Source organism: Anolis carolinensis, chromosome 1 (genome assembly GCF_035594765.1).
Source record: "Anolis carolinensis isolate JA03-04 chromosome 1, rAnoCar3.1.pri, whole genome shotgun sequence".
Lineage (NCBI taxonomy): Eukaryota > Metazoa > Chordata > Lepidosauria > Squamata > Dactyloidae > Anolis > Anolis carolinensis.
The window spans coordinates 155,805,586-156,959,018 of record NC_085841.1 but is presented as its reverse complement, the minus strand read 5'-3'; the positions used below and the strand labels follow the sequence as shown (position 1 = coordinate 156,959,018).

At 40.6% G+C, this 1,153,433-nt stretch overlaps 15 protein-coding genes across 45 annotated transcripts; 6 read left to right on the top strand and 9 right to left on the bottom strand.

Moving 5' to 3' along the window:
* Positions 1 to 1,272: 1,272 nt before the first annotated feature.
* tdrd6 (tudor domain containing 6) lies at positions 1,273 to 18,774 on the bottom strand. The gene is made up of 4 exons (XM_008116671.2): positions 13,129 to 18,774; positions 8,305 to 8,423; positions 8,112 to 8,180; positions 1,273 to 1,617 (listed from the first exon to the last, which is right to left on the bottom strand). Exons 1-4 carry the CDS (start codon positions 18,722 to 18,724, stop codon positions 1,546 to 1,548), a joined length of 5,856 nt encoding a protein of 1,951 aa, XP_008114878.2. The 5' UTR covers positions 18,725 to 18,774; the 3' UTR covers positions 1,273 to 1,545.
* Positions 18,775 to 30,953: 12,179 nt separating this feature from the next.
* Positions 30,954 to 66,263, top strand: LOC100555389 (24-hydroxycholesterol 7-alpha-hydroxylase). 2 transcript variants are annotated; one of them, XM_003215366.4, is made up of 12 exons: positions 30,954 to 31,208; positions 33,595 to 33,730; positions 39,383 to 39,557; positions 42,412 to 42,561; positions 44,984 to 45,077; positions 46,093 to 46,191; positions 48,380 to 48,470; positions 49,186 to 49,319; positions 50,055 to 50,150; positions 56,760 to 56,848; positions 60,712 to 60,799; positions 64,888 to 66,263. In XM_003215366.4, the coding sequence occupies exons 1-12, from the start codon at positions 31,029 to 31,031 to the stop codon at positions 64,957 to 64,959; spliced, it is 1,404 nt and encodes a 467-aa protein (XP_003215414.1). In that variant the 5' UTR covers positions 30,954 to 31,028; the 3' UTR covers positions 64,960 to 66,263. The 2 variants fall into 2 exon arrangements, with proteins under 2 accessions (XP_003215414.1, XP_062813211.1); XM_062957141.1 differs by lacking the exon at positions 30,954 to 31,208 and adding an exon at positions 33,130 to 33,159.
* A 1,963-nt stretch (positions 66,264 to 68,226) lies between these two features.
* On the bottom strand, positions 68,227 to 80,276 carry LOC100555583 (bis(5'-adenosyl)-triphosphatase ENPP4). Its single transcript, XM_003215367.4, has 4 exons — positions 80,003 to 80,276; positions 75,291 to 76,147; positions 73,784 to 73,954; positions 68,227 to 70,758 (listed from the first exon to the last, which is right to left on the bottom strand). The coding sequence occupies exons 2-4, from the start codon at positions 76,096 to 76,098 to the stop codon at positions 70,394 to 70,396; spliced, it is 1,344 nt and encodes a 447-aa protein (XP_003215415.2). The 5' UTR covers positions 76,099 to 76,147; positions 80,003 to 80,276; the 3' UTR covers positions 68,227 to 70,393.
* A 3,991-nt stretch (positions 80,277 to 84,267) lies between these two features.
* clic5 (chloride intracellular channel 5) lies at positions 84,268 to 150,009 on the top strand. 3 transcript variants are annotated; one of them, XM_062957148.1, is made up of 6 exons: positions 84,268 to 85,295; positions 122,952 to 123,061; positions 123,945 to 124,070; positions 125,285 to 125,391; positions 144,076 to 144,257; positions 147,384 to 150,009. In XM_062957148.1, exons 1-6 carry the CDS (start codon positions 84,783 to 84,785, stop codon positions 147,549 to 147,551), a joined length of 1,206 nt encoding a protein of 401 aa, XP_062813218.1. In that variant the 5' UTR covers positions 84,268 to 84,782; the 3' UTR covers positions 147,552 to 150,009. The 3 variants fall into 3 exon arrangements, with proteins under 3 accessions (XP_062813218.1, XP_062813220.1, XP_008114885.1); XM_008116678.3 differs by lacking the exon at positions 84,268 to 85,295 and adding an exon at positions 102,963 to 103,695; XM_062957150.1 differs by lacking the exon at positions 123,945 to 124,070 and having other exon boundaries at positions 84,274 to 85,295.
* Positions 150,010 to 247,119: 97,110 nt separating this feature from the next.
* Positions 247,120 to 498,030, bottom strand: runx2 (RUNX family transcription factor 2). 8 transcript variants are annotated; one of them, XM_008116687.3, is made up of 8 exons: positions 497,688 to 498,028; positions 497,355 to 497,477; positions 428,402 to 428,748; positions 414,983 to 415,139; positions 396,822 to 396,926; positions 350,889 to 351,062; positions 336,170 to 336,331; positions 247,120 to 251,650 (listed from the first exon to the last, which is right to left on the bottom strand). In XM_008116687.3, the coding sequence occupies exons 2-8, from the start codon at positions 497,410 to 497,412 to the stop codon at positions 250,944 to 250,946; spliced, it is 1,710 nt and encodes a 569-aa protein (XP_008114894.2). In that variant the 5' UTR covers positions 497,413 to 497,477; positions 497,688 to 498,028; the 3' UTR covers positions 247,120 to 250,943. The 8 variants fall into 8 exon arrangements, with proteins under 8 accessions (XP_008114894.2, XP_062813081.1, XP_016851789.1 ...); XM_062957029.1 differs by lacking the exon at positions 247,120 to 251,650 and adding an exon at positions 342,272 to 342,404 and having other exon boundaries at positions 336,195 to 336,331; positions 497,688 to 498,030; XM_062957011.1 differs by lacking the exon at positions 350,889 to 351,062 and having other exon boundaries at positions 497,688 to 498,029.
* Positions 452,037 to 745,290, top strand: supt3h (SPT3 homolog, SAGA and STAGA complex component). 8 transcript variants are annotated; one of them, XM_062957066.1, is made up of 14 exons: positions 452,241 to 452,556; positions 468,453 to 468,556; positions 469,396 to 469,455; positions 595,318 to 595,402; positions 624,206 to 624,433; positions 650,806 to 650,892; positions 655,627 to 655,717; positions 660,529 to 660,662; positions 678,955 to 679,030; positions 686,805 to 686,917; positions 687,456 to 687,563; positions 688,141 to 688,326; positions 691,952 to 692,062; positions 740,875 to 745,290. In XM_062957066.1, exons 5-14 carry the CDS (start codon positions 624,407 to 624,409, stop codon positions 740,914 to 740,916), a joined length of 975 nt encoding a protein of 324 aa, XP_062813136.1. In that variant the 5' UTR covers positions 452,241 to 452,556; positions 468,453 to 468,556; positions 469,396 to 469,455; positions 595,318 to 595,402; positions 624,206 to 624,406; the 3' UTR covers positions 740,917 to 745,290. The 8 variants fall into 8 exon arrangements, with proteins under 8 accessions (XP_062813122.1, XP_062813133.1, XP_062813136.1 ...); XM_062957071.1 differs by lacking the exon at positions 624,206 to 624,433; XM_008116731.3 differs by lacking the exons at positions 469,396 to 469,455; positions 624,206 to 624,433 and having other exon boundaries at positions 452,241 to 453,199; positions 740,875 to 740,960; positions 744,388 to 745,290.
* A 101,731-nt stretch (positions 745,291 to 847,021) lies between these two features.
* Positions 847,022 to 899,142, bottom strand: cdc5l (cell division cycle 5 like). Its single transcript, XM_003215324.4, has 16 exons — positions 898,985 to 899,142; positions 894,886 to 894,989; positions 893,313 to 893,474; positions 892,885 to 893,012; positions 891,029 to 891,128; positions 888,164 to 888,382; positions 886,298 to 886,442; positions 880,023 to 880,211; positions 879,014 to 879,162; positions 875,267 to 875,429; positions 873,190 to 873,354; positions 854,929 to 855,009; positions 852,172 to 852,417; positions 850,813 to 851,010; positions 848,598 to 848,810; positions 847,022 to 847,447 (listed from the first exon to the last, which is right to left on the bottom strand). The coding sequence occupies exons 1-16, from the start codon at positions 899,027 to 899,029 to the stop codon at positions 847,343 to 847,345; spliced, it is 2,412 nt and encodes an 803-aa protein (XP_003215372.1). The 5' UTR covers positions 899,030 to 899,142; the 3' UTR covers positions 847,022 to 847,342.
* An 18,655-nt stretch (positions 899,143 to 917,797) lies between these two features.
* LOC100555971 (opsin-5) lies at positions 917,798 to 930,187 on the top strand. Of its 2 annotated transcripts, XM_062984650.1 has the most exons (5): positions 917,798 to 918,086; positions 919,567 to 919,860; positions 924,613 to 924,944; positions 927,611 to 927,675; positions 927,784 to 930,187. In XM_062984650.1, exons 1-5 carry the CDS (start codon positions 918,014 to 918,016, stop codon positions 927,950 to 927,952), a joined length of 933 nt encoding a protein of 310 aa, XP_062840720.1. In that variant the 5' UTR covers positions 917,798 to 918,013; the 3' UTR covers positions 927,953 to 930,187. The 2 variants fall into 2 exon arrangements, with proteins under 2 accessions (XP_062840720.1, XP_003215417.2); XM_003215369.4 differs by having other exon boundaries at positions 927,611 to 930,187.
* A 613-nt stretch (positions 930,188 to 930,800) lies between these two features.
* On the bottom strand, positions 930,801 to 957,411 carry mmut (methylmalonyl-CoA mutase). Its single transcript, XM_003215370.4, has 14 exons — positions 957,240 to 957,411; positions 953,072 to 953,483; positions 949,637 to 950,004; positions 949,387 to 949,544; positions 945,218 to 945,389; positions 943,828 to 944,076; positions 943,137 to 943,248; positions 940,617 to 940,732; positions 939,861 to 939,976; positions 937,529 to 937,660; positions 934,461 to 934,608; positions 932,204 to 932,371; positions 931,746 to 931,898; positions 930,801 to 930,893 (listed from the first exon to the last, which is right to left on the bottom strand). Exons 2-13 carry the CDS (start codon positions 953,442 to 953,444, stop codon positions 931,770 to 931,772), a joined length of 2,241 nt encoding a protein of 746 aa, XP_003215418.1. The 5' UTR covers positions 953,445 to 953,483; positions 957,240 to 957,411; the 3' UTR covers positions 930,801 to 930,893; positions 931,746 to 931,769.
* Positions 957,412 to 957,423: 12 nt separating this feature from the next.
* On the top strand, positions 957,424 to 982,708 carry cenpq (centromere protein Q). 3 transcript variants are annotated; one of them, XM_008116796.3, is made up of 9 exons: positions 957,424 to 957,569; positions 961,063 to 961,199; positions 963,393 to 963,441; positions 966,136 to 966,229; positions 966,694 to 966,762; positions 980,245 to 980,374; positions 980,980 to 981,099; positions 981,337 to 981,429; positions 982,085 to 982,708. In XM_008116796.3, exons 2-9 carry the CDS (start codon positions 961,110 to 961,112, stop codon positions 982,199 to 982,201), a joined length of 762 nt encoding a protein of 253 aa, XP_008115003.1. In that variant the 5' UTR covers positions 957,424 to 957,569; positions 961,063 to 961,109; the 3' UTR covers positions 982,202 to 982,708. The 3 variants fall into 3 exon arrangements, with proteins under 3 accessions (XP_008115003.1, XP_003215373.1, XP_008114996.1); XM_003215325.4 differs by having other exon boundaries at positions 966,133 to 966,229; positions 981,337 to 981,414; XM_008116789.3 differs by having other exon boundaries at positions 966,133 to 966,229.
* Positions 982,709 to 999,655: 16,947 nt separating this feature from the next.
* On the top strand, positions 999,656 to 1,017,470 carry LOC100556366 (cytochrome P450 2K4). Of its 3 annotated transcripts, XM_008116818.3 has the most exons (9): positions 999,656 to 999,900; positions 1,001,354 to 1,001,516; positions 1,005,790 to 1,005,939; positions 1,007,704 to 1,007,864; positions 1,009,144 to 1,009,317; positions 1,011,471 to 1,011,615; positions 1,015,846 to 1,016,030; positions 1,016,264 to 1,016,405; positions 1,016,620 to 1,017,470. In XM_008116818.3, exons 1-9 carry the CDS (start codon positions 999,712 to 999,714, stop codon positions 1,016,802 to 1,016,804), a joined length of 1,494 nt encoding a protein of 497 aa, XP_008115025.2. In that variant the 5' UTR covers positions 999,656 to 999,711; the 3' UTR covers positions 1,016,805 to 1,017,470. The 3 variants fall into 3 exon arrangements, with proteins under 3 accessions (XP_008115025.2, XP_062840699.1, XP_062840703.1); XM_062984629.1 differs by lacking the exon at positions 1,009,144 to 1,009,317; XM_062984633.1 differs by lacking the exons at positions 1,009,144 to 1,009,317; positions 1,016,264 to 1,016,405.
* A 4,512-nt stretch (positions 1,017,471 to 1,021,982) lies between these two features.
* On the bottom strand, positions 1,021,983 to 1,040,079 carry LOC103279851 (cytochrome P450 2K4). 3 transcript variants are annotated; one of them, XM_062984625.1, is made up of 9 exons: positions 1,039,882 to 1,040,079; positions 1,039,215 to 1,039,377; positions 1,036,941 to 1,037,090; positions 1,034,845 to 1,035,005; positions 1,032,195 to 1,032,368; positions 1,030,604 to 1,030,748; positions 1,027,799 to 1,027,983; positions 1,025,269 to 1,025,410; positions 1,021,983 to 1,023,326 (listed from the first exon to the last, which is right to left on the bottom strand). In XM_062984625.1, exons 1-9 carry the CDS (start codon positions 1,040,062 to 1,040,064, stop codon positions 1,023,142 to 1,023,144), a joined length of 1,488 nt encoding a protein of 495 aa, XP_062840695.1. In that variant the 5' UTR covers positions 1,040,065 to 1,040,079; the 3' UTR covers positions 1,021,983 to 1,023,141. The 3 variants fall into 3 exon arrangements, with proteins under 3 accessions (XP_062840695.1, XP_062840684.1, XP_062840690.1); XM_062984614.1 differs by lacking the exon at positions 1,039,882 to 1,040,079 and having other exon boundaries at positions 1,039,215 to 1,039,417; XM_062984620.1 differs by lacking the exons at positions 1,039,215 to 1,039,377; positions 1,039,882 to 1,040,079 and adding an exon at positions 1,037,295 to 1,037,641.
* Positions 1,040,080 to 1,050,151: 10,072 nt separating this feature from the next.
* Positions 1,050,152 to 1,075,782, bottom strand: LOC100564302 (cytochrome P450 2K1). Its single transcript, XM_062984605.1, has 10 exons — positions 1,075,736 to 1,075,782; positions 1,074,203 to 1,074,413; positions 1,073,222 to 1,073,384; positions 1,071,341 to 1,071,490; positions 1,066,385 to 1,066,545; positions 1,064,239 to 1,064,412; positions 1,062,315 to 1,062,459; positions 1,052,784 to 1,052,968; positions 1,051,646 to 1,051,787; positions 1,050,152 to 1,050,541 (listed from the first exon to the last, which is right to left on the bottom strand). Exons 1-10 carry the CDS (start codon positions 1,075,765 to 1,075,767, stop codon positions 1,050,357 to 1,050,359), a joined length of 1,548 nt encoding a protein of 515 aa, XP_062840675.1. The 5' UTR covers positions 1,075,768 to 1,075,782; the 3' UTR covers positions 1,050,152 to 1,050,356.
* A 14,643-nt stretch (positions 1,075,783 to 1,090,425) lies between these two features.
* rhag (Rh associated glycoprotein) lies at positions 1,090,426 to 1,116,449 on the bottom strand. The gene is made up of 10 exons (XM_062984514.1): positions 1,116,237 to 1,116,449; positions 1,113,523 to 1,113,706; positions 1,108,079 to 1,108,229; positions 1,102,788 to 1,102,935; positions 1,098,547 to 1,098,713; positions 1,094,993 to 1,095,130; positions 1,094,630 to 1,094,751; positions 1,093,885 to 1,093,958; positions 1,092,074 to 1,092,147; positions 1,090,426 to 1,090,959 (listed from the first exon to the last, which is right to left on the bottom strand). The coding sequence occupies exons 1-10, from the start codon at positions 1,116,409 to 1,116,411 to the stop codon at positions 1,090,897 to 1,090,899; spliced, it is 1,296 nt and encodes a 431-aa protein (XP_062840584.1). The 5' UTR covers positions 1,116,412 to 1,116,449; the 3' UTR covers positions 1,090,426 to 1,090,896.
* Positions 1,116,450 to 1,119,234: 2,785 nt separating this feature from the next.
* Positions 1,119,235 to 1,152,544, bottom strand: LOC134300005 (cysteine-rich venom protein-like). 7 transcript variants are annotated; one of them, XM_062984548.1, is made up of 8 exons: positions 1,152,413 to 1,152,531; positions 1,136,660 to 1,136,721; positions 1,134,577 to 1,134,690; positions 1,133,190 to 1,133,280; positions 1,131,378 to 1,131,523; positions 1,127,424 to 1,127,518; positions 1,121,374 to 1,121,462; positions 1,119,235 to 1,119,541 (listed from the first exon to the last, which is right to left on the bottom strand). In XM_062984548.1, the coding sequence occupies exons 2-8, from the start codon at positions 1,136,717 to 1,136,719 to the stop codon at positions 1,119,420 to 1,119,422; spliced, it is 717 nt and encodes a 238-aa protein (XP_062840618.1). In that variant the 5' UTR covers positions 1,136,720 to 1,136,721; positions 1,152,413 to 1,152,531; the 3' UTR covers positions 1,119,235 to 1,119,419. The 7 variants fall into 7 exon arrangements, with proteins under 7 accessions (XP_062840618.1, XP_062840613.1, XP_062840628.1 ...); XM_062984543.1 differs by lacking the exon at positions 1,152,413 to 1,152,531 and adding an exon at positions 1,151,443 to 1,151,818; XM_062984558.1 differs by lacking the exon at positions 1,152,413 to 1,152,531 and adding an exon at positions 1,143,177 to 1,143,323.
* Between the last annotated feature and the right edge of the window lie 889 nt (positions 1,152,545 to 1,153,433).

Below are 1,153,433 nucleotides of genomic sequence, written 5' to 3'. Positions count from 1 at the left end.
TAAAATCATCAAGATAAAGCACAATTGGTTAAAAAACCCGAGCAAGCTCATAAAATGAACTGGGCCAATGAAAGTGTGGAGAGTGAGGAATGTAACTAGAAAAGAAGCGACCCGAACTGTTTTCATTGGTAAGGGGCTTGGGATGAGGTTTATAGGGGCTATATCCAACTGAAAGAGTAGCATAGAGTGCAATAGAAATGCTATTAATTACCAATACGGACCATATAGTGAGAGCAGGGATCATTCACCAAAGGCCTGTTGGAAGAGCCAAGTTTTTAGGCTCTTCCTAAAACTTAGGAGGATAGGAGCTTGCCTTATCTCCCTGGAGAGTGAGTTCCAGAGTCGGGGGGCCACCCTGGAGAAGGCCCTCTCCCTCATCCCCACCAGCCGCAATTGTGACATTAGTCACTGTCTGACCTGTATCATTACCTGTAGGCTCTTCTGTATACCAGGGTGAACTATGAGCTCCATAGTACCAGAGTAGTTGCTTAAGAGCAACTGTGCCTATGGCTCCTATCACATCATGTTTCCTAAATGAAATCTAGCCTTAACCTAATTTACTGCCTTTACCAGCTGCAAAATCACATACAAAGTCTACATTTTTAGAATAGCCTGGAAATTAATTGGACAGTTACCCCTCTCCTTTGTCAGGATATTCCAAATGTGTTAGTCATGATGCCTGTGGCCCCAGTGCGGAAACAACAGTCAAGCTAAATGCCAATTTCTACATTTCAAAATTCAGTTCCTATAGGTTCTGCTACAGCTTTCTAAATAACAGAATATATCTTTGAACTTTTATTTCCCAACAGAATTTCTTTATAATGTCCCATTTAGTTGTTATCAGGTACTTCAGTGGCACAGCATTTGCCAATTAGTCAACATGTGGCAGTTTTAAAAATCCCAGGTACTGGATCCAAAGATGGTGAGCTACTGCAAAGCTAGCAATAAAAATAGAAAACAATTTCATCAGTGATATGTTCATCAGTGATATTCTCCTACTGTGGAAAGTCCTTTTTGATTTTCTGGTATAAATCTTTTCCCCCAAATAGTTTTCTCTAAAATAATCCTTGTGTAGGCAAAAGTATAATATTTGATTATGCTTTTACATTCAACATAAAAAGATTCTTTATGAATATCTAACAAAAATTACTTAAAATCATTTGTAAATGTTTTTAAATGGCCATATGCTTCTACCTATGATCCATAATGTACACAATCTACCATTGTAAAGAATACAATTTTTCCATGAAGCACAAAATGAAACAGGAAAAATCAGTTATTTCTCCAAACTTTATTTTTGCTACATTAAACCAAAAGTAACACTTTTATATGTACCCACAGTGCTTTCAAAAATGCTTTTTAATAAACTAAACTCAAAACTCAATGAAAGCATATTATTTCAAAAACAAAGCCTGTGTTTAACCAATGAGGTTTTCAATACAACAAATAGTAGTGCAAGATGTTCCTTGTCTGAACAGAATTAGTCCGCTGAACTCATACTCTCTATATCAAAATTAGGTAAAATCGAAGTGAAAGGTTACTCCATTATGCCGATGTATTTTCTGTGCAGATGTCACAAAGAGAACTGCTTTCATTTAAACTAGTAGCCTCTTCTTCCTGTCGGAAACAAAATATATTTTAAACCAACACAACTATTTTATAGAGATTCGTATTAAAGCAAATACAGTGTTCCCTCGCTACTTCGCTTTTCACGGACTATCTGTTTTGCAGGGAAACTGGAGTATATTTAAACATTATTTTAATTGTTATGTGGCCTTTTCTCCCCCTTGCAAGCCCTGGGGAGCTAGTGAACCCTTCCGTACCAGTGCTTTGGGCCCGCCATGTTGCCCTGGCTGCCTCTGCTCCTGCATCCAGGGAAGGATTGGTGCTCTTGTCAGATGAGTGAGGGAGGGAGGGTGGGTGAGAGAGTGAAGGCTGGCAGTGGCGGCAGCAGCAAGAGCCTGGAAGAGTACGGCTTCTGCCGCCGCTCCAGCCGGGAAACGTGGAAGACTCGGAAGAGGAGGCAGAGTCCTCCATGAGTCCCACCCCCTCTTCCGAGTCCTCCAATAACTAAAATCACAGAGTTGTAAGAGACCTCGGGGACCATTTAGTCCAACCCCCTGCCAAGAAGCAGGAAATTTGCATTCAAATTATTGTTAAAACATTACTGTTGTGTATGTTCAGGTAAGTATGGCACCCCTACAATGAACCTATCATGTTTTTATGGCAGAACTTGTCCAGAATGAGTTTCTTTACCTTTTTGTTCCTGAAAATGCGTTTGCCCCAAATCACCCAGTCAATTTACATGGCTGAACTGGGGAGGGGGGGGAGAGCTTGAATCTGGTTACTAGTGTCCTAGTTTGACACTTTGACTCTATATACTATACTGTCTCAGGGAATATACTGGAGTGTTAGAATGTAGTGGAGAAACAGGTCCGGGTCTTACATTACATGAGCTGTCTAACATCCCTTCCATGGATTTTTGTATTGTACCCCCAAACACCGAAACCTCGTGTTTGAGCACACTGCTGAGCCCTTTATTGACCAGGGGAGGGGCAAGAGGGCAACACAGCTCTTTAGTCTGGAGGAAAGAGGTGGTGTCACTCCCTAGATCTCTAGGGACTTGGTGGAGATCAATGAAACTGAAACAATTTTACTTTCTTCCTCCTTCAATCCTAAAAACATAATTTTCTTCAGAATGGTAGGCTGACGGGCTTCACTGGCATCCTACAGCAAAGACAGCTTTCACAGTGAGTGGAATTTCTAGCTGGCAGAAGTCACCTTATACTACAGAAGGAGCAAGGGTCTAGAGCAGCGTTTCTCAACCTGGGGGTCAGGACCCCGGGGGGGTCACAAGGGGGGGGGGTGTCAGAGGGGCCACCAAAGACCATCAGAAAACACATGGCAAAGAAAGCTGAAAATCTCTCCACCTGTCCTCTTTCTTTTTGGAAACAGACGGTGAATTCTCCCACCAAAAGCCCTCCTCCTGCTGTGATTGGCTGGCCTTCTAGCAACTACAACTGCCAAATGATAAAATCGACCTCACCAGTATTCAAATTTGGGCATTATTAGGTATTTGGACCAGTGAATGAAAATACATCCCACATATCAGATACAGTAGAGTCTCACTTATCCAACATTCACTTATCCAACGTTCTGGATTATCCAACGCATTTTTGTAGTCAATGTTTTCAATACATCATGATATTTTGGTGCTAAATTCGTAAATACAGTAATTAATATGTAGCATTACTGCATATTGAACTACTTTTTCTGTCAAATTTGTTGTATAACATGATGTTTTGGTACTTAATTTGTAAAATCATAACCTAATTTGGTGTTTAATAGGCTTCTCCTTAATCTCTCCTTATTATCCAACATATTTGCTTATCCAACGTTCTGCCGGCCCATTTTTGTTGGATAAGTGAGACTCTACTGTATTTACATTACGATTAATAACAGTAGCAAAGTTACAGATATGAAGTAGCAACAAAATAATTTTATGGTTGAGGCACCACAACATGAGGAACTGTATTAAGGGATTGTGGCACTAGGAAGGTTGAGAACCACTGGTCTAGAGTTCTTATGGCTCATAATTACTCATGAGTAAACATAGAACAAATGAAAAAGGACTTGAGAGACATATTTCACCCTTCCTATGAAACGTAGCAGTTTTGATGTGATGGTCTCAAACTGGAAACCTGTTTCTTTAATGCTTTTAAAAATGCTGAACTATATAAATCAAGATTTTAAAAATTAAAATGCATGAACAGAACTCAGTGTCTTAAGTTCAGGAGTTCAGTCAGAAGACTGATGGTTGATGCATTTAAAAGAATATATCGTATATACTTGAGTATAAGCCGACCAGAATATAAGCCAAGGCACCAAATTTTACCACAAAAACGGAAAACCTATTGACTCAAGTATTAGCAGAAGGTGGGAAATGCAGCAGCTACTGGTAAATTTTAAAAATGAAAATGTATACTAACAAAATTACATTGAGGCATCAGTAAGCTAAATGTTTTTGAATATTTACCATATTTCAAAGAAAAACAGTTAACTAGCTTTGTAAGAAGAAAAGGAGAGTCAACAAAAACAATATGGTATCAATAATAATAATAATAATAATAATAATAATAATAATAATAATAATAATTTATTTGTACCCCATCCTATCTCCCCATGGGGACACAGGGTGGCTTCCAACATAGCAACAGGCAAACATTCAATGCCTATATAAATAAAAAACCATAAAAATTAAGCAAAAGACAATAGTAAACATTGTACAATACCGGTAAGTTAAAATAAATAGTTGCATTAAAAATTATCATTAAAAGCAATTTAAAAACCAGCCGAGGTAAAGTATCATATCAGTTCACTTTTTCTTACTCTCGGGCTTCTCTTGTTGATGCAACCTAGAACAGCATTGGCCTTTTCAGCTGCAGTGTCAAACTGTTGGCTCGTGTTCGGCTAGGATTCCTTTCATAGAATCCTAGAGTTGGAAAGGACCTCTAAAGGCCATTTAATTGAACCCCCTTCGTTCTACCTTCATGCAGGGAAAGCATAATCAAAGCACCCCCGACAATTGACCATCCAGCCTCAACAACAATAATAGAGTTGTTGTATGTCTTTCGGGCTGTAGAGTTGGAAGAGACCACATGGGCTATCTAGTCCAGCCCCCTTCTGCCTTCATGCAGCAAAAGCACAATCAAAGCACCCCTGACAGATGGTCACCCAGCCTCAACAACAAAAACATTAATAGAGTTGGAAGATACCCTTGGGGCATCTAGTCCACCCCCTTCTACATGCAGATTTCATGCAGCTAATGCATAATGAAAACATCGCTGGAAGTCAGGCAGCTGCGAAAGGAGGTCCTCCACCGCTGCGTCAACTTCCATTCATTGCAAAGGCCTCTGCAGCCAAGCACTGGTTGCATCCACCTGCGCTGGTTGCAGAGGCCTATGCTGGCTGCGCAGTGTTCTGCAGCCAGCGCAGGGTTCCGCCGCCAGTTAAGGGGGATGCAGTCAACGGAGGCCTGCTCTGGCTGCGGAGGCATCTGCTGAGTGCCTCTGCAGCGAACAGAGGCGGCGCAGCAGACGCAACGGAGGAAGACCACTGTTCGCAGCTCCCTGCCTGCCTGCCGCCAGCGCAAGCAGACTCAGCGAGTGGAGGCCTGCACTCACTTTGGACACATCTGGAGCGGATGCCTCCACAGCGAACAGAGGCAGATGCAGCAGAGGAGGACCTCAATTCGCAGCTGCCTACCTAACTTCTGGGGGTGTTTTCATCATGCTTTTGCTGGACGAATGCTGCATGCAAAAGGGGATTGGACTAGATGGCCTGAATATAAGCCCAGATGGGCATTTTTGGCCCTCAAAAACGGCAGAAAAACTCAACTTATATTTGGGTATATACGGTAATTAGGAGGATATGTGGATGTAGTTTTGTGGATAGATGGGACTTTATTTTATTTATAAGTGGACTGTAATAAGGAGAAACTACATTGTACAAGTCTGACGCTGATAAGGCTGACTGTCTAGCTGTAACCAGGTAGTGGAAAAATACTATTTGGGATTGTTAACTCAGGACTGAAAGAAAGATAGGACCAAGAAAGATAGGACCATCTCAAAACTTCATACAACATTTGCTGGAGAAATCATGTTCTCTGAGAAATGAGGGATTCCCATGTTTGAGCAAGAAACCATGAGATGATGTGACAGAGGACCTGAAGCTTTTGGCTATATTTAATTTATATTAGAAGAGCATGAACAGGTAAAAGACAATTCGTATTTCTAGAACACTTTCGCTCTTCATGATGCTTTAGAGTACAAAGCACACACGCACCCCAGAGAAAACCAACACAGTAGAAAAAAGAAGAATGTGAAAGGTATTGGAGGAAGGTAAAAAAAGCAAGCTTGCAAGTGCTTCAGCTATATGGGCCATCAGATTGATTCCAACTTACATCTATCCTATTCTAGGATTTTCTTGGCAGGTTTTTTCCAGAGGGACCATTGCCTTCCTCTGAGGCTGAAAGAATGCTATATATCAGCAGGTCTCAATGGCTGGGCAGAGATTAGAACTCTAGTTTCCTGAAACCATTAAACCAGAGCTGCTATTCTTATTATTATCATGATATTGTCATTATATCATTATTATCATCATCATCATTATCAGAGCAGTGGATGAGGAAAAATGGATTTGATAGCAGCTAGACTAAGGCAGAGACCAAAATAGTACAAAGGAAGACCAGGAAAAAGAGTGCATAACTATGATCTACTTCCTGGTGATATTTTCCCTTGTTTATTATGTTGCAAAGGAAGAAGTAACATAAATTAGCTACAGATCCAATTTGGAGAAAAATAGCCACAGCTCAGGACTTTTATCTTTCTTGAGATTAACAGTATATTTCCTATTCACATCAAGAAGCCTTGTTTCTGATCTCCTTGTGATCTCCAAAAACTCAAATATAAACTATCTGCATTGCTATATTCTGATAATAAAATTGTTTCATAATGCTTTACATAGCGATGCTGAAGATTTTTCAAAACCAGGTATATTAACAAATTGCCTTTTGAAATCTTGTCCACAACTTTCGCCTTTTGAAAAAGTATCCTCAGACGTCTAAGGGAGTAAAATATTGGTTTTAAGGGAAAGCTGATACAACAGAATATGTAGATGCATATTAATGTGACATGCTTAGTAATATAATCAGTGCTGACCCAAGACTCACTAGTAAATATATTTTACTTTAAAACATATACAAGGGCAAATATACTGCTGTTATGCGCCTTCAAGTCATTTATGACTTAAGGCAACCGTAAGGTGAAGCTAACACAGAGTTTTGTGAGACTAAGAGTGGGATTTACTCTGGATCACCCAGTGGGTTTTCACGGCAGGGATTTGATCCCTAGTCTCTTTAATTCTTGCCCACACCACGTTGGCTCTCCTGTAATATATACAGGGTGTTTTTTAACAAAATCCTATCAGGATTTTGACAACTTCTATCCTATTGTCAATCTGAACAATCCAAATAATTTAGTTTCATGCTACCACTGTGAAACTGCACGGTGCACTTCTAAATATATTCCCTATTGAAAACCCATGCTTATATTCCACCCAAAACACACTACCAAGCCAAGCTCTCTGATAATTCATATGCTCAGAGCCAGACACTCAAAACTCTTGGAGTTACAATACTTAATTCTCAAACTACAATAGCAAGGTAAGATTTTAAACTAGGAACAATCTATTGCAAGACATACAGGAACCACATATTGATAAGACACCCCTAGTGTTCACCTTCAGTCCCCAGACGAAACTACTCAAGTGCATTGTCAATGAGCTACAACCAATTCTGTATAACACAGCCCTTTCACAAGCTCTGGGTAGCAGATCTTTCTTGGCCTCCACATTTTAAACAACCAGCCATTTTCAACAGGATACCGAACATGGATACTGTCTCCATATCAACTACTGTGGGAGAAATATTACAGGGGCCAGTCTCTATCTAAAAGGATCATTTGAAACAAATTCGACAACAGAAATGGCCATATCAAAAGACCAGTTGCAGAACACCTTCCTGGAGATGCAGTAAGAGATTTAGGAAGAAGGCTAGTAAGAAAAACTGCCAAATTGAAATTATATTTATAAATTACAATCATTTAGCAAAGATATGAACAAACAATGGCTTCATGGCACACTATACCTAAAAATACATGAGTCCTTCCTCCTGCAAAGAATTTTCTCAAAGTTTTGAACTCAGGGAAACTCACTTTTGGTTAGCAGATTTACTGCTTTCACGCATCAGCACAAAGTGACCACTGTAAAGATCTAAAATGCCTTCATCATCTTGCTCACTCCTTTAAAATTTGGGGCAAGGAACATGACGGCTTTTTCTGTATCCTATTGAATTTTGTACTGCCCTATCCAAAACTGTATATACAATTATTTTAAGGCCCTAATACCACTAGATACTGCATCTGAAGACCCATAGAACATGCTAAGATAAAAAACAGTCTTAAAGACACTGCCACATTTCTTTCTCTTCCTACTCTATTGCTCCCTTTTCTTAAATAACACAAGAATATTTTCTGAATTTTCAAGGACTGTACCTCAGTTGCATTTGGATCCAGTTCAAGGGTACTGACTATCTCTTCTTTCCCAGTTGAAAGATTCAAGACCTTTAAGTAAAAATACAGCATTCAGCCATGGATATAAGACAATTCCACTTCTTTATATATTGGTTAAATACTACTAACAGAACCAAGGAGTTGTGGCTAATTAAATACATTCAAGACTTCTTACCTTTATTCCTCCAAGTGATATGTCTAGAATCTTAGCCTTGTACCACTGAGTGCCCGACAAAATCATGCATTTGGAACCAATATCAAATCCCTTTAAATTGGAAGTATTTTCTTCTTTTTCTACAAAATAAAAATTTTCAATGCTTTTATTTTTGTAAATATATAAGCCACTTAAACAACAGGATTGCCACCACCAGTTAAGAGTGGCAGTCCCTAAACAGTTCTGACACGTTTCAGAGCTCCCATTTTGTTTTCTTTCCTTAAAACTGAAAAATGAATAGAGGTTGAGCATCCCTTCCCCAAATCTTGAATACTCCAAAATCCAAGATTGTCTACAACGTGGCTGAAAAATGTCATCATTGCTTTCTGATAATTTAGTGTACACAAATTTTGTTTCATGAACGAAGGATATAAAATTACCCTCAGGCTATATGTGCATAAATGTATTTGCAACATAGATGAATTTTGTCTTTAGGGTCCCATATATCAGGTATCTCACAATGTAAAATTATGGATTCTGAAATTACTTGCGGATAAGTCAAGGTTAATTCAGCAGTCGAAGTAACAGCACCACTTCAAGGAGCTATGTATCTGTGGTTGCTACCACCACACATTTTCCTGCTTAGGCTTTCAAAAAGGCCAGAAGTGGTGCCATGATGGAGAAAGTACAGTGCTTCGTTTAGGTTCTTCTAAGATGGAGTTATGTTTTTGGATTTTGCCACTATAGTCAGAGTTTTTGATAAGTGTTAAGGCATAGTACTGATACTGACCCATGGATAAGTGGCCCAAGATTTTTGGTCACCTTGATTCCTGGAATCATTCTATTGTTGGTCACAAGCACAATAGAATCCAATGGAGTTTACCTATGTGTACTGTACTTACAATTGACTGAATGGGTCTACTCTAGGCAAGATTCGTCAATAGGATTCGCAATACTGAATGGGGATGATAAATGGTTAATTTTATAAAGTAATTCTAAAAACTACTGAATTGCAGCTAAAAAAGTCCATGGGATTTTGGGCTACACAAAAAGGAGTATAATGTCTAGGGAAATAATGGTTGTCGTCACCCCCTCCTCCCAGCCCTTTCTGCTTTGGTTAGACCTCACTTGGAAATACTGTGCCCAGTTCTGGGAACCACAATTTAAGAGTGATTAACAAACTGGGAGGTGTCCAGAGGAGTGACTAAAATGATCAAAGGTCTGGAAACCATGCCCTATGAGGAGTGACTTAAAGAGCTGGATATGTTTAGCCTGCAAAACAGAAGGTTAAGAGAAGACATGATAATAATGTTTGAATATTTGAAAGGCTGTCATAAAGAAGAGAGGTCTTGTTTCTGCTGCCCTGGAGACTAGGACTAGGAGCAATGGGTTCAAATTACAGGAAATGAAATTTCACCTGAACGTTAGGAAGAACTTCTTGACCATAACAGCTATTCAATGTTGGAACTCACTGCCTTAGAGTATGGTGGAGGCCCTTTGTTTGGGGGCTTTTAAACTGATGCAGATTATCATCTGTGAAGAGTGCTTTAATTGTGCTTTTTCCTGCATGGCATGAGGTTGGACTGGATGGGCCGTATGGTCTCTTCCAACTCTATGATTCTATATCTATATTTTTCAGTTGCATTTTAGGAGACTACTTCTTTGCCAATTTACGAGTATGCCTCTATAGAACTATGGCAACTTGTATAGTTATAACCTTTTTGCAAGTGTGTTACCTACATCATTCCCAAAATAGCACAAATACTGTAATACTGTGGACAATACTATGTATAAGACAGGACTCCTTTTTTTGTTCCTTGGGAGTTGCAAAGTAGTGAAAGTGAGCAGGTGAACAGTTTTTTATTGGGTTTGAATATATAGCTGCTTATTTAGTTATTTATTTCGTGTCAAAAGCATTACATAACAAATACATTTTAAAATGATGAAAAAAAGGAAATCACAAGCAACTAAATAGTTTTAGACCAAAAACTATATAGCTGCTAACATCCTCTCTGCAAAAAAGAAATTAGCACCTTGCAATATCATTCAACATTTTAGCAACTATAAACAAAAATGACATATGACAAATATAAATTGACTTTAAAGGGACTGGGCCTTGGAGATATGATATAGTTTGGAATACCAGTTTAACGGAAATAGGCAGCACAGGAGGGGGGGGGGGTGTCAAGGGATAAATCCCAGAAAGCAAATAGATACCATATAGCAGGAACTCTAAAAGATTTGACCATGTCACCCCACCTTAATTGAGAAAATGATGTATGCCAGCAGTAAAACTCTGAAAATCAACATTGACACAACTGCCTAGCAGGGTTGTTGTATATATTCCGGGCTGTATGGCCGTGTTCTAGAAGTATTCTCTCCTGACGTTTTGCCCACATCTATGGCAGGCATCCTCAGAGGTTGTGAATGCCTCACAACCTCTGAGGATGCCTGCCATAGATGTGGGTGAAACGTCAGGAGAGAATACTTCTAGAACATGGCCATACAGCCTGGAATACATACAACAACCCTGTGATCCCGGCCATGAAAGCTTTCGACAACAAACTGCCTGGCACTTAATGATACTTTTCTAGTGGTTTTATTTCCTTGTATAAAACTGCTAAAATTTTGCAGCAAGAAGTTCCACAGTCTGCCTTCAAGTTAAATACAGATATTATTGGTTTTGTAATGAATTAGTTGACCCAGTGGTTTTCCTCCCCCAACCAACCCCTTATGTCCCTTAAAACATTCTTAGTCACATCCTGTCACTTCTCTCCCTTGTCTTTTATAACTTGTATTTCATACTCTACAACAGCCACTTAAAAATCTCCCCAACATTTCCTTTTGCATTCACTTCATCCATCCCAACTTACTAATGCTTACTATCTTCTTTTTTTATTATCATTCTCATAAATTCAATTTTTGTCCCCTTAATAGACACCTGTGGCCCTTTTTCTGAGAAAGAACTCTCACCTCCCAAAGCTCTCATTTTCTGGCCATTTTACTCATGTTCACCTTGTTTATTTATCTACAGTATTTATATTCCGCCCTTCTCACCCCGAATGGGACTCAGGGCAGATCACATTATGTACATATAGGGCAAACATTCAATGCCCATAAACACATCAAACCGAGACAGAGACAACAGACAGACAGACGCAGAGGCAATTTAACCTTCTCCTGAGGGGATGTTCGATTCCCTCCACAGGGGGAGCAGCTGCTTCATCATCCACTCTGATGGCACTTCCTCATTCCAACGTTGTAAATTAGTTAAACTTGCCTCCCCACTATAAGTGGTACCTTATTTCCTACTTGATAGATGCAACTATCTTTTGGGTTGCTAGGTCAGCAACGAGCAGGGGCTATATTTTATTTTTAATTGACGGGTGCTCACCCCGCCACGGGCTGGCCTCGAATTCATGACCTCATGGTCAGAGTGATTTATTGCAGCAGTTTACCAGCCTGCGCCACAGCCCGTGAGCTTGGTATCACAGCTTCAAACCATGTCATTTTCCTGAGGCAAAGGGGGTACTATCAACTTCAGGTCTCAGTGGTACAAGCTTCCCAGAACCTTTTCCCCAGCCTTACATCTCCTTCCTTCACTCAATGACAACCACCCTGCTGTATTTCCTTTTCTTTTTCCTCCAGATTTCCATCTGTTTGCAAAGTTGCTGCTGTTTGTCAGGCCGACTATGTACAGGGGAAATCAAGAAAGATTCTGGAAAGTCACCAAGACCCACCTGAACCATTTGAGGAATCTACTAAAGAACACTTTTGCCATGACTTTCCTAGAGGGAAAATTTAAGTTCAAACACATGTACACTTCCATTTGATAATTATTATTATGTGGGGAGGAACACTAGAAAACAATGTTCCTCCTTCCTAGCCACTTCAACAATTATTTTGCCTAATTAAATTTGCCAAAGAGAACAATTCTCTTGAGCAAGAGTGCTGGGCCAATTTCATGACTTTTCCTTTAGGAGTGATATTACTGTTAATCCTTTCAGGCTTCCCAACTCTGTTGGAGCTGACCTGTAATCCTCACTGTTAACTGTAGAAAATGTATTTTCCCAGAAATATATGGCTCAAACTATCTTGCTATAATGCAAATTATTGCTCCCGAGGGCTTAATTAGGACCTACTGAAATATATTTTTCCCTCAACCCCACAATCCCCTAGGCCTGCTTGTGAAGACAAAAACAAACACAAAGCAGTAAAAAACAAACCCTCAAACTTATTTACTGATATGGCTCCAATTGTCATGGCAAGCTACTGTATTTCCAAATCAGGTTATGCACAGGATAATGCTAGCTATCAGGAAGCTAACCAGTAATGAATGACACAAAGCACTTATTAATAAAAAGCATTACCTTGGAGAACGGTAGATTATGGTTGCATCTATACCAGGCATGGGCAAACTTCGGCCCTACAGGTGTTTGGAACTTCAACTGCCACAATTCCTAACAACTGGCAGTTAGGAATTGTGGGAGTTGAAGTCCCAAACATCTGGAGGGCCAAAGTTTGGCCATATCTGATCTATACTGTAGACTTAATGTAATTTGCCTCCACTTTAACTGCCATGTCTCAGTGCTAAGGAATTCTGGTATTTATAGTTTGGTGAAATAGCAGCCCTTATTAGCAGAGAAAGCTGGAAACCTTGCTACAACCCCTATGATTCAAAAATACTATCATGGCAGTTAAAGTGGTGTCAAACTGTATTATATCCACAATGTAGATGCACCTTTTGAGGTCTTTAAACAGTAGTTAGCTGGGCATCTTTCTGGAGTGCTTTATCTATGCATTGTGGTCCTTCCAAACTCTAAAATCCTGTAATATATGACTTACTTATATTGCAGCTTGAAGTTTCAACTTGTTCATCCAATAATGTATTACTCAAGGAATGCTGTTCTAATTCTTCTTCCACAGGTGGCACTTCAAGCAAATCCAGTTTCAATCTCTGTTGTGGTTTGTCATCCAAAGAAGGGCTGTCAGCTGCTTGCAACCCTACAGTACTGTCAAATGAAGGCACCCCTAACACCTCTATCTTTGGCATCTGAGTATTATCATTTGGTGAAAGAGATATGAAGTCTAATAAATCTTCTGAGTCATCTGAAGACGACTGTTCAATAGCTGTATAGTCATGCCTGGTTTGATTTGAGGGTGAAGTTAATGAAATCCTTTCCACTAAAATTCTGCTCCCCTCATCAACTGAACTAGGACTTCCAGGTTTTAACAGCTCTGAATAACTTAACAAATCTTCTAAATCACCAGTAGTCAAGGGAGTCACTAATGAACAAAATGTTTCCTTTTCAAATATTACAGTATTTGAATTATCTTCTGTATCTTTGACCTGATTTTTAGGACTGTGAATATTTGTTAAAGTTGAGCCACTGTCTTCACTGTTATATTTCCAAAATGATTTCATTTGCTCATTGATGCTTATGTTTCGACATTCCAACTTAACAATAAACACAGGAATTTCAAGAAAGCAATGGGGTCTTTTGTCTACAACTATGACTTCTAATGGAAAGTCAGCTACTTTATCACAGAAGAACTTATTTACTCCTTCTGTCCATGAACCGTTTTCTGCACTAAATCCAAAGAGACGACACAGAAATGCTTGAGGTGGCATTGCCAACAGTTCAGCAGAAATGTGCCTGATCATTTCTGTATTAACACATTCCTCAATTCCATAATCAATACGAATGACTGTCAGTGTGTTTTCTTCAAAATTGCTAACAACTGCTCGGTAAAATGTATCATCTTTACTGCACTTTACTAGACAAGGGCAGCCTCTTTTAATATAATCCACACACATTCCTTCAAGTTCTCCGGCTCTCTGAAGTTCTCTTTCAACTGAATCAGTATTTCCTATCTCAGTAAACCGACACCAAAAATAATCTGGGCCCTTTGCAATTATTGAAAATGTGCTCAGAGTTTGACCTATTTTAGGTATTGTCCAGTGGAAGAACCTGGGTTCTGATACATATGAAGATTTGCTATGCTCATCTGAAACAACTCCATCCAGGTTTATCAAATTAATCTCATTCTCTGTTTTGTCTAATGTTTCTTCTAACAGAGGCTTTTGGTTTGTAAGGTAACCACGAATCAAATCCACGGTTATATTTCCTTTTTCATCACTAAGAATAATTTCCCATTTGCCTTCACATTTCTCCACAAATTCACTGTTCATTTGAATTTCATGTACTCTTTCAGAAAAATTCAATATTGCTTCCTGTGTCCATTCAACATGGTGAGGGGTCTTAACTCCACCCAGTGAGCAATGAATGCTCATTGCTGGGAATGATGAACATTCTCCAAGAAGTCTCCTGGTTTTGCAGATACTAATTACTGCAGTGTTCCCATAATCAATGAACCGAACAGTCACCAACTCACCAGAAGGCTTTTCATTGACCACAGCTCGATACCATAAGCCATCTTCTGAAAACATTGCACATAGTAAGTCCCCAATATGAAGCTGCTCCCCAGTTAAGCTCTCACTTCTTCCAGAATTGTTCAATTTCTCTGAAATGCTGTTAATCATTGGCTCATCTTCTACTAGCTGAACATAAAAATCAGAAGGATGATTTATATGAGAAATATACACTGAAGTTTTAAGACCAGGTTTTATGGTTTTTTGAGATAGATCACATATGCTTTTAAATGAAGAGCACATCTTAGTTTTAATTTGACATCTGTTTTTATCACTAGGTTTCTCTGTTTTCAGAGGTACACAGCTACTGTCCTTCGTAGTTGCTACGTTATCATTTTTATCAATTCTTTCCACTAGCTCAGGAAATCTTGTCATCTTTTCTGTTTTCAGCTGCACTTGTCTTCCTTCTTTATTCCAAGAACCATGTTTCGTATTATCCAGTATTTCCTTACTTCCAGTGCACGATCTCTTGATCTCTGAAACAGGTTTAACAGTACTTATCAAAGATGGTCTTTTTTCAGTTTGTATTTCTCTTTTGGGTGAATTTTTAGATAAAGCTTGGTTTTCAACATAATGGAAAATTCCTTGACTGCTCCGCAAACCCATCACCTCTTTCAACTTTGAATTTATTTTAATTTTACCATCATATAGTTCAACTATTAGTTTCCCATCATGTTCTTTTGCTACAATCAAAGCCTTTAAGGGCTTATTTTGAACACTTTTTTCAAACCACTCAGCAGCATCTTTTGATACCTCAGCAGGAATATCAGACAGACAGCATTTTATGGCTTGCATTGGCAAGAGGAGTATCTCAAAAGCTTCATTTGGTACTACAATCAGGTCTTCATTCTTCAATAACTGTGTATTTCCATAATCAACAAAGAAAACCTCTTTGTTTGTCTTTGAAGAAATTACTACTGCCCTATACCAACAGCCATCTGTAAACTTTGCAAGATACACACTTCCAGGGGCCTGTGATGTTTGCAAACTGTGCCAGGTTTTACTGAGCTTACTAATGCTTTTAGTGAGCTGTTCTAGAACATCTGCACTTCTAGCAAGCTGACAGTAAAAGAAACAAGGATCTTTGACATGAGTAACATAAACTTTTTCTTCACTTCCTATTTTGATGTCATGTGTTGAATGATAGTATGAGATGAGATGAACCGATGGTATCAGGGGGTTTTGAGGATGCACAGATCTGGCTAAACCCTTTCTTGTTAAAAAATGGCAGAAGCTTTCAAATGGTGTAATTAAATCCACAATATTAAAGAGATCTGTACTATTTAATGATGCTAAAGCAAATATAGTGCATTTTAGTTCTGTTTTCTTTGCTGAATCCAAAAATTCCTGAAAAGCTTCATTAGCTTCTTCACTCCAAACAAAAGGATCCGGACTCTTTGGCTGAATTAAGTTGTAAAGGCTGCATCTAAAAGCCTGGGCTTTCATTTTCATAAATTCTTCCTTTGTTGCACGAACATCCTTTAGTGAAACATGTTCTTTATTTCCAAAGTCAACATAGACAACTTCCACCTCTTCTGCAGAGTTGACCTTACTAATGATAAGGGCCCTATACCATTTGTTATCTTCAGAAAACTTTGCCAGACATACAGGAATTGGCCAGTCAAGGGGCTGGACTGCATGAATACAATAATCCTGAATTTTAGCCATAAGAGCCTTCAGATCATGGGTGTTTTTAGCTAATTGACACCAGAAGAGACTAGGGGATTCTGTATAGGATACTACCACATTTACTGTACTTCCAACTTTTAGCTGCTCTTCACAATACAATCCTGGTGTTATTTCAGAGTAGTTTTGCAGATTGTAGGCTGAAGGATTTGGGAAAACATTAGAATCTTTTTCTGCAATTTCTCTGTGGTATAAATAGCAAGTGCCTTTATCAGACTGATGCAGAATGCTTTCTCCTTGAGAACCTCCCAATAAGGGCCAATCTATCATCTTACGATCTTTCTCTACTTGCACATTCTCATGATGCTTAGTGTATAATCCCTGGGACATAATTTTGCCTAGGTTTTTTTCTCCTTTCAGGGCATGATCAAAAAGTTCTACTTCATAGATGGTTCCTTGCATGCCTAGGACTTTGATGACCAGTTTCTTGTTTAGAACAGCTTTCCTAAAATAATCAACAGCATTTAGGCTCCACGCTTGACCTGGAGAAGGATTAGCTAATGTACATCTGAGAGCCACAGCAGGAAGTTCTCTGAACTGAGAAAGCAGTTCTTTCACTTTATACAAATCCACAATTTCAGAATTCCCCTTGTCCACTAAATATACTTCAATGCCTTTCCCCTCCACTCTGGTGACAAGAGCACGGTGATATGAGTTTTCCTTCAACATAACGCAGCATAGTGAACCTGGCTTGGGCTCAAGCAGAATACCTTCCAGTTTCTTAGTCTGAGAGTAGAAATCATTTAAGTTTTGCTTCAGACGACAGAGGGGCTGGCGATGCTCTTGGAGGTGCACACAAAATTCAGTAGGGTCACGGAGAAAGGTCACTTGAACACTGTGGTGCTCCCCTGCCTTGAGATGGACCACAGGGAGCGGGTCGGCAGTAAGTGTGGACAGCATGCCCAGCAAAGAGCCAGGTTTTTCAATCTGGCCCGGGGTACTGACACTCTTCAGTTCGGTCATCAAGTCAGAGGTGTATTCTTGAGTGCTGTGCAGAAGGCTCTGGGCCAAACAATGGGCCTGCACCCCAAAGAGGCAATTAAGGTTGAGGCCATCTTCCCTGTACAGAGTGACATAGTAAAGGTGTTCAAAAGGGCAATAGGCTTCGATTCGTGCTTGCACCACCTTCCCTAGTAGCAGCATCTTCAGCTCGCTGATTTGTGAAAGGGACCAGCCGGCCCCTCGATCTGTAATGCCTTGCAAGGAACAAGGGTAGGTCATGACTGGCATGCGGAAATATTCCGCTGGCAAGCGGCGCAGGTTCCTTTGGGTGACAAACTCCTTCCTCCCATAGTCCACGCAGATGACTTGGGCCGCGGCCTCCGGCCGTTTTTTGGTACCCAAGTAGGTCTCCAGGAGCAGGGCCCGGTACCAGCACCCGTCAATGCCTCGTGCTGCACAAGTAGAGCCCGGCTTGGGCAAGGGCTCCTCTTGATGGCTGTCTCGGAAAGCCTGGCACATGCCCTCAGAGAGGACTTGGATCTCCTTGGAAAAGCTCCGCAACTGGCAGTATACGCGGTGCGGGTCGGAGATCTGGGTGATGATAACGGGCTCCGTCACGTCTAGCTCCAGCCGGGGGTAGAAGTAGTTGGCGGGCTCGGGGCTCTGTGAGGGAGCAGGAGCAGGAGGAGCTGGAGCAGGAGGTGGAGCAGGTGGCGCTGCAGAGGGCAGGGCCGGGGGCGCAGGAGGGGCCAAAGAGGCCTGGAGCAGGGCGCGGAAGGCGCCAGGGGCGAGCAGGCTGGCCAGGCCGTAGGGCTGCATCTGGGCCAGCAGCCAGGGCAGCTCCAGCACCACCAGGCCCTCGGGGAGCAGCACCTCGCGCACCAGGCCCACGGCCTCTTGGCCCTGCAGGCGGGACAGGAAGTCGCGCGCGGCCGGAGACCAGCACAGGCCGCTCCCAGGGAAGCCGGCGGGCACCAGGTCAGCCACCACGCAGCCCAGCACCTCCGAGGGCAGGCGGAAGAGCTCCTCGGGCCCGTGGGCCAGGCAGCGGGCCTCGGCGCCCACCGTGCGGCCCTCGTCCAGCAAGAAGACGCGGTAGTCCTCGCCAGAGCCGCCGGGGCAGCCCACCACGCGGGCCCGCAGCCAGCGCCCGCCCCGCTCCACCAGGCACAGCTCGGCCAAGGCCAGCGGCGGGGAGAGAGCCGAGAGGCGGGGCCCGGCCTTGGCCTGTAGCTCCTGGGCCAGGCGCGCGTACTCCTCCCGCCGCCGCTGCTCCCCGCACGTCCCCCACAGCCTCACCAGCGGGCCCGCCGGGTGCACTTCCACGAAGGAGACGCGCAGCGACAGCCATCCGCCAGCCCCGGGCAACGCCGAGCACATGGCCGCCCAGGCCCGCCCACCGGCGCTCTTCCCGCTTCACCCAGCCCCGGCCACGTGACCCCGCCCCGCCCTCACGCCCTGCCCCAATGGCCCAGCGCGCAGCCTCTGGGCGCCAGCGCCGCCGCCACGCGGAGGAGCGTTAGGCCCTTTACCTTTCGAAGGGAGGCAACGGTCGGATTGCCCCACCAGCGCGCGCTCCTCCGAACGGGCGACACCACACCCCGCGAGGACAACGCCCCCCTCCTCGCCAGGCATGCGCAGGAGGTCCGGCGTCGCGAGGACCCCTCTCTCATCTCCATCGCAAAGAGTAATCACAGCGAAATAGCTGGTTGGTTGAGTTTTTTAATATACAGTATACAAATTCTCTCAGCTCTGGGTTGCTGTGAGTTTTCCAGGCGGTATGGCCACGTTCCAGCAGCATTCATTTCTGACGTTTCGCCCACATTTAAAGCAGGCATCCTCAGAGGTTGGAAACTAGGCAAGTGGGGTTTATATATTTATGAAAGGTCCAGAGTGGGAGAAAGAACTCTTGTCTGTTGGAGGCCAGTGTGAATGTTGCAATTAATCACCTTGATTAGCATTGAAAAGCCTTGCAGCTTCAAGGCCTGGCTGCTTCCTGCCTGGGAGAATCATTTGTTGGGAGGTGTTAGCTGGCCCTGATTGTTTCATGTCTGGAATTCCCCTATTTTCAGAGTGTTGTTCTTTGTTTACTGTCCTGATTTTAGAGTTTTTTTTAAAATACTGGTAGCTAGATTTTATTTTCATGGTTTCCTCCTTTCTGTTGATGAAATTGTCCACATGCTTGTGGATTTCAATGGCTTCTCTGTGCAGTCTGACATGGTGGTTGTTAGAGTGACCCAGCATTTCTTTGTTCTCAAATAATATGCGGTGTCCATGTTGGTTGATCAAGTGCTCAAATGAAGTTGTTTGTTTCTCAGCTTTGGGGTTTTTTTATTATTAGAAAATGTGTAAGGATGTGAGTGAACTACAATTCACATCAAGCCAAGTCAATCTAACTCCATCAATACTTCATGTTGTTCATGTTGGGTTTGTGTGTCATTTGTCAGCTGGACACTATCCTATCGGAGATACCTAAGGAGGACAAAATCATCCTCCTGGGAGACTTTAATGCCAGAGTCGGACGGGACTCCGACCTGTGGCCAGGAATCATAGGAAAAGACGGGGTCGGAAACAGCAACTCGAATGGCATCTTGCTTCTCACCAAATGCGGAGAGCACAACCTTGTCATCACCAACATTCTCTTCTGCCAGAAAAACAAGCTCAAGACATCATGGAAGCACCCTCGGTCAAAGCATTGGCACCTCTTGGACTATGTAATCACACGTGCCAGAGACCGCCGCAATGTGCTTCTCACAAGAGCCATGACAGGTGCTGATGACTGCTGGACAGACCACAGGTTAATCCGATCCACGATGGCTATCAAGATCATCCCCAAACACAGACTCTCAGGAAGAAAAACAAGGCGCAAAATGAACACCCAAGCCCTTCAGGAGCCCTCCAAACAAGCCCTTCTCCAAACAACACTCAAGGATCATCTACCCACAGAACACCCCGAAAATGTTGAGGAACATTGGAACAAACTGAAGACCACCATCATCACAGCCTGTGAAGAAAGCATTGGATACCAAACTAAGAAACATCAAGACTGGTTTGATGACAACGACAAAGAGATCCAACAGCTAATTGATAACAAAAGGAAATCCTTCCAAACATGGCAGAGAGACACCAACTGTGCTGCCGAGAAAAAGATCTATGCCAGTGCAAAAGCTGAGGTCCAAAGAAGGACCAGAGAACTCAAGAACATCTGGTGGACAAAGAAGGCTGAAGAAATCCAACACTTTGCAGATACCCATGATGCTCAAGGATTTTTCAAAGCCACAAAGATCATTTACGGACCAAGAAACCATAGCATACAGCCCCTACGCTCATCAGATGGAACCAACATTCTGAAGGACAAAACATCAATTGCACTACGTTGGAAAGAGCACTACCAGAACCTGCTGAATCGCAGCTCCAATGTGGCCAAAGAGGCCCTCTCACAAATCCCACAACAACAAACCAGGGATGAGCTTGCAGCACTGCCTAGTTTGGAAGAAGTTAGCAATGCCATCAGCCAACAAAAAAACAACTAAGCCAGCGGACCTGATGGGATCCCTGCTGAAGTCTTCAAAACGGGCGGACCTGAGCTGATACAACAACTCCACCAGCTCATTGAAAAGGTGTGGGTGACTGAGAAAATCCCAGCAGACTTCAAGGATGCCACCATCATCACCCTTTTCAAGAAAGGGGACAGATCAGACTGCTGGAACTATCGCGGTATCTCCCTTCTAACCTCCGCTGGGAAAATCCTCGCAAGAGTCCTTGCAAACCGCCTTCTCCCTGTCTCAGAAGACACTCTCCCAGAATCCCAGAATGGCTTCCGTCCCTCCAGAGGAACAGTGGACATGATCTTCACTGCTCGACAGCTCCAAGAAAAATGCAGGGAACAAAACCAACCTCTGTACATGGCATTCATTGACCGTGCAAAGGCATTAGACACAGTGAATTGCAGCGCTCTCTGGACCATCCTCCAAAAAACCAGGTGCCCTGACAAATTTGTGAACATCCTGCGGCTCCTCCATGATGACATGATGGCAACAGTCTTGGACAGCAACGGCTCCCAAAGTGACCCATTTAAGGTGGAATCAGGTGTCAAGCAGGGATGTGTTATTGCCCCTACCTTATTTTCCATCTTCATCGCTATGATACTTCACCTTGTTGATGGGAAGCTTCCCACCGGTGTGGAAATCATCTATCGGACAGATGGCAAGCTATTTAACCTCAGCAGACTGCGAGCCAAAACCAAACTGCAATATACCAATGACAACGTAGTCTGTACGCACTCAGAAGAAGACCTACAAGCTACTCTAAACACCTTCGCAGAAGCATACGAGAAGCTCGGCCTCTCATTGAACATTGAGAAAACCAAAGTGCTCTTCCAACAGGCACCAGCTAATCCCTCTGCAATGCCAGGAATACAGCTTAATGGTGTCACATTAGAAAACGTTGACCATTTCCGTGACCTTGGCGGCCACCTCTCCACAAAAGTCAACATTGACACTGAAATACAACACCGCCTGAGCTCTGCAAGTGCAGCATTTTTCCAAATGAAGCAGAGAGTGTTTGATGACCAGGACATCCGTAGAGATACCAAGGTACTTGTTTACAAAGCCATTGTCCTCCCAACCCTGCTCTACGCCTGCGAAACGTGGACTCTCTACAGACGTCACACCAAACTCCTGGAGCGTTTCCATCAGCATTGCCTCAGAAAAATCCTGCAAATCTCTTGGGAAGACAGGCGGACAAATGTCAGCGTGCTGGAAGAAGCAAAGACCACCAGCATTGAAGCGATGCTCCTACGCCATCAACTCCGCTGGACTGGCCACGTTGTCCGAATGCCCGATCACCATCTCCCAAAGCAGCTACTCTACTCCGAACTCAAGAACGGGAAACGTAATGTTGGTGGGCAGGAAAAGAGATTTAAAGATGGGCTTAAAGCCAACCTTAAAAACTGTGGCATAGACACTGAGAACTAGGAAGCCCTGGCCCTTGAGGTCAGCTGTGACCAGCAGTGCTGCGGAGTTCGAAGAGGCACAAATGGAGGGCTTAAAGGAGAAACGTGCCAAGAGGAAGGAGCGTCAAGCCAACCCTCACCGAGACCGCCTTCCACCTGGAAACCGATGTCCTCATTGCGGGAGAACATGCAGATCAAGAATAGGTCTCTTCAGTCACCTGCGGACACACCCCCAAGACCCTATAACTGGAGGACCATCATCTTCGGCCTACGAGGGATCGCCTAAGTAAGTGTGTGACATTTGTGCTCCAGATCTGTTATCAGCACTCTCCTGGATATATCGTGAGCTACAACTTCCATCATGCAGGGTCAATGCTCTTAAACTGCTTCACCATTTTCTGTTGGTCATGGGGGTTCTGTGGGCAGGCCCATAGTTAGAAAAAAAATTGGGAGGGTTTGAACCCCCCACCCCATGACTTTTGAGGTCAGTGTCTCCTGATCTGACAGGAGATCTCAACAACGTCATGAAATTAATATCATTGTGCAAAGGTTCTTCCCAGCGAATAGGTCCTGAACCATTGTTCCTTCTGTAAGCCAGTTCTTGTCAGCCACAAAGGACAATAGTTTCCGCAATTAGCAGAAGTTTCTTTCTGTTTTCTTTTGCTTTCTTATTTCCTTTTGCATGATAATGGGTTTTCCACTGTGAATGAGCAAGAAGTTTTCAGCCAAGCACAAGTTGTTCTGATGGCACTGGGTTTTTTTTTTGGGTCTATTGAAAATTTCTGTTGCATTTTTCCATCACACAAATGGTTTAGCAACCAATGTATCAAGATGCTGATGAACATCTTTACTTTTACCTTCTCCTCCAAAGACCACACCGTACTTGCAGAGTTCGACAAAGTCCCTGAAGACCTCCTTACAAGCAAACTAGTCAAATGTGAACTAGGCAAAGCTATTTGGTAGGCCTGTAACTGGTTAAGCCACTGAACCCAGAGTTCTCACCAATGGTTCCTCTTCATCCTGGAAAGAATTGATTAATAGAGTGCCACAGGGTGCAGTCCTGGGTCCAGTACTGTTCAATATCTTTATTAATTACTTGGATAAAGGTTTAGAGGGCGTGCTTATCAAGTTCGCAGATGACATCAAATTAGGAAGGATAGCTAATACTCCAGAGAACAGGATCAGAATTCAAAACTGCCTTAACAGATTAGAGACCTGGGCCAAAACCAGCAAAATGAATTTCAACAAGAACAAATGTAAGATACTACACTTAAGCAGCAAAAACAAAATGCAAAGATACAGAATGTGTGATGCCTGGCTCAACAACAGTACATGTGAAAAAAATCTTGGCGTCTTCATGGACAACAAGTTGAACATGAGCCAACCGTGTGATGCAGAAGCTAAAAAAGCCAATGGGATTTTGGGCTTCATCAAAAGGAGTGTAGTTTCTAGATTGAGGGATGTCATGATGCCTCTCTATTTTGCTTTGGTTAAACCTCTTTACCTAGAATACTGTGTCCAACCACAGTTCAAAAGAGATATCGACAAGTTGGAAGGTGTCCAGAGGAGGGCAACTAAAATGATAAAGGTTTGGAGACCATGCACTATGAGGAGTGTTAAAGAACTGGGTATGTTTAACCTGCAGAAGGCTGAGAGGAGACATGATAGCAATGTATAAAGATGTGAAAGGGTGTGATGAGGAAGAGAGAGCATGTTTGTTTTCTGCTACTCTTGAAACTAGAACTTGGATTCAAATTGGCAGGAAAGGAGATTCCACCTGAACATTAGGAAGAACTTCTGGACTGTAAGAGCCGTTCAACAGTGCAACTCTCTGCCTCAGAGTGTGGAGGAAGCGCCTTCCTTGGAAACTTTTTAACAGAGGCTGGATGGCCGTCTGTCAAGGGATACTTTGATTGTGCTTTTCCTGCATGGCAAGGGGTTAGACTAGATGGCTCATGTGATCTCTTCCAACTTTTTTATGCTATAAGCTTCCACCTCCACCTTGACAGCATCTGGTTGGGTGAGAGAGTGGAAGGAGGAAGCAGGGAAGGAAGGCCCTGGTAGCAATCATGGAGCAGGGCCCTTCTGCCTGGCACTGAGCACAGCATGAAGCCCCTCGGTATTTGTCATATTTATACCCTGCCTGTCTCACCCCGAAGGGGATTCAGAGCGACTCACATATATATAGGCAACAATTTGATGCTACACAAACATACATTTAGCAAATAAACATCTACATTAAAACCAACCGTTAAAACATCTCAAACATTAAAACCAATTATTAAAACAACACAATCCAGTATCATAGTCTGAGGCTGTTGCAGTTATCATTGCACTATTCCACCACTGACAAAGCCCTGTCTCTTGTCCCCACCAAGTGCACCCGTAAGGAAGGCGGGATCGAGAGTAGAGTCTCCCCAAAAGATCATAGAGGGAGATACATTCAGACAGGTAAGCTGGGCTGGAACCATTTAGGGCTTTATAGGCTAAAGCCAGCACTTTGAATTGTGCTTGGTAGCAGACTGGCAGTATGCCTCACGGAGCCCCAAAGGCTCTGTGGGGCAACCTTTAAGAACCATTGCTGTATGGAATTACTTGTGTGGTTTTGTTCACAGTCTGAATATGAATTTGGATCTACTTTTCTGGCTCAGTCTTGTCTGAATACACAGCCTGTTTGTAGGATTCTGCCAATTTCATTCTGTTGTCCCCTCCTAATAAGTTTGATGTACTATATCTTTTCTTCCTTTTGGTCTCCCGTTCTTTACTTGATTTTGTTTTGTGACCATAAAGATTTGTCTAAATCCAGTTGTTGTATCTTTAAGATCCTGTTTAATTCTGTCTTCTGATTGAGAAACCCCTTTATAAAATTCCGACAACATTTGCAAAATCTGTGGTTGTGATATCTTTGGGAGCAATGGGAGTAAAGACTGGAAAGGGTTAATTACAACCTTTCTGGCAACAAAGGACATAAATTAGATACTGCTGAAATATAAGTCCTTATCTCTGGCTTGAAATGAGGGCTGCTTTTCCCCACAGTATTTTCATTCTTTATAGTTATCTGGGTTAAAGTTGTAATAGAAAATATTTCCTTTTTATTGTTTTTGAAGTGTCATACAAATACAGTAGAGTCTTATTTATCCAACATAAACAGGCCGGCAGAACGTTGGATAAGCGAATATGTTGGATAATAAGGAGGGATAAAGGAAAAGCCTATTACACATCAAATTAGGTTATGATTTTACAAATTAAGCACCAAAACATCATGTTTAACTACAAATTTGACAGAAAAAGTAGTTCAATACGCAGTAATGCTTTGTAGTAATTACTGTATTTACGAATTTAGCACCAAAATATCACGATGTATTGAAAACATTGACTACAAAAATGCATTCGATAATCCAGAACATTGGATAAGCGAGTGTTGGATAAGTGAGACTCTACTGTATTAATAAAAATGTTTACACTTGTGGAATGATTTTCTTCGCCACAACAAGGACTAAGGGGTGGCCATTTCAACAAAATAGGGAAGGTTGTTGTTAGCTCTAGAGCTCATTTATCAATCTTCCAGTCAAATTTAGCAGATTTATTACAATAATTTTTAGAAAGTTTACTTCAAATTAAAGAGGTTCACAAATTTCATTTTTGGGAGAGGGCTTTCTCCCTATTCCACTACTTTTGTTGGAAATGAGAAAAAGGCTTTTTAAAGTTGTTGCTGTCTGACTTTGGGGTTAGGATGTCTCCCGATTAGCTTTCTTTCATCCAGCAGATAAAATGATTTTTGTTCTATGTGTTGTCGAAGGCTTTCATGGCCGGGATCACAGGGTTGTTGTATGTCTTTCGGGCTGTGTGGCCATGATCCAGAAGTATTCTTTCTTTACGTTTCGCCCACATCTATGGCAGGCATCCTCAGAGGTTATGAGGTATTACCTCACAACCTCTGAGGATGCCTGCCATAGATGTGGGCGAAACGTCAGGAGAGAATACTTCTGGAACATGGCAACACAGCCCGAAAGACATACAACGATCCTGATTTTTGTTCTGTCAAACTATAGGAATTGACAGCAATGGACTGTGTTGTGATGGAGTCTTCGAGTAGAGATCCTACTAGTTGTATTAGAAGAGGCAGGAAAACTACCTGTGAGCAAGACTTCGATGAGGAGCAAGAAAGAAAGAGAATCTGGGAAATACTTATGGAGTCCACTGATGATGATGCCTTTGAGGGCTTTGAAGGGGATTATGGGGCTGGGAGTCAGGAGGATGGGATGTCAGACTCTGGGAATGAAGTGATAGAGTGGACTAAGGTTCAGGAGATCCGGGAGATTCTTGAGGAACCCACAAGCAGTGGTACATTTGAGGGATGGCGCAGAGAAGATACAGATGGATCCTGGGGAGTTATGGGTTTGGATGGAAGGTGGACTGGCTGGAGAGATCGTAGAGGGGCAGCAGCTGGAGATGGGGCGTTGGGCAGCTCCAGCTCTGATGAGGATTTGCAGCACCAAGGTTCAGCTGTAGATGGGGCGTTAGCTGGCTCAAGTTCTGAGGAGGACTTGTAAATAAAGGTAAGTTTGTTGCTAATGTGACCTTGCAATCGGCAGGTGTTTGTTGGGCGTTTTTGGGATCTCTGTTTCAGAAGACGTGTTTGGAAGACTGTTTTGGGATGTAAGTGTTGACCTGGGTTTTAGTGGCAACGGGGGCTGGCATTGTGTGGGTTTGCACTGGATTGTCCAGTGTTGGTTTTATGCATGGTTTGCCTCCATCGCTTTAGCTCTTTGTGTTTACCTTGGACTGGAATTCAGTGACTGTGACTTCTCCCTGACGATTTGGACTGGAATTCGGTGACTGTGACTTCTCCCTGATGACTTGGACTGGAACTCGATGCCTGTGACTTTTTCCTAACGATGCGGACCGGATGTGGCGGCTGTGACTTCTCCTTTATGACGCGGTTTAGCTTTAACTATGTTTTGGGGCATTGTGTGGCCGTTGGTCACTGTGGGTAATTGCTGGTAGCTTTCCTGTGTTTGTTTAGCTCCAACCAGCAGGTGGAGCGAGTTCCCAGCCTTTTCAACTAAGTTTGTTTTAATCTGGATTATTTCCCAGGATAATCCAGATTATATCCTGAGTTTGGGTTTTTCGAGTTCTTTTTGGACATTGTTACTTCACACTGAAGAGAAAGTGTTTTGAGCCCTTTTTTGGTTGCTTCTTAGGCTCTTTTGTGTTGTTTTTTTTTTACAATAAACTGAGTTATTTATATTGGCTGGTGTCTGACTCGTAACAGGCTGTTTGTTTTTTTAAATGATTTTTAAATGATTTTTAACTCTATCTTGTTCTGTTTTTTTAATTTAAAAAACATATCCTTGTATACATATGGATATTTTATATAGTTTTTAATCTGTATTGGTTTGGATAGATTGTAAACTATTCTAAATCTCATTATTTGAAAGTAGGTGGGATATAAATTAGTCATCATCATTCATTTTTCTCAGGAGGAGGTGATGATTTACAACGATTTAGGATTTATTACAAAGAGAGGGAGTTAGGAAGGGAGGGAAAGAGTGGAGCTTTGATGGGTTATGGTGGGGAAATTGGGGTTGAAATGGGATATTGAGTACGGCAGATATTGAGATATGTGTCTGCAAAGGTAATTTGGACAAAAGGGAAACTAAGGAAAAGGGGACGCTTGGAGTTTAATCAGGTGATAGAGGAAAGGTAGGTTTCTCTGATAATACCTCACCGAATCGTAAACTTTTCAATAGAATCTGAGTCACTGAGGGTCCACATCTTCCAGTAATACCTTCTAGACTTTGAAAGTATTTGATGATACAGTACAGTCTCACTTATCCAACATAAACAGGCCAGCAGAACGTTGGATAAGTGAATATGTTGGATAATAAGAAGGGATTCAGGAAAAGCCGATTAAACATCAAATTAGGTAATCATTATACAAATTAAACACCAAAACATCATGTTATACAACAAATTTGACAGAAAAAGTAGTTCCGTGTGCAGTAATGCTATGTAGTAATTACTGTATTTACAAATTTACCACCAAAATATCACAATGAATTTAAAACACTGACTACAAAAACATTGACTACTAAAAGGCAGACTGCATTGGATAATCCAGAACATTGGATAAGCGAATGTTGGATAAGTGAGATTCTACTGTAATTTGGAGAAAGAATGCCTGGATGGTGCTACAGATGGATGGTCCCTAGTTATAATGCCCAGCCCCTTGGTCGCCAGATAGTACACTGTTCTCTGCACCTCATCCATTTCCCTGGCCCTATCATATGTTGTTTTGCACTATCCCATGCACAACTCTTTTATAGCCTAGTCACATCCTTTTTTGTAATTATGGTCATTGGTTCTTGTTGAACATGGTCTGATGGAGCTTCAATGCTGCTGTTTTTTCTCGTATGTTTATTGTGTTTAAACGGATTATTATATTTTATGATGTTCTTATTTTCTTATAGTGATGGCTTGTTTTAATGGATGGTTTACTGTTTGCTTTTATGTCTGTTGGACCACCTGTCCTATATGTAAGCTGCCCCGAGTCCCTTTGGGGAGATGGTGGCGGGGTATAAAAATAAAGTTGTTGGTGTTGTTGTTATTATGTTGTCGAAGGCTTTCATGGCTGGAATCACAGGGTTTTGTGTGTTTTCTGGGCTGTATGGCCATGTTCCAGAAGCATTCTCTCCTGACGTTTCACCTACATCTATGGAGGCATCCTCAGAGGTTGTGAGGTATACCTGCCATAGATGTGGGCAAAACGTCAGGAGAGAATGCTTCTGGAATATGGCCATACAGCCCGGAAAACACACAACCCTATTATTATTATTATTATTATTATTATTATTATTATTATTATTATTATTACAGTATCATAAGCTGCTGACATGTCTATGAAGACAGCTCCTGTAATCTTCTGTCTTTTAAAACCATTTTCTATGTGCTGAGTCAGGTTCAGCAATTGTGATGTGTAGCTTTCCCTGTTCCTGAAACCAGCTTGCTGTGGGATCATAAAAGGGTCTATTTTTTTCATAATTCTGTGCAGGATAAGTCTCTCCAGAACTTTAAAAAGATGACACAACAAGGAGATTGGTCTATAGCCTTATTGATCATTACGGTCTTCGCATGGTTTCAGTGGATGTGGCTCTTAATGAGACATGCCGCATTATCACAGGTTGTCTACGCCCAACACTGCTGGAGAAATTATACTGTTTAGCCAGTGTTGTACCACCTGATATCTGCCAGGAAGTAGCAGCCTATAATGAAAGGACCAAGGCATTGCCCGTCCTCTGTTCGGATATCAGCCAGCATTCAAACGACTTAAATCAAGAAACAGCTTCCTGAGATCTACAGAGATACTTGCAGGAACACCTCAGCAAGCAAGAGTCCAAAAGTGGCAGGCTAAAACCAGATGATACCAGATGAGAAACTCCACCCTGGGCACACAGAAGATGGGGCGACTTGAAAGGTGCTGAACAGACTGTGCTCTGGAACCACAAGTGCAGAGCTAATTTTAAGAAATAGGGCTACAAAGTGAAGTCCATGGCATGCAAGTGTGGAGAAGAGCAAACCAGAGACCACTGACTACAATGCAACCTGAGCCCTGCTACATGCCCAATGGAGGACCTTCTCACAGTGACACCAGAGGCACTCCAAGTGGCCAGCTTCTGGTCAAAGAACATCTTGTATAATACCACGTTTTTAGATGTGTGGATTTTAAAATATATCAATCAATTAATTTAGGTCTGAGTTTTTGGAATAGCAGAAAATTATCTTGCTCAACCCTCTGCCTCACAGCCCATCATATTTCAGGATGACTAGCAGAATTTTTATCTGATAAATTTATGATTTGTTTTAATCAGTAGAATTAAAAAACCCTGCTTTTGTGGAACTTCAGTCATATCAGCATTATTGTGGGACTTCAGTCATGAAGTCAACTTCATCACGGAAAATGGCACTTTGTACTTTCCTCTGCACTTTGTTCAGTTTGCATGTTGAATGAGATTGTAAGAAGGCCAACTGCATTCATTATAGAATCATACTGTGAATCAATGCATTGTGTTCACACAGGAAGAGTAAGGCAACAGTCCTGTAGCCAATTATTTGAGAGTTCTCCCACAGAACTCAAAGGGTTTTGTGCCATCAAGAGTGCACACAACATTTCTGATATTTTAAACCATAAAAAATTATGGTTTTGCTAGTTTAACCTTATTTTCTGTTACTTAAAAAAGCATCTTATTCCTAAATAACACAAATAATAGGAATTCCAAAATATTTATTATCCAAAAGTGGTATTTTGCTATCAAAACTATCAAGGAATGAAGGCTCTCCAATGTTTGAGGACAAAAGCAGATATAGATTGTGAATCTTTATCTGCCATATACACACAGTAAAACCATAAAAGCCCCATTTATATTATTTTCAAGAGAAAGCTGATCAGGTTCTGAGAAAGAACTATTGTTTTACTTGCGATAAATGGCACTAGCTATTTTTTCAACAGAGATAAGATACAATTGGACCCAGCTTTAAGGAGACATTTCTAGAAAGCAAAAGCCCTCCTTCCCTCTCCTTTCAAAGACAGACAACTTGTCTCAGCTGCCACAAGGAGGCAGGCTTATGAATAGGAGCCTTTTCAAGCTGTCCTGAGCTGACACTGACTGAACACTTCCCACGGGGTGGCAGCTAGTGCTAGAAAAGTAGCTGGTGCAGAGGAGAAGAAAAATGGATCTAGTTGTTGCTGCTCTATTAACCATAATCCTGGGTGCTGTTCTCAAGCTAGTTTTGTTTCGTTCCAGAAATAGCCTTGAACCACCATGCCTCTCCGGCTGGATCCCTTGGGTAGGAGCTGCCTTACAGTTTGGCAGAGCTCCCTTGACGTTTATAGAGCAAGCCACACTCAAGGTAAGGAGGGGGCAGTCAGAAGATTGAAAGGACTGAGCATTGCACTGGCTGTGTTTCTAAATATATTGGCTTTTTAGCAATGTAATATGGTCTGTATAACCACAGTACTATCAAGCTTTGAGGAGAAAGAGTGAATCTCTGTTTGCATCTGTCCACAGTGCATACTGCTTTCCTTCCTGTGTGCTTCTGACATCCTTAAAAGCATGCAAAATTTTGGAGATTTTCTCTATACTAACAAGGTAGTATACTATGTATAGCAAAACCAATTCATCTGCCTCAAAAGTAGGATTCAAGAATATGCTACTGTTTGTCATATTTGTCATATTAAATTAATTTTAAAAAGAAATGGGTAATAAAAATTGGCTCAGGTACACTTTGCTGTGGTTTACATTTAGAACAACAGGTCCCCTAAGTATGAAATTACATTGTCAATTTCTATGTAGCGTTCAACTTTGCTAAGTTACAAGTTATGTTATAACCTATGCATGGGAACTGCTTTTCCTCTCTTATGTGCACTAGTCATAATTAAAATCCAATTGTAGTTTTATGATATTACTCAACATTGAGTATCACTTAGTGAGATATGTGATATTACTAAACATTGTGTATCCAAAATGCTTGGAATGCTTGTATTTGCATACATGATGTATGTATTCATATTCCTCATACACATAGCCTGAAGGTATTTTTATGCAATATTTTAAATAGTCTTGCGCATGAAACAAAGTTGGTGTACAGTGAACTACCAGAGAGCAGAGGTGTCACTAACTTAGCCACCCTGTGGACATTTCTGGATTTTGGAGTATTTTGGATTTTGGAATTCTGAATAAAGGATGCTCAGTGTGTATATGGTATGGTACATGTAGTTGTGATATATATTTTCATTCTCCTTTAAACTCCTGTAAACAGCAAGAAATAGAACATAGTATTTCTCTTCGCAATATAAAGGGTATTATGTCGGAAGTCATCAAACCATTATTTCAGAGTACTCTCATTTTCCTTTCCTTGAAATATTCTAATATTGAATTGTGCACAGTTGCAATTTTTGTTCATGTAGCCATGCTGTAGGTTGTAATTTCAGATATAGAATTGTATAGCTTGGGTCCTGTTGGTTAATTCCAATTAGAATAGACCTATTAAATTGATTAGTGAAAGGTGAATCATAGAATCATAGAATCATAGAATCATAGAATCATAGAATAGTAGAGTTGGAAGAGACCTCAAGGGCCATCTAGTCCAACCCCCCGCTAAGAAGCAGGAAATCGCATTCAAAGCACCCCCGACAGATGGCCATCCAGCCTCTGCTTAAAAGCCTCCAAAGAAGGAGCCTCCACCACGGCCCGGGGGAGAGAGTTCCACTGCCGAACAGCCCTCACAGTGAGGAAGTTCTTCCTGATGTTCAGGTGGAATCTCCTTTCCTGTAGTTTGAAGCCATTGTTCCGTGTCCTAGTCTGCAGGGCAGCAGAAAATAAGCTTGCTCCCTCCTCCCTATGACTTCCCCTCACATATTTGTACATGGCTATCATGTCTCCTCTCAGCCTTCTCTTCTGATAAACAGCTTATCATAATTATACACTAAAAAAGCTTCGATTGTGATGCATTTAAAGTGCAGTGTGATGTTCTAATGATAGATATTTCCCTTTTAATTTATGCAAAAGATATTAAATATTTTTGAAGAAACTCTCATCTTATTATTGAAATTTGAGTTATAAAACCACATTTATTTTTACTTTGTCCTTTTCTGCAGTTTCTTAACAAGTAGAAGCTTTAGAGCCAACAGCTTCTGGCAACACTGCCATCGTGGCAGTAAATTATATAAGCAAAGGCTACTGAAGTTCATGTGAAGTATTCAGGCTGTTCTGAAATTCTGCACATTGCATGCAGAATTACATAAGAATTCCCTGATAATTTCTTTTAAAAAAAGAAGAAAAAGAACATGATTCTATTCAAGGTAGTATATTTAGAACTATGTGAGCTGTATAGCTTGCAGTTTTTGAAATGCCATAAAAATTCCAGCTTTTCTTCTTTCACAATAGTACTGCTCAAAAACTTTATGTAATATTCCTTATTTCCCATGTTGAACCTTGAGTGCCAGTTCTTGTTACTGTTGTTTGTTTGTTTTTTAAAGTCAATACAGACTTTAGGGTAAGCTCAGGGTCATTTATATCACAGGGTTTTCTGGGGCCGAGACTGTGGAACTTGTCCAAGTTCATACAGTAGATTTTCATGATTAAGTGTGAAAATGAACCTTATTTTCCAGAATTTGGTAGTCTCCCTATTTATATAATGCCATTGGTGATCACCTCTCCCTGTCATTCTCTGATGATGATTTTGTAACTTATGATATAGTTTTATAAAACTATACTTTTTGCTCAACATTTTGCAGTATGGTCCAGTATTCACAGTCTATTTGTTGGGGAAACGATATACATTTGTTACAGAAGAAGAAGGATTTCAAGTCTTTTGTACATCTAAAGATGCAGATTTTGAGCAGGCAGTACAAAAGTCTGTGCAACATGCAGGTAAGTAAATTATTCTAACCCACCCCCACACCCCATGTGTGTGTGTGTGTTTGTGTAATTTCAGGGTATATTTTTTGTTTTCTGTATGTATTGACAAAGAGCTTGAACCAAGGATGATCTTGAGATTTTGAGTTTTGTCTTTGAAGGGTCTGCTTTTGTCAGAAGCCACTTATTTCTCCCCTGAAACTGTTATTAACATAAATTCCAATACAAGAGGCACCAGATAGGTTCTTCCCTTTAGACAGTTATGCAACTAAATTAGTCCCATAAGGGTAGTTTTAGTGGATGAAACCAGTTTGTTAGCTAATAGCAAGCACTGGACAGATCTGTAGCATCAGGAGGATAAGCAAAATAAAGACATAAACGGTCCATACAGTCAGTCACAAGTTTGGGTTTTTAAAAAAGTAAAGAAGGGACAAAAAGTCTCAAAGGTAGAGGATACGTTAGCTTTCTTTGATTCTCCTTTTGTTCTCTCTCCCTCCATCCTACTTTCACACTGATTTTATAGAGATTTCTGGAGAAGGAAATAAAAGCGCTATTACAGATTTTTTTTCTTTGCTGTGGGCCAGGGCTGAGCAAGAAATGCCCACTCTTATTCAGTAAAATGCGGTTTTAAGAATCATAGAGTTGGAAGAGACCTCAAAGGCCATCCAGTCTAACCTCATGTTGCCATGCAGAAATACACAACTAAAGCACTCCTGATAGATAGCTGTCTAGCCCCTGCTTTAAAATAACATCTAGAGAAAGACTTGAAGGCAGTGTATTCCACTGTGAAACAGCTCTCTATCATCAGGAAATTCTTCGTAATGGTCAGATGGAATTTCTTTTCCTACACTGTTTCCTAATCTCTGGCACAGCAAAAAGCAAGCTGGCTCTATCTGCAACACAGTATCTTTTCAAATATTTAAACTTGGGTATTTTGTCCGCTCTTAACCTTCTCCAAGTTAAACATATCCAGCTTCCAATGCCTTGATTTTTCAATGTGACCAGGAATGTTTTTTGTTGGATGTTATGAATAAAGAATTGGATAGTAACAATGGACTGCTTCTCCAGTATGTGATAACTGAGAATACTTGTTTGCTCAAATAGAAATTGACTAAATCACTAATGATTAAAGAGTGGACTATTAAAATTGTAGAATTAGCTCAAATTGGTTAGGCTTTATGCATAACAATCAGACTGATAAAATAGCCTTGCTTGACCCCCCCTTACCAATTTGAAACCATTTCATTTCCCATATTCTGTACTAACTGCAGCCTTCTGTCCCAAATACAGATTATGCATTAGGGCAGTCAAATATTGGGGTACAGTCATTTCTTTAAGAAAGATCCGCAATTTGTGTGATGTCTGCAATCAAAGGCTTTGCTATAATATCTAAAGCACAAGCTAATTTTCCTTTTAGATTATTTGGTACTCTACATTATCCAGTATATGTTTGCAGTATAATGCCTAGCGCCGTTTCTTTTCCTTAAGCCACTAAATTTTTGAACAGCACATACCATTTTTCTAAAGCTATTAACAACACACATTCTTTAAAAAATCATTTCAATTTTAACTCAACTCTATTTTATACCAGATGTTGAAGCAAAGGGGTTTTTTTTAATAAAACAAAAACAAAAAACAACAACTCCCATTCAAATAGATTTATGTCTAGAACAAGGTCCAAACCATGTTTTTTTCAAGCACCTACTATTTATTTATTTATTTATTGTGTCAGAAGCAAATTGAGAATACAGTTATAATGTAGAGAAAATCACAAACGAAGTTAAAAACCTGGCATTATACTAAATGTCCTTTGACCAGAAGCTGGCCGCTTGGAGTATCTCTGGTATCGCTGTAAGAAGGTCTCCATTATGCATGTGGCAGAGCTCAGACTGCATTGTAAGTGGTCTGTGGTTTGCTCTTCTCCGCACTTTCATGTCCTGGACTCCACTTTGAAGCCCCATTTCTTAGGATTGGCTGTGCATCTTGTGGTGCCAGAGCGCAGTCTGTTCAGTGCCTTCCAAGTCGCCCAGTCTTATGTGTGCTGGGGGGGGGGGGGGGGGAGGTTACCACCTACTGAAAATAGGGCCATCACAATGCTAAACCTATGTCTTATGAGCATTGACTTAGGCCCCCTTTACACTGTCCTATATCCCAGGAGCTGATCCCAGGTTATCTGCTTTGAACTGGATTATATGAGTCGCCACTGCCAGATAATCTGGGATAAGCAAACAATCTGGGATCAGATCCTGGGATGTAGGGCAGTGCAGAAGGGGCCTTTGGGAGCTGGGTATACTTAGCCTGGAGAAGAGGCAGTTTAGAGATGACATGATAGCCATGTTTGAATATTTGAAAAGGTGTCTTATTGAAGAGGGAGCAAGATTTTTTTCTGCTGCTCCTGAGACTAAGGCCATATAATCCAGATTATCGAATCATATAATCCACACTGCCATATAATCCAGGTCAAAACATATAATCTGGATTTTATATGGCAGCGTAGAAGGGGCCTAAGACATGAAACATGAAGAGATCCCACCTAAACATTAGGAATAACTACTTGATGGAGACAACTGTTTGCCATTCGAATACACTGTTCAGAGTATGAGTTTCCTTCTTTGGAAGTGTCAGGATGTGTTCCTGCATAGTAGAAGGGAATTGGACTGAATGGCTTTGGTGGTTTCTTCTAAATCTATATACAGTACTTAGAATATTACTTAGTTTGGCTCCTAAACAGGATTTCTGTTCTCCATCTAAAATTCTCATATCGTCCCTAACAAGCTGGAGTGCAGACAGTTACACTTTAAATATTCCCATTCTTGAGTAGAAAGGATTTTGTCCTTGCTGTAAATATGTTGCTACAAATGTTCAAATATGATATCTTCATCAAAACTCCTTGCAGACCTCTCCTGTTCCCTTCCTCTCTTACAGAAATAGTTTGAGGCTGCATCTATACTGTAGAATTAATGCAACTTGCCATTCTTTAGCTGCCCTGGCTCAATGCGGTAAGATCATGGGAGCTGTAGTTTGATGAGGCATAGCACTCTTCAGCAGACAAGACAAAAGACCTAAATTTACGGCAAGCCCCAACCCTTTTGAGTTTTAGAAAAGCCTTAAAAACATGGCTTTGTGTCCAGGCTTTTAATGAATAAATGATAAAGACGACCCAGATTGTTATATGGATAAAGTTGGAGGATATTGGACGAACGGATTTTAAACACATGTTTTATGTTTTATATTTTATACTGTATTTAATTGGTTGTATTTTTTATATGTTGTTGTTTTTAATGATGTATCGGCATCGAATTGTTGCCAATTGTACGCCGCCCTGAGTCCCTCCGGGTGAGAAGGGCAGGATAGAAATATTTGAAATAAATAAATAAATAAATAAATTTACAACTCTTGTTGTTCATCGTATTGAGCCATGGCAATTAATGTGGTGTGAAACTGCATTACTTTTACAGTGTAGATGTATACTGAGTCAGGTGGTTCCGCAAACAAAGCTCCAGTGGTTGCCTCGCAGCTACAGGGATTCTTGGAGGATGCGGATTTTCTGGACCAATCACAGTCTGGCTTCAGGCCTGGGTTCAGTACCAAGATGGCTTTGGTCGCCTTGGTGGATGACCTCCGCAGGGAACTGGACAGGGGGAGTGTGACCCTGCTGGTTCTCTTGGATATCTCAGTGGATTTCGATACCATCAACCATGGTATCCTTCTGGGACGGCTCTCGGGGATGGGCCTAGGGGGTACTGCACTCCAGTGGCTCCAGTCCTTCCTGGAGGGCCGTTCCCAGCTGGTGAAGCTGGGGGACACCTGCTCGGACCCCTGGCCTTTGACCTGTGGGGTCCCGCAAGGTTCTATTTTGTCCCCCATGCTTTTTAACATCTACATGAAACCGCTGGGAGAGGTCATCCGGAGTTTTGGAGTGAGGTGCCATCTCTACGCGGATGACACCCAACTTTACTACTCTTTTCCACCTAAATCCAAGGAAGCCCCTCGGATTCTGGACCAGTGCCTGGCCGCTGTGTTGGCCTGGATGAGGGCGAACAAGCTGAGACTTAATCCTGACAAGACAGAGGTCCTCCAAGTCAGTCGTATGTCTGACCGGGGTATTGGGTGGCAACCTGTGCTTGACGGGGTCGCACTCCCCCTGAAGGCGCAGGTCCGCAGCTTGGGGGTCCTCCTGGATTTGGGGCTGACACTTGAGGCTCAGGTGTCGGCCGTGGCCGGGAGGGCCTTTGCACAATTAAAACTTGTGCGCCAGCTGCGACCATACCTCGAGAAGTCTGATCTGACTAAGGTGGTCCACGCCTTAGTTACCTCTAGACTGGATTATTGCAATGCGCTCTACGTGGGGCTGCCTTTGAAGACGGCCCGGAAACTGCAATTAGTACAGCGCTCAGCAGCCAGGCTTCTAACAGGAGCAAACTACAGGGCGCATTCTACGCCTCTGTTTAAGGAGCTCCATTGGCTGCCGTTTGTTTTCTGGGCCCAATTCAAGGTGCAGGTGCTGACCTACAAAGCCCTGAACGATTTGGGACCCACCTACCTTAGAGACCGCATCTCCCCCTATGAACCTGCACGATCTCTTCGCTCTTCGGGGGAGGCCCTCCTCTCGCTTCCACCACCTTCACAGTTGCGGCTGGTGGGGACAAGAGAGAGGGCCTTCTCCGCTGTGGCCCCCCGCCTCTGGAACTCACTCCCTAGGGAGATTAGACAGGCCCCTACCCTCCTTGCCTTCCGGAAAGGCCTGGCTTTTCCGGAGGGCCTTCGACGATTAATTTTTGGGGTTGATTTGTCTGCCCATTTAATTAGAGAGTGTTTTCCCATGATTATTGATACCTTGCTGAGGACTTCTGCCACGAAGCTACCTTCTCCATGTAGCCCTCTATTTCGGCCTAGAATTGTTTAGCTCCTTGTTTTTAACATGTGATGTATGTATTGATTGTATGACTGCTTTTCATGTTGATTTTACAATGTGTAATTTGTCACTGTTTTTATTATTGCTGTGAGCCGCCCCGAGTCCCTTCGGGGAGATGGGGCGGGATATAAGAATAAAATTATTATTATTATTATTATTATTATTATTATTATTATTGTCTACATGTTTATATGTGCATATCATGAAAGGACAATGTGTAAGAGAATGGGTTCAACATATCCTACATTGCTAAACAGTTGGTTAGTTTTTTGTAATAATTCTTCCATTTCTTCTTGACACTAAGGCCCCACCTACACCGACTAAGGCCCCTACCACACAGCTGTATAAAATCCACATTGAACTGGATTATATGGCAGTGTGGACTCAGTTAAACCAGTTCAAAACAGATAGTGTGGATTATCTGCCTTGGTATTCTGGGTTATATGGCTGTTTGGAAAGGCTCAATATAATGAAGTTCAAAACTAGCTTCAAATTGCTGGGCAGACACCAGCCACCTGTAAGCATCATCTGGGTCTCAAACTGGTTCCAGGATTTCCTATGTATTCGTGTTTCTGCATCTATATTAATAAATCTTAAGAGGGGTAATGTTAAAAACCATGAGAATCCAATTTGAAATGCAGAAACAAAATAAATTATGTTTTCTAATTCTAGTACTTTCAGGATAATTTTAATGCATATGCTAATGATGATTATGTGTATGTGTTGTTGTTTTTAAAACTTGCATTCTAAAGTTTCTGTTCCTGAAGAAATCTTCTACAAGAATAGGAAAAACCTTTATATCATGATGAAGGGGAAAATGTCTGCCTCTAATGTGCATGAATTATCTGGCAATCTTTGTCATGAGTTCCAAAAATGTATGGCGGATTTAGGTTCTGAGGGTACAGAGGAGCTCAGAGATCTTGTAAGGTAAGTGAGTTTTCAAACTAGATATACTGCCCTTCCTCTTTTTTTCATTAAATAATAATGAACCAGTTTTCCCTTACAGTGTTGCCTTTTTGTTTTTCCAAGTATCATTCCATCATGCCCAACAGTGACCTTATTTTTTGGATCTGATGGAAGATACAGGCTGAAATATCAGGTGGGCGGGACATTGTGTTGAATAAGGCAGCCATAATACACACTTTCAAAAAGAATAAAATATAGAGTGAAACATCAAGAGAAAGAGGGAGAGCACTTGAGACATCACGCAGAACTAAAAATGGAAATTCATAGGAGAGGCTGGTATGTACTGTTAAATGAGTCATTTTAACATATTCTGTTCCATTAATTTGAAAGTACAAATTAATCTACATTTACAGAGATTGGGAGTAGAGGGAGTGGAAGTCTGCAGTTACAAATAAAAGCTGCAAAGTGTTGTCAAAGGTTTTCATGGCCGGAATCACTGGGTTGCTGTGAGTTTTTTCGGCTGTATGGCCATGTTCCAGAAGCATTCTCTACATTCACACTTGCCACCAACAGACAAGAGTTCTTTTTCCCACTCTGGACATTCCACAGATATATAAATCCCACTTGCCTAGTTTCTAACAACCTCTAAGGATGTCTGCCATCGATGTGGGCAGAAAATGCTTCTGGAACATAGCCATACAGCCCAGAAAACTCATAGCAACCCAAAGCTGTGAACATTATTTACTTGAAATAACAGTTCTCTAGCAATTTCTAGCGCTTCCAGCACAATTCTGTTGTCAGCTTTCAGTCACATATAGGGCAGTTGTAGAGATGGTGGAAAATAGAATAACCTGCAAATAATCATATTCACAAATGCATAGCTTGTGGAAGTGGAGGAGCAAAGTAGTTCTAATATCCAGATTGTTCTGAAACTAGTTGCTTAAACCAATTATTGCCAAGTGGTAGAAATCACCACTGGACAGTGAATCAGGACTTGTACTGTGTATCATAACAATTGGCTGCATTAGAGGTGGGGGGCTGCACTGCCTTCCCCATAGGACTTATGATGTTCCCACACAAGTCCTCTACCCAGATTTTTTATGGAACAGGGTGAGTGGGGTGAGATAAATTAAAAATATGAATATATGAAAAAAAGCATTTTCTGGGCCTAAAAAGCCCAAAGATAGCCTCTCAGATAACCTGATAAAAGGACATGGAAGAGATTTTTTTTAGTTTTTACAAGACCACATTTACTGGGAGGGGGAATTCGTTTTAGTGGAATAGGAGAGGCCTTTGGGGGACTCGGAAAAGATGACAGGGCACATGTAGCTACCACATGTGTTAAAGGCAAATGGATTCCAAGGAATTTTGCCTAAATATCTTAAAACTGTTGCTCTTTTTTGATGGATTTGAATATACTTTGGATATAGTATAATGCAGAAGGGGGGGGGGGGATGCCATATTCTTACTAAGTATGCAGAAATTGTATGTAAGGGTTAACTATTCTATTTCATGGTGTAATCATTGCATTTTTATGCCTGTTTTGGCTAAAAAAAGGAAAGAGCAAATAATACACGATTAAAAAATCATGTCAGTATTATGTACTAAATATTATCTATTATTAAAACTTTTGAAAACAGCTTGCTCAGATTTATTTATTTATTTATTTATTTACGGCATTTATATTCCTCCCTTCTCACCCTGACGGGGACCCAGGGTGGATCACAGTGTACACATATATGGAAAATATTCAATGCCATTAGACAAACAACACACAGGCAGACACATAGGCTATTTTACTTTCCAGCTTCTAGCTTTGTTGAGGGTATGCTCGATTCCGAAATTCACAACAGTATTCAGAATGCAGAGTTACATATTTTAAGATTCTCAGAAGATGCTGCAGTTCTATCAATGATTTCATTATATGACTCACTGTCCTCTTTTCAGCCAAGTGCTTTTGGACTCAGTCAAGAGAATAACCATAGCTAAAAGGAGGTGGGTGAGCAAAGATATTGTTCATACAGTGCAGCATGTTATGCAAAGAGGGAAGCCTGGAGTGTTCCCTGTGCTAGCTAAACTGTTTGTATCAGACAAAGTGGTTTTCCCTGCTGTAAACAGTCTACACTGCACAGTGTATGCAGATTTTCTGACAGCAGTATGTTGGGATAATGAATCAAGGCTGTGTTGATTACGTGAAGAAAAGGAAAATACCGAATTAGGGTGCCCAAAAAGAGGGTGCTACTATTACATGAAGAGACATCACACTGGCAACGAAGGTCCATATAGTTAAAGCAATTGTATTCCCCGTAGTAACCTATGGATGTGAGAGCTGGACCATAAGGAAGGCTGAGCAAAGGAAGATAGATGCGTTTGAACTGTGGTGTTGGAGAAAAATTCTGAGAGTGCCTTGGACCGCAAGAAGATCCAACCAGTCCATCCTCCAGGAAATAATGCCTGACTGCTCACTGGAGGGAAGGATATTAGAGGCAAAGATGAAGTACTTTGGCCACATAATGAGAAGACAGGAAGAGAGAAGATTAGAGAAGAGAATGATGCTGGGGAAAATGGAAGGAAAAAGGAAGAGGGGTCGACCAAGGGCAAGATGGATGGATGTCATCCTTGAAGTGACTGGCTTGACCTTGAAGGAGCTGGGGGTGGCCATGGCCAAGAGGGAGCTCTGGTGTGGGCTGGTCCATGAGGTCACAAAGAGTCGGAAGCGACTAAACAAATAAACAACTATTACATGGTGGTGACAATTACATGATAAAATACGGTATTCTGAATCAATTTAAAAATATTTTTAGATATTCAAATAGAAATTATTGCTACTAGATTCAAAATTATTTTTTTACAACCAGCCTTTTTTCTATTACAGGCATATAATGTTTCCACCGGTAGTGAGCATCTTGTTTGGAAAAGACATGTTTTTGACAGCCAAGGAAAATATCAGAGAATTTGAAGAACACTTTCAGAACTACGACAATGACTTTGAATATGCGACCCAGCTTCCTGAATATTTTATGAAGTAAAGAAGTAATGTTTCTGTTTTACAGTAAAAGTTAAATACTTTAAAGTGCACTAGAGAATAATCAGGGCCAGCACTGGTTAGTATTTGGATTGAAGACTGTGCTGGTACAGCTGTACCAGAACCTTCTATTTTACTTTCTTGCTGCATATGTTTGCAGCCATAGGACAGGCCACCTGTCAATCACCATTAAGTTTGGTTCCGCCCCCTGTTCAGGGCTCTGGGAGGGAACGAGCCATTTTTAAGTTAGTCTCTCTTGGGAAGTTCAGCTGTAGGACATACACCAGCTCGTCCCGTAAAAGGCTTCCTATTTCAAGACCACCAGGGTTCAAGACCACCAGGGTTCAAGAATACCAGGGATAAAGACCACCGGGGATAAAGAGCACCAGGGTTAAAGTATACCAGGGATATTGACCGTCCCAGGATACAGAACAACAGCACAGAAACATCTGAAAGCCTCAGCTGGTAGGTCCACTCAACAACCAGACGCACTTGGGAGTTGGCAGTGGGTCCCAGACCAGCTAGGCCCAGATAATAGATAGCCTGGGAGGGGTTATAAGAGGGTTTTCACCATTATTCAAAGCCTATCACCTGTCCTGTGGGACTAGACTCTTTGAAGATTTATTATTTGTTTGTCAATAAAGACTTTGCTATTTCTTTAAAGACTTCAAGGCCATCTTTTCAGGAAAATTCCTCAACGACCCTTCTTTAGGCCCCTGGTTTCCCGCTGGGCGTAAAGCGTATGTCCTATATAACAGACAGTCAGTCACAGGCCCAGCGCGTGACAGAACAAAGACCACCAATGAATACCAGGTGTTATAGTCTATATTTCAGAGATAGGAACTAGCAAAGCTAAAAAAACAAAATGTTTTTTTCATTCTGTGAAAGGTATGAGAGTGTTAGTTTAATGTGATACATTAAATCTACTTGAATAGAAGTTAGGTTCCTCTTTTGAAAATAAAGCACCCTTAACTTGCAGCAAAATTCTGAACATTAAAAAATGAAATGTTTGTATACTACCAAGACTAGTATTGGAAGAGACAAAATAAGAAGAGATTTGATAGGTATACACACAGAGACTTGCAGCTCTTGATCAATCAACAGATACAGAGCTACAGATATGGAAACATGAATAATAACTTCATTACAAAACTGTTGTGGTGTTGCAAAACTTATGTATATCCACTGGATCTTCTAAATGGTGCTTGCTTCCAGTATCCAAAAAAAGTGGAGTCCATTGTAGTAGAACAGACAGTCCTGTAAAACGTAGTGCATGTATATATGTACCAGGTCGCATATCCAAAAGTCTAAATCCTGTAAATAATAAATATTATTCCATGTATATCATATTTTGGAAGGGAATGTTGATTGTCCATAGAAGTAGAAGATAGTTCATTGATTGTTTGTAAATAATGAAGGGTTTTATATTACCTATATTTCTCAATGTGTCTAAAACATCACAAAAACAATGTTTTTTGTTGAATTTTAGAAAGTGTCTGTTATGATATAGACAGAATATTTCAGTCCTAAGCCTCTCTTAATATAGTAGTTTGATACCAAACTTTAAAAACAAAAACATAATTGTCATATTTTACTATCCTCCTATTGCTGCTTCAATACTCATGCCCAAGGTTATCTCGCCCTGCAGCTGCAAATGCAAGCGGTTGACCCTGGCCATGTTTATTTATTAAGTGTCTGCTTGTTGGAGTACATTTTCAAGGTTAAATCTTGATTTTCCCATTCAAGTCAGCTTTTTGCCCATCTGCAATAGCTTTCTGATAACAACATTAAAGTTATTTTATGTACCTTTGTGTAATTCTATAGGTCCCTTTAACTTCCTCTTTTTTATTGCAAATAGTGAAAATTGAAGCATAGCTGCTAATAAAACTAAACAGCCACTTAGGTTTCTATAAATAGAATGAAGGCAAAGAATGTAGGCTGCTTTGATCAGTTCTGCTTCCAATACTTTAGCAATACTGCAGTTGGAAGAAAACCGGCACTACCTGTTTTCTGTGCACTCTGCTTGTGTTGACCAGCAAGACAGGATTTTCTCACTTTAGTGGCTACTGTGAATTGAAAGGTTTTATTAAGAGAAAAATAAAGATGGGAGTTGAAGACCACTTTCTCACTCAGCTCACTCAGTGGGAAGAACACTTGCAAAACATAGATCTAGATTTTTTTTTTCCCCAGCTAGTAGTGAATGGCTTTGCTTTCCCTGACTATAAAGCTGTCTCACGCTGGAGGGAGAGAGAGAAGAATGAGTCTGTATTAGTCAAAACAAACATTTAATGTACTGTGGCTATACAATTTGGCAGCCCAGCATCACTTATAATGCATATTAACTGTGGTAAAGATATGTTGAATGATTTCATGAGTGAAGGTATCCAGATGCATTTCATCAGTTATTTCTCCTTTTTTGTAGGAAGTGGTCTAAATCCAAAAAGTGGCTCCTCAAAAGTTTTGAAAAGGTTGTGTTATATGCAGATAAAACTAATCCTCCAGATGATTCTTATAAGGTAAACCCCCATAATGCTGTTAATATTGATATTAACTATTACTTAACAGTTACTTAACAAGGAACCATGGTGGCACAATGGGTTAAATTCTTGTGCCGGCTGAACTGCTGACCTGAAGGTTGCTGGTTCGAATCCAAGAGATGGGTTGAACTCCCATCTGTCAGTTCTAGCTTGCAGGGACATGAATGAGAGAAGCCTCCCAGATAACACATCCCGGTGTCTCTGTATAGACGGCCAATTCTCTCACACCAGAGGCAACTTGAAGTATGTTCTCAAGTCACTTTTGACACGATTAAAAACAACAACTCACTACCTGACAATTATTTATGTACGAATCAGCTTAGATGCAGTAGTATAAAATCATTGCTTTCTGAAGAGGGCTATAATTTTTTTCTTACCTGCTTCCTAATAATTCAAGGTGGGTCACAACATAACCACAAATACATAATCATAAACATTATATAAAATAGACATATTAAAACATATTCCTATGAAATGCATATATTAAAATACACAAAAATGTTTAAAATTTAGTAAACACAAGGTGTGAGTTTAAAATTCATTGTTAAAACTGATTCGATAGGCCTGTTGGAAAAGGTAGATCTTCAGATGTGTTTTAAATTCCAACAGCTCATTTAGCTGTCAGAGCTCTTCCGACAGATAATTCCGCAGTTTTGGGGCGGCCAATGAAAAGGTCCTCTGGGTGACAGTTACCAATTGGAATGTGGCTGGATGAAGTAGCCTCCCCCTCCACCCCGAGGATCTCAGTGTCTAGAGCAAATTGTACCAGAAAAGATAATCCTGCAGGTGACCTGGACCCAAACCATGTAGGGCTTTAAAGGTTGAAATCAACACTTTGTACTCTGCCCAGAAACTAACTGGCAGCCTGTGGAGTTACTTTAATATTGGTGTAATATGCTCACTTCTAGAGGTTCCTGTAACTAGACTAGGTTGTGTTTATGCAGAATATATTCAAATTTTGCTCTTTTTTCCTTCTTTTTAAATTTTGCAATAGACAACATACCAGCGACTCCTGGATACCTTGCAAGGAAAAAACTTCGGTGCTAATTATGGTCTTTTACTCCTCTGGGCATCTCAAGCAAATGCAGTTCCTGTAAGTATGGTGTTGGGGAAAATCCCTCAAATTAGTAAATTGAATTTTGAAACATTCTTCATTGATATAGAGTACTGCTATGAAGAGCTGCCCATTTGTCATACCCCCACATCCTTGAGCTTAGAGGATGATGTGGCTTGTGAATTTGGAGCTGCTGATTCATAAACTGGACCCAAACCTTTTCCCAATGGCCAGGAGCCTGGAGAAGTTAAGCTAGGATCCATGTAGGCAACTGCTGAGTCCAATTCAGACATCAGGTAGTTCCCATTTCATGCAAGAGCTAGGCAAACCTGCGAGTGAGCATTCCATATTAGCCATCACCAGAATCTAAAGCATTATGCAATAAGAGCTAGAAGCCAAGCTAGGGCTAGTGGATAGGTTACAAGCTGTCTGTTGTATATATAAGCTGAAATCTACTGAGGTTTGAATTACTCGAGGATGACTGACCTAGAAATGGCGGCATGCACTCTTTTCCTTTAAGTCATCTACTTCCTGATGAGACCTTGACAAAGCAATCACTGGTGAGAAGGGTACTCTGATTGGCAGGACAACTATTTCTTGTTATTGGGAAAACTGGGGATCAGGTACAAGGGTCTAGCAAACCCAGGCCTGCAAGCCGGATGCAGCCCCTTGGGCTCTTGCCTCTGGGCCCTAGACGCATGGCATAGTCCCGGCCCCAGGCCTTCCAGTCACATGCGGCTGTGCAGAGCTCTCCTGAGAGCTCTGTGCAGTTGCATGACAAGCCGCCCTCTTCATGGGAGAACATAGCAGGCCACAGTGTCCTCCTGCAAATAGGAGCACCCTGCAGGTACACATGGCTTTGTGGGGCTCTCCTTAGAGCCCCAAGCAGTCACTTGTGAAACCTTCTCCCTTCCCCGCACCAACTGCGCCCCCCCCCCCGGCCTTCCTCTCACACCAACTCTCCCCCCTCCTGGCCCGCATGTGGCCCTTTCTAAAAACGTTTGCCCATGCCTTGTCTATACCTCTGCTCCTAGTGTCTCAACTACCTTAGAACTATGGTGCCTGAACATGGATGGGACAGACAGGACCAGAAGCCCAGTGCGTTGTTTGCCATGGGTTTATTAATTTTTAAAGAAAACTTTCTGATTCTAATTGTGATATCTAACTTCCAACAACCTTTGTTTCCACAATCAACTGAGAGACTTAGTAATTTGACTCATGAAAACGTTTTTAGATACACATTATAGAAAAGAGTTAGAATTAAAGGGAAAACTCCAAATTGAATGAGTGGAAAAGTAAAGGGACTTTCAGAATTAATGATATTACAAAGTAATAAGGATAAAAATTGTATTGCGAGAAAAAAGAACTTTGAATACAGTAAGTACAAGGTTAGCCTGTTGTTGTTGAAGCTAAAACTACTGAAGGCTACTATGATCAAAATTCTTGCTGTGAAAAGCCGAATGCCAGGTATTTAAACAGAACTGATATGAGGAGAGTTGGAGTGACATCTGATGGTAGAAAGGAGTAAGTGCAAGTAAAAAAAATAAATTTCTGCTTTTTTCTTTGGCATTGGGTTTACTGCTACAATGAGCGATGTGACAAGATGAAAAGGTTATATTTTTGAAGCAAGGAAAGGATCATTAGAACTATAATTAGCAGATATGAATAAAAAAGTCATAGAAGAAATGAAAAAGTTCCCAATGTGAGGCACATGACCCTCATAGGAGCAATTTCATTTTTAATGAGGGCAATTGGAGAATGAGTTATTAACAGTGCATTTTTTTGCATTTATTATGGTTCTAGGGGCCTCATACACAGTATATAAATGTATATTGTGACATACAGGATCATTCACATGATATTTGATCTTGGAAATTTATTTATTTATTTACAATATTTATTAAAAATACAGAAATATTTTTATGTCCTGCTGGACAGGCCAAAGGATTTACCTTTCTCACTATCCTGGTTCTCATCTGAAATGCCTATTAGGAGCATGAGGTGAAAGCAACTTTTTTGTTTCGTTGTTGTTCCAGAGCAACTGGCATTCAGAGAGATGCTGCCTCTGACCTTGTCAGTAGCTATTGTGATTAGTAGTCATCAGTATTTTCATTTTTCATATGTTCAGCCAGTCTCCCTTTTAATGCAGTGTAAGTAGATTCTGGCTTATGAAATCGAAAAGTTCATAGATTATTGCTTCTGACAATTTCGTTTGGTTTTCCTTTAGATTGCATTCTGGACGCTTGCATTTATTCTGTCTTGTCCTTCTTTCTACAAAAGTGTCATGAAGGAGCTAGAATCTATTTATGGCAGAGCAGGTAAATATGCCAGAATATATTACTGATAAGTATTCTGTAACTAGTTTAAAGAAAATAGTGTGTTCCCATTATGCACATCCTTTTTAGGGGGGTTTGGTAGGCTTTCCCTCAAAATGACAACATGTGCACATTCACAAAATAGATATCATAACAGACATGAATTAGTACGAACAGGTTTTGTAAAAGGCAAGCTAGTGACCTGATTCAATGATAAATGAAAACTTACAACTAGAATATATTCCTGTATGTACCTTAATGTCAGTATTAGCAAAATAATAATAATAACATGACAAATCCTGCCTGCTTCGCACTTTCCAAACAAGGCCCAGCTCTGATTTTGCTGCAGTTTAAATCCACATTGAATGGAAATACAATATTTGGTGGGAAAATGATTAATATTATTTCAACATGTTGACACTTCTTTTGCCCCCACCTTCCACTGTGTAGTGGTTGCAGCTTTCTCCCATATAGGTTAATGTTAGAGGGAGTAAAGAAGGATCCTACTTCTAGCCTCTGCCACTCATCCTTTCTCTTTGCCTCTGCCGTTTCCTTCTCATCTATGCACTGTTCACAAGCTCCGTTATCCTCCCATCTTAGAGGATGAGGAGAAGGGACCCTTCCCAAGCCCTCTACTCTTTATCCTTCCATCTGGGATAAAAATATACAAAAATGTTAAAAAGAAATAGAGAAAATCATATTGTATAAACTTTTGCAGCAAAAGAAGTTGTCAGCGTATCTGAAGATGATCTTAAGAACCTCCCATTTATCAAGTGGTGTATTCTGGAGACAATACGGTTAAGAGCACCAGGTGCCATTGTCAAAAAAGTAACAAATCCAATTAATGTTCAGGTATGTTTGCAGCAGTGTGTTGAAGTCCTTTAAAATTTATTGGATTGTATAAGTAGAGTATAACTGTATTATATTACAGTAGTATTAAAGAAACAAAATCAGTACATACATGTAAAGGGGACTACATACTTTTCTGATACAGCTCAATTTCTACTGCTTTCTGAATCCATCTTAGTTTCCTATTTATATCTTTTTATTTCCTATCACCCTCCCTTTCCCTCTCTCCCCTCACATCAACATTTGTGATTCAGTTTTGGTTTTTGTTCAAATTGCTGGATCATGGATATGGTTTGATTTAGTTCTTTGTATTTTCTTTTTCCCTTCACTTTGGCTATCAGTTCTTTTCAGTTTGAGACCCAGTTCCCCATATTATATCTGTTTATATTCTTATTTAATGGGTTAAAGTCCTTCAGTCAATAATGTTAAGAATGAATAAAGAATTCATTACGTAAAGTACACAGGACTGAAGGTACAAATTACATATTTAACTTTAATGATAGCTTCTGTAATACTATTTGCCCATTCTTTTTGAGGAAGAAATGGGCAACTGTGGCTTTCCAAATGCTTTTGCCTCATGGCTCTCCTCAACAATTAATTAGAAATTATAGGAGTTGAAGTTGAAAAGCATCTTGAGGACCAACCACAGTTGCCCAATATAATCATCAATTGCTGGTTTGACTCAGATACAGAAATTGTCTATTTGTAAACTTTAAAATATATTTATTCTGTTTTTAGAATTTTGTTATACCTGCTGGTGACCTACTGGTGATGTCTCCATATTGGTTTCATAGAAACCCACAGTATTTTCCTGAACCCAACACATTTAAACCAGTAAGTTACTGAGAGCTGTTTTGCATTAGAAAGCATTAAAGCTATCTGTTTGCCCTCTTGTTAGTGGATATGGAGCCTTTTATATAGACACTGCCCGGCCACGTGTTGCTGTGGCAAGTATGGTGGTATGGGAAATAAAGTATTGAGGAATAGGTGGTAGTTAAGGTAAAGGGTAAAGGTTTTCCCCTGACATTAAGTGCAGTCGTGTCTGACTCTTGGGGTTGGTGCTCATCTCGATTTCTAAGCCGAAGACTGGTGTTGTCCGTAGACTCCTCCAAGGTCATGTGGGATGACTGCATGGAGTGGCTTTACCTTCCCGCCAGAGCAGTACCTATTGATGCACTCACATTTGCATGTTTTTGAACTTCTGGGTTGGTAGAAGCTGGGGCTAACAGTGGGGGCTCTCTCCGGTCCCCCATTTCAAACCTGCGACCTTTCGGTCCAGAAGTTCAGCAGCTCAGCACTTTAACACGCTGCGCCATCAGGGGATATTATTTCCTAAAGGTTGTGAATGTACAATATTTCTGATTTTTTTTTTGTCTGTTGGAGGGAAGTATGAATGCTGCAATTAGGGAAAATGATTAGGATGTAATGGCCTTGCAGCTTTAAAGCCTGGCTGTTTCCTCCCTGAGTGAATTTGGGAGGTGTTAGCTGGCCCTGATTGTTTCCTGTCTGGAATTCCCTTGTTTTCAGAGTGGTGTTCTTTGCGAAATTTTATGTGCGTCTACTGTCTGTGGCCCTAAGAAAACAGAGGATTTGCCAGACTTTGATGATGGGAATACTTTGTTGGGAGGTGTTAGCTGGCCCTGATTGTTTCCTGTGTGGAATTCCTCTGTTTTCAGAGTGTTGTTCTTTATTTAGTGTTCTGATTTTAGAGATTGTATTGTTCTGTTTTATTATACCACATTAATTTTTATATATTCTGATTTTAGTGTTTTTGAATACTTGGAGCCAGATTGTATTCATTTTCACGGTTGACCGCAACACAATAATAATAATAATAATAATACTAATAAAAGATAATAAAAGATAGTTCCATGCGCAGTAATGCTATGTAGTAATTACAGTAGAGTCTCACTTATCCAACTCTCGCTTATCCAACGTTCTGGATTATCCACGGCATTTTTGTAGTCAAAGTTTTCAATATATTGTGATATTTTGGTGCTAAATTCGTAAATACAGTAATTACTACATAGCATTACTGTGTATTGAACTACTTTTTCTGTCAAATTTGTTGTATAACATGATGTTTTGGTGCTTAATTTGTAAAATCATAACCTAATTTGATGTTTAATACACTTTTCCTTAATCCCTCCTTATTATCCAACATATTCACTTATCCAACGTTCTGCTGGCCTGTTTATGTTGGATAAGTGAGACTCTACTGTATATTGATAATCTTGTATTATCTGCTTAGAACTGGATTATATGAGGCCCCTTCTTCACAGCTGTATAAAATGCACACTGAAGTGGATTATATGGTAGTGTGGCGTCAAGATAATCCAGTGCAAAGCAGATAATATAAGATTATAAATGGGTTATATAGCTGTATGGAAGGGCCTTGAGTCTACACTGCCACATAATCCAGTGCAAATTAGATAATCTGTGGAAGAGGCCTAAGAGAGGCCTAAGTCTGCCTGTCCCCTCGGCTGAGTTGGTTGCTAGGAAACCAAGTGGGCAGAGATTTGCCCTGTAACTGGCAGCAATTGGATAAAAACAATTATTCCTTCCCCTCTAATTAGGACTTTATTTTTCTTTTCTTTTTGTTGTATCAACCTAGAGGTGTGGATGATGGATTGTGTTGTCAAATTTGGAGGTTGGGGGGGGGGGGGGTGTTTAGTTTTGTTGTTTTGCTCGGTGCCGGGATTCCATCACTCATTTATATATAGAGATACTGCATGACCTTCTGTTAACTGCATTGGGGAAATCATGCCTGATTCCTACTTATGTATGTATGTATGTATTTATTTATTTTATATACCGCTCTCTGTGTGAACCGGGGAGTTTACTGGAAAGGGGGAAATGACAATGACATTGGACCAGGCATGGGCAAACTTCAGCCCTCCAGGTGTTTTGGAACCGCTCCTTGTGTCTTATCATTGGCTTGGAAGGTAAAATATTAAGGGGAAAATTGTTTTTGTGTGGGCCCAAACTGCAACAATGGGGCATCACTCTTAGGAGGGTTCTAGTAGACCCACTAATTCGCCCCTTGGACATCGGGCTGAGCATTGATATTCAAGATTCCCCAGTTCTAAGTCATGCTTGTTCTACCTCCCAGTCCCACAACAAGACCCCACTCTTGTTTAGTCACCTTCCCATTTATGATGATGCCAAATCAACTGACCCCTCTCTCCCATCAGTGGAGAGAAGCTCCTTTTTTAAACAAACAAGTACCTTTGGAGGCTTTCCTTTCCAGGACAGCTGACTAGTCCCGGCAATTGGCAACTCCACCCAGTTCTTCCATCAGGGGGAAGAGGGCTTTCATGGAGGTGGCCCCATTAAGGTGATATGGGGGAGGAGAAAGCACGGTCACTATCAACCCAGGGAGAAGCGCAACAGAGTTTTTGCGACCCTGGAGAGGTTTAGGTGTGGTAGTCTTCAGGACAGACCCCCCCAACCTTAAGGTCCTGCTTTTGAACGCCAGATCCGTCAATGGTAAAACAGCTGTCATCCAGGATTTGATCCTGGATGAGGAGGCGGATCTGGCATGCATCACCGAGACGTGGCTGGATGAGCTGGGAGGTGTGAATCTCACCCAGCTGTGTCCTCCAGGTTTCGGGGTGCATCCAACAGGCCAGGGTTGGGGGGCGGGGAGGAGGAGTTGCGGTGATCTTTCGGCAGTCCATCGCCCTGATCAGATGCGCCGTTCCGCAATCCCCGAGGTTCGAGTGTGTTTTCCTGAAGGTGGGAGCCCGAGACAGCTTGGGGATTCTGTTGGTGTAACGTCCACCCCGCGACCCAGCAGTCTCTCTGTCTGAGCTAGCAGAAGTGGTCTCCAATGCGGCCCTTGTCTCCCAACAACTGATAGTTTTGGGAGACTTTAACATTCATGCCGAGACCACATTGACAGGTGCAGCTCAGGATTTCATGGTTGCCATGACAACCATGGGGCTGTCTCAAGTTATATCTGGGCCCACACATCAGGCAGGACACACCTTGGACCTTGTTTTTATTGTGGACGGTGGGACAGTCAGAGTGGAAGAGCAAAACATTCTTCCATTGTCATGGTCTGACCATCATCTGATCTGTTTAAGTATCGCCGTGCCTTCTAACCTCCGCAGGGGTGGTGGAGCCATTAAGATGGTCCGCCCCAGGAGACTGATGGATCCGGATGGGCTTCTGAGGTCTCTTGGGGATCTTCCTGTCCTGGAGACTGGCGATCCTGTCGATGTCCTGGCTGATCGCTATAACAGTGAGCTATCAAGGGCATTGGACACGATCGCTCCCGAACGTCCCCTCTCACTGCGTAGAATTGCGTCGACTCCTTGGTTCACCGAGGAGCTGGCTGTGATGAAACGTAGGAGGAGGGGACTAGAGTGCATCTGGAGGAAATCTCAGGACGTGTCCGACCAAGCACGGGCTAAAGCCGCTATTAAGGCTTACTCGCAGCCAGGAAAGTTTTCACGACTGCCCGCATAGCGTCTGCAGCCAACAGGCCATCGGAGTTGTTCCGAGTTGTTGGGGAGCTCCTGCGGCCTCCTGAGGCCCAGGGGTTTCCTGATGACTTGGCAACTCGGTGCAGCGATTTCGCGCACCATTTTGCAGGCAAAGTTGCTCAGATACGCCGTGAGTTGGACTCTAGCTTAACTGTGGTCTCAGCGGAGGTAACCGAGGTACCTGTCTGTGCGATCTTATGGGATTCTTTCCGGCTTGTCCTTCCTGATGACATGGAGGGGATTCTTGGGTCTGTGAGGGCGACCACCTGCGCTCTGGATCCTTGTCCTTCTTGGCTGGTGAAGCTGGCCAAAGATGGGTTGTTGGATTGGTTTGTGGCTATTATAAATGCCTCCCTGGTTCAGGGGTCAGTTCCATCCTGCTTCAAGCAGGTGGTAGTAAAACCATTATTAAAAAAGACCTCGTTAGATCCATCTGTATGTAACAACTACAGGCCAATTTCCAACCTCCCATTTCTGGGCAAGGTTCTGGAGCGGGTGGTTGCTACGCAAATGATGATTTTTTAAATCTGCAATTACTTCAGTGAGAATTTTAGTGTTTATGTTACTGCCAGGAGTATTGAGATACCAAGAGTAATCTGTCAAGTGTCAATAAGGACTTCACTATCATCTCATGTGGAATTTAAAATTTATTGAATATCTCTCTCTCTCTCTCTCTCTCTCTCTCTATATATATATATGGATAGATCCTTACTTGAGGATTATATAAGGTTACTAGCTGTGCCCAGCCACGCGTTGCTGTGGCGAAATATGGTGGTATGGGAAATAAAGTATTGAGGAATTGGTGGTAGTTAAGGTAAAGGGTAAAGGTTTTCCCCAGACATTAAGTCCAGTCGTGTCTGACTCTGGAGGTTGGTGCTCATTTCCATTTCTAAGCCGAAGAGCCGGCGTTGTCCGTAGACTCCTCCAAGGTCATGTGGGATGACTACATGGAGCGGCGTTACCTTCCCGCCGGAGCAGTACCTATTGATGCACTCACATTTGCATGTTTTCGAACTTCTGGGTTGGCAGAAGCTGAGGCTAACAGTGGGGGCTCTCTCCGCTCCCCCAATTCAAACCTGTGGCCTTTCGGTCCAGAAGTTCAGCAGCTCAGCGCTTTAACACGCTGCGCCATCAGGGGATATTATTTCCTAAAGGTTGTGAATATACAATATTTCTGATTGGTTTTTTTTGTTTGTTGGAGGCAAGTATGAATGCTGCAATTAGGGAAAATGATTAGGATGTAATGGCCTTGCAGCTTTAAAGCCTGGCTGTTTCCTCCCTGAGTGAATTTTTTGTTGGGAGGTGTTAGCTGGCCCTGATTGTTTCCTGTCTGGAATTCCCTTGTTTTCAGAGTGGTGTTGTTTGCAATATTTTATGTGCTTCTACTGTCTGTGGCCCTGAGAAAACAGAAGATTTTCCAGACTTTGATGATGGGAATACTTTGTTGGGAGGTGTTAGCTGGCCCTGATTGTTTCCTGTCTGGAATTCCCTTGTTTTCAGAGTGGTGTTGTTTGCAATATTTTATGTGCTTCTACTGTCTGTGGCCCTGAGAAAAGAGGATTTGCCAGACTTTGATGATGGGAATACTTTGTTGGGAGGTGTTAGCTGGCCCCGATTGTTTCCTGTGTGGAATTCCCCTGTTTATTTACTGTCCTGGTTTTAGAGATTATATTGTTCTGCATTATTCTATCCCAGTAATTATTTCATATTAAAGAAGAATCTCACTTATCCAACATTCGCTTATACAATGTTCTGGATTATCCAACGCAGTCTGCCTTTTCATAATCAATGTTTTTGTGGTCAGTGTTTTAAATTCATTGTGATATTTTAGTGGTAAATTTGTAAATAAAGTACAGTAGAGTCTCACTTATCCAACATAAACGGGCCGGCAGAACGTTGGATAAGCGAATATGTTGGATAATGAGGAATTAAGGATAACCCTATTAAACATCAAATTAAGTTATGATTTTACAAATTAAGCACCAAAACATCATGTTAGACAACAAATTTGTCAGAAAAGTAGCTCAGTACACAGTAATGCTATATAGTAATTACTGTATTTATGAATTTAGCACCAAAATATCACGATATATTGAAAGCATTGACTACAAAAATGCGTTGGATAATCCAGAACGTTGGATAAGCGAGTGTTGGATAAGTGAGACTCTACTGCAAATACTACATAGCATTACTGCGCATGGAACTACTTTTTCTGTCAAATTTGTTGTATAATATGATGTTTTGGTGCTTAATTTGTATAACGATTACCTAATTTGATGTTTAATTGGCTTTTCCTGAATCCCTTCTTATTATCCAACATATTCACTTATCCTGCCGGCCTGTTTACGTTGGATAAGTGAGACTCTACTGTATATTGATAATCTTAAATTATCTGCTTAGAACTGGATTATATGAGGCCCCTTCTTCACAGCTGTATAAAATGCACACTGAAGTGGATTATATGGCAGTGTGGAGTCAAGATAATCCAGTGCAAAGCAGATAATATAAGATTATAAATGGGTTATATAGCTGTGTGGAAGGGCCTTGAGTCTACACTGCCATATAATCCAGTGCAAATTAGATAATCTGTGGAAGAAGTCTAAGTGAGGCCTAAATCTGCCTGTCCCCTAACTGAAACCTGGCTGTCCCTTGGTTGCTAGGCAACCAAGTGGGCAGTGATTAGCCCTCTAAACTGGCAGCAATTGGATAAAAAAAATTATTGCTCTCCTTCTAATTAGGACTTTATTTTTCTTTTCTTTTTGTTGTATCAACCTTGAGGCGTGGATGATGGGTTGTGTTGTCAAATTTTGAGGTTGGGGGGCCTGTACTTTTGTTGTTTTGTGAATTGCCGTGATGCCATCACTCTTTTATATATATATATAGATGCTTCATTTGAGAAATAATATTCAACTTCTTTACACAAATTGGGTATTAAAATGTTTTCTTTTTATAGGATCGTTGGAAGGAAGCAAATTTAGAGAAAAATCATTTCTTGGAAGGCTTTGTAGCATTTGGAGGAGGAACACACCAGTGTCCTGGGAGGTCAGTGAAACAAATGGAGATTATCCAGAACAGCCATACACTGCAATTCAGTCCTAGTTATTTTTAAAATTATAGAATCATAGAGTTGGAAGAGACCTTGTGGGCCATCCAGTCCAACCCCCTACCAAGAAGCAGGAAAATTGCATTCAAAACACCCCCCAACAGATGGCCATCCAGCCTCTGTTTAAAAGTCTCCAAAGAAGGAGCCTCCACCACACTCCACTGCTGAAGAAAGTTCTTCCTAATGTTTATGTGGAATCTCCTTTCCTGTAATTTGAAGCCGTTTTTCCGCGTCCTAGTCTCTATGGCAGCAGAAAATAAACTTGCTCCCTCTTCCCTATGACTTCCCCTCACATATTTATACAGGGCTATCATGTCTCCTCTCAACCTTCTCTTCTGCAGGCTAAACATGACCAGCTCTTTAAGCCACTCCTCATAGGGCTTGTTCTCCAGACGATTGATTATTTTAGTTGCTCTCCTCTAGACACATTCCAGTGTGTCAACATCTCCCTTGGAGCCCCCAGATGGCATAGTGGACTAAGTGACTTGAAGGCTGGGTTGCTGACCTGAAAGCTGCCAGGTTCAAATCCCACCCGGGGAGAATGCGGATGAGCTCCCTCTATCAGCTCCAGCTCCATGCGGGGACATGAGGGAAGCCTCCCACAAGGATGGCAAAAACATCAAAAACATCCAGGCGTCCCCTGGGCAACGTCCTTGCAGACGGCCAATTCTCTCACTCCAGAAGCGACTCAAGTTGCTCCTGACACGAAAAAAAATCTCCCTTAAATTAGTGTCCTGAATTGGATACATTATTCCAGGTATGGTCTGACTAAGGCAGAATAGAGGGGTAGCATGACTTCCCTTTCTATAGACTGTATTCTGTTTTCAGTAAAGTGTTGGTGTGGCTCCAATGCAGGTTGTTCTAAGTATAGATTATTGCAAAATAAATGATCAACAGGTTGAGTGTCCCATATCTGGAATTCCAAAATCATCTACATAAATAGCTGAGACAATGACTCCTTTGCTTTCTGAAGGTTCACTTGTATACAAACTTTGTTTTATGCACAAAATTATTTAAAATATTCTGTATATCTTTCAGGTTATGTATATAAGCCCTATATGATAAATAAATGAACTTTGTGTTTCAACTTGGGTTCCATCTCCAAGATAGGTATTCCAAAATCCAAAACACTTCGGGCCCCAAGCATTTCAGATAAGGGAGACTCAATCTGTAATGAATAACAGCAGGGGGCCTTGCTGCTGAATATCTGTTAATATAGTTTAGTCTCAATCTTTTAAAATTGAGAATTTATTTTGATTGCCAGATATATTGATTTAATGTCAGCTTACATTGTGATGTACATTTATCTGCTAATGTAGAAATCGAAAAGCTAACGTAAAACTGTCAAAGACAGAACGCCACCAAATAGAGTACAACACAGTTTATTGAGGTTACAGAACTAAAAAATGCCCGTAGGAAACAAAGGACTAGGCAAACACTTGTCTTCAGTGTGAAAAGTAACAGAAACAGCTTCGTTTGAATTAAAACGGTACGAAAGAATAAACCGGATTAAACAGGAGTTTAATCCGGATTAAATCAAAAGTGCTTACTTCAGCCTGGCAATTTAAACAAACAAAAGTTGGTAAACAGAGGTCAAAATGAACACAAAAAACTGGCAGCAGATTCCTCTCTGCTACTCAAAAGCTACAGATGAGTAACTCAGGCTGTTTACTCCTCCGTGCAACGAGCGAAATCCAGGTCCAGGCACATCAATCAGGGTAACGGCGGTCAGCAGGGTCCCAATCCGGTCCAAGGTCGAAAGCCAAGCGCAGACGTCTAAAGTTCCACAAGTTCCACCGATAGCCACAGAAGGGATAGTCCAAGGTCGTAGTCAGTCAGTCAGTCCAGCGTCAATCCAGAGTAGGCAATTAATGTCCGTCAAAAAGACGACGGAGGTCCAAGCTATCAAGATTAAACACAAGTTGCACAGAAAAACCCTACACAGTTCCTCCCGCCGTCTATGCCCAGTGTCCTTGGTAACTTACGTATCCAGCAACGAATCACACCCGTCTTCAGGAAGTTCCCCAACAAGAGCCCAAGCGTTCGTCCAGATTACCTTGCCCAACGCAATTAGCCATTGATCCTAAACCCCATTTTATCCCAGTTCATAACTCCTCATCGCTGTCAGCTGCTATCCTAATTCCAGGTGCCTCATCATCATCATCCTCATCAGAGCTAAAACACCTTTGACTACGCCCCACAGCATCCCCAGCTGTGGATCCCGCTCCATCCCTCCAGCCCGTCCATGGGTCTGATCCTGCAACCCGCCAATCGTCTCCCATACTGTCATTGCCGGTGACACCCAAATCCTCCCTTACACGAGTCCACTCCATGTCATCCTCCTCTGAGCTAACCATCTCTTCCTCCATTCGCTCGGTAAAACCCTCAAATGAGTCTTCATCTGTTGGTTCTGCAAATAAGTCCCGGAGCCGTTTCCTTTCGCGCTCCTCAAAAGAGTCTGACTCTCGAGGAGTCTTACGACCCCGTCTCCTAGTATCGGAGCCAGAAGGCTCAACCATAACAAAAACTGTATGCATGTTGATATAACATAAGGAGTCTATACATCCATTTTTACAACTGCCTAAAAGTGTTAATGTAGTTTCCCAATATTTTAACAGAGCAAGCCATTTAATCTTGTTGAATCTTGCCTTCTCTCACCAAAATAGCACTTTTAATAGGTAAATTATTACTGACACAAAATGAGCTGAAATGTATGCACTGTTTGGAAATTACTGCACACAAGTAGAACTATATGATCTTGGAAGTGAGCCCATTCAAACTGCACTGTAATATTGTACAAATGTGTATCCAACACTAAAATGGCTGCTAACATCCACCTTTAGATTAAAAAACCATATATTTTCAAATATTTATTGTACATGTGAATGTTTATTTTCTTCATAGAGTGGATAAAATGTTTTTATTTTATCATTTAACATAATAACATACATTTTTATACAAAATATTATGTTCGGTAATGAAATAAAGGATATAGTTTAAGAGGAAGAATTGAGAATCTTTTTATCAATTCAAATTCTAAAAAAGCAGGTCTTGCTTGATTTACACATTCAAATGCTTTATACTGTAAAATATAATCAATACATTTGGAAGACTGAAAAGAACAGGTTAAATTATTTCCTGTAAGGGGTATGCTATCCCAGTCAGATTCAAATTTGACTTGACTAACACTGTAAACTTCTTATATTCATAATTAGTCACTACAGCAGCATAATATTTCTACTATTACCCTTTATATTTTTGCTAAACATCAATTTGGAGATGTGAAAAAGTGTAAAGTAACATAGCAAATGAATTTGAGAAATCATACATAGACTACCTTCGCTGTCCTTTTAGTAGATCCATTAAATCAGTGGAATCCATGTAATTGTTGCCTTACAGTGGACTTAGGGCCCTTTTGCACTAGAGTGATTCTAGTGGGACTGCCCTGGCTGTATGTTATGGAATCCTTCTGAAAATCCTGGTTTGCCCAAAGGCACCAGAGGAGAATTCTTTGGCTGAAGACTCCGAAGGTTCCTCTTGCAATGAACAATCCAAAGATTCCATAAGATTAATATTTCATGGTGTGAAAAGCCCCCTATTTCTAGTTCTGACTACCAGGAGACTTGAGGCATACGGTAGTTGAACTTATTCCCATTGATTTTAATAGAAACAAAATAATGATGAGCTTTACATCTTTTTTCAGTTGGATTCATGTCCTACTAGCTTACTCTGCCTTCCACAGTATATACCAAGCACATGTATTTTGTACTTATATATGTTACTTTCTTTTGCATTGTTTTAGATGGTTTGCTATCATGGAAATTCATATCCTAGTTGTGTTGTTCCTTTGCAAATATGAATGTAGTCTTTTGGATCCCCTACCGAAAGAGGTAATGTCCTTCTCATTTGGGGTTATTTTATAAACTTTCGGAACAGTTTAAAGATCAACACTTGAATATTTTACTCCTTTTTTCTTGTTGAGGAATTCTGCCTTGTGTACATTCATACATGTATTTATATTATGTAAATCCAGAGTGGACTAGATATGCTCTGGCCTTGGTGAGAAGTGAGAAAAGCTTGTCGTGAATGACTGTAATTCAATTGATTTTAGTGTGGCTAATTTACTCTAGACCGGACCAGTACAACATGTGGCCTGTGGGCCAGATGTGGCCCTCACAAGGATTTGATGCAGCACTCAGAGGCTCTGAGTCTAAGTCTTCGAGAGGGAGGTGACATGCACATTACAGCAGAGTAACCATCAGAACTCGCCTTTCCGTCCTCCAAGTGTTACTGCGACATGTTGCTCAACTAACTTGGTTGTGCAGTTCTTCTATTTTGTTTGTCTCTGGGTTGCCTCTGTAGTCTCCTTTTTCTCCAGGAGGAAAAAATGACAGCTCTGCAGTTTATTTCCCTCCTTGTTGCTGAGTTTTCATGGCAAACCTAAGTTCCTCCCTCATAAAAGGGGAATGAACAGTGCAGAGTTGCTTGTCTTTCCTCCTGGAGGAAGATGAGCCAATAGAGAGGGCCTTCTCGGCAGTGGCCCCCCGGCTCTGGAACTCTCTCCCTAAGGAGATCAGGTTAGCTCCTTCCCTGCCCATTTTCCGCCGGGAATTGAAAACATGCTTGTTCCAGAGTGAGTTTGAATGAATAGGCCCAATAGAGCTGTCATTAGAATACTTCTTTCTGTTTTAAAAGCGTATGGCACTTTATCACTGTTACTTATTTCCATGATATAGCACTTTATGAAACCTGTCCCTGCTGGTTTGCTTTTAATTACTCTGATTTTATCTGCTTGGATTTTAATGTATTGTCCATTATTTTATTTTGTGTATTGTTGGAATGTTTTAAGTTTTTGTCAAATATGTTGTGTTGTTTCGGGCTTGTCCCTGTTGTGAGCCGCTCCGAGTCCCTTCGGGGAGATGGGGCGGGATATAAAAATAAAGATGATGATGATGATGATGATGATGATTATTATTATTAGAGGCAATCCAAAGGCAAAGAGAAAGGAAGAGTGGCAGAGGCAAGAACTGAGGCTCTTCCTCTTTCTTTCAGAAAAGGACTGCCACAACGTTGAGAGAGTTAGGGAAATTGAGACTAATCCACTTTGTTGCTTGCTCAGAGGGAAAGGTGCCCCCTTGCAGACCTTGAATGAGACGCTAAAAATCTATTTGTGGCCCAAAGAGGTTTAGCCTATTTTAATTTCAGCCCCTCATTACTGCCAAGTTGTGCAAGCATGCTCTAGACCAGTGGTTCCCAACCGATTTGACTCGCAGAGCCCTTTTTAGAATCAGTTTCTATAGTGCAGCCCTTAGGCTTACCTTATGCTTTCAAGTAAATGGTGTTTAGCAGTAGTGTTACAGGAAGAGGGGATAGATAGTAAGGGAATGTAAAGTAAAGAGAAACCTAAACAATTGTGCAATGTCCATGCAATAAGATTGTATTTTTAAAAATTTTAAATTTACTATGATAGGTAAAGGCAAAGGTTTCCTCTGATATTAAGTCTAGTCATGTCCGACTCTGGGAGTTGGTGCTCATCTCCATTTCTAAGCCGAAGAGCCGGCGTTGTCCGTAGACACCTCCAAGGTCATGTGGCCAGCATGACTGCATGGAGCGCTGTTACTTTCCCGCCGGAGCGGTACCTATTGATCTACTCACATTTACAGTAGAGTCTCACTTATCCAACATAAACGGGCTGGCAGAATGTTGGATAAGCGAATATGTTGGATAATAAGGAGGCATTAAGGAGAAGCCTATTAAAAATCAAATTAGGTTTTGATTTTACAAATTAAGCACCAAAACATCATGTTAAACAACAAATTTGGCAGAAAAGTAGTTCAATACGCAGTAATGCTATGTTGTCATTACTGTATTTATGAATTTAGCACCAAAATATCACGATATATTGAAAACACTGACTACAAAAATGTGTTGGATAATCCAGAATGTTGGATAAGCGAGTGTTGGATAAGTGAGACTCTACTGTACATGTTTTCGAACTGCTAGGTTGGCAGAAGCTGGGACTAACAGCGGGAGCTCACCCTGCTCCCCAGATTCCAACCACTGACCTTTCCATCAGCAAGTTCAGCAGCTCAGTGGTTTATCCTGCTGTGCCACTGGGGGCTCCATGATATCTCAGTTTATTCTCAATTACCATTAATCCACATGATATTGCCAAACTTTGGCCATGCATAAAAATTCTAAAAATCAATAAATCAATCCATTAGCGTTAAAACAGAACTAGAGTTCACTGTAGTACAACGGGAGGCCTAAATTAACACATAACATAAAATAACATATGAACATTTAATGAGATACCCACTATAGCATTTTTTGGTACAGTTGATGATAATTGCAGGCAAATGCCTGGTTCTGCATTCAAGTATTTTGTTTGGTACCTGTGTAGGTGGAGAATCCTGCTTCAAAGAGAGATGTAGTTGAGAAGGGCAGTGTGATGTCTTACTTGGCTTTCCCTCTCTTGCTTATTTCCTGCTTTGCTATTCTTGGGTGGAATGTTCCATTGGCTCATGTTTTGGGGGTGGAGCATGGGACTCCCCTGTAAGTTTGGGTGAAATGGTTCAGCCTGTAAGCTAGCCTCTAAAGGCTTTTTCCCCTCCTTTTTTAGATTCCAGAGAAAAAGCTCTTAGAGATAGGTCTTAGAATTTGGCCTGGGTTCTTTGACCTGGCAAATTCATATAGGCAACATAAATCACGTACTTACCACATAGGTCATAGTTTAGGTACTTACCTCAAAGATAGCAAAACTGATAGTTTACCTCATAGCTTATGTACTTATAGCTTATCACCTTATAGTTATTTCATACCTAGCATTTACCTATAGCTTAGATAGTATACCTCATAGTGAAGTACTTACCTTATGTACTTACCAAGAGCATACCTCATAGTTTACCTCATAGCCATTATAGTGCTTATCATAGCCTTGTACGTACCCTATAGTCCTTACCTTATAGTTTCCTCATAGCTTGTGTGCTTATTCTTTATAGTCTTTATAGCCTTCATTTTCTAGTTTTATTTCTTTATAATTTCATATTATTTCTAATACAGTAAAAGGACTATTTCCTGTGTTCAATAAACATATTTTTGGTTATCTTTAACCAGCTTCAAGAGTGCTTACTTTGGGGTTTGAGATATAAATAAAGGGTAAACCGAACGCCGCTTGGGTAGCCAGACCTATAGATAGCCATTTCCCCCAGCGTGCCTTCACAGGCAGCAATACAATTTTTACACTCAGACAAGATTTTGAATTCATTTTGTAAAAAACTTTGCCAAGACTTTAGTTTTGAAACACGATTAAGTTCACTGTGAGATGTCATTTCGAGAAGTTTCAAGCTAAGTTCTGAGAAGCTTTGAGCAGATTCTGGGAATTCTCAAAAGGTTGAGAATGAGCGAGAAACTTCTTGAATGTGCAGTTCCAAGAAATCACATGGACATTCAGTTCCAGGAAGGGACATTAAAAGTGTGAGCATCAGGTCAGCGCCCATTCAGCCGCATCATTGGTCCATCTTGTGCTACAATAATTTTGGAGCTAGTGGCAGCAGAATGACCAAACTGCCTCTGCTAGAGGAGGTGAAAAATTCAACGTGGTGAATTTCCATTCAGAATGTAATTTCTAGTTCTCCTATTTTAATTCTACTTTTTGTTTCTTAGTCTTTAGTTTCATTCCATTTTTATTTATTTTCCTGGAGTGGCTGCAGAGCCCCTGTGAAATGAATATGTTGGGAACCACTTCTCTAGACTAATTCACTTGTAGTGGATATTGAATTAATGTAAACTGGTTTGGGGTTCAATCTTAGTTTAAAGGGGCATAGTGAATAATATCACTTTAAAGGTTTTCCTGTTTTTGATGATACAACAGAAGCCACTGAAAAGGCATATTAAGCTTTGTTTCGGTTTTATCAAGTGGTTTGAATATTGTTCATGGAAATAATGTGCCTCCTATCATTTTTTCCCGTTTTTGCAGAGCCCCCTCCACTTGGTGGGCACACAACAACCCGAGGGACCATGCAGAATTCATTATAAATTGAGAACATGATGCCCAGTTCAAGTGCCTTACTAATGCTACAAAACTGAAGTCATTGATCTGCTGTACTACATGTTTTGTTTGTAAACAGTTCCCAGATTTGAAAATAGAACTTTGAATATATTGTACAACTAATTCCTTTTTAGATAATGCTAGTATTTTCTGATTTTCAACTGGCTTACCCTCATTTGGCATTGGCATATACTGTGTTTTGCTATAGATAGATCCAATCAGTGAACTTATATCCAACTACTGCAGTAAAAAAAACTTACTTAGTTGTGAAACAATAACAGTAACGAAAAAGGAAGCTAAAGAATGGCAGACAGAGCAGTGGAGGTAAAAAAAGAGGTGTATGTGCAACAGGAAACCCTGTAGACCAGCGCCTCTTAAACTTTTTCCACTTCTGATCCCTTTCTACCTGAGAAATGTTTACATGACCTCAGTTCTATAGGTATATACAATTGAACATTTACTGATCATAAAACAGAACATTTGCAAGGCTTATGAAACGAGCTGCTTTTCCTTTTATGAAATACAGCTGAAGCATTTTCTGCAGTCTACTGTAAGCGCTACACATCTTTGCAAACAGATTCATGTAAATGTCTAGGTGGTGTTCAGAAACTTTTCACTGTTGCCAAATTTTCCTCTTAAGGAACCTCATTTGGGATTGGGACCCATAGTTTAAGAAGCAGTGCTCTAGGCAACAGGAAACTAAGCTGACAACAAACAATGAGAAGAGATTTATAAAAAAAACCACCAAACAAAAATCAGGCCTGATCAGTTTGTTATAGATGTATAGAGAACACAGTTATAATTACACTTAAAACAAGAGATCACAATGTAAATGCCCTCTTGGGACATAACATACCCTGACAAGTGACTGCTTGTTTTCATGCATCTGCAGTTTGTAGATCCAGCTCTTTTTCAGCAATGAGGTATGTAGGTCACTTGTCTCCAAAGCCAGTTTATTAAGAACTAGTAAGTTCTTTGAACCAAGAAATACAAGCGTACATGAAAGGGCTCTGAGCTACAATAAAGACTAACATACTGTAGATCTAAGAGAAAATGATATTGTCTATTTGAAGCCACCACCTCCAAGCCATGGCGTGGTAGTGTTTGTGGTGTGCAGTCTTAGTTCAGGGACAAACATCTCATGAAACCAATACACTTTATTGTAGAATAAAGAAAAAGCATGATACCATGTCTGTTGCCTTGATCAAGGGGAAACTGTTTTGAGCACTGTGGTAATGCCTACAATACACGCAGTGTATGTTCAATAAAATCAATAAATAAAATTATGCTTTTGAGTTTTTGAATTCACCGTATTTGCAATTTCTCTTCCCTTTGGTGTCCCTGCTACCAGTTGAACACATGTAGAATCATATAAAAGCTTTCACTTGAAGGCAAATTGGCAGTCAAATGGATCAGACTTAAATTACACAAAATCATATGCAAGGTATGGATAAACAGCTAAATGAATGCACAATTCTGAATGGTACCAGTTAGAAACATTCATTTCCCATTAATTTTCTTACGTATGTTCTGTTTTTTTAAAAGCATTGTGCTAAAAATAGTTACAATTTTTAAATTTATGGGAGCTGTTCCAAATATGGAAATGTGATTGGAATATTTTCTACAAAGGCATGTAAAACTTCTCATATATATTTTACATGGGGAGAAGTTCTATGGAAAACATGGCTATGACATAAAAAAGCTGGGTTTGTTGTACTATTTAAATGTTCATTTAGATGAAAGTTGCATACACAAAGCTGCTATAATATTCAGAGAAGTGGCATTTAAATGCCCTTTATGCACAGAAACCATAACTAATTAAATAATCTTAGGAATCTTAATAAATAACTTGAACCACTGCTCCTGTTGGTTTTAAGTTTTAATAGCCAATTTCATGGGTTAAAAGAATGAATAGGTTTTTTTAAATATTGATCTATGTATTGGAGAAAGCTGTTTTGTCACGAGTTATGAGAAGTACTTTAGTTCTTTTCACATTTGGTTGCAGCTAAGTGTTCGATTCCACAAAAGTTTGTTGTGTGTTTGCAGGGATATACAGGCATGATAACCACAAGGACTGCTTAATATTCATATGAAGCTATTGAGGATGGCCGTCAGTAAAAGGACAGCTGTAGTCTCCCATTAGAAGTTGTGCACATATTGAAATGGTGCCTGGATGTAAGAATGAGATGGATGAGCTCTAAGAAACTGAAGCTGAATCCCAGTACATATGAGGACTCTCGGTCCAGGAATGACACTGAAAGCCCCAAAAAATGTAGGACTTAGTAAGTTGAAAGAGTATATGAAGGGGGGGGGGGAGGAGGAGTGTTTGCTGAAAATGTTCTTATTTGAGTAGAGGAAAAGGCCAGACTCATATGGCCCAAAGTTAGTTTAAGTCTGCTACCCAATTAACACTTGGATTTTTGCAAAACAACACAAAACTTTGTGCGTTTAACCAAATATAGACACATGCAAAATTTGTAGCTCCCCTTCCCCCCTTCATGAGTCAATTGTTTTGGAAGCAGCAACTCTCTATTTTCCGCTTCAGACTGAACCCACTTTCCAGGAGAAGGGGATAAGACTGGGCTGCCAGGGGAACTGGACTTCCCCTTCCTGCCCCTTTGATAGGACTGATTCCAAAGGTTAGGTGGTGGAGGAAATAGGAGGGGAACAGGATCAATTGTGTTGTCACTCATTCTTCTGTTTGATTTGGATTGGCACTAGAGTTGGGTTAGGGGATATGCAGATACTGTTAGCAAGAAATTCATTTTTGGAACAGGAGCCCCTAAAAACATTGTCTGGGGCCACATGCAGCCCAGCCTTCTCCCCCTTCACCTTTTAACAGAGCCAGACTCTGCTGTTTTTAGAAGTTCTCTTTATTTTTATGTATTTTATCTTTTATATTTTGTCTGATTTTTTCTGCAAGTGTTATTTGCTTTGAGAATGGCAATTAAAATCATTTAATTAACTAGAAACTACTGTCATTTTGTGAAACATAAATTACATGGCTCTGCCACATTGTATTTCCCCTTTGGATACATTATTCATACCCACCATCAACTGCTGAAATCCACAGGGAGAAGCAGATCAGGAATGAAGGTTTGCAATTACTGAATTCAGAATTACATTCCAAAAGGAAGCATGCCAATTCAATGTATTATTTAGTGTCAAGTACAAATTGGGGAGAGGGGATGGCCAACGGTATATTGAAAAGGACAAAACTGAATACTGAAGTCTAAAAGTATCAAAGTAGGAGACATAATACCAACATACAAATAGCATCTTTTAATTCATAAAGTTTAAAATTGAGAAAAACATTTCCATAAAAACCCAACTCATACAAATATAAATATCCTGTTAAAGGCACTGCTCATTTGAATAAATAATTCCACATACAACTTATCATTGGGATCTCTTTTCCCTGAGTTTCTAATCTATCACCTCTAATCTTTCCTTGTGGGTTAGATGTACAATCCAGGTAGACCTCAATGAGCAGCCAGGGTCCTTTTGTTGTGCACAACGATGAAGAATAATGTAAGGAGTGTAACTGATATTATCTCAGGTTATTTTATTCTGTAAATTGTTTGCTACCTAAAACCCAATAATTACTGCAAATATTAATTTAAAAGTTTATGCTCATTTGAATTTTGTTTAGTGGACCCCAATATACCAATGAATTTATTATAGGAGTTAAAACCTTGAACTCCTGAAATGTTACCAACCTTTGTAGAACTGACAAGATGTATTATCAATACACATAACAGAAATAAAAAATGAAACAGAATTTAGAAGTTTATAATGACAGTCAAGAGCATGCTTATTGTCTAATCTACTGAGATAGAGTCATCTGCCAGTTCTGAAGGCAGTTTCAAGGTTGTTCATGTATGTACAAGAAATTAAACAGTTTTCCTTGATTCTCCAAAATGTAAGCGCTTCTACAATATGATAGGTTATTTTGGTTTGAAAATAGAACATACAGTTGAAAGTCAAAGCTTCCCCTGTGCCATACCATCATATTAAGAAATGCTGCTTTAATCTATCTGGAAGGAACCTGTGCTATATGCACAAATGGACAATGTTTTTGGCTACACAGATGTAAGGGGCAGACACTTCCTTGTGCCATTTTTTTCTTGAAAAGCATTAGTTTGGGAAGTCTGCCACTAAAAAGCAGCCCTAAATCTAAGCATACAAGCTTTCCCTGCTGCATTTTGAATCTTATGAACATCTATTTACTACTGTCATTTTCAAGTTTTCACAGCAGTTAAAAAAAGGCCACAGAGCATGGCCAAGAATAAGAACTTGACTAGACACTTCTTTAAAAATATGCCTTGCTCTATGAGTAATGCATGGCCTTGTGTAAAGGAAATCTAATTAATAGACATATAGCAGAAATAACTTAGTATTCATTACAGGTTTTCTTTCACAGTTCTGAAATGTTACAAAAGCTAGTGTATGGACATACAATATAATCTTTAACAAAAACACAAATATTACAGTTGACTTAAATTCTCTTCAGTACAATTGCTACTCAAAAAAGTTGCCTGTGCTTACTGAAACATATGCAACATTGAACATCATCCAAGGCTGTTTACAGGACTATGGGGTACCAGTATTAAAATGCATCATTGCTGTGAATAATGTGATTTTCCCCATGTTGTTAAACTACAGCTTCCAACATTTCTCACTGGTGGCTATGTTGGACTTTACAGTCCAACATCTGGAAAACTGGGTGATTCCTATTCCACTCTACATGTTTAACAAGCACATTCATCAATTACTGCATCTTTCTGTAGGACAGACATCACTTAAAGAAACTACAATGAGTAATAAACATTTAAGTTGTCTTGAAGCTAGAAGCTATGGAAGAAAGCATCCAGATAGCAGCTCATTAAATATACAGCCCTAAGGGAAAACTCTTAGTACCGTTGTAGGTTACAATTCCTACCACTGACATATTAATAACATTTCTCAATAAGATGATTTAACTATAGTTGGAGACTGCAGAAATCAATTATGCCACTTTTTAGAGTTAAGAGCTATGCAATTTTGTTTCTAGTACCCTAATTTAGATAGCTCACCTTTTGGCCAGCTATTCCTTGTGTCTTCTTGCAAAAAAAACAAAAAACAATAATCTTTAACAATCAAGATGTACCTGAGTTGACTTTTAATTTTCAGAATTTCTGTATCTAAATAAATAGTTACTTGTGGACAATCAGCAGCATTTACTGATATTCAGAAATCTTAATCTTGCCATTTCATTAACTGAAGGTTTAGCTTTTTTATATTAGGAAAATATATTCTATTTAACATTTTTATTTCATAATGACAATGTTCTAATTCAGTATTTGGGTTAATTATTAAAGTGCATCCATCATAAGAAGCTATCCAGTGTAGCTAAAGTGATCATTCCAGTGTTTAAGACAAAAGTCAGTGCATGTTATCCAATTAATGGGTCATCGTCATCATCTTGAAGCTGAAGTCGTGAGAACGGACGGAGAGAAGGTGTTCTGTTTTTCATGATGATTATCAAGCACGTCAGAGTTGTTAGTACCATAAAGACACCAATAACTATGCCAATGGCTTCAGGGACATCTATGCACCACTGATCTGCTAATAGGCACTTGGCATGGCTCAAGGTGCCATTATTGGGCTGAGGTGTCAGACCTAAGATGTGACACATCATTGGATAAATATCTACTGTACACATTGTCTTTTGTTTGTAACCTTTGCGAAAAGCGGGTCCATGAGCTGCCAGAAATGGATGCATACTTGAGAGGGTATCGTCATAGCCATGGTCTCCCACTGGAAGGAAATAAAAAGAACCCAAGCATTGCAAGTGTGCTAGAAGTGTTTCATAAACAAATTTCTCCATTATAGACTGTACAGTAAAATAGAAAGTTGCAGTTTTTAAAGTTTCTCCATAAGCTAGCTTCTCACCACACAACATTCCACAAATATTGTAAATATAGCCCATTAAGCTCTTAGGTTGCAAATGAAATGTATAGCTGGGTTGCTGTGAGTTTTCCAGGCTGTATGGCCATGTTTCCGAAGCATTCTCTCCTGATTTTTCACCCACATTTATGGCAGGCATCCTCAGAGGTTGTGAGGTCTGTTGGAAACTAGGCAAATTTCCAACCCCACTTACCTAGTTTCCAACAGACCTTACAACCTCTAATGATGTCTATCATAGATGTGGGTATTTATCATGTCAGAAGCGTACCGAGGGTACAATTGTAGTGTCCTTTGACCAATTGCTGGCCAAATGAGAGACTCCCTCCTGGGCACAAAGCAGACACGGCAACTTGGAAGGCGCAGAAGAGATGCGCTCTCGCACCATGAGATACAGAGCCAGCCTAAAGAAATTGGGCCACAAAGTGGCATCCATGAGATGCGAGTGTGGAGAAGAGCAAACCACAGACCATCTATTACAGTTCAGTCTGAGCCCTGCCATATGCACAATGGAGGACCTTCTTAATAGATGTGGGTGAAACATCAGGAGAGAATGCTTCTGGAACATGATAATATAGCCCGGAAAACTCACAGCAACCCAATGATTCTGACCATGAAAGTCTTCGACAACAAAATGTATAGCACCTTAATTCTTCACCATATCTCTTTATCAATAAAATCTGTTTGTTATTTAAGGAGAGAAAAGGCAAAACATTCTTGCCTCTACATGCTGGAATTACCTGCTGTGAATTTATCATTACTTCTGTAATGATAATGGTACTGGCTACTTTAAATAAAGGAAATCATAGTATTTTTTATTCCACTGCAGTGAAGAATGTTAATTTAACCACAGCAAGGTAATATTAGTAGTATTTCTATAAAAACTGACTCAGTCATATATGTCTTCCTGGAGGAGGGTAATGGCATGTGTGGGGTATGTGTGGCTAGAATGGGGTTAGCTCATCCTACTTTTTCAGAAGGCAGGACCTTAGTATTTAAATCAAACAGGATGCCTTTCCAATTGAGGAGAACGACAGAAAAATGTAATCTGTGCAAAATTTATTTTAAAGAAGTTCTAGAACTAGAAACAAGCAAAAAAAAAAGAGCTAAACTGAATCTTCTATCTTATGTCAGTGACTTAAATTACTTGGGTACCTAGTTTTCCCTGAGTGGGAAAGGCAGTTAATCTTTAATGGAAAGTAATTTCTCCCTCCTGAGCATACTTAGCATGTTATTTCTCCATGTTGATCACCTTTTAATATCCCAAGATAGACTTGTTTCAGTCACTGCAGAAACACATTTCTCATGGTTGTCTATCTTTTTTCATGTAACCAAGACAGGTTGACTAATTCCCACTAAGAAGAAACTACATTTTGGCACACACATCTCAAGAGAAAGAAGCTTCAACCAAAGCATATACTTTAATCTTGCACTGCTGAACTTAAGGAGACACTGAAGATGAGCTTGCAGCTCTACCAGTAAATCTCAAACAAGGGCACAGATCTGCTAGATACAGCACAAACTGCAGCACTTCTAGCAGTGACCCAGGATACCTGATGCACATGATTTCTCAGAAAAAATAGCAGTGCAGGCCCTTGGCCTTCTAGAACGGAGAGCTACAAAAACTTTGAGCCAATAATATAAACATAAATCAAAAAGTCTAAATCCTTTAGTGTGAAAAAAATGCACAAGACAGTTTACACCCAACATGCTATTCTCTCTCTTTCACACACATAAAATACTGGTAAAGGTAAAGGTAATAAGAAATATGGAAGTATAATCTGTTGTCAACAGTAGAATATGACATCATTCATTGGTGAGAACAAAGGGTCACTACCGTATTACTGAAAGGGCCAAATGAAGTGCAACAGTGTTTTCATGAATAATGCAACCTTTTATCAATACAGCCTAGCACAGAGATGCTATTTTAATTGGCAATATGGCTGTAACAATAAAAACTTTCAAGACAAAATTTTGGTGCAGAGGAAATTAAGAAACAGGGAGAGTAAATTTGACACCCCCCCCCCCCAACTTTTAGCTACTTTTGGTCAAAAATAGAAATGAGAATGGAGAGTTTCCTGTTGAGCCATGGAGATACAGGGATAAAGCTGATCGATCGCCTGCCCTTCTAGTTTAGATGTTGCTCTAATACCCTCTCCCAAAGCTTCTAGCTTCTCAGGTCCCTTCTACACTGCCAGATTATCCAGATTATCAAAGCAGAAGCTCCACATTATCTTCTTTGAACTAGATTATGAGTCTACATTGCCATATATTCTAGTTCTGGATTTTATATGGCAGTGCGGAAGGGGCCTCAGTCTTTGAGCTGTTTTGCCTGATAAAAGTTTTCATCATAGAATACTGTATGTGTAGCCTAACAAAACCAAACCAGTGAACCCTGCTGACACATTAAAATGTTTGTCTCAATAAGCAATAGATCCTGGTGCTGTTGGTTCTCCATTTCCCCCCTGCTTTACCTTAGTGAGGCACTGAAGTGAACAACAATAGTACAAAATGCAGATGTAACCAAAAAGCAACCATGGATTCATTCAGTTTTGCTGCCTCTATAGTGAGACTGAACTTAGCTGAAGAATTCATGCCTCAAAAACAGACATTTTTAGTACCATCTGGTCCGATAAAAGAGCACAGGTAAAAACTTGCATTCTTCTGGAGCAATTTGGTTACTTCTAATAAAGATACTACTTTACTATGGATTTTGTTTTTCTTCAAGAATCAATTTGGCTTAAAAATGTGTTTCCGGAAGGCTTTCATGCTACACTGGCACCATTTGTCTGTCCAACACAACTATGTTCCTTGCACATGGAGGGAGTCATTTTCTATAATTGGGCGAATGGTAAGAACACAAAAGGAAAACACTTACACCTTGGGAGAGTCTCATTTTGGACAATTGTCCACCCTTCATCTGCCACCAAAATTATAGGTTGAATACGCTGATTGTGATTATAATGGTATCGGTCTGGAATTTCTTCTTTAAGGTAAGCTTTCATATGAGGGCTGCAGTTTTTCATCATGGTATAGACATACATTTCATCTGAAGAAAAGGTTAATAAAACATATATAGTTCAAAAATGTGTCATTTGAACACAAAAATAGCATCTTCAATACAGAAACTAAGCGCTGACCACAATTTAATCCCAATTCAACACAGCTGGGCCTCTGTATCCATGGGTTATGAATTCATGGATTCAGCCAAACAAATCTTTTAAAAATGCAGGGGGAAAAACTATCCAAAACATCTACCTTGGATTTGACACAGGCAGGACTATACTGATATGTAGACCCGTGACCATTTCACAGATAATCAGTTTCTCTCCAGCACTTGTTTGAGCTGTTTGCCATATTATATAAGGGATGCCATTTTGCAACATTACTGGATAAAATGGGACTTTCTATTGTGTCTGAGAATCATATTAAGAGGGTGAGAGAAATAACAAACTAAATTGTAGTCAGTGGAAATGAATTTCATACTCTCTTTTAGAAAGGAAAAGACACTACTAGACTAAGTAGACAAATGTCTACCATGTATTATTTAATGAACTTATAACAATATTCAATGTTTAAAGACGTGACCTGAATAGATATCAAAATACCACATGGACAGCATTGGATATTTGGCCACTTTTTCCTGAAACTTACACAGAAGATTTCCAGCTTTGACTTTTGTGGATTTGATTACTCATGGATTCTATGTCAAGGCATTGAATGTTTGCCTTATATGTGTAATGTGGTCCGCCCTGAGTCCCCTTTGGGGTGAGAAGGGCGGAATATAAATACTGTAAGTAAGTAAATAAATAAATAAAATGCTCTCCCTAGGAATCTCTAGATCCTCTAGGAATCTCTAGATGACTCTATAGTCAACTTCCTCCAGTAATGTTGGAGGACCTAGAGATGTCTAAAGACAACACCTCTTGAGGAATCTCTAGGACCTCTAATGTAGTTCTATGGTCAGCTCCACATACAAGTTGACCATAGTCATGCAGGAAGAATGAGGGCCCTTCCACATTGCCCTTTATCCCAGGATCTGATCCCAGATTATCTGCTTTGAATTAGAATATATGAGTCCCCATTGCCAGATAACCTGGGATAAATAGATAATCTGGATCAGATCATAGGATAAAGGGCCAGTGTAAAAGGGCCCTCAGAAATTCCTAGAGAAGAGTTCTCAGGCTTTAAAAAATAGCAATTTATTTATTCACACCTTTTCATGCCACAGACCTGTGCTACTAAGCCTGATGGAGATCTGACTACTGATCTCTGTGTTTTAAAGACATTTTAAGGCGTCTCTTGAACACTCAAATTGTTACAAATAGAACTGCTTTTTAAAAAAATCCCGCATACCAGCTAGTAAGTGACTAAAATATACTTACCATGTGGCAGTATTGCAGCAACTGGAGTCTTGTCGATCAGCATATAACGATCACGTTCAATGCAGCTATCGAGCTTGATTAATCTCTCCTGGGCACACTGTGCCATGCCATGATCACTTGTAATTATAACATTAATTTCCTCCCACAACTTTGAAGACTTCAGCTTCTTAACCAGCAGGCCAACAAGATTATCGACTTCTTGTAAAACTTTAGACATGTTTGTAGTATCTTCTGGCCCATACTTGTGTCCACTTGCATCTGGCTCTTCCCAGTAAAGCGTAGCAAAAGTGACTGGTGGTTTAGAATTGTTCAGCCATGCAATTATATTTTCTGCTCTTTCATTAAAACTTACTGAAGAATTGTATTTCATAAAAAAATGAGGAGTACTATTGTGAATTTTTACATCTGTGCCAGGCCACATTGCAGAAGCACTAATTTTGTTCCCCTGCCATTGGTTGGTCACCCAAATAGGAACAGCTTCATTCCACCAAAAAGGATCTGTGTCATTAAACTGTGAAAAACTTTTTTTGGTAGCTGCATCATACATTTCATTTGCCACAATGCCATGGCTTTCTTCATATAGTCCTGTGACTATACTATAATGATTTGGGAATGTTTTTGTGATGAAAGCGTTGGTAACATATTCCACTAATACACCATCCTTAATAAAGTCCTGAAGATGTGGAAGTTTATATTCCTTCAAATAATCAGCCCTGAAACCATCAAAAGACACCAGGAGCAATCTCGGTACTGATGCATAAACAGAAGGAAGTATTCCAATAAAGAGGGACACTAATAAGAAATACATTCTGGAATCAGGACAAGTTTTGAAGTCTGTAGGGAAACTGCAGTGATATCTAGAGAGGGAAAATGAGATGGTATCACTAAAGATAAATCCCAAAGAGATTTGTTGCAACTACAACATTATTCCAACAAAATAAAAATTATAAATTAGATTTGTAAAGATGGTAATCTCCTGCCAACCTAGCAGTTCGAAAACATGCAAATGTGAGTAAATCAATAGGTACCGCTCCGGCGGGAAGGTAACAGCACTCCATGCAGTCATGCCGGCCATATGACCTTGGAGGTGTCTACGGACAACGCCAGCTCTTCACCCCACTCCCTGGATTCGAACCATCGACCTTTCGGTCAGCAGGTTCACCAGCTCAGTGGTTTAACCCATTGTACCACCAGGAACTCCTTCATAATACAAAAAGTTACAAATGGTTTATTGAGTTGTCAAGTTTTACTAACCATTCTGCTGATATTGTTGAAAAAGCTTCAGCTGTCTACAGATCAGTTTTAGTTTGGCTAATCAACTCCATTTTGACAATAGGTGACATTGCCATCTTGCAGATCACTGAGGCTAGGGGTTGTGAGCTGCCAGAGCAATATAGCAACAATCCTTTGAAACTCTATGCCCTACCCTTTCAATGAATAAGGGTTTTGTTCATAGATGGTTTGTGGTTGCAGAAGATATAACAATTTCAAATCGGTTTCATCTTGTTGAAACACCTTGTATTTCATACCTAACCTAGTTTCTTTAATTACTAGTTAATCAGACAGTCATTTTCATATTGAAATGGGACTGATAAATAGTACAGGGAGTAAAGGAAGCCGTAGGTACTGCCATTGTAAAGCAGCAAAAGCAAGTTAAACTGTTAATATAAGACATATGAAGTACAGTTTTCTGTAAGTATGTGTATCAAAAACAGTACAGGCTTATCTATTCACAAAGCTCTGATAAAGAAATCCCTTTTTACAAAGGGTGTCTCAGAGGAAGGCAAAGGGAAACCCTTTCTCAACAAATCCTCCAAGAAAACTCTGTGATAGGTTTGCCTTAGGGTCATCAAAATATCATAAATGAGTTAATGCCATGTAGGAGCAGAGATCATCAATCAGTCTAGAACACTGGTATGGCAAGACTGCAAACTGAAAAGAAATGACATTTATTAAGTGCTAACTGATGGTTTCTTCATTTGTTTCTATTTGAATTCTGTTATAGGTTTGCCTACTAAGATTATTCATACACCATCCTTCTCCCAAACAATACTTTTGTTTTTGTTACTGACAATTAACTACAATAAGGAGAAATTAACACTTAACAAGTAAAACCAGATTTTGACTTAGTTGCTGTGGTACTGACAATCCTTATGGGTCAGTAGGAGAATTATTTTTAATTCTTCAGAAATAAATGTTAAATTCTTTCTAATTCTTCAGAAACGCCAACTGAAAATAAAAAACTATTGTAGAGCAGGGTAGTGACTGATATATTATTTCTTTCTACATGAACACTTTTGTTCTTATAAATACTTCCTGCTTCACTTGCATAACCTAACAGCCAATTTAGAACTGTCTTTACTTCCTGCTTTTCAAGGAGCAAATCAAACAATGTGTTTAGCTTTCAATTCCCCCCAAATAAGAGATTTTCATTAAATACCACAAACAATTTCTCTATGAAACCTACTTCTTTAAAGCCTTAGTCACTATTTCATTTTTTTCTGGCTTGAGAGCAACATAATATTGGGGAAAACTTTCTAAAAGGTGATACTGTATTTCTTTGATTGTAAGAAGACATGCTTTCCCCATATAAACATCTCTAAAAATGGAGTGCGTCTTAGAATCATGGGTGCTTTTATTTATACAGGCAGTCCCAAGTTACGAACAAGATAGGTTATGCAGGTTTGTATGTAAGTTGGAACAGGCACATTTTTAAAATGTAGTTCCAGCCATTTATATGAACTCTGGATAGTATAGAGAAGGGTTAGCACCCCTGTAGTGTTTGTTTTGCTGTCTGCGCCCCTGTTCAGAGGATTTCACCTCACTTGCTGTCCCTGTGACAACTGGATTTTGACAAATGTGGCTTGTGGAAACAAGGATTGGTGATAAAGCTTCAGGGGAGATACCTTTTCCCTATGGTAATAATTCTTTCAGGATTAGGTTCCCCTTCCAAGGGGTAGATTTCTCTCATTTCCCATTGTCTCACCCCTGTTTTTAGCTATAATTTGTTTGCAAGTCGGCTGTTTGTAAATCAGGGATGGCCTGTACATATCTATTAAATGTTAAGACACAGTAACAACAACTATATTCTTTATGGATCTACTCAGAAGTAAACTACAATGTTAGAGGAAAGTACAATCTATCCACAACCTTTTACAGAACACCATCCTAGCCATTATGGATGTGGAATCCCTATGAATTAACATTCTGCTGAAGAAACTATACTGTTTAGCAGGTATTGCACTACCTGATATCCGTCGGGAAGTAGCAGCCAGTAATGAAAGGACCAAGACATTGACATCTCCGGCTGATGACTTAAATTAAGAAATAGCTTTCTAATATCTACAGAGATACTTGCAGGAACACCTCAGCAAGCGAGAGTCCAAAGGTGGCAGTTGAAAACCTGAAACCTCAATCCATGGCTGATACCAGATGAGAAACTTTTTCCTGGGCACACAGAAGGGTGGGCAATTTGGAAGGTGCTGAACAGTCTGCGCTCTGGTACCATGAGCTAGAGTGCCAACCTTAAGAAATGGGGCTACAAAGTCAAGTCCACGACATGCAGGTGTGGAAAAGAGCAAACCACAGACCACTTACTACAATGCAGTCTGAGTCCTGCCACATGCACAATAGAGGACCTTCATACAGTGACACCTGGGGCAGTCCAAGTGGCCATCTTCTGGTCAAAGGAAATTTAGTACAATGCCAAGTTTTAAACTTTGTATGTGGGCTTTTATACATTATAACTGTAGTCTCAACTTACTTCTGACACGATAAATAAAAATAAAGAAACATCCCACACCAGGGCGGTCTACAAGCCATCAAGATCACCACCCTTAATGAAGCAACAGCAGACTTAGGGCCCTTCCGCATAGCCATATATCCCAGAATATCAAGGCACAAAATCCCACAATATTTGCTTTGAACTTGATTATCTGAGTCCACATTGCTATATACTTCAGTTCAAAGCAGATAATCTGGGATTTTATTCAGCTGTGTGGAAGGACCCCCCACACAATATCTGCTTTGAACTGGGTTATCTGCGGCCCCTTCCACACAGCTGAATAAAATCCCACTTTTTTTTGCTTTGAACTGGAATATACGGCAGTGTGGACTCAGTTAACCCAGTTCAAAGCAGACATCCTGGGATTTTCTGCCTTGATATACTGAGTTATAGGGATGTGGAAAGGACCTTGGGGACTGCCCGTATGTATGATGAAAGCTTTCTTCTCTTGGTGGTACTGAAATGAGCGTGCATCTTACAATCGATGGTGTTTTAGGGCCCTTCCACACAGCCATATAACCCAGAATATCAAGACAGAAAAGCCCACAGTATCTACTTTGAACCTTGTTAAGTGAGGGCCCTTCCACACAGCTATATAACCCAGAATATCAAGGCAGAAAATCCCACACTATCCGCTTTGAATAGAGTTATTTGAGTCCACACTGCTATATATATCCCAGTTCAAAGCAGAAAATGTGGGATTTTATTCAGCTGTGTGGAAGGGGCCTTAGAACGAAAGAAATAACGTAATGAGACATGGCCCTTCAGGCTCGTGACACCTAAAGGTGCTAGGGTCAGGCTCACGTATTAATGAACGAAGCCTCTCGACTACGTTGTGTTTTCTGCCCTGTTTGAGCCCTGCGCACGACACGACCTCCCTCCTCCCTCAGCCCCCTTCCCAGGGCAGAAGCCGCGCTCCGTTAGTCACCTCAGTGCGCGGAGTGTCACGGGCAGGGCGGCCGTCGCTTCCAAAGGGACGGCCGCGGCCCCTCTGCGAGGGAGAAGCGGGGCGGGCGGCCAGGCCAGGCCACCTTCCTCGACGGGAGACGCAGCAAGGTCACCCGTTGCCTCCGTCACAGACACACACCGCCGCAGGGCCCGCCAACGGCGCGCCTGCGCACTCGGCCCCGCGCGGAGCCCACAACCGCTCTCGCGCCCCCAGGCGACTAGGAGGCAGGGGGCGGGACCTGACTGCGTTTCCCACAGGAGGGGGCCGCCCAGAGTGAAGGGGGACAGGGAGAAGGAACACAGAGGGTCCTGCGCATGCCCAGAAGAGGCACTCCCGAGGGGCAGCCCCCTCCCTCTTCCTCTCGGCCTGGACCGGAGAACTACTGGCTTCCTATGGAAGGGCGCAGGGGGCGGGGCCACGAGGCTAGGACTCGAAATCGCGCTCAGCCCTGGAAGCCCAGCAGGTGGATGAATGGATTTGGCAAGGCAGGCTCTCAGGGCGCCTTCACACAGTCCTATATCCCAGAATATCAAGGCAGGAAATCCCACAATATTGTGGGGTTTCCTTCCTTGATAATCAGGATTATAGGGTTGTGTGAAAGGACCCTGAGAAATCCGCCTCGATTTGGGATTACCTCCTGGCTGCCTTTTTAAGACAATATTTCTGAAGCATCAGTCGTCCCTAGTGGAGGCCTCCGGAGGCCCCCTTGTGCCGGCAGGACTGCTGACTTGAAGTTTGGGAAGCTGACCTGAAGATTACCCATTCGAATCCAACCCGGGGAGATCGCGGATGAGCTCCCTCTGTCAGCTCCAGCTCCATGCGGGGACATGAGAGAAACCTCCCACAGGGATGATAAAAACATCAAAACCTCCGGGCGTCCCCTGGGCTACGTCGTCGCAGACGGCCAATTCTCTCACATCAGAAGTGACTTGCAGTTTCTGAAGTTGCTCCTGACATGGAAAAAAAATGCTTCCCTAGTGTATTGAAATGAAGTATTGTATTGAAATGAAGTATTGGGGTGTAAAGGAAGCTACTGGAATGAAGGGCTCTTCCGCACAGACATACAACCCAGAATATCAAGGCAGAAAATCCCACATGAACAGGGTTATAGGAGTCCTCACTACCATATAATCCAGTTCAAAACAGAACATTTGGATTTTATATGACAGTGTAGATCCAGCCTATACTGCCCTATGGCCCTGGATCTGACCCCAGATTATCTTATCTGGCGGTGGAGACTCATATAATCCAGTTCAAGGCAGAAAATCTGAATTATCTGATTTGATAATCTGGATTATATAGCAGTGTAGAAGGGACCTCAGAAAGAAACAACTGCTGGTATAGAAAAGAGAAAAAGAGGGGAAGAAAAAGGGGAATGTGGCAGCACCTTGAAGACTGACTGGTTTTTATTTTAGCAAGAGCTTTCATGGAAATGAGCCCACTGCTTCAGATGCAGTAAGGAGATATATTCAAGCATCATCTTACAAAGCGTAAGTGGAGTCAGATGTGAGAGGCTCCGGGGAGTGCAAACCATGCCCCTCGCTCAAAGGGCACAGCCATATAACCCAGAATATCAAGGCAGATAAACTACAATATCTGCTTTGAAATTGGTTATGTGAGTTCATACTGCCATATAATCCAGTTCAATGTGGATTTTATACAGCTGTGCAGAAGGGGCCTAAGTCCTCCAAGAGTTGGATGAGCTGATATAGACCTTGCAGATCTTTGCAGTGGTCATTTAGTGTTGATGTGTGAATGCAGTAAATCTGTTAAAGAAAATTCACTTTCCCTGGATCCAAAAGCCTCTGTAAAGGTTTCCTTTGTTATAAATGTAATCGCAAGAATTCTTGCATTCATATATGTAGCCTGCCATTGTCTTTGGTCATACCTAATGGAGTTGGATTTGTGAATATAATTAAATCTAACTACCTCTTTTTCTAATCTTCTTTTACTATATCTTGCTTAAGGTTCACAACTTGTGAACCTGTAGTTATGAGTAAGCACCAAGTGATAGAGTTTGGTGGCACTGGCTAGGTCTGCTGTTGCTTCATTGAGGGTGGTATTCTTGAAGGCTTGCAGCCCATCCTGGTGCGGGATGTTAATGCATCCATAATGGCTAGGATGGTGTACTGTAAAAGGTTGTGGGTGGATTGTACTTTCCTCTAACAGTGTAGTTTGCCTCTGAATGGATCACAAGTGCGGTTGATGGGGACGAGAGAGAGAGCCTTCTCCATGGTGGACCCCAGCTCTGGAACTCGCTCCCCAGGGAGATTAGGCAAGCTTTAGGAAGAGCTTGAAAACCTGGCTCTTCACACAGGCCTTTGGATAAGGATCGCCCATCTCCATGATAAATCTTGTATCTGTGACCATTTCCTCATCGGTTGTACTTTTCTTGCTTTTTTAATTTGATATAGCCACAGGGTCCATCCCCATCCCAAGTTGCTCTCTCACGAATTTGCAGCACTTTACCAATTACTACTTGTTTAGAAATTCACTTGGTGCACTTTACCCAGTTCATTTTTATGACTTTTTTCGTGTTTAAATCATGTTTTATTTAGCTTGCTATTTTATCTTTACATGTTAATGTTTAAAATTTTATAATTGTGCATGTTTTTTTCATTTGATGGGTTTTATTTTATTACTGTTTTTACCCGGGCACGATCCCATGTAAGCCGCCCTGAGTCCCTTCAGAGAGATGGAGGCGGGGTATAAAAATAAAGTTATTATTATTATTATTATTATTATTATTATTATTATTATTATTATTATTAAGAATATAGTTGTGGTTACTGTGACTTAGAGCTGAGTAGACATGTACAGGCCGTCCCTGAGTTACAGACATCTGACATACAAACAAATCTAAATGATGGAGTTAGGTGGATGGAATCGTGAATAAGGCAGGCAGGAAATTATTCAATAAGGGAAGAAAAATTGGACGGCTCTAAAAGGATCTCCCAACAGGACATCAGATGGCATTTGTTATGATACTTGATGCTAAATGACCTTTCACTCATCTTCTAAGGAGAAATAAAATTCCTATAAAAATCCCTTGAGTTACATTCATCCATTCTCAGTAATCTGGTGTCACTTTCTGGGAGTTGTTGTTTTACAAGGTCTTTAGCCTTCTCTGCCAAAGAGTTTTGGGTGCCTCACCAAATTATAGCTCCCAGGATTCCATAGTATTGAGCCATAGCAGTTAAAGTGGTGTCAATCTGCATTGATTCGGTGTACATTCATCCCCGTGGCCCCTTCTACACAGCTGAATAAAATCCAATATGATCTGCTTTGAACTAGAATATATGGCAGTGTGGATTCAGATAATCCAGTTCAAAGCAGATATTCTGGGATATAGGACTTTTTGGAAGGGCCCTGTGGCTCCTTCATACAGTTGACAAGCACTAGCCCAGTTCCTTCTGCTGTGGATATTTACTCCAAGTTAAATAGCCTGCAAACCTGTTTCCATTACACATGTATATACAGTAGAGTCTCACTTATCCAACGTAAACGGGCCGGCAGAACGTTGGATAAGCGAATATGTTGGATAATAAGGAGAGGTTAAGGAAAAGCCTATTAAACATCAAATTAGGTTATGATTTTACAAATTAAACACCAAAACATTATGTTAGACAACAAATTTGACAGAAAAAGTAGTTCAATACACAGTAATGCTATGTAGTAATTACTGTATTTACGAATTTAGCACCAAAATATCATGATATATTGAAAACATTGACTACAAAAAAGCGTTGGATAATCCAGAACGTTGGATAAGCGAGACTCTACTGTAATTAATTACAGTTGGTGACTGTATTTAAAAATGTTGCCATCTTCACGATATTTTGGAATATCAATTCCTTGTTAGTGTTATCAAACAAGTCATCAAAGGACAAGATGAGATGGAGAAGCCAATGTGTCTAGCAATGAGCAAGGTGAGGCAGAGAGCTGGGAAGGGAGATGAATTAGTAGCATTGGGAAGCTCCCTGCGAATGGAGTAGAACAGTTCACTGTTCCCAGCAGCTTTTATTGTGAAGTGAAATGGCCAGATTACTCTACCAGCCATGCAAAGAAGAAAATAGTTATCTTTTGCAAAACAAACAAGCCCAAAACAAAACTTCTCAAATCTCCTACCACAACTTTGACAATGAATGGTGTTAACAAGTGCAAAAGCAATTTGTTCACCACACATAGCGAGCTGTAGCAACACCATGGTGCATTGGTTCTCAAACTGTGCTCCTCCAGATGTTTTGGACTTCAGCTCCCACAATTCTTAACAGCTGGTAAGCTGGCTGGGATTTCTGAGAGTTGAAGTCCCAAACACCTGGAGGAGCACAGTTTGAGAAACACTGCATAAAGCCAGGGCATTTCAAATCTTTGAGGTCCCTTCCATACAGCTAAATAAAATCCTATACTATTTGCTTTGAACTGGGATATATGGCAGTATGGACTCAGATAACCCAGTTCAAAGCAGATATTGTGGGATTTTCTGCCTTGATAGTTTGCATTATATGGCTGGGTGGAAGGGCCCTGAGGAACATGTGAAAGTACTTTGGACTGCTCAAGGGTTAAGAGGGAACCAGTTTTCTGTGAGTATGCAGTTTGTTGATTTAAAGCTCTTGGTAAATGATTGTTAGAAATCTGTCATGTGTAACAATATCTTCAGAGATCATGCCACAGGCATTGCTTATACTTAAGTACTGTATATATCTGTTGCCAGTGCCAACTTGATTCCAATCCCTAGAAGTACAGCAAATTTAACCAGATGTCCATTATGGAAAATGTGGAATATAACAATATAGATGAAAACATAGAGAATACGAGAGTGTATGAAATTCCATATCTGGAGGAAGAAGAAGAAAGAGGACATCGACAACAACAACAAATTTATGATATTAGTGATGATCAGAAGCCTTTTTCTCATACTGCCATACTTGGTAGCATAGATATGAGATATCAAGACAGCCCAGAAAACAGTCAAACAAATTCTTTGTCCTCTCGGTATGAGTATGATGGGGATGAAGAAACTGATTCTTCTGAACAAGATACTCCAGAAGACCAGCAAAGCCAGGGGGAGAGAGAACTGCCGAGGCCAAGTCGGTCTGCTGAGCAGATAGAAATAATGCCATTGGCATTGTCTTCAACTGATTTCTTTCTGAAAAAGATCCAGGGTAATACCAAGAACTTTCAGAATACGATCAGATTCCCTTGCAACAGTAATCCGGAAGAAAACAACAATGCTCAAGAAGAGGCTCGTCAGATTTTTCTCTTTGTTAAGGTAAGTGCTAATAATATACAGAACTGGGTGGATCACATATAGCATAGTTTCCCACATGGGATGGGGAGAAAAATATCTGGACTTATAGACTGTGTACTTGTATTTTTAGTGTTCTACTGAGGCCCCACCCAAACAGCTGAATAAAATCCCACATTGTCCACTTTGAAATGGGATATATGGCAGTGTAGACTCAGATAACCCAGTTCAAAGCAGATATTGTGGGTAATTCTGTCTTGATATTCTGGGCTATATGGCTGTGTGGAAGGGCCCTGAGGAATAGTTTTCCTGTGGCTTTCTCTGGAAGTCCAAAGCCTGCATATTGCTATAGCAAATTAGTGCAATAAGGAATATCACTTTGGCTCCTCCTCCATGGATGATGGGTGATCACTTGTAGATACTTGACAGTGGATCTGTATACATGGGAAAGGGATCTAGTAGTCTTGGTGGAGTACAAGCTGAACATGAGTCAAAAGTGTGATGTAGTACCTACAAAACCCAATGTGATTCTAGACTGCCTCAATAGGAGTATAGTGTCGAGATCGAGGGAAGCCTAGTCCCACTCTATTCAGACCTCACCTGGAATAACACTGTGTCCAGTTCTGGGCACCACAATTCAAGTATATTGACAATCTGGAATGTGTGGAGAGAAGGGCAACCAAATGATCAAAGATTTGGGTGAGTTTGTTTTCTGCTGCTCTGTATACTAGGACATAGAGCAATAGATTCAAATTGCAGGAAAAAGATCTCACCTAAACATTAAGAAGATCTTCCTGATGGCAAGAACTCTTTGGCAGTGGAATATGCTGCTGCCTCGGGTTGTGGTGGAGCCTCCTTTTCCGGAGGATTTTAAGCAGAGGCTGAATGGCTATCTGTTGGGAGTGCTTTGATTGTGTGTTCCTGCATGGCAGAATGGCGTTGGACTGCATGGACCTTGTGGTTTCTTCCAAATCTGATTCTATAATTCTTCGAGTACCTTCTAATTTAGAGGAAATGGGGTAGAGTGCTATCAGCACATTGACAAGACCAATTTGGGCGTCACATGCAAAAATGCAATGTAAATTACTAGTAAAACAAAGATACTATCTATGTAAATTAATAAAATGCTGGTAAAGGCTTGACACTTCCCTTTCCATAGTAATTAGAGGTAGTAATGCGACACGAGAGACTTTTCTGTGCTTTTAACAGTTGTGCAGGGAAAGAATTTCAATAAGAGCTATTGGATGAAAAAACTTCATTCAGCTGAAATCCCTTATCCAGTGTTCAATACTGATTCATTGCCTTGTATTACGTTTTATTATAATAATGAAATATGAAACTGCTCTGTGAATTGAATGTAAGATCTTCTAAATTTAATAAAGCTTGTTAAACTAATCAAGTAAAATACCTTTCAGATAATTGCAGGCATGGCAGGTACAGTATATCACATGTTAATTTTATTGTTTTGTATTGTATGAGTTACCTTTTGATAGCTGATGGAAGTGCTAAGGACAATAGTAAAAAAGAAACAGTAATCTTAGGCCCCTTTCACTCAGCTGAATAAAATCCCACATCTGCTTTGAACTGGAATATATGGCAGTGTGTACTCAGTTAACCCAGTTCAAAGCAGATACTGTGGTATTTTCTGCCTTGATATTTTGCCTGTGAGGAAGGGCCCTTAGAATGCTAGGATTCAGGTGCACAATTCTGCCCTCTAATGAACCTTAGCATTTTTATTTACAGTTCATGGCTGTTCTGAGCTCTTTATCTTACTGATGATCTTATCGGTAATGACTGTAAATTTGTTTAATTGCTTACTTAGTTTGTATACAGTAGGCACTTGGCATCCACTGGGTTATATGGCTGTGAAGAAGGCCTCTTAGAATGCTAGGATTCAGGTGCACAATTCTGCCCTCTAATGAACCTTAGCAATTTTATCTACAGTTCATGGCTGTTCTGAGCTCTTTATCTTATTCATGATTTTATTTGTAATGACTGGCAATTTGTTAATTGCTTACTGAGTTAGTACATAGTAGGCACTTGGCATCCACTGGGGTGTAATTACAGGATCTCCTGTGGATGTTAAAATCACATTGTATGCAACAGTCTAATAAAATGGCAAAATCAAGGTTTGCTTTTTTTCTTTTATTTAAAAAATCAAACTAGATACAGAATCTAGGGATGTGGAGGGCTGACTATATTGAAAATTATGTTTATCACACAGCCTCCCTACAGTCAGAATGGATAAGAACGTAATACAACTTCGCCACACAATCCTATGCGTACTTATTACTTATTACTTACTTAGGCGATCCTTTGTAGTTCGAGGATGATGGTCTTCCATCTGTGGGGTCTTGGGGGTGGGTTCTTAGGTGGCTGAAGAGACCTATTCTTGATCTGCATGTTCTACCGCAGTGAGGATATTGGTTTCCAGATGGAAGGTGGTCCCGGTCAGGGTTGGCTTGACATGTTTTTCTCTTGACACATTTCTCCCTTTCACCCTCCATTCGTGCCTCTTTGAACTCCGCAGCACTGCTGGTCACAGCTGACCTCCAATTAGAGCGCTCAAGGGCCAGGGCTTCCCAGTTCTCAGTGTCTATGCCACAGTTTTTAAGGTTGGCTTTAAGCCCATCTTTGAATCTCTTTTCCTGCCCACCAACATTACGTTTCCCGTTCTTGAGTTCGGAGTACAGCAACTGCTTTGGGAGACAGTGATCGGGCATTCGGACGATGTGGCCAGTCCAGCGGAGTTGATGGTGTAGGAGCATCGCTTCAATACCGGTGGTCTTTGCTTCCTCAAGAACGCTGACATTGGTCCACCTGTCTTCCCAAGGGATTTGCAGGATTTTTTGGAGGCAACACTGATGGAAACGCTCTAGGTGTCGCACCTCAGGCTAAGTTCACCTTGCTATAGATACCCAGTCAGACACACAAGTAGTCTTTTGAGGTTTTTATTAAGCAAAGCAGAATATAAATCAAGCAAGCAATCAAAAGGTAATTCAAAGTTGTAGTGAAAGAGTCAATAGGTCCAATAGATGCACAAAGTATCTAAATGTCTAATAATCCAAAAAGGCTAGGTCCATAGGTTCAAACAGCATGGCAAGATCGATAATCCATAAGGCAAAGAATTAGTCCATAGAGTCCAAAGAACAAGGTCCAAGAATCTAAGATAATCCACAAGGCAAGGTATTAGTCCATAGAGTCCGGAGAACAAGGCCCAAGGATCCAAGAACGCTGGCAAGGTAAAACATCCACACAGATGAAGCGATGAATTGCTCTGACAAAGAATAATCTGTGAAAGCATACTTCAATAACAACTCAGGAATGCATTTCTCTTCCCACAGCTAGACTCTCGTTTGCGTGCTAAACGCTCACTTCTACGGACCTGGGAACCCATCCAAGACAAACGGTCCTCTCTAGATAACTCATTACTTGTATTACCGTTATCTTGCACCTGGTCAGGAGCTAAACCGTCACCCTCAGCCTTATTCCAAGGCTGAAGTTTCTCCCTCATCATTTCTCAAGAGAAGAATGTCAGCCTGACCGTTATTTGTTTCTCCTGGAATCAGCAGTTCATCCTGCTCAAACTGAAACTGCATCTCTGAGCTGACTTCAGCCTCAGACTGCTGATCTTGAATCCCAAAACCAGAATCCCCTTCATCTTCATCCTGAATCTGGCCAGCCTGTGGCTGGGATACAACACTAGGAGTTGAGTGTGACGTCTGTAGACCGTCCACGTTTCGTAGGCGTTGGGAGGACAATGGCTTTATAAACAAGCACCTTGGTCTCTCGACGGATGTCCCGATCATCAAACACTCTCTGCTTCATTCGGAAAAATGCTGCACTCGCAGAGCTCAGGCGGTGTTGTATTCCAGTGTCGATGTTGACTTTTGTGAAGAAGTGGCTGCCAAGGTGGCGGAAATGGTCAACATTTTCTAATGTGACACCATTAAGTTGTATTCCTGGCATTGCAGAGGGATTAGCTGGTGCCTGTTGGAAGAGCACTTTGGTTTTTTCAATGTTCAATGAGAGGCCAAGCTTCTTGTATGCTTCTGTGAAGGTGTTTAGAGTGGCTTGTAGGTCTTCTTCTGAGTGTGCACAGACTACGTTGTCATCGGCATATTGGAGTTCTGTAATGTTGTGGTGATCTTGGTTTTGGCTTTCAGTCTGCTGAGGTTAAATAGCTTGCTATTGGTCTGAGAGATGATTTCCACTCCGGTGGGAAGCTTCCCATCAACAAGGTGAAGTATCCTAGTGATGATGATGGAAAATAAGGTGGGGGCAATAACACATCCCTGCTCGACACCTGATTCCACCTTAAATGGGTCACTTTGGGAGCCGTTGCTTTCCAAGACCATTGCCATCATGTCATCATGGAGGAGCCGCAGGATGTTCACAAATTTGTCAGGGCACCCGATTTTTTGGAGGATGGTCCAGAGAGCGCTGCGATTCACTGTGTCAAATGCCTTTGCAAGGTCAATGAATGCCATGTACAGAGGTTGGTTTTGTTCCCTGCATTTTTCTTGGAGCTGTCGAGCAGTGAATATTATGTCCACTGTTCCTCTGGAGGGACGGAAGCCATTCTGGGATTCTGGGAGGGTGTCTTCTGAGACAAGAAAAAGGCGGTTTGTAAGGATTCTTGCGAGAATTTTCCCGGCGGAGGTTAGAAGGGAGATACCGCGATAGTTCCCGCAGTGTGTTCTCTCCCCTTTCTTGAAAAGGGTGATGATGGTGGCATCCTTGAAGTCTGCTGGGATTTTCTCAGTCACCCACACTTTTTCAATGAGCTGGATGAGTTGTTGTATCAGCTCAGGTCCACCCTCTTTTACTTTTATGTATGACCCTCTACATTGTATGGGTCTTTCTCCTACATATCCTTGCCTGGTAATAGATCTAAGGGCCCTTCCATGCAGCCATATAACCCAGAATATCAAGGCAGAAAATTCCACAATATCTGCTTTGAACTGGGTTATCTGAGTCCACACTGCCATATATCCCAGTTCAAAGCAGATAATGTGGGATTTTAATCAACCGTGAAGAAGGGGCCTAAGAGAAGTGAATGGGACATATTTCAGAATAGCATAGCTAAGATGATACTGTAAAATATTTGAATTTAATTAGTTTTTATATTTATATTTTAATGCACTTACATTATTTTAATTTGCATTGTGTCATGTTATTAGCTGTCTTGAGTCTCTCAGGAGAATAACTAAGTAAATAAATAAACAAAATCACAAACCAGTCTGAATGCATTTGCTGCTTTTGTTTTCAGCAGTTTAGACTTAGACCACAATATAATCTTGTGCTTGGTTACACCTGTTTACTGTGCAAACTACAATAAAGAAACTACAAAGCTCATAAATAGTTTTTGGATGCCCATAACAAGTCTTTGCTTGCTGGAAGTAAACGAAGATTATCATAGAGAGTACTTTATACACAAAGTGAAGTGTTTCTCAAGCCACTGCCTTTATTTATGGCTCAAATTCTTGTTCATCATTTTAATTTTTTAAAATGCATAATGAAAATAAATTGAGCCATGTTATTAAGTAAAATTGACAGTATGTAAATTTCAGTCACAAAATTGTGTCTTAAGAGAGTTTGTCAATGGGAAGCAGAGATTTATTTTCAATGGCCAGAGAGGATGTCAGTGGAGAAAGCATCCCAAAGTGCTGACATAACACAACCGAAAATACAGAGCATTTTAATTTTACTTCGCAGCTGTCCCTAAAGCCTATCTAACTTAACAGGTCAATCTTTCCTCCCAGTTACAGCCCCCCTTTTCAGCATGCCATTCACTTTTCTTGATTGAATGCAAAAGAAAAGGGACTCAAGTCCTGTCTATATATTTGGGTTGATCCTACCTCCTGGTTTGTGCCTTATTTACCTTGTTTTCCTGTTCCTGGTTGAGCATGCTGCACACACATCCCAGTTTTGATTTAAAAACCCTATTATTTGTATTGGGAAATGAATGGCCCATTTATTGTAGTAAATAGCCCCGTGACACTCCCAGGCCATCTCCTCGGAGATTATTTTCATCTTTAAAAAGGAAATGACAAATGTGTTTTTAAAAAACTCCTTTTTTTTAATTTGATCAGTTTGGCAGGAAAAATAGAAACAGTTTGTCTAAAGCGAGCTTTCCAAACATTTCATAGTGTCATTAATGCAAATAATTGAAATGATGTTTCTTTTGTTGAAATGCCATTATGGTGTGATGCATATTCCCCACTATTTGTGTGGCTGTTCCATGCACCAAATTAATTCACCCACATTGTCTATGAATTTCCTATAGTGGGTTTCTTATGTTTTCTATGTGTTGAGTGGTGAATTGTATTGTTAAATATTTAACTGTTTGGAGTTGAGATTAGTATAAAAAATCAACTGACTAGAATAAATATTTTTGAAACAACTTGGTTGCATAATTCATTTTAAATTGCCATGAAGCCCTCTGCAAATACAATAACATACTAATTACACTGGCAAACTTAGTGGAAACTTTAGCACAGAAGTATCAAGGTGTGGCATTAAAAATGAATAAGAGTAGATCTCTAAGGAAAACAAGTGAGTGATACAAGGTCAGCAGGCAGGATATTATTCATTTATAGACAGTAGCTAGCACAATGCCAGGTAAACTGTAGCCCAGGGAAGGGTTAGAGGTCAATAACAAAAAATACTTCAACAATTTCTACCTCAGAGAGAAAATATTTTAAAATGCTTTTAAGATACTTTTTAAAAGAAAGATATTTTGGATCTCAAGTAACGTTTCATAAACAGAAATGGATTTAGAGGAGACAAGCATCTGAATTTGAAATCAAAGTATCTAGAAAAGTATCGGTCGCTCAGTTGTTGAAATAAGGTTAGAAGCAATCCTTTATCCAATTAGAATACACTATATACACATGTATGTGAGTATACAAATGCAATGCATTTAAGAACCTAAAAACAAAACCTGCAACAAAATCTATCTGTTCACAGTTCTAGCTAACCAATCTTGCTTTCTTCTTCATTCTCCCTCTGCTGTTCCCAAATCTTCTGTCCCCTTGCAACAGTCTTTGGGAGGCCCCTCCATGATCTATGGTTTCCCTGATTTTCTGTGGATTCAACCCAGATCTCTACATGAGAAGGGACTACTCTGTCTTCCCAGGACTATCCTTTTAAATTAGAGGCTTTCTGCTGAGCTACTTGGAGCATGAACATTAAAATAGTAAAATAAATCCTTCCACTTTCTCCCTCTGGAAGATTTTTTTTTTTGGGGGGGGGAGGGGGGTCTTTCCCCATTGGTATGTCTTGGATTTTTGTCCTTTGGTCTATTTCCTCATGGCTTCCCACAATTGGAACAAGGTTTGTTTATCAGATGAGCAGGGAGCCCTAGGACTCCAACTTCCCCCATATTGTCCAACTGTCCAATATCCCTTCCTTGGCTATAATAGGCTGCCCTCCTTAAGAGAAGAGAAGCACTGTGAAATCTCTTTGCTCCGAGCTCAGCCACTCTCCTTTCAGAATGTAAGAACTTCTCAATCTGAAGGCACAGGCAGTCCATGAGTTACAAACATTAGCCCCCAGTGGTTCATTGGGTTAAACCCTTGTGCTGGCAAGGACTGCTGACCGACAGGTTGCAGTTCAAATCTGGGGAGAGTGGGTGAGCTCCCTCTGTCAGCTCCAGCTCCCCATGTGGGGACATGAGAGAAGCCTTCCACAAGGATGGTAAAACATCAAACATCTGGGCGTCCCCTGACCACATCCTTGCAGATGGCCAAGTCTCTCACACCAGAAGTGACTTGCAACTTCTCAAGTCACTCCTGACTCCCTCGCCCCTCTCTGTGCAAGGGCTAGTCAAACTCCAAGCCAAAAAAAACCCCATAATTAATTTGCTCTGGAAAGATAACTATCAAAATTCTGTTTAAAGACCCCCAAAGATGAATCAGCCACCCTGCAAGGCAATCTTTTAAGCAACTCTTACAGTACAGAAGTTGTCAGAGGTTTTCATGGCTGGAATCCCTGGGTTGCTGTGTGTTTTTCGGGCTGTACAGCCATGTTCCAGTAGCAACCCAGCAGAGAAGTTCTTTCTAATGCTTAAGTGGAATCTCTTCTGATTTTTTTCTGTTGGTTCATGTTTTAGTCTGAGGAGTAGCAGAAAACAAACTCTTTTCATTTTCTACATGACATCCCTTTTGGTATTTAATGCAGCTTCAAACTGGTTAGTGTAGGCTCATATAATGTAGTTTAACTGTTAATTAGTCTACATATAATATAGTATAGTAGGAGCCTCAGTCTTCTTTTCTCCAAGCTAACTATACTCAGTTCCCGAAGCAATTTCTCATAAGGCTTGGCTTCCAGACCTTGGATATTGCCTGGCTGACAGCAGGGAAAGGGGAAAAGGGAAGGATGAAATTCAGGCCCATCTTGATGCCTTTGGAAGCAGCAAGGCAGTCTCTTCTGCCTCTCACACTTTCTTCCTTGCTTGTGGCAGGAGTATTGATCTGAGAAGAGGTAGCAGCCTCTCAACACCCCTACCATAAGAAGGGAGGGATGTGCAAATTTGAGACTGACTTTGCCACTTAAGAACAGTTTAGAAACTGGGGAGATTTGCTTGGGATCACTCTCTCTTTTCCTGTCTCTGTACTTATTGCCTTTCATTTTGTTCCACTCATTTTCACTCTTGAAAAGAAAAGAATCTGCTTTGGATCAATTCAATCAAGGGGCTATATTGTTTTCTTTTATGGGAGCTGAAGTGTTGTGGACACTGAGGAGCATAATAGCCAATCTGAATATTAAATCTCTCCCTTCAGAGGCCCCTTCCACACAGCTGAATTAAATCCATATCACCTGCTTTGAACTGGAATATATGGTAACGTGGACTCAGATAACCCAGTTCAAAACAGATATTGTGGGATTTTCAGCCTTGATATTCTGGGTTATATGACTGTGTGGAAGGGCCCTGAGATGGCTTTGGACCAGGACGAAGCTGCCAGTCAGCCTGGCCCTGATGACTAGAGTCTTGGTGCCACCTACTGACCATGGCAACAGAGTGCAGTTTGCCAATTTCTGGGAATCACTGCAGATTTTATCCAGAGCAATTTAATGTATTAGCAGAGCTTGATGGGCAGATGTAAGTCAGGGAATTACACCACTTTGAACCCCTTCCCCAGCAAATGTGAGTGAATGAAATAAAGAAATATGAGCTGTATAAGGTCCTGAGAAAGATTCAAATAGTCCTCCCTGGGTGCCTGACGCCAAAATGAGTTCCAGTCTACATCCATTCATCGCTGTTTGCTGGGCCTGACACAACATTGCTAGCAGGGCAGAAGAGACTCCAGCGAGCAACCAGCAGGTGCTGCAGTACATGACAGGCTCTAGGTGACATGCCAGAGCCATGGACAGTCAAAAGAGTGGAGACTGAGGGAATCGTCATTACTGTCACATAGAAAGAGAAGACATTGGGGGACATGAAAAAGCAGCTCCTTGAAGCCAGGCAGATTACTGACCTGCTTTTGGTCTGCTCAGAAGCTTGCACCTGAGGCCCATATTCTATGCCTAACTCTCCTGGCTCAACGATCTGCGGTGATACTTGGCAATGTGTGTGAAGAGGTCCCAAGTTTCCCTAGGGAAGAGGAGGGGAAGCAACACATCCACACATTTTTACAAGTCTAGGTCTCTTTGTCTTTGCCTTGTAGCATCCCAAATTTTTATAACATCTCACCTGGAAGCATCTTGAAGCTTTCACTCTTCTCTCTAAATTGGTCATCCTAACTGGACAATTTTCTCTTGTGATCCTCCATGATGCAGCCCCCCCCCCCCCAGTAAATGTAACTTAAAACCAGCATATATTAGCCTGACGAAGACTCTATGTCCATCGGCTGCTTTTCCACCTTGTAAAACCCAGGTAGACTCATTCTAAGAACCTGTGCATTTTTAGACCAATCTGGAAGAGTCCTTGGTGAGCCTTTGACTTTTCTATTACCTTATTTAATGAGATGGAAAGAATCTGAACTTTGACAGCTATTGTGTTTAGAAAATAAGGGTTAGTGTCATGGCAAAGTTCTTAGCAAAAAATCCTTGATTTGAATAAGGTTCATTCCTCTCCATGGTTTTGCATATCCTATCTCACATGGGTTGTACTATAGTGTTTATTTTCCATGCCAAACCAGTGTTTGGAGACACTTACAACCCCCTTCATACTGTCCTCCAGCCTTCCTTCCAGCATGGTTTCACCATGGCAGTCTCCTTTCAGCTGCAGAAGATCACAGTGAAGCACTTGGAGATGCAGGACATGATTCTTTCCCAGCATTGTGTACGGTTAATCCCAGATGACCACCTTCCTTTAAAAAGGCCTATTGGAAGGAGCAAGTGTGGCCATGCTTGGTGAGAAGCTGGGGAAAGGCAGCTTGTCTTTTTGGTCTCTGTCTTCCCTAGTGTTTCTGCCTCATAGGAGATGTGGAGCTTCAGAACCAAATCCTTTGTGAGCCACATGGTCTTCTACCATATATAACAAGTCACCAAAGCCTGGATGAGGGAAGGAGACAGAGCTCTTGTTTTCCCTTTTGCAATGGGCTGCTAGTCCGACTTGCTTTGTTTTTCCCATTGTTTTGTTTGTGTCTTTTTCCATTGACCTTCCCCATCCCCGCTCCCCATGGTGAAATAGCTGCATAAGCAGTACATACTACAGTCTAGGAACTCATAGACAGTGCATTCCATGCTTTTATTTGATGGTGTTCTTGGGAGGGCGGAATTTAAAACAGCAATTTAAATGTTTAAATCTGGTATTTGTCATATTTATCCATAACTTTGATAAGTTGTTCAACTCATGTATCCATGGGCCGAACAACCTGTAGCTCTGTAGATGCTTATGGCTTAAGCACCTTTTAACTCAAGCAAGCAGAGCAAATATTGAGGGATCATGGGAGTTTCAGTTCAATGTTTTGGTGTTCAGCTCCCACAATTCTTAACAGCCGGTAAGCTAGCTGGGATTCCTGGGAGCTGGAATCGAAAACACCTGGAGCAGCACAGTTTGAGATACACAGATCTAGAGGGCCACCAGTTGTCTACTTTGATTTAGATCAGTGGTTCTCAACCTGGGGTCCCCAGATGTTTATGGCCTACAACTCTCAGAAATCCCAGCCAGTTTACCAGCTGTTAGGATTTCTAGGAATTGAAGGCCAAAAACATCTGGGGACCCCAGTTGAGAACCACTGATTTAGATTATAAGAATCAGATTAGTCCTAATTGCACCTGGGTGTTAAAACAAGCCAACTGATCTGCAACAAAAGGCTAATAAAGCACTGTACTTGGGTATGAGTTAGAACCATTCAAATAATCATTTTCTTTATTGTATCTGCCCTGAGTCCCCTTGAGGAGATATGGCGGAATACAAATTTTTATTATTATTATTATTATTATTATTATTATTGTCACACGTGTCAAACTCAAGGCCTGTGGGCCAAATCTGGCCAGCTATGTCATTTTATGTGGCCCTCCAGGTGTTGAACTGCAACTCCTGTCTTCCTCATCATTAGACATTATGACTAGAGCTAATGGGACTTGGGATACAGCAACATCTAGAAGGCTGCAGTTTGTTCTATTCGGTCAGGATAGTGGGGTTTGAATTTAGATACAAAGTCTGCGGGTATTATGTCTGACTTTAAAATGTCCTTTTACCTTTTCCCAAATCTCAGAGCCACAGTGCTGTTGGGTTGCAATTCACATTATCCCCAGTACGCATGGTGGGTAATCAAAAGTGATGGGAGTTTTCACTCAATAATGTCTGGGGATTCAAACTGGGTAAAAACGAAAGAGCACTGATCACTACGTAAAAAGGTTATAGATATCTCTCTGTATTCACAGATTCTACTTCCATGGATTCAGTGACCCTTTGAAGGCAACCACAATGCTGATGTAGATAAAAATAAGTTTGACACTTGTTTCTGTTGTAACAAGATGAAACCTTATTTGACTTAGAAGTGTTGATGGGAGTCAGTGTGAGGTCCCTTCCACACAGCTTTATATCCCAGAATAGCAAAAGCAAAAACTTGGTTATATGGCTCGGGCCCTACCTATCTCAGTGATTGCATCTCCTCCTATGAGCCAGTGCGGACCTTGAGATCATCCGGGGAGGCTCTTCTCGTGCTCCCACCACCGTCTCAAGTGCGGCTGGTGGGGACGAGGGGACGAGCCTTCTCGGGAGTGGCCCCCTGGCTCTGGAATGCACTGCCAAAAGAGATCAGGCAATCCCCTACATTATCCAATTTCCGTAAGGAACTGAAGACCTGGTGGTGTCGGCAGGTTTTTGAGTAATTACATTGGAATACCACCGATTTCTGGGCCTGAATATATTGCACAAGATTTATCTAGCCTAAAATGATACATTTTAATATATTGGGTTTATGGTTCCCATCCCCTTGATCACGTGGTGTAAGTGTTATTTATTGTTATATTGTTTTACTTTGCTTAATAATGTGTTATTATGTTGCTATGTAATGTATGTATTGTGTTTATGATTGGAAACTGCCCTGAATCCCATCCGGGAGATAGTTTTATTAATAAAATAAAGTGTATTATTATTATTATTATTATTATTATTATTATTATTATTATTATTATTATTATTGTGTTGTCGAAGGCTTTCATGGCCGGGATCACAGGGTTGTTGTATGTCTTTTGGGCTGTGTGGCCATGTTCCAGAAGTATTCTCTCCTGACGTTTCGCCCACATCTATGGCAGGCATCCTCAGAGGTTGTGAGGTATGGATAAACTAAGTAAGGAAAGGAAAGAATATATATCTGTGGAGAGTCCAGGGTGTGGCAAGAGTCCTTTGTCACTGGGAGCCAGCATTAATGTTTCAGTTAATCACCCTAATTAGCATTGGAAATGTTTTGTCTCATGCCTGGGGGCATCCTTTGTTCAGTCAAGCCCTCAGAGTTTTGGTTCCCATCTACTGTTTTGATTTTGGAGTTTTGTAATACTGGTAGCCAGATTTTGTTCATTTTCATGGTTTCTTCCTTTCTGTTGAAATTGTCCACATGCTTGTGGATTTCAATGGCTTCTCTGTGTAGTCTGACATGATAGTTGTTGGAATGGTCCAGCATTTTGGTGTTCTCAAATAATATCCTATTATTATTATTATTATTATTATTATTATTATTATTATTATTATCATCATCATCATCATCATCATCATTAGGCTGTGTGGAAGGGACCTTAGCAATCCACAATACTCCATAGATTTTGCAAGGATCATGTTCTTCAGAGTTAGACTCACTTTTGTCCAAACACTTAGAAGATTACACAGCCTAATGCCCAAAACTGCAAGGCTGGAACTTCCAAAAGATGGCAGCTGGAGTCATTATATGCAGTTGTTGCAAGGAGGAGAGGTAATAATGTGTATTAATTGCATCATTCATCAAATGAACTGGGAGGTCTTTGCCACACCAGTGAAAATTGTTTGCTTTTACAGTTTGTAGTGAAAGTGAATTAGGCAAAAGAAAGTTATCCCCAAGGTGAACTCACTTCACGTGAACTGCACATTAAGGGTAATTTAAATTGACAACCTGAGCATTTCTTTTAACAGAGCAAGATAATCTTTTATCAACAGCACGTGGAGATATGGTGAGCTTTTCATGCAGCAAGCAGATAGCAGAATAATAAAACTGGATGCACCTTGGAGGAGGTCCCCAAGTCCAGTGTTAGTTGCCTGGACTGGTGATGATAACTGTGAGTTTCCAGGAAAGATGGAAAGGAAAAGAAAAGGAAATAATTATAGTCAGTGGGTACAAATATGGTGGCAATCCAGGCAGTTAGGAAGAAAAATATTGCTCCTCTCTCCCAGTCAAGTAGTCCAGCCCTTGGCTCTGAACGAAGACCCCAAGACAAGCCTAGAGCTTTGTAAACCAGTCAATAAGTTGCATTAGATCTGAGTATAAAACTGATCCTCATATCCAATGCCTACCTTCACAAATCCCTATTTTCCTAGAAATCATATTCTCCAAACACCAATAAAATAGTCTGTATCATAAAATAACAGAGAATGCCAAAAAGGAGCTTTTGCCTTTTCTGAAGCTTTGGCATTTGTGTCTGCCAGCTTTCTTTGAGTGCCCAGGACATGATGGTTAGCTTCATGCAGCTTGGAAGTCACTGCCTGAATGTTTGTGATATAAGGGTTCCAGAGGTTAATGTGGTTGTTGGCTAGGTGTTGTTCCTTTTTAAGAAGCTGGGCTATTATTCAGTTGTGTGCTTAGCCTCACCCTCACCTTCTCAGGATTCAACTTTGCTGTGACATGCTGCTTCATTCAAGCCTATGAAACTTGATCAGACCTTAAAGATGCCACACAATGAAGATTTCCTGCACAGAATGTGATGACTCAATTTCTAGAGCGGCCTTCCTGTTTTATTAATGGGTTGGCATGATCATATTCAGTTGTATTCTCCCTAAAGGAAAAAAAAACCTATAATGATTCTTCCTATGAAAGCCTTGCAGAGATAGCCCTAATATTCATTTATATTGTGTAATTCTAAACCATTAATTCTGAAATGATAAATTAACAAACTGAGCATTCTACGTAGCTATAATGTTATAGTAAAAAAAGACTGCACCATTATTTTGATTCCTAGTAATTTATTATTAAAGATTTCATCAAAACACTAACTGTGATAATATAGTTGTAACAAAAGCTGCTTTGCTGATATTCTTCTATGTCAGTTCTTGGGACACTTTATAACCACTTGCATCGTTTAAGTTTGGGAATAGCTGTGATTCAATCTGGGTTGAAATCCATAGTAGACTAAATGCCTATGTTTTACTAGCAAAAAATTGGCAGATCGGCTAACCAAAGACTAAAATTACATCTTGCCTCCTTCATTCTCAAAGCACTGAACATTTTCCAGAAAGCCTTTGGCTTTCCAAAAATCTGACGTATTCAATACTGTGCTTTACAGGAATGCACTTTGTTGTTCAGATTAACCAACCGAGGGAGGAACTTGCCAGCACATTAAAACAATCTAAGTCAGCCCTACTGTTAAATTAAAAATTTTTAAAAAAATATCTTGTCATTTGAACATTATACAGTCCCCCACAAGCATCTTGCCCTGTGCACTTTTGTTAGAATGAAGCTTTGTTAGAAAAGGTACCAGAGAAGCACTAAAAGGCCTTTCTGTTCAACAAACTGCAATATTATTTGGATGTGTTTACTTAGGATATATATATTTATTAGTCCTCTGACCATATCAACAGTAAAAGACGTAACAAACCCAAAAACACAATAAACACAAATCCCTATCCTAACACTCGGGTAAAGGTTAGCAAAAATACATTTAGGCACTGAAAACTTGATTAAATAATACATTTGATAAAATTGGATTAAATTAGATTCCAAAATGATTTTAAATAAATGCATTTTGACATGACAAGAGACACCCTTTTGTGAGAGAACGAGATCTCTCAGGTGGGAAGCTTTTATAACAAATTTGACTGTGCACTGGACTGAGTGTAGATTCTCCCAGAAAGATAATAGGACAGTTTGGAGATTGGATCACAGTTGGTTATTCTAACCCAGTAGTTCTCAACCTCTGGGTCCACAGGTGTTTTGACCTACAACTCCCAGAAATCCCAGCCAGTTTGCCAGCTGTTAAGATTTCTGGGAGTTGAAGGCCAAATCATCTGGAGACCCACAGGTTGAGAACCACTGTTCTAACCAAAAGCAATTGTAAATATTGAGATTTCACCTTGACATATAAACATCAATCAAACAAAATATGCCCAATGTTTTCTATGGCTGGAGTGCCACAGATGCAGGTTCATTCATGATAAGAGATTTTTTGAAATTGTCCTGTTCTTACCACAGAATTAAGTTGCTCAAATTTAGCCGTAGTAAAAGCTATTCTCTGTCCCTGTGTGAGGTTCATCCCAAGATAATTTTCTGTGCCAAATACTATTTTATTTTGACCAGCCAGTTTAAAGATTTGAAGCTGGCTAACAAAGCTATGTCTGTTTCTGCAGTGATATCCAGAACTCTTTGTCTGAATGTTTCCTGAGCCGAATATCCTAAGGAAATTAGGTGAGAGAGTGAGAAGCCTAGCTGGAATGTTAATTGGAACAGCTGGAATGCCCAGGGGTTAGGTTGCTGTAGACCAGTGGTTCTCAACCTGTGGGTCCCCAGATGTTTTGGTCTTCGACTCCCAGAAATCCTAACAGCTGATAAACTGGCTGGGAGTTGTAGGCCAAAACACCTGGGGAGCCACAGGTTGAGAACCCCTGCTGTAGACCTATCTGTTCTTCTAGACAGAGGTTAGGAAGTCCCCTGGGTCCATTTGGAGAATCCTTAGTCAGTAGTTGAAAACTTCTTATCAAAACCTGGCACTGGATAGAATGGGCTCCAAGTTCTACTCTCACCGCTTGGGATGGGGTATTTTTGTCTCTTCCAAGTATTTTCCTTAGAAAATATCTCTGTGCCTGTTCCAAAAGGGGTACTTTCATTTGACCACACAGTACTGCCCTGTAAGGTAACGTAGGCATGATTTTGGCCTTGCATATTTTAGAATATGGATATGCTGGTAGGATGGTAGGGGGGATGCTAGGGGGTGCTAGAGAAAGAAGAATAGTCAATTTTACGAGGGTGAAGGTGGGTTGAAAGAGTAAAATGTTTTCCCCCTATTTTCTTGTTATTCTTCCCACCCATGTCTCCTTCATCGAAACAACTCTCGTTTATGATATGGGAAGGGGGGAGGGGGAATAACCAGTGACAACTGGGGAAATGGTTTCCTCCTTCAACTCTCCCACTGTAGAATGGACTGTCCTTCTCTCTCTAGTGCCCTGGAGTGGCCTCCACCTGGATAATGGAAAAGTACCAATGTTTTAAACTTTTTAACTATGAATTTGTTTTAATGATTTTTAACTGGGAATTTTTAAATACTGTTTGTATTTATTCCTGTTTTAATGTTTTGTATATCTGTATATTTTAAATGGTTATGCTGCTGTTTTATGTTAAGCCACTTTGAGTCCCCTTTGTGGGAGATAAAGCGGGGTATGAATAAATACGACGACGACGACGACAACAACAACAACAACAACGGGTTGCTCTAAGTTTTCTAGTTTGTATGCCATGTTCCAAAAGCATTCTTTCCTGACTTTTCGTTTGCATCTATGGCAGGCATCCTCAGAGATAATGAGGTATGTTGGAAACTAGTCAAGTGGGGTTTATATATCTGTGGAATGTTCAAGGTGGGAGAAAAACCATGAAAATGAACAAAATCTGGCTATCAGTATTTACAAAATCTCTAAAATAAAGAACACCGCTCAGAAAACAGAGGAATTCCAGACAGGAAACAATCAGGGCCAGCTAACAACTCCCAACAATGGACCTCTAAGGATGCCTGCCATAGATGCAGGCAAAAGGTCAGGAAAGAATGCTTCTGGAACATGGCCATACAGCCTGGAAAACTCCTAGCAACCCAGTGATTCCGGCCATGAAAGCCTTAGACAACACAGTAATAATAGTATTAAATGAAGGCTGGGTGGTCATATGCAGACAGTGATTTGACTGGTATTTGCCTGGCTGAAGGGGCTTGAACTAAATGGCCTTTAGGGATCCCTTCCAACTCTAGTGAAGTATAGACAGCCTGGGAGTCCAGTGGAATTTCATTCCCTGGAGATTTTTGAACTGAGGATGGATATCTTTTTGTTGGGGAGGCTTGACTGTGTTCTCCCGCCAGGTGGATTTTGTTTGTGGGGGTGGAGTGGGAAATGACATATTTCAAGTGACACACCTGCGGACTACAGACAACACACTAGTGTGCCCAGACACAGAGTTTGGAAAGCTGTACAATATGCCATGCTTCAGCTCATCTTTGTGTAATTTTTAACTGAAAGGATGTGTTTCTCAGGGGACAAAATAAGGAGAAGCTCTCAGTGCTTTGCAAAAGCTCTAAATGGAAGGATGTAGGCTTAAAAGGTGCAAGAGCCCCCTCTTCCAGAGGTGCCAAGGGCTGTCTCCTCCCTGGTGCATTAGCTCCACCTCCTGCTTGCACAGGGCTATTTTGGGCTGGCAGCGTGAGCCAGAGCTCTGACAGATGAGCACTCTGAAACACAACACAGCCCTGCACCGAAGTACTTGTTGCTTCCACGAACTGTTATAGACAGCAGCACTTTTCCCTTTCTCCTTCCTTTCCTTTTACATAAAAAAGAACATTTTAAATTTGTTTCCTCTGTAAAAAAAAAAAAGAGAGAGAAGTTTTTACAAACAGCAAAGTGATGGTGTATAGGAGGGGAAGAAAGAATTGCAAGCACTCTTTATAGAGGTAAACAGAGGAACGGAACTGGAACCTTCTGTTGCTTTGTGGCATAAGGAGAACACCTCCTTGCTTGTGAAGGTCAAAAATGACAGAACCGTCTCCTGCTAATGGAGAAGGGAAGGACCCTGAAATCGAGCTGTTTGTAAAGGTAGGTGAGAAACTGGAGTATCCTAACTCCCTCTAGTCAGCAGGACTTATGCTTAACACACAAATGCTCCGGCTGCCTGGCAATGCTGATTTTAACAGCTTGATTACTCTTGCGTTTCCATTCTGCCCTTCTGCTTCTCAGCTGATACCAGAAAATAGTTTTTTAAAAATGTTCTTATTTGCTTTTTCTCCTAATGTCTGCTCTCGCCTGTGTTTTTTACAATACCATCCCCTAACGCTGGAGTGCCAGAGAGAGTAGAGCTCTGAGGATACAAGAGGGAAAAAAGAAGGAGCACATCTTAGGCCCCATCTACACTGTCCTGTAATGCAGCTTGAAACTCCATTATATGTGCAGTGTAGACTCATATATACAGTAAAACTGCGTGATAGTTCACACTGACCATATAATGAAGTTTCAAGCTGAATTATATGGCAGTGTAGATGGGACTTTAGATGGCTTTAACATCCTACACATCTGCATGTGTGAAATCAAGGAGGAAGATGTAAGGAAGACACTTTAATTGACCTTTGCATTATATCAAATTTAAGACACAGAAATACGTTATATTATGCACAACTTAGCACACTACTATTGTGTTCTTTAAAAGTGACACTGGCATTAGTGAACTGACATGATGAAGAAGGCAGGAATACACAAAGTGAAAGCTGATTCACAGATCCATGTCGTCACATGGTGTTGTAGTCATTAAGTGATGAAAAATGCAAATTGGCGGACAGGTATAGATACTGAAATTATTAAATCGAGGCTTCCGGGACCAGAAGCAGTGCTGTGGTGGAGAGACAGAGGGGTCAGTGCTTCTTTTAGATTCTCCTGGGATGGACTAAGCTTTTGCCTTTTGCCAATCTACGTAGAGGACAGAATAGTCCTATATATGTATATCTGGGTCAAAGAATATATATGGGTTAAGGTACAGTAATCACATTGACCCGTGGATAAGTTGACCCAGATCTTTTGGGCTGACGTTGTGACTGCAATTTCTAGATTTATTCATGAGTATAATAGGGTACATGGAGCCCCGGGTGGCGCAGTGGATTAAACTGCTGAGCTTCTGAACTTGCTGACCAAAAGGTCGGCAGTTCACATCCGGGGAGCGAAGTGAGCTCCCTCTGTTAGCCCCAGCTTCTGCCAACCTAGCAGTTCAAAAATATGCAAATGTGAGTAGATCAATATGTAACGCTCAGATGGGAAGGTAACAGTTCTCCATGCAGTCATGCTGGCCGCATGACCTTGGAAATGTCTATAGACAACGCCGGCTCTTCAGCTGAGAAATGGAGATGAGTACCAACCGCCAGAGTTGGACATGACTAGACTTAACGTCAGGGGAAAACCTTTACTTTTACCCTATACGGGGTATATTTAACCCTTGCTCTGAAGATATCTAGATCGCCTACACAGCCTCCCCATTTGTTATCTTCATAATAACCCTCTGAAGCTGAGCAATACTCACTGATCTGAGGTCATCAAGTGGCTTTCTGGCAGAATAGGGATCTGAATTTCTGTCCCTGCAGTCCTGGCTGAATGTTGTAGCCCCCAAGTATAGCAGCAGCAGCAGCATCTCTCATGGTGTGTACAAGTGGCCATGGTACCATGCTGCAAATGCGTTCAAAAAGTGTCGGTGCAGACATGGTTTAGATGCTTTCATTCTCTGAGATGTTATTACATTAGTGAATGCTGTTAAATATTTCAGCATCAATTCCAGTTTACCCTTCTCTATAATTAGAATGACTCTGTGCTCTCTCTAGCCTGACAACACTGTTTTCTAGGTAGGAGAGCCCTAGTAAAGCACATTTCAACAGGTCTGCAGCATCGAAAAGCACACCAGAACCTCTTTCCTTCTTTCCCTTCAGCTGCTCCTCTCCCCCTTCCAGGTATTGGTGTCAGTGGCTGGGCTCTGCCTTGGAACATAGGAAGTGCATTTCCACCTTAGAATTAATGCAGTTTGACACCACTTGAGCTGCTACAGAAGCATAGAACTTGTAGTTTGGTTAGGTCAGGGGTCCCCAAACTAAGGCCCGGGGGCCGGATGCAGCCCTCCAAGGTAATTTACCTGGCCCTCGCCCTCATTTATAATATAATATTTTTATATCCGTTTTAATAATATAATATATTGTATATACATATAATACTGATAATAATATTATCATTTTATACAATACAATACTAACAATAATATCATATAATAATATTTATTATATGTTATATATTACATATAATATTACAGTATAGTGGTATAGTTCAATATAGTATAATGCCAATATTGTGCTATGCTAATAATATAATATATTGTATGTACATACAGCTGCTCTGACTTCCCTTCGGGGTGAGAAGGGTGGGATATAAATGTAGTAAATAAATGTAGTAAATGAATAAATAAATAATTTTGGACTCGCCCAAAGTCTGAAATGACTTGAAGACACACAACAACAACAATCCTAATTAACCTGACTATCTCATTGGCCAGAAGCAGGCCCACACTTCCTATTGAAATCCTCATAGGTTTATGTTGGTTAAAATTATTTTCATTTTTAAATATTGTATTGTTCTTTTATTGTTATTGTTGTTGTTTTGTACTACATATAAGATATGTGCAGTGTCCATAGGAATTGGTTTGGTTTTTTCCCCCAAATGATAATTCGGCCCCTCAACAGTCTGAAGGATTGTGGACCGGCCCTCTGCTTTAAAAGTTTGAGGACCCCTGGGTTAGGTAGCCAGCATTCTTTAGTAAGAAAGGCTAAAGACCTCATAAAACCACAACTTCCATGATTATATAGCATTGAGCCATTGCTATTTAGGTAGTGTCAAAGTGCACCCAGGAAATACTTTGATTTTTTTAAAAACTATGTCAACAAATGAAATATTTGCGATTTGCTGCCATTAATAGCAGCAGGTGTATTTCTGTTTATCTGGCAAAAGTATAAATCTTGTGATAGTGTGAAAGAGCCTCTGCCATTTATAACATTATCTTTGTTGTCAAATACATGGAAGCTGTGATTTTGAAAAGACTAAAACCCAGATTCTTTCGTTTTGCAAGGATATGTTCAGAGATGACGTCACAAGATGCACAAAAGTGTAGGCTTCAAGACCAGGGGAGAGCGCTTAAGGCAGTGCATCTCAACCTCTGGTCCCCAGATGTTTTGGCCTTTAATTCCCAGAAACATCTGGTAAACTGGCTGGGATTTCTGAGAGTTATAGGTCAAAACACCTGGGGACCCACAAGTTGAGAACCACTGGCTTAGGGGCACAGTTTTCTTATTAAAGGGACATTGGAAATACTCCTTTAGTTTATGTCAGTTGCATATAAAAAGGTTAGATTCAAAAAATGCCAAAACACATCTATTGCTTATAAAAATAAATGTAATAATTTAACACTTGAAAATCGTGTTCTATTTAATTGTAACCAATTCCAAGGCGCACAAAAAAATCTACTTGTAAGTTTAAAACTTTTGTGAATTGACTTATCTTGCTTACTCTCTGGATATACCGGTTGATGTTCTTTTCCTCTGTGGCAACCACAACTCATTCTAACGTTGTGCTCATAATGCTTCAAAACCTCTTGGAATGCTTTCAGTCAAGCTCCAGATTGGGGTAGCAACTTTCATTCTGGCATTCTGAACAAGAGACTTCCTAGAATTAAACTGTAGGTGCTGTACAGTTTGACCAATGGCTTTTGGCTATCCTCTAAACTTCAGTGGGAGGTGTAAAAAGTTAGGCTGTCACAAACTCGAATAAATTGCCCCATCCTCAGTATGTAGAGGGTAGGAAGAATTGTGAAGGGCATAAGGTATCATAACTATTTCTGTTCCCTCCCTGCCTGATTAAGGTTAGTCACAAAGCGAACAACTGAATAGTTCGCAATTTTACAAAGAGCTGAATGTGTGTACAGGAAATCAGGGACAACCTTCTGAGCTGGCAAAGTGTCTGAGGGATGCACTTTTGCTTTTTAGTGTTATGTGTGTGAAATATTTAAAGACAAATAGCATGTGCAAGGGGAAGTATGCATGTGTATGTAAGTATTCTGCTGATGAACCTTCTTTGTATACTTTTCTTTGAAAATATTATTTGTTGGCAGGAGCCTTGGAGGGATGTTGTTGGGGAAGGGGTATGGTGAAGATGATGAATTCAGCTGATGACTTAAATCAATGATTAGTTAACACATTTTGGAAAGTTACATAAACGTCTATGTCCATGCCATTTGAAATATGAAAGCCCTTCTTGGTAGTGGCTCCCCGGCTCTGGAATCTCCTGCCAAAGAAGATTAGGCAAGCCCCTACTCTGTCCTCCTTTTGCAAGAAGTTGAAAACCTGGTGGTTTTGGCGGGTCTTTGAATAATTTTCGCTGATGTACCGGTGACCCTTGGCCCGTAAACATGCTGTACAAGGATCATCTATCCCCCATGTCGGTCCATGTCAACCCATCTGATTATGTATTCTTGTTCCTTCTGGTTGTTGTGATTGTTTCTTATGGTCTTCACTGTTTTACGAGTTGTATAGGTCTTTAATTTTGTTTAATAATGTGTGTATTCTGTTGCTTGTAATGTATGTTTCTGATTTTATGCCTGTAAACCGCCCTGAGTCCCTTCGGGGAGAGAGAGCGGTATATAAATAAAGTTTTACTTACTTACTTACCTTATCTTCCCAAACAGCTAATGACACTTGAAGAAACTTGGGTATCTCAGGTCTTTGTTTAGGAGAATCACAGAATCATAGAGTTGGAAGAGACCTCATGGGCCATCCAGTCCAACCCCCTGCCAAGAAGCAGGAAAATCACATTTAAAGCACCCCGACAGATGGCCATCCAGCCTTTGCTTTAAAGACTCCAAAGAAGGAGCCTCCACCAGACTCCGGGGCAGAGAGTTCCACTGCTGAACAGCTCTCATGCTTAGGAAGTTCCTCCTAATGTTCAGGTGGAATCTCCTTACCTGTAGTTTGAAGCCACTGAGAGTATTTTGCAATGATATTTGAAGGTTATATTCATTGCATTAAAATTGACTTATCACTTGAAAGGTACATGCAAAGGTACAGAAAAAAGGTAATAGAATAAGGGTCCTTCTCCTGGCTTTCTTGCTGCTTCCATTCTGTGTGATAGCAAGTCTGAAGACTATACAGCAATCAACATAGGAAAGGAAGAATGGCCAGAAAGCAGGGAGGAAATGCCTGGAATGAAAGGTCTTACTCCTTTTCATTCCACAGTTGATGACCCCATAGATCATACTGTCCAAGCTTTGGGCACAACATGGAATTAACAGCTATAACATCCTTGAAGGATTTGAATACTAGAAGGAAAGGGGCCTATATGCACCCAGAAAGTGCTTTAAGGGAGAACAATTCTCAAAATATGGGACATTAAAATTGTTTACTGGAATTGGTAGGCAGCAAATTGAAGATAACACTATGTAACAACATTTGAATTTTTTCTGTTCCTGGTTTGAAAGTGATATTTACTGTTTAATTGTGCAGTATTTACTTTGAAAATATTTATTATACTCCAGAAACTTTTTTTGTGACTGCCACAAACTATGTTGAATTGGTTGAGACTCTATGAAATATACATTGAAAAACGATAGCAAAATGTGTTACAGGATGTCCCGCAAAAACAAAGTTTTTGCAGTTTAATAAACTTTTTCATTGTTTTTATGATGGAACCAGTTAGGAAATGACATGTGTAATCCAGGAACAAAAATTGTTTTACATAGGGTAATTGAAGCAACAATCTTTCTAAGGCGTGCGTCCTTTATGACCATTTCTCTTCTTGGAAGGAGACTGTACTGATTGTCCAACATAGAGTGCAGAGAAGCACAGGATGTCACATCTCACATTGGAGGAAGAACAAGTAAATGCACCTTTGATGTTGAGGGCGATGTTATTGGTCTCTGTAATATTTCTCCCAGAGTCGATGTGGAGACAAGGCCAGCATCAGGTTTTGTGGCAGGGTCTTGTTCCTATATTACCATCCTTGTAATGCATATTTCAAAGTAATGGATTCCACCTAAACATTAAGTTTTTCATTTTAAGGATTATTCAGCAGTGGAATAAAATGCCTGGGTGGGTCGTGCACTCTGTTTTTTCGGAGGTCTCTAAACAGAGTCAGATGACCATCTTCAGGAGTGTTTTAGTTGTGTATCCCTGCATGGCAGAAGGCTAGGCTGGAATGAGTCAATTTTCAGTGTATGTGTGTGTGGTGAAACCAATTAAGGAGGCAGAAGGATTGTGCCAGTGGTGACAATAACAAGTGGTTTATGTGGAAAATATGTTTTCACCAGTAATGACAAAATAATCCCAGTAAGTGTTTTTTTTAATTAGGAACATGGGGTCAACTTCATGATCACAATTACAAATGAACACATTAATGCTTGGTTTGTATACAGATATACACAGATTATAAGTCCTCTGATCCAACTATTAAAGATCAGTTGCAACAAGTGACCAACAGCTGCTATATCCTATTGGTAGGGATGTAGCAGACTGATGTGCCCACCCCACTGTGCTCTAGTGATCTCTGCTACTAGGAGGAATTGTGACAGGTATCCTGGAAGTTGGGGATGGGAATATCAGTCTGCTTCCCCCTGTGAAAAGACACCCATCACCTGCACAGGAGGGAGAAAGCAAGAGATGCTATTTGATTCAATAACTAAGGTAGTTTTGTAACCTAGTAGTCACCGAAAAATACCAGCCCGTGTTATGATACTTACAAAAAGCAAACCAATTTAATCCACAGTATTTTATATATGCAAAATAGTTTTATGAACTAAAAAACATTGAGGAAGAAATCTCTTAATAGGAAGCCATTCTACTGTAGTGTTTTCAACTCCTACTAATATCTAATGTATAATTTCTCTGTAAACTTGTGAATAAATTGTTCATTTGAATTTAATTCAGATCTATTCCTTGCAAAAGCCAGGGTTGTGGAATTTGCTTTCTCTGAGGAAGCACTGTATGATGTCAGCACATGTGTCAAAGTTCAAAGGCTTGGTTTTACCTAGCACAAAATCTGCAATTGTTCACACTGTGCAGAAGATAAGTGTCTCTTATCGTGAAAACCCTAAGATGAGAAAATACAAAACGAAACCAGACATAGTGCTGGAAGATTAGACTCCCAGGAAAGAAGACATTCAACTATCTACTGAAGAAGGACAGAGAACAAGTTGAAGCAGCATTGCAACTAATGATGCAGCTGGTGTTGGAATCACAGACGCCTTAAAGGGCCAGACTTAAAAGTGTCTTCAAAACAGAGTTTATTGAAACAAAAGGAAAAGGACGCAGGGATACTTAAATGCAATTCCACTGGTCAAAACCTCAAAAACCCAAACCAGACCTGGTTCAAAAGGGTAAACAGAAATGTAATCCAGATCAACTGGATGCAAAAAGCAACAAGTCAAACAAAGTGCTCTAAGATAAAACAAAAAGGCACAGTACACAAATGGTTAACAGAGGGACTTGCAAGAAGAGAAGCGTCGTCAGCCGAAGTCCAAGGTCGAAGCAAGAGGAATCCAAAGCAGTGTTGCTCCAGTGTCTTCAGAAGCAGCGTCTCCAGCCAAACCGGTTCAGGTCCAAACTGCAGATCCGAGTCCAACACCAAACATGAAACACGCAGCAGCAAGACTACAAGAAACTTTCCCAATACCCAGCACATGAATGCACATCAACACCTTGCCTTCTGCAAAGACCCCTCACCCCTGAACCCACTTTTATCTACAAACCATCATCAGAGGATGAACTGACCACCACCCCATCACCATCCCCCACAGCTGCTCCCAGCTCTTCACATGAATTCCTTTGACTCTCCCTCCAATTCCTCCATCTTCTGTCAAGACTTAGATCCCCCCCAAGAATCAGTTGGATCCCCTGATTGCCAGTCTTCACTCCCAGAGAACCCCATAAAGGTATCACTAGTTGTTGGTGCCTCACAAATAGCTTGCACTTCTCTTATCTTAGTCCAATCCATGGTGTCTCCTCCTTCTCTTTCACTCATTGACCCATCATCCCCAGAGAATCCCTCAAATGACTCTTCATCTGTAGGTGCTGTAAGTATGTCCCGAATTCTCTTTCTCTGCTGCTCATCATCAGATTCCTGCTCCCGAGTAACCCTTTCCCCCCTTCTGACACCCTTACTACTGTCTGCAACATTATCATCCCCAGAGAATCCCTCAAACGACTCCTCATCTGTAGATGCTGTGAGTATGTCCCGGATCTTCTTTCTCTGCTGCTCATCATCGGATTCCTGCGCCCGAGTAACCCTTTCCCCCCTTCTGGCACCCATACTACTGTTTGTAACGTTACTCACAGGCTGTACTACAACAGCTGGACTCGAGCTGAAAGAATGTTCAGCTGCTGACATACTCAGAGGTGAAAGAAAAGTTTGAAGCTACTTAACATATGCTACAGAAACGTGGACTAGAAGAAGCATCCATCAGGGGAGGATAGAATTAGTAAAACAGGGCATGGGATGCATAAATATTGCAATATCTGGGGAGAGCAAGCTAAAGTTGAAAAAAATGAGACATAGTGTGTCAGACAGTTACAAAGGATTTGACTTAGGAAATTCCAATCGAATAGGAAATGGGATGGCATTAACAGAATAATAAAACCGTAGTCTGAAGAAACTACAAAGACCAATCAGTCTAACCTCTTTCTGCCACTTATTTATTTATTTACTATATTTATATCCTGCTTTCTCTCACCATAAAACCATTAAACCAGTCAGTCACCGTTTATGTTGCTACCACTATGGCGGTTCTCTGTTGCACTTATCCAAATGCCTGCTCACACAACTATTCAAGAATATACAATCAAAGTACTCCTGACAGATGGCCATTCAGGCCATGTTTAAAAACTTCCCAAGAAGGAAACTCCATACCATTCCTAGGCAGCATATTCTACTGTTGAACACTTTATACTCTCAAGATGGTCTTCCTAAGACATCTGTTTCCTATAGTAAGGAAAGATGGAGTAAAAGCAGGAAGGGAACATAATGTGAAGTCTGATCAAAGTATATTAATAAGACTTCAGGAAAAAAAACACCCAAATAACAGTAATCCAAGTTTGTGCTCCAATCACAGAGGCAGAAGAATAAGAAACCGAAAGATTCTGTATTGGAATCCAAGAGGAAATTGCCACCTCATCACAAGGGCATCTTTTCAGCGGCACACACCAACTCCACCCTACATCACCCACAGAGCCCACTGGCTCCCATCAAACAACACCAGTGGGGATCCATGGAAGATGTAGGGTGGAGCTGGCACATGCCACCACCGCAATATGGGAGGCTTCCCGTGTTGCCATACGAAGCCATTGGGGGAAGCCGTGCAGTCGACACTCCTCCCCATGGGATCAATGAAATCTGGAGCCGGGTGATGCGGGGTGCGTGGCACTGGGTTCCCCCCCCCCCCCCCGATGGTGTGAGATGATGTGCAGCAAATCCGGCGGCCATGTGACAAGGTGATTGGTCACACCCCCAGATGATAATCACAGACAATTAGAATGCAAAAGCAGGACACACAGCAGACCTAAACATTTCTTGGAGAATTTGGCCAGGAGAAACTGAGACCAGGGTTCAAAGCCTTCCTCAGCCATGGAAAATACTGGCTAATCTTGGGCAAGTTACATCCTTTCAGACTCAGAGGAAGGCAAGGGAAACTCCACTGGACAAGGCTTGCTTTAACATGGCCATGAGTAAGAAATAACCTGAAGGCACAGAACAACAAGAAATGAAGCAGGAGAGTGACTTACCGATCAATGTTTAGAAACATTGGCCTCTCAGCAAAAAGCAAGACTAGGAGCACATTGTGATAGGTCATGAATGGTTATTATCAAAAATTAGAATAAAGTTAAAGAATGCTAAATCATTGCTCATGTCACAATATGTATATCTTGAAACATCTTCATATGGAATTTAAATACCATAAAAATATATATTTGCCCTGTCAAGCTTAATTGACTGAGAGCCAGAAAAACTGTGGACTAAATCCGGGGACATTGTCAGACAAGAATGCAAAAGGACATTGCAGCCAAAAAGAAAGAGAAGCCGCACTGGATGACAGAAGAAAGTCTTCAAAGAGTTGCAGACATATGAGATGCAAAACAGAGAGGCAGCAGAGGTAGGATGAGAATCCTGAATGCATCTGTTCAGCAACTTGTGCACAGGGACAAAGAGAACTACTATAATAACCAGAGAAATAAAAGAAGAGATCTAGAAGGTAGAACAATCAACCTGCATTAATAGAGCCAATGTTTCCAAGTCAAGGAACGAAATAGTTCCACTATATTCTGTACTGGTCAGGTCTCATCTGGAGTACTGTGTTCAGTTTTGGGTATTCCATTTTTAGAAGGGTATAGACAAGATCGAGCAAGGTCAGAGAAGGACAACAAAGACCATAGCCACCAGTACAGAAAACAGAACATATGAGGAAACGTTAAAAGGGCTGTACATGTTCTGCTTGTAGACAGTCGCCTGCTGGAGAAGATATATTGAGCAGGGGCTTGGACTTGATGTCTTGTAGCGCTCCTTCCAATATCCCTAGTGCAGGCATGGGCAAACTTGGGCCCTCCAGGTGTTTTGGACTTCAATTCACACAATTCCTAACAGCCAGTAGGCTGTTAAGAATTGTGTGAGATGAAGTCCAAAACACCTGGAGGGCCCAAGTTTGCCCATGCTTGCACTAGGGTGATTTGCAAAACCAAAGGGCTGCAATGCAGGAAGTCTCAACTTGACCTGCCCAAAACCTACTATCACTTGTATGTTCAAGGCATGGGGCATGGACTGGAATTTTTCTGGCTTGTAGACACTGAATATTATTTACACTTATAGCTCTTATAATTCTTATTAACATTTCCATAATAACATTGCCAAAACCATTTCTTTGGAGGTATCTGCATTTCTAAAGAGTCAAATGAAGTTTGAAGATGCTGCAATGCTAGAAATTTGGGAGGTGAAGTAAATTTTCATTTGGGCGGTAGAATTTTTATTTGAGTGTTAATGCCTTTTTTTCTTTGCTAAAATTGTAAAATTGCTCTAAAATTAAAAATTATGGAGCAGTAGAAATGCAAGACAGCAATGTTCTGAGAGTATGTGGAAGTAAGATTGTGGGACCACGAATTGTCGAATCACTGCAATTGCATGAACGAAGAGAGGTATAATATTGAAGGCACTCGTTCTGGGATGTTTCCAATATCTATAATAGCACAACTTGTCAAGGAATAGTGACATTATGCAATACATGATTCTAATGAAAACATCCTTCTATATCACATCATTTTAGTACCGTTTTATTTTAAATGAAAGCACTGGCCCTCTAAATAAGAATTCTGCTCCTCAAATGGCATTTTCCTCCAGTCCCTATGTTTTTAGCATCGCTGAGAGTGAGAAACTGAAAATTAGTCACACCCCGAACCCTTATATTTTCTCTTTAGCATGGAATCGCCTGGTGTTAAGTTGCAAGTTACCTTTGACTCCTGTTATTATACAGTATTGGTTTGTTACAGTAAATAGAAGTTACATTTTGGCAGAACTTTAATAGATTTGACTAATTCCTCCATATGGTTCATAGCTCAGCTTAAAAAATTATGGCAAAATGGTTACAGGTAATCATTGTTTTTCATTATGTCCATATGTGAAACTGTGGTTAATCATAATGATTTTAATGGAATGAACAAGGAGCACTGCATTCAATGTATGATTCAAATATTTAACTTTTAATTTTATTTTATTTAAAATAAGATATCTTGGAATAATTTTACCCACCTCAAATTTCTGCATATTAAAACTCATTCTTCCAGTTTATTTCTATATATTTTACAACCTTGAATTTTACTTTTAATAAACTAAAAGGTATAAGTTACTATTAAATATGAACTGGAGGAGCATGGTATGGCAAAGTGAACTGAAAACAGAGGTACACAAATTCAGTTGTAACAATAGGAAATATCTCTCTGCTACAACCTCCCTTTGCCTATTGATATTCCAGTCTAACATGGCCATGGTTTCGATTTATATTCATATTGAATTTTTTTCACATTATCCTTTATCAAATTCTCAACAATTAATTTTATATGAAATTAGTATTAGACCTATGACTTCCTCTCATTTTCTTCATCTCTTTCGGATCAACACTGAAGTGTTGAGCAATCCATGTGTCTTTTAAGTAGGACAATGTATATTTTCCAAAAAAAATCAGAAGAGTTTTGCAAGTGCTGAGAAGAGGAAAAGGTCCAGCATATCAGATTTTGGTGGGCATTGTAGTGTTGCAGAATTATGGTGTCCAAACATTTCAAAATGAAATAAGTTTTAAATCACTGTAAAACATCTGCTTGGCTTTAATTGTTCTTCAAAGCAACTAATAAATCCTCATTCCGATTACTGTGGTCCATAATGCAGTGATGAAGAACTTTGCTGTTTGTGCAGAATTCATGCCCATCTTTTAGGGAGAAGAAGATCTTTCTCTGACTTGACCTGTGTGTTGTACCCTTCACCTGTCATATTGCTGGAATTGCTTGAGGTCAGCCTTTGACAGATGACTGCTCTTGCTGCCAGTGTTTTCTCGATTTCTGTTCCATTTGTGATGTGCGTAGCCATGTGGCACTACTGTTTTCTCTTTAGCTGCTGAATGGGCAAATTACTTCAGATAGATGTGGATGGATATCAGAAGAGGAAATGTTTTCTCTGTGACAGTTCCAACGAGGCATTGTTACAGGTTATGCAAGCTGACTCTGTTGGGTGTTTTAGTTAATAGTGGCCAGTCATATGAAAGCTGATAGTGAGAAGTTGTGTTGTAGAAAGTTCTCACAGTTGGTAGGTGCTCTTGAAAAGGCATTTCAGTATTTATATTAATCTCTGTATTCTATTCTGAGCATCGCCTCATGATCATTCCATGGTCAGTCCTTTGTCCTTCACTGTATTTCTGTCCTGTCTGTTTTCTGCTGTATTTTGACTTGAAACCAATATCAGCTGAGATACATCACTCCACCATCCTCTGCAAACATGCAGGGTTCATTTGGGGAACTATGAACCTTCAGTGCTTTGTTTGCTGTAAACAATCCTTCATAATAAACCAAAGACAAACATTGTTTCTTAACTTCAGACACACATACAACCTCAAGACATTGCTTTCCTTCTAGCCTAGAGCAGCACTTCTCAACCCGGGGGTCGGGACCCCTGGGTGGGTCATGAGGGGGTTCAGAGGGGTTGCCAAAGACCAGTATTTTCTGTTGGTCATGGGGGTTCTGTGTGGGAAATTTAGCCTGATTTGAATGTTGGTGGGGTTCAAGGGGTTCTTTGATTGTAGGTGAATTCTAAATCCTAGCAACTACAACTCCCAAATGTCAAGTCCTATTTTCCCCAAACTCCACCAGTGTTCAAATTTGGACATATTGGGTACTTCTAGAACATGGCCATACAGCCCGGAAAACATACAACAAGCCATATTGGGTATTTGTGCCAAGTTTGATCCAGATCCATTGTTGTTTGAGTCCACAGTGTTCTCTGGATGTAGGTGAACTACAATTCCCAAACTCAAGGCCCATGCCCACCAAACCCTTCCACTATTTCCTGTTGGTCATGGGAGTTTTGTGTGCCAAGTTTGGTTCAATTCCATTGTTGATTGAGTTCAGAATGCTCTTTGATTGTAGGTGAACTATAAATCCCAGCAATTACAACGCCCAAATGACAAAATCATTCCTCCTCCCCCCACCCCACCAGTATTCAAATTTAGGCATATCGGATATTTGTGCCAAATTTGGTCCAGTGAATGAAAATGCATCCTGCATATCAGATATTTACATTACAATTCATAACAGTAGCAAAATGATAGTTATGAAGCAACAACGAAAATAATTTTATGGTTGGGAATCATCACAACATGAGGGACTGTATTAAGGGGTTGTGGCATTAGGAAGGTTGAGAATCATTGGCCTAGAGGTAAGCATTTTGATTGGTTTTATAAAAATTCTGCTGCATGTGGCAGGGAAATAATCAAAGTACTATATATAGGATGGTCTTGACGCCACATTTGTCCTTCTGTGGCATGCCTTTTTTGAGATTTCAGAAATTGCATGGTAGTTATGGATTATTGGGGAAGCCTTCCTGTGAGGAAGGAAAGGAAGGCAAGTAGGCGGCATGCTCGGGGAAGGGGGGGGGTCTCTTGCACCCTTCGGGAAGGGCCCCTGCCTCTCACCGCCCCAGCCGAGGAGGAGGAGAAGGAGGCAGAGGAGGGGGCTGCTGCTGCTGCTGCCGTTTGCTGGCTTGGCCACATGGCGCAAGCGGCCACCCATCTCGCTGTTCTGGGACAAGGGCCTTAACGCCTCAATGGGGCCATGTTTGCCTTGGTTGCTAGCTTCAGAGCCAGGGACTACAGCTATGTAGAGAGTGAATGGCTGCTAGTTTCGCTTGAGGAACATTTTCGCTTATCCAACGCTTTTATTTTTCAGTGATTGGTTTTGGGGGGGGGGGCAAAATTCTGTTCGCCTACACTTGAAAATTACCTAGGGCCGGCTGTGTCCATTGTGCATGTGGCAGGGCTCAGACTGCAATAAGTGGTCTTTGGTTTGCTCTTCTTCACACTCACATGTCATCGACTCCACTTTGTAGTCCCATTTCTTAAGGTTGGCTCTGCATCTCCTCAGTCTGTTCAGAGCCTTCCAAGTTGCCAGTCTTCTGTGTGCCCAGGAGGGAGTCTCTCATTCAGTATCAGCCATGGCTTGAGGTTCCAGGTTTTAGCCTGCCACTTTTGGACTCCTGCTTGCTGAGGTGTTCCTGCGAATATCTCTGTAGATCTTAAAAAACTATTTCTTGATTTAAGGAGTTGGCATGCTGGCAGATATCCAAACAGGGGATGGGATGGAGATGTCACTGCCTTGGTCCATTCGTTATTGGCTGCTACTTCCCAGCAGATGTCAGGTGGTGCAATACAGGCTAAACAGTATAATTTCTCCAGTGGTGTGGGATGTAGACATCCTGTAATAATGCGGCATGTCTCATTAAGAGCCACATCCACTGTTTTATCATGGTGATATGTGTTCCACACTGGGCATGCATATTCAGCAGCAGAGTAGCAAAGCGCAAGGCCAGATGCATTCACTGTATCTGGTTGTGATCCCCAAGTTGTGCCAGTCAGCTTTCGTATGATATTGTTTCTAGCACCCACTTTTTGCTTGATAGTCAGGCAGTGGTTCTTGTAGATCAGAGCACGGTCCAAGATAGTTCCCAAGTATTTTGGTGTGCTGCAATGCTCCAGTGGGGTTCCTTCTCAGGTAATTCTCAGAGTTTTACAAAAACATTTAAAAACACTTTTTGGCCCAGAAATACTCCTGAATGTCCACTAGGAGGCACTTGGAGCACATCCATAATATTTTGCAGGTTCCAGGAAAGGCCTTTTAAAAAGTAAAAACTGGTGAAAATGCCCTGTACCAACTAGAGGTATTTGAGAGCATTTTTAAAGAAAGTTTTTCTTTATTTTTGTTTTGTTTTTGAGGGAGCAGATGAAGTCTTCCCTGGTCTTCGTAAGGGAAGCCCTCCACAGTTGCCTACGCCTTCTGTAGAGGCTCTCTAAGCAATTCAGAAAACTTGGAAAATTAGAATTGGTGCGGGAGATTGCATGGATAGAAGAATCTGCACTTAATTTTCTGCCCAGAGAAGAACAAAACCAGTTTTTTTAAAAACAGACGGGATTAGCAGATTTCTCTGTTTGTTTGCTTATTTCTCCTGCTTTTAGGCTGCCTGAACAGGTTTCCCGCATTCACAAATGTAGGGGGCTTCAGGGGACAGGAAAGCATTTGAAGCAGTTATAGCCTGCTGCTATACATTTGTGTATATTTACTAATTTGCTTCTGTTTTCAGTTTGGCTGACACTCTCTGCTCTAGCACCACAAACAGGGATATGTGTTTCATCCTGCAGGTATTTTGATTGCATGCATGCTCTTCTCTGCAGCACCACTTGCTGAGTGGTCCTGTTGGATACTTTATGAACCCCCCCCCCCCTTAATACAGTGTTGTTGCAAAGGCATGTAAAGATGTGATTATTTAGGAGCCCCCAGTGGAACAGTGGGTTAAATCCTTATGCCGGCAGGACTGATGACTTGAAGGTTGGGTTGCTGACCTGAAGGTTCCCAGTTCGAATCCAACCAGGGAGAGCATGGATGAGCTCTATCAGCTCCAGCTCCATGTGGGAACATGAGAGAAGCCTCCCACAAGGATGGTAAAAACATCAAAACATCCAGATGTCCCCTGAGCAACATCCTTGCAGACGGCCAATTCTCTCACACCAGAAGTGACCTGCAGTTTCTCAAGTCACTCCTGACTCAGAAAAAAAAAATCATTCGTCTTGCTGCATGACAGTAAATAGAACTGAAATGGTTTGCCATTGTAATGGTTCTGTGATTAAGAGTGAGACTGATACTGCATCCAGAGCTGAAACCAGATTTTACAAAGCGATTATGTGTGGCAGTAACACCAATAACTGTGTATTTGTCGGTAATATGTCTATCTGATGACACTTGAGTAGAGGAACATATTGAACCGGAAACATTCCCTGTCAGGAGCATGATGGATCTGCTTTTGAGACAATAGAGAGCAGAGACATAGATAGAGAAAAGGAAGGAGGTTCACTTTGGAAGGAGGACAGAGGGGGATAAGTAGTTAATTCCATAACCTTTTGCACAAACATTTATGTAAACTTCAGCCCACATTCTGATGACGAGGTTCTATCAGTCATCTCACAGATTCTTTGAGTGCTTATCTGTCTCATCCTCCTTTGTTGGGACACTAAATCCCCAGTAACTACTGATAAAATGGAAGGACCTTATCACATTAGGAAATAGTCTTTTTCTGAGACTGTTTGAGAATGATTTTGAATGCATCACATCACATGATGTTTTCCTCATCCCATCAGTACTCCATCAGAATCCATTTGCAAGGTGTCACAGAAACAGATTATTTACAGATGGAATTCTAATCGGTTTTTTTTAAATACTATGGATCCTTCCATTTCTGAACTACTATTTTTGTGTGTGATAGGAAAATTTGTCTGCATCCCATCAGCAACAATACTTTGTAAAAGGTTATAGAGTGATGTAGGGGGTTTTTGAATGGATTGGGAGGAGCCAGTCTTCTGTGGTGCAATGAGTCAAAGCACAGTATTTTCAGATCATAAGAATCGTAATAATCAGGTGTGATAAGGAGAGTATGCATTATGTCTCAATACAGTATGAATCCAGTCCTAAAAAATATAGGATGCATACTGATATCCCAATGTGATAAGGTCCTAAGTGTTGATGAGATTTGTGGTATAGTACCTGCAGGATAATGGGACCTGTAGCAATGTGTTATTTCATCTGTTTTGAGGCAGGGAATTGGATAACTATGTAGGAGTAAATCCTATTGGAATCTCTAGGATTGACTGTACAGGGCTATGGTGGTAGATTAAATATTTTCTTTATCATAAATGAAGCGCTCTTCATAACTGCAGCAGCTTCTGATTCACCAGACTTCCAATAGTGCAAGTTATCTTGCGGTGTTTCATTAAATAATTCATGATAATCTCCCATTATGTTTTCAGAAGTGACTTTCAGCATCTGTCTGCCATTCATTTTTGTTACTCCAACATTGTGCTTAAAGGTATGGAAGTTTGGCTGAGACTATTCAGCATGTGTAAGGATATATACATAACCAAATCACTGTACCAGGTCTAGAGATGTTAAACAATCACATGAGTTCCAGATGTGCTTAGATCCCAACTTATAAGAAGAGGCATGCTTTTCATTACCCATGTACTTTTTACTATCACACAGTGTTTATTTCCCATAATTCAGTGTTTAAATAAGCTACTTTGTTTATTAGTTTACTTAGAGTAGCTACTTTAAAAAGTGGATGTAGCTTGGATTGGCATACCTTTGGAATAGATAGTAAATATACCCCAAAGAAATACATTTATATTTGTCTAGGTCTATCTATCCACTATTTATATCTCATCTGCCTGCCTGCCTGCCTGTCTCTTTTCTCTTTGTCTCTGTCTAGTTTTATATATATACAACACTACCTTCACATAAAATTAAATCACAGAGTGAAAAGGGAAAATATATTCATATTGTTACATTTTCCAGATGAGCACATCCAATTGTAAGGTCGAGGGACTACTATACCCCGGGGTAATGAATGCAGACTGGGCTTTAGACTGGAGCTCTCCAAGGTGCTGACTATGTTTGGGAAGCAAGGCTCAGAATCTCAGGCCCCTTCTACACTGCCATGTACAGTGTTCCCCCGCTACTTCGTGGTTTGCTTTTCGCAGACTCGCTATTTTGCGGGGAAACGGGGGTATATTTAAACATTATTTGAATTGTTATGTGACCTTTCTCCCCTTTGCAAGCCCCGGGGAGCTAGTGAACCCTTCCCTACCAATGCAGGCTGGGCTCTTGCTCCAGGCCCGCCATGTTGCTCTGGCTGCTTCCCTGCAGCCAGGGAAGAAGGAACACTGTTCCAGCCGGATGAGTGAACGAGGGAGGGTGGGTAAGAGAGTGAAGGCCGGCGATGGCCTAAAAGAGCCTAAAAGAGGTGGCCAGGTCTGGCTTCTGCCTCCACTCCAGCCGGTCCACGCCGGGAAACTCCCCATGCCTCGCATTGCCCACCTCACCGGAAGGACAATTACATGAGGGGAAGTTCGCATGGTGCACACAGCTTATCCCCATAGATTGGGCAACATGGGAAGCCTTCCATGTTGCCAGGGTGGCAGCGGCATGCCGGTTCCACCCCTCTGCACCTATGGAGCCGCCATGACATTGTTTGATGGGAGCCAGCTGGCTCCATGGGTGATGGGGGCTAGATCGGTGTTTGCTGCTGAATCTTGCCTCATATGATGAGGTTGTTAGAGAGTAGGATAGGATGAGAAGCCCAGTAGGAATTTAACAGGCCTTGCAGCTACATCCAGACTGTGCTTTAAATTAAAGCTCATAACACTTGTATCTGAAACCTATTGTTTCATCACCTTGGATACATTTTACAGGCTTTATAGAATCTGACAGAGTTTCAGATCTCCTCCATTCATCCTCACATATGATGCCTGCCAGATGTTGTGCTGAAAGATTCAGCCTGACTCTCTGGAAGCGCAGTGTACAAATTCCTCTGCTATGATGGGAGTTGGAAGGAAGAACTTTTGGTAGAATTAATCAGAAACCTGATATTCAGTGTCAAAAGGCAACACATCATTTTCTTGAGCCAAAGTTGGCTAATGCTAATCCCTTTCTTCTTTGCTCTAGGCTGGTATAGATGGAGAAAGCATTGGGAACTGTCCTTTCTCACAGCGCCTTTTCATGATACTTTGGCTCAAAGGAGTTGTTTTCAATGTGACCACAGTTGACCTGAAAAGGTAAATGCTCTTAATTGGAATGATTTAATAAGCTATATTGGGCCTAATCTTGTTTTTCTTACGCTGATGGCAAAATCGTATCTTCCCTATTATTAGTGTGGGCTGCCCATGCAAAGCAAGTGGACATAGCACTGAATGAAACATGCAGAATAATCACAGGATGCCTTAAACCTACACCTGTTGATAAACTCTACAAGCTAGCTGGCATTGCCCCCCAGATGTGCGATGGAAAGTTGCTGCTAACTGTGAGAGAAATAAGGTTTAACACTGTGAAAGCCACCCACTGCATGACTATCAGCCTCCTCCCAGTAGACTCAAATCAAGGAAAAGCTTTATGAGAACCACCACTCCTCTTAACGCTCCCCCAGCAACAGCAAGAGTGTCCCTCTGGGCAGCTAAACTAGGCAATCCCAACTGGATGGTCCACCACAAGGGTCTGTCTCCAGGGGCAAACCAAGAATGGGCAACTTGGAAGTCCCTGAACAGACTCAGAAGTGGAGTGGGCACATCAAAAGCCAACCTGGCAAAATGGCACTACCTTGTACGACTGTGGAGCAGAACAGACAACTCTGCATCTGTATGCTTGTCCGCAATGTCTTGCCTCATGTACAAAGGAAGAATTGTTTGAGACTACAGACAATGCGATTGCTGTTGCTCATTTTTGGTCAAAAGATATTTAGCTGCTTGTGCTCCTTCTATTTTTATCAGTTTTATACTAATTTATGAAATGCTTTTGATACGAAATCAATCAATCAATCAATCAATCAAGAATGTGCATTAAAATGCAATAAAAAGAGTGAGGAATTGACTTTATAAGTATTAGAAAATGGTGTATATTCAATTATTACATATATGAATAGTGGTATTCTTATTATTTTCACAGAAAGCCTGCTGATTTACATAATTTAGCTCCTGGTACCCACCCGCCATTCCTCACTTTTAATGGAGATGTCAAGACAGATGTTAACAAAATTGAAGAATTTTTGGAAGAAACCCTTTCTACTCCAAAGTAATAATTTTTTCAAAGATTTTCTTAAGGTTATGCTAAATGTATACAAGTAACAGAGGAAGTGTTAGTTTGCTATCTGCTCTATAATATGATTACACTGCTGCCTCGTTGCTAATGACTAGGATACAAGTATGAACAATTATTTCTAGACCCTGTTCTTCAATTCTCCTCCTCCTCAAAAGTAGTTGCATTGGAACCTGGTCTAGTACTAATTGTACCAGGGCTTTTTGTAAGTCCCACCCCACTCAGGTTTTTCAAACATGATGTCAGAAAGTGTCACCTAGTCACTTAGTTCTATTTCTCTTGAGGGAATTCCTCAACCAAAAAATAGACCTTAACTGAAGTACCTAACACTTTAGATCAAACCCTGGCACTGGTAAACATTGTTCATATGAATGCGTTTTGTTCTTCTAAATAGCATAGGAGCCAGAATCTGCCACAGAATGGCTCCACCTTTTACAGCTGGCCCTGCCCAATGTGTTCTAACACAGTGAGTCTAGCACACCCTACAGCTTTGTGAGCTCCCAAGAATCTAACAACCCCAGCTCCAGTTCCCAGTTTTGCCATTCAGACTGGTACATACTTGCCTTCGCGGGTCACAGATTACAAAGTTTTATTCAAAGGCTGTGATAAAACTGAAGGAAGACATTGCAACTTGACTTTGACCCTCAGTCCGTAGGAAACAGCAGGACTGCTTCAAAGAATGACAGAGTATTTCTCAGAGGCAGGCAATGGCTTTTCCAATACACGTCAGGAAGTTCCATGGCTCAGTGGGCACTTGTAATGCATCTTGGGCACTTTTGATGTGCATTGGGCATTGGCATTTCAGGTGCTTATTGGACACATCCGATGCACATCACACAGTTTTCAGACTCACCAGGCACTTCTGATGTGCACTGGGCATTTCAGATCCACCCAGATACATGTCTAGTGTCCTGATAAACATCTGAAGTGTCCCATGTGCATCTGTGCCCACTGTACATAGGGGCTATGGCATAACAGTCAGTCCACTGGTACTATTGAAAAACGGATGCCCAAATGTTGTAACATCTCAGTAGCTCCTAAGGGAATATGGATGTTGCAAAACTACTCAGTTCTATGTAAATCCACTTAGGAATGTGTAACCCCGTGCTCAGTTCTATATGTGTTTGTCTTTATAATATTCCATGGAGGCATTTTTTAAAAAATGCCACCCTTACCTTTTTCCCCCGCAGGTATCCTAAGCTTGCTGCCAAGCACCGTGAATCCAACACTGCGGGCATAGATATCTTCTCTAAATTCTCTGCGTTTATCAAAAATACAAAACAACAAGACAATGCAAGTAAGTTTGTTGGTATATATATTACAGGATGTTTTCCAACTTTCTCTGATTTGTGGGAAGTAAAAAACTGGCACACCCCTACTTTGACCATAGGAGTATGCCAGTTGTCTATTTCTTACAGTTGTACACAAGCAAGAAATGTACAGCTTCAGCTTTCAAAATTCTAAATACTAAAGAACAATCATTCCCATTGGTAAGAAAGAACCAAGGACTCATACAATTGGAAGAGAGCACAAGAGCCATCCAGTCCAACTCCCTTCCATGCAGGAACACACAATCAAAGGACTCCCAACAGATGGCCACCCACCTTCTGTTTTAAAATCGCCAGTCAACCAATTCCAAATCCACCTAACAGTAGCATTGTCTAGTAGGCTTGTGCACAAATCTGATTTCCAAAAATGTTTTCAGCTGGTTTGCTTGGTTTGGACGCCTGTACGGCATGGGCTCCACAAGAGAACAGTGGCTGTTGAAAACGCGGCTGCTTTTGGTTTCTTTTGGTTGCATGTGGAGTGCAGGGAGAGAGGCAGCAGCTAGAAGGGAAAGGATCCCAGAAAGGGTGAGTTCTTAAGCCCCTGCCTTAAATCTAGGTCTCCTCAAAATACAGAAGGGAAAGGATCACAGGAATAGGGTTTCTTAAGCCCTTGCCTTAAACCTGGGTCTCCTCTATAGAGAGAAGGGAAAGGATCACAGGAAGGGAGGTTTCTTAAGCCCTTGCCTTAAACCTGGGAAGCTCCCCCATTGCCACCAATGGGCTGGATTGAAAACAAATTTTTCGGTTTCCTGGATCAAAAATGGATTTCCATCCTCCCAAAAAATGGATCAGGGCCCCCACCAAAATCTAGGACACCGAAACGGATCACGGTTTACCTGAATTGCACAGGCCTATTGTCTAGCCCTTATTTTATTGGCTTCTTTCTGAGAATGTCACAGGGAACCTTATCAAAGGCCTTACTGGATTTTAGATATACTGCATCCACAGCATTCCCTTCATCTAACAAGCTTGTAATTCTATTAATTAAAGAAATAAGGTTCGTCTGGCACCACTTATTTTGGAGAACCCCATGTTGACTTTTTGTGAGTATGGCATTCCTTTCTAAGTGCCTACAGATTGTCTGTTCGCTGATCTGCTCTAGAATCTTTCCTGGTATCAATGTCAGGCTGACAGAATGATAGTTGTTTGGGTCCTCTTTTTTCCCAGTTTTGAAGATAGAGATAGCATTTGCCTTCTTCCAGTCTGCTGGAACTTCTGTTCTCCATGAATTCTCAAAAATGATTGCCAGTGGTTCTAAAATTACTTCTGTCAGTTCTTTTAATACTCTTGGATGTATTTCATCTGGTTCTGGAGACTTTAATTCGTTTAAATTAGCCAGATATTCCTGTACTGCCTCTTTACCTATTCTGTGCTACATTTCCCCTACTGCATCCTCTGCTCCATTATCCCCAAGTTGAGCACTGTTAACATTTTTGGAGAAGACTGAGGCAAAGAAGATGTTGAGTTGCATTTTCTCTGTCTGCTGTCTCATTCCGCCATCACCTCTATGCAGAGTGGCTCTACCATTTCCTTGTTCTTCCTTTTGCTACGGACGTAACAAAAAGGTCCTTTTAAAATTGTTTTTAACCTCTCTAGCAAACTGGAGCTTGTTCTGCGCTTTCCATTTCTAACTTTATCCTTTCATATGCTGGCTATTCATTTGAATTCCTCCAAGTGTCAACCCCCTGTGTTTGAGAAGTAGTCTTCTCCTCAAAGAGATTCCATGTAATTCTCCTGCAAGACAGTCTGCTCTTCTGGGTCCAAGGCAACCTCTTCCTCCCTTATATGGTGTAGTGTGGATACCTGAGCCTCGAGAAGGTGGACCTTCTCTTCCAATTGGGAGGAGTGGTGTATGAGATGATGTGCTAAGAGGAAAGTACAGTTTGTCGTTTACAGTGCCTTTTGGGGAATTGTGCAAGCCAAAGAAGGGATATGCCAGTTTTTCTAGTTTTCTAGGAGGATGAGTTTATGATGCCTCAGTAACTTTTAGGCCATGATGCAGTAATGTCCTTAATGTTTAGGTCGAATCTTATTCAGATGAAAATTAAAAGGGCCTTCCTTGGCAGATTTCTAGTATTTCTTGGAAGATTTTTTAAAAATGTATCAGCAATCACTGGGAAGTCCAAAGCAATGTCTACACTTAGGCAGAAAAAATGAAATGCAAAGATACAGGATGGGTGATGCCTGGCTTGACAACAGTCTATGTGAAAAAAATCTTGGAGTCTTCATGGACAACAAGTTGAACATGAGCCAGTAGTGTGATGCTGCATCTTAAAAAGCCAATGGGATTTTGGGCTGCATCAAAAGGAGCCTAGTGTCTAGATCAGAGGTTCTCAAACTGTGGGTCCCCAGGTGTTTTGGCTTATAACTCCCAGAAATCCCAGACAGTTTACCAACTGTTAGGATTTCTGGGAGTTGAAGGCCAAAACATTTGAGGACCCACAGGTTGAGAACCACTGGTCTAGATTGAGTGAAGTCATCATGCTCTTCTATTCTGTTTTGGTTAGACCTCACCTGTAATACTGTGTCCAGTTCTGGGCACCACAGTTTAAAAGGGATATTGACAAACTAGAAGATGTCTAGAGGAGGGCAACTAAAATGATCAAAGATCTGAAGACCATGAATCCTTATGAGGAGTGTCTTAAACAGCTGAGTATGTTTAGCCTTCAGAAGAGAATGTTGAGAGGAGACATGATAGCCATGTATAAAAACGTGAAAGGGTGTCATAAAAAGGAGGGAGCCAGCTTGTTTTCTGCTGTTCTTGAAACTAGGACTCAGAGAAATGGGTTCAAATTACAGGAACTGAGATTCCAACTGAACATTAGGAAGAATTTTCTGACCGTACGATTTGCTCTGCCTTGGAGTGTGGTGGAAGCTCCTTCCTTGGAAACATTTAAACAGAGGCTGGATGGCCATCTGTCAGGGATACTTTAATTGTGCTTTCCTGCATGGCAGGGGGTTGGACTAAATGGCCCATGTGGTCTCTGCCAACTCTATTATTCTATGATTCTTTAAAGCGAAGATGGACAAGTTGGAAAGATTAGGGAGACCTACATTAGCTTCTAGGAGACCTCTGCTTTTGCCTTTAAACCCATCAATGTCTGATTTGGCCTTCTGAATTAGCCAGGCATGTTGGGCTTCTGAACCAATGGTGTTGTGGTAGCTAAAGTCATTCAACAACTTGAGTGGCAAAGGAGTCTGTTTAACAAAAAAAGGTTAAGAACCCTTGCTCTAGAGGACATTTTGGAACTACTTTTTCCAAATGGCAAAAAACCTCTGCTGCAAAACATTCCTGGGTGCTTTGCTTGTTCCTGCTTCAAAGAGAAACAGAAATATTCTTGTCCAGAGGTGTGTTGTGTGTGTATGTCAATCCCCATGGAGGCAAGGCATTACACAGCAAGCCCTGTCTGCACATCCTCTCTCTCTGTTCTTCTCTGTTTTCTACAAGCAACGGCCTGATGGGATAATGACCAGTGGCAAAATGTCTTTTGCCCACTTGAAATCTTGAAACATATAAAATCCACAAGACATATTTTATGGCAATATAAATATGTTTATATTTTCAGTCTCTTTCTCCCATTGGTTTGACTATTCTGACCGCTTTGAAATGTGGAAGTTGAAAGGTTTGGAGCGGGCTTGCTAGGGCTGTAAGCCCAGAAGCAAACACACTTCTGCCATATCTAAATTCCACGTCTTTTAAACATCTTGAAAGAGAAGGAATTGGTTCCAGATTTTCAGGATGTGGCAAACTGTGTTTAAATAAAACGTGCATATTTATTATTTCATGCCAGTTCAATTATATCCAACTTGATTCCTTCTATCCCCTGAATCACCCAAATCACTTTAATAAGAGGGCTTTGCTGAAGACATGCTCTCCCATCCTCTCATAGTTCAGCATGAAATGAAACAAGAGAGAAGAAATACGGTGAAAAAGCATCATTGTCTTCACTTTGAATTAAAAAGTGCCCCCCTCCACTTATATTTAATTTGAAAAGGAGACATTTATTTTTCTTAAGTTAATTCTACCTGTATATCCACATTTATGTTATGTACTAGCTTTACTGGGAAGATGGTGAAAAATCCCTTCCATATTTTCACATGGGAGAGAGCAATAGAGCTGCATGGATTTTTTGAAAAGCCAGATTTTTACCTAACTTGATTGATTGAGAAGGTGGGCTAAATCCCATCCCTGCAATGAAACTCTTCAGATAGGGAGTGACAGAAGGGAGAATAAAATAGAGAAAATAAAGTTGATCCTGCATATATCAGTAAAATATGCTAAAAATAGGAAAGGGCATTTTACATTTGGAAAAAAATAATATCAGTGTGCAACTCCACACTTTGATTATATCAATGAAGTCTGACTTACAAGAAGCACTGCTTGGCTATCAAGCAAAAAGTGGGTGCTAGAAACAATATCATATGAAAGCTGACTGGCACAACCTGGGGATCACAACCAGACACAGTGAATACATATGTCCTTACGCTTTGCTATTCTGTTGCTGAGTACGCATGCCTAGTGTGGAACACATCTCACCACGATAAAACAGTGAATGTGGTTCTCAATTAGACATGCCGCATTATCACAGGATATCTACACCTTACACTGAGGGAGAAATTATACTGTTTAGCCCAGTGGTTCCCAACCTTTTTTTGACTAGGGCCCACTTGACTAGGGACCACATTGACCAGGGCCCACTTGAACAGGGACCACTTTGATCAGGGACCACTTTAACCAGGGACCATTTTGACAGGGGACCACTCTCCAAGATTAGTACCAAAAAGGTTATTTGTGGTGCTGATTCAGAAAATTGCATTAGATAGACCACATCAGCTCTAGTTTCTGATACAGAACATATGCCATCCAGTAGTCATCATCTGCTCACCCACAGAAAACTAAAATTAATAATCTAGAGCTGATGTAGTCTATCCAATGCAATTATCAGCTCTGCGGAAAGGAGTGGAAATAAAATAAAATAAATAAATAGGAAGGAGATTTGTGGATCCAATTTTCATTCTTGCGGCCCACTACTGGGCTGCAGCCCACAGGTTGAGAACCACTGGTTTAGCCGGTATTGCACCACCTGACATCTGCTGGGAAGTAGCAGCCAATAATGAAAGTACCAAGGCAGTGATATCTCTGTTCGGATATCAGCCAGCAAGCCCACACCTAAAATCAAGAAATAGCTTTTTAAGATCTACAGAGATACTCGCAGGAACACTTCAGCAAGCAAAAGTCCAAAAGTGGCAGGCTAAAATCCAGAACCTCAATCAATGGCTGATACCGGATGAGAAGCTCTCTCCTGGTCACATAGAAGACTGGGCGACTTGGAAGGCACTGAACAGACTGCCTTCTGGCACCACGAGATGCAGAGCCAATCTTCAGAAATGGGGCTACAAAGTAGAGCCCATGGCATGTGAGTGCGGAGAAGGGCTCGGGCTGTGGCGCAGGCTGGAGAGCAGCTGCAATGAATCACTGCAAAGAATCACTCTGACCAAGAGGTCATGAGTTCGAGGCCCGCTCAGAGCCTATGTTTGTCTGTCTTTGTTCTATGTTAAAGGGCATTGAATGTTTGTCTATATGTGTAATGTGATCCGCCCTGAGTCCCCTTTGGGGTGAGAAGGGCGGAATATAAATGCTGTAAATAAATAAATAAATAAATAAATAAGAGCAAACCACAGACCACTCAATGCAATGCAGCCTGAGCCCTGCACAATGGAGGACCTCCTTACAGAGGCACTCCAAGTGGCCAGCTACTGGTCATAGGACATTTAGTATAATGCCAAGTTTTTAACTTTGTGTTTTTAAATACATTATAAATGTACCCTCAATTCGCTACTTACACGCTAAATAAAATAGTGAAGTCCTGATGCTATACTTGACAGAATTAGACATAATTTCTTCATATATAGAGCAAGGACAAAGAATTCATAGAACGTATCAATGAATAGGCTCTGACATCAGCTTTCAAGAATCTTTCCTTAGACACTTAGCCTTTTCATCTAAACCCATCACTAGTTCCAACTGAAGTATTTGATTTATTTATTTGATTTATGTCCTGCCTTTCTCCACAAAATATCTCCACTGAATCAATGGATACTTTGACAACAGCAGTGGGCCGTATGTAGTTGATACTAACAATTGGATTTAGGCTTTCAACCTCCTAGTCTCAAGGTGTAGGGCATATCTAGATCTTGGACTTAAATTGCCTTCCTTTTCCCCTGGGAACCATGGAAGTTGACATGTGTGCAAAGCTGTCAATTGTTGAGCAACATGTTGGCTTCTCTGAGTGCGTTCACTGCAGTGGGGAACCCGATGCATTCCAGATGTTGCTGAATTGCATCTCCCATCAGCCATACCCAGCGTTGCTGTTGGTGAGGAATGAGACACTGGGTCTGACATCTTTTTGGATACCATTAGGAAAGTAACATTTTGTGTCCCACTGCCCTTCCGTACAATGGCCTTTTAACTTGAGATTCAGCATGCATCAATCTTTCTCTGTTGTTTTGTTTCCTGGAGGCTATTCTTTTCAGATAAAGATCCCTGACTGATAACTCTAACTCACTGATTTATTAATGCATTTGTTTTTAGATAACCTTTGTATATTTGCTTGTTTCAGACTATTATATGCCACTCTAAAATCTCCAAAATAGAACACTATAGTAAATCAATAGAGAGATAGAAGGATGCGGAATCTTAAGAAATTTGGAGGCCATCCCTGCCATGGGGTTTCAAAAGTTATGGGATTTATCATCTGTATCAGGCACTGGATACTGTTGCAACAAATCACTGGGTGGGATGTCTTTTTTATTAGTATTTATTCAGATGTTGCATTTATACATTAAAAGAAAAATGAAAGAAAAAAACAAAAGAGAAAATGTTTAGGAAAAAACAGAAAAAGGAAAAAGAAAAAGGGGAAAAAAGAAATCGAAGTTTTATATTGACAAAACATCAAGGATCATTAAAGAAAGAAAAAGATTGGAAAAAGGGATGACCTCACAACCTCTGAGGATGCCTGCCTTAGATGTGGGTGAAACGTCAGGAGAGAATGCTTCTGGAACATGACCATACAGCCCGGAAAACACAACAACCCAATGATTCCGGCCACGAAAGCCTTCAACAGACCTCACAACCTCTGAGGATGCTTGCCATAGATGTGGGCAAAACATCAAGAGAGAATACTTCTGGAATATGGCCATACAGCTCGGAAAACTCACAGCAACCCAGTGATTCTGATCATGAAAGCTTTCGACAACAAGATGGCAACTGGTGGCAATCCATTTTGGGAGGAGGAATTGGACCTTGGTCAATTAGGACCTTCCATACATCTTTCAGAAACACATCATGTCAATCAGGATTTCGATTTCCCCTGGTATCTGCTTTGCCTGATCCCAAATGCAAAGCAAAGCCAAAGAATCCCACTGATTTTTGACAATCACATTGTAAATGGAAACAAGGCAATTACTGATCTGATCTTCAGGAAAATGAATATATTGAATAGATGCAATGCTTTTGTGGCTATTTGCTGCTGAAGCGGGTGGTGGGTAGTAACTAGCTGTTTGCAGCTGACTAATCCTTCCTGAAGTTGTACTTTCCTTGGCTTAGAGAATGAGCCTTTTGATTTTGTTGGAAGGTGTTTTTAAAAATTTGTTGCTGAAATGAATATTTAATGCTGCCCGGTGTGGGTGGCCGCATTCATTAACGTGCTCCACTGTGCTGCTCTTTACTTGAAACTGAACTGGGAGACCACCAGCATGATTTCCTATAGTGGAATTTCCAGCCGTCTGACCAGAGGAATCCACTGGTCTGGCTTGGATTCAAGTCAAGTGCCCAGAAATAAAAGAACATTAATCGTTAATTTCCATCTGATTAAATCTGTTCCCCCTCATGTTGCTACATCAGATCTTGTGGTTAGGCAAGTAAGGTGAGACATGGCTGTGTGCTATATATAGTAAAGTAAGATGCTGTTAAAACATTTGTAGGACATAATTCCCAGAATGCTTACATTGCTTTAGTTCTGTTGTCCTTGGTGTGTATTTGGGAAGGTAAGAGAAGAGGATCCATAGTTGTTTATAAAAGTTTTGTTTGTGCTGCTTCATGAACATATAATGTGTAGGAGGTATCAGCCTCCCAAACAATTCATGCTATGCAAACTGTCAGACTTGAAGAGGGAACACAAACCTTTGGAAGTTGCATTGGAGGACGAATTTGCCAGGTCCCATTTCTTCTGGCAGCATAGTCTATAATGGAATTAGCCACATCTAGAGAATTATAGTACAGGGTTTCTGTTGAGTTTGACTTGGCAAACTTGTGAGGAAGAATTTCTGCCCTGCGAATTAAGATGACTAAATTTTAAGCAATGCTTTTAATGATAAAGGGTCCTTTCCATAACTTTATGAATGGATTTAATTTTTAGACTCAAAAGTAGAAACCTGAGATATGAATGCATAATTTTCTCAAAACATGGCCTGTTTGTGTTATGTTTTGAGGGAAGCAGAAGACAGACATTAAGATTCATTCATGCCTGGCTGTAGCAAGCCTCATGAGGAGTCAGCCAATCTTTGTACGGATCCTGCTGACAATAAACCAGAGAGTGGAGGGTCAGGAGAAGTAAAACAAGACAAAACAGGCAGCAATAGGGTAAAAAAAAGCTGTTTCAACTACATCTTTCACCCTGATTTCATGGACATAAGGGACAAAGCAAAACAAATGATGAGAAAGATAATAGGAGAGTCCTGAAGGGTTGTCAGTTCCTATAACTCTGAAAACAATATTCCACTGAGAAATATCATAAAAATGTCTGCTTCCCAGTACAGTATAAACACTTTATACATGGGGGGGGGGGGAGTGGGTTCCAAGACCCCATGTAGATAACTGAAACCACAGATTCCTGAAATCACAGATAATAGTGAATCTTATCTTTTGATTTATACTTGCACCCTAAGCAGGACCTAGAGAGATCCACAAGCACTTTGGGGAAACTATTTTTGGAGTGTGGATAAATGAAACTGCGGATATTGAAACTATGGATAAGATGGTCGTACTATATCTGTAATGATGGAAAGAACTTACATTCAAGTTTTGAATAAGAACTCTTCCCAAGTGTGACAGCTTCTCACTACTTCAAGATAGACTTATGACCTTATGGAGGACCCCCCGTGCCATTTTGCCAGTAAGCGTGGCAAAACAGCAGAGGTGAGAGGCAAAACCATGCCCCGCTCCAGTGTGATGTCGATTTGCCCATCACATGCAAGAAGTGTCAGCCAAACTGGGCAGAAGTGTGCTGACTCCTGTGTTTGGAGGGAAGTGTCCAAGAACAGGCAGGGCCTCCACTGGAAGTCATATGATTTGTGTGAATGTGATGGCAGGTGTGGGGCTCTGCCCCCAAAGAAGGCTGGAAGTATCCTAGGACACTTGATTTGGTCACTGTCATGAGGTCCTTGGAGATTTTTGAGCTTGGGTCTAGGCCTAAATACCCTAAAAGCTCAAAATCCCATGTAATCATGGAAACTATATAGGGTTGGTTTTGATTAATGCTTGGATGGGAGACCTCCCCAGGGTGTACCAGGTGCTTTTTCTCAAATTTCATAGGAAGAAACTAGCAAAACCACTACTGAATATTCATTGCCCAAGAAAGCCTTATGAGAAGGGCTCCTCCTTGATTGCTTGCCAGCTATCTCTCACCCATTCTCCTCTTGCCAAGTAAGTATCAAAACTTTAGTGAAGTGGGGGGGGGGGGGGTATGTGACCAGAGGGAAGCTTTTCTTATACAAGAGCAGCATCACATTGTAGGATCTTATCTAGAAATGACTTTTCTGAAACTACTGAATTGAATTTGGAAGCAGGGAAACTATAAATCCCATAATGGGCAACAGAAATTAAGTTTTCTGCATATTTGAGAATGTCTTCCCCAAATAAAGGCAGGCCACCACAAGGCTTCTTGTTGATCTAACAACTAACCATAGAAGAAGCATTATCTGATTATTTCATGCATTTTGAGCTACTGTTAAAAACCCATAAAAGCCAATGTAAACAATCTTAGTTTCCCCAAAGTAACTTTGAAAAGCAAAATATAATTCTGCATTGAATAGTGTTTTCAAGACCTTGCCTTCCCTGAAACTATATTGGTGAGGATGTAGAGGGGTGAACCTGTCTGTAGAAATACGGAATATCTTTTAACAAAAAAGGATTCTTTGTCTTTTCGTGCAACAAATGCATTTCTCACCATAAGGCAGTGGAGAAGAATACAATGATATATTTTGGACAAGAAAGTCTGTTAACTGCCTAATAGAACTCAAGAGGGCACCATAGACTCAGAGATACTTCATTTCCCCTTGGCTATCGTCTAGTGGAGTCAAAATCTGAAGTTACTTTTGGGTGCCTGTTTTTCAAAGTATCTCATGTTGCTCTTTGATCATTTAAATTACACTGCACACTCTGTGTAAACATCCAGCAGCTTAATTTGGAATGCTGTAATGATCATCTTTCATTTATAAATTGCTGTGGCTTTATATTTAAGGCTTGATTTTTCCCCTTTGTTGCATTAGTCCTTGGCATGTGGTGTAAAGACTTCACAAGAGAGGGAGATAAAGTGCCCAATTTACTGAAGGCAGTTTCAGCTGAAAATAAATGATGAAATAAAATAAATCCAAGTTTATGTAGCAAAATCTGTGCCTGTAGAGTTAAGTCCAGGGTCTGGAGAACAGGCTGATTATTCTATCTCTAGCTCAGAGTGACACCAATGAATCATCAATAGATTCTGGAGAAGGTAATGGTTTGGGAGCTGAAGCCATGTTTGTCTTTTGGCTGTGGGGGCTGTCACAAGGTACGATAGCAGCAACTTGAGAGAGTCATTTTGTTGTGTCAGTCATGCTGGTGGACATAGACAACTTCAACTCAGGGCCCTTCTACACAGTTCTAAAACTCAGGCTAAAAATGGATTAGACTGAGGTGTCCTGATGACTTTTCAAGCTTATCAAGTTCAACCTGGATTAAACCAATTTTTCTCGGTTTAATCCAGGTTAAAAAAAACACCTCTAATGATCCGGACATTAAGCTTCTGCAGTTCTGGGGTCCCACAGTCATCCCACTTTTTCGGGCTATTATAATAGTAGCAAACTGGAATTAAAGAAATTGATGTCAGGCTATTATAGCTATTTGGTTTTCAAAGGCTGGATCTACATTTTCATATAATCCAGTATCTGATCCCAGATTATCTGATTTGAACTGGATTATATGAGTCTACACCAGTGGTTCTCAACCTGTGGGTCCCAGGTGTTTTGGCCTACAACTACCAGAAATCCCAGCCAGTTTATCACCTGTTAGGATTTCTGGGAGGTGAAGGCCAAAACATTTGAGGACTACTGGTCTACACTGTCATATAATCCAGTTCAAAGCAGATAATCTGGGATTAGATACTAGATTATATGGCTGTGCAGATTTTACTTTGCAGACTTTGCAGAGAGTTTCTCAGTCATTCTGAAGGGGATTACCTCCATGGCAACAAGAATAATAAGAATGATGAACTCTTTTCAGAAATCTTGGAAATGTTTACATTTACATATTAATTTTCTTCAGTCTTCAAGAGTGAACATAAATTCTAGAACTGTTTGTAAATTCTAGAACACTACAGAGTAGATGCATCCTGAGTCCACACAGAAGTTAAAAGGGCTCAATTACAAGATCCCTTGAACTTTTAAGACTGTAGTTAGCAATCACACCATGCTGATTCCACCTACACGACTGTATGGCTTGGTTGTATAAACTGCTATGTCTCAATGGTGTGGAATCCCGGAAGATGCCAGCACTCTTTGGCAGGGAAGGGACTTTGTCAAACTATAGCACCCGTGATTCCATAGCACTGAGACATGGCAGTTTGACTACATATCACACTAGTGTTCTAAAGTGGAGGCGCCCGTTTTGCTATCGTAATGCTATCTCTTGCAGGATTTTGGGAAATGTAGTTTAGGGTAGGGGCTTCCATAGAGAGAGGTCCTTGGCTTCCCTAAAATATTGGTGAAAGAGGGATCTAACTGCATTAAGTTTGTCGATGTGCATAAGGAGTTTAGAACAGAGCTTTTTAACCCTTTTTCATTCATGGCCCCTTTTGGCCTGAGAAATTTTTGCATGATCCCAGGTGTATATATACATATAAAATAGGTTTAAAAATCAAACATTTACTGATAATGAATCCATATTTGCAAGGCTTGCTAAACAGGCTGATTTTACGTATGTACTTTTTGTGGAGAAAAACTGAAGCATTTTCTGCAGAATCCACTGTAAACACTGCATGCTGTTCCTAATAGATGTGTGTAAACGGGTGGCATTCAGAAATCTTTTGCCAGTTTTTGTGACCCTGACATAGAGCTGTTAGCCCCAGCTTCTGCCAACATAGCAGTTCGAAAACATGCAAATGTGAGTAGATCAATAGGTACCGCTCCGGCAGGAAGGTAATGGCACTCCATGCAGTCATGCCGGCCACATGACCTTGGAGGTGTCTACAGACAACGCTCGCTCTTCGGCTTAGAAATGGAGATGAACCCCATCCCCCAGAGTCGAACTCAACTAGATTTAATGTCAGGGGAAAACCTTTACCTTTTATTTAAAGGAAAGTCAAAGGATGGAACTTTGCACTTGGGTATAATATGGCCAAATTATCTCAGCTTTCACATAGATATGGTCTTTAGATCAGGCTGACTAATGGATAGAATTTTGTACCATTAAATTTCTGTTCCAGCATTTGTTATTCTTTGCATACTGGCAAACTGGAACAGGTCTCCTGCAATATCAAATTTTCTGAATCTGGAAGTGATCAAGGAAGGTAGTCTGGTGTTTGTTGGTGTGTGTGTGTGTGCGTGCATGTTTTTAAAGGGAAAAATAAATCTCAGGGTGTTTGCTTGGGACTGTGAATATTTATGTACAGTTTCCCCTTTTCCTTCATTGCATATTTCATCCAGTTCATTTGTGTGTCTTGTGGAATAAATCTTCTGATTGGAAGAGAGATGTAGAAAGAAAAGGCATCCACCAGAGGCAAAGGTAACAGCAGTCATGGCTTGGTTTTTGCACAGATCATAGTTTCCTTGAGCACATCAATGCATAGCAATTTAGTTGCTTGAAGACTGACAGAGATTATTTTGTGGAGGCTTCACATTTGTCTTTTTTCCAGGCAGCGCTGAAGTTACTTTGCTTTTAGAAGAGTTGCCAGCTTCTCTTTCGTGGGTTTGACCCAGGGCTAATTGTTGGTGTAGGCTTAAAGCACCCTCATTAGAACTTATTTGAAAATCGTCTCATGGTTTGTTTGACCATCCTCAGTTCATTTAATTGTTAAATTTGTATCCACCCTGCCCATTAAATGAAAGTTAAAAGGTTTACTGTGGGAATCCTGGTTTACATCCTCACCGCCATCAGGCACTTGGACAAGCCTTTCTCTTTCACAACCTACTGCCCAGCATATTAGATGGCAAGAGAACATTGTAAGCCAACATAAACCTCCTTCTCTGACCTTCGCAAATTTGCAAGCTCAATTTAATTTACCTTCAGCAGCTAAATGGCAAGATTTGCAACAGCAACCTTTATTACAGTCAACATTTGGCCTGGCAGTTCTCAGGGCCTGAGTCACCTTTAATTTTAGAAGCACTTACTGAGACTGATCAAGTATCTAAGCTAAGGATGTATGTGTATATATACATTTTTATGACCCACAAAATATGATATGCAGTAGGAATGGAAAACGGAATTGGAATACCCTATTTTGGCCAATCAATAGTATTTTCATATCTATTTCAAGCATGATAATAGATATCTGATTACATCTTATGCAAGCAACAACAACAAAAACCCTCAATTCCAAGTATAGTGGACGCGATAATAATAAACATGATATTCTAAAATTCCCAGACATTAAGTGATGTTCTTTTAAACTATTTATCTCTGACTCGGGATTTAACATTGGCCAACCAAAATGTCCTCTTAATTGCTAAAAATGAATACTTCAGTATTGGAGAGAGAGCATATCCCTGCCTGTGGTCCAGGGCCCTTCTACACAGCCATATAACCCAGAATATCAAGGCAGAAAATCCCACAATATCAGCTTTGAATTGGGTTATCTGCGTCCACACTACCATATATTCCAGTTCAAAGCAGAAAATGTGGGATTTCATTCAGCTCTGTGGAAGGGGCCCCAGTGGATAGGCTCCAGTAAAACAATTAAAGTGGTGTCAAACTGCATCAACTTCACAGTGTAGGTGCACCCTATGAAGTACATATCAACAAAATCACTAGGATTTCTGAGTAAATGCATTTTGGATTGGGAGACAAACATTTTTTGACACATGCTCAGAAGAGGAGAATGAACACTTGCTATCTCCTGCCAACCTAGCAGTTCGAAACCATGCAAATGTCAGTAGATCAATAGGTACCGCTCTAGCTGGAAGGTAACAGTGCTCCATGCAGTCATGCCGGCCACATGACCTTGGAGGTGTTTATGGACAATGCCGGCTCTTTGGCTTAGAAATGGAGATGAGCACCAACCCCCAGAGTCGGTCACGACTGGACTTAACATCAGGGGAAAACCTTTACCTTTACCTATCTAAAATATGTGGACTGGCTTTGTGATAGTGTAGATAAAGAAGGAAAATATCTGCAGTGGGAAAAGCAACCATGCCAGCAGATAGATAATGTTTGCTCTACAGGTCCTTGGTCAATTTCCACTCACTCAACCTCAGAGGAAGTCAAAGCCCTTCTCAACTAGCCAAGAAATCCCTGTGATAGGTTCACTTTCAGGTTGCCGTGAGCCAGAAACACATTGAAGGCTCACAACAACAACAACAACAACAACAACAACAACAACAACAACAAAAATGTATTATATGGTTATTCCTTTAAGTGTGTGTGCATACATATTTTCTGTAAATGTTTGGAGAACTGTGTAATAAGCAACTGATATCATTTGCCTGTTCAGGTGAGAGACTAGGTATGTGGTCCCCACAGAAAGATACATACACCAGAGTTGGATAAAAAAGACCACAGCTATACTTGGTTACAGCTTGACAGGAGTTGGCTCACACATGGCTCTGGATTTAGGCATCAACCTACTTGCCTTTTGATAGATGACCTGAAGAACCGCCCCAGTGCTAGATACTGTAGGAATAGTGTGAGATGTACCTGCTGGGCTGCCGCAACTGTGATCTCTCAGCTGCAGGGAAGAGGTGTGGTCAATGTCTGCCCCCCATCTGGGCAAGACCTCTCTGCACCACAACCCCTCCTCAAATCCCCCAGTGGGGCCCCTTATACCACCAATTCCAAGGATGCAGTAGTAACCTGATCCAGGATCCATGACTCATGTCAAAGTTGTGATGGATTTTAAAAGCTAATTATTCTCAAGGGAAATAGGGAAGGAGGGTGGGATGAATCTTTGAAGAACTGAGAGTAGTCTACCCAGGTGGTTGAGAAGGCAATGTGATGATTGCTTGGCCCTTTGTGCATGGTGTGTGTAAAGAGTTGGACCAGCCAAGAGATGCAACCTGCTCCACATCCTCCCTTCCAAGAATTTGGCCACCCAGGAATGACCTTATCACATTAGGAAGTACTGCATTTCTGAGACTGTTTGAGAATGATTTTGAATGGGTCCCATCACATGACGTTTGCCCCATCCTGTTAGTATTCCATTGGAATCGGTCTGCAAAGTGACACAAAAAGGGATTATTTGCAGACGGAATTTTAATTGTGTTTTTTGAAATACTACGGATTCTTCCATTGCTGAAGCGTTGTTTTTGTGTGTGATAGGAAAATCTGTCTGCATCCATTGCATCAGCAACTATATATTTTAAAAGGTCATAGAATGATATTGGGGGTGTTTTGAATGGATTGGGTGGAGCCAGCTTTCCATGGTACATTTTCAAATTACAAGAATCGTAATAATCAGGCATGATGATGAGAGTTTGCATCCCGTCTCAATACAGTATGCATCCAGTCCTTTAAAAAGTGGGATGCATACTGATTATATTCCAACATGATAAAATCCTAAGTCAGGCATCTTGTTTTTTATTCAATTTACTCAAAAATGTTGCCCCCTTTAAAACATCTCTCTATCTGTAAAAATGAGGATGGCCAACAGAATCTATTGTACAACTTATTAGATTCCAGAGCAAATATTCTTTGTCTCAAATTCCAAGAAAAGGTGAGGTGGGAAAAACTTGCACCATTTCATAAGCAAGGAGTATCATCTGGCTATAACTCCTGGACAGATGTGCTTCCCAGTTAAAGCTTTTATTGTGAAATGGTGGCCATCTTTCTTGTGGAGCTAGATGACTTGTGCTTGTGAAGGGCCTGTTTGCTTGACTGGGCTAGAGTCACAATGCAGACATCCATTGCTCCAAGACATACTGTTCTGCTTTCTGAGTGCAACTCCTATACCTCCTCCATTCTGTAACCTCAACTTGAAAATATAAAGCAGATGCTCAAATCTAGACGAAAGTCTTGTCTGAAGACAGCTACTACTGAAAAATAGATCATTGAGCCAGGATTTCATACATTCAATTGAGATAAATTAAGTTAAAATTACTTAATTTTGAAAGGGAGATTACAGTCAAATAATCTTATTCATTGCTGAACATAAGAGGAAAATCTTAAGATAAAACAACTAAAGGGGTTTTTTTCGGTGTAGTGTGGCTCTAATAATCGTATTTTTGTGTTCCCCATCAATGTCCTGATGTCAGTGTGGATTGCAGAAAGAGTCAAATCTTATAGTAGAATGTCAGTGTAAAAATTAGGAGCTAAGAAAGAGATAGTAACACACTTATTTGCAGAGCAGCAACACTTCATTCACATTATGTTGCATTTGGAAATGGAAAAAATGAACTGCAAAATAATCTTATAAAGAAATAATAATAATAATAATAATAATAATAATAATAATCATCATCATCATCATCATCATCTTTATTTATACTCCGCCACCATCTCCCCAACGGGGACTCGGGGCGGCTTACATGGGGCCATGCCCAGAACAATACAATATCACAGAATATAAATAGAACAACAAATCATAACACATTAAACAATACAATAAAAGATAATATACACTACATCAAGCAAAATCAAAAGAACAATAAAACCAAGGGCGGGCCACATGAACACTAGGTTAAAAAGTACCATTCCTGAATGTTGTTGCTCTTGATAATTCCATATAGACCTAAGACCTAGAACCATAGGGTTGGAAAGGATCACAGCCTTTACATGCAGCAATCAAAGCCCTTCAAAAAAAGTGGCAGTTGTCTTTTTTCAAGACCCTGAAGCGAGAGAGTCCATTGTTCTCTGAGGGACTCTGTTCCACTATCAACAGCACTTACAGTCAATACATTCTTCCTTATATTGCGGTGGAATTTATTTTCTTGTAATTCATATTTATTCATTCATGTACTAATCTGTGCTTTGTTCCTTCAAATGTTTAAAGATTGCTATCATATCACCCTTAAGTCTTCTCTTCACCAAGCTATCACTTTCTTTGAGCCGTTCCTCTAGAGCTTGGTTTCCAAACCTCTTACCATCTTACTTGCCTTCTTCTGGGATGTTTCAGCTCATCAATATCCTCCTTGAATTGTGGGGCCCAGACAGATGAGGTCTGACCAAACCTGAATAAAGTTATAGTGTTTCTGTTCTTATTCTTGACGCTATTCCTATGTCAACACAGCCTAGAATTGCTTTTTGGACATCACACCATACGTCCTTTGGAGTGTCATCTCCAAAGCATTTCCTTTTCCTTTATGCAATTCATGTATAAAGATGATGAACAAACACTGGAACTATGACAGAATCATATGCTATTCCACTAATCACTTGTTTCCAGGATGAAGAGGAGCAAGCATTCTTTGGGTTTGGTCTGACAGCTAGTTACAAATCCACCTATAATGACTTTGTGCAGATCCCACTGTACCAGATTGTTTGTAAGAGAGCCATGGGAGATATTGTTAAAAATCTTAAATACGAGATACATTATATTTTGACACCATTTCCCTGATCTACTAAGCTTGTAACACACACATACACACACACACACACACACACACACGATTAGTTTGGCACAAGGTCATCATACATTGGAGCTGACTTGGTAGCAAATAAAAGCAAATGTGTCACTGAGTAGTAGCAGCCCAATTCTTTACACCTTTCTCAAGCAACATGTAGTGCTGTTCTATGACACACATGATGTGATGTTCCCAAAGTCCAAATGTGTTACTCACCAGCAGCTATCAGCAGTGGAGTGTGTAATGTTATTTATATCTTGCCTTTCTTTTAACCCAAGGAAGCCAGAAACATAGCATGCGTAGTGGGTTAGCACCAAGATGGCTTTTCTTATATTTTGCAACAGTGTGCCCTAGTTCTGGGCTAAAGCAGACAATATTGAAAATAATTGCCATAACTGGAGTCAGCCTGAGGCTTTCCTGTCAGTGTGCTGGTGAATCTCCACTGGCTTTTGTGCTACCTTTACAGGAGCTCTCCAAGGTGCTGTTCCTTTGAGGGTCCCAGGCTGTCTAGAAATACTAGGATCCCCAGCATCACCACTGAAACCAGACAAAGGCTTTCTCTGTGTTGTCCCAGGCAGTTTTGGAAAGTGTTTTGGTTGCCACCTCTCTCCTTTTGTTTCTTGATAAAGGTTTGGAAAGAGGTTTGACAAAGGCTCTAAAGAAGCTGGATGATTTTCTGAGGGAGCCTTTGCCCGAAGAAATCAATGCAAGCAGTGCAGAGGAAGAGAAAGTATCAAAACGCAAGTTCCTGGATGGGGATGAGTTGACCCTTGCAGACTGCAACCTCCTGCCTAAACTCCACGTTGTCAAGGTGAGAACACTTCCTATTCCTGAGAGTCTACTTGGTCTTAGTTGTCAGACATTTCTTCTAGGGAGAAGTAGTCTTTATTTGATCTGCCTATTTACCTGAGCCACAAGAAGCCAAAAAACAGCCTAAGAAATTTTAGCTAAGTTTCTTTTGGATAAGTGTGATAGGATTAGACACCTCCAATGACTTCATTTACCAAAGTTCCAGCAGGCAGCGCAACTGATATAGAATCATAAAATCCTAAAGTTGGAAGAAACTGCCAGAGCCATACAAACCAACACCCTTCTGCCAAGATGGAATGCACAATCTAAGCACTCCCAACAGATGGCCATCCAGCCTTTGCTTCAAACCTTCAAACAAGGAAACTCCACTGCTCTCTGAGGCAGCATATTCCACTATCAAATTGCTCTTACCATCAGGAAATTCTTCCTAATGTTCAGGTAGAATCTCTTTTCTTGCATTTTGAATCCCTTGCTCTCTGCTCTAGTCTCTGGAAAAGCAAAAACAAGTTTGCCCTAGGTAAACATGACATTAAAAGCATGTGATAGCCTTTAGGTTGTCACCAGACCAGCTAAAATTAAAAGCTGTGATGAGGGTACATCTACACTGTAGAATTAATGCAACTTGAGCTTCCATTTCTCAATGCGTGAGAACTGGACTGTTACAGATTCTTTAGACATCTTGACCAAAGAGTGCCGGTGCATCACCAGCCTACAACTCCTATGATTCCATAGCGTTGAGGTATGCCCTTTGAGGAAATATCTTCATTAATGTGGCCTGGGCAAATTTTAATCAGGCCCCATCTACACTGCCAATACAGTTGCTGAATCCAGATTATCTGCTTTGAACTGGATAACATGGTAGTGTAGATCCAGCCTCAGTGTGCTGTAGTGGTTTGAGCCCTATGAATATGGACACCAGGATTTGAATCTCTGCTTGGCAGGGAAGCCCACTAGGTGACCTTGGGCCAAAATAGTTTCTGACCAATACAGGGTTTTCTTGGTAATTTTTTCAGATGTGTTTGTTATTGATGATCTTTCAGCCTCAGAGAGTGTCAATTGCTCTTGATCACCCAGTGGGTCTCCAAAGTCATAGTTCAGCTTTCAAACCACTATACCACACTTGCTTTCACCCATGAAAGCTCACTGGGTTACCTTGGGCAAGTCTCAAAGGAAAGCAGAAGGAAACCTCTTTGGACACATCTTGCTGAGAAAACCTCATGATAGGTTCACCTTAGGGATGCCATTAGTCAGAAATGATTTCAAGACATCCAACAACATATGTTTTAGTTGTTCTTTGACCTATAAGGTGAACATTATCAAGTCATTTTACTAAATGATATTCAAATGGAAATATTATAGAAGTAATCAGAGAATCATAGAGTTGGAAGAGAGAGCATGGGCCATCCAGTCCAACCTGCTGTCATACAGGAAAAGCAGAATTAAAAGTTCCCCTGACAGATGGCCATCCAGTCTCTTTTTGAAAGCCTCTGAGGAAGAAAGTTTCACTGTTGAACATCTCTTATGGTCAAGAAGTTCTTCCTAATGTTCAGCTGGAATCTCCTTCCAAGTTCCGAGTCCTAGTCTCCAGGACAGCAGAAAACAAGCCTGCTCCCTCTTCCTTATGACATCCTTTCACATATTTAAATATGGCAATCATATCCCTTTTCACCCTTCTCTGCTGCAGGCTAAACATACCCAGTTCTTTGAGATGCTCCTCATCGGGATTTATGGTCTCCAGTCCTTTGATCATTTCAGTGCCCTCTTCTGGACACCTTCCAGCTTGTCAATATCTCTCTTGAATTGTGGTTCCCAGAACTGGACACAGTCTTCCAGGTGTCTTATCAAAGCAGAATAGAGAGGCACCATGATTTTCCTCAATCTAGACACTATCCTCCAAAATCCCATTGGCTTTTTTTAGCTGCTGCATCATATTGTTGGCTCATGTTCAACATGTTGTCCACTAATGAGAAAATAACCATACTAGCCATAAAGGTCTATGGGATTAATTTCACTGACAAAGTTTAGTGGAATTAATTTCACTAGCAAAGTTTCACTCAACAGTCTGAATTAATGCCAAGCTGTATTCTCTGTTTAGCTTGTGAAATTCTAAAATTGTAGAACTGTAAAGTGCCTCTTCATACTAATACTGTTGTTTGTCACTTACACATTGGCTTTATTCAAGTAAATGCAAGTTTAAATGCAAGTATCTCAGCAACATTATGATATGAAGAAACTCTTCCCTAGTCACTCTCCCCATTTTTGAAGGCAAACCTGAGAATGTGCCAGTCTGTGGGCCTCTCCTTTGTGTCCCAATACTTTGAGTTCAGCAGGCAGCCAGTTCTGCTGTGAGGACCCACGGCTGTGGTACCTCCTTTGGTCATTCCCAAACCAAAATCAAAACATGGCTGTTTACTAAAAGCTTTGATTTCTTCCATCCATACAGACATTTTTTTCACATTGTTTTAAGTCATTAAAATAATGTACTTACGAGTATTACTCTCTATTATTTAAATTTCAAAGTGTATTAAATTTTAAAATTCATTTTGGATGGGCTATCCTGAGATCTCATGGTAGAAAGTGGCATTAGAATATTTTAATAAATAGATACACACTGCCTTGGTCAGAACGGGCACAAAAACCCATACCGATGACTATTTCAAGAAACACAGGCCGGATCTCCACTGCCCTATATCCCAGGATCTGATCCCAGATTATCTGTTTATCCCAGTTCAAAGCAGATAATCTGGGATCAGATCCTGGGATATAGGGCAATGTAGAACCAGCCACAGTTACAGGTAAGTAATCTGTTGCTCCAGCTGAATGGCTGTAGTTCCAGCCCATGGAATCCTATGGACGGTAGGCTGGTGCAACACTACAGCTCTCTGGCTGAGAATTTGATCTCCCTCTTGCTGTAAAGCCTTGGATTCCATAATGTGAAGCTCTGACAGTTAAAAGTGGAATCATAGCACTTTAGTGTGAAAGGTTCCCCCGAAGGGCTACATTTCCCCACCCCCACTATAAATCTGGTGTGTGAGTGTTATTTTTATGACTCGTGCATAATAAAATCTGTTAATGATGAATGTGCTTACGGGATATTAAAATTAGGATGTTGTGGTCTATATTCCAGATTGTATCAAAGAAATATCGGAACTATGAGTTCCCAGCAGAGATGATTGGACTGTGGCGATACCTGAAAAATGCTTATGCTCGAGATGAATTCATCAACACTTGTGCTGCTGACAAAGAAATTGAAATAGCCTATGCAGATGTAGCCAAGCGGCTTAGCAAATCGTAATTAAAATCTGCAAGACCAATTTCATTCAGAGAATTGTTGTTTCATCGATGCTTCTCAGAGATGCCTTTGTACATAATGTATGTATGACTGTAATATAGCATTATGTCTTCTGGGTTGCTTCCTTGAAGGTCCAGTTACCTTCTCTCATTGAATGCATGGCTGCCACCTGCAGACTGAGAATGCTTTGGGAGCGTGGGGGACTTCCCAAAGATTTTGCAAAGAAAAACAAAATAGCAGTGCAGAGGTGGAAGTATTTCTGAAATCTTCACCAATATGTTGGTAGAAAGATTTGAACATCTATTTAGTGTTTGTTTTTTGTTTTTTTAAAAAAAAAACCCAAACAAAACAAAACAGCAATTCTTTGCTAACAAATACACATATTGGCAAAAAAAAATCAGTATCAATTTGAACAAAATCAGAAAATATTTGGAGTTGTTTTTTTTATTTTTCTCATTTGCTCTTGTTATGGAAAGTTTGAAAACATATTGTGCATTGATTTGTGATTTTAAAGCTGGAGGCAAAATTGGACTGCCCATAGGAGAATGGATGGCATCGTAAGGCAAGTGCAATTGAAGACAGATTTTGGGAATTTTGGACCCTTCAAATGTTTTTGAGCTGCTATTTTGAGTGAACACTGAAATTTTGTAGAGATCACTTGATTTTTTTTCTTTAGACCTAAGAAATGGAAATAGTGAGTGAAATAATTTTGAATATGTTAATAATTGAAGGATGTTTGGAAGGGTCAGTGGTAGTACCAAAATTACAAGAATGGTGTTGAAAATACAAGATGGTACTCAAATACCATGTATAATTGTGGAAAAGCCCCTCATGGGTAGCTAATCAATAGTGAATTGCCAACATATCTCTCAGTGTGTCAATAAGGAGGTGTGTAACAGGAATCAGGTGCCTTATATAAATCCGAGGAAAAGATGAGTTTATTTTCTGTATTCAGTATGAAAGTCCTTTTAAAAATAGCACTGTTGTAAAATGTCTGCTCCTCTCCCAGTTTTATGGTAATAGAAGACTGCTTAATAGTTTATATTTCTTACTGCACTGTATTGGATTCATTGTGTTCATAGAGCCACGGCAGCACAATGGGTTAAACCCTTGTGCCGGCTGAACTGCTGACCTGAAGATTGGGATGCTGACCTGAAGGTTGCCAGTTTGAATCCATGAGATGGGGTGATCTCCCGCCTGTCCGCTCTAGCTTGTGTGGACATGACAGAAGCCTCACAGCAGGATGGAAACACATCCAGGCGTCCCCTGGGCAACGTCTCTGTACCATGGCCAGTTTTCTCACACCAAAAGCGACTTGCAGTATGTTCTCAAGTTGCTTCCGACACAATAAAAAAATTGAGCTCATTTCAGCCGCTGAGTGATGAGCTCTGTGTTATGTCTTCCTTGTCAGTAGGTCGAAAGCATGCTATTTTGTCTTTGTGAAGTATGGAGGTTGTAGCTCTAATTCCTTAGTAGTTTGGAAAGCAAAGAAGTTCTGGCTGAAACTGAACATTCTTCAAAAGGACTAGAAGTAGGTGGGGCAGCATCTTTTTTGATGTCAGTGAAGGCTAGGCTACATTCAACATTTATATTATTTTCTCTAAGCCACTTGTTAAAAAGTATTTGTATAAAGTGGCATTTTACAGTTCTACAATTTTAGACATAGACCTCATCTACACTGCCATATAAAATCCAGAATATCTGCTTTGAACTGGATTATATTGCACTGTAGACTCTGATAATCCAGTTCAAAGCAGATGATATGGATTATCTGTTTTGATAATCTGGATTTTATGGCAGTGTAGAAGGGGCCATACTCTCATGATTATTGCCAGTGTGAGATCAAGGAATTTTGCTGCCTGTGGCAGAGTAGTATAGAGTTTTAAAGTTTATTTTGTTATTTGAGGCAGAAAACTTCATCAGCACTTCAGCATCTCCATCTCAGCTTGTTGAAGCCAAGAATCCCCACATTTAGCTACTCCAACATCCCATCCCAACATGACTATCCACTTTTAAAAGTCTGCAACTGCATGATATCATTTCACAAATTCATCATTTGTTGAAGAAATAAAAACGTAATACACAGAATAATTTTGGAGGAGCTGGGAGGTGGCATATATGTACAGGTAATGTATGAAGATAAGATTTTAGGTGGGTGGGGGGATAAATAAATTGAATGAATGACAAGAGTTGTATTTTAAAATTATTTTAATAGATATATTAAAAATTACAGATATTAAAAAGAAAAAAGGAAACGAACTGAAATTAAATAAATATTAAGAAGTGCATAATGGAACTGAAAAAGAAAATGAGAGGGGAAGGTGACTTCCAATCTTCCTTTTGGTGTTACATATACATGTAGTTATTCACTTCTCTCTCTCTCTCCTAAAATTGTGAAATATTTTCTTCTTTTAATAACCGATTCTTTCTATGTATTTATTAAAACCAATTTACCAAGTTATTTTATTTTTTTCATTTAAAAGTCTATTTGTAAGATTTCCTATTATGTACTTAAGGTATATGCAAATGCAGGCATTCTAAAACCCTCCCAAAATCCAAAATACTTCTAGTGACAACTTGTACAGCCAGGCAGCCTGTGGAGGAGGGGTAGCAGTGTCCCCCTCCCCGCCCCTCCCTGCCTCCTGTTTTGACCCCAAAATAGAAGAAAAAGCCTCCTTACCAAGGCACAAGGCTTCCCTTTGCTCTGTGACAAATGACTGCAAGGTGCTTTGGAGATGGGGAAAGCTGTCTAGCATCATTCCACAGTGCCATGGAGCTACAGCAAGCCTTGTGCCTCGGTAAGGGGGCTGTTTTTTTTTTAAAAAAAAAAATCATAGACAAAACGGGGCAAGAGGGAAGGAAAATGATGCCCACCCATGCAAACCACACATTTTATATATTGATTTATGTCGCATTTTGGCTATTGCAAAAGGGTGCTGAGTACCACATACAGCAGTTAGTTACAAACATCCAACTTGCACACAACTCATAGTTAAGAAAAGGGATGAGACAACAGCAAGTGATAGAAATTTACTCCTTGGAAGAGAAATTCACTCCTGAAAGAATAGGTAAAGGTAAAGGTTTCCCCTGACGTTAAGTCCAGTCATGTCTGACTCTGGGGGTTGGTGCTCATCTCCATTTCTAAGCTGAAGAGCCAGCATTGTCCGTAGACAACTCCAAGGTCATGTGGCCGGCATGACTGCATGGAACACCATTACCTTCCCGTCGGAGCGGTACCTATTGATCTACTCACATTTGCATGTTTTGGAACTGCTAGGTTGGCAGAAGCTGGAGCTAACAGCGGGTGCTCACTCTGTTCCCCCGGGTTTGAACCTGGGACCTTTCAATCTGCAAGTTCAGCAGCTCAGCGCTTTAACACACTGAGCCACCAGAGGCTCCACCCTGAAAGAATAATCATGAGGAAAAGGTGTCTCCACTGAAGCTTTCTCACCAATCCTTGTTTCCAGGAGAATAGAATGATCACAGGGACAGAAAGTGAGGTGAAACTTCTGAACAGGGTCACAGACAACAAAACAAACACCTATCCTATACTATCCAAAGCTGAGATCAGGCTTATATAGAATAGCTTTGTTTGTCATTGTGCTATTGCACATAAAAATCACATGCCTTTCCCCACACACACCACAAAACAACACGCCCATTCCTCCACACACACCCCACCACCACCACCACCACACAGTTTCCAATGCCACATCAGTGAAAAACAGAGTTCAACATAGCCATAGCTCTAGGATAAAAGCTCTGTGCCAGTGTGTTTGTCCTTGTCTTTGTCTCCCTGTGCTGTCTGCCAGATGGCAATAATTTAAAAACAGAATATGCTGGGTGAGATGGATCCCCAAGAATGCTCCGAGCTTTCTTAAGGCTGCAGGACTTATAAAGTTCTTACAAAGGGGGCAGAGGGCAACCAATGATTGTCTGTGCAGAAGTGGTTTGGAGGCCTTCCTATCTGCCACTGTATACTACCAAACCATGCGCAGATGCAGTAGGTTAAAGTATAGGGTTATGGTAAAGCTTTCCCCCTGACATTAAGACTAGTTGTGTCCCATTCTGGGGGTTAGTGCTCATCTCCATTTCTAAGCCAAAGAGCCCGCGTTGTCCGTAGACACCTCCAAGGTCATGTGGCTGGCATGACTGCATGGAGCGCCATTACCTTCACCCCAGAGTGGTACCTATTGATCTACTCACATTTGCATGTTTTTGAACTGCTAGGTTGACAGAAGCTGGGGCTAACAGTGGGAGCTCACCCTGCTCCCCGGATTTGAACTGCTGACCTTTCAGTCATCAAGTTCAACAGCTCAGCAGTTTAATCCGCTGCGCCACTGGGGGCTCCCAGTCTCTCTATAGCACAGCGGTTGAAAGTCACCAGCAGTTTGTCGTTCAGTTGGTGATTCCTTAGGAGTGTTGGGTAGTACAGTCTCTGCTGGGCCCTCTTCACCAAGGCTGCCTATGGGTGCCCCAGGTCAGATCCTCCTTCACAATAACACCAAGGAACTTAAAACTGGCCACTTGCTCCATGTGGTCTCCACTCATGATGAAGGGATGAATTTCTGGTCTGTTCTTCCTATAATCCACTATGAGCTCCTTGGTCTTGTTGATGTTGAGAACCAGATTAATGGTGATGTAGGATTCAGAACCTGGCCATCCATATCAGGGACTAGAACAGACACTAGAACTGGCAATGATTAAATATTTCGTTCTTTGAAATGTATTAGAATTTATGCTGTATATGTAATATTGTCACAAAATCCAGGACTGAAATTTAAAATAGTGTTTTGCTGGAGAACAAAATTCTTTTAAAATATCCTGCCTATTTCATTATGCCGAAATGACTGACGTAATAGCTGGGAAAAGGAACAGATTTTTAGTATGAGTCCATTTTCCATTGCTAGTGACATCTAGTCAGAAATGCAGCTTCTTGTTGCTTTCTTCCCTGTCCAACTTCAGGGTAAAGTAGTAAGTGTTAATCATGCTGGAGACGGTTTATCTACATTGGCACAGCACATTTTCTGGGGGGAAAAAAATCTAAATGACAAGACAGACAGTATGGATTAACAATAACTTTGTTCATAAATTTCTCACAAGATGTAAAGAAAGATGGAGATCAGAGGAGAAAAGTAGCCAACAATATGGATCTAATCATTGATGTTGCAGAAAATGCAGACCAAATGTCTGTAAAAATGTCAATTGTAGCCAAACTTTTCTTAGATATTTGTTTCAAAGCATCACTCCTTCACAGAGTAATTCATTCCTATCTGGAATCCAGATTGATCTCTCTTTTAATATTAATTCTAAAACCGCTAAAGGACACTTTATTTCCTGATGCGGTGTTGGAGTTGTTGACACCACTTCTGTGTAACACAAGCAATGAAATGTCAGGGAACTTAGAAACTGTGTCATAGCACCTCTCTCCAGAAGTACTGTGGAGCAGATGTGTTTGTCACAGCAAAACAAACGAACTGGGAGTCTTGGGGCACCTTCAAGGCTAATAGTTTAAGGACCTCATCACATTGCAGTCCTTGATGCAGGGAAAAGTGGTGCAAATTGTGTGGCAGCGGGCCAAATCCATCGCCCAGCCCCCACGCACTGCCCACTTGCCCATCACATGCCGGAATACGTATGTTTCCGGCATTCACCTGAACTGTCCCCATGATTTCCTATCTGAACACGGGTAGTTTCCCGTGTTCAGATTTCCCCCTCTTACCACACTTTGCTAACACAGCCGGCACGGAGCCCCACTGGAAGTAGATGTGTGTCATGTGATTATATTTGGTGGGTTCTGTGCTGGCTGCGTGGGCAAAGTGTTCTAGGATGCGGGATTTTCCCCATGTGATGAGGTCCTTAGTACAACGTCAACTTTTGGGGACAATTTTTTTTTGTGAAGTCAGCTTTTGTCACATGAGAGGATTGCTGTTGTTGGCTGCTTTAAAATTGTTCCTGACTTATGGCAACCCTAAAAATTATGGGGTTTTCTTGGGTAAGATTTGTTCAGACGGGTTTTATCTTTGGCTTTCCTTAAGGCTGAGTGAGAGTGATTTGCTCAGATTCACCCAGTTGAACTCTGGTCTCCAGAGTCATAGTACAATTTTCAAACCATTACAACACACTGGGTTTCTCTCTTGATCACAATAAAAGTCTATGCCCTAATAAAGTTGTTAGTCTTGTGTGGTGTGTGTGTGTTTATGGCAGGCAATCTAAGCATTAACTCAAAAATTAGCTCATTGGTTACCCAGAAGCACAACAGGGAATGGCCTGGAAAGTAGATGCCTCCTTCTTGGGATCTTCCATTCTCAGAGTTTTCTGGGGCATGCACCTCACATTTGCCAGATGGCCATTTCCCCATAGCATATTGGAGGAAGGAGGGGGGGTGAGGTATACTGATTTTTGATGCTTAGATTTTTGTTTCTATAATGAGCTAGATTATATACCAAGTGTGACCTGGATCTCAGAGGAGCTGTTGCCTGCCTGCTTTCTGCCTTCTCCAGCTCTGAGCCCCCTTCAACACTGCCATGTAAGAACTGCGTTAGTATGAGTATACTGTGAGTATAGACACATGTAATGCAGATTGAATGGCATTGAAATGGATTGCGTGAGTTTACACTGCCATGTAATCCACTTTAGTGCAGTTAATCTGTATTAGGAAACCGCATTATATGGCAGTTGTTATATAATGGCTCTTTCCATCCTTCTTTCATTTTCCTCATATACCTTTTCCCTCTCTCTTTTCTTTCTTTCCCTGGTCCATGCTTTACCTCATATACCTATTCCTCTCGTCTTTCTTCCTCTTTCTTTTCTTCCTTCCTTTTTCTTTTTTCATCCTTCCATCATTCTCTCTTCCTTTCCTTTCTCCTCCCTTTTTTCTGCCCTTCCACTCAGATTTGCCCCACTGCTACTTCTCCCCCCTCCCAAAAAAAGAGCCCCGCAAAGTGAAGTGGCGGAGCTTTATGATGAGGCCATCAATTTCTTTCCCAGTAACATCACAGAGGGCCACTTCACCTAGCAATCGCAAATTCTTCACCTAATCATGGCCAATCCATTTTGTTCCTTTTCTTTCCGGAAACTCTGAAACTAAAAGGAGTGTTCAAACCCCTCAATTATTTGAAGTTAGATAATGAAGAGTATGTATATCATACTTTCCCAGATCTGTCATATGTGTAGGAGCCTTATTGGCACAAATGGAGCTACCAACAAACCATACATGGTTTAATTTATATAGAGACAGAAGACAGACTGAATTGTTCACTGGTGGGATGTGAACAAAATGAAAAGCGTATCTCCCAGGAAATAACATGCAGGAGGGAGAAAGAGAGAGACATGAAACCTTTTGGTTTGCTTTTCACTGCCACTGCCACCAGCCCCTTCCCCACCAGCCGCAGGCACTTGTAAGGCAGAGGCTTGTTTCGTTTCCCTTCCAGGAGGGGGAAATTACCAAGCTTCTTGGTAGCAACATACACATTACTTCCTCACGCCACCCTCGCTTCCATGTCTTTTCTCTGGATTTCCACCATAACCTTGTTCTCGTGTTTGTTTCCATAGGGACGGCAAATATTTAGCTTTATTACACTGATGCAGATTTCTAGGGAAGAGATAAAGGGACAAGAAATGAAAAACCCTAGACAAGAAAGAAGCTGGTTTTGGGTTTTGATTTTTCAACACCCCTTTCCTGCTCGCCCTCCGCTTTCTATTTCACTCCTTTCCCATTTTTGTCCTCATTACCTGGTACCAAAACATGAAAGAAATAAGTAACAGAAAAAGAAGCTTTACACACAGATGATATTAATTTTGCATTGCAGCTGGAAGCACACTTAGTCCTGCTAGTAAGTCCCACTGGACCAGGAGAGTGACTGAGTGATGCAATCCAGCCCATGATCCATCTGGCTTGAAGCCATCCTTGTTGCCTTCAGTGGGGCCATGGGCTAAGCAGGACATATAGCCAAGGGGTCTTCTTATTGCCCCATTATTGAAGAAGAGATTTGTGAACATTCAAGCAGATGCCACTCAAACGTTTCCAATGAAAACTACAGTGGGAAGGAACGTTTTCGAGTCTAGATGATTTTTTTTAGGAAAGCTTTATTCAGGAATTTTTAACATTACAAGAGGTCCCAGACTGCTCGGAGACTTGGATGAAAGCTAGACACACTTCTCAGAAAAAAAAAGATATTGGCATATACACATTCTTAGCATATAAATTAATTTTCTTCACACTAGTTTGGAAAGGAAAAAAAACATAATGAAAGTGTAGAAAGAGTGATTTTTTAATTCTTAAAATTGTGTAAACAATGTAAATGTAACAGAAATGAAATCAAATGAAAAAATAATTTTTGTTCCCAATTCAAAGAGCCCCTGAAATTCATCTTAGGGCCCTTCTAGACAGGGCCTATATCCCAGGATCTGATCTCAAGTTTTCTGGTTTAAACTGGATTATATGAGTCTGCACTGCCAGATAATCTAGGATACACAGAAAACCTGGGATCAGATCCTGGGATATAGGCCCTGTCTGGAAGGGCCCTTAGTTTCAATACTTGTTTTCTGGATAAAGGAAGGTACATCCTACCAATGGACTTCAGGTTTAACCATCAGCAAAGAAGATCACTTGTAGTGCTAAATTTGAACAAACAATGCAAGAACTAACAAATAAACAGACATAAAGTACATAATGGTATATATCCAGCTGAAAACATACATGTTTTTCCATATCTAGCTACTGATGATGTAAGGCACAAAATGTGGCTGTAGACTGTCTTGGGGTCATGTAAATATATAAGATCTTGGACATTGTTGTAACTATCAGACATATTGCCATAGCATCTTCTTAAAGCTATATGTCTTCTGTATAAAAAGAACACCGATACTGAATTATGGCTGTATTTCACTTGCAAATTACTATACTAGAAGAATTTATCAGGTATGGATGATTGTTTCCAAAGTAGTTGGCAAACGTTTAGCAAAGATAACTGCTACATTATAAAATGCAGGAGAGAGAGGACTCCATACAGAAAATTGTCTCCAACCAACAAAATTAAATTGGATTGGGGGAGAATCCAAAATATGAGTTTGTGTTTTCTAGCTTTTAAAAATGTTATGAATGCAACTTCTGCGAACATGAAAAGTCAATGGCAATTGTGAGCATGTAACAGAATGAGTACAGTAGTAATGTCACTACTTGCGACATAGGGACCTGGATTTTGAAAAGATAGTTTGGCAACCTCGCGCTCCTTCTTAATAGGGAGACTTAAGCACCAGGGTATTTTCTTTATTTGATACTCGCGGGCACAGTTCTGTTGGAGCCGTGTGAGCACGGCCAAGCAGGCTGCCCCAGGTAAATTTCCAGTTCTCCTTATTGCCAACACATGTTAAACTTGTGCTACTGTAGAATGTTGTAAAATATTATTTCAAAACCACTGGCTGCAGACTGGCTACCAATGAGTCAAGTCCCATCTGTCTCCAGTGCCGCCTCTCAATTAGCCAGAAACCACAGGGGGAGAACACCGGGTCTGAATGTGATGTTTTTGTCCCTAGTCATTTTCCATTTATAACAACAGCATAACACCCTTTTACAACAACACAATAAAGCACAACAGGAACAGGCATTGTTCCACTTAAATGGCCTTTCTCAAATGGGGCTATTTTAAACATGTATCCATTGGCTGCTAGCCTTCTCCTGCAGAAGGGGAGCAATTAAGGAGCAACAAAGCACACCCTGTTGTGTCTGGGGGCACAAGGTCCAGTCCAATGGAATAGCACCACTTTATAAGACATTTTGAGAACACACAGTGATCTTTGCTTCATGTGCAGTGTCCTCTAGCTTTTGAAAGAAATATATCCTTTAGTGATTTTGAAAGGATTGAATGATATTGGGTGTGTGGTAGTGTGTGTAAATATATACACACAGGAAAATATAATTTAATTGCTGTCACTAGTCTTGCAAAAGGTATTGTAGCTTTATGTAGTTCTATCCCAGTGCTTTAAGTGTTAGACATAGGACTTCATCCCACACTGGCTTGAGACGTCTTCTCTCCGGTTCTTTGTGCTGCTGAAACAGAGTCCCACGGAGGCCATCATATGATGCAAGGCTACCTCTAGTGGGACTCCATGGGACTCCATGGCAGCAGCACAGAGAAACCGAAGGAAAACTCAGTTCTCAGGAGGTGGGTTCTACCCAACTGCCAATTGCAGAAGCCACAGAGAAGGTAGGGAAAGGCGAAGAAAGGATGTGGGATAGTTGGCCATCCCAGAAGACAGGGAAAGATGGGAGGGAATGAGGTAAGATGGTTCTCTCCACTTTCCCTCACTTTCTCCTTTGCTGGTGAGATGAAGTCCTATGATTCTGGAGACTTGGGTTTGAATCCCCACTTGGCCATGGTATGCCACTGGGTGAGCTTGAACAAGTTACACACTCTCAGCCTCAGAGGAAGATCATGGCAAACCTCTACTGAATAAATCCTTCAGAGACAACACTGTGATAGGTTCACCTTAGTCTCACCATTGGTTGGAAATGAGTTGAAGGCACACAACAACAACAACAACAACAACAACAACAACAACAACAACAACAACAACAACAAATTCCTATTATGTTTTGAGGAAACAGCTACAAATTTATAATTATGAAGCTTAAAAAGGATTAGATATTAATTACTGTAAATTTATATCTTGGGAAAAGAAAGCAGCTTATTAGCATTTACACAAAACAGGGTTGTACCAGGAAATGTCTGGGGAGATGCCTTAAGAACCAGGAAAGAGGAGACAATGGTCAACAGCTTCCTTCGGAGGGGATTTATTGTGAGGGTTGTATGGACAATGCCATTTGCAACAAGATGTAAGCAAAATGTCTTGAGTGGGCAACATTATTTGGGCAAAAATATTTGCATTCTCGAAGATGGGGTTTTTTTGCAGATGTTTTTAAAGCCAACAATAATTTAAGTATGTTCATCATAAAAAAACCTTCTGTCCACTAATGAAAATATTAATTTTTTAATGCTGGAGCATGAAAGCTAATAAAAACAAAAATAGAGTTGCCAGATTTTGATCAAGATGGATAGTCATTGTGATTTCTTCTGCAAAATGCATTCCTACCCCAACTCAGGGATGGCACAACCAAAGCACTGAACTCACTTTCCCTTCTCACTTCACACTTCACACCTTAGTTTTGCAAGAGACTTCCTTCCTTCTATTTGGTACCTGAAAAACTTCCCAAATTTTGATTTTTCTGACCTGCCGGGTTAAAAAAAAAACTGAAATTTTCCAGAAAAAACAAATCTTCCAAATCTGAAAAACTTCCCAAATTTTTCTGACCCGGCACGTTTGGAAAGACCTCAAATTTTCAGCATGAGAGGAAGTAGCAGGGCTAGCGGCACAGGTCTCCTGTGAAAATTAAAAACCTGGAATAAAGGAATTTCATTTTTTAACCTGAAAGTACAACTTTTTAAGAATTTCCAAGGTTCTCATCATTTGTGCCACCAGAATCACCATGAATCATGGCAAATCTGGCAGTGCCTGGAGGGGGGCATGGAGAACCCTTTGCCCCACATCCGACATCGCCTGACTTACCCCAGGCCCCAACGCTTGGGGGAAGCTTCCGCTGCCCGGCTTCCCCTTGTTGATCCCATACACTGGGATCTGGTTCTTCTTCAGTTTTGTGATGGAGTCCAGACAGAAGTAGATGTACATCGTGGGATGGGAGCTGGGGGGGCTCTGTCACAAAACTGAAGAGAAGCTGGAGTATGCCATTGATTTTTACCCCATCTGATGAGGTTGTAAAGTCTCCCAGCAGGACCTCTGGTCAGTCTCTTCTGGAAGCTGACCACAGAATCACACCTGAGGACATAAATCAGTGGTTCTCAACCTGTGGGTCCCCAGGTGTTTTGGCCTACAACTCCCAAAAATCCCAGCCAGTTTACCAGCTGTTAGAATTTCTGGGAGTTGAAGGCCAAAAGATCTGGGGACCTACAGGTTGAGAACCAATGACCTAGAGATTCCTATATGAATGTTCTCCCTAGAAATCTCTAGGTTCTCTAGCATGATCAGAGGAAGTTGGCCATAGAGTCATACCAGAGTATCTAGAGATTTCTAAGGAGAGGTTTTTTTTTAAACAAACCTGTAAACAATCCAACCTGCAAAAATCAAAACCACAAATGTGGAAGGTTGACTGTAAATGTTATCCAGTTGTTAATACATGGAATAACTAAAATGAGCAAAATTGCCGCTACCCCCGAAACCACCACAAAATTAACAGCCCCCACCCAAAACACAAATCACCATATGTGAATTATCTAATTTTTCTCTCTCTCTGTGAAAGTTGCCTCTCAACCTATGGCATACTTGATGGTAATATTTCAAAACAATGATAACAATTATATAATGTATTATTTTCTATTATTTTCATTGGAAACTGAAAATGTAAGAAAAACCTGCATCAGACTTATTGTTTAGACTGGAGCAGACTAAATAGATTGTTGCATTTTAAAGGCTGGGTTATTTGCAAATAAAGAAACCATAATTATAACTTTTTTTCCCATATGATTGCGATGAGTAGACTGTGTGCCCATGCAGGGTGACTAGAATAGGCTTTCATCCAAACTAAGGACTACTGCTGATTTGTATCACATCATTCAATAGTGTAAACAAACAATCTGTAGTTTCATTTGTGGGCATCTCTCTTGTGATGCCAGATATGGGAATCCAACCCCACATCTCTCCCAGACGTGATTCCAGATTCTTGCAATTCTCTTTTGCACTATCCCTGCAGTGCCTTCTTACATTAAAAATCTCAGGAGACATAGTGCTAGATTGGTAAACTTGTAATGCTCCTATTATAATGTTTGTTTCCTTGAGTAAGATCACATGCCTTCTTAGGAAGCACTGACAGACTCCCTGTTTTATTTCATCTCCTCCAATGCCTCAGCTGTTGGAGAGGAGATTCTCATCCAAGGAAACAGACACAGGAATAGCACTTCTGTACTTAGGCTGGATCTACACTGCCCTATATTCCAGAATTTGATCCTAGATTATCTGCTTATCTCAAATTATCTGGCAGTGTAGACTCATATATTTCAGTTCAGATTCTGGGATATAGGGCAGTGTAGATCCAGCCTTAGATTTTCAAAAGTTCCTGTGTATGCTCCATGGCCATTTCTGTGGTTGGGAAAGGGCCGGGGAGAAGCTCGAGGTCCTTCCACACAGCCATATAACATAGAATATCAAGGCAGAAAATCCTACAGTATCTGCTTTGAACTGGGTTATCTAAGTCCACACTGACATATAAGCCAGTTCAAAACAGAAAATGTGGGGTTTTATTCAGCTGTGTGGAAGGGGCCTCAGACAACTGTCAATTGTGCCCTTGATAAGGCTCCAATCATAGGACATCATTAAATGGGGGGAATTTAGAGTCCTAGGATGCTTTCACCACAATGGATGGGTGACTTCTGATGTGACTTCCAGTGGAGGCTCTGCTCCCAACTGGGGTGAAAGTGTTGACGGAAGTGTTCCCCAAAACACAGGAGGTTTCCTGTGTTGTGCTGGCTACAATGGAGCCAGCATGGGGCCCCACCGGGAGGATGACGCATCCACCATGCCATATGGAAAGCGGCACATAGAAGGAGCTGCATGCAGGGCGATGGATTTACCCCACTGCCCCTCTCCTTTCTTGGCAAAGCCAGGCAAAGTGGGACACTTCACCTGACCTTTGTGATGAGGCCCTTATACTGTTTACCATCCTATTAAATCAGTGAAATTTCCAAGAAAGTAGACATAGGGCGACTGCACTGTAGTGTACCTAACAATAGATCCAGAGATTGCATTTAATTCTGAGTTAATATTATTTGCAATCCTACAGCGGCACAGGCAAAGAGTCACCCAGTTCTGCCAGGCTGCCTTCTGATCCTGAGGGAGGCAGTGCCCAGGAGGGGAGAGTGTGCCCAATACCTATGGGCTGGAGACTAAGTAGGCTTGCAGATAGTGATAAAAGGAGACAACACTTTCCTGCATCTCCACAAATCTGAGACAACAATGTGTCCTTCCAGCAATGGGCTGCCAAATGGCACCCTGCTGCCGCCTGGATTCTTCCTTTGCTAACCATGGAAATGGCCTTGGGGTGTACAAGATTGCCTTCCTCTTGAGAGGGGGTTTGCAGTGGCAGAATCTCGTCATGTCACCAACTGGAGTCTGGAACAGCTGTAGATAAAAAAAAGAGTATTTTTAAAGTATGAATATGCAATACGTTTTCCTGAGCGTGATTGGCCTTTGATGATTTCAATAAAGAAAGATTTATTTTCTCATTTTAATAAAGCAACTGTCTGTCTTCCTTACATTTTTTAAAAAAAACATATTTAGCTCTGTTTTACATAACATTCACCTAGAACTTATTAACAGATGGAATAATGGGAGTTGTGTTTTGGTAAAGCAGGGAGGCTAAAGACTTTTCAAAACTACAGCTTCTGTGATTCCACAGCACTGAGCCACGGCAGTTAAATTGGTGTTTTAGTAAAGGTAAAGGTTTTCCCCTGAGGTTAAGTTTAGTCATGTCCGACTCTGGGGGTTGGTGCTCATCTCCATTTCTAATCCGAAGAGCTGACATTGTCCGTAGACGCCTCCAAGGTCATGTGGCCAGCATGACTGCATGGAGCACCGTTACCTTCCTGCCGGAGCTGTACCTATTGATCAACTCACATTTGCATTCTTTCGAATTGCTAGTTTGGCAGAAGCTGGGGCTAACAGTGGGAGATCACCCCACTGCCCAGATTTGAGCCACCAACTTTTTGGTCAGCAAGTTCAGCAGCCTAGCGGTTTAGCCCACTGTGCCACTAGGGGCTCCTAGAGTGGTGTCATACTGAATTAATTTTACAGTATACATGCACCCACCATTTTCTAGTTATACCAGCCTTGTTCAGTTGTTTGAAAATCCAAAGCGGTTGTTATCATTGGCTTAATTGTGATGTGGATGCTCTAATAGGGAGGTATGGATTACTGTCTCCCAGTGAGTCACAGACACTGAACAGTACAGTGATGAGCCACTGTCAAAGGGCTTTTGGTCTTTTGAATCAATCCTTAAAATGCAAACACATCAGTCAAATGGGCTAAAAACGGGCATACAGTTCATGGTTCACCCTGCCTTAAGGGTAAAAATGTGTTAACGTGGTATCACTAGTGTATGAGAATCAAAACATTGGGCATACCCCATCCTTCATATCTTGTGGAAGGATTTACTCAGCAGATGCCTTTAATTGCTAGCTACTGCTGTGGGATTTATTTCTTTTTCTTTTCTTTTCTTTTAAGAAAGTACCCCTAGAAGTTGTTAGTCCCTTTGGCGCAGGATGAATCAAAGGGGCCCCAGCACAGTTATGACACATCTTGGCAGTGAATGTAGTTCTGGGAAGAACAGCCCTTTAGATAAGCACAGAAATTTTAAGCAGATGGTTTGACAGAGAAATGGATGCAGTGGCAAGAATCCCACTCATGTTGTAAGGCACTTGATGGAGATTCATTCTCAACAGGTTTTTCCTATAATGCCTGTTGTTAATGAAAGTATTAAGAGAAACTGAGTAGTGACACGATAGTCATGTTTAAATATCTTCAAGAATGTCATGAGGAAGAGGGAGCAGACTTGTTTTCTGCTGTCCTGGAAACTAGGGTTGAATCTAAACTGTCATCTAATCCAGATTATTTGCTTTGAACTGGATTATATGGCAATGTAGACTCAGGGCCCTTCCAGAACAGGCCCTGTATCCCAGGATCTGATCCCAGATTTTCTGTTTCTCCCAGATTATCTGGCAGTGCAGACTAATATAATACAGTTTAAAGCTGAAAACCTGGGATCTGATCCTAGGATATAAGGCCTATCTGGAATGGCCTTTATATAATCCAATTCAAAGCAAATAATCTGGGATCAGATATTGGGATATATGACAGTGTAGATCCAGGCTAGGACTCAAAGCAATGGGTTCAAATTACAGGAAAGAACCTGAACATTAGGAAGAACTTCCTGACCTTAAGAGCTGTTCAAAAGTGGAACTCTCTGCATCAGAGTCTGGTGGAAGCTCCTTCTTTGGAGGCTTTTAAAAAGAGGCTGGATGGCCATCTGTCATGAGTGCTTTGTGTTTTTCCTGCAAGAGGTTGGACTGAATGGTCCTTGGGGTATTTTCCAACTATTATTCTAAGTTCACTTCTCTTAATCCACTGGTTCTCAACCTGGGGTTCCCAGATGTTTTTGTCCTATAACTCCCAGAAATCCCAGCCAGTTTACCAGCTGTTAGGATTTTTGTTAGGCCAAAAACAGTCTTAGTCAGAATGTGTCCTTCTCTTATCGCTCAGTATATGAATATATTTCTGCTAATTTAGGATGGCGTTCTCTCAGGATTTGCATCTGGTTGCAGCAAAGGAATTACAAGGCTGAAGGGGCTCTTGCTCCAGAATTTGCACATATTTTTGTTGGGATACAGACTTTGCTTGCTGAGACACTGAAAGTAGCCCAAGAAAGAAGGAAGGCGAAAGGAAACTGTGATCAGGGGAGTTATGCCCAATTAAATGCACAATTCCAGAGGCTAGCCAGGAGAGACAAGGAACTATTTCTAAACAAGCAATGCATGGAAGTGTAAGAAGAAAATAGTAATGGAAGGACAAGAGACCTCTTCCAGAAGATCAGAAACATTAGAGGTAAATTTCAGGCAAAAATGGGCATGATCAAAAACAAAGATGGCAGAGACCTAACAGAAGCTGAAGAGATCAAGAAAAGGTGGCCAGAATATACAGAAGATCTGTATAGGAAGAATAATAATTTAGGGGATAGTTTTGACAATGTGGTGAGTGAATTAGAACCAGACATCCTGAGGAGCGAGGTTGAATGGGCCTTAAGAAGCATTGTTAATAACAAGGCAGCAGAAGACGACGAGATCCCAGCTGAGTTGTTTAAAATCTTGAAAGATGATGCTGTCAAGGTGATGCATGCCATATGCCAGCAAATATGGAAAACACAAGAATTGCTATCACATTGGAAAAAATCAATTTATATCCGCATACCAAAAAAGGGAAACACTAAAGAATGCTCAAACATCCGTACAGTGGCACTTATTTCTCATGCCAGTAAGGTAATGCTCTAGATCCTGCAAGGCAGACTCCAGCAATACATGGAGCGAGAGTTGCCAGATGTCCCAGCTGGGTTCAGAAAAGGCAGAGGAATGAGAGACCAAATTGCCAATATCCGCTGGATAATGGAGGAAGCCACGGAGTTTCAGAAAAACATCTATTTCTGCTTTATTGACTACTCTAAAGCCTTCGACTGCTTGGATCATAATAAACTGTGGCATGTTCTTGGTGGTATGGGGATACCAAGTCACCTTGTCTGTCTCCTGGGAAATCTGTATGAAGACCAAGCAGCCACAGTAAGAACAGACTACAGAACAACAGACTGGTTCAAGATTGGGAAAGGAGTACGGCAGGGCTGCATACTTTCACCCTCCCTATTCAACTTGTACGCAGAACACATCGTGTGACATGCGGGGCTTGACGAATCCAAGGCCGGAGTTAAAACTGCTGGAAGAAACATTAACAAACTTAGATATGCAGATGATACCACTCTGATGGTTGAAAGTGAGGAGGAGCTGAGGAGCCTTATCAAAGTGAAAGAAGGAAGTGCAAAAGCTGGGTTGCAGATAAACATCAAGAAAACCAGGAGTTATGGCATGCAGACTGATTGATAACTGGCAAATAGAGGGAGAAAACGTGGAGGCAGTGACAGATTCTATATTTCTAGGCACGAAGATCACTGCAGATGCAGACTGCAGCCAGGAAATCAGAAGACGTTTACTTCTTGGGAGGAGAGCAATGGCCAACCTTGATAAAATAGTGAAGAGCAGAGACATCACACTGGCAACGAAGGTCCGCATAGTCAAAGCAATGGTATTCCCCATAGTAACCTATGGATGCGAGAGCTGGACCATAAGGATGGCTGAGCGAAGAAAGATAGATGCCTCTGAACTGTGGTGCTGGAGGAAAATCCTGAGAGTGTCTTGGACCGCAAGAAGATCCAACCAGTCCATCTTCCAGGAAATAATGCCCGACTGCTCACTGGAGGGAAGGATATTAGAGGCAAAGATGAAGTATTTTGGCCACATCATGAGAAGACAGGAAAGCTTGGAAAATATCACGATGCTGGGGAAAATGGAAGGAAAAAGGAAGAGAGGCCGATCAAGGGCAAGATGGATTGATGGTATCATTGAAGTGACTGGCATGAACTTGAAGGAACTGGTGGCGGTGACAGCCGACAGGGAAGTCTGGCGTGGACTGGTCCATGAGGTCACAAAGAGTCGGAAGTAACTGTGTGAATGAAGAAGAAGACAGACTTTGCAAGAAGGCAATATCTCTTGATTGCTGACGGGTAAGACACGGCAGCATTTAGGGAACACAGCACTGCATTGGCTGTGGCTTAAAAAGGGCAAACCTGGTGAACTTTCATTACTTCTACCAATGAGATTAATACTTGCTACTACTTTGTTTACTGAAGCAGATTTTGTGTGTGGATATCTTTTTTTATTACTTCTGACAAGAGTCAACAAAAAAACCTCTTAGAGAATTGTGCTATGAAAGTAAAGCTCTGTAAACAAAGAGTTCATTTTCTTTCACAGAAACATATATAGCTGCTCATAAAATATTAAAGGAGAATGAATGAAATTCATGGTAACATTCTGCTCCAGGAAAAATGGCTGATTGAAAACACACCAAATGAGGACGTAAAATCAGTCCTCATTCCAGAAGTGTAACAAGCCAAAGACCCATGAGCATTTATCAAACCAATGCTCAGCATTGTATAAGGCTTTAGAAGGCTCTTCCAGACATTATTAAATCCTGAGAGGAACTGGGATATTATATGACAAGGGGGTGACCTTAGCAGGCTGAAACAGATTTCCCTTTGGAATTGCTGTCCACCTAGCTCCACCCACCCTGCCCTCAATCCTGATCATTCGATCAATTCCTGTCAACAATATCTTGCCCCAGTTATGTTCCATTGTGCAGATGCCGTTTATGCCACACTTGTCCACTTTCCAAACAATCAGGAAGTACTTTGTGTTTTATTTTCTATTATTTCCTTAGTTTAGACTAGTGTTTCTCAAACTGTCCTCCTCCAAGTATTTTGGACTTCAGCTCCCATAAATCACAGCCAACTTACTAGCTGTTAGGAATTGTGGAAGCTGAAGTCCAAAACATCTGGAGGAACACAGTTTGTCCGCCTGCCTTTCCAAGAGATTTGCAGGATTCTTCAGAGGCAATGCTGATGGAATAATTCCAGGAGTTGAGTGTGACGTGTGTAGATGATCAACATTTCGCAGGCGTTTAACAGGGTTGGGAGGACAATAGCTTTATAAACAAGCACCTTGGTATTCCTATGGATGTCCCAATCCTCAAACACTCTCTGCTTCATTCAGAAATGCTGCACTCACAGAGCTCAGGCAGTGCTGTATTTCAGCAGCAATGTTGATTTTGTGGAATGGTAGCTGCCAAGGTAGTGGAAATGGTCAATATTTTCTAACAGTACATCATTAAGCTGTATTTCTGGCATTGCAAAGGAATTTGCTGGTGACTGTTGGAAGAGCACTTTGGTTTTCTCAATGTTCAATGAAAGGCCGAGCTTCTCATATGTTTCTGCAAGGTGTATAGAGTGGCTTCTTGGTCTTCTTCTGAATGTGCACAGACTACGTTATCATCGGCATATTGGAGTTCTATAACAGATGTTGTGGTGACCTTGGTTTTGGCTTTCAGCCTGCTGAGGTTAAATAGCTTGCCATCTGTCCAATAGATTCCAAATACGGTGGGAACCTTCCTATCAACAATATGAAGTATCATAACAATGAAGATGGAAAATAAGGTTGGAGTAATAGCACATCTCTCTTTGACACCTGATTCCACCTTAAATGGGTCACTTTGGGAGCTATTGCTGTCCAAGACTTGCCATCATGTCCTCGTGGAGAAGCTACAGGATGTTTACAAATTTGTCAGTGAGCACTAGTGGAGGCAAACTACAGGACCATCTTAAAGACACTAAATCTTTGTGTGCGTGTATGCGCGTGTATCGCCTTTCATTAGCAAAACAATAAGTCTAAATACCTTATAGGTGCCGGATCCCATCTGATTTTGGAAGCTGAGCAGGCTCCTTTCTGGTTTGTACTTGTATGAGAGACTGGCAATGAATAACAGATACTATACTCCATATTTTAGAAAAAAGGAACTCGCCAAACCACCTCTAAGCATTTCTTGCCTAACACTATGAAATTCATGGGGTCACCATAAGTTGACAGGTGACTCCAAGGCACATCAGGAAAAAGGAAGGAAGGGGGGACTGGATGTGACAGATATGTGGGAATATTAAGTCAAACACACATATTACTACTACTGCTACCTTTAAAATAACACACTACTAGCTGTCAGTTAAGTCTTCCCATTAGTTACCTTTAAAAGTATGGATTCTATTTAAGATTCAGACTTTAACATACATAACTTTAAATCACTACCATCCTTCATGGCCTTATGATTTCTTAGATCCATATGTAGCCTATTGGCCCATTTGGCTGGCTCAGATTCAAGCTTTGTTCTGCCTTTCACTTAGAATGTTTTTCTTTGATGAAAGAGAAAGAAGGGGAGGCAGAATGAGACAGAGAGAAAGAAAATTAATGTGACAACAACTTTCAACTTTGGTAGTTAGCGGGACTCTTATGTAGGAGAAAAGTGACCCCAGCCCTCATTTTGAACAGTGGTTCATTTCACAATTGTTTCAAGAGGAAGACTTTCAGTTTGTAGAACTATTTCCACACTCTAAGCACACCAACATGTGTTCCTTCCCTCCTGTTCACATGCATGCACCTCTCCCCCTAGTCCCAGTCATTTCTTGCGCCTTTATAGTTGAATTATCTGGATACCATCTGATTCCTATGACTGCCATAAACCAAATCACCAAGGACCAGCTGAGTCCCACAGCACAGCCTATTCAGTGCCCACTATGCCAGTTTCTCCTCATACTTTCTTTCTTGCTTTTTCCCTTTCATTGCATGACCTCTGTCCTTTTTCCACATACCCTTAAACTTGGCAATACATTTGTGCAGAGCCAGTTTTGACAGCTGCCTTAGATTTCCATTTCTTTTGTGATTTATCAGGGCTGCTGATGTTCACCCAGGTGATTTAGTGCTGCAAAAATATCTTGGAATGCAAGGCAAAGCAACCTCTGCATTATTAATAACAATAATAATAGAACTCAATGTTCTTTCTCAGCACTATTGATGGCCATGCCACTTAATTTTACATTTTAACAGTGGCATGTGGCCTCTACATGGCACCTGGTTAGAGCTGATGGATTTGAACAGGCAGAGAAAAGGTTATTTGTCAAGCACTCCACCAGAGCTGCTGGCTGTTTGGGAAACTCCAGGTCAGAGCCACTCCAGCTGCCTTCCTGTCCGTGTCACCGAACGAGACTGAACTTTGTCACATTATTAAGCTGTCAGCAGGGCCCAAGTGTTAGTTAGATTTCTTGTGGGAACTTCATGTACATGCTCAGCATACTGTATTGGAATTATAACATTGCAGAAAATGTGCACTAAAACCTGCAGAAGTGAGCTGTGCCACAATCACCGCAACACAGTTTGGGGGTGGGAGGTTGATCTGTGACTTCAAATGGAGAAGCAAATCCTTATTGCCCCTCTTTTCACTGTTTTTGTCCCCATTCAGTTGATGGCCAGGGGTTGGGGGGGGTTGTCCTACCTGGCTTGTTTACCAACTCTTTCTCAATGACACCACAAAGTGAAATGTAGACATGGTTGCTTTCCATCCCCTTTATGCACCTTAGGCAGTAAAGAAGCCAGTGAATGTCAAACCCTGAGGCACCTTGTAAATCAATGGTTCTCAACCAGTGGGTCCCCAGGTGTTTTGGCCTACAGCTCCCAGAAATCCCAGCCAGTTTACCATCTGTTAGGATTTCTGGGAGTTAAAGGCCAAAATATCTGGGGACCCCAGGTTGAGAACCAATGCTGTAGATCGTCACCAATGATGTTGTCTACATATCATTTGAAGTGTTGTTGATGAAGGGTTAGTAGACAAACAGGTTAGGACACCAACCCCTGCCTTTCCGTGGTGATCAAGAAAATGGGGCAAAAACTTAATGGATTTCTTGAGTTACTCCATCAGGTTGTACAAAGCTAATTGGAAAGAAACTGGAGCCCCTCCACACTACCATATAATGTAGTTTCAGAATGTCGCTGGCCATACAATGCACTTCTTGGAGCTTTGAGACCATTGGTTTGTGTTTTAGGATGGTTCTACGCAAAGACTATAATGCAGTTTGAAGCCAACTCAAGAGCAAGAGGTCCACGAGATGCACACCCTTAATGCCCATTGTAACATGCATCAAGCCAGAAACAGACAATTAAAAAAGACATTTTCCAGAACCTTTCTAATTGTGGATATTGAAATTCCCGGATTCAGTTGTGATTTGTAATCAGCAGATATTGTGGCCAACGGCCCAGCCTCAAACCAGTTCCTAAGGTGTTTGTGTAGGTACTGCACAGTGAAATTGGTTTGTTTAAATACACTTTTAAATTAGATTATAGTTAGGCATGGGCAAACACAGGGGTGCACTGCACTATAAATTTTGATACAGGGGCTGGGCAAGTGGCAGATAGTGTTTGTGTGAACTAATATAAATTGCACGTAAAAGCCATAACATAAAGTTTTGCCATTTAAAGTGCAGCCAAAGGAGAAAGTGTAGAACCATGGGTTGCTGAAGCATGAACAGAGGGGTATTTTTTTGTTACTCAAGGATCTTTTTTCAAATTTGTAATTTATTAAATATAGCTACATCACAAAATGTAGTTAGGGAGGGAAGAGAAGATGTCAACATTTCTTTTGACTTCCAACTGGGAAGGAAAGAGTAACATACTACACACTGTGCAACCAAATACTGATGCCATGTCAATTGTGTAACTCATGGCTTCTTTTCCTCTCTGGCATGGATTTCTGGGTTCCTGAACACTTTTGGTTAGCAAGAAGAGACACAACCTCAATGTTAACACCAGTATCCCTTTCCTTGTACAGGCATTCAAACAATTGCACCTTTTTTGGCCTTGAGGACTTTTAAGTCAATTTTTAAGGTATGATAACCCTAAGGCAAACCTATCATAGGGCGGTTTTAGCAAGATTTGTTTCCCCAAATTAAGATTATGATTCTTTGATATGCAGAATTAATGCAACCCTAATCTTGGTTGTCTATCAAGTGGCTTTTCTGATTTGTGAAGAACCATTATGAGGAGGACACGTCTACACTGCAGAAAGAATGCAGTTTGACCTTGCTTTAATTGCCATGGGATCATGGTTTCTAAATGTGACAAGCTAACCACCCTGCAGTGAAACTAGTTTCTTTTGAACTGGATTATAGTGTCAGTGTAAAGGCACCCTAAAACCACCACCACCTTGTTTGCAGACAAAATAGCCAATGCCATTCTGGGCCGCATCAACAGTGGAAATGAGGAGACAAGAGAGAATGTAGCCACAACAATAACTAAGTGCAAGGTACTCCTGCACATCAAAATCAAGGTGCAACAATTGAAATAAGCTAATGATAAAAGGTGAAATTGGGAGGAAGGGAGAGAAACAGCTGAATAAAGTCCCAGATTTTCTGCTTTGAACTGGGTTATATGGCAATGTGGACAGATAACCCAGTTCAAAGTAGCTATTGTTGGATTTTCTGCCTTGGTATTCTGGATTATATGGCTGTGTGGAAGGACCCCGGGATATTTCAAAAAGGAGCTGAAAAGTTGGGACAACAGAGGATTAATCAGGATTGCATACTTTTAAGGATATACATTGGATGTTGATACCCATGCCATTGGCATGCTATCAAGTATGATATCAAAGCACATGAATAAACTCATATTTGTGCTGACCTGATAGCATCCCTAATGTGGAGGTGGGTAAAGTGAAACCCCAAGGCCATTTCTACTACATGAAACCCCAAGGCCATTTCTACGTCCCAGAAGTGGTTCTACGCCTTCATCACTAACCTTTTCACCAAAAATGGCTTGTCACATCCCCTGAGGACTTAGAGTGTCATTAATAGGGTTGTCTTTCTGGATCTTTCAGTTGCCGGATCGAAAAATGGATTTTTCCTGACTGAATTTGGGAGGCTCCTGAAAAATAGCTGTGGGGGTCCAACAAAATCTGGATACTGAAACCACCCCTAGTCATTAGCCATTAGCCATTCACCTCTTGGCCTCATTAGTCATTTTCATCTTCAAAAACAGGTGTATCTAAATCAGATATTAGAGGCCAAAAATGGGGCTAACATATTAATTTTGGATTTCTGGACACGTTTAGTATTTTAGCCTTCAGAAGACTCTGAGTAGTCCTATTGTTTTTGTGTGGAGGAAAAAAAAGGAAATAGTTGGGGACAGCTGGGGGGGGGATGGGAAATGGGGGTGAATTGTTCTTGAATGTTTCCCACCACATCTCTAAGCAAAGGGCTGGAAACTTCTATGTCATCCATTTCTTCCAAAAGATTTTCTCATCTCATACACCACTGGAGCAGATGTGACCTAATGGAAAGCAGCATCCAAACCAGTCAGGTTACTGCATAAACCAGCTTAATTTCTCTTATTTCTGTATGGGGCCATGCACATAGTTGCATGTTATTTAAGACTGACTCAATGGGCGCAGTGCCCTGTTGTCATCAACACTGGGAGCAGAATTGTGCCAGCACAATAAAATCTAAACAACTATTAAGAGACAGAGGAGGAAAATCCTAATTATAGCTGTCAAGCAACATTCATCCCTTCCTTACAGTATTGTAGAAAGGAAGCCACAAATTCATGGTGTTGCATGTTGAATTCTTGAGAATGAAGAGTTGCGGCTGACTAGGCTCCTTTGGTTTTACAAACTATTTCAGTCCCGAATACCCTGGCTACTGTTCTGTGCATTTAATTTTATTATTTTGATACCGATAAATTACTGCAAAGTCAAATTAGTACTGTTTACTGTCAAATTAGCATGGAAAATGATATGTTCTGCTTTGTGTTTATGGCTTCTGCACGACCTGCTTTAGCAGCAAGTGACTAAATGAGAATGGACAACTTCCACTGGTCGATGTTCTTTGAGATCAAACAGGAGGCAAACGTTGTTTGTCTTATAAAATAAACAGTATCTTTTCAGGTTCATGTGTTCAGAATAACAGCTATTCTATTCCACCAGCTGGTTTTTATTTTGCAACTAATTGTATGTCTTGTTCTTCAGTTGACTTGCAGATCATTGTTTCCATTCCATTGCTAATTTTGAGAAGAGAGATTGAACAGGAAAGTGAGTGAGAATGGGTTTTGTGGCAAATGTGTGCCTATGGACACATATATCCCTCTGGAACACTGGAAGGAAGACGAATATACACTCAATTTGTGACATACTGAGTTGCTGGAGAAGTTGTGAACAACACACTCTTGAGGGTGTTCATGTGTAGCATAATTTTTGAAAGATTTGTCTTTTGAGAGGGTCCAAAGGTATGCTTGATGCTCTCTTGTAAACCATTTTCTAGTTACAGTTTTAATGTCTTTCCAAATTCCTATCTATCATATTTATCTGGAGTTTGAAAATCAGGATAGCTTAATAAAGAAAGTGGTGGAAACTGAGTGGTTTTACCCAAAATATGTAAGTTTGTGGTTTATTTTTGTTAAAAAATATTGGCAATTTTAAAAAAGGATCTTTACCATCAGTTGAGAAAAGGGCAGTCACAGATATATGTTTTTCCAGTGTATTTTGCCATTGTTTGAAATGCATTTCTGAAAAACTAAAATACTAAAATGTAGAAATTGTGGAGTATCAAAGATCACCGGATTTCATTTCTGTTTGTTTGATTTATAGCTCTCACTTAGTGAAAAACAAAATAATTAATTGGCACACAAACTGATAATATGTGCCATTTTTTCAAAAGCTTTGTATTTAAGATGACTTCATATTAATTGAGCAAGGGAAATTGTAGAAATAGAAAAATTACTGAAATGTTTAAGATACCATGGGCGGTTTGAGTCATCAGGTGGCCTAACATACATTCTTCTGATCTAAAATAGTTACAATACTTTAGACCAGTATCAGGGGCAGATATCATATCGTTTGCCCATAATACTCTTTTGATGAAGTTGAGTTAGGGAGGCACTTTTTAAAAACACTTATTTCAATGAGAGCCACATCAACTGAAGGAGCATTAGCCATTCTTTAAAAAGATATGAGTTACCTACGCATTTTATGGCAGCTTTAGAAATGATGGGATGGAGTCCGGAGCCTGTTTGAACCCATTAGATGAATGGTTCTCAACCTGTGAGTCCCCAAGTGTTTTAGCCTACAATTCCCAGAAATCCCAGCCAGTTTACCAGCTGTTAGGATTTCTGGGAGTTGAAGGCCAAAACATCTGGAGACCCACAGGTTGAGAGCCACTTTTCTGTTATTTTGTCACCAAGGTAGCAGTCACAGGAGAGATCCTGACAATGTTGTGTGACTTCTGGCAGAGGCCCCACACCCAACCGGAGTGGAAGCATTGCTGGACACTTCCCTGTTTACGTTACCTAATAAATGAACCATTTAACTGCAAAAGGCATACTGGAAAATTAAGGGCAGAATTCAGGAATGGGGTAAGGTTGGAATAACCTTGTCCAATTATATTGCAAGGTTGTGAACAACAATCACACCAGAGAAACATGTCGCTCTTGGAAATAAATGCAGAGCTTGGAAATAACAATGTACAAGTAATGTAGTTATCCTAACAAGCTGCCATCCTTTTTAAAATGAGAGAATAACAAAATTTAATTTCAAAAGTTATGCAAGTAGCAGGAATAAAGTTTTTTTAAAATAATATTTGTAATGAGCAATATTTTCCAGTTAGGTTTTATGGCCACGTTTAATGGGGAAAGTATTTTTCCAAGTTTTATGCCATTCTTGTATGAGTCCGGTTTTTTCAAAAGGGATATTGACAAGTAACAAAAAGGGCATTAATCAATGCAACAGGTAACAAGTGACTTTACCAATGAGAAACAACACATTAATATTTCAAACAGTACAAATAACAAGAATAAACTACTTTTTAAAAATAAGTTTCCAGGCCTGACACTCTTCTTTTGGTAGAACTGAAATGTTCTTTCAGGTTTCAACACCCAACTCTAAGAAAAGGGTAAACCACACTGGTGGGATTAACTACGGCCACAGATTAGAAGGGGCAAGTGACTTGTACAGGTTTGAGCTGAAGATGGCTCCCATCCTCTTCCAATGGCAAGCAATTATGCTCAGCCACAAGGAATGTGCATATAGCAAGATAATAGCTGGTCACTTTTGTTTGCAGAGCCCCTACCCCCCCCCCCCCACTCCAATCTCACAATCCTCCCCCCAACATTAAGACTGAAATCAGCAACTCCATCCCCCAAACTTAGAAATACTTTCTCTACTCCCAATTTAGCAGAATGCCAGGGAGAAATTTCCACCAGTCTTCGGATGACACAAGGTGATGTGACTGTAGCTGGCAACATCCTCCTCAGGAGCTGTTTTTCACTTCACCATCTTGCTGAAATACTGATGAAGAATATACCTTGACTGAATATTTGCTGGCTACTGCAAGATGTATGCCATGATTACTTTTTGAACCTTAAAAATATTATTTAATCCGTTTTCATTGGGACAGAGTGCATCAGGCATTTTCAGAGAAGAAGCAGACATACAGACTCCAATACTGTGTTTATTAATAGCTTTTAAAAAATAATAGCTATATTGACTATACAGACAAAACTGGAAACATCACATATACTCTAACATTCACTCCACATACATTCAACATCCATACTCACCATCCTTCTTCATTCAGCCCATCAGCTTCATGGGAGGAGGTGGTGGATGTTCAGATGCAGCATTCCTCTGCAGGTCTGACACACTTTTCGAAGAGAAAGGGGGCTTCTTATGTAGAACTTTTTTGCTGCTGTTGTTTTTGATTGTTTCACAACCTGACATTCAGCTAAGACATGCTGAAGCTCCAACAATTCCAGAACAAATGTTGTTTTTCTTCCTTAACACAAGGAGTCATTGTTTCTGACTTCCTTAACTTAAAGAGTCATTGGGCCCATCCAGACAGGGCCCAAAATACACGAGCTCTTAATTACAGACTAAGCAGGAAAACCTTGATTTGTTCCAAATTAATTAGATACTCCATTAAATCTGGGCCTTTCTGAAAGGCCCTTGTTGTAATGGGCTATGGGCCTTTTGGGGACAGATCCTTGGGTAGTCTCACCACTACCCAGGGGTCTGTCCACACACCCATCTCACACCTTTTGAGCTCCTGGGGCCCAAAGATGTGAGATGGCATCCACCCCTTCCCAAACCTTCCCCTCAAAAGCCTTAAAAATAAGGTAAACCTCGATTATGACAAGTCAACATTGAGACTTTTTTCTTCTTCTTAATTCCTACTATTCTATCACTATATTGTTCCCACACTTTACCTGTAAGAGGAAAATCCCCAGCCTTCCCCCTTTTTCTTTTCCCTGTCCCCTCCCTCCCTGTTTCCCCCTTTTTATATATAAAGTAAACCTTACTGGGCTGTCATTAGGCCCCTCTGGAACTTCCTGGAACATACCAATGACATATCAGGAAGTGGAGGAATCACTCCTGTGTCCCCACCTTCTCGTGCATCATTGGTACATTCCAGGAAATTCCAGAAAGGCCTAATGGTGGCCAGGTAATTTTTTCTTTATTTTAAAGGCTTTTGGGGGGTGGTTTGGGTCACCCCATTCCAGCGTGGTAGGTAGCACTCTGGAATGTGGACAGGCCCCCCGGAAAGCCTGTTTTGGGGGGTAGATGTGTAAACTTAAACCTGCACTAAACCTGCACATTTAAGTTAAATCTGGAAGCACCCATTGTCTCTGACTATATAAACATGTGTTGTTTACACCAAAAGTTCCTAGGTCAATTATGTTAATTTAGCAGTTCTTATTCCAAAATTACAATTTCATCACATGTAGAGTATCTTCAGTGTTTTTCATGCCGTGTTGGCATGCTTAGTTTGCAGCCTGAATGGCAGAAGATATTATGTGGGCTCTCCTCCCATGCCCCCCGAATAGGGGGACCATACCTCTAACACAAGAGTCCCAGGTCACAGAGTGGGTCATACCTTTACCTCCCTCTTGTTCCATCATGGTCCATTCACATGCATTCATGCAATTCCTTTCCTCCACCACCCCCAAATAAATATGTGGTATTAACCCTTCCCTCCCTGCATAGGTAAAAGGGAAATTCTTCTTGAACTTTTAATGGCAGATGACTGGTGTTTTTGATCTCAATTGATTATGGCTTATGAACTGAGGTTTTTAGGCTTAAAATTTGAAAGGAAGTATTTCTAAAACTGAAAAGACCCAAGAGCAAAATCAGCACTTGCAGGGCTTGCTAAAAAGATAAGCTAATTTTCTGACTGCCCCCCTCCCTTGAAAAAGCTTGCACAAATGAGGCATAATTAAGAAAGGAGGTGAGATCACAGAAAGTGAGAGAAATCTACCCTTAGAAAGGGAAATTCACCCCTGAAAGAGTTATCATGGGGAAAAGATGTCTCATCTGAAGCTTTATCACCAATTTTTGTTTCTACAACAAGCCAAATTTTTCAAAATCCAGTTATCTGGGAACAGAAAATGAGGTGAAATTTTCTGAACAGGGACACAGACAGGCAAACAAACACCATAGGGGTGTTAACTTTACCCTAAGCTACCCAACGTTTATATCACATATACATACATATTTGGCTAGAGTTACACTTAAAAATGTACCTGTTCCAAATTAAAAAAGAATAAAACTTTCTTGTTTGTAACTCGGGGACTGCTTGTATGGCAAAAAAAAGTAATTTTGTCACTGGATGAAGTGTGGGTGGAAGAGAAGAGGAGGGTTCTGGGTCTTCTTTAAAAAAGAAAAAGCAGCAGTGGGTGGGGGGTGTAACCCCCAGATTCAATTACGGGACATGCAGCTGTTGCAACCCACAATTTAAGAAGCTTTAAGAATTTAAGAAGAAAATCAGAGGCAGGAAGCCTTATCTACATCTAAAACTGTGAAATGTTAACGGCGATGGAGACACAAGGTTCTCCCTGTGGATGGCTAATGTCAGATCACGCGGTTTGGATAAACACACATGCAGTGGAAGATCAATGAAGAATCACTGGCATCAATAAAGAGGCTGAAGCCTGTTTGGCTATCTACAAAAGATTTACTAACAAATGGATAACTCTCAAGACGATATATACAGACAGAGTACAGAGAGGCAGGGAGCAGAGGGCAGAGGGCAGAGAGAGAACAGATAACACAGGGAGCTATTTATAACCACCTCTGCTGTCTGATGCAATACACAGTTAACTCTTTACACACTCGCATAGTGGACAGCAGACAGTGCATGATGCAATCTCCAGCTCACATTGCAACACTATAACTCAATTACATTTAAACAACTCTATATACAATCATTCCCACTTCAACAGCTAATGGGGCCCAAACCAAGCAGTTGCCCACCCCTGCAAAATGAAAAACAAGTACTGAACATAAAAGGGTGCTTTCCCAGACCCATGCTATGGAGATATCATAACACACTTCCACATTGTGTGTTTAGTGTACTTCTAACTTTCTTGAAGCCAGATCATCATGAATCATGTGAGTTCATTGGACTTTCAGGCTACAGCATTGCAGCTAAATACAGGAAGCAGGATAATGACAGGGTACCAATGTGAAGTGACCATGGCTGGCAGTACATGTCATGGTTTTATGAAAACAAAAGACTTGTACTCGGGACTGCTTTTAGGAAAAATGGGAGACTGAAAGGATGCTGCTCTTGCATTGGCCTTATGTTCTGTTAGAGCCAGGGAATGCTTGCTTACTTCTTGGAAGCAGTTTTGTTCAATTGAGGCATCTAATTCTGGCAGAATTATGTTTGTTGAAAAAATTACTTTAAGATTTTACAAATCATCAGTCAAAGCATGTGGTCAGGATAAATTCCCATCATCCCAAGATACCTAAGAATGTCTTTTAATGAATGTTATTTTTTTAATGTTTGAAATACAGTAATTTGTTTTCAAATCTTACATTGATACTTTTATTAATGTTTTTATCTTAATTTGTAGTTTTAAATATATTACCAGCTGCCCTGAGTTCTATTCGTGGAAAATAAATGGGATATCAAGGAATAAAATAAATAAATAAATAAATAAATAAATAAGTCAAGTAAAGATGAGAGTCATAAGGCCAGTGAGTCATGACTGAGGCCCCATCTACACTGCCATGTAATGTAGTTTCATAATGGCAATGTAGACTCATACAATGCAGTTCAATGCAGTTAAACTGCATTATGTAAAAGCATGCCATGAAACTAAAGTGCTAGAAGTCTTCTCCTTGACAAGAACATGGGACTGTGAGAGCTGAGATTTTTTTTGAAGTACATGTTTGTACTTCTGTTTTTTAGAAATACATGTGTGAAATGTTGGGCACAATATATTTGTTTATTTGTTTATTCATTCATTCATTCATTTATTATTTACTGTACTTACCCTGTTTCCCTGAAAATAAGACATCCCCAAAAAATAAGACCTAGTAGAAGTTTTGCTGAATTGCTAAATATAAGGCCTCCCCCGAAAGTAAGACCTAGCAATGTTTTGTTTGGAAGCATGCCCGGTGCCCGCCAAACAAAACACCATAGCATGCAGGATTGGTAATTATTATTATTATTATTTTATTTTATACCCCGCCTCCATCTCCCCAGAGGGACTCGGGGCAGCTTACATACCAGTTGTATATGGAAATAATGGTAGTAACAAGAAATTCTTGACAGGAGTCACAGTTTGTCTGGTTTAGTTATGTTGGTTTGTGATGACAACTACTGTACAGTATAGAATAAATGTTCATTTTTTTGTTCAACAATGAATATGAATTCTTTTTCATGGAAAAATAAGACATCCCCTGAAAATAAGACCTAGCGCATCTTTGGGAGTAAAAAATAATATAAGACACTGATTTATTTTCGGGGAAACACAGTATATACCACTTTTCGTACCCCTGGGGGGACTCAAAGCAGTTCGCAACATAAGTAAGTTAAAGGTTTTCCCCTGACATTGTCTAGTTGTGTCTGATTCTTGGGGCTGGTGCTCATCTCCATTTCTAAATCGAAGAGCTGGCATTATCCATAGACAGCTCCAAGGTCATGTAGCCGGCATGATTGCATGGAGCACCGTTACCTTCCCGCCGGAGCAGTACCTATTGATCTACTCACATTTGCATGTTTTCGAACTGCCAGGTTGCCAGAAGCTGGGGCTAACAGCAGGAGCTCACTCCTACCCCCCCAGATTCGAACCGGCAACCTTTCGGTCAGCAAGTTCAGCAGCTCGGCAGTTTAACCCGCTGCGCCATCAGGGGCTCCATTTAAAACATACTAATGGCAAAATTCAATGCCAGACATACATGTAAAAACCAAATCGTAATATCTAAACAATAACATATAACTATGAGTTAAAATCATTAAGACCATTCAACATAAGACATAAGCAACATTTCAACATTAAGACATAGAATTAAAACATCCTATTGCACATATTCCCTATTTATTTCTTGCACATTGCTTTACTGGCTAAAGGCTTGGTCCCACAGCCATGTCTTTGTTTTCTTTCTGAAGGCCAAGAGGGAGGGGCCTGATCTAATTTCACTGGGGAGAGAGTTCCAGAGCCAAGGAGCCACCACTGAGAAGGCCCTGTCCCTCGTCCCCAGCAACCACACTTGCGAAGGAGGTGGGACCGAGAGCAGGGCCTCCCCAGAAGATCTTAACCTCTGTGATGGTTCATAGAGGGAGATACATTCGGACAGGTAAGTTGGGCCAGAACGGTTGGAGAACTGGGAGAAAATGTAGACTAAAGGGTTAAAATTCTCATTATGTTATAATCTGAAAGGGAATGTCTGTATATGCAGTGAAGTACCAATGGTATATTACTTTTGAAAAGCTGAAAGAGAATTTATATGCAGTGAAGTACCAATGGTATATTACTCCTGAAAAGCTTTCTAAAACGTTTAAACACTTGTTGGAAATGCAAACAACAAAATTTGGTCCTTTTACCATATGAGATGGATATGTAATCATGCCAAGAAATTCTGGATTCAAATTTATAAGTTGATTCAGAACATTTTTTGGGGGGGGGGGGAGATCAAGTTAAAACGTTTTTTACTGGGACTGATATAAATTACTATGGTAGATTGTTGCTTTATATGATCACAGCAGCTTGACTGCTTTAGGCGCAGAAATGGGAGAACTCAGCAACACCAACAATAGAAGATTGGACGATAAAAATGACTTGGCTGAGATGGAAGAACTAACCTGCTTAAATAAATAAAGGAACACTGGAAAAATTTTGAATTATTGGAAATTTTTATTGACTTTTTACATGAAGAAAAGGATTTACCAATTTTAAGTTTTGAAGATTAATTTGAAAAGATTTTTGCTCGAGAAAAGAGTCAACACTAAGAAACCTGGAGGGTGATGCCTATGTTACTCTATACTATGTTATTTTATACTTATTTTAATTCTTTTTAAATCTTTCTATGCAACTTTTAAGTTCTTTCAATAAAATGAGTCTTATTTTTAAAAAGAAGTACATGTTTGGCTTTCTCTTGAAATATTTTTAGAAAATCAATGTTTCTCTCTGTGAACATTTTTAACCCAGCACATTTCATCACCTACTCGATCCACTGCTTTTTATTTAGCAAACAATCTATAAAATGCTGTGTATGTTTTTAAAGAGGACTTTCCATAATGTTTAAAACACTCCGTGGGTTTTTTTTGCCAACATTGCACAGAGATTGTTCTTAGCATACCTCAAATATTTGTAAAAGCATGGAAACACTTAGCAACTTTGGAATCAGGGAAAACAGTTCCAGTGAAATGTGTGTCAAATGAAATATAGATTCTATAATGCTGCCATTTTAATGTTCAATCTTTGTCCTCAAACATTTTAATGTGTATAATCTGAAGCTAAAAACTATCAAAATTATATAACATGTATTTATACAAAGGCTCCAATCCAGCATAGAGGAGTAGGTCTGCATATGGACCTATGTTAGGTTGAATCTTATATGACTTCTGGCACAATGTACAACCCCTCAATTGCTTACTTTGTGGGGAATGCCAGAAACCTCTGGCTTCATCTGTGTAGCACAATGAGGATATTACCCCCTTGTTCTCAGTTTCAGTGAATTTATTTTGTATCTGGATATGGGGAGACACTTGCTCTAATCCTTCCTATTCCTGAGGCTGTCCACTAATGTCCTAATCACATGGGTAAATTTACCCATTGTATTACACTTTCATCACAGTTGAGGGATGAAGCCCACCTAATCCCATCAAACAACGTCAATGTACTTCCGGAGGGGGGGGGGGTAGTCTCTCAACTGTGGTGAAATTGTCATAAGAGGGAGCAACGAGAACACGTGAGGCTTCCTGTTTCCTCACTGAGAAGAACAGGGTGAGCAAGGGAGGAAACTGGGTGGCGACACTTCCCCCATAGAATGGGTAAGTGGCAACGTGGGTGATACGGAGTGTGGGGTGACGGTTTCCCCCTGCTGCCTGCCAGATTTGCCTCACTGGATGGCAAATCCCCCTGCTATTGCCCGCTATGTGGACCTCAATGCGATGATGTCCTAAATAAGCAGTAAGGGACTTTAGGTAATGCAGAAGGAGGCAGGGAATACCAACTCCTCCAGGTTCTAAACATGTACATAAGCAAGCATACATGAGACATATGCATATATGTACCCATAACTGGATGCCACCCATAACCATTTACTCACTTGTCCACTTAAAAATTCAAATGTGTATCTTGTTAAAGTAGGAATGATTGTATATAGATTTGTTTAAATGTAATTGAGTCATGGTGGTGCAATGTGTGCTGGAGATTACATCATGCACTGTATACTGTTTACTATGTCAGTATGTAAAGGGTTAAGTGCCTGCAAACTTGGATTGCATCAGACAGCAGAGTCTAGGATAAATTGCCCTCTGCTTCCTATCTTATTTTCTTCTTTGTTTTCCTTCACGTCTGTGCCTGTGTGAGAACTGTGTATTCCGTTCGTGAGTAAAACTTTTGATAGAGAACTGAAGACTCCAACGTCATTATTTATCTAGTGTTTTCTCGTCAGCGACTTCTGCTGCGTGTGTGCCTAGCAAATTGCCCTGACATATCTGTCTTCCTCTAATTGTATAAAAAAACACAATGAACTTTTGCAATACAGGCAGTCCCCGAATTACAAACATCTAACTTACAAACTACTCCTAGTTAAGAACAGGATGAGACAACAGAAAGTGAGAGAAATCTCTCCCTAGGAAGGGAAATTCACTCCTGAAAGAGTTATCATGGGGAAGAGGTGTCTTCACTGAAGCTTTCTCGCTAATCCTTGTTTCCACAATAAGCCATTTTTTTCAAAATCCAATTCTCACTGGGACAGAAAGTGAGATGAAATCTTCTGAATAGGGGCACAGACAGCAAAACAGACACCACAGGGGTGTTAACCCTTCTCTATGCTATCCAAAGCTCTTGTATGTATGTATGTGTGTGTGTATATATATTTGTGTGTGCGTGTGCATGCGCGCGCATGCGCAATACACTTAAAATGTACCTGTTCTGACTTAAGAACAAACTTACAGAACCTATATTGTTCGTAACTTGGGAACTGCCTGTAAATGCAGTCTTAATGCACTTAGAAAAATGTGTATTGTGCACAAAGTAGGCATGCAGTAGACTTCAGCATGCATTGATATCCTTTCTGCAACATAGTTTCCTGTTTTCCAACAATCAATATGCATTTTGGTTTTTAAAAGTACGTACATAGGATGATTCATAAGCTATACTTTTAGAAGGTCTATTGTATTATAAAAGGACCTTACACATAAATGTCAAATTGCTTTCTAAAAATGCTGCAGTGGCATTTGCCTTGTGTTACAAAGACAATTCTTCATGGTTTACTTTCTTGATTAAGATAAGTTTGCCATCCGATATTCAATTTAGCCTGGCAAATGATCAGATGCCCCCAAAGCTCCCTCTAGCCTCTTTTGTCCTGTCTCAGGTCTGTCTTTCCATTCTAACTACACTTTTCATAGAATCCCTTGGGCTCCTCTATCCTATTTCTGCCAATGCCTTCCTGTTCTTCTCCTGTAATCTGCACGTCAGCCGCTTTTCCCCTAAAAATGGGTTTAGTCATCTAGAATAAGTTTTCCAGTTGCTCAAAAAATTCAAAGTAGAAAAACTTTGAACTAGGAGTGAGTATGACAATCCTCTTCGTCCACCCTACCCTGGTGAGAGAATCTCTTTGCCTGGTGGGGCAAACTTCTATAAGTAACACTGTTGAGCCACAATATCCCAGTATTTACTAGGCATGTGCAATCCATTAAAAATGGTTCAAAGGTACTTACAAACTGTGGGGTTGGGGGGGCTGATGCTTCATTTCTAAAGTATTTCTAAGATTTCATTCATGAAAATTTTGCTACCATAATAAGACTAATGAAATTTTGTTGCTATTTCATTACAATAATTGTACGTGTGCATTAATGTAATAATTACTTCCATTGGGGAAACTTCAGGGGCTTCTATCTCCCTCATTTTAAAAGCTATTGAGGTGAAACTTGCTACAGTGGTAGAACACATTTTCCACCATTAGCTCACCAAATTTCAGAATGCTTCACTTACCCACAGATTTTTGGGGAATTTCCAAAGATTTTATAAAAAAATATTTTTAATAATTAAGAAAATGTTTTCCTACTTTGAAAGTGTCATTTCGTGTTTCGTTGTGTGGTCTTTACTTTGAAAGTAGTTGCTCTACTCCAGAAACTTTGTTTTTGTGGCAGAAACTTTGTTAAATTGGTGGAGACTGAACAAAGCAAAATGTACTGTAGGGCAATGTCCCTTGAGCAAAGACAAAGTTTTTGCAGTGTAATAAACTTTCACCATGTTTTTATGACAGAATCAATTAGGAACTGCCATTTATAACCCAGGAACAGAAATCATAGTATAGACACCATCAAGGGACATCTAGACTGATCCCCTTCTTCTGGGCAGAAAGGCACCATTCAAACTCTCCTGACATCCGATTAACAGGGCCTTCTCGGTGGTGGCCCCGTGGCTATGGAACTCCCTCCCCAGGAAGATTAGATTAGCCCCCTCCCTGCTGATCTTCCGCAAGAAAGTGAAGACATGGCTCTTCGACCAAGATTTTGAAAACCTGGTGTAGCAATAGATATGAAAGACTCAGAATCTGACCAATGGAATGGCCCGGACTTTGCTCTTGGATCACGTGATGTTAATGGTTTTAATTGTGTTTTATTGTAATTAATTGTGTATTTTTAATGACTTTTTTGTAATTCTTTGTAATTGTTTTAAACGGCATTGAATTATTGCCATGTTGTTAAGCTGCCCTGAGTCCTATAAAAATATAGCAAATAAATAAATAAATAAAAATGCTTCCCCTATTGAGTCGGAAGGGACCCCCAAGGGCCATCCATTTAGGTGATTATTTTTTTCCAGCCCAGCACAGAGATTGGCTTACTTATTAGAGAGAGATGTATCAGTCAGTCCTCCTCTTTGCAGATGCTGTGGTTGGTGTTAGGAAGGGACAGACCTCTCTTTCCTCTATCTTTATTGGTGCCTTCTGATGCTGATGCAGTCTGGGATATGTAGTTTGGGGCATATGGCTCCTTGCTTCCCAAACTATGTTTGCACATGCGCATAATTAAATGACTATAATTTGGAAACTTGAGGGACTTCTATCTCCCTCATTTTTAAAGCTATTGGGGTGAAACTTGCTACAATGGTCTGATTGAGGGCAGGAAGGCATGGGAAAGACAGATTATGGCAAAAGGATTTAACATTTCTCCACTTTCCCCCACAAATGGGATAAGGTCCATAGTAATCTTGGCTTTCAATATTAAAGTTTTCCCCAATTAAAAAAAAAAAGTAAGAAAGAATGCAGAGTGGGTGGGGCCTGCACTCGCTGGTGTGATGGTTCAGAACGCGTGACAGAATGAGAGAAGACCGGAGAACATAAAGCGCCTGATGGGATTTGAAAATGAAACTATGTCTTTCAAAATGGCAGGGGATGATATGCTTTACTAAGAAGTCAACCCCCCCCCCCCTTTATCAATGTGTCTGATGAAGCCCTCAGAGAAAGGCCCATCCACCTGCTATGTCTTGTCTTCTTTCTCAATTTTCAAAGCTATTACACCCTATAACTTCGACTTAAGGTTGCCTGAACCAAATGCTATCTGGAAAACTTCAACTGGTATTATAAACCGGCTGGTGAACCCTTCCCAGAACAACTTTGCCACCTTCCTATTCAACAAGATCTGGTGCTTACTTCATAAATTAACTGTGCCCTTGGTTCAGTGAAACAACTGATATACATCTATTTGGCAGATTGGTCATTGCCCCATTCCAGTCTGTGAATTTGACTTTCCACTTCATGCACAAGCTGACCGCTGGGAACTTTTAATCTTCCCCATTACCACCTGGACCACAGGCATCTCAGCATTTCTCACACTAGTTCCAGAAGATCCCCTCTATATAGAATATTGCTCTTATACAACATAAATTATCTGCCCTATATTACTATAGGGCAGGGTTGTGGGACAATATTTACAATCCTGTCCTATAGTAATATAGAGATGATAAATTATAGTAAGATGCCAGGATATGTGGATTATTATAGCAAGATGCCAGGGTATTTGGATTATTAATTATCAGTTGTCCTCTAAATCATCCCAGTTTTATTTTGCCAGAAATTGTTATATAAAAATGTTAGAAATTTTAATTAAGAATACTTGACACTTTCTAAATCAGCACAATCATGTGGGTGGCATGAAATTTCATGAAAATATCCCTCCCATAAAATTGGTGTCCTTGCTTTGTGTGAGATAGTTTAAAACACTTGGTGTAAGACTGTGTAAAACACATAGTGTAAGACACATGGTGGTTGTCAAATGTTGAGAGTGAAATGAAGAAACCACCTGGAAAGGAGGGGGAAGCTGCTTTTTCACAAGTAACTTGTTTAATAAAAATAAATATCCTCCTACCTTTCTGACTCTTAACTGTAATCCTTCTCCCCTAACATGCTTTGTCATATTCAACTTGATGAATTAAGAGGAAATTGTACACATTTATCATGTCTGAGGTCTCAGGATTGATTATGACTCACTGCTTTTATCTTTCAAACAGTCACTAAATCTAATTGCCTTGTTGTAATGGATTAACCTTTGCAGTTCTCAGTAGCATTCATATTATGTTCAAAGAAAGTGGTGGAGACTTGGAGGACTTCGCAGCATTTTTTTTATAGCACATGATTGGTCTCATGATAAAATACATTCCACCACAGAAAGCCAGTAGATGACTTAAGCAGGGCTTAAATCTTGCCGAAGAGCTGGGCTCTATAGGTCTTGTAGCAGTTCTCTGCTCAGGGATGACATATATTGCTTCAGTTTCCCATTTTGGCAGATTGTACTCCCCAGTGATCATTGTGCAATACTTGACATTGGGGAAGATCACAACAATTCAAAGAGGTATATATCTGGTATTTGTCTTATGTCTTGAGAAAACAGTTTTCAACAGCCATATTCTTAGTAATCAATAGGAGATAGAGGAGTGGATATATACGTGTATGAATGTTTAAGAAAGTTCCTTGTAATGCATCAACCCAGATCTTCAATTGGTTAGGATTTCATTAAATTATATGAGGCACCAGAGCTTGCTTCAGGAGTTGATTATAAACCTGTATATTCAAATTATACCACAAAAATCAAAATCACATTAATATTTATTTGTCCAAGATGAAATACATGCCAAATAATCCATTCTTATTCTAATTTCTTTCAACCAATAACATCCTGATAAGGCATAAAATGTGCAATTTCAAATGCTTTTATTTTCATGTACCTCAATGTTATCCAAATACAGATTGAACTGGGGTAATACTGTTCTTATTAGGCAATAATCCTAACCTGTCACTGACCCAATGTATTCCTTGTCATCTGGATCAACTTTCACTAGTCTGCACCCACTGTAGAAATAATGGGCATTGGCTCAGTATACTAAGACAACTGGCAACTTTCAGACGTCTTGGAATCCAATCCCACCAGTGGCCATGTGGTCAATGGTAAGGAGCTGTAGAAGCTGTAGTCCAGAATAGTTGCCATGTCCCAATTTCCAGTCTGACATGGTAATAATTATTCAAATAAAAGAGGGGAAAAACCTTTAATTGTGACTAAGAATGGAATGAGAATTTGACAATTTCCTGAATGGGATTCAAACTGGAGTTCCCAGCTCATACATATTTTCATACATACACACACACACACACACACACAAATTGTTAATATAAATACTACTCATGGATACATATTAATTTTAAATATAGGGCTTACATTTTGCAGAAGCTGAAATGCAATTGGGGCCCATCTACAATGTAATATAATGAAACTGCATTGTAGTTTGCTAACTGCATTGTAGATGGGGCCTAAGTAGAACAAGAAGTATATGGAATAGTTTGATAGTTGCCTTTGCCTCAATAAGAGAAAAATCAATTGTGTTTTGATTGGGGAGGGGGTGTAATTTCTTTTCTGTGTTGGTTGGAGGGGAATTATAGGGTAGGACATGGGGTTTTATTTTAGAGTTTATATATATATTTTTCTTTTTAGTTGATTGTGAAAAAATAGTTAACAAAAATTAATTAAAAAACCAAATACCAATCAATATCTGCAACTCATCATAGGAAGGTGATCGTATGCCTGATATCTTGGCATGCTTTTTCAGCAATTATAGCTGAGGATGACATGCTTTAATATATGCAATTAATATGTATCACAAAATGTATGCAATTTTCAATGTTCTAACAAAATCTTATGCAGCCAGTAAATGCTGCAAGAGAGCTGATAAAACCTGAAGCAACACACAGGCATAAAGCCTATTATAAACGTAGTTTGCCATATGTTAATATTATGGGTAATGTTGATAGAAAGAGCCGTGGTGGCGCAATGGGTTAAACCCTTGTGCCGGCTGAACTGCTAACTTGAAGGTTGGTGGTTCGAATCCGTGAGACAGGGTGAGCTCCTGTCTGTCAGCCCTAGCTCATGTGGGGACATGAGAGAAGGCCCCTGCAGGATGGTAATACATCTGGGCGTCCGCTGGGGAACCTCTTTGAAGACAGCCGATTTTATCACACCAGAAGGGACTTGCCTCAATTCGCTTCTGACCCAATAAAAAAAAATAAAAGTATGCAGCAGTGATATTTGACTCATTATTGTTCCAATGAAATAGCAATATTGGACACATGTTGGCATATAATATAAAACAAATTTAAGATAGCTAATGTAAAGCTAGCCAAGTCAGCCCCATTTATCTTGCACCACACTGGGTGGAATGAATCTCCATGTGGTGTTTAATGAATATTTTTCTACAATTCATTACAACAATTATTACAACTATTACAACAATAAATCCAGAACAAGATACCTAAAAACTCTTGTGCATGTCAGCCCCCTCTAGTACCATGCCAAAGGGAGCATAATGATGACAACAGATGTGGGAAGAAGAATCCTCTTGCTGTCAAGAGCATCCTGCACGCCACTGCAGTAAGCAACAAAGAGACATAGGTTTAGTAGAAAGATCGTAATGCTTGGACACTTCACGGGGCAATGGAAGATCAAGGGCAAGAGAGTCCCAGGTATTCTTTCTTCTTATCTGAATTTGGGCCTGAAAGACCAAAAGGAAGTTTGGGTGCTTGGAAGGGAGTGGTAAGTAAACACAAACTGTGCCATGGCACACCATCTTACCTGATCATGGGACATTTCAGTGTCAGTCTCAGCATCCGATTTCCTCACTTCATTTCTAATTTTAACTTGTAGATTAAGTCCATACATATCTTCCAGTGATCAGACACAAAACAAGGTATGCTAAATGCCAGATGTATAGGTGATAAAAATTGCATGTCATGAAAAAACAGATGTTTATCCCTCTGGAAGCACTTCTGTTACAAATACAATAAATATATGATCTGGTTGGTGGGTTGGAAAAAAATACCCTGGAAGTTGATGTTCAAATAAAATCGTTCTTATCCTTGGCTGATATAATTTGATAAAGCCAATCTGGCAAAGTCAGGAAATGGAAACCAATTTCTTACTAGTACAACTCCAGCCAGTGGAAGATGGTAGAATTAGCACATAGGAAAATAAGAAAAACAAATTTTGTTGCTAGAGAAACTAATTTTTCATGCTAGCATGAAAATATTTAAAGATCAAATCAGGAGATGGGAACTGGGAATTCCAGGCTTAATTGTATGAAACATTATCCTTAGTAGCTTTCAAACACACACATACTATTCCTAGGCAAACGGCTCTATTTTTCGGAGGGGAAGTGACATCTAATAATTGTAGAAGAGCTCAAATCTTTCTGCAATCAGCAGCATTTTCTTATCTGGATCTGACTTAGATGGTCTTGTTATATTTAGCATTTTAGAACAATTTATAGATGCTGACCAGAACCTATGTGGGCAAGAAAAAAGAAAACAACAGTTTTATAGATATATAGCAGGAACTTCCACAGCTTGCACAGCTTGGGTTAATTAAGTTCACTACATTTTAAGGAATATTTCTGAGTACTTTAATGCTGGGTTTTCTAAGAAATTGAAGGAATTACAGATACTTTATGCAGTTATGGTTCCACAAGTATATCTGTTATGGTTGAGCCTTCGGGCTCTGGTAATGGAAGAAGGGGTCGTAAGACTCCTCGAGAGTCAGACACTCTCGAGGAGCGTGAAAGAAAATGTCTCCGGGATTTGTTTGCAGAGCCGACAGATGAGGACTCATTTGAGGGTTTTTCTCAGGGTTTGGAGGAAGAGATGGTCAGCTCGGAGGAGGATGACATGGAATGGACTCGTGTGAGGGAGGATTTGGGTGTTGGGGAAACAGGCAATGAAAGCGTGGGAGGTGATTGGCGGGTTGCAGGATCAGACCCATGGACTGGTTGGAGGGATGGAGCGGGATCCACAGCTGGGGATGCTGTGGGGCGTAGTCGAAGGTGCTTAAGCTCTGATGAGGATGATGATGCTGGGGCGTCTGGAATTGGGATGGCAGCTGACAGCGATGATGAGCTTGAACTGGGATAAAATGGGGTTTGGGACCAATGTCTAATTGCGTTGGGCAAGGTAATCTGGACGGACGCTTGGGCTTTTGTTTGGGAACTTCCTGAAGACGGGTGTGATTCGCTACTGGATACGTAAGTTTACCAAGGACATTGGGCATCGACGGCGGGAGGAACTGTGTGGGGTTTTTCTCTGTGCAACTTGTGTTTAATCTTGATAGCTTGAACCTCCGTCGTCTTTTTGACGGGCAATACCTACTTGCACTGGATTGACGCTGGACTGACTGACTACGATTCCGGATTAACCCTGCTGCTGGCTATCGGTGAGACCTTTGGATTCCTTGACGACTACGCTTGGCTATTGATCTTCTGGACCGGATTGGGACCCTGCTGACTGCCGTTACCCTAAACCTGAATCCTGACTATGACCACGCTTTCGTTCGCTGCAGGGAGGAATAAACAAGCCTGTTTTACTCCCCTGCTGTTTCTGAGTAGCAGAGAGGAATCTGCTACCAGTCTTTTGTTTACATTCTGACTCCTGTTGATCCTCTTTTGTTTGCATTGTTTGCCAAGCTGAAGTAAGCACTTTGATTTAATCCGGATTACTCTGCTGTTTAACCCGGTTTATCCCTTTGAACCATTTAAGCTCAAACTGAGCTGTTTTTTGTTATTTATCCCACTGAAGTCAAGTGTTTGCCCTGTTCTTTGTTTCCTACGGGCGTTTTTAGTTCTGTAACCTCAATAAACTGAGTTTTGTTTTACTTGCTGGCGTTCTGTCTCTGACAATATCTGTTCACAAGAGGAGTAAACTCATTTCTTCCTAGCTCTGACATCTCCAAATACCCTTTTAAAAGCCTCAATTGTCATGTAGCTCCTTAAAGTACCTTATGGCATGATATTGGGAGATCTTGAGAATACATTGTCTTAGGCCGCATCTACACAGCCATATAATGCAGTTTAAAACTGATGAATGTAGACCAGGGGTCCTCAAACCTTTAAAGCCAAGGGCTGGTTCACAGACCCTCAGACGGTTGGTGGGGAGGGGCTGGACTATAGTTTGAAAAAAATGAAAGAACAATACAAAATTTAAAATGAAAAACAATTTTAATCAACATAACATGCAAGTATTTAAATGGGAAGTGTGGGCTTGTTTTTTATGGTGCTTCCAGATAGCCCTAAAATTTGTGCAGAAGTGGGTTACTTTACCCCATGCTGAAGCGGGTTACTTTAACTAGCTTTGGTGCAGGTTGTAATCCCCACCCCAAACCCAAACCTGGGCTTTCGGGAGGGGGGGCGGCTATATGCCATCCCAAGTCAAATCAGGATGACATGAAGCTTCTCTGAGTCAAATTGGGATGGCATTGAGCCATCCCAAAACCCCCCATTTAAGTCCCTAAAGTTGCAGGAGAGGTCTGCTGGCAGTACAGGCTTCTTCCTACAGTCCTCTTGGTGCACCCTCCCACACCTTTGGGGTCTAGGAGCCCAAAATGTGCAGGATGGCTGTGGGGGCTCATCCCTGGGACTGCAGAAGCAATCCTGGGAGTCAGTCCCCACATGCCCAATACTTCATTAGACTTGGGCCTTTCAGGAAGGCCTGAATCTAATGAGGTATTTAATTACCTCGGTTTGTTCCAAATTAATTTGTTTTTACCAGACTCGTTTGGACACTTCTGGTAATAACCGATACAGGTCCCGCGTTTTGGGACCATCTGGGTGGGCTCTGACTGATGAGATAGTTAAGTTAATTAGGATTGTTGTTGTGTGCTTTCAAGTCGTCTAAAGTTTAGGGCGGAGAAATGAGTAAATGATCTTGGAGAGCCACATCTTAGTTTGGGGACCTACCTAACAGCATTATAATAGCATTATAAAATTTTACACTTACCATATAAAGGTAAAGGTTCTCCCCTGACATTAAGTCTAGTCGTGTTCGACTCTGGAGGTTGGTGCTCATCTCCATTTTTAAGCTAAAGAGCCAATGTTGTCCGTAGACACCTCCAAGGTCATGTGGTCGGCATGGCTGCATGGAGCACCATCACCTTCCCACTGGAGTAGTATCTATTGATCTAATCGCATTTGCATGTTTTTGGACTGCTAGGTTGTCAGAAGCTGGGGCTAACAGCGGGAGCTCACCCCACTCTCCGGATTCTAACCACTGACCTTTCGGTCTGCACGTTCAGCAGCTAAGCAGTTTAACCCACTGCACCATCAGGGGCTCCATATAATACAGTTTCAAATCAAGGTATGCTAAATTCACATCATTCCCTTCATCTACCAAGATTGTAACTATATCGAAAAAAGAGATATTGTGATTGTATCTGACCCTGAGCTGTTTGCAAGGAGAGAAACAAGATTCCTGCAGCCAGACACTCTTATAACACAGATTCAGAACAACATATGGGGTCTCCAAGTAAGGGATGGGAATGGGCAACTGGCTTTGTCCCCAACATCTACCCCACCTCTCAGTTCCAGATCTCCGTCTGAAGATCACAGGCATTCAAAGTACAATTCTGTTTCCTTCCATCCTCACATTCAGGAATCTTAACAGAATTCCAGATCATGTGAAGTATTGTGCTCATATTTGTTTTACTTATAGTCTACTTCAGATTTAGATCCATACGGAAATGTCTGGTCAGAAGAAGCCATACACACAGCTTCCTTATGGACATGTCCCCCCACCCCTCTCAGAATTACCCTCTCAAGGTAATTAAATGGGTTGCGTGGCATTGTCACATGTTTCCAGATTTTTCTGAACTGATAGAGTAGATATCCCATAAATATAGATACAGTATCTCAGAGAGAAATACAAGAATATAGCCATAAACACACATTGTTGCCAGGAATTTCAGAAATGGGAGCTAGATGAGAATCCAGATGGAAAACATTTTAAAAGAAAAGATTGAAAGGGGAAAGATATAAGATTATTCTCTTAGCTGAAAGCCCACAAGCTCAGGTTAGCCTTTTGAAGACTGAAGCCATTTGGATGCTTTACTGAAACCTTTATGAAATGCAGAGAAAGAGATTTATACCAAGAGTTAGTGCCGTTGGAACTTTTTATCTGGGATGTTTGATGCAATAACTGTGATATGTAATTACACTAATGTGCATAAGATCACTTGAATCAGATGGCTATAAAGCATCTATGCATTTCTCAGTATTTCTTTTTCAGATTTCATGCACAGTTTTATCGGATCAAATGTAATTTTGCTTTTCAGCATTGATTCTTCACACTTTTGTTTCCTTTCCAAAACAGAGATGTTTTCCCAAATGCTTTCATCACTATTTTTAGCTACCTCAAACTCTTTAATAATAGGCTTAGGCTATGCTTATTATCAAAAATGCTGCTCCTTAAGGGAAATCTCCAATGCAAACCTTTTACTCAGTTTTCTGCCCAAAGGAACCTCCTAATCAGTTCAGTTCCCAACTTTTGACAAACTTTAGTCAGACATTTCAAACTCTTTCATCTCTCCCTGGCAAAGGCTTGGAGACTTTCTTCTTTGGAACAGGGATGCTCTGAGCACAGCAAACCAGCCTGCTCCATGCAAATAGACACCCAGATGATGGCAGGCAATAGCAGGTGATGGCATTTTGGCTCCCAGCAAAGCTGACCATGCTTCTGGAAACATCTTGCTTCTCTATTTATATTTGTTTATAACATTTTATAGTCAGGGGGTGAATACATATCTTTAAAACTTATTTTTATTTTTATTATTTTACCTTTAAATATATAATAATAATAATAATAATAATAATAATAATAATAATAATAATAATAATAATAAAAAATACATCACACAGTCCTAAACACTTGGAAAGTGTTTGACTTGTGATTTTGTGATACAAAATCCAGCATATCTATCTTGTTTGCTGTGTCATACTATGTGTTTGTTATACCATAGAATGAATACAGTTTGATATCATCTTATTGCCATGGCTCTATGAAATAGAATCATGGGAACTATAGTTTTTAAAGTTCTTTAGCCTTTGCTGTGTGCAGCCTCACCAATTCCTGGAGTTTCCATACATTGAGCCATGGCAATTAAAGTGCTGCATATTCACTTTCTGTATCCGTTCTACAGTGCACAGATGACGTGTTCCAAGACTGTCTTGAATGTTTCCCTTTTTTCCTCCCATGGCTGAAATTGGTAATTTAGGATAATGAGATCTACCACATCTCATTATCTGGGATCCCAATGCCAAAGCCTGAGACCCGAGGAACAAGGCTCAAAGATCGGATACACTCTGGGTATGAGCAGCAGTTCCATCAGAATTAAGTCATCTATCTGAGATCTGACAATCACAACACAAGCTTGACTTTATGGCATAATTTTGAAAGAAGAGGCCAAGTTATTTTGGAAGACATCCAATTCAAGGAGAAATGTGTTCCAGCTAGCCTTTCCTTTGTTGATAGCCTTTTCATAATTGTTTCAGAGGTACAACTAGGTATCACTCATACAGCCTTATCACATGGAGCAAAAAAAGTATCCTAGGATGCTTCTGCCTCAGTTCACTTACGGAGCCCCACACCAACCATCAGACAACGTAGGGTGACTTCCAGTGGAACTCCATGGGTGAACTGGGGTGGCAGCATGAAAGGACACTGTCTACGGCAACATGGAAACCTCCCCGTGGTCCATAAGGAATGGAGCTTCCGTGGGGATCAACCACACAGCAGCGCTTCCCCACGTGTGATGGGGAGGCATTTGATGCCAGCCAAGGATAACTTCAGTGACACCCCATTGATGCCCAGATTCACCATAGAGGCTGGCAAATCACTTTGCTGGACCTCATCCATGTGATGAGGTCCTTACACATGTGATCAGCACATTGTAGCAGTGAATGTCACCACACTGGGTGGATTAGAGTTAGGCAGACCTATATTCAATCCATCTGATTTGCATCTTAGACACTATTAAATAAATGCCACATTCTTCATATAGAATCATAGAGTTGGAAAAGACCTCGCAGGCCATCCAGTCCAACCCCCTGCAAGAAGCAGGAAAATCTCATTCAAAGCACCCCCAACAGATGGCCATCCAGCCTCTGCTTAAAAGCCTCCAAAAAGGAGTCTCCACCACAGTCTGGGGGAGAGAGTTCCACTGCCGAACAGCCCTCACAGTGAGGAAGTTCTTCCTGATGTTCAGGTGGAATCTCCTTTCCTGTAGTTTGAAGCCGTTGTTCCGCGTCCTAGTCTGCAGGGCAGCAGAAAACAAGCTTGCTCCCTCCTCCCTATGACTTCCCCTCATATATTTGTACATGGCTATCATGTCTCCTCTCAGCCTTCTCTTCTGCAGGCTAAACATGCCAAGCTCTTTAAGCCGCTCCTCATAGGGCTTGTTCTCCAGACCCTTGATCATTTTAGTCACCCTCCTCTGGACACTTTCCAGCTTGTCAACATCTCCCTTCAATTGCGGTGCCCAGAATTGGACACAATATTCCAGGTGTGGTCTGACCAAGGCAGAATAGAGGGGTAGCATGACTTCCCTGGATCTAGATGCTATACCCCTATTTATGCAGGCCAAAATCCCATTGGTTTTTTTTGCCGCCGCATCACATTGTTGGCTCATGTTGAACTTCTTGTCCACAAGGACTCCAAGGTCTTTTTCACACATACTGCTGTCGAGCCAGGCATCGTCACCCATTCTGTATCTGTTTTATTTTGAGTTGTTTATTAAAAATATATTGGTGTTGGAGATAACAACCTTTTTCAAGCCTCCTCTGTTTAATGTTTTGTCTGTTTTATAATGTGTCGGTTTATTTCCTGAAGTGTATGTCTTATTTGGTTGGCAGTTTTCTTAACTCTATGTATTTAAAGCAGAGGGAGGGGCTGCAGACCATGTGACTGGTTCAGTGACTGTTTAGAATGCAGTTTTCAAAGGATGACAGTTGAGGAATGACAGTTGAGGCTTGAGCCTGTTTGAGTACAGAAGCCAGTGTTAGGAGTTAGAAGACAGTTGAGGCTTGAGTCCCTTGGAAGTAGACTGTTATGAAAGAGAGCTGCACAGAGCAATATAGTTTTGAAGGGACTGTTAAAGATACAAACTGAAACATTTTAAAGTTTAACCTGACAAGAAATGTACCTGTATATTTAAATACATGAAGTTATGAGTAAAACAAACACGTTATTTTAAAGGAGTCTACTTGAATCTTTATCTGCTGAGAGCGTCAAATAGAAACAGGATATTTCTGTGCCCAGTGATCTTCCATTACCCAATAAACTAAAGGAACACTTCTGAATCTCTGCTACCCAATAGGTTATGATCCTAACAGGTCACAATCCCCATTCGGTTGTGATCTAAAAGGTCATAATCCAATGGAGATGGATGTCTATCACTTCCTGTTTGAGTGAGCGCAGGTGTTAGGTCCAGAAGGGATTCAGGAAAGTACGTGGCTTAGTCGTGTAATGAATCTTGTAGGAAATCAAACTGGGAATCATAGAATTACAGAGTCAGGAGAGGCCACAAGGGCCATCTATTCTAACCCACTGCTATTTAGGAATACTGAACTAAAGCACTTCTGAGAGATGGACATCCAACTTCTATTTCAAAACTTCCAATGAAGGAGAGTCCACCACCTTCTAAGGTGGCCTATTCCACTGGCAAACAGCTCTTATTATAAAATGCCACATTACACTGTTTACTAGAAGTGTGAATAATGTTTGACAATATTTGGAAATACATTTTTGAAATATAGAGACATTGCAAGGAAAATAATCTTGGACCGATGTTTTACAGAATTTTATGTACCTGCTTCCTGTTCAAAAATGCTGCAACTGGGACATTCCATACAAAAATTTTATTTGGTTGTTTGGCAAAATTTTCTGTGCAGAAAACAATTGGTTGGGGGTCACCACAACAGGGGGAACTGTATTAAGGGGTTGCAGCATTAGAAAGGTTATGAGAAACACAGCCTTAGAGTATGCATTGATGCTTCCTCTTAGCCTTCCATCATTTTTCCAGAAGTCCCTCTACTTTGTTATATTTTTAATATTGTTCCTTTTTTTAAGAAAAAAGATTTTAATTTGATGATTATAATTGTTTTTTCTCCCCATCCTTGTGTTAGTTTGTGAGCCTCCTTGTGTCCCCCATCAGGGGAAAGGCAGAATATAAAGGAAATAAATACACGAGAAAGAGGAACCATGTCATTAATAAAGCGTATGTGAGAAGACCTTCCCTTGGGCCCCCTCCCGCTGCCTGCCTGACAATTTTAACACATGTAATTCCCAGGAAGCTGTTTGTGTACTCTGCCAAACAGGCCAGCGTCTCTGGAAGTGAATGGAAGGGAAATTCTGTCAAAACTACAAACGACTCTCTGTTCTACTTAATTCAGTTTGGTGGAATTTCAGTTTGTCAAATGACAAGATTCTGTATTTTGACAGTTGCCTATTTATGCTAAACTGAAGGCATAATAAAATCAGCTTGGCGTCTGGCTTGCTCTGTCTGTAGCTTTTACTTAAGGCCATGATGCTCCTCTTAAAAATTTGACTGACATTGGCATTTTGGTTCTGTTTTTCATTTCAAACAAAACTCAGAGACTGGTAGTAATTTCTGAGCTGCTTATTCCCAGCTGCACATGTGAAGGATGAACATAAACATAAATGGCAGTCTTTCCCCATTTTCCTCCTGTACTATTATTAAAGTTTCATATGTGGAGAGTGAAAAGAGCAAAACCATATTTATATTTCTTTCCTATTTAATATTTCTAATTTGCTTTTCGTTGTACATTCAACAAAAAGCCCATTTGCCTGGAATGTCTCATACTCCAGCATCCTCTGGGCTTGAAATCCATGGTGAAGAGGTAAACGGAGCAGTTTGCTGCCACCTCAGCTTTTGGTGATCTCTCGTGAAGTCAACATGTAGCCATGTGTGTTCAGAATCATGTAAGCTGGGGGATTCATTGACTAAAAAAAGCTTATTGAAGTCATGTGGTCATATAATCCAGCAGGTAGTTTGAGAGCATATACATACAATAAGATGGACATATCTGGTTTTGTCCCATTATATGATTTCTTCTGTACTCCATTTATTCCATTTCTACAGCATTCTGAGATTTTTTAGACAACAAATACAACTCTCCAAATACAATTTTAAAAGTGGTTTGTCTCACAAAATGATATTTGAATTCTTGATTTTTTAAATGCCAACTACAAATTAATCATCTCAATCGGGTGGATGGCTAAGCTCCAGTCTGCTTGTCTATTAATTAATTTGTTTAATTCATTTATAGACCGCCTTTCTCACCCTTAGGAGGACTCAAAGCAGTGTACAGCATTACACATGGCAAAGATTCAATGCCTCACATCCATGTAAACATATTAAAACATCCCTAGGAGCCCCCAGTGGCGCAGTGGATTAAACCCTGTGCCGGCACAACTACTGACTTGAAGGTTGGGTTGCTGACCTGAAGGTTCCCGGTTCGAATGCAACCCGGGGAGAGTGCGGATGAGCTCCCTCTGTCAGCTCCAGCTACATGAGAGTAGCCTCCCACAAGGATGGTAAAACATCAAAACACCCGGGTATTCTCTGGGCAACGTCTTTGCAGACAGCCAATTCTCTCACACCAGGAGTGACTTACAATTTACCAAGTCGTTCCTGACATGGAAAAAAAATCCCTAAATTAAATCATTAAAAACTATACGAGCCAACAGCATAACAATAAAACATTAAAACATTAAGGTTGCTGACAGTTTTCCAGGCTGTATGGCCATGTTCCAGATGCGTTCTCTTCTACATTTCACTCACATGTATGGCAGGCATCCTCAGAGGTTGTGAGGTATTTTGAAAACTAAGCAAATGAGGTTTATATATCTGTGGAAGGTCCAGGGTGGGAGGAAGAACTCTTGTCTGTTGGACGCAAGTGTGAATGTTGTAATTAATCACCTTGATTAGCATTTAATGCCCATGCAGCTCAAGGCTTGGCTAATTCCTGCCTGCGGGAATCCTTAGTTGGGAGGTGTTAGCTGCCCCTGATTGTTTCATGTCTGGAATTCCTCTGTTTTCATTCAGAGTGGTGTTCTTTATTTACTGTCCTGAATTTATGATTTTTTTTAAAAAATACTGGTAGGCAGGTTTTGTTCATTTTCATGTTTTTTTCCCATTTTGTTAAAATTGTCCACATGACTGTGGATTTTAATGGACATTAAGCATTAAAACATTAAAACATTTATGCTGAGAGATACTGATCAGCTCACTTCCTACTGAAATTTGTGTCGACCAAATTGAGAGTCCATCCTAATATCAAGTTCAGTCTGGATTTCTGGTACCTGTGGGTGTGATATCATGATATAGGTGTGGAATGCTGTGTCCCTTTTGTTTCTATAAATTGTGGCCCCATATCATAGAATCATAGAGTTGGAAGAGACCTCATGGGCCATCCAGTCCAACCCCCTGCCAAGAAGCAGGAAATCGCATTCAAAGCACCCCCGACAGATGGCCATCCAGCCTCTGTTTAAAAGCCTCCAAAGAAGGAGCCTCCACCACAGTCCGGGGCAGAGAGTTCCACTGTCGAACAGCCCTCACTGTGAGGAAGTTCTTCCTGATGTTCAGGTGGAATCTCCTTTCCTGTAGTTTGAAGCCATTGTTCCGTGTCCTAGTCTGCAGGGCAGCAGAAAACAAGCTTGCTCCCTCCTCCCTATGACTTCCCCTCACATATTTGTACATGGCTATCATGTCTCCTCTCAGCCTTCTCTTCTGCAGGCTAAACATGCCCAGCTCTTTAAGCCTCTCTTCATAGGGCTTGTTCTCCAGACCCTTAATCATTTTAGTTGCCCTCCTCTGGACGCTTTCCAGCTTGTCAACATCTCCCTTCAACTGCGGTGCCCAGAATTGGACACAGTATTCCAGGTGTGGTCTGACCAAGGCAGAATAGAGGGGTAGCATGACTTCCCTGGATCTAGATGCTATTCCCCTATTGATGCAGGCCAGAATCCTGTTGGCTTTCTTAGCAGCCGCATCACATTGCTGGCTCATATTTAACTTGTTGTCCACAAGGACTCCAAGATCTTTTTCGCACATACTGCTGTCGAGCCAGGTGTCCCCCATTCTGTATCTTTGCATTGCATTTTTTCTGCCGAAGTGAAGTATCTTGCAATTGTCCCTGTTGAACTTCATTTTGTTAGTTTCGGCCCATCTCTCTAGTCTTTCAAGATCGTTTTGAATTCTGCTCCTTTCTTCTGGAGTGTTGGCTATCCATCCCAGTTTGGTGTCATCTGCAAACTTGATGATCGTGCCTTCTAACCCTTCGTCTAAGTCATTAATAAAGATGTTGAACAGAACCGGGCCCAGGACGGAACCCTGCAGCACTCCACTCGTGACTTCTTTCCAAGATGAAGACGACGCATTGGTGAGCACCCTTTCGGTTTGTTTGCTTAGCCAATTACAGATCCACCTAACCGTAGTTTTGTCTAGCCCACATTTTACTAGTTTGTTTGCCAGAAGGTTGTGAGGGACTTTGTCGAAGGCCTTACTGAAATCTAGGTAGGCTACATCCACGGCATTCCCTGTATCGACCCAATGACTGCATCTGTTTCTAAGTGTTTGCAGACCACTTCCTTAATGATCTTTTCCAGAATTTTGCCTGGTATCGATGTGAGGCTGACGGGACGGTAATTGTTTGGGTCGTTCCTTTTTCCCTTCTTGAAGATAGGGATCACATTTGCCCTCCTCCAATCTTCTGGGACTTCTCCCGATCTCCAAGAACTCTCAAATATGATTGCCAGTGGTTCTGAAATAACTTCCGCTGGTTCCTTCAGTACTCTTGGATGTAGTTGATCTGGCCCTGGCAACTTGAATTCGTTTAGAGCGGCCAGGTGTTCCTGGACAACTTGTTTCCATATTTGGGGTTGGATTTCCCCAAATCCTTCGTCCATTTCATGTTGCTGAGGTTGAAGATGGCTTTCTTTTTGTGAGAAGACCGAGGCAAAGAAGGCATTGAGCAGTTCTGCCTTTTCCCTGTCCCCTGTCGCCATCACCCCATCTTCTCCTTGCAGAGGCCCTATCGCCTCCTTTTTCTTCCTTTTTCTACCAACGTAAGCAAAAAAGCCTTTTTTGTTGTTTTTAATGTCCCTGGCAAGCCTGAGCTCATTTTGCGCTTTAGCCTTGCGAACCTTTTCCCTACAGGAGTTGGCTATACGTTTGAATTCTTCTTTGGTGATTTCTCCCCTTTTCCATTTCTTGTACATGTCACTTTTGAGTTTTAGCTCAGTTAGAAGTTCTTTGGACATCCATTCTGGCTTCTTTGCACTTGTCTTATTTTTCTTCTTTGTTGGCACTGTTTGCATTTGCGCCTTGAGTATTTCACTTTTAAAAAACTCCCATCCATCGTTAACTCCCTTGTCTTTTAATATTGGCGTCCATGGAATGCTGCTCAGTATTTCCTTCATTTTTTGGAAGTCAGCTTTCTTAAAGTCCAGAATGCGTGTTCGACTTGTCTTAGTTTCAACCTTCCACTGTATCACAAACTGCAGGAGCACATGGTCACTTGCCCCTAAGGATCCGACGACTTCTACTGTATTGATCAGGTCTTCCACATTTGTTAAGATTAGATCAAGAGTTGCTGATCCCCTTGTTGCCTCTTCTACCTTCTGGACCATAAAATTGGTCAGTGTAGACTCCTGTTGTGTAGTTTAACTGCATTAAACTGCATTATGTGAGTCTACACTGACCATATAATGTAGCAGTGTAGATGGGACCCATGTCCATTCATCTCTTGACTTACTCCGGGGGGCACAAAGTCAACTTAGATATAGGTAGATATAGATAGACCTCTAAAACCTCTTGTCTCTTGCATCCCTTCATGGATCTTCCAAATTTGAAATGCAGCTTAAATTCAAAATACTTCAAAATTCGAAATAATAGTCTGTGTTGATAGTTGACATAGGGAGTCCTTTGCTTTCTCGTGATTTAGTGTTCACACACTTTGTTTCATGTGCAAAATTAGTTAAAATATTGTGAAATAGTACCTCTGAGCGATGTGCATAAGGTATATATGAAACATCAATTAATTTTCTACTTGGTCTTAGGTCCCATCGCCAAGATCTCCATGTATACAAATAAAAGTATTCCAAAATCTGAAAAAACTCCAAAGTCCAGAACATGTCTGGTCTTAAGCATTTCAGATAAGGGATACTTAACTTGTACTATGGGATAGATGATTTTGGTTTTGATATTTAATAAAACATCTTTACACTTTAGGATCTCACATAGTTCCTTCATACCTGACATTCATAGTTATCCTTCTAATTCTTAGGACTTCAACCCACTTCTGGTGGGGCTCTGTGGTGCTCCGTTTCCACAGTGCATAGAAACAGAGCATTAAATCCGTCTTCAGGGCACCAACTCCAAATGGAGAAAAGCAGGAGAAAGCAAGGGGAAAGGCGGGTATTGATGCAAAAAGGATGTGGGATGCTGGTCATATCAGAAGACAGGGAAAGATGGGAGGATACAGAGTTAGAGGGTTCCCTCCGCTTTCCCCCGTTTTCTGCCCGCTGGTGGGATAAAGTCCTTTGTCCTCTGAATTCTTGACTATATTTGTCCCAAGCTTTAGAAAATCTTTAACTATTTTGATATCTTGATTATCCACTTCAAAATATGTAACCATTGTTTTGTTTTCTGAATTACAGTTCTGCTTTTTCACTCTCTCCTTTTTAATCAGTAGTCATACCAAATCTTTGCTATTTTCTGCAAGTCCTATGTGAGCATATCTTAAATTGTTTATGTTCCTTCCCCAAGTTTTCACATCTCATTCCTCTAGGCCTGATTTCTGTGTAATATGTTCTGTATATAAATTAAACAGTGAGATAAATGAAGTCCTTGTCTGACCTCTTTCATTAGGAAAATAATTCTGGTTCTCTGGACAGTTCTGCCAATAGAAAACAGTTTGGTTTCTCTGGCATACATATTTCTTTTAGAATGATTCATATTTTTCATGAATGACACAATTAAAAGCTTTGCTTTAATCCACCATGCATAGATTGATTTTCTTCCGAAATGTTTGATGTGCATCCACTATTCATTATCTGTTTATAATGTGATCTTTCTTTTTTAGAAATTTGCCTAGATGTTTGAAATTTCACACCCCAAATATAGACAAATATCTTTGAGCACCACTTTGTGTGGATAGGAAAACAATGAAGTGGTCCAAAGGTTATTGCTATCCCTTGGGTCCCATTTCTTGGAAACTGGAATGTATAGAGAACATTTCTGGTCTGTTGCCCATTGGATTTTGTAAGTTATTTGTTGGCAGATTTTTGTTAGAAATGGGGAAAATCCTGTCACTACATCTTGAAATCACAAAGCCGGTGGTATGTTATCTGTTGTTGGTGATATATTTCTCTCAAGTATTTTCACAGCCCATCTACCTTCTAACATTGTGAGTTCATCTTCAAATGGTTCACTGAGCATGTTGCTTCCATCACTTGCTTCCCCCTTCCATTTTGCCTGCCATACATCTATGAGAATTGCCTTACCCAATGAATGCATAAAAACCATTATTTCAAAAGAAATATGCCTTTCTTCTACCCCCAGGATAGTTCTATCACTAAATATCCTGTGTATTTATAGCTTTGCCACTGCAAGATTAACCATGGCCAAAAACTGGAAAGGAGAAAAAATGTTTAACTAAAAATGATTGGAGGGAAAGAATGCAGGAATATATGCTAATGGCCAAACTAACCAATAATAGGAGGAACAAAAGTAATGATGACTTTTTGGAAAAGTGGAATCTGGTGATGGCATATCTGAGTGGAGAGACAATGATATAGAGGAGCACCATTGGGAATTTGGGATTACTATGAACAAAGGTAGATACATTGGCTTAAAGGCATCATAGTGGTTTAGTGTTGGAAGTCATGGTGAAGGGTGCACGGGTGTGGGGAAGGGGTTTTATTTTGTGTGGGATGTGGATTTTGGGAGCGTGTTATATCTGAAATACGTCATGTTTTATTGTTTGGATGTTATGGTGAAATCTTATGTTGTTATTTATTCATTCAGTCGCTTCCGACTCTTTGTGACCTCATGGACCATCCCACGCCAGAGCTCACTGTCGGCCATCGCCACCCCAACTCCTTCAAGAACTCTTATATTAAGAAAAAATTAAATGAGAAGAAAGTATAGACTGAAAATAGGGGATAACAATATGTAGTAACAACTTTACATGTAGAAATAGCAATAATAAATTATTTATTTTATATTTATGTTGCACTTTGAAATGGTCATATGACTGGTCAAACAAATAAATTATTATTATTATTAATTAATTATTTTAAGTTACTGATTTTAATATGCATTTAATGTCAGAGAAAACTTGTTGATTGACTAATGTAGATATGCATCTACATGTATATATCAAAATTAATTGTTACTTGATTATATCTGCTATGATCTGTTTTTCTGTTATGTACCATAAAGTGTTTATCAAAAAATGAAACTATTATATATTTATTGCATTTTTATTTTTCCTTCCAATTCCAAGGTACTCCAATTGTACCTACAATCCATCTTCCTTATAAGCTGTACAGAATCCTTAAAATAAAGTATTTAATCCTTTTTAAAAAATTGTCAGATTGGGCGAAGCTACAATGGCCTCAGAGTCATCCAGTGAATTTCAGTTCTGGTAAGGATTTAAATTGTAGTCAAAACCTATAACAACTCTACTGCACCAGCATATTTGAGCATTAATATTATTTATTTAACGTCAGAAGGTCCCTCTACTCAATGTGATTTGCAAGAACATAAAATGAGATAAAATGCACACATTTCAGCACTTGGGGACTTCACCTCTGTGCAAAGCAAACATCCTGCCACCCGTTTCCTCCTTACTTCCCAAGTCTACTCATTTCCATTAAAACCTTTCTGCTAAAAGACACAATAAACAACATAAAAAAGGAAGGAGGGGATTATTTTCCTTGGCATCAGAAACTAGCCACTAGGGGGTTCCCAAAACCAATCAGAAGATCTACTTAGCCAGTCACAATCTATTCTTTTAAATCTTCCATAGAAGAAATACTACTAGGAATGGTTCCAATACTCAGGTCGAGGTTCGAAAGATTAACAGAGTGTGAGCTGTTGTACTGCTATATATTAATGAATGAAGGCGATTCTGTCTATATTCATTGAGTTGCTAAATACTGAAACTGAACAGAAAAAGTCAGGAAACAAGGGCCTTTTTAGGTATTTGCTTTTAAAAGAATTGGAAAGTGTTAGAAAGCTTGGTGATGCATATTTCTGTGGGATCTTTTGATAAATAGCAGTATTAGCTTGTCACTATTTACTCGTCACAAAATTTCTCTAACAGAGGCATAACTCAATTGATAAATAGGTACATTGATTACATTTTCAACAGTTATGTATATCCTATTGGTTAAATTGGTTTACTTTACCTGGAACAAGTAATTGGATTTAGGTCATAGTTTTAGAAGGGAATCCTTCTACATAGGGACCACCAAATACAGCAGCATTGCCCAAACACGAATCAAGGAACATGAAAGGCTCTGCAGACTAACTCACCCAGAGAAGTCAGCCATAGCAGAGCACCTGATGAACCAACTTGGACACAGCATATTATTGGAGAACACAGAAATGCTGGACCATTCTAACAACCACCATGTCAGACTACACAGAGAAGCCATTGAAGTCCACAAGCATGTGGACAATTTCAACAGAAAGGAGGAAACCATGAAAATGAACACAATCTGGCTACCAGTATTAAAGAACTCTAAAATCAGGAAAGTAAATAAAGAGCAAGACTAAAAAGGGAATGCCAGACATGAAAGCATCCAAAGAAGGAGCCTCCGGGACAGAGAGTTCAGCAGCGGAACACTTTTCAGCAGAGGCTGGATAGCCATTTGTCAGGGGTGCTTTGAATGACATTTCCTGCTTCTTGGCAGGGGATTGGACTGGATGGCCCATGAGATCTCTTTCAACTCTATGATTCTATGAAACAATCAGGGACAGCTAACACCTCCCAACAAAGGACTCCCCCATGCAGGAAGCTGCCAGGCTTTGAAGCTGTATGATTATTCAATACTAATCAAGATGGCTAATTGCACACTCTCACCTGCCTCAAACAGACAAGAGTTTTTTCTCCCACCCTGGACATTCCACAGATATATAAACCCTACTTACCTAGTTTTCAACAGACCTCATAACCTCTGAGGATGCCTGCCATAGATGTGGGTGAAACGTCAGGAGAGAATGCTTCTGGAACATGGGCATACAGCCCAGAAAACTTACAGTAACCAAGTAAGTTATTTCCTTCCCAAATATGAAATCATTTGTTCTTTTCAGATTATTGTTATCTGATGTAACAGAGGACACCCGTTCTAATGAAATGTTATTAGGTGCCTGATGCTACCACCATCAGCAATTACTTGAAGCATACAATTAATTCTTTAAAAAAAAAAAACACAAACCTTAACGAATTCTATTCTGAATGAAGATTACATTTTCCAACAGGCAGAGAAAAAACAGGAAAAAGTCTTCTAGCTCTGCATTAACATTTCTGCAAGCAGTCCATTTAACATCATAGAATAATTCTAGTCCAATGAAATAAACTTTCCAAGCAAAAAACAAAAATTTCCCACTTACTTTAATGGGTTACCCCCATCAACACATTCTACTCACTAGTCATATTTTATTTTACTTTTTTAAACCCCAGGCTTGGAATACTCCGTTCTCCATCATAATTACAACAAAGCTACTAATAAAAAGAAACTATTTGGGTGAGGGGGAGATGCAGTTGCTGATGATAGACAAGAGAACAGGGTAGCAGCTGCTTATCCTGAGACGTGATAACTGTCAGGATTGACAAAACATTTTACTTCAAGTGATTGATATAGGATCTTAGGACTTCATCACACTTACTTGCTATTCCACTATAGCTGCATTATCATAGATAATGGATACACATACTAGGTTGAGCACTCTTTATATTGCACTTTTCAACAGCAGAATTATGCCATTTGCCATTTCATGATCAATAATACTTTCACACACCCTTCCTGCAATTATGTTGTTGTTATTGTTGTTGTTGTTGTTGTCATCTAGTCAACTGCACAGCTTGGGAATAGTGTAGGAGGAGGAGAGGAGGAGAATCTCGTCCCCTGACATTATGTTGGTACTAGCATGCCTACACAGAAACAAAAGGCATGTGACAAGGATACCGTGGGATTGGGAGCAATTAACGTGCCAATAGCTAAAGATGGAGAGTCATGAGAAGACAATAAACCAGTAGTGGGATGCACATGGTGCCATATGATAGGGACTGTCAACAAAGGTGCTGCTTCAGCTGCAATGCCAGCTTGCTTGCCTCTTATGATAAAATACTTGTCAGTATCTCCTGTTTCACTTTTTACTGTGTTTTAACAATCATACCCACAAGATTGTATGATGTATTTATGAATGGGCTCCATTGTACAGTGTCACATTTCTTTAGGGATTTTTTTTTATGGCATTGGCTTCCTACTTGGACCAACTATGATATATTTCAAGGCAGAACATATTAAATGAAATACTAGTTGATTCAACACACAAAATGTACCACATTCTCTTTTAAAGGCTGTGATTGAGCATTTGGCTCAAATTATTATTATTATTAGGAGCCCCCAGTGGCGCAGTAGATGAAACTGCTGAGCTGCTGAACTTGCTGACCGAAAGATCGGCAGTCCGAATCCAGGGAGCAAGGTGGGGTTGGTGCTCATCTCCATTTCTAAGCTGAAGAGCCGGCATTGTCCGTAGATGTCTCCAAGATCATGTGGCCTGCATGGCTGCATGGAGCAGCGTTACCTTCCCACCGGAGCAGTACCTATCGATCTACTCACATTTGCATGTTTTTGAACTGCTAGGTTGGCAGAAGCCTGGGCTAACAGCTGAAGTTCACCCCACCACCACCCCAGATTTGAACCTGCAAAACTTTCAGTCAGCAAATTCAGCAGCTCAGCACCACCGGGGACTCCATTTGTACCTAGACATAATCCCCACTAGGCTTTGCGTACTCCAAAGCAAATGTTGATAGCTAAGAACCTTTACTTGTAGTTTCCAAGAAGCAAATAAGCTGTACATAACTACTGAAGTATAACAAAACTTCTCTTTGGTGTGTCTGGAAAGGTTATTATGTAAAGGAGAACATATTTTTTCCTAAAAAGCTATGAAGAATCATTCCAAGAATTGGAATGAGTTCTAGTCTTTTTTTCTTTTTTTCTTTTTGCAGAATTTCTGCCTAGATGTTTTAAGACACAACCACAACCAGGATTATATATTTTGCAGTTAATAACTATGGTTCCCTATAAATCATTTAGAGAAAGTGAGGGGTAGGCAATTAGCATCTCAAGGTTTAAGCTAAATGGTTTTCTAAACAGAACATCCATGAAAGGTTTCAGGATTTATCAAGACAATCAATAAAAATATCCCAGTTGCATTTGGGCATTTTTAGGACAGATTGATCCCAATGAAAATGTAAGAGAACAGAATCATGTTCATACTCCCAATGCAGAGACAACTATTGCATAGCAGCTGGCGCTCTGTGTGTGTGAATTCGGCAATTACAGCAGTTAATGGTTTGATTGAGGAAATGATGCAGAATTAAATCCAGCTTTTGCTTCTTTTGATCATGGAGAAATGCATGCCCACATCCTAGCAGCTCATTTGTGAAAGGAAAGGAACCAACACGTTGAGCACCCGATTTTTGGGTTCTTCATCTATGAGCTTAGTTGTAGTGGTTTTGTGTTTAGGTGCTGTGGGAATGTCGTGTCCTTGTGTAAAAAATAAATAAATAACATTGCAGAAAAGGCAGCTTGCTTCTCCAGATATTGCATTATAAATGCAATGCCTTCTTTCAACTTACTCAAAGTAATTCATTCTAAATGATCTCTATGTGTATGCAAGAATTGTATATTTTTGGACCTGGAGACTTCGTTTGGGTTGAGAAAGATCCAGTTATTTACATTATTACAGTTTGTGCTGACTCATCAGCATTGTATTGGAGAGACGCTCTGGTCATTTTCTTGTTAAGAATAAAAAGGGAAATGATGTGTTCAGCTTTAGCTCACAAACAGAACATACAGGTAGAATCAATGTATAGATTTGATCAAAGCAGTCTAACAGGGATCCTCCTTTGTTTGCCTGATTCATGCTCTGCCAATCTTATTCACTTTGATCACCACATTGCTTTTCCTTGCAGTTTTGAGGAAACCAGGAGAAGACACATAAAATGGACTGAAAAACATTCACTTGAGCTTTAAAAAAAAAAAGTTCTGTAAAGATTCAGTGTTCTGTGACCAAACGGATTTACAGCATTTCAACCCATACTAAATAGAAAACCAAACTAACCTGTCACTAAAAAGTAACATGTTGACTCATGTTGACATACATGCCAGAGCTTATATCAACTTTTGAAAATAACTTTAACATCAAGATACTTTACATCTGCTTCCTATTGTGTATTGGGAGATATGATCATATGGCTCTATTCTTGGGTAACAAAAAGAATTAGCCGTGCAGTGAACAGAAAGGCCTTTTTAAGCAACAATGAACATTTTATTTTTATCCTATTCATTTACAGGCAGTTCCCAAGTTACGAACGAGATAGGTTCTGTAGGTTTGTTATTAAGCTGAATTTCTAAGTAAGTCGAAATGGGTACATTTTTAAAGTGTAACTCTAGCCAAAGATAGATAGATATAGATATTTGGATAGCATAGGGAAGGGTTAATCCTCTGTAACATTTGTTTTTTCTGTCTGTGCCCCTGTTCAGAAGATTTCACCTCACTTTCTGTCCCTGTGATAACTGGATTTTGGAAAAATTGGCTTGTGGAATCAAGGATTGGTGCTGAAGCTTCAGTGAGACCCCTTTTCCCAATGATCACTCTTTCAGGAGGGAAATTTCTTTCCGAGGGGTAGATTTGTCTCACTTCCTGTTGTCTCATCCCATTCCTAACTATGTTAATTAGATGTTTGAAACTTGGGGACCACTTGCATAGTGCTACAGTGACTCAATTAAATTTTTATGCTCATTTGCATTTAATAATCTTGATGCAGACTTAAAGGAGATATATTTAGCAACATTAAAATAATGAAAACACAATGATCTATAATATTTGGAGTGGTAACGATCTCATCACCCACACCAGTGCGGCTCCGTAGGTGAAGTAATGTCACAAAAAGCAATGGAGGGAAGCAGGCAGTCGACGCTTCCTCCCATGGGATCACCAAATTCTAGAATTGGACAATGCAGGGCATGAGACATTGCGTTTTCCACACACCCCGACAATGCGAGGTGATTCCTGCAACTGTGTGACAAGGTCATAAATTAAGCAACAAAGACACTAGTGGGTTGAACAAATAAACTAATAGTGTTATCATAGAAACTCCACTCTAAACTAGGAACATTACTCAAGGTGCTAATCTAAACTACTTTCATTCTATGAAAGAGCTGAGCGAGGACTAGTGGGGCAATAGGAGGTGGAGAAATATTTCTAAGAATAGCAGTTTACATCCCAGAGGGTTCAGGATAGCAAGATAAGGAGGAAGGACATTTTGGGTCACTCATACTATTTAACCTGCTTGGAGGCATTCTTAATTTATGAGAGCTGAGCAAAGTTGCATTTCCAACACCAGTCTCAAATAGTCACAATGCACAAAAGGTCTTGGCAACCATGTCTAGTAACTAACCATGCTGCTTTGGAGTGTCATAGAGTCTCCTTCTCTGGAGGTTTTTAGGCAGAAGGAGGATGGTCATCTGTCCAGAGTATTCTGAATATATTATCCTGCATGGCAGGTTGGACTGGGTGGCCCTTGTGGTCTCTCCTTACTTTAGGATTCTATTCCCATATTATGTTCAAGGTCACAGTGATTCATATAACTGACACATGATTTCTCAACGAGAGCAGACACTTTCCTTCAGGACCTTGGCTGCAGATGCCTCATAACTCCATTGTATGCCAAATTGAATCCCTTTCATGGATCCCTTTTAGTGCCTCAAACATGATCAGACTTTGTGGAAACAGAAAATTCATTGCTGCTCTCTTTAAGCTGGCACAAACTAATTGCTCCTGGCTGGAAATGGCAACCAACCAACCGAAGGAGTGCGGCGGAGAGGTTTGGAACGGTGATGCTGAGCAGAAGGCAGAGGCAGGAACCACCAGGAGCAGCAGAAGCAATGTTGCAGCCAAGGAGCGAGGAAGTCAAGATTAGAGTGTTTAATGCTTCTCACATGTACATTCATTACAGAGTGAAAATCTCAGATACATGGATGTCGAGCCGTAAAAACTAATCATAGACTATAAACTGTTGAATAAATTTGCAGAAGTAGCCTGGAAGTATTCAAAGGCATATATTCCTGGAGGGTATTTGCATACATACAGTACTATGGCAAGAGAGACTTGCCCATAAGTTGCATACAGACCCTTTCCCCCTCCAAGCTATTTTTGAAACCCTCAAGAGGCTCTTACCTTCAACTTTCTAACTCACTGAATGATTCCTTTCCTTGAAAATGCATTATTATCCTGATGTTTTTATTGAGAGGTGGTGGTGACAGAGGATTCCACAACTTGATTGTTAAAGAAGGAAAAGTGACCAGGGAGACTGGCAAATGTGGGCAATCCATTAAAAGTAGAATTTGGAAAATTTCCATTTTGCTTGGCTAGACTACAACTTGTCTACATTATTAAAAGTAATGCTTGCAAAAGAATTATAACCAGGGCTAGAGAAGACTCCATGTTTTCCATTCAACATGGAACATTGGAAAATTACTTTTTGTTTTCTGTTTGAATGACATAATCTGTCAACTGTGGTTGTAGCTGATCTATCATGTTTGATGACATCACCATGGGGTGTTCTTAAACCTCAGGCTCTGACATCTGAAATCTCTGCATAATAATAATAGTAATAATAATACTTTGTTTCTAGACCGCCCTCTCTCCCTATATGGACTCAGGGTGGTTTACACACATATAAAACAGGCAAACATTCAATGCTATGCTTAAAAACACACAACAGTCAGAAAATAAAAAAATAAACATTAGAAACTTATTATCAAAAAAATTAAAAATTAAACATCATGAGAAATACAAATACTTAAACAAGGCATACTTAAACTAATAAAATATAATTGCATGAAAACGTATATCTTAAAACAAAGCTACTAGTATTTAAAAGTGTCTACGATTGATTTAATATCAATAGAAGCCACAGTAATCGTAGCAGCCAGAAAGTGCTAACCGTATCAGCTATAAAGTGCTAATAAGATCGTGCTAGTCCCCCTCTCCCTACACTAAGGTACATAAGTGTGTTTTCAGTAGTTTTTTGAAGAAGAGGAGGGTGGGGCCATTTTTACTTCTTTAGGAAGGGAGTTCCAGAGGCGGGGAGTGATCAGGGAGAAGGCCCCCTCTCTCGTTCCCACCAACTGTGCTTGTGATGGGGGTGGGACTGAGAGCAAGGCCTCCTCCGCTGACTGCAGTGTCTGAGATGGTCTATATAGGGCAGTGTTTCTCAACCTGTGGGTCCCCAGATGTTTTGGCTTTCAAATCCCAGAAATCCTAACAGCAAGTAAACTGGCTTGGGTTTCTGGGAGTTGTTTCTGAGGACCCCAGGTTGAGAACCACTGATATAGGGAGATGTGGTTAGACAAATAGTCTGGAGCCGAACCGTTTAGCGCTTTATGATAATAAAACCAGTACTTTGTACTCGTATCTATCTCGGAAGCGGACCGGCAGCCAGTGAAACTGTCATAACATGGAAGTGGTTCTCTCCCTGTAAGGAGCCCCTGTTAGTAGCCTGGCTGTTCAGAGGGATTGGTTGGTGCCTGCTGATAGAGCACTTTGGTATTCTCTATGTTCAGAAAGAGGCCAAACTTTTCATATGCTTCAGCGAATATGTTTGAAGTGGCTTGTAGGTCTTCCTCTAAATGAGAACAGACTACATTATAATCAAGGCAATGTTTTCAGGATTCCATAGGCTTTTATGTATGGCCATGGTTCCCCATAAACTTACAAGTTCAGCCACTGTGCCCAAAGGGTGTCCAAAAAGTAAGTTTTGTCTCTCTGAGCAAAACAAGTCCGAACAAGTCTGTGGTGGGGGAACTTTTGTACAGATATAATGGCTGCCCAGAATTTTTACTCAAGGCAGGCCCATTGGTTGAGGGTTCATTTTTTGTGAGCTTCTGGCCTGTTAACATAATCTACCCCTTCTGTTTCTCTTCAGTTGCAAAGTGTGAAGTGTTATTCGCTTTTTCATGGCATGGAATAAATTGATCATCAATATTCATCAAGAATTATTCCAAGTGCATGTCAGTGCAAATGGTACGGCATTGGCATCAATGGTTCCTTGGAGGGCGACAAACCGTGCACGATGAGGAGAGAAGTGGGCATCCGTCAACTTTCCATGCAACAGATGTGGTTGCAGCTGTTGGCGACACCATTGAGACAGACTGCTGCTTAACCTTTTGAAAACATTTTGAAATTGCTTTTTTCCAATATTGAAATTTAACCTAGTTCACTCACAACACTCCTCAAAGATGAGTTGCAAATATCAAAAGTGTGTGCAAGGTGGGTGCTTGTCTCCTTACCGTTATTTACAAACAAGACATGGAAACTGCTCGTGTGTTTATTGGCACTGTTTGAAAAAGGAGATGCCTTGTTTTCAAGAATCATAACTGATGACAAAACTTGGATTCACCAAAGCACTCCAGAACCTAAACATCACAGCATGGTGCGGCATCAAAAGGGGGAGAGTATGCTGAAGAAAGCAAAGGTGACAGCATCAGCTGAAAAACTGATGGCCACCATTTTCTAGGATGCCAGGGTGTTATTCTCTTCCATTACCTTGAACATGGGACCACTATCAATGCAACCAGGTATTATGAGTTCTTGGGGAAGCTTCAAATGGTGCTAAAGAACAAAAGGAAAGGGATGTTGACTAGAAAGGTTTTGTTGTCGCATTACAATGCAAGGCCCCACTCTGTACATCATACACAGGAAATCCTGAAGAAGGGAAATATTTGGGCATCCTCTGTACTCTCCCGACCTTGCCCCTAGTGACTTCTACTTTTTCCCCAACCTCAAAGCTCCCCAAGGGAGCTGCAGCTTTCTCACTGATGACAAGATCAAGGTGGCGGTGGACACCTGGATAGGAAGTATACTTACTCAGTACTTAGACAATCAGTTCCTCAGCTTTCGCACAGATCACAACATCTTATCTATTTGCCTCCATTTGTATCTATTTCGTGTACGAGTTGACCAGTGTATTATTGTATGACCATGTTCATCTCTCACATTATCCGTCATATGGAATGAATCACACCGTTGGGCGAGAGGATGACCAAGAGGTCTCGTCCATCTCCGCAGGTACCATGCTGCCGCAGCATTGCTCCAGAAGTACAGGGGCATAAATGGGTGTAGAAAACTGAGAAAATATAACCACTAGACAGAGAATGTAAAACCTTTAGATTAGATAACACAGATTGTTTGAAGTTATTGGTTATTTAAAATGTTTAGGGTGTAGTAGAATTATTCTAGAAAAAGTATTTTTAATATTTTGTTGTTGTTTTGTTTTTTGGGGGTTTTTTTTGTATGTTTGTATGCAGGTTTTGTTTTAATCTGTCTAAACAAAACAAAACAAAATTAATTATGAAAAAAGAAGTATGGGGGCAGAGTGGTATGCACAAGGCATACAAAATTGTTACCAGGTTTTAGAAGTGCTCAGGGAAACTTGGGAACTATACTGAAAAATGAAGGAAGGTTGTAAAGTGTAAATAAATTGTATTCGTAAATTTTCTAGCATTGTTTGGTTTATCCCAGGATAAGGAAACTAATATATTGTCTTCATCATCAAAAGACAGAAAAAAGAAGACCCAAGCAAATACTGATCACTTAGCCTGACATCAGTGCCAGGAAGGTTTTTCTAAAAGATCATTAAACAGACAGTCTGTGTTGTGAGCACTTAGAAAGGAATGCTGTACTTACTAAGAGGCAACATGGCTTTTTCAAAAAACAAGTCCTTCCAGATTTATGTCATCTTCCATTTTGACATAACTAGAAATTTGGTCAATCAGAGGAATGCTGGGAATGTATTGTGATCTTATTATGGCTTTTGACAAGGTCCACTATGATAGTCTGGTGGACACAATGACAAAATATTGGTGTGTTTGTAAATGTTGGACTACTTGAACCAAAAGAACACTTGCCAATGATCCCTCTGCTTTGTGGAGAAAACTGGTTAACGCAGTGGTTCTCAACCTGTGGGTCCCCAGGTGCTTTGGCCTACAACTCCCAGAAATCCCAGCCAGTTTACCAACTGTTAGGATTTCTGGGAGTTGAAGGCCAAAACATGTGGGGACCCACATGTTGAGAACCACTGGGTTAAAGAGTGTTGGTGAAGTTATGAATTACTTCAATGATGGAGAAGAGGTTATACTTATCGTATTTGCCAATAACATGAAATGAGAAGATATAGCTGGAACAGAATCTTTTTGACCCAGGATTCAAAATTACCTTTACAGATTGGAAAGCTAAGCCAATACTAACAAAATAAATTTCGGCAAGGATAAAAAATAAAGTACTGTGCTACATTTAGGCAGGAGTCATCAGGTTCACAAATATCAAATAGGAAACACCTGGATTGACGATGATCTAGGGGTCTTAATAATAGACCACAAACTAGATATGAGCCAGCAAAGTGTCAACATTCAAACTGAAACAACAAACCAAAGTGCAATTCTAGGCTGCAGTAATAGGAGCAGGGCATTCTATTCTGCTTTGACTATTCCTCACCTGGACATACTATGTCTAGTTCTGGGCATCAAAGTTCAAGTCAAATTCCTAACAAATTGGGATGTTCATGCGGCCTGCCCTTGTTTTTATTGGTTCTTTGATTTCTTGATGTAATGTATATTATTATTTATTGTATTGTTTTAATTGTGTTATGATATGTTGTTTTTATATTTTATTATATTGTACTGCTCTGGGCATGGCCCCATGTTAGCTGCCCCGAGTCCCCGTTGGGGAGATGGTGGCGGGGTATAAATAAAGTTTTTATTATTATTATTATTATTATTATTATTATTATTATTATTATTATTATTATTATGTGTTCATCAGAGAGCAACCACAATGGCAAAAGGCCTGTAAACGAAGCCATATAAGTGATTCAGCTTGGAGACGATAAAATGCTATGAGAGCCCTTTAAAAAATACCTGGTGGGATGTCATGAAGAAGATGAAGCAAGATTCCTGCTGTCCCAGAGATCAGAACATGAACCGCAGAGTGAAATTACAAGAGCAGAGATCTCATCTAAACATTAGGAAGAATGTCCTGATGATCACAACTGTTGTACATGAGAATAGACTACCCCAGAAGGTAGTACATGCTCATCAGAGATTTAAAACTAAGATCTGATCACTATCTCTCTATATTTCAATATTTTGTCAATGAATCCCTGCATAGCTGGGGATTACTAGGGCCTCTTCTACACTGCCATATAAAATCTGGATTATCTGCTTATCTGATTAACTGGATTATATAGCAGTGTAGATCCATATAATTCAGTTCAAAGCAGGTAACGTTGATTCTCTGCTTTGATAATCTGGATTATATGGCAGTGTAGGGAGCCCCCGATGGCACAGCGGATTAAAATGCTGAGCTGCTGAACTTGCTGATCGAAACGTTGGCAGTTATAATCCGGGGAGCAGGGTGAGATTCCGCTGTTAGCCCCAGCTTCTGCTAACCTAGCAGTTTGAAAGCATGCAAATGTCAATAAGTACCAACCCCAGAGTTGGACATGACTAGACTTAATGTCAGGGGAAAACTTTACCTATGGCAGTGCAGAAGGGGCTCAAGATGTCCCTTGGGGTGCATTCTATAAATGCCCCCCCCAAATCATCAACATGGATTTCTGCATCTGAAAGACACTCAGCTGTTAAAATTAGATTGTCTGACTAATCTGAAGTCTAAAGCCAAGTCATCAATTCACAACCTGTAATTCAAAAGGATGTCAGCAAACTATTAATGTACACTAAAAATGAGTCTTCCAAACCCTCATGTCTGCCTTTGCTTTCAATCACTCCTTGCCACTCGTCTTATTTTGAAACTATATTTTTGCCCAGGCATTCAAGAATGCTGAATGCCTGAAGCAAACTAGTAGGATAAGCATGTTTCTCTACTGTTCCCTGGCAGGCCTTCCAGACCAAGCCCTGCTTTAAATTAAAGCACATGTGGCTTCAGTTTAGCATTATCATGAAAATGAAATTACCACTTTAGAAAAGTCAAGTTATTTTGGAAGTGAAAACTGCAGGTCAGAGCCCACCAAAATTCCCCCCAAACATGTTCAAGAAACTCTCCTGTTGAATGTTCAAGGCTGCTGTTGCAGCAGATCATAAAATCTATACCCTTTGTTCAGCTCTGTGATTTATGAAGACTTCCCCTATACAGTGTCCTACATTTGTTGCATCTTTTAGTGTCAAGCTCCTTCTACACTGCCATATAAAATCCAAATTATCTGCTTTGAACTGGATTATATGGCAATGTAGACTCATATAATCCAGATAAATGCAGACAATGTGGATTATCTATGTTGATAATCTGGATAATATGGCAGTGTAGATCCAGCCTTGGAAATAACTAGGAAAAGAGAATCTTCTTTGAAAATGTCCAACTCAATCTGTAACTGAATTTACTGAAAGGAATTAATTGGAAAGATACAATTGAAATGAAGTAAGGCTATTTTTTTAAGAAATCTTTTCTGGTTTGGCTGGACAGTCACTAATGCAAGATCTTGGCCAACGCCAAGTGAATTACTGTTCACTAGAATTTTGGTTAAATACTCCTATGCAGTGGAAGCCATACAAGGCCAGGATATAGAGGTAGAATAGACCCCAAGACCCACCCAGTACAACCCCCTGCCCCATAAGAATCAAAGGGCTCCGACGGATTGCCATCCAGCCTACGTTTAAAAACCTCTAAAGAAGGAGACTCTGCCGCAATCCAAGTCCGTAAGGCAATCTGTTTTCCTGTTGCTTGAATCTATAGGAACAGCAGGAAATGAAAATCCACCTAAACACAAGGAAGAGCCTCTTGAGAGTAATAGATGTTCAACGGCGGAATAGAAGGCCTTAGAGTGTGGTGCAATTTTTCCCCTAGAGGTTTTTGGCTGGATGGCCATCTGTGAGGAGTGTTTGACAGTGTATTCCTGCAACTCTTCCAATCCTATGGGTGTATCTATACTGTAGAATTAATTCAGTTTGACATCACTTTAATTGCCATAGTTCAACGCTATGGAATCATGGGAGTCAGTGACATCTCCGGCCCATCCCCTGTTCGGATATCAGCCATCACATTAACGTCTTAAATCAGGAAATAGTTTTCTAAGATCTACAGAGATACTCACAGGAACACCTCAGCAAGTGAGAGTCCAAAAGTGGCAGGCTAAAACCCGGAACCTCAAGCTACGGCTGATACCGAATGAGAGGTTCCTTCCTGTGCACACAGAAGACCAGGTGATTTGGAAGACACTGAACAGACTACACTCTGGCGCCACGAGATGCAGAGCCAACCTTAAGAAATGGGGCCACAAAGTGGAGTCCAGGACATGCAAGTGTGGAGAAGAGCAAACCACAGACCATCTATTACAATGCAGCCTGAGCCCTGCCACAAGCACAACGGAGGACCTTCTCACAGCAACACCAGAGGCATTCCAAGTGGCCAGCTACTGGTCAAAGGATATTTAGCATAATGCCAAGTTTTTAACTTTGTTTGTATTTCTAAATACATTACAACTGTACCCCCAGTTCACTTCTGATGTGTGAAGCAAAACAAACAACTCAGCATCTGTATGCTTGCCCACAATGCACTGCCTCATATACAGAGGAAGAACAATTTAACGCTACAGACAATATGCAGTCACTGTTGCCCACCTTTGGCCTAAAACTATTTAGCAGCTTGTGATCCCTTTATTTCATCAGTTTTAAACTTATTAATTTATGCAGTGCTTTCGACACAAAATAAATAAATCAAATCTATATTGCATGACAGAATAGAGTCACTTTGATCATCATCAGTGGAACACAATGAGGGGAAGGTGCACTGAGGTTCTTCTTGTCCAGTGGTTCTCAACCTGTGGGTCCCCAGATGTTTTGGCCTTCAACTCCCAGAAATCCCAACAACTGGTAAACTGGCTGGGATTTCTGGGAGTTGTAGGCCAAAACACCTGGGGACCCACAGATTGAGAACTAATGTTCTTGACAGTTGTTTCATTTCTACCAAGGAGATCGATATGTGTGTCATTGTTGAACTGGGAACAGTATGGTTCAGAAACAGTCAGTCTGCAAGGCATTGCTTTCGTTGTGGCGAATACGGTGATGCAGATTACAATATTTACTAGAGTTGCTTTTGTACATATTAGAAAGGCTTTCTGGTGCCAAATATCATATGTATATCATCATATAAATGTATTATTTCAAATCATTACTCCAGGTAAACTTCAAACTCCTTGTCCACACTTTCTCTCGTTGTTCCAATTGAATTTGTGCACCCATATTTGGAGTCCACTTAGCCATTAAATCTTTTACTTGTTTTTCCTCCATTTCATATTTGAACAGCAATTTATACATTATTGCATTTTGGGATACTTCTTTGGTTTGTTGTTAAACTGAGTTCCATCACCTCCCCTGAAGATGGGTTAGAAAAGAATCACAGTATAATTATGAGTATTCTAAAATGAACTGTGAAGCAAGAGCCCCACCAATATACTATAAATATTGTGTAATGCGAGTTCACCTTATTATTATTATTATTATTGACACAACGACGTTGTATGACACAGCAAACAAGATAGATATGCTGGATTTCGTTTCACAAAACCACAAGTCGAACACTTCCCAAGTGTCTAGGACTGTGTGATGTATTTTCGGATGATGCGTGCAGATCCCAGCAGGGTGGCCTTTTGCAGTTGGCAGATCGTAATTTTGTCAATGTCTATTGTTTCCAAATGCCGGCTGAGATCTTTTGGCACGGCACCCAGTGTGCCCATCACCACCGGGACCACCTGCACTGGTTTCTGCCAGAGTCTTTGAAGTTCAATCTTGAGGTCCTGATAGCGGCTGAGTTTTTCCTGTTGTTTTTCATTAATGCAACTGTCACCTGGGATGGCAACATCAATGATCCAAACCTTGTTCTTTTCCACAACTGTGATGTCTGGTGTGTTGTGTTCCAGAACTTTGTCAGTCTGGATTCGAAAGTCCCACAGTATCTTTGCATGCTCATTTTCCAAGACTTTTGCAGGTTTGTGATCCCACCAGTTCTTTACTGCTGGCAGGTGGTACTTGAGGCATAAGTTCCAATGAATCATTTGGGCCACATAGTTGTGCCTCTGTTTGTAGTCTGTCTGTGCAATTTTCTTACAGCAGCTGAGGATATGATCAATGGTTTCATCGGTTTCCTTGCACAGTCTGCATTTTGGGTCATCAGCTGATTTTTCGATCTTGGCCTTGATTGCATTTGTTCTGATGGCTTGCTCCTGGGCTGCAAGGATCAGGCCTTCTGTCTCCTTCTTCAGGGTCCCATTCATGAGCCAGAGCCACGTCTTCTCCTTATCAGCTTTTCCTTCAATTTTGTCAAGGAACTTTCCATGCAGTGTTTTGTTGTGCCAGCTGTCAGCTCTAGTTTGTAGTGTGGTTTTCTTGTACTGGTTTTTTTGTCTGCTGTGCTTTGAGGAGTTTCTGATATTTGACTTCAATCAAAGCAGGTTCTTCACTTTGCTGTACATATTCTGCCAGGGAATGTTCTTCTTCTTTGACTGCTTGTTTTACTTGTAAGAGTCCTCTGCCCCCTGATCTTCTAGGCAGATAGAGCCGGTCAACATCACTGCGAGGGTGCAGTGAATGATGAATGGTCATGAGTTTTCTTGTTTTTCTGTCCAAATTGTCCAGTTCCGCCTGTGTCCAATTTATAATGCCAGCAGTATATCTTATGGCAGGTACGGCCCAGGTGTTTATGGCCTTGATGGTGTTGCCTCCACTGAGCTTGCTTTTGAGAATTTTTCTGATCCTTTGTGTGTATTCTTTGCTGACCACAGTTTTCACATGTTCATGCTTGATGTTGTCCAGCTGTAATATGCCCAGATATTTATAGGCCTCTGGCTGGTGACACCTTATTATTTGGCCATTGGGCATATTATTATTATTATTATTATTATTATTATTATTATTATTATTATTATTAGATTATTATGTACTGTCTTGGATTTAGATTTTCTTTGAAAAAGGTAAAGAGAAAGAGGCTGTCTAAAGAGTCACTAGAATGTGTGGCAAATGTCCTGTAAGTGTTTAAATGAACTATTTGATGGCTCTCCATATCAGGAAGCCTGGTTAAGCTGTTTAACACACTTCATTATCTCTGATTTATAGCCTGATGAGGACAGTTGAGTAAGGCTGGGAGCCTCTCTGGACTTAGTGAGCTGATACATATTTTATGCCAGTTTGAAATAAATCCGTGTCTGCTATGTTGGCGGAGGGTGAGGGCAGGGAAAGAGGCATTGCCAAGAAAATTGTGGCGAATTGGCTCCAGAACTTTGAATTTTAAATATGCCCACAGCAAGAAAACTTCATCAAAACAGATGTGTGTGTGTGTTTAAATGTTTAAACGAATACTGTGATTTTCATTTCTTTCCTAAAATAAGGCAGGATGTTTTAGGTGATGTTTCCTCAAGGGAGTATCAGGATTCTGTTCAAATGAATTGGCCCCATTTGGGCTATGGATTTATATACTCGCAGGAGGTTGGAATAGATGGCTCTTGGGATCCCTTCAACTGTACGGTACTGTTGCATTATCCGGGCAGAGGCCAAAGGGGTGCTAGACAGAGAAGGATAATCCATTTTACAGGAAGGGGGGAGGGTTTGACGGAGTAAAACTATTTCCCCCTGTTTTCCTGTTATTCTCCCCACTCATGTCGCTGTCGTGGAAAGCAACCCTCGTGTATGACATGGGAAAGAGGGGAGGGAATAACCAGTGGAAACAGGGGAAATGGTTGTTGTCCTTCAACTCCCCCCACCCCATAAAATGGACTATCCTTCTCTGTCTAGCGCCCCCTTTTGGCCTCCACCCGGATAATAGAGCAATACCAACTCTACAACTCCCTGTTTCTCAGCACTAAATAATGCACTCTGTTCATTCACTGTCATAATGTATGTAGTATTTACATGTTGAAGATAGATGACACCTGTCAAGAAATGTGTTTTCCTTCCCGCAAAGTTCCCCAGGTATATTACTCAAGAATTTTGAAAAAAAAATACCCACAATGTTCACCAATTTCTGATGGGCATTGTGGGTTTTCTTGCTCTACTCCAACTTTGCCTCACTTTTGGCAAAGTCAGAGGATAAGCCACAACTTGCGAGAAACTTTGGTGTATCCTGGGACTGTTTGGCAGTCTGGGTCTGGATCACCCTCATCCCCTTCTAGACAGTCTCCACACCAACTCCATTCTCTGTGCCGAGTAGTGCAGGGGAATGTGATGGCTTGTCCAGTGGTAACACTGCTGTTCCTAGTTGGAGCACCATCTGAATATCTAACTGTTACAGACACCTCTCCTGATGTCAAAAGAAAATGCCCGCACAACCAGCAAGAAGGAGAGGGTGTTCTTGCTCCTGGTAACATAAGGCCTTTCCAGACAGACCCAATATCCCAGGATCTGATCCCAGGTTTTCTGTTTATCCCAGATTATCTGGTAGTATGGACTCATGTAATCCAGTTTAAAACAGAAAACCTGGGATCAGATCCTGGGATATATGGCCTGTCTGGAAAGACCATAGTCTCACCATTCAGACATCAGCAGAGGCACCTGCAATGGCCAGGAGCTCTATAGCAGGCTGGGAATAATAGTGGCAACACAGAAAATTAGGTGAGAGTCTAGCAGAGCTGGTGCAGTCTCAGCCTGGCTGGGCCAAAGCAGCACCAAAGTGGGTTTGACCAAATGCATCTGGCTTTCTCTGGAGCCAATCTGGAGCACAAATGCTGCGGACTGGCCATGGCTTTAGCAGCCAGTGTAGAATTGCCCCTGGTCCAAGAGTCAAGTCACTATACCACAATCTCCTATGATAGTGGTATCATACTGTAGTCTTTCTGGGATAACTGTCCTTTTTGTTTACTGGAACTATTTTCCCCAAATGCAAGAAGGCCAACAGATGATTCATCAGTACAACATGCGAAATATAATGTTTCTTGGCAGCTTAAAAGGGTCACTTGTAGAGAAAACTAAGAGGCGAATAGGGGCAAATGTTATGCATCAAGCCTCTTTTATTCTGTAGATGATCCAGAAATTTAGGAATGAACGTAGTTTAAACAAGAGCAACAGAGTTCATAAGCTACTGAAAAATCCAGCGAGAGTCTCCTGGAGAAAACTTTGAAACTCTGTGCCAACAACAGATGCTTCTAATATCTCAAAGGACGAATTTCTGCTTAAATTTTGTTCTTTTACAAAACTGTTAAGAAGGACACAACATTTCCATTTAGAGTGAAGAGCCTTTTCTCGAATTGCTCAACAACTGGGGATGGGCAAAAACGTGAAGCAAATGAGCAACCCAATGCATTTGTAATATATAATCAACTTCTTTAGTGATCACAAATCCCGCAACACATTCCACGGTGATGAAAAAGCACACTGTACAAAACTAGCTGAGACAATATTTAAAGCCTTTTAAAATTTCACCAGACCAATTTTTACAGTATTCAGAATCAGTTGTTGGCTTAGCTGCCTGTCACATGATCTCTGTGCCAGATGTGCTGGGGTGTGCCTAGGAATGGAACAGCTAAGGCACCAATCCTTCCCCTTGCTTGTCGCTGTAATTTAATCATACACCTCTCAGTTACAGATTTAATCATGCACCTCTCCGTTACAGTGTTATAACAATAATGCTACAAGAGAGGATTAAGGTTATTTCAGTTATTAATCAATTTACCATATTTAATACATTTATAGCCCAATTTTCTCCCTGTAGTGGGATTCAGGGCAGATAACAACTTTTTAAAATATATAGATATAAAAATAATTAATTAGAGTATAAATATAAGTATAATATTTAAAAAGTGTTTGCACAATTTAAAAAGTTCAAACATTAAACATTGCACACATTAATGGTTATTAAAAGACCATATGCAAATTGAAAAATGGCACTACAGAGCATTAAATCAATCCCCTAGTCATTTTTTAAAAGCTTGATGGCTTAAAAATATTTTGCCTTCTGGTGGAAGGAGAGCAAGGATAGACCTTTCCTGGTCTCCTTAGGGAGGGAGGGCCAAAGTGTGGGAGCAACCACTGAGAAGGCCCTCTCTCATGTTCCCACCAAATGAGCCTCAGAAGGTGGTGGGACACAGAGAAGGGCCTCCCCAGATAATCTCAGAGTTCTGATGGGCTGAAAAACAGAGATATGGTCCCTTACATTATCTGGAGCCAAGCTGCAGAGGGATTTATAGGTCAAAATTAGCACTTTGAATTCTACCCAGAAACAGATCTCTGTAGGCAACCCCAGTTCGCAATTTGGCTGCAACTCTTTGGACCAGTTGAAGTTTTTGAATACTTTTCAAAGGCAGACACTCAAAGAGCACATTACAGTAATCCAGCTAGGCTGTAACCAAGGAGTGTACCACTAGGGCCAGATCCAACACCTCCAAGAATGGGTGTAATGAATTGTGCAAATGCACTCTTGGTCACTACTGGAACCTAGGCCTATAGGCTCAGAGCAGAATCCAGGACAACACAGACTCCCAAATAAAGTTAACCATGTAATTAGCATGCACTGATAAATAAAATGAAGAACAAGGGTGGGAGGAGAGAAGAGTTTTCCTCTTGTTTTCCTGAGACTGAATGAATATGGCTTACACAAGGCCATCTGCTGGGTTTCCATGGATGAGCCAGGATTCAGACCCTTGTCTCCAGTGTCTTATGACCTCAACAGTCGGGGCTGTTTTCAGCGGCATATACCAGTTGCACTGTTGTTTAACCACTGAGTCCTCCAGCTCCCATTCCATAACACATAGCTGCTTCCGGCAGGGCTCTGTGGCTAAACTACAGCAGAACCAGTATATGCCGCCATGGTGGCAACATGGGAGGCTTCCCATATTGCACCAGTAGCGGGGGGGGGGGGGACTGGGCAGCAGACACATCTCTCCATAGGAAGGGGTTTCTAATAAGTTGGGCACTGCAGAGCATGGGCCGACAAGTTCCCCATGCCCCTTCATGGGCACCGCTGGATTCGCTATAATCCATGGTGATTCCGGCAGCCAATATGATGAGGTCTCTAGTCCAACACCTAAGCCATTGTACCTCTATTTGCTCTTGTTCAGACTCTATTTGTGATATACTGTTTCTGAACCCATCTTGACATTTCCTCACTCCTTACATATTAAAAATGTTGCTTGGAAAATCTTGAGTACTATTTTACTTGCATTAAAGATCAGCACAACAACCTAATGATTATTCTGAATCCCAGTGTACCCTTTATTGGAAACTGGAATATATATTAACTGTTTCCAGTTTGTGGGCCATAGTTTAATTTCTCATATTTATTATCAGGGTGGTTTTTCAGGGATGGGGGTTGTTAGTATTTTAATGAATACTGTCTGTATAGTTTGAAACACCTCCACTAGAATGCCAATTGGTGATTTATTTCTCCCAAGTACTTTGAGAGTCTTTTCTATTTCACTTTCTAAAATGGTGGGTTCATCTTGAAATTGTTCTTCCTTGAAGAAATCTGTCATCACTTGGTGTCTCTTATACAGCTCCTCAGTGTATTGCTTCCATCATTTGTTCTGAAAAAATATCCTGAACATATAACATGTCCCTCTCTTGAACATATGGCATTCCTATCTTTGGTTTGAATATCACTTTCATTTCTCATATGCCATGGAAGAGGTCTCCTGTTCTATCTTTCTTGTAGTCTTCTTCGGTTTCTTTGCAATGATTGTTATAATAATTCTTTTTGTCACTGCTCACAAGACGCTGAACTGTTGCATTCAAGATTTTGACCCCATTTCTATCAACTTTTACTTTTGCTTTTTTTCCTGCTTCTAACTTTTTGAAGAGTTATTCTGTCATTCAGTGAGGCTTTTATTTGCTTTTGACTACAAATAGTGTCTTTTTGCATTCTTCCCAGATAGCGTCCCTGGTTAGTCCAGAGTTCTTTTGTTTCCCTGTCAAATTACATGATGCTTAAATGCTCCTTTTCAGACTAAATTTTCTCTTAGTCTTGTTTTTGTTGAGAGAAAGTAGTAATATGTTATTGAGTCAACTTCTGCTTCCGATTATACATTTCCCCTCTCCCCCCGTCTCCTGGCGCATCATTTCTATGCATCAGGAGAATTGCAGGACCACCTTAATAGTGGCCCAGTAAGTTATTAAAAGTTTTTAGGGCTTATTTTGGGAGTTTTGGGCTGGCTGAGTGCCATCCTGATAGTTACTGCGATAGCATGTACCCACCCCACTGGAAACCCCCCGTTTTTGGGGGGGGGGGGCTTAAACCCGCTTTGGTGCGTATTTAACCACAGTATGAAAGCGCCACTACTCTCCAGGGCATCAGAAAACAAGCCCGCTCTCTCTTCCTTATGACACCCTTTCACAACTTTTAAAAGGGATTTGGTCATTTGGACAGTAGTGGCAGAAACTGCCTGTCTTTTTCGGCTTTCTCCTCCACCAGCCTGTCCACATGGGAGTTGCTTCTCCTTTCCACTGCAAAACTGGCAGGATGAAGCCACCCTTTCTTTTTAAGGAAAAAGTGGGCAGGCAACTACAATAAGGGAGATGGGGGCACCTCTTCTTCCATCACAGGCAGTGAAAGAGCCTGAGCACTTGGTAGCTAATGTCAACTACAACTCCTGTGTTTAAGGATGCAGAATATTCTCTTGCTTTTTTGCCTGCAAAGATGTCATTGAAATTTTACAATTATAGCAAGTTTCTTCATGATAGCTCTAAAAATGAGGGAGAAATGACCCCCTGAATTTTCCCCACTTGCTCAATTAATTAACCAAAAAAGTAACAAAAAAAATGTTACCTCGTTAGAGTTGCAAAATATTTTAGGTCCATAATTTTGGAAACACCCTCAAAAACGATTCACCCTCCTTACCAATTCTGTGACGAGTATTGTAACATTTTTTCATTGATCACACAGGCCTAGTATCCACATAATGCTGAGAACATACAAGATTTGTAAACAAATCCTTATGAGGAATAGTTTAGACAGCTGGATATGTTTAGAAAAGAGAAGTTTGAAATCTTGCATTACAGTTATCTTTAAATATCTAAATGTATGTCATGTAGAAAATGATCAGGTTTTTTTTTTCTGTTGCTTCAGACACAAGGACACAGAGGAATGGATTCAAATGACAAGAAATGAGCTTTCACTTAAACTTAAGAAAGCATGTCCTGTTGGCAGGGACTGCTCACCACTGACTTCCTTGGAAGAAGGCTAATTCTCTTTCTTTGGAGATTTTTAAACGTAAGTTGGATCAACAACTCTCAGATAAACGTTAACTGTATTTTCCTGTATGGTGGGATTAGGACCTAATGGCTGCATTGGTCTGTTGAACCTGGATAAGTCTATATATGATGCTCTGAGATTAAAATATAATAATAAAACAATAGCTCCCCTCAAAATGAGCTCCTTAAAGATTGGATGCACCTATTGTACACATGTGATACACATTTGATGTTTGTGTTGCTCCATAAGACCTACTAAACATCTGAAATTCTGTGATGAATTTTATAAAGTTATTTTTATTCCAGAAAGAAAAAACATAACAGAATGGCAATAAAAATACAAAACAAGCTAGATTTGTGATATTTGACACCAAAGCCACATAGCTGCATTCTACCTACAACTAATGACTAAAAAAAAATCATAAAGACACAAACACAAAAGCAAAACTCACATGCATGCACATATGCATGCAAACTAAACTAACAAGCAAATAAATAAGAAAATGATTCTATGAACCTCACACTCACTACCTGATTATTTTTAATCCCTTGTTATTCTACTCCCTTTAGATAGTAATACCATATTTCATTGACTGTAAGATGCCATTGATTCTAAGATGCAGTCTGATTTTGGAGCTCCAATTTCAGGAAGAATGTAATTTTTTATTATAATGTCAATGTTATAGTAAAAATGATTGCACTAGTTAAGCTAAAAAACCATGCTGCCAGCAATGAAAGATTCAAACAACTGGAATGCAACGAGCATGCGCAGATCAAAAAGGAAGCCAGACTTTACATCACTACCACAGGCTGGGTTTGAATTAATTAGATGATAAGGAATATATATATATATATATATATATATATATATATATATATATCTCTCAAGAGTAGCCATCTCTCTTTCTCTTTAGACATAGCTGAAATGTAAATAAAGATAAGAGCCGCTAGGTTGGAGCAGAAAACTTTTGAAGTGAGTTAATTGGATAAGAATCTGCACTCGGGCTAGCTAATTTCCATGTCATATAAGACTCTGCCTAATTTTAAGTTTTGATTTCAGGAAAGAAGAATTTTCCTAGAATATTGTTCTGAAATTCTAAGGATGGGTTTTAAGAATAAAAAATACACTGGAATGTATCTAACAAATATATTAATAACAATAGAATTCAACATAATAACACCAAGAAAAGGGAAACATGGTAAACAATGAAAACTTCACTTAGAAAACTAATATAGAGAGAATGTTTCCCACTGACAGCAAAGCATGCAAAGAGGATGCCATTGATGCTAAGCCAGCGTCCAGTTTGGAGTCTCAATTGGGGGGGGGGGGGCATCTTAGAATTGGTGAAATATGGTATATAACCACACTTCTACTTTTGGTTAACACTTCTAATTGGCAAATCCTACAATTGACGATTACCCTCATCAATAATAAACAAGTCCCAACCTTTTTGGAAGTTCATCATAGATTTTTTGATCAGCATATCAGTGTATCCATCTCAGCCAGTTCACATCAGTTATTCTTTTTACTTGGGATAACTAGTTCCTGCCATCTCTGAGCATAAACAATGTTTTCTGCAGTGATCATACTGTAATAACCTTCACATTTTTCTTTCTAGATTTATTTATTTATTTATTTTGTATCAAAAGCATTCCATATATTAGTATAAAACTGATAAAATAGAAGGAGCACAAGTGGTTAAATATCTTTTGACCAAAAACGGGCAACAGCGACCACATTATCTGCAGCCTCAAACAATTCTTCCTCTGTACATAAGGCAGGACATTGCGGACAAGCATGCAGATGCGGAGTAGTCTGTTCTGCTCCACAGTTGAACAAGGTGGATTCCTTTAGGTAGTGTCATTCATTCTAGATGGTCCTCCAGTATTCCTACAGATAAAACTCTTGTCTCATCATGAATTTAACCTTAACAATTTCTTCCAGCCGCAAATGTATTTGAGTCCAATATTTCTGGGTATTCCTAAAAGACCACCATATATTTTAAAATTCATAACATCTGATATAAGATTTTATTACAATCAATGTATTTTCTTTTAAAGAAAACATCTATCTAATGGGATACCTCCATTCAAAATGGTTGTTTTGATACATTAGATAGATATATTTAGGGATTTGGATGAAAGCACATAGATCCAGTAGAGGGAGGCATTACATAGAAATGGCTTGCAAAGACAGGATTGCTTTGAGATGTTTATAGTAAAAAAAAATCTGAGTGGAATCCATAAACAAGCATGTATCTTACTATTTTAGCTTCTGGTCTGAAGAACAAGGTTTTTTTAACGGAAAGAAAAGGGCTGCTTTTAAAAATCTGTTTTTATTGCTAAATGCATCAGAACAGGAAGGCTTGTGTTTATTCTAGTACAGGAATCTGAGCAAAATATTTCTTCAGGAAAAATATATATTATGTATATTTAGTACATGTTACTTCATATTACTCTATTTTGGTTATTCAAGCTGTTTATTATACAATGATAGTATAAGACCAAAGGTCCAGGTAGAGGAGCATCCGGTTTCTCATTAGACCGAGCAGATGCTACAAGATGTCCAAAAGTAGGACGGATATGGCCTCGGCATTTTCTTGTTGCCTAATGCCCATTATTGCCCAAGGGAAAAAAAGTATCAATTTCCTTCAAAGCAAGGAAATAATCAACCTTCCACCATAATAATTCAGAACATAAACATGCTGATAGAAACTTCTTGTGCTTTAATTTAAAATGATAGAATCTTAGAGTTGGAACCCCAAGAGCCATCCAGTCCAATTACATTCTGTCATTCAGATATACACAAGATATCTATCCGACCTTCAAAAATGGAGAACCTGTCCCTCCACCATCCAACACAGTCTACTGTACAATCAGATAATAAAACAGTAAAGCGGGAACTATCTTTTTGTCACTTGAGCCCAGTAGTTGGAGTTCTAGTGTCCAAGCATCATCCCAGTAGCCATTCTTCTCCCTACATAGCACATCACTAGTGGTGCATAACAGCTGAAATTAGACTTTGGTCCTGTCTACACTGCTATATCATCCATTTTCTGAATAAAGACAATCTGCTTTGAACTGGATTATATTCAGACTCAAATAATCTAGTTCAAAGCAGATTATCTGGTTTCAGAAAATGGATTATATGACAGTGTAGATACAGCCTTTGACAGTGTTATTATCCCAAACTAGCAGTATTGTTCTATTAGAACAAATCTAGTGAGAAGTCTTGATTAGTTTAGCCCACATAGGGCAGATATATACAATTCCACTTGTAAATAAGATCTAAATTGCATGTTGGATTGCATATTTCTACTATCAAATCTACCCCATTCTTGTGTGATTGGCTTCACTTTTCATCTCAGTCTCCTAAAAACAACAATAACATGTTCAGCAAGCTTATAGCCATCACTGGGCATCACAGCTAATCCAGATGCTTCAGTTATAGAGATGCTGCCAGCTAGCAGGCTGTGTAGCAATACTTTGCTGCAGCTGCAAGAGACACACACGCAGAACGACCTTATCAAATGAGACTTTTTCTGGTGGCATATGTTGGTTGGGCACTAGATGATCCATGGAGCCTGCCAGCTCCCATCTGATGACGCAGAGGAACATCCAGCAGGGCTCAGTGGATCATCTAGAACAGAGTCAGTGTACGGCAACATAGGAGGTCTTCTGTGTTGCACAGGAAGCAATAAGGGGGAGCTGCGCGGTTGATTTTGTTGAGCCAGGCGGATTTTGTTGAGCCAGGCAATGCAGGGCGTGGGGAGATGGGTCCCCCACCCAAAAACAGTCGCCAGATTCGCCATTGTTGTTGTTGTTTATTCGTTCAGTCACTTCAATCTTCAGTCTTCATGACCTCATGACCAGCCCACATCAGAGCTTCCTCTCAGCCGTCGCCGTCCCCAGTTCCTTCAAGGTCAAGACAGTCACTTCAAGGATACCGTCCATCCATCTTGCCCTTGGTCAGCCTCTCTTCCTTTTCCTTCCATTTTCCCCAGCATCATGATCTTTTCCAAGTCTTCCTGTCTTCTCATTATGTGGCCAAAGTACTTCATCTTTGCCTCTAATATCCTTCCCTTCAGTGAGCATCTGGGCATTATTTCCTGGAGGATGGACTGGTTGGATCTTCTTGCGGTGTGATGACTCTACTCTTCACTATTTTATTGAGATTGGTCATTGCTTTCCTCCCAAGAAGTAAACATCTTCTGATTTCCTGGCTGCAGTCTGCATCTGCAGTGATCTTCGTGCCTAGAAATATGAAGTCTGTCACTGCCTCCACGTTTTCTCCCTCTATTTGCCAATTATTGATCAGTCTGGTTGCCATAATCTTGGTTTTCTTGATGTTTAACTGCTACCCAGCTTTTGCACTTTCTTCTTTCACCTTGGTGATAAGGCTCCTCAGCTCCTCCTCACTTTCAATGACTATATAATCCAAAAAGTCACAGATATCTATACAGTATACAGGAGGTAAACAAAGGTTGTGTCTGTTAAGTCACAGTAATATTATGCATATATATCCACCAAAATATTAACACATAGCAGTGTAGTGTTTCTAAAATAGATATTTCAGGATTAAATTCTCACAAGTACGTGTTCATATAACACAACAGTTTGAGTTTTAATTACTCTGCTGCTTAAAGCATCTAATGCAGGGTTAAGCTTTTACTCATATATGCATAAGTAACACAATTGTTAGAATTCAATTCAGTAAAACAGTTTGAGTTTAATTCACTTTGCTGCTTAAAGCATAGAGTGCAGGGTTAAGCTTTTACTCATATATGCAAAAGTAACAAAATAGAGTTCAATTCACTCTTTTGCGACTTGTTACAACAATATTATAATTGCACAGTATGTTGCAAGTAGTTGTCTTCTTTTTCTTTTTTGCATATGAGGAGAAGGTTGGTAAGTAGAAATGAAGGAAGTCTCTGATATGAGAAATGTTTGTTGTGTCCTTAAAGGGAAGCACGACAAAGAGTCCCGGGTTTTTTTCTTCTTTGTTTCGGGTCAAGCCCTTCAGGTTTTTTTTAAGGCCAATTAGGTTGCAGAGACTCTATATTCTCATTGAATTCTCATTCCTACATAAATATCAACAGACAGTTTGGTTAGGCACCAGCAATATTTGGCTAGAGACCTTGTAAAACTACAACTTCCATAAATCCATAGCATTGAGCCATGACAATCAGATATGAAACTACTAGAAGAAGTTATCTGGAGTGTTGGGATTAGTGGGCAGTATGCTGATGACACCCAGCTCTATCTTTCCTTTCCATCTAACTCTAATGTCTGTGATTAATAAGGGATTGAATGAGGAGAAACAAATTAAAAATCTAGATAAGACAGAGATATTGCTAGTCATATATAAGGCTGCCAGGCAGCAGAAATGTAAGCTGTTTTGGCTGACATTAAACTCTGATTTTTCACCCTGGAATACATCTTGAGCTTAGATCTGAGATTGAATGCTCAGATTTGGACAGTGTCCAGAAGTCCATTTGCAAGTTAAAAGTACTGAATCAGCTGTACATATTCTTAGACATGTCAGTGTCTTGAGTATATCCCATTTTTCTTTCAAGTTACAATGACAGTTTAAGAAAACTGTAACATTTGCAAAATCTGTCATTATGACATTTTTCGGGGTTCTTCCTAAGCAACAAGAGAAGAATACTGAAAGGAGTTAATTGCATTCTTACTATCCACCAGCGGAGAACATAAATTGACTGCTTCTTGAAATGGCTTAGTTTTCTCTGCATTGGAAACATTTATAGAGATTTGACAGCTATTCAAACAATGGACCAATCAGCTGCTCTGGGTGCTGTTTGGAGCAAGTTGTGCTGAAACGTTGAAGTGCACCATCTGCTACTGCAGCTGATTGGTTGCCTTGCCTGGCAGGAATTTTAATAAACGGTCATTGCTCATTATAAAGCTTGTGGCTGTTTCCTGGGTCTGCTTTCAATGGGTGCATGGGGAAAGGAATGTGGGCAAAGTTAGAGCTGATAGGCGTTGACATCTCTCTTGGCCATGGGTTTTGGGGCCCTTTGGGGTTCCGGGTTTTGACAACAAAAGCACATAGTTTATTACTTATTATCCATAATTTAGGTCACCCAGGAGGATATAGATGGAATTTAAACAATAATATAATAGGAATATAGCCACTCTTTGCTCACTCCAAATGTATTTGGTTTAGAACTGCCACAAACTGATAGAGCTGTGCAGTCTTACAAAACTTTTTTGCATTAGGTATAAAAGATACCCTTCACTCTCCAGCCTCTAATACTTACATCTAGGGAAGGTTTTGTTCCTGAAACTAGAATATCTAAAGCTCTCTAAATGGGAATAGCTTTCAAGCAAAGATGCCAAAATATTATATAAGTATTTGTCATCCATTTAAAAAGTTGCTTCTCTCTTCTTGGGTCAAAGTCAAAAGCTTTCTTTTTAAAGAAAGGGCCGGAAAGTGTCTGGGAAATAATTTGCATTTGGAGGAGATTTTAGTGCTCCTATAAATCACAAACTGAATTTTAAACACATAGGCCATTACTTCCTTTCTGCTGTAGAAGGCCATAAAAACCTGGAGAGGTGGTGGGGAGGTGTCAAAAGTTAGCAGAGGTGGGGTGGGTTAGTAAGAATATTGTTGGATTACATTACTTTTATAACAAATCCTATTGGCAGTAGTTTCTGCTAGACATGTCTGGTTGTAGTGATCAATGGAGCTGAGGGTACTATGCCATCCAATTTTATCTCTTAACCTTGCTGTGGGTGATTCCTTTGTGGAATTTCTACGTAGTCATTTGTGCCTCACTGAATAAGTCTAACATCAAAGTGCAACATTCTCCAATGCTTTGCAGAGGGAAACTAGCAGAACATGTGTAACTGAATGTGGTCAATGGTGTAAGCCAAGTTTAATTTTTTAACACACACATAGGTTCACTTGGGCTCCTTTTCTCTCCCTTCGGCTTCTCCATCCTACCTTCCTTAGGCTGTAAATTGTAATTTTTTATGATTTATTGAAAAACCGCGAAACAGCGAATTTGCGAAAAGCGAACCGCGAAGTAGTGAGGGAACACTGTACTCCATGTGCATGCATCAATTAAAGCATTATGTAATACATAAATTACAGTATAAATTATTTTAAAACCAAAATGCCTTTAGCAGATCTACTCAAAATCATAGTTCCACTGTACAAAATCCGCTTATAACACCCATCCTGCCCAATTGTACATGATAGATGAGATCAAATCACAGCTTTCTCATGCAACCAATCATAGCTTCCAAGATAAATTTACTTCACAGGGCATGGATCTTTTGTGGATTTTGAATTTTGTTTTGATGCATGGCCAACAAAGCTTCCCCTGAATTTGAAGTTACTGCATTTTGGCACAGCAGGGGAATCCTAACAAGAAGGAACTCTGAACTAGGGCTGAACTCTGAGATTTCTGCTGCCAACAAAGGTAAAACTTTCTCTTTGGTATAGAATTGGCTGAGTTTTATCTACACAGCACCTAAAGTTTTTCCAGATGTAGAAGTGTAGAGATTTCTTGAGAAATCCAATACACTCTGCCTGAGAAAGGAACTGGAGACTTCACAAAAGTAGAGGAGCATCCTGGATCCCAAGAGGAAACACTTTACTGCTGCAGAAGCAGTTACATTTTACTGCCCTTTGCCTCCTAGATTCCTGCCGAACAAAAAGGTGGGAGTAACCTCTGCCTATATGGGAACCCATACCTTAACCATAGAAAAATGTGGTCCTGAGGTCGCAGCATTATGTTTCTCTTATGTTTAACATATTTTACATGAGGATAAACTTAGTAGAGCTTTGTAAACTTGCATCATGTTGTTTGTGCATATTGGTTGGTCAATAAAAGTATTGCTCTTTTGTGGATTTGTGGATTTTGTTTTGTTTTGGTATGTATCCAACAAGCAACCACTGAATAAGTCACAGGTTGTTCTTGGAATAAAAATGGAGAGAAGGAAATCATGTGCAATAGTTTTAGCTCCAGGATATAAAACTGATTTAAACTAATTCATAAAGATACAGTTAGAAAAAAACATTGTCAAAAAGAAATACGTGTACTGGAATAACTTTTTATAATCCTGCACATTGAATTCATTGGAACTTACTTCTGACATGATATGCATTAGGCTTGTGTAATTTGGCTGGAGGGTGATCCGTTTTTGCTATCCAAATTTCATTAGGTACTCAGATCCGTTTTTGGGAGCCTCCTGAAAATCGGCTAATAGAAAAATCTGTTTTTGGCTAGGCAGCTAAAGATCAGGGAAGATCCGGCAAATTGGCGGCAATGGGGAACTTACAAGGCTCCCCTTTTCGTTCCTGGGATCCTTTCCTTTCTTCTTTTCTTTCTTTCTTTCCTTTCTTCCTTTAAGAAAGCATGTGCTGCACACTCCTGAAAAGAAGGGAAGAAGCCGCACCCAGCAGCCACATAGGCTGTTTCATGTGAAAAAAAACCATGGTGGCTGAGCCCTTGGCATTACGGCCATCCAGAGAAGCTGAACAATCCGAAGAAGCCGAAGGAAAACGACTAAAATGGATCTGTGCACAGGTCTAAGTTGCATATGCTTATTATTAATGTAAAGGGAACATTGATGTGCAGGAAAAAGCCATTCTTAGGACTTCAACCCACGGATAAGTAAAGTGTTTGGGATTGTAGTTTTTCCCTTGTTTTGCAACACTCCATTTTGAATTTAACTGGATTATTTTCTTACCTCCATCACATGGTTTCTCTTTTTTCCGCTTTCTTTTCTAATTATCCATTTGCCGTCTTATCACATGGAAGACATATTTCTCCTCCCAATGTTGCCTCCCTGTTTTCTTTGAATATTACAATTTCTCCTTATAAGTACAGATAACTCTCAATTCAAAAGGTAAGCCAATATATTTTACATTTTAAAAGTTTATAAATTACCATTTCTTCATTCCAATACTACTCTTCTCGGTTCCTCCCTACATGATGATGTCACTGTTATATTTACAAGCGGGCAAGGGGGAATTCCCATCACATGTTAAATGGGGCGTTTTTAGATGTCTCTATGTAGGGAATTGAAAAAGAAGTCAATTGAAAAATATATATATATATATATATATATATATATATATATATATATATATATATTTGTGCCCGACCATGCATTGCTGTGGCTAGTCTGATGCTATGGAAAAGTAATGAGGAAGTGGAGGTATTTGGTATATGTTATACGCTTGTATATATGTACAAAATGCATAAGGTTGTGTGTGAACTACAACTCACTTCATGCCTGGTTAACCCTAAAATACCCCATCCGTACTTAAAGTCTGTTATGTTGGGCAAGTTTGGCAAGTTTGCATCATTGCTGGGATTCAGCCTGCTCTCTGACTGTAGGGTAAACTGGAACTCCCATTATGGTGAGTCAGTCCCCTCAAACCCCTCCAGTAGGCTGAGTTAGTCAAGTTTGGAGCAGGCCCATGATGGGTGGAGATCCCAGTTTCTGTTGTTGTGGGTGAACTACAACTCCCAGAAAGGAAGGTCAGTTCCCTCCAAACCCCCTCTCCCAGTAATAAAATTTCCCCTCCAGTAATCAAATTTTGGCATATCAGGTATGTGTGCCAAGTGTGTCCTAGCTGCTTTCTACCTAGGGGAATCCTTTGTTGACCAGGTCGAATAGTACTGAATAGCCTTGCAGCTTCAAAGGTTGGCTGTTTCCTACCTCGGGGATTCCTTGGTTGGCTCGCTTGACCAGCACTTTCTCCTTACTTTGTTACCTCATTTCCCCAGCTGAGTCTTCAGTGGATACGTGGGAGGCCCAGAAGGACCATGGCGGCCACTATCTCAACCCAGGCCACCACCACCATGGGCCCAGGCTCAGCGGCAAGAGGAGGAAGAGGAGTAGGCCCTGCTGAGGGCCCTCCTGCCTCAGGCCTCTCCTCAGCCTCCTCCTCGCCCACCTCGGCCTTTCCAGTGGTGGCTGTGTCCTGGTGCTGTGGCAGGAGGAGGCAGAAGAGGAGGCCCCACTGAGTGCCCTCTTGCCTCAGGCCTCTCCTCGGCCTCTTCCTTGTTCTCTTCGGCCTTCTGGCAACGGTGGTGTCACGGTGCAAGGACAGCAGCCCAGCGGGCAAGTTCTTGGAGAGCCCCGACACTGCCACCCAGCTTAACGCTGCCCCACTTGGGTTCGGGAAGCACCGCAAGAAGGTGAGGCCTCTCTGTGATGGTGTAAACCAGGCCGGGGTCAACTTGGACCCTCCCTCCAGGTATTTTGGAATTAAACTCCCACCACTCCTAACAGCCTCGGGCCCTTTTAGATGGTGTTTTTCTCTGCACGCTGGGGGAGGGGGGGGCTAGGGGATTATATCTTGCACATGCGCTATGTTGTTTTCTGTTTTTTTTAAGAATTTTTAAGTCCTTTTCTCTGTATGTTTTTTCTTTGTGGTGATCAGTCATTGGGTACTGAGGAGTTTTGTTGCCAAGTTTGGTGTTATTTGCTCCAGGGGTTTTGTTGTTAATTCGGTCCCACAAGCAGACAGTACAATTTACATATGTGCATATATGTGGACATGTGAATATCTTAGTATAAATATGCAGTTTTTAATGTGCTGATTTGCGGTCCAGTGCATAATGGAATAATTTTTTAAAAAAAACAGCAGTAGGATCTCTCGCTTCCCTAAATTGTTAATTCAACTCTCTTTAAGATTACAAAATGTAAAAGAAAGCTCTGGAATTCAATACTGATTATGACATAGAATACACTGTAAATGCTGAACTATCCAAACACCATCTGATTGGTTCAGATTCCTCCCTGCAGTTAGGCTGGACTACTCTCCTCTGGGGGTACCAAAGTGGCCCAGTTTGCTAAAACACTGATAAACTTTATGGAATACTAGCTGTGCCCGGCCACACGTTGCTGTGGCGAAGTATGGTGGTATGGGAAATAAAGTATTGGTGGTAGTTAAGGTAAAGGGTAAAGGTTTTACTTTACATTAAGTCCATTATAAATGGGTAGTATAGCTGTGTGGAAGGGCCTTGAGTCTACACTGCCATATAATCCAGTTAAAATCAGATAATCTGTATTTTATAGGCAGTGTAGAAGAGGCCTAAGTGAGGCCTAACTCTGCCTGTCCCCTGGGCTGAGTGGGTTGCTAGGAGACCAAGTGGGCAGAGCTTAGTCTTCTAACTGGCAGCAATTGGATAAAAACAATTATTCCTCTCCCTATAATTAGGACTTTATTTTTCTTTTCTTTTTGTTGTATGAACGTAGAGGCATGGATGAGGGGTTGTGCTGCCAAGTTTAGTGTTTCTGGGATGTGTAGTTTTGTTGTTTTGTCCTAGGCCGAAATTTCATAACCCTTTTATATAGATAGATAATAATGGAGGCCCAGGTTGCTTACTCCTTTTCTGCTGTCAATATCTGATTTTAGTTCCTATCCCGGTAGCAAATAACTAGCAAACACATGCTTTCCAAGATAAACATTCTTGGATGCTAGTTCCAGTTGAATGCGCAGTATGTACTTGGAGGGAAACAGGGAGAGAATGTGTTTAACTCCTATGGGAAACTGTTGAAAGAGCTGAACATGTCTAGCCAGTGAAGAGAAAAGAAAATTACAGAGAGACATGAAAGTTGCCTTTAGATACCTCAAGGGTTCTGACGCATAAAAGTTGGAGCGGAGCTCTCGCCTGTTGCTCCCGAGGGTGGAAACCATGGGCACATTTTCCTCATGGGAATTGCTGCTCAACAGGAGACCAGATTGCCTCGGGTAGAGATGGGTTCTCCTTTGCTGGAAGAAATTCAAGCAATAGCTGGGCAGCCATCTGTCAGTAATGCTGTGCAGTCCACATGATCGAGCGGGCTCCAAGCACAGGGGCTGTGAGAGGATTGTGTGGGTCATTCCCATTTCTGAGATTCCAGCCTTATAGGGGGTGGAGAAGCCTACTTTTGTTTTGTTTTATTCCTAAAAGTTTGTGTTTGTTAGCCTGTGAAGTTCACCTTCAACAATAGGACAGTTAGGCTGGAAAAATGAAATTTAATCTGCAGGTAAATGGGCATATAATACATCATGCTTTTATTACTCATATTTCTAAAAGGCTTTTAGTGGCAAATTCTACTGAATTTTCCAAACTGCATTCCTCTGACTAAAGGATTTGTGGCTCCCTTGCCATTTTCTTGTTCAGAGAAACTGATGAATGTTCAATATTTCATAGCTGAAATTTCATAAACACAGTTCAAATGTCACAATAATCTCTAGACAAGTTTCTTTTTAAAGTTCAGCAGGTTATCATTTTACTCTTGCCTGCTTGATGGTTATTTTGGTGCAATGACTTTCAGGGAATTAACTCTTGACTAGAAGAATTAGTCAAGCAATGTTAGCAATGGAATTAAATATGGTTTCCTTTTTTTGAGATCTAGTTTCGGTCTGGTTCCCATTTAGGTGATCAGGACTCTAACTTCCATGTTGTGTGAAAATTCAGAGATTTGCTTGTTGCCATAGGCTTCCAAGTTGAATCATATAGCCTATTCTATAGTTTTTTTTTGAAATATTGATTTAGCGGATGCTTGGCATTGTTTACCTCATAGTTAAGAGTGTATGACCCAGTAGGTTTCCATGGCGGTGAAGTGAGACTATTATGAGGATTTTTCTGTGTAGAAAAATTACATAAGGTCAAAATACAATTGGCCCCCATAGTCACTGGGATTAGGGATACACAGCTAAGGTGGGCAAACCATGACTAAAAATGACATTTTGTTACCTGAAAGAACACCTCTTTTAGAGACGTCCAGATCCTCTACTGCAGCTATGATAAACTTCTACTAGAAGTTGACCATAGCATCATGCTGGAGAATTGACAAATGCCTAGACAAGCATGCCATCTAAGAATCTCTAGAGCCATGTCTACATGGGCTAAATGAAATGGCCTCAACAAAACTCCTCTTTGGGGCATCCACATGATATAACCCCACTGTTTTTAGTGACTTTGTAGCAATTCACTTTTCTGTAATTGAAGTGCCATCCAACCCAAGTCATTCCTTAAACGCACAAGGCATTTGAAAAGTGAGTAAAAGCATTTGAAGAGAAAGGCAACTAAGACTGGATCTAAATTGCCATACAATGCAGTTTCAGAATGTGGATTTACTGAATTGAACTGGATCACCGTATTTACTCAATCAAATCCAATGTGCACCTTTATTTTCAAAATCCTAAAATCCAAAAAAAAAAAATCCATATTACGTGAATCTAATGTGCACTCTAATTTTGGGAAGGTAATTTAGTTTTAAAAGGTGAGCATTAGATTTGAGTAAATACGATATATAATCCAGTTCACTGCAGTCTACACTGATCATAAAATGCAATTCTAACTGCATTATGTGGCAGAGTTGATGGGGCACTGACAAAGAGGTTGTAGGACAGTAGTGGGCAAAGTGTGGCATGTGTGGACACAATAAGCCCAAGAGAGGCCCTTTTAAAACCAAAAAGTGAAGAAGGCATTGCTTCCAAGTGATTTCCTGTTGTTACAAAAGTGAGGTGAGAATTCTTGCTTGGGCCAAAATGGTCCAGGGGAGTCCAAAAAATGTGGCAAAAGGGGGTGGGGACTTCAACGCTCACTGAAGCAGGTTTTTAAAACCCGCTTTAGCATGTGTTTAACTGAAGTGTAGAAGCGCCCGGGACTGTTTCGGAGCAAAAGTGAAAGTTGGACGCAGTTAATCAAAAGTGCCTTCTGGCAGAGGAAATTAAAAACATACTCCCTTAGGACCTTATCACATTGGGCTATACTTCATTTATATTGGTATGCATTCTGTAATTTTTAAGACTGAATACACACTGTATTCAGACGGAAGGCATACTGAGCCCATCACACGTGATTCTTCAAGTTGAAAATATTGCACTTTGACTCATCACACCATGGAAGGCTAGCTCCTTCCAAAACATTCAAATGCTTCCCTGTTTCACTTTTAAATTTTATTTTTCTAATATTGTGCAGTGATGTAGCCTGGAAGTCTTGAACTACTGTATTCATGCTATTTTAGCTGGCGGAGTGCATACTGATTTTATGATCACACATCAAAACAGGACCTCAGAACCGTATTAAATCTAATCAGAACCAATTAGAATCTGATGTACAATTACTCCACTTCTGCAACATTTTACAAACAGATTCCAACAGATGACTGATGGGATGACACAAACGCCATGTGACACGATCTGTTCAAAAGTCTCAGAAATAGAGTATATCTCAATGTGATAAGGTCCAGTGACATGTCTGTCTCCAAAAATTGTGGCCTTATTTCCATCAACCAATTAATTAATTAATTAATTAATACCTAAGCTAATTAAAATGCTTACATTACAAGTGGCTGTGGTAGTTAATTATTTTAAAATTAATTCAAAGTGATAGCAAAATTCAAAATATCAGGGAGGAAAATGTAGAAACCAGATGCTTGTACACCTAAAGTGCATTCATGGACACCAGATCAAGAACCCATGTCCTACAGAACATCTGACTAAGATATATAAATCATCATCATCATCTTGCTTTGTTTTATCAATAATCCAAATGGGAAGATTCAGGCTGAATCTACACTGCCATTTAATCAAGTTTCAAAATGCAGATTATCTGCATTGAACTGGATTATATGGCAGTGTAGACTCATATAATACAGTTCATTGCAGTTCAATCTGCATTATATGAGTCTACACTGCCCATTAGGTCAGTAATCTTCAGGTCAGCAACCCAACCTTCAAGTCATCAGTCCTGCCGGCACAAGGGTTTAACCCATTGTGCCACTGGGGGCTCCTAAATAGACAATTATGCTAGGATATTCAACAAGACAAAAGAAAATTAGTATGGGAATGACTTGGAGAAAATAACTCAGATGGCAATCACCAGCTGCCCATCCTCATCCAAGTTCTTTCACAATTTGCTACTAGTACAGTTAAATTATTCTTTAAAATGTTTGTGCTTAAAAGAATACATCAATCAGATGTAGCATCTAAGGAATTATAGAAATTAGACTCACTCTATCTGTTTAGATTCTATTATCAGGAAAACATCTGTGGCCAATAACAAAGTCCTTTGCAAGCTAGACGCTGGGCCTCCAAACACTGAATAATCACTGACACAAATTCATCCAAGACATGCAGTTCTTCCACTTACTTTTTGAATAAAATTATTCTTACAAGTCAAGTACATATTTGTACATATGATTCATACAGTGACTATGTTCCAAAAATGAAATTGTGCCCTACATCACTTGAAAGAGATTAACACATTAGGCAGTTTCTGGAGAAGATGTATGGTCCAGGAAATAGGAAGCAGAAGCCAAACTCCTATTGACCTAATCAGCTAGTACAGCAAAGATTTGTAAGGTTGGGTGTATGTACTTCTGCTGCTTACAGAAAACTTCTGAACCTGATCTCTTATGCAAGAAGATAGTGAAAATGGGACTCTATGGAAATGGAGGTTGCTCGGGTGGTGTAGTCAAGTGGCCAAAACTTTAAAATGCATTCAACAAAACCCCAGCTAAACTTAAGAGAAGTTGTGCTACAGGTTCCACTGGAAGGATATAGAGGCCACATTACTTTTGTGGTCTGTGAGAGTGTACTTCGCAGGAACTTCTATACTCGCACCACCGTTTGCAGACAATGCTATACTGAAAAGAGAGACAGGAGCTCAACTAATTAACCATTTGCCTCTTTTCATGTGCTGCATCTTGTCAGCAAATTAATTAATGCTAAGGAGAGGTTTCTCCAAACCTTTTCCAAACTTGTGGGGAGGGGTCACTCCTCTTGAATTTGCACAGAAGTTCTCTGAAGGTGGAGAAAAGTTTCTCTGTCATAAAGTTGTCAAAAGTATGACCCCCTATGTTTTCCAGCAGACAAGGTGGCCTCTGAAACCTTTTAATATGCAGTATGGGGCTTTCATTGCAATTCAGAGTAACATTTCTGTCATTTTTTTAAAAAAGTAGCTTGGGCCCCAACTTAGGTCTTTTGTATTGATAAATATTAGAAAAATAGTCATTATTTGTTTATTTAATTATTTACAGCATTTATATTCCACCCTTTTCACCCCAAAGGGGACTCAGGGCAGATCACAATGCACATATGGCAAACATTCAATGCACACAACAGCACACATACAGACAGACAGTAGAGGTAATTCAACATTTTTCAGCTTCTAGCTTCAGGAGGCTATGCTCGATTCCAGCCACAGGAGGAGCTGTCACTTCATCCACTATGACGCCGAGTCCTTTCTTGATTGTAGTATTTCCTCCTTGCTCTTTGTTTGCTGGCAGTTTTATGGTGTCGTAAAGTAAATTAACCTCCCTGAATTAAGCGGTCCCTAATTTTCGTTCCCACAGCTGCAGCTGTTTTCAAACTTACTCAGGTGGACAGTAAACTAGGCTATTAAATGGTCGGGTGCTCAATCCGACACGGGCTTCGAACTCATGAGTCAGCAGTGCTGCTGGCTAGTAACCTCATTGTTTGTTTTGGGATCTTTTGAATACTCACATTAGAAAATGCACAAAGATGTGGGTGCACTGCAAATTCACACCAATGGAGAGAGTAAGAAACACTGAGGTGGAGCAAACACATAAAACCAAGGATGAAATTGTTCCCGTATGAAATCATTCACTTGAATGGTGGGCAATATTGTGTTTGTGAAGGACATTGCCAGGGATTGGCAGTTCTTGTACATGTTTGTGGCACTCTCTATATCCTGCAATGTCATTGGATGAAGGGCCTTTGGTGGCTCCTCATTGGTGGGGGTCATAGTTGTTCATGGAAGTGGGAGCCTGTCTGTGGAAGTGGGAGCCCCAGCCACATACATACATATATACATACATACATACATACTTTCACTTTTATTATGGATGGATATAGATATATATAGACAAGATATAGATAAAGCTTCATGATCAAGCCTCATATTCTCTATGTAAGGATCAAGCAAGTGACAAGTGAACTGCATAGGTGAACTAAAGTGATTGCCCAGGTTACCATATCCTAATGCAGGGATAGACAAATGTGCACTTCAGTTTTCACTATCCTTCCCTATTGACTATGCTGGCTAGTGGTGATGGGAATTATAGTTGAGGAAGATCTGGGGGGGTGTATTTGACCATCCCTGTTTTAATTGATGCCAAAATAGATGTGGTTTAGTCATTAGATGGCACACTTGCAGTGTTAACAGTGATAAAACAGCTCAAAGTGGAGGAGCCAACAAATCATATTATGCTGATATTTGGAGTTAAACAAGGCCACACTTTTAATAAGGCTACAGTTGTACAGGTTGGTATAGCATGAGGCGTTGATTCCAATAGCAGAAACTTGATTAAATGACACAAGTGCATGCAATAAACCCAAACTCCTGACTTGATGCCAGGTTGCAACACCATGGAGAGTAACAGATTGGAAAGCCACTTAGGGCCCTTCCACACAGCCATATAATCCAGAATATCAAGGCAGAATAACCCACAATATCTGTTTTGAACTGGGTTATCTGAGTCCACACTGCCATATATCCTAGTTCAAAGCAGATATTGTGGGATTTTATTCAGTTGTGTGGAAGGGACCTATGGCACATTGCCACTGTGTCATTTCAGGCCACCTGATGATGAGATAGAGATTGCCCTCAAGCTGGTCAAGACTTAATATGTCTCCAGTCCCTAAATTTCTTAAGGACCCCAAAGCCAGATCTAGCCTCATGCTGCGACACCACTAGCCAAATAGCCTCCACCTGTAAACACTTCACAGCAGCAACCATATTTAAAGTGGAAAACAAGTTCCATGAAACTGGGTACCTTGCCCTCAGAGAGGTCCATCTGGCCAATATAAAGCATCCATGAAGAACAAGATGTCAAGAAGTTGTATAAGGCATCCACCCCCTACAGCCACAAAGTCCCCACCTCTTTGCTGACCTTGCATCTTGCTACAGTCTTTGTAGGGTCATTCTCCCCGCCCTCTGTTTTAGCAACAATGCTCAAGCAAATCTGACCACAACAGTGTGGTTTGCCTAAATTGGGTTTGCGGAGTCTCCAAGTCTCATTTAGCTGCCAACATTAATTCTAGACTTTTTGTGGATGCCAAGTTATTTTCTCCTAGCTGTATAATCAGTGCATCTGGAGAGTCTGATCTTTCAACTTGATGGAAAATAATAGGTAACCATGAGTCCCATAGCATTGCTCAATGTGTGCCTCTAAAGCAACCTCCGTGTGCCCCTCCAAAAATGGATATCTCCCCCAACCATAGGAAGCAGCACATCTCACAGCCCAATATACTGCATTATATAAATCTAAACGTATTTCTGTTGCCCTACAAGAATTGTAAAAAGCAGAATTTAGCTGAATATTCCTAAATTCAGCTATATGTATGTATTATATCATGACTTCCACTGGCCAATAGTCTTTATCTTGCCTCTGCATATCCTTACATATCCCTGCTGCTGCTGTAGCTGCTCCAAACCTGAAGGAATATCTATCCCCCATTTAGTTAGCAGCCTTAAATATTTCAATCAACTTCATAGTGCTGCTACAAATTGGTAACTGGCGAACAAAACCCCATCTGTGTGCCAAAGACAGGGAGACTGGGACACTTAGGATATTAACCAAAGTAACTGACAAATGCCTAAACCAGACAAAAGCAGTCCTGGTAGTTACCTACATAATTGAATACCTGGTGCTCTGCCAGTCTGTTTTTGACATCTTGCAAAGGTATCTATGGATACAGTCTTGAACAGAACAATAGAATCAAGTGTTGGAAGGGGCTTCCTGCATCATTAAGTTGAACCTGCTGCTCAGTGAGAGATCTCTAGACCTAAACATCCCCAGCTGTCTAGTGTCTTTTTAAAGGTATTCAGAGAAGGAAGCCTCTAGGCCAGCGGTTCTCAAAGTGTGATCCACAAAACCCTTGGGGCTCAACAAAGCATGCTGAGGGGCTCCATGCTTCCCTCCTCCTCTTCCTCCTCCTTCTCCTCCTTCTCCCCTTCCTCTCTAAGCTTTCTCTCCTCTTTCCTGCTCCTCTCCCTCCTCCTGCCTTCCTTGTCACCAAAAGCCGTTTTCCCTTGGCCCGTCTGCTACCAAAAGTCAATCTCCCCCCTCCCCTTGCTGTCAAAAGCCTTTTTTTTGTCTTCCTTTTACACCCAGATCCTTTCCCCCTTGCCTTGCATGCTTCCAAAAACAATTTCCTCCCACCACTCAGGGAGTGCTTTGCTCCCTCTTCCTTATGACCTCATTTCAAATATTTAAACATGATGATCATGTCACCTCTCATCCTTCTCTTCTGCAGGCAAAACATCCCCAGCTCTTCAAGGTGCTCCTCATAGGGATTTATGGTCTCCGGTACTTTGATCATTTTGTCATCCTCCTCTGGACACGTTCGAGCTTGTCAGTATCTCTCTTAAATTGTGATACTCATAATTCATCATCATCCACAACAGTATACACTCACACACAGTCATCATGGCTGAAGAAAACACATAGGCATAGGCCATCATATCAGCCTGTTTTATTTTAAATGGTGAGTTTTATTGCATTACTATGACTTTGATCTTGTGAAATAAGGTGTCACAAAAAGGAACAAATCAAGACAAGGAATACATAATTTGTATCACCAGCAAGAAAGTGTGATGCCCTATGTAGAAAGAAATATCTATTGTGATAATTTGATTTCCCTCCCAGAAACAAGTTGGCAGTTAGGTGACTTATTGGGGAATTGGTCTTACATTTCTTCAGGAGTAATAGACCTACATTATATTGGTTCTCAATTACAGGTTTTTGAAATGAGTTTACTTGTGCAGAGTGCATTATAATATGGGAGATTACCATGTGTTCTAGGAGGGTCACATAATTAATGTTTCAGTAGAAGTAGGCCCATATCCAGAATATCCAAATGATTAGCCTAATTTTTCAAGAGACATATGGCCGCATTAAGAAATGTTGTTGCTGAAATCGCTGGTCTGATCAGAGCTTAAGCGTATGAACACATGTCCTGTATAATAACAGTCCCAAATATGCCTTAGTAAATTGAAATTGTGAACCTGGTGGACTCTTCTAGCAGATTTAAGCAGATGTGGAAAAACCTGGTGTACAATATGAAATAGACATCTTTCAGATTAAATAGGCCAAGAGTATTCATTGCATGATAATTGTTTACTACAACACTTGGGATTTTTAGATGTAGATGTGCTACATATACAGAAGAGATACAGTTGGCCTTCCATATCCACAGATTTCCCATCTATGCTTTCAGCCACCAGGAGTTCGAAATGTTTAAAAAATCCAAAATGCAAAATTTGATTTTGCCATTTTATACAGAGGATACCATTTTACTACACCATTATACACAATGGAGTTTGAGCACCTATGGATTTTGGTGTCCTTGGGAGATTCTCAAATCAAACCCCAGCATATACTAAGGGCCCATTGTACCCACATATATGCTCTGTTGACCTTTTTATAGGTAAACTGACATCATCCAATTCAGATGTCAAATTTCTAGCACAACAGATTTCCAGTATGTTTGCTAAATGAGGACTGCATTTAGGCTCACACTCTTCTTCGTTCCCCAACCCTTTCTTCTTCCCCACTCACATTTGGCTTATATCAGTGGTTCTCAACTCCTAGAAATCCCAGCCAGTTTACCAGCTGTTAGGATGCCTGGGAGTTGAAGATCAAAATGTATAGGGACCCACAGGTTGAGAAACACTGGCATATATAAACCTTTCTGCTTTATTGAAACTATGGTTTGCTATGGGAAACTGAGTTCACCACTCCCTACAAACCAAAACTTTTCATTTGAATAAATCCAGATTGGAGGTCATTCCAAACTATGACTGAACAAACCAGAAAATTCTGATAGGCGGACATCATTCTGAGCAGGTTGATAAGCTGCTTTCATTCTTAAAAATCATTTAGAGAACATAGACAGTTTAGAGGCAGTACTGAAATCTAAATATAGCACATTTTATTTCACATTGTTTACCTCATTACCCTGGTTGCGTTTAGGAAGAGCTTGAAAACCTGGCTCTTCACACTGGCCTTTGGATAAGGACCACCTATCACCATGACAAATCTTGTATCTGTGACCATTTCCCATCGGTTGCACTTTTGCTTTGTTAATTTTGATATAGCCACAGGGTCCATCCCATTCCAAGGTATTCTCTCATGTACTTGCAGCACTTTATCAACTACCTCATGTTTACAAATTTATGTGGCGCACTTTGCCAAGTTCATTTTTATGATTTTTATTTTTATGATTAAATTATGTTTTATTAATGTTTGCCATTTTACCCTTGCATGTTAATGTCTAATATTTTATATTTGCGCGTGGTTTTTGTTATTTGATGTATTTTATGTTTTTATTGTATTTGCTCGGGCTTGACCCCATGTAAGCCGCCCCAAGTCCCCTCGGGGAGATGGAGGCGGGGTATAAAAATAAAGTTGTTGTTGTTGTTGTTATGGTGCTTTAACTACCATTGTAACATTGTATGAAATCCTGGGATTTGAAGTGTAGGAGGGGAACTTCAAAATCTTAGCCAGTTAAAGTGGAATAATAGCACTATAACTGTATAGTATGGTAACAATTCAGATCCTTGCTTATTTTCTTCAGGCATAAACCCCGTTTTGCACATCCTAATTTGCTTAGCACTTAGTCTAACTTTTGTCCAATTATTTGTTTTGGAAATTAACATTCTGCCTGCTCAGTTATTGGCAATGCTAGTCTCTATGTCTCTTAAATAGTCATGTTCCTGAAAGTTGATTTTTATGAAATTGAATTTACCACTCATTCAAAAATCCAACCATTAAGAATCTGGTCTGTTTATGTTAATCTGTGGCAGTAGATGAAGTTATCAGACTTATGGTGGTGGCTCTCTTTAGTCAATGTAATCTTTAATAAATAAAGTAGTCTTTATCCGGTTTATTTTTGAATAGTCACCAAGTATCTGTGATTAAAAATGGTGTTGTAATTCAGTATTGGACTATATGTTTGTGCTGGCTTGAATAAAGTTGTTTGTTATATTTCAGTTTGTATCTTCAGACTCTCAGTATATTTTGTCAGTTTATTTACAAATAGATTACATTTATTCAGTTTCACTTTGTGTCTGGATCTGACTGATGGTGTTTTGGATGATTGAGGGCAGCCCTATGGGGCAGAAGAAGTCAAGGTGGTCTTTCAATCACTGTTCACAGTTTGGGTGAACAGATTATTCTACAACAGTTCTCAGTTATGGATTACACTATTCCTTCATTTCTGGTTAAACTCTAAATTCTTGCACTGAAGCCTTATCCAACAATGCAAGAAGTGATGTTAATTCACTCTGCTTTCAGTTTCACTACATAGGCGAATCTGATGTGTCTACACACCACAGATCTGCATTCAATCTCTGGTGATAGAAAATCTCCTAATGTGGTTGGATCTCCTTTGCTGTACTAGAATATATTTACACCCTCAGTGGCAAACTGGCATTTTCATGCTGGCTATGTTTAATAGCATTTCTTCAAATGCTATTAAAATGGAAAGAGAACGATTACATGTCACCAATACAGCCAACTTCATTGATATAATGTATAGATGCAATCATTACAGTATTTAGATCTGCAAGAAATCTGGTAGATTTTCACCTGTTAAATCACCAAAACTTTGGTATCTGCAATTTCAATTTCCTTCCTCTTTTCCAATGTCATAATTATGGGCCTTATCACACTAGAGAGAAAAAATCACTTGAAATCCGATTTTAATCTGCTTTTTCCCAAACAAACATATGTGGAATAGATTTTCACCCCAATTCCCTCTTATAAGCCTGGGGTATCTGTGGAATCCAGCTGGGATGCTAAGGATGAGGCAAGGTGGCCAAGAGCCCTTGCTATGCTGGAAAGGTGGTTGTTCATGATCTTCAGCTCTGCCAGAATGTCCCCTAAAGTGGCCGGTGCATGTTCAGAATATGGGCCCTGAAATGGAGGAGGCGAGCAAACAGATTCAGGGGGTTGCTGCTTGATGAATCCTGCCTGACCATTTTCAGACTCACTAAGCGTAGGCAGATACGTTTCTCCACATCTCTTCATGCTCTCAGCTGGGCCAGTCCCTCTGGGTGGCTGTTCCTCCTCCTTTCCATTCTTCAAAGTGGTCATCATAGATGCAAGGTGTGGAAGCCAGTCAACAAGATGGGGTGTGTAGTTGGGTGAAATGGGTACACCTGTGGGGGAATAACTGCTTGAATGGGCAGCTGAAGCAGACACAGTAGATGGCATAGTGGAAGAAATCCCAGGTTGCAAGGATGAGGTGGAAGCAGATGGTAGGTTCAGTGTACCAGAAGCTGATGTTTGGGTTGGTACTGAAGGGTTCAGTGTCATGTTGCAGTTGGGCAGTGATGGTGAAAAGACAGAGGTCACACATCCAAAAGGAGGGGATGGTGAGGGCGGAGCTGTGAGAGCTGCCGGATCTTCAGAAGATGATGGTGAGGCAGTGGCAGATGGAGTCTCTGGGGTGCAAGGTTCTGAGTCTGCAAGAGAAATAACCATAACTATGTACTGTTAGCAAAGGAACCCAAACACAAAGAGCAGAGATGGGATAGACAATCAACTGGAAATAAATTATGGCCCTGAAGAACTGGCTATTTCTGGGCCGGTGTTCCTTTTAGAGAAAAATCATGGTCTCCACTTCCCTTTCCTAAATCACCAGCAAAAGTAAGATTTACCAACTGAAAGGTGGCAAGTTTGAAGCCTGGTTGGGTTGAGCACCCGACTGTCAAACTCAGCTCACTATTTACCTAAGCCGTTCGAAAACAGCTTAGGGCTATAAGTAGAGAAATTAGGTTCTGCTAATTAAGTGGGGGAGTTATTTTACGACACCATAAAAGAAAATAACCAGAAATGCCAGTGCCCAAAAGAAAGGAGGACATCCTGATGGCTCTTTGTCATAGAGAATGGAGCAACATTGCCCCCTGTGGCTGAACTCTTGCACAACCTCCAAGGTACTGAAGCTGGACCTCAACACAACATACCTCCTTTCTGTCTGTCCTGTCTGTCTGTCCAAATGACACTGAGTGTTTGCCATGTATGTGTACTGTGATATGCCCTGAGCCCCCTTGGGGAGATAGGGCGGAATATAAATAAAGTGTTATTATTATTATAGTATATATATTATTTTATTATATATTCTCTTGCTTTAAACTGTGGAGAAACATGAGATATCTGCATAAATGCCTGCTTGTTAAAAGAAAAAAATAAAAACGGGGAAATAACTTCATCACACTAGGCAGGCAAATGGATATTGCAGTTGAACGATCACCACAGCAGATCCCTATTACACGATGCCCTGTGCATCCGGCTGTTGATCCTCCTCTTCCCCTTGATTCTCCCATCCCTTGCTATTGAAAAGTAAAACTCACCAGTAGCTTCCAATCCTGCATCATTCCATCACCTACCTTGGTGCCGGAGCAACTCCTGCTTTTGTAATGTAAAGTCAAGGGATGGAATTCTCTTCATCTCTCCTTTCTCCTCCCTGTTCTCATGCTATCTCTTCTACATTTATTTTGTATTTATTTTTCTTATTTCTGTTATTTTAAGTATTAGAATGGCTGAATTGCACTAAAAATAAAAATTAAGGACACAAGTAGTATTAAAAAACTGAGGTTGCAAGGATGTGCACAAATATGATTGTGGAACCAAGACTTGGAAGATTGATGCAATTGCAGAGAGGTGAAATACTAAAAGTGCTCAATACAGCATGTATCTGCCTGCCACTAAGACATGACTCTTCCCAAACAGAATTGCAACACCAAAGAACATTCAGGAGTTGGAAGAGGAGCACCACCAAACTTGAAAACAGCCAGCAGTAGTCTATGGAAACTAGAGGGTGAATGCCAGCAGATACAGTAAGGTCACCTAACTGTAGAGAATAATCATTTAGTACCATATTTTCTATTCTCGTTGTTGATTTTCTTTTGAAAATATGTAATAAATTCCTTATTGCACTGAAGTGGCACAATGGGTTAAACCCTTGTGTTGCTAAACTGCTGACCTAAAGGTTGGCAGTTTGAATCCACAGAACAAGGTGAGCTCCCACTGTTAGCTCTAGCTCCTGCCAACCTAGCAGTTCGAAAACATGCAGATGTGAGTAGACAAATAGGTACCGCTTTTGTGGGAAAAGACAAAAAAGATGCTCCAAGCAGTCATGCTGGCCACACAACCAGGAGGTATCTGCAGACAACGCAGACTCCTTGGTTTGGAAATGGGGAAGAGCACCTCCCCCAGAGCCAGAGATGAGCACTGCCTCCAGAGCCAGAAATGTAACAAGGCATTTAATGTTTGCCTCTGTCTGTTTATATGCTGTAATACGCTCTGAGTCCCCTCGGGGAGAAAGGTGGATATAAATAAATTATTATTATTATTATTATTATTATTATTATTATTATTATTAGGTGACTGCTTACTCAAATTAAAATTGTTCGATGCCATACTGTGCAGATCTTGTGTACTTTAATAATTTAATAGCAATTATAGCAAATATATTGTGTGTATTATATTTTGAAGATAAGGAATCTGATGATTTCCAATGATTTTTTTCAATTATGGAATCCAATGATTTTGGATTTTGGTGCCTCAAATGTTAGACCTGTTTCTGGGTATATCTGACCTGCTGATTGCAAAAATGGCACCACTTTCCCCCTATTAACTCTAGTTTTCGAGATACAGATGCCATCTACCAGTCACCATCTGCTCACCCTCAAAAAATCACAATAACCATATTTAAGAAACTAGAGCAGAAGTGATGTATCCAATGTGATTTTCTGAATCAGTGCCCCAAATAATTGCAGAAACAGGCTTGAAAACCAAGACACCATTTTTTGGTTGGGCTGTGTTTTCTCTAAAGTAGGATCATCCAGTTTCCATAACAGGAAACAAGCAGATGTACAATAATATTTCTCACTTTTGTGTGAGACAGCCTGGGGGGGGGATTAACAGGCAGAGCTGCAATTTATCAAAAGCCGTCTGAGAAGCAACTGAGAAATCAGAAGGAAAGGAACAGTTTTTCCTAAGTGCCAAATAATAAGGCAAAACACAATCAGCAAATCCCCTCTATTGGCATTTCAGCTAGTATTATGGCAATCTCTTGTCAGATCCCAGGGGAAAAAGACAAACGAGAAAAGACTAAAAGACAGAAAGAAATGAATCCACTACTTATTTTGCCCTAATTTTTCTTTGGAAGTACCCTCCCCTCACACAAATACACATTCCTATTTTCCTCATAAGGTCCAGAGTTGTCTCCACACATTTAAAATTGCATTTGAATTAGTCACACGAATGCTGTTTGCTGTAGAACATGTGTCTTTTTTCTCATTCAATCCCTACCCTTCACTGCAGTCTATCCAAAGTGCTGACGAATCCTTGTAAATGAAGATGTTATCGTTTGTTTAAAATGCAATCTTTTTTTGATTAGTGAGAGCAAGGTGAGCTACTTATGGGAAGAGGTTACAACTCAAGACAACATACCTCCATACAATCCTCTCTGAATTACACCCTCAGGCATACATCAGCCCACCACAGAGAATTGTTGGATGACCCAAGGAAATCTTTCCTAGATGGATAGAGCAAAAATCAAATGGCATTTAAAAAGATGAAACATGAACCAAGCAACTGATTTGACTCATCATGCTGAACGAGAAGGAAAAGAGTCGTATATTTCCAGTTACTGCTTGAAATCTAACCATTATTTGTACCTACTTGAACAAACAGTGGAAACCATTATTCAATATCTCTGAAAGAAAAAAAAACCATGATTCAGCATGGTAATGTTTCAGGGATGGTTATTAACTGCTGAAAAGCCACTGTACAAAGTGAGACAGCAGAAAGGCCCATTGACCTGAGATCAAACTGAAAAGATTAAAAAGAAAGAAGGTACAGAACGTGGATTCAGTGTTCCACATATTTTTTTAAAAAGGTAGAAGCATCTAGTCTCTAAAAAGGAGAAAGAGTGGTTTGTGAAAGATGGGGTGAGACTGTGATTGCTCATACAGTCTAGGTCTGGGTTTGCCTTTTGGTTTGTGGGAAACCGATTACTGTCTGGAACCCGGACTCATGGTCAGATATCAGCCCATTAACAGGTTGATTAATGAGCAATGCCATGCATATTACACCATCCAAATAAGAATTAAAGAATGTGAGTAAAAGCAGGCACACATCATTTAGACTGGCAACTGGCTTGGGTACATTTCTTTCTCATTTGGAAGCATCTCTTACAACCTCTTTACATGGACCGCCAGAATCGCCATGCATCATGGTGAATCGAGTGATCACCGTCGGGGTGTGTGTGAAACCTGTCATCCCTTGCCCCGCATCCCTCTGTTTAACAAATAGCTGATTCCACGGATGAAGCATCAACCATGCTGCTTTTCCCCATTGTCCTACCTGATGAGGTCCTTATATTTATCAAAGCACACAAACAAACTGCTAGTCTATCGAATAAGAGAAATGGAGAGTGCTGATCTTGGTTGGAAACACAGCCTGGGGGGGTTGTTGGACTCAGATTGGAGAGCAGGGATGAAATTTTAGGGGCATCAGACCTTTTTTGAGGGTGGTTAGAATCTTGGGCTCCAGGTTATGTTACAATTTAGCATTAGATTGGCCAGTTTTGATTGAGAGAGAGGTGGTAATTCATGAAAAATATAAATGGTATTATGGTCCCCACCATTGTGAAAAAGTGATAGATACATCTTTATCTCTCTTGAAGTTCATTCATTATTTTTCCTTAATCATCATAACCAGTTTGTTCATTTTAGCACAAATCTTTGTCAACCATTCTCCTAATGGTAGGCTAATTGGTTCCTTTCATCTCTGAGTATTGACTATTCTAATTTCAGAATATTGTAGTAGACTTCCATGTTTTCTTCCTAGTTAATCGTCAAGCATTCCCAATAAATAAAACCCTAGTTTCATCATGAAATTCACCTTAACAATCTCTTCCAACATCATGTGTCCAATATTTCTAGGTCTTTTTGCAAAATCACCATATATGGTAAAAATATGATATTCAAAGAGGGAACAGAGAGGGTTATCCTTTATGAGAGAAAATGTGGGTGAATGCTTTAAAATTTATTCTAAACTAGCTGTGCCCGGCCACGCATTGCTGTGGCGAAGTCTGGTGGTATGGGAAATAAAGTATTGAGGAATTGGTGGTAGTTAAGGTAAAGGGTAAAGGTTTTCCCCTGACATTAAGTCCAGTCATGTCCGACTCTGGAGGTTGGTGGTCATCTCCATTTCTAAGTCGAAGAGCTGGTGTTGTCCGTAGACTCCTCCAAGGTCATGTGGCATGACTGCATGCAGCGCCGTTACTTTCCCGTCGGAGCAGTACCTATTCATGTACTCTCATTTGCATGTTTTTGAACTTTAGGGTTGGCAGAAGCTAGGGCTAACAGTGGGGGCTCTCTCTGCTCCCCCAGTTCAAACCTACGGCCTTTCGGTCCAGAAGTTCAGCAGCTCAGCGCTTTAACAAGCTGCGTCATCAGGAGATATTATTTCCTAAAGGTTGTGAATATACAATATTTCTGTTGGGGTTTTTTTGTCTGTTGTAGGCAAGTATGAATGCTGCAATTAGGGGAAATGATTAGAATGTAATGGCCTTGCAGCTTTAAAGCCTGGCTGTTTCCTCCCTGAGTGAATTTTTTGTTGGGAGGTGTTTGCTGGCCCTGATTGTTTTCTGTCTGGAATTTCCTTGTTTTCAGAGTGGTGTTGTTTGCGATATTTTATGTGCTTGTACTCTCTGTGGCCCTCAGAAAACAGAGGATTTGCCAGACTTTGGTGATGGGAATAGTTTGTTGGGAGGTGTTAGCTGGCCCTGATTGTTTCCTGTGTGGAATTCCCCTGTTTTTAGAGTGTTGTTCTTTATTTAGTGTTCTGATTTTATTATACCACAGTAATTTTTATATATTCTGATTTTAGTGTTTTTGAATACTTGGAGGCAGATTGTATTCATTTTCATGGTTCACAGCAACATAATAATAATAATAATAATAATAATAATAATAATAATAATAATAATAATGGTGATCGGTACATTGGGTGCCATGCCAAAAGATCTCAGCCGGCATTTGGAAACAATAGACATTGACAAAATCACGATCTACCAACTGCAAAAGGCCACCCTACTGGGATCTGCACGCATCATCCGAAAATACATCACACAGTCCTAGACACTTGGGAAGTGTTCGACTTGTGATTTTGTGATATGAAATCCAGCATATCTATCTTGTTTGCTGTGTCATAATAAAATAATGATAGTAATAATGACTTTGGTAATTCACACTGCTTCACTCCCTTTTCAGCTTCCTTTCTGGAAGAATCCTCTCTTGGGAGGTGTTAGCTGGCCCTGATTGTTTCCTTTGTGGAATTCCTAATTTCCCTACTTTCTGAGTGTTGCTCTTTATTTATTGTCCTGGTTTTAGAGATTATATTGTTCTGTATTATTCTACCACAGTAATTATTTCATATTACAGTAGAATCTCACTTATCTAACATTCGCTTATCCAATGTTCTGGATTATCCAACGCAGTCTGCCTGTTAGTAGTCAATGTTTTTGTAGTCAGTGTTTTTAATTAACTGTGATATTTTGGTGGTAAATTTGTAAATACAGTAATTACTACATAGCATTACTGCGCATGGAACTACTTTTTCTGTCAAATTTGTTGTATAACATGATGTTTTGGTGCTTAATTTGTAAAATCATAACCTTATTTTATTTATTTATTTATTTCGTGTCAAAAGCATTGTACATTTCAAATAATGGAAATAAAAATAAAAATAAAAAAAATTAATTAAAAAATTAAGGGGGACACGGAAAGAGCCTCCCCGAAGATTGAGTGAATTCAGTCGGGCGTCCCCTGGGCAACGTTTCTTGTAAGCGGCCGATCTTTCCAAACCCAAAAGCATTGGATGAATGGATGAAATCATAACCTAATTTGATGTTTAATAGGCTTCTCCTTCATCTCTCCTTATTATCCGACATATTCGCTTATCCAACGTTCTGCCGGCCCGTTTATGTTGGATAAGTGAGACTCTACTGTATTTTACATTGCAATAGCAGCAATAGCTGACATAATGGAAGTGAACAAGTTGGTCTACCCACAGTTAGCAGGCAAAGCCTAAGGTGTGAGGTGGGGTAGGAAGAGGATTTGACCTGGATTGCAGGTGAAAACCGAGGAAACTGGAAACTGTTGTGTCTACTACTGACTGGTTCCTCTAATCCAGTGGTTCCCAACCTTTGGGCCTCCAGGTGTTTTGGACTTCAATTCTCACACTTCCTAACAGCTGATAAACTTGCTGGGATTTCTAAGAGTTGAAGTCCAAAACACCTGGAGGCCCAAAAGTTGGGAACTACTGATCTAATCCAAGCCCTGCCAAAGAAATCATGGAACAGGAGCAATGACAAGAAGCAATGTCATTGTTAGACCTTGGACTTTATATGAACAAGACTGTGTCTGATGACCAAGTGAAAGCTCAATTAGTGCAAACTCCGCCGACTCCATTGCCAGGATATGTATTTCCTATGGATAAGAAGAGGCATCTAAGATTTCAACTCAAATGGTTCAGAAGATTTCCCTGGTTAGTCTACTCATTTCATGCACAAGGTGCATCCTGTAGGTACTGTGAAGTTGGGGGTAAAGGTGTTTATCAGCAGCTTGGTGCATTGGGTGCTAAATCATTGGTGCAATGGGAAAATACAACAGAAGTTTTCAATAGACACCAACAAACAGAGTATGATCAGAATAACTTGTGCTTGGCTGAAAACTTCTTGCTAATTTACAGTGGAAAATGTCTTGATGTAACCCGTCATCATGTTAAAGGAAATAAGAAGAAAGCAGAAAGAAACAGAAAGAAACTTCTGGTAGTTGTGGAAACTATTCTCCTTTGTAGCCGACAAGAACTGACTGAAAGAGGGAGCAATGATTCAGGAGCTGTTACCTGTGAAGAACCTTTGCATAATTATGGTAATTTCAGAGCCTTGTTGAGATCTCGTGCCAGATCAGGAGACACTGACCTCAAAAGTCATCTTGGGGGGAAAAGTTTCAACCTCTCCCAATTTTTTTTCTTCTGACTAAGGGCCTGGTAGGTGCAGCTCTCTCCCCCTGCCCACTGATTTTTCTACCTGGGGAACAGAGGCTTGTGGTCTTCCCCCATGTTCAACAGAAGGTGGAAAGAACCTCACAACAACCTTGCAGTAGTGGCCAGGGAGATGGCGCTGCAGTTGGTCAGTTGGTCTTCAGGAGAAGACATTGGGCAGAGAGGGAATTGGCCACTGCCTCTTGTACATATAGTGGCAGCAGTGTGAATAGTATTCTGCTCATGAAATATGAAAAATGGCAGTGAAAATTCAGGTTGCATATATAAAAAGGACGTGGCAGCCCTGCCAACTCTGGCTGCTATATCTGTATCAAATACAACAAAACTGCATCTTTGATCCCATCCTGAACATCACAATAAATAAAACTTCACATGGAACATAGAACATAAATTTTAGAGCTGTTTTTTAAAAAGTCAGCAATTAACAAATAAATCAACAAAAATAATCCATCTCTGCATTGCCAAAACTAATAGTGCCTCCTAAATCAATCCCATAAAATGTGTATGCATTTCCTCTTGGATACGGATGAGAGTACAAATCACACATGAGAGATGTCCATCGCATTACTTAGACCCCTTATGAAATGATTTCTTTCCTAGAGTGAACTATGAAGAACCTGACTAAGGATGGCTGCTTAGGGAATTTACTGTGGCCTCATTTACTCCGCTTTACAACACAGTTTGCATTGTATGGTCAGTGAAAACTCATATTATGCAGTTTAATTGCATTGAACTGCATTATATGAATCTACACTGTCCATATAATGTAACTTTCTGGGAGACTTGCTGTTGGAATCAGTGGTATTTTTCATAGATCACAATAATGTTCTTACATGTCAAAGTGAAATGGAGGAAAGACATAGGTTCAGGTTAATTTTAAAATGATTTGAAATAAGCTGATATTTTTGTAATAGATGCATAACCAGAATATTTAATTGATAACAACAGTTTTTGACATGTATCAGTATTATCTGAAAAAAGGAAAGAGAGACAGACTAAAGCTCCGTGTATCTAACAGTGAAAATTCAAGTTCTGATAATTAAAGATAAATAAAGTATAAAGCAAAAATTCATAGTCCATCTGGCATGTGAGAAAATGTATTTCTATCATCTACACTTCATGCATTTCTCTTGAAGACTTTAATTTGTTTTAAGCTAAGGGATCAAGCATTCTTCATACAACTTTCTCAAATATGTGAGGAGTACCCACCAGGCGAGGACCACCAGCAATTTTTTATGATTTCTTTGCACTACAAATATTTGGCAGAACTCAAATCACTCAACCAAATAAACCCATGCATTCATCTGCAGTTTTAACGTCTCTCCCAAGTATTTTTTGGGTTTCTTCCCAAAATAACTGATGGTCATCATATTCCAATATCAAAAGAAAATATATTCCCATTCTGAGTTTCACTGCCATCCGTTATTTAAAGACAGAGCACACCTTTTCATAACCATCCAGGTGAATATATGAAGAAATTTTATACTGAGGCCCCTTCTACACTGCCATATAATCCAGATTATCAAAGCAGACAATCCACATTATCTGCTTTGAACTGGATTATATGTGTCAATCTTGCCTTTTATGGCAGTGTAGATAGGACCTTAGCCAGCACTGTCAACTTCAACGACGAGTTGCTGTGAATTTTCTGGGCTGTATAGTCATGTTCTAGAAGCATTATCTCCTGACATTTCACCCACATCTATGGCAGGCATCCTCAGAGGTTGTGACGTCTGTTGGAAATTATGCAAGTGGGGTTTAACTTCAATGTCTTCCCATAGTTTCCAAGTGGAAGTATTGCTAATGGTCAAACTAGATATTTTAAATTGCTTTAATTTTCTTAAACCCAGTTTACTTACATGCTACTATGAGGTACAGGAGAGGTTACAAATATTTTGATCAATAAATGACATGAAATAAATAATATATTTAAAGTATTTAAGGAGATACTAAAGTGGTGAAAAATATTTTTTGCCATGTCACATAGAACCATAGACTCATAGATTTGGAAGAGGCCACCAAGTTTAATTCCATTCTGCCATGCAGGTACACTCAATCAAAGCACCCCTAACAGATGGTCATTCAGTCTTTGCTTAAAAAATCAATTGAAGGAGACTTCGCCATGCTCCAAGGCAGCAGCATATTCTACGGCCGAAAGGCTCTTACTGTCAGGAAGTTCTTCCTCACGCTTAGCTGGAATCCATTTTCTGGCAGTTCAAATCCATTACTCCATAGTATTATTTGTCTCCCGAGCAGCTGAAAACAAGTTTGCCCCCAGCTGAATGTGATTTTCCTCACCTCTGTATCTTACATTAATTATGTTTTATCAGAAGGTAGACACGTGGTTGTAAACATTTGGTGGCTGAAGCATGTATACCTAGGGAGCTCCTATTGTGGAAAGGGACACCAGTAAATTTTAGAGAATCCATATTCCCATTAACATCTAGGTTGACTTTCTGTTTCTTAAAACCAGAGGTCACCGATACTAGGATACACCAAATATCACCAACTATGTTTTGTTAGTGGAGACTTTTAATAGCATAATTTGTTTTCTCCATCTGTCCAATCCCTGACCATTCATGCCATTGTATTGACATCTCCGGCCCATCCTCTGTTCAGATATCAGTCAGCAAGCCAGCTCCTTAAATCAAGAAATAGTTTTCAGATCTACAGAGATACTCGCAAGAACATATCCGCAAGCAAGAGTTCAAAAGTGGCAGGCTAAAATGCAGAACCTCAACCCGTGGCTGATGCCAGATAAGAGGCTCCCTCCTGGGCACACAGAAGACTGGGCAACTTGGAAGGTGCTGAAGAGACTGCTTTCTGGCACCACGAGGCACCGAGCTAATCTTCAGAAATCAGGCTACAAAGGGGAGTACACGACATGCGAGTGTGGAGAAGAGCTAACCACAGACCATCTATTACAATGCAACCTGAGCCCTGCCACATGCACAAGAGAGGACCTTCTCACAGCAGCACCAGAGGAACTCCAAGCAGCCAGCTACTGGCCAAAGGACATTTAGTATAATGCCAAGAATTTAATTTTGTTTCTGGGTTTTTTAAATACATAATAACTGTAATCTCAATTCATTTCTGACATGATAAATAAATAACATGCCATGTTGGTGGTTCTTTGGATCAAAATATGCAGAGGAGGTAAAACTCTTTGGATCATGGTACTTTTCCAGCCCTCCTCCCCCCCCCAGTGTCACACATGCCTGCTGCAAGGCACTCTTAATCTTCCTGACCAGAGAAGACATTCTTGATATGGTGATATCAGTGGAAATCAATAACATAGTTAGAAAAAAGGCAAAGTTGAACATGCCCTACAAGGTATACCTGTGGCCCAATGCATATAAAGCATTTAAGGAAAACATAACTTTTGCGTATTTTGGTGTGGAAAAGCTATGTGAATCCTAGGTTACCTGCCTTGATTTCAGGCTAGTTTTGCTCATGGAAAGTCCCGTAATCAACTTTGGCAAATGACAGAAATGAACACTGGTACTGGTGACAACAACAATTTTATGGGTACACCACAAACACACACACACATACATGAACAGATATATTTTAAATAGTTTTGAAAATGAAAAAATGAAGACATTAGGTCAGGAGACACGTATTTTAAGCTGACGTTTTGTGGCTTTGAATGCCAGAATAGAGTGGCAGTGCTGAGAAGCTAAAGTACACAGGCGTTAATTCTCATGGAGACCAGTGGGGAAATTTTCTTAGTTTAAGTGAGTGCTGGATTAGAACTCAGGTGCACTCTAGTGCATTAGTGTTTCATCAAAGGCTGGAGACTTTAACATTACATTTTAGGAATAAATGGCAGGTAGTGTTACACTCGGCTTAAAGAACACCTTTACAATATATGAGCAGCATATTTTAAAATTTCTCTGGTTCTACCCAAGATATATATGACAATTCATTCTTCTGTCAGCTGGCCTAAACTTTGACCAGGAACACTGGAGCCCCTTCAACTCAGCTATACAAAATCCACATTGAACTGGATTATATGGTAGTGTGGACTCAGATAATCCAGTTCAAAGAAGATATTGAGAATTATCCACCTAGATATTCAGGGTTATATGACTGTGTGGAAGGGCCCTAATAAACCACATTCAGTGACTTTTGTGAACAAATAGGGCAGCAGTATTGTTCAAATGTAACACAATTTAGAGATTCCTGCCGCAGATCTCATCAGAAAATACAAGCAAGGACCATACTCTCCAAAATGCCCCAAACTGGTAGAGACTGTGCCAATTAATCCTTTCCCATCCCATTCTTTCAGCTGCTTTAAAAATGTTTGTTTCTCTTTCTTCCTCTCAATTCCTCCCTTTGTTCTCAGTTTACTTCTATTATTATCAACTCAATAGGAAGGACAGCAAAGGGGGGTGACCAAATTCAACTCAGGGAGAGGGGCAGAGAGAGAGAGAGAGAGAAGAGAAGAAAGAACGAATCTTCCCTATAACTCGGACAGAGGGCACTTTCAGACAGCGTCATAATCCGGATCAAAGAAGCAGGGCTCAGGATCTTGAGCATTTGTGAAAACTTCCAAACTTATGAGGAAACAATTCCAACATTTAAAGTAACAGCGGCAGCAGCAGAAGCAATAATGCGAAAGAGGAAAAAATGCACTTTGGCTGTACTCAATGTCTTTCTCTGACTGCTAGCAAAAGTGTACTGTTGGGCAAGTCCACAAAGGAGAACCGAGCCATAGGAAAACACTACCTCCAAATATTCTCCAAAGGTCACATCACTGGCACAGCTGAAAACATGTATACAGGAGTCCTGAGCACATCTGAAAAGGCGCACCTGTGAGACATGCCCCACCTCCTCCAAGATGAACCGAACCACCTAAACTGGCCTCTACAGGCCAATGGGTATTCTATGACAGTCATCAGAAGAGCTGCAAGACTAAGAACAAGCTAAGAGAGTAAAGACAAAGATCCACCTAGAGGAAAAGTATTCTTACCATACATCAAGGGAACCACTGACTGCATAGGGAAGCTAATGAAGAAACACAACCTACAAACTATCTACCGACTCACCAAGAAAATTCAACAAATGCTATGTTCAGCAATGGACAAGAGGGATCCTCTCACCTCTGCAGGAGTTTACCCTGTACCATGCAGCTGTGGACAGGTCTACATAGGGACCACCAAACGCAGCACCCGAACATGAAAGACACTGCAGACTAACTCAACCAGAGAAGTCAGACATAGTAGAACACTTGTTAAACCAACCTAGAAGCAGAATATTATTTGAGAACACAGAAATGCTGGCTCACTTTGACAACCATCATATCAGACCACACAAAGAAGCCATTGGAATCCACAAGCACATGGACAATTTCAACTGAAAGAAGAAAATCATGAAAATCAACAAAATCTGGTTACCAGTATTAAAAAAAAATACCAGAATCAAGAGAGTAAATAAAGAACACCACGCAGAAGGACAGGTTGCTCACCTGTAACCATGTTTCTTCGAGTGTACTCTGTGAATTCACACTAATGGAGAGGCTGCGCCTGCGCAGGTCCCAACGGAAACTCTTCCCAAGCTGAAGTTCAAATTTTGGCGGTAGCCACGCCCCTCCGTCCCCGGAGGGCATATAAGGCAGCCCTCGGCGTCTCCTCCCCAGTTCCTACGCCGCTAAGGCAACGAGAAAGGAAGAGGGTTTGCCAGAGGGGAAGGAAGGGCGGGCTTGTGTGAATTCACAGAGTACACTCGAAGAAACATGGTTACAGGTGAGCAACCTGTCCTTTTTCTTCGTGTACTCTGTGAATGCACACTAATGGAGACTAGCAAGCTTAGGTCTTGGAGGCGGGCTAAGCAAACCCAGACAATGAGAAAAACTGTCCAAACATGTGTTTATTAACATCAAAACATGGTCCGAGGACCCAAAGAGTATTGCATCAACACACGCCAGACACCGAGAGCAGCCCGGTAAGGCATGATATAACCCTGTAAGAGCACATGTGCACGTGGGAACATCATTTCCCAAAGGGGGAAAGGCATTTGTAAATAAGGCACAAATTGTCAAAAGAGCAGTGCAAACATGTAACGGACAGGAGAAACACAAGAAAGGGTTGCATGAGAATAAACACCCGCAGAGAAGTCATAAATGCATAAAGTTAAGACAGGCAAGAAGATAAAACTGCCCTAGCAAAGGCTGAATCCTTCAGAGTTCTTTGGTCTACCCTATAGTGGGACACAAATGTAAGGGGGTTGGACCAGATCGCTGCCCTGCAGATGGAGTCCAGGGGAATGCCCCTCAGGAAGGCAGTCGACGTGGAGAGGCCTCTCGTCGAACGCGGGCGAACCGACGGAGGAGGTGGGCGTTTGGCCAGTTCATAGGCCAGTTCAATGGCCTGAGCAATCCAATGGGATAGTCTTTGTGAAGAGATAGGATTCCCCAGCTTATCTGTAGCATGGGCCACGAAAAGTTTAGGGGTCTTACGAATGTCCTTAGTACGGTCCCGGTAAAAGAGAAGTGCTCTACGCACATCAAGGAGGTGCAGTCTCCGTTCAAGGGGAGACGAGGGGTCTGGAAAGAAGGCAGGAAGGACAATGTCCTGGTTAAGGTGAAAAGCCGAGACCACCTTGGGAAGGAAGGTGATGTCCGGACGGAGAACGGCGCGGTCGTGATGAAACGGAGGTAAGGCTCATCGACCCGAAGGGCGGTCAGCTCCGAAGGCCTGCGCGCTGAAGTTATGGCCACCAGGAAGGCAACTTTCCAAGACAGGAGACGAAGGTCGGTCGAAGCCAATGGTTCGAAAGGAGAAGCAGTGAGCTGGGAAAGGACGAGCTCGAGGCTCCAACCCGGAGTGGGAGGCTGAGACGGCGGGCAGATGTTATTATAGCCTTTTAAGAAGGTTTTGACAAGGTGATCGGAGAACAGCGATGGTCTACCATGTTGTTGAAAACACCAGGATAGAGCGGCCAGGTAAGATTTCATAGAGGCAAGAGAAAGTTTCTGATCTGCCAGAGACATGAGGAAGTCCAGCACGATCGGTATCGAGGTTGGGAAAACAGTAATTTTTCGAGAACGGAGAAAGGAACGAAAGCGAGAAATCTTATAAGTGTAGGCCTTGGTTGTAGCCGGCTTGTGAGCTGCGCGGAGGACCTCCTGCAGGTTCTGCGGGAGGGAAGTCAGGCGAGAATCCTCCAAGCAGTGAGATGTAGAGAGGAGAGATCCGGGTGCAGGATCTGGCCGTTCTCCCTGGACAAGAGATGAGGTAGAAGGGGCAGAGTGAAGAAGGTCGCATTGGAGAGGCGAAGAAGAGCCGGGAACCAAGATTGACGGGGCCAGGCTGGAGCTATCAGGATCGCCGACATCGGTACCGACCGGAGTTTTTGCAGGACCTTCGGTATGAGAGGAAAAGGCGGAAAGAGATAGATCGGTTCCGCCGACCAGTCTAGAAGGAAGGCGTCTCCCAGGCAGCCCGGAGAGGAGGATGGGGGAAGTCTCGCACCGTACCGAGGCAGTTGAGCGTTCTGAGGAGAGGCGAAAAGGTCCAGAGTGGGAAAAACCCCATTTGAGAAAAAGAGAAAGAAGAGTCTCGGGATCGAGCATCCACTCGTGGGAGGAAGTCGTCATCCTGCTGAGGGCGTCTGCCAAGTTGTTTTGGATCCCGGGAAGGTGAATCGCCGAGATCAGAATGTTGCGGGCTATGCACCAATACCACAGCTGGGAGGAGAGAAGCATCAGCTTCCTTGAGCCCGTGCCGCCCTGTTTGTTGATGTAAAAGACTGCTACTGTGTTGTCTGATTGGATGAGGACCGATCTTTGGGAGATCAGGCGGGAGAAGGCTTTTAGAGCCTTGAAGATGGCAAGGAGTTCGAGGAAGTTTATGTGATTGGCCTTCTCGGAGGGAGACCAGAGGCCTCGAACAGTGAGACCTTTCATGTGGGCTCCCCAGCCGAAATTGGAAGAGTCTGTGGTTATGGTGGTGGCGGGGGGAACCGGGTGGAACGGGAGACCCCTGCAGACGTTGGAGAGGGACTTCCACCAGAGAAGCGACCGCCGAACATGGGACGGGACCGAAAGAAACCTCGAATTGGGGTGGCGAAACGGCTTGAAAACGTCTATGAACCACCTCTGCAAAGTCCGGAGATGGAGCCTGGCGAACGGGGTCGTGAGGACTGTGGAGGCCATGTGGCCGAGGAGAACCTGGATGGACCGAGCCCGAACCCTCCGGTGGGTCTCGCAAAAGGTGATTTGTTGCCGAAGGGCCAGAAACCTGTCTAGCGGAAGAGAGACAGTCTGAGCGATTGAGTCGAACAGAGCGCCGATGAAGCGGATTTTGTTCGACGGGGTGAGGTGAGATTTTTCGTGGTTTAGCTGGAGACCGAGGGATTTTAGAAGAGAGAGAGTGTAGTCGACGTGACGTCGGAGGAGGGCAGGGTCGGATTCGACCAGAAGCCAGTCGTCTAGATAAGGGAAGACTGTGATTCCTTGGAGTCGGAGGTGGGCCGCCACGACAGCGACGACTTTGGTAAAGACCCTTGGGGCCGTAACGAGGCCAAAGGGTAAAACGGTGAACTGGTAGGTCTGGTCGAGAACTTTGAAAGAGAGGAAGCGCCTGTGGTTCTCCCGAATCGCCACGTGGAAATAGGCGTCTCGAAGGTCTATAGATACGAAGAAGTCTCCGCGCTGCAGCATCGGGAGGATGGAGGCGATGGAGACCATCCTGAACTTGGTTGGACGTATGAAGGCATTGAGCATGCGTAGGTCCAAAATTGGGCGGAGGCCCCCACCCCTCTTCGGGACCGTAAAGTACCTGGAGAAGTAGCCTTGAGGGTCCTGTACCGATGGAGAAGGCCGAATAGCCCCTTTGGCGAGAAGGGCGTCGACCTCTGCGAGAATTTCTTGAGAAGGGTTGGAGAGAAGGACCTGACCCGTGGGCGGGAGTTCCTCGAACTCTAAGGCATAGCCTTCTTGGACAATTTTGAGAACCCAGGCATCTGAAGTAATAGATTTCCACCGGTGAAAGAAGGGAGCCAAGCGATCTAGAAAGAGACCAGGAGGTTGATTCGGAGAAGAGGAGAGGAGCTGAGGAATGAGAGCTGCATCGGTACCGTAAGAAGAGTCTTCGGAAAAAGAGATGGCGTCAGGAGCGCCGGGGAGGTTGACCAGCGGTGGGGGTGGCCCGGCCGCGCTGTCTTTGCGGTTGGGCAGCGCGACGGGGCTGTTGACGGTTGTTGTTGTTCGATACCGAGGGACGCCTGAAGGATTGCTGGCGGTAAGAAGGAGGCGGGAAGCGTCGAAAGCGTTGAGGAAACCACTTGGTGCGGTGAGCTTGGGGTTGATCACCGCATTTGGTGGCCAGTACTTTAAAGTCATGGTTGGTTTTAAGCTTGTCGTCGGTGCCAGAGTTAAACAGGCCCATGGCGTCGAAGGGGAGGTCCTCGATGACCTGCCTCGAGGAGGAAGACAAACCGGACGACCTCAACCAGGCGTGGCGACGAATGGCGATGGCGTGGGCAATCATCTTGCCGGCCGTGTCTCCCGTATGCTTAGCCATCTGGATTTGATGATGAGCTAATGAATCGGCCTCTTGTTGTAGGGTGGACATAACCGACCGGTCTTCGTCGGACAACTTTGAAAAGAAGGGTTGAGCTTTTTCCCAAAGGATTTGCTGGTAGGCCCCCATACAGGCACCATAGTTCGCCATCCTACAAAGCAGAAGGGCTCCGGAGTAGAGCTTCCTTCCGACCGCGTCGAATCTCTTGCCTTCCCTGTCTGCAGGGGTGGTGGATTCACGACCGGAGGACTGAGAGGCTTTAACAACCATGGAATTTGGGTCGGGATGGTGCTTAAGCCATTCTAAAGTATCGTCGTCCGTACGATACCAGGTCTCGATTCTCTTCGAAGTAGGAGGGATCGAGGAAGGAGTCTTCCACGAAGACTGGATGACATCTAGGAGATAAGGCAAAAACGGCAGGAGCGTGGCCGGAGGGGCCTGGGCTTGGACCCGTTTGAAGACCGGGTCAGTTACTGCCTTGGAAGTCTGTTTGATTTCTAGACCCAGGGCATCCGCCATTCTAACCATTTGTTCGGAGAAAGCCCGAATGTTGTCGGTAGGCGAAGGAGGGTCCACCTCATAGGCATCATGAGGAGGAGAGAGATCAAGGCCCAAGGATACCACCGAGGCCGAGAGAGCGGAATCAGGACGATCTATATCAATCTCATCGTCCCCAGCCCCTTGAGGGGACTGAGGGGGAGATGACAACACAGTCTCTGGGGGCGGCAAAACTTGAAGAGCAGGAGGCATCTGCGGCCGAGTTTCTTTGGAGGCCGAGGCCTGGGCCGCTCGAGCCAGGCGAGTGGTTTGTCTACCCCGTTCCGGTGTCGAGGTTGGGGGAAAAAGCTGTTGACGGGACGAGCGCTGAGAAGCAGCAGGTCGAGGAGATGGCACCCTGACCACTGTCTGAGTGGAGTGGTGGGGTGAGTCCTGCAATTCGCCCTCCGAAAGTTGTTGAGGAGAAGGTTGGCGAGGTCGCTGAGCTGGAGCGATCGGAGAGGATCTTCTAGAAGAAGTTGCCGAAGAAATGGCGCCCATCTTGGAGGAAGCGGAAGAGGAAGAGCGTTGAGTTGCCCTCTTCTTAGCGAGCGGTTGTTTTGATGGAACCCTCAGGGATTTACCCGGCGTGGGAGGGACCATAGCTGAGTCGGATTGGGACCGACGAGCTTCCTCGTGAGCTCTTTTAAGGGCGATCTTCATCGCAGAAGACGACGGAGGAGCCCCGAGGTGGGAACGGGCCGAGGATACGGAGGCCACCGAGCTCGATGTCGAGGAAGGGCCGACTCGACCAGAACGTGTCGACACCGTAGCCGTGGTGAGAGTGCACGGTGGTTTGGCGGTCTTAGACGACCTGGAGGCTCTGGACGCCCTAGACGAGGCCGAGGGAGCTTTAGCTGTTGAAGCCGACATCGCTGTCGGATTAAGCGGCGGCTTCGAGCCCGAAGTCGACGGAGCGGGTTCAGGGGCAAGCGACTTTTCGTAGAGCGCCGCTCTAAGCCTCGCGGCTCTATTCTTTCTAGCCTGGGCCGTTAGGGCCAGGCAGAAACGGCAGGTACCGACGACATGTGCCTCCCCGAGGCAGTAAAGGCACTTGGCGTGGCCGTCGGAGTCAGGAATTTTAGCGGCACACTGAGTGCAGCGCTTGAAGCGAGTCGTAGACATGAGAATCCGAAGTGAACCTTGCGGCGGAAAAAAAGGAACTGGGGAGGAGACGCCGAGGGCTGCCTTATATGCCCTCCGGGGACGGAGGGGCGTGGCTACCGCCAAAATTTGAACTTCAGCTTGGGAAGAGTTTCCGTTGGGACCTGCGCAGGCGCAGCCTCTCCATTAGTGTGCATTCACAGAGTACACGAAGAAAAAACAGGGAAATTCCAGACAGTAAACAATTAAGTGCCAGTTAAACAAAGGATGCTTCCAGGCAACCAACAGCCAGGCTACATCTATGTAAGTATCTCGACTGATTGACCTTGCAGCTACAAAGCTACTCAATGCTAATCAAGCTTGCTAATAATCAAGCTTGCTAAACATACACACTTGCTTCAAACACACAAAGGGTTCTTCCTCCCACCCTGGACATTTCATTCATCTATCTATCTATCTATCTATCTATCTATCTATCTATCTATCTACACACATACATACTCTCCACTGGTCTCATTTCCAACAGACCTCTGAAGATGCTGGCCACTGATGCAGGTGAAACATCAGGAGAGAATGCTACTGGAACATGGCCATACAGTCCAAAAAACTCACAGCAACCCAAAAAAGAGACATAGAAACCTCACTGGATGACTGATGAAATTCTCCAAATAACTACAGACAGATGCAATGCAAAAAAGGGTCCAGAAATACATTCGGAATCCTGAATGCAAATAGTTAGTGACTTATACAAAGAGGCTAATGGAACAATGATAATAATTAGTGAAGAAAAATAGAAGACAAGGTATGAGTCAAACTCAATCACATTGCCACTGTATTTGTTTTGCAGGCAACACAACAAATGCATCTGCAATCTCTTTTCCAAGAAGTCCTTCAGCTTCCCATCAGAGGACACTTCTACATGGACAACAAAATCTGTGGCCCAGATTCTTCTTTGGTGATCACACAACTCTACTTCCAAACCACATCAGTGGTGAGAGCAGAGTCCTCATTGTCCAACAGGAGTAAACCCGGATTGGTCCTAGTGGACAGTCACTCTAACCTTGTCCATTATTTGTCGTTATATTGTCAGCTTTGGGTCTTTGGAGAGCTTGGGGCCATTGCTCAGCACCCTTACCAGTGTAAGCAAAGGTGCCCATGTGACTCGCAAAAGCGATGGGATGGTGGCACTGGCTCATGTGAAAAGTGGGGCCAGATCTGATTCAGAACTATTCCAGCTGTTCACACTACCCTGAAGTTTGGAGCTGGTCCACAGCTTCAGGAAAGCTCCAGAGCATTCCCCAACTCTGCCTAATGCAGGACACAACCATGTCAAGTATTATAGAAAGGCACAAGAAGGATCAAATTGTAAGCATATGCTTACTAACAGATGACATTTTAAAGGAGAATGTAAATAGTGATGTTCTGCAAGGAACACGCAGGGGTTACAGTTTTGTACCTTGCCTCCACATTTTCTCTAAAGTGAAAGTTAGTGCAAGTATGGATACTGAAAATGAGGTTTGGAAAACCTAGAGAAGAACTTGTGGAAACCATCAGATTTTGACAGTAGCTGTTGGACTAAAGAGATTACCCTGCTCCTCCATTTCTTTATGATGGTTCCACCATTTATTACAGATTGGTTACTACAAAGAATATTCTGCCATTGGATACCATTGCATTCTACACCCAATCTGTGTCTGCTAAACTCTAGCATTACTCCAGTATTCTCTACTTTTAATAAGGAGGCATTTCAGCTCAGATGGAGTGAAGCCATTATGGATAAGCAGGAGTGTGTGTTTACGTGCTGAAGTGCACAGGAGGGAAAGAAGCCAGCTACTGTGTGGGTCAAGATGTTACTCAGTTCAGCGTATTACCCAAGGCCACACAGGGAGTTAGTGGCTAGCATCGAAACTCACATATTCCTGGCTCATAGTTATAATAACTATGCTACCTCGCCTAAAAATACCATGGACTGGGACCTTTTCATCTGAATCAGATCTTCTTTTGAAAAGAAATGTGATTTCAGCCTCCGTATCCTTGAAAAGACTTTGAATCGAATAGACAGGCTTCTGTTTGTCAATTACTTGTGTTAATTTTTATGTGTATTCTTTTCTATAAAAAAATCTTGTGAGATTAAATATGAGTGCCAAGTTTGAGTCTCTAAGGCTGTCCTTCCTATTCCCTCCTCTTTTTTCCTGGAAGTGTTTGAACCTCCTGAAAATAGATTTTTTAGTATGGAAATGCTGACAGCTTGTTAAGCAGAGCATCACACTATAATTATGTCTCCTTCCAGCCAGTCCAAAGAAAACATGAATTTCTTGTCCAAACAAATCTCTGAATGGTTTTAGACCCTGATTTAAATCATTTAACTCACTAAAAGGACAACCTCATCATGTATTTTAAAGCAGCTTTGCAATAGGCAGATCTGCAAATTAAATTTAAAATAATAATAATTGAAGCTACATCTTGGCTCACTTTGAATGGATAAGTAGAAGCTACATTAACATGATGATAATGTTATATTTTATAATGAATGGCAAACTGCACAAGGCAATAAATGCAGTTGTTTTTCTCCCCATTTGTATGTACTTTGAACACCACCAGCTTACTTCAGTACATTAAACTGCTTATTTGGTGAATGTCAATTCACTTCTGGTAAACTGCAATGTTAGTTGTAAATGTGACATCAGTATTTTCCCACTGATTAAAACTTAAAAGAAATTCCACCCATCAAGCTTCCTGTCACTGCAGAGATGAATATGGGGAAATGGGAGGTGCATGAAGAATGGCCACCATTTGACTCACTGAATAGTTATTATTGTTGGCTGATGCATGGTTGTGAAACTGTTTATAGCAATTCTAGTCCATTTTGGCTGAACATGCCCAGATGTTTGTACTGCGGGTGCAGGAGGGAGATGATAGTGTCATATGATAATGCTTTGGCTTGCCTTCCTACCTGACAGAAGAGAGTTGGATTAGATGTCCTTTGGGAGTCCCTTTTGGGAGTACAATAGCCCTTTAGTAATAGAGAAAAATGTATACACAGAAAGAAAGAGGCATATTTCTGTGTTAATGCCAAAGTCAGGAACAGAGGGATGCTAGCATTCAGTTTATAACAAAAGAAGGACAGAGAGAAGAAAATAGATAAGATGTCCATCTGCTGTCTAAACCAACAAAAATACTTTAAAACAGAAATACTACCAAGAAGTTGGGAAAAAAACCTCAATATCTTGATGAAAGGGTTTCATTTAATTAGAAGTTTTAATATCCCTGTTTATATTTAATGTCTTGCTATCTGGGAATTTAAAGATAAACGTGTGCAGTGGCTGAAAACTAGAATGATATAATGGTGTTTCATAGCCAATCATGAAACTTTTACGTAAATCAATTCTTGTTCGAGTTTACATGCTTTAGACACACTGGACTTTAGGGGTCCCAACTATGGCTGGATCTACACTGCCCTATATCCCAGGATCTGATTCCAGATTATCTGCTTTGAACTGGATTATATGATTCTAAGGAAAAGGTAAAGGTTTTCCCCTGACATTAAGTCTAGTTGTGTCCGACTCTGGGGGTTGGTGTTCATCTCCATTTCTCAGCCTAAGAACCAGCATTGTCCGTAGAGACCGCCAAGGTCATGTGGCCGGCATGACTACATGGAGCACCGTTACCTTCCCGCTGGACTGGTACCTATTGATCTACTAACATTTGTATGTTTTCGAACTGCTAAGTTGACTGGGTCGAACAGCGGAAGCTCACCCCGCTCCTCGGATTCAAACCGCCAACCTTTCGGTCAGCAAGTTCAGCAGCTCAGCGGTTTAACCCGCTGCGCCACTGGGGGCCCCATATATGAATCTACACTGCCATATAATCTAGGATAAGCAGATAATCTGGCATCAGATCCTGAGATATAGGACAGTGTAGATCCAGCCTAACAACCTCATCAGAAAGGCCCATGGATTTGCTCCACATTAGGGCAAATCCATGGGTTCCCGGTGGGGGGTGTAGAGAAGCCACCACTCCATGCCCACCTTACCTTCTTCCTCATCCATGGAGGAAACGTTGCTTCTGCCCCCCCCCCCCCCCCAAATGAAGGGATAGCAACACAGGAAGGCTTCCAAAGCCTTTTTGGCTTTGCCTTGCTTGGGCTGAAAATGAAACTGGTTTTTATAGGCTTCCAAGCATTACAGAATTCAGATTAAAAAGTATTGGGTGAGTTTTGATTTTTAAGCTTTGGCACACACACACACACACCCTGGTGTTTCTTACTATCTGTTTGTATATACAAAATGTATGAATTAAATACGATTTACAAATTAAATATGAAGTTTTGCACACCCCTAGTGTTTACAGTGGAGTCTGCAGAAGATGTTTCAGCTGTATATCATAAAAGAGAAAATCAAGATGTTCAGCAAGGCTTTCAAATGCTGATGTATTTTCATTAAATGTTTGAATTTCATACATATTTTATATATTTTATATATCTATATATCTGGGGTCACGTAAAGATTTCTTGTGCAGAAAAGTGTCATGAGTGGAAAGGTTTAAGAAGCCCTCCTGTACACTACGTTCCCTCCCACTCTTATGTTCTCTCCCACATATTACAGAAGCTGATTTTTTTCAGAGAATGTTCATAATGCTCCAATTATCTTCCTTATTTTTTTAAGTATTATTGTTTCTCTTAGTCCCCAGTACCAGAATTCATTCAAAAAATACCCACTATTAAGTGTTTCTTGACTACGTACAAATATTCTTCTCTGGAATCTCTCTGGAATCTTTTAAAATAAGCAAAGACGCTTTATAAACCAAAGCAGCAAATTCCTACAGGAACAATGCCAAAGATCAAGATTTATTTTTGTCTCATGAATCAGTGGCTGTTGAATAATTGCAACCACAAATTAAAGAGAAGGTAAAAAGGAATTGGGGAGAGGAGATAGAATGGTACAATTGGAAAAGACCCCAAGGGCCATCCAGACTTTGAGGCATCTTTCTATTTCACTGCCAAACAGTTCTTACCTTTAAGATATTCTTCCTAATGTTAAGGTGGAATATCTTTATAAGACAAACCTCTTTATACAAGCAAGAGCTGCCTTATAAAAGTGTTTGCCCTCCAGTGTATTATCTAGCAATGGTTATAGCTCTTCTCTTGTGAAAGCTGTTTCTCAATGTTTCTGGGAAATGAGACTGGAAAGGCAAAATAGCAGGATAAAAAAGTGAATCTGAACAATTGGACAATTTATAACCCTTGGGCTGGTTCCTAAACCTTAGGGAAGTTCCTCTCAAAAGACAAAAGATACAAGTTTGTGCATGGACATCATATTTACAAATTGCAGGAAAGAAGACAGGGCATCCCGTTTGCTGTCCTAAAACCACACTGGAGGTGGGATCTCTTCTGAAGATGGCCATATCTTTGCCAGGCAGTTTGACTGTGAAGAGCACACTGTCTCTGCAAAAATACAAGCAATGAAAAGATAGGGTTGCTGTGAATTTTCCAGGCTGTATGGTTATGTCCCAGAAGCGTTCTCTCCTGACGTTTAGCCCACATCTCTGACAGGCATCCTCAGAGATTGTATGTTTTCGAACACCACTACCCCCCCCCCTCCCCCAGTAAAAATGTAGTTTGCTAAAGGGCATCAAGCTGAAATGGTAAAAAAGGGGTTAAGTCTTGGCCACCTTGCAAAAGGAGTAATAGCAGCAACTATTCCCTTCCCATGTTAAATCTGTTTATATTTAATTAAGGTGTGTATGTATATGTATGTGTATATATATATACACACACACACACACACACACACACACACACACACACACACAGTAGAGTCTCACTTATCCAACATTCACTTATCCAACGTTCTGGATTATCCAACGTATTTTTGTAGTCAATATTTTCAATGCATTGTGATATTTTGGTGCTAAATTCGTAAATACAGTAATTACTACATAGCATTAATTTGTAATGAACTACTTTTTCTGTCAAATTTGTTGTATAACATGATGTTTTGGTGCTTAATTTGTAAAATCGTAACCTATTTTGATGTTTAATAGGCTTTTTCTTAATCTCTTCTTATTATCCAACATATTCATTTATCCAACATTCTGCTGGCCCATTTATGTTGGATAAGTGAGACTCTACTGTGTGTGTGTGTGTGTGTGTGTGTGTGTGTATATATCTCAGAAATGAACATGTGGCAAAAGTACTGAAATCCATGTTAAACAACCCTGCTATTGTGAACCGGTCCCAGGCAATAACAGACAAAGGAACTTCAATACTAGGGGTGAGAGACATTCATATACAGTACTCTCAAAATGGGTTTGTCAAGTCAAGCTTCCTCCTGACCAGACCCTCCATTGTTCTCCTGGGCCTGGATTTCACAATCCCATCATCCCCTGCTGGGCACACTCCAACCTCCCCTCTGGACTCTTCCTCACCTGAGCTTAGCTCCAGCCTGGCTGGGAGGAGATTTTTAGCCACACTATTGAAGTCTCAGTCAATCCCAAGCCAGGGAGGGAGGATTCAAACTGGAACAATGAAACAGACTCTATTTAGCTCCTTGCAGGAGCACATGTGGGCAGGCTTGTTTCTTGGGCGTGAAACCACAGGTCTCCTTCCCATGGCCATGGATCAGGGGTCCCCAAACATTTTAAACAGGGGGCCAGTTCACGGTCCCTCAGACCGTTGGAGGCCAGACTATAGTTTTTTTTAAAAAAACTATGAACAAATTCCTATGCAGTGCACACTGCACATACTTTATTTTGAAGTAAAAAAACAAAACAGGAACAAATACAGCCTCAATGTTAATCATAATCATAATAAAAATAATAAAGAGGGTTGGAAGAGACCCCCTGGGCCATTTAGTCCAACCTCCTTCTGCCTTTGTGCACCAAAAGCACTAGCAGAGCACCCCTTTAATAATTAATTATTAATTAAATAATAATTAAAATACCATTATAAACAAGCAAAGCTTTGGAAGCCACACACCAGGCGAGGGAGGAGACGGGAAAGGTGTGCGCCTTTCCCTCCTACCCTGCGCCGAACACACTTTCCTCGGCAGAGGAGGAGGGAACTGCTGCCGTAGGGGCCGCATAAATGGCTTCATTGGGCCTTAGTTTGGGGACCCCTGCTATGGATGAATAAATCTGACTCTGTTTTATGTCTTCAACTGTCTTTGGTGAATTAATTCTAATCTGGGAACTGAATTAATTGCTAATATTTCATGCCAGGCAGAATTCTCAAATTATTGTGGTCGATAATTGGTCGATAATGTGGTCGATATTGAGCCGATATCAGTGAGGTCTGTTGGAAACTAGGCAAGTGAAGTTTATACATCTGTGAAATGTTCAGGGTGGGAGAAAGAACTCTTGTCTGTTTGAGGAAGGTATGAATGTTGCAGCTGGCCACCTTGATTACCATCGAATAGCCTTGCAGCTTCAAAGGCTTTCTGGCTGGGGGAATCCTTTGTTAGGAGGTGTAAGCTGGCCCTGATTGATTTTTAGGAGATAAGATATTCTCTCCTAAGAGAAGCGGCTCTGTTGCAACCCACAGGATATTGAGAAGTAAGACAGAGGTGCATCCCTGCATCACCTGCCAACATTGCTTGCTCCTCCCCACACATAACACATTGAAGGTGACTCTTTTATGGGAAAACTACAAAACTAATAATGTGACCCTTTAAAAAAAAAAAGAAAGGGAATGAAGAAAGAAATAGTAATGCAAATATAGCTTTCATCTGGAGAAATATTGGAGTAACCATGAAAAGGTGGCTAGAGTTACAGTGTTAAAAATAACATGTCATTGCTCTTGCTTCTTTATTTCCAGTATTTAGAAATGTTTCCAGGACTTTGAGAAGCAAAAGCTCTTCACCGGTTTCATTTGCTGACTATGCCATAAATCAAACTGGAACCCAGGCCCCTTCCTCTTTTATCAATGGGGAGGCAGGCCGGAGAGCGGGTGTTTTTGTTTCACGGAGTGGTGTGTGCACCCTCCCTAGGGTGAAAAAAGTAAATTTACCTGACTATTCTGTGAATTGTCTTTTTGTGCATGTATATATAAGCACAGATAATCTTGAACATATGTTAAACATTGACTGTGTGGGATTGCTGACAAATTATAAATTGCTCAGGTATATTTTAAACTTATGAATTAGTGTGGGAAGCAATATTCAGTTTGGAAAGGAAAAAGGATTATATCTAATGGGCTACACACATGCTGGAGATGAATATTAATTTCCCTTAAAGAAATAAAACCAAGGCAGCCACGTGTTTCACCTGGCAAGCCTTTCAGTGTCGGGGCTTGTTCCAAGAACATTCTGAAAAATCCTTGCCTCCATTTTCACCTCTAGGAAATTCCCTTTTCATGGAAATGAAAATCCCAACTTCCCTGCCCACAGCTTTCAAGCCTTTGGCACTGTGGAAAGTCAGCCCTGTGGAATAAGCTGTGGCCTCTTGCGACCGGAAGCAGCAGGCTTTGCTGGAAAAAAAAGAGGCATGCTGCCTTTTCCCTGCAGGGATCATATTTTTCAGTCAGAGCATTTTTAGATGACGGGTTTAACCAGCTTCCTGTGCTCCTGGTATTACTTTTCAGCTCTTTCCGTGGTTTTTTGGGGAAACCTCCAAAGGGGCAGGGGGACTGGAAAAGGGAAAAGGAAAAGAAGGAGGGGAGGGAGCAAGTCAACAGAACCAACAAAAATCAACAAAAACACATATTTCCCTCGCAATCTAAGAAATAATGTATGAGAAACTATAATAGCAGTAATAGTATTTTGACACTGCAGAGACTGACCCCTCCCCGTATTCCTTTGAGGTTCGTATTTCAGGCCACAGCTCTGTTCAGCTGCCAACTGGTTGGAAGTGTTTATTGACTGGAGAACTGTTGCCTGCTCTCTTCAGAACTTCACACTTAATTTTTTTCCAGGTTCCTGCAAGCAGCAGCAAATATTTCACCATCCCGGTTTGCTGGCGGCTGCCATAAATCAGACTTAGAACCCCCCCCCCCCCCTTGAATGCAGTCCCGTCAGGGCATTCAGCAATTCTTTTTGACCTGTGAACTGAATCTTTATATATATATATTTGTGGTAAAGGAGCTCTTGTATTTCCATCCCCCAGTTTTAAAACTAAGAGCCCCTGGTGGTGCAGTGGGTTAAACCCTTGTGCTGGCAGAACGGATTTCTTGAAGGTTGGGTTGCTGACCTGAAGGTTGCTGGTTCGAATTCAACCTGGGGAGAGCACAGATGAGCTCCCTTTATCAGCTCCAGCTCCATGCGGGGACATGAGAGAAGCCTCCCACAAGGATGCTAAAAACATCAAAACATCCGGGCATTCCCCTGAGCAACATCCTTGCAGACAGCCAATTTTCTCACACCAGAAGAGACTTGCAGTTTTTCAAGTCACTCCAGACATGAAAAAAAAGAAAGATTTAAAACTGTAAAGAGAGATTTAATGAATGGCAGCATCCGAATGATACAATATAGAGTGTTACTGAATAAAAGAGAGATGGAAAAGTCTGAGGCACAAGAAATGACTTTTTCCCATTAATTGTTTTACAGTGGCGTGGGAAGTGGCATTTAACCTCCATGAAGTGCAGGGGATTTGGGGGACTGATAATGCATTAGACTCAGGGCCTTTCCACGCAGCCATATAACCCAGAATATCAAGGCAGAAAAGCCCACAGTATCTGCTTTGAATTGGGTTATCTGAGTCCACACTGTGATATATTCCAGTTCAAAGAAGAAAATGTGGGATTTTATTCAGCTCTGTGGAAGGGACCCTACACTCACTAAGCAGGGGATGGTGGTCCTTTAATACAAACAGTGACATACTGGCTTGTCTCAGGCAACTGACAAACTCTTATTTTATCCAAAGCAAGAAGAGTATAGACTGAAAAACCACACTTTCATACTGTTCCATTTGCTGTAAATGACTGCCGCTACACTAGTTCTGATTGTCAACCTCATCACAAAGGGCTAAAATCAGCAGCATATGCCAGTTTAGCCCAGGTCACCCACAGAGCCTGCTGGCTCCTATCAAATGCCGCTGACTGGGCTCCGTGGGTGAAATAGCATGGAGCCAGTGCATGCATGCTGCTGCAGCAACATGAGTGCCTTCCCATGTTGCCATAGGAAGTCAATGGGGGGAAGCTATGCGATTGACACTTCTCCCCATGGGATTGCCCTTTACTGGAGCCAGGTGATGGAGTGCCAGGTTCCCCACATTCCTCAACTATGCAGAGCAACTCTGTGTGACAAAGTCATTAATCATCATCATCATCATCATCATCATCCCATCATCATGAGCCCAACCTTTTTTTCATTTGGGATTAAATTCAGCCTGCAAAAATTAAAATAGGTGCAAGTTGAAATACACCTAAACGATAAAATACAACTATATAATCAATAAAATTAAAAGCAGTTAAAAGCAAGCCATTATAAAGAAGCACACCAGATTTAAACAACACCGCACACAAAAGGTGTTTCCCTTTGAGAAGTCATCCCGCAAAGGCCTGCCAGAAGAAAAAAGGTTCCAGCCAAGCTTACCTGTCCAAACAGATCTCTCGCTATGAACCATATCGGAGTTTAAGATCGTCTGGAGAGGCCCTACTCTCGGTCCCGCCTCCTTTGCAGGTGCGACTGGCGAGAACAAGAGGCAGTGCCTTCTCAGTGGTGGCCCCTCGGCTATGGAATTCCTTTCCCAGGGAAATTAGCTCAGCCCCTTCCCTCCTGACCTTCCATAAGAAAGTGAAAATGTGGCCTTTGTATCAAGCCTTTGGAGATCTTGTGCAATAGATAAATATGGAATTATGTGCAATGACTATTGGAACGGCCCAGACTATGACTTTGGATAGCGTGGTTAACATTGAAGATATTGTTTTATATGTTTTTAAATGTTTTAATATATATTATAATTCTATTTTAAAATGTTTATTTTAATTGTACATTGGTTTAATGCAGTGGTTCCCAAACTTATTTGCCCTACTGCCTCCTTTCCAGAAAAAATATTACTCAGTGCCCCCTGGAAAGGGGGGCGTGGCTTAGAGGAGTGGCCATGACTCCTACTCAAGAGGGTGCGGCTGAGCCTCTCCCCTAGTCCAAGCTGCAGGGCTGGGAGGGGGAGGTGGGCGGGGCTACAAATGGGCGGCCAGGACCGGGATGGGCGGAGTTACAAGCTCTGAGGCAGGGCTGAGCTTCTATCCCTGTCCTGCGGCGTCTGCCAGGACACAGGAGGTGGGGCTAGAGGAGGGGGTGGGGCCTCTTTCCAAGTGCCTGATGGGGCTGAACCTCTATACCCTGCCCCCGTGTTCTAACAAGTGCCTCAGGGGAGTTATACAGAGGCTCAGCCCTGTCTCGCGCTCTTGGGAAGAAGCCCCGCCCCTAGCCCCGCCCTTTAGTCCTCAAAGGCCTCTCAGGAGAGGTATAGAGGCTCAGCACTGTCTTGGGCTCTTGGGAAGAAGCCACGCCCACTCCTCTAGCTCTGCCCCCTGTGTCCTAACAGGCGCCTCAGGTGCTCAGTCCTGTCTCCGGTACGTGGGAAGAGGCCTCGCCCCTCCTCTGGCCCCTCCCCCATGTCCTAATAGGTGCCATCACTGCCCTCCTGAATCGCTGCAGTGCCCACCAGGGGGTGGTAGCGCCCACTTTGGGAATCACTGGTTTAAGGCATCAAATAGTTGCCTAAGTGTAAAGCCACCTTGAGTCCCCTCCAGTGTTGAAAAAGGAGGGGTAAAAATATTGTAAATAAATAAATAAATAAAAGATCTTCAACAGTCTACAAAAAAAGATAGCGAGAACAGTGCCAATCTAACCTTTCTACTCAAAATCCCTATGGAAAATGCCATTTTCTCCTACAAATACATATGTGTGATATGAGATGTTTGGTGTGTGATCAAGTTCCTCCTAGACTCCAGCATATTTTTTTTAAAAAAAATTCTTCTGTCTTTTTCTCTGAAGTCTTATTGAGATTATTCAGTCAGACTTTGCATTATATCCTTTGAGTACTTTTGCTACATTTCCCTCTCTATTAATGCTACCCCATATCTTTTTAGATTTTCATTTCCCAAATAAACGCTATATCCCATTCACACAACACTCTCCACTGGCCTGGCCCATCTGCCAAATTTTAAAACACATGCATCAAAAATTTTGTCCATGCCTGTATATATACATTATATATAATCTATATATATAAAAGGGTAATGAAATTTTGGCCTAGGACAAAACAACAAAACTACACATCCCAGAAACACTAAACTTTGCAGCACAACCCCTCATCCATGCCTCTACGTTCATACAACAAAAAGAAAAGAAAAATAAAGTCCTAATTAGAGGGAGAGCAATAATTGTTTTTATCCAATTGCTGCCAGCTAGAAGGGTAAGCTCTGCCCACTTGGTCTCCTAGCAACCCACTCAGCCCAGGGGACAGGCAGAGTTAGGCCTCACTTAGGCCTCTTCCACACTGCCTATAAAATACAGATTATCAAATTTTAATTGGATTATATGGCAGTGTAGACTTAAGGCCCTTCCACACAGCTATATAACCCATTTATAATCTTATATTATCTGCTTGGAACTGGATTATCTTCAGTCCACACTGCCATATAATCCACTTCAGTGTGCATTTTATCCAGCTGTGTAGAAGGGGCCTCATATCATCCAGTTCTAAGCAGATAATATAAGATTATAAATATACAGTAGACTCTCACTTATCCAACATAAACATGACCCTTGACCTTAACTACCACCAATTCCTCAATACTTTATTTCCCATACCACCATACTTCGCCACAGCAACGCGTGGCCGGGCACAGCTAGTATAGTATAATATAATATATCAACATTTCTTGGGGCTCTATGAGAAACTACTTCAAAAAGGGCTCCACGGTTGAAAAAGTTTGCGATCTCCCAGAAGTAAGGTATGTTATGACTTTACATTTACAAAATAAGCGCTCAGAGGCCTCCAGGCTTAGTAAGGAGCATCTTTTTTCTTTTTCTTTTTACTATTTTAAAGCCAGGAAGTGGGGTAAGAGTAGGTTAGAGGCCAGGTGGTCGTCCCCACCTTTGCTAATGCTGGTTCAGCATGGGTGGGTGTCTGGCCACGCACTTGTCAGAAAGGCAACGTTTGGCCCTCTGTGCAGGCAGCAAATGCACAGGGAACCACAGATTTAAGATTCAGTTCCCTGCACATTTTCTGCTGTGTAAATGGGCCTTGAGTCTCTGTTAAGAGGAAAAACAGCATAGTAATAAATATTATAACAACAACAACACTTTGAAGGGTATTGTTACCATGTTTTGGTGTGCTGTAAGCACAGGATAAACCTTTTTTAAAAAAAACCAAAAACAAATTAAGATTCAGGTCACAAAAAAGGTATCTGCCAGAAACTTAAAGAATAGCTTCTTACACTATTACAGAAGCAAGATTCTTTTTTATGATGATTATCCATTGCACCAATGCTATTAAAATGTAGAAATGTCAATGTATGCAAAAGAACAAAAGGAGTACTTCTTTCAAAGCTAAATGAACAATAAAGTGGGGAAAATGACAGAGCAATTTCCAAATAAACTGGACCTCATTTATTGAATGTTGGAAAACATTAATACCTGGCAAGAGTTATTAGTTGATTGTTTTAAATAGGTTTTCAAAATCTAACATAGTATAAATTAAATAGGTCATTTGAAATTACTATTTTGTCTTTGTTTTTTAAAGTAAGTATCATATATGCATGTTACATAATTTTGTAACATCAACATTATTATTGCAGAAGTTCTGTTTTATCATGTTACGCTGTTGTTTATACAATATTTGGACAAATAAATAAATCTGCTAAATAATGTGGGCAAAATGTAATGCAAAGTGCAACATTTGCAGAAAATTCAAATTATCCAAAACAATTACCAAGTCTAATGCACCATTGAATCTAATGCGCACCTCAATTTTCCAAATCTTGAAACCAAAAAAAGGATTTGCTGGCAAATGTAATACACAGTGACAAAAAGTGCACCCTTGGTAATGTGGACAAAAAAGATGCTAATTATAGTGGATGCATGCTTATAATTCCTTCTTTTAACACAAAAAGTGTTAGAAAACTAAAGCTTTCAGCAATGGAAAAGAAAACGTTAAATAGGAGCTCCAAGCGCTCCTGAAGTAGCTTCCTCTTTTGCTTTGGCTCAGCATTAAGATTGCCATATTATGTGACCTTAATTTTGGAAAGGCAATTTAGCCAAAAAAGGTGAGCATTAGATTTGAGTAAATGTAGTATTAAAGAGATTGGGGGCGGGGGGACTTAGATGCATTATATCTCATTTGTTATATTATTATTCAGTGTTCTCCAGAGCTGCCAATAATTTATATCATAATAGGGTAGTAGTTAAGAAGGTGTTTAGAAGAGCAAAAGATACAGCTCAATAAGATAGCAATCTTCAACATGATGCGCGGGGGGGGGGGGGGGCATGTATCTTGGTAGCAAGGGTGAGCAATAGCCTTGTGGCTACAAAAGCTAATGAATGTGGCTTGTTGTTCTGTAGCTATGAAACATGGTAGAGGCAACCTATGAGGGGGAAAGTAAGGGATGCCACATAGCTACAAAATTGTGGCTTAGGTTTCCTGTTTGTTGGGTTAGGGAAGTTGGCAGTACATTATATATTGTGTTGACAGGACCCTAACTGCAACATTTGCACTTTGCACGATGCACCTCCACAGGGATCGTACATCATTTAGGGTGTACAAACGTTGCCAGCAGGGAACTAGAAGGTGACAGAGTGTGTTGCTAAAAGCATGGCAGGGTGAGGGGGTAAGAGGGAGTCAGGGTGAGGGGGTGGTGGAGTAGGGTTGTGCCATCTAAGATCAAAAGGCAGTGGTGCACTGACCACGGTAATGTCAGAATTCATGATTGTGGGGAAGCTGAAGAAGAATACATTCAATCGCAGTCTTTGGATTTCAGGAAAACTGGTATTAACAACTTCAAAGAATTACTGAATTGAAACTCATGGCTAGACATGCTAAACGAAAAAGTTATCTAGTAAGGATGGGACTTATTGGAAGGAATTCAACACCCTTTCCTTAATTTTAATCTATTAGATTTGATATTTCTTTTTGCCCATATAAAAACAAGTAACTACATTCAACAGATCTACTGCTACAGTTGTGTGGGTTTTGAATGCATAATTTATGATGCATCACTTTGTATTATTTCTTTTTTTCCTTTAGCTTGGCCAGACAGGTATCATCACTCAATAACCATACTACAACTGTAATGTTTCTCACATGGATTGAATTGGATTTTATTGATGTCAAATGTTGTTTCATGCACTTTCATGTCAAGAAGAAAAATTGAAAAAGAAGTGTTCTTATTATATACACTCCTTGCCCTTATGCTTGTATGAAATAGGGCCAGTATTTTTAAATGTGGTAAAATAACAGATACTGAGCAGTTTTATTACATGTCTTGTTGTAATCTTACTAACAGGCTAAAGTATGAAAAATTAAATACATATTATATGTTTGTGGGAACCAAAATGTTATCTCATTTCACCCAGTAGAACAATTCATAGGTATAATGATCTGCGGGGTTGTTGTATGTTTTCCGGGCAGTATGGCCATGTTCCAGAAGTATTATCTCCTGACGTTTCGCCCACATCTATGGCGGCCATCCTCAGAGGTTGTGAGGTATGGAGAAACTAAGCAAGGAAGATTTATATATCTGTGGAAAGTCCAGGGTGAGAGAAGAACTCTAGTCAGTTGGAGGCCAGTGTGAATGTTGTAGTTAATCACCTTAATTAGCATTGAATAGCTTCATCTCCTGGCGTCTTCCTGCCTGGGGGCATCCTTTGTTCAGAGTCATTAGCTGCCCCTGGCTGATTCATGTCTGGAACTCCTCTGTTTTCAGAGTGCTGCTTCTTATTTACCGTTCTGATTTTTGAGTTTTTTAAATACTGGTAGCCAGATTTTGTTCATTTTTGTGGTTTCCTCCTTTCTGGTGAAGTTGTCCACATGCTTGTGGATTTCAATGGCCTCTCTGTGTAGTCTGACATGATCGTTGTTGGAGTGGTCGAGCATTTCTGTGTTCTCAAATAATATACTGTGTCCAGGTTGGTTCATCAAGTGCTCTGCTATGGCTGATTTCTCTGGTTGACTTAGTCTGCAGTGTCTTTCATGTTCTTTGACTCGTGTTTGGGCACTGCGTTTGGTGGTTCCTATGTAGACTTGTCCACAGCTGCATGGTATCCGGTAGACTCCTGCAGAGGAGAGAGGATCCCTCTTGTCCTTCGCTGACCATAGCATTTGTTGGATTTTCTTAGTGGATCTGTAGATAGTTTGTAGGTTGTGTTTCTTCATCAGTTTGCCTATGCGGTCAGTGGTTCCCTTGATGTATGGTAAGAACACCTTTCCTCTGGGTGGATCTTTGTCTGGACTCTCATGGTTTGTGTTTGGCCTCACAGCTCTTCTGATGTCCATGTAGGTATCAGATTTCATGAGTGCCTTCAATATTCAGGATTTACCTGTGGAGATTTCTGTACTTTGTACCTCTGCTATCCTTCACCCAATTCATAGGTACCACTAAGCATATTTCAAAGCCCTTCCTTCCTTCCCTCCCTCCCTCTGCTTCAATATGGGTTGATTGTTTACTTCCCTGTTTCTAGAACTACAGATTAGAATAATTGATAACCCAGATTTAGACCTGAAATAGTCTTGTACACCTGATAATAATAATGAGAAAGCTGGGACTACTGAATTCAAGATTTAACTGTAAAGACATATTTAATCCAAATGTCTAATAGCATTTTATTATTTACCAAAATAAATTACTGTGCATATATTTTTTAAAACTTTTTTTGCCAGTGGTGTTACTAAATCCTTGTTGCTCCAACTCCTTCACATTTCCTTTATCTCCAAAATGCAATAGAATGTCACATATTTTACCTAGCAAGACTGGTTTGTTGTCAGGAATGATGTTATGCCATCTTTTGTTGGATATCCCTGAGAGAGTCCTTGAACTCTGGTGCTGATTTATGTATTTTTAATCTGTTGTGACACTATTGGGGGAAGACTGTGAATACTGAATTGCACCAATGTGGAGTCTTTTGCAACTCTGTTATAAAAATAGTTTTAGACTTGGCACATATTTGGATTATATTTTCTAATATAATCCATGTTTGTAAGCAAGAGCCTGCTCAACAAAAACCATTAGCAAATTTTAGAAAGGCAAGATATATTTGTTTTTCAATAAACTCACCAGATTTCTCAACCAGTACCAGAAATAAAATGGTGGCACAAAGGCCCATGTCCCATGAGAAAAAGCTAATTATAAACCTACATCAAGATTCCTTGGTGGGGGGGGGGGGGGGGGGTTAAATGAGATACTGCATATCATGGAATGATCTTGCATTTAAATTTACTTTTGCTTTTACCTTACAACAGTACGGTCCAACCTTTAGTTATCTAAAAGCCAATCAAACTTTAGTATAGGAATGTGAGGGCCAGAGACATTCCAGAAAGAGAATGTTTCTTAAAAACCTAAAGCAGTAAGAAGGGTAAATGATTTTTCCCAAATGTTAAAATATTTTTCCAGTAAGAAGGGCAAGGACCAACAAAAATGAAAGGGACCGGGCTGTGGCGCAGGCTGGTGAGCAGCCTGCTGCAATAAATCACTCTGACCATGAGGTCATGAGTTAGAGGCCAGCCCGTGGCAGGGTGAGAACCTTTCAATTAAAAAATAAAAAATAGCCCCTGCTCGTTGATGACCTAGCAACCCGAAAGATAGTTACAATAAGATTCTGTAGGAAATAAGGTACCACTTATAAAGTGGGGAGGCAACCAGTACCAGAAATAAAATGGTGGCACAAAGGCTATGCCAATTGCATCAAGTAGGAAATAAGGTACCACTTATAAAGTGGGGAGGCAAATTTAACTAATTTACAACGTTGGAATGATGAAGTGCCGTCACAGTGGATGATGAAGCAGCTGCTCCCCAATGTGGCCAGAATCGAACATCCCCTCAGGAGAAGGTTAAATTGCCTCTGTGTCTGTCTTTGTCTCAGTTCTATGTGTATATGGGCATTGAATGTTTGCCCTATATGTATATAATGAGTCCCCTTCAGGGTGAGAAGGGCGTAATATAAATACTGTAAATAAATAATAAATTTGGTGGGCTGCATGTGGCCTGTGGGCCACAGTTGGACCACACTGCCTTACAATATCCTATGGGCATATGGAATTGCAGAATCTTATTGTTGGAACAGGTTTAAGGGCCATCCAGACCAACTCACCATCATGCAGTGATACACAACTAATTAACTCTTGACAGATGGCTATCAACCTTGTTAAAAGACCTTTAAAATATAGTTTACCACCAGCACTAAGACAATTATGAGCCAACAGTTAGACACAGCATCAAAGGAGATAACAAATATCTAAGGACACATCTACACATTTAATTTGGACCAGGGCCTATCTGGTTCTGAGGAATCCACAAAGCTGGAAGCAGGATGGACTCTACACAGCCAGCCTCTGAGCCACCCTGGCAGCATGGGCGTGTCCGCACTACCCAGTGGCATTGAACCCTCCCCTCCTCCCCCCTCCGTCTTAATCTTCCTGAGTTACTGGGGTTCTAGTCAGCAGAAGCCACTAACATTTTCATGCCCCTTGGTTGATACTACGCCAGGGACATGATGGTGTGGGAGTCTGCCATCCCCTATCCCTGGATCGCCTCAGCCTAGGGAAAGCAGGGTGGCTGTGTAAGCAGTGGTGGTTAGTTCCAGATCTGAACTGGCTCAACTGTTTACATGTGCGGGTGAGCTCTGGAGCTCCAGGGAAGCTTTGGGGGGTTTCCCAAGTCTGGAGTACAGTGTTCAGTTCTGGGCTCCTTCTTTTAAGAAGGATATATAAAAGTTTGAGAGAATTCACACAAGGGCAATGCAGATGATAAAAGTCATTCAGAACATAATATAGCTGGAAAGGCTAGGGTTTGGTGAAGATAAGACAGTTTAGTTTGGTGAACAGAAGACTGAAGAATGACATGACCATACTCCTTAAATGACTGACACAGCAAGAGCAGGCCTTAAAACCATTGTATATCCCCAGAGGATATGCAATGGTTTTAAGTTACAGGACAGTAAATTTTGATTAAACAATAAAAGTAACTTATTGACAGTAACTATCTTAGATGCTTTGCCTGGCTTCACCGCCAAAATGAGGGACAGCTGGGGCAAATCTGTCGCCCTGTGCACCACTCCCTCACAGTGACCTTTCTTCCATCACATGGGGGTAGAGTTGCCCAGGCAGCATAGAAGCGTGCTGTCTCCATTGGAGCCAGCATGACATGGGAAGCCTCTTGTGTTGAGAGGGAAGTGCCATACAACACTTCCCCTCCAGTTGGAGGAGGGACCTCCACAGGAAGTTCTTGTACATCATGTGATGGGTGGCGTACCCATCCATCCTGCATCTGGAGTGGAAGACCCATACAATGCTTCCAGAGGTAAGTATGAGGAAGTCCTTTAAGGGTGTTCAGCAATGGGATGAACAGCATAGAGAGATAGTGGTGTCCCCTTCTTTGGACATCTTGGAAAAAAAGCCTGGACCACAATCTGCTGCTAAGGTTCTTGCTGGAGCTCCTGTATTGAGGAGGGGGTTAGACTCAAAGCTCCTTGATCAAACTCGAACCCCTCACTCTCTGAATCTATGTTTCTATGATCACGTCTATGACTACTAGTGCACAACAGCATTTTAAGAAAAGATCTAAACTAGGCTGACAAACTGTTGCACATATACTTAACTTTATTTCTACAGTTCAAAAGAATTAGAACATATCTGATGAAGAGGCGTCAAAGCATGTAGCATTATTTCACAGTTTGGAACTACTGAGACCGACTGTTGCACCTGGTCACAGTGTTTGAAGTTCATATTTTATGTTATGTGATAAGCTGGTGCTCTGTCCCTGGCAGTAAGCCCATGACAAGCAAAGTTGCCAGGCTTAACTTGGATATCCTGTAAAAATACATTTCACAGAGAAATGTATTGCCTTAAAAATTGAATGCACCCATTTCACTAATCTTGGAAAATGTGCTCATAATTGGAAACATATACAAATACTCAAATTTGACTAAAGTGAAGTTTCAGAAATTGCTATGCCAATATAAATAAATAAGATAAAATACATGGACCTACTATATTTATTTGTGTTCAGGGAACATAATTATGCATGCATATAATTCAGAGATTCTAAAAACTTATCTCTGATTGCACCTTTCTCATGGAAGCACACTGATCGGAAGAAATTATAGGTCAAATCACATGTGGCACTAGAGTTGGGATCAGGCTCAGCTCACAAGGGTCCAGCAGTACCTCACAGTTTATGACCTCATCATGCAACTAATGTTTAGTGTCCTAGAACACTGCCGCCCCAGTTGAGTGAAGGAGTCCCACACCGCCAATCACTTGACATATCTTTACTTCTGACAGGGCTCAATTGCTTAACTGCGGCAGCAGCATAGTAGGATGCTGTGCTGCCCACACGGGAGCCTCCCCATGTCCAGTTGGAACATAGGGGCTATTGCAGGGACAAGCCGTATGGCAACACTTCCCCACATGTGATGGGGAAGCATCACTGCCCTGCTGCGTCGCCAATGTGCCATGGAGGCTGGCGAATTGGAATAGGTGACCTCATCAATGTGATGAGGTCCTTAGTCTAAAACTGCACATGCCTCTTCCATGAAAGGGTCGTAACAGGAAGGATGTATAACCCTTCCCTCCCAACCTCCTTTCTAATCCCCAACACTGAGAAGAAAGATAGGAAACACGGGAAATCTGTTTCATCCAGAAATCTCTGGAGTTCGGAGGTCACCACACACTCCAAAACATTGCTCAAAAAGAAATGTTTGGACACTGGCTGATAGTTGTCCATTATGGAGGGGCTCAGGGATGGCTTTTTAATACAGGTTTCACAACTGCCTCCTTTAGGCAAGTTGGAACTTTGCCTTGTTCGATGGAGGCATTGACCATCACCTTTGCCCACTTTGCCCCTCTGGTCTGTTTGATCAGCCAGAAAGAGGAAGGATCTAGAATACATGTGGTAGCTTTTACCTCTCCAAAGATCCTGTCTACATCCTCAGACTGCACAGACTGAAAGTTACCCATCAACACTGGACAAGCAGGAGCCAAAGTTACATCCATTGAAACTGTATCAAGAACAACATCCAAGTTGGAACAGATCTGAGCGACTTTATCTGCAAAGTGCTTTGCAACTTTTTCACAGTGGGCTGCTGAATAGTCAGGGATTTCTTTTTGAGGACCAGCATGTAATAGCCCTCTGATCACTCCAAACATTTGAGCTGGATGGTTCCTTGCAGATGCAATGGTGGCAGCAATGAATGAGTTCTCTGCTGCCTCTATTGCTGCAGAGTAGTAACCCATATTGAATTCAAGACAATAGTAATAGAAATCATCACTATTATTGCAAGCACTGTATGTGTTGTGGGGATGGGAGTGGTGCAAGAGAGCACCAGGAAAGACAATGGATCCCAATCAGGAACGGGTTCATGCAGGGATAGATGGAGAAGGTCTGTATGTGAGTTTGCCTTTTTGCTTCTGTGATCTTTATGCCAAACAGAGGTTTACAAAGCCTCTGGAGATGTCTCATACTTTCTGGCTTATTCTTTTGGTGTTCATCTTAATAGAAGTCAGCTGTTACCCTCCTTTCTTACTTATCCAGGATTTAGCAGTGAAGAGTTTAGCATCTGCTTTGGCTATCCTGATAAAAGAGAACATCCTGCAGTGTTGTGAGAAAAACACGATTGGCAAGAAAAGGGCCCAGTCCTTTTAAAATAGGGAGTCTTCCCAAGATTGTCTCCATCTATATCTAGCTAGTTTCCCATCTGCTCAACTGTGCAGCACACAGCTCTCTTTCTAGCTAGCTGCTAGGTTGTTTAAAATAAACTAAAACTTATATTATGACCTTTATTCAGATTTCGACAGGAATCTTCCTCCATTCACAAAAATACACATCTCATATTTCTTGACCCAATGGACTGAAGAAATATGAGATGCATATTTTTGTGAATGGACAAACCTGTCCAAATCAGAATAAGAGGCACAATTTAAGTTTTTTTATTTTACAGAGAGAGACGAAACAACCAAAGACAGTGGAAGTTTTTATATATTGTGTGTTTTTGCTTCTGACAACTGTAGGAATGAACAAGTAAACAAAGCACAGGGCACCATTAGCATCAGCTGTTATTTAAATGCTAGTCACAGACAAAACTAACTTAAAGCAGAAGATTTGCAATGTAACAGATAACTGATGTGTGTTTATATGCCTCTTGACTTATGATAAACTATATAGATTTCACAAGGTTTTCTTAGGAAAGAAAGACTCAGGCCCCTTCTACACTGTCATATAAAATCCAGATTATCTGATTTGAACTGGATTATATGGCAGTGTGGAGCCCCCGGTGGTGCACCGGGTTAAATCGCTGAGCTCCTGAACTTGCTGACTGAAAGGTCAGTGGTTTGAATCCGGGGAGCAGAGTGAGCTCCCACTATTAGCCCCAGCTTCTGCCAACATAGCAGTTCGAAAACATGCAAATGTGGGTAGATCAATAGGTACCGAAGGTACGGTGCTCCATGCAGACATGCCGGCCACATGACCTAGGACAATGTTGGATCTTCAGCTTAGAAATTGAGATGAGCACCAACTCCCAGAATCGGATACGACTAGACTTAAGGTCAGGGGAAAACCTTTACCTACCTTTACCTTATATGGCAGTGTAGACAAATATAATCCAGTTCAAAGCATATAATCTGGATTTTATTTGGCAGTGTAGAAGGGACCTCAGAAGTGATTTCACTGGCTCCTTCCTTTGAAATATAGTCAACAAATATAGATTTGTTGATGGCCTCCCATCCAAGTACTAAAAGCCGATCAGACAGGATCTGGTGCCTTTAGGGTTTAGGCAACATAGCTGCAAATATTTAAGGTCCCCTAGATTTTTCTAACTTAACATTTCTGGCCAATAAATTAATTGCACTTAATTAGAAAGAGTTTTGTGTTCTCCACAAAATCAAAGTTACAATTGGAAAAAAATTAATCATTCTTACATTTGTAAAAATCTCATGCTTTTGAGACCAGGTTCTGTTTAAGATTATTAACTTTTAGAAATGCAACATGATATTCTGTTTGGAGCCTCCTGGGTGGGTTTCCCAAAAACATGAAATAAGGTGCTATTAACTTTTCATGTTTAACAGTCCTTTTCAATGTACATTTGCTCAGAGGTACCACCAAATTAGCTGAGATTTACTGTCAAATTAGGTGATTAGCCAAAACGAGATGATCAGCAATATTGATGACCAACTGTTGCATAATAGAAAATACCCACCTCAAAACTAAAGCAATTCACCTTGGGATATCCAATCCAAAGTCACCAATTTATATAAATAGTGTGTTTGCACCTTGTTTTGCTAAATTGCACTAAAATATTTGACTACCATTTGACCTATAGTGGGTACAAACTTCACATCCGTTTGTCTGCAAGTCACATCAGAATATGGCTTGCTCTGTGGTCAAAAGTTAATGATCAGATAATAGCCTTTCCCTCCAGTTTTCAGATGTGCTGATATACCATCCCTTAGTCTACATTTCCCTTAGGGGAAACACTGATGGGAATGACACCTTCTTTCTCACACCTCACATTCAGACCACCCATACATCTCCTCCTGCTGCCCTCACATCCAGGACGACTACTTATCTTTTGACCATATGCCCGAGAACGAAGAGGAGTAATCTGCTACTCTCCCAACTTTTATTGCAAAATGCAACCCTGCAGATGTCTGTTGAGCTGCTGATCAGACCCAACCAGTAAAGTCAATGGGGTGGAATCCAGGAAACACCGGTTGAACATCATCAGGCAGACTACACAATCACCACCCCAGTTTGATGTAAGCCAAGCTGCTTTCATGGAATCAAAGAATCATAGAAGCGTTGGAAGAGACCACATGGGCCATCCAGTTCAACTCCCTGCCATGCCAGAAAAGCAAGAAGTATCCCTGACAGATGGCCATCCAGCCTCTGTTTAAAAGCTTCCAAGGAAGGAGCTTCCATCACACTCCGAGGCAGTGAGTTCCACTGTTGAACAGCTCTTACGATCAGGACATTTTTCCTAATGTTTAGGTAGAATCTCCTTTCTACCTAAACATTTGAGTCCTAGTATCCAAGGCAGCAAAAAACAAACATGCTTCATTTTCCTTATAACATCATTTCAAATATTAATACATGGTGATCATGTCTCTTCTCAACCTTATCTTCTGCAGGCTAAACAGACCCAGCTCTTTAAGTCACTACTCAGAGTGAAGGTCTCCAGACCTTTGATCATTTTAGTCACCCTCCTCTGGATACATTCCAGCTTGTCAATCTCTCTCTTGAATTGTGGTGCCCAGAATTGGACACAGTGTTATTCCAGGTGAAGTCTGACCAAAGCAGAACAAAGGGGTGTCATGACTTCCCTTGATTTAGACACTATACTTTTTTTGATGACCCAAAATCTCATTGACTTTTTTAGTTGCTGCATTACACTGTTGGCTCATGTTCAACTTCTGGTCTACTAAGTTTCCAAGATCTCTTTCTCATTGACTGTTGTCAATGGTATCGTCATTCTGTATCTGTGTATTTCATTTTTTTCTCCCTAAGTGTACATTTCTCTTTGTTCATTTTGTTACCATGGTTTTGGCTTCAGAGACCATGAAGATAGGTTTTTTCGCCATACAATTATGTTTAAGGCCATCCCAGTTCTTTTCCAAAATATTCTATTCTGCAAAACATTAAAGAACTTAGCCAAAGAGTGGTAACCATTTCAGTACACACTGTCTCTATTCAGCTGTCCTCTATTTACAAACAGAACTAGATAATTATTGCAGTGCGGCAGAAGACAAAGAAACAAGGAACAACATTAACAAAAAGCCATTTTTATTGAAAATGAGATTCAAACCTCAAAATTAATATTACAATCATGAGAGAATGCCAAACAAATTCCATTTACAGTTGCAACATACAATACAAATAGTTCCCTTGAAGATAAAGTAAACCCTTCCACAATCACTGTCTGCGGCACAAAGAAAAATGTGTTTGTACAATATGTGCATAAAAAGTAAATCTTAGGCAACAACAATTGGGAGGAAATCAGAAATTAAAGCTGGTATTTACAGGAAATGCTACAAATATTTTGTTTCAGCAGAAATTCAAGACTGGTAAATCATATGTAGGCAAAACATAATAATGTGGAATGTTGCTTAGTGTACCTATAAAAACAAAAATTACTGTAAAATATGATTTCTGGGTCATCTATTTAAAAGTATTGCAACAAGAAAGAATGGCTAAAATATCAGACAGAACATGCTGAAATGAAATGTGTCCGAGAAAGTTTAAAGATTAGAAAACAGCATTTCTTTTTCTTTATTCATGGCTTGTACACACTTTACATTACTTTTAATTATTGCTTTTGTTCATGGCTTTTTTTTTGTAACTCCTGATATATTAAGTTTCCAGAAATAGCAGACTCCAACTGGGATGTGAAGCAGCATTCTGGTCAATCTGACAGTGCAAAAAAAATATAAATCCCCTTCTGGACAAGGCAGTGGGGCAGGCCATACTCAGGAGATGGCTATTGGCAGCAAGCTTGTTGCTAAAGCAGTGGTTCTCAACCTGTGGGTCCCCAGATGTTTCGGCCTTGAACTCCCAGAAACCCTAACACCTGGTAAACTGGCTGGGATTTCTGGGAGTTGTAGACCAAAACACTGGGGACCCACAGGTTGAGGACCACTGCGCTAAAGGGAGTCCTGCCTCAAATTAGTTTGAAAGGGCACGAGAGGCCCTGATTTCTCACTTACTTTAACTGGAGGTCCACCCATAGCTGGTACTAGATTCTGCATGTTATCTAAGGACATTAACTCTTGCTCCCTACAAATAAATATTTGGTATGGTTTTGGAGATTTGCACATACAGGTTTATAGCACTGATTCTGTAAAATAAATCAAAATGTCCTCTTGTAAAAAAAAATCCCCATACTTGACAAAATAATCACAGTCCACATGACTGTGCCTTGCAGATATCTTCATACAGTCCCTTCTGAAGGGGAGAGCTATTAAAATGTGTGATGTACATGAGTAATAATATAATTATCAGTTGACAACATGCAGACTTAGGACCTTAAGTCATTTGTAACTTATTTTTATGTATGTATCTATGTATTTATCTATGTATTTCTACACTGCCATCAAAGGAATTAGGAAGCACACATGACTGTATAAAAAGTTCCCTGCTGAGAATTCATATCTTTTCAAAACAAGTCTCACAGTAAATTTAAACATGAGAGATAACTGAGAAAGGCCTTGTGCTTATCAAACGTGCTCATGAATATTCTTTTCTGCCAGCCCTTCAATTATAGGTTAATTCAAACTCACAACATGAACCATTTCAACTGTGCAGTCATAGACAAGGGCAAGATTTCTGGGCAAACCAAACAGCACACCTGAAGAATTTGAGCTTTTAATCTCAGATGATCCAGTTTTAAAATGTGTAAATACAGAACTATTGCTGTAGGCACAGAACAAAATGAAATATAAAGTTGTACTTGAATTGAACAAGAACATGTGGCTTGCTTGCTTTTAAAATGTTTTTGGAGTGCTGCCTGCAGCCCCTGTACCAACACAAAATATCCTTACAAAAGTACTTAAGATGCAAATAGCATATCTTTAAAAAGCCCTTTTCAGCAATAAAAATAACGTACAAATATAGTACCTTTTATTAAATACACAACAGCGTTTGCACTGAAAGTTCATTTCATTTTTTCCTTCTTTGCTTCTTTGCTTGCCTAAAAAACAGCAAACAAAAATCCAACAAAGCTTGAAATGTGTAACCAGATACTGGCTTTTTAAGTGCTGCTGAAATGAACAAAGTTATTTTTACAGAGACAAATAAATGGACAAAGGTATGCTTCAAGCTACCACAAGCAATAAATAGGATCAGTAACAGTTTCCATCTTTGAAGGAAAACTATACATCAGGAAATTGTCTCTTGTTTTCAAGAAAGGATTTGACAGATAACCTTTAGAAGGCAAAGACTCTTCCTAAAGAGCACATTAAAAGTATTCAAATTTCAGAAATGGTCCATGAGGATAGGGGTTGTTTTCTGGTGGGCTGCCTTAGCAATCAATGGATGATGAGACGGACATGTCCAAGTAACACTGTGAACAGATTTCACCATTTCTTTTTGCCAAAATTGACATCTTTAGCTCCAGCTACATTACAGTTCAAAGAAAATATTGTTTGTGCATGGAGTTGAGATTAAACCAGTGCAAAGAGAACATGGTGATGTCTAGAAGGATTGCGGGGCTGGCACCTTCTTCTAAGGGAGTCAAGCTATGACCTGCTTGGTTTGCCCCACATTCTTCTTAAATGAAGCCTGTGTATGAATAGAAGCAGCAGGTTTCTGGTTTACGGACAAAGGTGTCAAATGAGCTCTCTGAAACAGTTAATCCTGCTTGTCACCTGGATAACACAGTGTTTGCAAAGCAGGGGTGCCAAACTCATTTACACTGAGGTCTAGGTTAAATTAGAAAATCAAGCTTTACTTAGTCTAGAGGGGCACAATCTGAGATTTGGTTGGCATGCCTACCTATGATATGGAAAAGAGAAGGCTAACAAAGATTTTAATAGGCATCCCATAAGAGCTAGCCTTCTAGTGATACAAGATACAAGGAAGGGGTGTATTAATGTCTTTCAATGTGCACCCAGGTGTACGGCCCTACGGGGATTTCCATATTGAGCATTCAATGAAGGTTACCTGCGCTGTGTTGATTACACTTGCAGCAGCCCATAGGTACTTGTTTTTTTTTTAACACTGTGGTTGCAATTTCTTTAAAAGGCTAGTTTAAAACATTGCCAAGAAGCATAATAACTTTAGCATTTAATGCTAGATAAGACCTATGAGATCAATATAAAGAATTTGCTGGAAAATATTATCAGTATTTTATTTGGGAAAATTAGTGCTCTGCCCTTAATTTTCCTGCCCTCCTTTCTTTGGTATTGCAGGAGTTTTTCCAAATCTTGATTAAAATGTTAGTTCCAAATGTTGACTGAAATTCAAAGTTTAAATTTCATCATAAAATATCAACACGTGAGGAAAATGCACTTCTGTAAGACTATGTCCTTCTGTCTTGTAGGATACCCTTCCAGAGTGCTTGCACACAGACAATGGACAGAAAGAACTTCAAGGCAAGCAGAACACCAGCCATGGATTCCACTTGTTAAAATTGAGGGATCTATCCAAATGCTTTCCCTTTATTTGATTTATCTTTCCAGTTCATTTTTGACAGCAGAATAAAAAGCCATAGGCAATCAGATGTCCAGTAACATTTAAACAGTCTTCATAATTTAAAATAATTGCTATACTTTACACTTTATTAGTTGAAAGCTTTTTTTAAAAAGAAGAATCACATTGCATCTGGTTTATACTAGAGTTCAGGTATAGCCTTGAGATATTGTACCAAAGGCTGCCACTACTGAAAAAAACAACAACACTTTTTAGAGACCGAAGTCAGCACATCATAACATTAAGGAAACTTTAAAGGGACCAAATATAATTAAATAATTATAAATATTTCTTTAAAATTATATGACAATTCACTTTTTTTGCAAATAATCCTAATTTTACATATTTATAACTTAATAAAATAAAACAAGATAGCCAAATACACATACTACTGATAATGTTTTGGTTTCAGAAAGATATATTGCCATTATCTTTTGCTACTTGCATAGGAACCAAGGTTCATTTTAATTTTAGGGGTTCCCCTAAACCCCCATTTTTTTGGTTAAGTAAGGCAAAAATGCAGAAGATGAAACAAACAAGCCTATCTTGGTACCATGTAGGATGCTCTTTCAGTACAAAATCAGTCCTGCGCCTTAAAACTTCTCTTATTTCTTCTGTTGCAAGGCATGGATAAGATGACTAAAAGGTTACTGTAAGGAGGAGATATTATGGTATAAATAGAAGCTCTATTTTCCCTTCTGTGTACAAACATAGATAGTGAATTGCACAGTGCTTGCACAGGGGACCGGTCTATAGTATGATTTCAACTGTACCTGAAATTCAAGGGACTTTGTTTTTACATGGTTATTTTGAAGCTAAGACTTTCTTGACATTTGGCAGGAATCCATATCTTCTCTCTTGGCAAAGGAACTTGCTAATAGATTTCTTTTGCAAGAATCCGAAGAGAATGGACATCTTCTTGTACTGAATTGTATAGAACCCATATACATATTCCCAAGAGAAACATGAAATGTGCTTTGATGCACCAGAGCTATCATATAGAAGGTCATTATCATGTTGTATGTATATTATTAGCTGTTAGCATCCCAGCTACATAGGTGCACATATCAACAGTATCAAACAAAACTAAAATAACTCACAACAGGCACTTTATAATTAGCGGACAGATGTTTGTTTGCTTTGGCTCACAGACTTTAGCCCACGGAGAGAGAACATTTCAGTATGGCCTCCACACAGACTCATCCATTCTGCCGCTAGAATTCAAGACGGTTGGGGAACTGCTGTGGCTTCCATCAGCCTCCACACCATCATTCTGGTTAGGCAAGTTAGGGTTTAATAACGTGCTGCCGTTGGAGGTGGTGGTACAGGGAGGAAGCATTCTGGAGGGGGAGCGGTCCCCCCCTGGCACCATGGGGAACTGGTATGATCCTGACGATGTGCCATAGTAGAGATATGGAGTGCTGCTGGTCTGGAATGGTCCACTTTGGTTTTGGGAAGAGCCTGGGTAAGGTGGAGGTAAGTACGTGTGGTAATGAGTGGTGGCTGACATACCCAATGATACGCCTGAGGTGACTGGCGGTGTATAAGTAAAGGTGGCTGGATAGTGCATTCGTGGGTTGGAGAAGCGGCTCTCAGTGAGGGATGAAATGCTTGTAAACTGCCTGGGATCTGAAAATGGGCCCAGCTCTGAAGCACCTAAAAATTGTAACAAAAGATGGGGGAGAAATCTGTAAATATCCATTTTTTCTCAAAAGTGATGATATAACTTATTCTTTTGGTAAAAAGAAACCCCTTGTTTTGTTCCCAAAAAGAATAGCAAAACATTTTACACATACCCTACAAAGAAGAGCACTTGATATAAACCATGGTCATGCATAACCTGTGAGAGTCTACTATGATCTAACACAGGTATTCTTTTATTGTCACTAGACCAGTATTTTTAAATAATGATTGAACTCCTATTTTCATTCCTAATTTACAGAAATCTCAATATCAAGCGACAAAAAAAAAATCTTACAGGCTTTGCAAGGGAATCAACTGCCCATTCGCCAGCCTTATTCTGTTACAAATAACAACAGTACTTTTTGTAGATACTTTTTTTTTTTTTGAAAAGATGTATTCCACTTCCTGGCAATCACTAAGGGCACTTCTAGACAGCACCAAAACGCAGGATTTAGAGAAGGGGCAAAAAAACCCAGGACCTCACAAAAGGTCCCCACAATGACCTGCTGGTCCTGGGATTTCTTCCCCGGTCATCCCCACTTTTGTACCTTGGGATAAAATGGAAGTCGGTTGGGGGACATCTGGCAAGTTTTAAAAAAAGATTTTTTTAAAAAAATCACTTGATTATGCACTGATGCTTATATGCGCACATGCGTCTATCTTAATATAATAAATATAAGCATATTTGCATGTGCACATATACGGATCAACGCATAATGAAGGGAATTGAAAAAACTTCCGCCAGATTTCTCCCTTCCCCTAATTATTTATTATAGCTCTTTTTACCGTGTTACAGTGTTTACAGTGTTCAATAAAGAGCATCAGAGAGTTCTACTGGCGCTCTGTTCATGCTTCCTTTCAATCAGCTGTGTGTCCATTTGACAGCCCAATCAAAGCAGCTGTTCTGGCTTTTTAAAAGGGACAGAAATCAACTGGAGAAGTCTCCACTGGGGGAAGAGAAGGAAAACACGTGTTTTCTGGTATGCAGGGTCACACAGACATGCGAAGATACACATATTTCAGTCAGAAACAGGATAAAAGGGGACCTTTTTATCCTGCAGCTTCCCTCCTTTGTAGTAAATCAGCACGTGTTTTCTGCTGATGTCATCTAGTCATCCCCCCTTTTGAAATGGGAACTCCTGTTTCTTAGGCACTGTGTGGATGGGGTCTAAGTTGCATTCATGGTACATCCAAGCATGTTTTTATGCTGGAAATCCAGGATGGATGGGTGGAGAAAAGTGGCTTCATTTGAATAAATATTTGGAGGCTGAAGTGGGTATGGATTCTATTTAGAAAACAGTCTATGGCCACAGGTGGGGGGACTACCATGAAATGTTTAATATGATATAAAGTGTGAAAACAATGTGGTGATGCAATTTTTCATGTACCTCAACCATGGTTACAGGATCAGCAATGAGGCATGACATAGTGTGTTCCTCTGCTATCATCTTTAGCAGCAGTTGTTATATCTGTCTCCAAGCACATGATGAAGAACACCAACTGGACTACTACTGTTTCCCCTAAAATAAGACATCCCCAGAAAATAAGACCTAGTAGAGGTTTTGCTGAATTGCTAAATATACGGCCTCCCCCGAAAGTATGACCTAGCAAAGTTTTTGTTTGGAAGCATGCCTGCCGAACAGACCACCAGAGCATGCAGGATCAGTAAATGTACCTACCATAGAGTGTTGTACATGGAAATAATGGTAGTAACAAGAATTTTTTGATAGGAATCACAGTTTGTCTGGTTATGCTGGTTTGTGATAACAACTACTGTACAGTATATAATAAATGTTCTTTTTTTTTTGTTCAACAATAAATGTGAATACTTTTTCATGGAAAAATAAGACATCCCCTGAAAATAAGACCTAGAGCATCTTTGGGAGCAAAAATTAATATAAGACACTGTCTTATTTTCGGGGAAACACGGTAAGCATTGCTTTGTAACGATAGCGGGAAATGTGCCAAATATAGTCAGACTGCAAAGACTAGCATAGGCAATAGAGAATAATGCTGAGTATTGTATTCCAAACACATCTGGGCAGCACATAATTTGCCCCCTCCTCACATTGAAGAAGGACCAAGCTCGTTTTCTATTTTAGCGAATAGGATTCAGAGCCATGGATTCAAATTGCAAGACAATAGATTCCACCTGAACATTAAGACCTTCCAGGCAGTAAGGACTGTTCAACAGTGGAATATGTTGTCTCAGAGCATGGTGGAGTCTCCTTCTCTAGAGGTTTTCAAGCAGAGGCTGGAAGACCATCTGTTGGGAGTGTTTTGATTGTGTGTGCCTGCATGGCAGGTCTTTGGACTGGATGGCATTAAGGTTTCTTCCAACTCTGTGATTCTATGAATCTATAAGGAATTCAATGAGACTTATTCCTTAATGAAGATGTACAAGGTTATAGCCCAAATCAGAATTTTTCAATCATTTCATGCTGGTGATATACTTTTCAGACATGCATCATCTGGCAACACAATAATTCAGTTTTATGAGTAAACTGGATGTTAAACCAACCTCTTATAAGAGATATAGACACATACATATGGACAGGTTGCTTACCTGTAACCATGTTTCTTCGAGTGTACTCTGTGAATTCACACTAATGGAGAGGCTGCGCCTGCGCAGGTTCCAACGGAAACTCTTCCCAAGCTGAAGTTTAAATTTTGGCGGTAGCCACGCCCCTCCGTCCCCGGAGGGCATATAAGGCAGCCCTCGGCGGTTGCTCCCCAGTTCCTACGCCGCTAAGGCAACGAGGAAGGAAGAGGGTTTGCCAGAGGGGAAGGAAGGGCGGGCTTGTGTGAATTCACAGAGTACACTCGAAGAAACATGGTTACAGGTAAGCAACCTGTCCTTTTTCTTCGTGTACTCTGTGAATGCACACTAATGGAGACTAGCAAGCTTAGGTCTCGGAGGCGGGCTAAGCAAACCCTGACAACGAGATAATGTCCAAACATATGTTTATTAAACAACAATAACATGATCCGAAGGACCCATTGAAGTATTGCATGAACACACGCATAATACCGAGAACAGTCCGGTAAGGCATGATATAAACAATCTAAGAAAACATGTGTAAGCCAGGCACATCATTCCTCAAAGGAGGAAGGCAGTAGCAAATAAGGCACAATATTTCAGAGAGAACAGTGCAAACATGTACTGAACAGGAAAAAACGACAAAAGAGTCGCATGAAAACATCCTTAGAGAAGGAATATATGAAGAAGCCTTTCAGGACAAACAGGATGACAAAACTGCTCTAGCAAAGGCTGAATCCTTTAAGGTTTTCTGGTCTACCCTGTAGTGAGACACAAACGTAAGGGGGTTGGACCAGATAGCTGCCCTGCAAATAGAGTCCAGGGGAATGCCCCTTAGGAAGGCAGTCGACGTGGAGAGGCCCCTCGTCGAACGCGGGCGAACCGACGGGGGAGGCGGTCGTTTGGCTAGTTCGTAGGCCAGTTCAATAGCTTGAGCAATCCAATGAGACAGTCTTTGTGAAGAAATAGGATTGCCCAGTTTATCTGGGGCATGGGCCACAAAAAGTTTTGGGGTCTTTCGAATGTCTTTAGTACGGTCCCGATAGAAAAGGAGTGCCCTACGCACATCAAGAAGGTGCAGTCTCCGCTCAAGAGGAGACGAGGGGTCTGGAAAGAAGGCAGGAAGGACAATGTCCTGGTTAAGATGAAAAGCTGAGACCACCTTGGGAAGGAAGGTGATGTCCGGACGGAGAACGGCACGGTCATGATGAAAACGGAGGTAGGGTTCATCAACCCGAAGGGCCGCCAGCTCTGAGGGTCTGCGCGCCGAAGTTATGGCCACCAGGAAGGCAACTTTCCAAGAAAGGAGACGTAGGTCGGTCGAAGCCAAAGGTTTGAAAGGGGAGGCAGTGAGCTGGGAAAGCACGAGCTCGAGGTTCCACCCCGGAGTCGGAGGCTGAGACGGCGGGCAGATGTTATTGTATCCCTTCAAGAAGGTTTTGACAAGGTGATCAGAGAACAACGACGGTTTACCATGTTGTTGGAAACACCAGGATAGGGCGGCCAAGTAAGATTTCATAGAAGCAAGAGAAAGTTTTTGGTCTGCCAGAGACATAAGGAAGTCCAGCACTATCGGTATCGAGGTTGGAAAGGCAGTAATCCCTCGGGAGCGAAGAAAGGAGCGGAAGCGAGAAACCTTATAAGTGTAAGATTTGGTTGTAGCCGGCTTGTGAGCTGCGCGGAGGACCTCCTGCAGGTTCTGCGGGAGGGAGGTCAGGTGAGAATTCTCCAAGCAGTGAGATGTAGAGAGGGGAGATCCGGGTGTAGGATCTGGCCGTTCTCTCTGGACAATAGGTGTGGTAGGAGAGGCAGAGTGAAGGAGGTCGCTCTGGAGAGATGAAGAAGGGCCGGGAACCAAGGTTGGCGAGGCCAGGCTGGAGCTATCAGGATCGCTGACGTCGGTATCGACCGGAGTTTCTGTAGGACCTTTGGTATGAGAGGAAAAGGCGGAAAGAGGTAGATCGGTTCCGCAGACCAGTCCAGAAGGAAGGCGTCTCCCAGGCAGCCTGGAAAGGAGGACGGGGGAAGTCTCGCCCCGTACCGAGGCAACTGTGCGTTTTGGGGAGAAGCGAAGAGGTCCAGAGTGGGAAAACCCCATTTGTGAAAGAGAGAAAGAAGAGTCTCGGGATCGAGCATCCACTCGTGGGAGGAGGTCGTCATCCTGCTGAGGGCATCTGCTAGGTTGTTCTGGATCCCGGGAAGGTGAATTGCCGCGACTTGGATGTTGCGGGCTATGCACCAGTGCCACAGCTGAGAGGAGAGAAGCATTAGCTTCCTTGAACCCGTGCCGCCCTGTTTGTTGATGTAGAAGACTGCTACTGTGTTGTCTGATTGGATGAGGACAGATTTTTGGGAGATCAGGCGGGAGAAGGCTTTCAGAGCCTTGAAGATGGCAAGGAGTTCCAGAAAGTTTATGTGATTGGCCTTCTCGGAAGGAGACCAGAGGCCTTGAACGGTGAGACCGCTCATGTGGGCTCCCCAGCCGAAATTGGATGAGTCTGTGGTTATGGTGGTCGAGGGAGGGATCGGGTGGAACGGAAGACCCTTGCAGACGTTGGAGAGGGATTTCCACCAGAGAAGCGACCGACGAACGTGTGGCGGAACGGAGAGAAACCTCGAGTTGAGGTGGCGAAGTGGCTTGAAAACGTCTATGAACCATCTCTGCAGAGTCCGGAGATGGAGCCTGGCAAACGGGGTCGTGAGGACTGTGGAGGCCATGTGACCGAGCAGTACCTGGATGGATCGAGCCCGAACCCTCCGGTGGGTCTCGCAAAAGATGATCTGTTGGCGGAGGGCTAGGAACCTGTCGAGCGGGAGAGAGACAGTCCGAGAGATTGAGTCGAACAGGGCACCGATGAAGCGGATTTTGTTCGACGGAGTGAGGTGAGATTTTTCGGGGTTTAGTTGGAGACCGAGAGATTCTAGAAGAGAGAGGGTGTAGTCGACGTGACGTCGAAGGAGGGCAGGGTCGGATTCGACCAGAAGCCAGTCGTCTAGATAAGGGAAGACTGTGATCCCCTGGAGCCGGAGGTGGGCAGCCACGAAAGCGACGACTTTGGTAAAGACCCTTGGGGCCGTAACGAGGCCAAAGGGTAAAACGGTGAACTGGTAGGTCTGGTCGAGAACCTTGAAAGAGAGGAAGCGCCTGTGATTTTCTCGAATCGCCACGTGGAAATAAGCGTCTCGAAGGTCTATAGACACGAAGTAGTCTCCGCGCTGAAGCATCGGGAGGATGGAGGCGATGGACACCATCCTGAATTTGGTTGGGCGTATGAAGGCATTGAGCATACGTAAGTCCAGAATGGGGCGGAGGCCCCCACCCCTCTTCGGGACCGTGAAGTATCTGGAGAAGAAGCTTTGAGGGTCCTGTACCGATGGAGAAGGCCGAATAGCCCCTTTGGCGAGAAGGGCGTCGACCTCTGCGAGAATTTCTTGAAAAGGGTTGGAGAGAAGGACCTGACCCGTGGGCGGGAGTTCCTCGAACTCTAAGGCATAGCCTTCTTGGACAATTTTGAGAACCCAGGCATCTGAAGTAATAGATTTCCACCGGTGAAAGAAGGGAGCCAGGCGGTCTAGAAAGAGACCATGAGGTTGATTCGGTGGAGGAGAGGGGTGCGGAGGAATGAGAGCTGCATCGGTATCGTAGAAAGAGTCTTTGGAAAGAGAGATGGCGTCAGGAACGCCGGTGAGGTTGACCAGCGGTGGGGGTGGCACGGCCGCGCTGTCTTTGTGGTTGAGCAGCCCGACGGGGCTGTTGGCGGTTCTGGTTGTTCGATACCGAGGGACGCCTGAAGGATTGATGGCGGTAAGAGGGAGGCGGGAAGCGTCGAAAGCGTTGAGGAAACCACTTGGTGCGGTGTGTTTGGGGTTGGTCGCCGCATTTAGTGGCCAGAACTTTAAAGTCATGGTTGGTTTTGAGCTTGTCGTCGGTGCCAGAATTAAAGAGGCCCATGGCGTCGAAGGGGAGGTCCTCGATGACCTGCCTCGAGGAGGAAGACAAACCGGACGACCTCAGCCAGGCGTGGCGACGAATGGCAATGGCGTGGGCGATCATCTTGCCGGCCGTGTCGCCCGTATGCTTAGCCATCTGGATTTGATGATGTGCTAACGAGTCGGCCTCTTGCTGGAGGGTGGACATAACCGACCGGTCTTCGTCGGACAACTTCGAGAAGAAGGGCTGAGCTTTCTCCCAAAGGATCTGCTGATAGGCCCCCATACAGGCCCCATAGTTCGCCATTCTACAAAGTAGAAGGGCCCCGGAGTAGAGCTTTCGACCGACCGCGTCAAATCTCTTGCCCTCTCTATCTGCAGGGGTAGTGGATTCACGACCGGAAGTTTGAGAAGCCTTAACAACCATGGAATTTGGGTCGGGATGGTGTTTAAGCCATTCTAAGGTGTCTTCATCTGTACGATACCAAGATTCAATTCTCTTCGAGGTAGGAGGAATTGAGGAAGGAGTCTTCCACGATGATTGGATGACATCCAGGAGGTAAGGCAGAAACGGCAACAGCGTGGCCGGGGGGGCCTGGGCTTGGACCCGTTTGAAAACCGGGTCAGACACTGCCTTAGAGGTTTGTTTGATTTCTAGACCCAGGGCATCAGCCATTCTAACCATTTGTTCGGAGAAGGCCCGAATGTTGTCGGTAGGCGAAGGAGGGTCCACCTCATAGGCATCATGAGGAGGAGAGAGATCAAGGCCTAGAGATACCACCGAGGCTGAGAGAGCGGAATCAGGGCGATCGATATCAATCTCATCGTCCTCAGCCCCTTGAGGGGACTGAGGGGGAGATGACAACACAGTCTCTGGTGGTGGCAAAGCCTCAAGAGCAGGAGCCATCTGTGGCCGAGTTTCCTTAGAGGCCGAGGCCTGGGCCGCTCGAGCCAGGCGGGCGGTTTGTCTACCCCGCTCCGGTGTCGAGGTCGGGGGAAAAAGCTGTTGTCGAGACGGGCGATGTGAGACAGCAGGTCGAGGAGATGGCACCCTGACCACTGTCTGGGTAGAGTGGTGGGGTGAGTCCTGTAGTTCGCCATCAGAAAGTTGCTGAGGAGAAGGTTGACGAGGCCGCTGAGCGGGAGGGATTGGAGAAGACTTTCTAGACGAAGTCGCCGAAGAAGGGACGTCCATCTTGGAGGAGGCAGAGGAGGAGGAACGCTGGGTAGCCCTCTTCTTTGCGAGCGGTTGCTTTGATGGAACCCTCATGGATTTTCCCGGTGTAGGAGGGACCATTGCTGAGTCGGATTGGGTCCGACGAGCTTCCTCATGAGCCCTTTTAAAGGCGATCTTCATCGCAGAGGTCGATGGAGGGGCCCCGAGATGGGATCGGACCGAGGAAACGGAGGCCACCGAGCTCGATGTCGAGGAAGGGCCGACTCGACCGGAACTTGTCGACATCGTGGCCGTGGTGAGTGTGCACGGCGGTTTGGCGGCTTTAGCCGATCTGGAGGCTCTGGACGCCCTGGACGAGACTGAGGGAGCTTTAGCCGTTGGAGCCGACATCGATCTCGGGTCGACCGACGGCTTCGTGCCCGAAGTCGACGGAACGGGTTCAGGAGCAAGCGATTTTTCGTAGAGCGCTGCTCTAAGCCTCGCGGCTCTATTCTTCCTAGCCTGAGCCGTCAGGGCCAGGCAGAAACGGCAGGTACCGACGACATGTGCCTCCCCGAGGCAGTAGAGGCACTTGGCGTGGCCGTCGGAATCAGGAATCTTAGCGGCACACTGAGTGCAGCGCTTGAAGCGAGTCGTAGACATGAGAGTCCGAAGTGAACCTTGCGGCGGAAAAAAAGGAACTGGGGAGCAACCGCCGAGGGCTGCCTTATATGCCCTCCGGGGACGGAGGGGCGTGGCTACCGCCAAAATTTAAACTTCAGCTTGGGAAGAGTTTCCGTTGGAACCTGCGCAGGCGCAGCCTCTCCATTAGTGTGCATTCACAGAGTACACGAAGAAAAAATTATAACAACAAATTGCATAGGGACACAACATGTCACATGAAAACTTTGGATTTATATATTTTAAAAATATATTATTTGCATGATAATAATATAAAAGTCCAAGACATTTCTCATTTCTTATTATGTTCGTACAACACACCTACACACAGCAGATGACACAGTGATATGTCATAACACACAGTATTTTATACTGTTGTATTTTATTGTATGTTGTTGGGCTTGGCCCCATGTGAGCCGCCCAAGTCCCTTCCGGGAGATGGGGCGGGATATAAAAATAAACTTATTATTATTATATTATTATTGGAAAGCTTTGGCTTAGGCACGGGAAAAGTTTTTTGGAATGCAGAAGATTTCCTTATGACATGTTACAGCTTCCCGTCCTTTGTTGTTTTTTGCAATTGCAAAGTACTCAGTGATTTTTAAAATATACCTCGTATGTATGTATGTATGTATGTATGTATGTATGTATGTATACACACACACACACACACACACATTTAGCAAGGGGAGCATGGCATCTATAGCTACAAAAATGCTCAGAACCCCCCATACAAGACAGGTCCTTGCACCATGGTGTGATCACCATGATGGATCACCATGATGGATCACTCTTGATGGACTTTGCTCATCAATAGCCCCTAATGGCTCCATTGCAGAGAGCTGGGAGACCCAGCAATAGGTATTGCATGATGTCATGTGATAGGGTCCTGCTCTTGAGCCAGTTCATAATCTCTTTGTAATAATGTCCATTATTTCTTAACTAATTTCATTTTATTTATCTTTTATATATCTTTCATTTATACTAGACCTATATCTACTTTGCCATTTAGGAGACAAACTGCTTCTAACAAACTTTAATGGGCAGTGGCCAGTGGTAGATATAATTACATCTCACTGCTTTACCCCCAGAAACTGTTGAAATCTGCCATTAATGAAAAAATATCCCGTGTCACAATACAATAAACCAGTTTCCTTGAAATGAGGGTCTTGGAAATGTGTTGGCTTACATCTTCAATTATCAAGCATCTATGTTAAATGCTAGTAGAAATAACACAGCAAATCTGGAAGACTGCTTTGCATGCCTCTATGTAAATCCACAAGAGATTATTTCTGAATAAATGTGTATGGCAAGCTACTGATATTTGTCTAATGGAAGCTCCGAATAATGGAATTATAGAGTTGAAAGAGACCACATGGGCCATCCAGTCCAACCCTTTGCCATGCAGGAAAAGCACAATCAAAATACACCTGACAGATGGCCATCCAGCCTCTGCTTAAAAGCCTCCAAAGAAGGAGCCTCTACCAGTCTGCTGGAATTTCTGCTGTTCTCCAGTAATTCTTAAAGAAATTACTTCTGCCTGTTCTTTTAATACACATGGATGTAGTTCATCTGGCCCTGGAGATTTGAATTTATTTACATTAAGCAAATATTCTTGTCTCAGAAGACTGAGACAAAAAAAGTGTTGAGTAGTTCTTACTTTTCTCGGTCTCCTATGAGCATTTCGCCACCCACTGTACACAGTGGCCCTACCCTTTTCTTGTTCTTCCTTTTACTAGACATAACCAAACCCTCTAGCTAGCTTGAACTCATTCTGTGCTTTGGCTTTTCTAACCCCCCCCCCCCCCCCACACACACACACAACTGCTAGCTATTTGTTTCCATTCCTTTTTTGGCTTTTTCTACCTTTTCCCATTTCTCGCACATGTATTTTTAAATCTTAGCTCAGGTGAATATTCCTAAGACATTCTTGTTTCTTTAGACACATTCTATTTTCCTCCTCATTGATACTGTTTGAATCTGTGCTTCCAATATCGCACTTTTCAGAAACTTCCATCGATCGTGAACTTTTTCTTTGGTATTCCTGATCATGAGATCATGCTCAGTTTCCTCCCAAATGTACTGAAATTAGCTTTCCCAAAAGTCTAGAATGCATGTCTGATTATGCTTGACTTCCAATTTCTGCAGTATAACAGTCTCTAAAAGAACATGGTCACTCCCACTTAAGGATTCCGCTACATCCACCCCATCTACCATTATTGGTTATTCCGTTGTTGCCCCTTTCCATTTCTGGACCATGAAATTGTCTGCAAGGCCACTGAGGAATTTGTTCAGCCTGATATTCTTGGCAGAGTTTGTCTGATCAGAATAGTTAAAATCTCCCATTACCATTACATCTCTCTTTGCTGAACATGTGGTCATCTGATTTAGGAAGAAATCTTTTAAATCCCCAGTCTGTCTTGGAGGTCTGTACTAGACTCCACAAAGATATCTTCATTGTTTATTTTCCTCTTAATTTTGACCCAGATAGTCTTAATCTGTCTTTCAGGATTTAAGTTATGGTGTAAAAATACTTGATATATAATGCTACTCCTTCTCCTTTCCTGTTTGGTCTATTTTTCCAAATAGTTTATACTTCTCTATTACTACATTCCAATTATGAGATTAATTCTACCAGGTTTTAGTGAGGCCAATTATATCATATTTGCTTTGTTATATTAAGAGTTCAAGTTCATCTTGTTTATTTCCCATGTTTTGTGCATTAGTGTAGCGACCATGGCTAACCCCCTTAGGTTATTTAAGTTTTTTCCTTCTCTTTGCTGAGTTTTTGTATTTCTTATATAATTCTCTCTATTACAGTTGTGGTATTCAACTCCCTGACTACCTGAATGATGTTCTCCCTCCCCCAGATAACTTAAGTTTAAAGCCCTCTTGATCAGGTTGGTGAGGCTCTTAGCAAAACCTTCCTGCGGGGTGCAAGCCACCCCTTGCCAGAAGTCCTACTTTATTTAACCCTCCGCCAAATCATTCCTAGTGGCACCATCTATGAAGCTAGTTGTTCACTCCTATTATCCTTTTCTCTTTTCCTGGGTAATGCCCTTGAAATGTGAGGAGAGACAAAATGCCAAATTGGGCGTCAAAGCTCTTCAGCTTCAAAATCTGATCTCCTGAAAGCTATGCCTTGCAATGCCATCGATTCTAAAGGTTTATTTGAAAATAGCCTTTCCCATTTCGCAAAGCTAATACCAATCAATTACTTTCTTTCACAAAGCTAATACTAACCCGGGGGGAAAGTACTATTCGGATTGGGGTGAGAGAACATACTCTATGTACAAGGAAGGGGCTGCAGTTGCCCTGCTTCCCCCACTGCTCTCTTCATACAAAAGTGGGATATCTGGCAAAGGAAATCCTTCTCTATTTATTAGGCATCTCTGCGCTCTGCCTGAAGAGGAAGAATACAGAAAAATCAGATTTCTGATAGAGAGACTCCGTGTCCTTTTTCACAGACACCACTTTTGTATGAAGAAACCAATGGTACAGGGAGGCAGGACCACTGTATAAGCATAGCACATGTATTCACCAGCTTCAATAATCCATATTTTTATTCCAGTTCCTGTATGAATATTTTAAGAGCTGTTTAATCAATATAAAAGAAAAATATACAATGGGGTTGGAAATGCTGCACTTGATGAACTATGATCTTTTATGGAAATATTAAATTTTGTTCTCTAAACTAATGGTATCACTACATGACATTGCATAGGTACAGTTCGTATGTTTTCATACTTCAAAGGTTGTATACTGTCATTTCATTTTGTCACCGGACCCTCTGGTGGCACAATGGGTTAAACCTTTGTGCCGGCAGGGCTGCTGACCAAAAGGTTGGTGGTGTGAATTCGGGGAGCGGGGTGAGCTCCCGTCTATCAGCTATAGCTCCCCATTCGGAGGGTAAAAATGTGAGGATTTGTAAAAAAGGCACCATGATATAATGGGTTGACTGGAAAGGCATGTGTCAACAGCTGATTGGCTGAGCCAGTCAGGAGCCAGGATTCCGATTGGCTACTGTCTCTAACCTGCTGCTGAGACAAACGGTTTTAGCTGCCACTTTCATCTTGGAGAGAGAAGAGAGCGCTGACTGGAAATGGTCAGGAAGGAAATGGCTGCCAACTCTCCAAAGCCTGATTATTTATAAGGAAATGAGGCATATTTAAAGACTGTTTAAAGGGACTTTTTATTCCCTCTGTTCTCTGTGAATTCAGAGAGCCTGCTGTATATACTGTTGCGCTGTTTGATCTTTTGAACTGAAGTAAATATACTGCTACTTATTACACAAGCCTGAGTGACACTTTATTATACTGCAGGGTATATCTTGTTCAGAAACTGTGGTAAAGCTTCTATTTATTTATTTCTACAACCTATAACAAAAACATCAAACATCCTGGCGTCCCCTGGGCAATGTCCTTGCAGGCGGCCAATTCTCTCACACCAGAAACGACTTGCAACTTCTCAAGTTGTTCCTGACACGGAAAAAAAAATGTAATCACAATTCTACATATGTTTACTTGCTGAGTCCAAGAGCATGAACATCGGGGTGCTTTTTTATAAAGTATTGTGTGTGTGTGTGTGTGTGTTTGTGTGTGTGTAAAAATCATCCTCTGACAATATGAAGTCATATAAAGGATCACAATGTGTGTGTATTTGGTATAATGACCAGGGACTTTATAGAAGGCAAGAAGATATTAGAAGACTTAAAGAAAAGTTAAAAAAAACACCACACACACTAAGGTCAACTTCAATGGTTCTAGAGTTCGTTTCCTTAAGGGACTCACTCTGAAGCCAAGTTTCATTGGCAAACCATGAAAACTCTTTTAAAATGACAAGAAAATAGTTTGCTTTCTTTTTTTGTTAAGGAATTTCTGGTTTGCCACTGAAATTGGGACTGGAACATAAGAGGAGGCTGAAGCCTGCAATAAGGACCTTTGGGGGTTTCCATGTTTTTTCTACACAAGAGAAAACCCTTCTGGTACACTTCACAACTCCTGAACATGAGCTGAATACTGCACAATTTGTAACATGGGAACTCTCTGTATATACTCTACATGCTTCTGTGATGTTTTCCAGTGAAATCAAATATGATCTAGTCTCCACAAAAAGGAACTATGCTATTAGGATCTGATACTAATAACACATTTTCTCCCTTTTTTAGGAAAAGGGGAAAAGTCCTCTCTGTTTGAGAATGTGATAAAAAAAATGTTTCAGTCAAGAAAAGGAAGATGATCTTTGAAAGAGACTCTGATCTAGGACAGAAAGTACCACACGGACCCCATGTCTTGTAGGGAAGGCCACCCACAGTGCCACTGGATGCATGTGACTTCTCTGTCACATCCTGAATCCATTTCCAGCCCTGTGTGCAAGTTTATACTCCCATTTAGAAAAGGCCGATATATTGGGAACACACATATGGAAACACTTTCAGAGAATCCGTTTCCATGAAATCCATTATGAGCCAAGTGGCTTCAGATGTGGTGCCGAGCCTCAGATTAGCCAAAGGGGGGTTGAGGGGGAAGCCATACATATCCACCCTTGCAGTCCTTCTTCTATTAATACTACCATCTCTCTTTCTCTCTCTTTCACACACTAATAACTTATCAGTATTGCTAGGACCAAAAATTTAAAAAAATGAAGCACAGACTCATATATCAAGCACTCACTGCCTTTCTCATCCCCAAATAGCAGCATTAATATCAGTATTTTTACCATAAATCAGGAAGAGGCATTAACATTATAATAACTGCCTGAAGCTTTCATTAGCATTCCCACCCTTGAAGAAAAGTGACACGTGGAAGGTGTAGGTCAGGAAGCAGAATAACTCCTTCGCTCAAAATATATGGCCAGTTAAAATCATTTGCCAGATTTCATATAAAAAGATTACCTGAACATCATTTGAACCTCACAAAAACATTCTTAAAATGGGATACCTTCAAGGCTCATTACCTTAGCGTATTATGGCACATAAAAACCAGAAAACAAAACTGAATAATATTAAGTTTGTGGGATTTAGACAGATGTATTGGGGTTAGGTTATCAGGAGCATATCTTGTCTTGAGTCAGGAATTCATAGAAGCAAGCCGAAATTACCCCCCTGAAATCTCTCTCCTTTAACAAAAAGCTATATGAACAAGTTGAAAGTTCAGCAGAGGAGTACTGGGAGAAAAACCACAGGGTGAAAAAAGGGGGGGGGGGACTCTGATAGGAAGATGATATAGTGCCCAACACCTGCCTGCTTAATTCCCTTCCCTCTGGAGCAGTGGTTCTCAACCCATGGGTCCCCAGGTGTTTTTGGCCTACAACCCCCAGAAATCCCAACCAGTTTACCAGCTGTTAGGATTTCTGGGAGTTGAAGGACCCACAGGTTGAGAACCACTGCTCTGGAAGGTTAATCTCCTGCTTGGCTTGCTCGACAGGGAGGTTGAGGCATCCTGATCGCCATCTTTCTCTTTGTCACAACTTGGGGAGGTTGGCATGGACCCTGCATCCGGTTCTGGCCTTTCCCCCTCCTATCAGGAGGCATTGAAGTGTCTGTCTGGTGGGGGGCACAGCGGTGCAGGTTACCCAGAGTGATGTTGGACAGGAACCTGCACTATGTTCCGTCTTGTTAACGTGATTTGTGGTTTTCCAAACAATCTTTGCATGTTGTCTTCAGATCAGCACTCAGACTCAATGATCCAGGACCCATACATGACTGCCTACCCTGTTTCAGCTGTAGCCAATAAACAAGCTCTGGCCTTTTGTTAATCCAGAACATTGTGTGGCTGGTTCTTAGCATCAGGATCCAGTTGCTTGCCCCTGTGCACACAAAAAGCAGGACTTCTTTTCTACTAAGGGTGCATCTGTACTGTAGCATTAATGCAGTTTGATAACACTTTAATTGCCATGGTTCCACACTATGGAATCATGAGACTTGTAGTTTTACAAGGCTTTTAATCTTCTCTGCCAAAGAGTGCTGGTGACACATCAAATTGCAGCTTCTAGCATTTCATACCATCGGGCCATCACAGTTAAAGCTATGCCAAATGGCATTAATTTCTATAATGGAGATGCACCCTAAGTCTCAGTACAATCTTTCAGCTTAAAAGACCTGTAAACTATAGTTCACTACTACTTTCTATATAAGACTTAGTATTACCGTTTGGTTTATATTTTTTCACAACAAACAAGAGACAAAAGCAATTTCATTATACCAAATCTTCTAAGTTTACACATTTTCATGGTATACAGGCAGTCCCTGATTTACAAACCTCCGATTTACAAATGACTCATAGTTAAGAACAGGCGTGAGACAACAGGAAGTGAGATAAATTTATCTCTAGGAATGGAAATTCACTCCTGGAAAAGTTATCATGGAGAAAAAGTGTCTCAACTTAAGCTTTTTTCCACAACAAGCCAAATTATTCAAAAACTAATTATCACAGGGATAGAAAGTGAGGTGAAATCTTCTGAACAGGGGTGCATATATCAAAACAAACATCACAGGAGTGTTACTCCTTCCTGATGCTCTCCAAAGATATAAATAGATAGATAGATAGATAGAGATATAAAGATAGATAGGTTGAAATTACACTTAAAATGTACCTGTTCCTACTTATATACAAATTCAACTTAAGAACAAGCCTACAGAACACAACTTGTTTGTAACTTGGGAACTGCCTGTACTTATACTCCATGTACATTTTCATTGTTAAAGACTGGTAATGCTTCCTTGCGTTAATGTGTCCTCATGCTATAAATCATAAAATAATCCTTGTCTTAAAGGATGTCATCTAAGTAAAAAGAAATGTCTGGTTTTCAAGAGACCTGAAAATAACGACTTCTTTGTGAACAAATCTAGGGAAAACCTGAGGACTAAATTTAATAGCAGTCCTGATTTTTAACTAGAGAATTTCACCTAAGAGTACTCCTGAATCTGGGACAGAGGACTGGGAATAATGCCAGCCTGGGGATGTTCTGTATAGTATCCCCTTGCCTATTAACTGTCAATGTGCTATTGCTATTTTCAGCTGCCATTTCCACCTCCCCATCCACAGTAGAGTAACACCTAATTGCAATTGAAAGTGACCTACAGCCTTATCACACAGGGCAAAATAAGTGTCCTAGGACGCTTTTGCCCCAGTTCACCCATGGAGCCCCACGCCACTTATCATATGAGATAGGACGACTTTGGTGGGGTTTTGTTGGTAAACTGGGGTAGCAGCATGGTAAGAGACTGCTGCTATCAACACAGAAGCAGCCCTGTGTTCCGAGAATGCGGCTGCTCCAAGCGTTCCCATGTGGGATGGGGAATTGCCACCCTGATTTGCTACGGAGGCTGGCAAATCACATCATTAGTAATGACTTAGATGAAGGGTTAGAAGGCATGATCTTCAAGTTTGCAGGTGACACCAAACTGGGAGGGAGAGCCAATATTCCAGAAGACAGAAGCAGAATTCAAAACGATATTAACAGATTAAAGAGATGGGCTGAAACTAACAACATGAAGTTCAACAGGGACAAATGCAAGATACTCCACTTAGGCAGAAAAAATGAAATGCAAAGATACAGAATGAGGGATGCATAACTCAACAGCAGTACGTGTGGAAAAAGATCATGGAGTCCTCTTGGACAACAAGTTAAACATGAGCCTACAGTGTGATGTGGCGGCAAAAAAAGCCAGTGGGATTTTGGCCTGCATAAATAGGAGTATAGTGTCTAGACCCAGGGAAATCATGCTACCCCTCTATTCTGCCTTGGTCAGACCCCACCTGGAATCACACTGTGTCCAGTTCTGGGCACCGCAATTGAGGGGAGATGTTGACAAGCTGGAAAGTGTCCAGAGGAGGGTGACTAAAATGATCAAGGGTCTGGAGAACAAGCCCTACAAGGAGCGGCTGAACGAGCTGGGTATGTTTAGTCTGCAGAAGAGAAGGCTGAGAGAAGACATGATAGCCATGTATAAAGTCATAGGGAGGAGGGTGTAAGCTGTGTTTTTCTGCAGCCCTGGAGACTAGGATGCGGAACAATGGCTTCAAACTGAAGGAAAAGATATTCTACCTGAACATCAGGAAGAACTTCCTCACTGTGAGAGCTGTTCGGCAGTGGTTGAGGCTCCTTCTTTGGAGACTTTTAAGCAGAGGCTGGATGGCCATCTGTTGAGGGTGCTTTGAATGCGATTTTCCTGCTTCTTGGCAGGGTGTTAGACTGAATGGCCCACAAGGTCTCTTCCAACTCTATGATTCTATGATTCTAATGCTGCATGTGATGAGGTCCCTGGACACCACCAGGGGTAAGAAACCCTTCTTCTTCACCCAAGACTATTTTTAAAACCTTTAAAATCTAAACAAACTTTTGTCACTCTTTTCAAATGTTCTCTGAAGTCCATGAAAATGTCAACCATCTGGGGGTTCTCCCATCCTTGAGGAATAACATGTTGTACTCTAAATGTCATATGAGGAGCACCAAGTGGAGAGGAAGTACAAGGAAGGCAGCTTCTGTCTCCAAGTGATTGGTCCATGACTGACAGACACATCATGTACACCGTGAAGGCTTGGAAACAACACAGCTTCTTCTACTGTTAGCAAACCATAGCATGTTGTGACCAGGCCAGGCAACCCCACTGTACTAAATGTAATGTATTCAGAAACATCATTTAAAATGGGTAGTTGGTGAGTAGACACAAGGAGAAATAGAGGAGTACTCCCTACTTTTCTAGATTTGAAATCGGTTCATTGTACAACCGGCACAAAACACACAGAAAATATTCATAATACAGCCAGCTCACCACAACACCAACTCAGTCACAATTAGCTAAGCACATCATCAGATAGTATTAGAATGAAAGCAAGAAGATAATTCTGATGTACGACTTGCATACATCAACAGCAACATGGTCCATGTAGTCAGAGATGCAGGAGTGGCTTATATCATGCAGTTTCCGTCCTGATAAAACTGGGAGTGTATAAGAATCCAGGAGAGTGGAAAGGAAGATGCATGAAGGCATTTAGCATAAAGAACCAACTAGTAGAAACAAAACATACAAACAAAAACATTAAAAAGCCAAGGATAAAATATTACACAATGCAAGAATGACCACTTCAAGCCTTATTTGTATGCTACAGACACTCACCAGTGTTCAACACTTGCATGCGGGATCGGGCAATACAAATATGCCTCGCATTTCATCTCAACAATATTAGGATCTGTTTTAATGGAAAAATCCGACCTTCTTTTCATTTAAAAGTACTGGCATTAAACTGATAGTTATTTGTGCTTTTAAGGGAGGTTGAACCTTTCTTTGTCTTAAACAGATGTTAACTGCCTCTTGGACCCACATAGTTACCCACAAAGCCCAACCCAGTGCCATAACCAGGATGAGCAAGGGTCCAGGACACAGGTGACCCGCCGGACTTCTCCATGCTCTTGGTCCCTAGCCTCAGGCATTTATCTCCTGTTTCACATTGAGAAATTTACAAGCCTGGCAATTAAACTGTTTCCTTCCTTCAGGACACCTGAGGGCATTGGTCTAGCTTAAAGGGCACAAAGTGAAATGAGGGCACCAAATGTTGGACCATGGACAACTTTACATGGACTATTTAGCCTGGGACCAATCTGGAGTGGTGAATGTTGGGTTGACCCCAGGATTATTTTTTTTAAAGTTATTAAATTTTCAAAATAACTAAAAATAATAGCCAACAAGATAACAAATTAAAAACAAAGAACACCATAAACACTCAAATATAATAAAAAAACTAGTAATACAATAATCCTCATATCCTCTCTCCACACCCACCCAACCCTGCATCCCTCCTCTCTCTCTCTCCCTCTCTCTCTCCCTCTCTCTCTCTCTATATATATATATAAAAGGTAGGTGACTTCCCCCCTCCCCCCACTGCAAGCCAAGGCATCTATCAAAGTACTTATTAACTTTAATTAAGTTGTATTAACTTGTATTAACTTGTATTAACTGCTAAATATAGCCAAATATATTTAAAATTAATTCATACACACAAGTAATATACAAACAATTTGAACATTTTGGCTAATCATAATTTCTTGTGATTTCATTTTTTATCCCATCTCATTATTTTCCATTTTTCCCTTTTAATACAGATTTATCTTATTGTATTTCAACATTTTCCTATAGAATATCTTATTATATTTTTGCCTTCATTCTCAATGTTCTTATTTCAGTAATTTCACCAATCCATCCCCTACACGAAAAACTCATTATTTCAATGTGTTGTTGAAGGCTTTCATAGCTGGAATCACAAGGTTGTTGTGTGCTTTCCAGGCTGTATGGCCATGTTCCAGAAGTATACTTCTGCAACATGGCCATACAGCCCGGAAAACACACAACAACCCAGTCATTATTTCATTTTAATCCTTCCATAGTTCTCAGTGTGCTTATCCCAATCCATTATCAATATTTTTCTTGTACAGCAACTATGCCAAGCACCATTCTGCGTCACTTGTAGCTTGCCATCCAGAATGCAGAAGAGCTGAACAAACTTCTGGGCAGAGTCACCATCACCCAGGGAGGCACCCTGCCCAATATCCAGGCCATCCTGCCACCCAAGAAGGCGAAGAGCAACCAAGCCAAAGGGAAGCAAAATCCTCCAGTTTCCAGGAAAAAGAAATAGAACCCACATTGTTTTCCATCATTTGTGAGCTTTATAGAAAAATTGTGAAAATAAACCTTTTGATATTCAGGTATTTTGTTGTTGATTTTAAAATGTCCGCATTTCTCAGTCTGGCAAGAGACAGGCCCACACCATTGAAGACAGTGGGAGGGGCTCACATAATCTGCTAGGCCAGGATAGTAAGCAATCTGTCCTTCTTTCTCCGTGATCTCTGCGAATTACGAAAATGGGTGACTAGCTAGCTAGTAACCTTAGATGTAAGTGTCAGGCCACATATGAATACAACACAGTTTTCCAAGTCACTTAATCACTTGGAATCTACTCTATACTGTGACTCAAGGGAGCCAGGTAGCAGCTCAACACATGACATCAAGTGGAAGGGCATGCAGAAAAGCAATCAATACTGCTCTAGTAGAGTGTCCTTTAGAGGGGGCTACTTGCCAGCCAGTTCATAAGACAATTTGATAGTGGAGGCCATTCATTTAGAAAATCTCAGGGAGGGAAAAATAGAGAAAAGGTCTAGGAGGCATCCTGTACAACCTATTTCAGCCAGTATAGAAGGCCAGTATAGTTTGTCTTCTTTTTCCCATGCCTTTTTCAATGTTGAGGCGTCTATTGACAACATTGATCAACAGTCCTGGGGTCGGCAGTTTGTTGGATGCAGTATGAGGTGCAACCATCTTCAGTTCTTGGATTGGGAGCATTGCTCAGGTGAGCATTTAATGGTCTACCTGACAGAGGATGACAAAAGAGGCTTTGTTATCAAGGTTGACACCTTTGAGCCTGAGTTGTATCTTTGGGGTCAAGGACATCGAGACTGAGGGAACTGATACTGAGACAGGTCGATGAAGTTGTTGATAGAGTCATTGATGAGATTCATGGTTCTGAGGATGCCTTGGACAGGATTTGAGGTTTGGAATTACTAGCAAGAAATGGAGGTGGTGCAGTTAAGTCTTGCTTATAGAAAAAGGTCTCTGTGTGGGATTCTATATTTTGTCCTGTTGGGGTGAGAAAGCTGGCAATGTTCACAACTCTGTACATATACCCCTTCCCAAGGCAAAGGAGGCACTTGGAACATCCTTATTGAGTATTTTCTTTTCACGATCAGTACACTTTTTGAAAAAAAGTGGTCAATAACATTAATTGAAAGCTGAGAAAGATGAACTGCCAGAGAGAACAGTCAGGGGGTGCTGAGGTCAAAGGCAGGAGATAACTAACAAAGCCATGGAATTTAACAGGAGAAGTAAAAAAAAATCTACAGTCGAAAGCCAGAAAAGATCTAACCGTTGGTTGAAGTTAGTAAATATGAATCTTTAGATGTGAGAGCCCTGTGGGGACTGATTTCTGGGACTGCTTCTATAGTTCCGGAGATCAGTCCCCACAGCCATCCCACTTCTTTGGGCTCCAAAAGGGTCGGAGGAGCGGGATGGCGCGCATCCTTTCCCTTCCAGCCCCCCTTTTCAGCCCCCAAACTAACCGGAGAGGCCTGCCAGCAGCCTCCCTCTACGGTCTTCTTAGTGTGAGAAATGGTGCATCAGGAGGTGGGGGGGGGGGGGGGGGGAGAGAGAGAGAGAGGAGTGATTTTCCTCCTCCCTCTTCTGATGCATGATTTTCCCACAATAGGACAACTGTAGAGAGAGGCTGAAATGGGGGGCTGGATGGCATCCCGGGTCAACTTTTGTTTGACCTGGGATGCCATCTAGTCACACACCCACTCACCCAGGAAAGCACAGGGTTTGGATGAAGGGTGGGGGTGGTTTAACTTGCTTCCTCTCTGGTTTTAGTATAGTGTAGAAGGATCCTCAGAATCCTTCCTTCTTCCTTTAGCACAACTCTCGGAAGCTTTTGCTCCTGTTTTTTTTTTTTTAAAACAAACCTTGAGATTGCCAGGTTGTTTGAAGCTGGACAATGTGGTGGCTTTAATTAACCACATTTTAGAATTCAGATAATACACTAAACTGCTATTACTGAGTACATTCATGTTGTTTCTCACTTAAAGTGATTCTAAGGCAAACCTAGCATAGGTCTTCTCAATGGTATTTCTTCAGAGAGGGTTTGTTACTAACTCTTTCAGGGGCTGAGTGTGACTATTACCCAAGGCCACCCAGCTAGTTTCAAGGCATAGCAGGGATTCAAACCCTGGTCTCCTGGACGTCTAGACCAACACTCAAACCACTATACCATAATCAAAAGTAGAAGCAGAAGCTTCCAGGCTACTCTATGTGTTGCACTTGAGCCCAGGAGAAGGCTCACCATTTACATTAAAATGAAAATAGCCCATGTTAGATACTTGACTGAATGTTATAAATGGGAAAAACTTAGCCAAGAAAAGGAGATTGAATGCCACAAAGAAACATGCAATTTCACTTAACCCCTTCCCCAAGAAATGTGCCTGTACCTGCAGTATTCAGAATGACTGTAACCCTCCCATGCTGAACTGCCCCCCATAGGTTTTAATTTCAGGAATGAGGGTTGAAAGATTCCCCCACCCCCACCCCCAGTGTCTGGAATCAGACATTTTGTTGTCGACATAAAGAATTAGCATATTGTTTACAAAAAAGCCAAAAGAACTGGTTAGAAATAAATCATTACCACAGTAAACCAAGCTGTAAGGCTTTATCCCAGTTGAAGTTAATATAATTTTAATGAGCACTTCAGAAAAGGCATAGAATGCTTATGGAAAATATCCTTAATTAATATCAGACCTCAAATTAGGAACAACAAAAAAGGCAGTATCATTTGGTCTCAAGCTGGAATTCAAGTATATTTTGGCATCATTACTAACTGTTAGCAGCAAGTTCTAAAAACAGATGCAAATCCTGATATGTGGCCTAAATATAAAACATATTGCACAAAAAAGTTCAGATAAACATATATGGATGCCCTCACACACTGACTGCTGTATGTGATTTCCTGCACCAGTACCAAGTATATTCCATGTAAGTTTTGTATTCCCTTATTTTCATTATTGTTTTTAAAAATCTAAACTGTTAAAGAATTCATAAGTTATCTTTTTTCTTTCACAGCCTTCTCTTTCTTTAAACACATTTTATAGTGAAATAATTATAATAGGCAGTACAAAAATGAGAATATTTTTGGAATATGCAAGTGAGAGCTGAAACTTAATGGCATACGTATCTGAAATTCTTGAGGCAAAGGTGCAATCATACTTCTAGTCCTTGAACAATGAATTTAAGAAGTTGATTGTATTTGCAAATCACTAAAGGAATTTTGTGATGGGAAATGTAGTCTTTAAAGATAGCATGAATATGATAGGCTATCCCACAAAACTGGAGCCTTGCCTCCTGATCCCACTTTTCTGTTTGATCTATATTGGAAGAGGAAAACATGAACAGAGATGGCACTTGGAGTGGACTAATTTATTGAATTTTTTTTTAAAAATAGTCCACTCCAAGAACCATCTCTGTTCAAGTTTTCCATTTCCATTCCAAGGTGTTCTCATAACCTAGGTGACCCTGAGGTTCAGTTGAAATATGGACAAGCTGTGGTTAAGTATTCCAGAGAAATATTGAGCCTATTTACGTAGGACCTCAAACACGGGATTTCTCAAGTTAAAAGTGAGGTGGCTACATGACGCTAGAGGTGAATCCGTCTTGATTCACTGCAACGGATGAAAAACACAGGGTAAAAGGTCCCCTTTTATCCCCATTCTGGCCGGTAAATGCGCATATTCACATTGATGTATATTCCTGCACTCATGAAAAATACGTGATTTCTTTCCCTCCCATCTGTGGAGTCAGTTCCAACACATGTCCACTTTTAAAAAGCCTGAAACAGCTGATCAGATGATTGGGCTGTGAAACGGACACATAGCTGATTTCAAGAAAGCACGAATGGAAAGCAATTAGAACTCTCTGAAACTCTTTATTTTAAACTTTATAATATTAAAGAGAGCTTTAATGAACAATTGCCTAGGCCATATCACCCTGAACACACCTGATCTCGTCTGATCTCGGGAATAAACAATTAGGGAAGAGAGAAATCTGGCGGCAGTTTTAAAAAATTGCTTTATGTGCTGATCCTCATATGCATATGTGCTTGTACTTATATTAAAATATTCACATGTGCACATATATGGCCCAGCGCATAACTGAGTGATTTTTTTTAAAAAAACACTTCCCCTGGATGTCCCATATCCACCCTACAACTTGTTCCAATATAGAGGAAGCCTGTGAGGATGGCGGGGGAAGAAATCCTGGGGCCTGCAGGTCTGTGTGGGGATATGTTCTCAGGTCCTGCGGCTTTTTTTCCTCCATTAAAAACCCACATTTTCTGGTTGTTTGGAAGCGCCCATTGTGGTCAAGTAAGCTGTGCATTAGAGATTGCAGAAAGTGAGGAGACACCTAGATGTATACCAGCTATTTTTAGCTGCTGGTGTACAACTATGTTTACTATGCCTAGTTTAACCCAGTTAGAAAGAACACATGGAACCATTCTCACTGAGGGTCCATCTACACTGATCATTTAATGCAGCTTCACGCTAGCTCAAAAACCCAATGGTTAGACTATGTATAGTACAAAAGCGCAGTGCAGCACACTTTAAAGATTATAATCGGACACAAGCAAAACTAGTTAATAGTCTGAAACAGAGCTCTTGCTGAGCATGGGTACACTCTAGTATAGACACACTGATAATGAAACTAGTTCCACAGAGGAGTTGAAAAATAATGCAGTCTACGCAGCTGTTAAGCAGCAATAATAATAATAATAATAAAACTTTATTTATACCCCGCCACCATCTCCCCAATGGGGACTCGGGGCGGCTTACATGGGGCCATGCCCGGGAAAAATACAATATAACACAATATAAAAACAACATATCATAATACAATTACAACAATACAATAAAGAATCATATACAGTACAACACAAAATCCAAAGAGCAATATAACAGGGCAGGCCGCACTGACACTCAGTTAAAACTCGGGGTGAGAAAAGGATAAGAAAACGGATAAGAATAAAACCACAGGGAACTAAGGAAAAGATAGCAGACAGTCTAGAGGATAAATAATGGGGGCGTAACAAAAGCATGTAACAGTTACTCTCCGAAAGCACATCGGAAGTGCCATGTTTTTAGATCTTTCCTAAAGTCTGAAAGAGTGGGGGCTTGCCTGATTTCAATGGGCAATGAGTTCCATAAACGGGGGGCCACAGCAGAAAAGGCCCTCTCCCTAGTTCCTACAAGGCGGGTCTGGGATAAAGGCAGTGGCGACAGGAGGGCCTCCCCTGACGATCGCAGAGATCGAGCAGGTTTATGGTAGGAGATACGGTCACGAAGGTAGGTGGGTCCCAAACCGTTTAGGGCTTTATATATGATGGTCTGCACCTTGAATTGGGATCGGAAAATGAACGGAAGCCAGTGGAGCTCCTTAAACAGGGGAGTAGATCTCTCCCTGTAATTCGCCCCAGTTATTAATCTGGCAGCCGAGCGTTGGACCAGTTGTAATTTCCGAGCCGTCTTCAAGGGAAGCCCCACGTAGAGCGCATTACAGTAGTCCAGTCTAGAGGTAACTAGGGCATGGACCACCGTGGTCAAGTCAGACTTCACGAGGTATGGTCGCAGTTGGCGCACAAGTTTGAGTTGTGCGAAAGCCCTCCCGGCCACCGCCGACACCTGCGCTTCAAGCGTCAACGCTGAATCCAGGAGGACTCCCAAACTGCGGACCTGTGATTTCAGGGGGAGTGCAACCCCGTCCAGCACAGGTTGCCACCCAATACCCCGATCTGACGAGCGACTGACCAGGAGGGCCTCTGTCTTGTCAGGATTGATCCTCAGCTTGTTCCTCCTCATCCAGTCCGCCACAGCGGCCAGGCACTGGTTCAGCATCCGAGGGGCTTCCTTGGAGTTAGATGGAAATGAGTAGTGGATTTGTGTGTCATCTGCGTAGAGATGGCAACACCCTCCAAAACTCCGGATGACCTCTCCCAGTGGTTTCATGTAGATGTTAAATAGCATGGGGGATAGAATAGACCCTTGCGGGACCCCACAGGTCAATGGCCAGGGGTCCGAGCAGGTTTCCCCCAGCTTCACCATCTGGGAACAGCCCTCCAGGAAGGACCGAAGCCACAGCAGAACTGTGCCACCGAGTCCCATCCCGGCGAGCCTCCCCAGAAGGATACCATGGTCGATGGTATCGAAAGCCGCTGAGATGTCCAAGAGAACCAGCAGGGTCACACTCCCCCTGTCCAGCTCCCTGCGGAGGTCATCCACCAAGGCGACCAAAGCCGTCTCGGTGCTGTGCCCAGGCCTGAAGCCAGACTGCGAGCGGTCCAGAAAATCGGTGTCATTGAGGAACTCCTGGAGCTGCGTAGCAACCACCCGCTCCAGAACCTTGCCCAGAAATGGGAGGTTGGAAATTGGCCTGTAGTTGTTACATACAGATGGGTCTAACGAGGTCTTTTTTAATAATGGTTTTACTACCGCCTGCTTAAAGCAGGATGGAACTGACCCTTGAACCAGGGAGGCATTTATAATAGCCACAAACCAATCCAACAACCCATCTTTGGCCAGCTTCACCAGCCAAGAAGGACAAGGATCCAGAGCGCAGGTGGTCGCCCTCACAGACCCAAGAATCCCCTCCACGTCATCAGGAAGAACAAGCCAGAAAGAATCCCATAAGATCGCACAGACAGGTACCTCGGTTACCTCCGCTGGGACCATAGTTAAGCTGGAGTCCAACTCACGGCGTATCTGAGCAACTTTGTCTGCAAAATGGTGCGCGAAATCGCTGCACCGAGTTGCCAAGTCATCAGGAAACCCCTGGGCCTCAGGAGGCCGCAGGAGCTCCCCAACAACTCGGAACAACTCTGATGGCCTGTTGGCTGCAGACGCTATGCGGGCAGTCGTGAAATCTTTCCTGGCTGCTCGCAGAGCCACGGAGTAAGCCTTAATAGCGGCTTTAGCCCGTGCTTGGTCGGACACGTCCTGAGATTTCCTCCAGATGCACTCTAGTCCCCTCCTCCTACGTTTCATCACAGCCAGCTCCTCGGTGAACCAAGGAGTCGACGCGATTCTACGCAGTGAGAGGGGACGTTCGGGAGCGATCGTGTCCAGTGCCCTTGATAGCTCACTGTTATAGCGATCAGCCAGGACATCGACAGGATCGCCAGTCTCCAGGACAGGAAGATCCCCAAGAGACCTCAGAAGTCCATCCGGATCCATCAGTCTCCTGGGGCGGACCATCTTAATGGGTCCACCACCCCTGCGGAGGTTAGAAGGCACGGCGATACTTAAACAGATCAGATGATGGTCAGACCATGACAATGGAAGAATGTTTTGCTCTTCCACTCTGACTGTCCCACCGTCCACAATAAAAACAAGGTCCAAGGTGTGTCCTGCCTGATGTGTGGGCCCAGATATAACTTGAGACAGCCCCATGGTTGTCATGGCAACCATGAAATCCTGAGCTGCTCCTGTCAATGTGGTCTCAGCATGAATGTTAAAGTCTCCCAAAACTATCAGTTGTTGGGAGACAAAAGCAAGTAGTGAGGACAAAAGCAAGTAGTGAGGACCCTAGATCTGGTTTGATGCCAATCTCTGTAGCATGCATAATCATCATCTGAGCCTCAAACTGGTTCTAGGATTACCAATCTAATCATCTGCACATTGGTACTACAGTAGCGTCTCACTTATCCAACACTCGCTTATCCAACGTTCTGGATTATCCAACGCATTTTTGTAGTCAATGTTTTCAATACATCGTGATATTTTGGTGCTAAATTTGTAATTACAGTAATTATTACATAGCATTACTGCATACTGAACTACATTTTCTGTCAAATTTGTTGTATAACATGATGTTTTGGTGCTTAATTTGTAAAATCATAACCTAATTTGATGTGTAATAGGCTTTTCCTTGATCCCTCCTTATTATCCAACATATTCGCTTATCCAACATTCTGCTGGCCCGTTTATGTTGGATAAGTGAGATTCTACTGTACTTTCTTCTACACCACTTTGAAATTAATCTAAGTGGAGTGGAGTGCACCCTGAGATTGCAAATATTTTTCCAAAATACATCTGAAATTAGTAAATGAACATGTTTTCAATTCCCTTTCTGTGCAATGTACATCAAACAACAAACTCGGGCTTAGAAGGGACACACAGACCACTCCCCATGACCAACAGAAAATACTGGAGGGACTGGATGATGGAAACTGCAGCTCACCCCGTATCCAGGGAGAACTTTCAGAGATCACTGTGAACCCCATCAATGATTGATCTGGACCAAACCTGTAAAAAGAAGTAGGGATGAGGAGAAGTGGCTTGTTGAAGCCACACATTTCTGGTAGCCACACACACTTTGTTGGCTGCATAAAATGTTAATAATTTTAAATGTATTTTTAGATTTGGCTAGATTTGTGCTGTGTTTTAATGTTAGATGTGAAGCAACTGATAGGTTATGTTATTATTTAATTTTTGATTATGTGTTATAATTTTGTGTTATAAGTCAATTTCTTTCTGGGATTTGGTTGGGTTGTTTATTTGTTTTTGTTGGTTTATTACAGCATTGAATGTTCGCCAGTCTTTTGTTGAAAACCGCCCTGGTTCCCTCAGGAAGATAGGTGCAGGATATAAATGAATTATTATTATTATTATTATTACAGTAGAGTCTCACTTATCCAACGTAAACGGGCCGGAAGAACGTTGGATAAGCAAATATGTTGGATAATCAGGAGAGATTAAGGAAAAGCCTATTAAACATCAAATTAGGTTATGATTTTACAAATTAAGCACCAAAACATGATGTTATACAACAAATTTGACAGAAAAAGTAGTTCAATACACAGTAATGCTATGTAGTAATTACTGTATTTACAAATTTAGCACCAAAATATCACGATATATTGAAAACATTGACAACAAAAATGCGTTGGATAATCCAGAACGTTGGATAAGCGAGTGTTGGATAAGTGAGACTCTACTGTATTATTATTATACATTTCCCTACCCCACTGCACTGCAAAATTTAGGGATCTGGTGATACCACCATATTTGGTGGAGATGAGAGAAAGTCCTTTCTAAATATTTACATATGCATCAAATTTATGGAAATGGGATGTTGCAGTTCTAAATTTTCTTTAGGTAAACTAGTCTATTTCCAAAATGGATTTTTGTTAGCTCATCATCAGTAGAAAATCACCCCTCTCGTTGCATGTTATTAGACAGTAACTGACTACAGACATATTTAACAGCTAAACTAGCCAATTGCTGACTGCTGAGGACTTTGTGTGATATCCTGGTTCCAATTAAATCAGTTGCCAAACTCCCATTGACTTTAATGGGACCAAAACTTCTCCCTTTGTTTTAATTTTTACTACCATCTTTCCTAAATGTCCTCCTTGAGGCATGTACAAGGTTTCTAATTATCCACATATATCGTTTGTTGCCTTTTCTCTCATTCCTCTTTCTCTCTCCTCCTCCTCCTCCTCCTCACTCACTCTCTCTTACACACACACAAACATGGAGGGAGGGGGACATGTTGTATACAAGTAACATATGAAATATTTAAGGGTTACTTTCAGGAACAGCATAGTCTAGCAGAAGAGCATGCTGCAGTTTATTTCTCTTTGGAAAATAAAATAAAAATCTATATGAAAAAGAGACTAGCAGAATAATCCAATCCTCCCCTAAATCTGGTGTGCAAAGGAGGTTGTTCGCATCCCTACTTTTCTTTAATGGCATGACTTCCATGCAGTTTGACTCTTTCATGTGTGAAATAGCAATGCCTGAATGCATACTGACAATAAGCAAGGGCTGCAGGGCAAGAAACTTCCACAGCTGCTGCAGACCCAACCCAGCCATTGCCCGCAGGTATTGCCAGTGGCAAAGCTACAAGAAGAGCCAATGTGACAAGTCAGAATGACACAGACTATCCAGAGACTTGGACTGAATGAAGATGTCCAAAAATGAAACCAATTGTTTTATTTCCATGTTAAATAAAACTAATTTCAAAGGAGAGTTAAAAGCTATAATATCAGAGGAAAAAATAACCAATAGAACAAATAATCAAAATATGGGAACAAATAATTAAAAAAATTGAATAGAATTCCATGGGATGTAAATTCATGTTATAAGATAAAATAATCCCAAATATGATGATATTTTTCTGAAAACACTCTTCCTATATACAAGGAACAGTGTTTACAGGCTGCTAAAATTCCAGCCAATAAGAATAAAAGAAATGCAAGTAACTTTCTTCATAAATCAAATGTCACAATCAAAATCTGATATGTCTGGGTAGGGAGTAGAAGTGCTCTGATGCACAGGTCGTGAATCCCTCTCTTCTCCCAGGTCAAGAGTGTAGCCCAATAAGAGAGGATAATATGAATAACTGGCTTTGCAGATGGTGCTGTCTGGAACCATTTGGCCTCCTGGACCATAGTCTGAGGTGTAATGAAATTGGGCTTCTGACAAGGGATGACTTGCACCTCTCAGAGGTTGGCAGGAGCACCTTTACAGGACAGTCTGTAAACCTGGGATTTAAAATGAATTATCTAGGAGAAGGGTCAAGAATTTTTTAGAAGACAATACCTCAACTATTACAGTGAGAACTGTGTTAAAAGTACAAGAACTGAAGAAAGAGAAGGGCAAAAAACATGAATAAGGAGCTAAGGGAATGGCCCACAGTCTTTGGGATCTATACAGTGGTTCCCAACCTGTGGGTTGCGGCCCACGGGTGGTCTATGTCCACGAGACATGCGGGGAAATTTTTTTTTCTTGGTGTCTTCGTTTTAGGCCTCCAGGGAGAACTTCCAGAGAGCACAGTGAACCTCACTAGACCAAACCTGGCACACATACCTTTCATGACCAACTTTACAAACTGGAGGGATTTGGGGGGCAACAACAAAGGATTACGGGAGTTGCAATTCATCCACACTCAGAGACTACTGTGAACCCCACTGGCGATATCTCTGGACCAAACCTGGTACACATATCCCTCATGGCCAACTTTAAGTATTGGTGGGGTTTGGGGTGGGGGTGGGATGATGGGAGTGGTAGTAGTTTACCATTCATAAAATCCAAAAACAATGACTTTTTCTACTAAATAGCATGACAAATTACCTAATCTGGGCATCACTGGGTAGCTAAGATAGTTCTAAATAAATTCAAATGTCCAAGACCTGATTAATTACATCCAAGGGTATTAAAAGAACTGTCAGAAGTGATTTCACAAGCAACGGCAATCATCATTGAGAATTTCTGGAAAACAGAAGTCCCAGCAAACTGAAATAAAACAAATGCCCTGTCTTCAAAGACAGAGAGAAAAGAAGACCCAAACAATTACAGCCCAGTCAGCCTGACATGAAGACCAGGAAAGATTCTGGAGCAGATAAAACAAACTACTGTATCTGTAAAAAAAAAAGGTAAAGGTTTCCCCTGACGTTAAGTCCAGTCATGTCTGACTCTGGGGGTTGGTGCTCATCTCCATTTCTAAGCCGAAGAGCCAGCGTTGTCTGTAGCCACCTCCAAGGTCATGTGGCTGGCATGACTGCATGGAGCGCCGTTACCTTCCCACCGGAGCGGTACCTATTGATCTACTCACATTGGCATGTTTAGGAACTGCTAGGTTGGCAGAAGCTGGAGCTAACAGCGGGCGCTCACTCCGCTCTCGGGATTTGAACCTGCGACCTTTCTGTCTGCAAGTTCAGCAGCTCAGTGCTTTAACATACTTCGCCACCGGGGCTCCTAAACTATCTGCAAGCACTTAAAAAAGAATGCCATAATCACAAAAACTCAACAAGAGTTTCTGAAAAACAATTCATGCCAGACTAAACCTATCTCTCTTTTTTAATAGAGTTACAAGCCTGGTAGATAAAGGGAATGATGTGGATATAGCATGCTTTGGACAGGACCTCCATGATATTCTCACAAAGAAGCTAGTAAAATGTGGGTTAGACAATGCTTCTATTAGGTGGATTGAGAATTGGTTAACCAGCCGAGCTCAAATCCCAACGGGTCCTTCTCATCCTGGAGAGAAGTGACCAACTGGATGCCAGGGGATTCTCTACTGGGCCCAGTGCTATTCAACACCTCTAATAACTTGGACGGCAGAATAGAAGGCATATTTAGCAAATGTGCAGATTACACCAAATGGGGAGAAATAACGAATACCTCAGAGGACAGCATCTAAATCCAAAATGACCTTAAAGAGCTGAGCCCAAACTAGCAAAATGAATTTCGACAGGGAGAAATGTGAGGTATTTCACTTAGGCAAAAAAAAAATTAAATAAAGAGATATAGTCTAGATAACACTTGACTTAAAACAGTACATATAAAAGGGATCTAAGAGTCTTGTGGGAGTTCTACACTGAGTAGAAAAGCAGGCCTGTCCCAGTGTCTGATATAGCAATATGCTGCGACCTCATTCTCCCTCCACATCGCTGCTGGCTCAACAGGGACTCCCTGAGCTGCCTTAGCCCAACTGCCTTGTTGTTTTCCCACTTGTTACTGTTTAGCTGTGGGGCTGATCTAATTACACACCAACCAAATGGTCAGTGTAGATGTGCCCTTAGCAAACCAGAAGCTGAACGTAAGTCAACAGTGTGAGGTGGCAGCTTTAAAAGCCCTGGAAATTGACTGAAGTGCCAATTGAAGAAATGATTGTTAAGGTGCCTGCTTTAGCTCAAATTGCCAAATGAAAGGGATCTTAAAGGAAAAACCAAGTGAAGATTTTCTTAAAGATTTGGAAGCTGTTTATGGACATTTTGAGCAAGGATTTTAACAATGCAATATAATTTGTGGTTATGAGTATTAACAATCTTAGTAAGATTATTTAGTAATGATTATTTCTGTAATGATAATTATATTAGGAATCAGAGCTACATGGTGTGTATTGTCCATGTTATAAAAGGTAAAGGTTTCCCTTGACGTTATGTTATGGTTGAGCCTTCGGGCTCCGGTAATAGAAGAAGGGGTCATAAGACTCCTCGAGAGTCAGACTCTTTCGAGGAGCGTGAAAGAAAACGGCTCCGGGATTTGTTTACAGACCCGACAGATGATGACTCATTTGAGGGTTTTTCTGAGGGTTTGGAGGAAGAGATGGCCAGCTCGGAGGAGGACGACATGGAATGGACTCGTGTGAGGGAGGATTTGGGTGTTGGGGAAACAGGCAATGAAAGCATGGGAGGTGATTGGCGGGTTGCAGGATCAGACCCATGGACTGGCTGGAGGGATGGAGCGGGATCCACAGCTGGGGATGCTGTGGGGCGTAGTCAAAGGTGCTTAAGCTCTGATGAGGATGATGATGTTGGGGCACCTGGAATTGGGATGGCAGCTGACAGCGATGATGAGCTTGAACTGGGATAAATTGGGGTTTGGGACCAATGTCTAATTGCGTTGGGCAAGGTAATCTGGACGGACGCTTGGGCTTTTGTTGGGGAACTTCCTGAAGACGGGTGTGATTCGTTACTGGATACCTTGGACCTCCGTCGTCTTTTTGACGGGCAATATCTACTTGCACTGGATTGACGCTGGACTGACTGACTTTCGATTCCGGATTATCCCTTCTGCTGGCTATCGGTGAGACCTTTGGATTCCTACACGACTACGCTTGGCTATTGACCTCTGGACCGGATTGGGACCCTGCTGACTGCTGTGCCTGGACCTGGATATCGTTGGCCGCTGAACCTTAAACTGAATCCTGACTACGACCACGCTTTTCGTTCGCTGCAGGAAGGAATAAACAAGCCTGGTTTATTCTCCTGCTGTTTCTGAGTAGCAGAGAGGAATCTGCTACCAGTCTGTTGTTTACATTCTGACTCCTGTTGATCCTCTTTTGTTTGCATTGTTTGCCAGGCTGAAGTAAGCACTTTTGATTTAATCCGGATTATACTTCTGTTTAACCCGGTTTATCCCTTTGAACCGTTTAAGCTCAAACTGAGCTGTTTTTTGTTACTTATCACACTGAAGTCAAGTGTTTGCCCTGTTCTTTGTTTCCTACGTGCGTTTTTAGTTCTGTAACCTCAATAAACTGAGTTTTGTTTTACTCGCTGGCGTTCTGTCTGTGACACGTTAAGTCCAGTCATGTCTGACTCTGGGGGTTGGTGCTCATCTCCATTTCTAAGCCGAAGAGCCGGCGTTGTCCATAGACACCTCCAAGATCATGTGGCCGGTATGACTGCATGGAGCGCCGTTACCTTCCCGCCAGAGCGGTACCTATTGATCTACTCACATTGGCATGTTTTTGAACTGCTAGGTTGGCAGAAGCTGGAGCTAACAGTGGGCGCTCACTCCGTTCCCGGGATTTGAACCTGGGGCCTTTCGGTCTGCAAGTTCAGCAGCTCAGTGCTTTAACACACTTTGCCACCAGGGTTTCTTGTTATAAAATGTCCATGTTATAAAAATCAATAAAAAGCATAATAAAATATCATAATTTGAAGGCATAAAAATGGCTACAATTTTTAGAAGCCATGAAGTAAAATCTGTGCAATGCACTCATAAGTAAGAGTGGATAAAGACAAATGAAAAAAACCCCTAAACTAATTCAACCCTGTTTGCTTTTTGTTTTGAATTAGTTCAGTCTGACAGAGGCTGGTTCCATACTGTCCTATATCCCAGGATCTGATACCAGATTATCTGTTTATCCTAGATTATCTAGCAGTGTAGGCTCATATAATCCAATTCAAATCAGATCTGGGGTCAGATCCTGGGATATAGAGCGGTGTAGATCCAGTCAGAGATGGGGTGAAGAGAAGTAAAGAGAAGTAACCTTTATAAAGTAATGTGACGAAGTTGTTTTAGAGCACGATAAAGTAAAAGACATTATCTATTTGCTGTAAGCTATCCAGTGTATAGGTCAAGAGTGTGTAATATAATAAATGGTGACAAAGACTCCTGATAAGAGTACACTTTAGAAAAAAAATATTCAAGTTATCTTTCACATATTTCTGGCAGATGAATCAGTAATTTTTATAGTTCCTACAACAGAGTTTCAAGATTTCAGTGAAATTGGTGGATTTAGGTCTTCTCCAACCAGTGACCACCATAACAAAATATATAAAACAGTAATTTCATATGGTATTACGACTCACTAAGCAAATTAGTTATCTAGAAGTGGACCATAAAAGCAGTGCTTCTCAAACTTGATCAGTTATGGAATCCCTTGACCGATTGGCAGAATCATAACTACCCCTGATTTATGTAATCCAAAAATATATTCTAGATCACTTTATGCTAATTCAAATACATTTCCCAGTTTCTTATGTAATGTCTAGTATTTGAGTAACATTTACTCTGATATTTTACTAATAGTATCCCAATATCCCAAATGTCTTTTATTTTAAAAATGTGGAATCAACGTGAAAATCTATTATGTAAAATATTAAAATGTGTAGCCAGTAACTACATATCTGCATTGTAATTTAGGCACTGTCACATTCTCAGTGCATTACTTAAAAGGAATGAGCACCACTTTATGATTACAAGTACAAAGACCTTTGACACTAAGGAATAAATTAAGGGATAAGAGTGAAACAAAGGTTTAGGCGGGAACTTTAAAAATAAAGTATTTCACATAACAGAAGGCACCCCATGTCAGAAATGGTGTGAAGGAGAGCAGGCTAACTTTAAGGGGCTTTCAGACATTCAGGCCATAGGACCAAAAAAATGAGTTGACTGGAGCCAGTTCACAGAGCAACCCTGACTATTTTTGTTCACCAGCAATTAGGGTAATAATATTTGCTAGTATATACCCAATAGGTAGCCTTGGCTTATCCTGTTTCTACCTGAGAGCTGGTTTAATTCAATCACAGTCTTTACCTGAAAGGCGTCGGGGTACATCGGTGATAGCAGGAAGCCCTGTACCTCGTGTGGAGGATAGGGGAGTTGTGGAATGAATGGATGGTGAAGTCATCTGGCTCAAGTATGATGGATAAGACTGGTCATAGGACCATGGAGGGGATGACTGTGCTTGCCTGGGGTCTAAAAAAAACAAGAGAAAAATTATTTAAAATAAAAGACTGGCAGGCAGGAACAGCTGGTGGACTTGGAGTGTCCAAGTACAGTGGACTCTCAGTATCCACTAGGATTTAGTTCAAGGATCCTCTGTGGATAACAAAATCCACAGATGCTCAGGTCCCATTATATACAATGGTGTAATAAAATAGTGTTCCTTATATAAAATGACAAACAGCAATGTTTGCTTTTTTGGATCTAAAAAAATATTTTCTAAGCATGGTTGATTGAATCTATGGATGCAGAGTTGATGTATATGGGGGCCAACTGATGGGAATACATCAAAAGAAAACGACTTCAAATACTTGGCCTCTATTGGAAACCATCCTGAGTCCTCCAGGGGAGATAGGGCGGATTACAAATGAAGTATTATTATTACTACTCTATGGTTATATGAACTCAAAGAATGTGTGCTACTCACAAGAAATGAAACTAAACTTATTTGTGGCTTCTCGGAAGTCTCAGCTGAATTCATTGTGACTAATTCCCATGTACATGTGCACAGAATTCATCCATTAAATGTCTACTTCTAATGACCTCATCACACGGGCTACTTTGCCTGTCGTACACCACTTGTTCTCCCCTTTCAAAACAGAGCCCATTACACAAAGCACATGTACTTTCAGCCAGGCTCTGTGGCAAAAGGGGGGAAGCAAGTGGCATATGCTGCCACCACAGCAACACTGGAAGATTCCCAGCTTGCTTCAGAACAATGGTGGGAAGCTGGGCAGTGGACACTTCCCCCTGTAGGATGGGATCCCAGGTAAGTCGGGCAATGCGGGGATTGGGGCAATGGTTTCCCCATGTTGGTTGTCAGCCTGGACTACACAAGTCTCAAATCCTCAATGAGTAGTTAGGATAGAGAATAGGATTACATGAGGGAAACCACTCTCTGTATTCCCATGCAGGCCTAGAAGGGGCCTTTCCTGTTTTCTACTCTTGTTCTCTTGTTTACCATTACTTCCTCACCTTGTTGTTGTAGCAATGTGATCTCTTTGAGGGATGAGGTAACTTCCTCCTCTATTGGAATATTAATTGCCCTTAGGGATGACCACATGGTCAATCTCCATTTTGAGCTCCTTCTGCCTTTTGTTTCTTTACTGAGAGGCCACATTCTGCCATTCTTCAGGCAAAATATAGCTGTTTAGATATTTTGTTATTTTTACCTTTTTACCTTCCTTAGAGAGCTAGTTGGCTCCAAGAACCTTTTCTATCTACAAAGGATTTCTTTTTACCACAATAAATATTTTGAACCTATAATTGAGACTCTGCAATCCTTTGCCATCCTAGGGAAGAAAGTCTTCTCCCAGCTCACCACATGTAAGTTTCTGCTGTTTAGGAAGTGTGGTTCTGCCACTCAGCTATATTTTTGTGAAATCACCCCAAGAGAGGTTATTTTTGAGTCTAACCACTCAATAGATTCCCAACAGCCAGCCCCCACCCCATGGGACCCCATAGATTCACCACGATATGTAGCGAATCCATTAGGTAATTTGATAAGGTACTCAATCAGCCTTTGGCAATTGAATAAGGAAATGTTAATTTAACTAAATTTTCAATCAGATCTTAGCAAGAAAGGACATATTGTGTGTTGACAGATGTATAACTAATTACTGGCAGATTCAAAACTGATGTGGGTCATAGTAAGAAGGAACGGAGTAAGACTGAGCCTACAATGGATAAGAGTTATGGTGACTCTTAAGGCCTTCTACCCTGGCCATTTACTGTAGCTTGGAACCAGTTTGGGGGAACCAGTTTTCATTGTGCAGGTGACTAGACTGACAGGTCTGTAACTTATTCAATGCCAGAAGGTGATTACATTAACCATGGAGCCTGGCCTTAAATCACTCTGTGTGCTTCCCCCGGTCCCTATTTCCAGAAGATGCACATCAGTTCTCCAAAGGCACAAAAGGTAAAAAAAAAAAAGGGGGGGGGGGAAATTACAGTTAAAAATGGAGGTAATCAGTTACCTCTCCCAGGGGCTCAGTTAGCCACTTGCTAGCCAGCCATGCTCTTGAGGTATTTTTGGAAGCCCTATTCTGGATCCTATCATGGGCTTCAGTGGGGATAGGTGTTGACAAATGTTCTTGCATTCTGTGGAACCAATTTTGTCCTACGAGCTGGGATATATTAGTATGTGCTGCAGTGCATTAAAAGATTTATCTTGGAATCTCCTGCAACTTTCTTTAATGTGCCATAACCCCTTTAATCCACGCTGCAGCACAAATTGGCAATGTGTGTTTTGTAACTGCAGAAGTTTCAAGTCGTCTTGTAGTTGCATTAAATACTCAGTGTAGATGGAGTTTCAGTTCCAAAAGTATTCAATAGTCTTAAATCTTCAAACATATTTGATTACCGGAGATCCCAACATAGATAGTACAAGATGTGCAAATAGAATACCCTTTTCATTTCAAATAATTAAATCTGACAATTCAAAGGAATTTATACCAGACACTGGAAGTAAAAGAACAAAAAAATCTAAAGTTTTCATATATCACACAAAGCAATGAAAGAAGGTCTTTAAGAAATTTGGGAATGTATCTTTTAGGATTACTGGGACAAACTAAACTGAAACTAAAACAATAGCAGTGTCCATTTATGGAACTTTGGCAGGAAAGCAGTCAGAAGATTCAATATGTCATGTGGCAGAAAACTGAACACTAAAACCTTCCTATAATGTTTGTTTCACTAGTGGGGCTCTACTCTTTGTAGGATTTAGACTCTGTGTAGGTATTGTGAAATATTCAGTACAACTGCCTTTCTTGCCTGGGACATAAAAGAAAGACTCTTGCAGGGGTAAGGTTACTGCTATTAGTATTGCCACTGGAGGGAGTGACATCAAAGGGGGGAGTTGCCCCATTGGGGGACCCACTTTGAGAGTGGCACATAGGTATAAGTCTGTCCATTTGTCTGACAAAGACAAATATTAGCTGTCTACTTTAACTACTGTAAATTATATTGATTCTTCTTGATAACTACTTCTTAGACTGCCTAAAACAGGAAGGATGCCATTCCCAGAGGAACGGGGTGCTCATGTCTAGGGAGCAGCCACTGGAATCATGCAGGGCAGAGGGAGAGCTGGTGGGAGGAGATAACTACAGCCTCATGGAAGAGGAGAGCAAAATAGTGTGTACTTTGCCCCTAAACTGTCTCCTAGGTCAAATACCACAAATAGTCTTCGGTTGAAAATGCTGCTGTTGAATGCAAAGTCAGTAAATGGAAAAATAAGTGCTATTCAGAATTAGCACTTGTGGCTCAGGAGTGGCTCAGGGCTTCATGGCTTCCAGGACAATCATGGGTCTGTCCCAATGTGAGATCTGGTGCTACTCAATCTGCTGCTGCTGGGCACATGCTAGACCCTGTTTTCTGTGCTGGATGTCATGATGGTAACCATGGTGTGGAGGAATCCTCTGCAGTTCCACTGTCATGGACAAATTAGGTTTAAACTCATCATAATTAAGTTAGGTTTAGACTCTTGTCAAGTTTAGACTCACTGTGACTTGGAATTCATTCAGTGGAGGAAGAACAATTAGGATGGATCCAGATGGATCCTGGTGGCTCTTGGGGATTTTCCTGTCACTTTGGCAGGCAATTTGGTTGAAGCTTGGCTGATCATTGGAATGAGAGAATAGTGGTGGACACAACTGTTTCTGAGCTGACAGTCCTCAATTGCTCTTCTTATGCAGTGGGACTAAGTCAACTCTCTGGGTTTCAAAGGATCTGGCACTGATGAAGTGAGTGAAGTGCAGACTAAAGCAATGCTGGTGGAAAACTCAACATGGGCTAGAGCTTATTTGAAGACCTATTCCATGGCAGTGTGGGCAGTAAAGAAATCACTTTTACTGCCACCACTGAATCTGCAAGGAGCAACTCAGTGCAGCTGTTTCAAGTGCTCAATGACTATTACAAACTGGTCCTCAAGTAGAAAAAGTTAACTACAGTAGAGTCTCACTTATCCAACACTCGCTTATCCAACGTTCTGGATTATCCAACGCATTTTTGTAGTCAATGTTTTCAATATTTCGTGATATTCTGGTGCTAAATTCGTAAACACAGTAATTACTACATAGTATTACTGCATATTGAACTACTTTTTCTGTTAAATTTGTTGTTTAACATGATGTTTTGGTGCTTAATTTGTAAAATCATAACTTAATTTGGTGTTTAATAGGCTTCTCCTTAATCTCTCCTTGTTATCCAACATATTCGCTTATCCAACGTTCTGCTGGCCCGTTTATGTTGGATAAGTGAGACTCTACTGTACTTGTACAAGGCACAATAAAAGAAAAGCAAAAATTGTTAGGAAATCAAAAACTGTTTTTCCTACATTTGATCTACCTCAAACAATACATCTTCTCAATGGACCAAGGTATACATTTTGTATCCAACTGTTAATGACAATAACACAAGGGGCACATGAGCTGCCTGACAAAGAGGAGATGGTTTTGCCTAAAAAGATGATGAGCACACCATAGTAGAGAGGATGGGAGGAGAAAACACACAGGGAAGCCAAAGCAGGTGGAGAGAATGATCAGTTACTACACAGCATTAAACAAACAAGCAAAATGAAATCCCCCTAAAATGATTTTTGGGTTGTTACTAATATAAACAGTTTTCTATCTGTAAACGTGCCCACACACTACCACCTGCAATCCACTCTGTTGCTCAACTCCAGGTTAGTTATAGCAGCAGAGAAACAAACAGCAATTCCCACTATTGGAGCCTCTCTTAGAGTGAAAGCATCAAATAAGGTTGATCAATTTCTTCCAGAGTTTAGTGCCCTGCTGATTATTACCATATGATTAAAATTTATTTGCCTGTGCAAGCTACCAAAGTAATTTAACTAGGGAAAACTCTTTAATAGTTAGCAGAGGTAGGCAGGAATGTCAATCTATATTCATACTGGTCTTGTTCAAATCCCTTAAATCAGTATTGTCATCTGAAAGCCAACTCAAAAGTCTGTCATAGGAAAGGTCAAATTGCTAAGATGTCATAGAACGTTCTAACTTCAGAGCGGGATGCAACAAAAACAAACATTTTCCATGAGAGCAAGTGTGAGCATAGCAAACATGACATTAACAGCAGTTTGGCAATGAAAACAATTGCCTAGAGAGGTGACAGGATCTCCTTCTCTGGGCATCTTCCAGTTGGCAACACTGTTGCTGAAGATCCTGCACTCAGCAGGAGGCTGGACTTGATGGCCCAAAATACCCCTTCCATCTCTATAATTCTTTGAAGAAAGGAAACATCAGTTTGAATAGAAAATATCTCACATGGACAAAAGATTGGCATTGGAAGACGGATAACTTGGAAGCTGAATAAGAAGGTCTAAGGAACAGGGAATAGAAGCAAGGTGGAAGAGTGGAAACAGAACAGATTGTTCACAGACAGAGAGTCAGTGACATAGATGCTCTATCTACAAAGGATATATACTTTAGATTAAAGTACAAACGAAACAAGGGAAGAATTCTAAAGGAAAGCCATAAACCAAGTCAACAGAGGACAGAATCGTGTGAAAGCTAATGATTTCACACTTTCACTGAGGGTGATATATTTAGTTTCCCTTTCACACTACATAACTCTCATCCTATGATTTCTGTTTAACCACCCTGAGCATACAGTGTGTAATTCTCCTGGGGTCTGTCGTTTTATAGGAGGCATCATGGGTGAATTCCCTAGCTGAGGATTCTCAGGGCTCAGCACATCCCAGGATTTCATAGAACAGAACCATGGCATTTAAAATGGAATCATTGCACTATAAATCTGTAGCATGAAAGAGTCCTACATCTGGCCAAAGCCTAGACTAGGAACCCCATGTGCATATATTAGCTTAGGTTCTTTGGTGGAAGAAATATGGGATAAAAACGTATTAAATCAGGAGTATCTTTATATTAAATCAGGAGTCACCTTGGACACAAACTCCCAGCATCGCTCTGCATTGACTATGCTGAAGAATGCTGCGCAGAGTTGCAGGCCAACAGCATCCGGAAGGCTGCATCATCATCATCATCATCATCATCACCATCACCACCATCATCATCTTAAAGAAATAAAATAATATGATAGCACTAGGAAGATAGATAAACTGCACAGAGGCAGGATGGTGGAAGAATGCTAGAGAAAGCAGTACTACTGCATAGCATAACCCGATCAGGGATATTGAGGAGAGCTGGAATAAAAGGAATGAGACTGAGTTGCTGATGTTTCCCTATAGAGTTCAGCCACAGGGGAATATGTGAAAGCTTTTGGCAAAAAGGGCCCCCAACCAAACACAGCTTTGGTGGCTGTGAATAGAAATGCTGATCTTTCAGTTGCTACAGTCACAAATTTCCTACAGATCAGATGTGCCTTCTTGCTATTATGCTTTTTGTTATTACTGTGTCAGCATAATTTTTTTACAATATATTCCATCTAATTTGCTGTCTAAGAACTATAGGACACAACCATCAAATTTACTGGCATGTTTTATTAGCTATTAGGTAAGACAGAGAGTAACAAATATACCAATACAAAAGTTGAAGTTGATGGGAATATTTATTGTCCATTTACTAGATTCCATTTGGATCTACACTTTCTCAAGGGAAATACCTGCTTATTGGATGGTTTGTACTTCATGACTTCTCCATGTTGATTTTAGAGCATACTAGTTAAAATGCCAGGTTGAATAAGAGCAACCCTCTTCTCATATACACCTTGCACAACCACAATCTGCCCCGGATTTTAATAGCATAACATATGGCGGTGGAGAAAGCCTGCAAGCTCTTTAATTTGTGTTGATTCTCCACATATATATACCAGCCAAAAAAGGAGAGGATAACTATTAAAATACAGACATCAGAAAGAAAACAATGTTTGAATTTAATTCCTATGCTAGCATAAAATAACTCTGCAAGAAGTTATGATTTCTGTCACATAACCTCACCAAGTCCCTTTCCATTTATTACAACAATATCAGTTCTAAAATCTATGTAAGAGGAAGGAACTTTCTTACGTACAGCATCATACCACTATAATTCCTAGTTTTGCTTTCCATTTCTTGGTTATACAGTAGAGTCTCGCTTATCCAACATTCTGGATTGTCCAACGCATTTTTGTAATCGATGTTTTCAATAAATTGTGATATTTTGGTGCTAAATTTGTAAATATAGTAATTACTACATAGCATTATTTCGTACTGAACTACTTTTTCTGTCAAATTTGTTGTATAACATGATATTTGGGTGCTTAATTTGTAAAATCATAACCTAATTTGATGTTTAATAGGCTTTTCCTTAATCCCTCCTTATTATCCAAGATATTTGCTTATCCAACGTTCTGCCGACCCGTTTATGTTGGATAAGTGAGACTCTACTGTATTTAACAAAGTTATATATACTGAGTTTTATACTGCTAAAATTTTTATTCTAAAAATGTATGTTCTCACCCTTCCCCAAAAAACCCTAAAGTGTGTTTCTTCCATGCTTTCAAAATTTCCAGAAATTTTCCATCTCTATTCAGAACAGACCGTGAAAAGCAGTCGTCTGTCTGCCATCTAGGTATGATATCAAAATCATATTTCAGTATCATATCAATATTTATAGTTATCACTCTTCCCTATATAAAAGAAAGCAAATTTCACTAGGAAAGATTTAAGAAAATGTAAGTATATAAAATCTGCCAACGATTTCAGGTTATCAGAAAAATATAATGATACTGTGGGAGAGATATGTGAGATGATTATGAAGACTGAACATGGTAAAATACCTGGGCCAAATGGCCTATTGTCTGGTTATCACAATGTTTTGAGGAAGATCTCTTATTATTTCTACCTCTTCTTTATATTGGGAAGAAACTTGAATTTGGAAAGAGGGAACTACAGTTGGGTAAGGATTTGACTAAAAAAACAAAGCAATATAGTCCCATTTCACTACTGAATAACATAAGATCCTTTCAACTATTTTGACAAAAAGAGTGAAGGCAATCCCACAAGATATATGGAGACCAATGTGTTTTTTTTACCAAAGGTTTTTACTGGGATTGGACTGGATAGGCCTTGTGGCTTTTTCCAACTTTATGATTCTATGATGATACTAGATGTGTCTTGGATGTTTTGGAATATTAAGAAAGAATATAATGAAAAACAAGTGGTTTGATATTTTTGGATTCTGAAAAAGAATTCAATAATTTGAATTGGATCTTCCTGTTTAAGGTCTTAGAAAACATAACTTTTAGTGATTGTTTTATAACCTGGATTAAAGCAATTTATGATACACAGAAGGCTCAGATTTTGGTTTATAGTGTGTTGACAAACTCATGTGAAATTCATGTGAAATTCAAAAACACATTACAGGTTTGCCCTTTGTTGATTTTAGCCCTTGAAATTTTTAATAGGGCTAGGGGACAAGGTTAGAGAATTAAAGATTTAAAAATTTAAAAAGAACTTGTACTTAATTGAAGAGCATTTGCAGGTAATCTAGTGACTGCATTGAAAGATGTTTGGAATGCATAGGCATATCATTGGATACATTAAAGGATTTTGGAGAGTTAGCTGGATTTAACATTAACAAATAAAAGATGATGGTGTTGATAAAAATATGAGAAAGAAGGCGAAGAACAACTGGATAAATAAGGTTTTAAAATTGAAAAGCGAAATACTTGGAAATTATTTTGAAAAATATGAATGGCATGCTATTTCAGAGTAACTATGTGAAAACATGGAATGAAATCAAAGAGGACTTTCAAAGATAGGGGAAACTACATCCTCATTGCTAGGAAAAATTTCTATGATAAAAATGAATGTTTTGTCTAAGATGTTGTTTTAATTTTAGACAATACTTATTTGGTTCATTTAAACAACAGCAGAAAGATTTACTGAAGTTCATATCAGGAGGGAAGAAATCAAGAAGTAAATAAAAATTCTCACAAGATGCTACACAAAAAGGAAGATTTGTTTTATAAGATTTGAAACCGTACTTTTCTGCATGCTGATTAGTTTGGGTGAAAGATTGGATTATGTTGAGTAATATGAGAGTGTTTGATTTGGAAAGCCATGACTCGTAATTTGGGTGGCATGGATAGCTATGGTACAATAAGGTTAAAGTGGATGTTTTGTTGTTGTTGTTTGTATCCTTCTTTTATCTTTGTGATTGAGACACAAAGCAGCTCACAACAGTTAAAAGACAATTTTAAAGCATATAAGTGCTAGAATAGAATTAAACATATAAATTGGCTAAAACATTGAGCTGGACCAGTGATTCCCAAAGTGGGTGCTACAGCCCCCTGGTGGGCGCTGCAGCGATCCAGGGGGGCAGTCAGGCACTTGGGAAGAGGCCCCGCCCTGTCCTACAGCCACACCCCCTGTGTCCTGGCAGGCGCCACAGGCAGGGGCAGTTCAACCAGCCCCCCAGCCCTGCACTGGCCACCAGGCGGAGGAGGAGGCAAAGAGGCGGCGGCGTGGGGCTTCTTCGCAGTTTCCCCCCTTCCTAGCTTCAGAGGGGTGCTGGGAGGCTCCCAGCGCTCCACCGAAGCCAGGAAGGCAGGGAAAGTGCGAAGAAGCCCCGTGCCGCTGCCGCCTCCGTGCCTGGGCTCCTTCGCCATGCCAGGTCCTGGCAGCCCTGGGGCCTGGCATGGCGAAGGAGAGAGTGTGCGAGCAAGCGAGGGCCTTTGCCGCCCTCCTTCGCTCACCAGCCATCCGTGCCTGGGCTCCTTCACGATGCCAGGTCTCGGCAGCCCCGGGGCCTGGCATGGCGAAGGAGAGAGACGGTGAGCGAGCGAGGGCCTTTGCCACCCTCCTCCGCTCACCCACCCTCCGTGCCTTGGAGGAGGAGGAGGCCAAGGCATCTTCTTCATTACCTCCAGCCTGGCTTGGCCGGGGGTCCTCCGCTGCCTACTTCTCCCTGCTCCTGAGGAGGAGGAGGCCGAGGCGTCTTCTTCCTTCCCTCTGACGGTGACCCCACTGGCAGCAGAAGCAGCATGAAGGTGCATGCTGCTGCCAGCGGAGTCACTGGTCTGGCCTGGTCGAGTCACCCCCGACCAGGCCAGACCAGGATGGAGGAGGAGGAGCAGTGAGGCCGAGGCCAAGGAGGGAGAGAGGGAGGGAGGAGGCGGGGAATGGGGGGAGGGATTGAAGCCTGTGATGGGCTGGTCTGGGCCTTTGCTGCTACCGCTGGCCACCACCGGCTGCCGCCTCCTCTTCGTCCGGACATGAAGGCCAGTGCCTAAGGCGGGAGCTGGGGGGGGGGGGGCAGGCCTGGATGTCTGTTTTGGCTCCCCTCCACCAAGAGCCAGGCCTTGTGGGCCTAGGCCCTGCCCTAGGGTTGAGTTGTTTGGGCGAAGGGAGAGAGGCAGGCCCCTTCCACACAGCTGAATCAAATCCCACATTTTTTGCCATGAACTGGAATATATGGCAGTGTGGACTCGGATAATCCAAGGTCCTTCCGCACAGCCATATAACCCAGAATATCAAGGCAGAAAATCCCCCAATATCTGCTTTGAACTAGGTTATCTGAGACCACATTGTCATATATTCCAGTTCAAAGCAGATAATCTGGGATTTTATTCAGCTGTGTGGAAGGGGCCCAAGTAACATCAAAGTTGTCATTACCAACAAACACTATTCATTAGAAAAACCAGTTTTCTTTTTTATGAATGCTCCCATTAGAAAATGCATAAGGATGTGGGTGAACTACAGCTCCCAGAATCGTAGCTCAATCATCCCCAACCCCCACCCCAAGTATTCAAAGTTGGCCAAGTTGGGTCTGTACGGCAAGTTTGGTTTGGAGCCATCATTATTTGGGTTCACAAGTGCTCTCTGGATGTAGGTGAATTGCCACTCCACAAAATCAAGAGCAACCCTCCCCCCAAACCCCTCCAGTATTTTCTGTTGGTCATATGGATTCAAGGTTGATTAGCATTGAATAGCCTTTCAGCTTCAAAGCTTGACTGCTTCCTGCCTGGGGGAATCCTTTGTTTGGATGATTTATTATTATTATTATTATTATTATTATTATTATTATTATTATTATTATTAGGCCTTGCTCCCGGGAAGGTTCCTCCACCGTGGCCACATATTCTCCACATGGTGTGTATGTCTATGTATATATAATATACATATATATATACACACACACACACACACACACACATATTCTATTCACTTCTACCTTCTACCTTTTATTTTTCAGTGATTGGTTTGGGGGGGGGGGGGGCAAAATTCTTGAAAATTACCTAGGGCCGGCCCTGGCCGCAGGACAGGGATAGAAGCTCAGCCCTGCCTCGGAGCTCGTAACTTCACCCACCCCAGTCCTGGCTGCCCATTGGTGGCCCCGCCCACCTCCCCCTCCCAGCCCTGCATCTTGGACTAGGGGAGAGGCTCAGCCCCGCCCTCTTGAGCAGGAGCCACAGCCACCCCCTAAGCCATGCCCCCCGTTCCAGGGGGTGCTAAGTAATATTTTTTCTGGAAAGGGGGCAGTAGGCCAAAGAAGTTTGGGAACCAATGAGCTGGACATTTGTTAAAGATTGTATGATAAAATGGGCCCAGAATTTTGGATATAACATATAGATTGAAGGAAGTGAAAAATGTGGCCAAGTAGAATGCAATGTACAATATTATAATCTAAAAGAGTATTTTAATAAAATGATCTATCACTGATATTTGACCCCCCCCCCCCCCAAAAAAAAATGGTCCACATGTATAAAGGGCCCTCTAATGGCTTTTGGAAATGTGGATAACAGATTGGGATTTTTAATCATATTTGATGGACAACTTATATGCTTTGATACAGAGGACCATTAAGATGATTGAGTTAGTGGAAATGGTCAATCATTGAACGACTGGAAACCTTGATTACCTTTTTGCAAAAAAATAAGAATGGTATCTTAACTTTCGGTTTGACTATTATTACTTTTATTTAGAAGAACCATACAATTGGCGTTAAACTATATTAAGATACAGAGACATCGCTAAGCTAGTAGGAAGTGAGTGCTGCATTTTTTCTTTTTCTTTGTGTTTTTTATCTTTGCTTTTTTATGCTTCTAATGGATAGTTTATCTACTTTTAATGCACTTCAAATTCCTTGACAGATATATATATATATATATATATACACACACACAAAAGACAGACACATTTACAGCTGCCCTCTACTAAACCCGTACCTTCAGATTTGATATCACACCACTATCCGTGGCTCTGCATCCCTGATCAGTTGCAGTGCCATTTTTGTTTGAAATACGATCTTCATTCCAGTAGTAGTAAAATCATCACATAGACAATCAGATTTGGCAATCTAACAAGACAAACAAAGCTGAGTTAGCTTCATTTATTCTCAGTAATACTGTCACTTTGCCAAACCTGATTATCTAGGAAGAAGTCTCTCCTTGCAGCAAAATGCGATATCAATACTGTAGCTAATTATGGTTGGAACGAACTGCAAATCTCTCAAGGCAGCCTTTAATGTCATCAGCGTGTTCTAGTATAAACCACATTACATGTCAGGAGCGACTTTGCAGAATATGAATTGCTGTATGAACACCTAAAGTGCTCCACTGATGTCACATTCTCTGTGACAGTCAAACCGCAGATACTGGGGATTCTGGAACTGGTTCAAGGCAAGCCTCTGCAGTGCATGTAAATCCTATCCAGTCCCCAACTGATTCTAGGACTTGAAGTATAATCATCCACAGTGAAACCTCTTCCTCCGATACTGATTTCCCCTCAGATTAAGTGGTCAGTGTAGATAAGTCCTGTAATTTAATCTGATTTGTAAAGTACACTGGGTGGAAGGGATGGGTGTGAATCAATTCTATAATCTTTCTAACAACAAATAAATTCACCACAACTTTTCCTTTACATTGGTTGATTCCATGAATGTTGCTTATTTTACCAATGTATTTAGTTGTGTTCTGGATACATATTGTTAAATGTCTTGAGTGTCTCTTTTAGATAGAAGGTTAGATACACAAGATAGATGGATAGATAGATATGTATATTGAGAAAAAAACAAAAACTGATTTGTGTGCATGTTCTTAAAATTACCATTTTGTAACACTTCAGAGTTTTTCATTTCTGTTTTTCATTAGTTCTCCTGCTTAAGGCCTTTAAATTTTTTCCCCCTATGTATGTATAGCTCAGTTAACAAAGTAAATGTCTTCCTAGAAATGAGGTAACCAAAAGTTTGACACCAGAGACAGAAATATCACGGAAATAATAAGGATGGCTTCCTATATCAGAAAAATAGTTTTCTTCAAAACAGTGAACGCAGATTAAATAAAACAACAATAATTTTTGCGCACATAAACATAACATTGTCATTAGAGACCACTTAAAAGCTTCTTCCAAAATGCACCCAAGGATTTTTTTTTCCTTTCTTTTATCAGAGTTTTCTTACGATTTTCCTTTTGGTGACCTAACTTCTATGCTTCTCAAACATGCTGGGATTAGCTAGTGCAGCCAGGTTTGTCTGTTTTCCCATTGTTTTCTGTGTATTGCTGTTCATGCAAGCTCAGTGTGGAAGCCTGCTACTGTTTCCCCTGTGTGTTGTAGGTAGGCACACACAGCTATAGTAGGATTCTAGTGAAAGCTATATTACATGGTTTACTGGACTCAGTAAACCCAAAATCAAGTCTGTGTTTCCCAGCCCCTGCCCACCCCCAATTATCATTTTCTCAAGGTTGATGCTGTCAATAAAACAAATACATCTCACACCAGATGAAGACAGGGAAGGAAAGCAGCACTGGGTAGGTATAGAACCAAGAAATATCGACAGCTATTTTTTGGCTTGCAAATATTACTGCATGTACTCATGTATAAGTTTATAAATTATAGGGGGAAAAAACCCTGGAGTAACTTATCAATGTAAGTATTGTACCTTATTGAGTAGGGTGGCAAAAGGAAAGAACTTTGGCTATCTTGGGAGAACCTAAAAGAAGCACAGCCCCACTCTACTCTCCCCACTACTCTCCCTGCTACTTTTGTTTGGGTTTTTTTAATGCCTGGGTGGGAAAACGGCGGTGGTGGCCAGGGGCAGTGGTGCTTTTCTCTCTCTGTGGAATGACACTTTACGTATCTACAGGTCATATCAAAAGCCAGAATTTTGGCCCCGAAATCTGCCCTTGATTTTACATGAGTTGAGTTATACATGTATTCTTAACATAATTTGTTTATAACTTTGAAACAATGAGGCATAGATAGATAAGGACGCTAGGTGGAAAAAACCAAAAGTAGAATGGTGTGCAAGTAATCCCAAATAAATATACAGATATTTACATGTATTTTATCAGTTTATGCAAGGCAGTGTCAAGAATGTTATCCCAAAATTGAGTTATATATATTTTTACTTTCACACTCTCCATCCCCTCTCCCCAATAATAGTAAGAAGATCCAGTTATGAATACTACAGAAAAGTCTGTCTACAGCAACTAGCATCCATTTACTTATGTTCTCCACTTGGCAATCATCTTACTCTTCCACATTTTAAAACAACAAAAGGCCTTTAATTAATTACTTACTACCATGGCCCAAACAAGTCCATGGTCTGTCTCTTACCTGGAATCTGACTCTGTCCTTGTGGATTAAAAGGGCTTGGTGCAGAGTTCAGAGGGGGCCGTGGGCTCTGAGTCGGGACCCCTACTCTCATACTGGGATGAGGGATGCGCCCTAAATCACTGAGACGCTCTGAGAACAAACTAGGCTTAGTGTCATCAAGCTTCTGTCTGTGCCCTGGAAACAGCAAATCATAAAATGAAAAGTGTTGTTAGCAAGACTGAACAATGTTTAGTTAAATAGCTTTTTAAATTATTATTTCAAGGAAATAAAACTAGGGCTGATGCTAAGAAGGGATTATGGATTACCCAATATTTTCCTAAATGTAAGACACTTGGTTCACTATCCTCCTTATATAAATTTACAGGAGTGCAGGATTATTATAAATCAGAGGTAGGCAAGTACCTCAGGACTGTGTGCCACATATTATCATTTCCAGTGGTGGGCAGACTGCACCTTTCCCAACCCTTGCCCCAAATCGTATTAAAGTCTCTCAACTGGGGAACTGAAAAAGCTTTCTACACACCCTAGGAAAAACAAGGAAGGCCATTTTGCAATGTTTTAATGGGATCCAGACCTGTTTTGTGGCCAACGTATGTTACTTTTCCCACTAGAAAATAAGGAAAAGTTAGCTAAAAACAGACCACTCTGCCATGTAGCAAAACTGCCACCCACAGTCCCTTTGTATGTAGGAGGAGGGAACATACTGGGAGCCACATATGTTCTGTGGGGCTGCTATTTCTCCAGTTCTATATCTCAGAGGAAGGAACTGTCAAAACCATCTCTGATCCTTAGGCTGATTTTTTTGCTATGAAATTCATGGGGTCACCATAAATCGAACGGTGACTTAGAACCCTATCACATTAGTTACCCTGACACAGGAAACAGAAGGGGAGTTTGCTGGGCATCGTGATGAATCTGTGGGGTAGTGTGGAAATCTGTCATCCCGCACTCTGCAGCGCCACCTTCCCCATCACACGGGAGAAGTGTTGCTGCCTGGTTTACCCCTGCATTCGCCCCGGTGCTGACAATGAGAACACGGGACACCTCCCGCGTTCTCGTTGCTCCATCCTAGGACAATCAGCAGAGTTCAGGGATGGAGCCCCGCTGGAGGTAGCTGTGCCCCTCATTTGATGGGATCAGTCAGGCTCCATCCCCGAACTGTGTTAAAAGTGTCCTAGGACAGGTAAGTTTGTCCGTGTGATGAAATCCTTAAAGGCACATACAGTTCACACACATAATTCACTGTCACCTTAGACATTTTGTGACACAAACAGCATTCCTTAGAATTTACCCTTGTAAACAAAATACTAAATGTGGTAAATTGACACAAAATATAAGGACAGCATTGATAGGGCATGGGTTGAAAAACTTACTCCAGAGAAATCCTGTTTACTAGAAAATAATTTCTAGGTGTGAGCTAATACATATTGAAGGCATATTCCACATTTTTATTTAACTCATTCTTCTATAATCCTACTTATTGTTATTAAAAGAAAATATGGCATAATACTTAAATATCAGAAAATTGACAGACCCTGAAAAGAGGAGCAGGTGGCATATTTTCACTGGGAATGAAACGCATAAACAATACTTCATGTAATTGTTGGCCTTCACATTTCTCCTTAGTTTATAAACCGATGGTCATTTATTGTCACATCTCAAACTACTCCTAGTTAACGTTTCTTCTCTGGTTCCCAATTTTACCCACTTCTTTATGCTTAAAAAACTATTGTTTTCATCTTAATACTCATATTCACTGTGCATTCCAAAGCGAGTCTCACAAAGTTCAATGGGACTATATATTATTTAAAATGTATTGCCTAGCCATTAGAACTGATTTACCGTGTATCTGATTATTCCTATGACATGATGTAGCAGTTCTGAATTTTAAAAAAATGTAAATGGTAAGTTTCAGATCTTTTGCCTTTTGTTGTCTAGTCAAGGGATAACCAACTCATCCAAGGAGTTCATCTCCTTTCTCATTTTTCCATTTTATTTTTCAATCTGGAACTCCATATCTTATCAAGCAGGTTCAGGGCTAGCTCAAAGATAATGTCTCCTTAGGAGTCTAAAATAATGTAGATCTTAGAATAATTTCCTTTCTTATTGTTTTTAACTTCTTTAACATATCTGAGTTTCTTCTGTGCTTTGGCTTTTCTAACCTTCTCCTTGCAACGGCAGAGTATTTGTTTGTACCTGTCTCTTTTAAATCTCAGCTCAGGTGAAAGCTCCTTAGATAGCCATTCTGTTTTCTTTCAACACTTCCTGTTTTTCCTCCTCGTTGGAACTGTTTGAAACTGTGCCTCCAACAACTCAATTTTCAGACACCCATCATGAACTCGTTTCTCTTTTAGCATTCCGGATCATGTGATCACTATCGGTTTTTACAGTGTTCCCTCAGGTTTACTGGATTCAGCTTTCTTAAAGTCTAAAATGTGTATCTGATTATACTTGACTTCCCTTTTTGCTGTATAACAAACTCTAGAAAAACATGGTCACTCCCCCCTAAGAAACCTGGCACCTCCATCCCACTTATCAGATCATCAGTGTTAGTTAGGATCAGATCTAAAATAGCCGATCCCCTTGTTGTCTATTCCACTTTCTGGACTATGAAACTGTCTTCAAGACAAGTCAGGAATTTGTTCAAGTTGACAGTCTTGGCAGAGTTTGTCTTCCAAGAAATATGATGATAGTTGAAAATTCCCATTACATCTCTCCTTTCTGTGGACATCTGTTCCAGAGGTGCACCATCCAAGTCCTCAATATAGATGGAGGTTTGCAGTAGGCCCTTCACAATGACACCCCAGTTGTTTCCTTCCCCCTTAATTTTGCCCAGATCTCCTAATAGGTGTAAACATCCTTGATATACAGTTCTCCTCCTCTTTTCCTGCCTAGTCTATTTCTCAGAAATAGGTTATACCCCTCTTTTACTATATTCCAATCATAAGATTTATCTCGTTGGGTTTCAGTGACACCAGTTATATCATATTTGCTTTTTTGTGCTAAGAGTTCAAGTTCTTCTCATGTATTTCCCATACTCCATGCATTAGTGTAGAGACACTAGAGAACACAGGTTATCTTCCACCAGCTGTGTATTTCAGCTGCAGCCCTTCTCCTGCCAAAAGTCCAACTTCATTAAATTATGGACCATGGTCCACAAAGCCAAATTATTCCCAGAAGTCAGTAATTCACTTCTATTATTAGCCTCTCCTTCCCTGGGCCTTTGTCCTTGCACTGGGAGGAGAAGCGCCGTGTCGCCATTCTTTTATATATGAAATTAGTAGTTTCAGCCCTACAGTTGTCACTTTTCTTTTCTATTCACCAAGTGAGGATAGATCTGTTTGAAGCTCTCTATAGTCCTTTTGAGTTTTTACCATCCCTGAATGTCAAGCATAAACATGGCTATACCACTGCTCATCTCTGATTCCACATCATTTATGAATAAATTAAGTAGCAGTGGGACCAGTGAAAAACACCAAGGGATTACATTTCATACTCCTCTTCACTGAAAGAACTCTCTGCCCTCTGCTTCCCGTTCTTGTATCTGTTATCATTCCTGATAAACTCAGAACCCTTTGAGACATTTGATTTTTTTTAAAGTTGTAAATTAAAGTGTATAGTGGCCACTGCATCTGCCCTAACTGCAATCTTAGTGACACTCTTAAAGAAGTTTCCAGAGTTAATCGGGCAAGATTTCCTTTTGTATGATGATTTTTAATCTGCCAACAATTCTTCATCTAATAATTCTGACTATCAGTCATGCTTTCCACCACCCACTTGAGATAGTAATCAGACTGACAGGTCTGTCATGCAAAATGTGAGCAGTGGAAGAACTGGAAGTATATTGGTTGCTTTATAATATTTTGGGAATTAAACTGTTTAACACAGTGATTCCCAAAGTGGGTGCTACCACCCCCTGGTGGGCGCTGCAGCGATCCAGGGGGGTGGTGATGGCCACAGGTGCATTTGGGGGTGGGGCCACGGGAGGGGCGGGGCCGCTTCCCAAGTGCCGGAGACAGGGCTGAGCACCTGAGGCACCTGTTAGGACACACAAGGGGCTAGAGGAGTGGGCGTGGCTTCTTTCCAAGAGTCCGAGACAGGGCTGAGAATCTATACCTCTCCTGAGGCACTTGTTGGGACACAGAGGGCAGAGCTAGGGAAGGGGGCGGGGCCTCCTTACAAGATCCCAAGACAGAACTGAGCCTCTATACCTCTGCTGAGAGGCCTTTCAGGACTAAAGGGCAGGGCTAGGGGTGGGGGCGAGGCCTCTTCCCAAGAGTGTGGGACAGGGCTGAGCCTCTGTATACCTCCCCTGAGGCCCTTTTTAGAACACGGGGGCGGGGTATCGAGATTCAGCCCCGTCAGGTACTTGGGAAGAAGCCCTGCCCCCTCCTCTAGCCCTGCCCCGTGTCCTGGTGGGCGCCTCAGGACAGGGATAGAAGCTCAGCCCTGCCTCAGAGCTCATAACTCCACCCATCCCGGTCCTGGCCGCCCATTTGTGGCCCTGCCCATCTCCCCTACCCCTTCCAGCCCTGCATCTTGGACTAGGGGAGAGGCTCAGCCCCGCCCTCTTGAGCAGGAGCCACGCCCACCCCACTAAGCCACGCCCCCTAGCCATCTCCCAATGATGGGAAAGCACAAGGTACAGACTAGATTGCTCTGGGTTAGAAAGGGGAAAAGAAGCAGGTCAATACAGACCTAAATGGCTGTCTTTCCTGCTTCTCCAGTTCCCTTCCATTGGTGAGTGAATGAGTGAAGACTGTTAGGTTCAGCCACCACATCAGCTTGATTTTTTCTCTGTGATGAGTGAATTGACCACCTCGCTTGTGTTATCAATGTCCCCATTAAAACAGCCTAGGGCAACAGACTTTGCAAACCTAAACCTCACAAATATAAAGGCATGGCTGTATTTATTTAATAATTCTTGGTAAAATAATATTTCATAGAACACATGCACCTCAGCAAGCAAAGAATCTCAGACATACACTTAACGTTACATAGGCAGGTGTGTTGTGATGTTATATATGGCAACAACATGCTTGCCTACTACTACCTCATATTGTATTTAATGTACACCTGCACTTTTCAGCATAAAGATAAGATAGAAATTCTATGTCAGTGAAATTAAAACCAAGCCAAAAGAAAATTTAATGTTCACACATCCACACAATAGGAATATAGTATCCATCTTCATTTAGCATTTTTCCTTGCACAACAGCGTAAATCTATTCTAAAACTGTGCTGAGAACTGGCAGTTATGCTTTCTTCTATGGGATTAAAATAGCTTTGTAAATATGACCTCTGGGCATAGCAACTGATGGAGGGGAGGGTTAAAACAGTCCCCAGGAAGACCAAGATGAAGCCTTTCACTTTTGTCAAGGGATAATGCATTGCTTTGTGGCTGTATGTAAATATCTAATTTGTAGTGGTGTCAAACTTGTGACCATGATGCAATGAAATACAGTAAGTTAAATAGATTACCACTTGTTAGGATTTCACTGACCTTATGGGTAACCTGTACTTAGGACAAGAGGTTACTTTTGGGACAGAATACAGGAAAACAGAATAGTTTCAAATTGGCAAGAGGTTCCACAAGGCAGCATTTTATCACCATATTTAATTTATACACAAAATATTAATCTATTTAACTTACTGTATTTCACTGCATAATGGTCGTATTTTATTCTTTTTTTTTAGCAAAACGGTGTGTGTGACAATTACATGAGGAAAAAATTAGTGCCTTGTGTTTGACAGTTTATTTTTTTAAAAACTGTCTAATCCCCAAGACAAAGAAGAGAGGGGTCGAGTTCCCCATTGTTTAAACTGTCTTTAGGGGGAGCCAAAAAGGAGACATATTTGTTTAAACTGTCTTATGGGGGAAAGTGGGCATGGAGAGATTATGCTTGTTTAAACTGTCTTTGAGGAGAGCTATGATTTTGTTTTGTGTTGTTTAACACTACCTGCAATGATTACACAAGAAAAGGAAAAAGACTCATTTTGGGACTCCAAAAATGGGGGTGCAACTATTACGAGCTAGCAACTATTATACGATGAAATATTATACATGCTGAAAAGAAAGATTAAACTTGGAGGAATAAGGCATGAAATGTGTAGAAGGAACATCAGTCATTTAAGATATGCAGGTGACACAATTCTACTAGTAGAAAATAGTAAAGACTTCAAACAATTAGTGAAGAAAGTCAAGGAAGAAGCTGTAAACACAAATTTATGAATGAACCTTGTCGTGAACATGAACACCTTATCAGGAGTTTAGTTTAAGCAAAACAAACAAACAAACAAACAAAAACCAGCCACCGACATTAGAAATCCGATATCGGAAAAGCCAAACGTGGGAGTCCTTGGAAGTCAAGCCAAAATAACAAGGTCAGGTCAGAAGTCAGAAACACGAAGTGCAAGATACAAATAGAGATGTGCGAGCCAATGCTGAGAATCAAAATTCAAGTAACCAAAATCAGAACTCCTTGAAGTCAAGCGGTAAAGCAATAGTGTGATCGGGAACAAACAGGCATTGGAATAATGTGAAATAACAATGTTATCTACTACAAGGGGGTCACAGCGCTGTCATTTATATCTCCAGATCTCAGCTGCTGCTTGATTAACAATTGTCTTTCAGCTAATCCCTGAGACTTGCTATACCCTGCCCACTCAATCCAATACTCTAAAGGTGTGTATATGTTCAAACCTCCTTAATTTTCATGGCCAAGAAGGGATTCAGACTTTGGTCTCCAGAGTCATAGTCTCATATTCACTGGGAAAGGAAATTAAACCAAATTCTGATAAAGATGAGAAGATCAGACAATTACCCCATATTGGCTACTATTGATTTTAAAGAAATTAAGATCCAGAAAAAGAGAACCATGATGGGAAGCCCAGACCATAGGATATGAAAGGAGTTTGCAATTAGCCCAAATTCTGAATAATTCGATGCTTGTGAAACACTCATTGATACTATACAATAATGAAGCCCAGGAATAGTAATAGACACAAGAGGAGACATTTGACTGAATTAAAGTACTCTTTAGCAAAGTAGTGTTTCAGACAGAGGCTTTTGAGAAACCCTGGTGCAAGTTCAGTGGTCCATGTTTTTTTCTAGTAGAACAATGACTGAAACAGAAAAGAAGCATGCACACGTAGAAAAAGAGTTAGCAGTATTGTTTAGAAAGGTTCTGTGAATTCATCTTTGAACAAACAGGAGAAATACAAGCAAATAATAAACTGTTATAGATTATAATGAAGAAACACTGGCTATATGTTGCTAAGATATGAAATATGCTAAGATCTGGTGAGACTCCAGATCTAAGATGTGAGCATAAAGCACTACTCAGGGAAGTCCCTTAAAATGGCAGACAAACCACAGCAGACTTTCTAGATGTGTTCCCAGATAGTTTTGTAGCATCCTGGAAAACCCATTAATAAGTACAATAGCAGTGAATGAGCTGTAGAACCCACAAACATGATGCAATGTCATAATATCATCAAAAGCAACCGTGAAGCAATACAACAGAAAACCAGACAGTGCCACAAGCAGTTAACCAAACCATCTTAGATAGCTGACTTCTTCACAAGGTAGAAGTACCAGCAGATATTGCTACTTGTTACCAATGAAGATATGTATATGGGATGGAATTCCATTCTAGTAGGATTTCAGCAGTGCGGAGACAAGACGTTATTAACCATTTCCACAGAAGACCAGGATCAGGACGGTCCGTTTTGCAAAGTGTGGGCTACTTGACATTCTAGTTTCAGACAGACTGCAGCAGACTACTAAGTGGAAATTAGAGCCAATTATCATACATTAGCTATTTGTAAAAAAGCTGGATATGCAGTGAAAACAACAAAAACAAATGAACAAAATAAAACCCACAACCCTTTAGCTGAAGGCAAATAAAATTGATGGGACTCTACACCAAGCAGTATTGTTGTAGGTTCATTGTCACAAGGAATGGACAGTATGGAACAGTATTGAAAACACTACTAGAATATGGAGAAGTGGCTGGATAAACAAAAGCAATAAGAAAGAGGAAAAACTAAAACTGGCACATCTATCAGGATTTGCAATATAGATGTAAGTGAAAACTCTGGGGATTACAATCTCAGATAAAAATTTTCTTTTATTTCCAGAACAATTGCAATAATATTTGGGGAGAAATTACACAAAACCTACAAATATGGGATAAACTGCAACTATCCTTACTAGGACATCAATTAAAATGAGCCTTCTACCTGCACTGTAATTTTTATTCCAAACTATACCAATAATTTTAAATGACAAGCTATTTAAGAGTTGGCAATATAAGATTTAACAAAATTTATGGGTCAGGGGAAGAAATCAAGAATAAGATTCAAAGTACTGAAAGACGATAAGAAAAGAGAAGATTTAAAATGTATGTTGCAGTTTGCTGTCTGACATGGGTAACAAGCTGAATAATGTTGAGAGATAAAAGATTGTTAAATTTAGAAGGGCACAATCTGAGATTTGGCTGGCATGCATATTATGGTATGACAAAGCTAAAATAGATGCAGATTTTGCAAAGGAGAGTTCTGTTGGGAATTTGGAGTAAAAGACTGTGCCCCAAAATACCACTATGGATTTTGGTACAAAAGCATTTTATAGAATTGAGAAAAATGATAATCAAAGATGGATAATATATCAAGATTCACTGAAATGGGGAAGTGGCCAATCTAACTTCAAAACAATGGAAGAGCTACTGGCAAACAGATGGAATATGACATGTATAGACAATTGCGGGAAAGATATAAAATAGATTTACAACTGCTTACCTTTGAACAAAACAGAAGTGAATTTGAGTTACAATTATGTGTTAATAATAACCATTTAATTGGTAAAACATGAGTCTTTATGGAAAATATAAATGGAAGAAGAAGGAATTAGAGAATGTATGGTTAAATGGGCACCGAATTTTGATCATAATATAGAAGTGGGGAAAATGTGGCAGAAGGGACTTAAATTTACACTATCAAATAGCCTTAAAGAGAATTTCTATAAAATGATGTTTAGATGGCATTTACTTCCCTCCAAAATATGAAAATGTATAAAGGTGCAAATAGTATTAGAGGTATGAAGTTCTCAAAGGCTTCTACTACCATATGTGGAGGACCTGCAAAAAGGCCGAAAAGTTCTGGAGACAAATTCATGGGGGAATTCAAAAAAACCTCAAAACAAGAATTAATTTCAGGCCAGAATTTACATTACTAGGACTATTGGACGATCAAATAAAAAAGGAACATGAAAGAATTCTGTAATACATACTAACAGCGGCAACAATTTCATATGCTCAAAAATTGAAAACAACAGAGATATGAACTGGAAAAGATTGTACAGTAAAGATGTGGGAAATAACAAAAATTGATAAGCTAATAATACTGTTGAGGAATAAGTCACTAAACACATTCCTAGAAGAATGTGTTTACCAATATATACCTGAGGTAAAGGGAAAGACGTTAAGTACAGTATAGGATTGAAAATATATACTGCTGAAATAATTATTTGTTAATATTAAAATATGTAGAAGTAAACAATTTGTGGGATGTAAAGTCGAAGAAAAATATACTAAATTATAGAAAAACTGAAAAGAAAGCAAAAAAATCCACTTTTAAAATGAATTTATGTATATATGTTTGTAGTTTAGGCTTATATGTAATTAAAATAGAAGTGTATGTTGTGTAGTCTGATATGTAATTGTTGAATATGTTTGTGTTTATTTATGTATAAGTATTGTTACTGTAGGAGCCCCGGTGGCGAAGTGCGTTAAAGCACTGAGCTGGAGACCGAAAGGTCCCAGGTTCAAACCCCGGGAGCGGCGTGAGCGGCCGCTGTTAGCTCCAGCTCCTGCCAACCTAGCAGTTCGAAAACATGCCAATGTGAGTAGATCAATAGGTACTGCTCCGGCGGGAAGGTAACGGTGCTCCATGCAGTCATGCTGGCCACATGACCTTGACAACGCCGGCTCTTCGGCTTAGAAATGGAGATGAGCACCAACCCCCAGAGTCAGACATGACTGGACTTAACGTCAGGGGAAACCTTTATCTTTACTTATTGTTACTGTATTTGTGCATTTTTTCTGTTAAAAAGTCTAATTAAAACATTGGAGGGGAACGACGACAAGGAATGGATAGTAGCCTACTTGAATGATGGATGGGACACAGAACTACTTACACCGTTGCCTGCCTGTGAAAGACTATTTGTTGCAATGCCAGGAGAGACGGTGTGATCGTTTGAAACACAGCGCCCCCCCCCCCCCAATTTCCCATTCACACTATCCCTAGCAGCCTGCCTCTCATTCGCTAAATGTCTGATGGCAGAGGTATGGTTTCACCTGTCCGCAAAAGGCAAGTAAGGATGAGGCCCTCTTGGTCGCTCTTGGAAAGGAGTTCCAAGGTGTGGGGGCAGCCACCAAAAAGACCCTCTCCTTTGTTTCCACCAAACACACTCGAGAGGGTGGTGGGACAGAAAAGAAGACCCTCTTCAGATGATTGTAGAATTCTAATAGGCCCATACAGAGAGATATGTCCCTGCAAATAACCTGACCACCAAGCCATATAGGGCTTTATAAATCCAAACCAGCACTTTTGAATTGTCCTGAGAAATGGGTTGGCAGTCAGTGGGACTGTTACAACAGCAAAATTGCACACCCCTTAAAGCCAGCCCCAGTTAATAAAGACAGAAGAAATAAAGTGCCCAGAACAGCCAAACAAGCAAGGAATGGGAAATGGATACAGTGATCAACATACCTGGGTGATTAGAAGGCTTTAAAAACACAAATATGCCTGTGACCAGGGATAGGCCTTTAAAGTGGTCTACATACTAGTATCCTCAAGCCTCTAAACACCAAGAATTTCCCCACTGAAAGAAAATATGTGATAATATGTGTAGTCCTCAGAACCAAAACCACAAGAAGATGGAGTTTCAAGGAGAATGGGAAGAGAGGAAAGAGCATCACACGAAGTGCCTTATCTCGCCCCAATTCCCGAGAAGTCCCATTCAGCATATGCCTTGCAGAGCATTGCACAGAATTTATATCATAACTGGTGTTCTTTTTGCCTGCTGAGTTTGCCTTCAGGAGTCTGTGCAAGAAACATGGTCAACTGCTGCCAACAATAAGTGATAGCTTCTTCTATTGCTGCCTCCACACATCCGTGAGGAAGGGAAGAAACAACTCTGGACCTCTTGCCAACTTCTCACATTAAGCTTAGCAACATTGCTGCCATAGAGGAGAGTCTAATGACACCCACAGACCTCGATGCCCAAGCCTGCTCTGCCCGTGTGTGAGAAGACAGGCAGGCAAGCAGCAATGCCACACACCACATATGCCATATGTCATGATGCAGGAGAGTTGCAGAAAACCACCAGTTGTTAACCAAATGATTATCGGAAGCCCACAGCAGAGCATTAATATTTTTCCACCCCTGTTCCTCATCAAATGGGAAAGAGCAACACAGTGACATGCATATATAGCACTATACGTAATCATCGTTATTACTAGTCACTGTCACTTTTATCTTCTACTGTCACTGTATCTTCCATGAACCTATTTTGTGGCAACAAATTACAAGTTTAACTACATGCTATAGGAAGAAGTATCTTTTATCTTTCATAAGTTTCACACCATGCAATTTCAGTGGATAACCTCCAGTTCTAATATTATGAGTCAGGTAGAAAACCACCAACTTACCATTTTCTCTATCATGCCTTATCTTCTACATCTCTAGCACACCCTTTTAACTTGGCTTCTTTAGAAATAGAAGAGCACAAACAGAGGCGGTCCAACCATAAGGCGAACTAGGCACTCGCCTGTGGCGCCATCGTCTCGGGGGCGCCATCGTCCTGGGAGGAGGACACCACTCTCCGCCTCCTTCTCCTTCGGGCCTTCCAGTGGCCACGCTGGGCCTTCTGGCTGGCGCGGACCCGCCTTCGCACCACGTGAGCCAACCTTTGGGGCCTTCAGAGATTGTGAGGTCTGTGGGAACTTGGAAGCTAGGTATGTGGGGTTTATATATCTGTAGAAGGTCCAGGGTGGGAGAAAGAACTCTTCTTTGAAGCAGGTGTGAATGTTGTAATTAATCACCTTGGTTAGCATTTAATGGCCCTGTGGATTCAAGGCCTGGCTTCTTCTTGCCTGGGAGAATCTTTTTTTGGGAGGTGTTAGCTGTCCCTGATTGTTTACTGTCTGGATTTCTTCTGTTTTCAGAGTGTTGTTCTTTATTTATTGTCCTGATTTTAGAGGTTTTTTTTTTAATACTGAGGGCTATCTGGGTTATCTAAGTCCACACTACCCTATATCCCTGTTCAATGTTTAGTGCTAAATTCACAAATATAGTAATTCCTACATAGCGTGTTTCCCCGAAAATAAGACAGTGTCTTATATTATTTTTTGCTCCCAAAGATGCTCTAGGTCTTATTTTCAGGGGATGTCTTATTTTTCCATGAAGAAGAATTCACATTTATTGTTGAACAAAAAAAATGAACATTTATTATATACTGTACAGTAGTTGTCATCACAAACCAGCATAACCAGACAAACTGTAAATCCTATCAAGAATGTCTTGTTACTAGCATTATTTCCCAGTACACCACTCTATGGTACATACATTTATCGGTCCTGCATGCTCCGGTGTTTTGTTTGGTGGGCATGCTTCCAAACAAAAACTTTGCTAGGTCTTACTTTCGGGGGAGGCCTTATATTTAGCAATCCAGCAAAACCTTTACTAGGCCTTATTTTCTGGGGATGTCTTATTTTAGGGAAAACAGGGTAACATTACCATGTATTGAACTGCTTTTTCTATTGATTTGTTGTAAAACATGATGTTTTGGTGCTTAATTTGTAAAATCATAATGTAATTTGATGTTTAATAGGTTTTTTCCTTAATCCTTCCTTATTATCCAACATTTTCGCTTATCCAACGCTTTTATTTTTCAGTGATTGGTTTGGGGTGTGTGTGCCAAAATTCTGTTCGCCTACACTTGAAAAATACCTAGGGCCGGCTCTGAGCACAAAAATTGAATTGTTTCTCATACTTCTCCAGACATTGCTAAGTCCTCTTGTATGATTATGCTATGCTTTGGACAGATGCTCAATACACCGTTCATCTAGATTATTTGCTGGGACAGACAGCTCAGTGTTTGGACTTGTTTTCAGGTACCACGATTTTTTGCCTCACTTCTTTGTCCTGGAATAGGAGGTTGTCTGGAAGGTCATCAGTCAACCCGACAAAGATTAGTTAGCACATTGTGACTATGCCTTTGTTGGATTTTCATTTCTGAATAAAAGACTTTAGAGAAGTAGACCTAACATGTTTGAAACAGCAGTCTGTTGTGATGACAATGGATGGTGTTATTTTTGCAGTGTCAGTCAATTAAACTTTCTATTCTAAATTTCAGGCAGTATCAATAGGATTCAACTCCCAAGCAACAACCCAGCTTAACTCTGAAGGAGAAAATATGTATCATAAATCAACTGTGTCTCACAAATGGCAAGTTAGCAGTTCTCTATGAGAAGTCCAAACTTAAACCAGAAAAAAGAGTGTGCTACTATCCACTAAACCCATGTTAATATAAATGTTCATTTGTGACAAACTGACAGTTCTGTTATTAGCTTTAGCTGAGCCATACAATTCAAGATTTTTTTTTCTGTAAAGACAACAAAACAGAACTAAACCATTTTTATCCTAGAAAACAGAAATCTTGGAGACCTTCCAGTCTGTTGGGTAGACATAATTATGAGAAGAAATATATAATCTGCCCAGGAGACATAATTACATAATTAAGCCCCCGGCTCAGCATGAGAAAAGTGTTTATAATTCTCCAAACAAGGTGCTCTGCTGCCTTCATAACTTTAGCTCACTTATTGCAGGGGGAGGGAGAAGCTTTTTTTTAAGGAGCTCAAGGCATTTCTTTGGGTTGCAGATGGAATCATTTTGGAAGGAGACAGTATGGTAGGACGGGGATACAAGAGACAGAGAATGTGTCCCTTATTTCAGGAAGCCATTGGGGGTGGGAGTCACAAGCTCTAGTTCTACTTCAAGAAAAGCACTGCAATTCCTTCTGTCCCTGTTCAGCCCTTCCTCACCGCTCGTCACAATCATTGGCAATCATCATGCATGTTGAAATAAATGCCATAAACACATGGCCTAGATAAACTGTGTGCAAAGCTCCATGCTTTTATTGCCATATGATTAAACTACATCCAATTTAGCTGGTTCCACGTCAATTAAACTTGACTCATCTGTTTCTGAACTGAAAAAAAAGAAGAGAGCAGAGAGAAGAACACAGAAAGCACAGTCTGGCGAGTTTATTTATTTATTTATTGCATTTATATCCCACCTTTCTTCTAAAAAGAGGGATTCAAGGTATCTCACACATCATTAGAATGAATATTAATAGAAAAGAAAAGTGATATCAAACAGCTTGGCATAAAATAAAATCAAGAAATGTTTTAATTAACAAAAACATAATGGGCTTGGTATCATTTAGTATAGGCATGAGCAAACATCAGCTGTCCAGGTGTTTTGGACTCCAACTCCCACAATTCCTAACAGTCGGTAGGCTGTTAGGAATTGTGGGAGTTGAAGTCCAAAACACCCTGAGGGCTGAAGTTTTTTCATGCCTGATTTAGTAGCTTAAAAAGGAGACAAACCGCAAGCTTTACATATATATGATAATAGATAATGTATTATGGATACCTTGGGTTTTAATAGTCTATGACTGATTGATTGATTATATTAATTTGTGTGCAGGGGAGGCAATTTTATACAACATAAGATCAAATATTAATATACAATTTAACTACTTTTAAACATTTTTAAAAATATCCAATGATATTGTCTTTTAAAAATAGTTTTGTTTCCTTGTAGGGACATTTCATCAGTCTGCTGCTTTCTCTGCTGTCTTTGATTTATCCCATACTAGAACCTCTCAAACTCAGAGACACTTAAAACTTACAATGGCAAGTGGATTGTTGCCATTAGCTGTACTCAAAAAAATCTTCCAAGACTAGTGCTTTAATCGGCTGCTACTCTTGACAAGCCAATGAGGAGGGCCCTGTTGATATCAAGGAATTTTACTGATGTTGGGGAACTAGCCAGACACACTATATTTTGGCTTCTGCCAAAGATGGAGCTGGCCACTTCCACTTTCTGCCGTTTCTAAAATACTGATTCTGGCAGTAAAGTGAGTTAACTGAATAAAATTGCTCCAACCCTCTTGGAGGTATAAGTGCATTTATGCCATGTTTTAAAAAGCCTTCCCTGGACCTGAATTAGTGCAAGAGGTGAGGCGGAAAATATGATGCAAGTGCACCCCAAAGTCACTTGTGAACATTTTGGAGCAAAACAGTTGGGGGGAGGGGTTTGTTAAAATTATTTTTGATCTCTAGTGTGTTTTAGAGGCCACTAAGCATGATACAAATGCCATCTCTACTCCTTAGAATGCATTTTGGGACCAAAACATTGATCCCTGAGGGGGCTACATATGGCTCACAGGTTACACTTTGTTTACCCTGATATATAATAACGTTAGTACAGTAGAGTCTCACTTATCCAACGTTCTGGATTATCCAACACGTTTTTGTAGTCAATGTTTTCAATATATCGCGATATTTTGGTGCTAAATTCATAAATACAGTAATTACTACATAGCATTACTGCGTAGTGAACTACTTTTTTTGTCAAATTTGTTGTATAACATGATGTTTTGGTGCTTCATTTGTAAAATCATAACCTAATTTGATGTTTAATAGGCTTTTCCTTAATCCCTCCTTATTATCCAACATATTCGCTTATCCAACATTCTGTCGTATGTTGGATAAGTGAGACTCTACTGTATTATTTTATCATTAAGTCATCACTTCTCAAATATGAATTAAGAAAAGGTTGCACACCATAATGGGTGAAATATGTACATGTGTGCTAGGCATAAGTGTGGCACCTGGAAGAAAAACTGGCACAAATGTAGGTCAAAGGCATTCTGTTCAGCAAGCAAGAACACTGTCTGCATGAGTGGGCATGGCCAGTGCCATCCTCCCCTCCCTGTGCCCCATTTCACCCCCAAAGGGCAGAAACAGCGTGCTTGCCCATGAAGGAGGCTTCCCCGTTGGGTGGAGCTCAGAAATGATGTGGTGGAGCTTTGAAGAGGGAATCCTCCCCTTACCTCTCCAAACCTCCATTGTGTCATTCTAAGTGCCACCCGACAGGGAAGTCTCCTGCATTGGTAAGCATGCTGTGTCTGCCATTTAGGGGGAAAGCAAGGCACAAGGAAGGCAGGATGGCACTCCAAGGAAGGAGGTGATGGCTATGGATACTGCCATCAGGGATCATGCACTGCGATTTCTGATAGCAGTCTTCATAGCTATGGCACCAGCAAAGTTCCTAATATTCCAGAAAGATTCCTGTTTTTTTTTTCTTGTTTTTTTTTTTTTGGAGGGGCGGGGGGGTTAAATCCGAAATAAAACCTGGATTAACATGTTTAGCCTGAGTTAGATCACATTAGCCTAGTGCATTGTCTGGATGCATCAGGCTACTGCACAATCCCAGGCTACTGCATTAGCCCTGCTCTACATACTGTCAAATTCAGAGATGAATCTGGTGATAGATAAACGAGGCAGAGATTTTTCAGTTACAGCAGCTGTAGAACCGTCTCTCCTGGGAGGCTTACTTGGTTCAAACTTTGATTCTTTCTCTTTTTTGTGGGGTAACATAATGTTCTTAACTTTTACACTGTGTTACTTTCATAGCTTGACTATTATATTGCTTTTTTAATGTCAGAAGCGACTTGAGAAACTGCAAGTCATTTCTGGTGTGAGAGAATTGGCCATCTGCAAGGATGTTGCCCAGGGGATTCCCGGATGTTTGTTGTTTTTACTATCCTTGTGGGAGGCTTCTCATGTCTCTGCATGGGGAGCTGGAGCTGACAAAGGGAGCTCATCCACACTCTCCCCAGATTTCAATTGGCAACCTTCAGGTCAGCAACCCAACCTTGAAGTCATCAGTCCTGCCGGCACAAGGGTTTAACCCATTGCACCACCGGGGACTCCATTATATTGCTTGTTTCGTTATGTTAGCTTGTAATCAGCTTCAACTGTATTTCAGAGATTCAATTGTTTTAAAAACAAGGAACATATTCAGGTTGTACTAGAGAAAGTGGATCAGCTGAGTCCTATGCCCAAAGGGGAGTGTTTTAACACATTATTTCTTTTCACTTCGAAAGTGCCTGCTTAACAGGCACATCATCGTCATCATACTTAAATCTCATGTGAATAGTGGAGAGTCCTTGCACGCACAATTTTATTTGTGCATATTTTTCTCTTCAATATCATGTGCATGCTAACATATATGGTCAGCATGGGGATTACTTTCTTAAGAAGGTAAAAAAAAACAACTTATGAGTTACCGGCAACTCATAAAGTTGGAAGGAATTGTGAGGGCTACCTAATTCAACCCCTGCCCTGCAGTAATACACAACTAAAGTACTCCTGAGAAACAGGCATTCAAGCTAACTCAAAACACCTCAAAAGATGAGGAAGTCCTTTACTCTCAAAGGCAGTCGATATCACTATCACACAGTCCTTACCATGAAAAAGTTCTTCCTTAAGCTTGGGTAAGATCACCTTTCTTTCATATATATCTGTTATTTTATGTTCTAACCTCTGGAGCAGAATAAACAAGTTTCCTCCAATTTCTACATGATATGCCTTCAGATGTTTAAAGACGGCTATCATATCCCACAGGGCCTAAATATTCTGAAGGAATCAGGTCCCATTTGATTTTTAAAGCTAAGTAGGATCAGCCCTGGTTACTACTTGAATGGGAGATTGCAGTTATTTTATCCTATATTTCAGAAATATATAAACAAAGAAAAACCTACAAAGTAAATGGAATTATAGTAAGTTGACAGACAATTTGGAACTGTCTATATGCACACACACAAATACCTTATTCTATCCATATTCTCTTTTTCGAATTAAATATACCATAACTTTAGGAAGTACAGTAACTATTGATAAGCACTTTTCAGGCCCACCTTCATGAAGTATGTCAACCAGTTTACAAATCCATCTAGTAGTAGCATTGTGTAGCCATATTTTACCAATGTGTCTGCCTGAATATCACGGTGAACCTTTTCAAAAGTCGTACTTAAATCAAGATACACAACATGAACAGCATTCCAATGATCTATCAAGTTTTTAACATTACAAAGACAGAGAGAGAGTTAAGACTAGTTTTTGTGAACCCATGCTTCTCCTGCTTAATTTTGGTATCCAGGTATCTAAGAAACTACTTTCCTTAAATTCAATTTTCAGAAGAACAAATGGGGAAACATTACAATAATTCTAGACCTGTAAGCCTTCCTCCAACCATCAATTTATCAACGTCATACAACCAACCTAAAGAAAGAGCAAACTTCTTATTTTGAAAGCCCTATCAAGACCTTGCCAGTTTTTTTTAACTTTTTCTTGCTATGTTGTTGCAATAAAGATCAGGGAGAAGAGAAACAGAATGGAAGAGGAGGTAGGGAAGAAGGATGGACTACTAAGAGAAAATCTCTTGCTTGAACTGAATTGTCTCCAATTCTTGGCAGAATAAAACAGTTTTCATAATGCTTGTGAAACCTGATAACTTTGAAGAAATGAAGAGAAAGAGAAATGTAAACATAACCATTATACCAGATTTAAGATACTTATTTTTAATCTAATCTAAGACCTCTCCAATCACATACTGCCTCGGAATCTCTTTGCTTGTCAAGTAAACGTAAAGTACGTTTTCATTTCTTTCCAAAACCAAGGCTGAGCACTTTGGATTAACTGGTGCTGAAACACAGAAAAAACAAGAATGAAGTAACAGAACTGGTGGACATATGTGTATTTTATTTTCTTCCTAGAACACTACAGTATTTCTATCCATGAAGCAGGTTTTAAGCAGATCATTCAGACTCCCTTAAACAAGTGATAGCACTAAAGAGTGTATAGCATGAATAGCATTAAGATGGTTAACAAAAGCTGCAATTAAAAAGATGTCCTGTTTGTATGTATGAACATGATGCTTGCTTGAAATTTTTTTTTTCTTCAGAAAGGTAACTCTGAAATCGCAAGAATCAGGGATTCTGAGGAAAAACCATTCTTCATCTACAGAAGAAAAAAGAAAAGGCTCTTGCATAATTTACCATGATCTTTATAGCCAGAGAATTGCCGTGTTCAGTCATGTGAAATGAATTGAATCTTCTGTTTTAATCTTTCTATCTTACTGTTTGTAAATACCAAAAAGGGGAGATGTATATACGAAGAACACTTCCCTTTCATTTCAGGAAGGAATGAGTGACTCAGGCCGGAAAGCAAACATATTCCAAAGGCATTCCAGCCCAGATATATACAGTAACTACTAACTAATGTTGATAGTACCTATTTTGATACATAAAATGCATATATAAACTGACTAGCGGACATTCAATAGGTCTTCCTTCCGAAGGAATGTAAATGGGACTGCAACATAAAAGTTGGTAATAGACAGAAGGCAGCCAGAGAGTGTATGGGCATTTCCCCTTTACAAAGAAGTAAACTAAAAAAAACTTTTATTTTTGTAGATCGGTAGCTTCATAGAGTTGGGTTTGTCGCTTCTGATCTGTAATGACAGTTTGATGGGTTTCTTTCTTTTTTCCTTAAGAAAGGTATAAAGAATTGGTGATTTCCCTGGTAAAACAAACTCTTGCTTAAGACACTTCTTGTTTCTTCTTTTCCCAAACTCTAGTCAAAAAGCTAGAAAATAATAATAATAATAATAATAATAATAATAATAATAATAATAATAATAATAACTTTATTTTTGTATCCCGCCTCCCGTCGGGGAAGTTCATATGGGAACGAGCCCAGTATCAACATGAGTTAAAACACAATCTGTACATTAAAACAGTATAACAATATAAAATAAACAAGATAAAAACATAAAACAACATAAAACATATCAGGTACTTTGAAACCTGGGCATGAGTACAGTATGTGCAGGTGTGAGCTTATACAGGACTCTGAGTCAGGATCAAGAATAGTATGGGGGTGATCAGGAGAAAGGCAGAAAATCTCATTAAAAACAGTTAACAAACCTACAAGTCTGAGGAGCAAGGATAAAGTGTAGCGATTGTAAACAAGTTGGGTAACTGGCTTGACTATTCAATCAAAAGTGCAACAGAACAGCCATGTTTTGAGGTCCTTACGAAAGGTGGCCAGAGAAGGTGCCAGTCTGAGCTCCCTAGGGAGGGAGTTTCAGCATCGAGGGGCCACAACCAAGAAGGCCCTCTCCCTCGTCCCCACCAACCCGTGCTTGAGATGAAGGCAGGAGCGAGAGAAGGGCCTCCCCAGAAGATCTTAAGGCCCGCGTGGATTCATAGGGGAGGAGGTGATTGTGAAGATAAGCAGGACGTGAACCGTTTAGGGCAGTGATTCTCAAAGTGGGCACTACCGCCCCCCGGTGGGCGCTGGAACGATCTAGGGGGCAGTGATGACACCTATTAGCACACGGGAGTGGGGCCAGAGGAGGGGCGTGGCCTCTTCCCAAATGCCAGAGACAGGGTTGAGCACCTGAGGCGCTTGTTAGGACACAGGGGGCAGAGCTAGATTAGTGGGCGTGGCTTCTTCCCAAGAGCCCAAGACAGGGTTGAGAATCTATACCTCTCCTGAGGCGCTTCTTGGGACACAGAAGGCGGAGCTAGGGAAGGGGGCAGGGCCTCCTTCCAAGAGCCCGAGACAGGGCTGAGCCTCTATACCTCACCTGAGAGGCCTTTTAGTACTAAAGGGTGGGCTAGGGGTGGGGCCTCTTCCCAAGAGCCTCTGTATATCTCCCCTGAGGCACTTGTTAGAACACGGGGGCGGGGTATAGAGGTTCAGCCTCGTCAGGCACTTGGGAAGTGGCCCCGCCCCCTCCTCTAGCCACGCCCCCTTTGTCCCAGCAGGCACCACATGACAGGGATAGAAGCTCAGCCCTGCCTCAGAGCTCTTAACTCCACCCATCCCAGTCCTGGCCGCCCATTTATGGCTCCACCCACCTCCCCCTTCCCCTCCCAGCCCTGCATTTTGGACTAGGGGAGAGGCTCAGCCCCGCCCTCTTGAGCAGGAGCCACGCCCACCCCTCTAAGCCACGCTTCCCCTTTCCAGGGGGCACTGAGTCATATTTTTTCTGGAAAGGGGCGGTAGGCCAAATAAGTTTGGGAACACTGGTTTAGGGCTTTGTAGGTAACCACCTGCACCTTGAATTGGGCCCAGAAACTTATTGGTAGCCAGTGGAGCTGCTTGAACAGAAGGGTTGACTGCTCTCTGTAGCCTGCTCCAGTTATCAATCTGGGCGCTGATCTTTGTACCAGCTGTAATTTCCGAGCCGTCTTCAAGGGCAGCCCCACATAGAGCACATTGCAGTAATCCAATCTGGAGGTAACTAAGGCGTGGACCACCATAGCCAATATGACAGAACATATGATGCTCCTAGGCTATGGAATTCCCATATCTTAGATATGTCATTGAGCCTTTGCCCTGTCTGTCATTAGCTTTCTGATCCTCCATCCTTTCAAAACTTTCCCAAAGAGGTCATGTTTTTCGTTCTTTTTCGTTTCATTTTACCATTCTGGCTTGGTCTGAGACTCCTGTAACTTTAAGGTCTGTCTAAAGGCCCTTCCACACAATCATTTAATCTGAATCAGGATTTGGATTTAAGAATTCTGGTTTGCTTTGGAGTGGCTACACAGGTGGCCCTTGAACCTGTTCTATAAAGCTCCACTGATTCAGGATCAAACTAAATCTGGGATTTTTATATTTGGGGGGCTTTGAATTCCATCATGGATGAACACTGGGATACAAATGTACTACATGAAGAAAGACCACCAAGTGCCCTTACTTCACTGTAAGAAGTGGTGGAACATACATCCTTTGGGAAAGGAAAGAGGCTTCTTCAGATGACCAGTGGGAAAATGACTCCTCCCCCAACATTATTTCCATCTCCAATATATAATTGGCAAGTGTGACCTATTTGGCAACTAATTTTCTCGCCCACATGTAACAGTTCAGTGACTTCCTTGAACAGGACAAGCACAGCCTGGATCTCAAGGGAAATTACCTTTCTGTTCCTGATAGAGTTGAACTTAAATTACCTGTCTTTTACTGCTCTTCTTCCTCATATGTTGAAGAAAGGGAATGGGCTTTGACATTCCCCTTCTTTGAGATCCATTCAGAACATCTGAACTACAAAAAAAACACGGGCCTAAAAATCTAACTTCATCACCTTTCTTCTCCTGAATGGTTTTCAACATCTTCTGCCTAATGAAGAAGCCAATGGAGTATCAAAAACAATGCAAGTGTTACTCTGTTGTGGATTTTGTGTAGAATTTAGATTGGAAAACTCAACGAAAGTAGATTGATTTGCTGAACCTGAATGAAAATATGGGAGGGGCATGTCTGATCAGAAATCCAAACAGTCCAGAGCCCCATGTCTAGTCTGCAAGTATGGCTTATACTGCATGAGAACAGCATTGCCATGGTTATACATACTCTAGTAAGCTGGAGATTGAGCTGCATTTCATATGAAGATGCCTCTAAAAGCAATCCCAGAACTGCAGTGAATGCAAAATACACTTGCTAAATGACCAGTTCAGAGAAAACACTGGGAACATCTAACTTGGGCAATCTCCACTGAATACTAGTCTGCTCTTGAACCTGAGTAAAATTAGTAACCTTTAAGTCCTACATAAAGATTGGGTCCTGAGCATCCAAGAAAAGTCTCCCTTTCTCCACATAGCCACCTTGAGTCCCCATGGGGAGAAAGGCACGGTAATAATAATAATAATAATAATCTTCACATGATGTGGATTGACTACAAAAAAGGCCTTTGACTCACTCCCACACAGCAGGATCATCAAGTGCCTGGACGCCATCGGGATTTGTAAAAACATTGGCACCTTTACTGAAAACATGATGGAGCACTGGAAAACTGAACTGTTTGTTGGAAATGAAAGCTACGGACTTGTCAACATCAGAAGAGGAATTTTCCAGGGAGACTCATTGTCCCCTCTGCTTTTCATTATTGCCATGATCCCTCTCTCACCAATCATACAAAAAACAAACCTCGGCTATCAAACATCTAAGAAATCTCACAAAATTTCGCATCTGATGTACATGGATGACCTGAAGCTGTATGGGAAAACAGAAACTGAAATCCAGTCTCTGACTAACACTATCCGAATTTTTAGCACTGATATCAGCATGGAGTTTGGTTTGGACAAATGTTCGACAGTGGCATTGAAGAAGGGAAAAATAATTGAAAGTGAGGGCATAAATATGCCTAATGGCCAAAATGCAGACAGTGCAAGGAAACTGACAAAACCATTGATCATATCCTCAGCTGCTGTAAGAAAATCGCACAGACTGACTACAAACAGAGGCACAACTATGTGGCCCAAATGATTCATTGGAACTTACGCCTCAAGTACCACCTCCCTGCAGTAAAGAACTGGTGGGATCACAAACCTGCAAAAGTATTGGAAAATGAGCATGCAAAGATACTGTGGGACTTCCGAATCCAGACTGACAAAGTTCTGGAACACAACACACCAGACATCACAGTTGTGGAAAAGAAAAAGGTTTGGATCATTGATGTTACCATCCCAGGTGATAGTCGCATTGACGAAAAACAACAGGAAAAACTCAGCCGCTATCAGGACCTCAAGATTGATCTGCAAAGACTCTGGCAGAAACCAGTACAGGTGGTCCCGGTGGTGATCGGCACATTGGGTGCCGTGCCAAAAGATCTCAGCCGGCATTTGAAAACAATAGACATAGACAAAATTACGATCTGCCAACTTCAGAAGGCCACCTTACTGGGATCTGCACGCATCATCCGAAAATGCATCACACAGTTCTAAACACTTAGGAAGTGTTCGACTTGTGATTTTGTGATACGAAATTCAGCATATCTATCTTGTTTGCGGTGTCATACAATGTCGTTGTGTCAATAAATAATAATAATAACAATAATAATTCTTCAGGCTGATTGCACTTTGTGGCTTGTACATTTGGCATCTCTATGCAATCCCAGGTGACTGCAGAACTGAGGAAAAGCAACTGGAAAAGCTTACATGATATGAGGAATTAAAGATAGCACTTTAAAGATAGAACTAATCCCAGTGGTGATCGGTACACTGGGTACAATGCTTAAAGACCTTGGCCTTCATTTAAAAACAATTGGCGCTGACAAAATTACCATCTGTCAGCTGCAAAAGACCACCCTACTTGGATCTGCGCACATTATTCGCCAATACATCACATAGTCTAGACACTTGGGAAGTGTCCGACGGGTGATCCAATAAAACAGCCAGCATAGTGATCTTGTTTGCTGTGTATTAATCTTGTTGTGTATCAAATAATTATAATACTAATTCTTCCACTTCAACGTTCTGTGTGTCACAGCAATCTTTGCTTGCTCAGGGCCACACAGATATTTGTGCTATCTGAGGAGAAGGTGAAGACATTGCCATATGGCACCTGACTAGCAGAACACTCTTCCTAGGGAAACTCTCTCTGCACCCAAAGCAACAAACAGCATTCACTGTCCTTTATTGTAGCTCTTATTCTGCTAGACTGTTTTCTATCATTTTTATGGTAGAAATATATTTCTGAATGCTTTGACTTTTCACAGCTCTCAGAATTTTTGTTTTTAATAAGTCACACGAGCAACTAAGGATCTTCATTGGTTTGCATTGGAAATGTCTTGGCAATTTCTGACTGAGCATGAATTCTCATTTCTGATGCTGCCTTTTCTTTGGTGTGGGAAAATTCTGCTTTTCAATTATATCCATGTGATAAAATACTACATTTCCCCATTTTTCTCTATGGTGAACTCTATTTTTCAGAGGATACGGAAAGAACTAAGAAGTTCCATCTATGAACAAGTGAAATGCAGCTATTAAATATTTGTCTTTCTCTCTATAGCTATTATAAGGATAAGCCAATTATAGTGGGACTATTTGCCTTTTAACTAAAACATAGAAGGAGTTTGTAATTCATTTCTTTCATTTACACACCAGCTTTCCTGTCCTGTGAATAGCTCAAAGCAAGATGCTTATTTATCCACATCCAAACCTTCATCCCTCTTGGACTTTCCATGCAGCCTCTGAAGCCCTTCCATACAACTAATCCATACCTTGTGGGCAGTGGACAAGATCAGAGAAGCATCTATGGAGGTGTAAGGCATGGAACAATTCCATTTGTGTTGAGTTCTGTTTAGTTTCATAAGAAGCTGCTGTAATCATCTGCCTATAGGACCATAGGTAGATGCTCCTTTAAGGCTACCTGCTCTCCATGATGCATGCAGTGGCTTGGGGTAGGGCTATAGGCAGAACTGAAGGAAAAATGGAATGCAGCCAACAACAGTGCCCCCAAAAGTGCATACACAGGCATAAAGTTGTCAGCCAATAGAAATACATATGCCCCTCTTTTTTACACAAAGATATCTTTTTTGTCATATGATGCCATGGTCAATTCAATAGCGAGGGGGGTCAACTGAGAGAACATGCATTGCAACTTGTTTCTTGTCATTGCAGCAGTCCTGCTTTATTTTGCTTCTTTTTTATTTCATGATCAGATATGCTGTTGCTCATCAGCACTCGTGGTACTGATACCTATCAGCTTATTCTATCAGATGAGGTAAAGAAAAAATAAACATTCTTGAATTGGGATTGATCTGCAATCAGTGGACCTTTGTGGCCACCATCCCAGCATCCTACTAGTCTCCGGGTTACTTAGGTAGACACTCCACAGCAAACTAGTTTTCTTTAATCCACATTCTGATTCGGTTTAAATGGCTGTGTAAAATCGGCCTCAGTTAAATTCTGGTACCTTCATTATAAAGAATGGAAATTAGGGTACAAATACTATGCATTGACCTTAGAATCAAATCACAGTAAAATGTATTTTAAATAAACACAGGAGACAAATGGCAAAACAAAGAGAACAAAGTCTATTTACAACGACTGTGACACAATTTCTACAGAAGTAATGTTAAATTTAAGCACTTTGGCATGCCATCTCATGAGTCTCTGAGTAAATTACTGCCATGCAGTCTGTGCAGCAAGAATGTTTAAATAGGCAGCATATCCCCTTTCATCAGTCCCACAAAATGTTGCACAACACAAATGCCTCTTGATGTGTCATTTCCTGCTTGGCCCCCAGCCCAATTCCTGACAGACAGGCTTTTTAAAAAAATTAAGGAGAGTTTTAAAGCTTGTGTTCATAAGCACATTCCGCAAGGCATCAGACAATATCCCTCCACTTCCTTGGAACAGAAAAATCAGTGGGAAAAGGGAGACAAGGAGAGAACTTGCTTCCTAAAAACTGCTACACAGCACTCTAACAAATGATTTTTCAGACTGCCCAAATTCTTCCTACATGTCATTTGTTGTACACAAAAGAGGAGGATTTGCCAATAACAGGTAACTTTTCCACATTTCTGTGAATGTAGATAGAGCATTGTAAACTAAGCCCTATGGGCTTGTCTGCACTTGCAAAAATACAACTGCAGACTGACTCTGAACAGAAGGCTGGCTTTCCCCACAACGCACAGTGACATTCGGTGAGTGTCGTGGTTTTTTTTGTTTGTTTTGCTTTAAACTGACTTTGCCCTGCTTTAGGGAAAGTCAGCGGACACTCGGGAGTTTGCTGGAAACTCTGGAGAATTCTGCAGCTTTGGGAAAGTTTGGTCATTGGGATCAGGTCCCATTTTTCTTGATCCACTCTCCAGACAGGAGCCTTCATCAGGACAGGGAAATATCATGCCTGTGCCTCTGCCACCACTCATAGCTGGCAACAGAGCTCCATGTAAACTACTGGACATTGTGGGAGCCTCTGCTGACATTGTTGCTTATGGTAACTGTTCATTGCTCATGTGAATGATGGGTAACAAATGGGCTTTTGGGAGGAAACACTTAGAAAATGAAAGTGGCTGGTTATCAAGCAGGTCACGACATCAGGTAGAGAGTTATGTTATAATGGGAAGTTGTGAAGAAAGTGATGAGAAGTTGTAGAAAAACAGCAGCTGTAGTGCTAATTCTGCAATACATGCACACCTCAATAAACAAAGCCTCTAAAAGCAAAACTCCTCTTTACAAAAGCCTTTAGATTCTCCCAACCTCCTTTTCCTTCTTATCCTTTGTCTGGAAGCACATGCCCTAGAGTGCTGGTGAAAGAGGGCTGAAGAAACTGAGGTTGGATGTACAGTGACCATGTAATGCAAATTCAAAATGTACTGTACAGCAGTGTAGATCCTGCCATAAATCAGTGTTGGACAGCATCTGCATGTCTCCAGTAAACAGTGCAATAAACAAAACTTAAGCTGGGAAAATGTATGATTCTTCTCTAACTGATCCTATGGCAGCCATGTGTACTTGCCTAGGACATGCAAAGTAAATAGCATCTGCCTCTAAAATCCTTTACTAAGGATGTGGGAATAGCAAGACAAAAAGAAGAGGGGAGAGCAGGTACACCTGCCTCACTTGCTCCTCGTAATAAAAATGGAGGCTTGCGAAAGAAAATAGCACTCCAGATGCATTTCTGAAGAAGCCTTGAAATGGTCTTTAGAAAACACAAAATGTATTTGTTTTCTTATGCAAGGCTTACCCGACCCAGTTGTTACATTTCACATGTCATATTGTTGGTCTGAGTATAACCTTTGGCAGAATGTGGTGAACTGCTCTTCTTTTTTTGTGGCGTCGGAACCTATCCTCATTCGTTCCATTTTCTCTGCCACTGGTACCAAATTTTCTGTTGAAAAAAGGAATGCCCAAGAACACTTCTACATCTTTAACTAAGGTTTACCTGTGCATCACAGGAAATCAGTTGTTTGTGCTACTGTTTATGCAAAATATTCTGGTTACATTAACTGTAAATCGAAGAAAACTCATTTCTGAAGAAAGTACAGAGTTTTCATAATAACCCGAACTTGCTACAAGAAAAAATATTTTGCGATTGTCAATGTGGTCCTCCCACCCCACCCCACCCAGTCACCTCTTCATATAACACTGTTCTTCTCTACAGAAAAATAAAAACAAATTACTTTTCCTCTCAAGCATAGATAGATAAAATACTTTGTGAGCAGTATGTTCTGTAAAAATATTCCCAATGATTTTTAAAGGTCAAAAGCACTACCATATAGAATAAGATAACAATACCACTGCAATTTGATTTTCATTAAATAAATGATGGGATTGCAAGTTTTGGGTCTACATTGCTGGGTTTTGGTCTTGGTTATTCCACACATTTTGCAGACACAACTTACATTTAATACCAAGTAAACTTCCAAATGGGAATTTGCAACCAATCACAGCTCCATAAAATTATCAATCAGTGCATGTTTGCTGCATTTACATATCTCATTTTTGCTGCACTGCAATTTTGGGGTAAAAGCACTAGTTGCGTCTCCCCTACCAAAAAAGGCATGCTGTTGAAAGATGAAAATACTGTATAATCAAAATATTTTCCCCCTTCCCCTGGTCACCTGCAGTCCCATGGAGGCAGAGTAGCCAAAGGGATGATTGCATGGTGGGAGTTGCGAGCTGCCCATGCTGAGCTCCAAAAAGCAGTCTCCTCCTCAGGTGCCAAATCTGGTGGTAAGCCCAGTTGCAGGGGTTCATGCGCCTTTCTCTGTTAAGAAAATATTTTATCTCCTTCTGCAAGAGAGGCACATGGCCACATACAGCCTGGCTTACCACCAGATTTGACACTGAGGGTTGGTTTCTGGAGCTCATTATGGCCTACATTGTCCTCCACTATCCATACTTTCATCCATGTTGAGAGTCTTTGCATATAACTGAAACCACATATTATGAATGTCCATATTATATAGGCCTAACTGTATACTGTTGACCTCCCATTTACGAGTTTTGAGATTGGCAGATTTATTAACTGGTTTGCTGTCATTCCCCCTCCCTTTCCTGAGACATAAGGTCGCTATGTATGCATTCATGCTACAGCTTTGGACTTTGAGAGACAGGAGTCCCTTTTGCCAAGCATTTCCAGAACTGCTCCACTGTGAAGATTTCTGGAGGCGGTTGCTGCTTCCCACTCTCCTGTGGTTTCGGCAGAGATGGAGAGAGCAATCCCCTTTGCCGATCATCTCTAACAAGGGGACGGTGCTTAAGCTGCCAGAGTTGGTTGGCTCACATTTTCTCCATCTCTTTGAAAGCCACAAGAGGGGCAGGGCAGTAGCAAATCCCTTGCCAGAGCTGGTCAGAAAAGTGGCTCCCTGCTGTCCTCCTTCTACTGCATCTCTGGAAGAGGTGAGGGAACACCAAGCCACTTTCCCCACCAAGTATGGCAGGCAGCTGCTGCATAGGCTGCCAGAGTCAGCTTGTTTCCCCCCACTACAAAGTCACAAAAGGGCCCGATCAGCAGTAAGCTGCTTTACTGATCAACTCTGGCAGGTGGCCAGAGTGTGGGATGCTTGATTGCCTACCAAAGTTGGTCAGGAAACCATTTCACTGCTGCTCTGCCCCTTCTGAAGCATTGGAAGAAATGGGGGATAACTTCAGAGGTGAGGCAGAGCTTCCTTGTAAAGCTGACCCTTTCACATCAATTTGCTTCTATAATCTTTGAATAGTTTTAAGAGATCTGAAATTGAAACAGTAACTTTTCAGCAAGGGCAATCAGAGTTCTATGCATGGTGAAGAAAAGGCCCCCGCTTCTGAAAGTAATATAAATCTACACACATGAAAGACTTCTGGCTTTACTCACTCCTGAACATGTACAGAATTTGTTCTCTTGGCTCCATTTGCCAAGAGAAGGTCAATTCACTTTCCCTATAAGCAAGTTTTACAAATTCAGGATCTTCAGCATGATGTCATGTCTTAAAATGATAAGTTGGCAGCCAAAAAAACTGGCACTCTGGAAAGATGTGTACAATTTTATATTTACGCTTCTTAGGATGAAGGTTCTAATAAGTCATCGTCTGTGTTCCTTTAAAGAGGAGTTTTATAACTGAGATGAATCACAATGGCAAAAGATCAAAGTTTCAAAACATCAGTGATGCCATGGGGTATTTTTTAATCTTGTAATGAATGATGATCATGTGCTCTTATGAAGTTAGTCCAACTGCCAACGCCAGATGTATATATTAAGAAGTTGTTTGTGTGACAGGCCTCGGCTTAGCTGCCAGAGAAAAAGAACAGGAATGAGGAACAGGACAACACGCTGCTGAGTGAAAGAAATGCTAGTTCTGGCAGAGCAGGAGACAGTTGGTTGATATATCTTATAAAGAAAAAATAAATGTGTGATCAGGACAATTTGCTGGAGGGGCCTCATAATTAACCACAGCCACCTAGGCTCTCTTTCTCTTAGGATGATACCAGCTGTACTAATTTGCAGTCATAATTAATTGCTGCTTTAATTACACTAGGATTTTTTTAAACATTTAATTATACAGGTAAATATCCTTGAGATGGTTAATACATTTTTGGAACAGCTAATTCCACTGAATTCCATTGTTATATGGATTCTCCAAAAAATTTCTTAAGTGGTATGCTGGGACCAGCTCTAGGGGTTACTGGATGAGACAGATTATTAAGATCCATTTCAAGTCTGATTAGGGAAAGGAAGTGGCTTGGGTCATTTTTGTGAACAATCTTCACTGGAAGCTAGACAAGATATATGTATCCCTATTAGTGGCTTTTGATACTGCGGACTATGACATCTTTCTGAGACATTTTTCTGGGATGGCTTTGGAGGCAGGGCCTTATGGTTACCATTTCTGGAGGGGCAAGTTCAGAAAGGGGTACAGGGCACTATGGCTTTTGGTTTGAAACGTCCCTCAGGAGCCTGTCTTGCCTCTGGTACTATTTAACATGTAAATGAAACCACTGAAAGAGGTTGCACGAAATTATGGGTTTCAGTGCTCACAGTATGTCTCTCCATCCCACTGAAATCCAAGAAAGATGTTCTAATTTTAAACCACTAGAAAATGTTGGCAGTGGGTGACCAAAATGAAACTTAAAAAGGAAAAGCAGAATGAAACTTAATCTAGACAAGGCAGAAGTGTTCCAAGTAGATGAAAGATAAAACAAGGATATTGTGGGCCAACCTGATCTCCTATGGAATAATCAAGTTATTTGGGTATACTCTCAAATAACTCTGAAATAAATTCTACCCAAAACCTCAATGCTGTGGCAAGAGTGCACTTGCAGAGCTGAGGCTAGTTTATCATCAGTTTTCATTATATTATGTGATACAGTCATATCTTGAGTGGTCTGGCCATTGTGACACATGTTTTATGAACATCCTGTTTGGACTATTATAATGTACCACATGTGGAGTTGCCTTTGAAAAATGTTCAAAAACCTCTGCTGAACATTGCTGTCAAACATCCACAGGGAACCCATCCATAGGGAACACATCTTGCTTGTTATTAGAGCTCCTCCAGCTACCAATCTGTTCCTGATCTCAATTCAATTCAATTCTATGATTTATAGAGCCTAATACAGTTTGTATTCAGGCTATCTGTAGGACTGCATTTTACTATACAAGCCTCTCCAGATTGTGAAATCTTCTGGTAAGAGCTTCTGTATTTCCCTTCTTGTTCCACTACAGGGACATGGGTGTACGAGAGCAGCTCGCCAGTGGTTCCCAGAATGCCAGCATGAAATAACAACTTATACAAACTGAATCAAGCTGGACAATTCTTGAGTAACATAAAAGACACAAAAATATCAATGAGCTTGGTCATTCTGGCTGGGTTTATCAAAAAGAAAAGTTAAAATCAGTATACATCAATCCAGCAATATTCTAATACAAGCCTTTCATTGTGATTGAAGACCAACAACACCTACATTACTGAGAATAACGAAAGAGTGTATTTCTGATCTTAAACATATCTGTTATTTTTCTTAATTAGTAGTATTTTAATCCAAAGAAAATGTTAGTCCCATATACCCGATTCACTGATTTTTAGATCCAGTCACATATTTTGTGCCAATACTGGCTGAGCCCTACAGCAATCAACATTCAACAGCTAGTATCCCCCATTACTGTGGACTTTGATCTGCCCACATTGCTATTTATGGCCAGTCAAGCAAAAAGTTTACAGATGTGTCAAGAAGCATCATGATATAGACAGAATCCATTGGCTGCCATGCATTTAGTTCATGTGTATCAGTTGTGGAAAGGGAAGATCTATAAGCGCTCAGGACTTTCTTCTCTTCCTACTGCCATAATTAAGACAACCCTGTTATGTGATATTGCCTCTGAAGCATCATCATCAAATAACTGTAATAACTGGTTATGTAAAAAGCCTTAAATGCTGTTCCAGGATTGTCATTCTTATGCACACAGAGCAGCAAATATATCACTTAACAGTTTAGTAAGTGTAGAGTAAAGTCTAGACCTTGGGTGACCTGTTAATACATCAGATGTCTATATACAACTAACCAGCTGATCAAAAATAACAGATTGACTTTCTAGCAAAACTGATCACAGTGAAATGCTGTGAAGCTCTTGAGAATCTGTAAATATCAGTGTTATTTCACACTTGAAACAAAAAACCCCCTAAAAACCAAAGACTAAAATTGGATGAAAAAGAAAATACTGTAGCAAGAAGGATTTCAAGATTACATTGAAAAAATACCATATTTTTCCCTTCAGTCTCTAAGATGGGTGGTTGCTATCTGACATATGCTATTTCTAACAAAGTTTTACACATGTGCATTTTTGTTACTGAAACATTTCCTCCTTGTTAAGTTTCTGGTGACTACAGCAGATACAAGATAGTTCCCTCCCCTGCAGTTCTCCTTGAAAAGATTCTCCAAATAATGCAGACTTGTACATGTGGAGGAATTAATTAATGTAGAAAGTTGTTAAGCATTTCATGAGGGACATCATTATTTCATGCTTCCTAAATCCTACAATTTGCACATGATAAAAGAGTCTTTTCCATCAACAAACCAAGTTTCTTCTGCTCTGATTAGAAACTCATGGAAAGTAATGTAGAATACATACGTATATTTATACTATATTTTGACATTCAGGATTATTTGAAGAGAAACTACACTAATACCTACTGGTCATTAGTAACTCCTGTCCTGAAAAATGTAGTATTAATAGAACAAGCAGAATGCTTCAATGATAATAGATCAAAAAAGTGCCCTCCAACCTGGGCAAGCAAATTCCATAGAAGGGTCCAGATAAGATCCCAGCATTTTCAATTAAATAGAAATAGTATGAAGGCAAATGATGATATACTGCAATGACTTAATTTTCACTTCTATAATACTTTAATTGTCTTCAGTTCAACTATAACCTCTAAGAATCCTAGGCTGGAACTACACTGCCATTTAATCCAGTATCTGATCCAAGATTATCTGCTTTTAACTGGATTATATGAGAGCTCTTCTGCACAGGCCCTAAAATGTGAAAGAAACCATGATAGAAGACGGGGTGGCTACATTATGTTTGCTGGAAATGTATGCTGGATCACATTAAAACCCAAAAAAATGTGTTAAAAAGGGCTTAAAATCCAATTTCGGCTGAAAATATGCTCTTTCTCATGGCTGTCTATACCTGAACTCTAGGAAAACAGGTGACTTCGTTCCTATACACTGGTATGAACTGCTTCAGCGCACATGCACATTTTATAATCTCAAAACAGTTTATGAGAGCTGTAAACAAATGGAGCCACAGACGCATAGATGGCTAAATGGAAGCACAAATGGAAAGCAGTTGCCATGAGAACTCTCAGCAAGTATTCCTTTGTTCTCATGTTTATGAAATTAAACAGAGCTTGAGGTTACACAGTGGGCACCAGCTTGGCAGGCAAGTGACCCCAAAGGGAAATGGGGTTCAAGAGGGAAAAAGTTAAGGCAAAAGGTGGGTGATTAGAAACAATGACAAGAAACCTGCTTGTGTGCAAATTCAGATATCTGCATCAGCACGTATGAGGTCCAGTGCATCTCAGAGCATCAATTCAAAAATGTAAAAGGACCCTTCTGGTAGATGTCCCCCGTGTTTCCTGCGGATTTCTAAAATCCGCTACAAACAAATGTGTCAGGACGCTGGGGAAGCATTGACCAGGACTGACAGCTCTGTGTTTGAACTTGATATCAGGCACTGCAATTTTTTGCCCCACTTATTTGTCCCAGATTATGAGGTTGTCTGAATGTGCCCTGAGTTTCCACTGCCATATAATCCAAATAATTCAAATCAGATAATCTGGGATCAGAAACTGGAAAAAGATGCCCATGTCCTCTCATTGACTGAATTAATCCATAAGTAAGGGAGTCTTCCTCCTTTTCTACTGCCTTTCACTCTTCCCAGCATCACTGTTTTTTTCCAGTGAATCTGTGTCATCCTATGATATGTAGAATAGCCACAGTTCAGTCATTTCTGGCTTTCTAATGAAAACGTCAGGCATAGTGTGCTTTCGGATTCATTTATTTGTCTTTTTAAAGTCCATAGAATCCATAGAACTCTTCTCCAGCACCACATGATAGTGGATTCTCTTCCTGTCAGTCTTTTCAACCCTAGTTATCTTCTTCTATTTTTTTTAAACTACAGATTCCATTTTTATTCATGATTGACCAAAGGTATAGGGAAAACAACACTTTCTATGTCATCATCACTCATTTTAAAATAAGGTAAATCATCTGTGGTCAATATTACTGTTTTCTTAATTCTTCTTTTACACTTTTCCCCATAACTTTCACCAGTAGTTGTTCCAAGTGTATCTATTTTCTGCTAGTAGTATGATTGGTGTTCAAGGTTTTTTCCCTGCCTTCACATCTCTTTATTCCCAATCTAATGGGTATGATATCTGTGCCGTCCGCCGGACAATAAAAAACTATAAAACTGAAACGTGCTGTCCTTTATCCGGGCGAACTGCAAATCCCTATAAGCTGTCCTATAGATATTGAACGACTGAGTCTGGATAACTTCAAAAAGGATGTTTATTCATACAAGGTTGTAAACCTGGCACAGATCTTAAAGTTGCAGAAAATGAAACAAATTTCTATAGGTTTTAGGTACAGAATTATCCCTGGTTCCAGAAAGCAAAGGTGATTATAAAACCACTATACCCTAATCACGCTGCCTATATTAGAAGGAGAAACTCTTTCCTTCCCTATCTTTACAGCAAAGATTAGTTCTAGAAGCGACAGAATAACCCTGCTCCTCTAACTAGATTTCTTATTCCAGATCAATATAATTCAATACTTATCTAATTTGGATAGGCTTAGATTGGCCTGGTTTTGAGGATGATTTGTCCCAGTTAGCTTTGCACAGCTCCAGCACGTTGGAAAACTATAGCCAGAATGAAGCTCCAAAATGGAGACTAGACCCTGGTAAAAAGGGCGGTCCTAAGATGTTGCACTCTTTGACCAATCACTGCAAAGAAAACTGCAGCCAGCTTTTGCAGATTCCAAGCCACTTTTCCTGGGCTTTGCAGCCAGAGGCTGAAACAAGATGCAAAGGAGGGAAAACAAACAAACGACCAATAGGTAAGGCAAACCATCGTCCTGGGGGACGGAACACTCCCCGCTAAATTCCCAGGATGTGGGAATTTACCAATCAAAAACATACAAACACCTTTGTATACACAACAATACAAACACTAGAACTTTAAACATCTCCAATAAGCAACACGAGGTCACTAATTGGTCTGTCCAGGACAGACATTTTGTCCTTACTATGAGTCTTTACTTGAATTTTTCTAACCTTACCGTCAGGGCACGGAAAGGTCTTTAGTGTAATGCCCATAGGCCAGGCATAGCGGGGCAAGTCTTTGTCCTTTAGCAACACAAGGTTTCCCGCCTTGAAATTGTCCTTTGGGGTTTGCCAGAGTCTTCTGGTTGGAAGCTGGCTTAAGTATTCGGCCTTCCACCTCTTCCAGAAGTGGTTGGCTAAGGTCTGCACATGCAAAATTGGTGCCACAGTCCGACCAAATTGACTTAATTGGCCCTCTGAGGGCTATGAACCTTTTCAATGCGTTTATGAATGATGAAGTGTCCATTCCCTCTGCAACCTCTATATGGACAGCTCGTACTGACAAACAAGTAAACAAAACCGCACATCTTTTGTTATTTACAACACCACCCCTGGTTTTCCTAGTGACAACCTCCCAAGGACCAAACACATCGATTCCCACATGGGAAAAGGGTGGGTCTGTCAAAGTCCTATCCTGAGGTAGTTCTGCCATCAACTGACTTTGACAGTTTCGCCTAAGGCGCCTGCATTTAACACATTTGAAAATACAACTGTTGACCAACCTTTTGGCATTAACTACCCACAGACCTTCGTTTCTAAGGGCTGCCTCAGTTAGAGTTCTACCCTGATGATGGATTCTTTTCTTTAGGGACCAGAGTCTTTTCCCTGCCATGTGTCTATTGTTTGGCGAAGTGGGCTTATCTGACTTAAAGGGCAAAGGAGCTACCCAATTTCCCTCTGTACTTCGTGAGACTTGAGCATTCATAATGTCCGAAAATCTTTGCTCATCTTTCGAGAGCGCTATGGCTTCGTCTCTCTCAGAGACTTTGAAGATGGAGGAATACTCTGGAGTTATTGCTTGGCAGTAGACCGAGATGTGACTTAGGCAACTGCGCACAAGTGTAGGACGTCCACCTTTAAGCACCTGTGCTTGATTGGAGTCCAACGACGATGGTGGGTGCATCTTGTTTATGCACACTGGGCCTATGACTGTCCAGCCTAATGGCAATTGTTGCGCGATAGGTGCACCTGGAGGTCCTTTAACTTGGTCGTTCACACAGAACAAGCTCGGGCAGTCCGAGCCAAGCAAAAGGGCAATGTCCACATCTGGCTGAAAGGCTGGTATGGCATTCTTTAACCGTCGCAAATGTGGATGAGCCTCCACAACTTCTCTAGTTACAATTTGTTTTTTGTTCCGAGGGATGGAGGAACACTCAATCAGGTCTGGCAACTTGAACTGTCTCTTCTGGTCGCAAGAGGAGACAACAAAGCCAGATGCTATGCGACCCTGCAACTTCTTTTTTCCTGCACATGTAGTCATGGTGTAATTGACCATCTTGGTTTTAAGGTCAAACATGCGGAAGAACTCTGGAGTAGCTAGGGAGGCATCGCTCTGTGAATCTAGGGCCACATAGAGTCTCTTTTTAAGCCAAGGGCTCTTGGATGGATATACATCCGCTAGGCAGATAGGATGACAAACTCTGTACTGGTGCGAGTCAGAACACAGCTCTGTGCAGGCGACTGCTGAAACCTCCACCTGCATCTCTGGTACGGCTGGCTTGTCGGTGTCTTCGACTGCTGACTTTTCTTTTGGTGAAGAGTTCTCTTTGGGGTGGGAGATGATATTGGAGTTGTGCATTGCGGTGCAATGCTTAAGGCTGTTACACCTTGCGCATTTGACGTCCTCTTTGCAGTTGGATGCAAAGTGAGGAGTTGCTCCACAGCACCTAAAACATATGCCCAGCTTCTGTACAATCTGTTGTCTTTCTTTATAAGGCTTCTTGCCAAATTCCCGGCAGTTGGCCAAACTGTGAGGCTTTTGGTGAATGGGGCAGAGCAACTCTTTTACCTCCGACCTGGGTTCATCAGTCTTGTGTTGAGTTTCGACTGCCTTTACGCTGACAGGTCTATTGGCCTCTCTAGGTGGTTTCTTGTCCACTTCAGATGCCTTCCCTGGATGGGTCCCTTGGTATAAGGTGGGGAGGCCCGTCTGCGGATCATTCCTTTCTCTGGCTGCCCTGGTGATGAACTGGACCAAATGAGAAAATGGAGGGTATGCCTGGGAGTGGGCCTCCTTGTAGTTGAAGACCTCCTGTCCCCAGCGTTCTTGCAAAGTGAAGGGCAGCTTGGTCAAGATCTGCCTCTGGGACAGGTGCTGATCGAGGCACTTCAAACCGGGCAGTTCTGGATTCTCCTTGGCCGACTCTAATTCCGCAAGGAGATCGCTGAGGTCCCACAAGAGTTTGAAGTCTTTGAGTTTTAAAGCTGGGAACCTTTGGAGCTTGTCCATAAGAGATGCTTCAATCTCTGTGCTGGCCCCATACCTCTGCTGCAACCTGGCCCAGGCCTTTTCCAGGGCTTTGTCGGGATCGGCTACGTGGGCTGCGTAGATCTTCTTAACTTGTGAGGATGAGGCTGGGCCCAACCATGCAGCCAGAAGAGTCAGTTCTTCCTCAGGCAATAACTTTAAGTCTCTGATTGCTCTCTGGAAGGTGGCCTTCCAGAGAAGAAATTCCTCAGGCTTGTCCGAAAACTTTTCGACACCCTTGTCCTTAAGATCTCTTCTGGGGCTTCTGATGATGGAGACAAGCTGGGACTCTGGTGTCGAAGGGAACAATTGAGGAGTTTGCTGTTGTGGAGTGGACTCCCACCGTGTACCTTGCGTCAACCTTTGGCCTCTTGGAGGGATGACATCGACCACTGACGAATCGATGGTTCCCTGTGCAGCTGTCTGTAGGGGCCAACTAGCACTCGGCCTTGAGGCCCTGATTGACTGACCTAGGGTTTTAGCAGGAGGCACAGGTAGCTCGAGCAAGGGTGAGCTCCCCGCTATGACGCTCTGCTCTGCAGGAAATTCAAAAGTGACTTTGGGGCCCTGCTCTGGGTAAGGAGAGAAGTCTCCCTGTTCCTCATCCGAAAACTGGCTGTACATGCTGCCAAGGTGCGCAAACACTTTGGCAGAAGGGTCCTGTATTGGTAACTGGCTTACATTTTCTTCTGTGAGTGGCTCAATTAGGGCCTTGGCCAAAGTCTCAGCCCTTACCCTTTTGGCTGCGGCATCCATCTTTATTCTAAGCATCTCTATACGAGCCTGTTCTATTTGCATTTCGCTTTGTCTACGGGCCTGTTCTATTTGCATTTCGCTTTGTCTTTGGGCCTGTTCCATTTGCATTTCGCTTTGTCTTTGGGCCTGTTCCATTTGCATTTCGCTTTGTCTACGGGCCTGTTCCATTTGCATTTCGCTTTGTCTACGGGCCTGTTCTATTTGCAGTCGTTGCTCTTCTTCTTTAAAGGGAAGGGTGAGATCAGCTGCCTTAGCATCAGCCTCCGCCCCCGCTACCTTGCTCTTTAGCTCCAGACGTGCAGCCTCCTTAATGTGCAAGGCAGCTAGGGAAGAGATGGCACTCCCAGCAGCAGAAGACTTGCTAGAGTGGCTGTGTTTAGACGATGCACGCTCCCTTAGTTTAGATACCTGGCTAGAGCGGTTGGACTTAAGACTAAGTGCCACAGCAGGTGATTTCAAAAGATTGGTCTCATGGCTGCATAAGGAAGACTGATTTCCTTTTGGCTCAGACCTTAGATTAACAGGTGGAGAACTAAATTCCAAGGCATCTAGAATTGCCCTCACCTTATTTTCTTTCTCATTAGTGTCAGCTAAGACACTCACTATTTCTAACTCTGAATCCTTGGCGTTAATGCGCTCGAGGACCTGGACTATCTTAGACACCAAACCCCTCCAGAGACCGAAGGTCTCTTCAAGGTCTGTCTGTAATATGGATGGCACCCTTGTAATACCCAAGCTCTCAATTCTGTCCATCAATGTTACAATTCGCTCCCATGCCGAACCTAACCTCACATGGAGGAGCTCCTTTTCATCTATTAGATGGGCTAGCATCTTGGCTGAAGGGTGCTTTATCCTTTGGGGCCTTTCATTCCTACTTTCAGCCTCAGAAGGAGGTATACCATCTGTATCGTCTTGAAATTGCATAGACATTATGTATTCTTAATAGCAAGTAAATTTACAACAAAAGCAAATACAACATATAACACAATGCACAACACTTAACCATAGCAGTATATATCACTAAGTAACTATACTTTACAAAGATTGTGACCTTTGGCGCCAGATTTTGGTGGGCAAGTTGCAAAATGCCAACTGACAGCAACTTGCCACTTGATACCTCCCTTGCCCGAGTGACGTAAACTGCCAAAATGGCGACTTCGCCAAATTTTCAAGCACCTCGTGCTCTGCGGCTCGAGGCCTGCCGCCGAAGGAGCACCGAGGCTGGCTTTGGAAAGGAGGAGAGAAGAGACGCCTCCTCCCCGCTGTGAAGGGAGGTCACCACCGCAGGACGATGAAACAGGTCACCACCGCAGGACGATGAAGCAGGTCACCACCGCAGGACGATGAGGCAGGTCACCACCGCAGGACGATGAGGCAGGTCACCACCGCAGGACGATGAGGCAGGTCACCACCGCAGGACGATGAGGCAGGTCACCGCCGCAGGACGATGAGGCAGGTCACCACCGCAGGACGATGAGGCAGGTCACCACCGCCAGGCGATGAGGCAGGTCACCACCGCAGGACGATGAGGCAGGTCACCACCGCCGGACCATGAGGCAGGTCACCACCGCAGGACGATGAGGCAGGTCGAAGCCGGCCGAGTGCTCCGGCCGAACTCGCAGCAGCGTTGCCAGGCCTGTCCAGGTTCTAGCCTGGTTCTGGTGGGCTTCACGCCTCAGAGCCAGCCAAAGAACTGTCGCTGGTGCTCCGCGGCTCGAGGTCTACCGCCGAGGGAGCCCTGGACGTTGCTGGGAACTGCACAGCCTGTGCAAACCCAGAAAGCCACTGGGCCACGTGCGCACACGCGAGCCAAATAGCAAGGAAATAGAGCCCCACTATTTGACTCCTTCAGGTCTGAGAGCGGGCTCCACTGCCTCAGACGCTGGTAGAGTCTTTAGGTATGCAGACTGAGCTCAGGCGGAAAAGCCGCAGCCTATACTAAAACTTCCTAAACTATAAAAAACTATAAAGCCGTGCAAGCTAGCTCAAGCGGAAAAACCGCTGATCTACCTCAAAACTGTGCCGTCCGCCGGACAATAAAAAACTATAAAACTGAAACGTGCTGTCCTTTATCCGGGCGAACTGCAAATCCCTATAAGCTGTCCTATAGATATTGAACGACTGAGTCTGGATAACTTCAAAAAGGATGTTTATTCATACAAGGTTGTAAACCTGGCACAGATCTTAAAGTTGCAGAAAATGAAACAAATTTCTATAGGTTTTAGGTACAGAATTATCCCTGGTTCCAGAAAGCAAAGGTGATTATAAAACCACTATACCCTAATCACGCTGCCTATATTAGAAGGAGAAACTCTTTCCTTCCCTATCTTTACAGCAAAGATTAGTTCTAGAAGCGACAGAATAACCCTGCTCCTCTAACTAGATTTCTTATTCCAGATCAATATAATTCAATACTTATCTAATTTGGATAGGCTTAGATTGGCCTGGTTTTGAGGATGATTTGTCCCAGTTAGCTTTGCACAGCTCCAGCACGTTGGAAAACTATAGCCAGAATGAAGCTCCAAAATGGAGACTAGACCCTGGTAAAAAGGGCGGTCCTAAGATGTTGCACTCTTTGACCAATCACTGCAAAGAAAACTGCAGCCAGCTTTTGCAGATTCCAAGCCACTTTTCCTGGGCTTTGCAGCCAGAGGCTGAAACAAGATGCAAAGGAGGGAAAACAAACAAACGACCAATAGGTAAGGCAAACCATCGTCCTGGGGGACGGAACAATATCATTTGTGTATAAATGAAACAGATAGGATAAGATGCAGTCTTGTCTAACTCTCTTGCCAATGAGAAACCATTTTGCTTCTCCATGTTGTGTCTTGACAGCATCTTCTTGTCCAGAGTATAGGTTATGCATCAGCACAATCAGGTGGTGTGGCACACCCCTTAGTCGTATAAGTATCCATAGGTTTTCATAACCTTCACCATCCATGGAGTTACTATAATATTTAAAACTTAGGCTGGAGAATTCTTCTGGAATGCTTTGGTGCATTTAATTATTCAGTGTATGTCTGCAGTATGATTCTAGTGTGCCTTCTTTTTCTGAACCCATCTTGAAAATCTGGCATTTCTCACTCTTTATATAATAAGAGTCTCTGTTATAAAAACTTGAAGACCACCGTATTTGCATGGGAGATCAGTGCACTAGTCTGATGGTTACTACAATGTGCCCTTTTTCTCAGGGATTAGAATGTATATTGAGCATTTCTAGTGTGTGGACCATTGCTTAAGTTTCAATATATTGTTGGCAGAAATTTGTTAGAATTGACACTGATTCTATCTGTTGCTTGAAACTGTTCAATTGATATGTCATTTACTCCTGGTGATTTATTTCTCCCAAGCTTTTGTAAGCCATCATCCACTTAATTTTTTACAATTGTGGGTTCAGCATCCAATGCTTCTTCACTGGAATAATCTGCCATTGTTTCATAATTTTATTTTCATAGTAAGAATATTCTCTTGTTTGACAGGCAGCATTCTTTATTTTCATTTAATTTGCCATTTACTTTCTCAAATCGGTACTGTTCCATTATCCGGCGGATCCTACTAGGGGATGCTAGAGAGAGAAGGATAGTCCATTTTACAGGGGTGGAGGGTGGATTGGAGGAGTTAAACCATTTCCCTTGTTTTCTTGTTATTTCCACCACCCATGTCCCTGTTGTGGAAATAAGCCTTGCTTATGATAAGAGAAGTTGGGAGGGGGAATAACCAACAAAAATGGGGGAAATGGTTTTCCTCCTTCAACTCCCTCCCTGTAAAATGGATTGTCCTTCTCTCTCTAGCACTCCCTAGTGGCATCTGCTTGGATAATGTAACCGTACCCTCAAATCCAGTGAAAGAGGTATCTTGTTCTACTTTCTTTTTAAAAATCAATTTCTTTAATTTATTATTATATTACATTGTCACTTCAAGAGTAAAACATTGTGCAGTTGTCTGATTGCAAATGCCCCTACTTTAGCTCACTCACAGCAAATATTATGCCTTTCAATTATTTTACAATTTCCAATTTTTACCATTTCTAGTTTTCCCTGATCCATGCCTTTTGAAGTCCATGTTCCTATCATATATGTTGCACCACTCTGGGCTTTTCTTTCACACCTGAACAAGTAAGTTGTTCAGTGCTACTTTGGCTTGGGTTCAGTTGTGCCAAAGTCAGGGTGGGGATGACATTGGTAGAGAATCTCTTTGAAATAATAGCTTTCACACTGTGAAGCTATGGGAAGGTGGTTAAGGTAAGCTAGCCATAAATGTCTTTTACCTCAAAAACCCTGTCATCATGAGATTACGATGACAGTCCTGAAAAGTCACATCTTCACGTAATAACCAAAGACAAGAAATGATTGAGATTTTTCTGATAAGGGTTTTTGTCTATGTTTGTGTGATTACTCTTAAAATTATCCCTTTTATATATAAGACAAATACACATGTTCTACACTTTTTATCACTTTACCACTATGGGAGTGGAATGCTGGTGCTAACAGTTTCATGTTTAGTTATTGTTAAAACTGTATAATTCACACAGATTCACACAGGCGGAGTAAGACTGTTAACACTAAGATTTTTCCCCAAGCCTAAGAGTAACACAAAGGACCTTATCACATTAAGAAATACTCCATTTCTGAGACTGTTTCGAACGGATACCATCACATGACATTATTCCACCAGTATATTTATTTTAATTATTTATGTAATTATTCTGGTTCTCTGATTATCTGCTTCATGTTTCACAATATACCTTAATTGGGATTGTGAATATTGTGCTGTAGAAACAAGGCTACACAATTATCCAATCACAAAGTAAATAACTAAATAAAAACAGATGCTCTGCCTTGCTTCTTTGCCTTAAAGGACTTCCTTTGGATGTGATTCTGAACCTCTGTCAACTGCTATCAAGGGAAGGATTGCTTCCATCCCAAGCCAAGCAAGATCCAGCTGCTCAGCACCAAAGGACTTCCTTCTCACAGGACTTCCGTAAACCTACTGTCTAGTAGACGCTAATATCACAGACAAATGAAGGCAGAAAATACTGCTGGAATGCTCTTGATACACCATTGCTATTATGGTCCTTGGTGCTGCCCTCCATTGTTATTTTATTCAGCAAATCTTTTGTAAACGGCATTGAAATCCTCTTGGCTCTTAGGATGTATGAATTCTCTTTTAATTCATGAGATTTTCCTCAGTTTCAAATGGAAATGAGAACTCTCCTTACTATAAGACAGGAACAGGGCAGTAAAGGAATAAAAAATAAAAGGATGAGTAGGACAAAGGAGGAGCTCCTGGCTCAAATACTATTTCCAACATTAAAAACTAGTCAAATGTATAAAGATAGAAACTGTTATTTGGGTTTGTTTGTTCCCTAAGTAAGGTAACAACTTATTTTGAAATAGGGTTTCTGTAGTATCTTGCTGTGCTGATTAGACTAAGGCAGGGGTCCCAAAACTAAGGCCCAGGGGCCACATGTGGCCCATTGAAGCCATTTATCCGGCCCCCATGGCAGCGGCTCCCTCCTCCTCTGCCGAGGAAGGTGCATGCAGCGCAAGGGAGGAGGGAAAGGCACACACCTTTCCCGCCTCCTCCCGCGCCTTCCAAAGCTTTGCTTGTTTATAATGGTATTTTAATTATTATTTAATTAAAAATTAATTATTAAGGGGTACTTTGCTAGTGCTTTTGGTGCACAAAGGTAGAAGGGGGTTAGACTAAATGGCCCAAAGGGTCTCTTCCAACCTTCTTTATTATTATTGTTGTTGATGTTGACGCAAAAACACAGTATAACACAGCAAATGAGATGTAGATGTAGGATTTCGTATCACAAAATCACAACTCGAACACTTCCTAAGTGTTTAGGGCTGTATGATTTATTATTATGATTATTAACAACATTGAGGCTCTGTGGCCATCTGTCGGGGGTGCTTTGCTTGTGCTTTTGGTGCACAAAGGCAGAAGGGGTTGGACTAAATGGCCCAAGGGGTCTCTTCCAACCTTCTTTATTATTTTTATGATGATGATGATGATGATTATTATTATTAACATTGAGGCTATATTTGTTCCCGTTTTGTTTGTTTACTTCAAAATTGGGTATGTGCACTGTGCATAGGAATTTGTTCATAGTTTTTTTAAAAAAACTATAGTCCGACCCTCCAACGGGCTGAGGGAATATGAACTGGCCCCCTGTTTAAAAAGTTTGGGGAGCCCTGGTCTAAGGATTCCTCTGTTGAAATTATATTCTGCGTTAAGAAAATCTCATTTTATATGTAACACAACTAATCAGCAGCCAACAGACTAGAAAATATTATTTGTCTTTCTTAAAAAAGAAAGAATTCCTCAAAAATATGCACTGATATTTTCCTATATATTTTTACATACCTGATTTTTTTCCTGTAGGAAACTATGACCACATCTGTTCAGTTCTTCAAAAATTATATATTCAGGCACATTTGACTATATAATGCAGGGGCTTGTTCATATTTCGACTATATTTCAAAGCAAAGATCTAGGTATGAAATGTAAGCTACTGTATCCCTGAACACTTAATCTCTTGACCATTATACCTTGTTAGTGTAATGTAAAACACTTGCTTCCTGAAATTACTGATTCAACAGAGAACTGGAAGACTTTGGTCTCCCCGCGTCTTTTGGAATCACAGGAATGTTTATCACAAAAAAGTATTCAGAGAACAGAAATCTTGGTCACCAAAAATCTTGTTCATGTCCTTACAAAATACAGGTTCCTTGATAATTCCCCATTCTGAAAAACTCTGATCATACTAAGAAAATTCCTAAGAAGAAAGAGTTAGCATGATTCGGAACTACACAATTGCCACATCACACAAACAGCAAACAATATGAAAACAGGATCACGCAATCTGAATCTCCGGCAACTATCATCTTGCTTAGATGGCCTATGATCATCCAATACAGTCATAAAGACATATTAATGTCCCATTGATGGACTGGGGACTGGAACAATTAGTCAGAGTCACAAAGAATGTTCTTTGAGTTGGATCTAGGACACTGCATGAGCAAAAACTATGGCTGGTGTATGAATAATAAAAACTGCATCAAACATTCAAGGTATAATTCTATTTACAGATAATGAATTGCTAATAAGAGAACAACAAATACTTACTCCTTGGTTCTCTTGGTCCATCTACTGTCACCTTTATAGCTCTGTGATACGTAGCAACTTGAGGAGGATTTGTAAGGACTGTGATTGTCAAAGTAAAGCTCTTTCCTGTAGAATATAAAAAGAATATAGATGTCTGAATATACGGTTACACATATCCCCAAGAAAAAACAAAAGGCATGATGGATCTCACAGATAAAACATTACCCCTGAACGGAATAAATAAACTTCATTCTGCTATGGTTTCACTCTAATAAGGGGTGTCAAAATCATTTTCACCAAGGGACACATCAGTTTTATGGTTGCCTGCAAAGGGCCGCTTGTAACTGTGAGATTGTATGAATGTAACTATGTTGCCCAGGCACCGAAAGCCTCACGGGCCACATAAAATGACGTAGAGGGGCTGAATTCAGACCATGGGCCTTGTGTTTGACACATGTGCTAATAAAACCCTTAACAAAAATACAAAAAAATAGTATCATATGATAAGACAATGGTGTAAAAATAATGACTCCAACAGCAAAAAATTATATTTTTGCACTCTAACTTCAAGAATCCACAATTTGTATGACCAATAATTATGCTGGCTATGGGACTGTGGGAACTGTAGTCTGAGAGAGTAACTTTATCAAGCTCTAATAGCTCTATAGAGGTTATATATTTTCTGAAAAAAATTGAATGGTTAGTAAATATTTGTAGATATTTATTTCTCTTGTCCAGAATTAGCTGGTGAGCACCGAAAGGGGAAATACTACCATGGTGAACCTTTACTTCCCTTGAGACAGCATAGCAGAGTTTATTATTTATTTCACACAGAGTACAAGATATACAGTTCTTTGGGACTTGGGACTTTACAAAGTCCCAATCCCAAGAAACTAACAATAAAGAAAAATAAACTTAACCTGAAAAAAGTAAAATCGTCATGGGGGGGGGGGGGGGGGACTGAAATCCTCTAAAGCGCAGGACCAATCTAAACATCACAAAAGAGTCACTTTTGAATTCTTCAGAATTCTTCATCAAGCTAAATGTTAAACAAATGGGAGAAGAGGTTTGAAGATGGTTTAGGATTAGCAAAACAAACTCTGCATTTTGCACAGCTTTACAACAGATTCTTGGTGATAGAGGGCCCTTCCAGACAAGCTTAAATCTTGAAAAGAACCAGAATTTAAAATCCCGGTTCCTCTCAGGATTTAGGCGACACACAAGCTGAAATCCCCCAATTTTAGTATGTGTGTGTGTAGGTGGTGTGGCTAGATGTCCTCCCAGGTCAATCAGAGCAGGCCTCTTGGACTGCACTCCTGTCATGTCTCTGATTGACCTGGGAGGACATCTAGCCGCCACTCCCTCCCCACACACACCAAAATTGGGCGATTTCGGCCTGCTGTGTAGCCTAAGTTTGGGGGGAAATGTGGGCAGGGGGGCTGGCAGGGGAGGCTTGCAAAGAAAGAAGAAATATTAGAAAAAGAAAGACACTGTGATACATTATACTATTCTTTTAACGTATTGTGTTTAATTTGTGTTTATGGCGTTTATTTAGTTTAACCCTTGGTTTGGTTGTTTATAAGTTATATTGAGTCTATTTTATTATATGTTTTGCCTTGAATGCTGTTTTTTTTTTTTTTTGGCACTGAATGTTTGCCATCTTTGTTATTTCTTGTGAACCACACCGAGGCCCTTTGGGGAGAGAGGGCAGTCTATAAATAATTTTTTAAAAAAATTACTACTATAGTTTCTTTTTGCCAGAGTTATGGACACCAGCTACAGCTACTCTTGGATTTTAAACCTCAGAATACCACTCAACTGGCCTTACTGTTTGATGCTTTTGGAAGTTGAAGTCCAATATCTTCTAAGGCCGCTTCCACACATGCCTAAAAAGCAGTCTCACTTGCTATAGAGGCCTGATGACAGCCAAATACCTATTCATGCTGATCCACAATCAGAATGTGTGGGCAGGGGCACTGCCAGTTTCCTCTCATTGTCCCCCATTTCACCCTCCTTACCAGACGAAGCTTCAAACAGATGCCTGGAGGCTTTCCTTCTCGATTCCCAATCCCTTGAACAGCCAAGCAAGGGCTTTGGAGAGGGTAGGGGGAAATTCCTTCACCAAGGTCCTCTGTTGGGTCTTCCAAAAGTGTTCCAGGGAGTCTACACTGCCATGTAATCCAGTTTGATGCAGTTAATCTGCATTCTGAAATTGCATTATATGGCAGTGTAGATCCAGCCTATGACACCAAACACTGCCTCCATGTTTGGAATTTGGTTTCATAAAACTGACCATAGAATCATAGAATTATAGAGTTGGAAGAGACCTCATGGGCCATCCAGTCCAACCCCCTGCCAAGAAGCAGGAAATCGCATTCAAAGCACCCCCGACAGATGGCCATCCAGCCTCTGCTTAAAAGCCTCCAAAGAAGGAGCCTCCACCACAGCCCGGGGGAGTTCCACTGCCAAACAGCCCTCACAGTGAGGAAGTTCTTCCTGATGTTCAGGTGGAATCTCCTTTCCTGTAGTTTGAAGCCATTGTTCCGTGTCCTAGTCCCCAGGGCAGTAGGAAACAAACTTGCTCCCTCCTCCCTATGACTACCCCTCACATATTTATACATGGCTATCATGTCTCCTCTTAGCCTTCTCTTCTGCAAGCTAAACATGCTCAGCTCTTTAAGCCGCTCCTTATAGGGTTTCTTCTCCATACCCTTGATCCTTTTAGTTGTCCTCCTCTGGATACATTCCAGTTTGTCAACATCGTCCTTTAGTATTCTTCCACAGTATTCCAGGTGTGGTCTGACCAAGGCAGAATACAGGGGTAGTATGACTTCCCTGGATCTAGACGCTATACTCCTATTGATACAAGCCAAAATCCTGTTGGCTTTTTTAGCTGCTGCATCACATTGTTGGCTCATGTTTAACTTGTTGTCCACAAGGACTCCAAGATCTTTTTCACACATACTGCTGTTAAGCCAGGCGTCCCCCATTCTGTATCTTTGCATTCCATTTTTTCTGCCCAAGTGAAGTATCTTGCATTTGTCCCTGCTGAACTTCATTTTATTAGTTTCGGCCCATCTCTCTAATCTGTCAAGATTGTTTAGGATTCTGCTCCTGTCTTCTGGAGTATCAGCTATCCCTCCCAGTTTGGTGTCGTCTGCAAACTTGATGATCAAAGAACTCTTCTTCTCCAAAGAAACCAAACTGCCCTGGCCATTAACATCTTTCCCCCCGCATTATATTTTGTGTAAAAAGGCATATTATCATCAGTTAGGGTCTCTTGGCATGCAGATTGAACTGGAATAACATACTTTGAGCAGAAAGCAAAATCGTGCTCAAGTGTTTCAGCCAGTGAAAATCTATTCCCTTGAGTAGGATTATGGTTGATTTGCACTGTGCTACTGAAAGCAATTTTTTCTTCCTGTGTTTTATTTCCCAAAAAATATTGTTTAATTTCTAATTCTGCCCTTTATGTGGAACATAATATACGTATTGTTCTCAGGAGTTCCTGAATAGGGAGAGCCAGCCTGTCCTGTTTTTAACTTGTCTGGTTTTACCTCATGATATCATCACCGGAACAAACTCGAGTGTGCCTTTCTTCCTCACTTTCACAAAGCCTGTCTTTTAAACTTTACTAATTGCGAATCTGTGTAAGATGGGTTTCTCTGCACATCTGAAAGTTAGTGTTTGACATATTCTTCACATCAAACATGCATCCTTGAAAATGTTAGGAAGGAAAAAGCTCCTTACTGAGGAAAGACATGAAATAGGATTTGACTTTTCCTTGCCTTGTGGAAGGCTGTTCGGCAGCCCCTGACAGCCCTAATCAGTTAGATATGCAACTGTTAATCATTTCAGAGTCAAAACGGCCAACGGCTTCAAGACAGGAAAAGGTGGGTGTGCAGCAGTGACTCAATAAAACCGTCAGAAATCTCATGCCTTATGGTTCATTCCAGCTCATGCTTTACCAGAAACTCAGAAGAGGCTTTTTCTCTTCAAACAGGGACTCTTCCCCCACCTCACTCTCCTTGGCTAACCTCTTGTGGGTACTAAATCAAAACTCACATCTCAAACAATATGTAGCGGCACCAAATTTAATACAGCTTTTTAAAAGCATAATACAGAACAGGATGGCATATATACGAACAAAATACAGAACAGGTTTGTTGCTGTCAAATCTAGTAAGGCGGCTTTCCTTTCAAATTTAGCTCTCAAAACCTGCCTGAGACCAACATCATTCATTACCAGGCATGTGGCTCCAGAAAACTTTGGAGATATTGAGAGAAGACATATTTCTTCATTTAAGAAAAAAGACTATGACAGTAGACTATTCAAAGCACAAATAATCACAACATGAGCAATAGTCACAGCTGGGTGAAATGCCTGTTTTGTGTGAACTCACATTTCAGGAGGTTGCAAGATATAGTTTTTGTAGAGAAAAACATGATATCACAAACTGAGAAGTGTCTATTTTCCCCTCTGAAATCACACGGAAGCAGACATGGAAGCAAATAGATCAACGTCAGCTGCTACTAAAGAGATTACCACAATACACTGTTGTTACTATGGTTGCCTTCTGAGGAATCTTGGAAATTGCAGCGTAGAGGGGCCTTTAAAATTCTCATCCAGAGGGATCCTAGAAACCCTAAAATTCCAAAGAAGGCAGCCATAGCAGTTAAAGTGAAATAATGGCACTTAACAGTGTAGTGTAATAACAGCGTAGTGTTCCTGGGTTATAAATGTCATTTTCTGTTTGGTTCTATCATAAAAACATGGTAAAGGGGTACTGTTGCATTATTCAGGCAGAGCCCAAAAGAGAGCCTAGACAGCGAAGAATAATTCATTTTAGGGGAGAAGAGGAGTTAAAGGAGTAAAAATATTTCCCCCTGTTTTCCTGTTATTACCCTCACCTATGTTGCCATCAAAACAACCCTCATTTATGACATGGGAAGTGGGGGAGGGATAACCAGTGAAAACATGGAAAATGGTTTTCCTCCTTCAACTCCTTCCCCCAATGAAATGGACTATCCTTCTTTGTCTAGGCCCCCTTTTAGACTCCGCTCAGATAATGGAACACTACGAAAAAAGTTTATTCAACTGTGTTGTCAAATGTAAAATGCAGCCACAGATGCAGGCAAAACTTCAAGAGAAAATGCTGCTGGAACATGGCCATGCACCACAAAAAACCTTACAGCAACCAACTGCAAAAACTTTGCAGCACATTTTGCTATAGTTTTCAATGAATATCTCAAAAAGTCTCAACCAATTCAACTTAGTTTGTAGCAGCCACAAAAAGAAGTTTCTAAAGTATAGCAACTACCTTCAAAGTAAGGACAGCACAATTAAACAGAAAATAACACTTTCAAACCAGGAACAGATTTTTTTTAAAAAATTGTTACATAGTGTAATCTTCCACAATATGTCCTCTATACATATACACGTTTTTATATTTGTTTGACTTTATTAGCCTTGGTCATGAGAAATTTAATGTTAATTGTAGTGTTTCATTTAATTAGGTTTTGTTACTGTTGCCAATTTTATTTTAATTGCTACTGTATATCACAAAATCTTCAAATCTTAGAGACAGGAAAAACCATAAGGACCATCCACTCCAACATCCTCCCATGTGGAAAAAACACAATCAAAGCATTCCTGGAAGTCAGTCCTCACAGGCCCAGTACCTCAACAGATCTGCACCTTTCAGCAAGGTCCAGATCTATTGAAGTTTTTGTTATTAAACCAAAATAAACTGGGAAATTCCAGTTTACTTTGGATTGTGCCAGGTTTACCTGAGGTGCTGTTTGGATGCCTCAAGTAAACCCATTACCTATCGTAAGTTTTGGGCCTGTCTAGACCCCCAGGAGGTTCTTCCTAATATTCAGGTGGAATGTCTTTTCCTGCCCGGGTTCTGCTAATTCAGGGAGAAACTAAAGCAGGTCCAGTCCAGCATCCTGGACACCTGGTTGGGCCTGCTTAGCTGGTCAATGTTCTCAGTTTCTAGAGCAGCAGAAGGCAAGCTTGGTTTCTTAAGATATCCTTTCAAATATTTAAACATAGCCATCATACCTTCTCTTAATTGTCTCTTCTCCAAGCTAAACATCCTCAGCAAAAGCCTGTCTGACACAGGAGACCCTAACAGTACAAATATTTCCATCAGAATATCCCCTTGTCTCACAGGAGCACACAATCCCATCACGAGAGAAAAGTAATTCTGTCATTACTATTCAGATCTAAATATGAAATAAGCCCTTACTTAAACCCCATCTACACTGTCATATAATGAAGTTTGAAACTGGATTATATGGTAGTGTAAAAGGGATCACAGTGAAATCAAGTGATGAACAACTCTCATACATTTCCGTTGTTCCGTTTTAAGTAGAACTAACATTAGGATTTAGCCCAAAGAATGCATGAACAAGGGGACAATAGGCAAAAGAAAGCCACCAAATTACAATAATACAATACTGCCTCATTTATCTGACTTTTGTGATTATCCATACTGCCTTATCAGGCATACATATTTATTGATTATGCAAAGGAATCTTTTAACATTTTTAATACTATTGAAGATAAATAAGTTTATAGCGTGGGTATGACCACACACTACATGCCAATGAGGTGGGGTTTTCCTTTACACGTGGCCTCAAAATGTACAATCTGCATTTTGGGTAGCGTGGAAGCATCCTAACATGGCTCTATTTTTAATACTGATTATGTACTGTAGGAAACTGACTACAAGTGAAAATTTGAGTAGTGATCAATCTCACCATCTTTTAAACTACTTTATAAAAGGATGCCAATTGGTCCTTCCAAATCTTTTAGCCTGTTAAGCTTTAAATCCATTTGTTTTGTCCCAATTAGAGTAGACCTAAGGAAGCAATAATGGGTGCGAACTAAATATTCTACAACTCTAGAAGGAATGAACAATGAATTTGGATCTCAGCCAAATCCATTAAAACTGCAGGCTCCCAACACCACCGTAAATGTTGCCCTTTTCATACTAACATCATGCTCAAAAACAGAAGGAGTAGAAAAAGAAAAACAATATTCACATTTCATTCAAACGACCGTTAGAAAACTGAACTTGATTTCAGCAACCTGGCCATTATCTTCACACACACATACTAAAAGCACAAACTACAAGAATGTATAAAAGCAAGGATAGCCCTGGAATACCCAAATGAATCCAGAAAAGCCTTGAATTGAAAAGATTAATTTATGTGATCTTAATCTGATCTATTCTATCAAATCAACATAAAATGTTAAAAACAATCAGACATAATTTAGTAACTGTGTTTTCCACAACTAAAATAACTGGGAGTTCTCCTGGATGAATTGTTGAGCCTGAAACCCTAGGTTTCGGTGGTGGCCAGGGGAACATTTGTACAATTAAAACTTGTGCGCTAGCTGCACCTGTACCTTGAGAAGCCAGACTTGGCCACAGTGGTCCACACTCTTGCTACATCTCAAATAGACTACTGCAACATGCTCTATGTAGGGCTGCCTTTGAAGACTGTCCGGAAGCTCCAAGTAGTTCAATGGCCGGCAGCCAAATTCCTCACTGGAGCGGCATACAGGGAGCATACAACCCCCCCGGTACTTCAACTCTACTGGCTACCAGTTTGCTACTGGGCTCAATTCAAAGTGCTAACTTTGGTCTATAAAGTCCTAAATGGTTCTGGCCCAACTTACCTGTCCAAACAGATCTCCTTCTATGAGTCAGTTAGAGTGTTTAAATCTGCTGGGGAGCCCTGCTCTTGGTCTCACCCCCTTTACAAGTGCGATTGGTGGGGATGAGAGACAGGATCTTCTCAGTGGTAGCCCCTTGGCTATGGAACTCCCTTCCCAGGGACATCAGTCTGGCGCCCTCCCTCCTGGTCTTTAGAAAAAGTTCAAAACTTGGCTTTGCACACAGTCATTCGGGGAGTAGTGTAATATGGAATCCAACTTGAATGTATCAGCTTGAATAACGACTACAGGACTTGGCACTATGTTTTCTAAATCTGTTTTATTGTACTTATATGTTTTTAACTGTTTTATAGTTTGAGATGTTATATTTGTTTACTTGTATGTATAATGCAGCATTGAATTTTGTCATAATTTTGAAAGCCACTTTGAGTCGCCTCCGGGGTGAGAAGAGCGGGATAAAATATAGTAAATAAATAAATAACAAATAGATTTATACAACATTTTTATCATGCTTTTTGTCACCTCTTAGGCCTTACAAAACACCTAAAAGCCAGCATAGGGGAGCACAATTTTAATCTCATTTTTGTATCAAGATGTTGAAAAAGTATCCAAAATCTCATGCATGAAACCACTATGAGATTTAAAAATGCCTTAACCAGATTCTCACTCTGTTGCTTTGCACATACATATTACTAGTTTCCCAGTGTCTTGAAAATTTATATCTGGTAGCTAATTACTAATGTTGATGTTCTTTTTTATGAATCACACTGGCTAAGAAGGAACCTGATAGTGTTTTAGTGAATCCTAACACTAGACATTCTTTGTCATTAACACATTTGACTGAAGTTGACTCTATAACAGATAGATCTGGCATATTTAATATTGAAGGAAGAAATTAGCCTGGAAGTACCAAATCACTCTCCATATGGTATACATTTCTCAGTCAAATCTTGTTATGATTAATTGCAGATCTCAATGTCCTGATGTTGCACTGAAGTATTCATCCACAACCACAATATACCAAATTTGTTGTGCTCTAAAGTAAAACTGTTGCACAAGGAAGTACAGATAGTCCCCAAATTACAAACATCCGACTTACACACTACTCATACTTAAGAACAGGAGTGAGACAACAGGGAGTGAGAGAAATCTACTCCTAGGAAAGGAAATTTGCTCCTGGAAGAATTATCATGGGGAAAAGTGTCTCCATTGAAGGTTTCTCACCAATCCTTATTTCCAAAACAAACCAAATTTTTCAAAATCCAGTTATCATAGGGACGGAAAGTGAAATAATATCTTGTGAACAGGGGCACAGACAGCAAAACAAACACCACAGGAATGCTAACCCTTCCCTATGCTATATATAGGCTAAAGATACAGCGATCCTGGTTCTTTGGGCTCCTGGTTATTTGAGGAAACCCCTCCGGAGAGCCTCTCAAATGTGCAATAAATGATGCATCAGGACATGGAGGGAGGAGGGATTTCCCTCCTTACCCCCATTTCTTGACACTTGATTTTCGTGTATCAAAGGTTGACCCAGGAGGGCATCTAGCCATCCCCGAGGGAAGGTCCGGGGTTTGGGTTGAGGACAAAACCCTGGAAGGAACTGGGTTAAAATATCCAGTTCCTCCCGGTTTTAGGCCAGTGTGGAATGGCCCTGTGTGTGTGTTTCAGGAGAGGAAAAGCAACTTGTGACTAGAGGTGTAATTTGCCAATTTCCTTGGCAAATGGAAAGGCACTATGAATATTCTCAAAGTCCTGCCAATCTATTCATTAAGGGCAATCTACCATCCTCTGGCTATTGATGCAGTATTTCTACAGGCTAGAGTTGGTCCCTGGCAGAAATGGTGTGTAGAGCAGTCAGCAACTACATTTAGCAACTGGTGAACATAGGCAGGCTTCTCCAGACATTTGCAAGTCCAGATTAGAATAGGAAAACAGGTGTATTTTCACATTGTTAAAGTGTTCAGAGACCAGAGGTTCTAAATGAAAGCACAGAAGATAGTGCAGGGAAGGTAAAGCATAGTTATATAGACACTGCAACTCTAATTAGAAATAAAAATATAAAAACTAGCTTAGAAAGGTCAAAAGGAAAGAAAAGGAAAAGGCTGCATCTACATTGCAGAATGAATGCAGTTTGATACCACTTTATTTATCATGGTTCAATTATCATAGAATCATGTGAGTTGTAGTTTGACAAGCCTTATTTGCCAAAAGTGCTGGTGCTTTACCAGACGGCAAGTTCCATGATGCCATAGCATTGAGTCATGGCAGTCACAACAGTATCAAACTGCATTAATTCTACACAGCCACTGAAATTCAGCTTGAAGCCAACTTGAGGTTGAAGTGTGTAGAAAATGTTTTCCCAATATGATCTTTAACATTAATTCAGTCAGAAACAATATGATATAGAAACCTCACCATAAATTCCAGATCAAGACATAAAATCTGTGAATACGTCCTATGTATAAATGCAGGATAAGAGGCAGCCGAATGCCAGATGCAGAGCATTCATGTAAACAGGGCTAACACTGGAGAGTCAGAGAGAAAAAACAAATGCACTGCTTGACTGAAAGGTAAACAAACACCTCCACCCTGGCAAGTTTTCCCATGAGAATGCTCGATTTCACTGCTCTTCCTTGCTCAGTCAAGTGCTGGGAAGCTGTGTTTTTATAAGTGAGTCTCCCTGAGAAGGTATGGGCGGGGGGGAGGAATCCTGGGTTTGGATTGATCCACAGTTAGTGGATCTGTGTGGACTCTTTTGCTGCTTCCTGGGGTGTCTACGGAGGCACCTGGAAGGGAACTGGATCTCTATAATCCATATTCTGATTAGAATTACATGTCTGTTTAGAAGCAGCCATGGGCCTCATCTACACTGCCATATGATGCAGTTTGAAACTGCATTATATCATTAGTGTAAACTTATATAATGCAGTTTAACTGTGCAGAACTGCAGAACAGGAGTCTACACTTGGGCCTTAGTCCCAATCTAGACTGCCATATAATGCAGTTTCCTTAAACAGTTAAACTACATTGAACTGCATTATATGAGTAAATTGTCATATAATGCAGTTAAACTGCATTATGGTCTGCATTATACGCCAGTGTAGATGGAACCTAAGACAAACTGGCAAAATGTTGACTTGACAGTGCTACTGTAACTGGTTGAAAGACCAAAACCACTGAGTTTATCTTCATTCTGGAGAGAAGTGACTAGTCCTGAGCTCCATGCTATTCAACATCTTTATCAATGACTTTAACAATGGAATAAAATAGAAGGCACGCTTACCTGAATACCTGAAGGGATGTTATGTGGAAGATTAAACACGCTTATTTTCAAATTACAAGAAATAAGGCTTCATCTAAACATTTAGGAAGACAGAGTTTATAGTAAGCCTGTTTGACAGTAGAATAGACTCACTAGTGGAGGGGAGACCCTATTTTGGGAGTGCTTGGCTGGGTCTTGGAGAAGGTGGCACTTGCAGCCTCTTCCAATTCTATGATTCTATCATTCTGCGAAGTGCAGTAGCACCCCCCCCTTCACATTCTCCTCCTGTCTAGCACTTGAAAATCTGCTCTGCCATATAAAATCCAGATTATCTGCTTTGAACTGGATTATATGGCAGTGTAGACTAATATAATGCAGTTCAGATAATCTGGGTTTTATATGGCAGTGTAAATGGGGTCTCAGCCCTCTAGGGACGCTTTATGGGCTTGTAGGAGGAGCAACTCCCCTCCAATAATAAAAGCTATTCTACCAGCAGTATAGGAGCACTGGACCCAGTCCTACATATGTGTTTCATAATGTTACCTAGCCCCTTAATTTCAGTAATATTACAAACTATACAGATTCTTGCTGTGGGCATTGCATATGAGCTCCTGTTTGCTACTACTGTTTCCATACCTGCTATTTTAAGCAGTATTATAAAAATCCATCATTAATGCTAACTTTTTTTTTGCTTGCTCTCTGCTCTGTGTCTGAGACAAGTCTGGACCAATTTCTCCATCCTGTTACTGGCATCAGAGTGGAGCTGGCATTTCAGATCTTCTACCAAATCCCGGCTGCTTCAAAGGAAAACTCTACTTTCTTCCATTAAGATCATAAGCAATATAGGAGGAGGGGGTCAACTGTTGGACATAATTACACTTCATCAAAGGAAGCTTTCTTCATCTTCCATGCGTGAAAAATCTGCAAGCAGTTATGTCTGTCTCTCCCCTCCCCATTCTTTCTTTCTTTTTTAATATAAGAACTGCTGTTTGGGAAAATAGCCAATTCTGGAACGCCAACATATGAAGACTGCACACAATCTCATTGTTTTCCTCTGACATTTCTGAAATAAATACATTGAGAGTTTGTAAAGTACACTATCACCTTTGATATATTTTGTTCATATTGATCTGAGAGATATTCTCATTTTTGGGAGTTATGAGTGGGAGAGAATCTCAGACCACATCTGCACTGGTATATAATGCAGTTTCATTCACAGAAGAATTCCAGACATGAATTAATCAGGGGCAGCTAACGACCCTGAACAAAGGATTCCCCCAGGCCAGAAGGTGAAGCTGGGAAGGCCAGTTAATGCTAATCAAGGTGATTAATTACAACATCCACACTGGTCTCCAGCAGACAAGAATTATTTTCCCCACCTAGGATCTTCCACAGATATATAAACCTTCCTTGCTTTTCTCCATATACCTCACAACCTCTGAGGATGCCTGCCATAGATGTGGGCGAAACGTCAGGAAATAATACTTCTGGAACATGGCCATACTGCCTGGAAAACACACAACAACCCTGTGATCCCAGCCATGAAAGCCTTCGACAAGAAAGTTTCATATTGTGGTTTAACTACATTGAATTATATGAGTCTGCGCTGCCACATAATGCTGTTCAATGCAGTTAAAGTGAATTATGAAACTGCACTATATAGCAGATGGCTGTGTGGATTGGACCTGGGAACCACCTGATATAGTCCTTGGGTCAAATTCCTACAGGGCCTACACCTGGTAAGACCTGGATCTTAAGATCCGGATCCTACCAGGTATTTAATTAATTCGGAACAAACCAAGGAAACCTTGACTTGTTCCTAATTAATTCAGTTTTACCAGAAGCGTTGTCCGGATGGCTCTGGTAAAACAGAGACAGAACCTGGGATATGGGCCTGTCTGGATGGGCCTTGAGCTAGCTCACCTTCTCCTCTGGATCTGACTTTTTTCCTCAAACTTATCCCCAAGTCTCTCAGAGCATCCCACCAGGGTGACATTCATTCATTTCTCCTAGCAGGAGCCCAGCAAAGATACAGGGATGGCAGCAATCCACACTAAGTCTTGAAGCAACAGCACAAGCATGAAAGCCATGAAAGCCATGAAAGCCTTCGACAACAAATAGAGCAAAATAAGACTGCCATCTAATCCTTCTTGTGGATCAGCTCTGAATTCCAAGAGCACAAACTAAAAGCCAGATTAAGTAAGATTAGCAGAACTATATTCCTCTCTAGAAATGTTCTAGGTCCTCCAGCTCAACTCTATGGCAACTTCCAGCAGAAGCATATTGTAGAATTGCCTGGAAGACCTAGAAAATTCTTTAAAAGGCATATTTTGTCAAATGCCAGTAGATGAAAGTGGTCCTGGAAGTATGAGGGCCATACTGTAAATATTTAGACATAATCAGATTTCAAACATTGCAAAACTCCTTTGAATTGAAGATCTTTGTCTTAATTTATATTTCAAATCATTTTGCTGCCAGCATTGCATCTGCAAAGAACCGCTCAACTGAGCTGTTTCAAGAGGTCAGAGGACTATTACAAATTGGTCTTCAAGGGAAAAACAAGCTTGCTCCCTCCTCCCTATGACTTCCCCTCACGTATTTGTACATGGCTATCATGTCTCCTCTCAGCCTTCTCTTCTGCAGGCTAAACATGCCCAGTTCTTTAACCCGCTCCTCATAGGGCTTGTTCTCCAGACCCTTGATAATTTTAGTCGCCCTCCTCTGGACGCTTTCCACCTTGTCAACATCTCCCTTCAACTGCGGTGCCCAGAATTGGACACAGTATTCCAGGTGTGGTCTGACCAAGGCAGAATAGAGGGGGAGCAGGACTTCCCTGGATCTAGACGCTATTCCCCTATTGATGCAGGCCAGAATCCCGTTGGCTTTTTTAGCTGCCGGCTCATGTTTAACTGGTTGTCCATGAGGACTCCAAGGTCTTTTTCGCACACACTGTATGTCCCCCATTCTGTATCTTTGATTTCCATTTTTTCTGCCGAAGTGAAGTATCTTGCATTTGTCCCTGTTGAACTTCATTTTGTTAGTTTCGGCCCATCTCTCTAGTCTGTCAAGATCGTTTTGAATTCTGCTCCTGTCTTCTGGAGTGTTAGCTATCCTTCCCAGTTTGGTGTCGTCTGCAAACTTGATGATCGTGCTTTCTAACCCTTCGTCTAAGTCGTTAATAAAGATGTTGAACAGAACCGGGCCCAGGACGGAGCCCTGCGGCACTCCACTCGTGACTTCTTTCCAAGATGAAGACGACGCATTGGTGAGCATCCTTTGGGTTCGTTCGCTTAGCCAATTACAGATCCACCTAACCGTAGTTTTGTCTAGCCCACATTTTAGTAGTTTGTTTGCCAGAGGGTCGTGGGGGACTTTGTCGAAGGCCTTACTGAAATCCAGGTACGCTACATCCACAGCATTCCCTGTATCGACCCAACTCGTAACTCTATCGAAAAAAGAGATCAGATTAGTCTGGCATGACTTGTTTTTGGTAAATCCGTGTTGACTATTAGCAATGACCGCATTTGTTTCTAAGTGTTTGCAGACCACTTCCTTAATGATCTTTTCCAGAATCTTGCCTGGTATCGATGTGAGGCTGACTGGACGGTAATTGTTTGCGTTGTTCTTTTTTCCCTTCTTGAAGATAGGGACCACATTCGCCCCTCTCCAATCTTCTGGGACTTCTCCTATTCTCCAAGAACTCTCGAAGATATTTGCCAGTGGTTCTGAAATAACTTCCGCTAGTTCCTTCAATACTCTTGGATGTAGCTGATCTGGCCCTGGGGACTTGAATTCGTTTAGAGAGGCCAGGTGTTCCTGGACAACTTGTTTCCCTATTTGGGGTTGGATTTCCCCCAATCCTTCGTCCTTTCCATGTTGCTGAGGTTGAAGATGGCTTTCTTTTTGTGAGAAGACCGAGGCAAAGAAGGCATTAAGCAGTTCTGCCTTTTCCCTGTCCCCTGTCGCCATCACCCCATCTTCTCCTTGCAGTGGCCCTATCGTCTCCTTTTTCTTCCTTTTTCTACCAACATAAGCAAAAAAGCCTTTTTTGTTGTTTTTTATGTCCCTGGCAAGCCTGAGCTCATTTTGCACTTTAGAACCTCTCAGCAGCTTTCAATACCATCAACTATGGTATCCTTCTGGGTTGTCTTTCTGGGATGGGATTTGGAGGCACTGTTGAATCACCCAGAAAGCAATGATGGGGAACTCCTGTTCGAACTGCCCCCCCCCCCAATGGCCATTGGTCTGTGGGGTCTCTCTGTTTTGTCCCCATGGTGTTTAACAACTGCATAAAAACCTAAAAGACATCATCCATAGTTTTGGAATGCCAAGCCATCTATATGCAGATGACACCCAACTCTGCTAATTACCACCTAAAGCTAAGGTGGTTCTAAACCAGTGCCTGCTGTCAGTAATGGACTGGATAAGGGCAAAAAGACTGAAGCTTAATCCAGGTAAAACAGAGGTGCTCCTGGTCAGTCAATTGACAGATTAGGGAATATGGATTCGGACTGTGTTAGATGGGGTTACAATCTCCCCTGAAGACACAGTACTCTTAGACTCAAATGTTGAACCTAGAGGAACAGGTTTCTGCAGTGGTCAGGAGTGCCTTTGCATATTTAAGGCTTGTGTGACAACTTCTCCCATTCCTTGAGATGCCAGATAAGGCCATGGTGATACATCCCACTTGGATTACTGTAATGCACGCTACATAGGGATGCCTCTGAAGGGTGTTCGGAAACTCCCAGTCCCAAGAGCAGCGACCAGATTACTAACCAGGGCTAGTGACAGGGAGTACACAACTTCCCTGTTGTAAAAGCTCTAGTGGCCCCCAGTCTGTTTCTGGGCACAATTCAAAGTGTTTGTTATGACCTATGAAGCCCTAGCTATTTGGCAGATCATGTTTCCCTGTATGAACCTGCCCAGGCTCTGTGATCCACAGGAGAGGCCCTTCTCTCAGTCCCACCACTATAGCAATCAGTTTATAATTAAAGCTTTTCTTTTCAGGCAGGATTTTAAAGAAAAAAAGGTTTTAAGACTGGGTCAAGGGGAGCTGGTTTTTATGTAGTTCAATAGATTTTAATGGTTTTATTGGTTTTAACTAAGTATTTTAATAGTAATATAGTTAATTCTATTTTAATGTTTATAAGCTTTAGGTTTTGATTTCCTCATTGATATGATTTTTATTGTTAGCCATTTTGAGTCTTGTTTCAGAGAGAAAAAGCAGGATGTAATTACTGCAACTACTACTATTACTACTACTTCTTCTACTACTACTACTACTAATAATAATAATAATAATAGGCTTCCACCCTATGCCAACAAACCTCTAGCACACCTCTCAAATCATCCTGTCTACAAACCACTGCTTCCACTGCTTCTATTTCTCTCAGCAGAGAGTCCCATACTACCATCACATGTCTTATTGGAAGTTTAGCAGGTGCCATTTCATGTGTTATCTTTTCCAAGGGCATTTGCACATTCCCTGAATCTGCATTATCACTGATGTTGGAGAAAGCTTCATATAGATTCTTTAGCTGCCACATCTCAGAATTATTCCTGGTTCTTCTATTTTTATGTGTCACTTTCCTCCAAGTATCTACTTCCTGTGTTGATGGAGTGACCTCCTCCTCAGAGACACTGCCTGTGTGCTTTTTCTGCAAGACAGTCTGCTCTACTGAGTCCAAGGCAACCTCTTCCTCCCTAATATGTTGAAGTGTGGATACATGGACCTCAAAACATGGCACCTTCTCTTCTAAGAGGGCTAGTAATTCAGACTCTTCAGCAAGAACACAAACACATCACAGCTATTGTAGGCATCTACATGAGTTCCCTCACCATCAATTTTTAGCAGTCCTAAGTAGAGAATGGAAGTTCAAAATTCTCTAAGATTAGTTTTCCAAGGGCTTATAGAAAGGAAACCAAAGCACCAGCAAAATGATGTTTATGGGCCATTACAAGAGAAAATCTGGTTTGAGAATACTTTTGGGAGTTGCAGCTTACCCACATTGTAATACATTTTCTAATGAGACCATTCATAAAATCAAAAACCAAACAATGACTATTTCTAATATGTATCCTTACAAATTCCCTAGCCCGGGCATCGCCAGTTACCTAAGCTAGTATTATAATAAAAATATTTTTATTTCTTACCTGCCTCTCTTCATGGCTTGAGGCAGGTGTGCAACATAGATAAAACTCCTAAAGGAGAGCCAACATTTGAACAATCAGGCTTCCATAAACACACCGTGTATGTACACAAGGTGGCTACAGACAACTGGATACAAATTCACCTTCAGAATGAGGAAAAACAAATAATCCTATACAACATTACAAGGAGGAAGATTTTCATATTGTCCCAAAAAGACTCATAGAGTTGGGAGAGACCACATAGGTAATCTAGTCCAACCCCCTGCTATGCAGGAAAAGCACAGACAAAACCTGTGTAAAAGAGAAAATCTGCACAGAGGAAGCCTACATGGATCTTTTGAGAGCCCATTTCAGTGGAGAAGCATGTTAAAATTAAATGAACATATTGTTACCTTAAGGATGGTTTGACTTATCAAAAAAATTGAGATTGGACTGGGATAAACAAATGGAGAATTCTAGAAAGTTTAAAATAAATCAATGACTTTTTTTGTGGGGGAAAATCTGTGTTTTTCATGCCTCTGGGGACTATTTTTATTCTGTGTTGGTAGGGAATGGGAAATTATGGGGAGGGACAAAGGACCCTTTTTTGTTTCAGAGTTTATATTTGTAGTTAAAATTAATAGTTTAAAATTGACTGGTAAGGCCTGCCAGAAAAGACAAGACTTTAATTTTATTTTAAATTCTGACAGCTCATTTAGTTATCAACGCTCTTCTGGTAGGTCATTTCACAGTCTAAGGGTGACTGATGAAAAGGTCCTGTGGGTGACAACTGCCTGTCAAGTTATGTCTGGATATAGGTGGATGATTGTGAGGTGGGATTTTACAAATCAAATTGATTTGATTTGACATAGCTAATAAAAGTGTTTACTAATGTACTCATTTACTAATCACCATTTTAAAATCATTAAAAGCAACAGCATCTACCGGGGGGGGGGGGGGTCCTCCTTTATGTACTTATTTGGTAGTGTCAACAAAATGAGGAACTGGTTCTTTTGCAAATATCTTCTCCCAAACTTTGATCTTGTTTAAAATTTTTCATTTGGTGATTTAACAACTACATAATGTAATGATGTACCTCTTCCACTTCTGCCCACAAATCTCAGGTCATTAAACCGTGCCACTTGGTTCTTCATTACAGCAGAGGCATTCCTGAGTTCGGCAGAATAGTTTTCATCATTTCCAGCCATGACGGTGACCACAGTCCCATCAGGGACTTCTCCTAAGGCCACCACCTGTGAAAGAAAAAGCACAATAATAACCTCTTCAAATTAAGTGGCTCTTAATTTGAAACCCACCTTTGATTTTTGAGAAAATATCTTGTGTTCAAATCATACAAACGGTCACCACATGAAGTAGGACAATGGAGCTATGCCCATTAACCACACTGCTAGATCTTTCTTGGATGTTGTCTTGCTACATGTGGGTTGCAGCTATTGGTGAGCCCATATAAATAGTTAGGATCCTCTCTCTTGTTCTGCATGAGGTAGAACCCTATGTACAGACATTGTTGTCAAACGAATGGGGGCATTAACAAGATATATTAGCACTCCACACCACTGTTGCAGCAATAATTCAACCACCTAAACTGGATTAGCATAAAGGCAAATCAGGATATTACCATGTTGCAGCACGTAGCAATGCAGGTGTTGCCAAGATGACATGGCAACACCAGGATACAGGACCAACCACCCACTTGCTCAGTCTCTTGCATGCCCATCCAGCTGCTCAACCAATACCATCTAAGACCATCACTGTAAGTAAAAAAGGATGAAGGGCCCTGCTATAGTGACTATATAATGCAGTTTGAAGCCAGCTCGAGCGTGGGGTGTTCACATAACATAAACCCCAATGTGTGCTGCAGCGCACATCAAACCAGAAACAGCACATTAAAAAACCCATCAGAATAAGCCAGACAATGCACTACAGCTGACCATAGTATAACCTATGCATGGCTCAAACCCAGTGCTTATAAAGACACTGAAGGTACTGAAGCACTTTAAAAAACACCAAAACTCAACTGGCTGTAGGTAAGCAAGGACTTGCAAGTGACACATTACTCCCCTGGAAGCAGAAGTTACATGATTCTCATGAGAACTCATGCAGTGCCATGGTCCAATACTGATCCTGAATGAACATTAATATGTGCATTAGTGCAGTTCAGCAAACTTACTAAGGAAAAAAATCTGCATTTTCCTGTGGTTGTCTAGCCGCAAATACGGCAGTTCCTGGGTTCGATCGATCCACAATCTTTGGAGACTGTGGTAACCATTGGTTTATTTTAACCCACTTCTAAACTGGATAGTAGTGTCTGTGCACAAAATGCTCTTAGTTTTGTGGTGAGAAAGAAAAAGAGGGGAACAAAACTTTCAGATGGTAGAAGACTGGAAGACTCAGTGCTTAACTTCGATAGAGAAAATGCTAAATCTTTAATCTTTAGTGGGGAAATATCTTTGATCACTCAGTAAAGTCCCTTCCCCCGCAATAATAACATTATAATATACAAGGTTCAGAAGTTATGAAGCTTTGGCTAACATTGAGCTTTTTGAAGTCTGAAGAGTGAATTTTCTTTAGGAAACTTTGTCTGATACTATTCGAAGTTGCCTGCCACTTTCCAGAATGCAGAGAAGAGAGAAAAGCAAAGTCAGTTAGAATCTGTTACTCCTGTCAAGTACAAATGGAATTGCACTTTATTTAGCCCAAGCTTCTTGAATTAGCTGCATCCAGGTGTTCTTCTCACAATGCTTTAACTCCGTAAGATCAGTTAAGGTAAGGGTAAAGGTTTTCCCCTGACGTTAAGTCCAGTTGTGACCGACTCTGGGGGTTGGTGCTCGTCTCCATTTCTAAGCCGAAGAGCCGGCGTTGTCCATAGACACCTCTAAGGTCATGTGGCCGGCATGACTGCATGGAGCGCCGTAAGATCAGTTAGGAGAATATATATTTTGTTACAGTAACCTTATGGAGATCAGCAGGCCAGAAATCTTTCTATAAGCAAATTATGTCTTAACCAGTTATTTAAGCTTGGCGTTGAGACTGACATACCTCGAAAAGTCTGACCTGGCCACAATGGTCCATGCTTTAGTTACATCTAGAATTGATTACTGCAATGCACTTTAGGTGGGGCTGCCTTTGAAGATGGCTTGGAAATTGCAATTGGTACAAAGAGTGACAGCCAGGTTACTAACTGGGGCTAGCTATAGGGAGCACACCACGCCCCTATTGAAGCAGCTCCACTGGCTGCTGATATGTTTCCAAACTCAATTCAAAGTGCAGGTTATTACCTATAAAGCCCTACACAGTTCAGGTCCAGCCTATCTTCGTGATCGCATCTCTCCTATGAACCGGCACGGGCTCTAAGATCTGCTGGGGAGGTTCTCCTCAAGGTCCTGACTCCATCTCAAATGCAGTTGGTGGGAACGAGAGAGAGGGCCTTCTCGGTGGTGGCTCCCCTGCTCTGGAATGCTCTCCCTAAAGAAATTAGACTAGCCCCCACATTACAGCACTTTTGGAAAGAGCCTTTGATAACATTTAAGATAGCAGCCAGACTACTATCTTTAGCCAAGGAAGGCTAAATGGATTGCATGGATCTTTTAATCAAGGGCTATTGATATATTTTATTGACTTTATTGGTCTTGCTAATTGTATATGTCTGGTTTTAAATATGTTATGGGTTTTAAATGTTAATATACTGTATTTTATATGTTGTGTGGCACCATTGTGTGCTATTTGTAAGATCCCCAAGTCCCTATGGAAGATGGTGGCGGGGCATAAATAAAAGTTTATTATTATTATTATTATTATTATTATTATTATTATTATTATTATTATTATTACTACTACTATTAATTTGATAATGCTTTTAAAATAATATTAAGGTACTAACTTTAACACTGTCCACTAGGATGAATTTTAACACAGTAATGCATACAATGCATACTCATGTATAAATCTAGATTTTTTTAAAAAAATCTATGGGTTCACATTACAGGAAAGGAGATTCCACCTGAACATTAGGAAGAACTTCCTGAATGTAAGAGCTGTTAAACAGTGGAACTCTCTGCCTCAGCCTTGGAGGCTTTTAAACAAAGGCTGGATGGTCATCTATCACAGGTGCTTTGATTGTGCTTTTCCTGCATGGCAGGGGGTTGGGATAAATGGCCTGTGCGGACTCTTCCAACTCTATGATTCTAACCTGCAAAACCTGGGTCAATGTGGATGACGTCAACTCTTCTCAAAAATGGAATCATCTGCTTCTCTGAGCAGAGTGGCGATCTGTAATTTTGACCCCAGATTCTGCCCTCAACTTATACACGAGCTCAGCTTATACATGAGCATATATGGTACCTTCAGTTCAAAATATGCTGTGTTAATAATAGTTCTTATCCAGTTATGGCTAGAAATACATTTTAAACTTTTTGTTCAATGTGTAATAATAACCTGCAACTTAAAAAAATAGAGATTTGCATTATGCTTTTTAGAGTAAAAAAATGAATACTGCGGTAATTACTGTTTGCATGCCATGTTTCAGTCTGAAGACCATTAAACCAACTGACAGACCCCTAATTACTGCCGTGTTCCTGACACTGAAAATGATTCAACTGGTGTTCAGTTTACTACATCAAACAGTTGTGGATATGTTTGTTCTTACCACTCTGCTTTCTTAAAATCAATTTGTCACTATTAATGATATCTAAGGACCCTTCCACGCAGCCATATAACCCAGAATATCAAGGCAGAAAATACTGCAATATCTGCTTTGAACTGGGTTATCTGAGTCCACAGTGCCACATATTCCAGTTCAAAGCAGATCATGTGGGATTTTAATGTGGTAAGGGGCCAAGGTCAACAAAATGTTTGGAAAACTGATTTACTCATAATGCTACTATAGCCAATTATTTTGGGGTTCCATGGATTCTATCAAAGCTACGGAGGAACAAGTGAATGATACCATTGCCAGTGGGCTAAATGGTTACTTCTCTTCGTGCCACATCTAGAACAATTAAAGAGTAATTGGTGGATAAATTGGCCCTAGTCCCACTTTGCCTTATTCTTGTCTACATCCGTGCTTTTAAATAGCTTTCATGTGGTGTGAACAAACAGATGCCTTATCTAATAGTGCTGATTTATACAACAACTGAGCTATGGTAGATTTAAACATACTACAGTATAGTCTCACTTATCCAACATAAATGGGCCGGCAGAATGTTGGATAAGCGAATATGCTGGACAATAAGGAGGGATTAAGGAAAAGCCTATTACACATCAAATTAGGTTATGGTTTTACAAATTAAGCACCAAAACATCATGTTTAACAACAAATTTGACAGAAAAAGTAGTTCAATACGCAGTAATGCTATGTAGTAATTACTGTATTTACAAATTTAGTACCAAAATATCACGATGTATTGAAAACATTGACTACAAAAATGTGTTGGATAATCCAGAACGTTGGATAAGTGAGACTCTACTGTACTTAAAATGTTATCTATAAATATCTAGGGTAGGAGAAAAAAGTCTTCTTTGTTTGAATGTTCCAATTGGCCTCCTTGATTAGCATTGAATAGCCTTGCAGCTTCAAAGCCTGGCTGCTTCTTGCCTGGGGAATCCTTTTTTTAGGAGGTGTTAGCTGCTTCAAAGCAGCCAAGATTTGGCGCTGCAAGGCTATTCAATACTAATCAAAGAGGCCAGTTGCCACATTCACACTTGCCTCCAACAGACAGGAGTTCTTTCTCCCACCCTGGACATTCCATAGATATATAAACCACTTGCCTAGTTTCCAACAGACCTCACAACCTCTGAGGATGCCTGCCATAGATGTGGGTGAAATGTCAGGAGAGAATGCTTCTGGAACATGACCATACAGCCGGAAAACTCACAGAAACCCGCTAATTAAAATTCTTCAGAAAATCATTTTCTTCAGAAAAAAGGGACATTTACTTTTCCATAAAGGCTGATAAATGGGATATTTCACATTAATAACCAAGAGCAGGATAACTGAGCCATGATAACAGTTAAACACATTGCTTAAAATGTTATTAATCATCTTAAACCCAGGAAAATAAGTTTCTGCTGTAATTTATCTTCTTTACCATTAGATCAGCATGCATTTTCAACTCAAATTTTATTAAATTACAATTATATGGCATTGCTTTTAAATGCATGTATCATTACAAATAAATCCATTCATACTCAACATACTTCACAAGATTTATTTCAAGTAGAGTATTTATTTTTCTACATGTGATATGTTTTTTCAGCATTCTGGAGTTTTTTATTTTTAAAAAAACCCGCAGAAATATAACAGGTCCTAAATATATGTCCTTAAAATCTGTCTTGATTCTTTCAGAGGACTCTGCTTCCATAGAAGTCTCTAACCTTTTGTCATTGGGCACATAGGGGATTTTCTAAAATCTAACCCACTTTCTAATTATTACTTGCACTGCCATGCTACAGTCTAAGGAAAGTACACAGCAGCATTACACTATGCAAGATGAAGTCTACATTTGCCTCCTACCAATAGATAAGGGAACTGCTTCACAGATTTGGTTATTATGATTTGACACCTTAGCCATTTTTTGTTTATACTATATAAATAGGTACACGTAAAATATTTACTACAGTTGCATTTTTGTGCTGTTCATCAAACCATCAAATGGAAAAAGTATAAAAATACAGTCAGTTTATTATTTAAATGATCTCTATATTCCTTTAAAATTTATAACTGGTATATAATAACTTAATAATAATAATAATAATAATAACTTTATTTTTATACCCCACCACCATCTCCCCGAAGGGACTCAGGGCGGCTTACATGGGGTCATGCCCAGGTAAAAACAATAACGAAGTAAAACACATCAAATGAAAAAGACAAGTGTAGTTATAAAATTATAAACATTAACATATAGAGATAAGATAACAACTTAATAAAACATGATTAAAACACAGAAAAGTTATAAAAACATACTGGGTAAAGTGCACCATAAAAAATTGTAGACATGAGGTAGTGGATAAAGTGCTATAGATTTGTGAGAGTGCTATAGATTCGTATATATCACCTTTCTGTGTATATTTTAAAATTTGAATTCAGAGGCCACTTTAGTAACATTCCAAAATGAAGTAGGGTGATGCACATTCATTGCAACAAACGATAGTACAGTAGAGTCTCACTTATCCAACATAAATGGGCCAGCAGAACATTGGATAAGCGAATATGTTGGATAATAAGGAGGGATTAAGGAAAAGCCTATTACACATCAAATTAAGTTATGATTTTACAAATTAAGCACTAAAACATAATGTTTAACAACAAATTTGACAGAAAAAGTAGTTCAATATGCAGTAATGCTATGTAGTAATTACTGTATTTACGAATTTAGTACCAAAATATCACGATGTATTGAAAACATTGACTACAAAAATGCGTTGGATAATCCAGAATGTTGGATAAGTGAGTGTTCGATAAGTGAGACTCTACTGTATTATAGTTCTGATACTATTGTGGTTTATAGTATACAGTAGAACATAACGTTATCGTGTGTTGAACTGCTTTTTTTGTTGATTTGTTGTAAAACATGATGTTTTGGTGCTTAATTTGTAAAATCATAATGTAATTTGACGTTTAATAGGCTTTTCCTTAATCCCTCCTTATTATCCAACATTTTCTGCTGGCCCGTTTATGTTGGATAAGTGAAACTCTCCTGTACTTGCACAAATTACCATTGAAATTATTGAAAATGTCACCCTGCCATCAGTACACCTTTTGATTCTAATACAGCACTAAGATGTGTTTGATACCTGAAAACCAATGTGTTCATGCACACACAGAGGAGTTTATCAAATATCTCTGCCTGCAACTTGCAAGCTGCATCATGTACAGCTAAGGCAGAGAACGATTGATTGTAATCAGGCTGAAGGCAAAGACCTCAGCATTTCAAGGGAGAAGAGTAAAATGTATTCTAGCCTGAAAGTGAATTAAAGTTGCCAGATTCCACACTTCTCTGCCCCCAAAATCTGTGGCAAAAAAGGAAAGGAAACTTCAATGAACTTTTTGGATCAAGTTGTATGGGTGACCGGGGAAATTGCTATTCGAAGAAATCCAGTGCCTTTCCTCCCTAGACCTGAACAGTATAATGTGCATGGAATTTTAGATCTCTTGTCAATGTTTATCATTTACTTATTTATAGAAATCTGCAGCTGAAACACTCATGGTTTATTTGGAAGAAAGAGAAGCACAAACAGAGGCCCGAATTCAGATTCCCAAACTAATGTTACAGTTTCTCCTAATTTGTAATACTCGTGAGCACATTTCTTTTAGCATTTATATTCCCTCATATAGATTTGATTTCCAAAGGCTAAACCCAATTGCCAGTCCCAACTAGAGTGGATCAACCAAATTAATGGAGATTGCTAAAATACAATTGATGTAGGTCCCCTTGATTTGGTGATTTAAAATTGGGGCTAACAGCTCAGTTTTTATGATGGAAAGGTAAAGGCCCTTCCACGCAGCCATATAACCCAAAATATCAAGCAGAAAACCCCATAATTTCTGCTTTGAACTGGGTTATCTGAGCCCACACTGTAACATATTCCAGTTCGAAACAGAAAATGTGGGAATTTATTCAGCAGTGTGGAAGGGGCCTAAGTTTAACTCTGCCCAAGGCTATTACACCAGGTAGAAAGGCTAAAGCTGGGGGAAGAGTGATGGATTGAGTTTATATTTTCCTGTATATTTACACAACATTTCAAAAAAGATGAACCGATTTGAAATGGCTATATCTCTGTAGCCACAAAAGGGAGGGCCACTATACTAAACTCTTCTCACTTGAAAGAGTTTCAAATGATTCCTGGCCCTCCCAAGATCCTGGCCTCAGTCATTCATTAGATGGCAATCTCGCAACCTAAGACCTAATTAGATATTCTCCATATGCAGAGTTATTTCTTTAGATTTGTTTCTGGCTCAAAATGGTCAGTCAACCTTTTCAACCTGATAACTCAGCCAGGCTTTGAAGCTGCAAGGCTATTCAATGCTAATCAAGGTGGCCAATTGCAACATTCCCACTTGCCTCCAACAGGCAAGAGTTATTTCTCCCACTCTGGACATTCCACAGATATATAAACACCCCTTGCCTATTTTCCAACAGACCTCACAACCTTCGAAAACACTCATTAAACCATTTGTAACTTTTTGTATAACTGTAATGTGTTGAGATTGTGAAATACTGTACATTTTGAAATTGGGACCATTATTTTTAAACACGCTGTTTATTTATATTCTTTCTCCCCATCTCTCCCTTTTCATGTGCAACATGGACATATCTAAAGTTATCCAACTCGCTATGGAAAACGCTTTTGAAGAATGTCTGGAATATAACCCTTTAAAAAAATGAGCGAGAGAGAAAGGAAATGTGGGTGGGTGGGAAGTATCCTAATATAGGTAACAGCAGAATATTAATATCAATACCCCTTATTAGACCTGGGTGGTCTTTAACTGCGGTGTGATCCTCCTAACCTCCCAGGCGCTGTCTCCCCTGGCCAGACAAGCATCTTCCTAGCAACACACTTTTGCATCTGCCCAGCAGGAGCCCAAGGCAGCCTGCCAAAAAGGAAGGAAGGAAAGAGCCCGAAATAACCCCCCCCCCCCACACACACACATACTACTTTGGGGGGGGGGAGGATCTTAGACCCAATCTACAGCCCACTTTTTTCTATAACTAGTTTAAAAGATCTCTTGTCTTTTTCTACCCAGTGCATGAACAAGACCCTGAGTGTGAAATATATGTACACTGACAGTTTCCAAACAGAATGTCGAATTGATCACATTGAAAAGACATGGTTGAGTGCAAAAAGAAACTTTACAAAGGTCCCGGAAACTTATACTAAGTACTGTTGTCTTTTTTTAGATCGACGTTACAGCATCAAAAACAACCCCCTTTAGGCTGGTGACTAAAAACAACAACAAAAGACATAGCTTTAAAAACGATAGGTCAGAGTTTTACAAAGTGTGTGTCATGACATATTTGTGAATGTGTAAGTGAGCTGCACAAATGTAATGAGAAACCTCTAAGTCAATGAGAAAAAAAAGCTTCTCACAGGAGACGTTGCATCCAAATACTTTGCATTATTACAATTTACAGCTGTGTCCGTATGTCTTTTCAGGATTGATTTAATCTCCAATTTGCTAGTAAGACTGAATGACTGTGTTGTGAAACGAGGCATGTCTAGATCCCTATAAAGGTGTCACCAACATGACAAGTTTGGAAAGCTCTGCTATAGATAAATACAGGGGAATCCAAAGCATCCTGGAAGGAAAAGCTGCAAACCCCTCACTCCCAACAGCCTCATGTTTTGAGGGGTGAGGTTGAATCTGGTCATTAATTCTATTCAAAATAATGCAAAACTCTATGCAAAATAATGGTTGTGGTTACCTCAGTTATTAGTACCAAGGCTGGATCTACACTGCCAAATCATGCAATGTAAAGTGCATTATGTGGGCCTCATCTACACTGCCATATAATGCAGTTTCAGACTGCATTGAACTCCATGATATGGCAGTGCAGACTCATATTAATGTTCAATGCAGTTCAACTGCTTTCTGAAACCACATTACAGTAGAGTCTTGCTTATCCCACATAAACAGGCCGGCAGAAAATTGGATAAGCAAAAATGTTAGATAATAAGGAGGGATTAAGGAAAAGCCCATTAGACATCAAATTACATTATGATTTTATAAATTAAGCACCAAAACATCATGTTTTACAACAAAAGGACAGAAAAAGCAGTTCAATACAAGGTAAAATTATGTAGTAATTACTGTATTTACAAATTTAGCACCAAAACATTGCAATGTATTGAAAACATTGAATACAAAAACATTGACTATTAAAATCCAGAACGTTGGATAAGCAAAGGTTGGATAAGCGAGACTCTATTGTATATGCCAGTGTAGATCCAACCATTCAATGTAATGCAATGCGGTTCAAACTGCATTGGGTTGTTGTGAGTTTTTCGAGCTGGGTGGCCATGTTCTAGTAACATTCTTTCTAGTAACGTTTCACCTGCATCTGCGGCTCGAATCAAACCATAATTATAATAATACTGTTTAATATTTGTATATTTTAAGTTGTATTGTAATGCTTTTAACTGTGTTTTTGATATATTTAATTTATGTTTTATATGACATTTTTTGATTAATCAATATTTAATTGTTTGATAAACGTCTGTTATATTTTGTACTGGCATTGAATGTTTGCCATTTTATTTTGGAAGCTGTCCTGAGTCCCCTCGGGGATTAATAATAATGATAATAATAATAATAATAATAATAATAATAATAATAATAATAATAATAATAATAATAATAATTTACTTTGGGGCCCCTTCCACACAGCTGAATTTTCTGCTTTGAACTGGAATATATGGCAGTGTGGACTCTGATAACCCAGTTCAAAGCAGATATTGTGAGATTTTCTGCCTTAATCTTCTGGGTTATATGGCTGTGTGGAAGGGCCCTGAGTCTCAGTATGGAGAGAAAATGTGGGATATAGTTTGGCAGTGACAATCTAGCCTGGGATGTTAAAGAAGGAGGATTAGAACACCTTAATATAGAACTTTGTGGACACTGGAAATGCACCTTGGCTGTCGCATATCAGTATCATTGTATGTATATTTATATAACATCACTCATCATCATTTCATGGCCAGAATCACTGGGCTGTTGTGAGTTTTCCGGTCTGTATGGCCATGTTCCGGAAGCATTCTCTCCCGACATTTTACCTGCATCTATGGCAGGCATCCTCAGAGGTTGTGAGGTCTGTTGGAAACTAGGTAAGTAGGATTTATATATCTGTGGAAAGTCCAAGGTGGGAGAAAGAACTCTTGTCTGTTTGAGGCAAGTGTGAATGGTGCGATTGGCCACCTTGATTAGCATATTATTTGAGAACACAGAAATGCTGGACCACTCTAACAACTAACATGTCAGACTACACAAAGAAGTCACTGAAATCCACAAACATGTGGACAATTTCAACAGAAAGGAGGAATATCCTTTTAACAAAATCTGGCTCCCAGTATTTAAAAACTCTAAAATCAGGACAGTAAATAAAGTACAACATTCTGAAAACAGGGGAATTCCAGGCAGGAAACAATCAGGACCAGCTAACACCTCCCAACAAAGGATTCCCCCAGAAAGGAAGCAGACAGGCCTTGAAGCTGAAAAGCCATTCAATGCTAATCAAGGTGATTAATTGCAACATTCACACTTGCCTCACATATATCTATTTATTTACAGGGTTCAGTTGTAATGAATTTAAAAAACAAAGTTTTAAAAAACTTGGGATTATACTAATATAATACTGAATACTAATATATACTAGTATAATGCCTGAAACAGGAGTTCTTTCTCCCACCCTGGACACTCCACAGATAAATAAACCTCACTTGCCTAGTTTCCAACAGACCTCACAACCTCTGAGGATGCCTGTCATAGATGTAGGAAAACGTCAGGAGAGAATGCTTCTGGAATATGGCCATAAAGACCGGAAAACTTGCAGTAACCCACGACATTAAATGTATGCCACTTTGGATCTGGAAACTGCCCTAAGTCCCTCTGGGGAGATAGGGTGGGTTACAAATAAAGTCTTTTACTATTATTAAAAGACAACTACCTGGCACTTTTTTTGTCATGTCAGGAGCGACTTGAGAAACTGCAAGTCACTTCTAGTGTGAGAGAACTGGCCGTCTGCAAGGATATTGCCCAGGGGACACCCAGATGTTTTAGATGTTTTTACCATCCTTGTAGGAGGGATTTTTATGATATTTTATGTTTTTATGTGTTAACTCATTGTAATTGAAATGTATTTTGTGTTGATATATTTTACTGCTGTATTACACGGCTTGGTTCCCATGTAAGCTGCCCTGAGAACCCTTGGGGAGATGGGGTGGGATATAAGAATATTATTTGTTTATGATTTATTTACTGTACGTATCCCCTGTCCTTTTCACCCCCAAAAGGGGGACTCAGGGCGGTTTGCAAACTATGGCAATAATTCAATGCCAGATTCAGCCAATAACAATAACAGTAAAACACAATATTATAAAACTATAAAAACACATCCATATCCATTATAAATAATCTTTTAGATGGTTAAAAACATATCAAAGGTCTAGCACCAGCTGAGCTTTATAAACATTACACAAATTGCTTTCACCATATACAGGTACCATCATACTTATGGGTCAAATTAAACCCCAAAGGCTTGCTTAAATAGCCAGGTCTTAAGATTCTTCCTAAAGCTTAAGAGTGAGGGGGCTGTTCCAGTTTGTAAGATACCTCATCACTAACTTTTCAGAAGAAAGCTCCTATTCCTTTGGAAGGCATCCCTTCCAGCACTTGGCAGGAGAAAAAAGGAGAGGAAGGAAGAAGAATGTCAAGGCGAGGAAAAGGTTTAGGAAGTTGACATCACAAGTGAATTATTATTATTATTATTCTCTCATGTCCCCACATGGAGTTGGAGCTGATAGAGGAAGCTCATTTGCGCTCTCCCCAAGTTGGACTCAAACCGGCAACCACTGTAATTGTGTTGATATATTTTATTGCTGTATTACAGGGCTTAGTCCCCCTGTAAGCCGAGGGGGCGGGATATAAGAATAAAGTTATTATTATTGTTATTATTATTATTCACTCATGTCCCCACGTGGAGCTGGAACTGATAAGAAGGAGCATATCCGAGCTTCCCCTGGGTTGGATTCGAACCGGAAACCTTAAGGACAGCAACCCGACCTTCAAGTCAGCACTCCTGCCGGCACAAGGGTTTAACCCAGTGCACCCTTGGGGGCTTCCACCTGGCACTAAGAGGAGTGATTGTATTGGAGAGAATGTGCGCCTGGATCTACGCTGTCATGGAACTGTTAATCTGCACTGTAGATCCAACCTGAGATGTGTTGTCGAAGGCTTTCATGGCCGGAATCCCTGGGTTGTTATGCATTTTCCAGGCTGTATGGCCATGTTCCAGAAGCATTCTCTCCTGACGTTTCACCCCCATCTATGGCAGGCCTCCTCAAAGGTTGTGAGGTATATTGGAAACTAAGCAAGGGAGGTTTATATATCTGTGGAAGGTCCAGGGTGAGAGAAAGGACTCTTGTCTGTTGGAGGCCTATGTGAATGTTGTAATTATTCACCTTGATTAGCATTAATGGCCTTGCAAGCTTCATTCCTGCCTGGGGGAATCCTTTGTTTTGAGGTGTTAGCTGCCCCTGATTGATCCATGTCTGTAATTCCTCAGTTTTCAGAGCGCTGTTTCAGAGAGATGCTCCACCGCGCGCCACGAGGAGCGACTGTGAAAACGCGTCGCCTGTGGTTTGGGCCACCAAGCCGCTGCTCTTGTGGGGGGAGATTAAGACAGAGCGAGAAAGAGTGACCGAAGGAGCAAAGCAAAAGCACGCTGGCTGGGCAAGGGCGGAGGAGGAGGAGGAAGAGGAAGAGGCGCGCGCCGCTTACCTTGAAGGCCACCGGGAGCGTCTTGTTGCAGCGCCAGTGCGAGGGCAGAACGGAGCAGAGGAAGTTGGGGCTGTCGGTGCGGACCAGCTCGGCCGGGTGGTCGGCGATGATCTCCACCATGGTGCGGTTGTCGTGCGGGCGGAGCCGGGGGGCGGCTGCTGCCTCGGGGTGTTGCTGCTGCTGCTGTTGCTGGGATTGCTGCTGCTGCTGCTGCGAGTGCGGGTGCGGCGCGTGCGGGTGCGCGTGCTGCTGTTGCTGCTGCTGGCCCGCCGCGGGGCTGACGTCGCTCATCTTCCCAGGCTGGAGGCTGCTCGACGGGGGGCTGAACCGCCGGCTGGTGCTGGGATCTACGGGGACACGCATCACAACAGCAACAAGTTAGGCAGGACAAGGGGGGGGGGGAGAGAGAGAGAGAGAGAGAGAGGGAGAGGGAGAGAGATCGGGACTGGAGGAGGGGGCCGAGAGGGAAAGGGAGAGAGGGAAAGAGCTCTGCGCTGCAAGCGAGCGGGCGGGCGTCTGTCTCTCTTTCCCTCCCGCTTTCTTTCTTTCTTTCTTTTCTTCCTTCCTTCCTTCCTTCGCTCGCTCCCTCCCCGCCTCCCTCCCTCCTTCCTTCCTTCCTTTCTTCGCGTTTCTTTCTTTTTCAAGGCAGCCTTTCGGACTCCCGGTGCCGAAGCCGCGAAGCGTTAGGCTTCCATCAGGTTCTGTTAGCGAAACTTTCCACTTGGAGAGCGAGGATGGGAGAAAGGAGGGGGGCTTTTGTTGGAGGGGGAAAGGAGCCGTTTCCCTCGGAAGCAAGCACAGCCCCCTCTCTCCCGTTTCTGAACAAGCCCGTTTGCCTCTTTAAAACCCACCCGCTCGGGACCAGGATCCCCTTTCCCCTCCCCCGGGGCCTCAACCGCTCGGGAGGCGCTGCCGTCTTGCGCTCCTGGCCAAGCTCTCAAGCAGGCACGGGCAAACTTCGGTCCTCCCGGTGTTTTGGACTTCAGCGCCCACAAGTCCGAGCAGCCTCGGGCCCTTTCCTTTCCCTCCTCAGCCGCTTAAGCGTCTCCTCCTCCTCCTCCTCCTCGCTTAAGCGGCTGAGGCGGAAAGGAAAGGGCCCGAGGCTGTTCGGGCTTGTAGGAGCTGAAGTCCAAAACACCTGGAAGGCCGAAGTTTGCCCGTGCCTGTTCCAAAGTATCAAGAAAAACGGGGAGGGGAGGATCAGAAGGTAACATCGCCCCCCAAAGAACCCGCTTGGACCGCCTTCCCTCCTGAATAACTCGCGCTCCAACAGAGGGGAGGAAAGGAAACGGAGGGTATGCGCGCATTGTCCCAGGTGGATGTTACTTTCATTCATTCATTCACGTCCCAGGAGCCCCCGGTGGCGCTGTGGGTTAAACATTTGTGCCGGCAGGATTGCTGACGGACAGGTCCCGGGGAGAGCGGGTGAGCTCCCTCGGTCAGCGGGGACACAAGAGAAGCCCCCCACAAGGATGGTAAAAGCATCAAAACATCCCTGCGTCCCCTTTGCAGGCGGCCCATTCTCTCACACCAGAAGCGACTTGCAGTTTCTCAAGTCGCTCCTGACACAAAAATAAAATTCGTGGAAGGAAGGAGCGTGCTCGGCTCCCCGCGTTTTCGCTGTCTTCCCGCACGCCTCGCGGCTTGGCGATGCGGTGGGGCAACCCCCCTCCTCCCCTCCCTCGAGTGAGTCTCTGGGGATGCCCCAAAGCGGCTGCGAAAGACACCGGCGCCTGGCCAAACATTGTGCCCCCGGCCCCGTCTGCTCCTCGTCAGCCCTACACGCAGCTCCACGGGGACGGAAGATTCCGGCCTCAGTGCCGCCTGCCCACCCAAGGGCTCTCCATTCGCAGCCTGCCTTCAAAATCAAGCCCCAGCCCGCTCCTTTATGGCCCCTTCCACACAGTTATATAAAATCCATACTGAACTCGATGATATGGCAGTGTGGGCTCAGGGCCCTTCCGCTAATAATAATAAATAATAATAATAATAGTAATAATAAGTGAAAGAGTCAAGAACCAACATTGATGGAAGTCAATAGTCAAAAACTACTAAAAAGTCCAAAAGACAGCTAATAATAATAATAATAAATAATAATAGTAATAATAAGTGAAAGACAGTCAAGAACCAACATTGATGGAAGTCAATAGTCAAAAACTACTTAAAAGTCCAAAAGACAGAGTGAATACCAATGCAGAGCAGAAGAGAAAAATGGCAAAAGAAGGCTCTCCATGCACAGCTTCCAGGGATAATCCTGAGCAAAATTGACATGGAAAAAACATGGAAGTGGCCCCAAATGGAACTTTGGAAAAGGGGATGGAGGGCCTGGTTCTTGCAGCCCAAGAACAAGCAATTAGAATAAATGCCATCAAAGCCAGAATTGAAAAGTCAAGTACAGATTATTTATTTATACATTTATGTACAGCATTTCTACCCCACCTTTCTCACCCGAGGGGACTCAAGCCGGCTTATAAAATCTGGCAAAATTCAATGGCAATAACAAAATTCAATAAAATAAAACAACACATTTAAAACAGTTAAACCTTACTAAATAAAACAGTATACAAAGATTCCAAGTGTAGACTCTGCAAGGAAGCAGACGAAACGGGCGTAGACGGGTGAACTGCAAAGACTCTGGCACAAGCCAGTAAAGGTGGTCCCAGTGGTGATCGGCACACTGAGTGCAATGCCTAAAGACCTTGGTCAGCTTTTGAAAACAATTGGCGCTGACAAAATTACCATCTCTCAGCTGCAAAAGGCCACCCTATTTGGATCTGCATGCATTATTCACAGCTGATACATCACATAGTCCTAGGCACTTGGGAAGTGTCCGACGTGTGGTCCAATACAAAACCAAGCATAGTGATCTTGTTTGCTGTGTACTAATCTTGTGTATAAAATAATAATAATAATAATAATAATAATAATAATAATAATAATAATAATAATTTATTTCTAACTCACCCTCTCTTCCCAAAGGGACTCAAGGTGGCTTCCAAAAATAAATGGACAACATTCAATTCAACACACAGCCATATGACCCCAGAATATCAAAGGAGAAAATCCCACAATATCTCCTTTGAACTTAGTTACCCGAGTCCACACTGCCATATATTCCAATTCAAAGCAGATAATGTAGGGTTTTATTCAGCTGTGTGGAAGGGGCCTTACACAATCCATTTCAAAGCAGATATTGTGGATTATCTGCCTTGATATTCTGGGTTATATGACTGTGTGGAAGGGCCCAGAATCTACCCCAATCCACTTCTTTATACCAACCCCAATCCGCTCCAGGTTATATGGCTGGTTGCTTTTGAAGGCCTATCCAAACAGCCATATAAACCCAGAATATTAAGGCAGAGAATCCACAATATCTGCTTTGAAATTATCAGTTGCTGCTATATAATCCAGTTCAATGTGGATTTTATACCGCTGTGTGGATGGGGCTTTAATGTCCCAAAGCAGAGGTTCTTGGAAAGATTTCAGGGAGTCCCTGAGCATGATTTTTTAAAAAATAAACTTACTGTGTTTGTTTTTTTCTAACGTTTGGCTGGAATCTACCATTTCCATCACTTATGGATGTATGCAATAAATTACAGTAGTATTTGTTTCATATCATATTACAGTTACTGTATATCTTTGAAAATCACAGTAGTTAGACTTGGAGCAAGATGTGATTACATAGTGTAACAAAATTTGGGGGGGGGGGGGGGGAATCTGTTCCTGGTTTGAAAGTGTTATCCCTGTTTAATTGTGAGGTACCTACTTTGAAAGTAGTTATCCTCCAAAAACTTCATTTTTGTGGCTGCCACAAACTGTTGAGTTGGTTGAGACCCTATGAGATATTTATTGAAAAACTATAGTGAAATATGCTGCAGGATGTCTCACAAAAACCAGGTTTTTGCAGTTTTCCTATGTTGTTATGATAGATGCAATTAGGAAATAACATTTGTAACCCAGGAACAAAACTTGTGTTACATAGTGCTACAGTCCTGTTGTCTACAGACTATGTGTATGTGGAGTGTCATAAAATTGTGTATTCTGAAAAAGGGGTCCATGGTTTTCACCTGACTGGCAAAGGGATCCCTGGAACAAAAAAGGGTTGGAACCATTGCTTTAAAGAGATACCAGAACTAGTCTGCTCTTGAAAGCTAAGCAGGGCTGCCCTATCTAGTACTTGGATGGGAGACCACCAACAAATACAGGACACTGCTCCATTTCAGAGAAAGGAACTGGTCAAACCACCTCCAAATCTTCCTTTCCTAAGAAAACTCTGAAATTCATGGGGCCACCATGAATTGACGTGAAAGTACACACACAACCATGGTAGAAGTACTTAAAATAAACTGATGCAATTTATAATGTCGAAATTTATTTTTCCACAAAGCATTAGGATTTTGGGGAAACTGACTTTTAGTTTTCCTAGAAGGAAAAAGCTGAACCTTTTGAACAATATTGACGGAATCCCAGAAAACTTTAGTTTAGAACAGAAGTATGCTGGATATTTCAATCTTGTTAGACATGAAACTTACATTGTGGACCGCTTCCCAAACATGTTTTTTTGTTGGAAGTCACAGTGATTCCAAAGGGATATACTTTTATGTTATGTGTGTTTAGGGCTGCAGATTTAATATAGATGGAGACAGATGAATGAGAGCTGTGTGATTTTAAATACATTATCTGTTTTTTTATATATCTTGTGAGCTCAACATTCCCAACTTCAATCACTGGGACTGCACTGTATCTGACATTCTTATTCTCCCCCATTCACAAAATAAAAGGTCCATTAGTGGACTTTAATACCATTTTAAACAAAGCATCTTCTAAGATGTATTGGAGTTCTGTCATTGGTTGCTTTCTATTAAATTGACATTCTTTTAAGTGTCCTCTTTTATCTGTTTTATGCTTGTGAAGACAGTATATATATATATATGTCATATGGTTGAAAGGCAGATCAAGGAAGATAGATTCAGCTTGTTACATTTGTCTTGATGCCTATTCACAGCTTTAAGGTACCTTTGGATTCAGCCCTCAGCCTAGAGGATCAGGTTACTGTTGCGGTCAGGAGCGCATTTGCACAGCTAAAGATAGAAATGTAACCTCTGGCCACAATGGTACATGCCTTAATAACACTTGGATTTGTATGAGCTGCTGCCTTTGAAAAGTTACTCAGAAATGGCCAGGGAATGAAGTCAGATTGATAACTGGAGCTGGTGATATGGGGTGTATAGGTTTCTTGTGGGAACAGTCCACCCGCTCTTGGTATCTTTCCAACCCAGTTCACAGCTCTGGTTAAGACCCTATATGGCTCAGATCCATACTATCCAGAGAATCACATGTACCTGGCTGGGCTCTAAGATTTGTTGGCGGTAACTGCTGTCAAGTCTACTTCAACTCATGGAAACCCTATTAATGAGAGACTTCCTACAATCAGGCCTTGTAGCCGCAGAACTGTGGTTTCCTTTATTGACAACCTCATCATACGGGCAAAATTGCCCATCCTATGACAGTTTTACCTCACTTCAGGCACGGAGCCCAATGGATCCCATTACATGACGTATATCTACTTCCGGCAGAGTTCCGTGCCTGAAGTGAATCCACCGCAAGAGGCACCATGAAATTTCTCGTGTCTCATAGAGAAGAATGGGGCAAGCCGGGCAGTGAGGCTTCCCCCTGTGGGATGAAGTAAGGGGCGATGCGAGGCGCAGGGTGACAAGTTCCCCATACACCCCACCAGCATTGCCATGATCCATGGCAAATCCCCCTGCTATCGCCTGCAAATCAGACTTCAATGTGACGAGGCCCTGAGTCTATTCACTTGTCATGCATCTTTCCTATTTTCCTTCAGCTTTCTACTGTACTAAGCATTATTTTTTAGTGAATCATGCCCTCTCATGATATGACAAAAGTACGACATTCTCAGTTTAGTCATCATGGCTTCCAGATAGTCAACTTTGAATACTGGAGGGGTTTGGGGGCAATGACAGGATGGTGGGAATTGTAGTTTACCCACATCCTAATAATTTTTAATGGGACAATTCATAAAATCCCAAATCAAACAATGACTACTTCTAATGTTTAGCCTTACAAAATCTCTAACCTGGGCATCACCGAGTACTTAAGCTAGTGATTTATAAAACACAGACTGATTTCCTTTTGAAATTCTTTAGTGCAGTCCATTGTCCAATGTATGTTTGCAAAAACCGTCCTGGTACCTCTTCAGTTATGGCTAGACAGCATCATATCAGCTTTCAAGAGCTCCTATTCATACAAAAGGCACTCCAAGCCTTCAAATCCCTTCTTGCGAGAAAAGTTGTACAGCTTTAATGTTCTACATAAACAAACAGGGGCACTCCGTCCCACAAACATCTTGACCTCATGGTTCAAATAAGGCCTGATGTCTACACTGTTAAGTCATCCTATTGGTGGCCCATCTGCCCAGGTAGGACAATGTCCCCACAGACACCGTCAGCAGGTCTTCGTGTGTATGCCATGAATGGCGACTCCACCTCACTGGATTATCCTCTATGTTCTGAGAGTAAGTTACTTAAAACTATATTACATATAAACAAATTCTTTCAGAATATCAAAAGTTACAATTTCCATGTCATAATCCAACAAAGGGTATAATGTTCAAAGAGTAAATAACAGACATAAAGAGACAACCAAATCCATATTATTCCTGGAGCTGCATGAAATCTTGGGCCAATGTCAATCGTAGTAAAGAAATTCAGTCTCCAAGATAGCAGCTTCTATATTCAAAGAAATTCTTCATTTGATATGCAATGTCAAGACTGGTACACAACAAGGTCACCTGGGTTGTTCCCCTTGTTTCGTTGTCACTTCCGAACAACCCGGGAGACCTTGTTGTGTACCAGTCTTGGAGTTGCATATCAAACGAAGAATTTCTTTGAATATAGAAGCTGCTATCTTGGAGACTCTTTGTCTCTTTATGTCTGTTATTTACTCTTTGAACATTATACCCTTTGTTGGATTATGACATGGAAATTGTAACTTTACTTTTGGTATTCTGAAAGAATTTCTTTATATGTAATATAGTTTTAAGTAATTTACTCTCAGGTAAAGTTGTAGAAACCAGATTTGTGTTACATTCCTTGTGAGTTACACAAGAGTGTATATACACATACATTATTGTTCTGTGTTGTTATAGATATTTGTGCATTACCCGCTTATCCTCTATGTTCGCCTGATAGGGAAGACCAGCCCTGGATATCTTTTGTGCAATGACTCAATTACAGAGCATCCCAGGATGCCTGCGTAATGCATTTCTTTTTCACTGGATGAAGCATCTTTTCTATGAATTTCCTTGAACTGCCTTATCACCGGGGCCCTGGACAAAATCATCATCAACAAATTGAATTGCATCCATTGTGACTCTATCAACCCTGGTTTGTGCATTATTTCAGGTTTTGAAGGTCAAATTCCATCACCTTCTACATCAATCTGATCTCCTCACTGTCCATAAGGGTCAGGTTCGACATCCCAACATCAACCCGATTTGCCTGATAGTTCGGGAGATTTGTTTCTGAAGGGCTTTTCTGAGCCAGTTTGTAAAATCCTAGAAGTGGGTCACAAGCCATGTTCCAGATGGTCATATGTATATAGCTGTAGGACTTTGCTTGATTTCCTGGGCCAACCAACCATATTTGATGGGTACCGGCACTCTGGCAGAGAAGACTAAAGAATGTAAAACTACAACTCAAAGAATTCCAAAGCATTAAGCCATGGCAGTCAAAGTTGTGTCAAAGTGCATTAATTCTACAGTGGAGATGTACTCTTAGTCAAATCTAACAAAATGAATTTTAACAGGGAGAAAAGTACAGTACTATACTTAGGCAACAAAAATAAATTGCACATATACAGGATGGGTGGCACCTGACTTGAAAACAGTTCTGTGAAAAGGATTAAAGAGTCTTGGAAGACCACAAACTTAACACAAATGAACAGTTTTGATGTGGCAGCCAAAAAGGCCAAAACAATTCAAGGCTGCATTATTAGTAGAGTGTCTAGATCAAGGGAATTAATAGTCCCACTCTATACTGCTTTGATAAGACTTCACATGTCCAGTTTTGGCTACCACAATTCAAGAAGGATATTGACAAGCTGAAACGTGTCCAGAGAACTGCGACCAAAATGACCAAAAGTTTGGAAGCCAGTCTTTACAAGTAGTGGCTTAGTGCTGGATATGTTTAGTTTGGAGATGTTTAAATATTTGAAAAGATGACATATTGAGAAGGAGGCAAGCTTGTTTTCTCCTGCTCTAGAGGCTAATATTGGACTCAAATAAATTTGATGCTGGAAGAAATTGGTAAAGTTAAACTTAAGATGAGATCAGAGTTTTATTTTTTGGTAATGCTGGACAAGCATCTGGAAATAAAATTTGGGGAAATGCAACAATACAGTACATGCTGCAAACATTGTGTAAGCTCAAAAGTAAAGAGAACCAGATATCCCAATGTGAGATTGCTTAGAAATTGACAAATTGGCTATGATGATTAAGGAGAAATCTTTGGTTAATTTTGAGAAAGTTTGGAACCTATTCATTATATTTTCATAATAGTGATAGGGACAATGACAGATAATTGTGGTATTCATTAATTATTAGAATATTGTCTTAAGAAGCATGATTTTCCTAAAATGAGTAGAAAAATATGGGCTACAAAAACCATCAGATAGAGAGTAGGAAGTTTGTAAAGCTTTAAATAGTTATTTAGTGTATGGTACAGGCAGTCCCTGGGTTATGAACAAGATAGGTTCTGCAGGCTTGTTCTTAAGTTGCATTTGCATGCAAGTTGGAAAATAGAATTATAGTTTTAGAAGAGACAAGTGCCATTGTCCAACCTCATTCTGCCATGAAGGAACACTCAATCATAGCACTCCTGACCAGGACCATAACCAGAAATAAATTTTGGGGGATTTGAAACTTTTTTATAGCAAATCATGAAAAGTAGTTCCATAATGCAAAATAATTTAGAAATCAGGATCCACTGATAAACTTCAGTGGACACTCAAGACAGAAGAACTTCAGTGGACACTCATGGGGATTTGGTTAATCAGTTAAAATTCATGGGTAAACCATGTTTTTTTTTTAACTTGAACATTTGGGGGGGGGGGTGTTGAACCACTAACCCCCCCCCCCCCCCCCCGCTACAGCCCTGCTCCTGACAGACGGCCGTCCAACCTCTGCTTAAAATCCTCCAGAACTCGATAATACTCTTCAACCCAGTGCTTTCAGACTCAGACATGTCAAGCGTTATACCTGAAAGGTGAGTGAGTATGCAGGCAAGTAAAATGCTATAATTAAAAGTTGCAAATCAGAAATTCCAATGCTTATAACAGAACAAGGAGCTCAAATATGGAGAACAAAAGAAATTGGGATATAATGTAAACACTATTATGAACAACTTTATAAAACAGAACCCATCCCAGTATTTTGAGAAGTACCAAAACAATACCCATCAAAATGAATGCATTGCCATTGATTATTTCAAGTACTCCCTATCACTTTGACAGAGTCATATCTTAATAACTAGCAAATGATTTTCAATAGATTTATGTTTGAAAGGGAAAAATTAAGACTACCTAATGTATAGAAAAATTTCAAATAAGGACTAGGGATTCTTGATATAACTATTACTCATTTCAGTTTCATTGAAACAACCTCTTGCACTAATCAGTAAAGATTAAGGCATGCAATGGATTCAGACAGAACTAATGCCAGATCCAGATATTAAACTGGTTTTTCTAAATATTAACAGAAAAATAGTTGACACGTTTGCTCACTCATTTTGAAGACCACTTTAACTATCTGGAGCAAGCGGAGTAAACAGTAACTCCTATGAACCTTGGCTCTAATACCCATCTTCATACAGTCTTCATTTTATCATTAAAGTAAAAAAGCTCAGTTTGTGGACTGAAGTAGGACTATGCAGATTATTATATTTGTTCCTCCAAAATAAATGGCACAAATAACTAAGTTCCTGTACCACACAGGGCTTAGGTTCTAAGTTCATCAAGTTTTGTTTTTTTTTTAAGAAATCAAGAGTTGATTCTCATCTTACCCCCTTTGAGTAATTAAATTGTACATTTTTCAATTTGCCATCATGCATTCATTATTATTTCCTACTAGGAACTGTAAGATGTACAGCTAAAAACTTCAGTGTTAACATGATCTAGAACCCACCAGCACTGGTGGTGATTGGAATAGTTTGGAAATCAAAACCTCTAAAGTAAATTTCAGCACAATCTAAGAAGACAACAGACAAATTTATTTATAGATGGTACTTAACACCAATGAAGATATCACAAGTAACCAAAATAGATATCCACAATGCTGGAAGGGGTGTGATTTCCTGGGAAGCTGCATATAATGTGACTATGTAATTGTCTCAACATTCTGGAGGGATAGGTTTCAAAAAATATTTAGTATTGCCAGTCAACAAGTTCAATTTGTTCCAAATTTAGTGCCATTGAACATTTTCTATAGTTCTAGATAGAGGGCCTCCACCATCTTGCTCCCTGGGGGAGCAGGGAGGGTATATAAAGAGGGGTTGAAACTCTAGAGAGGGAGGTGGGGGAAGAGGAGGGATCTATGTTAATTTCTGTAATAACATGTTTCATGCATATGTCTATGTTTGATGTTTTTATAGTTTTAATGGTTTTAATCTACAGTTGTATGTTTTTGATTTAAATATGTGATATATTTATATATATATGTGAGGCATTGAATTTTGCCATTTATTATGTTGTAAACCGCTTTGAGCCCCCCCCCCCCCCCGGGTGAGAAAAGCAGTATAGAAATGCAGATAATAATAATAATAATAATTCTAACTATCAGTTATTACGGAAAGACCTAACAACATTTTTACCTGCAAGACCGTCAATATTGCAACAGTGGAAATTTGGAAATGCATTGAACAGCACCTCATCGTATGCAAGAATACTAAGTATGATTTACCTGTTTCAGAAAAGTTAACACACCAAGCACTCATGATCATATATAGAATGATGCACTTGGTTTGAATTAGATATTCACTCTGGAGACCAGATTAAATACTGCACATTGTATTAATGCATTGCAATGAAATTCATTTATTTGTGGATTTTGTTTGCTTTGTAGATTGTGTTTTATGTTCATTTTTTTCACAAAAAACACAAGAAAATGTAAGAAACCCAGCAGATTGAGGGAGGATAAATATTGTCCCCATCTTCAAAAAATTGGGGGGGGGGGGCAACAGTTATAACTCAATCAACCTGGCATCAATACAAGGAAAGATTTTAGAGCAGACCATTAGACAGTTAATCTGGAAGCACTTAGATGGGAATGCCACAACCACTCAAAGTCAGCATCGGTTTCTCAAACAAATTCATGTCATTTTTGTTAGAGATACAAGCTTGGTAGATGAAGGGAATATTTTGATTTCATTAAGGCCTTTGACAAGGTCCTCCATGATAGTCTTGCAAATGAGCTAGTAAAATGTAAGAGCTATATAGTGCTACTATTAGGTGGATTGATTGGTTGACTGATTGAATCCAAGGGGGGCTTACGGATGTCTCTTCTGCATCTTGGAAATAAGCGACTAGTGGGGTGTTACAGGGTTTTGCACTGGACCCAGTCTTTACTTGGATGATATAACAGTGAGCATTCTTACCAAATTTGAAACTATCACCAAATTAGGTGTCTAGAGAACAGGTTCAGAATCCAAAACGACCTTAACTGATTAGAGAGCTGGGCCAAAAACAATGAAATGAATTTTAATAAAATGAATTCATATTCTGAAAACTATACATCTCTATGAGGAGTGGCTTGGGGAGATGGGTATGCTTATCAAGGAGAAGAGAAGGTTAAAAGGCAACACAAAGCCATACAGTAGAGCCCGGTTAACTGAGCTCTGGTTAACTGAGGCTCTGTATTACCTGAGGCGCCGCCAGGGGCGCCCCTCCCTCTCCTTCTTGCGAGCGAAGGACGCTCACAAAGGAGCAAGCGCCCCACCTCTTCCTCTCCTTCTCTCGCGCAAAGGGAGCTTGAGAGGAGAGGGAGGAGGAAGCATCCCAGAAGCGGCCTGTGATCGCTGCTGCAGCAGCGCTCGTGGCCTGCTTCCCTGGGCCAAGACCTTGCCCCTTGGGAAGCAGCCCACGAGCGCTGCTAGGCAGCAGCGCTTGTGGGCTCCTTTCAGGGGGCGAGGCCTCGGCCCAGGGATGTCTCCCTGGATCTCCCTCGGCCAGGCCCTTGCTGGAGGAAAGAGTTTCCTTCAGCAATGGCCTGGCCGAGGAAAGCCCGTGGTACGCTCCACTTTTCTCAGAGGGACAGGAGTGTGCCATGGGTTTTCCTCAGCCAGGCCATTGCTGGAGGAAACTTTTTCTTCCAGCAAGGGCCTAGCAGAGGGAGATTCGTGGAGACGTCCCTCTGCAAGCCCTTGCCCTATCCGAGCTGTCTGGTTATCCGAGATCGGACCCGCCCATTTATCTTGGATAACCAGGGATCTACTGTATTTAAATATTTGAAAAGTTGCCATTTTGAAGGGGGAGCAAATTTATTTTCTGTTGTTCCAAATACTAGGGCACAAAGTAATTGATTCAAACTATAGCAAGAGAGATTATTTTGCATGATGGAACAGGTGGGAAACAAGACCACAACCAAGGACTTCCATGCTGCCACATATAAAAGAAAGATTCAAAGGCTTTGCAGCACAACAGAAATAATTGCACACTGAGCTTAGATCAGTGGAACTGCAGTCTCATCAAAGGAGAGGCCCCAATGTTCTTCACCGACTATGAGTAGGCACAGGAATGAGCTGGGAAAAGTCACACCTTTCAGTGGCAGGACCAGGGATAGAAGGCATTATTCTCAGGAAGGAAAGTGCCTTTTATTGAAGAATTCACTGCCCTCTTTTCCGCTGTGAAATCCTCATTTTGAATCCTATAACATGAATTAAAAGTGTACACATAGCACATGTAGGTGTGTTGGTTGGGGACATTTCCTGTCTACTAGCCACAGGTGAACAGCAGCAGTAGCTTTGTTTATCCATATCAATGGTGGGGCATTGTTGAAACAAGGGGATGTGAATTTTTATATTATTACCTGAGGTCACGCCTGTGTTTCTAGAGGCTTGTTCCTTTGTCATCTCTGTGCTACATATTACTGCATATGTTCAGATGCCATCCATCACAGTACCCGAAGGAGGGAAAAGGGTGGCAGACCAGCATAAGGACAACCAGCATCTCACTGGAGCTGTTAAGGCTGGCTTGGTGCATGTCAGTGTGTGTGTGCGTGTATCTGTGCATAAGGGAGAGACTGCTTGCTTTATGTGAATGTTGACTTGCCTGATAGCTTTTGGATTCAGTACTGTAATAAGAAATGTTTATGACTGGTGCTTATTTAATTCACAAGTACATAAGAGTGCTGCTACTGTATATCCAGCCCAGATGCTGTAGCATTAACCCCCTGCAACCACCCACCCAGCCTGTTTCCTTATTCTATGGCACAAGTAGGACAACTACCAAAATGTCTGTTAGGAGCACAGCAGTGAAAGCCTTTCTTCCCCAGCAGCTACTGAGGGCCATAGACAAGCAAAGGCAAACAAAGGCTGACTTTCATTGATTTAAACATTCCAAAATGGGCTAAAAAGTGCTGAAACATACAGGCATTCCCCGAACTGGAAATGCCCCACTTACAAACAACTCATAGGTAAGAACAGGGTGAGACAACAGGTAGTGAAATAATTCTACCCCTCGGAAGGGAAATTCACTCCTAGAAGAGTTATTATCATGGGGAAAAGGTGTCTCAACTGAAGCTATATCACCAATCCTTGTTTCCACAACAAGCCAAATTTTTCAAAATCCAATAATCACAGAGACAGAAAGTGAGGTGAAATCTTTTGAACAGGGGCACGGACAGCAAAACAAATGCCACAAGGGTTTTGACCCTTCCCTGTGCTATTGAAAGCATGCATGCACACACACACACACACACACACACACACACACACACACATATATAGAGTTACACGTTTAAAAAGTACCTGCTCTGAACTACATACAAATTCAACTTAAGAACATACCTACAGAACCTATCTTGCTTGTAACATAGGGACTGCCTGTCGCCATATTTCACCACATCAAAATGTTTGTGACAATTGTTCCTGGCATTCTTCACATGCAATTTATTTGTGTGTTAACATTTATATAAAAGCAAACCATATGCACAGAAAAGATTAACATATGTACCTACCAAGGTTATAACATTGATGTGGGAGGAACACATTCTTCCAGGTTGTCTTGAAAGTTTATATTATAAAAAAGTACCAGCTCATAATATAAAAATAGATTTAAACACAAAGAAAAGAATAAAGCATTGCTCCCTTAAAAAACAACCTAACTTAAACATCAAAGGCATCACTTTAAAAATGGTCTTTGCCTGCTAACTGAAGAACCACATGTACTTGATGTATTGTATTGTAATTGTAATTTAGTGTATCATACAATTTAGGATGATTTCCATAGTTCAATAATTAGGAATTTTAAAATAGTGTTTAAAATATCACATAGTAGACAGTTGTAGCTCTAAAAGCAATTTCAATATTCTGTCCAAATATTTTAATTTGCTTGGTCTGTGCATCAGGGCATAGCATCTTTTTTCTAACTCTGCAGGAGTATGTTCAATTGAAACTAATGAGACTTGTTTCTAAATTAGGTGGACAGTGTAGCATATAAGTCAGAAATGATAAAAATAAAATTTGACAATGTTTTCTGAGCTTATGAGCAAGGTTGTCAAATATAATTAACATCTGCATCTGAATTTGCATTGGTTGGATTTATGAAGCTTGGCCTTGTTAACAGATATTCATTTCTGTTCTAATCATGCTACTATACCATGATGCTGGCAGATGTAAACATAAAGAAGCAGTAGCTTAGAATTTAAACAACCTGCTTCAGAATCAAATGCGACGGCTAGGTTTGGGATGGAACAGATAAAAGCTGTGGCTTAGTGGGGTGACAAGAACAGGAAAGCATGACCCAAACTAATTAGTAGGCTCATCAGTAAATTGCAAGGAATTGCTCATGTTTCTACATGGATGATATTTCACCTGAACATGAAGCTTGTGTGATGTACTACTAGTCTATCAGGAATAAGCCTCAAACAGATGAGAACCATTTCTGTATACTGACGGTTTGCAAACACTTTGACACTATTTGTCATGTGCCTTTAAATCGTTTTTGATTTATGGCAATCCTAAGGCAACTCTATTATGGGGGCTTCCTTGGCAATATTTTTTCAGCCTTTGCCATCCTTAGGGACTAGGAGAGTGTATATACCTCCAAACAATCTAACATGCCCCCCTCCCCTAATAGTTACCAGACGTAAAAGAAGGACTTCCTTTATATTCAGTATATCTCCCACTGGCCTGATTTGACTGAGACAGTCCCAGTTTATCCTTTGCCATTTCCCCTTTTTAGTTGCCTTTCAAATGCCTCAGTTCTTCTCACCTCTCTGACTTTCTTCCTTTCACTTCAGCTTCCTTTAATTACTGCAAACTGAGTTCAAACAGCAAAAATAGTTTGCCCTGTACTATCTCAGCAGGTAAGAGAATTACATTTAGGCAAAAGCAAATTGCAACAACCTTGACAAATTTGTTTGTTCTTTCTCAGTAATAAAATTTGCTGTCTTCACCACACTTTGATAATGCTTGGGCATTGGTCTTGGTTTTCATGTGTCAGAGGGCAAGCTTTAAACACTGCTAGTGGGGACTAGGGAAAGGGCCTTCTTTGCGGTGGTCCCCCGGGTCTGGAACTCCCTTCCGAGGGAAATTAATCAGCCAAACTCTGGCCACATTCCGAAAAGGGTTGAAAACATTCTATTTCAGTGTGCGTTCAACTGAATAGGCATACAGTACTTGACACTATCCCGCTCCAATGTCTCCACCCATCCCCATCTACTGCACTTTATCTGGCCCAGCTCTAGAGATTGTAATGACTGCACACATATATATTTTATGGCCTGACTCCATTGAATACCCTAACAGTGCCTCGACTACTGGTTGACTGTTCATTATGTTTTATTGTTTATATGCTTGTTTTATATGCTTGTTTTATATGTTCTTGCTTTAAATGCATTTGATACTGTATTTTATGCTGTACTGGGTTTGCTACCCATGTGAGTCGCTTCGAGTCCCCTCCATGAGATGGGGCGGGATACAAAAACCTGGGCATTTTTACAGATGCAGTGAGCCCAAAAGGAGTAAGAATACCTGGTCCTGCCAAAATATGTCCTCTTTTAAAAGGTGGATTCTTGGCCTCCTTTGCATTAGGACATCTTACTCATATCTGCCCCATTGAGCTTTTTGTTAGTCCCAATCCCCATATTGTTTTCAGCTGTCCTTGCCCCCTGTTCTTCCCACCAGTGTGGCACTGCCAGGGCTGGGCTTCTGAACAAGGTTGTATATGCATAAAACATTTCAAATTCCCATGCAATACAAGCTCTGAAAGCCTCTTTTCTGCATAACTCTAACTGGACCGCAGTATGGCTGGATAACAGTATTGGGGCCCATTCATACTACAAAATATAGCCCTATGATTCCACTTAAACTGCTATGGTTGCATCCTATGGAAACCTGGGCTTTATAGTGTTGCAAGAACAGAGGCGCTCCCCAATAGATGATTCCATGCCCCCCCCCCCCCAGCATTCCATAGTGAAAGTGGAGTCATAGCACTACGAATATGTAGTGTGAAAGGGCCCCTGTTCAGACTACCATACAGACCACTCTTAAACTTCAGCCCTGAAAACACAGTGGGAAATATTTATTTATTTTTATGCTTTATAATAACTACTATATAACCAATATGAATAGTCACTGCTAACTTTGATTTGTACCCTGTGGGCCAAAAATCACAGAGGCTTCTGATGTTTTAATAACTTTTAAAATGTTTTTGAAAATATTTTACAGGTAATGTAATTTCTTATATATACTGTACATGATGCTATAGTATTGTAAATTTAAAACAAAAATAAAGGAGTTATGACATATTAAAAGCCTTTTGTCACTTTCAACTCAGCCTGTAAAACAGGGGACATTAGACCTTTTAAGCAGAGAGCTGGCTCATGGTCCCTCAGACTGTTTGGGCCAAATTATAGTTTGAAAACACAAGAATGAATTCCTATAAACACTGCACACATTTTATTTGTGGTGCAAAAAACCATGGAAGAAAAAGTTTAACGAACATAAACTTACCACTATTTCAATGGAAAGCGCGGGCCTGCTTTTGGCTGATGAGAGAGTCATGTTAATTAGGATTGTTGTTGTGTGCCTTCAAGTTGTTTCAGACTTAGCGTGATCCTAAGTCTAAAGTTTTGAGTGGGGGCTGGATGGGAGGCTGCATCCGGCCCACAAGTCTTAGTTTGGGGATCTCTGCTTTAGAACCTTTGGGAACAACTTACAAAGTTTTTGAGGTGCTATTCATCTCTGAAATGCCACTTATTAGCATTGGTGCCATCCTCCCTTGTACCAAAGGTTGAAATACAGTCTTGGCTGAAAAAATTTAAGTGACCAGAAAATTTAAATCAGCAATTCTAGTTTGCACTTTTCCATTTGGTAGCCCTGCAAATATGCCTGTCTTGTTATAACTTTTCCATTTAATAAATTCCATATAATCAATACATAATTCTTATCAGGTCACAATCCTATAGAAAAGAAGTTACTCCTCAAACAATCATTTAAAATAAGTATGTTCTGCAAATTAATATCTGCAGGGAATATATGATCTGGGAAGTGTGTGGGCAGGTAGTGGCCAAAATGTAGCTCTGGAACTGTAAGCAAGCCCATTCAACTGTTTATCTGGCTCTCAACTCCTTATAGATTCCTAAAGTACCTCTTTCCTAGCAAAATGGAATGCATGTCTCCTGGAAATAGAAATTCATTTTGTAAACTACTAGCTGTGCCCGGCCACGCGTTGCTGTGGCTGATGGGAATCATTTGTTGACCAGTTGGAATAGCTGTGAATAGCCTTGCAGTCTTAAAGTCTGGGTGTTTTCTCCTTACGTGAATCCTTGTTTGGTCAGCTGGAATACAGTGGAATAGGTTTGCTGCTTGGAAGGTTGGGTTGTAGGGAAATGGTTTTTTAGCGAATTTGAATGGCACTGAATAGCCTCGCTGTTTCAAAGACTGACTGCTTTCTACATAGGGGCATCCTTTCTTGGGCAGGCTGAATGAGATGGAGTAGCCTCATGGCTTGAAACCCTGAGGGTGTACTTGCTGTTTGGAAGCCTGGTTGTTTCCTGCTTGGGGGAATCCTTTGTTGGGAGGTGTTAGCTGGCCCTGTTGGTTTGCTGTCTGGAATTCCCATTTTCAGAGTGTTTTCTTTATGTAATGTCCTGATTGTAGAGATTATATTGTTGCTTCCTGCTTGGGGGAATCCTTTGTTGGGAGGTGTTAGCTGGCCCTGTTGGTTTGCTGTCTGGAATTCCCATTTTCAGAGTGTTTTCTTTATGTAATGTCCTGATTGTAGAGATTATATTGTTGCTTCCTGCTTGGGGGAATCCTTTGTTGGGAGGTGTTAGCTGGCCCTGTTGGTTTCCTTTCTGGAATACCCATTTTGAGAGTGTTTTGTTTATGTAATGTCCTGATTGTAGATATTATATTGTTGCTTCCTGCCTGGGGGAATCCTTTGTTGGGAGGTGTTAGCTGGCCCTGTTGGTTTCCTGTCTGGAATTCCCATGTTCAGAGTGTTCCTCTTTATTGAATGTCCTGATTTTAGAGATGATATTGTTCTGTATTATGACACCACAGTAATTGTAGATATGATATTTGTTGCCTGAGAGCACAGGCAGGTGAGGCTGGGAAGGGAGGGCCTTCGTCTGAAGAGGGGAAAAGGGGAGGGAGGGTTTAGGACCCTTTAAGACGGGGGGGGGGGGTCTGTTCCCAGCCTTGAGGCCACCCCTTCAGGCCTCTATCTCCAAAAGAAAATAAATGGTCAAAAGAAAAGAAACCTTGGTCCTTGCGGCCTCCCTCCAGCCTGGCTCTTCAGGGGGGGGGGGCGGAGGTTCCGGCTCCGGCTCTCTCCTGGCCGGGGCCGCCCTGAGGCCTGCGGGGCACGGAGAAGGCTGCGGTGCTCTTCGGGGGGGGGAGCTTTCTGGAAGTTCCCCCCCCCCCCCCCGCCTTCGCCTCTGCAGGCCTCAACATCAAGAAAAGAAAAAAAAAGAAAAACCTTGGGGCCTCGCGACCCTCCTCTTCGGCGGGCGTCACAGGCCCCGCCGCGTGGAGGCCCCTCCTCCTCCGACCACCATGGGGCCTTCCAGCCAGGCTGACGGCTGGGGTTTTAAGGCTCCGTGGAGGTTTGTGACGGGATTTTTTATTGTATCAACCTAGAGGCGTGGATGATGGGGTGTGTTGTCCAATTTCGAGGTTGGGGCCCCCGTAGTTTAGTTGTTTTGCTCAGTGCCCGAATTCCATCACTCTTTTATATATATAGATAGATGGTACAGTACATTAAAATTGCACTGAAAAAAATATCTCAAATTCTTATATTTCTCCTAGAGACTCAGATTGTGCCTATTAATACACTAAAAAAAGCAAATGTAGGTATGTTTGCCAGTGTGACAATTTCATTAGTGTAAACAAAAAGGCATGAAAAATATGTGCCACCATTTGAGATCTCTGTATTTTTCAGTGAAGATTTCAAAAAGTAAACATGGGACAGGGGCCCCTAATTGTTGTGTGTGTGTCAGGAGAGACTTGAGAAACTGCAAGTCGCTTCTGGTGTGATGATGATGAACAAATGGACTGGGTATAAACATCTGTCAGATTCTGTTGCTTCCTCCATCTACCTTCCTCTAGACCTCGGTACGACTTAAAATATGTTGTGTGTGTGTGTGTTAGAAAGCTTCTGAGGCAGAGTTTTGGGGTTTAAAGAGAGCTGCAATAGGAAGAGGTGAGAGATTGTTCTTATTCCACTGCCATTGCCTATAGAGATAGGAGTATGGAAGTACATCTCATATAGATCTCGGCTCTAGTGTCTGCATAATGTCTTCAGGTGTAATGGAAGAGGAAACCCCTCGGGACATTCATATAAGGTTAGTGGATGGTAAGCAAAATAGCTTTGGATTCACCAGGATGAACTACTATGGATATTTAGACAAGATAGAAATTTGTATTAATGATAGCAAAGTTCACATCGCAAAGTAAAAATAACATTCGCTGATATACACAGTACAAACAGATAGAAATAGAAAAATAACACTTACTTTGACTGACAGGCAGGAAAAAATAAAGGTGTCCTACTGTAGATAGCTTAATATTAAGTGTGACTTTTACAAAGTTATGGAGGGTTTTTTGTTTTAATACATCTGGAATAGTTTCTTGCCACAGTTATGGGTAATAAGTGCTGTGGTCCTTACTGAAGGTACACATATTTTCTTATTAGCAGGGCTTTGTGGACAGGACAGGGGTACTGTATTTCGATGGTATGATGAGTTTATTTGGACTCCCACTGTGCTTTCCTCAAATACTCTAGAAACTTGTAGAAGCAGAGGTCCCTCCCAGAGAGGAACTCAATTTCCACATAATGTATTTAAATTGCATTGCAGAAGTATTTAAATTCTGCTATGATTGATGTAAATTACATGCCTTGTTGTCTGGAAATGAAATCTTTCTGCCTTGTTTTTAATTTTTTTTAATGTTCTGGCAAGCAAATAAAAGTAAAAACAAATAACAGAAAAAATAGGGCTATCCTAACGTGAAACTTGGTACCCATTATGGCTTGAGCTCCCTCCAGTGCATGGAAAGATGGTTCACTATGACCTAAAGCATCTTAAAGATGATCTATACCGGGGAAATAATATTTGTGGTATTTTGGTACTTTATGATGGCAATAAGAGTCTGATGTTATTAAAGCAAGAAAAATAATCTTCCAAAGTTTAGAAAGCCCTGAAGGAGGTCTGGGCAGACAAGAAGACACAGCATAATTTGACTGCAGAAGCACTCAAGACTGGACTGCAGTCCAATGCATATGTAGCTGGAAACACACAGGACTTGCTTTTGACTAAATATCTATAGGATTGGACTGTTAAAGCCCATGTTTCCTGTCAAAAATATGTCTTTCGATATAATCTTGACTAATTATCCCCAGCCTTTCTATTGTTATTGTCCCAAACAGTAATGGTCCTATTTAACTATTTGCCAAACTGACCCCTCCCCCCCCGAAAATATCTAATCATGTCAAAAGCTGGTTTCCCTTAAAGCATACATTTCCAAAGTCTGGCCCAGGGGCCACATGCTGCGTCTGTTAAAATTTCTCCCAGCCCTCTCTCTTCGGGCCTCCCTCCTTCCTTTGTTTCTTCCCTTTTCCCCTCTCTCCCTTGACTTCCTCCCTCCCTTTCATGACTTCCTTCCTCTCTTAATTCCTTCCTTCCATCTTGGGGGAGGGCCCCAGAAAAGGTGGGCTTCTCGGGAGGATAGAGGGCAACTCCTTGTGTCCCTTCACCCACTTACGTGTTGCCAGGGCCGTAGCCAGAAAAAAAATTTCGGGAGGGGTTTTGAAAATTTCGGGGGGGGGGGGGGGGTGAACCCCTAGCACACACCCCCCCCCCCCCCCGCTACAAACCTGTCAATATCTGCTTGAGATAGTGCCTGGAGGGACTCTTAATGTTTTGTGTCTCATAGATTAGCATGGGGATTTGGTTAACCAGTTAAAATTCATGAGTAAACCAGTTTTTTTTAATAACCTGAAAAATTTCGGGGGGTTCAACCCCCCCCCCCCCCCCCGGGCTACAGGCCTGCGTGTTGCCTTCTTGGGTGGCTCCGGCCTCGGACATCCCGTCCCAACGGCCCCTTCTCTTTCTCTTCCCCTGCAACTTTTTTTTGTGCAAAGGAAAGCTCCCCAGTTATCCTGCTTGCCCCAGGAACTTGCTGCTGCATGGCCAGGAAAGGCGAGCCCCGGAGGCCTCCCTCCCTTCTCCGCACTGCCATAATCTTGTGTTGTCGCCCTCCCTTTTCCAAAAAGGCTGCCCTTCGCTGCGGCTCCTCTTGGGAAGAAAAAGGGAGATCCAGGAGGCCTCCTGCCACAATCAAAGCCCTCCCGACAGATGGCCATGAAAACCTCCAGAGACTCCATCAGATTCCGAGGCAGCATATACCACTGTCTGAAATGACTTGAAGGCACACAAGAATCCTAATTAACTTGACTTTTTCATCAGCCAAAAGCAGACCCACACTTCCCATTGAAAGACTGGTTAAAACTGTTTGTTTTATATATTGTATTCTTTCATTATTATTATTGCACAACAAATAAAATAAAGTAAATGCACTGTCCATGTTTTTATCAAACTATAGTCTGGCCCTCTAACAGTCTCACCGTGAACTGGCCCTTGGCTTAAAAAGTTTGCAGTTCAAGGCCTGCCTGCTTCCTGCCTGGGGGAATCCTTTGTTGGGAGGTGTAAGCTGGTCATGTCTGGAATTCTTCTGTTTTCAGAGTGTTGTTTTTTTATTTATTCTCTTGATTTTAGAGGGTTTTTTAAAAATACTGGTAGCCATATTTTATTCATTTTAATGGTTTCCTCCTTTCTGTTGAACAAAGGATTCCCTCAGGCAGGAATTAGCCAGGCCTTGAACTGCAAGGCCATTAAATGCTAATCAAGGTGATTAATTGCAACATTCACACTTGCCTCCAAGAGACAAGAGTTCTTTTTCCCACCCTGGACCTTCGATTGATATATATAAACCTCCCTTGTCTAGTTTCTAAAAGACCTCACAACCTCTGAGGATGCCTACCATAGATGTGGGCGAAACGTCAGGAAAGAACGCTTCTGGAACATGGCCATACAGCCCGGAAAACTCACAACAACCCAGTGATTCCGGCCATGAAAGCCTTCGATAATACATTCCCTTTCTGTCTAAGGAGCCCCGGTGGCGAAGTGTGTTAAAGCGATGAGCTGCTGAAGTTGCAGACCGAAAGGTCCCAGGTTCAAACCCCGGGAATGGATTGAGCGCCCACTGTTAGCCCCAGCTCCTGCCAACCTAGCAGTTCGAAAACATGCCAATGTGAGTAGATCAATAGGTACCGCACCCGCGGGAAGGTAACGGCGCTCCATGCAGTCATGACCTTGGAGGTGTCTACGGACAACGCCGGCTCTTCGGCTTAGAAATGGAGATGAGCACCAACCCCCCAGTCAGACATGACTGGACTTAACGTCAGGGGAAACCTTTATCCTTTACCTTCTGTCTATCACTGCTTCGTGTTACTTCCACACCTGTCCATGACGCATGATCCCATTATGGGTATGGGGGTTTAAGGGTGGTCCTTCCAGATAAAACACCTAAGCACATGGTTTCCTAAACCGCGCAATAAATATGCACAATAAAGGCGTCCGTAGCGCCCGCTTTTTTACTCTCCCCCTCCAAAAAAAAAACACACCACTTTCCCGCTCTTTTTTTAAACCAGCGGAGACTCGGGCTTCTCCGCCTCGCGCTGTATCCGGCGGCAAAGCGAGGCTCTGTGCCTCCCGCTCATCCAGCGGCGAAGAGCAATGCCCTCGCGCCACACCCAAGATGGCTGCCAAGCCGCCGCGCCGACTCGCATGGGGAGGGGAGGGGGGGTGAATGGGTGGGCCGATCTGACGTCCTCCCCTCTCGCTCGCTTCCGGACAGAGCGCCACACCTGGGCGGAGACTCCCCCCGTCCCTTTGGTGTCCGCGCGCGCCTTCCCTCGGCGCGAGGAAAGACCCTCCGGCGGGAATCACCAGAGGAGGAGGAAGCCGAAGAGAGAGCGGCTGCCAAACTGTTAGCTAACTAAAGAAAGGGAGAGGTCAGTGAGGGAGCCAGGGAGGGAGGAAAAAAATAGAGGGGCGCATGAGCCGGAAAGAACCGAACAGACCCTGTGTTTTTTTTCCGTTTTGAGAGCGGTTTGTGTGTTGGAACCGCAGCCCTAACTGAGGCTGGTGTTTGCGGCCGGCGTGAGCGTGGCCGACCCCCAACCCCCTGCCCTCTGTGTCACGTGCGCAGGCCCCGCCCCCTTCTCGGATCAAGGCTCTCTGCCAGGCGCTTGGTCCTGTCACAGAAGCCGCGGAGCCCTTCTGCGCCTGCGCCTAGGACCCTGACTCTCCTGGACGCACCTGCCCTCATTCCCTTCAAGGGGCGCCACCTGAGGTAGGCGCTGCAAAGGGCTCCTCCCCCTTTTGCAACTGCAGGTTTGTGTGATCCATGTTGGGCGCGCTTTTCCAGCACTAAGGCAAACTTAACAAAAAACGGAGCAGTCTGTAAAAAAGAACAACACACTTTAGGAACCGACCCCCCCCCCCCCCCCCCCCAAATCGCATTGTAGAGGATCACTTCCTTGAACCATTTCCAGGCCCGTAGCCAGAAAAAGATCCAACCAGTCCATACTCCAGGAAATAAAGCCCAACTGTTCACTGGAGGGAAGGACATTAAGAGGCAAAGAGGAAGTACTTTGACCACATAATGAGAAGATAGGAAAGCTTGGAGAAGAGAATGATGCTGGGGTAAATGGATGGAAAGAGGAAGAGAGGCCGACCAAGGGCAAGATGGATGGATGGTATCCTTGAAGGGCCTGGCTTGACCTTGTGAAGGAGTTAGGGGTGGCCACGGCCGACAGGGAGCTCTGGCTTGGGCTGGTCCATGAGATCACGAAGAGCCGGAAGCAACTGAACAAATAAACAACAAGCCAGAAATTTTTTTGAGAGGCGATGAAACTATTCCCGCCCCAAATGCCTTTTCAGGAGATCGAAACAAGGCCCTGAAATTACCATCAATGGGCAAAGGCTCTTCACAGGTAAGAGGTCCTGAACCATTGCTCTCTCTTTAAGTCAGTTTTTGTCAGCTACAAAGGACAATCATTTCCACAATTGGCAGAAGTTTATTTCTGTTTTCTTCTGCTTTCTTCTTATTTCCTTTCTCTTCAAGACGTTTTCCACTATGAAATAGCAAGAAGTTTTCAGCCAGGCACAAGTTGTTCTTATGGTATTGTTTTTTGGTATCTATTGAAGACTTCTGTTGCATTTTTCCATTGCACAAATGGTTTATGCACCAAGCTGCTGATGAGCACCTTTATCCTCAACTTCTCCAAATACCACACCATACTTCCAGAGTGCACCTTGTACATGACATGAGTAGACTAACCAGGGAAATCTGCTGAACCATTTGGATTAAAATCTTAGATGCCGCTTCTTATCCATAGGAAATGCATATCCTGGCAATGGAGTCTGTGGATTTTGGACTAATTGAGCTTTCATTTGGTCATCACAAAACAGTTTTGTTCATATAAAGTCTAGTGGCACAGTTTCTTGTCTTTGCTCCTGTTCAATGGTTTCTTTGGCAGGGCTTGGATTAGATGAACCAGTTTCCACCTGCAATCCAGGTAAAATCCCCCCCTCCGCCCCATGCTTTTGGGTTTGCCTGCCGACTGTGAGAAGGCCAACTTGGTTGCTTCCACTATGCCAGCTATTTTGGCTATTGCAATATAAATAGGTAGAAAGATAGGTAATGATAGTATGAATAATCAAAATGTGTTCTTGCAGTTCTGGAGGGATTCAATTTTTTTTGTTTACAATAGGCTTGATATGGGGATTTGGTTAAGCAGTTAAAATTAAGGAGTAAACCGGGTTTTTTTTTTACCTGAAAATTTTCGGGGGTGGTTTGAACCACTAAACTACCCTCTTTGCTATAGGTTTTCTCATTTCAAACTGGCTTCAGAGCAGGATATGGAGTTGAGATCGCTATGGTCATCTTAGTGGATGATCTCTGTCTTAACATTGACAGGGGGAGTGTGAGTGAGAGTGTCGATAGTGTCGAACAAGCATTAATTTGCTACAACACAGCTATTTGAGAGTGTTGCGGCTACAGTCTCGTATTTTAAAGTGTCTTGTTCTCAGTCTGTATTTCCTGTATAAAGTATACATACATATATATAAATATATGTGTGTATATGTATGTGTGTATGTATGTGTATGTGTGTGTGTGTGTGTGTGTGTATATATATATATATATATATATAATATATATATATATATATATATATATATATATATATATATAAAATATATATTAAAAATTGTTTCTGAAAGGAAACTCTAACCGCTCAGTGGCTTTTGATACCATCGGCCAGGGTACCCTTCTGGAACGCTTGGGAGAGCTGGGAATCAGGCAATGTGCTGTAGGGGTGCTGGTCATACCTTTCAGGCAGGTTCCAGATGGTGGCACTTGTGTGTGCTGGTGTGTGGTGTCCCACAATGTGCCATTCTATCCCCAATGCTCTTTAATATTTACATGAAGCTGGTAGGAGATACCATCTGTAGTCATGGGTGGGGTTTTATCAGTATGCTGATGACACCCAAATATATTTCTCCATGCCATCAAAAACAGCTTCAACTAAGGATAACATGTCTCCTCTGAATGAATGCCCGGAGGAGGTAATGGGCTGGATAAGGAAAAACAAATTGGAACTGAATCCGGACAATGCAGAGGTGCTTGTCATCACAGGTCCTAATCTGGGTATGGAGGTGTGTCAGCCTGTTCTGGATAGCGTTACACTCCCCCTGAAAGACTGTGTTCCCAGCTTGGGGATGCTCCTGTATCCGTTTCTCCAAATGTCAGCCCAGGTAGATGCGACGGTCAGGAGTGCTTACTATCAGCTTTGGCTGATCCGCCAGCTGCGCCCCTTCCTGGATTTGGAGGACCTGAAGATGGTAGTGCACTCACTGGTAACCTCAAAGTTGGATTTCTGCAAAGTGCTTTACATTGGGCTACCCTTGCACCAAGTTTGGAAACTCCAGCTGGTTCAAAATATGGCAGCTAGACTGGTTACAGGAACATCTAGGAGTGAGCATATTACACCTGTCCTAAAGTCACTCCACTGGCTGCCAATTAGTTTCCAGGCAAAGTACAAAGTGATGGTTTTGACTTTTAAAGCCCTGCATGGTTTGGGTCCAGGTTACCTAAAGGATCGACTTCTCCCATACAATCCGCCCCACATTCTGGGGGTCATCTGCTCCAACTAGCCAGAACCCGACTGGCAACCACCACCCAGAGGACCTTTTCATTGGCTGCCCCAGGGCTGTGGAATTTTTTTTTTTTCATGTCAGGAGCAACTTGAGTCGCTTCTGGAGTGGAATGTTTCCACCCTGTGGAATGACCTGCTGGTAGAGCTCTGATTGCTGTGTTTATGTATTTTAATTGTTTTATAACCCGCTTCGAGCCATGAGGAGAGACGGGTAAGAAATAAAATTATTATTATTATTAGAGGAAAAATCTTTTTAAAAATTAATTTAAAAGGAATTTAGAAATAAAACCACATGAGGCCATCAGTGGTCATATAAATTCAAGTCAAACAGCTATTATGCTAATATTCGCCAAACAGATCTGTATATATGTACATAGTCATAATAATAATAAACTTTATTTATAGATTGCCCTATCTCTCCGAAGGGACTCAGGGTGGTTTCCAACAAATATGTCAACCATTCAATGCCAAAAGAAAACCATACAAACAGTTTACTTCAGGACAAGGCACATTAGATAATATAAACAACCTAACTGTAACTTAATAAACAAATTGATAAAAAATAAAAAACATAAAATACAGAAAGACTGATAAAACACTAAAAATAAAATATAAAACCAAATGCATCGGAGCTCCATCAGGCGAGGTTCAGGAACCCTGCACATTCCACAGATATATATATATATATACACACTCCACTTGCCTCATCTCCAATAGACCTCTGAAGATGATGGCCACAAATACTGGCAAAACGCCAGGAGACAATGCTATTGGGACATGGCTATACAGCCCAAAAAAATCACAGGAACTTGGTGATTCTGACCATAAAAGCATTTGACAACACAATATCGAAAATGCTTGTGGTTTCACAGAGGCATCTGGAATATTGTGTCCACCGATGGCATAGCATCTTAGCTCCTTTGCATGAGAAAGTTTCAGTGTTTACAGTCGCTCTCACTTCTCCCCTCACTCTTGAACTGCATCTGGTAATTTGTGTATTTTTAGTACTACACAGGCCACATAAATATGACTTACAACAACAACAAAATGAAACTGTATATGTATAAGGCATTATGTATTCCAGAAGGAAGGATTTAGGAATGTTGAAATATTAAAGGTGGATTGTTAAGGGAATTTGATTCAAAATGTTTCCAGGACTGAACTAACTTGGTGGTTTACAGCTTGAGTTTAATGGAAATGGGCAATGAATGTAGTTGATGAGGTGTTTTATGGAATACTGTGTTTGAAATCCTCCCATAAAGCTGCAAGGTTCACATGCTCCCTGTTTTGAGCATTGTCTTACTTTTTAGATTTTAATGTTTAAAGTCATAATAGAAGACATTTTTATAAAGTGTTTCTGCCTCTTTTTCATCTTGCCTTGGAGTTTATTACATGGTTCTTTCCCCTTCTGCTTTTAAGCCACTGGCGCAGCCCATGTGCTCATTCTTAGCACTTTCTTTCTTGAATTTTTGGTCACCGTTTTATTGAAAGTCACTTCTAGTTGCGTTTGTTTTTGCTTTATAAATATTTGTTGAACCTTGTTTAAAATCAGTATCAGAGTTTGAATGACGGCTTTTGTGAGCCTGTTAAAACACAGAGAAAGTGTCTGAAATGTGATTAGTCAATTCATTACTTCCCATCCTGCAGCAATGTGCAATTTAGTAAACTTATATATGTTTCAGCAATTATATTTGCATAATAATCTTAGAAAGAATATAAAGCTAATGACATTTCTGCTCTTTAAGTAATAAGACATGCTAGACACGCTGTTCCCAGTCATTATATGCACCCCAAGGGCCGTATTAAGGCATAAAGCCAAAACCAAGAACTGTGATAATCCCCCAGAAATTAATTGGGTGGAATGCTAGGTTGCTTTTGAGAAATGAAATGTACAAATTGAAGCAAGAAAGGAAACTACCTAGACCTGTATTCCCGCTTGTATTTTGTTTTGCTGATGTGAAATTCTATGAAGAAACTAAAGTTGATGATTCTGAGGAGATGCTATGCTTTGCAGAATGATTATAAAAGCACCACAGCATTTCTTTTATTTTCTAAAGACTATACAGTATTTCCTTTGGGGTAGACTTTTGCTGAGTTACAAAACTTCTTGCCAAATATTTTCAAATACAGTAGAGTCTCACTTATCCAACATAAACGGGCTGGCAGAATGTTGGATAAGCAAAAATGTTGGATAATAAGGAGGGATTAAGGAAAAGCCTATTAAACATCAAATTAGGTTATGATTTTACAAATTAAGCACCAAAACATCATGTTATACAACAAATTTGACAGAAAAAGTAGTTTAATACGAAATAATGCTATGTAGTAATTACTGTATTTACGAATTTAGCACCAAAATATCATGATATATTGAAAACATCGACTGCAAAAATGTGTTAGATAATCCAGAATGTTGGATAAGCGAGTGTTGGATAAGTGAGACTGTTGTGACTGCGCCTTCGGGGATTATGGTTGATGGTGATGGAATTCGAAGAGGAAGAAAAAACCCTCGTGATGAGGGTTCACTGGAGGAGTTGCGCAGGAAGCGACTTAGAGAGCTATATGGGGGATCTTCTGAGGAAGATTCAGATGGGGAGATGGATGCTGAGGAACAGGTGGTGGCTGGGGAAGCGGGCACTGAATGGGCACAGCCACCGGAGATGTCGGGATTTGGGGCCTATGGATACTTCTGAACCTGGGGTTTCTGCAGGAGCTGATCCCAATTGGGATGCTTGGAGAAGGGAGGATGGTTCTTTAAGTGTTCATGGGGCTAAGTGTGGGCAGGATGATTGGGACTCCGACGAATTGCTAGGTTCTCCAGATCCACGAGCTCTAGCTGTGTGGAGTTCAGACTCTGAGTAGATTTGGGACACCTGGTGTTTGGGTGTGTTTGGTCACCCAGGAGGAAGGGGAATAAAATGGGAATGTTTGGCCACTGCACTTTGCGTGTGGCAAGGTGTTGCTGAGGTGCCATTGGGATCTCTGTGTTTCCATGAAGACTGGACTTGGACTATGATTTGAATCTACTGATATCACCTAGCTTGGCTCTCGCTGTGTCTTATCGTGGACCTGTTTTGGATGACTGCACCCTCTTCGGACTTTGGATTGAATTCGACCTGGCTTCTGTCTACACCCTCTGACTGACGGCTACTCCCGGCTTCTGATTATTGGTTTGTCTTTCGGAATTTCTGCTGCCTCCTGACCTGACCTTGGATTCTTCTGACGACGGCTATTCATCATCCCTTTGAGGCTTTCGGCTTATCTGCACCGTGGAAGCAGCTTTATTGCTTTTCTAGTTTGTTTATTTTCCAGCGATTAACTCTATTTGTTTTCCAAAGCTGAATTGAAGCGTTATTTAGTTTTTTATTGAATGCCAGCATGGGAAATTAGCGTGGCTCGTTTTTGAGTTATTATTGTCCAATCTACTCTCGAAACACTGAAAAGTGAAGTGTTTCAAGGATATTTCCTGTGTTTATGTTATTTTCTGGCTTATCTTCGGAATAAACTCTGTTTTGTATGTTAACTGGCGTCTGACTCTTGACAGAGACTCTACTGTAATCATCAGATACTTGATATTTGAATTGATTGATATGAGTATTTTTGTTGTTGCTTTTGGAGTGTCATTACTTTTAGAAAGATGTCTTATGACTAAGATTCTTATTAGGAAAATAAATTCACCATAGGAGTTTTTTTGGAGGGAGGAAACATAGTTTTCCACTGTACACATAGAATGAAGTTTCTAGACAGAATATGTAGATCTTCGTTACCAGTAACTAGGAAATGGGAATATTTATTCAACTCTGTATCGGGTTGTGAAAATGACACTGGTATCTGTAAAATGTTCATCTCTATATCTGGCTTGTAATGTAAGTATAGAAAATGTTATCTATATATATAAAAGAGTGATGGCATCAGGGCAGCGGACAAAACAACAAAACTACAGGCCCCCAACCTCAAAATTTGACAACACAACCCATCATTCATGGCTCTAGGTTGATACAACAAAAAGAAAAGAAAAATAAAGTCCTAATTACAGGGAGAGGAATAATAGTTTTTATCCAGTTGCTGCCAGTTTGAAGGCTAAGCTCTGCCCACTTGGTCTCCTAGCAACCTACTCAGTACAGGGGACGGGCACAGTTAGGCCTCACTTAGGCCTCTTCCACAGATTATCAGATTTTAACTGGATTATATGGCAGTGTAAACTCAAGGCCCGTCTACACAGCTATATAACCCATTTAGAATCTTGTATTATCTGCTTTGAACTGGATTATCTTGACTCCACACTGCCATATAATCCACTTCAGTGTGCATACTAAACATAAAGACAACCATACAACAGACATTCAATACCACCACTAACTCAACAATTTCTCACCAACACCACCAGACAACGCCACAGCAACGCGTGGCCGGGCACAGCTAGTTAACTTATAAAGGACTATAGAAGACCCAATAGTCCTTTACAAGATAATTACAATGAAACTAGTTGATTTACAGTGTTCTCATCCATTCCAGCCAGTTTACCAGCTGTTAGGATTTCTGGGAGTTGAAGGCCAAAACATCTGGGGACCCACAGGTTGAGAACCACTGCTCTAGATCTTCCAGTATCTGGAAGAAGTTGATCATAAAGTCAGCTTAATGGTCAACTTCCTCCATGAAGTTAAGTGCCTAGAAATTCTTAAGCAGATTCTTTTAAATCAAATCTGTGAATCTTCAAATTTGCAAAAGTCAAAATCACAATTGTGGAAAGAACTGTTCAAATTATTATTTTCTTTAAATGCAGCACCTTCTTTGCAGAGCTAGCATGTTCTGATGGTTTGAGCATTTGAATATGATTCTGGAGACCACTTCGAATCCCCACTCAAATGTGAAAACCCACTGGGTGATCTTAGCCAGTCCACATATTCTTATTTGATAGATCACAGGTTCTGTCCAATAAATGGAACTTATGTGATTGAATTGCAGTTTTGCTCAAATCACATTCATTTAAAAGAGACATATGCAAAGGAATATCTTAGAAAGGTGTTAGTGGTGGTGCAAAGGTCTTCTGAGTCCCAAATTGTCTTTGACTGTATGTGCAAGCTGAAATTCCAAATGGCTACTACATTTACTGTATGACTATTCTATAGCAGTGGTTCTCAACCTGTGTGCTCCTAGGTATTTTAGTCTACAACTCCCAGAAATCAGTTTACCAGCTGTTGGGATTTCTGGGAATTGAAGGCCAAAACATCTGGGGATCCACAGGTTGAGAATCACTGCTCTATAGCATGACTAAAGACAGACTACAGATCATGATGTTTCTACAAAAATATCATAATGACTTGCATTACATATAACTATGTCATTGTCATAAACAAGTAGAAAGGACTTGATGATGATGAAGTCAACAACAAAATATGGTTGGTTTCTTCAGAGAAGTGCAAAAGACCTTAGATGTGCCCGACACTGGGTCCCCAGCTACCCTGGGTGTAGTAAATGCCCCCTTTTCTCAGCATAAAGCAGTACAAGCAGAGCATGGCCTGGGAATGTGCTGGTCTCCAAGCACAAGACTGTCTACTTCAGATGTTTGTCTTGTTGAATATGTGGATGATGCCTTGAAGAAAACCCCTCGGATCACAGTTGATCTGCTGCTGTGGGGAAGCAAACTGATTTTGAATTTGACTGCCACTCTTCTCATTTTGGGTCATATTGTGATATTTGCAGTGCCTCATTCAGCAATTAGTACAGCCACAGTAGACTGTAATGTGATTTGCCAGAGAAAGGTGCAGCATTTGCAAGAGGACTTTAAGAATTTGTGTGAGTTTTGGAAATCCTGATTACTGAGGAAGAATACATGATATAGTGCTGGCTCTCTCTCCTCTCATTGCTACCAGATACTGCATGCAGTAGTGTGCACATCTAACAGCAATACAGTAGATTGCTGGCCATGTGCCTTTTGTCCATCACAAGGAACACTCTATGATCAATCTGATCTCCTAATTTTTCTGCTGCATTGCTGGCTTTGCCACCACAAGGCGAACAACAGGTTGGATAGAGATATTGAGAAAAATTGACAGTCTTCACTTCACTTCATTTCTTAATTAGTTGCTCTCCACCAGAGTGCTCCGAGTGACTTATAATTTAAAATATCATTCCACAATATTAAAACATTCAACATAAAAACATTCAACAGTGACTATTTGGCAAATTAGATCTGATTTACTTAAATGCACAACCAAACAGCCAAGGCTTGAGCGCTTTTACAAAAGGTTGCAACTCCGACATTGCTCTAATATATGGAGGCAATGAGTTCCACAGAATTGGAGCATAGGTCGAAAAGGCTCTACGCCTTGTGGCTTCCAGGTGTACCTGGAACAATCAAACAATAGAACAATTGCATTCTTTGCTATGCAGTTCTCCTAGAGTGGCTTCCATCTGAAGCTTAGAACTACAGTACTTGTAAAATCCTAAAATTATTTTCAGAAATCTTATAGTTTTAAGAGATTGTAATTGCGAAGGCTTTTTTTCTAGCCTTGTCACATGTGAACCATACACCATATCATATCACAGAATAATAAATGACTATTACCATTTATTTGCGGGAAGACAGATGCATTGCATACAATTGATTGAATTTGGTGTTCAGTCTTATTAGGATCAAAATAGAAATGTGCAATTTGCTACTGTATTTAAGGAAACCTTAAATCAAAACAAACCAATTATACACACACATGCCAAAGCAGTAAATGGAAAGTATGTTGCTAACGAAAGGAGCTTTTCAGTGTCAGTTGATTTGGTCCATACAGATAGAACCAGATAAGTTTGGGACAAACTTCATTTCCAACTATAAATATGAATAACCCCAACTTTATTAGAAAATGCCTGAGAGTGCAAAAAGTGGACCACACACATGTAAACTTAAACAGTATAGCTGCTGTTGTTCCTTCTTTATAAAACTTCTGCAGACATGTATCTGAAAAGCTGACATCTGGAATTCAGGAATGGTTTCTGATTTGGGTGAATTAATTTATTGGGTTGTTTTTCAGTGCCACACACAGACTAATTTTCATGTGTATGTAGTCCATTTCACAATGCATATTGTCCATCCTTAATTGTGCATTAGCTCTCTTGCTAGGTAGAATAAACTGCTCTTCAATAATTTTTAAATCTCAAATTTTAAAAAAATGTTTCACAAGAGAAATGGCCTCAGCTCTTTCATTAAAATGAATTCTGTTTGTATGGAAGGAAGTGTTGTTCACAACATGACTTTTTCCTCCTGAGAGAACCCAAGTAATTCTTGGAAAGGAATATTTCCCACCAAAGCATCTTGAAGACAGAAGAGGTCTAATTGAAGAGATGGAATAAACAAAACAGTACTATGAGCAGTGCCTGCAGCTTCTCTTATGAGACAGTATTTAAGGTTTAGTTGGCTATCTAGTAAGAAAGGGAAGCTACAGCTTCTTGATTATTAAGCATCTTGTGATTACTCTGGAAATGCCATTGTGCATGTTGATGACCTGCTTTAAATCACTCTACAAAATGTGAGCTGTGTCTCACTAATGGAATTTTACTAGTTGATTGTCACAGCGAAACCTCAAAATGGCAACTGTCTCCTTGCCACAGCTCTATAAGATTAGTCTCAGTATGGGTCCCTGGGAAGAAAACAATATTTCATCTAAGTGAACAGTCTGTTAACCAAAACCAGAAACAATTGATTATGACTTTGGCTTTGGTAATCTTGGTTTCCTATGGGGTTTGATTCCAGGAACTCTTTTGGATACCAAAATCTTTGGATGCTTAAGTCTAATTATATACAATGGCCTAATAATTTGTGTCCCTTATATAAACAAGATTTGGTGGTTTGAATTTCTTTTTAAAAAATATTTTCAAGCTGTTGATGGTGGAATCCGTGGATGCAGAATGGACAAATAGGCAGGGCTGATTATACTTAGGTTTGCAAAGTTCTTTCCATAGTTGCTTCTTGAGAATTCCTGAGCTGAGTTTGGTTCTACTCCTACTTTCATAAAAGAAAAGAGTCAAAGACTTCTGCCTTGATTGGGGAACAGAGAAAAACAACAGTAAATGTACATGATGATTTTTGCCATTATTCTCCCTTACCTTTAGCACCAAATAATAAGGAACATGTTATGATTTGAAGAAATTACCCATTTCTTTTTGAAAACTAGTAATAAAGTAAGTGCTGAATAAGGACAGTTTAGTTAGGGATAAAGACAAACTAAAACAATATTCTTTGGATGATTTTTGGTGTCATATATTTTGCTATGCATTACTTTCACCTTAATTGGAAAAGTCATGAAAGTTGATGATATTCTTTTGTGAAAAAAAATCAATTTTTTTGTTTCATTTTGACCCCTAATATTTTTACATTATTTTCTAGAAATACTGTGCCACAGAAAGTAAGTAGCATTGGTAGTATTTATTTTTTTTGCATCCTATGCTTTGTTCAACATTACCACAAAATAATTTTTGGAAACACAATTTTCCTTAAAAGAAGATTCAGTTCTAGCCACCTCAAGATTGATGTAAAAAAAAAATCCCCATGGATGCTTCCTAATTTTGGCTAGAACTAAAAATTAGTGTGCCAAAGAGCTTATATTTGCTGAGTATGTGATTGCCTTCATATAGATGACTGCAGATAAAATCCCCCTTTTATAAAAAATGAGATTTTTATTTACTTTTAAATTATCTTTATGAATAGCAGATTTTCTTCGGAAGAATAGTATTTGGCAAATATCATATAGATTTAGTTAGAACCTCATAATTACTAGTTTTAAATAGTGTTAATCAATTATTATCATCTTTTTACAGGGGTTCATGTATAAACTAGAGCATGTTGAAACAATCTGCAATTCTTTCTGAACATCTGAATTCATTTTGTAGAATATGGCATGCAGCTGCATTTAAATTCAAAGCAAAAACAACTGCAGTACATTGACCCACTGGTTATAACAGTAGGTTTTGAGTTTCATGTTAGTTGGATTTATTGGAGAAAATTGATTTGAGCGCTTCTGCTTTTGTCTGAGTTATTTAATGTCCGGAAGGAAGGAAATAGAACATGCATGTGATGTGACTTTGATGTGTAAAAAAGTTAATTATCTGAACCATCTAACAAATCTTGGCTGGGGAAGTAATTACTTTAAAGGTTACAGGGTGGTCTGATGAGTTGTTGTGTTCCTCAAGACGTTATCCTAATTCTTAATTTCTTAAGTTTTTGCAGCATCCAGTCTTTCTTATTCTTCTACATAGGTGACTCGTAGTATTTTCATTAATGCTTCAAAGTACTATTTGCATGATGTGGAAATTAGCTTGAGACACTGGGTTTCCTTTCGATGCTTACTAGTGCCCAAGCAACCCGATCATATGAAGAAATGGGACAAGGAGAAATTGATGAACTGTTTTGGCTTTTGTTTCATAAGCTTGGGTTCGCCATTTTGGGAATTGCAGGAAAACTATCTGTTTCCTGTTTCTCATTGAAACTTTCATAGAATCATAGCAAGGTAGAGTTGGAACAGGCCCTATGCCCATTGGGTCCAAACTCCTGCTCAGTTCAGGATTGTGAGAAGGCATGACCAGTTTGGCAAGGTGGAGGACAGTAGGAAAAATGAAGCCCACATCCAAGATGGGCAGACTTCATCGGGGAAACCATGTCCTCGAGTCTGCAAAACCTGAGCAGGACTGTTGGTGGTATGATGGCTTGGATGTCTCTCATTTGTAGGCTTGAAGTTGAAGTTGACTTGACAGCAGTTAACAACAACAAAATAAACCTGAACAAGAAAAGCAGGGATGGATTATTTCCCATCCCTCATATTACTCTAGGCTATGGTAAGATCCTTATTTATTTGGTTTAAAATTAAGGTGATCCAAAGGATGGCAGCATTGTCCACTTAACACACCTCTGGGTTAAGTACACAGTATAGACTTGTGATTAATAACTGTGATCAAAAGTCCTTCAGGGAAGATGTTGCTAGTTAGCTATTTTTTACCCTTCATTCTTTCAAAATACTAAGAGCAATCCAATTACATGCATTTTGCTTTCGTGGTAATATTTAAGTTCTGAATGTAGGAATCTTTGTGTTATATGTGTCATTAAGGTGATTTCTGACATGTAGTGACCGCAAAACAAAACCTATCATAATTTGTTCAAAGGGGGTTTACCCTTCCTCAGAGGCTGAGACAGCATGACATGTCTAAAGTTATCCAGTAGGTTTTTATGGTTAAGTGGTGATTGAAACCCTAATTTCCTCAACCCTGATTATAGATTGTTATGTTCTATCACTCAAGCCATATACTATGTTGGCTCGCTCCTTGTTTATATGGTACTTATTTTTCAAAAACTGGGAATTATTCTTAAGAGATCAAAGTTAGTGAAAATTCATGTTGTTGCAGTGTGAACTTTAGCATCTTTGTGTTATGTTCAGAAAGGATTCAGTGCAGCAGGGATTTTGGAGTTTTTATGAATCTGTAATTGAGAATTATCAGTCATACTGACAGATAAACTGCTGTTTTGCACAACCACAATAGGTGCTTTCAAGCATACAAAAGGGTTGGGTCATTTTATTTGCATATCGACACATGAAACAAATTTTCAACATAGAGCGAGAGCACATACTGGTATTGCAGGATTTTGTTTTTGTGTCAGTTTTGAGTACTGATACAGTATTAAGTTATTTTGCAGCCTCAGATACTATGACTAGACTGTCAGGGAGGCCATGGCCCTGAATATGCTGGACCTGGGCCGGGCTGATGATGACAGCAGCTAAAATGAAGCTGACTAAGGATATGTAGTAAGTACAAAATCGCTAAACTACAAAATACTGCAATACATGATAATTGCAGCACAGATGTTATATGCCAAAATAGGAAGAAGTCAGACTTTCTGACAGTAGAAGAATGTATTGTAAAAGTTTTTAGAATAGCAGAAATGGATAAATCACCAATGATGAACTAAGAAAAAACACAAAAAAACTATCAGAGAGTGGGAACCATTTCTAAATTTTGTGGTAAGAAAGGGGGAAATCTATGAACAATAACTATAATGCCAGAAGGAAAAATGGAGAAATGTAATAGGAAGGGAGAACAGAACTGTACATGACTGACTCTAATCCAAAGGACAGGAAGTCATGACAACGTATAGGGGTGAGGGGTGGGAATGGCAATCACGTACAATCACTGAATAGACGTTAGGAAATACGAAAGTGTTTATTATTCTTTTTGATAAATATGCATATTTAAAAAGAAAAAAATCACAGGTGTATTTCAAGTCTATTTATTTGCCTCTGGATAGAATTGCAAAGTACCAAAGTACCAACCCACTCCCGATATCCCAGACCCGCCTTGTGGGAACAAGGGAGAGGGCCTTTTCTGCTGTGGCCCCCCGATTGTGGAATTCTCTGCCCGCTGAGATTAGGCAAGTCCCCACACTAGCAGCCTTCAAGAAAGACTTGAAAACATGGCTCTTTCACTGTGCTTTTGGAGAGTAACCATTTTATATTTCTTTTCCGTTGCTCCCTCTAATATCTATCCTCCAAAATACCCCACTCCCTTATGACCCTGTTCACTGTGGTTTGTATTTTTATGTCTTTCTCACCCCGAGTTTTAACTTAATGTTCATGTGGTCTGCCCTTGTTTTCATTGTCTCCTTGTTTTATTTTGTAATGGATATTATTATTTATGTATTGCTTATTGTATTGTGATGTGCTGTTCTTTTATATGCTGTTTACATTGTATTGTTTTGGGCATGGCCCCATGTAAGCCGCCCCGAGTCCCCGTTGGGGAGATGGTGGCGGGGTATAAATAAAGTTTTATTATTATTATTATTATTATTATTATTATTATTATTATTAAAGTAAACAAATACTTTTCAATAGATACAAATGAAAGGGCAGTGCAGTAAGACACACTCATAGCCCTATATTGCCCTTAGCCCTCGTATTTTTGAGGTTTGCTACAGCTGTCCATCAAAAACAAACCAAAATAAAAACTTGACAACTGCTGCAGAAGCCAGACTTCATTCATTTAGGGTCAATCTTTCATCATGATCTGAATTGGTCAAGGTTGACTGCATGGACATTGAGAAGAATTTCTTAAGTCAACAAGACTATTTGAAATTAGTGGTTAATACAATATTAATAATAATAAGCTTTATTGGTATCCTGCCCCCTCTCCTCGAAGGGACTTGGTGTGGCTTACAACAACAAATGAATACAATTAGAATACAACAACAAACAAATACAATTAATTTTGGTATCAAGAGCCAAAGCCACTTACAGTATCGAACATATGACGTGAATAGTCTTTAGGAACTGGTGTCTCATTTAGCTTAGAAGACATCCAAGTTGATGTGCTTGGATTTTTGCAGGATGGTATTTCTAAGGGTTTAAGAGTTAACATGTTAAAAAAGCAAATAGCAGCCTTAGTAACTGTTTTCAGGCCGGTTAAATGTTTTCTAAAGGGGGCTAGTTTCTCTATAAGATCTGAGTTTATTCCTAAATCTGGTTCTTATCAAACAGTCAAACAATGTGTTGTCAAAGGCTTTCATAGCCGGAATCACAGGGTTGTTGTGTGTTTTCCGGGCTGTATGGCCATGTTCCAGAAGTATTCTCTCCTGACGTTTCATCACATCTATGGCAGGCATCCTCAGAGATTGTGAGGTATATTCATACAATGGTATGAATGTGAAGAGATGTGAGCAATCATTCCTTCTGGAAATGGGATGTCAAGCCAGTCAAGCCTTTATAATGTTATGAACATTTTTACAAAAGATAGGTCTCTTTGAAGTATTGCTATAAAAATGCCTGATCTATTTTCTCTTGTACTAACATCAGAATAAGCAACAAAATACTTCTTAATTCTGTTAAATACTTAATTTCCTTCCTGCTGCTACTGTGCTTACTGTTGCTAGTATGCTTACTCTGTCTGTTACGGTGGTGTATGTTTTTGAATGGGGAGGAAGGATTGGTGTTGATTTTCATGTTTGCTAATGTATACCTGTAAACAGAGTGTTTTTTTTTTGTTTTTGTTTACTTAGATGAGCAGTACTGGAGCTAGCCCAATGTCAACTGTTGTTCCATCGAGCAGTGGAAGAGGGATTGTAAAATCAACAAACTTTACTCCTGAACTGCAAAGCATGATGTAAGTATAGTATGGTTACCATAACATGTAATACTCTTGATTTACATGATGTAGGAAGGTTAGGTTTGCGTAATATATTTTGAAAAGCTTAGGAGGGGTTTTCAAAAGATTAGAACAATTTAGTAGGGACTCTTCCTGTTGAACTTGGAAATGTATGTAGTTGGTACAAACAATATGTAATTCACACACATATATATAGGCTCAGCATTTGAATGCTTCATCTAGTATTCTCAGTATCTGAAGGAATGAGTCCTATTTTGTAAATCAGTTTACTTTCCTTTTAACATTTAGGATTGCTAGTTTCCTCTTTGTCATTAAACAAAATGATATGCAGTGATTAAGTAATGTTGTTTGTGATTGCTGTAACATTTGTAGGCCATTTGGAACTAGTTCTTTTTTTTTGACTGATAATAATCATTACAGAATATAATTATTTATAATTGTTATTTATTTATTTCCATAATTTCTATCCCGCCCTTCTCACCCGAAGGGACTCAGGGCGGCTTACAAAACTGGCAGAATTCAATGCCAATATACAACAATACAAAAGAATAAAACATAAGCAATTAAAAACAGATTTAAAATAATACAAAATACTTGAGCCATTCATCATATAATGAAAAAGGGATTCAGTTTCTGCTTTGTAATGAAACTAGAACGTTTTCTCTGTCTGTCTTAGAATAGCTTAAAAGCCAGAGGATTCATCTTTTAAAAATGCTGTAATCTAAATGATTTCATATAAATAGCTTTTGATTAATTGCATTCAATAAGAGACAGGGTTCAAATGTATTAATCAGAGAAGCAAACCTGCCAGCATACGTCATTTTCTTTTTATATAGATCCATGATGCATGGGATTGCAGAAAGTGGGGGGAACTCAAACTAATGAGTGCTTTCTCCGTGAGTCATTATTTCTTTTCTCAAATAGTTAAATTAGAATTTTCAGCCCTAGTTTAATGCTTAGAACATTATACAATGCCGATTCAGATATAGATATAGATATAGAACTTTATCGCACAAACCCACTATTCTATTACAGTTGTGCTATCATTGATAGCAGAGATATCCCAAGTTTGAGTGCATTTGATGTCACACCTTTATTCAAATACACAATTGTGTTGATTCGACAATTTGTGGTCCTGTGATTGTACTTCTGTATACCCTTTTTAGCCCTAGGTGGTGCAGCGAGTTCAACCACTAAGCTGTTGAACTTGCTGACCGAAAGATCAGCAGTTTGAATCTGGAGAAGGGGGTGAGCTTCCGCTGTTAGCCCCAGCTTCTGTCAACCTAGCAGTTCGGAAATATGCAAATGTGAGTAGATCAGTAGGTACTGCTCTGGTGGGAAGGTAACAGTGCTCCATGCAGTCATGCCGGCCACATGACCTTGGAGGTGTTTATGGACAACACCAACTCTTTGGCTTAGAAATGGAGATGAGCACCAACCCCCAGAGTTGGACATGACTGGACTTAATATCACGAGAAAACCTTTTTATCCCTGCTTTCCTGATTTTTAGGTTTTTTATTTTTAGATAATTGTGCTTATTCTAGCTTTTAAAAACAAAACAAAAAGGCAAATATAACATAAAATCAAAACAATAACTCAGTATAGCAAGGGGGAGAAGGGGGATGGATATTTTGCCCTTTAGCATCAGTTTTCTGACTGAAATGGAAGGACCCATTGCGCCAATGTAGGTAAGAATAATGTTGCAGAATTGGGAGCCGTTGATGTATTTTACTCTTAATAGTTAGGGATAGGGGAATCGCGTAAAGGAGGCTGACAAACAACAGAATGCACATGGCATTGTGTAATAGGGATATTCACGAAATGCCAGTGATAAACTCCCCAGTTCGGATTGCTGTTGTGCTGGATCCACTGTTGATTCATGTTCAGCATGTAGTCATTGTTAGCATTCCCATGAAAATGGAAATAAAATAGACATACTGAAACCCTAGTGAACAGTTACATTCTGGTTTGTTTATATGCTATAGAGCATATCTACATAAATGATCTTAAAATAGGAATAGTAAATTATTATATAATTATGAACTCCTTATTAAGCACTTTTAGAAATGTACTCCCTGCCAGTATACACAAAATTCCTGTCAAAGGAGAAGTTATTGTTGGCTATGTGAGCGGAAGATCTAGACTTCTTCTTACTGTTTTAGTCCTACTGCAAGTTTCTCTTTTAAAAGTTATCCAAATAAGCAGGGTTTGATTCAGAAATACTTTTCACCAACTATTTTGTTGACTTCTCTAGTGCTAATGGAATACTTCCAGTAGATTTATTTTAACTTTTTAAAAAATTGTAAGCAGAAAAATAATGGTATAACAAGAATAGACTATGGACAGAAGTGATAAAATGTTTCCTTTGGCTTTTGATTTAGAATAAGTTGCCACTTTAAAATAACTTCTAGAGTCTTAATGCCAGCAGTAGTGGAGACAGGGCTTTTAAATCTTGTTATCTTTTCCTTGGGGCATACTATTCTTTATGATCAACCCTATGAAATACAACATCCATTCAGTGTCAGAATCAAATAAAGAAATTGAGGCCGCATCTACACTCCTATATAGTGGAATTTGAAACTACATAATATGGTCAATGTAGACCAGGTATGGGCAAACTTTTTTGCTTCGGGGCCATATTGTGGACCCATCAAGAAGGGCTGAGCTAGGAGTGAGGACAGCCGTGCAAATGCTGGGCGTGGCAGCCCTGGTGTGGGGAGGGCCCAGGAGAGGGCAGGGCCAGGAAGGGGCAGAGCAGGGTCCGGGTCATCCTCAAGTTGTTCTCCTGGCATATGAACAGGACTGCTCGCACCATCCTTATGTCGGGGAGAAGGCGAGACATGCGACAACTGCGCCAATCCTCCTCTCCATCCTGATTCTCGAGCTGTCCTCTTGGCATTATGCTGGAAGGAGGGAGAGATAGGAGGCGGCTGTGCTCTGGAGGGCTCTCAGCCGCCTCGTGCCTTTCTCGAGCCATCCTCGAGCTGTCCTTCTGGCATAAGGATGGGGCTGCTTGCACCATCTTTATGCCGGGAGGAGGGCAAGACATGCCCTGGGGAGATTGGATGGGTAATAAATAATAATAATAATAATAATAATAATAATAATAATAATAATAATAAATTATTATTATTATTATTATTAATAATAATAATAATTATTATGCAGTGGCTGAGAGTGCTCCAGAATCGCAGGATAATGATTGTATGTTAAAATACTGTGCACTATAGACAGGATGAGCAATAATAGTCCAGTTCAGACACTATTCAATTTTGAGCCAGGATTTGGGATTTAGAGTCCTATTTCAAAGCATCACTCCATATTCAATCTACACATTAAATATATATATTAAATTTCTGTTGTGGTCTCATCATGTTGATTACTATGAGCATTTACTATTATAAATATTCCTACAGAATTAAAAATCGGATCTCAATGCATTGTATGTACAAATGCTTTTTGAGGGTGGGCGAGTTGCAGTTTGGTGGAACTATTAAGAGCATATAAAAATCCCTTTGAGCAGAAGAGCTCCATCAGCATTTTGAAACTTCTACACATGGAAAGAATAGAGGGATGAAGGCATGTGCCTGTCAGGCTTCTACTTATACTGAAGCTGCTAAATAGTAATGAGAAATATAGAGAGAAATTGCTATGCTGTCTGCTTTTAAAATAGATGCTACTTTTTGTATCATCTGGGGTGTGCATTATAAAAAATTGGAAATCCAAAACAATTGAAACACCACATTTTGTTGGCACTGAAAATATATACTACACATCCAAAGCAGTTAGTAGCAGTCATGAAAGAGGCTAATATTTAAAATAGTAAATGGTGAAAAAGGAACATACAAACGAATGACAGTAAAATAAATCAATTTTAAGCACATTATATAACAGGCATGGGCAAACTTTGGCCCTCCAGGTGTTTTCGACTCCAACTCCCACAATTCCTAACAGCCAGTAGGCTGTTAAGAATTGTGGAAGTTGACGTCCAGAACACCTGGAGGGCCAAAGTTTGCCCACGCCTGCTGTAGAAAGAGCAGGCAAGTTTGCCCATGCCTGCTACTAAATTGTCAGCTGCATATGCAAAGATAGAAGAGTTTTCAAAGACAACAATTATTTATCTTTTGCTTCCGATATTATCAGCCTAACATGATTGCTAAGTTTTTAAAAGTTGATTCTTTGCACATTTGAGGTTATCCCCTTTAAGCATTTTACATATACAGAGAACTCTCATATTTTTCAAATGGAATGAAAGAGCCCCCAGAACTGGTGTCTAAATGTTAAAAATAGAAGAAAGATAGTTTTGGATGCTAAATAGTGCAGGGGCGTGAGAGCAAACATTACCATATCCAATACATAGCATCTAATGAAAAATAACAAGCTAAATTATGTCAGACAAGAAACATGCAAATATTAGTTTTGTCTACTTCATTTTTTTTGCATATTAGTTTTATTGTGGTACTTGGTTTTTCTCTTGAAGTTATCTTTATCCCTTTCTAGTGTTTGCCCATATTTCATTTTCAAAAAATAAAATTATTTTTTATATGTATTGGAGGTTAAAGTTGTTTCACCAGTATTGTTGTTGGTATAAAAATATCTTCTGTTGAATCCCTTCTGCATACTGTAGGCCCTCAGCATCTGTTGGGGTTGTGCCATGCTTCATGAAGACCCTCACTGTTTACCCCTAGTTAAGCCCTTTTTATTTAGAGGGATTAATATTTTTCGTACAGTTTCTGGGGGGTCGGGTCAGTCTAGACAGCCTCTTTGCCTTTGGGGTCTCCGTTGCCCTGGCCCTTTAAGAATCCCCTTAGGGGTGGAGCCTCGGGCAGGGCATTTCTGGTTCTTGGAAGAGTCTAAAATTCTTGTCAGTTAATAAATTCTTGTTTGATTCAACTTTATAGTCTCTGATTTGCTTCCTGTGCAGCCAGTTCACCTTCCAAGTAGTTAAGATAGTGTGTGGGCACAACAGGCTGGATTCCATACTACTTCGTGCTATCAAAATATATGAATAATCAAATCCTACTATATGTAATGGCATAGTAAAATGGCGCCTCCTATACAATATAGTGAATACCTTAAAATGAGTTCTGGAGGGAATGTGAGAAGTGGCAGAATGCTACAGCAGGATACGCCATGCCCTACACATCAGTGTAGACCTCGGTGTGTAGCAAAATCAAGTTTTGCTTTTTGAGATTGTTTTTCTAAATATTTTTGAGCCATGGTTGGTTGAGTTTGAGGATACAGAACCTGTGAATGTGTGCTGTATACTTCTTTCTCTAGAATTATTAAGATGCCTACAGAATTTTTTGACAGTACTGATGTACTGAAATGCCCTTCTTTCTCTTGGCATCAACATTGTTTTTTTTTTTTTTACATAATAGGCAAAAACACTTTCCCCAGGTGATTTTCTGTATCTATTAAAATAGGTTATAAAGCAAGCAAGGACTCTTAAAACTTCTTCCTTGTTATGTAAGCCTAAGAGCAGGCATTTAAATCCTCTGAAGGATCCTCCCCTCTTCTGGTCTAGTTCGAAACTGCATCTTCTATTTCCATGTAGAGTAGAGTCTCACTAATCCAAGCCTCGCTTATCCAAGCCTCTGGATTATCCAAGACATTTTTGTAGTCAATGTTTTCAATATATTGTGATATTTTGGTGCCAAATTCGTAAATACAGTAATTACAACATAACATTACTGTGTATTGAACTACTTTTTCTGTAAAATTTGTTGTATAACATGATGTTTTGGTGCTTAATTTGTAAAATCATAACCTAATTTGATGTTTAATAGGCTTTTCCTTAATCCCTCCTTATTATCCAAGATATTCGCTTATCCAAGCTTCTGGCGGCCCGTTTAGCTTGGATAAGTGAGACTCTACTGTATATATTTGAAGAGAAGTTGATGGCCTACTTTACTATAAGGGACAATTCTAGATTTTAATGGCTAATCTATAGCAATTCCTATATAGGTTGAGCTGCCTTTTTTTTTTTGAAATTATTGGAACCTGGAGTGTTTTGTATTTTGTATTTACTGTATTTGTTTTTAGATTTTGGGATACAGATAGTCAGACTGTATTTGCGAGGCTAGAGAGTTGTGGATTTGTGTGGATACAGTACTTGGATTCACATTTCACAGGTCCTCAATCCCTGAGGCTCATACACAATGCAAGTCATGAATGCAGGAGATGTGAGGTTGGGGATAGCCTGTGATCTGTGAAATGGTAGGAATCCAAGTATAGTGTTTGGAATACCTTTGTATGCATCCTTGAGATATCCTGGAGATGAGACCAAGTCTATATACCTTATAGACATAGCCTGAAAGTAATTTTCTGCAATATTTTACATAATTTTGAGTATGAAACAAAATTTAAGTATATTGAAGAATCAGAAAACAAAGGTGTCACCCATGTGGATGATTTTGGATTTTTGAGTATTTCATATTTTGGAATTCTGGATAAGGGATGCCCAGATGGTACCTCAGTTCTGTCTTGAGAACCAGTGAGCAGGAGTGCCACCACCTAAAGGGAGAACTGGGAGGCTGGCGGTAAAACGTTTTGGATTTTATGGGGTATGAGATTTCCAGATGAGGAAGGTTTGGCTTGTATTGCTTTCTGCTCTTACAATGACATTACTTTGTTCCCAATTCTCAGACTGATTCTGAGTCTGGTAGTAGCTGTGAGAGTGACCGAGTTACTGTTTTCTTCAACCTATTTAAATCATTGGTTTTATCTGCCTTTGTTTTGGAAATATCTGACACATCGGCAGAGAGAGTTCTGTTTTCGTACTTTTTCACTGTGAATGTTCATTTTATAAAAATAGAACAAGAACATGACATACTGTGATTCAGCATTACGTAGTGCTTTGTGCTTTAATGCACTAGCGGAATTAGAGAAAAGGTCTTGGGTGTTTATTGTATCCAGTTACAAGCTGATAGCAAAGAGGACTAGTTAGTCTAAACTTGAGAGAGAAGGGAAGAATGGAAATAAAGGAGTGAAGTTGGTTTTTAAGGAAACTCTCAGTTAAGCTCAAATCAACAACGACAAAACTTTAATATGGTCCATGACCAGCACAAAGTGGGGCACAAATGCCCTGGGAAGGGGAAAAACAGTTCCCTAGCAAAGTCATTATAAAAAACAGATTAGAAAGCAATTCGAAATCACAGTTTATAAACACAGGTTAATGTAGCAGATTATGGAACCTTTGGGGGGGGGGGGGGAGACTGATAGGAGGGGTCAAAACACAGGAGGGGGGCATTAAAGGGGACAGGAGGGGCACATTACAAATCAAGTAGCATTTCAGCTGTAACAGGCTGCTCTGTATGATGATCAACACCACAAGGCAATGCCCTGTCGGGAATGTAGCTAGAGCTCAAACCATACATTTTATCTTGGTGAGGTAGGAAAGTTTTTAAAAATCATACCTAAACATCAGACTAAAATTTCCTCTGCTAAATTTTAGAGGATAAAGCTACAAACACGTTACCTCCAACATGCCTTTGGTGAAAATGAGTAATCTCAATTGCCCAGCTAGACATTCTGAGGCTGCTGGTTATATTGGGGATGTTGTGATAACACAACTTGGAATCTTTCTTAAGACTCTTTACATTTGGAAGATATGGAGGAGGACCTTCTCTGCTCTGACTGTCCAGTTATGGAATACCTTTTCCTTAGAGGCCCAACCGGCACCTGCATTGTTTTTCTTCTAGTACCATGTGAAAACGTGCATGTTTACAAAAACCTTTGGTCCCCAGTTGCTTTTATTCAGGTCCACACATGTGTTTGTTTTTGAATTTTAATCTGTCTTGCTTTTACTTGCTACTTGTTTATCATATGTTTAGTGCAATTCTCAAACTATTTTAAAATGATAATGTTGATTTTACTATGTATGCCACCCAGAGATCTTTAGATAGAGGATATAAATATTTAAATAATGAATGAGAGTGGGAGAAGAAAAGAGAAAAAAAGAAAGAAGCTTTGGTATGGTGATAGTATAGTTGAAATGAATGAATTAATTCTACTTTCTCTAATAATATATTTCATTCTCATTCAAATCAGATATTTAGAGTCTTAATCATTGTTGTCATTCTTGGTCATTCTGACATAATATCTGAGTGGTAAGGAGTCAACTGTCTTTCTAGATCTAAAAGTAATTTGAAGTATGAGAAAATAGTGCTGTCCTCATGATCTTTAAAGGTCATTTGTGGAAGAAGAAGAAGGCCCCTCTGAACAAACCTTGCCAAGAAAATCCTGTGATACGTTTGCCTTAGAGTCACAATTAATCATAAATGACATACAGGCACACAGCAATAACCACAACAAAGGAAGTGGACCATTAAATAATTATCCTGTTAATTATTTGTATATTGTAAACAGATACAATACTGTGTTCCCATATTTATGATTCAGTTCTCTGGTTGAACTCCTTTATTAAATAGGAGACAAATATTAAGTATTCTGGTATCTCAGTTATGACTCAATCTGTATTTGCTGTATTTTGTTGAAAATAGTGCCAGAAGGGTGTTTAATAGAACTATTCATCTTTCAACTTATGAGAAATGAGCTGACTTTGGGTTCAGAGTATAATGCATTGCTTTAGGTTTTAAATAGCTTAGAACACAACTTGATAATTGGGTTAATCACTCAGTACCTAATATTCCTTCACAGTTTCTTGAGGCATTTCATTTACTGTCCCCATTTTACAAATTGTGACTAAAGCTGATGACAAAGTCCTTTACTGAATACATAACCAGGCCAAGAAAAGAACATAAAGAAACTGTCGAGGGTGCTTTGAATGTGATTTTCCTGCTTCTTGGCAGGAGGTTGGACTGAATGGCCTATGAGATCTCTTCCAACTCTATGAATTCTATGAAACTCCTTTGCCATATATGCCTTTCACATACAGCGTAGACTAACACATATTCTGATGATTTAAATGGCTATTACAATGCGTGTGAATGTTGGAACAAGCCTTAACATTTCTATTTGGAAAACAAATTGGAATGTTTACTGCCTCTGTCAACTGGAATATTAGTTTTAAAAAATCACATTTCTGCCTTAATCCTTGAGGCAGCTGCATGGCCTGCTGACATGCTATTGGCCATGAATGTAGTAGAATCATTAAGAGTGGTTAGATATCATTATCTGTTAACCTTTAAAGAATTTGCAAAGAAATTAGTTGCACCACTGTTCTGCTCTGGGAAAAAATAAGTTGGAGGAAAGTTTAAGAAAGGGAACGAACTCAGGTTCATAAAACCATCCCCTTCCCACAATTTGGAACAAAGTTGGACTCTGTGTTGGTTCAATAGTTCTTGTTCTGAGCATTATTATACGGTGATACAAACATTGGCAAGTGGCACAGTATGGGTAATGAAGACCCCTGGCTTCTGAGTAAAAGTATCCCAGTTGGCCAGTTGAGGAATGTATTCTGTGCTTGATATTCCTGAGGGCTGGATAAATGGGCAGCTTGTGACACTCAGGAATCAGGCCGCTCTAGTATCTATCCTGTTCCTTGTATCTAATAGTATCTACAAGCAACATAGAACAAATTATAAATAAATAAATAAATAAATGATATCAGAATTCAATTTTAAAATACAAACATGAAAAAATAACAAAATTTTATTATGTTCAGAACATAAATCTCACCCTGGGCAGACACTTGGTTGACCATGCTTAGGAGAAGAGACTGGTTTGTTACCATGTGTCTAAAATGTCCCACAGAGCCCAGGCTTTATGCACTGCATTTTCCTTTTGTATCATGTTTTCATTAGATTGTAAATCAGAATACAGGGAATTGTTTTGTTGCTCTTTTACTTGTAAAGCATCATATGCAGTGATGGTGTTATATAAATACATGCAATAATTTGAATGATAATAATAATAGAAAATGTCACGACTGGCACCTGGATTCTGGGGTGTTATGTCACATTTCACCATGGCAAAAAATATTTAATGGCTATTCTGCAAGTTGTGATGCAACAAGAAAAGCTCCTTCACAGATCTTGATGAAGAGTGATTGGTCAGCTAGCACTATCTTGGTCTTCATCCAGCTCATGACTTTATTTAGGCACTGGATCAGTACATGTATAGTTTTTCATGATTCAAATGTTACAGCGAAGTAGAGCAGTGTGTCTTAAGCATTCCAAATGTTCTAATGCCTTTCTCCAATCTGTAGACACCATCAGTGACAAGTTGGTAAGTGGCAAAACAGCTAATGTTTAGTCAGCTAACGTTTAGTCAGCCAGTGCTACTTTTTGGAATTGCCCCTACTAGTAAGAGATATTCCAAAGAATACCATGGTCAGTGGCTGCTTCAAGATCATGCAGGGTCAAGACACCACCTTTGTTTCTATCTAGGAGAGTTATCTATTTGAACAATCAGAGCTCATTATTTCTCTAACCCAAGACTGAATTCAGATGAAAGGGCCAACTGTGTTCTTCAGGAATGTCGGCAACTACACGTTTATCTTCACCCAGACATCTTGTCCAAGAAAGGTGTATTTATGACTGGGCAGTAGTGACTAAAGTCCTCCAAATTTAGGTAAAGCATCCCTGAAAGGGTGGATCATCATCTGCTTCAGTGCAGTGATCACCATTCCTATTATTCACAGTTTCTGGGATCAATCCAATAAAACCACCCCAGGTTAGCTTGAGTACCCTAGGATGGTTAAGGGACAAGGAAGCATGTTGTAGGTCAAATAGCTATATGTTTCTTGTCTAAATCCTTCAGATTAAAAAAAATACTCAACTGGATTCAATTCAATATATGGTGCATTGGACATCTCATCATCATCATCATCATCATCATTTAATTACTTATTAATCGCCCTCCATCCACGATGCTCCAGGCGATTTACAAGATAAAATTGTAAAGGATAAAAATACATAGATAAAAATATTAATAAAATTAACATAGATTAAAAGCTCTAGTAAAGAGCCAGGTCTTGAGTGTTAGAGTAAAAGGCCCTAACTCACACATGGCTCTCATATAGGGCGGCAAGGCATTCCATAAGGCAGGGGCAGAGATAGAAAAAGCTCTGCGTCTGGTCCTTTCCAAGTGCACTTCTCTAGGACCCGGTACATAAAGTAAGTCTCGTTGGGATGGTCGTTGCGACCTCCGATGATGGGAGAAGGAGAGACGGTCCCTAAGGTACGATGGGCCCTGGCCGTAAAGAGTTTTAAGATCCTGTACTAAATTAGCACTTAAAATCTTGCGTATAGTTCCCTCAGCAGATCATTGGTCATTCATTTCCTGTTTGGTCCTAAATATAAAGTAGAATAGGACCCTGCTGTGTGAATATCCAGGAAGATAGAGGTCTGCAACTTTTTGAGTCCTGCTGGCTGGTTTGGAAATCCTAGAACTTGTTTTGGACACCTCCACAAAATAGTTTCCCCTAGTTACAAAAATGCTACTTGTCAAAGCTTTCCTAGTCACATTTCTCAAAGACTGAGGGAAAGGAGATTAGACCTGATGTCCAAACATCAAACCTCCCTCAAAGTGCAAAAAATGCAGAATGAAAACAATCCTCGGGCAAACTATATATCCCCAAGCAGCCAGATGCTTCTGGGCAAAAGAAAATAGATTACGTTACCAATATAAAACACCACAGAAGTACTGATAAAACTGATTATCCCAAGCAAATAGGAATAGGTAGAAACATAGAATCAGAGTTGGAAGAGACCTCACGGGCCATCCAGTCCAACCACCTGCCAAGAAGCAGGAAAATCACACTCAAAGCACCCCTGACAGATGGCCATCCAGCCTCTGCTTAAAAGCCTCCAAAGAAGGAGCCTCCACCACACTCCGGGGCAGAGAGTTCCACTGCCAAACAGCTCTCACAGTGAGGAAGTTCTTTCTAATGTTTAGGTGGAATCTCCTTTCCTGTATTTTGAAGCCATTGTTCCATGTCCTAATCTCCAAGGCGTCAGAAAACAAGCTTTCTCCCTCCTCCCTATGACTTCCCCTCATGTATTTATAGATAAATATTTATAGATATTTATAGATAAAAAGCAAAGAACAAGAAACAACTCCAGCCTACCACCATAAGGGCAAAGTGCTATGACACACGAACAGAGTCCCAAACAAAATGCCCCAGTCTACCCTCTATGTCTGCCTGCTCTGTATAGATGAAACTTGCCGAGCAGTTAAAAAAATTCTGTAAGTTTTCTGTCCATCTGGATTTTCAAAACATATGAATAAGCAAGTTACAAAAACAAAGATTGCCACATAATAAAAGAGCAAAACAGTCAAAAGAATAAGAAGTGACAAAACCACTAAGATAAGTTTGTATTTGCTTATTATTTCTCCCAAAGATCTCTTGAAATACCAACATTCTTATGTCTGGGCCTTGTTTTAATGTACCTTCATGTGATTTCTGATGTATGGCGACTCTGAGATATGGTTTCTTTATACAGTTTGTTCAGAGGGAGGTTGCCTTTGTTCCTTTGAGTTTGAGGGCCCTTTCACACAGCCATATAACCCAGAATATTAAGGCAGAAAGTCCCACAATATTTGCTTTGAACTGGGTTATCTGAGTCCATATTGCCATACAATCCAGTTCAATGTGGATTCTATACAGCTATGTGGAAGGGGTCTAAGAGAGTGTGACTTTCCCATGGTCATCTGGGGGGGTTTTCAAGCTGGGCGGAGTCAAACTCTGGTTTTCATATATGTTTACTTGCTACATGAGCATTTCTAATTCATAGGCCTAGCCTACCTATAGGTAGGAATAATATGATCAATGCGTAATCGTTAAAAGATTTCAAGAGCCATTCAAAGCTATGTTCCATATAGCAAAAAGGCTGTCCTTTGAAAAGTAGTGCCTTAGCTATAGTAGGTATAGTAACTTAAAATATTTTCTCATCCTATCTTAAATTATTATCTCAACCAGGGATGGGCAAAGTGCAGTCAATAGACTGCATGCTGCTTCCCAGGCTTATTTTCTTACATGTTGCCTGCCCTCAAATGCCCTCTTGGAGGTATTCCCACCATGTTTTAGAAGGCTCTGGAAAATGGCCACAAATATGACGAAAGAGCCCTCTCTAGGGACAACAAAACTACGATTATTTTCAGTGATGTGGATGCAGTGGGTCTCTTGAGGGCCCTATCTTTCCACAGTTGCTTATCCTACCTCTAAACCAGAGTTTCCGAAACTGTGCTCCTCCAGATGATTTGGACTTCACCTCCCAGAAAGCTTGACAGCTGGTAAGCTGGCTGGGAGTTCTAGAAGTTGAAGTCCAAAACATCTGGAGGAGCACAGTTTCAGAAACACTGTTCTAAACCACTAGTTCCTAAACCTGGGTCCCCAGATGTTGGATTGCAACTCTCAGAATCCCTGAGTTGGCCATACTGTTTGGGGGCCCTTCCACACAGTGATATAACCTAGAAGATCAAGACAGAAAATCACACAATATCTGCTTTGAACTGGTTTATCTGAGTCCACACTGCCATATATTCCAGTTCAAAGCAGAAAATTGTGGGATTTTGTTCAGCTGTGTGGAAAGGGTCTGGGTATCACATTATAGTTGAAATCCAACAACAGACAGAGATCCAAGTTGAGAACCACTGTTCTGTGTCTTGCACATATCTTCTGTACTTGTGACCAGAAATGTCTTAAACTGTATTGATAGAAGAAAGTGAAATTTTAAACCATAACGTTAATTTTGAGGAGAAAAAGAATGCTTTAATTGCTGAAGTATTTTTTTATTTTTTACTGTAAATCATTGATACATCATTGCCATATATGTATTTTCCATCAGTGGTGGGAAGCAGGCAGTTTATGTGAAACTCCATTGCATCTGGCATTTTACTGTTTTACTGTGTAGTTGTGATGCTTTAAAGAAATGCGAAGAGACAGATATCAAGAACACTTGGTATCTTTTTACCATACAATATGGCTAATCTCGGTAATAGGTTTTATTTCTTTGGCATTCGTAATATATTAGCTATTTCCTTACTGTTTAAGAGAATTTGAGACACTTGTGTTAGTTTACAGTGCATCATAAAACTTCCCATGGTCTCTCTGGGGTTGAAATATTTGTAAACCATCCCACCTGTTACATTTAGGGCAGCATAATGTATGCTTAAGATGATTTGAAACTTTAAAATGCAAAAGAATTCCAATGGGATTAAACTCATGTATTTGAAGATGAGCCATAAATTCTCTAGGATCCATTTTAAAACAGATACTCCCCCCCTCCCGCAAGTGTTGAACAGTTTGGCAATCCCTTTTCTATTGCTGGCAGACATTTCATTTGATTTTCATGCCTTAAAGATTAGAGGATACATGTTGTATTTTATACTATTAACTAGCTGTACCCGGCCACGCGTTGCTGTGGCGAAGTATGGTGGTATGGGAAATAAAGTATTGAGGAATTGTTGGTAGTTAAGGTAAAGGGTAAAGGTTTTCCCCTGATGTTAAGTCCAGTTGTGTCTGACTCTGGGGGTTGGTGCTCATCTGCATTTCTAAGCCGAAGAGCTGGCGTTGTCCGTAGACTCCTCCAAGGTCATGTGGCATGACTGCATGGAGCGCCGTTACCTTCCTGCTCTCCGCTCCCCCAATTCAAACCTGCAACCTTTCGGTCCAGAAGGTCAGCAGCTCAGCGCTTTAACACACTGCGCCATCAGGGGATATTATTTCCTAAAGCTTGTGAATATACAATATTTCTGATTGTGGGTTTTTTTGTCTGTTGGAGGCAAATATGAATGCTGCAATTAGGCAAAATGATTAGCATGTAATGGCCTTGGAGCTTTAAAGCCTGGTTGCTTCCTCCCTGAGGGAAGTTTTTGTTGGGAGGTGTTAGCTGGCCCTGATTGTTTCCTGTCTGGAATTTCCTTGTTTTCAGAGTGGTGTTCTTTGCAATATTTTATGTGCTTCTACTGTCTGTGGCCCTCAGAAAACAGAGGATTTGCCAGACTTTGGTGATGGGAATAGTTTGTTGGGAGGTGTTAGCTGGCCCTGATTGTTTCCTGTGTGGAATTCCCCTGTTTTGAGCGTGTTGTTCTTTATTTAGTGTTCTGATTTTAGAGATTGTATTGTTTTTTAACAATTATTCCTCTCCCTCCAATTAGGACTTTATTTTTCTTTTCTTTTTGTTGTATGAACGTAGAGGCATGGATGAGGGGTTGTGCTGTCAATTTTGGAGGTTGTGGAGTGTTTGGTTTTGTTGTTTTGTCCTAGGCCGAAATTTCATTACCCTTTTACATATATAGACTGCTATATGATTTTAGTGACAATTATATCTAGCCATTGAGTAGGATTGGAGAATTACAAAGTACATGCCAGGCATTCTTTTGAAAGCATAACTGGAACCTATTTTTGGACTATATGGGTTCAGATTAGTAGAGCATTAAAGTGAATGATTGATCTCTTATGCAAAACTACTGCCCATGTTGTAAAGCTGGTGTATTGGAGAGCTTTTTTGGGATCATTTCCCTGGCATGCTATACGTGCGGAGGTATGTTTTCACATAGGGAAACACTCAAAGCATTTCTCCTGAACCCTCCCAGTGTTCTGGACTGTTTCTTCTGAATGAGCACCTGATGCGATTTGAGCACATTTGGGCTGTTCTTTAGAATATTTGAAGCTGAGTGTGCCTTTAACAACCTGAGTTTATAGTAGCTTCACTCTACCTTAGTACATAAACATAGACATATTTAGATAATGATTACCTAACAAACAGAAATCTCTATTCTACCTATAACCCTAAAACAACCAACATATACATAAATTAGTTTTACAAGTGGATTTCCAGCTTCTTTTTAGTCAGTTTCTCTATAAATTTAACATTTTTCTTCCACTTGATATCCAACAAATTATTTACTTCTGTTCGTTTAACACTTATGAGTGAATTTCCCAACATTTTATGTCTCCAAACCCTAAGGAAAAGGGTTTTCCTTTTTCCTCAGATATATATTGATAAAATGGTCCTTTCAACATTATGGGCTGATGAACTTTCCTTTATTATCTTCTTATTCTTACCCTCATCTTATGTGGGCAGACTTTCAGTCATAAAAATCTGATTGCTCAGAATTCATTCCATTTCATTCTCCGTGGTTTGGGCCATTTTTTTATAGATGTCAGCATTGAATTGTGATATGCAGCTTTTGAGAAAAGCTAAAAACATGTTTTACTGTATAGCAAAAACAACCATGATATGTATTTTTAATGAGATTTCCATTCAGGGAATCAAAGTGCTTGAAGAATTCTGGGAAGAATTGCAACTTTCTGGTTATGAAATGGTATGGGGTTTTATTATTTCTCCTCTTTCCCACCTCCCCCCCCCCCCCGAAGTTTGAACCAAAGTATACAGGTATCAGAATTGGTTCATAACTGTTGAAATATGCATTTAGGCATGAGCGCCACATCCCTGAAATTAAATTCCATAATTTGCCATTCAGCCATATATGACCATGTATGATAGCTCTTTAGGAAGTTCTTGTTTGTTTTTTGCTTAGCGTAAGGGGAAAAAAAGAGGGGGGGGGGGTCTGAAGCACAAAGTTAAACTTTAGTGATTTGTGGAATATATTTGAGATTGTTGTAAATTGTACCTGTGTTTCAATCAATGACTGGACTATAATCTTGTCAATTCCTGCTCCTTCTCTCTCATTTATTTCAGCTAGTGAGTGAGTGTAGAAATAGTATTTGGTAAATTGCCTTCCTCTGTCCCTCCAGTGCAATTAAATAGAGGCTTGAAAATAATGAAAGCTTGTTAGTCAAAATACAAGAAAAATGAATGTAATCATGAAGGCTGCATGGGAATGGCTTACATCTATATCTATATTTTAAATATAGACTTGTATCATATTATAAATGCATTAGAATGTTTTGCTCTGAGGATATGTAGCATTCCTTCAAAGGTTAAATCAATAAAAATGATTTGGCCACATTCCTAAGCTTAGCTGGAACAGGTAGCCTGTTGTTTAAGGTACTCTTGAGTTTTGGATCAGATCATTTTGGGATAGCAGAAGGGGTTTGCTTAAGGCGTGTTACTCTATGCAGACATTCTGTATTTCTTCTACAAGATACCATCGGTCTGAAAATGTCAGATCATGCATTCAACTGAAACATGCTAACTTTTGATCTTGCATATACATGTGAAAATTCTACTTGCTTTCAGTAATTTTTGTAGAAATTTTAGAATTAAAGACAAGGAAGATGCTTCAGTAATTGATAAGACTCAGGTATGTGAAGAACTACATTTGGCAGCAAGAAGAGCGGGAGGGAGAGAAACTAAAATAGGTTCTTATAAAATGTTGCAGAGATGGAGATTTTTGAAAGCATTATCAGAAGCAAAAATTATTCATTTGGTTGAATTATTTTTATATTCTGCCATCTATGATGAAATATAACTACCAGTCAGCTATGTTTGTCTTGGAAACCCTTTAAATGTTTTTTTCATTTTGACAGAGTATTCTTTAGTAATATGGTTACACATTTTGTTATCTCATGACTGTCTTTGCCGTATGTTTGACTATTCTCATTATAGTATATTTATGGTACAATCTTATGCAACTCTACTCAGAAGTAAGCTTCACTGAGTTCAGTGAGACTTATCCAGGTAGGTATTATGGTTTTGAAACCTTACTCTCTTTTATCCACTTTCTCCCGTTTAATGTTCAGATCATGGATGACTTTATTGGCCAGATATTACTGATATTTTAATACTCATTTCGTTCTTTTACCTTCCATTTATTTAGATCATTCTGTATCTTAGGCTCATATATTTTAAAAGTTAGTATGAATCAGAGTTGCTTTTTAGGCGCATTTGTAAAAATGTGTTAGAAAAGAAAAAGGCTGTAAGTTCTCTCTCTTACACATACATACTCCATACCATAGTTGGGGAGAACATTTTGTTTAGAAGTGGAATATTCCATCTCCTGTTTAAATATTGAGAAGCGACTGTGTATTTTGGGCCTTAAAATAATTAGTAAATTAATTGTGTTGCAGACCTATGTCTCTTTAACTAGAAGTCTTTACTTCTGAATAAGCAGACACAGGACTGCAATACAATTAATTACTGTATTTCTTCGATTCTTAGACACACTCCTCCCACATATAAAGTTTGTAAACATCTCTAAAAATGGGGTGTGTTTTAGAATCATGGGTGGATATGTGTGTGTGTGTGTGTGTGTGTGTGTGTATATATATATGGCACTGAAATTAGCATGCATCTAACTGTCAGTCAGTGGCATCTGAGACTCGAAGGAATACAATAATTGAAACTAATTGCTTATTAACAATTCATAGGATGGCAAGCTTGTAGCACTTATTAAACATTGTTAATATTTTTACATATGGAAATATATTATGTAAAAACGAAGTGTTTCTCTCTCACACACACACACATGCACACATACTGAAGACATACTTATGTAGAATATAGTCATGTACTTTGATTTATACAGTTATGCTGCCAATTTATTTATTATTTATACTTTGCTTTAGCTGAATTAATTCCTTTAATTTGGTTTCTCTATGGATTCTTAGGATCTAAAATTAAGCCTGGTCTTTGCCTAATCTTCCATTGTTTCCTCAGAAAAGCTATATTAAATATTTTATCACTTTCTCATTTTTATAATAAAATATCAGTAAACATAGGAACTTGTCTTGAATCTTTATTGTTTCTGTTTTTCGATTTCTAGTTGGATAGTAAAGACAGAGTCATATAATATCCGAATAGGATACTAAATAACCTAGACAAGACAAAACAAACCCAGAAACTTTATGGAGTGGTTTGGGAAGGAAGTGAAAATAAAGTGAATATCCTTTGTGTTGAAAATTCTTTGGGTAAAAAGATAAAGGCTCTGTTAATAAACACTAGGTATTACACTGCCTGAATAAAAAGCACTGTTTAGAGGATTTTCCATTCTAAATAATTTGTTTTTGTAATTATGCCATTGTTTGATGCAAAAGTGCATTGAATTATTTGCTTTAAATCACTGTTGTAAGCTGGGGAATTGTCTTTTTGTAAATATAATGCAATTGAAATTTATTTCAGCAGAATTTATATACCAAGACAAAATATATTCCAAGGCTGCATCTATACTGTGAATTATGTATTACTGAAACTATTGTACCATTTAATTCCTGATGGATTCCTAGCACTATGGTATGGAAATCAGATCTCAGAGAAGCACATTTTCTATGTTATTTGGTTTTCAACTTTTAAAAAATCTGGTCAGTTAGCTCGACTTCGAGATTTTTTGTTGGAAAATCAGTATATTGATATTTATAAAAATAAGTTTACTATTTGTATAGCATTTTCTTGGTGAAGGCTTTTCTGAGCAACATCCTTATTAGATCCTAAAGCATTTGCAACCTTTTATATGACTTTTCTACTTTGACTAGGATTACCTTAAGATTGTTTTTCAATATATTTTTATTATAAGGGTAAACATTTTAGGCAAAGAAAAATTTGTGTCATAGTTCATCCTATTTTATATCAAAGTAAATGTATCATTTTATTTAAAACTCTTAGCACTTACTAAGATAACAAACACTACTTCAAAAGATTAAATACACAAGATATTTGCAAGAAATGACAATTTTGCAAGGTACCACCACTGGTTTGCTTGACAAAAAAATAAATAAAAATAAAATAAAAACCTCAAACAAATCCAAACAAAAATAATTTCCTACACAATCCTCAGAAGTAAATCACATGCTGTTCTGTGACATTTACTCCTCTATAAATATGTACACACTGCACTGTTCAGGTTCGCTATTTGTGGAGTTTTGTCCACAAACAGCAGTAGCGCTGTCTCCCAGCCCCATTTTAAGTCACAGAGAGCCCATATACATTTTTGAGATGTGAGTAAAGAACCCTTTTTATGAGCATTTATTTGGCCACTTCTTTGCACTGAAAATATGGTATAACTGGGGGAAATATTAGAGCAGATACTACACTGCAAGTATTTCAGTCTTAAGGCACACAATGCAACAGTTTTGCTGAAACTAAGCATGGTTTCAGTTCTGAGATTTGGAGTTTTTGGTCTAATAATTCACTCTTTGCTAAAGCATGTACCACCCTCTCCCTGAAGGTGGGCAAGATAAAACCATAAAAGAAATCACTATATTTAATTGCCTTGCTCTATTAGAAAAGTAGTTATAGAATATTAGCTCCATGATAGAGAAAGGTTCTAGTTATATTGAATATTATATGAACATGTTATTTTAATGTTCTGTTTTCTTTCTGATTTGGTTTCATAGGGCTCAGATAGACCTATGAGGAGTTGTTTGTAAATCTGCATATGTGCTTAAATTCCACAAAAATAGTCTGCCTGCCTATGCATACAACACATTTTATATATGTATTATAAAACATACAAAACTTCACAATATCTAATGTTGCTATTAGGGGAAATCTAAGCTATGTGTTCTTTACTGCACTCAGTAGTAGAATTTCTTGTTGCTGCATTGAACTACATTCATACGGCATTGCAGACTCATATACTCTGGTTCAATGCAGTTAAGCTGCATTTGGATACTGCATTATATGGCAGCATAGACGATGCCTTAGTGCTTTCCCCTTGTGTCACTTTTCTTTCTTTTGTTCTCCCAAAGTACCTGTTGTTCCTAAACTAATGCCTCCAAGGAATGCATTTCAGGTTGTGGTGTCAGAAGGCAAATCCCTGTGATTTCAGGAGAAATTGTGAGAAATGCGCATGTATATTGCAGCACATGTCTATCAAAATGTACTACGATGAATTCTGTTTGCTTGGATTTCTGCCAAAACATCTAAGCCGCAGGGATCATAATTATGACATTTTATAGGTTGAAAGTGATTGTTAGTTCTAAAAGTGCCAGACTTTAATGAATGTGTCATTTCTTAAAACCAGACAGTTAGGAAATCTTCACTTTAAGAGTATGGATTATTTTTATAAGAATTACAGAAAATATTTTTGATGTAAACTGCTGAAAACGCAGGAGAAGTGTTATGAAGATACGAGTTACTATTTCAAAACAAAACTGAGAAAAAACAGCATTGTTTTTTTCCCGTCTAGACAGATAGTGTCATGTTGGTGTCGGAGCTTAAGGAAGTTACTTTTTGACTGTAGTTCCCAGTGGTCATGTTTACTGGGGGATGCTGGGAATTTTAATCCCCCAAAGTAAGTTTGCAATGGCCTTACTGGGTTAATTTCTCTTGAAAAGGGGTGTACTTATGTTTGAGTCACAACTCACTCTACACCTGACACACTGAAAGCTTGGTCAGTTTTGGAAAGAGGAAGCTTTCAAAATAAATGTTGAAAATATTTCCCAAATGCAGAACTTAGATTGGAAAATTAAATATTGTTACATAACTGTTAAATTAAAGTTTATCCCTGCTACCACAAAAATGTGTGAAGTTTTTTTCTCCAAATTACTGCCTCTCAGTAGGCTTATATTCAGAAGCCAGTACACAATTCCCATTTCCTCTCTCCCATCCCCCCATCAAATCTCCAGGGCAAATTTGTAATGAAATAGGAAACTAGTTAGCTTTATGTACAAGCCTCAAGCAATGAGCTGAATGCTGAAAAGTAAAATGATACAGAGTGAGTGAGGGGAGATGGAGACATAAACACACATTTATGTGTAGGTGGTGTGTTTTTGCGCGAAAGAAATGCATGAGTAATGAGTATTTTTTAGTGGAAGCCTTAAACAGGTTTATGACACATTAGCTGGAATGTACATTTTGTCTAATGCTCATCTTGATAAACTTTATACCATGGATGTGGGTGGGTATCATCTATGTGTGAAGTATAGCTTCAGTTAACTGAACTCTACTAATTTTGCTTTTCTGATCAGGACAGCGATTTTGTTGTAGTGTGTCTCTACTGTCCTCATATTTTTATTCCCTTTTAATAACTTTTTGGTCCTTTTTATTCTTTATTGAGTAATATCTTTATTAAATCACAGATTTCTATATAGTGTAAAACAATATATAAAAACAAAATACAAAACATAACTAACCTAAAATAATACCAGAGGTACAATGAAGAAAACTACACAATACTACAAAACCGAACTAACAAGATACATAATACAAAAAATAAAGGAAAAAGGGGGAAAAGACAATGACTCCCATCGCTCCAGTTAATGGATTTCATTATCCAGTTATTGTACTATTTCTAATTCTAAACTTGAAATAAACTTCTACATAAGATTTCATCATTCTTCAAAATCCAGCCTGATCTCCCTGCCACTGTATGTTCCTTCACAACACTATTACAGACAGTCCATGAATTACAAACTTCTGACTTCCGCGCAACTCATAGTTAAGAATGGAGGTGAGGTAACAGGAAGTGAGAGAAATCTACCCCTCGGAAGGGAAATTCACCCGAAAGAGTTTTCATGGGGAAAAGGTGTCTCCACTTAAGCTTTCTCACCAATCCTTGTTTTCACAACAAGCCACATTTTTCAAAATCCAATTATCACAGGGACAGAAAGCAAGGCGAAATCCTCTGAACAGGGGCACAGGAAGCAAAACAAGCACCACAGGGGTGTTAACCCTTCCCTCTGCTATCTGCTAGTACTGGTTTCCAATATTTATTAAAACCCTTTAACCTTTTATTTTTAAATGTTTTAAGCTGTCTTAAGTGTTTGTTATGGTATAGGAAGGTGAGATCAAAATCTAATTGATAATTAATTTTAGCCATGAAGTAGCAACTCTTCTGTAACTTTCTTAGAATGAAAGGAAGTGCAAGTAGCCTGGAGCAAATCTCCAGGCAGAGGAAAACCACAAAATTAGACTTTGGACTGCAGTCCTGTGGAAAGTTGATCTGTTTAAGACCTGCTATATTCATTGGGCATTAGGTGACCAAATGTGTAGCGTTTCTTACCTTCACTAGTATACAGGCAGTCCTCGAGTTACAAACATCTGACTTACTAGTTAAGAACAGGGCTGAGACAACAAGAAGTGAGAGAAATCTACCACTAGAAAAGGAAATTAACTCCTGGAAGAGTTATCATGGGGAAAGGGTGTCTCAACTGAGGCTTTATCACCAATCCTTGTTTCTACCACAAGCTAAATTTTTCAAAATCCAGTTATCACAGGAACAGAAAAGTGAAGTGAAATCTTCTGAACAGGGGCACAGACAGCAAAACAAGCACCACAGGGTGTTAACTCTTCCCTATGTTATCCAAAGCTGATATATGTTTGTCTGGAGCTACACTTAAAAACGTACCTGTTCCAATTTATAAACAAATACAAAATAAGACCAAACCTACAGATTCTAGCTTGGGGACTGCCTCTACTTAAAATATAGCTAGTCCACACATAGCCAATTTGTTTGCTCAGAACAAATCTCAGAAACAATAGAGCTATTTGCTGTCTATAGGCAAAAGCCTATAGTTATGTTGTAAGCCGCATAGGATTTGAAGAGAGACCCTTTTGAAGTAAATGCCTTTCCTACTTTGCTTTTATAACCCAACCCCCAAATTGTGAAAGTAAATTCTAGTCAGAAAGGAAATCTCCAAGTAAATTTGTATAGAACTGCACTTTTAAATATTGTTTTAATTCTATATTGAATACATTTCTGAATCCATTTACTGTACCTTGAAAAATGCATGTTTAAGATATGAACAGAGTATTTGGAAGTTGTAAAAATTATCCTGTGTTGAGCAATACATTTAATATGTAACAGGATTAACTATTGTAATTTTGCTGTATTTTGTATTTCTTCACTCTCAGGTTAATATAATATACTCTAGGGAATACCTAATGTGTAGGCAGGCAATTTTAATGCTTTATTAATAGTGTATACTTAATGAGGTTTGTGAACCCATTTTATCACCTACAATGCCCAAAGTAAGATTTTTTTGCATGGCTCTCGGAAGGCTATATTTCCATGCTTCTGTATCCTGTTCTTTGACAGAAAGGGAAAACCCTTTAAGATGCTCAGAGCCTACAAAAACTAGATTCAAACAGTCTCTGTTCTCTTTTTCTATTATTCAAACAGATTGTTTTCCCCCAATTATGTCATCTAATAAGGAAAAATGCCAGATATAGACACTTTAGACTGTGAGTAGTGAATTTAAAATTATAGGCATCTTAGAGTTCAAAAGGAACCACAAGTCCATACCCATTCTGTTATGCAGGAATACACAGCTAAGCACTCCTGACAGATGGCCATCCAAGCTCTGTTTTAAGACTTCCAAAAACGGAGTGTCCACCAGCCTCTTAACGCAGTTTGTTTCACTGTTGAATTGCAGTTCTTCCTAGTTTTAGTGTGCTTTCTTTTTTTAAATTTGAGTCTGCTCTGTGAGGTAAATTTTCTTGGCTTGTCATTCTTTTTAACCTGCAGAACCTAAGATAGTTTTTGCTTCTTTCTAGAACTTTTAAAGCATTAAATGTTATTTACCATGTATGTGTTTTATTATTTTTTAGATTTTGCTGATGGGGGAATTCTAAATGACATTGAGCTTTGTATGCTGCAATTTTAAATATTGAAGAATACTAATCAATTCTAAGACCACCTCTGAACAAATTATAGCACATGTGAGGGTTTTTGGTAGTGCTATTAAAATAGGGTGGCAGGGCCATTTCATATTTCTGGTAGGCTAGTTAATAGAGCCTACCAGATTTGACATTTGTCCAGTTTATAAAAAGAATTTTGAGGTGTTACCCCTTCTTTGACTTCACTTTTCAAGTATGCACTGGTGCACCATTAATCATAGGAAATGCAAAAATAAATAATATAGTTCCCTTGGATTTTTTTGTGTGAATACTTAACTTTTCCTCTCATTTTTTGTATATACAGTTGAGGTATTTTGATAACCCCTAACCTTTACTTCAACAAGGAGGTACAGTATAAAAATGTTACCACAGATTTCATATGAGTAGCTTTCTCTAAGAAAACGTTTAGATGAATATTTATTGGAAAAAAAGAACAGTTTCTATACGGACTGACTAAGCTCAGCTTCGTTCCTATAGTTTAGACCACCAGAGTATAAAATTAAAAGCACATGGATTCTGAATCACTAGAAAAGGGTTGTAATTGATTAGCGCTGTTTGAATGTACTGAAGTTGAGTAAGTTTTGATTTGTGAATGGTTCTATTCAATAAAGATTAATCCTATATGTCTGATAAAATCTTAGCTTCTCCAATGAATTTGCTTTTTTCACTTACTTGTGTGTTTAACTGTCAAATATTTAGTGCTCTTATCAACTAACTAGAAAGTGTTTTCTTTTAAAGTAAATGTTCATATGATTGTGGCATTTGAATAATAAGAGGAATATTATTACTTATGGGATCAATATGCAGATCCATTCATTCACTTCCTATACAGTATTTGAGATTACTGTGAATATAGAAGATGCAGAGTAAAAGCATTATGGCAGAAAGAAATGGGACTTGGTTCTGATTGGAAATGTTCTCCCCTTATCACAATTTGGAAGTGCTACAAAATATTTTCAGGTGATTTTTGCACCTGAAACTTCTGATACAAAAATAACAATATACTTACTTAAGTGCTCTGTGACTCTTCTCGAAGGAGTAAATAATATGGGTGACTCATGTAACTCACAGAACATATGTTTATATATTTGGAAAATCATATTGAGTGCATCAATACATGACAGCATTAAAAAAACAATTGTGTGATTTATTTTGACTTGTCTAATCATGTTACAGTAGAGTCTCACTTATCCAAAACTCGCTTATCCAACGTTCTGGATTATCCAACGCATTTTTGTAGTCAATGTTTTCAATATAACGTGATATTTTGGTGCTAATTTTGTAAATACAGTAATTACAACATAATATTACTGCGTATTGAACTACTTTTTCTGTCAAATTTGTTGTATAACATGATGTTTTGGTGCTTAATTTGTAAAATCATAACTTATTTCGATGTTTAATAGGCTTTTCCTTAATCTCTCCTTATTATCCAACATATTCGCTTATCCAACATTCTGCCGGCCCGTTTATGATGGATAAGTGAGACTCTACTGTACCTAATCATTGTTAAGTAATATACCATAATATTTGGATTCCAAGAAATGTGAGCTATCTTTTCAATTGGTATGTTGGACAATTTCCGTCAAAAGTAGCAAGAAATTAAGAAGATGAAACAGAGGAACGACTTGCTTCCCTCATTCATGTATTTTTTTTTAACCTTGTGTGACATTTGGAAGATCAGGAGTCAATTGTGAGCTCAGTCTGGCCTGATCTTCATCACTAGGTCCATTGAAAAGAATAGGGATGGCACAAGAACACTAGAGGCCTCTTCATTTAAATGAACGCCTGTTCTATATTTTACTGTATGTTTAAAGTAAATTTGCTATTACTGCTTTTACCTGCACAACAAATTAACCAGCAAAATTATAATTAATGTAGATCAAGGCCTCAGACATTGAATTTGCATGCATTTATTATATGAGTTACAAATAAATGATATAAAACACAGTTGCTGCCATAAGTAGACCACTTCACTGGGACATGAGGATTTTTTTACAAAGATTACCTAAATGTCTCTTGGATATAAATGGTGGAAATTATTAGCTTCTTTACTAGCCAACAATAATGGCCTTCATTTCTAATGGATTGGTGATAATTTGGATGATAAGAAAGACATTGCTGATTAGAAGAGATGGCTGAATGGAACACTAAAGCAACTGATGCATTCCCATTTGCATGAATCAGGATTTTTCATGGACATATATTAGCTGTAAATGACCTAAGATATTTATATTACTCTTTTAAAAGAGTTACCAAACAACAACAAGTAGCTTTAACCTGTCTAAATATTGCCACCACAAAATTGTAAAGAGCTATTAATATTTTGCCCTGAAAAGTTCATTATTGTTTGCCCCCAAGGACACATTTGCTTGACCAGTCTTATTTAAATGTGGTAAATATAGAAGGATGATTTGCCGATGGCCTAGTAGTTTTCTGGTGGTTTAAAGAATGACCCAAAGGAGATGAATTAAGCAGTCAACTCAAGATATAATTTTCGTCAGCTATATTTCTTGTAATCTCTTTTTGGATGTTAAAAGCAAAAGAAAGTCCCTGTACATGTAAACTGTTCTAACTGTTGTAAACGCTGGAATAATGTGGTCTGGCTACCTTTATGCTGTGCTTCATTAAAGTAGATGTTTGGGTTGAAAAAAAACTTTGCTGTTCTAAAAAGCCTTGACTTTCTGTGCCACATTTTAGCATGCTGGTTGCCTAATTACGGTGGAGCTCAGTGTGACAAACTTTCGGAAAGTCAGCTTTGAGGCAGAGGTCTATGTAATGCATTCAAATGTCTTTGTATATCAGAAATTACACAGGCCCCTCTGTTCCATGAGTACAAGCCTTGCTTCATATCTAATTGTGCTCGCAGATTGCACTAGATTCATATGTTTCGACAAGAGCCAGTTGAAACGTGTGAAGTAGGAGGGGTAAAGGGAACTCTGGCCATCAGCTAGAGGGAGAATACAAGGTGGGTGCCTGCACGGAAAGCATTTCAAGCATCAATCAGGTCCCCAGTGCCCCCCCCACTCTTAAAAGAGAAAGAGAAATTTATTAGCTTACAGCCTCAATATAATTTTGAACCAGATGGACAACGTTAAAGGAATATTGTAAGTGTTTTGATTTTTTTCCTCTGTCTCCGTGTTGATCTTGTTTTGATATTTTTGAAAATATGTTTGTAGTATTTCCAAGGAAGGAAAAACACCTCTAGAGCTGCTGGGCAAAAAGCCTTTGGGTTTAGACAATTGTATCTTTAGAAGCTAAAGATCTCAGCACTGCTGCATGCTGTAGAGAACTCCTAGTCATATTTTGTATTCTTAAACAAAATTTGGCAGTCCTTTATTTCATGTGGTATTAATATATGTTACTGACATAATTTCAAAAACAGATCCTAGATGGCCAAGATCAAAGGGTTGTTAGAGGTGCTGCTTTACAGTTTGGGAACTTTCCTCATGGACTGCATTCATTCAGTGCCTTTGCTGAGTTTACGTCTTATCCTAGGATGATATTATAAGCCGTCTGTTTTAAAAGATGCATTGGCAAAGGTTTTAAAAACATTTACAACACTGGAGGTATCACATCAATCTGCATCATTCTATTTTGCAAAAAGGTTTTCTCAGTTTGTATGTAAATATTTTCAGAAGAGCACGATCTGTTTTTTAAAAAACTTTTCGTGTATTTGTAAATACAGTTATAACACAGAGAACAGGAATCAATACATTATAACTCAGGTTAGATATACAAATTTACCAACATCTATGATCCTTAACATAAATTAATCAGAAATTAGTTAAATTTTTTTACATGGAAAAGTGTAAGACACAGGAGGATAGTTTCTCTGTGTTAATGTATTGTTTGCACGGGAATATGGGGCCTTCTTATTATAACAGAATATTGTGATCTACGTTGATCTGTCTATTTTGTCTTCTACCTGACTTGATTGCAATATACAGATTTGAAGAATTCTGTTGTTCTGAAGTTTGTTGATATATAATGGGATATAACTATTTTAATAAATCTTAATAAATAAAAAAGCTGATGGGCCTTCATGCATTTGGTTTAATATTGATGGCCCACATTGTAACTCTGTATTTGTAATGCTTACTTCAACAGTCATATGTTTTCTATATAGGTGCCTGATTATTCAGAGAATTGCAAAATAAAGAGCACACCTGTAGCTCAAGGAATTGTAGGCATAGAAAAATGTATTAACTTCACCATTCTAGGTATATATTTTTTTAAAAACCCGATGTTTACACAGTTCTATTTTCACTATGTTCAACAGTGTCAATTAAAACAGAAATGGATAATGCGTAGTTCATTAGTATCAGCAATATTTCATAGCATTTTGAAATGCAGTAGCTTACCCCAGAAGAAGTTTTGTTGACAAGGTGTCACTGAGCCGAAGAGACTGTTTGATGCCATAGCTCTCCCCTCTGCCACACAGTGTGCGATTATCTTCTGGTGCAAAAACTGCTTGACGCCTTAAACTGAAATCACAAACCATAGCCAAGCTTGATTTTAGTTTTTACAGCATACCCGGGGTGCATATATTTCTCTTCTGTGTCAAAAAATTCTGCAGTATGGGTAACAAGCTACAAAAAGCAAAGAAACAAAACAATTCCAAAAAAGGAGGGGGGATAAGCAAATATTAGACAGATCTACTATTACTGAATAGACTGTGGTTTGAGAGTACTTACTGACTCTGTTGGTCTCAGTGGCTGCTGGTGACCTGTTGAGATTAACCATTTAAAAACCAAAGGCTTCTCGCTGTGTCCTTTTGGAGAAAGTTTGCACCGCACTTGTGGTTCTGTGGTTGTTTGTGAGGCAAATGAAGCATTCACACAATCCAAAAAAGCAAAAGCTTTAAAAATCCCTTTTTTTGCAAGCACTGTTACTGGAGAGACAGAATCATGTGGTTGGTGACATCATAGTAGTCAAGTAAAGTGGGACTGCCCAGCACTGTGGCTTTTTCTTTCCTCCCCCTTTTGAAAGTCTGACAAAAGGCCCGTGGTAAGGTCCTTCCTGGTATCCAGAAGGATATAGCTTTTTAAATTTTATGACTCATGAGGATTTGGAGGGCATACAAAATGCTGAAACAGCCTAAACCCCTGTGCTGTTTAAGCATATGGACAGCAGAACTTCGTTTATACTCTCCCTCCTCTTTTTCTCTTCTTTCTATCCACCCCCCCGCCCCCCCAATTGTGCCCGTAGAGAAGCATGCCAGAATTGGCACAAATGTCTGTGTGAAATTCTGAACAACAGTGATGATTTACAGTAATTTACATCTTTGGACTCTATCATGATCTTGGAGTCTGCTTCAGATTTGCTGGATTCCTTCTGTTTTTCTTTTTCTTGTCTTCCTCTGCTTGTGAATCTGTAACTCATTGTAAGAAACTTTACCTTTCCTCAAGTCCTACTAGCAGACAGCTTACTGAGGCTGTGTTTTGGGTCTGTAATTGGCTGTCACCAAAGTGTTAGTCTGGGGATTCTTTTGCAAACCTTAAATCATGTCTGTCTAGGTTACGTGCTCCCAAGGCTAGATGGCAGCTTTATTAAGTGCAATTATATGTCAACCTTTTCTGTTTCGTACAAAACTTGTCAGATCCATATGGTAACTTCTACATTTTAAAATGGAGAGTTGGAGGATATAGAATAGAGAGTTTAGTATTGCTGAGATAATTAATGCCAAATAATTATATACTTAGTGTATTATAGAAAAAGAAGGAAAAAAAGGTGCTTACTGTAAACAGATTTTGGCAAGCAAGGTATCAGGTAATTGGAATGCTCTCTTTGAAAGTGAATGTGAATCTGGTTCATTTGTTCCGTCTGGGCAGATTGAGGTGTATATTTATATGGCCTCTTAAAATGGGCCAGAATACAATTATCTACCAAGGGCTGTTTAATTATATTCATGCCCATCATTAAAAAGTGAAGCTGCCCAGGATTTAAGTTTCAAGTTGAATCAAATTATATTGTGTATGTGAAAGAATAGGAGTACTCTACTGTAGTATTTTTGATTTGCTCATTTGTGTTTTGGATGAATTTAAGCCCCTTCCACACAGCTGAATAAAATCCCACATTATCTACTTTGAACTGGAATATATGGCAGTGTGGATTCAGATATCCTGGGGACTCTTCCACACAGCCCTATATCCAAAATATCAAGGCAGAAATTCCCACATTATCTGAGTGTGAACGCATATAATCCAGTTCAAAACAGAAATTGTGGGATTTTCTGCCTTGATATTCTGGGATATAGGGCTGTGTGGAAGGGCCCTGAGAAACATCTTTCATAAACTTTCTCATCTTTGGCCCTATTTCTCCTAGTACTTCATAGTTTTACTGGCAGGTTGGGGAGAACTAGCTTTCACAAACACTGCTTAGTAGCTTTTAAAACACATTTTTCAAAAGGCACCTTTGCATCTTTTAAAGAAGCTTTCTCTCACCAGTTCTCTAGGTGAACTGTGGGTCCGGATCCCAAATGGGACTCCATTAGCTCAGTGTTGGTATCACAAAAACAGTAAAAGGTTTCCAAATGCCAACCACTGATTTACACAAATCTGTTAGGAACAACTCTGCAGGAAATGCTTCAGCTATACTTCACGAAAAGGAAAGTCAGCCTGTTTAACAAGCCTTGTAAATGCTAATTTAGTAAATGTTTGGTTTATATACCTATCTTATATGCCTATATACCCAGAAAGGGGTCACGAGTGGAAAAATGTTTATGAAGCCCTATTCTAGAATACATTATATACTCATTCATTATTCTTAGATTATTCACAGTTGCCTCCCCTACACCTAACAATCATCAGATATTTCAAGAGGCCCACAGCAAGGATCTTTCTGTAAATTCAAAGAATCAACTCCTTTGAATGATGTCTCAGATGCAAATGATATAATCAAAAACTTGATATTATATGTGTGTACATCATATTATCAACTATACATGGCATCTAGACTGGATGTTTTTAAAAACTTGTTTAGCAGTTTTAGGTTTTTACTTGTTATTGTTTGATACTATGAATGATACTTGGAAATAAAGTCAATGCAGTGCTCACAGGACTATACCATGCTGGCTCCCAGTCTAACTTATTCCTAGGTAAATGAATATGTAAATGTATATAGGATTGAAGATATTTACTTAGGAGCATCAGCATATTTCTGAGCTTATTTTTTCTTGCTTGGAAATATTGGTAAGCAAACCACGGTTAGAAGGTACTTTGAAGCTTGAAATAGAAGATACATTTTTTCTTAAAGCTGTAAGCTATATATTGACATATTTTTGAAATCTGTAGTTCTTCCAGCAACCTGACTCTTGAATGGTTAAATAATTTAAATCATTTCCCTAATATGAGTGAACATGAAATTCTTTAAGGCCATTTGTAGTCAATTAACACTAATCTTTGTGTTTCTGTATACCCTGTATCCCCAGGGTCTTATATTAATTTTTGCTCCAAAAGATGTGTTAGGGTGTTTTCAGGGGTAGTCTTATTTTTCCAAAATGACTTTTTAAATGAACTATATCTAGGGTTTATTTTTGAAATAGCACTTATATTTCAAGCGTCCTCAGAAATACTGAAAAATCATAATACGTCTTATTTTTGGGGTAAGTCTTATTTTGGGGGAAACAGGGAAGCTTGTGTGTGTGTGTATTACTCTGACCTTTTTGTAGTTTTATTTGTGAATATTTCTTGGGTTTTTTGGAAATATGGTGTGACAAGTTCTATAACGCAGGTTTAAATATAAACATGCTTTGTGGTTTGTCTTCTTTAAAATGGCTTATACATCTTGCAAAGATAAAAATAAAGTGACAATATGTCCTTTTTGTTTTAAAAAGATATGTGTGAAGGTAAAGATAGTTTTATTTATGTTATGAACCATCAGCAGCAATGATTTCTGAACCAAAAACTGAAGCAAACCTTGAAAGTTACTTTTTTTTACCATGTGACACCAGTATTGTCCAGAAATCTCTATTGCAGTTTGGTAGCAACAACAATGAAGGTAGATGTCTTCATATTATTTTTTTCATATATGTGTTATTTTTAACTTGCATTATTTTAACAAGTAGTTAACCTTGGTACCATTTAAGTGTTTTAAATGAAATTTTTATCTTGTATTGTTGTTTATATTGTTATATTGTATTATTGTTTTATCTTTTTATATTGTGATTGTATTGTGTTGCTTATACTTTGTTCTTATGTTGTTACTGCCCCATGTAAGCCGCCCCGAGTCCCCGTGGGGAGATGGTGGCGGGATATAAATAAAGTTTTATTATTATTATTATTATTATTATTATTATTATTAACCTTGGGTCCCATTATTTGGAGAAAGTTGGGATATAAATAAGTAAAATAAAATAATAATAATATGTTTTTAAATCTAAAAGTAAACATTCATTTTTCTAAGTTAGTTGGCCCAAGAATATCTTTGGACATGAATGAGGAAATAATTTTAAAAGAATGGTCCAACCCTGCACCACCTTATATTAACAGCATGGTCAATAGTGCATTTGGATCTATTTTACCATAAAATCATGAACAAGGTATGTTTCTCCAACCCATACAGCCTACTGAACCATAACATGTTCTAATTCCTTTTGGCAAACGTGTAATCCTCACTTTTTGTGTTGTGTTTAAATGTTTATATTTATTTGCTTTTAAGCATACAATGTAAATAATACATTTCAGAAAATTTATTCGTCTTGAAATAATTTGTTTTTATAACAGATCTAAGTGGTCTATTTTCTTTCTGAAAAATACCTTGTATTAATAGCCTATAGAAAATATTTCCATTTTGGCCGTTCTGTGAAATGTCTGCAGGATGCCTTTTAAAACTAACTGGTAGCCACTGCTATCCTAGTTTGAACTCCATTGCAATAATGCAAAATAATTATGTACCATTTAAGGCCAATGTGACTGTATTCTATAAATAAGCTGCAAGCCACTCTCCTTTGTACTTTTACTAGCTTTCTATATCATTCCAAAATGCTATAATACTTAGCATAACATCCCCAAATATTATATTTACAATAACTCACTATTTTGCATCAACATGCTTCTACATTTGAAATATATTAGATATTAGCAAGGTTGTTATATTATCATTAAAACCTTTTCCTCAGCCAGAATGTTTATTAATTAATTAGAATGGTTTCAATATTCATAGGGGAACAGTGACAGCATATATCAACTTAAATAGTGGGAACAGTATCAGCATATATTAACTTTTAAAACTTTTCATGCTTGCAACCAATTTCTGCCTGAGAAATGATTATGTGACCCCAGGTATGTAGGTATATAAAATAGGTAATAATAATAATACTTCAGTTATTACCCACCTCTCCTCATAGCTTGAGGTGGGATACAGTGTGATAAAACAATTAAAATACGTATAACAAATATACACTGGTAAAATGCAAGTTAAAATTCACAGGTGAAAATTGTTTGGATAGGCCTTCCGGAAGAGATGGGTCTTCAGTTGCATCTTAAATTCCGATAGCAGATTTACTGATGAATCAACATTTGTTAGGCTTGCTTACAAATAGGCTAACTTTCCTTTTTATGGAGTACAGCTGAAGCATTTTCTGCAGAGTCCACTGTAAACGCTGCACCTTGTCGCTAACAGATTGGTGTAAGTGGGTGGCATTCAGACACCTTTTACTGTTGCCAAAATTTCATGACCCAAACATTGAGCTAAGAGGGTTCCATTTGGGGTTGGGACCACAGTTTAAGAAGCTGTGATAGGAACACACAAGGTGCCCTTTTTGTTCAACAGACTTATTAGTTATATTTGTTTATTGTATTTAATTTTTTTCTCACATTTATTAAGATGCTGGAGTAATCTTCAGCTGCAGCAGGAAAAAAGGGATCCAGTTTATCTCTTCCCAAAGGACATTTAGTATAATGCCAAGTTTTTTTTTAAACTTTTTAAACTTTGTGTTTTCAAATACATTATGACTTGTACCTTCAGCTTGCTTCTGACACAATAAATAAATAAATACATCTCCAAGAGGAAATTGGGGATGGGATGGAATTGCATCTTCTTTGAAGAAGGCTCGAGGCCTTCTCTGTTTTGAGATCTTTTTCTGACTTACATTCACAGCTCCTAAGGTGTGTCTGAAGGGGGAGGTTGGAAGGTCTTCATTAAGCTGAGTGCCTAGAATCCATTTCTTAAGCTTTCATTCATATAGTCAAGTAACCCATGGAGGGCACTTTCATATTTTGAGCAGAATGCAAAAGTCGATTCTAAGAGAAAGGTGGCAAACCTCAAGCTCCACACCTTTCCCAGATGTTATTTCACCCTTATCCACAACACCATAGTGCCATGGTTTCTGGGTTCTGTACGTGGGTTTCCCTCATTCTTATAAGGCCTAGTTACTGGTAGTAAGGCCTTTAAAGCTAAAATGTTCTGTTCTCTGGGCCTCCACCATTGGTCTTTGACTCTTACTTCTATGATTCCTCTTCTGCCAATTTCCATGAAATTGAATTTGGCCCTCAGACTAAAAAAGATTTCTCACCCTTAAATACAGTTATAGATCAATTCACAAAATTAAATGCAGCTATAGATCAGTTAACAGAAAATAGGAAATGCCGAGGGAGGGAGGGAGAGAATGAAAAAAAGAAAGAAAGAAAGAAGAAAGAAGATTTTTTGGTAATTTTTAAAAACTAAAGTTAACAAATACGCAAATGTGAAATTAAAAAAAATCATATTGGTTGAACCTTACATAAATAAACAAAACATGTTGAATTTTCTAGGGAGCCCCTTAAGACTTCTTCTAGAATTCATTCAGGGATTATTTTTCTTTCAGAGTTTCTATTCTTATTTCCATTTTGTTGGACTTGCAGACTATCTTCAAAAAACATACTTGAGCTAGCTGGTTGAAGCAAATTAATCTGTGATTCTTTTATGTCTCTCTTTACTGTTCATACACACTCAATAAAGAATCCTGGAAGCAGCTGCCATTTTCCTTGTCTGTTGTAGGCAGGCACATCCAGTAGAATCTGCTAAAATAGATTCTCTTTCTCAGCTCGATCCTTGCCTATTGGATTGTTTATTGCAGCTGTGCTTCTGCAACCTGATGTCTGTCTTCCTCCTAGTGCTGATGCTGCTAAAAATCTTCTAGCTAGATATGATAAGGAGAGAGAGAGATGTCTGAGTAGGAGTAATTATACTTCGTGAAAAGGAGTTTCTTTGTCATAAGCTTTGTTATGAGAGATATGTCTGCACGTGCGTATGCAAATGTGCAATGCACATTTAAGATACTTTCTCCAAGATACGGAGGTCTAGGATGAGTCTCTTTGTGGAGAGAAAAAGCGGGGTATAAATATAATAATAATAATAATAATAATAATAATATGAAAATTTTATTATGAAAACCTGATAAGGAGAAGACCTGCTATGGCTTACAAATGGGACACTGAAGAAGGAGACAGAAGGCCTGATCCTTGCAGTCCAGGAGCAAGCCATCAGAACAAATGCGATTAAGGCCAAGACAGAAAAATCATCTAATTACCCAAACTGCAGACTGTGCAAGGAAGCTGTCGAAACCATTGATCATATCCTCAGCTGCTGTAAGAAAATCGCACAGACAGACTACAAACAGAGGCACAAATATGTGGCCCAAATGATTCATTGGAACTTATGCCTCAAATACCACCTCCCAACAGTAAAAAACTGGTGGAATCACAAACCTGCAAAAGTATTGGAAAATGAGCACGCAAAGATACTGTGGGACTTCCGAATCCAGACTGACAAAGTTCTGGAACACAACACACCAGACATCACAGTTGTGGAAAAGAAAAAGGTTTGGATCATTGATGTTGCCATCCCAGGTGACAGTTGCATTGACGAAAAACAACAGGAAAAACTCAGCCGCTATCAGAACCTCAAGATTGAACTTCAAAGATTCTGGCAGAAACCAGTGCAGGTGGTCCCGGTTGTGATGGGCACATTGGGTGCCATGCCAAAAGATCTCAGCCAGCATTTGGAAACAATAGACATTGAGAAAATCACGATCTGCCAACTGCAAAAGGCCACCCTACTGGGATCTGTATGCATCATCCGAAAATACATCACACAGTCCTAGACACTTGGGAAGTGTTCGACTTGTGATTTTGTGATATGAAATCCAGCATATCTATCTTGTTTGCTGTGTCATAATAAAATAATACACTAGTGTGGAAGTTGAGTCAGTGGCTATGAGCCTGCTACCTCTCTTACATTTGAACGGATTTGTGAATGAGAGAACAAGAAGAGTGCTAGAGGCATCCTGTCTGCCTGTTCCGTTAAGTTAGGGCTATGGTTCGGATGGTCTCTGCAATCCCCTAGTTGTACTCTATTAGGAAAATGAGTGGAAGTTTTGAGGAAGCTTCCAAGTCCCTGTCTCTAGATAGACAGGGAATAGGAACCCTGAAAACTGCTTCCTCAAGGCTCTTTGCTTCTCCAGGTGGAATGAGGCTGGTATCCAAAATCAGTATCCAAATATGCTGAGAAAGTGACGAAACCAGTTTTTTGTGTGTTCCTATTACAAAATACATTTTCTGTAATGTTGTATTTCAGAATTCATTAAATACAGTAATGCATTTTTATTTCAAAACATAATATTCTGAAGGATATACTGTCGTTTAAATCATTATCTTTTCCCCCTTTATCCTCCAGTCTTGCTTTCTGTGCCATAAAAAAAAGGCAACTTTGCATGAAACATGGGACGCCAGTGTCATATAACAGCTTAGGATGTGGCTAGGTTAAAGCAGGAAACTGGTACCCACAATGCAATGTTACTTACACTACCACTTAATAAAATTTATTTCAAACATGCTACTGACAAAACCAAAGAAAAATAATATCCAAACTGTGCTAGTTAATACTCTAAAAATATATTGGGAAAAGTGAAAGTAATCTAGACCCTTTATGCTCAGTGGCTAGTAGACCGAACAATTTTTAGGTAATGTTCACATCCCCAGAAAACTGTCACACCATTTTAACATCAGTTCAGCAGTTCTTATTTTGTTAGTTTAAATACCTAATTATTGGGTGTGAAGCAGGGGTGGTGTGAGTTATGAATATTCATATATTATTTGAATTTTCTATATAAATTTAGGCTTGTATTACTTTGCCATTGTGTACTTTTGATGTATTCTTCTTTTGCTTAATATGAGACAGTTCATAAATGTGATTAAATTAATATTAAACATTTTAGCCACATTGTGTTCTGATATGGAGTGGTTTACTTTTACAGAGAATGGTGAAAAAATCCCCTTTAAAAACCCATAAAAAGTATTACAACACTTTCATAGTCTGTTACTGCAATCAAAGCATTTTAATACAGTTGTGGGTATAAGAAGTGCCTTAAGGTGTTGGTGATGCCTTCAAAATGTTGTTCCAGAATGGCATGAACTACAGATAGCCATGTAAAAGGCAGTTATAGAAATGACATAGGCTGCCTACCGTGTTTCCCCGAAAATAAGTCAGTGTCTTATATTAATTTTTGCTCCCAAAGATGCGCTAGGTCTTATTTTCAGGGGATGTCTTATTTTTCCATGAAGAAGAATTCACATTTATTGTTGAACAAAAAAATGAACATTTATTATATACTGTACAGTATGGTAGTTGTCATCACAAACCAGCATAACCAGTCAAACTGTGAATCCTATCAAGAATTTCTTGTTACTACCAATATTTCCATGTACAACACTCTATTCTACGCACATTTACCGATCCTGCCTGGTCTGGTGTTCTCTTTGGCGGGCATGCTTCCAAACAAAAACTTTACTTGGTCTTACTTTCGAGGGAGGCCTTATAATTAGCAATTCAGCAAAACCTCTACTAGGTCTTATTTTCTGGAGATGTCTTATTTTAGAGGAAACAGGGTAGTTGTATGCACATGCTAAAGGTCCTACACATTAAAGGTGATTCTCCTACAGAAAAAGGGTTTTCTCTATAGTTAATAAAAGCTTATCAAGAACAGCTGCTGCAGTACGATGGATCCTATCCATGTCCTCATGGTGGTCTGCTGAACAACGTTCTTCAACTTTGACAGGTGAGACAGAGACTCTCCAGTGCCACTGCTGTTGGATGACTCTAGCTGTGGTTTAAGAAAGTGCATCTTGCCAAAATATATGGGTAAGACCACACACAGGCTTTAAAATAGTCATTGTAAGCTTATTTTTAGCAATATGGTTCTTGAAAATTCGTATGTTGCATGCCAGTTTCACTGCTGCTTATAGATTTTTCATTTATTTTAGTAATTGCAATTGCAGATTTTAATCGTATTTGTAAACCTACCTCACAGCAATTTGCCCAAGGGAAAAATAAAAACTAATTCTTTTAAATCCTCGGATGAGATTCAGGATGAAATATTATAGCTGAATGTTCATGTTATCTGTACAGTTTTCTCAGGCCCCTTCTTTCAAAGGTATTGGTAGGCAATGTACTTTTGTGGCTAGCTTCACATTTATACTTGTTCCAGATGCTTTAGTAGGAAGTGTGTAGATTTTGGACATAAATTCTTTTCAGTAGGAATGAAAGAAATTGCTTTAAATTATTGAACTAGTAGACACTAAAATATCAGAAGAAACTTGGAAAAGTTAACTATTGGTCTCTGTTTTGTGTGTCTTTTGGTATGCATTGTTACCACTGATACTGCTAGGAGAAGAACAGTTTCCATAACGATGTACAATATTTTTTCTTCATGCATAGTGTATTAAAGAATGGCACTGAAAGTAACTGTCAAAAGTTCTGCTCTGTATCTGGACTGTAAAATATTGGCAGTTTGAAGAGTGCCCATGAATACACTGTTAACTAGTACATCTATTCTAATACTATAATGCTTCTTCTGCTTTCTGTCCCTTCTTGGTACATTTCCACTCAAGAGCTACCAACGTTTGGATCACATCACAGTCATATAATCTCAGTGTAACAGAGGTATGCAGTGTTCCATGTTAATGTAAATAAGAACTTCACTTAGTATCATAGCCTTTTCAATATATAGTGTTGGATACTGTAAAAAGAAATGTATGCACACTTAAAGTTGTCTTTGGCGTTTTATGGTATTTTAGACCATTTGTTGTTTCTTTTTTGATGTATATGATGTTTTTCTTAACAAGAAAGGTAAATACCAGTTTGTTACTTGGTGGTACCCAATTTTGTTTACAGTAGGTTTGCTGTAGCTGTGTATCACTCTTGTTTATAGCTCAGTTTCAAGAAAAATGATACCAGACTTTGGGAAAATAAAACAATTGTAAAACTTTGTGGGATAATCTACAAGTTAAACATGTATTGATGAAAGAGCTGTGAGGAATACCTAATTTAGTTCTATTTCAGACAAATTACAAAGAATCATTGAGGGTTTGGGAGCAGGCATGGACAGAAAGGACTGGCAGTTTATCTTTCCACTTTAAAAAAATCCTGTTGGGTATACAGAATTTAAGAAAATTGATTTCTGTTTACAAGTCTTTTTTCTGGCATTGGTGGAAGATGATGTTCTACATGTTTGTATATGTGAATGCTGTTTTTTTTTCAGCTGTGTGTACAATATTCTTCATACCTGAAAAGTTGGAATTAATTCTGTGGCACAAATGGACATAATTATCTTTATCAGTTATAGTTCTGATTGCGGAGAGTACTTTGCAGCAGTGCTACTTGCAGAGGTAGTCCCTGGAACAACACTGTTCCCTGAGCCATTGGCTCCTGGTTCCTGGGAAGCTTCCAGGAAAGAAAGAAGCAGCCCATGCACTCAAAGTTAGGGCTGGTCCCTGGTACATTGGAAAAAATAATTGATGCCAGATAGCCCGAAAAGCATTGCTTTATAGTTGCCCCCAATATGTTGCCCTGAATATGGGCCATACTCAGGCAGTTCATGTGGTAAGCTGGATCAGTATTATTTGAGAGCACCACTTTCGGCTGCAGAAATGGAACCATGTGTTTGAATTCCCTGATTCTGTGAACCAATTAAGTGGTTAAGTCTTTCTGCCTGCATTTCTTCTTTCTGATACTCTATTACATCTGACTACTGGGCTCAAGTTGAATTTGAGCCCAGTGATTTCTTTAGTTTATATTTTAGGCATGATGGAGATTCATCCTGTACTTGTTTTAGCATCCCAAAGGTCCCTTTGAGAATTTGGTATATTCTCTTAGTGTTCAAGTTATTTGGATTGATTTTTCATGTTTTTCAATTATTCTTTTCTTATTACTGCAACTTCAGACCAAGTTCTCTGTTTTTTCCAAATCTTTCCATCCTGTTCTAGTACATGGCCTATTGTGGATAATTTACTCTGGGCATTCTTAAAGTCTCATACACATTTGCTGTTACAGAGTCTTTTCTTCCCCTCCCGACCTCTGTTTGCCAGACTTTGAAAGCTGATGTTTTATATGATATGAAATGTCATTTTAATTCAATTTACTAAACATTGCCTGAAGGGCTCTTTATATGTTTAAATACAAGTCTTCAGTACTTTTGTGTTGTACATTCATTCTAGTTTATTGCTCTATAAAAGGTGCTGCTTTGAAAACTATTTAAAAATCTTCCTGGAAGCAAGACATTTCAATTGAACTTAGCATTTGGCAGTGTGGCTGTGTAATCTATTGTTAGTGGCTTCTGGAAGCTAATTTGTCAGCTAACTGGCACATTGAGCTCATTTGCCAAAATAAGTTGATGTCATCTGCCCAATAGTTGTTTGTGAAAGGGCAGGGACTTCTAAGGATTATGAAACCAAATAACTGATGGAGGGTTTTCCCCTCCCCACCTCATCTCAAGTTCTTTCTGTATATGTAATTAAAATGTAAGTCATCCTGGATAAAGTCAAAGCAGTCTCTCATTGCTTAAAATTATAGTGCATCTATTTAGTACGTTGTTGTTCAAGCCGTACTGTATAAAACTAATGCACTGCTAGCTCATTGAAATTCTGTAGAATTCATCATCATGATCATCATCATAGGCAATCTTTCATGGCCGAGTATAATAATAATCTCTCTATATAAATGAGTTCTGACATTGTAGCAACGCACTAAACAGAATAAGGACACACACCTCAACCTCGAAAACTGGCAAAAACCCCCAAAATCCCTGCCTCAATGCCAAGACAACACAATTAAACAAAAACCACAATCAGAATGCCAAAAAGGGCCAAAAACCACAACAGGCCATGTGCGCGTGCGCCAACATCAACCCTTCCCGCGTGCACACACACACACACATAGCCCTCACCCGCACGCTCAGCTTCGTCAGCACCGCAGCCAACTTCCCCGCAGCTTGGAAAGGAAGGAACAAGGGGAGGGAAGGGGAGGCAGTCCAGGCCGGCCGCCATCCTCCGCCGCAGAGGAGACCCCATCCCCGCGATTCTGAAAAGAACGGAAAAGGGAGGGGGAGGGGAGGCACCCCTGGCCAGCTGGCCCTCCTTCCCGTGCCGCCCGAACCCCCAGCAGCAGGGACAAGGAGCCCGGGAGGCGCCCCCCACCAGCCCCTCCCTCCCTCCACTCTCCTCCCTTCTTTCTTTCTCTCCCTTCCTTCACCTTCTCTCTTTGACTCTTTCAGAACTGTCCTTCCTTCCTTCTTTCCCTCCCTTAACTTTCTTCTTCCCTTCCCTTTTTCCCTTCTTTTCCTTCCTTCCCTCCCTTCCTTCTTTTATTCATTCCCTTCCTTCACTTTCTTCCTTCTTTCCCTCCCTCCTTTCAAACTCTGACCTTCCTTCCCACCCTCTTCGTTTCTGCTTCCTCCTTTCTCCTTTCCCTTCAAACTCCTTCCTTCCCTCTTTCTTGCTCTTCCTTCTTCCTCTTTCCTTTCCTTTCCTTTCCCTCCTTCCTTCTTCACTCCTTCCCACTTCTGAACCTTCATTTCTCCTCTTGGCCAACTTTCCTAGCTCTGGTTTGGGGTGAATTTCCCAGGCTGCCTGCCCATGTTCAAGAAGCATTCTCTCCTGACGTTTCGCCCACATCTATGTCAGGTATCCAGAGGTTCTGATATGTGTTGGAAACTAGGCAAATGGGGTTTATATATATGTGCAATAATGTCCAGGGTGGAGGAAAGGACTTTTGTCTTGAATGTTGTAATTGGTCCACTTGATTAGCATTGAATAGCCTTGCAGCTTCAAACCCTGGCTGCATCCTGCCTGGGCAATCCTTTGTGGGGAGATGTAAGCTGGCCCTATGATTCTCTCCTGACGTTTCGCCCACATCTATGTCAGGTATCCAGAGGTTCTGAAATGTGTTGGAAACTAGGCAAATGGGGTTTATACCCTGTTTCCCTGAAAATAAGACATCCCCAAAAATAAGACCTAGTAGAAGTTTTGCTGAATTGCTAAATATAAAGCCTCCCCCAAAAGTAAGACCTAGCAAAGTTTTTGTTTGGAAGCATGCCCGGCACCCGCCAAACAAAACACCATAGCATGCAGGATTGGTAAATGTAAATAATAATAATAATACAGTAATAATACAGTAGAGTCTCACTTATCCAACATAAACGGGCCGGCAGAATGTTGGATAAGTGAATATGTTGGATAATAAGGAGGGATTAAGGAAAAGCCTATTAAACATCAAATTAGGTTATGATTTTACAAATTAAGCACCAAAACATCATGTTATACAACAAATTTGACAGAAAAAGTAGTTCAGTACGCAGTAATGCTATGTAGTAATTACTGTATTTACGAATTTAGCACCAAAATATCACGATGTATTGAAAACATTGACTACAAAAATGCGTTGGATAATCCAGAATGTTGGATAAGCGAGTGTTGGATAAGTGAGACTCTACTGTAATAATAATAATTTTATTTTTATACCCCGTCTCCATCTCCCCAGAGGGACTCGGGAGTGGCTTACATACCAGTTGTATATGGAAATAATGGTAGTAACAAAAAATTCTTGACAGGAGTCAGTGTGTCTGGTTTAGTTATGTTGGTTTGTGATGACAACTACTGTACAGTATAGAAATGTTTTGGTTTTTTTTGTTCAACAATGAATATGAATTCTTCTTCATGGAAAAATAAGACATCCCCTGAAAATAAGACCTAGCGCATCTTTGGGAGTAAAAAATAATATAAGACACTGTCTTATTTTAGGGGAAACACGGTATATATGTGCAATAATGTCCAGGGTGGAGGAAAGGACTTTTGTCTTGAATGTTGTAATTGGTCCACTTGATTAGCATTGAATAGCCTTGCAGCTTCAAACCCTTGCTGCATCCTGCCTGGGAAATCCTTTGTGGGGAGATGTAAGCTGGCCCTATGATTCTCTCCTCACGTTTCGCCCACATCTATGTCAGGTATCCAGAGGTTCTGAAATGTGTTGGAAACTAGGCAAATGGGGTTTATATATATGTGCAATAATGTCCAGGGTGGAGGAAAGGACTTTTGTCTTGAATGTTGTAATTGGTCCACTTGATTAGCATTGAATAGCCTTGCAGCTTCAAACCCTGCCTGCATCCTGCCTGGGAAATCCTTTATGGGGAAATGTAAGCTGGCCCTATGATTCTCTCCTCATATTTTGCCCACATCTATGTCAGGTATCCAGAGGTTTTGAGGTCTATTGGAAACTAGGCAAGTAGGGGTGTATACATATGTGCAATAATGTTCAGGGTGGAGGAAGCCACTTTTGTCTTCAATGATATAATTGGTCACCTTGATTACTATTGAATAGCCTTGTAGCTTCAAACCCTGGCTGCATCCTGCCTGGAAAATCCTTTGTGGGGACATGCAAGCTGGCCCTATGGAACCCCTCGGTGGCGTAATGGGTTAAACCCTTATGACTTGAAGGTTACCTTCCTCTTCCCACGAATCCTACCCGAGAAGATCGCAGATAAGCTCCTGCTATCACCTCCACCTCCATGCGGGCACATGAGAACCCTCCCACAAGGATGGTAAAAAACATCAAAACATCCGAGTAACGTCCCCCGGGCAACGTCCTTCCAGATGGCCAATTCTCTGCCTAACAAAACATTCCTACAGCCACAGCAACACGTGGCTGGGCACAGCTAGTAATATAATAAAACTTTATACCCCGCCACCATCTCCCCTTGGGGACTCAGGGTGGCTTACATGAGGCAAGGCCCGAACAACACAATTGAACAAAAACAACCACATAAATACAATTCACAATATATAGAAGTTAAAACAATAATATGATAAAACAAAAACATTACAACAGTTAATATCAGTCAACCACCAGGCACAGTAAGATTGCCTTCCAAGTGTAGGGTGTTGACAGTGGGTCTGTAGGTGACTGTAGAGACCTATTCTTGATCTACATGTTACTTTGCAGTGAGGACATTGGTTTCCCCAGATGGAAGGCAGCCCCAGTCAAAGGAGCAGCTATATTGGGAAAACACTAATAATGAGTTGGGCAGGATGGGCTCTGAAGTCCCACCCAACTCTGTGATAGTATAATTCTGTGTTGGATTCCTGTTTATCTGAGCCATTTAGTTCATCTTTTCCAAAACTACAGCTGTCCAGATTTAAGTTCATACTATTGCTCAATCAAGACTATTATCCATCTAGACAGGAGTTGTTGACTAATATCTGTGGGGCACTATGTTTCTTATTCACTGGCTAGGTTTTGTGAAGAAGATCCTCTGTAGTTAGTAGTTATTGTCTTTCTCCTATTTAAACTCACTGATTGCCCATGTCAGGGGTTCTCAAACTTTTACAGCTATGGAGCCCTTTTTGAAGGAAAAGTTTCTTGTGAAGCGCCAAGATATGTTTATACATTATATTACATATAATGTATATATATCAGACATGGGCAAACTTTTTTACCAACATAAATTTAACAGTATTTCAGTGGAAGACCCCAAGGGCTACCCAGTCCAACCCCCTTCTGCCATCCAGGAAAAGCACAATCAAAGCACTCCCAACAGATGGCCATCCTTCAACTGTATAAATATACTTAGGAATCTGAGGCTTTAATGTCATTCTGACAGGGTGAATGAAGCAATGGATTGATATCCACAAAAAGTCATATTCAAATATAAACCAGTCTTAAAAGGTGCTCCTAGATTTCTTTCCCCCCCTCCCCTTTTCTTCTATGCTGGAACAGGCTAACACAACTACTTTTTTGAAAGGTAGGCAGAACTTTAGTTTAAACAGCACAGAATAAATTCCAATGGGCATTCATTTTTTTTGTTTTAAAAAAAAAGTGAATTGTAGAAAAACCATATTTAAACACAGGGTCATTTCAGGTTAAACTAAATAACAATGATCAGCAGTTAAATGTTTGGTTTGTACCTTAAAATATGAATAGTTGGAAATTAACAGAACAGTTCAATCTCTAATAAAAGTCAGAGATAGAAATACATTCTGTTCAGTCAGAGGGAAGGTTCTTGTTCAATCAAAGCAGAGGGTTCCAATCACCAGAGCCTGAAAGCTTGGCTTTATAGACTGAGTCCATTGGATACGTTTGGGTGTTTGTGTCTCTTTGTGTGTATGTGTTTTTTTACTGTAGGTTCATGTGGACTGAATTCCCTCTTGCAAAATGGGCATGCTTCCCAGTGAAAATATGATACTTCTTTGCTAATCAGGATGGAGCCTTATCCTGCAATGGGACCTACATTTTGGTCTTTTTACCACATCATTTATGTTTTCTATGTAGACAAAAATAGACATAGAGTAAACCAACCCCAGAAGTCAATTACAGGGTTTTATAGTGATGTACTGTGAAAAATTTGGTCATGTTTTTCATTATACAGAATGTTCTTTCCGAAGACATAAACAGAAAAAAAATTAGCCTGTCTTAGTTATTTCAAAATGTTGAGTTTTTGAACAGTTCCAAATCATCAGCATTTAATTACATGAAGAAATGTGTGTGAGATATGATTTGTAATTATTTGAGTGTTAATTTTTGATGACCAATATATAAACTTGGACTGTTGAGTAAATAATTTTCCTATCTTTTGTAATTGAAGTTGGAGAATGATCGGCTTCACTGTACTCTAGTTTACAGAAAACCTCCTCCTTATTAAAATAGAAGATGGCCACATGTAAATTCTTTAATTACCTAATTAATTAAACCACAAAATACACATTTAATGTTTATTGTTAAATATGTATTTCCATTTGTACCATTTGTAATGTTATTGTAAAAATCTTCTCGGGGGAGAAAAACCTTACAAAGCCGTCAACCTAGTGAAGAGTATATTCTTACACGGTAGGAGATAGACTGGATGGCCCTCGTGGACTGATTCTATGACCTTTGGAGAGAAATAAATTACATAATGAGACTAGTAGCACACGTCACTCTTATATAATATAGTCCACCTCCGCCATGAGGGAACACAATCAAACAGATGGCCATCCAGTCTCTACTTAAAAATCTCCAGAGAATGAGATTCCACCACACTCCACAGGAATCTTCTTTCTTGAAATTTGAATACATCACTCTGTGTCCAGAGCAACAGAAAGCAAGCTTGTCCTCACCTCAATGTGACACCCTTTCAGATATTTAAATATGGCTATCATGTCCCCTCTCAATTTTCTTTTCTTCAAGCTAAATATACCCAATATACCTAAGCCACTCTTCATAGGCCTTGGCTTCCAGATTTTTGATCATTTTGGCCACGCTTTTCTTTTTAACTTGACAGTGTCCTTCTTGAATTGTTTGTGGTACCCAGAACTGGACACAGTGCTCCAAGCAGAATAGAGTGAAATTATTACTTCCTCAATCTAGACCAGCGGTTCTCAACCTTGTTTGAGTTGCAATCCCATTTAATGGAGGTAATGTGAACCCGCGACCCCGGTACATTAAAAGCCACAGTAGCGCAGCGGGCTAAACCACTAGTTGCAGGAAAATCTGTCAACCAGAAGGTTGGCAGTTCAAAGCCGCGAGTCGGGGTGAGCCCCTGACTGTCAGCCCTAGCTTTTGTCAACCTAGCCGTTCAAAAGCATGCAATGCGAGTAGATGTGATGACTCATGGGCCATGTAGTCCCATTCCTAGTGCTGTTGTGACTGACGAAGAGGAGAACTTGGGTTTTCCTCCATTTCAGCCAGAAAGGGAACCATTTCAGCCAGAAATTGAGCCTTTGCACCTGCAGGAGGCTTGTCTTCCAGAAATCTCCCAAACAAGCCCGGAGTCGAGTTCTCCCCCTTTTTCGCGCCGTAATTACATTCTCCAGCAGAAAGGAGTGCAACAGGCTAATCGCAGGAGTTTGAGAATAGCAGCAAAGCATTCAGATGATTAAAGCCTGTTCCCATGAGAAATTTTAGGGAGTCATACATCTGGACACAGAGATTGACTTTCGTTTCTGGTTCCCCAGAGAAGTGTTCTCTGGTGGGGAAAACAAGGCCTATTTAGGTTCCTTGCTCCCGGAGGGATTTTGCGGAGTCAATTCGTCAGCAACTGGAGTAGTGTGTGTGGACAGCTACTCCGCTTCCAAGCCTTGTTTCCTGATTCAAGCCTTCGTTTTCCAGCCTTGTTCTTCCACGGATTTTGCCTTGCTTTCCAAGACCCAGCCTTACCTTGTTTCCCGGATTTTGCCAAGTAAATACCACGGATCTTGGCCTTGCTCCTCGTTCCTTGCTGCCTTGTATCCAAGCCTTGTTTTTCCAAGAATCAAGTTACTTCCTAGCCTCGTTCAAGTTCATGGACTAAAAGACCTTGTCATCTCCCCTCACTTTGCCTGGCAAAGTGAGTGTTTCGGTTATTGGATTACAACTTTGGACCTTAATATTTCATATTGGACATTGCTTCTTTGGACTAATTTTGACCTTTCCTGAAAGGTCTACTCCTGGACTAATTCATACGCTTGCTTTTATTAACTTTACATATTTCCTTAATAAAGATATTAGATAGATTCTGGCCTCTGTGTATGGTTATTGGTGCTCTGCTGCCTGGGTCCTGACAGTTTGACTCCGCCACCCTAAGCACCAATTAACCTAGGCCAGAATGTCTACCGGAGCCGGGCCGGGTGGCCAACCGATCAGCTACACCATCGACAAGGATGAGGTGGACCGGATCCGTGATAAGCTCAATGCGCAGGATGGGGAAATAAAGGGTTTGAAGGAACGCGGAATCCGTCTCCCGGCCATGGCGTTGCCAACCAAGTTTTCTGGAGAAGCTTCTAAGGTTCATGTTTTCCGTCGTCAATGCCAGGCTTATCTAGAGGCCCGTGCTGCCGAGTTTCCCCAAGAAGACATCAAGGTGGCGTGGGTTTACAGTCTCCTAGACGGGCCAGCGGCCAACTGGGCGACGGCACTGTTCGACCAAGCCTCCCCACATCTAAGGTCAGCGCAACACTTCTTGGACCACCTTAAGGAGACCTGGGGAATCGAGGACAATTTGGAGGCAGCCGGCCACAAACTCCGGCGCCTCTCCCAAGGGGACAGACCCTTGTCCCAGTACATAGCCGAGTTCCGAGTGCTGGCCCACAACACTGGATGGAACGATGTAGCCCTTAGAGGACAATTTCGGGAGGGCCTCAACATTGAGATGCTGGAAGAAATCTCCAAGGTGGATCCTCCCCACTCTCTTGAAGCACTCATTGATCAATGTTTACGAGCTGAAGTCATGCTTGCCAACAGAAAACAATGGGTCCGAGGCCAGAGCGGTAGAGCTGGGGTGAAACCTCCCGCTCCCACCGGCGTCCAGCCGCGCCCAGTATGGAGACCCCCGCCACCAACCCCATACCCCAGAGGGAGCGAGGAGGTGCCGATGCAGTTGGGCAATGTGCGTCCCAGATTAGATGCCGCCGAGAAGGCCCGCCGCCAACGCCTAAATCTCTGTTGGTACTGCGGAAACGGGGGCCACTTCGCCAGAGAATGCCCAGCCAAAGGGAAGCCCGCCGCCCGTCTGGCGGCGTCCTCCTCCACGGAGACGAAGACGTCTGAGGCGGCTGGCGCACAGCCGGCGGGGGAAGCCAGCGACCGGGCGTAGAGAGGCTCGCCAACCCGGTCAAAAAACCCACTCAAGAGCCGCCAACCGGGGTCCTGTTTCTTCTAGTGGTCACCTTGTGGTCAGCAAAAAAAGGACCCGTCATGGTCCATGCCATGATAGACTCCGGAGCCACCAACAATTTCATTGATAGAGAGTATGCCGACTCTCTGGGATTACAATATCATGATTTCAAGAATGCCCGTGTGGTGCAAGCCATCGATGGCCGCCCCCTCAAGACGGGTCCCGTAAGTCAGTGGTCGGAACCCACCAGAATGTGGATAAGGGAACATATGGAAGAGATTTCCTTCTTTGTTACCGAGGTTCCCCATTTCCCTGTGATTTTGGGTATTCCATGGCTGACACTTCACGACCCAAGCATCTCCTGGTCCAACAGAGAACTGCAGTTTGCTTCAAAATATTGCCAAAACCATTGCCTTGTAGCTAAGATCTGCCATGCCACAGACACTGAACCCATTATCACCTTGCCCAAGAAGTACTCAGAATATTGGGATGTATTCAATGAAAAAGAGGCCGAGAGATTACCCCCACATAGACCTTATGACTGTGCCATTGACTTGGTGGAGGGGGCCCCGATCCCGCGAGGACATCTCTACTCCCTGACTGAACCGGAGCAAGAAGCTCTCAGGGAGTTCATAGAGTCAAACCTTCGCAAGGGATTCATCAGACCCTCTCAATCCCCAGCCGCTTCCCCAGTGATGTTTGTGAAAAAGAAGTCAGGGGAATTACGCTTGGTGGTGGACTATAGAGCATTGAACAATATCACTAAGCGGAACAGCTATCCCCTGCCCTTAATCTCGGACCTACTAGACCGACTTCGAGGAGCCAAGGTCTACACCAAGCTGGATCTTCGGGGAGCGTATAATCTAGTTCGCATCAGAGAAGGGGACGAGTGGAAGACCGCCTTCCAGACTAAATTCGGATTATTCGAGTCCCGAGTTATGAATTATGGATTATGTGGAGCTCCCGCAACGTTCCAGCATTTTGTCAATGACATCTTTCAGGATTATCTAGATCAGTTCTTGATCATCTACCTGGATGATTTTTTGGTGTTTTCTAGATCACAATCAGAACATGAGAACCACGTCAGAATGGTGTTACAACGATTGCGGGATCATGGACTTTATGCCAAGCTGGAAAAATGTGCTTTTGATCTACAGGAGGTAGATTTCCTGGGGTACCGCGTCTCGCCACTAGGGCTCTCCATGGACCCGGCAAAAGTTTCAGCAGTATTGGAATGGCGGGCGCCAACCAACAAAAAAGAGGTGCAACGATTCTTGGGGTTCGCGAACTATTACCGCAAGTTCATTCCAGATTTTGCCCGCTGGTCTGACCCAATCACCAGCTGCATCCGTGGGAAACAGCCCTTCCGCTGGACAGATCAAGCAGAGAAAGGGTTCCAGCAACTAAAGAAATTATTCACGTCCCAGCCAATCCTTCAGCACCCAGATCCTGAAACCCCTTTTGTTGTGCAGGCGGACGCCTCCGATGTAGCAATTGGGGCTGTACTCCTACAACCGGTGGGAGATCATCTTCATCCTTGTGCCTTTTATTCCCGTCAATTGACCGCACCAGAGAGAAACTACACCATTTGGGAAAAGGAACTATTGGCCATAAAGGCAGCCTTTGAAACTTGGAGACATTGGTTAGAAGGGGCCAAATTTCCCATTGAAGTCCATACTGATCATCGGAATCTAGAGCATCTAAGAACTGCCCGCAAGCTAAATCAGAGACAACAATGCTGGGCTTTATTCTTTGAACGTTTTAACTTCCAAATTCATTATGTAACCCCAGCCCAGACCAAGCAAGCAGATGCTCTGTCACGGAAACCGGAATACGCTGCAGGACGCAAGGAGACCTTTGAGTCCCAGCTGCTACAACCCGGGAACTTTGCCACGCTCACAGTGGGGAACACCAAATCCACTCCCATTGAATCAACTCCCTCTACTCCAGGGCCCCTTTGTGCTCAAGAAATCAGGGCTAGTCAGCAAGCAGATGCCTGGGCGCAGGACCAACTTTGCCAAGGACTACATTTTCCCTTTTCGCTTAAGGATGGGCTGCTTTGCTATAGAAATCATGTTTACATCCCCTTCCTACCCCATCTCGCCCATGGGAAATAATTTCTGCGGATTTTATAACTGATCTACCACCTTCCTGTGGATTCACCACGATCCTAGTGGTGGTGGACCTTTTCACCAAGTTAGCCCATTTTATTCCCTGCGAAGGCCTTCCCACGGCCAAAGAGACTGCAGATCTATTTCTCCAACATGTTTTCAGATTGCATGGATTGCCCAAGAGTTTGGTCACTGACCGTGGGTCCCAATTCACCTCTCGCTTCTGGAAGGCACTACAAAAACTATTGGGCATAGACTCTCGTTTATCTTCGGCTCATCATCCTCAAACAGATGGGCAAACTGAGCACACCAATGCCACTTTGGAACAGTACCTTCGCTGTTATGTAAACTACCAACAGGACAATTGGGCTTCCCTGTTACCACTGTCGGAGTTTGCCTACAATAATGGGGTCCAGGCTTCAATTAAGGAAACCCCGTTCTTTGCAAACTATGGCTTCCATCCACGTTTCTTTCCTCCTGTCATTGAAACCTCAGAAGTTCCCGCAGCAGAGGACTGGCTGCAGGAACTCACAGCAGTGCAGCAACTTTTGCTCCAGCAACTGGACCAAGCCAAGGAGGACTATAAACGCCACGCTGACAAGCATCGCCAGCCGGGCCCCGAAATCAAGGTAGGAGACCGGGTTCTTCTGTCCACTCGCTTTTTGCCCTCCCACCGTCCCTGCCGGAAGCTAGATGCCCGTTTCATTGGTCCCTATCCAGTGGTGGCGCAACTTAACCCCGTGACTTTCAAACTCCAACTTCCGCGCTCTATGCGCATTCATCCAGTGTTCCATCGCTCCCTGCTCCTTCCGGCGGATGGTGTGCGCCCTGATGCAGACCGGCCGGCCCCCGCCCCTGTTCTGGTGGACGGAGAAGAAGAGTTCGAGGTTCAGGACATTTTGGATTCTCGCTTTCACCGCCGCCGCCTACAATATCTCATTGACTGGGTGGGTTTTGGCCCCGAAGAGCGCTCTTGGGAAGACGCTTCCACGGTTCATGCTCCTGATCTAACCCACCGCTTCCATCAGACCTATCCCGCCAAACCGCGGCCTCGCGCCTCGGGGAGAGAGTCCCAGTTTGAGAGGGGGCTTGAGGAGGGGGATAGTGTGATGACTCATGGGCCATGTAGTCCCATTCCTAGTGCTGTTGTGACTGACGAAGAGGAGAACTTGGGTTTTCCTCCATTTCAGCCAGAAAGGGAACCATTTCAGCCAGAAATTGAGCCTTTGCACCTGCAGGAGGCTTGTCTTCCAGAAATCTCCCAAACAAGCCCGGAGTCGAGTTCTCCCCCTTTTTCGCGCCGTAATTACATTCTCCAGCAGAAAGGAGTGCAACAGGCTAATCGCAGGAGTTTGAGAATAGCAGCAAAGCATTCAGATGATTAAAGCCTGTTCCCATGAGAAATTTTAGGGAGTCATACATCTGGACACAGAGATTGACTTTCGTTTCTGGTTCCCCAGAGAAGTGTTCTCTGGTGGGGAAAACAAGGCCTATTTAGGTTCCTTGCTCCCGGAGGGATTTTGCGGAGTCAATTCGTCAGCAACTGGAGTAGTGTGTGTGGACAGCTACTCCGCTTCCAAGCCTTGTTTCCTGATTCAAGCCTTCGTTTTCCAGCCTTGTTCTTCCACGGATTTTGCCTTGCTTTCCAAGACCCAGCCTTACCTTGTTTCCCGGATTTTGCCAAGTAAATACCACGGATCTTGGCCTTGCTCCTCGTTCCTTGCTGCCTTGTATCCAAGCCTTGTTTTTCCAAGAATCAAGTTACTTCCTAGCCTCGTTCAAGTTCATGGACTAAAAGACCTTGTCATCTCCCCTCACTTTGCCTGGCAAAGTGAGTGTTTCGGTTATTGGATTACAACTTTGGACCTTAATATTTCATATTGGACATTGCTTCTTTGGACTAATTTTGACCTTTCCTGAAAGGTCTACTCCTGGACTAATTCATACGCTTGCTTTTATTAACTTTACATATTTCCTTAATAAAGATATTAGATAGATTCTGGCCTCTGTGTATGGTTATTGGTGCTCTGCTGCCTGGGTCCTGACAGTAGATCAGTAGGTACTATCTTGGGGAGAAGGTAAAAGGACACCCCGTGCAGATATGCAAATATGTCGGCAACAGATCGGAGATATCTTCAGATAATGGGCTCTTAAGCATGGAAAAATGTAACAAGAGCACCACCCTATGGTTGGATGTTGAGAATTGCCACCAGATGCCAGAGATGAAAAAAGGGGGAAGACATTTACCTCTGTCTAGCGTTGTGTAAAAGGCATTGAATGTTTGCCATATATGTGTCCTGTAATCCGCTCTGAGTCCTGGGGAGATAAAGCAGAATATAAATAAAGTGTATCATTATTACATTAAAAATAGGTGGCCCACAACCCAGATACATTAAAATTGGTGGCCCTCGACCCTAATACATTTAAAATTAGGGCAGTTTGCGCTGCTGCAGTGACAACTAGGTGTCTGGACCTTATAGTACTACTGGGCTCGTGGTTGATTGCTCTTGGCTGGCTCCTTAGCTGGTCAAAGAAGGGAAATAATGTGATGTGCTGAGTGTCAGATTCCTGGAAGTGGGATCATTTGATTTATTATATTTTGCAGAATTTGCTGGTATCCAAGAAAAACCGCTGCTACCCATAAGAAACAAGGCTAGGGACTCAGCGTTCATGTATCTCTTATTATCAACCAATCACTAGACACTATACTCCTATTGATGCAGCCCAGGGTCGCACTGGCTTTTTGCATCACGCTATTGACTCATGTTCAGCTTGCAATCTGATAAGACTCCTACATCCCTTTTGAAGATGGGGACAACATCTCTCCTCCTGCAGTCTGCTAGAACTTTTCTTCAGGAATTCTGGCTCTGATATTACTTCTGTCAGTTCATTTAATGTAATGTATCTGGCCCTGAAAACTTGAATTAATTTAGAATAGTCAAGTATTCTTGTACTACTACCTTAATTTTTTTGTAGGTACCTTCATAGAATCATAGAGTTTGAAGAGGTTCCAAAGGCCATCCAATCCCACGTCCTGTTGTGCAGGAACACACAATGAAAGCACTCCTAACATATGGCCTCTGCTTAAAAGCCTCTATAATAGACTTCATCACACTTCGAGGCAGTATATTCTGCTGTTGAATAACTCTTACTATTAGGAAGTGTTTTCTAATTTTAGGAGGAATCCCAGGATTTGTTAAGGCAACTTCGTGATTGCTTCATAGCAATGGTTCCCAACTGTTTTTTTGATCAGGGACCACTTGACAAGGGACCACTCTCCAACATTAGTACCAAAAGGATTACGAATCAACTTTTGCTCAACTTTAGATTTGGTTTGGTTATCTGAGGTGCTGATTCAGAAAACTGCATTGAATAGATCACATCACCTCTAGTTTCTGATACAGAACATATGCCATCCAGTAGTAGTCATCTGCTTGCCCACAGAAAACCATATTTATTAATCTAGAGCTTATGTGATCTTTCCAATGAAATTTTCTGAATCAACACCCCAAATAACCCCAGGAACAGGCCTAAATACAAAGGCACCAATGTGCCTCCGGTTCCCAGGGCCACATGGAACGGCTCCTCTCGGGGGAGGGAGGGGGAGGAGAAGCAGTAGTCAGAAGGCTTGTCACACCTCTTTTGGGTAGTATAAAAACTGTGTCCAGAATTAACATTTTTAGAATAACTGTGATTATTGACTTCCTTGAAAGCGCAACAATAGCACTTTATCAAATTTTATGCAAAATTAACCTAATGGAAATATATTTAAATATGGAAATAGAAAACTCCAGGTATCTATTAACTTCAAGAATGTGATTGGATTAATAAGTACAAACCATTGTTTGGAGAAAGGAAAAGCAAAAACTGTCTCGTGAAGTCCATATTGGTAATATGAAAAATTTAAAAGGAAAACTACCATACATGAAAAAATTATCTGTATTTATTTTGCCCAATGAACAATGGGACAATATAGTTTTTGAATAACAAAAAACACAGTAGGTCCATGTATTCCGTCAGTTTATCTTACATTGTTTCAGTTATATGTGATGAAGACACCCCCACCCCCGGTTGGTGAAGGTAAGGGTAGCAGGACACCACATCTGGCAGGAAGCTAAGCCATGCCAAACCATACATTTCTCTCCACCCAGAAAGAAAATTTGCCGAAGAAAATGATAGAACTTTGATTTTGCGTCTCTACCCAGAGGAAGGAGTATTTTCTTTCTTGGAGGACAGAAACACCACAGTGTTTTGGACAATTCTCTCTGCAAAGAAAAGAGACAAACTCCTTTTTTGGCAAAGAGAAATGTGTGGTTCCTCAAAACTTGCTTCCTGCCAACAGGAGCTGCTTTCAGAAGCTCTGTTCAGACAGATGGGGCTCCAATATGTGACTCTTCCCTTCAGCTACCCTCTCATTTGCAGGGCAGCAGGTGAGGGAGGGTGGAATATTTTGGATGTGTGCTGTACAGTACTTTCAGCTGTCAATAGCATGCTTGCCAGAAACGGGGAAGCTTCTAGATATTAGGCAAAAATCATATTATGTGAAAGGGCCTGAATTGATTGCAAATACCGTAAACTATGATTCACCATGTTACTTTGCAGTGTAGCATTCCAGTTTTGATGGTATAAGACGTTACCAGATCTTGTGAGGGCTGAATCTATTAATCTTTTCAAAATTCAGAATTCTTGGTTTCTGTTCATAGCCCCATCACTTATTAAAATATGCCTGGTTGTTGCAGACTTCATAGTACATCATTAAATGTAACATTCTTTGTGCTTTTTTCTTGGCAGTTTTCATGTGTATTTAGCAAAAAGATTAAAGGTGATAGGAAACTGGGAGATCACAGTATTTCTCTTGTTATACATTCTGTTAGGTATAGAAACCTTTTTGCTTTTGCTTTTGCTTTTGAACAGACTTCATTTTAAATGGCATTAAAAGAACTAATAAGAACAAATTTTTCTCCATTCTCCAGCACACTTCTGATCCTTTAATTTGGGGTCAGAATATTAATTATATAGTTGTCCTGAGCAAATGTTTGTTTCACTGTAAGTAATTATTATGTGCAAACAACGTTATTTGAAATTATCACTTTCTGTGAAGAATACATAAACAGTACAGGGGGAAAAGAAAATTGTTTGGATTGAACTATTAATTGAAAGGTAAAATCACTAAAATGATATGAAGCTTGCCTTTAATCATGCTGCACTGACAGGCAGGAGAAGTGCAATAATTTCTTTATGTGTTGGAAAGATGGTTATGTGTATGAAAAAAAATTAAACTGACATTTAATTTATAATTTTGACTGCACTTAAGAATTGTGTTTTTTTAGAAATAGTACTGGGAAGTAGGAAGTTTTACTTTCATTTGGAAATATCTTGTATGTGTGTTCAGCTTCTGAAGACTGTATTGCCATTTTTAATTAAATCTCTAATGAATTTGGTGAGACTTGACTGAGAGGGATATTCCACATTCAGAATACATTTTTCTATTCAGTCTACTCTTGATTTTTATTGTTAAACCTTCAGTAATACTGACTTAATCACTTCCAGTTTTGGCAGGTGACACTGGGAGCTGATTGTTGCTATTCATAGTCTACCTGCCAATATCCTTGCAAAGCTTTTACTTTCTTTCCACATGGAAGTGAGGTCAAATCTTTGAAGCAGTTTATTCACTGGCTTCCAAATTAAATTACTTAATGTGGTTTTCAGAAACTTGTTGGCTAAATTCAACAATATTCTAATTTCCTACTCTAAGAGGAGTCATTCTCTTTTTAGTGTTATAGATTTTACACTCATCAGCAGTCTTTTCCCTAAATCGGTGCTTTTGTGGTGGTTCACATAAAAAAATACAACATTGGACCCAGTCTCTCCAAAGAATCCTGGCAGGTAGTATTTTCCATTTCCTTTCCTCCTTCCCTTCTTTTTTGTTTTGCTTTGATTGGTTTCTGAAAACTAGGCAATTTATGGAATCCTTTGGCAAACTTGAATATTTGTAGCTTCAGTGTCTTATAGTTTCAAGACTATGGTCTTTCCAGTTTTGCCTTTTGTTTTACAGTGTAACACATTTTGGTAATAATTTTAAAACTGCATGTTGGGCCCACTATCATTGTCAGTGTGGGGAAAACGTTGGCTTGATTCCCAGCTCAGCTTAGTCAGAACAAAGCCATATTTAGTTCAGCATTCTCTTGCCTGCAAGCATCTTACTCTGACCCTAAAGCTACTATATCAGTAAAATGTTTGCTGAAGAATCCACCTCACTATCATGTGCTAATCTATGGGGCCAGTTTTTCTGAATACCGAGGCTTGCATATTTTTTGGCCCATTCTTAATCTTTCTTCACAACTTGTTTGAGGTACACTATGTAGCTTTCCAGGAGTGGGCCTGGCTCCCTTGAAAGTTCTGATAATGTGGTGAAGATCCCCATACTTGGGCCCACTCACAAATATATCCTGCTTTTGGACAAGGTACTTTTGGAAACTGAGCTGCTGTTGCTCTTGGAGTAAACCTAGATATTTATTTATAATTTTTTAAAAACAATATTTTTAAAATATAAATTTAGAATAATTTATCCCAATATTTATTATTATTATTATTATTATTATTATTATTATTATTATTATTATTATTATTATTATTATTTGTATCCTGCTATTACTCTCTTAAGGGTTTATTTTTAATACCATTAATATTTAACTCTATTTCAATGTTTGATGTTTTTCAGGTTTTTTTTTTAATAGCGTATTGGTTTTACTGTAAGCCACTTTGAGTATCTTTTTTGGAGAGAAGGTGGGGAAGTAATAATAATACAGTAGTGTCTTGCTTATCCAACATAAACAGGCTGGCAGAACGTTGAATAAGCGAAAATGTTGGACAATAAGGAGGGATTAAGGAAAAGCCTATTAAACGTCAAATTACGTTATGATTTTACAAATTAAGCAACAAAAATCATGTTTTACAACAAAATGACAGAAAAAAGAAGTTCAATAAACGGTAACATTATGTAGTACAGTAGAGTCTCAGTTATCCAAAACTCGCTTATCCAACGTTCTGGATTATCCAACGCATTTTTAGTCAATGTTTACACTACATCGTGATATTTTGGTGCTAAATTCGTAAATACAGTAATTATAACATAGCATTACTGCGTATTGAACTACTTTTTCTGCCAAATTTGTTGCATAACATGATGTTTTGGTGCTTAATTTGTAAAATCTCAACCTAATTTGACGTTTAATAGGCTTTTTCTTAATCTCTCCTTATTATCCAACATATTCGCTTATCCAACGTTCCGTTTATGTTGGATAAATGAGACTCTACTGTAATTACTGTATTTATGAATTTATTACCAAAATATCGTAATGTATCAAAAACATTGATTACAAAAACATTTACTAAAAGGCAGACTGTTGGATAATACAGAGTGTTGAGTAAGCGAAGGTTGGATAAGCGAGACTCTACTGTAATAATAATAAGTAATAACGTGGCTCATGATAAAACCAATACAATACAATGTCAAATTTAAAAGCATATAAACATTAAAATAGAATTTAATATTAAAAGCACTCCAGCCTCTGCCTAAAAACCTCCAGAGACGGAGATTAAACCACCCTCCAGAGCAGCATATTCCATTGCATATCCATATTTGAGTTTGATTCATAATGAAAAATGGGGATAGACAAGCTCTCTTACATTTGAAAATGGGTGGGGAGACCACCATGGGTGGGGCTAGTTAGGAAATATGGGTAGGGTGAGGTAGCTGCTCATTACTATATTCTGCCAACTGTTTTTATCTGTCTTTCCTGACAGACTCAATCTCCTCTGTCACATTCAGTTGCTATTTGCTCATGCCCATATACCGTTTTACACCTAAAGCAATATTAGGACAAAAGAGTGTCATGAGCAGGCAGAGGGAAAGTCTGTGTAAACATATTTTGAGAACAGTTACAGACTCAGAGGGGGGAAATTGATGATATGGAACATGAATTCCTTTGAATGGGACTCACTCTCACCATCTTTCCTCTTATCAGCTTTCCTTGTCCATTTAAGCTTTTCCTCAGTTCACCCTCAGAGGCCCATGCTAGAATGACAATGCCTAGTGGAGCCTCCTGGATAACTCTGTGCCTTTTTAAGGATTGTAAAGAGACATCAAGCCACTCCTCCTCTATTTGACGCTCATGGCTTTTAAATTATGTGTAATTCAAAATTTGTCTTGGTTATGAAATTTCAGTACAGACACACTTCAGTTAACAAAGTTGATTTGTTCTAGGGTACTACTTTTTGGGTTTTTTTTTCTTTGTTCATCATTGCTATTTTGTCTATTTATGCTATTTTAAAAACTTTAACCATCCATTCTTCTATTGTTGAGAGGTCTGCTTTCTTCCAAAACTGTGCATATAATATCCTTCCTTATATTATTATGTAGTGCAATACTTTATAGTTTAATTATTTTGTTTGTTTATTTGGCATTCTCAATAAAAATAATTTGGGCTCCAGCTGTATCTGTGATTGAAAAATTTATTGTAGTGTTCTTTTGTATCTTACCTCAGAATTCTCATGCTTTTTTACTGGACTTCCACATGTGAAAAGGTTTCTTCTTGTTCTTTGCAATTCCAGCACTTGTTTATTTATTTATTTATTTCCATAATTTCTATCCTGCCCTTCTCACCCGAAGGGACTCAGGGCGGCTTACAAAACTTGCAAAATTCGATGCCAATATATAATACAAAAGAATAAAACATAAGCAATCAAAAACAGATTTAAAATAATACAAAATACTTGAGCCATTCATCCACAAAACCTTGTACATAAACCTTAGTCCAGATCGAGTTGAAGCCAACGAAACTTATTCTTTGAACGCTTGCTCGCATAGCCAGGTCTTCACTTTCTTTCTAAAAGGGATGGAGCCTGCCGAATGTCACTAGAGAGGAAGTTCCACAGCCAAGGAGCCACCACTGAGAAAGTCCTGCCTCTAGTTCCCGCCAGCCGTACCTGTGAGGCTGGCGGGACCGAGAGCAGGGCCTCCCCTGAAGATCTTAAATTACGTGGTAGGTCATAGTGAGAGACACGTTCCGATAAGTAAGCTGTTGTTGTTACTTCCCTTATACATTTTAACTAGTTTTGCAGGGATCAGGTACCACTTGTTCGTCATTTTATAATTTTTTCTCTGTGCTCGTAACACAGAATTTTCTTTAAGCCAATAGTCCACATTTTCTCCCATTTATGGATGATCTGTAATGGTTTTAAACAATTGATTTTAAAGTGCAGATAACTGTTTTTATTGTTATGTATATTTATAATTTATAATGCTTGCCATTCATATGTTGTGCTCTGCCCCGACTCCCTTTCAGGATGAGAAGGGCAAAATAGAAATGCTTTAAATAAATAAATATTTCTAGTTCTATGTTTTTCTTGACATTTTGTGCCCATTTAACCATGCTTTTTTGAGATGGTAGGGATAGATGGTGGGACAGACTTATTGGTTATGCACATGTGTGTCTTCCCACTTTGCTGTTTATGCAATGCTCAGTAAGGGATTCAGGAGGTGGATGCTGCTTACCTCGACTGTGGTAAACCGGCACATACAGCTATACTAGGATTAGCTAGAACAGAATCCTACTCTTTCCTGTCTCAAGCTTTCTCCCACTCTTTACTGCAGACATCCTGCTGCAACACAATACTGAAAGTCTTTCCTTATCCCTCTTTTATTATCCTTCCAGTACTGATGTTGCTAAAAAGAATTCCAACTAGACTAATGGTTCCCAACTTTGGGGCCTCTAGGTGTTTTGGACTTCAAATCCCAGCCATCCTACCAGCTGTTAAGAATTGTGGGAGCTGAAGTCCAAAACACCTAGAGGCCCAAAGGTTGGGAACCACTGAACTGGACAGCGCATAAAAAGTCATTGTTTTGTCAGAGGCTTACTTAACCAAGGTATGCCTGTACTTACTACAGGTATGTACTAATTTCACAATTGTATTCTTGTATTTTTAAAATTCATTTTTAAAAAATTAACTATACTGGTGGTAGTTGTTGTTGAGTTCATGTTTTTATGATGTTTTACATGTTTTTATGTGGTTGATGCCTGTAATGCAAATATATTTTATGGTGATGCATTTTAATTCTTGTTCCTCTGGGCTTGGTCCCCATGTAAGCCGCCCCGAGTCCCTTCAGGAAGATTGGGTGCAGGCCCAGCCCTAGGTAATTTGCAAGTGTAAGCAAACAGAATTTTGCCCCCCCCCCCCAAACCAATCACTGAAAAATAAAAGATAGAAGGTAGAGGTGTGCAGCCACGCTCCCAAACGAGTGGCAGACTTGTTGCAAAACATAATGTTTGGGTGCTTAATTTGTAAAATCATAACATAATTTGACATTTAATAGGCTTTTCCTTAATCCTTCCTTATTACCCAACATTTTCACTTATCCAACATTCTGCCGGCCCATTTATGTTGGATAAGCGAGACTTTACTGTATCATAAAAACATGGGGAAAGTTTATTAAATGACAAAAACTTCTGGTTTTTGTGGGACATCATCCTGCATCACATTTTGCTATAGTTTTTCAATGAAAAAACATCATGTTTTACAACAATACGACAGAAAACGCAGTTCAATATATGGTAATGTTATGTAGGAATTACTATATTTACAAATTTAGCACCAAACATTGCAATGTATTGAAAACATTGACTGCAAAAACATTGGCTATTATTATTAACAAATTGACTGCAAATAAAGGTAGAATTGCATAAAATAAACTTGCAGTAAGAACATTGTTGGAAGTTAAATCCGTAAAAACTTCAGTCCTTGCTGCCTAAAGAAATAGTTGTGGATCTATATCTATATAATGTCCAGGGTGGAAGAAAGAACTCTTATATGTTGGAGGTAAGTGTGAATGTTGCCATTGGCCAGCTTGACTAGCATTGAATGGCCTTGTACCTTCAAGGCCTGGCTGCTTCCTACCTAGGGGAATCCTTTGTTGGGAGGTATTAACTGGCCCTGATTGTTTCCTGTCTGGGACTCCCTGTCTGGGACTGTTTTTTTTAGTGCTGTTCTTTATTTACTGTCCTGATTCTAGAGTTTTTAAATACTGATAGCCAGATTTTGTTCATTCTCATGGTTTCCTCCTTTCTGTTGAAGGAGGAACACCTCCCAACAAAGGATTCCCCCATGCAGGAATCAGTCAGGTCTTGAAGCTGCAAGGTTTTTCAGTGCTAATCACTGCGATTAATCACACTTGCATCCAACAGATAAGAGTTCTTTCTCTCACCCTGAACCTTTCACAAGTATATAAATCTCCCTTGACTAGTTTCCAACAAACCTCACAACCTCTGAGGATGCCCTGAAGAGGTGGTGCCTTGAAGAGGTTGGGCTACAGTGGTGGCGCCAAAGAGGGAGTGAGTCTGTGCACGCTCATGCCCCTCCCTTCCCCTATCCTCCAATAATCACAGTTATTCTAAAAATGTTAATTCTGGACACAGTTTTTAAACTGACCTCTTTTTTTGCTTCTATATCAGCAGTTTCAACCTTTTAGATTTGGAAAGTTGTCACCAAATATTTACACAGTACATTTAGTTTCCATTGATATCCCTCACTTTCACATGTGCTTACCTGGAGAGAGAACTTGGTGGCTTCATAAAATGTTTTAGGTTCTCTGAAATCTACTTTAATTTTGATTTTTTTTAGTTTAATGGTACCCTCTTTCTGCTTATTGAAAACATGTGGATCAGCAACTTAATAATGTTTATTCTAAGTTGTATAGGATTTTTTAAAATAACACTTAGGTTAACTTAATTTTTTTCTTCCCTCCTTTCAGAAGTTGTTTGTAATAACTTTTTTTCAGCTCCATATCTTTAAAAGAAATCCCAGGAGAGAAATTTTCACTTTGTGGATTGTATGGCATAAGTTTGCAAGACGCCGAGTCTATTTCAGTATTTCCATCTTTAATAAGAAGGGCTTTATGTCTAGAAACCACTATTTCTAACCTTCTAACTAGGCAGTGCCCTGTTCTATAAAAATGTATCATGAGTATAAAAAGCAATTTGTAAGGCAGAGTTTGGAAGGATTCTGCATTTATTAAAATTTATTAAAATATTAGAGATGTCAACAAGGCAACTGCCAGAGCAGTTTTGTTCATACTTTCGAGATCTCCCAGTTTTGTTTTTTCTGTATCTCCCCAGAGGGAGAGAAGGAAGGCAAGTGTTTCTAGAAGATCACTGGGAAAACCCCACCCCTGGGAACAGACATTATATATTGCTTCCTGAAATCCATTACTTGTGTGGGATACTCACAGTTAGGATAAGGTCATTTTAAAAACCAAGTCATCGTTGTAGGTTTTATGCTTTTTTGTGATATTTTGAAAACAAGCTCTTTAAAGTTCAGATACAGTGCAGTCAGGTTGTAATTGAATACATCTAAATTCATTTAGTTTCAAATAAATATTTCATGTTAATTGATAACCAATTGTGTAAATTGCAGATATTTTTTGTAACAAGAATTTACTTAAAGAAGATCATTTTAAAATTTAGTCAAAATCAAAGTCCTTAACATAGAGCTACACCAAGATCATTACAGTTTTCTTTCTAACATTAATATATGGTAGAGTTTTTCAGAGAAAAGTTCTTTCATATTTATCAGAAAGATAATTTTCAAGCTCGTTCTGTAGCTGCTCTTCTAAGTTTTAATGTACAGACAGTTCGAAGTTATGAACAAGATACTGTATATACTCGAAGATAAGCCGAGTTTTTCAGCCATTATTTATGAGCTGAAAATGGCTCCCCTGGCTTATAATCGGGTCAAGGTCAAGCCTGCAGTGGAGATATTGCTTGCAATATCTGATATTTTTAATTTTCATCTTACACTCCCTTGTCAGTGTTTACTTTTCTAAAGCCTCCCTCACTCTTAACCAAGGGAAAGAAGCAAGTCCTTGCAAGTCAGGAAGAATATATATATGTGTGTGTGTGTGTGTGTGTGTGTACACACACACACATACACCCATTAATCTTATAAAAGCATTTTCTCCTGATATATTTATTAATCTCTGCTACAGATATGTAGGTATTTTTTATTTTTTATAATGTGTTTTATGAATACTGATGTAAGTTAATAATAATTTTTAACTGATTTATATTGCACTGTATAATTTTTATATACGTGTTTTTGTAAGCCGCCCTGAGTCTCCTGTTGGGTGAGAAGGGCGGGATATAAATATTGTAATAAATGAAATAAATAAATATTTTCCCTGCAAGCCTTTGCAATCCCTATGTACCTTTATATTTGTATCTATCTATCTATCTGTCTATATACATTAATTTTATATATGAATTTCCCCCTCATATGTTTGCAGGTCTTTGCAAATCCTATATACATATAGATAACTAGAGATTTCCATGTATCTGTATATCTGTATCTATGTGTATACATTATTTTATATATGAATTTTTGCCTCACATGTTTGCAAGTCTTTGGAAATCCTATACAGATATAATTATCTATATAGAGAGATATGTCTAGATAGATATATAGGAATATAGATATATAGGGCTTGTAAATATTGCAGAGGAAATGCACACACACACACAGATTTCTAGATAGATATAAACATAAATACATAGGGCTTGCAAATATTGCTGGAGGGAAATGCACATATATAGAGAGAGGATTTGCAAAAGTTTCAAGGGGAAATGCATATGTGAAATTAGTATATATAATTATAGATTGATATCTAGCTCTGCATTGTTTATGTTGGCATTGAATGTTTTGCCTGTTGCTATGTTGGAAGCTGGCCTTGAGTCCCCATGGGGAGACAGGACAGGGTAAAATGAAGTTATTATTATTATTATTATTATTATTATTATTATTATTATTATTATTATGTTATTGTTAATACCATATTGTTTTTGTTGACCCTACTTTTCCACTTACAGAGCTAGTTTACTGTTTTACTTTGAAATACAGTAAATATTGAAAAACCTTTAATCTACTGATGCCTCAAAATAATTTCTTTGGGATCTATTTTTATTTTGAAATTGACCCATAGCTGCTGCATTTTCCACCCTCGGCTTATACTCAGGTCAATAAGTTTCCCCAGTTTTTTTGTGGTAAAATTAGGTGCCTTGGCTTATATTAGGGCCGGCTTATACTCGAGTATATACGGTAGGTTCTGTAGGTTTGTTCTGATGTTGAATGTCTATGTCAGTTGAAGCAGGTACATTTTTAAGTGTAACTCCAGCCCAAAACCTTTTTAAAGGTTTGGATAGCATAGGGAAGCTCCCCTGTGATGCTAGTTTTGCTGTCTGTACCCCTGTTTAGAAGATTTCATTTTCTGTCACTGTGATAATTAGATTTTGAAGATTTTGGCTTGTTGTGGAATCAAGGATTGGTGACACCTTTTCCCTATGATAACTCTTTCAGGAGTGAATTTCCCTTTCCAAAGGGCAGATTTCTCTTGCTTACTGTTGTCTCAGCCTCATTTGTAACTAGAAGTCAGATGTTTGTAACTTGGGGACTGCCTGTAAGTTGTATTTTGACTAATTTTATTTACATGTTTTCACATACAACTCAAGTTCATATAATCTTATCCATTCTTCTGTTTTGTAGGCTCATGACTGGAAGTGTTTAGTGTGTTGTTCACCTGTGATCTGTGTTGTTCAATCTTATTTCTGTGACACAAAAGTGTGAATTTTGTGACGTACATAAGCATTTTACATACGTCTTAACTTCATATTATTTTATACAAGTTGGATGGATAACTAGAGAGATGGTGAGAATTAACACAAACTACTGGAAATCCTATTTCTGTAATTTTTCATATCCCTCATTCCTGCTGATACCCAGCATTTCTCTTAGGCTGCTACTCTTTTCTCCAGAGAATGATCTCATCAATAGAATATCAACGTGCATCTTGCTTTCAAATAAGAAATTTAAAATTGTCAGAAATCCTAACAGTGCCTTCATACTTTATTATAGTCATCTGGACCATATATCTGTGATGTAATTGAGGAGTAGCATGGTTCTTGTACTGTGTGCAAGTTAAGCCCCAGAAGACTGGTGTTCAATGCCAAGGCCGTATTGCATATTGTACAATAAACATTAGTTCCAAGTTTAATTCTACTTAAACTTACTGGGGTTGGGGATTATCCTAGAGGTTTTCTTTTAGTTACCCTGTATACTTGTGTATAAGTTGACCTTGGGTATAAATTGAGGGCAGGTGTATACATTGAATCTATAGTTATGGATTTTGGTATGTGCTATGGATAAGTTGAGAATAATATTTTGGGAGTCAGAATGGGGCACCTTGGACAGGTTCTGTGTAGAGCTGAAAGTGCCCACATCAGGGGACCAGCACTACATGCATCTACCATTTTTCCTGCGTAGGCATTCAAAAACGCCTTTCATCTTTTGATGAGATTATTTTCTTTTTTAAAAATAAAGGTTTAAGGGACAGTATTAACTCTAGGTCATTTGGAGTTTTTTAGTGCGGTGCCATCTATATGCAGATTTTACCCTACTTTATTACTGCTTTCCACCTAAAGTCAAGGAAGCAGTCCTTGTCTGTCATTAGAATGGACTGTACGAGTGCAAACAAATAGACACTTAATCCAGACAACACAGTCAGAAGGCAGATCAGAGAATTGAGGTTCAGCCTGTCCTGAATGGGGTTACACTCCCCCTGAAGACACAGGACTGCACCTTGGAGGTACTTCTAGCATAAAACCTGGAGACACAAGTTTCTGTGGTGACCAGGAGTGCCTTTGCACATTTAGAACTTGTGCGTCAACTGCATCAATTCCTTGAGACACTGAATCCGTCATGGTGGTACATGCTTCTCTCCCTTCCCCGGCCATTTCCTTGAACTGGGAGGACAGATGAAATTATGGTCAATGTTTTTCACCTTCCTGCCATAGTTTCCTAATCCTGTGTGATCTCCTGAACTTTGCAATGTTAATCGTTTTCCACATAGACCAAAAGGAAAGGGTAATGATATGAGGGATTTACAAACCTTGTCATCCTCTCTACTGCATCTCAGATTTTTGCCATAGGGAGACAGCACACCTTTCAAATCACCCTGTCAGGTCCACAAACCACTGTTTTTGTTCCCCTCAGCAGGGAATCCCCTACCACCACCACCACATGTCTCCTTGGAGGTTTGGCAGGAGCCATTCCATGTGCTGACTCTTCCAGGACACCTCCGCATTCCTTGAGGACAAGCAGTATTACATTTCTTGTTGTTTGGCATCATCACTAATGCTGAAGAGAACTTCAAATTGATTCCGTAGTTCCAGACTTGAAGAATGATTCTTCGTCTTTCTACCGTTGTATGCAACTTTCCTCCGAAGTGTCTACCTCCTGTTTTTTTGGGAGTGGCCTCAGAGAGTTTCACGTGTGATTCTCCTGCAGGATAGTCTTCTTTGCTATGTCCAAGGCAACCTCTTCCTCCATGATACATTGGAGTGTGAATATATGGATCTCAAGGCATTGGACCGTCTCTTCTAAGAGAAGGGTCATTATATATTTAACCTTTTCTCTCTTTAGTATACCTTCTCTCATTGGGGTGAAAATACCTAAAAGAAAAAGTTTCAGGGCAAAGTACAAAGCGTTGGTTTTGACCTTTAAAGCCCTACATGGATCACCTTGATCTGTACAAACCACTCTGAAAACTTAGGTCCTCTGTGGGATGTCTTCTCCAACCATCCAGAGCCCAACTGGCAACCGTCATCAAGTGGACTTTTTCATCTGCTGCCCCAAAACTGCGGAATCACTTACTGGAAGAGTTTCAACATCTAGATCAGCTGTCAGAATTTAAGACACAATTGAAGATTCATCTCTTCCAGCAGGTTTACCCGGTCAGTTTTAAGTTGTGCATTTTAATCCACATTTTATCAGGGGATTTTAACTTGTATTTTAATTCTGTGTACCTTGTTGTATGTGTTTTATCTCTTGTATGCCACCTCAATAGATCGATGATAATGATGATGATGATTGCCATACTGATATTTTTCTGTTGAGCATAAAACCAATTTTAAGCACCATATTTTTTTTCATGCTCTAGGTCTCAAGAATCTCATAGGATAAAATTTTGACCTGTGTGCTCTTTGAATTTGTTACATTAATCTGAATATAATTTGGATTAATTACATAATCTGTTTTGGGGTTGGTGTTTTTGTTTACAATAGGCTCCCTCTGGACTGACTGTTTACCATCCTCCCACTCCCTGCTCCCTGTTGTCCACAGCTGGCCTGCTTGTCTCCATTTATTCTAGTATGCAAACTTGGGCATTTTATTCATTGTGTTTACGTCTGCAAATGATATTATTCCTTTACTCAAATAATCATGTCAAAACCAATTTTGTAAATTACTTGAACAGGTTTTTCCAACTCTACATTTGACAGATTCATTCTTCCTTAAAATATTTCTTAGCCATGTATCCATACGTTTCAGCTTGTTAAATTCATATTGTGAAGGTAATGTTATTTCCCAAGCCTTGGGGATATCCTCACTCTGTAATTAGAGGTTTAGGCAGCAGATACACAGACATGGTTATTACCAATAGTATGAATAATTGCACCATTTGGCTGGCTTGTGGTCAGATACTGTCTAGTTACCTGGATATGAAGCAGTTACTATTAGAAACAAAACATCAGAATATTTAGATACTGCAAAAAATACCCTTAAGGCATTGCTTCTGAGCAAGTGTATTTTCCATCTTTTAGAGTTATGAATGGTGTTGAAACTTGATTAACGGCAAATCCTCTAAGGTTAATTTTTTTCTCTGGGGACTTCTAAGAAGATAATATATGAAAGTATTACACAATTCATTGTTAATGTTAGTTTCCCACCCTGTCTGGAAATGTTAATTCCTTCAGAGAGAATGAAAACATTGTGTAGTGCATTAAAAAGATATTGTTCACCTCAAAGGAAGCACTGAAATATATTTCCTTATAGATAGCTGTTATGTTCATTCCAGTCAAGCAGCCCTATCTAGTTATATAATCATAGAGCTGGAAGAGACCACAAGAACCATACAGTCCAACCCTTTATCATGCTGGAAAGGCACAATTAAAGCACCCCCGCCATCCAGCCTCAGCTTAAAAACCTTCAGAGAAGACTCCTTCACACTCCAAAAGCAGTATATTCCACTTGCAAACAGCTCTTATGGTCAGGAAGTTCTTACTAATGATTAGGTGGAATCTTTTTTCCTTACATTTGAATCCATTGCTCTGTGCCCTAGTTGCTACAGCAGCAGAAAACAAGCTTGTTCCCTCCTCAATGTGACATCCTTTCAAATATTTAAGCATGACTATCATGTCCCCTCTCAGCCTCTGAACTAAACATACTCAGCTCCCTAAGACATTCCTCATAGGGTTTGGTTACCAAACATTTTACCATTTTGGTCGCCCTTCTTTGGACAGATTCCAGCTTGTCAATATCCTTCTTGCATTGCAGTGCCCAGAACTGGACACAATACTCCAGATGTGATCAGATCAAAGCAGAATAGAGTGGGGCTATTACTTCCCTTGATCTAGACCAGACCTGCACAATTTGGCAGTAGGTCAGGGCCAAAATTAAAATAGGCTAAACTCTTTGGGTTGCAGATAGATGTGTAGTGCCCCAGTTTTCAAATGAAGAGATCAGTAATGACTAAAATATTTTGCAAATAAACCATATTATAAAAAGGGGAAATTTCAATTAATATCAGTTAATGTTAAGAATTTTTATGTATCACGAAATCACACGAATGTTAAAAAAGTTATTTTGCTAAGTAGTAGAAGTTTGAATATATTTTCCAGGTTTTCTTACTGTTTACATTATGTTAATGGAATGTATTACACTTCTTGACAGTGTATCATACTTCATAATCAGGTATGAAATAGATGTTTTCTAATTATCTTCCAAGTGTTTATCAGAGTTGAGAGTTGCTTTCTAAAATTCAATATCATAGTGGAGATGGCTTATGTAAATGTAAATTACATATGTAAATACAGTAGAGTCTCACTTATCCAGCATAAACGGGCCGGCAGAACGTTGAATAAGCGAATATGTTGGATAATAAGGAGAGATTAAGAAGAAGCCTATTAAACACCAAATTAGGTTATGATTTTACAAATTAAACACCAAAACATCATGTTATACAACAAATTTGGCAGAAAAAGTAGTTCAATACGCAGTAATGCTACGTAGTAATTACTGTATTTATGAATTTAGCACCAAAATATCACGCTGTATTGAAAATATTGACTACAAAAATGCGTTGGATAATCCAGAACATTGGATAAGCGAATGTTGGATAAGTGAGACTCTACTGTACTCCCAAATATGCTGAAAACCTGTAAAGCACTATTTCAGATTTTTAAACTTTCCAAACTCCTGTAGAAGTCTTGAAGGCTGGTTTCTCTGTGTTTATGTTGATAAACTGTTAAGCATTGAAGTTCAGTAACCTCTGGCTGTAAATGCTTGGGGTGTTCCTGTGACTCCACATAGAAAGAATCTTCAATTAACTTAAGCTTAATGTCATATTCTTTGGACTGTCCATTCTTTTGTCAAACTCCTTGAATATGTTTCATGCACATAGAAAAGTGGCATGTTTCTTATTTTGACAGTTGGCTTTTGAATAGCCTCGGTTTCATTATGTCTTGCAAGCATTTGAAAATAAGTTAACTTTTCTCTTGAGGCTGTATATTTAATTCATTTAGATGCCCTGTGATGTAACATAAAAATATGGGTCATTATTCCAAAATTCATTGTGCAGCTCTGGGAATTTTTTCTTTTGTTGCCGCTCATTGTATAGCAGATGTCAGCTGTGTTGGTGTAACACTGCACTCACTTTGTCCCAGTTCAATGCCAGTGACGACTGAAAATACAGTGAAAATATACGATTCTTGATACTCTCAGACTAGAGACAAAATGTTGACGGTTTGCGTGCTGGAGGTTACTTGACAAATAGGTGGTAACATGATGGGTACAGCAGTGATTAGTGGAAGGTGGATTAAGCAAGGCACAACCAGTAAACATCAGGCACAAGTTATGCATGGACAAAGAACTTGTTACATCTGTACTTTCTTAAACATCGCTGGCTGCTTGAAATCCTTTGGTGGACCTCAAATAGCCCATGAGCTGTATGTTATACAGATCTAGACTCCTATTCATAATAATAATAATGATAATTATTATTATTATCCCCCCAACAATTCAATGAGATGCTGTAGAAAGGAAGTATCAGTGAATGGCTAACAACTGGAAGAACATACCTGATACAAAAGGATCCAGCAAAAGGAGCAGCACCAGGAAACTACAGGCCAATAACGTGTCTGCCCACTATGTTTAAACTACTGTCTGGCATCATAGCTGACAAAATTCAAGATTACCTTGAAGAAAAAAAATCTTGTCAGATGAACAGAAAGGCAACAAACGGAAAAGCAGGGGCACAAAAGACCAGTTATTAATTGACAAAATGATTCTGGAGAACTGTAAAAGCCGAAAAGCTAATCTTCACATGACATGGATTGACTACAAAAAGGCCTTTGACTCACTCCCACACAGCTGGATCATCAAGTGCCTGGACGCCATCGGGATTTGTAAAAACGTTGGCACCTTTATTGAAAACATGATGGAGCACTGGAAAACTGAATTGTTTGTTGGAAAGAAAGCTATGGATTTGTCAACATCAGGAGAGGAATTTTCCAGGGAGACTCATTGTCCCCTCTGCTTTTCATTATTGCCATAATCCCTCTGTCAACAATCTTACAAAAAACAAATCTTGGCTATCAAACATCTAAGAATTCTCACAAAATTTCGCATCTGATGTACATGGCCACCCTACTGGGATCTGCACGCATCATCCGAAAATACATCACACAGTCCTAGACACTTGGGAAGTGTTCGACTTGTGATTTTGTGATACGAAATCCAGCATATCTATCTTGTTTGTTGTGTCATAATAAAATAATTTTATTTCTTACCTGCCTCTTTCCATGGCTCGAGGCGGGTCACAGCACAGTTAAAAGCACACAAATACCATAAAAATTCTATAAACACTCATTAAAATCCAGTTCCATATAAGATATACCCTGTTTCCCTGAAAATAAGACATCCTCAAAAAATAAGTAGAAGTTTTGCTGAATTGATAAATATAAGGCCTCCCCCGAAAGTAAGACCTAGTAAAGTTTTTGTTTGGAAGCATACAGGATTGGTAAATGTGCATACCATAGATTGTTGTACATGGAAAGAAAGGTAATAATAAGAAATAATAATAATATAATAATAATAACTTTATTCTTATATCCCATCTCCATCTCCCAGAAGGGACTCAGGGCAGCTTACACAGGGACAAGCCCAACAACAACATAAATTTACATACAAACAGAAATTTAAAACAATAATTTAAAAACAGTATAGCAATTAAATATAATATAGAAATTCTTGAAAGGATTCACAGTTTGGTTATGCTGGTCTGTGATGACAACTACTGTACAGTAGATAATACATTTTCATTTTTAAACAACTCAACCATAAATATGAATTCTTCTTTGTGGAAAAATAAGACATCCCCTGAAAATAAGACCTAGTGCATCTTTGGGAGCAAAAATTAATATAAGGCACTGTCTTATTTTCGGGGAAACAGGGTAGATCAAAGCATTTCTGCAAAATACACATTAATCATACAAGACAGAAACCAAAACGCATGACACGAGTTTAAAATTCATGCTTAAATGCACAGTACAACCTAGGATCACATTGGCTTTTTGTTTTAGCTACAGCAACTGTTGACTCATGTTTAGCTTGTAGCCTACTAATACTCTGAATCAAGGAGGCCTAAAATCTATAACGTCTAGAAATGACAATCAAAGCTACCATAATTTTTATTGGTGGTATCAGATGCCACTGAGAGCTCAAGCCTTGACTGTGTAATAGAACAGATGTAGTGTAGATTCTAGTAAAAGGTAGACTGGACAAGTTCACTTCAGTTCATACTCAGATCAAAACCCAGCATGTAGTAGTTTTAGTGTTAGACTTTCACTCTGGAGATCAGAGTTTGAACCCCCGTTTGACAATGGAAACTCACTGTTGACACTACACTCTCATCCTTCAAGTGCTCAAACCTCCAGCCATTGAACAGTTGATTCTGGTTTTTCCCCTTTTTCTTTGAATAAATTCATCGGACAACTATGGCACTATACTGATACCCTTAAATGAAGTTTTAGCAGAGATGATGATGCCCAGCTTTAATGCTTCAACAGAAGAGTTTTATCAAATAACCTCCCGCCTTTCACTTCTGGAAATCTCTCTCTCTCTCTCTCTCTCTCTCTCTCTCTCTCTCTCCCCCCTCCCCCCCCCCCCCCCCAGTCACCATCCAGCGCTGTTTGTTGACATGATGGTTTCCTTTTAACTGGAATTTGGAATTTGGTTTGGCTTTCCTAATATCAATGCTGCCAGCAAATCCACTGCATATATCTTATGTGTAAGTTGAGGGCAATTTGGGGGCTGAAATTAGAGATTTTGATGTGAACTGTGGATGAATTGGGGGACACATTTGTGGTGAGGAGAAAGTAGCAGTTCCAGCTCAGGTAGTCAGCAACTCGGACCACTACCACTAACTCCCCATTCAAGTATTTATAAAAGGGCTGTGAGGAAACACTAGAGATCTGCTCAGTGCTGCTTTTAGGTTCTCTTGTGGTGGATGAAGCTATAACATTTCATTATTCTACGCAGAAGGGGATGGTTTCATTTTTGATAAGAGTTAAGATATGGTGTTACCTTGACCCATGGATAAAATGATCCAAGTGTTTTGGGTAGATTTTTTTGAGTAAAATTTCTAGATTTCTCTATGAGTGTATATTACTTAAATATGAATTGAGTGGGAGTAGGATTTGTACTAAGAATGGGAATGCCTATTGGAAGGGTGCGTGCGTTTTCGCAACAGGACTCTGGTGAATAGTATGTTAGCAAAGCCAACTGAATCATCTTCTGAACTTTGGCTCCTGGTGCCCACACATAGGTTAATTTCATTCATCATGTATGAATGTGCTAGCAAAATGTGCCTTTCTTAAATTCCTTAACACACATTAATGTGCATGTTAAAGCTGAATGATCCCAGCCACCTTGCACCTTTTTGCAAATCCTCTGATACAATATCCCAATCTCTAGTTTGATGGAATAGTCAGTGGCAGCAAAGTACAGCTCTCTGCTGCTCCTATTGGGCCTGCCATGGCTGAACAACCCTGCCTTCAAGAACTATAGCATTATCTAGTGCCTGTGGTTGGAGATAGACCTTCAAGAGAGGTGCCCTATCCATTCTATTCTTGATGAAAGTCAGTACTGCATTCATGCGTGATTGGGCAAGACTATCAATTTCATTCTCTTCCTTCAAAGAATAAAAGTGTAATTGTGTTGACTTTAACAGGCTCCATCATCCTTGGATTAAAAACAAATGAATCACAAAAGTCCATAGGCTGTTGAAAGGTGTGGTTGCTTCACTGTCTGAGCTAGCGATTTCAAAAAGACCCAAAATGTGCAACTAAGAGGATCTTTGTATAAATAGTTGAGAAACTTCAATGTAACACATTCTACTTAGTACTCCTATTGTTTTTATCTGTAAAATGCACAACATTTCTGACATCTTTTCAAAACCACAAGTAAGCACAAAATACTACATTTATAACTAAATGAAACAATAACCCTTGGACTAAAACCAAAGGGTTTATCTCAGCAAACCTTTAGAGTATATGGAGCACAAAGTGTCATTTTTTCCACAGGTTTGTTTGTGGTATTTTTTGCTGAGGAAATACATAGTAATTTTCTGAAGATACATGGATAGCTTCTTCCCCACTTCCCCAGTTTAAAAGATAGCAACATACGTATTTACTCAAATCTAGTGTCCCATTGAATCTAACACACACCTCAATTTTCTAGACCATAGAACAAAAAAGTTTTTGTTGGCAAATGTAATGTGTAGCAGCAAAAAGTGCACTATTTTTAATTTTTTCCAAAAAGGTGTGCATTACAGTTTCTGTGCGCTTAGAATTCCTTCTTTAAAAATAAAAAGTGTTAGATCACATATCTTCCAGTAATGGAAAGTAACACCAGATAATCAGGTAGCCCTTGCTAGGAAGATGGGAAGGAAAGGAAGACTGGGAAATTGGAAAGAAAAAAAGGAGGACAAGAAGGACGAAAGGGAAAGATAGATGGAAGATAGAAAGAAGGTAAGAAAATAGGAAGGAAGGAAAGGAAAGTAAAGGAAGAAGGGCAGAGGGAGGGTGGGAGTAGAAGATGGGAAGAAAGAAATCGAAGGACGAGAGAAAGAGAAGGAAGGAAAAGAAGAAAGGAAGAAATGGAAGAAAGAAAAAGGATGAGAGAGGAAAAGAAAAAAGGAGAACGATAAGGAATAAAGGAGAAAGATGGGTGGAGGATAGAAAGAAGGTGAGAAAAAAGGAAGAAAAGGAAGAGAAAGAAAAGCAGTTGCAATCTTCACTTTCATCAGAGTTGGAAAGCATCTCTTTGGATTTTCAGTGACCTTCACAGACCTGCCAAATTTGCCCCATGGTGTTAGAAGTAACCATGGCAGATCTGAAACATGAAATATCAAAAATACTACAGTCTGGGAATGTACTACAACCCACCAAATAGATGTAAACCTTTTCTTCAATCATTCATGTATGTAAGAACGAAAATCAGCATTTTTTTTCTTTTCCACACCCCCTTCCCAAGTAGAGAGATTTGCAAAAAAAATAAATAAATGTGCGTATAAGTGTTACTGTCCTGCTGTGAATACTTGTTAAAAAGCAATATTTTCATACATAATAATAGTTTAAACATCAGAGAAAGAAATGGATGAGGGCAAACAAATTGACACTTAATCCAGATAAGAGAAAGGTGCTTCTGGTCAGTCAGGGAATAAGAATCCAGCCTGTGCTGCATAGGGTTACTTTCCCCCTAATGTCCTCAATTTGGGGGTTCTTCTGAACTTAGCATTGGACCTTCAGGCCCAGGTTTCTGTGGCACATTAAAAACTTGTGCTGGGCCGTTCCCCCTCCTCCTTTCTCTTTCTGAGGTAAGGCTTTTGTTTTTATTTTTTTTATGACAAATGTAAGGCGCCATTGAATCTAAGGAGCACCCTGTTTTTGAAAACTCTAAATGGGGGGGGGGGGGGAGTGTATCTTAGATTCAACGAAATATGGTATATTAAAAAAGAAAACTATTGAGCTAAATTCAACTACCACTGCTACAACTCTAAATGACCAAATACCTACTTCAAATAACAAAATGGAAACAAAAAAGTAAAACGTTCAAGTACACTACACATACACATACACACAAATTAAACTAGCAAACAAAAGACTAATCTATGAACCTCACATTATCTGATGACGTTTATCTCTAGTCTACCTCTTTTACTTAATACTATATTCACATTTCCATTTTTAATAGTAACATTCTAATGATTCATAAAATCCACATTTGACAAATGCTCCCATCATTATTATATGGGGCTTGTGCCGGCAGGACTGATGACTTGAAGGTTGGGTTGCTGACCTGAAGGTTGCCAGTTCAAATCCAACCCAGGGAGAGTGTGGATGAGCTCTCTCTATCTATTCCAGCACCCCATGTAGGACATGAGAGAAGCCTCCCATCAAAACATCCAGGCGTCTCCTGGGCAACGTCCTTGCAAACAGCCAATTCTCTCACACCAGAAGCGACTTGCAGTTTCTCAAGTCGCTCTTGACACACACACACACAAAACTTTATCACAAACTAATTAGCAAATCCAGCTTCTTGATGTTTGACAAATATTTCTTCTTGGTCAGCTTAGTCAATTTGCCCATCTTAGCTAATTTATAAATCTTCATCAGCCCTTCTTGTCATCCGTCTTCTCCATGTATTTGGTCCTCCTTTTCCTTTCTTCCCATCTGATACATATTACTCTTGTTCTGGTATCTTTTCATCATCTCATTCAGTTAGTGTAGACTCGAATCCCGAATCTATAGTCTTACAAAGTTAACCCCCCCCCCCCCGGCTCTGTGCAAGTTTCTCCACATAGGAATCCTTTTGTTAGAACTTATCAGCCTCACAGTTGTAATCTTTATATAAACCTTTCAAAATTGAGAAAGACTTCAGACATTTTAACACAAACAACTTTCACCTACTATTCTAGTAGATCTTGAGCTCTGATGATTTTCTTTCTCTCTTTGTGATCTAAGAGGGCCAATACCTCCAAAATTTCTTTCTGATTTATCTAAATCTTTTGCCAATTTTTGAACCCCAGATTCCAGTTTTTATGTTGTTGTTTTGCCTGAATAAGCTCCCCAGCCAGTTTTATCGAAGAATTATGTGTATCTTCCATTTCCATGGATAAATCCTTTCTTATCAACCGCAGTTCATCAAAAATGTGGGTTTTTTAGTTGGTTTTACATAATCCCCAAATGTTGTTCTGCCTCCTTTGATAGCCATTTGCCTTGTAGTCATTTAAGTTGCCAGTTGATCTGAAATGGGGGGGGGGGAGGGGTGTTTGCATTAATTTCATTTGAACATACCATGACTTTACAATATACAGTAGAGTCTCACTTATCCAACAGAAACGGGCCGGCAGAATGTTGGATAAGCGAATATGTTGGATAATAAGGAGGCATTAAGGAAAAACATCAAATGAGGTTATGATTTTACAAATGAAGCACCAAAATATCATGTTAGACAACAAATTTGGCAGAAAAAGTAGTTCAATACGCAGTAATGCTATGTAGAAATACTGTATTTATGAATTTAGCACCAAAATATCACGATATATTGAAAACATTTACTACAAAAATGCGTTGGATAATCCAGAACGTTGGATAAGCGAGTGTTGGATAAGTGAGACTCTACTGTACATTCTTTGCAAATCCATTTTGAAATTCAAGTATTCATTTCTTGTTAATTCTAATATGTCTAATATGAACTACAGTAATCTGCAAGGTTATCTTTTTGTCCTGACAGAAATTGAACTTTGGCCAGATTAATGCTGCCAATCCATCTGATTGTTCTAGACATGATCTTATCTCATTATAACGTTGTTTGTCTGTTTTAATCTTATGAATTTTTTAAAAAGTGTTATAGATATATACATTAATTATTCTATGTTGTTTGCATTGTAAGTGAATAGCCTATGGTCGAAGTATTAATAAGATATTAAACTATTGTTCCTATTAAAAACATAACTGTGTGACTATGTAAAACTAAAACTGCTGCTTTACATTTCTGATGCTAGATCCCTCCTATCTATGCCAGTGAAATAAGGCTTGAATTCCACTGCCTCTCCAATGGGCCCATAGAGTTAACACTGCATAGACTCATACAGACGACTTGTGGGTTTCCTCACACACCCTCCTTATTCCACATGAAAGATTGTACTACAAAGCTACATTAAACAAAGAAACAAAAAAATTGTGCATATAGAGAAAATTCTAAAAGAATCAAAGCTTCAAAAACTGGGTGTGCCTTACATTTGATAATGTCTTAAATGCAATGAAATATGGTATTTAGGTTAGGAACTGGTGAGTATTTGTTTTAAAATGTACACTAATTTTTTTTAGTAATCAGAGAATAATTTTTAAAAATACAATTCTGGGGTTGGTAATTTCCAAAGAATTACCTTGGGGGTTTCTGTCATTTTTTTTGTTTAATGGTTTAATAATTATCTACCTTGACTTTTTTGTAACTACTTATCTAAAATACCTTTCCAAACAGCATCTACTGTTTTACTGTAGCTGGAAGTTTTCTTTGGATTTGTTAATTTTTAGGGGTTTTTTGTTTAATGCTTCTAAATGTCATCTGGAGGCAAATGCATAGCTTTAGAATGTCTTTATCTTGCCACATTGTGTATGCATGTGTGTGGTCATAAATGTGTTGTTGAAATTGTTATAGGAAGCATATCCTTCTTAATGTTTCTGTGCCTGGGTGGCCACTATAAGTGTGAACCACCCTCATTCATTTTTATATAGATTTATTGTTTAAAATTTCTTCCTGCAGTTAATTGCTTTCATTATATACTCACTCTTTCAGCATTATAAAGTTTAGTTTTTTAGGATTCTGAAAGGTTTTTGTCTACATAATGTCAATACCCTGCTTGAATTTATGAAGAGACTAACATTTAAATCAGTTATTAAGCAAACGTCTGGTGTTTCTGGAATGTATTGAATTGTGAAGCATACCTTCCACCTTTAGCACTTTCCTCACAATTTTACAAGACATTGTCATTTTTCTTGTTTATGTTAAATACCTCTACTACAGTAAAATCATTTCCATCCCTCCCTCCTTCCTTCTTTTTCTATTAATAAATGGATTGCAGTCTGGATTGGGAAACTTTGCGTGATGTTTCACTTTTTAAAAATAATAGTATATTTACCTTTTTAACTGAAAAGTGGAGGAATTTTGTGCATCCACTAATGGATGAAGAAATGTCAGGAGGCAACCCCACTATCTCTTATCCATCCATCCATCCATCCATCCATCCATCCATCCATCCATCCATCCATCCATACTTTGCCTTTATTTCCTACCTTTACTCCCAATTTAAGTGCCTGTGTAGATATGCCTCAACAACCTGCAAAGACTCATGACAACTGTGACTTTCTTTACTGAGTCTCTCTTTCTTTAATGTGGTCTTCCACTTTTATGATCTTTTACCTTACTAAACGTTATTGTTTTTTTTCTAGTGAGTCTGGTCTTACATGGTGAAATTTCAACAGTCTCAGAGTTGTCATGTTGGTTTTTAAGGAGAATTCAGGTTTGACTTGCTCTAGAACCCATTGATTTGTCTTTTTTGTACTTCACAGTATCGACTGAACTCTTCTCTAGCACCACATTTCAAATCAGTTGTTTTTCTACATATCAGGTATTACTATGTTGATCCAAAAACCCTAAAGCAGTGTTTCCCAAACTCTGGTCATGCAGCTGTTTTGGGCTTTAGCTCCCACAATCCTTGATCATTGGCTAAGGAAGCTGAGGTTCTAGGAGTTGAAGTCTCCTAGACTTTGGAGGACTCGAATTTGGGAAACATTGTCCTAGAAGTATAATCATTTTAAAGAATTTATATGATAAGTTTTATATCACAGTGAAGAATTGGCTTTCTTGTATATCATCCTGTATAAAAGTTATATTCAGACAGTGGAGTATAAATAGTTGTGTACAGCATTATATAAGTTTGAATGTGTGTGTGGGGGGGGGGGGGAGGGAGGAAGGAGAGCGATTGAGAAGACTTCTGATTGTTAAAATGTGGAAATAGTTGCATGCTATTTTTATGAAAGACTGGAAATTAAAACAAGGAAATCTGGAAATTCAGCTCTAGGCATTTTAGTAAAAAAACTTTAAGAACACTAATGTTTTAGTTGGAACTGGTGTAGAAGAGATATTGTTTTAAAGAAAACCTCTACAACTATCTGGTTGTGAATGTTTCTCAATTATAGTGGCGTCCGTGATCTTTGGGTCAGAACGAAGATTTGGCTAGAAGTGCTCTACATCCTACTTTGTTGTTCCCTCTGAATTAGAAACAGCTTATGAGAATTATATGTCCTATAGTCTACTGCATATTGCAGAATAAGAAACGCTGTGAAGAAATATTTTGCATGGTGCACAGTTACAAGGATGATGTATTTCCTTCTGTAGTGTTAGTACATTTAAAAGTATCCATAAAAATGTATGACTGAGACTTTTGCAGTTAGTACTTTTGCCAACTACATACGTGTGAATTAGAACAGAAGTGTCGTTGCATGTTTAAAATACCCAAATTTCATGATTGGAAGTGTTTCCTGCATTCTATTTTATAAAACCTAATTAATTGGAAAAAGGGAAGGTCCTAAGTATGCTACATTGCCAAATAAAATAAACAGCTGCCTGGTCATGTTACTGAATAAATTAATCTCTATTTTGGCTGCTCCCTAGTATGAATATAAAGAATATAGACATTGTAAAATACTTGTGTGGTTGAAGACAGTAAGTTTACAGATAATATTTTAGTGTCCTCTGCTTGTGAAGTTGAAGTATTTTTATTAAAGAAACAGTTTCAGTTGTGCTATACTAGATTTTCAGAATCTGCTATTTTGAAAGTTTTTTTGCAGTCTGAAATTCTTTATTTTACATTTAGTTGACTCCCAAATTTTATTTTTCTGGACTGTCTTTTATATGATATCCATGCAAACCCAGTGTCCTGGGTTGTGATCTTTTGTGATCTGGACTAGTGAAACACAAATCCTAAAATTGACAATTTGAAATTCTGTAAATTTTATTATTGAAATGGACAGAAAGCAAAGAGCCTTGTCATACCCTGGATTGATTTGTAAAACTCCTCATCTCAGAGAAGAGGTGAACATTGGGAATATGAATTCTTTGGTTGAAATGTAAAACTCAGCCTGTTCCTAGCTTGGCCCCCAAAGTCCTCAAATCGGCAATCTTATGCGGCTAACTGAGGGATAGGTTTGCCGTGGGCTTGCTATTAGGCAGAAATGACTTGAAGGCTTACAATAATAACAACAATTATCTACCTTAGACTTGGGTATTTTATTTTTCCTGCGTGGTTGTAGCACCTTACATTTATTACCTTCATCTACCAAGCTTGTAATTTTATCCACAAAAAAGAGAGCGAGAAAGAAGATTAATGTGGCATAACTTGTTTATGAGAAACACTTACTGACTCTTAGTGATGACAACATTCCGTTCCAAGTGCTTACAAACTGTCTGTTCAATGAACTCCTCTAAAAATATATCCTAGTATTGATGCCATACTGCCTGTATGGTAATTGGGTTGTTGTGTGTTTTCCATGCTGTATGGCCATGTTCCAGAAGTATTATGTTCTGACGTTTCGCCCACATCTATGTCAGGCATCCTCAGAGGTTGTGAGGTATATCTGGAATACGGCTATACAGCCCGGAAAACACACAACAACCCTATGATTCCGGCCATGAGAACCTTTGGCAACACATTGTATGGTAATTTTTTGGGTCCGTTTCCCCTATTGTGACTCAGCTGGTATCTCAGAGTGACTCTGATGGGTATTATGGGATTCAGGTTCAAAATCAGGTTCAGAATGTCCCTCTTGTGTTGCTCTAGGTGTTTTGAACTTCAGTTACCAGAAATCCCAGCCAATTTACCAGCTGTTAGGAATTGTGGGAGCTAAAGTCCAAAACATCTGGAGGAGCACAGTCTGAGAAACTCTGTTCCATCCTGACTTCCCCTTTCCATTGGACTATGCACTCCAGGAGAGGAATTCTACCACTTCTATCTCATAAAATATTGGTTCCAATGAGATCTGAATTTCTTGATCTTCTATTTGCCTCTTATATCCTCTGCATAATGAAATTGTCTGCAAGCCAGGAGAGAATTTCTGGAACCTTATGTTCTTGGTGGAGCTTGACTTCCAGAAAATATCAGGATCATTGCTATCTCTTATTATAACTACACTTCTTCTTTCTGAATGTGTCATTGCCTTTTCCAGAAAATGATCATCCAGATCCTCACTGTGGCTTAGGGGCCTGTCGTAGATCCCACTGATGACATCCCTGTTGTTTCTTTCTCATTAAATTTTTAGCCAGATGCTTGCAGCCTGGCTTTCAAGATTTTAGTCAAGGATCTCTTCAGAGATGTGAACATCTTTGACATCCTACTCCTGTTTTCCTGCCTGATCTGTTTCTGTGAATCAAATTACAGTATTTCATTGCATAATAGTCACACCCCCTTCATTTTTTGGGAAAAGGGTGTGTGACTGTTATGTGATGACAACTATAAAGCAATGAAAAAAAGTCCTATTTGAGGGGCTTCTCTCACCACATAATAGTCAACGAGAGGGTGCAATCACGCAGGTGTGTGAGGCTTTACCCATTCACATTGCCACGCCTTCAAAGGGGAAGCCCTGTGGTAGAATGATGCTTCACTCACCTGTGAGGGTGTGCCCTCAAAGAGTCTGTGTGGCTGCCTTCTTGCCATTAGTGTGTGTGGCTGCCTTTTTGTGAGGTTGGGCTTTAGTACAAGAGGTTAATCTCCAAGCTACAATAAATCTTGCCAACCAGAAAGTTGAGAGTTTGAATCCTGGGTCAGGGTGAGCTCCTGACCTTTAGTTGAACTTCTGCCTACCTAGCAGGAGGTATTTAGGCTTGGCATTTGATCAGAAAAAAGGAGGAAGTTTACAAACAAAGAAAGTTCTTCAGCAGAGAGATGGAGTAATAGCACCCCCCCAGTGGCCGAAACCGAGCACAGCCCCCAAAGATGCCTATATATACCTCTATCTGTTGTCTGTCTTGCCATTGTTGTAATTGGCATTGAATGATTGCCATATATGTGTTCTGTGATCTGCCCTGAGTCCCTGGGCGGAATATAAATACCATCAATAATAATAAATTAGGAAAAGAAGGCAGGCCAGGAGGGGGAGTGAATTCACTCACCCCCACCTGCCCACCCTATTACATTGTATTTTCTTTACTCAGTTATGTGCTAACTTAGAGCTATACGAAGACCATGACCATTTCTCTAGCTGCTTATTTAAGTTTTCTTTCCTTGCAATGTTGGGTTGCCAACTGTTTCCTCTGTTCAACTCTGGGTGAACTACTTGCCTTCAGGAATACTGTCTTTCTACCCCACATAATTCAGTTTAAAGTGTTCGTCATCAGGTTTGCAAACCTCTTAGTAAAAGCAATCCTGCAGCTGCTGAGAGGTGAAACCCACCTCTGCCAAAAGTACATTCCGAAACATAAGTTGAATCTTCCTCTCATTTTATGTGTAATTCAATGTGTGACAACAAATAAGGTAATAAGTCTGACTCCAGAAATACATTAACCTTCATTTTCTGTGGTTACAGAAATAATCAGAGATAATAAATTGACCAAGAAAAGTAGAATGCTAAAACTTTGTTTTACAGGTTACTTAACATAGAGTGAGAAAAATAATAACATGGATAACATAAAGAATAGTGACATTATATATTTAGTTATTCAGCTGTTCATTGTGTTGATATGATTTGCACTCTTGTTTTCTAAGAAATACTATTTTTTAAAGTCAAATATAGTAAGTTAATTTAAATAAAATATTTATAATAATAACAAGGTACATCAATTAAATTGTTAATGAAAATTAAATAATGTAAAAATCATGATGTAAAAATATGGTTGAGAAAAAGGCATGGAAGTCAGTTGCATAAACATTTGTGCAAATGTAGAAACAAAATGAAACTGATGGACAAGGAGTTTCGTATTTGTTATAATTCCAGAATGGAAAATTAGGGGGACTTCAGTGGATATAGCTACCACAGTTTTTAATCCATTTTTAATAAGTTAGATTTAATATTTTTTCTTCGTGTACTCTGTGAATGCACACTAGTGGAGAGGACTGTGCCTGCACAGGCTCCAACGGAAACTCTTCCAAGCTAAAAGTTTGAATTTTGGCAGTAACCCCACCCCTTTCCCTGCAGGGCATATAAGGCTCCCCGGTTCCTTTTTTTCTGCCGCAAAGCTCACTTTGGACTCTTCATTTTTTGATATTTACCTTGCACTTCAAATGGTGCACCGAGTGTGCTGCCAAAATCCCAGACTCCGATGGCCACGCCAAGTGCCCTCCGTCTCTTCAAAAATCTCCAAAGCTTCAAAGACTGCTAAACCTTTGAAACCGACCTGCACAGTGACTACTGCCACGGTGTCGACTCGGTCAGGCAAGGTGGGCCCTTCCTCAACCTCAAGTTCACTGGCGTCAAGTGTTGTCAACTCGGTCCCATGTGGCTTCCACGACTTTGACCTCGGCGATGAAGATCGCCTTTAAGAAGGTCCACAAGGAGTTTCGACGTGCGCAGTCGGACTCGGCGGTCACTTACCCAATCACATAACTCATAAGCACATAACTCAGCGTTCTTCTTCCTCAGCATCTTCGCGGATAGATGTTCCTTCTTCCTCAGCTACTTTGTCGAGAAGGTCCTCGCCCATCCAACTGGTGCAACCGGTTCAATCAGCTTGTTGGTCTCCACCTCAGCAGCTATCTGAGGGTGAAATCCAGGACTCATACCACCACTCGACCCAGACGGTGATCAGGGTGCCTGCGCCGGAGGCCCCTCCTGAACGTCGTCAGCCCTGGTAACAGTTGTTTCTTCTGCAGCCTAACCCAGATCGGGGAAGACAGATCACTCGTTTGGCTCGAGCTGCCCAGGCCTCGGCCTCCAAGGAACCTCAGCCTTTGTCCGCTGTTGCTCTTGAGGTTATGCCTCCTCCAGAGACTATGGCTTTCTCTCCTCCTCGGTCCCTTCAAGGCGCCGAGGACGATGAGCTTGACATTCACCGTCCGGAGTCTGTACTCTGTCTTGGTCTTGTCTTTGGGACTTGATCTCTCGCTACCCCATGATGCCTACGAGGTCGATCCGCCCTCCCCAACAGACAATGTTCAGGTTTTCACCGATCAGATGGTTAGAATGGCGGGCACTTTGGCCCTCGAGATCAAGCAAACTTCTAAGGTGGTGACCGACCTTACAAGGGTCCAAGCTCAGGGCCCCCCAGCCACCTTGCTACGTTTCCTTCCATACCTGCTGGATGTTATCCAGGCCTCTTGGAAGACCCCCTCCTCAATACCACCAACCTCGAAGAGGATCGAGGCCTGGTATCGTATGGACGATGATGCCTTAGAATGGCTCAAACACCATCCAGATCCGAACTCGATAGTGGTTAAAGCTGCCCAATCTTCCGATCGCCAGTTGAACACACCGGCCGACAGTGAGGGGAAGAAATTCGACGCAGTGGGTCGAAAACTCTATTCTGGGGCCCTTCTCCTTTGCAGGATAGCTAACTATGGAGCCTGCATGGGGGCCTACCAGCAGATACTCTGAGGGAAGGCTCAGCCCTTCTTTGCAAAGCTTTCCTATGAAGATCATTCGGTCCTCACCATGCATCAAGAGGCAGATTCACTGGCCCACCATCAAATACAGATGGCCAAGCACACAGGTGATACCGCTGGCAAGATGATTGCCCATATGGTCGCCATTCGTCGCCATTCCTGGCTGAGGTCTTTGGTTCTCTCATCTTCCTCCAGGCGGGTCATAGAGGACCTTCCATTCGATGCTTTGGGTCTGATGCAGGAACTGATGACAAACTGAAGTCTAATCACGACTTTAAGATCTTAGCCACAAAATGCAGAGTTGAGCAGTCCCATGCTCAAAGTACCCTCACCACTACCACCGGTACCCGCTTCCCTCCTTTCGCCAGCAGGGCTTCAGGCGGTCTTCGGGGTCCAGTCATCAAGGCCAGCTACAGCACTGTCGCCAGCAGCAGGCCTCCCAAGCATCGGGATCAAGGTGCTCTGCTCCACCCCAAGCCCACCGTCGAACCTGACGCTGCGCTCCTCAGTACCGACTCCATTACTGATATCGTTGCAGCTGCCACACCTCATCAGCTCCCACCTCCACCGTCCCCCTCCACCTGCCGTTTTGGGGACTGTAGTGTCCTATCACGAATGGGAGACTATCACTTTGGATGCCTGGGTTCTTTGGATTGTCCAAGAGGGGTATGCCTTAGAATTCGAAGAGCTGCTTCCCACAGGCTGCATCTTCCATACCGATCTCTCACTGGAGATCTGCACTGAGGTCTCTTCCCTCCTCACCAAGGGTGCCATTTGACCTTCTCCATCCGAGCGGGACCCTCAAAGTTTCTTCTCCAGGTACTTTACTATCCCGAAGAGGGGAGGAGGCCTTCGCCCAATCCTGGACTTAAGGGCGCTAAACAAGTTCATCCGTTCAACAAAGTTCCGGATGGTCTCCATTGCATCTATCCTCCCGATGCTTCAGCGAGGAGACTACTTCACATCCATAGACTTACACAACACATACTTCCACGTTTCCATACGGAAGTCCCACAGGCGCTTCCTCTGTTTCAAGATCCGCAGTAAGACTCACCAGTTTATGGTCCTTCCCTTCGGTCTCGCAATGGCACTGAGGGTGTTCACCAAGGTCATTGCGGCGCACCTCAGGAAGCAAGGCATCACTTTTTTCCCATGTCTGGACAACTGGCTTCTCGTCGGTCCCGACCTGGCCATGTTGGAGCTCCATGTCGCTCACACGCTCCGCTTGCTGGACTCGTTTGGCCTCCAGTTGAACGCTGAAAAGTCCCACCTCACCCCATCTAGAAAGATATGTTTCATCAGGGATCTCTTCGACTCCATCACCCAGATGGCTTCCCTTCCAACAGCCCTACAACAGCAGATAGCAGCCTGCAAAAGCAACCGCAGGGTTCGGGCCCGATCTATCCAGGTCCTCCTCGGTCACATGCCCTCCACGGTTCAGGTCACACCATTTGCCAGGATACGCCTCAGGCCACTGCAGAGATAGTTCATAGGCATTTTCAAGCCGCTCCGCCATTCCAGCTCCAGGTTCCTCACGGTACCGACACATGTCCGCCAATCTCTTCTTTGGTGGAAGATTCAGTCCAACGTCTGCAAGGGCCTGCCCTTCCATCCGCCGCTACTCTTGATCACCGTAACAACCGAATCGTCAAACTACGCCTGGGGAGCCCACCTCGACGGCCTCACGGTCCAAGGCTTCTGGTCCCCCCTGGAAAAGGCCCATCATATAAACTTTCTGGAACTTCTTGCTATCTTCAAAGCCCTCAAGGCCTTTGTCCAGTTAATCGCCCACAAGACTGTTCAGGTCCAGAAAGACAACACGGTGGTGATGTACTACATCAACAAGCAGGGTGGCACCAGGTCGAGGAAACTGATGTCCCTCTCGACCCGGGTTTGGCTTTGGTGCATAGCCCACAATGTTTTTCTGGTGGCTCTCCACCTTCCGGGCCTACAGAATGGGCTGGCCGATTCCTTGAGCAGGTTGACAAGCTCCTCTCACAACTGGCAGCTCTTTCCCGAGATTCTCCATTCCGTCTTTGACAACTGGGGATGGCCAACTCTGGATCTTTTTGCTTCTCCCCACAATGCTCAGCTACCTCGATACGGGGCGAGACTCGCCCCAGCGGCAGCTCCCGGGTGCCTTGGAGATGCTTTTCTCCTAGACTGGTCTGCGGAACTTCTCTACGTGTTTCCGCCAATTCCCCTGATACCAAAGATGTTGGAGAAACTTCACCTCGCCTCGGCGTCAGCGATCCTCATAGCTCCTGCGTGGCTGCTCCAACCATGGTATCTGGCGCTTCTGCACCTGTCTTCGGGGACCTTCCACCCACTCCTGCTTCTACCTCACCTTCTGACCAGGCAGAACAGGCAGGTTCTCCACCCCGACGTTCCGTCTCTCGCCTGAACTCCCTTCATCCAGGCCTCCAGACAATCCTCCGTGCGGCCCACAAGCCCACAACGTCGACGGCATATGCTTACAAGATCTCTTGGTTCCATGCCTTCCCCTGGTCCAGGAACATCGACACCTTCCCTACCTTGGTTCCAGTGGCTCTGGACTTTCTTCTTACCCTCGCTGACCAGAAACTGTTCCTTGCCTACATAAATTCCTACCTGGCTACCTTGTCCTGGTGTTTCCAACGACATGGACAACCTTCTCTGTTTGCCGACCACTTGTTTAAGACCTTTTTGAGAGGCTATAATAACCTCTGCCCACCGGTACCTTGTCCTGGTGTTTCCAACGACATGGACAACCTTCTCTGTTTGCCGACCACTTGTTTAAGACCTTTTTGAGAGGCTATAATAACCTCTGCCCACCGGTACCTTGTCCTGGTGTTTCCAACGACATGGACAACCTTCTCTGTTTGCCGACCACTTGGTTAAGACCTTTTTGAGAGGCTATAATAACCTCTGCCCACTGGTACAGCCGCCAACACCGGGCTGGAGTCTCGAGCTCGTGCTGTCCCAGCTCGCAACCTCCCCCTTTGAACCGTTGGCTTCAGCAGATTTTCATTTGCTCTCCTAGATGGTAGCCTTCCTTGTCACAGTCACCTCAGCCCGTAGACCCTCTGAATTGGCGGCCCTTAGGGTGGACAAGCCCTATCTTTGGTTTCACCATGACCGTGCCGTTCTCCGACCAGACATCACCTTCCTCCCAAAGGTGGTTCTGCCTTTCATCTCAACCAAGATATTGTGCTTCCAGCATTTTTCCATAACCCCTCCTCTCCGCTTGAGAGGAGACTTCACCTGCTCGACATCAGGAGGGCTCTCTTCTCTATAGGGACAGGACCAGGGGCACATGAAAGACTCCCAGACTCTTTGTTGCTTACGCCCCCAACAAGTTGGGGAATCCAGTCTCTTCTCAAGGACTATCCCATTTTATTGTGCAAGCCATAGAACTTGCTTACCAGCTGGCTAAGCGCTCCCCTCCTCCCTCGGTTCGCCCGAGATCCACTAGGGGCCTCTCCGCCTCTATGGCTTTCCTCAGAGGTATTCTCCTCAGTTCCATATGTAAAGCAGCTATCTGGTCAACCCCCTTGACCTTTGTCTCTCATTATAGAATGGACTCTAAAACCCACAAGGACTTTGCCTTTGCCAGATCAGTCCTATCCTCCTGCCTGTCTTAAGTGCCTTTTGCCCTTTTGAGGCCTTACTCCCTTCCTGCCCTGTGGAAGTAAGGAGTCAGATCGTGTTTTGCCTTGTTTGAATTGTTTTATTGTTTATTGAACATTCTCATGTTATGGTGCTCTCTTCTGTGACATTCCTCTGTTTGTATTGTATTGCACTGCAATCACCTTTTGCAACACTGGTTGCTATCTAGGTACCCGTTTACCATTCTTTCCCCATGTTTAGGGATTAGTTATGTCTGTTTCTCCTTGTGGAGACGTTGGTCATATATGTTTGCACTTACCCCCTCGTTCATACCGCCACAGTACCGAGGGGTCCTTTGGGGCTGGTATGGTTTTTGATGCACTAGGTCGGTGTTTCGACCTCTTGTTTTTCTTGCACTGATGTTTGTTCTTATGTGCCTAATAAATTTTGAGTTTACACAAACTCTTTTGTCGGGTTTGCTCTGTCCCACCATCCTGTACCTAAGCTTGCTAGTCTTCACTAGTGTGCATTCACAGAGTATACGAACAAAAAAGACAGTTTGCTTACTTGTAACAATGTTTCTTCAAGTGTACTCTGTGAATTCACACAAACCCGCCCTTCCTTCCCCACTGGCAAACCTCTCCCTTTCTCGTTGCCTTTGCGGTGCAGGAACTGGGGAGCGAGCGCCCAGGGCTGCCTTATATGCCCTGCGGGGAGAGGGGCGGGATTACCGCCAAAATTCAAACTTTTAGCTTGGAAGAGTTTCCATTGGTGCCTGTGCAGGCGCAGTCCTCTCCACTAGTGTGAATTCACAGAGTTCACTCGAAGAAACATGGTTACAGATAAGCAACCTATCTATGTGTGTATGCATGTATTGTCGAGCCTTTGAGTATTCAAAGGTGGTTTTGCTTGTTCATCAGAAATATATCTTATGATGCCTGGCTTCCTAACTACCAGGTCTGACCTTGTGTATTTTCCAAGATCGAACAGGATCTGATGTTTGTAGGGTATATAGGCCATGAAGTATATACCCAAAAATAATCTAGTGTCTTATATTAATTATTGCTCCCAAAGATGCGCTAGGTCTTATTTTCAGGGGATGTCTTATTTTTCCATGAAGAAGAATTCACATTTATTGTTGAACAAAAAAAATGAACATTTATTATATACTGTACAGTAGTTGTCATCACAAACCAACATAATCAGACAAACTGAATCCTATCAAAAATGTCTTGTTACTACCATTATTTCCATGTACAACTGGTATGTACATTTACCAATCTTGCATGCTCTGGTGTTCTGTTTGGCAGGCGCTCGGCAGGTCTTACTTTCAGGAGATGTCTTATATTTAGCAATTCAGCAAAACTTCTACTAGGTCTTATTTTTTTGTGGATGTCTTATTTTCAGGGAAACAGGGTAGGTGATTAAAAAGCATACCAGTGTTTATCCTGGATCCCAGAAGGATGCACAAAGAGGGGCAGGAAGGAAGAGGAGAGAGATTATAGGATTCTCTTGGCAGGATTTATGCACACAGTGTTTGGCATAGCTTTGCTTTGCGGTTGAGGCTAGATCTACACTGCCATATAATCCAGTTTCAAAATGCAGATTAACTGTGTTGAATTTGAATATATGTCCTACACTGCCATATAATCCACTTCAATGCAGTTAATCTGGCAACTAGATTATATGACAGTATAGATCCAATCTGAGAGAGTGTGACTTGTTCAGGATCAGCTAATGTACTTTTATGGTGGAGTATGGATTTGAACCGTAGTCTTCAAAGTCATAAACCAACCCTTCAACCATTACTCCATACTGTAGTATATTAAAAACACATGTGATTGAATACAGACATACAAGACATTATCAGCAGTATGAAAACAGCCATTGCTCTCCATACCTGCTTTGGAAATCACAGATCTTTAGTTATTAAGGTGGAGCAGGCATGACCTTGGAGGTGTCTACAGACAACGCTGGCTCTTCGGCTTAGAAATGGAGATGAGCACCAACCCCCAGAGTCAAACACGACTAGACTTCATGTCAGGGGATAACCCTTACCTTTACTAGAAGATAACATCATCATCCAATGAAGAATTCTGGCAACAGTGTTATGAACTGGCACTTGGGATGTAGTTTAATATTTAGTTAGTGAAGAAGGTGGAGGCAAAAATGTTTTCCTCATTTAATATTCTGTTCTGTTTGTTAACCCCCCTCCACACACACACACATATAAAAAGGGGACTATAAAGGTCTTGAGATACAAATTGTGTAGTAGCCTCTGTTAGCTGTAAAGTAGAAACCACATATTAATAGTTCACATATTTACAACATAATTTTTCTACTTAAAATTATCCTTTTCAAGCAATTTTAAAATTTAAACCAATATTTTTTTCTTCTCATGCACTTTCGGCATTGGTTTTCAATAACAAAGCATAATGTCAAACCTGGCAGCCCATCTAAGTATATGATTAAGGGATACAGCTGGCCAAGAGGTCCAAGACTGCTGAGTTGTATTCATTTGTGCTAAATGAACAAACCCACTAATATAAGACATAATTGCTGTTTAATTTGGAATAAATGTCCTGCCTTTATGGTAAGCAACATGAAGCTGGTACTTTGAAGAGAAATTTACTTAATATCATCAATTTCAATAATTTCTTCTCTTTTATTTTTACATGTTTTAATTTTTATTTTTTTATTTAAAATAAGTCAGTACATACACAATACAATTGTAATATCCATAAGGTAATGTCATTACATCTACTATTAATTTCATTCTTATATATTTTCCCAACATTCACCTCAGTGCTCAATAATTTCTATAAAAGGTACATGAATTAAAATATAAATATTTTAAATTGTGATTTCCCATACCTTTTGTATATGTATAATCTATTTTAAAATATTATTTATTTCAAAAATACACACCAAACATTATAGGTGTGCAGCAGACCATTAACAAATGTGGATCCTAGTTAAGGTATGGCATGCTTGATTGCTAAAACCATGAAAGTACATTTTGTTTTACTATAATGGGTATAATTTTTAAAATAAAAGCCCATTTTATTAGGTAAAACAGTAGGCAAAGTTTTATAATAGATGCTTAACTAATATATGAAAAACTCACATGAGAGTGACACTTAAGAAGGGAGTCTTGGCATATGCTTCCTCCTGAGTTAGCTTTCGGTCTAGTTTAACTCGGTCAGACTGTGGCTTTTCAGAGTTTTGAACAGAAATCCTCCCCAGCCCTACCTTCAGATGCCTAGGATTGAACCTTGGACCTTTTCACATGCAAGTCATGGCTCTTCCACAAATGTGGGGGAATTTGGATTGAATCTATTAATGCCAGGGGATATCTAAGGTGAAATATGTTTGTGTAATGCTAAACTTAAGTGTGGAGCATGTGGTTTTAGCAAAGGTACTGTATTTTATCAAGTGCCAGAAATTGCATAATGAATGTCTTTCAGGGTTTTTTTAACCAACCCCCCCCCCCCCCCAAAAAAACAACACACACACACACACACACACACACACACACACATGCAAAAATGCCACCCAGCTAGTAGAGATCTTCCTAATTTTACCTGATTGTATTTCTGGAGAAATATAGCAAGACTGTTGTAAATTTTCAACATTAACTGCATTTTTGTTGCCAATTTCCATATCCTTTTAAAAGTGCTGAAGCGTGCATTTGCTATTTATGTTTGCAGTAGACTGAGTACACTTTTACTATTTGTGGTTTTAGAAATTGGAAGCAACCAAACAGTGGTACTGTGGTCTAAAAAAATAAATCTTAAACAGCTGTGGGTCAGTATTTTTAGAGTGGTAGGAGTTCCTATAAAGACAGATTGGTAAGCATTCCTATATGTACAGCAGCCTAATCCAGTGAATTGTGCCTGTAGGAATCCAGAATGTTGTTATGTTAAAATTTGCATCCAGATCTTCCAAATGAATTGTAGCCAATAGAAATATTGGAGATTATACTGATTGCCTGAATACTGTTATGTCAATACTTTATAGTGTTCTGCTTAGGCTCTTTATCTTCATATAATTGATACCGGAAATACCAGATTTGTTGCTAAGAATGACTTTCCTTAAAGCGTTTCGTTTAATTGAAGGTGATAAGAGTGAATTTTTGCTTGTTTCCATACTTTAAAACTATGCTTAGTTATTAAAAATAACAAGGTTAAAAAATAAATCCTACAATATATTTATTAACACAAACTATTCTACTGTGATGCTGTAAAGGTCTACTGAACTTATCCTTGGCATTGTATAAATACCCCCATCTTAAATACTACAAGATGCATTGACATAAATGTACAGTTTTCAATTGGTTCACTGAAAGGGAGACTTATGACCATCCCAAATCTGTGGAGGTACATTCCTGGATGTGTTTAGCAAAAATTGTAATACCAAACCATATTGAACAAAGTATCTAGCAGAAGCATATTAAGAAAGTAATTCTGGAGGACCAAGAAAATGCCTGTAGAAGACATTTCTCTAGGCATTGTTACATACTCCAGTGTAACTTTATAGTCAACTGCTGTCAAAGACATTTCATAGGGTTGCACTGGAAGACTTAAAAATGCCTAGAGAGGGCATAGTTTCTTCTTCATGGTCACTATGAATCAACCAAATGGCTTGTCCTGAGCCTTCTAGAGCCCTAAGACAATTTTTGGTGATTATCTTACCCACTTCCCCCTCATTATATAAGCCTGGTTGCTGCCAAAACTCCAGTCCTTTTTGTCTGCTGTTGCAGCTGCATTGTTAGGAACCTTGTCTCTCACTTTTATTCTAGTTCTCCTCGTGGTTTGATCTTTTCTGGTATTTAACTTCAGATTGATTTTTGGCTATTCTTGTTGTCATGTCTCAGCTCTTCAATCTCCTCAGCTTTAACCTCAGCACATCTTCCTGTCACATCTATATTCTGATAATGGGACTTTAGCCTGTTCCTTGGCTTATGCACTTTGTCTTCAACCATGTTTTTCAAAAAGTATATTTACTGCAAAGGCAAAATCCATCATATGGATGACACTTACACTGCCTCCTATGTTTAGGGGAAGGGGACATTGAACAGGTTTGCCCACATTGCCAAACCTTTATGCGCCAGTTTCAGTGGATGACTCTATTGTATGCAGGCCCGTAGCCAGGATTTTGATTTGGGGGGGGGGGGGGGGCTGAGTCTGAGTGAGAGAGGATCTACCCTAGCAAACCTTTTGTATCGTTATCCCAATACCCCCATGCATATGGGATATATTGAACATGGTGATCAGATCATGATATGAATACACATAACAGTTTAAATAATAAATGTAAGGCCTTCTCGTGGACCACCCTGAGAATTTGGGGGGGGGGGTCTGACCCCCCCCCCTCGGCTACATGCCTGCTTGTATGTAAACATCCTAACAGCTCCACTTCTGACCCCACACCTCAAAGGAAGCTGATGTCATGACGTCGATCCCACCAGTCATAGCTCACTCAATTGATATCTTCTGAGAGGCAGAACTCAAACAGGGACAAATATAAAGAGTTCATTTAGGCAAAAAATGAAATAATATAAGAAATGCACAGATACAGGATTAGTGACATCTGGCCTGACAGTACATCAGAAAGGAATCTAGGAGTCTTAGTAGTTGAGCCAGGAGTGTGATGCAGTAACTAGAAAAACCAATGTGATTCAAGGCAGCATCAGTAGTAGTATAGTGTCTTGATTGAGGGAAGAGTAGTCCCACTTTGTTTTGCTTTGATCAGACCTCACCTGGAATAATACTGTGAACAATTCTGAGCACCATTGTTCAAGAAGGACATTGACAAGCTAGAATGTTCCCAGTAGAAGTTGACAAAATGGTAAAAGGCCTGGAAACCACGAATCCCTATAATGGGCAGATTAGAGAGCTGGTTATGTTTAGTCTGGAGAAGAGGTGATTAACTCAAGTGGCCGGTGGCTTCTCATCTGTTTCAGCCTTCTTCCAACTTTTTGCTGCTAGGACATAAAGCAATGGATTCCACCTAAAAATTAGAAGAAGCATTTTGATCCTAAAAGGCATTCAGCAATGAAAAACATTGCCTCTGAATGTTGCGGGATCTACTTTTTCAGAATTTTTAAACAGAGACCGGATAGCTATTTGTCAGGAGTGCTTTGATTTTGTAATCTCCCATGGTAAGGGGTTGCATTTGTATGGTCCTCCTTATGGTCTTTTTCAACTCTATAATAATATGATACGTGGTTGTATTAGGGGGTTCTTAACTTGCAAAATTAGACAAACAATTGGAGATGCTAATGTATGTGTATGGAGATGCTACAATACCTTTACTTTCCTTTGGTGTGCTCGATTCTTGTCTGTGCAAGGACATCATCCATTGGTACAACCTGTGTCTCCCAGACTAAGACAACCTCAGTATGGAAGCCTTGCTTGAAAGCCACTCCAGTCCTTAAATCTACGCAGGACTGGTTCACAATGGATATACTTCATGTATGTACTACCGTGTTTCCCCGAAAATAAGACAGTGTCTTATATTAATTTTTGCTCCCAAAGATGCTCTAGGTCTTATTTTCAGGGGATATATTATTTTTCCATGAAGAATTCACATTTATTGTTGAACAAAAAATGAACATTTATTGTATACTGTACAGTAGTTGTCATCACAAACCAGCATAACCAGACAAACTGAATCCTATCAAGAATTTCTTGTTACTACCATTATTTCCATATACAACACTCTATGGTACATACATTTACCAATCCTGCATGCTCTGGTGTTCTGTTCGGCAGGCATGCTTCTAAACAAAAACTTTGCTAGGTCTTACTTTCAGGGGAGGCCTTATATTTAGCAATTCAGCAAAACCTCTACTAGGTCTTATTTTCTGGGGATGTCTTATTTTAGGGGAAACAGGGTAGCAGCTGTATTTGGCTTGCTATGAAGCAACCTGAAAATTTATTGATGGTGTGTGGGTTCAGTAATATATGCAGGCTGTCTCTTCATGGTGGTGCTTTCAGCTGTGGGATCCAGCCATTAGATAAAGGTTTTGCCCATGCAAACATTATGCCATATATATGGGATGGCATGCTGGTTAGAAAATGATTGCAAATGCTAAAAATGAAATAAAAAATAAAGAAGCACTTAAAATGCCCTCCTGTCTTAAATTTCCTTATAGTGGTTATCTTCTTGATATTATTATATACAAATGTGTCTATTTCTGGGAGTCAGTGAACTGAAATGGACTGGAATGGGCCACTTCACAAAAGATAACCACCAGATCTACTACTGCGGACAAGAGGAACACCGAAGAAATGGAGTAGCCTTCATAGTTAATAATAAAATTTCGAAAGCAGTGATTGGATACAACTCAAAAAATGATAGAATGATCTCAATTTGAGTTCAAGGCAAGCCATTTAACATCACAGTGATCCAAATATACGCCCCAACCACAGCTGCTGAAGAAGCAGAATTAGATAAGTTCTACGAGGATCTGCAGCACTTAGTGGATAACCCTCCAAAAAGAGACATTATTCTCATTACAGGAGATTGGAATGCTAGGGTGGGCAGTCAAATGATAACCGGGATCACAGGCAAGCATGGTCTGGGACAACAAAATGAAGCAGGACGTAGGCTGATAGAATTTTGCCAGGAAAATTCAATGTGCATAACAAACACTCTCTTCCAACAACCTAAAAGACAGCTTTACACATGGTCAACACCAAAATCAGATTGACTACATCCTTTGCAGCCAAAGGTGGCGGACATCCATTCAGTCGGTGAAAACAAGACCTGGAGCTGACTGTAGTTCAGATCACGAACTTCTTATTACAAAATTTAGAATCAGACTAAAGAGAATGGGGAAAACACACAGACCAATAAGATATGATCTCACAAATATTCCCAGTGAATATGCAGTGGAGGTGAAGAATAGATTTCATGGACTAGATTTAATAAATAGAGTCCCTTAAGAACTATGGACAGAAGTCCACAACATTGTTCAGGAGGCAGCAACAAAGTACGTCCCAAAGAAAAAGAAAACCAAGAAGGCAAGATGGTTGTCTGTTGAGACACTGGAAGTAGCCCAAAAAAGAAGGAAGGTGAAAGGAAACAGCGATTGGGGGAGATATGCCCAATTAAATGCACAATTCCAGAGGCTAGCCAGAAGAGACAAGGAACTATTTTGAACAAGCAGTACATGGAAGTGGAAGAAGACAACAGAATAGGAAGGACAAGAGACCTCTTCCAGAAAATCAGAAACATCGGAGGCAAATTTCAGGCAAAAATGGGCATGATCAAAAACAAAGATGGCAGGGACCTAACAGAAGCTGAAGAGATCAAGAAAAGGTGGCGAGAATATACAGAAGATCTGTATAGGAAAGATAATAATATAGAAGATAGCTTTGACGGTGTGGTGAGTGAATTAGAACCAGACATCCTGAGGAGTGAGGTTGAATAGACCTTAAGAAGCATTGCTAACAACAAGGCAGCAGGAGACAACGGGATCCCAGCTGAGCTGTTTAAAATCTTGGAAGGTGATGTTGTCAAGGTGATGCATGCCATATGCCAGAAAATATGGAAAACACAAGATTGGCCATCAGATTGGAAAAAATCAATTTATATCCTGTGATGACTCATGGGCCTTGTAGTCCTGTTCCTAGTACTATCGTGGCAGACGAAGAAGAAAACATGGGATTTTCGCCGGTTCAGCAAGAGCCGGAGCCTCCTCACCTGCAGGATGTTGATGTTTGCCCACAGGAATTCAGCCAAACAGGCCTTGGGCAGAACTCCCCCCCCGTTTTCCCGGAGGGAAAATTACTCCAAAGATAGAGGAGCCAGAGAGGCTAATCGCAGAAGCATGAGAATCGCTGCCAAACAAATGGCTGATTAGGTCTGCTTCCCTTGGGAAATTCTAAGGAGTCATGCATCTGGACAGAGTTGGGTTTCGCTTCTCGTTCTCTAGGGAAAGAGTTCTGTTGGCGGGAAAACGAGACCCAATATAGGTGCTTAGCGCCAGGGATACTTTGCGGAGTCAATTGTTCAGCTTGAGGAGAGAGATCGTGTTTGGACTTCGTATTCCCAGTTCCTTGCTTCCCGGATCAAGCTTCAAGCCTTGTCTTGTCTCACGGACTAACCACGGACTCTGTTTCATGTTTCATGTTTGCCTCGTCTTCTAGTCACGGATCTAGCCAAGAACCAAGTTAATTCCAGCCTTGTTGTCAAGCTTCATTTGGCCTTAAAGACTCTGTTATTTCCCCACACTATTGCTTGGCAAAGTGTGTGTTTCGGTCAAGTGGATTAAAACTTTGGACTCTAATATCTTATATTGGACAATACATTTCTGGACTATATTTGACCTCATCTGAAAGGTCTGTTTCTGAACTTTATCCTTCACTTGTTTTTATTGTTTTTATATATTTCTTTAATAAAGATATTAGATAGAGTCTGGCCTCTGCGCATGGTTATTGGTGCTCTGCAGCCTGGGTCCTGACATATCCCCATACCAAAAAAGGGAAAAGCTAAAGAATGCTCAAACTTCCGTACAGTGGCACTTATTTCCCATGCCAGTAAGGTAATGCTCAAGATCCTGCAAGGCAGACTCCAGCAATACATGGAGCGAGAGTTGCCAGATGTCCCAGCTGGGTTCAGAAAAGGCAGCGGAACGAGAGATCAAATTGCCAATATCCGCTGGATAATGGAGGAAACCAGGGAGTTTCAGAAAAACATCTACTGCTTTATTGACTATTCTAAAGCCTTCGGCTGTGTGGATCATAATAAACTATTAGGCTTGAGCGATCCATGAAAAAATTGATTCTAAACTCGTTTCAAAAGTAGGGGGCGCTAGCGTTTCGTTTCTGATGTCATTTCCGAATTTTGCCCTCAAAATTTTTCGAAATTTAACGAAAATTTGTTAGTTTCAAAAGTAATTCGTTAATGGCGGACGCGCACTAGCAAAAAAAATAGCACGAGGGGAGACTTTACAGGACTCTCCCGCCCTCATTTTTTGAGCGATCTTCTTCAAACTTGGTACAGTGGTAGAACACATTTAACACATTTAACACTGATAGCTCACCAAAATTCGGAACGTTCCCCTTATCCTCTGATTTTTGGCGAATTTTCATAGCTTTTATAATAAACCATTTTTTAATAATTGCAGAAATCTGTTCCTGGTTTGAAAGTCTTATTTCCTGTTTCATTGGGTTGTCTTTACTGTGAAAGTCATTGTTCTACTTGAGAAACTTTGTTTTTGTGGCTGAAACTTTGTTAAATTGGTGGACCAAACCATAATATGTTCCATCCATGTCGCTTGCACAAAGTTCAGGCAGTGTCATAGATTTTGCCATGTTTCTATGACAGAACCAATTAGGAAATGACATTTATCACCCAGGAACAGAAATCATAGTACACCATCAAATCATTCCTGACAGATGGCTATCAGCCTCTGAATAAGGAAATCAGTACCTGGTTTGAAAGTGCTATTTCCTGAGAGTCATCTCTGGTTGTTTGAGAGTTTGTATTAATGCTATGACAGTCGACTCTCATTTAACCGGCACCCATGGAGAGCGGTCAATGTCGGATAACCGAGAGTCGTCTCTGGTTGCTTGAGAGTATGTATTAATGCTATGACAGTCGACTCTCATTTAACCGGCACCCGTGGAGAGCGGTCAATGTCGGATAACCGAGAGTCGTCTCTGGTTGCTTGAGAGTTTGTATTAATGCTATGACAGTTGACTCTCATTTAACTGGCACCCGTGGAGAGCGGTCAATGTCGGATAACCGAGAGTCGTCTCTGGTTGCTTGAGAGTTTGTATTAATGCTATGACAGTTGACTCTCATTTAACCGGCTACTGGCCGATGTCGGATAACTGAGAGTCGTCTCTGGTTGCTTGAGAGTTTGTATTAATGCTATGACAGTTAATGCTATGACAATGTTTGACCCATCCACTGATTTTTGGGGATTTTTTAAGCAACTGTTAGCAGATCGAAGGCCACGCCTCTCTGTCCTTCTTCCTTCCACTTTGATTGGCTTGCTAAGGCTTCTGGGAAATGGAGTTTTTGGCTTATAATGGCGACTTGCTTCATTTCCACTTAAAAGAATGGTCAAAATTCAGAGGCTTCATTCTCCTGCATTTTGAAAGCTATTATGATGAAATTTGCAAGAATGGAAGCAGAAATTAAGTACTCTTTGCCTATCAAGTTTCATAATGTTTGACCCAAAAAACTGTTAGCAGATCGATGGCCACACCTCCCTGTCCTTCTTCCTTCCACTTTGATTGGCTTGCTAAGGCTTCTGGGAAATGGAGTTTTTGGCTCATAATGGCGACTTGCTTCATTTCCACTTAAAAGAATGGTCAAAATTCAGAGGCTTATTCTCCTGCATTTTGAAAGCAACGTTTTTTAAAAATGCTAGCAGATCGATGGCCATGCCTCTCCCTCCCTCTCTCTTCCGCTCTGATTGGCTGAGAGGCATGCCAACATGGCTTCTCCTCTCAGAGGGGCTACAGCTACATCCGAAGACATCAGAAACAAACGAAAAAAGGTACTTTTTTGATTCAAATTCGTAATATTTGTAAGGCAGTGAGCAGATGTTTCAAATGTCAATTCAAAAGTACTTGCGAAACGAATTTTTAACGAATTTAACGAACTAACGAAAAATTTGCTCAAGCCTGTAAACTATGGCATGTTCTTGGTGGTATGGGGATACCAAGTCACTTTGTCTGTCTCCTGAGAAATTTGTATAAAGACCAAGTAGCCACGGTAAGAACAGATCACAGAACAACAGTATTCAATATTCATTTTTAAAATTTCTTGTAGCCAACGTGGAATGGTTTCCAAATACATTTTGCTTTTCATAAGTTCATCACATGTAGAAAAAACTACCTTGTTGTGTTCCACATTTCCAACAGAGATTTCTATTATCTTTATACAACTTAAAAAGTTTCTTGGAGTCATATATCACCTATGCGTCATTTTAAAATATTTTTCTTTTAAGTGGACACATAAAATATCTTTTTTTCCCCTTTTGACCATATTTTTCCATCTCTCCAACTCTATGTTATGTCCAGTATTCTGTGCCCATTTTCTCATCCAATTTTTGACTTGTTCATCTTTCAATTCAATTTTCAGTAATTTTTGTATACTTTTCCAATGAGGTGGACATTATGCATAAATTTATTTCAAATTCAGTTTTCTTCCTGATTTCAAACATAGTTATCATTTTATCTATTGTCTATTGTATATCTTTCATATAGCAATTTATATCTGTATTAATCAATGTCTAAACCTTGATTCATCAGTTTGTGTTGCATTTTAAATCTATAGTGTTCTTTTCCAAATATTGATAAATCTTTAGATGCAATAAATTTTCAGAATTTTTCTGTCTATTTTATAAAAATATTGGTGAAATGTGATATTTAGTGGAATTTTATGACATAAATCTTCATTGACTTCATTTTATATAGTATAAATATCTATGCCATCTAAGACATATCCCCCTCGTTATTGTAATATTTTCTCATTTTAAAAATATAATCAATTCCTGTTGCTATAGTAGCAAACATAACACATAATCCTTTAATCTAAAGTCTCGTTTTTCATGGGGTGCATCTACACTAGAATTAATGCATCTTGAAACCACTTTAACTGTCACATCAAAGGTGTCATGGGAATTGTATTTCTACAAGGTCTTTAACCTTTTCCATCAAAGAGAAGGTTAAAGACCACTTGACAACTTGCAGAATTCCATAGCATTCAGCCATGGCAATTAAAGAGGTGTCAAACTGCATTAATTTTTACAGAGTAGAATCACCCCTTTTCAACCTGTAATCGTTTAAATTTTCTCGATTTTTTCCTGTCAGATTTTGACAAATCTTTTAAAGTGAAATTCATTTGTCAGAATTGATATTGTTTGAAAGAGGAATAGCATCTTTGGCAAAATGTTAATCTTTTCTGCCAATATTCTTCCTAAGGAGTTCATCACATTAAGGCAATGAAATGGATGAAAATGTTTGGCTCAGTAGAGTTCAGTAGAGCTCCATTTTCTTATGAAACAGATGAATTCCTTACCTTCACCGCACTTCCATGCAACTCAGTATGAGTTGAGTAAATTTATCAAAACATTACAGATCTGAGGCCCCGCCCACCATCCCTCCCCCCACATTATTTGCTGAAAGAAAACCTCCTCTCCTTGAAATTTCAGCCTCGCTCTGTATTGAAATCTTTTGCCTCTGATAATGTTGAGAATAATGCTTCTGGAACACTGCCTAGACAGCTCTGAAAGGCTCTAGGGTTTAATTCAACTCAGTGGGCCTTATTTCTAAGGAATTTTATCTTGAAGTGACATTATCTAGGGCCCCATCAGCACTGCCATATAATCTAGTTTCTGAATCCCAAAAACCTGGATATTGGATCATTGCAGTATTGTAGCCAGGCTTTGAAGCTGCAAAGCTATTCAATGCTAGCCAAGGTGGCCAGTTGTAAAATTCCCACTTGCCTCTGATAATAATGAGATAATGCTTCTGGAACATGGCCAGGCAGCCATGAAAGGCGCTAGAGTTTAATGGAACTCAGTGGGCCTTATTTCCAAGGAATTTTATCTTGAAGTGACAATTGTAACAATCCAATTTGCCTCTGAGGATGCCTTGTCACAGATATGGGTGAAATGAAATCCAGCTTCTGAATTCCAAAGATCTGGATCCTTGTTTGATAGCATTATTGCAGCCAGGTTTTGAAGCAGCAGGGCTATTCCCCCCTTCCCTCCCCCTCTCTCTCTCGCCTTCCCTCCCTCCCTCTCCCTCTCTCCCTCTGACAGCGATCGGCTATCTTCCTCCCCCCCTCCTCTCCTCTCTCCTCTGTCTGTCTGTCTCTTTCTGACAGCTATCGGTTGCCTTCCTCCCCCTCCTCTCTTCCCCCCTCTCCTCTCTCTCTCTCCCGCCCCACTCTGACAGCGATCTGAAGGGTTGCCTTCCTCTCTCCTTCCCCTCCCCTCTCTCTCTGGAAGGGAGGGTGGGACCCGGAAAAACTTTTTATAAAAAAAGAAATTGTTTTGGCAACTTACTCCGTGAGGAAAAGGTAATGGCGGTGACTGAAACTTTTCCTTACCGGGATGGGTGGTTAAGCTCCTCCCACAACCTCCCCTCCCACATTTTCAACCTGGGAACAACGAATGCCACTACATTACAGAAATGATTTCAAAAAACCCAGTTCCCCACCACCTTCTGAAATGTTGTAAAAGACTACTGGCCACCATGCTTAAAAATATGCAAAGAATGCTCTCTCCTACACTTGAAGCCAAACGAATGTGGTGGGAGTAGTGGCTTCCCAGATTTTAAGTGTAGCACTCAGTAGAATTTAATAAATTTGAAGAAATGATAAGAGTAAAAATGTCAAATCATTCTATCTATGGAGCCCCCGGTAGCGCAATGGGTTCAACCTTTGTGCCAGCAGGATTGCTGACTTGAAGGTTGGGTTGCTGACCTGAAGGTTGCCAGTTCGAATCCAACCCAGGGAGAGTGCAGATGAGCTCCCTCTGTCAGCTCCAGCTACATGCGGCTACATGAGAGAAACCTCCCACAAAAATGGCCAATTCTCTCACACTAGAAGTGACTTGCAGTTTCTCAAGTCACTCCTGACATGAAAAAAATCTATCTATGTTAATTTTATTTCATCACAGATCTTTTTGTAGTTTTCTTTGTTTCTTTGTTTTAGTAGATTCCTGATTTCTACTTTGATTCTGATTTTTTCCCTCCAGTTTTAAAACATCATTTTTGTCATATTTTTATTATGTTTGGGTTATTTTTGCTTGATAATATTAAAACCTCTAATTTCAAGACCATCTTCTGCCAGCAGGCATTTGGGAAAAAACAAGGGGCTTGCTGCTGGGGAATCATGTGACATGATTCAGCAGTCTGAACACAGATGTATTGCTTCACTTCTTCTGTTGTTAAAAGGTTTGCTAGTTCTCTCATCTGCAGTGTTTGAAATTGTGGTCCCTTGCAAGCACAGGAAGAGTCTAGACATTACCAACACATTACTCATCTACTTGAGCAGGTTGGCATGACAGGAAGATAGAGGCTAAAGATATTTCTATGTGTTAGATGTATGATTCAAAACAGATGTTGTGTATTATTAGAGACTTCTTAATAGTGTCAAATGTTGATAATATTGTCTATAATCCTTGCTCATTTTGTGATCTAAAAACAAAACTAAATGCAGCATTAAGTCAATTTAGTTAACACCAGCAAATTTGGAACCTTTTTGTTTCTGTCATTGGTAATCTCTATTTTCTGATGTCTCAGAATTATAATTATAACATGATAGTTACTGAAAAATAAGGCACCTACATCAGTTCTACAGTATTAGTAATAAAAGTACTTAAACTGTGTCAAAATTTGTAAATTGCACTGTAATTTAATTTTTGTATTCAGTTCAGTATTATTCAATCGAGTTTCAAAGCAAAAAATAAAAATAAAATAATTAAAATGTAAAATAAATAAAAAACCTAATATATTCGATTTCTTGAAATAAGAACAGTTTTAAGAACCATTTCATAAAACATATTTAACAGTATTAAAAAATGTTTAAAAGCAATGTTTTTGGGTTGGAAAGATTAGCCGTTTACAAGAAACATTGCTCAGGTGACGCCCGACTGGATTTACTCAGTCTTCGGGGAGGCTCTTTCTGTGTCCCCCGGGAATCAAGGAAAAGCGTCATGAGAACCACCACTCCTCTTAATGTTCCTCCAGCAACAGCAAGAGTATCCGTCCGGGCAGCTAAACCAGGCAATTCCAACTGGATGGCCTCCCACAGGGTCTGCCTCCAGGAGCAAACCAAGAATGGGCAACTTGGAAGTCCCTAAATAGACTCAGGAGTGGAGTGGGCAGATCAAAAGACAATTTGGCAAGATAGCACTACCTGTAGGAATCCTCCACCTTGTGTGACTGTGGAGCAGAACAAACAACTCCTCATATGTATTCTTGCCCACAATGTCCTGCCTCATGTACAGAGGAGGAGTTGTTTAAAGCTACGGACGATGCGGTCGCTGTTGCCCACTTTTGGTCTAAAACTATTTAGCTGCTTATGATTCCTTTATTTCATCACTTTTAAACTTATTTATTATGCAATGCTTTTGACACAAAATAAATAAATAAATTTAACAGTATTGCCTGAGATTCTTTTGAAAAATGATCGGAAAGATACTATGCAATGAACATTTTGCATAAAACTGAAATTCATTGAGGTTTGTAGGGAAATTGTTCTTTTCACATTTTGGAGAAAGTAAGAGGTGTTTTTATCTTGGGCCACCTGTAAAGTAAGTCTCTTCAGTCGTGTAATAGGCATAAGTTCAGTCTTTGAAGATAGATTAAAAATAATATACAGAAACAGTATTTGGAGCTTGAAAAAAAAAGGAAGTGGTTCACTGCAAGGAAATCGCAAAAAAGGGAGTGAGTGGAAATACTGAACTAGACTTGCTTCTGATTTTCCCCAAAAGGAAACATGCTCAGCTTGGTGAAAACAGAATGAATTATACATTGAGCAGTCTAAGGTGGGAAAAGAAGTGGAGCAGAAACATCTATATTCTTTAAATTAATCCACATATATACCATCAGATTCATAGCATTGAAGGAAGTTAAAGAAACTTGCAGGTTTAATCCCCAAGGCCCATGTGTAACTTTTGAGAATTCTTGGAAAACAAGTGAATTCCCAGAAAATGGAAGACAATCAAATCCTGTTCTCATCTTCCAAAAAAAGGGGAGGGGGAGAATAGGAAAGGAGTTGAGCAATTATTGAGAAGTTGATTGAACATCAATACCAGGAAAGTTTCTAGAAGTTAAAGTTTCTACAAGAGAAACAGTCTATGAGCACTTAGAAAGGAATGCTGTGATTACTAAGAGCCAGTAGAGGGTTCTCAACAACAAGTAAAGTCCAATTAATACCTTATTTCATCGCATAATAGTCACCACCGCATATTAGTTTCACTCTTCTCTGCCCCAATTGGGGGGTATGCAACTATTATACAATGAAATATAGTATTAATCAGACATCTTGATTCTGTATCTGATTCTGATAAGATCTCTCTTGACCTTCTTGTCAAGAATCATAGAATCATAAAATTGGAAGAGATCACAAGGGTCATCCAGTACAACCCCCTGCCATCAGAAACACAGTAAAAGAACTAACCAAAATTGGAATAGATTTCTTCACAAGCTGATGCTCTTTCCTTGATTAACTGGACATTAAATAGTCTCTATCAGAGCAGCTTTAGCTGTGGATACTTACATGGGTTGGGTTGGACTAGATTTCTTTTTGGAACACCTACTGCATGATTATGTGCATGTATTGGATTCTTCGGAAGGACTGTTTGTACCCATAAAAGATAATGGCATGCAAAAGATCTTTCAGTTGTCAAGAGAATCTGTGCTGTGTTTTGGACAGCATGCAAATGGTTGTGCATTCAGTCACAGTATGAAGGCTTGCATGTGTTTTTGACACTGGAGATACACAAAGATCACTCTGGGCACCTTGTAAAAGTTAAATCTTGGCTTTGTTACCTCAAACTTTGGGGCACTTGTAAAACCCTCAGCTCTTCCTTCCCCATTCCATGCCTGTCCAGGAAATACATTCAGCATATAAATAGTCCCAGGTACTCTTATGACCCAATGGAGCCTATTTTCCTACTTGGGACATAGAAATGTTATAATGCTAAATAAATGTTGTGCTTTTAGCAGGAATGGGGAAAGTGGTTTCACTCCCTATGATTAGCTTGAGCAAAGATCAGATTGCAGAAACTGTGTCTATACTGTTATGTCTATAAAGAAGTTAAACAATGGAATTGGAGGCATTGCTCGTGATAAATTTCCTTCAGGAAAAAGAACAACAATTGATGATGTTCTGCCTATCAACCACTTATGAATCCATTTAACAGCAGCATTGCCTAGCCCACAGTTCAGCAACTTTGCCTATCCTTACTGAAATCATGATGTACTATAGCCACAGCCTTCCACTGATCTACCAAGCTTGTAAATCTCTCTATCTCAGAAAAAGAGAGACAAAGGGAGGGAAGATTAGAATAACATGCCTTGTTATGGAGAAACCCGTGTGGGATCTTAGGGCCCTTCCATACAGTCATATAACCCAGAATATCGAGGCAGATTAATCCACAGTATCTGCTTTGAACTGAATTATCTGAGTCCACATTGCCATATAATCCAGTTCAATGTGGATTTGAATACAGCTATGTGAAAGGGGCTTTAGTAATCATGACAGTCCTTTCCTAGTACACATAGACCCCAGTTTAATTCTGTCTAGAACCTTCTCCAGTAACAACATCCTGCTGATTAGTCAGAAGATCCTTTTGCATATGGGGATACTGCCTTCTTCCAATCTTCTGAAGCTTTTCTTGTTCACCAAGAACTCTCATTTATTATTGTGAGTGTGTCTGAAAATACACCTGCAAGTTCCTTTAGAGACAGTTCATCTAGACTAGTTAAGGTATTGCTTTACTAGCTGTTTGTCTATTTGATGCTATAGTTCTCTTATTGTATGGATTTTTCTCTTTTCAACATTTAGAGCATTGCTTTCCCTTTAGAGAACACTGAGATAAAATATGTAGTGAAAGCTTAAGAATTCTTTTTGTCTTCTTTTAGAATTTCACAATTTTTTCATCTTTCTTTTGGACTGAACATAACCACCCTCCCCTTTTATTTTTTTAAAACTTCTCTAGTGAGCTTGAACTCATTCCAAGCTGTAGTTTTTCTTATGTCTTTCTACAGCTGCTGGATATTTGTATTCTACTTTAGTGATTTCCTCCTCCTTCTGTTTCTTATACATATATCTTTTCAGGGTTGTTGTATGTTTTCCGGGCTGTATGGCCATGTTCTAGAAGTATTCTCTCCTGACATTTCACCCACATCTATGGCAGGCATCCTCAGAGGTTGTGAGGTCACATCCCCTCACAACCTCTGAGGATGCCTGCCATAGATGTGGGCGAAACGTCAGGAGAGAATACTTCTAGAACATGGCCATACAGCCTGGAAAACATACAACAACCCTGTGATCCCGGCCATGAAAGCTTTTGACAACATATATCTTTTCAGTTTCTGCTGATCTTAAAGCACATTCTACTGTTGAACAACTCATATTACAAGAAAGTTCTTCCTAAAGTTTAGGAGGGATCTCTTTTTTCTGCCTTTTGGATCTGTTGTTTTGTGTCCTAGTCTCTAGAGCAGTAGAAAACAAGTTTGCTCCATCCTCAATATGACATCCTTTTGAGGTCGAATTTAGACTAGGATCACTGATACGGAGGGTCTGTGCCTGGCAAGCGTTTATGCTACAGTCCGAAGTTCTCAATTGAAGAACACACTCACCAGGTGATCACCTATCTCTGCATATACAGTAGAGTCTCACGTATCCAACATAAACGGGCTGGCAGAATGTTAGATAAGCGAAAATGTTGGATCATAAGGAGGGATTAAGGAAAAGCCTATTAAACCTCAAATGATGTTATGATTTTACAAATTAAGCACCAAAACATCAAGTTTACAACAAATCGATAGAAAAAGCAGTTGAATACACGGTAACATTATGTAGTAATTACTGTATTTACGAATTTAGCATCAAAACATTGCAATGTATTGAAAACATTGACTACAAAAACATTGCTTCTAAAAGACAGACTGCGTTGGATAATACAGAATGTTGGATAAGCGAAGGTTAGATAAGTGAGACTCTACTGTATATAAAAACAATGTGTCTGGCCGATTGCTTTGGCTTGGGAAAAGACCGGGGGGAGTTGTTTAGCCTTCCTATTCCCATGGGATTTTTTTTCAGGGTCATGTAAGGTTGGCTGTCCTGATACATTTTATAAAACAGTTTATACATTTCAGATTTATGAAATAGATACAGTAGATAAAAAGATAAAAGTTGTATAGGAAGTAATGAAGAATAGATAAAATTTATTAAAGGGTTAGATTGGATAGCTATTGTTGGTTTGGTCTTGAACTTCTGATGCACAAGTCTGGAAAGGTCTTTTTTAAAAGGAAAAAAAATCATATATTTATTTCTGAGCCCTTGGTGAACTATAAATCTCGAGGGTGGGTAACGTGCTCAACAACACTTTCATATCTTTAAACATAACTTAGTATTTCACCTCTTAATTTTTTCTTCTTTGAGCTAAACCTACTCAGTTCCCTAAACCACTTCTTGTAGGGTATGATTTACAAATCTTTTACCATTTTAATAACAAACAGTACATAAAAGTTTGAATTTTACTATCTGTACATTTATTTTAAAACACTATTTTTGGCGTTTTAATTTACAGTGCAGCAGTTGACTATTTTTCTTTTTCATTGACACTTGCCATGCATATATATATACACTGGGATTATGTTTTGACTTCTTTATCTATTTTCTCCTATATCCTTCAGAGAAATATAAGAACAGTTATCCTTGCTGGGCCTTGTTCTTTTACAATTGGATATTATTGTTCAAACTGAGACAAATGTATTCCTAATCTTACAGAAATGATTGATCACCATCCAGGTAGAAGAACTGTTGTCTTGTTTCTTTCTTGATCCAGACTGAAGCCCTCTGTGCCAAATGGAACGAATTAGATCCTACAACTGGATTGAATTATATGTTTTCTTTTTTAAAAAAATCAAGAGATTTATAAAGTCAATTTAGACTCAAAGAGCTTAACTTGGAAAGTAACAATAAGGTACTTTTTCCTCCTGTTTTATTTGTATAAATCAAATAAAATATGCTGAATTACTCTTTAACATATAAAGAACAAAGTTTGGTGTTATGGTACTAGTTTCTATAGGGATTCAAGAAAATGTGAGTAAATCATTTTAGTGCATGAATGAGAGACTTCCTGCACTAAAACAGATTGCAATTTAAAAAATCATTCCTTTACTAAACTGTAACATTCTTTAGTACAAAAGAAAAGAAGGCAATATAGAAAATAACAAAGAATAGTAAAATGTGTACAGGGGCAAGGGGAACAGAGGAGGCCAAAAGGGGTGTTTTGCATGGGTGTGATAGAAGAGGCAGCATAAGGTGAGCTTGTGTCTCTTGTGTGAAATCTTTCCAGTCTCAAACAATTATTTGGAAGAGTTTGTAGAGTTAAGGTTGTTAATTTCTGAGAGTTGAGTGAAGGCATGCCTGACTATTTGCTCATTAGAGTGCTACTGTTCTGGTATGCATCCCCTCAGATCATCTGACTGAGCAAATTGTCTCAGGAGGGAGGGACATCTACAACCCCAGTCCCTGGAACTAGGATTACAAGGGGTTTTGCATGGATGTTTAGCAGGGAAGTCCCATCTTTCTGTTCTATCCTCTACTTAAGGTTTCTAAAAATGAATGGTAAAGGAGCTTATGAAGTCACTGGCAACAGCTGTGGTATGTTTGTGTTCTTGCCTGAAAATGTGGGTAGCTATGCCTGCAATAAGTGCAAATTATTGCCCTAGGAAGAAAGGTTTGAGGCCTATGTGTCCACTCTCCAACTTGTTAATAAGAAAGAGGATTTTCTTGGAAACAGCAGGGTATCCTATCTTGGAAGATTGGATGAGTTACAGCTACAGCTGCATATAACCTGTGGAGCAATGGGCACTTTCCCCCCAGTCCTTCCTTTCTGGGAAGAAATTGACTGACCCACCCATCCATGCCCCCCGGTTGTGCAGGGTAGAAGGCTAGAAGGGGCTACAGCTGCTGGAGGAGGAGAAGGAGGAGGAGGAGAAAGCTGCTAAGGTAAGGGAAAGGGCAGGACGAGGCAGCCTGCCATATTGTGGGTTGAAAAAAGGAAGGAGAGATGCATATGGGCAAAGGAGGAAGAGAAAAAGGACTAGGGTTGCACCAGAAAAAAAGTCTTCAAAGAGTTCAATGACCAGAAGCATTTGGGAACTGCTGCTCTAGAACAGCAAGAGAGTAAATGTGTAGCAAGCAACCTCTTCAGTATGCGTGAATAAATCTATAAGAAATTGGCCAAAAAGATCTGGTTTGACCTATCCATGGGGTCAGTGTAAGTCTTGCCAAAAAAGTAAATAAAGAAATGAAAAAAGAAGTATCCCTTTCTGTAATTAGAGTAGAGAAAGGCTTACATCTTATTCCATCCTGAGAGAAACTAAAAGACGCGCACACACTTTACTGTGTCCACTGTGCTGTCATATCCTTTTTGAATGCCTGACTGGGAAAATGATGGCAGTGGCCGGAGTGGCTGGCTCTCTAAGATGGCACTGACATTTTCCCCTCTCTGCAGAATGATCCTCAACTTATCCACAGATCATATCAAAATCCATAATTTTGGGCCCAAACCTTGCCCATGACTTATACGCAAGGTCACCTTATACAGGCAGTCCCTGAGTTATAAACATCCAACTTACTAATGACTTAGTTAAAAATGGGGGTGAAATAACAGGAAGTGAGAGAAATCTACCCCTAGGAAGAAAAATTCCCCAGCTTTCTCACCAGTTTTTGTTTCCTTAATATGCCAATTTTTTCAAAATCCAATTATCAGAGGGACAGAAAGCAAGGCAAAATCTTCTGAACAGAAGTACAGACAGCAAAACAAACTCCATGTCAGTGTTAACTCTTCCCTATGCAATGCAAAGCTCTGTGTGTGTGTGTGTATGTGTGTGTCGCTGGAGGTACACTTAAAATGTACCTGTTCTGACTTACATACAAATTCAATTTAAGAACAAACTAACACAACCTATCTTGTTCGTAACTTGGGAACTGCCTGTACACATATGTAGGCTAATTGAATTTAGTTATCATATCTTCCCTTAATCTTTCTTCCTGCCCAAACAATATCCAACTCATTCCACTCAGGGATTTTATTTCTATCCCTGTCTCGATTGGTGCTATCTGGACACATTCCAATTTGTCACTATTCTTCCTTATAATGTGCCTTCTAGAACTGGACAGACTCCTCTGCGTAAGGTTTGACCACAACAGCATAAAGTACTAGAATTACTTCTTCTGATTTGGATATGTGCTTCTTTTCATTCAGATGAAGACTGTATTTGTTTTTTAAGCAATTAAATCACACTGGTGGCTTAAGTTCTGCTAAGACAGCAAGAGATTTTTCATATGTAGTACTACCAAACCAGGTTTCCTTCATCATATACATGTGGTGTTTGTTATTTTAACTACTGTAAATGCTAGTGTTTGCATTTTTATCTGTTGCTTTACATTTTGTTAAAGGTTTTAGAAGTGACAGGCAATGTCCATGTGTGTGTATTTTTACATCTCTAAAGCCTAGTGTGGAATGAGACATAAGAGCAACACTTGATCTATCTTGAATGTGTCAGAGGATTCAGGAGGGAAGCAGTTGATCACTTATGCCCAACACAAATGTGTCCTCTGTACAATATTCAGAGAACAGAGAGAAAGAGAATATGTTTGTTAAGGGGGCTGGTATAGCAAAGTGATGTGTGGATTTCTTGAGGAAGGAGAAGGAAAGATCAAAATTAGGAGAGCAACACATTCTATAGTATTTTAGAATCAAAGAGTTGGAAAAGACCTCGTGGGCCATCCAGTCCAACCCCCTGCCAAGAAGCAGGAAAATCGCATTCAAAGTACCCCCAACAAATGGCCATTCAGTCTCTGTTTAAAAGCCTCCAAAAAAGGAGTCGCTACCACACTCTGGGGCAGAGAGTTCCACTGCTGAACAGCTCTCACAGTGAGGAAGTTCTTCCTAATGTTCAGGTGGAATCTCCTTCTCTCTAGTTTGAAGTCATTGCTCCACATCCTATAGTCTTCAGGGCAGGAAAAAACAAGTTTGCTCCCTCTAACCCTATGACTTTCCCTCATATGTTTATACATGTCCATCATGTCTCCTCTCAGCCTTCTCTTCTGCAAGCATATGTGCATATATATGTATAAACAGGTAAAGGTAAAGGTTTCCCCTGACGTTACCTTCCCGCCAGAGCGGTACCTATTGATCTACTCACCTTGGCATGTTTTCGAACTGCTAGGTTGGCAGGAGCTGGAGCTAACAGCAGCTGCTCACGCCGCTCCCGGGGTTTGAACCTGGGACCTTTCGGTCTGCAAGTTCAGCAGCTCAGTGCTTTAACACACTTTCCATTGAATCAGCCAACTGAAATTTTCATTAGGAATAAAAGCAAGAACTGCAAAAAGATAATGGAAGGGCTTATGAGAAACAAAAAGGAAGCTAAAGGCCAGCCTTTGAAAAAGGGGGGTAGCAGGAAATGGTTAAAAGTGTTGAAGGTGCAACAGTAGACTTAAACAGGAAGAAAACAATTCAGAGATAAGATGAAAGATGAGAATACAAGACAGCAGGAAGTATAATCTTCATAAGCAAAGTAGTGGGTGAAGTATCTATAAAGTGAGTGCTGTAGCTAGAGGCACTGAAAAGATAAGACCTTTCAAGAGGAGATTACAGAAAATGTGCTCATGAGGGCTTAGAGAATAGAAGAACAAAATGAAAATAGAATGGAAATATTATCAGAAAAGGTTGAACAATGTGTGTGTTTCATCTTTGCTGGGTGTATTACAAACAGATGTGGGCTGTTGATCTGGGATTATGTCCTGAAGGTGTATATGCACTTTCATTCCAATGTCTCATATCTTCAAAGTGGATTAGCTCTTTATAATATATTTTGTATTTTGCTTCTACTTTTGGAAATGAGTGTGGAGCTTGAGCTGATATTCTAATCTAAAACACAGGAATCTGAGCTAGTATTGTGGTCTTGCATGACCTTGGTGCAGACCCACATATTTAGATACAAACATGCTAACTTGTGGAAATCATAGAATTTTGGAACATAAGCAGCCCTTTACCTTTCAAGCAACCAGTCTGATTTAATTGATCAAATCAGTTTAAATGCAATTTATCGCATATAAAATGTTATCTTATTGCAAAGCAATTCTCAGATGTTCTTAGACATGTAGATGAAAGTGTAGATTTTCTTGCTGAGTATAGTCTTCCGTTATTTGATTCATGTGTGACTATTAAAACATAGTAGCTGTTATCTTTCTGATCTGGTGGTTTTCACTAAATTTGGCCTGCCTTTGTTTCAGGACATCACTAAGCATGTAGATATAGTTATGTGTTGTATCTATCAAATACTGTTTCTGATGAATTCATTTAACTGATGTCAAAGAAGTTGGGGAACAAGTTTCCAAATCAGTCAGGTGTCAAGCATCTGTGTCATAGATACTCAGGTGATTCTCCCACTCAGTTTTCACAGATCAGTTTATCAAATGTACATCTAGAACCACAGAATTGGTGTTGGAAGGAGCTTCATGTTCCAATAAGTTTAACCTTCTTCTCAATACAGGATCGCTAGTTAAAGCATCCTCAGCAGCTAGCTATCCAGATTTTGTTTGAAGATAATCCAAAGGAAGAGATCTCCCCACCTCTCTAGGCAATTGATTCCATTCTATTATCAAGAAGTTCATTCTAATGTTTCGTTGAAATCTACTCACCTGAAACTTCAAACCATTAGACCTGACCCTACCTCTGGGGGGCACCAGAAAACATGTCTCCCCTGATGTGAAGAGGGCCGCCTCCTTCAACCTTTTTCATGTTTTGTTCTGCATAATACCTCTTAGCGTCCTTTCTGCCATTCTCTGAACCTGCTACAACTTGTCCATATTCTTCTTAAAATGAGGTGTCCAGAGCTGAATGCAGTACGTGAGGCTTGACCAGTACAGAATATAGTGGGGCAATTACTTCCTTTGATTTAGAAACTTTGTTTTTATTAATGCCTAATGAGATGCTTTGCTAAAATCCAGATAAATGACATCCACATCATTCTGACCATCTACTAAACTAGTGATCTGGTAGAAAAAAGATGTAGGATTAGTCAGGCAGGATCTGTTGCTGACAAACCTACAGTAGCTTTTAGTAATCATTATAATTGTTAAGATACTTGCAGATGGACTCCTATACCATCTCTTCTAATATTTTTTTCAAGTATTGAGATTAGGTTAACTGGTCCCTTTGCCTTATTTGAATGTAGGGTGACCAATTTTCGGCCATGAATTTAAGGAGGCTTTAGTAGCATTATTTAAACATTTTTAGTGTCACCGTGTCATTCCAGCAAATGTTCATCTAATATATAATATTAAACAAAATTATTCATTTACATTGCATGCAATATATAAGTCACAATATTTAAAAAAACTTTACAAATGTCTATATTTTTCAGGAACTGTGTACATAGGATTCACTTTTTATTCCACAATCCAGTTTTATATGCAGCCTCATACATCCTACACCTCTTCTGCCCAAGGGTAAGAGCTATTGACTTCATTTCTTACCCTGAGGTTGAATAAAGATGTAGTACTTTAGGACTACAGTTCTTTTCCCTTTTATTTTGAAGCACACCCTGTTGAGCTGAAGAGTTATTGTACTGCAGGCCTAAACTTTTACACTTTTAATTCTGAAGTGCAGAGTCCCATTGAAATGAATGGACTAGCTGCACCAGAACTCAAGTGTATCCTTCTTTACCTCATTTCAACTTTCCTTCCTACTAATTTCTAGTTCTCTTCAAAAATCACTGCCTCACTGGATGGTCATGCCAAATAATCATGACTGCTGTGTGGGAGACCGAGCCACTGAACCTTGGTAACATTTCTTTCTGGAACCACAGCTCTCAGATTCCTCCATGTAGCAGGGGACTTTGAAAGCTGAAGTGCGAAAAAAGTAATTCTTCCAAGCTCAGGGTGGGGAGCCATATTTCCAGACCCATGGGAAGTGAAAAGAGGATGAAGGCTGCCTAGAAAACCCTGCTGCTGTAAGAATCGTTCCTCCACTGCCACCTTAAGAAGCACCACTTCTCACCCCAAAAGAGAGCAGAAGCTGGGCAGAGACTGTAGGAAGGGGCAGCGATGAAGTATCAACAGCCTGATCTGAGTGCCATCTTCCTCCTGCTTGAGCCTTGAAGGTGAAGGAGCATGATGGCAGCTGTGGCAACGCTGCAAGACAGAGGCAGAAAAAAAAGATCTCAGAGGCCAACCTCACAGGTGCCATGGCCCTCACCTTTCTTCTAGGATGGCCAACTTTTAGCCATGAATTTAAGGGACTGCTAATGAAATATATGAGATATAGAATGTCAGTACAGGAACTAGAATCCAAAAAAATTAGCTGTGATACGGAGTTTCAAGGAAATGTTGGAAAGTTGGTCACATGTTTGACCTTCTCCAGTTCTTTGGCACCTCATCTGTTCTCCACAAATTCTCAAAAATTGTGGGAAGGGCTCTGAGAGCATCTAAGCAGTTTCTTTCAGTACTTTGGGCTATGATTTGTCTGCAGATCTGAACTTACTTAGATTAGCTAGGTGATTCCTGACTAACTACCTGCCAGTTTTAATTTGTAGTACAGACCCCCTAACAAGGTCTCTGCTGCTGCATGACAATACTCAGTTCTCTTTTGGGGGGAAACCAAATCAAAAATAGATATTCAGTCATTCTGCCCTTTCATTTTGATCTGTTAACATTTTGTCATCCTTAGTGAACAGTGCACCCATTGTCTCTGTGATCACTTGCTTGCCTCAAATGTACTTTTTTTTTGGGGGGGGGGGGAGGAGATTTTTGTTTTCCTTGCCTAGTTAGTCTGAGCTCATGTTGAGATTTAGCTTTCTTCATATGATTCCTGCAAGCTTCCTTACATAGAATACAGTCAATTTTGTTCAGATGTTCTCAGGTTCATTTCCTCATTTAGGAAGTTTTTTTTAATTTGCAATTTTTTTTAATTGGCAAGTTAAATTTTATTTTGTTAGTTACATTTTTAATTTGCAAGTTTTTGGGGCCTCACACTCCAGTACATTCTGTACCTTGGCAGGGTCCATTCCAACCCTATCTTTGGAGATGCTGAAGCCTAAGTAATTTAATTCTGTTGTCGAAGGTATTCATGGCTGGAATCACTGGGTTGCTGTGAGTTTTTCGGGCTGTATGGTCATGTTCCAGCAGCATTCTCTCCTGTCATTCCGCCCACATCTGTGGCTAGTATCTTCAATTATATCTTGATTTCTGACAGCTGTCAGATCTTTTTTCAGGAGATCATTCCATAGTTTAGGGGAGGCCGATGAAAAGGTGACAGTTGCCAGTTGGGTTCTGTCCTAAGGGGTGGATTATACAGAAGGCTATTCTGTAGATTACCTGGACTGAAACCATGGAGGCCTTTAAGGGTCAGAACTATGTGTCCCTATAGTCACTTGCTGATGCCATCTCCTAATGAAGGGTTTCCAAACAGTTCATGCTGGTGATACACTTTTTAGACATGCACTGTTTTGTGACACAATAATTCTATTTTATTAGTGAACTGCAGGTGAAACCAACCCCTTATAAGAGATACAGACATATGTGTGTATGTATAATAAAGAAATGTATTAGAATACAGCATATTTCATGAAAACCTTTCATTTAGATTTTTAAAAATATATTTGTAATATACATTTTCAAGATTTTTTTAGTTTATGAGGAAATGATATGTAAACGTTTGCAATGATTTAAAAATATATAACATTAATAAAACAATTACTTATCATTGTAATGAGATCTATGAGGATGATGGGATGAACACTGTTTGAATATCTGGCGGAATATTATGGTAGATAAAGACATTCACATTTTGTCATCAAGCATTTTTAGTGTTTTTAGGTTTGACACCATTGGAAAGGACACTTTACAAATGTATGCAGTAGGAAACTGCAGAAGAGTTTGTAATTCCTTTTTTAAACCTACAGTGGGAAAAAAAGTATTTAGTCAGATACCAATTGTACAAGTTCTCCCACTTAAAAAGATGAGAGAGGCCTGTAATTGACATCATAGGTAGACCTCAACTATGAGAGACAACATGAGAAAACACATCCAGAAAACCACATTGTCTGATTTTTCACGAATTTATTTGCACATTATGGTAGAAAATAAGTATTTGGTCACCTACAAACATGCAAGATTTTTAGGTCTCACAGGCCTTTAACTTCTTCTTCAGGAGGCTCCTCTGTCCTCCACTCATTATCTGTAGTAATGGCACCTATTTGGGCTTATTATCAGTATAAAAGATACCTGTCCACAACCTCAAGCAGTCACACTCCAAACTCCACTATGATGAAGACCAAAGAGCTGTCCAAGGACACCAGAAACAAAATTGTAGCCCTGCACCAGACTGGGAAGACTGAATCTGCAATAGGCAAGCAGCTTGGTGTGAAGAAATCAACTGTGGGAGCAATAATTAGAAAATGGAAGAGATACAAGACCACTGATAATCTCTCTCGATCTGGGGCTCCATGCAAGATCTCCCCCCGTGGGGTCAAAATGATCACAAGAACGGTGAGCAAAAATCCCGGAACCACACGGGGGGACTTAGTGAATGACTTGCAGAGAGCTGGGACCAATGTAACAAAGGCTACCATCAGTAACACACTACGCCGCCAGGGACTCAGATCCTACAGTGCCAGACGTGTTCCCCTGCTTAAGCTAGTACATGTCCAAGGCCGACTGAAGTTTGCTAGAGAACATTTGGATGATCCAGAAGAGTATTGGGAGAATGTCATATGGTCAGATGAAACCAAACTAGAACTGTCTGACAGAAACACATCTATGTTGTCAAAGGCTTTCATGGCCGGGATCACAGGGTTGTTGTATGTTTTCCGGGCTATATGGCCATGTTCTAGAAGTATTCTCTCCTGATGTTTCTCCCACATCTATGGCAGGCATCCTCAGAGGTTGTGATGTATGGAGAAACTAAGCAAGGACGGTTTATATATATCTGTGGGAAGTCCAGGGTGAGGGAAGAACTCTTGTCAGTTGGAGGCCAGCGTAAATGTTGCAGTTAATCACCCTAATTTGCATTGAATGGCTACATCTAGCTACTTTCTGCCTGGGGGCATTCTTTGTTAATTGCCCCTAGTCCCCATGTCTCAGAGTGTTGCTTCTTATTTACTGTTCTGATTTTTGAGTTTTTTAATACTGGTAGCCAGATTTTGTTCATTTTCATGGTTTCCTCCTTTCTGTTGAAGTTGTCCACGTTTGTGAATTTCAAACTTGTCGTGTTTGGAGGAGAAAGAATGCTGAGTTGTATCCAAAGAACACCATACCTACTGTGAAGCATGAGGGTGGCAACATCATGCTTTGGGGCTGTTTCTCTGCAAAGGGACCAGGGCGATTGATCCGTATGCATGAAAGAATGAATGGGGCCATGTATCATGAGATTTTGAGTGCAAACCTCCTTCCATCAGTAAGAGCACTGAAGATGAAACGTGGCTGGGTCTTTCAGCATGACAATGACCCCAAGCACACTGCCAGGGCAACAAAGGAGTGGCTTTGTAAGAAGCATTTCAAGGTCCTGGAGTGGCCTAGCCAGTCTCCAGATCTCAACCCTATAGAAAACAATTGGCGGGAGTTGAAAGACCGTGTTGCCCAGCCAGAGGCCTAAAACATCACTGCTCTTGAGGAGATCTGCATGGGGGAATGGGCCAACAGACCAGCAACAGTGTGTGCCAACCTTGTGAGGACTTACAGAAAACGTTTGACCTCTGTCATTGCCAATAAAGGATATATATCAAAGAGAAGAACTTTTTTTATTGACCAAATACTTATTGTTACACCCCTAAGCAGCGAGAGCACTGAAAACCAACACAGAGGCCAATAACAATATAATATCTTTATTAAAGCAATATAAATTCCAAAAGGAATTAAGCAGCAAAGTTGAATAAGCAATTGATCTTTCAGGAAAGATCAAAATTAGTCCAATAAGTGAAAGTCTTATGTCCAATATTAGAGTCCAAAATCCAGAAACTGAAACACATTCAAACTCGGCTTGAGTATTGAGTGGGGAAAAAGTAGCAAAGTAGCAAGAAGAGTTCTCTGGTGTAAGTGTCCAAAAGCAGAATTTCAGGGCAAGGCATAAACTGGATGTGCAGGAGCTGAAACGCAGTCCAAACTTGGCAAGAAGGTAGACCGGCGCCCAGTCTACTCAAGAGTAGCGCACCTTCAGGCCGCTTGGATTTCAAGAGCTACAGACGATGATGCTTCTCAGTTAGAAGTAAAGTTGACACCGCGAAGGAAAGTTCTCAGCGCAATACTTTTATTGAAGTTCATAAGCTCCCCCAAACCAGGTGCCTGACTCCCTAAAACTTCCCAAGAGAACTGAGCTTGTCACAGTCACCGCACCAGGTGTCTAACTCCGAAATTCTTCCCAAGAGAACAGGGCTTAGCCATAGTCACCATGCTCTGCTAATCTGGCGCTTCTCCGCAAGCTTTGTCTTTGCGATCTCTTTGTTTGCACAAATGCCCTACGATCAAACACTAAACCTTCTGGAGAATCTGGGAGAGCCGGCACTGTTTCAAGGGCATCCTTAATTGGCTCTGGCTCGTAGATGTCAACATGAGGCATCTGGAAAGGAGTTGAATCTTGCTGAGATGGGAGAATATCCAACTCTTCTTCGTCCTGGACAGTAATGGCCACAGGGTCAGGGGCCAAAGGTGCCCTAGGCATCACACTTATTTTCCACTATAATTTGCAAATAAATTTGTGAAAAATCAGACAATGTGATTTCCTGGATGTGTTTTCTCATGTTGTCTCTCATAGTTGAGGTCTACCTATGATGTCAATTACAGGCCTCTCTCATATTTTTTAGTGGGAGAACTTGTACAATTGGTATCTGACTAAATACCTTTTTTCCCCACTGTATGTTTGGTTGCATTTTTGAAACGTGATTCCTAAGGCCTTTTTGAGTCACCCTCTTCGTACATCATTAACAGACTTCAGTTATATTTTATTTCAGCTAATTCTTCTTCAGTAAGTTCCTCGTTACAGTTGAAAGAAATTGATTTCTGATCCAATCGTAATTTTAAATTTCAACATTGGGAAAGTAATGATCAATTTGCTCTCCAAGCAGTGTTAAATGATCAACAACTAGTGACCTAATATTACATTTTAGTTTACACTTCCAAGTTTTAGAAAACATTTCAAAATTTCCTTTTTTCACTTTCCTTTTCCAAATTGCTATTTTGTCTCTCATTGCACAAATTTTATCTACTGCTGTTAAGATAGTTTCTCCTTTTCTTTGTTTATTTTATTCAAATATTCAAATATGTGATCAAGATATGCCATAGTGTGCATACATGGACATGATGAAAGGTGAATATACCAGTGCAACATACCAGTGCACCATACTAGTCGGCATCTTTGCTGCATAAAAAGCAGGCAAGATGGTATTGCTTATTTCAATAGACTTTGAGATTTCCCATTACTTTCACGCGACGTATCTACACATTGCAGCTGACACACTAATGGTTCACGACACACCATTTGAAATCTCTATCCTAGTGCTTCTAGAGTAGACCATAGGAGCTCCTGGAGGATGCCTTTTTCATGGAGCATTTGGCTATGAGTATGTGTCTGTGGGGCTGAATATTGTCCTTCCACTGTTTGGATTGCATTGCTGCTACATTTGAAGTTGTTTTGTCGCATAATTGCTATGTATTGTTCAGGTGGTACCTTTGTATGACAAAACAGAAAAGTTATTACAATGAAGTCTCCCCATTTTCAATTTGTTTTGATTTCCCATGTTACAGATACACAAGGAATTCTTTCTTTGTAGCTATAATAGTTTCATCTGGAAACTTTTTAAAAGGAAAAGACAAAAAAAAACACAAACATTTTGATTAAATATGAGACTGAAATGTTTTAGATCCTTTTGTATACAGAAGAGAAAAATAAGCCCCCCACAAAGTGCCACGAGGAGTGTGTGCAAGTAGCTAACCACAATCAGAAATGGGGATTTCTTAAGTTGTTCATTCCATTTGGAACTGGATTGCCAAGAGAGAATATGACTTGAAATGCACTTTCTCCTATTGGTTACTGCCAGTGATGCTTAGCCAGAATGTTCAGTGTTCTCTTGTCAGTATTTTATCTCTACTCGTCGTTTCCCCCTGTCTTTCTGTAAGGCTTCGTGAATTTTTATTCTTGGTAGGCATTTTAAACCATGCTATAATTTTTTTCTGTATCCTTAGTCAGACTTTTGGCAACACTTTGGGTAGTTTGGGACACTGATGGAGTGATAACAGATTTGGGCTTTCAGTCATTTACATTATTTTAATTTGCATTGTTTTTTATTTATTATTAGCTGCCTGATTTCTTATATCAGGATACAGACAGGATAGAACAATGGTTCCCAAACTTATTTGGCCTACCGCCCCCTTTCCAGAAAAAATATTACTCAACGCCTCTTGGAAAGGGGGCGTGGCTTAGAGGGGTGGGCGTGGTTCTTGCTCAAGAGGGCGGGGCTGAGCCTCTCCCCAGTCCCAAGATGCAGGGCTAGGAGGGGGAGGGGGTGGGGCCACAAATGGGAGGCCAGGACTGGGATGGGCAGTTTTACAAGCTCTGAGGCAGGGCTGAGCTTCTATCCCTGTCCTGTGGCAGCTGCCAGGACACAGGGGGCGGGGTTAGAGGAGGGGGCGGGGCCTCTTCCCAAGTGCCTGATGGGGCTGGACCTCTATACCCCACCCCTGTCACACACCAGAGGCAGCGGAGCACCAAGAACCAAACACTGAGGCCAATAAAACTATCTAATATCTTTATTAAGGAAATATATAAGAAGGATAAAAGCAAGTAGAGAATATAGTCCAGAAACAGACCTTTCAAATGAGGCCTAAAATAGTCCAGGAATAGTTTGTCTAATAAATGATATTAGAGTTCAAAGGTAAAATCCAATAACCGAAACACACACTATTGCCAGGCAATAGTGTGGGGAATTGTCCAAAGTCTTTCAAGGCACAAGGTAAATCCACAAGAAGGCTGGGAATAAGGCTTGGATCTAGGAAACAAGGTCCGTGGTTCAAAACAAGGCAAGGTAGTCCAAAAACTTGATTCCAAGAACAAAATCCGTGGCTGAGAACAAAGCAAGGCAATTCTTGGATACTTGAACAGGCGAGGCAAGGAAACTGGGTTGCGGACTTAGCAAAGTCCACACTAGGCTGGAAACATGGAATTCACTCCCGAAGCTGAGCTGTTGTCTCCGCAAAGAATCAACAGAGCCTGATACTTTTATCTGGGTCTCGTTTCCCGCCAAACGGCGTCCAGCGTTCTCTTTCCCTAGAGAACAGGGAACGAAACCCAACTTGCAGGTGTGAGACTCTCTGGATTTTCCCAGGGGAAACATGGCTAATCAGTGTCTTGCTTGGCAGCAATTCGGGCACTCCTGCGAATTCTCTCTTTCACTCCCCTATCTGCCGAGAAGGATTGCTTTCTAGCGAAGGGAGGTGAGCGTTGGTCAAGGTCAGTTTTAATTGGTTCTTGGACAAGAACATCAGGCATCTGGAAAGACTCTGGCTGTTGATCCGGAGAAAACCCCATGTTTTCATCCTCATCTACCACAGTGACACTAGGCACAGGACTACAAGGCCCATGAGGCATCACAACCCCCATGTTCTAACAAGCACCTCAGGGGAGGTATACAGAGGCTCTTGGGAAAAGGCCCCGCCCCTAGCCCTGCTCTTTAGTCCTAAAAGGCCTCTCAGGAGAGGTACAGAGCCTCAGCCCTGTCTCAGGCTCTTGGAAGGAGTCCCCGCCCCCTTTCCTAGCTCCGCCCTCTGTGTCCCAACAAGTGCCTCAGGAGAGGTATAGAATTCTCAGCCCTGTCTCGGGCTCTTGGGAAGAAGCCACGCTCACTCCTCTAGCACCACCCCCTGTGTGTCCTAACAGGCGCCTCAGGTGCTCAGCCTTGTCTCCGGCATTTGGGAAGAGGCCTCGCCGCTCCTCTGGCCCTGCCCCCGTGTCCTAATAGGTGCCATCACCACCCCCCTGGATCGCTCCAGCGTCCACTGGAGGGCGGTAGTGCCCACTTTGGGAAACACTGGGCTAGAATAAACATAAATAAGGCCCTATTGCCTTTAAAAAGATTTCAGAGTAGGTTGCACTGCATAGTTTATTCATCCATGGTCTCTGTTTGTATGCTTACCTCTACTGGTTAAAAGCACCGAAATGAAGTGTATCCAGATTTCACCCAACAAATGAGGGGGAAAGAATCTTCTTTAGGATGCCCAAAGGTGCTCAGGGAGATGTGGAAGAGGCCAGCAGTAAGATCACTGGTTTAATTTAAAAGGAAGATGGGGTGGTGAGAGACAGTATAGGAAATGGGACAGCATCTTTAAGACTTTTCTCTGTTTGCATGAGCTGTTGTGGATATAAACCCACCTCTTTGGATGTAGTAGTAACACCTGCCTAACCTCACTAGCCACTAACCATGATTTCACAACTTTCCGCTTGCAATCCTACCCATAAAGGGAGGGAAAGCACACAAATCTAGTCAGTTTTCTTAGTCTCACTGTCTTATAAGGTTTAGAAATTATGTGGAGTCATGCATGAGTGGCTGTTTTTTTGTCAGCATTACTACTATTTTAAGGAGTTTTCATTTCTTTCTGAATTTAACTATAACCATAAATCAGTATGTGGACTGTGTATGTGTGTGTATGCTGTTGTGTACTACCAATCAGAGTTTGACTTAGTAGGTAGGACCTCCAAGATACCATGTCCTTAACAGCCTCTCTGAGATCTTCAGATTCAAAGCTGCCTTAAGCTTATATTAATCCATCTATAATTCTGTTTTCATCTCTTTTTTACCACCTCAAATTTCTGTAGCATCACTGTATTTTCCAGTGAGTCATGTTTTCTCATTTTATATCCAAAGTACTATAGCACTCTCTAAAGATCCCTACTTCAATCTCTGTTTAAAGATCTCCAAGGGTGGAAAGTCTATCATTTCCCAAGGCAATCTGATTAGGCTTAGACTGGAGAAGAGAAGGTTAAGATGGGATTAAATATTTGATAGAATGTAATACTAAGCAGGGGCAAGCTTGTTTTCTGCTGCTAGGAAACGGAACAATAGATTGCAGGAAAAGAGATTTCAGCTAAACATTAGAATCATAGAATCATAGAATAGTAGAGTTGGAAGAGACCTCATGGGCATCCAGTCCAACCCCCCGCTAAGAAGCAGGAAATCGCATTCAAAGCACCCCCGACAGATGGCCATCCAGCCTTTGCTTAAAAGCCTCCAAAGAAGGAGCCTCCACCACAGCCTGGGGGAGAGAGTTCCACTGTCGAACAGCCCTCACAGTGAGGAAGTTCTTCCTGATGTTCAGGTGGAATCTCCTTTCCTGTAGTTTGAAGCCATTGTTCCATGTCCTAGTCTGCAGGGCAGCAGAAAATAAGCTTGCTCCCTCCTCCCTATGACTTCCCTTCACGTATTTGTACATGGCTATCATGTCTCCTTTCAGCCTTCTCTTCTGCAGGCTAAACATGCCCAGCTCTTTAAGCCTCTCCTCATAGGGCTTGTTCCCAGACCTTTGATCATTTTAGTCGCCCTCCTCTGGACGCTTTCCAGCTTGTCAACATCTCCCTTCAACTGCGGTGCCCAAAATTGGACACAGTATTCCAGGTGTGGTCTGACCAAGGCAGAATAGAGGGGTAGCATGACTTCCCTGGATCTAGACGCTATTTCCCTATTGATGCAGGCCAGAATCCCATTGGCTTTTTTAGCTGCTGCATCACATTGTTGGCTCATGTTTAACTTGTTGTCCACGAGGACTCCAAGGTCTTTTTCGCACACACTGCTGTCAAGCCAGGCGTCCCCCATTCTGTATCTTTGATTTCCATTTTTTTCCCCTGATGGTAAGAGCTGTCAGATAGTAGTATATGCTGCCTTGGAGTATGGTGGACTGTCCTTTTCTAGAGGTTTTTAGGCCTAGGCAAGATGGCCATCTGTCAGGAGTGCTTTGACAAGGGGTTGGACTGGATGGTTTTGTGATCTCTTCCAACTGTTTGATTCTGTGATTTAAGTCTTCAGTCACCAATTAATTAATGTGTTTTTATTCTACTTGGGACTAACAGTTGGAAGCCAGATATACACCTTGGAATGTTCATGAGAGAAGTCTTATGAATTTTTATTTGTGACATTTGGTAATTTTTAATCATCACCTTTCAGGTTCTCCTTAGGAGATGCTCGCAGACCTTTACATGAATCGGCAGTGTTGGTGGAAGACATTGTCCACACTCAGTTGATTAATTTGGTAAGTTGCCCTATTTTGTTTTATAAAACAATCTAAGTATAAGTTCTTCAGTTCTAATTAAAGACTAATATATGGTGGAAGAGGGAAGCAAAAAAAGAATATTGTTATTGATTGTCTTGTGGGAAAATCTTGCAGATCTTCACAGAGTTTATCAATTAGATTAACTTTTAGGAATATTAAGATACAACATGATTTCTGTTTTTTAAAAGAAGTTGTGGTTTTGCTATTTATTTAATGTTGATGTATTCCCTCTGAACACCTGCTGTTGAACTATGCAGTATGAGTTTACTATGGAAGTAGAGTCCTGGGAAATGAACCAGATTTAAACCATGACTTTAAACCATGATTTAAATATTAAAGCTCAAACATGACTTCAGTGCTCAATGGATTTATGTGATATCCAATTCAAGCATTCAGTAGTTTAAAATATAAGAGTACTCTGAGTGAAGATAAATATGTGTACAGTGTTCCTTCACTTATTGCAGGGGTTACGTTCCAGGACCACCCGTAAAAAGTGAAAATCTGCGAAGTAGGGATGCTATATTTGTGTTATTTACAATCTCACTGGCAAGTAGCGTCTTTGTCTCCTTCTCGCCTCTCAAGCATGCGCATGCCCTGTGAGGCGAAAACAAAACTGCTTCACCCTCCTTTTGTCTCCCTTCAGCTTCTCCTTCCTTCCTTCCTTAGGCTTCTCCTTAGGAAGGAAGTAGAAAGAGGGATTTATAATATTATTCTGTGATTTATACTATTATTTTAGTGTTTATTAAAAAAAACGCAAAACAGCGAAGGCGTGAAAAGCAAACCACAAAGTAGTGAGGGAACACTGTATTGCAAACTGGTAACTGACTATTTTTCTGTATTCATCTTAGGGTCAGCAAGGCAGGAGGATCTTTTAAATTCATCACTAGAAAGTAACAAGTACCAAATATATGAAAAGTTCTGCTCAGTAATCTTTAGAAAGTGATTTGCAGTTGTCATTTCTTTCCAGTGAAAGACCAGGAAAAGCCCTTGTTTTATGAGATTGTTTAAAGGAGTAAAACAACTTCCTGTGCTGGATGTTAATTGAAGAGGTTATCAAAATAGGACAAGCCAATATAATTTGAGATTGTATAAAATAAAGGAAGTGGAGATCCCATAGGGATCTAATGAATCACAAAATGAAAACAATCTTCTGACTAACTAAATATTCAGCTCTAGTACTAAGTTGTAGAGTGTATGTACAACTCAGAATATCAGAATATGGGGTGTGTTTACATGAAATTGATAAAGGGGGTCACAAAAACATCTGGGCGAAATCCTTGGAGTACTCATTCTGTTCTTATTGTAGAGTTAGTTTAATACAGAGCTATGTGCTGCAGACTTATGACACATCTATTTAAATGTAGGAGCATGTTCTGTGATAATGGACATCATATAGACGTCAGTGTGTGTGTGAAAATATCAGAATTGTAGTGAGTTGAAAATTCACCATACGCTTTTGTAAAGATCATGTTAGTAAAAAAAATATTAAGTAAATGGGTTCCTGACTATAACAAAAAAATGTATGCCCACAAGCACAAAGATATATGCTATCAATAATCAATAAACTGTTATAGACAGTGTAGACTTATATTGAGTGAAATACACATAGCACAAAATATACAATTGCAATCCTAATTCTTTGTATAACAAAGTAGATCCTGATTTAAACAATGCGTGTTCTAAGCATAAACTTTCAACTTGTAGAAAAAATATGTTGACCCGAAGAGTACGGAGAACACAACTGGTTTCGACTCTAGGTCTTCCTCAGGTGAATTATCTGTGGATATCATGTTGAATTAACAAAATAGTATATACATTTCCACTTACAAACAGTTATAAAACTAATACAAATACTCATTATTTTATATTCTCATGAAATATACTTTGTATCCCTTTCTACAGATTGTATGCATGTGTCCTTTCTCAATGGTGGGTTCAAAACAAAAGGAACAAACGGTGGCTATAACAATTTAAAAGTGTTAAGGTTTCAATTAAAGAATTTTATATCCATATAATCAGTGTCTGTAATTTCATATACTTCTATGACACTCCGCTGAATCTATGTTTGTTCTTATTGCAAGTGTAGAGTATCCACTGGGATTATCCTTGATATAATAGGAAAATTCTCAACAGTGGTACTGTAAAAGTCCACTTAAAACAATAAGGAGTTATTGAATATAATGATGTAGATATCTAAAGACCCCAGATGGCGCTAGTGATACTGGCAGTGTGCTTGAAATTTGTATTAAAATAACAAAGTACAGGCTACACAAAACAACCTTGAGAGTTATGTTCATTTAGACCACAGGGATGCTCGGTTTGTAACTTAAACGTCCAATAAGATTCTCTTTGTAAGAGTTTAATATGGTAATCCATATGTTTAGGTTGTGTCACCACTTCTAATATGTGGAATATGAATGATTCTGAGCTATTTTGCAGGTCATGAAAGTGTTTATAGAGTATCAATTTTCTAGAGTGACTGTTGGGTCTGACCAATGTATGCTAGGTTACATTCACAAGTGATTATATAAATGACTCCCTTTGTTCTGCAAGTAGCAAAGTGAGTAAACTTAAACTCCAAGACTGGATGTAGATGTATAAAAGTTTTTGAGTCTATCAGTTGAGAAAATACAGGACAGTGGTGACATGGATAATTCCCTACTAGATTGGGTTTGGTGGGATGTATGTTGTGGTCAATACCTGAGTGCACTAGTATATTCCTGGTTACCTGCCTGATGTGGAGAAAATACTGTTCTGGTGGGTTGGGCATAGTATTTGGCCATGATGGCTAGTTCTTGAAGGTGGAGGTTCATAGAATCATAGAGCCATGAAATCATAGAATAATAGAGTTGGAAGAAACCACACAGGCTATCTAGTCCAACCCCCTGCCATGCAGGAAAGCACAATCAAAGCGCTCAATTCATTGAGCCACACCTGCTAGTAAAATTCATAGATGAGAAAAAGCAACAGTAGCAACAGTATATGTCCTCAGAGAATGTTCAATTGAGCCTGGAAGATCTATATCATGAAATGACCTCTACCAACCCTCAGAGAAGACATGTAGTGGTAGTGTGGGGTGACTCAAGAGATGTGCTGATGTGATGGAGAGCCAAGGTCTGTCAAACTCACTGACTATTTTCCCTTCCTTTTGATCCATGTGAGAACAAAGATGTAGCTTTTAGGGTATCACAAGGGATTATGGGACATGCCTCAGCAACATGGACGAAGAATTAGGGGAAATCCAACCTGAAATAGGGAAACAAGTCATCCAGAAATACCTGGCTGCTCTAAATGAATTCAAGTCCCCAAGACCAGATTAACTACATCCAAGAGTATTGAAAGAACTAGCAGAAGTCATTTTGGAACCACTGGCAATCATCTTTCAGAGTTCTTGGAGAATGGGACACGTCTCAGCAAATTGGAGGAGGGCAAATGTCATCCCTATCTCCAAGAAAGGAAAAAAGGATGACCCAAACAATTATCATCTGGTCAGCCTCATGTCTATATGAGGCATGATTCTGGAAAAGATCATGAAGGAAGTGGTCTGCAAATACCTAGAAATGAATGTGTTTATTGCTAATAGTCAACATGGATTTATCAAAAACAAGTCATGCCAGACGTATCTGATATCTTTTTTTAGAATTACAAGCTGAGTAGATGCAGGGAATGCCTTGGATGTAGCATTTCTGGATTTCAGTAAGGCCTTCAACAAGGTCCCCCACGACCTTCTGGCAAACAAATTAATCAAAAAGGTGCTCACCAATGCTTCCTCTTCATTCTGGAAAGAAGTGACGAATGGAGTGCCGCAGGGTTCTGTCCCGGGCTGGTTCTGTTCAACATCTTTATTAATGACTTAGATGAAGGGTTAGAGGGCATGATCATCAAGTTTGCAGTTGACACCAAGTTTGGAGGGATAGCCATTACTCCAGAAGACAAGAGCAGAATTCAAAGCTATCTTAACAGATTAGAGAGATGGGTTAAAACTAACAAAATGAAGTTCAGCAGGGACAAATACAAGATACTCCACTTAGGCAGAAAAAATGAAATGCAAAGATACAAATCGGGGGATGCCTGGCTCAAAAGCAGTACATTTGGAAAAGATCTTGGAGACCTTGTGGATAACAAGTTAAACATGAGCCAATAATGTGATGCGCTGGCTAAAAAAGCCAGTGGGATTTTAGCCTGCATAAATAGGAGTATAGTGTCTAGATCCAGGGAATCCCTCTATTCTGCCTTGGTCAGTCCACACCTGGAATACTGTGTCTAATTTTGGGCACTGCAACTGAAGGGAGATGTTGACAAGCTGGAATGTGTCCAGAGGAGGGCGACTAAAATGATCACGGATCTGGAGAACAAACCCTATGAGGAGCAGCTTAAAGAGCTGGGCATGTTTAACCTGCAGAAGAGAAGGCTCAGAGGAAACATGATAGCAATGTATAAATATGTGGGAGGAAGTCATAGGGAGGAGGGAGAAAGCTTGTTTTCTGCTGCCCTGGAGACTAGGACGCAGAACAATGGCTTCAAACTACAGGAAAGGAGATTCCACTTGAACATTAGAAAAAACTTCCTCACTGTGAGAGCTGTTCGGCCATGGAGCTCTCTGCCCCGGAGTGTGGTGGAGCCTCCTTCTTTGAAGGCTTTTAAATAGAGACTGGATGGTTATCTGTGGGGGTGCTTTGAATGCGATTTTCCTGCTTCCTTGCAGGAGGTTGGACTGGATGGCCCATGAGGTCTCTTCCAACTCTATGATTCTGAGATTCTATGACCTCGATACACAGGTTGTCATTTCATCTTTCTTCTTACTTTGAACAATCAAGGAAGGAAGAGTTGAACAATTATTATGTTTATAACAATTATGTTTATAATAAGAACAGTAACAATAACAATAAGAACAACAACGATTGATTCCACATATGATGCTTTCAGAAACCATTTGGCTTCTTCAACCATGATCTTTGGTTTCAAGAAGATGGACTTCTGACAAGGGATGGGTTGTACCTCTCAGCAGTTTACAGGAATATTTTTGCTAGCAGTCTCACCAGTTTGAGCAAGTTTGAGCTTTAATCTGACTTATCAGGAGCGAAAAAACAATGTTCTTTAGGGAAGGAGTTTTATAAGCTACTAGCTGTGCCTGGCCACGCATTGCTGTGGCTTTAGTGGAATAGCAGTGAATAGCCTTGCAGCCTCAAAACCTGTCTGTATACATGTGTGTATATGTATGTGTGTACATATGTATATGTCTGTATGTACGTGTGTTTATGTGTGTGTGTTTGTATGTATGTTTCTACATGTATATAATAATAATAGTATTTTTACTCGCCTGTCCTCACGGCAGGTTACAATATTGTTATGTGTCTATATGTACAGATATGTACATATGTGTATGTATGAATATATGTATGTGTGTATATATATGTGTGTGCATATGCATGTATATACCGTATATATGTATGTGTATATATTTGTATATACATCCATATATGTGTATTTGTGTATATATGTATGTATATATTAAAAGGGTATAAACATTATGTGTGTCGTTCCCCCCCCCCCCTCTCTCTCTCTCTCTCTCTCTCTCTCTCTCTATATATATATATATATATACATACACTAGCTGTGCCCAGCTGTCATGGGACCAATTCCAAGAGCTGAGTTTGCAAGCTCTTGAATCGGAGCCATAACAAATTACACTCCTCTACATCTCACACGGGACACCTGGCAGCGAAGCCTGGGAAACTCAGGAGAGAAACCAAAACAATTTTAATGAGTAACTGTTTTGTAGTGATGATATTTACGTGCGATGTGACGTTGAAACAAAGGCGATAAAGGTGATTGTATGTAAACATTATGCCATTCTCGACTTTGTTCATGTCGAGTGTTCTTCAATAAAGATCCTGTTTGATAGCAGCCACCAGTGGTCTGTCTTCATGCCGGTCGTTTGAAGTGAGCATGACATAAAGTCGAGAATGCCTAATTCCCACCCTCCTGCGGAGCAGCAGTGAGGTGACAATGAGCGGAGGGGGCGATCGGAGCCTGAAGGGGGCAGAGGGCCCCTTACCAGATGTTCATCTGGAGGAAGGGGAAACGCCACGGCCATCGCTTCCTCTACCTGCTACCCTAAACCTAATGGAGTGACCCACAGAATCCCTGGAGGAGGGAGAGGAATTTCGGCAGTTACGGAGACCAGTTGGGGATCCGGTGGGAATATGCCAGAAACCGTGGCACTACGGTTATCTATTCTGGAGACCAACCTATCCCGACTATCGGAGACTGTGGGAAGGTTGGTGCCGTTGCTGGAGGAGAATCTCCAGAGGGAGTCAACCCAATACGGCGCCGAAAGAGGACCGGGCGAGAGCGAAGCCTGGAGCCAAAGGGGCCAGCGCACGTCAACGCAAAGCCCAACGGCAGTCGGCGGCGACGAGAGCGAGGAGTATTGGCAGGAGCTGGAGTTCCGAGAAAGGGTGGAACAGGAAATGAGTCGCCAGCGAGCCTTAAGAACCCTTAGACCACCAACCCCGGCGAGAGTCCCAACCCCCCGGCTTGGCGTTGGAGTCGAAATACCATTAGGGCCAGAGGTCGGGTCCAGCGGGTTGGTGGGGGAGGACCGAGAGGAACCAGATGCCCCTAAGGACGGGGAGGATGCACCATCTGACGACGAAAGGACGACAGGGGGCCTCGGAGGAGTCGGAGGAGCAACAGCGGCGCCTGCGTTCAGATGGACGGAGGGACCCACGGCGACAACGGGAGGCGGATTGCTAGCGGCGTCGAGAGCGAGGATAGCAGCCCCAGGACTGGGCATGGGCAGGGGTCCAGTCCAGAGAAACCCGATGCAACCCATTCCCATGCCGCCCATCCAAAGGCAACCCATCGCAGAGTGGAGACCCAGGAGAGACGAACTCAAATTAGAATATGGAGGGGAATCATCCAAACTGGACTTTTTCCTCGTTTGTATTAGAGGATACATGGACGACAACGCGCATACGTTCCCCTCCGAAGAAAGTAAAGTTCGAACCATCGGAACTACCCTCAAAAGGGGGGCAGCCAGCTGGTATGTGCAATTACATGCTAGGCACGACCCGTGCTTGAGGTCGGCGCATCGATTTCTAGCTGCCCTAGAGAACCGTTTTAGAGACCCGCTGGAGCAATTGAGAGCTCGCGACCAGTTGAAAACCATAAAGCAAAGGGACAAGACGGTGTCAGAATATGCAGAGGAGTTCCTCCATCTCGCCGAAAAGATACCAGAGTGGTCTGAGGTTTGAAGTCGAGATGTTTAAAGAAGGACTGCGCCCAGAGATATTTAGTTAGGCAGCACACCGAGATGATCCATCCTGACTTTGCCGGGATGGATCCAGCTGGCAGGGCGCGTAGAATCTACTCTATCCCAAGTAAAGCGCTACCGGAGCGGCAGCGCCCAGCAACGACCGCCAGCGAGAGGTCGAGGGGAAACAAGGAAGCAAGAGCGCCCCGGGGGACGACCCGGATCCACTTCAAAAGGCGACGACTGCAAAACCAAACAGGGTTGTTTTGTGTGTGGGAAAGCAGGCCATCGGGCGGCGGAATGTTGGGTCCGGAAGGGGGAACCACCAAAAGCCCCGAAACACATGCCCGCGGCTGGGAGGCGAGCGGAGGAGGAGATACAAGTCCCGGAGCCTACGGAGAAGCTGGTGAGTCAGGACAGACGCATGATGGTAATACCAATTTGCTTATCGGGACTAAAGGATCGAGCCACCTGTAGAGCGTTTGTAGATTGTGGCTGCTCTAGGAACATTATAACTCCGGAATTAGCAGAGGCTCTAAAGTGCCAGCAGACAATACTAAAAGTTCCAATTGCGTTTTCGCAGTTGGATGGATCACTTGCTGCTGGAGGACTAACGAAGAAAGAAACACAGGGTATTCCATGTAAAATAGGCAAATGGGAAGGAAAAATACCCTTTGTGATTTCCCCTATTGCCACGTACAATGTAATACTTGGGATCCCGTGGCTAGAACAGGCAAATCCCGAAGTAGATTGGAGGGGGAAAAGCATGTCTTTCAGAGAACAACAAGCGGAATGGGAGATAGGTAAGATAGCGAAGGAAGGGGGCGAGAGGGAAGAATCAGAAGAAATAACTAAAGAACTGTTGCCCCCGGAATACAGAGACTTTGTAGATGTGTTTAATCAAAAAGAAGCAAGCAAATTGCCTCCCAAGAGGGATTTAGAAGTGGGAATTGAAATCACCCCAGGAGCAAGTTTGCCAAAACCCAAAGTTTATCCCATGTCCGTTCAGGAAAAAGAAGAGCTGAGAAAATATATTGATAAAAACCTGGCACGGGGATTCATCAAGCCATCTAACTCCCCTTTAGGGGCCCCGGTTTTGTTCAGGAGGAAGAAAGACGATTCATTAAGACTGTGCATTGATTATAGAAATTTGAATGCCATTACAAAAGACAATAGATACCCCATGCCCTTAATAAAGGACCTTATTACCGTACTGAAGAAAGGGACCATATTTACTAAACTGGATCTAATCGAGGCTTACCATAAATTAAGGGTTAAGCCTGGAGATACTTGGAAAACTGCATTTTCCTGTGCTTATGGGCTTTTTGAATATTTAGTTTTGCCTTTTGGATTAAAAAATGGGGGCTCTTGCTTCATGCAACTCATAAATGAAATACTACGTCCTTTATTATATCGGGGGTATTCGTATTTCTAGATGACATCCTTATAGTGAGTGAGACTAAGAAACAGCACATTAAATTGGTCCGGGAAGTCTTACAAAAACTAAGGGAAGCCAAGCTATATGCAAAGTTCGCTAAATGTGAATTCAACAAAACACAAATAGACTTTTTGGGGTATCGAATATCTTCAGATGGGTTAGCCATGGACCCAGCTAAAATATCGGATGTACAAGAATGGGGGGTCCCCCAAACAAGGAGACAATTACAATCATTCCTGGGGTTCGCAAATTTCTATAGATCTTTCATAAAAGACTTCGCCCAGTTGGCGGCGCCCCTCACCGACCTTTTGAAAACGAAAGGGAAGGGGGAAACTGCAAAAGTAAAAGCCCCTGGTGCTAAATTAATTTGGACGCCGGAATGCCAAAAAGCTTTTGAAATTCTAAAAGAACGCTTTACCGAAGAACCCATCTTAAAGCATCCAGACATGCAGAAGCCTTTCACAATACATTGTGATGCTTCAGACTGTGCATATGGAGCAGTACTATTGCAAAAGGATCAAAATGGGGATTTGAAGCCATGTGGGTATTTATCAAGAAAATTTAGCGAAGCCGAAAAATGCTGGCCCATATGGGAAAAGGAAGCGTTAGCAATACTGAAAGCATTGGAATGCTGGAGGCATTTCCTCGAAGGGAGTGAAATCCCATTCGAAATGTGGACTGATCATAAAAACCTCCAATATCTAAAATCCCCACGAAAATTGTCTCCTAAACAAATTAGATGGGCACAGTACTTTAGTAGATTTAATTTCCAACTAAAATTTTTCCATGGAAAGCGAAACATTCTGGCCGATGCGCTCTCCCGCATGCCCCAACATGAGAACACAACCGTAGCGAAAGAAGGAACTTTATTTTCTGAGAAACAATGGGGTTTGGCAGTCACCACCAGGGCACAAACAAAAAAAAAGGATTTGGCCGCAGTCAAAATTAACGAGGGCAGTATTTGGGAAAAGGAACTTACCCAATCGTATGAAGAAGACCAATGGATTATGTCCAACCCAGACAAGGGAGAACAAAAGGGAGGATTATGGTTTGTGAAAAAGAAACTATACATCCCAGCAACTCTAAGAGTCGAAATATTGACTCACAGCCATACGTTGCTGTGGCAAACTGGTGGTGGTATTGGTTAAATATTGTTGTGGAATTTTTATTTGATGTTATTTTTATTTTTTAATTTATTTTATTGTAAGTTATCTTTTTATTTATTATATTGTCTTATTTTCTTGTATTATTTTTAGTTATTTTCTGTTATTATAGTATTTGATTGTATTAATTTTTTAGTGTTTTTAATTATTTTTAGTGTTTTTAAATTATTTTATTGTATTATTTGTATTTATTTTTATTGTTTTATTATTATTTGTGTTTTTATAATTTTATTTTGGTTTTTTATGTATTTTTTGTATTTATTTTATTATTTTTGTTTCTCTTTGTATTGGGTTGCTCTGAGTTCTGTGATCTGGTTGGACATGTTCCTGTTGAAGTGGGAATGTATTGTCTCCTGATGTTTCGCCTGCGTGTATGGCAAGTATCCTCAGAGGTTGCGAAATGTGTTGTAAAGAAAAGAAGTGGGGTTTATATATTTGTGGAATGACCAGGGTGGAAGAAAGAACTGTTGTCTGGTTTAGGCAAGTGTGAATGTTGGAATTGGCACTGAATAGCCTTGTAGCTTCAAAGCCTGGATGGTTCCTGCCTGCCTGGAATGGCTCCTAGTATTAAAAAAATCTGTGAAATCAGGACAGTTAACTAAAGAACAGCACTGAGCAATCAGGGAATTCCAGACATGATGTACTGAGGGTCAGCTAACATCTTCCAGCAAAGGATTCCCCCTCCGAAGCAGGAAGTAGGCAGGACTTGAAGGTGCAAGGGTATTCAGTGGTAATCAAGGTGTCCAAGTGGAACATTCACAGTCGCCTGAGACAGATAAGAGTTGTCCCATCCTGGATATCATTGCTGAGATAGAAATAAACATTCCAGTTATCTGTTTTGAAACAGATGTCATAATCTTTGAGGATGCTTGGCATAGACATGTATGGCAGTTTGGTAGTAGATAGGGTCGTGAAGGAATGTGATGTTTAATAGGCTTTTCCTGAATTCCTTCTTATTATCCAACGTATTGGGTTGCTGTGTGTTTTCCAGGGTGCCTGGCTATGTTCTTGTAGCATTGTCTCCAGACGTTTCACACACATCGATGGCATGCTTCCCCCGAGGTTGTGAGGCTGTGAGGATGCCTGCTATAGATGTGCGGGCAACATCAGGAAAGAATGCCTGTGATATATAAAAGCCTTCAGCAACACATGACGACCTTGTTCCGTGAGCGTTTGCTTGTCCCCTCCCCTCTCTGAGGCGGTGATTGGCAGTCCCATCATTCCCCTTTACAGCTGCAGGAAGGCAAGGAAGGGTGAGAGGCAGGCGGGTCTAACCGGCAAGTAGTCATTTTTTCCTGCCTGTCAGTCCGTCCTTCCCCGAGACAAATCTGCCATTCATTGCCTTCGACAGGAATCCCAGTGGCACAAAAGGAGGGAGGAAGAGAGGTAGAGAAAGGGAGAGGGAAGTGGGAGAAAGTGGGGAAGAGAAGTGGCAGGAAAGATTAGATTGCCAAGGCAAGATAAAGGCAGAGAAAAGTTGGCAGGAAAGCCAGGGAGCCAGATCTTGCTCTTGTCCCTCCTGTAACACTCCTAAGTGGCTCGAACACTGGAAACCAACACAGCAGCCAATAACAATATAATATCTTTATTAAAGCAATAGAAGTTCCAAACGGAAATAAGCAGTTATATAGAAGTAGCAATTGACCTTCCAAAAAAGATCAATTTTAGTCCAATAATATAAAGTCTTATGTCCGATATTAGAGTTCAAAATCCAATAACCGAAACACACTCAAACTCCGCCTGAGTTTTGATTGGGGAAATAAGTAGAGCAAGAAGAGTCGTTTAGAAGTAATGATCCAAACAGGGTTTCAAGGCAAGGCAAGTTGTAAGTTCAGGAGCTGAAAAGCAGTCCCATCAAGGCAGTAAGGTAAACCAATACCCGGTCTACTCCAGAGTAAGCACACCGTCAGGCCGCTTGGAAATCAGGAACGAGAGACAATGCTACTTCTTAGTCCAAAGTTAAGTTGCCATCGCACAGAAGATCCTCTGCACACAACTTTTATTGAAGTTCATAGCTCCCCCGAACCAGGTGTTAAACTCACCAAAACTTCCCAAGAGAACTGGACCTCCAAAACATCATGCCAGGTGCCTGCCTCCCTAATTCTTCCCAAGAGAACTGGGTTCAGCCACAATCACCTCGCTCTGCTAATCTGACACTTCTCCTTACAGATTGCCTTAGAGAGTGGTCTGTTTTTAAAAAGCCCTTCTATCGAACGTTAACACCTCCGGAGAGCCGGGAAGAGCTGGCTCCTTCTCAAGGCTGTCTCTAATTGGCTCTGGCACGAAAATGTCAACAGAAGGCATTTGGAAAGGAACAGAATCCTGCTCACTTGGGAAAAAACCCAAATCCTCTTCATTTTGGACAGCAATGGCTGTGGAGTCAGGGGCCAAAGGTGCTTGAGACATCACACCTCCCTCCGGGCTCGATTGTGATGAGATGTTGCTGTGCTAAGCCGTCTCCTTCCCCTTTGGGAAGTTTCTTATGGCCGCCATTTGGTATGTACCTTTTGCCTGAGCTGTGTGGTCTTGTGTTTTTTGTCCTCCTTTTTTGTCTGTTGGGGGGGGGGGCAAGGAGAGAGTTGAAGAGGAGAAAAGTGATGAAGGGAAGGTGAGGGCAGATGGGTGGCTTTTACCGCCGTGTCTTTGTTCCGTGTGTAGAAAGAACTTGGGCGACGGAGTGCTTTGTGTCGCTGAAGATGGCAGCACTTTTGGCGGCGAGAAAACGGGAGCGTGCCGGAGAAGGCGCTGAGGAGACTGGTGGGTGTCCTTGGGTGCACGCACCGGGCCAAGATGGCAGCGCCTGAGGCGGCAGAAAAGCGGGAGCGCGCAGGAGCAGGCATGCATGGGAGGAGTGGGTGTTGGTGGGTGTGCGTGTGGGTTTGTGAGGGAGGAGATGGTTCGTTGTGTTTTTGTGGTTTTGGTGGGTGAGGGATTAGCACTTGTGAGGGGTACGTGGATGATGGGCAAGATGTCGGCGGTGTCATAGTATTGAGAAAGTGACCGCTTGGCAGCAGTTGTTGGGGGGGGGGGTTGGGGGGTTTTCTGTCAGCGTGAGCATTGGCATTTGGCGCAGGCGCAGATTGAGTGTTCTTGTTTTTTGGGATTTGTAATCCCCATGGAGGTTGTTGATGTTTTATTGTGCTGTAGGAACCTAGAGGCAAGGATGGGGGATTGTGTTGGCAAATTTCTAGGTTCTGGGGCTTGTACTTTTGTTGTTTAGCGGCAGGGGGCGACACCATTACTCATATATATATATGTGTGTGTGTGTGTGTGTGTGTATATATATATATATATATATATATATATACACACACACACACACACACACACACACACACACACATATATATATATATAGGGTTATAAATAATTAAAACAATATAATACTATAAAAGGGGTATAAACATTATTATTATTACTATTACCATTATATTTATGTATCTTTTCTCTGGGATAGAATTGAACACAGAGCTGTATCAAAAGAAGGCAGTTACTGCCATGGTAAAAGTATTCAAAGGCTGAATAGAGTTCAAGTTCCTAGTCCTCAGTGTTGCCCTGGCCTCCCTCTCCATTATGAATAATAATAATGAATACTTAATAGTAATCACGACATGCATGTCAGCGGATGCCCTCTCCGCACTGGGCTTGCCTCACCTCCGTCCTTTTCGGCTTTTCGGCTCCTTTTGTTTGTCCCTCATCCTTTCATTGCACCACTGAGAGGATGCCCCGGCCCGGAAGTGTCCTCACCCGTCTGCCAAGGCCGCCTCCTTTTTCACCTCAGCGCCCGCCATGTTTGGAAAGGGCAAGGTTGAATGTTTGGGAATAGCGGGACACAGCGGTGGCCATTTTGAAGAAGGGCAAAAATAGAGAAATGACAGGGAGATTCCGCCACCATGTTTGGAAAGGGCACAATGGGCTGTTTAGTAATAGGGAGAAGCAGCGGTGGCCATTTAGAAAAAGGGCTCAACTTAGAAGGCGTGAGGGAGACTTAGCTGCCATGTTTGGAGAGGGCAAAGTGCGCGGTTTAGTAATGCTGTGACGCAGCGGAGCCCATATTGAAAAAGGGCAAGAATAGAGGGGGTGTGACGGAGACGTTGCCGCCATGTTTGAAAAGGGCACAATGGGCCGTTTAGTAATGGGGAGACGCAGCAGAGGACATTGTGAAGAGGGCAAAAATAGTTGGAATTAAACAACGTCGCTGCTATGTTTGAATTAAACAACGTCGCCTCCGTAGTGTTACGCAATCCGCCTGCCCCGGCGGTTGGGATGCTCGCACGCAGGTGCCTTTGATGCACGTATGTCTTCCAAGGGTGGGGCTGCCAGAGGCATGCGCTCAGTGCAGTTTTTTTTTTGGGGGGGGGGGGGGTTGAGTGACTTCCAGTTGGAATTTAATTTTGGTTTTGATGTCTAAACACAGTGGGGGCGACCATGTCTTTTGTGGCCAAATTTCATTGGTTTGGGGTGTGCAGTTTCGCTGTCTACTTTGAAGTATAAATGGTCAGAACATTTTTATATATATAGATTGGACATAATAGCTAGATTGTTATAGAGTGATCATCGCCGACAGTATAAAAAAATCAATACTGAGAGGGGAAAAAACCTTAAATGAGCAGATAGTGAGACTGGCCTATGGTCTTAGTTGTCTCCACTGATGAACAGAGCATGAAAAATACCATGAATTTGAATTCTTAATATAGCAAAGCAAATGTGATATACTAGGCATCACTGAAATCTGGTGAAATGAGTCTCAAGAGTGAAATGTAGTAATAGAGGGGTAAAACCTATTTGAAAGAAATAGACCAAACAGGAAAGGAGGAAGAATAATATTATTATATGCCAAGGATATTTACACCTGTAGAGAGATCTGTGACTTAAATCCTGGAAGCCAGGTTGAGATAATCTATGTAAAAATGAAGAGGAAAAGAAACAACAGAGACGTAAAATTGCAAGGGGTCTACTACAGACCTCCAAGCCAAACTGAGGACTTAAATCAATAGTTCTCAATCATTTTTTCGCCATGCCCAGCCTAAGCATCTCTAAAATCCTGATTCCTCCCTCCCCCCCCCCCCCCCCCGTGAAATATAATACTTATTCAAAAAGTGAGCTCCTATTCATGTGGAGGAAGCCTTAAAGGACATTAACTTGGTCAAAACCAGGGGTCCTCAAACTTTTTAAGTAGAGGGCCAGTTCATGGCCCCTCAGATTGTTGAGGGGCCGAATTATCATTTAAAAAAATACAAATTGCTATGCACACTGCACATGTCTTATTTGTAGTGCAACCCCCCCCCCCCCAACAACAACAATTATTTATTTATTTACTACATTTATACCCCACCCTCTCTCGCCCTGAAGGGGACTCAGAGCGGCTTACAAGTTGTATCTACATACAATATATTATATTATTAGCATAGCACAATATTACCATTATATATTACTATATTGTACTATACCACTATACTGTAATATTATTAGTAATATTACATTTGATATATAATATATCATTAATATTATTATATTATACAATATTATTATATTGTATTCTTATTATTAACAGCCCTGACTCCCCTATTGGGTGAGAAGCGCGGGGTAGAAATACTGTAATAAATAAATAAATATTATATTGTATTACATTACAATATTATTATCAATATTATATGTATACACAATATATTATAGTATTAGGATCGCACAGTATTAGTAAATTAAAGAACAATACAATATTTAAAAATAAAAACAATTTTAACCAACATACTCTGTAAACCTATCAGGATTTCAATGGGAAGTGTGGGCCTGCTTCTGGCCAATGAGATAGTCAAGTTAAGTAGGATTGTTGGTGTTGTGCCTTCAAGTCATTTCGGACTATGTGTGAGCCTAAGTCTAAAACTGAAGGCGGGGGCCAGGTCAATGACATTGGAGGGCCGCATCCAGCCCCTGGGCCTTAGTTTGGGGACCCCTGGTCTAAACCTTCCACAGAACATGACATCATTGAAAAAAGAAAAAAACAGTTAAAGTACTGAGGAAGAAATCACTATTAGCGGGCTTTCCCCTTCTAGCTGTTAGGATTTCTGGGAGTTGAAGGCCAAAAAATCTGGTGACCCACAGGTTGAGAACCACTGTCTTAGAGTCAGGAAATTTTTCCTAATGTTCAGGTGGAATCTCCTTTCCTGTAATTTGAACCCATTGCTCCATGGAGTCTTAGTTTCCGGGGCAGAAGAAAATAAGCCTGCTCCCTCTTCCTTATGACATCCTTTCAGATATTTAAACATGGCTATCATGTCCCCTCTCTTGAACAGTGTTCCCACCCTAAATATCTCTCCATCATCTTAGATCAAACACTAACATTTAGGAAACACTGTGTGAACACCAAGCACAAAGTAATTCAATGCAATAACATCCTGCAAAAACGTAATGATAGTGAATCAACTAGTGAGCATGCCTGCCCCGTCTGGCACAAATCTGCCCACACGAAGCAGGTGAATATAGCATTAAATGAAGCATGTAGAATAATCGCAGGGTGTCTTAAACCTACACCCGCTGGTAGACTTTATAAGCTCGCTGGCAATGCCCTCCCCCCAATGTGCGATGGGAAGTTGCTGTCAATTACAAGAGGAATAAGGTTGAACACTATGAAAGCCACTCACTGTATGAGAACCACCACTCCTCTTAATGTTCCTACAGCAACAGCAAGAATACCTCTGTGGGCAAAAAAATAAGGCAATTACAACTGGACCTCACCCCACGCCCAACAATGATCTTCCCCCAGGGGCAAACCAAGAATGAGCAACTTGGGAGTCCCTGACCAGACTCAGAAATGGAGTTGGCAGATCAAAGGATTTTTTTTTTCATGTCAGGAGCAACCGGAGTTGCTTCTGGAGTGAGAAAGGATAATCCGGCAAGATGGCACTACCTAGAAGAATCTTCCACCTTGTGAGTTTGTGGAGCAGAACAAACAGCTCAACGTCTGTATGCTTGCCCACAATGCTCATCCTCATGCACAGAGGAAAAACTGTCTAAAGCTACAGACAATGCAGTCGCTGTTGCCTGTTTTTAGTCTAAAATTATTTAGCTGCTTGTGCTCCCTTAATTTTATCAGTTTTATATTTATTTATTTATGCAAGGCTTTTAACACAAAATAAATAAATAAATGTCCCCTCTCAACCTTCTCTTCTGCCGGATAAATATCCCCAGCTTTTTAATACATTCTTCATAGGGCATAGTTTCCAGACCTTTTATCATTTTGGTTTGTCCTTCTCTAGACACGTTCCAGTTTGCCAATATCCTTGAATTATGGTGCCCAGAATCAGATACATTATCCCAGAAGAGGTATGGCCAAAGCAAAATATAGGGACATCATGACTTCCCTTGATCTAGAACAGTAGTTCCCAACCTTTGGATCCCTGGTGGTTTAGGACTTCAACTCCCAGAAATTCCAGCAAGCTTACCAGCTGTTAGGAATTGTGGTAGCTGAAGTCCAAAACAGGAGGATCAAAGGGTGGGAACCACTGATCTAGACACTATACTACTTCCTTTGGTGCAGCCCAAAATTCAATTGGCTTTTTAGCTGCTGTATCACAATATTGGTTCATGTTCAACTTTTTCACATATACTGTTGTAGAGCCAGGCATCACCTGTCCTGTATCTTTGCATTTAATTATTTTCTGCTTATGTGTAGTATCTTACATTTCTCCTTTATGAAATTCATTTCGTTAGTTTTACCCTGCTGTCTAATCTGTTCAGGTCATTTTGAATTCTTATCCTATTAATTAACTATCCCTCACAATTTGGTGTAATCCTCAAACTTGATAAGCATTCCCTCTAAACCTTCATCCAAGTCATTAATAAAGATGTACAACATCACTGGGCTCGGGAAAAAACCCTGCAGCACTCCACTAGTCACTAGGCTTGTGCAGAGATCCGTCTTAAAAAACGGTCTTCGGCTGATTCGGATGCCCATAACAGCATGGGGTCCACCACCATTTTTTTCTTTAGCTGCAAGAGAACAGTGGCAGTCAAAAACTGGCTGTTATTGGTTTCTTTTGGTTGCACGTGGAGTGCTGAGAGGGGGGCAGCCTCTTGAAGGGAAAGGGAAAAGGATCCCAGGAAGCAGGGTTTTTAAAGCCCTTTCCTTAAACCCAGGTCTCCTTGAAAGGCAGAAGGGAATGGATCCAATTCTTAATGAAGGATATAAGGACAAATTATGTCTAAAATGATGGGAAGGGTAGCCTGGGAAGTCCCCTCCATTGCCGCCAGTGGGTCGGATTGAAAACTAATCTTGTGGCTTTGCAGGTCAAAAACCTCCTGAATTTGGGAGGCTTCTGAAAAATGGATCAGGGACCCCACCAAAATCTGGGACACTGAAATGGATCTCTGTTTAACCGAATTACACAACTCTACTAGTCACTTCTTTCCAGGATAAAGAGGCACCATTGGTGAGCACCCTTTGGTGCTTAGCCAGTTACAAATAGTATTATTTAGCTCACATTTTACTAGTTTGTTTGTAAGAAGATCATGGGGGACATTGTCAGAGGCCTTACTGAAATCAAGATTTTGCTATATCCACAGCATTCCCTGCAACTAACAAGCTTGTAACTATAAAAGAAAGATAAGGTTTGTCTGCCATCATTTGTTTTTGAGAAACATCTATGCGTTTAATCATGCTAACTAAGAAAAGCAACAATAATCAAATTACTAATCTTTGTGTGTCAAAAAGTCATTTAGGGGTGTCTAATGTTTCAAAAACATTGTTAATATTTTTTCTTTAACCAAAATAGATTTTATTTAATCAAAATTTGTTTATTTATGCTAAATCCTTCACTTTCCATAACTAGTCCTCTTTCGTAGGTAATAAATTACTCTTCCAGAGTATAGAATTTTGCAGCTCTTATCGCATTTGAAGTGTGTCTGGGTAAGACCTTGCATTATTTACCAGCCTTGATAATTTTGTTTCTTTCCCTATTAAAATAATTGTGCTTTCAGAAAGTCAGTGGTCACATTATCAAAATATCTGGGTGTCCCCCGGGCAATATCCTTGTAGATAGCTAATTCTCTCACACCAGCAGCGACTTGTAGTTTCTCAAGTCACTCCTGACACACACAAAAATCAAAATATGAAAAGGGGTCTTGAGATGCAACATTTTCAGGTTTTCTTCCTCTTCATGGCATACTAGTAAAATAATCTATTTGTGCATTTGTGAAATGGAGTGTCATGCTATGATTTTGCAGTAGCAATTATGACATTCCTGATAATCAAGAGAGACACCTGGCGTTTTGTGCCCTTTGCATTTGTTGTTTATGTCCAGAACTTGTTTCCCATCACTGTGGGGAGGATTTAGGTCTCCTTCTTAGGGTAGTGAAGTTTGATTGAAAAATATGGATGTCCTTCCTCTCTGATGTGTGGGAGGAGCAAGAGCAAGTGAAAGACTTCTCTCCCCACTATTGCAGAATAGGAGCTTTCACAGTAATAATCAGTGTTCCCTTTTCAGCTACCAATCTCAAATCTTCCTGACTGAAACATTTAAAGGTTTATATCTGACTTATTTTACTACTCCCAGCTGTGAACTTCTGTAGTGGAGCGGAAATAATATTAAGAACTCATAAATTCCAAAACACAAAGTAATTTCATTCATGTCTCCATTATATGCTTTTATGTATCTATTTTGGCTGTCTTTTCCTAACAATTTGTCTTCTTCCCATTTTTATCAAATAGATTATTTTGGTACTGACACTAATGGCTTCAATTTTCATTGGATTTTAACATCTTTCTTTGCAGTTCTTTATAATGTATATATCAACATGGTTTTAATACGTTGCAACAAAGAGCTACCTGCATAATTTTTATAACACTGTTATAAAAGACCAACTTTCCTTGACAACTAAATACACAAGTTGCCTTTCTTATGAAAGTAAATCAAAAGAACTCATTTTCTGGTGTCTCTAACAGTGAGATCTTTGGAAGAGATGTGATACAGAGCAGGGCCTCTGCTAACATTTTCAGAGGATGGCATTCATGTGCTAAGATATGGAAAACCAGTTTCACCTTCTTGAATTGGAAGTTGTATTCTTTTAATCAATGTTCTGGGAGAAGAGTCCCTGTCCCAATTCTTACACAGTGTATTTGTTTTTTGAAAATATTTGCAAGTTATTACTAAAGGAATTCCACAAATACCACCATTCTGTAAAATGTTCATTTTAACTGGAAATTGAGGTGTGCCCCAAAAGTATTGCAAATAATAGTGACATCGCTTACTGTCCTTTCTACCAGTTTCAACTTTTTTACAATTTTAAAAGTTACATATAGAAAAATTAATAATTTGAGACATCACCAAGACATATATGATAAAAACTAGATCTTTTTTCTCTTAAGAATATGTAGCAACAGCAAGACAGAAGCCGGTGATAAAAAGTTACCGATTGGTTTTTAAAAAAAGAAGAAAAAAAATCTGCCACTTAAGAACCCATAGTGCTTGTTTCCTTGCTGCTTTCCAGCTCTTTCAGAGATAGTGTACACAGAACTAATATTGCAGCTTCACGTAATCCGATTCTCTCTCCAGTCATATTTTATCAAGATGAGGAATGAACACTATTTCTTGGATATAAAGAAGAAATCTGAATTGAATGTTAGAATGCTGATATCTGCTCCTAAATGCCTGATGCATTCAAATAATATTTGATAATACTTGGGGAAAGATGACATCCCTCTTGGTAATTCTTACCATATAACCACTACTGCTAATATCCCTTTGAAGACACCTAATGTTTTGCATTGCTGCAAGTCATATCTCTATCATATTCTTAAATATTGAAAAATTGGATTTCCAATAGCATCAGAGACTGCTGGTTGGTCTGATATAAGAGTCATCAAAAAGCAACACTGTGGGCTATATAACCCCCTCCCACATTTTTACAGTCTAAAGCTGTGGTTCCCAACCTGTGGTCCATGGACTGCCAGTTGTCTTCAAGAACTAAAATACGGTCCACAACCTCACCGTTACAACACCATTGCAACAAGAGCAACTGGTCTCGCTAAACCCTCTTATAGTGCTGAGGCAACAGGGATGTTGGGAGGGGAGAGGCTGACTTCCCATGAAAGGCATGACAACAAGCCTCCTGACTGCTGCTTCTCCTCCTCCCTCCTCCTCAGCAGAGCCGTTCCATGTGGCGCCTGGAATCGGGGGCACCTTGGTGTCTCCATTGTTAGACCTATTCCTGAAGTTATTTGGGGTGCTGATTCAGAAAATTGCATTGGATAGACCACATCAGCTCTATATTATTAAATAAGGTTTTCTGTAGTCAAGCAGATGGTGACTACTGGATAGCATATGTTCTATATCAGAAGCTAGAGCTGATGTGGTTTATCCAATGCAATTTTCTGAAACAGCATCCCAAATAACCAAACCAAATCTAAAGTCGACCAAAAATTTATTCGTAACTCTTTTGGTATTAATGTTGGAAAGTGCTCCCTGATCAAAGTGGTCCCTGGTCAGAGTAGTCTCTGGTCAAAGTCGTCCCTGGTGAAAAAAAGGTTGGGAACCACTGGTCTAAAGTCTATGTGTAAAGCAGTGCCACTGTTCTTCAGCAGCAAACCAGAAATTCAACTTTGAAACAAGCAGGAAACTCCAAAAATCCCTTTCAGCAAGTAGTTCTGATCTTGCAAGTCCAACAGGATCACTGAGGCAATATTGATACAAAACCCTGTTGAATCAGAACCAGAAAAAGATCAGGTTGATTTGTAGAGATATACAGCACATACTTTGGGTTGTGTTGTTACATAAATAAACTGAACCAATGTAAATTGTTCACTAGAATAATACAGGCATATTTAGGAAAGTGATATTTGTTTTTGCAGATTAATTGCTTATGCCTTGATCTGAGTTGAAGGCGTTTTTGCTCAGTGTCTGATGAGTTCTGCATATTTTCAGTATATATGAGTACTAGGGAATGAGCTCTATAACTCAACATCAAGGTTTATGCCAAGTTGCTTGTTTCACAGTATATTCTTTATGATATTGAGCATGATGTTCAATAAGAGCCCCCCATCTGGATGCTATTACCTGTAGGATATGCAGTTTGTATATGTCTTCTGGAGGGTATTTCTAATGTTAAACAAAGGAAGCTGATTAAAACCAGCTGTAAAACAATGTTCATACTTCATATTTTTTACAGTGAGTATTGAATTACCTTTCACATGACTGTATGTCTGAACTAAAAATAAACTAAACATTTTCCTTCTTATTAAAAATAGTGTGATACTGATTTTCTAAAGTTGAACTGAATTGAGCTATTTCCTAACTTGGCTCTGGAATTAATACTGCTGACATCACTATGTACTTTACATGCCACTGATAAATAATTGCTCTGTTATTTGTGCAATGTGCTATAATAAGCATATTTTTAGGTGTGGACAAGTTGTAAATAATAGTACATCTTACAAAAAATTAGCATTCAACATGTATTAAATGTAGTGATAAAGACTTGCCAAGGATATGTGTAGTGTGCTTTTTCATAAAGAGAGATGTCACATATGTAGAGCAATTCCTATTTAAATATTTGCTTATAGAATTTCTCATAATTTCCTCCCTGAGAGATCCTAATTTCAATGTGATGGAACCTGCTTCATGCCATGTCAAAAAAATCTTCTTCCAAAATTGTTTGTTTAGAAAAGTAGCAAAACTTGTTTTTTGTTTTGTTATGTTTTAAAAAACATTTAAAAATCTAGAAATGCTAGATATGGGGCTTATATGTTTATACATTATAAAGCTTACATATCTATTTATACATTAGTTCTGATTACTGGTGAAGGAAAGTCAAATTATCTTTAAAAGACACTAAATCATTCATGTAGATGTTAAAAAGAGTGGAGCCAGTAAGCATCCCAGTTTTACTCCCCATGTTGTTGGAAAAGCTTCTGCCAGAGAACCATTTCTGCCAACTCTGACCCGCATTTCTGTGTTAGTGCTATACATTCCCCCTCTATATTTAGTATTGCTCCAGTTTACAAAAAGAGAAATAAGTAGAATTACAGTCCATCTGGCAATGTACTTTCTTTGTTCGATTTTAAAGTTTTATTATTTGTGTTGTTAACATTAGCATTAATTACATATTATATACAGTTGATTTTTTTTGGATTGCGCTTTTGGGATTGCTTTGCTAAAAACAAGAAGAGGAGGAGGAGCGAATTCACAAAACTGGATCTCATAAGTTCAAGGACATGGTTAAGTTTGCCATGTCTATGCATACGGAAGGCAGAAGACATTGCTGGTTGTTGATACAAAAAGAGAAGACTAAAGTTAAAAATACAGAGCTGGTTGAAGGAAGATATCCAGTAAAGAAGATCAAAAACCTTTGTTTATATATGTGTGTAATCTCTCATTTCATTTAATATTTGGACATTTCTCTCTTTGTCCAAGTGGAGGAGGAGAAGAGGAAAAGAAGAAAAAGAAAAAAAGAAAGGAAAGCATAACAAGAAAGATAAAAGAAAAAAAAAACAAGAAGAAAGGAGACAGAAAGTTTGAAAGGAAACAAAAAGGAGGAAGACCAAAAGTAGAGAAGAGAGAGAGCAAGACAGAAAAGATGAAGAATACTTCATAATACAATGAAGAAAAGAAGAAAGACATGAAAGAGAAAGAAGTGAGAAGAAAAAGGAGGGAAGAGATGAAAGAAGTCAAAAAAAGAGGAAATAGCAATTAAGAGAAGAAGGAAGAAAAAGAAGAGGAAGGTAAAAAAAGGAAGGGAGGAAGTTAGGATAGAGAAGAAAAAGAGGTGGGTAAGAAATTAAATATGGCAGCAGCTGGATCAAAAGCAGGAGGATAAGAGGCAGGGAGTGAACAAAGGGAAAAATTGAAAGAAGTTAAGCACGCCTTGTCATGGATGAGGCTTGAGGTCAGGCAAATACATGAAAAAGCTCAAAACCTTGAAAGAAAGACAGAGGAGCTGGAAAAAATACCAAAATTGAAACAAAAGTATGAGGAAAATTTAGGTGCACTGGTATTGATGGAGGCAAAAGAGAAATAATTCTGTTTAAGATTCAGAAGGATTCAGGAACAAGATAAATGGATATTTTTCAGCAACTGAAATGAGGTTATTTCTCCATGAATAGATAGAAAATTGGTGAAAAATATTAAAGCTCAACAAGGCAAACTCCCCAATAGACAGACATAAATCATTTTCTTGGATTTATTTTTTCCTAGTAATTTTTTATTCAAGAAAAGGACAAACATACAAATGATACGTAAAACCACCAAAAGCTACACATCTACATAGTATGCAACAACTTTATTCTTGTATCCTGCCCCATCTCCCCGAAGGGAATCGGAGCGGCTCACAAAGGGAACCAAGCCCAACAATATACAAAAAATACAACAAAATAAAATACAATACAATCACGACAAGTTAATTAATACATAATTATAAAACACATCATCATACAATAAAAACATGGCCAAAGGCCAGGAACAACATAATGGCACTTCAGTCTTTGATCTTGGGGAGAGGGATAAAATTGTAACTGTGCAATTGTGCAATATCTTGGGAGTACTGATAACATGAGGCAGAGATAAAGTGCAGAAGGCTAGGATATAGGTGGGGATGGGGACTCAGTCAGTTGTTCATCTTAATCGAAGGTGGCTTGAAAGAACCAGATTTTCAACTCTTTTTGGAATGAGGTCAGAGTTGGAGCTAATCTTATTTCTCTCAGAAGAAATAACCAAACAGAAAGAGAGAGAAAACACACAACTACAAAAAAGAACAACTAACTTCCCACTCTGTTTCTGATGGCTCTTATTCCTAGTTAGTTTACGCCCTTTAAACCATTCATTTTAATTCTATTTTTTAAACCATCGGATATTGCCTCCTTCATGGAATGTAGTTTTCTAAAGTAATAATACACTATGTACAACATTTTGGAAAAATTTGCCAGCCCTATCCCAGGTTTATACCATACAACAGGTTGTGCTATCAAAGCTCTTAGCAAATAATATTTATGAACATTTCCTATCGTAAGCAAATAGTAATCAAGTTATATAACATCTGTCTTAACATTGTTTTTATCAATGATTTATAATAACTAAATACTGTTACAGCCTAATATTTAAACATTCTGCCTATATCTTCCACAAAAAGATTCCAGTTATTTTGAAAACATTCTATTGATTTATCTTTAAGAAGACAAGTCAGTTTGCACAGTTCTACTAAGTTAAAAAGTTTGATTAACCATTTAATCGCAGATGGAGTAACATTTTCTTTCCAATGTCTGGCATATACTATTTGGACTGCTGATACTGCATTTTGAAAGAAAACCATAACCACTAGCTACTTTCAGTGGGACAATGGATTCTATGAACAGAAAGATGGAGTGGCCATGGGGAGCCCTCTCAGCCCAGTAGTAGCAAATTTCTGAAATTCACAAGTATGTGGACAACTTCAACAGAAAGGAGGAAACCATGAAAATGAACAAAATCTGGCTACCAGTATTAAAAAAACTCAAAAATCAGAACAGTAAATAAAGAGCAACACTCTGAAAGCAGAGGATTTCCAGACATGAATCAACCAAGGGCAGTTAAGGACTCTAAACAAAGGATGCCCCGGAGGCAGGAAGAAGACAGCAGATAAGCTTTTCAATGCTAATTAAGGTGATTAACAACATTCACACTGGCCTCTCTCACCCTGGACTTTTCACAGATATATATTAAACTCTTTGCTTAGTTTTCTTCATACCTCACAACCTCGGAGGATGCCTGCCATAGATGTGGCTGAAACGTCAGGAGAGATTACTTCTGGAACATGGCCATACAGCCCGAAAAACATACAACAACCCCATAATTTTCTTACTGGTGACATCATTTGCCAGTCCCAACAAAAATGTCACTGGTAAAAACAGTATATTCTGTTCCAAAATTATTTAAAATGTTTCTTTAACTGCTATCCAATATGCACGTCCCTTAGGTTTTATTCATTTTGGCCAAATTAGCTGTAGTGACATACCATCAGTAAAACATTTTATAAAAGTACTAGCTGTGCCCGGCCATGCGTTGCTGTGGCGAAGTATGGTGGTATGGGAAATAAAGTATTGAGGAATTGGTGGTAGTTAAGGTAAAGGGTAAACGTTTTCCCCTGACATTAAGTCCAGTCATGTCTGACTCTGGGGGTTGGTGCTCATCTCCATTTCTAAGCCGAAGAGCTGGAGTTGTCAGTAGACACCTCCACGGTCATGTGACATGACTGCATGGAGCGCCGTTACCTTACCTATTCATCTACTCTCATTTGCATGTTTTTGAACTTTAGGGTTGGCAGAAGCTGGGCTCTCTCCACTCCCCAATTCAAACCTGCAACCTTTCAGTCCAGAAGTTTAGCAGCTCAGTGCTTTAACACGGTGCGCCATAAGGGGATATTATTTTCTAAAGGTTGTGAATATCCAATATTTCTGATTTTTTTGTCTGTTGGAGGCAAGTATGAATGCTGCAAGTAGGCAAAATGATTAGCATGTAATGGCCTTGCAGCTTTAAAGCCTGGCTGCTTCCTCCCTGAGTGAATTTTTGTTGGGAGATGTTAGCTGACCCTGATTGTTTCCTGTCTGGAATTCCCTTGTTTTCAGAATGGTGTTCTTTGCAATATTTTATGTGCTTCTACTGTCTATGGCCCTCAGAAAACAGGATTTGCCAGACTTTGGTGATGGGAATACTTTGTTGGGTGGTGTTAGCTGGCCCTGATTGTTTCCTGTGTGGAATTCCCCTGTTTTCAGAGTGTTGTTCTTTATTTAGTGTTCTGATTTTAGAGATTGTATTGTTCTGTTTTATTATACCACATTAATTTTTATATATTCTGATTTTAGTGTTTTTGAATACTTGGAACCAGATTGTATTCATTTTCACGGTTGACCGCAACACAATAATAATAATAATAATAATAATAATAATAATAATAATAATAATAGTAATGATAGTAATAATAATGACTTTGGTAATACACAGTGCTTCACTCCCTTCTCAGCTTCCTTTCTGGAAGAATCCTTTCTTGGGAGGTGTTAGCTGGCCCTGATTTTTCCTTTGTGGAATTCCCAATTTCCCTGCTTTCAGAGTGTTGCTCTTTATTTACTGTCCTGGTTTTAGAGATTATATTGTTCTGTATTATTCTGCCACAGTAATTATTTCATATTACAGTAGAATCTCATTTATCCCACATTCGCTTATCCAGTGTTCTGGATTATACAACACACTCTGCCTTTTAGTAGTCAGTGTTTTTGTAGTCAGTGTTTTAAATTCATTGTGATATTTTGGTGGTAAATTTGTAATGAATTCTATGAACAGAAAGATGGAGTGGCCATGGGGAGCCCTCTCAGCCCAGTAGTAGCAAATTTCTACATGGAACACTTTGAAAAACAAGCCCTAGAACCGCACCAAAAAAGCCAACTATATGGTTCAGATATGTTGATGACACCTTCACCATTTGGAGCCATGGAGAAGAAGAACTAAGCAAGTTCTTGGACCACCTCAACAGCATCCACCCAAATATCCAATTCACCGTGGAAAAAGAAAAGGAAGGAAAACTGCCATTTCTAGATGTTCTGGTCATCCGTAAACCCAATCAACAATTGGGCCACACAGTTTACAGAAAACCTACACACACGGATACATACCTTCATAAAAACTCCAAGTCAAAAAAGAAGCACAATCAAAGCCCTGACAGACAGCACACAAAGAATCTGTGAACCTCACCTCCTTCAAGGTGAACTAAACCACCTAAACTGGGCTCTACAGGCCAATGGATGCTCCACCATGGACATCAGAAAAGCTGTAAGGCCAAGAATATGGCCAAACAGCCCAGAAAGCACACAACTTCCAATAAACTTTCTTAAACCAATCTTCTAATACAGTTGTATCTATTTTGTAACCTGTATTTAAAAGTGAAAACTGTCTGTAATTTGCCATATTCCTTCTTTACAAACAACATTATTCATAGCCTCCTGTCATTTATTTGGTACAGTTTGCATTGCTTGTATTTTTGTGGAAAAGTTACCATAGTTCTCAGGTCAAGTCCTCTTTAAATTATTGATAGAAACTTGTAATCAGACCATCTGGCCTGGAGATTTTCTCACCATCAACTTTTCTATCAATTTCCATATTTCTATTCTTTATATCTTTGTGTTCGTTCCTGTTGACTCTTGGTCAGTTGTGTCATTTTAACCTGTTTCAAGTACCACAATTTGAGTTTTCACAACCTTCTTACTTTTGACCAATTTTGCAAAGTACAATGGAAATGCTTGTGTCAATTGACAATTCAATGTTATTTCTCTCAAGTTTTCTTTAATCTTTTTATAGTTGTCTTGACGACATCCTTCCTTAATTTATGAGCGAACCATTTTCCGACTCTGTTGAGTAATTAAAAGTTGTGGATTTTCAACCAGTTCATCTGCTTTGCAGCTTCACCTGTCATCAAAGCTGCAATTTGATTTTGTATTATGAATACTGTTGCTTTATGTTTTATATCCATCAGTTTTTGTAACATTAATTTTCTTTAGCCTTCAAATACTTCATCAATTTTTCAAATGTTTCTTTTTTCTTGTTCTTGATAGCATTAATTGAACTAAATATTCTCTGATGTGTTCCTTCAAAGCATGCCATATGATTTGTTGATCTATTCCTTTACTGTTTGTTTATCTCAAAATATTCTTTAGTTTTTTGTTGTATGAATTCTCTTTTTTCATCTGGCCACTATATATCATTTAGTCTCTATATTGTAGATTTGCTTGCATTATAGTAATCACTATTGGGTTATGATATGACAGGACTTGAGGACTAACTTCTAGGGTCATGCACGTTTTCATTTTTACAAACAGGCTCTGGCTGATTTGGCTCTTTTGACTCTTTCAGCCAGCCGTAATGGCACAGGCAATACCACCAATACTACAATACTGTTTTCTGTTTTTTCAGCTACATGTGGAGCGCAGAGGATGCTGCATGTCCGCATGAAGTTTCCCTATGAGCCCTGCTTGTTGAGCCAATCACAACAGAAGAAAGTCATGGCATGTCTTTTAGCCAAGCTGGGCTTCCATTTTTTAGGGTTGTTGTGTGTTTTCCAGGCTGTCTGGCCATGTTCCAGAAGTAATCTCTCCTGACGTTTCACCTACATCTATGGCAGGCATCCTCAGAGGTTGTGAGGTAAATATGAGGAGTTAATTTATATATTTTTAAAGAACGGCTAGTGCTCCTTCAGATGATGTGGCACTTACTGAAAAAAGGATTCTTTAAAAAGGATTCCTCCCTTAATTCAGCTTCATTGAAAAGGCTTAAAGAAACTTCCACCCATGTGATGAGGGGGAAGCTGGAATGGTGTGGGCTGCCTCTGGCAACATGAAACCCAGGCTGAGGAAGGAAGGGTGAGTGAAGGAGAAATAGCCGGGTCTCTCTTTTTAAAGCCTGAACCCAGCCGGCTTACTGAGGCTTGGGCTTCCTTCCATGGATGAGGAGGAAGCCTGGATAGTGTGGAGTGGGTGCCACCAGCGGCGCCTGTGAAGAGGTCCAAGGAGAAGGGGGCGCCTCGTAAGTCCCTCATTGCTGCCAATGGGTTGCATCTTCCTAGATCTTTTGGTTGTTGGATCAAAACATGGATTTTCCCTGACTGAATTTGGTGGGCTCAGAAAAAACAGATCTGGGGGTCCACCAAGATCCTGTTACCGAAAGCAGAACAGGGCTTAACCAAATTGTACACCCCTACTAACTTCTGTCTTAGATACCAGTTTTGTTAATGATTTTGTAACAAAACATATCCAATCTTGAGTTATGAATGTGGAAATAAAAAGCTAAATTCTTCCTCTGATCTCTTCTTATGCTGCCAAACATCAGTCAAATAAGAAAAACTCCAACATCTCAAAACCAGCCTTCGGAAGTATGCCTTGGTAAATTTACAATCCTGAAGCGGAAAAAGAACTGAATTCCAAACCCTCATAATCCAGTTTTGAAAAAAGAGAAGTGCTTCAGCAATAATTCATAAAAGTCCTTCTCAATTTATAAAGGTCTATAAAGTCCTAACATGCCAATCTTTTGATTTTGAATTTCAGTTTTTACCACCACACAGCTACCTTTTTCATCTTCTAATATTTTTACAGGTTTTAAATATTCTGCAATATATAACGCCACTCCATTAATTTTATTTTTATTTGAAGAGATAAATACCTGTCCAAATCTTTTGTTCTTCAGTAAATGTTGGTATTCTTTTTAAATTTTTGTTTTCTGTAATTTTTTTTTATAAATTGAAAAACCTTTCCTATTTTAGCTGATAAACTCAAGCCCTTCACATTCTAAGAAAGGACCTTAATATTTTTCTGTTTCAACTTACCTGTCATGATCTGATGTATTATCAGTAGTTATATGGCTCTACCTTCTTCCTCTATTTCTATCAATTCTCCTTTGTCTTAGTCCTTCCTCGATCAGCAAAATGTTCTCTTTCTTTCTCATTTTCACTACTCCAATCTTGGGATGAATCGTCATGTTCCTCCTTTTGTGCTCTCACCACTAGCACCTTCTAATTTCTCTTCCAAATAATATTTCAGATAATCATAGAAATCTTTTGCTTGTTTCAGGATAGTAATCCAGATACTTCTTTTACTGAAATCAGAGGGTAAACCTTCCAATTTTCTCATCTGTATAAAATGTTTTTCTTCCTAAGCTTCTCAGTCAAAAAATGAGTTTCTTCTCTCCTGAAATGTCTTTCGTTATAATACTTTGTGTTCCATGACATGTTCATTTAGTTTCTCGATATTTCTGTAGAATCTCATCTCTAAAACATTTCTTGACAAAATAAACAATCACATCTCTTGTCATTTTCCTGTGATCAACTATTTTGTGATTCTGAAAACTCTCATCTAAATGTTTATCACATTCAGTCACCTTCTCCCCAGATAATAATAATAATAACAACAATGCCTCCATCGTCACTCCTCTTGTATCCTCTTGTGATCCTTCCTGAAATTTTCTTACTTATACAATGTCCTCTCGCCTTAAGATCTTTCCTTATCAGAACCCTTCCATCATCTACAGCTCTTATTTTGTCATCAGGAATATCTGATCATTTCTCCAGTTTATGGACTCCAGCCACTGCGGATTTCACCTCCATTGTCACTTGAGTCAGTGATTGTTTCACCTCTCATAATTCCAATTTCAGTTTATTCTTCATAGTATCCAAGGGCAATAATATAGCATCTTGGTCTGATTTCAGTTCTCTCTTTATCCCTTGAGCTTCTTTCAAAATCTTTTGTAAAATACTGTGTTCTGATTTAAAGCTCTGTAAATTCTCTGCTTGTGTCTTGAGTTGCCTTTGCTCTTGTTGACATTGTTGTTGCTATTGTTCCTTTCTCTTTTCTCTCCATAAAGAAAAACAATATGTCTTGGTATTTCCTTTAAATTCTTATAGCTTTGTTTGTTAAGAAACGCAAAGTCTAACGTGTTCAGTAGATCCTGGCCTTCTAAAACTTTCAGAAATTAATGAAGGCCTGTACTATCTTATAAAATACCTTATAAAAAGGAAGGAAACAACTCTACTTGTTACTCTAGTTTTTTAAGATCCATTATCTACCTTGTATTATAAAAAATCATACAATCATCAATGTCAATCAATCAATTTTAGTCAACAATAAACCACCAGTTTCATTCTTTTGCTGCTGTTCAGTTGTTATGGCTTCTCACAGGTACACAATGTATTTATCAGATGTCCTCAAGATCAACCAAGGGCTGCAATTCTCAGCTTTTCAGAAGAAAATGTCTTCCAGCTACAGCCATCAAATGTTCAACAAACAGAAGTACAAAGACCCCAGATTTCAGTCCACAAGATTTAGATAATATCCATATGTTCTTTATAGTCCTTTGATCTTTTAATCCAGTGGTTCAATTTTTATTATTCATTTTCCATATAGTCCAGTAATCAATGTTCAGTATCCCAAATATCTCAAATTACTGCTGAAAAAAAAGGGAGGGGGGCTACCAAAAGAGTACAAGAGCTTGCGGAGTGTATAACTAATAATTGCCAAACTATTTGGAGAAAGTGTTTCCCACTTTAACCTTTCTTCCTACAGTTATATCTGCTCTGTTCTTCTGCCAGTACAGTGTTTTAGGTCTCTACACTGTGGTTTTCTCTCTTTGCAAACGTTCCCTATTCAGTTGCTTATGTTCTCCTTGAGACTCTGCTTTTAGTCAAACAAAAAAAAAAAGAATAAATTCTAAATCAAGCAGAGACCAATAAAACCATGAAAGAAGAATGAAACAGTGAAGGGAAGATAATTGGCGGGCATATAGAGCCCCCCTCCTTTCACCTATATAGGTTAGACAGGCAGTGGTCTCAATAAATCAGAAATGTTGCCTTATATATTATTAATAGTAGCAGAAGGGCAGCCTAGTCCGATCATTTACTTAGTAGCTCTCAGTCAGTCACTAAAGTGGAAGATGGCTCCTTCAGCTTTGCAGGCGTGACAGCTTCAGGACTCCTGCTCAGAAGTTCTTACAACTCCTCGGTAGTCTTCAGGGCTTACAAAGATCCCCTCTGATGTCTCTTTCCCAGGAGAAATTTGGCAAAAGGCTTTACCGCTTCTACAGCAACTCAGCTGTTCTTGAGACTCCCTTGGGAGCTCCCAAGAAATGTGTCAGATTTTTGGGCTGCCATCAGATGGCACTCCCCTAGAATTAATGTTTTTTAGTGTCAAACTAGTATTTTTCATATCTGTTTGAATCTGCATTATGTGAATGCACAGAACTACCCAATGTGTGTGTATGGAATTAATTGAATTAATTATATATACGTTTTTAAGGTTTTTATAATGTGTTTTAACAATGTTATTAACAGATCTGTTTATATTGTTTTGTTTTATGATTGCAATTTGGGCATTAAATTTTGCCAATTTTTGTAAGCCGCCCTGAGTCCCCTCGGGTGAGAAGGGCGGGGTATAAATGTTGTAAATAAAATAAATAAATAAATATGTGTGTGCATGCATACGTGGATGCAAGGAAAAGAAGAGACAAGCTGGTTGGATACACTTTAAATTTTCTTATAAAACCTATACATTATTCAATTTAATATTTCTTAAAATATTCCTGCCCTGTTACAGGCCTGACTGACTGATACAACAGAAAGGACAGAATATCAAAGAAGGAAAATAAGAAACACAACAAGAATAAACCTGAGAACTGAAAACTAAAAACCAAACTTTTAAAAAACTTGAGGGACTGGCTATATTGTCAAGTCAAGTATTGCTGCCCAAAACCATTAATGTATTTTGTAATTACTTTTTTTTAAAAAAAAGTTTCTCCTTCGTGGCCTCTGTGAAATCCACACCTGTGGTATTTCCTGCGCCAAGCAGCTGTTCCTCGGATACTTTTAATAAGCTCTTCAATTAGTGGACTCCAGCCCCGCCCTCCTCCAGTAGGATAAATGAAGGCCTCAGGGGCTGGCCCTTTAGTTCCTTTTTTCACCGCGAAAGCAGCAGCTTGGAACTTAGCTCTTTGGATAATCCCTATTGTTTTATAGGTTTGACTCATCTTACTGAATCTCTCCTTCATTTGACCAGGACTGTTTGTGGACTTCAGCTTTATTTCAGGCCAGTATGCCTTCCCTAAAATGCTGCTCTTGTAAGTGTTTTGCCTCCTGGGCACTTCTTGGCTCTTTGTATTCTTTGCAGGGAAGACTACTCGCCTTCAGCCTCAGGCCACAATACTGCGGCTTCGGCTTCCCTCATCCCTCTCCTCCCGGCACCGCCAGAACCTCAAGTGACAAAAGAGGCAAACTTACCTCCAAGGTCTGGGAGCTGCGAGGGAGGCCAGCATGCTGCTTCTTGCTGAACAGCAATGCCGCCATCGGGAGCGGGGCTGGTGCCATCGCTGGCAAAGGCACACAGGAAGTCGAAGCACCTTTCTGAGCCGACTTTCTCTTGGAGATCTGCCCGCGCACTGCTTCCAGCTGATGACGTTGTGGGCGCTTTGCAGCCAGTGCTGCAAGTAGCGCAGCCCAACTGGCGGGAGACCTTGTAAACAAGGCACCTTCCCTCCCTAAAGACATAGCTGTTGCAGACGGCACTGGAGCTGGGAGGCAATCTTCCTCCATACCTCTGCCGGTCTTGCCCCAATTCCAGCCGGGTGAGCATTCTGCACTGTCTTTGGAGCCTTCTATTCAGCCACTACAACCACCAAAAAGCCATGCCTATGGGCAGCCTCTTGCGTCCCAGCCTTCTACATCAACTGCAGCTCCAGGCTGGTATTACTTTGGGCCTCCCCCCTCTCAGGGCCGCCCTTTGTCTCCAGAAGAGGGACCCTCTACCTCATGGCATGGTTACCCTCCATCATACTCAGGGGCCTCTCACTCTGATGTCCCTTGTTTTGATTCAGATATGGAATCTTTTTTGTCTTATGAATATTTTGTGGCATTGATGGTTCGCCTCTCCCATGCCTTAAAGTTTCCTGCTGTAACTGCTCCGCAGACAGTGGAAGATCCAATGTTTCCAGCAGAAAAAACAACAGCTACCAACATCAGCTATGGTTCCAGCTTTACCATACCTTTTACAGCTGACAAAGTCACCAGATGTCACTCCAGTGGCTGTACCGGCAGTGACAAAGAGTATCGATAATCTCTATCGAGTAGATACATTATCAGCCCCATGGATAGCTAAACCTCCAAAGCCCAATTTGGTGGTGGTGGAGGTTCCATCCTCACGACGATCAAAAAGAATTCAACCTAACCCTTCTGATAAGGAGGGCAGGATGATGAATACCCTTGCAAGGAAAGTTCATCTTTCTGCTGGGCTAGTTGTTCGCATTGTGCATTACCAGACGTATATGGTGGCGTACCAAATCTTCTTATGGTGCAAAATGTCATCATTTTTACATTATGTTCCTGACCAGCATCGCCAACGGGCAGATGCTTTCCATCATGAAGCTCTGTTGTTAGCAGAACTGCAGAAAGGTTTGGCTATGCATTCTGCGGATACTGCAGGCAAACTGTTTACCTCAGCTATGGCTATGCGCAGACATGCATCGTTGCATTCATCTAATCTTTCTGAGGAAGGGAAGGCCAAGGCAGAGGATTCTGCCTATGGATGTTATTACTGTTTTTCATCCTGACACTGATACTCAGCTTAAAAGCTTGCATGAAGTTCGTCAGGCAGCACAAAAATATGGTTTCCCAACCCTTTCCTCCTCTTCTTATAGGGCACATTGGTATACTCCGCAGAACACCTATTGCAGGTCTGCATGGGCTCCATCCTACAGGCCTCGGTCTAACCAGACCTTTTGGCCATCTGACAATAATAGGCAGAACCCCTCTTGAAGGGGACGCCAGCAAGGTAGGACTTGGCAGAAGAACCCACCTAGGCGATGGGTTTAACACTTGCCCTGCCTTTTCTTTAGAGCGGCTGTTATTGTCCTCTCTTTCTCCTGGTTTGGTTGATGATCACCTACTATGGTGATGGGATCCCCTTGCACCTCCCAGACTCTCCCCTTTTGAATCTCGCCTGGCAAGATTCTTGCATGCATGGCAGCAAATCACATCAGATAAATGGGTGTTGGATTCTAGTTCAGCATGGCTATAATACAGAATTTATTTCTTTGCCTCCTGTAGGCATTATTCATTCCACACCTCTGTCACCAATTTTTTGGCAAGAGGTCCACACCCTTCTACAAAAGGGTGCAATAGTACCTTTAGCATTTTTTTTTCTAAGTAATTTCTTTTCCCAAAGAAGGACGGAGGTCTCCGGCCCATTCTGGACCACAGGGAATTGAATCAGTTCATGGCCAATAAAAGATTCAGAATGGTGACATTGGCCACTATTATGTTATTATTGTTTAAAGGAGCATGGGTCACCACAATTGATTTAAAAGATGCTTACTTGCATGTTGCCATTCATTCTCGTTGGCACAGATTTCTTTCTATTATGATAGAAGGCCAAGCTTTTTATTTTCGAGTGTTGCCATTCAGCATTTCTTCTGCCCCTAGAGTGTTTACTAAAGTAATGACAGTGGTAGGGGCTTATCTACGGGAAAATGGTATAATTGTCTGTCCGTATGTTGATGATTGGTTGCTGGTCACACCTTCTGCACAGCAACATCACCATGATATTATGTGCACTCTTTCTGTTTTTGCAGAGCCCAGGCCTGATTGTAAATGAGGCCAAGTCACATTGGCATCCTTGCCAAAGGATCCAGTTCATAGGAGCCACTCTGGATTCCACTCTCGCAAGAGCATACTTACCAGACAAAAGGTTTCAGGCACTACGCTCCCTTGCACTCCACATCTCAACGCAGCATGTTGTTCGGGCCAAGGACGTTCAGCATCTGCTCAGCCACATGGTGTTCACCACTGTGGTTATGCCATTTGCACATCTGTGAATGCGTCCACTGCAGATGTGGTTCCTCAGGTTTTTCCATCCCTCACGTCACAGTTACTCCAAGCTTCTTATTCCCCCAAATGCTGTACGACAGTCACTTCATTGGTGGATGCTTCTGGAAAACCTTTGCGTTGGGATTCCATTTCGGCCCAGATAGCCAACAGTAATTTTAACCACCGATGCATCACTGCTTGGCTGGGGGGCACATCTCAGCAACATGTCCATTCAAGGGACATAGTCAACAGCAGAAGCTTTCAAGGATATCAATTATCTAGAGCTTCTAGCAATCCTGAAGGCTCTCATGTTGTTTGAGCCACGACTTGCAGGGCAGATAGTACAAATACTTATGGATTACACCACCGTAATGCTTTATATAAACAAACAAGGTGGCTCCCGGTCGCGCATTCTCACCAACCTCTCTACGCACATCTAGGATTGCTGCATTGCCAGAAACATAGATATCATTGCGGCCCACATTCCAGGAATTGACATTGCCCAAGCCGATCTATTGAGCTGTATGTCTCCATTGAACCACGAGTGGTCCCTTCACCCGCAGATACAGCTGCACTCTTCAGCAGGTGGAGAACACCGCATATAGACCTGTTTGCATCTCCTGACATTGCAAAATGTCACAAGTTTGGAGCTCTGTTTCCTCCTCACCATCCTACCAGCTGCTTGGGGAACGCATTCCTTCTAGATTGGACCTCAACTCTGCTATACATATTGCCACCTTTGCCTCTATTGAACAGGTGGTCTCCAAAATCCTAGCAGAACAGGTCAACTGCATTCTGATTGCTCTATGGTTGCCGAGGTAACCATGGTTTGCCACCCTTCATCACCTGTCAGCAGGAAATTATGTACAGTTGCCACACAGACCAGACCTCCTGTCATGTCAGAATGGACAGATCTTTCACCCAAACATCCATCGCCTCCAGCTGACCGCATGGCGCATCACACCAGCAGCCTGCCCCAACTAATAAGGGATATTCTTGAGTTGGCCCGTAGACCTTCTACAAGGAAGTCTTACAGTTATAAGTGGGCTCATTTCTTTACCTTTGTATCACAACAAGGTTCATACCCTCTTACAGCTTCTACGTCACTTCTTCTCTCTCTGTCAGATGCGGGTCTATCTTTATCTTCCTTAAGGTGCTATCTAGCCGCTATTGTGGCTTATAGCTGAGCGGCAGGCCTCCATTCTGTATTTTCTGACTCTCTTGTCAAGGGTTTCTCAAAGGGTTAAAGAATTTCAGACCCCAGGTAACTCTGTTAGTGGCCTCATGGATGCCTGATGTTGTCCTTTTTGCACTCACCAAACCATCATTTGAACCAATGGCTACAATTGATATTTCACATCTGTCGTGGAAGGCAGCCTTTTTGGTGGCAATCACTTCGGCTCGAAGAGCAAGTGAGTTGTGTGCTCTATGGATGAACCTAATCTTAGGTTTCATAGGGACAAGGTTGTATTGAAAACTGCTGTCGCATTTCTTCCTAAAGTGGTATCTCATTTCCATATGTCACAAGACATTGTATTACTGGCTTTCTTTAGAAATCCTTCTTCACCTCTTGAGTAGTCGCTTCATTTGTTGGACGTACATAGGGCTCTGGCCTTTTATGTCCAAAGAACTGCTTCTATTAGGAAATCAACATGACTATTCCTAAAATACTATAATGATGCAGCAAGCCTCCTGGTCTCCCGCCAGAGACTTGCAGCCTGGATTGTATCTACCATTAAACTAGCCTATAATATGGCAGGACTAGACTTCCTATCTGGAGTGGCAGCTCGTTCCACCAGAGCAATGGCTGCTTCTATTGCTTTCCTCAGGGGCATACCGCTTGAAGACATTTGTTGGGCGGCAATGTGGTCTACGCCGCTCACTTTTGTGTCTCATTACAAACTTGATCTCCTTGCTAAGAGAGATGCAGCGGTTGGTAGAGCGGTTTTATTTTCCGCATTGGCATGACTCCCTCCTCCTTGCGGAAAGCTTGCCAGTCTACCACAGGTGTGGATTTCACAGAGGCCACGAAGGAGAAGGAAAGGTTGCTTACCTGTAACCACCTTTCTTCGAGTGGCCATCTGTGAAATTCACACAACCCACCCATCCTCCCCACATCGTCATGCCCTGTCCAGAGCTGCTGCTTTCCGGCTCTGGAACTAAAGGGCCAGCCCCTGAGGCCTTCATTTATCCTACTGGAGGAGGGCGGGGCTGGAGTCCACTAATTGAAGAGCTTATTAAAAGTATCCGAGGAACAGCTGCTTGGCGCAGGAAATACCACAGGTGTGAATTTCACAGATGGCCACTCGAAGAAAGGTGGTTACAGGTAAGCAACCTTTCCTTTTTAGTGGTAGAGAAACATAATTGTCCTTACTGAATGTTCAAGATATGTCCCAAAGATAAGGAATGTAGAATATCCCAACAACACTTATGCATTAGAATATACTAGCTGGGCCTAGCCACGCGTTGCTGTGGCAAAGTCTGGTGTTATGAGAAATAAAGTATTGAGGAATTGGTGGTAGTTAAGGTAAAGGGTAAAGGTTTTCCCCTGACATTAAGTTCAGTCGTGTCCGACTCTGGGGGTTGGTGCTCATCTCCATTTCTAAGCCGAAGAGCCGGCGTTGTCTGTAGACTCCTCCAAGGTCATGTGGGATGACTGCATGGAGCGGCGTTACCTTCCCGCCAGAGCAGTACCTATTGATGCACTCACATTTGCATGTTTTCGAACTTCTGGGTTGGCAGAAGCTGGGGCTAACAGTGGGGGCTCTCTCCGCTCCCTCAGTTCAAACTTGCAGCCTTTCGGTCCAGAAGTTCAGCAGCTCAGCGCTTTAACACGCTGTGCCATCAGGGGATATTATTTCCTAAAGGTTGTGAATATACAATATTTCTGATTGGTTTTTTTTTTGTCTGTTGGAGGCAAGTATGAATGCTGCAATTAGGAAAAATGATTAGGATGTAATGGCCTTGCAGCTTTAAAGCCTGGCTGTTTCCTCCCCAAGTAAATTTTTTGTTGGGAGGTGTTAGCTGGCCCTGATTGTTTCCTGTCTGGAATTCCCTTGTTTTCAGAGTGGTGTTGTTTGCGATATTTTATGTGCTTATACTCTCTGTGGCCCTGAGAAAACAGAGGATTTGCCAGACTTCGATGATGGGAATACTTTGTTGGGAGGTGTTAGCTGGCCCTGATTGTTTCCTGTGTGGAATTCCCCTGTTTTCAGAGTGTTGTTCTTTATTTAGTGTTCTGATTTTAGAGATTGTATTGTTCTGTTTTATTATACCACATTAATTTTTATATATTCTGATTTTAGTGTTTTTGAATACTTGGAACCAGATTGTATTCATTTTCACGGTTGACCGCAACACAATAATAATAATAATAATAATAATAATAATAATAATAATAGTAATGATAGTAATAATAATGACTTTGGTAATACACAGTGCTTCACTCCCTTCTCAGCTTCCTTTCTGGAAGAATCCTTTCTTGGGAGGTGTTAGCTGGCCCTGATTGTTTCCTTTGTGGAATTTCGAATTTTCCTGCTTTCAGACTGTTGGTCTTTATTTACTGTCCTGGTTTTAGAGATTATATTGTTCTGCATTATTCTATCCCAGTAATTATTTCATATTAAAGTAGAATCTCACTTATCCAACATTCGTTTATACAATGTTCTGGATTATCCAACGCAGTCTGCCTTTTCATAAGCAATGTTTTTGTAGTCAGTGTTTTAAATTCATTGTGATATTTTAGTGGTAAATTTGTAAATACAGTACAGTAGAGCCTCACTTATCCAACATAAATGGGCCGGCAGAATGTTGGATAAGCGAATATGTTGGATAATAAGGAGGCATTATGGAAAAGCCTATTAAACATCAAATTAGGTTATGATTTTACAAATGAAGCACCAAAACATCATGTTAGACAACAAATTTGGTAGAAAAAGTAGTTCAATACGCAGTAATTACTGTATTTATGAATTTAGCATCAAAATATCACGATATATTGAAAACATTGACTACAAAAATGCGTTGGATAATCCAGAACATTGGATAAGCGAGTGTTGGGTAAGTGAGACTCTACTGTAATTACAACATAGCATTACTGAGCATTGAACTACTTTTTCTGTCAAATTTGTTGTATAATATTATGTTTTGATGCTTAATTTGTATAACGATTACCTAATTTGATGTTTAATTGGCTTTTCCTAAATCCCTTCTTATTATCCAACATATTCACTTATCCTACCGGCCTGTTTATGTTGGATAAGTGAGACTCTACTGCATATTGATAATCTTATATTATCTGCTTAGAACTGGTTTATATGAGGCCCCTTCTTCACAGCTGTATAAAATACACACTGAAGTGGATTATATGGTAGTGTGAACTCAAGATAATCCAGTGTAAAGCAGATAATATAAGATTATAAATGGGTTATATAGCTGCGTGGAAGGGCCTTGAGTCTACACTGCCATATAATCCAGTGCAAATTAGATAATCTGTGGAATAGACCTAAGTGAGGCCTAAATCTGCCTGTCCCCTAACTGAACCCTGGCTGTCCTTTGGCTGAGTAGGTTGCTAGGAGATGAAGTGGGCAGAGATTAGCCCTCTAAACTGGCAGCAATTGGATAAAAACAATTATTGCTCTCCCTCTAATTAGGACTTTATTTTTCTTTTCTTTTTGTTGTATCTTACTGGGTTGTGTTGTCAAATTTCGAGGTTGGGCGGCCTGTAGTTTTTTTGTTTTGTGGGTTGCCCTGATGCCATCACTCTTATATATATATAGATTTGCCTGTGTATTCAAGACTGTATGTCCCCCCCCACACCCCACCCCACCCCCCATTAGCTTTATAGTTTAATAGCTGGAAACTGGAAGAAAGCGACTGGAAGACAAGGAGCAACCATACTAGCAATGCCAATGAAAATTATTTGAATAGGCACACCAATAGGCAAAAATAACAAGCACAAAGAGTTGTCAAGGAGAAGGATTAAAAACAAATACCCAACTAAACAGACAGAGCATATCACACAACCCATTCCTACATAACTTTATGCAGCAGACCTTTTGACAAATACACATATTCTGAAATATATACACATACACACACGTAGATGGAGCACACACAAAAAAAGACAGCTTGTGGAAATAAGACCACAGTTCAGCTGCAATGGGTCAGGTTTATCTTGTTTGTGGACCTCTACTTCCAGTTCCATAAAGCTTTGCTTTAGCATGATCTCATATCCTCTTTATGATATATTTAAACACATTTAAAGAGCACACACGAAGCAAAAATTTGCATTATTTTGAGACAGTAAAATGTTGTTTTGTTGGCTACAACTCATGCTAGGTGGTGATACTATACTATACTATAAAGTTATGAAAAATTTCCGTTGTTGCTGTAGAAAGTATCATTTATTCAAAACCTGTATCCTTACATTGCTTAAATAAGGAAATGATATGCTGATTCCTCAAATTAAATGCAAAAAGATCAGATATCTTCACCAGAATTAGTGATGCCATGATACTTTCTCTGTAGCTGCTCAGAATACCTGAAAGCAGATACTGTTCTGTTTCCAAGAGCAGAAAAAAACACAATTAGGTAATGTAGCTTTTCCTTATCAAAATGGACAATGAAATAAAATGAAAGGCAGAGTGGCAAATGGTTTCAGCTGAGCCAAGTCACCAGAGTGGTTTTCTTTGTTGAAACAGGATTTGCCTTTGCTTTCTTCTGAGATTGAGAGAGTGTGATTTATCCAAGGTTTCCATGACCAAGCAAGGATTTGAACCCTAGAGCTCCCTCACACTAAAGCATGGATGTTCCCCTTTTAAATCCAGTTTATGCCTCCTGCAGAATTCTAGGGTTTATGGTATAGTGACTGTCTGGCTGAGAAGTTTAAAATCCTGTCCCTAAACTACTAGCCCCAGAATTCTGCAGGAGGCAAAAACTGGATTTAAAGTGGATCCATGCTCTAGTGCAGTGGTTCTCAACCTGTGGGTCCCCAGATGTTTTGGCCTTCAACTCTCAGAAATCCTAATAGCTGATAAACTGACTCGGATTTCTGGGAGTTGTAGGCCAAAACACCTGAGGACCCACAGGTTGAGAACCACTGCTCTAGTGTGATGAGGCTCTAGTCTCCAGAGTTGTAGTCTCATGCGCAAACCACTACACCATACTAGTTCTGTGCCATATTAAATATCAGACAGGAAAGTGGTGGTATTCCAAGGGGTACATGTACATGAAATACAATAATAAAGTACATACCAGCTGAAGTATTATTTCACTAAGTAAGATAATACAACATTCTCTATAAAAGTTCATCAAGCCAATTGTCTAGAGTGAAATATGAGAGTGTTATGGTTGAGCCTTCTGGCTCCGATACTAGGAGACGAGGTCGTAAGACTCCTCGAGAGTCAGACTCTCTTGAGGAGCGCGAAAGGAAACGGCTCCGGGACTTATTTGCAGAACCAACAGACGAAGACTCCTTTGAAGGTTTTACCGAGGGAATGGAGGAAGAGATGGTTAGCTCAGAGGAGGATGACATGGAATGGACTCGTGTGAGGGAGGATTTGGGTGTCACCGGCAATGATAGCATGGGAGGCGACTGGCGGGTTGCAGGATCGGACCTGTGGACGGGCTGGAGGGATGGAACGGGATCCACAGCTGGGGATGCTGTGGGGCGTAGTCAAAGGTGTTTTAGCTCTGATGAGGATGATGATGATGAGGCACCTGGAATTAGGATAGCAGCTGACAGCGATGAGTTATGAACTGGCATAAAATGGGGTTTAGAATCAATGGCTAATTGCGTTGGGCAAGGTAATCTGGACGAACGCTTGGGCTCTTGTTGGGGAACTTCCTGAAGACGGGTGTGATTCGTTTGCTGGATACGTAAGTTACCAAGGACACTGGGCATAGACGGCGGGAGGAACTGTGTGGGCTTTTTCTGTGCAACTTGCGTTTAATCTTGATAGCTTGGAACTCCGTCGTCTTTTTGACGGACGTTAATTGCCTACTCTGGATTGACGCTGGACTGACTGACTGACTACGACCTCGGACTATCCCTTCTGTGGCTATCGGTGGAACTTGTGAACTAAAGACGTCTGTACCTGGCTTTCGACCTTGGACCGGATTGGGACCCTGCTGACCGTTGCTACCCTGATTGATGTGCCTGGACTCGGATTTCGCTCGTTGCACGGAGGAGTAACAACCTTAGTTACTCAATTGTAGCTTTTGAGTAGCAGAGAGGAATCTGCTGCCAGTTATTTGTGTTACATTGAATCTTTGTTTATCAACTTTTGTTTGTTTAAATTGCCAGGCTGAAGTAAGCATTTTTGATTTAACCCGGATTAAACTCCTGTTTAATCCGGTTTATCTTTTGAACCGTTTTTAGTACCAGCGGAGTCTTTTTGTATCTTTTTACATTGAAGGCAAGTGTTTGCCTAGTCCTTTGTTTCTTACGGGCATTTTTTAGTTCTGTAACTTTAATAAACTGTGTTGAACTTTATTTGGTGGCGTTCTGTCTATGACAGAGACAACAAAGCAACCCTGATGCCCTTCAGTATTTTAAAACAGAACTACCAAAAACCTCTCAGTGCCTCAATATTGTTACATGAGAGCTTTTAAACCATCTTTTTCTTGCTTAGCATTCAACAAGAAGTCTAATTTTAGTTTCCCTTGTTATGAGATTTCTGTTGGAACTTTGCATTCACAGAACTGCTTCCTCTGTGTTTTCTTCCAAACCGAATGCAATTTTCAAAGTACAAAACTCTTAATTTGTAGAAAATAAATTTTGAAACATATCCACAGTTAACATTTTATTTTCAAAAATAGCTGTTACTAGTGTTCTACAGAGTAAATTATTTTGCAAAAGACAGCACCTTGAACCAGAGAAAATTAGGTATCATCATTTTGGGAGGTGGAAAATTAAACCACAGGATGATTTTCTGTTGTCAGTATGTGCCGTCAAGTAGCCTTGTGACTGTTTCCTTAACTATTCCATGTTTTCCAGGACAGGGTAAATCATCTCAGTGTTGACTGTTTTATTGCACAGGAAATATGGAGAATAGCAGACTGTGGTGGCTATTCTATTCAAAAATAGATTTTCATTCAGCCAAAGAAGAAGAAGATAAGTCTTGTTTTCTATCTGTGATTTTGAAGATTTGAATAAAAATCCAAAATTCCTCATATATGCATAATTCAATAATACATCTCCCAGCATGCAAAAATGCATACATGTGCCATTCCTTAATTTTCTGTGCCTTCACTTCAACTAGCTGACAACTCAAGATATAAAAACCTAAATCCTATTGTTTGTTAAATTCAGAATTGACCTAGTGAATCAAAGGGTTTGTGATAAATTAACAGCAGTTGCGTTCTGTCAAGTCTTGATTATTGCAATATTTTGACAGTGTAAATACTGGTACAGATAGATAAGAATCCAGAAATGTATCAAGGCTGCCCATACTAATTTTCTTTTCCTGTTGCTTACCTATGTTAACCATAAGGCAGTGTTACCTTTGTAGTAGGTTGGATCTAATCTTGATTAACTTTAGCTAGGTTCCCTCACCTAATTAATACACTAATTAAACAATTAATATGCTAGGTTGCTGTGAGTTTTCTGAGCTGTATGGCCATGTTACTATGCTAGTTAGAATTAAGCACAATTAAGGTTGATTGAGGGTTTTGTTTAATATTATAAAAAAAACCAGGAAGGAGAGTAGAGAAGGGTTGAGTATATAGACAGTCTTTGACCAACACCTTATTCATGATTAGGTCTCCATTAATTGTTTGTGTGTACCCAACTTACAAGGGGAAATTGGGTTGGGGGGAGAGTTGAGAAAATTGCTTCTCAGTTTCTTGGTCCTATTCATGATACACTTTGTTGGATATGAAAGTCTTCTATCAGTAAAAAGATACAGCTGATGCAACCAAGCAGTTCATAATTCATATATCTACTTATTCAACCCAGAAAGCGACTTAAGAAAAGCAAAAGATAATATTTCATTGCCCCCAGTGCTTTTGCCTACATTCTCCGCAGATACTTCTGCTAAATTTCACATTTGAAAAATATAATTTTGTTGTTAAAAATGCTAATTGAACAAAAATGGAAGAGTTTGCTAAAGGGAAGTCTGCCAATGTCACAATTACATTAAATACACAAATGGATGACTAGCTTTTAACCCATGAGGTGAGTGTTAATGCCACACACACACAAAAGTACAGCTCTACCAAAGTGTCCCTCTGAAATCTTGAGTCCACCTGATAATGGGAAATGAAAGCCAAGGGCTGCGGCCAGGTAGCAGCCCTACAAATGACCTCCGTAGTAACATCTTTCAAAAAGCTGCAGAAGCCGCAGCAATTCTTATGGAATGTCCCTTGATCCTTTGAGGAACAGGTTTGCCAATCTGATTGTGAAAGCTACTCATTTGGAGAATATCTGTGATGACATAGGCAAGCCCATCTTTTTATTGGAATAGCACCGGAATAGTCTTGATGAGGGAAGAATATTAGAGGCAAAGATGAAGTACTTTGGCCACATAATGAGAAGACAGGAAAGCTTGCAGAAGATAATGATGCTGGGGAAAATGGAAGGATAAAAGAAGAGGGGCCGACTAAGGGCAAAATGAATGGATGATATCCTTGAAGTGACTGGCTTGACCTTGAAGGAGCTGGGAGGGGCGACGGCCGACAGCGGGCTCTGGCTGGTCTGACGAAGAGTCAGAAGTGACTGAACGAATAAACAACAAAAGTCTTGGGGACTTTCTGTCGACTGCAGTGCAATGTTGGTAGAAGGCCAAGATCTTCATGGTATCATGACAATGGAGTAAATTCTCAAGATCTGATAAAGGATTCTGTAGAATGTTCTGGTCCAGGTGAAAAGATAAAACTACATTTGGAAGGAAGGAGACATCAGGATGTAGACTCACTCTGTCATGATGGAGATAAGATTCATCCACCCACAGATGTTGCTGGTTCATCTAGCAGATAGACTGTGTTTCTTCAATTCCAAGACACAGTTTCCCCACTGTATAAACATTTTTAAAATAAGGCATGTTAGGGCCCTTCCACACAGCCATATAACACAGAATATTAAGGCAAAAAAATCTACAATATCTACTTTGAACTGGTTTATCTGAATCCACACTGCCATATATTCCAGTTCAATGTGGATTTTATACAGTAGTGTGGAAGAGGCCTTAGAATTGTGGGTGTGCTTATATAAAAAGCTTTTTTTCCCTTTCTGTTGGTTGTACTGAAATTAGTGTGTGTGTGTGTGTGTTACAATCAATGGCATCTTAGAATCAAAGAAATACAGTAATTACCATAAGAAATGCCATTTTCCAGAGAGAAAGCAGAGGTTATACAATGACATTGGCTTGGATGGCTTCTTGGAAACCTGGGAGAGTATAAGTTTGAGATTCTAGCCCGGTATCAGATCAGAAATGGGCAGATGCAGATTTATGCAGCCCTTCAGAAATGATTTAACTAGGTGGCTCGATAAAAGGGAAGGTTTGCCATGAATCATAGAATCATAGAGTAGGAAGAGATCACAAGTTTTAATGGAAAAAAACACAAAGAAAACAACTGCCTATACATACATGAACATAAACAAACTTGAACAACAATTATATAATAGCTACACAACTTCTTACCAACATATTTTTCTAATTACATGTCAATTAAAATACAAACACATATACATAAATGAGTTTTAAAAGAGGAATTCCATCTACCCTTTTGTCTGTTTCCCTATAGTTTATTTATTTATTTATGACATTTATACCCCGCCTTTCGCAATCCTGGAGGGGACTCAAAGCAGCTTTACAAATAGGCAATTATTTGATGCCTTAAAACAATGTATAATTAAAATAAACATTTCAAAATAGAATTATAAGATACAGTAAAACATTGAAAACAATACTTTCACTATTAACAATGCTATCAACAATTGTAATCCGGGCTGTTCCAATAGTCATCGTACATAATTCCATATCTATTGCACAAGTTCTCCAAAGGCTTGATCACAAAACTGTTTTCACTCTCTTACAGAAGGTCAGGAGGGAGGGGGATGCTCTAACATCCCTGGGGAGGGAATTCCAGAGCCGAGGGGCCACCACTGAGAAGGCCCTGTCTTAGGTAAAGGTTTTCCCCTGACATAAAGTCCAGTCATGTCCGACTCTGGAGGTCGGTGCTCATCTCCATTTCTAAGCCGAAGAGCCAGCGTTGTCCATAGACACCTCCAAGGTCATGTGGCCGGCATGACTGCATGGAGTGCCATTACCTTCCCGCTGTATCTATTGATCTACTAATATTTGCATGTTTTCAAACTGCTAGGTTGGCAAAAGCTGTGGCTAACAGCAAGAGCTCACCCTGCTTCTCAGATTCAAACCTGCAACCTTTTGGTCCACAAGTTCAGCAGCTCAGCGCTTTAACACGCAACGCCACCGGGGGCCCTGTCTTAGTTTTTTAAAATGTTTAGCATATTTAGCATATTATTTACTTCTTTTTGTTTTTACATTAATAAATTAATATTCCAAAAGTTTACCATATGTCTACACATAATAGTTGCACTCCCCCCCCCCTCCATTTTGGGTCCCAAAATTGGTATTTTGGCTTGCATCGCATAATGGTCATATCATTCATTCATTACCTCAATGTACTTCTGGCAGATGGCCAGCAAGGAGTATAACCAGTGGAAGAGGACAAATTCCCTGCTGTAAACAGCCACATATCTTGCTGCAAAACATAGACAATAGCTTATCCCACCTGTCTGCCTGCCCCATTTCAGGCACGGTGCTTCTTTTATTCACTTGGTCACATGGTCACTCGCTTTTCAGACACACTGCTTTATGTGGTTGAGTTCGAAAGCACTTGGTCTTGTGTCATTCCCTTCTGGATTTTGCATGAATTTGTTAAATTCCATTTACTAGGATTTGTTTGTATATTGAGTGTTATCAATTATGTTATCCATGATATATACCTGGTCCAAAATCCATTTTTTTCTATTAGGGATATGAAAAATTCTCAGTTCAGTTTCTCAAAGCCTTCCTCAGCATTCAGGAAGATTAACACTGTTTGCTTTTTAATGTAGTGTTTTAAATATTTAGTGATGTTTCTGACTTACCTTGTGTTATTTCTCAATTGCCTTTTAGGCATAAAACCATTTTTAATTTTTTTTTATTAATCCAGCCCTGAAGCACCTTTTTGATCATAGAATCATAGAATAGTAGAGTTGGAAGAGACCTCATGGGCCATCCAGGGGGTCTCTTCCTTTCTGCTAAAGGTTGCCTTGAGGCTGGAAAGACTATCTTTCAGTGATCTGAAAGTCTCACTGCCTGATCTGTATTCAAATACATATGCTATCGTTGTAATTTGCATTTTAACATTTTAACATTCAGACATATGGGACAGAGGCTGAATATGTCACGAGTAATTTAACATATTATGAGTGAATTACTCTTTATGTCCTTATGAATGTGTCTACATATCTACTGTACATATATCAAACTAAAATCAACTTAAAACGTTATGTAAGGAGACAATTGAGCAGGACACTTTAAAATATTTAAAGCAGAGATGTTGCTATTTAAAAAAAATTGAAAGAATTTAAAAAGGCATTGAGGAAATGCTTAATTTTATAACTCTTTGATCATCTTTGGCCTCATTGCAAACTGGCCTTATTTCCTTTCATTCCTCTCTTTTTCTTTTTAAGATATCATAATATTTAACTTGGGAAGTTAAGCAAGATCAGGTCTGGTTAGTACTTGGATGGGAGACAAATATCAGGTGCTGTAGGCGGTATTTCAGACGAAGGAAGCATCAAAACTTCCTCTGTGTATTCCTTGCCTAAGTAAACCCCATGAAATTCATAGGGTCACCATAAGTGGAGGAGAGACTTACAAGGCACAAACACACACAATTTTGTACTAGCATTTAAAAAATAAATAAGAAATAGACGCACCCGGTTCATTGTTAGGGCTACAGTATACTCTTCGAGTATTTTAAGTTCCAAAAAATAAAAAATTATCATGCATTACTTTCATTCTTTGATACAGAATGGGAAGAAATCATTCATTTTCCATAAACACATGTAATACTTTTTTTCATTAGCTTTCTCCTTTTTACACAGTTTGGGTGTAATACTATAGTGGTGGTTTAAGATCTCAGTTTTATAATGTTTCCAGAAAATTGATGTTATCAAATACGTTACTATATTGACAATAAAATAATAATCACATGATTCTGTTAACCATACTGTTGCTGGTTTGGGCTAATGGGAGTTGCAGTCTAGTCAAGAGGGCCACACTTTCCCCCTTCTTGACATAGAGCAGGGTTTGCGGAATTTTGTCAATTTTATTTGAGTTTTTAAAAAGAACAAACCTACAATTGTTTGCACATCTACTTGCTGGCCATTTGCTGCAAGAAGAGGAAACTAATATAACCAGGAGGGAAGTGTTCTTCCATTCCTAGTGCAGTTCCCCTCATCCAGGACAGGTTTTTTTAGTACTTTTGCAAGCTGAAGGTGGGAAGAGGGATAGAGGAGGGAGGGAAGTTCAAGATTTATGTGTACACATTTTTATGCCATTGAACAATAGGTGCAATCCTCCTAACATCTTAATTAGGCGAGATACTGTATATGGATGCATTGAAATGATCATAAGCACACCCAACTCTACACTAGCACTAGGATTCTATAGGGAAAGATGTTACATTATCAATGGGCTAACTTCAATTTTCAGTCACTTATGAAATATATTTAAAAAGGCATGTTTGGATATAAATCCATTGGGTTCATCCAAATTACACCAATGAGGTATTCATCTTGTTCTTTGTATTATAATTTTACCCAGCTTTTCCATATTTTATGCTGGAAATTTAAGTACCCTGTATATTCTTTAACTAAGTCACTTTTCCTGCACCAAAGAAATTGAACTATCATTTTTCACATTCTTATGCTTTCCGATTCAGTTTCAAGTAAGATTATATTACCGCTGCTTCTGAATTCCTTAAAGTTCTCTTGCCTTTGCAATGGCTCTCCTGAGCATTTCAAATGAAACATGTGGAGCTTTTTCATGCAGTATGTTTTGTGTTGTGCATACTCAGTACAGTTCACATTTTGTAGGCATGTGATTAGAGTAGAGGGAAAAAATTAATTCAATACAGTATTATGATTTATTGACTGAATCTTTTGCCTGCTGAACACTTGCCAAAAATGAAAGCTACCCCTCTCAACACACACATACACACACACACACACATACACACACACTAGAAACAGTTACTGTTTTTGTTGATCTTTTAAACTCCTGAATAGGTGTATTTCAACTCGTATCAGCATGAGATCTTAGATTAATAATATACTTATTCATCTTGTACTAAAAATAAAACCATTGCTGTATGTCGTTTGAAGGCAAGAGTTTCTTCAAATTATTTTCAACTGTATTTGTGAAAAGTAAGTGAGAAAGTTTTTAATCATATTTCCCTTAGAAAAATAATCTGTTTGTTGTTTCATGATTGAACTTTACTTACTTTATTTATTACTTTATGTGGGTGCCACCTTTCTCCCAGAGTGGCACCCAAGGCAACTTTCAGGGACAGTGAACTTTGAAAATGGATGTGAGGAATTTTTGGAAGGCAATATCTGAATGGCACTTTTTTTTCCTTCTTTATATCTTTCAACATTTGGTATATTGTGAACTTCCTATGGATTTCTCAGTTATTATTTAAAAGGCTTAGGTTTCAGCCTTTTGTACATCACTTTAGCACATTTTGTTGGAGTGCTAAAAAAGACATAAGACTTTGAGATAGTTTTGTTAACACTGGAAAGAAAAAGAGGGAAATTGTTGGATATTTTTTCTTAATTGAGCTCATATTATTAAAATCAAAGAAAATATAGAGATTTCCGATGTAGGCTACCTTAAAAGCCAACAACAGCGACATAGTAATGATTGTGATGGAGTCTTCAAGTAGAGATCCTACTAGTTGTATTAGAAGAGGCAGGAAAACTGCTTGTGAGCAAGACTCTGATGAGGAGCAACAAAGGAAGAGAATCCGGGAAATACTTATGGAGCCCTCTGATGATGATACCTTTGAGGGTTTTGAAGGGGATTGTGGGACTGGGAGTCAGGAGGATGGGATGTCAGACTCTGGGAGTGAGGTGATGGATTGGACTAAGGTTCAGGAGATCCGGGAGATTCTTGAGGAGCCCACAAGCAGTGGTACATTTGAGAGATGGCACAGAGACGATACAGATGGATCCTGGGGAGTTATGGGTTTGGATAGAAGGTGGTCTGGCTGGAGAGATCGTAGAAGGGCTGCAGCTGGAGGTGGGGCGTTGGGTGACTCCAGCTCTGATGAGGATTTGCAGCAACCAGTTGTGGAGGACTTGTAAATAAAAGTAAGTTTGTTGTTAATGTAACTTTGCAGTCGGCAAGGTGTTTTGTTGGGCGCTTTTTGGGATCTCTGAAACAGAAGACGTGTTTGAAAGACTACTTTGGGACGTAAGTGTTAACCCAGGTTTTTAGTGGCAACGGGGGCTGGCATTGTGTGGGTTTACGCTGGATTGTCTTGTGCTGGTTTTATGCATTAGCTGCCGGCTTGCCTCCGTCGCTTTGGCTCTTTGTGTTTACCTTGGACTGGAATTCGGTGACTGTGACTTCTCCCTAACGATGCGGACCGGACGTGGCAGCTGTGACTTCTCCTTTACAACGTGGTTTTGCTTTAGAAACATTTTGGGGCATTGTGTGGCCGTTGGTCAGTGTAGGTTACTGCTGGTACCTTTCATGTGTTTGTTTAGCTCCAACCAGCAGGTGGAGCGAGTTTCTAGCCTTTTCAACTAAATTTGTTTTAATCTGGATTATTTCCCAGGATAATCAGATTATATCCCAAGTTTGGGTCTTTTGAGTTCTTTTTGGACATTGTTACCTCACACTGAAGAGAAAGTGTTTTGAACCTCCTTTTGGTTGTTTCTTAGGCTCTTTTGTGTTGTTTTTGCAATAAACTGAGTTGTTTATATTGGCTGGCGTCTGACTCGTAACAGTAATTAATTCTATGATTCTCCACACTACCTGTTCAGGCTGGGGATGGTGGGAGTTCTGTTTAATATTTCTTTAATCTTCATTTCATATGCCTTAACTATATATGCCCTTCTTGTAATTTTGTGAGGGGTTTTTTGTGAGATGCTTTGAATTTTGCTGTGGGAGAAAGGCAGGATCGAAGTACAGGCAGGCCCAAGTTACGAACAGATACATTTATAAGTGTAACTCCAGCTACACACACACACACATACACATGCACGTATAAGTTTTAAAGAACATAGGGATGGGTTAACATCCCGGTGGTGTTCATTTTGCTATCTATGCCAATGTTCAGAAGATTTCACCTCACTTTCTGTCCCTGTGATCATTGGATTTTGAAAAAATTGGCTTGTTGTGGAAACGAGGTTTGGCGATAAAGCTTCAGTTAAGACTCCTTTTCCTCATGATGACTCTTTCAGGAGTAAATTTCCCTTCTTGGAGAAGATTTCTCTCTGTGTTGTCTCACCCCCATTTGTAACTATGAGTAATTTGTAAGTCGGATGTTTGTAACTCCGGGACATCCAGTACAGGGATGGATGGAAGTTGTAGAATAACAAATCATCATAGCACCAGGTTGGAGATGCCTGCCATAAGCCATGTGTTTCATCCCTTTGCCTTCTTCCGTAGCAAACTGAAGTTTGGAACAAAATGCTAATAATCTGTAAGGGAATTGCCCAGGTTTTAAAGGTAGATCCAATTCAGCAAGAGTTAATTCCCTAATTGACTTTTCTTACCAGTTACATATTTGTTACAAACCACTGAAGTATTCAAATTTTTAAGTAATGTATGTACTCATTTATAACTTGGAAAAAAAAACCACTCCAAACTACCCTGAGTTCACTTATGAGTGAATGTGAATATATCTCTGTTGTCACCATTCTACTTCTGGACACTGTAGCTTAGTCTGTGCTCTTGAGACAGATTAAGCTCCTTCTGTTCTGGGCTGCTCAGAGTGGAGAGGAAAAGGTTTACTCATGGGTAATAAAATTAAAGACTGTTCTTCCCTCTCCTCCTTTGTCAAACCACTTCTCATCTTATCCACTGCTGTGGCTTCTGCTACTTATACTTTCCTCACCCAATGAGACCCTATACTGTACCAGTTCCTTCTATAACTGTGGCAGTGGCAGTGTGCTCCTATTCTCCCACCCCTGGGCGGCAGGATAGCCACAACGAACCCATAGGCATCCCATAGGCTACTCTGACCGTAACAAAAAAACAAAAACAAAACAGCAAGTAAACAAGTGAAGCAACAGAAGCAATAACTACCTAGCATGACTTCACACCTTTTTGAGATCCCTGGTTGGAAAATGGTGGGGGTGGCAGTCAAGAGCAGCTAGCTCTTTGTGTCATTGCTGACAATTTTCTGTGGAATGAGCTTTGACTTATTCACGAATCATATCAAAACCCATAATTTTGGCTCCCAAACCTACTTATACAACTTACACATGAGGTCAACTTAAACATGAATATAGATGATATGTAAAAGGACAGAATGATACAGGCCTTCTGCAAGTGCAGTTGTTAAAATAAGGTCAGTGAAATTTTTTAAAATCCTCAGTTATTTAATCAAGGTTTCTTGTTGTTTTGTGCCTTCAAGTCATTTCTGACATATGTCATTTCTGACATAAGGCTAGGGTGTCAAACTCATTTTCACCGAGGGCCACATCAGCCTTATTTTTTCCTTCAAAGGGCTGTTTGTAATTGTAAGACTGTATAAATGTAACTTACTCCTTGACGTATTGTTAAGAGTATGTTGTGTGCCCTCAAGTTATTTCTGACTTTTGTCAACTCTTATGGCAAACCTATCACTGGGTTCTCTTGACAGTTCTCTTGACAAGTTGAGAGAACTTGTAAATCCAGCGGGTTTGTAAATCCTATTATCAGTATTTACACTTATTTTCATTTGATGGAAGTACATGTAGGACATTTTGTATTCAGCATTCCTAGGGATTATTTATTTCTTTTATTTATATATTTTACATATCCTTCATCTTATTTGCATTTACTACTAGATTTTAAACAAACAATAATAAAAATAAAGAAAAGAAAACTCCCATGTTATCCCCCCATCACCAAATTTCTTGACCAAATTTTCCACTATATTGTTATATTTAGCCATGTGCACAACTCTCGTAATTTCTTTATGATATTTGTATTGGCTTTTTCCATTTTTATCCATTCTATATATGTTGTCCATTTTTTATTTTATCTATTTTATCCTCTTATGTTTATCTTCCTTTGTTAAACCTGTCATAATTTGAAATTGAAAATGAAAATGCTAAGGGTACCAAATCCTGTCTGCTTTTAGAACATAAGCAGGTCAGCCCTGGTTGGAAATAAGATGCCAATAAATACCAGCTCTTCTGAAATGAACTGGCAATATCACATCTCAAATAACTCCTTGTCTAAATAAACACTATGAAATCGATCCGGTCACCATAAGGCAAGAGCCGAATGTTGCCAGGATTTGTTCAGTGGTGGCTTGCCCTTATCTTCCTCTGAGGCTAAGAGAATGTGTCTTATCCAAGGTCATCCAGTGTGTTTCCATAACCTAGCTAAGATTTCAGTCTTGGCTTTCAGTCTCCTAGTCCACAATTCAAACAACTACACCATGCTGGCTTGCAAATCAAGTTATGGGTTATAATTTTAATGGTGTTTTATTTTTGGAATACAGTAAAGTCTCACTTATCCAACATAAACGATCCGGCAGAATGTTGGATAAGCGAATATGTTGGATAATAAGGAGAGATTAAGGAGAAGCCTATTAAACACCAAATTAGGTTATGATTTTACAAATTAAGCACCAAAACATGTTATACAACAAATTTGACAGAAAAGTAGTTCAATACGCAGTAATGCTATGTAGTAATTACTGTATTTACAAATTTAGCACCAAAATATCACGATGTATTGAAAACATTGACTACAAAAATGTGTTGGATAATCCAGAACGTTGGATAAGCGAGTGTTGGATAAGTGAGACTCTACTGTACTACATCTAGCTCAGGCTTGTTATGGTATGACAGGGCCATATCTGTGGCTAGGGCCATATCCAACAAAAGAAAGCATTGCCACCATTCATCTCACTCATATTACTCCTTTATTTATAGTTGCAGCAAGCCTCTGAGGTTTCTCAAATGAGAGGAGCAAGAGTCATCTCTGCTGAAGATCTTATTTTTTTGATGCGCAAAGATAAGGTACAGTATATAAATGGGTGTGGATGGAAGTTATATACTCAATGAATGTGGCTAAATTTAAAATAAGCTGCATATAAACAGATCGAGCTGATTATTTGAGTGTTCTTTGGAACACTGAATGCAGCCTATCGTACCCTTAAGACTTTGCAGTCTTTCACTTTATTTTTTGTTGTTAAGTGCCATCAAATTGACTTGGACTTATGAATGGAGATGTCCAAATTACCCTGCCATCAGCAGCTGTATTCAGGTTTTGCAGACATAGGACTGCAACTTCCTTGATTAAATCTTGATTGTATCTATAACACATTCTTCCTTTTTTCCCACTGCCTTCTACTTCATCAAGGATTATTGTTTCTCCTAATGAGTTGTAGCTTCTCAGCGTATTCTAAAGTGCAACTGTCTCCATTTAGCCATTTTCGTTTTAGAGAGAATTCATGCTTGACTTGCTCTTTGACCCATTTATTTGCCTTTTTAAATTCCACACAGTATCTGTAGAACTCTTCTCCAGCATATTTTAAATTTGATTTTATTCTTAGTAGCTTTCTTTACTGCTCAGCTTTCGCAACCATACATGGTAATTAGAAATATGATGACATGGACATTTAGTATTTAACTCATCATTTTACTTCAGGTTCTTGTTTAGTTGTTACATAGCTGTCCTTCCAAGTCCTAATGTTCAGATTTCCTGACTACAGTCTTCATTCTGATTAATGACTGAGCCAAGGTATGGAGCATCTTTTTAACAATTTCAATTTATTAATTGGTTCCTGTAAAGTTATATAAACTATCTGTGCCTGATTTTTTTTCTTAATGTTCTGTTGTAACCCTGCTTTTACATTTTCCTCCTTGACTTTCTTCAGTAATTGTTCAAAATCTTGGCTATTTTCCGCTAGTAGTATGATATCACCTACATGTCTTAAACAAATTCATGTTCCTTCTTACTCTGAGTCTAATCCTGTTTTACGTATTATCTATTCATTCTAAAAGTTAAACAGGTCGAGTGAGAAGATGCAGCCTTGCCAGAACCTCTTGCCAACTGAAGAATGTTTCATTTTTCTGAATTCTCTTCTTGTGGCAGCCTATTGTCCAGAGTGCAGGTTACACATCACTGTAATCAAATGTTGAGACATGCCCATGTCTTTAAGGAATTTGTGTGTGTGTGTGTGTGTGTGTGTGTGTGTCAGGAGCAACTTGAGAAACTGCAAATCGCTTCTGGCATTAGAGAATTGGCTGTCTGCAAGGATATTGCCCAGGGGATGCCCAGATGTTTGATGTTTTATCATCCTGTGGGAGGCTTCTCTCATGTCCTGTCTTTTTTTTCATGATCTGTACAAAGGCTTTGTTATAATCTAAAACAGTGATTCCCGAAGTGGGCGCTATCGCCCCCTGGTGGGCGCTGCAGCGATCCAGGGGGGCGGTGATGGCCACAGGTGCATTACTTTTCTATTCTGAGTTCAAAAAATAGTTTCATAATTTCAAACTTCAATGTTTCTAATTTACACCTTTACTATATTTTACGAAAAAGGTAGAAACATTAATATATATATATATATATATATCTTTCTGTTTAATTGTTATTAAAAAAAATTAAAAAATAATTTCCAGGGGGTGCTGAGTAATATTTTTTCTGGAAAGGGGCGGTAGACCAAATAAGTTTGGAAAACACTGATCTAAAAAGTACATGCTGATTTTCTTCTGTAATTCTCTGGTGTGCTCCATTATTCATTGTATGTTTCCAATATGATCCCTAGTTGCCTCTTTTTTTATGAACCCAACCTAGATATCTGGTATCTCATTCCATATAAGGTAAAAGTCTTTGTTTTAGGATTTTGGGCATCATTTTGCTTGCATAGGAAATTATTGCAATCGTCCCCTCTTTTAGGGGCATTGGGATGTTTATTGAGCATTTCCAAAAAAAATTTCTGGATTTGTTGACAGAATTTGGAGTACATTTTGTCTCTGTAGCTTGAAACTATTGGTCTGCCGTCTGTTACTGGTGATTTATTTCTTCCAAGTGGTCTGAATGCAGCCTTCGTTTTACTCTCTAAAATAGTAGGTTCTTCTTCAAACTGATCTCTCTTGAATGAGTCTATCATTGTTTCATCTCTTATAAAGTTATTCTATGTATTGTTTCCATCGTCTTTTTATTTTAAGGAATATGCTCCCCAGTTGGTCATACAATATTCCTACTCTTGGTTGAAATTTCCCTTTGATTTCTCAGATCTTGTGAAAGTGGTCACCTGTTCTTTTTTGCTTTCAACTTCTTTTTCTCTCTATTAATCATTATAGTAGTTTTCCTTGACCACAAATGGTTGAATTATTATATTCAGGGTTTTAACTCTATCTCACCTTTTACTTGTGCTTCCCATTTATCCGTAACTGTTTTAAGAGTTTCACCTATCATAGATTGAGGCTTAACTTTCTTTTTGGTTGTAGATAGTGTCTTTTGGCCTTACTTCCTAACAGTGTTCCTTGTTTCAGACCAGAGTTCTTCTGGCTTCTAGTCAGTTAGGTTCACAAGTGGAAATCTGTTTTTTACATTATGCTTAAATTCTGCAGGGATGTTCATTAGGTTGTATTTTGGTGTGATTGTTGGTTTAGTGTTCTTTAGCTTTAGCTTTGATATTAGCAGTTCATGGTATGTGCGCCAATCTCTTCCTGCTCATGTGTTTGTAGACTGATCTTTTTGTAGATTGAATTTCTCCATCTTCTGCTTTCAGTTATGCAGTCTATTTCATTTCTATATTGATGAGCAACTGATGTCCATGCATATAGTTGCCTTTTTGATTGTTTGAAGAATGTGTTTACTCTGGACAAACTGATGTCCTTACCAAATTCAATCTGTCATTCTCCTGCTTAATTTTTTTATCCTAGGCCAAATTTTCTCACAATCCTTTATTCTAATGTTGCATTCAATTGACCTATCCTTAACAAAAAGTCCTGGACTTCACTTTCTTGTCTCCATTATATTCCTGCTTATTTTCAGACTAATTGTTCTGTATGTATGCATATAACCCTGTATGTCATCCCTGATGTTTGCGGAGAACTCAGCCATTGCATGAGGTGAACAACAGGATGTAGTTGTGAGATCTCAAGCAACTACCCAGGCATGGATTTGTGGAATTTATGGTGTTTTAGAATTAAGTTGGATCTTTGCCCAAAGTAGAAAATATCTGGTAGTTTCAGTAAGAGTGAACCTCTTACTTGAGATCCTATTAGGGGCATTTAAAACAAATTTTAAACCCCATCCTCTTCTAATGCAATTCCAATGATATTTCACCTTTCTTGGAGCTACCAATTACGTATAAAAACATTATATGCCTCTATGTTGTCTGTTTAGCATTTTGTGTAATGATCATTTGTGTACTTCTTGTTAGGTTATGTGTTGCTAATTGTAAAAATAAGAGGTAATTGGTCTTAGGAAAAATGAGGCTCATTTAATACTCCTAGAACACTACCACATGTGTAAAAGTAATAAAATTGATCTGAAATCTTATTTTTTATTTTTGAAATTATTTTATTATATTATTTAATTTAAAAATTGCATTGTTAAATTGACTGTAATCTTTATATTCTCCATTACTTTTGCTTATGTATTTCATAAATGGTTTCCACGTATTTTCAAATAGGTCTTCTTTTATTTCTCTATTTGTGAATCTTAATTTATAGGTTAACTTTTCTGACAGCAGGATAGCCAATATCTTATTTAACTAATTCTTTATCGATAAAGTCTCTAGTTTTTTCCATGTTCTGACTATTTCGAGTCTTGCAACAGTTCACATAAGCATTATAGGATGTTTAGTTACCAAATCCTTATTCTCACTTTCAAATACAGAAATCAGTAGTAAGACTCCCCTGAAGTGTTGTTTTCTCCACTATTTGTTTTATCCATGCTTGAACTTCATCCCGAAATCTTTGTACTTTTGGGCATGTTAACCACATGTTTCTCCACACTTTCTCCAACATAGTTTAGGGATTCCATTATTAACTCTATGTAGTTTAAGTGGATAATAGTAATCTATATATAATTTTAAAGCATTTTCTCTCAGTTGTGCTGAAATTGATTTATATGCTTGAGTTTTCCAGATTAAGTACCACTGACTCTATTTTAAATCCTAGATCTGAATCCTATACCCATCTCAATCCATGTAATGTTCTAATTTACTCCCTGAAATATCTAATTTTGTGACTTGTGTTTTGGTTTGATTTGATCGATCTTTGCTGAATTTTTTTAATAAGTTAAGAAAATTGACTTGAAATAATGTCTGTAAAACCGAATTAACACGATATGCTCTCTCGATTATTAAATGTCTGAGCTATATGAGAGATGTCACTCCATTTGAAAAAACAAACAACATGGCTTATCCATAACAGGTGCCATTATTTTCCTCTGCTGTATTTGTGTATTTTGAAGCAATATCAGCATTACTGAACCAAATGACATCTTCATTTTTATTTGTGTCAGGTAGGATGCAGCTAGCGCATCCAGCAAAGTAAGTGGCTCTTGCAAAAAAAGGGTGCATATACATAAATAAGTTTAGAACTGAAATGTATTTACACATGTATTCATTTACAGACTTATATTTGGTATGATTAAGTGTGAATGTCTACAAATGTTATCCTGTCAATTATTGTGCTTGTTGCTCTATGTACAAAATTTTGTGCATAAATAGCAGGCAGCATCTGAATTAAATTTTAATTAGTGTCTGTTCTTTTCTTCTTTCTCCAATATAGAAAAAGCTCAGAAGGTTACTTAAATATATGTTTTTCCGAGACTACAAATCTAAAGTTGTCAAAGGCATTGAAGAAGACGATCTTCTTGAAGGTAGAAAACTTCTAAGGGAATATTCAGAATATGTACTTTATAAACCAAATGGAAAATATATTCCACCCATAAATAGCTGCAGGCATCCAAAATGTTTATTTAGCTGAAAACTCAATTTAACCTTATGCTGCTTCATTCACATTGTATGTCATTTTTGCAACCAAATGCTAAGTAGAACTGCTTAATATCAGGAGCACTAATGCTAAACTACAGCACTGGCGCTGATTAAAATTCTTTAATCAGTTTCACTATATATAGCTTACACATGGCAATCTACACACACACACACACACACACACACACACACACACACACACACATATATATAAACTTCATGTGAATATTTTCACAGGTACACATAATATGCCTGCTCCATTACATCATATAAAATTACTAAAATATGATAAATGCCTCAGGTGTGTATCAAATTTTGAGGAGCCTACATATTCTGCAGAGATCCCCCTTTTATTTGTTTTTGAGCTAATTGTAGGTAAAGGTTTTCCCCTGACATTAAGTCTAGCTGTGTGATGACTCATGGGCCATGTAGTCTCGTTCCTGGTACTATTGAGGCAGATGAAGAGGAAAACTTGGGTTTCCCACCGTTTCAGCCAGAATTGGAGCCCTTGCACCTGCAAGATGTTTGCCCACAAGAAGTCAGCCAAACAAGCCTTGAGCAGAAATCTCCCCCATTTTCTCGCCGGGATTATTATAATCAAGATAGGGGCGCTCGAGAGGCGACTCGCCGGAGCGCCAGGATAGCTGCCAGACAATTAGCTGATTAAGTCTGCTTCCCTTGGGAAACTTTAAGGAGTCATGCATCTGGACACAGTATAGGTTTCGTTTCTTGTTCCCCAGAGAAAGTGTTCCTTGGCGGGAAAACAAGATCCTATATAGGTGTTTGCCCGCAAAGGAATCCTTGCGGAGTCAATTCGTCGGCTTGAGGAGTGAGATCGTGTGTAGACTTCGTACTCCAGTTCCCAGATCCCGGATCAAGTTCCAGCCCAGCCTTGTACCATGGACTTCTATGGACTCAGTTTTTGATTCATGTTTGCCTTGTTTCAAGTTTGATCTTGCCAAGTTTCAAGTCTTGCCTTGCCTTGCGTTTTAAACCACGGACCTTGCTTCTCTGATTCAAGCCTTGTTTTCCAGTTTCCTTCGGATTTACCTTAAGCCTCAAAGACTATGGACAGTTCCCCACACTATTGCTTGTCGAATAGTGTGTGTTTCGGTGAAGTGGATTATAACTTTGGACTTTAATATCTCATATTGGACATTGTTTTCCTGGACTATATTTGACCTTTCCTGAAAGGTCTACTTCTGAACTATATTCTTCACTTGTTTTTATTGACTTTATATATTCCTTTAATAAAGATATTAGATAGATTCTGGTCTCTGCGCATGGTTATTGGTGCTCTGCAGCCTGGGTCCTGACAAGCTGTGTCCAACTCGGGGGGGGGGGTGCTCATCTCCATTTCTAAGCTGGAGAGCCAACGTTGTCCGTAGACACCTCCAAAGTCATGTGGCTAGCATACTGCATGGAGTGCTGTTACCTTCCCGCCAGAGCTGTACCTATTGATCTATTCCTATTTGCATATTTTTGAACTGCTGGGTTGGGGGAAGCTGGGGCTAACAGTGGGAGCTGACCCCCCTCTACGAATTAGAACTGCCGACCTTTTGGTCAGCAAGTTCAGCAGTTCAGCGGTTTAACCCACTGTGCCACCGGGGGCTCCAAGCTAATTGTAGGAGGTGCAATAACTAGAATAGCCTTCAGTAATTCCCCTTGGTAGACTGAGATGTTTAAGTAATAAGGAGATCCAGCAACCTAGAGCTTTGGGAAAGCAGATGACGTTAATATCTTTATTTACTATATTTTTCTGAAAGAAAAACCAGATTATTAAATTCAAAAACCATGATAATACCTTCTATAACAAAATACCTTTTACTATTGTTTTAAAGAAGCTGTAAGTTACAAGTTTAAATTGATTTGTCGTTTCCCTCTCTTCCATGGTATTGTTCTGAGGAGTTATGGAGGGCTATTTACCAGTGAACGTCACTCCTTCAAATTATATTTAGCAAAGCTGGAGAAACCATGAAAATTAAGCTAATAAAAAGAAATGAAAGAACGAGTAGTTTATCTTGTATATATTTGCATGACTTAAAATAATAATTACAATGATAAATATATATACTAGCTGTGCCCGGCCACGCGTTGCTGTGGCAAAGTATGGTGGTATGGGAAATAAAGTATTGAGGAATTGGTGGTAGTTAAGGTCAAGGGTAAAGGTTTTCCCCAGACATTAAGTCCAGTAGTGTCTTACTCTGGAGGTTGGTGCTCATCTCCATTTCTAAGCCGAAGAGCCGGCGTTGTCCGTAGACTCCTCCAAGGTCATGTGGGATGACTACATGGAGCGGCGTTACCTTCCCGCCGGAGCAGTACCTATTGATGCACTCACATTTGCATGTTTTCGAACTTCTGGGTTGGCAGAAGCTGGAGCTAACAGTGGGGGCTCTCTCCGCTCCCCCAATTCAAACCTGTGGCCTTTCAGTCCAGAAGTTCAGCAGCTCAGCGCTTTAATACGCTGCGCCATCAGGGGATATTATTTCCTAAAGGTTGTGAATATACAATATTTCTGATTGGTTTTGTTTGTTTGTTGGAGGCAAGTATGAATGCTGCAATTAGGAAAAATGATTAGGATGTAATGGCCTTGCAGCTTTAAAGCCTGGCTGTTTCCTCCCTGAGTGAATTTTTTGTTGGGAGGTGTTAGCTGGCCCTGATTGTTTCCTGTCTGGAATTCCCTTGTTTTCAGAGTGGTGTTGTTTGCGATATTTTATGTGCTTCTACTGTCTGTGGCCCTGAGAAAACAGAGGATTTTCCAGACTTTGATGATGGGAATACTTTGTTGGGAGGTGTTAACTGGCCCTGATTGTTTCCTGTCTGGAATACCCTTGTTTTCAGAGTGATGTTGTTTGCGATATTTTATGTGCTTCTACTGTCTGTGGCCCTGAGAAAACAGGATTTGCCAGACTTTGATGATGGGAATACTTTGTTGGGAGGTGTTAGCTGGCCCTGATTGTTTCCTGTGTGGAATTCCCCTGTTTATTTACTGTCCTGGTTTTAGAGATTATATTGTTCTGCGTTATTCTATCCCAGTAATTATTTCATATTAAAGAAGAATCTCACTTATCCAACATTCGCTTATACAGTGTTCTGGATTATCCAACGCAGTCTGCCTTTTCATAATCAATGCTTTTGTAGTCAGTGTTTTAAATTCATTGTGATATTTTAGTGGTAAATTTGTAAATACAGTACAGTAGAGTCTCACTTATCCAACATAAACGGGCCGGCAGAACGTTGGATAAGCGAATATGTTGGATAATGAGGAATTAAAGATAACCCTATTAAACATCAAATTAAGTTATGATTTTACAAATTAAGCACCAAAACATCATGTTAGACAACAAATTTGTCAGAAAAAGTAGTTCAGTACACAGTAATGCTATATAGTAATTACTGTATTTATGAATTTAGCACCAAAATATTACGATATATTGAAAGCATTGACTACAAAAATGCGTTGGATAATCCAGAACGTTGGATAAGCGAGTGTTGGATAAGTGAGACTCTACTGTAAATACTACATAGCATTACTGCGCATGGAACTACTATTTCTGTCAAATTTGTTGTATAATATGATGTTTTGGTACTTAATTTGTATAACGATTACCTAATTTGATGTTTAATTGGCTTTTCCTGAATCCCTTCTTATTATCCAACATATTCACTTATCCTGCCGGCCTGTTTACGTTGGATAAGTGAGACTCTACTGTATATTTCTAATCTTATATTATCTGCTCAGAACTGGATTATCTGAGGCCCCTTCTTCACAGCTGTATAAAATGCACACTGAAGTGGATTATATGGCCGTGTGGAGTCAAGATAATCCAGTGTAAAGCAGATAATATAAGATTCTAAATGGGTTATATAGCTGTGTGGAAGGGCCTTGAGTCTACACTGCCATATAATCCAGTGCAAATTAGATAATCTGTGGAAGAAGTCTAAGTGAGGCCTAAATCTGCCTGTCCCCTAACTGAAACCTGGCTGTCCCTTGGTTGCTAGGCAACCAAGTGGGCAGAGATTAGCCCTCTAAACTGGCAACAATTGGATAAAAAAAATTATTGCTCTCCCTCTAATTAGGACTTTATTTTTCTTTTCTTTTTGTTGTATCAACCTTGAGGCGTGGATGATGGGTTGTGTTGTCAAATTTTGAGGTTGGGGGGGCCTGTACTTTTGTTGTTTTGTGAATTGCCGTGATGCCATCACTCTTTTATATATATAGATTGTTTTTGGTATCTCCAAAGCACCATGCTGAAAAGGCAATCATATGTTTGAAGATGTGGGAGTGACAGGTAATGGTTGTGATTTGTAGTTTCTCCAACATTTTTATTACAAATAATACATTTCTTTAGAAATGTCCTGTCAGTTTAATGTTAAGTGTATCAAAACATTTTCAGTCGTCATCCATTGGACTAACCATGCAATCATTATATCCTTATATGAAATCAATATTTATTTTAAATATGCCTCAGTTTTTCTTCCCTGCTGTTTGTCAGTGGAATTTTGTTTTGCCTGTAATTACTTCATAATAGTATTTTTTTTAAAATCTGAAAACAGAATATCATATTACTGCCATAACTTCAGGAAGAAAGGCTTCATGTTCCCAGGAGGCATATTCTAAATCCAAGCCTCTGTCTTTTTGCAACAATTGCATCAAAACCACATTTTAAAATCTTCCTCCTTTAATATTTTTCAGACAAATTCAGCAGCGGCACCAACAAACGGCAGAAAATTGCTCAAGACTTTATTGCCTCAATTGATCAAACTGGAGAATTGTTGGCCTTGTTGGAAGATGATGAGATTGATGATGTTAAACAAGAGAGAATGGAGGTAAATTCTGGATCCTCTTATCTTCTCTCTCCCCCCCCCCCCCCCAAATTTCAGTCCATTAATGGAAGGTGATTTAGTTCAATTCCTTACTGTCACAGGATTCTTCACATTCATCCTGCATCTGCAGTATCTACAGAAATGGAATACATTTATTTCTCCTGCATTTATTGCTGTTTTCTAGCTTTTAAAAGTAAAAACATACTTATAATTCATTTATTAAAATATTTATCTCGTACTCTGAAGATCTCTATTTTAATGAATACTAGACATTCAGATTTGTTTCTAATTTTGCCTATGAAAGTTAATTTGCAAGCAACACAAAGAATGCGAAGAGAGATTTTCCCTGTTTTATGGGGAAAGGGATAAAATTTTCCATTAAAGAATGTTAAATGTTTTTTCTAATTCAATTATTTTTATATTGTTCGGACTAAATTACTGAAAGAATTATGAATAGTTGCATAATGGCCTGACATTTCTTGTTTTTTATGATGCTTTTGCAAATTAGGTCATTTAAGTACAATTTTGAAGAAAATCAACCAAGGCTACAATTCTGATGACATGGTAGTAAATCTCCTTTAACCTAAATGGTTCTACTTCTTAGGATTGCACTGTAACTTGCTTTCTAGCTGTTAAAGAGCAATCACCTTAAGGGTTTTCTGTAATGTATTGACTTTGGGATGTAATAAAGAGAGCCTTCAAGATGAGAAGCTAGCTGGCAATATTTTCCATGATGGATGAAGCTGAATAGTTACATCGGTAAAATTGAACCTTTGAGCAAGCTAGCCATATGTTTTACAAAAATGCTATCTTAATTTATACACATTTTGTGGTCATAGGCAAATATGCATTTGTCTGTGCCATTTTCTGTCTCAGCTATGGGAAATACTAGTTAAGATCTTCCATCATTGGAGAGGGCTAGTCAGATGCTGACAAATTTGAAACTTTTGGTGTGGATTCTGGGTGCAGAAGCGGAACGGTCACTATGTGAGTTTCTCCATTGTCCTTAGCTAAGTTTTCTTCAGGATTTGTGCCAAGGTCGCTTCTCGGCCTTTTGGCTAAAATCAAATGTAGTTAAGATCTTCATAGCATAGCATTTCCTCTCCATTCTTCTCTTATGTAATTGCAAGCATCCTTCTATAAGCATCTTTGTTCATTCTTACAGATATGAAGGAGACAGTTTACTTTTATTTGCATTGTGCATTTTAACATTCTGAAGTCCACCTCCCTCTTAAATTATAGAGAAAACTTGACTTTTTGTCACCCAAATAAAAAAGAAGCACAATCAAAGCCCTGACAGATTGTGCGCAAAGAATCTGCGAACCTCACCTCCTCCAAGGTGAACTAAAGCATCTAAACTGGGCTCTACAGGCCAATGGATAGTCCACCATGGACATCAGAAGAGCTGTGAGGCCAAAAACAAACCATGTGAGTCAAGACAAAGATCCACCCAGAGGAAAGGTGTTCTTACCATACATCAAGGAAACCACTGATCGCATAGGCAAACTGATGAAGAAACACAACCTACAAACTATCTACAGACCCACAAAGAAAATCCAACAAATGCTACGGTCAACGAAGGACAAGAGGGATCCTCTCACCTCTGCAGGAGTCTACCGTATACCATGCAGCTGTGGACAAGTCTACATAGGGACCACCAAACACAGTGCCCAAACATGAGTCAAAGAACATGAAAGGCACTGCAGACTAGCTCAACCAGAGAAATCAGCCATAGCAGAGCACTTGATGAACCAACCTGGACACAGTATATTATTTGAGAACACAGAAATGCTCGACCACTCCAACAACTCTCATGTCAGACTACACAGAGAAGCCATTGAAATCCACAAGCATGTGGACAACTTCAACAGAAAGGAGGAGACCATGAAAATGAACAAAATCTGTCTACCAGTATTTTAAAAAAAACCTCAAAAATCAGAACAGTAAATAAGAAGCAACACTCTGAAAACAGAGGAGTTCCAGTTATGAATCAACCAGGGGCAGCTAATGACTCTGAACAAAGGATGCCACCAGGCAGGAAGAAGCCAGGAGATGAAGCTATTCAATGCTAATTAAGGTGATTAACTACAACATTCACACTAGCCTCCAACTGACAAGAGTTCTTCTCTCACCCTGGACTTTCCACAGATATATATATATATATATATATATATATATATATATATATATATATATAAACTTTCCTTGCATAGTTTCTCCATACCTCACAACCTCCGAGGATGCCTGCCATAGATGTGGTGAAACGTCAGGAGAGAATACTTCTAGAACATGGCCATACAGCCCAGAAAACATACAATAACCCTGTGATCCCGGCCATGAAAGCCTTCGACAATACATCGACTTTTTTGTATTTGAGTATTCCTCTTACGTACTACAGAAAATTCATTCTAGGTTGCAAATGTTGAGTGAGATACATTGTTCTGTATTCCTGAAAGAAGAAAGAATATACAGTACTCCTAGGAGAATCCGTTCAATTAGCTATGCTATCAAGGTCAAACAAGTCAATGGTCTCATTCCTGAATTAAAGTATTGGGCCTAAAACACTTGCTTTCCAGGCAAGTTGGAAGCTTTTGCAAATTGGGATTTAGTGCACCTCATGGGCAATGCATAGAGAGCTATACAAGTAGGCTTTTGCCTGCAGACAGTCCTGGTTACTACATGGCTAGTGCCTTCAGCAACACTGCCCTGTGATTGGTTCCCATAAACCTCTGAGGATGCCCTCACAACCTCTGAGGATGCCTGCCATAGATGTGGATGAAACCTCAGGAGAGAATACTTCTGAAACATGTCCATACAGCCTGAAAACTCAAAGCAACCCATTCCCATAAAGTTGTAGGTTTTGTTACTGGATGAGTATGCAAGTGAATTTGACCCAAGTGGAAAGCCCTGTATTATGAGATAGAGGTTGAGTGTATATGAATCAGAGATGTCTTTCAACTCCATATAGACTTTCTTCCACACTGTAAGAAAGACAGAAAGGTAACATGCCAAATTATTCATGTCAGAAATGTTAGGCATATGGATTTCTGTGATGCCTAGGTTAGTCACTGACATTGTAGTGTTTTACCTGCACCAATACAAGCTATAGATAGTGCTAAACTGTTGTGGTTTGCAAATTCAATTCAAATAAATATCTTCATTGGTCCAGAGTTAATGTCAAACCATGAATAATACCAACAAGATATAGATAAGGAATTTGTTCTAGGGCATGTGTTATACTAGCTTGAAAAGAAAAAGATTTAAAAAGAGGGTTTTCTTGGATTAGACAATTTGACTAGAAATGATGAAAATTATTTTTTTATTTTCTCATTAGAGTTGGTGGCGAAGGTATTTTGTCATTGAGATCCTATAAAAATAACATCCCTGCATCTTTAAAAATATTCCAGATCTTTAAAAACAATATAAAAATGTTCCCTTCCCTATAAAGAGGTGGAAGTTAGTATCTTAAGTAATACAAAATACCTTAATTTGCCATTTTTCATATACCCTGGCTTCTGCATGCTGTGTTTTGAAGGAAGTCCAGTTTTCACTTTAAAATCTTTAACAAACTCCTTTAAAGAATTAGTGTACTTAAATCATGAATTATGATCTTATGACTACGCTCCTTTTGGGTATCAGTTACTTCAGAAATATGTGGTTATCTTGGTTTGGCCAACTGCAAATGGTTTCATTTCCCTTTTGCCCTGGGCCAAAAGCTTGCTACATTGTCCAAAGCAGATGATAAACATGTATTTCTGATGTCGTTATGACCCAAACAGGATATGATTGTTTAGTGGTATGGTTTCACTTATCTTGAGTTACATAAAAAACAAATATTATTTATCCTGCGTTTCTTTAAAACTGTTTTTGTGAAATTATATATTTTAAAAATACAGTGCAAACTTAATGATGTATCATTTTATTTACAAGATATATTCTGTAGTTGCATCATGAAAGTGATTCTAATACTAAAGTGATTCTAAAACCTTAGGAAAGAAAGAAAGAATTATTTTGATCGAAAGTAGCAGCTGAACCCATTCACTTACTGAAGTAGAATATATCTCTGTTAGCTTTCATCTAAGATTAAGAAGACTTGCTAACAGAGGGATGAGAGTCACTGTAAGAGAAAACAAAAGTAATATAATGTCAGCAGAAGCAACTGAAAACATTTTTAAGACTCTAGACATAAGATCTTCTGTTTGTTGATGCTATGCTCCACTGATTTACTTTGCATTAAGTGGTACTGACTGAAGTTACACAGCAATGAAATCTGACTTACTGTTCGACAAACTTTGGTGTTGTTCCAAACTCACAGTCTCAGTTATTTCTAATAATATCTGACCTTCTTACTAAAATGTATCAACAGTATTATACATAAGAGATAATATTATGACCCAATCTGTTTCTGTTTTAGCAAGTTTTTTCATGAATAGTGCGTAAATGTCTCGTAAGCTAAGTTTGATTCTTAAATTTGATACTCAAAGATAGAGAACTGGAAACCTGAATTACAAGAAGCATAAAAGCCAGAGCATCTGAAAATAGTTTTGAAACTGAAACCATGCTCCTTGTTTATGATCTCCACATTAACAGTTAATTCATCATTTCATGAATGAATCAACTAGTGGCTTGCGCATATGAGCAAGATCCAACAACACAGATCAGATCTGCATATTTTCTTACATATTCTGATACTGTGTTGTACTATGTACAGCTGTAAATTATCATGTAATGAGCAGAGTCATATTGTTAGCCTCAGCTAGATCAGACTCAATGAATCAGTGACATTTAACAATGTGTTGACTCCTTGTTCAGCAGTTAATTCAGCAGATCTGCCCTAGTTGGAAATGACCTACCAGATTCAAACCAAAATGCGATAACAAATCAAGTAATGTAAATCCATGCACAAATTTATTTAAAATTTTCCCATTTTTAAAACATATTCTATTCCATCAAAAAGGATGTGCTGAGAAACTCTGTGTTGGGGTTATGACGAGAGAATCTTGAGCAGCATTTCTCAACCCTAGATGTTTGGCCTTCAACTCCCAGAAATCCTAACAGCTAGTAAACATACTGGGATTTCTGGGAGTTGTGGGGACCCACAGGTTGAGAACCACTGATCTTGAAAATTTTTGGACAGGGAGAGCAATTGGGTGGCATTGCTTTTTCAGATTTAAAATGGAAATGGATTATTTTCTAAAGAAGCCCAACACATTTTTGCCAATTAAAGCCTCTATAAGAAATAATTAAGTAAAATATGTTGACTTTTTAAAGTGAATAAAACATTTTTACAAGTAGAAACTTTGGAACTCTATCGTGTGTGAATGTCACATTGTCAATAGTTGCAATCAAAATAATTTGAAATTAATTCTGTGATCATGTTCTTTCTGCTCCATATCCATATTAAGATTCTAAAATATTTCCAGATATAACAAATGACATTAGAGGAGGTAATTATGAAGAATTTGCAAATAAATTGAGGTTGTCATTTGACTATCTGGAAAGGAAGACACACGTAGATTTGAAAGTAGCCATAAAGGGAATTTATTAAAATAAGTTACAAGGGTAGTTGTTTGTTAGGTATGAGATCCACCATGAGGTGTATGGAAGGTCTTGGGTGATGGGTTCATGGATGTGAGGAAAGAGGGGTAGGGGTTTGATAATATGTGATAATTGTACAATTAATAATAGCTTTTACATGATTTGCATGTAATTGCTGTATAGCGTCTTGTTAATTTTTCTCTTTTTATGTATGCCTTTTGTTTTTTTATTTCTCTTTTCTTTTTCATATACACAATACAATAGTAAGTTATTATTAATATAATATAATATTTCCAGATCTGCCCATCATTTGCTCATCACAGTTTGATAACATGGTAGTATTTGCAAACTGTGGTAGGATGATCTGGAAGTATTTTTTAAGGTGGAGTAAATAAGCATGGTAGTGACATGTGGAAACAAATGTTCGGGGCATGGCACAATCACATTTTTCCAAACCATAGTTTAAAAAAGATCAAAAGGCAACATCTGAATACTCACTGTTCCTCAGATACATTTCATATGTTTTCTTGAGATTCTCCAGTGTACAGTTCTAATACTGGCTAAGCATCCCTTATCCGGATTTCTGAAATACTCCAAAATTGTCCTTATGGGTGACTGAGATAGTGACACTTTTGCTTTGTGATGGTTCAGTGTACACATATATTATTGCAAATTACCTTCAGGCTATATGTGTAAAATGTATATGAAATATACGTGAATTTCATATTTAGACTTGGGAACTATCCCCAAGATGCATATTCAGATATGCTTGTCTGTATGTAAATAGAGGTACTCCAAAATTTGCAGAAATCCGAAAGCTAAAACACTTTTGGTGCCAAACGTTTTGGATAAGGAATACCCAACCTGACAATTTTTCTAGGTGTTTCTTTATAAAAGGCTCTGTATCCAATAGAACAGTTGTGATAAGATAAAGAAAAAATATTTTTAAAAGCTCTGTGCATTTTTTTAAAAGTAAAGCAAACCTCAGTTAAGTTATGGTTTATTGGTGAAAGTATTTATTTTATATAAAATTGCCAGATAGCATTTGGAATAGGAATAATCTCCCTATTCCAAATACACAGGAACCTTCCCATCAGAAATTGGAACCGGAATGCAAACAATATTGCTCTCTATAAATGTTGCATTTCAGTTGTTGTTCCCTTAGGATTAGAGGGAACACTATTCATCTGTCACTCTGCGTTCCAGTTTAGGGATATTTTTCCAACTCTTGGGTGTTGCATAGCAATAATTCAACAGCACAGGCACCATACTGCCTTCATAGTGCATTTCATGTTTGAATAAACAGTAGAAGTTGAATAACTTGAATAGAAGAAAATAGTACCTGAAAAATAGATTTCTTGCCAACCAAAATTGATATAAGATTCTTTTTGGAGACAGCTTAATGGCAAAATGTTTGACTTTCTCAAAGATCCTTCGAAGTGATACAAAAATGATCCTAGAAAATGGATTTTTAGCACCATTTTCCTTCAATATAGCATTTAAAAGCTGCTGTTCTATTAATGACGAATAACTTTCATTTGCTTGTTAGACAAGGGAGCTATTGATAATAACAGAAAGATTACTTTGTCTGCTTTGATGCTTGCATATTAGTGTACACTCAACCAGACTTCTAAATATGTTGATCTAACAATAGTAACTATGGATAATGGACAGGCATTGCTCCTGAGGTCGTATGCTAGACTGTTTTTCTTTGTGGTTCCACTCATTAGATGTGAGCAAAATCTGCCAGCAAATAGTTTTTTATTAAGCATAATACTGGATTCATTTGTTAAAAGACATATTTTGCACACCATAATTTGTGCAAATTACATGAACAGAGTGAAGATGCCCAGATCGGAAATAACACACCACAGTGCCAAAATTGACATCACAGTTATATTGACCAATAGGTAGAATGAATTTGTGTATTTTACAGATGTTAGGAACATTGTACAGATGATAGATTTTTTACAGATGTTGCTAAAATGTATGGATACAACTTTTGCTGCAGATACAATTGCCACATCACATTGGTCTGAATCAGGGTATCATCCCGCCTGCCTGCTGATTGATGAACTCCTGATCTGGCTGCCATTTCCCTATGGAATGTTGGAGGAAGCAACTCAGTGGGCATCAGATCCCTGAATGGATCCTTATATAAAATTCCTGATGCCCCATGGAATCAGGAACCCATACCAACCACCACAAAAGGTGGGCACTGGCCCGCCTGCCACTAACCCAAGTGCAGCTGCAAGCAAACATGGCCTAAATCCCTTACAGCATGCCTCCTGTGCTATCTGCCCATTGTTTATCTGCCTGCCATGGCTCAATTCCAGACACAATATTCACATAGTCTGTGCATTCCAACTCTGTTCACTTCTGTTTGCCTCTTTGAGTTGCCTGGCAGGATCCCTCATTGTCCCCCATACTCAAAGGTCCATGCATCACTGCTCTGGTTCCTCATCTTTCTGAAAGTACTTACAAAAAAAAGATTTATGTGATAAGTGTGCTCCAGCACCTAGCAAGATGGGTTTGTAATGTCAGAATACTTTTCCAGTCCTTGTGAGGTAAAGTTCTTCATTCTGTTTTGCTTTGTTTTAGGTTTTGTTGATTTTTACTTCTTCTGAGACCTTTAGAATCCATTTGCCATTTTGCCTTCCTTTTTTGAGTAAAAGATAGAAAGGAAAGATTCTGCACTTTTTCAAACACTACAATAGGACATGTCCATACAAGTTAGAGGCTGTATAATTAACAGATCTGCCACAGGCTTCCATCCATTCTGTTCAACATCTTAATTAATGACTTAGATGAAGGGCTAGAAGGCACGATCAAGTTTGCAGACGATACCAAATTGGGAGAGATAGCTAATACTCCAGAAGACAGGAGCAGCATTCAAAATGATCTTAACAGATTAGAGAGATGGGCCGAAACTAACAACATGAAGTTCAACTGGGACAAATGCAAAATACTCTACTTAGGCAGAAAAAATGAAATGCAGAGATACTGAATAGGAGACGCCTGGCTCGACAGCAGTACATGTGAAAAGGATCTTGGTGTCTTCGTGGACAGGAAGATGAACATGAGCCAACAATGTCATGCAGCAGCAAAAAAAAAAAGCCAATGGGATTTTGGCCTGCATAAAGAGGAGTATAGTGTCTAGATCCGGGGAAGTCAGGCTACCCCTCTATTCTGCCTTGGTCAAACCACACCTGGAATACTGTGTCCAATTCTGGGCACCGCAGTTGAAGGGAGATGTTGACAAGCTGGAATATGTCCAGAGGAGAGCAACTGAAATTATCAAGTGTCTAGAGAACAAGCCCTATGAGTAGCGGCTTAAAGATCTGGGCATGTTTAACCTGCAGAAGAGAAGGCTGAGAGGAGACATGATATCCATGTATAAATATGTGAGGTGAAGTTATAGGGAGGAGGGAGCAAGCTTGTTTTCTGCTGCCCTGTAATCTAGGACACGGAAAAATGGCTTCAAACTACAGGAAAGAAGATTCCACCTGAACATTAGGAGGAACTTCCTCACTATGAGCGAGCTGTTTGGCACTGGAACACTCTTCCCCGGAGTGTGGTGAAGGCTTCTTCTTTGGAGGCTTTTAAGCAGAGGCTGGATGGCCATCTGTCAGGGTGCTTTGAATGCAATTTTCCTGATTCTTGAACTGGATGGCACATGAGGTCTCCTCCAACTCTATGATTCTATGATTCTAATTGAGAGCCGAATCCAGGAATATTATGACATAAAATGGAAAAACTACACTATCTGTTCCCCTGAAGCAAGCAAAGTCTCTTTGTATGGCCAATTGAACCTTTCAGACACTTAAGAGCAGGCAAAAAGTGAAAGTAAAAAGTGACAGTTGGATTGTATTTAAATAATAAAATAGATTACTGAGTTTATAAATGAAAGAACAATATTTACATTATAGCATTTCTTATACAGTGGAGTATACAAAACAATATTTTAAAACAGGATCTTGATCTGATCAAATGAAAGAACCTGAACTTTTCCTTCCCCACTCCCTTTTGTGGTCTGAGTTTTATTCCCAAGGTCAACTGCCATTTCCAAAGCTTTGTCAGGCTTCTAACTTTTTTTTCTCTTGTTGTCAGATGGTATTATTTAGGGTCTGTCCATCCACTTGTGTGGGATTCATGTGCTGTAATATATAGCACCAATGACAAGAGCACTGTTGGGATTGCTATATAAAGTACGTGGATTCTCAAAGGCTGGGCACATCTGTAGAAAAATATTGTGCTACTCACATCATCTGGCTGTGAAAATGGAGGAAATCCTTATGAAAAGCAAACCAAACAACTTCTGGAAAAAATGGAGAGGATGAATGCAGTGCATCCACTTTGAAACAAGAGAAAATATGAATGGATTGTAGCATTACATTTTGTATCTAGTGTATCCTTATGCTGTTGTCTTCAGATAGGCCAGTGGTTTTCAACCTGTGGGACCCCAGATGTTTTGGCCTTCTGGGAGTTGCAGGCCGAAACACCTGGGGAGCCACAGGTTGAGAACCACTGAGATAGACTGTAGTTAGGCAGGTATGTTTCCATAGAAAAGGGCCTGTCATTGGCATGTTTTACTTTATATCCCAGGATAGGTTTAGAACTACAAGAGTGGATTACAGATTTCAAACAAGTTCAGCTAACTCAGTTTTCAGTGGGTTGTAAGTGCAACAACAATATTAATAGAGTTAGGAAAATTTTATCTAAATCCTTAACAAAATAAATAAAAGCTTGGACAGAATAACATAAAAGTAGAGTCCAGATATGGAGTATACACTCCACCAGGTGTCAGCACATATAGGCACGTCACTTATTAGGCGATCCCTCATTGTCCAAGTATGATGGCCTGCCAAGTTCTTGGAAGATGCCTGTGTGTAAGGTTTTTAATGTGTGGAGGTCAGTGCACAGCCAATCAGCACACAGTCTTCACAGAGTGAGGGTCCCAACCAGTGGCATGGTTAACACAACGATGATGGCTTCTCAGTCTGTTGCAGCCTTCTTCCACCTTCATAGCTGTTGTAACATGTACCATGTTGTCTTCCATGGGATCCGCCGGCACATGTCAAGGGTCATGCCATAGCAAAAGTGGAAAGACAAGGAGAGTAACATTTCCCCACCTTGAATGAGAAGGGCCATGTGGACTAGGTCTATAGGAAGGTGGAAAAGAAATGGATAACTGTGAAGATGGTAGTCAGTGCTTGCTCCAGGTTTGAACCTGTTCTATTTCAGGTTGCAGCTGAGGTTTAAAAAACAGTAAACATCAGTAGACGGACTAAGTCTATAAGCAAGACATGAGGGTTTGGGAACTAAAAAACAAACTTGGTTCCGCCTGTGTGGAACTGAATGCCTGCGCATTTAGAATGCTATCGAAACAAGTCTTCACATTATCAGAACTATCTAAGGAAATACCTGCTCACAAGGATAGCATTTTACTAAGGAGATATGTATGGCGATGAGGAAGCGCCTCTTTATCTCACTAAGACAAGATGCATAGTAGCTCAACTTCCTTTGCCAAACCAGAAAATGAACCCTCCACATCTTAGGTGCATGAGCTCCCCTACCATTGATTTTTAGCAGAATTAAGTAGTAGATTAAGTAGATGATGGAACAGAAATCCATGACATCTCCTCAAACCCCTCAGTAAACACTCCTGTTTGTCTTCTCTGTACACTTTGCCCTGTGCTCCAAGGTCCTGTATGCCTTGCTCCTGGTACTTATGGTATAGCTATATAGAGAGCTAGTGGCAGTTAGCTCCCCCACAACCAGACTTTGACCTACTTTATGTGGCTTATTTCCTCTATGCAAATGTCCCTCCCTCCTGAGAGCAGCTGCTCATAAAGATGACCTGAGATTGAGGCTAGTCACACCAGGAAAATAGAATCCCAAAAAAGAAGAAGAAAAGACTGGTTTCTACTTTTAACCAGTTTACGTTTTGACAGGTTATTCCCATGGAGAACTTGCATTCTGAGGTCTGAAACAGGGAGAGAAGAGAGGAAATTGACGGAAGTGGAGGCAAACTAAACAGGGAAAGAGTATGCAGTTCTTCTAGTAACATGTGTTTAGGTGCGATTACAGGCTTAGAGGGCATCAGGTATGAGATTCTTTAACTTAGTTGGGCTTGTTTTTTTAATGTTATCTGATTTGTATCAGAAACTTAAGAATAAGAAATGTTATTGGGGAGTTCAGAGTGTTGTTTGTATCAAGAATTACTCACATCTGAACAATATACCGTATTTTGGCAATAGTGCTTCAAAAGTTCAAAATCAGTAAAATTGGAAAGAGCTTTGCTGAAACATTCAATAAGCTGAGTGTGCAGTCTTATCCTCTGAGATCTAATGAGAATAAAGGTCTTTGATCAGTTCTAAATGTATTAATTCAATGGAGTACTTTTCCTGGAATCTTTATGAAAGCCAATTTGACAGAAATGTATCTTCCAATGTGTTTCCTTAAAATAGTGTATTACTTAAGCAAATATTTAAATATTAAATTAGGTTTTCTGTATGCTTGATGCGAATATAATTCTGCTTGCCTGCCAAGTATGTCAAAACCCCAAGGCTGCTTTCATTTGCCAGGGTAAATGTTTATTTTGTTTTCCCACATAATGTGCTCTTTAAAGTATCACCAACATACCAAATCTGATTGCTTTTTAATAGAGACATGGTGGGTTGTGTGGGGGGAGGTTTTTTGCTTTCATTAGGAAACAAGATAAATTATCAGTAAAGCCCATGCCATTGAATCCACACATAGGTGAAAGTCTTTATGCACCTTTTCCTCTCTCATCCCACTGGAGTGTCCCCTAGGTTCCAGGATAAACATTTATCAGAGCCATTGTGTTTGTTACTCCAGTATTTTAATCTTTCAGCTTCTGTATAGAGCATGATTAAGTAGCACCTTCATCCCGAGGGGTAAGGAAACTTTTGCTTTGCTATTGCAGGTTTTAAAAAAAAGATTTATGACAGATCCTTGGCTCTTTTTGGAATAATAACTTTTCTATATATATTCTCTAACATCAAAGATATTAATTGGTAATGAGCAGGGATAATTGTGGATGCAGTTGGGTGTAAATAATTTTGTAGCCTTCTCCAGATATTTGGGTGTTATTTTTTCACTTTCCGTTGTCCCTTAGTACCCCTTTATGATAAATCCTCAGTATTAGTATTCTTCAGCCTCAATTTCATAACTGCCTACTCCAATCTGGTTGTAACTTCAATGAACTTGAAATTTTCTGATGTAAGTTGGAACAGTTACTCCAAAAGCACTAAGGAAATCTTACTTAGCAAATTTCCTCTGTAAAAGCATTACGGGTTTTAGTGAATTATTTTAGTTATACAAAATTAGCATTTTAAAAGTTTAATTAGTATGAGCAATCATTGGTGAAGCTGGAAATTTTCATCTTCAGTCAGCATTCAGAATAGGCACAGACCTTGGGAAGTTATATTTTAAAATGATTCACCCTTGTCACTCATTTAAATATTTGTGTTATGGGGAGTTGTAACAGAAGGGAATGTCATAATATCTTTAAAAATGCTTTTTAAAAATCTCTAAAATGGCTTTTAGTAACTTTTGAAAATAACTAGAAGACTGTTAGGATGCAATACCAGTAAAATCAAATTCAAACATTGCTTTTGAAATATAGCTTTATCACAAACATTTTCCAGTAAGTACTTAAAGGAAGCTGTTCCTTATAGTTTGTTATTTCCAAGATCTGGATGAGAATAATACATTTTCCGAATACCACAGTGAATATGCTCACTTACTGGGTTATTGAATAGAATCTCATCTAATTCATCGAAACACATAGCATCCCATACTGTTATGTAACGGAAACTGGGGAATTAATTTAAGCTATTATACGGTTTTCCTGGCAAAACTTGTTCAGAGGAAGTTTTCTCTTTGGCTAAGAGAGTGTGACTTTCCCAGGGTCACTCAGTGTGTTTCCATGGCCAAGTGGGGATTCAAGTCTGTTCTCCAGAGCCATAGTCTAATTAGTCACATCACTACAGAATGCTGGCTTTCCTGGATAGGTACTATTTTCCTAATTCCTCCATTCTTATTTCCCTATTTTTCCAGTTCCCCCACCCATGTAATTTTAGTTCAAGGTAAAGGATCCCCCACACACATAACTTTCTCTACTCTGGATTTCACCACATAATAGTCGTACTCCCACCCCCTTTTTACTCTTTAAAAGGGATGCGACTATTAAGCAGTGAAATATAGGAGGCCTACAGGTCAGCCAAAGGAAGTCCTGTAGGTGAGTGAAGCTTACTATCATGGATAGTGTGGGTGAGGAATTGCTGAGTGAGGGCTCACCTGTAGAACTAGAGCCTAGCCAGGAACAGCAGCTCTCGGCAACATCTTGAAGGATGACTACACAGCCTACTGACCAAAACACAAGAGACTTCTGTTGAGCAGGCTGAGAAAGAGATAACTGTTCTTTCCTTAATGGAATTAAGGGGAGAAAGGTCTTTGCTGAGGAGAAGGCTGTCAACAGGAATCACCTGTGCAAGTAGCATTTGAGGGAGTGAAGCGTGTTACCTAATTGCTGGCTGCAACTTTGGCTTGTGCATTTGTATAGAATCACTATCCATTTCTCTTTGTTTCATTAATAGGCCGCCTGTTTTTATTTTAGTGTGCCTCCCAAAAATACGCACTTTTCTGAATTAGTGTTTTTGAAAATTTTTGACTCATTGGCCACTGTGGGCGGGCTTCCCGAGGCTCCCCTTCCCCTCAGTTTTAGGGCTAGAGGGGTAAAAATCGTCACACATGGAGGGCAAATCTACCACTTCTATTTATGTGTTTATTTATTATTTACAGCATTTATATTCCTCCCTTCTCACCCTGAAGGGGACTTGGGGTGATCACAGAACACATTTAACCCACCAAATTTTATAACGTTTGGGTCATCTCCTAATTTTTAGAGATTTTTTTCTTTCTATAAATAATACCTCCTTAAAAACATTCCCTCTTTTCCCCCGCTGGCCCCACCCTCTAACTTTTCCAGGAGCAGCAGCAGGAAAGAGGCCTGGCAGGGCACCATTCCTTCCTGCCAAATGTCAAATCTGCTTCACACACCATACACACAAGGTGACTTAGTGTCTCCATACTATCAAGAACTTGCCACAATTTATTATGTTGGTTCTTTTAATTTTTTATTGATTGCCAAATTTAATAAAATACATAAATAAGATTAAAATCATTGTACATAACTTTGTTAAAGATAAATTGCTAATATACGTAATCTGACCTAGACGTCTTCCTCTTAAATACAGTAGTTTTTAGAAATGATTTTGGAACATTAAACATGTAAACACTGATGTAATATATGTGAACATTCATTATTTTTGTTTCCATCACTCCATGAACCTGCTCTGGAGGTTTTTAAGCAGGGGCTGGATGGCCATCTGTTAGGGGTGCTTTGATTCTATGTTCCTGCATGGCAGACGGTTTGACTGGATGGCCTTTGGGGTCTCTTTCAACTCTAGGATTCTGGTCACCAAAAGGTGCTAGAAAACAGGCAGAATTGAGTCATTTTTACAGTTTCCTCCCAAAGAAAAAGGACTGAAAATCTTATCAGTTTGCTGTGTTTCTCCCAGATTTTCCTAAGAGAGTAATGCGTGGGAAATCCCACAGATAATTTTAAACCGAAATGGGGAAAATAGATCCCAGGTTCTCCTGGGGCCCTTGTATTCTGCCTTTGGTATATAGGAGAGTCATGACAATGTCTATGTAGAAAGCAGCGGCATGACATCAATGTCTGCCTCTTCTTACATACTCATTCAAATGGATTGGACAGTCTGCTCTATAATGCTAAGATAAGTAAGATAACAAAGAATTGCCTGTGTATCTGCTCTTTATTGCCAGAGTGGCAATTTTATCATAGCATCCATCACAGTGTCACAAAAATGTTTCTGACTTAATCATAAGATCCAAATCATGTCTCATATTTTAGATGATTTGTGCCCTTTTGCCTTTTTTACCACTTCTATTTAAGTGAAAAGAGGATTTAAGCAGAAAAACTCAGATAAATTGTATAATGAAAGTACTGAGAATAGTTTTAAGATCCTCTGGGATTTTATTTGAATTTTCAAATCAATTATGTTTAGTAACATTTTCATATTTCTCTTCATTAAAAGGAGCTTTCCTTTAGCTAGGAATCTATGTGAATCAATTATCTTTATGTGCTTTGTACTATTCTGTATTTGGCAATTCAACAGCACAAAACATTGCAGAGCTTCTTCTCAATGCTCTCTCTTGCACATTTTTTCACCCTGTAGCTCTATTGTGCCTTTTTCTTGTCAAATATAGCAGAATAATATGTAGCAGTGGGGAAAAAAATAAACTATGGCCTCTGATGATGTTCTTATGTGCTGGTGTTCATATATCTCAAGGTATGTTGTAGGAGTAATGCAGTTTGATGCCACTTCAACTGCCATGGCTCAGTGATATGGAATCATGTGAATTGTAATTTATTCAGGCACCTGCACTCTTTGGTAGAGAAGGTTAAAGGCCTTGTAAAACTACACTCTCCTGATTCCACAGCATTGAGTCATAGCAGTCAACACTGCATTAATTCTACAGTGTAGATGCACTCGTAAATTTGGTATTCTATTGTCTGTGAAGACAAACTCCTTGGTGTAGCTTGTGTTTCCCTGATTTGTATGATTGGATTCTGTCAATTGCAAAGTACTGTTTGGGGAGCATACCTCTTAGTCAGGAATTTGTGATGCAAAACATAAAAACAGGTGGTATTGCTGTTTAATTTTATTTGAATTAATCAAAGCTATTCTTCTAGAGCTACTTGTTTATGTAGGGAGCTCTATCAATAACAGATCAGGTGATAAGTAGGATTCTTTCATTCATTTAAAACTACTTTCTCATTTCTAGATTCATATGGGATTCATCTGGTTGCAGCTTTATGCTTTTAGAATTGTTGTTATGTGCCTTCAAGTCATTTCAGAATTAGGGTGACCCTAAGTCTAAAGTTTCAGGTGGGGGTGTCCTAAATGACCCTTAGAGGGCCTTTGTTTGGGGACCCCTGCCTTAAATGATATTATATAACCACTCTTCTACTTTTAGTAAGATTCTGCTCATTCATAAATCTCACAATTGATAAAGATCCCCCATATGATAATAAGGCAAGTTTTATTCCTTTAATGACCTTTCTTACAGTTCTTAAGTGCTTCTGTTTAATCAAGCCCAGCGAAGGAGTCTCTGCTTATAACCACTTATTGCTGTGGCTTTGCTGATTTATGTTCCTTTTAAACTCTGTCTCTTTTATACTTATACTCAAGTCTCCAACAAGTAGAATGATGATCCAGAAAGAAAGAAGATTAATTGACCATCAGATAAGAGTTCTTACAAGGCAAATCTCAGTTTAGTTTCTTCATTAAATATGGACACTTGGCATGTCTTAAGCTGTGTTGCCAGCAGACCAGATGTGGCGAGTTCTTGTTCGTAGCCCTTGCTAACCTTACTTGTCACTGAGACACATATCACAGCAAGTTATTAAAGTCAGGAATTAGACTTTGAGAATAACCTCTGGACCCTTTTTTCTTAAAGCATGTTTTCACCAGTCCAAAGTATCGCTGGAATGGTGTTCCCTGCAGTTGATGGCTTGCTCCCTCAAGAGCTTATTGAGGGAGTATTTCTTGTGCCATTTTGTTGAGGCTCTCACAAACCTGCCTTTTAAATAATAGTTTACAATAAAGATATTACCCAGACTTATGCTTTTTAGATTTTGCTCAAGAATCAGTCAAGTCAACATTTTTATACCCTGTCCCATCTTCCCTTGGGGACTTGGGGCGGCTCACAGGTCTATGCTTCCTTTTTTGTAAAGAAATTTGTTGTTGCTTTTTACAATTAATCTTGGCTGACAAATGAAAACTTCTCTTTGGTTTGATGTAGAAAACTATTATAATGTGTGCAGTAAATGATGCATGCAATGTATTACAGTAAAACCCCACTCATCCGAGTCTCCGTGCAGTCCGAGCGGGTGGCTGGCTAGGTGTGCGTGTTGGCTCACTGGCTGGCTAGGTGTGCGTGTTGCTAGGTAGATAGCAAGCTACCTAGCAACACACAGGGGGCACCTCCCAAGGGGTGAGCGCCCTGTGCGTGTTGCTAGGTAGCTTGCTATCTACCTAGCAACACACACGGCTGGAAGCTTCTCCGTTTGGCGGGTGCTTGGACCCAGGGGAGAGGCATGCTCCTCTGGATCCAAGCCCCGGCCAAACGGAGAAGAAGCCTCTCCATTTGGCGGGGGCTAGGACCCAGGGAAGCGCAAAGCGTGCCGCTTCCCTGGATCCAAGCCCCGGCCGAACCGAGAAGAAGCCTCTCCATTTGGCGGGTGCTTGGACCCAGGGGAGAGGCACGCTCCTCTGGATCCAAGCCCCGGCCAAACGGAGAAGAAGCCTTTCCGTTTGGCGGGGGCTAGGACGCAGGAAAGCGCAAAGCGTGCCGCTTCCCTGGATCCAAGAACCTGCCGAACGGAGAGGAAACCTGGTAATCCAAGGGTTCCGGGTTGACTGAGCTGAGGTCTGCCCGTTTAACTCGGACTACCGGGATTCTACTGTACTCTATGGATAGGTAATTATGCAAATTGTAATACTTGGTTTCCACACAGGTTTGTATTTCAGAATCTTAAATAATGGCAATAAGTTAGTAATGATAGTGGCTGTCAGATCTAAGAATTTGTGTGTTTTCTCAAGTATATGAATAATAAGTTTTTTTTACATTACTTTTTCAGAGAGCAGAGAGACAAGCACGAATGATGGACTCTGCGCAATATGCAGAATTCTGTGAAAGTCGTCAGCTGAGCTTTTGTGAGTGTTTTGCAATGGAACATGTTGCCTCACAGGGTGGTAGAGTCTCCTTCTATGGAGATTTTTTAGCAGAGGCTGGATGGTCATCTGTCGGGTGCTTTGATTGTATTTTCCCACATGGTAGGAGGTTGGCTGCATGGCCCTTATCTCTTCCAATTCTATGATTCTATAATAGGTGCTTTTAAATACACAGTCCATATTTCATTTCCAGTATTTATTTCATATCCTGCCTTTTACATTTGTATCTTGGGGCCCAAAATGGTTTAAAATCTGGTTAATATATTGTAACTTAAGTGGGATAAAGAGTAAGGCCTCACACACAAACACATTCCTGACTTTGAAAAAGTCTTTATATGACAACTGCAGCAAGAATTGAATATGCAAAACTATAGAAACAACAAAATGTACCAACATCAGAAGACTGGATTACAAAAGTTTTTGAAATGGCCGAAATGGATAAATTAACTTTAGCTCTACAACAAACAAATACACAGAAACTTCAAGAAGAATGGAAACCCTTTATTGAATTTATAAAGAACCAAAGGAAGATGACCATAGCAGGATTTGTTGACTAATATTAATAGTATATAGATATATTTGTACCATTTATATACTCCACATTCTAGAGATTTTAGATAATTGACCTGTCAGTAGTTTTTAATTAGAATAGAAATGGTTGCAATCCTTGTTATTTAGATATTTTATAATTACATACACACACACACATATAAAAAATACAATGTTTGTGTAGTGTTTAAAAGAAGAAAACATGACAATGTAATATAGTGAATTCTTACTTACACAATATTAATTTACTAACAAATGGAATTGAATTTTCAGATTTATATGGCAATAGTTTAAAAAATTTTTTAATTTATTTACATCATGTTTACCCTGCCTTTCTCACCCGGAAGGACTCAGGGCAGCTTACAACAGTCGGCAAACCACATTGCCCAAAACACATTCAATAAAACAACGACATATTAATAAAACAGTACCACATCAATTAAAACTCTAATTCGACTCTATTAAACCATGAGTTATAAAACTGAAAATGCATGTATAGTTAAATTCGTCCACTAACACCTTTGTGTGCACCTTGATTCACGTCATATTGACCTCAGATGTTACTCCTTGAACGCTTGAGTACATAGCCATGTCTTCATGGCTTTCCTGAAACCTAGGAGAGTTGGAGCTTGTCGAACACTACTGGGGAGGGCATTTTACAGCCGGGGAGCCACCACCGAGAAGGCCCTGTCCCTCATTCCCACCAGCCGTGCCTGTGAGGCAGGTGGGACCGAGAGCAGGGCCTCTCCAGATGATCTTAACAACCTAGTAGGTTCATAGGAGGAGATACGTTTGGACAGGTAGTTTGGGCCAGAACCGTTTAGGGCTTTATAGGTCAAGACCAGCACTTTGAATTGGGCTCGGTAGCATATTGGCAGCCAGTGGAGCTGGCTTAGCAGGGGGGTGGTACGCTCCCTGTAGGACGCTACCGTTATTAATCTGGCTGCCGCTCGTTGTACTAGTTGGAGCTTCCGGGCCGTCTTCAAAGGCAACCCCACGTAGAGAACGTTGCAGTAGTCCAAAACGGGATGAAACCAGAGCGTGGACAACCGTGGCCAAGTCCGGCTTCCCAAGGTACGGGCACAGCTGGCACACTAGTCTAAGTTGTTCGAAGGCTCCCCTGGCCACCGCCGAAACCTGGGGTTCCAGGCTCAGCGATGAGTCCAGGAGAACCCCCAGACTGCGAACCTGTGTCTTCAGGGAGAGTGTGACCCCATCCAACACAGATTGCAACCCTGTACCCTGTTCAACCTTACGACTGACCAAGAGGATCTCCGTCTTGTCTGGATTGAGTTTCAATTTGTTCGCCCTCATCCAGTCCGGCACAGCGGCCAAGCACCAGTTCAGGACCTGGACAGTCTCCTTAGTAACAGGTGGAAAGGAGTGACATTGCTGGACATCATCTGCATACAGATGACACCAAACCCTGAAACTCTGGATGATCTCTCCCAGCGGCTTCATGTATATGTTAAATAGCATGGGGGACAGTACAGAACCCTGCGGGACCCCACAAGACAAAGGTTGTGGGGCCGAGCAGGAGTCCCCCAGTGACACCATCTGGGACCGACCCTCCAGGAATAAAATACATGTAAAGAAGTGGAAAAGAATAATGGAAGAACATCGGATAGTATGAGAAGTTATGACTTCTAGTCTTGACATCAGATGACAAAAGTGTGTTCTGTTTTGTTATAGGGGGTATTTGGAACTTTCAAAACTTTAGATGATGTGTATAATAGTACTTAAGTTGAAGATCTAGATGTAATCATTTTAACAAACATAAGTACTCCTCTCCCTCAATCCCCATCCCCTTCCTCGGTGATATAATAGACATTTATATAGTCCTAATCTATCAGTCAAAGAGAACTTCACAACCTTTATCTCCTTTTCTATTTTCTTTGTGTGTGTGTGACTATGTGGAAAAAAATAAATACATAATAAAAATTTATGGAGAAAAAATAAAATAAAAATGGAAGCAATAATGTATCTGCTTTTCATGCCATGGTGGCTTTATAAGAACAGTGAGTATGGCCACATCTGGAATAGCACATCTCCTTTTGTTTCTGGTAGTATTTGTGGGCTCATGGCAGCTGTGGAACAGAAAACAGTCACAAGCAGACAAAATCATACAGCAGAACCAATTTATGAGAACATTGGGGCTTTACCATCATTTAGAAACAAGACACTACATGTATTTCTTGGTCACAGTTACAATGGGTTCTAAGTTAATGGTCATCATCATATAACAACAGCCACTCAGATCACTATAAAAGCAGTGCTTCAAAAAGAATGACAGATCATGACAGAATAGCCAGCCCATCATGCTACGTTAATAAAAGAAAGCCAATCAACTGGTGTCTAACATAAAGGTTCCTTAGATTGTTTTCCATAATAAGCATTTGATTTAGAAAAATGACTGACTCACTTGCAGATGATAACATGACACATCTACAAGTCTGCTCACTGTAAATGCCATACAGAAGAAAAGTTTGGTCTCCAAGTGCTGGGTTTTTTTGTTGTTGTTGTTTTGTTTTTGTTCATTTTGTTTTTATGTTTTGATGAGCTCTGTTTAGATCATTGTATGACATCTGTAAATGGTTAAGCTAAGGATTTTCAGATTGAAATTATTTCTGTATTTGAAAACTTTGTAATAAACTCACTTTTTGCACCTAATAATTATAATCAAGACTTTGTCAGTATAAATCTTCAGTATTCAGAATAACAGAAAAGAAAACCCTTGAACTCAAGAAAGCATTTAAAAATAAAAAACATGGTAATAGCATTCTTGAGCCCAAATAAATTAAATTGACCAGATCCTGTCTGATCTTGGAAGCTAAACAAGTTCAGTCCTGGTTAGTACTTGGATGGGAGACTGCCAGCAAATACCAGATGCTGTAGTCTATATTTCAGAGGAAGGGACTGGCAAACTTCCCATGTATTGTTTGCCAGAGAAAGCTATATGGAATTTATGGGTTCACAATAAGTCAACAGGAGAGTTGAGGGGACGTACATACAAACACAGAAAAGTATTCTCTCAGACTTCCCAACATTTAACACTCAAAGCAGAGCACACACGTGGAATTGTGGGAAGTTGGGCAGTTTGTCCCTAATGTCCCTGCTCTTCCTCACAGGAGGAGGACTCTGCTGTGTATGCTAAACAACCTGTCCTGGGATCCCAGACTAGCCTATTGCTTCTACTGTGATAAAATATTATCCTACCAGTTATGGAATAAAGTTCTGAATGCCAGTCCAGTCATTTAATGGACAGAGTTGATGGTGGTGCAGTTTTTTGTTTGCCACTTCAGGCAAAATGTTTTTGGCTTGTCCTGACAGTCAGGCACATACAAGTGCCTCGTACATATCATTTGTTGGTAAGGAAGATGACTTTTTGCTTGTGGCTTCCAGCTGTGGAATGCCTTCCTCCACAGTTGGCACTAACACTGAGGTGGTTTCATTGCTTTTTTCTTGTTTTTGGTTCTTTTTACATCTCCTTCCTTTCTTTCTTATCAGGATGTTTTTCTGGGGTTTTTATTGTTCTTACTATATTTGTTTACACTATGGTAGTCATAGGACTGAAAAGTAATTTTAATTAATGTTTTAATTAAATTATTTAATTAATGACTCTTCATCCTCTATGGATACGGCATCGCACTGTTGAACCCTGTTAGCTTGCTGTTGTCTTTTTCACCCATGAAGTACTGTCCATACGCTATTCCTGTTGAAATTAATGTTGTTATTTTTGACCCAGATCTCCAATTAGTTAAAGACATTTTGAATTCCATTCCTGTTCATTCAAGTATTAGCTACTTCCTCTTATTTGCTTCCCTTACAGTTCCATTTTGTAGGTCATCTATAAAAATGTTAAACAACAGAGGTCCCTGGACAGAACTTGGGGAACCCCACCAGTCACCCTCCAGGATGAGGAGCAACCTTTGATATTCTTTCTGAGTTTGATCTGTCATTTATAGAATTCACAGTAAGAAGCCTCCCAAAGCCAATCAGATCCAATCGCCTGCTCAATGCGGGATCTACAGTTAGAGCATTCCCAGTATGTGGCTGTCTAGCCTCTTTTTGAAGACCTCCAAAGAAAGAGTCCTCACCACCTCCCTAGGCAATTGATTTCATTATCAAACAGATTTAGTGTCCTTCTAATTCCCTCTAATATTCCTTCTAATATTTAATCAAATTCCACCCTTCTGAAAAAAGCCTGCATACTCCTCTCTGTGACAGCCCTTTAGAGGTTAGAAATGTGTTATTGTGTCACTTCTAAATCTTTACCTCGTTGAAAACAACTAACTTCCTCAACCATATCTCACATGTTTGGTCCTTCATATCTGTGATGCCTCAGGCACCTTTGGCCCCTGACCCTGTGACTACTGCTAACCAGTATAAAGAAGACTTTGGTTTTCTTCCAAGTCAGCAAAATTCAACTCCTTTCCAGATGCCTTCTATTGACATTGCTGGACCAGCACCAATTAAGGATGCCCTTGAAACAGTGTCAGCTCTCCCAGATTCTCCGGACAAGTTAGTGTTTGATCGCAGGGCCTTTTTGAAAATAGAGAGATCGCAGAGACAAAGCTTGAGGAGAAGCACCAGATTAGCGGAGCGTGGTGACTATGGCTAAGCTTAGTTCTCTTGGGAAGAATTAGGGAGTCAGGCACCTGGCGCCGTGACTATGGCAAGCTCAGTTCTCTTGGGAAGAATTGGGGACCTGATTTGAGGGAGCTTATGAACTGCAATAAAAGTATTGCGCTGGGAACTTTCCTGTGCGGTGTCAACGTTACTTCTTACTGAGAAGCATCATCGTCTCCAGCTCTTGAAATCCAAGCGGCCTGAAGGTGCACTTACTCTTGAGTAGACCGGGCGCCGGTCTACCTCCTTGCCCAAGTTTGGACTGCATTTCAGCTCCTGCACATCCAGTTCATGCTTTACCCTGAAATCCTGCTTTGGGACATTTACTCCAGAGAACTCTTCTTTGCCACCTTGCTCCTTTTCCCCCACTCAATACTCAAGCCGAGTTTGAGTGTGTTTCGGTTTCTGGACTTTGGACTTTAATATTGGACATAAGACATTCACTTATTGGACTAATTTTGATCTTTCCTGAAAGGTCAATTGCTTATTCAACTTTGCTGCTTATTTCCTTTCGGAACTTTATTTGCTTTAATAAAGATATTATATTGTTATTGGCCTCTGTGTTGGCTTTCAGTGCTCTCGCTGCCTAGGGGTGTAACAATATCTCTAATCATCCTTTTTCTGAACCTACCTCAACTTTCTCTATACCTTTTCTAAAACGAGATGCTTAGAATTAAATACAGGATGAAGCTACTGAAAGTACTGTTCTATTAATTTAGGCTAAAGTGTTATTTTCATCAGACTTCTGGGTCATGAGAAGGACAATGTTCATCTCTAATCCTAGGGTTCCTCCTCTGATCAAGATTTTCAAAAATGATGAAAAGTGGTTCAAGAGAGTACATCAGCAGGTTCTTTCAGCAAGTTCCTGTGATGTAGCTTTTCTGGCCCAGCAGATTTGACCTCATTTAGGTTAACTAGATAATTCCTATCTCTTTGTCTATTTTTATTTGCAATCTGTATCCCTTCCTAAGGTCTCCGTTGATGCATGGGAGCACACAGTTCTCTTTTTGGCAGAAAACTGGAGCAAAATAACTATTGATCAGTTCTGTCTCATTGTGATCTGTTAGCATTTTACCATCCTTACTTTGCAGCAGCCCCACTATTTGCTTGATGATTATCTTGCTTTCAATGTATTTGAAAAAAAACCTTTTTTGTTCATCTCATTTTATGAAGCCAGTCTCAGATTATTTTGAGATTTAGCTTTCCTTATATTCCTGCAAGCTGCATATTTCTGACCTTTCTTGGTGATTCACCATTCATTCAGTTTGCAAGGCACATCAAGAATCTGTTGAGCAGCATATTCTTACCAGTGTTAGTCTCCCAGCACATATCAGATCCCCCAGAAATAGTGATAGTTTCAGCTTTGAGATTTCTGAGATCAAGGTTGTTGTATGTTTTCTGGGCTGTATGGCCATTTTCCAGAAGTATTCTCTCCTGATGTTTCGCCCACATCTATAGCAGGCATCCTTAGAGGTTGTGAGGTATGGAGAAACTAAGCAAGGAAGGTTTATATATATCTGTGGAAAGTCCAGGGTGAGAGAAGAACTTGTTAGTTGGAGGCCAGTGTGAATGTTGTAGTTTATCACCTAAATTAGTATTGAACTATTCACATGAGAAGAGAATACTTCTGGAACATGGCCATATAGCCCGGAAAAACATACAACAACCCTGTGATCCCGGCCATGAAAGCCTTCGACAACACATTTCTGAGATTGTTTTCTGAAAAGCATTATCCACCATCTCTTATTGGTTTGGTGGCCTGTTATAGACTCCTACCACAATGTTGCTTTTATTTCTTCCTCCATTTTTATTTATTTATTTATTTATTTTGCCCAAATGCTCTTGGCTGGCCACTGGGATCACTCTCGTGGACTTCTCTACAAGTGAATTTGTATTTGGTACTGTCTTATGCCCTGGTGTTACCAGGTATGGATTTTCTAATGTTATTTATTAGAAATAGTCATTAGCTTTGTGATTTTATAAATAGTCCAATTAGAAAATGTAGATCCTTTTCTAAAATTGTAAGTCATGGATCTGGACCAGTGATGGATCTGGACAAACTTACTGCACATACTCTTCATGATCCATCTTTAAATACTTTTGGAATTTGAGGAGGCTGCTAGAGAATGATGGGAGTTTTACTCCAGCCACATCCGTAGACCCATGTGAATTCCACCCATAATTGCTCTGAACCACAATTGGTACACATATCCTTCATGATCCAACTTAAAATACTGGTGTGCAGCTGATGAAATATAACATACAAATATACAACATATTTTCACTGTTACAGTATATAGAGAGATAGATATAGATATCGACTAGTGTGTGATACTCGCCACCTGGGATCACAGCCATTGTGTTCAAGGTCCAAAGCTTTTGATACTTGTACCAAAGATTTATATAATCCAATTTAAAACAGAAAACCTGGGATCAGATCTTGGGATCGGATCCTGGGATACCTGCCTGGAAGGGCCCTTAATCTTCATATATAGCTATCTATATGGAAACAAACTGTTGTGTGTGAAAAAAACATACCTTATTAATGTTACACTTATGTTGTGTTTTATATGCACAGCCAAGAAAGCTTCTAAATTCCGAGACTGGCTGGACTGTAGCAGCATGGAAATAAAACCGAATGCAGTTGCCATGGAAATGTTGGCTTATTTAGGCTATGAGACTGTAGCACAGGTAAATAAGTGTATACAACATATTGGATACATTGCATAATTCTAGAAAATACAGGTTTTTTTAAAAAAAACTATTTTTTTTAATTGAAAAGGCCATCATATGCAAGATATGTTCGATTCACAAGTTTTTCTGGGTCATAACTGAAAGCTCACTTTGTAATTTACTTGGTAATTTACTTACCTGCCAGCATATTAAAGGCAAAGATTCAGACATCCATTATACACAAGATGTAGTATATATTAGATATCTTATTTTCCAGTATAATTGAAAATTATAATGTTAAAGGGAGCGACAGGGGACATGTGGCCTTCTAAGACTCTGCTGAAATGCAACTCTGGTCATTTACCACTCATGGTGTATGCTAGTTAGAGCACTTGGCTACTGCAATCGAACGTTTCCTGAAAGGCTACACATTTGCTGTATTTGCTTTAAAAGAGTATATATGCATACAGTATAGATCTGTCTTGAGTAAGGAGAAAAATGAGTAAATAATCTTGGCTCTTTAAACCCCTCACAAATATTATCCTTGTTCTCTTAGCTGGTGGACTTAGCCCTTTTGGTGAAGCAGGACATGACTCCCAAAGCTGGTGACCCCTTTAGTCATGCAATATCGGCTACTTTCGTTCAGTATCACAATTCTGCTGAGGTAAATATGTACCTATCCTTATTGTGTGTGGATTTTGTTGTAGCAATAGAAATAAATACTATATGTGCTTAAATATCAGTACAAGCCCTTCCTCTCAAATTTCAGGCAGTAGTGCTAGGGACTACCAGCTGGTTTCAGCCCAAATCTCTTCCTTTCCTGAGAAAGTTGTTTCCATCTCCATGTGAATTTTTGGCAACATTTTTGTATGCTTGCAGCCCACAAAAGCCACCTGCCCTATATTAATGGGTATATGTGTTAGTAGGCAATACCACTGTCTTTCTTTAACCTCTTTCCCCCCCCCCCTCCTGTTTGCAAGTAATTTTGCTTGCAGTTGATACTGACAGAGAAGGTGTCAATTAAGGTTATATTATTGGCTGCCATTCAGACTTTTTGTGGATTTCCCTAGTTAAGTAAATGCCATTTTAATATTATTGCTATACATAGAATGACACAGCTTATGACCAAGCTCCAGAAATTATATGTGTCCATGTCTGTGTTCCCTGATGTGTAAACTTTAGGGTCATATTCAGAGACCAATAGATTGACAACTGTGTTTCATATTTTTTTGTATTTTTAGATGCATGTAGCAGGACAGACAGCAAGTATGAAGGCCAGCCCAGATTCCCCTGAAAACACACCGCCGCCAACACCCACTCCTCCTTCAACAGGCCCACAGCTATTTGGGAAAATTCAGTCAGGGACCATGGGAAACGGTAGCCTCGGACAAGAGTCGTCCAAAGTCAAACAGCGAAAGAGAAAGAAAGTAAGTTTAAGATAGCAGAGACACATGTTTCACCATCTTCAAAATGCATCCTGTTACAGCATAAAAAACTTGCTTTCTCTTATTCTGGGGTATGTGATTTGTCAGATGTTACTGCACTTAAGAGAGAGAAATAGTTCTCCTTTAAATCAGGAAATACTCTTGTCCTGTCACTAAAGCTGCAGGAATGATATGAGTATTACAGATAAATGTCATCTGTACCCGTTCAACCCATCTGGGCTCCATTTACACTGTTATCTGAAGATCAGAAATTAGGTACAACAATTAAATAATAAATAATATATAAAATCAAGACATAACATTACCTTATCAAGAAAATTGATGGCAAGGCTGAACTGAAATGGGAAAGCTTGTATAAATAAGTAAAATTTCAACGTGTGCCTAAACTTGGGGATTGTTATGACATGTCTGATACCACCGCATCGTGATGTCGTGTTTTTAGATTGCATTGTTATTGTAATTTGTAACATGTTTACAAGATTATGTAAAAATTATCACAAGCATTTTTTTTGTCTTGTGGTAAGTTTCTAAGCTCAAAAAACAATTATATGCTCCACTCATCCTAAAGATCTTAGGTACAGTAATAACTTAGTCACAAATGTTTGTGGTAAAAGATATTTTCCCCAAACGAGTTCAAATAACAAAATACTGTACCACAGGAAATATCACTTCATGCCTATGTTGTTGGTAACTGCCATTAATTGAACTTCAATTTATGGTGACCCTATATATAAGAGACGTCATAGAACCACAGAGTAGAATTACAATGGCCATGAAAGAAAATGCAGTCAAAGTACTGACAGATGGCCATTTAGCCTCTGCCTAAAAACTTCCAAGTCATCCCATACTCTTCTCAGGTCTTGCATACTCAGAACCTGGTTTCCTTGACTGAGGGTATATCTACATGACCCCATGTGTCAGAAGCCTCAACCCCAAATACTAGTAGAGCATTAATCCACAGTCCAAGGTCCAGCTGATAGTCCAACAAACATTAGCAGGATAGCACAAATAGAGAAGCCAAATGTCCATTCCAGGGTCGTAAGCCAATTACCAGAGTGTCCAGAGTACACAGTTGAATCAGAATCTGTAACCAAGGTTCAAGGTAAGTCTAGGGTTCAGGAAACACGAGATAGCAAGAATCCAAAGTCATAGCTTCTAAGACTGATGCTGCAGGCAGCAATAAGGTGCCACCCTTGAACTCCATAAATCTGAAGTTCACAAGAATTACCTGTTGCTAGATCTCTTCTCAGTTAGTCTCAATGATCTGCACAGCTAAGACCTCTCTCTTCAGAGGTCCATGAAAGCTGTAACCATTAACTTTTCAGCCTGCAGCCTGTTCTGCAGGCTGAAATGTAGTATCTCTTTCCATGAGTGCTGCTTCTAAGCTTGGCTGAAGGAGCTGCTGGGCTCCAGCTTGAGCACTGAGTCTTCCACCAGCATCTCCTCATCCATACTTTCCAGGCTGCCCAAATTACCGTGGCTGCTACATGCCATAGAAGGCTGATCCAGAGTAACCCATGGAAAGGCCAAATTAATCTCCAAACTTTGACAGTCTCAGTTTAGTCATTTTGGTTTCAAGGGGGAATCCAGGTTTTATTTGCTTTGGAACTCATTTATTTGTCTTTTTAGCAGTTGGTGGTATTTGTCGAACTCTTATCCAGCACCACATTTCAGATGAGTTCATTTTTTCCCTAAATTGAAAATGGATTCCCTGAAGTACAAAGACATGAGACCACTACAAGCAGTAGTATATCAATTACAATAGTAGTGGTTTTTTACAACACGATAGTGATAGACATATATAGTGGACATAAATCTGTTGTATACACAAAGTCTTATAACAATGATTGCCTTCTGAAAAGAGGAATGTATGATCATTCAATAAGAATCCCAAGTAAGTAACCATATATACTTTGCAAGAAGGCTTCTCCTTGAGGGCACAGAATCCATACTCTCTTGTAAGAAGTTTGTAAATCCCAAAATCTATAAACAGATAATTTTCTACTGATACTTATATATGGAGCTTCCGCTTCCTGGACGAGAGTTTCTACGTAGAGGATTTCCAATTCCCAGACTGGTTTTGACTATATTAAATCTTCCTCAAGTGGAAAAATATGAAATTCACAGAATGCAATGGACATCAAGTTCTCCAAAATTAAATATTCCTCAGGTAGAAAGGTATGAAAATACAATGATGAAGTGGACATGAAGTTATCCTACAGAGGTGCTCTGCAATCGTTTGATTCCTTAGCAAACACCTTTCCACATGAGGAATCTCCATATATCAATATCATAGAGAATTATCTTTATAAGATTTTGTGTATACAACAGATTTATGTCCGCTATATATGTCTATCACTATCATGTTGTAAAAAACCATTACTATTGTAATTGACTGCTTGTAGTGGTCTCGTGTCTTCATTTTTTTCCCTCTCAGCTTTCTTCATTGACCAACTTTCGCAACCATACTGTACATAGAAATGAGAAATATAATGGCATTGACATCCTAACATTTCAAAGATATATCTTTTCACTTTAGGAGCTTGTCAGCTTCCTTCATTGCTCCCCTTCCAAGGCCCCATCTACACTGGACAAATAAAGGTGGCTTCAAGCTATCTTCAGAATGTGGCAGTTAGACTACGCGTGACATGAAAGTGTGTTACAGTGCGCTTTAAACCCAGTAATCTTAACACAAGCAAAATCAAGAGAGAGTCCAAAATGAAGCCTTTAACATGCATCAGGAGGCTGTAGTATAAATCGCATTGCATAGCAAAATTTGCTCTGCAGAATGCAAATTGCTATGTGGGCAGCCAAAGCACACCACTGATGTACACATGTGGATTCCAGAAGGGGGAGTTGAAAAAATAAACTATATTCTCTGCTGCTGTCAAGCTGCTAATATTGCAGATCCTGGAACCTTTTGGAGGCCAGCCTCTGCGTGTATGCAATCACCTTCCAGGTCTTGTTCCATAATTTACAGTCCAAACATGCATACAGTGAAGCTGCTTTCTTCAATACCAGTTTCAAACTGACCTACGTTGTCAGTATTTCTGGTCTTTGTCCTTCTGATTTTTTGAATGCAGTGTCAATTCCAAATAATGACAGAGTGAAGGTATGAAAAAATCTTGAACTATTTTATTGTCTTCATCTGCTTTAAAGTTATATAAATCATCTGTGGTCATTATTTTTGTTTTTGTTTTTTACTGTTCAATTTCAAACATACTTTTGCACTTCCTTCCTTAACTATTTTCAATAATAATTCCAAGTTTTTGTTATTTTCTGCTAGTAGTATAGTGTCATCTGTATATCATACAAGTGAAACAGACAGGGTGATAATATGCAGCCTTGCTTGATCCCCTTCCTGATTGAAAATCCAATTTTTCTGTATTCTATCTTAACATGTTATGCATTGAAGCCAAAAATTTTCATGATCTAAAGAATCAAAGTCTTACTATAATCTATAAAGCACAGGCTGAAACAATAATAAAAAACAATAACAAAAGTCATATGTCTAGGTCAGTTTTTGTAATCAGCAATTCTAGTGTATACATTTGTGTGTTTTTTTATTCCAACAGTGTTTGTTTGCGTGTGTGTTTGTCTTTTGCAGAGCACTGCAGCTTGTGGCGGAGAGGCCCAGAGCGATGCCATCCAGCCTGCCCACATCAGAGAGGCCATTCGACGCTATGGCAATCAGATTGGCCCCCTTTCCTCATATACAGTATGTAATAACAGAGCTATAAGAAGCTATATTTATCATCTTAAGGAACTTTGATTTTCAAGTGGTCAAATGAAGAAGTTTTGGAATTGTTGAGAACAATTTGTGGCAGCTGTAATTCCCCTTTTAAAAATTGTGCAATTCTTTTGTGAAATAAAATGGCATTTCCTTTCTTTTTTCGAAAGACATCCTTTTCTTTTAAGTGTTATTTCCTTTTAATTATAAAATATTTTGTTTGCTTTTTAAAGACTTGTAGCTTCTAAAAATGTAAGTGGGTAATTATTTTAAATTATAGATATAGCAATATTATTAAAAGTACCCTCCTTGTGCCAGCTGCAGCATCCCTCTTACTATCTCATAGTATCCTGACTGACATCCACCATTTCCTTCATCATTCTCTTGCTTCAAATATATATGAAAAACCTCTTTTTGTTACTCCTTGCTACCCTAACCAGTCTCTGTAAAATCTCAGTTTTAGTTTTCCTTGCATTATTCTTGCAAGATATGACAATGTATCTTTCCCTTTGCTGGATGATTCATTCTTCCTTCTGTTCTTTGCATATGTTTTTTTCCCCCTTTTCACTTCCTCCTTGGATTTCCTGTGCAGACACATTGGCTTTTTCAGATATTTCCCACTTTATGTCTTCCATAGAATGGTTTGTTATTTTTTTTAATATATATATTTTTATTGAAGTTTTACCTTATAAGATAAAGTAAATTAACATTGAAAGAGTGAGAACATTTGATTGTATAGAAAGTGGGAAAACTGAGATTTAAAAAGGATCAAAAAGGGAGAGAGAAAAAACCAAAAACCAAAAACAGAGCTAAAATGTCCATATTTATATAAAAAAGAAAAAATCTGAACAAATGGCGATATAAAAATGCAAAGTACTTGGCAAAGAAATACACCAAAAAGCAAAAGCAAAAAGCTCACTGTTTCACAACCTGTTCACAAGCCACCAGCAATTGTGAACTGTAGTTCTTTTTTTTTCTTCATCATGACCTCTTTTTTTTTTTTAACAGAAGGAAGTTAAACGAGTGGTGAAAATTAAAATTTATAATAGTCAAATTTGAAACCCCCACGTTGAAATGGTCTTTCCTTCTAAAAACCTTTTGAAGGCCTCCCAGACTTTCCTAAACTCGGAAGGGTCTTTTGACTGGAGATACCCTGTCAGAATGTCCATCTCAGCCACCTCTGTCACTTTCACGATCCATTCCTCCATTTCTGGTGTTTCCTCCAATTTCCAGGCTCGTGCATAGACTATTCTCGCAGCCGTTGTCATCAAAGTGAAGAGTTTATCATGTGGCTTCAGCAGTGATGTGTCTGTTATTCCTAGTAGGAATATTTCTGGGTGCATGGATATTTTTAGCTTTAGTATTTTTTCAGTGGTTTTATGAATCTTAATCCAAAAGTTTTTTGCCTTCTTACAAGTCCACCACATGTGGAAAAATGATCCTGTTGCTTGTTTACATTTCCAGCAAGTGTTTTTTAATTGTGGCTGTATTTTGGCTAATTTAACAGGTGTCATATAAGCTTGATAAAACATTTTGTAGAAATTTTCTAGAAGGGAATAGCTTCTGAAAATTTTTATTTTTACTTTCCAGAGGTATTCCCATTCATCTATGCTAATCGAGCGACCAATGTTTTTAGCCCATTTTACCATATACTCCTGGATATATTCATCTTCTGTGTGTAATTTTAACAGGAGACTGTAAAGCTTAGATAGTTGTTTATTTGATTGAAGTATCTTATCGAGGTCTGTCTTTTCTTCTTCAAATCCTGTATGCACATCTTTTTGATATTGTTGGTGTATTTGTGCATATTCAAACCAGTTCATGTTGTAGCCCTGCTGGTTTATTTCTATCATTGATTTCAGTTGGAGGTTATCTTGTGTTTTCTTGAGTATTTCCGCATATGTTAGCCATCTTTTACTGCCCTTTGAATTTCCACTTTGTTTGAAAGTTTCTTGGATCGAGGTCCATTGTGGTAATTTTCTGTAAAAGAATTTTTTATATTTGTTCCAAGTATTCATCAGAGTTTTCCTAATTGGGTGTTTATTAAAGTTTGAGTCTTCTGGCACTTTCCCATAAATTAAGTATGCATGTAAGCCAAATTTTAAGCTATCTCCTTCCAGAGTTATGAGACTTTGATTGTCAAGATGGATCCATTCTCTTAACCAAATCAATATAGCTGCTTCCCTGTATAATTTTAGATTTGGGAGAGCCAGTCCTCCTCTTTGTTTAGTGTTTTGTAAATTTTTCATCTTTATTCTCGGTTTCTTCCCTCTCCAAATAAATTTCGTAAGTTCAGCATTCCAATTCGTAAATTCTTTTTCCTTGATGTCAATTGGAATGTTCTGGAACAAGAAGCATAGTCTAGGTAAGATATTCATTTTTATTGTAGCTATCCGTCCTAGGAGAGAGATATCCAGATTCATCCATTTTTTCAGATCATTTTTTATTTTATTCCAGGTTTTTTCATAATTATTTTTATACAGATCTTTGTTATTCATTGTTATGTTTATTCCTAAATATTTTGCGTGGAGAGCTATTTCAATTCATGTTTCTTGACTTAATTCTTCTTTTTCTTTATTGCTTAACTTTGTCGCTAATATTTTTGTTTTGCGTAGATTGATTGAAAGACCCGCAACTGATCCAAATTGATTGACCAGTCATATCATTTTGGGAAATTCTTTCCGCGGATCTTCTGACATTAAAATAATGTCATCTGCAAATAACTTTATTTTATATTTTTGGTTTTTCACTTTTATACCAATCAGGTCATCATCTTGACGTAGTTTTCTTGCTAGGATTTCTATTGCGAGTATGAATAGTAAGGGTGAGAGGGGGCATCCCTGTCTCACACCTCTCTGTATTGCAAACATTTCAGTCATATCTCCATTAATTTTAATTTTGGCTCTTTGTTCTGTGTATATGGCTTTGTATATGAATTTGCCCCCATATCTTAGGTTCTTTAATAGTTCAATGATGAAATTCCAGTTTAGTCGGTCAAAGGCCTTTTCAGCATCCAATAATAAAAGTGCCCCCTTTTTGAGTTTTGCGTTTTGAATATGTTCAATTATATTCAAGATTATTCTTGTGTTATCTTTAATTTGCCTTCCAGGTAGAAAGCCTGCTTGGTCAGCTTTGATCCAATTACTCAGTGTTGATTTTAATCTGTTTGCCAATATTGATGAAAATATTTTATAGTCTATGTTTAGCAAAGGAATTGGTCTGTAATTTTGAATCTGTTTTTCATCTTGATTTTCTTTGGGGATTAGAATAATGCTGGCTTCCTTCCATGTCTCTGGTATTTGATTTGTTTCCAGTACTGAGTTCATTATTTTTTGTAGTATCGGTGTTATTTCATCTTTCATCATCTTGTAGTATGTTGCTGTATAGCCATCTGGGCCTGGGGATTTATCTGTCTTTAAATTCTGAATTGCTTCATCGATTTCCTGTACTGTTATTGATGCATTCAGACGTTCCTGCTCTTCTTCAGGAAGGGTTGGGAGCTTTTGAGATTTTATGTATTCTATTACTGTTTCTGTTGAGCCTTCTTCATTTTTATATAGATCTTCATAAAAGTCTTTTAGATGTTGTTTTATCTTTTGTTCTTCTTTAATTTCTTTATCTTTATGTTTCAATGAGATTATGTATTTATTTTGATGTTGCGTTTTTAATTTATTTGATAACCATCTGCCTGGTTTATTTGCATATTGAAAAAATTTCTGTTTACTAAATTTCAATATTTTGTCCATTTGTTCCACCAAAATCATCGATGCTTGGATTCTTAATAGTTTTAGTTCTTCAGCTAGTTTTTTATCTTTTGGTTGTTTATTATATTCAAGTTCCTTTTCTTTAATTTCCAGTTGAATCTTGTGCAATTTGGTTTGTTTCTTTTTCTTTTCTATTATGTTGAGTTGTATTAATTTACCCCTCATATAGGCTTTTGCCGTATCCCAAATTGTATATAGTGACATACCTGGTGTTGTATTCAACTGTAAAAATTCTAGAAGGTCTTTTTTACATTTCTTTAGGATTTCTTCCTTCTTGAGTAAATTATCGTTGAGCCTCCATGTCCATTGTCTGACTTGTCGTTTTAGTTGCACCAAAATGGGGGCATGGTCTGAATGGTTTGTTATTGTACTTTAAGCTGTTCATATTTCAGGATGGGTTTCTTTTTCCTTTAGCGTTTCTAGTAATGATATTCCACTGAATATTTCCCTGTGCTTGCTAAAATCAGCTTTCCAAAAATCCAAAGGTTTTGTTGGACTATAACTTTCTTTGCCCTGTCCCACAATCATGAGTTCTAGCATTACAATCAGTTCCTCTATAGTCCCAATTACTTTGATTCCAGGGACCAATTCCTCCCTATTAATTAGCATCAAGGCTAGTATCAGGAAAATGTCTATTCTCAGGTGCTGTAGATAGTTTTAAATGTTGGAAACTAAGTCACATTGCTTTATCTGGGATTTTTCTTTTTTTATGACCAAGACAACAGCTACAACGTTTTATGAACTTGCACAACCCATTGTTACATAACATATCTGCTTTTTACCCAGAGCATTTTACCCAGTTTTCAATGAAGTTTATTACCTGTAAATTAAAGGAGGGTTAGTAATAATGATGACAGAATTACTCGTGATTAGTTTACTTTTGTGAAATAATGTAATCATTACAAGCATCATTATTCTTTTGGCTATCCAAAGTGACATACTACTAATGGTTGAAAAGGGGTCATTTTAATTGTTTGGACATGTCTCCTTTTTTAAGATTTAAAAAATTGCAATTAAATAATAATGTAAAAGTCTGTAGTTGGCAAAGTAATGGATCACACACTGTGCATTGAGTAACATATAATGTGTAACAAGTGTTGCATTGTTTCCTCCAGTAAAGAATATCAACTTTATTGATAATGAAATGAATTAATTTCTTTTTTGTGTCTTCAGTCATTTAAGAGGAAAATGATGGCTGAATAAATCCGTAATTAGCTTGCAGCCACTTCATTGCTGGCATTCTTTTAATTGCATGATTTGCAGTCCTAGTATTTTTGTTAGGTTCCCTCTCATATTTGTTGCTGGCTTCAAATTAATTCATGTGTGCTGACAATATAGTCATTCAAAAATAGTGTTTTATGCTGGAGCATAAAAATATGACAGGCTGTGAGTTTCCAAGAGATTATTGAGCACCTCGGGTGAAGTTGTTCTGGCAGTAAGCCCAAAAGTGTCTCTCACTAAATGAAAAATAATTGTCTAAATGAAAAATAAGTTGGCATTCTCTGGTGGGAATAACCTGATGCTATGGGATATAAATTATTTTAAAAGAATATATAAACTTCTGAACTTGCAAAGTATTTTCCTGCTTGGGCTTTTGCCCAAGTTTAAATTTCATATCAATTTAATACAGGATGTAACACAGAATAGAAAAACGAAGGGGCGTCACATACAATAAGCTACTGCTTGGCAACTGCATTAAGTTGTTCCTCGCGTTTTCTGCCTCATACAAGAGCTGCTCGTGTATTTCTTGTTCGCATTGGGCCCTTTTCCCCTTGGCCTTCAGAATAAAAGGCAGAAATAGATAAAGTGTTTGGTAAGCCAGTGGACACAAAGGTCTTCATGCCACATGGCGAGAACTACCATGGAGATTGGTTTAAAGCCACTTTTGCCATGCCAATCTCATGGTTGTGCAAAATGCTCTAATATTAGGGGCAAACTGTATCTTGGTGGAAGATTTGGGACCAGAATTGTTTTCTTGTGCATGTTAAATATCCCTTACTTGGAATTCAATTCTGAATTTTTTTTAAAATAAAAGTCAAAATAGTAGTCCAACTAAGATGGTTGATAGTTGTTGCACCATAGTGTGAAACTTGGTGGATTTTAAAAAGTAGTTCAGGCAAGGAAAGCTAGGCAGATTGTAATCTTGTTGCTTTCATTGACTTCTGAAATGAAATGAAATGAAATGAAATGAATAGGCCCGGGCTGTGGCGCAGGCGGGAGAGCAAGCCAGCTGCAATTAACTGCAATGAATCACTCTGACCAGGAGGTCATGAGTTCGAGGCCCGCTCGGAGCCTATGTTTGTTTGTCTTTGTTCTATGTTAAAAGGCATTGAATGTTTGCCTATATGTGTAATGTGATCCGCCCTGAGTCCCCTTCGGGGTGAGAAGGGCGGAATATAAATGCTGTAAATAAATAAATAAATAAATAAATAAATTCTGTTCACTGAATATTGTATGTGCAAGAGGCCCTTCAAAATTTACCTTCAACTGTTTCAGTATTTATCGGGATTATTGATTTAATATGGGAGTTTGAGGAGGAACTGGAGTGAGCGCATGTCCTCACCTGCAACTGCTGTGGTATGTTTGTGTTCTTGCTGGATGATGTGAATAGTTATACCCACAGGAAGTACAAGTTGATGGACTTCTTGGAAGAAGGCCACCTTTCTGCACTCCTTCGTTATTTCCTTTACTGTTCATTTCCCCAGTGTTTGTTTTGGTTCCTAGTAGGCTGCCGTGGGTGTATGTGTATGTATATAGATAGACAGAGATATATAATATTAATGTATATCTTGCATTTTTCTCTTGATTGAGATGCAGAGCAGAGTGCTTGGATTGTGTCCTGCATGGCAGAATTGGGTTGGACTTTATGGCCTTTAGGGGTGTCTCCTAACTGTCTGATGCTATGATTCGATGTGTATTATTATTGTGCAGATATTGGATGGCCATCTCTCAGGAGTGGTTGGATTGTGTCCTCCTGCATGATATAAGGAAGTTGAACTGGATGATCCTTAGGGGTATCTGCTAACCTTAGGATTGTATGATATCATTATTATTATTATTATTATTATTATTATTATTATTATTATTATTATTATTATTATTGAGAGGCTGGCTGGCCATCTGTTGGGAGTGCTTGGATTATATTGTCCAATGGCAGAGTTGGGTTGGACTGGATGGCCTTTAGGGGTCTCTCCTTACTGTCTGATTCTATGATTCGATTTGTATTATTACTGTGCAGATCTTGGATGGCCATCTGTGAGGAGTGCTTGGTTTGTGTTGTCCTACATGGTAGAAGGAAGTTAAACTGGATGATCCTTAGGGGTGTCTCCCAACCTTATGATTGTATGATATTCTTCTTATTATTATTCTTCTTATTATTATTATTGAGAGGCTGGGTTGCCATCTGTTGGGTGTGTTTGGATTGTGTCCTCCATGGCAGAATTGGGTTGGATTGGATTACCACAGTAATTATTTCATATTACAGTAGAATCTCACTTATCCAACATTCGCTTATTCAGTGTTCTGGATTATCCAACGCAGTCTGCCTTTTAGTAGTCCATGTTTTTGTAGTCAATGTTTAAATTCATTGTGATATTTTGGTGCTAAATTTGTAAATACAGTAATTACAACATAGCATTACTGAGCATTGAACTGCTTTTTCTGTCAAATTTGTTGTATAATATGTTTGTTGCTTAATTTGTATAATCATTACCTATTTTGATGTTTAATAGGCTTTTTCTGAATCCCTTCTTATTATCCAATATATTCACTTAACCAATGTTCTGCCGGCCTGTTTATGTTGGATAAGTGAGACTCTATTGTATATTTATAATCTTATATTATCTGCTTAGAACTGGATTATATGAGGCCCCTTCTACACAGCTGTATAAAATGCACACTGAAGTGAATTATCTGGCAGTGTGGACTCAAGATAATCCAGTTCAAAGCAGATAATATAAGGTTATAAATGGGTAATATAGCTGTGTGGAAGGGCCTTGAGTCTACACTGCCATATAATCCAGTTAAAATCAGATAATCTGTATCTTATAGACAGTGTGGAAGAGGCCTGAGGCCTAACTGTGCCTGTCCCCTGGGCTGAGTAGGTTGCTAGGAGACCAAGTTGGCAGAGTTTAGGCTTCTAACTGGCAGCAATTGGATAAAAACAATTATTCATCTCCCTCTAATTAGGACTTTATTTTTCTTTTCTTTTTGCTGTATGAACATAGAGGCATGGATGAGGGGTTGTGCTGCCAAGTTTAGTGTTTCTGGGATGTGTAGTTTTGTTGTTTTGTCCTAGGCTGAATTTTTTTTATCCTTTTATATACAGTATAGTCTCACTTATCCAACACTCGCTTATCCAACGTTCTGGATTATCCAACGCATTTTTGTAGTCAATGTTTTCAATACATCATGATATTTTGGTGCTAAATTCATAAATACAATAATTACTACATAGCATTACTGCTTATTGAACTACTTTTTCTGTCAAATTTGTTGTATAACATGATGTTTTGGTGCTTAGTTTGTAAAATCATAACCTAATTTGATGTTTAATAGGCTTCTCCTTAATCTCTCCTTATTATCCAACATATTCACTTATCCAACATTCTGCCGGCCCGTTTATGTTGGATAAGTGAGACTCTACTGTATATAGATAGATATATGAATTAGTAATGGTACTAAACAAACTGTCAGAATTTAAAACACAATTAAAGACCTATCTATTCTGGTTGACCTACACAGTGAATTTTAATTTCTAAATTTAAACTTACATGGGGGTTGGATAGATGGTGCTTGTGGTCTGTTCCAGTTCTTATGTTTGTATGATTCTTTGATTCTAACAGAAGCTTAATTTAATCCAAATTAAAACCCTGCCTCAAAACATGAAATGCTAAACATTTCATAGTGGTCTGCTCTTTTTTTCACGAGATTGCTACTATATGTGGAAAAACTCTTATTCCTTCCTGATACATTATTTTGCCCTTGCAGAATTCATTAATTACCATGATTATGTATCAAAATATAGGAAAGGAAATCTTTAATTATTATGTCCATGTAGAAATAATACCATCTCTTTTTTACTTATTTGGTGTTACTTTAAATAATTCAAAGCAAACTGCCTATACAGAGAGGCAAATCTTTGCTAATATTATTTCTGACTGCAAACTCAAGAACAAAAATGACACATGTTTTATTACTGAAGATGTACATCGCTTCAGAGGCAGCCTGCTCTACATTTTGTTTGGTTTACAGTTCCCTGACTTAATTTAATGGTGATTGCCATTAATAACCTGATACAGAAAACACATTACAGTAGAGTCTCACTTATCCAACTTCCACTTTTCCAGCGTTCTGTATTATCCAATGCAGTTGGCGTTTTTGTAGTCAATGTTTTTGTAGTCAATGTTTTCAATACATTGCGATATTTTGGTGCTAAATTCGTAAATACAGTAATTACTACATTACGTTACCATGTATTGAACTGCTTTTTCTGTCGATTTGTTGTAAAACATTATGTTTTGGTGCTTAATTTGTAGAATCATAATGTAATTTGATGTTTAACAGGCTTTTCCTTAATCCCGCATTATCCCATATTTTCACTTATCCAACGTTCTGCCGGCCCATTTATGTTGGATAAGTGAGACTCTACTGTATTTTATATATTCACCAACAAAATACTATTTGTATCAATGTAGCTGGTTCTCTAGCTATATTATAGATTAAAATCATGAGTGAGATTGTTCTTCGGAAAAAGCCTTTAAAATGTTAGACATTGAAATGGAGGATATGTAGTACCTTGTAGTGGGCAGAAGGATGAAGAGGTTTTTGTTTTTTATTCTTATTGTCTTATTGTAAAATACATTTGCGTTTTCAAAAGCATTTTGTTTGGCCCACTTTAGTTGGTTGGCTATTTTTTCCAGATTCAGGTTTGCCTTCTGATTCAATAATATATCTAGTGTTCTCTTTGTAGTTTGGTTTCTCGGATTAGCCTTTAGCTCTTTTTCCTTCACCTCTATTTCTCTTTTTAAATTTAACAATTCTAGTTCATTTTGCTTTCTTTTAATAGCGTTTAACTGTATCAAAAAACCTCTTAATACTGCCTTAAAGGCATCCCATATAATTTGTGGTTTCACTTCTTTAGTGTCATTGAGGCAGAAATAGTCCTTTATCATGGCTTTGATCTTCACTAGATCTTTCTCTTGTTTAATTAAGTTTTCATTAAGCCTCCATTTTTTGGGAGTGGTCTTTTTATTAATTTCTAACAGCATTGGGCAATGGTCGGATATGTCCCTACTTAAAATTTTTATATTTTCTATTTTTGTCACCAAAGTTTTCGACATCCATACCATGTTGATTCTCGACCATGTCTGGTGTCTACCTGAAAAGTATGTGTAGTCTTTTCCCCCGGGATTAAGCTCTCTCCAGGCATCGATTAAGTCATATTCTATTTTTAAGGCGATAAATATTTTTGGTAAGGAGCTAGTGCTTTTCTCTTTTTTGGAAAAGGTTTTAGTTTTATCCCTTTCTTTGTCTAGAACCCCATTGAAGTCTCCTAGTATTATCATATGGTCGAAATCTATTTTACTAATGTTGTCCCGCATAAATTTAATAAATTTTGTTTTAGGTCCATTGGGCGCGTAAATGTTGCATATTAAAAACATTTCTCCCTCGACTTCTATCCTAATTGCTATCACCCTACCTTCTTTATCTTTAAATTGTTCTTCTGCGGGTATCGATTGGTCTATATACAGGACCACCCCTCTTTTTTTGACCGTGTCTGCCGCGATAAATTCATTGCCGAGATGGCTATTTCTTAGATAATCTATGTGATTTACATCTATATGGGTCTCCTGCAGAGCTATGATGTTGTACCTTCCTTTCCTTAGTGAGTTGAATAATATTTTACGTTTCCTGGGTGAGTTCAGCCTGTTAACATTATTGGAGAAACATTTCAAAGAAAAACTGACTTTACTCATCTTTAAGTTTGTCACAGTCGTCCTCTATGGGTCCTTCTTCCTCCTCTTCCTCTCCGTCAGCTTGATCCGAAGTCATATTTCGTTGAGCCCTTATTAATTCTCCTTCTTTGGGTGAGAGGAATCTTCTTTTTTTCTTATTTTTTGGATTTATGTCAGGTCCTGTTGTGGGTGATTTCTCTTCTAAATTAATTTCTCTTTTTAAATTTTTATAAAAAGATTTTGCTTCTTCCTCAGTTGTTATCCACTTTTGTTCTCCTTTATAAGGCGCCATAAGACCTTCATACTTTTCCCATCTATATTTAATTTGAAGTTTTTTAAGTGTATCTGTTAGGAAAAAGTATTTCCTTCTTCTGTTTAATATCGTCTGTGGTAATTCTTTTAGGATCGCTACTTTCCTCTCCTTGTAACAGATTGGTTTGGCAGCATTTCTTCTCTATCTATTTGCCCACACGCTTCCTGCTCTGTGCATTGCAGTATTCTAGCTGTCAATTGAGTGATCACCCATCCGATATTTTCCTCCTTCTCCTCTTGCACATTCCTAAATGTTAACTGGGATTCTAGCATTTGATAGTCCATTTTTTCTTGAATTTTCCCAAGTCTTCTCTCTTTTTCCTCTAGCTGATCCAGTTTTTTCTGTATTTTGGTTTGCTCTATATCGATCTTTCTATTTTCTACTCTGAGATCATTAATATCATTTGTATTTTTCCCAATTTCCTTTTTAATCTCACCTAATTCTTCTCTAATTTCTTTCTTTAACTCGGACATCTCTTCTTTTAAGGTCTTTTGTTGTAGATCTTGTTTTCTCGCTATTGTTTGTACCTCTTCTTGTAACAAATCCTGTTTTTCCGAAATTTTCTTAATTTCCCGAAGAATGTCCATTACGCTCCCCTCCTCTGGTAGGGAGGATCTATGTGGGAGGATCTATCAAAAAATGTCTATTTTTTGATCCTTGAGATCTTTGTCAGGCTTCCATTTGGAAAAGGCCATTTTTTTCCAAGAGTTATAGAGCAGTTAACTTTGTCTCCGCGAGAGGGGGTCGGCTATACCCTCAATCTGTTGTATTTTTTTTTTACTTCCCTTTCTTGGAGCAAGATCCCTGACAGCAGAATACTCTATTCCCTGTTGCTTGCACTGATCCTTGATCACCTACGTGGTAGATTTACTCTGCCCTGACCTTCTTTCCTGACTATCTGGGCACAGGGACAGACCTCCTCCACTTGAGTGCTAGGGTCTATATATATATATATATAATAAAAATCTCTATTCCCCCCGCTTGACTAGCTAAGGTTTCTTATTATAGGCTTTCTTGCCACCTTGTTCCTATTTTCCATCCAGTTTGTCTCTTCCTCTTTGGCCCTTGCCACTTTCTCCACACAGCACTCCTTCCAAAGTCCTTATTTTATTGCTCTTCTGGACCTCCCAGTCCTCCCAGTCCGCACTTTAGTAGCTCCGTGGCTCCCTTTTCCGGTCCGGTGGGCTGCTCTATGGTTGGTGCAACTTGTTTCTAACTCCCCTGAAGGGAGTGGTCAGAACTGCTAATCGTTTTCCTCTTCCGCTTCGTCACACTCACCACCTTATCTTTTGTTTTGAGAGAAGGGAGCCCTAGACATAACAATATGGCGTTCAAGGTCAGTAAAAGTTGATTCTAAATTCCACAGCTCCTGGTTTTACAGCCACTTAATTAAACAGTATTATTTTATTTTTTAAACTGCTCCGCACCGTTTCCTTTCCCTTTCCCTTATTCCCTTTAGAAGTGCCAGACTTCTGGTCTCTTGTGGTCTGGACCCACGCCAGCAATGTTATCTTCCTTCCAACCACTCGCTGAGCCTGGCAATTAATTAGTCTTCAGCGAGTCTTAAAGTTTTTAGCGGATAGAGTCTCTTAAAAGTATTTGCACATCTTCTGTACTTGAGGATCGGCAGTCTGCTTACCTCTTTTCTTTAGCCTTCATATCTTTGGAGCGAGTGAGGCTGACAGCAAGTGCGAGCTGTGGCTTGCTTCCCGTTGGACGTCCCGCCAGCCGCAGTCCTTCGGACCCACTGGATCCTCGTCCTTGAGGGGCGAGGAACACTTGGGGCCGTCGAAAGATCCTTGCGGTTGTGGCGTCTCCCCCCAGACTCAATCCGTGGGGGTGAGAGGGAGCTATCGCTCTACCAGGACAATCCTTACGGTTGGCTAGCTGAGAGCTCTCAGCCAGTCCTGCCTGTCGCCATTGGCGCCCCACCGGAAGTCGGACAATATTTGATTCATATTTATATCTCTTGCAAATAAGGCATTGCTACAGAGTTGTAGAGGCCTACATTCATGATATACAGCAGAATTTTGACTTAAGAACATCCCAACTTAAGAGCATTTTGAGTTAAGAGCTTCAGCTCGGACCGGGTTTTGACATACAAGCAGTGTTTGAGTTAAGAGGTAGCATCAGAGTACAGGGTTTTAGGGCTTCAAACGAGCAACCTCCATGCCTCATGCTCTTGTTCACTTTGGGAGATTGCTGTCCACTTTGCTCTTCTCTGCTTTGAGGAACTTTCGGTTAGTTGATTTTATGTGGGTTTTATTCCTGGTTTGTTAGGCATCGTGAAGAGAGAGAGAGAGAAAGAGCAAGAGAGGGAGGGAGGCTGGAATGAGTACAGTATGAAGAAAATGATGCTTCTGCCTCTTCACTTTGTGCTTCCTTGCCAGAACTTTGTCCTTCTACCATTTTAAAGTTGATCTTCCTTTTTAAATTGTTCCTTGTGAATGTACATTATTCGTTATTTATAAAGTACATTTCTTATTTAAAATTTGTAACAAAGATAGGGGGACTGGAGGGCAGAACAGATTAATAGCATTTCAGTGGGGAAATTCTCTTTGAGATAATTGCATTTTGAGTTAAGAGCTCAGTCACAGAGCAAATTAAACTCTTAAGTCCAAGTATCACTGTATTATATACACAAATTGACAAATAGTATCTTTTACCCTCAGTCTGTCTAGCTCTGTATTACTGACACTTTGCCTAACCTGAGATGCTGGGAGGTGAAAATAAGGCCTTTATGTGTAAAGCAATGCATTTAAATACCAATCTGTTGCCCATCCTTTATTTATTATTTATTTTATTTACAGTTGTTTATTTTTGCCTTTTTCTTTAGCCAAAAAGGTTCTCAGCTGCTTGCAAAATTTTAACCAGACAATTCCCTGCTCTCAGGGTTAAATTTTTAAAATACTCGAGGCACAAGGTACTGGAGATGGTAGTGGGGAAAGAGATTAAGTTTTCATCCTCTTAAGACCAGAACAATGGCCGTTGTGATTGAGGGAGGGCTTGTCCTTAAATCAAGGCATGATGATATTGCCCCCAAATATGGGAAAAATAACATAATGTTTGTAACTTCCTCTTGTACAACTTTCATAAATACCAGTTAGGTATACTATAACTGTGGCAGGACTGCTAAGTGTAGACTCACGTTTTCTGGAGATAACAACATTTAATATTACTTTATGGAGTGGTATCTTGGGGGAGGGATACAGCGAATGCATAGCTCCTAGAATAATTGATGATCAGCTACAATATATTGTTCAGGTCAAAGACAAGTTATTAGCTTATTTGAAGCTGGGGGGATCCACCCTTAGAGAGGCTAAAATCTATCTCTTTATCTGATGTCTACCTTTTATATTTTTTGCCCTCTTTGGTCTGGGCTGGAAATGAAGATGGAACCCATAGGCAAGAGACCATTCTCTTCTTGGAAATGGAGGACAATGGGTTCATCAGCTAGGCTCCACCTAGTGGGTTTACTTCAAGTATTCTAGGCTGCATGTATTCTACATAACCTCTACTGACTGTATTACCGTGGGCTCCATAGTATTACTTTTGTGAAGTTGTATATTCCTTTCTTAGTGTATTGCCCCTTTACAGTAATATTCCTCTACCTTCCACCTAGCTCTTTGGCTTTTTCTTTCGACTAAAGATACATGAATAAGTACATCGTGTATTTAAAGCATGTGTATTTAAAGCACCACGCTTCTTGGTGCATTTCTTAATAATGAAGTTTTGCAATCTACCTTTTCTTTCCCTCCTTTGTGTCAAATCAACTACTGTGTTCACCTTATGAAACAACTGGAGAACCAATGGTCCAGCCATCAGCATTTATTCTACTCTTAGCTGCTCAGTATGCCCTCTTTTCTTGAGCATTGTCTCCTTCCCAAGCTGTAACCTTGACTTATCTCTTGTTATGGCTAGATTTCTACTAGATTTCTTCTTTGCAAGTGATTGGCTTTCTTACAGTCAAAATATATACAAAATGCATGTAAGTGTTCTCTGCTTCTCATTGCTATTTTGGGTCTGCAATAGAGGCTTGTGTTGAATATTGATCCCCCCCCCCCCATTTGTATGTCATGCATTCTGTTAGCAGTGCATAATGCAGTTATCAGGGCTGCAAAATAATAGTTGTTGTCTGACCACCTAAAAGAAAGTGCTCCAGAGTTTTCCATTAAAATTTAAGAATATTGAGCTGTGCATATTTGTTTGTTGAGCCTGTCAAGCTGATGCAGATCTAGAGCTCTAAAGAGAGGAGCAAAAATTGATCAGTCACTGAGTACAACTTGAAGCAACAAAATACTGAGGCACTAGCAGATGCTTAAAAGAGTAAATTCTCGCCCCTCTGATTTTCTTTGCTGCCACAGTTCTGTAAATAATCATTCCCCCCAAAACATGTGACCCGTCTTCTAAATGTCACTGTTATTTAGCATATACAAGTCTTCACCTATCCCTTATAATTGACTATGTCGACCTCACAGCCCTGATTACTGGTATTTGTCTCCTGATGGAATATTTTATTGGAACTGTAACTGTGTCCATCTTAATTGAACTGTTTTTATTGTTGTCTTAGGATGCTGTTTTATTTTTGTTTGTTTATGTTCATGCTACTGTATGATGTTTTGATAATTGACTATTTTTGCATACATGTTGGAAACCGCCTGAGTCCTCTTGAGGAGAAGGAGCGGTATATAAATAAAGGATTATTATTATTATTATTATTATTATTATTATTATTATTATTATTATTATTATGCATTGAATAAATGCATAGTGTTTACATTAAATTTATCAAGCTCAGCTAGTATGTAAGAAGAAGAAAAGATGCATGCACAGACCTCTAATATTAAGCAATAATAATAATAATAATAACTATATTTTTATATCCTGCCTCCATCTCCCCAGAGGGACTCAGGCGACTTACATGGGACAAGCCCAATCCAACATAAATTAAAACCCAACATAGATTAAAACATATCTCAATAAAATTAAGCAACATTAGAAGAAGCAAATAACTAAAATCAACATCATCAACAACCAAGAGTCTGGACAATAATAAATACTGGAATTCAGAGGGTAGGAACTTGTGCAATAGAACATCAGAACAGGGCAGGTGGAAAAATGCAAGGGCCAGTAATAATAAGGGCTAAAAAAGCAATGCCAATTTAAAACGCTGAACCTATAGGATGAGGGACAGGGATAAAATGCTGGAGCTGATAGTAAGTTATCATTGGTTATCTTGTGAACTGCTTAATTGAAAGCACAACAGAACATCCACATTTTTAGGTGTAATATAAATGCCATTTTCTTTATCAGCTTTGTGAATTGTATTAATATGAAGCAAAACAATTGAGGTACTGCAGGGGTAAAAACTGGTCTGAGTTGTTATTAATTATTATTATTTATTTACACTCTACTTTTTCTCTCCATAAAGGAGACTCAACAAAAGTAGCCCTAATTACGAATTTGTTGCTGTTAAATGGTTTTGTTCAGGTGATAGAAGGTCTGATTCCTTGTATAGATTTTGTATTATGCATTAACTTCTCATCAAGCATACCTTTCTAAAATTTAGGTGTGCAGAGGAAATGCTTGGGAAATCTATTTTCTGTCAGGGCAACATTCTTGCCATTGCGAGCGTCAGTGAGAATTCTGTCTGAAGCCAATGGAGCTACATCTAATATAAGTCATTTCTAAATGTCACTTGGACTTTTTTGCTATTAAAACAGGACCACTTTTTGCTGCTAAGCATGACTGTATTAAATGTACTTTGTTAGTCCTGTTTTTTCAGGATATTCTTTTCTTGTCTGTTACTCTTTGTATTTAGGGGAAAATAACCAATTCTGTTAAAGCAGTAGGAAGTCAAGTCTCAATATGAAGCCCTTGTTTCCCTCTCCCCTTTACCCAAAGTTCCTCTCTTCAAATCTATGAAAGAAAACATTTCTTTCTGTGAAAGGTTTTTGTACACCAGCATCTGGAAGTGTTTATTTCAGTGGCATGTAATCTATCTGTGGATTTAGTTAGCACTAGACCCCCTTTTGTGTATTCCTGACTTAAATTTTTTATAAATGATCTTGTTGAATTTGTGCCAGTGTGCTCATGGTTTGGCTGATTGCTGCATATATCCTTTACCTGCCAGTCACCTTTGATTTATATTCCTTCCCTCTGCTTTTGCCTTCCAAAACTGGTGCCATTGAACTGTCCCCTAAATCATCTCATTGGTTAAATTACTCCAAAATGAGATGGTACATTTTTGGCTGCCTGTGGATAAAGACACATTTCCTACTGTTGGTCGTCACCAGCTTAGTGCTGAACTGCTTAAGAAGGAGTATTATTGAATAAGAAGCATCAAACGCTCTCCTACTTTAGTCTAAATGTAACAATGAGTCTGTGGACAAAAATATGTAGAAAATGATTTGCAGAGTAACCAGTGCTCCTAGTCCTTTACTGACTGCTACATTGGAATGTACTATACAGTACACTGTATATCTTGGAATCTGTATATTTTGATTTTTCTTCTGTTAGTAATGTCCTTTTCTGAAAGGGAATATATATATAAAGACTATTTTCCTGGTTTTTAAAGAGATCCTTTCAGTGCTCTTCACTGTCATTGTTTTTAACAATTGTAAATAATGTGGTCCTTGGATATCTGCTGACCATTATGGTTAAGTTTAGAAAATATCAATCTCAATAGTGTGATGGTGGAACTCCACTGATTCCATTTCTGTTGCAAGAATTGTCAGTTCATACTATTCTCAAATTTTTGATCTTTAGCAAGTTGCTAGTCCATAAAAGGATCATTTTTCATTACTGCTGAATCTAGAGATTAGATTAAAAATGCAGGAAACGAGATTCCACCTGAATATTAGGAAGAACTTTCCAATGCTAACAGCTGTTTGACAGTGGAATACTCTGCCTCTTTTTGTGATGGAGTCTCCTGCTCTGGGAATTTTTAAACAATAGTTTGTTGGCCACCTATCAGGAATGCTTTGACTATGTATTCCTGCATGGCAGAAGAGTTCGGCTGGATGGCCCTTGAGGTCTTTTCCTATTCTATTTGCCCAGAAATATTTGGTAACAGAGCAAAAGTCCGCTGAAACGCCCAGTACATTTTATTTACTGGACCACCCTGTCCACATGCTTGTTGATAATCCCAAGCAACTCTGAAACAATTTCTGAAACAACTCTAAAACAAATCTCGCTCCATAGAAGTTGTTGATTCTCCTTCAGAAAAAGCTGTCTTTTTTGTCATTTTATCTTTAATACTGCTCTCCAACAGTTCACTCTGGACAAGTGATAAGCTAATTGACCTGTAATTTCCTCAGGGTTCCTTTTCTAAAATTGTTGGTGGAGTGTCTTCTGAAGTTCTCTGGTATAGATGCCAATTGTAAGAACATTCTTTAAAAATATCAGTTCAGTCATGGGTATCTGCCCTACATCATCTTCAGTGAAAACAGATGCAAAGAATTGATTCTATTTTTTCTGTAGTCTCCATATCCCCTTTCGCTGCTTCCTTGTTATGCAGCAAGCAATCCCTTTTGCTACATCCTGAGATTGATGCAGGTTTTTAAAAATATCTTAAAATGCCATTACTGATAAAAACAGTCACAAGCTTGTTCACATTTCCATTCTTTTTTGTTCCCTTTTGGACAAAACTGTTTTATGAAGGGATACTTCTTTCTCTAACATTTTATACTGTTTATTAACTATGTTTGGTCTCGTTTTTGTCTACTTTGACCTCTTGACTTCGGTTAATGATTTGCCTCTCTAGCTGAGCTATTATTGTGCTTTTTTCATAATTCCAAGCATTCCAAAAAGCTCTCGCTCTCTTTCAACTTCTCTTTTTTACTAGCCTCCATTGTTTTTGAGAAATGTTCTCCCTTCTGGATCAAATGTAATGGACATTTTGGCAAATTTGCATTTATACATATATTGATAGCTTCTCAGCTAGTTGTTTCTATGTGATTTAATAATGCACTACATCCTCAGTGGTAACACTTAGAATGTTGGGTACTTTGGATTCTGTTTTCAGTTCACAATTTAATGGACATGCTTTTAAATTGCTTTTAATCTCTTCATTCTGTTGGTAGTTCAATTATATACTTTTGCATGTTTTTGTAAGCTACTTTGAGTCCCATAGTTGGTGAAAAGGCAATATGATGATGATGATGTTTCAGGTACATGAATCAAATTTGCTGACATTGTTTTATAGACCACCATTGTTACAGAGGTAGCCAAATAATGTAGTTTGATCTGCATTATATGGTCAGTGTAGGCTCATATAATGTAATTCAATGCAGTTCCAATGCATTGTATGTACACACTGACCTGCAGTGCAAACTTCATTATTTGTCAGTCTACATTCAGCCTGAATGCTAGATCTGAAATAGATCCCCTGGGCCATCCAGTCCGACCTCCTACTATGGAGGGATGTACAAAGTTATCCAGCCTCTGTTTAAAAACCTCTAGAGAAGGAGGCTCCATCCCATTCTAAGGCAGCTATGTATCCCACTGTTGGACACTCTCAGGAACTTTTTTCTAATGTCTGAATGATTTTTTTTTGTAATTTGAATCAATTGCAGCAGAGGAAAAGCTTGTTCCATCTTCAATATGGCATCCTTACACATATTTATACAAAGCTATCACTGTATCTCTTAACCTCCTCTTCTCCAGGCTAAATATACCCAGCTCCCCAAGACACTCCTCATAGGACATGGTTTCCAGACTTTTGATCATTTTGGGCACATCTTTTGGACATATTCCAGTTTATGAGTATTCTTTTTAAACTGGGGTTTCCAGAACTGAACTGAATTCCAGATAAGGCCTGACTAAAGCAGAATAGAGTAGCACTATCACTTCAACACTATACTCCTATTGATGCAGCCTAACATTACATTGGATATTTTAGCTGCCACATCTCATTATTGACTGATGTTCAGTTTTGGATGTCCTAAGACTCCTAGATCCCTTTCATACATACTGTTGTCAAGCCAAGTATCACCCGTCCTATATCCGTGCATTTCATTTTTTCCGCCTAAGTGTAGTGTCTTTCATTTCTTCCTGTGGTCTAAGAAACTAAATCTTTCCTGGCTTCTCCATCTGCAGAGCCAGTTCTTCACCTTCACTATTCTTCTTTCCCTTCCTTGGCTTTGTCTTCAACTGGGAGGAAAGAGAAAATGGCAACCTGTGCAGCAAAGCCCTTCAGTTTCCTAGCTAGAGCCTCGTAATGTCCTGAAGGCTATGCCTTGTATGTCATTGGTTTCCATATGGAACAAAAAGAAAGACGAATTATTAATGGACTTGTCAATCTCTCTGTTACATCACAAATTTTTGCCCTAGGGAGACAGCATATCTCGAAAGACATCCAGCCAGGCCTCTAAACCACTGTTTCTGTCTCCCTTAGCAGGAAGTCCCCCTACCACCACCACATGTCTCCTCTGGGGATTGAAAAGAGCAATTTCAGGTGCTGAATATCCCAAGGTTACCCGAATGGACTGACACTGTTGCTCTTGTTCTTGTTCCTTGTAATCACCAATTGATAAGGGAAAGAGCTCCATATTGATTCTGTAGCTCATAACTGACAGAGAGATCCCTGGTTCCTTCCTCTTCTGGGTGCCACATTATCTTTTTCATGTGTTTGGGAACTGATCCTCAAGAGATATCTTCTGTGTGTTCCTCATCCAGGACAATCTGCTGCACTCTGTCCAAGAAAACATCATGCTTTCTAATATGCTGGATAGATAGGCACAACTCAAATTGCTAGACCTTCTCTTCCATTAGGGCCACCAATTTGCCCTTGATGGATCTTCTCATCCAACCGGGCTACCAAACCACAAGCTCTGGCTTCAATTCAAGCATACTACAGCTGATATTGCATTATAATAAACTGTGTCTGTGCATGGTACCAAGACAGCCTTGGTCGCCTTAGTCGATGATCTACGCCGGGAACTGGAAAGGGGGAGTGTGTCCTTACTGGTTCTGCTGGACCTCTCAGCAGCCTTCGATATAATAATTTATAATAATAATAATTTTATTCTTGTATCCCGCCCCATCTCCCCGTAGGGACTCGGGGCGGCTCACATGGGGCCTTGCCCAACATCACAATATAAAAACAAATCAAAACACATAAATTTACAACAATAAATCAACAATATCAGTAAAACCATCATAAAAACAATATTGCAGGAAAAAGCGTTAAAAACAGATATAAAACACAAGTCTAGGCCAAAGGGCGAATGTGTCAAATCGGGGGGAGGTAGTTACAAAATTGACATAGTCATTAAAGTACTAGAAATGACAATAATGACAATAAGAAGGCGAATCAGTGGGTCTATTATTATGTAGGCAGACAACTTGAACCAATAGAATTCACTCATCAAAGGCTTTCCGGAAAAGCCAGGTTTTCAGGTTCTTCCGGAAGGAGAGGAGGGTGGGGGCCAGCCTAATCTCCCTAGGGAGCAAGTTCCAAAGCTGGGGGGCCACGACAGAGAAGGCCCTCTCTCTCGTCCCCACCAACCGCGCCTGCGAGGGTGGTGGAAGCGAGAGAAGGGCCTCCCCCGACGAGCGAAGAGATCGTGCGGGTTCGTAGGGGGAAATGCGGTCTCTAAGGTAGGCGGGTCCCAAACCGTTCGATACTGTTGACCATGATATCCTTCTGGGGCGCCTTGCCGGGATGGGTCTCGGAGGTACTGTTTTGCAGTGGCTCCGGTCCTTCCTGGAGGGGCGTTCCCAGATGGTGTCCTTGGGGGACACCTGCTCGGCCCCACAACCATTGACTTGTGGGGTCCCACAGGGTTGAGTACTGTCCCCCATGTTGTTTAACATCTACACGAAGCCGCTGGGAGAGATCATCCAGAGTTTCGGGGTGCGGTGTCATCTGTACGCAGATTATGTCCAGCTCTGTCACTCCTTCCCACCTGTCACTAAGGAGGCTGTTCAGGTCCTGAACCGGGGTCTGGCCATTGCGTCGGACTGGATGAGGGCTAACAAATTGAAATTGAATCCAGACAAGACAGAGGTCCTCCTGGTCAGTCATAGGGCCGAACAGGAAATAGGGTTACAGCCTGTGTTGGACGGGGTCGCACTCCCCCTGAAGACACAGGTTCGCAGTCTGGGGGTTCTCCTGGACTCATCGCTGAGCCTGGAGCCCCAGGTCTCATCTGTGGCCAGGGGAGCCTTCGCACAGCTCAGACTTGTGTGCCAGCTGCGCCCGTACCTTGGGAGGTCTGACTTGGCCACAGTGGTCCATGCTCTGGTTACATCCCGTCTGGACTACTGCAACGCTCTCTATGTGGGGTTGCCTTTGAAGACGGCCCGGAAGCTCCAACTAATACAATGAGCGGCAGCCAGATTAATAACTGGGGCGGCATACAGGGAGTGCACCACCCCCCTGCTAAGCCAGCTCCACTGGCTGCCAATATGCTACCGAGCCCAATTCAAAGTGCTGGTCTTGACCTATAAAGCCCTAAACGGTTCTGGCCCAATCTACTTGTCCAAACGTATCTCCTCCTATGAGCCAGGAAGATCCTTAAGGTCATCTGGTGAGGCCCTGTCTCGGTCCCGCCTGCCTCACAAGCGCGGCTGGTGGGAATGAGGGACAGGGCCTTCTCGGTGGTGGCTCCCCGGCTGTGGAACACCCTCCCCAGAGAAATACGGCAAGCCCCAACCCTTTTGAGTTTTAGAAAAGCCTTAAAAACATGGCTATGTGCTCAGGCTTTTAACGAATAAACGACAAAGACGACCTAGACTGATGTCTGGATAAAGTACGAGGATATTGGATGAATGGATTTTAAGCATATGTTTTATATTTTATACTGTATTTAACTGTCTGTAATAGATTTTATATGCTGTTTGTTTTTAATGATGTGTCGGCATCGAATTGTTGCCAATTGTACGCCGCCCTGAGTCCCTTCGGGTGAAAAGGGCAGGATAGAAATATTGGAAATAAATAAATAAACACCCCAATTGGCATAACCTCGTAGTTGAGCTCCAGCTATAGCTATATAAAGAGCTAGTAACTCTCATCTCCTCCCCAATGAAGTTACACATAATAGAACACAAGCACATCTCCACTTAGTTCACACAAAACAATCAGCCTTACCTCAACGGATGCAACATCTTTAACCTAACACATTCTCTAGAAAGAGTATCTAGGACTAGGGATGTTTAGCCCAACAGATACAAGCTCATCTTATGTTTTCTCTTCAACCTCACCGTTCTTTAGAGGTTTTTAAGCAGAGGCTGGATGCTTTGATTGTGCTTTTTCTGCATGGCAGGGAGTTGGACTTGATGGCTTTTGTGGTCTCTTCCAACTCTATGATTCTATGAAAGCACCCCTGTTGTCCTTCCCCAATCCCAAGATCCTGTTCTCTGAGCTCCAAGGACTGTTGCTGCAGCTACATAGTGAGCTCTGTACATTTTTTATACAGCAGTACAAAAAAACCTACATTAAACAAGCTACCTTAATTGTTAGAAGGATTTTATTGTCAATGGCCACTTTCCAGGTGTCACCACAATTAAACGGAGTTAATACAAATCCTATTAACTTACCCAAGTTTTGCATAATGGAAAAATAAAGTAAAAACTGTCTTGACAACATCTTAATATCAATTTTAGTACTTTATATTGTTTTGAAATGCTGTAAAATGTGTTCTTTTATTACTGTTTTTAAAAGAATCCACCAACACATTTTTTTTGCTGTTTTCCAGGTTTACTTACTGGGTTTTTTAATGGTTCTCTTAAACGTAATAAAGATATAATATTCTCCTAAATTTGGTCATAAATATGTAATTTGGAAAATTAATATATTTTATTATAATGCAGTTATGAAATTATGTGTGTTACATATGCAGATGTAAGGTAGTCTGGATCCAATGTAATTGAAATATGTGTTTTGTAGAATTTGTGTTTGTCTTCATGTCTGTTGTGTACATGCTCCTCAAGCACTCTGGTATATAGGTACAAACATACTGGTATATATGCACAGCCTGATTCTAAAAATCACTTTTTAAAAACTCAGAGAGGTGTTCAGCAGTGGAATATGCTGCCTCGGAGAATAGTGGAGTCTCCTTCTCTGGAGATTTTTAAGCAGAGACTGGATGGCCATCTGTTGAGGGTGCTTTGATTCTGTGTTCTTGCATACAGAGGGTTGGATTGGATACCCCTGTTGTTTCTTCCAATTCTATTCTAATCGTTTCCCCTCTGATGTATAGAGGATATGGCCACTATATGCCCACACAATACAATTAGAAGGTATTAAACTTAATGGATTGTCATAGTTAGTATATATGAGCTTTGAAGATTGAACCTTTTTAAAGATAGATAGATAGATAGATAGATAGATAGATAGATAGATAGATAGATAGATAGATAGATAGATAGATAGGCAAAATAAGCATTACTGATGAACCAATGAACAATTATTATTATTTTTTCTTCTCAGAATGGAAGTTTGCATACAGGACCTTTTATGAAGCTGATACTGTTATAATTGCTCAATTCTGACAACGAATGCCATGTGTAGTATGTTTCTGCTATTTGTTAACAAACCTATCTGCATGACAGTGAAAGTTTTCTTTGAAGCAAACTGCCAGACAGCTTTAAATCCTGACAGCATGTCATATTGACAGGCCTGCTTTGTTTGCTTACTAAGTTGTTCCGAAACTGAAATGCCTCTTGACAACTCTAATCATTTGTGGCTAATATGGGCATGGCAAGGGTTGGTCAGTTTGCATACAAATACATTTACTGGTCATTGAATTAAGAAAGACCGACTTGCAGGATTCAAGTAATTAGGACAGAGCTTTCCAAACTGTTCATGTTGGTAACATGCTTTCTACCTTTCATGACAGGGTAATTCAGTTTTATTAATAAACCGGGGGTTAAACCAACACACTGGCAAGCAAAAGCTGACACTAGACATGCGCATTCAGAAGAAACCTTGTCCCATTTCGTGTCTCCAAAGAAGTTTCAGAGATACAGGACTTTGGTTGATATTTTATATTGCTTCTTTTTCATAGGATAAGTTATCACAGAACTCATTCCTTTAGGAAACTCATTTCTTAAAGTAAGTTTCAAGATAGCATACTCACAAAAAACATTCAGGCAAAAAGCAAAATGACGGTTCTGCTTCTAGGTTCAAGGCTATTTTATAGTTATGAAGAGTTATGACAGTTTCATCATTTTCCCCTGCTCTCATCTAGTCCAAATTTGGAATTGCTTTCCCCCATGTACAATGCAGTTTACTTAACTTGCACGATTATATTGAAATGTTTGGCTGTGCTTTAAAAAATATTAAATGTTTTAAATTTCTTGAACTTGTTTGGGCAAAGGAAAATGATAACTATTATTGATAGTGTTAGAATTGTCACTTGGCTGCCTGTATCTGGTTCAGAATCTATCTTCAGGGTGAGAAACAGGTTCTTTAAACCATATTTAGCTGATTCTGTTTTTAGTCACTTGGCTACTTTTACACACACATTCTGTCCTGTTCCCACCTAATTCTTATGATTAAACAACAGAATATAGGCTGAGATTTTTGTTTCCTTTTGCAAGCTGAAGCAGACTAGGTTCTGAATGGATGATATCAGCAAAGCAGAAAGCAAGAAAGTTTCTTTTTTAAGTGTAGTCTTTTGCTTTTTGCCATATGGTAATTTTTCATTCACTTTATCGTATCAGAAGCAAACAGAGTACAGTTGTAATGTATTTAAAAGCTTGGCATTATACTAAATGTCCTTTGACCAGTAGCTGGCCACTTGGAGTGCCTCTAGTTTTGCCATAAGAAGATCCTCCATTGTGTATGTGGCAGGGCTCAGACTGCATTATAATAGGTGGTCTGTGATTTGCTCTTCTCCACACTCACATGTAATCGACTCCACTTTGTGGCCCCATTTCTTAAGGTTGGCTCTGCATCTTGTGCTGCCAGAGCGCAGTTGTTCAGCGCCTTCCAAGTCGCCTGGTCTTCTGTGTGCACAGGAAGGAACCTCTCATTCAGTATCAGCTGTAGCTTGAGGTTCCAGGTTTTAGCCTGCCACTTTTGGTCTCTCGCTTGCTGAGACTTTCCTGAAAGTATCTCTGTAGATCTTAGAAAACTATTTCTTGATTTAAGTGTTGACATGCTGGCTGATATCCGAACAGGGGATGGGCTGGAGATGTCACTGCCTTGCTCCTTTCATTACTGGCTGCTACTTTCCAGTGGATGTCAGGTGGTGCAATACCGGCTATGCAGTATTAATTTCTCCAGCAGTGCTGGACGTGAACATCCTGTGATAATGCAACTTGTTTTTTATTCTTCTCTTTGGCCATTTGGCACTGGGAGACAGGAAGTAGTAAAATCTAGGCAATAAAATTTAACTCTATTAGCACCAGGAGTAACTTCCCTTGAGAATCAGGGTGTTTCTGTCCTGAGTGAAGTCTATTTGCATTGATAACTCTCCAGACTTGTGTCCACTTGTGTCAAGCCATTCTATAGTTCTCATTGGCACCAACTACTTATTTCTATTGGTTGTTGCATCTTTTGGTAGGAGTACATAATTAAATACATCTCACTGATCTTCAGGGCTATGCTAGTTTGGACTAGCTATTGGATTTCAGGGTGGTATGTGGAATTTGCTAGTATTCCAGTGTAGAATTTTTGCCACCAACCCTTTTTTCAGAAATTAGCATTGCTTTCTTGTGATATGAGAAAGTTTTTGTTTTGTTTTTTAAACTTTATTATTGTGAAACAGTTTTGCTAATTTGCATGGGCAGCGGTGTCAGCCATAACCCAAAAAACAGGAGCCCTGATCAGGCCAGGAAACCTTTTGCACATACCACTGATATGTACACAGGCCTTGTATAACCAACCTAGGAAACATTGGAAAACCTGTTGTGGACCATGACTCCACAGGCCCCCATGGCTATATTTGCCATCACTGTACATTTGATGGTGTCTGAAAAGAGCTCTTGCCATTCCTTGATCCTACACATACATGTGCATGCATCTCATCATGAATTGAACTCTGATTTTGAAAAAAATAAAAATCTTCAGGAATTGGAACTTGCTTTCAAAGCATGACTTACAAGATGATAATTATTATTATTAACCACAAAGTGCTGGCAGCATGTCAGTTATTCTTCCTCAAGCCCGAGGAAGAAAGGTGACAAAGTTGAGTCATTTCTACACCAACTTGGGAGTTGGGGGAGGCAGAGAGGACTAACTTGTTTTTCTCTTTTAAATAAATGAGCATTGAAAATTCATATAGAGCTTGGGGGAGGGAGAAACCTTGAACATGTTGTTGGAATTCTGATTGAGTCCCCTGAAATCCTGACTAAAACTCTCCAAAATCCAAAGAGCCTAATAAGAACTGTAGGCAAACAGTTTCTTGCTTTATTGATTTGGCCAATTCAAGGTCCGCCTGCTGATACAGAAGCTAAAAAAGCAGGACACCTCTAACTACATTCAACTTGCTTTTATTCCTTATTTCCCTGTTGTCCTGTCTTTGACCTTTCTATTCATTTTCTTCCACACTTTTTTCCCTACATGGTAGGGCTACTTGAGCCATAGCAAGCCTTGTTGGGGGGGGGGGGGTATATGTGTCAAGTGTTGTGGTTTCCTAACAGGATAACACAACATATGTACCTGCTGTCTACATGACCTGCTCACATTGAGGAAATGGCAAAGCTTTTACTTACTCTAGCTAAGTCTTTGGGGTTCAGAAGTGAGGAATTTGGGAGACTTGCAGACTCCTCATTTTTAGATCAGGCCTGGCCATTTCCTTGTTGAGGATTGTGGAGAAGTCATAGTTATTATGTTTAATTTTAACTGTTAGAGTGTGTATTTATGTTTGGTTGGCACAGTAGCTGAAACAGAAGCCATCTTGTTTCAATCCACAGTAGTGCTGTTACCAAGGAGATGGAGCTGGCTAGCTCACCAGAGGGAGAAGTGGGCAGAGCCAAGAAAAGGAAAAAGTGGGAGTTTTTAAAAGAAGCCAGGGAGTGCGTGGCTGGAGGCTTTTCAGTCAAGAAGGGCTGAGGAGACAGGCCTGACCAAAATCTTTAGTAAAGGCAGACTAAAGGGAGCCTAGTCAAGATCTCTAGTTGGGAAGGACTAGTGATCAGGAATTTGATCAGTAGTAGATCAAATTAAAGGCTTTTATTGTAGTTGGGACATTGTTCACTAAGGAGCTCAGCTGAGGTTAGAGTTCACTACAATTTATATCATCAGTAAGAGAGTGAGAGTGGAATTACACCAGAGACTACTGTTGTGGTGGTTATAAGAGTTATTAAACCACTTGTTTACCTAAAGTTCCATAAGTAAATCAATCAACCTGCAACCATAAGCTTTGTACGCAATAAACTTGTTGTTCTTTGTTAACAACTGACTCATTTCATCTCATCTGCGTCTGTGGAGCCAAATTTCATCAGTGATAATTCAAAAGCCTCACGTTGGTGGCAGTTACCTTAATAAATCACCTAATTGGGGAAGAGTAATAGTCACAGTTACCTCAGAAAGGAAACAATAACACAGAGAAATAAAGATCACCCCCTGTAATCCTTCACCTCATATAAAGGTTATATATATATATATATATATATATATATATATATATATATATATAATCTAGAGGGATTAAAAGATTCAAAAATCCCCTCAGCAGTGGAAACAGCATTTACAATTTGCTTTGACACCATTACAATTGGCTTGAGTCTTCCCAATTGGCTTTAGCACCATCACAATTGGTGGCAGCGTCGGGATTGAGTCTTCGTAATTAGAATAAACCATCCCAATTGAAGTAACGTCTGCGCAAGGATATATCAATAAACAGAGTTTAATAAAATCTCACTTATACACAATACCACTACTGGTATCTCAATATCACTCTCAGACCAAACAAGTCAAAAATCCCACATGTATATGTGGTGCTCCCAGAGCAGAGTTAATAATTCCAGAAAAAGCATGTAATGATGAGCATAGCATGTGGTTCCTAACCATAATGGCACCCACTGGCAGCAGGAAACTTTAAACTGTGTGGGAGTAGCCGTGATCAGAAAACGGAAGTTTATCTCCTTTCAGCTTCCATGGTGGCTGCACTCTATGGAATCTTCCTGCAATTTATAGTTTCTGGAGTCACTAGAGGAGCTTGCTGGTGAAGAACTTTAAATGCCCTTCCCTGAACTGCAGATCCCAGGATTCCATAGGGCAGAACCGTAGCGCTATAATCATAGACAGTGATACCTTGAGTTAAGAGTTTAATTCATTCTGTGACTGAGCTCTTAACTCAAATTGCTCTTTTCTCAAAGCAAATGTTCCCATTGAAATCCTATTAATCTGTTCTGTTCCCTGAACTCTCACTTTTGTTATGTGTTTTTGAATAAGAAAATGTACTTTATAAACAACAAATAATGTATAAATGCACATTCACATGGATCAGTTTAAAAAAAGATCAACTTTAAAATGGTAGAAGCACAAAGTTGTGTCAAGGAAGCACATTTGAGGCAACAAAATGTGTTTTGACCAATATAATAGCAAGGTAAAACCACACAAAATGAACTAACCCAAAGTTCCTCAAAGCGGACGAGAGGAAACCAGACAGCAATTTCCCAAAGCGGACAAGAGCACGAGCCACGGAGGCTGCTCCCTTAAAGCCCTAAAGCCCTGTACTCTTGTGCTAGTGTGCCCTCTGGCTCTAGCTCTTTATCCGCAATGCTGCTCGCGTGCTAAAGCAAAACCCAGGCTGAGTGGTGGCTCTTAACTCAAAATGGTCTTAAGTTGGGATGCTCTTAAGCCAAGGTTCCACCATACTAAGAAAGGGCTCCCAGTGGATAACTCTGAAGAAGACCTGCAGTTCTTGAACTCTGCTTTTTACACTCATCCACTTCAAGTGTTACCATGGAAGGTCTGAAAAGGAGCTTCAACTACATACAGGATTTCAGAGCTGCACAGAATCAGAAAGCTTAAGAAGCCAGATATTCCAGTCTCATAAAGCACTGTAACTATACTCACTTGAACACAATTTGACCTCTTTTTTCCTGCAGAGAGAGTGGAAAGAGCAGACATGTTGAATGCATCCCTGGTCCCCCTTGCTTTGAAAGACAAGTGAATACGGAGGCTTCTTGAACACATTTTCTGAATCATTATTCTTGTAGCATCATGTATATTACTTGAAATTACTCAACACTGATGTAAAGAACTGAGTCAGTAGGAGTCTCCTGGCTCTAGAAGAAAGCAAATAATATTGATTATATTTTAATCCAGTGTTGTTTAATATATCAAATACAAATTATATATTATGTGAATGAATATCTCCCCACCCGCAATCTCAGTGGCAAAATTTAGTTCATCTTTGATATAGCATCATTTATTAATTGATATTAATTGCAAATTTTCTCCACATTGAGATCAAATAAATACACACTGTCTCCGATATAATAGTAAATATTAAATCCTTTCTTATCTGAAGCTGAAAACAAATTCTGAAAGTTTGCTGTTATGTCCTTTTGGTTGAGATTCTCTCACCAAAGGTCTTCTTGAGTGAAAAGTGTGCCTTTATAACAGTCTGATGAAGAATGGTTTGGCAGAGATGCTGTGAAGTTTGCTTTATGGTTTCCACACTTTTCTTATGGGTGCACACCAGTAGAAAAAAGCAAATAAGCCTGACAGTACCTCAAGAGGAATTTCAAAAAAACAGGCAAAATAACCACTTGTAAATTTGAATCTTTGTGTTCATACTGAGTTAGAGCATGGTTACATTTGTGCATGCCTCCCATTAAATTATTTCTCCCTGGCTGTGTAAGAATACATTGAACTGAAATGCCTCTTCTCTACAGCTGTTCATATGAATTCTTAGCTCACTCATACCTTACAGCCGAATGCATTATGAGTTTGCATTCTCAGCTATTAAGTCAATCTTTGCTTTAAATTACCATAAAGGGTAATACAGCAAATCAGTTTTGTATGCTAATTGTGCTAGCATAGGGCTTTCCTACCTTTCCATATGTCTATCTCTTTGGGTTGCTTGCTAAATAAAATTTATAATCAGCTTAATTTTCACTAGTGTTTACTGGTTTGCAGTTTAGCTCAAATTAGACTAAAATGTTCTCTGGTGAATGGCCTGACTGCAGCCACCCACACCCTCTGAAATTGGGCTGAAATGGAAATGATATAGTACAAGAAGGCAAACATTGAGAACTGAGGTGAAAAAGAACATCATGAAATGTCAAGCCACATTTTGTAGGACTATTTTTACTACATTTCCATAAATGCCAAGGGAATTATTTTGCATATGCTTGAAACTGTTTATTTTCATTTTTGGCTTGATTTTCCAACATTGAGAAAACCATGCCTAATGATCTTGAGCATTTCTTAAAGAAGAAAACCCTTATATTTTGCATAATGGTTTGCATGTGTGAGTTCCCTTTGGCAGGAACGTTATAATTAACTTGTCATATTTCTGGGGGTAGACTATCTGTCTTAAAGATAAAGTGGTTAATTTTGCCTTCTGGAACATTGTGATTTAGTTTTGTTTTTTAATCATACTTTCCACTTATTTATTTCATACTGTCATTTTGATTTTTGCATTTTTCTTTCTTCTTTTTGTATTTATTTTTTACTTAAACTTAATGCTGCAGAAGCAAGGGGCAACTGAACACAGTCTTCCTTAGCAAACCATGGCAAAGGAGACCTCAGCTTCTTGACATTAACAGTGTGATTTCTTTTGAACTTGGAGCTGCTTGGACATGTTATCTCCAATAGACAAATTAACATACACAACCTTTACAGAAAGAACCAGAGCTTTATAAAATATATAAAGTAGCAGATAACTAAAGACTACTTTCCTAAGGGACTTTCCATGTTCTGATCCCAGAAGTAGAAAACACGGAGTATAATTTAGATATATTGCTTCTCCTGTAGCTATTAAAATGCAATCATTTAATAGTGGATGGTAGCTCAAAAGGTTGTATATTTAAATTTTTTGTAGTCTTGTTAAAAAAAGAAAATAAATTTGCAGAAGTTCTATATTGTTTCTAGAATGCTTAATAAATTAAAAAAAAAAAGTATAAGTAGTTTCGTCCTGGCTTGGTTAAGTCCAGGATATTCTATTGCTCAGTTGTCATGTTAAATGTTGTTAATGCTGTGACTTGTTTTGAGTGGTGAATATTTTTAAAATATTACTTTTAACATTTATAGCATTAATAACATTCAGTTAAAGTTAATGTTAAAATAGTATTTAAATAATTAGTACTAATATTATTACAGTAGAGTCTCACTTATCCAACATAAACGGGCCGGCAGAACATTAGATAAGCGAATATGTTGGATAATAAGGAGGGGTTAAGGGAAAGCCTATTAAACATCAAATTAGGTTATGATTTTACAAATTAAGCACCAAAATGTCATGTTATACAACAAATTTGACAGAAAAAGTAGTTCAATTCATGGTAATGCTATGTAGTAATTACTGTATTTACGAATTTAGTACAAAAATATCATGATGTATTGAAAACATTGTCTACAAAAATGCGTTGGATAATCCAGATCATTGAAAGATGTGTAACGGCCCAGACTACGCCTATGGATCATGTGTTTTACTTGGTGTTTGGAGTTAAATGTTTAACTGTTTAAATTGTATTTTAATATTTTATTTTATTTAACTGGCTATTTTTGTACTCTGTTTTAAAGGCTTTAAATTATTGCCATGTTGTGAAGCTGCCTTGAGTCCCCTCCGGGGTTGAAAAAGGTGGGGTAAAAGTATCGTAAATAAATAAATAAATTATATTCCACTCTATCTCCCTGAGGGGACTTAGGTACATATATGGCAAACATTCAATGCCGTTATACAATTGACAAAGACAGACAGTACATAAACAGGCTTTCCTCCTTTTCATCTCTGGCATCCAGCTGTGCTCAACTCGGCTGGGGGGGGGGGGGTGCTGTTGTTTCATTTCCCACGCCAAAGAGCCTGTCGTCCATGGATGCTTTTCCTGGTCGAATTTTTGTCGGCATGTTTTTCAAGGTGCCTTTTACCTCCCTGCAAAAGCAGTACCTATTTATCTACATACATTGTTGTTTTCAAACTGCTAGGTGAGCAGAAGCTGAGCTGATGACCCAGGCTTGAACTGCCAACCTTCCGGTCGGCAGGATCTTCTAAAGCAGGTGGTTTAACCCGCTGTGCTAGCCAGGCCCTATTCATGTGGATAAAATGTGTGGTTATGAGACATAGATGGACAAGGGTATTTGTTGTGAATGCATTCAACAGAATGTTTGAACCAGACTCTACAATGGTTTCAATTTTATCAGTTGAAAAATTAGTTTAATATGAAAGGCGGAAAACATACTCAAAAAGTCAACATGGGTGTCTCAAGAACAAGTCATTCCAGATGAAGCTTTTCTCGTTTTTAATAGAGAGTTACAAGCTTGGTAGATGAAGGGAATGCTGTAGATATAGTGTATCTCAATTTCAGTGAGGCCTTCAACAAGGTCCTCCATGACATTCTTACAAAAAAGTAGTAAAATGTGGGCTAGATGTTTCCTTCCATTAGGTGAATTGGGAAATGGTTAACTGGCCAAACCAAAAAGATACTTACCAATAGCACCTCTTTATCCTGGAGAGATCAGTGGGCTGCCACAAGATTCTGTCCTGAGCCCAGTGCTATTCAACGTTTTCATCAATGACTTGAATGGTGGAATAGAAAGTACACTTATCAAATTTGCAAAAGGTTGATCTAGCCCAGCACTCCAACAACTACAGAGATGCTTTGAAAAACTGAGGAAGCAGGGCAGGAAGTCTTACCTACCTGCTTTATTCCTCACTGATATCCAAAAAAGCTATATTGTTTTCTTTTGCATCTGATAGATATTTGAAATGCCCCATCTTCCTAGCAGACTGGGAGAGAAAGCTAATACCACAGAGGACAGAATCAGGATCCAAAATAACTTAAATAGATTGGAGAGCCGGGCCAAAACTACAAAAAGAGAGAGATAGAGAGAGATTTGTTTGTCTGGCATGACTTGTTTTTGAGAAATCCATGTTGATTTTTTGTGAGTATGGCATTCCTTTCTAAGTGCTTACAGATTGTCTGTTTATGATCTCCTCCAGGATCTTTCCTGGTATCAATGTCAGGCTGACTGGGCAGTAATTGTTTTGGATCCTCTTTTTTTCCTGTTTTGAAAATGAGGACAAGATTTGCCTTCTTCCAATCTGGTGGAACCTCTCCTATTTTCCAGAAAATCTCAACCATCATTGCCAGTGGTTCTGAATGTACTTCTACCAGTTCTTTTAATACCCTTGAATGTAGTTCACCTAGTCCAGGAGATTTGAATTCATTTAGATTAGCCAGATATTCCTGTACTGCCCCTTTACCTATTCTGTGCTGCTTTTCCCCTACTGCATCCTCTGCTCCATCCCCAACTGTTTACCTTTTGGGAGCATGCTGAGGCAAAGAAGCTATGGAGTAGTTCCACCTTTTCTCTGCGTCCTGGTAGCATTTCACTATCACTTGTACACAGCTGCCCTGCCAGTTGCTTGTTCTTCCTTTTGCTATAGACATAACCCCAAAAGCCCTTTTTATTGTTTTTAAGCTCTTTAGCAAACCTGATCTTGTTCTGTGCTTTGGCTTTTCTTTCTTTATTCCTACATAAAGCAATAAATTGGTATTCCTGACCATGAGATCACACACAGTTTTCCCTAAGTTGAAGTCAGCTATCTTAGTCTAACATGTGTGACTGACTATATTTGACTTCCTTTTTTAACTGTATAAGAAACTAGTAGAACATGCTCACTTGCACCTAAGGAACACACTATCATTTACCAGGCCATTGCTGGTGGTTAGGATCAGATTTATAATAGCTGATCCCCTTGTTGCCTCTTACACCTTCTGGATCATGAAAGGCAAGTGAGGAATGTGTTGAACCTGATATGCTTGGCAGAGTTTGTTTTGTAAAAAAAAAAAAATCAGGGTAGTTAAAATCTCTTACCTCTCTCCTTTCTGAATGTGTGGTCATAGTGTACGATCATCTGTGTGCAGTCATCCATCCTTATGTCCCCTGTACATGCCACATGTTGAGTCATGTAGCAGCTTACTTCAACAAGCACTGATACCAAGCTTTCATACGTCAGTTTCCATTCAGACTCTACTTGTTTTATAAAGGCCTTGAGCTGAGAATCCCCATCCCTCCTACATTCCCTGGTAGGTTCATTGTTGATGTACCAGATTCATGAATTGTGACACTCCTGAAGATGGGTTGATGAAGCTGTGACTGGGAACACTAATGCTGGCCAGGCTTAAGATTTAGATATGAGGTCATTTGAACTGTGGGTGAGCTCAGTTTCCACAGTATGACCTGGGCCAGAAGACACCACAGGTTTCATATTCCCAGGTCATTAGGTCATAAATTGAAAGCACGTAACAGGTTTATTTATTATTATTATTTACAGTATTTATATTCCGCCCTTCTCACTCAAACGGGACTCAGGGAAGATCACAATGTACACATACATGGCAAACATTCAGTGCCATTAGACATACAGACAGAGACAGATACGAAGACACAGAGGCAATTTAACATTCTCCAGCTTCCAGGCTTCATGAGGGTATGCTCGATTCTGGCCACATCATCCACTGTGACACAGAGTCCTTGATGGATTGCTTCCTCATTCCTTTCTGCATGCTGCTGGATGATTTTTAGACATGATGTTAGACAACAAATTTGGCAGAAAAAGTAGTTCAATCCGCAGTAATGTTATGTTGTAATTACTGTAGTTATAAATTTAGCACCAAAATATCGTGATATACAGTAGAATCTCACTTATCCAACACTCGCTTATCCAACGTTCTGGATTATCCAACACATTTTTGTAGTCAATGCTTTCAATATATCGTGATATTTTGGTGCTAAATTCATAACTACAGTAATTACTACATAGCATTACTGCATATTGAACTACTTTTTCTGCCAAATTTGTTGTCTAACATGATGTTTTGGTGCTTCATTTGTAAAATCATAACCTAATTTGATGTTTAATAGGCTTTTCCTTAATGCTTCCTTATTATCCAACATATTCGCTTATCAAACATTCTGCCGGCTCGTTTATGTTGGATAAGTGAGACTCTACTGTATTGAAAACATTGACTACAAAAATGGCTTGGATAATCCAGAAGCTTGGATAAGTGAGGCTTGGATAAGTGAGACTCTACTGTATCTTTTGGGTTGCTTAGGTCAGCAATGAGCTGGGCTGTTTTTAATGGTCAGGCGCTCACTCTGACATGCGCTGGCTTCGAACTCATGACAGTAGTGATTTATTGCAGCTGGCTACTAACCAGCTGTGCCACAGCCCGGCCCAGATCAAAATGAATTGCACAGATATAGGATGGGCAACACCTAGCTTGAAAACAATACATGTGAAAGGGATCTGGGAGTTTTTACTTGACCACAAGCTGAACATTGTCAGTGACAGCTAAAAATGCCAATGCAGTTCTAGGCTGCATCAACAGGAGTATAGTCATAGTCCCAATGTATTCTGCTTTTGTCAGACCTCATCTGGAATAAAGTATCCACTTCTGGGCACCGCAATTCAAGAAGGGTATTGACAAGTAGAGAAGGGCAACTAAAATGATTAAAGGTTTAGAAAGCAAACCCTATGAGAAGCAGCTTTAAAAGCTGGGTATGTTGAGAAGAGAAGGTTGAGAGGAGATATGATAGCCATGTTTAAATATCTGAGAGGATGTCATAAGGAAGAGGGAGAAGGCTTGTTTTCTGCTGCCCTGGAGACTAGGATTCAGAGCAATGGGTTCAAATTACAGGAAAGGAGATTCCATTAGGAAGAACTTCCTGGTCATTAGAGCTGCTTAACAATGAAACTCGCAGCCTTGGAGAGTGATGGAATCTCCTGCTCTGGAGGTTTTTAAGCAGAGGCTGGATGGCCATCTGTCTGGGATGCTTTGATTGATTGTTCTGCCTGGCACAGGGTTGGACTGGATGGCCGTTGTGGTCTCTTCCAGCTTTATGATTCTACAACCAAGAAGATTTCCAAAGGATTACCTATTCTCCAAATTAGACATTCTTGAATAATTTGTGTTGTGAATAATTGTGCCTTCTTAAAGGCAACTGCTTATTTCGCTACTGTATAACAATGCTAGAGCCTGCTGTCATGAGCTGTGGTGAATTTATTCTACAATGTGAAAATAATAGAAAGTGTGTTATTCTTTCCATATGGAAAGCATCTCTGGGTTGGCATAGAATCTCCCCATAAATAAATGGCTACCATTTTCATAGTCAGTTTAAAGTGTGTAATATTGGTCCAATGTATCAACCTATGTTTGTAGAAATCTTGATTATCACCAGATTCCCAAACCCAGGCTATTCAGAAATGCCCAAATAATTGTTTCAAACAGACAGACATTAAAGCTTTGAACTGTGCAGGAGCAAAATGTAATGTAAGAGAAACTGGGCAAGAATACATAGCAGTGAAAATGTTTCTAAAACCAGAAAGAAACAAACCTTTACAATCTTCTTCTGGACCTCTAAGCTACTGGCCTCTGAGAGTGTCGCAGATTGAAACCAGAAGTGCAACCTGGATATTAATATCAATTACTGAAAACAAAATGCCACATCAGTAGTGTTAAGAGTCTGTTTTAAAACCCACAAACCCAAGACAAGTCAGAGCTACTGTAGGACTAAAAATATGAGCCTGACACACAAGACTTACCACAAACTGCTTTGCAAGGAAAGGCCAGCAAGTAAAAAAGAAGTTGCAGCTAGTGTAGATCAGTGATGTTGTAGTGACAGCACTCTTCTTTTGGGGCAAGACTTGATCATTTTAGCTCACAACAGAAATGTTCATGACATATGCTACAATGCATATATTAGGATTATAGAGTATCCTAGTGTCCACTGAGGATTTGCTGGGTGAGTCTATTCTTGCTTCATGCTGCAGATCACCCACACTGCACTAGTCTTGTCGGGTTGGAAATTGTTTCCCCCAACTCAGTTATGCAATTTTTTTTAAAGAACTACAGCAAGTTCCCTTTCCCCTCCCCAAAAATCTGGCGTGGAGTGGGTAGATGAGCCACGCATATATGTGTCATTTTGAATAGACTGGTTGAAATAGTTCCTAACACTGCCGCCTAGAATAATTGTGTAGATGGAATAAATTAGCAGAATTACAAAAGGAAACCACTTTAGGAAATAGATTTACTCTCTACAATTACTGAAATACTCTAGAAAATGTGTCAGTCTGTACTAAATAAATATATTTGTTTATAGACATGTCCTGTATTAACTTCCCCTCTTGCCCCAAACTCTGCCAAACAAAATCCAACTAGAAGTAGGATGTTCACACCCGAGTAGGAGTTTCTTAGATAAATATTTTTTCTATATTGAGACCGAAACCACTTCTACAAATTTCAGAGTTTGATTGAAATAGTATTTCCTTTTGCTTTTTATTTCTTCCCATCTCTGCCACTGGCAACTACTGATGCATTACCTTAAGTCCTCTTACCTCCCACTGCTCAGGGGAACAAGAGTTTCAGCAGAAACAGAACACATCAGGTAGTAATGAGCTCTGAGCAGCAAGAGAACTAGCCACAACCAAAGTCCCTGCCAGAGAACGAGTGTAGAGCCAAAGAAAAAACCCTGTTTGCATCGCCTTCTGTGTTCATAGAGAGAATCCTTGTTTTCCCAACAAGCCAATTAACTCTGGAATGCCTACATTGTAAAAGCAAGCACACTTTTTGTAGAAGACATATCAGCCTGGAAAGTATACATGTTTGCCTTAATATTTATACTTATGTCATGTCAATATTAAATAGAAATTGGTTGCAGTGCCCAAGTAACCAGTTGCTGCAGCATCTAGTGGAAAAATATTTATTTTTCTCCAAGCCTTTCACTTGCTTACATGAAAATTCCACTCATTTAGCCCAGTAGCTGCCTATTTCAACATCCATTTCAGGATTCCTGGTATCTAGCCATAAGAAACAATGGGGAGAAATGGCCTAATACAAATAATAATTGTACAACATGCTATATTTTGAAAGCATTAAACAAACAGTCACCTTGTAATACCTTGAATCACTCTTGGGAAGAAATAGTATCCCTGTTTTAAAGACAGGGAAAATGAAATGCCATAAAGAGCGAGTGGTCTTTTGGAGGCCACACAGCAAGTCATATTAAGTTCCTGCATCTTCTGGCTCTTGCAACCCGTCCCTTCCCATCCAGCTCAGTTTTCGAACCACAATCCCTCTTCCAAGCAAATTGCCTTAAAATACTCTACAGAATTTGACAGAAATAATAATATCTAGGACACAGACTCATTTGTCTTGCCCTGGCTAGAGCAGCAGCTCCAAATAAATGTTTGTAAGCTAAATGAAAAACTGAGATTTGCTTTCCAGCTCTTATTTAGACAAGAGTCTAATCATGCCACTACACTCTGTACTAATAATCTTCCATAATAATCAGTGGGAGGTCTCAATTTTAGTAGAGTACACTCCGAATTTTTATGCTCTGCCTTGATTCTTAAACAACATCCAGCATCACGTTCTTTTTCTATGTCTTCCTTTAGACTTCCAGTTTAACTTTATTTCCAGAAGTTTTTTAACTGAGAAAAATAAATCTCTTAAAGATTGTGGTGATGGGAAAAGCTTTGCATAAGTATGTTTGCTTTGCAGAAACGACTGCCAACTATTGTTTTATAGTTTCTCTTTTTCAGCTTCTCGCCCCATTGTTTACAGAAGCCTCTGAGAAACTTAAAATGATAGTTCATTCCCCACCAATTTCCTTCTTTTTCTTTCTGGAAAACATGCATGCACTATTGCTGAACTTCAAGTTTTTACTGGAACAAATGCCATCATATTTTGTCTTGTTTTCTTTTTTCATATCAGAGAAATCTTGGGAAGTGGCAACATAATTTGTTAAAGTCATTTGATAGAGTGCAAAGAAAATTAAATAAAAGACTAGGAAGCAAAGTTATGCTATGCCTGCTCCAAGGTCAGCAGTCACCAAGGTGATTTCCTTGACCAAAAAACATTCCATTGTTTGTGTTCAATAGAGCTGCTGATAAGAATAGTATTAATTGGGGGAACAGCCTTGATCACCTTGGTGTATGAACATCTCTGTTGGTCTGCCTGGATCCCTCAGAAGGATTTGCTAATATTGATTGTAGTATTCTTCTGGGCTCTTTGGCTGATCTGGGGACATTTATACACTGACTACTTAGGTTGGTGCGAAAATGGATCAGCTTCACGGTGGCTAAATACAGCCTTGCTCCAACTTCACTTTAGTTGGGAAAGTCCTAATCAAGTGTGGCTTCCAAAACATTAATTTACTCATGGGCTTCCAATCTAAATAAGATGTAATAATAAATAAAGAATAATACATAAGACACAACGGAGCTGTGGCTGGCTGGCTGTTTCCCACTCAGTGGCCAGTGGAGTGGCATTAGATCAGTGATTCTCAACCTGTGGGTCCTCAAGTGTTTTGGCCTACAACTGCCAGAAATCCCAGCCAGTTTACCAGCTGTTAGGATTTGTGGGTGTTGAAGGCTAAAACATCTAGGGACCCACAGGTTGAGAACCACTGCATTACATGATAATGGGAGAGTATCAGAAATATATCAATCCTAGCAAATGATCTATGTGTTTCTCCCTCAAAAAGTATAGTCTTTAGAATCACCATATCCAACTCTCTATGCATCAACTAAGGCCATAAGGCCTATTCCTATCTCCAAAAAAAAAAAAAAAAAAAGAGTTGCCATTCTTAAGAATAAACTATCATTTTGTTGACCATCTTTCCAAAAGACAAATAGTTTTACTTTCTGTGAGAGCATAATTTCAACTGCCAAAACATTAGTTCCTGGAATATTTATCAGAACCTCAAAACATCTACTATATGGATCTTTGAATATATATTTTTCTGCGGGCAATTGAGACTTTTGTAAATAACTAGTCCTTTTTTCTTTTTTCTTTTTAAAGCTAAAATGAATTCCCTGCCCAATTTAGGATAGGAATTTAATTGAATGGATGTATCAATAAAAAAATTAAGATAGGCTAAATATGTGATATCTTTTTTCCCTAATGTTTGTTTCTTGCAAATAAATAACATCATAGTTAAATAAATACTCTCAAATAATGAAATATTTCCTTTTTCTGATGTAATACTAGCCCCTCCAATATTCCAGGTGATGCATTTCAGATCCATTTTTTTTGGCTGAACTTTATATATCCATATCTCTCTTGCCTCCTTTGTCCTCCTCTCCTCCTTTCTTACTTCTGACCTCAACTTTTTGTCATGGGTCATCAACCTTTTCTATTCTTCTTTTCCATCAAATTCCTCTAGTATTTTTGAAGATAATTCCTAGCTTTTTGGACTGTATTTTGTGGCGATGGTGTCCCTTTGTAAGAACTGCTAATACCACAATTAGGCATAACAATAGTCATTGTCTTACCCTTCTCACCTGTTTTCCATTGACACAATCTTGTACCACTGAAATGCCTAAAATTATGGATTCGTCTGGACAATCCTCAGGTCCTTCTTTATTCAATAGAAACTTTCTAAACATTTGAATCCCCTGCACCCTGCACATTTGCAGACTTCTTATAGGGCCTGAGTGGGCACATTTCTTTCATACTGTTTTGCGGTGCAACCTGTCTTTTGCCCAAAGTGCCAAGCATAGTCCAGTTATGAGGGGATCTTAATATTGATTGTAAAGCTCCATGCTTGAAATGTGGTTTGTCTGCTTCTGTGGGCTCAGTTTCTTCTGTGTTGCGAATTGCCGTCCTCTCCAGAAGCAACTCTCACGTCTTGCCTTTCCAGAACACTATGCTTTGCTCTTTCTCAAACTTATCGCCCTACTAGATAAGTGTACCTTCAGAAAGGAATGTCGACACTCCGAGTGACCAAAATAGTAAAAGTTCTGGAATCCAAGCCCTGTGAGGAATGGCTTAAGAAACTGGGTGTGTTTAGCATGAAAAAGAGAAAGTACAGAGGTGACATGAGAGTCAAGTTTAAATATTTGAAAGGATGACACATTGAGGAGGGAGCTCCTTACAGACTAAGGCACAGAGAAATGGATTCAAGCAATAAGAAACATGATAGCACCCAAACATTAGGAAGAACATTTGACAGTGGAAGGTGCTTCAGAGTGTGGAGGAGTCTCCTTGTCCGGAAGAGTGGGTGGCCATCTGTTAGAACTGTTTTGATTGTGTATTCCTTTATGGGAGGGGGTTGATGACCCTTGTGGTCACTTTCAATTCTCTGATTCTCCAACAAGGAAGATAACTTGCACTTTCTGCAGCTATAATGTGGCGGATCCCCCAGGGAAAAAAAATGACACAGATGCTTCAGGTTATTTCATCAACTTTATCAACATACATGTTTCTCATCCTATATATGTACTGGCACTGCTATTCAGGCTGGCCCCTCAAAATACTCTGTGAAACACTCCCAAAAAGGCCTTCTCCTATTTGCTTCCTTTCAGAGATCTAGCAGTTACTAAACTGAAGCCCAGCTCCCTTAGAGAATTCGGGGAGAATATAAGGCCCAAAACAAACAGCAGCCCCCACACAAACATCCAAACAGTATAGCCGAAGACTCAACACTGATCTCCAAACAGAAGTTCATCTTCCTCTCTTCTCAGAAACTCTTGTGCCTTTATGTTTGTCTATTTTTCTCATTCACTTACAGCTGCCTTCTCAAAACATTTATTCTGTGACCCTGACTTTTCCTCCCTCCCACCCTTCCTTCCTCCTACTCTTCGCTACCGATCACATTTGGTTATTGCTGCTGCTGCTGCTGAGTGAGAGGGGCAATATGCTCTGATGAGGATGACAGAGGAGATGGCTAAGGGATAACATAGAAAATAGAAATATTAGTGCTTAGAAGATGCCCTCAAAATTAGATTGCATTTCATCTGAGAAAATAATATTTTATCCTCTGTTTTATATATATATAATATACTAATGTCATCAGTGTCATGAATATTAACACATTGGTTGTGATCAGGGACTTAATCAGATTATACTTGGAGGTGTTCAGAAGAAGAGAGTTCAGTCTAACTGCATTCCATAATAAAAAGGAGTTTTTCCCTACCTTGGGATCACACTGATTAGTGCACTCAGTTGTCTTGCATATTTTTCAATGAAGAGGTTTCCACACTGCAGACATTTGGCACCTCCCACCATCCCTCTCGGTGCTTTTTGGTACTTCAACTCCCACAATTCCCAAAAGCAGAGAGGGAGAAAAGGGGTGGGAGGAAGGAATCCCATTTGGAAGAGCAGAAATAAGCAGAAGCTCAGCTGGTGTTTTGGACTACAACTCCCACAATTCCCAAAAGCAGAGGGGCCATGTTTAAAAGACTCAAAAACTGCACTTTAACCAAAACGAATGTAGTGGACCCACAGAACACCAGATTTTAAATATAGAACTCAGTGGAATTTAAGTTATGTGATGAAGTGGCAGCTCACATTGGTAGATTTCTGAATTTCTGACTTCCCACGTTAAAACATTAGCACCAATTAAAATGTCTTTCCCCCCATCCTAGTTTGGTTTCTGAATATATGTGGGAGAATAATAAACATGGATTTATGCATGAAAGATCCCATGACCTTGTTTTTAGTAGTAATCAAAAATTATGTACTAAGCGTATACTGTGTGCATATGTCTGCCAAGCTAATTCATATTTGTATACCTACTGCTCATTGGTGCACATTCAGATTTTATATATTTAAAGCAGGTGGAAACCTGTCCTCAGCTTATTAGCTAGAATTTCTGTTTTCTCTTTGTTTGAAATAACAATGTTCTTGTAACTCAGCAAAATATAAACTGCCCCAAAGTGTTATGTCATGCCTTGCACTATAGTAATGAGAGGAGCCTAACATTAATGCTGTGGTTAAAAATATATAACAGCTTTCCCTTATCTTACATCTCCCAAACATTTCATCCCAAGCAATAGGAACTTTGGGCATTCCAGCTAGGGATGGGAGAGGTAGAGTCCCACCTCGGACAGTATATGCATATTTGCATGAAAGATTTGTAGTAAGTAATTACTTGCAGAGAGCCAGCTTGGTGTAGCTTGAGTATTGCGAATGCGCAGCCATGGAAACCTATTGGGTGACCTTAAACAAGTTACATTATCTCAGCCTCGGAGTCAAAGGTAAACCCACCCCTGAATACATCTTGCAAAGGAAAGCCCATGAGAGATTTTTCTTAGGGTCACCATTGTTGTGGTAATCTCTGAGCAGTTAGACTCAATTTAACCCTCTCTGGAGGAGATTCCACCAAAATCAGCAGAGTAGCAAAAGCAAAGCTTTCAAATGCAACAGTTACTTACACGCAGGCAAGCAAGAGAAGCCTTTGTCTATTTAGGATTGCAATGACGGCAGAGTCTCAATAATAATAATAATAATAATAATAATAATAATAATAATAATCCTTTATTTATATACCGCCCTATCTCCCGGATGGGACTCAGGGCGGTTTACAGTCATAAAAGCAACACAAACATTACATAACAACATAATACACATTATTAAACAAAGTAAAATAATACAATTATAACAATAAATCACACTTACATGACCAGATCAAGGGGACGGGAACCATAAAGGGAAATTTTATGCAATATATTCAGGCTCAGAAATCGGCGGTAGTCCAATATAATTACTCAAAAACCTGCCGACACCACCAGGTCAATAAAAGTTCAAAAAGTATTTATTCAGGTAAAAAGAACTCCATTGTAGATAGAAAGGCTTGGGAGCTATCTAGTCTACTCTAGACTGGTTTCTAAGGAAAAATAAGAAAGGAAAAATAACAAACATCTAAATAGTTACATCTTGCCAGGAGAGATGGCAGGATGCTTCTTGTTAGCTTGAAGAACAAAGGGAGAAGAAGCTTAGAGAGGGTCGACTGACCGCATGGTCGTGCCTTTTATTGGGGCAATAAACATTCCAATGGATAGGAAGTTAGTATCCCTAAAGAGTCACATTTCTACTAACTTCAAAGTAAGGGATGTGACGTAAACAGGATAGAGTGAAACACAGTAAAGCCTGTCTAGGCATGCTTTGGAAACAGGGAAAGGATTCCCTCAATCTAACTCTATCAACTATCTAACTACACTTAGACTTGAGTAGTCCAGGATGATTCCCAACAACCATAAGTCAGAAACAGTGTGAAGGCATGCAACATGTTGTGTATCACTGTAATATTGATACCCAGTCTCCAAGCCCCAAATGCACTGATGCATGTGCTCACTGTAGCTCTCAACTAAGAATCTGTGGAAATGTTCAAAGTACTATAAGGAGTCATTTGGCAAAAGAAAAATTACTGAATCATTAAACGATGAGGGAAAAATGCTGATTACCACCACTTATTGTACTTTAAAACTAAAATAACTAAAGCCAAAGTGCCTACTGGATACAGTAAAATAGAAAATCTCTGTATGTCTTCTTCCAAATACACAAATGTTGCTTGCAAGAGATTGAGAAATGTGTTTTGAGGATCGAAAAGTATGTAGAATAGACTAGAGAATTTCTTGGATAACTTGAATCAAACTTTAGTCTATGTGACTGCCAAAAATATATCCCTGTACAGTTGAGAATTCAACTATTTTACTTTAATCAGAATCCAAACCTTTACTCAGATTCATTTATCTTATTGTACACTGTACAGTAGCTTGAAATGTTGCATTTTTATGTTAAAGGTTGTTGTGGTTATTATAAAACTTAACATTTTGAGGTCAAGAAAGTAAATGCATGCGTTTTTCATGGAATTCAAAATGTGAACCCTCACAGCTTTGACAGGCTGCAAAACTATAGCATCTTTGGTTTTGTGGTTGTTGTGGTATATTTGATCTTTTTAAGAGATGATTAATGTGTGGCCTAAGTTTACCTTTTATACTATTACTTTTTATGACATTGTCTATTTTTTAATATTTAGAATACTGTATATATTCAACTGTAATTTTATTATAATGTAGGTGCTAATTATAATAATGTTACAGCAGAAGAAGCTAAATCTCATCTCCCACCCTATGATCTTCAGGAGCAAACGTGGGGGAGCATATAGGCTTTAAAGCACATCACAAGCCTAGTGAAACATAAAAAAAACTATTTTATTGCGACATACAGGTTTCCCATATTATATTAACCAAAAGAGGCAACCCCAAAGAACATCCCCATAAAATATAAAGATAAATTTAAAAAGGTTTGCACTATTAAGACTAGGAGTGCAAGTCCCAATTTCCAGATACTTTTTTTAAAAGAAAAAGAAGAATAAAAAATGACTACTTAACAGGCCAATTTGTTGGCTAGATTGACAGAATCCTACCGCCACTAGGGTGCTGCCTTGTAGCCAACTAGATTTTGTAGGTAACCAATCTGGCTGGATGGCTCCCTCCCGCTAAGTAGGCAACACAATTTCAGTTGATGATAGTGGAAAAGGTTCTCAACACCTTCTGCAAACGACATGGTATCCCTATTTGTTCACCAATTACATGACACACATTTCAATGTAAGATAAGAATCTGGAGATCCTCAGATACTTTCCTTCATCCTCATCCATTCCATAAGGTTTTCTTATAGTCTAACATTCCACTTTGCTCAGATGCATTCATCTATATTTTGAATCTTGATTTAGTAAATACTTTTAACAAACTTCATTAAAATAGATATCAAAGTGATGTTCCTGTGGTTCTACTATCCATTCAGATCTTTTTGTTGAATCCATATGAATCGGTATGAGACTTCCATTAAGAAAACATACATTCTTATTACTTCTCGAGTTGCTTCTTACTACAGTTCTACAAAGGTGGTTAAATAATGCAGAATTTCTGCATAGTTAATATGTACAAATTGCCAAATGCTGTTGTGAGACAATCTAATAACTGAACAAAGGGCATTTTAAATGAACTGTTCTGCTAAGGAAGAAGGGGACAATAAATGTCCCTCTACCGTAGTGGTTCACAACCTGGGGTCCCCAGATATTTTTGGTCTTTAACTCCCAGAAATCCCAACAGGTGCTAAACTGGCTGGGATTTCTGGGAGTTGTAGGATTCCATGTTGCCTACCCCAGGGAGATAGGTCTTATTTAGAGTGGGATTGTAAAATGCTTAGAATTGGTGCAAATTGGTACCTCCTTTGCTCTTTTAATCTTTTTGATGGACTAACAACATCATTTTGTTAACATTAGCCTTTTATTAGTGTTGATATAACAATTTAGAATGTGATTTCTACCTTTGAAAGGACATTGCAAATATTTTCAGCTGTCTTTAATAAAGCAGTGAAAATAGTTTTATTATTCTAATGGATCATCTGTGTTGACCACTTAGGTCAGTGTGTAACTGGATAGCTCTGTGATGACGAAATGCTGCACAGGGCCGATCCAGGGCAAGGCTGCCTTAATGGGGCTTTGCTCCAGGTAAAGCTAATCCTAGCCCTGGATTCGGACTTTTCCCTCACTTAAGGGCTGTCAAAACAATTGGTTCAAGTCCCAACCAGATCTGGATGCATGTGTTTTGACTGACACCCTGCATTCCTTGGGCTCAGATGGCTCAAGTACAAAAGATAGCAGTCCCTTTTTTTCCCATCCAACCTCCATCTATGTTGCAGTGGTCCCCAGCTGCTACATGACCCCTACCTTGTTCTCGGCACTAGTACACTGCTTCTTAAACTGTGGGTCCCAAACCCAAATGTGGGTTCCCTTAGCTCAATGTTGGAGTCACAAAAATTTGGCAACAGTAAAAGTTTTTACAGTCCACTCTGCAGAAAATTCTTCAAGCTGTACAGGAAAATCAGGCTGTTTAGCAACCTGTGCAAATGCTGATTTGTCAGTAAATCTTTGATGTCTATATCTGTTTTATATACCTATATAAGTGGGGTCACTCAAAGTTCCTCAGGAAAAAAGGGTCACAAGTGAGAAAGGTCTAAGTAGCCCTGCTCTAGCTGACTTCAGCCAGAGCGCCGATGTGCTGATGGAGAGGTGAGGAAAGGGGGGGGGGGCTTTCCACCTCTTTCTCCTCCCATCTTCCTCAGTGCGGCGACACTCTAGCGGACATCTCCCAAGAGCCAAGCAGTAGGTGGGTGGTGGCTTATGGCTAGGGACAAATATGCAGAGGGAGGGTGGGGGAGGACGCCTAGGCTGACTGTTTACCATGACTAGGCAATAGCACTCCAAGGCAGTTGAAGGAGTCCCTGTTAGGTCCCCATTCAGGCTGCATTCTGTGACCCTAAGTAGTGATTTACCTTTTCCACACGATAACATTGACTTTGGCTTTTCTTTGCTCCCATATACTACCCAAAGCAACAAAATTAACCAGCAAAGTGTTGGAAACAAAACTTGTGGAAAAATCCACCTAATAGTAAAAGTGATGGGGATTGAATGTGTATTTGTTATGATGCCTTTTTATATGAAAGAGTTTGTTAGCACAGAGTGAAAATGCAAGACAAATGTAAAATACCACAGTAATTCGTTCTACATAAGACAGAAGTGAATTTTGTATAAAGTAAGATTGCATTGACCTTTGAAGGAAAAGAATATGACCCCTTTTATTTATGTGTTAGGTGATTAACAAAATAGGATGACATATTTTTGCACAAATCCTGAAATAGAATCACATGTTAACCACACAGAGCTTTTAATAAAAAGTGTTTGTTTAATGCCTACTCACCAAAATTGTTAAGATTAAGATGGCTATTAGAGGGCAACTAAAATAGTCTACAAAACAGGAAGAAAGCCTTGCTTTGCTTGCTACCTCCTTTCCTTGTTTAAATTGATGTGATAATTCATTACAGATTTTCTTTCTTTGACAGAGTGCCTACCGCAGAAATGGGATGATGTTTCTTGCTTGCTAACATGGATGTGGCTACAGCAACAGGAAAGACAGTGTTATATTAAGGTGATTTCCCCACCCCCCTGTTCCTCTATTGGGGGGAAACACAATTTTAGAAAGCCTCCAGCGTGTGGACTTGTGAGTGGGCTGGTTTGTTGTGACTATCAGCAAGCTGACAGTCTCTTTTTCCAGCCCGCCCAATTGTTATTTTTGTTTTATATTCAGAATATTTAGCACATTAATGGCAGGAAGTTTGAGACTGTGTGGGTGGATGAGAATGCAGTTCACATGATTTTAACATTTCTAGTAGATTTTATTGTAAAGTTCACTCACATATCTAAACTTGAATGCTGTTTTTGTAAATTGTAATTCATCATTGTGTAACTTTTCATAAAGCAGGACAAATAGATGCCATGGTTTGAACTTCTCTGCTTTTAACTAAGAAATCATTTAGTGTACTTGTGTTTGTTTAATATTAGTTTTATATAGTCCTTTAAATTGAATTTATTGAATGCCACCCTGATGTATTTGGATATACAGCATTGAAGAGTCACATATGAAATGTGTTGACTTTCTCTTCCAAGGGAGGCATTTGTGAAGGTTAGTTGGTGGGGTTTTCTGGCAAGAAGACAAAACTTTGTACACACATTGCAGCAGACAACAACAGACCCTACCACCTCCTCCCTGCAGCTCCTTTGTCACTCTTTTCAGATTGCAATAATTTTGTTTTCATGTCAGGAGTGACTTGAGAAACTACAAGTCGCTTCTGGTGTGGGAGAATTGGCCATCTGCAAGGACATTGCAGGCGTGAGCGGCTGCTGTTAGCTCCAGCTCCTGCCAACCTAGCAGTTCGAAAACATGCCAATGTGAGTAGATCAATAGGTACCGCTCCGGCAGGAAGGTACTGGCGCGCCATGCATTCATACCGGCCACATGACCTTGGAGGTGTCTACGGACAATGCCGGCTCTTCGGCTTAGAAATGGAGATAAGCACCAACCCCCCAGAGTCAGACATGACTGGACTTAACGTCAGGAAAACCTTTACCTTTACCTTAAGGACATTGTCCAGAAGACGTCCAGATATTTTACCATCCTTATGGAGGCTTCTCTCATGTCCTCGCATGGGAAGCTGGAGCTGACAGACGGGAGCTCACCCTGCTCCCCAGATTTGAACCACCAACCTTTTGCTCAGCAGTCCTGCCTACACAAGGGTTTAACCCACTGCGTCACCGGCGGCTCAATTGCAATAAATAAATCATTAGGCAAACATCACTGACCCTCCGAGACTGAGCCCTAAAACCTAAGGTAGCAGTTATAAAAATAAAAGCTCATGCACAAGCCTTAAAAACACAGAGTCAAGGTAGACCCACACTTCACCTGCCCAAGACACAGCTCACCTTCTGCCATTTTCAGAGAGCATCATATAATCCAGTTACTGAATCCAGATTATTTGCTTTGAATTAGATCATATGAGTCTACACTGCCATATCCAATTAGAAGTGGATATTCTGGATTCAGAAACTGGATTATATGTCAGTGTAGATGGGTCCAGAGACCTCTTTCCATGGGCGATCTCCAAAATGAATGGAAATGGTGACAGGGATTGTGCTTCCAACTGATGACTCATGGGAGGAAGTGGGAATGTCAGTCAACACTGGAAAGACCCCTGTCGATTGCAGTGATGGCTGCCCAATAAATGGGAATTGTGTGGGATCAAGCCAGGCAACACTACTCAGCTAGATTGCTAAGGTGGTTACATAGATAAGTAGGTAATACCTCCAAAGTTTTTTTGTTCCCACAACAAAACTTTAGGTTTTTTTTTTTCTTTTTATGCTTAAACATTGGGCTATGGAATTTCCAGGACCATGGATCATGCTTTCCCAGTTAAAATTATGTAAGACTCATCAGAGCAAAATCTTACTTAATAAAGACTTGTATAAGGTATATCTTTGTTCATTCACCACTTTTTTTTCAATATTTTTTTTAATCAGCTGCTGAGCACTGTGATTTCCTGTTGACTCTTTCAACTCATTCTCCAATGAGGAAAACAAAACTTTCTTCACTATGTGGCATTTATTTTGTATGTCTCTCATTACATAGTTTATTATTGCTTGGTTTCTCCTTTCTTTTGTTATTTTGAAGAAGATGGGTTTAAAATATCTATTTTAATTGCCTTCAGTGTTCCAGAATTAAAATCCCTCTCCCAAAAGTTGTGAATTGTGTGGCAAGCTAAGAAACCCAGAATAAAATTTATAAATATGATGGATACGAAAAACAGAGGAGGCTTCGGCTTCCCAGATTTCCAATTATATTACAAAGCATGTACTTTATCCTGGATTAAAGGATGGACCAGTCTGAAAAGAGAAAAATTGTTAATAGTGGAAGGACATGATTTAAGAGTAGGGTGTTATGCATGCTTATGGTATGGATAGGTTAAAAACAGAAAATTTTCGGAAACCATTTTATTAGATCCACTCTTCTAAAGGTCTGAGAAAGACATAAAGCTAAATTCTACACCAAAACCCTGCTGTGGATATCTCCATTGGAAGCAAGTCAAAGAAGATTAATGGGATGGAAAAATGGTCCATTTACAATTTTTAAAATTGATACTTTCCAACTGAAATCACAAGAACAAATAACATACAAAAATTTCTCTTAGTTCCAGTATATGCAACTGAGAGAATATTATAATCAAGATATTATAATCAAGATGGAGCCCCCGATGGCGTAGTGGACTAAAGCCTCGTGACTTGAAGGTTGGGTTGCTGACCTAAAAACTGCCAGGTTCGAATCCCACCCGGGGAGAGTGCAGATGAGCTCCCTCTATCAGCTCCAGCTCCATGCGGGGACATGAGAGAAGTCTCCAGCAAGGATGGAAAAACATCAAAACATCAGTGGGCAACGTCCTTACAGATGGCCAATTCTCTCACTCCAGAAGCGACTCAAGTTGCTCCTGACACGAAAAAAAAAAAATCAAGATAAGAAGATAGGCTTTAGTGATATGAACACTTTTGGGACAAATTAGTATATACTGATAAGAAAAATATAACAAAAATCTATAATAAATTATTAGAATGGTCCATTGAAACGGAATTGGTAAAAAGTTGCATGAACATTGGTAGATCTATAAAATTATGTGAATGGGAAAAGATGTGGAACAAAAAAAATGAAATATACATATGCAATGTATTTAAAAGAGAATTGGTACAAAATGATGTACTGTTGGTATACAACCCCACAAAAATTGGGAATTGTGTACAAGAGTGTCCAGAACAAATACTGGAAGTGTGGTGTGCAAGAAGGTACATTTTACCACATGTGATGGACCTGTAAAAAAGCAACTAACTACTAGAAAATGATCCAGGAAATGATTCCAAAAGATTTTAAAAATACAAATTCAAATGAAGCCAGAATATCTTTCTATTCAGTGTGACAGATATGGAGATTGATCTTGACACAAATAAGGACATTTTATTTGTATTTTTGACTACAGCAGCAAGGATGGTCTACACTAGACATTGGAAAGCAGAAGAAGTCCCACTTAAGGACCAATGGTTAGAAAAAGTTATGGAAATTATGGGTATGGACAAGTTAACATTTTTAATGAAGAGACACACAGGGACACCATCTACACCTACGGACTAGCGACCCTTCAAGGAATATATGAAAATAATAGGAGCAAGAGACAATCTAAACAAACCACAGTTAGAAATTAAAGAACGAAAGATCTTGAATATTAGACAAGAAAGGGGAACGAGACTAAGATATTAAATAACTAAGACAAGAATCAAGAGAAATGCAAAGTAGAAGAATGGAAGTAACAATCTCCCCTCCCCACCTTTCCTCCCCTTTCTATTTTTACTTTTTTCCCCTTCTATTTTATCTAACCTGACATTTTCCTACCCTAACCCTTACCCTTACCTTTACCCTCCTTCCAGCCCCCCCTTTCTCCCCTCTCAATATCCTTTTATATTTACCTTTGTGAAAGCCTCTAATAAAAATGTTTTTTTTTTAAGTTGTGAATTTGTCTGCTTTTTACATTGGGTTTTCTTTGTTCCTAAATATTATAGTAGGAATGTAGCACCAACTGTGTGGTAAAATCTGAAATTACTTTAGCTGGAACTTCTTGGTAAGTGTCACCGTAATTGAGTCAGGCACAAGGGGTGGACAGTGGAAATATTGGAGAGTGAATTGTTCTATCGACCCACTCTCTCAGTGTGCAAGTATGAAAGCCCACAGTGGGACCTTTTTTCTGTTGGAAGTATCATAGTTGCCATTTTCAGTATTACACTGCCCACAACAGCATAACATTTTTGCATGTCATTTTTCTGGAACTATATCTGCATGTTAAAAGACTAAAAATAACATGTACAATAAAGAGGAAAAACATTTCTGATTTTCTGTCTATGCTTGCTGAAATGTATGATTAAACCTTTCTTTTTGTCATGATTTCTTATTTTTCTTGGCACCCATAATGATGTAAAATTATATGCTTGCTGTAAACATCCAGACTTTTTTTTAAAAAAAAGGACACCAGCATTTATTGTATTTGGTTTCGATCTGCAGACATATAGGCAAAAGAAAACATTCCAGGTCAAGAATACTGGAATAAAAAATCCTTCTTTAGCTGTATCTTTCCCATATTTTGCATTTGCTAAAAATGCTTCAGCAGAAAAAGCAACAGCATTTCTTACTGGTGTACTTACAACCCCAGAGTATGAAAAATCAACATATATTTATCTTAGAAATATGACAGAGCATGTTTTTGTTGGTCTGCTGTATATTTGTCTGACTTAAACAGTCTGACAGGCAATTATTTATAAAATCTAGGTTGTTCAATAAACCTGTATAACCCTTCTCTTCCACTCATTCTTTTGGATCAGCTTAACTAAATATATAGCTCTTTGTAGTTTTCCAGTTTACTACACCATCTCATAAGTTTATTTTTAATTAATTTATCTAATTGCATAAGTGTGCACAAGAACCCATACACATGCGTATGTATACATGTAAAAATGCAGTTTACAGAATACACAGTCACAAAACTTCAAAATAAAATACAGTTACTAAACTAAAAGTGGGGATAGACAAGAGCACAAAGGGGCTAATTACTGTATATACTTGTGTATACGTTGAAAAAAATATGCCAAAAACTATCCCAAAAAACCTGGATCAACTTATGCATGGATGTATATCAGGCATGGACAAACTAAGGCATGGGGGGCAGATGTGGCCCCCTGAGTTCTTACCTCAGGCCATCCTCATTTTACCTGTCCTCTCAGCATAAGAACACGGTGGCCCACTGCATCCTTATGCAGAAAGGACGGGGGAGGAAAGCACACAGTAGCTGAGTCATCTAGAGCGCTCTCAGCCTTCACATGTCTTGCCCTCCTCCCGGCATAATGCCAAGAGAACAGACCGAAGATCGGGGGGGGGGGGGATTGGGGCAATTGCCGCATGTCTCGTTTTCCTCTCTGCATAAGAATGGAGTAAGCAGTCCCTTCCTTCTGCCAGGAGGACAACCTGAGGTTGACCTGGGCCCTGCCTCGCCCCCTTCCGGCCCCACCCTCTCACAGGCCCTCTCCCTCCTGCGCCTGTCCCACCCAGCACGTGCCCGGCTGCCCTCCCGGCCTGGCCCAGTCCTCTTGGTTGGGCCCCCAATGCAGCCCCAAGGCAAAAAAAAAAGACCAGGCCTGATCCATTGCTGTGAAAAGCATATTGCTGTGAAAGCTTCAGGGCATAGCTTCCTGTTAAAAATACCCTTTTGGAAATGTAGCTTCAACTTTGGGGGTGTCTTGTCAGAGAAAAAGCTGGTTTGGGGGCTCGACAACTGGGAGACTTTTAGATATAAAAGATGATAGGACATTCACAGATAAGATGAAGGCCCTGGGCTCCATCTTAGCCCCTGTATGAGGATTGCCTCAGCTATAAAGTTGAAGAACTCCCAGATTAAATGCCCTTCCAGCAACATTATAAATCAACTTTAATGAAGAGCAAGCATTGAGAACCGCCTCAAATTATGGCAAGATTTTTACTTCTCACTTATATCTTTTGAATGCGATCAGGAGATTTAAAAACCAGCTTGTTAACTGAAGAACATTTCCTCTTGCTTCCTTTTCATTTAATGGTGGAAATGGGGCTCTTCCAGTTTGAGTTGTTGGAGACACAGAGAGCAACTTATTTCTAATTTAACAATATTTTTATATACCCTCCAAAGCTAAGCCACTCTGAACTTTAAAGACAGCAATTAATAGCCTGCCTTCCAAGAAGATATAGCTGGTTGCAACAAGTGAATAATTTATGACCTCTGCTTCCAGAAAGTAACATAATATTAATACAGTAGAGTCTCACTTATCCAAGCTTCACTTATCCAAGCTTCTGGATTATCCAAGCCATTTTTGTAGTCAATGTTTTCAATATATCATGATATTTTGGTGCTAAATTCGTAGATACAGTAATTGCAACATAACATTACTGCGTATTGAACTACTTTTTCTGTGAAATTTGTTGTATAACATGATGTTTTGGTGCTTAATTTGTAAAATCATAACCTAATTTGATGTTTAATAGGCTTTTCCTTCATCCCTCCTTATTATCCAACATATTCGCTTATCCAAGCTTCTGCCAGCCCGTTTAGCTTGGATAAGTGAGACTCTACTGTAATAATAATAATAATAATAATAATAATAATAATAATAATAATAGTGTTCGACTTGTGATTTTGTGATATGAAATCCAGCATATCTATCTTGTTTGCTGTGTCATAATAAAATATAATAATAATTTATTTTTGTATCCCGCCACCATCTCCCCCCGAAGGGACTCGGGGCAGCTAACACGGGGCCAAGCCCAAAAGACATAATGTAAACAAGTTAAAATATAAAACAAGACAATAAAAAACAAATAACAAGCATTATAAAAACACAAATGAATTCAAGCACAGTTTTAACAAATACATAAAACAAGATAAAAAGTTTAAAACAATATCATCTTCACCACCAAAGGTCAAGAGGAGTAAAGGGGGTCAGGGTAAAGTGCATCATAACAAGGTTATCCCCTAAAGTACCTGGCGGGGGTTCCATGGTTTAGTCTTTGTGCAGGACTAAGCTACAGTTTTCATCAGCTACAAATTTATGTTCCTTCCAGTCCTTTGCTTATATTGCCCAAAGATGTCATGGCTACAGATCCTGGAAATGCTATTAGTTTTTTTAAAAAATACAATTAAGTAGAACAAATAGCATATCCAATAGTTCGGTAGTTCCCTTTGCTTGAGGAGGAGAATTAATTTTAAAATGCAGCCATTCCTCCTTCCTCTCTGTACTTTAAGGTAGTAGTTTAAAACTCTGTTGGGGGCCAGAGTGAGGGAGGGGAGCATTTCTCTTGTAGGAGTGGAGCCTCCAGTCATAGAAGTATCAATGCCCGCCACACATACACACACTCTCTAATGTAAATGAAAAAACACATGCACTTCTCCCACAACAGGTTATTTAAATTGGCCCATAAGCATTTTATGTTTATATGGGGGGAGGAGGGCATTTCTGTTAAGGAAGCAATGCTTGCATGGAGTAAGCAGTCCTTCCAGGCATCGTCCTCTCAGTCCCTACCTGCGCCTGCACCAGAAGGAACACTCAAGATATCTTCCATAGCATACCTCTTTAAGTTGCACCCATAGGGTCATATGACAGTTTGGCCCCAAAACATACCCTTGACTTCTGCATGTGTATATGAATCACAGAAATGAAATGAAATTCTTCTTTAAAGAAAATGTTCTTCAAAGACGTTTAATGAGAAGACCATAACCTTACCTCTGGTAGCAGGGAGTTTTATCCCCTGGGCAAACTCAATGCAAAGGAAAACCATTCAGTTAGAACGGAATTGGTTCAAAAACACAAGATTTCCCCCAGTTCTCTGCTCCCACAATGGCCATTCTGAAGACTGGATATGTACACATGAATATCCTAGGCATGTTTCTCTAAGACCCTGCATCCGGAGATTAGACTTAAAGCATTTTCCCAAGCGATTTCCAAGGACAGCTGCACATAGTATGTTATAAGAGTCAAGGCAGGGAGAGGGAAGTAGCACTTCCTTTCTTCTTGCAACAAGGGATGTCCAGGAAACACCGCCCGCTGTCAGCTACTGAGGGAGCTGTAACCCACTCTGGGTGAGCTGCGTTGTTCAGGCGGGGATGACGACAAATAATTTGAATGCCTCCCTCTGCAATGATTTCAAAAATGCATATGTTGGTGTGACAGAATTACACCAGAATATGTCACCCAAAGAATTCCAGCCACAGTGGGTCAGGGCTTTAGTCAGGTTCAAGAATTCAAATAGCCTGCGTAAAGCCTGTAGGACTTTCCTTGAAAAGTTTCCCCTTCCTCCATACAGCACAAAAGGTCTTCTTATCCCCTTCCATCTTGGATATTCCTAAACACTCTTCAAAATGCGCTGAGCCTTGCAAAGCCTTGGATCAGAGCAAGTTTGCTGTGGAAAGAATCCTTTTCTGGCTTTCTACACATTTAGATGGGACCACGTTTGCATTAAATTTGTTCCATCAACCATGTGCAGTTCTCATAAAAATATTTATAGCTTCCTGTCTAGCTCATGCGGACAGTTTCATAGTACATAAACACATCCACAGATAATTTAAGGATAAATAGATAGTGACATTTGTCACAGGTCTAGCTGCAACTTGAAGACTCTTGTATTACAGTTTAACTAGAGACCATCTTTGCCTTTTAAAACGCCCAACTATATATCTGTACAGAATGCCAGTGCGGTTAAGGGAACTTGGTGGCATACGTTAAAATTGCTGGCTTTTTTCTGAGGGAAATAAGCCAATATTGTGCAAGAAAACCATCCCTGGAGGAACAAAATGTACCTTTTGTGGTTTAAGTAAGGCCAGATGGCCTGTAAACTAGTAAAGAGATAGATATTCCAATGCCACTTTTTATAATCCCTTAAGATAATGAGACTTCAAAAAAAAAACCAGATTGTGGAAATCAGATATTTGAACATCATAAAACCTTTTTAAGGCAGAAGACTATATAATCAAATGAATTAGTATTAATGCTTGAGATCACTTCTCCGTCAATGGAACAATGATTCTTTGCTGATGGCAGTGAGAACGATATGAAGGCTATGGCTGACAACAGCTGGAAGAATAATACAGTATTTCAAAAGTATAAACTTTAAAAAAAACCAGTCCTGCAAGGCATAAATCTGGATATTGAGGGAAATAAAAACTGAGCAAATAGGTTTCCTCACAATAAGGAAGTGAGTTGGATCAATAATAAAATACAGTAGAGTCTCACTTATCCAACACTTGCTTATCCAACATTCTGGATTATCCAACGCATTTTTGTAGTCAATGTTTTCAATATATCATGATATTTTGGTGCTAAACTCGTAAATACAGTAATTACTACATAGCATTACTGTGCATTGAACTACTTTTTCTGTCAAAATTATTGTATAACATGATGTTTTGGTGCTTAATTTGTAAAATCATAACTTAATTTGATGTTTAATAGGCTTTTCCTTAATCTCTCCTTATTATCCAACATATTCGCTTATCCAACATTCTGCCGGCCCATTTATGTTGGATAAGTGAGACTCTACTGTAATAATAATTCACAAATTCACACAACAGATGGGGGGAAGCATTAGAATACCAGAAGAATCAGTGTAATGCATGCAGTATATTTTGTTTGAATTTTTTAAAAAGAAAAACAATGATCAAGAAAAGGTATTTTCAAGAGGCAGATACATTTGGCTATCCAGCTTAACATTCCAATATTTTATGAAATCTTGAAGATTCATAGCTTTAGCACAGATTTTTTAGCTTACAATTTAGATCTGTGTTAAATTTCATATTGATAACATTGACAAACATGGTTAAAATGACAGAATACTGAAATGAAGTAGCTTTAGGTTTCGTAATGATAAAATCCTGCTGCAAAAAGTAATAAACCTATCTTAGCTGAAGATATTTTTTGAAACATCTTTTTATATAAACATGTTTTATAAAATTAGAAATGGTCTGTCTGTCTATAATTCACCATGCGTTTCTGCCGTGTTGAAGTCTGAGGAAAACACACACACTGAGGGCACACACAGATCAGATATGACAAGATCAAATTCTGAAACGTCAGACAGAATATAAATCATAGTGTGTAGAACACAGTGTAAACAGTATATTAATTGCAGGTTAAGCAAAGTTATACTCTGAAATATGTAACACTTGGGATCTAACAAGAACAATACATTTATTGGCCAACCAAAACACAAACATTCAAAGCTTCACAGGTATCAACAGATAAGACATCTTTAAAAATCATACAGGGGATGAAAAGTGATGATAATCATAGGCCTATATTTTTATCAGATGTTCTTTCTGTTATAGTCCAGTTCTGGGAGGATTTTAATGCATAAAAAGATCACTCCCATTTGTGTCCATGTGGGGATCAAGGGGAAAGGACAATAAAAGACAGGTACATGGTGAGTATCCCTTATCTGGAAAATCAAATTACAAAATGCTCCAAAATCAAAATTGTACAAATAAGTGGGTGAGTTAGTGACAGCTTTGCTTTCAGATGGTTCAAGGTACACAAATTTCGTTTCATGCACCAAATTATTTGAAATACTGTTTTTTTTTAAAATTACCTACCAGATATGGAGACAAATGACAGATACCCAAGATGGTTCTGGGAAAGGAAGAACTACTGTATCGTATTGTATACATGTGGTTAATTGAGCACACCAAAGAATCTCAAAAGGAAATCTGCCTGTGCTTTATATTATTTATTTATTTATTTATTTACAGTATTTATATTCCGCCCTTCTCACCCCGAAGGGGACTCAGGGAGGATCACATTATACACACATAGGGCAAACATTCAATGCCCATAAACACATCAAACAGAGACAGACAGACACAGAGGCAATTTAACCTTCTCCTGAGGGGATGTTCGATTCTGGCCACAGGGGGGAGCAGCTGCTTCATCATCCACTCTGACGGCACTTCCTCATTCCAAGTCGTAAATTAGTTAAACTTGCCTCCCCACTTTTTATAAGTGGTACCTTATTTCCTACTTGATAGATGCAACTATAGATTATAGATTACAGCAAAGTTTTTCATGTTGTAAATCATGAAATATTTATTTATTTATTTATGTACGGTATTTATACCCCAACCTTCTTACCCTGAAGGGGACTCAGCAGCCTTACAATAGGCAATAAATCAGTGCCACAAAAACAAACATATAATACAGTAAATATATGCATTATAAACAGAAAATTAAACATATAAACATTAAAACAATTATTAAAAACCACACAATTTGAAATCATGATCCGAAAGCCATTCCAGTCATTATTGCACATATTCCAACATATTTCACTGTGTTCCTGTCAAATGCTTGGTCCCACAACTACATTTTTAATTTCTTCCTAAAGGTCAGGAGGGAGGGAGCTGACCTGATATCTCTAGGAAGGGAGTTCCACACCCAAGGGGCCACCACTGAGAAGGCCCTGTCTCTCATTCCCACCAATTGCACCTGTGAAACAGGTGGGATCGAGAGCAGGGCCTCCCCAGATGATCTTAACCTCCGAGGTGGTTCATAGAGAGATACATTCAAACAGGTAAGCTGGGACAAAATCGTTTAGGGCTTTATAGGCTAAAGCCAGCATTTTGAATTGTGAACTACTATGACTTGCTCTCAAATAAATGAGTGTGCCACAATATGTGGCCACCTGTACCCAAGACAAGAGACAACTGATAGCACAGAATGCAGAGAATAACCTGTTTCACTTGAATAATGAACATATACACAAAGCAAGAAGAAATGTCAAAAATGTAAGATAAACTGTTGACACCATAAAAATGACATCAACAAATTCCTCACTAGCCTTGCAGACAATTTCATGTCCCAGAAGGTGGAAGAAGCAACAAGGGGGTCCGCTAGTTTACATCTGATTCTAACCAACAGTGATGATCTGGTAAATGGGTGAATGGAATAGGTTTTTTGTAAAAGTGGGAGTGACCATGTCTACTAGTTTGTTTTACAGGCATTCCCAAAGTTATGTATGTTTGTTTTTAAGATGAATTTTTAAGTCAGAACAGGCACATTTTTAAGTGTAACTCCAGCCACTTATCCAAGATAAACGGGCCGGCAGAACCTTAGATAAGCGAAAATGTTGGATAATAAGGAAAGATTAAGAATAAAGCCTATTAAACATAAAATTACATTATGATTTTACAAATTAAGCACCAAAACATCATGTTTTACAACAAATTGACAGAAAAAGCAGTTCAATACACAGTAATGTTATGTAGTAATTACTGTATTTACAAATTTAGCACCAAAACATTGCAACATTTACTATAAAAACATTGACTACTAAAAGGCAGACTGCCTTGGATAATACAGAACATTGGATAAGTGAAGCTTGGATAAGTGAGACTAGTGTGTGTGTGTGTGTGTGTGTGTATATATATATATATATATATATATATATAAACAAACTTTGAATATTGATGTTTGTTTTGCTGTCTGTGCCCCTGTTCAGAAAATTTCACCTTACCTTTTGTCCCTGGGCCAATTGGATTTTGAAAAATTTGGCTTGTTGTGGAAACAAAGATGAAGCTTCAGTGGAGACACCTTCTTCCCCATGATAACTCTTTCAAGAGTGAATTTCCTTTCTTAAGGGTACATTTTTCTCACTTCTTCATGTCACACACCCATTCTTAACTGTGAGTCATTGGTAAGTCACATGTTCATAACTCAGGGAGTGTATAGAGTGGAAAGAAGACATCAAACATAGTCAAACACTCTAGATTTCAAGAAAGCTGGCTGCAGTAAACTTAGGGAAAAACTGAGTGTGATCGCCTAGTCAGGAATACTAAAAAAGGAAGGAATTTCTGGAAAGTGAAATATTAGAGGCACATCTTCAAACAGTTCCAGAATGAATATCTAAGGAGTTTTCACCTGAGCTAAGATTTAAAAGGAACATGTACAAGAGACGAAGAAAAGGAGAAATCACCAAAGAGAAATTCAAATAAATATTTATCATATGTAGGGAGAAAGTTAGTAAAGCCATTGCGGAGGATGATCTCATGCCCCTTTCACACAGCTGCATAAAATCCACATTGAACTGGATTATATGGTAATGTGAACTCAGATAATCCAGTTCAAAGCAGATATGTGTGTAAGGGCCCTCTGGCTTCCTAAAAAAGTTAAAAACCACAAAAGGATTTTTGTTATGTTCATAGCAAAAGAAAACAAGCAAATGCTTAAAGATTATGGTGAAATGCTAACGGGACAGAGAAAAAGGCAGAACTGCCAATATCTTCTTTGCATCAGTCTTCTCCCAGAAGGCAATGAAACAGAGGATACAGTAGGTGAAGTGCAGTGCAGAATAGGTAAAGAAATCTGGCTAATCTAAATAAATTCAAGGCTCCAGAACAAGGTGAGCCACAAGGGTTTTAAAAGAACGGGCAGACGTAATTTCAGAATTATTGGTAATCATCTTTGAGAATTTTTGGAGAAGTTCCAGCAGTCCGAAAGAAGGCAAATGCTGTCCATAACTTCAAAAGGGGCGGGGGGGGTGGAGGACTCAAACAGTTACCACCCAGTCAGCTTGACATTGATGCCAGGAAAATTCTGGAGCAGATAATTATACAGAAAATCTGTAATCACTTAGAAAAGAATGCCATGCTCACAAAAAGTCAACATGGGTTTCTCAAAACAAGTCCTGCCAGATGAACCTTAAATCTTTTTTTATATATATGCAAGCTTGAAAGATGAAGGGAATATTGTAGATATAGCAAATCTTGATTTAACAAGGTTCTCCACAATACTCTCACAAAGATGCTAAAAACTGTGGCCTAGACAATGCTATTGCAGGTGGATTGGCAATTAGTTAACTGGCCAAACCCAAAGGGCACTAATCCATGGCTCCTCCTCATCCTGGAGAGAGGTCCTGGGCCCAGTGCTAGTCAACATCTTTATTACTGACTTGGATGATGGAATAGAATGCATGCATATTGAATTTGCCAATAATCCAATTTGCCTAATGTTTTTTTTTTTTGGGGGGGGGGGGAGCTAATATCTCAGAGATCAGGGTCAGAATCCAAATTGACCTTAAAATGTAGAGACCTGAGCCAAAACCAACAAAATGAATTTCAACAAGTTCACTACTACGCTTAAGCAATAGAAATGAGATGCACATATATAGGATGGGTGACACCTGACTCGAAAACAGTACATATGAAAGGGATCTAGGAGTCTTGGTAGATTACAAACCGAACACTAGTCAGCAGTGAAATGCAGCAGTTAAAAAAGCCAATGCGATTCGAGGTTGCATCAATAGAAGTATAGTGTTGATATTGAGGGAAGTCATAATTCCACTGTTCTGCTTTGGTTAGACCTCATCTGAAATACTGCGTGCAGTTCTGGGCACCACAATGTGGGTCCAATCCGGGTTTGGCTTGCATAACAGCCAGATAGAGATTCCATGAACTGCCTTGGAGGCAGTAAGACTCCTACTGCACAACCATGCCAAAATGGTTTGGCACCACTGAACAGCCACCGTATTCATTGTCCCGCCACCTCCCTGTGTTGCTGAAGACCCCAACCATTTCATCCCACCTGCCTTGCTCTTCGATATCAGCCAGATATATCAGCCAGATATCAAAATAGCTGGGGAGGGGAGATGCCCTCTCTGTCAACACACATCTGTTCAGCCAGAGTATCAAAGAGCAAGCTAGATAGGGTGTTGTGTCTGGAGACACTTGGAGCATAACTGTGTCCCTGAGCTGGTCCAGTCCAGGCAACCCAGGATGGCAGTCAAGACATTTGTGGCCAGTTCCGGTCAGGATTTGGGATTATTATTTATTAACTTTATACCTTGTCTTTCTCCCTGTGGGGACTCAAAATGGCCTGTTAGGGTGTAGGCCAGGATTTGAGTTCCCTCCAAACTTGGCTTAACCTGGGTCAAGGCTGGGTTATGTCAAAATAAGGTGCACTAGGTGTGTATGAAACAAATGAATTTCATGTTTTGACTTGTGCCCTGTTTCCAAGACAGCATTCATATGTATGTGTGTGTGTGTGTGTGTGTGTGTGTGTGTGTGTCTGTATATATCTGTGTGTGTGTGTGCGTGCACAAATATTCCAAAATCTGCCAAAATACAAAATACAAAACACGTCTACCCCGAACATTTTAGATAAGAGATACTCCACCTGTAATAAAAAAAAATCAGCTGCATTAGCAACAGAAAAGTTTTTGGGCCATCCTGGGTAAAAGGATCTGTCACAGACCTCAAGATACAATTTGCAAGTTTAACTTGAAAGTTTTCCACATGTAAAAGTGTAGGGACTTCTTGTGAAATTCAATGTGCTCTGCCTAAAAGGCAGGCAGATGGATTCACATGGTTAGGGACAACCTGGATATCAAGTGAAGTTACTTTTCTGTTGCTAATGGAGTTGGAATTTTATTGCAGGTTGACTATCCCATATGTTTGAGATCAGAAGGCAGAGTTGGCACAAATGCAACAATTATAGCTCAAAGGGCTGCAAGAGATCACAAAGTATCCAAAGGCTTCTTTCTGTGATCAGAAGAGGTATTGAACTGGCACTGACAAGGTGAAGTCGACAAGGCAAAGTTCTGAGCTGATAGAGATGGGGACTGGAACTGAGGTAGGCAGAGTTTTAGATTTGAGAAAGAAAGGACTACCCATCGTTTGGGGGGGGACTTAGAATACATTATTAGATACTATTATATCTGCAAGGGATTTACAAAGCATTTTTTAAAAGAATCTAATGCAAATATTTGAAAAAGAAAGTTATTTAACAGTTTTGTGCTGTGAACACAAAAAGTATTTTTATGACAGTAATGAGTTGGCGAAGAGAGATTGTCACAAACTGGATTCTGAAGAAATGCCTCACTACTTCCTGAAAGTATAGTTGCAACTGACTTGAATTTTATTATATATGGACTGTGCACTTGGCTGTCATTTGCTTCCTTCAGACTCCCAAAGGAAAGTCTATTGTGCCTTCGGGGAGCACTCCACTAGTTCAACCTAAAACTTGATATATTATGTTTTGCTTATCATAAAATATCACTGACTGTTTTTACCTAGAGCCTGATGAACAAAAAAAATTTATAGCCTTCCTTACATCAGAAAGTCTAGCTTTTCTTTGACATTTTATTACTTTGATTATTTGAAATATTTCAATCCCAGATAATAAATATTACATGATTATTGTTTTTGTATGGATAGGTTATTTTACCTCTACTCCCATCTCCTCTGGCCGTTCACCCAAATTTATGGACACTAGATATTTTACTATTAAGCTGCCCACCAATGGCTTCATGAATTTGCTTATAGATTAAGAATCAAAAAGTTTAAAACTGGATAAAATCCAAGTTTTAAGCTTATTGATTTCAAGCAACTAATTCAGATATAGGAAGGAGGTTCAAGGAGAAATGAGGACAAGGCAAGAGCAACAAGAGAGCAAAGGCACAAGTGGGAAAAGGGTGGGAGATGTAAATGTAGAGTAGCATCAGCAAAAGGAAGAAGCGTGGCAGCAGCGTGCCGTAGGGCAAGGGAGAGTCCAAGGAAGGAGGGATGAAAGCAAGAGGCTGCAGGGGCCTCCCTCCAGGGCTCTACCTCTCAAAGGGGCCACTCCTTTATAAGGCAAGGAGGAGCTGGAAAGAGATGCTGGAATTGGACAGAAGTTTACAGAGGCATATGTTTGATATAAACCTTCAGATTTTGAGCAAATGCATTCCAGCAGGGCTAAAGAAAAGGACATTCAGAAGGAGGAACTCTGTATTTATTTGGCTTGGGAGTATGCTATGAGCATTTGAAATGTTTGCTCATTCACAGCATGGAGAACTCTATAAAACCTTCTCCCAGCTATAACAAGAAGACTTGTCTGCAAGATACAGAACTAAGGCAAATTAAGAAACTCTTTCCCTGATTCACGTTTTTCATGCTCCTTTCAATGTGGCCATGGGTGGGAAGCAGCCCAGATTAAGATGGATGCAAAATAATACCATCCTCTTTCTAGGACATCCGTTGGTGTCCAAGAGGCCCTGGAAGATGCCTGGATCATTGTGCATCTGGCTATTAGAACCTAACCAAATGGTCTCCAGCTGCTCTCAGATGCTACACAATTGTGTGGGGAGGGCAGCAACTAGTAATGTTCTGGTAGCCAGAAGCCTTTTCAGCTGCACACCATGCTTCCCTGACCACTACAGGGCTTTTTGGGGGTGGTGAGGGAGAGCAGGTGAGGATTATTCAACTTTCAGAACACAATTAGACATTCCTCAGCCACTACCCCCTTCCCCACAGCAGAGCTAGCTAAGGCTCCTGGAGATCCTTTGAAGGTCCCACTAATGTTTACGGAAATGTCTGATATAAGGGGCCTTCCTTGTTGTCCTTGGTTTTTGAAGAGGTGGCTGACCACTTCATCACATAACTTAAATTCCACTCAGTTCTACACTTAAAATCTGGTATTCTGTGGGTCCACTACACTCGTTTTGGTTAAAGTGCAGTTTTGGGGTCTTTTAAACATTGAGGGCAGCATTTTTTCCAACGTATAAGAAAGAGGTGAGGAAATTGATTTTTCTCAAAACTCCGTATGTTTTGCCAATTTTTGAATGAAGTAGCCCTTGTTGCTCTCAGGTTAGAATTGTTACGGGTTTGTAGAAAAACAAACTGCGTGCAGTCCTGTCCAGACTTATCCAGTCCTTTGTTGTATCCACAATGAGCAAAAGAAAAACAAGCCACAAAAATGGAAGAGAAAATCAAAATTTACTCTTAAGTAGCAGAGTCAAAAATCATAATAAAACTTCCAGCAACAAAAACTCACATAAAGTCTCTTGCATTAAATTCATGCATCTTCATAGTAGGCTCTCAGCAAGCATTCAGTAAGTCCCCCAGTAAGTCCCCAAAAGACATTACAAACATTCCCAGATATACCCCATTCAGGGAGTGGCTCAAGCCTGTTAGCCCTGATTGTTCCAATTACTCAACCATGAGTTGTAATTAACCAGGTGTTTTTCTCTTAACACACACTTACACAAGTAGTGATCCCACAGAAACTTAGTCACATACATGCATATACAGTAATAAGAATCATCCAATTTGTGGGAGGAGAAATTGGGGGAGGAGTCAAAATAAACTTTTTGGGGCAATTTCCAGCATTTCCTTTTGCTTCTCAAGCAGGAAGGTTTTGTTGTAAGCTACCTCATAAGCTTCTACTTTGCAAAAAAAAAAATAGAATAGCCTTTTAGGGTACCCTTTTCCTTCCTTCCATGATTTGTCTGTGTCCTCTGTTGGGAGGGCCAGTGCTGTTGCCGTTCCAAATGGGATTCCCTCCCACCCCTTTTCTCTCCCTCTACCTCTCTGCTTTTGGGAATTGTGGGAGTTGTAGTCCAAAACACCAGCTGAGCCTCTGCTTCTGCCCTTCCAAATGGGTTTCCCTCCCACCCCTTTTCTCCCTCTCTGCTTTTGGGAATTGTGGGAGTTGAAGTACCAAAAAGCACCGAGGGGGATGGTGGGTGGGGCCAAATGTCTGCAGTGTGGAAACCTTTTCATTGAAAAATATGCAAGACAACTGAGTGCACTAAACAGTGTGATCCCAAGGTAGGGAAAAACTCCTTTTTATTACGGAATGGAGTTATATTGAACTCTCTTCTTCGGAACACTTCTGAACACTCTCCAGTGTAATCTGATGACAGGCCCGGTTCTTTATGGAGGCCCATGAAGCCGCTGCTTCGGGAGCAGCCCTTGCTGGGTGTACTCGAAGCGATGGCAGCGGCGGCGACCATTGGGTCACTCTCCGCGGAACAAGGAAGTACTTGGTATTCTGCGAGATTTCTCAAGATCTCGCGAAATATCGTGAGATTTCTGTGAGATTTTGCAAGATTTCTGTGAGATCTCGCGAGATTTCTGCGAGATCTCGCAGAAATCTCGCGAGAATACCAAGTACTTCCTTGTTCCGCAGCGAGCGACCCAATGGTCGCTGCCGCTGCCGCCACCGATAAGTTTGGGGGGGGCGTAATTTTGGGAGAGGGCACACAGCCCTAGGTTTGCTTACATACTGAAAAAACCTAGGGCCGTTCCTGTCTGATGAAGTCCTAAGATGGTTTGTAATCCCCTCATTTCTACTCCCCCAAGTCCTGTAAGTGGCTTGTGATGCTGTGGAATCCTTCTGGACTGGCTGCTTCTTTGTAGTGTTTGACTTGTTCTGGAAGGAATTCTAGCCCACTTAAAGTATTGTGTTCATAGTTGGGGGATTGTTTTTCTTTTTTGGCATGAAGTGCTTGTTATCAGCTTGCTGTGTTCCTACTTGATTGAGAGGCCTATACCATGGTCACCTGCTGCTGAAATGATTGCAAATGATTGTACCTAGACTTGCCTTTGGAAGCAGTGAAGAGTCTTCAGGTAAGAATTTTGTCTGATATTGACTCTATAGTAACTTGCTAGCTTCTCTTTTTGTTCTGGCAGCAATTAAAATTTAGAGTAATAGAAATCACAAAATGATACAGTAGGAAGAGGCCACAAAGGCCATCCAGTCCAACCTCCTGCCATGCAAAAAATTATAATCAAAGCACCCTGACAAATAGCCATCAGCCTTTATTTAAAAACTTCCAGCGAAGGAGATTCCACCACACTCCAAGACAACATATTCCACTGTTAGACATTACATTGTTTTTAACATCCTTCCAGTATTTGTTGTTACCTCAATTCCATCTGGTTTTGAAATTCACGATTTTATGATTAGGAATACACATGGCACTCTGGAAGTTGGTGGACTACAAACCCCCATCATTCCCTGTCATTCCTCTAAACTCCTCCAGTATTTTAAGTTGATCATGATGGATTTGCCTGGCATGCCAAGCTCCGATCAATTCTGATGAAGATCCTACCCTAGAGATGGTTCTTTATTTGTTATCACACTGCCTATTCCTTCATACCCTGCTTCTGGGGGCTCTGTGTACTGGGATGGGCCTTAAACCTTCTATCTGGTCCCACAGGGCAATCCTCCCCTGGATCCAATATTATAAGGTCTTACCATCTCATCACATGCAACTTGAGAAACAACCTAACACGCTGCCAGGACACTTCCTCCTTGGAGCCTGCCAGACACCATCACACACGATTTCAGGCAACTTCTGGCAGGGCTCCATAAAGGGGCTGAGGTAAGAGGTGCAGTGGGCCACTGCCCCACAAATTCAGATCTCAATGTGATGAAGTCTTTTGGGGAAGGTTTATTCAAATAAGATTTGCTGTTCCCTTTCCGCAAAGTGTAAAGAGCATAAGTTGCCAAGTGGCCAAGTAGTTATCCAAACCCTGGCCACCCACAGCCCTAGATTAGCACTGATGTCTCTATACTACACTGGATCTTGAACATAATATCCAGCATTTTGTGGCCAAGCAACCTCAAAGTTTAGTCAGAAGGATTGGGCCAGGCAACAGTGATTTGTGAGGAGGAATACATGAGACCACTATTTTAAGCAGTGGTATGTATGTACTTCATTTAGCAAAATCTGAAAAGATAAGAAGCAAACTGAAATCTATAAATACAACACTCTGGGGTTCATGGCTATGCACATTATGGTAAACAATAAGTATTATAGATTATATTTTCCAAAACTCAAATGAGCTTTCTCTGGGATCTCTGGTCGCTACATAAACTCTGTATTCACACATGCTCCCTTTGCACTCTACACATTAAGGATTGGTGCCCTTTCAAGTTGACGTCATAATATTTTGATTCCGCTTTAACTGATACTGTATAGAATCCTTGGATGGAGTACAACTAGAGTTGGACTAAATCGCCCTTGTAGTACTTTCCAGTATTTAAAATTTATGATTTTGTGGCTGTGGGCATTATGCCATCAAAAGTAAGCACCACCAAAAAAAATTTCAAGAGGTTTGATAGGATTGAGTTTTCCAGAGAAGTCAGTACGATGAAAAACTGTGTAGCTTCCAACCTGGTAGGAAAGTAATAGAAATGTATTCCTGATAACAGGAAAAATGTCTGAGCCAGGTGAAAGAAATTTCTTCTATAAAGACCCATGCTTCATAGAGAGTCCAGGCTCCCACTAGAATTACCTTTGTGTTATAGGAGAGTGGGTGGAATTGGATTTCTAGGGCAACCTTGGACCCCAAAACTGATAATACCGTGGTGATTTGAAAATGCTTTTTCACGTCCCGTGGGACAGAAACCACAAGCCCTTTACAGCCCCATTTCAGAAAGGCAGCTGCCTCACTCATGTGGTTTCCCCCTCTCGTTTCCCATTAATTTTTCATGACAGGCTATGTTATGTCAGAAGTATTACCAAGCCTATATTTAATGTAGCTTTAGTTGCAGCTGCCTTTCTGGAAAATTAAATGCTATAGAAAATCTAATGCGGATGTCCTATGAGTCACACTTGGGTCGGGCTCCTTAAGTTAAAAAGTTAGCAGAGCCACCACTTTGGAAGAAATGAGAAACAGATCTCCAATGGTGCACAGTGTGTGTGAGGAAGCTGTTTTTAGAATCACAGAATCAAAATCACAGAGTTGGAAGATACCACAAGAGCCATCCAATCAAACTCCCTGCCATGCAGAAAAATACAATCAAAGCACTCCTGACAGATGGCCATCCAGTCTCTGCTTGAAAACCTCCAGAAAAGGAACCTCCACCGTGCTCCGAAACTATAGCATATTCCACTGCCAAACAGCTCTTACCATGAGGAAGTTCTTCCCAATGTTGAGGTAGAATCTGTTTTTCTGTGATTTCAATCAACTGTGTACCCGGCTCCTGTTTGTCAAACCACAGGAAATGGTGCTGTATCTATGTAGAAAACTAGTGACAGTTACCTCCTCCCTCAATCAAGAATGCTACTGGTGGTTTTGTAGTGTAATTTAGTTTAACTACTTTTTTGTTCATTGATTTTGCTTATAAAAATATAATCATTAAAATATACAACTTTGTCTTACAACTGTGCGAAATACTGCTGAAGGGAATTAGTGAATTAGTAGCCCTTGTTATTTTGAGGTTCACACTCCTTGGGCCCTTTTACAATGATCTTTTAAGCGGACTTGATCTGGTGTCCCAGATGCCCAACCAAACTTGCTTGGTGGCCCGAAAGGGAATCCCTGAGTTTCTTCAGCCGTGACAAGAAGATCATACTGCCCAGCTGTGCCAAACATAGCCTGGCACTCCTGCGTAGCAGCCCTAACTGCGACCTCCACCAAGGTGCTGCTAGCTACAACATTGAGATGTATACCTATCATACTCTTTGAGGTCAAACAGCCTTCTTGGCCGTGGCTGCGGGGAACACATGGGGATATGTGTTCATAGTGAATGTGAGGGGAGCATGGGGCAGAAACTAAAGGTATCATCAGGAAGGAATAAATGTTAATTGCCCCTATATCATGGGAAGGGAAGAAAGCTCTTTCTCTCACTGTTACAGGAGATGAGTTTGATTTATGATCCCGGACACAGTTGACACGTAAGCCTCTATGTATGTAAATACATGGAAATATCAAGCCTCTCTCCCTACTGGCAATCACGAAGTGCAGGAGCTGAGGGAGGAAATTGCACAACTGAAGGAACTGATCTGGTCAATGACAGTAAGGGGCGATGACAGCCCCAGAAGAGAGGAAATCAGCCATGGCCCCTTGGTATCAGTCTCGCCCCACCCCTAGCAGACAGCCAATGGGGAAGGAAGAAGGAGCGACTTCTGGAATCAAGGAAAGATTAAACTTAGGGCCTCTTTTGATGGATACTCAGATACATTACCCCTTTTTCTTTAAAAGGATAGAAGTCTTCATTGGAAAGGAGGCAGCATTTTTCTTGGATGAAAGCGACATGGTCCAACATGTTGCCAATAAGTTAGGAGGAGCAGCTTTGGAGTAAGTACTAGCATTGCATGACATGGGAGCCCCAGAATTGGTCAATTTGGATGCTTTATGCTGTCCCTGTGGGCCTGTTTTGTGGATCCCTTCTGGAGGGTCAGAGGGCCAAACTGATGAACCTTAAGCAAGGGTTTCTCTCCGTCTCCAATTATGCCTTTCAGTTCAGAAAATTGGCCACCCACATCCCAAATTGAATTGAAAGCCCCAAGAGAGCTGTGAGACTAGGACTGTCTTCAGAACGATTGAAATGTAAGCCTTTGAAAATCAAGTTAGTTGCCATTGAACAGCAATTGGCACACCAGGAAACCTGATACTCAAAAGGAGACTGGGAGGTGGCGAGAGAAATATCCTCTTTCCTTCCTTCAAGCTACCTTGGTGAGAGTGCTTGACCACTGAAAGTAAGATAGGTGTCCATGTCACTCTTTTAACCAGAAGAGACGGTGCAGGGGAGGGGACAGCCATCCTCATTTCTGGGCTGTCCAAAGTGACTTTGAGCTTCATTTATGAGCTAATGATGATCATTTACTTGGTTAAATGTATGAGTTTTGTTGAAAATGGAAATAGAAGAAGAAGTAATTGAAGAATGCATGGTTAAGTGAATGCTGAATTTATGCTATAATATAGAATTGGAGAAATGGTGGAAATGTGTCAGAAATGACCAATATTTACATTATTCAATAATCTCAAACAGCATTTATACAAAATGTTTAGATAACCTTTATGCAAAAATGGATAAAGGAGCAAATAGCAAATGCTGGAAATGTGAAGTTCACGAAGGATCATGCTACCATATGTGGTGGACCTGTAAATAAATGGAGACAAATTCAAGGAATTATTCAGTAAATTCATAAAATAAGAATAAGCTTCAAATCAGAATTCATACCCATTGGGTGATCAAATAAAAAAGGAACATGTGAGAATACTGCAATACATCTTAGCAGTGGCAAGAATCCTATATGCTCAATGATGGGAAAAGACTATAAAAGTTTGGAAAGTGAAGTTGCAGGAACTAATTGAAATGGACAACTTAACAATTTTGTTGAGGGATAAAACACAAAACACATTCTTAAAAGAATGAGAATCTTTTTATCAATATATATCTGAGAGAAAGGAAAAAAACTTCATGTATGAATCTGGAGATATAAACTGTTGAGATATTTATCTGTTAATCTAAAAGCAAGAAGAAATAAATAATTTGCTGGATATCGTCAATCTTTATTGCAATTCAAAGAACCAATTTGCTCAGTGGAAAATGTTAATTAATAAAGAAACCGCCAAAAAGGGACCGGGAAATCCTCTTAATTTATGTGTGTATGTTCGTGTTTTAGAGTTACATGAAGGGTAGAAACGCATGTTGGTAAGAAAATCTAGTTAGCTGTGTAATGTTCAAGTAGAGTCTCACTTATCCAACGTAAACAGGCCAGCAGAATGTTGGATAAGCAAAAATACTGGATAATAAGGCGGGATTAAGGAAAAGCCTATTAACGTCAAATTACATTATGATTTTACAAATTAAGCACCAAAACATCATGTTTTACAGCAAATTGACAGAAAAGGCAGTTCAATACACAGTAACGTTATGTAGTAATTACTGTATTTACGAATTTAGCACCCAAACATTGCAATGTATTGAAAACATTGACTACAAAAACATTGATTACTAAAATTGACAACAAATAAAGATATAATTGCATAAAATGAACTTACAGTAACAACACTGTCGGAAGTTAAATTCGTAAAAAGTTCAGTCCTGTGTAGATTTTTTAAAAATCTGTCATCCTTGCCTGTCTAGAGAAATAGCTGTGGATCCGGGCAGAAGGCAGACTGAGCAATAATACATAATGTTGGATGAGCGAAGGTTGGATAAGCGACACTCTACTGTATAAGTATTGCTTTTTAAATTTGTGTTTTTTTCTGTTAAAACTTTAAATTAAAAGGAATTATTCTGTACAAAATGTTCATTTGTTATTTTTGTACAGAATATATTTCTACATAGTAGTACTACTTTCTGCACAGAAAATGTTTTTTGTGTGCAGAACATTATATTTTCTGTGCAAAAATACAAGTTAATTTTGTGCAGAATACGTTTTAAGCTAACAATTGTACTTCAATATGACACCATATTTGAAGGCATTCTCTTTCAGCAAGAAGAAATTAATTAGAAATTAAGTAGAAATTAACTAAAATTGTATCTTTGCTTCGGTGGCAAAGTGTGTTAAAGCACTGAGCTGCAGACCGAAAGGTCCCAGGTTCAAGCCCAGGAGCGGCATGAGCGGCCGCTGTTAGCTCCAGCTCCTGCCAACCTAGCAGTTCGAAAACATGCCAATGTGAGTAGATCAATAGGTACCGCTCCAGTGGGAAGGTGATGGCCACATGACCTTGGAGGTGCAGTCATGCCGGCCACATGACCTTGGAGGTGTCTACAGACAACGCCGGCTCTTCGGCTTAGAAATGGAGATGAGCACCAAACCCCAGAGTCAGACATGACTGGACTTAACGTCAGGGGAAAAACTTTACCTTTACCTTACCTACAAGATGTACAACATTAGCAGGGAAATAGTACTCCAGAACTCTCAAAGTAACTGGATAGACAAAGTGTTTTTCTACTGACTGAGTACAGCATGTCTGTAATTTTTCTTTTCTTTTTTTTAAGAAAAGGATTCACCAGTAAGGAAACTCAACCCTCACTACCTCTCCCTTACAAAATCTTAACATAACTTATTTTACTTTATATGTTTATTCTATTTTAAAAATCCCATAGTAAAAAATTTCCAGGCATTTTGTTACTCTTTAGTGAAATAGACCTTGTATAAGTTGTTCTGCCAGGATATCATCTGAATCCTAGAAGTCACTGGTGGCGCAGTGGGTTAAACCCTTGTGCCGACAGGACTGATGACTTGAAGGTTGGGTTGCTGACCTGAAGGTTGCCGGTTCGAATCCAACCCGGGAAAAGCGCGGATGAGCTCCCTCTATCATCTCCAGATCTATGCAGGGACATAAGAGAAGCCTCCCACAAGGATGGTAAAAACATCAAAAACACCCAGGTGTCCCCTGGGCAATATCCTTGCAGACAGTCAATTTTCTCACACCAGAAGCGACTTGCAGTTTCTCAAGTCACTCCTGACATGAAAAAAATCTGAATCATGCAGCTCATGGGACTATTTCTAGAAAAAAAATCCTGTATGAAGTACCTATTTTAAATTAATTTCTCAAGAGAATTTTTGAAATATTGTATACATACACTGTTGCATACAAAGGGAAGAGACACTTCATGTGAAGAATGCACTGAAGAGAGTAGAATGAACGAAACAGTAGAAAACTCTTCTATTTAACCTCCTGAGAAAAAGGATCTATCATAGGAAGAAGAAAGTAACTTAGAAAGTAACTTTTAAGAACAAGGAATATATTGATGTTCTGATACTAGTCATACTACTCATATTTAATCAGTATTGTGGACATTTTCAATACATCATTATATGTATTTGGTTTAAACATAACATTTTCAAGCACTGGAATATTCCATGTAACATTTTGATTGCTTCCACCTATCTGTCTGTCTGTCTGTCTATCTCTTCTGTTTGTAAAAGCATGACGCAATTACATGTGACACTGTCATAAACTGGATTTGTCCCATGGAATGAAGAAAGCATAAGTAATAGAGGAACAAATCACTTAGCAAGTGGCAGTGAACAGAAAGTTGGATTCCTACTGTATGAGAAACAATGCCTACACTAGCTACATCTTGAAGCATTTTAATAGAAAGGATGTAAATTCTGCACAAGTCTTTGGGTTCTTTTGCAAAAGTTGTTTCTTACTTTGGCACAAAAGGAAATCCAGAGAGACAGGCTAATAGTTACTGAAGGCTGCTAATGAAAAGATTTGATCCCTGAGCTGTCAAACTTGTCTTCCTTAAGCACATGTTTATGCTTCAAGTCAAACAACCCAGTGTGGGTATTTTTTACACATAGACTAACACAGGGCTGCAACAATTCACTCTTCGTGTTCTATTTAGATGCAGCTTTTCAGCTGGTGTGTTTTTAAGAAAGAGTAAAAACAATAGATGACATCTGTTAAAACTTATTTCTGAATGCTCATAGTATAAGATAAAGAAAACCTCATTTTCATTGAAATGTTGACTCCAATCATGTAAAGTCCGTGTTTTGCAGATCTTTGTCTTTTCCTTGTTATTCATCCTTACAAATGGAAGTTTATGGGAAATGATGAGTAGCATTGCTGACTTTCCCCACCTTTAATTTTTTCCCAGGTGTATATCACATGTTTATTTGGAAGCCAGTATGTATGGATTTATTCTACTTCATTTGTAAATCCTGCCTGATGTTAAGAAGACTAGGAGGGTATCTTCCTGGGCCACAAGTAGCAATGCCGATCCAAAGTGGATTAGGCCAAACCAGTTTGTGGTCTGTATGCCCTGGCCAAGCAGTTGGGTGGCATCTACACAGCCCATTGGTAAAGAAGGCAGCTTGGCACCACTGAACCACTACTCTTACCTTGCTCCAGGTATTCTGGACTTGGCAGTGATCACTGGAAACAAAAATGGTGGTGGCCACTGCTGATTTGTTCTGGGACTCTAACCCAATAATGAGGGCAAAGTTTAACCAAACAAACCCAAGATAAAACCTATTTTACTTAGACAAAGAACTTAAACATAAAGTCTTTCCAAGGTCTGACTAATGGAATAGAAATATAGCACACAGCTAAGGTAATACAAAGTTCCATGTTCTAAAGGTACAGTCTGTAGCTGTTCCAAACTCAAATCAGATAAGGAAGGTTAAGTTCACAGTCCAGCGATACAAACTGGAATAAAAGTCCATGAATCAAGCCAGGAATGAGTCCAGGTTCAAGGTTTCCAGGGATAATGAGATATAAAGTAGGGATTCAGCATACAGCAGAATTCAAGACAGTAAAGTAAGTACCAACAACTTTGCACAACAGGTTAATCACCAAGCTGCAATAAATCTTGCTAACCGGAAGCTTGACAGTTTGAAGCACGGGTCAGGGTGAGCTCCTGACCTTTAGCCCAGCTTCTACCTACCGTGTTTCCCCGAAAATAAGACATCCCCAGGGGGTTATAAGGATAGAATAACCCAACTACCATAGACTGAACTGAGCAAAAAATATAAGAACTCAACAGAGAGAAGGGGGAAAAACCCTTAAATATGCAGCTAGGGGAAATGGCTTTACACAAATGTCTTTACACTAATGCACAGAGCATCACAGACAAACAAGATGATTTTGATCTCATAATACAATAAGGCAAATGTGATTTAATTGGGATCACTGAAACCTGTTGGGATGAATCTCATGATTGGACTATAGTAATAGATGAGTGCAACCTATTTATGAGAAATAGACCAAACAGGAAAGGAGGAGGAGTAGAATTATGTATTAAAGATGTTTACACCTGTGAGGAGGGCCATGGCATAAATGAAGCCAGATTGAGAGTATCTGGCTAAAAATTAAGGGGGTGGGGAGAAACAAGAGGGATGTTATTGTGAGGGTCTCCTACAAACCTCCAAGCCAGACTAGAGATGTGAGGATGCCTTCCTGGAACAGATGATCACACAGTTTAAAAGGAGAAATGTAGTAGTAATGGGAGATTTCAACTATCCTGATATTTGGAAGACAAACTCTGCCAAGAATATTATGTCCAACAATTCTTCCTATGTATCAAAGATACTGTAGGTGATGGGAGCTTTGGTTTTTGACGCATCCCTCAATTGCTCCACACAATAGGAAATTAACTAGTTGCTTTGGGGCTGGCTAGGAATTTTCTATTCTTACGTAAAGAGTTTTTTTTTGCCTACTACATGTTGTTTCTGTTGGAATCCAGTGGATTGGCTTAGAGTGGTGTCACTAAACAGGTTAAGCACTGGAATGTGTTGGATGGGGAGAGAGAATTAAGACTGAATACACCTAGACACCCTTAAGGTGATGGGTTGGACTTTGGATGACGTCTGTAGGTCTTGAGATGCAGTGGGTTGTGAGAGAGTCTGTCCTTATATGGTTAGCCTGAGGGGTTGCTTTTTTAAAGTCTTGGGACTGAGGCAGGGGAGTGCCCTGAGTTGACCTAGTAAAATGCTTGTGCTGGGGTGTGCAACCCATGCTATTGGATTGCCTTCAGGAAGAAGCGTTCTGCCTAAGGGTAGGCTGGCTGACTTCTACTAAGGGTAGGTCACAGGTTGACTTCATCTAAGACCTATTTCAGGTTGATCCTCCCATCTATCTATATCTATCTGCATATATATGCAGATTCCCAGACAAGTTACATAAACAGAATTAGGTTAATAAATGGCTTCTGTTTAATCTTATCTTGCTATTTCATGATTTGCTATCAATAGTTCTCCTAGCTATTAGGGTCTCTGTCACAGCCATGCTGCCTTTTCCAAGGATCCACAGCCTGTGTCCCTTTCCCAAGTTTTGTTTTACTGCCCAGTGTTGGCCCATAGCAAATATCTGAAAAAGACTGTTTTTGTTTGTTTGTCTTAGACTGTTCTAAAATCTATGAGGAAAGAAGGATGGAGAGAAATTGTTTCAATGAGTGCAGTTTTTTTTTACCTTCCCCTGCATGACAATTTTATTTTAAATTCTGTAAAAATAAAACCAAACAATCGATCTCCATGCTTGGAAGGAATGGACTTTCATTGGCCTTAATTTAGAAAATATTGTGGAATCAAATAAAAAATAAATCTTCAGTAAAATGTATTTTATCTTTATATAAAGCTGCTATCATATTTTCCTTCATTCTGTTTTTTTTAGAGTCATATTTTGATGTTTTAAAAAAATAAAAATAGTGGAATACAGTGTTATTTTAATTTTAAAATGTATGCCCTCTCTGACAACAGGTAGTCACAGTTGTTGGGTTTTTTTAAGGGGGAAATAAAAGTATAGATATAGGAAATAAAATTAAAATATATGAAAACATTCTTTCTGTGCATCAGGCTAAGCGAACAGATGAGCCTCTGACCAAAACCCACCACAGACTGTAGTTTCTTGAACTGATTGATTAATAGGACAGAAATGAGGAGGTGTGAATTTATTTTGGACTTAGACAGGGTTGAAAAAAGGTTTGGAAAGCCTCAGCCGAGCTTAATCTGCATTTTGAAGGCTCTGAACTATGACCACCTACTGGCACCTTTGCGTGAGTTCGGTCCCACTGAAAGAAAGCATTCTGCTTTTGCGCTCCTTTTGGCTCCAGCCCCTGGATTTCTAGAGACACTTAAAAGGCAGCAGCAAGACCATTTCAAACGAACCAATCACCCTTTCCCCCGACTGAATGTTTACAGGGAAAAATATAAAATAGTAAAAGGAAGCGGAAGAGAGCAAGAACAGCTCTGCATTGCTGACGATGAAATTTTTCCTTCCTTTTTCACGAAAGCCCTGTTATGTCTTCAAAATAAAAATCGAGTTCCACCGGGGTGTGTTTGCAATTAAATGTGACCATTAATTTAGCTGCATAAAAGACGGCAAAGGAACAATAAATAATATTTCAAAATGGGAGGGAGGAAAGGGGCAGAAATACCAATGTCTGATTTTCTTTGGATGGTGGAGGGAAATGTAAAAGCCCTGTATATTCTGTAGAAATCATTCAAAATGCAAAGCCAACTTCCAAATGCACAACTCAGTGCTTCTTTCTTACCAATCTCTTTTCTTTGTAAAAGTGGAAAACACCCTCAAATTGATATCCAGTTTCTGATTGAAATCTAGCTGCTCCTGATTGCAGGGTCTGCTAACATTGTCATAATTGCTGGCAGAAGTTGTTTCACATTGGTTTTCCTCAAATTTAGAATCTGAATAATGTTAGCAATGGAATGCATCTTACTCAATAATTTTTGACTCGCTGTTTAATGCTTTATAAACATTTTAACAGCGATATGTCCCACACCTAGGCAAGTCAGAAATTTGCTTTTTAAATATTTATTCATTCTTCTGATTCTTTTGACATCATCTGTAATTAACCACAAGTTTTTTCGCTCCCTGCTTGTGACAATACGAATATCATTATGTATACACAATAATAGTAACAATGCCGTACAAGATTACACACAGAGGAAAAGGATGGGAAAACATCTTACTTTGAAATAATCTCAGATAGTTCTTTTTATAATGGGTCTCTCACACTACACTTTATCTACCATGGCAACATCATATGGGATCATGGGATTTGCAGTTAGGGAGGGATATGTAGAATTATCAGTCAGAGGGTTCATCTAATACAATGGTTCTCAACCTCGAGTCCCCAGATGTTTTTGGTCCACAACTCTCAGAAATCCCAGCCAGTTTACCAGCTGTCAAGATTTCTGTGAGCTGAAGGCCAAAAACATCTGGAGACCCTAGGTTGAGAACCACTGCTCTAATATCTTACCAAGCAACTTGGTAGGATTCCACATACAGTGATACTTTGACTTAAGAGTTTAATTGGTTCCATGGTAAGGCTCTTAACTCAAATGCTCTTATTTCAAAGTGAAGTTTCCCATTGAAATGCTATTAATCCATTCTGGCTCCATGACCCCTCCCCCATTTTTGTTACATGTTTTGTAATAAGAAAATGTACTTTATAAATAACAAATAAAGTATAACTGCACATTCACATGGAACAATAAAGAAAGATCAACTTTCAAATGGTAGAAGTACAAAGTTGTGGCAAAGAAACACAAAGTGAAGAGGCAAAAGCATCATTTTGTACTCATTCCAGCCTTCCTCCTTCTCTTGCTTTTTCTCTTTGTGAAGCCAAATATACCAGGAAGAAAACACACACAAAATCAACTGACCCAAAGTTCCTGAAAGTGGACAGCAATTTCCCAAAGTGGACAAGAGCAGGAGGCATGAGGCACGGAGACTGCTCCCTTGAAGCCCTAAAGCCCTGTACTCTTGCACTAACACTCCCTCTGGCATTAGCTCTTAACTCAAAATGCTGCTCTTATGTCAAAGCAAAACCAGGGCCAAGTGACAGCTCTTAACTCAAAATGCTCTTAAGTTGAGATGCTCTTAAGCAGACGTTTTGGAGCAGATGGGTGCACATACTCTCCCTTCATCCTATCCCCCTGCTCCTCCTATCAAAGCAGGTACATATGCCCTCCCTCTTGCTGATTCCCTGTCTGATCCTCCTCCTCAAGTGAGCAAATGACTGAGAACTCGATCGAGTACATCCTCCCGAGCCCTAATCTATCTCCCTGCCCTTCCTTGCCTGAGTGAACAAGATAGTGACTGAGCACGTGAGCGCACATGCCCTGCCTGATCCCACCACTTCCTCTCACTTGAGTGAGTGAGTGAAGTGACTAAGCATATGCCACTGGAACTATCCCTGCAGATATGAGAGAATGATTGTATTTAATGAAAATTAATAAAATATTAAATATTTGATAAAATGAAAGAAAGGGAGTGCACAAAGATTCTCAGCTTTTCAAAAATAGGAGGTGGACAAATTTTATGGTGTGAGGGATCCCAAAGGAAATTACCATATGCTAACTTTTTTTTTACTTCATTGTAATTTATGTTTGTGGTTAAATGCATGTCTGATTAGCTAAGGATTCATGGGATATCTGAAACAGACGAGTCTGGATGTTCAAATATGCAGATATCTGCATACATACATATATTGACCTAAAACATGTCAACACAAGGTAAAACCCTTGGAGACCCTTCTCATTGTGAACACCTCCTACCCATACATACACCGAATGTTGTGTACTGTTCCATTATCAGGATGAACTCCAAAAGGGGGGCTAGACAGAGAGGGATAGTCCATTTTAGGGGGGAGGGGGGAGCTGAAGGAGGAATACAATTTCCCCAATTTTTGCTGGTTATTCCCCCTCCCCCATTCTTTCCCATATTATAAACTATGGTTGTTTCGATGACAGCGACATGTGTGGGGGGAATAACAGGAAAACAGGGAGAAATGGCTTTACTCCTTCTACCCCTCTCCCCACACAAAATGGACCAGCCTTCTCTCTCTCTCTAGCACCCCCTTGTGGCCTCCACCCAGATAATGGAACAGTACCATTATTTTTACCAGTCCTAGGTGGGTCTTGTGCTCCATTCCAACTCTGTTTTTTTGTATTTTAAGCTCTATGAGCAAACTTAAGCATTTGTGTGAACACTGAAGTAAGCTGCAGGTTATAGCTTAGCTAGAAACTTTCCTGTCTAAATATTCCTCTTTCAGTGTCTCACCCTGTGCTATGATGTGTTAGCTATTTTGTTGGTTTAACAATTCACACTTCTAACACATTTCCTGAGAATAAGAAGACAGTATATTTGACAGTCTCCTGCATTAAAGCAACTTCCACTAGCACTCAAAAGCATTTTTCCAAACTCTATGCGATCATCATTTTATATGGTGCTATTGAAAGACTAGCCATGGAAAGTATACATTATCAGAAAAGAAAAGGAGCTACTGAATTCTTCTAGACCAACCCATTCAAATTATTCCTACTGCTTGCTCTTAGGAGCTTTCTTTTTTTTTAATTGCTAAAAGCTCCTTAATTCATTCTGTCTTGAGCAAATGTGTTGCAGATGTAAATTCTGCAAGCCAAGGCCCTTTTTGAAGTCATTTCTGAACATTCTTTCGGGGAGGGGGATTCAACCTCCCACCACTCACTGCAATGCTATTTCGGTGTACGCAGCACCTGTTTGTAAGGGAGTGCTACCAGCATTTCATTATATTTTTCTTTCTTGATTATAATGTGGGGGGCCGTGGGGCAGGGGCTAGGGAAGAAGAAGAGCATTGTTATTTGTCCAGAAAGGGGTCTGGTTCTTGTCAACACAAGAGACACCCAGGTGTTTTCAAAGCATGCTATGCCCAACCCTTTTGGAGCTGATCTAAATGTGTTTGCCAAACTACCCTTTCAAGAGGTGTCAGGTATAGAGAAGCTGTTCCAAATGCCAAAGCAAGCATTGGACGAGGGGTAAAAAAATAGTTGGGGGGGGGGGGGAGATTTCCTTCTTGAAGAAAAAGGTGGTTGTTCTCAGTTGGCTGTTTCTTTTTAAAATAATTAGTTCAACAGTGTATAAAAACAGGTAAACCAGGTCTGCATGTCTAAGAGACTTGGCGGCCCTCCCTCCCTCCATTGTGTTAGTAAAAAAAAATGTGAACCACCAGTTCACAGGACGAGGGGAAGGAATTGTATCACCATGACCTAAAGCAACCCAGCTTGTAAGGTAAACCATAATTTTTAAAACCAACATGACCTCTCTGTTAACCCTTTCACTTTAGCCTTTAAAAGTGAGAGAGACATGTTTCAAAACCACTGTGAAGAATGGGGCGGGGGGGGAACCTGACAAGTACTTCTCCAGAACCCAGTTTTTTTCTGCAAAGAAAAGGCATCTGGATAGCACATTTGAGTAAAGACTTGACTTTCTGCTGATTCACAAAGTGATAAAAGTAAACTTTTTATGACACCAGTATCAAATTTGTTTTATCATAGCAATGAAAACCAAGTGAGTGCATTCTGAAGATCAGCAGGCATTATAAGAATTCCAACAACCAACTCTAAAACATTTCTCCTCACATAATCTAGTATTTCCTTATCTGAACGATATTATTGGGGCCTCATTTGGTTTTTTTATAAGCCTCACTTTACTGAACAGGTGGATTCAAATACATTCCAATTTGTGGGCCCTTCCAAACAGGTCCCAAACTACTGATGGGTTTTGGATTACCTTGAGGCATCCAAACAACATCTCAGGATAATCCGGTTTAACCCAGAGTAAACCTAGATTTCCAGATCCAAACCTCCTGAAAAGATCCACCTTCCGTGATCCCAAGGGTTAATCCCAGGAGTCAAAAGAACTGAGATGGCACTACTAGCCCCCCTGATTCCCCCCTTAAAATACCTGATTCCATTTGCAGGTCTCTACAGTAAGTTTAGGGTGCAAACAAGGTTGTGGGCTGGCCAAATAGCCTTCCATGTCAATCTTAACCCTGGAGGCTATATAGCCGGCCCACAACCAGATTTCCGGAATTTCGGCTCATTGTGTGGCCTAAATGCTGGTTCCTCTCAGGATTTTGGCCTGTCTGGAAGGGCCCAGAATTAAATATTAAGAAAAGCTATGATAAAATCCCATCCATGCAACACCACCCATAACAATTTGCTAAGAATACAGTTAAGGTGCTGAAGAAAAAAATCATCAGAAGTAGAAAGGTCTTGCAGCATACCAAGGTTTTTGTTACAGTATGAGACTTCTGCTTTCTTTTTAGTGTTTGTGCCACCACAAGCAGAAAGCAAAGGATAAGTTTACTGGGAAAGGCAGCAAAAGAAAGTTGAACTTGTTATTAGGACCAAAAGGCCAGTCCCGAATACATGGCTTCATAAAGGTATTTCATTTGAAAATTGTGTGCTATAATGTTCAGTGGCTAACAACATGTCTACCATTACATTTGCCCACCTGAGTATTAATTAGTTCTACAATCAAAACATTACATCTTGACTCTCACACAGCCTTCCCTGGGAAACAGCCCTGGCATCATTTCTCCACAGCTCCCATTCCCAAATCCCCAATTGCCTATCAGCCCAGATACAAGCAGGCTTCTTCGGTTGTTCTCACAGTCAAATAGCGCTCTAACTCCCAACATACATTTGGCTACACATTGGCCCCCTTCCACACAGCTGTATAAAATCCACATTGAACTGGATTATATGGCAGTGTGGACTCAGATAATCTAGTTCAAAACAGATATTGTGGATTATCTGCTTTGATATTCTGTGTTATATGGCTGTGTAAAAGGGCCCATTGTTATAAATACACACATTACTGTGTATACTTATAATTGTATGTACTGGCATACATACATTAAGTATACTCTATGTCTCATGCTACAACTGACATCCCCTCTATTGTGATGTTCACAGAGTCCTGACATACAGAAGGCTACTAAATTTGCAACATAGGGATGTCAGACTCAAATAGATGGAAGAAGGCACACAAAACTAGCCAGATGACATCAACACCTACATTTAGAAAACGCTGGCATTTGCAAAATCCAACCCAGTACCATTATGAAAACAATCCAAAGAGCCAAAGGACTCTATTCCAAGGAAAACGTATATGAAAGGTTAGAAAAAAGGTGAGTACCAGAGATATGTACAATTATTAATGGTGCAAACAAAGTGGATAGAAAGTTTTTTCTGCAAATAGAAGCAAGTATTTTTTCACTATCACAGATTGTGGTAAAGGCCTCTTATTCAAAGAGCTCCACTGGCTGCCGTTCATCTTCCGGTCCCAATTCAAGGTGCAGACCATCACTTATAAAGCCCTAAATGGTTTGGGACCCACCTACCTTCGTGACCGTATCTCCCACTATAAACCTGCCCGATCTCTCCGATCATCTGGGGAGGCCCTCCTTACGCCACTTCCTATATCCCAGTCCCGCCTTGTGGGTACTAGGGAGAGGGCCTTTTCTGCTGTGGCCCCTCGACTATGGAACTCACTGCCCATTGAGATTAGGCAAGCTCCCACTCTGTTAGCTTTTTAAAAAGATTTAAAAACATGGCTCTTCCGCTGTGCTTTTGGAGAGTAACTGTTTTTATTCTTCTTTTGCGCCTCTCCAACATCTTTCCTCTAGTTGGTTCCACTTTCGTATACCCCTGCTCCCCGTGGTCTCCATTCCCTTTATCTTTCTCACCCGAGTTTTAATTTTTGTATTCATGCGGCCGGCCCTGTTTTTACTGTTTTTGTGATTTGCGTTGTAGTGTATATTGTATATTATTATTTACTGTATCGTTTATTGCTCTATATTATGTTGCATTTATACTTGTTATATTGTCTTGCTCTGGGCATGGCCCCATGTAAGCCGCCCCGAGTCCCCGCCGGGGAGATGGTGGCGGGGTATAAATAAAGTTTTATTATTATTATTATTATTATTATTATTATTATTATTATTATTATTAAATGTAGACAGGGTTTTTTTTAAAAAGATAGTTTATTAAAAATATTTTCTTGAAACAAATTTACAAATTAATGGCCACCATACCAAAGCATTTGTATCATGTACCATGTTTCTTTGTTTATTTACTTGATTTTTATTTCACATGTCTCCTAATATAGGGACTCAAGGTGGCTAAAAATAAATATAAAACTGTACTCATAAAACAATACAAATATATACAAATATAAATATAAATGTTGAACACAATTAAACAATTTTTAAAAAACATAAACATTAAATATTTTTAAATTCCATTAAAATTTTATCCTGCATCTTAAAATCCCAATATGTCCCATGTTGACGTTTATGGCATGGTTTCAAAGGAGTCATTACATGTATAAACACTTGATGAAAACAAAATGTTTTTACCTGCTGTTGAAAAGACAGAGGGACGGGGCCATCCTGGTCTCTCTACTTAGGGAGTGTTACACCCCTGGGCAGCGAGAGCACTGAAAACCAACACAGAGACCAATACAATATAATATCTTTATTGAAGCAAATAAAGTTCCAAAAGAAAATAAGCAGAAAAGTTGAACAAGCAATTGACCTTTCAGGAAAGATCAAAATTAGTCCAATAAGTGAAAATCTTATGTCCAATATTAAGGTCCAAAGTCCAGAAACCGAAACACACTCAAACTCGGCTTGAGTATTGAGTGAGGAAAAGGAGCAAGGTAGCACAGATGAGTTCTCTGGAGTAAATGTCCAAAAGCAAGATTTCAAGGCAAGGCACGAGCTGGATGTGCTGGAGCTGAAACACAGTCCAAACTTGGGCAAGAAGGTAGACCGGTGCCCGATCTACTCAGGAGTAAGCGCACCGTCAGACCGCTTGGGATTCAGGAGCTAGAGACGATGATGCTTCTCAGTAAGATGTAACGTTGACACCGCAAAGGAAAGTTTCCAGTGCAATACTTTTATTGAAGTTCATAAGCTCCCCCAAGCCAGGTGCCTTGACTCCCTAATTCTCCCCAAGAGAACTGAGCTTAGCCATAGTCACCACGCTCCGCTAATCTGGCGCTTCTCCTCAAGCTTTGTCTCTGTGATCTCTCTGTTTTCAAAAAAGCCCTGCGATCAAACACTAACCCGTCAGGAGAATCTGGGAGAGCCGGCACTGTTTCAAGGGCATCCTTAATTGGCGCTGGCTCAGAAATGTCAATAGAAGGCATCTGGAAAGGAGTTGAATCTTGCTGACGTTGGAGAAAACCAAAGTCTTCTCGTCCTAGTCAGCAATGGCCACAGGGTCAGGGGCCAAAGGTGCCTGAGGTATCACAGGGAGTTGTATCCCTGAGAATAGTCACAGAGAAGGATCTCTTACTTGTTTCCACCAAACAAGTTTGAAGATGTGATGAGCCAAAGAGAATACCTCTCCAGATTTTTGCAGTCATTTAGTAGGGTCATAAGGAGAGACATGACCCTTCAAAGGACCTAGACCCAAGCCATATATGGCTTTACTGGCAGTCAGTGGTGCTATTGCAACAGGGGAGTTGTATGCTCCCTGTACCCAGATCCAGTTAATAATCTGGTTGCTGCTTTTTGAACCAACTGAATTTCTGAGCACCTTTCAAAGCCAGCCCAATGTAGATGTCATTACAATAATCTATACAGGATATAATGTAGGCATGTACCACTATGTCCAATCCAACTTCTCCAGGAATGGGAGTATTTGGTGCACTAGCTTTCTTCTTCTGCCTCCTCCCTGCCATCACACTCTCTGAACAATGTCAGCTTTGATATTTCATGCAAATTTGAAGAGGATTTAAAAAAAAATGAAGTGCTAGAGGGCAAGAACTTCACAGCACTTCCAGACGGCCCTCATAGTCAGGTGCTCACCTTTGGGTGGTCATGGGTTGACACCTGTCCCTTAGACTAGAGCCATTTAGATTCTAGTCTAACCCCACCTTAGAACCTCATCAGATGGCCCTTACAAAGTCAGGGGACAGTGGGGAAAGTCATTAGGCAGCATTCCCTTTCCGCTGGAGATCATCAAGGGTTGTGCTAACCCTTTTCACAATGTTTCCCCACTATCCCCCATTTCCACTTAACCTCTAGTGGCACAGAGTCCCCCCAGAAGTAGTCCTGCATCATCTGATGGGCTCTTGGGGACTCCGTGCCAGCAGTGTACTGGCAGCACAGAGAAGTGGGGAGAAAATGCTTCTCAGCCTCAATGTGATGAGATCCTTAGACAGTTTTCCAGGAACACATAAATAAATGGTAATTTAAGCACAACACACTTATTGGTCTATCTGGATGAACCCCCAGCAAATTCCAGAGATACAATTTCAACAGTTTCCCTCCCTCTTTTCTTTATAAAATGAAGCATTTACAGTTGATAATATCCATGCAGAAGTATTTTGATACAAATTCAGCCTGTGTGCCAGCACAGATTGGGCAAACTTGATTTTTGAAACTGATATCATTGATGGTGAATGAAAAGTGGGAATATCTGCTGTGAATTACTTGCTAGTTTACAAACTATTCGAGTGAATAAAGCTTCTCATAAACTCTACAGTCTGTTGCTGAACACACAGAATATTGTCTAGTTCTAGGCAAAACCTGGGTGAAAATATAGTTTTGTTTCTTATTTGAGCCACATCTGCCTTTCTGTTCCCAACCAAGACAGGCCTTTTCAATCAAGGTTTCCTCTGTCTTTGATTATTTTGGCTGCCTTTCTAATGAGTGTCTCGTTTTTGTGTTCTGCCTTCTCATCCGCTGCTGCTATTTTGACACAATTGTTGTTCAGTCCAGGACCTTCTCTCCCATGTGCTTCAAAGGAATCCCAGTGCAATTATACACCCACTTCCAAGATTACGGAAAATCCTCTCCCAAAGCCATGACCATATACTGAAAATAAGGGTGTGTGAAAGCATGTTACTCATTGCTTTGTAAAACACAAGCAAAACAAAACCCAAGGAAGAACCAAGTATTGGTGGTTTTATTTGGCCCACAGAATGGAGAAGCACAGCAAAAGTGCAGAAATGTTTTGCAAAATCATTTTTAATTAGGCGTATTCCTAGGTAGGTATTGCAGGGTTTAGGGCTGGTTTATAGATTTGATTAGCTTCCACACTTTATTGTCTCCTGATTATTTGTGGGGTTAGAGGTTGTAGATGGAATCATAAAATCACACAATTGGAAGGGGCCTTGTGGACCACTAGGTCCAACCCTTTACTCAGTGCTGAATCTCCAGCCAGGGCATTCTCAACAGGTAGTTGTCCAGCCTCTTTCTGAAAACACTCAGAGAAAGAAACTCCACCATCATTCTGTAAAATGCTTCAACTGACAAACTGCTCTTACTGTCTAGATCAGGGGTCCCCAAACTAAGGCCCGGGGGCCAGATGCGGCCCTCCGAGGTCATTTACCTGGCCCCCGCCCTCAGTTTTATAATAGAATATATTGTATATACATATAATATTGATAATATTATAATGTAATACAATATAACACTAATACCATATAATAATATTAATTATGTATTCTATATTATATATAATATTACATATAATATTACAGTATAGTGGTATAGTTCAGTATAGTAATATATAATGCTAATATTGTGCTATGCTAATAATATAATATATTGTATGTACATATATTTTTTAAGCCACTCTGAGTCCCCTTTGGGGTGAGAAGGGTGTGATACAAATGTAGTAAATAAATGAAGTAAATAATAAATAAATACATACATACATTTTAGACTTAGGCTCGCCCAAAGTCTGAAATGACTTGAAGGCACACAACAACAACAACAACAACAACAACAACCCTAATTAACTTGACTATCTCTTTGGCCAGAAGCAGGAGCACACTTCCCATTGAAATCCTGATAAATGTATGTTGGTTAAAATTGTTTTTATTTTTAAATAATGTATTGTTCTTTCATAGTTCTTCTTCTTGTTGTTGTTGTTGTTGTTGTTGTTTTTGCACTACAAATAAGACATGTGCAGTGAGCATCGGAATTTGTTTATATTTTATTTTCAAATGATAATCCGGCCCCTCAACAATCTGAAGGATTGTGGACCGGCCCTCGGCTTAAAAAGTTTGAGGACCCCTGGTCTAGATGTTCCTTCTAATATGCCATTGAAATCAAGCCCTTGAGGTGTTTAAAGAGTATGATGATTTCAACCCTCAATCTTTTCTTCACCAGGCTGAACATGCTCACATAACATTTCATTATCCACTCTTATCTTTGTTGTCCATCTACGAACCTGCTCTAACTTCTCTATATCCTTCTTAAAATGAGGCATCCAGAGGTGAACACAATACTCCAGATGAGGCCTGACCATTTCAAAATATAGTGAGACTATTACTTCTCTCAACTTGATGCAAACTAAAATAGCATTTGCCAGCATCATTCTACTGGATCATGTTCAATTTATCATCAATAATAATCCCAAAGTAGATTTTGGAGGTAGTACTACTGGGCCATGTCCCCCTACCTGTGTGACTTAAATGTAGAATTTTATATTGTCTCTGTTTAATTTTGTGTTATTAATTTCTGCCCAATTTTCTAGTTTATCTAGGACCCTTTGAGTTATGTTCCTATCTTCGAATGTGTTAATTGCCTCTCTGGTTTGTGGCATCTGCAAACTTGATAAGAATCCCCTCTATCCTGTTGTTTTTAGCTTTAAAAATGTTTTAATCAGTTTAAATAGATTTTAACTGTGATTTTAATACCATTACTATTCCATTCTGTTTTAATGTTTGTATGTCTGTAGGTCTTAAATTGCATTGAAATGCTTTTAATGTAAGCCGTGTTGAGTCTCCTTATGGAGAGAAAAAAGTGGGGTAATAATAACAACAATACAAATAATAATAATAAAAAAAACAACAGGAAAAACAGCCGCTATCAGGATCTCAAGATTGAACTTCAAAGACTCTGGCAGAAACCAGGTGGTCCTGGTGGTGATCTGCACATTGGGTGCCATGCCAAAAGATCTCAGCCGGTATTTGGAAACAATAGGCATTGACAAAATTACAATCTGCCAACTGCAAAAGGCCACCCTACTGGGATCTGAGCGCATCATCCGAAAATACATCACACAGTCCTAGACACTTGGGAAGTGTTCGACTTGTGATTTTGTGATACAAAATCCAGCATATCTATCTTGTTTGCTGTGTCATACAATGATAACAACAACAACAACAACAACAACAACGCAAAGACTCTGGCACAAGCCAGTAAAGGTGGTCCCATTGGTGATTGGCACACTGGGTGCAGGGTCAGCACTTGAAAACAACTGGTGCTAACAAAATTATTATCTGTCAGGTGCAAAAGGCCACCCTACTCAGATCTGCACACATTATTCACTGATACATCCCATAGTCCTAGACACTTGGGAAGTGTCCGATGTGTGATCCATTACAAAACCCAACATAGTGATCTTGTCTGCTGTGTACTAATATTGTTGTGTTTCAAATAATAATAATAATTTAAGTCATTGATAAAACAATGTTGAAGAGTAATGGTGCCAGGGCAGCACCCTAGGCACTTCAAATTGAAGTTTGGCCACTGATGCTGACTTTTTGAGCATGATTTTCCAACCAATTATAGGTTCATCTGAGAGGTCCAGTCTATTCCACACTTAATCAGTTTGCTGATCAAAATATTATCTGAGTCAAGACAAATGATTACTGCTTTGTCATCAAGATACACACTGGATGCATACTGAAAATAGATAATTCTATTCTAGAATTTCAAGAAGAATTAGCTTTGCTAGCCTGTTGCAATAAAACAAAACATTTTGTTGTTTATTTGTTCAGTCGCTTCTGACTCTTCATGACCTCATGGACCAGCCGTCTCCACCACCAGCTCCTTCAAGGTCCAGCCAGTCACTTCAAGGATACCATCCATCCATCTTGCCCTTGGTTGAACTCTCTTCCTTCCATTTTCCTCAGCATCATTCTCTTCTCCAAGCTTTCCTGTCTTCTCATGATGTGGCCAAAGTACTTCATCTTTGCCTCTAATATCCTTCCCTCCAGTGAGCAGTCGGGCATTATTTCCTGCATGATGGACTGGTTGGATCTTCTTGCGGTCCAAGGCATTCTCAGGATTTTCCGCCAACACCACAGTTCAAAAGCATCTATCTTCCTTTGCTCAGCCTTCCTTAAGGTCCAGCTCTTGCATCTATAGGTTACTATGGGGAATACCATTGCTTTAACTAAACTAAACATTACAGACTAGAAAGTTCTATTTGACAGAAGTTTTCATGGACTCTGGCCCACTTCATTAGATTGCATCTGTTTTCATGTTATGAAGTAGGTCAGAGTTCATGAAAGATTAAGCTATGTGTTAGTTTTTAGGGCACTAGAAGATTCAGCACTAAGGACCTTTGCACACTTACTTTTTTTTTGGCAGCACCATGGGGTTTTTCTTTTTTAGACATGGAGCCCCATGGTTCCCATCACAACCCAGAGAACTACTTCTGGGTTGGCTCTGTTGCTGAACTGCCACCACTGCTGAAAAAATGGTGGGAGTAGACAATGGCAGGCTTCCCATCTTTCCATTAGGAAAGATGAGTCAAGCTGCCGTAAACAGGCTTCTCCCCATGTGATGGGGGGGGGGGGAGCTGTGATGGAGTGGGGTGTGGGGTGACAGGTCCTCATGCCCCCTATGTAAGCACTGCCAAGTTGCACCGAGACAGTATTATTCCAGCAGCGTGTGTGACAAGGTTGTAACTTAGGACGTTATCAAATATGTCTCCTAAAATAGCTTCTGCTGTGCTATTACGACCTATCGTGTTTGAAATGGGAATATGTTTGCCTCTTGCTACAGAAATCATTTCTGAACATGCTTTGAAAAATTCCAAAGCATGTTGACCTTACCACACATCCCACACCATCCTGTCCCGGCCTTCATACATGCCCTGTTTTTTGTTTGTCTCTTAATACAAGAACCTCATTACTTCTAGAGTGCAGAGATTCAAAGCTGCCCAGCTCCTGAACAGTCCCAACGTTCCAATCATAGGCATCTTAAAATATTTTAAAAATATTTTGTTTATATGGCAAGTTGAATATTTTAAACTTTTTAGCTTTTGTAACCAGGCCAAAGTGAAAGCATGCATGAGTGGGAAGTTCTGCAAAATGTCATTGCCTTGCAAGAAAAGGAAACATTCAATTAACACGGGAAATTCATGCTACAGACTTGATGCAGGCAAACACCATCAAAGTTCCTTGGTCTGTTTTTTTAAAGGAAATGATCAGGACACTCAGGAGGAGAAAGAGTTAAATTTTTGGTTTGCAGCTGAGAAAGACAGCCCACAATAGACATCATTGCATCCCTTAAAACATGTGACTGAAGTGGATTTCTCTCATCACTCTGCGAAACCTGTTTTCTAAATTTCTTTTAAGCTCTTTGAAAGAACATTCAGAAGCCAAAAAAGACAGAAGAAAGACATTTTCATTTAATACAACTTTGACATGATTTGAAATATGATTTGGGATAAGATTATGACAACGCCGCGCAATAGTACACGTTATTATTCATTTCTAGGAAGTGTCCAACAGGGTTTAGAGTTGTGTGATAATCTCCTTAGAAACCGCTGTATATTATTTCTCTGCTTAATGATGGTCAAAAGGAATCAAGTGCAGGCAGCAGTTTAGGAGATTTTGTATTCTGAGAAATCAATTTAAAGTTTTAAGGCTTTTAATTTTACCAGTTATGTTTAAATTTAATTGTTTTAGAATAATAGAATTGTAGAGTTAGAAGAGACCACATGGGCCATCCACTCCAACCCCTTGCCACGCAAGAAATGCACCATCAAAACACCATCCAGCCTCTGTTTAAAAGTCTCCAAAGAAGGAGGCTCCACCACACTGCAAGGCAGAAAGTTCCACCATTGAACAACTGAAGGTTATGAAGTTCTTCCTAATGTTCTCATGGAATTTCCTCTCCTGTAATTTGAACCCATTACTCCATTGAGTCCTAGTCTCCAGGGCTGCAGAAAACAAGCCTGCTCCCTCTTCCTTATGACATCCTTTCAGATATTTAAACATGGCTATGTTTCCTCTCAGCCTTTTCTTCTGCAGACTAAACATACCCAGCTCTTTAAGCCACTCCTCATAGGGCATGTTTTCATTCTTATTTTAATATTTTGAATGACTTTATGAATATTTAATATTTACTATTTGTTTATACATAATTAAAAATGATATTGTAATTAGTGATAAGAGACGAGCAAGACTTGGCTTACACAATTGATACTTCATTCATGAGCCAGTGGTAATATGAAGTCAGTGGTAATACGGAACAAACTGTTCTATCTTTGAGCAATAGTATGAGCATAAGGCTGCTCCACTCTCCACTACCCCCAAGAATTTGAAAAGTTTGGGGGCTCTACACATGGAGGTCCAGAGAGAGGCAGATCCCAAGACCCCCAGGCTCAAGAAAGTCTTAGGACCTAACTGGTAATTAACTAAACCAATGTATTAAACCATGCACATGCTGCAAGATGCAGTCATACAAGCATGCATACTATATTGTACTCAGTCATTTCTGCGTATAACATTGTAACTCAGGTTTTCCCAAAACAGTTTCCATTGAAAGATTTGAGAGAGTTATTCTTTCCTCTTCTCCTGACCAACCAAGAACGCCAGGTTCTGCCCTCTGCCCCCCAAGTGCTCCTGAAGGGGATTTCATAATCTTTCTGCAATGACTCAAAAGCCCTGATGCCTCCTGTTCCTCCTTGGAATCATGATATCAGTCAGCTGCTCTTGCTTCCGGCACCTTTACTGCAAGATGAATTTCACAAAGAGCATACTTGCAGACATATTTATGTTACTGATGTATTTGATCTCAAACTTTTAAAAATCTATTTTGTTCCCTGGGTTTATTGGTTGGAATGAGTTTTGTCTGCTGCCTCTTGCTCAGAGCAATTTAGCTGTCAAGGAAAATTCCCGAGAAAGTTCCCTAGATGAAAAGCAATGACACTACAAGTTAGCGCTCACCACCATGTGCAGCCATTTATCAATGGGCCTTGCACCGTAGCAGCCAATGGACAGATCAGTTACAAGCATAGGGCCAGTAATATGATCTGTCCACCAAATAGATATCCCCAAGAAGATTAAGTAGACTATGCCATAGAGTATATAACCTGTTATAGGGTTACAGTCCAGAACAAGTTGAACAAATACTTTGCTCCCACCATCAAAAATAGAAGATACTTCTTCTGATTCTGAAGTGTTTTTGAACCCAAGAGTTGCAGATGGAAAATATACAGAAAGAGAGACAGTATGATGATAAAACGATATAAATACTAACCTACTAACAATCTAAATTAAAATGGTAGAGCTTCCTTTGTAGACATATAATAAATAATTTAAGAAAAGATTTAATGTGAAATAATTGGTTATGAAAAATTAAAATCAATTTCCACTGAAGAAGAACTGGGAAAGAATATATGAAGACCAGGAGACAATGCGAGAACATATAAGAAGATACAACCAATGGACTTAAAATTAAAACTGCTAGAACCCTCAATGTTTGATGTGTTACAGAAATATAGATGAAGACCTAGTTGTAACAATGATAATTTTGTAAAAGAACTCCCCATACCTCAACAACACTCATTTTCTTTGTTTTCTCTTCGTGACATATTTGACATTTGTAAAGATGCAACTAGAATGATAGAATCATTGATTGGGAGAGACCTTGTGGGCCATCCAGTCCACCCCCCTGCAAAGAAGCAGGAAAATCACATTCAAAGCACCCCTGACAGATGGACATCCAGCCTCTGTTTAAAGGCCTCCAAAGAAGGAGCCTCCACTACAGTCCGGGGAAGAGAGTTCCACTGCTGAACAGCTCTCACAGGGAGGAAGTTCTTCCTAATGTTCAGGTGGAATCTCCTTTCCTGTAGTTTGAAGCCATTGTTCCATGTCCTAGTCTGCAGGGCAGCAGAAAACAAGCTTGCTCCCTCCTCCCTATGATCCCCCCCTATTTATACATGGCAATCATGTCTCCTCTCAGCCTTCTCTTCTGCAGGCTAAACATGCCCAGCTCTTTAAGCCACTCCTCATAGGGCTTGTTCTCCAGACCCTTGATCATTTGAGTCGCCCTCCTCTGGACACTTTCCAGCTTGTCAACATCTCCCTTCAATTGCGGTGCCCAGTATTCCAGGTGTGGTCTGACCAAGCAGACTAGAGGGGTAGCATGACTTCCCTGGATCCTATGCAGGCCAAAATGCAATTGGCCTTTTTTGCCACTACATCACATTGTTGGCTCATGTTCCTGTCCACGAGGACTCCAAGATCTTTTTCACACGTACTGCTGTCGAGCCAGGTGTCCCCCATTCTGTACCTTTGCATTTCATTTTTTATGCCTAAGTGGAATATCTTGCATTTGTCCCTGTTGAACTTCATTTTGTTAGTTTTGGCCCATTTCTCTTATCTGTTAAGATCGTTTTGAATTCTGCTCCTGTATTCCGGAGTATTAGCTATCCCTCCCAATTTGGTGTTGTCTGCAAACTTAAAGATCATACCTTCTAGCCCTTCATCTAAGTCATTAATAAAGATGTTGAACTAACCAATAACTAATCTGTTATTCCCAAAATTTTCCTTTTCCTTCCCTTGTCCCCACCCCCATTCTCCTAGTAAATGTTAATTAAATATTACTTGGGGTAAAAATTAGAAGATACTTGTTTTTTAAAAGTTGTCATTCCTTCCTTCTTTGTGTGTGTGTGTGGCCTGCAGGCCCAAAGAGCCCATGACTGCCAGGACTTGCAGGCGAGCGCCAAGTGACAAGTGCCTAAGAGGTGCTCTGCTCCTCTACTCGGCGCTCAGCTTCAAGCCCTGGCAGTCACAGGTGCTTTGGGCCTGGAGGCCACACACACACACACACACTTTAAAAAATGAAACAAACAGAAACGGATAGAGATTCTATACAAAAGCACAAGACTAGAGTAGACTACTCAGAACTCAGAAACCATCAGACAGAGCGAGAAGTTAGTAGATTTGTTTTTATGTTTGTTAGTTTTACATGTATGTTTTGTGTATTGGTTTGGTTTAGTAGCTTTGTCAGTTACAGGTTAGTGTTTTATATTGATAAAAATGTTTGTTTTTGTGGGGAGTATATTGTCTTTTTGTCTGGTGTAATTTGTTTCTGTGCACATGTCTTTGTTTGTATGACAGTAGATTTTTTTCTTTGAATATTTTTTAAGGAAGCTTAGTCTACATCACTAAACCACGAGCAGTGAAAAGCATGCTTGGCTTGAAGTCTGAATTTAAAATATGCTTACCTCGAGTCAGTTTGGAAATGTTCAGCCTTATGCAACTAATTCAATAAGGAAGGCTATAGTAAGCAGTTTGGCAACCTGAAAAATCACACTCTTTCATTACAGTTGATGAGTGTATATGGAAAGAATTTAGCTGAAGCTCATTATGTGGATTGTGGATTATTTTCATTGTTTTCTTTACTTCCTGAAAGTTGGAGTAAGTTAAATTAAAAGATGGAGAGGAACAATTTTGGGGTGGGTATGCTATTACCTGGAATAGGGACCAGTGACACAGCATTTAATGGAAGCTGACAGCCAAATACCTTCCTGCAGCAGTCAAGTTTGAACAATGCATATGAAAATAAACAGCCCAAATGAAAGCTATTTCTGAAGAGAGTTTTGGCATCCTTTCTCAACCCCTGGAAGGTTATTTGAGATGGTAATCACTGCCAAGGATTCTTTTATTTTCATTTTTAATACACCTGTGATTTAATTCAAGGCAAAATTGAGTGCTTTTATAGATATATCTAACTTCAAAACAAACAGAATTGATATCATTAGGCAAGCTATCTTAAAAGGCTTAACCTATATTTATTAGTAATGCTCTAACAATTCAGTGTCACTTGACTGGCATTGCTGCTTGTCTCCCTGATGTGCTATGCCTGCTCTGTTGGGCACATTACATTTGAGGGCATAAAAACAGCAAATTCATTTTTTGTAATGAGCACCTTCAAAACGGATGTGTGCATTCCATTCGATGATGCATTATACTTGAGCAAAGACAGTGTAAGAGACCTGTTCTACCCCCACGCTATCTTAACTACTTGGAAGGTGAACTGGTTGTACAGGGAATTGATCAGAGACTATACAATTGAATCAAAACAAGAAGTTATTAACTGAAAAGAATTTTAGACTTTCTCTCCTCCTAGGTCTCACTACAAAGTCTTTATGAGGAGAGGTAGTCTTTGAGAGATAGACACAGTTCTGGCTGAACTGAGGCTCTTCGATCTTTATTTCTTCTTATTGCCTCTTTCTTGTATGGTGTGATTCAACTCTATGATTCTGCTCCTCATAGGGCTTGGCTTCAAAACCTTTGATAATTTCAGTTACCTCCTTTGAACATGTATTGTTTTCAAACCAGATGCCACCTCTCTTATGAAGTTAGCCACTGCTTCTCTGTGCAAGGCCTGTTAATAGATATTATCAATTTCAGCTGTTTAGGGAATACATAGTACGATGAAAAGCTGCCACTGCAATCAACAAGGATTTATTCTCTTGTTATTCTGGAGACAGCAGATGGAAATCTCAATCTCCCTCCCTCCAGTGACCTCCAGTGCAAGGTTGAATTGCTGCAGGGATTCTGCTTCTGACAGTCACACTTGAGATCACTCACAAGAAGAGGGAGGGGGATGCTATTCTGCTACATCTTGCTTGACAGGAGAGTGGACCCCCTTCTCCATGGAGCTGGTGACTGACCAGGATTGTCAGGGAGTTGGACTAGAAGATGCTACTTAGCTATGCAATGAAGTAGTTATATAACCTTGTTGTGCATGCAGAATTACAGCCTACTTAATATTGTGATTGAAAGGTTGTTGTGAGTTTTCCGGGCTGTATGGCCATGTTCCAGAAGCATTATCTCTTGACATTTCGCCCACATCTATGGCAGGCATCCTCAGAGGTTGAGGGGTCTGTTGCAGCTTGCAGTGCTCTCCTAGATTCAGGAGGATCTGCAGCAGCCCAGATCAATATTCCCTGTAGCCAAGAAAGTACTGCCGCAGTCATTTACCAGTGTCCTGATATACGGCACATTAGAGCAGGGGTCCCCAAACTAAGGCCCGGGGGCCGGATGCGGCCCTCCAAGGTCATTTACCCGGCCAGTCCTAAACTTTAGACTTAGGGTTGACCTAAGTCTACCTGGTCTTTGGAGGTCTCTTTGTTTACTTATGGCCTTATGAGATCGTCTAGATGGTTTTTGAAGGTCTCATTGCTTAGTTATGGCCTTATGAGACCATCTAGATGGCTTTTGGAGCTCACTTTTGTTATCTATGGTCCTATGAGACCATCTAGATGGCCTTTGAGGGTCCCTTTCCTTACCTATGGTTTTATGAAATTGTCTAGATGGCCTTTGGGGGCCCCTTTCCTTACCTATGATCTTATTAGATTGTCTAGATGGCCTTTGGGGGTCCCTTTCCTTATCTATGGTTTTCTGATGGCCTTATGAGATCATCTAGATGGCCTTTGAGGGTCCCTTTCCTTACCTATGGTCTTATGAGACCATCTAGATGGTCTTTGGAGGTCTCTTTGCTTACCTATGGTCTTATGAGATTATCTAGATCAGGAGTCCCCAAACTAAGGCCCTCCAAGGTGATTGACCTGGCCTCTGTCCTAAACTTTAGACTAGGGTTGTTGACCTAAGTGTGAAATGACTTGAAGGCACACAATAACAACAATCCTAATTTTGGACTATTTCATCATAGTCCGGGCACCCAACAGTCTGAGGGACTGTGAACCGGCCCTCCACTCAAAAAGTTTGAGGACCCCTGCATTAGAGAGTCTTGATTTGGGCCACTACTTGGCTTGAGAGAGGCATTTGTGTGGTTTTATTTATTTCGTATCAAAATCATTGCATAAATAAGTATAAAACTGTGATAAAAATAGAAAGAGCACAAGTGGCTAAATATTTTTTGACCAAAAACGGGCAACAGTGACCGCATTGTCTGTAGCTTTAAACAATTCTTTGTATATGAGGCAGGAGCCAGTTAAACTATTTCAACAGGGTTTTTCTTTTATTAATCGCAAACATTTTGCTTTTTTCAGGCTTTCCTAAACTCGGTACATAAATGTTAGGTTTCCCCTTGCTTAAAATAGTAGAGTGTGTTCTTCACAGTTGTCTCTCATTGCCTGGTTATACCCTTTTAGCCTCATTCTAATGTTCAGCCAACATTTGCGCCAGATTTCATCATTTGGTTCTGACCTAGTACTAAACTGAAGAGCTTAGAAAAAGATGATAGAAACAACTTCCAGAGTCCTACAGTGGACTGTATGATCCTGGAAGCTACAGTATTAAAAAGTATTTGGTTTCATATGACTTACAGACTATCTCCTGTAATGAAATTAAAAGCAGACAAAAACACTTCTGTTTTTAGATATATTTTGTCATTGGCATTGCCCAGGTCCCCTCCGTCCCCTCATACCTTTTCCTCTTTTTCCTCTTCCTTCCTTCTCTCTTTTTTCTTTCTTCTCCCTCTTACCTTCTTTTCTCTTTCTTATTTTCCTTATTTTCATTCCTCTCCCCTTTCTCCTTTCGCCAACTCCAAGGATCTTCTCATATTAGGAAATACTCCCTTTCTGAGACTGTTTGAGAATGATTTCAAACGGGTCCCATTGCATGGCTTTTGCCCCATCTCCTCAGTATTCTGTTGTTTTCCATCTGCAAAGCATCGCAGAAATGGATTATTTGCAGGCAGAATTCAAATTGTGTTTTTTGAAACACTACAGATTCTTCCACTGCTGAAGCACTGTTTTTGTGTGTGGTAAGAAAATCTGTCTGCATCCCATCAGCAATGATGCTTTTTAAAAGGTCGTAGAGTGATGTAGGGGGTGCTTTGAATAGATTGGGAGGAGCCAGCCTTCCGTGGTGTGATGAGTCAAAGCGCAGTGTTTTTATATCATAAGAATTGTAATATTCAGGTGTGATGAGGAGAGTATGCATCCCATCTCAATACAGTATGCATCCAGTCCTAAAAAAAAATGGGATGCATACTGATATAAATGGATTATATCCCAATATGATAGAGTCCTAAGAGGGCCTCACAATGTCTGCATGGCAACATGACACACTTTGTGTCTCTTTCCTTGCTTGCTTGCTTCTTCTAATGCACATGTCACCTTTCTTTCCCAGTGACATCAGAGGGGGTGACTTCACCTAGCAACCGGTGATTCAGTGATATCAGAAAGGGCCACTGGATTGTCACCTAGCAACAAACTTAATGCTACAAACAGACAGACAGATGGACAAACAAACAGACAGGCTTTGACTTTTATAGAGAGAGATTTCATTTTATATGTTGCCATTTCATTTTCATCCGGGATCCTGCTATAGTACACCATAGTTTATCTAAACAAGCCAGGCTTAGAAATTCAAATTTGATTTAGGCTTATTTGAGATGAAATGGCAAACTCCAGTCAGGTAAAAATGCAAGCAAATGTTCCCAAACCACCTTGGAAAAGCAGGGAAAGAATGTAATAGTTTAATGTCACATCTGAACGTGTTGCTGTTTGTAGCACGGCAAATCAATAAATGATTACATCAAAAATTGACACAGCCCCATCTTAACGATTTCCTCACATAAACAAAATCTGCTCTGAAAATATATAGAAATAGACTCAGTAAAATTCCACGAACTTCCACCAGCAATGAAAACCTTTTCAACACAAATAGCAAGCCTGCTGTGGAACAAAATATATTGCCATCTCGTTTCACTTTTTTTTCTTTTTTAAAAACAAAAATCCATGGCTTCACTATACTTGCACCCATTTACTGCTTTTGGTTTGATTCAAGCTTGCTTCCTCACTCCGATTTTGGGAAGTGGAATGATTAACTGATTTCCATCACCATTCTGCCTATAAGTCACAGCTTGAGATGCTATTTCAAGTTCTCATCAACAAAGATTTCATTATACAAGGCTATAATTTTTAACCTGAGTTTTAGCAAAGGAATTTAGCCTCTAGCTTGAATGAAGCCCATATGTTTTAGTAACGTACAAAAAATGCATTCTGGGGAAGAGAGGAGAATAAAACTGGTCTATTTCAGTGGCAGAATAAACTTCCACCCACATCAGAGGACAAAGACATTCTGAACCAGTCTCCTTAGCTCCTTATCTAAACAGAATAAATCAGAAATACAATTTTTGATTGATGATGAAAGATTTGCTTTCTTGGCTCAAGAGCAATTTAAAACTCGCCCCAAGTGAGAGAGGGCCTAAGGGTAGGACTCTCTTCACAGTCCTTGACTTTCACGGTGGGTCAACACTCCTCCCCACCCGTTATGCCAACAGGCTGCCATTACAAAATTATTATTGCATATTCATTATGTTGTTGTAGTTGTTGTTGTTGTTATTGTTGGTATATTTATACCCTGCTTTATCTTCCCCAAAGAGGACTCAAAGTGGCCCAAAAGCTCATCTGCCGCAATCTGTAAGATAATTGTTCTGTTAAACTGTGTTCAGAGCAATTTAAATTGCAATGTAATATTTACTTTTACAAATAGTCTTTTCTCCAAGGAGCTAAAAACAGTAGCCGTGGACCTCTCCCAGTTTTAATCCTCACAACAAACCTATGAGATGGATTAAACTGAGTAATACTGAATGAGATAGATGGCTTCCTTGGGATTTGAACCCAGCTCTATCTAGTCCTACACCACACTGACATGCTTATAACACCTACAATTGATACCAAATGGAGGGGATATCTAATACTCCAGAGGATAGGATTGGGATTCTAAAGACTGACAAACAAGATAATGTTAAAGCAACAAATACAGACAGAAAAAAAATGAAAGATACACATATAGGATGAGTGAATACCTGGCTTGATAAGAGTACATATTAAGGATTTAGTGGTCTTACCACTTCATCACATTGAAGCAGAGAAGTGTAGAGTTCAGCCTTACTCGGTTTTTAAATGAAATGGATGATTTCCCTACCTTCATCACACTGTTAAATGTATCTGTGCTACTTCATGGTACTCAGCATTCTTTCAGTAGAGTTGTCATCACACTTTAATTGCTAGGCAACCCCCTTCTTTGTGGGGGGAAAAACCTCCTCCCTTTGAAATGTCAGCTGTTATGTGTCTTCAATTCCAGAAGGAAGGAAGGATGGAGGGAGGGAGGGAAAGTGGCAAAGATCTCTCTGTGTGTGTGTGTGTGTAAATGCACCAAGAGAAGGGTATGGAACTTGGAAAACTATGACTCCCAGGACTGCACAGCATGGCATAATAATAATAATAATAATAATAATAATAATAATAATAATAATAATAATAATAATGGCATTTAAAATGGGGTACCAACTGCATTTATTCTCCAGTGCAGATGCATCCAGAAAGGATATGGACCTTAGGAAACTATAACTCCCAGGACCATATAATATAGAGCTATGGTATTTAAACTGGGGTCCAAGAGCATTCATTCCATAGTGCACCAAGAGATGGGTATGGACCTCGGGAAACAATAACTCTCAGGACTGCACAGCATGGAGACATGGCATAATCATCATCATCACCATCATCATCACCATCATCATCATCATCCTTCTCTTCTTGCTTTCCCATGCAACACAAGGCACAGGCATATCACAGAAGGGAAGGGAAGGGAAGGGAAGGGAAGGGAAGGGAAGGGAAGGGAAGGGAAGGGAAGGGAAGGGAAGGGAAGGGAAGGAAAGGGAAGGGAAGGGAAGAGAAAGAAAGGAAAGGACCCGGGTTTGGGAAAGGACCCGGAAAGGCTATTTAAAAAAAAAGAAAAGAAATTATTCTGGCAAAGTGAGCAAAAGGAAAGGCTTTCCCTAATAAGGGTACTTTTGGCTCCTCCCACAAATTGGGGAAACATTTCATTTTAAACCTGGGAGCAACAAATGCCATCACATTAGAGAATTCAGCCAAACATCTGGATCATTACCAAAAATCCAGTTCCCTACCACTTCCTCAAATGTTTGAAAAGAATGCTAGCCTATATTTTAAGAATGCTTAAAATATAGAAAAAATGCTCTATTCTACACTAGAAGCCAAACTAATGTGATGAAAACAGTGGCTTCCCAGATTTTAAGTGTAGCACTCAGTGGAATTTAGTAAATGTGATAAAGTAATTAGACAACAAGCAAAAGATTGAGTCAACAGTGTAAGGCTGTGGCCAAAATACGCAATGCAGTTCTGGGCTGTGTCAACTGTAGTATAGTGCCCAGATTGAAAGAAGTAGTAGAGCTTTGCTCAGAATACTGAGTCCAGTTCTAGGCATCATAGCTCAAGAAACATATGTTACATGCAGAACATTTCCTTCATCTACCAAGCTTGCAACTCTATAAAAAAATGAAATAAAATTAATTTGGCATAATTCTTTCTAAGAAAACTTTAGCATTCACAGCATTTATGGACTGACTGTTTTATGATTTGCTCTACAATCTTTCATCGTATTCATGTCAGAGTGAGAACTGTTCGGCGGTGGAATATGCTGCTTTCGACGTGTGGTGGAGTCTCCTCTGGAGTTTTTAAAGCAGAGATTGGATGGCCATCTTTCAGGAGTGTTTTGATTGTGTGTTGGATTAGATTGATCTTGTGATCTCTTCCAACTCTATGATTCCCTTTTTCTTGCTTGGATGGTTTCTATGAAAGAAGTCATGCCCTCCCACTGCGAACACTTAGAAACAAATGCGGTCATTGCTAATAGTCAACACGGATTTACCAAAAACAAGTCATGCCAGACTAATCTGATCTCTTTTTTCGATAGAGTTACGAGTTGGGTCGATACAGGGAATGCTGTGGATGTAGCGTACCTGGATTTCAGTAAGGCCTTCGACAAAGTCCCCCACGACCCTCTGGCAAACAAACTACTAAAATGTGGGCTAGACAAAACTACGGTTAGGTGGATCTGTAATTGGCTAAGCGAACGAACCCAAAGGGTGCTCACCAATGCGTCGTCTTCATCATGGAAAGAAGTGACAAGTGGAGTGCCGCAGGGCTCCGTCCTGGGCCCGGTTCTGTTCAACATCTTTATTAACAACTTAGACGAAGGGTTAGAAGGCACGATCATCAAGTTTGCAGACGACACAAAACTGGGAGGGATAGCTAACACTCCAGAAGACAGGAGCAGAATTCAAAACGATCTTGACAGACTAGAGAGATGGGCCGAAACTAACAAAATGAAGTTCAACAGGGACAAATGCAAGATACTTCACTTCGGCAGAAAAAATGGAAATCAAAGATACAGAATGGGGGACGCCTGGCTTGACAGCAGTGTGTGCGAAAAAGACCTTGGAGTCCTCGTGGACAACAAGTTAAACATGAGCCAACAATGTGATGCGGCTGCTAAAAAAGCCAATGGGATTCTGGCCTGCATCAATAGGGGAATAGCGTCTAGATCCAGGTAAGTCATGCTCCCCCTCTGTTCTGCCTTGGTCAGACCACACCTGGAATACTGTGTCCAATTTTGGGCACCACAGTTGAAGGGAGATGTTGACAAGCTGGAAAGTGTCCAGAGGAGGGCGACTAAAATGATTAAGGGTCTGGAGAACAAGCCCTATGAGGAGCGGCTTAAAGAGCTGGGCATGTTTAGCCTGCAGAAGAGAAGGCTGAGAGGAGACATGATAGCCATGTACAAATATGTGAAGGGAAGTCATAGGGAAGAGGGAGCAAGCTTGTTTTCTGCTGCCCTGCAGACTAGGACACGGAACAATGGCTTCAAACTACAGGAAAGGAGATTCCACCTGAACATCAGGAAGAACTTCCTCACTGTGAGAGCTGTTCGACAGTGGAACTCTCTCCCCGGGGCCGTGGTGGAGGCTCCTTCCTTGGAGGCTTTTAAGCAGAGGCTGGATGGCCATCTGTCGGGGGTGCTTTGAATGCGATTTCCTGCTTCTTAGCAGGGGGTTGGACTAGATGGCCCATGTGGTCTCTTCCAACTCTACTATTCTATGATTCTATGATTCCCACTACTACTTTCCAATCATAAGACTCATTCCACAAGATTTCCATTAGGCCTATTTACTTTGCTATATGTAGAATTCCTCTTAGCTATTTCCCATGCTCTGTGCATTAGCATAGAAATATCTAGTAACCATGGACCATTCCCCCAGCTGTTTATTTAATTTTTCCCTCCCAGTGCTGACTTCTTGTATGGTTTGCCCAGTTCTCTGTAATAGTTGACCTATTATCTCCAACACCTGATAGATTCCTTCTCTCGAGAATTTCCCTCCCCCACATAATTCAGTTTAAAGTTCTCCTGATCATATTGGCAAGACTCTTAGCAAATAGATCCCTGTCACCTGCTGTCACTTGTCAGAAGTCTATTTTCATGGAACCGCACACCATTATTTGTAGCAGCTCCATCTCTGGAGACAATTGTTTGTCTGCTCTTCTTCTCGCCCTTCCTGGGCTGTGACCTTCAACATGGAGAATAGAATGACAACTTGAGCATCATATAGTCATAGAATCACAGAGTTGACAGAGACCACATGGACCATCCAGTGCAACCCTGTCATGCAGGAAAGGCACAATCAAAACAACCCCCACAGATGGCCATCCAGCTCTATTTAAAACCCTCCAAAGAGGGAGCTTCTATCACACTCTAAAGAAGACAGTTTCACTATTGAACAGCTCTTCCTAATGTTCAAATGGAATCTCCTTTCCTGTAATTTGAACCCATTGCTCCAAGTCTAGTCTCAGGGCTCTTTTTCACATGGACTGTTGTCGAGCCAGGTGTCAACCATCCTGTATATGTGCATTTCATTTTTTCTGCCTAAGTGTAGTATCCTACATTTCCTTTTGTTTAAATTTATATGTTAGTTTTAGCCCAGTTCTCCAATATGTTCAGGTCATTTTGAAGTCTGATCTTGGTTACTGAAATTTTAGCTACCCCTTCCAATTTGGTGTAATCTGTAAATTTGATAAGCACACCCTCTAAACCTTCATCCAAGTCATTAATAAAGATGTTGAACAGCACTGGGTTCAGGAAAAAACCCTGCAGCAACCCACTAGTCACTCCTTTCCAATTATGAAGAGGAACCACTGGAGAGCGTTCTTTGGGTTCAGTCGCTTAACCAATTACAAATCCACCTAACAATAATAGTGTCTAGGCCACATTTTTACTAGTTGACAAAAAGGTCATGGGGGTTTTTGGCAAATGCCTTGCTGAAACCAAGATATGCTACATCCACAGCATTCCCTGCATGTACCAATCTTATAGCTCTATCAAAAAAGAGATAAGATTAATCCAGGATTATTTGTTTTTGAGAAATCCACATTTCTAAAAAGGTACTCTCCACCAATGCTTTGACAATGAATTTAGCACTGATGAAGATGATGTCATCTGAAAACACCCACATTCATTCGTAGCCGAGAAAGCTGTAACACAAATTTAACCTGAATTGTTTTAATAATTGTGAGGTCTGCTACATTTTAAATATTTGTATATTTGTATATTTTAAGTTGTATTGTAATGCTTTTTATTGTGAGCTGCTTTGAGTCTCTGTATAGAAAGAAAAAGCAGGATATAAATAAACATTATAATAATCGGGTAATGTCTTTTCAAATTTCTACCACCAGTAAAAAAAAAAACCCATCTCAAAACATTAGATATTCTTTGGCAAAAAAATGAAAGAAAGAAACATTTTGAGTATATGGCTACACAGAAGAGGATTCACAGATAGTCAGTGAGCAAAATGGTGTCTTTGCTCTGGTCACCTTTTAAATGACAGCATTTTTTTACAGAAGTCAAAGATCATTATATCCATCCAGACTTATCAGTATGAAGATAATAAACCTAATAATCAAGACAGCTTCCCAGTGATTAGGATTTTTCCTAACTTAGGCCCTCGCGTCTGCCTCAGCAATTGATGAGGCTTGCTCATTTTCTCCCTTGGTTCAGTAAAAGCAAGCTCAGACCCTACTGCCGCTGGCTATATAGAGCTCTGAAACCACATGTTTATTTTCCCCAGCTATAAAATGTTTATAAGGGTAGCTGGTATTCTTATGGGCCACTGTACAGTGATTTGCCACTGCATTCCACCCGAACACAGAAAGGGTCTGTGTTTCATACCAGAGGGAAATCCTTATGATACGGCTGTCTAACAGCCAACAAGACTGCAGCCACCTCCTAAAGCATATCAATGATTTTTCGTTTGAACAAACAGATCTATGAAATGGAAGAAAGCTTTACATTTGAAATGGAAGAAAGCTTTACATTTACATGAATGTGGAGAAAGGTTAGTGTAGGTCCAACATGACATTGTCATAAATAGAAATGGTCTCTTTGTGATAAATAGATCATAAAATAGTGCTACTGTTTTAGGGATGGGGAAGGGGAGTAGAGCAAGCCGTTCCTTCTGGACCTTCCCATGTCAACCATGTGTCATGATCTGTCAAAGGAGTGCCCCCATTCCTTTAACTGAATGCGCCTCATTAACTGAAAATATAAGAATGGTCTGTTTTGGTCCTTCCACTTATTTACCTCTTCAGGTACTACTGTGTTTCCCCGAAAATAAAACAGTGTCTTATATTATTTTTTGCTCCCAAAGATGCACTAGGTCTTATTTTCAGGGGATGTCTTATTTTTCCATGAAGAAGAATTCACATTTATTGTTGAACAAAAAAATTTGAACATTTATTATATACTGTACAGTAGTTATGATCACAAACCGACGTAACCAAACCAGACAAACTGTAACTCCTGTCAAGAATTTCTTGTTACTACCATTATTTCCATATACAACTGGTATGATGTACATTTACCAATTCTGCATGCTCTGGTGTTTTGTTTGGCGGGTGCCTGGCATGCTTCCAAACAAAAACTTTGCTAGGTTTTACTTTCGGGAGAGGCCTTATATTTAGCAATTCAGCAAAACCTATACTAGGTCTTATTTTTTGGGGATGTCTTATTTTTGGGGAAACAGGGTAGAGATTGGCAAATCTGACCCAATTTGTAAAGAAATTAGCAAAGCAGGCACATGCAAATTAAAAAAAGAACCTAAAAATGAACCTAACCTCAACATTTATATTGCTCCAATTTATTACAGATATCCTGACCATGGAAAGGACTATATTGTAATTCCTGCCAAGTGGTTGTTAAAGCTAAGATTAAAGGGAGAAAGATGGCAAGTATCATCGCATGTCCCCAGGCCATGTAAGCAGTTGTGGCTGGTTCTATCTTGGCACCAGCACAACTGCTTACAAATGGCCAAAGTAATGGTTTGCTCCAGATTCTCAATTCAGAGTGTGACTTTTGTAAATGCTGTTCAAAACCATGTTAACCCAAATCATAGGGGTTCATCATGACTTCTATACCTTTTATTACTTTGGTAGCCTTCACCTGGACACAGTTCAACTTGTGTATATTCTACTTGAATTGTGGTGCCTGGAACTGTATTATTCCAAGTGAGGTGTGACCAAAACAGAACAGAGTGGTATTTCCCTCAATCTATATTCCTAATGGGGCCTCCAGTGGCTCAGTGTGTTAAAGCGCTGAGCTGCTGAACTTGCAGACCAAAAGGTTGCAGGTTCGAATCCGGGGGGTGGAATGAGCACCCGCTGTTAGCCCCAGCTCCTGCCAACCTAGCAGTTCAAAAACATGCAAATGTGAGTAGGTGTTGCTCCGGCGGGAAGGTAACGGCGCTCCATGCAGTCATGCCGGCCACATGACCTTGGAGGTGTCTACGGGCAATGCCGGCTCTTTGGTTTAGAAATGGAGATGAGCACCAACCTCCAGAGTCAGACACGACTGGACTTAACGTCAGGGGAAACCTCTACCTTTGTACTCCTGTGTATTGGCCTTTTTAGTGGTTGTATCACACTGTTGACTTATGTTTAGCTTTGTGGTCAATTTCTCAAAAACGATTACCAGTAATTCTGAAATTACTTCTGCCAGTTCTTTTAATACGCCTTGATAAATGCATCTGGACCTGGAGACTTGAATTCATTAAGTCAGATGTAGCCTGATATTCCTGTACTGACCCGTTTGCTATATTGTGCTGCATTTGCCTTAGGGCCCTTCCAAACAAACTTGTGACCTCTCTCGAGTTTACCTGAGGCATCCAAAAGACACCTCAGGTAAACCTGAATTAATCCAGAGTAAACTGGGATTTCCTAGTTTACAAACTCAACACAAATAGCCCACTTATATACAAAATAGAAAACAAATAAGTTTAGTGAATAATATGAGCGTTAAACTTATTATACTGTTTAAATTCACAGTAATCACAAACAAATTCACAGTATTCACAAACAATATTGTATGGATATTGTACAATCACTCTGAAATAGTATTGACGCCATGTGTTCTTATGCTGAGTTGAACATGAATCAGCCGCCCACAACCAGTTTCGGCCTTTCACCAGGCCTTCTTCTGGTGGTCTGAAATTGTTATATGCATCAACATTTGCTACAAGTATATCCATTGAACATCATATACTAAAACACATTTTAAGGTACTTACAAAGTTATAAACTTGACACTTGTTCTCCTTAGAGATACAGGTTTTTATACATAGTGGGATCTAGACCAAAGGGAACAAAATGTGGCTGTAAGCATTTACTCCAGATTAAATAGTTTACTCCAGATTAATTAGACGCCTGGAAATATCCAGGTGTGGACCTTGTGGAGATTGACTTCCCATAGCAATCCTGGTTCTCACAGGGGTCCTGGAGCCTGAAGGAGTGGGATGGAGCCCCCCATTTACCCCCTCCCTCCCAGTCCCCCATTTAGCCCCCAAACTTACCTGAAGGGGCCTGGCTGCATACTTATCCCCTCCATTGAAAGCTCCTGGAACGTCAAAATGACCGGGGAGCGTAAGTAGCCATACCCTTCCCAGGGAAAGCCCAGGGCTGGGGAACAGGTTTGGGGTCTGAATCCCAGGAGGAACTCGGATTAAATAGTTCCTCCCAGGATTGGGCCCTGCCTGGAAAGGCCCTTACTGCATCATCTACTCTGTTAAATCCAAGTTGTGCACTGTTTACCTTTTGGGAGAAAATTGAGTCAAAGAAAATGTTGGGCAGTTTTCTCCATCCTCTGTTTTATAAAGTGTCCTATCCATTTCATTGTTCTTTGTTATGCTATGGACATAACCCCCCCCCCCCAAATAATAAAATAAAAATTATTTTTAACCTTTTTAGCAAGCCTGAGCTTGTTCTGTGCTTTGGCTTTTCTAACTTTATCCCTGGCTATTCATTTGAATTCCTCTTTAGTAATTTCTCCCTTTTTCCATTTCTTGTACATGTCCTTTTAAAATCTTAGCTCAATTTAAAGTTGTTTAGACATCCATTCTGATTTATTTAGACAACTCCTATTTTTCCTCCTCATAGGAATCGTTTGAAATTGTTCCTCCAGTATCTTGCTTTTTAGAAACTGCCATTGATTGTGAACTCCTTTCACCTTTAGTATTCCTGACCATAGGATCACACTTAGTTTTTTCTCTAAGTTTGCTGAAGTGAGTTTTCTTAAAAGTCTAGAGTACATGTCTGACTATGCTTGACTTCCCCTTTCCACTCTCCTAGAACATGATCATTCCCACTTCAGGAACCCACTATATCCACCTCATTTTCCAGCTCATCACTGTTGACCAGGATCAGACCTTAGAGAAAATGTTTATAAAATGATGAACAGGTGGTACTCTTTTCTCCAGCATATTTAAGTGCTGAAGATATCAGATATATGCCAACTTGTCTAATGAAGAAAAATCTGTCAGGTGATGCTGAGGTGAAACTGCTTCTCCATCAGGAATAATCTTATCTCAGTTCCCAAAAGCGAGATAAAGATATCCTGCCTGATAGCCAATAAACATCACAATGTAACAAAAGTTCCTGATGTTCACTGTCCATATCTTCACAAAACTGTTCCAAAAGTCTTAAATTTGGTACCTGTTTTCTATAAACTTAACAGTTCTGACTGATTCATTCAAAGCCCAGTTTTTCTGTTATCTTTTTAGCAACTAGGGCTTCCCTATGTATGCAACAATAGTAACCAGTCACTGATGACAATTTCCTTAACCGGTGCTACAAGCCCAGTAAGATTTCCAGACATTGCTTGTGAACCATCTGTGCTTATTCCAATGCATTTCAACCACTACATGCCATGAGATTTTATGAACTTGTTTAAGTTGTTGAATATTTCCTCAGCTGTAGTGTGAAAAGTATATTTTTGTGAGATGAAAAGTCTATTTTTGAAAACATTTCTCTCATGCTGACACCTACGGTAGCACAGTAAGGTTGCTTAGTTTGTTATGTTCGTGCTTTCGTCCAATTGCAGGGCAAAGTAGAGAAATAGATTAATTCTTTCCAATATTTGTTCCTTAATGTTGGCTGACAATTCATTGAATTGCCTCTTAACTGTGTCATTTGACAAAGGTATTATGGGAAGATGCTCATCTCAGTGATCAATGCAGAAACTATGGCTTTTGCTAAAGACAATATAGGCTATTTGTCTATAGTGGGCAGTCTCCCGCTTTTACTATTAGTTGAGAAACCTCAAGTGTGTCTCTCACAGCATTTTCATTGTTACGACCAGTTCCAGTCCTTTTTTTGCCATCTTCTTATTTTCCCAAAGCTCACGTTACCTACTTTTGAAAAAATCTATGTTCTATGTGACATGTTCCTTATGTTTTGTATTGAGATATCTTCACAATTTTGATAGTTTCATAGCCTTGTTGGAGAATACCTTGTAACTCAATATGCATTGTGGTAGTTCCTTGTCCTTAGAACCGGTACATGTGAAGCCTGATATTTGTTGCTTTGGTGGCAATACTTTTTTAAATGACTGGAAGCATCACTTTGCATCAACATCATCAGTCCCTTTACATTCCAGCTTCAGTCAATAATCCATCCTGAGATTAAACCGGAACATGATGTTACGAAATTCACTCTGGCAATATTGAAAAACCATCTTAATTATATACCACCAAATGGTTAGCAGAAATTGACAACAATTATGAAATCGTTTTGGACACTCACTCACACTAACAACCCTGGCTCGACTTTCTCTGCTCTGCGACCTATGACTGTCTGCCAATAGCAAGAAATGTGACATGCTTCCTTTCTGCCATTCAACATTATTCACTTGCATGTTCTCAGTACAGTAGAGTCTCACTTATCCAAGCTAAACGGGCCGACAGAAGCTTGGATAAGCGAATATCTTGGATAATAAGGAGGGATTAAGGAAAAGCCTATTAAACATCAAATTAGGTTATGATTTTACAAATTAAGCACCAAAACTTCATGTTATACAACAAATTTGACAGAAAAAGTAGTTCAATATGCAGTAATGTTATGTTGTAATTACTGTATTTACAAATTTAGCACCAAAATATCACGATATATTGAAAACATTGACTACAAAAATGGCTTGGATTATCCAGAGGCTTGGATAAGCGAGGCTTGGATTAGTGAGACTCTACTGTATCTGTACAAATACATTTCCCACCCACCTACTCTCACAGTCAATTGCTACCTCTGATTGCTTTCAATTGAGGAAATAGGTCAAAAAGCCAAGTTTTCCAAAACAAGCATAGAAAAATATGAGTTCCCTTTCTGGCTTGCTTTTATTTGTTAGCTCATTCGTTCATTCAGATTTACATAGCTACCAAAAAATCCTAACATTTTATCAATCCTTTGCAGACTCCATGTAATGACATCACAGCGGCCCAGGGATTCCCAGACCCCAAGTTAAGAACCACTCAAGTAGGGAATTATGAAAAGAATGAAACAGAAATCTGGCACTCCCGCACCAAACACAGCCACTAAACACCCACACAAACAACCCCGATTGTCTCTCTTGTTCATCTTGTCCTGTGCACTGAAGTCCAGGAACTGGTACTGTAGCTATATAGAGAGCTAGTGGCAGCTACCTCCTCCCTGAAGCAAGAGAGTAGTTAGCTGGGAAATACAGTCATTTGGTTGGTGACAGGTTTGTTCCCATTTTGTGGTTTGCAGTACAGCCCCACAATTAGCCAAATTGTTTTTAAAACATATTTACAGATTGCATGGAGTGCCCCTTAAAGTGATCTAAGATCATGGAAGTTAGTTTACATCACAATTCTGGAAATAATTCCCAAGAATGTTGGAGATTGAGCAAGCTATGAGTATTTCCCATCATCCTCAAACAGATGGGCAGACAAAAAGAATTTAGCAAGTTCTGGAACAATATTTACAGTGCTAGGTAAACTTTCAACAGGATGGTTAGTTTGGATGTTGCTGTTTGCTGAGATGGCTTACAAGATATCTGTGCATTCCAGCTCTGGACACTCATGTTTTGAAACTGTATATGGGCAAAACCTTTGAGTACTCCTGAACCTAGAATCATAGAATAGTAGAGTTGGAAGAGACCTCATGGGCCATCCAGTCCAACCCCCTGCCAAGAAACAGGAAATCGCATTCAAAGCACCCCCGACAGATGGCCATCCAGCCTCTGCTTAGAAGCCTCCAAAGAAGGAGCCTCAACCTTGAGATCATCTAGTCTGATCCTGTGGTGTGATCTGACAATGTGCACAAAATCTGAACAGCATGGCCTCACACAGTTTTGGCATTACAACACAGACAGATAAACCTTATGCAGATTAAAAGTGGAGAGCTAACTGGGATGTCTGTGTATTTGTAAACTTCTTCTTCTTCATTCATGCAGTCATTTCCAACTCTTTGTGACCTCATGAACCAGTCCACACCAGAGCTCCCTGTTGGCTGTCACCGCCCCCAGTTCCTTCAAGGTCAAACTAGTCACTTCAAGGATACCGTCCATCCATCTCACCCTTGGTCAGCCTCTCTTCCTTTTCCTTCCATTTTCCCCAGCATCATGATCTTTTTCAAGCTTTCCTGTCTTCTCATGATGTGGCCAAAATACTTCATCTTTGCATCTAATATCTGTTTTTAAAATTCCAAAAACAATACAAAAATTGGTTCAGAAATACGTGGGCTCTTTTAATCAATGATGTAACTGCTGAACTGACTCTCTTCCCAAAACAACCTCTGGCCAGCTTTCCAGTTTTTAGCTGGCTAAAGATGCCTCTTGGGATCCATGGTGTTTTTATCTTGGTGAGGCTGGGTGTGTGGTCTGGATGAGACATACTGTTCCAGCTACTCCCATACCAGGCTATCCCCCTTTCATTTTGCTCATCACCAAAATAAGTAAGTAAGTAAGTAACAGTTTAATATATTTGCCCTTATTTCATCCCATATCTTGTGTCTGGTTTCATTATTCCACAAAAGTAATTGTAAGACTGTTGTTGTTTTTTTTGTTTTGTTTTGTTTTTTTTTGGGGGGGGGGGGGGACACCTCATTGGACCTGCATGGCTGGGCTGTGTGGCCAGTCTGCTGCTGCAGAGATTGCTTAGGGCACCTGAGTGTGGACACAATGAGGCTTGGCACCATCATTTTTATGCCAGTTCCAGTCGCATGTGGAGGCTGTGTGGAAAAGCCCTTAGTTTTCCAGCAGATATCAGAGTACTTGAATGCAAGTAGCAATTCACATTTTCTCTCATTGTGTAGCCAAAAGTCAATCAGAATTAGTATGTGGCTTCACTCTCAGTTGCCTGTATTTGCTAAATGCTTCATACCAAATTTTAAAATAAGCTGGGATTATAATATTTCAAGAGTGCCTAAACCTGGTTTTACACGATAGAAGAAGTTAATTTAGGACAGAATGAAATAAAATCTATTGTTGTGTGTTTGGTAGAATAAGAATCAAAGCTCTCCTACTAAAAAAAGCCCATGCAGATTCACCAGTTCATCTCTTGGCAACTCTTCATTGTTACCAGAAAATGCAATTCCCCAAAAGTTGCTTTTGCTTATGGGGTCCCTACAACAAGCAAAGACCACTCTGTAGTAAACATACTAACTTCCTGAATGTGTAGCTCAGCGGTTCATTGTAAGGAAATCAACAAAAAGCCATGTTGAGTAGCATCCCAAGAGCAATTTTACTTCAACGTACTGCTGTGTAAATATTGTACAAACACAGGCAATCCTATCATACAAAAATATACCCCACAACAATAATAGTCAGTAAATATATAATGTGGAGTCATAGCACCACCTGTTGACAATGGAGAATAACTGACTCTAGGCATTGACAAATCACCTAGCAAATCCATGAATTTCAGAAGAAAAGAATCCTCTGGGGTGGCTTTGCCGTTCCTTCCTCTGAAATATAGCCTGCAGGCAGCTCATTGGTGATCTCCCAAACAAGTACTAACTAGGGATGTCCCTGCTTATCTGGGCTTAATGCCTTTAGGGTATTGATGCCAGGACAGAGAAACAGATAAAGAGGTTTTAAAAGGTGATTCCCATTATGAGCACAGCACTGACACATGCTGAGACAATAATAGACTTCCCTAAAAGCAATTCTGCAGAAGAAAACCAACCTGAGAGTTGTAGTGCAAGGCAGTATGAAGGAGGTGCATTTTTTGTTTTGTTTCTGACAGTGACATAAGAGTTTTCAGGATGAATGAGTTTTCTCATTATATCCCAGCTGCTATGACATTGGAATAACATTCAAAACATGCTCCCTAGTGTGCTGATCTGGAAGGTCTGAAGGGGATATTGATGGATGGGCCCAGCGCCTGGTGAATCTCCAGACTGGTGAGGAAATGAAAGTGAGAACAGCCCAGGAAAAACATCATGATTCTCTTTCACTAGCCCACAATGTATGTATCCCAGTCAGCTTCAGAAAGGCTGGAAAAAACTGTTGCAATAGTGCCAGCTAAAGGAATTATAGAGTTGGAAGAGACCACAAAAGCCATCCAATCCATCCCCCTAAAATGAAGGAACACACAATCAAAGCACTCTTGACAAATAGCCATCCAGCCTTTGCTTAAAAACCTACAGAGAAGAAACTCCACCACAACCTGAGGCAGCATATTTTACTGTCGAACAGCTGTTGCCATCAGGAAGCTTTTCCTAACATCTAGGTAGAATTTCTTTTACTGCAATTTGAATCCATTGCTCAATCTCCTAGTCTCTAGAACGGCAGGAAAAAATTAGCCCCTCCTTAATGTGTCATTCTTTCAAATATTTAAACATGGCTATCATGTCTCCTTTTAGCCTTCTTTCTTTTCTACAAGCTAAACATACCCAGCTCCCTCAACCTCTTCTCATAAGGCTTTGATCATTTTGGTCATCCTTCGTTGGACATATTCCAGCTTGTCAACGTCCTTGAATTGTGGCATCTTAAACTAAACACAGTATTCCAGGTGAAGTCTGGCCAAAGCAGAATAGAGTGGGATTATGACTTCCCTTGATCTAGATCAGTGGTTCTCAATCTGGGGTCCCCAGATTTTTTTTGGCCTTCAACTCCCAGAAATCCTAACAGCTGGTAAACTGGCTGGGATTTCTGGAAGTTGTAGGCCCAAAACATCTGGGGACCCCAGGTTAAGAACAACTGATCTAGAGACTCTTCTCCTATTGATGCAGACTAAAATTGCTTTGGCCTTTTTTATGTGCCACATCACACTGATAACTCATGTTCAGCTTGTGGTCTACTAAGACTCCAAGCTCCATAGCACATATACTGTTTTCAAGCCAGTTTCATTCATCCTATATCTGTGCATTTCATTTTATTTCCCAAGCAATGTGGGGAAAGAAAATGCCCATAAATCCTGTACTACAAGAGTTTGCATTCCCTAATTCTTCTAATATTGATAGCTTTAGTATACTCAGGAACTGAAGTTTTGTCTCTTTTGTAGTAAGTCTATACTTTTTTGTGAATTCTCCTATTTTAATTGTTTGACATTCATTTTGTTAGTTTTGGCCCAGCTCTCTAATATGTTAAGATGATTTGGAATTCTGATCCCATGCCATTCCTACCAATTTGGTGTCATCTGCAAATTTGAAAGCATGCCTTCAATTCCATTGTACACGTCATTGATAAAGATGTTGAACACTGTCGCAAGGACAGTTCCCTGTGGCATCCGACTGCTCACCTTTCTCCAGGATGAGGAGGAGCCATTGGAAAACACCCTTTGGGTTCAGCCAATTAACCAATGCCCAACCCACCTAACAGTAATATTGTCTGGTTCACATTTTATTTGTGAGAGTGTCAAAGACCTTACTGAAACCGAGATATGCTATATCCACAGCATTCCTTCATCTACCAAGCTTGCAATGCTGTAAAAAAAGACATAAGGTTTGTCTGGCAGGACCTATTTTTGAGAAAGCCATGTTTACTTTTTGTGAGTATGGCATTCCTTTCTAAGGAAATATGCAACACATCTCCTGCCAGAAGTTCAACTTCCTTAAACCTCCGACCATGGTCCAGAAAGCCAAATTGTTCCTGACAGCAACATCTGTGAAGGTAGTTATTCTATATACTTGTATTATCCTTCTCTCCCACCCTGGGCTGCACTCTTTAACTGGGAGGAGAGATGAAATTACAACCTGGGCATCAAGACCTTTCAGCTTCCTGCCCATGGCTTCATCATCCTGCATGATCTCCCAAAGGCTATGCTTTGCAGTGTTGCTGGTTCCCACATGGAGCAAAAGGAAAGAGTAATGGTCTGTGGGGCTTTTCAGCTTCTCTCAGATTTTTGCTCAAGGGAGACAGCACTTCTCTTGAATCTATGGTTTTATGGCAGAGGAAGAGCTATTGTTTGAACATTAGTATGAGGTTTAAGAAATGTACATTTAATAGAACCTAATGAGAGGTTCCCCCAAGAATTCAGTGGAACCTGCTTCTGAGTAAATATGGAAAGGGTAAGGCTGCATAACAGCGGGTTAAACCAGTAGCGCAGCGGGTTAAACCGCTGAGCTGCTGAACTTGCTGACCGAAAGGTCGGTGGTTTGAATCTGGGGAGCGGGGTGAACTCGTGCTGTTAGCCCCAGCTTCTGCCAACCTAGCAGTTTGAAAACATGCAAATGTGAGTAGATCAATAGGGACTGCTCCGGAGGGAAGATAATGGAGCTTCATGCAGTCATGCCAGCCACATGACCTTGGAGGTGTCTACGGACAACGCTGGCTCTCCGGCTTATAAATGGAGATGAGCACCAACCCCTAGAGTTGGATACAGCTAGACTTAATGTCAGGATAAAACCTTTACCTTTACTAAGGATGCATAACAGAAATGTATTCCCATTAACTGTGTGGAGGCTATCTTTTTTTCTTTCTCATTAGGTTCTATTAAATGTACATTTCTTAAACCTCATGCTAATGTTCAAACAACAGCTCTTCCTCTTTCATTTCCCCCATTGCTTCTAGCATTTCCAGTGTATTTGCATTACACATGGCTGACTTGGAGTAAGGGGTTAGAGGAAGAAAAGGAAAAAAGGAGTTAGAGGCTTGCAAAGGAAAGCGAAACACACAATAAAGGGATATCCCCCTTGCCTGGATCAATTCCTAGTTCAAACCATCTATCACATCTCATTAGAACAACATGGAGCCCTTTGGAACAGAGGTGCCTTGCTGGTGTCTGTTTTCAAAGAAAACTGTAGAGAATTTTCTTATGGATGAAAAATCCCCCAGAGTGTTTTATAAAAACCAGAAAGACAAGAACTTCTTGCTGCCAAGCAATTGTTTGATTTTAAATACGATATTGAAGAATCTATTTCTCTCTCTTTCCTAGCATCACTGGAGATAAGTTTCAATGTACATCTTGAACTGGGTTTCAGAGATTTGGATTTCCAGTGACATTTGGTTTTGATAAAGTGTGTGTGCGTGTGTATCTACATGCATGCTTATATACATATGATAGGTCTTGAATCAATCCATTCCTTTGACAGGCAAGCCCAGTGATGCTGAATTTCCCTTTCATTGTTGCCAGCAATAAAGGAACTGTCGAACTCTCTTTCGGCTGCGGCAGTTTTGGAAGCTAGGAATCAGAGTTGTGAAAAGAGGTGGAGAAAAGAAGGGGGGAAGCCCCTAAATCTGTTCTCCTCTCTACTGTAAATTACAACCCTGCTTTTTTAATTTCCGTTCCTAGCACAATGTTATTCATTCCTTTCCAAAATAAACAAGGAGCTTAGAGACTGAACAGCTTGGGAGAACAAACTGTCCTCTTTTCACAGTCTTTACCTGTCAAGAGCCTGATTAAACACATATATCTTGATGATGGCAAATATCAAAAGGTATGGTGGCCTACCAGAAGCTTTGCTGTCTCGAGGGACACATGACGGCACAGTGTTGATCCTTTAGCCAGATCTTTGGAGAACTGAGGGATTCTTGTTTGAATCAGACCCTATCTGAGCTAAAAATATGGATTTTTTCCCCTATGGGGATATGGGCGTTTATATACACTGACTGAAAGCCCAGATTAGAAGAAGCTTGGTATTGACTTCCTAGTACAATAAAGATTTTGAAGATTTTGACTTGGAGTGTAGCTGTTTTCTTTCCAATACGATGATTGGAATCTTTTCTGAAAACCATGCATTTGATTAGTTGGACACAAAACTCTTGCTTCTTATTTGTGCCTCTAAATTAGATTTATCTTGGAATGATTTACCAAGCATTAGAAAAGGATTAAAAGAAACATGTCAGAAAGTCCTGTACATATGCAAGATTGGCAAAATTGTCATCCCATTGGCATTTGCTATGCTAGTGAAGACTATTGAGTCTTCTACAGTTTTAAAAAGTATGTTCAGATTAAACAATCAGCACATGGAAAAGAAAATCTTATCCCTTGACCCTAAAGTGTTCACTACATCATTTGATGAAAGTCTTTGCGCAAACAAGAAACAGCTTACCTGTGTATATTTTTCTGAGCATAGGTTTGGTTAGGAAGGTCCAACAAATATATTGTGTCAGAGAAGGCACATCAAGCACAGTTCTACTCACACTATCATTGCCGTACGTCATCTGTGAAGGTCTAAACTGCTTCTGATACTTCTTATTCTTCTTTTATATATTTTGAGGGAGCTTGAGAAAACTATATAACATTGAATACCGATAATTTTTTCTTACATCTGAGAAAAATGTCTTAAATGTCTATGGGTAACCTGATAATTCCAAGTTTGAAATTAGTAACCACAATATTTTAGTATAACCTTAGTTCTACATGAAAATTCAACTGCCTTAATGTCTGTATTATTGCAGTTCTGTAACCAAAGATCATACAATCATGGAAGGCAACATAAATGATCAAAGGTCTGAAAACCATTAATCCCTGTGAACACCATCTTGGGGAACTGCGTATATTTAGTTTAGATTAGAGTAGGTTAAGGGGGGACATCATGATAGCCATATTTGAAAGGATAACATATTGAGGAGGGATAAAGCTTGTTTTCTGCTGCTTCAGAGACTAAGGACTCTACTCCATGGTGGGGAGGTGGGGTGGGGCAGTGTCATATTACCATGGCGTTATGCCCCTTAGTGTTATAAAGGACATTCTTCTGTTTCTCATTCCTCTTTTCACATCATCTTTTCTTGCCAATTTTACCGAAATTATGAGTTTTCAGATTTATCTCATGAGGCAGTGTTCTCCCTGCCCACTCCATTTATAAAAGAAAAAAAAACCTTGGGAAAAAGCTTATAGAAAATTTGACTTTCCCATGAATCCCGTTACTCTAGCGTAGACCCAAGCAGTTAATCTGAAATATGACACCACTTGAGGGGAAACCCAACTTTCCCCTCTGGTTCTGCTACTCTAGAGTAGGCCCAAGCAGCTGATCTTACACCAGAAACCACCTGAGACATGACTAGACTTACCATCTGCTCATAGATGATACTAATGGGTTTTGTTTAAAGTTCAGTTCTTCACATTTGTAAATTTGAATTCTTTATGTTTAATTTCCTTTTCACTTATTTTATCAATCCACTCCCACAAAAAAGTTGTTGACTGATTTTAATCCTTGCAGAGTTCTCTATTCATTTATCTTAGTCCAGTCTCAATGTTTTTCTTGGAAATCAAGCTATCCTTAAGGTAAGAATATGTTAATTTAATTTTAACATGCCTCCCCCATTGAAATGGACTTTCAGAAGATCCACATAGATTTCCTCTGAGCAGATTTCCTTTTTTTGGGGGGGGGGGGTTGCTTTTCTCTTTTGGTAAAACTTGAACATCTTCTTTCCTGTATTTCCACTAATCCTTGTTTCCACAACAAGGATTATCAGTCCAATAATCACAGGGACAGAGAGTGAGGTGAAATTTTCTGAACAGGTGCATACACAGCAAAACAAACCACTCAGGAGTGTTCACCCCTATTCTATCCAAAGCGAAGAAATAGATATATTTAGCTGGAGTTACACTTTTTAAAGTACTTGTTCCGACTTACATACAAATTCAACTTAAAAGCAAACCTCCAGTGTTGTGGAAATTCATTTGGGTGCGGGTGAAGAAAACAAACAGACAGCAGATGACTTCAAGAAAGTTTACTGTTGGCCAAGAGCCGGTGACAGTCAGCTCACACTACTGTAAGTAAAAGCACTGCCACCCCTTGCCTGTAGTGGCTTTCAAATTTATAGAATTTTACACAAGCATGCGCAGAGAGCTAACTGACAATGGAATTTGGTGACTATTATAATCTTTTTGGACATGCATAGCTGCCTTGTAACTTAAATAACTCATTACTCATCAAATCAGGTGAAATGTCCAAAGCTTGTTCCACAACTGCACTATCCTCAGGTGACATGTTCATGGTTTATCCAACATAGGCATTATTTAGCATGCCAAATCATCATAGCTGTATGCATACCCTTATCTTGTGAGCAAAGAGCAGATGTCAGGCAGAACATGTCCTGTCAACACTTTCATGGAAAAACAAGATTTTGAGTAAGGTATCATCTAAGTAAGGGATAAAAAAGTGTTCCTACACAACGAAATCCCTCACACCAAAACCTATCATGTTCGTAATGTGGGTACTGCCTGTATATAATCAGCCTAAGAAATTCCTTCCCACAGGAAATAACTGAGCTCAAAAGGGTGGCATTCAGAGGGGCATTTTGGAAGTACTGTTTGAATCTGGACACTAGTAACATATGTCAAATACAAAAAAAAAATGGGCAAAGAAGTTGCCTCAGATACATATATGGACAACCAATAGTAATGAGATCACACAGTAACCCTGAGGCTCTAATGCACAATATGCCAGGTTCACAAAACTGAATGGCCATGTATTATCTGGGTGCTTGAAATGTTCCTTATTTTTGAGTTGTTGTTGTTGTTGTTGTTATGATATTTATTTATACCCTTTTTTTGCTCTTCCAAAGAAGACTGAAAGTGGCTTACATTAAAAGTTTGATCACAATTTAAAATATACAAATATGCAAACATTAAAACAGAATTAAACATAACCATATTAAAAATTCACAGTTAAAATCCATTAAAACATATCTATATTTGAATCCTGGGCAAGAAGCAGAATGATAATGAGCCATTTTTGGCCTGTGTTCATCTTGGTGGTTTTACAAATTGTGCCACCCCATTGTACACATATGCTTATTCCATTTGCTGTTTTACCTTTGTGGAAGTGCTTTATTTCATAAGATTCTTTTCCCATTACATTAGTATTGTTTGTAGAATCGCAATTAAATTGGGATTCCTTTCTTTCCTTGTATAGCTTCAGAATCATTCCAGGACTGCAGGGTCTGTTAGTCTTATTACATGCAACCTTTGAAGCTGATCACCCACAACCTTCTGTTTTCATTATCCCCACCCTTTTTCTAATTCACCATGCGTTACCTTTAAAAAGCCTTTTTGTTGTTGATTTTTTTTCTGATTGGGGCACAACGGACTTTTCCGACATAACACTAAATAACACTATGTAAAATTTTTTGAAAGATTTGCTGTTTCTGCTTTGAAAGTGTTATTTCCTGTTTAATTATGTGGCCCTTGCTTTCAAAGTAGTTGTTATACCCCAGAAGCTTTGTTTTTGTGACTACCACAAACTATGTTGAATTGGTTGAGACTCTATGAGATATTCATTGAAAAGCTAGAGCAAAATGTGCTGCAGGATGTCACACAAAACAAAGTTTTTGCAGTTCAATAAACTTTTTCCATGTTTTTATGATAGAACCAATTAGGAAATAGCATTTACAACCCAGGAACAAAAACTGTGTTACATAGTGTAATTGGTGACAGAGTAAAGGCAGTTGTTACTGTATCTTCCTAATCTATCCCCATGTCAGTGATTAATATATCTAAAGGAAGACGTCTAAGAGGTGCCAATTCTTTGACCACAGGTGCTTCCCTGATGTCTTAAACTTATTTTTCTGGTAGAAGAGTGTGTTAGTGATGACAAGGTTGTGTTCTACACATCTGGTCAGAAATAAGATGTCTTTAGGGTTGCTATTTCCAGCATCTTCTTTCTTTATAGTTCAGGTATTGGCAAACCCAGACCCGGGAGCCGGATGCGGCCCCTTGGGCTCATTTCTCAGGCCCTCTTCTCTCTCACTGTCCTATCAGCATGAGGACACGGGGGCCTGCCACACATTCTCATGCTGAGAGCAGGAACGGGGCAGTCACAAGCGGCTTCAGCACCAGCCCCGGGCAGAGCCTCTTCCTGGCCTTCTGCTCCTTGCCAGTTCGCTCCCCTTTTCCTCAGCTTCCGCCCTCCAGTAACAAGGAGGGCGGCTCCTCCTTTGCCTCCTCTTCCTCCTCCACTGCCGCATTTCTCAAGGGCAATTTCCCCCTTTGGGAAGGTGCACCAGCCCCAAGGAGTGGGCCTTCAGGTGGCGGCCCACACTGCTGCCCGGAGAAGGAGCAGGAGGGAAGGGAAGAAGGAGAGCCCTGGGCAGCCATGTGCCAAAAGGAGGATTTGACACACCCTGTAGGCTTTCCTTCCCTTCCCTTTCCTCCTGCTCTTCTTCTTTCTGAGAAAGAACTTGCCCCTGATGAAGGCGGTAGCTGTAGAAGAGTAGGAGGAAAAGGAGGTCAGGAAAAGGGGGGGGGCCTGCCGGCAAGCAGACACCTATGAACCCCCTCTCCTCCCACACCAACTGCCCTCAGCTTCCCCCCACATGGACAAGATGGAAGGGGTACAGAAAAGGGTGACCAAAATAGTTTGGAAGTCAAGCCCTGTGAGGAGCGACCGAAGGAACTGGGGGATGTTTAGCTGGGGGAAGAGAATGTAGAGAGGGAACATGAGAACCATGTTTCAAGATTTCAAAGGGTGTCCCATTGAGGAGGAGGGAGAAAACTGACTTTCTGCTGCTCTAGAGGCCTGGGCACAAGGAAGCAATGGGTTCAAATGGAAGGGAAAGAGATTCGACTGAAAATATTAGGAAGAACTTCCTGAGAGTAAGAGCTGTTGGAGAGTGGCATAGGTTGCCTTGGAATGTGGTAGAGTCTCTTTCTCTGGAGGCTTTTCCGCAGGGGCTGTCAATAGAGAGTGCTTTGATTGTGCCTCCCTGCATGTCAGGGGGTTGGACTGTATGGCCCTTGGGGGCCTCTTCCCATTCTAGGATTCTATATCAGGAGTAGGCAATACAGAGTCTAATGGATACACTTTTTCTCTCCCATCCACCATCTCATCCTGACGAAGGCTAACCTTTTTGAGAAGAGGAGGGGGAGGAAAGGGCAGGGAGGGGACATGGGGAGAACCCCCTCTCTCCCAGCCCACCCACCCCACTCCATGCGGCCCCAAGTTAGAAAATTTGCCCATGTTTGCTATAGCCCCACAGGATGAAATCTCATCCAACAGATGCATTAAAATCATCAAAGAAGATAATTTAGTCTTCTCTAGGTATCTCAGATAGGATGGTATCCAGCTGGCAGTAGAATTTTTCCTTTATGTCTTCATCAGCATCTAGTGTTGGTGCATACACACTTATGATCACTGCCTTCTGGGTTTTGGCAAAATTAATTCAGAGGGATGAGAGTCATTCATTAATGCTGATGGTTGCTTCAGACAGATGCTTTACAAAGTAGTTTTTGATAGCAAAAGTGACACCATGTATTTATCATTCTTGTTCAGGCAGGCCCTTCCAAAAGAAAGCATAGCCTTCTTTGTCTTTCCATAGCTGCCCCTCCTCTGCTCTTCAGGTCTCTTGGGACTTTATCACACTGGGATATACTCCGTTTCTGAACTTGTCAAACATGATTCTGAATGGGTCCTATCACATGACGTTTGTCTCATTCTGTCAGTAATTCATTGGAATCCATCTGCAAAGTGTAGCAGAAATGGAGTAATTGCACATGGGATTCTTATCATGATTCTTTTTATTTAATACTGTCCCAAAGTGCTATTTTTGCATGAGATCATAAAATCAATATGCATTCCATCAGCTAAATTTTTATGAGAATAATAATAATAATAATACATTTTATTTCTACCCCACCACCATCTCCCTGAAGGGACTTGGGTCGGCCAACAAAATACAGTCAAGTGCCGCATAAAAATAATACATAAATCTGAAATGATAAAAACCACAAAATTACAACCATACACATACATAATTACAATGTAAAACATTAAAATTCCTAAAATGCAATCATAGCTGTGGATGGTAGATGGTAGATTGAGACTTCCAGGCTAAGTCGCTATGCGATATTAGAAAAAAATATTAAAAAGTGATGTAGGGAACAATTCAAACAGATTGAGAGGAGCCAGCCTTCCCTGTGGGATGAGTCAAACTACAGGATTTTCAAAATATAAGAATTGGGTATATTGGGATCAGAGTGCACGCCATTGGAATACATTATGTATACATCTCTATAAAAACTCATGCTGATATAAACAGAGTATATCCCAATGTGTGGCTCCCTTGCAATCTTAGCAGTTCTGCATTCACCATGACAAGGTGATGATCTGGTGAGGGGATCAGAAACAATCGAATAGTTGGCCTCAAGTGGTATTATTTTAAAATCCATTTAAAATTTAACTTTGCAGATTTTGCATGAAACCCATACGATGTTTTTGTGGAACCCTTGGGTTCTATGGGACACAGTTTGAGAACTGCTGTGCTTTTTTGCCTGGCATCTGTCAGATTTGGAGAAGAACCTTTATGGCTGGTGGAGACCATCACAGTCTGGTTCTTCTGAATTTCTGGGGGAAGAAAAAGGTGGGTGCACTCCATTTGGGATCATATTGTTGTTTCATCTCCCTCTGCCCCCAGTGCAGACTTGAACAGAGCAAATCAAGTTGTATCATACAAACACCCAAATGTCTGCTTTTTGGACTCTTGAAAACAAAAACTTCAGTCAGTTGAAATTCTGCCACATCCATGTATAAGTAAGTAAATCATTTTCCCTCATGGGGAAACGCCCTGTGTAAAATGCACAGTGTTCCTCTTTGTCTCATTCCTCCTTCCCTCTGCCCTAGGTCCTCCATATTCAGATTGTAAGCCCCTCTGGGCAGGGACTTTAATCTTGCTCTTGAGAGCAGTGCCATATGCAATCAATCAACGTTAGCTGCCACTGATTCTCTTACTTACATTCCTTAAAATCAGAAATTATTCTACCCATTATACTTCATAAGCCAATGATTTAAATCAGGTCTCCATATCTTAGATATGATTTGAGCCAGAGGTTCATAGCATGAAAGTTACATCTCTGAATTATGCATGCCATGCTGGGTTAGTATTGTGGTCTCTTCTGCCTATTTAAAAAAATCAAAAGCATTTTTAAAAGTATCTAAGACTCCCCTCTTCACCCCTGGCATTTAACCAGAATCAAAAGTTATATAGCAAACATTTAATATTCAGTCTTGATAAGAAAACTGCACTATTTATTTCCTCACTCCAATACCAATATCCTCACTGTGTCAGGCCTGTATTTAGTATTATACTAGAAATCTTATAGCACTAAATACAGCACCGGGAGCCCCCGGGGCACAGCGAGTTAAACCGCTGAACTGCTTAACTTGCTGACCGAAAGGTTGGTGGTTCAAATCCAGGGAGCGAGCTGAGCTCCTGCTCTTAGTCCCAACTTTTGCCAACCTAGCAATTCAAAAACATACAAATGTCAATAGCTCATGAGTTACCGCTCCGGCGGGAAGTTAATGGCGCTCCATGCAGTCATGCCGGCCACAATGCCGGCTCTTTGGCTTAGAAATGGAGATGATCACCAACCCCCAGAGTCGGACACGACTGGACTTAATGTCGGGGGAAACCTTTACCTCATGCGGGTACATGAGAGAAGCCTCTCACAGGATGGCAAAACGACAACTATCTGGGTGTCCCCTGGGCAACATCCTTGCAGACGGCCAATTCTCACACCAGGAGCAACTTGCAGTTTCTCAAGTCACTCCTGACTTGAAAAAAATGTGACTAGACATGAAACACAGTATTAAAAGTGCAATGTATCATTCTGCATACACCCCAAATCATAAGTCTTGAAGTGTAAACATTCCCCAATCATAGCTGCTGACGATATTCATGGGCAAAGACAAATAAGCAAATGGCTTGAAAAAACATGAAAGGAAGAGAAAGTGTGTCTCTCTCCAGCTTCTGTCAGCTGAAAAAGCAGCAACAGCAACATATGGGATAAGGGAAATGTAGTAAACAAGACAAAACATGCCTAATTGAAAACAGGTCCCAGACAGTGCCATGGAATAGAAAGTAGCAAAAATCAAAATGGGAGATTTTGATAGATTATTAAAACACTCAGAATTTGGGCAAATGTCCAGGGGAATGGAATAAAAACATCAGTTCAATAACAATAGTAAACAGTGAAGGAAGAGAGAAAGGAATAAAGGTAAAACAGATGCCAACCTAGACAATACTTGAGGAGGGTAATGAGCCAAATATGACAAGAGGGGGAGAAAAAAAATTCAGTTTAAAATAGTAAAATTGCCACTTGGGACAAAATGACAAATAATTGGTTTCCATGAAAAATCCATATGAAATCTTCATTTTGGGTACCATATTTGTTGTTAACTGCCAACTTCAGCCCCTTTTCCTACTGCCTTCTTTCTTACCAAGTATTGTTACCTTTTCTAATGAGTCAGGTCGTTGCATGACACGGCCAGAGTGCAACAGGTCAGGCTTGATTTGCTCTAAGACCCATTTATTTGTGTGTGTGTTTTTAGCAGTCCACGGTATCTACTCTTTTTCAAACCATATTTTCAAACCTGCCGAAGAGCTTTGTTCGTAAATTCCTCCTTTTTTTTTTATCAAATCGCTGGCTTCTTTATGGGTGTCTTAATACCTCCCTGCTTTTAAGCAGTCCCTATTTATCTACTCACATTTTGCTTTTGAACTACTAGACAGGTGGAAGCTGGGCTAAATGTCAAGAGCTCACCCTGACCTGGGCTTTAAGACTGAGTTGATGCATGGAAATCTTTAACTATTTCAGTGTCTTCATTATTTACTTTAAAGTTATGTCAATCATCTGTGGTCATTATTATTGTTTCCTTAATGTTTCGCTGTAAATCTGCCTTTGCACTTCCTTTCAAGACTTCTCTCCGTAATTGTTCCAAGTCTGTTATTTTCTGGTGGTGGTATGGTATCATCTACCTATCTTCTTCAAGTTTTCATGTTACATTCCTCAGAGTCTAATTTTGCTTTACATAAGATACAGCACACAGATTCAATAGAATCATAGAATCATAGAGTTGGAAGAGACCTTGTGGGCCATCTAATCCAACCCCCTGCCAGGAAGCAGAAAAATCACATTCAAAGCACCCCCGACAGATGGCCATCCAGCCTCTGCTTAAAAGCCTCCAAAGAAGGAGCCCCCACCACACTCTAGGGCAGAGAGTTCCACTGCCGAACAGCCCTCACAGTGAGGAAGTTCTTCCGAATGTTCAGGTGGAATCTCCTTTCCTGTAGTTTGAAGCCATTGTTCCATGTCCTAGTCTCCAGGGCAGAAGAAAACAAACTTGCCCCATCCCCCCTATGACTTCCCCTCACATATTTATACATGTTTCTTCATTATGTCTTCTCTCAGACTTCTCTTCTGCAGGCTAAACATGACCAGCTTTTTAAGCCGCTCCTCATAGTGCTTGTTCTCCAGACCCTTGATGATTTTAGTCACCCTCTTCTGGACACCTTCCAGCCTGTCAACACCTCCCTTAAATTGTGGTGCCCAGAATTGGACACGGTGTGATTCCAGGTGCTGTCTGATCAAGGCAGAATAGAGGGGTAGCATGACTTCCCTGGATCTAGACACTATATTCCTATTTATGCAGGCCAAAATCCCATTGGCTTTTTTAGCTGCTGCATCACATTGTTGGCTCATGTTCATCTTCCTGTCCACGAGGACGCCAAGATCCTTTTCACACGTACTGCTGTCGAGCCAAGTATCCCCCAGTCTGTATCTTTGCATTTCATTTTTTCTGCCTAAGTGGAGTATCTTGCATTTGTCCCTGTTGAACTTCATTTTGTTAGTTTCAGTCCATATTTCTAATCTGTTAAGATCGTTTTGAATTCTGCTCCTGTCTTCTGGAGTGTTGGCTATCCCTCTCAATTTCGTGTGGTCTGCAAATTTCATGATTATGCCTTCTAGCCCTTCATCTAAGTCATTAATAAGGATGTTGAACAGAACCGGGCCCAGGATGGAGCCCAGCGGCACTCCACTCGTGATTTCTTTCCATGATGAAGAAGAAGCATTGGCGTTTGTTCACCTTTGGGTTCATTCACTTAACAGATCCACCTAACCGTAGTTTTGCCTAGCCCACATTTGACTAGTTTGTTTGCTAGATGTTCATGGGGGACCTTGTCAAAGGCCTTATGAAATTCATGGTGTTCCCTGCATCTACCCAGCTTGTAGCTCTATCAAAAAAAAAAAAAGATCAGATTAGTCTGGCATGACTTTCTTTGGAGGACAAAATGCAACATGCTTCACCTCCTTGCCAATTAGCTACTACCACATTTCATTGCATAATGGTCCCACTGCCAGACTCTTTTCCATCAAAAAAGTGGGTGCAACTATTATGTGAAGAAAAAAATCTATCTTTGATTTTTCAGTTTTTAAAATGCCTTGCTTCTGAAAGGGGAGAAGGAAGAGACATGATCAAGTCTCAATCAGCTCCATTATTGTTTGTTTGCTTTTTAAAACTGAAGAGCCATTTGGGGCTGATTCTTACTCCCTCCCTTCTTTCTTTTTTGAGGACAAGGAAGTTTAAAAACTGTAACATTGAGGTCTCTGAAGCTCCACTCTTCTCTTCTTCTTCCTCCCTCCTTCTTCAGAGGAAAGGCAGTGATATCGAGCAATGTGGCCCCTGCTTTTAGATTATTTGGATAAGCAGCTGACTGCAGCAGGGAGTTCCACTGATCCAAGGATTCACCACCACCTGAGATGGGTCTGCACATCCAAATGAGGCATTTTCCATGGACTGCAGCTCCAACAGAAGCTCCTTTCTCCTCTCCTGACTTCCCTGGCCATTTTGTAACCAAGCCCCAAATAAAGTGTATCCCTCTTTCTTACCTTCAGCTCTTTGCTTGATACATTGTGTCTTTTTCTGACTCTAAACGATGCATTAACCCCTTTCCAGGCCACAGAACCTTGCAAGCTTAACGGGGACGCTTCAGAGGCATCCCAAGAACAAGGAAACGTGGTTCTTGAAAGCTTGGATACGGAATTTCTGCTTTGGGCCCCTGTAACCACGGGTTCAGCGATCCTCACTGAACCAACGTCATTCTTTTCTTTGACTAATTCTAAGACTAACTGCTATCTTGCTTTTTGCTGAACAGACCGCTAACATCTTCAAATTTTACCTTTTGCCCTATCCAAAGATCCCTGTGGATACCAATGAGCCTTCCAAGGATTTGCGGTTCCACTAAACTTATGTGTGTTTTCCCTTGTCTCTGGGTGCGTCGCCCTAAAATGGTGCCTGGATGATGCCTTCTGACCCCAGAGACCCCTTTTTGTGTCTTCCTTTTGCCCCCAGATCTCATCAAATGAATTGGCTACCTTTATTAATGGAACTTGGTCTCTTCATGAATGGAATTTGTTTTTTTATGAATTAACTCAAACTTTTATGAATGGACTTTGGCGGATCAATGCCTCATTGAACCCTATACGATTCCTTGTGAACTCACAGGTGACAGGGCCCTTTTCTCCCCATCCTGCATGCTCCCCATGTACCCTCGTGCCGTCTCCTTAGTCTTGCCTTCCCAGGAACTGACGGGTTCCCCTACCCCTTATGGACTCCTTATGTGTGATCTCGCATCAGCTATATTTCCTTATATGATTTATATGCATGTCTGTATAAAACATGAAGCGAGATGACCTCTTTATGAACTCTGGCCAGCACTTCCTGATCCATGTGCCCATAAACCGCCCTGGGTCTGCATTTTGTTGGCCAAAGTGGGGCACAGGCTCTCATTGGTTGAGGCACACGAGCCCCCAGCCGCTCCTCCCGGCTCGCTGATGTCAGGGATTCCCTTGACCAATCACAGCAAAGCCAGCTATGGGAGAGAGTGTGGGAAATTCAAACTGGAAAAGTGTATAAAAATGTATTTCTCTGTATTTTGGCATGCTGGCTTCTTCAGCCGATTACTGCAGTCATCATCCTTTCCAGCTGGAACAGAAATAAACTTTGGTGGCTTTGCTTCATCCTGGTGAGACTTTGATTGGCTAAAGAGGGAAAAACTTCTACTGTCTACTGTCATCATATCAATTTGTCTGTGCTCCTCAGCACAAGGAAATGGGGGGCAAATCATATCTATGGGCCCTTCCAGACAGCCCCTATATCCCAGGATGTGATCCCAGGTGTTCTGCTTTAAACAGGATTATATGAGTCCACACTGCCAGACAATCTGGGATAAACAGAAAACCTGGGGTCAGATTCTGGGATATAGGGCCTGCCTGCCACCACTCCCTGTCGGATACAGAACTTCATGCAAACTTCTGCCCATTGTGGGCACCCTGTTCGGACTGTAACAAAGGCTCCTGCATGACCAGGAAGGGGGAGTGATTGCCTGTGCATCACTTCCATATTTAAATTTTTTCAATACCGGACCCTGACTACATGAATTTACACTTAATCTGTACACAGCAACTACAATTCCAGTTTGTGATGAAATCAGCCCACACACTGCCTTGCCAGAGAAAGAAAACATGCCACGCGGATGAACAATAAAGAACAAGCAGTTTAGTCTTCGTAGTTCAGAACAACATATTTACAATCATGTGATCAATGGCATCGACTCAAATAATGCCCTCTTATGAGAAATTTAAAATGATCTTTCTCTGTCCATGTGGAGAATCTCCCTCCAGCAGCTCATGAAGCAAGAGCACACTTCAAAATCTCTCCCTGCTTCTCTTGCCATCTCTCTCTGAGCACCTGCATAGCTCAAGCCTGAAAGATGTCACAGTATCCAAAAGTCCCAGGATCACCCAACTCCCTGGGCATGGCCCAGCTAATCAGTTTCATGCGTCTTATTTTACAGTTGGCACACACACATAAACTATTTCTTACATGCTCCCATAGTCTACATGAATTTGCACTTGATCTATACACAGCAACTACAATTCTTTTTAACTTGAAATGCAGTATGAAGCATACAGTTGATCCCCAGTTGAATGACTGCATATGTTTTTTTGTGGATTCACATAGTTACCTAAACATGGATGGCAGGGAATAGAACTGGATGGTCCACGCAATCTCTTCCAACTCTGTGATTCTATGTGTTCATAAACTCAGACTGTATGTGTTCCGTGAATCCAGGTACAATTATATGCAGTATCCATGTGCCCTTCCACACAGCCATGTAATATCAAGGCAGATAGCCGACAATATCTATGTTGAACTGGATTATCTGAATCCACACTGCCATATAATCCAGTTCAATGTATATTTTATACAGCTGTGTGGAAGGGGCTTTAGAAAGCTTTTGATTTTCCAGGCACTGTGGATGTTGAAATAACACGAGACAGCCATCACTCTAGTCTGAAAACCATCAGGAGGGTTGTAATTTTTAAAATTGCTGTTTTATGTTCATACAGCTTCTCACATATTTCTAAACAGCTGTGGGGGGAAAAGATCTGGCATGTTAAGTAGTGTAGCTGAAATATCAGCTACCTCTTGAAGAGGGTCCAAACTACTTACTTTAAAAGGTCCATGAAATAAAATAAAGTTGACTTTCAACTTATAAAACACTCTCAACAGATGTTTGATGTTTCTAACGTAGCTATAATTGATCTGTTCATCTTTTAAACTCCACGGGAGGGTGGGAGGGAGGAATCACACATGGCATTGCTTTTCACAGCAGCTGAAAACACAAGATAAGTAACTACAGCTGCGACTACTGCAGCTACCACCTTGTTTTGGAGGACATCCTTGTGTGTGGCTGGCTAGGATACTGAAAACTCTTCAGAATGAAATGCTCCCCCCGCCCCACCTGTAAAACTATATGGAGCTTGTCTGTCAGATAGAAGCTCTGTGTATATCCCAAGTTGAAAGACATGTGGTAGGAGCTCGGGATGTTTCCTTCTTTGTAAAACAAAACAAAACCTAGCTGTGGCAGAAGGAGCATGCATTTGATTTGGGGCTGTAGCAGTAGAGAAACAGAGTTAAATCCTTGACCACTGTATCTCTCCAATCTTAAATCTATTCCAAAATCTTATTGCCCCAGAAGAACCCCTTCGGTGTGTTCCAGTTTTCAGAGACACTTAAATGAGGAAAATATGTGCATGAGATTGCAGGCATTTTTAGATTTTAGATCACAAGTTCTACGTGTCATGTGCTAGAGAACTCCAGTTCAGATGAAGTGACAACTGTAGTGCTTTGGAAATGAATCAGTCGCTAAGCATGTAGCGTGGAAATTGTCATTCTGGAAAGGGCCCTTTCCACACAGCTGAATAAAATCCCACATTTTCTGCTTTGAACTGGATTATATGGCAGTGTGTGTCATGGTTTGCAAAAGCACTATGCTGTGTGTGTTAACTGAAAAATGAAGTGCATGAAGCCAATTGGCTGAGCCTGCAAAGTTCTGGGGATTGATTTGATACTGTTTCTGTTCTGCTGCTGCAGAACCTGTTTTCACAAGTTTTTCAATGCTGACTGAGTACTACTAGTGAAGAGAGCAGTGTACTGAGAGAGGCCTTGCTATTTTGAGGCCTGTTTGCTGTTGAGAAAAGAGGGAGAAGAACCAGGACTGTATTCTTCTATGAAGCAGATTTGTGGACTGAGAAAGGACTATTTATGACTGTAGACTTCTGTAAGTGATCAGAGGGATAATTGTAAATACAGTAGAGTCTCACTTATCCAAGCCTCGCTTATCCAAGTTTCTGGATTAGCCAAGCCATTTTTGTAGTCAATGTTTTCAATATATCGTGATATATTGGTGCTAAATTCGTAAATACAGTAATTACAACATAACATTACTGTGTATCGAACTACTTTTTCTGTCAAATGTGTTGTATAACATGATGTTTTGGTGCTTAATTTGTAAAATCATAACCTAATTTGATGTTTAATAGGCTTTTCCTTAATCCCTCCTTATTATCCAAGATATTCGCTTATCCAAGCTTCTGTCGGCCCGTTTAGCTTGGATAAGTGAGACTCTACTGCTGTTTTTTGATTTTTGGAAACAGTAAAGTTCCTGTATTTTTTGTTCCGCAAACCTGAGTAGCATTCTATTGTTCTGCAGGTGACTCTGGATCTCGGGCACCCATAAGAGCTTCCATTTATCATCATTCATCTATAGTGTGGACTCAGATAACCCAGTTCAAATCAGATATTATGGGATTTTCTGCCTTGATATTCTGGGTTGTATGGCTGTGAGGAAGGGCCCAAAATGACAGTCATGGTGATTATCATATTCAAAAACAATGTTCCAAAAAGAGTGGAGATTCCCTGGTGCTTAATGATGTATTTTAACTATTTCCATATATTTCTTTTATGTATGTGTTTCCTGCTTCTGGATCTCCTGCTTGGTATAAAGGATAAACTATCACGTAAACATTAGTCATATTGTGTTGTCGAAAGCTTTAATGACCAGAATCATTGGGTTGCTGTGAGTTTTTCAGGGTATATGGCCATGTTCTCTCCTGACGTTTTGCCTGCATCTATGGCAGGCATCCTCAGAGGTTTGTTCAGAGATCTGTTGGAAATGAGGCAAGTGAAATGTGTGTGTGTGTGTGTGTGTGTGTGTGTGTGTGTGTACATCTCTGTGGAGTGTCCAAGGTGGGAGAAAGAACTCTTGTCTGTTTGAAGCAAGTGTGAATGTTGCAAATAGCCAGCTTGATTGGCATTGAGTAGCCTTGAAGTTGCAAAGCCTGGCTGTAGCTGCCTGGGAACATCCTTTGTTTGGGAAGTGTTAACTGGCACATGGTTGTTTGTTGTCTGGAGTTCTGCTGTTCTCAACCGGTGCTCTTTATTTACTGTCTTGATTTTGGTGATTTTTTAATACTGGTAACCAGATTTTGTTCATTTTCATGGTGGTAATAATAATAATAATAATAATAATAATAATAATAATAATAATAATAATAATAATAATAATGTTTTATTTATACCCCGCCCCATCTCCCAATCAAGTGCAGCTGTTGATAAGTCTACACAGGAACCATCAAACGCAGTGCCCAGAAACAAATCAAAGAACATGAAAGGCACTGCAGATTAATCCAACCAGGGAAGTCAGCTACAGCAGAGCACTTGATGAACCAACCTGGACACAGAATAATACTTAAGAACACAGAAATGCTGGTCCACTCAGACGACCATCATATCAGACTTGTTGGAAATTACAACCTTTTTCAAGCATCACCTAGTAATCTATAATCCTGTTGCTTACTTATTGTATGCATGTTCTGATATGCAGTTTTCTTTCCTTGCTTTATGTTTTCCTAAGAAGTTGTAGTAGGGGCTGAAGACCACATGATCCGCTCTGAAATGAGCACAGAGCACAGACTTCTTTAGACGTTGGGACTGCTCAGATCGCAGGCTTGCAAACACTTGCCTGCTGTTTATTGTAAAAGATGTTCTGACCGGATGGCACAGAAACAATCTCAAATATATCTGTAACTGACTGATAACTTGTGTACCTGTTTATGCTGAACACATGAAGGTTATGAGTAAACCAAATATGCTATTTTGATCTAATTCTACTTTATTTGTCTCTTGAGTGCATAACATAAAACACGTTGTTTTATGGGAGAGTAGATATATTTTGGGCGCTGAAAAACATTTCTGAAGAACTGCTATTTTTATGCACTGGCATGTTCTCTGTTTACTAACAGATCAGAAACAATAGGTTGTTTAGTCTAACAACTGAAACCAATTGCCTTGCATAATTACATTTGGTTGCATACCACTTGAAAATATTATACTCAAATTGGTTTTTTGCTCTTCTCTAAAAGGTTATGATTTCTAAAAGGTCATGCTTTTCTAAAAAGACCACACAGAGAAGCCATTGAAATCCACAAGCATGTGGACAATTTCAACGGAAAGGAGGAAACCATGGAAATGAACAAAATTTGGTTACCAGTATTAAAAAAAACACTAAAATCAAGTCAGTAAATAAAGAACACCACTCAGGGACAGTGGAGTTCCAGACAGCAAACAAACAAATGCTAATTAACACCGCCCAAACAGAGGATGCCCCCCAGGCAACAACAGCCAGGCTTTGTAGCTGCAAAGCTACTCAATGCTAATCAAGCTAGCTAATTGCAATATTCACACTTGCTTCAAACAGGCAAGGGTTCTTTCTCCCATCCTGGACATCCCACAGAGATATATACACCCCACTTGCCTCGTTTCTAACAAACCTCTGAACAAACCTCTGAGGATGCCTGCCGTAGATGCAGGCAAAACGTCAGGAGAGAAAGCTGCTGGAACATGGTCATACAGCCCGAAAAACTCGAAGCAACCCATTAGTCATATTGGTCACATTCAGATGTTATGTCTTAGTTGTGCGAATGCAAGTCACACCCTCTCAACTTCAGAGGAAGCCATAGAAGCACCCTCTTAATCAGTCTTGCCTATGATAGGGTTGTCTTAGGATCGCCATAAGTTGGAAGTAACTTGATGGGCAAAGAACAACAAGATGTACATAGCATTCATGCTTAGTGGTAAATGGGGCAGGGGGCACGCATACAGCTCATGAGTTGAGTTGTGAGTTGTGAGGCCTTGACTTGAAGGTCTCTAGTTATATGCTATGGTATATGATGGGAGAGATGGCTGTAATAATGGGTTCACTTTCTCCTGCATTTGACAGCTCCCATCAGAAATAAAGCCTCTGATACCTCTGCTCACATTTCATACCTCTCACAACTTCTTCCAGAGGAAGAGACAATACACATACAGCTGATAAAAGGATGGGAGAAACTTCTGGAGCAATTTCCTGACAAAGGCAACAGACGCGGCTCCTCTGGTTTTGTGGTTGGCACTCTGGGACTTGTCTGTGGGAAGCCTGTAGGGGTGTTGCGACCTGCCAGATCCAATAAACATCACTTTCAGAAGGAGAACTGCTTGAAACCAGCAATATGAAGAGCAGGGGGAAGAAAAGGAACAGCAAAATGTGAAGTTAATAAAAACACTTTATCCGATCAGGCTTTCAAAGCAAAGCAAAACTAGTCTTGGCTTGGAAGCAGCAGAAATTCCCTCTGATTTTTCATTTCATTTAATGATCTAATCACTTGCAGAGCTTCTTCATTCAGCTTTATGACTCCCATGTTTACTCTTTTCATTTGCAAATCCACTCCTGGAGCCTGCACTCTAATGCTGCCGGCATAATCTATGTTGAAGCTGTAATTGTAAGGTCAGGCTCCAAACTGATAGGTGTGATTTCTCGGCTTCCAGCTTTGTATTGAATCCAGCATTCTGTGTTCATAATTGACAGTGAAAGCTTCATACCATCAATACCCAACACGGGTAGTAGCTTCCCTTTCTACATGTGCATTAAATTTGCAAGTGGTGGCATCAACCAGGAGTATTCCTGTGCAGTTTCCGCTGTGGAAATTCCAGATTCAATTCAAATCATTGAGGGCTCTTCCACACAGCCATATACCCCAGAATATCAAGGCAGATAATCCACAATATCCCTATTTTTTTTTCTCACCTCTTACTTCATGTGTATCATTGTGGTCACACATGATACAGTCCTATTTCTTGAAGTATTTCTCCTAGCAGTAAGAAAGACAATTTGAAAGATTCTTCCTCATACAGATTCCCTGGACTGAATAGAAATAACTGATTATTGAATAATCTTTAATAACTGATTTAAGATGGCATTGCATCTGATCCTGCCCTTATGCACATGGGCAAAATGCAAGGCAGCAAGAACATGTGTATTTTCCCCCCTCCCCACAAGTTCATAGGAGCCAGGTCCTTTTTACGGAGAGAAGATATCATTCTGTAAATCTTTTAAAGGTATAGGTTGAGCAGACTGAAAAAAGGCAGGTAGGATACAAACAAAGTGTATGCCTTGGGCAAGAGAACATCTTAGGAAGATTTCCTTGGAATTTAAATGGTTCTCTGATTTGTATAAAATCTAACAACTAAACATATTGCATTCATTTTATTTAAACCGAATCTGTCAAATTTGAAAAGATTAAAATATGGGTTGGAACCAATAACTAAGGGCAAGCTTACCCAGGTCCCCGAAGCAGTGACATGAGTAATCGTGAACCCACGGAAGTGGTTTGGAGTCTAAATGACCCAGTGAGCGGAGACCACATCAGCTCCACTGGACCATCGCCTTGCCATTTATGTTTCCATCACTATTTGGGGTGCTGATTCAGAAAATGGCATTGGATAGACCACATCAGCTCTAGTTTCTGATACAGAACATATGCCACCCAGTAGTCGCCATCTGCTCACCCACAGAAAACCATATTTAATAAGCTAGAGCTGATGTGGTCTATCCAATGCAATTTTCTGAATCAGCACCCCAAATAACCCCAGGAACAGGCCTGAAAATGAAGTCACCAAGAACATTTTTTTGGTTCGTTTGTGTTATTATTATTAGTAGTATCCAATGAGGCCATGAACCATATTTTAGTTCTTTAGGTCCACGGACCACAGGTTGGGAACCACTGTTCTACACTGATAAGTTCAGAAAAAGGCATGACGGTGTTGCCCTGTGTGAATAGTGGTCTGGTACAACTGGGATGCAGTTCTGCTGCCCACACTGTCATGAAGCCATGGGGTTGCTCTGATGTTTCTGGCAAACCAGGGCTAAACCAGATCAACACAATTTACCCTGCTATACTTACCAGAAATGCAGGAAAATCATGGGGACAGCCAGGAGCAAACTCAGTTGAGTACTATAACATATGTGTCAAACTCAAGGCCCATGGACCAAATCCAGCCCACCATATCATTTTATGCTGCCCTCCAGATGCTGGACTATAATCCTGTATTCCTCATCCTTAGACATCATAGCTAGAGCTGATGAGAGTTGTGATACAGGAATATCTGAAAGGTGGCATTTTGTCCGGTTTAGCCAGAAAGTGGGGTGTGTGGATAAGTCTGACTTTAAAATGTCCTTTAACCTTTCCTCAGGTTCAGAGCCACAAGGGCTGTTAGGTTGCAATTCCCATGATTCTCTGTCTATATGGCAGATAATCAAAAGTGATGGGAGTTGTTGATCAATAACATCTGGGTACCTATACTGGGATAAAAACTAAATAGCACAGACTACCATGTAGAAAAATATAGTTGGCACTCTGTGTCCATGGATTTTCCATCCATGGATCCAATGGCCCTTTAAAGGCAATTATAAGACTGATATAGTCTTCAATGAAAATGAGTCTGATATAACATTCATGTATATAAGCTCTAAATCCCTGTCAAATATAGAGGACTGTCCCAAGAGAGTACACTAGATGGGAAGAAATGTTCTAACTCAGGAAAGGTCTCATATGTGAGACTGATTTTGTTTTCGTGGAGAGTTACACAGGAGGCTGTGTGTTATCTGCAATTTACCATCAACACAATGTGAATCTAACCAACCAGAATAAACTGGCCAATCTGTTGTCAAAAACCAGAACCCTGAAGTGTACCCCCAAACCTGCGGCTCCATAAGTGTCCACTATAGCCTTTCCCCCATTTTCAGGTGACTTCCCAATGAACTCACCAAAAGTTGCACAAGCACCACATACACACCTCAGGGAATGTTCCCCATGTTTTATCTATCTCTGAGAACATTCTCTCACCCAAATGGCCAAACCAGACCCCTCTCTCTGAGGCCTCAATTGAAGCTGTGCCAGCATGCATTGTATGGCCATCTGAGACCCAATGTCCCATTCCAGCCAGGTACGAGCAGAGACATCAAATTCCATTATCTTTAGCCCAGCTGCATTCCTTTCTTCCCGCACCCCTTTTCTGGGCAGACCAAGAACAGTCACTAGACTTCAAATCAAGCAATGACAATTTATTAAATTTCCTACCATACCCAGAAGCAAACAGTGGCAGCAACAGGCTGGACTCCTCCACCTATCCGGGAGCAGGTCCTAACTGGTCCCAACTTGAACCAATCAACAACCGGTGTAGCAAAATCCTTTTGTTTTGAATAATTCTCAAAATGTTATAAATAACATTCATAATTCTGCTTATGTCAGTTTTTGGAGCACAGACTCTGTTCACATCCGCTTTGGCCAAGGTGAATAAATGCCTTTGTTCTTCATCCCATCTGTGTCTTATTTAATCCTTTGGGAGCTAGACATGCCGAGCCCTGAACACACGGTTTATACAGATCTGAAATTACTTGAAAACTGTAGTGCAGTGGTTCCCAACCTGGGGTCCCCAGATGTTTTTGGACTACAACCCCCTGAAATCCCAGCCAGTTTACAACTGTTAGGATCTCTGGGAATTGAAGGCCAAAAACATCTGGGGACCCCAGGTTGAGAACCACTGCTGTAGTGGAAGTGATGAGGTAGAAAAAAAAGAATACAAATGAATACTCAATAGGGATAAGGAGAAAGTTAGAAAAATCTAATGTTCAGTATTGCTAGGGAAATTAAAAATAAGAGGAGGGGTTAGTTATATTTGAAGAAGGGGAAGAACAAGGAAATGCTAAGGCCACTGAGACATAAAGTGAAATGTTATTATTATTATTATTATTATTATTATTATTATTATTATTATTATTATTATTATTATTATTACAATATTTATATCCCGCCCTTCTCACCCAACAGGGGACTCAGGGCGGCTTACAATAAAACAGACATATAAAAACAGTACAATACACTATAAATCAGTTAAAAAATTAACTTACATATAACATTCATAAAATGCATTTATAAAATATAGATAGGCGTGTACAAGTTTAAAAGACTGGGTCTGTCAATTGAGTTCCAGTATACATAATAGTAATTAATGCTGCTGATTCTTATTCGAAAGCCTGGCCCCACAACCAAGTTTTTACCTTCCTACGGAAGGATAGGAGGGAGGGAGCCTGCCTGACTTCAATGGGGAGGGCGTTCCATAGGCGGGGAGCCACTACTGAAAAGGCCCTGTCTCTCGTCCCCGCCAGCCGCACCTGTGAGGCTGACGGGACTGCGAGCAGGGCCTCATCCGACGATCTTAAGCATCGAGGTGGGTCATAGCGGGAGACACGTTCGGACAGATAAGCTGGGCCGGAACCGTTTAGAGCTTTATAGGCTAAAGCCAGCACCTTGAATTGTGCTCGGTAGCTAATCGGCAGCCAGTGGAGCTGACGTAACAGAGGAGTGGTACGCTCCCTGTACGCCGCTCCAGTTATTAACCTGGCAGCCTCCCGTTGGACTAACTGAAGCTTCCGAACAGTCTTCAAAGGCAGCCCCACGTAGAGTGCGTTGCAGTAGTCTAAACGGGATGTAACAAGGGCGTGGACCACCGTGGCCAAGTCTGGCTTCCCAAGGTACGGTCGCAGCTGGCGCACAAGTTTTAATTGTGCGAAGGCTCCCCTAGCCACCGCTGAGACCTGGGGCTCCAGGCTCAACGATGAGTCCAGGATCACCCCCAGACTGCGCACCTGCGCCTTCAGGGGGAGTGTGACCCCATCCAGCACAGGCTGTAACCCTATACCCTGTTCGGCCTTCCGACTGACCAGGAGGACCTCTGTCTTGTCTGGATTCAATTTCAATTTGTTGGCCCTCATCCAGTCCGACACAGCGGCCAAGCACCGGTTCAGGACCTGAACAGCCTCCTTAGTGACAGGTGGGAAGGAGTGACAGAGCTGGACATCATCTGCGTACAGATGACACCGGACCCCGAAACTCCTGATGATCTCTCCCAGCGGCTTCATGTAGATGTTAAACAACATGGGAGACAATATAGAACCCTGTGGGACCCCACAAGTCAACGGTTGTGGGGCCGAGCAGGCGTCCCCCAATGACACCATCTGGGACCGACCCTCCAGGAATGAGTGGAGCCACTGCAGGACAGTACCTCCAAGTCCCATTCCTGCGAGGCGTCCCAGAAGGATACCGTGATCGACGGTATCGAAGGCCGCTGAGAGGTCCAGCAGAACCAGCAGGGACACACTCCCCCTGTCCAGTTCCCGGCGAAGATCATCAACTAAGGCAACCAAGGCTGTCTCGGTACCATGCCCCGGCCTGAAGCCAGACTGTGCCGGATCCAGAAAATCAGTGTCCACCAAGAATCCCTGGAGCTGCGAGGCAACCACATGTTCCAAGACCTTGCCCAAATAGGGGAGATTGGAAATAGGCCGAAAGTTTCCGAATTGAGTGGGATCCAATGATGGCTTTTTCAACAGCGGCTTGATCACAGCCATTTTTAGGCTCGCTGGAAACTTGCCCTCCCGAAGGGAGGCATTCACCACTACCTTCACCCACTCGGCCAAACCCCCTCTGGCTTCTCTCACCAGCCAGGATGGGCAGGGGTCTAGGATGCATGTGGTCGGTCTCGCCTCTCCAAGGATCTTGTCCACATCCTCGAGCTCAACCAATTGAAATGAATCCAACAAAACTGGACAAGCAGGTGCACTCGTTACATCCTCAGAGACTGCCGTTAATATGGTGTCAAAGTCGGAACGGATCAGAGCGACTTTGTCCGCAAAGAACCGAGCAAATGCTTCACAGCGGGCTGCCGAGTTATCAGGGCTCCCACCTTGATTGGTGGGAGTTAACAACCCTCTGATAACACGGAACAGCGCCGCCGGACGGTTCTGTGCGGACGCAATGTTGGCCGCAAGGTGGACTCTCCTTGCAGCTTTGATTGCCGCGGCATATGCCCTAAGATAGGAGCCTAGCTGTGTTCGGTCTGACTCGTTATACTCTGATCACCACACGCACTCTAGTTCCCTCTTCTTTCGCTTCATCGCTGCCAGCTCCTCAGTAAACCAAGGAGCTGGTTTAGCTCGGTTACTCGAGAGGGGACGCTCCGGAGCGATCGTGTCTATTGCCCTAGTCATCTCTCCATTCCAGAGAGAGACCAGAGCATCAACAGGATCACCTGCCGAGGAGGCGGGAAATTCCCCAAGAGCCGTCAGGAATCCTTCTGGATCCATAAGTCTCCTGGGGCGGACCATTTTAGGTCCACCACCCCTGCAGAGGTTGGGGGGCGCAGTAAGTCTAAACCTGATCAGGTGATGGTCAGTCCATGGCAAAGGAGCGATGGTGAGCTCCTCCACACCGCCACCTTCCTCCCATCCCTGACAGAAGACCAGGTCTAGTGTGTGCCCCGCACTGTGGGTGGGACCAGATACGAGTTGGGACAGCCCCATGGTTGCCATGGCGGCCATGAAGTCCTGAGCCACACCTGAAAGGTTAGCCTCGGCATGGACATTGAAGTCCCCCAGCACTATGAGCCACCGGGACTCCAACGCCAGGCCCGAGACCACCTCAGCTAGCTCAGGCAGGGAGACTGTAGTGCAGCGGGGTGGTCGGTACACTAACAGAATCCCTAATCTGTCCCGGTCTCCCACCCTCAGGTGGACACATTCAAACATGGTCGACTGTGGGACAGGGCACCTGGTCAGGGGGATGGAATCCTTATAGACCACCGCGACCCCACCTCCCCTCACTCCAGATCTTGGCTGGTGCTGTACGGAATAACCCGGCGGGCAGAGCTGGGTGAGATTAACTCCTCCCATCTCGTCCAGCCAGGTCTCCGTAATACATGCCAGGTCTACATGCTCATCCAAGATGAGGTCTTGGATGAAAGATGTTTTCCTGTTCACTGACCTGGCATTAAACAGCACCACCTTTAACCTGGAGGGACCGCCATCCTGGCTACCCAGGTTAGCTACGTCAGGAGACTGTTTTGGAACTATTAACGTCCTACCAAAAACCCTAGGCCGAATTGAATGATTTGGTCTCCCTTTCCCGTATCTCCCCCTCCCAGACACCACCTCTATAGAGGCTCCCCACCCATCGGAACACCCTCCTCCCCTATCCAGCTGTCCTCTCTCTTTCTCTTCCCCTGGTCCAAATGATGTTATTTGGTTTACTAGTTTCCTGTTATAGATTGGCATCCTTACACACCCGTTCCCTTCCCCCACCCTACAGTCCCCATAACTCTCCAGCCTCCCCCACCCTCCTCCAACAATACAAAGTGCAAATGCAGTTGCAAAGCGCAGAGGGTGCAAGAGCAGCATAGGTATACGGGTCTAAGTTAACTAAGGTGCAAGCAGGCGGTGGTGAACTAATTCAATATGGTGCACTATGGTTTTATAATGTGCCAGGCGGGACCAATTAAGGATGATAAATTTGGTAAGTTAATCAGGAGGACCAGGCTTCACAGCACGTAATAGATGTTATAAAAGTATTTAAACAGTATGTTAACAGGACTCAAAGAATAAAAGAGGAAGGAGGGCCCAGCCTTCAATAACACAGTGATTCCCAGTGATGGTAACTTGGAGTCATAGTGGAATCTGCATGCAGAACTCATGTGCTGTAGGATCAAAGCCATTGTCTTACTTGGAAAATGCATAAAGCTATGGGCATAAGGGAGCTTAGTCAGCTATGAAGTTTTTACATTCAGCGCTCACTTGGAGGTTCACTGATACATGAACAGAAGCTACTTTGGAATGCACATATTGTTCTCATTAACTCAATTTGGGGTTTGGTTGGTGGGACATTCTCATTAATTTGTGCCCATGGATTTCAAGAAGAACCAGTGAGCAGTCTTGAACCATTTAGGAAGACTCTCAACAGGTTCAAAACCTGATTTTGATTTTACGCCTTTGGTGTTCACTTTACTAGTATGTGGCAGAGTAGAATAGATACAATATGTGGAGTTTAGGATCCTGTTCCTCCCCACCCCAACTGCCTCTAACAACTCTCCTCAAACACAATACTGGCAGATTTGTGAGCTCCAGATGTATTAATGACACCAAGCCAGGATTGTCCATCTGTTTCTCTGCCTGCACTTAGGTATTCTCTCCTCTGCTGGATGCCAGCTCTTAACAGACTAATCATAATGGCATAAAACAAGATTAGTATCCCAAGATCAGATGAAATTCCCTAGTGTTACCCTTTAGGGGTTTCAGGTGGGGGAAGAAAGGGATACATGTAACTCTATATCTGATGATGTTCAAATTGTTATGCTGCAGAGGAAATCTCCCCTCCTTCTCATAGCCCCCAGCAGACTTTCACTGAAGAGCGAACAGGCCATCTGTTTAACATCATGATTAAGATATTTGGAGTATGGCCACAAACATATTCACCTTGATGATCCATGGCAGTGATTGTCATCAAGCACAACTGCACTGTACAACTAAGAAGAGGATAATGTTGTGATAATGATAAGTCCTATTTTTCAGATAATGGCAAGTCCCATTTTGCAGCTTCCTGAAGTCTATAATGACTTTGAAACTCTCAATAATGTTTTGCTTCAACTTCACCTCTTTAACTTATTTAGACAGAAAGACACACTGAAGCCTACATGATAATGTTTAATAAAGGTAAAGGTAAAAGTCTTCCTCTGACATTAAGACCAGTCATGTCCGACTCTGAGGGTTGATGCTCATCTCCATTTCTAAGCCAAAAGAGCAGGCGTTGTCTGCAGACACCTCCAAGGTCATGTGGCTGGAATTGACTGCATGGAGCACTGTTACCTTCCCGCTGGAGTGGTACCTGCATGTTTTTGAACTGCTAGGTTGGCAGAAGCTGGGGCTAACAGTGGGCACTCACTCTGCTCCCCGGATTTGAATCTGTGACCTTTCGGTCCGCAAGTTCAGCAGCTCAGCACGTTAATACGCCACCAGGGGCTCCAATTAAAATAGTATTAAAATAGTATTAAAAGTACTATTAAAAATTTAATAGTACTTTTAATATTCTATCTCTTGACTCTAACTATGGCAAAGCAGCCATAATCATCCACCATCAGATGCAAATTCTTGGGTCAAAATGTCTTGATCTAGCATGGATAGGCATAGGCTAGATTTACATGCCATGAAAAACTGAAATTCTTCAGTAGATGCATAGCTACTTGAAACCAATTTTTTTGCCTATGGTAAAGACCAACCAGATAACCAGTTGCAGGTAGCTTGGGACTAAAATGTGGTTTGCTCAGCCATTGCCAGCAGGAGCAATTAAGTGGTTATAACATAGTGGCTTGGATGTCTGTGTCCTGAGCACTTAAATTGTTTTAGTATTGAACTATTGCACTTGCTAGCTAATTCCTAGGAATCATGCCTTTGATGTTATTGCTGTTGACATTAACATTAATGTAATTAAAATATTCCTGTGTTTAGTCCCCGAAATGCTGGTTTTGTGCCACAAACACAAAAAGCAACCCCATATTGAATCAGGCAAATGGCCCTCAATTGTCTTTATTTGTGATATGAAGAATCAAGAAGTTTATTAGATATTCTCAACTGTTAACCATTTTTTTCCTGCAACAATCAGTAGCAGAAAGAGATGGCTGTGCTCTAGAATATTTTTTCAGTTCACTCAGCATGATTGAGTTGGGGGACCAGCAGCTTTGATTACTGTCTGAACAGATATTCCATAATCCTTTCAAATGTTGCAGTGACCCACTGCTGATGAATTTGTATTCTTTGATAAGCTGATATGGTAAATACTGGATGAGAAATATATGGTCCTTCCAGTGTTGCTGGACTACAAGTTCTTCCAGCTCTCATTAACATAGTGGTGAGGAGTCTGGATGTCAACAACATCCAGAAGGTCACAAAGAATAATATCATACAGTTGGAAAAAACTGCAAGGACCAAACTTCCTCCCAAACATGGAATTTCCAACCTCAAATCAATCTATTAAACAGCTCTTACCATCAAGAAGTTCTTTAAAAGTATCTGAAAAAATGTCAGATAATTCAAAATTTTGTTCATGTCCTAGGGTGCATCTCCACTGGCCAGAAAAGGTGATGCTGGTCCAGAGTGAAGTAATCCAGTTTGGTATTACTGGAGGCTACACTGCATGGCCTCACCATGCAGCCAGATTGACAATTTCAATCTGTGTTTCTGTCATGTCCTGTTTGGACAGCGAGGAGGAAGAGCTATTGGATGTGCCAGTGGAGATGGAAGTAAGCAATCCCAGCAGCCTTCATGACCAGCTCAGTCAATGCTGCAAATGAGCAGGTGGAAATGCCAGTGGCTGAAATAAGCTACTCACAGCAGCATGTGTAACTTCTAGTGAGTGAAGCTGAAGCAAGCACTTCTCAACAATCTCTAGAAGGGTGAAAGATACCCACACCATTACAGAGAGAATTGCAGAAGGAGGGGTTCTGTAGATCTCTCCCACTTTCCAAAACAACTCATTAATTAGGCAGGAGCTGAGACCTTGACCCAGAGCTATAAATACAGTGATTCCCACCAGCACTTCCTTGCTACAGACAATCGTCATTCTGAGTGGAGTTCCAATGCCCATGATTGTCCAATGTCCAATGCTTCATGATTCTGGCCTAATGTCCAATGCTTCATGATTCTGGCCTAATCTTTTAGCTTGGATTTAAAGGACTTTTGATTTGGCTTCTCTGACATTAGACTGTTAGACTTCAGTTTGGCTCACACATTTCTGGTTATTATTTGTTTGGACAAAGCTACTGGAACAGCCAGCGTAGTTGCAACAGTTCCGTGATTAATATAGCCACTAGACCAGTTGCTATGCTATCTAATCACCCACAAAGCAAAATCCGTTTCTTTCAAACTGGCTCTAATCTGGCCTAAGTGGCCTGCGTAGATTGGGGCTTTATATGTAGTCCTCCGTTTTTATGCCTGCCTTCAGTAATATGTTTCCTTCCCCTTCTGATCAGGTTTGCAAGACTCCTAATCATTTACTTCTGGTTTCTGTTAAGTACAAATAATCTTTTGCAGACAATTTCATGGTCCAGAAAATGGAAGAAACAGCAAGAGGATCAGCTATTTTAGATGTGACCCAAACCAACCATGATAACTTGGTAAATGGGGTGGATGTAGTGGAAGCTCCTTAGGCATGAGTGACCATTTGCTTCTAGAGTTTGTTATGCAGCAGAAGGATAGTCAGGCAAGCATTCTAGGCTTTAAGGGAAAAGCTGAGCATGATCCCATGGTCAGGAATAAGAAAAGAGAAGGGAGTTCATGATGGATGGGAGTTTCTGAAAAGCAAAATTCTGGAGGCACAGCTTCAAACAGAAGGCGTCTAAGGCCCCTTCCACACAGCTGAATAAAATCCCATATTTTCAGCTTTAAACTGGCATGTATAGCAGTGTGGACTCAGATAGCCCAGTTCAAAGCAGATATTGTGGGATTTTCTGCCTTGATATTCTGAATTATATGGCTGTGTGGAAGGGCTCTAAGAAAATAGTAACTAAGGAACTTTCAGTTGAGCTAAGATTTAATAGGGGCATGTACAAGAAATGAAGAAAAGGAGAAATCATCAAAGAGGAATTCATATGAATAGACAGCATATGTAAGGGGAAAGTTACAAAAAGCAAAGTACTGAAAGGCCTCAGGCTTGCTAGAGAGGTTACGAACAATAAAAGGGCTTTTTAAAAATTATGTCCAGAACAAAAGGAAGAACAAGAAAATGGTATGGCCATTGAATCCAAACAAAATAGAGGTGCTTGCTATCAAGGGTCCTAATCTGGAGATACAATTTGTGTTGTAAAATGTTAAACATCACTTTATTTTCATGGCCCAATGAGTACTGCAATCCCTCCCCAATGTTCCGTTTCTTTGAAACTCAAATATTTATTGTTTGCGATATGTGGACCATTATTTTGTTTTCATATCAGTTCATAGGTTTCAGCTAGAATTTGAGTAAATTCTGTCTCTGCAGCTTCAAACAGCAGATCCTAATGGTTTATTTCTCCCAGGTGATTTGAGTGAAGCTTTCACTTCCCCTTCAAAAACATGAGTTCATCTTCAAATGATTCTTCCTTGAATAAATCTGTCACCTCTTCATCTGTTTTATATATTTTTGCAGTGGATTGTTTCCATTGCATTTTTATTTCTTTTTGATCATGTAACATATTCCCTTGCTGGTTATAATAGCATTCCCAGTCTTGGTTTACCCTATATACTCATATATTAGTTGACACATTTTAAAATCAATCTCCAAGACCTGGACCACTTATCTATGGGTCAATGTAGGCACTTAACTCTTATCAGAAAAGAAGTCGTCCTCTTGGTGAAAGTGGTGAAAGGCAAGAGCTTAGTTCATCCTGGGAGAAAAGCATGAACCCCTCTCCTCTCTGCCATGGTGCTGCTTCTGGCATTTTTTCAATGTCCGAGTGGAGAAAGGGCAGAGGCCAGGCACAACTGGTGCCCTGAGGTGACATAGATGCTTTCTCCTTTCCATGCAATGATCCTTGCCTTATCCACAAGTAATATCAAAATCTGGATTCAATTCATACATGATGTTGACTTATACATAAGTATATAAATTTCCTTTTGTTTGGATCATGTGGAAAAAACATCTTGTTCTACTTTTTATGTTATCTCTTATTTCTCTGCCTTGATTGTTATCGTTGTTCTCTTTGTTTATGAACACAAGTTGTTGAACAGTTGTGTTCAAGGTTCTGATACGTGTGTACAGTCTAGATTGGGGTGGCTTGCAGGAAAGGGGACAGGATTCCCTACTCCCCTGCCAGCTGCACCTAGCCTTAATTCCAGTGCTCACTTTCCACTGCCACATTTCCAAGCCTGATTCAGCTCCCCATCCCAGTTTATGTTCCCCTGACTCCATCTGTATCTTCTCCTGCCAGCAACATGAAGTCTTAGCTCCCATTCCCACTTTCCACAGCCACTTTTCCAAGCCCAATTCAGCTCCCCACCCACTGTTTTAGTTCCTCTGAACATCTCTTTCTTTTGCAAAGTAGACATTTAAACAGTCTCTAGACAACGCTATCAGACTTACAATTGAACCTCAACGTAAGTGTCCCAACTTCAGAGCATTTTGAGTTAAGAGCAATTGTTCGGCCTGGGTTTTGCTTTGACATAAGAGCAGCATTTTGAGTTATGGGATAGTGTCAGAGGAAGCACTAGTACGAGAACATAGGACATTAGGGCTTCAAGGGAGTGGTCTTCATACCTCATACTCTTGTCTGCTTTGAGAGATTGCTGTCTGCTTTGTTCTTGTCCACTTTGAGGAACTTTGGTTTAGTTGATTTTGTGTGGTTTTTATTCCTGGTATGTTTGGCTTAATGAAAGGGGGGGGGGGGGGAGAGAGAGAGAGAGAGAGAGCAAGAGAAGAGGGAGGCTGGAATGAGTACAGGATGAAGAAAACATTGCTTCTGCCTTTTCACTTTGTGCTTCCTTGCCGCAACTTTGTGCTTCTACCATTTTAAAGTTGATTTTTTTTTACTGTTTCATGTGAATGTGCATATATATATATTATTTATAAAGTACATTTTCTTATTTAAAAGTGTAACAAAAATGAGGGGTTCGGGGGGCTGGAACAGATTAATAGCATTTCAATGGGAAAATTTGCTTTGAGATAAGAGTGTTAAAGGTATCACTGTATTTTCTTGATTTATTTACAACATTTCTATCCTGCTTTTCTCAACCCCGTAGGGGACTCAAAGCAACTTTACACATAGGCAGCTATTTGATGCCTTAAAAACAATATACAATTAAATACATTAATTGTAAATAAACAGCTTTCAGGGAGTCTGTGGACACTCAAAACAATTCCAGAAAGTAACTACCAGATACAAAGGTAGCATAGCTGCTGTGAGTTTCCTTTGTTGCCCATGTTGCTACAGAGTAGACAGTCTACCTTCAGTCTGTAGCCAATGCTATCAGACTTACAGTGGAATTTCAAATCTCCAGTAACCTAACACTATTTTCCATCTGACTCACTTCATCATTGCTAGTCCCCTTTCACTTCAGTCTGCAAAAGGGGAAATTATGTCTACTTTAGTGGCCATTTTCCTTTTCCAAAGGTCAGTGAGGGATTTGAAAGTCATCTGCTAAGCAAACAGGAAAATCCACAAGATGTATCAAAAATCCACCTAGAAGCATTAGCTTTAGAGTGAACCATCTTGATGTCCCTCATCTTCAAAGGTTCTAGGTCCCAAACATGGTCCTCTCTCTCCTCTCAAGTGATGCATCAAGACATTAATACCATATTTACTTGAATTTAATGCTCACCTCTTTGACTAAATTATCTTGCCAAAATAAGGGTGTGCATTAGATTTGAGTAATGCGGTAATTTTAGTGTTGAGCCAAAGCAAAAGGAGAAGCTGCTTCCAGAACTGCTCCTGGAGCTCCTCTTTGAAGGATGTCACCTCTGATTTAATTGCCATGATCTAATGCTGTGCAATGCTGGGATTGGTAAAGCTTAAGAGAAGAGAAGGCTTAAGACTTTGTACAACTACAGCCCCATGATACCGTAGCATTGAATCAAGGCAGTTAAAGTAGATCCATTCTATAGAATAGATGCATCAAATGTTTTTCTTTTCCATTGCTGGAAGCTTTGGTGTCCTAACACTTTTTTTTAAAGCAGTTCTAACTGTAATGCACTTTTTTTGGACCAAATTACAGTGGACTTTTTGCTGCTGCACATTACATTTGGCAGCAAAGACTCTTTTTTTTGGTTTTAGGGTTTTTTAAAATTGAAGTGGTTGCTGAAGTCGGTCATGAAGGTAAATACCAGCATTATATACTGTTTTAACATTAGACGTAAAGTGAACCTCTAATTTAAAATAATGCAAAAATTAAATAGAGTTACTGGAGCAAAACTACCACCCTGCACCCCATCTGCTGACTAACCTTAGATGAAGTGTGCAGTACAATTGTGATCAGTAAACAAGTAAAGACACCCCAGTACCTTATAACCATATTTTGGAGAATATTATGTGTCTTGCACAACAAGAGCACCCGTAGGTTCTCAAATGTGTGAAAACATTTGGCTGAACAGGCTATGCTGAAATGCTCAACCTGGGTGCACGTCTAGTTTCCAGGTTTTTTTTATGTGCCCATTTAAGCATAAAATCACCATTGTTCTCCCTTTGTTCTATGAAACACTGGAAGTTTGGGCATTCTTTAGCATTTCCCTTTTTTTGGTATGGGGGTACAAATAGATTTTTTACAATCTGATGGTCATTCTTGTTTTCCATATTTGCTGGCATATGGCATGCATCACCTTGACAGCATAAACCTCCAAGATTTTAAACAACTCAGCTGGGATCCCATCGTCTCCTGCTGCCTTGTTATTAGCAATGCTTCTTAAGGCCCATTCAACATCATTCCTCAGGATGTCTGGTTCTAATTCACTCATCACACCGTCAAAGCTATCCTCTATATTATCCTTCTTATACAGATCTTGTGTATATTCTCGCCACCTTTTCTTGATCTCTTCAGCTTGTTAGGTCTTTGCCATCTTTGTTTTTGATTATGCCCATTTTTTCCTGAAATCTACCTCTGATGTTTCTGATTTTCTGGAAGAAGTCTCTTGTCCTTCCTATTCTATTGTCTTTTTCCACTTCCATCATGAAATGATTCATGATGAGGTAACAAACGATGGGAATGAAGGGAAGAAAAAAAGGATAGAATTTTAAAAACCCTGACACTTCATATGTGTCACCCAGATAAATTTAACCGACGATATCACACAAGTGAACATGCTTTTGTCAACATCAGCATCTAGGAAAAATAAATAGCAAGAGGATCATTTATGGTATGTTTGAAGAAATGACAACCAGGCTTGTTGGAGCTGTAGTCAAAAGATTTCCAGGACACATGAGTCAACCCCTAGTCTTGGCATAAGAAAAAGAGGCCTCGTATTTGCAATTTACCCAGGATAGGCATCTTTATATTTGCCAAAATGTCTTGCTAATTCATACTAACTTGTAAATATTCATAATATGCACAAAGTTGGTTTTCATTCAAAAGGTATGAGATAGACAGTAAAGTCTATTCATTTCAAGTTTTAAAATAGACAGCAAAGTCTATGCCCCCCTGGCATTAAAGTACAGACCCAAACATCAAAGTTCTGGTCTCCTATAGCCACCTGGTGGTCAAACTTAGTATACGAATTGGCAAAGAAGAGATATGCAAAGGACAAGAGGCTGCATGAGAAAAGCATCCACACAAGATAGATACTTTCTGGAGACGTTTTTAGTCAGATCAAGGAGAGCATTTCCACTCAGTGATGCATTGCTCTTCTGCTAGATCTGGACATCCTGGTGCAGGTCTGGAGTTGTTTATGTGAGGTCTAAAAAGTTTGCCCATGCCTATGCTAGACCAATTTTCCATTTAATGTAAGGATTTATTTTTAACTGAGATCTTATTTTAACCTTACAGAAGTGAAATTTATAGGCAATTCAGCAATAAAGGTTTTTTCAATAACCTGCCAGAAATGATTTGGTGTGTGTCTCTATGGAATCAAAGTACAATTGAGCTCAAGTTGATCTCAGCGGCCTTATGTGCAATCAACATTTTTTCAAGTAAGTCTTCAAGATATAATCATTAATTAATCAATATAGACAAATCATTCACTTTGCTTATAATCAATAAAGAATTAATCAATATTGTCAAATCACTCGCTTTGCTAACAGTTTTTCTGCTGTAGCTGATTGAAATAAAGCTGAGTTTTTATGCAGGTCCCTTCTATCTCAACTTCTGCTTAGTCTTTCAGGATGTTCTGTTGAATAAGGCCTTCTTGAATGAATGGGACATCAGCGAAAAAAAAAAACAACAACAAAAAACAAAAAACAAAACCTTCCCAGTAGATTCTTCTCGAAGCCTTTGGAGCTACAGTACTCTAATTCTTCAATTTTTAACTTTGTAGGTCTGTTTGGTCCTCGGGGTGCATGCTTTGCAAATGTATCTTAATAATTGTAAAGTTTGTTTCCAAAACATACCAAGTCTTTTAAAAAAAAGAGTTATAGGTGGCAGCACAGTGTTGGTTAGAATTTTATGTACAGATCAAAACAACCAAAAATTTTAAATCACTTTGATACAGAACTTGGAAAATTGCAATTTTATAGGAAAAGAATGCATCTCTATTTCATTCCTATAAAATTTGTTCGGATGGCTTTAATATATTTTGGAAACAGCTCCATGATTATCAGCAAGTTGTTAAATGAAGTTTTAAATTCCAATGAAGATCTAAACACATTTTAACATTTTGCTTTACATCTCAGATTTACATTACACAGACCATAACTGCATACTATTTGTAGATCTAAATAATGTCAAAAAACTAAGAACACAAAAAATAGTAACTTTAGCAAATGATGTGACTAAATAAAATACATTTATTTTAATGCCACAATGTCCATTTTAAGAGGCACACAAATGGCCTGAATCAATGATGATCACCATATAACCAATCCCAGGTGCTAGACTTTATTCTTGCTGGATTAGAGTGTATGAATTCTATTCTGGCTGTCTTTCATTCTTAAAGGGAAAAAACCATGAGCACAAGGTATATTGAATCTGTTTGAAATAGAACACTTGACAGTAAATATGAATGCTTCACTTTTGAGATCAGGGTGGCAAAACATGTCTACAGCATTTAAACAAATATTACTAGCAACAACCTAAGCAAGATGTGGAACTTAATATTTTGACTGAAAGGTTTCCTTGTCCAGCATGAATTCAGCAAATCTCTGCTGAAGTTCTTTCTCTCTCTCCTGTTGCCTCTGAACATCTTCTTTTAGACACTGCAATAACAAATATAATAAAATTGGTTCACAAAGGTGCCATACAGAGATTTCAACTACAGTGTTCCCTCGCAATCTCGCGATTCCCTTTCCGTGGATTCGCTCTATCGTGGAATTTAAAAAAATATTTATTTATTTGTTTACCCACCCCATTGCTGCTTTTAATAGTGGCGGGGGAAGCTCCTACCCTCACTTCCGGGTTCGCCCTGGCGATGGGCATTTTTGGGCACGCGATTTCAGAGTCTCATGACAGCTGCCTGTGCCTCGGAGGTGTGGCCTGCACACAGGGCGCTCTCGCGAGACTCTGAAATTGCGCGCCCAAAAATGGCCACCGCCAGGGCGAACCCAGAAGTGAGGGTAGGAGCCTCCTGCGCGTACCAAAGTGCTCGTGCCTCGGTCTGAGGTGGTGCTGGGGGTGGCACAAAAAGGTAGAGCGAGGTAGGGCCTCTGCTGCCGCCCACCCCCTCTCTCTCATCCTCCCTCCTTTGTTCGCTCGCTTACTGGGCGGAGCGGCCTTCCTTCTTCCCTGGCTTCAGGAGCAAAGGCAGCCAGGGCAACATGGCAGCCACAAAGCAAGGGGCCCGCTGGTGTTGGTAAGAAACTCCAGGGTTTGCAAGGGGAGAAAGGCCACTTAACTATTAAAATAATGTTTATATATTAAAATAAATATAGTGCCGCTACTTCGTGGTTTTTCAGTTTTCGCGGGCAGGCCTGGAACCTAACCCCCGCGAAAAGTGAGGGAGCACTCTAAACATAAAGACCAATTTTGCCCACAGTTAAATCATGCAGCCTACAACAGTAAATAAACCAATCTATGCCTCAGATTCATAATATAGAAGACATGGCAAGTATTTAAAAGTGCTTTGGTAAGTAAGAGAAAACTGTCTCTCCATAATGTGACAGCAAATCTTTCAGGAATGTTGTGGAGTCATCCATGAAAAATATTTTTAAACATAGTTATATAAAACAAACAGTCCAAAATAAGAAAGAAGACACCTCGTAGATGTTGGAAATAACACAATATGGATAAAATAAAATAAAAATCCTCTCTCTTCAAAGTGTGTGTGTGTGTGTGTGTGTAAAGTATCCTGTCATATCCCAAAATATTTTTTTACTCCTTGTCCTCCTTTCAGATAGCCAACAGACCTACCTCCAGTCTTCTTGGAATAGCAGAATCTTCATGTTTCTTTAATTCCTCAAATGTGCGCAATTCAAGGTGAGCTTGCTCAATCTGGTCCCACAAGTCATTTAATTGTTTTATGAGTCCCATTGCTCGGGACTGATAACCACCAAGCAAGATCTTTAGCTTTTTCTCCATTTTGGCAGCCCTCTTAGCTTCTGTTGTCATATGACCTCTGTTAATCTGTAGACAGAATCATGTACACAAACACTGAGCATGATCAAGATTCAGCGGACCAATGCAATTTTATAGTACAAAAAACCCCTATTATATTGCTGAATTCTTTTTGTCACTGACAGAGGCAAGTACAAAGTGAACTGAGGTTATTCAATGAACCTTTGTATTTTGTCAAACAATGCCAAAGTTGAAAGTTTTAACTGTACAAAACAGGTTTTCTGGAGTTTGTAACAGTATCATAAGAAGATCCAAACTCAAACAAGAAAAAAGAAGGCATTGACTGTTAAGTAGACAAATCTGAATCCATGAAAGTGAAAAAGGAACTCTCAGGGAATTGAGGCTCAATGGACACAGAATAGCCATTATCTGAAGGCCAGCTCCATGTTCCATAATTTTATATAGCAAACAATTTGCACAGCACTGACTTGTCACACCACTGGTTTGGTTGGTTTTTCTTTGGTTTTATTATTTTTTTGGCACGGTGCTATAAGACTTCTGATACTTCTCGTGTCTTATTATGCAAACAAAAAGGTATACTCCTAAGACCGAATGACAATATTCATAGGAAAGGCAAGTGATATTGAAGAGAACTGATGGAAATATACTTACAAAAAATCCAATTTATTTAAGAAATGTATGAATGATGTCATTTCTGAAATGCATGGAAGGTATAATTTAAATCAATTATTACGTGTCTTCATTTATGCCATGGTTTACAATGAAATTCAGGCTTAACTGGACCAGTTTAAACTATTCTTAACACTTAATCCAATTAACATAACACACACTTTATAATTTTGCCTTTGTGTGTAAAAGAAAAAGGCAGAGCCTCCCTAATAGTTTAGATAAAGGTCTATGGATTTTTTTCAAACCCATAATCTATGCTTGAGGATAAAATAGAAAATGCCCATGCGAATGATAGATTAAGATCAACTCCAGGAATGCAAACCTCATGGCCTACCCCTACTGCGAATGACTGGAGAATCAGGATCATGTGTTGGGGCCATGCTACCAGTGGGAGAGAACTGCCCAATACTGGAATTCAAGAGATTAGATCAGGGATTCACAAACTTTTTCAGAGGTAGAACCCTTTTTGAAGTGAAAGTTTCTCATGGAGCCCCAAGAAATGTTTATATATTATATAATATTATATATTACATTACATATAATGTACATATATCGGGCATGGACAAACTTTGACACATTGCATTTTAAAATTTGGAAGACGGGCCGGGCCAGTGGGAAATGGATAAAGAGTGTTTGTGTGAACTAATTGAAAAAAAAAAGTACGAACAAATTCCTGTGCACACTGGACATATCTTGTTTGTGGTGCAAAGAAAATTTGAAAGAAATAAAGAAAGAACAATACAATATTTAAAATGAAGAACAATATTAACCAATATAAACTTAACACTATTTCAGTGGAAGACCTCAGGGGTCATCCGGTCCAACACCCTTCTGCCATGCAAGAAAAGCATACTCAAAACATTTCCAAGAGATGGCAATCCAGGCTTTGTAGTAGTAGTAGTAGTAGTAGTAGTAGTAGAAATAACAATAGTAATATCAAAAGCCACAGGGACAATCCAGTTCAACTCCCTTCTGCCTGAATGGTGGGAGGGAAATAGGATTTTGGAAGCAAGCAAGGAGAGGAGGAAAGGATCTTGGCAGTGAGGAAAAAAGGCTTTTGACAGCCAGGGAGGCCGGGGGGAGAGGGAGGAGCTCGAAAGAGGAGGAGGAGGGAGAAGGAAAGCACAGGGCCCCTCAGTATGCTTCACGGAGCACACTCTAAGAACCACTGGATTAGATACTTGCCACTCACATTTCTCCTCCTTTGCTCCTGGTTGGTGTTCTACAACAAGGCACTGAATGATGCAATAAATCTGCCTCTTTGCTCCTCTCTTAGTATTACCCCATAACGTAATTCTACCACTTTAATTTGTTTTCTCAAATGCACAGCAATAAACACTGACAAAAAAAATCAGAGATAAAACCGAGAAGTTATACTAACCTCTAATCTCTTCTCAAGTGACTCAATTCTATCTTTTTTGCTGGCTAAGTTTGCACGTGTGTAGCGATTCTGTCCTGGGAGAAATAATACCTGACTGTAACATTCTTCCCAGACTTGGCTGTAAGCTTCACTGGAAAGCTCTCCGTGCCCCATTCCTTGCTTCACCACTTCCATTTCTTGAGCCAAGAGCTCCTCAGCCTGTTTGAAATGAAAATTTTATCGTTACAAGTTTTAATCTACTACTATGCTTGAATTATCAAAGTACAAATTAAAGGAGCATTTTCATAAATTCCACTAGCTCTGTTCTTGTTGGGAGTGCCAACTGGATTTTAGTCCATGTGTTCAATTCAATCCATTTTGGAATCACACACCAATATAGAGAGATGGACCTTTTACCGGGAAATGTGGAAAATAAGTCAGATTCCACTTATGTCAACAGGATAACTACAAAAAAGTCATTGTTGCTTAATCAGATGGATTCTGGATTTTAAAAGTTTGAAGGTAATTCATGTAAACAACTGTGATATTATTCTCTAATTTAATTTCCATGCACTTGTTCCCAGACTATATTGGTCCTTCAACATTTCTACAATGATTCCAGGACTAACCTCAACAATTTCTTAACATGAAACTGTTTATCAGGGATTACAAAATAATGACAGGTTGTTTAACTGTAACTGGGTCTCTTTGGTCATCAAATAGCAGCTCTATAGATGCCATGTAAACAAATCCATTTCCAAATGTAATCAATGCTATCACCCTAATTGAAACCTACTTGGTGAGACACCGAATAGAAACTGTGCAGAGAACATTCTAAGTCAATGGGAGGGTTCTGAAGAACTCTGGGAGGACAATGTCCTATGAGGTGGGAGGATACACTTTATTTTTGCTGAAGACTGTATCTGCTCCTACTTAATAGGACACCAACAGGGAAAAATGAATGGAAAAACAGAAACTCCAAAGGACACTTAGGTGCTGCTACTGAAGGGACAAAAAGGAACCGAGGCTTAGGATGGAATTTTTGAGGTTGTGGCATCCAGAGGATTCTGGGTGGTGCTCTGTGCAGGCCAAGGACAACACATTTATTTAATTCACAGAGAACACAAAGAACCACCAGCAGTATTCTCAAATACTCCCAGAAACACACTTTAGAACTGTGCTTCTCAACCTGTGAGTCCCCAGGTTGTTTGGATTTCTGGATGCTGAAAACCAAAACATCTGGGGACCCACAGGTTGAGAACCACTGCTTTAGAGATTATCTGGTTGTTCTGAAAGTGCTCCTCTTGCAAAATACAGTTTTATGCTACCAAGGGTAAGAAAAATAACATAAATGGTGTGACATATATTCTATATATGTACCTTCTTGAGATCATCCTTTGAAAACTTCTCATAAGGATTGTATTCAAGGTAGGACATGTGTTCTGTACTATTTGATCCAAATCCAGGGACTTTTGTTTTTTTACCACCAGGGAGCTCTCCATAAGGGTGATGCAGAAGATCAAAGTGAAGCATGGTGATCATCTCTTTCTTAATCAACTCTTCACTCTTCTGTAAGTCCGTTAGTGGTGGCTCTACATTTAAAGGTCTTAATATGGTTTCATTTACCTAAGCCAAAAACATACATAATATCCCTTAAGAGTAGTCTCTGCAACATACCAACTGATACTGTTCATATTTTATCTCTGTGCTTTGTCCTGTAAATACAACAACAAACTTTATATCCCGCTCCACCTCCCCGTGGGGACTCAGGGCAGCTTACAACATAAAAAGGCAAGTATTCAATGCCATACAATACAATAAACAAACAATATAATTAAATAGTATAGAACAATCAATTAAAAAAGCAACAGTGTAAAAAACCAGTAAGAACATATTAAATAACATAAATATGAGCAAAAGAGCAATAATTTAAAATACACATCTTAGAGCACATAGCTTATATCTACTTTTATTTATACTCTACATTTTTTCTAGGACTGGGCATCAAAGTAGCTTACAAAAGCAAAACAATGATGAATCAAACACTACAGATAAAAATATATACAAGGGGTTATTGTTAAATGTAATTAAACTGTCTGTAAAACAGGAAAAAAGATTATAAAAAGAAAAGTTAATTAGTTTCTCTCTTAAAGACTTTGGGGCCTGCCAAGCTTATAAGAGAAATATGCCCTTCAGATAGCCTGGACCACAGCCATATAGGACTTTGAATTGTAATTAAAATTATGTTATAACAAGAAAGTTATATGCTCCATGAAATCGATCCTGATCAACAATCTATCTGCATGTCTTTAGGTCAACTGTGATTTCATGTATATGCCAAATGGCATATACACACAAAACCCTGAGGGATTTTACAGGTCAACACATTACAAAGCATTCTCATAGCACACTTTCTGCACTCGCCCTCTAGGAAGGAACAGAGCCACTGAAACACAACATCTTGCAACTCTAGTCTCAAAGGCTACCAGCACAGTTAACACTTCATATGTCCAATTCCTTTTATAATCAAGCTGGCTAGGGCTTCTGAGAGTTGGAGGCCAAACCAGCAGGGTGGTGCAGGTTGTGCAGGCCTGCTTTAGGTATCGATTTTATAGTGACAAATCCTGAGTACATCCCAATTTGGAATACTATAACTCACTCTTTGGAAAGTGTTTGGAAACTTCAGTAGATCCAAAACACTGGTCAGTGTGCTGATCAGGACTTGATACATGGAATATATACCTTCTTTTTTGAAACAGCTTCAGTGGTAACTGGTTTGTTTATGGGAACAATTCAAGGTGCTAGTTATAACATCTAAAATTCATATATGGATTAGGTCTAGACCAGAGATTCTTAAACCTTTCCACTTGGAACCCTTTTTGGCCCGAGAAATTTTTACATCACCCCGGGTATATAGCTATCTAAAATATATATTAAAATCAGACATTTACTGATAACCAATTTGCATTTGCAAGGCTTGCTGAATAGACTGACTTTCCTCTATATGAAGTACAGCTGAAACAACTTCTGCAGAGTCCACTGTAAACACAGCACAACAGATTTGTGTAAATACAATAGAGTCTCACTTATCCAAGCCTCGCTTATCCAAGCTTCTGGATTATCCAAGCCATTTTTGTAGTCAATGTTTTCAATATATCATGATATTTTGGTGCTAAATTTGTAAATACAGTAATTACAACATAACATTACTGAGTACTGAACTACTTTTTCTATCAAATTTGTTGTATAACATGATGTTTTGGTGCTTAATTTGTAAAATCATAACCTAATTTGATGTTTAATAGGCTTTTCCTTAATCCCTCCTTATTATCCAAGATATTCGCTTATCCAAGCTTCTGCTGGCCCGTTTAGCTTGGATAAGTGAGACTCTACTGTATCTAAAACAGTTACTAATGGTGTTCAGAAAACTTTAAAGGTTAAAGGTAAAGGTTTTCCCCTGACATTAAGTCTAGTTGTGTCCAACTCTGGAGGTTGGTGCTCATTTCCATTTTGAAATGTTGTCCGTAGACTCTTCCAAGGTCATGTGACTGCATGACTGTATGGAGCGCCATTACCTTCCCGCCAGAGCGGTACCTATTGATCTAACTCACATTTGCATGTTTTTGAACTGCTAGGTTGGCAGAAGCTGGGGCTAACAGTGGGAGCTCACCCCGCTCCCTGGATTTGTACTGCTGACCTTTCTGTAAGCAAGTTCAACAGCTAAGTGGTTTAACCCGCAGTGTCACCGGAGTCTCCAGAGAACTTAGACTGTTGCCCAATTTTTCAGGACCCCAATACTGACCTAAGGGCCCCTAAACTGTTCTCTTTTCACTGTTACTCAAATAAGCATCTAATTATTAATGGCTGGGACAAAACAGTTTTTAATATGCATTGCACCTATCTTTATAAAATGAGACTTTTGTATCATTTTTGTTTCTTATTTTATTACTATTCTAAGCAACCTTGGATCCTATCTTGGGATAAATATACATCAAACATACAAAGTAATAACAAATACATTTGACCCATCCGTTGTCTCCTATACTGTGACTTACAAATGTTCTTTAGTCATTTTACTAACAGAAAAACTTATCTTGCTTAAACTTTTTTTTTTTTTTAGAATTAACAAATACATACTTCAGAAGGTCTTGGAAGATCTTTCTGAATTGCTTTGTGCATCCGCTTCAGTGCCTTTACACGCTCAAGTTCTCTAATTGTCTAGAAGGACATTGAAAACATCTGAGATTAAGTTGTATAACAGCCCAAGCCTATTAACAACAGCGTATAAAATATAGTAAACTATAAAATCACAAGACTGCTAAAGCAGGAGTCTCTTTATGGAAGTCAAAAGATGAAAAACAAGATAACATCACCATGCCACAAGTGCTTGAACAGAGCTTCTTAAACGTTTTTAATTTGCAACCCCTTTTTGCTGAAGAATTTTTTATGTGACCTCAAGTATACAGGCATATAAAATAGGTATACAAATCAATTTTTTTGGAATATCAGATGGTTAAATGCCTGGATATGAAGAACCAATTGTACCTTAGCAGTAACAATTACTGCATGCCCAACTACCAAATACATAAAAACCAACCCTATTAACTAAAAAAAACAGTGGCCCACTGTATCTCCTCGGGTTTGATTTCAGGATTCACAGTAGATACCAAAACCCATGTATGCTAAAATCCCATGATATACAAGGGGTAGTAACTCTCAGCAATTTATTACCGTCTATGACCAGCATATATGAAAATGGGCACAGGAGCCCGAAAAGGGGAATCACAGTTCTCATAAAAGTAAAATAGAAGATATTTAAAACTTGGGACTGGGAATACCAATAAATATCACATGTTCTTCAAATCCCACTTGTACTTATCCATCATCAGCTCAAACGTCCTTGAATGGAGGTGGGAAATTGATCACTGGGCTATAGGATCTGTTTTGTATTTCCAGCCAGAACTGTGTCATTTGGAACAAAATACACAGAAAGCCTGCATCACCTATGCATCTGTAGGAGATACTACCACTACATCCAACTAGCTGTCTTCAACTCTGAAACATCCCAGATGTAAGAGATGACAAAATAGGTTTTCTGTAGAATCTCCACACTATGGATATTGTGTGGACAGCATTGTTGTGGCAATCTTGCTTATTTTTACATATAGTGCTGTCTTTTACTATCAGGTTAGAAGTTTGAGAGGTATGTCTTTTTTCATGTAATATGCACTGAGAAGCATTGCCATCCTTCTACAAAGAAAATTTTTGATGAGAAAATAATAAAAAATTTAAATACCAGAAAAAAAAAAGTAAAATAGAAGGACAAGTTAAAAACATGTTATAATCAAAACAAATTAAAAGCAGACTATTAGCAGGATCGGCTAATAGTAAATATCAATCCACTAAGAGGCTCTGGAGCGGGATAGAGGGAGCATTTGCAGCATTACAGTTGTAACAAATTGCTCTGGCTACAAGCCCTGCGGGGTCAGTCATCGTCCGTCTGATGGAGACTGCTGCCGCACAGAACCTGGCGACACTATAGGTTATTGCAGAACAGGAGTCCGAGAGCAGCAGAGAGGTGTAGTACCTTTCAGTGCGGCCTGGATGTTTTAAAAGCCAAGTAGTGATGAAATTGATTCTAATATCTCTATAAAACATACACCGGAGGATCACGTGCTCGATTGTTTCGATATGGCCAGACTCACAAGGGCATAGTCTCTCCTGAGCAGGGGTCTTCCGGTACCTCCCCTCCAGTACTGCTGATGGGAGGACATGGCATCTTGCAAGACTGAAGGCTTTACAATGATTAGGCACCTCCAGGTTTGTTAAATAATCCATGGGAGTGATTGAATATCTGTTATATGCACTAATGTTGAAGACTGGAGAGCAAGCTAAATCAGATTGTCACTCTGTGTCCAGGATCCGTTGTCTGATGTGGACCTTAGCTTGGTCCCATCCCATGCTTAGATGTTTTTATGAGAAGCCTAGAGTTGCGATTTTTGTTGCCACTACCTTGTTCCATGTAGACTGAAACTAGTCTCTCAGAGTTAGCGGGGCAAGGCCACATGACAAGTGAGACAGATGCAGCCAGTAGTTGAGAGTGGCTATCCATGCTCTCGCCTCCACTCTCACAAGGCCTGTCTCTAAACGCAGGATGGTGTTTGAGACACATCTGGGGACTTGCATCGTTGATCTTAAAATTTTTGATTGTACCTGCTCCAGAGGGGCAAAGTTTGAGTAAGGGCCGAGCTGGGCTCCATACATCATTTGTGCTATTGGTTATTCCTCAAAGAGCTTAAGAGCTGCTGGAATATAGTGGCCTCCTCCCATCTTGAGAAACTTTAGGATTGCGTGTGAGCTCTTTGGCGCCGTCTCCACTATGTAATCAGCATGTACTTTCCTATTTCCAGTGCAGTGAAAGGGGTAGTAAAACAATGTCCCTTATATAAAATAACAAAGGAAAGATTTGCTCTTTCTCCCCCCGCCCTCACCTCAATATATATCAAGTTGCAGATGGTTGAATTTGTGGATATAGTGGGCCTATCCTATTGCAAGCCAAACTGTAGTAGTAATAATAATAAACTTTATTTTTATATCCCGCCCCATTTCCCTGAAGGGACTCGGGGCAGCTCACAATAGGGACAAGCCCGAAACAACAACTGGGTAGTAGAGCCTGTAAGTAATGTTGCAAAAGCAGTAGTATGAGTACCAGAAGGGTGAAAAGGACTACTCGCGGGCAGGAGTCAGATGTGAAGAACAGCAGAGGAAGATATACTTACTGCTCCCACAGATGATGATTCGTTTATGGGTTTCTCCGGGAATGATGGGTCTGGGAGTGATGAGGATGGGAAGGACACAGTGGATTGGACTAAGGTACAAGAGGTAAGAGATGTATGTGCAGAGCCAACCTCTAGTGACACGTTTGTGGGGTTTTCGGGACATGAGGATTGGCAATGGGGAGATACATCGGAATCATGGGGAAGCCTAAATCTTGACAAGAGATGGAGGAACTGGAGGGATGGAAACAGGGGTTCACATGTGAAGACAAGGACAGCTGTAAGAGATGATGATGGGGTGGAGGCCAGCTCATCATCGGATGATGATGTGTAAGATAAAAGTAGGCTCTGAAATGGGGAACCTTTGCAGAAGGCAAAGTGTTGGTTATGTTATTGTATCGTGTGTTTTTGTCGCTGCCTGTTCTCGTGTTGGGTTTTGGGTCCGGGTTCTGCAGCCTGGAGTTCATGTTACCTGTGGATCTTCAACTTGGACTGACTCCTCGTGGGTGTGGCTTTCTCCCTTCCTGGATTGTGGACTGACTTGATGACGACTCTGTTTGACACACTTGGAAACGACATTTCTTTGGGCTTCTTCGGTGACGACTCTTGGACTTCGGCTGGCTTTGGCAACTCCTCCTTGCAGTTAACTCTTTGGGTGCAGTGCTGTTTGTTGGAACTCTTTGTGTACAGCGCTGCTTGTTTGCTGGTTACTTTGACTGCTTTTTCATCTGTTTTTCCCCTCCGTTTAACCCAGATTATTTTTCGTTTGCTTTTTGGAGCCCAGTTTGGGTAAATTCTTTGAGTTTTGGCCAGAGACACTGAAGCTAAGTGTCTCTGAGCTTTTATTTGTTTTTGCAATAAACCTTTTGTTGGACTAAATAGTGTGTGTGGCTCTTTAAGGCCTCTGTGTCTCGACACAAACTCTGTAAATAAATCAAGATGCAATCCTTAAATAGTAAATAAACCAATGGCAACAATCTACAAATGAAATCTATCTTGAGAGCCAGTCATTTCTGAATCCAAATATGTACTACAACAACTAGACCACATCAGAAGCACCAACTTGCTTCCTTCTCAAAAAGCCATTCAAAGACCGATCTATTTCACAGTGCTCTACCACAACAGCTTCACCCTCCTTCTCCATCCAGCACCATCTTTCACTTCCTCTCATCTGAAGTTTGTTTGGCCATTAAAAACATGACAGCTGGAAAGGCTCCAGGTCAAGATGGTATCACAGCAGAACTTTTAAAGGCATGCAGACCTCCCACTTTTCTCGTTATCTAGCAGATGGCCATGTACCGAAGACTTGGAACACCCCAAAAACAGCTCTCTTATTTAAGAAAGGAAACAAAAAAAATCCAAGGAACTACCGTCCAATAATTCTCCTGCTGGTTATTTACAAAGTCTTCACCACGTGTATTCTAGCCCGCATCAGAATAATATTGGAGGATGCACAGATGGTTGAACAAGCTGGAATTTGTCGCTCATTCTCCACCATTGATCACATCCTGACTGTTAATAGAATACTGGAAGCTGCCCGCGAATACCAGATGCCACTCATCCTCACTTTTGTCAACTACGAGAAGGCATTTGACAGCGTGGAACCAGAGTGTGTATAGAACAGTCTGAGGGAACAAGGAGTACAGGCAGAGTACATCAACATTATCCAAGCATGCTATAGCGGATGTACAACAATACTAATGCCTTTCTAACGAGAAGTTGTTATATGTATAGAAAAAGGTCTCACCATCTCTGTTATGATTGAGCCTCATGGCTCTGTTACTGACAGACGTGGGCGTAAGACTCCTCGAGAGTCAGATACTCTCGAGGAGCGAGAAAGAAAAAGACTGCGAGACATTTTTGCAGCACCATCTGACGAAGAGTCTTTTGAGGGGTTTACGGAGAGAATGGAGGAGGGGCTGGTTAGCTCGGAGGAGGATGAGATGGATTGGACTCGGGTAAGGGAGGAATTGGGTGCCACTGGTCATGATGGGATAGAAGATGAATGGGGACCTTCAGGATTAGACCCATGGCTTAGCTGGAGGGATGGGACGGGATCCACAGCTGGAGATGCTGTGGGGCGTAGTCAGAGGTGTTCCAGCTCTGATGAGGAAAGTGATGAGGAAACGCCCGGGTTAAGGAGGACAGCTGACAGTGATGAGGATTTGTAACTGGCATAAAATGGGGCTTGGGAGCAATTGCAAATTGCGTTGGGCAAGGTAATCTGGACGAACGCTTGGGATCTGTGTGGGACGCTTTCCTGAAGACTGGTGTGTTTTCCTGTGCTGAGACGTAAGTTGTTTTGGAATTCAGGGTCAGACGGCGGGAGGAATTGTGTGGGCATTTGTTTGTGCAAACCTGTGCTTATTCTTATTAGCTTGACCTTCCGTCGTCTTCTTGACGGACGCCATCTCCTGTTTTGAAAACTCGGACTGAACTGACCACGGCTTGTCTTCCCCCCTTCTTGGACTTGGAATCTACAAACGTCTGCTTCTGGCTTTGATCTACGGAAAGGAACTGGGTCTACTCTACTGCTACAATCCTTGGCTGATCTGTTCGTGTTGGAAATCCTGTCTGCTGTGTGTGTGGGAGCGACGCAAGTTACTCTAAGCACAGTGTTGGCAGCAGAGAGGAATCTGCTGCCAATTAGTTGCATTCTTTTATATCTTTTGTTCCTCGGCTTTTGTTTTGTTTATCCCCAGGCTGAAGCAAGCAGTTTGTTTTTACCCGGATTAAACTCCGGTTTAATCCGGTTTATCTTTTGAACGTTTTTCCTTGCCCCTTTTTGCTCCTAAAGGCTAATACTGCCTGGCCCTTGTATTTTACGGGCATTTTTGAGTTCTGTAATCCAATAAACTCTGTTATCTTGAACCTTGTGGCGTTCTGTCCTTGACAGATTGCCCAACGCCCATAAAAAGTTTATTGCAGCAATAAACCCGTCAGGAAGACGATGGAGGAGTTAAGGGCCAAATTTGACCAATTACAAACGGCTTTTACCGTCAGCCAAGCAGCTCATGCTGTGAAAGGACATGTTTTGACTCCTGAACGCTTTGACGGAACCAGGTGCAAGTTGCCAACCTTTTTGGCACAAGTGGAGCTTTATTTTTCCCAGCTCAGTGCTCATGCTTTTCCTACAGACACTAGCAAGGTGGCATTTATTTTGAGTTTGTTGACCGGTCCCGCAGGACAATGGGCCACTAATTTAATTTTGGGAAATGACCCAGTCAAGGACAATTTGAATAATTTCAAACAGTTATTAACTGACACTTTTGGGGATCCTCTCCGCACGGAGAATGCTGGGTGGGCTCTGTATCAGTTGAAACAGGGAAAGGGGACTGTTTTGGATTACTTAAATAAGTTTAACCTGTATCGCCACCAGCTGGATTGGGGGGAAAATGCATTCATGCTTTTATTTACTGCCGGGTTAAGTGATATGCTCCAGGATGAATTAGCACGCTTGGAGCCGGCTGAAAATTGGGACGCCTTAGTAGCTAAGGTGCTGCGTTTAGACGCAAGGTTCGAGGCTCGTAAACACTCGAAAGCAATGTGTGCGCCACCCATGCATATTACCAGGGCACCTGTGGTGATGGGGGAAGAGCCTATGGAGCTTGGGGTCTTTAAAAAGCTGTCTACAGAGGAAAAGAGCCGTAGGAGGCAGCTGGGGTTGTGTTTGTACTGTGGGAATGCGGGGCATTTTGCCAAAAACTGTAATGTGAAACCTTCTCAGCTTTCGGGAAAAGGCCAGCCCTAGTGCGACGTGAGTCCAACGCACTAGGGCTCCTCAAGCAGTCAACTGAGGGGAGGAAGCATGTTTTCGTACCCATTACATTATCTGTTGGGGGAAGGGAACTTGTTTCTACTTTGGCACTGCTGGACTCAGGGGCTACGGTCTCTTATGTAGATATTGAGTTTGCTAAGAAGCATGGCATTCCTAGAGTGCGCAAGGCATGCGACGTGTGGGTGGAAGGAGCAGATGGGAGACTGCTGGAGACTGGGGTGGTTAACCATGAGACCTCAGCAGTAATGTGGGAGGTGCAGGGAGTAACGGGAACGTTTGTGTGGGATATTACGAGTTTGCCTAGATATGATGTGATCCTGGGGATGGATTGGCTAGCTGTAGTAAACCCACAAGTAGATTGGGTGTAAAGTGACCTTAAAGAGGCAGGATTGTTGCACTCTGAATGTTACTCAATCTGATATGGAGGGAGTGCCTGCTGAGTATGGGGAGTTCTCTGATGTATTTTGTAAAAGAGAAGCGGACAAATTACCACCGCACAGGCCATATGATTGCGCCATCAAGTTAGCAGAAGGTGCGAAATTGCCAGCAGGAAGGCTGTATGCCTTGACTGTACCGGAAAGGCAAGCTTTGAGGGAATTTTTAGATGAAAATTTAGCCAAGGGGTTTATTCGCCCATCTAGCTCTCCAACTGCGGCACCAGTATTCTTTGTAGCCAAAAAGACTGGGGAACTTAGGCTGGTCTGCGACTATCAGATCCTAAACAAGTACACCATTCGGGATAGGTACCCGCTACCTTTAATCTCGGAACTATTGTCAAGGGTGCAAGGGGCTAAGGTTTTTACCAAGCTTGACCTGCGGGGGGCATATAACTTAATCCGTATACGGGAAGGGGATGAATGGAAGACGGCATTTAACACGTGTTTCGGATGCCACGAGTTCCGAGTCATGCCTTTCGGACTTTGCAACGCTCCTGCGGTCTTCCAGAGGTTCATGAACGATGTGTTCAGGGACCTAATTGACCAATTTTTAGTGATTTATTTGGATGATATCTTGATTTTTTCTAAGGACGAGAAAGAACATCGTCAACATGTCAAACAGGTTCTGCACCGTCTGCGGGCTAATGGGCTTTTCGCCAAGGCTTCTAAGTGCGTCTTTCATGTGCCTGAAGTGGAGTTCCTAGGTCATGTAGTGTCAGGTAGGGAACTTAAAATGGATCCACATAAGGTCGACGCCGTCAACTCATGGCAGGAGCTAAAGACTAAGAAGGATGTACAAAGGTTCTTAGGTTTCGCTAATTACTACCGGGAGTTTATTCCGAATTTTGCAAAGCTCACGGTACCTTTGACGCAGCTCCTGCGTAAGAAACAGCCATTTGTGTGGGGGCGGGAAGCTCACGATGCGTTTCTACAACTTAAGTCTAGTTTTCAATCGGACAACATACTAACACATCCTGATGTTGACAAACCGTTCGTGGTAGAAGCGGATGCTTCTAGCTACGCGTTGGGGGCTGTATTGTCTCAGAAGGATTCCTCAGGGACCTTGCGTCCCTGTGGTTTTTACTCGCGGCAACTAACACCCTTCGAGCAGAACTATACCATATGGGAGAAGGAGTTGTTGGCGATTAAGGTGGCGTTTGAGGTGTGGCGGCACTGGCTTGAAGGGGCACGGCACCAGATTGTGGTCAGATCTGATCACAAGAATTTAGAGCACTTACAAACAGCAAAGAAGTTAAACCAGCGTCAAATCCGATGGGCTTTGTTTTTCTCCAGGTTTAACTTCAAGGTACAGTTCGTGGAGGGGAAGGCAAACTTGCGGGCCGATGCTTTATCCCGCAAGCCGGAGTTTAAGACCAATGAGCAGGTAGTATGTCAGACCATCTTGCCTACTGCCTCTCTATGTGTTGTAGACAATGAGCTCGGGTTACATGACCAGATCCTTGAGGCTCAGAGGGATGATGTGTGGACTCAGGAGCAACTGATGCTGCTCTCAGCAGGTAACCGTACAATACTGCCGCATCTACAAGATCAAGACGGAGTATTGGTACGCAGGGGGCAGGTCTACGTACCAGTGGGGGCCCTCAGGTTGGAGGTGATTAGAGCCCACCATGACGAACCCATGGCTGGGCACTTTGGCAGGTTCAAGACCGTACAGCTTATCACCAGGAGCTACTGGTGGCCAAAGATGCGGCAAGACATTCTGCACTTTTGTGACAGCTGCGCTGTTTGCCAGCAGAGTAAGACGCCTGTTGGGCGCCCTAGAGGGTTGCTGTCGTCTCTACCTGTTCCGGAGAGGCCATGGCAAATCATTTCCATGGATTTTATTTCAGATTTGCCTAAGTCTGGGGGTTATACTTGTATTTGGGTGGTGGTGGATTTATTTAGCAAACTGGCTCATTTTATTCCTTGTTCAACCATTCCGGCGGCCCCTACGTTGGCCTTACTATTTACTAAGCACATCTATCGTTTGCACGGAGCACCCGAGGTGATTATTTCAGATAGGGCTCCGCAATTTGTGTCACGCTTTTGGAAACATTTCCATGAGTGCTTAGGGACTAAGTTGAACGTTTCTTCAGCCTTTCATCCGCAGACAGATGGACAGTCGGAACGGGTTAATGGGCTCTTAGAGCAGTATTTGCGTTGTTTTTGTTTAGATCAACCCACGGCTTGGGTGAAGTGGTTACCGGTGGCGGAGTTCGCTTACAATAATGCGGTGCACACGTCTAGTCAGCATACGCCATTTGAGCTAACTTATGGTTTTCACCCACGGGGAGGTGTGGCGCCGTCGACCAATGTGGTCTCTTCGGACCCTGTGTATCGCTCTTCGGAGATGGCTGCACTGCATGATGTTGCCCGTCGCTTACTGTTGGAAGCTAAGGCAACGCAAAAGACTCAGGCTGACCGCCACAGGCAGGCAGGGGAGGAGTTGGAAGAAGGGGATTTGGTGTGGTTATCTTCCAAACATATTAAACAGGCTGGGGGAAAGTTTGCGCCGCGATATTTGGGTCCCTTTCCTATCGTTAAAAAGATTTCTTCCGTTGCGTTTCGTTTGCGTTTACCGTCTAGTTTAAAGGTCCATCCAGTCTTTCATCGTTCGCTGTTGAAACTAGATACCTCTAGTCGTCGTGGTGCTATAGCGGAGGGTATCACTGCCACTTCTCCGCCATCGGGGGAGGAGGCCTTTGTGAGAGGGGATAGTGTTATGATTGAGCCTCATGGCTCTGTTACTGACAGACGTGGGCGTAAGACTCCTCGAGAGTCAGATACTCTCGAGGAGCGAGAAAGAAAAAGACTGCGAGACATTTTTGCAGCACCATCTGACGAAGAGTCTTTTGAGGGGTTTACGGAGAGAATGGAGGAGGGGCTGGTTAGCTCGGAGGAGGATGAGATGGATTGGACTCGGGTAAGGGAGGAATTGGGTGCCACTGGTCATGATGGGATAGAAGATGAATGGGGACCTTCAGGATTAGACCCATGGCTTAGCTGGAGGGATGGGACGGGATCCACAGCTGGAGATGCTGTGGGGCGTAGTCAGAGGTGTTCCAGCTCTGATGAGGAAAGTGATGAGGAAACGCCCGGGTTAAGGAGGACAGCTGACAGTGATGAGGATTTGTAACTGGCATAAAATGGGGCTTGGGAGCAATTGCAAATTGCGTTGGGCAAGGTAATCTGGACGAACGCTTGGGATCTGTGTGGGACGCTTTCCTGAAGACTGGTGTGTTTTCCTGTGCTGAGACGTAAGTTGTTTTGGAATTCAGGGTCAGACGGCGGGAGGAATTGTGTGGGCATTTGTTTGTGCAAACCTGTGCTTATTCTTATTAGCTTGACCTTCCGTCGTCTTCTTGACGGACGCCATCTCCTGTTTTGAAAACTCGGACTGAACTGACCACGGCTTGTCTTCCCCCCTTCTTGGACTTGGAATCTACAAACGTCTGCTTCTGGCTTTGATCTACGGAAAGGAACTGGGTCTACTCTACTGCTACAATCCTTGGCTGATCTGTTCGTGTTGGAAATCCTGTCTGCTGTGTGTGTGGGAGCGACGCAAGTTACTCTAAGCACAGTGTTGGCAGCAGAGAGGAATCTGCTGCCAATTAGTTGCATTCTTTTATATCTTTTGTTCCTCGGCTTTTGTTTTGTTTATCCCCAGGCTGAAGCAAGCAGTTTGTTTTTACCCGGATTAAACTCCGGTTTAATCCGGTTTATCTTTTGAACGTTTTTCCTTGCCCCTTTTTGCTCCTAAAGGCTAATACTGCCTGGCCCTTGTATTTTACGGGCATTTTTGAGTTCTGTAATCCAATAAACTCTGTTATCTTGAACCTTGTGGCGTTCTGTCCTTGACAGATTGCCCAACGCCCATAAAAAGTTTATTGCAGCAATAAACCCGTCAGGAAGACGATGGAGGAGTTAAGGGCCAAATTTGACCAATTACAAACGGCTTTTACCGTCAGCCAAGCAGCTCATGCTGTGAAAGGACATGTTTTGACTCCTGAACGCTTTGACGGAACCAGGTGCAAGTTGCCAACCTTTTTGGCACAAGTGGAGCTTTATTTTTCCCAGCTCAGTGCTCATGCTTTTCCTACAGACACTAGCAAGGTGGCATTTATTTTGAGTTTGTTGACCGGTCCCGCAGGACAATGGGCCACTAATTTAATTTTGGGAAATGACCCAGTCAAGGACAATTTGAATAATTTCAAACAGTTATTAACTGACACTTTTGGGGATCCTCTCCGCACGGAGAATGCTGGGTGGGCTCTGTATCAGTTGAAACAGGGAAAGGGGACTGTTTTGGATTACTTAAATAAGTTTAACCTGTATCGCCACCAGCTGGATTGGGGGGAAAATGCATTCATGCTTTTATTTACTGCCGGGTTAAGTGATATGCTCCAGGATGAATTAGCACGCTTGGAGCCGGCTGAAAATTGGGACGCCTTAGTAGCTAAGGTGCTGCGTTTAGACGCAAGGTTCGAGGCTCGTAAACACTCGAAAGCAATGTGTGCGCCACCCATGCATATTACCAGGGCACCTGTGGTGATGGGGGAAGAGCCTATGGAGCTTGGGGTCTTTAAAAAGCTGTCTACAGAGGAAAAGAGCCGTAGGAGGCAGCTGGGGTTGTGTTTGTACTGTGGGAATGCGGGGCATTTTGCCAAAAACTGTAATGTGAAACCTTCTCAGCTTTCGGGAAAAGGCCAGCCCTAGTGCGACGTGAGTCCAACGCACTAGGGCTCCTCAAGCAGTCAACTGAGGGGAGGAAGCATGTTTTCGTACCCATTACATTATCTGTTGGGGGAAGGGAACTTGTTTCTACTTTGGCACTGCTGGACTCAGGGGCTACGGTCTCTTATGTAGATATTGAGTTTGCTAAGAAGCATGGCATTCCTAGAGTGCGCAAGGCATGCGACGTGTGGGTGGAAGGAGCAGATGGGAGACTGCTGGAGACTGGGGTGGTTAACCATGAGACCTCAGCAGTAATGTGGGAGGTGCAGGGAGTAACGGGAACGTTTGTGTGGGATATTACGAGTTTGCCTAGATATGATGTGATCCTGGGGATGGATTGGCTAGCTGTAGTAAACCCACAAGTAGATTGGGTGTAAAGTGACCTTAAAGAGGCAGGATTGTTGCACTCTGAATGTTACTCAATCTGATATGGAGGGAGTGCCTGCTGAGTATGGGGAGTTCTCTGATGTATTTTGTAAAAGAGAAGCGGACAAATTACCACCGCACAGGCCATATGATTGCGCCATCAAGTTAGCAGAAGGTGCGAAATTGCCAGCAGGAAGGCTGTATGCCTTGACTGTACCGGAAAGGCAAGCTTTGAGGGAATTTTTAGATGAAAATTTAGCCAAGGGGTTTATTCGCCCATCTAGCTCTCCAACTGCGGCACCAGTATTCTTTGTAGCCAAAAAGACTGGGGAACTTAGGCTGGTCTGCGACTATCAGATCCTAAACAAGTACACCATTCGGGATAGGTACCCGCTACCTTTAATCTCGGAACTATTGTCAAGGGTGCAAGGGGCTAAGGTTTTTACCAAGCTTGACCTGCGGGGGGCATATAACTTAATCCGTATACGGGAAGGGGATGAATGGAAGACGGCATTTAACACGTGTTTCGGATGCCACGAGTTCCGAGTCATGCCTTTCGGACTTTGCAACGCTCCTGCGGTCTTCCAGAGGTTCATGAACGATGTGTTCAGGGACCTAATTGACCAATTTTTAGTGATTTATTTGGATGATATCTTGATTTTTTCTAAGGACGAGAAAGAACATCGTCAACATGTCAAACAGGTTCTGCACCGTCTGCGGGCTAATGGGCTTTTCGCCAAGGCTTCTAAGTGCGTCTTTCATGTGCCTGAAGTGGAGTTCCTAGGTCATGTAGTGTCAGGTAGGGAACTTAAAATGGATCCACATAAGGTCGACGCCGTCAACTCATGGCAGGAGCTAAAGACTAAGAAGGATGTACAAAGGTTCTTAGGTTTCGCTAATTACTACCGGGAGTTTATTCCGAATTTTGCAAAGCTCACGGTACCTTTGACGCAGCTCCTGCGTAAGAAACAGCCATTTGTGTGGGGGCGGGAAGCTCACGATGCGTTTCTACAACTTAAGTCTAGTTTTCAATCGGACAACATACTAACACATCCTGATGTTGACAAACCGTTCGTGGTAGAAGCGGATGCTTCTAGCTACGCGTTGGGGGCTGTATTGTCTCAGAAGGATTCCTCAGGGACCTTGCGTCCCTGTGGTTTTTACTCGCGGCAACTAACACCCTTCGAGCAGAACTATACCATATGGGAGAAGGAGTTGTTGGCGATTAAGGTGGCGTTTGAGGTGTGGCGGCACTGGCTTGAAGGGGCACGGCACCAGATTGTGGTCAGATCTGATCACAAGAATTTAGAGCACTTACAAACAGCAAAGAAGTTAAACCAGCGTCAAATCCGATGGGCTTTGTTTTTCTCCAGGTTTAACTTCAAGGTACAGTTCGTGGAGGGGAAGGCAAACTTGCGGGCCGATGCTTTATCCCGCAAGCCGGAGTTTAAGACCAATGAGCAGGTAGTATGTCAGACCATCTTGCCTACTGCCTCTCTATGTGTTGTAGACAATGAGCTCGGGTTACATGACCAGATCCTTGAGGCTCAGAGGGATGATGTGTGGACTCAGGAGCAACTGATGCTGCTCTCAGCAGGTAACCGTACAATACTGCCGCATCTACAAGATCAAGACGGAGTATTGGTACGCAGGGGGCAGGTCTACGTACCAGTGGGGGCCCTCAGGTTGGAGGTGATTAGAGCCCACCATGACGAACCCATGGCTGGGCACTTTGGCAGGTTCAAGACCGTACAGCTTATCACCAGGAGCTACTGGTGGCCAAAGATGCGGCAAGACATTCTGCACTTTTGTGACAGCTGCGCTGTTTGCCAGCAGAGTAAGACGCCTGTTGGGCGCCCTAGAGGGTTGCTGTCGTCTCTACCTGTTCCGGAGAGGCCATGGCAAATCATTTCCATGGATTTTATTTCAGATTTGCCTAAGTCTGGGGGTTATACTTGTATTTGGGTGGTGGTGGATTTATTTAGCAAACTGGCTCATTTTATTCCTTGTTCAACCATTCCGGCGGCCCCTACGTTGGCCTTACTATTTACTAAGCACATCTATCGTTTGCACGGAGCACCCGAGGTGATTATTTCAGATAGGGCTCCGCAATTTGTGTCACGCTTTTGGAAACATTTCCATGAGTGCTTAGGGACTAAGTTGAACGTTTCTTCAGCCTTTCATCCGCAGACAGATGGACAGTCGGAACGGGTTAATGGGCTCTTAGAGCAGTATTTGCGTTGTTTTTGTTTAGATCAACCCACGGCTTGGGTGAAGTGGTTACCGGTGGCGGAGTTCGCTTACAATAATGCGGTGCACACGTCTAGTCAGCATACGCCATTTGAGCTAACTTATGGTTTTCACCCACGGGGAGGTGTGGCGCCGTCGACCAATGTGGTCTCTTCGGACCCTGTGTATCGCTCTTCGGAGATGGCTGCACTGCATGATGTTGCCCGTCGCTTACTGTTGGAAGCTAAGGCAACGCAAAAGACTCAGGCTGACCGCCACAGGCAGGCAGGGGAGGAGTTGGAAGAAGGGGATTTGGTGTGGTTATCTTCCAAACATATTAAACAGGCTGGGGGAAAGTTTGCGCCGCGATATTTGGGTCCCTTTCCTATCGTTAAAAAGATTTCTTCCGTTGCGTTTCGTTTGCGTTTACCGTCTAGTTTAAAGGTCCATCCAGTCTTTCATCGTTCGCTGTTGAAACTAGATACCTCTAGTCGTCGTGGTGCTATAGCGGAGGGTATCACTGCCACTTCTCCGCCATCGGGGGAGGAGGCCTTTGTGAGAGGGGATAGTGTTATGATTGAGCCTCATGGCTCTGTTACTGACAGACGTGGGCGTAAGACTCCTCGAGAGTCAGATACTCTCGAGGAGCGAGAAAGAAAAAGACTGCGAGACATTTTTGCAGCACCATCTGACGAAGAGTCTGAGGGGTTTACGGAGAGAATGGAGGAGGGGCTGGTTAGCTCGGAGGAGGATGAGATGGATTGGACTCGGGTAAGGGAGGAATTGGGTGCCACTGGTCATGATGGGATAGAAGATGAATGGGGACCTTCAGGATTAGACCCATGGCTTAGCTGGAGGGATGGGACGGGATCCACAGCTGGAGATGCTGTGGGGCGTAGTCAGAGGTGTTCCAGCTCTGATGAGGAAAGTGATGAGGAAACGCCCGGGTTAAGGAGGACAGCTGACAGTGATGAGGATTTGTAACTGGCATAAAATGGGGCTTGGGAGCAATTGCAAATTGCGTTGGGCAAGGTAATCTGGACGAACGCTTGGGATCTGTGTGGGACGCTTTCCTGAAGACTGGTGTGTTTTCCTGTGCTGAGACGTAAGTTGTTTTGGAATTCAGGGTCAGACGGCGGGAGGAATTGTGTGGGCATTTGTTTGTGCAAACCTGTGCTTACTCTTATTAGCTTGACCTTCCGTCGTCTTCTTGACGGACGCCATCTCCTGTTTTGAAAACTCGGACTGAACTGACCATGGCTTGTCTTCCCCCCTTCTTGGACTTGGAATCTACAAACGTCTGCTTCTGGCTTTGATCTACGGAAAGGAACTGGGTCTACTCTACTGCTACAATCCTTGGCTGATCTGTTCGTGTTGGAAATCCTGTCTGCTGTGTGTGTGGGAGCGACGCAAGTTACTCTAAGCACAGTGTTGGCAGCAGAGAGGAATCTGCTGCCAATTAGTTGCATTCTTTTGTATCTTTTGTTCCTCGGCTTTTGTTTTGTTTATCCCCAGGCTGAAGCAAGCAGTTTGTTTTTACCCGGATTAAACTCCGGTTTAATCCGGTTTATCTTTTGAACGTTTTTCCTTGCCCCTTTTTGCTCCTAAAGGCTAATACTGCCTGGCCCTTGTATTTTACGGGCATTTTTGAGTTCTGTAATCCAATAAACTCTGTTATCTTGAACCTTGTGGCGTTCTGTCCTTGACAATCTCACCTAATCTTTTTTCTGCTGCCCTGGAAAGTGTAATAGGAGGCTACAATTGGTCAGATAAAGGTATACTCATCAATGGGCGTAGGCTTAATCTCTTGTGCTTCATTGGCAACGTAGTTTTAATCACGCATACAGCCTCAGAAGCCTCCAGCATGCTTAGTGAGCTTTGTAGCAGAAGCTGGTCAATTTAATTAAAGATGAACACACAAAAGACGAAGGTACTCCGAAACAACTTTGCAGATGGTGCTGCAGTGACAGTAGATGGTGTCGACCTTGAAAATATAGAAGAATATGTCTACCTCGGAAGGCTGTTAACATCAAGGAATGAACTGAAACCAGAGTTGAACAGATGCAGGGAAGCAGGATGGACCAATTACAATTCTATTAAAGCTGCTGTGGACTTAACCGGAAGTATCTCTCTACAAGCGCAATTGTTTGACTCAAGTGTGCTACCTATGCTATGATGCAGAGACATAGACAATGACGAAGGCTCTCTCAGAACAATTACGGGTCGCACATGCCTCCCTTGAATGACGGCTCATTGGGATGTCTTTCCGAATGCAGAGAGAACACAGACTGCACAACAAGGATATTCGAAAAATATCAGAAGTGAAAGATCCTCTATTCCACATTGCCCAACTCAAACATCACTTTGCAGGTCACGTGATTCGCAGAACAGATGGGTGCTGAAGCAATGCCACAGCAAAATGTTACTCGCAGGGATGGACGAAACTTCTTGGTTGTCCTCTCACGTGACGGTCTGTTTCATTCTATTTTGTTGTTTATTCATTCAGTCGTTTCTCACGCTTTGTGACCTCATGGACCAGTCCACGCCAGAGCTTCCTGTCAGCCGTCGCCGCCCCCAGTTCCTTCAAGATCAGGCCAGTCACTTTCATTCTGTATGGCGTATTATGTGAGAGGCGAACATGGTCGTACAATGGTACACTGGTCAATTCGTTTTCGAAATAGATACGAATTGAGACAATTAGAGAAAATGTTATGATCCGTGCGAAAGTTGAGGAACGGATTGTCTAAGTGAAGTGGTTACTATAGAGGCCAATAAACCTATCTTAAAGAACTCTAGCTAATCTCACATCAATGTAACTAAGAAAAAAGTGTTAAAATTTCCAGATCACTCTTAGCATACATGGCCTTAGAGTAACAGCCCTCATCAGATACCAATACCTTATTACCTTGAGTTAAGAGTTTAATTTGTTCTATGACTGAGATCTTAACTCAGATCACTCTTATCTCAAAGCAAAAATTCCCACTGAAATGCATTGGAATGCTATTAATCCATTCTGCATCCCCAAAACCCCCACTTATTATTTTGTTTTTATGCATTTTTAAAGAAGAAAATGTACTTCACAATTAACAAATAATGTATAAATGCACATTCACATGGAGTGATAAAAAAGAAACATCAACCTTAAAACGTTAGAAGCACAAAGTTGTGTCAAGGAAGCACAAAGTGAAGAGGCAAAAGCATAATTTTCTTCATACTGTACTCATTCCAGCCTCCCTCGCTCCCTCTCCCTTCATGAAGCCAAACACACCAGGAATAAAAACTACACAAAATCAACTAACCCAAAGTTCCTCAAAGTGGACAAGATCAAAGCGGACTGCAATCTCCCTAATAGGACAAGAGCACAAAGCACAAGGCATGGAAGCTGCTCCCTTGAAGCCCCCTGAAGCCCTGTACTCTCAGGCTAGCACTCCCTCCTGCTCTAACTCTTAACTCAAAATGCTGCTGTTATGTCAAAGCAAAACTAGGGCTGAGGGACAACTATTAACTCAAAATGCTCTTAAGTTGAGATGCTCTTAAGCACTGGGGGCTGCTCCTTTCTTCTGCAGCTTTCTATCTTCAGATGTTATAAAATACGTTTTATAAAAATTTAAATATGCAATGTTTTCTTTGGCTTTACTAAACTGTTTTAGGCTTTACTTCCTTGTAAAATAGTCATCTCCTGAGCCTAAAGCAGCTGGCGGGGGTTCAAATGTTGCAATAACACCTTCCACACTCCTTACAGAACAGGGTAGTGTTCTGATTTTTAAAAATAAGAAAATGGAAGGGGGCCCACTTAGGGGCTGTGAAAACATCTGCACTTCCAGTTTACAACATTTACTGATCTCGACTGGCTGCATTCTTCTCAATTACAGTGGCTACCTCTCTGTTTCACAAGCACAGTTTTTATTAATAATAATATAGCCTTCCTAAGAGCTATTACTTTCAGGGAAGCTCATAAATAACATAGAACATACTAAGACTGCTTAAAAATGTCTTGTCCTAGGAACTGTTTATTTCTAGAATGTTCTCAACTACCCCCACATTGCTATTTAAGAACAAATTAAAAATACATCCCCACCTGTTTGCGAGCATCTACATCAGCCGCATCTTCTATGTGTATATCATCTATATTACGATCCTCAAGATCCTTTTCAGCATTTTCTGGTAGAACTATTTCAAAGTCATTCTTTGGAGATGGAAGGCCCATAAGTCCTAAGCGCAAATTTTCACGGGATTCTCGTTCCTGTTAAAGCAAGTTAATGAATTAAATAAAAGATAAATGTTTGTTTATCTCACATGACTAAGAGCAACATGCTCTATGTGATATTTATAACACCAGCCAAGAATTCAATGTTTGGGCAAATAAAAGATTCAGGAAGAGCTAACACATATATACCATATGTCATACAATCTGAGGCACACTAAAAAAATAGGGTATGCCTTACCTCTTAGAGAGGAAGAGGAGGAGCAGAAGGAAAGACCCCAGTCCCAATGTCTCTGACAGCCCCCCCCCCCCGCCCGCCCGCCCGCCCGATTTTGGCCTCAGCCATGCGGCAGTTTATGTCTTAAGCGTAGCTTCTTGCTTCCACTGCCTCAACCGGCCCATAGAGTTAAATAAAATAGACTCAATCAAGCAAGATCCCTTCTGGGTTCTTCACACTCCCTCCTCACCTCATAGGAAAATTCACACTACAAAGCCACATTAAAACAAACAGATAAAAGTATTGTGCATACAGAGGAAATTTTATGAAATATTCGAGAAATTGTTTGAAGCTTCAATAATGTGAAATATTCAGTGAAATATGGTGTGTGTGTGTGTAAGCCTGTTGGTTTTAAGCTATGAATTTTAAATTGATATTTTATATGTATGGATGATTTAAGTATGTAATGGTTTGGGTTTTAATCTTGTATTTAGGTGTTTTTAGTTATGCATTGTATTTCACTCCATGTTGTACCCTGCTTTGAGCCCTCAGAAGAGATAGGTAGTAAATTTTAAAAATTACTATTATTTGACTGATTGATAAAATATTTTAGCTTTAATATAAATCTCTGTAAAATTGTGGTATACAAAGCACTTCAGATATTCCAGTTTGGATATCAAAACCACAGAACATTGCAAAGCTTCAAGCAGTAAACTTCTGGGAGACATTTGCTACCTACTCATTTTTCAAGAGGTTAGCTATCATTCTTAAGAATCAGAACTGCAAGGCTCTTAGTGGATTACCTTTTCAAACTCCCTGTTAGATGAAGGAAATCTGCAGTTACCGACTAATGGAACCTTTACTTAAAGAAAAGCTCTTGAGGTCTTTGATATCACAAATGAATTGTAATAGCCAGTAAGGCCATCAAATGTGTGGGATACCCAAGAACAAATCCTTGAACCTTATATATGTCATCTTTTTAGGAGTGCTACCATAAGCCTGCTCAATCTCTTTTTAAATGTTTTCTAAGCAAAATATATTTGGATGCCTTGATCTTGGAGGGCATGTTGCCAAATTCTAGACCTCCTTTCAATTTCTTTTGGTTTGTCTATATCAGCCTAAATTCTGTTACTTCTGATAAGAGCAGGCCCATGAAATCAGTAGGATTTATCTACATGGGGATTAATCATTCAAAAACTTACTGAACATGTCTACTTCAGTTGGAATAATCAACAAGAAACTAGGATCTCCCCCAATCTTTTGGGATATTAACCAATCTCCACTACATTCCTTTTCTTTAAAAAATCATGAGGACCCCTCTACATCATCTTCTAAGTCACTGAAACAAGGCCACAAAAGAGCCTTGGCATACTACACTAAAATTGCCCTCCTATTTAAAGAGAAACCATCATAGCTAATAAAGAAACATGGTAGTTGCTAGAGGGGTGGTTTGACTGGTGATAAGGGGAAAGGGAGATCAAAATACCCCCTGCCATTTTCAGTACTATGACCAAAACAAGATCCCCCCCCACCACCACTTTTTGAAGAAGTCCATCCCTGCTGTTTATCCCCCCCCCCCCCCCCCCAAATTCAGGACTTTAAGACTTCTTGTTTCATACCTATTTTGTGTCAATAATTATGATTGTAAATTCAAACCATTCTCTATAGAGGAAGAGCCTACATTTATCAAATAACACAGGGAAGGCTATGTCATTACAACAATTTCATACTTACCAAATGTTTCGTATATGATGGATCACTATAATCTACCATTCCCTCTTCAGGATTAATATTCAGTTTATCCCGTAGCGGAGTTCTGCCTGGAGTTACTCCCACCACTGGCTTTGGAGTCATTCCAGAATGAGGCGTCAGGCCTTCAGCTCCATGAACAGGTGTCCTAAAATACAGTAGAGTCTCACTTATCCAACATTCGCTAATCCAACATTCTGGATTATCCAACCCAGTCTGCCTCCTGCCTGGATCCACAGCTGTGTCTCTGGGCACCAAGGACTGCACTTTTTACGGATTTAATTTTTGACAACGTTGTTACAGTAAGTTCATTTTATGCAATTCTATCTTTATTTGTAGTCAATTTTTTAGTAGTCAATGTTTTCGTAGTCAATGTTTTCAATACATTGCAATGTTTCGGTGCTAAATTCATAAATACAGTAATTACTACATAACGTTACCATGTATTGAACTGCTTTTTCTGTCAATTTGTTGTAAAACATGATGTTTTGGTGCTTAATTTTTAAAATCATAACGTATTTTACGTTTAATAGGCTTTCCTTTAATCCCTCCTTATTATCCAACATTTTCACTTATCCAACGTTCTGCCGGCCTGTTTATGTTGGATAAGTGAGACTCTACTGTACATACAATATACTTGAGGGAAGTAGCAGAATTTTTGTGCACCTCTAGAGTGCCAATTAGAGTTATGCAGTGTGAGTGTTCAACTAGAACTCTAGGAGACCAGAATTTTAATCTCATGGCCACTGGGTTGATACTCTCTCAGGCTTAAATGAAAACAATACCAAAATTGGGGGGAAAAATCTTATTCAAGATGGAAATGGAACCAGAGTTGATAAAGGAATGAAATATGATGAAATAGGCACAAAATATCAGACATAACACAGAATTAGACAAATGAGACAAAATGTGGACAACCAGCTTGAAGAACATTCTTTGCTATGACTTTTGAGAACATTTTAATAAAATGATAAACAAGTGGTCCTTCACCCCAGCAAAATTTGCTAAAATGTTTAAGGGAAGAAATAATAAATGTTGGAAATGTAAAGAACGTGAAGGAACTTTCTACCGCATGTGGTAGTCTTGTAAAAAAGCAAGAGAATTCTAGGGCAAAATATACTGCATGAAGTTTTAAAATGAAAAATGCAATTACAGCCTGAATGATTTTTATTGGGAATGCCAAATAAGCCAAAAAAAAAATTCACTAAATGATGAAGTACATAATTTCAGCACAGACACTATATGTACAAGATAGGAAGAAGTCAGACCTTCTTACAATTGAATAATGGATTGTAAAAGTTTTTAGAATAGCAAAAATGAACAAACTGGCAATGATGAACAAAGAAAAAACACACAAAAATTTATCCAAGAGTGGGAACTATTTCTAAATTTTCTGAAACAAAGATAGGGGTATGTTTTTTATAGAAGACATCACGATTTAATCTGTTAGAATCTTTGTATGGAAGTTATAAATAACAACTATCATGCTAGAAGGAAGAATGGAAACAAACTGTAATAGGAAGGGAGAACAGAACTGTACATGACTGTCTCAAAATCAAAGGATGGGAAGTCACTACAACAGAAGGGTGGGAGAAGGGAATAGCAGTCATGTACAATCACTAACCCGATGTTAGGAAATATAGCATTGGATCATGTACATACATGTGTATAGATTTGTATTGATCTTGTTTTTGATGAATATGAAAATTTAAAAATAAAAAATTAAGTTTCAGGGGAAAAAAACTTGTCCAAAAAAATCTGTAAATCACCATAAGTTGGAATCAACTTGAAAACAAATTATGAAAACAGAAAATTTCCCAACTGGTTTCCATTCATATTTAGGTTTCAGTCAGCAGTCATAGAGAAAAACTACAGAGGTGGCATCAGCAGAGCAATGCTGGAGTGGATCTTGAGGAAAAAGGGAGACTGGTGACATAGATGGGAGTTTGCTATATAGCAGAAAGGGGAGTTTGTTACACAGCAGAAAGAGTTTTCCATACAGAAGAAAGTGGAAGTCACGCATAGCCAGACACACACACTAGACTTTATAAAAGCTGACTTCAGTAAAATTGGGGAAAAACTAAGCATGATCCCATGGTCAGGAATACTAAAAGAGAAAGGAATTCATGATGGGTGGGAGTTTCTGGAAAGTGAAATATTGGAGGCACAGTTTCAAACCATTTCAATAGAGGAAAATAGGAGGCATCTCAAGAAACCAGAATGGATGTCTAAGGAACTTTCAATTGGGCTAGGATGTAAAAGGGACATATACAAGAAATGGAAAAAGGGAGAAATTGCCAAAGGGCAATTCAAACCAATAGCCAGCATATATAGAGATAAAGTTAAATAAGTCAAACTAAAGAATAAGCTTAGGTTTACTTGAGAGTTTAAACACAATAAAAGGGCTTTTTTGGTTTATGTCCATAGCTTATGGAAGAATATGGAGATTTCTATCTAAGTCGCCACTTTCCCTTTTTTTGCAAGATCAACCACATTATAAGGCCACTATGTAGTGAAATGCTAAAGGGACAGAGACAAGGCAGAACTACGCAATACCTTCTTTGTCTTAGTCTTCTCTCAAAAGGTTAACTAGTGAAGGATGGAGTGGAGGTTGCAGTAGGGGAAATGCAGTACAGAATAGGCAAAGAGGAAGTACAGGAATATCTAGCCAATCTACATGAATTGAAGTCTTCAGGAGAAATAATTTCAGAAACACTGGCTATCCTTTTTGAGAACAGGAGAAGTTCCAGGAGAACAGGAGAAGTTCCAGCAGTCTGGAAGAATGCAAATGTTGTCCCCACCTTCAAAGAGGGAAAGGTCTGGAGCAGATCATTAAAGACACAATCTGTAAGCATTTTGAAAGGAATGCCGTATTCACTAAATGTCATCAAGGGTTTTTTAAAAAACAGGTCATGCCAGACTAATCTTATTCAATTTGCAGATGACATCAAATTGGGATACCTAATACTCCAGAAGACAGTGTCAAAATTCAAAACAACCGTAACAGATAAGAGAGCTGGGCCAAAATTAACAAAATAAACTTAATTAGGAAGAAAAGTACAGTACTGCACTTAGGCAATAAAAATGAAATTCACAGATATAGGATGGGTGACATCTGATTTGGTTTATTGTGTTTTGGTCAGACCTCACCTGGAATAATACTGTATCCAGTTCTGGGAACAATTCAAGAAAGCTATTGATAAGCTGGAACGTGTCCAGGGACGGGCGACCAAAATGATCAAAGGTTTGGAAACCAAGCTCTATGAGAAACGGCTGAGGGAGCTGGGTAGGTTTATCTTGGAGGGAAAAAAAGACTGAGAAGGGGGCATAGCCGAGTTTAAATATCTGAAAGGATGTCACATTGAGGAGAGAACAAGCATTTTATGGAGCAGTGGATTCAAATTACATGAAAGGATATTCCATATAAACGTTAGGAAGAACTTCCTTACAGTAAGAGACGTTCGGCATTGAAACATGCTGCCTCAAAGTGTGGTGGTCCTCTTTGTGTGTTACTGCATGGCAGAAAGGAGTTGGACTGGATGGCCCTTGCGGTCACTTCTAACTCCATAATTCTGCAATTTTTAGCTTGGCTAACTAGTCAAAAACTGCAGTTCAAATAGACAATTTCTTGGTTATCATATAATCATTTTAAAAGAATACTAAATTCTTAGGTTTCAGTAAATGAAAACCTGCTTCTCTCCCACCCACATACATTTAAGCAGCCTGACTTACCTGAAGGGTGTGGAAAGTACAGTATTTGGAGTCTGAACCACTTGTCTCTGAGGTGTTATCCCAGAGAAGTCACTCTCATGAAGGGGTGTATTAAGGCCACCTTTCAAGGGAGTGTCAACATTTGTTAGTGCCATCAAATTCTGAGCTTCCTATATAGAAAGACATACAAAGCATGGATCAATCATAATTCAAAACCATAAATTCCCTATTCAAATTGATACCAAAAGAACAGCAGTCAAATACTGTTAAAGCATGTAGTCCTAAAACGTTGTAAGAAACTACTATTTTTAGCTTTAAAATAACCAATTCCATTTAGTCACACTGAACATTAATGTGATTAAATAGAAAAAAACCTAACCTCACTAATATATTTGGTTCACTCTTCTTTCCATGGAGCATCCAGTGGCCAAGGGGATAAAAGCCTTGTGACTTGAAGGTTGGGTTGCTGACCTGAAGGCTGCTAGGTTCGAATCCCACCAGGGGAGAATGCGGATGAGCTCCCTCTATCAGCTCCAGCTCCATGCGGGGACATGAGAGAAGCCTCCCACAAGGATGGTAAAACATCAAAACATCTGGGCGTCCCCTGGGCAACATCCTTGCAGACGGCCAATTCTCTCACTCCAGAAGCAATTCCGGTTGCTCCTGACATGAAAAAAAAACAAAAAAAACCTCTTCTTTCCAGGAATAACCACCTCATGTTTACAGCCTCTAAATCCTGGTGCAAAATGTGGCTTAATCAAGGATCAACTTGATTCAGGAAAGTCAATCTTTCTGTTTTTATCACCTCTCCTTTCTTTCCAGTCCAGTTTTTTTTATCAAATGAGAACAAGTAATAAGACAATTCCCATCAGGTCCTATTAACATGCCAGGATGCAAAATGTCATCAACTTGGATCTTGGTAGCTAGTTACTCTATATAAATGTAACAAAGGACGAATCTGTAAAGAACAATACTTCAGAAGTTCCAGGAGAGTTTTTAAATGAGATTTTGTGCTACATTTAGGCTTCACCTGTAGGATCCTGTCTTGCGCTGCTGGAGTTTTGGGTGTTCGAAGAGCAATGCTGTTGTTGGTAACATTGTATTCTGACAACAGTGTGCTGGAAGCAGAATTTGTGATCCCAGATTCCTCAGCTGTTTGACGTGCAATCTCGCTGGCTTGGCCAACTTTTACAACTTCTTCAAGTTCTGTGTCTGAAATCTTAAAAGGGATAAATCCAATAATTGCACTGTAGAAAAAAGACTCCCCCAATACACTGAGAAATCCCAACACTGACATCAGAAAATTCAGATGGAACAGAGTCACAGAGACTGAACTAGAGTTTACAATCAATTTGCCAATTAATTTGTTATCCCCCCTCAGTGATTTCAACCAGTATTCTAGCTACCTCAATTATCATAAAAGTTTAAATTACAACATTTGAATCATGTTATTAAAATTTCTTCAGAGATGCTTCTCCCTCAAGTAATTCATGCAAACAGGAAGGCATACTACCTCAAAAGAAGAAATGTTAGAAATGGAGGGAATTTATTACATGGCTCTTTTCTTAGGAAGGCTAACATGTGTGAGTTTGTAGAGCAGAAGAATTGTTACATTGGGGGGGGGGGAGAAGAAAACTGTGGAACTGAGGTTAGGAGGAGTAATCCCTTTGATTAGCATGGCCTTGAAGTAGCTAGGGCCTTTGAAGGCCTGAAAAGCAGGTGTCACCCTCCAAATGGACCTGCATTGAAACAGTTTAGTGTAAGGATACATTGTGACAGTAATGTAACTCTGTTTCTACTTGCTATATTTTGGATTGCTATCTACTGAATTTTATTATATAATGTAAAATTATATAACTGTATGCAATTATAGGTTGAGCATCCCTTACCAAGAGTTCTGAAATCTAAAGCATTCCTAAATCAAAAACCATATATATGAGGGGCTGAGATAAACACACCATTGCTTTCTCAACCCCCTCACCCCCCCCCCTTATATACATGTATATAAGGTCTCATTATAACATGTTATATATTTTCATCATACATATTACAGTAGAGTCTCACTTATCCAACGTAAACGGGCCGGCAGAACGTTGGATAAGCGAATATGTTGGATAATAAGGAGGGGTTAAATAAAAGCCTATTAAACATCAAATTACATTATGATTTTACAAATTATGCACCAAAACATCATATTAGACAACAAATCCTCAGAAAAAGCAGTTCAATACATGGTAATGTTATGTAATAATTACTGTATTTATTAAGTTAGCACCAAAACATCATGTTTTATAACAAATCCACAGAAAAAGCAGTTCAATAAATAGTAACGTTACATAGAAATTACTGTATTTATCAATTTAGCAGCAAAACATTGCAATTTATTGAAAACATTGACTGCAAAAACATTGACTACTAATAAATTGACTACAAATAAAGATAGAATTGCATAAAATAAATGTACAGTTACAACATTGTCAAAAATTAAATCAATAAAAAGTTCAGTCCTGGGAAGATTTAAAAAAATCTGTGATCTTTGCCTGCTTTTCCGATGAGTGCCGTTTCTTTGCTGCCAAGTCTCTCCATCTTTGCAGCATCATTATGTCAATCCCCGTAGCTTCATCTTGTTGCTCGATGTATGTCATTGCGGATTCTAGAATCCTAACCCCCTCCTTGTGTGAGATTTTGAGAGGCTCGACAGTTGATGCTTGATCATCAATTTCGTCGCCATCGTTATTGAGAAAAGCGACAATTTCTTCATCAGTTATTTCATACTGATCATCTTCGTTCATCCAACTTTCAACTTCTTGTGAAGACACATTCTCACACCCAGGGACACGTTGTACTAAGGGTAGAATGCTTTCTTCAGTTTCATCTGTGCTTTCCCTTTCCATATTTTCATCTTTATCTTTGCCTAACAACTTCTTCCATGATCTGGCAATTGTTGGAGCCCTAACGTCAGTCCAGGCCCTTGCAACCCAATAAGCAACTTCTTTTACATTGATATATTTCAATTTTTCAATCATGTCTTGCCCTTCTTCAATTTCTTCTATTATTGTTGACAGTAGCTTCCTGCGATAGTTCCTTTTTAGCGTTTCCAAAACGCCCTGATCCATCGGTTGGCATATGGCTGTTACATTAGGTGGCAGAAACATCGCCTTAATGTCCCCATCTTGAAGCTCCTCTGCATCAGGGTGCGTCGGGGCATTGTCTAGCAACAAAACTGCTTTTCTGGGCAGGTCCTTTTCTTTCAAAAATTTCTCAGTGGAAGGAACAAATTCCTTAAAAAACCAGTCTTTGAAAATTTCACTGGTCATCCATGCACTTTTTTGATTGTAATATTTTACAGGAAGAGCATTTTTTGAAATTGTTTTAAAGGCTCTTGGATTTTTGGACTTCCCAATCATTGCAAGGTCCATTTTGTGGTTTGCTGTAGCATTGCTGCATGCTAAAATGGTCAGCCTTTCTTTACTACGCTTATAGCCAGGGGCTGCTGCTTCGGTTTTGGCTGCAAGACTCCTACTGGGTAACATTTTGTAATTGAGGCCGGTCTCATCACAATTGAAAATCTGATCACCTGTTAGGTTTTCAGTTTTAACAAAGTCTTGAAATTTTTTCTTGAATGCCTCCATTTCTTGATAATTTGATGAAAGCTTCTCACCACAAACACTTAACTGACGGATTCCATAACGTTTCTTCCACCTGTTCAGCCAGCCAACGCTTGCTGTAAAATCTGGTTCCCCTTCATTAAATTCCTTTTGAAAATACAATGCCTTTTGCTGTAAAATAGGCCCTGAAATAGGCACACCTTTGTCTCTGAACTGTGTAAACCAAACATACAAAGCTTCACTAACTTTTTCATAGTCACACTTTTTCATCGTTTTCCTCTCTTTTAGTGCACCATCAGTAACTCTGGAGGAACACCATTTTTCTATCTCCAATCGATTCCTTTTCCAATCTCCTACTGTTACCCGTCCAACACCATAGTCATCGGCAACCTTCTGCATCAGCTCTCCTTTATCCAATCTCTTGATTGCCTCAAGTTTTTGTTCCATTGATACAACAATCTTCTTTCTTTTAGTTGCCATAAGGACGTGCATAGATTGGTTGTGGGAGGGGTCTACCACTTGTTTGGAAGCGTGGCTGCACTTGTGTTATTGTTGGGTGTGTTGTTGTTTTTCTAGGCAGCAAAACAAATGATGTTTTTAGTTGTTTGTAATTTGTGTAGTTGATTTCATTAAAATATAAGTGATCATCTCTGCAATGTGAAAAGAACAGAATGTGCTGTCATTATATACTGTAAATAGAAGTGATTTGATCATGTTCACATTACTCTCCTGGAGGGTGGCATTTCCCTATTCCCCTTTAGGGCCTCTGGAAGTGTAAGGAGTCAGATATGGAGAAATAAAGCAGCATTAACTCAACAGTTTTTCTTCAGGTTCAGTCCTACTTTGTGAGCATACTGTAGTTTTAATCTCATCTGCTTTCCCACTGCCCTGGGGTACTTGAGTGCTTAGGATATGAATGCCTGACCATAAAGCAGAACCAAAATAAAGGACAGGTATTATTTCTCTAAAAGGGAAAGAAGCAATATTATGTGAACACTAGAGTGAAAACAGCCATCCCTTCCTATAAGATGAATGCAATAATGTTTTGCAGCTCATTCAGGGCTCTCACCATTTCCTGTTCAGCGCCTGGCAAATGGAGCAGCCGACTAAGTGTTGCTGCTTAGAGAAGTTTCTCTATGCAGTAACATGCAGAGCCCCCCCCCGCCCCCCTCCTCCTCCTGGCGAGTGGAGTAGCTGGCTGCGTGTTGCTTGGCAACAACATGCAGATGGCCTTCCACTCCTCCCAGCGACCGGGGAAGCCAAGTGTTGCTGCTTAGGGAAGTTTCTCTATGCAGTAACATGCAGGGAGCCCTCCGCTCCCAGCGACTGGAAAAGCCGAAAGTTTTGCTGCTTAGAGAAGTTTCTCTAAGAAGTAACATGCAGATCCCCCCCCCCCCGCGCCTCCCGGGGAGTGGAGCAGCTGACTGCGGGTTGCTAGGCAACAACATGCAGACGGCCTTCCACTCCTCCTGGCCACCGGAGAAGCCGAAAGTGTTGCTGCTTAGAGAAGTTTCTCTAAGCAGCAACATGCAGAGGGCCCCCCGCTCCTCCCAGCGAGCAGAGCAGCTGATTGAGTATCAGCAACATGCAGAGGTCCTCCCGCCCTACCCGACGAGTGGAGAAGCCCGCTGCATTTTGCCAGGAAGGGCGAGACGCGGCAGTGCAGGCTAGATGCTCCGATGGGAGAGGCCTGCTGTGCTAGAGCAACCACTGAGCTGACTTGCGTCGGATAATACGGTACGTCGGATAAGCGGAAGTCGGATAAGCGGGACTCTACTGTATGTATTTTAAACTTTTCCCTCTACATAAAATGAAATAAAAGAATCTCCCCTCTAAAAATGACGATAAAAATAAAAAAGGATAACAAAGCACTTAACATTAATTTCTCGGCTAACTCCCTGAAGACATTATCTTCAGTAAAATAGTTTTCTTCTCACCATTGAAAATACTAGCTGTCAATTTCTGATATAATCCTATTTCTATTATATTTAATCTTCAAAACCTGCAAGCTTCTTTAATTTTTTCTTTCGTTATGACGGTTATAAAGATTCCTACTTTTCTAAAAAGTTATTGATGACTTTTCTTTTATCACTGATAGTTTATCTATTTTAACCATTCCTGTCACCTTTTTAAAAAATAATTTTACTGGATTTTTAAAAAAGAACATAAATCCAACAAATCAAAAATATAGGCAATAAAATAGAAAACAAAAGAATCCAATACAGAATCCATCCCTGCCAACTAAAACTAACAATTAAACTCTATCACTCTTCAAAAATATTATATGTTAAAACTAATTAAACACAAAAGTATTACTTTTATTAGTATCCGTATGCATGTACAGTATATGTATGTGCGTGTATACACACACATACATATACTGTGCATGCATACGGATATTAATAAAAGTAATACTTTTGTGTTTTTATCATTTTTAGTGTATTGTTTTATTTTAATTTATCCTATTTTAAATAGGGGTAGAGGTTAGGTGTTAATTTGTATGGCAGGATTGGATTACGGGACGGGAATCTTAGTTTTAGAGATTAGGGTTTTTAAAACTTTTAATTGATTGTGAAAAATCTGATAATGAATTAATATAAAAATGAAATAAAACACTCCTTAGTCATCATTAACAACACAGTATTTGAGAGTTGACAAAGCTTACATATTATTGGGGATAGAAAGAAAAGTGAGCAGAAGATTAGTTACAAATCTACCTAAAACAGTTGTAAGATGGATGTCATGCTTTGGTATATACCCCTCACCTTCACAGTTCCCAAAAAGACTTAACAACACCACCCCCTTTTCAGGGTACAATTCTATTACGTGCTTTAGAGCAGTATTTCTCAAATTGCACTCCTCCAGGTGTCTTTGACCTTAGCTCCCAGAAATCCCAGCCAGTTTGCCAGCTGTTAGGAATTGTGGGACCTGAAGTCCAAAACATCTGGAGGACCAAAGTTTGGGAAACACTGCTTTAGAGCAAATGTGGAGAAAAAATCCAGGTTAAAGAAAGCAACTTTAAAAGGACTAAAGAGGACTTCTAAAAGAGCAAGTAATACATGTGTGGCCCATGTCATTCTTTATAAAACTCATGAATAATAATAATAATAATAATAATTTATTTGAAGCCTGCCCTATCTCCCTTAGAGGACTCATGAATATTGAGTTAATAAACTTAAACTCATATTAGTGTTTACCAGTGCATTATTTCTTACAACCTCTAATGTTTAACATAATCACATTATTTTTTAAACCTAAAACTCCAAGCTCTGGACTAACCCGAATGACTACAGCAGGCAAGAAAACAACTGAACAGCTATGTAAATGAGATAAACCAATGTGAAATTCTTCAATTTGAATGGAGCAATTGTCTACTGCTTATTTCATTCCTACATCCTTTCCAGAAGCCTGATCTTTGGCACACTGATACAAAGCAAAAGAAGAAAATAGTTTACAATAAGAATATGCAAAATTATGGTGGCTTCTTTTATGGACCCCCAAATTGAGATTTTTAGATGTGAAAACAAAGTAGGCACCTATGGCTAATATTCATCAAAGTAACCATGATAAAAACCCCCAGAATTTTAACATATTTATTTAAATGTAGAATTCAAAACACAAAAATATAAACAATATAAACAGGAGTTTAAGTAGAAAAGAACTTTGATTTGTACCAAATCTGGACTCTCAATTTTACCTGAGGAGCTGGAAGCACCAGTTTACTTCTTTTTTTAGTGAACTCTGATACACCACTAGTCTGAAGAATTGCTGATGGTAAATCAGATTCCTTTTTCCGTTTCAACTGTTGCTTATCTTTCTTTCGCTCTCTACCTTCTTTTTCCCTAAAAAGAGTAATATGAAAAGTCTTCTAACTAAATAGCCAGCAATTGATTTAAACAAAACAGTAATTAATTCAGAAAGAATGGAATTATTTTAATGCGTTAGATTTTCAAGGTACAGATATTACTGGTAGATTATTATAGTTTTATATACATTTATATACTACAAAAAAGTTCAAGACAGAAAATCACTTCTTATTCCTCCCTGCTGAAACAAAAGCAGAGTGGCAGCACCAAGGCCTTTTATTTTCTGTTTCAGTTGGCATTTTACTACGTTGAGGTTCTGAATAATAATACATGTATTTACTCAAGTCTAATGCGCCATCAAATCTAATGTGCACCTCAATTTTCAAAATCCCAAAACCAAAAAAGGTAGATGTTGATGAATGTAATATGCAGCAGCAAAAAGTGCACCCTCTGCAATTTAGCCAAAAAATAAAAATAAATATGTCAGAATACCAAAGCTTTCAAACCTTGGGGTGCATCTATGTTGTAATGAATGCACTAACTCACCTGGCTTAATGCTATGGAATCATGGGGGCTGTAGTTTTACAAGGTCTTGAGCCTTCTCTGCCAAAGAGTACCGATACCTCACCAAACTACAAACGCCAGGTTTGCATGTCATTGAACTATGGCAATTAAATTAAAGATGAGGTCCCTCAAAGAGCTCCTGAAGCAGCTTCCCCTTTGGTTCAGTACCAAGATTACTGCATTAAAAAATTTAATGCACACCTTAATTTTGGCAAGGTAATTTAGCCAAAAAAGGTAGGCATTAGATTCGAGTAAATACAGTGGTTAACGTAAAAAGTGATAATTTCATTTTTACAAAAATGATGGTTAGAAATTTATGTTGTTTATTTTTCTTCTCTTATTTCAGTAAAAACAAAGTATTTCAAATATTAAATTTTCTAACAATTCAAAAAAGATAAAGATTAGCTCTGTCATTAATGTTTTGGTTGCATGGTAAGGGGTTGGACTGGATAGCCTTGTGGTCTATTCCAACTCCTAGATTTCATGATTTTATTTATTTATTATTTATTTATTATAAATGTTTACATCCTGCCCTTCTCACCCCGAAGGGGACTCAGGGCAAATCACAACATATATATGGCAAACATTCAATTCCAGAACATAAAATAAACCATAAATATACATAAACACTAAAATCAGTTATCTTCACATTAAAACCATAATTTAAAACCATCACAAGTTAGTTGTACCGTATCCGGTCAGCAGGGTGAAATTTCCTATTGCTGCCATTATTTCACTGCCCCAAAGGCTTCGTCCCACAGCCAGGTATTTACCGTCTTTCTAAAGGACAGGAGGGAGGGGGCTGATCTAATCTTGCCAGGGAGGGAGTTCCATAGCCAGGGGGCAATCACTGAGAAGGCCCTGTCTCTTGTCCCCGCCAATCACACCTGTGACAGTGGCAAGACTGAGAGCAAGGCCTCCCCCGAAGATCTCAATCTTTGCGTATTACATTAATATTTCTATTACAGGACCTCATCACATTAGAGTTTGGGTCCACTTTAAATCCACTTTAGGGAGGGGCCTTTAAATAGCTCAGCCAGACAGGTTCTGAGTCTCACCAAACTACAAACTTCAGAATTCTGCAGGAGGCAGAAATTGGATTTGAAGTGGATCAATGCTTTGGAGGCAGACAGACTTTATTTTGCATCTTTTTGATCATTTTAACACAATCTTCAAATCAGTAGTCAACTTACGATCTCAGTTCTCCATCTAAGTCCTGTTGCCGTAGTTTCTTAAAATCTGCATCCAATGACTGGTAGTTTTCTTCTGATGTGTCATAAAAACCAGGAGCAGGCTTCTTTTCAAATGGGATTTCAGCATTGTAATCTACTCCTCGTTTCTTTTTCCTTTTTTTCTGTATCTCAATCCCTGCTGCTCGAAGTTCCCTTCTCTTCTGAAGAGCAGCAAGCCGTCTAAGAAGATGGAATAAATAAAAAAATAAATGTCAGGAACTGTGATAAGACAACAAATCATCCAGTTCCCAAACTACAGCAGGTCCACTGAACTAATGGAACTTCCATACAAATTGACTTTGGGAGCTTCTATACTGGCTCTTAGGTTGGTTTGGGAGATACTGGTGTTGCTGTGTAGATTATTAGATTATCTGGAAGAATTTAGGTCAGGACCATCAATACATTAACCATGGAACCTGGTTAATGTAACCAGTGGAGACAATCAATTACCCGTCCCAGAGGGTCAACTAGCTCCCGCTGCCCAGCCATGCCCTTGGAGTGGTATTTGGCATCCTCTGCCCAATTTTCCAAATTTTAAAATGTGCTACAGCACAAGCAGAGAGCTATAAAAAGCTTCACATTTTGAAGAGCCAATTTCGCTATGCAATGTTTAGATTTGGAGCTTGCTGAAATACCTTCAGGGGCTTAACTCTAACTTTTTCCCAACTTTGATAACTGTGCTTAACTGATCGCAGTTCATAATGCAGCGTGTATTGTGTTCCGTAGCTGCTGCAGTTTGAAGTCAGTTTGAAGAAGTATTAAATGGTCACTGTAGACTGTACAGTCTTTCAGCAATTGAGACTAATGAAGAATTTGGGTTAGCTTCAAGTGCTTGCTTTCACTATTACAACTGCTAAAACTATAATCCACTCCAGACACCTAGGTCCTCTGAGGGACGGTTACTCTAACCAGCCAGAACCCGACTGGCGACCGTCGCCCAGATGACCTTCTCTTCATCTGCCCTAGGACTGTGGAAAGAGCTGTCAGAAGAGATCTGACAGCTAAGTCAGCTGTAAGAATTTAAGGCACAACTTAAGACCTATCTCTTCCAGCAGGCCTAACCAGTCAATTTTTAACTATGAATTTTAAACATGTCCAGTGTTTACTATGTTTTAATCTTTGTTCTGTGTATTTTAACAGAAGTATTTCACAGAAATACATTTTAATATATGTTTTTACATAATGTTTTATAATTATGTGTTTTAACTGTGCTGTTCCCTGCTTCAAGGAGAGGTAGGTAAGAAATAAGAATTATTATAATTATTATTAATAGTTAGTACAATAGATTCCTAAATCAGTAAGCCCTTTCTGCAAGAATCATTACACTTTCTATTATATCACAAATCTTACCAAGAATTCAGAAGATCATACAACTTAAGAAACTACTCAATCTGTACTGTCAATTTATTAATTACAGGTTCACCTTAAGGGTCAGCATAGGACAGAAACGTCTTGAAGGCACACACCACCAACAATCCCAGCCTTCCAGAACACTTCAAGCTCTTCTTATAAATGTGGAATATATGCACTGACAAGCTCCAGGCTACCCCATGAACTTGCTGCCAATAATGATTTGAAAATGTGTTTTTACATCATTTAAAACTCCAGAAATTAAAAATATTGGCATTGTCGGATGCTGACTTGCAGTATTTTATACATGGAACTGGTAAACTGAATTCACCACCAGCAGCAGAAGATATACTATACAATGAAATATTTATTTATTTATTTACTACATTTATATCCCGCTCTTCTCACCCCGAAGGGGACTCAGAGCGGCTTACAAATCAAATGAACATACAATATATTATTAGCATAGCACAATATCAGCATTAAATTACTATACTGTACTATATCATTATATGGTAATATTATTAGTAATATTACATTTAATATATAATATATAACTAATATTATTATATTGTATTATTAGTAGTATAATATTGTATTTCATTATATTATTTTCAATATTATATGTACAGTAGAGTCTCACTTATCCAACACTCGCTTATCCAACATTCTGGATTATCCAACGTATTTTTGTAGTCAATGTTTTCAATACATCATAATATTTTGGTGCTAAATTCCTAAAAACAGTAATTACTGCACAGTATTACTGCGTATTGAACTACTTTTTCTGTCAAATTTGTTGTTAAACATGATGTTTTGGTGCTTAATTTGTAAAATCATAACCTAATTTGATGTGTAATAGGCTTTTCCTTAATCCCTCCTTATTATCCAACATATTCACTTATCCAACGTTCTGCCGGCCCGTTTATGTTGGATAAGTGAGACTCTACTTATCCAACTACAATCTACGATATATTATATATTTATAAATTATTATAAATTATATATGTGTGTGTGTGTGTGTGTATAAAATTCGCATGGCATGTTGCTATGGCACAGGAGACAAGATGGAACTATCTTCATGGCTCTCAGGTTGGTATTATGTCTCCCCCCCCCCGCCCTATTCTTCACTCTGGCTCCAGAGTGGCAGTTATTCCTTGATGGGAGGGGCTCCCAACCGATGACACAGGAGACAGGTTGGGATTATATGGCACCACTTCACTGAGATTCTCGACTGCTTTCCATTATTCCCACAATATTTTTATATCAACCTATCAGAATCTCAGAGCACAGTAACTTCTACAATCTAAACAGCATGTCTATAAGATCACATGACTGTAAAAGAGCTGACACACTTGAAAGACCACAAATAAGGGACAGGACATTTGAAAAGAGGCAAACGTATTGCTTCAATCTAATTCTAACTAGAAATTGCTTTATCTGCGTTCAGAGATGCCTATGATAAACTATATTCACCTTGCTTCTTCCAGCTGTTTCTCTCTTGCTTTCCTTTTGGCTTTCTTTCCCTGGGTATTAGCCAATCGAGCTCTTGCTTCAGAAAGCATCTCAAGTTCATCTGGAAGTACAATGCACACAGAATGAGCCTCCTCTGAATATTTATCAGAAATCTCTTGTGTTATTTTTCAGGATTAAATCACCCCTGAAGTTGTCTTCTCCCGTAATACAATGTCATTATATCAATATTTCAAGACAGAAACTTTTAATTAGCCCTTTCCCCTTACAACATTGAGCCTGTGATTGTTTACACATTTAACCTGGAAACAGGTCTTGCTGAAAAGCCGGAAACATTTGCAGATACTATTATTATATTGCAATTTCTCAACACTGTTTCAGCAGTATACAGCATACTGCATACTGAATAAAAAAAAGCTTTTGTGTAATACAATGACTTGTAGATCATACAATGCATTCACATCACCCCCTTGACTTTTCCCCATTTAGGTGTTACATCCTGAACATGAATTTGACTTAGCTTCATTGTTTGCACTTGTTGTACACAAGATACCATTCCACAAATGCTAAGTATATAAAAACAAATGGTATTTGTTTGTTGTAGGAGTATTCACCCGAGTCAACATTTGGTAGAAGAACACCTGACAGCAATTGCAACCATAGGTCTTCTTAGGCAAACCTCTATTAGCAAAATGTCAAAGGAAATGACTACTTATGTAAGACACTGTAACAGAGAGAGAGAGACTAGAAAGAAGCAATGAACTATAGTACAGAAAATGTTCGATTCCACTGGGGAACAAGACCACTTAAACTGAATAGGCAGCTGCAGCCTTCTGCAGCTACCTCATGAAGCATATTTGCTATGGCTGACAGAATGGAAGACCAAAAATCATCTGGAGCCAAACAGTTGCTCATCCCCAATTTACATGAGGAAAATATGCCACATAAAATTAGTTATGGATTAGTTAAAATACAGTACAGAGAACGGATTCCCCGAAATGCAAAGGCAAGAGGCCACTATAATCAGAAATGTAATCTAATAATATAAACTGTAAGACAGGGTTTCCTATATATGCTATTGTCATAGAACATTCAATGTACAAACAAGGATGATAGAGATTCAAAATTTACTAAATGCTTCAAAAAACACGTCTCTAAACCAAAATATAATCAATGTGTTACAAACACACATACATTCATAGAAAGCAGATACAGTAGAGCCTCACTAATCCAAGCCTCACTTATCCAAGTCTCTGGATAATCCAAGCCATTTTTGTAGTCAATGTTTCCAATATATCATGATATTTTGGTGCTAAATTCGTAAATACAGTAATTACAACACAACATTACTGCATATTGAACTACTTTTTCTGTCAAATTTGTTGTATAACATGAAGTTTTGGTGGTTAATTTGTAAAATCATAACCTAATTTGATGTTTAATAGGCTTTTCCTTGATCAGTCCTTATAATCCAAGATATTCGCTTATCCAAACTTCTGCCGGCCCGTTTAGCTTGGATTAGTGAGACTCTACTGTATATATAATATAAGAGTTCTGCTTTCTATGAATGTATGTGTGTTTGTAACACATTGATTATATTTTGGTTTAGAGACATGTTTTTTGAAGCATTTAGTATATTTTGAATCTATCATCCTTGTTTGTACATTGAATGTTCTATGACAATAGCATATATAGGAAATACTGTCTTATAGCTTATATTATTAGATTACATTTCTGGTTATAGTGATCTCTTGCCTTTAATTAAAATACAGGACACAAATTGCTGAAAGTAGATATGATTAATATGAATAATACAGCAAGACAAAGGAACAATTTCTTAGAAAGTGCATCAAGCATACCTTCATCCATATCAATGGGATCTGGCCTAGCTGGCTTGGTTTCTGGGTTTGGGTCAATTTCTCCAGGTTTAAGTTTTCGTGGATCATCTGCAGTTTCTTCCTCATTATCTCTCTGTGCAGCTTTATCCCTGAAAACATGACATAAAACAGCAATTCTAAGTTAAGGAACAAATAATGGCCCCCCAAAACTTAACACACCCCTCCTAATTCTGACAAAAAGATACCAGAGACCAGTTGCTCTCACAAAGAGAGAAGCACTCAGCTGAGTTTACTAGACCAGAACTTCAGAAAAGAGTTAATAATTTCTACAATATCGAACATTTAAAAATCTTTTTTCTGTAATCCCAATACATATTTGTTTGGGATGGCCTCTAGAAAGCCTCACAACAACAAACAAACATTTCCTCTTACAAAACATAATTACTTACAGTAGAAATTCATAGTGTTCCAAGCATTGTGCAGCTGTTCTCCCAATAATTGGTGCAATTGTCCTCCACTGCGTTGGCATAAGTTTGGCCAAATGCAACAACTTCTCCTCTTCTTCCCGTGACCATTCTGTTTTCTTGATACTTGGGTCTAACCACTCATACCTTGTTTAAAATGTTGATATTGAAAGAATTATTTAGGGTGAACACCATAAACCATAAATTCCTGTCAATTAAGCACAGGTCACATCAATATATCTTGATAATATATATTATGATAATATAAAAGTACATCATAACTATGATGTGCCCATAGATTTGAAAATATTTGCATTTTCAATAGTTGTGAAAAGAAAGGGGGAAGACAACTTTAACATAAGTATTAAATGCTGGCCTGAACTCCTCCCAGCATTACAAGAATGTCATCTCTAACTTCCAGAATCAAACTGCCCTTCTCCAACAATGCGAATTAGGGTAGAAATGAGGATTGTCTAGAATCCTATTTTAGGATAAAGATAAGATGTAAATTCAATACATGAATTAAATAAATGTTGTGCACATTACACTTAGTCACATGTGCTTCCCGCCCCCAAACAAGTATAGGCTAGGCATACACAACTGGAAACTTTCTTGATTCTTGTCTTTAAACAGGCCTTATGCTTTTTATCATCAACATGAAGCTGCTAAGGAGGCCATTTTAGAGCTGGGGGATGAGAGCTATAGTATGTTGATGATATTCAGCTTTTCCTCTCTTATAATAAATGCCAAGAAGGCTGTAGACATCCTGAATCACAGTGTGGATACAGTGAAGCATTGGATGTGGCTGGATAAACAGGCTCAATCCAGACAAGATGGAAGTTCTGTGAATTGCTATGAAAGTTACCCTGGAGTTGGGATTAGAACCTGTTCGGGTGGGGTTTCACTCCCCCTAAAACAGTGGTTCTCAACCTGTGGGTCCCCAGGGGTTTTGGCCTACAACAACCTGAAGTCCCAGCCAGTTTACCAGCTGTTAGGATTTCTGGGAGTTGAAGGCCAAAACATCTGGGGATTGAGAACCACTGTCCTAAAACATCAAGTTTCTACCCCAAGGAAAGCCAGATAACTCTTGTGCCTTTCAGCCACTTCAGTTGGTGAGCCAACTGCACTTTGGATTATTCTAATGCCCTTGAAAGATGTTCAGAAATCAAAGTTAATACAAAATATGGCAGTTGAGCAGCTGCCAGTTGGGATTTCAGATTTAACTTGGAATTTCACAGCTTTCCAATTATGTAATTTTTCACTTCTTTCCTGAGTGAAGCTAGTCTGGCTCCATCCCTTCTGAACTTTCAGCAAGCAATCAACACAACACTATTTTGCATGGCCTTGAGTCCTTAAAGCTAGGTCTACCTACACAGGTTGATTTAATTGTCTGTGTTTGTTTTTAAGGGATTACTACAGTCTGTATAAATGTTTTTATTTCTGTATTTAATGTTTTAAATGTTATATATTGCCTCATGGGCATTCGTATGCTGAGAGGCAAAATGGCTTAACAAAACACATTTCTACATTTCCCCAGATACTATATGTTGCTACATACCATCTGGCTTTGCACTGCTTTGCAGATTTTCTGTGCAGCAGCGAGGCAATACGTGACCATTGATTTTTGCCATATTTCATTACAGCTGCTTTAAGGATTTCATCCTAAAAACAAGAAGTGTTTATTTTTATTCCTTACAATATTTCCTCAGACAAGACAACACAGTAACACAAACATAGTCAGGCTCACAGTATTGTTAATAACAGCAAACAAATCTCAATGAGCTTGTAAAAGAAAACTATCAGAAGTATGTGAATCAAGGTTTCCCAGCATCAGAAAATATGAATTTTCCATGCAATTCAATTTTCTATTGGATTTCCAGCATTTTCTCCTAACACCAACATTAATGAGGTTTTCATTTTAATATTTTAACCCTTCCAAAATACAGGAAAGCATTCACCCTAGCAAAATTTTGAGGGGAATTAACATGGACATTTTGGAGTTGTAGGTACTGGGATTTATAGTTCACCTGCAATCAATGAGCACTCTGAACACTACCAAAGGTGGAATTGGATCAAACTTGGCACAGAGAGCCCCCATGACCAGCAAAATATACTAGAGGTCTTCTTTCTAGGAGTTGTAGTTCACCCACAACCAGGGAAACTGTGACGTTCATTGATGATGGAGGGGTTTGTGAGGACTGACTCACCACAGTGGGAGTTGTAGTTTACCCTACAGACAGAAGCACACTGAACCCCATCCAGAACAAACTTGCCCAACATAACAAACTGTAAGTACTGATGGAGTTTCTTGGGGTTAATCTGGCATGATGTCAGTTGTAGTTAATCTACAACCTTATGCATTTTGTACAATTAGAAATTGGCATTTTCAAATAACCCAGGCAACGCTGGGCACCCAAGCTAGTATATAATAAGTGAATGTGTATGTATGTATGTATGTATGTATGTATGTGGGGGAGTCTGTATGTTTGCCGCAGACTTCAGATTAGCTCCCACTTCAAGAGACCACTGCGACCCCCACCAATGATGAAGCTGGACCAAACTTGGCACACAGAACCCCAGGACTGATAGAATATACTAGAAGGGTTTGTGGGTAGACTGACCCACCCAGGTGGGAGTTGTTATTCACCATGCACCAAGAGAGCACTTGGAGCCTCACCAATGAAGGGCCAGGACCAAATTTGGTAACCGAACTCTGATGACCAACTGAACATACTGAAGGGGCTTGGGGGGGGGGGGCTAACCCATCTGAGTGGGAGTTGTAGTTTACCTTTCATCCAGAGAGCATTCTAAACCACACCAATGAAGGGTCTGGACCAAACTTGGCACACAGAACCCTGGTGACCAACAAAACATACTGGAGGGGTTTGAAGAAGGGGGGGGGGGGTTGACCCATCTGGGTGGGAGTTGTAGTTTACCTTTCATCCAGAGAGCACTCTGAACCACACCAATGAAGGGTCTGGACCAAACTTGGCACACAGAACCCTGATGACCAACAAAACATACTGGAGGGGTTTGAAGAAGGGGGGGGGGGGTTTGATCCATCTGGGTGGGAGTTGTAGTTCATCTTGCATCCTGAGAGGACTCTGAACCACACTGATGATGGATCTGGACCAAGCTTGACACACAAACCCAACATGGCCAACTTTGAATATTTGCAGGATTTTGGGGTGATTGACCTTGGAATCCGGGGATTATAGTTCACCCGCATCCAGTGAAAACCGAACCCAGCTGATGACGGATCTGGACTGAACTTGGCACGCAGACCCAACGTGGCCAACTGTGGCCCAATGTGGTCAACTGGCAGGGTTTGGGGATGATAGACCCACATTTTTGGGAACTGTAGTTCACCCACATCTTTACACTTTCTAATGAGAGCACGCATAAAAAACAAAAGGAAGACAGGCTTTTTTTTCTCAAATAAATCGTGTTGTAAATGACCAAACTGATATTACCTAAGACCCAAAAACAAGCAATCCTCTTTAAAAGAACCCGGGCATTGCCGGGTACCCAACAAATAAATAAGTAAAGTCTCGCTTATCCAACATAAATGGGCCGACAGAACGTTGGATAAGCGAAAATAGAATCACAGAATCGTAGAGTTGGAATTGGGCCATCCAGTCCAATCCCCTGACAAGCAGGAAAATCTCATTCAAAGCACCCCTGACAGATGGCCATCCAACCTCTGCTTAAAAGCCTCCAAAGAAGGAGCTCCCACCATACTCCGGGGCAGTGTGTTCCACTGCCGAACAGCTCTCACAGTGAGGAAGTTCTTCCTAATGTTCAGGTGGAATATCCTTTCCTGAAGTTTAAAGCCATTCTTCCGCGTCCTAGTCTCCAGGGCAGCAGCAAACAAGCTTGCTCCCTCCTCCCTATGACTTCCCCTCACATATTTGTACATGACTATCATGTCTCCTCTCAGCCTTCTCTTCTGTAGGTTAAACATGCCTAACATTTTGTAGGCTAAACTCTTTAAGCTGCTCCTCATAGGGCTTGTTCTCCAGACCCTTAATCATTTTAGTCGCTCTCCTCTGGACGATTTCCAGCTTGTCAACATCTCCCTTCAACTGCAGTGCCCAGAATTGGACACAGTATTCCAGGTGTGGTCTGACCAAGGCAGAACAGAGGGGTAGCATGACTTCTCTGGATCTAGATGCTATACCCCTATTTAGGCATGCCAAAATCCCATTGGCTTTTTTCGCCGCTGCATCACATTGTAGGCTCATGTTTAACTTGTTGTCCACAAGGACTCCAAGATCTTTTTCACATGTACTGCTGTTGAGCCAGGCATCCCCGATTCTGTATCTTTGCATTTCATTTTTTCTGCCAAAGTGAAGTATCTTGCATTTGTCCCTGTTGAACTTCATTTTGTTAGTTTCGGCCCATCTCTCTAATCTGTGAAGATCGTTTTGAATTCTGCTCCTGTCTTCTGGAGTGTTGGCTATCCCTATCCAATTTGGTGTCGTCAACGTGATGATCATGCCTTCTAACCCTTCATCTAAGTCGTTAATAAAGATGTTGAGTCCTGGACTCAGGACGGAACCCTGTAACACTCCATTCGTGACTTCTTTCCAGGATGAAGAAGACGCATTGGTGAGCACCGTTTGGGTTTGTTTGCTTACCCAATTACAGATCCACCTAACCATAGTTTTGCCTAGCCCACATTTGACTAGCTTGTTTGCCCGAAAATCATGGGGGACCTTATCGAAGGCCATACTGAAATCCAGATAGGCTACATCCACGGCATTCCCCGCATCTACCCAGCATGGAACTCTATCAAAAAAAGAGATCAGATTAGTCTGACATGATTTGTTTTTGGTAAATCCGTGTTAACTATTAGCAATGACCGCATTTTGTTTCTAAGTGTTCGCAGACCATTTCCTTAACAATCTTTTCCGGAATCTTGTCTGGTATCGACGTGAGGCTGACCGGATGGTAATCGTTTGGGTCGTTCTTGTTGGATAATAAGGAGGGATTAAGGAAAAGCCTATTAAACGTCAAATTACATTATGATTTCACAAACTAAGCACCAAAACATCATGTTTTACAACAAAGCGACAGAAAAAGCAATTCAATACATAGCAATGTTATCTTGTAATTACTGTATTTACGAATTTAGCCCCCAAAATATTGCAACCTATTGAAAACATTTGACTATAAAAGCACTGACTGCATTGGATAATACAGAACATTGGATAAGCGAAGGTTGGATAAGCGAGACTCTACTGTAAAGCAACAAATGATAGAATCGTAAATTGGAAGGGCCATCCAATCTAACTCCCTACCAGGCAGGAAAAATACAATCAAAACACCCTTGATTGCGGGCCATCCAGCCTCTGTTCCAAAGCTTCCAAGGTTTCACTACACTCGGGAGGCAGAGAGTTCCACTGCTGAACAGATATTACAGTCAGGAAGTTCTTCCTAATGCTGAGGTGGAATATCATTTCTTGCTACCCCCGCCCGCCTTTAAGCAGCCTCGGCGTGGGTTTCTTATGAAGAGGCTGAAGAGTGAGGCGTATGAAGCGCCTCTGAAGGGCCTGGGCCTGGCGCGGCAAAGAGCCTGCTTGTGAGCGCAGCCGCGTGAGAGGACCTTCCCCGGGAGGAGAGAGGCACGGCGAGTCCGAGACTGCTTTCCCTACCTCGGTGTTCCGCCACACGCCCCCTTTGATCATAATCCGCGGCATCTTAGCGGCGAAAGGGGGAGAAAACCGAGCAGAGGCGACGGGCAAACGGCTGCGAGGATAGAAGTCAGGCCGCAGGCTGCGCGCGCAATCCCCTCCGTCACCAGAAGCCTCCGGAACAGAACGTAGCCACGCAAGGAAAGGCGGGGGCGCGGTTTCTTCTGCGCATGCGCACTTGGCTATCCCTCTTTAAACCAAGCCTCTTTCGAAGTGCTTCTGCTCACCACACGTTTTGTGTGAAAGGTCGTCTTTCATCCTTTTTGTCCTCTCCTTTTTTTGGCCCCTTCTACACAACTAAATAAAATCCCACACTATCTGCTTTGAACTGGGATAAACGGCAGTGTGGACTCAGGGCCCTTCCACACAGCCCTATATCCCAGAATATCAAGGCAGGAAGTCCCACAATATCTGGCTTGAACTGGGTTATCAGAGTCCACACTGCCATATATCCCAGTTCAAAGCAGATATTGTGGGATTTTCTGCCTTGATATTCTAGGTTATAGGGCTGGGTGGAAGGGCCCTCAGATAACCCCGGGCCTTTCCATATAATCTAGCCATATAACCCAGAATAGTAAAGGGTAAAAGTCCCACTCGGGGGGTTGGTGCTCACCTCCATTTCTAAGTCAGAGAGCCAGCGTTGTCCATAGACGCCTCCAAGGTCATGTGGCTGGCATGACTTCCTTGGAACGCCGTTACCTTCCCACTGGAGCAGTACCTATTGATCTATTCACATTTGCAGGTTTTTGAACTGCTAGGTTGGCAGAAGCTGGGGCTAACAGTGGGAGCTTACCCCTCTCCCTGGATTTGAACTGCCAAGCTTTCTATCAGCAAGTTCAGCAGCTCAGCGGTTTAACCCGCTGCGCCATCAGGAGCTCTTCATAACTCAGAATATCAAGGCAGAAAATCCAACAATATCTGTTTTGAACTGGGATATCTGAGTCCACACTGCCATATATTCTAGTTCAAAGCACATAATGTGGGATTTTATTCAGCTGTGTAAAAGGGTCCTGAGTTATATGGCTGTGTGGAAGGGCCCTTTATGGTTCAGATGCCACACTGCCACATCCCACACAAAGCAACTCCCAAATGTGATGCTCCTCACACTCTTTGCCTGCCTGCTGGAGATCTGCATTAATATCAAGAGTTTGGAAGTATTAAAAAAGAAGTTACCCTTTGAAAACTCCCCTAAGAGCCCTTCCACACAGCCCTATATCCCAGAATATCAAGAAAATGTGGGATTTTATACAGCTATGTTGAAGAGGCCAAATTCCCGGACTTGATGGAAAGAAGGGTAGAGATAAATAACACTATGGACCTCATCACACTAGAGCTTAGCTCCACTTTAAATCCACTTTAGGGAGGGGGCTTTAAACAGCTCAGCCAGACAGGTCCTGGGCCTCACCAAACTACAAACCCCAGAATTGTGCAGGAAGCAGAAACCAGATTTAAAGTGGATTCATAATCTAGTGTGATGAGGCAGTATGGCCCCTTCCACATAACTGTATAAAATCCACATTGCACGGGGTTATATAGCAGTGTGGACTCAGAATATCAAGGCAGAATAACCCACAATATCTGCATTGAACTGGGTTATCAGAGTCCACAATGCCATATATTCCAGTTCAAAGCAAATAATGTGGGATTTTATACAGCTGTGTGGAAGGAGCCTCAGATAATCCAGTTCAAAGCACATATTGTGGATTATCTGCCTTGATATTCTGGTTTATATGGCTGTGTGGAAGGGCCCTCAGGCTGAATAAAATCTCACATTATCTCCTTTGAACTGGAATATATGGCAGTGTGGACTCAGATACCCAGGGCCCTTCTACACAGCCATATACCCCAGAAAATCTGCTTTCAACTGGGTTATCTGAGTCCACAATGCTATATATTCCAGTTCAAAGCAGATATTGTGGGATTTTCTGCCTTGATATTCTAGGTTATATGGTTGTGTGGAAGGGCCCTTTGTAACACGATTTTTGTTCTTGGGTTATAAATGTGATTTCCTAATTGGTTCTTCATAAAAACATGGAAAATGTTTTTTTAATTTTTTTATTGGTGATTTTTTGAATTGTGGTAGACAAACACAGACATAAAATAATAAACATGACAATACATAGTGAATACCGTGAATTCATGATTTAACATAAAAAAGGGGGGGAAAGAAAAAAGAAAAAAAGACCAACAAGAACAACCACTACTACAACAAAACTAAACAAGACAAACAATGTAATAAAAATAATAAAAGAAAATTACAGACTTCCATCTGTTGCACAGTTTCTTTAAATTATTTTTGAATAACTTTTCTTATCTATCTATTTCTGGTATCAGTACTACTTAATATCTTTGTTATCCTTCTAGAATAGCAAGTCTTAACCCTAAATTAACACCTTCACTTGCTCCTCTTTCAAGTAAGTTTATCAAGTTCCAGTCTATTTGTTTTTTCGGTCTGCAATAGTTATTTTTCAATAGGTACGTCAACATATCCATATTCATTATCTCCAAAATCCTATTTATCCAACAGTTTATCTCTGGGGTTTCTTTCTCTTTCCAGAGTTTGGCATACGTCATTCTAGCTGCCGTAATGAGATAATTGAATAATATTTCTTTATTTTTCTAAGAGAAAGTATTTTGGGTCCAGATTTATTCTAATTTGCAACATCTTTTAAATTATTTGATGGATTTCCTTCCAATAGGCCTTAGCTTTTTTGCAAGTCCACCAGCAGTGGAAAAAAGTCCCCACTTGCTCCCCACATTTCCAATATTTATTTGAATTTTTTTTTGTAAAAATTTGACAATGTCAAGTACCATCTATAAAATATCTTATACCAATTTTCTTTCATCTCCATTGCATAAGTGAATTTTAGTCTAAAGTTCCAAGTTTTTTCCCATTCCTCTAATCTGATTGGTTTTCCTAAATTTTCCACTCACTTTACCATACACTCTTTTATTAATTTGGTCCCTGTCTCCCATTCCAATAGTTTCTCATAAATTTTAGATACAAGTTTTTTTTCTGTTTCATTATCTTGTCCCAGAAAGTTTCTTTCTCTTCAAATCCTAATTTCTTGTCTTTATTTAAAAAATTATTTTAACTGTATATATTGGAACCATCCTATTTTTTGGAGTTGTTCGTTTATCTCCTCCTGTGTTTTCAACTTATAAACCCCCTTTTCTTTAATCAAGATATCTTTGTATTTTGGACAGATCTCTCCTCCTGTCTCTCTTCTTTGGCATGCCTCCAAAGGGGAAATCCACAGCGGAGTTTTTGAGTATAAATTTCCATTATATTTATCCCAAATTTTTATAAGTGAGGACCGAATGAAGTGATTGTATGCATGAAGTATGCATGCCAACCCGCCCTCAAATCTATCCCTTCTATTGTTATAATTTTTGTTTTTTGGAGTGTACACCAATCTTTTGTACATGCATCATGATAGAGTTGGAGTTCTGGAAGCCCTAATCCTCCCCCCTTTTTTTATCATCTCCCCCTTTTTTATCATTTATCATGTGTGTTCTTTTAATTCAAGGTTTTTTATCCATCCAAATAAATTTACCCAAGTCCTTATTCCAGCTCTTGAATTTTTGTGCATTTCTTATGATTGGGATGTTTTGTAAAAGAAATAACATCTTTGGCAGAATGGTCATTTTTATTGCCAAAATTCTCCTTAATAGTGATATTTTTAAATGTTTCCATTTTTCCAAATCGTTGTTTATTTCTTTCCACCTAGGTTCATAATTATTTTTGATTAATTGGGAATTTTTTGCAGTTAATGTTATTCCTAAATATTTTATTTTTTCCCTAATTTGTATGCTTGTTAATTCCATTAACTCATCTTGTCTTTTTTTAGTCATGTTTTTTGTAAGTATCATAGACTTGTCCATGTTTATCTTTAATCCCGATATTTCCCCGGATTCTTTTATTCTGGACAGCCATTGTTTCATTATACAATTATTATACAAATTAGGTCATCAGCAAATGCCCTGATTTTATAGTTGTATTTATTAATTTTTGTTCCTTTTAGTTGGGGGTCCTTCCTAATGGTATTTAATAATATTTCCAATGAGAAAATGAACAGAAGAGGAGACAGCGGGCAACCTTGTCTGGTTCCTTTAGTTATTTTTAAATTTTTAGATTCTATTGAATTTATTTTTATTTTGGCTTCTTGTTTATCATGAATTTGGTTAATCGCATTTGTAAATTTGTATCCCATATCTAATTTCCTAGTTAATAATTTAAAGAAAACCCAATTCAAATTGTCAAATGCTTTTTCCATGTCTACAGAGAGTAATGCTAATTCCTCTTTTTTTGAAAATTCATAGTATTCAATTGTATTTATAATTTCCTCACATTGTCCTTCATTTGTCTTCTTGGAAGAAAGCCCATCTGTTCCTCCTGTATCTAGTCTTTCAAAAATTCTTTCATTCTCTCCGCTAAGATACTCGTAAAGATTTTATAGTAGGAGTTTAATAAAGATATTGGTCTGTAATTTTTGACATTTTTGGAGTCTTGACCTTCTTTCGGTATCACAGATATTGTGGCGTGATGCCATGAATCTGGTATCTCTTGATTTTCTAAGATTTCATTCATTATTTTTTAAGATACGGGGTTATTTCTTCAACAAAGACTTTGTAATACAAACCATTTAATCCATCGGGACCGGGGGCTTTATTCCCCTCCATATTACTAATTACTCTTGATTTCTTTCTCCGTTATTTCTTCATTCAATATTTCTCTTTGTTTTTCTGATAATTTTGACAATTTTTGATTGCTAAGAAATTTAGATATTTTGTCTTTTCTAATCGCTCCTCGTCTGCCCAAAGTCAAGTGCCTTTACCTTGAAGGAACTGGGGACGGCAGCGGCCGACAGGGAGCTCTGGCGTGGACTGGTCCATGAGGTCACAAAGAGTCAAAAACAACTGAACGAGTGAGACGACGACGAAGTGCCTTTACCGGAGGGAAGAGTTTCCTCCTTTTGGTAAAAGATTGGGACTTTGGGCAAACGTGGAGTGTGTTGCTAAACAGCAGGCTTCCCTAGACCAGGCCTCCCTATTATCTGACAGATCCGGTTATCCGACATGCGGCCCGTCCATTTAAGCCGGATAACCGGAACTCTACTGTACTAGCCACTTCATCACATAACTTAAATTCTACTTAGTACAACACTTAAAATCTGGTATTCCACTGGGTTCACCACATTTGTTTTGGTTAATGTTTAGTTTTTGAGTCTTTTAAATGTTGAGGGCAGCATATTTTCCAACGTATCAGGAAGAGGTGAGGAAATGGATTTTTCCGGATGTTTTGCCAAATTTCTAATGAAGTAGCATTCATTGCTTTCAAGTTAGGATCACCCAATTTGTGGGAGGAGAAATTGGGGGAGGAGTCAAAATAAACATTTTTTGGGAAATTCCTTTTGCTCCCCAAGCAGGAAGGTTTGGTTGTAAGCTACCTCATAACACTTCTACTTTGCAAAAAAAAAAATAGCCTTTTAGGGTATCTTTTTCCTTCCTTCCATGATTTGTCTGTGTCCTGTGTTGGGTGGGACAGTGCTGTTGCTGTTCCAGATGGGTTTCCCTCCCACCCCTGTTCTCTCTCTCCCTGCTATTGGGAATTGTGGGAGTTGCAGTCCAAAACACCACCAGAACCTCTGCTGTTGCCGTTCCAAATGGGTTTCCCTCCCATTCCTTTTCTCTCCCTCCCTCCCTGCTGTTGGGAGTTGTGGGAGTTGAAGTACCAAAAAGCACAGAGAGGGATGGTGGGCGGGGCCAAATGTCTTCAGTGTGGAAACCTCTTCATTGAAAAATATGCAAGACAACTGGGTGCACTAAACAGTGTGATTGAAAGGTAGGGAAAACTCCATTTTATTACGAAATGGAGTTAGACTGAACTCTCTTCTTCTGAACACTTGTGAACATTTCCCAGTGTAATCTGATGAAGTAGAAAGTTATTGACATCTGCTTACAACATCCTTTCTCTCAAAATGATTCTGAGTTGGGCAAATAGTTCAGGATGGAATGTACAAGATACAACATCCCATTGATAATATTTTCTAGCCTTTAAAATCCATTTTGCATGAATAATGTTCTGAATAGTACTTTTTGTTAACTACACTACTCATAGAGAGTCTTGTGGGAAGTCATGTGAATACGGTTGTACAGCTGTTTTTAATGAAAGATCCTGAAGATACATTCTTTAAGCTTTTAAGCAAACTTTATATATAATGAAAAATAAGAATTGGTGCCTTGACAAGTTCAGAAATGTGTGGCCACAGTCATTTTAAAAGCAACATGACGCATTATGGACTAAACTTGTCCATATTTGTAACTTTTGAAAATTGAAATTGAAGTCTTGCTCATGCAGCCTTCATGGCAAAGTTCTGTTGGGCACAATCTGTTGATTGAGAAAAGGCAAACAAGTTCAGCAGCAACAGGAGTGGAAAGGAAAGAAGCAGTGCTTTGCAGGCCTGACAAGATGAACTGAGGCCTCTTCCACACAGCTAAATAAAATCCCACATTTTCTCCTTTGAATTGGAATATATGGCAGTGTGGACTCAGATAACCCAGGGCCCTCCCACACAGCCATATAAACTAGAATATTAAGGCAGAAAATCCCACAATATCCACTTTGAACTAGGTTATCTCAGTCCACACTGCCAGAAAATGTCTGATTTTATTCAGCTTTGTGGAAGGGGCCCCAGTTCAAAGAAGATATTGTGGGATTTTCTGCCTTGATATTCTGGTTATATGGTTGTGTGGAAGGACCCTGAGAGGTGTGATGTTTTTCTGGGGCAAAAAATTGTAATGTACCAAAGAAGGTAACAAGACGAATCAGGTCTAATGGGCCCTTTTCCTCACCTGATGAAGACAGAGTGCCAGTGTGCCTTGTCCTATTCTTTTCTTGTGATGGGGAAAGGAAGGAGGGCACTTGGGGCACCCTGAGGCACCTCCACGCCTGCTGTTTCACTGGCAATTTCCGGCAAAACAAACCAAAGGAGAGGTACTTGTGAAGAAGTTCTTAATCAGCTCCTTTAGTTGTTCAATTTCTCTTAACTTTTTTTTAAGCTTCCTACTGCTAGTGGAAAGACGGGCCCTGAATTCTCAAGCTGTCAGGCACCTGGCCTTCTAGCCCTCCTTAAGGGCCATTCCGTTGCCCTATGAGTTGGTGTAAACCAGGGGTCCCCAAACTATGGCCCGCGGGCCACATGCGGCCCATCAAAACCATTTATCCGGCCCCCATGGCGACGAGTCCCTCCTCTGCCGAGTAAGGCACATGCAGCACGAAGGAGAAGGATGGAAGGGCGTCCCCTGCCCCGCGTGGACCTTTCCCATCGCCGCTGCCGAGGAAGGCACACATGGGACGAGGGAGGCGGGAAAGGCACACACCTTTTCCGCCTCCTCCCTCACCCGGTTTGCATCTTCCAAAACTTTGCTTGTGTTTATAACAGTATTTTAATTATTATTTAATTAATAATTAATTATTAAAGGGTGCTTTGCTAGTGCTTTTGGTGCACAAAGGCAGAAGGGGGTTGGACTAAATGGCCCAAGGGGTCTCTTCCAACCCTCATCATCATCATCCTCATCATCATCATCATTATTATTGACACAACAACATTGTATGACACAGCAAACAAGATAGAACTGCTGGATTTCCTTTCACAGAATCACAAGTCGAACACTTCCCAAGTGTCTAGGACTGTGTGATGTATTTTCGGATGGTGTGCGCAGATCCCAGTAAGGTGGCCTTTTGCAGTTGGCAGATTGTAATTTTGTCAATGTCTATGGTTTCCAAATGCCGCCTGAGATCTTTTGGCACAGCACCCAACGTGCTGATCACCACCGGGACCACCTGCACTGGTTTCTGCCAGTCTTTGAAGTTCAATCTTGAGGTCCTGATAACAGCTGAGTTTTTCCTGTTGTTTTTCGTCAATGCGACTGTCACCTGGGATGGCAACATCAATGATCCAAACATTTTTCTTTTCCACAACTGTGATGTCTCGTGTGTTGTGTTCCAGAACTTTGTCAGTCTGGATTCAGAAGTCCCACAGTATCTTTGCGTGCTCATTTTCCAATACTTTTGCAGGTTTGTGATCCCACCAGTTCTTTAATGCTGAGAGGTGGTACTTGAGGTATAAGTTCCAATGAATCATTTGGGCCACGTAGTTGTGCCTCTGTGATTTCTGTGTTATATTAGTTTTACTTGCCATACCAGTATATAGGTTTCTGTGTTATATTAGTTTTACTTGCCATACCAGTATGGCTGACTGGCTGGGTACTTTAAGCTTTGATACAACACTTATTACTAAATTAACCAAAGATAGATCTATACTAGACTCTGATACCCAAGTCAAGTCCCCACAGACCCAGGATATGTTATTGGAATATGAGAAAACCAAAAAGAAACTTATAAGACTTGATTTACATGCTTCCACTTTATCGGATTACATTAAAAACAACATGATTCCAAGAGGACTGAGATTGCACAAACCCCCAGGAATGTTCCTGGATGATGACACCTTTTTGAAAAATTGGGCTGCTATTCTTAACAAATGTTCCCTGGACTTAATGGTATTAACCATTCAAAAAACCAATTCGCTGACAGAAGAATTTGAAAAGAAAGCAACCTCCCTTCTGGAGGATATAAATAAGGAGCAGTCTCTCCAAATCCATCTTGGAGAGATTGAACGGAAATGTAAGGAACTGTACTCACAAGTTAAGGATTTCAAGTTGAAAAAATTTAACAGGGACAAGACAGACTATGAAAATAATAGGATATACACTTGGACATCCAGGTCCTACCACACAGAGCCACATAAAAGACAAGTACGCTTTGAGACCAGGAACCCCATTTACTCTTCCACTTCTGAGGAGGATCTTGGCAGAACCACAGATAGTTCAACCACCTCCACCAGTACAACCTTACCTCGTAGGTCTAACAGGACAAGAACCCGACAACAGTCGCACCATTTTTACAGAGGCCAGCACAAACAATATCCAACTTAGTAGTCAACCTGTCTGACTATCCTTTATCCCCATAAGAAACTAAGATAATCAATAAAGGACTAAGCTTTGTCCCTACGCCTAAATTCAATTTATTTCATACCAAAGTAGAACTCTTTCATTTATTTAGAACAATTAGACTTAGAGAATTTTTTGGACCCAAGGGTAACACAGAATATACCACTCAATTTAAACCCAAAAGTAAATTCTTTCCCCATACAGACAATATAATGATTAGATCTTTTGAAAAGGTGGTAGAAAGAGATTTAGACATACTCTCCCGCACAAAAACCCATACACATGTCAATATGACTTCAACAGAAATAAACACCATTAAAAGATTGGCTAACATGCCGGATTATATATGGAAACAAGCCGATAAGGGAGGTGCAATTGTGCTACTTAACAGAAAAGACTATATAAATGAGGCAATGAGACACTTAGGAGATCAAGCTTTCTACAAACCTCTAACTAAGGATCCTACAAATAAAATACGTAATTTAATTCGCATAGTCTGCACAGAAGGACTTTCCATGGGTTATATTTCAGAAAAGCAGTATGATTTTTTACAGAAACAAAATCCTAGGATCCCAGTCTTTTATGTTCTTCCAAAAATTCACAAAGGGATTTTTCCTCCTCCAGGAAGACCAATAGTATCAGGTACATCCTCCATACTGGAACCCCTAGCACAATTTTTGGACCATCATTTACAACCATTTGTCCCCCTCTCGCAATCATATATTAAAGATACCAAGCATTTCATCAATATCATAGAAACATTATCAATTCCGCCACAAGCTGTACTTATGACATCTGACATCACCTCACTTTATACCAACATACCACTGGATGAAGCCAGAACAGTACTAAAAGAATTATTAGACACACGTGAATCCTCAATACCACCTACCCAATTTCTAATTGATCTTTTGGATATAGTTTTGGATTATAATTATTTTAGATTTGGTTCTCAGTTCTACTTACAAACATTTGGCGTCGCAATGGAGAGCGCGTTAGCCCCTTCCCTGGCAAATCTCTATATCACTAATTTGGAACAAATGTGGATCTTGAATAGTACTAAGAACGAATTACTACATGATATAATATATTATGGGAGATTCATAGACGACATTTTTTTAGTTTGTAATACAGAGGATACAGCCAGACAACTTAGCACTTGGCTAAATACTATACACAATAACATAAAATTTACCAGTACCCACAGCCATACCAGTGTCAATTTTTTGGACATCACAGTTTACAAAAAGGATAATAAACTATTGGTCAAGAACTATAGAAAGCCTACAGACAAAAACTCTATTATGCATTACTCCAGCTTCCACCACCACAAGTTAAAAACCAACTTACCTTTTGCACAATTAATGAGATTAAAACGCAACACCAGTACACCTGAGGATTTCGTAGCAGAGGTATCTCTCTTCAGAGACCAATTTAACGAGAGAGGTTATCCTACAGGAATTCTAAACACTGCCATTAGGAAAGTAGAAACCATAGATAGAAGAAATTTACTGAAAGACCAAGTAAAGAAACACAATGACCGTATCATCTGGCCCTTAACTTTGACTCAGTTCACTCCAAAAATTCACAAAATACTTAAGAAACATTGGCATCTTATTAGAGATATCCCTGGTTGCAAATACTTACCTATGATAGCTAATAATCGCTCAAGAAATCTTAAGGATATGCTAATAAGCTCTGATTTAACAACTTCTACTATCAAGAAATCTAACCTTAGAGGCCACTCAAACTGTGGACATTGTCAATGTTGCACACAGTCTCTCAGAACTAAACATTTTTTACATCCAACTCTAAAAATCCATATACAACTACGAAGTTTTACTACATGTATCACTGACCAGGTCATTTATGTTATACAGTGTCCCTGTGGACTTCTATATGTAGGCATGACCTCCAGATCGTTAAAAATTAGAATACTTGAACACCGCTCACGCATCAAAAATAAATCATCAGAGTCTACCCTCTACTCTCATTTTTTAGAGAAAGCCCACTCATATACCAGCTTTACTTTTTGTGCCTTAGAAAAGATCACCATAAAACCTCATGGTGATGTTAAAAGGGTTCTACTCCAGAGAGAAGCTTTCTGGATTTCCAAATTACAAACTATGCATCCACATGGTCTGAATGATAAATTAGATCTCTCTTGTTACCTGTGAATTAGCTTTGCAATTAGCTCACAATCCTTAAAAGGGAGTAGCCCTTATCAGTCAATTTGCTCGCTCTTGGAAAAAGAAAAAGTTGCTATCCGGAGCTGGAATTACAGCAGAGCCACTACCTAGAAAAGTGAAAGTAAGTTTTTTTTTGCAAATATCCTTAAATTTTGTTTCATGCTACTGGGTGCTGGTAACAGCAAATCTATTATATTGTCTCCTTATAATACAGTTTGTAAAAATCTTCAGAAGACTATACAAGAAGCAACTAAACCTGAAGAAGGGACACCCATCCTGAAACAAGGACATAGAATACCCCGGGAACCCTTGTTGTTTTTTTTGCTGTTGCTTTCTTTGAATGTACATTCTGAAGACTCTTTCTTGCTTGGGACTTTGATAATTTGTTTAAAGGGTACAATCCTCATTTATAAAGATCATCAATTGAGATGCTTTTTCTACCAAGCTTCAAGACAACACTGAATACTGAGTTTTAACCTCAGTTTATGAACTCCTTTATTTTGGCAATATATAAACATGAATGCTATGTTTGCTATAATGCTGTGAAATCTATATATATAAAAGAGTAGTTCCACGCGCAGTAATGCTATGTAGTAATTACAGTAGAGTCTCACTTATCCAACACTCGCTTATCCAATGTTCTGGATTATTCAATGCATTTTTGTAGTCAATGTTTTCAATATATCGTGATATTTTGGTGCTAAATTCATAAATACAGTAATTACTACATAGCATTACTGTGTATTGAACTACTTTTTCTGCCAAATTTGTTGTCTAACATGATATTTTGGTGCTTCATTTGTAAAATCATAACCTAATTTGATGTTTAATAGGCTTTTCCTTAATGCCTCCTTATTATCCAACATATTCGCTTATCCAATATTCTGCCAGCCCGTTTATGTTGGATAAGTGAGATTCTACTTTAATTTGAAATAATTACTGGGATAGAATAATGCAGAACAATATAATCTCTAAAACCAGGACAGTAAATAAACAGGAATTCCACACAGGAAACAATCAGGGCCAGCTAACACCTCCCAACAAAGTATTCCCATCATCAAAGTCTGGCAAATCCTTTGTTTTCTCAGGGCCACAGACAGTAGAAGCACATAAAATATCGCAAACAACACCACTCTGAAAACAAGGGAATTCCAGACAGGAAAGAATCAGGGCCAGCTAACACCTCCCAACAAAGTATTCCCATTATCAAAGTCTGGCAAATCCTGTTTTCTCAGGGCCACAGACAGTAGAAGCACATAAAATATCGCAAACAACACCACTCTGAAAACAAGGGAATTCCAGACAGGAAAGAATCAGGGCCAGCTAACACCTCCCAACAAAAAATTCACTCAGGGAGGAAACAGCCAGGCTTTAAAGCTGCAAGGCCATTACATCCTAATCATTTTTCCTAATTGCAGCATTCATACTTGCCTCCAACAGAAAAAAAACCATTCACAAATATTGTATATTCACAACCTTTAGGAAATAATATCCCCTGACGGCGCAGCGTGTTAAAGCGCTGAGCTGCTGAACTTGTGGACCGAAAGGCCACAGGTTTGAATTGGGGGAGCGGAGAGAGCCCCCACTGTTAGCCCCAGCTTCTGCCAACCCAGAAGTTCAAAAACATGCAAATATGAGTGCATCAATAGGCACTGCTCTGGCGGGAATGTAACGCCGCTCCATGTAGTCATCCCACATGACCTTGGAGGAGTCTACGGACAACGCCGGCTCTTCGGCTTAGAAATGGAGATGAGCACCAACCCCCAGAGTCAGACATGACTGGACTTAACGTCAGGGGAAAACATTTACCCTTTATCTTAACTACCACCAATTCCTCAATACTTTATTTCCCATACCACCAGACTTCGCCACAGCAACGCGTGGCCGGGCACAGCTAGTAGTTTATATAATGCTGTAAAATAGTTTATATATGTGCCTTGGTGATTATACGTTTGCTACTTCGTTTCTATTATATACTGTGTGTAACAGGACAACCTTTCTCTACTCAACATCAATGATCCAAACATTTTTCTTTTCCACAACTGTGATGTCTCGTGTGTTGTGTTCCAGAACTTTGTCAGTCTGGATTCGGAAGTCCCACAGTATCTTTGCGTCTCATTTTCCAATACTTTTGCAGGTTTGTGATCCCACCAGTTCTTTAATGCTGAGAGGTGGTACTTGAGGTATAAGTTCCAATGAATCATTTGGGCCACGTAGTTGTGCCTCTGTTTGTAGTCTGTCTGTGCGATTTTCTTACAGCAGCTGAGGATATGATCTATGGTTTCATTGGTTTCCTTGCACAGTCTGTATTTTGGGTCATCAGCTGATTTTTCGATCTTGGCCTTAATTGCATTTGTTCTGATGGCTTGCTCCTGGGCAATTGTTACCTTGCCATTGTGAGGGGGCTTGCGTGTTCCAATGAACCTGTGGGCACAACCACTGGAGTCATGCACTCCCAGGAGGGGCCACAGGGGAGGATCCAGACCAAAAACAATCCGAAGACCCTAAGACCTCAACGGCGGAGCAGGCGGAGGATAACATGGTACATGTTACAACGGCTGTGAAGGTGGAAGAAGGCTGCAACAGACTCAGAAGCCACTCTCATTGTTAATCACACCACTGCTGGGACCTCACTCTGTGAAGACTGTGTGTTGACTGGCCATGCACCAACCTCCACACATTAAAAAAAATCACGCACAGGTGTCTTCCAAGAAAAATAAAAACAAACCAACAAAACTCCCATGGCAATCAGCGAGTGGCGACGGGGGCAGGACTGTGAAATCTGGAAGCCCCTAGTCACAGACTGGCACATGGGCGGTGGATATGGACTCAGTCGTTCTACCTCAAGGTCCGAGGCAGTTGAGTAGTCCAGCAGCTGTATCCATGACTGAGCAGCCCTTTTTAGGATCCGCTCTGCTCACCCCACATAGGGAAGGGGCTAGAAAAGGGCACTGTTAGCATTTGCGCCTTGAGTATTTCACTTTTAAAAAACTCCCATCCATCCTTAACTTCCTTGTCTTTTAATATTGGCGTCCATGGAATGCTGCTCAGTATTTCCTTCATTTTTTGGAAGTCAGCTCTCTTAAAGTCCAGAATGCATGTTTGACTTGTCTTAGTTTCAGCCTTCCTTTGTATGGCAAATTGCAGGAGCACATGGTCACTTGCCCCTAAGGATCCGACCACTTCAACTGTATTGATCAGATCTTCCACATTTGTTAAGATTAGATCAAGAGTAGCCGATCCCTTTGTTGCCTCTTCTACCTTCTGGACTATAAAATTGTCTGCAAGGCAAGTGAGGAATTTGTTGGACTTTGTACTCTTGGCCGAGTTTGTTTTCCTGTAGATATGGGGATAGTTGAAATCAGCCATGACTACTATATCTCTTCTTTGTGCTTGTTTGGTCAGCTGTTGACAGAAGACTTCACCAAGTCCTTCATCCTGACTCGGAGGTCTGTAGTAGACACCCATGACGAAATCTTTTTGAAATCGCCCATGACTACTATATCTCTTGGGTTGCTGTATGGCCATGTTACAGTAGCATTCTCTCCTGATGTTTTGTTCACACCCAAGTGTAGTTTATATACAATATCTGTGGAATATCCAGGGTGGGAGAAAGAACTCTTGTCTCTTGGAGGCACTTGTGGTGTGGGTCAGCATGCAACACGTGTATAATGCTGCTAGTAGGTATGTGATGAACATTCAGTGTTGTTCACATAACACAGGCGATCTTTGTTTATCAATGTATTTCCTCAAGCCTTTTCTACCTCTAAAATTGCCAGCTATTTGCCCCAGGCCCCTTCCACATTGTCATATAATACGGATTATCAAAGCAGATAATCTGGATGATATCAGCTGTGAAGAAAGGGGGCCCAGATGGGAGAGTTTTCAGTTTCTTCATTTATGAAGACTTCGATGGAAAATTTGATGTGCAGGGTGTTTTACTGCTTCAATACTTTACATAAACAGTGCCTCAAGCAATTTCAGAGAGATAATTAGGTTGAGCAGCTAATGGTAAAGGTTGCCACTCATTCTACTTCTATATAAACATCTGGTCCATATTTGTCTAGATACATGTCCCATTGCACTTAATGGGATTCACTTGAGAGTAGAAAGTCTAATTGATCTCTCTCTTTCTCCCTAGGTAATTGTGACTAAACATTACACAAAATTAATGGGCAGAAATCCCTGTAACTAATCAGTTAATTCTTTGCATTTAGGATTGATAGTCTTGCGTTCCCAGAAAAAAAATGACTTAACACAGGCCATCTTTGTTTTAAGAGGGTTAGGTACTCCCAAACAAAACTTCTTTGGTCAAAGAAGACTGATCCCATATCATTCAGTTATCTCGTTTTTTAAAACAGTCCTCCTACTCTTTCCTTTCTTCCTCCCTCTTCCCCCCTCTGCCTCCTCTTCCATACTTCAGGGGAATATGAGGTTGCAACCCCATCACCACCATCATGATCACAGATAGAGGGGAAGCATAGAAGATTGAGGTCAAAGTACTATGGCTTTCAATGGGAATTCATTTCCCACAGAATCCTGGGCTCCAAAAATGCATTTCCACATCACAACCTTAGTGTTGGTGTTTGTCCAGACTCAGCTGGGGAACTGAATCCCATTGAACTTAATCATATTTATTTGTAAGTAAGCCAACCTGGGCTTCTGCTCCTGGAGGTTTGTCATTCTTTGCCTTGTGCAATTTTAAGGCCACAATTATAAATTTAGGATTCCGGGATTTGCAATACTTACTTCTGAGTAAACACATTGTTAGGGGCAGGATTCTACAGATTTATGGGATGGAATTATAAGGTTCAAATTCTACTTTCCTCATAAAGTTCATGTGCTTACCGTGAGCCAAGGGTATTCTTCTAACTTAACCTACTCTACTGAAGTATCATTACAATGTAAATGCAGACTTTGCATGCCTGTCAGAGATCCCTCTAATCCAATTGAAGCAAACTCTTGGTACCTGACTTTTGGGGTGCAAACCTGACTACTGTTTGTTCTTGCTCCTGAAGTGGCTTTGGAGTACTCTCAGGCCCTTCTACACATGCTCTAAAACGCAGAAGAAACCGGGATAAAAGCAGGAATGGCTAAATGACACTGATTCAGATTAATAGCTGAAAAACACGTATTAAAAAGTATGCTTAAAACCCAACTTTGCCCCAAAAGTGTGCATATTTGCATGACTGTACATCCCTGCAGTCAAGGAAAACATGTGCTTCCATTCGTATTCCCTGATGTGGACTACTTCAGGAAATGTGCACATTTTAAAATCCTGAAACAGCTGATCTGGGCTGTAAACAGATGGAGCCACGGACACACAGATGGCTAAATGGAAGCACAAATGGAAAGCTATTACAATGAAAACTCTGCAACCATTCCATTGTACTGATCATTATGAAATTAAACTGAGCTTGAATTTACAATAGGGTGAGGAGAGATAATAAGAAATCTGTTTGTGTCCACATTTATATATCGGCATGAGCACATATGAGGTCCAGTGCATCTCGGAGAGTCAATATTTTAAATGTAATTTTTATTTACATACATTAATAATTTACAATGAAACAGAACACAAAACAGTGAACATTTTACAAACACATAACCCCACCACCAAGGCCTGAACAAGTATAATTTCCTTTACCATAAAATTTTAATTCAACCATTAAACAAATGTCGTATCCAAAATTCCTGACCAACAAAGTTGTATTGTTTTCCTTTTTCACTTTCTAGAACATATTTAATAAAAAATTGACCAGTATAAATAAAAATCAGATCTATTAAATTCTCCCCTGAACACCTTCATTTCCATTGATAATTTATCATTTAAAGCTACATTCCATACCTCCTTATACCATGCTTCCATTGTGAGATTGGTTACTATTTTCCAATTCCTTGCAATTATAAGTCTCCCCACTGTGAATAAAATAATAACCAATTCTTTCTTTTCCATTTCCAAATTCAACATTGTGGCATACGTTAATAATGCTAACCTAGCATCTGGGGTGATGTTTAATCCTATAATGTTACCGATTTCTATAAATATGTTGTTCCAAAAACTCCTCAGCCGTCGGAGAATCAATTTTAAAAAGAGTAAACTTCCGCTGGATGCCCCATGTCCATTTTACAGATTTCTAAAATCCTCTACAAATGAAGGTGTCAGGATGGTGGGGGAACATTTACTGGGACTAACAGGTCTGTTTCAACTTGCTGTCGGGTACCATGACTTTTGCCCCACTTATTAGACCTGCATTTTGGCACTGTCTGGAAGTGCCCTCAATGTTAAGTGAACTTTCTGACCTTGATTTATGTTACTCCAGCTGTGTGCTGTATTTCGTTTTTGCTTCATCAGACCTTTGAAATATTCAATGTTTTCGTTCTCTATTAAAGTAAATCTTGTCTTGGCTCACCTTGTGTTTGTTGATTAAACTTTGCCTCGGTTACCAGGTGAGAGCCACTTGGAAAGCAACAGGCCCTGTATGTCACGCGTCAGGCAGATTTTCTTTCTTTGGATGGCAAGGGGTTGAATGGCTGGATGGCTCTTGTGGTCTCATCCAACTCTGTGATTCTAAGATTCTGTGATTCGATGGTTCTCTTGTTTCACACAATCAGGAAATTATTGGGCATCTTGTTTAACTGACAAATAAGTCCCACTGCATTTAATGGGACTCATATACAGGTAGGACAACTTAGGCTTCAGCTCTGAGAGGTCTATTGTGTGATTCAAACAGATGGTCTACTCAGAATAAAGTGTCTGGACTTTTCCTCATACACCTTTTAGGAGTAAATGTAGCATTCCACAAATTTACAAGATTTACTTCTGAACAGGTCTATTTGTAATGTACTCAAGGAATAGGTCTACTTAACTGGGCTACAGGAGGACTGGTCAATAAGCAATCAAGTCTTATTAATTTTAAGACCATAATTCTGCATTGCTATGTATGAGTGCATGGTCTTGAAATTAAATGAACAAAGATTTATTTTGCCATTTTATATAGGGGACACCATTTTTTTGCTATGCCACTACATGTAATGGAACTTGAGTATCCACATTTTTGGGGTATCCATGAGGGTCCTGGAACAAAACTCCAGAGGATAGCAAGGGTCTATGTCAGCTTGGAATGAGGCATACTGAATGAATTCTTGTGGGCAACTATTTACTTAGTGAGGAACATCTCACTAAAATGGGGGAGAAGCGCTTTGCTTTTTCTGATTAGATTTTATAACAACTTTAAATTTAAATAATTCAAGACAGTATATAGCTGTCTTCTCTTTATCCTTTCTATACAATCTACCTCTTTTGAGGTAGATTAGATTCAGAGACAGGGATTGGGCATGGTTACTACATGAGCTTCAAGGCTGAATGGAGATTTGAATTTTCTCCTTAATAACTGTCCAATATTAAATTAGTCATCATCCATTAAGAGTTTCCTACATGTTCTGAAAGAGAGCCTGCACTGAGAAATAAGAGCTGCTAAGCAAAATACTGGGAAAGGAGGATGGCATTACAGGAGAGGGTGGAGGCTAGAGTGAGATCTTATAAAACAGTGAGTCTCTGGCAGTCATATTTTAATTCTGTCTGTCTTCCAGACATAGACTACATCATCCAGCTCTCAACTCCTTCAGCCCTACAGAACTAAGAAAGACCAGTTCTCTGGGATCCTTCTTCTCCAGGAATGTTGCCTCTGCGTTTGCCTGGCAACTAAGCTGAGGTGTAGCCTTGCTTTTAATTTACCAAGTGATTTCCGTTGTCTCAGTATTGTCTTCCCTTCCACAAGGGGAAATGGAGGAGCACTACATCTCCAAAGTTCACCCAATATGGGATTATGGAATGGGTGTGTTTCTTCTGATTATTGGTAAGTTCTACTCATGGGGTTCTCTATGGCTGCAGAGAGAGGAGTATAGCTGTTGCAAGGTCAACAGTTACTAAGCCGTCCCCAATTCTTGATCTAAATTAGATTATTCTTGTTTTGCTACTGTACTGTTTAACTGTAACATTATATTGCTTATAAAGTATGGGTTGAGTGTGTTCTATGTTACTCATTAGTTTATTACTTAGCTTGCTTATTAGAGTCACTGGAAAGTTTTTAAGATGCATGTTTGTTTAAACAAATTGCAAAATTTTATGCTTTACTAAAACTGCACATGATGTTTATCTAAAATTCAGTTTGATAAAGAAAAAGAGATATGTTTTGTGATATGCAGTTTGGAAAAGTAGTACAGCACAACAAAACAAGTTTCAGATATTGCTGAAAAACAGATTGTGAAAGATGGGCCTTCTTATGATATTGTTATGTACAGAAACACTTATATTCACAATCTACAGATGACTGTGGATATAATCCTGCTTGTAAATAAACACATATACATTACAGAACTATGAATTACATACAGTGCAATTGTTGGCATTCAACCTCTGAGGATGCCTGTCTTGGATATGGGCAAAACATCAGGAGAGAATGCTTCAGGAACATGGCCATACAGCCCAGAAAACTCACAACAACCCATTGTTGGCACTGGGTTGCTGTGTGTTTTCCAGGCTGTATGGCCATGTTCCAGAAGTATTCTCTCCCGGTATACCTCACAACCTCTGAGGATGCCTGCCATATATGTGGGTGAAACGTCAGGAGAGAATACTTCTGGAACATGGCCATACAGCCCAGAAAACACACAACGACCTTGTGATTCTGGCCATGAAAGCCTTCGACTAAGACTCTTACATCCTTTTCTCACATACTGCTTTGAAGCTATGCATCATCCATCCTATTTTTATTTTTTCCTGTCTAGATACTGTATCTTACATTTATCATTTTGTCACTTTCCAATTCCTTTTGAATTCTAATCTTGTCCTTCGAGATATTAGCATGTTTTCTGAATAACATCAGGTCCATAGCAGAACTCTTTGGTGAGCACTCCCAAACTCTTTTTAAAAACTTGAGCTTTTTCGACTTTCAAAGGAAAATCAGAAGAACATTTTAGAGATGTGTATGAGAAATAGAAAGAGGAGAAGTGCTGGTGAAGCATTGCAAGACACTTCCTCAGCAACTACGGAAAGCTAAGTGTGTTTTGGGTAGCTCTGATAGAGCCAACCGCATTTTTTTTTGCCCTTTTACCCATCTGATGCACCTTGTCCCACCACTGTGCCTTGTCCTATCCCCACTATGTGATGGGGGAGGAGGGAGGGCACACAGGGTGCCACAAAACGCCCCACATGCCAGCCGGAAAAACGAAACAAGGTCAAGGACCGTGTGAAGAGGTCCAAGGTGTTACAAGTGTACTACATTAAATTGGTAACGTTACTACTTTAAAATCATGCTATTCTCTTTCTTCTTCTAGCAATCTTGACAATTCTGGGGAATTCGATGGTTCTAGCAGTAGCTGTGAAGCGGTCCTCCTGCCTCAGGTCACCTGAGCTCCTCACAGTCAATTTAGCAGCCACTGATCTTGGAATGGGTCTCAGCATGTATCCATTGGCCATTGCTTCTGCCTGGAACCACGCTTGGCTAGGTGGGGAGGCAACCTGCATTTACTATGCTCTGATGGGCTTTCTTTTCGGTGTCTCCAGCATAATGACTTTGTCTGCAATGGCTGTAATCCGTTTCCTTGTAACTTTTTCATCAAAACCTGCGAGTAAGTAAACAAAGATGCAACAACTGAAAAGTTTCAGACCTTGTCCAAGGTCTTCTAAAGTAAACTTTTAAAAGAGGGCAATCTGACTTTGAACACAGGGTGACATTATTTCCATTCAGCATATTGCAGTTAACAATAGAAGCAGATGCAGAAGTAATTTTAGATGCAACTGTTCTTCACTGAATGAACTGTAACCTAAAATATAGCAAAGGCTAGGAGAAAATTAGTATAGGCAACTCAAATAGAAAATCTGCACATTATATGGCAGTTTAATTATTTGAAAAACATCTGTCCACTTTGCATTGTGTATCCACTAGTGATGTGCATTTGTATGGAATCACTCACTGTTTCTAATTTTACCATTCGTATGGCTCCGTTTCCTTCCACCGCTTATGGAAACGGGCACCTATACAAATTAGCTTTTCTGTCCAAGGTCTGAAAAACCAAAGATTTTTCTAGCCAATATCCTAGAATCCAAAATGACTTTAACAGGTTAGAGTGCTGGACCAAAACTAACAAAATGAATTTCAACAGGGAGAAATGTATGGTTCTACACTCAGGCAATAAAAATGAATTGCACAGATATAGGCCCACAATATTTTGCTTTGGTTAGACCTCATCTGGAATACTGCATCCAGTTTTGGGCACCACAATTCAAGAAAGATATTGACAAGTTAGAATGTGTTTACAGAAGACTAAAATGATCAAAGGTTTGGAAACCATGCCCTATGAGGCATGGCTGAGGGAGCTGGGTATGTTTAGGTTGGAGAAAAGAAAGCTGAGAGGGGACATAATAGCCATGTTTAAATATTTGGAAGGATGCATCATTGAGAGGACATGGAACAATTGATTCAAATTGCAGGAAAAAAGATTCCACCTAAACATTAGGAAGAACATCCTGATGGTAAGAAATATTTGTCAGTGGAAGATGCTGCCTTGGAGTCTGGTGGCGTTTACTTCTCTGGAGGGTTTTAAGCAGAGGACTGGACGGTCAACTATAGGGGTTGCTTTGATTGTATGTTCCTGCATGGCAGGGGGTTGGCCTAAGTGGCCCTTGTGGTCTCTTCCAACTTCGATTCTATAATTTTCTGACTGCGATTCAAGAATAACTACCAATGACACATTGTGCTGGTGTGGTTATATGCTGCCAATAGGATCTCATACATCAGACAGCCTTTTGCAGACTAAATGTGCAGACTAAATGTGGAGCCAGATTAAATGCGCCAAACATCTAATGGTCACCAGCAGCAGTGGAGGGAGATCTCTCAGAGAAAAGAGAAGCCGCACCGTATCCTAGTCCTGGGCAGAAGGAGGCACAGTTTTGAAGATTTTTTGCCATGAAAACAAGATAGTGCCAAAAGCTGAAACTCTCAGGCCAGCAGGCAACTCAGTGATCTCCTGGGGCAAAGTCACCAATAGAACTGCTTCAGTCTAGAGACATTATCAATTTTTCCCTAATATCTGTCAACAAATATGGAATACACAATAATGTCCCACAGATTGGAAATGCTCGATATACATTTATTTATTTACAGCATTTAGATTCCGCCCTTCTCACCCCGAAGGGGACTCAGGGCGGATCACATTGCACACATAAAGGCAAACATTCAATGCTATGACACAGAACAGAGACAGAGACAAGACGCAGGCACCGGGCTGGCTTCGAACTCATGACCTCTTGGTAAGAGTGATTTATTGATTTGTTGCAGCTGGCTTGCTTTCCAGCCTGCGCCTCAGCCCGGACCTACATTTGACTCCTCCAGAAAGGGGACCATGTTAATTTGGCCTGTGGCAAAGCAACAGGGCTAGCACTCCTTTCATGGGAACAGAGCTAGACAGGCCCACTTGGGAAAGAGAGATGGGAAATTCAGCTTTGGAGGAAAAGGCAGCACTGGTACGTATCCCTGGATCTGGGGGGGTGGGGGGTGGGAGTGGTGGTGGTGGTGGTGGAGTGATTTAGCCCACACACTGGTTAACCAGCAGCAGTGGTTAATCTGCTCTCAGGGGGCAGCAGGTTATATTAGAGGGGGGCTTGAGTATGGTTTCAAATTTCCAGCTTTTGTCCCCCAGGCAGCCTATCTAAAAATTTCCAAGAAATTGTGCAGCCAGCGTTGAGAAAGAACAGCTGGAAGGGTAGCAGGACCTTTTAAAACTCCTTTACGAATACCTGCTGGGGGTGGAGAGCACAGGCTTACCCACCACCTCTCCTACACCCAGGGGGCATATGTCAACGGTGCTGTTCCAGCAGAATTCTGCTGAGTTAGGTATGCTTCCTTTGATACAGCAGTCCAGCTTGTCAAGTAATGCTCATCTGGGGCCCTTATGGCCAAGTGTGGCACTCAGTCAGTTCTCTGGCTTTTACTGGTCCACCCGGTTGACCATTGCCTGTTGGACTTTATGTTCCTGATACAATGGTATTATGACATGGCAATGTCGATGGGCTGCTGAATTAGTTGTTCTGCATTTGAAACCTTCATTTGTTTTCTGGAATGGATTGTAGCTACATCTGTAGACTCAACACACAACTTGAGTGACTTCCTCTTTATGGAAGGTAAGGAAGGTGGAAAATGTGTTAGCATGCTGAAGGCCTTCCAGAGCTTACCACACTAGCTGGTGAATTTGGAATCTCACCAGTTATGGAGAAGATGGAGAGACTTCCTTAGTATACTTGGCCACACTTTAGGATTTGGTGACCAGTCTCCTGCCAAACCGAGAACAAGCTTGGTGAACTGAAAGATAAGATCCAGTGAGAAAAAAAAAATATCTTCAAAGGAATTCAATCCCTTCTTGGGCACTTAAACTCATCCTGCAAGATGGTATCACCATGCAGATCCTTCTTTGCATGCTTGGCCAGGGCTACAGCTAGAAGATCCTCCTATCACCATATTCGCATCTTGAAGGGTTGAGGCGGATCTCTGGGATATGAAATCTGATTTAAGTTAATTTCCTTTTTTGTTTTTTTTTTTGTTTTTCGTGTCAGGAGCAACTTGAGTCGATTCTGGAGTGAGAGAATTGGCCGTCTGCAAGGACGTTGCCCAGGGGATGCCCTGATATTTTGATGTTTTTTACCATCCTTGTGGGAGGCTTCTCTCTTGTCCCCACATGGAGCTGATAGAGGGAGCTCATCCGCGCTCTCCCCGGGTGGAATTCGAACCTGGCAGCTTTCAGGTCAGCAACCCAACCTTCAAGTCATGAGGCTTTAGTCCACTATGCCATCAGGGCCTTTTTTATGGTGCAAGGTATTGTGACTAGAAGGAAGAAAGTCTGGCTACTAAGCCCAGCAATAATTTTCTACTTTGTCAAAATAGTCACATCTTCAGGTCAACTGAAACTGGTACTAGCTTCTAGAGTCAGCAAATACAGCATTGAGTGGAGCTAAATGAACAACAGTGTAATTTAGTACAATTTCCTTTTTTTTTTATTGAATGGTTTTTTATACAGTTATCATAAAAGAGACATAGCTAGGGGGAAGGTAAAGGAGGAGAAAAGAAAGAAAAAAAGGGGGGGGAAGAGGCAATAGGGGGGATAGAGGAATAAAATAGGGTGGAAGAGGGGGATAGAAAGTTAGGGGGTAATTGTCGATCTTCCATTCTCAGCACCTCGGTTTAATTTTTCACTGTTAGTCTCTTTTCCCAATTCTCTCTGGGTGGATTTGTATCTTAGTTTATCAGTTCCAAATCCTGTAAATTCATCTTTACATTAAATCTTCAAGTTGATTTCTTATATTCTTCATAACATGTCCAGTCTGTGCGCTTAATTGGTTTTCCTCTGTGTGTTCTGACCAGAAATGTTAATAAGTCCATATCATATATTTCATCTAATTTGTCAAGCCAGTCCTCGATATTAGGAATATTATGCAATTTCCAATATTTTGCAAATACAATTCTTGCCGCCGTATTTATATAAGTAAATAAAATATCATCATTTCTATCAAACTTTGTGTCTTTATCAGTTATTCCCAGCAGATAGTATTCTGGTTTAAAAGGGAAAGTCTTTTTTAGTATTTTCTGAGTTTCTATGTGGATCACTTTCCAAAATCTATGTGTTTCCTCGCAAGACCACCAAACATGGAAGAAGGATCCCACTTGCTTCCTGCATTTCCAACACTTGTTTTGTACATTTGGATACATTATCCCTAATTTTTTTGGAATGATATACCACCTATGGAAAATTTTTAGCCAATTCTCCTTTAGAGCAATAGCATAAGTGTAATTTAATTTTTTAGTCCATACTTGTTCCCATTCCTCAAATTTAATTTGTCTGCCGATGTTTCTGGCCCATTTCACCATACATACTTTTACAGTTTCAGTTTCGGTTGACCATTCTAATAGTTTGTTGTATAATAGTGTAATACTTTTCTTTCCATTTATGAGTAATTTGTTCCAAATTGTTACCGTTTCGTTAAAACCTATTTGATTATCTTGTAAATATTGCTCTTTTATCTGGGCATATTGGAACCAAGATAGGTTACGATATGTCTCCCTTAATTCTTCTAATTCTTTCAACTGAAACCGACCATATTTCTTTATTAAAATTTCTTTGTATGTGGGCCATTTTTTCCATCCAAGTATTCTCCTTTGGTTGGTCTCCAATGGTGAAATCCATAGTGGAATTTTTGAATATATATATTTTTTGTATTTTTCCCAGATCTTAATAATTGAAGATCTTACGAAGTGGTCTCCAAAAGTTTTTCCTATATGACTGAAATGCTGCTGTTATATAATATTGACTTTGCTTTCCCCATTTCCACAGGGCATAAAATCAACAGGAAAGTGATGCATATTTGTATAATGCTGATTTGGGCATATGCAGTCCTTTGGGCCATTCTGCCTTTGCTGGGCTGGGGACATTATGGCCCAGAGCCATTCGGCACTTCTTGCACTATCGCATGGGGCCAGTTCCACAATTCGCAAAAGGGATTTGCCTTCATTCTGAGCATGTTCATTCTCTGCACATTTCTGCCAGCAATAACCATCATCATGTGTTACTTGGGAATCGCCTGGAAATTTCATAAAACTCACCAAGAAATGCAAAACTTAAACAGAATATCAAGTGCAGCAAAGCTGGAGAAGAAGTTGATACTGGTAAGTATATGGATATATAAGATAAGGCAGAGTGAGCAGATGTGATTGTATAAACTCAGACATTTTCCTTATATGCACAGCCTGACAGTTGCTCAGTCAAATGTTGGGTAACGATTCAATATACATATAGAAGTGATAGATTGGATTGACTGTGCATGCTTTCATGTACGAGTTGGATGCTCTTGAGTTGCATATTACTTCTACCAGACATGCAAGAATTCTCTTTAAGGCAGAGCTTTCCAAAACGTGTGTTGCAACAAAGCAGTGTGTCACCTGCAGTGTATAGGTGTGCTGCGAAAACTTAATGAGAAATTCCTAAATCTATGTGAAATAAGAAACACCAATTTGCATGAATTTTATGTGGTAAAGTTGCCAATTAGGAGCCCCTCCTTGGTTACATCAATGACCAAGTTACATAGAGATGGGATGGCCAATTGAATCCCTCCACAAAGGGGAGGCCAAGCTGAAATATTTGGAGCCAGGAGTGGTTTTTTAAAGCAATTCTTTCCTTTTTCTTAGTTTCTGGTCTTTTTGCAGCTTTCTTTGTTACCCTTGTTCTCTCTGTGCGCTGGAATAACTCAATGGGAGGGAATTCAGCTGTAGATTTGATGGTCACTAGTTTGATACTAGCTTTTGGCACAATTTTTAATTCATTCAGTATTTCTCCTGCATGTATTTTTTATTTTAATCAATTTTCTGGACTTTTTTAAATGCTTCTTTAACATTGTTTTCTTTGGGCCCTTTTTTAAAAACCATGTACGCTGGAGTACCTTAACATGAGGAAGTTATTTTGAAGATGATGATGATAATAATAATAATAATCCAGCATATCTATCTTGTTTGCTGTGTCATTATAAAATAATAATAATAATAATTTTATTTTTATACTCCGCCCCATCTCCCTGAGGGGACTCGGGGCGGCTTACATGGGGCCAAGCCCAGGCAAAACAGACAATATAAAACACAACAATAAAACAAATCAATCAACAATAAAGCAAGTCATAAAACAAATGAGGTCACATAAAACAAACATGCTTAATAAAATCCTCGGTTGGCTCCTAAAATGTACTGGGCCGTAAAAGTGCTAATAGTGTCAGATACACTCAGGGAGAGGACGATACAAAACCATTGTCCCATTAAAGTGCTGGGGAAGGCATAAACAAAGGAGACTATGGCCGGCTAAAGGAATGAATTGCAGTAAAAATAAAAATGGGAAACAGGTCAATTCTTTGCTATGGAAGTCAATTGCCAAAGGCCTGTTGGAAGAGCCAGGTTTTCTAGCTCTTCTGAAAAGTAAGGAGGGTAGCGGCCTGACTGATCTCCCTGGGGAGAGAGTTCTGGAGCCGAGGGGCCACGATGGAGAAGGCCCTCTACCTCATCCCCATTAACCGCGACTGCGAGGGTGGTGGGAGCGAGAGGAGGGCCTCCCCCGACAAGCGTAGAGACCGTGCAGGTTCATAGGGGGAAATGCGGTCACGAAGGTATGTGGGTCCCAAACCATTTAGGGCTTTGTAGGTGATCACCTGCACCTTGAATTGGGCTCGGAAAATAAACGGCAACCAATGGAGCTCCTTGAACAGGGGGTTTGAACGCACCCTGTGATTCGCTCCAGTTAGAAGCCTGGCTGCCGAACGCTGGACTAATTGCAATTTCCGCGCCATCTTCAAGGGCAGCCCCACGTAGAGCACATTGCAATAATTCAGTCTACAGGTAACTAAGGCATGGACCACCATGGCCAGATCCGACTTCTCGAGGTACGGTTGCAGCTGCCGCACAAGATAAAGTAAAAGAACTCTTTTACTGTTATTATATTGCATTATTTGCTTTTAATGTGTTTTTTTTGGTTGAAATTGCTGTTTTTACATGCATTTTATTTTGTTTTATTATCTGTTTTTGGGCTTGGCCCTGTGTAAGCCACCCTGAGTCCCTGTGGGGAGATGGAGACGGGATAGAAAAATAAAGTTGTTATTATTATCATCATCATCATCAGACAGTGCCCAGTTCAGTCTTTTGTACACAATTCACTTTTAATTTGTTAATTAATCCCATTGCTATTTTAAGTCATCTATTTTAATCAGTTATTTCAATCCTTCCTACTTAATTTAATTCATTAGATTTATCTTATCTTGAGTTCCTTCAAGTTGTTGAATCACCATACATTCTGTTATTACAATTTAAGTACAGTATCTGTAACTCTTATAAAGAGTAGGTTTAACCTCTGGTTTGCTAGTCAATCTGAATTACTATGTTGCAAAACGATGCCTGTCTAAAAGTGTGTAACCATTATGAAATATTTGAAAAGCTCTGCTTTAAGGTATGAATTTCCAGAGGCGTATGAACACTTTTTTGCAGGATATAAGAGATTTTATGAAAAAGAACTTGCAAGTTCTAGTTTTATAGGACTTTGGCATGAAATAAAGGATATTCAATTGAAACATAGTATCTTATAACGAAGTTGTTTTTAACATCTAATCAAAAATTATTTTGTATTATTTTATACTATCAAAGAGGTTCAGAGGATGCCTTTTGAATTTAGTATTAACTTCATCAGCAACATCAAATAAGAACAGCAAGAGCTAATCACTTAAAATCTCTTAAATATATGAAGAAGAAAAATGAAGAACCAATGACTAATCATACAGTGTGGTGGTATTTTCCCCCTACAGGTGGCTGTATTGATCAGTGTAGGTTTCCTTGGCGCATGGACCCCATATGCTATAGTCAGCTTCTGGTCAGTATTTCACTCCAGTGAATCAATACCTTACATTGTTACGTTATTACCTTGTCTGTTTGCTAAGTCATCAACAGCCTACAATCCTTTCATATACTACACTTTCAGCAAAACATTCCGGCATGAAGTTAAGCATCTCAGATGTTATTCTGGCCAAAGAGCTCAAGAAAACATGAAAAACTCCATCAATAGCAATGTATCATTCATGTGGCACGGAGGAGGCAATATCTGTCTTTCAACCCGACAGATAGAAATGAGAGAAATACCAAATCAATAGACAACAGCGACTGCTTTTGATTCAGGAGTCTATAAACTGACTGCATTGCTCTCAGGATTTCACTGAAGAATTTCAAAAAGAAAAGCCTTGCTAGTAAGAAATGTTAAGAACTACCAGCATACATAATAAATGTGTGTTGTAATGCCAACAATACTGGCAGAGGAAGTAGTAATGAACTGAACTGAGACTTCCATATACTTTTCATTTGCTTTTATTTTTAAGTTAACCTCTATGGTGAGTTTGGACATCAAAGACTGGGGCAGCGGATTCCACATAATTATTTAAGGTACAAAACACACTTGCTTAACAGCCATCCACTCCAAATTTATCTTGACTCTGGAGACAATTTTTGAACAGATCAGGACTGAACCCAATATGCAGTACTAAAGGTAAAGGTTTTCCCTTGATATTAAGTCTAGTTGTGTCCGACTCTGTTGGTAGGTGCTCATCTCCATTTCTAAGCCGAAGAGCTTGCGTTGTCCGTAGACGCCTCCAAGGTCATGTGGCCAGCATGACTACATGCAGCACCATTACCTTGGTAGCCGAATATTACCCAATGGAATAGTTTTAAAATTGGTTTTATTTTAAATTGGTATATTTGTTTTTAATCATTGTTTGTTTTATTTTAACAGGGCTGTTGTATGTTCTATGTGGTATTGAATGCTTACCTATGTGTAAACTGCCCTGAGTCCCTTCCGGGAGATAGAGCAGTATATGGTATAAATAAAGTTTTGTTGTTGTTGTACCTTCCCGCTAGAGCGATACCTATTCATCTACTCACATTTGCATGTTTTCAGACTGCTAGGTTGGCAGAAGCTCCCCCACTCCCCGGATTTGAACTGCTGACTGTTCGGTCAGCAAGTTCAGCAGCTCGGTAGTTTAACTCACTGCGCCACCAAGGGCTCTGGGTTAATATGCAGTAGGTGTCACAAAATTATATCCCTTATCTAGAAATGTTCTATGTCATGAGCGAATTTGCAAAATTTGTGTAGGTTGACATAAGGGTGGCAGAATTTGTTATTTAAGGAAAGATTTTACAGGCATTAGAAAGTCATTACGAGCAACGTCATTAAGAGTCATTAAAAGCAACATCTTATTAGATTGTTGTATGGATTCTACTAGATAGGTTTTTACTTCATCATTGTTTGATAATTATTGGAAAACAATTCGAAAACTCATTTTCTTTTTAATGGGATGTAATACTACATGCCTCCCAAAATAAAGGCACACTGGAAATGCATGATGACCTGGTCTCTACTGAATCATATCTGCTCTGCAGCTTTCCAGGCAAAAACATAAACTCTTATACACTTGTTATTATTGCTGTGAAGGGTGGGACAAGTAAGAGGGGGAAGAGGAGTGAGGCAAACTGCTGGTCACATGAAGAGTGGCATCAAATCACAGAATCAAAGCATTCCCGAAAGACGGCCATCCAGTCAGAGGCAGCATAGTCCACCATAGAAGAGCTTTTACCATCAGAAAGTTCTTTCTAATGTTTAGGTAGAATCTCTTTTCCTACAATTGGAACCCATTGCTGTGTCCTAGTCTATAGACCAGCAGAAAAAAAGCTTTCCCCATCCTCAATGTGACATCCTTTTAAATATTTAAACCTGGCTACCATTTCCTATTTCAGCTTTCTTTCCTCCCTGCTAAGTATGTTCAGCCCCCAGTTGTTCCTCATAGGGCTTGGTTTCAAACCTTTGATTATTCTGGTTGCCTGACATTTCTCTCTGTCAACGCTCATTTTGTAAGTTTTGGCTCAGCTCTCTTAATGTCATTTTGAATTCTGATCCTGTCTTCTGGAGTCTTAGTTATCTCTCCCTATTTGGTGTCATCTGAAATTATAAGAAGGCCTTTCATCGCCCAAATCTATACACATAATAAAAGTGAAAATCTGTATGTGGCATGGGTGTCCACTCACAGAGACAGCCTCCGACCTCCACAAACAGGCTATAATTCCCAGTGCCGAGAAGCCAGCAAGTCACTCTCTCCATGGACATTGCAGTTTATAGCGAGCACATCCCAGTGTTCCTTTTCTTCCATTTGCATGACCCCACCCACTGCTTCGCCCTTAACCCTTTCCTACCCTTTCTTATGGCACACAGCACTTGAACATACAAGAGAGAGAGGTTTGAAGAGAATTCACCATGATTTATAGCAGTTGTAGGGACTGGGATGTAAGTTCACCTGCAATCTAAGAGCACTCTGAACTTCACCAATGATGGACTTGGAACAAACTTGGCACACAGACCCACCATGGCTAACTTTAAATACTGGTAGGCTTTGTGGGTTACTGACCTTGGCATCAGAGAGTTATAGTTTACCCGTATTCAGAGAACACTGAATCCAGCAAGTGACTGATCTGGACCAAACTTCGCACACAGACCCAACATGGCCAACTGTAAATACTAGCAGTTTTTTTTTTTGGGGGGGGGGGGGGGGGTTGAACCAAGATTTTTGGGAGTTGTAGTTCACCCACATCCTCATGCATTTTCTAATGGGAGCATTGATAAAAAAAGGGAACGACTGAGTTTTTTTTCTACACCCTAGCATAACATATGATCAAACTATTATTTCCTAACATTCAAAAACAAACAAGGCCCTTTTCAAATAACGCGCACACCGCCGGATACCCAAGCTAGTAATTATAAAGATGTTGCATAGCAACAGGTTCAGGAAAGAATCTGGTGGCCCCACTGGTAAACATTTCCCAGAATGACGAGGAGCCATTGGATTTGGTCAGTTGACCAATTCCCAACTGTAGTATTGCCTAGCCCACATTTTATTTACTTTTTTAAAACACTTGATTAGAAAGGAATGTTGGTGTATCACTTTTGTGAGACAGGAAGAACAGAAATCATCCTTTAATCTTAATAAAACAGAGGCATTTTTTACACTGATTTTTATTATACATCTTGCAGTTCATGTTGGGTTAAATGTCCTGAAATTAAAATTAAAAGACAATGAGAAGAGTGCAATGCCTTGGCAGTGTTATTAAGAATATGTATCAAAATGTACCTGAAAATACTTAACACAAAGTTGCTGCCCTCTCAACTCATAGCTTTTTTTATCCAACTTCATCATGATGGGTTTTGTGTCAAGAGGGGTTCTGCATTCTATGCCCATTTTCTTTCAAGACTGTAATTCCTACCAAAGCACTGTCAACATTCTTTGTGCCATGCAATGAAAAGCATTCTTAAAAATACGCTAGAAAAGCGATTCTGGAGATTTCCATTGTAATTTTTCTGCTTTATTTGCAGCAATAATACTAAAAGATATAGCAGTTTTTCTATGTCTTATAGTTCTTGTGTGCAATAGTGAAGTGAGAAGAGGATGCTGAGGTGTCCTTTACTGCCATGTAATTACTAGCTCCTTCCATGGCTGGCTGGCGCTGCCACAGATAAACAACAATAATGCTTATCCTGTAGAAGTTGCACATTATAGCTAAATTATACCACTATGGGGTAATTATTATCAAAAAATATAACTCCCTTGACATCATATCCTGACTATAGAATTCAGTATTTGAAAATCAAAACAGCAAAGATCTAACAATTAGATGTAATGACGTAATGCATTTTGATAACATAAAGTATACTTGAAAACAACATTTGTATCTATTTTGAAAATCAGTCAGTTTGATCTTCTCTTCTATTTGGATTTTATGCAGAGCAATATGTAACAAAATAGGCAGCATTACTTTCTTAGAAAGTATATTATCAAGCAAAATTTGATATGGATTATTTCCTTTAGCTACGAATCACATGGTGTTGTAACAAATTCCAAGGCTTACCATGAGACATTAAGTATCAAGACATTACAACAATTGTTGCCTCTTATTCAGGCATTTCTCGATATCATCAAGAACTTGGAGAGCTGCCTTTGGTATTCGAGTTCCTGGGCCAAATATATTGGAGACACCAGAATCATACAGGAAGTCATAATCCTATTAAGAGAGAAAAAGATAACACGTGAAAATCATGTTAATTCAAGTTATGTAGAATACATTGTACAAGATCAGAATACGCGTGACAATGGAAGCATCAAACTGAAACTTAGATGTTCATATTGGTTCCATTATATACTAGGCTTGATGATGCTGGGATCAAGAACATGGAGTTGTATAGCATAAGACAGACAAACAGACCAAATTTAAGTTTATATATACACTCACCACCAACAGGTTATATGGCACGAACGAATTATCTTAGAACAACATTGTATATTTTGATAAGAAATGGTATACGGTACCTGAGGTGGGATGACACCTCCACACATGACCAGTATATCTGGGCGGCCGAGGGCACTCAGCTCTTTGATGAGTTCTGGAACAAGTGTTTTGTGACCAGCAGCTAGAGTACTCACACCAACACAATGCACATCAGCATCTACAGCCTGCTGGGCCACTTCATGAGGTGTCTAAGCAGGAAAAGCAAATGAAGTATTAAAGTATATGAGAAGAGAATATATAACATATTATACCAAGTTTGCTTCACTTTTCACAGAAAAAAAATAATGCTAAAACATTTCACATGTCCCCTTGACATTCACTACTGAAAACTGCTTCTGGCATTTATTTTAATAACTACAGGTGTTTAGACCCAGATCCTTGAATATTTGACTGTATCACAAAGAGAACAGAGTTTTCCCACTGAGTGTGTCTTTTCCAGTTCAGGAATAATGTAAAAAATCTAAAACATATATACTAATTGCTACACTGCATTTGGTAGAAACGGAAAGAAAACGTACATATCCAAAAGAGGCTTTCGTTCCAGTTATTCTACCAACGTTTTGATATAAACATCTAGGAAAGTGTAAAGCTCTATTTGCCCATTCCTTATCTCGGTTCAGAGATTTCTGTAGGAAGTAACCACATGGGTCTTTTATCCACCTGCTTTACGTTAAGGAAATTGTGATTTTTGCTTGTTGCTTTTAGGTTACATTAAGCTATGAATAAGCCAGAAAGCAAACGAGCACAGTCCTCTTGCATGAACAAATCAATTAGATCTCACTCTTCCTAAGAGAAAGTTTGGTAACATTCAATCTTATCATTAGAATACATCATGACCAAAGAAGTTGTGACTAAACTGTCAAGTTAGGACAGAGGAAATTAGCTTCAAATTTTCCCACTCAAATTCTCGCCCATGAAAGATGTTGTACCAGTCATATGCTTTAAATGAATCCTTTATTTGTTTGTTTGTCTATATGCCACCTTTCTCCCACAGTGGGACCCAAGATGGCTTAAAAAACAAGTTAAAATTATACATTACACAATATAAACATAATTAAAATCATATAGTATATTTTAAAATAAATTTAAAGCATACATTAAAGTATACAGTATATAAAATAGGTAAAAGGTAAAGGTTTCCCCCTGACGTTAAGTCCAGTCATGTCTGACATTGGGGGTTGGTGCTCATCTCCATTTCTAAGCTGAAGAGCCGGCGTTGTCCGTAGACACCTCCAAGGTCATGTGGCCGGCATGACTGCATGGAGCGCCATTACCTTCCCGCTGGAATGGTACTTATTGAGCTACTCACATTTGCATGTTTTTGAACTGCTAGGTTGGCAGAAGCTGTTTGAACCTGGGACCTTTCAGTCTGCATATAAAATATGGCCCAATAAAAAGCCACCCTTGCTTATACATTAAAAATCCCAATTAAATGAATATGTATTCACCTATTTCATAAGATGGTTGTGAGGATAAAGGAGGATAAGACAAAGTACACTACTTTGAGTTAAGGTAATTAAGAATAAATTCCCAGATGTAGGGCACTATATTGCAATTGTCTTAATATCTAAGATTCTGAATCAGGGAGAACAATTACACTATGTAACACAATTTTTGTTCCTGGGTTATAAACATTATTTCCTAATTGGTTCTATCATAAAACATGGAAAAACTTTGTTTTTGCAGGACATTCTGTAGCACATTTTGCTATAGTTTTTCAAGGAATATTTCATAAGAGTCTCAACCAATTCAACATATTTTGTGGCAGCCACAAAAACAAAGTTTCTGGAGTATAACAACTACTTTCAAAGTACATACTACACAATTAAACAAAAAATAACACTTTCAAACCGGAACAGATTTTTTTTCCAAATTGTTACATAGTGTTATGGATGCAAGGAATACCCATACAGGATCAAATCCAATCACTACTCTCAGCTAGAACCAATGAAACTTACACAAGTGTTAATCAACCAAGTTCTCATTAACTCATTGGCTCAACCCTAATTGCAACTAAAAATTGGATTTAGGCCACAGAGTGAAGTGCAACCACAATATAAACAGACTACAACAAAGCTTAGCATTTAATTAGGAAATAGCAACCATTTTCCCAAACGTCACAGATGAAACAAAAATTTTTCCCTCTTTGAAATTATGCTTATGAAAAGCTAACTCTTAAGTAACTAAATCTCATGAAATCGGTGCTTAAAACAAAGATAAAAACAACTTATTTAAACTTGAGGATGGATGCAGAGCTAATTAAAAGGATAAATGTACCTGGAACAGTGGACTTATATCAACATCAAATCCAAGATCTGCAAATCCCGTAGCAATCACTTTGGCTCCTCTGTCGTGGCCATCCTGCCCCATTTTAGCAACAAGAAGACGTGGTCTACGACCTTCACATTCCATAAATGTGTTGACTCTGAGTTTTAAAATATTTGGACATATTTTTTCTTGCAGCACTGAGTACCATCACAAAACAGTATTTTGCGAGGTGTCACTAGAACAAAAAATCTTCTATTTCAAATATCTTATACGCATTTGAATTCTGCAAGCAAGGTGTGAACTGACACACCATATGATAACATATAGCCTTTTTCTTACACATATATACATACTTCTGTTATTTAACTTAGACTGCATAAAATAAACTGAGTGTGGAAGGACAACAAACACACACTTCAATATTAAATGATTTCACCAAAATCTTAAATCCTGAGATTTTTTTTACTACAGTCAAAATGTCAATTACATTCTTGGAAGTAATTTTGTTTCTTTTAATATTTGGAAAAATCATGTATAAATACAGGTGTGCCTCAGCTGAATAAGTATATGTGTTCCTTGGCATTAGACCTTTTGCAGATGTAGTACCAGAAGGAAAATAATATAGTAATAAAAAGGATAGATTCCTAAACCTATGTCTTCCCCCCTCCCGAAAAGAACAGTTCAACATACTTTTTCATACTTCCTATTTAAAACTGACAATATGAACATGTGAAATTAAATAACAAGGTCAAGCAAGCCTTGTAAAAGAAAAGACAAACATTGTGAACCACCTGAGTTTCTCCTGAAATTGTCTTTTTCTTTCACTGAATGAGAACATAAAATAGAAGCCACAGGAAAAGCAGGAGACACTTTCCAAATGGTCAGTGGATGATTGTTTTATTTCAAAAAAGACCCAATGCATTTGTCTACATACATTCCAATGGTTCTATTCAGGGGCTACATGAAACATTAAAATAAACCTAAGTATGGTTTTTTTTAAAAAAAATTCTATAATAATACACACATAATACATCATAATGAATATAATTCTAATCTTTGCAATAGACCTCAAATCTTGGGCTACAGAAAACTAAATCATCATCACAACACAATTCTATTTAAAAATAGAGGGGATTTTGAAATTGAAATCTTGCTTCCTGGAGGACTAAATGAAAAACATGATCTCCTCCCAGTACTATTTCACTCTAGCCCAGCTATATGTTATGTTCTGGAAAACTATCTCCCCCTTATTTCCTGACCATCTGCAATCATAACAAAACTTTCAGTCACATTCTTGTGTTTTTTTTCTGCCCAGCAAGCAGAATTACATACTCAGCTTCAGGGATTTATGCAGTTAGATTTTATACAGACTTTAAACAGCATACAAAGATGAGAGTGAAACTATTATGATGTAGTGTGTGGTTTATTATATAATTATGTCTTGTTCTCTTAACTTTATTCCTAAATTCATATTTATATGTTTTTATGTAACTTCTGAAGAAAGGAACTGAAATCTATAATAGCTGAAAACAAAACATTTGGCACAGAAATGTACCTTAGGATAAATCTCATGTAGGGACAGAGAATAGCTTTAAACAGAATTAGATTTGAGCAACTTATTTCTATGGTAAGAACAGGACGACTTCAAAAAATGCCTTATCACAAAAGAGCATGCATCTGTGGCGCACCAGCCATAGAGGATATTGGCCATTTTTTTTTAATTGTTGTATATGCCAAGGTGGGATCTCAATATTTACAATCGCTTTTGGTCAGAACAACCAACTGGGACCAAATTGTCAAACTGTCTTATTTTCTTTCTGGGGAGAATCTACACTTAGTCCACTGCATAGCCACATTCATTATAAAAGCCGCTAACCTGAGAGATCTCTTCATCTCACAAAACGGGGTCCCTTGTCATAGCAATGAACTTATCTAAATTCTCCGACTGACTCTTTTACACTCTTCGCTCTACTCCCCCTGCTTTCATCTTATAATTTAACCCCATTTTACCAAATTTATTATTTAATTAAGTTTTATCATGTTTAAAATTATTTTAGTTATCTGTTACAGGTGTTTTAGCATAGTGATCAATGTCTATTTGTCTGCGCATTTTTGTTTTTGTCTTCTATTGCTGATATGGTCAGTGGACTAACCAATAAACAGATCTATCTATCTAGACAGCTAGAACAAGTTGGGCTTTTTCCAAAACAAAAACAGCCACCCACTGAGCACTTGAAGACATGACTATCATTTTTTCTGTATCTGTGGGTGGTTTTTTTTTTAAAGGAACCTGCACAAGAAAAGGTTTGCATTTTGATGGCCAAATTTATAGATCTTTTTTCAACATTTGGGGAAAGGTAGTGACCCAGACGTATCTGGTTTTTGTTCATGCTCAGTAGGGGATTCTGGAAGGAAGTGCTTTTTACTCTCCCTGATGTAGGTGAGTAAGTGCACATATAATAGGATCAGCTAGACCAGTAGTGTTTTGGTCTCAGCTCCCAGAATCCCTTCCCATTGGATAAACTGGTTAGGGCTTTTTGGAGATGGTTTGGAGGGCCACAGATTTGACACCTCTGAGCTAAAGAATACACTTTCCTGCAAAAACATTGCATTGTTTATTTCAAACACAGTACTGCAACTTGAAATTAAAACTCTATTTTTCTCTAGCCCTCTTTCATTGACCTCCTATTGTTGAGGCTGCTAAAAATGTCCGGAAAGAAATGAGGAGGAAAAGGGGGATCTGAGTAGATATCAAAATGGTTTGTAAAAAGGAGCTGAATATTTGCTAACTGAAGTAGGCTTGGATCATAACTATTTGAAATGGAAAATGGCTTAAGTAACAAAGATGGAATAATCTATGAAGTGTTTTTAAAAATACACAAAATTAATGCAAATTTTCATCATAGCATTTTCCAGCTTTAATTTGGCTTCAGAAAGCTTGCAAGAATATTTTAAAACACAAATAGCATTGGCTCATGTAATGGCAAAAAGAGGATTGCAGTTTCTCCAATCAAGAAACACAAAAGTAGGTATTATGTAAGAGATTTTAGAATTTTAATATAAAGTGCATACCTTACCTATTAATTACTCGAACAATTTCATCACTCTCCCCAAATTCCTGACGGTAAGCACCACTCACCATGCGATCACTAGCTCTATGCTCACCAAATACCTTTTTCATTGCATTTGTTATTTCACCAACTGTACATCTAAAGATAAATTCAAACAAAAAACCTTTCATTATAGGAAACTAGAATATTGCAACATACTGCAATGGATTTCTATAAATTCAAATACAGTGTTCCCTCGCTACTTCGTGGTTCACTTTTTGCTTCCTCACTGTTTCACGGATTTTCAATTAATATTAATGTACACATTTATTGCAGTATTTTGGCTGTTTCGTGGGTTTTTGCGGTGTGCAAAGGGTTTTGGAAGGGGGGAAATTGAGAAATAAAGGGAGTGGGGAGGGTAGGGAAGGGTTGGAAATAAAAGGGTTATATAGCTTCCATTCTTCTCTGCCATGTACTGTATATTATAGTAAAGTACAGACTACATTGTAGTAAGTGGTCTGTGGTTTGTTACTCCACGCATAGAATAAATATAGTATCCCTACTTCGCAGACTTATTGCGGGTGGTCCTGGAACATAACCCCCACGATAAGTGAGGGAACACTATACATAGTCGTTTACTTGTAGAAGCCTCCATTTTAGCACAGGGCGATTGACTAGTCAGTTACCTTAATTCAAATAGGAAGCCCTTTATTTGCAGAATACATCTTGATTTTGTAAGCATTTCATTAGTTTATCAATCCTATTGACTAAGCTGCCAGGGTTATTGTTCTTAGAAGAAACAGTAAATTCATTTGGGTTTCTGTTAATAGCATATATACGAGAGCAGCCTAGGTTTTGCTAGAGTTTAGAAGCAGAGAATGTGAAAACTGAAGAGCCACCACTGAAAGAAATATCTCTGCACACCTTTGTGTTAACATGTAACAGAGGATACCATCAAGAAATCAGCCTGAAACCAAGAGTATATGTTTTCCTGAGGATGAAAAGATCTAACTTTTCACTTTTTAATTACTAACAAAGGTAAGTGAGCTGACTGCCTCTTGAACATTGGTTTGCTCTTTGGAATATAGGGAAATGTAAGCTGTAATCAGGGCCGGCCGGACATATTTTTTTATATAAAGCGGGGAGGGGAAATTGCGCCCCCCCCCGCCTCCTGCGCCCCGCCGGCGGGCCCCGCCTCCCGCGCCCTGGCCCCGCCTCTCACGCAGTGTGAGAGGCGGGGCCAGGGCGTGGGGGCGGGGCCAGGGTTGGCCCCGCCTCCCGCACAGCTCAGCTTACCAGTCTGGCCTTTTCCAGGGGGCCAGACTGCAGCAAAGGTCCTTGCAGGCCACGGCCGCGGCCTGCAAGGACCTTTGCTGCAGTCTGGCCCCCTGGAAAAGGCCAGACTGGCAAGCTGAGCTGCGCGGGAGGCGGGGCCAACCCTGGCCCCGCCCCCCACGCAGCTCATCCTGGCCCCGCCTCTCACGCAGCGTGAGAGGCGGGGCCAGGGCGCGCAGGCCGGGAGGCGAGGCTCCGCCCAGACGGGGCCTTGCCTCCCTTCCAGCGCGCTCTGGCCTTTTCCAGGGGGCCAGACTGCAGCAAAGGTCCTTGCAGGCCGCGATTGTGGCCCGCAAGGACCTTTGCTGCAGTCTGGCCCCCTGGAAAAGGCCAGGCCGGCGAGGCTGAGCTGCGCGGGAGCCTCCCGTGCAGCTCACCCTGACCCCGCCTCTCACGCAGCGTGGGAGGCGGGGCCAGGGCGCCTGACGCCGCCCCCCCCCGGGCCTGCGCCCGAGACGGCAGCCTCACGTGGCCTCCGTGTTGGGCCGGCCCTGGCTGTAATCCAAAACTCTCTGCATGGGGGCAACTACAGATAGGAGCACTCTTTGGTGTGTGACAATTTCATTTCACAGCAAGTTTTGAAAAGACTCCATAACACAAACTAAGCTGCACTGAAACCAGAGCAAGTGAAAACTATTTTGAGGGATGTTTCAATTAAGGCAAGGAAAGAAGCCTGAGATACAAGAGAGTACAAAGGGATTACAAGTCCCATGAACATAGATCTAAGGCTGTTTCTGACTTCCTTTTCTCTTAATGTACTCATTGAAGTTTTACATTTATTTATGTACTGCCTTCTACTTTCAGACTGGGCTTTATTACTCTCTAAGATAAAACTGAAAGGCAGTGTAGAATGGTTCCTAGCTAAACAGAGAGTAAAAATAGGTTCTAGCGTTTCTTAAACAATCACTACGCCACCCTTTCATTAATTAGCTATCAATTTAACAAAAGATGGTCCCACAAAAGCAGTACATAGTCTACAACAAATACTAAAGTTACTGGTAAATGTATTATATGTTCTACACACCTGGCACGTGCTGCTTCTACTGCTAGGGCCAGCAGGTTGCCTTGGCTGGTGGCTGCACAATCTGTCAGGGCGGCAAGACAACTCTGGGCTGCTGCTTCATCTCTACTAGCTTTCACCTTTAGGAAAGAGAAGTACAAAATAAAACAAGAGGTAGATACCTACAATGATAATTCCATGAAAGCTGAAGGAGCAATTTACAACAATTTACAGGACTGCGACGCACAGCAGATTCATCCCGTGCATTATGTTCTTCCCTCTGAGTATTTTTGATTATGAAATCTCATTTTGAAATTGCTTTGGCCTGGCTGTGCATCAATATTGTAAGTCTTCTTAATGCACCTCTGGTATTTAGCAACAATTTAAACAAAACTGAAATAAAGCTTTCAAAGATCAACAGTATATATTTTGTTCATCTGATAAATATTTTACAATCAGGTCTAAAAGGAAGATGAACACTCAGCATTATATATTTATCTTTAGAGACTGAGCCCCCCTCCCGCCCCCAAGCACTTGTTTACAAAACTCCACAGTCTACCTCAGACTACTTGGTGTTCCACAACAGATCTTTACTTCCTTTTTACTTGACTATGTTCTGTGTGAATCTGCTCTAGAGTCTTCTGAACAGCTTTTGAAAATGTGTGTGTGTGTGTGTGTGGGGGGGGGGTGTCACTCCTCTCTGGGATCCATGTACAGAAACAATTTAATCAGAAGAAAAACTGCATTGCATTTTACCTTCAAGATTATTCTAAAACTTACCCTTTTCAGTTTCTCAATTTGTTTGTTGCGAACTGAAGTGTTATCAATTGCTAAAACTTCAACGGTCTCTTCTTTTTCTAACTGGTACTTATTTACTCCAACAATTACTTCAGAACCTGTGTATTTCCAAAACATTCAAATAATAGAATATTCAAAATCTTCTGGAATCACATTATTGTGAAAAGGCAGAATATTAATGTGTGCTAATAATAACCAAACTTTTAAAAATATTATTCTGTTTCCATCATCACACATAACCAGTTTTCTCTTCTATGTCTGTATTCTTTCACACACTTTATTCAAACTATAAATATCCAATTACTTAGATTCAGGCCATCATCTATGTAAAAACACCAATGTTATTGAATTTAGTGCCTAGAACAGGCATGGGCAAACTAAGGCCTGGGGGCCAGATGTGGCCCACTGAGCGCCTACCTCAGGCCCTCCTCATTTCCCCTGTACTCTTAGCATAAGGATGTCTGCCATATTCTTAATGCAGAAAGGATGGGGGAGGAAGGCATGCAGTAGCTGAGAGCCCTCTGGAGCGCTCTCAGTAACCGTGTGTCTCGCCCTCCCAGCCTAAGGAAGGTGCAAGTGGCCCTGTACTTATGCCGGGAGGATGGCTCAAGGAAGGCACACAGAGATTGAGAGCCCTTCAGAGCACTCTCGGATGTTGCCTGTCTCGCCCTTCTCCCAGCATAATACTGACAGGGCAGCCCGAAGATCAAGGGAGGAATACTGGAGAGGAGGATCAGGGCAATCGCCTCATGTCTGTTTTCCTCCCGGCATAAGGATGGGTTGAGCATCCCTGTCCTTATGCTAGGAGGGCAACCTAAGGATAACCCGGGCCCTTGCCCCATCCTCTCCTGGTCCCTCCCTTCCTCAGGCCCTCTCCCACCCAGACCTGTCCCACCCAGTGTGTGCTCGGCCGCCCTCCCACCTGGCCCGGCCTGGCTCTCCTGGCCGAGTCCACAATGCAGCCCCAAGGCAAAAAAGTTTGCCCATGCCTGGCCTTGGAAGCTATACCTAAATGTCAGAATTAATTACAGTAATTAAATTGGTGTGGATTATTTTCAAAAGGACCACTAATCAAGTAAGCATTACCCATGTCAGCTATTTTGGAGACCTAATAATTTCCAAAATAAGTCCAACTTGATGATAGAAAAAATTTACTGAAAAGTACAGTAGAGGCTGTCCTCTTCACAGTTTCTCATTCATTGAGGGGTAGAAATGAATTACCCCTCTAGTTCTTGGTTCATAAGGGAATGGCCTTAAGTAACAGGACAGTCCTTCTCATTAGCTAAAGCTCAACTCCCTTCTCTCCCAGGTGCCTTGCTAACTGGATGTATATTCTGCATGCTGCCCGTGAATACTACTTATCTTTCATCCTATGATCTTTCAGCCTCTTTGCTAAACTATATTTAAATAGTTTCACATTATTGTAGATCATAATAAATTAGGGGTGAATTAAGTTCAATTTTTTTTTATTTCATCTCAAAAAACCTAAGTGGTAGGTATAGAGGTAAAGATGGTTTCCTGCAGATGTGTCTAACACATGTCAGTTATATGGCTTCATCCATTTAGAAATAATATATGCATGCTTTGAAGTTCGCCTACAGTTTTTGTGTATTTCAGAAGGTAGTGCTGGATTTTGATCTTAATTCTATACATTTTTTCAATACACTTGTATATGTGTTATATGGTATGTAGTTGTACATTCAGCCTAATATATATAATCTATTTATTTATATCAAGAGTAGGTCTCTACAGTCACCTACGGATGTACACTTGGAAGGCAATCATACTTGGCTGCGAGTGATATCCTATGACTGAATGATGAATGAATTTATTTATATATACACAGATTTCTCTCATTTCCTGTTGTCTCACCCCCATTCTTAACTATACATCATTTGTAAGTCAAATCTTTGTAACTCAGGGACTGCCTATATACACAAACACACACACACACACACACACAAAATACCTGGCAAACACAATACCGAGTAATATAAACTTACTATATGGACATTGGCCAGGATGCAAAGAAATGGCCAAAAGATTTAAAGCATTTCTAACCTCTCCTCCTTTCTGAATAGCAACAAATTATTAACTGTTTTTGAAACTGCTTCCACTTTTAAAGAATGTTTATTATGCAACAAGGGATGCTGTCTGAGATACACCAGGCTCTCTGGGCACACTAACCACATTGCACAGCTACTGTTCTCTCTATTGCGTCTAGCTCAGAGAATCCTAGGAATTAAATTCCTACCAAGGAATGTATTTCTGACATTTTAAAATACCACTTTTGTCAGCAAGCACTGTTAAAATTCAATTGCTGATCAACATTTTAAAAATTTTAATTGAATTAATCTTGGAATAAGGGAATGAAAGTAAAGAGTAATTGGGACAAAAGTCCGAGCGTGCATACTCCAGATATTTCAGTGAGAGACGCTTGTCTAAAGAGGTACAAAAAGGCAGCCCTCTGGAGGACATTCGACCTTCCTTCACTTTCCTTACCAGAATCAATCCTGGCTTGCCTTCGAGCAGCACACTCTTCAATGCGAAGTTTTGGTATTCCTTCAGCTACAGCTTTGGCCATTCCACCCATTTCTTCAATCTCATCAATGAGCTATAAGACAGCAAATTCTGGATATTGTTAATGACCATAAATATAAGTCTGTTGTTCTGTGATAAAAAATTAAATCAATGCAAAACTTTCTAGTTCCATTACATTCAAAGCAACTAGTTACTAAAAAGGAAAAAAAAATCTGAAAGACTTGATGTTTCGGAAATATTAATCCAGCACCACCCCCATAACAGGCATTCCTATACTGGCTACAATAAAAAATATGTGATAGATATGATTCAGGTCTATGGTGTAGAAATCGTTTCCTTTCTTGATTATATGAATATTATTATATATCTAAAGGCTTGAGGGTCATGTCTGAAACCCCCTTGGATCCCAAGAAGTCAAACACATTTTTACAAAAAACAAAACAAAACAAAACAAAAAAAACCCTTATCTCAAACTGCTCTCTTAGGACCAAGTATAGCAACATGTCCCTAAAAGTTGTTTTCATGATTTCTGGGTGGGGTGTAGCACACTACATGAAGCCCTGACTTATTTCTAGACTTATTTTGCAAGGCTGCACAAAGTTATTAACCTTTTCATTCTCTGTGCCCCATCTACATCAGATTAATAACTGACCTTTAATGCAGCTTCATATACATCATTGGTGAGAGATTCCATTAGAAATGAACCACCCCATGGATCTGCAACTTTAGGAATGCCAGATTCTTCTTGTATTATAATTTGGGTATTCCTGGCAATTCGAGCACTTTTCACAGTTGGTAATCCCAAAGCTTCATCAAAGGAATTTGTATGCAAGGACTGAGTGCCTCCAAATACAGCAGCCATTGCCTCAATTGCTGTGCGGATAATATTATTATAAGGATCCTAGCAAATACAAATTGAAAACATTTGTAAAGCATAGAGATTATACAATGCACCATACACTGCTCTGAAATGTATTGAATCGACAATAGTACATGTGAAAAAAGATCTTGGAGTCTTAGTGGACAAAAAGTTAAACATGAGCCAAAAGTGTGATGCAGCAGCTAAAAAAGCCCTTCTATTCTGCTTTAGTCAGACCTCACCCAGGAATACTGTGTCCAGCTCTGGGCACCACAATTCAAGAGAGATATTAACAAGCTGGAAGGTGTCCAGAGGAAGGCAACTAAAATGATCGAAGGTCTGGAGACCATGCCTTATAAGGAGCGGCTTAGAGAGCAAGTTATGTTTAGCCTGCAGAAGAGAAGGTTTAGAGGAGACTTGATCGCTATGTATCGCTATCGCTATGTGAAAGGATGTCATAAGGAAGGGAGAGCAGACTGCCCTGGAAACTAGGACTTGGAGCAATGGGTTCAAATGACAGGAAAGGATATTCCACCTGAACATTAGGAAAAACCTCCTGATGATAAGAGCTGTTCAACAGTGGAACTCTCTGCCTTGGAGTGCGGTGAAAGTTCCTTCCTTGGAGGCTTTTAAACAGGCTAGATTGCCACCTTTTGGGGGTGCTCTGATTGTGCTTTTCTTGCATGGCAGGGGGTTGGACTAGACGGCCCATGCAGTCTCTTCCAATTCTATGATTCTATGAGTCTGGTGTTTGTTTGATGCCTGTCATGTCCAAAAAGTTTCAGCAGAATTAGAAATGGAAAAACGTTCTTCCAAGAGTAGTTTGGAAAGTTCTGTTCCTGAGACAGATTAAATTTAGTTGGTTATGGTTATACTTTGTTTGCCCAAGCAATCATTTGACTCTTCTTGCAGTCACTTGCACTCTTCAAAAATCTGGGTTGGGAAGCAACTCAGAACCAATTCTTGGTGAACATAAGTTGCTAAGCAAGTCAGTGATACCTTCATCCTCTACTGCCTCTACTCATCTACACTGTCCTCACCAAGCATCCTCACCAGTAATGGTGGACGAACTGAGAGAAAGCCTTCCCCTGGAAGGGGGGGATGCTATATCAGGAGATACAGCCTTTCAAATTGTCTGGATTCAAGCAATATATGGCTTTGTAGGTCATAACCCCACACTGACCTGCTCAGTCAATGACCATCCAGAAGTCTGACAATGAGCTCTGAGGAGAAGCGATTTGCTGTCCTTGGGCTGAAACATTCTCTCTATTAAGTGAGCCCAGAGGCGCCTCCCAGCTCTCAGCTTAGCTATTTCCATGTAGAAGTTCATACCAATTCCCCAAAAGAATGATAACCTGCAACAAAAGCACAGAGGATCTTACCTGAGTAGAACAAACAAATGATACTGTGGACTTCATGCTGTCTGAAAAATGACAAAAGCTTTTCAAACAAAATAAAAAGAACCATCCTTGTTATTTTTGGATTAGGAACAATCATTGGATTTTCTGAAATATGGTGAATAAGCAGTATCTGACTCTGTCAGACTTCTTTCTTGGTAGCATGCACAATTAATTTGCCATGCCACGGAGAAAGGAAGATGGAAACTAGAATTATCCAGCTATTGTTACTTCTAAGTCTTGATAGGGTTAAAAGCCAGCTAATGTCTGTACAAATGCAGTTGCATTAGCTTTCATTTTTTTAATGAGAGATTCCAAATAGAACCACTTGAAGAACATGTCAGTCTTCTTAGATATTCAAAATCCTAGAACAGCAGTTCTTAAACAGCAACAAAAAACACTACAATGACAGAATGGAGAGAAACAGTAGAACCAGAACATATTCACAAACTATTCAATTGACAGTGGGTTAAACAGAGGGAATAGTTTCCTGGCAGAATACACGTTTTATAACACTAATTAACACCCCAAACTCTCTCCCCTCCTGCCCCCCAGTGTACCATCTTCTTTTTGGATCCCAGTCAGCATCAGATTATATCCTAATCATTCTCTGCCATTCATACATTATTCACTCATTTTGCCTTTAGGCAACACCTTTCTTCCTGCCTGTATTCACTAATGATAATTATGAGAACCGAACATGTCACCTCATCACCATATCCACAGGTTTTGTATTTATATTGCTGTTTACAAATACCACCTGCTCATTCACAGCAATAAAGGTCTGCTTCTAGGCACTCAACCCAAAAGCACTGCTTTACAACTCAACTCCATGTCTCTGATGTAGTAGACATCTATGAAAGCTCATGCTTTCAACTTCCTTCTCTCTGTCTATAAGAGCAAGAAGCCAAAAGCATACAAATTACAATACGCATGCTACAATCACTCAGGTCAAAGGATGCTGAAACTGTTCAGTTTATTTCCCCTATTTAACAACAGCAGTCAAATCTTGCACCAACTGTAACTTTATATAAAAGGAACAGCACGTATCAGAAATTGCTCCATATATATTATGAGTGTGTGTGAGTGTGTATATATAGAGAGAGGGGGCAAGAGTAGAAACTAAAAGTTTATACTCTTCAGGTGTGGCATAGCTGGGTTATCGAAATGTCTTACCGTATATACTTGAGTATAAGCCGATCCTAATATAAGCCGAGGCACCTAATTTTACCACAAAAACTGGGGAAACTTATTGACTCGATTATAAGCCGAGGGTGGGAAATGCAGCAGCTACTGGTAAATTTCAAAATAAAAATAGATACCAATAAAATTACATTAATTGAGGCACCAAGTTAAATATTTTTGAATATTTACCATATTTCAAAGAAAAACTGTAAACTAGCTCTGTAAGTGGAAAAGTAGGGTCAACAAAAACAGTATGGTATTAACAATAACTTAACAACAACAACAACAACCACAACAACAATAAAACTTCATTTGTACCCCACCCTATCTCCTCATGGAGACTCAGGCCAGCTTCCAACATAGTAACAGGCAACATTCAATGGCTATATAAACAATGCAGAGATAGATATAGAATACAATTATATATACTAATTTCACATATACATTTTCCCCTGAAATGCTTGCAAATCCTCTCTATATATGTGCATTTCCCTCCTGCATCTATCTAAAAATCTCTATATGTGTGTGTGTGCATTTCCCCTGTAGTATTTCCAAGCCCTATATATCTATATTCATATATATCTAGCTAGACATCTCTTTATATATACATAATTATATCTGCATATGATTTGCAAAGACTTGCAAACACATGAGGCAAAAATTCATATATAAAAATAATGTATACACATGGATACAGATATACAGGTACATGTATAAAGAATTTGCAAAGACTTGCAAACATATGGGGGGAAATTCATATATAAAATTAATATATATAGAGATACAAATATTTAGGTACATAAGGCTTGCAAAGGCTTGCAAGGGGAAGTGCCTACATATAGCAGAGATTAACAAATATTTCAGGGGAAAATGCTTTTATAAGATTAATGGGTATATATATATTCTTCTTCCTGACTTGCAAGGGCTGATTTTCCTTTTCAAAACATTCCCTTGGTTAAGAGCGAGGGAGGCTTTGCAAAAGTAAACACTGATAAGGGAGGGTAAGATGAGCGATAAATATGTCATATACTGCAAGCAAAGGCTCCAGGGTCTGCTGCCGGCTTGACCTTGACCCGATTATAAGCAGGGGGAGGCTTTTTCAGAATGAAAAATGACCATTTTACTATGAAAGTGGATTCCAAATATCAAGGTAATAACAATGCATTTATTTATTCACTTTTCTCTTGGTTAACTATCTTTTAACCTATTTGGATTTTTATAAACTCGTTAAGAGCCATCCTGCTATTTCAGGCCAACCAGTTAGTAGATTAAGATCTTCCAGGGAGGTCCTGCTCTCAGCCCCATCAGCCTCACAGGTGCGACGAGGGACAGGGCCTTCTTGGTGGTGGCCCAGCAGCTGTGGAACTCCCTTCTGAGTGAGATCAGGTTGGCTCCCTCCCTCCTGACCTTTAGGAAACAGCTAAAGACTGGCTGTGGAACCAGGCGTTCGGCCCATCATAGGAATATTTAAAGTTAAAGTTGAAAGTGCAGTGATCCAGGACTGTTTACGGACAATGGCTATGTCTTTGTGTTATATATAATGTTATTTTATTGTGTTGTGTTTAATTATGTTTACAGTTTTATTAGAGGGGGTCAACTTTGATGTTTTATGCTGTTTTTATCGAGAGCATTGAATTGTTGCCAATGCTGTAAACCGCCCTGCGTCCCCTTTGGGGTTGAAAAGGGCGATATATAAACACTGCAAATAAATAAATAAATATCCTATCTAATATATTGTTTCTTGTAGTATCCAAAACAGATGTCCCAGGCCCCTTCTACACTGTCATATAAAATCCAGATTATCTGATCTAAAATAGATTATATGACAGTGGATTATCTGCTTTGATAAACTGGATTATATGGTAATATAGACGGGGCCAAGGCCGGGTACAGCCAAAGAGTTGCCACCAAAGTGAGGAGAGGGAAATGGGCTGGTGTTTCTTTCAGGTTGGACTGGATGGATTGGATGGACTACAGTGAGAATTTTGACCATCTGTTGACAGCCTACTTTAAAAGAAGCAGACACCTTCTGCATTCACCACAGGGCAGGAAAGCGCTAAAGACTTATCGATAGCTGATGCTATTTAGTTGAGCAGGTGTTACAAAAATTCAGAAGTGGTGGACAGAGATATTACACTGACTTATCTATAAATTGACCCAGTATTTTGGATTGATTTTTTGGGCATAATTCTTTTGACTTATGCATAAGTATTGCATGTACTCATGGATAAGTCAACCTCATGTATAAATTGAGGACAGGTTTGGGGACCAAAATTATGGATTCTGATATGACCCATGTTTAAGTTAAGGATCATTTCACAGAGAGGGGAAAAGCAACAGTGCTGTCTCAGGCTGCTATTGTCATTTCCCCGCCTAGGTATTCAAATAGCCAGGAGTAGTTTCATGGCAGAGAGAACAGAGCCACTGTTGCTTCTTTTAGGTTCTCTCAATAATAACTAAGTTCTTGCATTTTGCCACTCAGAGAAGGGGAATAGCTCCTTTTTTGTAAGTTACAATACAGTACTCACATTGCCCCATGGATGCAACTATCATATATTTATGGGATCAAAACAGACAAGCATCTTTAAAAATTTAATAGGACTGGCAGCACCTATACTGAAGGACAGAATGGCTAGTACAGAAGTACCATTAACAGAGTCTTAATCACAACACTTATTTGTTTTATCTAATATACAATGTAATACCAGAACCTCTGTAAACTACTTTATCTTGAAACTAAAAATTTCCCCTAGAAGTTGAATTAGCATACCTTGGTGCAAACTCATCAATGGTGAGACCAGCCTGAAGTCCAGTTCTACAGTACTCCAAGCCATCAGCCACAGTATAAGCTAATTCCAAAATAGCATCAGCTCCAGCCTCCTGCATATGGTATCCACTGATAGAAATCGAATTAAATTTGGGCATGTGCTACAAGAAAAGAAGTATATTATAAGAATACTGAATACATCAGTGTAACATATATGGTAATAATTAACATGTATTAATTAAGGAGACAATACCTTTGATGTATATTGGAAGATATCAGCAATTATCCTCATGGATGGTTCTGGTGGGAAAATGTATGTATTTCGAACCATGAATTCCTTCAGTATATCATTCTGTATCGTCCCTGTCAGCTTGGATTGAGGTACTCCTTGTTCTTCCCCAGCAACAATGAAATTAGCTAAAATGGGAATTACTGCCCCGTTCATTGTCATTGAAACAGACATTTTCTCCAAAGGAATTCCATCAAAAAGTATCTTAGTGTCTTCAACGGTATCAATGGCAACTCCAGCCATTCCAACATCACCACGTACTCGAGGGTTGTCTGAATCATAACCACGATGAGTTGCCAGATCAAAAGCAACTGATAAACCTTGCTGGCCAGCTAGATCATATAAAGAGATAAATAAGGGTTTCAGTAAACAAAACAATAATTGAGCCTGCAACTTACATTTTTGGATAATCGATTAATTATTCCTGGATTCGTGTCCTTGAAATGATGATACCATATTATACTCCTGTAAAAACTGATTTCATGTTGAGAGAAGCCTCCCCCCAGGATAATAATATATCTGTGCATCCCCCGGGTAACATCTTTGTAGACAGCTGATTCTCTCACACCAGAAGCGACTTGCAGTATGCAACCAACCAAACAACCCTTTTCAGGACCAACTGTGGAAATATGTATACATGGAGGGAAGGCTTCATATGGATTTTGATATAAGTTGTGGCTAAGTCAATGATTGTTCTACAGAGGGAGGAAGGAAACAACATCACCTCGGGGGGGGGGGGGCAGCCACTTCTGGTTGTTAATGTCATGTCCCACCCAAGCATTAAAGAAAGCCAGAAGTGGTGCCAAAATGAAGAAAGTAGAGGGGTTAGCACATCTTTTAGGATTTCAAAGGACTGACAAAGCTTTCACTTTTCACCACTCTACTCAGTCCCCATCTACACTGACTGACTTTCAAACCAGAATTAAAGAAAGTGTTTCACTACTCAGATTTTTTTATCGTGTCAGAAGCGACTTGAGAGCATACTGCAAGTCCCTTCTAGTGTGAGAGAATTGGCCGTCTACAGAGACGTTGTCCAGGAGACGCCCGGATGTGTTAGCTGGGAGGCTTCTCTCGTGTCCCTGCAAGCTAGAGCTGACAGACGGGAGCTCACCCCATCTCACGGATTTGAACCAGCAATCTTCAGGTCAGCAGTTCAGCCGGCACAAAGGTTTAACTCATTGCGCAACTCCATGCTGCCCAGATGATTACATAGGAAATTATGGAGGCCTGCATAGTGATTAGATTACACAAATCACAGAGCACTGATGTGCATTAAGGGCTTTCTTTCTCACACTTTTACAGAAGTTTGTTGGCTTCTCACCAAAGTTTGAACTGCATTAAAGGGTCGGTGTAGAAGGGGCCTCAGAGAAGGGGATGGTACCTTTTTGATAAGAGTTAATGTATAGTATTCATAGTGACCTGTGGTTAAGTTGATCCAGGGTTTTTGGGTCAACTTTTTTGACTAAAATATCTAGACTTATACATTAGGATACAGAGTTAACTGTCATTCTAAGAAATACCTTATGACTAAATTCCAGCAAAAAAAAAAAAGGTATTAAAAAGAATGGATGGAAATTTCCTTCAAAAATCACACCCAAGAAAACATGGTCAGGTGTCACAATTATGTCTGAGCCACCATGCTGGTTCCAAATATCCATGTCTGCTCATAACTTAAACAGAGAACAAACTATGGATTTTTGTTTGAGATTTGTTTACCATATCATCCAATCTCAGGTGTTCTGGATAATTTCTTTCTTGCAATAGGTAGGAGGAAAAAAATGAAGGACAAACTCTAGGTTATTTCTCTGATTTGTTTGAAGAGAAATATGTTCAAGTGCCAGGCACCAATTTGAATGCCCATGGATTCTTTAGTTGTTCAGGCATTAGATGCCAGCCTATTGACTTGTCCTTGATAATCCAAAATTCCACTAAATCCCGTTTTGTTGTAGATTTATAAAACGAGGCCCTACTCAAATAACATCATTTCCCTAATAAATGATGATGGTATATATTAAAATTATTTCCAAGAGATTATTTCTATGCAGAGTTGCATATCTAATGCTGCTGATTCCATAAACTGAAAAATGCCTAACTCTTCATACTGTCAGCTGTCAAAGTAGCACAAAAGTATGATGTAACAAAATAACAGCAGCACATTAACAGCAGACAAATCCAATTAAACCCAATTATTAATAATTTCTAGATTAAATATCTTCTTAAAAACTTCTATTGACTTTTAGCAGCACCAACACTATGTATATAGATGATTCCAACTAATTCATTAGCCACAGATTAAATAATTTGATTGAACACTTTGAGAATTATTATTATTATTAACTGCATTTCTATACCGCTTTTCTCACCCCTGGGGGGATTCAAAGCAGTTTACAACATAATAAATGGCAAAATTCAATGCCTTACAAATATATAAAAGTATATCACATATCTAAATAAAATACATACAACTGTAGATTAAAAACCATTAAAACTATAAAAACATCAAACAAAAATATATGCATAAAACATGCCATTACAGCAATTAACATAGATCCCTTCCCTTTCCCCATCTCCCTCTCCAGAGTTTCACCCTTTCTTTAGGAGCCCCCAGATGGCGTAGTAGACTAATTGACTTGAAGCTTGGGTTGCTGACCTAAAAGCTGCCAGGTTCGAATCCCACCTGGGGAGAGTGCGAATGAGCTCCCTCTATCAGCTCCAGCTCCATGCAGGGACATGAGAGAAGCCTCCCACAAGGATGGTAAAAACATCAAAACGTCCGGGCATTCCCTGCGCAACATCCTTGCAGATGGCCAATTCTCTGTCTCCAGAAGTGACTCAAGTTGTTCCTGACACACAAAAAAAACCCCTTTCTTTATATATCCTCCCTGCTCCCCCAGGGAGCAAGATGGTGGAGGCCCTCGATGGCTGGGGCCCCCATAGGCATGGTCCTTTTATGCCCCAGCCTCTGGAGGCAGGCAGGTGTTCTTGCTGGGCCTGGCTTTGCAGAGTCACAGGGCCAGGGCCTCAGTTCTGCGAGGAGTGAGTTCCAGGAGCTGAGCCAGAGACAATAAAGAAAATAAAGGCTGCCTCTTTCCACAAAGCCCATGGTGATGGTACCTTCACTCCCTTGATAGTCCTCTATGGCCAAAACCTTCTTAACAAAACGTAAAAGACAATACTATGTATGTTTAGTCAAAATCTCCTTAAGTTTAGGAAGGCTCAGAAAGCAACCTTTCATCATACTGCACCATTACAACTTTATCATTTGAATGATTATCACGAATAGTGGTGCAATTTACTTCCAAATATATACACAGGTGACTGCAATCACAGTAATGCATGAAATACATAATCACATGAACTAGATAATATTACCGACTCTCATTTAGAATTGTAGCTTACCCCTGATGTTGTCCTTGTAGAATTTGTTACTTTCCTCCACAGTACTGAAGCCAGCATATTGGCGGATGGTCCAAGGCCTATAGGTATACATGGTAGGGTAAGGACCACGAGTGAAGGGCTTTAGTCCAGGTAATTCCTCAGGAAGGTCTTTTGTGTCTCTTGCTGAATAAAGAGGTTTAATGGAAATTCCCTCTGGAGTGTGCCACATCAACTCCCCTGGGTCCTTCCCTTTTAGCTGTGTTTTGGCCATTGCAGCCCATCCTGGATGTAGTTCATGCAGCGAGCGCTGAATGTGTTCTCGGTGCTGTGATCCCGCTTCTTTCTTGTAACAGAAGGGCCAGATGCGAAGAATCCCATTCTTGCTTCTAAACATTTTCTACTGTAGCAGTTTCTTTAAGACACAGTCTGTGGTCTTAGAAATGAAGAGAAGAACATAATCTGGATTAGTGTCAGTAAAGAGGAGGGAAGTTTTCATTTTTACGAACCTTTTCTCAGAAAACTGACTAATGCAACAATCTTTGTAGAATGTATACTAGAAAGAGGAAGAGTTTGAAGTTACAAGCATGTTCTTCCTAACTTTAGTCTTAAACACTCAATAATGAAATAGCTGTTTTCTACAAAGTTTTGTGAAACTCTTTGTGAACTGTCTAGGGAGCATAAATGTTCAGGGTTTTGAGGGCTGCTGATTACAATATGAATGAAAGGATTTGAGGGGAATACATCCTTGATTCACTGCGGATGAATGCCCCCCTCCCAGCAAAACAAAAGCAGAGAGAAGTTGATGTGCCCTCCCAAACTTCTGAAATCATTAAGAACATCTACCATTTCCAGGACCTTGGAGAATTTCCATCTTGTTTGACAAGCTGGACTATGTCCACAGAAGAGTAACCAGGATGATCCAAAGTTTGGAAATTAATTATATGAGGTATTAGGGAATGGGAGAAGTGTGAAGGTGCATCTGCATTGTAGAATTAATGCAGTTTGATATCACTTTAACTGCTCAATGCTATGAAATTATGGGAGTTGCAATTTTATAATATCTTTAACCTTCTCTGCCAATCCCAGCATTTCAGATCCCAGCATTTCATAGTACTGAGTAATGGCGGTCAAACTGGTATCAAACAGCAAGAGGTGGCATGATCCTCATCTTTACATATCTGAAGGGATTCCATATAGAAGAAGTGAGCTTGTCTTCTGCTGAGTTAAAAAGCAGAACAGAAACTGAAGGATTCAAGTGACGAGAAAATACATTCCATCTGGGAGATACTGCTTTACTGTTCCACAGTAGAACAAACTTCTTGATGAGTGATGGGCTCTTTCTTTTCAGCTCTTTCAACAAATATTGGCTGGTTGTCTCATAGGGGTGTCTTAGCTGTGTATCTCTGCATGGCAGAGGGTTTGGTCCTTGTGGTGCCTTGCAAGTCTATGATTTTATGATATGAGAGATTTCCGGGATGAGGTGAATCGGCTGCTCTAGTGGTGCAAGGGCCATAATTTGGTTCTTAATATCAATAAGACGAAGGATCTTATAGTGGACTAGAGAAAGAATAGATCAGAAATTCAGCCTTTGGTTATAAATGGAAATCGAGTGGGACGGGTGGCCAGCTTTAAGTTCTATACTGCGGCTTTGGTTAAGAGGCCCTAGCAGATTGTATTATTGGAGACTTTTAAGGAACCAACAATTGAATGAAAAACTGCTGGTGACTTTCTACTGCTGTGCTATAGAGAGTGTTCTAACCTATTGTATCTGCATATGGTTTGCTAATTACACAGTGGCAAATTAGGAAAGCACTCCAGAGGGTTACCACTACTGCCCAAAGAATTATGGGTTGCCCTCTCCCCTCATTGGAAGAACTTTATAATTTCTGCTGCCTTAAGAAAACTCAAAATATTCTTAAGGATCCATCTCACCCTGGATTTTTTTTATTACCATCTGGCAGATGGTACAGGATCATAAAAACCAGGACAAATAGGCTGATCACTGCATCACACTTGCAGTCCCGTCCCCCCATTTTATGGGCAGCCACTATAAATTTACTGAGAGTCATGACTGCCATCAGAGGACTTTCAATTATCATCCCCCCCCCCCCCCCCAAACCAAACTACAGAGCAATCGTGAAATTGGACAGATCTGTAATCACGGGATTAAATCATGAATTTAGCCAAAGTAGCGATAGGGACCCGTTATTTTGGCTTAAAACCACTTGCAATGAGGTCCGTGACAGGCCCTGTTCTGTTTCAGAGTTGCCATGGTGAAAAGGGGCGTTCTGATGGGCAGTCCTTAGCAGCAATCTGTCATCCCTTTTTACAGAAGTGCACAATAATTGGTTTTAAACTGGAATTTGTTAAATACCGTTTACATTTAATCCTGTTTCAATGCTCTATATTTGTATATTTTAAATGGTTATGATGATGCTTTTATGTTAAGTCGATTTGAATCCCCTTCGGGGGAGATAAAGCGGGGTATAAAAAATATATTAACTCCTTCCCTTTGCAAATGTCTTATTTAAAAATTATTAATGACAGCTATTGTGTAATAGAGGCATTGTACTATAGAGAACAGGCAGTTTTCCTTTGCTGGTTTGTTCTAATTATAATATTGTACTGAGCAGAGAGCTGTCATCCCTTTTTATAGAAATGCATTATTACTTCCTCCTAGAGAAAGAAGTGGCTTGAAACAGCATCCCTATCTCAAGATTATTTGGCAGTGAGGACTCATATAATCCTGGGATGAGATCCTGGGATGAGATCCTTGGGCCTGTCGGGAAGGACCCTGTATTGAACTGTATAGTTTCACACCAATGTGGCACAAAGGGTTGTGCAAGAGCGATTAGAATGCAGTAGAATGGATGGTTTGTTTTTTGTAATTTGTTTATATATAATGTGATTGGGGGTGGCATTTAATTTTGATGTGCTATGGCAGTAAAGTAATTCTAATCCGAATAAAGAGTCAAAACCTCTGGAAAGCTACACTCATGACAGCTACTTGCGCTAAACACTATGGTAGGTCAAATGTGGTCAGCAACACTGGGGCTGCATAAAATCCACACTGAACTGGATCATATAATACAATAATATTAAAACTTTATTTGTAACCTGCCCTATCTCCCTGAGGGGACTCAGGGTGGTTTCATCCCATATTTTAATGCCTTTTAGCTGCTAGATTAGTTATGTGGTAAATGTTTATGGTGTGTTATATATTGTGTGTTATATAAGTTGTAAATTTTGACAATTTTTCACTACTTTTTGGATTTGTTATTATAAGTTTTATATTGTGATTGTTCTTATTGTTTTTGAGTTTACCGTTTTTGTTTGTTTGTTATTGGCATTGGTTATTCTTTTGCCTCCTATGGGGAGATAGGGTGGGTTCCAACAGAAAAGGGGGCAAGCATTCAATGCCAAAGATGAACAATAACCAATAAACAACCAAACTAAAACCAATAAACAAAACAATTAAGAACTTATTACAACAAAACAAGATATTCCAGTAGCTAAATACAACGAAATCAATGGCAGTGTGGACTCAGATAACCCAGTTCAAAGCAGATATTGTGGACTATCTGCCTGGGTTTATGGCTGTGTGCAAGGGCCCAAAGAAAACCCCTCTCCCTCTGAATCAGTGGTTCTCAACCCGTGGGTCCCTAGATGTTTTGGCCTCTCAGAAAAACTAACCGCTGGTAAACTGGCCAGGATTTCTGGGAGTTGTAGGTTGAAACATCTGGAGACCCACAGGTTGAGAACCACTGCTCTGAATTCTGGAAGTAAACCGTTTCTGAAAACCCATATGCTCTCAGGGCCTAATGCTTGAAACATTAAGAACCAATCATGGAGGCGAATCCAGTGGGGATATAGGTCCCTTCCACACAGCCATATAACCCAGAGTATTGCGGCAGAATAACCCACAATATTTGCTTGAACAGGGGTATCTGAGTCCACACTGTCATATATTCCAGTTCAACGCAGATAGTGTGGTATTTTATTCAGCTGTGTGGAAGGGGCCTCGGTTTTGCAAAGGCTCTCCCAGGTTTAAAAGCTCCAATCATGGACTTCAACTCCCACAATTCCTAACAGCTGGTAAGCTGGCTGGGATTTCTGGAAGTTGAAGTCCAAAACACCTGTAGGACCGAAGTTTGACCATGCCTGCTCTCTCCGTATGTTTTTGACTCACAGGATTCCTGTGCACAGGCGCCTAAACCCCAGGAAGAGCCACGGCTTCGGGCGACATCCCCCAGCTGCTTTTGGCCTGCAATTCCTCCTTGTGAGGCAGACCGGACGGAAGTGGGGCGAGCCAGCAGGAGCCCTACAGCTGCCCAGGCCGGAAGTGCTCCCGGAAGTGGGGGCGTGCTGGCGTCCTTTAGTCTTTCCCCCACGCGCAGGCGCACTGAATAGCGTGCGCATGCACTCTGCGCCCGCGGGAATCTTTTTCGAACAGTGAGCGATGGCGCGAAGGAGAACGGTTTGAACGAGGCTCGGTTCAGTAAGGCGCATCTCCTTTAAAGTAAGTAAAACGAACCCGTCGCAGGCTCCTCTCGTGTGGAGAGTCATCGCCGTCAGGCCAGAAGCGGGTGAAAGGCGAGGAGCACGGCTGTTTGAAACCACTGCCCTGCCTCAGTGTTGTGGAATCCCGCAAATTGCCATTCTACAAGGCTTTCCACTTCTGCCAAAGAGTGCTGAGGCCTCAGGTTGCAATTGGCCGCCTTGATTAGCATTGAATATCCTTGCAGCTTCAAAGCTTGGCTGCTTCCTGCCTGGGGAAATCTTTTGTTGGGAGGTGTTAACTGGCCCTAACTGGAATTCCCCTGCCTTCTGAGTGTTGTTCTTTATTTACTGTCCTGATTCTGTAGTTTTTTTTAAAATACTGATAGCCAGATTTTGTTCATTTCCATGGTTTTCTCCTTTCTGTTGAAACACTTGTTTCACCATTTTCCAAGGCCATAAACTTCTTGTTCAGTTTTTACTGCAAATATGATTGCTAGTAGTTTGACTTTTTAAATTAAAAGGTGGTGCAGTGGGTTAAACCGCTAAGCTGCTGAACTTGGTGACCAAAAGGTTTGAATCCGGGAAGTGGGGTGAGCTCCTGCTGTTAGCCCCAGCTTCTGCCAACCTATAATAATAATAATAAAACTATATACCATTCCATCTCGAGAGGACCCAGGGTGGTTTCCAACATGAACATTAAAAAAAAACATTCAATTGTCAAAAAACACCATGCAACAAAGTTAAACATAGTAAACATAATAAACAACATCATATGACAGAACCAAAACAATTCTATTAAAAACAGACATAAAATTACAAATCCAAATCAATATATTCCATCACCTAGCAGTTCAAAAACATGCAAATGCGAGTAGATCAATAGGTACCACTCCTGCAGAAAGGTAATGGTGCTCCATGCAGTCATGCCGGCCACATGACCTTGGAGGTATCCATCCAGCATCTACTTAAAGGCCTCCAGAGAAGGAAGGGAACTACAGTGGACTCCCTGTTTGTTGAACAGCAATTACCATAAGGCCATTCTCCCTAATCATAGATTCATACAATTGGATGAGATCCCAAGGACCATCCAGTCCAACCCTGTTTATGCCTTTGCAGGAAAAGCTCAATCCAAGCCTTCCCAACAGATAGCCATCTAGTTTCATAGGCATTTGAGGATTCATGAAGAATTTGGGCTATAAAATCAACGATTCCTAAACTTGGAAGGGGCCTTGTCCCATCCTACCTCGCCAGGATTGCTTTGCAACTCTGAATCTGTATCCTTTCTTGGGTTGGACCACAACTCCCAGAAGCCCCTCCTCAGGGAGATACAGAGGGGGAGGAATCTTGGGGTGATGGCACTGCCTTGAAAATCATGAATAGATGATAAAGTTAACGTATTATCTAAGGACCATTTGCTGGAGATTCGTATATCACCAACTGAGCTCCTTGGTTGGACTGGATGTCCTTTGGGGGTCCCCTCTAACACTATGATTCTACTTAATGTCGTCCTCCCTTCCTCGAGTGACTACAGAAAGTCATGCTACCCCTCTGTTCTGCCTTGGTCAGACCACTCTTGGAATACTGTTTCCAGTTCTGGGTACTGCAGTTGAAGGGAGATGCTGACAAGCTGGAATGTATCCAGAGAAAGGCGACTCAAATGATCAAGGGTCTGAAGAACAAGCACTATGAGGAGCGGCTTAAAGAGCTGGGCATGTTTAGCCTGCAGAAGAGAAGGCTTAGAGGAGACATGATAGCCATGTATAAAGATACTAGCTGTGCCCGGCCACGCGTTGCTGTGGCGAAGTATGGTGGTATGAGAAATAAAGTATTGAGGAATTGGTGGTAGTTAAGGTAAAGGTGCCGGCCTGTTTATGTTGGATAAGTGAGACTCTACTGTATATTTATAATCTTATATTATCTGCTTAGAACTGGATGATATGAGGCCCCTTCTACACAGCTGGATAAAATGCACACTGAAGTGGATTATATGGCAGTGTGGACTGAAGATAATCCAGTTCCAAGCAGATAATATAAGATTATAAATGGGTTATATAGCTGTGTGGAAGGGCCTTGAGTCCGCACTGCCATCTAATCCAGTTAAAATCTGATAATCTGTATTTTATAAGCAGTGTGGAAGAGGCCTAAGTGAGGCCTAACTCTGCCTGTCCCCTGGGCTGATTTGGTTGCTAGGAGACCAAGTGGGCAGAGTTTAGCCTTCTAACTGGCAGCAATTGGATAAAAACAATTATTCCTCTCCCTCTAATTAGGACTTTATTTTTCTTTTCTTTTTGTTGTATGAACGTAGAGGCATGGATGAGGGGTTGTGCTGCCAAGTTTAGTGTTTCTGGGATGTGTAGTTTTGTTGTTTTGTCCTAGGCCGAAATTTCATTACCCTTTTATATATATAGATGAGGGGAAGTCATAAAATGCCTCGGATCCCTTAGCATTGAGCCATAGCAGTTTCAAATGGTGCCAAATTGCATTCATTCTACAGTGTAGACCAGAATGGGGAAACCTCGGCCCTCCAGCCTGTTAGGGATTATGGAAGTTGAAGTCCAAAACACTCAGATGGCCGGAATTTGCCCATGCCTGGTCTAGATGCACCCTAGGACACAGAGCAATGGGTTCCAATGTTAGGAAAAGGGATTCCTAACATTTAGATCGGCCCCTCCCTCCTATCCTTTAGAAAACAAGTTAAAACCTGGCTATGGGACCAAGCGTTTGGAGAGTAGCACAGGGCTATATGCAGCTACAACATGAATGGCAATGTGATTGGAACGGCTTCTGGATTATGATTGTTGGTCTATGTGTAATGTTTTAACAGCTTATTTATGTTTATTTTATTCATTTACTGTATTTATATACAACTGTTCTCACTCCTGGGGGGACTCAAAGCGGTTTACAACATAATAATGACAAAATTCAATGCAGGTTTGTTTTCTGCCACCTTGGAAATCAAGAGTCAGAAAAATGGGTTCAAACTATAGGAAAGGAGATTCCATCTGATTATTAGGATGAACTTCTTGACCGTAAGAGCTGTTCAGCTGTGGAAGTCTCTGCCTCAGAGTGTGGTGGAAGCTCCTTCAGTACTGTTCCATTATCCAAGTGGAAGCAAAAAGGGGGCCTAGACTGAGAAGGGCAGTCTATTGTTTTTTTTGGGGGGGGGGGGTCGAAGGATTAAAACCATTTCCCCCTGCTATTCCTTCCACCCATGTCCCCGTTGTGGAAACAACCCTCATTCATGGAATAGGAAGGGGAAAGAGAGAATAACCAGCAAAACCAGAGGAGATTATTTTCCTCCTTCAACTACCCCTCCCCAATTAATTAGATTATCCTTCTCTGTCTAGCCCCCCTTTTGGAGTCCACCTGGATAATGGAACAGTACCGCTCTTTTGGAGGTTTTTAAACAGGCTGAATGGCCATCTGTTTACATCTTAGGATGCCATTTAGTTCATCCTACTGTGACATTTAAAATGATTATTTCTGCATGTTTTGCCTCTTTATTTTCAAAGTCTTGAAATTCCATGATTGTTCTTTTGACAAAACAAGAGGAACTGTGATGGTGAGAAAATATAAATCGCAACTAGAACCTCCCAGAATAAAAAAAGGATCAAAGGGGAGACAACAAAAGAGAAAACAAGAAAGAGAAGTAAGTATCTTTAAATGAAAAGTGAAGCCAAGGGAGAAGCTTCAGAAAATAAAATTTTGTAACTGAAAGTAAGAGTTTCTTTTCCCTATTCATGGAGAATTCACATGAGTGATAAAAGCATGTTGTGGCCCAAATTGCACAAACTAAATGAGCCTCAGGAACACTAACATGGTTGCATTTTAACTATGTTTTAATATGTGATTTTATAGATGTATTTAATTAGTTGTGTTGTGCCCCGCCTTGAGCCGAAATGAGAGGTGGGAAATGAATAAAAAATTATCATTATCATTAACTATACTTCTTGGCCTTGTTCCAACAGAATTCTTGTGTCCTGGGAAGCTGCATAATAGATAGCAGAACAAAGGATGTTATTTCCCCTTGACACTGTATTCCTGTATAACACAGCATTAATGTTTCATAGGTGTCTATGAAAACATTTTAAAACTACAAAACTCCAGTTTGAAGCATAAAGGAGAAAAGAGCACAGATGGAATCATGTGGCTGCTTCTGGTGATATACAGAAAGAAATAGTAGCCTGTAGGGTTGTTTGACACCAAAATCTCTGTTTTTACATAGCATATGTTTGCCCTTTATCTCCAGTGTGCCGATACTGCTCACTCCTAAGAAAGGAAGGCCTGGTTAATCCTTAGATGCCCTTGACTTGTTGCACTGCAGTGGGAGAGATACAAGAAACCACTAGTAATTAGAGGCATGGTTTTTGCACATACACACCTCATTGCTTACCAAGACTTCAGGATCCAGTTTGAATATTTCTGGTGATGTGACATTTTTCTTTCAGTCTTAGTTGGAATCTAATATTTCCTGGTAATTGTCTTGAAGTGAGTGGGGATTATAGAAGTTGCATTCCCTTCAACCTGAGAACTGATGGACTTATACCACTTTTACTGATCCGAGTTTTGGTGGCCTCAAATAACAACAACAACAACAACAACAGTAGTAGTAGTAGTAGTAGTAATACTTTATTTATATTCTACTCTCTCTCCCTGAAGGGACACAATAGAATGGCTGTGGTCACTTAGAATACAGCCTCCTTGTATCTATCCACAATCAAGTTCTTTTAATTGAAGTGGAGCATATCCCAGGCAAGTAGATATCAATTTTGTCTCAGCTTCTCCATTTTGAGGTCTGAGCAACCCATTGAAGTAACTATGACAAAATGCCAGTTTAATGTAAAGATGTAGTAGCTACGGGTGACATACTGCAGACTTTTACTCTATTAGTTTGGACGACGCCCCACAGAACTTAGAAAAACGTACACTTAAAACAGCCATGGGCAAGCTTCGTCCCTCCAGGTGTTTTGTACTTCAATTCCCACAATTTCTAATAGCCTTTAGCTGCAAAATTTATTTAGAATCAGCAAAATATGCAAAATCATAGAATCAAAGTTGGAAGAGGTCACAGGGACCATCTAGTTCAACCCATTGCCATGAAAAAATACTGAATCAAAGCAACCAAAATAAATAAGTGGAGGAAGCCATCCATAAGTAAACTAAAATGTTTTTAACCTTCTAGAAACTAAATGCGTCCTGGGATTATTTTTTTCACCAGCTTCTACTTTTATTATGATTTTTGATGGCCAGATCACTTACATATTTGTTTTTATTATATGCTGGGCGAAAATGGTGAGGTGAAACCCTTACCCCCTTTTTTGTTTGGTTGTTCTCACATGTTCAGTAAGAGTTTCTGGGAGCAGGTGCTATTTCCCTTGCCTGGCTCGCATAGCTATAGTAGAAACTGATAGAGTAGCATCTCATTAGTTCCCAGCTCAAGGTCTCTTCAATTGTTTGCTGCAACCTGGCACTGAAAGTGTTTCTGTAGCCTTCCTGCACCATCCACTCAAGATAAAACTTCTGATTAGACAGTGGATGAGGAATAAAATAGGTTAGGCAGGTAATTCCCTGGTCCAGATCTGATGTGGTAGAACTGAGTTAGGTGCCTTGCCTAGATAACTGTTGAGAAGAAAAGAAGTTACAACCGAAATAGAACACCAGAAAGGTAAGATAAAAAGAAAACTAGGGGGATCACAACCATGAAATGGCTAAGATGACGTTTAGACTTTTCATTAGTGCCCCTAAGTGTCTGTGTAACTTGTCTTATATGGATTATAATTCAGATTAAAGTTGCACTGCTGCAGTTAAAGAACTTTAAAACGTTCTGTCTTCTCTATGGCAGGATGCAGAAGCAGTGGAGAACAAAAAGAAGAGAGCAAAGTGTCCAACAGGTATTAAGTGTCTTTGTATTTTTATATTATTTTTGGAAGTCTTTGGGAAAGGAAGTCTTCCTTTCCCCCTAAAACTGAAAGTTCCTGGGCCTAAATGGCCATTGTGCCACTGGAATCTTCTGTGGGGGGGGGGCATGTTTGTCTACCCTATGCCAGTTTTGGAGGTGGCATAGTGCAAAAACAGTCTTGAGTAGGCCATGTGCATCCTGTGAGATACACATGCCCACCCTCCCACCTTAGAAGGTTGTTTTCTTGGAGGAGAAGGAGCCATTTATGGTTAACTCCTTCTGCTGCCCAAGACAAGAAATCACACTATTTTCTTTGGAAAGTATTAACATTAGTTCTCTGATTTCATCTACCACAGGTTTTCCCCTCCCATAGTTAAAGACTGATGGTCTCTTTTACTAATCCACCTTTCATTCCTTCCTGTTTATTTCCATCTTAATTCTTCTTTTTGTTTTTCACATTCATCACCTTCACCATTCCCCTTATTATTGACAAAACCCCTTCATTTCACTTTTCCTTTATGTGTATTTTCCTTCCCCTTCCTGGCACCTATGGGAGAAAGCCTCCGTTGGGTGGAGTCATCCACCGTTAAAGGCTCTATCTTGCCCAAGAAGTATGTTGCGATAGTGAGAGATGTCCCTAGCTGCCATAAAGACTCATGGAGCCCCCCAGTGGCGCAATGGGTTAAACCCTTGTGCCAGCAGGACTGCTGACTTGAAGGTGACTGGTTCTAATCTGGAGAGAGCACAGGTGAGCTCCTCTGTCAGTTCCAGCTCTCCATGTGGGGACATGAGAGAAGCCTCCCACAAGAATGGTAAAACATTAAAATATCTGGGCAAAGTCCTTGCAAGCGACCAATTCTCTCACACCAGAAGCGACTTGCAGTTTCTCAAGTTGCTCCTGACATGCAAAAAAGTAGGAGTCATACCTCACTAAAACCTTACATACCTCTGTACATTCTCAGCTGATTGTATCAGAATAAGTATTTGCCTTTTTTCTCAATTTTTAAAATCAGGTTTGTCCATCAAATTTATTTGATCCTCCGTTTTCATATTTTCATCAACATCTTTGTGTTTTGATTGTATTTTAAAACCTACCAGCTCACCAAACTATTTTGATTTTCCCATTAACATTTCTATACCCTACAGAGGGCCTTCTGAAACTATCATCAAGTCACCAGCAAGTGCCTTAACTTCAACATTCTTTTAAAATTCTTATACCCCAAATATATCATCTTGACTTATGTCTCTATTCCAAATTTCAAAAACTGACTTTGAAACCTTTGTCTTTGGTTTCCAAGTCACATTGAATCTCACATTGTTGTTAACTCACTATTAACCATTATTTGTTTTTTCTGTAATGTACAGATTGATACACTACATTGAATTTAATAAAATTAATATTCAAATATTTCTCAGTAACTGCTGCTTCCTTTTATGTCCCCCAAATGCCCCTCCTCTGCTTCTTTGAACCACTAATTGTATAATATGCATCAACCTTCTCCAGATCTTATAAGCTTAACAAAAACATTTTGACGCCTTGGTAGGAGACTTTCCAATACATGATCCAGCATAAAATGTCTTTCATCCACCCGCTCTTCCTTTCGAGGCACAACAACTGCTTTAGTAAATCTCATCTATAGATGGCTCTTTGCTAATGGAGTATAACAAGTTGGGACTCATCATAAGGCCCATTTTTGTCTGTTGAAAAGGATATATGTTACCCTAGGAATTGCTTTTTTCTATTTTTTCTGTAAGCATTATGCCTGGCTCTAGTAAATAAATTAAAGTGGGGGAGATAGGGATCTAGTTTTCAATAAAAAGGCCACATGATTCCTTGCTTAGCAAAAAGTAGTTAATTTATCCATAAATGTCTCCTTCACTATTGACAAGAATATACAGTGTTCCCTCACTATTTCGCAGTTCACTTTTCACGGATTCGCTGTTTCGCGGTTTTGCAATAAACTCTAAAAGACAATTATAAATCATAAAAAATTACAATTTACAGCCCAAGGAAGGGAGGAAGGAGAAGCCAAGGGGAGAGGAGAAGGAGGCGATTTATCAACACACTATTGGTTGATAAAGACTTAAAATAGTGTATAACTACTAAAATAATGTATAAATATTGAAATAAATATAGTGTCCCTACTTCGCAGATTTTCACGTATTGCGGGTGGTCCTGGAACCTAACCCCAGCGATAAATGAGGGAACACTATATTAATGCTGAGTTCCCATGTTCTAGTTTGTCTTACATTTAGGAGGTATTAAAAATAAAAAGTAATGATTTAGAGTAAAATTGAGTACTTGGTTAATAGATTTTATTGGAAAGGAGCTGTTAATTTACCATTTACAAAGCATTTTTTAAAAAATTGTTTGAGGACATTTTTCTGCCTTCACACATGTAGTTTACAGCAAAATATTTATTACTGTTATTATTTGTAGCCTGCTTTATCTCTTGAAAAAAGAGACTCAAAGCGACTCACCACAAAACCAAGGCAATAGAATTTAAAACCTAAAAATATATAAACCTTATAATTAAACATGAACAGCATTAAAAATAAAAAAAACCCTCAACCAATTTAAAACCAAGTCATATAGCTAAAACAACAGCACCTTCTGACTTGATCTTGAAAACTTCCTCCTTTATAAACCTTCCTGAATAATAAATATTTTTGCTGAACATAGAAGTATTGGAAGTGAATCCAAACCCACAAGAAAAACAGCAGCTGCTCCCAACGAGTTCTAGAGAACATCTTGAAGCTACAATTCATTGGTTAATAACGTAAGTATTGAAGTGTTCTGAGTACTATTATATTTGTTTCCCAAGGACAGTTTCACCTATGTGGACAAATATGTTTATCCAAAGCTAACTAAAAATACCTTAAGCAGTAAAAAAAATCTTATGAATGATTTAGTTAACATAAATGCTGACTTAAAACAGTGATTAGCACTCAAACCATTATATCTCATCAGTTGCCAATAACAAGGAAACATTACAGAATTTTAAAAAACCTGATAGAATTAATCTGTAATGTTCTTAATATTTATATATCATTGTTGCTATTTTGTGGAGACATGAGTTGTCTTTCATCACAAGATTTCGTTTTATTTGACCACTGAATCATGTTTTTGTATTGACTAGATGACAGGAAGGCAAGATGCTCCTGTGATATTTCTAACAGCAGCAATATTTTTAAAAGTGCATGTAATAAGAAATTCAGTAAATTATACTCTCTCCTCTTTCAGATCTGTTTTGTATAAAACTACACAGAACCACAATGAAATCAGAAAGCATTTAAATCTTCTCAAGAAAAGGTAAATACTTACTGGATAGCGGATATTTCAGCAACATAATTCTGAGTATGTTGTAGCTGTAATTGTGATTGTGTTCAGTGAATGTGAATCCTTGGTTTAAAAAATTAAATTGCAGGCTTAATGATTTCCAAATACCAGGACATCCAGCTCACTCCCCATGTCATCCTCCCCACCCCACCCCCAACAAGCTTTTCTCTAGAGTTGTTTGAAAATTAATAATAATAATAATAATGGGATTCATAATAATAATAATATTTTTCTGTCCCACCTCCATCTCCCCAAAGGGACTTGGGGTGGCTAACATGGGGCTAAGCTCACAAAACAAAACATGAACAAAATTAAAAACATAAGTAAACAATATCAACAAAGCAGATAAAATAAAACAGATTAAAAACACAATAATACAGTATAACACAATAACAGTAAAGTAAAATAGTAAAATGATGTAAAGCAAACATCACCACTAATAGTTAAAATGGGGGGCGGTTAAGTCAAAAGCGAAGGTATATAGTTGTAAGACCATTTAATAAAGTGCCTGGACAAAGTGCCGAAGAGTTCTCTAGGAGAATTTGGGGTGGAGTAGGAAGTTATTTCCAATACAAGGACAAAATAAAGTGCAGAAAAGTAGTATTTCTTTAGGAGGGATCTGTCATGGGGTTAATTATTCGAAGGCACACTGGAAAAACCATGTTTTTAACTGTTTTCTAAAGGCAGCCAAGGTTGGTGCTGGTCTAATCTCCCTGGAGAGGGAATTCCAAAGCTGAGGGGCCAGCACAGAGAAGGTCCTCTCTTGTTCCAACAGACCGTGCCTGTGATGGAGGTGGAAACAAGAGGAGAGCTTTCCCAGAAGATCGAAGAGATTGTGCAGGCTTGTAGGGGGAAAGGTGGTCACGAAGATAGGTGGGTCCCGAACCGTTTAGGGCTTTGTAGATGATTACCTGCACCTTGAATTGGGACCGGAAAATTAATGGCATCAATGGAGCTCCTTAAACAGGCGGGTTAACCACTCCCTGTAAGTCACTCCGGTTAGCAATCTGGCTGCTGATCGATGGACTAATTGCAGTTTCCGGTGTATCAACCGTCAGCGCTGAGTCCAGGAGGACCCCCAGACTGCGGACCTGTGTCTTCAGGGGGAGTGCAACCCGTCAAGCACAGGTTGTCACCCTATACCCTGATCCGACGTGCAACTGACCTGGAGGACCTCTGACTTGTCAGGATTAAGCTTTAGCTTGTTCGCCCTCATCCAGGCCATCACAGGGGCCAGGCACTGGTCCAGAATCTGAGAGGCTTCCTTGGATTTTGGTGGAAAAGAGTAGTAGAGTTGAGTGTCATCTGCTTAGAGATGGCACTGAACTCCAAAACTCCGGAGGACCTCTCCCAGCAGTTTCATGTAGCTGTTAAAAAGCATGGGGGACATAATAGAACCTTGCGGGACCCCACAAGTCAATGGCCAGGGGTCCGAGCAGATGTCCCCCAGCTTCACCAACTGGGAACGGCCCTCTAGGAAGGAATGGAGCCACTGCGGAGCTGTGCCCCCAAGACCCATCCTTGAGAACCGACCCAGAAGGATACCATGGTCGATGGTATCAAAAGCCGCTGAAATGTCCAGGAGAACCAGCAGGGACACACTCGCCCTGTCTAGCTCTCTGTGGAGGTCATCCACTAAGGCAACAAAGCCGTCTCAGTACTGTGTCCAGGCCCGAAACCAGACCGGAATGGTCTAGAAAATCAGTGTCATTCAAGAATCCCTGGAGCTGAGAAGCAAGCACCCGCTCCAGAACCTTGCCCAGAAAAGGGAGGTTGGAAATTGGTCTGTAGTTGTTAAGAATAGAGGAATCAAGGGATGCCTTTTTAAAGATAGGCCTCATTATTGCCTGTTTAATGCTAGATTGAAATTTCCCTTGTTCCAACTCGGCGGTTTCCAACCTATAGGCAAACATTCAATTGCCGAATGGGAAGACCAGACAATACATAAGAAAACACATTCAATAATATAACACAACCTAATTTAACAAAAACTGAAAGCATCATAAAAAGCCAAAATTGTGTTAAATAAAAATAACAATATTAAAAGCTCATGTCATTGTAGCTCCATCAGTAGAGGTTCAGCATACCAATGGCCAACCGTTCTGACCCAGCTTACCTGTCTGAACGGATCTCCCCCTATGAACCATCTCAGAGTTTAAGATCGTCTGCGGAGGCCCTACTCTCAGTCCTGCCTACTTCATAGGTGCGACTGGTGGGGACAAGAGATAGGGCCTTCTCAGTGGTGGCCCCTCGGCTGTGGAATTCCCTCCCTAGGGGTATTAGATCAGCCCCCTCGCTCCTGATTTCCATAAGAAAGTGAAAACATGGCTTTTTGTTCAAGCCTTTGGAGAACTTGTGCAATTGAAAAACATGGAATTACGGGCAACGATTATTGGAACGGCCCAGACTATGACCTTGGCTAGTATGGTTTAATAGTATGGTATTGTTTTAAATATTTTAATGTATTTTATAATTACCATAGATACTTGAGTATAAGCCAACCCGAATATAAGCTGAGGCACCTAATTTTACCACAAAAACTGGGAAAATTTATTGACTCAAGTATAAGACGAGAGTGGGAAATGCAGCAGCTACGGGTCAATTTCCAAAAAAAAAGATATTAATAAAATTGCATTATTTGAGGCATCAGTGGGTTAAATGTTTTTGAATATTTATATAAAACTGTAATTTAAGATAATAATAAGACTTTAATAAGATAAGACTGTCCAACTCTGAATACCTATATACTCAAGTATAAGCTGGCCAGGACCCTCACTCGAGTATAAGCCGAGGGGAGCTTTTTCAGCACTAAAAAAGGGCTGAAAAACTAGGCTTATACGCGAGTATATAGAGTATATTTTAAAGTGTTTGTTTTAATTGTACATTGTTAAGGTATTGAATAGTTGCCTACGTGTAAAGCCGCCTTCAGTCCCCTCCGGGGTTGAGAAAGCCAGGGTAGAAATACTGTAAATAAATAAATAAGATTACAGAATTAACATGGCCATCTATAAAATGGGCTGGGCAAGGAATAGTTCAACAGCATATCAAATTTAACAGTTTGCAACAAGAAAAATATGTTTACATGTTCAGAGAGATTTTAAATGCTGTCCCTCACTTTAAGATTTTGCATGTAAGTGCTTAAATTATGGAACTCTTACTGCAAGTTTATACCAGGTTGAGGGTTTAGTTTAGATTGCTGTAGTCTCCCAAAAATACAGTGTCCTTGATGATGGTGTCTGCTGTCCTGAGAATATGCCCCTGAAATGCCGACTCTGCTTTTCTCTGGGTATTATAAATGAAAGAATCTCTGTTAAAAGTGAAAAAAGCATTCTTTGTAGACTTTTCAATTCATTGAATAAATGCAGTTTGTCATAAGTCCCATTCTCTGTATTTGATATATTGGAAATCTGGCCCCACTCAGTCACTGAAGCACAATTGCTATATTAGTTTATTGTTGACAAGGTTGGCAGGGACTGGTGGGAGTTTGTAGTTAACAGTGTCATGGGCCAAAAACCAACAAAATGAATGTCAACAGGGAGAAATGTATGGTACTACACTTAGGCAATAAAAAATAAAATGCACAAATATAGAATGGGTGACATCCGGCTTGAAAACTGTACATGTGAAAGAGATTTAGAAGTCTTAATAGATCACAAGCTGAACATTAGTCAACAATGTGATGCAGCAGCTAAAAAAGCCAATGCGATTCTAGGCTAGATCAATAGAAGTATAGTATTGAGGAAAATAGTGGTCCCCATTCTTTTCTACATTAGTCAGACCTCACCTGGAAAATTTGTCCAGTACAGGGCACAACAATTCAAGAAGAATATGGAGAAGGTGGAATGTGGCCACAGAAGGGTGACCAAAGTGATCAAAGATTTGGAAACCAAGCCTTATAAGGAAAAGATGAGTGAAGTGGGTATGTTTAACTTAGAGAAAAAAAGGCAGAGAGTGGACATGATAGCCATTTTTAAATATTTGAAAAGGGGACAACGACTTGTTTTCTGCTGCTCTGGAGAAAATAGGACACAGAGCAATGGGTTAAAATTTCAGGAAAGGAGATTCCATGAAGAACTTCCTGATGGTTTTCAGCATTGAATATGCTGCCTTGAAGTGTGGGGGGAGTTTCCTCCTTTGGAGGTTTTTGAACAGGGAAGTAATACCGTAGTCCCACTCTGTCTAGCTCTAATCCAACCTGGAAGATAAAAACAATGCCTTCTATTCCATCATCCAAGTCATTGATAAAGATGTTGAATAGCACTGGGCCCAGGACAGAACCCTGCAACCCCCCCCCCCCCCCACACACACACACACACACGTCACTTCTCTCCAGGATTAAGAGGAGAAGCCATTGGGTTCAACCAGTCAACCAATTTCCAGTTCACCTAAGAGTAACATTGTTTTTCTCAGATTTTGCTAGCTTTTTTGTGAGAATATCATGGGGGACCTTGTCAAAGGCCTTACTGAAATTTAGATATGCTAAATCCACAGCAACTTCTTAATCTGCAAAACTTGTAACTATCAAAAAAAGACAAGGTTTGTTTGCCACATCTGGTAATTGAGAAACCTGTGTTGACTTGAGTATGGTATTCCTTTCTATGATTAAAGATTCTTTAATGACCGACTCAATAACCTCTTCATATATTGATGTCAGGCGATAATTGTTTCGGTCAGACATTTCCAAACTATGTGTCCACAGCTGTGTCGTGTGAAAAAAGCTCCCCCCTTCTCTGCCCCCGCAAGCAAAGGCTGTCTGGCAGCCACTTTGAAGAAGTGTGTTGACCATTCCTGGAGGAGGGGGTGGCCGCAGCGGGAGGAATAGCTGCAGCCCAAGGCCCCACTATCCTCTTCCTCCTTGTCGTCCTTGACTCTCCGCCTTGTCTTTGATGGTATCGGCTCCATCCACAGCTGGGGAGGGGGAGGAGAAGGAGGAAAAAGAAGAGGAGGAGAATTAAGGCAAATATGGGCTCATAAGAGGGACTCATGGTGGGAAAAGAGAGAAAGTAAAAGAGACCCTCAAAGGGCATCCAGTCAAACCCCCTACAGTCAAGCAGGAAGACACAGTCAAAGTACCCCTGGGTGATCATCCAGCTTCTATTTAAAAACTTCCAGAGAGGGTTAATCATTGCAGAAGTTAAACTGCTGCTGTTCAAGCGCCGGTACTGTTAATTTGCAAAATTTGTTGATTGTGTTGCAGTAATTACCACTAAACTCGATAGATTTCTAATTAAGAAAAGAAAATGTGTTGACAATGTTTTTGTAGTCAACCACATGGATCAGCTATAGAAGAAATTACACAAGAATTAACTAATAGTGTTCCCTCACTTATCGTGGGGGTTATGTTCCAGGACTGCCTGCGATAAGTGAAAAACCGTGAAGTAGAGGCACTATTTTTATTTTAATATCTAAACATTATTTTAATAATTAAGTGGCCTTTCTCCCCCTTGCAAGCCCTGGGGAGAGTGAAGCCTTTCCTACCGGCGCCGGTGGGCCCCTTGCTTCCTGCCTGCCATGTTGCTCTGGCTGCCTCTGCTCCTGCAGTCAGGGAAATAGAGTGAGGGCAGGCGGCAGCAGAGGAGCCTGGGAGATGAGGTCAGGCTCATTTTTCTGCCAGCACTCCAGCCGGCCACGCTGGGAAACGTGAAGGACTCAGAAGAGGGGCATTCTTCTCAATGTTTGTTTGGGTTGAAAAGCGCGACAGTGGCCTTTGACTAATTGTAGTGCACCTAGAGCATTAAGCAGTGTAACCTGCTTTGTCAAAGCAAGGCGGTTTCGAATGGTCATGGTTCTGCCTCCATGCTTAACTAAAAGAACTGGAAGGCACCATAGCACGAAGGACAGACCGGAGACTGGATTTGGTAAATCAAAATATTTTATTAATAGACAAAATTGATTTCTTTTCCTCTTGTTGCCACTATAAAGTCCCTTGAGAGGAAAGATATCTATGCAGTTCTGGATGGATAATGCCACACAGTACAAAGTCTTGTCATGACTGGATTCTTTGTAGCTTTGAGGTGACTTTAATACAATGTTGTCGTGACTTTCTCTATTGCTGTATTCTATGGCCTTTTAATCTAATCTGAATACAGTTCCGACATGACGTGAATTTCTGTGCTCCTTTTAGCTTCCACTCTTCCTTCTAGTGCTTCACCAACTGACAAAATCTAACTGACAAAAAAAACTGCCATTTCCAGGTTGGCAGGAGCCAAGGCAAAGCTCCACCCCTTTAGAATCTTAGAACAGGGCAGCAGGTGATGCTTGCCTCCTTGTGCCATGACAGTCACCATCAAGTTTATTTTCCCACTTAAAAAGAAGCCAGTAGTTCACCATGTTAAATTTGAAGGATGCATGCTTCCATGTTGCCATTTGATCAGATCATCAGAAATTCCTTGCCCTTTCCATTGGACACAAATATTACTAATTCTTGTGCCCTCCCCTTTGGCTTCTCCACAGCCCCAAGGATGTTCACAAAGTGTGTGATGGTCATTGCAAACACTGATAATCTATCCCTACCTGATTGATGGGCTTCAGGTTGCCGATTGCAAGGAGATCCTCCTGGGGGGCGGGGGGGGGGGCAGAGGAAGATGTCTATTCAGCATATTCTAGGTCAGGCATGGGTAAACTTTGGCCCTCCAAGTGTTTTGGACTTCAACTCCCAGAAATCCCAGCTGGCTTACCAACTGTTAGGAATTGTGAGTGTTGAAGTCCAAAACACCTGGTGGGACCGGAGTATGCCCATGCCTGTTCTAGTGAAGGGGCAAAGATGTAAAAGATGTTTTTTTGGTGTTTTTTTTTTGTGTCAAGAGCAACTTGAGTCACTTCTGGAGTAAGAGAATTGGCCGTCTGCAAGGACGTTGCCCAGGGGACGCCCAGATGTTTTGATGTTTTTACCATCCTCGTGGGAGGCTTCTCTCATGTCCCCGCATGGAGCTGGAGCTGATAGAGGGAGCTCATCCACACTCTCCCCAGGTGGGATTCGAACCTGGCAGCTTTCAGGTCAGCAACCCAACCTTCAAGTCACTTAGTCCACTACGCCATCTTAATCCAAAGTGTGGGGTCTCTTCTCCCAGTTGTGCTGTGGGTCCGTCTTCCAAAGAAAGCACCAAGACACACGCGGGTAGATTCCAACAAGTTTTATTGTACCGAACGCCAGAACCTTCTTTTGTGCCGTATATATAGGGACTCTCACATACCAGAGGGTAATTGATGTTTTATGGCCGGCCTGCTTTTATGGCTGGCATCTGTTCTTTGTCAGCTGACCAGAGATGACAAGGATTGGGGATCCTGACATCACGCCCCCCCAAAAACCGCCCTCCTCCCTTGTGTGGAGGTTTGTGTGGGTTTTGAGCGTGAAAGCTCTTGAGTGTGGGTGCATTTATGTCAGCATCCCTGACCCATTCTGATTCACTGAGGGGAAAATGCTTCCACCTGACGAAATATTGGAGAGTGTTTTTCCTGACTCTGGAGTCTAATATTTCTGCCACCTCATAGTGTTGGTTGCCCCCTATCATGATGGGTGGAGGCGGGGGCTTGACTGGGTGCCACTGGGAGCTCTCGGTAGCTGGTTTGAGGAGACTGAAGTGGAAAACGGGGTGAATCATCCTGTAGGACTGGGGAAGTTCTAGTTCTGCACTGACTTCATTGACTAGCCTTTTGACCATGAAGGGGCCAATGTATTTGGCTGCCAACTTCTTGGTTGGCTGCCTTCCCTTGAGGTATTTGGTGGAGAGGTAGACCTGTTGCCCTGGCTTGAGGTCCCAATCTGGCCTCCTGTGTTTGTCCGCTTGGTGTTTGTAAGCTGCCTTGGCCTCTTCCAGCGCCTGTGTGATGACAGGCCATGCATCCTTAATTCTCGCCATCCATTCTGCAAAGGGGACTGGGTCAGACTGGATGACCTCTGGGGTTGGCAGCGTGCGGAGGTTACGGCCGTAAACTATCTCGAATGGGGAGTGCCCTGTGCTGGAATGTACCGAATTGTTGTAAGCCACCTGGGCATAGGCCAAAAATTTTGACCAATTATCCTGTTGGTAGTTGGTGTAACATCTCAGGTATTGTTCCAGCACCTGGTTGACCCTCTCTGTTTGCCCGTCAGTCAGGGGGTGGTATGCCGTGCTGAGGGCTTGCTTGGCCCCTAATTGGCGTAGAAACGCTTTCCAAAATCTGGACACAAATACGGAGCCCCGGTCTGAAATGACCTTCGAGGGAGCCCCATGGTGCTTATAGCAGTGTTCAATGAACATTTGCGCCAATTGCTCTGCATTGGGCATGCTCCTGCATGGGATGAAATGTGCCTGCTTGGAGAAGAGGTCCACTACTACCCAAATCACGGTCTTCCCGTTGCTGGGGGGCAGGTCTACAATGAAATCCATGCTGATGTGTTCCCAGGGGGCTGCTGGGGTTTCTAGGGGCCTGAGGAGCCCTGATGGTTTGCCCCCTCCCCCTTTCACTGTGGCACAGACTGGGCATTGGTGAACATACGCCTTCACATCCTTTCTCATGAGAGGCCACCAATATTTCCTCCGCACTAAATGCAGAGTTTTTACAAATCCAAAGTGCCCTGCTGTTTTGTTGTCATGATGATCGTGAAGGACCAGCTTCCTTTGGTCCTCGGGGACATACGTTCTGCTGCCTTTCAGCCACACCCCGTCCTTATAATCTAATTCCTGATAGTGTTCCCTGAGCCAGGGGTCCCTGATGTCCTTCTCTGGGGGAGGGGTGGCCTCTGGACCTGTCCCCTCTTTGTTCGCTCTGCTCCTCATGACCACCCCCATTCCCAGCTGGGTGTTGGAAAAGATTGTCCCCATTGTGTGTTGTTTATCTGCGTGGTACTGCGGCAACCTGGATAAGGCGTCCACTAGGAAGTTTTCCTTTCCAGGCAGGTACTTTAGCTCAAAGTCAAATCGGGCAAAGAATTTGGCCCACCTCAGTTGCTTTGGGGTCATTTTGCGTGGTGTTTGGAGTGCTTCTAGGTTTCTGTGATCCGTGTACACTACAAATTTGTGAGGGGCTCCTTCCAAAAGGTGCCTCCAGGCTTCTAAGGCAAATTTGACTGCGGCAGCTTCCTTTTCCCAGATGGGCCAGTGTGACTCTGTTGTGTTGAACTTTCGGGAGGCGCAAAATGCCCTTGTCATCCTTCTGGAGTAACACTGCCCCCGTGGCTGCGTCACTGGCATCTACTTGTATGACAAAGGGGTGTTGGGTGTCTGGGTGTTTCAGGATCGGCTCCGAACTCATGAGAGATTTTAGCATTTCAAAGGCCTCCTGGGCCTCCCTGTTCCAGGGCAGTTTTGCGCTTGGTTTGGGCTTGGCATCTGATTGACCTCCCCCTCCCTTTTTCTTCGTTTTGAGCATGTCAGTGAGGGGCAGGGCTACCTGGGCAAAGTTGGGTATGAAATGCCTGTAGAAATTTGCAAATCCCAGGAAGCTTTGTAGGTGCCTCCGTGTCCTGGGGGGCTCCCAGCCCAGTACTGCCTGCACTTTGCTGGGGTCCATCTCAATGCCCTGGATGGAGATGCGGTAACCCAAGTAGTCTAGTTTGTCTTTGTGGAATGCACACTTGGGCAGCTTGACATACAATTGGTTGGCCAGCAGTTTTTTTAGTACTTGTCGTACTAGGGGGACATGAGATTCAAGGTCATTAGAAATGATGAGGACATCATCCAAATAACAGAGGACACCTTTACCTAGGTGTTCCCTGAGCACTTCGTTAATGAGATTTTGGAAGACTGCAGATCCGGATTTTAAACCAAAATTCAAAATTAAAATTCATACTTTCCATAGACAGTGTTTATGGCTGTCTTATATTCATCCCCTGCTCGAATTCTCACACAATGAAAAGCTTCCTTCAGGTCCAGTTTGGTAAAGATCTTACCGGTGCTAAGTTGCGCCAGCATGTCCTTAATCAAAGGGAGGGGATATGACTGTGTGGCGCTGATTGCGTTTAGGTGTCTATAATCGGTGACCAGCCTCAGTGAGTGATCTTTCTTTTCCCTGAAAAAGACTGGCGCACCCAAGGGTGACATGGAAGGGCGAATAAAGCCCCTGGCCAAGTTCTTGTCTAGGAATTCTTTCAGAGCAACCCTTTCTTTGGTAGTCATGGGGTAGGTTCTTTGTTTGGGCATGGGGGAGTTGGGCAAGATCTCAATGGCACAGTCTGTATCTCGATGGGGAGGGAGTTTGTCACTCTCCTTGTCATCAAAGGCCTCTGCTAAGTCTGCATATTCTGCTGGTATCCGGGGGCACCCTGCCTCATCCCCCAGTGTTTGAGAGGTGAGTGTGTCGCCCCCTCCCGCCAGTGGGTGAGCTGGGCTTCCTGCCATGTGTTCGGGGTCGTCCCTCCCCCCTTCCTGTTCTCTTGTTGAGGTGTTTGTGTTCCTCTTTGGCCTCCCGACCTGGGCTGTGCTTCCTGCCATTTGCTCTGGGTCTTCCCTCCCCCCTTCCTGTTCTCCTGTTGAGGTGTTTGTGTTACTCTTTGGCCCCCCTTCCTGGGCTGCGCCTTGTGCCATTTGCTTGGGGTCTTCCCTCCCCCCTTCGTGTTCTCCTGTTGCGGTGTGTGTGTTGTTCTTTGACTCAGCGCTTCCTGCCATCTGCTCTGGGTCTTCGGAGCCCCCTCTTCCCCCCCCCTCCGGTGGGCAAAGAGTGAGTGTGTTGCATCCCTCATCGGCTCCTCCCCTCTCGCTTGCCTTTAGGTCCCGTAAGTGGTCCTTGCAAGCTGGGTCTGTGAAACTGATGTCCCCCTCCCTCCATTTCACCATGGGGTTGTGTCGTTTCAGCCAATCCAAGCCTAGGACCAATTTGTAGCGGGCCGTGGGCGCAATTATGAACTGGATGGCCTCCCAATGGTCTCCCACCCGCAACAATACTTGTTCAGTCCTGTATTTACAGAGCCCCCCCTTCATTTCGCTCCCATCCATCTACACAAAGGTTATTGGTGAGCGAAGCTTCACTTTGGCCAACCCCATCCCAAGCGCGACCTCAGGCTTTATTATGGATTTTGTGCAGCCTGAGTCCAGGATTGCCCGCATGGGCGAGTCTGTCCCAGTCCCTCTTTTGCTCAGCTGCACCTTCAGCCAGAAGGGGGATTCTGTGCCACTCACCACAGTCTTGGGGCGTCGCTTCCGTGCTGCCTGGGGCGGGGAGGATTCACTGCCAGTCTCTGCTGCTCCAGCGCGCCTCCTTCCTTCTGCCTGGACGCCGGCGCGCTTTAATCCAGGCAAACCTCGTTTCCCGAGAGCTGTTCGCTGCCAGAGGAGGCATCTTGGGGTCCGTCGCAGGGGGTCTCCGGCCGTTTCTGCTGCTTTGTTGCCAGTGCTGTTGCGCTGGTCTTCTTCCCTGGGTTGAGGTTGGCCTTGGGCTGGCCTTCTCCTGTCCTGCGTCCTGCAGGTTTCTTCCCGCCTCCTGGGCAGGAGGTGGCCAAATGCCCCTCACCTCCACACCGTAGGCACAGGCCCATCTTCCACCTCCGATCCTTTTCAGCCGGATCAAACCTGTCCCTGTTCCTCGAAGGGGCACGGCTTCTGCCCGCAGTGCTTCCGGCTGAGGGGGTTTGTTTTTGGCAGAAGTTTTTGATTTCCTCCTTCAGCACCTCCCCCTCGCCAGCCGCTTCCACCCATCTGTCCAAGATGCCCGGCTTCTCCCTGGCCAGCACCCATTCCACCAGGTCTGGCCTCAAGCCCTCCTTGAACACTTCAATCCTATAGGCTTCGTTCCACTCAGGGAGCAGGAAGGCCAGCCGTCTGAATTCCAAGGCAAAGTCCTGGACGGAGCGGGCGCCTTGCTTCAGGCTCCTGAGTTTCGCCCTGGCTTTTTGCTTGCGCAGGCGGTCTTCAAAGCGGGATCTCAGTGCCCCCATGAAGGCATCCAAGTTGTTGAGCTCCGGTGCCCTCATGTCGTACAGCGCCAGGAGCCATTCGGAGGCTGCTCCTTCGAAGTGGTCGGCCACATGTTGGACCTTGTCCATTTCGCTTGGGAAAGAGCCTTCCCACTTGCTCATGAAGGTAGCCACTCTCATCAAAAAGAAAGGCAGTTTCTCTGGGTCCCCATCAAAGGTGACTTGCAACTTCCTCTCCTCTCTGTAGTGCCGGCCTCGCTGCCCCCCCTCTGCCCCAGTCCTTTGTCTGTAGGGGGAAGGGGCTGCCGCGGAGAGGCCGGGGGAGGTTACCGGAGGGGAAGGAGCGGCCGCTGGGAGGACGGAGCTGGCGTTCTGCCCCCTGGGGCTGCCCTGTTGTGCCAGGATCAGGGAATGGACCATCTCCCGCAGTTGTGCTATTTCTTGCCTCATCTCCTGCATTCCTTGACTCTCCGTCGGGTGGGGGTTGCCAAGCTCCCAGGCGGTGGCTGGCTCGGCTCTGTGCGGCCTCTCCGGCCCCGCTGGCGTGACCCTCCATTGTGTGGTCATGGTTGGGGGGGAAGTGGCTGCGTCCACGGGGGTGTGGGATTCTTCCCTCTCCCCTCCATCGGAGCTTGCTTCCTCCGAGAGGCTGTGGGGTTCCTCCCTCGTTTCTCCGTCAGCGCTTGCTTCTTCTCCCCGGGAATATTCGAATTGGTTCTCTCTCTCTCCTCCCTCCATGTTGCTGTAGGTAGGAGCTAGAGAAAGTAGGTGGTTCGATACAAATTGTTGGGTTCTCTTCTCCCAGTTGTGCTGTGGGTCCGTCTTCCAAAGAAAGCACCAAGACACACGCGGGTAGATTCCAACAAGTTTTATTGTACCGAACGCCAGAACCTTCTTTTGTGCCGTATATATAGGGACTCTCACATACCAGAGGGTAATTGATGTTTCATGGCCGGCCTGCTTTTATGGCTGGCATCTGTTCTTTGTCAGCTGACCAGAGATGACAAGGATTGGGGATCCTGACACAAAGTCAAAAGCAGGAGGCCCCTTTTCTGTGGAGAGGGTGAGGAAGGACTTCCATTGCAATTCCATTGGTTTTCTATGCTGTAACAACATGTGACTCTTTAGACAATGGTGCTTTTCATGTTATTGACCCTGATCTCAGCACCTACTTATCTTCCACTTGTTGCAAGTATAGGTTCAAAACCCTATTGGAATCCTAGGGAGTAGTGGGTAACTGGTTCTGACATGATGTATTGTTATTATTGAAAGTAACTTCTTTTTCTCTGGAACTACTCTTTTCCTAAACAGAATTTTCTCTCAAGCGCAGGCCTTTCTCAAACATAGGCCTTTTGCAACTTAGTTCAGTCGAAACATATGGGACTTAAAGTCATTGGAAGTATCTTTGAAAATTCTCTTTTTAAAACCATGTCCCCCTCACTAGCTCCTTGAGAAGTTTGCATTATGTAAATATTATAAAGATAAATGCGTAAAGAAATCTTCGTTAAGGTGGCAACCTGAAATAAATCTATGCTAGGACTGATCTCTTAGAATTTCATAAGTTGGAATTAATCCTGTTTTCTACTTTAACAAAATAATAATGTTCTTTTATTACTTTCCTCAAGACTTCTCAACAGTTTCGAGACCATACAAGTTCCAGTAAGAAAACTGAACAGTTGGGGGAAGGTGCATACAATTCTAGCAGAGGAAAAGAAAAAGACTGTTGCCATTGAAGATGATTCGGAAGAGTTGCAGGTGAGGAAGAGAAGGGAGTATTTTATGGCACTCCATTCAAGAGTGAATAGTAAAGGAGTAATCAGTTCCATGAGTAAGAAGAGATGTAATTCATCAGTTAAATTCTATTTGCAATTTTTCATATCACAACTGTTGCTTTAAGAAATGTACAGGGAAAGTTCTTATTTCGTTTCCCCTGAAATCACGGTGATTAAATAATGTTTGATACTAATGATAAGAAATGCTGCATACTGAGAAGTAGAATGACTTTTCATTTCATTCCACAAAGCAAGAAAGGAGAAAGCTAAAGTAAGAATCAGCCCAAATGATCAATCAAAATAATTTGTTTAAATCACAAAATTGGTACTTACTTCTGAAATTATACAGTGTTTTATGTTACCCCTTTCTTTAATCAATTTATATGCTATGAACTATATCTCAAACAAATTGTTGCAGCTTGTGGCCTCAGTCTATTCTGAAGAAGGGTTAACTGGAAGGACTGGAAATATTTTAGCTTTATGATCTGCTTGTAACAGCACGATTTTAGCTAATGCAGGCACAATGTTCACCACATGGATAATACTTTGCTTTCATTAAATTCTTTAACTTCTTTGTTTTTAATACAGAAAGAGTTGGATAAAGTTTTGCAAGCCACAGAGCTGAATGATAATAATATTAAAACTTTCCAGAACAAAGTACAGAAATTGAAAGGTGACTTGGCAGCAGAGGAAGCAGCATCAAACAAGGTATCGTGGAGATAGTTTTGTTTTCAGATTTTGTGTGGGTTAGAATTGGATTTATTTCACTTTTACATGGATTCAGGAAGAGGGTGAACTACTTGCTATTTGGTTTGTCATTCGTGATTTGTAAAGAATATGCAGGAAAAATATTTATATATTGCAGGCTATATTTCAGAGTAAGGATATAGGGAGAAGGTAGAGTTCTGTTTCTAGGTATGCTAAACGTTACTCCTTTCTCCACAGTTATTCCAGAGAGATGGTAAATATGACCTTTTTCTTCCTGATATCTTTGAGGATTGTACAAAAGCACCCATTCTTCAGGTGAGCAGATGTCAGGTAATGTAATATGTCAGGAAATATCAAGAACATTCCAGCAATGAATATCAAGCTCTTGATATTTCTTCTTGCCAGACGTTTTTCTCTTCATGTCACAGTGGAAACAAACACCTTTCACTTCACCTTTCCTGAGAATAGGGGGAAGTTGGAGGAGATTATATGTGCTAAATCAGATAAGACTTTTAGTTTATACAGTGTCCAAGTAACTGTCTCTGGAGAGCTGTACAGGAGGACAACAACACACTCCAGTTCGCTTCCCCTGCAGCTGGTATATCTAGATCAGTGGTTCCCAAACTTATTTGGCCTACTGCTCCCTTTCCAGAAAAAACATTACTCAACACCCTGGAAATTATTTTTTAAATTTTTTAAATAGCAATTAAACAGAAAGATATATGTATCTGTGGCCATCACCACTCCCCTGGATTGCTACAGCCACCAGGGGGCGGTAGCGCCCACTTTGGGAATCACTGCTCTAGATAATCCTGGAATTATTGAAATTATAATTGTTACTGAGTCTTGATGTACTCTTTTTGTCATCTTGAAATCCTTACAGACTTTAGCTTTCAGACCTTTTCTGGAAAGTGCTTTGAATGTTTGTGTGATAATCTTATGTTCTCATGCCATATTAAACATTGAATCTTTTCATATTCTATAGAATGAGCTTTTGAAGGTTAGAAACCAACCAAATCTTCTTCACGACTTAAATACTATTCAGCAATCAGATGAAATGAAGACTCTGTCAATGTTTCTGGAGCAAGTGTATGAAATGTGAACTTCTGAATGAAATCAATCATTCCTGGATGTTGCCTAGTGAAGAACAGCGACATAAGCTGTATCTCTTATTGCTTTCATCTCCCTTAAATATGTGTAAGAAATTATTTCTTTTCAGAATATGATTATGATGCTTCATTTATTATTGCCTATATTTTCAGATTGTGCATTTATATTTCCATACTATATTCCATGGAGCTATATTAAAATGAACTAGCCTGTGCCTCAAAGTTTATGAAATGAAGGTTTCAGCTGCACATTATTTCTTGTGAAGATCAGAAATATATAGCTGAAAACTTCATTTCATAAACTTTATTTTTCTAGATGATTTTTTAAAACCCCACTACCACACCAAATCTATTTGAATATGTTTCCACTAAGTTCTATGTCCTAGCTTACTCAAACTGCTATTCAGATTGTCCAGTCTGAGATATTTGTACTTCAGTTGTTTTGGTGTCTAATCCCTATTGTTCAGGTTTGAGTAGTTATTAATAAAGTCTTCCTGATATTTGTTTGTCATACCAAGCAATCTTTTCTGTAACATGCTAGCATATTCGGTATAAATGGTTCCACATTTATGCAAAACCCAGTCAATCACTTATTGTGTTGCATCATTGTGTTGCATTATTCCTGCTGCTTAGACACTACCTCATGGTCTGACATACATTCAACCTCACAGTGTCACCCTGACCTAGCAATTAGCTATTTCGATATGCCATCAAACTTGCCAAAAATCTGGCAATTTTAAAGCTAACTAAAGTCTTCTCGTCAGTATTGGCGATCCCTCATGTCTGAGTATGATTGCCTTCCAACTGTAGAGTCTTGGTGGTGGGGCCATAGGTGACCGTAGAGACCTATTCTTGATCTGCATGTTCTTCCACAGTGAGTTCATTGGTTTCCAGATGGAAGGTGGTTGCAGTCAAGTTTGGCTTGATGCGCCTATCTCTTGACATATTTCTCCCTTTCGCCCTCCACTCCTAAAGACTTCTAGAAATAGAGGAAAGCAAAAGGATTATCCATATGCCAATATTTGTCTCATACAACTTTCTTAAGAGAGGAGTGGATACAGAAAAATACAAATGGCTTTGACCACCACCTTTGCCTGCCTGCATATTTGCCTCAGCATTATGCTGGCCAATCTCTAAGAGTCTTCCCTTCCCATGATTTTGTAAATCATCATAAAATAATGATTAGGAACCTCCTTAATTAAGGCAAGCTTTGTTTTCTTTTAAATTACTGAAATTTGATTGAAAGATTGATGAGCTCTTGTGGCAACAACAACATATCCATATTAAAATATCGCTTCTCAGTTGTGGAGAAGAAAATAATCCTACGGATATAAAATCATTAATATTTACTAAGATTTGTACCAACTTAGCAGTTCGAAAATATGCAAATGTGAGTAGATCAATAGGTACTGCTCCGGCGGGAAGGTAGCGGCGCTCCATGCAGTCATACCGGCTACATGACTGGAGGTGTCTATGGACAATGCCGGCTCTTCGGCTTATTTATTTATTTATTTACAGTATTTATATTCCGCCCTTCTCACCCCGAAGGGGACTCAGGCAGATTACAATGAACACATATATGGCAAACATTCAATGCCAACAGACAAACAACATACAGTATAGACAGACACAGGCATTTAACATTTTTCCAGCTTCACGATTCCGACCACAGGGGGAGCTGTTGCTTCACCGTCCACGAGTGGTTGTACTTCCTCATTCCTTTCCTCGTGTTTTGCTGGCAGTTTTATGGTGTTGTAAATTAGTTAAATTAGCCTCCCGCATAAAGTGTACCTAAATTTCCCTACTTGACAGATGCAACTGTCTTTCGGGGCTGCTTAGGTCAACAGCAAGCCGGGCTATTTAATGGTCGGGGGCTTAACCCGCCCCGGGCTTTGAACTCATGACCTCTCGGTCAGTAGTGATTTATTGCAGCTGGTTACTAGCCAGCTGCGCCACAACCCGGCTTAGAAATGGAGATGAGCACCAACCCCCCCGGGGCTGACATGACTGGACTTAATGTCAGGGGAAACCTTTACCTTAAGATTGTACAACATCAAAAAGAAGATAAAAGAAGAAATATTTAAGATTATAAAGATCAGGTTTTCTGAGGGCGTGGGGAGTTTTACCTGCCAAACAGAGATAAGGAATTCTCTGCTGCTGAACAGTAGATGGTAAATGAATCTTTAAATCAGGGGTCCCCAAACTTTTTAAACGGGGCCAGTTCACGGTCCCTCAGGCTGTTGGAGGGCCGGACTGTAGTTTTCCTAAGTACACTGTATATGTCTTATTTTGAAGTAAAAAACAAAACAAAACGGGACCAAATAAAGCCTCAATGTTAATTATTATTATTATTATTATTATTATTATTATTATTATTATTATTATTTTCCATGTCAGGAGCGACTTGAGAAACTGTAAGTCGCTTCTGGTGTGAGAGAATTGGCCGTCTGCAAGGACGTTGCCCAGGGGACACCCGGATGTTTTGATGTTTTACCATGCTTGTGGGAGGCTCCTCTCATGTCCCCGCATGGAGCTGGAGCTGATAGAGGGACCCAACCTTCAAATCACAAGGCTTTAATCCACTACGCCCCTTGGGTCATTTAGTCCAACCCCCATCTGCCTTTGTGCACCAAAAGCACAAGCAAAGCGGCCTGATAGATGGCCACCCAGCCTTAATGTTAATATTGATGATGATGATGATGATGATGATGATGATGAAGAAGAAGAAGGTTGGAAGAGACCCCTTGGGCCATTTAGTCCAACCCCCTTCTGCCTTTGTGCACCAAAAGCACAAGCGAAGCACACCTGACAGATGGCCACCCAGCTTCAATGTTAACAATAATAATAATAATAATAATAATAATAATAATAATAATAATAATAATAATGCCTAATGGCCAAACAATAAAGTGTCACCAGCCAGAGGCCTATAAATATCTGGGCATATTACAGCTGGACAACATCAAGCATGAACATGTGAAAACTGTGGTCAGTAAAGAAAACACACAAAGGGTCAGAAAAATTCTCAAAAGCAAGCTCAATGGAGGCAACACCATCAAGGCCATAAACACCTGGGCCATACCTGTCATAAGATATCCCTCTGGCATCATAAACTGGACACAGATAGAACTGGACAATTTGGACAGAAAAACAAGAAAACTCGTGACCATTCATCATTCACTGCACCCTCGCAGTGATGTTGACCGGCTATATCTGCCTAGAAGATCAGGGGGCAGAGGACACTGTAGGGAATCATTCCCTTCCCTAGACCAGTCATTCAATTCTGCAATGGGATGCCCAAGACACTTTATTCCCAGCAGTGTACAAGGAAAGGTTTTAGTTCCTCAGGACAATGAGGTATTATTTTTGTGAGAAACAAAACATTACCTGAGGATCTTGTTCAAAATTCCATGTTTTAAAAAACAGTTAAAGTTTTGCCAGGTAGTACAAATGGCATATGCAAGTCTGGAAATATGTGGTGAAATGGAGAGATGAAAGAGAACAATGGGAAATTGTGATCAATTGTAAAAATTTCAGGGAAAGGAAGACAAATACAATTATCACCGAGCACAAGTTAGAAAAATGGTTATATGCAAAGACTATGCCATACATTTTAGGTCACAATTCCATTCTTCCATCAATTTTCGGAAGTTTTCTAATTGAATAATAATAATAATAAGAAGAAGAAGAAGAAGAAGAAGAAGAAGAAGTTGTTTATTTGTATCCCGCCTCCATCTCCCCCGAAGGGGACTCGGGGCGACTTACAGCAAAATCAAAATACAAACAATGATAAAATATAAAACATCAGGACAAAAACAAAACCAATAAAAAATTACACAATAAGTTAAAAACACAACGCAGAATTAAAACATCAGGTTAAAAACAATGAGGTTGCAATAGTGGATAAGCAAAGTGTACGGTGCACATTATGGGTAACAAATTCATAAATAGATAAAGTGCATTAGAATAATTTATGGTCACATTTGGTACGGTAGGGAGAAGTCCTGAGTAATATCAATCAGGAATCAGGAAGAGCGACCAGTGCAAAAGGTCGAGGAGCATAATAATTGTGATGGAAAAAAGATGATCTTAACCAAAGGCCTGAGTGAAAAGCCAAGTTTTCAGACTCTTCCGAAATGCCATCAAGGTGGGGGCTTGCCTGATCTCCCTAGGCAGCGAATTCCATAACCGGGGGCCCACTACAGAGAAGGCCCTGTCCCTCGTCCCCACCAACCGCGCTTGCGATGCTGGGGGGAGCGAGAGGAGGGTCTCACCCGATGACCGAAGAGACCGTACAGGTTCGTAGGGGGAGAGATGATCCCGAAGGTAGATGGGTCCCAAACCGTTTTGAGCTTTATAGGTGATCACCAGCACTTTGAATTGGGTCTGGAAAATAAGCGGCAGCCAGTGGAGCTCCTTAAACAGGAGGGTTGACCGCTCTCTGTATTGGGCTCCCGTTAGAACCAAGGCTGCCGAGCGTTGAACTAATTGAAGTTTCCGGGCCGTCTTCAAAGGCAGCCCCACGTAGAGCGCATTGCAATAATCCAATCTAGAGGCAACTAAGGCGTGAACCACCATGGCCAAGTCAGACTTCACGAGGTATGGTCGCAGCTGGCGCACAAGTTTTAGTTGTGCAAAGGCCCTCCCGGCCACCGCCGACACCTGAGCATCAAGTGTCAGTGATGAGTCCAGAAGGACCCCCAAGCTACAGACCTGCGCCTTCAGGGGGAGTGCGACTCCGTCAAGCACAGGTTGCCACCCAATACCCCGATCAGGCATGCGACTGACCTGGAGGACCTCTGTCTTGTCGGGATTAAGCTTCAGCTTATTCACCCTCATCCAGCCCATCACAGCTGCCAAGCACTGGTTCAGTATCTGGGGGGCTTCCTTGGAGTTTGGTGGAAAAAGAGTAGTAGAGTTGGGTGTCATCTGCGTAGAGATGGCACCGCACTCCAAAACTCCGGATGACCTCACCCAGCGGTTTCATATAGATGTTAAAAAGCATGGGGGACAGAATGGAACCTTGCGGGACCCCACAGGTCAATGGCCAGGGGTCCGGGCAGGTGTCCCCCAGCATCACCAACTGGGAACGGCCCTCCAGGAAGGACTGGAGCCACTGCAGAACAGTACCCCCAAGGCCCATCCCAGAAAGCCGTCCCAGAAGGATACCATGGTCGATGGTATCGAAAGCCGCTGAGATGTCCAAGAGAACCAGAAGGGTCACACTCCCCCTGTCCAGCTCCCTGCGGAGGTCATCCACCAAGGCGACCAAAGCCGTCTCAGTACTGTGACCAGGTCTAAAGCCAGACTGCGATGGGTCCAGAAAATCAGTGTCATCCAGGAAACCCTGAAGCTGCAAGGCAACCGCCCGCTCCAGGACCTTGCCTAAGAAAGGGAGGTTTGAGATAGGTCTGTAATTGTTTAAAATGGTCGAATCAAGGGAGGCCTTCTTCAGGATTGGCTTCACTATGGCCTGTTTAAGGGAAGATGGAAATTTACCTTGATCCAAAGAGGAATTAATTATCCTCACAAACCAGTCTCGCAACCCACCTCTGGCAGATTTAATTAGCCAAGAAGGGCAAGGATCCATGGCACAGGTAGTTGGTCTCACCGCCTCAAGAATCCTGTCCACGTCATCTAGGTGAACAAGCTGAAACGAATCCCACAAGATAGGACAGACAGGTGCCTCGGTTAACTCACATGGCATTGCAGTAACGCTAGCGTCCAAGTCATGACGGATCTGAGCAACTTTGTCTGCAAAATGGTGCGCGAACTCGCTGCACCGAGTCGCCGTGTCCTCGGGTGCCTCCCCACCCCCAGGAGGGTGGAGGAGCTCCCCGACGACACGGAACAACTCCGATGGTCTATTAGTTGCAGACGCTATGCAGGCAGTCGTGAAGGTCTTCCTGGCTGCCCTCAAAGCCGCGGAGTAGGCACTAATAGCAGCACTAGCCCGTGCTCGGTCAGAGGCGTCCTGAGTCTTCCGCCAGTGGCACTCTAGTCCTCTTCTCTTGCGCTTCATCACTACCAACTCTTCTGAGAACCAGGGAGCCGACCTGACTCTGCGCAAAGAGAGGGGACGTTCGGGAGCAATCATGTCAATTGCCCTGGACATCTCGCTATTGTAGCGGTCTACCAGGGCATCGACAGGATCGCCAGCCTCCATGACAGGAAACTCCCCAAGAGACCTCAGGAATCCATCAGGATCCATAAGTCTCCTGGGGCGGACCATCTTAATGGGTCCACCACCCCTGCAGAGGTTTGAGGTCACGGTAAGTCTTAAACTGATCAGGTGATGGTCAGACCATGACAACGGAAGAATATTTTGCTCTTCCACTCTGACACCACCATCCAAAGCAACAAAAACCAGGTCGAGTGTGTGACCAGCTTGATGGGTGGGACCAGATATCACTTGGGACAGCCCCATGGTCTTCATGGCAACCATGAAATCCTGAGCTGCTCCTGTTAAGGCTACCTCAGCGTGGATGTTAAAGTCCCCCAGCACTACCAGATGCTGGGAGACCAACGCCACATCAGAGATCACCTCTGCTAGCTCAGGTAGGGAGACTGCTGTGTCGCAGGGTGGACGGTACACCAGCAGAATCCCCAAGCTGTCCCGGGAACCCACCTTAAGATGGACACACTCAAAACCTGTAGATTGCGGGACGGTGCACCTGACCAGGGAGATGGACTGCTGAAAGACCACCGCAACCCCACCTCCCCGCCCCCCGGATCTAGCCTGCTGTTGCACCCCGAAACCTGGAGGACACAGCTGGGTGAGATTTACCCCACCGAGCTCGTCCAACCAGGTTTCAGTGATGCAGGCCAAGTCCGCCGCCTCGTCCAGGATCAAATCCTGGATGATAGCAGATTTACCATTAACGGACCTGCCATTAAACAGCAAAAGCTTTAATCCGAGGGGGCTGTCATGGAGGCTACCACATCTAACCTTCTCCAGGGTCGCCAGAACTCTAGTGCGCTTCTCCCTGGGTCGATGGTGATTATCTCTCCCCCTCCCCCACACGGACTTAATATCTGAAACAAATGACATAAAAGCGTCAGATGTCACATTCAGAAAACTGTTGGGGATTAGGGGGCTTCGTCTGTCTCTAGATGACTTTGGAGAGGCAAAGTGGGGTAGCTATAACCTGACTAGAAGAAAATAGAAAGAAAAAAAGTTATCTTAGACTTCTTAGGTAGTAGAAAAATAGAAATCAAGCATAAAAAGAAAATTAGGGAAAATGGAAAACTAGGGGGAAAAAACCCAGGTAGAGTGCAAACAAGGGGGAAAATAGTGTCTGATGTGTCTGATGTCAATGAGGTTTCTGGGCCTGTGCCTGATTGCAGTGGGGATGATGGTGTTGACAGGCTTGCCTTAGAGCCGGTGGTTTCTGCAGAATATAGACTGGAGGCTCAAGGCCACATTCCTGAGAGGGGCCGGTTTTGTGAGGAGGATTTTTATTAGGGCCTTCAAAAGGATCATAACTGTAGCATGCTAGAAAGACATTAAGTCTTGGAAGACATGGATTTTCTAACTCAAGATTTAGAGAAATGTTATTGGTTTCTGGTTCTTGTGTTTCACCTGTTGTATCTTTTTTGGATTAGGACAAGACTGAGAACTATGAGCTCGAGTGAGTTTCTAGCACTTTTGCTTTTTGCAGGAAAACAGTACATTCTATAGATGCAGGGCTTCTATCTGTTTTTACTTTTCCACTGATGAGAAAACTGACAGGTATCTTCATTCCATTTTTGGAAGTAGATTATTTTTTAAAATAATTTTTATTGATAGCAATTTTAATACAATTTCATAAAATCTATTATATAAACATAAAAGTATAATGTATATATATATATATATAAATTGAAAGAAAAAAAACCCTACTAAATCTTGCTTTTACCTAGCGATATACGTTATATACTATCTCTTTCAAATGGCTAAATATCTGTACTAAATTCTCCACTTTGCTTTTAAGTGCCTCACTCAACTGAACAGCAGAATGACAAACATCAGTTGCCTTCAGTAGTTTCATATTGATCTCAGTGTTTTCATTTTCCATTTTCTTTGCCAACTCATTCTTCTTATGTAGATGGGAATTTTCCTAAGTAATCTGGACATTTTCCTTTAATTCTTCTTTGAGCTGTGCTCCCAAATCATCACACAATTTCACACAATTTCCTTTTATCAGAAAGTTCCTTTTTTAATATTTTCATGTAATCTGTAATTTTGAGGCTGGATTCTCTGAGTCTTTTGGCTCTTTTCTCCAGCCTCTTGGCAATGCCTGCTTGCTCTGATGATCCTGCTGCATCAGTTGTTACTGGTAACCAGCTCGTAATCAGAATCTCTGTAGAATTTAGGATGAACCTTGACATCAAGGGGAAGATTAGGCAATCCTACTGATAGGTTAGTAAATGTAATTAATTTTTATTTCTCTTTCCAATGGCCTTGGGAAGACAACTTTTCCAAAGGAGTCCAAATTTCATCTTGCTGTTGGGTTTCAGGTTTTGGAAAGTGGACCAATAAACTTCCTCTTCTGTTACATCATTTTCTTTCGCACTGAGATCCACAGTGAGATTCCTGAGCAATCCTGACACTGTCCTTTAATACTTCTTTGAGCTGTGCTTCCAAATCATCACACGTGTTTTGTTTTTCCTCAATTTTATGTTGAAGGATTTTACGCGCTTTTCTTTTATTGGAAATCTTCTCTTCTAATATTTGCATGTTATTTTTAACTTTGAGGTAGTTTTCTTGGAGGCTGTTGACTCGTTCCTCCTGCCTATTGATAATGGCCGCCAGGTCGGCATTCTTTCTCTTTTGCTGCTCCTGTTGCTCCTGGTGGTGGTCTTTGTGGAAGGAGGTTGAAGAGGGAGGCTGAGGCAGGGGAGATGGCGGAGGGCAACCACCTCCTGCTCCATTGTCCCCACTGCGAGGGGAAAGGATGGGTGAGGCATCAGGTGTTGGCACCTCACCGCTTTTAACTGAAGGACCATTTTTGGTCAGGTTCTCAGAGACAACATGGTTCCTGAGAGAAACTGGCTTGAAGACCCTCTTTGTACATGCAGCCCCCATGCTCATGCACCTTGGTCGTCAAAGCAATGGAATGTGCAGGACTGCTCTGTTCTGTGCCCGCTCCCTCCCTGCCATTGTCTCTTCCTTCCTCCTCCATTCCGCCTCCACCCCCACCTGGCAGAGAGGACAGCTGGCCTGGGATCCCTTTTCATTAGAGAAGTCATAGATTCATCGAGTTGGAAGAGGCCACATGGGCCATCTTTATCCCAGTGTTTGTGTTGGATATTTACAATCATGCCTGTTTAAAATTGCATTCTGTTTAGAATTTTCTCCTTGTTGTCTTGGTTCTTAGGCTTCTTTTTAAGGGAATAATAATAATAATAATAATAATAATAATAATAATAATAATAATAATAATTCTTTATTTGTATCCCACTTTTCTCCCTAAACAGGACCCAAAGTGGCTCACAACATTATGTAAAAACAATACAAGACAACATACATATGTAAAACAAAAGCCTATGAAAACAATTTACAATAGAAATAAATAAAACTAAGTAAATATATTTAAACATTTAAATATTTGGGGCGCTGATTCAAAAATATTGCATTGGATAGAACACATCAGCTGGAGTTCCTTACCACTTCATCACATTTACTAAATTCCACTGAGTCCTCCACTTTAAAAGTGGTCACCCACTGTGCTCATCACATTAGGTTGGATTCAAGTGAAGGGTATAGCATTCTTTCCGTGTCTAAAGTGTTAGGAACAGCTCTCTTTTCATACATTTCCAGAACTGGTTGGGAAGTGGATTTTTGGGGAATGATCCAGATGTAGATGGGCAAAATGGCCAATTCGGTAATGTGATGGCATTTGTTGTTCTCAGGTTTAAAATGATACGTTTACCCAATTTGTGGAAATGCTCCCCAGAGGAAAGGGGGAGAGGGGAGGGGTGGTGGCCTCTGTTTGCTCCTTTAACAGGTCCCCTCGGTCCAAACCCATTCTGCCTTCTTGACCATGGATGGAGCACAGAAGATGGGATTTGCAGTACTTTCACTTGCTTTGGATCCGACTTCCACAGAACACTGTGATCCCTATGAATGATGTACCTGGGCTAAATTTGGCACAGAGACGCCCCCTGAGCAACTAAACACACTGGTGAGGTTTGGGGGGAAATGACCTTGATGTTTAGGAGTTGTAGTTCACCTGCCCCCAGAGATACTGTGACCCCCACCAACAATGGACCAGGACCAAACTAGACACAGAGAAGCCCCATGACCAGCTGAGCATACTGTAGGGGTTTGGGGGGAATTTGACCTTGATTTTTGGGAGTTGTAGTTCACCTGCATCCTGAGATACTGTGACCCCCACCGACAATGGACCAGGACCAAACTATGCACAAAATGAAGCCCCATGACCAATTGAACATATTGCGGTGCCTCACTACTGCTGATCTGTCTGTTTTGTATTTATTTAAAACATTACAGTAAAATTTGCCAATGTTTTGCTGTTCATTGCTGGTGCTGTGAAATAGCTCAATAATAATTAAGGAGCAGCTCAAATGCAGGATGGTGGGATTCTGAGCGTATGTAGAAGTATGATCATGGGGGCACAGACTGCCGAACTGGAGTAATTATGCAAACTAAGAAAGGTGTGCTTTCAAAGGTGGTCATCCCAGTATGTATGCAGTATCGTAGTATGACTGCCATGGAATACCAGTGTTGCGTGGTAAAGTACTTAAACTTATATTGGAAGGTGCTTGGAGTCTCATATGGGAGAAAGATGGGATATAAATGAAATAGAAAAAGCCATAATCAATAAAAAGAAGAGAGATTTGTTATGTTATCTTACATAATGAAATGTAAGAGTTATCCTATAACACTAAAGCTGAGCTACTGATTAAAAGTCCTCATTTAAAGTAAAAGAGATTACAATTACTCCAGTACTATCTTTCTGTATAAAAGAGCTACTTATCCATGCCTGCTTATATTTTATATTATATAGACACAAGTTGTTGCTTAGTGTTGTTAAAATGTAGGTTGTTGCAACTCCGTGAAGAAGCATGCATCAAACACTTCTCTATTATCCTGGCAGGCACAGATTCCAAAATTATGTTTTTTGGCGAAATTGTTTGTTAACATTACTTGAAACAATTGTAAAAGTTTGTTGCATAACTTATCGTCGTGTTGCCTTCCCTTTTATGTTAGCTTGTGCTTTACATTTACAAGCAACTTTCATGGCAGGAGTGGGGAAAGTACAGCGTGTCTTCCGCAGGCAATTCCAAACTTTGCAGCCCTCAGAGCTTCCAAGAGTCTCCCAATACCTCGCAACTCTTGAAAAGTTTTCAAAAAATGTTTGTGTTGCCATGATTTTTCACCTGAAATCATTTGAAATTTCCATAAAACATACACAACAGTTGCTCGTTCCCCAAAATCTTGGGGAGAAAAAACCTTCAAAAACAACTGGGAATGGCATGGTAACTGAGAGTGATGGGAGTGGGGGTGAAAAATAGTCCGCCCTACCCTATTTTTACTAGAAAATTTTAAGTAAATAAAGGTTGCCTCATTACATTGGAAAAGGATGGCTTTGCCATGTCATGGTGATGCAACATTGCTAGAGGCAAACAGTTGGTCGGTATTCTGATGGTCTCACAATGAAGAAGAGTTGATAAAGTTAGTATCAGTGCCAACAAGTACATCAGGAAGCGAAATATGTAAGATTAAACATTCTGTGACCTAAGCATTGACATCTCTAAAGTTGTGTCAGTGACAACAGATGGGGCACCAAACATGGTGAGGGAAAAAGTCGAATTTGTCAAATTGTTTACAGAAGCTATTGGACATCCGATTGTGCCTTTTCATTGTATTATCCATCAGGAGGCTTTAACTAACCTGCTTATTAATGACTTTTTTCAGCAACAAAAAAGTCATTAATAGGCAGGTTAGTTAAAGAATTCTGCCTCCACCTCACTTATCTTAGTTCACAGCACCCCACACAAGTTAAATCATACCAAGACCAACAAAAGTAACCAATTGACGGATGAACAAAGAATTCACTAAGCAGGTAAGTTAAATAGTTTTTGGTTTACTAAATACAGCTATATATTAAATTATACGTTTTTGTTATTTATACTATACCTATTGCGAAATTATGGGGTTTTTTTTCTTGAAGTGACACACCACCCAAGTCATGCTAGGTTTTTTGGCAAATTTTGACACACCAAGCGCAAAAGGTTGCCCATCACTGGGTTATACCCTGATCTGAGACTAGGCTCTTTCTCAGCCTTGCTGCCACTGCAAGGAACTTTGTCACCGTGAGGGTCACCTCGTGGTGTTTATCCTCCATAAGATATCTCACCTTCCCTTGCGGGACACAGTCAGACAATCGGGTCACGATTAGGTGTATGAGTTGACCTCATTGGGCTGAGTAATAGCGGCACTGCAACAAAATGTGTTCTAATGATTCTATTTCATTTCCACATACAGTAGAGTCTCACTTATCCAACATAAATGGGCCGGCAGAATGTTGGATAAGCGAATATGTTGGATAATAAGGAGAGGTTAAGAAAAAGGTTATTATTTTTCAAATTAAGCACCAAAACATCATGTTATACAACAAATTTGTCAGAAAAAGTAGATCATTACACATTAATGCTATGTGGTAATTACTGTATTTACGAATTTAGCACCAAAATATCACAATGCATTGAAAGCATTGACTACAAAAATGCATTGGCTAATCCAGAACGTTGGATAAGTGAATGTTGGATAAGTGAGACTCTACTGTAATTATATGACTTAAATGGCTCAGTGTATGGTAAGTTCAGGGCCCTAGGGGAACATGGTGAATTTGAGCGAGCTCTGAGCTCTCCCAGGGCAATGTCCCTCATCCGTTGCTTCAGTAATTTCTGTGCCATTTTGAAACCAAGATGCAGCAAAAGGGACACTGATAGACCAATTGAGGTCGCTTTCCGACTGGCCCTCCTTGCCCAAAGGGGTTGAGTGGTTTCGGATGGGACAAAATGTGATCCGTTCCCAATTTGAATACAATTGTTTTCAGGGTTGTTGTATGTTTTCTGGGCTGTATGGCCATGTTCCAGAAGTATTATCTCCTGACGTTTTGCCCACATCTATGGCAGGCATCCTCAGAGGTTGTGAGGTATGGAGAAACTAAGCAAGGAAAGTTTATATATCTGTGGAAGTTCCTGGGTGGGGGGAAGAACTCTTGTCTGTTGGAGGCCAGTGTGAATGTTGTAATTAATCACCTTTGTTAGCATTAAATGGCCTTCCCAGCCTCACATCCTGGCTTGGGGGAATCCTTTGTTCAGAGTCGTTAGCTGCCCCTGATTGATTCATGTCTGGAATTCTTCTGTTTTCAGAGTTCTGCTCCTTATTTACTGTTCTGATTTTTGAGTTTTTTAATACTGGTAGCCAGATTTTGTTCATTTTCATGGTTTCCTCCTTTCTGTTGAAGTTGTCCACATGCTTGTAGATTTCAATGGCTTCTCTGTGTAGCCTGACATGATAGTTGTTGGAGTGGTCGAGTCCAAACATTTTAAGTTTTCCATGGACCCACTGATACCGAGAGAAGCCTGGTGAGCTTTTCTAACAGCAAATGTACCATGCCAGAAATCAGGAATCTCACCAGGGTGAAGGAAAATAACAGAAGTTTTATTCAATCTGCAGAAGGAATACTTGTACAGCAGTGAGTGCTCAAAGGGTAAAGCACAAGGGAAAAGCAAGCATCTTTATATGTGAGAGGTTCCATGCATTAACATTGCTATGGTTTGAAATTTCCTCCTATTCCCCTGATTGGCCAGCTCCAGAAAGCCAGCTGGCATTTCCCAGGCCTCTGATTGGTTAAGAGACGGATCTTAGCCAGTGCACACATTGATTGTTGGAGGTGGACCTGCTGCGGCCAGGAATCCCCTCCCAGCCGGGTCTCCAATGGGCTAACAGAGGTGGTCCCTGCGGGGGAGAAGTCTCCAGGGAGGCAGAGTCCATCCTGGGCGCATAGCAATTGAATGCTGAAAGGCTGAGATTGCTCAAGAGGTTATTAGAGTTCATTCTGGTCTGTCTTCTACTACATATAGTTCACTAAAATAAATAATAAAATAAGATAAAAATAGAGTTCCTGCGATGCTTTAGGGTAAGTTCATAGGTGGAAATAAGGGCAAGGGAAGGGGGTCATATTTTGGCTGCATGTAGTATCGGAAACGTTATTTTCTTTACTTGTTTTAACACATTTGTCTGTGCTCACACACACATTCACAAAAGGGAAAAATGAAAATAAAAAATAGAATAAGATACTTTGTATAGGAGAGAGTCTAGTGATGGATGTATAGATACTGTACACTGTACCCATTTATAAGTTGGATTTTAACTGTGTTGCAATGGAAGTGAGGGGCTGTGGAGTGATCTCCTGCAGATCTCTGCATGATCACTGATGTGGACCAGCTTAGGCTGAACAGCTGAGCCTGGATATGTACATGTGTGGGGAGCCAGGATTCGGAGAGTCAGGGGTTGATATTGAACCAGGGATGGTTAAAGGGAGACTAAAGGTATGGAGACCAATGCAGTTCATCTTGCCTTTGTGTCCTTGGTAAACTATGACCCCCAAGGACTCCCTATGTCTTCCTTTTTATTAGGGGGTGGGGGTGGTCATATTCGATAACGCCCAAAATTGGACACAGTGTTATGCCAGGTGAGATCTGACCAAAGCAGAACAGAGAAGCACCATGACTTCTCTTGATCTAGACACTATACTCCTTTTGATTCAGCTCAAAATACCATTGGCTTTTTTAGTTGCTACATCACACTTATGCTCATGTTCAACTTATCCACAAGACTCCAAGATCTTTTTCACATGGACTGTTGTTGAGCATCACCCATCCTGTACATGTGCATTTCATTTTATCTGCTCGAGTGAAGTATCCTACATTACTCGTTGAAATTTATTTTGTTAGTTTTGGCCCAGCCCTCTAGTCTGTTAAGGTCGTTTTGAGTTCTGATCTTGTTTTCTAGAGTATTGGGTACTCCTCCCAATTTGATGTCAGCTGCAAACTTGATAAACATTCCCTCTAAACCTTCATCCAAGTCATTAATAAAGATGTTGAACAGCACCAGACCTAGGACTGACCTCTGCGGCACTTCACTAGTCTTTAATTCTTTCCAATGAAGATGAACCCTTTGGGTTCGGTTACTTAACCGATTGCAAATCCACCAACATTAGTATTGTCTAGCCCACATTTGACTAGTTTGTTTGCAAGAAGGTCATGGGGAACTTTGTCAAAAGACTTACTGAAATTACGATATTCTAGATCTACAGTATTCCTACACCTACCAAGCTTGTAACTCTATCGAAAAAAGAGGTAAGATTCGTCTGGCATGACTTGCTTTTGAGAAACCCATATTGACTTTTAGTAATCACAGCTTTCTTTTCTAAGTCATTACAGACTGCCTTCTTAATGATCTGCTCCAGAATCTTTCCTGGTATTGATGTCAGGCTGACTGGGGTCCTCTTTTTTCCTTTCTTGAAGATAGGGATAAAATTTGACCTCCTCCAATCTGCTGGGACTTCTGTTATCCAAGAATTCTCAAAGATTATTACCAATGGTTCTAAAATTACTTGAGCCAGTCTCTTCAATACTCTTTAAGGATACTTCTGGAACATGGCCATACAGCCCGGTAAACATACAACAACCCTCTTTAAGGATACTCCAGTTGGCTCTGGAGACTTGAATTCATTTAGAGCTGCCAGGTTTTCTTTGACTACTTTATCTTTTTTGGGTTGCATTTCCCCAATTTCCTCATCCACTCTATATTGTTCAGGTTAAACACTGATTTCCTTTAGTGAGAAAACTGAGGCAAAGAAGATGTTGAGCAGTTCTGCTTTTTCTCTATCCCCTGTTAGCATTTCACCACATTTTCCATGCACAGACCCTACGGTTTCCTTGTTTTTTTTTCTTTTCTACAGACATAACTAACTAACCGTCTTTTTACTTTTTTAATCTCTATGGCAAGCCTGACCTCATTTTGTGCTTTTGTCTTTTGGACCTTTCCCCTAAATATGTTGGTTATTCATTTGAATTTCTGTTTAATTATTTACCTCCTTTTCCATTTCTTGTATGTGTCCCTTTTATATCTTAACTCAGTAGAAAGTTCTTTGGAACTCATTTTTTGTTTATTTATACTTCCCTTATTTTTTCTCCTTGTTGGCGCTATTTGCAATTGTGCCTTCAGTATTTCACATTTCAAAAACTCCCATCCAGCATTAACTCCCTTCTCATTTAGGGATCATCCTCAGCATCTCTCTAAAATTTCCTGAAATTACCTCTCCTAAAGTCTAGAATGTATGCCTGACTTATCTTAGTTTCACCCTTCATTGTATCTCAAACTCCAGGAGGGCATGGTCCCACCATTTCTACTCTATTGACCAGATCCTGAGTGTTGGTTAGGATAAGATCCAGAATAGCTGATCCCTTTGTTCCTCTACCACCTTCTGGAGAATGAAATTGTCTATAAGGCAAATGAGGAATTTATTGGACTTTGTATCCTTGGCAGAATTTGTTTTTCAATTCATATTGGAATAATTGATATCTCCCATTACTACTATATCTCTTCTTTCTGCCTGTTTGGTCATCCATTCAAGGAAGGCTTTGTCCAGGCCTTCAGTCTGGCATTGAAGTCTATAGTAGACCCCCACAATCTTTTTCAGTCCTCGATCCCTTAATTCTTAACCAGATGTTCTCAACTGGTTGACAGGATTTCAGCCCTGCATCTCTTTGCAGGTTTAAACTTCCTTGCCATATAATGCTACTCCACCCCCACTCCTGTTTGATCTATTTTTCTGAAATAAGTTATACCTTCCATTATTACATTCCAGTTATAGGACTCATTTCACCAGGTTTCAGTGATGTTTATTATATAGTAACTGTTTTGTTGTGCTACAGGTTCCAGTTCCTCTTGTTTATTTCCCATGCTCTGTGCATTAGTGTAGAGACATCTAAGCCCATAGGATATTCACCCTAGCTGGTTACTTGAGATTACTGTCCTTTTACTGCTTGGTACTTGTTCTGTTTGTCCAACTCTCTTTTTAGCCTTTAGGCTAAAGGAACTTATAGAAAAAACCGATCCTATCCCAGGAATATTGTAACTCTCCCCCACACAACTCAGTTTAAAGTCCACCAGATCAGGTTTTTGAGTTTCTCAGCAAAAACATTTATTCCAACTTGTGTGAGGTGCATCCCGCCCTGTTCTAGAGGCCCATTTTCGTGGAAACGCAGACCATGGTTCAGGAAGCCAAATTATTCTTGGCAGTACCAACTGTTAAACTTTATAAACAAAACAAGTACTGTAAATGATTTGCCAGAGGCAACCTATCACCTTGTCTAGTTCATTTGTAGAAAATATAAGTACACCCTATTCCAACTGTCCTTGATTAAATCACATTGCAACTTTCATTGCAGGTGCTGCAGAAAACTGCTTCCTGGAGAAATGGATTGGCTACATCCAATTACAATATTTTTCCTAATTACCCTTATAATTTTGCTGGTTTTAAAAATGGGTCATTTCTGGAATTACAGTTCCCAAATTACAGTTCTTCTTCCAGGTCCCAAGCCTTTACCAATTCTTGGAAATCTCCATATAATAGATCAGGAGAGGCCTCACAGAACAATGCTGAAGGTAATGTTTTATCTTCTTTCTGTGCCAGGGCAAAGTCCATCATTTTAAAGCTTTTTTTGAGCCACATTAGAACAAATCCTAAAATGTGTACAACTGACAATGTTAAAAGCCTGTTGTTTTCTCAGTGTTTATTTAATGCTCTGCAATTTTTATTCTTTTTAGACTAAAAATAATGTTCATGAATTGTAAGGGCTTATTGGCTGAAAAAGTAAAAACAAAGAGGGCATTGGTGGATGTACCATGCATTGTGTTTATGTGCAAGAGGGAGGAATTTGTCTAGGGCATTCTTGGAAAACAAAAATATCCACCACTAAGACTCAACCTCTGACTCTACTTCAGAGAGTAATAGATCCCACAATCATGTCCAAACAGTAACAAACTAGAGCTTCCTGTGCTCATTCATTATACACACACTTGCTTCCTTCTTAAATGATTGCTTTTCCTCCACCACGACTACAAATCTATTGTACTCTGAGGCAACATATGTTCAAACCTGCTCAGAACTTTTGGATTTTCAACAGGCATTCATCACTTAATGAGATGAAAAAAACAAATTAATAAGATAGAACAGGTACCTAGGAACAATGGACATAAATCCAGGCCAGAAACAGAAAATGACAGAACACTGTCAATCATGCATGAGTTCTGACAAAATGCCAGGAGTAATGTTCCTGCGTATTTCCATCCCTACATAATATTGGAGCATAGGGTTCTGCACTAAGGTGGTAAACAACAAAGAAGCTCTGTTTCTTCATGCTGTTGCCACTTACATTTTAAAGAAGTATCATAAACATATTATCAAACACAGTGGAGCTCAAAAAGAGATCAGATCTTGGAAATATGAGAAATGATTTACTTCAGGGACAATTTCTAATCAAGTCACTCAGACTTGAGTTCATAGTAATTTAAAATTGAGAAAACAATTAATAATTGAGAATAAAATGTAACAGCGTCACAGAAAGTCTTTGCATAATATAGGTAAAGGTAAAATTTCCCCTGATGTTAAGTCCAGTCATGTCTGACTCTGGGGGTTGGTGTTCATCTCCATTTCTAAGCTGAAGGGCCGGCATTGTCCATAGGTCATGTGGCCAGCATGACTTCATGGAGCGCCGTTACCTTTCCGCTGGAGCGGTACCTATTGATCTACGCACATTGGCATGTTTTCGAACCGCTAGGTTGGCAGAAGCTGGAGCTAACAGCGGGCGCTCACTCCGCTCCCGGGATTTGAACCTGCGACCTTTCGGTCTGCAAGTTCAGCAGCTCAGTGCTTTAACATACTTCGCCACCGGGGCTCCCATTGCATAATATACATATCATCAAATAAAAAGAAAGCCAGAAGGGGATCAGATCTGTGAAATGTGAAAGATATTTTATATTCACATCCTTTATGTGATGTGGTCTTTCTAATGACCAGAAGTATTCATGTCTACTTTCAAAATATACTTCATTCCAGTTGTCAAAAGTTTATGGCCCCGTCTTCAGCATCCAAATGGGATTCCAGAAAATGGTAGTGTTGACTGGGTATGAGATGGTGAAAGAGGCTCTCGTGAACCAGGCTGATGCATTTGCTGAGAGGCCCATCATTCCAATGTTTGAAGAATTTTCAAATGGCTTTGGTGAAGTATTTTGTTTTATATGGTTCTACTTGATTTATACAGCAGTTCTAACTTTAATGAGTTGTTAGTCACCCAGCATGCCCTAGGATGGGACCTTCTAAAGACTCACTGATGATTATTAATTACTTTTAATGTCTTATAGTAATGCTGTTTTAACCATGGTATGTTAATCTGTTTTTAGTTGATACTTGTGTTTTAGCTGTATTTTTTATTATGTAAATGTGACTGATTGGGCCTGACCCCATGTAAGCCGCTCTGAGTCACTTCGAGGAGATGGTGGCGGCATACAAAAATAAAGTTGTTGTTGTTGTTGTTGTTGTTGTGTCTTTGTGGGGCGGGTAAAGTCATTGTGATTGCTTATGTGATAGTTGTGATAGTTTTGGCACAGTGGAACTAATTTTCCATCAGAAAAACTCCTCACTTCCCTTATTACCTGAAGGACAGCCCCAAAGATAATACTGTTTCCTTTTCAATTACTTGTCGTGCATTAGTTTTGGCCCAGGTGTCTAATCTGTTCATGTCATTTTGAATTCTGATCCTGTGTTCTGGGGTATTAGCTAGATCTCCCTATTTGGTGTCATCTTTAAACTTGATAAGCATGCCCTGTAAACCTTCATCCAAGTCTTTAATTAAGATGTTGAATAGCACAGGGCCCAGGACAAAATGCTGCAGTACCCCACTAGTCACTTGTTTCCAGGAGGAAGTTAAATCATTGGTGAGCCCCCTTTGGGTCTGGTCGCTCAATCAATTACAATCACCGAAAAGTCATATTCTCCAGCCCATTTTACTAGTTTGTTTGCCAGAGGATCATGGGGACCTTGTCAAAGGCCTTATCTGAAATCAAGTATGCTAGAACCACAGCATTCTGCGCATTTACCAAGCTTGTAACACTATCTAAAAAAGAGATAAGATTAATCTGGCATGACTTGTTTTTGAGAAATCCATTTTGACTTTTAGGAATAACAGCATTCCTTTCTAAGCGATTGCAGACTGCCTCCTTAATGATCTGCTCCACAATCTCACCTGGCATTGATGTCACGCTGCCTGGTTGGTAATTGTTTGGATCCTCTTTTTTTCCTTCTTGAAGAGGGATAACATTTGCTCGGACTTTTGTTGCTGTCCAAGAATTTACAAAGATTATTGCCAGCGGATCTGAAATAACTTCTGCTAATTCCATCAATACTCTTTCATGTATTTCATCTGGTGCTGAAGTCTTGAATTCATTTAGAATAGCCAGATATTCCTTGACTACTACTTTACCTATTTTGGGTTTCATTTCCCCTATTGCCTCATCCATTTCATATTGCTGAGGTTGAACACTGATTTCCTTTCATGAGAAACCTGAAGCAAAGAAGAAGTTGAGCAGCTATGCCTTTGCTCTGTCCCTGTTAACATTCACCACCTTCTCCAAGCAGAGGCTCTACTGCTTCCTTTTTCTACTGTCATAACCAAAGAACCCATTTTTATTGTTTAGAATCTCTTGGCAATCTTGAGTTCATTTTGTGTTTTAGCCTTTTGTACCTTTTCTCTATATATGTTGGTTATTTGTTTGATTCTTTGTTTGGAAACCCCCGCCCCACCTTTCTATTTCTTGTACATGCCATTTTTAGTCTTCTCTTATGTTTTTCTTCTTGTTGGCACTGTTTGTAATTGTGCCTTCAGTATCTCACTTTTAAGAAACTCCCTTCTATTTTAGTTTTCCTGCCCATGGGCTCACACTCAGTATTTCCCTGAATTCCTGAAATCAGCTCTCCTAAAGTCTAGAATGTATGTCTGATTTCTCTTAGTTTCCACTTTCCTCTGTATCATAAACTACAGGAGAACATAGTCACTTTCGCCTAAGGACCTCACCACTTCCACTCTATTGGTCAGGTCCTCAATGTTGGTTAGGATTAGATGCAAAATAGCCATTCCCTTTGTTGCCTGCCTCATCCACCTTCTGGACAATAAAATTGCTTATAAGGCAAGTGAAGAATTTCTTTGACTTTGTACTCTTGGCAGAATTTGTTTTCTAATGGATATCAGAATAGTTGAAATCTCCCATTACTAGTATATCTCTTCTTTCTGCCTGTTTGGCCATCTGTTCAAGGAAGGCCTCATTCAGGTCTTCAGTCTGGCTTGGAGGTCTGTAGTTGACCTCCACAAGTACATGTTTTTCAATTCTTGCTCTCTTAATTTTAAATTTGCGATCAGTCTAGTTGCCTGCATCTCTTTGTAGGTGTGAACATCCTTGCTATATAATGCTACTCCAACCCTTTCCTGTTTTGTCTATTTCTCTGAAATAGGTTGTACCCCCCCCCCCCCATTATTACATTCCAATAGTTGTGCTAAGAATCCCAGTTACTCTTGTTTATTTCCCATGCTCTGTGCATTAATGTAGATACATTTATGCCTGTGGGACATTCTTCCTAGCCACTTATTTGAGATTGTTTTTTCTCACTGCTTGGTACTTGTTTTGTATGTCCAACTCTCACTTTAGCTTTTGGGCTAAAGTATCTCACAGAAGAAGCTGATTTGAATAACATAAATCATCAGACACAAGAAAAGAAGAAAATGCAAGATCAGAAAAAGAGGAAAGGAAGGCAAAAGAGTCAAGATTTATGGTGAAAGAGAAAAAAATAAAAGAAAATGGATAGTGAACATTTTTGGAATGTAGGAAATGGATAAATAGGTTATGAATGACAGGATGGTATATGAATGTTTTCAACCCAACAGATGGGAGGTCACTGCAGCAGGATGACTAGGAGAAGGAAATAGTATAATAGGAAACAATGATAGGAGGCACTATTCAAAAGTGTATATGTTTAAATGTGTGTGTATGTGTGGATTTGGGAGGAGTGGGGAGGGAGGGGAAGCAATAATACAATTGTATTGCATTTTATCTTGATCAAAAATGTAATTTCTGCAATACAATAGTGAAAATAAAAAACTTTCATTCCAAAAAAAAGATAATCTCTTTTTACCATTAAAGTACATTAAAAGCTAAGAGTAAAAACAAGCTTTGTTTCACAGGTTATCACAGTGGAAGAGACTGAAAGAATAAAAAAGACAGTGATATGATGGACAGATTGATAAATGAAAAAATGTTTTCTTTTATCAATGCTACTTAAGAATAAGAAATCTTCACAAGTTCATCTCATTATAATGCTGAATTAATGCCAGTATAACTATAAAGTGAACTTTTAATTCCAAAAAGCCCAAGAAAAGAAGAGCAGAAAGCGTATGAAGAAGATGGGCTGCTGGTATCTCCTTTGGACTTGAGTGCTGGGGGTGTGAAGAGTCTTAAAGATCGCTGCAATGTGGAGAACTTACTTGTGAAACTTAAAGGACTCAGCCAAAGATGACCAGTTACTGTGTTCCTGACCTGCATTTACAAGTGGAAGAGACAGGGAAAATCAGTGTGAAGAAGCAATGAAAGAGATAGCACTCTAGGAATACCAGCTTTTCTCTGATCTCCGTACTCTCCATTGCAGAAATCCAAGATTTAAAACGTTAGCAGTACAGACAGAAAAAGCAAAGATATTTTGAATTTTTGGCATTTTGAATGATTACATTAATTTTAAAAATTAATGGTCCAAGCAATTGGTTCAATGGTTACAAAGCTCAGTTTGGTGCTAGACTTTTGATATTTTGATATGTTTGGTATGTTTTAATCATTTGAAAGACTATTTTAATTGATGCGTATATGTTTTTACAGTTTTATAATATTGTGTTTTACTGATATTGTTGTCTGAATCTGGCATTGAATTATTATCATCGTTTGTAAGCCACCCTTGTTGGTGTGTGAGAGGTTAATTGAGACAAATACCTCTTCCCCGTCTCAGATTCCAGTCCCACGGAAAAGTAAACTGTCATCAGTCAATCTCGGCAGTTCAAAGCCTTTTATTGACATTATCTACAGCTATGTACTTAAAGCGAAGCTATTATACACGTCTCATCTCAAGCAGATCATAGTGGCGACTGAAAGCATTTCTTATCAGTAAAGAATAATTCCTCCCAACATTCCATTCTCTGTGACTAGTTCCCTTGTACATAAGCAAAAGGGAAGTCTCATTCCTTTGCCCTTCTAGCAGTAAATCAATGCTCTATGCAATTAACTACTTCAGCACTAGAATGCTAACCGAAGCAAATTTCCACACTTACATTGCAACAATGAATTAAACATTTCACTACATAAAACCATAACCTTGACAGCCCTGAGCCTTCTTTGGGGGGTGAGAAGGGTGGGGTATAAGTACAGTAAATAAATTAAATAAACAAATACATTTTTCAGGTCTTACTTTATCACATGGTAAGAACTGGAAAGTGATGCAGAGGTTCACCTTGTCCACACTTCGGGACTACGGAATGGGCAAGAGATCCATAGAGGATAAAATTGTTGAAGAGTGCAGCATCCTGACAAAGAAACTGGAATCTTATAAAGGTTGGTTGGTTGGTTTTTTCCTTTTGATGCTCTAGAGCAGTGGTTCTCAACCTGGGGTCCCCAGATGTTTTTGGCCTACAACTCCCAGAAATCCCAGCCAATTTACCAGCTGTTAGGATTTCTGGGAGTTGAAGACCAAAAATATCTGTGGACCCCAGGTTGAGAATGACTGCTCTAGAGAGTATCTACCCTAAGGCAGTTTAAAAGTGCTGAAAATGCTGTGTTATATTTCTTGAGCCTCTAGAGCAGTGGTTCCCAAATTTGTTTGGCCTACCACCCCCTTTCCAGAGAAAATATTACTCAGCGCCCCTGAAAAGGTGGGCATGGCTTAGAGGGGTGGGCGTCGCTCCTGATCAAGAGGGCGGGGTGAGCCTCTCCCCTAGTCCAAGATGCAGGGCTGCAAGGGGAGGTGGGCAGGGCCACAAATGGGCAGCCAGGACTGGGATGGATGGAGTTACGAGCTCTGAGGCAGGGCCGAGCTTCTGTCCTGCAGCGCTGGTCCTGCAGCGCCTGCCAGGACACAGGGGGTGGGGCTAGAGGAGGGGGCAGGGCCTCTTCCCAAGTGCCTGATGGGGCTGAACCTCTATACCCCACTCCCGTGTTCTAACAAGCGCCTCAGGAGAGGTAAACAGAGGCTCAGCCCTGTCTCGCACTCTTGGGAAGAGGCCCCGCCCCTGCCCCTAGCCCTGCCCTTTAGTCCTAAAAGGCCTCTCAGGAGAGGTATAAAGGTTCAGCCCTGTCTTGGGCTCTTGGAAGGAGGCCCCACCCCCTTCCCTAGCTCCACCCTCTGTGTCCCAACAAGCGCCTCAGGAGAGGTATAGATTCTCACCCCTGTCTCGGGCTCTTGGGAAGAAGCTACACCCACTCCTCTAGCTCCATCCCCTGTGTCCTAACAGGTGCCTCAGGTGCTCAGCCCTGTCTCTGGCACTTGGGAAGAGGCCCTGTCCCTCCCCTGGCCCTGCCTCTGTGTCCTAATAGGTGCCATCACCGTACCCTGGATTGCTGCAGCACCCACCAGGGGGCGGTAGTGCCCACTTTGGGAATCACTGCTCTAGAGCAATCATTCCAAGGATTTCCCTGGAAAAGTTTAATTTAGTCTGTGTCTACACAGCCAGAATAAAATGGACTCACTGCTCATTTATTACGGTAAATCCATATAATCTGTGGGTCACATACTCTGCATACCTGCTACCTCCAGCTGTTAACCTGAATCAAGATAACACAGGTTTTACTGCAGAGATTCTAAGCGTTTTGAGGATTTGGATAGGCGGATCTGGCCCCTGGACAGGCGGATCATTGTCCACATTACCAATCAGTTGAAAGACATATCACTTGCTGAGGAAATGAGTGATGTGACCAGAAAAGAGATGTCAGCAGTAAGCCTCTGGAAGAGAGCTGCTTGCTGGTGGTGAGGTGGTATTGCCACCACACATTAGGACTGGCCAGCAATGTGAACAGCCAAAGGAGCAGCCCCAGGGCCCTTTAAACTGGAGTTTTCTGATGACTGTAGCCACAGCCTATGCCAACATGATGTTTAGTTGCACTCAAGAGTTCTTGAGACACTTGAAATGTTTTGAACAGTTCCTTGTTTATATAATCCTCAATATATCAGAACTTAGACTCAGTATCTAAAATGAACACAGCATATACATGAGAAGGCTGACTCAGAGATCTAAAATCTATGAAAAGGAAATTTAGCATTGATATTATTTCTATAATCTCATTACATCTAACATTTTGTTCAAATTTTATATTGCTGTATAGGGAAACCACTTGAGACAACTACAGTCATGAATGCAGCTGTTGCCAGCATTATAGTGTCCATACTACTTGGCAGACGATATGAATATGAAGATCCCATATTTCGAAGATTGCTGGAGTTAATCAATCAAAATGTCCGGGTTTTTGGAAGCCCCTCAGTCCTGGTAGTCTCACTCCCACACCCAAGTATTGCTAGTCTAGATAGCGTGGGCTGGAAGTGAGCATTTAGTGTTGTTAATTCTGAAAAATCCAGAATCTGAAAGTTGAGGAACTAAATAATTCTACATGTCACAGGATCAAATTCACATATGCCAGAGGACCAAACTGGTTGGTTACTGAACCCATTTGCGCTTTCATCTAGGACTAAGACAGTTTTAATAGTCTTGATAAAAAGCGTGATCCTATTAGTTCCCCTAGACTTCTCTGTGATCTTTCATGCCATAATATGTTGCCAAACTATCTGAATATTTGGTTTGTTGCATTGAATTTGATATTTCTGAGCTCTTATTCCGAACTCTATGCTTGGGAGTCACTGCTCAATGAGGGTACTAGCAAAGTCTCCTCCTCAGACTCCAACTCACCCTCAGATTCATGAACACTTTCCTGCTCCCCTTCCTCTTCTGAAAAAGAGGAATCCCTGACAGTATTCTACAAAACAAGTGACACCCTAAAGCAAAGATTCCCATGGAGCCTTGGGGCTCCATGGGTGATAGTGAGGGGCTCCATGCTGCTTCTCGTTTCCTCCTCTTTCCTTCTCCTGAGAAATACAGGAAAATTAAAGTTTTTAGCCTGAAAACAACAGCTGCTGGTCTCTGTCACTCTGCAAATGATGGTAATGTGTCATCAGCATCTTCCACCTCCTGCTAGAGAGTAGGGAATCCCTTTTGCTTCAACCCCAGATACTGTCATCAAAAGCTGTAGATTCTTGGCAATCCGACTCTCTGTCTGAATCTTCCTGCTGCAAAGGGTGTTGTGAGGCCTGTAGCCCCCCCCCCCCCAATTTTTTCAGGTTAAAAAAATAACCTGGTTTACTCATGAATTTTAACTGGTTTAACTGGTTAACCAAATCTCCAAGTCTATGAGATGCAAAAAATTAAGAGTACCTCCAGGCACTATCTCAAGTAGATGTTGACAGGTCTGTAGCGGGGGGCGGGGGGGGGGGGGGCGGGGTTCAGGGGTTCAACCCACCCCCTGAAATTTTCAAACCCCCCCCCCCATTTTTCTGGCTACAGCCCTGAGTAGACCCTCAGTTAACTAGTACCCATGGGGATTGATAGATGCTGGATAAAGGCTGATTCTGGTTGCTCAAGAGTTACTATTAAAAATAGTTGCTTGAGAGGTTGCCTGTGTTCTGGTTAACAATTATTCTACTGTAATTTGAAAGTGTTTAGAAATATTCACCTGATAACAGTCAGAGACTTTTTTTTCCTTGTCATGTTTCAGTACTACAACATGTTTCCTGCTCTCTGTTTTCTTTCTGGAGGTCGAAAAATTCTCCTTGATAACAGAGAGGAGCTTTTTGCTTTCATAAATGCTACATTCATAGAACACCTCAAAGAGCTGGATGAAAATGACCAGCGGAGCTTTATTGATACTTTTCTCATTAGACAGCAAGAGGTAATGAAGTCTTTTCAAGGAAAGGGATGCTGACATTTTCATATTAACAAACTCAACATTTTCTAAATATTCTTACATCTGTTAACAGTAAGGATTTTCTGCAAAATCATCTTGATCACAAAAATATAGAGTATTAAAGATAGCACCCTATTAACAAGATATGCATGTGAGCATGTGTGCATGTACTTTTCGGAACACTGCAAGGATTGGTATTCACCTCCTTCCTCCTCAGTGCCCAACCTCACCCCACTTACTCAACAATCTTAGAGGCCCCACACAACCATTCCATGCTTCGTAGAGAGTATGCAAGACTGCAGAAATGTATCAGTGTAGGTAGATGTGAAATGGTGACATTGTTGGAGCTGAAGAAGAATTAAAATCTCTATATAGAGCAATTAGAGACAGAGGGACCCCCTTGGTTCATGCCTTCTCTCTTGTTTTCACCTCTGTTTCTTAGATTTATGTAACTTCAGGCAATGTTTTGCTTCTTACCTGCATGTAGAGATCATTTCCCTTCTTCCCAAAAGTCTGCAGTGTCTTATTACCTTTGGTTTGAAGAAGGAGTATTGTGAGGTTTCTCTCTGCCTCCAGATGTCTTACACATAGAGGTGAAAGTCACAATCTGAGTCTCTTCTATCAATGTTAGGTAACATTCTTTTGGCTATCTACTCTTTTATCTGGAATGTATAACATGTAACAAAAAGAATATTTTTTCCTAATCTTGCCAAAGCATCCTGAATATTTTTCTCCTTTTTTCCCCATCATAAAATCATATATAGCACTGGCTACATTGCAACTCTACTCTGTTATGGATACCAAATATTCCTATAGACATTTGGACTGTGATGGGTTGGAGTTTTGCTGGGGTTTTAGCACTACTGTGAAGACCAAAATATCCACTGCTTGTGGTGATATGAAAATAATCAAACAAACTCAATGAATGTTTCTTATAACAGTGTAGGCTTTACCTCCATGTATTTTGAACCAATAAAGATATCATCATCACCTGATCAATGGTTTAACTGTATAAGTAATGGTATGAGCCATTTCCACCCTATACTCGCCACGGAATAAAACTCCTTGCAGAGTATATGGGGCAATAAAGACAAGCTGAGTATTATAGTCGTTTTTTGGGTTCACAGAATTTGTATTCTATATATGTTCTATTATTCATGTCATAATGTAATACTACCTTGAGCCACTATCTATGTCCCCTTAGGATCCACCTACCCAGAAAATTGATGGTGAACTTCTCACCTTAAAAGTTGAAACCTTTCTGTTTATTTAAGTAAGTAGAGTGCCTGAACATACCTTGTTGTAATCTTTTTTGTAAACTTCCTTTACAAATTGCTGGTTTGCAAGTATATATTTATGATGTGTATTATTTGTAGACCCAACCGCCTGACGAAGACTCCTGTGAGTCGAAACCGGTTGCAGGTTGGAGTCAAGTTATATGGAAATTGGAGTCTACTTGTACAATAAAGAACAGGACATTTACTCGCATGAAAAACTGGTCCTTATACTTCAAAAGAAGAACTGCTAATTTCTACTTATATGCAATTGGGATAGTCCTGTTTTTTGGATAGACATTGATTTTTGGATATACATTGAGTTTGTTTGATTATTTTCATATCACCACAAGCAGTGGATATTTTGGTCTTCATAGTTCAGGGGAACCCATTGTCCTTTTAGGTTTTAGCACTACTGTCATAGTTGCACATCTGGCTATAATACCATAGTCATATTCTTCAGTGATTCTGTCCACTCCCCATGAAGCATGGAAAGATGAGCGGGGGGGGGGGGGGCTTCAGAGGTTGATCAGTAAATTGTGGGGGAGAATGCTAACTAGTTCAACCTAGTCTCTGTTCTATGTTATGGCACTGAATGTTTGCCTTATATGTGTAATGTGATCCGCCCTGAGTCCCCTTCGGGGTGAGAAGGGCAGAATATAAATACTGTAAATAAATAAATAAAATAAATAAAATAAATAAATATAAAACAATAAATATATCACACAGTGTTTTCAAGGTCACTACTTTTTCAATCTCCATGAATGTCATGTTTTCTCCTGTTTCTCAGTATTTCTTTTGACATATGCACATGGAAGATTGTCACTCCTTTTGTTTTAAGCCATTCTTTTTATTTCAACCTAGGAGAAGAGCAACAATATTAATGGATATTTCCATAATGAAAATCTAAAAACTCTTGTGGCTAATTTATTTGCTGCTGGCATGGAGACCACTTCCACCACCCTGCGCTGGGCCCTTTTGCTAATGATGAAGCATCCAGAAATTCAGTGTGAGTTTCCTTAGTTGACATTATTGCAGTAGATCTTTATTTCAATTTTGCATGGGACAACTGAAGTACATTTGAGGAAATGTCCTCTCTCCAGTTCTACTTGCTATGGTGATAGAACCATTAGCCAATCTAATCAGAAATGACAAAACAATTAAAGGATATAAAATTTGTCAAAAATAAATAAAAATAAATGTATGTTCAGATGACGCTATGGCAATATTAGGAATATATAAGGAAAGTATAAAATATAATAAAACGTGAAAAGCTATCAGATTTGCAATAAATCTTGAAGAATTGGAAATTTTACATAAAAACCTTTTCTGGAAAGAGCTAAAAGAAATGCAAACCAATCTGGAGATCAGGGCCGGCCCCACCATAAAGGCCAGTGACGCCGCCGCCTCGGGCGCAGGTCCCGGGGGGCGCCGTCAGGCTGGGAGGGAGGCGGGGCACCGCTCTGACGGTGCCCCGCCGCCCGACCAGTGCGCCCTGGCCTTGTGGCTCCCTCTTTCGCCCTCTTCCCTCCCCGGGCGGCGAAGCCTGGTTCCTTCGCCGCCCGGGGAGGGGAGGAGGAGATCGCTCCTTCCCTCCCCGGGCGGCGAAGCCTGGTTCCTTCGCCGCCCGGGGAGGGGAGGAGGAGATCGCTCCTTCCCTCCCCGGGCGGCGAAGCCTGGTTCCTTCGCCGCCCGCGGAGGGGAGGAGGAGATCGCTCCTTCCCTCCCCGGGCGGCGAAGCCTGGTTCCTTCGCCGCCCGCGGAGGGGAGGAGGAGATCGCTCCTTCCCTCCCCGGGCGGCGAAGCCTGGTTCCTTCGCCGCCCGCGGAGGGGAGGAGGAGATCGCTCCTTCCCTCCCCGGGCGGCGAAGCCTGGTTCCTTCGCCGCCCGCGGAGGGGAGGAGGAGATCGCTCCTTCCCTCCCCGGGCGGCGAAGCCTGGTTCCTTCGCCGCCCGGGGAGGGGAGGAGGAGATCCCCCCTTCCCTCCCCGGGCGGCGAAGCCTGGTTCCTTCGCCGCCCGGGGAGGGGAGGGGGAGATCCCCCCTTCCCTCCCCGGGCGGCGAAGCCTGGTTCCTTCGCCGCCCGCGGAGGGGAGGGGGAGATCCCCCCTTCCCTCCCCGGGCGGCGAAGCCTGGTTCCTTCGCCGCCCGCGGAGGGGAGGGGGAGATCCCCCCTTCCCTCCCCGGGCGGCGAAGCCTGGTTCCTTCGCCGCCCGCGGAGGGGAGGAGGAGATCCCCCCTTCCCTCCCCGGGCGGCGAAGCCTGGTTCCTTCGCCGCCCGCGGAGGGGAGGAGGAGATCGCTCCTTCCCTCCCCGGGCGGCGAAGCCTGGTTCCTTCGCCGCCCGGGGAGGGGAGGAGGAGATCGCTCCTTCCCTCCCCGGGCGGCGAAGCCTGGTTCCTTCGCCGCCCGGGGAGGGGAGGAGGCGATCCCCCCTTCCCTCCCCGGGCGGCGAAGCCTGGTTCCTTCGCCGCCCGGGGAGGGGAGGAGGAGATCGCTCCTTCCCTCCCCGGGCGGCGAAGCCTCCCTCTTTCCAACCCTGGCCGCGCCTCCCACGCTGCGTGGGAGGCGGGGCCAGGGCGAATAGCATGGGAGGCGGGGCCAACCCTGGCCCCGCCTTCCACCCAGCGTGCCCTGGCCCCGCCTCCCACGCAGCGCGGGAGGCGGGGCCAGGGCACGCTGGTTGGGAGGCGGGGCCAGGGCGCAGGAGGCGGGGCCGGCGGGGGGCGCTTTTCAGCGCCCCCGCTTAATATTTAAATTTATCTCCGACCGGCCCTGCTGGAGATAAATTTGTTTTGGGGGGGGGGGGGGAGAGAAGCTAAAATACTTGGGGGTAATAAATTGTAACCAATTATGGAAACACGTCAACAAGCAAATACAAATCTAGAAAAATGGAACGGAGACATAACAAATAGAATTAAGATAATAAAGATGATGATTCTACTTAAGCTTATTTTCTTCTTCCAATTCTTACTAGACAATATTCCAAATAAAATAATAAAGAAATGGGATACCACAATCACAACTTGGGTAGTAGGAGCCAATAAAAATAGATTTTCAAATCTGACATTATATTCAGAGAATGGAGGCTGGGGAGCTCCTAACTTTCAGCAGTTTTTTGAAGCTTGCCAATTAGTGAAAGTATTAGGTCTTGACAAGGCAAAAAGATGGGTTAGAATTGAGAAGTCAATAAATGGGTGGGATCATTGTCTGTGTCTAAAGGAAAGAAAAGGGCGATAGTATACAGCCCTGCCATACTCCTTTCCCAATCTTGAACCAGTCTGTTGTTCCGTGTTCTGTTCTTACTGTGGCTACTTGGTCTTTATACAGATTTCTCAGGAGACAGACAAGGTGACTTGGTATCCCCATACCACCAAGCACATGCCATAGTTTATTATGATCCACACAGTCGAAGGCTTTAGAATAGTCAATAAAGCAGAAGTCGATGTTTTTCTGAAACTCCCTGGCTTCCTCCATTATCCAGCGGATATTGGCAATTTGGTCTCTCGTTCCTCTGCCTTTTGTGAACCCAGCTTGGACATCTGGCAACTCTCGCTCCATGTATTGCCGGAGTCTGCCTTGCAGGATCTTGAGCATTACCTTACTGGCATGGGAAATAAGTGCCACTGTACGGAAGTTTGAACATTCTTTAGCATTTCCCTTTTTTGGTATGGGGATGTAAATTGGTTTTTTTTTTTCAATCTGATGGCCATTCTTGTGTTTTCCATATTTGCTGGCATATAGCATGCATCACCTTGACAGCATCATCTTTCAAGATTTTAAACAGTTCAGCTGGGATCCCATCGTCTCCTGCTGCCTTGTTGTTAGCAATGCTTCTTAAGGCCCATTCAACCTCACTCCTCAGGATGTCTGGTTCTAATTCACTCACCACACCGTCAAAGCTATCTTGTATATTTTTATCCCTCCTATACAGATCTGTATATTCCCGTCACCTTTTCTTGATTTCTTCAGCTTTTGTTAGGTCCTTGCCATCTTTGTTTTTGATCATGCCCATTTTTGCCTGAAATTTGCCTCCGATGTTTCTGATTTTCTGGAAGAGGTCTCTTGTCCTTCCTATTCTATTGTCTTCTTCCACTTCCATGCATTGCTTGTTTAAAAATAGTTCCTTGTCTTTCCTGGCTAACCTCTGGAATTGTGCATTTAGTTTCGCTGTTTCCTTTCACCTTCCTTCTTTCTTGGGCTACTTCCAGTGTCTCAGCAAACAACCATCTTGCCTTCTTGGTTTTCTTTTTCTTTGGGACGTACTTTGTTGCTGCCTCCTGAACAATGTTGTGAACTTCTGTCCATAGTTCTTCTGGGACTCTATTGATCAAGTCTAGTCCCTGAAATCTATTTTTCACCTCCACTGCATATTCATTAGGAATATTTGTGAGATCATATCTAATTGGTCTGTGTATTTTCCCATTCTCTTTAGTCTGATCCTAAATTTTGCTATAAGAAGTTCGTGGTCTGAACTACAGTCAGCTCCAGGTCTTGTTTTCACCGACTGGATGGATGTCCGCCACCTTTGGCTGCAAAGGATGTAGTCAATCTGATTTCGGTGTTGACCATCTGGTGAAGTCCATGTGTAAAGCCGTCTTTTAGGTTGTTTGGAAGAGAGTGTTTGTTATGCACAGAGAGTTTTCCTGGCAAAATTCTATCAGCCTATGTCCTGCTTCGTTTGGTTGTCCCAGACCATGCTTGCCTGTGATCCCGGTTATCATTTGACTGCCCACCTTAGCATTCCAATCTCCTGTAATGAGAATAATGTCTCTTTTTGGTGTGTTATCCAGTAGGTGCTGCAGATCCTCGTAGAACTGATCTAATTCTGCTTCTTCAGCAGCTGTGGTTGGGATGTATATTTGGTTCACTGTGATGTTAAACGGTTTGCCTTGAACCCGAATTGAGATCATTCTATCATTTTTTGGGTTGTATCCAATCACTCCTTTCGCAACTTTATTATTAACTATGAAGGCTACTCCATTTCTCCATGGCTTAGAAAGACATATTCTCACCATTGTGATAATTTCTTTCCCACGCTGCATCGGTTAATATTCAAAGCTGAAAATATCTTAAAACAATAGAGATTTGTGAATTCTAATAAAAAAATCCTTGAAACAAAATGATAAATGGATGTAATATGCACTGTTTTTAAACTACTGGTCATTGTTTATGCAACTGTGTGAAGATGAACAATGCTGATGTCATGATCTTAATAGAAAGAATTGTTCTGTTTTCTAGGTAAGGTCCAAGAAGAAATTGCTGTCACTATTGGGTCTGCTCAGCCACGGGCTGAACACCGGAAAAAAATGCCATACACAGATGCAGTAATTCATGAAGTTCAAAGATATGCTAATATTATCCCAACCAACTTGCCACATGCAACCACTAAGGATATTACTCTTAAAGGCTACTTCATTCCAAAGGTGATTGGATCACTGTACTTGGATTAATCATTTTGCAGTTTTAGCACAGTGGTTTATTTCTAACTATATAATAGTTCAAGCAACATCATTTTGTCTTGAACTATCTGAAATCTTATCTCTTTTGCACTGAGACTATTATCTCAGTATATGTGAAGGCAATTTTACATTTTAAGAATTACAGCAGAGCCTTGTATGTAATTGTATCAAAATAACCAAGAGCTTTGACTCTGCAGGGAAGCCACATCATTACATTACTGTCCTCTGTGCTCCACGATGATTCTCAATGGAAGAAACCACTTAGATTCTATCCAGAGCATTTTATCGACCCCGAAGGGAACTTTATTAAGAGAGATGCCTTCATGCCTTTCTCTGCAGGTAGTACCTTTTATGTGTCCATAGTGGACTCAATCCATTCATCCACACTAAGCATGTTGATTTGGTTTACAAACTGTTCCAGAGGACCCTCTGTAGGGAATCATTTTTCTCCCTAGACAATTCATTGACTTCTGCAATTCTTAATTTCAATGATTATTGGAAGTCTCCAAAGTAGATTTTTGTATTGCTGCTAATTTGTGATTGTTGCTTACAGGTCGGAGGCAGTGTGCAGGCGAGACCCTTGCCAAAATGGAGCTTTTCCTCTTCTTTACAACTCTTATGCAGAAATTCACCTTCCAGCCAGCCCCTGGCACCTCTAGGGAAGACCTGGACCTTACCCCTGCAGTTGGGTTTACAACACCCCCAATGCCCTTCGATGTCTGTGCTCTGCCCCGTTGAGAAGGCTCAAGCCTGCTATGTGTCCATCTCTACAATCCTGCTGTTTTATTCACCAAGAAAATTGACTGTACGAACTATTCTGTACAACTAGCCCATGCTTGCTTACACACCTAAGCTTTCCTACATAACATTGTGTTATTTAGAAGGTCACACTTTCTCAAGAGAAAATCCAGTTAACAAATAGACAAAGCAATAGGACATTCTCACCTTGCTGGCATCGGCCTGAGCAGCAGCACTGCCTTCACGCAGATATTTCCTGGGAAATATCAGACAGAAGACTGTAAATTAGTTCAGCAAATTCAGTTCCTTGTACATTCATGTTTCCATACATGTTACATACATGGAGGTGCCCATCTCACCTCCTTTCTCTACACAGAAGGCTGCTGTGGTTGTTGTTTCTTTGTTTTGTATTTCTTTTATGGTCCTCTTTTGTTGTTGCTTGATTTGGAGATTTGGGGTCCAAAGTTATAGTTAAACTTATATCATACAGTGGCACTGGGCAAATCCCTTTCATTGAACTTGCTGCCTGTATATAAAGGGTGCATTAATGACAGTTTTCACTGTTGCACCTTCAAGGCATTTTCAACTTATTGTGACCCTAAGATGAAGCAATCACAGAGGTTTTTTGGCAAGATTTAAATAAACAAGATTTATTCAGAGGATAAATTATTATTATTGCCTTCTTTTGAGAATGTGACTTGTCCAAAGTGACCCAGTAGGTTTCATTTCTACTCTAGTCTCTCAGAGTTCCACTTAAATCCCACTGCTCCACTTCCACATCTGTATAGATATGCCATCTAATGTGAGACTATAATATTACTCTGCATCTGAAGAAATGGATTTATATACGAGGGTTATTCAGAAAGTAGATTACGTTTTGGTAATTCCCCACACTCGTCCTGGATCGCAGCTGTGGAAAGGGGTGACCGGCTGGTTGAGGATGCATGCGGCAGAGTTTTGTGGGGAAGGAGTTGCCAAGCTTATTCATCGCTATGATAAGTGCCTAGATATGAATGGCGACTATGTTGAGAAGTGGTATTTGGGTGTGGCTTTCAACTGCATATGGTAAACGTTTTCTCCTATACTTTGTTCATTTTTAATTCCAAAACGTAATCTACTTTCTGGATAACCCTCGTACATAAAATTATTGTGTTAAGGCATTGAATAGTTGCCTATGTGTAAAGCTGCCTTGAGTCCCCTCCAGGGTTGAGAAATGCGGGGTAGGAATGTCGTAAATAAATAAATAATAAAAGCTCATGCTAAAATATTAAAAAAAAAAACACTTTCCTGCCACATTCTTCTGTCTCCCCCTTCCTTTTCTTTATAATGCATTACATTGGTTCTCAAACAAATTTCATAGAGATCAATAAGGCTGAAAAGGTTGATAAAAAACTTTACAAAAGACCTCATCAGATGCAGAAAGAGGCCTCCTTCCTGAGACTGAGAGAGCGTGACTCGCCCAACACTTCAAGCACAGTCCCGCCAGAAGTGTTCACAGAGGTTGCGCTGGCCTCCTTCCTGAGGCTGAGAGACCATGACTCCCCTAACCACAAAGGACACAATCAGACTTCATTTTAAAGGCATTATTTTTTATTTCAGAGGCCTAAAAGTTTGGTACATTTGGTATAAACATTTGAAAGGCCAAAGGAGGGGTACACATTCATACAGAGAGGCCTTTCTCCTGAGCCAGGCACACACAGCTTCACACGCACAGCGCCCCCGAGGGACTGGAGGCCACATGGCCGGCAACTACACTCTGTCTCGGCCCCCTTTCGGCCTCCACTCGGATGACAGGGCAGGACCCTCACTTATTGCCACTTCATCCCACTCACTAAACTCCCCGGAGTGCTACTCTCAATATCCTGGAAGCCACTGTTTTCATCACATTTGTTTGGCTTCAAGAGTAGGATGGAGCATTCTTTGCTTATTTTGAGCGCGGGGCCCAGCATTCTTTCCAAATGTTTCAGGAGGTGGTGGGGAAGAGGATTTTTGATAATATTCAAGATGTTTTGCTAGTTCTCTAATGTGATGGCATTGTTTGCTCCTAGGTGTAAAATGAAATGTTTCCCCAATTTCTGGGAGAGGAAATTGTGGGAAGAGCCAAAATATCCTTCTTAGGAGAGGCTCACTGAACTGTTTACTTTGCCAGAACAATTCCTTTTCAAAAGATAGGCTTTCCGACTCCTTCCCTTCCCTTCCCTTCCCTTCCCTTCCCTTCCCTTCCTTCCGTGATATGCCTATGCCTTGTGTTGCATGGGAAAGCCTGGAGAGAAGGATTATTATGATTATGCTATATCTCCATGCTGTGCAATCCTGGGAGGTATAGTTTTCCAAGGTCCATACCTTTCTCTTGGTGCATTTACACCATGGATTGAATGCTCTTGGACCCAACTTTAAATACCATAGCTCCATGCTATGTGGTCCTGAGAGTTATAGTTTCCCAAGGTACATATTCGGCATTGCACTGTATTAAATCTTTTATATATTGTATTTTACTATGTTATTTAACTATTTTAATTGTTTTATTATTTTATTGTATTATGATATATTGGTAGTGATCCCGCCAGTTGTGTAAGCCGCCCTGAGTCCCCTCGGGGAGAAGGGCGGGGTAGAAATATCGGAAATAAAAAAATAAATAAATTGGTGCATTTACACTATGGAATGAATGTCCTTGCACCCCACTTAAATGCCATGGCTCCATGCAATTGTGTCCTCCTGGGAGTTATAGTTTCCCAAGGTCCATACCCAACTCTGGGTGCATCTACACTGTGGAATGAATGCTCTTGATGCCATGTCTCCAAGAGATGGTCTTGGGAATTGCAGTTTCCAAACGTCCATGAACCTTCTCCGTGTGCACCTACACTGTGAAATCAATACAGCTGTGTGGCAGTCCTTTCACATGTGGTGGGAGACCTTCCTGAGCTCTATCAGATTGGAGTTACCAAGGTTAAGTGTCTGCTGTTTGCAATTAGTCAGAGAACAACCATGTGTGACGTTGTGATTCAGGGCTTGATTATATCACTAGGAAAGAACTGTTGCGTCTTCAACTAAAGGTAGAGAATGAGCGACTATGGACTCCCATTACGTGAAACTATGAGAATTGTACAAAATGGCTGTGTTTTTATGAAGGTGCATACAAAGACCAACAAAAAAGTCACCACACTCCGCAAGTTACAAATATCCAACTTGTAGTTAAGAACAGGGGTGAGACAACAGGAAGTGAGAGAAATCTACCCTTTGGAAGGGAAATTTGGTCCTGGAAGAGTTATCATGGGGGAAAGATGTCTCAAATGAAGCTTTCTCATCAATCGTTGTTTCCAAAGCAAGCCATTTTTTTTTTCAAAATCCAATTCCCACAGGAACAGAAAGTGAGGTGGAACCTTCTGAATAGAGGCACAGGCAGCAAAGCAAACCTTCCCTATACTGACCAAAGCTTTAAAAAACATGTGGCTGGAGTTACACTTTAAAAATGTGAGGAACACCAGCTGTTCCACTGAAGCACGGTCCACCATGGTCCGGTGAGGGGTGAAATATTACTCAGGCCCTTCAGGAGATAAACTATGCAAACAGGATGGACCTATGCTTACAATTTAAAGGAGAACTGGCTATACTCAACCAATAAACAGAGGTGAGGCGCCATGGCATCTTTTGTGGCCCTGAAGTCAAGCCATGGACTGATACTGAAATGAGTGCCTGCCACACTTCACCTGGGGGTCTATGTCCAGAAAGTCTAGGAAGGGGAGGCTGGCCTTGAAAGACACCAGCTGTTCCACCATCTGGCTTGGGGATGCTAGTTGGTGGACAGCTGAGATGTTCCCGGGTAACCATTGCTAGATCCTGCCACATCTGGCTCTAGGATGTCCAATGGATTGTAGGACAGGTTTCTCCAGGAGTAAGTTTACAGAAACCTTCGCCGAGTCTGCCCTGCATGGCTGGGCATACTTGGGCTCAACCATCTTTGCCAAGGCCCTAGCAAAGAACTTTTCCCTTGATGCTGCCTCCTGCCAGCCATGGGGACAGGTGCCTCCCCACTGGCAGTGTTGCTTGGTGTCCCCAGTGCAGCTAAGGGTAGCGAGGTGTTGGAGCCAGGTGTGCCAGTTATATCTTCTCTCTTTCAAGCTTTGTGTAGGTATGCTGCTTTCACAGCTGACACCAGGTTAGCCTGGAGAAGGTGGTACGGGAAGGGACCTTGTAGTAGGAAGCCACCAGTGCCACCAAGTGACGAAACTCTTCCTGCTCCACCATTAGAAAGGGCTGGTTATTGAGAGCCAGCCTCTCTCCGAGGTGTTGAGTGATCCCCTTACAGCGGGTGGCTTGCAACTGCTCTGTCCTTGCCCCAGGATGTGACGACCCACTGCTCTAAGGTGGCTTGGCTCTTCTCTCTTCCAGCAGCAGGAATCTTAGTGCTGCTTTGGCCGTGACCAGTCCCAGCCTGAGGAGCCATGCCAACTTGCAGGGGGTGGTGCCTCCCGAGATGCCTCTGCATCTCAATCATAGACAGATGTTTTGCTTTGTCTTTGCCTCTACTCATTTTTATTTTGCAGTGGTTGCACACTGTGTGCATTGGATCCTTCAGCAGCACCTGGAAGTGGTCCCAAACAGTGGACCCAGGCTTTCCAGGGACCTGAGGTGCAGTCTCACCACTTGCGGGTCCCCCATCCTGCCCACTGCCAGCTGTGGATGAACACCCACATGTAGGAGAGCTTTCATGGGATGCCATCTTAAAATCCATCAGATCCCTCTTCCAAATTCTGCATAAGCTCCTCAAGGGAAAAAAACCAGCTCTGCCTCCTCCTTGGCACTAATGGGCACTGCCAGCCCAGATTGAGAGGCTCCAACAAGTTGTGCCTTTGCCTTAACAGCAGAAGCAAAAGAAGGAACTAACAGATTCAGAAGCAGCACCAAGAGAAATAATACATCTGCCTTTCCATCTGAAAGCCTGCTGGCCACTGGAGTTAGACCCTGCCTCATTATTATGCATATAAAATATGTGTCTATAAAACATAAATGTTGGTGTTAAAGCAGTATTGTATGTGTGCTTGTGTGCACTAAGTACAGCTAACTGCTTGGGTGTGGTTTGCACACACACAAGCCAGAAAAACTGCAAGGAAAAGGAAAATAGATAAAGAAACTGGTTAAATACACAGAAGAAGACACAGAGCTACAAACATGAACAAATGACTTTTTGGGGTTATTTTTAATATTTTTTGTGGGGGGAGGAGAGCAGGCACACAATAACAACACATAGTAAACTGATAATAGGGGAAGGTAAAGGTTGAGGAGAGAGTATAACTACTAGCTAGCAAGCTATGGGAGTTTAGAAAATCTAAGTTTGGATGGGGGTTGAATAATTTCAACAGAGTAAGGTTATAGTTTTAAGAAACATACAGAAACAAACGGAGCTCCAAAGAACAAATCTTATCTGTTTTTCCTGCAAACGCCATGCCACACAGAGGAGAAGCCGAGGGGAGTATATATAAGACTAATTTTTTAGAAAGCCACGTGATTTGGCTTTCTTCTTCTGATTGGTTGACATGGAAAAAAAAACAGTATGCAGCTGCCCTTGTCAATCATGTCAGCCTTCTCCCACCCCAGCCCCCTCCCCCTCCAACCCTAGACAGTCACGGGCGATGGGGCAATGGAGTACATTAATTGAAAAAAAAAAGCTCAAAAACAACAAATCTTTTACTTATCTCTCTGAAAGTTTTGGAGGTTTGTGTTTCGATTCGAAATTGCTTCAGAGGGATCCTTTCCAGTTAGTAATTTGTATTTCTGAATCATCTGAATCTCTGAATTAAAAAACGGAACTCCAAAGCTTTGCACAGCCCTAACGAATTACAAATAAACGTACATGAAATTGGATCTGCTAAACTATTTCACAATGTTCTGTCTGACTGATATTTCCCAGGAAATACCTGCATTAAGTCAGTGCTGCTGCTCAGGCAGATGCCAGAAGGATGAGCATGTCCTGTCCAATCTAATAAGCCTTTATTGGCATATATTTGTTGGTGAGCATATTATATTAGAATAGAATAGAATAAAATAGAATAGCTTTAGTATAATTGTACTATTACAAAATGAAATTGCCTTCCTCAGCAGACACCACAAAACAAGACACCCATCTCTCCACACCCCAATCACCACCTCTGCTATCTTTGTGAATTGGGTTTTCCCTTGGGAAAGTGTAAACTTCAAAATAGCATAATGGTATCTTGAACAGTTTAAGTGTGTAAGCAAGCATGGGCTAGTTGCACAGAATAGTTCGTACAGTAAATTTCCTTGCTGAATAAGACAGCAGAAGAAGTGTAGAGATGGACACAAGATGGCTTGAGCCTTCTCAACGGGGCAGAGCACAGACATCGAAGGGCATTGGGGGTGTTGTAAACCCAACTGCAGGGGTAAGGTCCAGGTCTTCTCTAGAGGTGCCAGGGGCTGGCTGGAAGGTGAATCTCTGCATAAGAGTTGTAAAGAAGAGGAAAAGCTCCATTTTGGCAAGGGTCTCACCTACACACTGCCTCCGACCTGTAAGCAACAATCACAAATTAGCAGCAATGCAAAAATTATTGGAATGAAGGAAATTTGTTTAGAAGAATGCAGCATACAGAAGGAACCATGCTTTATATATAGAGCTACACAATCCATTCCAGGCATTAATTCTGGAACAGGGGTGATTGCAAGTCCCAGGCAGCAGTGGGTTCCCAAAGGAGAGGGAGATGTGTGCTGATAGTAGGTTGCCACATACAAAAGTGGGGGAAAGACAGTTGCCTTGAGTTCCGGAAGATGCAGTATGTATAATCATCATCATCATCATCATCATCATCATCAAGATAAGCTCCATGTATTAGTATTCAGCTCTTGGGATCAAGGGGCAGACTTTATGAACATTCATGAGAGCAGGTTTGATTTCCATTGAGGAAAGAACATTCAAGCTGCCTCGAACAGAAGACTCGCCAAATGATAACTTGGCTAACAAAACTTGTTTGAGCCATGAAACAAGAGCCAGGGATATTTTTTGCACCGAGGTAGAGCCCAGAGCTCCATCAATTCCTAAAAGGAATAAATAACAGTCTTGGAAGCTTTGCTCTGATCGGCTATGTCAATTACCCCTGCAGATGGGGAAAGGAGAAATTGGGTATTCCCTGGGAGATCTCCCCCTTCTTTGTTTCTTCCTATTTTAGGTATGCATTTTCTTAGACCGGTATTTCTCAAACTGTGCTCCTCTAGACAAGGCTGTAGAGGGGGGTGGGGGGTGGATGTAAGGGTTTAACCCCCACCCCACATTTTTTCAGGGCTTTTTAAAAAAACTGGTTTACTCATGAATTTTAACTGATTAACCAAATCCCCATGAGTGTCCACTGAAGTTTATTGATGTATTTCTTAACTATATTGTGTTATGGAATTGCTCTTCATGATTCGCTAAAAAAAAGTTTCAACCCTCCCCCCCCCCCCCCCCCCCCCGAAATTCTTTTCTGCCTCTAGATGTTTTGGACTTCAGATCGCATGATTCTGAACAGCTGGTAAGTTGGCTGGGATTTCTGGGAGCTGAAGTCCAATACACTTGGAGGAGTACAGTTTGAGAAACACTGTCCTGGACTGTGCTTCTTGGGTAGTAGACCTTTATACTCCACCTGGGGTTTCTCCGCTTCTTTTCCATTTTCCCTAACTTTCTTTTTATGTTTAATTTCTATTTTTCTAGTACTTAAGAAGTCTAGGGAAACCTTTCTTCTTTCTATTTTCTTCTAACAACATTATAGCTACGCACTTTTTAAATCTCTTCAGTTATTTTTCCTAAATCCCCTGGAAATATTTGGAGGCAAAATAAATTTTCAAAAAAATATTTTTTGGTACGGTGCTGCAGAGAAGTTAACCTCTCCAAGGTCCTCTAGAGACAAACAAAGTCCCCTAATCCCCAACAGTTGTCTGAATGTGACATTTGATGCTTTTACATTATTTGTTTCAGATATTATTCAATTAGAAAACTTCAGAGAATGGATGGAAGAATGGAATTGTGGTCTAATTTGTATGGAATAATTTTTGCATATAGCAATAGTTATAACTTGTGCTCAGTTATAATTTTATTTTTCTTCTGTTCCATAAACAATTTCCAATTGTTCTCTTTCATATCTCCATTTCATCACATATTTCCAGAGTCGCATGTGCCATCTGTACTAACTGGTAAAGCCTTAATTGTTTTAATAACTTGGAATTTTGAACAAGATTCTCAGGTAATGTTTTGTTTCTCACAAAAATAATACCTCATTGTCCTGAGGAAAAAAAACCTTTCCTTGTGCATTGCTGAGAACGAAGTGGCCTGGACATCCCATTGCAGAATTGAATGAGTGGTCTAGGTGTTGGGTGGAATGATTCCCTACAGAGTGTCCTTTGGAACTATTTGTAAAATAAATCAACATGCTTAAAATGGATGAATGGATTGAGTCCGCTCTGGACACACAAAAGATACTACCTGCAGCGAAAGGCATGAAGGCGTCTCTCTTAATAAAGTTCCCCTCAGGATCGATGAAATGCTCAGGATAGAATCTAAGTGGTTTCTTCCATTGAGAATCATCGTGGAGCACAGAGGATAGCAATGGAATGATGTGGGTTCCCTGTAGGGTCAAAGCTGTTGGTTATTTTGATACAATTACATAGGAAGCTCTGTTATAATCCTTACAATCTAAAATTGGCTTCACATATACTGAGATAAATGTCTCGGTTCAAAAGAAATAAGATCTGAGTTAGCTAGATTATCTTGAATCCAGAAAATCTTCAAGACAATATGAAACAAATTACCGTATATACTCGAAGATAAGCCAAGTTTTAAAATCTCTTTTTGGGGGCTGAAAAAGCCTCCCTCGGCTTATAATGGGGTCAAGGTCAAGCCAGCAGCGGAGCCTGGAGGCCACAGTATGTTTTCTTTTCCAAAACCTCCCTCCTCCACTTTTCCCAGGCTGGAGAGAGACAAGAAGGGAATGCTTTCAAAAGCTAAAGGAGAGTGTGAGAGAAACCCTTGCAAGCCAGGAAGAAGAAAAATATTGCATGGGTGGAAGGGGAAGAAAAAAAGAGATTCTTGCAAATTTGCATGATTCATTACTATTACTATTATTATTATTACTACTACTACTACTATTGCAAGAACATTTGAGTCAAAAAGGAGGGAAGGAGGGAAAAGAGAGCAACAGAAGGTGTGTATTTCTTTTTACTCCTAAGGAAACAAAAATGAGGTGGATTTTTTGGGAGGGGGAGAGAAGTTTTAAAAAGCCCTTTCTGGCTACTTTTAGAGTTTGAAAAAGGGAGAAAGAAAAGAGGTGAGAAAGTGCAGGAGAAAAGAGGACAAAGTTGTTTTTAGGGGGGCTTTGCTTGCATTTCTTCCTTGGGCAAATGCATGCCCCAAAACTTGTAAATATTTATATAGATGTTCCTCCTACAAATACATTAATATATGAATTTTCCCCTCATATGTTTGCAGGTCTTTGTAAATCATAGATAGATAGATAGATAGATAGATAGATAGATAGATAGATAGATATCTAGAGATTTCCATGTACCTGTATATATGTACCTATATGTATATACTAATTTTATATATGAATTTTACCCTCACATGTTTGCAAGTATCTGCAAGTCCTATATATAATTATCTATAGATAGAAAGATGTCTAGATAGATATATATTAATATAGATATATAGAGGTTGCAAATATTACAGAGGGAAAATGTGCACGCACTCACACATATATATATAGAGAGATGTCTAGATAGATATAAACATTGATAAATAGGGCTTGCAAATAAGCAAGAGGAAAATGCACATAAAGGATCTGCAAAGGTTTCAGGGGGAAATACAAATGTGAAATTAGTATATATAATTATAGATCTATATCTAGCTTTGCATTGTTTATATAGGCATTTAATGTTTGCCTGTTACTATGTTGGAAGCCAGCCTGAGTCCCCATGGGGAGATAGATAGAGTGGGATACAAAAGAAGCTGTTGTTGATGATGATTATTATAAAGTTATTGTTGATGCCACATTGTTTTTGTTGACCCTACTTTTCGACTTATAGATTTAGTTTACTGTTTTTCTTTGGAATACTGTAAATTTTCAAAACATTTAACCCACTGATACCTCAATTAACGTAATTTTATTGGTATCTATTTTTTATTTGAAATTTACCAGTAGCTGCTGCATTTCCCACCCTTGGCTTATACTCAAGTCAGTAAGTTTTCCCAGTTTTTTTGTGGTAAAATTAGGTGCCTCAGCTTATATTCGGGTCGGCTTATACTCGAGTATATACGGTAGATTTAGTTATCTATTACTGGCAGAATCTGGTGCTCAAAACTTTTTAAAAAATTGCCCATATTTCATTGTATAATAGTTGCCACCAAATAATAGTCGCATTGCCATGTTTGGGGTGCAAAATTGTATTGGCGTTTTCCTTGCATAGTAGTTGCATCCCCATTTGTGTCTGATTTCTCCCTTCCTTCTGTCTTTCTCCATTTAAAAATTATAAAATAGAGGTCTTCGAAGCTCCACTCTTCTGTCTTCCCTCCTCCTTCCTCCCTTAGGAGCTTTATTGACATTTACAAAACTTGGAATTGAGTGTCAGAGATAGGAGGAAGGCTGGGCTATTCGAGTTCCAGAGACCGACATTCAGATTTTTAAAGCTGTCTTAAGGTCTCAGAGGAAGGATAAATAAGACAGGAGACCTCCATTTTTTAGTTTCTAAACTTCCTTGCCTTCAAAGAAAGGAGGAAGAAAGGGAAAATCAGCACCAAATACCTCTGAAGTTAAAAACAAAGAAAGAAAGAAAGAAAGAAACAGAAACAGATATTTTCCATGTGTAATAGTCACACTCCCCTTTTTTGATTGGAAAAAGGGGTAAAGTGTGACTACTATGCAATGAAATATGATATGTTGCTTGAACATATATTGTTAGAAACAAAACATTGTGCTAAAACTGCAAAATGATTAATCCAAGTACAGTAATCCGATCACCTTTGGGATGAAGTAGCCTTTAAGAGTAACATCCACAGTGGTTGCACGTGGCACACTGGTTGGGAGAATATTAGCATATCTTTGAACTTCATGAATTACTGCATCTGTATATGGCATTTTTTTTCGGTGTTCAGCCCGTGGCTGAGCAGACCCAATAGTGACAGCAATTTCTTCTTGGACCTTACCTAGAAAACGGAACAATTCTTTCTAGTAAGATCATGACATTTTACATTGCATCAACATTGTTCATTATCACACAGTTGTGTAAACAAAGACCAGTAGTTTAAAATCAGTGCATATTACATCCATTTATCATAATGTTTCTATGTTTTCTTGATTAACATTCACAAATCTCTATTGGTTTAGGATATTTTAAGCTTTGATTCTTAAGATATGCAGCGTGGGAAGAAAATTATCACCATGATGAGAATATGTCATTCTATGCCAAGGGTCCCCAAACTAAGGCTCATTTTCCTGGCTCCCGCCCTCAGTTTTATGACTTGAAAGCACACAACAATAACAATCCTAATTAACTATCTCATTGCCCAGAAGCAGGTTCACAGTCCCATGAAATCCTGATAAGTTTATGTTGGTTAAAATTGTTCTTATTTTTAAATATTATATTGTTCTTTCATTGTTGCTGGGTTTTTTTGCACTACAAATAAGACATGTGCAGTGTGCATACAAATTTGTTCGTATTTTTTTTCAAATGATAATTCAGCCCCTCAACTGTCTGAAGGATTGTGGACCGGCCCCATGTTCTTAGCCATGGAGGTATGCTCTTTACATTCATGGGGAGCAACAATAGCTTGAAAATGGGAAAGTGCTAACTATCTCAAATCCTAAATGCCCTTCATGACCTTTTCTAGGCAAATAAGTTTCCACAATATCCTTCAGTGCTGAGAAAGGTATATTTTGTTTATTGCTTAATTGATATCCTACCTTTCTCTCCATATAGGACCCATGGTGGCTCAGAATATGAATTAAAACGCGAATGGGTACTAATGAAATGTTGAGACAGTGTATGTGCATGAGAGAGATGTGAAAATGGCATATACAACAACATTCACAAATTTGGCCCCATCCAGAGCATGAGCAGAAACCATCACTCTCCTTTTCCCTGTCTGTCTCCTTTTTTAATGAAGTAGCATTGAAGCAATGCTCCTATGCCATCAACCCCACAGGACAGGACAGGCCACATTGTCCGAATGCCCAATACTCCCAACTCAAGAATGGAAAATGGAATGTTGGTGGGCAGGAAAAGAGATTTAAAGATGGGCTTAAAGCTAACCTTAAAAACTGTGGCATATGCACTGAGAACTGGGAAACCCTTTGTTGTATTCCAACCTCCACCTGAGCTGTCAGGTGAGCCTGATGTTGGGCCTGTTCAGCCTGTAATTGTACCTGCACCCAGGATGCAGCCAGAGTTGGATGAGGCTGCTGTTCCTGCACAGTCAGAGTTTGTTCCTGAGAATTCTGGGAGCAAGTATAAAATGGTTTCAAGCAGGCAGTTTGAATTGCATTCCATGGGAGAGTCAAGGTTGAGTTGTCCCCTGGCAGATGTGCATTTCAGTTGTGATAAGAGTAATGAGGTTGACAGAAAGAAAGCAATATGTCAACAGAGGCAAGAAAGAGAGGTTTTGAGAAGAAGCAGAAGGTTGCTAATGAGAAAGGGTTTTGAGCAAATTTCCCATGGAAAGAGGCCTTGATTTCAGCTTCAAGAGGAACCGCTTCTGAGAGAGATTTTCAGAGGTGGTAACTTTGCTCATCGAGAGTGTTGTTTCTGCTTATGGACTCATGCTTCCTGCTTCATAGAATCCTGTTTCATGTTCCTGTGGACTTTCATGCCAAGTTCATGTAGCCTTGTATCTTGAGTTTCGTTCCAGTTCTTGCTCCTGGGGAATTTTGGATTATCCAGTCATTGTTCCTGAAAGTTGCAGTTTAGAGTTCTGTTCTTTGTTCCAGTTTTGTTCCTGTTTCTTGGACTAATCTTGATACCTTGTTGAAGTTTATTCTTGCTTCATAGAATTCTGTTTCATGTTCGTGTGGACTTTCATGCCAAGTTCATGTAGCCTTGTATCTTGAGTTTTGTTCAAGTTCTTGTTCTTGCTCTTGGGGAATTATGGATTATCCAGTTTTTGTTCCTGAAAGTTGCAGTTTGGATCTCTGGTTCCAGTTAAAGATCCTGTTCTTTGTTCCAGTTTTGTTCCTGTTCCTTGGACTAATCTTGATACCTTGTTGAAGTGTATTCTTATGTTTGATTTTCATGGACCCTTACTTCAAGTCTATCAAGTATCTTGTACCTGGTAGACTAAAACCTTGTTTCATTGACTTTGAACTTTGATTAGCTATTGCTTACAATAAACAACTTACTTTGCTTATAGTCTGGGGCTCCAGCATGGCTTGAGGTGTCTCTGCAGTCTAGGGGTGCAACACCCTGGCCCTTGAGTACTCTAACTGGAAGTCAGCTGTGACCAGCAGTGCTGGGGAATTTGAAGAGGCACAAATGGAGGGCAAAAGGGAGAAACATGGCAAGAGGAAGGCGCATCAAGCCAACCCTGACCGGGAACGCCTTCCACCTGTCCTCACTGTGGAAGAACATGTGGGTCAAGAACAGGACTCCATAGTCATCTACGTACCCACCGCCAAGACACTACACTTGGAAAACCATCATGCTCGGATAACGAGGGATAGCAGTAATAGCCAACTCTAGCTATTTATCCATACTTTTACTTCAACTGTCCTAATTCCTATGCAGAATGGAAATAACGGTCTATTGGAATAATGTCAACAAAGGGAACTCACGCTGAATTTCTGGGTGCTTCATCATTAGCAAAAGGGCCCAGCGTAGGGTGGTGGAAGTGGTCTCCATGCCAGCACCAAATAAATTACCCACAAGACTTTGTAGATTTTCATTATGGAAATATTCATTAACATTGTTGTTCTTCTCCTACGTTAAAAAAAGAAACAATGGATGAAAACAAAAGGAGTGACTATCTTCCATGTGCGTATGTCAAAATACATACTGAGAAACAGGAAGAAACTTGATATTCATGGTGATGGAAAATGTAGAGACCTTGGATACATTACATTATATATTTATTGTGTTATATTAATTTATTATACAGCGTGGGCAAAAAGTCACAAAGAGATTTTCAATATTTAATAACTCCTTTATTTTTTGTTTTTAATTTACAACACCATAACATTATACAGTATATAATGAAAATAAAATTGGTTATAAAATCTTTTTTTCCAAAAAGTTACTGAAAACAGATGCTCTCATGACTTTCGGTTCACCCCGTACATTTAAAACATTCTTGTTCCACTGTAAAGAAGTGTCATTTGTTATGCTAAGCTAACAAAGTTTAATTATTGGCCGTTGTTTTGTACGGTTTAGCATATTTCTGCACTAGGCTGAACCATTTAGCATTCTTCACCACAATTTACCGATCAATCTCTGAAGCCCCCCCCCATTTTTCCATGCTTCGTAGGGAACAGACAGGATCACAGAATAATGTGACTATGGTTTTATAGCCAGATGTGCGACTATCAACCATGTCACACAGCCGCCAGAGGTGTTCTGCTTCATAGAGGGGGTAGGGAACCTGGCACCCCATGCCTCGCATTGCCCGGCTCCAGCTGAGGACGATGAGAAGGGGAGAAGCGTGAGTGTACATGGAGCATGCAGCTTGCCCCCAGGAATTCTAATGGCAATACGGGAGCCCTCTCATGTTGCTCTGGTGATGGCATGCACCAGCTCAGTGCTCCTTCACCCACGGAAATGCCCTGGGGTCATCTGATGGGAGCCAGCTGACTCGGTGGGTGGTTGGGGCTAAATTGGTGCAGGATGCTGAATTTAGCCCAGTGTAAAGAGGTCACATGACAGTAGTGTGGAGACCCCAGGAGAACTCCAACAAATCACAGCCCTAATGTCTACAGGAATATTTGGTATCTATATCAGATTAGAATTTCCTTGAGTTACATAAATCTTAAGAAACAGAGGTGAAAACAAGAGAGAAGGCATGAACCAAGAGGGTCCCTATGGCTCTAATTGTTCTAGATATAGAGGTTTTAATGCTTCTTCAGCTCCAACAATGTCATATTTCACATCTATCTACAAGGATACATTTCTGCAGTCTTGCATGCTCTCCATGAAGCATGGAATGGTTGTGTGGGGCCTCTGAGATTGCTGAGTAAGTGAGGTGAGGTTGGGCACTGAGGAGGAAGGAGGTGAATACCAATCCTTGCAGTGTCCTGAAAAGTACATGCTCACATGCATATCTTGTTAATAGGGTGCCATCCTTAATATTCTATATTTTGTGATCATTTAGAAAATGTTGGGTTTGTTTATATGAAAATGTCAACATTCCTCCCCTTGAAAAGACTTCATTACCTCTTGCTGTCGGATAAGAAAGGTATCAATAAAGCTCCGCTGATCATTTTCATCCAGCTCTTTGAGGTGTTTCATGAATGTAGCCTTTATGAAAGCAAAAAGCTCCTCTCTGTTATCAAGGACAGTTTTTCGACCACCAGAAAGGAAACCGAGAGCAGGAAACATATTATAAAACTGAAACATGACCAAAAAAAGGAGAAAGTTTCCTGAAAAAAGATATTATTTCAGGCAAATATTTTTAAAATACTTTCAATATATAGTAGAATCTCAAGGAACCTGAATTCTCAAACAACGGACAAAAATTTGAAGAAATAATACTTTAAATAAAAAATAAAACCAATTTTAGTGGAACAAAGTATAACTGTTTTTGAAGTTAAGTTTGTCTTTATTTGCTTTTAATTACTATATTTGAATAGTAATAGCTGTGATTATGGTATGGTACAATATGGGGTTTAGTACTATTTAGGCTTATTTTTAATAGCAAATCCAAGCAACTAGAAACATTTATCCAGCATCTATCAATCTCCATAGGTACCAGCTAAATGGGGTCCCTTCCACACAGATGTATAAAATCCATATTGAACTCGATTATATGGCAGAATGGACTAGGGGCCCAGCCGGACAGCCCCTTTAATGAGGGGCTTCCCGCAACAAAAAGGGGGCTGTCTAGATGATGTTTTTGGAAAACACAAATTAATTCACCACAAACCAGGAAAACCCAGACCTGGGATAAACCCACTACTTCCGCTGTCTAGATTGCAGTCCAGACAGCAGTCCTGTGGTTTTCTGGGCAAAATTAGCCCAGAAAACTGTGAGGACACCTACCCCTTCCCCAAAAGCCCACCAAACCCTTTTAAAAAGTAAAAAAAAAACTTACAGTGTCTCCATTGCAGTGTTCCTGAAGCTCTCCTGGAGCATAGCAACGGCATGCCAGGAGAGTGGGGGGGGGGGGGGGGGGGAGGGGGTGCTGTGGTTCAGTCTGATGATGAAGGGGGATTTGGATTTCAGCAGTTTGTTCCAGGAAATGTGGAACAGCAGTTTGTCCCAGGAAATGTTGAAGATTCAGAAATGCAGGTTAATTCAAGAAATGTTGATGGCCCAGAAAAGCAGGCTGATCAGGGGAATGTGGAAAGCTCTGAGTTTAGCAGAGATGCTGACATTAGTGATAAGGGTGACCTTTCACAGGAGTCTGAGGATTGTCAATATCAACAAGTCCAGATGGCAGCAAGGGAGAAGAATTCTCTTTAGACAAGAATTCTAGGTTAAAGTTGAGGTTGGGCCTCAGACATTCCATGAGAATTGCAGGCAAGCGCGAGGGAGCCAGAGCTCAGAGGAATGTGTTTCTAGCTTAAAAGAATGGTTAAAAAGGGATGTAATTGGGGAAGATTTCAGACAGAGCAACATTACTTTTGGAGATTCAACTCTTGCCTTGTCTTGGTTCATGGAAACATATCTTGCTTCATCTCATGCTTAGAATCTGTGTTTGGATTATACTTTTGAAACTCATGCTACCTTATTTCTTCAGAACTGCTTTGCTATTTTTGGGACTTTGTACTATTATCTACGAAGACTTTGAACTGTGTTCTGTAGATTGCCCTTGCAATTGGATTAATGCTTTCTTTACTTCTTTTTATTAAGTTTTGCTAATTTTTTTAATCAATAAACTGAAAAACTCAAGCCTGAGTAATAAACTGTAATCAGTCCAGGGTCAAGAAAACATGAATACTGGAGAGTTCTGACAGTCATCATGATAAAATTGTTGTAATCAACAAAGCAACTGGGAGTTTTATAGGCAGCTATCTCAAAATATCAGATAACCAATTTGTCAGCATCCCCTTTAAAAAGTCATGTATTTTTGCTTCAACCCAGGTGCTGTCATCAAAAGCTGTAGAGTCCTGGCAATCTGACTGTGGTTCCTTCTATGGCTCTGTGGAAGGGCCCTACATTGCACAAACCCACTGCATCACTGCCAGCTTTGGGAGTCCAAAAACAGTGTAAGATCAAAGCTTTCAGGATAAGAAGAGCCCCTGCCAGAATTGGTTGAATCCATTTTTGAACAGGGACACTATTCAAAACTACTGAATTGTCTTTGTGATGTTAGCTGGTAGGGTGTCACTGACACATTGGTGAGTTTACAACAGAGCTACAATAGGTGTTACCAACATTTTGGTGATAGCTCACTCTAAGTCTTCCAGTAATATTTGTCAGAACCTTCATATAAACATTGGAAAAGATAAAATACACTACACAAAAATAAAAGTCAAAATATGCCAAAAAAGCAGAGGCATTGAGTATTGACTCCCAAGCATAGAGTTTTGGATACAAGCTCAGAAAATATCAAATCCAATGCAACACACCAAGCCTCCAGACAGTTCAGCAGCATATTATGGCATGAAAGGCCATTGAGAGGTCCAAGAGAACTGATAGGACTATACTCTTCTCATCCAGATACCAAAACAATCTTAGTCCTGGATGAAACACCAAATGGGTTCATATGTGTATTTGATCCTGTGACATATGGGGAAATTATTCTATTCCTCAACTTTCAGATTCTGGATTTTTCAGAATTGCAAAACCACACTAAATGCTCACTACCAGTCCATGCTATCAAGACAGGCAATACTTGTGGGAGTAAAAAAAGTGAGATTACCAGGACTGAGGGGGTTCCAAAAAGCCGGATATTGTCACTGAATAACTTCAGTAATCTTTGAAATGTAGGATCTTCATATTCGTATCGCCGGCCAAGTAGTATCGATACTATAATGTTGGCAACAGCTGCATTCATGATTGCAGTTGTCTCAAATGGTTTCCCTATACAGCAAATAGAAAATTAAAACAAAAATACTTAGAGGAAAATAGGTTATAAAAGGATATCAACCTTAAATTTTCTTTTCATAGATTTAAAATCCCTCAGGCAGCCTTCCCATGTATATGCTGTGTTCATTTTAGATACTGAGTCTAAGTTCTGATATATTGAGGATTATGTTAGCAAGGAACTGCTCCAAAGATTTCTAGTGTCTCAGGAACACTTGAGGGTACCTAAACCATGTAGACATAGGCCTTGGCTACTCCAGTTTAAACTCCAGTCTATAGGAAAACTCCACTTTAAAACACTCTGAGGCTGATCCAATGCAGTCACAGGAATCCTTTGCCTTTTCACACTGTTAGCCAGTCTAGGGGAGCATGGGAGCGATTTTGTCCCGACCAACAAGCAGCTCTCTTCCAGAGGCTTGCTGCTGACATCACTTTTCTGGTCACATAATTCATTATCTCAGCAAGCGATATGCCCTTAAACTGTTTGGTGATGTGGACAGTGGATTGGGCCAGATCCACCTGTCCAAATCCCCAACATGCCAGGAAGCCCCCATCTTATCCATTAGTGGTGATGTTTGTTTTTATTACTTTAACTTTTATCTGGTTATTATGATGTTATATTGTATTACTGTGTTGTAATCTGTTTATTTAAATTGATCATTGTGTTGATACTGGTTTATAGTTATTTATACTGGTTTTAACTTGTCATACTTTGTTTCTGCTTTTGGGCTTGGCCCCATGTTAGCCACCCCGAGTTCCTTCGAGGAGATGGAGGCAAGATAGAAAAATAAGGTAATATTATTATTATTATTATTATTATTATTATTATTATTATTATTATTAGCTCTGTAGCTCTCTTGATGCAGGTTAACAGCTGGATGTAGCAGATGTCCTGAGTGTCTGAACCACAGATACATAACAGAGGCTGGATCTAAACTGCCATATAATCCAGACCAATGCACTTATCTGCATTTTGAACCTGGGTTATATGGTGGTGTAGATCCAGCCTGAGTGGTGAGTCCATTTTATTCTGACTGTGTAGACATAACTTAGACTCAACTTTCCCAGGACAATCTTTGGAATGATTGTTCCAGGCTGGATCTACAGCTCCCTATATCCCAAGATCTGATCCCAGATTATCTGCTTTGAACTGGATCATATGAGTCCATCCCATGATGCAGAAGAAATTCCACCAGAGCTCCATGGGTAAACCATAGAGTAACTGATGTATGCCGCCACCGCAGCAACACAGGAGGCAATGAGGGAAAGCTGTGCGATCAACACTTCCCCTGGGGATTGGCATGCTAATAAACTGGGTGATGAGGGGCGTGGCATAATGGGTTTTCTGCACACACACACCCCAAATGGGCACTGCCGAATTCCCCATGATCCATGGTGATTCTGGCAGCCTGTATCATAAAGTTCATAGGGTCACCCTATGTCAGAAATGACTTGAAGGTACACAGCAGCAACAATCCCAATTAAGTTGACTATCTCATCAGCCAAAATCAAGCCACACTACCCATTGAAATAGTGATAAGTTTATGCTGATTAAAATTGTTCTTCATTTTAAATATTGTATTCTTTCATGTTTTTGCACTACAAATAAGATATATACAGTATGCATAAGAATTTGTTCATATTTTTTCAATGAATTCACACAGTTTCCATCCATCTACCACTGGTCTGACCCATCTGTCAAATTTTAAAACACAATGTGTCAGAAGGTTTGCACATTCCTGAGATATATATATATATATATATATATATATATATATATATATATACACACACACACACATTATAAACAATATAATATAAAAATTAATATACAAACAGTTTTGGGGGCTACACAACAACCTTTGCTCAAAAAGGGTTCCATGGCCTAAACTGTTTGAGAACCCCTGTTCTAGAGCATCAAAAGGAACAAACCTTTATAAGATTCCAGTTTCTTTGTCAGGATGCTGCACTCTTCAACAATTTTGTCCTCTATGGATCTCTTGCCCATTCCGTAGTCCCGAAGTGTGGATAAGGTGAACCTCCGCATCACTTTCCAGTTCTCACCATGAGCAAAAAGAATACCTGAAAAAGATTCAAAGTTCAATTGATAGTAGGCTTGGGCTCAAATCAGTTTGAATGAAAATGGTTTGTAGTTTTCGGTGGGCCATTTTATATAATATCTGAAAACAAAATGGTGAGGAGGGAGACAAAAAGCCCAGCAAAACAGATTAAGGGAGCCAAAAAATTTTCAGTTCTGGAGAGGAAGGAGTTAAGTCTGCAATATACCTAAGGCAGGGATCTGCTGCATTCCCTGGCAGAAGCAGTGTCTTCCATTTCTTCTTGCAAAGTTCCCTCCTCCTCCAGAAAGGGAACTCGCTTTCCCAGCAGGACTTGCACAGGGCAGGCATTAAAGTTCCTTTTGGAGCATGATGGGAGTTGAAGTTCTTTTCTTTCTCTGTTTCTCAGCCAGCAGACAAGCCTGGTGGTGTCCATGTTCTGATGGGCCGAGAGTGGACACAACTGGCGACTACAATTCCTAGAACCCTCTCTTGCAGTCTTATTTTTAAAAATGTTATGGTTAAAACTTGAAATAATTCTATAAAATTAGTAGATTTGTGAGTTGCTTTGATACTTGGCTGGCCTGCAGCTGTAAACGGGATCTAAAATTGAGGTAGGTTTCATTCACATATGCCTTAAAATGGCTGAGAACTGAACTTTTAAATATTCCCATTGTAGCCAATGGGTCGAACTTTTGCCGAATGAAAACGGCAACACTTCTCCCAATTTGAGTAACTTCCTGTTGAACAGAATGAGGGGCCAGCCGAAAACGGACCACAAAATGGCATGACTTTTGGCCAAATTATACAAGTCTAATTGATAGTTCTGCTGGCATTAATTCAGTATTATAATGAGCTGAAAATTTGACTTTTTATTTTCAAAAACCATCTACAAAATAAATTGTTTTCCCATGTATAAATCTGTACATTATCTCATTGTCTATATTATCTTAGTCATTTCAGTTGTGGTAATCTGTGAAATAAAGCTTGTTTTTACTCTTACAGGGGAATTCCAGACAATAAATAATCAGGGCCAGCTAACACCTCCCAACGAAGGATTCCCGCAGGAGGAAGCAGCCAGGCCTTGAAGCTGCCAGGCTATTTAATACTAATCAAGCTGGCCAATTAAAACATTCACACTTGCCTCAGGCAGACAAGACAACTTGCCTAGTTTCCAACACTTCACAACCTCTGAGGATGCTTGCCATAAATGTGGGCAAAACGTCAGGAGAGAATGTTTCTGGAACATGGCCGTACAGCTTGGAAAACTCATAGCAACCCAGCATGATAATATTTATAAATGTTAATAAATAACAAAGACTAGCAGAAAGAACAACTTGATCTCAGTAAAGCTTTTTGACTGGACACTATAGTCTTGTTGGTGAACTGTGGTCTAGGCTGTTAGATGGATCTGTAACTGGCTGACGGATCAAATCCAGAGAGTGCTCAGCTATTGTTGCTCTTCACCTTGGAGAGAAGTGACTAGTGGACTCAGAAGGTGCTGAGGGAGAATTTCTACTTCAACCTGGACAAAGCAAAACCCTGAGGGACTCAACAAACCAATGGGCAAGTAATTGATCAGGAAACAATTCGCCTTTTGGGCTCTCCTTCAGATAATACAGGAAATGAGGAGTTCTTTCTGGTGGAAAATTTGTTCTGCTATGCCAAAACTGTCACAACTATCCTGTAAGCAATCAAAATCCCCTAAGTCACAACAACTATCGTGTTTCTCCGAAAATAAGACAGCGTCTTATATTAATTTTTGCTCCCAAAGATGCGCTAGGTCTTATTTTCAGGGGATGTCTTATTTTTCCATGAAGAAGAATTCACATTTGTTGAGCAAAAAAAGAACATTTATTATATACAATAGTTGTCATCACAAACCAGCATAACCAAACTGTGAATCTTATCAATAATTTCTTGTTACTACCACTATTTGCATGTACAACAATCTATGGTACGTACATTTACCAATCCTGCATGCTCTGATGTTTTCTTTGGCGGGCATGCTTCCAAACAAAAACTTTACTAGGTCTTACTTTCAGGGGAGGCCTTATATTTAGCAATTCAGCAAAACCTCTACTAGGTCTTATTCTCAGGGGATGTTTTATGTTCGGGGAAACAGGGTATATAAAACAAAATACTTCACCAAAGCCCTGTGCAAAGTCTTCAAACAATGGGATAACGGGCCTCTCAGCAAATGCGTCAGCCTGGTCCACCAGAGCCTCTTTCACCATCTCATACCCAGTCAACACTACCATTTTCTGGAATCCCATTTGGATGCTGAAGACGGGGCCATAAATCTTTGACAACTGGAATGAAATATATTTTCAATGTTGACTTGCAGATCTGTATCGTGGTTCTATTGATTGTTTTTTAAATTTCCTTAAGACATTTTTATATTGTGTAAAAAAACCCAACAAAAATCCTTATTCCATATACTTAGCCCTGGAATATCACCATTCATTAGAGTTATACATCTAGAAAATTTCCAGAGAATCTTAAGAGATGACTTATAAAGGACATGGAAATAGCTAGAGTAGTAAAGTTACGGGCCCTTCCACACAGCCATATAACTCAGAATATTAAAGCAGATCATCTAAAATATCCGCCTTGAACTGGATTATCTGAGTTCACACACAGTCAAAGAATAACAATGGCAGAGCATGAAATAAACATTGAGAAAATAACATAGGATACAGGCTTTTAACATTGCCAGGTGTACAAATTTTAGGATTTGTTCTAATGTGGCTCAAAAAAAAGGAGCTAAAATTTAGTGGACACTGCCCTGTCACAGAAAGAAGAGAAAACATTACCTTCAGCATTGTTCTGTGAGGCCTCTTCTGATCTATTATGTGGAGGTTTCCAAGAATTGGTAAAGGCTTGGGACCCGGTGGAAGATTTTGGGAACTGTAATTCCAGAAATAGCCCATTTTGAAAACCAGCAAAATTATAAGAGTAATTAAGAAAAATATTGTAATTGGATGTATCCAATCCATTTCTCCAGAAAGCAGTTTCCTGCAGCACCTGAAATGAAGGTTGCAGTATAATTTAAACAAGGGCAACTGAAATAGGGTGTACTTATATTTTGTACAAATGCACTAGACCAGGTGATAGGTTGCCTCTGGCAACTTACGTGTCTTGTTTATCAGGTTAAATAAACTATGCTCCACTTCCCTAGCCCCAAATGTTGCTTTTCTTCTTCAGCTATTGAATGTTACTGTTGGGATACTCTTTACTTTTGCAATAGTTATCCAAAATAAATTTTGTGCAAATGGGTTCAAACTCTTAAAACCATTGACCTGGCATTATTTGGAATTTCTTAAAAACAACTCTATGACGTATAAGAGCAGCACAGCACTATCATCTTGGGTAATTATTAAGTAGCAACTAGTGTATCGAAACTTCCTTAACTGTTTTTGTTGTGAATGAGTCTTCTGAGGCTGTGAGTGATAATGGAGGGATCAGGAGAGGAAGGAAGAACCCTCGCGAGGAGGGCTCGCTGGAAGATTTATTCAGGAAGAGAATCAGGGAGATTGATGAGGAGTCTTTTGAGGAAGATTCATGTGGGGACTTGGGAGGGGATCTTGAGCTGGAAATGGATGCTGAGGAACCAGTGGTGACGGAGGAAGTTGGCATAGATTGGGCACGGGCTCTGGAGGATCTTGGGGAGGAATCTGGGTCCATGGATGCCGTAAATGCTGGAGAGACTTGGGTATCTTCAGAAGCAGATCCCACATGGTCTGCCTGGAGGAATGAGGGTAGTTCCACAGGTATGGATAGAGTTGGGTGTAGGCAGGAGTTTGGGATGCCTGATCCAAGGGCGTTGGCTGTTTGGAGCTCAGATTCTGATGAGGAGTTTGGGACACCTGATCCAAGGGCGTTGGAGGTTTGGACGCCCAAGGAAACCTAAATAAATTGGGGATGTTGGGTCACTATGCTTTGCGTGTGGCAAGGTGTTGCTGGGCGCCATTGGGTTTCCTGTACGTGATTCTGAAGACTGGCTTGGGACTTTGCAACAGATGTAAGTTTGATCTGGGTTATTCTGTAATGGAGGGCTGGAATTGTGTGGGTTTCCCTGGACTGCACTGTTATTACTATTTTGCATTAGCTGCTGTTCGCCTCCGTTGTCTTTGCTCTTTGTGCCATTTCATGACGTGGACCTTCTAGTGACAACTTCACCCCTTGGACCTTGGACTAGAACTCAACTCGACTTATCTCTTCGCTCCCAAACTCGGCTTGGCGTTGTTCCTGACTTTGTGGCTGTCTACTGTTGCTGACTACTGGCTTTGTTTCTGACCTTGACGCATTCGCCTTATCCCGACTTCAAACCAGTTTGACTACGTTACAGCGTTCTGCTCCTTCAAACTCCTGGCTCGGCGTTTGTCTCTGCAGCGGTTTGCCACTAACACTTCAGCGTCTTCCAGTTTCACTTGTTTTTGCCGCTCACAGCAAAGAGCTTTTTAGCCTGGTTTGGGTTCTTGTTTCAGTTTGGAATTGCTGTTGTACTTCTGGGTTTTGGGAAAGTTTTTGGGGCTTCATAACTGTTTGCCTTTGTTTGTTTTGCCATTTTAAGCCCGTTTTGAGCTTTTGGGCTCAAGTTCAGGTATTCTATGTTAAATCCGGATTATATCTCTGGTTAATCCGGATTATATGACAATTAGTGCCTTTGGAGTTTTTCCTGCTTTGACTGCCTAATAACACTGAAGATTAAGTGTTTCAAGTCTCTGTTAATTTACTGAACTATTTTTGGACTATTACTTTAATAAGCTATATTTTGGCTCTCAGTTGGCGTCTGACCTTTCACAGTTTTACTGCCAAAATCCTACACATTTATTGTTAATATGTAAAGAATCCAAGACAGGCCCAAAAGTAAATGGGAGGGAGGGAGGAATAAAGGGACTGAAAAGACCTGCTTTTTTCTTGTGATATTGATGTGGGGTCTCTGAAATTAAAAGAGAATAGGGAGCCCCTTCTAAACTGCCATATAATCCAGATTAAGAAAGAGATAATCCACATTATCTGCTTTGAACTGGATTATATGAGTCTACACTGCCATATAATCTAATTCAAAGTAGATAATCTGGATTTTATATGGCAGTGATGAAGGGGCCAGAGAAAAAGATCCTGAGAGGGGGATTGCACCAAGACAGAGAGAGGGATCTAGGGGTGCTTCCAGGCAGCACAAAATGACGGTTTTAAATGGAAGACAAAAAAACCCAGGACCTAAGTACGTGTCCCTGCACCATCCTGTGGGTCCCAGGATTTATTCCCCCACAATCCTCACAGGTTTCCTCTGTATAAGAAAAAGATGGAGGGTGGATGAGGAACATCTGGTAAAAGGACCTTACATGCGCACATGCTAATATTTTAATATAAATACAAGCAGATTTGCATATGCACATATGAGGTTCAGCACATAATGGAGAATTTTTAAAAAAAACTTCTGCCGGATTTCTCTCTTCCCCCAATTGTTTAATCAAACTCTGTTTAATATTATAAAGTTTAAAATAAAGAGTTTCAGACAGTTCAAATTGTTCTCTATTGAAGCTTCCTTTAAATCAGCGGTGTGTCCATTTGATAGCCAAATTAGCTGCTCAGCTGTTTTGGGCTTTTTAAAAGCGGACATGTGTTGGAGCAATCTCCACAGGGGGAAGGAAGGAAATTACGTGTTTTTCATGAGTGCAGGGATATATAGTGATGCAAATATGGACATTTTCCAGGTGGAATTGAAATAAAAAGTGATCTTTTTACCCCATGTTTTTTGTCCTTAGACAACATCCCTATCAATGACCTTAAGAGCCTATTTATCTATTTGCATTTCGGCTTTCGAGCTGCTAGGTGGGCAAGGAGCTAAGGCTGACAGCGGGTGCTCACCCTGACCTGGACTCCAACTGCCAACCTTTTGATTGGCAGGATTTTCTGCAGCTAGCGGTTTAGCCCTGCTCTGCTAGGCCTGCTGCTTTAATACCTCACCTGGGCCAGGTGTAAAAAGGTGAAAGGGGCGTCTCCACAACTCCTTGCCTGGCCGCTGCTGCTTTAAAACCTCACCTTGGCCAGGTATAAACAGCTGACAGGGGCATCTGCACACCTCCCTGCCTGGCTGCTGCTGCTCTAAAACCTTGCCTGGGACAGGCATAAACAGCTGAGAACTTCTGGTCTGCATGATTGGTGCTTGGCTGACTTCTTTTCTGGTTCCTCTTGACCAGAGAAGAGGGGCGTGAGAGTGGAGGTTTGGAGGGTTTCTGCACCACCTAGTGGGGCTTTTAACATTGTAAACAAATGGCTCACCATTTTTAAGAACTTGATATGTGGGGATTACATGCTTTTTTTGACTATATTTTACCTTAAGGCCTTTTTATCGCCCCTGACTGCATTATTGGGAAACTATTACTATTTTTTTATTGGATCTGTATTGCCCTCAAGATTGGGACGAACTGGACTGAGGGCCTCAGACATTCAAATAGGATATATTGATATTTGGGGGACCGGGTCAGCTGGGAAGTTATAAGAAAGGGAGGGGTATGATATAGAGTGGGATAGAAGGACATTAGGTCATTAGGATATTGGGATGAGGTTATTTTTAATTTCTTAAGTTGCACCATCGTAACATTGTTTTAATTGGGTGTTTTCTTGGGTCTGTTCAATTTAAAATTGTTTCTTTTTACCATCACTGTAACCAATTAATATTGGAAGATCGGAAAGGCATGATGCGGGGGCAGGTGGGGGTCCCAGGGGATGGGGGAAACATCATCCCTGTGCTTCAAACTTATGAGAGATGCAGGAAGAAGAGGAGGCCCAGGGAGCGCATGAGATACTTCGTGGCCCCTCATCTGCCTCCCCCTCCAAATAGTCTGGGTAACGAAGAAGGCAGGTCCCTCAGGTTGAAAGTCCTGCTGCTTAATGTCAGCGTGGATGGTCAGGGTGCGCGCTGGGTGGGTTTCTTCAAACTCCATCAATCATCTTCTCCAGCAGCCTGATGAATTGGTTGCAATCGTCTGCCACACCAATTCCTCTGTTCAAATGTCAGACTCAAACACATCTGTAGTCTGAAGTCCAAACATTTATTCAATATCTATAATACATATTTACAAAGCATAGCAAAAGCCATCGCTCTGAGCTGGCATTCTCTTTACAGCCTCTTTGCTCGGCAAGCACCAGCTCAACACACACAGAGAGATAAGAAAGCACATTCCTCAGTATGAAGGAAGTTCCCGACTTCCAAGGCTTGATAAGTCAACCGAAGGCTGTCAGTCAAAACTAGCCTGCTGTTAACTGTTTCATTACTGAAACACACACTCTTGCAAAACAGCAGAAAACACTTGATTTACATTTCATATACATACAACCATAATCCAACACTTAATGCCAGATTGGTAAATGGAAAGATGTGGGTCCCAGGATTCCTTCTCCTGAAATTCTCACAGGGTAAGCACATTTTGCTCCAGCTTTTCAATGAATCTCTCATCCAATCTCAACCAGTTCAACATAGGGCCCTTCCACACAGCCATATAACCTAGAATATCAAGGCAGACTAACCCACAATATTTGCTTTGAACTGGGTTATCTGAGGCCCCTTCCACACAGCTGAATAAAATCCCACATTATCTGCTTTTCACTGGAATATATGGCAGCGTGGACTCAGATAACCCTGTTCAAATCAGATATTGTGGGATTTTCTGCCTTGATATTCTGGATTAAATGACTGTGTGGAAGGGCGCTGAGTTCATACTGCCATATATTCCAGTTCAAAGCCGATAATGTGTGATTTTATTCAGCTGTGTGGAAGGGGCCACAGTTTGTGGCAGCCACAAAAATCTACCTCATAATGTTTGCTTGTGTGGCAGATACTTCATGAAATATCTGGAGGGCACAGTTTTTCTGGCCAGGACAAAGAACGGAACTTTTGCAGTGATCCACATATCTGTATATCTGCATCCTGGGGCTTTTTTAAAAAAAAGTTTCTGAGGTTTCCAGCAGAAGTCCCAAAGTGGCAATCTTGGGAGCCTCTAAATCTTGGAAAAGCAGCAAGTCTGGACAACGGAGGCAGAAATCTAAGGACTAACAGGTCTGTATGTTGACCTCTTCTGAAGTCCTTGGATTTTTTCCCCCTGTTCAAAAACTGTGATTTAGTGCTGTCTGGAAGAGCCCCCAGTTCAATGTGGATTTTATACAGCTGTGTGGAAGGGGCCAAAGTAAGCTAAGCCCAGATCCAAACAACACCAAATTTTCTCAAGCTGTGGTGGGATATATTTTTCTCCAGGCGTCCTCCACAAATTTTTGTTAATTCACACCGAATAATATACAGTTTTCTCCGAGGCAGTTAATTTTAATGACAGAATCAAATGATAATGTGTTCCTTTGCAGCCACCAGTTTCATTGCATGATTGATATCTTGTTCTGAACTATTTTTACAAGAGAAACTAGGCATGGGATGTTTTCTTCTGTGTGGTGTTTATTAGCTAGCATGGAATGCTGAAAAACCTAAAAATACTTAGAGATAATTTTTTTAAACCAGGTAAGTAAAACCAAATACAGTAGAGTCTTGCTTATCCAACTTTCACTTATCCAGTGTTCTGTATTATCCAACGCAGTCTGCCTCCTGCTCGGATCCACAACTGTTTCTCTAAGCAGCAATGCGCAGCAGGCCAACACGCCCAACAACAACACAAGTGCAGCCACACTCCCAAACAAGTGGCAGACTTATTGTAAAGCATGATGTTTTGGTGCTTAATTTGTAAAATCATAATGTAATTTGACATTTAATAGGCTTTTCCTTAATCCCTCCTTATTATCCAACATTTTTGCTTATCCAGCGTTCTACCAGCCCATTTATGTTGGATAATTGAGACTCAGTGACAAAAGTGAAGCTGGTTTTTAAGAGGGCTTTGATGCTAATCTGGACAGATGATCCACCACTGTCATTGCTCCCTCTAACTGGGATTAGACTTCAGTCATTGGGTCATTATTCAGTCACTTGTCCTACTCTATCATTACCAATGTTTCACCTTACCATGTCAACTTATTTATTTACATTTAGAGAATGAAACTGCACATTTTCATAGCAAAAAAAGCATGAGGCCTTTTTTATTCCAATATTATGTGGGACAAAATGTATTGAACAAGATGGTTATGCCTGACCCCCCAAAAAACCTCAAATGATAAAATGCAGAAAATTTGGTAGCACTCTTTGCCTGGGCTATTGAGTTTTTTGTCCGTTTTTTAAAAATGTATATGGTGGGCAGTTGAAATGCAAGCACTTTAGTTAAAACCCTTGCTGTGCCTGTGTTCTAAAATGCCCATCGTGTGGGTCTAGTTGTGTATTCTGCAACAAAACCTGAGCCCAGTTATTAAATGCCAGAGCTGTTATGACAAATTAAGAATATAGAACTTCCTTCTGGCTTGTGTAATTGATGTACGTAATTATATTGGTAATAAGTAACTTAAGTAATTAAATAACAGGATGGAGCTAAATTTGATTAAATAAATATTAAGATGATCTGTAATGAATCTTAGGCAATTGTTGAAGTTTAGCAAGTCTAGACACTAACAGAGATTTTGATTAAGATTATTGGTATGTTCCAAACTGAACATTAACTTCCTAATGGGAAAAGGATGGAAAACTCACACCGAATAATATTCAGAACCATCAGAGGGAGTTAGTTTCTATGTAAGAATCAAGTGAAAATGTGTGTCTATGCAGCCACCAATTTCATTGCTGGTAGAGAGTTGCATGTTCTATGTCTTGTTTTGAACCAGAATGCCACCCATATTTGTCATAGTAATACCAAAATGTTTAACTTTTTAAAGATGTTTTTAATCAGTTTTTTCTGGATTTTAATTGTGAATGTTTAATTCCATTGACGTTGAATTCTAATGTTTGTATATGTGTAGATTTTAAATTGTATTGAAACGTTTGCTTTAGGTCTCCTGTATGGAGAGAGATAGTGGGGTATAAAAAACATAATAATAAACATAATAAACATAAATATGTACATATATAGCTGCGAAGAGGAAGATAAGGAGCCAGGTTTTTTTCTTTCTGTTTGTTTTTTCCTTGTTTGTTTTTTGTTGCATTGCTATATCTATAATAAAGATATTATTCTCCCAAACCACAAAACCTTACTTCACATGAAAATTTTAACAAATCCAGGACTACTTAAGTATTGTCATGGCCTTAATTAGAAAGGGGAAAAAATCATGCTACATTCAAATTATTCATCCTAAGTAATCATAAACCATTTGAATATATGGAACATTATTTTTGGTTTACTCATTTCAATTGTTCTTTTCTTATTGCTTCTAGTAAGTCCATGTAGCCCTAATTGCATATTAATCTGGTCCAATTCATCCAAATAGTCCACATTGTTTAATGGGTAAGTGGAGCTGCAGTAATGCAGTGGATTAAACCCTTGTGCCAGCTGAACTGCTGACCTGAAGACCTTACTTCCGGTTTGGGCAATTGATGTACATGATTGTATTGGTAATACATAACTGAAGTAATTAAATAACAGGATGAGGTTATAGTTGAATGAATGCGTATTAAGATGATGAATCTTAGGCAATTGTTGCAGTTCAGCAAGTCTAGAAGCTGACAGAGATTTTGATTAAGATGAAATTCCTTGAAATCTGTCGAAATATGTTTGAGAAGTATATTAAAAATATAGGGGACACACCTTCTCATTGGCCTAATAAAGATGTCAAACTTGCTGCCCTTGCATTTTGCAATTTGCAGATATTTAACAAAGCTAGAAAGCTGCCACTATTCTCTCCTAGCCTTGCAGTCATGCTGACCACATAACCTAGGTGTTTATAGACAACGTTGGCTCTTTGGCTAAGAAAAAGAGATGAGCACCACCCCTCAGAGTTAGATTCGACCAGACTTCATGTCAAGGGGAAATGTTTACCTTTACTTACAGCAACTTGGTAGTATAGACTCATATGATCCAGTTCAAAGACGATAATGTGGTTGGTAACCATTGCTAGATCCTGCCACATCTGGCTCTGGGATGTCCAATGGATTGCAGGACAGTTTCTCCAGGTATTAGTTTACAGAAACCTCTGCCAAGTCTGCCCTGCATGGCTGGGCATACTTGAGCCCAACCATCTTTGCCAAGGCCTTAGCAAAGAACTTTTCCCCTGATGCTACATCCTGCCAGCCATGGGGACAGGTGCCTTCCCACTAGCAGGGTTACTTGGGGTTCCCAGTGCAGCTGTGGGTAGCGAGGTGTTGGAGCCAGGTGTGCCAGTTACATCTTCTCCCTTTCCAGCTTTGTGTAGGTATGCTGCTTTCACTGTGTGCATTGGATCCTTCAGCAGCACCTGGAAGTGGTCCCAAACAGTGGACCCAGGCTTTCCAGGCACCAGGGATGCAGCCTCATCACCTGCAAGTCCCTTATCCTGCCTACTGCCAGCTGTTTATGCACACTTACATGTAGAAGAGCTTTCATAGGATGCCATTTTAAAATCCCCATCAGGCCCCTCTTCCAAATTCTGCATAAGCTCCTCAGTTGTATCAAGGGACAAATTCAGCTCTGCCTCCTCCTTGGCACTAATGGGCACTGCCAGCCCAGATTGAGAGGCTCCAACAAGTTGTGCCTTTGCCTCAAAAGCAGCAGCCGCAACAGCAGAAGCAAAAGAAGGAACAGATTCAGAAGCAGCACCAGCACCAAGAGAAATAATACCTCTTCCTGCTAATGTTGGTGTTAAAGCAGTATTGTATGTGTGCTTGTGTGCCTTAGTAGGCAAAATGAATTTTGGCACATCCCCCCCCCCCCCGCGCCGCGGGAGGCATGGCTGTGCAATGCAGGAGGCTTGGCCAGACCTGTCACCGCCTCCCACGCCGCGCCCCCTAGCTCCGCCTCCCGTGTCGCGCAACCACACCTCCTGGTGGGGCCAGGGCCATGGCGGGAAGGCCCAGCCAGCATGGCCCTGCCTCCCGCGCCATGTGCCCTGGCCCCACCTCCCGCACTGCCACAGCGGGAAGGCACAGGCCCGAAGGAGGAGGAGGAGGGGGGTGGCGCAATCCTCCCGGGAGCTCGACTGCACCCCTGGGACGATTGCATCACAGGCAAATGCTTCCCTCAGTGGGCGGTTGGATAGCCTCTGACTAAGTATAGCTAGCTGTTTGGGTATGGTTTGCACACTCACAAGCCAGAAAAACTGCAAGGAAAAGGAAAATAGATAAAGAAACTGATTAAACACACAGAAGAAGACACAGAGCTACAAAAGATGAACAAATGACTTTTTGGGTTATTTTAAATTTTGGGGGGGGGGGGGAGGAGAGCAGGCACGCAATAACAACACATAGCAAACTGATAATAGGGGAAGGTAAGGGTTGGGAAGGAAGTATAACTACTAGCTTGCAACCAATGGGAGTTTAGAAAATCTTAAGTTTGGATGGGGGTTGAATAATTTCAACAGAGTAAGGTTATAGTTTTAAGAAACACATAGAAACAGAACAGAGCTCCAAAGAACACATCTTATCTGTTTTTCCTGCAAACGCCATGCCACACAGAGAAGCCGAGGGGAGTATATATAAGACTAATTTTCAGAAAGCCACGCAATTTGGCTTTCTTCTTCTGATTGGCTGACATGAAAAAAACAGCATGCAGCTGCCCTTGTCAATCACGTCAGCCCTCTCCCACCCCAGCCCCCTCTCCCTTGAAAAAAAAAAGCTCAAAAACAACAAATTTTTTAGGAATCTCTCTGAAAGTTTTGGAGGTTTGTGTTTTGATTAGAAATTGCTTCAGAGGGATTCTTTCCAATTAATAATTCGTATTTCCAAATCATCTGAATCTCTGAATTAAAAAACGGAACTCCAAAGCTTTGCACGGCCCTAATGAATTACAAATACACGTACACGAAATTGGATCTGCTAAACTATTTCACAATCTTTTGTCTGACTGATATTTCCCAAGAAATGCCTGCATTAAGGCAGTGCTGCTGCTCAGGCAAATGCCAGAAGAGTGAGCATTTTATATTAGAATAGAATAGCTTTAGTATCATTGTACTATTACACAATGAAATTAAATGCCTTACTCAGCAGACATCACAAAACAAGACACCCATCTCTCCACACCCTAATCACCACCACTGCTATATTTATTTGTGAATTGGGTTTTCCCTGGAGAAAGTGTGAACTTCAAAATAGCACAATGGTATCTTGAACAGTTGAAGTGTGTAAGTAAGTATGGGCTAGTTGTACAGAATAGTTCGTACAGTAAATTTTCTTGGTGAATAAAACAGCAGAAGAAGTGTAGAGATGGACACATAGCAGACTTAAGCCTTCTCAACGGGGCAGAGCACAGACATCGAAGGGCATTGGGGGTGTTGTAAACCCAACTGCAGGGGTAAGGTCCAGGTCTTCTCTAGAGGTGCCAGGGGCTGGCTGGAAGGTGAATCTCTGCATAAGAGTTGTAAAGAAGAGGAAAAGCTCCATTTTGGCAAGGGTCTCACCTGCACACTGCCTCCGACCTGTAAGCAACAATCACAAATTAGCAGCAATGCAAAAATCATTGAAATGAAGGAAATTTGTTTAGGATTAAAAACTATATCTTGTATGAAGCAGAGTAGACCTATTGGAAGAGGAATAGAGAGATTATGCATCTATGGAAATACACACTTAGAAGAATGCAGCATTCAAAAGGAACCATGCTGTGTATATAGAGCTACACAATCAATTCCAGGCATTAATCCTGGAACAGGGGTGATTGCAAGTCCCAGGCAGCAATGGGTTCCCAAAGGGGAGGGAGATGTGTGCTGATAGTAGGTTGCCACATACCCCCCACCCACATTTTTTCAGTTTTTTTTTTTTAAAAAAAAACTGGTTTACTCATGAATTTTAACGGATTAACCAAATCCCCATGAGTGTCCACTGAAGTTTATTGATGTATTTCTTAATTATATTGTGTTATGGAATTGCTCTTCATAATTTGCTAAAAAAAGTTTAAACACCCCCCCCCGCCCCCCCCCCCCCCCAAAATTCTTTTCCTCTCCAAGGTCCTCTAGGGACAAACAAAGTCCTCTATTCCCCAACAGTTTTCTGAATGTGCCATTTGATGCTTTTACATTATTTGTTTCAGATATTATTCAATTAGAAAACTTCAGAGAATGGATGGAAGAATGGAATTGTGGTCTAATTTGTATGGAATAATTTTTGCATATAGCAATAGTTCTGACTTGTGCTCAGTTATAATTTTATTTTTCTTCCGTTCCATAAACGATTTCCAATTGTTCTCTTTCATATCTCCATTTCATCACATATTTCCAGAGTCGTATGTGCCATCTGTACTAACTGGTAAAACCTTAATTGTTTTTATAACTTTGAACAAGATCCTCAGGTAATGTTTTGTTTCTCACAAAAATAATACCTCATTGTCCTGAGGAAAAAAACCTTTCCTTGTGCATTGCTGAGAACGAAGTGGCCTGGACATCCCATTGCAGAATTGAATGAGTGGTCTAGGTGTTGGGTGGAATAATTCCCTACAGAGTGTCCTTTAGAACTGTTTGTAAAATAAATCAACATGCTTAAAATGGATGAATGAATTGAGTCCGCTCTGGACACACAAAAGATACTACCTGCAGCGAAAGGCATGAAGGCGTCTCTCTTAATAAAGTTCCCCTCAGGATCGATGAAATGTTCAGGATAGAATCTAAGTGGTTTCTTCCATTGAGAATCATCGTGGAGCACAGAGGATAGCAATGGAATGATGTGGGTTCCCTGTAGGGTCAAATGTGATGGTTATTTTGATACAATTACATAGAAGGCTCTGCTGTAATCCTTAAAATCTAAAATTGGCTTCACATATACTGAGATAAATGTCTTGGTTCAAAAGAAATAAGATCTGAGTTAGCTAGATTATCTTGAATCCAGAAAATCTTCAAGACAATATGTAACAAATTAGATTTAGTTATCTATTACTGGCAGACTCTGGTGCTCGAGTCAGCAGGTTTTCCCAGTTTTTTGTGGTAAAATTAGGTGCCTCGGCTTATATTCTGGTTGGCTTATACTCGATTATATACAGTAGATTTAGTTATCTATTACTGGCAGAATCTGGTGCTCAAAAGTTTTAAAAAAATTACCCATATTTCATTGTATAATAGTTGCCACCAAATAATAGTCGCATTGCCATGTTTTGGGTGCCAAAATTGTATTGGTGTTTTCCTTGCATAGTAGTTGCATCCCCATTTGTGTCTGATTTCTCCCTTCCTTCTGTCTTTCTCCATTTAAAAATCATAAAATAGAGGTCTTCGAAGCTCCACTCTTCTGTCTTCCCTCCTCCTTCCTCCCTTAGGAGCTTTATTGACATTTACAAAACTTGGAATTGAGTGTCAGAGATAGGAGGAAGGCTGGGCTATTCGAGTTCCAGAGACCGACATTCAGATTTTTAAAGCTGTCTTAAGGTCTCAGAGGAAGGAGAAATAAGATAGGAGACCTCCATTTTATAGTTTCTAAACTTCCTTGCCTTCAAAGAAAGGAGGAAGAAAGGGAAAATCAGCACCAAATGGTTCTGAAGTTACAAACAAACAAACAAACAGAAACAGATATTTTCCACGTGTAATAGTCACACTCCCTTTTTTTTATTGGAAAAAGGGGAAAAGTGTGACTACTATGCAATGAAATATGATATGTTGCTTGACATATAACATAATGTTAGAAACAAACCACTGTGCTAAAACTTCAACGTGATTAATATAAGTACAGTAATCCGATCACCTTTGGGATGAAGTAGCCTTTAAGAGTAACATCCACAGTGGTTGCACGTGGCACACTGGTTGGGAGAATATTAGCATATCTTTGAACTTCATGAATTACTGCATCTGTATATGGCATTTTTTTTCGGTGTTCAGCCCGTGGCTGAGCAGACCCAATAGTGACAGCAATTTCTTCTTGAACCTTACCTGGAAAACAGAACAATTCTTTCTAGTAAGATCATGACATTTCACATTTCATCAACATTGTTCATTATCACACAGTTGTCATTTATCATATTATTTCTATGTTTTCTTGATTAACATTCACAAATCTCTATTGATTTAGTATATTTTCAGCTTTGAATCTTAATTTATGCCATGTGGGAAGAAAATTATCACTACAATGAGAATATGTCATTTTATGCCAAGGGTCCCCAAACTAAGGCTCATTTTCCTGGCTCCTGCCCTCAGTTTTAGACTTAGGCTTCCCCAAGTCTGAAATGACTTGAAGGCACACAACAATAACAATCCTAATTAACTTGACTATCTCATTGGCCAGAAGCAGGTCCACAGTTCCCATGAAATCCTGATAAGTGTGATGATTCATGGGCCTTGTAGTCCTGTTCCTAGTACTATTGTGGCAGACGAAGAGGAAAACATGGGATTTCCGCTGTTTCAGCCAGAATCGGAGCCTCTCCACCTGGAGGATGTTTGTCCTCAAGAATGTAGCCAAACAGGCCTTGGGCAGAATTCCCCCCCGTTTTCCCGGAGGGACAATTATAATAGAGATAGAGGAGCCAGAGAGGCTAATCGCCGGAGCCTGAGAATCGCTGCCAAACAAGTAGCTGATTAGGTCTGCTTCCCTTGGGAAATTCTAAGGAGTCATGCATCTGGACAGAGTTGGGTTTCGCTTCTCGTTCTCTAGGGAAAGTGTTCTGTTGGCGGGAAAACGAGACCCAATATAGGTGCTGGTCGCAAGGGGAACTTTGCGGAGTCAATTGTTCAGCTTGAGGAGAGAGATCGTGTGTGGACTTCGTAACCCCAGTTCCTTGTTTCCCGGATCAAGTTTCCAGCCTTGCCTTGTTTCACGGACTTCCTTGGACTCTGTTCATGTTTCATGTTTGCCTCGTTTCAAGTCTTTGATCTAGCCAAGAATCAAGTTTATTTTCCAGCCTTGTTGTCAAGCTACATTGGACCTTAAAGACTCTGTCATTCCCCACACTATTGCTTGGCAAAGTGTGTGTTTCGGTCAAGTGGATTATAACTTTGGACTCTAATATCTTATATTGGACAATACATTTCTGGACTATATTTGACCTCATCTGAAAGGTCTGCTTCTGAACTTTATTCTTCACTTGTTTTTATTGACTTTATATATTTCGATAATAAAGATATTAGATAGATTCTGGCCTCTGTGTAAGGTTATTGGTGCTCTGCAGCCTGGGTCCTGACAGTTTGACTCCGCCACCTTAAGCACCAAACAACCTAAGGCCAGAATGTCTACAGGAACCGGAGCGGAGGCTCAACCGGCCAGTTACACCATTTCCCAAGAAGAATTCAATAGAATCCGTGATACTCTCCGAACGCAGGAGGGTGAAATACTGGGCTTGAAGGAACGCGGAGTGCGTCTTCCTGCCCTAGCGCTACCAACCAAGTTTTCTGGAGAAGATTCCAAGGTTCATGTTTTCCGTCGCCAGTGTCAGGCGTACTTAGAAGCCCGCCAAGCCGAATTTGCCCAAGAAGATGTCAAAGTGGCATGGATCTACAGTCTCCTAGATGGGCCTGCGGCCAATTGGGTGACGGCGCTGTTTGATGCGGGTTCCACGCACCTAAGCTCTGCGCAAAGTTTCTTGAACCACCTTAGAAAGACCTGGGGGATCGAAGACGACGAGGAGGCGGCCGGCCATAAACTCCAGCGTCTCTTCCAAGGGGACAGGCCGTTGTCCCGGTACATAGCCGAGTTCCGGGTGCTGGCTCAGAGCACCGGCTGGAACGATATAGCCCTTAGAGGACAGTTTCGCGAGGGCCTCAACTTCGAGATGCAGGAAGAGATCTCTAAGGTGGATCCTCCAGGGACTCTTGAGAGACTCATCAGCCAGTGTTTACGTGCCGAAGCCCTGATAGCCAACAAAAAACAGTGGCTCCGAGGCCAGAGTGGAAGAGCCGGAGTGAAACCCCCCGCTTCTGCCAGTTTTCAGCCACGTCCAGCATGGAGATCCCCACCGCCAGCCCCAAACCCCATGGGTAGCGAGGAGGAGCCAATGCAGTTGGGCAATGTGCGCCCCAGACTGGATGTTGCCGAAAAGGCCCGCCGCCAACGTTTGAATTTGTGTTGGTACTGCGGGAATGGGGGCCACTTCGCCAGAGAATGTCCAGCCAAAAGGAAGCCCGCCGCCCGCCTGGCGGCGGCGTCCTCCGTGGAGCCGGAGGCGGCTGGGGCAAAGCCGGCGGGGGAAGCCAGCGACCGGGCGTAGAGAGGCTCGCCAACCCGGTCAAAAACCCCACTCAAGAGCCGCAAACCGGGGTCCTATTTCTCCTGGTGGTCACGCTGTGGTCAGTGAAAAAAGGACCCGTCATGATCCATGCCATGATAGATTCAGGGGCAACAAACAACTTCATCGATAGAGAGTATGCCGACTCTCTGGGATTACAATATCATGATTTCAAGAATGCCCGGGTGGTGCAGGCCATAGATGGCCGTCCCCTAAAGACAGGTCCAGTAAGCCAATGGACTGAACCCACCAGGATGTGGATAAGGGAACACATGGAAGAAATTTCCTTCTTCGTTACCGAGGTTCCCCACTTCCCTGTGATTTTGGGGATTCCATGGCTGACACTCCACGACCCAAACATCTCCTGGTCCAACAGAGAACTACAGTTTGCCTCAAGATATTGCCAAAACCATTGTCTAGTAGCCAAGGTCTGTCATGCCACGGACGCTGAGCCCATCATCACCTTGCCCAAGAAATATTCGGACTTTTGGGATGTTTTCAATGAAAAGGAAGCCGAGAAACTACCCCCACATAGACCCTACGACTGTGCCATTGACTTGGTGGAGGGGGCCCCGATTCCGCGAGGACACCTCTACTCCCTGACTGAACCAGAGCAAGAAGCTCTCAGGGAGTTTATAGAGTCAAACCTTCGCAAGGGGTTCATCAGACCCTCTCAATCCCCAGCTGCTTCCCCAGTGATGTTTGTGAAAAAGAAGTCAGGGGACCTACGCTTGGTTGTGGACTATAGAGCGTTGAACAATATCACGAAGCGGAATCGCTACCCCCTGCCTTTGATCTCAGACCTATTAGACCGGCTTCGAGGGGCCAAGGTTTACACCAAGCTGGATCTCCGGGGGGCTTACAATCTAGTTCGCATCAGAGAAGGGGACGAATGGAAAACCGCCTTCCAGACCAAATTCGGATTATTTGAGTCCCTAGTCATGAATTACGGTTTATCCGGAGCTCCCGCAACATTCCAGCATTTTGTCAACGATATCTTCCAGGATTATCTAGATCGGTTCTTGATCATATATTTGGACGATTTTTTGGTGTTTTCTAGATCACAATCGGAGCACGAGCAACACGTCAGAATGGTGCTACAACGATTGCGGGATCATGGACTATATGCCAAGTTAGAAAAATGCGCCTTTGATCTGCAAGAGGTAGACTTCCTGGGATACCGCGTCTCGCCACTAGGGCTCTCCATGGACCCGGCAAAGGTTTCAGCAGTATTGGAATGGCGGGCGCCAACCAACAAGAAGGAAGTGCAGCGCTTCTTGGGGTTTGCAAACTACTACCGCAAATTCATCCCAGACTTCGCTCGCTGGTCTGACCCAATTACCAGCTGCATCCGTGGGAAACAGCCTTTCCGCTGGACGGAGCAAGCAGAGAAAGGGTTCCACCAGCTAAAGCAGTTATTCACGACCCAGCCAATTCTACAGCACCCTGATCCTAAAACCCCTTTTGTTGTGCAGGCTGACGCCTCTGATGTGGCAATTGGGGCTGTACTCATGCAGCCAGTGGGAGAACATCTTCATCCTTGTGCCTATTACTCCCGTCAACTAACAGCCCCAGAGAGAAATTACACTATTTGGGAGAAAGAACTTTTGGCCATAAAGGCAGCTTTTGAAAATTGGAGACATTGGTTAGAAGGGGCCAAATTTCCCATTGAAGTTCATACTGATCATCGAAATTTAGAGCACCTAAGGACCGCACGAAAGTTAAATCAAAGGCAGCAGCGCTGGGCCTTATTCTTTGAACGTTTTGATTTCCAGATCCATTATGTAACCCCGGCGCAGACCAAGCAGACAGATGCTCTATCACGGAAACCAGAGTATGCTGCAGGACGCAGAGAGACCTCAGAATCTAGATTGCTGCAACCCGAAAACTTTGCCACACTCACAGTGGGAAACACGAAATCCACTTCAATTGAACCAACTCCCTCTAACCCAGAATCCCTTTGCGCTCAAGAAATTAGAGCCAGTCAACAGGCAGATGCCTGGGCTCAAGAACAGATTCGCCAAGGACTATGTTTCCCTTTCTCACTTAAGGATGGGCTACTATGCTACAGGAATCATGTTTACATCCCTCCAGGTCCAGGCAGAGAAAAAGCACTTCATCTGTGTCATGACAGCAAGCCAGCAGGGCATTTTGGACTTTTTAAAACCATGCACTTGATCCTACGAGATTTTTGGTGGCCCAAGATCCGCAAGGATGTGGAGAAATATGTCAATACCTGTCCTGTATGTCAGCGTTCCAAGACACGAAGGGAGAAGCCGTCAGGGCTACTGCATCCCCTTCCCACTCCTTCTCGCCCATGGGAGATAATTTCTGCGGATTTTATCACTGACCTACCACCCTCCCTTGGATTCACCACGATCCTAGTGGTGGTGGACCTTTTTACCAAGTTGGCCCATTTCATTCCCTGCGATGGTCTCCCCACGGCCAAAGAGACTGCAGATTTATTCCTTCAACATGTTTTCCGACTACATGGATTGCCCAAGAGTTTAGTCACTGACCGTGGATCTCAATTCACCTCTCGTTTCTGGAAAGCACTACAGAAACTATTGGGCATAGACTCTCGTTTATCTTCAGCTCACCATCCCCAAACGGATGGGCAAACTGAGCGCACCAATGCCACTTTGGAACAATACCTTCGCTGTTATGTAAACTACCAACAGGACAATTGGGCTTCCCTGTTACCTCTATTGGAATTTGCTTACAACAATGGTGTCCAGGCTTCAACTAAAGAAACCCCGTTCTTTGCAAACTACGGCTTCCATCCACGTTTCTTTCCTTCTGTCATTGAAACTTCAGAAGTCCCTGCAGCGGAGGACTGGCTGCAAGAACTCACAGCGGTGCAACAACTCTTGCACCAACAACTGGATCAAGCCAAGGAGGACTATAAACGCCACGCTGACGGCCATCGCCAGCCGGGCCCCGAGATCAAGGTAGGAGATCGGGTTCTGTTGTCCACTCGCTTTTTGCCCTCCCACCGTCCCTGCCGGAAGTTAGATGCCCGTTTCATTGGTCCCTACCCAGTGGTGGCGCAACTTAACCCCGTGACTTTCAAACTCCAACTTCCGCGCTCCATGCGCATTCATCCGGTGTTCCATCGTTCCCTGCTCCTTCCGGCGGATGGTGTACGCCCTGATGCGAGCCGGCCGGCCCCCGCCACTGTTTTGGTGGACGGGGAGGCGGAATTCGAGGTTCAGGACATTTTAGATTCTCGCTTTCATCGCCGCCGCCTCCACTATCTCATTGACTGGGTGGGTTTTGGCCCCGAAGAACGCTCTTGGGAAGACGCTTCCACAGTCCATGCCCCCGACTTAGTCCGCCGCTTCAATCAGGCCTACCCTGCCAAGCCGCAGCCCCGCGACTCGAGGAGAGGGGCCATGTTTGAGGGGGGCCTTGAGGGCGGGGATAGTGTGATGACTCATGGGCCTTGTAGTCCTGTTCCTAGTACTATTGTGGCAGACGAAGAGGAAAACATGGGATTTCCGCTGTTTCAGCCAGAATCGGAGCCTCTCCACCTGGAGGATGTTTGTCCTCAAGAATGTAGCCAAACAGGCCTTGGGCAGAATTCCCCCCCGTTTTCCCGGAGGGACAATTATAATAGAGATAGAGGAGCCAGAGAGGCTAATCGCCGGAGCCTGAGAATCCCTGCCAAACAACTAGCTGATTAGGTCTGCTTCCCTTGGGAAATTCTAAGGAGTCATGCATCTGGACAGAGTTGGGTTTCGCTTCTCGTTCTCTAGGGAAAGTGTTCTGTTGGTGGGAAAACGAGACCCAATATAGGTGCTGGTCGCAAGGGGAACTTTGCGGAGTCAATTGTTCAGCTTGAGGAGAGAGATCGTGTGTGGACTTCGTAACCCCAGTTCCTTGTTTCCCGGATCAAGTTTCCAGCCTTGCCTTGTTTCACGGACTTCCTTGGACTCTGTTCATGTTTCATGTTTGCCTCGTTTCAAGTCTTTGATCTAGCCAAGAATCAAGTTTATTTTCCAGCCTTGTTGTCAAGCTACATTGGACCTTAAAGACTCTGTCATTCCCCACACTATTGCTTGGCAAAGTGTGTGTTTCGGTCAAGTGGATTATAACTTTGGACTCTAATATCTTATATTGGACAATACATTTCTGGACTATATTTGACCTCATCTGAAAGGTCTGCTTCTGAACTTTATTCTTCACTTGTTTTTATTGACTTTATATATTTCGATAATAAAGATATTAGATAGATTCTGGCCTCTGTGTAAGGTTATTGGTGCTCTGCAGCCTGGGTCCTGACAATAAGTTTATGTTGGTTAAAATTGTTCCTATTTTAAAATATTATATTGTTCTTTCATTGTTGCTGGGGGGGTTTGCACTACAAATAAGACATGTGCAGTGTGCATAGGCATTTGTTCGTATTTTTTTTTCAAATGATAATTCAGCCCCTCAACAGTCTGAAGGATTGGGGACCGGCCCTCTGCTTTAAAAGTTTGAGGACCCCTGTACTAAGCCATGGAGGTATACTCTTTACATTCATGGGGAGCAATAATATCTTGAAAATGGGAAAGTGCTAACTGATGAAATGTTGAGACTGTGAGTGTGGGTGAGAGAGATGTGAAAATGGCATATAAAACAAAATTCATAAATCTGGCCCCAGAGCATGAGCAGAAACCATCACCCTCCTTTTCCCTGTCTCCTTTTTAATGCAGTAGCATTGCTTTAATGCTCCTATGCCATCAACCGTGCAGGACAGGCCACATTGTCCGAATGCCCAATACTCCCAACTCAAGAATGGAAAACATAATGTTGGTGGGCAGGAAAAGAGATTTAAAGATGGGCTTAAAGCTAACCTTAAACACTGTGGCATATGCACTGAGAACTGGGAAGCCCTGGCCCTTAAGTGTTCTAAGTGGAGGTCAGCTGTCAGGTGAGCCTGAAGTTGGGCCTGTTTAGCCTGTGATTGTACCTGCACCTGATCTGTCAGATGCATAAGCGTTGGGGCAGGATGCAGCCAGAGTTGGATGAGGCTGCTGTTCCTGCACAGTCAGAGTTTGTTCCTGAGAATTCTGGGAGCAAGCATACAATAGTTTCAAGCAGGCAGTTTGAATCGCATTCCTTGGGAGAGTTGAAGTCGAGTTGTCCCTTGGTAGATGGGCATTTCAGTTGTGATAAGAGTAATGAGGTTGACAGAAAGAAAGCAATATGTCAACAGAGACAAGAAATTGAGGTTTTGAGAAGAAGCAGAAGGTTGCTAATGAGAAAGGGTTTTGAGAAAACTTCCCATGGAAAGAGGCCTTGATTTCAGCTTCAAGAGGAACCGCTTCTGAGAGAGATTTTCAGAGGTGGTAACTTTGCACATCGAGAGTGTTGTTCCTGCTTATGGACTCATGCTTCCTGCTTCATAGAATCCTGTTTCATGTTCCTGTGGACTTTCATGCCAAGTTCATGTAGCCTTGTATCTTGAGTTTTGTTCCAGTTCTTGCTCCTGTGGAATTTTGGATTATCCAGTCATTGTTCCTGAAAGTTGCAGTTTAGAGTTCTGTTCTTTGTTCCAGTTTTGTTCCTGTTTCTTGGACTAATCTTGATACCTTGTTGAAGTTTATTCTTGTGTTTGACTTTCATGGACCCATGCTTCGAGACTCTCCAGTATCTTGTACCTGGTGGACTAAAACCTTGTTTCATTGACTTTGAAATTTGATTTGCTATTGTTTACATATATTCTTCAATACACAACTTGCTTTGCTTATAGTCTGGGGCTCCAGCGTGGTTTGAGGTGTCTTTGCAGTCTAGGGGTGCAACACCCTTGCCCTTGAGTGCTCTAACTGGAGGTCAGCTGTGACCAGCAGTGCTGGGGAATTTTAAGAGACACAAATGGAGGGCAAAAGGGAGAAAAATGCCAAGAGAAAGGTGTGCCAAGCCAACCCTGACCAGTAACGCCTTCCACCTGGAACGCGATGTCCTCATTGTGAAAGAACATGCGGGTCAAGAATAGGACTCCACAGTCACCTACTGTGATGTCTCATGGGCCATGGAGTCCTGATCCCAGTGCCATTGTGGCTGATGAGGAGGAAAACAGGGGATTTTTGCCGGCTCAGCAAGAGCCGGAATCTTTCCAGATGCCTGTTGTTGATGATTCTACCCGAGAGCCCATTAAGGAAGACCTTGAACAGGCCTTTCCCACTGCCTCCCCTCCTTTTCCTAGGAAACAGTTCTATGCGGCAGGCAGGGGCGAGAAAGAGCAGGTTCGGAGGAGCTTGAGATTAGCAGCTAAACAAGACGTTAATTAGCCATGTTCCCCTGGGAAATTCTAGGGAGGAACGCATCTGGAGGGAGATGTGTTTTGCTCTCCTTTCCCTTGGGAAAGGAAGCTCAGGACACCTGCTTTGCAGAGAAATGAGACTGAGTTAAAAGTGCCCGACACGAAGAATTCCGTGCAGAGTCAACAGATCAGCTTCAGGAGTGATTTCGTGTTTCCAGCCAAGAGTGGACTTCGCGAAGTCCGCAACTTCAGTACCTTTGCCTTGCCTTGCCTTGCCTAGCCAAGTATTCAAGAATTATATTGCCTTGCTTCCAGCCTTGGACCTTGTTTCTAGTATCAAGCCTTGTTTCTAGTTCTTGCTGTGGACTTACTTTGAACTTTGGAGAGATTTTGGATGTTTCCCCACTCTATTGCTTGCAAATAGAGTGTGTTTCGGTTTGGATTTATAACTTTGGACTCTAATAAAAAATATTGGACAATATAATTTTGAACTATTTCTGACCTTCCCTGAAAGGTCTTTTATTGGACTATATTTCCTACTTGTTTTTATTATTCTTACATATTTCCTTAATAAAGATATTAGATAGTTTTTGGCCTCCGTGTGTCGGTTCTTAGTGCTCTGTTGCCCCGGGCGTGACACCTACATACCCACCGCCAAGACACTACACTTGGAAAACCATCATGCTCGGATAACGAGGGATAGCAGTAATAGCCAACTCTAGCTATTTATCCATATTTTTACTTCAACTGTCCTAATTCCTATGCAGAATGGAAATAACGGTCTATTGGAATAATGTCAACAAAGGAAACTCACGTTGAATTTCTGGGTGCTTCATCATTAGCAAAAGGGCCCAGCGTAGGGTGGTGGAAGTGGTCTCCATGCCAGCGGCAAATAAATTACCCACAAGGCTTTGTAGATTTTCATTATGGAAATATTCATTAACATTGTTGTTCTTCTCCTACGTTGAAAAAAGAAACAATGGTTGAAAACAAAAGGAGTGACAATCTTCCATGTGCATATGTCAAAATACATACTGAGAAACAGGAATAAACTTAATATTCATGGTGATGGAAAAAGTAGAGACCTTGGATACATTACATTATATATTTATTGTGTTATATTAATTTATTATACAGCGTGGGCCAAAAGTCACAAAGAAATTTTCAGTATTTAATAACTCCTTTATTTTTTGTTTTAAATTTACAACACAATAGCATTATAGACAGAATATGTAATGAAAATAAAATTGGTTGTAAAATCTTTTTTTCCAAAAAATTACTGAAAACAGATGCTCTCATGACTTTCGGCTCCCCCCGTACATTTATAACACATTTATTGGCCGTTGTTTTGTTAGGTCTAACATATGTCTGCATGGAACCTGCACTAGGCTGAACCATTTAGCATTCTTCACCACAATTTACCGATCAATCTCTGAAGCCCGCGCCCCCCCCCCCCCCATTTTTCCATGCTTTGTAGGGAACAGACAGGATCACAGAATAATGTGACTATGGTTTTATAGCCAGATGTGCAACTATCAGCCATGTCACACAGCCGCCAGAGGTGTTCTGCTTCATAGAGGGGGTAGGGAATCTGGCACCCCATGCCTCGCATTGCCCGGCTCCAGCTGAGGACGATCAGAAGGGGAGAAGCGTGAGTGTACATGGAGCATGCAGCTTGCCCCCATGAATTCTAATGGCAATACGGGAGCCCTCTCATGTTGCTCTGGTGACGGCATGCACCAGCTCAGTGCTCCTTGGTGCAGCTCAGTGCTCCTTGGTGCAGGATGCTGAATTTAGCCCCGTGTAAAGAGGTCACATGACAGTAGTGTGGAGACCCCAGGAGAACTCCAACAAATCACAGCCCTAATGTCTACAGGAATATTTAATATCTATATCAGAGTAGAGGTGCCTTGAGTTAACATAAAACTTGAGGGCCTGCCTCCAGGGGCAAACCAAGAATGGGCAATTTGGAAGTCCCTAAACAGACTGAGAAGCGGAGTGGGCAGATCAAAAGACAACCTGGTAAGATGGCACTACCTGGAGGAATCTTCCACCTTGTGTGACTGAGGAGCTGAACAAACAACTCCTCATATGTATGCTTGCCCACAATGCCCTGCCTCATGCACGGAGGAGGAGTTGTTTAAAGCTACGGACAATGCGATTGCTGTTGCCCGCTTTTGGTCCAAAACTATTTAGCTGTTTGTGATTCCTTTATTTTATCACTTTTAAACTTATTTATTATGTTTTTTATTTTGTGTCAAAAGCTTTTGACACAAAATAAAAAACATAAATCTTAAGAAGCAGAGGTGAAAACAAGAGAGAAGCCATGAACCAAGAGGGTCCTTCTGTCTCTAATTGCTCTATATAGAGATTTTAATGTGTCCAGCTCCAACAATGTTGCATTTCACATCTACTTACAAGGAGACATTTTGGCAGTCTTGCATGCTCCCCATGAAACATGGAATGGTTGTGTGGGGCCTCTGAAACTGTTAGTAAGTGGGGTGAGGTTGGGCACTGAGGAGGAAGGAAGTGAATAATAATCCTTTCAGTGTTCTGAAAAGTACATGCTCACATGCATATCTTGTTAATAGGTTGCCATCTTTAATACTCTATATTTTTGTGATCAAGATGATTTTGCAGAAAATCCTTACTGTTAACAGACATAAGAGCATTTAGAAAATGTTGGGTTTGTTTATATGAAAATGTCAACATTCCTCCCCTTGAAAAGACTTCGTTACCTCTTGCTGTCGGATAAGAAAGGTATCGACAAAGCTCCGCTGGTCATTTTCATCCAGCTCTTTGAGGTGATTCATGAATGTAGCCTTTATGAAAGCACAAAGCTCCTCTCTGTTATCAAGGACAGTTTTTCGACCACCAGAAAGGAAACCGAGAGCAGGAAACATATTATAAAACTGAAACATGACCAAAAAAAAAAAAAAAAGAAGAAGAAGAAAGTTTCCTGAAAAAATATATTCTTTCAGGCAAATATTTTCGAATACTTTCAATATACCTCAAGGAACCTGAATTCTCAAGCAACTGACAAAAATTGAAGAAATAATACTTTAATTAAAAAATAAAATCAATTTTAGTCGAACAATGTATAACTGTTTTTGAAGTTGTTTGTCTTTATTTTGTTTTAATTACTATATTTGAATAGTAATAGCTGTGATTATGGTATGGTATCATATGGGGTTTAGTACTATTTAGGCTTATTTTTAATAGCAAATCCAAGCAACTAGAAACAGCATTTATCCAGCATCTATCAATCTCCATAGGTACCAGCTAAATGGGGTCCCTTCCACACAGATGTATAAAATCCACATTGAACTCGATTATATGGCAGAATGGACTAGGGGCCCATCCACACAGATGTATAAAATCCATATTGAATTGGATTATATGGCAGAATGGACTAGGGGCCCATCCAGACAGCCCCTTTAATAAGGGACTTCCCACAACAAAAAGGGGGCTGTCCAGACAACGTTTTTGGAAAACACAAATTAATTCACCACAAACCAGGAAAACCCAGGCACGGGATAAACCCACTACTTCCGCTGTCTAGATTGCAGTCCAGACAGCAGTCCCGTGGTTTTCTGGGCCAAATTGTCCCAGAAAACTGTGAGGACACCTACCCCCTCCCCAAAAGCCCACTAAACCCTTTTAAAAAGTTAAAAAAAAACTTACAGTGCCTCCATTACAGTGTTCCTGAAGCTCAAACCAAATCTCAGTATTTCCACACAGGGTTATAATCAGTAATATTTGGGGTTATATGGCTGTGTGGAAGAGCCCTTGATTGCTTACAATTGTTAGTAAACAAGAGCTATTCAGTAGTTAATCAAGTCCACGTTAGTCAAGTTATCCAGTAGGATAAAGGGAGAGGCAAGAGGGTGATTCAGCAGTCAGTAAGTCAGTAGTAAAAAACAAAACAAAAAACAAAACCCCAACAACAACAACAACTGTAGCCAGTCCAGGGTCAAGAAAACATGAATACTGGAAAGTTCTGACAGTCATAGTGATAAAATTGTTGTAAGCAACAAAGCAACTGGGAGTTTTACAGGCAGCTATCTCAAAGCATCAGATAACCCAATTTGTCAGCATCCCCTTTAAAAAGTCATGTATTTTTGCTTTAACCCAGGTGCTGTCATCAAAAGCTGTAGAGTCCTGGCAATCTGACTGTGGTTCCTTCTATGGCTCTGTGGAAGGGCCCTACATTGCACAAACCCACTGCATCACTGCCAGCTTTGGGAGTCCAAAAACAGTGTAAGATCAAAGCTTTCAGGATAAGAAGAACCCCTGCCAGAATTGGTTGAATCCATTTTTGAACAGGGACACTATTCAAAGCTACTGAATTGTCTTTGTGATGTTAGCTGGTAGGGTGTCACTGGCACATTGGTGAGTTTACAACAGAGCTACAATAGGTGTCTTCCAGTAATATTTGTCAGAACCTTCATATAAACACTGGGCAAGATAAAGTACACTACACAAAAATAAGAGTCAAAATATGCCAAAAAAGCAGAGGCATTGAGCATTGACTCCCAAGCATACAGTTCCAGATACAACCTCAGAAAATATCAAATCCAATGTAACACACCAAGCCTCCAGACAGTTCAGCAGCATATTATGGCATGAAAGGCCATTGAGAGGTCCAAGAGAACTGATAGGACTATACTCTTCTCATCCAGATACCAAAACAATCTTAGTCCTGGATGAAACACCAAATGGGTTCATATGTGTATTTGATCCTGTGACATATGGGGAAATTATTCTATTCCTCAACTTTCAGATTCTGGATTTTTCAGAATTGCAAAACCACACTAAATGCTCACTACCAGTCCATGCTATCAAGACATGCAATACTTGTGGGAGTAAAAAAAGTGAGATTACCAGGATTGAGGGGCTTCCAAAAAGCCGGATATTATCACTGAATAACTTCAGTAATCTTTGAAATGTAGGATCTTCATATTCATATCGCCTGCCAAGTAGTATCGATACTATAATGTTGGCAACAGCTGCATTCATGATTGCAGTTGTCTCAAATGGTTTCCCTATACAGCAAATAGAAAATTAAAACAAAAATGCTTAGAGGAAAATAGGTTATAAAAGGATATCAACCTTAAATTTTCTTTTCATAGATTTAAAATCCCTCAGGCAGCCTTCCCATGTATATGCTGTGTTCATTTTAGATACTGAGTCTAAGTTCTGATATATTGAGGATTATGTTAGCAAGGAACTGCTCCAAAGATTTCTAGTGTCTCAGGAACACTTGAGGGTTCCTAAACCATGTTGACATAGGCCTTGGCTACTCCAGTTTAAACTCCAGTTTATAGGAAAACTCCAGTTTAAAACACTCTGAGGCTGATCCAATGCAGTCACAGGAATCCTTTGCCTTTTCACACTGTTAGCCAGTCTAGGGGAGCACGGGAGCGATTTTGTCCCCACCAACAAGCAACTCTCTTCCAGAGGCTTGCTGCTGACATCACTTTTCTGGTCACATGATTCATTATCTCAGCAAGCGATATGCCCTTAAACTGTTTGGTGATGTGGACAGTGGATTGGGCCAGATCCACCTGTCCAAATCCCCAACATGCCTGGAAGCCCCCATCTTATCCATTAGTGGCGATGTTTTTTTTTATTACTTTAACTTTTATCTGGTTATATTATGGTGTTATATTGTATTACTGTGTTTTAATCTGTTTATTTAGATTGATCATTGTGTTGATACTGGTTTATAGTTATTTATACTGGTTTTAACTTGTCATACTTTGTTTCTGCTTTTGGGCTTGGCCCCATGTTAGCCACCCCGAGTCCCTTCGAGGAGATGGAGGCGGGATAGAAAAATAAGGTATTATTATTATTATTATTATTATTATTATTATTATTATTAGCTCTGTAGCTCTCTTGATGCAGTTTAACAGCTGGATGTAGCAGATGTCCTGAGTGTCTGAACCACAGATCCAGAGGCTGGATCTAAACTGCCATATAATCCAGACCAATGCACTTATCTGCATTTTGAACCTGGGTTATATGGTGGTGTAGATCCAGCCTGAGTGGTGAGTCCATTTTATTCTGGCTGTGTAGACATAACCTAGACTCAACTTTCCCAGGACAATCTTTGGAATGATTGTTCCAGGCTGGATCTACAGCTCCCTATATCCCAAGATCTGATCCCAGATTATCTGCTTTGAACTGGATCATATGAGTCCATCCCATGATGCAGAAGAAATTCCACCAGAGCTCCATGGGTAAACCATAGAGTAACTGATGTATGCCGCCACCGCAGCAACACAGGAGGCAATGAGGGAAAGCTGTGCGATCAACATAATGGGATAATGGGTCCCCTGCACACACACACCCCAAATGGGCACTGCCGAATTCCCCATGAACCATGGTGATTCTGGCAGCCTGTATCATAAAGTTCATGTCAGAGTAATTGCAGCGCAGCAGTAGTTGGATGGAATCAGTGGAATGCAGAACGGAGAGACATCAGAAACGCTGGTAAAACTATATACAAAGCAGTAATAAAGACAAACAGACTTGCAGACAATGGACACAGGACTTGACTTTCAGCAGACAGCACTCGACTCAACTCAGAACAGAACTGAACAGAACTGATGCAATCAGCAATGCACAAACACTTGTGTCTGGACACTCCCTAGCTCCAGTCACACATCAAGGTCAACACAGCTTCTTAGTAATTAACTCTTTCCAGACTATGTTACACTCTGGATGATGCAATCAGTATGCAATACAGACAAGACACAAATTTCATTTAAACACTACCAATACACAAATCCCACATTAACAGGTCATAGGGTCACCCTAGGTCAGAAATGACTTGAAGGTACACAGCAGCAACAATCCTAATTAACTTGACTATTTCATCAGCTAAAATCAAGCCACACTCCCCATTGAAATAGTGATATGTTTATGCTGATTAAAATTGTTCTTCATTTTAAATATTGTATTGTTCTTTCATGTTTTTGCACTACAAATAAGATATATGCAGTGTGCATAGTAATTTGTTCATGTTTTTTCAATGACTTCACACAAACCGTCTCCATCCATCTGCCACTAATCTGACCCATCTGTCAATTTTTAAAACACAATGTGTCAGAAGGTTTGCACATTCCTGATATATATATATACTAGCTGTGCCCGGCCACGCGTTGCTGTGGCGAAGTCTGGTGGTCTGGGAAATAAAGTATTGAGGAATTGGTGGTAGTTAAGGGCAAGGGTAAAGGTTTCCCCTGACATTAAGTCCAGTCATGTCTGACTCTGGAGGTTGGTGCTCATCTCCATTTCTAAGCCGAACAGCCGGCGTTGTCCGTAGACTCCTCCAAGGTCATGTGGGATGACTACATGGAGCGGTGTTACCTTCCCGCCAGAGCAGTACCTATTGATGCACTCACATTTGCATGTTTTCGAACTTCTGGGTTGGCAGAAGCTGGAGCTAACAGTGGGGGCTCTCTCCGCTCCCCCAATTCAAACCTGTGGCCTTTCAGTCCAGAAGTTTAGCAGCTCAGCGCTTTAACACGCTGCACCATCAGGGGATATTATTTCCTAAAGGTTGTGAATATACAAAATTTTTGATTGTTTTTGTCTGTTGGAGGCAAGTATGAATGCTGGAATGAGGAAAAATGATTAGCATGTAATGGCCTTGTAGCTTTAAAGCCTGGCTGTTTCCTCCCTGAGTGATTTTTTTGTTGGGAGGTGTTAGCTGGCCCTGATTGTTTCCCGTGTGGAATTCCCTTGTTTTCAGAGAGGTGTTGTTTGCGATATTTTATGTGCTTCTACTGTCTGTGGTCCTGAGAAAACAGAGGAATTGCCAGACTTTGATGGTGGGAATACTTTGTTGGGAGGTGTTAGCTGGCCCTGATTGTTTCTTGTCTGGAATTCCCTTGTTTTCAGAGTGGTGTTGTTTGTGATATTTTATGTGCTTCTAGTGTCTGTGGGCGTCAGAAAAGAGGATTTGCCAGACTTTGATGATGGGAATACTTTGTTGGGAGGTGTTAGCTGGCCCTGATTGTTTCTTGTCTGGAATTCCCTTGTTTTCAGAGTGGTGTTGTTTGTGATATTTTATGTGCTTCTAGTGTCTGTGGGCGTCAGAAAAGAGGATTTGCCAGACTTTGATGATGGGAATACTTTGTTGGGAGGTGTTAGCTGGCCCTGATTGTTTCCTGTCTGGAATTCCCTTGTTTTCAGAGTGGTGTTGTTTGTGATATTTTATGTGCTTCTAGTGTCTGTGGGCGTCAGAGAACAGAGGATTTGGCAGACTTTGGTGATGGGTATACTTTGTTGGGAGGTGTTAGCTGGCCCTGATTGTTTCCTGTGTCGAATTTCCCTGTTTTCAGAGTGTTGTTCTTTATTGAGTGTTCTGATTTTAGAGATTATATTGTTGTGCATTATTGTACCACAGTAATTATTTCATCTTACAATAGAATCTCAGTTATCCAACATTTGGTAATGCAATGTTCTGGATTATCCAACGTAGTGTGCGTTTTAGTAGTCAATTTTTTTGTAGTCAGTGTTTTAAATTGTGATACTTTTTCTGTCAAATTTGTTGTATAACATGATGTTTTGGTGGCTAATTTGTATAACGATTACCTAATTTGATGTTTAATTGGGTTTTCCTGAATCTGTTCTTATTATCCAAGAGATTCACTTATGCAATGTTGTGCAGGGATGTTTATGTTGGATAAGTGAGATTCTACTGTATATTTATAATTTTGTAAGGAAGGCGTTTGCGTCATCCCCGGGCACTGGAAAAGGGTAAATAAATAAGAGAAGAGGAGAAGAAGGCGCTCTGTACCTGCTCAGGGGCCAGGCGGGAGGCGTGGTGGGGTAAGGTCTGCCCTTCTCCTTTGCCCCTCCATCCCGGCCCTCCCTCTCCTACCGAAGGCGGCGCCGGTGTGGTGGTGGGTTGGCAGGCCTGGTAGGCCAGGGAAGAGCGGGCTCCGGTGGAGGCGCAGGCCCGGGGCGTAGCGGCTTCCTCCCCGCCTCGCGCTTCCCGGTGCCGGCCTCCATGTTCTTCCCGCGGAGGAGGATAGGAGGAGGCCTGAGCAGCGGCGAGGAGGAGGAGGGGGAGAACAGGGCCGGGAAGGCGGGCGATGGGGCGCTCATCCGCCGCTGCAGGGCCGAGAGGAAGGAAAAGGGGTGGGAAAGGAACCTCCACACACACAGAGAGAGGCAGGACTCGCTTTCCCAAGCGCCTCAAGCGGAGGTAACATTGTTGGCGCGAAACACCGGGAAGGTACTGAGGGAGGGGGAAAGTAGCCTTTTTTGTTTCCCAGGCGAGATGTGAGGCCAGGGGCGGGCCAGCATAGGCCCTCCGGGTGTTTTGGAGTGGAACTCCCAATTCGAGGATGGGGAGCTCAGCCTCGTGAGGCGGAGATGTGCCTTCTCCTGGCGAGTCTCTGGCTTCGGCGGTGGAGGCGGCGATAGAGGGGGAGGGAGGGGGGACGGTTTTGTGTGTGCACGCGCACGCGGGGGAAGAGTTGGGAGGATTGTGTTTGTGCGCATGCGCACATCGCCTGTTGTGTTTTTTTGGTGTTGTGATTGTGTTTTTTGTTTGTTTGTGTTGTATCTTACTGGAGGCGGGGATGATGGATTGCGTTGCCAATTTTCGAGTTTGGGGGGGCTGTAGATTTGTTGTTTTGTCCATCGCCGTGATGCCATCACTCTTTTATATATATAGATATATATATATATAATAAACAATATAATATATAATGTAATATACAAACAGTTTTGGGGGCTACACGACAAATTTTTGCTTCAAAAAGGGCCCCGTGGCCTAAAATGTTTGAGAACCCCTGTTCAAGAACATCAAAAGGAACAAACCTTTATAAGATTCCAGTTTCTTTGTCAGGGTGCTGCACTCTTCAACAATTTTGTCCTCTATGGATTTCTTGCCCATTCCGTAGTCCCGAAGTGTGGATAAGGTGAACCTCCGCATCACTTTCCAGTTCTCACCATGAGCAAAAAGAATACCTGAAAAAGATTCAAAGTTCAATTGATAGTAGGCTTGGGCTCAAATCAGTTTGAACGAAAATGATTTGTAGTTTTTGGTGGGCCATTTTAAATAATATCAGAAAACAAAATGGGGAGGAGGGAGACAAAAAGCCCAGCAAAACAGATTACGGGAGCCAGATTTTTTTCAGTTCTGGAGAGGAAGGAGTTAAGTCTGCGCTATATCTAAGGCAGGGATCTGCTGCATTCCCTGGCAGAAGCAGTGTCTTCCATTTCTTCTTGCAAAGTTCCCTCCTCCTCCAGAAAGGGAACTCGCTTTCCCAGCAGGACTTGCACAGGGCAGGCATTAAAGTTCCTTTTGGAGCATGATGGGAGTTGAAGTTCTTTTCTTTCTCTGTTTCTCAGCCAGCAAACAAGCCTGGTGGTGTCCATGTTCTGATGGGCCGAGAGTGGACACAACTGGCGACTACAATTCCTAGAACCCTCTCTGGCAGTCTTATTTTTAAAAATGTTATGGTTAAAACTTGAAATAATTCTATAAAATTAGTAGATTGGTGAGTTGCTTTGAAACTTGGCTGGCCGACAGCTGTAAATGGGATCTAAAATTGAGGTAGGTTTCATGCACATATGCCTTAAAATGGCTGAGAACTGAACTTTTAAAGGTTCCCATTGTAGCCAATGGGTCGAATCTTTGCCGAATGAAAATGGCAACACTTCTCCCAATTTGAGTAACTTCCTGTTGAACAAAATGAGGGGCCAGCTGAAAACGGACCACAAAATGGCATGGCTTTTGGCCAAATTGCACAAGTATAATTGATAGTTCTGCTGGCATTAATTCAGTATTATAATGAGCTGAAAATTTGACTTTTTATTTTCAAAAACCATCTACGAAATAAATTGTTTTACTATGTATAAATCTGCCCATTATCTCATTGTCTATATTATCTTAGGCACTTCAGTTGTAATCTGTGAAACAAAGCTTGTTTTTACTCTTAACAGGGGAATTCCAGACAAGAAATAATCAGGGCCAGCTAACACCTCCCAACAAAGGATTCCCCCAGGAGGAAACAGCCAGGATTTGAAGCTGCCAGGCTATTCAATGCTAATCAAGCTGGCCAGTTAAAACATTCACACTTGCCTGAGGCAGACAAGTTATTTCTCCCAGCCTGAACATCCCACAGATATATAAACCCCACTTCCCTAGTTTCCAACACTTCACAACCTCTGAGGATGCCTGCCATAAATGTGGGCAAAACATCAGGAGAGAATGCTTCTGGTACATGGCCATACAGCTCGGAAAACTCACAGCAACCCAGCATGGTAATATTTATAAATATTAATAAATAACAAAAATGTGCTGAAAGAACAACTTGATCTCAGTAAAGCTTTTTGACTGGACACTCCCACTATAGTCTTGTTGGTGAACTGTAGTCTAGGCTGTTAGATGGATCTGTAACTGGCTGACTGATCAAATCCAGAGAGTGCTCAGCTATCGTTGCTCTTCACCTTGGAGAGAAGTGACTACTTCAACCTGGACAAAGCAAAACCCTGAGGGACTCAACAAACCAATGGGCAAGTAACTGATCAGGAAACACTTCACCTTTAGGGCTCTCTTTCAGATAATACGGGAAATTAGGAGTTCTGGTAGAAAATTTGTTCTGCTATGCCAAAACTGTCATAACTATACTGTAAGCAATCAAAACTACCATCCGTCCATCCCCTAAGTCACAAAAACAAAACAAAATACTTCACCAAAGCCCTGTGCAAAGTCTTCAAACAATGGGATAACGGGCCTCTCAGCAAATGCGTCAGCCTGGTCCACCAGAGCCTCTTTCACCATCTCATACCCAGTCAACACTACCATTTTCTGGAATCCCATTTGGATGCTGAAGACGGGGCCATAAATCTTTGACAACTGGAATGAAATATATTTTCAATGTTGACTTGCAGATCTGTATCATGGTTCTATTGATTGTTTTTTAAAATTTCCTTAGGACATTTTTATATTGTGTAAAAAAAAAAAACCAACAACAATCCTTATTCCATATACAGTAGTCTCTCACTTATCCAAGCTAAACGGGCCGGCAGAAGCTTGGATAAGCAAATATCTTGGATAATAAGGAGGGATTAAGGAAAAGCCTATTAAACATCCAATTAGGTTATTATTTTACAAATTAAGCAACAAAACATCATGTTATAAAACAAATTTGACAGAAAAAGTAGTTCAATACACAGTAATGTTATTTTGTAATTGCTGTATATACGAATTTAGCACCAAAATATCACAATATATTGAAAACATTGACTACAAAAATGGCTTGGATAATCCAGAAGCTTGGATAAGTGAGGCTTATTCCATATACTTAGCCCTGGGATATCACCATTCATTAGAGTTATACATCTAGAAAATTTCCAGAGAACCCTAAGAGATTACTTATAAAGGACATGGAAATAGCTGGGGTAGTAAAACCATGGGCCCTTCCACACAGCCATATAACTCAGAATATTAAAGCAGATAATCCAAAATATCCACCTTGAACTGGATTATCTGAGTCCACACTCAGTCAAAGAATAGCAATGGCAGAGCATGAAATAAACACTGAGATAATAACATGGGATACAGGCTTTTAACATTGCCAGGTGTACAAATTTTAGGATTTGTTCTAATGTGGCTCAAAAAAAGCTAAAATTTAGTGGGTATTGCCCTGGCATAGAAAGAAGAGAAAACATTACCTTTAGCATTGTTCTGTGAGGCCTCTCCTGATCTATTATGTGGAGATTTCCAAGAATTGGTAAAGGCTTGGGACCCGGTGGAAGATTTTGGGAACTATAATTCCAGAAATAGCCCATTTTTAAAACCAGCAAAATTATAAGAGTAATTAGGAAAAATATTGTAATCGGATGTATCCAATCCATTTCTCCTGAAAGCAGTTTTCTGCAGCACCTGAAATGAAGGTTGCAGTATGATTTAAGTAAGGACAACTGAAATAGGGTGTACTTCTATTTTGTACAAATGCAGTATACTAGGTGATAGGCCGCCTCTGGCAAATCATTTACGTGTCTTGTTTATCAGGTTAAACAAACTATGTCCCACTTTCACAACCCCCAAATGTTGCTTTTCTTCTCCAGCTATTGAATGTTACTGTTGGGTTACTCTTTACTTTTGCAATAGTTATCCAAAATAAAACTTGTGCAAATGGGTTCAAACTCTTAAAACCACTGACCTGGCATTATTTGGAATTTCTTAAAAACAATTCTATGACCGATAAGAGCAGCACTGCACTATCGTCTTGGGTAATTATTAAGTAGCAACTAGTGAGAGATCTTTGGATGTGTACCAAAACTTCCTTAACTGTTTTACTGCCAAAATCCTAACAAATGGATTGTTAATATGGAATGAATCCAAGACAGGCCCAAAAGTAAATGGAATGTGAGGGAGGGAGGGAGGAATAAAGAGACTGAAAAGACCTGCTTTTTTCTTGTGATATTGGTGTGGGGTCTCTGAAATTATAACAGAGAATATGAGGCCCCTTCTACGTTGCCATATAATCCAGATTATCAAAGCAGATAATCCATATTATCTGCTTTGAATTGGATTATATGAGTCTACACTGCCATATTAAAGCCACAGCTTTAATGCAATAGTTACAAATCCAGGATGGATGTCTATGGAACCTTCCACTAAAACAAAATTTAAAAAGTGTATGTACAAGGAATAGTAAAAAGGTAAAACCACAAAAGACAGGTTAAAAACAATAAAAGGGTGTTTTTGAGAAAATGAAAAACAAGGATATTGTAGGGCCAATGTTTGGAAAAGATGGTGAAATTTTAAAAGGGGATAAAATGATGGAACTACGGAACACCTTCTTTGCCTTGATTTTCTCCTATAAGGAAAAGAGTGCTCAACCTGGGGAAAATGAAGCAGTTGATGCATTTGGGGAAATGCCACAAAGAACAGGTGAAGAGGCAGTACAGGAACACCTGGCTACGTTGTCCTCATATTCCAGGATCTGATCCCAGGTTATGCACTTCGAACTGGATTATATGAGTCTCCACTGTCAGACAATCTGGGAACTGAGAGAGGCATCTCCACAATTCCCTGCCTGGCCGCTGCCGCTTTAAAACCTCACCTCGGCCAGGTATACGAAGCTGAGAGGGCCGTCTCCACAGCTCCCTGCTTTAAAACCTCACCTGGGCCAGGCAGAAACAGGTGAAAGGGGCGTCTCCACAACTCCTTGCCTGGCCGCTGCTGCTTTAAAACCTCACCTTGGCCAGGTATAAACAGCTGACAGGGGCATCTGCACACCTCCCTGCCTGGCCGCTGCTGCTCTAAAACCTTGCCTGGGACAGGCATAAACAGCTGAGAACTTCTGGTCTGCATGATTGGTGCTTGGCTGACTTCTTTTCTGGTTCCTCTTGACCAGAGAAGAGGGGCGTGAGAGTGGAGGTTTGGAGGGTTTCTGCACCACCTAGTGGGGCTTTTAACATTGTAAACAAATGGCTCACCATTTTTAAGAACTTGGTATGTGGGGATTACATGCTTATTTTGACTATATTTGACCTTAAGGCCTTTTTATCGCCCCTGACTGCATTATTGGGCAGTTCTGGCTCCTTGGGAAACTATTACTATTTTTTTATTGGATCTGTATTGCCCTCAAGATTGGGACGAACTGGACTGAGGGCCTCAGACATTCAAATAGGATATATTGATATTTGGGGGACCGGGTCAGCTGGGAAGGTATAAGAAAGGGAGGGATATGATATAGAGTGGGATAGAAGGACATTAGGTCATTAGGATACTGGGAGGAGGTTATTTTTAATTTCTTAAGTTGCACCATCGTAACATTGTTTTAATTGGGTGTTTTCTTGGGTCTGTTCAATTTAAAATTGTTTTTTTTTACCATCACTGTAACCAATTAATATTGGAAGATCGGAAAGGCATGATGCGGGGGCAGGTGGGGGTCCCAGGGGATGGGGGAAACATCATCCCTGTGCTTCAAACTTATGAGAGATGCAGGAAGAAGAGGAGGCCCAGGGAGCGCATGAGATACTTCGTGGCCCCTCATCTGCCTCCCCCTCCAAATAGTCTGGGTAACGAAGAAGGCAGGTCCCTCAGGTTGAAAGTCCTGCTGCTTAATGTCAGCGTGGATGGTCAGGGTGCGCGCTGGGTGGGTTTCTTCAAACTCCATCAATCATCTTCTCCAGCAGCCTGATGAATTGGTTGCAATCGTCTGCCACACCAATTCCTCTGTTCAAATGTCAGACTCAAACACATCTGTAGTCTGAAGTCCAAACATTTATTCAATATCTATAATACATATTTACAAAGCATAGCAAAAGCCATCGCTCTGAGCTAGCATTCTCTTTACAGCCTCTTCGCTCGGCAAGTACCAGCTCAACACACAGAGAGATAAGAAAGCACATTCCTCAGTACAAAGGAAGTTCCCGACTTCCAAGGCCGGAAATCATGCCTGATAGGTCAACAGCAGGCTGTCAGTCAAAACTAGCCTGCTGTTAACTGTTTCATTACTGAAACACACACTCTTGCAAAACAGCAGAAAACACTTGATTTACATTTCATATACATACAACCATAATCCAACACTTAATGCCAGATTGGTAAATGGAAAGACGTGGGTCCCAGGATTTCTTCTCCTGCAATTCTCACAGGGTAAGCACATTTTGCTCTAACTTTTCAATTAATCTCTCATCCAATCTCAACTGTTCCTTCCCGCTCTGCAGCGAACAGAGTGAATGGTTTTTCCAAATCGGGCAGTCCTAATGCTGGAGATGACATCAATGCTTCTTTTAATGCCTTAAACGCCTGTTGACATTCTTCTGTCCACTCAAACGGATCTTCTCTTCCACCTCTCGTAGCCTGGTACAGCGGCTTAGCCAACACGGCGTAGTTGGGGATCCACTGTCTGCAATATCCTGCTGATCCCAAAAATTCCCGCACCTGTCGCCGGGTACTGGGAGTGGGGATGGCACAAACAACTTCCTTTCTTTCAGCTCCTAACATCTTCTTTCCTTCGGTCAGATGGAACCCCAAATATTTCACTGTGGGACAGCACAACTGGGCCTTTTTCCTTGATACTTTGTAACCCTTCTCTTCTAATTCCTTGAGTATGCTCTCTACTGCCCTCTAGTGTCCGGCAAGCGACAAGCAGGTCATCTACGTACTGAAGCCAAATTCCCTCTTCTTTAGGTATTACAAAATCCTGTAAGTCTTTGGCCAGGGCTTGACCAAAAATGGTCGGGCTGTCCCGGAACCCCTGAGGAAGGCGTGTCCAAACATACTGGGTCCTTTGCCCTGACTGCTGAGATTCCCATTGGAAAGCAAAGATCGGTTGGGATACAGGGGCCAATCGAATGCAAAAGAATGCATCCTTTAAATCCAATACAGTAAACCATTTGGCAAATGCTGGTACTAGACTCATCATGATGTATGGATTAGGCACTACTGGGGTTAGGGGAACGGTGACTTGATTTACAGCCCGCAAATCTTGAACTGGGCGATATTCTCCTTGTCCTCCAGGTTTCTTGACTGGGAGCAGGGGCGTGTTCCACGGGGAACTGCATGGTACCAATATCCCATGCTGCAGAAGTCGCTCTAGATGCTTTCTGATCCCCTGCACCGCCTCTCGACTGACGGGATACTGTGGCTTACATATGGGTCCCATTCCTCTTTTCACTTCCACCACCACCGGTGGAACATATTTAGCTAATCCTGGAGGATTATCTTCTGCCCATACTAAAAGAGTCTCATGCCATGGCCATTGTATTTCTTCAGTAAAAATCCTAACTTGAAACAGTCTCCATTCCTCTTCCATGGGAAATGATATTTCCATTTGTCCATTCTTCATGAACTGGAGTTGTGCTTGTAATTTTGATAAAATGTCCCTTCCCAACAAAGGGACTGGGCAGTCTGGAAGATATAACATCTTATGCTTGACCTGATGTCCGGCCAGATTGCAGGTGCGTTCCTTGAGGAAGGGGCACTTCTGGGTCTTCCCAGACACCCCTATTACTTTCGTAGTTTCCCGAGTTGGTGGACTAATTTTTGTATTTACTACTGATTTTTCGGCACCTGTGTCCACTAAAAAGTCCAATTGTTGGTCCCCGATTTCAAGTGTGAACATCGGCTCCCCGGGGTCCAACAAAACAAGAGCCTGGCTTCCTCATTCCTCTCCTCCATCCATATCTTCCCATTCTTCTTCCATCACAGCTGCTGCAGCTATCACCTCTCTCGCAGGAAAAGGTACGTAGTTTCCACGTCCTCTTCCCCTTCCTGGGTTTCTTCCTCTCTCCGGCCTTCCTCTTCCTCTCGGTCCTTCCTGACTTCCTTCTTTCCCTTCTGGGCATTCACCTTTCCAGTGTCCAAACTTCTTACATTTAGCACATTGGTCTCGACCTAACCTCCGAGGGGGCCCTCTTCTTCCTCCTTGTCCCCCTCTGGCATATCCTCCTCTTCCTCTCTGTCCATTTGCACTCTGTTCCATCATGGTGACTAATGCTTGGTATTCCTGCTTCTTCTTCCTGTCCTTCTTCTCCTCTTCTACCTGGTCCCTTGCCATATAAACTTGATCTGCGAGTGCCAACAATTCATTCATAGTCTTTCCTAGAAATCCTGGTTGCTTTTGAATCTTTCTCCGGATGTCAGGAGCTGCTTGACTGATAAAAGACTGTTGAATCGCCCTCCGACCGTTTTCATCCTCCAAATTATACGGGCTATACTTTCTATATGCTGCCTCCAGCCTTTCCAAAAAGGCTGTTGGTGACTCAGATTTTTCCTGTACCACTCCCTGAATTTTTATAATGTTGACAGGTCGCGGCGGGCCCCTCTTTACCGCTTCTACCAATATACGCTGGAATCCTTTCAGTCTCTGCAAATGTCCTTCTTCTGCGGTGTCCCATTGGGGATCTATTTCCACAGGAAACCTCTGTGCTCCCCACTCGGCTGCATCACCATCTTGTGGGGCCCCAACCTGGGCTATGGCTACCCCATTATTCAACACTGCTCTTCTCTCTTCTGATGTGAACAACATATTCAACAATTGTCTGCAATCTTGCCAGGTGGGATTATGGGTTGCCATAATCCCTTCCAATAACCTAGCCATAGCTTGGGGTTCTTCACTATAAGGTGGAGTATTATTTTTCCAATTCAAAATGTCACTACTACTGAAAGGCACTACCTGGTATGCTTGAACTATCTCATTCCTGTTGTTTATCACAGGCACCGTTCTCAAGGGCATCTGGAGGGCCGGTCCGGTCGGTGAATCACCAGGCCACACCGGAGCTCCATGTCTCCGAGTTTGTGCCGGAGAAGCATCACTGGGCATCCGTTGTGACTTCTTCTTTTCCTTTGTTTCCTCCTGATATTTTTCTAGGCTAGGATAGTGTTTCTTGGCCGCTTCGGTTGACTCTGGAGAGTAGGGTGGGGGTCTCGTTCCTAGTGTAGGTGCACCGGAAACTGTTCCCTGGGGTGGGGGCGGTGGCAAGGGTGGCGGCAGTAATTCCTGTTGTCTGGCCTGTACACTCAACTGTAAGTCTGGGTAGTCCTCCTCGTTGGATTGGAAAACTTCCTTCTTTTTCCCTTCCTTCTTCACCACCATACATTTGCCATTCTTGCACTGTCGAACCCAACCAGGATCGTCTCTAACTACCCGTTCCCAGGTAGCAATATAGACCCACTGGTTCGGACGATTCACAGCACAATATTCTTCCACTGTTCGGATCAGTTTCAGATCCCACGTCCCTTCTACTTGCCAACCTAACCCAAACTCTGGCCATTCTCCCTGACACAAATTCCTCAGTCTATAATCTCTCAGGTCCCTTGGATTCCCTGCTACGGCTCGGGTAGCAAAAGAGCCAAAATTATCTAAGATGCATTGTAAGGGAGTGGAGCTCTTTGAATTTTTCCCTCCCATCCTGCCTAATAGAGGGGACTGCCTTGGCCTGGGCACCCAGACACTCAACGGCATGTGTCAGGAAACACAAGACAGAGCCCCTTTCTACCTCCCTGGGAATTTTTTTGTGTCCCTCCCGGCGCCGGTGTTCCCTTAATGTCTCATGCAACCACTATACTTGCCAGATTTCTGTAGACGTCGGACCAACCTTCGCCCCTGGGCTTTTCCCTGGATCCTTTTCCCTCCTGGCTGGTTTCTATGGAACCTCGCTGGTGTTGCAGCTCCCACCGTCAGTCGGCGTTGGCATCAGAGGCAAGCACCGCAGCCGGTCTTGCAATATTCAGGGGCCCCTTCTCGTCTCACGGTAGTTGCCTCTGGCCCCCACCGCTGAGTTGGGGCCGTCCCGCCAACGGGATCCGTCTCCAACCTCCTGGCCCGTCTTATAGGAAATCACGTCGGGGTCACCAGAAAATGTAGCGGAACCTTTGTGCTACGGTCCTTGTTGAGCGCAGTGGAGGGATTGGAGACGGACAACTGGAGTATTTCCAAGAAAGCAGTTTTATTTGGCAAGTGGCCACTAGGGTTCCCCCTCGCACAATATAAGTGCTTTCCCAGGGAGAACCCCCAGCGGCGGGCTGAGTAAATATTTATACACACTACAGGGTTCGGGTTATGCCCGCCCACAAGCAAATTCATTGGCTTAGAGTTGTGACGCTGCTTGAGTTGCACCCAATCAGCGCTGACCAGCGGCCCGGCCGCACTCTTTCTGTGCCGTGTTCACAATCATTCAGAGCGCCTGCGTGCACATGCGCTGTTTGTTTATCTTTAGCTTTCATTTCTTCAGAAACACATGATTTCCCAGAAATCACATGTTTCTGTGAGTTTATGCACCCGGGTCGCTAGCCGTCGCCATCTCTGCCCATATATGGTATTTCCTGGGGTTCTTTAACCTCCCGCCTCAATCTGAGGCCCCTTCCACACAGCTGAATAAAATCCCACACTATCTGCTTTTCACTGGAATATATGGCAGCGTGGACTCAGATAACCCTGTTCAAATCAGATATTGTGGGATTTTCTGCCTTGATATTCTGGATTAAATGACTGTGTGGAAGGACGCTGAGTTCATACTGCCATATATTCCAGTTCAAAGCCGATATTGTGTGATTTTATTCAGCTGTGTGGAAGGGGCCACAGTTTGTGGCAGCCACAAAAATCTACCCCATATGGTTTGTTTGTGTGGCAGATACTTCATGAAATGTCTGGAGGGCACAGTTTTTCTGGCCAGGACAAAGAACGGAACTTTTGCAGTGATCCACATATCTGTATATCTGCATCCCGGGGCTTTTAAAAAAAAAGTTTCTGAGGTTTCCAGCAGAAGTCCCAAAGTGGCAATCTTGGGAGCCTCTAAATCTTGGAAAAGCAGCAAGTCTGGACAACGGAGGCAGAAATCTAAGGACTAACAGGTCTGTATGTTGACCTCTTCTGAAGTCCTTGGATTTTTTTCCCCCTGTTCAAAAACTGTGATTTAGTGCTGTCTGGAAGAGCCCCCAGTTCAATGTGGATTTTATACAGCTGTGTGGAAGGGGCCAAAGTAAGCTAAGCCCAGATCCAAACAACATCAAATTTTCTCAAGCTGTGGTGGGATATATTTTTCTCCAGGCGTCCTCCACAAATTTTTGTTAATTCACACCGAATAATATACAGAGTTTTCTGAGGCAGTTAATTTTAATGACAGAATCAAATGATAATGTGTTCCTTTGCAGCCACCAGTTTCATTACATGATTGATACCTTGTTCTGAACTATTTTTACAAGAGAAACTAGGCATGGGATGTTTTCTTCTGTGTGGTGTTTATTAGCTAGCATGGAATGCTGAAAAACCTAAAAATACTTAGAGATAATTTTTTTAAACCAGGTAAGTAAAACCAAATACAGTAGAGTCTTGCTTATGCAACTTTTCTTATCCAGTGTTCTGTATTATCCAACGCAGTCTGCCTCCTGCTCGGATCCACAACTGTTTCTCTAAGCAGCAATGCGCAGCAGGCCAACACGCCCAACAACAACACAAGTGCAGCCACACTCCCAAACAAGTGGCAGACTTATTGTAAAGCATGATGTTTTGGTGCTTAATTTGTAAAATCATAATGTAATTTGACATTTAATAGGCATTTCCTTAATCCCTCCTTATTATCCAACATTTTTGCTTATTTATTTATTACAATATTTATATCCTGCCCTTCTCACCCAATAGGGGGCTCAGGGCGGCTTACAATAAAACACATATATATAATTGTACAATACATTGTGAATCAATTAAAATGTTATTAAATTACATCAGACATTCATAAAAACACATAAAATACAGATGGGGCATGTTCGTGTCTAAAAGACTGGGTCTGTCAATTGAGTTCCAGCATACATAATAATAATTAGTGCTGCTAATTGTTATTCGAAAGCCAGGCCCCACAACCAAGATTTGACTTTTCTATGGAAAGATAGGAGGGAGGGAGCCTGCCTGACTTCACTGGGGAGGGTGTTCCATAGGCGGGGTGCCACTACTGAAAAAGCCCCGTCTCTCGTCCCCACCAGCCGCACCTGTGAGGCTGACGGGACCGCGAGCAGTGGCTCACCTGACGATCTTAAGCTTTGAGGTGGGTCATAGCGGAGGACACGTTCTGACAGATAAGCTGGGCCGGAACCGTTTAGAGCTTTATAGGCTAAAGCCTGCACCTTGAATTGTGATTGGTAGCTAATTGGCAGCCAGTGGAGCTGGCATAACAGAGGAGTGGTACGTCCTGTACGCCGCTCCAGTTATTAACCTGGCAGCTTCCCGTTGGACTAATTGAAGCTTCTGAACAGTCTTCAAAGGCAGCCCCATGTAGAGTGCGTTGCAGTAGTCTAAATGGGATGTAACAAGAGTGTGGACCACCGTGGCCAAGTCTGGCTTCCCAAGGTACGGTCGCAGCTGCCGCACAAGTTTTCACTGTGCGAAGGCTCCCCTAGCCACCGCTGAGACCTGGGGTTCCAGGCTCAACAATGAGTCTAGGATCACCCCCAGACTGCGAACCTGCGCCTTCAGGGGGAGTGTGACCTCATCCAGCACAGGCTGTAACCCTATACCCTGTTCAGCCTTCCGACTGACCAGGAGGACCTCTGTCTTGTCTGGATTCAATTTTAATTTGTTGGCCCTCATCCAGACCGACACAGCGGCCAAGCACTGGTTCAGGACCTGAACAGCCTCCTTAGTGACAGGTGGAAAGGAGTGAAAGAGCTGGACATCATCTGCGTACAGATGATACTACACCCCGAAACTCCTGATGATCTCTCCCAGTGGCTTCATGTAGATGTTAAACAACATGGGGGACAATACAGAGCCCTGCGGGACCCCACAAGTCAACGGTTGTGGGGCCGAGCAGGCGTCCCCCAATGACACCATCTGGGACCGACTCTCCAGGAATGAGCGGAGTCACTGCAGAACAGTACCTCCAAGTCCCATTCCCACGAGGCGTCCCAGAAGGCATCCTGTGATTGACGGTATCGAAGGCCGCTGAGAGATCCAGCAGAACCAGCAGGAACACACTCCCCCTGTCCAGTTCCTGGCGAAGATCATCGACTAAGGTGACCAAGGCTGTCTTGGTACCATGCCCCAGCCTAAAGCCAGACTGTGCCGGATCCAGAAAATCAGTGTCTTCCAAGAATCCCTGGAGCTGTGAGGCAACCACATGTTCCAAGACCTTGCAGAAATAGGGGAGATTGGAAATAGGCCGAAAGTTTCCCAATTGAGTGGGATCCAGTTATGGCTTTTTCAACAGCGGCTTGATCACAGCCATTTTTAGGCTCACTGGAAACTTGCCCTCCCGAAGGGAGGCATTCACCACCACCTTCACCCACTCGGCCAAACCCCCTCTGGCTTCTCTCACCAGCCAGGATGGGCAGGGGTCCAAGGATGCATGTGGTTGGTCTCGCCTCTCCACATCCTCGAGCTCAACCAATTTAAATGAATCCAACAAAACTGGACAAGCAGGTGCACTCATTACATCCTCAGAGACTGCCATTAACATGGTGTCAAAGTCAGAGTGGAGCAACTTCGTCCGCAAAGAACCGAGCAAATGCTTCACAGCGGGCTGCCGAGTTATCAGGGCTCCCACCTTGATTGGTGGGAGTTAACAACCCTCTGATGACATGGAACAGCGCCGCCGGACGGTTCTGTGCAGATGCAATATTGGCCGCAAGGTGGAATCTCCTTGCGGCTTTGATTGCCGCGGCATAAGCCCTAAGATAAGAGCCCAGCCGTGTTCGGTCTGACTCGTTATACTCTGATCGCCACACGCACTTCATCGCTGCCAGCTCCTCAGTAAACCAAGGAGCTGGTTTAGCTCGGTTACTTGAGACGGGACGCTCTGGAGCGATCGTGTCTATTGCCCTAGTCATCTCTCCATTCCAGAGAGAGTGAAAATGTGTGTCTATGCAGCCACTAATTTCATTGCTGGTGGAGAGTTGCATGTTCTATGTCTTGTTTTGAACTAGAATGCCACCCATATTTGTCACAGTAATATCCAAATGTTTAACTTTGTTTTTAATCAGTTTTTTCCTGGATTTTAATTGTGAATGTTTAATTCAATTGACGTTGAATTCTGTTTTAATGTTTGTATATGTGTAGGTTTTTAATTGTATTGAAATGCTTGCTTTAGGTCTCCTGTATGGAGAGAAAAAGCGGGGTATAAATAAACATAATAATAAACATAATAAATGTAATAATATGTGAAGAGAAAGATAAGGAGCCAGTTTTTTTCTTTCTGTTTGTTTTTTCCTTGTTTGTTTCTTGTTGCATTGCTATGATTTATAATAAAGTTATTATTCTCCCAAACCACAAAACCTTACTTCACATCAAAATTTTAACAAACCCAGGACTACTTAAGTATTGCCATGGCCTTAATTAGAAAGGGAAAAAATCAAGCTACATTCAAATTACTCTTCCCAAGTAATCATAAACCATTTGAATATATGGAACATTATTTTTGGTTTACTCATTTCAATTGTTCTTTTCTTATTGCTTCTAGTAAGTCCATGTAGCCCTAATTGCATATTAATCTGGTCCAATTCATCCAAATAGTCCACATTGTTTAATGGGTAAGTGGAGCTGCAGTAATGCAGTGGATTAAACCCTTGTGCCAACTGAACTGCTGACCTGAAGACTGAAGATGGTTCGAATCCATGAGACGGGGTGACCTCCCATCTGGCAGCCCAGTTTCCCATGCGGGGACATGAGAGAAGCCTCCCACAGGATGGTAACATATCTGGGAGTTCCCTGGGCAATGTCTCTGTAGATGGCCAATGGCAGTTCCAGACAGTAGTAAAGCCCACACTTTCTGTGGGTGTTGTCTACATGTCCTTCCGGTACTTACTGGGAGAACATGGAGACAGCCCCCACCCCCTCCCCAAACCTCTTAAAATGGGAGGAAGCAATAAAAATAACTTACCGGCCTCCATTAGGCCTCACAGCACAGTCCCTGGGATCAGGCCTGTAGCCAGGATTTTGATTGGGGAGGGGGGGGGGGCTGAGTCTGGGTGAGAGAGGATCTACCCTAGCAAACCTTTTGTATCATTATCCCAATACCCCCATGCATAGGGGATATATGGAGCATGGTGATCAGATCATAATATGAATAAACACAACAGTTTAAATAATAAATGTAAGGCCTTCTACATGCCTGCCTGGGATGTACCATTACGCACAAAAACCAAGGGTGGCCAAAGTGCTCCTGCCTCACCCTGGATTTTTCACGCAGAACGGTACATCCCAGGGACTGCGCTGTGAGGCCTAATGGAGACCAGTAAGTTATTTTTACTGTTTCCCCCTGTTTCTAAGGGGTTTTGAGAGGGGGGTGGGAGCAATCTTGCACATTCTGGGTTCCAAGAGCCCAGATGGTGCGGGATGGGTGTTTCAACAGGCCACAGGGAGGTCCCAGGACTCCTTGTGGGCCTGTCCACACAGGCACATAGCCCATTAGGCCTTTCAGAAAGGCGCGTGTCTAATGGGCTATCAAATTAATTTGCTGCCAACCGGGGTTTTCTTGGTTTGTGGTGAATGAATTTGTTTTTCTGTAGTACGTCATCTGGACGGCCCACTTTAAAGTGTGAGAAATCCTGCTTCAAAGGAGCTGTCTGGATACGCCCCCATTCTCTCACACCAAAAGCAACTTGCAGTATACTGTAGTCTCAATTTGCTTCTGATACGATAAAAATGGGTAAAAGTACAGCATACATATACAGTAGAGTCTCACGTATCCAACGTTATGGATTATCCAACGCATTTTTGTAGTCAATGTTTTCATTACATAGTGATATTTTGGTGCTAAATTTGTAAATACAGTAATTACTACATAGCATTACTGTGTATTGAACTACTTTTTCTGTCAAATTTGTTGTATAACATAATGTTTTGGTGCTTAATTTGTAAAATCGTAACCTAATCTGATGTTTAATAGGCTTTTCCTTAATTTCTCCTTATTATCCAACATATTCACTTATCCAACGTTCTGCCGGCCCGTTTACGTTGGATAAGCGAGACTCTACTGTACTCTTGTATGAATGAGTGGGGAAATGTATTTATTTGTTAACATTTTAGAGTATGAAACTGCACAACGTTTCAATAGCAAAAAAGCATGAGGTTTTTTTTGTTCCAACATCATGTGGGACAAAATGTATTGAACAGGATTGTTATGACTGACTCCCCCCCCCCCCCCCCAAAAATACTCCAATGATAAAATACAGAAAGATTGTTAGCACTCTTTGCCTCAGTTGGGTTTTTTTTTTGTCCCTTTTTAAAAAAATTATATGGCAGACAGTTGAAATCCAAAGAGTTTGGTTACAACCCTTGCTGTGCCAGTGTTGCAAAATGCCCATTGTGTGAGTCTAGTTGTGTGTTCTACAACAAAACCTGAGCCCAGTTATTAGATGCCAGAGCTGTGATGATAAATTACGAATATAGAACTTACTTTCGGCTTGTGCAATTGATGTACATGATTGTATTGGTAATATGTAACTGAAGTAATTAAATAACAGGATGAGGTTATATTTGATTGAATGCGTATTAACATGATGAATCTTAGGCAATTGTTGCAGTTCAGCAAGTCTAGAAGCTGACAGAGATTTTGATTAGGATAGATGGTACGTTCTAAACTAAAAAATAACTTCCTAATGATGAAAGAACATTAAAGGAAATTCCTTGAAATCTGTCGAGATATGTTTGAGAAGTATATTAAAAATATAGGGGGACACCTTCTCATTGGCCTAATAAAGATGTCAAAATTGCTGCCCTTGTATTTTGCAATTTGCAGATATTTAACAAAGCTGGAAAGTTGCCACTATTCTCTCCTAGCCAGAAAAAGAATAGTGTTTGTCATTGCATACAGAGATTGGGGGCTGAGGTGGTGCAGTGAGTTAAACCACTGAGCTGCAGAACTTGCTGACAGAAAGGTTGGTGGTTCGCACCCACAGAGCTGGGTGAGCTCCCATCGTTAGCCCCAGCTTCTGCCAATCTAGCAGTTAAGAAACATGCAAATGTGAGTAGATCGATAGGTACCGCTCCGGTGGGAAGGTAAAATCGCTCCATGCAGTCATGCTGGCCACATGACCTAGGTGTTTATGGACAACATCGGCTCTTCAGCTTAGAAAAGGAGATGAGCACCACCCCTCAGAGTCAGATTTGACTAGACTTAATGTCAAGGGGAAACCTTTACTTACAGCGACTTGATTCTCTCAAGCAAGAACAAAGGTAAAGCTTTTGGAATTAACTTTTGTTGGCATACATGCCTGTCACGTGAATAAGGAAGTTATTTTTCCATTGCTAATACAGTTGAAATGTTATTACCTGTTGTTTATTGCCCTTTGCCCCTAGTTCCTGACATGGCCAAGAAGGGGAGTGGGCCTCTGCCTGCACTGAAATCTTTAAGACCATCTTCACTCACAATAGAAATAACATCAGAGATAAACTATGCCTGTGACATACATTTTGTGTGACATCATTAATTTTGTAGATCTGTGACCAAAAAAAACCAAAACATTGAAAAGCATAATTTCATCAATGGATGTGCAGACTGATGGCAGTAATTGCAGAAAATGAGGAAATATGACTTCTGATATGGGGAGATGAGCATGGATCTCCTTTGCCCAGCTGTCCAGGACAAGGGAAGAGAGATGTGGGACAAAGGTGTGAAGAGGCGAGAGGGGAAACAAGGTAAACGTGGACAATGGTGGAGCAAAAAAAAAAATTAGAAAGGAAAGCATAGAGAAGTCATCAGAAGATGAAAGAAAGAGGAAATGAGTGAAGGGAATATAAGAGATGTAGGCATGAGGAGCATGAAGTATGATTGGTACCTACCTACCTCATGTGCCCAACAGAGGGAGGCATCATGGCGAGATGAGCCATAGCATGAATCAATGATCAAAGGGATGATGAGAGATACAGCAGGGGGATGCAATGAAGGCATAAGGTGAGGTAATTGGCAGCTGAAGAATGCAGATGGGGTAAGGCACAACATGGGATGGAATCCAGCCAGCAAAAGTCCTCCAGATGAAGAGGAACATTATTGCTGGTGCCCCATGACCAGGGCCGGCCCCACTATGGAGGCCACGTGAGGCCTCCGCCTTGGGCGCAGGTCCGGGGGGGCACCGTCAGGCTGGGTGGGAGGTGGGGCACCGCCCTGGCGGTGCCCCGCCTCCCGCCCAGTGCGCCCTGGCGATTGCGGCCTGGAGGGACCTCCGCTGCAGTCTGGCCAGCTAGAAAAGGCCAGACGGGCGAGCGGGAGTAGCGTGGGAGGCGGGGCCAGGGCACGCTGGGTGGGGCGGGGCGGGGCCAGAGTTGGCCCCGCCACCCACATTACTCCCGCTCGCCCGTCTGGCCTTTTCTAGCTGGCCAGACTGCAGCGGAGGTCCCTCCAGGCCGCAATCACGGCCTGGAGGGACCTCCGCTGCAGTCTGGCCAGCTAGAAAAGGCCAGACGGGCCAGCGCGAATAGCGTGGGAGGCGGGGCCAACTCTGGCCCCGCCTCCCACGCTATTCGCCCTGGCCCCGCCTCCCACGCAGCGTGGGAGGCGGGGCCAGGGCACGCTGGGCGGGGCCAACTCTGGCCCCGCCTCCCGCACTATTCGCCCTGGCCCCGCCTCCCACGCAGTGTGGGAGGCGGGGCCAGGGCACGCTGGGCGGGGCCAGGGCGTGGGAGGCGGGGCCGGTGGCGGGGGCGCTTTTCAGCACCCCCGCTTAACATTAAAAATTATCTCCGGCCGGCCCTGCCCATGACCTATGACTGTCATCTTGTGGGCGCATGCGCTATCACAAAGAAATCCACTTTCAGTTTTGTAAAAAAATAATAATTCCTTTGTATGGCATCTAGAACACTCAAGGGACAGGTTGATATGCACCCTGTTTTTAAGGAGAATTATTTCCCTTATTCATCACACCACTGTTACACAATGAGCAGGTGTGGGTCTAGGACACACAAAAGTTTCACCCACCTTTTATATGGCACTGTAGAAGGGGCCAGAGAAGTAATCTTCCATCATACTTTTTGTCAGTCCATCAAGGCACTCAGTAAGGCTGAGGCCAATTGTTGATATACTAAAAACTCCACTCAAACCAACCATGTTAGTCCATGGGTCCTAATCATCATGTCATGCTAGTCACAAGGGCTTCTGAAGTACAGCCAGCTGAACCGCAGGGAGAAAAAAGACAAGATCCTTCCTTGTCTTATATTGAAACATATGAAGTGCTGATACGAAGTCTTGTTCTTGTACAACTTGACAGGCATAAAATAAAATGATGAAAAGGCATGAGGTAAATCCACAGTGTATGATTTCTAAAGGACATGGAATGGCATGGTCCGCCTTTCTGTTACATTATGTCTAGTAGTCAGATTATGTAAGGTAGGCTCAGAAGCTACCATTGCTTATAGCTCTTCTTTGAAAGCTGAATTCTACCAACGTTAGAAGTAGATGCATTGTATTCTGTACAAAATAATTTTGAATAGTTATCCAGAGAAACATCTGGCTTGTACTATTCTGTTGTTTTAATGTTTTGCAGTAAATTAACAAAAGCTATAGATAAAAATACAATGGTGCTGTTGTGTGCTTTTATGTTCTTCCCAACATATGGTGCTGCTATCATGGGGTTTTGGTCAGATTTGTCCAGAGGATCTGTGTTTGACTTCGTCTGAAGTTGAGAGAGAGTGACTTGTCCCAGTGCGTTTCCAACCCAGCCTCCAGAATTTACTCAGGCTGGATCTACACTGAGATATAATCCAGGTTACTAAACAAAATAATCCACATTATCTGCTTTAAACTGGATTATATGAGTCTACACCGCCTTATAATCCAGTTCAAAGCAGATAATCTGGATCTTATATGGCAGTGTAGAAGAGGCCTCAGTGCTCAAACCACTACACTATGCTGGCTCTTTAAAAAGATACAGACAATGTATGTTTAAAAACACTACAGGGAAAAGAGCCAGTTGTAGAAAATTCTTATTGTGTTTGGTCCTCAAGACAATCAAGAGTGCATTCCTTTGGGAAATTTTCAAGGGGAACCTAAGAAAGAAAGAAATAGACAAGAGAGTTGAATATAGCAAGTTGTTTCAAAGTGCACAGGATGTAACATATCTTGATTTCAATAAGGATTTTGGCATTAATACTCCAACAGGCAAGCAACTGAATTGTGGGCTACATAGTGCTATTATCAGGCAGACTTGTAACTTGTTGACAGGCAGGGCCGGCCGGAGATAAATTTTAATGTTAAGCGGGGGTGCTGAAAAGTGCCCCCCCACCAGCGCCGCCTCCCGCGCCCTGGCCCTGCCTCTCGCCCAGCGTGCCCTGGCCCCGCCTCCTACGCTGGGCGGTGGGGCGGGGCACCGCCCTGATGGTGCTTCGCCTCGCGCCCAGTGCGCCCTGGCCTTGAGGCAGCTGGCCGGGCAAGCCTTGTGGCCTGGCTGGCCTTACCCAGCCGGCAGCCGGCTGGGCAAGGCCAGGCAGGCCAGGGCGCACTGGGCGGGAGGCGGGGCACCGTCAGGGCGGTGCCCCGCCTCCTGCCCAGCCTGACGGCGCCCCCCCCCCGGACCTGCGCCCGAGGCGGCGGCCTCACGTGGCCTCCATGGTGGGGCCGGCCCTGTTGACAGGCTAAACACAAAAAATGCCCTCCTAGGGAGGCATCTCTGCAGCTGATTGGTCCTTCATGCTGACCATCCCCTGGCTGCCATTTCACCCTGCCAGCAAATCCTGGCATGGATCCAAGTGAGTCTCTTTTCTGGTCAATCAGCAGATGGGGCAGGAAGTCTGAATAGCTATCAGAACTATGTAAGATATCTTGTATTTCTGTATATAATTATGCTTATACATTTTAAGGCAAAGTTGCTGTATTTGCATTCCTTTTGGCCAACCCCCTGTGGCTTGTTCTGAACTTGGAGAATTGGTTTCTCTGTCCTGGCCTATCTTGTTTTTAGCATAGCTCACCAGGCATGGATCCTCTTTAACTCTGATCCTAGTTAATGATAACATGATGAATACACCACCATAGATGTATTTGCCCCAGAACAATAACATGCTATTCCCGAGCTCATTTTTACCGGTTGCTTGGAATATTCCCCCTGGAATAAGCTTTCTGCAAGTTCTGTAATTCTGTACTATCCCCAGTATAGTTAAGTCTTACCTCCCAATACACTGTGTCATCATAACAGTTCTGGTCGGAAGGCTGTCCCAAGAAAGGCAAACGTAGAATTAACCCTGCATCATGGGTAGAAATACACAGCAGCACATTATAAGTAGGCAAATTGCAACACATACTATTGGGGAAAGGACAGTTCTTGTTTCTTTACATATTGGTAAAGGTTCTCTTTACATATTGGTAAAGGTAAAGGCATTGATTTTTAAAGGAATGGTACAGAAACCAATACAAGTTATTATTACTAATTAAAATGTTTAAAATAAAATGTGCATTAATCTATGTGGACAGTTTGTGAATTCTTAATTCACTTTTAAAGAGGGAAATGTAAACATTTCTTCCATTCTTAGTATATTTGAAAATGTATATATATATTTCTAAAACCTATATAACTGTTCCGTTTCTAGAACAGTTATACATATTTCTGGAAGAGAAAAAACCTTGGTGTGATGGCACACCCGAGAGAGAGAACTATGGTGTCTGGCTTTATTCGGGGGCTCTCTGAATACCTTCTGTTGAGATCAGGTCCTTTAACACAGAGGCACTTTAGGCAGGATGAAAGTTAACCAAACAAGTTTACTGGAAACAAAAGAGCAAAGGGCTAACTCCACCCAGGACTATTAAAAGATATTTTAAAACAATACATTATGAATGAAGAGTTTGTTGAATGCAGTTATCTTTCTGGGACTCTGGAAGTCTCTGAGGCAAAGGACTTGGTCTCCTCTTTGTGAAACATGGGCTGGCCACAAGCTTCTGGTGTCACTGGGACTGGTGGTATATGAAATTTATATGTGCTAAAAATGCCTGTTTGAATTGCTGGGGCCTGAGATTTCCAGACCATATCCAGGCCTCAACCTCTGTAGCTCTACTGCAGAAAGAAGGGAAGGCCTAGCAAGAAGGCTCTGTGAGGCAAATGGGCTGAACAAACTGAGACTGGCCTCTAGGGGGGTTTTAAAGCTCCACCCCAAAACTAATACAAATGGAGGAATCTACACTATTGGGAAAGCCTAAACAGGGAACTAAAGCAGAGAGGAAAAGGCAGAGCCAAGACTTCACACTTGGGATTAATGTTGATAATAACGTGAACATGAACCAGTAGTGTGATGCTGCTGCAAAGAAGATAAATGCTGCCTTAGCCTATATGAATAAGATCATAGTTTCCACGTCAAGGGAAGTAATAGGCTCACTATATCCTGTACTAGTCAGGCCTCATCTGGAGTGCTCTGTTCAGTTTTGGGAATCTCATTTTAAGAAGGATATACATGAGTTGGAGTGAGTTATGATAAGGGTAACATGGATGGCAAGAGATATGAAGAACAAAATAAATGAGGAGGGGTTGAAGGAGCAGGGCATGTTCAGCTTGGTGAAGAGAAAACTGAGAGGCAACATGATTGCATTTGAGTTCAGAAATCTGTTACGTAACAGAGAGACTGGCAAGCCTGAGCTCATTCTGCACTTTTGCTTTTCTAGCTTTTTCTGCTGTCTTAGAGGACAGAACTAGGTCTAATTGTTTCTAAGTTACATGATAGTAGATTTTTAAGGGAACATTAGAAGGAACCGATTAACCAAAAAGAGTGGTTGGACAATGGAGCCAATCATCTACAGAGGTGGTGGGATCTCGTTCTCTGAATGTCTTCAAAAAGAAGCTGAATAGACATCTGCTGGTGTTGCACTAGATGGAGTTCCTGCATTGAGCAGGGGGTTGGATCTTATGGACCATATGACTTCTCTAATTATTTTAGTTTACTATTTCAAATGAGTTTTGAGAGTATATTTATATGAGATTTTATTTTACTTACCTGTGATTGCTCCTCCTATCAAAGCAATTGTAATGGAGCATGCCAGAGCAGCAGCCTGCATCCCAGGAGATAAACTGCAAGAAAGGGAAAGAAAACACAAATGGTACCACAGGGCACATCTACACTGACCACTTAGCATAAAGGACTAGCAAATCAGCTTCATGGTGGGTAAATGGTACACAGGTTTAACCCAGGTTAAAGCTGCTTTTCACATCCTGTTGAAATTGTGACTCCAATATCTCACCTTTCAGAAACTCCCATCCATTATTAAATTCTTTCTCTTTTAGTATTCTTGACCATGGGGCTGCACTCAGTTTTTCTTCAAATTCACTGAAATCAGTTTTCTTAAAATCTAGAATGCATGTCTGACAATGCTTGACTTCTCATTTCTGCTATATAACAAACTCAGAGCATAAAGAAATTGAATTGCATCACTCTGTCCCAACAATTGCTTGCTCCCCTAGATAATGTAGGCATGCCCAAAGTGGTTTCTCCTAAAATTTTTACATCTGAATAGAAACTGTTAGAAGCCAAAGCTATTTTACCACCTCATTATTGACTTGGCCTAGCTGGAAAAAATTGGTATTGGACTTTTTTCAAAACATAGATTCAAATTGTATTGGCAAAAAGGAAATGGCAGATACTATACATAAGTAAAACTTTTTTACAATCCACTTTGTTTGTCAGAGAAGGGTTTACTATAAAGTATGCCATAAAGCTATGCAAAAATAAAACAAAAACTCACTTGTTGTTGACCTGTAGAGCAGCTGCAATGATACTTGCAATGCCCCCCAAAATACCAGGTATGCCATGTAGGTTATGGATGCCACAGGTGTCTTGAATATTCAGTTTTGAAGCAAACAAAGGCTACAAAAGAAGTAAATCATTATGTTTAAAGTTCTATTAATCTGATTATGCAGACATAAAATAAAATAAATACAATTGGCACAGTTGCTCCCTAGCATTATTTGAAATGCCATGAATGATCTTGAGTACTCTAACATAAATCTGAGAATGCCTACCAACAAAAATGCCTACCAACAAAGTATGAAACAAATACTTTTTATCAAAGCTGGAATATGGTAGGATGTTGAAAAGTCATACTCACAGTCAAATATTTGAATCCAAGAACTGAGATGATTCCAGCTATGCTTCCGATTAACATGGCACCAAAGGGTAAGATGTTCAAATCTGCACAAGAACCTACGGCAACTCCTCCTGCTAAGGTTGCATTTTGAATGTGCACCTGTGCATAAAGAATAAAATGTTAACCACTGAGATGAAAACTGTGTAGTTGAAAGTTTACTCTTTTTGTAATTTACTGTCTGTACTGAAACTAGATCACAGTCATCCATTTTCAAAACTTCCAATAAAACTACAGTAGAAATAAAGAATGAGTCATGCTCAGAACATGGGATCCTTATATAAAGTCTCAGTATCAATAGGTCTCTAAAAACAAACTTCTCTCCTGTTAATACTACTTGAGGTCCATTTTGGGGAGATAAAACATGATTCCTTACATATACAAAGCACATAGCCCACCATAGAGTTAGAAGCCTTTAAAACTATGTTACTGCATATATAAGAGAATGAATGGATGTTAAGTTGTTACCGTGACCTGCAATATCTATATTATGTTTGTTTTCTTGCCAGAAGCAAGAAAAAAATACATAGTTAAATAGCTTTCTAGTATCAAATTTATTTATATAACCCATTCCCAAATGAGGCAACTATGGAGAAAAACAAAACATATGAGTTAGAGAAGCATTCGAAGTATTACACTTGCTGACATTTAGCTGATTTAGATAAGCCTTTATTAAAAAGTAGTGGTGACAGTCTTGAAACATAAATTATTTGTTATATGTAGAAGATATAATTGGAGATCTGTAGCCAATTAACCATAGGTCTTTAAAAGAGTGTTGCATGTATGATCCTTTTTCATGTGTTCTTTAGCTGTGTATTAATGTATGGCAGGGGGCTGGACTAGATCAGAGCTTTCCAAACACACACACACACACACACAGAATTTTTAGACATCCATCATTTTGCAACATGATCATTCAGTCTTATTAACAAACAGAGGTTAAACCAACCCCTTATAAGAAATGGGTAGGTAGGTTTCCCCTGACATTAAGGCTAGTTGTGTTCGACTCTAGGGGTTGGGCTCCATGGGCGAACTGGCATGGCAGCATGGTGGGATGCTGCTGCCACCAACACAGAAGCCACCCCGTGTTCCATAAGAAACAACGGAGCTTTAGTGCAACAGCAATTCACACACACACACACACACACACACACAGGATGGGGCAGCAGCATCACCTGGATGCTGAGGGACAAGGATTGCCGTGTTGCCACTCCAATGATACCATGATTCACTGTGGAAGCTGGCAAATCACAGTGCTGGACTTCACCCATGTGATGAAGTCCAAAGAAGCTAGTAAAATGTAGGCTAGATAATGTTACTTGTAGGTGGATTGGGAATTGGTTGACTGGCTGAACCCAAATGTGCTCAGCAATGGTTCCTCTTCATCCTGGAGAGAAGTGACCAGGGTTGTGCCACAGAGTTCTGTCCTGGGCCCAGTGCTGTTCAACTTCTTTTCAATGACTCAGAGGACAGAATAGAAGGTATCAATTTTGCTTATCAGTTTTGCAGATGACACCAAATTTGGAGGGATAGCTAATACTCCAGACCACAGGACCACAATCCAAAACTACCTTAACAGATTAGAGAGCTGGGCCAAAACTAACAGCATGAATTTCAACCTGGAGAAATATAGGATACTACACCTAAGCACGTGAAAGGATTTATGAGTCTTAGTAGACCACAAGTTGAACATGAGCCAATAGTATGAAGAGGCAGATAAGAAAGCCAGTGTGATTCTAGGCTGCAGGAATATAGTGTTTACAGTGAGGGAAGTCAGACCTCACCTGGAAAAACACTGTCTAAGACATCATCCCATTGAACATGTCAAGTGTTTGGAAGAGTAGGTTTACCACACAGCTCAGGCATTTTCTATTTTTAAATTAAATGGATAATTTCCTACCTCCATCACACACTAGTAAACTATCCATTTTATTCAGGATTTCTCAGTTGATTTGCTATCACAATGTAGAGAGTTGTTCCCGCAACTGTTCCTCCCCCCGTTTTCTTTGTTCCTGGTTATAAATGTCATTACCTATTTGGTTCTATCATAGACACTTGGGAAAAGTTTATTAAACTGCAAAAGCTTTGTCTTTGCAGGAGAGGCATCCTGCTATAGCACATTTTGCTCTAGTTTTTCAGTGATCCCCCTCTTACTCTCCTTCTTCATGTTGGAAGAAGGAAGGAGGGAGGGAAAGAAGGAGAGGAGGAGAAGATAACACATGGCACACACGGCACACAGAAGGAATGAAGGAAAAAAAGGAAAGCCCCCAGAAAATGCATGAGACAAAAAAGAACACAACATAGTGCTGATTATCCCTCCTCCGTGAGCAAAAGGTAATTGAGCTTTTTCTTAAAGAGGCATTTCGGCTCTGCCTATAATTTGCGTAACCATATCATTTTAAAGCTGAGAATGATGAATACCACCACATGACAGAATTGGCCATTTTGCCCATCTCTATCAAAAGTTACTTGCCAACCAGCTTAGAAAGCGTCTGAAAAGATAACCCTTTGTAACCTCTTTTAAACACCAAGCTAGCTCTACCCTACAATTGAAGTCTATGTCATGTGATGAACACAGTAGGTTGACACTTAAGTGAGTGGCTCAGTAGTATTTAATGAATGTGATGAAGTGGTGCATTTTGTTCTGGGCACCACAATTCAAGAAGGCTGTTGACAAGGTGGAATGTGTCCATAGGAGAGTGGCCAAAATGATAAAAGGTTTGGAGGCCAAATTCTATGAGGAACGACTGAGGGAGCTAGGAATGTTTAGCTTGGAGAGAAGACATCTGAGAGGGAACATGAAAGCCATGTTTGAACTGATGTCACATTGAGGAGGGGGAAAGCTTATTTTCTCCTGCTCTGGACACAGAGAGTGAATTCAAATTGCACGGAAGAAGATTTTTGTAGAGTTTCCCTCTCTGGGAGATTTTAAGCAAACTTTGGACGGTCATCTGTCAGTAGTGCTTTGACTGTGCTTTTCCTGCATGGCAGGGGGTTAGCTGAATGGCCTTTCTAATCTCTTCCAACTCTATGATTCTAAAAGGGCAACAAAATCAAGGTGGGTATGAAAAAATGTCAGAAGAAATTGTACAATTGTTAACAAAGACTAAATGAAGAAACTAAATGTGACCTGGTAAAACTTTCAGATGGTGGGCTGCCAGACAGAAGAAACTAATCGGTTGTAATTGTATATTTAACAAGAAGACAAATGAAATCGTTGGATAAATCAATCACTTTGAGCAGAGAAAAAGCTAGCTGCTAAAATACTACAATTAGTAGTGAATGCATGTTTTTGATTTAAAGATGCCATTATATTTATTCCTCTTAGAGGCAATTTTCCAATGTCTGTGTCTTTGAAAGACATGCATATCTGCAAAAATATTTTGAAAAACAACCCTTGACTTTAAAGTCTACAAATATACAGAAAATGCTGAAAAACACGTATATAAAGAACTCCTGTTATTTCTCATGGATTTGTATAAATAGTGCGAATCACATTGGTTCAAAGTGAAGGTTACCATGTCAAGTTTGCCCTTCTGTTCAATCAAGATAGAGCTGGCAAATACAGTCATTGTGCATGCTGCCAAAGAGAAGTACGTGTTCATGATCGCTCTTTCCTGTGCCTCTCCCGCTGCAGCAATTGCTGAGTTAAAACTCGGCCAGAACAACCAGAGGAAAAGGGTACCTGTGAAAATATTTTTTTTAAAAATTATTATAACATGGAAAATACCACCAACAGTCCTTCATGCTTCTTTGAAAGGGAAAAGGAATATTTCCCCCCGAATGCCCTCTAGTGGTTATAAGAGTCATATTTAGTTGTATTCATATTATATTATATACTTATAACTGTTTATTTTCTTGATGATAATAATAAGAATAAATTTAAGGCATAATAAACTTAATATGTGAACTTAATAGATAGCATTGCAATGTATAATTGCTAAAAAAAATAATATGTAAAAGAAAGAAAGACTGGCAAGGAAAAACAAAAGACATAGGAAATAGAGAAAGAAGTGCCTTAACTCCCTTGGTTTATCACAAGCATGAAGATGTCCTTTAATTTCTAGACATTGCTCTGTTTATAGCTGATAGTTGGATAGTTGATAGTAGGAATGCAGATGCTGCAATTTGTTTTGAAGATTGAGCCTTATCTTTTCAGTGGCCTGGACAATTAACGTTTCTTCCTCCAGCTTGCAGCAGCCACCGCCATCTGAGTTTCATTCTTCTGTAGTCGGGGATATTCACTCCCAGCTCCACACAAATTGCGGTTAATACTTGGCCCATTGTCCCTACCACTGCCCCGCCTCTGTTCTGTGCCATAGTCTTAAGAGGAAAATTATATCTGTACCCAAATCCTGCTTGTCTACATGTTGTTGTCATTGCTTTCCATTCCATTTTCTTCTTTACTGTGTCAGGTGTCAGGTCCTGGTAGATCTCAACTGCTTGTAAGTCAATTTTTTAGCTTTAGCAAGAGCTTGATAGTTTTGTATTTACTTTGGATATCTTGCATATATGATGATCAGATCTCTTACAGAGGTCTTGACAAATAAACTCTGTGACACAATCTTGTGATATTCAGGGGTCTTGTATACAGGCCCTAAAGCCTGTGATAAGTAACTGGTTTACTTGAAGCATCCAGATAACACCTCAGGAAACCTTGGATTAATGCAGAGTATACTAGGTTTTCCCAGCTTACTTCACATTAATTTCACATCTGGAAGGACCCGGACCTTATGTTCCGGGCCCGTGGGGATTGATTCTTGAGACTGCTTCTGCAGCCATCCCAGAGTTTCTCTGGAGCCTGAAGGAGTGGGATGGCACCCCATTCCCCCCAAACTTACCTGAGGGTCAGGCTGGCAGTGGCCCCTCTGCACAGCACTTCTAATGTGAAAAAATGGCATGTCAAGAGGTGGACGGAGGAAGGATTTCCTTCCTCTTCCCTCCCACCTCCTGATGCATCATTTTCAAGCATCAGGAAGACTATGCAGAGGGATCTGTGCTGCCAACAGCCCCTCCCCGTAAGTGTTGGAGGGAAAATGGGGGACTGAGGGATGGCATATAGCCACCCCTCCGAGGGAAAGCCTGGGGTTGTGGGAGGGGGTGGGGACTGAAACCTGGTAGGAAGCGAGGTTTTTTTACCTGCTTCCTCTCGGGTTTTAGTTAAGTGTAGAAGGACTCTTGGATATCCAGACATTTATCTGTACAATACCACAAATGTTTCGTGAGGCTATTTTGGTTTTCTTCCTCCACTCCAAACTTATGAATGTGAATATTAAGATGTTTGTCTATGTTTTGAGGGCCTTCCAGCTTACATTCCAGTTGCTGAATCTCTTCCTGCATATTATTGAACTTTTATTTATATCTTAGACTTAATGCTAAAGTTTTCCTCACTGTTTTGCTTATGTCTGCCTAATAAGCAGTGATTTTCTTCATTCCTTCTTGTAGTGGTCTCATCTCTCTGGCAATGTTGTGACTGCACCTTCGGGGACTATGGATGATGGTGGTGAGATCAGGAGAGGAAGGAAAAACCCTCGCGAGGAGGGCTCGTTGGAGGATTTGCGCAGGAAAAGGATGAGAGATCTCTATGGGGAATCTTCTGAGGAAGATTCAGATGGGGAGTTTGTGGAAGAAATGGATGCTGGTGAACAGGTGGTGGCTGAGGAAGTGGGCACTGAATGGGCATGGCCACTGGAGATGTCTGGGGAATTGGGGCCTATGGATACTGCTGAACCTTGGGTATCTTCAGGAGCAGATCCCACTTGGGCTGCTTGGAGAAGGGAGGGTGGATCTTCAAGTGTGCATGGGGTTGGGTGTGGGCAGGATGATTGGAACTCTGATGAGCAATTAGGCTCGCCTGATCCACGAGCCCTAGCTGTGTGGAGCTCTGACTCTGAGTAGGATTCGGGACACCTGCTGTTTGGGTGTGGGTGTTTGGACACTCAAGAGGAATGGGAATAAATGGGGAATGTTTGGTCACTTCACTTTGCGTGTGGCAAGGTGTTGCTGAAGCGCCATTGGGATTTCTGTTCGTTCAAGAAGACTGGACTGGGACTTTGCTTCTGATGTAAGGTATCTGGGTTGCTCTGCAACGGAGGGCTGGAACTGTGTGGGTTTCCCTGGATTGCACTGTGATTACTATTCTAGCTGCTGTTGCCTTCGTTGCCTTGGCTCTTTGTGCCATTTCGTGGACCTGGTTTTGATGACTGCAACCTTTGGACCCTGGACTGGAATTCGACCCTGTTTCTGCCTTCGCCCTTTGATTGATGTCTACCCACGGCTCTTGACCTCTGGCCTGCCTTCTTGACCCAGCTGCTGTCTCCTGCTCCGACCCTGGATCAACCTGACGATGCCTCTTCGCCATACCCTAGGAGTTTCTGGCATTATCTGCATCCTTGAAGCAGGTTGCTTCTGTTCCTGGCAATTTGTCTTCGGACCTGTTTGGTGACAACTTTGTGAACTGTCCCTTTAAATCCCCAGAGCCGGTTGCCTGCAACAGAAAGGGTTTGGAACCACAGTTCTTTTTGCATTGGCTCCAAGTCTGTTTTTTCCCTGGCTTTGTTTTCTGTTTGGGAGCTCCGTGTTTAAACTACTAGTTGTAGCTCTTGGGAGGTTTTTGGAAGGTTCTATGTCTTTGTTTGTTTTGACTACTTTTCTAAGCCAACTTAATCTATTTTGAGCTGAAGTGAAGCACCTTTTTAGTTTTATCTGGGTGAATAACCCGGTTGGCTTGTTAAAACATACCTTTTGATATAGTTTTGTTTGGACTGCTTTTAAACACTGATAGCTAAGTGTTTAAAGCCATCTTTTGTGTTTACGTTTACTTTTTGGCCTATCTCTTGAATAAACTCTGTTTTGTTTCTTAATTGGCGTCTGACTCTTGACAGGCAAGGTCAACTTGGAATTCCTGTTTTAGTTGTTCTATGTAGTTTATTACTTCTGAGTTTCTTCCATCTCTAGTTTTATTGTATCTTGTTTTCCTTTTACCCAACATTGTCTTGCTCTCTCTGGTTCTTCTTTCACTCCCGCTGGTGAAATTGCTTTCTTCCTCCATATTCACTTGTTCCTTTATGTGTCTTGTTGATGGTTTATTATTTCTTTGCATCTTTTGCCTTTTTATTTGCAGATTTTTTGCTTGTCCTGTTCCAATTTATCACTTTTAAAGTTGATTCTTGATCAGGGAGGAGAGAGGGGAAGTTGAGTTATGCCATCAACTCTCAGAATGTAAAATCACCCGCCCCCCCCCAAAAAACAGAACTACTCAACACCTCTTTGCTTCAGTTTTCTCCCAAAAGGTCAACAGTGCTCAACTTGGAGATGACATAGCAGAGGATGTGGTAGGTGAAATGCAGTACACAATACGTAAAAGGGCAGGACAGGAATACTAATCTAATCTAAAGAAGTTCAAATATCAATGGTCAAGTCTCAATGGTCAGTCATTTCAGAACCAATGGCAATCATCTTTGAGAATGCCTGGAGAATCAGAAGTGACATTATTGATAATATCATGGAGACCTGGGCCTTGAAATCTCAATGCCTGGGTTTTTCTGACCCGACAAACCAGCTGGCACAATTCTAAGCATCTTATTCTTCCCATCTAATGGTTTCAGACCATTTATCATCAAAACCAAAACTCATTCTGATCTTGATTTTGAAAATTCAGTTAGTGTGGTACTACTTCACATAAATGGGACCTTGGAGATTGAATCCAAAGCAGAAACTGGGTGCGAGTAAGAGCACAGAACCGGACCTTCTTACTCACCAATCATAGCAAATAGGTCGGAGTGATAAGTAGAATCTTCATTTTTATGTCCATTTCTTAGACCAGGGCGGTAGATGACTCTAGCTACAGCCAGACCAAAATAGGCTCCAAATGCATGAATTGTCATGGATGCTCCAATATCAGTTGCCTGAAAAATAACAGAATAGGGGTAAAGAGTAAATTCTAAGTTATTGTACAATGTAGACTTAACCATCATCTTAGCCAACCATCATCCAACATCAATGGCAACACTTTCCAGCCCAGTGACAACAATATAGAAACAACTACAATCACCATCTTAAGTGGAAAACAATTAATTTGTATGTTTCTGAATGTTATGCCATTGCATCAATGTAGGGTTCAGTGGCACATTACTAAAAATGGAAGTTCTATGCTATAAAACCTGACTTAAGGGGATTAAATGGATGAGTCACTTTAGGTGGTAAAGTGGTTTGGCAAGCTGGACACAGTTGCATCACTTCTTCTTATTCGTATTCTTCTTTGGAAAGTTCATTAAAATATTTTTATTTGGTTAGATGTAAGTAATTTGTAACATTGTCACAATCACATACAATGTTGTTATTATTAGTGTTGTAGTAGAACCTGTGAGTAACGTTACAAACAGTAGTATGGGTGTCAGAAGGGGAAAAGGGGTTACTCAGGAGCAGGAATCTGATGATGAGCAGCAGAGAAAGAGGATCCGGGACATACTTACAGCACCTACAGATGAAGAGGGATTCTCTGGGGATGATGGGTCAATGAGTGAAAGAGAAGGAGACACCATGGATTGGACTAAGATAAGAGAAGTGCAAGCTATTTGTGAGGCACCAACAACTAGTGATACCTTTATGGGGTTCTCTGGGAGTGAAGACTGGCAGTCAGGGGATCCAACTGATTCTTGGGGGGATCTAAGTCTTGACAGGAGATGGAAGAATTGGAGGGAGAGTCAAAGGAATTCACGTGAAGAGCTGGGAGCAGCTGTGGGAGATGGTGATGGGGCGGTGGTTAGTTCATCCTCTGATGATGGTTTGTAGATAAAAGTGGGTTCAGGGGTGAGGGGTCTTTGTAGAAGGCAAGGTGTTGATGTGTGTTCATGTGCTGGGTATTGGGAAAGTTTCTTGTAGTCTTGCTGCTGCCTGTTTAATGTTCGGTGTTGGACTCGGATCTGCAGTTTGGACCTGAATCGGTTTGGCTGGAGACGCTGCTTCTGCAGACACTGGAGCAACGCTGCTTTGGATTCCTCTTGCTTTGGCCTTGGACTTCGGCTGACGAGGCTTCTCTTCTTGCAACTCCCTCTGTTAACCATTTGTGTACTGTGCCTTTTTGTTTTGCCTTGGAGCACTTTGTTTGACTTGTTACTTTTTGCATCCAGTTGATCTGTATTACATTTCTGTTTACCCTTTTGAATCAGGTCTGGTATGGTTTTTTGAGTTTTTGACCAGTGGAACTGCATTTAAGTATCCCTGTGTCCTTTTCCTTTTGTTTCAATAAACTCTGTTTTGAAGACACTTTTAAGTCTGGCCCTTTAAGGCGTCTGATTCCAAAAATAATTATTACCTGATATATAACACATTCTATTGGTTACATTATATCATTTACAGTTCTATGCATCTTACCTATCAATTTCCTCCCTTCCTCCCCCTCTCTATTCATTGGTTTATATCAGGGGTCCCCAAACTTTTTAAACGGGGCCAGTTCACGATCCTTTAGAACAGGGGTCCCCAAACGAAGGCCCGGGGGCCACATGCGGCCCATCAAAGCCATTTATCTGGCCCCCACAGCACAAAGGCAGAAGGGGGTTGGGCTAAATGACCCAAGGGTTCTCTTCTCTTCTATTATTATTATTATTATTATTATTATTATTATTATTATTAACATTGAGGCAGAGAGGCCATCTGTCAGGGGTGCTTTGCTTGTGCTTTTGGTGCAAAAAGGCAGAAGGGGGTTGGACTCAATGGCCCAAAGGGTCTCTTCCAACCCTCTTTATTATTATTATTATTATTATTATTATTATTATTATTATTATTATTATTATTAACATTGAGGCGGGGAGGCCATCTGTCAGGGGTGCTTTGCTTGTGCTTTTGGTGCAAAAAGGCAGAAGGGGGTTGGACTCAATGGCCCAAAGGGTCTCTTCCAATCCTCTTTATTATTGTTGTTGTTGTTGTTGTTGTTGCTTGGTGGCCAACCATAGTCCGGCCCTCCAATGTTCTAAAGCAGGGGTCCCCAAACTTTTTAAACAAGGGGCCAGTTCACGGTCCATTAGACCATTGGAGGGCCGGACTATAGCTGAAAAAAACCCCCTATAAACGAATTCCTATGCACACTGCACATCTCTTATTTTGAAGTAAAAAACAAAACAAATGGGAACAAATACAGTCTCAATGTTAATAATAATCATAATCATAATAAAAATAATAAAGGGGTGGGAAGAGACCCCTTGGGCCAATCCCCTTTTACTTTTGTACACCAAAAGCACAAGCAAAGCACCCCTGACAGATGGCCACCCAGCCTCAATGTTGTTAATAATAATCATCATCATCATCATCATCATCACACAGTCCTAAACGCTTGGGAAGTGTTCAATTTGTGATTTTGTGATACGAAATATCACAAATATATATCTTGTTTGCTGTGTTATACTGTGTCTTTGTGTAAATAATAATAATGATAAAGAGGGTTGGAAGAGACCCCTTGGGCCATTTAGTCCAACCCCCTTCTGCCTTTGTGCATCAAAAGCACTAGCAAAGCATCCCTTAATAATTAATAATTAAATAATAATTAAAATACCATTATAAACAAACAAAGCTTTGGAAGGCGCGCACCAGGCGAGGGAGGTGGGAAAGGCATGTGCCTTTCCCTCCTCCCTCGTGCAGCACGTGGAGGAGGGAGCCACCGCTGCTGCAGGGGCCGGATAAATGGCTTCGATGGGCCGCATGTGGCCCCCGGGCCTTAGTTTGGGGACCCCTGGTTTAAAAACTATGTTCCCAAGTTCTAATGTGCAGCTGGGTTACCAATGCAAGAGCTTGTGCTTTTCCTGAAAACAACTAATTTTACCAAACCAATAGTGAAAAAGCATAGCCAGCTGAGGGAATAGTACATAAATGATTCATTAATTGAATCTCTCTCTCTCTCTCTCTCTCTCTCTCTCTCTCTCTCTCTCTCTCTCTCTCTCTCTCTCTCTCTCTCTCTCCTCTGTATAGTGTGTATGTTTATCATAGACTATCAAAGGTCAAAATATTTTGTTTCCCCTTTCCATTAAAAAATTCAATTCAAAAAACTGAATTAACCCAAAAAAACCTGCATTGAATTATAGGGCTTTGCGATCGATGAAAAAATGCTTCAACTCTCATTACAAAATTAGGGGGTGTTGGTGTTTCATTTCTAAAGTGTTTCTAAAGTGTCATTAGAATAATAGAATCATAGAATATTAGAGTTGGAAGAAACCTCATGGGCCATCCAGTCCAACCCCCTGCCAAGAAGCAGGAAATCGCATTCAAAGCACCCCTGACAAATGGCCATCCAGCCTCTGCTTAAAAGCCTCCAAAGATGAAGCCTCCTCCACAGTCTGGGGGAGAGAGTTCCACTGCCGAACAGCTCTCACAGTGAGGAAGTTCTTCCTGATGTTCAGGTGGAATCTCCTTTCCTGTAGTTTGAAGCTGTTGTTCTGTGTCCTAGTTTCAGCAGGGGGTTGGACTGGATGGCCCACGAGGTTTCTTCCAACTCAACAAGCTTGCTCCCTCCTCCCTATGACTTCCCCTCACATATTATACATGGCATAAGACTATACCCCTATTTATGCAGGCCAGAATCCCGTTGGCTTTTTTAGCAGCTGCATCACATTGTTGGCTCATATTTAACTTGTCCATGAGGACTCCAAGATCTTTTTCACGTGTACAGCTGTCGAGCCAGGTGTCCCCCATTCTGTATCTTTGCATTCTATTTTTTCTGCCAAAGTGGAGTATCTTGCAATTGTCCCTGTTGAACTTCATTTTGTTAGTTTCGGCCCATCTCTCTAGTCTGTTAAGATCGTTTTGAATTCTGCTCCTGTCTTCTGGAGTGTTAGCTATCCCTCCCAGTTTGGTGTCATCTGCAAACTTGATGATCGTGCCTTCTAACCCTTCGTCTAAGTCGTTAATAAAGATGTTGAACAGAACCGGGCCCAGGACGGAACCCTGCGGTACTCTACTCGTCACTTCTTTCCAAGATGAAGACGACGCATTGGTGAGCACCCTTTGGGTTCGTTCGCTTAGCCAATTACAGATCCACCTAACTGTAGTTTTATCTAGCCCACATTTTACTAGTTTGTTTGCCAGAAGATCATGGGGGACTTTGTCGAAGGCCTTACTGAAATCCAGGTACACTACATCCACAGCGTTTCCTGTATCGACCCAACTCGTAACTCTATCGAAAAAAGAGATCAGATTAGTCTGGCATGACTTCTTTTTGGTAAATCCGTGTTGGCTATTAGCAATGACCGCATTTGTTTCTAAATGTTTGAAGACCACTTCCTTAATGATCTTTTCCAGAATCTTGCCTGTTATCGACGTGAGGCTGACCGGACGGTAATTGTTTAGGTCGTTTTTCCCCCCTTCTTGAAGATAGGGACCACATATTAACCATTTAGGGATCTCTTCCCAGCCCAGCACAGAGATTTACTTACTAGAAATATTAGTCAGTCCTCCTCTTTGCAGATTCAACAGTTTATTGGAACTCTGGCTGGCTGCTGCTATGGAGGGACAAATCTCTCCCCTCTCCTGATTGGGGCTTTCAGATGCTGAGCAGAGTTTTGGGTACGGGCCATGCCCATGTGTTGGATATGGCATCAAACACATAAATTTAATTAATTTGATCTGACTTATGAGGACTAACAATAATTTTGCACAGCCCTGTTAATTTATCCATAGGTCAATGTGAGTATTGTACCTTAACTCGTGTATAAAAAATCCAGGTAAAACCTAAAAGAAATCTCCACAGTCTCTGTTACTTCTGGCCTTTTTTGAATGCCTAGATGGGGAACTAGTAGTGGTCACGGGCAGCTGGCCTTTTGAGGAGGCATTGGTTCTTTTCCCTCCCAGTAAAATGACCCTTCACTTATCCAGAGGTCATATCAAAATTCATTATTTTGGCTTCAAAATTTGTCCTTTACATATACATGAAGTTGAGTTATACATGAGTACATATGGCATTCCAGAAGGACAATAGTGATGAGGAAGGATCAAGTACATATGAGACAAAAGCAGAAGCAAACAACTTTACCTTTTTTTGTGTAAGACAGATAAAATACTTACCTCTAGTACATTTACAACAAGATGTTCATTGCATGCAAACACAGTGATTTCCAGAATGGTCATGATTAGCACCTGGACGGGACTTGTTTTACCCAGGACAGCTCCAAAGGAGATCAGGACAGTAGCGACACTGAAGTCGGCAGTGATCATACTTTCCAGTTTGAAAAGGAAAAATAAAAACCAAGTCAGATTATTAGCGCCCCATGATCCTGAAATATAAGGAAGGCCAATCATCATCATCATCATCATCACCACCATCTTTATTTATGATGGTGATGCCCCACAGGTAAACCCAAACAGCCTTATAAGATCCCTGGTTGACATATTACATGAAAAGTGTATGAAAGTATTGTTGTTGTTGTTGTTGTTGTTTTTATTTAAAAAAAAACTGGACTTTAATTCACTTTTCTTTTGAAAACAAAACAAACACCTCAAAATATCCAATTTTGGCCTAGATTTCCTTTTCCCCCTAAAGGAAAATGGCACAGAGTTCAATGCTTTATTTTAAATGCAGAGTTTGGCCCAAACACAATGAGTTTGGCTGACTGTTGCCACTTGCCAGAACAGCTACAACGTTTAGTTGGGCTTCAATCTGTGGAGAAACTTTGGTAGAATCCATCATATCCCCTCCTTCAGAAAAGACTTTCAAAGATTATAATAACAACAACAACAACAATAAATCCCAGCAAACAAAAAGAAAATCCTCATTCTCTGAAGACTACTACATATACTAATTACCTACCTAAAAGGTAAAAAAATTTCCCAGACATTAAGGCTAGTTGTGTCCGACTCTGAGGGTTGGTGCTGATCTCTATTTCTAAGCTGAAGAGCTGGTGCTGTCCATAGACCATGTTTCAAGATTTCAAAGGGTGTCCCATTGAGGAGGAGGGAGGGAGGGAGGGGAAAAACTAACTCTCTGCTGCTCTAGAGACCAGGGCACAAGAGAGCAAAGGGTTCAAATGGCAGGGAAAGAGATTCGACTGAAAAGAACTTCCTGGACAGTGGCACAGGCTGCCTCAGAGTGTGGTGGAGTCTCCTTCTCAGGAGGCTTTTCCGCAGAGGCAGTCTATCGGGTGTGCTTTGGTTGTGCCTTCTAGCATGGAAAGGGGTTGGACTGGGTGGCCCTTGGGGGTCTCTTCCAGCCCTAGATTCTAGGATTCTATATCAGGAGTAGGCAATATGGGGTCTCATGGAAACACTTTCTCTCTCATCCACCATCTCATCCTGACCAAGACCAACCCTTTTGGGATCCAAACAGGGGAGGAAAGGGCAGGGAGGGGACTTGGAGAGAAACCCCTCTGTCCTGGCCCACTCACCTTGCTCCGACCTGCCATACGGCCCCCAAGTTAGAAAAGTTGCCCATGCCTGCACTAGATGCTTCTAAAACACAGTATGATCCCCATTTGCTCAACTCAGTTTGGCCTGTGCCCACCCATCAATAAGTTCTTAATAAATTCAGAAGTCAGCTCATACATTTTTAAACTTTGCAATATAAACATGAGTATTAAAAAAAGACCAGAACTATGGAGACTCTTCATACATTGTGCTGTGAATCCAGCACAGGATATATAACATCTGGCCAATGCAATTCAATGCAAGAAACATTGCTGATGAGCAGATCCTTAGGGAAGTTGACAGCCTCTGAAAGTTCAAAAGAGCCAGTGCACTGGACATGCAACAAGCAAATGGTACAATGTCATTGTGTGAGGCAAATAGAGCTACAATCCCTTCACCACATGCATAAAAAATTCTTATTTCTTTTTTGGAATGCAATCGGCCCTCCACATTCCTAAGGGCTAGGGACACAGGCAGAGGCAGTTCAACCACCAGGCCAACTAGGCAGTTGCCTGTGATGCCATCTTGTTGGGGCGCCATCGAGGCAACTCCTGTCTCCTGCGGCCTGCCTCCGCAAGGTATTGAACTGCTTTTTCTGTTGATTTGTTGTAAAACATGATGTTTTAGTGCTTAATTTGTAAAATCTTAATGTAATTTGATGTTTAATAAGCTTTTCCTTAATCCCTTCTTATTATCAAACATTTTCGCTTATCCAACGCTTTTATTTTTCAGTGATTGTTTTGGGGCGGGGGGGGGGGGGCAAAAATTCTGTTCACCTACACTTGAAAAATACCTAGGGCCGGCTCTGGACACAGGACCCCACGAAAGCTAAAAATACCACAAATAACTCTAGCACCGCTTCAAACATATGCTGCAAACCTCTTCCCAGCTAACAGCTCAAGTTGATCACTCCCTTCCCAGACACATCAGTCTGAATGTAAAGTCCTTCTCCAGACCTTTGCCCCTTCCCTGTTCCTCCATTGATCAGCATCCCACCATAAGCCTCAGGCTTGAATGGGGGGGGGGATGATGGACACTGGAGTGCAGGGAAGGTGGAGATGAAGGAAGGGGTTTAAAATCTGGATGAGGCTTCGATGGGAAAGTGGGGAAGGAAGTGAGCAGCTGGCTCTGTTGGCAGGACAGCAGTTGAGAGGTGGAGAGGCAGCAGAAAGATTGTGGCGAGGTCAAGCTACCTAAACAGCAGGTAAGGTAAAGGTAAAGGTTTTCCCCCTGACATTAAATCCAGTCGTGACCGACTCTGGGGTTGGTGCTCATCTCCATTTTTAAGCTGAAGAGCCAGCGTTGTCCGTAGACACCTCCAAGGTCATGTGGCCAGCATGACTGCATGGAGCGCCGTTACCTTCCCACCGGAGTGGTACCTATTGATCTACTCACATTTGCATGTTTTTCGAACTGCTAGGTTGGCAGGAGCTGGGGCTAACAGCAGGCGCTCATTCCGCTCCCGGGATTTGAACCTGGCACCTTTTGGTCCGCAAGTTCAGCAGCTCAGCGCTTTAACGCACTGTGCCACCAGGGGACCCTGGTACAAATGTGCAAATAATCAGATCCATGAAAGTGAAATCTACGAAGGGGAGGAAGGACTGTATTAGAATATTTCTTCATAGGGTTGTTCATTGAAATTCTTTGGTTTCCACTTCAAAGCTTACTCCAATGTAGATCTGAAGTAATGAACTGTCTTTTTTCTTTCCAATAGAATATTATATGCCTATTTCTATGTGCATTTTTAGTCATGTGTTTTTTCTTCCATTTATGTGTATGTATTTTTAAAATGCATTAATTTTCCCAAGCACATTTTCTTAAAGTATGTATTTTTTTCATCTGTATTTCTTAGACGTACGTGTTTTAATGTATTCATTGTCTAAGAAATTCACACTGCAAACTTGAAAAAACACAAAAATCTGACTACAAGTTGTGTACAAGTATACATGAAGTTCTAGGAGTAGCAAAATGGATACATTCTGGTCAAATAGCAAATAATAATAATAATAATAATAATAATAATAATAATAATAATAATAATAATAATAACAACAACAACAACAACAACTGCACGGTTTTCTGGCATTGTATATTTCTGCCGCTTCTGTGACTGTTCATTTGTATTTTGATTCCGTAGCCCACTTGTCAATGGCAGCAGAATCAGCAGCATCCACCGTGGTCCTTTTTATCCTGGGCAACGACCGAGCCAGTATAGACTTGGTTTTGGTTTTATTCTCCATAATGCTAATGGGTTAGGTGCTCTTAGTTCTGCTCCTCAGCTGAGGCCTCTCTGGCTTGGTTGGACCTGCTGGTAGTTATACTACTGCCAGCACAGCCCTCAGTCATCATTGGAGCAGTTAAGCCCCCCCACCATGTCAAGGTGACACTTGGGAAGTGTTTGACTTGTGATTTTGTGATACAAAATCCAGCATGTCTATCTTGTTTGCTGTTTCATAATAAAATAATAATAAAAATCAGCTGATGACCCAAAATGCAGACTGTGCAAGGAAACAGACGAAACCATTGATCATATCCTCAGCTGCTGTAAAAAAATTGCACAGACTACAAACAGAGGCACAACTACGTGGCCCTAATGATTCATTGGAACTTTTGCTTCAAGTACCACCTCCCAGCAGTAAAGAACTGGTGGGATCACAAACCTGCAAAAGTATTGGAAAATGAGCACGCAAAGATACTGTTGGACTTCCGAATCCAGACTGACAAAGTTCTGGAACACAATACACCAGACATCACAGTTGTGGAAAAGAAAAAGGTTTGGATCATTGATGTTGCCATCCCAGATGACAGTCACATTGACGAAAAACAACAGGAAAAACTCAGGACCTCAAGACTGAACTTCAAAGACTCTGGCAGAAACCAGTACAGGTGGTCCCAGTGGTGATCGGCACTTTGGGTGCCGTGCCGAAAAATCTCAGCCGGCATTTGGAAACAATAGACAATGACAAAATTATGATCTGCCGACTGCAAAAGGCCACCCTACTGGGATCTGCGCACATCATCCGAAAATACATCACACAGTCTTAGACACTTGGGAAGTGTTCGACTTGTGATTTTATGATACGAAATCCAGCATATCTATCTTGTTTGCTGTGTCATAAATAATAATAATAATAATAATAATAATAATAATAATAATAAGATCGGCACATTGGGTGCCGTGCCAAAAGATCTCAGCCGGAATTTGGAAACAATAGACATTGACAAATTTACGATCTGCCAACTGCAAAAGGCCACCCTACTGGGATCTGCACACATCATCCGAAAATACATCACACAGTCCTAAACGCTTGGGAAGTGTTCAACTTGTGATTTTATGATATGAAATCCAGCATATCTATCTTGTTTGCTGTGGCATACAACAACAACAACAACAACAATAACAACAACTTTATTTTTGTACCCCATCTCCATCTCCCCAAAAGGACTCAGGGTGGCTTACTTGGGGCAGAGCCCAACAACACAGTTAAAATGTAATTACATAAAAATGCAATTCACAATGTAAAACAGAATAAAACAAAACATTGTAACAATAGTAAAAAGCATCAACCAGCAACCAATTTCAGTTCCTATTGTCTTCGTGGGTATGTGGACAATTGCAGCAATGGAAACAAATGGAAACAAATTTGTCAACCATTCTCAGTCTGCCATAGGAATTATAAACAAAGTTCAATGAAACAATAGAAAATGGAGCTACTTTGAAATATCACAAGGAGATATACGACAAGAATAGGGTTGTTTTTTTTTTAAAAAAAGAATTAATACAATTTTGATTTAACGCTGAAAATGCAGGAGTTTGCAGCCTGAGTGCTTCTTTGTGTGGCATACTGCAAACTTGATCACAAATCACAGGAAAGCCAAAAAGCCTGAATGAAAGATTATCCTATTCAAGAAATTTGGATATGGGAGATTGTGGTATTTAAGGCAATATATATCTACATCTATATCTATATCTATATCTATATATATCTAAGAATGCAAGGTAACGCTATACCATCTGATGTACTGGACTATAACTTGCAGAAATGTATTATACTGTAAAACACCACAGTATGCTTTATGAATGCTAGTGGATGATACTTATCATTTACCTTTCAATGCCAATGTGGATTTCATTGTATTTCATGTGCCAAAATCCTTGCAGCAGGATGCCCCACTGGAGACCCAAAGCAGCAATGAGCAAGTTGATACCAACACTGCTGAACCCATACTTCTTTAGGAAAGTCATCAAGAAGCCGAACCCAACAAATATCATCACGTGAACATCTTGAAATACTGAAAAGAAAGAAAAACAGTATCTTGGGTGTCTGATGGCAACAAACTACACATTACTATTGCTACTTACTTCCAAGTACTAACTCAGAAGAATGCAATGAGCCCTCTCCTGGACCTTTTTTAAAATCTAAAAATAGATTTGGTCAGTGATTTCTGATAACAGAAATGTCATGTTTTCTCTGTTTCTGTTATTCAATAAGGAGTAAGTAGAGGTAAAGTTTTCCCCCCGACATTAAGTCTGCTCATCTCCAACTCTGGGAGTTGGTGCTGATCTCCATTCCTAAGCCGAAGAGTCAGCGTTGTCCGTAGACACCTCCAAGGTAATGTGGCTGGCATGACTGCATGGAGTGCCGTCATCTTCCTGCCGGAGTGGTGCCTATTGATCTACCCACATTTGCATGTTTTCAAACTGCTACGTTGGCAGAAGCTGGGGCTAACAGCAGGAGCTCACCTCTCTCCCCGGATTCGAACCACCAACCTTTTGGTCAGCATGTTCAGCAGCTCAGTGCTACCAGGGGCTCATTTATATAGAAAAATGCTAGCACATATGCAAAAAAGGGAGGTTTCAACAGGCTCAGGGGTTGCAGAAGCATCCATACATACACACGCACACACATATACTGTCTGTCATGGGAATTATATAATTGTAAAGCTTGCAATTATAAATTGTAATGCTTGGGGGCCCCTGGTGGCATAGTGTGTTAAAGTGCTGAGCTGCTGAACTTGCGGACCAAAAGGTCCCAGGTTCAAATCCCGGGAGCGGAATGAGCGCCTGCTGTTAGCCCCAGCTTCTGCCAACCTAGCAGTTCAAAAACATGCAAATGTGATTATATCAATAGGTACCATGGCAGCAGGAAGGTAACGGTGCTCCATGCAGTGATGCCGGCCACATGACCTTGGAGGTGTCTTTAGACAACGCCGGCTCTTTGGCTTAGAAATGGAGATGAGCACCAACCGCCAGAGTCAGTCACGACTGGACTTAACGTCAGGAGAAACCTTTACCTTTACCTAAAGCTTGCAAATGGAAAATATCTCATTGGGCCTTTTGCTATGGGGTCACTACCTTGTGAATGATTGAGGGTAAGTGCTGTTTGTGCAATGGGAGGGGCAATGGTGTGTGAGACTGAAAAGATCCCTTCAGTGGTATGATGTCTCCCATTGCGAAGATCCATGATACAACAGAAAAGCTGACAAGACTCGTCAAGCACATCAACCAGTACCCATTCTTTTTAATCCACATTGGAAGACATTATGCTATAAGACACAGCCTTCAACGTTGTGCAAGAGACTATAAGGACCTGGGGAGGAAGCTAAGGGATCTTGGAGCAAAGGTTGTGATTTCATCTGTTCTTCCTGTTACAATATTCTTCATTAGGGTACAAATCCAAATACATATATAATTTCATTTGTTCAGCTTTTCTGCGCAAATGAAGAAAGGTTCAATATATAATGTCCAGTTATGCCTTTGCATTGGTTTAATTGTTGTTCCTCTGATTAGCTCAAAATAGAATATCCGCTACCTGTAATTGTATTCACATTATTTCATGCAGGATAAATCTGGCATTCACAGTGGGAGTAATAATGACAAAAATCCAAGAAACGAAATTTGCAAAATGGAAACAAGTATATCCTCAGAGGAGCAGCCAAACATGATGAAATTTTTTGAAAAGTTTTGTGACCTGAACAGTGAAAATTAACTCAGCAGTTTTGGTCAAATCTGTGTAAAAGAGGCCTCAGTTCATCAAATTTGCTGTGATAACCAAATTTACTCAATATTGCACTATGTTTAAATGCTGAATTTCTGAGGTTTATCCATTTGTGGAATAGCTAATGAACTATTATAATAGAGAAAGATCTGCCTAGTGGAGTGAAAATAATAACGGCTCACAATTTCCAGAGAAAAAAATGCCCTTATCAATGACAGTAAGTTACAAAATGCTAGATAGCAAATCAGTAGTTCTCAACCTGTGTGTCCCCAGATGTTTTGGCCTTCAACTCCCAGAAATCCTAACAGCTGATAAACTGGCTGGGATCTCTGGGAGTTGTCGGTCAAAACACCTGGGGACGGACAGGCCGAGAACCACTGCTCTAAATTGTAACTGCTGTTGAAAAGTCAGCCCTGTCTGAGAAAGATAAGAGAGAAGACAGGAGTTCAAAATCCATAAATAAATTTCCCCATAAAGTCACATTTGATGCAGAATTTTAGCAAAGTTTAACATTTACAAAAAAAAAAAAAACAGCAATGTTAATGGAAACAGAGAGCAATCAAACCAGAAATAAAACTGCTTGTTGCTTCTTTGACAAGATTTGAATGATCTAAAATAACTCTTTGTACTATGCCTGCTTCTTAGAAACATGTATTTCAGTTAGAACAAATCTCCAGCTCTTTGACAGGAATTTGATACACTAGCAGTATGTGATGTGTAAAAGAACATATCAGATAGATGACCACAGACTTCCTAGGTTGTGTGTAGTGCTACAGTACAGTTCAACTCTACTAAAACATTACAGACCATTAATAAACACTTACGTGGATACAACCAGGATTCTTTTGGGAAGTTTCTTCCACGATCACTTATGTCATATTTTACAAATATCCCAAATAAAATTATGATGGTAATTTCCAAAAAAAATGCAACTACAGGGAATTTAATCCGCATTTTGGTGGAGAAAGAAGAATTTGCACTCTCCATTTTTGCAGTCATCTGCAGCAGATTGATAAAAAGAAAGAGGCTTTTCTGTTTGCCTCCAGCTATATTGCATCACCATGACATGGCAAAGCCACCCTTTTCCAATGTAATGAGATAACCTTTATTTACTTAAAGCTTTTTAGTTAAAATAGGGCCGGGCAGACTATTTTTCACCCGCACTCCCATCACCCTCCGTCACCATGCAATTCCCAGTTACTTTTTGAAGGTTTTTTCTTCCCTGGATTTTGAGGAACAAGCAAGTGTTGTGAATGTTTTATGGAAATTTCAAATGATTTTTAGGTGAAAAAATCATGGCAACACAAACATTTTTTGAAAAATTTCTGAGAGTTGCGAGGTATTGCAACTCTCAACCTTTCTCCCATATGAGACTCCAAGCACCTTCCAATATAAGTTTAAGTACTTTACCACACAACAGTGCTATTCCGTGGCAGTCATACTACGATACTGCATACATACTGGGATGACCACCTTGGAAAGCACACCTCTCTTAGTTCGCATAATTACTCCAGTTCGGCAGTCTGTGCCCCCACGATCATACTTCTGCATACCCTCAGAATCCCACCATCCTGCATTTCAGTTGCTCCTTAATTATTTTTGCTCTATTTCATAGCTCCAGCAATGAATAACAAAACATTGGCAAATGTTACTGTAATATTTTAAATAAATACAAAACAGACAGATCAGCAATAGTGAGGCACTGCAATAAGTTCAATTGGTCATGGGGCTTCTTTGTGCATCGTTTGGTTAATTGTCGGTGGGGGTCACAGTATCTTTGGATGCAGGTGAACTATAACTCCCAAAATTGAAGGTCAATTCTCCCCAAACCTCTCCAGTATATTTTTTGTTGTTCAGGGGACTTCTTTGTGCCAAGTTTAGTCCAGGTTCATCATTTGTGGGGGTCGCAGTGTTCTGTTGAAATCGGATCCAAAGCAGGTAAAAGTACTGCAAATCCCATCATCCATGCTGCATCTGTGGTCAAGAAGGCAGAATGGCATTGGACTGAGGGGACCTGTTAAAGGAGCAAAGCATTTACCAAGCTTGTAACTGTATTTTATAAAAAAAGGTAAGATTCGTTGTTGCTATTGTAGGATTTCATTCCAATGACCATAAGATGAATGCATGACAGAGTTTTCTAAATTAGTGGTACTCAATTTTTCTAATGCCCTGATCCCTAAAATAGTTCTTCATGCTGCAGTGATCCCCAACCATAAAATAATTTTCATTGCTACTTCATAACTGTAATTTTGCTACTGTTATGAATTGTAATTTTTTTTTCGTGTCAGGAGCGACTTGAGAAACTGCAAGTCACTTCTGTTGTGAGAGAATTGGCCGTCTGCAAGGACATTGCCCAGGGGACGCCCGGATGTTTTGATGTTTTGACCATCCTTGTGGGAGGCCTCTCTCATGTCCCCGCATGAAGTTGAAGCTGATAGAGGGAGCTCATCCGTGCTCTCCCCGGGTGGGATTCGAACCTGGCAGTTTGCAGATCAGCAGCCCAACCTTCAAGTCGCAAGGCTTTAACCCACTACTCCACTGGGGGCTCCTATGAATTGTAATGTAAATATCTAACATGCAGGATGTATTTTCATTATTACAAATTGAACATAATTAATGCATAGAGATTAATCACAAAAACAATATGTTTGGGGGAGTATGGACAACGGATGATGGGATCTGCAGTACCTTCAACCGATTCAGCTCCGACATCCACAGATTACTGAGACCGCCACAAATGTCAGATCTGGACCAAACAAGCCCCATAACCAACAGAAAATACTGCAGGGGGTTGGGAGAAATAGAGAGTGATCTAGGGGAGATGTAGTTCACCTACATCCGGAGAGCAATGTGAACCCAAACCACTATGGATCTGGACCAAACTTGGCACAAATACTCACTATGCCCAAATTTGAGCACTGGTGGAGTTTGGGGAAAATAGACCTTGATATTTGGGAGTTTTGGTTGCTTAGATCTATAGTTCAACTACAATCAAAGAGCATTCTGAATTCAGACAGTTGGTAGGAAGCCCCAAAGGTCATCCAGTTTAGCCTCCTTCTGCCAGGCAGCAAGATCGAATTATTCTCCATTATTATACATTATTATTATTATTATTATTATTATTATTATTATTATTGACACAAAAACATAGTATGACATAGCAAATGAGATGTATATGCTGGATTTCGTATCACAAAATCACAAGTCGAACACTTCCCAAGTGTCTAGAACTGTATGATGTATTTTCGGATGATGCGCGCAGATCCCAGTAGGGTGGCCTTTTGCAGTTGGCAGATCGTAATTTTGTCAATGTTTATTGTTTCCAAATGCCGGCTGTGATCTTTTGGCACGGCATCCAGTGTGCCGATCACCACCGGGACCACCTGCACTGGTTTCTGCCAGAGTCTTTAAAGTTCAATCTTGAGGTCCTGATAATGGCTGAGTTTTTCCTGTTGTTTTTCGTCAATGCGACTGTCACCTGGGATGGATTAGAGAGTCCGCTGGATAGTCCTTCAAATAACATAGACCTCTGCATTATTGGGCTTTGCATATTCAATTGTGCTCCAAAACACATTGGCAGCTGAGTGTGTTGTGAAATGTGCATGTCTATAAAGTACCATATGACATCAACATGAAATGTTTGGATAGCTCTATTGTAATCTATATTTAGGATTTTGATATGTTGTATCTTTTCTAGGCAAGGATGAGAAAATGTATAAATTTTCTTTATTTCCCACTTTTCTTGAATCTGACTAATATTCATATTTGGCTTTCAAATAGTCACACTATTTTCTAAAGCAGAACCATCAATAAATGACAATGTTGGATTGATACATTTCTTTTATTCTCTATACAACTGATCTTTAAAATGCTCTTTAAAACCTTTGGAAATGTTCTTTTAAAATGTAAATTGCTGTCAAATTACAAGTTTTGACTAATATTTCCTTTTAATATTGAAGTTCTTCTTTCTTAAATTGAATAATCTCAAGATGATTTTAAGGGTGTTTTTATCTTCTACAATTGCAGGTAGCTTTACAATTACGCTTTACCACGTTGGAACTGCAACCTTGGAACTGTCGTACCATTATGTCACATCCCTTCATAGTGTCCATATATTTGCATGAGCTGACTGAAACGGATAAAAGGAAAACAAAACTAAGTGCAAAGAAATATTTCCAACTTGTTACTTAATTGCACATAGCATAATAGAGTGTGATACAACCAAGTCTCATTTAGGACCTCATTACATAGATGAGGTCCATCATTGTGATTCGCCAGTCTCCGTGGCAAATCAGGGTGGAAGTGGGGCAATCCCGGCATTCTGGCTGGCAGCTGATGCATCCCTATCACACATGGGGAAATATTGCCATGCAGCTTAATTCTGTGGTAGCCCTGTTGTTACTAATGGAACATAGGGAGGCTACCATGTTGGTAGTGCAGCGTCATACCACACTGTCACCCCAGTTCACCCACTGAGTCCTGCCGGAAGTCAGCCTACATTGTCTGATGGGTGGCATGGTACTCCATGAGTGAACTGGGGCAGAAGCATCCTAAGATGCTTATTTTTTCACATGTGATGAAGTAGTTAATCTAATGATCTAAAATATTTCCTTGCCCCACTCTGAAGCCTTTTGCCCTGTAGGGACCTCAAAGCACCTACAGCAGCTTGAAATAAATCTTCAACATGTTTCATTTCAAGCTGCTACAGAACAAGGTCACCCAATTGTTTGTAACAGTAATATCAAATCTTACGTCTTGTATTATACTAGTCTTGGTTTAAACTCATTGGATCCGACTCTGATGAGTTTGCCTATTTCAAGAGAACGTCATTTCTGATAGTTCTGTATGCCAAAAGGCTTTGAGTAGATTCTAGTCCAAGGCTTAAATTTAAAACCTAGTTCCAGGGCTGTATGGCACTCCTGTTGTTGACTTCCCGCCTGGCCCCAACATATCGACATCATCCCAAAATCTATCCTATCAACCTCTGAGGACCTCAAAACGGGCAAATATGTTAAAATCCAGAAGTTGGAAATACATTTATTTTGCATTTTCTTGGTTAATCCAGTTTTTCTGGCCCTAATATTTTGTAGGCCCTAGACACTGGTGCCTAGTGCATAATGGGACCCTGCTTAGTCCCAGCTATACAGACCTATTAAATCACTTGTACAATGGAAAGTCTCCTGCCACCACTTGTCCCAGGTGGGCGGGACAGTTCCAATTAATCCTCAGTCCTTACAATTATTAAGCTATTTTCAAGGTCTTTCTTCTTCTGTCTGGATTTTACTGGATGAATCCAAATGAATTGATTTGAAATAAACTAGGCTTTCCTTGGTTTGTTCCGAATTAATTAAATACCTAGAAAGATCCAGAACTTAAGGTAAGATCCAGGTCTTACCAGGCGTGGGCCCTGTGAGGATTGGACCCAGGGATTTTCCTACTCAGCTCCACCTGTCTCCTGGCACATCATTTCCTCCTGCCTTCCTGGTCCGAGGAGGAAAGTTAGGGCGGCCAGGAGGTTCTATTTAATTTTTAGGGGGGAATGGGGGGCTTCAGGGTGGCTGCATGCCATTCCCCCCCCTTCCAGGAAAGCCCATTGGGGGGGATGGGGTAGGAATCTGTGCCAAAGTGGGTGTTTAAAATCCTGCTTCGGGGTGGATTTTGGTGCTGTCTGGAAGTGCCCTAGGACTCCTAGATTCCTTTCATGTGGGCTGTTTTCAAGCTAGGTGTCACCCATCCTATATCTGTGCTCTTTATTTTTATTGCATAAGTGTCATACTATATATTTCTCCTTGTTAAAATTCATATTGTTAGTTTGGGCCCAGCTCCCTAATCTGTTAAGGTCATTTTGAATTCTGCTCCTGTTTTCTGGTGTATCTATCCCTTCCATGCAGATGATCCCAGTTATCTTATAAAAGGATTAATGATATTCAAATAAGCTGATTTATATCATCGGTAACCTACTGCAGAGGTTCTCCTCACAGCTGTCAGGGCAATTTTCACATGGTGGTCCTGCTTTGTAGGGTCTTAGTAATTGTGATAATATATTGCCTCTGAAATCATGGAAGGACATAGTATAATGGTTATAAATATAAAGAACAGGTGTTTAAAATTAAAAATAAAGCAACATCATTCTAAATCCTGATTAGATTTAAGCAAAGCTCACAATACCTTTGATGTATATGATGATAAAATGGCTGTGTATATCCAATTCTACTTCCTAAAATACATTCAAATTTAATTCAAATTGTTTTTCAAGACAGAGAATGTTCTTTATGTCTTTAAAGTTTAATAACAATTGAAAAGTCGTACATTGTATGTATATGTGCCTTTAAGTAGCCTGTGGTGACTTTGAATTTCATAGGGTATTCCAGGTAAGATATACTCACAGGTGGTTTTGCCAAGTCCATCAATTATTCGGAGCGGTCTCCCACCCAGGTATTAACCATAGGTGACCCTACTTGGCTTCCAAGATCAGATAGCATCTGGTGCCTTTAGGTATGCAAGAGTAAAATCCACTGAACTCAATAATTCTCACTGCCATCTCCTATCCCTAATAAGAAATATATTCTCAGATTTGCCACCACAAACCCTTCTACCTTGCTGGTTTTGGACATACTGGAAGCTCCAACAACACTGTGCTCTCTCTATCTTTTTTTAACTGGCTGTAAACTAGGCATAGACATAATAATTTTTACAAGTTCTAGTTTAAATTAATGTACACAGATCTGCTACTACAGCTGGTTCAGAAAATACAGATTTTTTTCTTTATTTCCGTTTCACAAGAGGCTCGTGGTAGTATTAAAGAAATGGCTTTTTTCTGTGGTCGCCTCATCACCTGGAGGTTTGATATTCTAATACCATACCCAGTACTGGGATATCCAGTACACTTAAAAAAAAATCAAGGGGAAAAGATACAAAATTGACTCTCAAAAACAAAGCTTCCAACTACTGAAGGGCTTAGGAATTTTTAAGGACAAAAGTGAGGCTGAGACCAACACCAGAAAAGCAAAGGAAGGAAAGGAAGATGGGGGAAAAGGAGAAGAAGGAAGAGGAGAAGGAGAATTAATAGGAGCTGTTGGAGGACAGTACTAGGCAATAAGAAATTCCACAGTCTTAACAAAGAAGAAAAGAGACTATGGAGCATGGGGGAGGGGGGATCTTCTGGTTGGACTTTTGAGGAAACACGGCTCCACTCTCCACAACGGCCCTTGAGGCAGGGTATGGGGCAGAGTGCCTCATAAGTGGGGAGGAGAGGAGGAAAGAGGGGAGGGGGGATAAGGGTTACAATGGGATCAAGGGGAAGCGGGATGGGGAAGGTAATGAGACTAAGGGGAAGTGGGATAGGAAGCACAATATGGAGTCCACAAGTTAATATACTATGGTATAAGAATGACGGGTAAACTAAAAGTGACAACACTAAATGTCCGAGGTCTTGGGAATATGTATAAGAGGAAGAGAATTGAAGGTTTGCTTTAATAAATGCTGCACATATTTACTTTCTCCAAGAAACCCATCAAAAATGGGAAGGAGTAAATGAACTGAAATTAAACTGGGTGAAACACTACGAGAAAGCATGTGGAAATTCTAAATCTAGAGGTGTAGCAAAAAATCATAGCAAAAAATGTAATTTTGTGAAAACAGGGGTGTTGAAAGATACAGAAGTAGATATATAACAATGGAAGGGGAAATTGGACAAGACAAATATGTATTAGTAAATATCTATGCTCTCAATGAAAAACAAGAAGAATTCTATGAGAAAGTGTTAAAGAAAATAATTAACTGGCAACAAAAATATATAATTTTTGGAGGAAATATGAATATGGTAATGGATACGGTAAAAGACAAATCCAATCCAACAGTTAGAGACAAAAGTAATAACATGACAAAATTAAGTATGACTATGGGTAAATGGGGATTGAGAGATGTTTGGAGACTTTTAAAAGGAGATGAGAGAAGGTATACATATTTCTCAGAAGTACATAAAACATATAAAAGGATTGACTACATGTTTATTACAAAAAACATACTAGACAAAGTCGGAAATACAGAAATAGAAAACAAGGATTAGTGATCATGCTCCAGTTAGTATAGAATTTCAAATTAAGTAAGATTACAATCAGATAAAAAGATGGAGATTCAACCCTAGTATACTGAAACAGGAGGTAAATAAATTAGCGAAACAGTGGCAAGAAATTTGGGATTTAAACAATAAAGAGATATCAAGAGCTCTTTTATAGGACACAATGAAAGCGGTGATGAGAGGGTTAATAATAAAAGCATCAAAGATAAGAAAGAAACAGGAAGAAAGGAAAAATTTATTAGAAAAAGAGAGGAAAATTGGAAAGTCAGTATATAACAAAAAGAACTAAACTCATATACAATGAATTAAGGACACAAAAAAAGAATTGAATAAAATGGAGATGGATCAAGTAGAAAGAAACTTGATATACCTAAGGAGAGAATTCTTTGAATTTAGTAACACAATTTCAAAAATGTTGGCGAGGGCAGTACAAAGAAAAAAAATGGAGAATACGATAAATGAGATAAGAGACAAATCAGGAAAGATATGTAGACAAATGAAAAGAAAAGTTAAAAATATTTGAGGAATTCTATTCAGAGTTATATCAAGCAGGAGAACATTCAATAGATAAAATAAACGAATATGTGGAAAGCTATTGGAATATAAAATTAAGGGAAGAGGATAGGAAATTGTTAGAGGCCCCAATAAAAGAGGAACAAATAGAGAAAGTTATATTGAAATTGAAGAGTGGGAAAACCCCGGGGTGGGATGGATTTGGACCAGAATATTATAAAATATTTGGGAAAAAGCTAATCCCAAAATTGTCAGAATTATATAATGCAATATTAAATGGAGAAAAAAAATCCAGAATCTTGGAAACAGGCATTAGTGTTACTTATCTTCAAAATCAATAGAGATGAAACAGACCCAGAGTATTACAGACCAATTTCATTGATAAATTAGGATGCCAAAATACTGTCAGCAATTATAACAAATAGAATGAACAATTGGATATAAAAATATATTAATAAGGACCAATGTGGCATCATAAAAGGAAGGCAAATGTCAAATTTAGTTGGGAAATTAATAAATAAAATTCAGATAATAAAAAATCAACAGATAAAAGCAGGAATCATAGCTCTAGACATATTTAAAGCATTTGATTGTGTGGAATGGCCAACATTAAAATGCATTTCAAATAAATTCGGAATGGGAAGCAGAATAATGGGATTAGTGAACCAACTATATTCAGACAGCTACATTGGGGTGACATAGGGATGCCCTATGTCACCAATATAATTTGCAATCACAATAGAAATATTGGCAAACATAATTAGAAATTATGATACATTAATAGGGATAGGAAAATCAGATAAAATTAGCTTGTTTGCCAATGACACAATTTTGACTCTAAATGGAATAGGAGATAAAATGGAAATAATAGGAGAGCATATAAAGAAGTTTGGAGAAATAACAGGGCTGAAAATAAACTGGGGAAAATCAGAAATGATGCTATTTAACTACACAAAACAAGAAGAGGAAGATTTCGAAAATCGGAGGGGGATAAAAATAACTCTAAAAGAAAACATAAAATATTTAGTAATTAAGGACCTAAGTGAAATGGAAAGCAAAAACTTAGAGGCATTTTTCTGTCTGAAAGAGACAGAAAAAAAGATTAAAGGAATATAACAACATACACTTGTCATTTAAAATTAAAATACTACCTAAAGTAAATTTTATATTTAGAATGATACCCCTCAAAATATCAGAAATTTAACTGAATAAATGGCAACAATTGACAAACAAATTTTGTAATAATGGGAAAAAACAGAATAAATAAATGCTATGGGTACAAACCACAAAAGAAAGGACTAGGATTGCCCGATATCAAAAGTAATTATGAAGCAAACCAGTTGAGACATGTGGTAGAGGGGATGCTAAATAAAGTGGATATAGACTGGATGGAAACAACTACTAAAGATATAGAAATGAGATTAGAAAATGTATTTTTAAGGAACATTTAAAAAAGGAAATTAACCAAATGGGGAATGTATTACTAAAAAATATATTAATAATATGGAATAAATATAAAAGCCACCTCATCAAAGAGAATTCTAAAATAATGCCAGTGATAACAGAGGAGAAATTCCCTAAAAACCTAAAAAAAACGTGATGGATAAGGAATTGAAAAGGAAAATATTAGACAAAATTGGAAGGTGGATGGAACAAATAAAGGAGAAAACAGCACAAAGGGAATCCTAGGTGATTTAAATATATCATGGCTCCATTGGGTCCAACTAGACCAATGGTTCCAAAATTGACAAAGAAAAAGCTCGGGGGAAAGAACCAACAAAATTTGAAAATATAATATTTAAAAAAAGCAGACTAAAGAAGAAAATGAGAATATGAAAGGGATAACCAGTATGATATATAAAATATTAATAGAGATTAAAGGTGGGAGGAAAGGAATATTAACAAGGGAAATATGGGAGGAAGAACTGGGAATAAAAGTAGGAGAAAGAAATTGGGAAAAATTATGAAAAGCAAGACATTTCAAAAATGTATCAATTAGAATAAAATAAAACTACTATAAGATAATATGGAAATAGTATTTGACCTCGACAAAGATACATAATATAGATAAGAGCTGCTCAGAAAAATGTTGGAGGGGTTGTCAGGAAAGGGGGACATATATTCATATGTGGTGGGAATGTAAATATGTACAGAGGTTTTGGGTAAAGGTCATAGTAGAAATAGAAGTATCATGAAGAAAAAAATCAATACAAACCCAGCTACTATACTATTATCTATATACAATACAGATGAATGGAAAGAAAATGAAAAGAATTTGATAACAATGTTGTTAACGGCTGCAAGGTTATTAATAGCAAGACATTGGAAAGGAGAGGTGGAAATTAAAATAGAAGAATGGTGCAAGGAAATTTGGAAATTAGCAATAAATAATAAATTAACATGTAATTTAAATGTTAAAAAAGGCCTAAGGAAAAAAATGATTTTGAAAGTATATGGAAGAAATTTATCGAAGAAACATTAAGGAGAGAAGATGGGAATCAACCCCCACCAGAAGAAATGAAGTTCTGGTGGGACTATAAAGAAATGGACTCCGGTGATGGGGAGCACAATGGGTAGCACACTGGGAGAAGGAAAAGAATTAATTATATAAATTGTAAAGATCTTTCTTTTTTTGTAACATAATGTATAGAAATGCAATAAAAATTATTTTAAAAAAATACCAGGCAGAAACATATTGATTCTTCCAAGATTTTGGTATAAACTATTATCTATGTGTGATATTCAATCCAGATACTGGTGAGATCCAAATCTATGTCATCATGACTGAACACTTTTACTTTTAGCTTTTCTAAATTCTGTTTATTGATAGTATTGGTATAATGATTATTTTGTTAGAGTGATTATTAACTGAATCAACCTTCCCTCTGTTTTGTTTTGTTGTCAGCAACTTTCAAAATTCTTCGGTGTTAAGCAGTGGCCCATAAATCTAAATGAATGAGTGAATAAATGCAAACATACATGAAAACCGTACACATAAATGCCAAATTTTAGGGAAAGTTGCATATACAAGTGAAAAAACTAAGAGATGTTAGCATTCAAAAATCATATATAAGGAAAATTGCACGCGCGCGCACACACACACACATAAACACGCACAAACACACACACACACATATATAGATATACATACACTAGGGAAAATATACAGAAAATGGTTTAAATTATTATACACTTAAAAATGCACACAAGTGCATTTTGATACGCTGAAGAGCAAATATTATCATGGATTTTCTAATGCTTAAGGAGCTTCCTTATTCATCTACAGACTGGCTAGTGGATTCCTGCATATATGGATTTGTTTTCTCTAGTGAAATACACTCCATGTGCATCCGCATATTCAGAGAGCACTCTTGAACCCAGTGAATGAACAACATTCTAATTCAGAATGGATACTTACGCAGGACAGTAATTGCACAGGAAGAAGTAATTAAACTCATTCTTTGGGCAGAACGCATAAGCACATCCAATCTGATATGAATTATGCCAAACAAGCTAGGAACATTAAAAAAAAAAAACAAATCAAAACATTACCTTAAGTCTTGGCTTGAATAGATATTCTGGATCCTACACCATAGAATCATGCTATAAATACAGGGTATTTATATAAGTGGTAAAGAGACTTTAAATGGTAATGATGAGACTTTATGAAGACCCTGTATACAAATGGTTTGATGGCATAGTGATTAGCTTTTTTGGAATTGTATAATTATCACAACTAGCAGTCAGTTTAGGACATAGGCCAAACATATGGACACCTGGCCATGGTTCTAAGTTGGAAATACAGTAATAAAGTTGGGAAATTGTATCAAAAGCTGACCCAGTAGAATCGCGATAAGCTTCTTAGAAGAGCACTAATACGGCATACTATGCAGAATCTTTATACTGTACCGAGAAACTATTTCATGACCAACCTAAAATAATGAGTTAGATGCAAAGTCTTGAATTAAACAAGGGCCAACCTATTTAATGTAAATTATGCTGTGGGGAGTATTCCCCTTTTGACTGGTGGGGGCAAAGGCAGGGACTACAGAGACAGATATGGGGTATTAGCATGACAACACAAAACCACTCATTGGAACCTGTATAAGAAAAAAAACAATTTCTCAGAAAGACATTAAGTACCATCCAGTGAAATATTTGTTTATTTATTTATTCCTTTATATCCTGTTTTCTCCCAGCATGAGATTCAAGGCACTATACACCTGTCAGGAAATCATGTTTAGGACTTACAGTATTTTGAGACTGTGATGTATTAATGTGGCTATACTTTATTGTTATATCCAAACTGTAATACCATATTGAAACTATTAATTGTAAGTAATAAACATTTCACATAGCTATGTGCTTGTAGCCCTTGAGCAGATGGGAATTAAAAGAGAGTTGGATCATGACCAGCTGCAATTAACAATTAGTTAACCTTTATCTGAAGGTTGAATTCTTGTTTCTCATTCTTAACACTATAGATCAGAGAATGTCTTAGATAAAACTCCAGTTTTTGATCTCCATATTTCTAAGGACTTCAATGCCAAAAACATATCAATCCTCAAAAATTATTTATGTCTGTCTGAGTAAAATATGTAGTCTGCTGCATTTGGCTTATTTTAATTTCCAGACATCTATTAATGCCATATGATCCATAAAACTGAAAAATGTTTTGGGGAGTTTGCCTTGTTCAATTTTTATTAGGGGTTATTTTTTCAATTTTCTCTCTATCGATGGAGAAATAAGCCAATTCCAGTCACCCACAAATATATATCTTGTATAATTTGAAATCTTTTCAATTCATTTTTCATAGAATTTTGCCTTGTCTCAGTTGGTGCATATACTCCTACTACCAATATTTTCATACCTTGGGTATCTATTTGTACTCCCAAATATCTACCAATTGAATCTTCAGGGTTTTTTTCTGGGATTAAGATATCTCTCACATAAATTATTACACCTCCACTTTTATGGTCAGAAGCAGCTGTAAATTATCTCCTCCATTTTTTTATATTTTACATACTTAACATGTGCATGTTTTTATGTGTTTCTTGGAGGCAAGTCAGATCATTATCCAATTTGTTCAGAAAGTGAAACACTTTTCTTCTTTTTTGAGATAGATTTAATCCTTTGATTTTTAAATAAACAATTTTTGTCATTTTAAGCATCAGCTTCTCTAATTCTACTTCCATCCATTTATGTTAAGTCTGCTCACTTATGTCAAGCCTCCCCACCCCTAAATCTTATTTCATCTTTTCCTCTTCATCATTTTTACCTTCTGTCTTCTGTGTCATCTGTGATAGGGATTGTTTGACTTCTTTCTGTTCTTTTCTTAGTTCCCTTCTGAATTCTGTTTTTTAGATTTTCCACCCGACCCCACTGTCCATGAGATGATGTAGGAGCAAGCTGCATCCTACTGCAAATCGGACTGCTACTCTGCCCACTTGTTCCATAGCTGCTCCTCTGCCTGAAGGTAGTGGTGAATAGCTACAAGTTTCAAGTTGTTCCCAGGGCTTTAGAAAATGTGTAAAATTTTCCAGAACAAGGCTACAAGTTCCCATTGTTATGTCATGTCAGCTCTGTCTGCAGGAACTGCAGGTTCAGGTATCTGGTGTGCCTGAGCTCCAATCCAAAATAAATCATGGCAGGATGAAGGCAAGTAGAAGTGTATTAACTTGGATGCCGGAGAAACAGCACTCTCAATCAGACATAAAGGCAATGGACAAATGCTAAGATATTTGTTGGGCTTTGCAGCTATTCAAACAATGACCACCCTGAGTGCTGGTTGGTGCAAGTTTACAATCTGCATTCCAAATGCAGATTGTCTGCTGATGCAACTGATAGGTTTCCTGGACTGGTGGGAATTATAATAAACTGTCATTGCACAGTTTGAAGCCTGTAACGGTTTCTAAGCTCACCTTCAGTGGGTGTGTGGAGAAAAAATGTGGATAGGGTTTAAGGAGTATTAAAGGTTTTAATCCTGCCAGCCCAGGTTTGACAGTGGGTTTGGACTTGTGAAACAATGGATTCTCACCTAGATGGGTTCTCAGGGAGAGACAAAGGCAGGGTGTTTGGTGATTCCATGACCTTTACGACCGCCCAGGGTGCAAGGGCACACTGTTGGATGGTCATCGAGTGATTATATCAGCTGCCTGAAGAAATAATGTGATTATCCCTGTGTTCCCCCTGATATATATTGTATTGTCTTGGGCATGGCCCCATGTAAGCCGCCCCGAGTCCCCATTGGGGAGATGGTGGCGGGGTATAAATAAAGTATTATTATTATTATTATTATTATTATTATTATTATTATTATTATATGTGATTGTACAGCTATAGATGTAGGAAAAGTTTGCATTCAGATGTTAGGCAGATCATGCTTCTGTGGAAAAGTTTGCCCTCAGACATTAGCTTTTGGGACCCTCCATGACATTTTCCTTGGCCATGGATTTTGAGGCCTTTGGGGGTCTTGGGGTTTTGACGAGACCATCACTGTACTAAGCACTTTAACATTTAGTTGAGCATTTGACAATGTGTTCAAATGTTAAATGGGAGACATTAAAAAGGAAGCAGGATTATGTTTTGATGTGTCATACTGGGCCCAACCAGGAATCTCTGCCTATTTACACTTTTAAGTGGGGTATTTTAAGTAGGACAATTTGATTGAATAGCACTAAAGGCAACAAATTGAGGATTAGCCCCAGGATCTATCTATCTATTTGTATAAATGGAAAATGCCTCAGTTTAATTCTGGAGGACCCTTGCCTTCTGCATCTTGGATCATCATTAGGGCCTAGTTGCTTGTGCTTAAGTATGAATCCAGCACCCCACATTCATGAACTGCATTCAGCCCCCAAGGACATTTTGAACTCGATTTTTTGAAAGGGGGATATTTATTTTTTAAAATAAAGACACTCCCCTCACCTTTAAGCTGAATTTTGGTTTACTTCCTGGTTTATAAAATGTATTAAAAAGGTAAAGGTTTTCCTCTGACGTTAAGTCCAGTCATGTCTGACTCTGGGGGTTGGTGCTCATCTCCATTACTAAGCCGAAGAGCCGGCGTTGTCCATAGACACCTCCAAGGTCATGTGGCCGGCATGATTGCATGGAGCGCCATTACCTTCCCGCCGGAGCGGTACCTATTGATCTACTCACATTGGCATGTTTTTGAACCTTGGCCTAAAATAGCTGAGATGGTAGCCAAAAAATGGTAGAATAACACCCATCCCTCTAAAGAGCTCAGGAAGCCTTTTGAGGTTTTTTTTTAAAAAAGCAAACAAATTTAGGAAGTGGTGGTGCAATGAAACAGTTTAACACACTGACAACCATTGACATCAGTTCAGCATGTTAGATGTTTATCATTTCATACCTGAGTATAGACAGAAATATCATGCTTTGGATCAATTGCACTAATGCCATACTTGAAATTAACTCCTGTATCATTCCACATGTGGATAACATCGATCCAGAAGTTGGCACGTTTTGATTGCAAAACAATCTGATTACACATGATTCCTGCAAAAGGGAAATATAGTTTATGTCTAAGGATGGAAATCATTAAATTGTCCCAAGAAATTGCAGTTTTATTCTTAGAAAACTATAACCAAATGCACAAATTTGTGGCTTGGTAATTTAAACAAAGTTCATACATTAGTTACATGTTGATTAAAAATGAAATATTTTTTTTGAAATACTGGATTTAAATAAATCGAGAAAGTGAACAAAAAATACAAAAAATGTGGAAAAGTGTCGTGTTTGACAGATCCTTGTCGCTGATGTGGATAAATGGTCTTCCTAAAAGCCTATTCTCCAGTCTATGGGACCCTTGTTTGTGCCAAGTGATGCTACTTCGACACTTCCAGGCTTCTTTATGACCTCCTACCTTCCTAACAACGCCCACTTTGGTACTACCTGCCTGAGGAGGTAGGTTTGCATGCTCCAGTGAAGTAAGAGAATAGTGACACTAATCATCTCCATTCTCTTGAAAATTACAGTTCTGTTAGTGCAGACTAAAAAATTATTTGCCATCATTGCTGCAGCATCCTACTGTTGGGTCATTTTCAACTTGTGCACAACAGGAATGCCAAGGCCTTTTTCATTTGTACTACTCTGAAGCCATGTATTCTCATGTACATTTGGGTTTTGTGGTTTAAATGTAGAATTTTACTTTTCTCTCTGTTGAATTTGATTTTATTAGTTTCAGCCTTTTTTTAATCAGGGTCCTTTTGAACTTTTCAAAGCACTCCCATCAGATAGCCATCCAGCCCGTTTAAAAACCTCCAGATAAGGAGACCCTACTGCACTCCAAGGGTGCAGATTCCACTATCAAACAGCTCTCATCAAAATGTTTTTCCCCCTAATATTTACCTAAAATCTCTTTTCCTACAACTTGAAAACATTGTTCTTTGTCCTAGTTTCTTGAATTTTCTCTTCCCCAAGCGAAACATATTAAAAGAGAAAGGAATTCACGATGGATGGGAGTTTCAAAAAAGTGAGATATTGGAGGCACAGCTTCAAACTGATAAAGAGGAAATATGGGAGATGTCTAACAAAACCAGAATGGATGTCTAAGAAACTTTCAATTGAACTAAGATTTAAAAGGAACATGTACAATAAATGGAAAAAAGAGAGAAAATAATAAAAAGAGCTTCTTTGGTTATGTCCACAGCAAAAATAAAAACAAAAAAATGGTAGGTGATGGTGAAATGCTGACAGGATAGGGAAAAGCCAGTACTACTCAACACCTTTGTCTGCTCCCAAAAGAGCAGTCTGTTCCTGCTAATTCCACATTTTAATCAACTCTTCTTTTAAAGAGTCAGTAGTAGGCTGGGATTCAAATTCCCTTTCAGCCATGGACACCCAACTGAGTGATCCTGTTCACATCACACTCTCTCAATCTCACAGGAGACTGAAGACAAACCCCCTCTGAACAAATCTTGACAAAAAAAGGGTCGTTATAAAGTCAAAATACTTGAAGTCCTTTTTTTCAGAACTAACATTTTTGCTTGATGTACTAATTTATCTCAGGCCCCGTCTACACTGCCATATAATCCAGTTTCTGAGTCCAGATTATCTGCTTTGAACTGGATTATATGCGTTGGTTATATGGCAGTTTAGATCCAGGATTAAAAAAACATCAACAAATTGCCAAAGAAAATCCCTTGTTTCTTTCTTCACTTACCATCCACAAGCAACTCCTCTTTGGGGCTCACTGTTCCTCGACATTTTCCAACTGATTTTTTAGCATGTTCGCTAGCTTTTGCATTCCATTCCTTCATTGAAAAAGAAAAAGAAAACCACATTTTAACTCTACCCCAACAGGAATCCAGCTGCAATTCAGCTAAGGCACAAAAAGAGACTTCCCTAGCCAAGCAGCAGGAGCTTTAAAATTAGCTCTGTGGACATAGACCCACATCTCCCTCTTGAATTGGAGAGGGGGAGTCACACATCACTTATCATGAACAAGGCTCCTTTTGCAGCTAGGGAAGCATTTTGCACAGGCATCTGAGATACATTTTCCCACAGCTAACCTAGGGTCAGGGAAATTAGCACTGGATGAAGATATCATAGATCCACGTTTTGTTATTTTTGTTGTGTGCCTTCAAGTCATTTCCAACTTTTTTGCAAGATTTGTTCAGAGACAGAATAAGACTTGCCCAAGGTCACCCATGCCCATCCACACTGCCATATCATGCAGTTTATGATATCAGATTATCTGATTTGAACTGGATTATATGACATTGTAGACTCATATAATTCATTTCAAAGCAGATAATCTGGATTCAGAAATAAGATTACATGACAGTACGGATCCATCACCAATAGGTTTCCATGTCTAAACAGAAATTCATAACCTGTTCTCTAGAGTCCTAGTCCAACATTCAAACCATTACACCACATTGGCTTTCTGTACCCATAGAGCAGTCTGTAAATAATTTAAAGGCATATTTTCTTTTTAATATTGCTTAGCTCCTTTCAAACAAATGCATTTAACTGCAACTTTTAGTATTTTATAAACTATATTAATTTTAATAAACTCTGAAATTATTATAAGACGAGTGAACCATCAGAAGGAATGCCCCCTTCCCTGTTATGTACTTGATTTCTAAAAAAATGTCTAATTTTGTGTGCACTTAATCAAACCTATACAGGCTATGCTGCATACTGCATATTTTAGAAGAGCCACTTTGTTATATAAATATCTATATAAATATCTCCCACATTTAATCTGACCGAGGCAAAATAAAATACCAAAACATATTAGTTAAACATATCTTTCATCATGTCTCATTAAAATGATGTCCACAATGACGGAAAATTGTACAATTTACAAATGCACACAGTGGCTTTTGCTCATTTATCAAATGTGTGTATATTTGTTGTTACTTTTTTTTTCTTTTGTGGATAAGCAGCCCAACTTCTCACATATTTGGCCAGCTGTTGATTTCAAAATTCAAAAGCCTTAAATTCCCCCCCCCTAAATGTATTAGTTTAACAACTTCCAGCTTGCATGTTGTAAGTAGGAACAGCATATCTGCAAATGCTGCAGCAAAGTTTTTGCATCTTACCATTTTCATCATATTGCTAGCAGTAGGGTACACACTTCTCCTGATATTATTGTGATTGTCAATAATTTCCTTCTGTTGGCTTTCAGAGATATTAGCAACTAGGCCATTGTTCATCTGAAGGTATAGACAAGCATTAATGCAATATATTATTTTGACTAAAAAACACCCCAATTTATTTCCAAAAAGACACTTGGGAGAAGTTGTCCCCCTTCCCTCCTCCCACGCTGCTTTGCTCAGTCACATGGGACAAACAAGGAAGTAAAGAGTTTGCAGATCAAGGTGAACGGTGATTATCTATCTGGAAAAGAAAGTAGGGTACTGGGGGCCGGGGACACAATCCTGGATCCTGCATAGGCATTCGGGATGGCTGACCCAACACATGGGAAATTCCAAATTCTAGAACAGTATTAAGTGTCTTATCCCAGGTTAACTCACATCAGCTGGCAGGCATTGTGTGGATGCATGCAGGCTAATACAACACTATAGTGAATTATATAGTAGTGTTGAACCACCCAAAAAGTTAAGCATCTTGAATAAATCCTTTAGAGTACAAACTAAAAGTCAAAATAGATTTATCACCCCATTGACGTCACATAGTGTAGCAGTAATGGAACAATGGCTTCAAACTACAGGAAAGGAGATTCCACCTGAACATTAGGAAGAACTTCCTCACAGTGAGGGCTGTTCGACAGTGGAACTCTCTCCCCCGGGCCGTGGTAGAGGCTCCTTCTTTGGAGGCTTTTAAACAGAGGATGGATGGCCATCTGTCGGGGGTGCTTTGAATGCGATTTCCTGCTTCTTAGCAGGGGGTTGGACTGGATGGCCCATGAGGTCTCTTCCAACTCTATTATTCTATGATTCTATGATATTACTAACATCTATCAAGGGCAGAATTAAGTGTTATTTTGTGGTTGGGAACCACCAAAATACAGGATGTAAGGAGAACCACTAGGTTTGATGCCCAGCAGTGCAGAAGTATGTTTAGTGTAGCTGGGCAGTAGGGATCCTTCCTGCTGCTGAGGTGGTTGAGGGAATCACGGTGCAGCCACCATATGGTCCCAATCCATGATACAGGACACAAAGTTGTCCTGGGTTTTATGCTAGTGTAGACACAGGTCTACAGAGAAAACTTTCCCCCTCTCCACACCCTGGTAGGAATTCAGCTTGAGCATGTAAATATCACACAACTCAAGCCACTGCAAGTGCTTCTAAAAGAACTTTTAGGAAATTACTCTTCAGACTACATGATCATGATAAAGTAGTGTGGTATGGATATACATTTTGAAGCTGCTGAAGACAGGCAGGCTCAAATGAATTGGGCAAGAATTCAAGCATAGCATGGATAAAGAAGGACTGTATTTGTGCATATAATGTACTGTTATAACAGCTAGGCAGGGTCATCTCACACTGCCTTTCTTGCAGAACAAGTTCCAAATGGATGGCATCTCTTAGAAGGGGGATTTTTGTAGCCAGTGGGAATAGTGTGTGGTGATAACCTTCCCAAGACCATCTCTGAGATTTAAAGAACTAAAACGCTTTAACTGGTTTCCCTCTTCTTACTTTAGACTTCCATTAAATACTAGAGACACTATGTAAACAAGGTGCTAATGGTGATGCTGACATTTTGTAGAGTGGGGTTGATTTCCCTTTAAAACAACGTGCACAAGGATTTCTGCTTTGCTAATAAGGTAATGGCGCTCCATGCAGTCATGCCAGCCACATGACCTTGGAGGTGTCTACGGACAACGCCAGCTCTTCAGCTTAGAAATGGAGATGAGCACCAACCCCTAGAGTCGGACACGACTGGACTTAACATCAGGGGAAACCTTTACTGTTACCTTTAATAATGAAGTGTATGGGGTGAGCCCATTAATTACAAAGAGATTAATATTCCAGTAGACCTTCCAGAAGCACTAATCTTCTATAATTAATGGGATCACCCCATACACTTCATTTTATGGAGGGAAAGTTAGGCATTTGAAAACAGGTAGCTAAAGACCAGTAAGATCTAAAACTATGGAAAAGTAATTTCAAAAATAGTGGTATTCTGTGTAACTGTGGCAATTGTTCTTGAAATGTTTACCTGTCCTAGAGTTTCCTGTAGCATAGCAACCAAAGGAAGGAGAAGAATCTGAAGAAGCATCACTGGGGAATTAAAAGAAATCAGCAAATACAATTAAAATTAATGTATAATTTTTAAAAACCAAATAAACCCCAAAGTCATGTCAAGTGTCTTGATTTCACTATCTTGGTGACTCTTGCAGACAGTACTAATGTCATGAAATATGTATGGTTTGAATGGAATTTTATGAAAGATGAATGGTTGGGATCTATATAGTCTAGAGATGCCATCCTAAGGAATGAGGCCTGGAAAACTACAAGAAGGTAAGGAATTCATAGACTGAGATTAAAAGTTGCTGAACTGCTAATATTGATGACCGGAGACAAATGATTAACTGCTGACATTGCTGACTTGATTAGAAAATGGTAGAAAAAAATGTTTACATTTGCAAAGACGATGATGGCTCTTTTAAGTAAGGAAGTCAACACTATAGTTCCTTATGTTTACCAACATCACTTAAGGAAATGTTTACAAGGTGCCTTACATTAAGAAGGAAGCAAACATGGCTCCTTGAGAAGTAAAACCAATTAAGCAAAGTCAACATCTGTCCAGGAATTGATGGAATCAGCATGTTTTAGCTCTCTGTCAGTAATTTACAAGGTTCAAAACAACACCAACAGAAAATACTGCATAAAAAGAACCCTCTTCTTTCAGGAAAAGTGTGTCAGATCAGCTGAACATCATTTCTGAACTCCGGTATGAGCAGCTGCCTCCTCTCAAGAAGCTGATAAACTTAAACAAGAAGGATGGTAAGAATGCTTGATGAATGAATGAATGATCAATGAATGTTAGAGTATATGTGTGAATGTTGATGTAATATCCCCATTTGTCTATGTAACCAATCTATCGATATACATAAAAATGTACTGTGCTGTTTTACTATGGAGTAAACAGCAAAACCACTGAACCAAATCACACCAAATTTGGCCACAAAAGATAGTCATCCAGTCTATGGCTTTCAAACAAAAAAACCTAGAAAAATAAAGCCCAAATTAGAGGATGAGCCGTTTTCCCCCTTTAGAAACAGCTCAGAACAGTAGGCCCCGCCCACTTCATATCATAGCAATCCCCTTAGCCAAAATGGCACTCAGGGCACAGGCAGAGTTCACTTAGGCCGCATCCACACTAGGAATATTTGTGAGATCATATCTAACTGGTCTGTGTATTTTCCCTAATCTCTTTAGTCTGATTCTAAATTGTGCAATAAGAAGTTCGTGATCTGAACTACAGTCAGCTCCAGATCTTGTTTTCACCGACTGGATGGATATCCACCACCTTTGGCTGCAAAGGATGTAGTCAATCTGATTTTGGTGTTGACCATCTGGTGAAGTCCATGTATAAAGCCATCTTTTAGGTCATTGGATGAGAGTGTTTGTCATGCACAGTGAGTTTTCCTGCAAAATTCTATCAGCCTTTGTCCTGATTTATTTTGTTGTCCCAAACCATGCTTGCCTATGATCCCCATTGTCATTTGACTGCCCACCTTAGCATTCCTTTCTCCTGTAATGAAAATAATGTCTCTTTTTGGTGTATTATCCAGTAGGTGCTGCAGATCCTCATATAACTGATCTTCTGCTTCTTCAGCCACTGTGGTTGGGGCATATATTTGGATCACTGTGATGTTAAATGGTTTACCTTGAACATGAATTGAGATCATTCTATTATTTTTTTGGGTTGTATCCAAACACTGCTTTAGCAATTTTATTATTAATTATGAAGGCTACTCCATTTCTTCGGTGTTCCTCTTGTCCACAGTAGTAGATCTGGTGGTCATCTTTTGTGAAGTGGCCCATTCCAGTCCATTTCAGTTCACTGGCTCCCAGAATATGTATCTTTAATCTTGACATCTCACTAATAACCACATCCAATTTGCCCTGGCTCATAAATCTTACATTCCAGGTTCCTATAGTGTGTTGATGTTTAGAACATTGGATTCGTCATTCACCTCCAGCACCGTTGGCCGTTAGCCTTCCTTTCAGCTTTGAGCTAACTGCGTTATCACATCTGGGGCTAGTTGAACTTATCCTCTGTTCCTCCCCAGTAGCATTTTGACCATCTTCCGGCCTGGGAGTCCTACCTTCTGATAGTATACCAACTTATCTCTAGTTGTAGTGATCCATTTAGTTTTCATGGCAAGAATACTGGGGTGGATTGCCATTACCTTCCCCATCGTGTGCTTTCAAGTCACTTTGGACTTGTTGCAAACCTAAAACAAACCTAAAACAAACCTATTTTTCCTGCAATATTGTTTTTATGATGGTTTTACTGATATTGTTGATTTATTGTTGTAAATTTATGTGTTTTGATTTGTTTTTATATTGTGATGTTGGACAAGCCCCATGTGAGCCGCCCCGAGTCCCTATGGGGAGATGGGTCGGGATACAAGAATAAAATTATTATTATTATTATTTCTAGGAATGCATTTTTTCAGAAGGTATTTTCCATTTAGAGATTTAAAGGGGATGGGACTTGCCCAAGGTCACTATTTCCCTGAAAATAAGACAAGGTATTATTATTGGCAGAATAGCTTTATTTAAAATAAAATTTTTACCCAAAGAAAATTTTATATTAAGAATGATACCCCTCAAAATGTCAGAAATGAAACTGAATATATGGCAGCAATTAACAAATACATTTTGTAATAGCAGGAAAAATAATAGAATAAATAAATGTTACTGGTACATATTACAAAAAGAGAAAGGATTAGAACTACCTGAAATTAAAAGTTATTATGAAGCGAACTAATTGAGACATGTGATAGAAGGGATGGTAAACAAATGATATAGATTGGATGGAAATGATTGGATTAGAAATATATTTTTAAGGAATGCTCAAAAGTGGATATCAATCAAATGGAAAATGTACCATTAAAAGATATATTAACAATATGGAATAAATATAAGAATGATCTAATTAAATAAAATTCTGAAATAACACCAGTTATAATTGAGAGGAATTTTCCAAAAAACTTAAAAGTTATAATGGATAAGGAGTTGAAAAGGAAGAAATTAGACAAAATTGGAAGCTGGATGGAACAAATAAAGGAGAAGAATAATGTAAAGGAAAATTTTGGTGAATTAAATATACACAATTTAGTACAGTGTCCCCTCCCTACTTCACGGTTCACTTTTCGCGGATTTGCTGTTTCTAAGTTTTTCAATAAACTCTAAAAAACTATTATAAATCATAAAAAATTACAATTTACAGCCTAAGGAAGGGAGGAAGGAGAAGCCAAAGGGAAAGAAAAGGAGCCTAAGCGGCAATGGGAGGAGAAGGAGGCGATTTATCAACACACGATTGGTTGATAAAGGCTTAAAATAGTGTATAACTACTAAAATAATGTATATATATTAAAATAAATATAGTGTCCCTACTTCACGGATTTTCACTTATTGTGAGTGGTCCTGGAACCTAACCTCCGCGATAAGTGAGGGAACACTGTATTATGTACTAATAATTTAAAAGATACTTAATATGTCTAAGAGCTGTTCGAAAAAATGTTGGAGGGGTTGCCAATGTAAATATGACAATGTAAACATGTAGAGGTTCTGGGAAAAAGTTATAATAGAAATAGAAAGCATTATGAAGAAAAAAATTAAAAGAAATCCAGTGACTATATTATTTTATATGCTACAAATGATTGGGTTTTCCTTATAAGCCATAGTGCCTCACTCCCCATTATATCCTTTATGTTAGGTTGGGAGGGAATCATGCATGGGGAGGAAATGAGCCATGGCCTTGTTCCTATTAGAGTAAAAAAGAAATGCTTGCTGACTTTTTGGAAATCCCTCCTATCATTTAGTTGTGATATGGACAAGATCTTTCACCGAGAATCCTACATAGTGAGACAAAGACATTTCTCCAGAAATGTGGTGATTACTTTTGCAAGAGCCTATATATAAGATGCAACTCTTTGATGGCTGTGAATACTTTCGGTGTTATGAATTATCCTCACACAAAATTGATTAACCTTTCTTAGAGTTTCTTAAAAGACTCTTTAAAAGTCCATTTGCTCTCCGTGGGAGTTAACAACAGTTATTTCTAAGTGGATTCCATGTAATTTTAAATAAGAGATTTAGATAATTAATTATCCAACATCTAAGAGTGAATTTCAAGGAACAATCTTCTTTAAAATATATCCTTTAAAATATAATGGCAATAAGATTTTCCTTTTGCTGGGGGTTACATGTTGGGATAGGTGTTTTTTTAAACCTTAACTCCTCTACTGGCCATGACAAAATTGTGTCTTGGCAGGACATCTGATGCAGAGCTGAGCTTTCATAAAAAACTTCTGCTTTTCCTTAACTGGAAATATTCCACCAAGGATCCAAGATAACTCAAAACTGTTTATTATCCACAGGTATTGACTTGTCCCTCTTATAGGAGGAGAGATTGATGGGTCATCATATTTGCCTGGTTTCCGAAAAGTCTTGCTTTTAAAAAATATTTTTCCAGGGCATCTTTTGAAGAGCCAAGTGCCTTGTAGAGAGATGAACAATAGCTATAAAATATTGACTTGATCTTATCCTGATTGATGATGTTTTCTTTCCCACTCTGATCTTTAATATTAATTTCTTTTCTCTTTCTTTCCTTAATTTGGAAGCTGAATCATATTGCTTCTGTTCACATATCTCAATTTTTAAAAAATCTTGGAGTCTATAATAAATGAGAATTATTTTGTATCCATTTGATTTCATAAATCAATTTCTTATTTTTGAATTCTTTTGAAGCTCCATCTCATTTGTCTTTATTCTGTCTTGAATCAAGTTCAGATGTTCTTGTCTCTTTTTAAATTGGCATTTGTTTGGATAAAAAAAACCCCTCAAAATGTTTTGCTGGCATCCCACACCATCCTAATGTCAGTCCCTTTATTCATATTAAAAATTCAAAAAAATCACTTAAGCCTTCAGTCACTTTCTCATCATGTTGTAATGATTCATTAAGTTAGTAATGAAATGCACCTTTTCTATCAGCCAGGACCAACTCACCAGATTATGGTCCAAAATTGTGGATAATAATGTCAACACTTCGAATTTTATGACTTATGTATTTGGATATCAGATCTAGTATCAATCATTGAAAATGAATTATGTCTTGCTGAAAAAAAGGTATAATCCTTTGCTTGACCATATTTGTAATTCCCTGTATCTTGAAATGTAAGATAATCCATTAGTTCAAGGAAGAATTTTAGGTTTGCCGTCGTCTCCTTTGATCTTTTTCTCATTAAGTCTGTCCAGTTTTGGTGATATCATTCCATTCCAATCTTCCAGAAATATCATACTTTGCAGATTCAAAACAATGTGAGAATATTCTTGGACATAATTCAATTCCTGGATAAACATAATGAAAGAAACGCAGCATTGGTGTTCATAGACACGAGAAAAGCATTTGATAATTTAAATTGGGAGTTTTTAATTTGCAATTAGATAAAAATAGAATTTGAAATTGATATACTAAAATGGGTCAGAGCAATTTATAAAACACAAATTTTCAAAATTTTAATGAATGGGGATACGAGACAAGGATGTCCATTAGCCCTACTGTTATCAAGGAACATAAGAGTAGGGCGGGGGGGGGGGTGAGATTAAAGGGCTGAAAATTAGGAATTAAACATTTAAACAGATGATTTATGTTCCAATAGAAATCATAGAGAGTGTACTACATACATTAGAAGAATCTGAAAATATAGCAAGTCTTAAAATAATTCTAAAATACACTTTCTCCCCTGAAATCAAGACTTCCAAACAGGCCTGTGTTTTAGAATTGATGGCATTCTAGATTTTCAGCTTTTAAAAAAAGATAGTGGGATTTGCTGCTATCATGACGTTTTCCATTTGGACAGAAAACCCTATTGGTTTTCAAAATGAACTGGTGTGCTTTGAGAGTTTGTAACAATCATTAGGAAGCAAGGTTTCCTTGTTTCTTTGAGAATTTGAGTTACCGAAGCTGTATTTCATTCACTGAGATCCTGATCTAATTTTGCACTTCCGAATAACAAAAGGATTGCACTATGAAGCCACCTTCAAAATAAAAGTTATTGAGTTGCCGATGAACATGGCAATAGAGCTGCGGGTCAACATCTTGATGTAAATGTCTATCATTGGCAAAAGAGTCATGATCCCATTTTTTTTCTTGTAAGTATCAACAGAGGAAGTCAGGTGTGGGTTATCATTGAGACATTCAGTATATATCCACCAAAAAATTCTTACAAACTTCCAAGGAAAGCTGATTAACTTCCAGTGACATATAATTGAATTAAAGGGGGAAAGGACATATGGGTTAAATCAAAGTGAAAATACTGATGAAACTCTGGCCTTCTTTGACATCCTTCAAAATTAGGCAGTCAATACAAAAGATGCTAAAAAGCTTACGAGAATCACCACAGACTATAAAAAGCAGCGCATCACTATCATGTTATGTGTTGCTACTGATGGCCAGAAATTGCCATCATATTTAATTTTAAATAGGAAAAACGTACCCAAGAATGAGACTTTCCCAAAGATGTCATTGTGTATGCAAAGGAAAATGGATGGATGACAGCAGACCTCACGGAAGACAAATTAAGTGCTGTGTGAGAGATGTCCTGGAAGTTTTCATTCGCCACCTAGCATATTAGTTCTTGATGCCTTCTGTGGACATATGACAGACCAGGTCAAAAACAGAATCAGGTGAAAAAGTGGTGAATTGATTGTGATTTCTGCTGCCATGACTACCCAACTGCAGCACTTGATATTTCTGTCAACACACCTTTTAAGGACTTTTTTGGGAGGAAAAAATATGAATGAACAGACAACATTCCTCTGATACCTTCCAGAAAAATTAAGAGAGCACCATTAAAATTAACTCAATGGGTATCAACAACATGGAAACAAATCTGAGAAAGAATTGTGGAGCACTCTTTCAAAAAATGTTGCGCTATAAATACTCTTGATGGCTCAAAGAATGATGTGGTTTGGGATACTATTGGAGATGATAGCTCACTACAGTCAGACAGTGATTCAACAGATTTTGATAAAGATTGTAATACGGATTCCAAAACAGGAGATGAATGAATGATCGTACCTGTTCACAGCAAAAGCTGAATCAAGGATCCAAAAATGAATGAACCAGTGTGTTTGTTTGTTGTAAAAGCTGAATAAAGGCTCTAAAGGTGAATGAACAACCATGTCTGTTCCATTTACCTATATCGAAATGTTATTGTCACTGGTATTAAAATAGTTGTTAAATATATCCTCCCCTTGAAATTGGAGCTTCAAAACCAGGCTGCTTCTAAGAATGTAAGAAAAAAATGTTTTTCCTGAAATCATAGATCTAACATCAGGCTGTGTTTTAGAATCAATGGCATCCTAGATTATGAAAAAGCCATAGGAAAAAAATAGGCATATAACAGTGGAATAAATTAAAGTTGTCACTATTGGGGAAAATATCGGTGATCAAAATGAACGTATTAAAATGCTATTTCTTTTTCAACATATTCCAGTTATAATAAGTGATACATCCTTTAAACAATGGAAAAAAGAAATAACTAAATACATTTGACAAAGCAAGAGGTGCGGAATTGAACGTAAGATTTTACAAGATGAAAAGCAAAGGGGAGGAATGGCATTATCAGACCTAAAATTGTATTGAAGCATTCACAGTGATTTGAATGAAAGACTGGCTCACCCTGAAAAATGAGAGATTGTTAAAATTAGAAGGCCATGATCTACAATTTGGATGGCACATGTATACGGTAGAGTCTCACTTATCCAACATTCTCTTATCCAACGTTTTGGATTATCCAACGCATTGTTGTAGTCAATGTTTTCAATACATCATGATATTTTGGTGCTAAATTCGTAAATACAGTAATTACTACATAGCATTACTGCGCATTGAACTACTTTTTCTGTCAAATTTGTTGTATAACATGATGTTTTGGTGCTTAATTTGTAAAATCATAACCTAATTTGATGTTTAATAGGCTTTTCCTTAACCTCTCCTTATTATCCAACATATTCGCTTATCCAATGTTCTGCCGGCCCGTGTATGTTGGATAAGTGAGACTCTACTGTATATGCAAATATAATGCTAGCTTTTCAGGTGTTTCCTATTGAGAGCTCATTTCTGTGCTAATCTGGAGGACTTGTGAAGTTGAGCCTTCTTCCTTTGCAGGTCCAAAAGAGCTGGAGCACTTAACCCTTCCTCTGCCTGCTCTGGTGAGCTTGTTTATTTGTTCTGCGGGCAGAGAAGTGGTAGCTCCCTCCATAGATTTTTCTTTTAAGCTTGGCTGAGGAAGCTGCTGGGCTCCAGCTCAAACACTAGTTCTTCAAACAGCATCTCCTCATTCTTGCTATCTGAGTTATTCATGACACATATGTCTTGCAAACAAGGAAATCCTGGGGCAAGGTATTAAAAACAATGTAGGAAATTTTCAAATCAAATCAAAGATCCTATTAGCAGCTGAACTATTGGGAATGTCAAATAAATAAATTAAAAGTAAAAGCACCAAATTACATAGAATCATAGAGTTGAAAGAAACTGCATGGACCATCTAGTCCAACATCCTACCATGCAGGAAAAGCACAATCAAAGCACCCCCAACAGATGGCCATCCAGCCTCTGTTTAAAAGCCTTGAAGGGAGGAGGTAGAGAGTTCCAATAGCATAGATCAGGGGTCCCCAAACTTTTTAAACAGGGGGCCAGTTCATGATCCTTCGGACCGTTGGAGGGCTGGACTATAGTTGGTCACTGAGCAATAATAATAATAACAACAACAACAACAACAATAAAAAAGAGAGTTGAAAGAGACCCTTTGGGCCATTGAGTCCAATCCCCTTCTGTCTTTGTGCACCAAAAGCACAAGCAAAGCACCCCTGACAGATGGCCACCCAGCCTCAATGTCAATAATAATAATAATAATAATAATAATAATAATAATAATAATAATAATAATAATAAAGAGGGTTGGAAGAGATCCCTTGGGCCATTGAGTCCATTCCCCTTCTGTCTTTGTGCACCGAAAGCACAAGCAAAGCACCCCTGACAGATGGCCACCCAGCCTCAATGTCAATAATAATAATAATAATAATAATAATAATAATAAAGAGGGTTGGAAGAGATCCCTTGGGCCATTGAGTCCATTCCCCTTCTGTCTTTGTGCACCGAAAGCACAAGCAAAGCACCCCTGACAGATGGCCACCCAGCCTCAATGTCAATAATAATAATAATAATAATAATAATAATAATAATAATAATAATAAAAAAGAGGGTTGGAAGAGACCCCTTGGGCCATTTAGTCCAACCCCCTTCTGCCTTTGTGCAGCAAAAGCACAAGCAAAGCACCCCTGACAGATGGCCACCCAGCCTCAATGTTAATAATAAGGGTTGTAAGAGAAGAAGAGGCCCCTTGGGTCATTTAGCCCAACCCCCTTCTGCCCTTGTGCCGTGGGGGCCGGATAGATGGCTTTGATGGGCCGCATCTGGCCCCCAGGCCTTAGTTTGGAGACCCCTGGCATAGATGCTGATATTTGCAGCGTGTATGCTATATGCACAATATTGCAATAAGTCAGATCAGGGTTTGACTATATACTGTACAAAATGTTATAGAATATTTTAAAGAAAAATTAAATGGGATCTGGATGAAATGCACATGGCAGTGATAAAAGAATCTGCAGTAGAGGCTGTAAATGCAATAGAAAGTGAAAGCAAATCTTTCTATTCTTAAGTGCCACAGGTGTGGATCCTCCTAAACTAGATAACAAATTGATAATGGATATTTCACATGGAAACATGTTCACAATAGAACAAATGTTCCTCAAAGGTTTTGGAGGAATCATTATTTGAGGAAAAGAAGATGCACGTTGTCTACAAGAAAGATGTATTAGAAAAAAGAATACAAAATACTTAATTTAGAAATGTTTAGGTGAAGAATTCACCTCAGCGGGATATGGAAGAAGGCATTGTTTTGTGTATAAAAAATGCAGTCTGGGGTTCCTGCTGGACTCAGCGCTGACCCTGGAGACCCAAGTATTGGCAGTGGCCAGGAAGGCCTTGTGCTTGTTTGGTAGCTGGGCCCATACCTTGAAAAGCCCGATCTGGCCATGGTAGTACATGCCTTAGTCACATCCAGATTAGACTAGTGTAATGCACTCTACATGGGGCTGCCCCAGAAGAGCATCCAGAAACTTCAAGTGGTACAAAGGTCAGTGGCTAGACTGCTTACAGGGGCAGGATACAGGGGAAGAACTACTCCACTCCTGAAGCAGCTACACTGGCTCCCAGTTTGTTTCCAGGCACAATTCAAGGTGCTGGCTTTAGCCTATAAAACCCTAAATGGTTCAGGCCCAGCCTACTTGAGGGACTGCATCTCCTCCTATGAGATCATCAGGAGAGGCCCTTCTCTTGGTCCCACTGCCAACACAAGTGCATTTGGTGGGACTGAGAGGGCCTTCTTGGTGGTGGCCCCATAACTCTGGAACTCCCTTCCTAGAGGTGTAATCGGCCCCCTCTTTGCTGGCCTTTCGCTCTCAAGTTAAAACCTTTTAATGGGACAATGCCTTTCTTAAAGGTCAACAATAGGCAATGGCCATATACATACGGGTAATTGTATATTTTTGGGATGTTATTTCCAAAATATTTTTGGCAAACACTGACCTTGTACCAGTTCGTGCTTTGTGCTCAATCAGAGATTGATGAAACATACATGAATAGTATATTTTAACACAGCCTAAAGGGAATAAAGTTTTTAGGACCCTAGAACAACTCTTTTAATGGATAACCTTATTGGTCTGAGGGTTAGGGAAAAGAAATTAAATTAAAACAGTTCTTGAGAATAACTTGTGTTGTGACTACGCCTTCGGGGATTATGGTTGATGGGGATGGAATTCGAAGAGGAAGAAAAAACCCTTGTGATGAGGGTTCACTGGAGGAGTTGCGCAGAAAGCGACTTAGAGAGCTATATGGGGGATCTTCTGAGGAAGATTCAGATGGGGAGATGGATGCTGAGGAACAGGTGGTGGCTGGGGAAGCGGGCACTGAATGGGCACAGCCACCGGAGATGTCTGGGGATTTGGGGTCTATGGATACTTCTGAACCTGGGGTTTCTGCAGGAGCTGATCCCAATTGGGATGCTTGGAGAAGGGAGGATGGTTCTTTAAGTGTTCATGGGGCTAAGTGTGGGCAGGATGATTGGGACTCCGACGAATTGCTAGGTACTCCAGATCCACGAGCGCTAGCTGTGTGGAGCTCAGACTCTGAGTAGATTTGGGACACCTGGTGTTTGGGTGTGAATGTTTGGTCACCCAGGAGGAAGGGGAATAAAATGGGAATGTTTGGCCACTGCACTTTGCGTGTGGTAAGGTGTTGCTGAGGCGCCATTGGGATCTCTGTGTTTCCATGAAGACTGGACTTGGACTATGATTTGAATCTGCTGTTATCACCTAGCTTGGCTCTCGCTGTGTCTTATCGTGGACCTGTTTTGGATGACTGCACCCTCTTCAGACCTTGGATCGGAATTTGACCTTGCTACTGCCTTCGCCCTGTGATTGATGACTACTATCGGCTTTTGACTCCTGGCTTGCTCTTTGGACACCGCTGTTATCTCCTGACCTGACCTTGGAATCCCGGACGACGTCTTTTCACCATCCTTTTGGAGCCTTCGGCTTTATCCACATTGTGGAAGCAGTCTACTGCATTCTTAGTTTGTTTGTTTGTTTCCTGACCAATTTGGTGTTTCCTTTTGGGAACTGTTCCTTTGAAAACTACAGAGCCGGCTGGCAGGGCTTGGACTCAGAAAGTGCAGTTTGCACTAAGTTTGTTTAGCTTTGTTTTTACCTGCTTGTGTTGCTGAATTATATTTTTGTTTGAACTGCTCTTGAAGCACTGATAGTGAAGTGTTTCAAGGTTTTTTCTGTGTTAACATTACTTTTTGGCTTATCTGCTGAATAAACTCTATTTTTGTTCGCTAATTGGCGTCTGACTCTTGACAACTTGAATAGAGGTACAAGTGTTAGAATAATTTAGGATACAAGTAAAACTTTCATGTGGGTGCTTCATACATCATAACTGAACTGAAAACGAAACAGCAAAAGAAGATAATTTGATTCTGGATGAGATAAGGAGAAAGGATGAACTAGTGAAGTCTGTCAAGTTAATTATTATGAAGCAAATTAATATTTTATAGAAGCAGAGACAGAAATAAAGATAAATTATGTAAAATTAAAAAAATGCAAATAAACTAGGAAAGTGGTTGGCATGTAAGTTGTGAAAAGAAAAAAGACTGTGATATTAAAGTTGCAAGAAGTGCTACAAGTGTTATAATGACCAAAAATACAAATATATAAAAGACAATATATTAATATTATTCATCTTTGCCAAGAGAGTTATTTGAAAAAAGTAATTTAATTGACATGAATAGTCTAACTCTAGTTCAGAAAACAAAAGTGCTTTAAGGTCTAGAAGCTTTATTTAAGAAAAGGGGGTAGATTTCAGCTGTTGTTAAGACTGAAGGATTAGCAATTACAAATTACACTTATAGCTAAGCAATTCACTGTTATGTGGGCTACAACCCTAGTCATCAGATAATAAAAAAAACATTTACTCTTTATGCAGGCCCTATCTCTATTTATCAATTAATCAAAACATCCCAAAAGTTATCCCTCCTTCATCTGCATATTTTTTTAACTCACAAGAACAGCACTGCCACCTTCTGGTTATAGTTTTCATTCCTATACAGCTAGTCCTGAATCTAATACTACATGGTAAACAATACAAGCTAATGAGATAATGTGGCATGCCGCCATCATTCCTGATATACAAGCAAATACAAACATGCTTAAAAGCATGACAAGACCTTGGATCCAATATGCAAATACAAGCAGCTCAAAAATAAAAGTTAAACATAGTTTTGTGACAGAAATATTTAGGTGAGCATAATTTACCAAAGATTGCAAAACATAAAACACATATTATGACTAGCAAGGAAGATTTCTGATGTCGCTAAAGAGACTAAAATAGGAGGGATACCTGGGCCAGATGATTTATCAACCCTTTATTAAATGTTTTGAGGATGAACTTTATTGCCTTTTCCAAACACAATTGACATGATTTTGCAGAATGGAAAGATTCCTGAAAGTTGCTATCCAAAGGGGCTAATCTGGGTTTCAAACTAAAATACAACTACAGGATTTAAAAAAAAAATACTGAAGGAACAATGCATTATTTTTCTGCAAAGGTGTATTTCCTCTCTATGCAACATTGGTTTTTAAAATCAAAGGCTATTCAGTTGAAAATTGATATCCCCTGACACACTCTCTTCCAAAATACACATGTTGAGTCACCAATAACACTATAGCTCCATCTACACTGTCATATAAAATCCAGATTATCTGCTTTGAACTAGATTATATTAGTCTACACTGTCATATATTCCAGTTCAAAGCAGACAATCTGGATTTTATATGGCAGTGTGGATGGGTAACACAATTTTTGTTCCTGAGTTATATTTCCCAATTGGTTCTATCATAAAAACATGGAAAAGGTTTATTAAACTGCAAAAGCTCTGTTTTTGTGGGACATCCTACAACACATTTTGTTATAGCTTTTCAATGAATATTTTATAGTGTTTCAACCAATTCAACATAGTTTGTGGAAGCCATAAAAATAATGTTTCTGAAGTATAACAACTACTTTAAAAGAAAATACCACATAATTAAACAGGAAATAACAATTTAAAACAGATCTTTTTCAAATTTTGTTACATAGTGTAATCAATCGATTTCCTCTTGGTTCCCATGAGCGGGATACATGTAACTGATATGCAATGAGACCAAGTTAGGACATGGACTCACGGCATATGGCTTACATGTATCCCACTTAGTTTTGCAAGTCATGAACCACTTGTGAAAGTCCTCTAAAATTAAGTGGGGGAGAAATTTTAGGAGTAATAATTTAACCTTAGAAATATGCCTTCTTCTCTAAAGATGCCCTTGTATATGGAGCGGGTTTTGTGAACCGGATGTGACAACTGAAAAGTTATCTCCAGTAAAAATTTACCTAATGGTAAACACTGGTAAGATTTTTAAATTTTATTTTAATTTTATTTGGGAGAATAAACAATAACAATTAAAAAAAAGAAAGGAAGAAAAAACACAATAAAACAAAAGACACAAACAACATGAAATGAAACAACAAAGCATCAGATGTCCAGATGCTCACTTAACAGCATAATGACCCAAAATCTTCATGGATGTGATAGTGGATGATATAATGATTATTTCCAAGTTATTGATGAAATAAAAGAACAAACTGCAGTAAAAGTGTCTTTTTGAGTTCCCCTCAACCCATTCAACTTCTACAAGACAGTTTTTCAACTAGAAATTTTTTTTCATATACAGTCAAGATAGCATTGAAATGCAAGATCTTTCCATGTTTTCCACATTCTTTGAATTTCTAATCAAAAATATAACAACAAAAATATAACAACAAGGTTTATATTCTCTTTCAAAAATAGTTAAAAAAAACCCAAACCCTCTAGAATGTAGGCACTGGTGAGGCAGATTCTTTTAAAAAGTACTCTTTTTGAATGTCTGAAAAAGAAATAAGACTTTGGAAGAATATAGAGTTTGACAACAGCCAGTCTACCCCAACTTAGTCAATTTCAGTTTTGCCCATTATTTCCATTTTGTCTTAATATATTTAAAGACTATATCACAATTATGATACAATAGCTAGGAAGCAGAGTGTTTCTCCTTAGGAAAGTTTACCTTGCACCGTGTGACCTTTAAGTCCTGAGAAGGGCTGCACAAGTTAGATCAAACTGCACAAATGAAGTCTGTATATAAAGCAAGAACACTTCCTGCTTTACAAATGAGTGCTTCCAAAAAAATCACACACAACCTAAATACAAAACCCCCTCAAAAGGGGGTGGGGGTTCATTTATTTGAAGACCAGGTTCTGGGCTTCAAGATGTATTCCCAAGGTCATTAAATCAAACCATCATAGAGTTAGAAGAGGACACAAGGACCATCCACTTGCCATGCAGGAAAACACAATCAAAGCAATGCTGACAGATGGCTATGAAGCTTCTGTGTAACCCCAGTCTGGATGGGGTTACATTCTTCCTGGAAGAATGTGTTCACAGTCTGGGAGTGCTCCTGGATCTGTCTCTCCTAATGTCAGCCCCGGTGGATTCAACAATCAGGAGTGCACTGCTTACTATCAGCTTTGGCTAATACGCCAGCTCTGCCCCTTGTGACATAATGAAAAATCAAAATGTGTAGTCCACGCACTGCCTTGCCAGATAAAGAAGATATGTGCCACAGAGGTGAATAATGAAGAACAAATGGTTTACAGTGTTCCCTCACTTATTGCGGGGGTTACATTCCAGGACCACCCGCAATAAGTGAAAATCTGCAAAGTAGGGACACACTACATTTATTTTAATATTTATACACTATTTTAAGTCTTTATCAACCAATCGTGTATTGATAAATCGCCTCCTTCTCCTCCCATTGGCCCATGGGCTCATTTTTTTCTCCCTTCAGCTTTTCCTTCCTCAACTCTTTAGGCTGTAAATTGTAATTTTTTATGATTTATAATATTCTTTTAGAGTTTATTGAAAAATCGCGAAACAGCAAATTTGCGAAAAGCTAATCGCAAAGTAGTGAGGGAACACTGTATTCTTCTTAAACCCAGAACAGCATACATACAATGTGCTCAGTTGCACCAACTCACATAATGTCCTTTTGTGAGAGATTTAAAATAGTCTTTCTTTTGTCCATGTGGATAAATTCCTTCCAGCAGCTCATGAAGCAAGAGCACACTTCAAAATCCTGTCTCTCTCTCTCTCTGCTTCTCTCTTCAACTGTCTCTACTCCTGCTTAGCTCAAGCCTAAACAAAATTGCAACAGTATCAAAAACTCCCAGGCTTAACAGCTCTCCAGACATGGTTCAACCAATCAGCTTCATGCATCTTATTTTGCAGTTGACACATACACATTAACTGATTTCTTACAGATCGTAACACTCCTTCCTAGACCGTAAGATGGTAGTGCACGCACTGGTAACCTCAAGGTTGTACTTCTGCAATGCACTCTATTGTGCTACCCTTGCACCAAGTTTGGAAAGTCCTGCTGGTTCAAAATATGGTAGCCAGACTAGTTAAAGGAACATCTAGGAGTGAGCATATTACACCTATCCTAAAGGCACTCCACTGGCTGCCAGTTAGTTTCTTCCAGGAAAAGTAAAAGGTGTTGGTTTTGATCTTTACAGTCCTCCATGGTTTGGGTTCAGGTTACCTAAAGGATCACCTTCTCCCATACAATGCACCCTGAACACTGAGGTCCCCTGGGGGCCGGTTACTCCAATTGGCCAAAACTCCACTGGCAACCACCACCCAGAAGATCTTTTATTGGCCACTCCACAACTGTGGAATGGCCTTCCGGTAGAGCTCAGATAGCTGGATCGGCTGTCGGAATTTAAGATACAAGCAAAGACCTATCTCTACCAGCAGGCCTACCCAGACAGTTTTAAATGTGAATTTTAAACTACACCGTATGCCTGGTTTTTGTTTTGTGTATTTTGATACATATTTTATGGAGGTATGTTTTGTTGGCGAGAGTGTATAGCGGAACCAGCAGCGTCCAGTTAACACCATGTGCAAAAGATTCACACCAGGCAGAGGAATTGAAAGAACAAAGGAACTTTACTCTTGCTTGTTGAGTTGAAATATAAAACAGTTCTGCAATCGTACAAT

Excerpts from the sequence above, each read along its gene's own strand:
- LOC100555971 (XM_003215369.4), top strand. The coding sequence starts at position 918,014 with ATGGAGGAGCACTACATCTCCAAAGTTCACCCAATATGGGATTATGGA. Across the intron at positions 919,861-924,612 it reads TTTTTCATCAAAACCTGCGA|GGCATAAAATCAACAGGAAA; the intron begins GTAAGTAAACAA and ends CCATTTCCACAG. Across the intron at positions 924,945-927,610 it reads TGGAGAAGAAGTTGATACTG|GTGGCTGTATTGATCAGTGT; the intron begins GTAAGTATATGG and ends TTCCCCCTACAG.
- tdrd6 (XM_008116671.2), bottom strand. The coding sequence starts at position 18,724 with ATGTGCTCGGCGTTGCCCGGGGCTGGCGGATGGCTGTCGCTGCGCGTC. Across the intron at positions 8,181-8,304 it reads TATCACTTGGAGGAATAAAG|GTCTTGAATCTTTCAACTGG; the intron begins GTAAGAAGTCTT and ends TTTTACTTAAAG. Across the intron at positions 1,618-8,111 it reads TGGATCCAAATGCAACTGAG|GAAGAAGAGGCTACTAGTTT; the intron begins GTACAGTCCTTG and ends TGTTTCCGACAG.
- LOC100555389 (XM_003215366.4), top strand. The coding sequence starts at position 31,029 with ATGGATCTAGTTGTTGCTGCTCTATTAACCATAATCCTGGGTGCTGTT. Across the intron at positions 39,558-42,411 it reads GAGCTCAGAGATCTTGTAAG|GCATATAATGTTTCCACCGG; the intron begins GTAAGTGAGTTT and ends TTTCTATTACAG. Across the intron at positions 56,849-60,711 it reads ACACACCAGTGTCCTGGGAG|ATGGTTTGCTATCATGGAAA; the intron begins GTCAGTGAAACA and ends GCATTGTTTTAG.
- LOC100556366 (XM_008116818.3), top strand. The coding sequence starts at position 999,712 with ATGGATTGGCTACATCCAATTACAATATTTTTCCTAATTACCCTTATA. Across the intron at positions 1,005,940-1,007,703 it reads GAAACTGGAATCTTATAAAG|GGAAACCACTTGAGACAACT; the intron begins GTTGGTTGGTTG and ends ATTGCTGTATAG. Across the intron at positions 1,016,031-1,016,263 it reads AAGGCTACTTCATTCCAAAG|GGAAGCCACATCATTACATT; the intron begins GTGATTGGATCA and ends TTGACTCTGCAG.
- LOC100555583 (XM_003215367.4), bottom strand. The coding sequence starts at position 76,098 with ATGTATTTCTTATTAGTGTCCCTCTTTATTGGAATACTTCCTTCTGTT. Across the intron at positions 73,955-75,290 it reads TGCTGCAATACTGCCACATG|ATGAAATGTATGTCTATACC; the intron begins GTAAGTATATTT and ends CCTTTTCTTCAG. Across the intron at positions 70,759-73,783 it reads AAATGAGACTCTCCCAAGGT|TGGGAGACCATGGCTATGAC; the intron begins GTAAGTGTTTTC and ends ATTTCCTTCCAG.
- cdc5l (XM_003215324.4), bottom strand. The coding sequence starts at position 899,029 with ATGCCGCGGATTATGATCAAAGGGGGCGTGTGGCGGAACACCGAG. Across the intron at positions 893,475-894,885 it reads AAGCAGTGCAAAGCCAGATG|GTATGAGTGGTTAGACCCAA; the intron begins GTATGTAGCAAC and ends ATTTTAAACAAG. Across the intron at positions 893,013-893,312 it reads GAACACTATGAATTTCTACT|GGATAAAGCTGCACAGAGAG; the intron begins GTAAGTAATTAT and ends TCATGTTTTCAG.
- LOC103279851 (XM_062984625.1), bottom strand. The coding sequence starts at position 1,040,064 with ATGGATTGGATACATCCAATTACAATATTTTTCTTAATTACTCTTATA. Across the intron at positions 1,037,091-1,039,214 it reads AGACTTTGCACAGGGCTTTG|GTATTCTTTTTGCTCATGGT; the intron begins GTGAAGTATTTT and ends AATCTTTTTCAG. Across the intron at positions 1,030,749-1,032,194 it reads TTCTTATCCGACAGCAAGAG|GAGAAGAACAACAATGTTAA; the intron begins GTAATGAAGTCT and ends TTTTTAACGTAG.
- cenpq (XM_008116789.3), top strand. The coding sequence starts at position 961,110 with ATGGTGAGAAAATATAAATCGCAACTAGAACCTCCCAGAATAAAAAAA. Across the intron at positions 963,442-966,132 it reads GAGAGCAAAGTGTCCAACAG|AAGTATTGGAAGTGAATCCA; the intron begins GTATTAAGTGTC and ends TGCTGAACATAG. Across the intron at positions 966,230-966,693 it reads ACAATTCATTGGTTAATAAC|ATCTGTTTTGTATAAAACTA; the intron begins GTAAGTATTGAA and ends CTCCTCTTTCAG.
- supt3h (XM_008116731.3), top strand. The coding sequence starts at position 453,179 with ATGGGCAAAGGCTCTTCACAG. Across the intron at positions 655,718-660,528 it reads AGAAGACGATCTTCTTGAAG|ACAAATTCAGCAGCGGCACC; the intron begins GTAGAAAACTTC and ends AATATTTTTCAG. Across the intron at positions 679,031-686,804 it reads AAGTCGTCAGCTGAGCTTTT|CCAAGAAAGCTTCTAAATTC; the intron begins GTGAGTGTTTTG and ends TTATATGCACAG.
- mmut (XM_003215370.4), bottom strand. The coding sequence starts at position 953,444 with ATGTTTAGAAGCAAGAATGGGATTCTTCGCATCTGGCCCTTCTGTTAC. Across the intron at positions 950,005-953,071 it reads CTACAAGGACAACATCAGGG|CTGGCCAGCAAGGTTTATCA; the intron begins GTAAGCTACAAT and ends TATATGATCTAG. Across the intron at positions 945,390-949,386 it reads ATTGATGAGTTTGCACCAAG|GTTATCATTCTTTTGGGGAA; the intron begins GTATGCTAATTC and ends CTTTTGTTGCAG.
- runx2 (XM_008116687.3), bottom strand. The coding sequence starts at position 497,412 with ATGGCATCAAACAGTCTCTTCGGCTCAGTGACACCTTGTCAACAAAAC. Across the intron at positions 428,749-497,354 it reads TCAACAAAACTTCTTCTGGG|ATCCCAGCACCAGCCGGCGG; the intron begins GTAAGCTACTGC and ends GTGTCCCCGTAG. Across the intron at positions 251,651-336,169 it reads TGTACCCCGACGCCTTTCAG|ACTCAGAACCTTGCACCCCA; the intron begins GTAAAGACTGTG and ends TTTCTCTTGCAG.
- LOC100564302 (XM_062984605.1), bottom strand. The coding sequence starts at position 1,075,767 with ATGCCCCTGTCAGCTGTTTATACCTGGCCAAG. Across the intron at positions 1,074,414-1,075,735 it reads GCTGTTTATACCTGGCCAAG|GTGCTGCAGAAAACTGCTTT; the intron begins GTGAGGTTTTAA and ends CCTTCATTTCAG. Across the intron at positions 1,071,491-1,073,221 it reads AGACTTTGCACAGGGCTTTG|GTATTCTTTTTGCTCATGGT; the intron begins GTGAAGTATTTT and ends AATCTTTTTCAG.
- rhag (XM_062984514.1), bottom strand. The coding sequence starts at position 1,116,411 with ATGACTGCAAAAATGGAGAGTGCAAATTCTTCTTTCTCCACCAAAATG. Across the intron at positions 1,102,936-1,108,078 it reads TTGTTGTAAATGTACTAGAG|GCAACTGATATTGGAGCATC; the intron begins GTAAGTATTTTA and ends GTTATTTTTCAG. Across the intron at positions 1,095,131-1,098,546 it reads AGAAGGGCAAACTTGACATG|GTGCACATTCAAAATGCAAC; the intron begins GTAACCTTCACT and ends CTTTATGCACAG.
- clic5 (XM_062957148.1), top strand. The coding sequence starts at position 84,783 with ATGTCCATTATGGAAAATGTGGAATATAACAATATAGATGAAAACATA. Across the intron at positions 124,071-125,284 it reads GAAACCCTTTCTACTCCAAA|GTATCCTAAGCTTGCTGCCA; the intron begins GTAATAATTTTT and ends TTTCCCCCGCAG. Across the intron at positions 144,258-147,383 it reads CTAAACTCCACGTTGTCAAG|ATTGTATCAAAGAAATATCG; the intron begins GTGAGAACACTT and ends TCTATATTCCAG.
- LOC134300005 (XM_062984548.1), bottom strand. The coding sequence starts at position 1,136,719 with ATGCTTCTTCAGATTCTTCTCCTTCCTTTGGTTGCTATGCTACAGGAA. Across the intron at positions 1,134,691-1,136,659 it reads TACAGGAAACTCTAGGACAG|ATGAACAATGGCCTAGTTGC; the intron begins GTAAACATTTCA and ends CTATACCTTCAG. Across the intron at positions 1,121,463-1,127,423 it reads CTGTGCAATTACTGTCCTGC|AGGCAATATATTATCACAAT; the intron begins GTAAGTATCCAT and ends CCATGATTTCAG.